The sequence below is a fragment of the Balaenoptera acutorostrata genome, chromosome 3, assembly GCF_949987535.1.
Source record: "Balaenoptera acutorostrata chromosome 3, mBalAcu1.1, whole genome shotgun sequence".
Taxonomy (NCBI): Eukaryota; Metazoa; Chordata; class Mammalia; order Artiodactyla; family Balaenopteridae; genus Balaenoptera; species Balaenoptera acutorostrata.
In genome coordinates this window covers 15,658,810-16,625,319 of record NC_080066.1, presented here as the reverse complement: position 1 = coordinate 16,625,319, position 966,510 = coordinate 15,658,810, and the positions used below count along the sequence as shown (strand labels likewise).

General features: G+C 36.5%; 2 protein-coding genes and 1 pseudogene across 2 annotated transcripts; 2 read left to right on the top strand and 1 right to left on the bottom strand.

The window, feature by feature from the left end:
• The first annotated feature begins 6,658 nt into the window (after positions 1-6,658).
• ARL5B (ADP ribosylation factor like GTPase 5B) lies at positions 6,659-33,774 on the top strand. Its single transcript, XM_007189856.2, has 6 exons — positions 6,659-6,993; positions 19,294-19,354; positions 20,927-21,074; positions 23,555-23,638; positions 24,961-25,112; positions 27,300-33,774. Exons 1-6 carry the CDS (start codon positions 6,945-6,947, stop codon positions 27,346-27,348), a joined length of 543 nt encoding a protein of 180 aa, XP_007189918.1. The 5' UTR covers positions 6,659-6,944; the 3' UTR covers positions 27,349-33,774.
• Positions 33,775-106,072: 72,298 nt separating this feature from the next.
• Positions 106,073-106,888, bottom strand: LOC103009951 (zinc finger protein 771-like; annotated as a pseudogene).
• Positions 106,889-329,423: 222,535 nt separating this feature from the next.
• On the top strand, positions 329,424-938,349 carry MALRD1 (MAM and LDL receptor class A domain containing 1). The gene is made up of 41 exons (XM_057542012.1): positions 329,424-329,438; positions 330,200-330,413; positions 342,163-342,303; positions 359,733-359,827; positions 359,916-360,077; positions 382,647-382,743; positions 394,467-394,568; positions 395,254-395,400; positions 399,637-399,803; positions 404,935-405,027; positions 407,631-407,838; positions 416,832-416,981; positions 430,312-430,409; positions 438,040-438,213; positions 446,058-446,178; positions 485,153-485,305; positions 486,195-486,300; positions 486,779-487,146; positions 490,753-491,165; positions 517,833-517,920; positions 531,371-531,547; positions 534,037-534,199; positions 563,125-563,281; positions 574,599-574,709; positions 578,198-578,411; positions 612,217-612,464; positions 616,005-616,296; positions 674,744-674,989; positions 676,572-676,729; positions 729,841-730,024; positions 761,407-761,535; positions 770,319-770,480; positions 789,860-790,017; positions 816,760-816,961; positions 832,390-832,653; positions 841,324-841,449; positions 848,150-848,216; positions 908,472-908,551; positions 908,644-908,740; positions 935,468-935,543; positions 938,230-938,349. The coding sequence occupies exons 1-41, from the start codon at positions 329,424-329,426 to the stop codon at positions 938,308-938,310; spliced, it is 6,504 nt and encodes a 2,167-aa protein (XP_057397995.1). The 3' UTR covers positions 938,311-938,349.
• The last annotated feature ends 28,161 nt before the right edge of the window (positions 938,350-966,510 follow it).

Here is a 966,510-nt window from a genome sequence, read left to right as displayed (position 1 = left end):
ACCATGAACATGTACCACTTACATTATTCTTCAAGGGATAATAGGAAGATTTCTGCTTCCAGCAAACTGGTGTAACAGGGACTGGGTTCATCCTCCTAGCTGACCAACTGAAAAATCAGACAAAATATAAGAAACAATGAATTTCAAGATATTGGCTATCAGGCAATTAATGACAGTGATCCCTGGGTAACAGGAAACAAACAAGATGAGCCCTGTGATTTCCTAAACTTACTTCCTGAAGAGAGGAGTTTCCAAATCATAATGCAAAGAGGGGGGAACCCAGGCAGACCCCAGAAGTCTCCCTGAGTTGAAGAAAAGATGTCCAGTAAGGCCAAGGAAATTTGAGTTAAGAGGAGGGAATACTAAAGAAGAGATTGAAAAAGAGTGAGAGAGCTCCATTAATTCTCAGAGGGACCCCCTTCAAGTCCACAGCGGATTAATGTCACCGTATGCATGTATGGGCTAGGGAAAGAGCCACCTAAAAGCATCAAAGGGTACAATACTCACAGGTCACAAAGAGCTGGAAATATTTTATATTCTCACCAGCTAGAGTGAAAAGCTTTATAATTTATGGGTACTCCCTAAGTACTCACAAGGATTTTGCCACAGGAGGTGGTCAAAACTAGTCTTACACTAAACACTTCTCTGGACCTGACAAATGAATCTTCAAAGTAATACCTGAAAGAATCAAACAGTTCCAATAACTTGACTGAGACCCAGAACAGAGCTCAAGAATATTTATACACATATCAAAACATCCAGCACCCAACAAGGTAAAAATCACACTGTCAAGTATCCAATCAAAAGTTGCAGGGGAATTCCCTGGCAGTCCAGTGGTTAGGACTCTGCACTTCCACTGCAGGGGGCACAGGTTCGATCCCTGGTCTGGGAAGTAAGATCCCACATGCTGTGCAGCACAACCAAAAAACAAAAAGTTGTAAATCATGCAAAGAAAGAGGAAAATACGATATACTAATGTAACGGGCTAAAAATCAATCAGTCAAAATGACCCCAGTCATGACAGATGATAGCATTGGTAGACAGGACAAAATAATTATTACAACTGTATTCCATATATTCAAGAATCTAGGGGAAAGATTGAACATGTTAAGTGGGGAGATAGAAGATATGAAAGCACTCAAATCAACTTTCCAGAAATGAAGATTACAATGTCTGAGAAGAAAAAATGCACTGGCTAAGAGAAACAGTAAGTTAGCAATCACAGAAGAAAAGATTCATGAACCTAATAGCAAGATAAACCACCCAGGAAGAAAGATACAGAAAAGATTCTGTGCGGGGAAAAAAAAAATTCAGGATTTCTGTGAGCCACAGAACAACTTCAAATGACATAATATACATGCATATGGGTTCCTAACTATTTTTCTAAGTATGATGAAATGTATAACTCCACAGATCTGAGAAGCTCAATGAACACCAAGCACAGGAAACATGAAGGAAACAAGACACATCATAATCAAATTGCTTAAAAGCACTGAAAAAAAGAAAATCTTTAAATAAACCATAAGGATAAAAAGGCACATTACAAAGATAACGTAACAAAGACAAAGATGACAACAGAGTTTTTGTCCAAAACAGTACAAGACAACATTATGCTAAGTGAGATAAGCCAGATAGACAAAGACAAGTATTGTATGGTATCATTTACATATAGAATCTAAACAAGTCAAACTTTTAAAAAAACAGTAAAATCATGGTTACCAGAGGATAGGGGAATAGTTTGATGTTGTTTAAGGGTACAAACTTAGTAGTAGATAAGCCATAGAGATCTAATGCAAAGTATAATGAATACAGACAATAATATTGTATTATGATTATGTGATAGAGGTGCTAAATATTGCCACAGTGGCAATTATGTTACAATATATAAATGTATCAAAACTTTATTTATTTATTTACTTTTTGGCCTTGCCCCATGTCTTATGGGATCTTAGTTCCCAGACCAGGGATCGAACCCAAGCCCCAGCAGTGAGAGCGCGGAGTACTAACCACTGGACTGCAAGGAAATTCCCTCAAAATTTATAAAATGCAATACTGGAGATGACAGAGCAACATTATTAAAGTACTGAAAGAAAAAAATGGTTAATCTAGAATTCTTTAGCCAGAATAATTATCTTTCAAAAAACAAGGTGAAACAGAGAATTTGTCAGACACACAAAAGCTGAAAGAATTAATCAACAGCATACCTGCACTAAATAAATATTGAAGGAAGTCTTTCAACCAGAAGGAGAATGATACCAGTTGCAAATTTAGATCTGTCAAAGAATTGAAGAGCACTAAAAATGGAAACTACGTGAGTAAACATAAAGATATTTTTCTTATTTAAATCCTCAAAGGTAATTGTTTAAAGAAAAATCAGTAACAATGTGATGAAGAATTTAGAACATAGGTGAAAGTAAAATGTATAATAATAATAGCACAAAAGCCAATTGGGAGAAATGGAAATATAACATTGTAAAGTTCTTATTCTATATGTGAACTGTTATAATACCACTTGAAAGCAGTCTGTGATGTAGGCTGGATAATGGCCCCCAAAGATAAAAGGTCTTAAACTCTAGAGCCTGTGAACATTCATTACCTTTTACGGCAAAGACTCAGCAGATGTGATTAAGGATTTTGATATGAGGAGATTATCTGAGATAATCTGGGCGCCACAAGTGTCCTTATAAGAAAGAGGCAGAGGGGGACTTCCCTGGCTGTCCAGTGGTTAAGACTCCACGCTTCCACTGTAGGGGGCACGGGTTTGATCCCTGTTCAGGGAACTAAGATCCTGCATGGCACAGCCAGAAAAAAAAAAAGAGGCAGAGGGAGATGTGACATAGAAAAAGAGAATGCAGTATTACCAGGGAGGCAAAAGACGCGGGTGACGTGGTCATAAGTCAAGGAATGTCAGCAGCCACCAGGAACTGGAAGAGGAAAGAAGCAAATTCCCTTCTAGAGCTTCTGGAGGGAGTGTAACCCTGCCAACACTTTGACTTTAGCCCAATGAAATATTTCACATTTCATGAGAGAATATATTTATTTTGTTTTAAGCCACCAAGTAATAATTTGTAACAGAAGTCATAAGAAACTAATACATGTAATAAGTTAAAGATGTATACTCTAAAACCTAAAGTGAACCATAAAATAAAACAGAAAAGAGTTGTAGCCAGTGATTCAAAAATAAAAAGGAGCTAAAATGGAATTTTAACGATACCCATGGGAGGTGAAGAAGCTGGGGGCCATTTGCTGCTATTTCCAATACAGAGAAGTACTATTAAGAGAATAGCAATCAAACTGCAATCAAATCTGTGTATCAGATAGCAACCCAGGAGTCAATTAAATTCAAGGATCTTGCAGTAGTTTGGGAGAGCTGCACTAAGGCATTTTCCTCTGTGAGGAAGAGTCTTGGAGCTGTTCTAAAAGACAAAAGAATATGAATGTCCCTTCATTTCCCTGTACTTCCCAGTGTTTAAGGTGCTCCCTCCCCAGGTGCTTGTTTTTTCTATCCTTCCATTGCCACAAAATAAATGTGTCCCATTCCAGGAACAAAAACTATTGATATTTCTTTCCAATAATCCTTTACTTTCACCCAAACTTTTCAACTGGAAGAATCAGTCAGGAGCAAGAGGGACAAGAGGATTTTCATAAAACTTATAAAGACCCATTATATCCCCATCTTTCAGCCTGTGGGGGCCAGTACAGGGGAGAGGATAGATGCAACGCAGGGCAATAAGTGCCCAAATGCTATAGAGTGCTTCATCTGTGATTTCCCATGTGATTTTCTCTATCTCAGGAACTTTCACTAAGAGGGCCAGAGAGTGCCTTTATGGTCAAAACCCACTTCAAGAAAACTCTGACTTTTTACTGTCATCTCTGAAAGGATATAAGATTGGCTTGATAGAATTCAGGAGAAGTTGAGCTTAAGAGGGCCAAGCTATTCCCATCCCTCCTTAACAAATATGTGTGCCTTCCCCTTATCTCCCAAGCTAACCAGCCAAAGTTCTATAGATTTGCAAGATTTCTGCCCATAGCAGACATAAATTTCCCTCTTTTTGCATTTGGCATTGGTGTCTGTAATTGTTGTATGAAAGGATCAGAACTTTCCTCTAACCCAGGGTGGATCTTAGCATTGGTTGTTATCATAGGATGGGTGTGAGGCTGACCATCAGATCGACCCTCTAGCCCTCACCCCAAGGAGAGATAACAAGAATCAAGTCATGAACCTGCCTCCCAGTACTCAGCCTGCAGCCATCTCTCTAATTCCTCCTCAGTGACAGAGAATGGAGTGGAGGATTACTTATTGCTGGATTGAATAATATGGCTGTTATTAAATCCAAGGACTTCCCTCAAATCATGTTAAGTGAACTAAATGGACTGTGGAGAGGCTCTCTTGTATTTCCTGTTCCAGGAAGCCATGATGTGTCAGTATTCCATCTTCGTCACTGAAACTGTCAAGAACTGTGAAGGGTCTACAGTTTTCCTTATTTGTTAGAAAACAAGTCAGCCTACCACAGTATCATAGACACTGGCAGAAGATATGAGACTCCTGGGCCAGAGACAAAGAACAGTTTATTAATCACAGCAATAGCAGCAGCCAGAGTAACAACATTTGTGCTGGTTCCCGAAGCCCTGACTCCTGTAGAGCAAAGCAACAGTGGCCAGCTGATGCCTGTACACTCAGTGAGTTAGGTGCCTTGAGAGGAACCCTGTTTAGGAAACTCCGATCTTCCCCCCCCCCCCCCTCCTCTGGGAACTCACCTCCCTGAAGCTCAAGGAGGGCCCTGTTGGGGCCGATTTTGGCCCTAGTCTCACACCTTTCCATGAGCCATGGGGTAGAGTGACTAAACCCACTCAGCTCACGGCCCCACCCATGAGCTTCCCTCCACCCTATCCCTAATCTTTTCTGAAAACGCTGCTAGCAAACCTTCTCATCCTGTTTCAGGTGGGAGACATTGTCTTTATTATCATGATCAGCCAATAAATCCGTCCTCTGCCCCAGAGAGAGAGGCTAAATTTCTCAAAACTATTTGCTATACAGATATCCTTGAAAAGATAGTCCAGAACAAAAAGGTATCAGAAGATATGCAGAAACATGAAAAGACTCATGGAGAATTCTAAAGTCACAGTGAACATTCTATGCATGCACGCAATGTTTCTTAGTTAATTGAGTAATAAATTGAATTCAATTCCAGCTGTAGCCAGTTCTTCGAAGTTTTATCTATAGTTTGTAATAGTTCATTCTGAGGAATATTAGATATACGTACTTTTCAAAATTTTTTCATTCCCTAGTTGTTTGACTTTTTTTTTCTTGAAACTAGGACTAGAAATGTCCCTTTAAGCCTCTATTTACACAAACACAAAATCATTTAATTTATATACATAATATATATAATTGGCCCATAAATATAATGGGCCAGTTCATGGTCATGAATGTTAAATTAATTTTCATAGGCTTAGTACATACTTGCCTTTAGTATCAGAATGTTTAATATCAGAATATTGAAGCACACTGCCTTACATATAAGTCTTAAAGGGTTTTTGAACCATAACACCGGGAAGACATCATAAGTCATACACTTTTACTTGTACAGGTAACGAAACTATTGGTGTGTTAAAAGCCCACGCTGCCAGGGTTCAAATCTACCACTTGACTTACGTCCATAGTCTTTTCAATTAATTTCTCTCCTTCAACTGGTTTCAGGGGAATTTGTTAGGTTTCATCCTAGTCTGTGAAGCTTTTAAATTTGTTAGACCCTAACCACGGAAAAGAAAATGGAAATGAAACTATTATGCAGCAAATTGTCTTATATATAAGCAGACTTCTTAGTTAACTGAGTAATAAATTGAATTCAATTCCAGGTGCAGCCAGTTATTCCAAGAATTTTCTGAAATTAGTTTACAATAGTTCTTACTAAAGAATATTATATATATGCATTTTTAAATTCCCAAATTGTTCAAATTTTTTCGTTGAAATTTCAGTTTCTGTTTTGCACTTTGTAGCTTTTTCTTCTATTTTGTTGAACTGGAAAGAGCGATTCCTAGAATACCATTTTAATTAAAGGAAGTTATTTCCAACCAACACTTCACAAAATACGTTTTCTTATTTTGTGGACTGAGGAATCCAAGAAAATACCGAATAACAGCAAAATTGGGGGACCTTAAGTTAATCACATAGCTGAACTCTGTGGCTACTCGCATTCCATGGATCGTCTCGCAATCAATTCTATCCAGAACTAAGAATCACGGCAGAACCCCAAGCCTGCTCGCCAGCCTGAACTGGGTGATAGTTGAGAAAAAACACCCCCCACTTCTGTGTAGCAAAAATGCAGCAAACGGCGGCTGCTCAGAATAACTGCAGTCTGTCTCCAGGTTTAGGGGCCAGGGATGCACCAGCTAGACAGCAGAAACTCAAGAAAGGGAACCAGCAACCGCTTCTAAACAGGACAAGGGAAGAAACGCTCACCCAGGGAAACTCCGCGACTCCCCCGCACACCCCCGGCCTCCACCCCTCTGGCACCTCGGAGCCCGCCCACCGGAAGTAAAACTGAGGAAACGCCCCTTCGAAGGAGTGGGCTGACGTAAGCGCGCCCACTTCCGGCGCCGTCCTTCCGGAGATGGGTGGTCCTGGGATCGGGAGGGGAGGCGGAGCGGAGGCGGGGCTTGGGGCTGGTTGAGGCTCTGGTGGGTAGGTGGGTTCAGACCGAAGGGACTACGGGTCGGCGTTGGGCTCAGTGGACTCGAACAAAGGACTCTCGGGCAGGGACTCGGCACAGCGTTTTCTGACGGGTAGCTGAGCGGCCGATCGCGGCTTTTCCGCCAACCAGTGCTGTCGCCGCGTGGTCCCAGTCGGTTTCTCCTTGGTTCCCCACGGCCAGCGCCGCGGTGGGGGGCCCGGCGCAGCGGCACCTGCTGCTGAGGGAACCCCGTGGCCCGCCCAGGTGCTCATGATGGGGCTGATCTTCGCTAAACTGTGGAGCCTCTTCTGTAACCAAGGTGAGAAGGATGGAGCTGCGCAACGGCTCGAATCCGAGGCAGAGGGTCTAGCCCCCGAAGGGGACAGCCGAGGGGAGACAGGTTTCTAGGTGGACACAAACGTTCTGAGATTCAGAGAAGTGACTTAGTCGAGGAGGCGGGTAGAAACTCACTATTTTAGGCTGGAAGAAGGTGCAACATGATGGTTGGGAGAAATGGAATGTCAGAAGAGGGGGCATTTGGTGTCCCTGGATCCAAACCAAGAATTTGGGGATTTTAGCGAAGGAAAGCGGAAAGCACCTAATGATACCCGGAGGCACTTGGAGGGCCTTTTCCATCTCTATTAAGCATCCTAAGTCTTGCCCCAGGATAAGTGTCCACCCAGAAAGCAATCAACTTTTTTTTTTTTTAATTACTAATGTTTTTTTGTTTTGCGCCCTGCTCTTTAAGCCAGTGCGCCTTCACGTTCTCTCTGATTTCGCCTGCTTTCCAGGACTCGGGAATGAGTTGTCCTATTGAGATACACCGGTTTCTGGAAATCTTCGTCCTAAACCCTTTATTCCTTTCTTCGATGTTGGAAAACGAAATGCTTTTGTTTCTATGTAGGATATTGCGTATCCGTAATTAGTCTAGAACTGGTTCAGAGACGTCTAAAAGTTGCAAGTCCAAAGGGCCAAGAAGTTGTAAAACCTGTTCTGAGTCAGAGTGAATGAGATGTGATGGCTTCTGAAGAGAGAAAATACCCAGACAGAAAGGGCCGGGAATAGGTAAAGTTTTAGTCATTCTTTTAACGGAGTGTTTTCTCAGAAACTGAAACCAGTTTTAAAACTCAAATAGTTTCATTTTGCATTTAATACCCGGGCGTAATAAAAGCCAGTGTTTTATGATGATACCAATTTTTTACTGCTAATGCGGTATTTTTTCTCTGGATTTAAGAAGTTATGAACAGAATGAAATGGTTTTAGTCACTTGTTCCGTAGGTCGATAAGAATACTAAAATAGCCTTTTTCAAGGTTACAAGTTAATAAAGATAGATATATGCATACGCATATACACGTATACGCATATACATGTATACGCATATACATGTGTGTGTATAAACGAAATTACTGCAGATAGCACTTATCAAGTGATTTCAAAGTGGCCAGAGTTTAACTCCATATAGATATTATCCATAAATTTAATACATTTTTTCAGTAGTTTATATTTTCTAATCCTTGTTACATGAATTTACTATGTAAAGCAGCTTTTTAAGACATGTTTAAAAGTATAAAGATTAATAATCACCTGCTTATCTTTTCCCATAGTTTAAGAAATAAAACATTACCAAAGTCGTTGGTTCTCCCTGTGTAACTTGTCCCATTCCCTTTTCTCTCCTCTCTGTTTTATTACTGTTGTTTGTCTTTTTGTTTTTTTTTTTTTAGTCTTTCTTAATCAGACTAGAAGGGAATGAAGGATGTAGAGGGAAAATTCGGCAGATGATGAAAGACATTCATGGGCTACTTTTGTAGTCACATAATTGTTTAGTCCTCGTAAATCCCCATTACTGTTTAGAATTTTTCTTTCCCTTTAACTTCCTTGTTGAAAATTTAGAACTACATAGTGGTTATTCTGTCATTTTATTCCCATTTATTCATGCAACTAACATTTAGTCATAGGCCATAACCCAGTCATCAGAGTTAGGCCTAGCAGACGGCAAAGGTTAAAATACAGAAAAGTTACATAGTTACTTGCTCTCAAAGTACTCAAGAATCAGTAAATGAGACAGATTGGGGAAAAAAAGATGCAGCATGGTAAATTATTTCACAGGTATGTATAAAAGCATGGTGATGGTCAACAAGAAGGAAGTGATTGATTTTTTCTCAGGTGGTTCCTGGAAGACTTTACAAAAAAAGGTATACTTGAACTTTAGCGGTAAGTAGGTGTTTACAAGGCATGCTATGTTATTCTAGGCAGAAGGACTAATACGCAAATGGGAGAGGAATGAAATAGTTTGGTGCATTGAGGGAAGCTGAAAATAGTTTAGTTTGGCTGTATTTTAGTTTGCCTGTGGGGGAGTCAGAGGAGATGAGGTTGGAGAGGTAGCTAGGAGAACCAGATCACAGAGGGCCTTGTGTGTAGACTAAGACGTTGAACTGCAAGCCATGGGAGCCGAGCCATTAGAGTTTGGTCATGTATGTTGTTTTTAAAGCAGGGGAATAATGTGATCAGATTGATACTTTAGTCCTGTATTTTTACTTTCGATATGTATCACCTGACAATCTCAGCATTTTCCATTTTTACCACTGTGACACATCTAATCCAGTGATACTCAAATCACTCAGTCTTGGTCACATAGTATGCCCAGTGCCCCACCTCAGATCAGTTAAATCAGAATGGGGTGGAGCGCCCTGGGCATCAATGCCAAGATGACTCAAATGTACAGGCAGAGTTGACAATGGCTTATATTACCTTAAATACTCCTTTCCCTTATCTTTCTTCCAACATTTTTTCCCTGTAGTATTTTAGAGCACCAAGCATCTTCTCATAAATTTGATACCTTTCTGGGAATAAGTATACTAAAGCATGTATCGTCTAAATAAAGCTGTTACAAACTACGTTCTTAGTCTCTGTGATTATGTATTGCTTGATTTTAAGCTAGAAGACTGATTACTTCAATGCACTTATCAATTGAAGGAAATAATTTCAAATCTGATTATCTTTGCAGACATTATTGTATATATCTTTGTGTTTGTTTATGTGTGTTGTACAGGCATACCTCAGAGATACTGTGGGTTCGGTTCCAGACTACCAAAATAAAGCGAATATTGCAATAAAGCAAGTCACACAATTTCTTTTGGTTTCCCAGTGCATATAAACGTTATGTTTAGGCTATACTGCAGTCTATTAAATGTGCAATAGCGTTATGTCTAAAAAACAATGTACATATCTTAATTTAAAAATACTTTATTGCTAAAAATTGCTGTCATCTGATAGCACAGGGTTGCCACAAACCTTCAATTTGTAAAAAACGAAATATCTGCGAAGTGCAATAAAATGAGGTTATGCCTATATAAAATACATACGTGTATATCTATCTTTAGATTCACCTCAGAAGTTGAGCGTTCCTTTTTTTTAAACTTCTTTTTAAACTTTCACAGACCTTGGTCTTTTTCTGTCAGTTATTTCTTGTTTTATCCAGAATTAAGAATGAATGGAATATGATTTTTTTTTTTTTTTTTTTTAAATTTTTTTTTTTTTTTTTTAATTTTATAGCTACTTTATTTATTTATTTATTTATTTTTGGCTGTGTTGGGTCTTCGGTTCGTGCGAGGGCTTTCTCTGGTTACGGCAAGTGGGGGCCACTCTTCATCGCGGTGCGGGGACCGCTCTTCATCGCGGTGCGCGGGCCTTTCACTATCGCGGCCCCTCCCGTTGCGGGGCACAGGCTCCAGACGCGCAGGCTCAGTAGCTGTGGCTCACGGGCCCAGCCGCTCCGCGGCATGTGGGATCTTCCCAGACCAGGGCTCGAACCCGTGTCCCCTGCATTAGCAGGCAGATTCTCAACCACTGCGCCACCAGGGAAGCCCTGGAATATGATTTTAATTGTAGTTCATTTTCAGAACCAAAAACAATGACATTTTAACTTAATTTCATTATCTCATTATTTCTTTCTCATTGGTGAATTTCATGGTATCATTTTGAGCACTGATATCCAATTTGTATGTCATCGTTATTGTTCTTCACTTCTGATGGCTTACATCTGATGTCTCCTGTTAGTATTCTGCTCTTAATTCTGTTCTTTTTGCTAGTTTCAAACACACCAAACTTAAACTTACCACTGTCTGCTCCCCGTTTTCCAGAACCCGCTTTATTCATACCTTCAAATGGTTCAGACTTCTGATCAAATGTCACTCCTCAGAGAGCCCTTTCCTTCCTTGACCACTCTTACCTCCCCAACATTCAGTCTCTATGTCTTAACCCTTTGTTTTTCTGAGTAACGTTTATCACTACCTGTAATCATATAAGTTTATTTGTTTACTTATTGTCTGTTTCAATAGAAATAAACTCTTTGAGGCATGAACTTTGTCTTATTCGCTGTTATATCCCCAATACAAAAGCTTTTGTTCAATTTTTTGTTTTGTTTTTCAAACATAAAAATTTTATATCGAAGTAACACATATTCTTTTTAAAAAGTTATATAATGCTAAAGTCTGAAAATGATGTGTGTTTGTCAGATCTCTTTAATCTCTTAACTTTTTTCCCAACATATACTTCCACATTTCTGGATAATATACGTATGTGGAAATTTTAAACATTGTAATTTTTTTTTTAAGAATTGAGATATAATCAACATATAACATATTTTTTATCCCAGTATAGTATTTTGGCTTAATCCACACTCTATCTTTTCATTTTTGTGACTATAAAGTTTTGTTACTACTGAGCCACAATGTGCTGTAATTATGTTTCCCTTTTTTCTACAGCTTTTTTCCCCCTAGAGTACATAATCATATCTCATTGCCTTAGTTTTCTTTGTACATTTGGCTAAGTCATTTCGTGCCATCCAAAAGCTCTCTGTACAGTTTCCACACATCACACCTATCAGATGATTTATCCTTCCTACCCGCCCCCTCAGTATTCCATCCTGCTCCAAATTGGACCTGTTTTTCCTCTGTGCCTGCCACACAGCTGTTCTGGACTTGTCTTTGCTATCATTCTAGGAATTTCCTTTGCTTTTCTGTTTTATTAGAACTTACGTTTTTCTTGCTTTACCCTTACTTTGATGAAGTACATCCTTCAGAAATTTCCTGCAAAGTTGCCCAAAGTGGTCATTTTTTTTGTGATTCCAAATATCTGAAGATATATTGGTCTGTCCTCACTTCTGATTTATAATTGGGCTGGATATAGTTAAGTTGAAAACGCTTCTTTCAGAATTTTGAAGGTACTGTCATTGTCCTCCAGCTTCCAGTGTTGTTAAGACCAGTATCATTCTTTTCTGATTTTTTCCCTCTCTTTGTAGTAGATATTAGAATTTTCCATTTATTCCTGATATTTTTAAATTTGAAAGAGGTGTGCCTTATTGTGTCTTCATTCATTGGACCTTTTCAACACAAAGTTGCACCTTTTTCCATTGTAGGAATTCTTTCCTTCCTTCATCCCTCCCTCCCTCCCTCCCTTCCTTCCTTTCTTAAATTTAGGATTTCTTCCTCTACTTTTCTGGAAATCTTATTGGTCATATGGCACTAAATTGATTGTCAATTATCCTTTTCCATTTTTCTGGTTCTTTTTTTTTGAGTTCTGGGATATTTCCTTTGTCTTCCAATCCTATTGACTATTTTCGGCTATCATAATTCTAATTTATAAAAACTTTATTTGCTAAGTTTTTTTATTCTTGTGGCGTTACTTCATAATGCTGTCTTCTAAGTGTCTTAGTTTTTTTTTTTTTTTCTGTTTCTATTTATTTTTATATTAGCCCTTCACACTGGAAGCTTTCCCCATAGATCTGTTATAAGTAATTCCATGCATGAATATACCACAGTTGTCTATTCATTTGCATCATGATGAGTTATAATATTGTGAAACTGTTAGATTGTTTTCTAAAGTGGTTATACCATTTTTATACTTTCACCAGCAACATTTGAGGCTTCGTTGCCAGTATTTTAATTTTAGCTATTCTGTTGGATGTGTACTGTTATTATCTCATTTTGGTTTTAATTTGCATTTCTGTGATGATTTTGGGGTGTTAAACACTTCTTCATGTGCTAATTGGCCATTTGTATATCTTCCTTTGAAAAATGTTCAAATCCTTTGCCAGTTTTTTTTTTTTTTGGGGTCAAAAAAGTTATTCTTTATAATTATTTCTATATCCCAGAATTGAGTCTTTTGTCAGATATGTTTTGTGAATATACCCCCGTCCCCACCCCCAGCCTGCAGCTTCCCTATTCATTTTATTAATGGCGATTTTTGCTGAGTGGAAGTTTTTGGTTTTGGTGAAGTCTAATTTCTCTATATATTATTATTTTTTTTAATGGCTGTTACTTTCTGTGTCCTGTTCCTTTCACCTAGAAGCTTTAGCTTTTATGCTTAGGTCTGTGAGCCATCTCAGATTATTTTGAGGTTATGATGTGAATAGGGGTTGGGCTTCATTATCTTTTTACACGGATATCTGCTTGTCCCAGTATAATTTACTGAAGACTTTTCTTTACCAGTGAATTACTTTGGAGTTTTTGTTGAAACTCAGATGATTCTTACCTCTAGACTTTCTCTTCTCTTGCAGTGACTTCACGGTAAATTTTAAAGGTGGTGTCAGTCCCATCTTTGTTTTGTTAAATCTTTTCAAAGAAAAGGTTTTAATTTTCTCTATTGTTTCTCTGTTTTCTAATTTACTAATTCTTGTTGTTTATTTCTTTCCATCTGCTTACTTTGAGTTTGCTTTACTCCCCTCCCCCCACCTTCTTAAGGGTTAACTGGGTGTCATTGTTTTTCTTTCTTTTTCCTTTCATATATAAACATCATTGTTTTTGTTTCTTTTTCCTTTCATATATAAACAGCTGTAAATGTTCCTCTTAAGTACTGCCTTAGCTTTATTCCATAGATTTTCATATATTGTATTTCATTCAGTTGGAAACATTTCAAAAATTTTTTCTTTTTGATTTCTTCTTTGAACTATGGCTTATTTATGAGTGTTGTTATAGTTTCCACATATTTGTTTTTCTTGATAGATTATTTTTGGTTCCAAATTTAATTCCATTGTGGTCAGAAACACGCTCTGTAAGCTTTCCTTTCTTTTTCCCCCCCAAATTTATTGAGACTTTCTATAGTTCATCTAAATGGTCTGTTTTGGTGCATATACCATTTGCGCTTGAAAAGAATGTGCATTCTGCATTTGTCTGCAATGTTCTATAAATGTTTATTAGGTTAAGGTGGTTGTTAATTTTGTTTAGATATTTTATATCTTTATGTGTATCTCTTATAGAGAGCGTATGTTGGGATCTTGTTTATTTTGTCTGGTGTGAAATTCTCTCCCTTTTAATTGGAATGTTTATCCAATTTATTAGTGTGTTTAGATTTATGGCATGGTGAAATGTTAAGGTATACTGTTTTATCATTTGTTTTCTGTTTGTCCCATCTGTGTTTGTTTTGTTATTACTCTATTCTTCCTTTCCCACTTTCTTTTGGGTTGACTGTTAATTTTTTTAAGAATTCTATTTTAATTTATTTATTGACTTTTTAAGCAATTCCTTTTCACATTATTTTTATGGTTCTTCTAGGGATCGCAACATGAGTTCTTACCTTTTTGCAGTCTACTTAGAGTTAATAATGTAACACTTGTAAAGTGTAAGAACCTTGAGACTGTATATGTAGTTGGATACTCTCTTCCCTTGTCATTTATAACCATACAGCTTACATGCTATTTGTATTGTATCTACATATGTTATAAACTGCACAATACAGTGTTATAATTTTTGCCATAGACAATCACATGTTCTTTAAAGTTTTAAGAGAGGGTAAAATTTTCTCTTATATTTACCCACATTACTATTTTTCATGTTTTGAATTTCCGTCTTGTGAATTTCCTTTCAAGCTGAAGAACTCTACCATTTTTGTAGTGTGGTTTTGCAGGTAAATGAATTCTCTTAGTTTTCTTTTATCTGAAAATGTCTTTTTTTCCCTTCATTCCTGAAGTGTATTTTTGCTGAAAATAGCATCTTGGGTTGATTTTTTTTTTTTTTTTTAACTTCATAGGCCTGTAATTTCTTTATCTGTAAAATATGCAAGGTGGCCCAGGTCAGTAGTTTTATGCATTTTTGGAGACCTGGGTTCCTCAAAGTTGCCATATAGGTAACACATTTGTTGATGAAGAAGTGGGAGAGAAGGAGTAGATCTCACGTTCTGCAGTCTCTTCTCAGCTATGATATGTTATGATTCTATAATTAGTATAGAATTAGTATAGAATAATATAAGACAGAGTTTTTTATAGCTCTCCTTTTTCTTTCTTTTTGTTCTTTCCAAGAGGCAGACTGCTCCTCGTTGCTGTCCAGGCCTTCAGGTCTCAGGTTGTGACATCATATCCTCTGACATTTTACTACCTACCTATTGCAATAATGCAAACTTATTTTCTGTAAATGCAATATTTCAAATTTTAAGTCACCAGATTTGGCATAGGGCATTTTTATTTGTTTAGTTATATAGCTGTCTACATACTCAGTTCACATAGGGCTTGTTCTCATTATATAACAATTTTAGTGCAGGTATTATGTATCTAGAAGGTAGCAATCCCTATTTCATGATATTTGGGTGGCTATCTTATATCTCAAAATTAAAAGTTAGTCATTTTGTCATACATTTTAACAATATCCAATTTTAACATGATAAAATAAATGTTAACATATTATTTCACAGTTTATTAACACTGCCAATATTTAGTGCTTCTCTAATGCTTTTCTCATGTTAGTCTGTTTTCATTGTAAAACTACAAATTCTATTTGTTTGGTATCTGTACTAAAACTACAAACTGAGTTTATAAAAGAATTTTTTTAATTGGGTAAAGGGAGAAACTTTTTTTTCTTCTACTTATTTTTTTTGAAGTTCCTTTTTCATCATTTTTCTTGTTAGCCATTTAACCTGTATTTGTCTACAAGCAAGTGAGCTTACTAATTTTCTTTGAAGCTTCATCCTGTATAGTATTTATGTCTTTATGCCTTCCCTAAAAAAAAAAAAAGAAAAGAAAAGTAAAGCCAGCTTTTAAGGAAATCCAAGAGACTAAACACCAAAGCCAAGCCAATAGAGAAACTTATGTGTAAACACTTGGTCAAAATTAAACAAAAGCTCTGTGATGGGACCTTTTCCTTCATTTGATGTAAATAAACTTGCTTTGTGTTGGGCTCTGGAGATGCATCGTTAGTAACACTGGAAATACTCTTCTCACACCTTTGTTGTGAGGAGAGGTGCAGCTTGGTCTCCTGGAAGAGATTTCTCGTGAAATAAGATGCCCAAAGTGACCATCTCCTGGTTTGCAGACATACTTTTAAAACATTTGGATTCCTTATAACTGATTCTTACGGTAATGCTTAACCCAAAATTATTCAGCTATCCACAAATCGTCTTAAATTGTACACACCCCGTCCCCAACACACACATTCCTACCCCTAAGCATGGTCAGCCTATTACTCTAACATCATATTTTTTTTCATAATGTTATTGGAAAACATTGGGAAAAAGTAAATTTTCTATAATTACATTTGTGAAGTCCGTTTTAAATAAAGAATTTAGTATTACCCATGTTATAGTTTGCCCTCTTTAAGGTTAACTGAGAAATAACTGTTTCAATCCATCAACTAAATATTTTGTTTTCATGGAGAGTAATTTGAAGAGTTGGAAGTTAAGAATATATGGCTTACATATACATATTGAGGAGCAGTTGAAGTTGTAAAAGTATACAATTGTATAATTTTCTCCTCATAACTTTAGAAATTTCAATTTTAGTGAAATGGAAATCTCTGCTTCCTGCTCTGTAAATAAAAATGATGTTAAAACGTTTCATGTTCTTCTCAGTGGCAGCAATTCACAATTTGACCTTTGGCATAAAGGCTTTCTCACCTTAATTTGAGACTGACTTGAACCATAACTGATATATTTTGAAAGTTTTTTTTTAACCTATTAGATAAATACATAATAAACCATCTTTGCACATCTGCTTTAGTTAATTATGACAGGCAAAGGAAATTGTTTTTATCAAAGCTACTCTATAGGAAATCACTCTGACAGTTACATAGCTTAGTTGATCTTTTGTGTTTCAGTACATAAAATAAGATTTGTATATGGCCTGTTGATTATGCCCAACCAGAAAGACAGCAGTACAGAACAAGCACCCCTGTGTCATGTTTTTCAAGCGTGAGGGCCCCCTTTTAACATCAAGTAATATGCACTACTGTGTGATCGTAGTTATGCTTTTGGTATGTATTGATGTGAAAATTTGATAGAGCACTGTGATTCAATGATACCTTCAAGAAACTTTATACTTGATTAATCTAGACACCACTTGGGGACATTTAAAGCAACATATTAATTTTATTTTCAATAAAAGAATATGTGTCACTTTCCATATTTTTCTCATTGTTCCTTGGATAGGTAAAAACTTTACTAACATTTGTGAACTGAATGAAGTCTTTGGTCACTGACATACTCAAGTAGCCGCTAAGTACAACAGAGGCATTTGAAAAAAGAAGGAAGAATTACAGTTGTGCATAGAGTACAAACAGCTTTTATTTTGTACTTGGTTTTTTAGTAAATGCTCTTTGAACTTGATTTTACTCTTATTGTATAGATAATGTTAAAGACATTTTTCAAAGAAAAGATTTAAAATAAACTTCTGGTTATTTCATGCTTTTAAGCACTTAGCTGTTCCTTTATTGTTAATGGTGCTTTTTTATATAAACTCAGTTTTAACATCAGAAGATGGGTCTCAGTTTACCTGAAGGATAGATATACATACCTTCATCATAAGACAGAGTTGAAATTTTGTGTTTTGTCTTAACCCCTAACTTTCCTATCAATGAGGAGGAAAAGTCACCTTAAAAAACCTTAAGTTAATCAAACATTTGAAACTTTAATGAAATTCATACTCTATCTACATTCAGGGTTTGTCATTCCTGACTTAGTTTAAACTGGGGACCAATCTTTCAAAATGATGCATTATTTATGAGTTTTACCATCACAGGCCTTCAGTACTGTGATCATCATTATAATACAAATGTGAAGCCAGGGGCAGGCATGTTTGAAAATGGCCCTGGTGTTCACTTGAGTTCAACAATGATGGTACTATCTGGTACTATCTTGCCATTCCCTCCTCCCAGCAGGAGTATCTGCACCCAGGTTGAGATTACCTTTATACTAGTGGCTTCCTTCTCAAGCCGCTGGGACCACGTGGTCTCCAGATCCTGGATAGGTGGAGTTTCCAGCTGTCACCAAAATTTCACCAAAATTTAGAATGTTTGTTCCTCCACTGATAAGAGTGCTCTCATTCTTACACTGTAAGGGACAGAAACAGGGCAACACTTCGATTGGCTCCATTAGAAATTAGGGGTTACAAATCAAAAGAGTCAGAAAGAGAATGATAGTGAGTTATAATAAGCAAACAAGTTTTATTTCTTTTTTTACAAAGTAGCGCCTGCCATAGTGAAAATAGCCCTTCCAGAGGACCATGTCATTTGTCCTGCATTAGTATAGACAGTGCCTACAGCATGCAGGTCATGAGAAGATAGAAAGATGGTTTGTCATATAAGAACTTGTCTGTGAACTATGGCTCCTCTTTTTGACTGATGCAATATTGATACTTTAGGAATATCAGCTGATATTTGATCAGATGTATAATCAGAATTTTGATACTCATTAGAGGTTAACAAGAGCAGCAGGGATCTGGTATGAAATGTGTCAAATTCACTACAAATCAGTTGATTATGTGCAGAGGTTCTTATGGTGACTTCCTTGCATACCCTGCTGAGTTTCACGTGTAACTTTTTAAGCATTCTGTCCTGGGGAAGAGGAAACTTCAATGTATTCTGTATAGTTTAAAATCTAGAAAAGATGACCTCTGAGTTCTAAGGACGTTTCAAAATATCTACCAAGTAACAGAATAATTAGATGGGCCTTAAAAATCCTTATGAAAGAAATGATACTTTTAGCCCATGGCACCAGAGGGAACTGAAGAGGTTTTGTTGTATACAGAGAGTGGAAAGAGTATCTGCTCAAAAGAGTTATAAAACCCAGACTGAAAAAGCCTTGAAGACTAAGTAATTGCTTATTTATCTGTAAATTAATGGAAGGAATGAAAACTGGTTGAAATTGTGTGTCTTATTATTGACAGGGAAAGCTCTTTAGTTTTATGTTTTCAATTGTATTTTAAAGTGAAAAGAAAAAATCTTGGTACATGTAGGTTGGAAAACATCTGGCTGTAAAAACAACTTGATAAAAAGCTAATCTGATTGGTAGAGAGGGCAAGCAGGTGTGTAAAACACTTTTTTTTTTTACTTACATTTTAAGTCATAATGTCTCGTCAAGTTTAGTATTTGGGTTTTCCCCCCCAAACTCAGCAAAAGTGACAGAGTTCTCTTGTGCCTCCCTCTTAGCCATCTCCCTCATTCTTTTATAAGAGAGAACATCATAATAGATTGCCTCACGTAAGGCAAGTAGCCTTGACTTTATTTCTGGTATCTTATTCCAGGAATAAACATCCAGTGAATGATTCTCATTAGAGAGCTAACTAATAATCATTGTTGAAAGCATGTAATTGAAGTATGCAGCAGTGTTAAATGCTTATGGTTTGCTTTCTTTTTGTAGAACACAAAGTAATTATAGTGGGACTGGATAACGCAGGGAAAACCACCATTCTTTATCAATTGTAAGTATGGGTGTTTATTTAAACAGTTTTTATTATTTTTGTTATTGGAGCTAATTTTGTATCATTAATAAGAATGAGATACCATTATAATATAATGGGAAAACTTAAACACATGGTTTTGTGTTTTACCAAACACAAAATTTATTAAAAAGTGAGTAAGGTAAACTGCTGTATGTTTGCTACAGTCAAAAACATTCATCTTTTTCCAGCCTTGAAAGAAAGAATTAATATTAAACTAAAAATAAATGAAGCACACATTCTAGTGCTGGAAGGAAGGAATAAAGTACATTTCGCTAAGTTCTTCCCCCTCTGAAGTCCATGTAAATAGATTGATATCGATCTAGGAAGCTATTGCTACTCTCCTGACTAATAGTTCTGGAATTCTTTAACATACCCAGACTTGTCAAATCAAAAGAAATGAAGATCGCCCCTGAAAATATTGCTTTGGTAGCTTGCAACAGGGAGAGGCTTAAGACTTTCAGAGAAATACATTAATACTTTAAGGAAATTTTTTAACAGCCACTTGTCAGACAACCTCCCATTATCCTTTCAGTGCCAATGAAATGATCCTTGTTAAACAGTGGAAATGGATCTGTGTCCCAGGCATTTAACAAATAGTTATAAAATACAGTGCTCCACTGCGTGCTTCTTATCTCTTCCCACCTCATCTTAAGTACATCAGCTGACAGCTCTCCAGAAATACTTCAATTAAGCAGTACTTAATGTTTTTTTGAGCTACTCTGCTAAAAAGCCACGAACTTATGGCTTGTTGTTTCAGAGTTGAATAACTACTTGTTTTTCTTTAAAACATTCATTCATTGGCCATTATGTAATTTAATATTGACACAGCCTTTGGACATTAGAAATAAACATTTCAGAAACCTGTCATTGTTGAAATAATTTTGCACACAGCTTCAAAAATACATATATTAAACCCAAATGAGAGTTGCAAGCTTCTTCCAACATAGTACTGACATGTTATAGGCAAATATGTATTTGTTGAATGAATTAATGCTTAACCAATGATTATGATAATACATGTGATATGAGCATCAGTGTTCTAAATAAATTTTCATTTGCCCATAGACTGTAGTTTTGGTTAATAGGCATGCACTGATTTTTATGGTTGAGCCAAGTGTCTTTTCTCACATAGAGAGTCTTTAAAATGATAGCCTACTATTCAGTGGTTACTACTCTGCAAGTGTTGATGACACAGTCACCTGGAAACTTGCTCTTTCAGGATGGGGGATTGGTTCTGCTCTAACTGATAACAGGGCATGGGGTTATTGGCATTTTGGCCACGAAAATGCAAACTCACACCACACAGTTCCCTTCTATCCAGATCAAGCCTGTAGTTTATTCCATTAAAAGAACAAAAAAACTGCCTTTCTTCAGGAGTTGTTCTTTGTCTAGGTATTTGTTTGCACAAATGTTCTCCAAGGTTCTAGTCTTGTTGCTAGTGATTACCATCGTTCGTGCAGGTAAGGAAGATTGATTCGTATAAAAATAGAGATAAAACATGCTTCAGTTTCTCAAGATTTACAAAAGAGTTTTTATGGTGTCTTTTAACAGCTTAATGAATGAAGTGGTTCATACATCTCCAACCATAGGAAGCAATGTTGAAGAAATAGTTGTGAAGAACACTCATTTTCTTATGTGGGATATTGGTGGTCAAGAGTCACTGCGATCATCCTGGAACACGTATTACTCAAACACAGAGGTATACTAAAGTTACTTCCGAATTTGAATGAAAAGAACTAAGGGGTAAACCCAGAAGATAGATAGGCTGTACATAAGGCATATTGACAGCTCCCTTTTAATAAGATCGTTTTTTGTAAGGAATTTGAGGTTTTCAAATAAAAGAAAAAAGGCAAGTCAGAAGAGTAATGGGAGCTATTATTAGTGGAGTGCTTACTGTTGTCAGGCTTTCTCAATTCATCCTCAGGGCAACACTATAATCTCTCCATTGTTGGAGAAAGCGGACACTAAGATAAATTATATAACTTTTCCCAACTTTATAAGAGGCCCTAGTTAGTTAGAGGAGGAATAAAATATTTTAAGAATAATTTAATATAGGATTTTCAAATAACATGAATTGCACATTCAAATTTTTGGTGAGATTATAATTAAAAAGCAAATGATTTGCAAGCCATCCCCCTAGCATTCTCTGTCACTTATTTTCATCATTGGAGTCAACCTGGGGAACAAATCTGGAATATCTTCTATATCTGTTTTTATTTCTTCTCAGATTTTTTTTTTAAACCATGCAGTGCTATTGAGAGAGGTTTATCTTCAGGAATACTAATGCACAATTGCATCTATAATTTTTCTTTTCAAAGAGGTACACCAAACCAATTACTTTTTCTATAATGAAACCTCTTAAAACTTGGTTTTTTTTTTTTTGAGGGGGATTGCAGAGGAGGTGGAAGTGTTGATGCAAGGAATTTTTGGTGAATAAGTTGCCTTTTAAAATAAAAAACATGTATTCCTCTAGATTTATATTGTAATAGCCTACGTGTATGTGTGTATATATTCCAGTGCAGTGTATGACTGGTCAAACCAGATGGCATATCGTAGATAATCAGCAGCTGTGGCAGCACTTAACTTTTTTTCTATTTGCGGGGGAGGATAGGTTGGTAAGCTAATATTTATGGTTATAGGTTAGTTTAATACATATTTCTACAGTAAAATAACGTTCTGAAACTAAAATGTGTTAGAGAGTGAGGGAAGAACAACATTTTAGCATAACTGTTGTTATTTTTCAGAGCTCAGAATTAACCCCAAGTGTGAAAAGAGCAGTTATCTTTGGTGAATAGGTCAAAGTTGGTTCTAACTGATCCATGTATATTGATAGCATTACTAAATGGTAGTTTTTTGAAATTATCAACACTCTAGAAGATTTCACATGGGTCCAGAAAGACATACATTGTTAGTGACGCCATTTATATGAAATGTTCTTATAAACTATTTCTACAAGAATATCAAAATTACTACAAAGATCCTTTGCCCTTTCATGTAGCACACCAGCATGGCACACAGCATTTGCAGTCTTAGATTCCAGGTAGGGATCTTATCTATGTGGTGTTTCTCCGACCACTTTGTTCACCCTTCTTATCTTGCTTCTTAAATTCTTTGCATGGAGGCAGCATCCAAAAGCTGAAATGTCTCCCTTTTAATACAGCAAGTTACAGTTGTTGACTAATTTCTGACACCTTCCTCTCATTAACTTAGAGTTACTTCCCCATATTCTGTCTCTTCTGACTTTGCCATGTTTCTTATATTTATCCCCTCTATTTTCTTTCCTTTTATCTCTTTCTAAGCCCTTGATAGTTTATATTCAGGTTACTCTAGTTGTCTCTTTCCCTAATTGTAAAGTCATTTGAACAATCTGATTCTACCCTTCCTGTCTGTTTATTTTACTCACTCCTCTTCTATAACCCTCAAAACCACTTAATCTCATTTCTTAACTTTTTCTTCTGCATAAAATTTTCAATTTAGGGGCCCTTTCTCACTGTATCTTCTTATTTTTCTTATCAAAGATGCTTTATTTTGAATGTGTAACACACCTTTTTTCATTTACACCATTACCAATAGCTTTCTCCTGTTCTCTTTGCACTCTTCTTTAATTTCACCTGCATCTTCTTTAGAGTATTATTAACAACCAAGTATATATATATTTCTATTTAGCACATTTTTCTTGCCTTTTTATTGTTGATATTTTATGTAATAAAAATGTCTTATTCATTAGTTGTTTTAAAAATGTGTTTCTCTTTTTCTTTGAAACTAACTTCTTTCTAATAGGCAGGAGACTGTCTTAAATAATTATTGTTTGCTTGAATGACTACAGAGTACTTTTAAGTTTTAGTGAAAGAATAAATTACTGTGACTTTCTTTTTAAAAATTACTTTTTTTACCTGCATTTTAAAATAAATCTTAGTACATATTAGGGCATATTGTATATTCAAACATCACCTTTTCCAGCATGGTTTTTATTTGTTGAAGTTTTGAGTTATTTTTCTTATTAACATTTGGATTTTACTGCTTGATGTGATTCAGTATAATATAAACTCTTTATGATGAAAAAGCAGTGGACCATTTTATACTGATGATGTTGTCATAATAGAAAGTACTTCTAGCACTTAGTTTTGCAGAAAACTTCAACATCCTATTTAATTTTCTTTCTTTTTACTTGTCTTCTAGTTCATCATTCTTGTGGTTGACAGCATTGACAGGGAACGACTAGCTATTACGAAAGAAGAATTATACAGAATGTTGGCTCACGAGGTAAATTTTGAAAAGCAAACGTAAAACAAATGGAGTAAGATATCTGTACACTGGTTTAGCTTTTTCACAAAGATTAATGTCCTCTGCTGTTGATTATTTCATCATTAACAAAGTTTTATATATCAAATTGATTAAAGTCATGAAGTCAAAAATTTGTAATACTTTTTCAAACTTAAGAAAACCCAACACATTAATTTGGAGACTAATACCATTACTGAAAATATTTTTCTAAGTTAGAACTACTTAGTCATACCTTTAAAAGTCTGATAAATTGAGGCAAGAGAAAGGAAAATTTAAGGTTTTTTTCCTCCCTACAGTTTATAATAACTGAAAATTCTTTTGTGAATAATTTGGGATCATTTAATTCTAAATAGTTCATATATATGAAAGACTTAGATAATAAAACACATTCATGCACCCACTAGTCAACATAAGGTATTAATTATCTTATGAGACCTCTTCAGTCTGATTTCCTTCCCTTGTCTCTCAGAGAATGCTAAAAGAATTCCACCATCCTAAAAGTAGTGATTATTATTCCTGTGCGTGTTTTTATATTTTTACTACATTTTTATGTACTTGTCAATTCTACAGAATATTATATTTCATGTTCATAAAACTTTGTATGATGGTATTGTGTGTGTGTGTTTGTGTGTGTAGTCTTTTTGTAACTTTGTTTTGGAGGGTTTTTGCACAACACAGTGATTTATCCATGGTAGTACGTACAACTTCAGTTCATTCCTTTTAACAACTACATAGTATTTCACTGTAAGAAGATACCACACTTGATCTGTTCTTCTATTAATGAACATTTAAGTTACTTCTAATGTTTTGATAGTATAAACAATTCTACAGTGAACATTAATCACTGAGCTTAGGTTGTACAAAGACTTTAAGTAGTAAGTATTGCCCAGCCCTTACCTTCAGTACTCTCCTTTAAATTTTGGAGAAATTCTGTAGTATTTGGCAGTGTATACTGTATTTGCCTATTAGAATATTGCTCGTATAGTTTTAAGTCATTATTTCAGATTCAGGTTTATTTTACTTTTAGTTTGACCCATTTGGCCCAATAGTAGAAAAATAATTTTTAATATCTAGTTTATATTAATCTGTCTTTGTTAGAGTAAATCATTAAATCATGGTTATTTGAGGTCATTTATTTTTATTTCAACAAAATTTTTATATTACATAGTAGTTCCTGATTATTTTAAAGTAGAGAGATTTCATTATAATTGTTCAGTAGGGCATATTTTATCCTCCTGCTTCATTACTTTAATTTGAATTGTGATATTTCACATATTAGAAATATTTCATGTTGATTGCAGGATTTACGGAAAGCTGCAGTCCTTATCTTCGCCAATAAACAGGATATGAAAGGGTGTATGACAGCAGCTGAAATCTCTAAATACCTCACCCTCAGTTCAATTAAGGATCATCCATGGCACATTCAGTCCTGCTGTGCTTTAACAGGAGAAGGGTAAGTACTCATCAGTGTGAGCGGAGGTATGACTTCTTTCAAATTTCTTGCAACTTTTTTCGGCCAACTTGCTTTCTTCTTTGAATCCTGTTCCATTTTTGTTCTTAAAGATAGATTTTATATTGTGTCTCAGGCTTACAAGGTTGGAATAATTTTAGTCAATTACTATTGTTAAATTACAATTTAACAAAGTTACTGACAAATTTTTTGTAACGTTTAGTGTAAATGGAATGTTTCACCAAAAAAGGGCAAGAACAAACTTTTGAATTAAGTTTTCACAATCTAGATTTTCAGTTGTTGTTCATTTCTTGCTTTTATCATTCACTAACTGGGAAAAAACTGTAATGTCACCTGAATGAAAGAGGAAGCTTCAAAAAAATTTCACGTTTTCTGCAAGGGCTTAATTAAGCCTAAACTCCCAGCTTTCCACAAGAGTGCATCTTCTTTATTATCAGGAGTCATTTTGGGAGGCATGCTTCTAAACAACAAACATTTAAGATAAATGCCATTCTAATGTATTCCTCCTTTCCTAAGAATTTGAGTTTGGACATAGTAGGCCAAGGAGAACCCAGTGTGTTATATATGGTTTACCCAGTTTATTTCTAGGAACTTATTTATCTCCAAATCAAACTGACCTTCTCATTATTTCTCATACTAGAAATAGCTTGTAATGTAATAGCTGTATGTTGACTTTTTTGACCTGTACTTTTAAGACTAGGCCATAAGCACTCCATTCTTTAGCATTTAGGAGAGTAGGGTGAAATTCCTGCCATCTTTCTATTAGTGGTTTCAGTTTAGTTAATTTTTTAAAATTTTTCATAAATAAGCATTTATTTATTAATAAATCTTAATATTAAACATAAATACTCAGTGCTAGCGCTGGGTTCTGGGATCATCAAAATGAATAAGATCTCATCTGTATTCACAGTCTGATGAATTCACAGTCTGATGGTTCAAAAAAGGGAAACATTACAATAGCCAAGACATGGAAACAACCTAAATGTCCATCGACAGATGCATGGACAAAGAAGATGTGGTACATAGTACTCAGCCATTAAAAAGAATGGAATAGTACTCAGCCATTAAAAAGAATGAAATAATGCCCTTTGTAGCAACATGGATGGACCTAGAGATTATCATACTAAGAGAAGTAAGTCAGACAGAGAAAGACAAATATCATATGATATCACTAATATGTGGAATCTAAAATACAATACAAATCAACATATCTACAAAACAAAAATAGACTCAGATATAGAGAACAGACTTATGGCTGCCAAGGTTGGGGGGAGGGGAGGGAATGAGAGTTTGGGATTAGCAGAGGCAAACATATATATAGGATGGATATATATAGGATGGATAAACGACAAGGTCCTATTGTATAGCACAGGGAACTATTATATATTCAATATTCTGTGACAGACCATGGTGGAAAAGAATATGAAAAAATTTATATATATGTATATATCTGGGTCACTTTGCTGTACGGAAGAAAGTAACACAACATTGTAAATCAGCTATACTTCAGTAAAATTAAAATTTAAAAAAAAGGGGAATCAGGCCAGACAGAGAAGTGTCAGTGTAAAAATGTATACTGCATCCAAATATTGGTGCCTCCATCTTCTGGCCATGGAATGGCTGTAGCTCTTCGCACAAGTTTCCAAGGAGGAGGACCAGGGAGGCGGCATCACATCAGGATCAGCAGAGGCCTGATCTGGGCAAGGTGGCTGCAGCGTGGGAGACCCCCGGCTGGTCACTCAGCCACGCGGCCACCATTTTCTCCCGCATCCATTCACCAAGCCACCAAGCACGCAGTGCGACATCTGCCATTCCAGGCGCACCTCGCCGCTGGGAGCAGAGACCCCCGAACCCTGAGCCCCCAGTTTAGTTAATCTTAAGGCGGGGGTGGGATAGTTATAGTCTTAATGGCAAAACCCCCAAAGCTGTATCTTCAAGATGAGACTAAAGCAGTTTCCCACAAATCTCAACTGATTAGTACCATTTTGTTTATATAATCTTACACTTAAAAAGTCTACTTATTATAGTGTTACCTGAATGTTGGCAGTTAAATGTATGAATAATTACTGTAGTACCAACTTTTGCGTAAGACTTGAAAATAATAAGTATGCTTTCAATTTTTAAGTATAAAGTTTTTCATTTTGAAAATACCTTTGTCTTTTGTTTCAGGTTATGCCAAGGTCTAGAGTGGATGACCTCCCGGATTGGTGTGAGATAACTTTTTGCTCGAAAGAGACTCTCTATTTATTCTGTGACATGAACATTTTTCCTAGTACCTTTGGCTGCTAAGGCAGCAGCATGTTTAATTTATAACAACACAAACCTCTATGAGCAACACTTGAATCAAGTGCAGCTGAACTGGAACATAAAAGATTTTTTCTTAACTTTTTTTTTAATGCACTAATCTTCAGTTGGATGAACATAATGTATAACTATTTTCAGCAACAGAATTCTTCTGACTGCTTATTCTAATTATTCAACGACTGCCTTGTAAGAAATGTTTATCATATGTTTAATGTTTTCTGAAGTATTGTAATAACTTTAATGACCAGTTTCTTTCATTTCTTGACTGCCCCCTCCCCCCACCAGATAATTACTGGCTTGACAGACTAGTAGTGGAAATTATCAGGTACTGTTTGCAAACTTACCCAGCACTAAATATTTGCTGCCTCTGTAAACTACTTATCATTTGGACAGAACTTATTGTATATGAGAAAGAAATATGCCTAGAAGATATATATATAAGGGGGAGGATGAAACATCATGAGAACTGCCTTTAAATGAGTTAATGTCCCCCACATTATTGCAAGTCATGGAATAACTTTAAGTTTCTATTAGCATGGAAATTAAGTAGGCTATTTATCTAAAAGAATTAAGTTCACTTTTCTGCCTGCAGCACAGGATTAGTTTTGATTAAAAACTAATCAAAATAAAATACTTATTTCAAAGCCCAACTTTGATAGTAAATATTTTGAATAAATCTGGTATTTTTAAGAATGTCACATTATTCAATGCATATATAACAATCGGAAGTTACTAAAGCATACCAGCACTAAAATTAAAACAAGACACTTGGAATATATTTTACTATCAATTACAAACAACTTTATTATCAGCAAAAATTTCAACTATTCCATTTGCAAGGGGCACCACATCTGCTTTGGGCAATAGCTAAAGCAGGAATACAAGCAGTTCATTTTATTTCTTAGAATTTGAAATTGTATCTATTACAGCATTTCTACCACCAGCAGTATATTACTTAAAAAACCATATGGCTTTCCTTGAATTTGTTTGAGGTTGTAGTGTAATACGCTTGAAACAACTGACATTTGTATAATTATGCCTCATGTTCTAAAATCTTTTGCTGGATAATAGGAAACTGCTGAATTTAATCATGGCTTTTAGAATCTTACTGTGAGACTCAAGTTTAATACACTAACAACTTAAGAATTTTTTAAACAGTTAAAAACTCATAATCTAGCAAAAGTATACTTATTGGATAGCATTAAAACATTTTCAAGGCAGTCGTCTAATATGAACAATAATCTAAATAGTGCATACCTTAAGAGGGAGGACAGGTATTGTAATTTTGATCCTCTATTTCAAATGTGTGATTTTGCTATTATGAAAGGGATAAAACACATACATAGAGAATACTACTTTATTTTTACAGTATTTTTCTTTCATCTGGGTCAAAAATAGGATTCAGTGTTCATAAGAACATCAGTACCTGTTCAAAAGTAATACTTTAATTTTAATATTTTTTATCATAAGTTGGTTTAAATTTTGCTGTTTTCAGTTATACGTGATTTATTATATTTAGTCTAATTAATTTAGTTGAATGTGGTAGCATTTTTCTGATTTCTGTTTAGTGGTAGCACACCCTGGAACTGGAAATGACCAGAGGAAAGCTTTCTGGGCTTTGGGAAGCAGTTGTTCATTAACCTTGTTCTGAACCTTTTTCTTAGTGATTCTATACCAGGTAGAGGATAAATTTTGTTTTTAATATAATGCATAATCAAGAACATGAGAGAAAAGCAGACATGAATCAATATGGATGCTTTGTGGTGTGTATGTGGTGGTGGGGCAGGAGAAATTATGATAGCACACTTTGCCAGAATTTCTATCTTGGTTGTATAGTTTAGCCATGAATACTGAGGATAATTCTCTGAATTCTGTCCTGAGAAAAATCATATTTAATATTCCTGTATTTGTTGTTATGAAATCTTTCTTGTATCTAATAAGATTGGCTGGCTCCATTTTCTTCTGTCAAATTATATGGTTATTTTTTTATATTACCGCATCAGCATTATATTGAAAGTGTTAATAGTTGATTGTATTTTGTCAAACTACTAGTATAAACTCAAGTTTTCAATTTGATTTTTAAAATACAATTTATTTTATTTTCTAAATCCTTTTTGAAAAACAGTTTGTTTTTGGATTAGAAATAATTTATGTTAGCTGTGTGTTGAAGATGAAATCAACATCCAACTAGGTTTTATGCCAACGATTGGGAAAAGTTCGTTAGAAAATTCATGTAAGACTTTTTAAAAGTATTTCATAGGTTCTCATTAGATATTTCCTCTTACAGTAATATGAAAACTGATTACCCTTTACTCCAAGAGAATATTTTGACTCAAGCACGTATCTAACACTAAAGCATTGATTCTGACATTTATTGAAAATCAACCAACTATAAGATATTGTCTGATGAAAAATGTAAATTTGTGATTAGTGCCTTTATTCATATTTTGAGATAAGTTCTCAATTTTGTATTATACCTGTTCTTTAGAAGTCATATTAGCAGGTAATTAATTTAACAATGAAATAGTTTGGCTTTCACCCTCCCCAATCAATCCCTCAATTGCCTAGCGAAGTTTCTAATAAGTGGTGGAAAGCAGGGGATCCACCCATGTTACTTTCGGGAGATTATTCTACATTTTGTTTTTAATTTGAAGATAAAGAAACTAAATTTTAACAAACCTTTTGTTATAACTAAAATGTAACTGCTACCCTTGTAAGTTCAAGGCATTTTTCTTAATTTTGAACATGTTGCATTCTTCATATTTAAACCCATCTTTCTTATTGAAGCCCATCTGAGAACTCTTTTAGAATTAATAAGCCCTTTTATATGGGAACATACTGCATATTTTGTATTGTTAGTGTAATTTAATTCCTTAAAATTTGAAATAATATATCTATAATCTATTGAATAACACGATTAAATACAAAGTTTTGCTTTTAGGTTCTTTGGTAGTATGCTTAAAGGTATAATTTTATTCTATATTCATTAGAGGAATGATAATAAATTGAAATTTCATTGTTAAAAATCATTTTTAAAATGGATGCTACTTCTGTAGCTGTAGTCATTTTGATTAAGCATAAATTAACTTTCATTATCTATAGCATAAAGAGAAAATAATTATTTTCCTATGGAAACAGTGAGTGATATACGCAGTGCTGTAAACATTATTCTCTAAAGAGTTATGGGGAGTCACAAGGCAAAGAAAATTTTAAAACAATAAAAGCTTTATTTTTAAAAAAATATTTTTGATGTAGTATCCTAGGACAAATTATAAATGGAATTGTCTCTGACTAGCACTCATTTAATTCTTAACTATGTAAAACAATACCAGTAGAAAAATGTACTGGTATCATACCTAGAATAGATGAATTCCATTGACATTTATCTTTGAAGACCAACTTAATGAACCTAACTTTTCATCTATGGCTTTGGATCCAAAACATTTCATATCTAGTTCCCTTCTAAAGGATCTTTTATATTTTGTCAGGGTAAAGTCACTTCAAGATACAGCATGATGACTTGTATCTAGTGGAATATTGTGCTGGCTATCTAAAGAAGTAGGTTTGAATCTTAATTTGGCTGTGACCTGTTTTACCTTAGACAATTACTATCGTTCATGGCCTTCCTACTATTTTTCCCATACTGAGGAACTTAAACTAGAGCACCAACACATCTTTTGGCTTTAAAATCCTGAACCTTTATACACTACTACTAAAAACTAAAAAACAAACACAAAAAACAAAAAAAACAAACCAAATGAGGGAAAGACATGTAATATGAAATTACGTTTATTTTTATCTATTATTTGATTCCCACCTCATTATCATTTCATTTAGTATATGAATACAATCAAATAAGAAAACAAAGCATCAACTAGTAACTGCTACTCCACTTAAATTGAGCTAATAGTTACTGACAATGCAAATAAGAAAATAAGCCATATTGCTAAGAAGATGATATTTAATCTACGTATAAAACACCAGTGTATATTGGAAATACTCTCTTCTAGAAAATATCTTGCTTATTTTCCTGGCTTTTACTAACTGGATGCAAGTGGTTAGTTTGTTCAGAGTTTACTGGCTTTAGAGGCTGCCCCAAGCTCCAGTTCTGTTTGACTTTCCAGTACTGAAAAGGATAGTGCAGTGAGGATGTCAATATTTTACAAATGTCTGTATAAATCTGAAAGTAGTTTATATTCAAGGTTAGTGTTTTCAGTAATGTCTCATCCTTATTCATTTAGCATTATTGTGACGACTGAAATCTAAAAGCCAGTTTCCCAAAAAGTATTTTTTAAGAGTTTCAGGTAACCAGAGCTAAATAGAGAAGGCCAATAAAAAAAATCTTTTTTCAGCTACTTTGTTTTAAATTTGAAGTAGAAAAAATATTGTGTTCCACAGACCTAAAATCAGCTTTAAATGTATAAGGTCTAGTGAAATGTTTGGGAAATGTTAATTGGAGGTTTAGAGGCATACCTAGAAACAAAAGTCAGAGAACTTGAGAGTAAAGATTAATATGAGATAAAAAATCTTCAATAGAAAATTTGAATGAAAACACTGAATTGCCCCCATTCAAGGACTTAAAATTACTAGAAAATTAAGTATTTTACTATAGAACTGGATGGCCTATATTATTTTTAATGTGACCAAAGGACTGAAGACTGATCAGGTTTCTAGAATTTGGGAGTGTAGTCAGAGAGTGGCACCTTTTGCATTTTTATAAACCAGTAATCTACCTTCTTCCCTAGAAATGGAGAAATAATAAAATGTGCTGTGCATATCTTTTGGAATAGAAAACAAAATTCTAGAAGAATGGAAATGTTCTCTTGCACAAACTTGTAAATTTTTAATTAAAAAATTACCTCATTTTTCAGTCCATAAGGTGCTTTGCTCCAGTCTGTGGGATGTTGCACAATCCCATAAAAATCCCCTTCACCCAAACTGTATTTGAAATATGCAAAATTCACAACTAAGGGATAGCATTCCTTGGAGATTTTGTTTTCTTTTACTCTTGTTTACCACTAGCAGGGCTAACATGGTGTAGCAGATCCACATACTGTCTTCATTAAAGCACATGGGCAAGTGCATAGTCAATATTTAATCAGTTTAATTAAAATCAAGTAAGGGAAAGGAAAAACTCTAAAATTTGATTGATTTTATTATACTGTGAATATATTTCCATCAGTGTTGGTAAGATATCAAATGACTATCAGTTGGTGTTGGTTATGTTTATAATTTATTTGCATATTTTAGCCCTTTTCATAAGAGACTATAATCATTTTAATCTTCTTACATTTTCCTTCAGGAAATGCAGGGATTCTACAGCCCCTATTTTGTTCTCTTGGAGTAAACTGTTCAGTGTAGTTATGAAAACTTTTCATTTTGACTTTTTTAAAAAGTTGAGCTGCTATTTCATTAAAAGTGTGAAATAAAATGACGGTTATGATATTTCCAATTATGTAATAGTTATAAATTTTACCCTATTCATCTATTGTACAGAGCATGGTTAAAAAAACAAAAACTAAAACTAAAAGCAGTTACAGCCTTGCTCTTGCGATTGTTCTATCAGAACATAATGATTATAATTACACATTGCCATCTTAATATAAATTGGTGCTTTAGAGCATTAAAGAGGAAACAGCAGGCCCTATATACTTCTTGCCTCAGAATGTAAAACTACATTAAAGTGTCTATTTATATTTATGTTCATTTCTTAAGGTTTAAATACAAATTATTGTTATCCATCAAGCTTCAGGCTTTCTGCAAACACTGTAACAATATCTTAGCTAATCAGCTTGGTCAAATGAAGATGGTGTTAATAAGGCCAAAATTATGAATTGGATCTCTCTGGGGGCCCCCTGGTATCGTAGAGAGGAAAAAAATGTCTTTCAGAGCCACAAACTGTGCTTCTTAAGCCCAACCAAACAACTGAGATGTGTGCTGTTGGTTCAATATATAAGCATTAATAAAATTAAAAGAACAAACAAATTAATGCATTCACATCATCACTTCTTGAAAGTGGTTCAAAGCACGTTCTTCTAATGGTGGGTTGTTGAAAAGACATGTTTTAAATTTTTAATAACTTTATTACTGTCATAAAATGCTTCTATATGTTAAGTTTAGGTTACTGGTACTCATAATTTTTTACTTCTGCAATTATGCTGTAATGAGTTGCTTGCATGCCTACTTACCCAAGTGAAAGGATGCTGTTTGCTCTGGAATGTTCATCTTTTAGACAGGTTTTGGCTCATTTGCAGTCATGGTGCAATACAGTGTAACATTCATTTGTTTTCAGTCAACAGTTTTATTTTTGTCATAATAAATAATTACTTTTCCAATATGACGTGAACCGTGTTTTTTTTTTAAGATAAAATTTGTTTTAACAATCTTGCTGCAAGTGATAGAAACTCACCTAGGCAAACAAAGAGAGGAATTTTTATGATTAAGAATGAGGTGGGACTTCCATGGTGGCGCAATGGTTAACAATCCGCCTGCCAGTGCAGGGGACATGGGTTCGAGCCCTGATCTGGGAAGAGCCACATGCCGCGGAGCAACTAAGCCCATGCGCCACCACTACTGAGCCTGTGCTCTAGAGCCCACAAGCCACAACTACTGAGCCCACGTGCTGCAACTACTGAAGCCCGTGTGCCTAGAGCCCGTGCTCCTCAACAAGAGAAGCCACCACAACGAGAAGCCCGTGTGCTGCAATGAAGAGTAGCCCCTATGTTCGGTTGGAAGCACAGGTAGCAATCTGAACTCTGGATCGGCATGTGAGGGGGAGTGGGTGTTGAAGGTTTTTGGTACAGCCTGTAAGCTGTGGGATCTGATGCTATATCCAAGTAAATAGTGTCAGAATTGAGTTAAATTATAGGACATCAAATCAGTGTCTACTGAGAAGTGGAGAATTGCTTGGTGGTGTTGGAAAAAAACACAATGGAGTATGTACTCCATTGACAGATAATTGGGATAATCTACACATTGTACTTAAGTTGTGCTCTTATTTAAAAAGTAGAGATGTAATCTAATTTGTGTGGGTTAAGCAATTTTCATTATATTCTTCATATAGATTCCTCTAAAGTAGTGATTTTTAACTCCTTTTTTCAAAAACCTCTGAGAATATGATGAACGATACCTACGTTGAAGAATTACACATATGTACAAAGTTCACATTTTGTATGGAAGTTTAGGAATTTAAGGTACTTCAACTTAAGAGTTCTGCTATGCTCTAGGACTTCAGTGGCTGAACATTCCGATTTCTTCTGAGAAACATACCCAAATAAGGTTTCATCCTGCCTGTTTTTTAACAGCTTTATGTCGATATAGCTAACACATATTAAACTGTACATGTTTAAAGTGTACAATTTTTTTTTTTTTTGGCTGAGCCACACGGCATGTGGGATCTTAGTTCCCCGACCAAGGATTGAACCCGTGCCCTCTGCAGTGGAAGCTTGTAGTCCTAACCATTGTACCGCCAGGGAATTCCTAAAGTGAACAAACTGAAAAGCTTTGGTGTGTATACACCTGTGAAACAATCACCACAATCAAGATAGTAAACATATCCATCATTCCAATTTTCCTAGTGCCCTTTGTAATTCCTCCCTTCAATTCCACTATCTACCTCCAGATAACCACTGAGTTGCTTTCTGTTGCTTTACTTTCATAGAATTGTATATAATCTCAGCACAATTATTTTGAGATTTATTCATTTCATTGTATCAATGGTTCATTCCTTTTTATTTCTGAGTAGTATTCCATTGTATAGATGTATCACAATTTGTTTATGTACTCCCTGTTAGTGCACATTTGGGTGGTTTCCAGTTTCTAGCTATTACAAATGAAGCTGCTAGATTGCTAGAATGTTTACATGTAAGTCTTTGTATAAACATTTACTTTTACTTTTCTTGGGGAAACTAAGAAAATTAGTAGTGGAATGGCTGAGACATATGGTAAGTGTACACTGAACTTTTTAGGAAACTGGCAAACTTTTTCAAAGTGTACTATTTCACATTTCCCACTATTGGTGTATAAGGGTCCTAGTTGCTCTACATTTTTACCAACATTTGATCTGGTCACTCTTTGATTTTAGACATTCTAATTGGTGTCTCGTTGTGGGTTTACTTTGCATTTCTGTAATGACTAATGATGATGAACATCTTTTCAAGTGCTTTTTTGCCATCTTTAGATCTTGGCAAAGTTTTCAAATATTTTGCTCATTTTTTAATTGGATTTTCTTATGATTGAGTTTCAAGAGTTGTTTATTCTGCACAGAAGCCATTATCAGATATATTATTTGCAATCTTCTCCCAGTCTGTGGCTTGCCTTTTCATTCTCTTAATATCTTTTTTTAACATTCTGCCTATTTTTAACACTACTTCTTAATTTGCAGATGACCAAATATAAAAGCATCAAAATGTGGATTATGGCTAATCACATGGTTAAATTTACCTAACAGATACCTATATAGCCTCCACATGTAATTTTTATATAGTTCTCTTAATATCCATGCGGTTTTCTAATAGTGAACCCAAGCTTGCTTGGAACATACTTCATAGGAGCAAAATTTTTTGTTTTTCCTTAGCAGGGAAGCCTGATGTCAAAGTATAATTTTAAAAAGTTAAAAACAACTTATGTAATTATATTGTGATCACTTAAAGATTTACTTAAGTCAGGATTAAGGAACCAGCAGGCTCCAAAGCTGATTCAAAGGAGTATAAATCTGAAAAACTTGCAAACTAATTTTCTACACATTACCATCGAACTTTATGGAGTCTGGGGCCTAAGTGATAGTAAGCAGAAGTCAGTTACATCTTCCTCTAGAAAAATTAGATGATCTTTCAGTGGACTTGGTGGACAGTGCCCTAGTATGACTTTGAAAGAGTATGGTAATCTTTTTGCCTTATTTCTAAGTTTTGGATTAATTAAAAAAAATTTTTTTTTCATTTTATTAAAACTCTGGTCCATCAAAATATGGAATACAAAGTGGGCTGCAAAGAAGGGAATCAACCAACCAGAGACAGATCTTTTTTGGTTCCTGAAATCCAATGTAAATACTAACTAGTGCAGAACAGGTTCTCTGACTTACCATTTCAAAGCGCAGGATGGTTCAAACTAGGCTGATTATGCAGAGAATCTCCTGCAACCAACAGCTGCTGGGAAATCAAACTAGAGAACTCTGGTCAGTGGTTTGGTTACTAACCTACACTCTCCCAAATTACAATTGAGTCAGAAAGTGGCCAAGTACCAGCACGATAGATAGATTGTTTTGATTCTGGACGTTCCTTTAGCTCACATGAAGGACTGACTCATTCCCCAGAACCTGTGACTATGCTACCTTACATGGTAAAAGGATCTTGAGACGGGGAGATTATCCTGGAAGGTTTAGGTAAACCTAAATGTAATTGCCAGGGCCCTTAAAAAAAGGGCCCGGGAGGATCAGGATCAAGAGTAGGAGAGGTGAAGAAAGAAGCAAGATTTTGGAGTGAGGTGAGGAAGGGGCTAGGAGCCCAGGAATGCAGGAGGCCTCTGAGAAAGGCAAGGAAGGCTTGTCCCCTGAAGTCTCCAGAAGGAATGCAGCCCTGCTGGCACCTTGATTTTAGAATACAGTTCTGGAACAAATTTTTGTTGTTTTTAATCACTAAATCTGTGGTAATCAGTTACATCAGTAGGAGGAAACTAAAAGAGGACCACATTTGCTTTCCCAAACTATTTGAGATCAGTGAACGAGAAGGTCTAGCAGAGGTTTTACTTGGGTGAAGCAGTCAATTTGTGGTTTCCATAGCTCTTACTCACAGAAAAAGCTGTGTAGGTATTACATTGAGGTTTATAAATTTTAAAACCTAATTGTTCCTTACATCTTTAAGTTCAACTATTTTTTTCTTTCAGTTTTATTGAGATATAATTCACATACAGCACTGTATGTTTAAGGTGTACAGCATAACGACTTACATGTATTGTGGTAATTATTTAATTACCACAGAAAGTTTAGTTAACATTATCTCATACAGATACAAAAAAAAAAAAAAAGAAACACCAGTACACATTTATCTTATAACCGAAAGTTTGTACCTTTTGTCCACCTTTATAAGTTCCACTTATAAATCTTAAGTTCATCTTCAAAATAACTGTAAAAATGGACTAAATTATTTACCTATTAACAGTTATTTTCAAGATTATTATTTATCCCATTATTAAACATAGTTGAATTGTCTTAAATAATTTTAAAATGTACTTTTAAATTATTTGAATATTGTAAATACTTCAAATCTTACTAAACCTTCTCACATATTTAGATAATTCTAGTAAATCTAACATGTAGTTAATGTAATAGATCCTCCTTTTCTTAAATATTCACTCTCAGCAAATTTTCTAATAACTTTTACCTTAAAATCAACAAATCTAACATCAATCATCCATTTATGCATTTTAAGTTAGAATCATAAATTAGTATGTTAGTCTCTAATATAACAAATCTTAAATATTACATCTATTTTACATACTAAATAGGCATGGAATATTCTTAAACCTAACACGAAAGTATTATACTATGGGTTTGATTTACTTAATCCTTCATATATTGAGTCTTGGTTTAAAAGACCCTTCTTTATTCAAACAGACCCTTCTCACTGAGAAAACAATTATATAATCCTAAGCAAAGCTGATTTACCATTTCAGTGGGCTGAGATCTCTGACCTGAGATTTTTGTGGGGATTTGGAGACGTGGTGCTGTAGTCATCTAGGAGGATTCTTCTGCAGCAGTAACAAAGGCAACATGAGTTCTATGACAGAGGATCAATGCCCTCCAAATGGGGCTGGTTATTTCATCATTTCTTTCAAATTAATCACTTTATTTTGGTAGATGAGGTATAACTCAAAGTCAGGGTACATCTTAACTCGATAGGAATCATCTAATCTATCTATTGCTTGATTCTATGCTGAATTATTTTCACATTCCATTTAAATTAGAGCCTATTGAATTCTGCCTAACTAGAAAATGAGATTATTTCTGGCACTGGATCCAGCTGCTAAGCCAACAGGAGATGGGAAGTCAAATATAGCCAGTTACTGTGGAACTGGTGGAGAGATGAGATGCAAGCCATGGTATTTAAGAATGTGTTGAGAGGATCAGATAACTAACTGTCATAAGTTAACAATGACATCTACTATTTTGAGCATTCCACACACCAGGCCTTATGCTAACCACTCTATTACATTAACTCATTTTTCCACAATAACCTTATGAAGGTAAATGTATTTATTCCTAGTCTGTAATAAGGAAACTGACTCAGAGAGGGAAAGTGACCTGCCCAAAGTCACAAGTTTAGTAAGTGGCAGAGCCAGGATTCAAAAGAGGTATATGTCATTTTAAAGCTGTTAACTATCAATGGAGAAGGTTCTAGAAACTTTAGCTCTGGATTCATTTTCTCCTATCAACAGAATGAAGGGGAAATGAAAGAATTCCCTGCAGATATGCTTTGCCCAGAAAGAAGGTTCAGGAGATGCATAGGCATAATGGAAATCCCTTGTCTAGCCAAGAGAGTTTGGATTCAAAAAAGAGACCCTGTGGTCAGAAAAGGCTTGGAGAAGGATTTCGTATTCTGGGGATAAATCAGTTGTATGCCTCACTGAGCTAAATAGGGACTCTGGATTCTTCTGCTTCATAACAAAACAAAAAGCAAACGTAAACCAGGTCTTTTTTGTTCCTTCCTCATTAGTGTTATAATTTCCTTTTTTGTGAATTCTTAACTTTAATAAAGTTCATAAAACAATGTGCACAACTTAATAGAATGAACATATGTACCCACATCTTGTCATTGTCCTCTTGGTCCATGCAGAATTCCCCCCTGGAAACAAACACTTTCATATGGTCATGGCTACCACTCTCATTCAATGTGTTTAAGACCATTTTCTACCTCCAAAGTTTTCCCAGGGTGGGCTTAGGGCTGTGACTGATCCTCCCCCCAAAGAACCCACAGAGCTCCCCAGTGACGGGTATAAGATATAGGGATAAGAAGAAATCTAACAGGGGAAAGATTTTGATCTCCTATTCGCCCCTTTTATTTCCTGGAGCTTGAGACATGGAGATAACTCAGATCTGAGCTAACAGAGAAAAACAAAGAGAATCAAAACAATTGACACTGATAAATGTTACTTAATGGGGAAATCCTCAGTAGCAGTGGATGCCAATGAGTTATAACTTCCAAAGACCCCCACTGGATTCCATCTGCACGTAGACCCCTGCATTTCTAGTGACAGTCCCTTGGTGATATCTTCTGCTAAGAGACAACTTTCGATGCACATCCTTTTGGGAGAAACCAGACACCCCTGCTTTTGAAAGGGGAGGAACAATCTGCGTATATGCCCATGAAGGTGAGAATAAAAAGTTTTTATGCTCCAGATTCAAGAAAAGAAGTCTGTCCTTTTGCTACAATGCCACAGTGCAGGGAGTGTGCTGCCCGATCCAGGAGACCCTGCTAACGTAGAGCACAATCCCATGGTGCCTCTCTAGCACCAGGCACTGCTGTAGTGCAAGCTATTGTCATATTTGTCCCCTAATTGGGCATGTGCACAGTCTATTCTTGCTTTCTTTCTCTCTGCACTCACTGGATCAAGTGCAATCTTTCAAAAGCACAAATCTGATTATCTAAATCCTCTTCCTGAAACTCTCCAAAGCTTGCTCATTGTCTGTCATGTGGCCTCCTCGTCTCCAGATGATTAGACCCCATGCAGCCTAAGCAGACTTATCTCACACCTGTTTCTCACTGATATTTTAGTTCCACCAGAGCATCAAGCTGCCCTACCTCAAGGCCTTTGCAAGTGATGTTTACTCTCCCAGGAATGCACTTTTCTTTCTGCTTTGCTTAGATAACAACTATTTATCTTTTGGATCTCTATTTGAAAGTAACTTCTATAGAAAAATCATACCTGCTCTTCTGGACCAGACCAAGTTCTGTTCCCACTAAATTCTTTCTTTGTCCCCTGTACTTTCATAATTTCATATGGCTCTGATTAATGTTTCATCTCCAGCAGACTGTTAGATTCTAGAGAGCAGGGGCTGTGTTTTTTTTTTCACGCGGCATTTCCTGCTCAGTGTCTATCACAATGCTTAACTTAGTAGGTAAGCGCTAAGTATTTGTTGGATGAATGGATACACGAAATGAAAAACATCGGATTTAAGAGTAGGCAATGTGGGCTTCCCTGGTGGCGCAGTGGTTGAGAATCTGCCTGCTAATGCAGGGGACATGGGTTCGAGCCCTGGTCTGGGAAGATCCCACATGCCGTGGAGCAACTAGGCCCGTGAGCCACAACTACTGAGCCTGCACGTCTGGAGCCTGTGCTCCGCAACAAGAGAGGCCACGATAATGAGAGGCCCGCTTGCCGCAACTAGAGAAAGCCCTCGCACAGAAACGAAGACCCAATACAGCCAAAAAAAAAAAAAAAAAAAAAAAAGTAGGCAATGTGTGTTATCATGAAAACTCCGCTAATAACTAGCATGTGATCTTAGAGTTATAGAATCTCTTGATCTCAGTTTCTTCTACTGAAAAATGAAGTAATTAAAGTAGATCATGTTTACTGTTGTTTCAGTTATAAAGTTCTCTGAGTACAGGCACACCTTGTTTTCTTGCACTTAGCAATATGAGAAATTGCTGCGGAATTCTGGAATGAATCATTTGGAGAGAGTCAAGTTAGAATATTATCAGAAATATTTGAGATTGCTGATTGAGTCTGATGAGGTCAAACCTGGATGCCCCAGATAACTCTGGTAACCCCCTGGCAGGCACAACGAAGGCTGTGCTCTTTACCTTATGGTGGCCAGGAATGTGTTCTTAGGGGATGTAGCTGTGGCCTGGGTGCTGCATTTGCAAGTGGCCAATGCCTTGGAGGCCAGATGGGGCCAAGCAAATTTGGAAAAGTGTAAAACCTCAATTTGGTGCGTATCTAATCCACAAGGTTTTTTTTAATTGCTTTTAAAAATGTTATTTTCTTCTCTATGGTGAAATCTGATATAATGTCGTAGAGCAAAATACTCCCCTCCACCTTTTTTTAAAACAATATCTTTTTTTATTTTAAGCTTTAGGGGCCATTAAAGACAAAATATTTTCTATGCCATTAGTGTGTGTCCTCTAGATGGCAGAACAGGATTTCATTTTGCACAGTTGAATCCTCTTGGCTATTTAATTGAAGTTTCCTATTGCAGAAAGTTCTTAGTTATTTGGTAACTGAAAGACTCAATATGTGTTTAAAAATTTCTTTTCTTACAGATAACATCTCACCTATCCAAAGTCACAGGAATGAGAGGCAAGGTACATTAATGGAAAATCTGAACAATACATTTTTATTTTTATTACTTTTTTAAAAAATTTATTTATTTATTTAATTAATTAATTTTTGGCTGCATTGGGTCTTCATTGCTGCACACGGGCATTCTCTAGTTGTGGCTAGTGGGGGCTACTGTTCCTTGCGGTGCGTGGGCTTCTCATTGCGGTGGCTTCTCTTGTTGTAGAGCACAGCCTCTAGGCGCACAGGCTTCAGTAGTTGTGGCTCATGGACTTAGTTGCTCCAAAGCATGTGGGATCTTCCTGGACCAGGCCTTGAACCTGTGTCCCCTGCATTGGCAGGCGGATTCTTAACCACTGCGCCACCAGGGAAGCCCTGAACAATACATTTTTTAAAAGTCCAAAATATTTGATGTTCTCAAGTTGCATGTTATCTTGAATAAATTGCTAATTATCTTGCCAAAATGTAGATCCTACTCTACCAGCTTTAAAGGATAGATAAGACCTTTTGTTAATTAACATTTATTGTTTCGACTTAATGAATGTCACTGGAGTCCTTGAAAATTATTCTCTTACTCTCTAGGTTAAAATGTTGTTACATTTCCCTTTATGTTGCAAATTTGCTCACTGACACATTTTTTCCCCCAAAGAACGTTCAAAACTAAACTTTAGAATAGACCTGGCTTTGTTATTAGGAATTTTGGATGTCACATCCAAAAGATGGAATTTACATAAGGCTCCTTAAGCAATCATCATTTATAAGAGTTTATGATATTATGAAATGTCATCTCTGAATACAGTTGCCATCAGGGACTATTAGCTTTCCCATCTCTTAATAACCTATTCCTACCAGGGAATATATTTTCCACAGCAGACACAATAAATACTTATACATATGAGCAGACTTAAATACAAGTCACATTCACAGCTTTGATCTGAAATATCCAAGGTGATATACTTGAGAGTTCAAGTTTAATCTTTCTTTTACAGAGGATCATCTTTCTGCCACAGAAAGCTTGGATCTCATGTTTCCCAAATGAAGATCATTCTTTCTCCACTAACAGGGAGGTAAAGTAATCAAGGCTAATTTCTGGATTTTAGTTTTACATATATTGAGGTCTGCGTTCTATATTTTTTGTTTTAGGTAGTGAAACAGTGCTTTCTCAGTCTCTGATAATTTTGCCCAAGACTGACTAAAATAAGCAAAAATGACAAATACATGTTGTCTAGAGTAATGACAGCTATGGCGTTTAAGAGAGCATTGCTGAGGATTCTGGGGCCAAGTCTCGCTTCAGAAGGAAAGGACACTATGATTGATGAGCATTTTCTGTCATGTGAAAAAGCAGGGAGGAGGGACAGGAACACAAATTTGCCTTCTCATCTGGGTTCTGGCTGCATTATCAGAGGGATTTCAAGTTCATTTCTTCAAAGGAATTCAACCATGTGACTGCATGATTAGACTAGCTCCACTAAGAGGTCTTTTTGAGTCCACTCTGCTTATAGTTTAGGCTAGAGATGAACAATTCCAAATTTCTAATCTCTTTATGCCTTTCTGAAGGCTTTGCCAGGCTTCTCACCAATTGCTCGTTTTTGTTTTTTTGTTCTTCCCTGGTTAGCATGCAGGTAGAAGGTATTAGCTGGGAAATATATCTCATTACACATTTTAAGGACCAGTAGCACTGATTCTTTTCAACTGAGGAATTTGGTCATTCATCTCAGCCACAGATACTTGTTTAAAAACTATTATGCAGCATGGCACTTTGTTAGGTGAGGGATTCACAGTGCTGGGAAAAAACACCCTTGCCCTTCTGGAGTTTCCTTTTAGATTTGAGTTCCTCTAAAATTACTTCATTGAATGGCTCTTCTGTGTCCACTTACTCCACCTATGTGCCAGCAGTTATTCTAGGTGCTGTGAACACAGCAGTGACTAAAACAGACAAAGTTTCTGCTTTCATAAGTCTTTCATTTTAGGGGAAAGAATAAATGAATATACATATGGTATAATATCAGTGATACACGCTATAAAGAAAAACAGGAGAAGGTAATAGGAGTGGAAAACTGGTCAGGGAAGGTCTCTCTGTAGATTTTTAAAATTTAAGCAGAGCTATGAATGAAGTGAAGGAGACACCTATGTGAAGACCTATGGGAAGAGTGCAGAGGGGCGGTAGGTACAAGCTGAGGCTCATGCTGGGTGAGTGCAATGATCATGGAGGGAACCACATGATCCAATTCTGTTGAGCCCCTAAGGGGAAGTGGGAAGATAACAAATTAGACATGTAGCCAGATGTGAAACCATGGTAAGGACTTTGGCTTTTATTCCAAGCCTTTTGGGGCATATTGGAGGGTTGTGAACAGGGGAAAGGTACAATCTGAATTTGTGTTAAAATATTCACATCGATAGAGTAAAGGCCAGGGAGGAAATGAGAGTAAGCATGGAGACCAGATAATAAAACTCTACTGTAAAGAGTGATAAAAATTATCATAAAATTCTATTTTAAAATATTTTAATACTTTATATACAATTATATATATATATATTATTGTCAAAATACTTAGAGGTTAAATCCACACACTTTTTAAGAAATTCTAAGCTTGCTAGCCCTTGTCTTATGTTGTCTAACTCAAACATCTATATATATCACATGATATTTTAGAATTTAAAGAACATATAAAAAACAGTGATTTCTTTTCTTTTTTTTTTTTTTTTTGGCCACACCACGTGGCATGCGGGATCTTAGTTCACTGACCAGGGATCGAACCCGCGCCCACCTGCAGTGGAAGCATGGAGTCTTAACCGCTGGACTGCCAGGGAAGTCCCCAGTAATTTCTTAATTTAGGTACAAAAGAAGCACCCAGGCCCCTCACCAGACTGCATAGACACCAATGATGCTCAGTTTGAGATTATGGGGGACAAACGAAAATATGTCCAGGCCTCAACAAAACCTACATCTGGGCACCTGAATGTCTAAGCAGTTTGGCTGGCAGTTCCAAGAAAATATAGGGTGTTAAGAAAGAATATTAATTGTTATTATTACAAACCCCCAATTTGAACATATTAGTAGGATTATTTGACCTTCAAGTTGGAAAACAAAGATAAAAGTTTCCTCACAGTGATATTTGCTGAGGTTTTGGGGGTAGGGGGGCAATGTTGTCATTAGTGTTATTTGCAAACATTTCTAGTTCATTCCCATTCTGGGCACGTGAAAAAAATGGGACTTTCTGACTCCTTGTGATTGGGAAGCCACATTAGTAATTCTGACCAATGAACTGAGAGTAGAAATGATGCCCATCACTTCTGGGCCAAACCTTTAATGCTCATACAAGATATTCCAGAGCTGTTTCCTCTGGCATGGAGACGAATACTTGGGGTCGTGTTTCCCAATCAGCTTGAGTCTCATAGTAGCAACAATGAGCAAATTCTACCCCCCTGCCCAACCTCATTCCCTCCATCTCAGCTCTGGAGGACATATAGTAGGAACAGGAAGTGAATCTTGGTAGTTTTATGCCACTTAAAATTTAAGATTACTTGTTAGTCCATATAACCTACATCCTGATGGGGCAACAAAGTTCTCTATGAGTGGAAATATCATTTAAATGTCATCGCTAATAAACTGTCACACTTTCATTCAATTTGGCTAATAGGCCATTTCACTTATCCAAAGATACTGTTATTGACAGAGTAGTTATCAGGTGGGATTTTAAAAACCATCAAGTCCTGTAAGAGAGTTATTAGGAAAGTATATATAACATAACAGCACTAGATAGCTGAAGAAAAGCTCTACTTCTTACTTTTTAGATGACTTACAACTTGGATCTACTGCAGTTTTCAAAGATTGAGTCTTCACTATTTCCATCATCTTTGGGCCACGTTCAACATCATGACCAGGAAAGAAAGTCACACCCAAGGTTCCAAAACTTATCTGATTCATAGCACTAAAGTGACCCTACTGGCCTAAACTTGAAAAGAAAATATGAAACAAAATAAAAAAGTTGAAAAAGGATAACCCCAAATAAGATGGCCTGGAAGAATATCTGTGGTAAGCAACCTCCAAGATGGCCCCCCAGTGACCACTGCCTCCTCGTGTTCATGCCCTTGTGTAATGCTCACCCCTTGATCATGGGTTGGACTTAGGGATTCACTTCTAATGAATAGAAAGTGACATATATGACTGCCACTTCTGAGGTTAGGTTACAAAAGACTGTGGCTTCCATCTTTGGTTGCTCTCACTTGCTCTGAGGGAAAAGCCAGCGCCCGTGTTGTGAGCTGTCCTATGGTGACACACTTAGCAAGGAACTGAGGGAGGCTTCCAGCCCACAGCCAGTGAGGAACTTGGATCCTCAGCCCAACAACCTGAGAGGAACTGAATCCTGCCAATAACCATGTAAGTGACCTGAGAAGCAGACCCTCCTCGAATCAGACCTTCCCAATGTGTCCTCACCCCAGGCGCCAGTGTGCCTGCAAGCTCAAGAAAGGTCTTAAGCCAGAGGCACACAGCTAAGCCACATCCAAATTCCTGATCCGCAGAAACTGTGAGATAATGAATGTTTGCTGTTTCAAGCTGCTAGGTTTTAAGGTCATTTGTTACATAGAAATAAACAATATGATACTTTAAGTATATCCTAGCATACAATGCCAAAGAATATAAATGCAAAGCTATGGGTTTCTGAGAGTATATTTTAAAAGTGTCTGGACTAAATCCAATTATCATAAAGGAAATAGTCCTTTTAGCTAAACCATCAAGACCATGTGTCAAAAAGCAGAATTGCTTGATAAGACCAAACTGTACTGTGGTAGAAACAGTTAACACTCATATTCACATGTTCCCTCTTCATTTCTCATCTTTTCTTACAGTTGGATTCACCATGTTATGAGTTCTGTCCCATGGAATGTAAGTAGAAGTAAACTGTTTTACTTCTGGGTTTATTCCTTCCCCCAATATTTCAACTAATCTTTAAGCCAGGAGATGGCAAGACTCCAGGATAGAAGAGGCATGTGGCAAGAGGGAGAAATAAACTTGAATTAAGCCACTAAGATTTCAGGTTTTATTTGTTACCATAGTGTAGCCTATTGCAGATCCTGGTTACTATACCCAGGAATAGTCACAATGCAGTTTCTAAGTATTCTGACTGATCTATATGTGGAGACAGTATCACTAGTCCAATTTGTAGGACAGATTGTGTATTTTCGTTTTTCTCCAATTGGGAAGGCTCTTCTCGTCCTCCACAATGATCTGGTTACATAGTCCAGAGGGAACTGACATGCAATCTGTGCCATGGAAATTGATGTCACTTGCATTTCTGCTCATTTCCATCTAAACTTGACAACTGGTTTACTTGTATATGAAACTTCTGTATTTTTAATATTATTCTGTGTGCTTGTTTGCTTTCCCTTTAGGATATAGTTAAATTCTTGGATCGCTTCAGCTCTTTAGAAGCTGACAAATGGTCAAAGTATCTGCTTTAATAAAGAATTATGTGCTTTAGGGAATTCCCTGGTGGTCCAATGGTTAGGACTCTGCACTTTCACTGCCAAAGGCACGGGAACTATGTGCTTTAACAAAGAACATTCCTTCCTAGCCTTGATTGGTGTGGAAACAACCCCATATAAAAGGTGGGGCTTTTGGTTTCACTTTTATCTTTTAGGCCACATTTATACGCCTGGGTGTCTAGACGTGGAATGTTCTATGGAGAAAGCCCTATGATATCATGTTTCTAAAAGCAACTGTCTCCTGGTGCCAATTCACAACCACCTGTAAAAGTGCATCAACATGCTTGAATTCATCCATTCATGTTTCATCAACTAATTCAACAAATATTTATCAAGTGCCTAAAATGTGACGGGCCCTATGTTAAGGGTTAGGGATGAAAAGATAAAGAAGACTGGGTCTCAGTCATCATGGACCATATAGGTCATGGGAAAGAGCCACACTGAAAAACCATTACAAGTATGAAGAGCATTACAGAGGAGTTCTGGGGGCAATAGTGAAAGTGTAAGGGTGTGAGGGAAGGAAACCTGGGTAAGAGGGTGCTGTCTGAGATAATCACTGTGAGGGAGTGATGTTTAAATTGAAATTAAAGGAGAAGTGGAGTTAGCTTTTGGGGGGAGAGCATGGAGAATGTTCCAGGTTGAGAGGAGGACCAGTGTGATGGCTCTGAGGTGAGGAAAAACTGAATGAGTTAGAGGAACTGATATAAGACCAGGATGGAGGCAGGTGGATCTTCCAGGGCTTAATATTGCCAACAGCATCTTATCACGGTCAGAGAAGCATTGCAGAAGAAATAGACTCCTGACTAGAAGTTTCCAAATTCAACAGAGAAAATGAAAGAATTTTTTCCTTTCTGATTCTGACTGCTCTCTTCAATATTGTCCGTGTTCTCGAAAAGGAAGTTGATCAAATGCACTCTTTTCTTTTTTTTCTTTTTCAACTTTCACTGATGGTTGAGCTTATTGTATCAATACTTGGCTCAAGCTCCCCATTCCTGGACATTTTATTTATTTAGAAGCATCAGTGACATATTAACACGTTGGGGAAGTTGAGAGGTTAAATGCTCAAGCTTTAAACAGTTGTAGAATAAATTCCATGGTAAAGATGATGCTTAATTTTCACTGTGAAGGTTAACCAGAGGATTCAAAGTCCTTGTAAAATTCTCACTCTAAAGCCATGTTTGTGTCTCTCCTCTGACCCTGGAAACTCTCATCCTCAAACTTTAGTCAAAACACAGTCTTTTACTTTCTCCTGATTTCATTCTGGAAAACATGAGAGCTACCAAAATGTTCTATTATTCTGTCTGCACTATGTGATTATGTTTGCTAGTGGCCTGGAAACGAATCAATTGGACTGTTTTAGAAATGATCTCTTTGTAAAAGCAAACCGTAGAATAATATGAGAGTATTTTGTTTGATGACAATCAGTGACTGGCAAAGCCATGTAGCCTGAAACATGGAGACTGCCAGGTGCCATCCACCAAATCCTGGGTGCCAAGAGTGATTTGCAGAATGACACTGCTTCTCCCTGGGCTCATCTACATGTTGTGGCGGACACCCTGTGCCGGCAGCTCATTTATCAGGAAGCAGTGCCATTCGCATCGATAATGTCTGCAATTAGAGCATGTTAGTCCTGATTGAAAGTGAGGCGTCAAAGGTATTATGTAATCTGAGGAAGAGAAATAACATCTGGAGTCCTGTCATCTCAGTGGAACAGAGTAATGAAAAGCTGGGGAAGAGTAAATGTGAGCTTTTGTAAACAAGAAGTTGTGGGGCATTTTCTTTAGAGATCAAATTCCGTATAACTTTGTAGATCTTTAACAATACTAGTTAGCATTTATGGAGTGCCACAGGGATGGTGCTCAATGTTTACATGTGTGAGTTCCAAAACTCACCACAGCCCTGTGAGAGTCATTATTATTCTCATTTTACATTTGGAGCTTTAGAAACAGGGGATGAATAAATGAATCAACCACCCATACAGGGCCTAAGGATGGGGAGGCTGAGGCTGGAATGGCTGACACTGGACCCAGGTCTTTTGGTTCTCCACCCATATCTCTTTACCCTGCACCATATTTCCAGTTCGCCAACAGAAACCAAGGGGACAGGGACTTTCCTGGCGGTCCAGGGGTTAAGACTCCGTGCTTCCACTGCAGGGGCATGGGTTTGATCTCTGGTCAGGGAACTAAGATCCGGCATGCTGCACGGTGCAGCCAAAAAGAAAATAAATAAATAAATAAAGTCTCTTAAAAAAATTGTTCTCAGTATGAAAGAAAGAAAAGAAAGGAAGGAAGGAAGGAAGGAAGAAACCAAGGGGAGGAGGGCCCTGAAGTTTCATGAAAAAGAGGAAGCAAGGCTGGCTAAATATAAGAGGACTAGGTGCTCATCTATAGGATTTTTTACCAAGGATATGTTGGGGAGGAAGGAATTTTCCTCTTATGCTTTTAGCTTCCTCTGGCTGGTCTAAGAACTAAACTGAACTGAGACAGATTAACAGGAGAAAATCAAAGTTTAATAGCTTGTATACATGGGAGAGACCCAGGAAAACTGATTAACTCACCAAAATGGCTGAAACCTTCACCCTTAAATACCATCTTCAGCTAAAGACAAAGAGGACATTGAGGGTAGGGATTTGGGACTTTAATGGGGAGAAAGGCAATTGACATGGAAAAGCAAATGTTTGGTAAACAAATGTTTGCTGGGCCTTGCAGAGACTGTGGGACACACAGAGGAATTTTAACAAACAGATTTTGCTAGGTTCCTTTCTGTCTACCACACCTAGTTTATGCTATAGTTATCTATGGTGATAGCTCTAGTCCTGTAATAGGCCCTTAATCTAAATTCTGTAGGCAGCTAAGGGGGAAGGTCAAAGTTTCTTTCTGAGTCTTTTGGGCCTTGTTTGTTTTCAGCTCAAAATAATCCACATGCCAGAGACATTTTGGGGTGGCAAGTTTTGCTTCCCTACAGATGAGATGCTTGGACATCCCCAGGTATTTTCTTCTACCTGCTAACTGATGCTTGAAATTCCAAAGCCTTCAGCCTCAGGCTCTAATCTTGTCAAAGTATTTTTTTTCCTCCTGTTATAATGCAGGAAGGGTAGATCTTTAAGCTCTAAATCAGTCATGGTATTTGTATAATATGAATGAAAGGCAAGAGATCTAGTTTTCCCAGGAAAAGGGGGCACTGGGAAAGAGTGGAAGAGGCTATAAACAAGAAAGAAAAGGAGGAACACAAAGTAGGAGCATTTATTTAGACTACAATGTGAGTGGTGTGCCCAGAAGTGCCCAACATGGTGGTGGGCAGGGAGTCAGGGCAAAGTGTGTGTGTGTGTGTGTGTGTGTGTGTGTGTGTGTGTGTCTGTGTGTCTGTGTGTTTGTGTTCAATTGAAGATGAACTGAGGACATATTTTGCTTCCTTGTCAAATACTTCTTATTGCAGTTTTCGAGGCATTTCCATGCTCAACTTTAAAATTTGCCCTACTATTACACTGGGCTGAGTTTAAGAAGGTTTCTGAAACCTGAGCTGACCTACATATTCCCTACCGTCAAAGAGTCTTAACAACTTCTCCATATTGTGACCACAGAGAACGTACGTGACATCAATACTCAGCATTATTCCATTTGGTTAAAAAAGGAAAAATATAAACTATCAGCCTCAATAGTTTATGAATATTTTATTGAGATTTGATTAGAATGGGAAAATTTTAAAAATTTGCTTAGCATCAAAGCTATAAAAAAATTAGTCTTTTAAAAATTGTTCCTACAGGCAACGTGCTTTGAATTATTACAAAGCAGAAAAAAACAAGGGCTATGCTAGGGCCAGATGATAGAAAATGAAAGCTACATGTGGTTTTTCTAGCAAGCATTCCCAAAGGGGCCTTGATGGCTGGGTACATACTTTTGATTAAATTCACTGAGTTTCCTCTATTGTGGCTACAATCCTGAGCTGGTTACTAAATGTGTCGCTTTCATGGAGATTTGTGTATTAAAAAAATCACAGAAAGGTGTTCTCTGAATATGTCATATTATATGAATATTTTATAACATTATGTGAATGTTGACCATTTTGGATACGGATTTTAACTTCAAGATAATTACACCCATTGTACCTAGTGTGGGCATCCAAAGGTTAGCAAGACGGAAACTACATTTCATTCGCCAGTTCCTGAAGGTTCCTTCTCCTTGTGGCATGTGTGAAAAGCCCAATTACTGAACTGTATTTTACTGACAAGTATAGACATTAGAGTCAAACTGCCTGGATTTGAATTCTGGCTCCATCATTCATTAACTGCTCAACTTTGGGCAAATTATTTAACCTCTTTGTGTCATGGTTTGCTTCTCTGTTAGAATGATAACGGTAACAATACCTACCTTGTTGAATTGTGACAATTAAATGAGATAATATACACTAATTGCATGGCACATAGTAAGTTTTTAATAAATATTTATTCTTACTATTGCCCTTTCTAGTTTTCTTTTCCTAACCCTTCTCCTCAATCTGCCCTCCATCACTCTTGCATCAAACATTTCTTAAAATACCTTAAAACATTTACTGTTTGATCTTTAAGTTTCCCTCCAACTACGAGCTTAAGGTTCTAGGATTCTTTTACATGTCAGGCATTGCAATAGGTATGCTGGGAAGTACAAGATGAGTAGTAAGATGTGTTCTCTACTCTCAGATTACAGCCCTGCAAAGGAGGTAGGACAGTCTTAGCTAATTGCTGCATTAGGCAGAATGTGATGTGTTCTTACAAAAGTATAAAATGCATTGGTAATACTGGAAGAGGGAGGAAAGATAAATTTCAATAGGAGAATGAAATATGATCCAGGAAAGCTTTTCAGCCAGAATGGACTTTGCATTAGATCTTGAATGAGGACATTTTAAGATGACGGAACACATGAGCAAAGGCACTGAGGCCGGAAAGCAAAGAATGAGTCTGGAGAATTCGAGTAATTCTTTGAAATTGGAACCTATGTAATGATGGTTGGCAATGCAGCCCAGGAATTAGTGATTCCTAGGGAATTAGCATGACATGCTAAGGACTCTGAAATTTATTTTACTCTTAATGAGAAGCCATCAGAAGTTAAGAACAAGAAGGGGCAAAATAGCTCATTGTTTTTTCTTTCTTTCTGTTCTATTCCCTCTCCTGTTCCTTCTTCCTCTTCACCACTGATTAAAGGGTTGCTTTTCGTTAAAGCACAAGGTCAGTCCCACCTAGTCCTTCCCTTTGCCTCACTAGACTTGCCATAACTCTCTGCACAGGGAGCACTATATTCTCTGTTAAGGTTGTTTACTCTCAGGGATATTAACTTACATCTACATATTCTCAGTGACAGATGCAAAAAGAACATCCTCGATAATATATATTCTAATGACTTGAGCTTCTTCAATGATTAGTTTTTGAATAAAAACATTGTAGATCAAATTGGCCTTGGGTCAAATGTTGACAATGTAAGCTAATTAGTGGATTTTGGTTTATATTAGCATAAAATAGGCATTCTTTTGAACTAGTGCTCCCTTTTTGAGTACTCGCATTACAACTCTATAATAAGCACAAGTTTAAGGTAACTACATATGGAAAGAAAATTGCATTCTGAATCTACAAAAAACAATGAGATTTTCTGTTTTACAGTTGACCCCTGAACAACACAGGGGTTAGGGGTGCTGACCCCTGCACAGTCAAAAATCCACATATAACTTTTGACTCCCCCTAAACTTAACTACTAACAGCTTACTGTTGACCAGAAGCCTTACCGATAACATTAACAGTCAATTAACACATGTTTTGTATGTTATATGTATAATATACTGTATTCTTACAATAAAATAAGCTAGGAAAAAGAAAATGTTATTAAGAAAATCATATGGAAGAGAAATACATTTACAGGACTGTACTGTGTTTATTGATACCATAAGTTTACCAAGCCTGTTTATAAGATGAATTCTGTCTGTACCTACATCAATATTGTCTTATATGATACAAAACACTGTAGATGTTGTACATATTACAACACTAGACAACAAAAATGAAAAGATAATGTGAAAAAGAAATTCATATTTATTTACAGGTATAATGATTCATGCATTGATAACAAAAAAAGCAGCAGTATGCTTGCTTTATGGTCGCCTGGTGTCATTGGTATGATTGCTTCACTGTAGCTTATACATTAATGAATGAATTGTTATAAAACTTTTATGACAGACAGCATTACAGTCATATTCGTAATACAGTATTGGAAATATTGTTACATTTTAAAAAAAATCACTTACCTGTGATGATCGGTTGATAGCAGTTTCTCTAATTATGAGACAGAGGCATATTGGCTGGTAAAGTAATTCTTTGGAGGCATAGTTACAAAACAGTAAAAAACAGATGCATTATTAATTTTATATTAAATATCACTCACTTTATGCCTGTATAAGGATAGACTAGTATGTACCTATATTATATGCATTCATGACAAACCTTTTTCTTAATGTTTTTGATATTTCTAGGCCACACGGTTAGTCTGCAAACTTTTTCAAGTTGTTGCAAATCTCCAAAAAGTTTTCTAATACATTTATTGAAAAAAATCCACATATATGTGGACTCACAATTCAAACCCTTATTTTTCAAGGGTCAACTTTATTTCCATGTAAATTGATTCTTTGGTCAGTATTACAGTTTAGTATAAAAATATAAAATTTCCAAACTCTTGCTTGAGTAGGACTCTATTTAATGCCCCCAAATTTAGCTGTATTATATTAAAGTAATCAAATAAGGAGACCATTAGACTGAGGTGGCTCTAATACCTTGGGAGCCTATGTAAGCAAACAGAAACCTAAGCCAGAGAAAATGCACTCGAATCTAAGGAAAGGAAACTTAGGAACAACCGATCACAAACAGCCAATTAGGTTTTCCCAAATAAAGCAACCAAGTATGCTATAGCCAATCAGATAATTTCCTTGCTCTACTTCTGCTCTGTCCTAGAAAAGCCTTTTTCCTAGATTCTATCCATGGAGTGCTCCTAACCGCCTTCTATTTGTCACTGCCTGATTCAAATGGTTGTTTGTTCAAATAATCTCTTGTAAATTTAATGTACCTCAGTTTCTGTCTTCTTGTTTCCTTAGAAAGTATGAACCAGACTTCACCTGTTTCCATATTTTTCTGCCTCTTCAGCAACTCTCTTAACCTCCCTGGTCTGTTTCCTTGCCTGTACCGGAGTAATTATAAAAGTAGCTACCTCATCGAAATGTGATGATTAAATAAATTTGATTATTAAGTAAGTTATGTACACTAAGCTTTTTGAATATGCCTGATATAGCAAACTCTGCGTGCCAGTAAATCTACTACTTTATCAATAAAGATGAAGTTGTTTTCTTTACTTGGTAAATTTTCTTCATTCATTACCCCACTTCAATCTTTTTTTAAAAAATATACTTTTTTTTTAGAGCAGTTTTAGATTTATAGGAATGTTGACCAGAAGTGTAGGGAGTTCTCCCAAAACCACCTTCCCACACATGCACAGACTTCCTGACTATCAGAATACACCACCAATATGATACATATGTTATAACTGATGAACCTACATTGACAGGATTTTTTAGGACAGTGAAACTAGTCTGTATGATACTGTAATAGTGAATACATGTCATTATACACTTGTCTGAACCCTTAGAATATACAACACCAAGAGCTAACTGTAACGCAAGCTATGGACTTTGGGTGATGATGTGTTAATGTAGCTTTATTTTTTTATTTTATTTTTTTGAATTTTATTTTTTTATACAGCAGGTTCTTATTAGTTATCTACTTTATACATATTAGTGTATATATGTCAATCCCAATCTCCCAATTCATCCACCAACCCACTGAGCCCCACTTTCCCCCCGTGGTGTCCATACGTTTGTTCTCTACATCTGTGTCTCTATTTCTGCCTTGCAAACTGGTTCATCTGTACCATTTTTCTAGATTCCACATATATGCGTTAATATACAATATTCGTTTTTCTTTTTTTTTTTTTTTTTTTTTAATGTCTGAAACATTTATATTAACATATTTCCATACATATTTCCATACAAATACAAATATAAGATTTTTAGAAATTTCATGTAATGTCTGAAACATTTATATTAACATATTTCCATACATATTTCCATACAAATACAAATATAAGATTTTTAGAAATTTCATGTACTGTCTGAAACATTTATATTAACATATTTCCATACATATTTCCATACAAATACAAATATAAGATTTTTAGAAATTTCATGTAATGTCTGAAACATTTATATTAACATATTTCCATACATATTTCCATACAAATACAAATATAAGATTTTTAGAAATTTCATGTAATGTCTGAAACATTTATATTAACATATTTCCATACAAATAACCCAATGAAAGTTTAGTATTAGTTGTTTTGTTTGTTTTTTTATACTGCAGGTTCTTATTAGGCATCAGTTTTATACACATCCGTGTATACATGTCAATCCCAATCGCCCAATTCAGCACATCACCATCCCCACCTCATCGCAGTTTTCCCCCCTTGGTGTCCATATGTCCATTCTCTACATCTGTGTCTCAACTTCTGCCCTGCAAACTGGCTCATCTGTACCATTTTTCTACGTTCCACATACATGCATTAACATACGATATTTGTTTTTCTCTTTCTGACTTACTTCACTCTGTATGACAGTCTCTAGATCCATCCACTTCTCAACAAATGACTCAATTTCGTTCCTTTTTATGGCTGAATAATATTCCATCGTATATATGTACCACAACTTCTTTATCCATTCGTCTGTTGATGGGCATTTAGGTTGCTTCCATGACCTGGCTATTGTAAATAGTGCTGCAATGAACATTCGGGTGCACGTGTCTTTTTGAATTACGGTTTTCTCTGGGTATATGCCCAGTAGTGGGATTGCTGGGTCATATGGTAATTCTATTTTTAGTTTTTTAAGGAACCTCCATATTGTTCTCCATAGTGGCTGTATCAATTTACATTCCCACCAACAGTGCAAGAGGGTTCCCTTTTCTCCACACCCTCTCCAGCATTTGTTGTTTGTAGATTTTCTGATGATGCCCATTCTAACAGGAGTGAGGTGATACCTCATTGTAGTTTTGATTTGCATTTCTCTAATAATTAGTGATGTTGAGCATCTTTTCATGTGCTTCGTGGCCGTCTGTATGTCTTCTTTGGAGAAATGTCTATTTAGGTCTTCTGCCCATTTTTGGATTGGGGTGTTTGTTTCTTTGATATTGAGCTGAATGAGCTGTTTATATATTTTGGAGATTAATCCTTTGTCCGTTGATTCATTTGCAAATATTTTCTCCCATTCTGAGGGTTGTCTTTTCGTCTTGTTTATGGTTTCCTTTGCTGTGCAAAAGCTTTGAAGTTTCATTAGGTCCCACTTGTTTATTTTTGTTTTTATTTCCATTACTCTAGGAGGTGGATCAAAAAAGATCTTGCTGTGATTTATGTCAAAGAGTGTTCTTCCTATGTTTTCCTCTAAGAGTTTTATAGTGTCCAGTCTTATATTTAGGTCTCTAATCCATTTTGAGTTTATTTTTGTGTATGGTGTTAGGGAGTATTCTAATTTCATTCTTTTACATGTGGCTGTCCAGTTTTCCCAGCACCACTTATTGAAGAGACTGTCTTTTCTCCATTGTATATCTTTGCCTCCTTTGTCATAGATTAGTTGACCATAGGTGCGTGGGTTAATCTCTGGGCTTTCTATCTTGTTCCATTGATCTATGTTTCTGTTTTTGTGCCAGTACCATATTGTCTTGATTACTGTAGCTTTGTAGTATAGTCTGAAGTCAGGGAGTCTGATTCCTCCAGCTCCATTTTTTTGCCTCAAGACTGCTTTGGCTATTCGGGGTCTTTTGTGTCTCCATACAAATTTTAAGATGATTTGTTCTAGCTCCGTAAAAAATGCCCTTGGTAATTTGATAGGGATTGCATTGAATCTGTAGATTGCTTTGGGTAGTATACTCATTTTCACAATGTTGATTCTTCCAATCCAAGAACATGGTATATCTCTCCATCTGTTGGTATCATCTTTAATTTCTTTCATCAGTGTCTTATAGTTTTCTGCATACAGGTCTTTTGTCTCCCTAGGTAGGTTTATTCCTAGGTATTTTATTCTTTTTGTTGCAATGGTAAATGGGAGTGTTTCCATAATTTCTCTTTCAGATTTTTCATCATTAGTGTATAGGAATGCAAGAGATTTCTGTGCATTAATTTTGTAACCTGCAACTTTACCATATTCATTAATTAGCTCTAGCAGTTTTCTGGTGGCAGTTTTAGGATTCTCTATGTATAGTATCATGTCATCCGCAAACAGTGACAGTTTTACTTCTTCTTTTCCAATTTGTATTCCTTTTATTTCTTTTTCTTCTCTGATTGCCGTGGCTAGGACTTCCAGAACTATGTTGAATAATAGTGGTGAGAGTGGACATCCTTGTCTCGTTCCTGATCTTAGAGGAAATGCTTTCAGTTTTTCACCATTGAGAATGATGTTTGCTGTGGGTTTGTCATATATGGCCTTTATTATGTTGAGGTAGGTTCCCTCTATGCCCACTTTCTGGAGAGTTTTTATCATAAATGGGTGTTGAATTTTGTCAAAAGCTTTTTCTGCATCTATTGAGATGATCATATGGTTTTTATTCTTCAATTTGTTAATATGGTGTATCACATTGATTGATTTGCGTATATTGAAGAATCCTTGCATCCCTGGGATAAATCCCACTTGATCGTGGTGTATGATCCTTTTAATGTGTTGTTGGATTCTGTTTGCTAGTATTTTGTTGAGGATTTTTGCATCTATATTCATCAGTGATATTGGTCTGTAATTTTCTTTTTTTGTAGTGTCTTTGTCTGGTTTTGGTATCAGGGTGATGGTGGCCTCATAGAATGAGTTTGGGAGAGTTCCTTCCTCTGCAATTTTTTGGAAGAGTTTGAGAAGGATGGGTGTTAGCTCTTCTCTAAATGTTTGATAGAATTCACCTGTGAAGCCATCTGGTCCTGGACTTTTGTTTGTTGGAAGATTTTTAATCACAGTTTCAATTTCATTACTTGTGATTGGTCTGTTGATATTTTCTGTTTCTTCCTGGTTCAGTCTTGGAAGGTTATACCTTTCTAAGAATTTGTCCATTTCTTCCAGGTTGTCCATTTTATTGGCATAAAGTTGCTTGTAGTAGTCTCTTAGGATGTTTTGTATTTCTGCGGTGTCTGTTGTAACTTCTCCTTTTTCATTTCTGATTTTATTGATTTGAGTCCTCTCCCTCTTTTTCTTGATGAGTCTGGCTAATGGCTTATCAATTTTGTTTATCTTCTCAAAGAACCAACTTTTAGTTTTATTGATCTTTGCTATTGTTTTCTTTGTTTCTATTTCATTTATTTCTGCTCTGATCTTTATGATTTCTTTCCTTCTGCTAACTTTGGGTTTTGTTTGTTCTTCTTTCTCTAGTTTCTTTAGGTGTAAAGTTAGATTGTTTACTTGAGATTTTTCTTGTTTCTTTAGGTAGGCTTGTATAGCTATAAACTTCCCTCTTAGAACCGCTTTTGCTGCATCCCATAGGTTTTGGGTCGTCGTGTTTTCATTGTCATTTGTCTCTAGGTATTTTTTTATTTCCTGTTTGATTTCTTCAGTGATCTCTTGGTTATTTAGTAACGTATTGTTTAGCCTCCATGTGTTTGTCTTTTTTACGTTTTTTTCCCTGTAATTCATTTCTAATCTCATAGCGTTGTGGTCAGAAAAGATGCTTGATATGATTTCAATTTTCTTAAATTTACTGAGGCTTGATTTGTGACCCAAGATGTGATCTATCCTGGAGAATGTTCCGTGTGCACTTGAGAAGAACGTGTAATCTGCCGTTTTTGGATGGAATGTCCTATATATATCAATTAAATCTATCTGGTCTATTGTGTCATTTAAAGCTTCTGTTTCCTTATTTATTTTCATTTTGGATGATCTGTCCATTGGTGTAAGTGAGGTGTTAAAGTCCCCCACTATTATTGTGTTACTGTCGATTTCCTCTTTTATAGCTGTTAGCAGTTGCCTTATGTATTGAGGTGCTCCTATGTTGGGTGCATATATATTTATAATTGTTATATCTTCTTCTTGGATTGATCCCTGGATCATTATGTAGTGTCCTTCCTTGTCTCTTGTAACATTCTTTATTTTAAAGTCTATTTTATCTGATATGAGTATAGCTACTCCAGCTTTCTTTTGATTTCCATTTGCATGGAATATCTTTTTCCATCCCCTCACTTTCAGTCTGTATGTGTCCCTAGGTCTGAAGTGGGTCTCTTGTAGACAGCATATATATGGGTCTTGTTTTTGTATCCATTCAGCCAGTCTATGTCTTTTGGTTGGGGCATTCAATCCATTCACGTTTAAGGTAATTATTGATATGTATGTTCCTATGACCATTTTCTTAATTGTTTTGGGTTTGTTTTTGTAGGTCCTTTTCTTCTCTTGTGTTTCCCACTTAGAGAAGTTCCTTTAGCATTTGTTGTAGAGCTGGTTTGGTGGTGCTGAATTCTCTTAGCTTTTGCTTGTCTGTAAAGCTTTTGATTTCTCCATCAAATCTAAATGAGATCCTTGCTGGGTAGAGTAATCTTGGTTGTAGGTTCTTCCCTTTCATCACTTTAAGTATTTCATGCCACTCCCTTCTGGCTTGCAGAGTTTCTGCTGAGAAATCAGCTGTTAACCTTATGGGGGTTCCCTTGTATGTTATTTGTCGTTTTTCCCTTGCTGCTTTCAATAATTTTTCTTTGTCTTTAATTTTTGCCACTTTGATTACTATGTGTCTCGGCGTGTTTCTCCTTGGGTTTATTCTGTATGGGACTCTCTGCGCTTCCTGGACTTGGGTGGCTATTTCCTTTCCCATGTTAGGGAAGTTTTCGATTATAATCTCTTCAAATATTTTCTCTGGTCCTTTCTCTCTCTCTTCTCCTTCTGGGACCCCTATAATGCGAATGTTGTTGCGTTTAATGTTGTCCCAGAGGTCTCTTAGGCTGTCTTCATTTCTTTTTATTCTTTTTTCTTTAGTCTGTTCCGCAGCAGTGAATTCCACCATTCTGTCTTCCAGGTCACTTATCCGTTCTTCTGCCTCAGTTATTCTGCTATTGATTCCTTCTAGTGTAGTTTTCATTTCAGTTATTGTATTGGTCATCTCTGTATGTTTGTTCTTTAATTCTTCTAGGTCTTTGTTAATCATTTCTTGCATCTTCTCAATCTTTGCCTCCATTCTTATTCCGAGGTCCTGGATCATCTTCACTATCATTATTCTGAATTCTTTTTCTGGAAGGTTGCCTATCTCCACTTCATTTAGTTGTTTTTCTGGGGTTTTTTCTTGTTCCTTCATCTGGTACATAGCCCTCTGCCTTTTCATCTTCTCTGTCTTTCTGTAACTGTGGTTTTTGGTCCACAGGCTGCAGGATTGTAGTTTTTCTTGCTTCTGTTGTCTGCCCTCTGGTGGTTGAGGCTATCTAAGAGGCTTGATGGGAGGCTCTGGTGGTGGGTAGAGCTGACCCCGTTTTTCTGATTATGACTTACTTCACTCTGTATGACAGCCTCTAGGTCCATACACGTCTCAACAAATGACCCAATTTCGTTCCTTTTTATGGCTGAGTAATATTCCATTGTATATATGTACCATATCTTCTTTATCCATTCATCTGTCGATGGGCATTTAGGTTGCTTCCATGACCTGGCTATTGTAAATAGTGCTGCAATGAACATTGGGGTGCATGTGTCTATTTGAATTATGGTTTTCTCTGGGTATATGTCCAGTAGTGGGATTGTTGGGTCATATGATAATTTTTTTTTCTTTTTAACATCTTTATTGGAGTATAATTGCTTTACAATGCTGTGTTAGTTTCTGCTTTATAACAAAGTGAATCAGCTATACATATACATATATCCCCATATATCCTCCCTCTTGCATCTCCCTCCCACCCTCCCTATCCCACCCCTCTAGATGGTCACAAACCACTGAGCTGATCTCGCTGTGCTGTGCGGCTGCTTCCCACTAGCTATCTATTTTACATTTGGCAGTGTATATATGTCCATGCCACTCTCACTTCATCCCAGCTTACCCTTCCCACTCCCCGTGTCCTGAAGTCCATTCTCTACATCTGCGTCTTTATTCCTGTCCTGCCCCTAGGTTCTTCTGAACAATTTTTTTTTTTTAGGTTCCATATATATGTGTTAGCATATGGTATTTGTTTTTCTCTTTCTGACTTACTTCACTCTTACGTCACTCTTATGACAGTCTCTAGGTCCATCCACCTCACTACAAATAACTCAATTTCATTTCTTTTTATGGCTGAGTAATATTCCATTGTCTATATGTGTCACATCTTCTTTATCCATTCATCTGTCAATGGACAGTTAGGTTGCTTCCATGTCCTGGCTATTGTAAATAGTAATGCAGTGAACATTGTGTTACATGACTCTTTTTGAATTATGGTTTTCTCAGGGTATATGCCCAGTAGTGGGATTGCTGGGTCATATGGTAGTTCTATTTTTAGGTTTTTAAGGAACCTCCATCCTGTTCTCCATAGTGGCTGTATCAATTTACATTCCCACCAACAGTGCAAGAGGGTTCCCTTTTCTCCACACCCCCTCCAGCATTTGTTGTTTGTAGATTTTCTGATGATGCCCATTCTAACTGGTGTGAGGTGATACCTCATTGTAGTTTTGATTTGCATTTCTCTAATGATTAGTGATGTTCAAATTGCCTATATTGCAAATACACTATTTTTTTTTTCTTTTAACATCTTTATTGGAGTAAAGATGCCAGTGACCTTGTTCCCACAGTGAGCCACATCCACCCACTGCCTCTGCAGGAGACCCTCCAACAGTAGCAGGTAGGTCTGGTTCAGTCTCCTATGGGGTCACTGCTCCTTCCCCTGAGTCCCGATGCGCACACTACTTTGTGTGTGCCCTCCAAGAGTGGAGCCTCTGTTTCACCCAGTCCTGTCGAAGTCCTGCAATCAAAGCCCGCTAGCCTTCAAAGTCTGATTCTCTGGGAATTCCTCCTCCTGTTGCCGGACCCCCAGGTTGGGAAACCTGACGTGGGGCTTGGAACCTTCACTCCAGTGGGTGGACTTCTGTGGTATAAGTGTTCTCCAGTCTGTGAGTCACCCACTCAGCGGTTACTGGATTTGATTTTATTGTGATTGTGCCCCTTGTTCCATCTCATTACGGCTTCTCCTTTTTCTTTGGATGTAGGGTATCTTTTTGGGTGAGTTCCAGTGTCTTCCTGTCGATGACTGTTCAGCAGTTAGTTGTGATTCCATCGCTCTCTCAAGAAGAAGTGAGTGCACGTCCTACTACACCGCCATCTTGAACCAATCTCCCATGTAGGTTTATTGATTGAAACAGATGTGGGGGATGTTGGCAGTGGGGGAAGCTGTGTGTGAGTGGGGCAGGGCATATATGGGAAATCTCTGTACCTTCCTCTTGGTTTTGCTAGGAACCTCAAACTGCTCTAAAAAATAAAGTCCATTTTTAAAAAATCCTCTATGCTGGACCTTTTAATCCTTTACCTCCCCCTAATCTCTGGCAAGCACTGATCTTTTTACTGTCTTCATAGTTTTGCCTTTTCCTGAATGTCATATAGTTGGAATCATACAGTCTTTTTAGATTGCCTTCTTTCACTTAGTACGTCATATACATTTAAGTTTCCTCCATATCTTTTCATGGCTTGACAGCTCCTTTCTTTTTAGCACTGAATAATATAGTCAATTGTATGGATGCCCACAGTTTACTAAATCCTTAACCACTTACTAAAGAACATCTTGGTTGCTTCCAAGTTTTGGCAATTATGAATAAAGCTGCTTTAAACATCTGTGGACTTCCCTGGTGGCACAGTGGTTAAGAATCCACCTGCCAATGCAGGGGACATGGGTTTGAACCCTGGTCCAGGAAGATCCCACATGCCACGGAGCAACTAAGCCTGTGCACCACAACTACTGAGCCTGAGCTCTAGAGCCCATGAGCCACAACTACTGAGCCCATGTGCCACAACTACTGAAGCCCACGCACCTAGAGCCTGTGCTCTGCAACAAGAGGAACCACCGCAACGAGAAGCCTGTGCATCACAGTGAAGACCCAATGCAGCCAAAAAATAAAAATAAATAAATAAATAAAAATGAAAACTGCTATAAACATCTGTGTACAGACTTTTGTGTGGACATAAGTTTTAAACTCATTTGGATAAATACTAAGGGGCACAATTGCTAGACTGTATTGTAAGAGTACGTTCAGTTTTATAAAAACTGCTAAACTGTCTTCCAAAGTGTCTGTGCCATTTTACATTCCCACCAGCAGTGAATAAGAGTTCTTGTTGTCCCACGTCCTTGTTAGCATTTAGTGTTGTCAGTGTTTTGGATTTTGGCCATTCTAATAGATCTGTAGTGGTATCTCATTGTTGTTTAATTTGCAATTCCCTAATGATGTAAGGTGTTGAGCACCTTTTCATATGATTACTTGTCATCTGCATATCTTCTTTGGTCAGGTGTCTATTTTGCTCATTATTTAATTAGTTTATTTGCCTTATTGTTGAATTTTAAGGGTTTGTTGTGTATTTTGGATAACAGTCCTTTATCAGGTATATCTTATGCAACTATTTCTCTCAGTCTGTGGCTTGTTTTCTCATTCTCCTGACCTAAGTTAATCTTTTAAATTAAAAAAATGTTTTTTTAATTAGAAAAACATTAAATTAGAAACTCAAAACAGAGTGACAAGAAACAACATTTGAAAAACCACAGAAGGGTGTAGTGTTTTGGTTTATATTTTTAAATTTTCGCTGAAAAATACTAAGTGACTTGATTGCTTTTCTAGTCCTTTTTTTTTTTTTTTTCCTAATTTAAAAAAAATTTTTGGCTGCGCTGGCATATGGTATCTTAGGTGCCCCACCAGGTCCAGGATCAAAACTACACCCCCTGCATTGGATGTGTGGAGTCTTAACCGCTGGACCCCCAGGGAAGTCCCCGCTTTTCTAGTCTTTTAAAGAACATTTGTATTTTGAAATAATTTTAGATGTGCAGAATTGCAAAGTTAGTACAGAGTCCTGGTTTACCCTTCCCCCCAGCCTCCCTTAATGTTAACATCTTACATAACATTGATACATAATCACAACTAATAAATTAACATCAGAACAACACTTAGCTAAACTGCAGACTGTTAGGATTTGATCAGCTTTTCCACTAATGTCCTTCTTCCATTCCAGGATACCACAGAGGATATCACATTGCATTTAGTTGTTACATCTCCTTAGTGTCCAAACTTTTATGGTTTCTCTGTCCCTCCTTGTACTTCATGATTTTAACACTTTTACCTGAGTACCAGTCAGGTATTTTGTAGAATATGTCTCAATTTCTCATGATTAATTGGACTGGGGTTATGGGGTTTTGGGAAGGATACCACAGAGGTAAGGTGCCCTTCTGATCTTGACATATTAACGGGGACATGACATCAACATGACTCATAATGTTGATACTAACCTTGATCATTTGGTTAAGGTGGTGTCTGCCAGGTTTCTCTCCTGTAAAGTTACAAAATTTCCCATTCCATGTTCTGTTCATTAGAGGCTAGTCACTAAATCTGGACCCCATTCCACCTCCTGGAACCATACTAATTAACAGGCACCACAATAATTAATAAATACTGTGGGGTCATACTTTGAGGCTATGCTAATATCGTGTTTAATATCCTGTTTCTCCTTAAAGTTTTGCCCACTAATTTTAGTATCCATCAGTGGAATTTTCCTGCAGCAATAACCACTGTGGCATTCTAATGATGATTTTCTATTTCTGTCATTTCTGCTACATTTATTTTTGGAATCCTTTTGTAAAAAAAGTTTTGTTCCCATTTATTTATGTATTCAATCATTTATTCATGTCATGGATATTTATTTTATTGTGTTATCATCCACTACTACTATTTATTGCTTTGCTCAAATTTTCCCAGCTCTGGGCACTGGGAAATCTTTAAGGTTGTCTCCTGTATCCTGTTCACATGTCCCCATCCTGCTGCTTTTTTTTTTTTTAAACTCATCTCGAGTACTTTCTTACACTCTAGCCTCAAAAGGTGCCCATCTTATATTTTCCCTGCCCCACATTTGGAGAACTGGCTAGAAAAAATGTGTATACATATACGTATATATGTGTATACATACATATGCACACTCATACACACAAATACAGCAGTGTCTATTTCTACATCTCTTCTCATGTATATGTACATATTAAAAGTCATGAGTTGACACCAATAACCCTTATTCCAACTCAACACCTGGGTTCTTTATGGCTTTCCAACTTTCTGTATCTGTAAATTCCTTGTCCGATAGTGAGAAACCTGGCTTCCATTAACCCCGATAGGTTGACTTGTTTGCTCAACCGCCTTCTATGATCCCAATCTCCTGACCACACTGCTGCCACCCCAGTCCACCACTTCTGCACCTCTTCCCTCAAAGGCCTCAGTGCTGCTAATTCGCCACAGGAAACGGGAAGGAGGAGAGGAGCAGCCTGTTATTTGGAAGAACCGTGTTTCAACAGACAAGACTCCAGAGAGATCCACACAGCCATCTTGGGATTTAGTCCTAGGGACTGAAAATCACCCAGGCAAGGTGTTTTTCCCATGAAGGCTCTGAGGAAAATGTTTGTTATATTTTTTATCTGGAGCCTCAGGTTTTCGCCTGTCAACCTGCCCTAAGACACTTTCACTTATCAAGGCAGGTGCTTCTTCAGAGATACTGGGAAGAATTTCCTTCAGATCACAATATAATTCTCACTTGACCCATGGTTCCTGAAGTCACCTCAACGTGGGTAGAAGAAAACCTTTCGTCCCTAAGCAGCATCTGAAATGGACACAACCTGCTTCACATTGACCCCTTTATTTGTTTCACCAACTAGCCCAGACCTGCACTTTTGACATCCTGATTAGGACCAACTCTGGCATCTGCCTGTTATGCCTTCTCAGCTGCTCCCATCTGCTTGTTATGCCTTCTCAGCTGTAGGTGACATTCCCCCCCACCCCCACGTAGGAGCCCTGTTGGGGTTGACCATGAGAACAGCCCCTATTGAGCCAGGCCTGGCTTTCCTGCCCGGATGCTCTTCTCTGTCATCAACCCCATGCCAATCCTGGCTCTGAAGTGTGGAGCCTGTGACAGTCTATAGTCACGAATGTAATTTAAAAGTCAAAAGTTAGCTTAGATGAAACAGCCACGGAAGTCTGTTCTCAAGAAAATCAGATCCTGGTAGGGTCAGTAAATAAGCATTTTTCTCTGAGTCAGTTTCGCTTGAACTAATTTAGTGTTCCTTTGCTCACCACCCTTTGCTGGATTTTCTCAAGCTTTTTGTGACTCATTGAAAACACACACTTCTGCCTCTCTTCATACATTACTTAAAGATCAGCATGTCAGCAAATAACTTATTAGCAGAGAGCTAGTGAAATGTAGGGATGACTGACAATTGCTCAATGTCTAGGAAAAACACATTACCAAATAGAGCACGTTGGGAAATGAGTATAGAGGCTTGAAAGCCTTAATCTGCAATTCTAGGTCTGAATGCAGAGTGGATTAATATAAAAATGGAGAGTGTGCCTATTGATTGATGGAAAAAAAATCCGGATATTCCTTTCGTGCAGTATTCATTAAGCACTGACAAAGCCACCGTTTCGCCATATTTTGGCTTTTCTTATATGTCATCAGAGAAAGAAATTAAATTTTTTTATTTCGGCCTGTCGGATCTGAATTATGAAAATACTAGCAAATTAGCTAAAAAATTTACAGTGCTGTTTGGCATTGTGAGAGCTGAGAGTTTAGAAAGGGGATGTGTGGAAAAGGACTGGGTAAGAGGAAGAAGTCATTAAAGTTACAAAGATAGCACTTTGGGGGAAGACTGAACTGTAAGGAAGAAAAATATGGCAGTGCTTGTTGCATGGTGATTCTCCTCTAGCTGATCCACATTCAAATACTGAGCCTCTTCTATGTGTGGGAATGATAGTGATGGCCGTGGCAATTGATAGAGGTAACTTTCCATGCAGGACATGAGTAGGGCTTTAGAGGTAGAATCTATGCAGAGCATGGGGGGCCTCCTTCCATCACTATGCTTCTGGAATATTCAGTGATGTCCGCAGTTTCTGTCATTAAAATGACACATATCTTTGCATCATAATTTGCGTTGCTGAATGCTCTTGTTATCAGGACAGAGGAATATCTTAAACATTAATAACCATCAGAATTCTAGATTACCGGTTTTCCTCCCAGCAGTGAGAAAAACTCACTAAAATAGGATGAGGATGCACTGGGCAGTAGGCAATGATGAAAAAGGTGGGACTACTTCTGCTGGAAGTGGAAGGATGGACAAAAATAAATATACTAAACCTTCTAGAGCAAGAGCTCAACTGTGGATCTGGAAGATTCTGATATTCAGGGGTGTTAAATGAAAAATAGGTCTTTTATCGTATCAGCACATTCTTGCATTTTCTTTTCTTTTTTTTCACTACTAGCTGTGCCTGCAGTTTCTTCTATTCAAAATGCAATTAATATGACTGAAACAGTAATAGCAGTAGAAACCATTTTACCCAGACTTAGATCCCCGTTCTGCATAAAATTTGGAAACTCCTAAAAGTCTGTATCCAATTATGTAATATTATAAGCAATCTACTGTTATTAAAAGCTTAAAATCTATAGTCAAAACACAACTAAAATATCATATTATATATGCTTTATTTCAAATGAATCAACTGATAAAAACCTGCAAAGCAGCTATTAACATTAGGTAATTGTCTGTATCTGAAAGTTAAATGCTCCAAGGTCCCACAAGGAACACTTGGCTGACAAGGTCATGCAAAAAGGGTCCTCCCTTTTGATTTGATATTCAAAAATATTTCATTAGACAGTAGGGACAATTTGAGTTTTTATCATTATAATGTTTTGATTTGGTGGTGACTTTTGTTGTATGGATTTGTATTGTTAGGAGGCCAAGCAAATTCACTTTTCAAAAATTGGGTGAGGAATAATAGTTTCTCCTTAATACAGAGTAGTTGTGTTTCGTTTTCTCTAATTTCTTGTTTCTACTCTTACCCCAGTATAGTCTATTTGCATATAACAACTAGAGTAATCTTCTCAATGTAAATAGGATTATGTCACCCTCTGCTTTAACTTTCCATCGGTTTGTATTTAAAATTTGAACTCCCTTACTCTTGTTCTGAAGCTGAAAAGAATGAACCCTTTCTCTCCAAGCTCATCTCATGACACTTTCCCACTGGCTCTTTCTAATCTCTGTTCTAATCATACAGACCATCTTTCAACTGCCTGCTTCAGTCCTATCTTAGATCTTTGTCATTGCTGTTCACACTGCCTTGAAAGCCCTGCTCCCTGGTTTTTGCATGACTGGCTGTTTAATCAGTCTCCACTCAAATGTTATCTCCCCAGTAAGGTCTTCCTTGCTTTCCAAACCTACAGGTAACTTTGATCCCAGTTAACATCACGTCACCTGGCCTTTATTTTTAAATACTATTTTTCATTATCTGAAATTATCCTGTTCAATCCTCTGTTTAATTTTTGTTCTCCCTCCACAAGAATGTAATCTCCACAGAGAAGGGCCATTGTCTATCTCCCCACCCTACTCCCATACTTCCAGTCTGATAACAGTCTGGAGCTACATAAATATTTCTTGGATGAGTAAATGAATAAATTCTTTCTTCTTTTCTTGGTTGGTTAATTGATAACCCACAGATACTGCACAGTAGTAAAGAAGAGAGTTTGACAATTAGCGTCATCAACTCCTAGGAGATCAGGTTTCTCTGGCCTTTGACCTAAGAGTAGACCTTTGTGTCTAGAAAAAACAAATGCTGCTGGTTTATTCAGAGTATAGTCTCTTCAGATTAGTCAATCAGACAATACAAATCACTAATTAAATACAACATAATACAGTACAAATTAAAAAGAAGGCTATAAGGGGAGTTCCAGAGAGGTTGCAGGGTAGACCTGATACATAGATTAACCAAGAGAATCCTTATTCTCAATGTCAAGGCCTCAACATAGAATGGGGAAAGGACATTGACAGAGGGCTTGGCAGTGACTCTTTGATGCTTTCTAGATGTACCAGGAAAACTGAGTTATGTGGGACACATAGCAAGAAAGCCAATCTCTGTGTTAAACCAGCAGTTAATCTACAGTAAGGGAAATTTTTCCACAAAAGAAAGTTGGGGAAGCAGTGGTAGAGCAATTCATAAAGGGTTAGAGAGTGAGTCTCTGTGTGTGTAGCCTAGGGGGTAAAACACAGCTAAAATAGATACTAAGGGCCTCCTGGAAGGGTGAAAAAGTTTCTAAAAATAAAGGTTGTGTGTAGAGGGAGAAAGAGGCTATCTCAAACTTGGTCCTTAATGATAATTATGGGTGAGAAATGGAATGCAGTGTTGGGGACTGGTTGTAGGGAAATGAAACTCCAGCCACTTTGAACAGTAGTTCATAGTCAAATGTTTTCTGTCCACTGGTCACCTTCTTAAGCCACTAAGCAGACATGGGGAGCATAAAACAGATGCACAATAACCTCCCTGGGCAACTGAACCCATTTCAAAAGCTGTGGGCAAGAGTTTTAACCAGGCGTCCACGGGTAAACTTCAGGAATATGTGAACTCCTGAAACCACGTACACGTTTGCAATTATCCCCTTTGTGTTTTTATTTCTAGGGAATTATTCGTAAGTTTTTCTTGCATTCTCAAAGGGATCTCAGATTTTTTAAAAAGCAGGATCCTCTGCTGGATGGCTTTGCCAATGCTACACTTTTTATGAGAAAACTCGCTCAGGTAGTAACAAGCAAGGGGATCCAAGGGGGCAAAATTGGAACTAAAAGCCTTTCTACAGTTTGGTAAAGGTAAAAGCCTTTCTACAGTCTAGGAGGGAGCGATCCTGCTACGCAGAAAATAACTATGGCTATCAGCAACTCTGAAAAGCAAGTTCCTGTTGCAGTGTGAATAAGACTGTATATAGACTTTGGCTGATAGACAAATGACTCCATGTCTTCGAAAATACTACGGAAAAAGCTATGCTTTGCATCTTCCTGGGGTGTAAAATTTGCTTTTGATTGACACTGTGATGGCAAACAATTTAAAGTAGAGAAGCAAAGACAAAAATGTCATCTTCGTGGGCAGATGCTACTATTAGAAGGTGAAAGTGTGACGGAAGTGCTTTTGAAAATGTGTTATTTCTCTGTGTTCTTTTATGCTACTGTAAGCCCAGGAAAAACAATTTTTTAAATTCTTACTCTTGTTTTAAAAAAGTCAATGGATGCTGACACTCACTGTAAGCACAAAAACATTGTGAATATGCATTTTGTGGTGGATACACAATGGTTTGCTAACAAAAGATTTGGGGGGCCTGTAACTACAATGACAAAACAACTACTTTTTGTGAAATACTATTGTGTGAAAACTCACAAGTGTTTATTGGAAATTCTTTCTAAAACATCCGATGCTTTTTGTCCTGGAGCTTTGGGCTCAAAATCTTTGAGTTATTGGGTAGAATGCATTGCTCTAGCCCAACATCACAAGTACCAAGACACTTTTGTGGCTCCTTAAATTCAGTTAGTGATTTTGGTATTTGCAGATGATGTGTTAATTTTAAAAAATCATTAGGGAGGCTTTTAAATAAACACTGCCACCTAGGCCTGAACAAGTTTATGTCTCTTAACCCAGGGAGTTGCCTATATCCTGGGAAAATCAGATTTCACAAATATAATGATGTTATCCTTTACTTACCCTGGAAAGATAAGATGGGAAACTAGCACACCCTATTCAATAACAGATAAGAAACACGTACTCTTTTCTTTTCTGAGAGCTATGTAACCTTTGGGTCAATTTGTGTGTTTAGAGAATTTTTCTTTTTGTACTTTGTGGGAATTGAAAAGATACATACATATATATATATATATATATATATATATATATATATATATACACACACACACCAATGAGTTTATATCAAACAAAATGACCTATTTAAAATAGAAAAAAGAGAACTGGTTCTATTCATCTGACCCAGCAGAAGCTGAAAATCCTTGACACTGTTCTTTCCTACCAACTGTCTTCACTTCAGTTGAGTTTCTTTCAATTTCCCTGACACTCCTCCTCGAAGAGGGGCTGAAACGTATCAGCCCCAACACACCTTCAAATGTGCACCCCAGATTCTTTCTGGGAGACCTCTTGGGCTATTCACTCCAAGTTACTATCTGATAAGACAGGACTAACATCCAGAAGCCAACTGTCACTCAAACTCCGTCCACTCCGGCCAGCCTGGAGAGTATCCTAACAAAGGCAGATCTGTCCCCCCTTCCCTGGGGCACGCCACTCCCTGGCTCAGTGCATCTACAGCAAGCCTTTCCTGTGCTCTGACACTCAATGGCCACTTGGCTTTTGCTGATCTTTAGGTGCCAAGATCTTGTCACCTTCTAGTCCCAAGTGTCTGCATCACCACGTCGTTCTCGGCTTCACTTTAGCTACTGATGCCTCCCAGAACCCAGGGAGCATTCAGAATGTGAAAAGTTTAGAAAGGTCGTCATAGAGCTGAATAATCTGATTTCCAAGGACTTTACTTTCTTACTTTCCAGTATTAATTTCTTTGAGGATTTTTGCTATTTTTTTCAAGATCATGTACGGCCAGTGGTGAGACTAACCTCCATTACTCACTTTCCAACAAACTGTAAACGTGAGCAGACATCAAACCTATTGCTTATCAGAGCCAAGGAGAGAAAGAGAGAGAGCTGTATGTATGCATTCACCCGCATACATACACCATCCATGAGAAATTGGTATCCAGAATTCTAGAATTTTCTAAAAATTGAGATATAATTGACAAATAACATTATATTAGCTACATGCGTGCAACATAATGATTTGATATGTGTATATATTGTGAAATGATCACCACAATAAGTCTAGGTAACATCCACCAGCACACATAGTTACAATTTTTTTTTATGATGAGAACTTTTAAGATCTACTCTCTTAACAGCTCTCAAATATACAAAACAATATTAATGACTACAGTCACCATGCTGAACATTACATCCCCATGACTTATCTATTTATAACTGGAAGTTTGTACCTTTTGACCACCTTCACCCATTTCACTCACCCCTCATGCCAGAATTCTAGAATTTAAAGGCCCATTTTGCTTATGCCAAATAATTACTGTATCAGAAAGGTCTAGTTCCTTACTTATTATTATTTTTTAATTAAAAAAATTTTTGGCCATGTCATGCGGCTTGCAGCATCTTATCTCCCAGACCAGGGATCGAACCTGGGTCACGGCAATGAAAGTGCTGAGTCCTAACCACTGGACCGCCAGGGAATTCCCCCTTTATGTATTTTTAAAATGAAAATTTCAGTTTAAACCATAATATCTTTAGTCATAACCTTACCTTCTTAGAACATTTTACTCTTAGAAAGCCATTCATTTATACATTACAAATCCAAAAATCCCATGAAATTATGTTGTTAGTTATGACGTTTTGGATAGATTTAGGGGAACTTTGTCAAACCAGAGATTGCTTTTCTAATACCATTCTCAAGGTGACTAAATTTATATACAGTTTTATATAGGAACTGTTTACCTCATATAGGGACAACGTGGGACAGAAGCCAGCTATCTAGTGACTCGGGTATCTATTTGAATCTGTCTAAATTTAATGTAGCAAATTCAAGAAAAGAAATATTAAGTGATTCAGAATCCATTCAGATATTAAAATTCTAAAATAAAAATAAAAACCTTTACTTAAAAGATCTCAAGACATGAAATCCTATCAGTTATAATTTTCCCAGTGTTGACAGTGGGAGTAATTTAACCATATTTGGAAGCTGAAGTGACTCTTTCTGGCCACTAGGGAGTGAATTTTTTTGTAAACTAGAGTTTTGGTGTGTATCCGATCAAGATTTGCTTACTCTGTGAGGGAACCCTCTGAAAAGTATCTGAACAAACTTCATGGACTTATTCTCTGTTTGGCTCCCCAAATCTGAAATTTTAATGATGATATTTGGAATCAGTCAGACAAAATATTCTCAAAAATAAGTGGACTCTCCTTCCATGGTGAGAATGTTGACCTGGAGTTTTGAGTAAACCATGTGGGACAGTGGTCTGGTTGGAGTGCTTACCTCTCTGTAAGAATTTGCAGGGTATGAAGTGTCCTGAGGAACCAGAGAATAGTAATCAGGCTAATATTTATCAATTGTTGTCATTCTGAAGGTTTTTAAGTGAAAAACTCACTAATCTTACAAAGTGATTTATTATTAAGCCATCATAATTTTGTATTTCATAAATGTATAAGCATGCATACTGAAATACTTTTTAATAGAAAATTAGTGTCTTTTGTCAACCAAGAAATGCAGAAGGCTGCAAACAAGAAAAGAGTTTATATGGGGTCTAATAATCACAGTTTGGGAGACACAGATTTGGGTAAAACCAGAAGACTGTTCTGCGGAAGAGAAAGTCAGGGGCTTATAGGAGCAAAAGCCGCAAGGTTGTTAGAGTGGTCTGGCAAGAATTATGACTGACCTTGATTCAAGAAAGGAAATATTTGTCCTTAGGGCATAGGCTATCACGAGTTATTTTAGGGTAAGCGTTCAATAAATTTCTGGAACATTGGGCAGATGTTCTGGATGCCTGCATTAAGACAATAAGTGGTCAAAGTTCAGATTCCATCCAGGCTGAGACATGTGTAAGCTACACTCTCTCAATGCCTCCTGGCTCCACTTTAGACAGCTCTCTTAGCAATACCGACTCCATTTTTATATTCCTTTCACACTTTTTAATCAGAAAATTGATGTCATTTATTATACCCAAGTGTCATTCTATTATTCCTTTCTGAGAAGCCCGGAAGTAACCTAATCAAAGAAAAGAGCATTACATTATAAAACGATAAATTTTATGTCTGTTTGATATGAAAGAAACTATGCTGTAAGCAGTAGGAAAAAATAATGCTTTTGTCTTTGAAGCAAAAATTTTAGAAATGATTCCCTTACCCCTAGTAAATTGAAAGATAACATCTCTTGATCAGAAAGAATCACTTCTGGGGGCCACTTTCCCTTTCTTTATCTCAGAGGATTTTTGTGAGGATAAAGTGTGCAAATGTAAAACTGTGTTTTCATTTTTTCAAAAAATTTTTACTGAACACTCATTTTATGAAAGCGTCGAATGGCTAGTCTAATTTATATAATATCTAATCTGTAAAAGCAGTTTACATAACAATGTATTGTGTCTATTTTCTCCCACCTGACATGGTGCCTTTTTAAGTAGTACATACAACCATAGAGAGAAAAAGGAGCTAAGGAAGTGCTGACTATCTTTCTGTCTGTTAACTATGACCCCAGTGTTTTCCATTCCCTTTGCTACCTGTTCCATGCAGTCTTGTCATTAGCCAAGCCCATTAAAAATTCCTGGGAGGGACTTCCCTGGTGGTCCAGTGGTTAAGAATCCACCTTCCAATGCAGGGGACGCAGGTTCTATCCTGGTCAGTGAAATAAGATCCCACAGGCCGAGGGGCAACTAAAGCCCGTGCGCCACAACTACAGAGCCCATGCACTCTGGAGCCTGTGAGCCACAGCTGGAGAGAAGCCCTCGAGCCACAACTGGAGAGAAGCCCGCACACCACAATGAAAGATCCCGTGTGCCGCAACTAAGACCCGATGCAGCCAAAAAAAAAAAACAACAACAATTCCTGGGAAATAAAAATAGAATCTGGGTAATACAACAAAGTCTAACCTTTTTTTCTCTTCCTTTGTGCTTAGTTTAGTTTCACTTGCTCATAGGGTGCTGTGTGCAGATGCTTTGCACCTAGCACTTCAGACCAGAGTTTATAACATGAAATGGCTGCGCCCAACACTTCAACTTGGTGGGCTGCGTGCAGAAGTGCTTCACACGACACTCATGTCAAGATGGTGATGATGTGTGTGCAGAGATACTGCACCTGGCACTTCGATCTGGGGTGCCTCTCCCTAATGGACCAAGTTGGTCAGGAACCAACATGTTTAAGCTTCCCTGGGCCAGAGGCAGTCCTCTCTAACCTCCTGTAGGTTATTCTGACTGAGGAGGGACTACCTATCTTAAGCACAGGCTGTTTACAAACTCAAGGGGGACCCCCAGTTATATCAGAGTTCATGCCATTTGGATGCCTCCTATTTTGGACTTTTGAGGAATCCATTAACAGTTTGGTGCTAGTCCCAAATTTCCCAAACCAGAAATCCTATGTAATACAGCCTAGCCCAATACCTGCTGGGAGATGGAAAAAGCTGGCCCATCAGTAGGTGTCTAAACTACAACACCGTTTTATAATTGGGCCTACTATGCCAGAGATAAAATAAATGGATGAAATTCCCCATGTTCAGATTTTTGTGGCCTTACAGCAGAACAAAGGCTTTCGGAAGGGGTGTGGGTTCTCCTCCACTGAGGTAACAGTAACACCAGTCCTTGACTGTCCCCTGAGGACTTTCTTGATCTCCTGCCTAACCCTCCTCCTACTGCTCCCTCCCTCCTTCCTCTATATAACCCGATTTGGGCCACAGGTCCGAGGCCCCCCCTCCATACCAGCCCCCTTCCCCAGAGCCCAGACCAGCAAGTATATGAAGTAGGATTAATTACCAGCCAGGGTCCAACAACCTGCCAGGAAAGGTATTCCCCTTGAGGCAGGTCCCCAGTGGAGAAGGATGGCTCATCCAGGTACACATCCCATTTACCACTTCTGATCTATATAACTGGAAAAGTCATAGTAAGGGGTTGAGGGAAGATCCAGAGGGGTTCCTGAATCTGATTAGGGGCACCTCTCAGACCCATGACCCCACCTGGGTTGACATCCAGAGCCTCCTCAATGTACCCCTAATGGGGGAAGAAAAGCCACCAAGAGGAAGCCGACAAAGAGAACAGAAACAATGCAGGTCATCCTGTTTTCAGACCAGGAGATCAAGCGGTTTCAGATTAACGAACCCAAACTGGGACCACCAAGACAATGGAGAAGGGGTGGAGCCAGAGGCTGATAAAAATATGATCCCAAAGGGAATCCAGGCAGCTGGAAAGAAACCAGTTGGAATAAGATAAGGGAAGTCAATCGGGAGCCAATAGAAAACCCTTCGGCATTCCTGGAGCACCTCAGGGGATGTCTCTGAATCTATTCTACCGCTGACCCCGAGTCATTGGAAGGGAATGCAATCCTGAGGTCGTATTTCATTTCCTAAAGCACTTCTGACATTAGGCATAAACTTCAGAAACTAGAAATGGAACCAGATACCACTATCTTTCGCCTGTTGGGTGTTTAATAACTGAGATCTAGAGGAGTAAAGGTCAGAGGATCAAAAGACCTGGAGGCAAACTCACCTCCAGGCTGTTGTCCTCCAGTTTCAATGGGTCAGCATGGGAATGTGGACTAACTGCCCACGGAGACTCTCAACTCTGCTGAGTGACCCCCAGCCCCCACTGAGGGACAGCAAGCCAAGGAAACTAGGACCCAATCGGTACATCATATGTAAGCAAGAGGGGCACTGGAAGGGAGATTGTCCTTGCCACCCCCGAAGGGGGACAGAAACAGCAGATCCCGGCCACTACCCTCAAAGGCAGGTGGTCCAAATAGATGAAGAATGGCGGGACCAGGGGCTCCTAAGCAGGCACTCTGATTGACCCTGGAGGAGCCCTGGCTGACACTGGACATAGCAGGAGAGCCTGTCAAATTCTTAGTCTACACTGGTGCCATTACTCCATTCTGAACACCGGATCCTGGCAAACTCGGTCACAAGAGTTGTAAAATTATGCAGCTATCAAGGAAGGCCCAAGAACGGGCGTTCATAGAGTCATCAGAATGCAAATTGGACGAATACACACTACTCACCCATTCCTTCCTGTATGTCCCTGAATGCCTTCTACCCCTGATAAGAAGAGATATCACATAAATTGGGGGCTACTATCCACCTAATGGGAGACAAGTTGGAGATTGGCATCCCTTTAGATAAAGGGCACAAGTGATAATGACTGAGGACAAACCTTCCCAGACAGAATAAGTCGATCTCCCCAGAGTAAATCCTAGGGTCTGGGCCCAGGGATGGGTGTGACAAGCTGGAAGAGCCAGTCCCTTGATAGTCCATGTAAAATCCAGACATACATGGCCCAATAGAAAACAGTACCCTATCCGGAGGCCTTGCTGGACATCGCCCCTGTAATACAGGACCTAATTGAGCAGGGCCTTATTAGACCAGGCCAATCAGCCTGTAATACCCCCATTCTCCCCATAAAGATACCCACTGGGGAATACTGGATGGTACAGGACCTCAGGGCAGTAATGAAGCCACCAGGGATATACATCCAGTGGTCCCTAATCCCTACACCCTGCTGGCCACTCTACCATCCACCAGGACCTGATATTCTGTATTAGATTTAAAAGATGCCTTCCTCTGTATTCCATTAGCTTCAGAAACTTTACTTTTGAGTGGCAGGACTCAAAAGTGCAACAAAAACAACAATGTTGCTGGACAGTCCTGCCCCAAGGGTGGGACAACTCATGGGAACCTCTCTCTGACCTGAAGCTTCTCTTCTGAAAAGCAACAAAAGTGTGACCAGGGAGATTCAGGTCCCGGCAGAGCACACTTGCCTACAGGCAGAAAACTGAGATACATGCTCTGTTAGGAAAAATTTGACACGTGACCATTATGCTCTTGCTAATATTTGGGCCACGAATCTTAAACTGCTTGGTGTCCTTTGTCTCTAAATGGTTAGACATCTCTCTTTCCACTGTTCTCTTTAATTCCATTATAGCCTCCCTGGCCTTCTAGCTGTCTCCAACTTTACTAAGCTCATTCCTGGGTCAGGGATTTTGCTTTTTCACTTGCTATTTCTTGTAAGATGAAATGAGATGGCTTGTTCCTTCACTTCATATAAATCTCTGTTTCAGTGTCATCAGCTTAGAATGACCCAGCTTGACACCTTTTCCAAAACAGCATCTTCTTTCTCCAACCACTTTCTGTCCCTCTAGTCTGCTTGAATTTTCTTCAGAGCACATACCAAAAACTAAAATTATTGTAACACACTACCTGTTTACATGTTTATTGTTTGTCATGTCCACAATTGTATAAGGTCTGGGAGAGCTGTCTGAATCCCCAGCATCTAACACAGTGCCTGGCATGTAATACTGCCAGGAAATATTTGTTGGATAAGTAAGTGATAATTGTTTCCCTTATAGTATTCATCAAATATTACTTTTCTTTTATGTTTTTTCTTTGGCCTGGCCTTGTGACCTCTTCTCATCTGGAACCTGAAGGCATTAGATCAGTCAGTTGGTGTGGTCCATTATAACTTTAATATTAAGATTTCTAAGGGAATTCCCTGGTGGTCCAGTGGGTAGGACTCTGGGCTTTCATTGCCGAGGCCTGTGTTCAATCCCTGGTTGGGGAACTAGGGTCCCACAAGACCCGCGGCACAGCCAAAATTTTAAAAAAAAGAGATTTTGGGCTTCCCTGGTGGCGCAGTGGTTGAGAATCTGCCTGCTAATGCAGGGGTCACGGGTTCGAGCCTTGGTCTGGGAAGATCCCACATGCCACGGAGCAACTAGGCCCGTGAGCCACAACTACTGAGCCTGCGCGTCTGGAGCCTGTGCTCCACAACAAGAGAGGCCGCGATAGTGAGAGGCCCGCGCACCGCGATGAAGAGTGGCCCCCACTTGCCGCAACTAAAGAAAGCCCTCGCACAGAAACGAAGACCCAACACAGCCATAAATAATAAATAAATAAATAAATAAAGGGAAAAAGATGGTTCAATTAAAAAAGAAAAAACAACTCTGCCTATAGACTTTAAAAAAAAAAAAAAAAAAGAGATTTCTAGAGAATGTACCTGTGATAATTTGGCATTAATAAGCTGCCAGTTAAGTTCTGCATACATGAAAATCAGTGTTTCCAATGGCCCAGAGTATAGTAGCTGTTGAAAAGAAATATGGACTTTTTGCAAATTGATAAGAAAATACTAAAATTCTAATAAAGAACAGTCAAAAAAGAGAGATCAATAGACAATCTGAATAGGCCTGTATCTATTAGAGAAATTAAATCAATAATTAATAACCCTCCAAAACAGAAAGTACCAGGCCAACATGGGCCCGCTGGTGAATTCTACCAAACATTTAAGGAAGCAATTATATCAATTATCTGCAAACTCTTTCAGAGGATAGAAGTAGAGGCACGACTTTATAACTTATCCTATAAGGTCAGCATTATCCCAATACTACAATTAGAGTAATTTCTGGAACCCTAATGTATAGCATAGTGACTATAATTAATAATGAGGTATTATATCCTTGAAATTCACTAGGAGAGTAGACCTCAAGTGTTTTTACCAAACACACAAAAAGGTAACTATGTGAGGTGATAGATGTGTTAATTGTCTTGATTGTGGTAATCATTTCACAAAGTATATGTGTACCAAATTATCATATTGTACACCTTAAATATATACAATTTTTATTTGTTAATCTTACCTCAATAAAGCTGGGGAAAAATAATTGCCTTTAAGAAATATATTTTCCTGTAAATTTTGTTTTATCTTGTAATTTTCCCTCTCAACATTTTCTGCATATCATTTATAATATTAAAATTGGATTTAAATATAAAATGTAAAATTACTTTAGAAAGTGACAGCTTTTAGATATTAGTTTTGATATTATATTCTTTTTCCATGGGTATTTCAAGTGTTTTTCAATGATAAGTTATTCATAACACAACCTTTTAAATATAAATACGACAGTTCATAAAATTCAGAGGTTTTGTTGAGGAGGGAGGGATATGTAATTGATACATGAAATGGACAAAGAGGAAAATTTTTAAATATTGATATTATTTTTAAAGTAGGGTGGTGGTGGGATAGATAAATTAGGAGTTTGGGATTAACAGATACACACTGCTATATATAAAATAGGTAACCAACAAGGAACACTGTATAGCACGGGGAGCTCTACTCAATATGTTGTAATAACCTGCAATGGAAAAGAATCTAAAAAAAAAAAAAATATATATATATATATGTATATAAACAGAATCACTTTTCTGTATACCTGAAACTAACACAACATTGTAAATCAACTATATTTCAATAAAAACTAAAAAAAAAAAGGTAGGGTGGTGGCTATATTGTGTCTATTTTAGTATTATTCTTTACACTGTATATATAGTACATTTGTATGTATTAAATATTTTATTATAAAAATTAAAAATATTCTGCCTTGATGTATGCTATTACACCTGCCTTATACAAGTTCCAAAGATGACAACATGCTCAGGCAGAGACTCATAAAAATACTTAAATATCAGGAATTTGTCAGTTCCTGAACACAATGAAGTCTAAGGTCTATAGTAATATAGTACCTTAAAGTAATATACAGCAATATAGTAGTATCTATATATATAATATAGATATATATAACATATAGTAATATAGTCCCTTGAAGTCCCATTTAAGAATAACATCCCATCCTTAACAACTGTAATAAAAGTGAGAGTAGTGAATGCTATCACATGGGGGTATTAAAAATGAAGATTTAAGGGACATTGTAAGTGTATTAAAATTTTCTATATGACTGTGAAATATTTTTAAAAAGTTTAAATAAAGTGACCCTCGAGTTTAGTATTGATGTCTGAAGGAGAAATATATTTAAAGAACATGTCAGAACAACAGAAGTCTGAGACAATTTTTTTGTGTGGGAAAAATCCTCATCGCTGTGCAGAAATCTCTAGAAATGTTATATTCTAGGGTTTCGGAAGCAGAGATGAAGAAATAAAAAATAAACTTTCTTTTGGGAGAAACGTGAGGTGAAAACTGATGAAGTAGGACTAGTGAGTGCCAAGGTTCAGCTGCATTTTTACCTCACATGCCCACCTGCATTCATATTTGACCAGGTCAGGAGGTAAAATGTGTTTGTCTGTTCATGCCTGGTAGACATTTATCTCCATGACAAACCCATTCAATGATGAAAGGACAAGAATAGTGCAAACAAGCCATTTCCAAATGTAAATCAGCTTTTCTATTTTACATAAGGCCCTGTCTGACAATTGACTAGATAATTCTGCTAATTATGTTAATAATTATATGTATTGTCAAAACTCCAGAAGCAGCAAAATTAAAACTACCAGATCAATAAAATAGTATTTAGTAGAAGTTTATTGTGCATGTAAGAACAGTTTTTGAACTGGGAGCTTTGAAATTCAAAACTGATATGAAGTTCAGGGGCATGGAGTTACAGGATGGCTTATAAAGTGAAAATGAGGAAGTCCATTAAACTGTACAATGATTGGTTATCAAGTAGGGGTCTCCATATGTCAGGAGACTGGTTAAAAGTGATTATCTTATACCATTTTTAGGATGATGATTTAAGTTTCTTTCATGATTATCAGAGGTATTTGCAAGAAATAATCTAAGTTAAGTTTCACTTATGTTGAAATAAACTAGATTTAGTTTTGCTTATATGGCTTAAATGATTTTGTCTGGTGATTATCAGAGGCAGGGGTTTGGGGGGGTGGGTGAAATGGGTGAAGGGGCTCAAAAGGTAGAAACCTCCAGTTATAAAATAAATGTCATGAGTTTGTAACATACAGCATGGTGACTATAGTTAATAATATTGTCTTGCATATTTGAAAGTTGCTAAGAAAGTAGATTGTAAAAGTTGTCATCACAAAGCAAAAAAATTTTTGTAACTACCTATGGTGATGGATATTAATTAGACTTATTGTGGTGATAATTTCACAATATATACAAATTTTGAATCATTATGTTGCAAACCTGAAACTAATATAATGTTATATATCAATTATATCTCAGTAAAAATTTTAAAAATGTAACTTATCTCTCAAAAAATCAATAAACCTATTGTGATATCTTAAAAAATCAACCAGGTTTACATATATCACAAATTAATTTCCAGTTAATGAATTATAGAAGGACTGATAAAAATTTTTTGAAAATCACCACTTGGTAACCACCACATTAATAATAATTTCAGGTGGGACTTCCCTGGTGGTCCAGTGGTTAGGACTCTGTGCTTTCACTGCCATAGCCCTGGAATCAATCCCTGGTGAGGGAACCAAGATCCCGCAAGCCATGTGGCGCGGCAAAAAAAAAAAGAAAAAAGAATTTCAGGTAATACTCATCAATGGGTGTTAAAACTAGTGGGTAAAAGTTTAATCAGAAGTAGGATTTTACACTGTCTCAAGGTATTCCCTACTCCCCCTCCACTCTCCCATCCCCCCCAAATATTTGTCTGCTCAGAGAATTTCCAAGTCTGATCTCCATTTTATATTTAAACAATATTTAATTACTTACTAATTTATACAACACCATGTTCCACAAATAATAGGAAGCAACTCAATTATGATATTTACATAGTTCTTTATATTTAATGTGTTTTAACCGGTTTCATTCAGTTCTAACAATAAGTCTCTGAGACCAGCATTAACAGCCCATTTTTATAGCTAGAGGAACTGCAGATCACAAAGATTAATTGACTTGCTCAGTTGAGAGGTAGGTATTAACACTGTCTTCTTGTTGGTGGGAAAGTGAAGCTTAGAGCAAAGAAGGAAATTGCTAAAGAAGACATACTTAATTTGAGGTGTTATTAGGAGGTGGGATTTCAACTCAGATTTACTGACCTTAAAGACTGTCATTAACTGTTGTGGTATATTACCTCCTCAAAATGTTGCTTTTCTGATGGTTTTATCCAAAGAAAAAAGAGTCATTCAGTTGACTCCTATTTCCAAATACCATTTTATTTTAGAACATGGATGCAACTTAGAATTAATTTCAAATTCTTCTGACAATATGAGACAATCCATTTTTATTTCTAAAAGATTGGTCCATCCAGGGTATTCTCCTTCTGTTTTTTCCTATAATTTTTACCCAGTAAATTCTAATAGAAAGTTAACCTTGGTAGGAAAACATTTATTGTTTAATCTGCGGAGAAACCTAAGTCAGTGTAGTTGATTTTTAAGAAAGATCAAAATAGTGTGTTAACCTTTCCTGTTCATCTTGTGCCCTCAGCAAATATGTTTTCAACCTAACAAAATAGAATCGGTTGCCTGTGACTCAATTTCTTTCACCATTAAAGTGCAATTAGTTTCCAATTACATTATAGAGGTTGAAATAAGAATATAAGAAGTGACAAGGGAAAATTAACACTGGATACTATCTCTTTTTAAATCTGGACTTCATTTACTTGTGAGGATAAGCCCAAGGTTGCTTTGGGAGACATGTTCTGAGAGCTCTTTACCATGCATATAGATAAAGTAAATACTTCAATGAACTGTCTGCTCTTTGCTGAATACTAAAAAGCAATAAAATATTACTCTTCTGACGGCTGTCTGTCCTGGTTGCAGGATTTTGAGACTCTAGGGATCAGGTATGAACCTGGTACCATGCAGGTCAGTTTGTCTCCTCCAGGGGTCGCTGGAACCTAGCCTCTCTCTACAGTTCTTTCTATGTCTGGGGGTGGGATTGGTGGTCCTTGAAACGTAACACAAACTGCTATGTATCTTCTGTGTTCCAATTGATGTCAGGGATGTCACATTTCTGAAGTGCTTACCTAAGGAGCCCCCTAAGAATCTGAAGCCTGGAGCTTGTGCCAGTCAAGCATTTCTCCACAGCTCAGTTGCCGATGTTATCTATGCAAGATGCCTCCACGTGGTTACCTGAGACCAGCCGCTGAGATGGCTTGACTTCTGTCTCCTGCAGTAGGTGATGACGGCTTTATGTTTTCACATTCTCACTGTGCTGTGGGAACTCCTTTTAGGATGTAAAACTGATCCCCCACCACCAGTGTGTGTCTTTGAATGATTCTGATGATCCCCAGATGTGGTTGAGAACCTTCTATCTTGCATCAGCCCCTCTTCCCTGAAATCTGGTCCCTTTTTTCCTTATATTTCTGGCCAACCACCTCCCTAGGATTCTGTCACCAGATGAGACACAGGTCTTGTCAAAGCTTTTACAACACATAGGTGACAAGCTTTGCACTTACTAATGTATAACATAGACTTCTGTAAGTAGGTTGTGGAGAATTAAATTGGGAATTTCTATAATAATTAGAGAAAATTAAAAATTAATTATAAAAAATGAAGCATTAATTAAAAATTGGAAATGGACAAAAAATATAGCACTTAAACTTAAGGGTGGCATACAAACTTCCAGTTATAAGATAAATAAGTCCTGGGGAGGTAGTGTACAGCATGGTGACTGTAGCTAAAAATACTGTATTACATATTTGAAAGCTGCTAAGAGAGTAGATCTTAAAATTTCTCATTACAGGTAAAAAAAATTTGTAACTATATATGGTGATGCATGTTAACCAGACTTATTGCAGTGATCATTTTATAATATATACAAATATTGAATCATTATGTTATACACCTGAAATTAATATGTTATATGTCAAATATAACTCAAAAAAAAATAAAATAAACTTAAGGGTGACAAAGATAGCATTCAACAAGCATTTCTTTAAAACCAAGTAGTTTAGGTTTATGCCTAGGTACGTCAAAACTCTGAATGGCTCACATATAATGTTGTCTTGAACTAAGAATGTATTAATAGCGTGCAACTTTGGCCTAATGATTGGGAAATGGATACACACTGTGAGAGCCCAGTTGTCAATAAGACCTTCATGAGCTTTTGAAGAAGTGTTGTGCTCAGTATTGACTTTGCTTTTGGAATCTAGGGCACAGCTGAATTGCTTAGTGCCAGTGGCTGACTGTCTCATCTGGAGTAATCTGTCTCACAATCTTTCTTAGCCCAACAGATATTTCAATATCACACATTCACACCAGATATCTACTCTCTTCTCTTCTTTCTACTGTTTCCTTGAAGAGAAGTGATAGTTCAACGAAATGAGAAATTGAAAACAAAATAGCAAACTTTACTTTCTAAAACAGTCGTGTAGAACTAAGGTTACAGTTTCATATGAGATAACTTGTCCATATACCAAACTTTGGAACCCTTGTTATATACCCATAAATGGCCTAATGTAGCATTGAAAAATAATAGTTTTTATCTATTCCTCTTCCTCAGTAGAAGGACATTTGAGTTGTTTCCAGTTTTTGGTGATTATGAATAAAGCTGCTATAAACATTTTTATACTGCTTTTAATGTGAATCTAAGTTTTTGTTTCACTTGGATAAATATCGCTGGGTTGTACAGTAAATGTGTATTTAACTTTAATGGAACTGCCACATTGTTTTCTAAATTGGGTGGGTGTACATTTTGTATTCCCACTAGGAATTGAGGAGAGTTACATTTGCTCTGCATATTTCTGATCACTTGTTATTGTTAATTTAAAAAATCATAGCCATTCTATAGGTGTTTAGTGGTATTGCATTATGGTTTTAATTTTCATTTCCCTGATAACTAATGATGTTGAGAATCTTTTCATGTGCTTATTGCCAACCATATATCTTATGTGGTGCAGTAGCTGTTCAAGTCTTTTGCCCATTAAATAATTTTTAAATATTATTGTGTTTTAGGAGCCCTTTATATATTCTGCATACAAGTCCTTTGTCAGATATGTTATTTGCAAATATTTCTTCTTAGTCCATGCCTTGTCTTTTTAATATCTTAAACGTGTCTTTCAAGGAGTGGAAGTTCTTTTTTATGTGGTTATAAGTTTTTAAATTGAGGTGCAATTTACATGCAGTATTATATTAGTTTCATGTGTACAACATGGTGATTCGACATTTATATACATTGTGAAATGATCACTACAATAAGTCTAGATACCATCTGTCACCATAGAAAGTTAAAACAATACTATTGACTGTGTTCTCCATGCTGTACATTACATCCTGGCTTATCTATCTTAAAACTGGAAGTTTGTACCTCTTGATCCCCTTAGATAGCAGAAGTTCTTAATTTTGAAGTCTAACTCATCACATTTTTTCCTTTATGAATTGGAATTTTGGTTTCACATATAATGGAGTATAATTCAACAATAAAGGAAACAAACTAACCGATATACATAAAAATGTGCCTGAATCTCCTATACATTAAGTGAAAGAAGTCAAATTTGAAAGGCTACATACTGTTTGATTCCATTTACTTGATGTTTTGAGAAAGACAAAACTCAAAAGACAAAAAATAGATCAGTAGTTACCAGGGGCTGGGGGTGCAGGGAGAATTCACTACAAAGAGGGAAGGGGAATTTGGGGGTGGTGGTAATGGAACTGTTCTATATCTGATTGTGCAAATTGTGTAACTATATGTGCTTGTCAAAACTCACAGAGCTGTTCACTAAAAAGGGTGGTTTTACTGTGTGTAGATTATGCCTTAATTATTTAAAAAGCAATAGTTTTACTTAGTTGTCCCCTTACTGCAACTCACTTCCTTTAGAAGCCTTCATTAACAATGGTCAAAAAGTGGAAACAACATAAGTGTCTATCAATGAATAAAAAATATATGGTATACCTATGCAACTGAATATTACTCAGACATAAAAAAGAATGAACCACTGATTCACATTACAACATGGATCAACCTCAAAATCATTACGCTAAGTTAAAGCATCCAGATACGAAAATACATGTTGTATGATTCCATTCATGTAAAAAAGAATAGAAAATGCTATATTAGAAAAAATATATATCAGTAGTTATCAGGTGCTACTGGTGGAGGGTGGGATATACTGCAAAAGGGCTTGAGGAAACTTCTGGGGTGACAGAAATGTTCTGTAGTTTGGTTGTGGCAGTTGTTTTACAGTTGTGCTAATCTATAAAAACCCACTGAGTTGGGTTTTTATTAAATGTATACAGTTCATTTTAAATACATTCTACATCAATAAATGTGATTAATAAATGTGATTTAAATTGGGTTTCAAATTCTAACAGCTAATTTTTCTTAGCAGACAGATCTTCCTCGACTTATGATGGGGTTACAACCTGAGAAGCCCATGATAAGTTGAAAATATCCTAAATTGAAGTGCATTTAATATGCTTAACTTACCAAACATCATAGTTTAACCTAGCATCCCTTAATAATGCTCAAACACTTATATTAGCCAACAGTTGGGCAAAATCATCTAACACAAAACTTACTGAATATCTCATGTAATTTATTGAAAACTCTACTGAAAGTGAAAAAAAGAATGATTGCACAGGTACAGAATGGTTGTCAGTGTATTGGTTGTTCACCCTTGTGACCTCATGACTGGGAGGTGCTGCTCACTGCCACTGCCCAGCATCACAAGGGAGTATCGTATCACATATCGCTAGCCCAGGAAAAGATTAAAATTCAAAATTCAAAGTATGGTTTCTACTGAATGTGGATTGCTTTCACACCATTGTAAAGTCAAAGAATCATAAATCAAATCATCATCAACTGGGAACTCTCTATACATGTAATTCTACTGTCTTTTGGGTTCCATTGTTATAGATGATAATCAGCTGTCAATGTAATTATTAGTAATTATGATTCTCTTTAGGGTAATCTGTCTTTTTTTCCCCCTCTGATTGTATTAAAGGCTCCTTTTTTTTTTTCTTTGATTTTTGGTAGTTTCATTGTGATGTGGATTTCTCTTTATTTTGCTTGATATTTGAGGCTTTTTGATTCTGTGGTGAGGGGTCTCCCATAAATTTTAGAAAGCTGAAGTCATTATTTCTTCAAATATTTTCTTTACTTCATTCTCTTTCTCCTCTCCTTCTATTAAACTCTTTTATTTGGGCATTATTTTTTATTCCTGCACCTTTAAAACCATGGAAACCAAAGCTTAAAATTCCTAAGCTCAGAAATTGGCTTCCTTCAAGGAATAATCTGTTTTAAGTTCTTAGTACCTAGCTGGGTTTCTGCCCTCACTTAATTTTTGGCATCTGAATATTCCTTACTTTCTTGCTGGACTTAGGCATTTGAAAAGATTTTAAAATATATTTTACTTATCATTTTAACTTGTTTTGAATTAGAAGATCAGTTATGGAACCCAGTCTCTACTGTCAGAAGATGGAACCGCATGGTACAGATGATGTCATTGGAAAAATTTATCATGATATATCCATTAATATTTAAATTCTTGTTTAACAATTATCCCTTAATCACTACATAGCTCAGGGTCTAAAGATGTTTTCACAAGCTGAAAGAGACTTTATAAACACAAAACACATCAGAAAATCCTGAAGAAATTTTGCTTTAGTGGTATTGAATAATCTGAGGTCTGTTTCCAATGAGATTTCAATGAAACCAAAGACGTAAATTGAACAAGAGCTTATATTGCAAAGGGTGCACTGTTTCTTAACAGTTCACATTAGAAATTGTATCTGTATTTCAAAATGATCTCAAAATTACACGAAGCAAAATTTGGTAGCTGTGAAGAAGATCTTCTGAGACAGGGCAATATTAAAAGAAAAAGGAACAATTCATTTCTCTAGGTTGGTGAAATAATATTTCAGAAATGACAGAACTTATTGATAGAAAGTTTTAACTCTATTATTATTAAACTATGACAATTTAAACCTGTATTCAATAGAGAAGCTATTCTCAATATTTAGGAATTTGATACCTAGTCATTTCATAGTCATTTTACTTTATTTTATAGAACCTTTGAATTTCAGATATTGTGGTGGTGTTAATCAAGTTTGAGCTTCAGTATTCCTAATGTGCATTGGCCACCATGCTATCTTCTGCTTATGTAAGACAATTTTAGCTGTTTCCCAAATCTCCCAGGGGAATAACTGTACTTATAGGTTGTCAAATTGATCATGCACACACATACATACATAAGCATATATATCAATGAAATATGCATTGTTGATTTTTAGCTCTGAAAGATTTATTTAAGCATTTTAATGAACTAATTTAGATGTCTGTGTTATTTTGTTACTGTTATCAATGTCCTAAATATATTTGTTTGATATATTTTAATGAAGAAGGAGATTTTTAAATTATACCTTATTATGTATCATTCTGGAGGACATTCTTACTTTTTTTGAATAAAACTTTTCTAAGTTGTCACTTCTTGCAATGCACATTAAAGTTTGTTAGTTGTGCATTTGTATTTCAGATGCATGATAATTTTATATAAGGCTCTATTTCTGAAAAAAGTATTATTTTAATAAGCATTCCTTTATATCTCTAAACAGAAAATAATATGGAAGACTGAGAGCGGTATTTGATATCATAGAAGGAGGGTAAATTTTGAGATTTGAGTCAAGCTCTGCTGTTCACCAGATATGTAGCCCCAGAAAAACATTGCATCTCTACAAATTTCAAATAGCTTAAATGTAAAATAAGTTGAATATTACCCAGGGTTGTTATTTATATTGATTAAGTAAAATATATGTGATGACTGCAACACAGGTACTCAAAAAATTAGCTTTTCTATTTTTGGGTCAATTCTGCTCATTAGCTCAAGTTTATTTAATTTGTGGGGAAAGAACTAATGGAGTCTACAACTTATGCTTAAAGCTGTAAAAAAGACTTTATGGTTACAGCCTTAGTGGCACTTTTCTAGAGGTTCATGGTAGGAATGGTAACTTGAGTATCTCTCTCCATTCCATTTACTCTCATTGTGTGACAATCAAGGACCAGTTGTGAACAATGAGGAAAGCAACCACCTTAGCTGAGAGGAGGCACTCTATCACTTTTTTGTCAAAGAAAGTTTTTAGATGAAGGAATGCATCTATTTTTGTATTTTGAAAACCTCTGCCCCTGCAAGATGTCATGTTAGGCACTTACATAATTATGTGAAAATGACAGTTCTTATCTCCAAGAAATTTGAAGACACACAATTGGGACAGATGTTAAACTGAAGGCAGCACACAACGAATTCTCAAGAACTTATTATTTTTAGTATTTCTTAAGCCCCACTGAGATAAATGATTTCTATGGAGGATTGTCTGAAGCAACTCATTCTTCTCTGTGAACTAAGCCAGAGCATCAAAGAGCTATGGAGTGGTCCATATTATTTTGGTTTCCTTACAAAATTCCTTTTAAATTTCTCTTGCATATGCCCTCCCATAAATTACATTATAGGATGCATATATTTTTTCATTTATTGTAAGCAGTTGGGAAAACAGCTGAAGATATCATCTACTACATCACTGAGTGGCCCTTGTAAGGAAGATCCAAGGCACATATAGGGAATTATAGACTTAAAAATTATTCCTTTGTTGGCCATCAGGAAGTTCTAGAATTAATATGTGGCCCAATTTTTATAACTTTAGAACCTATTAACATCCATAACTATATACTAATGTTTAGTCTTATAGTTCAGGTTTATCTTATAGTTTTCTGACCTTGTTTTATATTCACCTGTTTATATTGGGTTGGCCAAAAAGTTCATTTGGTTAATGAATACGTTTTTCAATAAAGTTCTTGGTGAAAATGAAAAATGTGTCTTTTATTTTTATTTAAAACCGAATGAAATTTTTGGCCAATCCAATACTTTATTTTATTAAATTAAGCTGTCAGTTTGTCAGTACTTGTCAGTGCTTCATATCCTTTGTGTCTTGGTATATATGTAAGTAGATAATTCCTCTAAATAATATTTCTCTTATTATCAACTTTCTGGAAATGCTAGTTCACTTTTGTATTAATTCCCTAGGAATATCTTAGTTTAAAATTCAGTGTTGTATTTTCAACATATTGAGGAGAATTAAGGAGAAAGAAAATGGGAAGTGTGCAAAGATTGGAAAGCTTAATAATGGTAGTTATCACAGAAGACAGAGCTATGCATGAAATAATTACTCACTCATGTAAAATTCAAACTATTCTTTATAGTTTCAAATAGTCAGGCTTTTAAGAAAAAACAGCCTTTTTTCCAAAATAAAAATATACATCACAAAAAAGACTATTTATGAGGTTATACATCATAATGCTTAAAACTGAGTACTTTGTGCATTCTCAAGCTTCTCTCCCCACCAGAAAGTAACCCCTCCTACCATTTAGATAATAAAAATATGTCTTGCTGCTGGGGATTGGTGAAAGTACCATTTAATTTAAAAATAGCTTTTTAGGTGAATTTCATTTTATCACTTCCCTTAAGCATAATTCTGGACTCCTGTGTCCCTCATGCCATTCTTTCATCTTTCCCATTGCTTGAAGCAAATTTATAGCTATTATTTAGAATCATCCAAAATTTATTAATATTTATTCATTTTTATTGTGTATCAGGTACTGTGCTAAACAGTAAAAAGATGACAAAAATATTCTTAAGTGATCTATCATTGGCTCTTGCTGCAGTTAATTACTCTGCCATCTTTGAAACGCTTTGTTTTTCATTCTGTCTTGGATCCCTCCTACCTCATTCTCTTTCTTTTCCAATTTACTCCCTGGTATTTCTTATTTCCCTGAGGTTTGAAATTGGAATGTCCCAGAGCTCTGTCCTTGGCCCTTTTCTCCATCTACACAAACAAACTTGGAGATATACATGGTCTTGTGGTTTAAATGTCATATAATAATAATAAATATTGTTATCTTGTGGTTTAAATATGTGCTATATATTATGTGGTTTAAACATCTCAGCCCAGATCTTGCCCCTAAACTTCAATCTTATGTGTCTAACAGTCTAGACAACATTTGTACTTGGATCTCAGACTTTACATTTCCTCAACTGAGCTCTTGATTTTCCCCAAAGCCTGGTCCTTTCTGTCTTCTCCAGCTCAGAGAGATGTAATTCCACCCTCCTAGTTGCTCAGGCCAAAAATCTTGGAGTCACCTTTGACTAGTGTCTTAAGCTCCCATCCCCAATACAATCTCTCAGTATTGTATGAACCAATGGGGCTCATTTTCAAGATATATTAAGGTTCTGACTGCTTCTATCACTGTTACCACTCTGATCCAAGCCATCATCATATTTTACTTGGATTATTGCAATAGCCTCCTGTGTTAGTCATGGCATTAACTGCTGTAACAACTCCAAAATCTCAGTGGCTTAATGCAACAAATGTTGATTACTTGCTCACATGACAGTGAGTGGGTGAAGGGGCGCTGACCTACATGGTCATTCAGGGACCCAGGATTCCTCCATCTTTCTCTAGGACATGAAATTCTCCACTGGATTCTCTGCACGTGGCAGAGAATGTGGACAATGTGTGAGTTTTCTTGCCAGGCCTGGATGCTGCATCCATCACTTCTGACTGCTTCGCATGGCTGGAAGTCAGTCACATGGTCTTATCTAATTGCAAGAGAAGCTAAGAAATTGCATTGAATGTGAATACAGGGAGGAAATAAAATTATTTGGTGAACACACAGCAGTCACAGTGAGCTCGTTAAAATGTAAGAATCAAATTGCTTTATTGCTGTAAATTTTCCAATGGCTTAACTTCTCATTCGGAAAAACAGCTGACTCTGTACAAGGGGTTAAGGGGTCCTACATGATCTGGCTACCATTACCTCTTTCACTTTATTTCTATTACTTTTTATTTTCACTCCTCTCCAGTCACTCTGACTTCTTTGATGGTCCTCAAATGTGCATGATCTACCTCAGGGCTTTTGTACTTGCTATTTCTTCTGCCTCCAGTAAGTTTCCTCTAAATATCTGCATGGCATTCTGCCTTATCATCTTTGTATCTTGGTTCAAATATTGCTTTCTCAGTGAGTCCATTCCTGCTCACCCAAATTAAAATTGCAACCATCAACACCAGTACTCCTTACCTTGCTTCTTTGCTTAATTTTCTTTTCAGAGCTCTTATCACTTTCTATTGTACTATTTTTGTTTCTTATCTCTCTTCAGACTAGAATATAAGCTCCATTAGGATAGGGATCTCGTTTGTTGTGTTCACTGCTATATCCTCATCTCCAGGAGTAGTGCCTGGCATTTAGTAGGTACTGAATAATAATTATAATAAATATAATTATGTTAAAAATAATTATGATAATAATAATAATGATTTCTTGAATGAATGAATTCTCCATTTCCAAGGACTTTAAAATCAAGCTAGGAAGACAGACAGATAACTATATTATCTCACTACAAGACACAGATACCAAGAGTTATGGAAACAAAGAAAACTCTGATTTATTCTGCCTGGAAGTCTGGAGGCTTCACAATGAGGACAATGTTAGACCTGGGCATTGAAGAATGAATAGGTGTTTTCAGGTCTTAAGGGGCATTCTAGGAAAAAAAATAGCACAAACAAAGGCTTGGAAGCAGGAGTATTGTGACACTTGGGAAACAACTGAGGAATCAGAGGGGTCTGGAGTTGGATATGCGTGTGTGTATTTAAAATGGGGATATTAGACTAAAATGTTAGGTTTGTCTAAAAGTGTTTAGTACTGTAACACATTTGGATTTTACTCTGTTGGCAGGGGAGAAACTTGGCAGTCTTTAGTAGAAGTATGATGAATCCTGGTGTGCATGTATGAAAGGTAAACTTGGTGAACTGTGTAGAAGACTGAGGGTAAGTGGCAGGGAACTTAGTGAGAGACTATTCATGACAGAGCAAATGAATAGCTGATCTAAAACATTCATCAAGGGCTCATATGGACAAATCTACTCAGTCACAAGGATAGCATCTAAATTGTTTGCCTATCTCTAAATGGCAAGGGAGAGAGGTCTGCGTAAATGTGGTTAACCCTTTAGACCAGAGCGATTGTTAGGAATATTGGCTTTGTTAAACCTAAGCATTCTATACCTTCATCTATGTGAAAGCTGCTTCTAATGTTTTTCATGGCCATTACAGCAAGGGTCTCAAAGCCTGAATCTCAAGCATCTTCTTGTGAAGATATTTTGTGAGCAAGAGCAGACATGGGTATTTACATTACTAAATGTTGACAAATTGTTTGGTTTTGAATTTGATCCTTGATTCATCAGGCCTACTTGGCCTCTCTCAAATGAACACCATGATCTGTGAATGATTTATGCTACACTGATTTTATTCCATGCAATAATTTAAATTCACTTTATAAAGTACTACAAGGCATAAAAATACGACTAATACTTAGAGAAAAGCATTCGAGTGACAGTGCCTGTTTATCATTGCCTCAGCCCATTACAAGCATCCCCATAATAAAGTGATAGCAAAAACCTGTGGGCCTTGCAAATAATACTTGTAATAGGATTGCTTCCCTGGCAGTAAAACATCTGTGCTGATTTTAACTTTTTTTTTTTTGGCCACGCTGTGTGGCATGTGGGATCTTAGTTACCCAACCAGGGAATGAACCCGCAGCCCCTGCAGTGGAAACGTGGAGTCTTAACCACTGGACCTCCAGGGAAATCCTATGTTAACTTTCTAAATCTGAGCTGAATCATTTCCAAAAGACACTCTTTTTGTTTTTGTTGTCTCTGAATGCTGTAAACTTTAGCAAGTGAAGTTGGATATAATAAGTTGTGTGTGTGTTCTTATGTCCTGGCTAAGGCCCAGGACTGATAAGAAGCTAGACTGCAACTAAGTGAGTACTAAGACCAAGATCATCCATGAGTTTTTAACTGACATAATACATTTATCCCTTTAGAGAGCACAAAATCTGGAAACAACCTTGTTTTGTTTTATAATGATAGATGCTATTTCTTATTAATGATTTTTCTCTATTCAACATATGTGTACATTAATAGTGAAGAAATGTAAAAACCCAGGCTTACTAGGAAACTGCATATATGAAAAATCCTCTAAAGTAAACATGATGATGAATGTTTCAAGTCCTAGCACTTGGAAAACTGGTGATCTAAAGCATCTGAGCCTGGATTGTAATCCCTCTGTGAGTTCATTTCACACTGAGTGGTAGAACTCGATAAAATATACTTGACTTAATTCTGGATGCTGATGCTATTTCATTTTTGTGGGTGTTTTTAGCTTCATGGACTTAGCCTTGTTCTAGGAGTGTAAATAACAGTCTTCTCATATCCTTTTCATCTTTTATATTTCAGCTGCAGCATCCCTTCTCAGCTTCAGTGTCAGCTTCTCATTCTTCCTCCATCTTTCCCAGCACACGCTAGGTACTCTGAACAAAGACATTTCTTTTGGAATCCTGAACTTAGCTCTTTTCATCATTGCATAATACATGGCTGCAGATACTTCTCTTTTAGATTCATTTTCCTATAATCATTAAATTGAAAAGGCTCTGTATCCTATTGGGTACTTACTTTTGGTTTTATTTGGAAGAAAGCAATATGGTTCTAAAAAGTTAAGCAAAACATGTTTTCAGTTGTTATAAGTGTTCTGAAGAAATAGGAGGGTAGAGGAGACATATTTGCATTATTTTAGTCTAAACAGATAAAAAATGCTCTCCATAGAAAAGTGAACTTGCTTATTCATTTTCTTGTTCATTTGAGGAAAATGCTACAGTTTTATATTTTGCTTTGGGAGGACTTTTGATATTTCCAACAAAATAAGTGGTCATTGGTGTGAAAGGGTGAGCAGATGATCATTGAGGAGGCTGCTAAATCCCAGTGGGGATGATCCAAGAATCAGCCTGGTTTTTTTTAAATTTCAGATTTATTGAGGTATAACTGACACATAAAATTTTAAGGTATTTAAAGTGGTGATTTGATACATGTATACATTGTGAAAGGATTCCCCTATTGAGTTAATGAACACATCCATCACCTTATATATTTCTCTCTCTCTCTCGGTGAGAACGTTTAAGTTCTATTTTCTCTGAAGATTTTGATTATACAATACAGTATTATCAACTATTGTCATCATGTTTTATATTAGATCCTCAGATCTTATCCATCTTATAGCTGAAAGTTCATACCCTTTTACCAATCTGTCCCTATTTCCCAACCCCTCTCCCCACCCAGTCCCTGGCAAATACTTTTCTATTCTGTTTCTATGAGTATGACAATTTTTAAGGCTGTTATGTCGAATGAAGAAGGTTGAAGCAAATGAACTGAAAGAGCTCTTTTAAAAAGCAAGTGATTCTGTAGACTAAGTCTTCCCCAGTAGTATTTCAATATCTAACTCTGGCCAAAAAATGTTTTGGTAGAATTTATCAGTATCAGATTTCCATTATCCATAGCTCATCCCAAGTGTTCTAGTCATGAACTGCTATATTAGAACAGTGCCTGGTGTGTTGTAAGTGCTCAATAAAATATTCATTGAATGAATAATTTTGGAAGTGACATTTATTGAGTACTTACTGTAAGCTAGGCATCATTCTAAGCATGGGAAATATGGTGGTATATAGCAGTACATGAATAAAACAGTTGGAATACAGTGGGAATTCTTGTACTTTCCCCAGTGGAATTTATAAGCCATTAAACCATAGTCATCTCCCCAAAAGTGGATGTACTGGACTCTGATACTCCTCACAAATGTGACATTTTAGAGTGCCTACACTGAGATTATTTTCAATCAATGTGGTTTGTAAACTTTTATGGAAACAATCCAAGTTAGTCCCTGGCATACTAAGGTACTTAAAGCAAATGAGATCTTTATTTTGTGTCTTAGGTGCTTGTCAGAGAGTCTGGTCTGGATTATACTATTCTTCTCTCTCAAAAGACAGATGAAGACACTTCATGTTTGAGAGTCATCATCTAAGGTTCTTCTCAACTGGTATTTCCACAGGTGGGTTGAGGGTATGCAGAGATACCAAGTCCTTGGTCTCCTGCAGTTGTAGATAGGCTTGTTCAAGGCCATTTGGAGGGACACGTGTGGGTCTGAAAAAGTCTCCAAAGATCTGGTCCAAGAGATAAGTGTATCATGAATTTTCTGGATTTTCTAATGTAATACCACCAGAAAGTTGGATTGATGCTTTAGATGACATTAATTTTCTGTAGAAATTCCCACAAAAAATTACAAAATATGTCCTAAGGTTTTGTTTTTAGAAGATTGTTATAAAAAAAAAAGCCACATGGACTAAATATTTAGCAATATTCATTATGTTGTTAAATATTCTTAATGAGGTTACTGGCAGGAGACTTTCTCTCTCCTGAAAATAAGAAACAAATTGGTAGCAATCATTTTCTTTCTTTTCCATTTCATGAATAATTTTATTATTTTTTGTGGGAAGCCAAATGTTAAATTTTGTGCTTAACTGATGTATATCAAGAATTTAAAACTATATTTTCTTCAAATGGCTAGCATTTTTGTAACGGGAGTGTACCCTAAAGATTCCTTTAAAAATATGCTTTAAAGTTGCCATGGAAATGATAGGATTGAGAAAAATACCTATTTGGCTTTTTTCCCCCTTTGACTTTATAATGAAGCTACAAAACTCTGATATTTGCCAAGGGATAATATAAGAATGGATCTTTTCACATCTTTGAAAACATAAAAGCTGCTTGAAATATTTTCTATCCAAAAACCTTCTCGACTCCACATTTCCCACCAGGTCTTGTCCAATTTCTCTACGTCCTTCACTAGCAAACTTCTTTAAAATGGTAATGAGCACTTTCTGTTTTCTCATCCTCTACAGAACTCCCTCCAGCAGGGCCTTCTTTCTACATCCTCCTACAGCTGTTTCTCATCCATGTCCTCCACGCTCCTAAATCTAGCGGTCAACTCCCCGTCCTCATCTTACTGATGGAGCAGCAGCATTTGACATCATCAGTTGCCCCTTCCTCTTTGAAACTGTGTCTGCCTTTGGTCACCAGAATATCATTCCCTTTTTATTTGTACCTACCTTACTGGACTACTGCTTCTTTGTTGTCTTTGTTGGATCCTACTCAGCTTTAAGACCTCAAATATAGGAGTCTCTCAGGGTATCGTTGTTGGATCTTTCCTCTTCTCTGTCTATATTCACTCAACTGACTTATCTTGACCCAGAGATTTGACTCTCAAATGTTATCTGTTTTTCCCTTAAGCCCCATATTTCAAATTATCATAAAATCTTGTCAGCTCTACTTTCAAAATACATTCTAATTTTGAGCTATCAATTAAATATTTTTAGTCCAAGCCTCTATCGTCTCTCACCTGGACTGTTGCATCAGGTTTGTAATGTGTCTCCCAGCTTCTCCTCTTGCTCTGTGCTCATCCACCCCAGTAAGAGCTTACAAATGAAATACCAAGTGCTTACCTTGGCAAGTAACGTTCTCTATGAAATGGTCTTCACCTGCTTCTCTATCTGCATCTCTGGCCAATCTTGGCCTCACTCACTCGCCTTCAGCCACTCTTGCGGCCCTGTGGCATCTCAATCATGCTAAGTACCCTCGGCCTTGGCACACAGGGATGCTTCCGCCAGAAGCATTAACGCGCTCGCCTCATAGCTCACTCTCATTTCAGGTTTTCTATATAATGATACCTGATCCAAGAGTCCTTCCCTGAACCTTTATCAAACACATGAGCCCTGCCAGCATTTTAACTATCTGTCCTCTTACCTGCCTTTATTTTCCTTAGAGTACCTATCAACATTAATTACCTATTGATTCAGTTGACTGATCATTGCCTTTCTCCAGTAGAATGTAGGCTCCCTAAAAGCAGGGTTTACCACTCCCCCCCCCCTTATTTTGCATTTATAGTCTCAGTGTTAGAAGAGTACCTGACCTGCAGCAGGTGCTCAATAAATTTTTTTTTTCAATGAACGAACAGAAGAAATAGTAGATGGTTTTCAGTGTATCGGTATGGAAGTATTTGATTTTCTTATTTAAAATCTATAAAATGCTGGTTGTGGCTCTACGATTAATCAACTCTATGACTCTTTACCTCTTTGTTCCTTTGCTGAGCTCATACAGGGTAATGGAAGATTCATTCTAAATGGGCTTTGCTAGAAGACTCTCTTCCTGCTTGGAGTTCTACTGGAAAACTGATCCACCGCTATCAAGAAACATGATTTTAGAGAAATTTCCTCTGCAACACCACTGAAGATCTCTCCTACTCCAACACTGATAGATCAGGGATTGAACAAGATCAGCACCCTTTGGTCACTTCTTCACAAGGGCAGGATTTATTTTCAACTCCATCTAATTATTTTCTGGAACCTTCTTTTGTAGACTCATTACTGTGTTATTTTATGGGAGGATGCTGGGGGTAAACTGCTCTAAAGCAAGGATATATTGAAAATGTTTCCTCTGTGGCCAGATTGTCCAAATTTGACTTTGGAGTCAATATTTTTATTGGATATTTAGTGCTTATCAAAATCACTTGCAGCCAAAATAAAATGTCAATCAGAGGCATACATTATACTGCTAGAAATTCAAGATTTCATAGGATTTTTGTGATGTATGGTATGGTATGACAGAAATTATATTGAATATGCCACTTCAAATAAATCCTGAGGATGGAAAAATATAATTTTTAATATTTGCTAAAAATATATTATTCTCTAGCAGTGAATGCCACCGTCAAAATACATAACTAATTTTAAGCTAGATCCCAAACGAGTAAATACATATAAAATTTCAAATGTTGGTATGCACAGTAAAAAACAAACAAATAAAAACTAAAAGAACACTGTAGGCAGACCTGTTTTATATAAGGTGGTCATAGACAATCTTCCAAGTCTGAGATATTAGAATCAAGACCTGAAGGGAAAAAGAAAAAAAAAAAAAAAAAAAAGACCTGAAGGGGAGGAGGGAACAGCCTGCAGGTCTGTGGAAGAAGAACTTCCAGGTGAAATAATAGCAAGTGCCAAGGTGTAGAGGTGGAGACATTCTGGGTATTGTCCAGGGAAGCAATGAAGCAGATGTGTTAGGGCAGAGTGAATGGGGTCAGGAGTGGTGTTAGATGAGTTAAGGAGGGTGGTGGGGGTGTAGGTGGTGTAGGACTTTTAGACCACTGTCATGACTTTGGCATTTACTTAGTGTGAGATTAGAATCCAAGACAGGGTTTCCACTGGAGGAGAAACGTGGTCAGGTTTCCTTTAAGGGAGTGACTCTGCAGCGAGGAAAATTGACTGTATAAAGAGACAATATAAAATGAGAAGGAAAAAAGGAAAACCAGTTAGCAATCTCTGTACAAAAGAGAGGTAACTTTAGCTTGGAAACAGTAGAGGTGGTCAGATTCAGGATCTATTTAGAAGCTGATGGGTCTTCTGATGGACTGAATGATGTTAAGTGAGAAGACAACCATGACTGAGACTTCTTGCTTGAGCAACTGGTCAGAGGGGATTGCCATTTATTGAGATACAAAACAGTGTGGAAGGAGCCACTTTCTGGTTCATTTTCAGTTAATTTTTGAATATGGTATAAGGTAAGGGACCAATCTTATTGTTTTGTGGATATCCAGTTTTCTCAGCACCATTTGCGGGAAAGACTGTCCTTTCTCAATTGAATGGTCTTGGAAGTCTTGTCGACTCCATTTGACCACATTTATTTCTTGGCTCTCTATTCTGTGCCATTGGAGTATATGTCTGTCTTTATGCCAGTACCACACTGTTTTGATTACTGTCTCTTTTTAGTAAGTTTTGAAATCAGGAAGTGTGAGAACTCCAATCTTGTTCTTCTTTTTCAAAATCGTTGTTTATATGTGCACAACATTGTGTAAATTTTATATATATATCTGTATATATAACATTATATCTAACACTGTGTAGGTTTAAGGTGTACACCATGATGATCTGATACATGTATATACTGTGAAATGATTACTTCAGTATGGTTAGTTCATATAATTTGATGCTATTTTATTTATTTATTTTTGGTATTATTTATTTATTTATTTTGATCCTTTCAGGATCTTAGTTCCCTGACCAGGGATCAAACCCAGGCCCCGGCAGTGGAAGCTCAGAGTCCTAACCACTGGACCACCAGGGAATTCCCAATGTTATTTTAAATATGAATTGTTTTCTTAATTTCCTTTTGAGGTTGTTCATTGTTATTAAATAGAAATAAACTAATTTTTGGTGAATCCTTCCCCGCCCCTCATACAGTATCTCTTAATATCCTGTGAAAGTAGTGTTCTGAAGAGCACAGTTTGAAAAATACTGCCCAAAGGGATATCCTAATTTTTATTGTTGTTGCAGAGACTTTCTTTGAACCTATTTGCTTTTTCACATTATTTGGAGAACTTTCCTTATGTAATTTTTAACATTTATGATGAATCATGTTCTTATTTATTTTGAAGGAAAAAACCCTACAGAATTTTAATAATGCCCATAGTCCAATGAAAGGTAATTTATCCATCTACCAGAACTCCCTATTTATTTACATTTCACTAATTCAAGGGATGAAGTTCAAATTTAAATTCTATTGCATGTGAACTATATGACTTTGGGCATCCTGCTTCATGATTCTGAGCTTAAGCTTTCTAAACCTGTAAGACAGAGTAACAGCATCAGGCTTATTTTTGGTATAATCAAAAAATATACATATGTGTATGTCACTTTAGATGTTTCCGGTTGGGGAATGAAGAATGTGGATTGTATTTAGACTTTGATCTTGGTTCTTTATGTTCTAAGTTATGGTATTAAACTTTTAAAAACTTGCTTTATACCCTAAAAAATGAAGACGTATATGCAGATCATATGGTCTAATAATACCATTCATTCATTTCTATTATTTAGGCTTGAGAGTGTTACTAGACTTATTAATTTCTCTGATACGGTCTGACAAACTGATGTTTGAAAGCACAAAAGTGAGTGGTACTTTCTGAGGTGGGGGAGTTAGATGAGACATTTCTAAACATGATTTCTAGGAAACACTGTTTGAACAAACTAGTAAGTGAAAAAGAGTCAGGTCCTTGCTTTGTGGTAGCAATATTCCCTTCTCTTCATTATAAAATGCAATCATTTAATTTTATTTATTTATTTTGGCTGCACCACGTGGCTTGCAGGATCTTAGTACAGTACCCTGACCAGGGACTGAGCCCGGGACCCCTGCAGCTCAAGTGCAGAGTCCTAACCACTGGACCACCAGGGAATTCCCCACAATCATTTTAATATAGCCCAACACACTGTGTAAGAATAAACTCATTAATAAGGATAAAACACCACTGAAATCACTGACTGAAGAGGCTTTACCTGAGATCTTTTATTTTCCTTATTCAAAATTGTAGATTTGCCCCCAAAGGTTGTAATTATTCTTGTCTTTAATCTCAGTTCTCTGGAGAAGTTTAAACTAACTTATCACTAGCCTCAGAAGTGGCATTGCTGTTATCTCCATGGTGATAACATGCTTTCTGCTAGACAGAATATAGTTGCTGTTATTTCTCAAAGGGCTTACTTCCCAAGCAGGAAAGTCCATTCTAGTGTAAAAGATTCTAAAGGAGAAATGTCAGCAGTATGCGGTTTCTTATTTCTTAACTCTGGTTGGAGGTAGGAAGAAGAGGAAAGAGATTCTGGTTCCCTGAGAAGTCACTGTTATCAGAAGTGATGCATGTGTCCAGGTGCCGTCCCTGTGTTTCCGAGGTGCCTGGTGTCCTGCAGGCAGCTCTGTCCCTTGCTCAGGCTCAGTGAGACGGCAGGATTCCATATCATCGCTTCATCCCACCCGCCAAAACCCTCAGTCCCAGAAGGGTCCCCACAGTCGGCTGTCTCTCTGTCAAAACCACAAATGCTCAAGGATCCATTCATCCTTTCCTTCTTTTATTTGTTGACTTACTCACTTGCTCATCAACATGTATGTACTGAGCACAACGTGTAGGGCATTTCTGGGGATACAGAGATGAAAACAAAATTATGTCTTCAAGGGAATCTCAGTCTATTGAGCTGATAAACAAGTAGGTAATTCAACTCCAATATGATTATTGTCAGAGCACAGAGGAAGGACACCTTATCCGTGAGGTGGAGGGAGAAGGTTACACTTGAGATTAAAAGATAAATGCACTTTTTCCAATTTAAGGAGTGAAGTTTGAAATCCCAGGCACAGGGGACATCTCGCGCGGAAGCACAGGGCCGTGGCACCAGGCAGTGCGCCACGGTTGCTGGAGGATGGACGATGCTCCGGCTGTTTACACGGAGTCTCTGCTGCAGGTGGCCAGGCGGCTGCCTGGCCCTAGTCTATGAAGGAACAGGTGCTTCCTCTTCCCCATCTCCAGGGCACTAGCGCCCAGGGGCAGCTGGGAATTGAGCCTGATGTCTTGGCAGATGGCAGGGTTGGGTGGTTCCTGTCCAGCTCCACTTTCAGAAAGTGGCCATTATCGTGCCCTTGATCACCTTATATGCATCTCCTGGAGTGATCAGACTTTTTACTATGACCTTCTTGGCCTCTGCCTCACTTGACGATCTGCACGTCTCTTTCAACAACTCACTGAGGTAAAATCTTTACCGCTGGTGGGGCTAGCTAAGCCTTCTCCCCACATCTGCAGCTCTGCGATTACTCCCTGCAGGCCTCCTGTGAGGCTGCATATCCTCCTTATCTTCCCATAATGGCCAGTTGGTGGACAGCCCCCTCTTTCAACTTCCATCTGGGTCTTCACAGGGATAGAAAAAGAGACTGTTCCAGAAATAAGTTAGAGTTCAACACTTTTAAGAGAGTAGAGGACATAAAGGGAGTATAAATGGCCAATAGGAAAATAAAACAGTAAACAGTAGCAAAGAAGAGAAAATAAACACTAAAAATAGTAGAGTGGTATAGTCTTTATATATATTATTGAAATACATATAATTAAAGTGGTGGCTCCAAAGCCTTCTAGGAAGGGATGTAGCTACACTGGTTGTCTGGACAGATGGATAGCAATTATGGCTTAGAACATGTATTTCACGATAATGGTTTTAAAAACATTCCATATCTATTAATTCTTTACACAAACCCTCCACCATAAGAGTCCTCAAGTATAAAAATAATTTTGGCTTTATCTGTCATTTACCTTTATGGTGCAATCTGATACTCTAGCAGATTAGGGATGTCCTGAAAAGAGCTGCTGAGGGTATGATGTGGGAAGACACTGCGAGGGGCTTGCTGGGAGGAGGAAGTGTTCTGTCTCCACCCCTGAGGCTTCAGATTAGAGAGAATGCAGACATTCTTTAGGTGGCTTGCTGGGACTTGTTGAGGTGGAACTTTTCCCCAGTGTTCTGCAGGGGCTGGGGACAAGGCACTGACGGAACCCCAAGGTGCTGGCTTCACAATACACAAACTTCTAATCCATTTGCTCAAATACAATCCAAGTAATGGAAAGAAAAATAAAATCAGACAATCTAGTCACTGGACAGCAATAAGTTAAAGTAGTCACCATGTCGCCACTGGAGTCACAGCCTCACACCTTTGACAGGGATTAGTGTAAGATTTCTAGGTGAAATCCAGGCCACTGGGAATTCCCTACGGGACACCAAGACAGCTGCTAGGGCTCACAGTCGCCATGTTTGCTCTAATATATTCCCCTTGCTCCAAAGACAAAACTTGGGTAATCAACTAGTGAATTTTGTGCAATTTTTCATGAGTTTCCCAGCAGTTTCCCCCTCTTTTTTTTTTTTTTTTGTCAGTTACCAGATGCTAATATGCTAATATGATGATGTTGGCTTAGATGGGGATCATAAATATTCAAATCAGTTCCATGAGTGCTTGTTATGTGCCTGGCTGTGGCTCCGATAAAAGATGAGTAAAACACAGTCCTGAGCCTCAGAAAAGCAGGCTAATTGTTTGAGAGGAATGCTAAAAATGAGGTATGATGTTGTCTCACATTTATATCAGAATTATATCCTGAAATACTGAAATTCAGGGCAGTGTATGACAAAGGACCCAAATGAGCATCCCAGATAAGGAATTTTAGTATTTATGTATGGGTAGCAGGTCACATGAGCGTGGATTCACAGTAATACAGGAAGTTTTGGTGAGCTAGTTGTGTCAACAAGAACAGAAATGATCAGGAAAAAAAAAAGCTAACAGGTAGCACTTGTTTGGGTTTTTTTTCTTTTTTTTTTTTTTTCAACTCTGGTCCTGCGCCTCATCCCGTGTCCCCATCTCAATGACACTGCCTGCGGTCACCCAAACTAAGAAATGAAATCAGCCCCATCTCTCCTTTCCCCACGTCCACTTTAACTCCTATTAATTCTAGCTCAATAATATGCCATATCCCTCCCTCCCCTCTAATCCCTCAAGGCTTCTTTGTGGCCTTGGAACCTTTACCCTGGCTTCCAGGGTCCTTAGTGGTCTGTCTCCTGCCAACGTCCTTGCTTGTTGTCCCTACCTTCCACCCCAGAGGACATCTGCAAGCTCTAACAAGTCTGGCATGCAGGTTCAGGGGTTCTCTCCATAGGTCCCCAACCCCAACTCTCTTGACCTTAAGACCAGCTTAAATGCCACCTCTGAGAAGAGCCTCTCTAAACTCCAAGATTGCACTGAAGACCTCTCCTATCCAACAACTCCCCCATTAGAGTTCCAATGACAAAGGACTGCACTTGCCTGTGTACTTGTCCCCACTGTGCCATTCACTGGCTGTCAGTACCTATTTACTCACCTGCAGAAATGGAGGTAAAAGAGTTACCTAACTTTGGGATGCTTTGAGGATGAAAATGAGCTAATAATAATGTAGCACTCAAGTTCTTTAACCTAGTGCTAAAGTTTCCACTATTGCTTCTCTTTACTAGACTGAGTTCCATGAGGTTCATGCCGGCTCACTCAAAGCTCTGCAGAATGCACTGCCTGTTGATCACGAACGCGCTAAATTTATGGACCCTTCTAGGTCTGAGGTCATGAAGACATAAACAAGGGCCAAGCGTGGAATGACTCCACACACACACACAAAATCAGTTCCTGGAACACTTTTGGGCTTATAGCCCCACTTGACTCCATGACAATTCACCTAAATCACCTAAGCCTGGGGAGACTCCCAACTTTCCTCCTAATTCACACCCCACCCACCTCATTCACAGGCACGGGTGGGGTGAGGATATAATACTTTATTCACTCTAACACGGGCCGAGGGGATGTAATGAGGGGGAGGTGGGCGCGTTTCCAGGGACCCCGGTAGGGGATCCTCCCTGTCTCCCAGTTCCAGGGCAGCCAGGGCCGCCGTCCCACCCTGAGACGCAGGTGGCGGGGCGGGGAGTTGTCCAGGTTAACGCAGCCCCAGGTCGGAATACCACCGCGCCCCTCCCCAGTTCGCACTCCGCGGAGATAAGAATGGCGGTTCAACTGCACTCAATCTGGACAGCGCTCGGTGGCAGTGGCTCCGGCGGGTAGCTTTAAGTCTCGGCCGCCGCCCGCGCAGATATAGAGACGGTGCATGTGCGCGCAACGGTGGCAGACGAAGTGCGAGCTGAGGCGGAAGCGCCGGCGGCACTCGGCACGTGGGTAGGGCCGCTCGCCTGTGTGCGTGCACGCATCCTCCGCCAGGTTGGAGCGGTGGCCGAAGCCCCGGCCGCCCACAGCGCAGCAGCGCGGCTTCTCGCCCTTGTGCACGCGCAGGTGCTGTGCATAGTTGGAGCTCTGCGCGAAGCGGCAGCCGCGTTGTGCGCATGCGTACGGCTTTTCGCCCGTGTGGCGACGGCGGTGCTGCGGCAGGTTCGAGGCGGCTGAGAAGTGTTTGTCTCATTCCGGGCGTTCGTAAGGCAGCTCGCCCGTATGCGCGCGGCTGTGTTTGGTCAGCGCCGACTTCTGCGAGAAGCGCCGGCCGCACTCGGTGCACGCAAAGGGCCGCTCGCCCGTGTGTATGCGGGCGTGCTTGGCCAACGTGGAGCGGCGCGCAAAGGCAAGGCCGCAGTCCCAGCATGCATGTGGGCGCGCCGGGTACGCTGACGGCGCTGGCGCCTCGCTCGGGACCTCCTTGTTGTCCATGGGGATCTTGAGTTTCACCACTTCATACTTTTCTTCACCCTCATCCTCCTCACCCTTCACCAGCAGCACCATCTCTTCTTGCATCCTTTCCTCCTCCTCCTCCTCCTCTGTCTGCTGTTCACCGGGCATCTTGGTGTCCAGCCGCAGGTTCGGGCGCTCGCGCTGCCCCAGGCCAGGGCGCCGGGCCCATGCAGCACTTGTGATGTGGCAGACACTTTTCTAAGTTCTTTACTTTGGGGACTTAACGTGGTGGTTCAGTGTAAGACTCCACGCTCCCAATGCAGGGAGCACAGGTTCGATCTCTGGTCGGGGAAGTAAGATGCCGCGTGCCACACGAGGCAGCCAAAAGATAAATAAGTAAAACAAGTTCTTTATTACATTACTCATTTATTCCTTGCAAAAACTATGGGGTATGTACTATTATAATCATCCATGACGGTAGTCTCTGCTCTTAACTGCTAAATCCCATTGCCTCTCTCTCCAATGGGTACAAGGCGTGTTTATGAAGAAATTTAGATAGCATTTGGAAATTCTATATTGTATGTGAAGAGAGACAGTGCCATCTCTATCCTGTGGGTAGCATTTAATTGTTTCTTCAACATAGCATATTGTTTGAGTTAAGGATAGATAATATACTTTCAAAATAGAATGATGACAGATAAATTTTAAAATTTTCTTCCTTGATTTGCTTTTAAAAGAGCAGAGATAACGTCCATCTATTTATTCAAATGCCTCTAAAATGATAGTTTATATTTTCCAGATATAAATTTTGTATTTTGAGATGTCGATTTATCAGACCTACTATTTGCAATTGTAAACATAAGTGATTGATTCATACTATATACAGACTCCAAAGGAGGACTTTTCTACATATTAGATTAATTGATTGTAGGTTTTGTAGCAAAACCCACACATTTTCCTTTATACGGTGGGCAATTTGTCGAACAGCTTTTGGGTAACTTACTAATGTGCCAATAACCTGTTTTCAGCTTCACTGTGATGAGTCCTCAGTCCTTATGTCTGAAGACAGAAAAAGACCCATAGAGAAGAGTATATCACTTCTCCAGTTCTTAGTATTTAAGTGGTGAATTATACTTCTAAAGAGAGAACAGTCTCATATTTGGCATCTGTTATTAAATATGTGGTTTCCATCTTCTATGGGGGTAAATTTTTAAGTTGTTTCATAAAAATTCTAACACCTGTATTAGTAACTAATCAACACTGATAGAAGTGTCGAGCATTTTAATTAATATCATATCTGACTGGACTTGTTCTGAGTTTAATGATGGGAGAGAGAAAATATTAATGACCTCAAAATGAATGTATGAAAACATTTTATTGGTCTTGTCCCAATTATAATTTCTTTTAACTTGGTTTTTAGTTTGAAGCATATTATTTTTTTTCAAACAAGGAAGATACAGCAAGGATATATTTATTTATTTCAACACGGATTGGTTGATTTTAATTAATTTTTAAAGAAGTACAGAAAATGGTCTTATTAATGTGTAATGGAATATGATAGCTCTTATTTTAAATTTTTATTTGAATTTTTCATTTGTTGCATTGAGATGTTTTGGACACATTGAATATTCCAGTGCAAAGTTTCAAGTTCTTTCTTTATGGTTATTTGCAAAGAAGGACAAGAATATTAAAGATTCTTTTTTATTTTTTTAAATTAATTAATTAATTAATTAATTTATGGCTGTGTTGGGTCCCCGTTTCTGCGCGAGGGCTTTCTCTAGTTGCGGCAAGCGGGGGCCACTCCTCATCGCGATGTGCGGGGCCTCTCACTATCGTGGCCTCTCTTGTTGCGGAGCACAGGCTCCAGACGCGCAGGCTCAGTAGTTGTGGCTCACGGGCCTAGTTTCTCCCCGGCTTGTGGGATCTTCCCAGACCAGGGCTCAAACCCGTGTACCCTGTATTGGCAGGCAGATTCTCTGCCACTGCGCCACCAGGGAAGCCCTAAAGACTCTTGATGAAAGAGGCTGATCTTTCAGGAAAAAGCCTCTTCATTCAAGCGCTTTCCAAAATTTGCTTTGGGAGTACTGTTTGTCATTTAACTCTTGCTTGTGTTACCTTACTTATACAATCAAATTATTTCATTTCCTTGCAGGGATATGTGTCTTAATACACCATTTGTAAAAAGATTTAGAATTTATGGGTGAAAGATTTTAGTGAATCTATGACATGTAGACAGAACAGACAAAGTGAACTTCAGAATTGCTGGGACATAAAACACCAGACTGATTATTTGTAGAGTCTAAAGTCACTAGAATTATCTGGCGAAAGGAAAAGAAAAAAAAAAAAAAGTATGTTTATCTCCGAATGGTATTCATTGTATATTTACTCAGTGATTTCTATGATTTTAATAGCAATATTTTCCAGAATAGATAATTTTGTGACATGCAAATAAAAATGATCCCCGATTTATAATAGCAAAAATATAGTTTGATAAGTTGCTATGCAGATTGCTGACTTTCTAGTCATCATAGACCTTAAGATAAGGAATTTAGTTAGTTCTCCATGTGCGTAACATTTAAATATTAACATAATAGAAAGTGCAAAACTTTAGTTATGTCTTTTTTGTCAAGACTGTGTAGGGTTGCATGAATTGTTGAGAAGAATGTGCATGAGAAGGAAGAGCAATAAATGAACATTCAAATATGTACTATTTCTGATTATAGAAATATTGTATTTGCAAAACTATATTGTTGGAGGGAGCTTCAAGATGGCGGAAGAGTAAGACGCAGAGATCACCTTCCTCCCCACCAATACATCAGAAATACATCTACATGTGGAACAACTACAAAAGACCTACTGAACGCTGGCAGAAGACCTCAGACCTCCCAAAAGGCAAGAAACTCCCCACGTACCTGGGTAGGGAAAAGAAAAAAGAAAAAACAGACACAAAAGAATAGGGACGGGACCTGCACCTCGGGGAGGGAGCTGTGAAGGAGGAAAGGTTTCCACACACTAGGAAGCCCCTTCGCGGGCGGAGACTGCGGGTTGCAGAGGGGGGAAGCTTCGGAGCCACAGAGGAGAGCACAGCCACAGGGGTGCGGAGGGCAAAGCGGAGAGATTCCCGCACAGAGGATCGGTGCCAAATAGCACTCACCAGCCCGAGAGGCTTGTCTGCTCACCCGCTGGGGCAGGCAGGGGCTGGGAGCTGAGGCTCGGGCTTCGGTCAGATCCCAGGGAGAGGACCGGGGTTGGCTGCGTGAACACAGCCTGAAGGGGGCTAGTGTGCCATGGCTAGCCAGGAGGGGGTCTGGGGAAAAGTCTGGAGCTGCCAAAGAGGCAAGAGACTTTTTCTTGCCTCTTTGTTTACTGGTGCGCGAGGAGAGGGGATTAACAGCGCCGCTTAAAGGAGCTCCAGAGACGGGCATGAGACGCTAAGGCTGCTGCTGCCGCCACCAAGAGGCCTGTGTGCAAGCACAGGTCACTATCCACATGTCCCGTCCCGGGAGCCTGTGCAGCCCACCACTGCCAGAGTCCCGTGATCCAGGGACAACTTCCCCGGGAGAACGCACGGCGCGCCTCAGGCTGGTGCAATGTCATGCTGGCCTCTGCAGCCACAGGCTCGCTCCGCACTCCGTACCCCTCCCTTCCCCCAGCCTGAGTGAGCCAGAGCTCCTGAATCAAGTGCTCCTTTAACCCCGTCCTGTCTGGGTGGGAACAGACGCCCTCAGGCGACCTACACGCAGAGGTGGGGCCAAATCCAAAGCTGAACCCCAGGAGCTGTGGGAACAAAGAAGAGAAAGGGAAATTTCTCCCAGCAGCCTCAGGAGCAGCGATTAAATCCCCACAATCAACTTGATGTACCTGCATCTGTGGAAAACCTGAATAGACAATGAATCATCCCAAATTGAGGCAGTGGACTTTGGGAGCAACGATATATATATTTTTTCCCCTTTTTCTCCTTTTGTGAGTGTGTATGTGTATGCTTCTGTGTGTGATTTTGTCTGTATAGTTTTGCTTTTACCATTTGTCCTAGGGTTCTGTCTCTCCGTTGTTTTTTTTTTTTTTTGTACAGTTTTTAGCACTTGTTATCATTGGTGAATTTGTTTTTTGGTTTGGTTGCTCTCTTCTTTCTTTCTTTCTTTTTTTTTTATTACTTAAAAAAATTTTTTTAACACTTATTTTTTCTTTTAAGAAGGGAGTGTCAGGATATACTTAAAGTGATGAAGGAGAAAAACCTACAACCAAGATTACTCTACCCAGCAAGGATCTCATTCAGATTTGACAGAGAAATTAAAACCTTTAAAGACAAGCAAAAGCTAAGAGAATTCAGCACCATCAAACCATCTTTACAACAAATGCTAAAGGAACTTCTCTAGGCAGGAAACACAAGAGGAGGAAAAGACCTACGATAACAAACCCAAAACAGTTAAGAAAATGGTAATAGGAACATACATATCGATAATTACCTTAAATGTAAACGGATTAAATGCTTCAACCAAAACACATACACTGGCTGAATGAATACAAAAACAAGACCTGTATATATACTGTCTACAAAAGACCCACTTCAGACCTAGGGACACATACAGACTGAAAGTGAGGGAATGGAAAAAGATATTCCATGCAAATGGAAATCAAAAGAAATTTGGAATAGCAATTTCTCATATCAGACAAAATAAATAGACTTTAAAACAAAGACTATTACAAGAGACAAAGAAGGACACTACATAATGATCAAGGGATCAATCCAAGAAGAAGATATAACCATTGTAAATATTTATGCACACAACATAGGAGCACCTCAATACATAAGGCAAATACTAACAGCCATAAAAGGGGAAATCGACAGCAACACAATCATAGTAGGGGACTTTAACACCCCACTTTCACCAATGGACAGATCATCCAAAATGAAAATAAATAAGGAAACACAAGCTTTAAATGATACATTAAACAAGATGGACTTAATTGATATTGATAGGACATTCCATCCAAAAACAACAGAATACACATTCTTCTCAAGTGCTCATGGAACATTCTCCAGGATAGATCATATCTTGGGTCACAAATCAAGCCTTGGTAAATTTAAGAAAATTGAAATTGTATCAAGTATCTTTTCCGACCACAACGCTATGAGACTAGATATCAATTACAGGAAAAACACTGTAAAAAATACAAACACACAGGAGGCTACACAATACACTACTTAATAACAAAGAGATCACTGAAGAAATCAAAGAGGAAATCAAAAAATACCTAGAAACAAATGACAATGAAAACACGATGACCCAAAACCTATGGGATGCAGCAAAAGCAGTTCTAAGAGGGAAGTTTATAGCTATACAAGCCTAACTTAAAAAACAAGAAACATCTCAAACAACCTAACCTTACACCTAAAGCAATTAGAGAAAGAAGAACAAAAAACCCCCAAAGTTACCAGAAGGAAAGAAATCATACAGATCAGGTCAAAAATAAATGAAAAAGAAATGAAGGAAATGATAACAAAGATCAATAAGACTAAAAGCTGGTTCTTTGAGAAGACAAACACAATTGATAAACCTTTAGCCAGACTCATCAAGAAAAAAACGGGAGAAGACTCAGATCAATTGAATTAGAAATGAAAAAGGAGAAGTAACAACTGACTGCAGAAATACAAAGGATCATGAGAGAGAACTACAAGCAACTATATGCCAATAAAATGGACAACCTGGAAGAAATGGACAAATTCTTAGAAATGCACAACCTTCCGAGACTGAACCAGGAAGAAATAGAAAATATGAACAGACCAATCACAAGCACTGGAATTGAAACTGTGATTAAAAATCTTCCAGCAAACAAAAGCCCAGGACCAGGTGGCTTCACAGGCAAATTCTTCAAACATTTAGAGAAGAGCTAACACCTATCCTTCTCAAACTCTTCCAAAATATAGCAGAGGTAGGAACACTCCCAAACCCATTCTACGAGGCCTCCATCACCCTGATACCAAAACCAGACAAAGATGTCACAAAGAAAGAAAACTACAGGCCAATATCACTGATGAACATAGATGCAAAAATCCTCAACAAAATACTAGCAAACAGAATCCAACAGCACATTAAAAGGATCATACACCATGATCAAGTGGGGTTTATCCCAGGAATGCAAGGATTCTTCAATATACGCAAATCAAACAATGTGATAAACCATATTAACAAATTGAAGGAGAAAAACCATATGATCATCTCAATAGATGCAGAGAAAGCTTTTGACAAAATTCAACACCCATTTTTGATAAAAACCTTCCAGAAAGTAGGCATAGAGGGAGCTTTCCTCAATATAATAAAGGCCATATATGACAAACCCACAGCCAACATCGTCCTCAATGGTGAAAAACTGAAACCATTTCCCCTAAGATCAGGAGCAAGACAAGGTTGCCCACTCTCACCACTATTACTCAACATAGTTTTGGAAGTTTTAGCCACAGCAATCAGAGAAGAAAAAGAAATAAAACGAATCCAAATCAGAAAAGAAGAAGTAAAGCTGTCACTGTTTGCAGATGACATGATACTATACATAGAGAATCCTAAAGATGCTACCAGAAAACTACTAGAGCTAATCAATGAATTTGCTAAAGTAGCAGGATACAAAATTAATACACAGAAATCTCTTGCATTCCTATACACTAATGATGAAAAATATGAAAGTGAAATGAAGAAAACACTCCCATTTACCATTGCAACAAAAAGAATAAAATATCTAGGAATAAACCTACCTAAGGAGACAAAAGACCTGTATGCAGAAAATTATAAGACATTGATGAAAGAAATGAAAGATGATACAAATAGATGGAGAGATATACCATGTTCTTGGATCGGAAGAATCAACATTGTGAAAATGACTATCCTACCCAAAGCAATCTACAGATTCAGTGCAATTCTTATCAAGCTACCAGTGGCATTTTTCACAGAACTAGAACAAAAAAATTTCACAATTTGTATGGAAACACAAAAGATCCTGAATAGCCAAAGCAATCTTTAGAATGGGAAACGGAACGGGAGGAATGAGGCTCACTGACTTCAGACTATACTACAAAGTGACAGTAATCAAGACAGTATGGTACTGGCACAAAAACAGAAATATAGATCAATGGAACAAGATAGAAACCCCAGAGATAAACCCACGCACATATGGTCACCTTATCTTTGATAAAGGAGGCAAGAATATACGATGGAGAAAAGACAGCCTCTTCCATAAGTGGTGCTGGGAAAGCTGGACAGCTACATGTAAAAAAATGAAATTAGAACCCTCCCTAACACCATACACAAAAATAAACTCAAAATGGAATGAAGAACTAAATGTAAGGCCAGAGACTATCGAACTCTTAGAGGAAAACACAGGCAGAACACTCTATGACATAAATCACAGCAAGATCCCTTTTGACCCACCTCCTAGAGAAATGGAAATAAAAACAAAAATAAACAAATGGGACCTAATGAACCTTAAAAGCTTTTGCACAGCAAAGGAAACCATAAACAAGACAAAAAGATAACCCTCAGAATGGGAGAAAATACTTGCAAATGAAGCAGCTGACAAAGGATTAATCTCCAAAATTTACAAGCAGCTCATGCAGCTCCATATCAAAAAAACAAACAACCCAATCCAAAAATGGGCAGAAGACCTAAATAGACATTTCTCCAAAGAAGACATACAGATGGCCAAGAAGCACATGAAAAGCTGCTCAACATCACTAATTATTAGAGAAATGCAAATCAAAACTACAATGAGGTATCACCTCACATCGGTCAGAATGGCCATCATCAGAAAATCTACAAACAACAAATGCTGGAGAGGGTGTGGAGAAAATTGAACCCTGTTTCACTGTTGGTGGAAATGTAAATTGATACAGCCACTATGGAGAACAGTGTGGAAGTTCCTTAAAAAACTAAAAATAGAACTACCGTATGACCCAGCAATCCCACTACTGGGCATATACCCTGAGAAAACCATAATTCAAAAGACACATGCACCCCAATGTTCATTGCAGCACTATTTACAATAGCCAGGTCATGGAAGCAACCTAAATGCCCATCGACAGACGAATGAATAAAGAAGATGTGGTACATATATACAATGGAATATTACTCAGCCATAAAAAGGAACGAAATTGGGTCATTTTAGAGGCATGGATGGATCTAGAGACTGTCATACACAGTGAACTAAGTCAGAAAGAGAAAAACAACTATCATATATTAACGCATATATGTGGAACCTAGAAAAATGGTACAGATGAACTGGTTTGCAGGGCAGAAATAGAGGCACAGAGGTAGAGAACAAACATATGGACACCAAGTGGGGAAAGTGGTGGCGGTGGTGGTGGTGGCGTGATGAACTGAGAGATTGGGATTGACATGTATACACTAATATGTATAAAATGGATAACTAATAAGAACCTGCTATATAAAAAAATAAAATTCAAAAATTCAAAAAAAGTAAAAAGATAGTATGTTATAATTTACTTGATTCTGTTATTTGTACATTTAGTTTATTTCTACTTGATCCTGTAACAATTTATGTATAATTAGCATCTTGGTGTATAAATCTTTGTCATCTCCTTCTCATTATTTCCTTAGAGTGATTCCTAGAATTGAAACTACTGGGTTGTTTATTTATTTAATGATTCCTTGAGCAAACATTCTTTGAAAGCCAGCTTTCTGCTATGAAACATTTTTAAGGCTTTTGATACATATTATAAAATTGCTATCCAGTGTGGTCATACCAATTTATTGGTGATTATGCCAAATAAACCTACCTCCTGTTATTTATGCCCTTGTCTAATTCCTTCCATAATGAATAGGCTTGACCTGTGTAAATCAATATTTTATTATAGAAATGTTTTATGGCTGGTCATAAAAGACATTGTGGCATTTCCTTTGCTGTCTCTTAAATCCCATGCTCTAGAGGAAGCCAGGTGCCATATCATGAGGACACTTACGCAGCCCCAAAGAGTGGTACACGTGGCAAGGAACTAAGGCTTCCTGCCAAGAGCCAGCAAGGACCTGAGGCCTCCATCAACAGCCATAGGTGTGAGCCATCTTGCAAGCAGACCTTCCAGCCCTGTTTCAGCCTTTAGATGACTGCAGTCCTGGCCAACACTTCGATGGCCACTCATTAGAGCTCCTGCGCCAGGACCACCCAGCTAAGCCACTGCTGGATTCTTGACCCTCAGAAACCAAGTAAGATAATAAATATTTGTTGTTTTAACTTGCTACATTTTGGAATAATTTGTTACACGTCAATAGATAAATAATACCCACCCCTACCAGCAGTTGGGATAGAGTCCTTGCTGACATTGTCATTTGTAGGCTAATTTGGCAGATAAAAATCATCTTATTGTTTTATTTGCACATTTTAGTTAATAATTTCCTCATGTTTATTAACCATTTTTTTCACTTCTAATTTATAGTTATGTCCATCCATTTTGTTTTAATCAGTGTTTCATTTCTTTCCTGGAATTTGAATTTCCATTAAGAACCAATACAACAGCATAAAGATAACAATAAAAACCATAAAGAAGCCTCAGAAATGCATAATTCAAAGATTTTGTTAGATTAACTAAGGGTCTAGATTTGGACAAAAATTAACTCTTAAAGGTGCAGTTTGGTATTTCTCCTGGTACCTTCTTTGGTCATCAAAGCAACTGTGTACATTCCAAAAATGCTACAATATTTCCAATCTACATGCTCTTCCTACAATGTGAATTTCACACTCTTTCCATTAATTGGTAGGGTCTGTGAACTCCATCACCTTGAACCTGGGTGGACTTGGGTGTGTAAGTGAGGCTATGTAACTTTTGAGTTAGATCATAGAAAATGATTCTTTCTGGTTCTCTTTTGATGCTCACCCTTGGAACTTAGCTTCTCTGATGCAAGGAAGTCCAAACTAGTCCACTTGAGAGGACACCAGGAAACACCACTCATAGGCTTTTCTGGCCAACAGCCCGGCTGAGATTCTAGTCAACAGCCACCATCAATTGCCAAATATGTAAGTGGAGATGCCTCCAGATAATTCCAGCTCCCAGCCAAAGAGTCATCTCCAATCTTTGAGTCTTCCCAGGTGTGCTGCAAACATCTTGGAGCAGAAACAATAAAGTCCACCCTGCCCTGTTCAAATTCCTGACCGACAGAAACTGTGAGCATCATACAATTATTTTATACCTCTAAGTTTTAAGTGCTTTTGTTATGCAGCAATAGTAACTGGCACAGCAACCATATAAAGAAAGGTAGGTGATTCAGATGGTTTTAATCCTCATTTTGGTGCTGAGGAAGTACAAGCAAAGACAGAGAAGGAAGTGATATTTTCAGGGTCTCCTAATAAGTTAGTGTCAGTACAATAGTGGATTATTTCCACCATTGGATGCTATTTCAAAGTTATAACTAGTGGTAAAAATATAATGGAAACATTTTACACCCAATCATTGACTCAGAAATATTTACTGAGTAGTACTTCTAGGTTCCAGGCACTAAATGAGGTTTTAGGGTTCAATGGTGAGCAAAAAGCAGGCATGGGCTCCACCTACATGATTACAGTCCAGCACAGGAGATATACATTCATCAAATAATCACACAAGACTTAACGACTTGGCACATCAAATGAAGGAAATTATAACAGTGCTCTGAGAGGAAGAACAAATTAATAGAGATCAGGAAATTTTAAAGAACTGGCATTTAACTGAAGATGGGTGATTGTATTTAGCTGTACTTAGGTTTTCTTTTTCTCACATTATTCAGTTTTTTATTTGTTTATTCACTTTCCATTAAATTATATACTGCCTTAGGCCAGAAAGTGTTTCATTTGAATAACTCCACAGAGCATACTTATGCTCCTACTTATGCTCAGGCTTCTGCAAATGACTTAATGGAACACAATGGATTTAAAAGTAATTTAACCTAAGTTTCCATTTCTGTAATTGTTTCACAATGCTGCTTTTATGTCACTCACCTCCAGGGCTTAGCTGAGGTCTCTGTATCACTTGCACAAAGCTGTTCTGATGAGTATGAGAGTTTGGACCCTGATCTGCAGTGGAGGAGTCAAGTGGCTGATGAGCCATGCATTTATTTGGCAAAATGATGGGTTTTGTTCACTAGTAACATCAGGGCCTCCTGTGCTATTAAGTACGCAGGGACATTTAGTGTTCATGAATTGGTAAACCAGGAATAGTTTATGAAGATTTTCAGAACTGAATTTGTTCTTACTAATAATGTAAGAATGGAAAGAAAGAGATGAGTAAGATCCAAAATCCCAACATTCTCTAAAACTCATTTTATAACTTACAACCTTATTAGGATTCTCAGTACTATATAACGAAATTTCTATGAATGAGTTGTAACTTTAAAGGAAGACTCCCAGACTTAGAGGGTCTGGTGGGACACAGGATGGATAGGCAAGGAGGTGGCAGTGGGAATGGAAGGGAACATGAGGCAAAACCCCTGGGCTCTCCGGTTTAGTCAAACACTGATACTCCATCAGGGCTGTAAAGAGCAGATATTCCAAGATGAATATCACTCCAGAATTGCCCTCTGATTTATAGTCTCCTTTCTTTTGGGAGACCTATCGATTGTGGTACTGTGCCTCTCCTAGACTTGCTGAAATACAGTCCCTTTATCTTCTTGTCAAACGCCTTAGCTCTTGAAGGACTGAGCAGTAGTCGAGGTGGACAGAATAGTAGCAGGAGCTGTGATATAGCAGGGTTGGGGACCAAGAGATGCCCTGAAAGGATGTATCCTCTGGCATAGTTTCTGATTTGCACCAGGGACAAATGGATGGTGCAATAGTCTTTCTAAAAGCTTGAGTTAAATTAAAGCTGTTTCTTGCATTTGAAGTTAACTTATCTGCTCTGATCAGTTGTATGGCAGGAAGGAAGTACAGTCATATCTGAGACTCAGAAAAGGTTACCTCACATGTGAGACAAGATTATGAGCCTTTAGCCCATGGAGATGTCATCTGGGAAGTCATGGAGCCAAAAGTCTCATAAAAAGAGGATTTCACATTAGATACACTTACTGAAAGGGCTGATTGTTCTATATTCAAGGAAACTAGTAAACCAACAAAATTTGTTTTCAACCTGTTTAATCAGTCAATGACAATTCTATAGGCATGGTAACAACCAACAGACCTGGTTTACGTCTCTTTAGTCGACTAATAGCAAACCACTTCAGTTAAACACACATCTAAAAGCCAGCCATGAATGACAGCTTCACATTTTGAAAATTGGACAATTGATGGTGGAGTCATTCTGATGATCATGCTTCTAAGAGGCTGATGGTAACCCAGTCCCATCTCTGTAACCAAAATAAAACATGTCCACATCAACTCATTCCTGCTAACATAACCAACAAAGCTCTGAAATGAATGCTTCCTTAAAACCCTGTATAAAATCAGCAATTTATTTTGTCCAGTAAGACTGTGCTTGGTCAGCATAGCTCTCCCTTACTTAGCTAAACAATAAATTCAGTTTTTAGTTTCAGATACCAAGATGCTCTTCCTTTGATGGTTTCAAAAGCCGACATGGGATAGAGCATACCATAGAAATCCAGAAAGGAGATGAATTGGGCTTTCTTGTGCTCCGTCTTGGACAAGGGACCAGACTTCTGATGCATGGTTATTGAGAGGATCTAGGCTCTTCTGGACTATTTTCCAGGATGTTTGTAAACATAGTGAACATAGAATAAACATAGTAGACATAGTATCTTCTGGAATAAAAGGCAGGGTCGTTTGGTATGCTAGGAGGAAGGAGGCAGATCTTTAGAAGAGAGCAGATCAGGTGAGAGAAAACAAGGTGTTGAATTAATGGAGTAACAAGGGAGATAAAGGGGATGCCAACTGGGCTGATACCTTCCATTTGTCTCTCCAGAGCCTGTTCTACAGAGTGTTAGAATCCAGAGCTGAACAGTTTGGACTATATCAATGAGTATTTTTACTTTCTGACTTCTAATTAAGTTCAGACAATGATGTGCCCTGGCTGGACATCAGAGGAATGAAAGAGGATGAGCTCAGGGTATCTATACCTCCTTCCCCCCCACTCCCCAACACCACCACCAGCTCCTTCTGTCAGGGATTGTCATGGTCTTACTGTGACCTAAGGCCATAGCTCTCGTTAGGTAGCCTTCTCCAAGTAGCTTCCTCTCTCCATTAACAATTTTCTACTCTTGTTCACCTTTTAAACCTAGGGGTAGTAACAGATTCTGCCCCCTCCCTCCACATTATTGTATCTGTATCTTTATTAACCTCTCTTCAAATTGCCCAATTTGAGTGTGTCGTCCTAGTTCCTGACAAGACCTAATCAGTACACTATCGATGCGATGATGCAAAGGCAGAAATGATAAGATTCGGCAACTGACTATGTTGGAGCAGAGGAGGGGAAGAGGCAAAATCTGTGTTGTTTAACTAGTAAATAGAGGCTATTACAGAGACCAGAAAACCAGGAGAAAGTTGAGAAGAAACTCTGGCAAATTAACTTTAAGGAAATTGTGTTTGAGGTGTGGGCAGTTAAAATATAAGATTGGTGCTCAGGGCAGAAAGCAGAACTAGAGTTATAAATATATTAATCTATATAAGGAGAATATAGAAGTCATGGGAATGATTGAAAACAACCAAGGAAGACTCTACAGTAATGCTACTAAGCTAGAACTCAGATAGCCCAGACATAAAGCAGGGTGATAACCCAGCAGCATAAGGTATCACCAAGTCTAAGTCAAAGTAATTAAAATATTTACTTGTGTTACTCAAATGTTATTAAGGAGACAATAAGTAAATAGTAAATGCTTTAAAATTTTTTTCATGGATTATTTCTCCACTGACAATTTTTTTCCCCTTGGTAGTACCTTCTTTTCACCAAGTACATTCACATCATAAAACTTCCTTTCCTCCCATCCCATTTTCCTGATCTCTTTATCACAAAATTCTGAAAAGGGGGTTATAAATGAAAGTAGTGATAAGAGGTCAGATTTTAGAGATATTCAGAAGGTAGAGCCAATAGAGCATACTAACAAGTGACTGAAGGTGTGAGAGAAAGAGATGACTTAGCAGCTTTGGACTGAGAAAACATTCATAAAAGAGAAAAATGTTAAAGAATCAGTGGAGGGGGCTTCCCTGGTGGCGCAGTGGTTGAGAGTCTGCCTGCCAATGCAGGGGACACGGGTTCGAGCCCTGGTCTGGGAAGATCCCACATGCCGCGGAGTGACTAGGCCCGTGAGCCACAATTGCTGAGCCTGCGCGTCTGGAGCCTGTGCTCCGCATCAAGAGAGGCCGCGATAGTGAGAGGCCCACGCACCGCGATGAAGAGTGGCCCCCACTTGCTGCAACTAGAGAAAGCCCTCATACAGAAACGAAGACCCAACACAGCCATAAACAAACAAACAAACAAATAAATAAATAAATAAATAAATAAAAATAAAAAAAAGAATCAGTGGAGAACAAAAGAAAATACACGTCACTTCCATTACAATTTTGACCAGCCCTGATAACTTCCTATTAACTGTAAACATATGTGCATGCATGTGTATATGTGTATGTGTGTGTGTGTGTGTGTGTGTGTGTAACTGGTGTTAAAGTAGGGGATGGATTGACATCTGTAACTGATACACTATCTATTGACAGGATGAAACTTAAAATAGCCCTGGAAGAGCCTCATTGGAAGTCAGTATTTTTATCAATCTGTATTCTATGAGAATTACTTCTCTAAGACCTTGAAAAGCCCTTACAAAATTGCATTTTTATATTTCTGTTCTGTTTTAGCATTAGGTGTTTACAGTTCAATTTTTAAAGCTCTCAATGCATATTTATGTATTTTTATTTTATTTTTAGGTGAGTGTTCAATTGACATTCACCTGAACTGCTTCACAGAGGAAATCTCTAGGTGATGCTAAGCAAGAGTAATGATTCAGGACCCATTCAAGCCAGACTGCAGCAGGATGCTGGTTGAAGTCAGAATACAAAATGATAAAAATGTGGAACCAAGATAGACTACAGGCATGAAAGGATAGAAGCACTTAGTTTTGTGAATGCATAAATATTAGCTTTAGGACATAATAGCTGTCATTTGCTGTTCCAAAAACATCCCCATATTTATAGTTTTAAATTGAATTCACCATCACGAGTAAAAGTAAGACAGCCTCAAATTTACCTATGTTCACAGATGTGTTAATTTTATAAACGTAGTCATATTTTTTGTGAAACTAAACAGTTTATCTTATATTACAATCAGATATATAAATACTTCTTACATGTTTCTCATCTTTTTTTATCTTCACTTCCTTTGACCCCCAACACTTATGGGGTAAAGTTAAAAAAAAGTTATATAGAATACTGAGCATATAAAGCCTTTATAATCTGGCATTTGCCTGCTCTTCTACTCTAATCTCCTACCACTTTTTACTGAGGCAAACTTGGGTCCACTTGCCCAAGCGCAGTAAAGACAATCTACTGACACTGGGTTGTCGTGAAGGAAAGCACAGCATTTATTGCAGGCGCCAAACGAGGAGCATGGATGGCTAATGCTCAAAAGACCTGAACTTCCAGATGGGTTTCAGGGAAGGGTTTTTAAAGACAGGGTAAGGGAGAGGCTTGTGGGGTATGTGATCAGCTCACGGACATTCTTTTGATTGGTTCGTGGTGAGGTAATTGGGAGTTAACATCATCAACCTTCTGGTTCCAACTGGTCTGGGGTCTATGTGCTTATGGTCAGCAGGCAGTTAACTTCTTCCACCTGGTGGGGGTTTCAGTATCTGCAAAATAAAGGGTATGGCTCAGAACATTATCTATAGCCCTTTAGGAGGAACTAAAGGTGTTTGTCTTTGTTTAATGGCTAAATTATTATTATTTTGTCTTGCTAGATGGTTTTTCTTTGTTTCTGCCTTTTCTCACTTCTCTGATTAAATTTGTTCTTTGAAACTCGGGGAAGGCCTAGGTGGCTAAAATTTTTCTACAAACAAGCATCAGGCAGAGGACATGGTGTGTGTGTGTGGTGTGGGTCTGTCCCGGGAAGTCCCTGTAGGGTCCTGCTTGGTTACACGTTCTTACCATCTCCTTCCTCAACATAGACACACACAACAAAATATTAATCATCTTCTGTACATGCTAAGTCTGTTCGTGACTCTGCCCTTGCACCTGTAGCCCTGATTTTTCTCTGCTGGGAAAGCCTTCTAGGATGTGCACATATCCTGATCAACTCCTTATACTATAAATGTCAGTTTGAAGAGGGCTTTGAAATAAATCTCTGTTTTCATCCCAGAAAAAGAGTTGATTGTTTCAAGGACTTACTTAGCATCTAAACATCTTCTAGCACTTAGCACAAGGAATTATAATTATTTTCTTACGTGTCAACAGACTCTTGACAGGAAGAGCTCAGCTCTTATTCTTCTTTGTGTTTCTAGTCCCAGAAGCAAAGAAGACTTACAGGAAATGGTTGTTGAATTACTGTAAAAAATTCTTTCCAATTGGTTTATGGTAACCAGTGCATGGCAGCTAGGAAATAATCAATGAATGATGTATTGGGTGAAAACCTTCTATTTTTGACTATATTTCCTGAAATGTAAGTGGATTTTTAAAACTTTAATCATAATGGACCAAAATTAAAAAAAATAAATTCCACCTATCTTACTTGACACTTTTTTCAAGACTACAGAAATCACACCCAATTTCGACATTTTTTGGCAGTATTTGTTAATTATGATTGTTCCATTTGATAGGTTTTCTTAAATTCCATAAATCTAAACAAAGAATGTCTGCTCACAACATCTTTTTCTTGTGTTTTAGTAAAAATGTCCTTTCCTTGAATAGAATCTCAAGTGAAACAGCATTTCCAGTAGAAGAACTTTTCATCCTCTGTTAAGTGTAGGGACTTGTTTGCTCAGCCTGTTTTTCTGAAATGTGTGTTAATGCCTCTCTTCCTCATAGCTGCCATTAACAGGCTTTTAGGACCATTCCAATCAAACTCTAACAAGGCCTTGCTCAGAAAAAGGTAAAATGAAAAAGAAAAAGTGTATACAGATACACACAAACTCTAAAGTGTCTCTGGAAAATAATTAGTGTTTACTTCTAGTTTTTCCCTTTGAAGACATTTCTTAAAAGCAGATTTGTAGTTCATTAGGAAGACTAATGGGTAACACGTTTGCAAAGAAAAACTCCAGAGAAAAAGCACATTTCTTCCTGAGTTCTTTATGAATATAAACTCAGAATGTGTAATATAAGGGTTACATTTATAGTTGAGTTTTTGGGGACTAAAACTCATTTACAGCCAGGATTAATTTATGTCAAGAAAGTGGGAAGTATCTTTAGAAAATGTCAGGAGGGAACTGTTTTTATGAAGGGGTAAGTTTCTAATTGACCCAGAGCCATTCTGACTTTAAAACGTCATAGCACAAAGGTCAAAACTATACTGGAGATCAATGAGCAGACTGTTGGGGTCAGTTTGTTCAAAAGCCCAGTTTAACCTGTACTCACAGTGGGACGTTTATAAACCTGGGTTCTGGGTAAAGAGTGTAGTTAGATCAACCAAAATATTATCTCTCGACCCAGAACAGAACACAAAAAACAGCAAGACAAAACCAAGACCAAAAGAAGATGTTTAGCGTCTAAACATCTTCTAGCACTTAGCACAAGGAATTGTAAGTATTTTCTTACATGTCAGCAGTCTCTTGACATGCATTCCCTAAAAGGGAATCAACATTTATGGAGGATAATTTATGAAAAATAGCATATTAAAAGAATTGTCTTCTTGCTTTCATTGCCTCTAAATTAAGCCTTTCTTTAAAATGGTTTGCATTGGCAAGTGTGTAATAGAAAGAATTGGGTTATGGTAGTACCAGGGGCCCAGAGTTTTGAGCTAAATGTGCCAAAATTAGCCATGTCACCTTGGACGTGACCTCTAGTCTTCAGCTTTTTCCATTTGCAAATTGAGAGAATTTAATTAGATAAACTGGAAAGTCTCTTCTGGCTTGAGTGTTATTTAAGAAGGATTTCAGAGGAAGGATGATTATATTTGGAAGCATAGGTCTGCAATGCCCACTGATGCCATATTAGGACATTTCCTACAGCTAAAAGTTTCTGGAAACTTGAAATTAATTACTTGCCACAGATGGTACAACATTCAGTTGATTTCTGGTTTGAGCATGGGAACAGATCTGAAATTTCTCTCTAGGAAATCTCGGCACAACTTGTAAGAATTCTTCCAGCAGGCTTCCCCTGTGGTCATATTTCAAGTCAGGAACTTTACTTCTCATACTAAAGTATCTTTTAATCCTTTCTCCCCCATTTATATGTCCAATGTAACAAAGATTTATACAAAGGCTATAACAAAGTTTTTCAAATTTTATTGTGCAAAGAATCACCTGCAGTATTAGTTAGAATGCAGATTCCTGAATTCTGCCACTAACAGAGGGATTCTCCAGCTCTGGGATGAGTTTTAAAAATATGTATTTTTAGAAGCTACCAAGAGGAATGGGCAAACTTATCTTGGAGACCATGGTTCCTCCTACTTTCAACCAGTGTACCTGCCAAACTTTCACTGGGGTCTTCTACCTTGAATCAGAACAATTCCAGCAGTGGCAACTGATTTTTGAAAGTGGCAATTCTAGGAGGTGGTTTTCCACAATCACTTGAGAATCATTTGTTCTATGTGTAGATTTCTGATCCCAACTCCAAAATCTAGGGACCAGTATAGGAATTTACATTTTTTAACTGCTCTTGTGTAATTCTTACATATGATTAACTAGGGGAAACACAGGCTTAATGGACTTGTTAATTTCTCAAGATTTTCTGAGGATAATGTGATACTCATCATTCTTCTGTTAGAAGAAGTTACCAGAAGTCTGCATATCTTTACAAGATCATTACTACTATGTCCTTTGCTTTCACTGAGGCTTTGATTGAAAAATAGCCATATGTTGAATAACAACATTCTTTATTCTTTACTGCTTTAGCATTCACAGCCCATTACATTCTCAATGTTCCTTATATAAAGACCCTTGGGACCAATTTTTCATAACACTCAGATTTGAGAAAAAGTTTGTTTCTTCTGATGAACTGATGTGCTTTCTCCTACCAGACAAGGAGAGGTATATAACAGATCAAAATTTCCTTGTTACTTATGATGCTAGGAAGCTCAGGGCAAAGCTTTGTGTTCAGTTTTTATAGCTTTCATCCGTCAGAGTTTTATAGATGTTAATTGTTATCTTCCATCTTTATAAACTGGCATTTAAATTTTATAATAATTATTAAATGTCCATGTATTTGTATTTTATTGTTAGCCAGCCCAAGTCGTTTCTTGAATTGGAAAGAATGGGTGGACTCAATGAGAATAAGTTACTTTTAAAAGTTGCATTTATTGACTATTCTATATGCTCTGGTGAAATATTTTCTTCCTTTTTCTTTACATCTAAGGCATGGTTTTAATGACTTACAATCTACATTAGGTAATGTGATCATCAGCTGCCTTTCCTTATCTATTGGATTAAGCACTGATTGTTTCCTACATGTCTTGACTGATTTTAATTTTTCCCCTTATTCAGTGTTTCCAAATCTTGCCTAATCACAGAATTACTTGCAAGTGCTTGTTAAAAAAAAAAACCCAGTCCCAGGATATTCTCCCCTGTCCCAAGATTCTGATTTAGTAAGTGGATAATATGATAAGGATGCATACTATTTAAGTACTTGGTTGTCTTATTGATGCTGGACTTGAGGAATGATCAAGCCACACCTTTTGTTCCAAGATAGCTACTAATGTCAAGATTCTGCTATGCTTTCATTGAAGAATGAAGTACACCTTTCAGACAGGATTGAGACATGATATTATCTACCACCAGTTGGAGTCCTGGCTTCATGAAGAAAATATCTAAGTCAGATTGGTCTTGTTTTCATCAAGTCTTCCTATGAATTAAGAGACCAGTATTTGTGAAGGAACATCCTGTACCTGAATTGAGAAAGAGGTATAAAAATACTATTATAGGGACTTCCCTGGTGGCACAGTGGTTAAGAATCTGCCTGCCAATGCAGGTTCGATCCCTGTTCTGGGAAGCTCCCACATGCAGTGGAGCAACTAAGCCCGTGTGCCACAACTACTGAACCTGCGGTCTAGAGCCCGCGAACCACAACTACTGAGCCTGTGTGCCGCAACTACTGAAGCCCGTGCGCCTAGAGCCCATGCTCCGCAAGAAGAGAAGCCACCACAATGGGAAGCTCGCGCACCGCAACGAAGAGCAGCCCCTGCTCATCGTAACTAAAGAAAGCCTACGCGCAACAACGAAGACCCAATGCAGCCAAAAAAAAAAAAAAAAAAAAAAAATACTATTATAAATCAAAAGCAAGATGAGTTATAAGATGAAAAGTCAAAGAGATTTATAGCCAATCATTCTTTGATCTGTTCAACAACTATTCATTGAAATTTTATATGTTATGCTGGGGGCTCTCGACTTTGGGTGCTTCAGTATTACCTTTGGTGCTTTAAAAAAATACAAATGCTTCAACCCAAACTCTGCCTGCTGAATGAGTATCTCTTGGGTTGAGTCGGAATGTGTATACAGTCGTCCCTCAGTATCCACAAGGGATTGGTTCCAGGACGTGCCCCCACCAAGCCCCAACAGTACCAAAATCCATAGGTGCTTAAGTCCCTTGTATAATATGGCATAGTATTTGCATATAACCTACGCAGATTCCCCTGTATACTTTAAATCATTTCTAGATTACTTCTAAAACCTAAGACAGTGTAAATGCTATGTAAGTAGCTGTAAATACAATGTAAATGCTATGTAAGTAGTTGCCAGGGTGAGGCAAAATTAAGTTTTGCTTTTTGGAACTTTCTGGATTTTTTTTCAAATATTTTTGATCTGCCATTGGTTGAATCCACACATGCAGAACCTGCAGTTATAGAGGGCCCACAGTATTTTGAACAGGTCTATTTGAGAACCCCTGAAATGGGCACACTCTTGCTGAAAAAGAGTTTATTACCTCATAATATAGACCAGTAATTCTCAATCCTGACTGTGAAACACCTGGGAAACATTTAATGATATAAATCCTTGAATTTCATTGCAATTTTATCAAATCAGAATCTTTTGGAGGTGGGACAAGAAACCTGTATTTAAAAGAAAAATCTGAATCGAATCTGATGATTTGGCTACCTTTGAGAACCAGTCATCTAAATTTCAAGGGACTTTGGAAGAAAGAATTTATGAGACAATTTAATAAAATGATCTTTTGAATAGGCAGTAGATCTCAAGCTAACATATGGGAAGTGGTAGAATTCTAGAGAAATATTTTTTCTAATTGTTGGTCTGAAGACAGCCGAAACAATCTTCTCTAGTACCTTCTAGTCTTCTCTTTTCATTTTCCTTCGTAACTCCCTGCCTTCCCTTTTTTCATTCATGCTTGGAATCTCTATTACAGAATTCAGTTTACTGAGTTGTATAATTTATCTCAGTAAACCCTAAGATACAATTGTGATTAGGTTTAGGGCAGAATTTCTCAGATCCAACCTTACATTAGATTTACCTGGGGAGCTTAAAAAAAAAGCCTGGACTCCACCTCAGAGTAATTAAATCTGGGGCTAGAGTCCTGCTATGTATATTCTTCTGAAAGCTTTCCAGTTGATTCTAATGGTGTTCAGGTTTAAGAATAACTAGTTAGTTCATTTTGTTTGTCACTGAGGCCTTCATGTTTTAAAGTTAGGACTGAGATCTTTTGCTTTCTGCCTTTTTTTGTTGTTGCTTCTCATATCTTTTTAATGCAAAAATTTATATTTTATAGGATAGACTTTAATGAGATGGTAAACTGTTTCATGGAGGTAAAAAAGAAAACAATGTGATAAGACATTACTTTGTACCTTGTAACCTGAGCACTTACCACCAAGCTCTGACATCATCAATGGGAAATAAGGATATAGTCCCCAAAAAACCAAGATTTGGGATTGTGTCTTGCTATCCATTTTCTTTGTATAATTTTTAGATTCCACATATAAGTGATATAGTATGATATTTTTCTTTGTCTGCCTGACTTACATCACTCAGTATGATAATCTCTAGGTCCATTCATGTTGCTGCAGGTAGCATTATTTCATTCTTTTTTATGGCTAATATTCCATGGTGTGTGTGTATGTGTATATTTGTAGTGAACTATGCACCTTCCTTAGAGACTGAAGTATTTAGGCCTTAGGCCTTATAACTTCCAGGACATGACACAGCATATTTCTTTCTTTATTTAAATAAATAAATAAATAAATAATTTATTTATTAATTATCAAAGTAAGGAAAACCTTAGATTGTAATTATTTTCACAAAATCTTTTAAAAGTCCATAAATAAGTGTATTTTGAAATACCTGTATAATTGAAGGAAGTAAAATAATGAGATATTACATTTCCTTCAGAACATTTGTATTTCTGTTTATCACACATTTAGGGAATCTCTACACGATGCAATACTGGCCATTGGGAATGAATACACAAATAGCTTTCTGCCCTCAGGGAGTTCACACTGAATGAATGGAAAAGACATGTTCAGTGATAAGATAACATATGTGCAGTCTAGTTGGGAAAATAAAACCAATACACGTGACACAAATATTAGGAAGTTGTTATTTGACCATGGTTGGAGAATTATTACAGAATAATTAAGGGGAAAGTAGAGTGCTGCTGTTTAAAGGGTAATAGGAATTGAGAAGCAATTGGAATAAGCTTTATGCAGAAGGTGGGTCCTGAAAAAGAATGGGACTTGGATAGAGGAGTGTGGAATAAAAGGCCATTCACGTGTGAGCCCCAGCAGAGCAAAGAGGCCAATGTGGAATGTGGATTAATGTATGTGTAGAGGGATGGGGTATAGCAGACACAGAAGAAGTTAGTACAGTTTGGAGGGGTGTCCTGAGTCCTTTTGATAAGCTAGTGAAAGCTATGCAGTCTTTTCTCCAGAACAATGTATATGTATACAAATGCAAAACTTTGTATTTAATTTTAGGGATTTACAACTTCTTTCAAGACTAATGGAGGAAATGAAGCAGAAGTCGTTGGTTTCAAAATGACTACTTATTTATGAGCAGGGGACTGAAATGGTTACACTGTGTTTAAGGATATTTTCCTGCTTTTGGGAAATTTTCCTGGTAGCAGTATGACAAATAATTGGAGCCAGGAAAGAGCTGGAAATAGAGAAATGTAAATATAAAATGAAGACGTCATGGACTAAAAGGGCAGCTGTAGGAATGGAGATTAAAGCTATTAATGGAAGGTATTGCTCATTAATTAACTGAAGACACATTTTTAAATGGATGAAATGCAATGAGTCATTTTCTGTGTGTGTTTAAATTTTGATGTTTAACGTTCCAAATATTTTAGGAAGCCTTCTATGGTATCAGCAGTTACGTCGTTAGTTATTTTAGAAGCGAGAAGACTTCAGTTGAAGTTTTTAGAAGTGGCTATTGTAAATGAAGGAAAAATAGTATTTTTCACAGATTAGTTTGTGGGAGATGTAAGAAAGGAGGGTCACAATAGGATGGTGTTAGTAAATTCTTCCAAGTTGTTGGAATTTGGCAAGAAGGAAGGTTTTGCTTATAATGAGTTCACTAAAAACCTATGGTTTTCATTTAAAAGTTTTCATTTACTAGTTTGTTCATAGCCTCCTTAGGTAACTTGGTTCTTTATAAGAAAACGTGAAATAGAAAATCTAATATGGAAAGGAAACGCACATGAGAGGAAAAGATGATGAATTTATGCTTTGAGAAAGACAGCTATTACCAGCAGAGGGAGCATGTTAACTGGATTTTCGATAGTGTTAACATTTCTCACAGTTAGCAGTGGCTGAGTAATACGAAAAGGGTAAAAAAGCAAAGTCATAAAAGTGCCTTGTACCCTGGTAAGTAGGATTAATTACATTCCTTCAGGAGAATCTCTGCATTGTGCTTTTATGAAATTGGACATGAGGCTGAAACTGGCAAACTGAAGAAAATGTGATAATAAATGTTGTTTTAGTCATGTTTGCTGCTGTGAAGTTCATAACTTTCTTTTCCTGCCTTCTGTTGGGATGCAGGAAGAGACGTCTGATTTTTGAGCACTAAGATGTGGTTGTGCAGATGTTCACGTTTTTGACAAAAATATTATTCTTGTACAACTTTTTTTTCCCTAAGAAGCTTAATCGTGTTAACTTATCTTCCATTTAAATTTTATATACTAGACTTCTATGTGAAAGTTTTGCTTAACTTTACACAATCCTTTTGTAACAAAAGCAAACTGATTTTAGAGCAGGCTGTGCTCATTTTGTATTACCTGCCAAAACTGAATATGTCATAGAAGGAGTAAAAATAGCTGTAGTTTAAGCAATCGATTCTTCAAGTTAATAGTTGCTTCAAGGTAAAAGTTTTTGGTAGTTCTTTTGGTTATTCTGTTTCAAATGTACAGAATTCCTTGAGATGGCACAGACATAACCAGTGTTCTTAAAATATTAGCCACAAAGGGAAAATATTACCCTATAATTAAATGAAGATGAGATTTTCAAATATGTGAAACTCAGTAAATTACATTTTTGTAGGAATTTTAATTTTGTCTCCTCTAAAAAACTGTAAATCTGGTATACATTGTTACTATAGACTAGGTATGCCCAAACCTGTTGGTTAAAAGAACGAAGTTTAATTAAGTTAATAATAACAGCTTAATTAATGGTGAATAGTGTGATCATTCCAGAGAGAAAATAAGACAGTGTACAAGTTTACCTGGAGACTTAATCGATGCAAAATAAATAAGTGAATAAATCAAGTCTAGAGGGTTGGGGACAGGAGAGATGAAAAGACAAGGGCAAGAAAATGGCAGATAAAGCTGGGATGAAATTAGTATCCAAAAACATAATCTGTAAACTTTATACATTTACTGGAGTCGTACACAAGTTTGACTGACTTCTTCATAGTAGGAGATAAAAATGTTATATCATTTTCCTTTTTTTAATTAAAAAAATTTAACAGCTTTATTGAGATAGAACAATACACTTCACACTTGGAAAATATTCAATTTGGTGGTTTTTAGTATATTCACAGATGTGTGCACCCATCACCTCAGTTAATTGTAGAACATTTTCATCACCTCAAATATGTATACCTTGGCTTTTACCTCTCGGTTCTTCAGCCTACCCCCTATCTTCAGCAATAAGAAACCACTAATCTACTTTCTGTCTCTATAGATCTCCTTATTCTGGATTTTATATGAATGAAATCACATAGTATGTGGTGTTTTGTGACTGGCTTGCCTCACTTAGCATAATGTTTTCAAGGTTTATCTATGCTGTAGAATATTATCAATACTTCATTTTTTTTTTTAATTTTTTAATGTTATTCTTGTCTGCTTACATTCTTTTTATGTATGTATGTATGTATGTATGGCTTTGTTGGGTCTTCGTTTCTGTGCGAGGGCTTTCTCTAGTTGTGGCAAGCGGGGGCCACTCTTCATTGCGGTGCGGGGGCCACTCTTCATTGCGGTGCGGGGGCCACTCTTCATCACGGTGCGCGGGCCTCTCACTATCGCGGCCCCTCTCGTTGCCGAGCACAGGCTCCAGATGCGCAGGCTCAGTAATTGTGGCTCACGGGCCGAGTTGCTCCGCGGCATGTGGGATCTTCCCAGACCAGGGCTCGAACCCGTGTCCCCTGCATTGGCAGGCAGACTCTCAACCACTGCGCCACCAGGGAAGCCCCAATACTTCATTTTTTTAATGGCCAAATACTATTTCATTATATGGATATGCTGCTTTTTTAAAAAGCCTTTCCTCCATTGATGAATGGGATTATTTCCACCTTTTAGCTATCTTGAAAAATGCTGCCCTAAACACTGTGTACAAGTTTCTGTGTGGCATTTGTTTTCACTTCTCTTGAGTATATACCCAAGTGGAGTTGCTGGATCACATGGTAACTCTGTGTTTGATCATTTGAGGAACTGCCAGACTGTTTTCCAAAGTAGCTGCCCCATTTTCCATTCCCATTACCAGTGTATTAAGGTTCCAGTTTTTTCACATACTTGCAAATACTTATTATCCTTTTTTTTTTTTTTTTTTTTTTTGGCTGTGTTGGGTCTTCGTTGCTGCGCGGGCTTTCTCTAGTTGCGGCCAGTGGGGGCCACTCTTCGTTGTGGTGCGCGGGCTTCTCATTGTGGTGGCTTCTCTTGTTGCGGAGCACGGGCTCTAAGTGCACGGGCTTCAGTAGTTGTGGCGCACAGGCTTAGTTGTTCTGCGGCATGTGGGATCTTCCCAGACCAGGGCTTGAACATATTCCCCTGAATTGGCAGGCAGATTCTTAACCACTGAGCCACCAGGGAAGCCCCTATTATCTGATTTTTTTTGATTCTAACCATCACAGTGGGTGTGAAGTGGTATCTCACTGTGATTTTGATTTGCATTTCCCTGATGATTAACGATGGTTACTTGCTCTTTAATGATCATAGAATAAAAAGAAATAACTTGCTAAATGTCATACATCCATATTTCTGCTATGTACATGGGCCCGAGAGAATTTTATTTTATGCATCTTCTTGAAGAGGACTCTCTAGGGAATAATCTCCTCTAGAACATTCCTGCAGTCAACATAATAATATGTCTCACAGGGTAAAGAGCAGTTAATAAATGGCTCCATGTCAGAGTTGGGGGATGTGAAACGTACAAGAAAGATCAGAATTTAGAACTGTTTTATTATCAGAGCCACCTAATGTTTCTTTAATGATGTTGATTAAAGAGACAGCTATTGCACAAATATACATTTTCTCTGAAGCACATCTAGTGAACAACTGAGGTTCATTTATTTGTCATTATAGGTGTGATAAGCTTGCCAAATATAAGTCCACAATTCTGTTTACTCTGTTTGCTCTGCTTGAAATTAAAAGGAAACTATTTAGGGCTGCTTTGAAGAGCTCATTCTAAAGAATACAATTCCTATTTTTCTTTCCAGGAATCTTTTGTTAGCAGGTTGGCTCTGCAAAGATTATGAATCCTGTCTCCTGCTGAATGTCTGCCCCATTAGAAACTCAGTTTCACTATGCTTTTATCCCCTGTAGATTCTATGTTGATCTTCCCAGATTTCTACAGTTGGGTTGAAAATAATAATAGGCAAAAGCCCTGGGAAGGATTCATCCTCTTGGGTGATTTTGCTGCTGGGACTCAAACAGGGCTATTTTCCTGTGTCCTTTTCTTAAAACAGAGCAGCAGAGCAGGCTGAAACTATGATATTAAGAACCAAAAAGGTACTCTCTTTTTCCCTCAAATTAAACCCTGTGGTGTTGAATTAGCCCCTGGAGATGATTGAATAGGGATACTGCATCTGTTCAAGAATTAGATACCTTACAGTTACTAAGACTGCATTTGATTCTATATTATTCCCTTGTCAGAACCTTATAAATCATTTCATAATTTTGAAAGAACTGTAGGAAGTTGTGATAAAACTTGACTATCTCGTTGGCAGCCCTTTGTTACTGACATTTTCCTCTAGCTTTGGGGATTTAATCTTTTTGATGATTTGGTTAATGTGTTCTAGATTCTCTGAGTTTGGCAAAGAGAAGTTAGAATTTTAAAAAAATCACTAACTGCCCTCTTTGTGAAATTTATGAGTTTCAATCCCTCTACTGTGAATTTTCACCAAGCAGATGAAAAAAATTCAGCAATATACAAAGATGTTGCTAGGCTGCCCCAGCAGATATACAAAATAACCAGGCAAAATTGTTCTGATTCATTATCATATATCAAGCACATAGTTGTATATTCTTTTATCAGTTAACTTTCAACTAGTGGGAGAATTAAATTCAATCAAAATTTGTTTCAAGTTTGTGAAGTTCCTTGGCACTACAGTGAACAAAAAAATATGTGGCTTGAGTAAAGAGGCAGAAAGAGATTTAAAAAAAAAAAAGATTTACTTCCTTAACATTTTATAGTTATCCGGTAACAGGAACTCTGTTAATAATAGTATCGCCAATAACAGTAAAAAAAAATGAGCCAACGCGAAGCGTTTCCCAGAAAGTCTCACCGTCCTCGCAGATTTGGTTAAATCTCCTTTGTTGTTCCCTGGCAGCTCACCAGAGCAGAGAAAGGTAGGGAAAGGAGGATTTTTCCTGGGCCAAAGTAGCCACTTCCACTGGCTCTGTCCGCTCTAATTTGTCATCATTTAATTACTCCCTATGCCCTCGGTTTGGACCATTGTGAGTTATCAGGACCTGTGTGTGACCAGTGCAGGCAACTTGCGGTTTAATGCTCTGCAATTGCCACCTTGAAATTCTTAATCTTTGAATTTGTGCTAAATAAGTGAATTCTGATGGAGCAATGGAATATGCGGGGGGTGGGGAGGGGCTTGGAGCCTTGTTTCAGGCGGGGGCCGCCTCCTGCCACCTCAGTGCCTCCCAGGACAGACGCTCAGGCACCTGCTCTCCTGTCCCTCCCAGCATGCGCCCTGTGGCCTCCACCGGCAGGGGGGTGGGGGCGTGGGCGGGATGGTTGGAGTTGGGAAGCACCCTATGTGCGCAGTTGCGGGGCGGGGCTGTGAGGTCTCGGCTCTCCCAGGAGAGTGCAACATTAAACAGCAAGTAAAAAACACCGTGGCTGGTTGAGAGACGGACGGGGAAATGGAGGAGAAAGCTTTCTGCCAGTTTTGTGAACAAGAGGTCCCGCATTTTCATTTCGCACCGGGCCTTGCAAATTATGCAGCTGGCTCTGTCTGTTACACAGCGATTCTCCCTTCTCACCCTTGCTATCACGTTGTTTTCTTTTGAAACGCGTGGATAGCATAAAAATAACATCATGTTTTCCTAGTTTTTTTTTTTCCCCCACGCGTCTGAGTGCTTTTACGGGTTTTTCCACTGGTCAGATCCACTCCTAAAGCTCAAGGATTTCAATGACACTTTCCTACAAAGGCCATTGTCCTAAGTATGCCAGGGATTAATATCTGTCTGAATGGATTTTTTTTTAACCTCGAGGTAATCCAAGGAACCATGACATAAAAGATTTTTGTAATGTTTGTAATGTCCCCATACTTATTTTTGTTATAGTCTGTATCCATTAGCAACATAATTTTACAGTAACAGACACTTATCCACTTACCTCTAAGGCGTGACATAAAGGCTGGTCATTGGTTTTCCTATAGTTTTTTTTTTAAATTAATTAATTAATTTTTGGCTGTGTTGGGTCTTCGTTACTGTGCGTGGGCTTTCTCTAGTTGTGGTGGCTTCTCTTGTTGTGGAGCACAGGCTCTAGGTGCACAGGCATGCGGGCTCAGTAGTTGTGGCTCACGGGCTCTAGAGCACAAGCTCAGTAGTGGCGGTGCACGGGCTTAGTTGCTCCACAGCATGTGGGATCTTCCTGGACCAGGGCTTGAACCTGTGTCCCCTGCATTGGCAGGCAGATTCTTAACCACTGTGCCACCAAGGAAGTCCTCTTGTAGTTTTTTGATTGGAGTGCTTCCCTCAGTAGGGTGGGCAAGTCCCAGGGTAAATTTTGTTTTCAGATACGGAAGGCCACTGAATACTCCTCTCTGGCCCCTGTAAAGTAAAAAATGGTCATGGACCCTTATAGATCACTCAGAAAATACTTTCAGATATTATCTAGCCCTACATATTGATATGCCATAGGGCAAATTTTTGTAATTGGTAGAATTTGATAACAAGCAAAAGACAAAAACCTATCATATCTTTTAGCAGGAATTTGTAAGGTATAAAACAAAATATGGACATATTCAAATATGTGGTGATTAAATGAGCATGCTGGAACGTCATTTGGCTCAGAAAAAAATATCTGTCTCTACAGTCATGACCACATGATGATATTTAACTTTTATTTACTTCTAAATTCCCATTCACACCCCAAAGCTTCTGCCTCTGATTGACTCCGTCTAGTCAGAGTAAAACCTTCATTTCAAAATTTGAAAGTCTTATGGAGGCTGAAGTAAATGGATGTGTGCATAAAATTGTATTTATTTTCCGAGGTGATACTTCACTAATACTAAAGACTGTCCATTGACGGAATTACCGTCAAGGAGGAATCAGTCCACGTGCATTGATGCCGAGGATGGTCTGTTCTTCTCACGTCCAGAGCAAAGCATCATGGCCTGCGAAGCTGATTTGATCACCTCTGAAGTCCAAGAGCCAGGTATCAATCCTGGGTTCTGCTGCACATACAGGACTGGATTCACTGGCCAGTGGTCGGTTTAAATGGAAATGAAAAACCTTCCACACTTCATTGGCTCAAAACTGTCTTTTCTGAGCTGTTCTGGCATGCTGGCTGCTCCTGTTATTACCCCATCCCTCTACCCTCCCTGTCCTTCCTACAGCTACAGTCTTGTCTTTTACTCTGTGATTTAGAGGCATTCTGGGTATTCTGATTTCTATCCGGGCTGAATCTCCTGGACCAATTCTTCACCTATCTTTAGCAGGCCCTAATCTGTCCCCATGGCTAGGTTATAATTCTTGATGAGGCTCCCCACTGTTATTATTTTTTTCATTTTATTGTGGCACTCAGCTTCAAATCCTGATAATTGGGAACTCAGCATATTGGGGACTAGAAAGAATCATAATTTTTCTGTCTTTCTCATTAAATATTAAGCTCAATTATCTTTCCCCCATCATCAGCAATTATATAGCCTTGCATAAATTTACACTGCCACGGTAGTCATATTGCCCAACTGAATTTCTGGCAAGTATGAATGTCATTGTCAGAGGTAATTTATAGCACAAATCAAAGAGAGAGCATCCTTAACTAAACTCTCTTTCCCCTTGACTCTCTGGAAGCGTAATTAGAAAACTGTAGAAAGCTGCATGTGAGGACACATGGAAATGTAGTTGCTATATTAAAGGAAAAGAGAATTAACAAAGTAAAATGATTATTGCTGACTTCTTTAAAGTGTGTCTGTGTGTGTGTTTGTGTGTGTGTGTGTGTGTGTGTGTGAAAGAGGTAAAAATCAAGGAGAGATGGCAAGTCCTTATTTTCCTATATAGTTGGGTCAGCTCACTTAAAATTTCTTTCAATAAACAACAGACATCACACATTTGTCAACGATACAACTCAACTCTCTGCAAGGCATTGTGGATACATTGAAAAATAAGACAAAACCTTGTTTTGTTTTCAGTGAACTTTCTTGAATGAAGACCACTCTGCAGCTTTGAAAATGAGTTAAAAGAGAAGGAACGATAACTTACTTGGGCCATTTGCTATCATCCTTTATGTCTATGTTGTATGGGAGGTTAAACAATTTTTCTCCTTTTCAGTGTCCAAGCTTGGCAAGGTAATTTATGTAATGTCACTGAAGCCTGAAATAGGCAATCTACTTATTTTCTGCAATCCAAAATAATTAAAGAAAGGGTGGCCTGATGCATTTTCATGTCCTATGCTTGAAATATTTGTAGAGAAAAATGGACAGTGGTTTTTCCCTAAGATTTTGTCATTTTACCGTAGGAGATTCTGTGCCTTTTGGTATTCAGTGAGTCTGTAGTGTATAAAGAATATTTGGTGTACAGTAAGATAACACAAAAGGTGATTTTCAACTTACTAAACTTGTTAAAGTTAGATGGCATTTAATGAGACCCTGATTCTGAGAAGAAAAAAAAACTTGCCCTATGTGTATTATTTTTCATTATAGTTTGTTCAATCTCTGTCCTTGTTTTCCTGCTTGAAGTTCTTCCTTTGCTCACACATTTAGTGGTGTAAGGGGAAGGAATAATAGTCAAAGTAGAAATAATAATCCGTTCCTGTTTCACACCATTCTTTGCATTTTTAAAAGGGAATAATCATGAGCTGTATTTAAAAGCAAAGTGTTCTTTTGAAGAAAGATTGGGTTTAAAAACCATCAGAATAAAACTACATTTTTCTCAAAGAAAATGACTTACTGTTTTCTACCTTAAAGTTTCCTGAAAAACATTGTCATAGTTTAACGTAAATGGTAAGTGCAGTCATTCTAATATCTCCTGCAGGTATCCGACATTTACTCTCCAAGCTGTACCCAAATAAGTTTTCATTTTTGGATTTAGAATTTTATAATGTTTTTGAAATTTTATCTTTTTATGAGGATTATTCAGAAAGTAAAAATGACAACACAGATAATTAAATCCATTTCCAGGTGAAATATTAAGTATTTCATTCAGGAGGGATTTTAGTTGAATTAAATTGACTCATAGTAAAGACTCAGTGCAAATATTGTATTCCCACAGGGAGTACATTCTGCTGTTAGGAATCACCCTAATATAGACACTTCACAATTCAGAAAAATTTACCTCTCAGTTTTATGAGGTACATGTCTTATACTAAAAGCAGAAATAGTGTGGTTTCCCCCCATCTATGTATTTTACATCTGCATCATCAAACAATAATTATTTGGTGACTTTATTTTCCATCACTAATTGAAGCAAAAATTTACATTTCATTAGGAAGTGAGCTATTAGGATACAACGAATAATTAAAGGATATTTTTATTTTTTTATTATGCATTAGGAATTTTTTTAAAAGAGTGGATTTTAGAAAATTCATGTATGAAATGTTGGATTGCATAGAAGCTGAAAGTTCCTGTTACCATTTTAAACACACACAAAATATGATGGCAGAACTATGTCCACATACATTACTAATAATTATGAATAGAGATGGGTTTAAATCCATTAACACAATCTCTGAGATTCATTAAAGAAAATGAAACCAAATACTATGTTTCATTCATTCTAAGATGCATATTATTTTCACACTTGTCAACTCTGAAATTCAAAATACCTTATAACATGTCTAGGCAACACTTATGATGTAGTTGCCACTAAGCAGTGCAACTTGCTTAGTATCCTTTGTGGCATGATTTGGCTATAGCAACCCTTTGATGTTTCAGTCAACAAATCTTTAAGGATCATTTGAAAGAAATCTGAGTCTGTGCTGTTTGAAAACCTTCTGTTGACATCTTTAGATAAGATTAAGAAAGCACTGACATGAAACGTTGCAGGGTGAATGTCAGCAGCTTGGAAGGAAATTCTGGAGACAAGTTTGATAATCTTTTAATAAATGATGTCTCGCCAATCCTCTTGATGGCATAGAGGACAATATCATATGTGAAGAAATTTTGTTCTGAGGATATCTTTACCATTTTATTTCTCTTTTCCTTTTCTCAAGGCACGCACACAATTGTTATAAATTAACAACCAATTTCTAAGTATTGTATTTATGAGTTTCAATTAGTGCAAGATTGTAGTTCTAAGTAATAAATGCATTATTTGTTTTTATATATTTGTTTATGTTCATTTGTAATATACATTGTATTTATTTATTTATTTATTTATTTATTATTATTATTTTTTTTAATGATTATTCTGTGTTTATTTTATTTATTTTATTAATGGCTGTGTTGGGTCTTCCTTTCTGTGCGAGGGCTTTCTCTAGTTGTGGCAAGCGGGGGCCACTCTTCATCACGGTGCGCGGGCCTCTCACTATCGCGGCCTCTCTTGTTGCGGAGCACAGGCTCCAGACGCGCAGGCTCAGTAATTGTGGCTCATGGGCCCAGCCGCTCCGCGGCATGTGGGATCTTCCCAGACCAGGGCTCGAACCCGTGTCCCCTGCATTGGCAGGCAGATTCTCAACCACTGCGCCACCAGGGAAGCCCTACATTGTATTTATTATTGTATAGTTATTTATACATTAATTGACAGAAGTTTTTCTTTCACAGAGGTGAATAACAAAATGGTATACATATAGCCAGCTTACAATTCCCTGGTGACATATGGCATTGAGAATCTTTTCATATGCTTCTTTGACATTTGTCTATTTTCTTCAGGGTGGTATCCGTTCATGTATTTTGCCCATTTAAAAAAATTGGATTCTTTGTTTTCCTATCATTGAGTTTTAAGAGTTCTTTTTGTATTTTTGATACCAGTCCTTTACCAGATATGTATTTTGCAAATAATTTCTCACAGTCTGTGGTTTATCTTTTTATTCTCTTAGTGCTTTCATAGAGCTGAAGTTTTTAAATTTAATAAAGTCTAATTTTTCCATTTTTTTCCCTGGCTAGTGTTTTTGATGTTCTGTCTAAAAAAGTCATTGCCAACTCAAAGTCGCCTAGATTTTCTTCTATGTTATCTTCTACATAGAAGATAGTATAGTTTTATAGTTTTACATTTTATATTTAGATCTATGATCCATTTTGAGTTCACTGTTATGAAAGATGGAAGGTGTGTGTTTAGATTCATTATTTTACATGTCAATGTCTAGTGTTCCAGGACCATTTGTTGAAAAGACTATCGTTCCTCCAGTGACTTGTCTTTACTTCTTTGTCAAAGATCAGTGGACTCTATGTGTGAGGGTTAGTTTGTCGGCTCTTTATTCTGTTCCATTCATCTGTTCTTTTATTATTTTGCTGATACTGCACTGTCTCAATCACTGTAGTTTCATAGTAAGTCTTGAAGTCAGGTAATGTCAGTCCTCTGACTTTGTTCTTCGATGTTGATATGTTGGCTACTTTGAGTCTTTTGCCTTCCACATAAACTTTAGAATAAGTTTGTCAATAGCTACAAAATAGCTTGCCAGAGTTTTGACTGGAATTGCATTGAATCTGCAGATAAAGTTGGGAAGAACTGTTTGCTTAACAATATCAAGCCTTCCTATCCAAGTACATGAAATATCCCTCCATTTATTTAGGTCTTTCTTCTTTGATTTCTTTCATCTGACTTTGGTAGTTTTCCTTATATAGATCTTGTACATATTTTGTTAGGTTTATACCTAAGTATTTCATTTTTTGATGGTAATGTAAATGGTACTGTGTTTTTAATTTCAAATAACAGTTGCTCATTGTGTATATAGGGAAGCAATTGATTTTTATATGTCAACTTGTGTCTTTTAACCTTGCTGTAATCACTCATCAGTTCCAGGAGTTTTTTGTTGCTTCTTTGGGATTTCCTGCATGTAATCTGTGAACAAAGATAGTTTTATTTCTTCCTTCCCAATTTGTATGCCTTTATTTCCTCTTCTTGTTTTATTGCATTAGCTATGACTTTCAGTACAATGTTGAATAGGAGAAGTTAGAGTGGACATATTTGCCTTGTACCTGATCTTAGTGGGAAAATATACAATTTCTCATAATTAAGTGTGATGTTAGTTGTAGGTTTTTTTGTTGATTGTCTTTACCAAGTTGAGGAAGTTAATCTCTATTCCTAGTGTACTAGTTATGGTTTTCCAGAGAAATAGAACCAACAGGATATATATTTACTGTAAGAAATTGACTCGTGATTGTGAGGGTTGGGAAGACTGAAAATCTGTAGTGTAGGCTGGAGACTCAGGGAAGAGTTGACGTTTCAGTCTTGAGTCTAAAAGCAGTCTGGAAGCAGAATAACTTCCTTTCCAGGGGATCTCAGAGCATCTAGACTGAAGTCTGGACAACCAACTGGGTGCCATAGCCTAGCCAACTTGACACATAAAACTGACCATCACATCTAGTTTGCTGACAGTTTTTAAAATCATGACTGGATTTTGGACTTTGCCAAATGATTTTTGAGCATTTATTGATATGAGCATATGATTTTTCTTCTTTAACCTTTTGACATGATGGACCACAATAATTGATTTGCAAATGTTGAAGCAGCCGTTTGTATCTATAATAAATTTTACTTGGTTGTGGTATATAATTCTTTTTATAAATTGTTGGATTTGATTTGTTATTTGTTAATATTTTGTCAAGGATTTTTGCATCTGTGTTCATGGGAGATATTGGCCTGTAGTTTTGCTGTCTTGTAATGTCTTTGTCTGATTTGATATTAGGATAATGCTGGCCTCAGTTAGGCCATGAGTTAGGAACTATTTCATCTGCTTTAGTTTTCTGGAAGAGGTTGTAGAGAATTGGTTTAATTTCTTCCTTCAGTGTTTGGTAGACTTCATGAGTGAACCTATCTGGGAGGGGTGCTTTCTCTTTTAGAAGATTATTAATCATTTATTCAATTTCTTTAATAGATATAGATATATTAAGATTATCTATTTCTTCTTGTGTGAGTTTTGATAAACTATCTTTCAAGGAATTTGTCAATGTCATCTATCAAATTTGTAGAGATAGATAATATTTCTTTATTATTCTTTGAATGTACATGGGATAAGTAGTAATAGCTCTTCTTTCATTTCTAATATCAGTAATTTTTGTCATCTCTCTTTTTTCTGGCTAGAAGTTTATCAATTTTATTGATCTTTTCAAAGAACCAACTTTTATTTTTCTTTTTGGCCACGCGGCATGCAGGATCTTAGTTCCCTGACCAGGGATCGAACCCGTGCCCCCTGGAGTGGAAGCATGGAGTCTTAACCACTGGACTGCCAGGGAGGTGATGTCAAAGAACCAACTTCTGATTTCATTGATCTTCTCTGTTTTCAGTGTCATTGATATCTAATTTTTATTATTTCTTTTCTTCTGCCTACTCTGCATTTAATTTATCCTTCTTTTTCTAGTTTCCTAAGGTGGAAGTTTATATTATTGATTTTAGATCTTTCTTTTTCTGATATATGCATTCAATGACATAAATTTCACTCCATGCACTGCTTTCACTGCATCCTACATAATTTGTGTTTATTTAATTTTGATTTTTAATTTTTTTCATTGAAGTGTAATTGATGTACAATAATATATGTTAGAGTTGTATAATACAGTGATTAACAATTTTTAAAGGTTATACTCCATTTATAGTTGCTATAAAATGTTGGCTCTATTACCTGTATGGTACGATTATATCTTTGTAGCTTATTTTATAACTAATAGTTTGTAATTCTTAATCCCCTACCCCTATGTTCCCTCCCTCCACCCTCTTCCCACTGGTAACCACTAATTTGCTCTCTATATCTGTGATTCTGCTTCTTTTTTGTTATATTCACTAGTTTGTTGTATTATTTAGATTTCACATGTGATATCATACAGTATTTATCTTTTCCTGTCTGACTTACTTCACTTAGCATGATACCCTCAAAATCCATCCATATTGTTGCAAAAATGGCACAATTTTATTCTGTTTTATGGCTGAGTAGTGTTCCATTATATATATGTATGTATGTATACTGCTTCTTCCTTATCCATTTGTCTGTTGATGGACTTTGGTTGTTTCCATGTCTTGGCAATTGCAAATAATGCTGCTATGAACATTGATGAATCCTACATAATTTGATCTTTTGGATTTTTATCAACCTCAACATCCCCTTTTTCCTTCCACAAAAAGCACATGTAACTTAGATTTTATTTGTGGATACAAATCATAAAAAGACAATAAGGCTGATCAATTGAGAAAAATTTCATTTTAATAAGTTCAATAAGGCTTATAAGTCATGGATCACGTCCATAGATCGAGGTTAAAATCATGTTTATGCTTTACAATTTTTAAACAGCTACTACTTAACTAAGTAGGAATACTCAGGCAATGATTTGGATTCTCAGTCTCCGCTTGGTTTTGTGGAAATTATATTTTTAATGTCTTCACAGTTGGTAGATTGTCATTCATGTACAAAGCTTTAAAAATCAGCGTATAATTATTTGCAGGAAGCTTGTCAAACAATATAATGCATCATGAAATATCCTGTTTCTCACTAGTGTAAATGTTTTATAGCGTCTTTGTTTTTTAAAGATGTAAAAACCAATCATCTTTCATGCAATATAAAAGAAGAACATATTATTAGGTCAATTCCTCTAATAATTCTACATAAAATATCATTTCTAAGTTTGAGACTTACTTTGGAAAGAGAAATTTCTGTTTTGAATATTTGAGACCAGCACTAGTTAGTGATGTTTTGCTTTAGGTTTGAGGTAATCTAAATTAGTAAATGTCTCTCATTCCCACCTTTATTTCAGGAAGCCGTACTCCCAGCAACAGTCACCTCTGAAGCTGCCTTGATTAGTTATGGTTCTAGACAACCAACTATATAAAATATACATACAGAAAAGACCAATTTTTTGCTTTTAAGATGACATTTTCCCTCATGAGTTTCTATAACCTTGTTGGAAAGGAAAACGTTTTCCATGACTCTCTTAGCGTCCCTGGCTGGGTCTGAAAACTTAACTGGTAAGGACAAATTAATAGGAAAAAAGCATGCAAATGTATTTAATATAAAATTTACCTGACATGGGAGCCTTCATAAGGAAATGAAGACCCAAAGAAACAGTCAGACCTGTGTATTTTTATGTGAGGTTTGAAGAGTAGGTGGTCAGGTAGAAATTTAGTAGGTTAAGGAGTATAAGTGTAATAAACTGGAGAAAACTTAGCAAGGCCTGATGTGTTAAGATTATGCTTGGAGTCCCTCTGTCTTTGGAGATAAGGATGCCCTTTTCCTTTGGGTACAGGGAGGCACCTCTCTTGTGAGGGTTTTATGACCTGTTTTGGGCGAGAAGAGTGAGAGGAAGGTCAGAGAGCCCTTTCTGCTTCTGCCATTTTCTCAAACTCCTTCGGCTGAAAATATTCAATATGCCCAATATGCCCAATATTTTGGGGTAGTGAGCCCCCATATTTTGGTATCTTGAACCCCATCAACCCCTACATTATTTGGGCTTAAGATTTCCCACAGGCTGGTAAAGGCACTTGGAAATGTCATCCTCATGCTTCATTAGGTAGAGAAGTATTTGGAAAGCGATTACAATTAAGTTACTCATTGTTAGAAAATCCATGAGATATGGATTTCTACCAAAACACCATGTTCAAAAATGAGAACAGAATGTAGAATGTAGCTGCAGATGGAGGGCTGGTTAGAAAAGAACAGGTTACCTGTACCTTCAGTGTCCTGGCTATTCACAACGTCTTCCATGAAGGTAGAAAACAGCAAAACTAAATACAGTTGTGAAATCACGGAAGCCCACCACATAGGTGAAAACATTCTGAATTTCTGGAGCTCTTTCCTACTCCATATTATGCCCAGTTTACCCTCCAGCCATCATTTTGTCCTCAATTTTGCTAGATTGCTTTTTTATCTAGTCTGTTATCTTCCTTTCCATGTCTTTCTAATAATTTCAAGTGTCTGTTTATTTTGAACTTTTTCCTTAAAACAAGAAACATACCACTTGTACTTTCCTGGGTAAGTGAGAAAATCTTTTTTTTTTTTTAATCTATATATGTTGGACTTATACTGTGTGATTTCAATGCTTTAAATAGAATAGCATTGAATGACCCAGAATGACACCTTTCTGTTACTCTTCTTATCATCTAAATTGACCCCCTGGAGTCATAGGAAGTACACACCTCCTGAAAACTACAGTGAAAAAAGAAATGGAAGTTTATCTAATTTTCATGTCCTAACTTTGTTCATTTAACTAATGCTTCCTTAGCTCCATGGATCCTACCTGACTTGAATAAGAAATGAGTGTAGGCATTCACAGCATGGTGATTTGCCAATCAAGCCTGTTGTCCATAGTTAACTTGTCTTCCTGTAACTAGAAATTCCTGATTGAATATCTAATTTAAAAAAAAGTGAATGGCCCATGAAGATTGCTGAAAGCAGATAGCTTAAAATCATCAGACATGATTGGCTTCCAGTGGTCCCTCTTAATGTAATAATCAAATTGGGTTATCTTCGAATAATCCAGATTTAATGTGCATCGGAATCAACTGGAGGGCTTGTTAAAACAGATTGCTGGGTCCCAGTCCTAGAGGTTCTTGTTTTTGTTTTTTTTTTCCAACTTTTTTTTTTTGGTTGCACCACTTGGCATGTGGGTTGTTAGTTCCCTGGCCAGGGATTGAACCTGTGACTCCTGCAGTGGAAGGGAGGAGTCCTAAGCACTGGACTGCCAGGGAATTCCCTCCTAGAGGTTCTGATTCACTGAGTAGGGTGTGGGGCCAGATAACTTGTATATCTAACACATCCCCAGTTGATGCTGATGCTGTTGTAAGGGACCACACTTTAAGACCCCTGTTTTTAAGTGAATTCATTCCATTCTCTGACCTCCCCCCAATAGGTAATCTATAAAATAATTCGTGCTGTTCTTTTCATGCTTAAGAATGTTGATTGTGTCTTCTCTGAAAAGGTTACCTGAAAATTTATTTTTCCTTTCCTGAGAGTTAGAAGGTAGGCAGGGGTCCGTTTTCTCAAGAAGCTAATCATTGAGAATGTCAAATAAAATCATGCCAAACACAGAAGGCATCACTCATGCACAGGAAACTTTCACTTTTATTTCAGATGCCTCTCTATTTTGTATATCTTTCTGCTTCTCTGTTGCTGACAGATTGATGATCTACTTTAATATAAATAAAATATTTTAAAAAATAAATGTGTCTTAGGATGAGTTTCAACCATGGCTGCTGTAATAGTCCATCTATTATTTAAAAAGCCATATCAAATAACTAAACATTCTCACTTTTATGTCTATATTTTTGACAAAATGTTCAGGGGAAATTCCACTTTTGGCTTTCTATGGGTGCTTCTTCATTTTCTTAGACCACTGTCTCAGATACTTTCCTGCTATAAAATAACACCAGTCAATTTTGGAAGTGATCACTGCCTCTATCATTGCAAGCCTCTGTTGCCTAGAGGATAGATATCAAACTGGAGTGAAAATGGTGGAGTGAAGTGTGTATGTTTATTCTCAAGTGATAAATGTACTCTTCACTTACTGCTGTAGGCTATAGACATCTCTTTTCATATAAAGATAGGAAAAAAAATCCAACTTAAAAAGATTTTATTAATCTACTCTTTTACGGTCTAATCTCCACCACCATATAAATTACAATTTATATTGTCAGAGGAACTCTGTAGTTCCTCAGGTGATAATATTTCTTTCCATGTGGAGAAGCTTGAAATAATCACAAGATTAAACTTATTTTTAGGAGAAATAAAATATTTTTAATGTTATCTCAAAATGTTATCTTTCTAATTGACTTGGGGTTAGTTAAATCTAAATGATTAGAAATTTGGATTCATTGCGGTTATATTTTACATAGTTCCCTGTGGCATATTATACAAATGGGAACAGATCTCTTCCATCTTTATGTACTTTATATTTTTGACTTTGCCCATTGGTCCCATCAAGAGGTGGAGTCTATTTCACCATTTCTTGACTCAGATCTTGGCCACATGACTTGCTTTGGCCAATGGGGAAAAAATATCATAAGCAGAAGCTTGAAAAATGTTTTGCAATCTGACTTGCTATCTTGTTGCATCTGGAACTCCAAGTACAGCATGTGAATGAACATAGGCTAGCCTCATGGAGAATGAGAGGTTAACGTAGAAAAGAACCGAAGCATCCCAGCTGATATTAAGCTAACCAGCCAGATGTGTGTTAGACCACGTAGACCAGGGATGGGCAAACTATGATCTGTGGGTCGAATCCAACTCACCATCTGCTTTTGTATAGCAGGTATACTACCTTTCAATAAGGTAGTATTGAAACACAGCCATGCTCATCCACTTATATATTGTCTATGGCTGCTTTTGTGCTACAAAAGCAGAGTCGAGTAACTACAACAGAGATCACATGGTCTACCAAGTCTTTTACAGAAAAGGTTTTTTGACTCTTGCCCTAAACCGTCCAATCCCAGGCAAGCTGGCCAAGACCAGAAGAACCATCCAGCCAAAGCACAAAATCATAAGGAATAATAAATATTTGTTGTTTCAAACCTTCTAGTTTTGGGTGGTTTGTTATGCAGTATAAACTGATACTAACTGAAATTAACTGATAACTAATTTTATCCCCATCACCTCAATCCCCGTTTTACTTTTATGTTTGTTAGTGATGCCCTTTCTCTGGAGCTTTTAAGCTTGGAGGCTTGGCCCATAAGCTCAATGAATAAAGAGTTGGATCATGTTAGAGATCATTTAGTCCAATCACTTCATTTTACAGACAAGAAAATAAACTCCAGGGAGAGTATTCAAGGCTACACAGATAGCAACTAACTGGCAATGGGCCTTTCACTTGTGAAACTCAAATCTTTCTTCCTTTCCAATGATACTGTGAAAATGTCTTGATTTGATTGCCCCAGGAGGCAATTTAACATTTGTTCAGTCATCCTTAAGGCAATTTGCACTTCGTCCATATTATTTTTCCTAACGGGGGACTTTGGAACAGGGAATATGGATGTAACAACTTGAGATCACTAGGAATTCTGTCACAAAAATGTTTGAGAGTGGTGTTTAAGAGAAATGATAGTTCATCTCTGATCACATCTGAATGGGTAGTTTGGTCTCATGAAGCAAAAATGTATAATTTTTTGACTTGTTCCTCAGTTTCCCTGAATAATTCTGATAAGCTTCAGTTGGATAAGTTAATTAAATTGTTTGTTTTTACCTTCTCATAGACTTATTTTTGTATTGTATGGCAGACACTTGCAATGCAAATTTTTGAAATGCCTTGAAATATTGGTTAAAATAAATAACTCCGCAAAACTACAGTTATTATTTAAGTTTATCTTGTGGGTCTCTACAGACATAAGAGCAAAATAATGATTTTTAGGATACATATAGGCTGGCTCTTGCAAACCTTTGGCAAGATTAATTTTAGACCTGATATTATAGAATTGATAAGGATGATGATAATTTTAAGCTTGGTTTTATTTTGATTCCATATCTAGCTATTTATTCATGTAAAAACAACTGTCACATGTATTTCTAAAAGACTGGGAATCTAAATGCAAACTCAAAGTAGTTTTATTGATTGTATTTTTGTGGATGTATGTTAGTATTGCTTTTCTTCTGTGTTAATAAAAAGTCAATATACAGAATCAGTTACACGTGTATTATGTATTGACAGTATAATATTTGTTAGGTACATATTACAACGTTATAAAGTAGATTGGCTATAAGTTCTTACTACTTAAAATAGGTTATATTAGTCATTTACCTCTCGCTAAGATGAATCACTGTTAATATTTGGTGTTATATTTCCATATAGCTTTCTACTAATTTGCATATATATGTATATGTCTGTAGTTTTTAAACATAAACTGTATTTTAATGTACACATTATGTATCACCTCAATTATTTTACTGACATTTTGGGAGCATTTTCTGTGTTAGAACACATAGGTCTCCCTTTTCTTAACATGTAATTTTGTAAAATGGATTATCATGATATATAAAAATTCTTTAATTGATAGACATTTAAGTTGTTTTAATTTTTTGTTATAATCAATGCTTTAAGTAATGCTTTTGTACATATTCCCTTGTACACTTATTCAAGTATTTCTGAGGGATAAATTTGAAGAACTGAAGTTCCTGGATCTATATCTGTGCCCATTTTTACATTTTGACTGATTTTGTCAAATGTCCTTCAAAATGGTTGTAACATTGTATAGTCTTACCAATAGTATAAGAGCATGCAAACATTGGATTTTATTAGATTTTTTCACTTTATACCAAGTTGATGGTAAACTTGAATTCCTAAGGTTCTTACTAATTTGATCATAAATGGTGATTTGAGATTTGTATTTATTCTTCTGTGATTTGCTTATTCATATGTCCTAAAGACATTTCTATTTCTTTAAAAAAAATGCGTAGAAATCCTTTGTACACTATAATCCTTATTCTCTCATTCATTTTTACTTTGTTTAAGGGATTTTTCTTACTAAATTTTTTTTTCTTAAATTATACAAATTTTTTATGGCTTCTGGGTTTTAGTTTTGTTTAGGAAGACTTTTTCTATAAAAACATAGTAAAATTTCCTATATTTTCTTCTAAAATTTGTAGTTTTTGACAATTACATTTAGGCCTTTATTATGACAGAAATTTATTTTTGTGAATTTGTGATATAGTGATCTATCTTTAGTTTTTCAAATGGGTAGTCACATTTTAAAATGCTGTTTTTCTCAATTATCTGAAATGTCAACACTATCATATATTACTTATTCTTGTGTGGATAGGTCTGCTTTGCAGTATTTGGTTCTATTTATCTACTTTACCATTTCTAAGACAATCAGACTCTCTTAGGTACTGAAACTTTTTGTTATTGTTTTGGTATTGGAGTTGGAAGATGAATCACTCTTTCACTATTCTTTTTTATTTCTTTAAGATTTTTATAACTTATTTTGCACATTTAGGTTTTCAGTTAAATTCTAGAATCACTGTAAAGTTCCATAAAATTTCTGTTTTAAATTTGATTAAGATTGCTTTGATTTTATGTATTTATTTAAGGGAAGTTAATAGGCTTACAATATTTTTACCTTCACTCCTGAACATGGTATAATTCTCTATGTTTTCAGGTCTTGTCTGTGTCCATGAATAAAGTTTAAATTTAATAGCTTTCTTGATATATCTCTTGTACATCAATTCTCCTGTTAATTCATAGGTATTTTACAGTTTTTGTTGCTATTATAACCTGGATTTTTCTTAAAGTGAAAAATAGTGCTTCAGTCAAAAACTGTTATTTACTTGAACTATCCAACTTCTATATCATATGATATCATATCGTGGTCTGCAAGTCTCAGAATATATTTTAATATGTAAGTGGCTTTTTGAAACTGTTTAAAAATCAAGAATCCAATATTTTATTTCCTATCATAAAAAATGTTTTGCTTGATAAAACAAACACCACTTAAAACTGCCAATGTTTGTAACTGTCATTTCCTTTTTATTATATCTCCTTGTTCTTAATTTCAGATCTTGTCTGTTTATTGGTGCTCATCAGAGGTCTTGGACCTTCTTTGCTTCTCTCCATTTTTCTGAATTTATTTTTGCCAGCCTTGGGGAAAAAGAAACTCATCATATGGAGTACAAAAGTTTTATTGTACTTAAGGACACCTTACTTCTTGGAATATGTTATTGTAGCAAAAGAATAAGAACACCAAGAAAGCTTTGACTCAGGTAATCACAATTCTTCCAATATAGTGTCCTCTTTCAAGTGTGTCACTACCAATGTAGGGTTTGGGGTATCATGTTTGCTGACAGTTGTTTATTTTGTGAAATAAATGATTGTTTATTTCATGTAACAAATTTTTTTGGACAAGTGATATCATTTTAGTTGTTATTACCACTGGGATGGGCAGGGCAAAGGGGAATGGGGCAGGTTGTGGGTTTATGTCCTAGGCGTACAGGTCCTGAAGGTGCAGACCCAGAAACAGCCGTGAGGTGGCGCCAGGCTGCACAGGTCGCTCCAGGATGCACGGTCCGGGATGCGCGATCCGGGGCTGGGAGCTGGAATCTGTCAGCAATTCCACGAGACTCCAGGGCCGGGCCTCTACAGGGCTGGTGGGCCCGGGAACCCCCCTCCCTCAGGCCTTAGCCTCAGTGGGGTTTCTCTCCAGTCCAGGGAGCCCAGCTTCGGGGCCAGGGCCAGGCCTCGGTGGTGCCCATCTGTTTGAGGTGCAGTTCAGCTGTCACAGTGGGGATGGCGTCCAGCCCTGCCAACTGGGCAGAAGGTCGGTGACCATCTTCTTCCCGCGCTGCCAGGTCCTTTGCAGCAGGGAGGGCCCAAGGCCATCGGGTTACTGCGCAAAAACTCCATGTAATCCTGCGCCAGAGGTTGCAACTGCGGGTGAAGGCCACCTTGACCACTTCCTGGAAGATGGCATAGATGTTCTGTGCAGGCAAGCTGAGCACTGGACAAAGGCCCTGTGTCCACGGTCCTCGCCATCTCCTAGCCCCTCTGGTAGGTCACCGGCTCCAAACCCATTCTACCTCAGCTTGTTCACCAGCAATGTGTCCTTGCACAGGTCAGTCTTTCAGCCCACGATTATGGGCACCTCCTTACAGAAGTGATTCACCTCCAGGTACCACTGGCTAAAGATGTTGTTAGAGCTGTCTGGGCTAGTGACCTGGAAGCGGAGGTGCAGGATGCTGGCGCCATGGTAGAAAAGGGCCGCAGGCCATCCTGGTTGACTTGTCCTGCAGTGTCCCTTGTCCTGCTGTGTTCCTTGCCCTGCTGGGTCCTGTTGGGGCAGCAATGTGGAAGAAGTGGGGTGGTAGGGGGAAGTAGAAAAATTTTTTTAATCTTAATTTTTTTCTTTTTTAATTTTGTCAGATCAATACACTTCCCACGCTGTGGTATGGTATATCTAAAATCTTGGGCACAGTTATTCAAAATAATGCTTGGATATTTGAAATCTAGTTTAAAGTCACCTTAAAAACCTGATGACTAGGGGTACCTTCAAGATGGTGGAGGAGTAAGATGTGGAGATCAACTTCCTCCCCACAAATCAAATATATCAGAAATACATCTACATGTGGAACAGCTCCTACGGAACACCTACTGAATGCTGGCAGAAAACCTCAGACCTCCCAAAAGGCAGGAAACTCCCCGTGTACCTGGGTAGGGCAAAAGAAAAAAGGAAAAACAGAGACAAAAGAATAGGGATGGGACCTGCCCCAGTGGGAGGGAGCTGCGAAGGAGGAAAAGTTTCCACACACTAGGAAGCCCCTTCGCGGGCGGAGACTGCGGATGGCGGAGGTGGGGAGCTTCGGAGCCACGGAGGAGAGCGCAGCAACAGGGGTGCGGAGGGCAAAGCGGAGAGATTCCCGCACAGAGGCTCAGCGCCCAGCAGCACTCACCAGCCTGAGAGGCTTGTCTGCTCACCCGCCGGGGCGGGCGGGGGCTGGGAGCTGAGGCTCGGGCTTCGGTCGGATCGCAGGGAGAGGACTGGGGTTCGCTGCGTGAACACAGCCTGAAGGGGGCTAGTGCGCCACAGATAGCCGGGAGGGAGTCCGGAAAAAACTCTGGACCTGCGTAAGAGGCAAGAGACCATTGTTTTGGGGTGTGCAAGGAAAGGGGATTTCTTCCCTGTCTGCTCACAGAAGGCAGAGCACCGCCTAAACGAGCTCCAGAGACAGGCGCGAGACGTCGCTATCGGCTCAGACACCAGAGACGGGCATGAGACGCTAACACTGCTGCTGCCGCCACCACGAATCCTGTGTGTGAGCACAGGGCACTGTCCACACACCCCCACACCCTCTCTGGGAGCCTGTGCAGCCCACCGCTGTCAAGGTCCTGTGATCCAGGGACAACTTCCCTGGGAGAACACATGGTGCTTCTCAGGCTGTTGCAATGTCTCGCTGGCCTCTGCCACCGCAGGCTCGCCCCATATTCTGTACCCCTCCCTCCCCCCCCAGCATGAGTGAGCCAGAGCCCCCGAATCAGCTGCTGCTTTAACCCCGCCCTGTCTGGGCAGGAACAGACGCCCTCAGGCGACCTACACGTGGAGGCGGGGCCAGATCCAAAGCTGAACCCCAGGAGCTGTGTGAACAAAGAAGAGAAAGGGAAATTTCTCCGTGCAACCTCAGGAGCAGCGGAATAAATCCCACAATCAACTTGATGTACCTGCATCTGTGGAATACCTGAATAGACAACGAATCAACCCAAAACTGAGGAGCAACTGTAGACTTGGGATTTGCTGTCTGTGAATGACTTGTTTTTTTTTCTTTTTAATTTAATTTTATTTACTTTTTTATACAGCAGGTCCTTTTTAGTCAACAGTTTTATACACATCATTGTATACATGTCAATCCCAATTGCCCAATTAATCACACTACCACCCTCCTCCCCCCGCCGCTTTCCCCCCTTGGTGTCCATACGTTTGTTCTCTACATCTGTGTCTCTATTTCTGCCCTGCAAACCAGTTCATCTGTAGCATTTTTCTAGGTTCCACATATATGCGTTAATATACGATATTTATTTTTCTCTTTCTGGCTTACTTCACTCTGTATGACAGTCTCTAGACTGATTTTTTTTTTTATCTTCATATAGTTTTTACCTTTTGTTATCATTGGTGGATTTGTTTATTGCTTTAGTTGCTCTCTTCTTTTTTTTTTTTTGATGATTACCTTTTAAAATTTTTTAATTTTAATAATTTTTTTATTTTTTTACTTAATAATTTTATCTTTTTAAAAATTTGTTATTATTTTTTCTTTCCTTTTTTCTCCCTTTTCTTCTGACCTGTGTGGCTGACAGGGTCTTGGTGCTCTGGCCTGGTGTCAGGCCTGAGCCTCTGAGGTGGGAGAGCCGAATTCAGGACATTGGACCACCAGAGACCTCCCGGCCCCACATAATATCAATTGGTGAGAGCTCTCCCAGAGATCTCCATCTCAAGCTAAGACCCAGCTCCACGCAACAGCCAGCAAGCTCCAGTGCTGGATGCCCCATGCCAAACAACTAGCAAGACAGGAACACCACCCCACCCATTAGCAGAGAGGCTGCCTCAAATCATACTAAGTTCACAAACATACCGAAACACACCACTAGATACAACCCTGCCCACCAGACAGACAAAATCCAGTCCCACCCACCAGAACACAGGCACCAGTCCCCTCCACCAGGAAGCCTACACGATACTGAACCAACCTTACCCACTGCGAACAGACACCAAAAACAATGGGAAATATGAACCTGCAGCCTGCGAAAAGGAGACCCCAAACACAGTAAGTTAAGCAAAATGAGAAGACAGAGAAATATGCAGCAGATGAAGGAGCAAGGTAAAAACCCACCAAATGAAACAAATGAAGAGGAAATAGGCAGTCTACCTGAAAAAGAATTCAGAATAATGATAGTAAAGATGATCCAAAGTCTTGGAAATAGAATGGAGAAAATACAAGAAATGTTTAACAAAGACCTAAAGAAGAACAAAAAAGCAAACAAACAGTGATGAACAGTGCAATAAATGAAATTAAAAATTCTCTAGAAGGGATCAATAGCAGAATAACTGAGGCAGAAGAATGGATAAGTGACCTGGAAGATAAAATTACTGAAATAACTACTGCAGAGCAGAATAAAGAAAAAAGAATGAAAAGAATTGAGGACAGTCTCAGAGACCTCTGGGACAACATTAAACACACCAACATTCGAATTATAGGGGTCCCAGAAGAAGAAGAGTAAAAGAAAGGGACTGAGAAAATATTTGAAGAGATTATAGTTGAAAACTTCCCTAATATGGGAATGGAAATACTTAATCAAGTCCAGGAAGCACAGAGAGTCCCATACAGGATAAATCCAGGGAGAAACACGTCAAGACACATATTAAACTATCAAAAATTAAATCCAAGGAAAAAATATTAAAAGCAGCAAGGGAAAAACAACAAATAACACATAAGGGAATCCCCATAAGGTTAACAGCTGATCTTTCAGCAGAAACTCTGCAAGCCAGAAGGGAGTGGCAGGACATATTTAAAGTGATGAAGGAGAAAAACCTACAACCAAGATTACTCTACCCAGCAAGGATCTCATTCAGATTTGATGGAGAAATTAAAACCTTTACATACAAGCAAAAGTTAAGAGATTTCAGCAGCACCAAACAAGCTTTATAACAAATGCTAAAGGAACTTCTCTAGGTAGGAAACACAAGAGAAGGAAAAGGCCTACAAAAGCAAACACAAAACAATTAAGAAAATGGTAGTAGGAACATACATATCGATAATTACCTTAAATGTAAATGGATTAAATGCTCCAACCAAAACACATAGACTGGCTGAATGGATACAAAACCAAGACCCAAATATATGTTGTCTACAAGAGACCCACTTCAGACCTAGGGGCACATACAGACTGAAAGTGAGGGGATGGAAAAAGATATTCCATGCAAATGGAAAGCAAAAGAAATTTGGAATAGCAATTCTCATATCAGACAAAATAAATAGACTTTAAAACAAAGACTATTACAAGAGACAAAGAAGGACACTACATAGTGATCAAGGGATCAATCCAAGAAGAAGATATAACCATTGTAAATATTTATGCACACAACATAGGAGCACCTCAATACATAAGGCAAATACTAGCAGCCATAAAAGGGGAAATCGACAGTAACACAATCATAGTAGGGGACTTTAACACCCCACTTTCACCAATGGACAGATCATCCAAAATGAAAATAAAAAAGGAAACACAAGCTTTAAAAACACATTAAGCAAGATGGACTTAATCGATATTTATAGGACATTCCATCCAAAAACAACAGAATACAATTTCTTCTCAAGTGCTCATGGAACATTCTCTAGAATAGATCATATCTTGGGTCACAAATCAAGCCTTGGTAAATTTAAGAAAATTGAAATCATATCAAGTATCTTTTGTGACCACAACGCTATGAGACTAGATATCAATTACAGGAAAAAATATGTGAAAAATACAAACACATGGAGGCTAAACAATACATTACTAAATAACCAAGAGATCACTGAAGAAATTAAAGAGGAAATAAAAAAATACCTAGAAACAAATGACGATGAAAACACGATGACCCAAAACCTATGGGATGCAGCAAAAGCAGTTCTAAGAGGGAAGTTTATAGCAATACAATCCTACCTGAAGAAACAAGAAACATCTCAAATAAACAACCTAACCTTACACCTAAAGCAATTAGAGAAAGAAGAACAAAAACCCCCAAAGTTAGCAGAAAGAAAGAAATCATAAAGATCAGATCAGAAATAAATGAAAAAGAAATGAAGGAAACAATAGCAAAGATCAATAAAACTAAAAGCTGGTTCTTTGAGAAGATAAACAAAATGGATAAACCATTAGCCAGACTCATCAGGAAAAAAAGGGAGAACACTCAAATCAATAGAAATAGAAATGAAAAGGGAGAAGTAACAACTGACACTGCAGAAATACAAAGGATCATGAGAGATAACTACAAGCAACTATATGCCAATAAAATGGGCAACATGGAAGAAATGGACAGATTCTTAGAAATGCACAAACTGCCGAGACTGAACCAGGAAGAAACAGAAAATATGAACAGACCAATCACAAGCACTGAAATTGAAACTGTGATTCAAAATCTTCCAACAAACAAAAACCCAGGACCAGATGGCTTCACAGGCGAATTCTATCAAACATTTAGAGAAGAGCTAACACCTATCCTTCTCAAACTCTTCCAAAATATAGCAGAGGGAGGAACACTCCCAAACTCAAATTCTACGAGGCCACCATCACCCTGATACCAAAACCAGACAAAGATGTCACAAAGAAAGAAAACTACAGGCCAATATCACTGATGAACATAGATGCAAAAATCCTCAACAAAATACTAGCAAACAGAATCCAACAACACATTAAAAGGATCATACACCATGATCAAGTGGGGTTTATCCCAGGTGTGCAAGGATTCTTCAATATACGCAAATCAATCAACGTGATACACCATATTAACAAACTGAAGGAGAAAAACCATATGATCATCTCAATAGATGCAGAGAAAGCTTTCGACAAAATTCAACACCCATTTATGGTAAAAACCCTCCAGAAAGTAGGCATGGAGGTAACTTTCCTCAACATAATAAAGGCCATATAGGACAAACCCACAGCCAACATCGTTCTCAGTGGTGAAAAACTGAAACCATTTCCTCTAAAACAGGAATAAGACAAGGTTGTCCACTCTCACCAGTATTATTCAACATAGTTTTGGAAGTTTTAGCCACAGTATTCAGAGAAGAAAAAGAAATAAAAGGAATCCAAATTGGAAAAGAAGAAGTAAAACTGTCATTGTTTGCAGATGACATGATACTATACATAGAGCATCCTAAAAATGCTACCAGAAAACTACTAGAGCTAATGAATGAATTTGGTAAAGTAGCAGGATACAAAATTAATGCACAGAAATCTCTTGCATTCCTATACACTAATGATGAAATATCTGAAAGAGAAATTAAGGAAACACTCCCATTTACCACTGCAAGAAAAAGAATAAAATACCTAGGAATAAACCTACCTAAGGAGACAAAAGGCCTGTATGCAGAAAACTATAAGACACTGATGAAAGAAATTAAGGATGATACAAACAGATGGAGAGGTATACCATGTTCTTGGACTGGAAGAATCAACATTGTGAAAATGAATATACTACCCAAAGCAATCTACAGATTCAATGCAATCGTTATCAAACTATCAATGGCATTTTTCACAGAGTAAGAACAAAAAAATCTCACAATTTGTATGGAAACACAAAAGACCCCGAATAGCCAAGGCAATATTTGGAAAGAAAAGTGGAGCTGGAGGAATCAGGCTCCCTGACTTCAGACTATTCTACAAAACTACAGTAATCAAGACAGTATGGTACTGGCACAAAAACAGAAATATAGATCAACAGAACAGGATAGAAAGCCCAGAGATAAACCCACGCACTTACAGTCACCTTAACTTTGATAAAGGAGGCAAGAATACCCAATGGAGAAAAGACAGCCCCTTCAGTAAGTGGTGCTGGGATAACTGGACAGCTACATGTAAAAGAATGAAATTAAAACACTTCCTAACACCAGACATAAAAATAAACTCCAAATGGATTAAAGACCTAAATGTAAGGCCAGACCCTACAAAACTCTAAGAGGAAAACATAGGAAGAACACTCTATGACATAAATCACAGGAAGATCCTTTTTGACCCACCTCCTAGAGAAATGGAAATACAAAGTAAAATAAACAAATGGGACCTAATGAAGCTTCAAAGCTTTTGCACAGCAAAGGAAACCATAAACAAAACGAAAAGACAACCCTCATTATGGGAGAAAATATTTGCCAATGAAGGAACTGACAAAGGGTTAAGTTTCAAAATATACAAGTAGCTCATGCAGTCAATATCAAAAAAACAAGCAACCCAATCCAAAAATGGGCAGAACACCTAAATAGACATTTCTCCAAAGAATATATACAGATTGCCAACAAACACATGAAAGAATGCTCAACATCACTAATCATTAGAGAAATGCAAATCAAAACTACAGTGAGGTATCACCTCACACCAGTCTGAATGGCCATCATCAAAAAATCTACAAACAATAAATGCTGGAGAGGGTGTGGAGAAAAGGGAACCCTCTTGCACTGTTGGTGGGAATGTAAATTGATACAGCCACTATGGAGAACAGTATGGAGATTCCTTAAAAAACTAAAAATAGAACTACCATATGACCCAGCAATCCCACTACTGGGCATATACCTTGATAAAACCATGAATCCTAAAGAGTCATGTACCACAATGTTCATTGCAGCACTATTTACAGTAGCCAGGACATGGGACAACCTAAACGTCCATTGACAGATGAATGGATAAAGAAGATGTGGCACATATATACAATGGAATATTACTCTGCCATAAAAAGAAATGAAATTGAGTTATTTGTAGTGAGGTGGATGAACCTAGAGTCTGTCATACAAAGTGAAGTAAGTCAGAAAGAGAAAAACAAATACTGTATGCTAACACATATATATATGGAATCTAAAAAAAAAAAATGGTTCTGATGAACTTAGGGGCAGGACAGGAATAAAGATGCAGAGGTAGAGAATGGACTTGATAACATGGGGAGTGGGAAGGGTAAGCTGGGCCAAGGTGAGAGAGTAGGATTGACCTATATACACTACCAAATGTAAAATAGATAGCTAGTGGGAAGCAGTCGCATAGCACATGGAGATCAGCTCGGTGCTTTGTGACCACCTCATGGGTGGGATAGGGAAGCTGGGAGGGAGATGTAAGAGGGAGGGGATATGGGCATATATATATATGTATATCTGATTCACTTTGTTATAAAGCAGAAACAAACACACCATTGTAAAGCAATTATACTCCAATAAAGATGTTAAAAAAAACAAATGTTTGATTTGCCATTTGGCAAAAGAAAAAAAAACCTCATGACTAAATGGCACAAGGAAAATTAAAACCACTATTTCTGCTCAATTTAGCCATAATTTTACCCCAATTAAGTATCACTGGGGCTATTATTGGCATTTAGATTTCCTAGGCCTCATATTTATATGTGTATACGTATAAAAACCCAATCCTTACTTAAGGGTATAAAAATAAGAACACATACGTTTGTAAAACACTTTATAAATTTGAAGTGCCTTTAATTCCTAATATCAACAGTACATTCTGATGTTCTAAGTGCGGTACAAATTAGAGGCATTGAAAGCATGGATAATGCATTTCCATTTTCAGCCATTAAAGAACACCCATAGTAAAAGGTAATTATTTTCCCTTGATTATGAAACATTAGGTTGTGATGCTGTATGCAGAAACTTTGTTTAATTATAAACAGAACAACCTGGGATGACATGGTGACAATGGCTAGAAAAGCCAGGTTTAAGTGCTTTCCAAGCTGTGCTTATTTCATTAATGTGGAACTGTCATTTTTGCTGACTTCTGGTTACTTGCTGTGGAACTGACAAGGGAAAAGTGTCCATCTCTAGTTTCTAATACTAATGTTAATCTAATCTTAAATCCAGCACATCATTTTCTCTTATATAACAAAGTTATCAGTCAACACCCCAGTGTCTCTGGCAGAAAGAATAAAAGCATATTTTTTTAAAAAAACACGACACACTTTATATTTTCTCAGTGCCCACTATTAGAGCTATCATTTGTTGACCATTTGTGTGCCAGAACATTTACAGACCTCTTCTACATGCCTCATAACTACAGCATAGGGTAAATTTTGTTAGCCCATTTTATAGAAATGACTACTTCTTGTAGTTGTGTGTGAAAAATTGTAGAGTGATTTTGAGGCTCTGCGTGCTATCCTCCTGCCGAGAGAATTTACCTTTGCAGGTATGCAGGAAGTTAGAGGAGGAGTACTTCAGACTCATCTGGGAATGAGTTGATTTGCAGCTGTATTTAAATTTTTTTGAAAACTATTCTATTTCAAGTTGCTCTTATTCCTATAGCACAGCCCCTGATGAGTCCTAAGTGAAAGCTAGGAGTGTTTACTAGGATCCTCCCCTTGGTGGGATCTCATCTTTATTTTCTTAGTCCACTGAGACCACTGAACTCTCTGTTGAACTCTACTCAGCTTTTTGGCCTCTGAGTTGCTGCCTCTTTGACTTTTCAGCCTCTTGGCCACCACCTGTAAAAAGCCAATGACTGAAGGGAAAATATAATGATGAATTTGGGCCTTACCTCTTTGTACTTTCCTTTTCTCAGGGATATTGGCTCCTCCTCCTCAAGTCCTTGCTGCCTTGGTAGCATATTGCCTTCAGGTTTTTTGTTTTTTTAAAAAAATCTACCCAGCTTTTCTAGTTGTTTTCAGTAGAGAATGGTCTGACAGCAGCTAGTCCCCCATAGCTGTAAGTAGAAGTCTTTCATGGAGGCTTTGTCTGGAAGCTCATTGATTTTTTCCCTCAAAACAAACTCCAGCATTTTTGTGGAATCATATTGATTTTGTTGTTGCCCCTGCTCTACCAAAAACAATTCATGATCCACTAAAGCTGAAATAATACATTGCTTTCTACAATATTTCTCTTAAGTGGAAAGCTCTGTCCATCTCACAGTTGGTTGACAGGTACCCCATTCCTAATGCTGCTGTAATTACTGTTGTAATAACTAGAAGAGAGATAAACAATAAAATTAGGGGATGAGAATTCAGGAGACTTCTTTGACTCATATTCTGATTATAATATAGAATATACTGGATGTTTAGTAAAGCATTATAAAATGCAATATTTCAAGCCTACTGTGTGTATAGTGTAGAGGCCAATTAAAACTTTGGGGAAATTATCTCATCAAAATTTGAATTTCATTTACTTTGCTTGATATTTTCTTAACAAGTCAAGCCATGAGGCACTAAATAGTACAGTGATGATCAACCATGGCTGTATTAGAATCACCTGGAGAGTTTGAAAAATTAAACTATACTCCAGGTGCCATCCACAGAAATTCTGATTGAATTGATCTGGGGTGGGACACAGGTGTCTTCCTACTTTATATCCCTGATCTGAATCCTACTTAACTAAAGTGTTTTCTTCTCTGTAAAATTTTCGTCCATATCTCTGGTCTGTTTTTTTGTCTTAATCTGAATTTCCAAGTTTACTATACCCTTATAGTATTAGAACACATTTATATATTAATTCCTTATCAAATTATCTTACACAGGTCTTGCCTCACCACTAAATTGTCAACTCTTTGATTAGGGATTGTATCTCAAACTTATTTTGTATAACCATGAACCCAGCCTAGTCCCTGGCAAAGAGAAGGTACATAAAGGTGAAAAAAAAAAAAAAAAGAGGCAGGAGAAGATACCACTCAGAGAAAGCACGATCTTTGCATAAGAAAATAATTGATAAATCATTTATGATGGAATGTGAGAACCTGAAGTTGGTATTAGTAGAAGGATACACCTGAGGCAACCAATAAGCTTGTTTAATATCCTTGCTTTAGAGATGAAGAGAAATCCAGGGGTGAGGACAAAGTAAAGGCTGGATGAGATAGAACCTGAGAGTGGAGAGGTGAGAAAAAAACAGAAGAAAGCAGAGTATGGCTGAACATAGTAGGTGGCTGGGGAAATTTCAAAGAAAGAACATTATTATTCAATTTTAAGTTGTTTCTCTTCCTGCAATTAAAAAAAAATAACAAACTCTGTCTCACCCAAGAAATCAGTAGTTTGCTACATACTGCCTTATTAAACATATTATGACTTATTTAACTTAGTTTTTTCTTTTTTAAAATAGTGGGAATTGGCCGATTACCATGTATGGTTGTCTCATGGGCCAAAAAAGAATAAAACATAAGGAAGGGCAAGACCAAGCACAGGATGGACTAATTCAGTGAAGGTCAGGGCTTGGAGTTAGAACTCACCACTTTAAGACCCTGTGTAGAAATTTGGGGAAGGTAATAAGACTTTCACAGATAATACAATGGACGTTCAAGCCAATCTCATTTAAATTTTAAGGTCTTTAAGCTTTAAGATTATAAGATTTAAGATCTTAAGCTGTGACAAGGGCTATAGAAAAAAATTGCTCTTTCTTATTTGATGTAAGGAACACATATATATATATCAATATCTATCTATCTATTTCTCTATCGAAGACTGCCTGGGTTTAAATCCCAGCTCCACCATGCATTTCCTCTGTGACCTTGCAAAAGTTATTCCACTTATCTCTGCCTCAGATTTCTTAACTGAAAAATAGAGATAATAATTTTCCCAGTATCGGAAGGTTATTATGGAGATCAAGTGTGCTGAGACATGTAAATCCCTCAGCCAAGCACCTGGCACATGGCAAGCATGCAAAAATTGTTAACTACTATCAACCTTTTTTCTGCAGTGGTATAGTTCTCCACCTTGCTATGCACCAGTCACCCATGGAGTTTGGAAAAGAAAGTACTTTCTCGGGTTCTACCCCAAACCCATTAATCAAAATTTCTGGAATTGGAGCCTGGGCATGTGTGGAAGAAAACCACAGGGATTCTGAAGTGTAGTCAGCTCTGAGAAGCACTTCTAGGATATGTTCTTTGGTAGAAAAATGTGAGGATGCATGAGAATGGCGATCACCTACAGAAATTTTACCACTAGAGACACATAACTCAAGCTACCAAGCCCTAAACCCATTAGCACCAAAGTGAGTAATGTCCAGGTGTCTTTGGCTGTCAAATGCAGATGTGGAAAAGCAGCTGTTGAACACATTTGAGGGTCTGCCTGGAACACATCCTTGAGGGAAAAATGTTTGCCTGTGTATTACCAGGAGGCTCTTATTGAAAGACAATAGCATTTTTCTGTTTTGTCTTGAGAATGAATTCAAGGACTCAGAGAAACCAGTGGTTCCGTGGTTATGAGTGTTCGCATTAAAATGCAGAACTGTCTTTTCCCTTCAAAGTGAACCCAACTGTTATTGCTTATTAGGATTTTTGCATTGCAGAAGGCTAGAATGGGAATAATGATGTCCTGACCCTTGTGACAGATGAGGTGGACCTTTCCAAATAGTTGTGGTTTCCTGGAATCCCTCTTGGCTACCACTGACTACTACAGGTTTGTTATATTTTTGTTGCTCAAACTGATACCTGACCACATGCACATGTTCTTAACTTCTTTGTCAGGTTCTTTAAAGGTTCTTTATTATTGTGATTGCTGGATAATAAAGACTAAACTAGTTGGCTTGCATTCAAGATTCTCCAGTGTGATTCCTCCAGTGCAATTACTTTATTCTTGTTTTAGCCAATTTAGCCTATTTCTGGTGTACCAAACACTCTAAAGATAGAGGTGATTTTTGATATAATTGTTATAATTAGCCTGGATATGAACATTTGCCAGAAGACTCAGTTCTTTTCTCCTGATCTTCCTTTTACAACCTGAGGATAGGCCAATGATAATTATAAGGAGGCAAAAACTTGTAATAGGGATTCAGGGTGTGATCATATACTCCCAACATTGATCAAATTTTTAATTTGGAGGGAGGCAGAAGACTGCAATGATTAAAGGAAATACTTTGGAGGTAGATTTTCTTAGAAAAGTTGCTTAGCTTCTACCTGATTCTAGCTAGTCCCCATATTTCGTGGGCAAGGTAAAAGCCACTGGGCAGTGTGGACTGAAAGTAGTGTTCAAAGCCGAGGAAGAGATGTGAATAAAAAAACATTTAGGAGAGTGGGGGTGGGCTACTTGAGGGAATAAAACAATGCTGCTTTAAATCATGCTTTCGTCAGTTGTGTATAAAGAAACATTACTTCATGTAATTCTCATTAGATAGTGAAGTAAATTTTGTTGGGAGGGGGGGTTCAAAGAAGTTGAACAATTTGCCTTAAATTAAACAATGGTAGGTAACAGAGCTGGGATTGGCAGATAGATTTAACTCTGAAGTTAACTTCTTTCTACTGGTTTTGGATAAAAGACTAAGAGAAATGATGTGGATCAAAGACTAGCCGACAGGCAGCATTCTGTTTCTCACGTAACTGTTGGAGAGACATTATGTCAGTGTTCATCATGGCCAATCACATCAAGGTCAATACTTACTTGTGGAGTAAGTATCTATTTAGGGGTGACCATTATTAACAATGAAAACACACTGAAATTCTGAGATGATTTTGCTTAATGGTGAAGCTAGATACTTTTAAATATATTTTCAGAACCATTTGAGCAAGTGAAATGAAAAGCTGAAAAAAATAGAGCTTTATAAATAATGGAAGTCTTGACATTCTTTAATATTACAGAGCAAATAGCTCTACATTCTAATTACTGGTGTATAATGCTGAATATCTTTGGTGAAGTTAATTAAAGAGTGGCTCTTGAATATTTTGCCTAAAATGTCCATGCCTCACTTTTACGCTGCTAAGTTCTTTAAAAAGCACATACTAATAACTGAGGAGAAGCACAGTCTAGACTACATTTCTTTTCAGACTCTGTATCCCAGTTCTTCGCATTAAGGGGCTGCAGCAGTGGCTATTATTTATGCTGGGAGAGAAGACAGAGGGGTATCCTAAGAGTCAGTATTAGTGCTTTTTATTCTTTTACATTCTTGCATTAATTTCTTGGGTGAAGTCAATTTGGGGGACTTTTCATTCTTTTGCTTGTGGGTTTTTTCTTTTGTCTAATGCTGTAGTCTTGCACAATTATGGAAAAGATGTCAGACTACTTTTAATGTTCAAATCATGATAGACCTGGTAGAAAGAAAATTTTACTGCTCAAGGACGTGTATTGATTTTCGACTTTTTCACTATGCAGAGTTCTTTTTTAAAATTATTTATTTTTTTCTTATTTTTATTGAGGAGTTCTTTTTAAAGTAAGAAATTAATAGAAACATTCATGTTATATTACTTATAATTTTTATGGTGGTTGACATGACAAAAATGCTGTGAATTTTAAAATACATTCAAAAAATTTGTAATGTATTAATCACTAAAATCTATTTGAAATGCAATAAGTACATGTGTTAAATACATTATTTGTTCCACCAAAATTCAATGCTTAGTGCTATGTGGATCCACCAACTTATTATAATACTGCCTTCTAGCATTCAACAGAAATGATCTAGAAAATGCCTTCACAGAGGAGTGAGAGGGAAAGTAAGCAAAATAGCAAAGGGCAGTAGATCTCTCAGGAGAGGATGCTAAGTGTCGGATGGTTTTCAGAAATTTCTAAAACCCCAAATAAGAGACATCTAGCCTCACAATCTAAATTTTTACATTCAGTATGGTAAAGTAAGTGAGGGATGTTCATAACAGACTCAGGTTACTCTGAAGATAAATGTGCCATTTGAATTGTCTAGTCAGTACTATATTAATTTAGAGAGATTATGAGGGGTTACTCTGAAATGTTTAGCCTATTCTTTTGCCACTAATATAGAAACCTCTAAAAGTCTAAAACCAAGTGAAGCCATTTTTAATGAGAGACCACGTTGTATAGAGGTCGGGATTCAGGTATTGACGCATGTTCTAGCTCAGAGGCTTATTAGCTACCTGCCCTTGGTCATTGCATTTGATCTCATTGGTTCTCAATTTCTTTAACTGCAAAATGGAAATATTAATAGGATTGCTGTGGGGATTAAATAGATTATATTTAATGCACTTAGTACAAGTTTGGCACATTTTAGTGCTTATTAAATGATAGCTATTATTATCATTGTCATTGTTATTATTAAATTCCATCCTTTCTAGATGTAACAATAATTTCTTTTTTTTAAAAAAATTTTATTATTATTTATTTATTTTTGGCTGTGTTGGGTCTTCGTTTCTGTGCGAGGGCTTTCTCTAGTTGTGGCAAGCGGGGGCCACTCTTCATCGCGGTGCGCGGGCCTCTCACTATCATGGCCTCTCTTGTTGCGGAGCACAGGCTCCAGACGCGCAGGCTTAGTAGTTGTGGCTCATGGGCCTAGTTGCTCCGCGGCATGTGGGATCTTCCCAGACCAGGGCTCGAACCCGTGTGCCCTGCATTGGCAGGCAGATTCTCAACCACTGCACCACCAGGGAAGCCCTGTAACAATAATTTCTAAAACAGAAGCTATGATGCCAGAGTTGTACAAGTAAATACTACTAGAAAAAAAAGTCCTTGTATTTTCCTGTATGGATGTGTTTTGCTAATATTCCAGTAAAACTCTTTAAACAAATCTTTTGGAATATGAATTTGTATTAGGGAGTGGCTCGACATTTAAAAAAATCAGTTTGAGGGCAGTAGTCAATGTCAAAAGGGGTTTATGTGGAGGCCTTGATGTTTCTGCTGTGGTCAGTACTTAGAGTGAGGGACTGGCAAGCCACATTGATATTTCAGTGGTTTACATGATGCTTTCTTTGTCATGGATACCACATCCTTACATGTAAAGTTGTTGGAGAGAAAGCAGCTTATGCTACTTATTTTCTCTCTATTATTCTAAAGCTGTTCTCATTAGAGGGCCTCGTCAAGAAAATAAAAAATATAAAAGGAAAACTAATGATCTCTATCCAGTGATTTTTTAAATAACAAATCTAGAAATATGAGAAGGCAATGGATTTTTATAGGTAGTTCTGATGGTACTTAAACTGAAAAAGATAAATATTTACTTAAAATGAGAGTTCAGAAGAGAAACAGGAATGGAAAGTAAACTAATTGCCAAATAAACAGAATGCATCTTTTAGGTAAAACCATGGAGCAATTAATTTATTAAATGAAGACAGCAGCTGGAGTGGTGACATTTGTCTTATTATTGCATATTATTCCATATAATGTAAGTGTTGCTGTGTAAAAATATAAAAGTAACCAAAAACGTCTCATTGAACTGCATCCTATTACCTTGAAATAAGGAAATACCACAAGCTAGAAAACTAGCTCTGCCTTTTTATTTTTGAAGCTTCAGGGTGAATTTTTGACTTTTCTAAGAAGTAACATAAATAATTCAGTGACTAGACATAACCTCGTTTAAAATATTTAAAGTACAATATTACAAGAGCAACAGCATAAACTCCCCTGAAAACTCACAAAGGTGTTTAATGTCTCTAATTACATTTAAAGAATACAGTGGCTGGGCCTGGGGAATAGCCACTGAGGAAGTCGGCTTACTCACTGATCGACCCATTTGGATAAATAGAAAAATCTGAACTCTTTCTGTGTAGTTGCTTCAGCTGGGGACCCTTGAGGCAATCTCATTTTGCAAGTATCCTCTGAGACTCCAGAAGTGATTTGAGGAGGGAGTAGGTTGAGTGAAGCAGAAATAAAGCTCACTTAAAAACATGGGGTCTGTAAAGATGATTTCCTATCTAAGGGTATTTTTATCATAGCGGCTAATTACTACTGCTGTGGACTGAATATTGTGTCTCCTCTAAATTCATGGATTGAAACCTAATCCCCAGTGGAATGGCGTTTGGAGGTGGGGCCTTGGGCGGTAATTAGGTCATGAGGCTGGGCCCTCACGTGGACTAACGCCCTTATAAAAAGAGGAAGAGACGCCGGCTCGCTGCTTCTCCCAGCATGCATCCGGGGTGCGGGGCAGCGTGAGGACCTGAGAGGAAGACAGTCCTGCCCGAGACCCTGACCTCGCTGGCGCCGTGAACTCAGACCTCCAGGCTCCAGAACTGTGAGTCGTGAATGTTTGTTGTTTAAGCCCTCCCGTGTGTGGTATTGTGTTATATCAGCCCATACTAACTAAGACAACTACCAATTTCAACCTGCCCGTACAGAAATATATAAAAACATTTTCTCTATTACACTTTTAAGAGGAACACCTGTTAACACTGACTTCTTGTTTTTTAAGGAAGTTTATTTATAGTTAACTATTTTCTTTTGAGCTTTAGATTTTTTTGATACTTTAAGTTATTGTAGCTTGAGTTGCCTAATGATTTGAGAGTAATTGATAATATTTTAAGGCAGCTCTACCTCATGCAAGCAATTCCAAAGTAAATGGCGTTAAGAAATCTGCTGTGTCATGGTAAGTTGTTTGGTATCTCAAAGTAGTATTTGTAAACAAATGAGAACACCTGTGTTATTGGCAAAAGGTGGAATTAGAAAAGCAGAATGTGAGAAATTGATATTGAGGGACTAATTCCCTTATTATAAAAAGACTCTAAGAAAACCTCTCAAGAGAATAGTATTAGAAATAGCTGATACTTTTTTAATAAATTTATTTTTTGGCTGCGTTGGGTCTTCATTGCTGTGTACGGGGCTTTCTCTAGTTGCGGTGAGCGGGGGCTACTCTTTGTTGCACTGTGTGGGCTTCTCATTGTGGTGGCTTCTCTTTATTGCAGAGCACAGGCTCTAGGCACACAGGCTGCAGTAGTTGTGGCACGCAGGCTTAGTAGTTGTGGCTCGTGGGCTCTAGAGCGCAGGCTCAGTAGTTGTGGCACACGGGCTTAGTTGCTCCACGGCATGTGGGATCTTCCTGGACCAGGGCTCGAACCTGTGTCCCCTGCATTGGCAGGCGGATTCTTAACCACTGCGCCAGCAGGGAGGTCCCAGCTGATACTTTTTAATGACATTTACCAAATCAGGGTAATGCAAAGAAAACGATTTACTGAGATTCATATATTTGGAGAGGCACATGGCAGGTGGGATTGGAGTCCAGGTTTTCACTGAGTCTTTTGCATTATGATGATTCTAAGAACCTTGAAATATTTGGGCTTTTGAGGGAAGCGGTGGCATATAAAGAAACATGTAGAGGACTATAATGAAGAGTTTAATGGTCAAGTGTTCACCACCTCCACTGTGGGTGCAGGTATTACACAAGCAAACAAAACAGATAGGATGGGCTAAGTGGAAGGAAAGCCACTGTTGAACATAAAATTGGCTCATGGGTTGTTTCATTTCCTTTAATACAGATTTCAAAGCAGCCAAGTATTAATCTTTGTTTAGGTAGAGCTCTTTGTTTAGATACAGGTCTGACGAGTTAATCATCTGATGTAGGAGTTAGCAAACTTTTCCTATAAAGCGTCAGTAGTAAGTATGTTTAGTGTAGGGGACCATGTGACCTCCGTTGCAGCTACTCAACTTTGATGTGGTAGGATGACACAGCCTTAAACAATATGTAAATGATGAGCATGGTTGTGTCCAATAAATCTTTATTTAAAAACAGGAGGCAGGTGGGATTTGACCCCTGGGTCATAGTTTGCCAACCCTGTGGGCTGATAACACTTTCCTGTGTAAGACTTGAAAATTTGCTTGGTAGAGTTTAAGAGGAGTGATAACAAGTAAGCTCTATCTCTGTGACTTTTAAAAACGTGATTATTTTATACTTTAAAAATTCTGTAATAGCTCATCTTGGATACGACCTTTTATGGAAACAAAACAAATGTTTATAATTTTGCACTTATTTGCCTATATAACCCTGAGACCCATTCCAGACCACAAGCATCTTAAAGGCAGAATGGATTTATTTCACTTCTATATTCTCAGTGCACTGTATAGTGCCCATCACTAAATAGATACTTAATAGACAACTGAAGCATCAAGTGTTTAAACATTTTTAGGCTGCTTCAAGTGAAATAAAAATTCTAAAAATCTTGAAACAAGGAAAGGACTCAAGGGTTCCTTTTTATACAATAATGAGCCCACCAGTCAATGTTTTGCTTGCCTTTGGAAGCATTTTTATTGCTGCAGTACAAAAAAGTTCTTGACTGAAAGCTTTTACTTAGTGTTTCCATGGAGTCAAAGACATAGACCAGGGTAGGTTTATGTCAGAGGAATATCAAACACAGTGTGTGGAGCAGTAGAATCCAATTTGGTGATATTGTAAAGATTCTTCTATCTGTGACCCTGCAAAAACAACTTGCAGGGTGAAGCCTGATTCCATTGTCAAATCCTTTTGTGTGAGCAGTAAATATGACCAGGGTGTAACAGGTTTCCTTTAAGTTCCAGTGGCAGCTGATGGGCAGGAAATGTTGACTGGTAAACTTTACAAGGACAAAGTAAATGCCTCATTCTATGAGAAAGTTTCACAATTATCATTGAATAGAGGGACGTTGCAGTTATACTTAATAGCAGTAAAGGATTGCATGAATGAGTGAATCCCATACATAGAGTCATCAAAGTTTTTCTAGTAGTTGAATAACTAGTACAATGAACAGAAACAATTTGTGGGATATAATGAAAAGGTAATTCTCTCTCTTTTTTTTCTCTAATGGTCCCTCCACGTTTATTTGGTGGGTCTGACGTGTCCTCTGCCCTGACTGAAAACCCTGGGAGCCCTTATCTGATGACTCTTAAGAAATAGAAAGTCCTACCATCACTTAAGTCATAAATTTCTAAAATTAAATATGTCTTGTGTCTATTGGATTTGCTGTAACTCCTGAAACAAACAAAACTAGACAAAATATATGAAACAGTTTTGAAGGCATTGAGCATCAGGCATGGAGAGACAGTGATGACGGACAGAAAACAAATTAGTTGAGCCCTATGATTGTTGCAGTAGCCTTGAGAAAATTCATAGGCTGTAGTGCAGAGTGGGGGAACTCAGGTAGAATCCAGTTGACTCCCTGAACTGAAGAAATATAACTGAGAATTCAAGGTGACCAAATCAGCTTGAGTCCATGGGCCGGAGTCCTGGAAAAGAGTTGCAAAAGCCTTGTACAAAGAAAGAATCCTTGATCTGCAAGAAGATTATTCCAAGTGTTTAGCAGAGTATTGACTAGCTCATCATGTGAGAAACCAACAAACCTGAGTTGAGGGAAGAAACCATTTGAAGGGATTAGCTGGGGCAGTTATGTGGCAATCAAGGTCAAAATAGTGCCTGTCCCATCAGCTAGACTGGAAAATTTTACAATTATGGAGCCCTGAGTAGAGTACTCAGAGGGTCTTGCCTCAGTAGTGTGGAATAATTATCCCAATAAAAGGCAAGGGTTGTAAGATTGGGTAAAACTAACTATACAGATAGTATACAGATACATGAAAAGATACTTATCATAATTAGTGCTTAGGGCAATGCAAATTGTCTCAATGGGATACCACTGGGTATCTAATAGAATGGATAAAATTAGAAAGACTGACTAGCAAATGTTCGCAGAGTGTGAGGGAACTGGAACTCTCATAAACTGCTGATAGGAATGTAAAATATTACAACTACTTTGGAAAACTGGCAGCTTCTTACAGAATTAAAATATACCTGCCATATAACCTGTGCATTCTGCTTCTGGCTATTTACCCAAGAGAAAAGAAAGCGTACATCCATACAGAGACTTGTAAGTGTCTGTTCATAGCATAGCAGCTTTTTCTGTAATAACCAAAAACTGGAAACAACCCAAATGTCTATAGCTCATGAACGGATAAACAAATCATGGTATATTCATACAATGGAATACTAGTCAGTAGGAAAATAGAATGAACTCTTATTACACACGACAACACTGATTTGTCTCAAAATAATTATGTTGAGTGGATGAAGCCAGATAAAAAATATTATGCACTATATGATTTAATTTATGTAAAATTCTCAAAAAATGCAAACTAATCTATAGTGACAGAAGGTAGATCAGCAGTGGCCTGAGGGCACAGTGGGGGATTTGGAGGAATGAGAGGGAACAGGAAGTGATGTGTTGGTCCATTGCTTTTCCTTTGAAAGCCCAGTTCTCTGGTATCCCACCCCTGTGGTCTCTGCTCCAGTTCAGAGATGTTGAGGCTGGATTTCGTAGACCAAGTCTGAAGCATTATTGCACCTCAAATATCAATGGTATCTCCACTGAGAAACGCTGTTTTTGAGTGTCAGCTGAAACATCTATTTTAATGTCACATTGCAGTCATCTATACAGTTAGAAATAAATGCAGACCACACACTGTTAAAAAGAAAAAAATTGCAAATCAAGAGAATCTCTTCACAAAGAATTAGTGTTCAGTGTGACTTAAATGTGAATCGAGTGTGTTTGCAAGCTTTATTCACATCTAGCCCCTTCTCTACTTCCATATGTTGTTTTAGGGGAGTTAGCTTGAACATCTCAAAATAACAGAATTAAAGACATTTAACTGTAATTAAAATTATTACTTAGTCAAAGCCTTTTATTACAATACTTGGTGATAGTTACACAATGGTACTGCCTTGTGGTTAGGACCTGCTAGTCCCATAGTACATGTGTGTTATCTAGTTAGGGTGTCTACCTTTTTATTCCTTAAATATCAGATGACTAGAATTCAAGACAATATTTCTATGGTATTTGGACAGGAAGGTGTAGACCAGAATCATAAGTACCTCTCTACTTTCATCTAGTCACTTTTCTACCATAAGCCATCCTTTCTATGACACACCTGCCCACCACCCCTAAAACATTCTTGGAAACTAGGAGTAAGTAGCAAAACTTACCTGGTTTGAGATCTAACTTGTTTCCAACCTGTTCTCTGATAACGAGTAGCCAAATAATGGAAAGGGTGGAAAAGTATGACTTGCACTTTTGAAATGCTATTTTTGTCTAAGTTTATGTTTAAAAATTTAGGAAATATTAAAAAAATTTTTTGAACGATTGATACTGTATCTTCAGTAGCGCTTTTAACACCTGACATCTGAAGAGAAACTGCTTTAGTTATTTTTTCATTTCTATAATCTCTGCAGTTTCCTCGCCCAATACACTTTTTGGTGCTTAAAACAATCTCACAAAGTATTATTTGCATTTTAAGGCTTTCCTTTCTGTTCAGGCAAGGGCCTCATGATATCTGGGAAATATCACTCTTTCTTTAATTTGGACATTCTGGCCCATCTCCTTGAAGTATGAGGCTTACAGGCATTATATCAGTTTTGTGACTCTCCTCTAGGTTGCAATTTGAGATACTGAGTTTAAATGAAAAAATGTTGTGATTGGACTTTAGTTACCTTAGAAAAATGCCTTTTCCCATGTAGTCTCAAAAATAGGAAAGACCAATCTGTGTGTGCTCTCAGTGCTGTTTCTGTGATTAAACTTCAAGGGAAGTGGTGATAAGATATGGTTCTCATATCTTTGGATTTCGAATCTGTTCTTGGTCTGTCAGTTACATTGAAATAAAAAATTTTCAAAGCATTGCAAAACCTGTATTTTGAAGAGCTTATCTGTACAGGTGGAACTTGGCCTGGCATATTTTATCATCCAGGTCTGGCAATTTAAAAGGATAATTCTACTTAAAAGGATATGCTTATAAGGTAACTGAACAGTTCCTTTTCTTTAGAAGTATTTCTGTAGACATTTAAAACTGATCATTTTGTCTGCAGGTCATAGGCTTAAATTTTTTATATCATTACTAAAAAAATCACATTTATACTGCTGGTTTTGGTAAGTGCTATGCTGAGTAATTTAGACAGTAGTGCTGAATCTCACTCTAATAACACTAATTTAGGGAATTTTGAAAAGTGTATGAAATCTTAACATAACTGAATTATAGAACTGTATTCATAAGAGAGCTAAATGTACTTTAGAGGTGATCAGGACACATTGTGGTTTTTAAAAATTGCTTTGAAATATTACTGTTCACTATATACAACAAAACATTTATTTCTAAAATATTCTTTTTTAAAATAAAAGTGTTAATTGCAGTACTTGACCAGAAATCATACAATTATGAGTGGTTGGAATATCTTTACAGTCTGCCAGAATGTCTTAGCCAACTTTGTCATAGAGTTTCTACTACATGATTCGTTCATTTGCCAACTCAGATATTTTTGGTTAAAGAAAAAACGTAATGTAAACATAATTGTTTCTGTTGCCTTATGAGAGGCACTAAGTTGCATCTCCCATGCCGTAGCTATTTACTACCAACGCAAATTCTTGCATTTTTTTTAAACCTTAGATACGGTGTCATTATTTTACAATGCCACGTGTAAGGTATTTTTTTTAGAAGTTTTTTTCCCCATGTAAATGTATTTATTTATTTATATATTTTTGGCTGCATTGGGTCTTTGTTGCTTCACGCGGGCTTTCTCTAGTTGCAGTGCTCGGGCTTCTCATTGTAGTGGCTTCTCTTGTTGCAGAGCACGGGCTCTAGGCTCATGGGCTCAGTAGTTGTGGCTCTCGGGCTCTAGAGTGCAGGCTCAGTAGTTGTGGCTCATGGGCTTTGTTGCTCCACGGCATGTGGGATCTTCCCTGACCAGGGCTCGAACCCCTGTCCCCTGCATTCGCAGGTGGATTCTTAACCACTGTGCCACCAGGGAAGTCCCCATAAGGTATTTCTGCAGAATAAAACATATTGGGGATTATGTTGCTTATCCACATTTACCTTTTAAGCTATTACTACAGGAATATAATTTTTTCAATTTATATTTTTAGATATTTCTCCCAGACTTTTTACATGTGCAGAATTTTACTAATGTGTACATTATAGCTGTTTTCTTGTAATGTTCATTTTAATTTTATTTATTTTTTATATGACTCTGATGAACATTGATATTATCCTCAGTAGGTATACTTATTTTTTATTCTAAGAAAAATATTGCTATAGGTAATTTAGAAATAACTTTGGTCCTGCCCTTAGAAGTAAATATAAAAATTATGTATATTATAATAATCTGGTATTAATATTAGTGGACATTTCCATACATGGTAACATATCCTGGGGTGCTGTGGTAAAAACGAATGAATTTGATTTGGTGATGCCTTTCTCCCCTATCATGGTTAACAATGACTTTAACATATTTCTTTTCCTTCCTCAAAAGTTGGCCTATCAAGCCCTCAGTTTTAAGCATTTCATTGATGATCTCCAACCTGTTCCTTCATTTTCTTTGACTCCATGGAGACTTCTAATCCATTGATTTCACCTCTAATCCATTGATTTCACCATTATTTCTATCAATCCTTATTCCCTTTTATATTCTCTACTGCTCAACATAGATTTTATGATCCAGCATTATAGTTACTCTCTTTAAATTCTCTAATCCCTTGCCCTTTTCGTCTTGCATGATACTCATCTTGCAAAGCCTAACCTCCCATTAAACTCAACTGTTTGACCTCTGTACCTGCTCTGAGCAGTTTGTTTCTAGAGCAAATCACATACTCTGTTGACTGATTTCACTTCAATTACCAAAAACTTCAAATAGGAACTCAACTATCCATCAATGCTCCTAGGAGGCTTTTTCTCTCGTGCACGCATATACATGTGTACCAGTACACACGAATGTATATGAAATGAAGAAATCAATGAAAAGGAGATGTCAGGGAAACTTTCTTTTTTGGCATGTAGAACTAGGTCTTGTAGGGAACACAGGAGGCAAGTTGGGTTGAGGGCAGGATGATGAATAGTTTTTTTTATATTACAAAATAACTGTGACATCTTAGAGATGTCAAATAGGTGCTTATGTAGTTCTGAAATTCAGAGAAGAGTTCTGGGTGAGAAATGTCAACTTAGGGAATACTGGTGAATCTAGGAAGAGAGCATATAATGGTGAAAGAAAGGGGTAGAACTGAGCCTGGCCAGATAATAACCTCTAAAGGCAATGAGTGGTGGATGAGCCTGCAAAGGTGAGGCCAGAACATGAAGAAGTAACCAGAATAGTGTGATGTCAGGGAAAAGATGGCTTTAGAAAGGAAAGAGGGGACATCAGTGTAGAATGATGTGGAGATGTGAAATAGGATAGTAAAACTCTAAGACTAAAATGTTGTATTACTAACATTTAATAGGCAGTGAGGTCATGAGTGACCTGAGGTGGAGAGTAGCATTTATGAGTGTGGCAGCCAACTTAGAATGAGTGTAAGATCGAAAAGACACATGCAGCCCAATGTTCATAGCAACACTATTTACAATAGCCAAGGCATGGAAGCAACCTAAGTGTCCATCAACAGCTGAATGGATAAAGATGTGTTATATATACACAATGGAATACTACTCAGCCATAAAAAGAATGAAATAATGCCGTTTGCAGCAACATGGAAGGACCTAGAGATTATCATACCAAGTGAAATAAGTCAGAGAAAGACAAGTATCATATGATACTGCTTATATGTGGAATCTTTAAAAAACAAACAAACAAAAAAAAAACCCAAATGAACTTATTTCCAAAACAGAAAGAGACTCATAGACATAGAATACAAACTTATGGTTACCAAAGGGGATAGGGGGGTGGAGGAAGGGATAAATTAGGAATTTGGGTTTAACATATATACACTACTATATATAAAATAGATAACCAACAAGGACAATGTATCATTTTCCAGGTGAAAGAAACGAGGCTCAGATAAAATTTTTTGTTTAGATTTTACTACAGTAGTATTCAAAGATACACAATAAGGAAAATAGTGTAAAGGAACCCCATGAAATCCAGATTTAAGAATTACTGATACTGGCCAATCTTGTTTCATTTGTGCTTTCTCTCCTGCATCTCTACCATGTTTTCCTGTCCTACAGCTCAGAGAATTTAAATGTCTTGCCCAAGGCTACACAATTAGCATGCTTTTCAAGTCTCTCTTATGGGTTAAACGCTGGGTGAGTCTTTGGGAGTATAGGCACAAAGATTTGGTCCTATTCAACATCACCACCACCATCAAGTATTTGATAGATCTGTAATGAATAACTGAATCAGTTCTTATAGAACAACAGTCCCATGAGGTCAGTAAGTATTATGCCCATGTCACAGATGTGGAAACTGAGTTACAGAGAGGACAAGTGACTTGACCGAGAGTGGTGAAGCTGGTTTCCAACCCAGATGGTCTGGCTCCAGAACTGGTACAGTCTGTTAGGGAGAGCAACTCGTAAGTAACTAGAATGACTGGTGATATGACGAAAGGATATAGAAATTACAGCCTCCTGGTCTCACCGGCCAGCCCACCCCTCTCTATCTTTTGATCTCCATCTCCACAAGGAGAGCAAATATTTGTGTGACGGCACCAACATCATTTAGAGCAGTGGCCTATCTGGGTCTATCTTTCCTGTAGTCTGAGCTGCTAAGTCAGAAAGAAAGCAGAGAAAATTCAGAAATAAGTGGCAGACTTTAGCCTGCTTGTGTTTAAGAGGCTGGTAACCTAATGATGTGTACAATTGAGAATGGTAGTATACATTGGCAGGGTCAGCCTCTGGAAAAGCCTTTCGGGGGAAATGAAACTAGAGGCTTTGTAACTGCCAGGTAGACCTTGTTTCAGCCTTGCTGAATTCAGATGTGCCGGGCTCTGCCTGGAGCATGTCCACCAGATCATCATGTTACTTTAAACTACATAATATCTCAGTCGTTAATAAGCATCGTTCTTTGATCTGGAGTAGAGCAGAGTAAAAAAAATTGCATAAGGAAGAAGATGTTCCTCTTGATCTTTTTTTTTTAGTTCCCTATGTATATTCAGGATATTATGCGACTTACACTCAGATTAATTGCTTATATGGTTAGTAGTGGTTTTCGTGCCTGCTCTAGGGACTTAAATGGTACCTTTGTTACCCCATAATTCAAAGGCAAATGGATAGGGATGCAAACTTACATACAGCTGTGGTGCTGGTAGGAAGAGGGAAAGGAGAAAAGGAGGGAAAACTGAGTATGTGGTAGAATAAAATTTGTCTCCTTTGTTAAGAAGTGTGATACTCTGAGTCAGACATTGGGTACACAGAAATCATCACTTATAAGTGAAATTCTTCTCAGGGGGGGTCAGTTGATGTCAGAATTCTTATCTTTTGGTTTGAGGTCCAGAATTGTGTAATTGCATCATTTTTATTTTGCCTTGGAATTCGTTTCTTAGAAATTCAAGCAAAACCTTCTCATGCCTGAGAACTGAAGGGCAGTTCCCTGGGTTGGTGTTGAAAGTGTGCCAGTGGGAAGTTAGGTTGCTTGTGACTGATGAACTGTTTTGGAGAATTGTTGTTCTCTAAATTGCTTCGAGGTGTATTTTGTAAAACACAGTGGAAGGTTCTATTTTCTAGATGCTTGGCAAACGTTTGGATATCTAGTGTTCAGCCAGTGAACCCTTTTAGCTATTCATCAAAACAAAGGCTTGCAAATCCTCATTGAGCTTTTGATGGAAATAAACTGTGACTCTCACCCAGCTCACTTTCCTATTAAAAAAAAAAGGGGGTGGGGAGGAAAGAAGCCTCTGTCACAGTGATTCATTAGAGGCAACCGCCCATATCCCAGTTCATCTAAAGTTCATTAAGTTCCAATTCCCCCAAATGCCAAGTTCCAATAACATTGTAATCCAAGAAGTCAAGGAAATAATTTATCCCAACGGTTTATATACTTGTAAATGCCTTGCTAGGCTTGTGATGTACACTGTTGTGTCTGGCTCATTACTATATTTGACAAGTTTATACATTGGGCAATAGGATTTCACACAGTGGAGAGCATACCCATTGGCCATGTGTTAATTTAGTCATACATTGGAATTCTATGTTTGTGTAATTTCAAGGTGTGGAATCATTGCTTTGAAGAATATTTTACTCTTTTCAAAAACTTTTAGAATTTAGTTTGAAGAACGTCATTGTAAATTCTACTCGCTAACTTATATGCCTGTTAAAATTATTTTTGAGGGGTATTATACATTCTTGTGGGGGTAATGAAAATTAGAAGGAACTGTAAAATATTAGCACAGTTTTAGTTTATGCATAGTTATTAAGAGCATGAAAGTTAAAAAAGGTAAATTTGACTCTGAGAAAAATGTATTGGTGAGGGTTAATGAACACACTAGGCATATTAATAATTACTGTGAATATATACCTATGTTTGAGTAAAACATGAAATTTGAAAGAAAGCTACTTGCTAAATTTGCATTCATTTTAGATATTGAAATTGTTTTTTGTGACATTGTCTATAGGATCAATTTTTTTGAAGATGAATTTTTCCATATTACTGAATGGGATTATGAATGAGTGAATTATTACAAATATTGGTTGTTTTGAGTGAGAAAAAGAGTGATATTATAGACTATAGGAAGGGAAACATATAAATTACCATATTGACCTAACTATTGCTAAAATGTGTGATATTCATAAAACAAAGTTACTTAAACAAATGTATATTAAAAATCGTGAGTCAGAGTGAATAGGACATACATTCTCTCTTTTGCCATCCCTCTTCTGAGGACTATAGGCTGTATTCCTTCCTTTATTTTTATTTTTTAAGCACAGCACATTTCATCTTACTCGGCACATGTGGGACATCTGTCCAGACCTCCTAGTTACTCTTACAAAGATAACCACTAGATAGTACATGGAACTGATCTTCACCTACTTAACAACAAATATTTGTTCAACAGGTATTATGTTCCAGGCACTGTTCTAGGCATTGAGGATATAATAATGAACAAAACAGGCAAAGTCCCTGACTTCAAGGGGCTTACAATCTAGTAGGAGAAACCAGATAAAAAACCAATAAAAATATAACAATAAACCAGTAAGTCAATATATCTCTAGATCTAGACATATAAAGACATATTAAGAAAAACAAAGCAGAGTAAGGAAATGTAGGGAAGAGAGATTTACCATTTCTGAGTGTTTAAGGGAGGCAACTTTGATAAAGGATCTTTTGACCAGAGATCTATAGAATGTGAGGGAATGAACCACAAAGTTACCTGTTTGGAGGAAGTGTGTTCTGGGCAGAGGAACACACCAGGAGGCTTGGCATGTTTGAAGGTCATCGAAGAAGCCAGTGTAGGGGAAGAACAGTAGGAGGGAACTTCGAAGAGTAGCAGATGGCTGATTATGTGGGACCCTGTGGTTCTTGTAAGGACTTAGGTTTTTATGCTAAGAAAGATGGGAGGCCATTGAAGGATTTTGAGCAGAGAGACACGATCCGATTTATATTTAATAGGATTGCTCTTTTTGCAATGAAGAGATAGAGTATAAGGACACGAGAGATCAGTTAAAAAGCTGCTGCAAGAATGCAGTTGGGAGATAGTTGTGGAAGTGGGAGAGGTGATTGTGGTGGCGTTGGTGAGGGGTGGAGGGTTCTGAATGTATTTGGATGGAAGGAGGATTTGGTAATGGATTGGATGTGAGGAGTGAGAGAGATTAACCTAAGACCTATTTTTCTGATTTGCAGAACAGCACACTTTGTCCTATACCCTTTCTGTCTTGTTGGGGTGGTGGTAGGATGGAGTGGGTGGGCATGGTAGGTGGGGGACTGTTGAAGTTCTATTTGGCCTTTATGTGGCTTTGTATATGCTGTGCTCATGGGTGTAGTCCCCAAGATATAGGGTGTTGTCCCCAAGATATAGGTTGTTCCTCCACTGTGGTCATCACGTCAGTTCCCTAGATTGCCATAGCAAAGTACCACAATCTGAACATGTTAAAAAAAAAAAAAAAAAAAAAAAAAAAATCAAAGTTCTGGAGAACAAAAGTCTAAAATGAAGGATCAGCAGGGTCATGCTTCCTCTGAGACTTTAGGTAGAATCCTTCCTGGACTCTTCCTAGCTTCTGGTGGTGGCTAATAATCCTTGTGTTCCTAGGCTTGTAGATTCATCTCTCCAATCCCTGCGGCTATTGTCACATGGCTGTCTTCCTGTCTGTTTATCTTCTCGTAAGGACATCAGTCATATTGGATTAGGAGCCCACTCTGCTCCAGTATGATGTCATTTTAACTAATTACCTCTGAAGCTACCCAATTTCCAAATAAAGTCACATCCTGAAGTACAGGGGGCTTAATCCTTTAAAACATCTTTTTGGGGGAGACAATCCAACCTATACCAGTCATAGAAATGATGAATCCTGCTAGTGTTCACTGCAAACATGAATATCCTATAGCGATTGTAGTGGTTTTTTCTTGACATTTTGGGGGTTTTTCCATCTTTCTCCCATGACAAGTTTCTTTTAAGATTGAGAATAATAGAGTTTTTAGTGTTCTCTTCTTTCACCAATACCCTCTCTAAAGGTTGCTAGTGAGATTAGCAGTCACACAGAGCCAGAATTTTCTATTCTCCATTCGACATACCACTCTTTGAGATCTTTTGAGTTTGGGGTATACCTATTGCTGCTACTTTTTATTAATTTCATTAGTTTTATGAGGAGGAAATCTGTGGTCCAGCTTGACTCTGCTATCATTACCTAGAAGTTCAATATCAAAATTTGAGCATTATATTAAACACGTATTGTAAGTTGTTGTCAAGAGCTGTGAATAGTCTGAGATTTTACCGTACTTGCAGACTGACAAGTCAGCCTAATAGAGTTTCATGGATGCTGGTAGAACAAACCAGCATCCTGGGTCAGAGATAATGCTATTATTCATAGTAGTAACAGAGTATTAGCATTTTTACACCAGTTTCCCAGCCTCCTTTCCTACCAGGTGCTGTGAAGAGAGTCCAAAGATCCCTGCAAACATAATGGACTGCACTGCAGGAGAGGAACCCTGCAGGGAATCTGAATCTTCTATTTTGGACAGTTGCTCTGGAGAAAGATACTATTTCTGTCTGCCAAGGGAGCAAACCTACTCTCTTTTGCTCCTGAGGGGGAAATTATCTGTCTTCCAAGGCTATTTTTTAATCAAATATCCTTGGAAGTCCAGAACAAAGGACAGTTGGTACCTTGCTTGCAAGGCATTCAGAGATGTAAAGGCCTTGTGGAGAATTGTCTTCCAACAATTGTTATGAGGGGATGTTTTCTCATGAGAAGCTCTTACAGCAATGTTGCTGTATTTTCCAGAAAATGTGATCATATGCATGAAGTTTTGCAATGACAATATATTTAAATGCTGGTTTAAAAAAATCCCTGCATCGAATAATAGCTCTGTGCCATGTACCGCAGTACGCATTTCATACATGTTTTTAGAAATGGTATTGTGCAGTAGATACAGTGGGGCTTTGGAGACAGACAAGAGTAAGCTTTATTGCTAATTGGGCTGTTTCTTCATCCATGGGCAAATTTTAAAAATCCTCAAAAATTTTTTTGTACTTAATCCAATTTACTCCTTGTAAAAGCAGGTCAGATTGGAGAGGTTTAGTATCTTGCCCAGTGTCATAGTGCTAATAGAAGATAGAGTTGGGATTCAAACCAAGGTCTCTCCAACTCCCAATCTTGAATTGTTAACCACTGTATTATTACAAATCCATGGAGTATCTGGTATAATCTATAATGGGCATTTTACATCTAGTAGTTAAAATTTATGGGAGAAGCTTCATCAACATATCCTTAAAGCATATTCTGAACTACTCTTAGAAGACACAGTTGTGCTAAGGCCAGAGAAATCAAAGCTAAGAACATCCCCAGAAAAGACATCTGTCATTGCAGTTATAGAAGTTGTTTTTAGAGGGAAATTTGATATAAAAAAGAAATTGTCTTCCATCCAGGCCTGGACATTGTCTATTGGCTGCTGAAATTGTTTGGCTAGGAAAGCCAGAAACACGAACAATGATTTAGATTTATATATTCATCTGATTCATCTGGGCCAAAACATTGGGACAGGAGAAGGAAATATTTATTTTATTTTGCTAGGCAGAAGGACAAAAGGTTTTCTGTTTCATTGGCTTGGTGTGGAAGGGAGTCCTGAGCAGTGCTTCCAGTATTTTCGTTGAGTATATAAACAAGATTGATAGTCTGCTTACATTTTCTCCTTTGTGTGCTTGGCTTTCCCAGGTTTGTCTAACCTCTTCCACGTGGTATTTTATTCTTTGATTTTGTTGTTATATATTTACTGAGTGTTAATGATAAGCAAGCACTGTAGGAAATACCAGTTACATAGGGTCCCTTCTCAGTAAATTAAAAGTGGAAACATCACATGATATTTTCTGGAATGGTAGGTGGGTATATGTTTTTAAATTTATTTTTACAGATGGATCAGTGGACTCTCGAGTTGCATACAATCAGAGCCTATCATCTGACATTTTTGCTAACCTTTAACATTTAATTTGGCTGGCTATTTTGTTGTTGTTGTTGTTGCTGGAGTTGACGCTATTCTGTTCTCCTTGCTTAATGGTATAATTGACTGTACTGCCCAGATGTTTGGATAGAGTGCTGTTGCCAATTATTCATAAATACTACTCTTAAGGCTTAGAAACGGAACTTTGATATTAAAATGTTTATGTTTGGGACATGCATTTGACTTCTGCATGATGTTAGTTTCCTTTGCCTTGATTAGTGCTGGAATTATCTTTTGAAGAATGCCAATTAAGTGCAGACCTGCCCTAGAAAATAAATACCTTTCAAACATTTGCAGAGGGGCACAACTTATCGGCAAAACATCAAAGTATAAGGCTGGAGGATTGTATTTTAATCTTGATGACTTTCCTCATTACATTCTTAATTTGGGGCAAATCTCTTAACCTTTTGGTGACCTTCTTATTTATAACGAGAACACATGAACATCTCTTAAATGATATATGTAAATATATCTGACATATGGCCATAAAATGTATATGTATTTGTTAATTTTAATTCTTTAAAATTTTGTGCAGCGTTCAAGAGTTTATTAAGGGGTTACCCAATCACCCCCAAATTTGGCTTGAAACAACAATGTTGCCGCCCCTTTTTTTCTTAATGGGTCTGCAATTTGGGCAGAACTTGCAAGGGAGCAGCTCATCTTTACTGGATATCAGCTGGGGCTGCTTGTATGGAGGTTAGCAGGTCCATTTTTATCCATTTTGCTAGCTCTTGTCTCATGGCTAGCAAGTTGGTACAGGCCACTGTCTGGGAACTCAATCAGTCCTGTGGACTGGGGTTCTGGTTCCTGTTTACCTGGACCTTTCCATGGGCAGTTTATAGTTCGTCACAGCATGGTGGCTGGGTTCCAAGAGCAAGTATGCCAAGAGACAGGAAGTGAAAGCTGCCAGTTTCATAAAACCTGGGCTCAGAAACAGATGCGGTGTTGCTTTTGCTATATTTTTCAAGTTTTCACAGATCTCCAGTTCAAGGGGAGGGAACACAGACGCTACCTTTCAATGAGAGGAGTATAAAACAAAACAAAACAACCACCACATCCTATAGATGGTTCCTGAATTACTGACAATATATCATGGACCATCGTACATAGCCTTCCCAGTGTTTAACTCTTTTTCCCTATAAAAACATGAATTATCACTTGATATCCTACATCTGCCTTCACCATTAGAGTTGTTACTGAACTCAGGTTTGACTCATGTCCCCAAAAACCAACTCCAAAGATGCTCAACCATGACAACTTTTAAGGGGAAAAAGGGGGAAACAATCTGTTAGTCTTTGAGGCAGAAGATCAGATACTTCATTTTTCCATTGTGTGCAGACCTGCTGACTTGTGATTTTCCTTTGGATGCCATCTTGCCTGTGTGGTCTGCCTGCAGATTTTCTAAGGGAGAAGCTGGGTGTAGAGTCAGTCATTCTTTTAACTACTTAATTCTTTATTCTTACCCCTTTTAATCCAGGAAAGGAATCAACAGGTTAGGCAAGGCATTGTGTACATTCAGTAGAGCAGAAGTCAGGAGTTAGGTTAAATGTTACTTAGTGATCTCATTTTTATAATTAAGGTTTAAGTGGAACAGAAATAGACAGGAAAAAAAGAGCTGCTTACAAATCCTCACTTGTCAGACATCATTCTGTTTCCATGAGATTAGGGGTGAAGAGCAGTCTTCTGTAACTTCTTCATGCTCACATGGGCATCATATTCTTAGAGTGGAAGATGTCGACATGGGTCTGTAGCATCTCTTTGCTGACAGTTTCAGTTTCCCGCTTACATATATGGGCAGAGCAAGCTACAATTATTTTGATGCCCACAAAGATACAGATTATGAGCAATAGTGTTAATCCCATTCTCTTGAGGCCAGTTCTTGGAATTGTGTTAGCTATAGACTCAGTAGTGCTCAAGATGGAGCAACTTATGTCATGGCTACAGTCTGGTCATCAGTTAGCTTTTTCCCCTGGTGGCAATTATAGTATCTGTAAGAAGACTCAGGAATGTGCATCGGACACTGAGTCTGTGACCCTATTGTCCTAATCTTTAACTGCTTGAACCTGCTCTTTGTGACTCAGGGGGGCCTGGGAGATTTCAACTTTTCTACAAACAAGAGGCAGGGGACGTGGAGGGGCCTTTGTACTTGGGGGTCCCTGTAGGTTTTTGCTCGGTTTCAGAGTCGTTTATTTCATACATTCATGTAAGAAATTCTAATGGAGGAAATGGGGAAAAAAAAGACTATAAAACAGAAGAAAAATGCCACCTATTTGTTGCCGCCTATCTCTAAAAGTATTCAAGGCTCTCATAAAACTAGGCAATATGATTTGAATTAAGAAAAATATAACATGTTACTGAGAAATTCTCATACAATGTGATATCAATGCATCGGCACAAGGAAAGCACAAAGCAGAACTAGTGGTCAGTTTTTGATAAATTGTGCTCATACACGTGTATTTGTATGACATTCTCACCTTCCTAATCAATGTCACTGATAAGCATCCTCAGCAAGAAAGGGCAAGAGTCACAATCAAGGTAGAGAAAACGCTCCACACATTGGGGTAGAGTGGCCTTTGTGAACGTTAGCTCGGAGTAGAGTAGCAGGATTTTTAAGCAGCTCTGGATATTGAGAGAGAGTTGGAGTAACTGAGCGAAAAGAATGGCCTCAAGTCTTTAAAAATGTTCACCGGGGCTTCCCTGGTGGCGCAGTGGTTGAGAATCTGCCTGCCAGTGCAGGGGACACGGGTTCGAGCCCTGGTCTGGGAAGATCCCACATGCCACGGAGCAACTGGGCCCGTGACCCACAATTACTGAGCCTGCGCGTCTGGAGCCTGTGCTCCGCAACAAAAGAGGCCGCGATGGTGAGAGGCCCGCGCACCGCGATGAAGAGTGGCCCCCACTTGCCGCAACTAGAGAAAGCCCTCGCACAGAAACGAAGACTCAACACAGTCATAAAAAAATAAATAAATAAAAGAACGTGAATTTCTTTAAAAAAAAAAAAAAAAAAAAGTTCACCGAAGCACAATTTCAAAAGCTTTAGCGCAAATATAGCTTTAGAACAGTTGAGGTTGGACGATACATAAACCTGATATGAAATAATCTAAAATGGGAAGAGTTTTTTGGGGGGAGAAACTATGAGTCAAATAAGGGGGAATTGAAGTTAATATGGGGCACTGAAAATACTAGCCAAAGCTAAATCCTGAAGATTCCTATGAGAGCAAGGGCATCTCTTGTGGCCCATCACCTTCCAGGAGTTCTGAGGAGGAAGGAGATGGTCATGTGAGAGTAGCTTGTATTCTGGTCACCATCCATGAAGGGTTTTCTAATTCCTCAAGCATACCTAATTCCTTGGCACTTCTCTCTGTGCTCCTGGCAATTAGCACTCACCTGTGATGGCATTTTCCTGTCAGTTATGGTTTATTTCGCTATGTGTGCATTTTCTTCACTCGATATGCCATAATACCGTAATTCATTGAATGTATATGGATCTTTCTATTCCATAAAGCAGTCCACTCCATTTTGTATAGTTCTACTTGCTTTTCATTATTGGCATAAACTACCTCCTTGCTGTCCATGGTAAGTTTAAGCCTGCCTTTTGTACTAACAGAAATATTGTAGAGAAATAATCATCTGTTGAAAGAGTCTTGTGAATCACAAACAAACACAGCCACATCCAATAAGGATTTGGGATTATACTTTAATTGCTTTTGCCATAATATCATGCACAATTATGTTAAGAGTAAATGCATTGATACTTACACTACTAAAATGAAAGACCAAATGAAACTGGTGGTGCTGGACTCTAGTCAGATTATCATAATGTTTTTAAGATATACTTATATTTGCTTTTCTTAGTGCATAGTGAGAGAAATTATTTTTTAAAATAGTTCATCTGAAGCTTTATTACATACAGCATATATTTGAAAATATAATTAAAATGATGTTTAAAAGGGATAGGAAATCAGCAGTGTTGCTCACCTCTTGTGTCTGCCCCCACTCCCCCCTTGTTTATATCCTCATGACCTACCTTTTTACTCCAGTTGTTGCTGTGGCAATGGTTGTATGGACGTATAACCTGATACAACTTTGTCTCAGCTGATCTGATGTTTCTGCCTCAGGACTATTCTGCTATGGTTGTGTTGGATTCCATGGGGGTATACTCAGCCCCTTGGACCTATGCATGCATCTGCAAGGATGAGAGAATGAACACTTCATGGGGGTAGCCCTTCACGAATGAGCAGAAACCTATAGATGAATACTTCTCTTTTCTGTTCTTCATGTAAACAATTCTGAAGTGAATTCAGCAAGGATAGCAGGACCACCCACAGTTGTGGTCAGCTCAGTAATGCACACTGAGATGGGCTTTTCCTCCTCCTATGTGTTTTTATTCCATCACTCTCACACCAAATGTGAGGTTTATTTCCCCACATCAACCGATTCTCCCACACCAATTGAGTGTCCTATAATTCAGTTCAGTTCTGACACTAACTACCTCAAGTTTGCACAGACCCCACAGGTGAGGGGCTCCATTCTACAAAAGTGCACCCACTTTAGATGCCAGTTGTAAGACTGGGCCACCTGTACTTCTGACCATTTTGTTATAAAGTGAGGCGGTTCCCACAATCCTGCTCCTCAGGTTTGATGATTTGCTAGAATGGCTCAGGGAAATACTTATGTTTACTGGTATATTATTGTCAACTTAAAAAAAAAAAAAACACAACGTGAGAGTTGTGGGTTAAGTTTTATTGGGGGCAAAATGAGGACTATAGCCTGTGAGACAGCAACTCAGCGCTAAGAAACTGCTCCAAAGGGTAGGGGGGAAGGTCAGTATATATGTGATTTTGGTGAAAGGGGAGTACATGTACTCAAGCAGAAGGTTTCTGCTAGTCTCGTGAAGGTTACTGCTAGTCACGAGGAGCAGACATCACCATGAAGGATTTTAGTGCTTTTCTAGATATGAGGAGATACAAGAGTTGGGCTCATAAAGTCGGCTCCTGAAAATATCTACCTGAAGACCTGTTCTGCCAGTTTTTCCTAGAGCACAGAATGTCTCATTTCTGCTTTCCACCCAGAACTCCTTTCAGGGGGTGTTGAAAGTCAGCAGCTGCAGCAACACATGATTTAATCCTTGTAGAGGTAGATGGCAATTGCCAATTTGTAGTTGACATTATAAAGATATAACTCAGGGTCAGCCAAATGGAAAAGATGCATAGGGCAAGGGGAGAGGAGTGCACAGAACTTCATACCCCCTCTGTGTGCACCACCCTCCCAGCACCACAGTGTGTTCACCAACTGGGGAGCCCTCTGAAGCTTATTGTTTAAAGGTTTTTATGGAAGTTTCTTTACATAGGCATGATTGATTAAATCATTGGCCATTTGTGATTGAGGTCTATCTCCATTCTCTCTCCGCTCCCTGGAGGTTCTAAGACATGGTTGGTTCCTCTGGCAACCAGCCCCCATCCTGACACTATATAGGGGCCCACCAGGAGTCACCTCATTAGCATAAGCTCAGGTATGATTGAAAGGGGCTTGTTATGAATAACAAAATATGCTCCTATCACCCCTATCACCCAGGAACTTCCAAGTGTTTTAGAAGTTCTGTCAGGAACTGGGGACAAAGACCAAATATTTATTTCTTATGATCATACCTTCTGTTTTTATTTTTCCCAGTCTCCCATTTCTGTTTCTTTTGATTACCTTCCAGACTAAAGTAGCTGCATGTAAATTCTTGTCTCAGATTCTGTCTTTTGGGGGAAACTGAGCCAAGATAGGAAAAAGGGCAAAGGCAGGAAGGATCATGTTCTCAAGTATTCCTAAACACAAGAGAACCTTAGTTGTTTACTGGGCTCTCCATCACTGCCTTTGAGATGCTGCTCTTCTTATTTTGTTATGCAAAATGTGTGCTGCACAACACTATCCAATCTCTATGGCAATGACATCATGGAGATGTTTACAAGTAAGCATGATGGTATATGAAAAAAAAACCTCGGCAATGATTTGTGCCCTATGAGTGTTTTTCATGTGCTCGATTCTAAATTCAAGTGCACAAGTCAACCCATAAAAATGGTGCTACTGAATATGTAAAATTCATGTGGAATTCACTCTCCATGCTTATAGAATTGAAAAACTAAAACCACAGAATAGATTAGAAGCACCACTGTTATGAAAGAGGAAGAAAATATGGGAAGCAAAGAATTCACTACCCCAGCAATGTTTTTAAAAGGGAGAACACATAATGGTTGGAATCTTTGTTTTAGCAGCTTAATTGAATTTATGTATAATACAATTATGTTCTTGCATTTTCTTCCTAATTTCTTATTTTTGCCTGTCTTTTCCTAGTAAGATTTGGCTTCATCTTTAAACATTGCTATGTGATCTTTGTCCAGCTCTGGCCTGGTAATAACCACTTTGATAAGATGAATGTATACCAAACAGTAGCACATTTCACATTAAACACATGCATATGACAAATTTCTTCCTGAAATCCTGGAAGATTTGGCTGATTTACTAATATTTTTGGTGTCCTTGAATAACCTAGGTGTCTGAGTGTATATTTTTTAGTGAAGAATAACTTAAGTGTATGAAAGTAACTTGCAGAACCTAATAATGAAAGTGTCACTGGGCCATGCAAAAGCTTAGATAAGCAAAATGGAATATTGTCAGGAGCCAAAGCAGCGATTCTTACTATCCCACATAAATGTTCTCTTGTCTCTCTCTGGGGCCACAAGGTCTCTCATCTGTCTTTCCTCTATATGTTTGCTTCATTCTTTATCTTCATAACAGCTCCAGACCTATGTGGTCTCCCACCCAAGTGTACAGGAGACACATACTATATCCCAAATACTTTAAGAGGCACCATTACTTTGTGTATTACCAAGAAAATATATTGTCTATCAAATATGATGCACAAGCTTCTGTAAGATGCCTTCTGATTTTATAAATTATAAAATGTGCAGAAATGTGCATCTTAGCATCAATGAAATGTGATACTAGAATGTCTGGTGTCTGGACTCTAAATCACTGGATAGAGTGTCAACTAAAAAAGCACAACCTGGGAATTCCCGGGCTGTCCAGTGGTTAGGACTCCAAGCTTCCACTGCAAGGAGCACAGGTTCGATCCCTGGTCAGGGAAGATCCCGCATGCCTCATGGTGTGGCCCACTCCCCCCCCCCCAAAAAAAACCCCACAACCTAAAAGTTGAGAATTATGTTTAATTCCCTGTACTTTCTGAGGACTTCAAGCCCGGGAGGCAGCCTCTGGGATAGCTCTGAGGGACTGCTCTGAAGAGGTAAAGGAAGAGCCAGGATATATAGGGGTTTTTACAACACAAACCAGGTAGTGGGAACATCAAAAGATTACTGTTAGTTAAAGAAAACCAGATATCTCAAGTTAATGAATTTAACGCTTTTCTGTGTATGAGAAGATGCAAGAGTCTGGGCTTATTGAAATCATTCCTTTGATATGTATTTTAATTATGTATGGCCAGTCTCCTATTCTTTCTCATCTTGAGTCCCATCAGGGCTCACTACTGGGGACGACTGTAGTGGCTTCAGGGCTGCAACATCTTTTGTGTACTGATTTGGCAGGCAACATTTTTCATTCACATGAGAGAATCCGAGTGAATCAGGCCAGTCAGAGGAGCCTCTTTGAGGCTCAGGTGTCTACCCCAGCCTTCATCAGCCATGGCAAGAAGGTGCTAAAGGAAGGTTCTCAGGCAAGGGGCGGGGGGCGGGGTGGGGGACAAGAACTACAAACGCTGCCTATTGAATACTGTTCTTTAACATTTTCTCGAATTTTACTTTCAATATTTTGGCAACACAAAACATTTCCATACTTACTCTTAGATTTTTCTGTTGGTTTTGAATTGCTGTGAAATGAGTTGAAAAGCCATGAAAACAAAAATCTGATGTATATATTAAATTACTAATAATTTAAAAATGAAAAAGTGCATTTGGGTGTTAAATTCCATTATGGGCACAGCTATAAATTTAAAATTTTCCATTTCGTTGAGGTTTTAGGTATGACTTAACTTTTAATGAACTTTTAATTTTGAGGTAATTTAGACTTACAGAAGAGTTGCAGAAAAATAGAACAGAGTATTTGGATGCCCTTCATTCAGCCTTTTCTTATGTCAGTGCTGGGGAAGAAGAAACTTTCTTCTACCCTTCTGGGTTCTTCTGGATGGTCTAAGAATTAATTTGACATGAGACAGATTCAGAGGAGAAAAAAGTTTAATATGTTCTCAGTTCCAGGAGAACTGAGTAACTTGCCAAAATGGCTGAAATTCTCACCTTGAATGCCATCTTCAGTTCAAGACAAAAGAGGATGTTGGGGGTAATGGTTTGGGACCTCAACAGGGAGGAAGGCAATTTACATAGAGATGGAAAGCAAATATTTGGTAAACAAATGTATGCTGGGCCATGCTGAGACAATGGGCAGAGAGGAATTTTAGCAGACTTTGCTAGGTCCTTCCCTGTCTACCACACCTAGTTCATATTATAGTTGTCTACGGTGAGAGTGCCCTTCCTGGAACAGGTCCTCTACCTACACTCTTTAGGCAGTCAGGGGCAAGGTCAAAGATTCTTCCCAAGTCTTTTAGGCCTTGATTGTTTTCAGCTGGAAATAAAATTCATGCCAAAAAGATACTTCGGGGTGGCAAGTTTTGCTCCCCTACCTCAGAATCTACTGTAACCACAGAGCAATGATCAAGACTAAGAAATTGACCAAGTATAATACTATTAACTAGCATACAGAACATATTTGGATTTCACCAGTTTTCTAGTAAAGCCCTATTTCTATTGCCAGGATCCAATCCTGGATTCTGCATCACATTTAATTCTGTGTATTTTAAGTTCTTCCAATCTGTGCCGGTTCCTCCGTCTTTTCTTGTGTTACTTCAACCAGTGCTCTTCAAAAGTGTGGGTCATGTAGAATGTCCCTCAATCTGGGTTGAGAAGATGATTCTGCATGACTAGAATGTGGTTATGCATAATTGAGAAGGATACCACTGATGTATCAGAACATAGTATCAGGGGTCTTTAATGTCTGTATATTAATAGTGATATTAATCTTGATCACTCGATTAAGGTGTTTTGTCAGGATTTTCTAATAGACAAGTAACTATTTTGCCTTTGAAATTACTGAGTATTTTGGGGGAGATGCTTTGAGTCTAATACCCTGTTTTTAACATCCAGATTTATTCCTATGCTCTTTGATATGCTATCGTCCTTTTTCTTCTTTAGTTTCTGACACCAGAAAATGCTCTAGACTCAATCTTATAATCCCTACCCTTGAAATCAACCAGTCTTCTAAGGACTTGCTCCTTGTGTTGGAGGATGGTATCAGTATTTGGAAACCAGGATTTGAGTACTCAGATGTGTTATTTTTTACTGGTTTCATTGCTTCTAATACCCCTCAGTAAATAGAACTAGGAAATACACGTATATGTAGTAACCCATGTATACCCACATCTGCATTTCCCTCTGTCTCTGTCTCTCTATCTTAAAAACATTATGATAATCTGACTACAGTCCAGCACCACCAGTTTCATTCTAAAAGTTAATTATTATTACAAAAAATTTTTTTGGCATTATGTTTGGAAAAGAGTGTGCACAACATTTTTGCTTTGGACTTTATTGAGGCTCCCTTATATTGGGGCCTAATAGTTTATTTTAGTAAATATCCTTCATGTACTGGAAAAGAATGTGTGTTCACTGTTAGATATAGATTCTGTATGTATGTAATAACATATTAGTTTATTTAGCTATTCCATGTCTCTGAATTTTTTTTTTTCTGTTTGATAGTTTCTGAGTGAAATATATTACAGTGGTTCTCAAAGTGTGGTCCCTGGGCCAACAGCATTAATATCACCTGGGAACTTGTTAGAAATGCATATTCTTGGGCCTCACTCAGTGATTTTTATTCTTTTGTAGATGATCAGCTCTTTCTCTCTGAAAGGCTTTTAGAACTTTCTATTTGATGTTCTTAAAATGTACTGTTTGTTTTATTTGGTTTTTTTTCTCTCTCATAGTTGGTACTCTGAGCCCTTTTTGAACTGAGTTCTTTCACCCCTCTTCAATTCTGAAACATTTATCTCTGTTTCTTATACTTTGCCCCTTCAATATTTTACTTTTCTTCTCTCATGACTCTTACATCTGTATCTTGCCTTATGTATTTCCAAATTCTTTAACTTTGAAAAAAATTTTCCACCTCTTTATCCTTTCCAGCTATTTTCTCAGTTTCTCAGTTTGTTTCCGGCTCTCTAATTTGTTTTTTTTTTTAATGATGACCACAACAAAAGCAACAATGATTGCAATTACCAAACACGAAACACACTCATACTATGTCATAATATTGACATTCAGTCCAGTAATCCACTGTAACAGCTCCTTTACTTTTCAGTGAAAATTGATTTGTATATTTTTTTGCCTGAGTCCGTGTGGGATTTTTTTTTATTTAAACAAAGTCACAAAAATTATAATCATCCTCATCAGTTCACTCAGTCCCATGTAATTAATGTTTTTTTTTTAACCTTGATCTTTTGTTAGCACTTTTATGAATTCATCAGTTTTCCATTAGAGTTCTGAAAATGCTTATTCATTCAGTTCAGCAGTATAGTCAGTTACCAGAAACCTGTACTTGTCAGTCTTTTCCATGAATTCCTTGAAGATGAAACCCCTTTATAGGAACATTTTTGCGAAAACATCAGAGTACACCCAGAACTATCTGTAAATGACAAAAGACTTAAAAATGACCACGGTTAAAGATTTGATGAAAGTTCATAATAATGCAATTGACAAGGAAATTTAGTTATTTCTGAGATACACATTTTAAAGTAATAACTAGAATTATGACTTACAACATCATACCAGAACATATAAGATTTTTAGAAATTTCATGTAATGTCTGTAACATTTATATTAACATATTTCCATACAAATAACTGAAAGAAAGTTTAGTATTGGTTGTTTTTTTGTTTGTTTTCTTATACTGCAGGTTCTTATTAGTCATCAGTTATATGCACATCCGTGTATACATGTCAATCCCAATCGCCCAATTCAGCACACCACCATCCCCACCCCTCTGCGGTTTTCCCCCCTTGGTGTCCATACATTTGTTCTCTACATCTGTGTCTAAACTTCTGCCCTGCAAACCGGATCGTCTGTACCATTTTTCTAGGTTCCACATACATGTGTTAATATACGATATTTGTTTTTCTCTTTCTGACTTACTTCACTCTGTATGACAGTCTCTAGATCCATCCACGTCTCAACAAATGACTCAATTTCGTTCCTTTTTATGGCTGAGTAATATTCCATTGTATATATGTACCACAACTTCTTTATCTATTCGTCTGTCGATGGGCATTTAGGTTGCTTCCATGACCTGGCTATTGTAAATAGTACTGCAATGAACATTGGGGTGCATGTGTCTTTTTGAATTATGGTTTTCTCTGGGTATATGCCCAGTAGTGGGATTGCTGGATCATATGGTAATTCTATTTTTAGATTTTTAAGGAACCTCCACACTGTTCTCCATAGTGGCTGTATCAGTTTACATTCCCACCAACAGTGCAAGAGGGTTCCCTTTTCTCCACACCCTCTCCAGCATTTGTTGTTTGTAGATTTTCTGATGATGCCCATTCTAACTGGTGTGAAGTGATACCTCATTGTAGTTTTGATTTGCATTTCTCTAATGATTAGTGATGTTGAGCAGCTTTTCATGTGCTTCTTGGCCATCTGTATGTCTTCTTTGGAGAAATGTCTATTTAGGTCTTCTTGCCATTTTTGGATTAGGTTGTTTGTTTCTTTAATATTGAGCTGCATGAGCTGTTTATATATTTTTGAGATTAATCCTTTGTCCGTTTATTCATTTGCGAATATTTTCTCCCATTCTGAGGGTTGTCTTTTCGTCTTGTTTATGGTTTCCTTTGCTTTGCAAAAGCTTTGAAGTTTCATTAGGTCCCATTTGTTTATTTTTGTTTTTATTTCCATTACTCTAGGAGGTGGATCAAAAAAGATCTTGCTGTGATTTATGTCAAAGAGTGTTCTTCCTATGTTTTCCTCTAAGAGTTTTATAGTGTCCAGTCTTACATTTAGGTCTTGAATCCATTTTGAGTTTATTTTTGTGCATAGTGTTAGGGAGTGTTCTAATTTCATTCTTTTACATGTAGCTGTCCAGTTTTCCCAGCATCACTTATTGAAGAGACTGTCTTTTCTCCATTGTATATCTTTGCCTCCTTTGTCATAGATTAGTTGACCATAGGTGTGTGGGTTTATGTCTGAGCTTTCTATCTTGTTCCATTGATCTATGTTTCTGTTTTTGTGCCAGTGCCATATTGTCTTGATTACTGTAGCTTTGTAGTGTAGTCTGAAATCAGGGAGTCTGATTCCTCCAGCTCCATTTTTTTCCCTCAAGACTGCTTTGGCTATTTGGGGTCTTTTGTGTTCCATACAAATTTTAAGATTGTTTGTTCTAGTTCTGTAAAAAAATGCCATTGGTAATTTGATAGGGATTGCATTGAACCTGTAGATTGCTTTGGGTTGTATAGTCATTTTCACAATATTGATTCTTCCAATCCAAAAACGTGATAATATATATCTTTCCATCTGTTGGTATCACCTTTAATTTCTTTCATCAGTGTCTTATAGTTTTCTGTATACCAGTCTTTTGTTTCCCTAGGTAGGTTTATTCCTAGGTATTTTATTCTTTTTGTTGCAATGGTAAATGGGAGTGTTTCCATAATTTCTCTTTCAGATTTTTCATCATTAGTGTATAGGAATGCAAGAGATTTCTGTGCATTAATTTTGTTTCCTGCAACTTTACCAAATTCATTGATTAGCTCTAGTAGTTTTCTGGTGGCATTTTTAGGATCCTCTATGTATAGTATCATGTTATCTGCAAACAGTGACACTTTTACTTCTTCCTTTCCAATTTGTATTCCTTTTATTTCTTTTTCTTCTCTGATTGCTATGGCTAGGACTTCCAAAGCTATGTTTAATAATAGTGGTGAGATATGAGTATAGCTACTCCAGCTTTCTTTTGATTTCCATTTGCATGGAATATCTTTTACTATCCCCTCACTTTCAGTCTGTATGTGTCCCTAGGTCTGAAGTGGGTCTCTTGTAGACAGCATATAGATGGGTCTTGTTTTTGTATCCATTCAGCAAGCCTGTGTCTTTTGGTTGGAGCGTTTTATCCATTCACATTTAAGGTAATTATTGATATGTATGTTCCTATGACCGTTTTCTTAACTGTTTTGGGTTTGTTTTTGTAGATGCTTTTCTTCTCTTTTGTTTCCCACTTAGAGAAGTTCCTTTAGCATTTGTTATAGAGCTGGTTTGGTGGTGCTGAATTCTCTTAGCTTTTGCTTGTCTGTAAAGCTTTTGATTTCTCCATCAAATCTGAATGAGATCCTTGCCAGGTAGAGTAATCTTGGTTGTAGATTCTTCCCTTTCATCACTTTAAGTATATCATACCACTCCCTTCTGACTTGTAGAGTTTCTGCTGAGAAATCAGCTGTTAACCTTATGGGAGTTCCCTTGTATGTTATTTTTCATTTTTCCCTTGCTGCTTTCAATAATTTTTCTTTGTCTTTAATTTTTGCCAATTTGATTACTATGTGTCTTGGCGTGTTTCTCCTTGGGTTTATCCTGTATGGGACTCCCTGCACTTCCTGGGCTTGGGTGGCTATTTCCTTTCCCATGTTAAGGAAGTTTTCGACTATAATCTCTTCAAATATTTTCTCTGGTCCTTTCTCTCTCTCTTCTCCTTCTGGGACCCTTATAATGCGAATGTTGTTGTGTTTAATGTTGTCCTAGAGGTCTCTTAGGCTGTCTTCATTTCTTTTCATTCTTTTTTCTTTATTCTGTTCTGCAGCAGTGAATTCCACCATTCTGTCTTCCAGGTCACTTATCCGTTCTTCTGCCTCAGTTATTGTGCTATTGATTCCTTCTAGTGTAGTTTTCCTTTCAGTTACTGTATTGTTCAGCCCTGTTTGTTCTGTAATTCTTCTAGGTCTTTGTTAAATATTTCTTGCATCTTCTCGATCTTTGCCTCCATTGTTTTTCTGAGGTCCTGGATCATCTTCACTATCATTATTCTGAATTCTTTTTCTGGAAGGTTGCCTATCTCCATTTCATTTAGTTGTTTTTCTGGGGTTTTATCTTGTTCCTTCATCTGGTACATAGCCCTCTGCCTTTTCATCTTGTCTATATTTCTGTGAATGTGGTTTTTGTTCCACAGGCTGCAGGATTGTAGTTCTTCTTGCTTCTGCCCTCTGCCCTCTGGTGGATGAGACTATCTAAGAGGCTTGATGGGAGGGACTGGTGGTGGGTAGAGCTGACTGTTGCTCTGATGGGCAGAGCTCAGTAAAACTTTAATGCACTTGACTGTTGATGGGTGGGGCTGGGTTCCCTCCCTGTTGGTTGTTTGGCCTGAGGCGACCCAACACTGGAGCCTGTCTGGGCTCTTTGGTGGGGCTAATGACAGACTCTGGGAGGGCTCACACCAAGGAGTACTTCCCAGAAATTGTGCTGTCAGTGTCCTTGTCCCCACAGTGAGCCACACCCCCCCCTGCCCCCAGCCTCTGCAGGAGACCCTCCAACACTAGCAGGTAGGTCTGGTTCAGTCTCCCCTGGGGTCACTGCTCCTTCCCCTGGGTTCCTATGAGCACACTACTTTGTGTGTGCCCTTCAAGAGTCGAGTCTCTGTTTCTCCCAGTCCTGTCGAAGTCCTGCAATCAGTTCCCACTAGGCTTCAAAGTCTGATTCTCTAGGAATTCCTCCTCCCGTTGCTGGCCCCCCAGGTTGGGAAGCCTGACGTGGGGCTCAGAACCTTCACTCCAGTGGGTGGATTTCTGTGGTATAAGTGTTCTCCAGTCTGTGAGTCACCCACACAGCAGTTGTGGGATTTGATTTTACTCTGATTGCGCCCCTCCTACCATCTCATTGTGGCTTCTCCTTTGTCTTTGGATGAGGGGTATCTTTTTTGGTGAGTTCCAGTGTCTTCCTGTTGATGATTGTGCAGCAGCTAGTTGTGATTCTGGTGTTCTCACAAAAGGGAGTGAGAGCACGTCCTTCTACTCTGCCATCTTGGTTCTGTTTTTTAAAAATAAAAACAACATTCATCTTATTGCTTAAATTATATATTGCTTCATTATTTCAAATATAGTATTTTTCATAGTTAATATTACACTTGGCCATTCTTGTGACTACTTTTTCTCCCTTCAAATTGTCATTTCTTTGAATATCACTCCAAAATTTTTCAACTCAATTTCTTGTTCCTCCTGACAGTAATTCTGCTGTAGATTTTATATGTTGCTAATTCATCTGATTTCATTTGATGTCATCTTAAGCTTCAGTTGTCTAGTTATTTTTGTCTGTATTTGTTTATCTGGGGTACCCTCTGGCAATGTGAATTTGGGGATAGCAAAAACTCAGGATCTTATCCCTGTTATTCTGGGATACTGTTAGGAGAGGGGAGATGAGAGAACACTGGTTATTATGGAACTCTACATGGCATATCCACACCCAGAACCACCTTTATTCCTTGACAGAGAAACAGCATTGGGCCATAGAGATCTCTCAGGTTTTAATTCTCTAGCCCTGGGAGACTTGAACTGGAAGAAGTGGAGGAGGAATGCAGGAGGTCCTACCTGTTTGCATCAACCCCTAACAGGTGTTGTTTGTGCTGTAGCAGGTGTTGTTTGCGCTACTTAGACAGCCCCCTCCCTAACTGGCACCAGGGGCCTAGGCTGTTGCTGCAAATTCCTGCAAGTGTGGATATAACAGGTGTCCAGGGCAGCACAAGGGAGAGGAAGGGCCTTCCTCCTACAGCTGTCACTCCCCCACCAATGTACCCCAATTCGAGACAGCTTGCATTCTTACTGGGAGTTTGTCACATTTGTTTACTTGATTTGGTTTTTTGTTCTGGAATCTGTTTGCTTCCTAATTCTATATATTCTCCAGGGTTGAATTTTGGGAAGAGGTATCAGCAGCTCCATTGCTACCTTGCCATGTTGGCAGGTCACTTAATTTGCCGTGATATATGAACTGATCACTGCTGGTGGAAGCCCAAGAGCTACCACAGCCTGTCCATTTCAGATTCCCATTGACCAACTCTTCCTGCCCTGAACCGACCCTTCCTAGGGATGCACGCTGCACCTACAATAGCAACTTTCCTTCTCTTTCCTTCAATTCTCAATTTTCTCCTTGTCACTATCAATCTCAGTAAATGGCGAAGATTTCTGTTTGAGAAAGACAGATGAAACATGAGCTCCTCTGCCCAAGTTCTTATTTATTTCTTCATATTCTTTTCTCATCCCAACCTTCCATCCAGTTCTAGAGCTGAGTAGTTATTCCTGAAATAACCTTTCCACTTGTTCTCTGGATCCCATTTTCCCTGGGACAATTTATCCATATTCATCTTTTATATTGTTAGCATTATTTTTGTTTTAAAATAATTTTGTTACCGTTTCCTAAAACTATATAGATTTACATAAAAACTTAAATATATAAGATAATATAAATTTTAATAGTAATAATAAACAACCGATGTAAAATAATAGTCTTAGTTCTTGTTTGCAGGCAGAATAGAGCCTGAGGCAAAAGCTTTCTGTGCTAAGCTTTATGGGGACCGAACAAAGGCATGTGAGACAGAGAAGAAGGGTGAGCAAACACGAAGCTGTAGGTCACTGATGCTCATAGCTTTCTCAGGGAGCCTAATGGTCATTTGTGCCCTGATGTCCTCGGCGGGGCTCCATGAAGCTATTGTCCAACAGATAGTCTACTGGGGGCAAGAAAAAAGAATTTGACAAATGAGAGGAAGAACTCAATTGATAAACTTTATCTTGTCAGAGTGCCACCTTCCTTGCATTTTCTGTCCTGCATCATTGATCGTGTGCCTCAGCAAAAACAGGGGACGTCCAGGGTGGAAGTCGAGGTGCACAGGGAGGGGTGTGGAGAGGCAGGGGCGACTTGTGCCAAGACACAGGAAGGACTAGGAGTTGTCACCTCAGAGGGTTGCTCTGTCTAGACAGCAAGGCAAGGGTGTCCCATGTACTGAACTCCAGCAACAGTATATAACGGGTACAAAGAATATGAGGTGGAATATCCAGGTACTCACCATCCAGATTAAGGAGGAGAATAAAAAAAACCAGTAACACTGTGGCTTCCTAGATATCTTTTCTCCTTTCAAATCCTCTTCTTCCCCTTCCCAATGAAATCTATTCTGATTTTTGTATTATAATTCCATTGTCGGTTGCATTTTTAAAATACATAGTACATATTCTTAACAATATATTTATTCTGGATCTTGAACCATCTATAAATTGCATCCTGCTCCGTATTTTTCTGTGATTTGCTTTTGCAATTGTTGAGGAAATGTAGCTAAAGACAAAATCTCCTGCCAACCCAGGCAACCTGTCCACGAAGGCAGAAGAGAAAGAAAACAATTTTATATCGGGTAAGCATTAAAGCAGAGTGTGATGTAGATCACAGGCAAGTGGTGTTATAATTTGGCAAAATAAGTTTACCAAGATTGTTGACTGAGGTTACCTCACATTAATGGTGTATTGTTTGTTCATTTTATTTATCATTACGTGTAAAAGTCAGGTTTTTAAGTTTTCACCGATCTGATGTATGTAAAATATTCTCTCAGTTTTAATTTTCATATCCCTGGTTAAAAATGAGATTGGGCATATTTTCATTTATTTATAAGGCATTCATATTTCTTATCTTTCAATTGGTTGTTTATCTTTTTCTTTTTGGTTTACAAGACTTGATTATATATTTTGATTTATGCTCTATGAATTGCAAAAATACCTTCTAGGTTTGGAACTTGATTTTACATTTTCTTGTAAAATACTTTCTGGTGAAAGATCCTAGTTGTAATGAGTCAAGTTTATTTTTCAATCATGATTTATGCTTTTGTGTCTTGTTTGAGAAAGTCATGCTCACAGGGTCCTGAAGATATTCATCTGTATATTTTTTTTCTTATTTTTCTTCTTTTTCATTTTTTTCTTTTTTCATCTATATTTACTTTTTAAATTAAAAAAAGTTTTCATATTTAAGTATCTGATCTTCTAAAAATGATTTTTCTGTATGGTGTGAATTCCCATTTCTGTTTTTTTATGTGTTTAATCAGTATTCCAACATCACTGTTTTATTAATCCATTTTCCATCATTATTTAAGCTTCTAGTTAATCTCTACTGATCAGCATTGCCTTCCCTGTCATATATCATGTTTCCTTGTATATAAGGGTCAATTTTAGGGCTTTTTATTCCTGAGGGCCCCACTGGGGAGCCACGTGTTCATTGGTGTGACAGGGATAAATTGAAAAATTTTGCATTTCTATTTTTAGTTTCTGTTTCATTCTGCTATTGATTCTCTCCTTTATCTTTCTTTGGTTTATTCTTTTGTTTTTTTTCCAAATGACTTTTTAAAGAATCTTTTCTGCATCTTTGGTTTTCTGCATTTTTAATAGGATGTGTCTGGAGTGTGATTTTCTATATTTTTAAATCCTGTTTGTGTGTTTTATGTTTTATCATGTCTAGAAAATTCTTAGACGACATTCTCTTTTTTTTAACATCTTTATTGGAGTATAATTGCTTTACAATGGTGTGTTAGTTTCTGCTTTATAACAAAGTGAATCAGCTATACATATACATGTATCCCCATATCTCCTCCCTCTTGTATTTCCCTCCCACCCTCCCTATCCTACCCCTCTAGGTGGTCACAGAGCACCGAGCTGATCTCCCTGTGCTGTGCAGCTGCTTCCCACTAGCTATCTCTTTTACATTTGGTAATGTATATATGTCCATGCCACTCTCTCACTTTGTCCCAGCTTACCCTTCCCACTCCCTGTGTCCTCAAGTCCATTTTCTACATGTGCATTAGACGACATTCTTGAGATGGTTTTTAGTCCAATCTCTGCATTCTTTCTGTCTGGAAGAGTGACTCAATATATTTCAAAGTTTCTCATTCTATTTTCTGTACCTCTTAAATTCTCCTATTTAACTGCACTGCATCTGGGTCATTTCTTCAGATTTATTCTGCTTTATTAATTCTCTCTTTGGTTTTGTTTCATGTGCTGTTTAACTCTTCCCTTGAGTCTTGAACTTCAATGATTATCTTTTTTAGACCTTTTTCTTGGTTCTTTGTCAAATTGGCTTGGTCATTTTAAATAGTGTCTTGATCCTTGGCTATGGTTTGATTCTTTGTTCTTTAAACATTTTATTGCTTGTTTTTATCTTCTATGTATTCTGGTATTAGATTCCTCAGGGATCTAAATCTGCTGTCTTTGTTTCTACTGGCTCTCACCCAAGATGACTGGTTTTCATATGTATTTGTTAATTATTTTGGACTAATATTTGACTGTGGGAAAATCCTATGGGAGCTAAGTGGAGGATACTTTCCTCCAGAGAGGACTTGTGTGATCATCCTGGGTCCACTTGAATAAATATTTTGGCTTTTACTTCACAGATCATATGTGTGATATGAAGTCAAGCCCAAGATGCATGTGGTGGCAGGTCCGTGGCTAAACTATTTTTATGAGAGACCATTTGTCTTCTTTATTTCTCCCCTAGAACCAAGACTAGGACAGACAGGTTTAGCTCCCTTTGCTGCAGGGCTGAGTTGTCAAATCATTCTTTCCCTCTGGTTGTTTCTTTGTTGGGGCTTGGGGGGACTTCTGTCCAGTTTCCATCTGCAAATGTCCTGTCCTCAGATATCAGCATGGTGGAGCTCTAGACTCCTGTTGTTGGTATTTGTCACCAGAACATTTCCAGCTTCATATTCTCTTTATCACTCTATTTTTAGCTTATCATCATTATTTCTTGCCTCTTGGGGATTTTCCCAGACTTCCTTTTTAGAAGAGCAATGCATTTTAAAAATATGATTTTGTATTTTATCAAATATCAATTTTTTAATGCAGTAGGTTGGCCTAGCGAGTTCAGAGTATTAATTCCCAAATGGCCAGAAACAAATGTCTCAGTGTCTTTCCAGAAATATATATGAAACAACATTTCAGTTACTCTGAGCTTCTGGAGAAGAAGGAAATAAAGGAAATAAATAATTGCCTGGCAATGTGGGAAGGTACTTTGCAAATATCTCAACATTTTGGGAGGTGGTATGGCTAAATATCATTAAGAGAAGACATTTTACTGTAACCACAGCTTCTGCAATGCCTGCAGGATAGAAGAGGTTGATTCATTAATTCTGTTCTCTGTGTTAACTGTGAACTGTTGCCCTAAATTACTTTCTAAGGGCTATAGATTATAGTCAAATCCTCATGGAGAGGACTAGATGTATAGAAAATCTCAATTATAGAATCTGTAATAAAATTTTCTTAGCCAAGTCTCTGTTCTAAGATCCTTCTTTCTGACACTATCTACGACGTGGATGTTATCTTAGAACTGATAAAATTCAGTATCTGCTGAATAGCCTCACATCTTGAGTGTCCTGACTTAATTTTAATAATGAACCAAGTGATACCACTCCATTAATGAAATTAAAGTGTTTTTTAAAATCTTATTAAAGATGTAAAACTCAGGGAAAACTGAAAATATGTTGAGTTAAATTTCTTGACACTGGAATAACACTGGAAAATTTAAATGACCTCCTGCCTTTTCAATTCATCCTGCAGACAACTATCATAGTATTTTCTTTTTTTAAAAAAATTAATTAATTAATTAATTAATTTTATGGCTGTGTAGGGTCTTCGTTTCTGTGCGAGGGCTTTCTCTAGTTGCGGCAAGCGGGGGCCGCTCTTCATCGCGGTGAGCGGGCCTCTCACTATCGCGGCCTCTCTTGTTGCGGAGCACAAGCTCCAGACGCGCAGGCTCAGTAATTGTGGCTCACGGGCCTAGTTGCTCCGCGGCATGTGGGATCTTCCCAGACGAGGGCTGGAACCCGTGTGCCCTGCATTGGCAGGCAGATTCTCAACCACTGCTCCACCAGGGAAGCCCGTATTTTCTTAAAGTACAGATCTCAGTACATGACCCTTCCTTTACTCAAGGAACTTTAATTTCTATTTCTAACTTCTTGCCAGAAATTTCTATGCGGATGCTCAGTTTACAGTCAAATGATACCTATCTGAACTGAGCTTAGTTACACTTACCCCCATTAAATCAAGATTTATTGAAGTCTTCCTTTATGCTTTATTCTGTGCAAGGCAAAGTGAGTCAAAGATGGATTAGCCATGGTACTTACCTTCCAGGTGACTTTCAACCCAATGGGGGTGGGTAGGAGGGACAGAAAGCGTGTTTAAAAAAAAAAAAATCACATGGTATGGTAAGGGCCAAAGTGGAAATTTATACAAGTGATCCTTTCTTTTTCTCAGTTTTCACGGTATTTTATCTTTATCTCTCATGACATTATTACTTTCACCTTTTAGTAGTTCTCTCTGACTTCCATGACTTCAAACTTTTTGAGGTGCAAAGTATAGATATTATGTTGTGTGCTTTTTAAGACAATTATTTGGGCAGTTTTAGGTTACAGAAAAATTGAGGGGGAGGGACAGAGATACCCCATTTACCCCTTCCCCACCAACCCCCCCACCCCCCAGCTTCCCTCACCAGAGTGGTACGTTTGTTACCACTGATGTACCTACATCGAAACATCAAAATTACACCAAGTCCATAGTTTACGTTCGGGTTCTTTCTTGATGTTGTACTTTGAGTTTGGGCAAATATATAATTACATGTATCTACCATTAGAGTATCAAACAGCATATTTTCACTGCCCCGAAAATCCTCTGTGTTCTGCTTATTCAGCCCTCTCTCCCCCCATCATCTCTTTTTAAATTCTCTAACATCTTTAGCTGAGTGCCTTGCATGGAAAAGTAACAATAACAGAACAACAGCAGTAACACCAATAACAATATAAATCACTTCAATAGTGTTAACTGTGTGTTAGTCTCTGTTCTAGGGTTTTGTATGTATTAACTCATTTAATCCACACAGCAACTCTCTACTGGGCTCTATCACTATCCCCATTCAACTAATGAGGAGACTAAGGCACAAGTTAAATGAAATAACTTGCTCAGACTCGCTTAGCTAGTAATGCAGAGCCCAGAGCTGGGCTGTAGATAATCAGTAAATATATTTTGAAAACATAATATCAGGTAGCTGTTTAAAGAAAAATTTAAACGCAAAGTCAGAAATTCTACATCTAATACTAATGCATTTTCCTTCAGTGTTCAGGTTACATAATTTGTGGAGACTGTAAAACTATATCTGTATTAAAGATTTTATTTATATCTGGTGGGAAACTCCTTAGTAGTGTTTTTGCCCTAAGACATAAAAGATTGACACATTTTACCCCTAGCAATTCAAGTTGGATTGTCCTCAAAGGACAGAAACTTCATCAGCATGCTGGACATTTCTTGTGTTCTACATGGAAGCTTCCCTAATTCTCTGAATATAAATAAGCTTTACCTGCAATATGTAACAGCTGACTTTATAACTTACTTATTAATGGAATACACTAAACTGAAAGTCATTTAGAAACCTGAACTTTCTGCCCTCTTCGTCTTTTACCTTCAGGCCCGAAGATAATCAGAGCTTGTTAGAGTTAGAAGGGGCTTTGGATCATGTGGTCCAACCAACTCCTTTTATGCACAAGCAAGCTACAGTTCAGAGCAGCTCTGATTCACCTGAGGCCACGCCGTAAGTTAAGAGAGAACAGAAATGAGGACAGTCCTGTTTAGAGATGAGATGGACATGCACAAAACAATCGAGGCATGTTTGGAGGATAGCATGAGCTTTTACTTTGGAAAAAAAAAATATACACCATTCTCTGTATTCAAGTAATTTACAGTAGGGAGAAGATAATGCAGGGGCACAAGGTACTACATTACAGAGCAGACTGATAGGGTCCACACAGGTGATCGAGGCTGGTTTATATGGGATTACAGAGAAATAAGGGGTGCATTGTGGCTGTCATATTCAAGAAAACGCATTCATTTATTCATTTGATCATTCATTTTTATTTAGCATATGCTCTAAGCCCCACTGTACATGCTGGAGAATCAGTGATAAGCAAGATAGACATGCTTTGTCCTCATGGAGTTTATAAACTTATTGAGATAGATAGGTCTTCATTTATTTCTGCATTGTTAACAATGAAAATTCAGAAAAAGCAAAGGCTATTTATTCAGAGCTTGTTATAGCAAGGGAGTCAGCCACTGCCATCACTTGAATTTGACAGAGACCCAGAGACAGGCAGAAGAGTGGGAAAACTATAATAGAGAAAAAGGGAAGGCTTCATATGTGCCCTGATTTTGAAGGCTGTTGGCAGGGGAAGCTGTAGGCAGGCTAATAAAAGTGGACACCTTATGGGGTTAGCTAGGGATACATGTTTGGCTTTGTCCAGTTGACCCTAAGTTGGAAGTGGGTCAAAAATTAGGGAAGCAGTTATTAACACTGGTCATTTAGGGGCCAATTTGTTACAGAGGTTATTGTTTGGCTTCCTGGAATGGCTGTTAGAGATTGTAGTCTGACTTCCGACAAGTCTGATTTGTAGAAAATAGGTTGGATTCCTGAGCTGGTTGCTACAGAGTGTGGGTCAGAGTTCTATTTTTACATATGACCTAGACACTATTTATTTACTTAGTCTCCACCAAGAAAACAAATGCTCTGAATCATATAAATAAATGCTACAAAAATAAAAAATCAGGGAAAGGAATAACGTGTGGTCAAAAGGTGAGAAGGATGTTATTTCAGACAGGGTAGTTGGAGAAGGCTTCTCTGAAAGTAACATTTGAGTAGAAATTTGAATGATGTGAATGAGAAAGCCATGAGACTTTGGGAGGTAAGTGGAGAAGAATGTTTCTGGTGGAGGACAAAGCAGGTGTAAAGGCTCAGTGGTGGGAAGAGCCTGGAGAGTGTTGAAGACAGTGAGGATTGTTCAGAGAGAGCTGGGGCTGGGGGATTGGTGTCCTCTAGATCTTACTCTAAGGTCATCAAAGAAATAATTCTACTGCATGGGATAAATACCACTTCATATATTACAGTGCACTGTTGTAGCAAAAACACAGCTCTTAACATCAGCCATTTGAGCTGGGCCAGGCGTAATTGCAAATAATAGGGAACAATCATAAAGCAATAAGATTCTGAAAAATGTAAGACACTCTTTCAGGCAACATTTGGCCTGGAGGATACAATGCCCATGCCTAAAGCTAGGAAGGTCTAAAAAACACATCACCTTGTGCAAAAGAAAGTCTGTGGTGGGAGGGATCGTGTAGAAGTTAGAGGTCTGTTTCAAAGCACATTTGTCTCCAGGCGGTATTTTTCTTTGTGCATTTTAAAATAGCTGAATTTGGACTGCAGATAAAATTCCAAGTCATTTTTCACAGGCAATATTAGAACTTTCCTCTGGCTAAAACTCTGGTAAGCATAATTTTTAAGTATATTCCTGTCTGTATGTAAACCTTTGCTAATATTTCAGATTATTCCCTGAGGAAATATTACTAGAAGAGAAATGAATGGGTCATTTCTAGTTAGTTTTCTTCCTAACAGCTCTTGCATTATTCTTGAGAATGTAGGAAATTCAAGAGGTGGAGAGTCTTTTATTATTCCTTTCAAATGCAAATGTGAGAAGTTCAGACATGAATTATAGAAGCACATCAATGGCTGACACAGAATGAAATAATAGTGATCACTGGAGTGACTACTAATTCGTACAAGGGTTTTTATATATTATCTTCTTTAATCCTCAAAGCCTGTCCTATGAGGCAGGTATTTTTATTCTCACTTTGCAAGGGTGGAAACTGAGGGTTAGCCCAAGGTCTTCAAACCTCTACACTTGACTCCAGAGTCTGTGGTCTTAATCTGCCGACAAACAAAACTAGACTATAACTTGAGTGGGTAAGTACACCCTAGCCATTCGTGGCTAAGGGCTTCATCCTTAACCTCATGAAAGAATTATTCTCACCTTAAACACTCCTGCCATCTTCCTCCCAGCCTTAAATATTCTGCTGAAACTCTTTCTGTCACATTTTGTTTCCTAACTGTTCTGTTTGCTCCCACCTTGTTCTGTGTTAACCCTAAAACTATAACCACAAGTTTACGTTCACTTAGTTTATAGCTCATTCTCTAGTGTAAGTGCAGTAGTTGTGAAGTAATTATTTTGTTGTCATCATAAAATATGTTGAAAAGACCCTGAACAACTAAACATTTTTGGTACGACCTTTACACAACCTTGGCCCCTAGATGTTTCTCCCCACCCTCTTGCTAAAACCCAAATTGTCCACTAACAGCTGCTGAGCTGCCGTCTTACTTCTGGTGCCCAGCCCCATAGTTAACCCAACCTATTTCCCCTAACCTTCTGAGAATTTGAACAACAAACAGTTCTCAGAATAGGGGTTGGGTTTTCTCCTTTCCAAAGGAATAAAAGATTTTCTTTAGGTATTTTGAGGACATACTTTTCAACTCAACTGACACGATTGACTTGTTTTAGCCCTAGTTTGGCTAAAACCGTGTGGTCGGTGGTCTTATGCCTCAGTAATAATATTAAAACAGCAGTAAAATCACTTACTGAGCAATTACTCAGTACCAGGCTCTGAGCAGTCTCTCTACACTATTTCTTAGAAGAAACGCATGCGATACACTGAGGATCTTGTTTTGAAAACAGTGAAACTGAAGCTTAGGTTAAATAACTCCCGGAGTCACACACGTGGTGAGTGTCAGAGCTCAGTTTCTAAGCCACGTGTACTTGACTCCAAAGCCTGGATTCCTAACTTCTGCAGAGCCTGTATTTGTCCAGTCAAGACACCCCTTAAAACAACTACAATTTCAAACCGAAGGCATAATTCAGTTATGCTTAATTGTTTGTTATGTAATCAGATGCTTAAATGTATAGTGAAATTTCCTCTTTGGTCAGCAAATTATATTTCAAATGGGTCTTCTGTTGGCTCTTCTTACTCTCAGAATACTTTCATCTGTGTAAAAACAATTGTGACTATAATATCTTTTCACAACTGAAAGGGAAAGAAAGCACTTTACTGGACCTAAAAGTCCATTAATTTGCACTTCAAGTATATTCATACCTTTGGAGACCACAGGGTACAGAACACATCTCTTTTATAGCTTGAAAGCACAAATTTGTTACTTATTTAAATTTTAAGAAAATCTTCAAGATTACTTGACAAATTTGTCTAAATGACTTTTGGACATTTTTTGTTAAAAGATCATTTCACTGATACTTTCCATAAATGTCTTTATTAAATAATACATGAGCCACTTTTTTAGCCATTTGTTCGTGCTTTTACTGAGATTGAGCCAAATGACCAGCAGAACCTTAGCTAGTAAAAACAAAACAAAACCCCTCACACCTGTGGGTCCTTGCTGTCAACCAAGTCCTTAATATCTAAAGGGCAGCTTTAAATAATCTGTTGCTACTTTCCAAAGATGATTTGACAGTTTTGTGCCATCTGCCAAGGATGTTGTTTGCTAAGCTTTAGGTTACAAATCCTTCAACCAAGTCTCATTTTGTTCAGTCTTTCTGCGTGTTATGTTGTTAACACTAAAGTCCAACAGAATGGGCACAATCCTAATCGCCTGCTGTGCTGTCATTGTGGGGATGGGTTTGCATCAAAGCTATTAAAGTATCAGTAAGCATTTTAAGAGGGCAGGATTTTTTTTCAAAACTTTTTCTTTCCTTTCCTTTTCTTTTTCTTTCTTAAGCTTTTTGTTACTGGAGATACTGAATTATACTCGGGTCATAGATAATTCACAAAATATAAATGTTGATAGCATTTTCATACTTTTTAATCAGTGCACGGTGAAACCACTTTTTCTGCACTTTTATAGGAGAATCAGAATACTTTGTAATAGTTTACAATTGCTTGAAAAGTTGGAATCAGAATGTGTAAGTGGATTTTTTTTCAAGGAAGAGTATACTCTTATGTTCCTTAATTTTCTTAATTCTAATGGGGAGGAAGGAGAAAGGAAAAGGAAATTGTTTGTTACTTGCTTTATTAATGTGGCTTCTCCTACGGAAAATGCTTTTATGTGCGCTCATAACAAGCCTAGAGAAAAGGTAAAGTTAGAAAACAGATACTTAGAATTTTAGGTCAATAACATATTTATCATATGAGGCTGCACACATTAAAAAATGTACTAAGCTCTTTTAAGGATTTTCCTAAGTCCATTCACTGTTTTATTAAATGGTAAGTTTTCCAAGAATTAATAATACAGCAACATTTCCTGTCAGAAGACTGAAGAGAGTGGAAGCATTTAAAGCCATGACTGCCTCCTAAAATATTTAATTTTAATCTTAAATTTGAATTAATAGCATCTGAGGAATTGACTTTTTTTTGTTTTAACCTCTGTCCATGTTTGCTGGGCTGGCCATGGCCTGTTTACTCTCTGATTCCTTCCCAGCCTTTCTCTTGCTTGGCAGTGTAGGGGTCAACATCGTTGGGCTGATTTTTCCCCCCCTCCCCCCAGGTGATGTTGGCTTCCAGCTGGGCCTGGCAAATGGGAGGCTGGAGGGGCAGTGGGCGGGGATTAGATGGCAGTGGGAAGAAAAAGCCAGGGTATCCCCATACTGCTCTCTCCCCTGTGCCTACCCCTGATCTATCTCTGCCAGCTGCTCTATCCCCTCACACGTCCCCTTTGTGCCTGGCAGGCTCACTGTTGCTTTAGCTACTACATGGTGATTGGCATCCCTGGACTCTGATAACATCACTTCCCGTCTCTCCAGTGGAGGAGTGGGAGGGGCTTCTTCTGTGCTAGTGTCTGGGTCACCTCATCATCCTGTTTGATTTTTTCAACCTTCCAAATGCCACTGTAGCCGATTACTTTTATTAAATTAATTCTGTTTTAAATGTTAGGAGTGGTTTCTGTCTTCCTGAATGGTCCCTAAACAATGTACTTGCCAATACTGTCATGATGATTTTAAGAATTTTCTGTATTCTAGTATAGAAGCATAATCCCTTTCTTTGGGGCATACCAATGGTAATGGAGTGAAGGGTTTTTCCCCCAAATTTGTGTCTACCTGGAATCCAAGAATGTGACCCTACTTAGAAGTAGCATCTTTGTGGGTGTTACTAGTTAATATGAGGTCATACTGAAATAGAGAGAGGTCCCCAATCCAATGGCTGGTGTCCTTATAAAAAGGCCATGTTACTACAGAGGCAAAGATCAGAGTGATGTATTTACAGGCCAAGCAACACCAAGGATTGCTAGCAAGCACCAGAAGCTAGGAGAGGGGCATGGAACAGATTGTCCCTCAGGAACTGTAGAAGGAACCAATGTTGCCAATACAGTTTATTTTAAGCTTATGGCTTCCTGAAGTGTAAGAGAATAAATTTATGTTGTTTAAAGTCACCGAGTTTGTGGTACTTTGTTACAGCAGCCCTAGGAATCTAATATACCTACTATTTTCAGTATCTGTTATTGTCATTCTTACTTTCTTCTTAACTTATGTTAGGCCGAGGCTGCTGATTTTCCCCATGATTGGGACCAGGTAATTAGCATAGTTGGTCTAATGAAAAGCAAGCCATGACCTTAGAAGGGCTGGTACAATGACATTTCCCCTAAGCCACATTAATCTAAAGACATGTCAATTCAGTAATCTAATCTAAAAATGCATTTCTCTAGGAACACTACATTAAAAAAATATATAACGATATATACAAAAATATGTAATATATCTGTAAGTTGTGAAGCACAGTAAGCCAAGAAACCATCACTAAATTTATGAACTGGAACAGAGGTTGCTCATGTATTTCCTACAGTATCACAGATTGTACACAATACAATCACAGTATCACAGTTTCCTACAGTATCACAGATTGTTTTTGCCTGAGTGTAATTAGATGATCATAGCTCTATTTTAACATAGTACACTTTATAACGTTATGTTGTATTTCATTTTTGTTTCCCTACTGTAGCATAGTGTCAGGAATATTAAATGCTATTACTGTTATTTTGGTGAGTGATATTTGAATTGGAGGTCTAGAGACCTGGACTTCTGGAGTCCTGATTTATGTAATCAGCACTTCCACTAAGGAAAGGTCCAACTGAATAACGATGAAGTTTCTCTCTCCTCTCTCTCTTTAGCATTCATTAAGCCTAATTCCAACACAATTATTCAAATAATCCAATAAAAAATTATATATTGGCATTCTCAAAATCATATTGCTTTCTAAATATGATTTCAGATAATTTTCAGCCCTAAATTTCGTGATTGTATACTTGATAGTGACTGTTTATGTCACCAGGCTTAGTCAAATGAATTTCTGTGGATGAGAAAAACAATTCGGTAAAATGTTTTTCTTGTTTCTTAAACCTCAATTTATTTTCATGTTTTTAATTTTTATTTATTTATTTATTTATTTATTTATTTATTTATTTATTTATTTTTGGCTGTGTTGGGTCTTCGTTTCTGTGTGAGGGCTTTCTCTAGTTGCGGCAAGTGGGGGCCACTCTTCATCGCGGTGCGCGGGCCTCTCATTGTTGCGGCCTCTCTTGTTGCGGAGCACAGGCTCCAGACGCGCAGGCTCAGTAGTTGTGGCTCACGGGCCTAGCTGCTCCGCGGCATGTGGGATCCTCCCAGACCAGGACTCGAACCCGCGTCCCCCGCATCGGCAGGCAGACTCTCAACCACTGCGCCACCAAGGAAGCCCTATTTTCATGTTTTTATATTGTGATTTGATGTAGTGAAAAGTTCTTCTAGGTCTTTTATAGTTTCAAGTCTTTAATCAATTTTAGTTTGTGTATGGTGTAAGAGAGTGGTCAATTTCATTCTTTTGCATGTGGCTGTCCAGTTTTTCCAATACCATTTATTGAAGAGTCTATTTTGTTGTAGTAAATTAATTGATCATATATGCATGGGTTTATTTCTATGATCTCTATTTTGTTTCATTAATCTATATGTTTGTATACAAATACCCTACTGTTTTAACTATTATAGATTTGTAAAGTAGTTTTAAATCAGGAGCATGATGCCTCCTGCTTGGTTCTTTTTCAAGATTGCCTTGGCTATTTTTTGTGTGTGTGTTTCCATACAAATTTTAGGATTATTTCTTCTGTTTCTTTGAAAATGCTATTGGAAATTTGATAGGGATTGCATTGAATCTGTCGATTGCTTTGGGTAGTATGGACATTTTAACAACATTCATTTAATCCATGAGGCTTACATATAACAACTTATATCTATAACAGTCTATTTTAAGTGGATAGCAACTTAAGTTTGGCCCCATTCTAAAGTTCAGTGTTTTTACTTTCTTCCACATTTTTATGTTTCTGATGCCATATTTTACATCTTTTAATCTTGTGTATCCCTTAAATAATTACTGTAACTGTAGCTTTTTTATACCACTTTTGTCTTTTATAATAGCTGTATAAATGACTAATCCACTACCTTTACTATATATTTATCTTTCCCATGAGATTTATTTTTTTATGTTTTCTTGCTTCTAATTAGCACCCTCACACTAATTAGTTCTTTCCCATAAAAATGTTTTCTTTTAAAAACAAATCTATTTTTATGACTTGACATTTCTCTATTGACATACCCATCCCCAAAACACCCAACAAATTATACATGCTCACTTTAAGGAATTACCACCAAGTGTATAACCACCATCTAAGTAAAAAAACTGATTCTTGCCAACATCACATAAGACCCTTTAATGTCCTCTCTCAATCTCCCTATTTTCTTTCTAAAAATAACCACAATCTTGACCGTTAACACTATGGTTTAGTTTCACCTTTATCAGCTTTAGTATATTTATATAATTGGAATCATATGTTTATTATGTGGCTGTAGTTGTTGTTGACTAATATGCTAATGTGATTCATCCAAATTTTTGTGACTAGCTATAGTTAATTTATTTCATATATATATACATGTATAATTTCTTAAAATAGTTAAGATTTCTTTTGATTGGTGTTGGCATGGTATACATTTTTCCATCCTTTTATTTTTTGGCCTTTATGGATCCTTATATTTAAAGTCAATCTCTTGTAAGCAACATACAATTTTTGTTGATTTTAATTCCAGATTGACAATATTAGTCTTATCCTTGATAAGTTTAGTCGATTTAAATTTATTTTAATTGGTAGTTAGGTTTGGAGTTGTTTATTTTCAATTTGATTCATATTTTTAATGTTCCTTTTATCTTCCTTCTCTTTTTGTATTAAATATTTTTGTTATTTTCCCTGTACTACAAATTATTATATATTCTTTTAATATTCTTTTACTGATTACTATAGAAATGCTACTATACATCATTGCCTTATTACTAACTAAAAAAAGTATTAATTTTACCATTTCCCTAATATGGATAGAATCTTAGAATCTCTAACATTTTTACCAACTTTCTACCTTTTATTCTTTTGTATTTTTTCTACATATAATTAAAATTTCACAAAATATCACAATTATAGTCAATTATCTGGGTTCATCGTTATTCATTCATATATATTATTTGCATAGTATTAACATTTATTTATATGTTCATATATATCCAGTATTCATTTATAGTTATTTTTACTGGTGATCTTCATTTTCTCTTGGTTTACACATTTTCTTCTGGAATAATTTTTCTTCTGCCAGAGAAGCCTCATTACTATTACTTTTTTTCATAACTGCAAGGAAGAAAAACTCAGTCATTGGTTGCAAATTTCTTTCTTAACCTTTATTTTTAAAAATTATTTTCAATGGATATGGAATTCTAGGTTGAGGGTTATTTTGTCTTAGGCCTCTGGAATTGTCTTTCCACGTCCTTCTTATTTTTATCATCACTGTTAAACATTCTGTCATTGTTGTTCCTTTGAAGGTATATTTTCCCACATTGTTTACTTTTAAGTTTTATTTGTCTTTGGTTTATTTTGCTTAGGATCTACAGAGCTTCTTGAATCTGTGGATTGAAGTCTTATATTAATAAGTTTTGGAGTTAGCTCATGCATTAACTGTTCAAGTATTTTTTTTCCTGCTCCATTCTTTCCTCTCATTTTGGTATACCAATTATACATATAATAGATTTTTTGAGCATTTACCGATTTGCCTGTTCTACTCTGTTCTTTTATTTTTTCCCCCGATTTCTTTCTCTTCATCTAGTTATTTTTATTGACTTGCTTTACAATTTACTATTCTCATGTTCTGTGTTCAGTCTGTTATTTAACCTATCAACTGAGTTCTTTATTTTATACATTCTGTTTTGCAATTTTCAGTTCTAGATTGTCCATTTGATTCTGTTTTGTAGATTCCAATTTTCCATTAAATTTCTCCATTCTTTTATCTATTTGATCCATATTTTGTTTCTTTAACATATTAAAGTCTTTACTAACTCTATAGTTTATCTGTATTTCCATTTCTATTTACCATTTCTTTTTCAATTTCAGTAACATTTTCTTCTTTGCTGTTCTAGTAATTTTTAGGTTATATGTTCACCATTTACATATGTTGGGCATATAAATAATGGTAGAGATTCCTGATGTTACAAACTTCCACTAGAGAGGATTCTTTCTTATGTTGTGCAGCTAAGAGTGAGAATCTTGTTATCTCAATACAGTTAAAAATTGAACTGGGTTGAAGCTGACTTTGAGTTTAAGTTACACAGTCTACCTCTGGCTCATCTTTGTTCAAGGATATGGCTCTCCCAGACCTCTGGTTTAGAGCCTGGATGGTTTTATTTTTCTTAGGTGTGAAATATTGTTGTAGTTCCAGTTCTGTGCTTCAGAGCCAAATCTCCAGGCTCACACCCTGCATATTTTCAAAATGTGACAAATATTGAAAGAAAAACTTGACAATGTGCTTGAAGCAAGTTTTTGTTTGCCTAAGCACTGAGAAACTAAGAATTTCAGTCTGCTTCTAGATTTTGACCTATGTCTTCTTATACCTTTATAGCCTCAAAATTCAGAAAATCTCCTGTTGAATATATGAACTATTGTTTTAGTTCTCTCAAGTTTTCAATTTGCCACACTATTTCTTTAATTACTCAAAGCTTTTCACTTTACATTTTCCCCATTAGAGGCTCTGTTCTTAGGCAAACTTGAAACTTGGACAAATCAGACCTTGAGTCTACAACAGAAATTATTTCATGTTCCATGGGAAAAGTAATTGGATGTTATTAGCTCCCGTAAGAGAATTTCTCCTCTTAGATACTTCTTAGAATTCTCCTTAGAATTTTATTTCATCTAACTCTTCGCTTCCACAGATTCTGAGTACCTTTTAAAAACATACTTTGAATAATTAATTTTTTACTAGTTGTTGCTGCAGGAGCATTGGCCTGCTGTGAAATACCTATAAACTAAAGTTTGTCTGGATTGGTTATTTTTATTATCCTTCTTCCCCTCTTTGTTGGATTTTTAGTTATATAGTCATTTCTCTGTTTTAGTCTTTACCCTAGGTATTATATTACAGCATACACTTTTACCTTATTCTTAATGTCTAGACAATGAAAGGTGTTTCAGCTATCTAATTTTGCACAAAAAACCATCACAAAACTTAATGCCCTAATCCAAGAATTGATTATTAGTCTCATGTTTCTGTGGAGACTGAACTTACCTGGAGAATTCTCACTTGGATTCTCTTACGGTTCTAGTCAGATGATGACTAGAGCTAGAATCACTGGAATGCTCAACTGGGCTGGATGTTTTTGATGGTTCACTCACATGGTCAGCAGTTGATGCTGGTTGGGAGCTCAGCTGGGGTTGTCGATCAATTAAGTTCTTTCCTATGACGTAAAGTTCTTCTATAGTAAGCAGTCTCCAAAGATGTCCTCCTCAGTGAATCATGTCCCCCAGTGTTCACAGCATTGTATATTCCCCTACCTTTGAGTCTAGACTGACACTTTGACTCAATTTTTCCAGTAGACTATGGCAAAAATAATGCCATATTGTTACTGAGGCTAAGTCACAAGAAGATTTGCAGCTTCCATCTGAGTCTCTTGGCATGTTATCCATGAAGATGCTTATTCTTGGAATTCACTTAGCATGATACGACAAGCTCAAGTCAGGTGGAAGGACCATGGAAAAGCACTCAGGTTGATATTCCCTTCTTAGTTGATCTTGAACTCCAATTTTTGGTCCACTAGCCTCATGAATCTTTGTAAAGCCCTGCTCAGCTACTCTTCCTCTTTTCTGCCTCTTTTGGAATTAGAAAATATCCCCCGGGGGGGAAATAGCCTCAAATGTTAGCTTCGTCTCTTTGGATATTCCTCTTTATCCAGGTCTTGGCCATGCAGGGTTTTTTTTAATGCCTCATTAGCCACTTGTTGCTGATTATAGATCTTTAAAACATTTTATGCAGCTTTCTGGTTTTTCTCTGCAGGAAAGTTTGCATTGTCACTACAGGAACTAAATAAATATAAATTTCACTTATAAGTGAAATGAACCACAGCAACTGCTAAGTGAACTTATTATTCCATGTATGCTTAGTGTTATTAAATCTGAGTTTTCTGTGATTTTAAACTGTAATCAATTTATTTTTAAAGAAAGCAATTTAAATGGAACAGTGCATACTTTGACCTTAGTTTAATTTTTATAACAAAGGTGAAACACTTTTCTCCATACCTCATTTTTCTTTTTGCAAAACCATGAACCATTTAGAAGCTTGGTGTGCTATATTCCTCTTTATCTGCATTTATCCTGTCTCTTCTAGTTCTACATCTAAATACAACTTGTAATGTAGAATTAAAAAAAAAAAATAGGACTTCCCTGGTGGTGCAGTGGTTAAGAATCCACCTGCCAATGCAGGGGACACAGGTTCAAGCCCTGGTCCAAGAAGATTCCACATGCTGCAGAGCATCTAAGCCCGTGTGCCACAACTACTGAGCCTGCGCTCTAGAGGCCACAAGCCACAACTACTGAGCCCACGTGCCACAACTACTGAGCACGCGTGCCTAGAGCCCGTACTCCGCAACAAGAAGCCACCGCAATGAGAAGCCCGTGCACCGCAATGAAGAGTAGCACCCACTCGCCACAACTAGAGAAAGCCCACACGCAGCTTTCCTATATCTTTTTTAAAACTTATAACATTGAACTTCTAACATCTCATTAGGACAATCAGAAGGCTTTTCCTCTGCCTCATTCCAATATCATTAGCCATTCAACAGAATGTACAGACCTTTTATATTGAGTAGAGATAGGACTCTGAGGATAATGATAAAAGAAAAATTGGTTTGATTTTTCCCCTTGATTTTGTTCTCAAATTCTCTTTTCTTGTAGTTCATACATTTTGATTTTGGGGCTTATGTTGGCAGGGTGACAGATTTTTAATAGCAAAGTCATGTGGAAATATTTCTGATAAAACCTGGAGAACAAATCTTTCCAACACAGCCACTTGCCTACTATGTAGGTTTTAAGTCCTTGAAGTTGTACCGTCTTGATAACTCATTGTGCTTTAATACATTGCATTGGAATCCTCTACTTATGTTTCTAAGTCCACAGTGCAAATAAAATTTCCTCAAGGACAGTGACCATTCCTATTCATCTTCTATCCCCAGTACCTAAACACAACTGTCATATAGTCAGTGCTCAATAGATGTACATTGATCTCACCTGATAGGAAGCACAAGCTGCAGTTTTGAGATCAGTTATTGAAATATATATATTATATTTATATAATATATATATAATATATATATATATTAACTGATATATCAGTTAATTGAAATATAGTTGATGTACAATTTTGTTAGTTTCAGGTGAGCTACACAGTGATTTGACATTTACATACATTTTGAAATGATCACCACCATAAGTCTAATAACCATCTGTCCCCATACCAAGTTCTTAATATATTACTGACCATATTCCTTACACTGTATACTACATTCCGTGGCTTATTTTATAGCTGGAGGTTTATACCTCTTAATCCCTTCTACATATTTTACCTCTACCACCACCTGCCCTCCCCTCTGGCAACCCACCAGTTTGTTCTCCTTATCTATGAGTTTGTTTTCATTTTGTTTTGTTTTTCTGTTTTGTTTTTTAGATTCCACGTAAAAGTGAGATCATGAGAGTTTAAATATTTTGCTCAACAATAAGGACAAATCATCTAGTATTTTCTGGTATAAAACAGGGCTTAATTCAATATCAAATGATTGCAATGGTCATTAAGTAAAAGGAAAAAAAATGAACATTAAGTTGGCAGGAAAAAAAGCACTCACTGCATTTCTCCACCAATCCTATTGTTTTCTTTTGCTAGATCTCTCCCTACTTTCTCTAATTTTTCTCTTCTAATCATAGTCATCAACTGACATTATTTGGTCCCCACCTAGCACTAAGTATTAGAAATACAAAATCAGATTATATTTTCAAAGGCAAATGTTGATCACTTATTTGCCAGATATTACCTTAGGAACTTATGATACAGTAGAGACCAGAAACAGATATTGTCACTACTTTCTTGGAAGAGTTGATAAGGTAATCACTGTATTTGATTGCACAAGTGATCTGTAAATAGAAAACGCAGCCAAATAAGCTTCATAGATTTGAAATATGTCATTATTGCTGAAGACTGATGGGATTAGGTCTCAATGAAGAAGTAGAACTTGAATAGTATCATGATTTTTAAAAGTAGAAAGATACACTGGTTAGTTCAAATTCTTGGAACTGTGACCAACTTGAAGACTAGTTTGAAGCATGATCCCATAAAATGACGAATTGATACATTAGACACCAAAACTTAAAATGTTTACTTTTCAAAAGATATTAAGAGAATGAAAAGACTTACTGAGAGAAAATATTTTAAAATAACATGTCTGATAAAGGACCTGTATCCAGAATATATTAAAGAAGTATCAAAACTCAATAATAGAGCAAACAACCTAATTTTAAAAATGGGCTAGCGATTTAAACAAAAGACATACAGATAGAAAATACGCACTTGAAAAGATGTTCAACATCATTTATCTTTAAGGAAATGCAAACGAAAACTACAATGGATACAACTTAAAGACACCTTTTAAAAAGGTTGAGCATATCAAATGCTGGTGAGGAGGGAGAAGAACTGGAATTCTCATACACTGCTGGTAGGAATATGAAATAGTGAGACCTACCGTATGATCCTATCCATTCCCCTCCTGGTTATTCACCCAAGAAGAATTGAAATGTATACCCACACAGGGACTTGCACATAAACATTCATGGCACCTTTATTTGTAATTACCCAAAAGTAGAAAGAACCCAGATATCTACTGTGGTGTGTCTATGCGATAGAATACTATTCAGTAGTAAAATGGGGTGACCTATTGATACATCAAACAGCATGGATAAATTTCAGATACATTGAGTAAAAGAAGCTAGACAAAAAGAGTTCGTACTCTGTTTCCTTTTATATAAAATTCAAATTAATCCATGGTGATGGAAAGCAGGTCAGTTGTTGCCTGGTATATCATTATCTCTTACTATATAACAATATCATCAAAATTTAGCAGCTTAAGACAACATCCATTTATTATCTCATGCTTTCTGTGGGTTGAAAGTCTGGGCACAGCTTAACTGGGTCCTCTACAAGGCTGCAATCAAGGTGTTGGCCAGGAATGGGCTCTCATTTGAGGCCGGACTGGGGAAGGATCAGGTTCCAAGTTCATGTAGTTGTTGGTTCATTCAGTTCCTTGCAGGCTGCTGAGCTGAAGACATCACTTTCTCTCTGGTTTTGGACTGGAAACTGCCCTCAGTTCCTTGCCTCATGGCCCTCTCCATATGGCAGCTCACAAATTGGCAGATTGCTTCCTCAAGGCTAGCAAGGGAGAGATTAGGTGGACATTACAATCTATGTGCACAATCATGTACATCCTATCACCTTGGCCGTATTCTGTTCGTTAGAAACAATTCACAGGTCTAGCCCACACTCAAGGGGAGGAGATTATGCAAGGGCATGAACAACAGGAGGCCACCTCAGAGTCTGTCCACCACATTTGGGGATAGGAGGACTGCTGAAATGGGGGATATACTTACAGAGGGGCAGAGGGAAACTTTTGGAGGTGATGGATATATCACTTTATTGTGGTGATTGTTTCATGGGTGTACACATATGTCCAAACATATCAAATTAAATAGTAAAACATATAGTTTATTGAATGGCAATATATATAAATCTGTTAAAAAATTATATTTGCTTATATATCCAGATTCAAACTGAAGCCAAGTAAGAATAAAAAGGTGAGAAAAAACATAAGCATTTCCTTGGCTGCAGACAAGTGAGCCTATGTAATGACCTTGACTGTTCTGTAGATGAAACTGTACTAATGACATTAATGCAGCCAGCTTTCTGTAAAGAAATGCAAAGTATACAAAACATTAGTGCCACTGATACCAATTCACATGTTACAAAAATTATGAGCACTTGTGGTTTCTGTCTTGTAAGCAATAATGAACAATGCAATTTATATATAGTTTGACTAGCAAGTAAATTCCCCACATAAAGTATGAACAGAATAAAAAAATAACCTGTCACATTTATGAAGCTGGAATTAGAGCTCTTAGAGAAGGTATATTATTTTAATGTCAGAAAGCAAGTTCTTTTTCTTTTTATGATAATGAAATTATGAAAATTTGTTTTACAACATGGAAAGCATAGTATAACTTGATAGAAATGTGGGTATTAAAATTGGGTCACTTTTATGTTTACTGCTAATTTTGAAAGTGTATGGGGAAATACATCATCAAAGAAGGAAAGAATGAAAGCACATAGTAGTGTACTGCTTTCCGATGAGAAGAAATACTCACAGGTCAATATAGTCTATGTTAATGAAAATAGAATCAAAATGATTTCATTCATGATGGGAAAATAATTAACAACTGAGTACTGACCCTCTGTTAGGAAAATATGGTAGGCATTGATATTGTGAATTGAATATTCAATTTTTATGAAATCCTATGAGTTATTTTTTAAAAGGCAGGAATATGGGCCTGACATCACATTGAATCATCCACGGTGATACTGGGTTTCCAATGATGGTCTGTTTCATCCCAAGTATTTTGTTTCTTAATATAAAAGGCGGGGTACCATTGTGGTTAGAAGCACAAATTCTGGAGCCATTGTGCATAGATTCAAGTTCTGGTTGTATGAGCTCTTCGAAGTTATTCTACCTCTCTATGCCTTTATTTGCTGTAAATATCAATAGTATCTGCTTCATAGGATTGTTTGTAAGGGATGAGGAAATTTTTATAAAGGGCCTAGGACAGTGCTTGCTGTATAGTAAACATTCTGTAATTATTTCTTCTCATTGTTATTTCATGCTCTTGAGCGTGTGTATTACTTAGGGTTTTCCACAGAAGCAGAACCAATAGGATTTTTTTTTAAGGAATTGACTCAAACAATTATGGAGGCTGATAAGTCCCAAGTTGTACAGGGTGAATCAGCAAGGCAGAGATCCAGGAGACCTGATGTTTCAGTTTGAGTCCAAAGGTAGGAAGATGCTGATGTCCCATTCTGAAAGCAGTCAGGTAGGTGGAATTCTCTATTATTCAGCATAAGATACAGGCAGGCCTATTACTCTGTTTTTGTTCAGGCCTTCAGTTGATTGGATGAGGCCTACCCACATTAGGGAGGGCAGTCTGCTGCACTTAGTTTACCAATTTAAATGTTAATCTTATCCCCAAACATCTGCATAGAAACACCCAGAGTAATATTTTACCAAATATTTGGGTGCCCCATGGTCCATTCAGGTTGACACACAAAATTAATCCGCACAGCATGGAAACCATCAGACATAACATCAATACTATGCATAACTAGTTTCTATATTCTGTCATATTTTTGACTGAGATTTATTGATGTTTAAATGTTTTATTAAAACATTTCATAGTTAGGTTCACCCCTCTTTATTACTGAATGCTTGATGGTTCCTTGCCTTGTCACAATCATTATGATTTCTCTCCCTTTTGGAGTGAACAATTTACAAGTTGTATTGACTATAACATGACAGGCTGGCTGGTTACTGTGAAAACAAGTCAGAATATTTGAGTGATGAAGTGCCAAATCTTGTGTTTTTTCATTGATGAAAGACTCATTTATTTTTTAAAATTTTGAAGTAATTCAGAAATGTGGGGCCTTGTTGGATCTTAACTACCATTTCAGCAGCAAATGAGACATGAAACAAAAATTTTAAAATAATTACAGTGATATTAATAATACCGGTAATAACATTTACTGTTTGAGTACCTACTATGTATGAAGCAATATAACAGGAACTTCACAGCTGTTACTTCTTTAATTCTCACACACACCATGAGTTTGCAAGCATTATCTTATTCATATTTTACAGTCAAGGAAACTGATGGTCAGATATGTTAGGGCAGCAATGGAGCCAGTCTGGGATTGTAAGACTTGAGGGGTTAGACTCTTGATACCCTACTCTGTCCTTCTGAAGGAAGAGGTGATGCTTCAAAGCGTGGGGCCGCTTGGGAGATGGGTTGCTTGCTGCTGGTCTTCTCTTCCAAATGACAGTTACTGGGGAGTGACGTCTTAGCTTTAGTGTCTGGTTTATGCATTCCCCACCTAGTCACTGTGATCACTCCTCCATGCTACCTTATAGTGAGAGTTAGTGCCTGTTCTTTTTTGTGATTTTTTTTCATCTTTATTGGAGTATAATTGGTTTACAATGTTGTGTTAGTTTCTGCTGTACAACAAAGTGAATCAGCTATATGTATACATATATCCCCATATCCCCTCCCTCTTGCGTCTCCCTCCCACCCTCCCTATCCCACCCCTCTAGGTCGTCACAAAGCACCAAGCTGATCTCCCTGTGCTATGTAGCAGCTTCCTACTAGCCATCCATTTTACATTTGGTAGTGTATATATGTCAGTGCTACTCTCTCACTTCCTCCCAGCTTCCCCTCCCCCCGGCACCCCGTGTCCTCAAGTCCATTCTCTACGTCTGTGTCTTTATTCCTGCCCTGCCACTAGGTTCATCAGTACCATTTTGTGAGATTCCATATATATGCGTTAGCATGTGGTATTTTTCTCTTTCTGGCTTATTTCACTCTGTATGACAGACTCTAGGTCCATCCACCTCATTACAAATAACTCAATTTCATTTTTATGAGCAGCTGTTCTAAAATGCTCTGGATTAATAGAAAACTTAAGGTATAGTAAGGCTAACATATCGGCACACAATGTTCATTAAAAAGATAGTTTATTACTCACAGTTCCTAAGGGGAGAGGGCATGCCATGCCCTGAGGGGCCACCTGGGGAAGCATCGGGGTTGGTCATGAGGCTGAGGGCTGGTGGGGGTGGGGGAACTGTGCTCACGAACCTTTACTGTGGCTTCCATGGGAGGGAATGGGTGAGGCAGAGCAAGCAGGTTTAGGATTGGCAAGTGGGCACAGGGGCTGTCCCTAGTTGTTGGATACCTGGCTCCGGGGTGATTAGGCAGGTGTGTATGGTGGCCTGGAATGTGAGAGCCCAAAAAGGAAGTTGGTTGGGAATGTGGACCCTGGATGGGTTGGTTTGTATTTGAAAAGTGCACCCTCTGAGAGTACGACTCCTTGCAAGGAGAGTGGATGCTGAAGGAGGCAGGGGGCCAAGTGGAAGTGAATCGAGCACATTGTCCTGTTGTCCAGAACAAGGCATGCCCAGCATATGCATGTAGGGCAGATGGTAAAACATCAAGTTTGCAGAAGCTGGAAACATGGTTAATAGTAATAGCTCAACTTATTTCCATTAGAGAAAGGGGATTTCGTGAGGTTTTAAGTCTTAAATTAGCCCTCTAATTTACCTGTTTGGGCAGAATTGTGCAGAAGTGTTCTTACAGTGCCTCTTCATTCCCTGGTGGTCCACAGACTCCCACCTGCAGTGACAAAGCCCTTTGTTTGCATCAACAGGAGCAGAGAGAAACAGCTCCTGAATGTTTGCTACTTAGCAGTGAGAGTTAACCTGGGCAGACAGGCTCTGCCTGCGTAGAGCAAGTATGAGTGGGCAGACAGGTCTGTCTGGGCAGACAGGTATGAGTGGTTGTCACAAAGGGGAAGAGGGTTAAAGACGAGAATAAAGATGCAGACCTACTAGAGAATGGACTTGAGGATACGGGGAGGGGGAAGGGTAAACTGGGACAAAGTGAGAGAGTGGCATGGACATGTATACACTACCAAATGTAAAATAGATAGTGGGAAGCAGCTGCATAGCACAGGGAGATCAGCTCAGTGCTTTGTGACCACCTACAGGGGTGGGATAGGGAGGGTGGGAGGGAGGGAGACGCAAGAGGGAAGAGATATGGGGACATATGTATATGTATAACTGATTCACTTTGTTATAAAGCAGAAACTAACACACCATTGTAAAGCAATTATACTCCAATAAGCATGTTTAAAAAAAAAAAAAAAAAAAGCCTCAGGAAGCCTTGAGGTTTGTGTGAAGGGCCTGTGTTGTGCGGAATGCCTCCCCCCCGCCCCCATCCACAACTCCCCGGGAACAACACATGTCGGGGCCTGCACTGTAGATCTTTGTCTCATTCTCCATTTTCTCCCAGATTAAAACTTTTTTTTTATATTGTATATTGAAACTAATCTCTCTTCTGAGTTCCTCCAATCTTCTTCCTCCCTCTTTCACTCATTTTCTGTATTCTTTTGGATATGGTTGCAACTTTCTAAAGAAAAAAATAAAAGTTTGCTGGAGACAAAATGTCTTCACTGACGAGGAAAAGAAACTGAGTGAACAAGTGCTTATAGGACAGAGAAACATCCTTTTAAAAGAGAATGGAAGGGGCTTCCCTGGTGGCGCAGTGGTTGAGAATCTGCCTGCTAATGCAGGGGACACGGGTTCGAGCCCTGGTCTGGGAGGATCCCACATGCCGCGGAGCGGCTGGGCCCGTGAGCCACAACTGCTGAGCCTGCGCGTTTGGAGCCTGTGCCCCGCAGCGGGAGGGGCCGCGATAGTGAAAGGCCCGCGCACCGCGATGAAGAGCGGTCCCCGCACCGCGATGAAGGGTGGCCCCCGCTTGCCGCAACTGGAGAAAGCCCTCGCACGAACCGAAGACCCAACACAGCCAAAAATAAATAAATAAATAAATAAATAAAGTAGAAAAAAAAATGTTTAAAAAAAAAGAATGGAGGAAAGAAAATTTGGGAATATTTACAGTTGAAAGTGAAGGCCTGTTAGGTTTGTACGAAGCAGATGGATTGAACTGAATAGGGTAATTTATGGATTTTAATGTGGCATGAACCTGTAGTGAAAGATTGCTCTACATATCTGTGCAGACCCAAATGTTGTAATATGTTAGCTGTCAGAAGAACTTTAGGAGAATTTATGGATGGTATCCTATTTCCATTCTAATGTTAAGTGCATGGCAAAGGTGCTGTGTTTCTGGGTGACCCTGAGGAACAGGATGGAAGTCTTCCTTGGATTGTCAAGGTTCTAGTGGGACAAGTTGAAAAGCATAGAGAACCCATTCCAGATGGACTCTATGTGGATAACAATGTATGACTTAGCTGAAGGAAAGAATTGTTCTGTGTATCCTTCTAGAATTCATGAGGGATTAATTAATCCATAAGAAATATTAGTTAAAAGAAGGCTTCCTTCTTTGAGTCAGCCTTACTTTCCTGCCCCTTTGATGGTCAAGGCATAGAAATGTATTACAAATGGAAAGTAACAGAAAAGGTATGAATTTGGTGATGGTCCAAGGATATTTCTCAAAGCTCAGGACCATCAGACCTTGAAGAAATCTTTTTCAAATAGATTATGCAGTTGACTTTGGGTCTTAAATGAAATGGAAGCTAGAGAGATAGTAGAAAGTGAAAATTCCATGTATAATCTAATGCAGAACTCACAAACCAGTGCACTGTAGTGTTGCCAGACTGGACATGGAAAGGCCTTTCATTTACTCCAGTATTCCTTGTACACATGACCATGTTATAGGTATATCATGATGGAAAAATGGTTGGAAAGTGCTGATCTGACTTGACTATGAAGTAACTGGTCTAGAAGGATAATACTATTTGATATAGTCACACCGTACCATTGCCTGTTTAGCACAATGATAAGATTTATCCCTTATTATAAGGGTACTTTCAAGGGCAAAGCATATGTGTTATTCAAAAGGAGAAACCTGAAGATATGGGATGAGTACATGTGTTTACATGAGTGCACATGAATGAAGCACTAGAAATGATCTTGGCTTTAGCATCAGATTCATCATTGTTTATTTTGTTAATGGGGGGGCTCTAAATTAGTACATCAAGTTGGATTTATGGAAATCTATTCTGTAGGTGAGCAGTTGAATAGAAAACTACCATCTTTCCTTACTTCTAATATAAAATATTCTGTTTAGGTGAGTGCATTTTGTAGCACTACTCTCTATATTTAGGTAACCCTAAGCTGAAAATTAAGCATTCTTTCTGGGTCAAGATATCACACAAGATACATAAATCAAGAATGCTTTGTGTGTTTCCTTTACAAATGGTGCTGAATTGCTATTATTTTCTTTTGTACGTTTAATACAACTTTTGGCAGCATTCTTTTATCCATATTTTCTATTTCAGTGACTGAAGTCACTAAATTCTTAGTCCTGTGAGCCAGAAATATGTGGGTTATCTTTGACATATGCCTCTCTTTTACCTGCCATATTGAATTAGTCCTCAAGTACTTTCAATTTTCTCTCTATTATTTCTGCCTTAGTTTATGACCCTGTGGATTATTATTTTTTTTTTTTAGTTATTTTTTTTTTTTTAATTTTATAGCTACTTTATTTATTTATTTATTTATTTTTGGCTGTGTTGGGTCTTCGGTTCGTGCGAGGGCTTTCTCTGGTTACGGCAAGTGGGGGCCACTCTTCATCGCGGTGCGCGGGCCTTTCACTATCGCGGCCCCTCCCGTTGCGGGGCACAGGCTCCAGACGTGCAGGCTCAGCAGCTGTGGCTCACGGGCCCAGCTGCTCCGTGGCATGTGGGATCTTCCCAGACCAGGGCTCGAACCCGTGTCCCCTGCATTAGCAGGCAGATTCTCAACCACTGCGCCACCAGGGAAGCCCGACCCTGTGGATTATTGCAACAACTTCTTTATCGATTTCTCAAAATCCAAGCCTCCCCTTCCTCTTCTGTCCCTACTCCACATTGCTACCGGAATGTTCTTCCTAAAATGCAAGCTTGCTTTTGTTATTTGTTGTTGTTGTTGCCTGTAAGATGAAGACCAGGTTCCTTAGCATGGTTGTGAGTAAATTGTTAACAAAACTCTTTTCTCTTCTACATGAGAAATTTACTATGAATTAAGTGCTTCCTTCCCCCTGAAAACTTGGTAAAGGTAGAATGTCAGCTGTATTACAAGGCAATATTTCTAATGGTAAAGTCACCTGTCAATGGGATACTGCATCTCGTCCAGGAGAGTTTTGAGTGGAAAACCATAGCTTTGGGCTCCTCAAGTGTGGTGGTGCTTGTAGCTGGACGTGTCTCTGGCTCCCTGGAAGCTTTGTCTATAGAACTGTTACAAGACATACTGGCTTCTGTGTGGGTCATGGGGCTGCTAAACTGTTGTGACTCCTACACTCACCAATAAGACCTCACTCTTTGGCACCAGGGTATTCGTTGGGATGGGGCCAAAGAACACTAAACTCTGTAAGGCCATGAGGTCTTCTTCTGAGGAAATATGCCTGATACTGCCCTGCTGGCATGTCCGTGTCCTTCTAAGTTAATCTTATGCCAAGCATAGATGATCACAGTCCTGTGGGCTTGATGGTTTAGCTGAACTCAAAGATCAACAAGAGGGGACATGGAAATGACTTACCAGTTCCTATTCCTGCTTTCCGCATTTATCTCCATCCACTCAAATTCATATCTTATACAGCAGTTCTATTTGTAGTTCTCTGAATGTGTTATACTTCATCCTCATATCTTGTTATGTGTTTCTTCTTCCTCCTTCTCTTCCTCTTTTTTCCCTTCTCCTTTCCCTCTGTCCTTGCTTCCTTTTTTTCCTCCAGAATATTATTATCCTGATGAGTTCTACTTCTTTAGGTTTCAACGAAATAAAACCCCTCTTGGATGCATTGTTGAACATCTAGAGTAGGAATTGGATGGTCTGCAGGACGAGTGAGGCATACTCTTTGTTTTTTGTGTGGTCTGATGCTAGGAATGTTTTTTACATTTTGGAATGGTTGGGAAAAAAAAATCCAAAGGAGAATAATATTGTGGCATGTAAATTATATGCAAATCAAATTTCATTGTCCATAAACAAAGTTGTATTGTACAAATAGTGTAACCACACTTATTTGTTTATGTATCGTCTATGGCTTTTGAACTCTAGTGGCAGAGTTGAATAGTTGTGATGGAGACCATATGACTCACAAAGCCTTAAATATTTATTATCTGGGCTTTTTACAGATAAAATTTTCTAATCCCTAGTCTACAGCACTACTGTTCAATAGAAATTTCTGTAGAGATGGACATGTTTAAATTTGTACTCTTCCTTATGGTAGCTTCCAGCCTCGTGGCTATTTAAAATTAATAAAAATAAAATAAAAAATCAGCCCTTTAGTCTCACCAAGCCACCTGTGTGGCTACCATAGTAGATAGCACTGGTGTAGAGATCTGGCTTTGTTGTGTTGGCTAATTTCATAGCACCCTGGACACACATACAGTTAGGTATGCTCTTGCATTTAATATATTGTTTAATGACATTATTTCTTTTTAAACTTTTTTTGGACCCAGAGAGTGAATTTTGGGGAGAAAGTTACTTTTATTTTATTTGACTTTGGATTGTAGGGCCTATTATAGTACTTGGGGGATGGCAGCACCTCAATACAAGTTTATCTAACAGCTCTATCTGGTGGTCGTGTTTTAAGTATATATATTATACCTCTGTTAAGCTACTTTTTTCAGACTCATTATAAAGGCTTTCGGAATCTACTATAATATGACTACACTTGTCAGAATGACCAACGATGTTTATTGCTCTGTCAGCCAGGCTTTGTAATAGGCATTACATATTGAGCATCCTAATTTGATTTCTACAAATTGGCAAAGTAAGTTGTTTACTGTAGTCATCATTATATAGCTAGTACTGATTCACTATTCTCACATTATGGTTTCACTTCCCCACCCCTTGGGGATTTTAGATTTTTAAAGGAACATTCTTTAATCCAATTGAATGATTCTGTAATGCAAAATTTCAATAATCCAGAATAACTGAAAAGCGATGGTATTGAGGAACAGAAACATAATCTCTGCTTTTCTTGAAACCTTATCACATGGGTGATGGTCTGCTTGTGTGCCTCATTGGTGGATTCCAATGGTGTTTAAATGATATAATTCCATTTATTTATACAGTGGGGAAAGGTATCCGAATGGGGGTCAGGACATGTTACTGCAAAATACGGCACCTTGGCATATTGAATATTTTAAGCTGAAGGAATTTGAGAAAATGGCAGAATCAGACCTTCTCTCCGACCCTTCCCTTTATGACCCTGAAACAGGTCATAAAACACTCATGTGAAAGGTGCCCTCTTTACACCCAGAGGAAAAGGAGCATCCTTATCTCTGAAAACAAAGGGGCACCGAGAATAATCAGAACAAACTGTCCTTGATAAGTTTCTCCCAGTTTACCCATTTTACCTCACACTCGCCTACCTATTGTATTTCTCCATAACTGTCCACTCTTCATCAAACATGGCATGAAAATACACAGCTCTGTTTCTTTGGGTCTTAATTTTCTTTGGAAGGCTCCCATGTCATGTAGGTCTTACATTAAATGAATTTGTATACTTTTCTCCTGTTAATCTCTCTTTGCCAATTTAATTTTCAGACCCAGCCAGGGACTCTAAGAGGGTTGAGGAATACTTTTTCCTCCCCTACGTATTGTATTTAATCTCCACAGTTATCTTGCGAGAGCATAGCATTTCACGCTTTTGCACCGATAAAAATAGAAGTTCAAAAAAAGACTGAGAAAATGAGCAAGTTGGGATGAAAAAACTGGATTCCTTAACTGAAAAGCTGTGACATTTGTCTTTGTCCTTTCACACTGCTCTAACAAAATACCACAGACTGGATAGCTTCTAGACATCAGATATGTATTTTTCATACTTCTGGTGTCTGGAAGTCTGAGATCAGGGTGCCAGCATGGTTGGGTGAGGGCCCATGCAGGTTGCGTGCAGACTTCTTGTATCTGCAAGTAGTGGACCCCATGAACTAGCTCTTTGGAGTGTGTTGTATATGAGCATGAATTCCTTCATGAAGGCTCCACCCTTACGACCTAAGCACCTCCCAGTGGCCCCACCTCCTAATATCATCACATTGGGCATTAAGATTTCAACATATAAATTTTGGAGGGACACAAACTTTCAGACTGTAACAACTTTCTTAATGGAAACTTCTTTAATAGAGATGTTTAAGAATTAGGTGCCCTAGAATGACACATCTCCAAATATTGGAGACAATTCTGGGCTCAAGGAAATGGTGTTTATATCCAGTATGGTGACGAGGTAGGATTTCCCATGTAGTTCAATAGGATTCTGAGTGTTGCTCTGTCTTGTTTCTCATCTACCACAATTAAGGCCACCATTAAATAGTATCAACAACTCTGTCAACCAGGGATCTACCCTTAGGTCTGTTGTCCACCCATTTAACTATGCCTTTCTTGAAGAGACTCTTTCAAGTTCCTAGATTTTCGAAGTGTTCTGCAAGTCAGATGAAACTCACTAAAATATTTATCAGCTGTAGCCTAATGTTCTTTTAACAAATGGGCTAAGAAGAGAAAATACCTCCTTGTGCAAGTTTGCTATAGCTATGTTTTATTTTAAAGATGCTCTTAAAATTCTGTCGGTAATATGTGAAAATATACTCACTGAGAAGAAAATTTAAATAAAGATTGTATTGTAGTGTAAGCCCTGACAGTTTTTGGGGGGTGTTTTGTTTTGGTTTTTTTGCTTTGATAAAGCAGGTGCCTGGCTTAAGCTATGATTGCTGAGGCATCCGGTTCATGACTCGGCAGAGAGCCAGGTGGCCTCCCCCACCTGAGGTGCCTTTGTTTTAGAGATCTTGGTTGATTTTAATAGCCGACCAGTTGGGCTATTTTTTGTCTTCCTGCATGTTAAATTCCTGCTCTTATATTTTAAATTTCCATAAAGAAAGCCCATCCACTATATATATATATATACTATACCATCTTTATCCATTCATCCATTGCTAAGCACTTGAGGGTATTATGCTCAGTGAAATAAGTCAGATAGAAAGACATGGCCTTTTTCTCCACGTGTCTCGCACATCTCAAGAGGCTAGCTCATGCATGTTATAATTGTGGAGGCAGGAATCAGAGTTGAAGAAGCGTACAAGAGTTTGTCAGGCTTCTGTTTGCATCACATTTGCTCTTGTCCCAAAGCATATCACAAGGCTAAGTGCAGAATTAGTGTGGGAACATACAAATAAAGATGTAAGTACTGGGAGATGTGAAAAATTGACATAATTAATACAGTCTACCACAATACAAATGCAGCATGATTTTATTTTCTTCATCTTTATTGGAGTATAATTGTTTTACAATGTTGTGTTAGTTTCTGTGGTACATCAAAGTGAATCAACTATATGTATACATATATCGCCATATCCCCTCCCTCTTGAGCCTCCCTCCCACCCCTCTAGATCATCACAAAGCAGTGAGCTGATCTCCTTGTGCTATGCAGCAGCTTCCCAGTAGCCATCCACTTTACATTTGGTAGTGTATATATGTCAATGCTCCTCTCTCACTTGGTCCCAGCTTCCCCTTCCCCCCTGAGTCCTCAAGTCCGTTCTTTACATCTGTGTCTTTATTCCTGCCCTGCCACTATGTTCATCAGTACCGTTTTTTTAGATTCCATATATATGTATTAGCATATGGTATTTGTTTTTCTCTTTCCGACTTACTTCACTCTGTATGACAGACTCTAGGTCCATCCACCTCATTACAAGTGACTCAATTTCATTCCTTTTATGGCTGAGTAATATTCCATTGTATATATGTGCCACATCTTCTTTATCCATTCATCTGTCGATGGACATTTAGATTGCTTCCATGTCCTGGCTATTGTAAATAGTGCTGCAATGAACATTGTGGTACATGTATCTTTTTGAATTATGGTTTTCTCAGGGTATATGCCCAGTAGTGGGATTGCTGGGTCATATGGTAGTTCTATTGTTAGTTTTTTAAGGAGCCTCCATACTGTTCTCCATAGTGGTTGTATCAATTTACATTCCCACCAACTGTGTAACAGGGTTCCCTTTTCTTCACACCCTCTCCAGCATTTATTGTTCCTAGATTTTTTGATGATGACCATTCTGACCGGTGTGAGCTGATACCTCATTGTAGTTTTGATTTGCATTTCTCTAATGATCAGTGATGTTGAGAGCATCTTTTCATGTGTTTGTTGGCAATCTGTATGCCTTCTTTGGAGAAATGTCTGTTTAGTTGTTCCACCCAGTTTTGGATTGGTTTGTTTGTTTATTTTTGATATTGAGCTGCATGAGCTGCTTGTATATTTTGGAGATTAATCCTTTGTCAGTCAGTTGCTTCATTTGCAAATATTGTCTCCCATTCTGAGGGTTGTCTTTTCATCTTGTTTATGGTTTCCTTTGCTGTGCAAAAGCATTTAAGTTTCATTAGGTCCCATTAGTTTATTTCTGTTTTTATTTCCATTACTCTAGGAGGTGGGTCAAAAAGGATCTTGCTGTGATGTGTGTCAAAGAGTGTTCTTCCTATGTTTTCCTCCAAGAGTTTTATAGTGTCTGACCTTACATTTATTTAGATCTTTAATCCATTTTGAGTTTATTTTTGGGTATAGTGTTAGGAAGTGTTCTAATTTCATTCTTTTACATGTAGCTGTCCACTTTTCCCAGCACCACTTATTGAGGATGCTGTCTTTTCTCCATTGTATATTCTTGCCTCCTTTGTCAAAGATAAGTTGGCCATATGTGCATGGGTTTACCTCTGGGCTTTCTATCCTGTTCCATTGATCTATATTTCTGTTTTTGTGCCAGTACCATACTGTCTTGATTACTGTAGCTTTGTAGTATAGCCTGAAGTTAGGGAACCCGATTCCTCCAGTTCTGTTTTTCTCAGATTGCTTTGGCTATTTGGGGTCTGTTGTGTTTCCATACAAATTGTAAAATTTTTTCTTCTAGTTCTGTGAAAAATTCCCTTGGTAATTTGATAGGGATTGCATTGAATTTGTAGATAGCTTTGGGTAGTATAGTCATTTTCTTGATTTTGATTCTTCCAATCCAAGAACATGGTATATCTCTCCATCTGTTTGTATCGTCTTTGATTTCTTTCATCAGTGTCTTATAGTTTTCTGCATACAGGCCTTTTGCCTCCTTAGGTAGGTTTATTCCTAGGTATTTTATACTTTTTGTTGCAATGGTAAATGGGAGTGTTTCCTTAATTTCTCTTTCTGATTTTTCATTGTTAGTGTATAGGAATGCAAGAGATTTCTGTGCATTAATTTTGTATCCTGCTACTTTATCAAGTTCATTGATTAGCTCTCATAGTTTTCTGGTGGCATCTTTATGATTGTCTATATATAGTATCACTCTCAGTGACAGTTTTCCTTCCTCTTTTCCAGTTTGGATTCCTTTTATTTCTTTTTCTTCTCTGATTGCCGTGGCTAAGACTTCCAAAACTATGTTGAATAATAGTGGTGAGAGTGGGCACCCTTGTCTTGTTCCTGATCTTAGAGGAAACACTTCCAGTTTTTCACCATTGAGAATGATGTTGTCTGTGGGTTTGTCATATATAGCTTTTATTATGTTGAGGTAGGTTCTCTCTATGCCACTTTCTGGAGAGTTTTTATCATAAATCGGTGTTGAATTTTGTCAAAAGCGTTTTCTGCATCTATTGATTATCATATGGTTTTTCACCTTCAATTTGTTAATATGGTGTATCACATTTATAGATTTGCATATACTGAAGTATCCTTGCTTTCCTGGGTTAAACCCCACTTGATCATGGTGTATAATCCTTTTAATATGCTGTTGGATTCTGTTTGCTAGTATTTTGTTGAAGATTTTTGCATCTGTGTTCATCAGTGATATTTGCCTGTAGTTTTCTTTTTTTGTGACATCTTTGTCTGGTTTTGGTATCGGGGTGATGGTGGCCTCATAGAATCAGTTTGGGAGAGTTTATTTTGGAAGAGTTTGAGAAGGATAGGTGTTAGCTCTTCTCTAAATGTTTGATAGAATTCGCCTGTGGTCCTGGGTTTTGTTTGTTGGAAGATTTTTAATCACAGTTTCAACTTCAGTGCTTGTGATTGGTCTGTTTATATTTTCTATTTTTTCCTGGTTCAGTCTCAGAAAGTTGGGATTTTCTAGGAATTTGTCCATTTCTTCCAGGTTGTCCATTTTATTGGCATATAGTTGCTTGTAGTAGTCTCTCATGATCCTTTGTGTTTCTGTGGTGTCGGTTGTTACTTCTCCTTTTTCATTTCTAATTCTGTTGATTTGAGTCTTCTTTTTTTTCTTGATGAGTGTGGCTAATGGTTTATCAATTTTGTTTATCTTAAAGAACTATCTTTTAGTTTTATTGATCTTTGCTGTTTCCTTCATTTCTTTTTCATTTATTTCTGATCTTATCTTTATTACTTCTTTCCTTCTGTTGACTTTGGGTTTTTTGTTCTTCTTTCTCTAATTGCTTTAGGTGTAAGGTTAAGTTAGTTGTTTGAGATTTTTCTTGTTTCTTCAGGTAGGACTGTATTGCTATAAACTTCCCTCTTAGAACTGCTTTTGCTGTATCCCATAGGTTTTTGTTTGTCATGTTTTCATTGTCATTTGTTTCTAGGTATTTTTTGATTTCCTCTTTGATTTCTTCAGTGATCTCTTGGCTGTTAGTAGTGTATTGTTCAGCCTCCATGTGTTTGTATTTTTTACAGCTTTTTCCTGTAATTGATTTCCAGTCTCACAGAGTTGTGGTCAGAAAAGAAGCTTGATACGATTTCAGTTTTCTTAAATTTACCAAGGCTTGATTTGTGACCCAAGATGTGATCTATCCTGGAGAATATTCCATGTGCACTTGAGAAGAAAGTGTATTCTGTTGTTTTTGGATGGAATGTCCTATAAATATCAATTAAGTCCATCTTGTCTAATGTGTCATTTAAAGCTTGTGTTTCCTTATTTATTTTCAATTTGGGCCATCTGTCCATTGGTGAAAGTGGGGTGTTAAAGTCCCCTACTATGATTGTGTTACTGTTGTTTTCCTCTTTTATGGCTGTTAGCATTTGCCTTATGTATTGAGGTGCTCCTATGTTGGGTGCATAGATATTTGTTATATCTTCTTCTTGGATTGATCCCTTGATCATTATGTGGTGTCCTTCCTTGTCTCTTGTAATAGTCTTTATTTTAAAGTCTATTTTGTCTGATATGAGAATTGCTACTCCAGCTTTGTTTTGATTTCCATTTGCATGGAATATCTTTTTCCGTCCCGTCACTTTCAGTTTGTATGTGTCCGTAGGTCTGAGGTGGGTCTCTTGTAGACAGCATATAGATGGCTTGTTTTTGTACCCATTCAGCCAGTCTGTTTTTTGGTGGGAGCATTTAATCCATTTGCATTTAAGGTAATTATCAATAGGTACTTATTACCATTTTCTTAATTGTTTTGGGTTTGTTTTTGTAGTTCTTTTCCTCCTCTTATGTTTCCTGCCTAGAGAAGTTACTTTAGCATTTGATGTAAAGCTGGTTTGGTGGTGCTGAATTCTCTTAGCTTTTGCTTGTCTGTAAAGCTTTTGATTTCTCCATCAAATCTGAATGAGGTCCTTGCTGGGTAGAGTAACCTTGGTTGTAGGTTTTTCCCTTTCATCACTTTAAATATGTCCTGCCACTCCCTTCTGGCTTGCAGAGTTTCTGTTGAAAGATCAGCTGTTAACCTTATGGGTATGCCATTGTATGTTATTTGTTGCTTTTCCCTTGCTGCTTTTAATATTTCTTCTTTGTGTTTAGTTTTTGATAGTTTGATTAATATGTGTCTTGGCATGTTTCTCCTTGGGTATATCCTGTATGAGGCTCTCTACACTTCCTGGACTTGACTATTTCCTTTCCAATGCTGGGGACGTTTTTGAGTATAATCTCTTCAAATATTTTCTCAGGCCCTGTCTTTTTTCCTTCTTCTTCTGGGACACTTATAATTAGAATGTTAGTGTGCTTAATGTTGTCCCAGAGGTCTCTGAGACTGTCCTCAATGCTTTTCATTCTTTTTTCTTTGTTCTGCAGCAGTTATTTCCATCATTCTATCTTCCAGCTCACTTATCCATTCTTCTGCCTCAGTTATTGTGCTCTCGGTTCCTTCTAGAGTATTTTTAGTTTCAGTTATTGTGTTGTTCATTACTGTGTTTTTGCTCTTTAGTTCTTCTGGTCCTTGTTAAACGTTTCTTGTGTTTTCTCTATTCTATTTCCGAGATTTTGGATCATCTTTACTGTCATTACTCTGAATTCTTTTTTTCAGGTAGTTTACCTATTTCCTCTTCATTTATTTGTTCTTGTGGGTTTTTATCTTGCTCCACTGCCTGCAAGATATTTCTGTCTTCTCGTTTTGTGTAATTTACAGTATTTGAGGTCTCCTGTCCCTTGGCTGAAGGGTAGTAGTTCTTCTTGCTTCTGTTCCCAGTGGTAAGGTTGGTCCAGTGGCTTCCATAGTCTTCCTGATGGGAGAGAATGGTGCCAGCATTCTGGTGGGTAGAGCTGAATCTTTTCCCTCTGGTGAGCAGGGCCATGTCAGGTGGTGTGTTTTGGCATTTCTGTGAGCTTAGTATGAGTTTAAGTAGTCTGTGTGTTGATGGGTGGGTTTGTGTTCCTGTCTTGTTTGTTGTTTGGTGTGAGATGTCTAGCGCAGGGAGCTGCTGGCAGTTGGGTGGAGGCTGGTCTTGGATTCAGATAGAGGCCTCCGTGAGAGCTCTTGGTGATTAATCTTCCTTGGGGCTGGGAATTCTCTAGTGGTCCAGCGTCCTGGACTCGGTACTCCCACCCCAGAGCCTCAGGCCCGACTTCTGGTCAAGGAACCAAGACCCCACAAGTCACTTGTCCCTGCAATAAAGGGAATCAAAAAAAAAAAAAAAAAAAGACATGACTAACAAAACCCCAGAGAAATGGTACAAAGTAAAATCAAACAAGCAAAAACAGAAACAAGGAGACACATACACACACAAAAGAAACAAAAACAGAACCAAAAAATCAAAAAGCAAGAGAACAACCAGACAAAAGAACCCAAGAATGAAATCAAACACTTAAAAAGAAAACTGACAAACACTAAACCAAAAAATAAAACCAAAGCAGAGTGCCAGCTGAAGAATGAAGCAAAGAAAGAAAACAAACCAACAAAAATGATGCAAAAAAAAAAGAGGGGGAAAGAAGACAGTACAACAGAAAAGCAACATAGAAATAGAAATATAAAAACAATAAAATAGAAAAATATATTAAAGAAAAAAACCCCAACAAAACCCCAGGGAAATGGTAAAAACAAAATCAAACAAAAACAAACAGGGAAACACACACACATGCAAAAGAAACAAAAACAGAAACAAAACAAAAACAAGAGAACAACCAGACAAACAGAAGAACTCAAAAACGAAATCAAACAATTAGAATCAAAACTAACAACACAAAACCTAAAAACAAAACCAAAACAGTGTGCCAACTGAAGGATAAAGCAAGGAAATATAACAATCTGATAAAAATGATTAAAAAATAACAAAATAAAATAGGGAAACACAGGACAACAGGAAAACAAAGTAGAAATGGAAATGTTTAAGAAAGATTAAAGAATATATTAAAGAAAAAGAAAAAATAAGGGAAAAGAATACGGCACAACAGAAAAAGTAAAAGTAGAAATATATAAAATAAATTAAAAAAAAAATTAAGAATGTTATAGAACACGAAGATCCCCAAAAGACTAAATAAAAAAATACTAAAACAACAACAAACAAACAGAAAAAGAAAGAAAACAAAAACCCAGAACCAACAACAGAATGAAGCAAAACATAATGAAATTAATGGTAATAATTATGTTTCCCTGGGGTCTCAGCTGAAAGTGTCCTTGCACATGCTGTGAGCCACAGCCCACCTCTGCCTCCCCAAGAGGCTCTCCTCTGCCTCTGGGCTGGTCTCTGGACCTGCTGTGGGTCCTGTGGGGACCACTCTGATATGGCCCAATTCCTGTGTGCGCTGCCCCCAAAGTCCACAGCTGCCAGAGTTAGACCATTTTCCTTTGTGGGAATACTCATTGTCTACTCGGATATTCCATAGATGCAGGGTCTACCTAGCTGATCACGGGGATTTAATCTGCAGCTGATACAGCTGATGGAAAGATGTTCTATCTTCTTCCTTAGTCACCCCATCCCTGGGGTTCAGCTTTGGTTTTCTCCCCACCTCAGGACCCACAGGAGTCTGGTCCTGAGGCTGCCTTGGAGCTCGTAGGTCTGCCTCAGTGAGGACAGTGTGCAGGGTGGTATGACTGCTTGGATTGCGGGAACGCTGGCAGCACCAAATTCACAGGGAAGCTGGTGGCCATGGGTACAAGAGATATGGCCCTAGTGAGGGTCTTTTCTGGCACTCGGAATAAGGCATGTTAGGGCCAGCCCTGGCCGGGCTTTTTCTGGTGCCTGGCAGAAGGTGTGCAAGGGCCATCCCTGAGGGGGCTTTTTTATTGCTAGGTAGCTGGTGTGCAAGAGCCAGCCCTGAGAGGGCTTCTTTTATCGTTCATTGGCAGGCGCTGGCGTGTGGGGAGAGAGAGGCTACAATAGTGGTTCCACCCCCTGCGTGTGACTCAGCAGTAGTGCCCTGCTTCCATGACAGACCGGTCTTTCTCTGTAGGCATTCCCTGCTGTGGATTTCCTCCCTCCCGTCCCCTCAGTCCGTCTCCCCACAGCCGACGGCAGTTCTTGCTCTGGGCCTGTTTTCCAATCCCACACTCCAGCTTCCAGCCCCCTTTCACACCTGTGAACATACATCCCAGTCTGGGGCACATATGGCTGTGGTACAGACCATCTGTATTTCTCACTCTGTCCCGTCTGCTACCGATTGCCCACTTCATCCTCTTCCAGCAGCCTCAAATGCTTTCCTTCTGTCCCAGTCGATTTCCCTATCAGAGAGGGGGTTTCCCCCAATTCGGGAATCTCTCCTCTGCTTCAGCTCCCCTGCCCCAGGGTGCAGGTCCCGTCCTGCTTCCTCTCCTCCTCCTTCTCCCTTCTTTATCCCATCCTACCCAGTTATGCAGGGATCTTTAGTCCTTTCCAGTGTCCAAGATCTTCTGCTAGTTTTCAGCCAGTGTTCTGTGAGAATTGTTGCATCTATAGGTGTATTCCTGATGCATCCGTGGAGAGAGATGAACTCCACGTCCTCTTACTCCTCCACCATCTTGAATCTCCACATGATTTTAATATGCCGTGGTCATACCAGCATTTATTAATTTGACCCCCATGATGGACATTGAATGCTCCTCATTTTCACTGTTACAAACATTGTTGTGAAGAACATGTTACTACATATAAATACATTATGGCCACATTTAAATTTTAAATAGGAATACATTCCAAGAAAATCTAGAATTTTATTTTTCAGTGAAAGGAAGAGAAAGTGTTTATGGTAAGAGACTTTTAATCTAAGTTCAGGAAAAAGGCTGCTTCCCCAGTTTACTGTTTTCTGCTTTGGGAAGCAACATTTTGTGTTCTCAGCATGAGCTTTTGACTTACTATTGAATCAGTAAAGAGTGAAGGCCATGCTTCTTTCAATTCTTTTGTCTCTATTCATGATTTAAAATGGGGTACAATAAGTAGTAGGAGCTAAGGAACTGAATAACACTTAATGTCAGGTGAACACTGTACTTTATTCTATACTTTTCTTTTTCACATGTTGTTGATGCCAGAACAACTGGTACCTTGTCTCATTAAATTTTTTTTTTTAATTTGGCGTATGTGGTTATTTTCCTCTTGGATCTACAGGTAGAATCAATTAAGTTACATTGAGACAAATATAATCACTAACAATTCCATATATCTTGTTCATGTTCTAACCCCCTAGATGGATCAGTGCCTAGAATGTCGTAGGTGTTTAATACATTTTTTCTGAGTAATTGTCAAAAACTTGTTTACAACACATGCCATAAGCCCTCTGTAAGGGAGATTATATGATGGGAGAAGCTGAGCTGATATTTGGCATCTGGAAAATCTTGTATTTTAGCTTCTCAGGGACAGTTTTACATCATGAGGATTCTCTTTTGCTTCACTATTCATTCAGTGTCTAAGATGCTGGGAATAATAATTCTCCACCATGATGCAGTTCCATTCAGTCTGAGATATGAACCCTTAAGGTACAGCATACAGATCAACACATTAGAAATGGATTTGTAAAGAGCCCAGGGCCTTATTTGGGGTCATGTAATTGAAGACAATTTTCCTGAATATAATGAGAGCAGCCAAGGCCTAAAAGCTAAGAGTTTAAAAGGAACAGATTTATGTAAGGATGAGAAATGCCAAGCCATTATATGAAGAAAGTAATTTTTCTGTTCTCAAATTGCACTTTCTAAAAGTCAAGGCTCAATTTATTTTACTTATAAATGAATATACCCTTTTGCCCTGCCTCCTCCCTATTTGATTGCAGGGGTTTAGTTCAGAGTAGGAAAAAAAAAAATACAGTGCTGTTGGTCTCCCTTAGAGGAGAAATGATTATATAATCACCAAATTCAATTAAGAATATGGAAAACATCTTTTTAAAATCTTCATTAAAAAGTATGCTTTCATTGCCACTGACAAGAAAAAATGTAGTCTAAAAGCAAGATAACATTAGCAATCATTTTTTGTCATCCTGGAAAAATAGCTTTAAGAGGTGAAAGCTGATTCTTTCATTAACTATAATATTACCACTAGCACTATGTAAGTCAACCTTCTGTATTTGTGCTTCCAAGTGGACAAATATGCTGAATACATAGAAACTCTTTTGTCTTATAAATTTAGACATCTTTAAGAAATAATGGATTAACCACATTCAGATTCTGTCTTAGAAGGAAAAACATAGAAATATTGTGTAATGTAACCTGTATTTCTCCAAGTCTCATGAGGGTACATGAGGTAGCGGGAGGGTCCAAATGGGATCACTTCAAAAACAATCATCCTTTATTTGCCTACTGTTAACATCACCTACCCACGCACATCCTTGTCTCCCTGATGCAGGATGCCTGTGACATTGATCATCCTTGAGGTGTAGTAATGTAGAGTTAGAAAAATAGTATATGTTAAGTATTCCATTTTCTTATGAACAAGGTCAAATACAAATTGTGCATGACTAGCATTTCTGAAGGAAGGAGTTCAGGCTGCCCTGTATTTAACCTAAAATGTGGGAGGGTAAGTGGTGATGGCAATGGTGGTGGTACTTGTAGGAAAAGCTTACAGTACAATACGGTCTGGTGCCATGTTTATGATTATTTTCATTTTCCAGTTTGGTGAAATTATTACTTTGGAAGTAAGACCGGGTAATTCCTGTTTAGTGATGGCTTTAGTGACGTATAGATTTCATCCTGACATTTTCATAATTTATGTAATTCCAACCATAACAGTCATGCAGTGCAAATTTTGCAATTTATTAAAATTATATGTACATTATAGAGTTAAACCTTTGTAACAACCTCGCGGAAGTACCTCTATGGGTGATATTTCTAATTAAATTTTACAAATGAAGAAACTAAGGGTCTGGGAGGTTATTTAACTTGGCCATAGTGGCAAAGGCAAAATCTGAAGCCAGGTCACTTAATTGAAATGAATACATTTCTTCCTTTACTGTAGTGATTTAAAGAGTCTATTATTTTCTGATAATTTATTAAAACAGTTCTTTGGTTAAATTCTTCACATGTGCACACACATGTGGGCATTCCATAAGTTCATGTTATATTATGCATCCTCCTCTATTTTTTTTCTGAGCTTCCCCTCTGCTGTTTTTTCCCTCTCCCATCAAATCACTCTGATCCTCCACCTGTAACACAGGTATCCAATGCTAAAGACATCTTCTTCCTATTTTCTTCATGCTTAAATAACCATTTAAAATATACATATACATGAAGATGAATAATAATTACATAATATACACAGTTGTCTGCATTTTACTTTTCTCAATAATGCAGTCTGGAAATCTCTCCTAATTTAAGCTTTATTTCTCATTCATTCTTTTTACTGACTACAGGTTAGATCATGGTTGGGCATACTATAAGTTGTACAGTATTCCCTCTACAATGGGCATTTCAGTTTGTTTGCAATTTTAGCCACTATCAGCAGTGCTGATTTAACATTATTATAATACATATGTCTTTGTATGGTTGCTGTGTTGAAGGGGTACAATATTCTTAAGTTTAATTGTTGTTGATAGATTGCTTTCCAAAAGGCTTACAATAAGGTAGTAAGAGGCCCTATTTCCATAAAAAGTGTGTCAGAGTACACTTTCCTTTTCATTATACCTGTAAGACATGATAAAAAGACATTTTTAGTTTTTGCCAATCTTATGGGGATAAGATGATATCTCACAGTAACTTTAATTTGCACTTCCCTTACTGCTACTATAGTTGGACATCTTTTTCTAATCTATCTTATGTCATTTGGATGAAATTTTTTGTGAATGGCCTTCCTGTATCCTTAGTGCATTTTCTACAGGTAGTTTATCTTTTCCTTGGCTATTGGTAAGAAATTACACTACATTATACATTAATCCTTTGTTTGGATTGTGATATTTTCAAAATCTTACTCATCTGTTAGGCTGTGATATCTTCTATCATATAAAATTGTAAAACTTTTAATGCTCAGGTAAGTTTATCTTTTATAACTATTGGGGTTCTATCCATGGTAAAGAATATTTCCTTAGATTCTATATTGTGCAAGCATTTTATTGTTTTATGTCTTATATTTAAGTTTTTTTGTTCTTCTAAAACTTGTTTATGAGGAAAGAATGAATCTGCTTTAATTTTCTTCCAGATGGAAAGCCAGTTGTTCAGATAGCATTTGTTAAATGTCAGTTTTTCACTGAAATAAAATTCCTCCTTTGTCAAACAGTAACTTCTCAAATACACTAGATCTGTTTCTGAATTGGGTTTTACACTTCTCTTCCAACAATTATGAAGGCTCTGTGATTTTACCTTACTTCTAAGTTAACAAGAGAGTCTGCCACAGTTTTATAGATTCAGGGAGAAAAGTCACGTGAGCCAGAGGCAAAGGACAGTTTATTACTCACAATAGCAATAGCCATAGTTCCATAATTCTCTGCCCCCCATCCAGGTTCTCTGAGCCACAGTTCTACAGATTAATGTGGTCAAATCTGGGTACTTTAGCTACATTATTTGAAGGTTGATAGATGATGATTTCTTTCACTCAGTTCAAGAAATTTGCTAATTTCCATTGTGAATTCTTTGGCTCATATATTATTTAAAGGTGTTTAATTTTCAAATAATTGGGGGTTTCTCATTTTTCTTTCTGTTACTGATTGCTAATTTATAATAATTCCACTGTGGTCAGATAACATACTTTGTATTATTTAAATGCTTAAAAAATAGGACTCTTTGTGGTTTGGATGTCTTTTTAATATGTTTTTCTTGCCTAGTTGCTCTGGGTAGGATTTCCAGTACTATGCTGAGTAGAAGTGGCAAGAGTGAGCATCCTTTTCTTATTCCTGATGTTAGAGGAAAAGCTTTCAGCTTCTCACCATTGAGTATGATGATGTTAGCTGTGGGTCATACATGGCATTTGCTATATTGGGGTATGTTCCTTCTATACCTAATTTATTGATAGTTTTTATCATAAAAGGATGCTGAGTTTTGTCAAATGCTTTTTCTCCATCTGTTGAGATGATTGTATGATTTCTAGCCTTCATTCTGTTAATGTGGTGTATCACATTGATTTGTGTATATTGAATCATCCCTGCAACTCGGGGATGAATCCCACTTGATCATGGTGTGTAATCCTTTTAACATGCTGTTGAATTGTGCTATTAGCTTGTATTTTGTTGAGGATTTTGGAGAAAAATAACTTTTTACACTGTTGGTAGAACTGTAAATTGGTATAACCATTGTGGAAAACACTATGGAGTTTCCTCAAAAAATTAAAAATAGAACTACCATATCATCCAGCAATCCCACTTCTGGGTATTTATCCAAAAGAACTAAAAACAGTAGCTCAGAAAGATACCTCCACCCTCATGTTTATTGCAGCAGTATTTACAATAGCCAAGACACAGAAACAGCCTAAGTGTCCTGTAATGGATAAATGGGTAAAGAAAATGTGGTATGTATATACAATGGAAAATTATTCAGGCTTAAAAAGAAGGAAATTCTGCCATTTGTGACAGCCTGGATGAACCTAGAGGACATTGTGCTAAGTGAAATAAGCTAGACACAGCTTGCACAAGCGTTCCCTTTTCTCCATATCCTTGCCGGAATGTGTTACTTGCTACCTTTTTTTTTTTCTTTTTTTTTTTCCTACCTTTTTGATAATAGCCATTCTGACAGGTATGAGGTGATATCTCATTGTGATTTTGATTTGCATTTCCCTGATGATTAGTGATGCTGAGTACTTTTTCATGTATCTGTTAACCTTTATGTCTTCTTTGGAAAAATGTCTATTCAAATCCTCTGCCCAGTTATTAAACAGATTTTTTTTGGTATTGAGTTGTATGAGTTCTTTAAGTATTTAATATTTAATATTTTGGATATTAACCCTTTATCAGATATATGATTTGCAAATATTTTCTTCCATTCAGAAGATTGCCCTTTCCCTTTGTTGATGGTTTCCTTTGCTGTGCAGAAGCTTTTTTTTTGTTTGATTTAGTCCCATTTGTTCAAGTTTGCTTTTGTTGTCTTTGCTTTTGGTGTCAAATCCAAAAAATCATTGCCAAGACTGATATCAACAGTTGACTGCTTGTTTTCTTCCAGAGGATTTATGGTTTTAGGTCTTAAGTTCAAGTCTTTCGTCCATTTTGAGTTGTATTTTGTATATAGTGCAAGATAGTGGTCCAGTTTCATTCTTCTGCATGGGGCTTTTCAGTTTTCTCAGCATCATGTATTGAAGAGACTACCTTTTACCCATTGTATATTCGTAGCTCCTTTGTCATAAATTAATTGACCATATTTGTGTCGGTTTATTTCTGGGCTCTCTAATCTGCTGCATTGACTGGTGTGCCTGTTTTTATGCCAGGACCATACTATTTTTATTACTATATATTTGTAATATAGGTTGAAATCAAGAAGTGTGATGCCTCCATCTTTGTTCTTCTTTCTGAAGATTGTGTTGCCTATTCAAGGGTTTTTCATGGTTTTATGCAAAGAATTGTTTGTTCTATTTCTGTGAAAAATGCCATTGAAATTTCGATAAAGATGATTTCAAAGATTTTTAAAATACTTTTTTCTCTTTATTCCTTAGATTGGAATATTTAAATTTATCTCTCCAAGTTTGTTCTAGTCATTTGGAATCTCAAATACGCTATTAAGACTATCCAACAAAATTTCAATTTTAAATATTGTGAATTTCAATTCTATAATTGCTATTTGGTTTACTATTATGGTTTCCAAATTTATAACATTTTCATCTGTTCATTTGAAAAAATTTTTGTTACATTTTTGAACATGTTTATCATAGCCACTCTGAATTAGGTGCTGATTCCAACATCAGGGTAATCTTAGAGTTGGTTTCTCTTGACTGGTTTTCCTCTTGACTGTGGGACAATTTTTTGTTTGGAATTTTTTTTTCCTCCAAAGTACCTTATGAATTCCAGGTTCTCGAAAGTATATTTTGGTTGATGTGAATACTAGTTTTACATTATTTTTTTTTAATTTTTAAGAGTTTTAAAAAATTGAAGTATAGTTGATGTGCAGTATTTAAGTTACAGGTGTACAATGTGGTGATTCACAGTTTTTAAAGGTTATATTCCATTTATAGTTGTTATAAAATATTGGCTAGATTCCCTGTGTTGTACAATATATCCTTGTAACTTACTTATTTTATAAATAGTAGTTTGTATTTTCTATTCCTCTACCCCTATATTGCCCCTCCCCCCTAACTTCTCCCCACTGGTAACCACTAGTTTGTTCTCTCTGTGAGTCTTTCTTTTTTGTTATAGTCACTAGCTTGTTGTATTTTTAAGTTACACATATAAGTGATATTATACAGTATGTCTTTCTCTGTTTAATTTATTTCACTTAGCATAATACCCTCCAAGTCCATCCATGTTGCTGCAAATGGCAAAATTTCATTCTTTTTCATGGCTGAGTAGTATTCCATTGTATATATTACATACCACATGTTTTTTATCTATTCATTTGTTCATGAACACTTAGGTTGCTTCCATATCTTGGCAATTGTAGATAGTGTTTCTGTGAACGCTGGGGTGGATGTATCTTCTTGAATTAGTGTTTTTGGTTTTTTTCAGCTATATACTCAGGGTGCAATTGCTGGGTCAGATGGTAGTTCTATTTTTCGTTTTTTGAGAAACTGCCACCCAGTTCTCCACAGCAGCTGCACCAAGTTACATTCCCACCTACAGTATACAAGTGTTCCCTTTTTTCACATCCTCATCAACATTTGTTATTTGTGTTCTTTTTGATGATAACCATTCTGACAAGCGTGAGGTGATACCTTGTTGTAGTTATGATTTGCATTTCTCTGATGATTAGTGATGTTGAGCATCTTTTCATGTGCTTGTTGGCCATCTGTATGTCTTCTATGGAAAAATGTCTATTCAGGTCCTCTGCCCATTTTTTAATAGGGTTGTTTTTGTTTTTTTGATACTGAGTTGTAGAGCTGTTTATATATTTTGGATATTAACCCCTCGTCAGTCATATCATTTGCAAATATATTCTCCCATTCAGTAGGTTGTCTTTTTGTTTGGTCAATGGTTTCCCTTACTATGCAAAAGTTTTTTAAGTTTAATTAGGTCCCATTTGTTTGTTTTTGCTTTTATTTCCTTTGTTTTAGGCAACAGGTTTAAAATAATGCTATGATTTATGTCAAAGTGTATTCTGCCTATGTTTTCCTCCAGGAGTTTTATGGTTTCTGGTCTTAGATTTAGGTCTTTAATTCATTTTGAGTTTCTTTTTTTATATGTGTTAGAGAATGTTCTAATTTGATTATTTTACATGTAGCTGTCCAGTTTTCCCATCACCATTTGTTGAAGAGACTGTCTTTTCTCTATATTCTTGTCTCCTTTGTCATAGGTCAATTGACCATAAGTGCATGGCATTATTTCTGGGCTCTCTATCCTGTTCTACTGACCTATGTGTCTGTTTTTGTGCTGGTATCATACTGTTTTGATTACTGTAGCTTGTAGTATAGTCTGAAGCCAGGGAGCATGATTCCTCTAGGTCTGGTAAGGTTGTTTTGGCTATTTGGGGTCTTTTGTGTTTCCATACATATTTTAAAATTATTTGCTCTAGTTCTGTGAAAAATACCATTGGTATTTTGATAGGAATTGCATTGAAGCTGTAGATTGCCTTAGGTATTATGGTCATTTTAACAGTATTGATTCTTCCCATCTGAGAATACGGTATATCTTTACATCTGTTTGTGTCATCTTCAATTTCATTCATCAGTGTCTTATAGTTTTTGGAGTACAGGTCTTTTGCCTCCTTAGATAGGTTTATTCTTAGGTATCTTATTATTTTTGATGCAGTGGTAAATGAGATTGTTTAATTTCTTTCTATGTTTTTTTTTAATGTCAAGTATTTTGTTGTTGTTGTTGTTCAGTGGGCATTACTGTTGATATATTGTTGGGGTTGTGGATTTTGTCTTGCACTGTAGAATCTTGGCTTTTGTCCTAGCAGGCATTTTAATGTAATTGAATTGCAGCTCCCAGCTCTGTAACCTTTCTGGTGAGCAAGTTGCCAAAATTCCCTCTCAGTTCTTTAAGCGTCCACCTATTTCTTTCACCTGGTGACCTGACGTCCATGTAGTTCAGGGATCAGAGAAGGATTGGGGTAGAGTCTGTAAACAGATTTAGTCCCCCTCCTTTATAGCTCTCTTCATAGGCAGTTTTCTCTCAGATCTGAGTTCACATTGTACTGAGCTGCTCAGGCTGGAAAGTGCCCTCACAGAAAAAGCTGTGTGAACATAAATTTCACACACTGCAGTTACTCTTTCAAAAGTCTTTTCTCCTTCTATTCTGAAAGTTTTGCTCACTTTCTAGTCCCTTAACTTAGAATGATTTTTTTATTCACATTTTGTCTAGAGTTTATAATTGTTATCTATGGGAGAGTTATCCACTCTGCCATTACTGGAAGAAGAATCTGTACTGATTTTTAGTATGCTAAAGTAGCCATAAATTATGGAATCTGTCTTAAGGTATCTTGGGAAAGAAAAGCCAAAAAGCATTTTTGAAGCCACAGATTATTATTTTTTAAATGAACAATCAATCAAACAATAAATGTTTTCTATTTGCAACTCATCCAGTTCACACTGTGAAATAAATCAATTATAGATATTCTAGCTTGTTGCCTAATGTAGTTTCTCCTAAACACATAGTAAGTACTGTGTGTTTAGAAAAAAACAAAGGCTGATCAGCTAATTTGTAGCAAAGCTGAACCTTGTGATGAGTACTTGTTTATCAATGGATAGATTTATATGTGGACTTGAAAGTTCATGGGTCAATAAAAACATGTAAAAAAAAATGTCAATGGCAACATGGACTTTGGAGCCTTAGGATTAGTGTATGGAAAAATGTTTTGTGTTTTTGAAACTATTTATATGGAAACTGGAAATGAGTATAGGTAAAAGTTACTCAAAACACCTGGTTGAAATGACGAGCTATTTCCTTTCTCATGTCACTGAAGCCAATTAAAGTTTGGTTACATTGGATGAATAAAATGGGTTCAAGGTGACCTTTTGCTCTCTTTTAAATCACATTTTCTTTTTCTTTGCCTTTTTTGCCAAGAAGGCTGTAATTTTTATGAAATGAGTTTTATAATATGTATTTGTTAAAAACAAACTAACCAGAGTCATTATATACTTTTTCTTACTATGAATATATGCTTTTGTAGGTTGTTGAAGAGAAGCAAAAAGAGCAAATTTCAATGTTTTAGGCATATCTGGTAATGAATTTGTATGGGAAATAATAGTCAATTATTAAGAATATTGCATTCTTCTTTTTGAGGTGTCTTAAAGTGACTAGTTTTGTATGTAAAGATAGATTAGAATGAGTACTTTGGAGATGGAACTGTATCATACTCCTTTGTACTCTGGTGTCTAACACAGTACCTGACTCACAGTAAAAATCAAAAAATATGTTTTCCCAAAAGTGTTTTTTACTATAAATATATTTTTCAAGCAATGAAGAATAATTTAGATCATTGGATTTTTATCATTTCTATCACTTTACACATTATTTTCATGCCATATAGTCTTTGTATGAACACTTCAATTCTAGATAAATTTCCTCTTTAAACTATCATAATTTATTGGATAAGAAAAAACTTTATTCTTGAAGTAAAATATTAAATTTAAAAACTAAGATCTCCTGCTTTGAAAATGAAACAGTTTCAAATTTTAAAATTCAAACATAGCTAAGGAGACCATTGTTTAAAGGGGAAAATGAGGAGGCTATGAGAATCTTAAGGTGATGGTTGTACTATTCTGGTTTTTCTATTTGAAATTCCTAGCTCATAGTGGGAAATCAATAAATGTTGCATTAAATTGATGGAGAGTGAATGCTAAAATGTTATTAAAATGTTGTCTTAATATTTCTTAGCTAATAAACTGTCAATGAGAAAAAATTCATAGAATAAGAGCAATCCATTTCATGTTTGCACACTCCATCAGAATTTTCAAATATAATAACTTTCAGTGACCTACCTAAATATATTTATCCCTCCCCCTTTTTTTGTAGAATTTTATTACATATGTTAACTTGTTTAGATTTGCTGTTTGTTTACTGTTTCTGGCAGCTATTACACAGTATGATGAAGAGTTCTGTGTTTTGCAATTATTCTGACTGACAAGGATTTTGTTAGAAGGGCTGTGTGTCAGTGAGTGGATACCAACCCAAGACTTATTTTAGGAAAAGACCACCCCAATGCTCATTGTTTTCTTTTCACCTAATACATACTGGGACTGTTGATCATGAATATGAAGATAAATTGTCTGTAATATAGCATATTGTGCAATTGCCCTTTATTCCCAACTTTACTCTTTTTTTGACCTTGTATTTTTCCATTCCTTTTTATGCAACTTCTATGAAATGACAGTAAGAATAATCCATAGTTGTAATATTGTTGATATTTTTCTAGTTTCTTTCATATATACCAACTACCCAGATAAATTGAAAATAAAACAGAAGGATCTGTTTCATATTATCAGTCAGTAGTGTCTAGTCAGAGAAAAGAAACCACTTTGGGTATTTAGAGTAGAGAGGGATGTAATGTAGACGTCATTATAATGATGCTGATCGGTCTGGAAGAAGAAAGGATGATAAGTGTTACTGTCCCTTTGCTGGAGCCCAAGATTCCCCCTTGACACCTGTGGCTGTTGAGAACCTCACAGCTGCTGGGGAACCTCTTTCCTCCTCATTTTGAATTTGGAGATAGATTTTTTTGTTTGTTTTAAAACTTTGAGAATGTAGCTCAATAAAAGTGAACTGTATTTAATATGAGTTATTGAGTATAAAACCAAGTTAATGAAAACACGTCTATTAGTATCGGCTGGTGTAATACTACGACGGCCCCATTAGCTTTTGAATTCCTATGTGCAAGGTCCCTATCTTTATTCAGTGTTTGTTGTACTGAGTGAAGGAATTTGTGTTTTGTGTCTTCATAAAGGGTATGTGAAAGAGGGAATAGCTAGGTAACTAAATTTTATTACCCTTTTTACTCAGTCTTGGAAAACTGATTAATTTTTATGCTTCCTATTTGCTTCTAAGAATTTCAGGGAGAAACTGATAGAGTTGTTAGGATTGGGATGTGTCTGCTAGTTCATACTTAAAAGTATAATATTGTACTAGGCATAATAGACTATGTTACTTGAAATTTATGTTTATATATTTGTATTAAATATTTGAATATGAAAGTATAATCGTAAAATTCTAAGTTTCAGAGATTTTGTTGTGGAATGAAAAATTTTAAAGTATTGAATAAATTCTATATAATGAAGGATTTCAAGGGTACAGAAGAGTGTAGAGACTAATAGGATGAATATTATTTGCCTATCACTTATTTAGCTTCAGAATTTGGAAAAGATTTTAAACATAAGAAAGCACAGTAAGTAACAATTACATTTTAATGAAATCTTTAAAAATTTGAGTTGATTCTTGAAAGTTATTTCTATCTCCAAGAACTAAAAATCCTATTTCTAAATGAGATATTCCAGAAATGGTACACTTTAGTTGTTTTAACATTTCAATAGGTGCATTAAATATTGTCAGTTCAATCTCTTTGACTGTCAGTTTTATATTAAAAACTGTTTATCATCCTATTTTTGGAAAATTACCTCCTTCTATTCCTCTAGTTTATAGTATATGGCACATGAAAAACTCCATAAAAATGTCTAGACCAAAATCAAAATATGTGAGAACTTGTGCACATAATAATAATATAGGAATATCATGTATGTTTTGGGCATGTGGCATTATCAGACATGTTTTTGTTTCACAGAATAGTTTACTTGGAATAAAATTATGAATCTATTATTTAAATGAGGTAAAGGATTATATGGTTCTTTATGCAGAAAATATGTCTCGTTTCTCTTTATTATCTCATTTGGTTTTAGGTGAAGGATGTCAGATTGTATAATGTGCAACCTATTCTCATTTTCACCAAGACTGCCCAAATTTAGTACATGTGCTTCAAGCTTCAGTATCCTTCTAAGTAATAATCTGCTATGTCTCTTACTATTTTGTTTGTCAAATGTGGGCAAGGGCATTGTGAGACTTATAATTTTGCTCTGCTCAACTGCCGGCAACAATATTAATTGAAATTATTATAGCGTTCTATGATATTAAAAGTTGTAGTTTTCTCCTATTTCTAATTTTTTTTCAAAATTTTCAGAGTTATTGGAATCATTTGAGGTAGCACCCAAAGACACTCCCATAAAATATTTCTAACAAATAACATAATGAAATAAATACTTAGGTCTAGGCCCGAAAGAGTTTTTTTCTTCCAATAAAATCAATTCAAAGTAAATCATTCAGTACCTATATTCTTCATGTCTTTGTACACATTTAGAAAAATAAAAGGACCAGCGTTATCTAAATGTCTTTTGTATTTTGCATCTATGTGGAATTTACTCAAAAAAGGATTACTTAAGGCTAATGTAGAATTATATTTTACTTATCCCCTTCACAAATAACGTACACACACACACACACACACACACACACACACACACACACACACACACGTATATCACATCTTGTCAGGTAGTCCACACTTATTTTACCCAAAGGAAAAATAAAGTAATAATAGTGGTGAAGTGCAGGGGAAAAGATAAAAGGGTCAGCTTTAACAGGCGTGCCCTTTCTGGGAATAAAAATAGCAGGAGGGTTTCAAGTAATTCTTAAGAGGAGTAGAATGGCAATTTACTTAATACCACATTAAGATGAAGATTTAAAATTTATACTTCTTAGAAGGACATAATTTGATTCTCCACGTTTAATAAAAGAAGGCCACCATTTACCTGGAAATGCATGCAGGAAACAAAATGGCTGCTGTTGAAGAATTACCTTGATCAAATCAACCAAATATTATTTAACTGTTTACTGCCATACTAGGCACTCAGAAATGCAAAATAAGATGAATAATTTAATTGTGAGGATAAGAAATTATATTAAACTACAAAATAATGATTTTTTAGAGAGTATAGGGTAGATAAGATTAGGAACCCTGGTTTTTAACTTGAAGGATAAGCCCTATTAGGTTAGGCAGTGGGTAGAGTTTCGGACACACAGGTGAAGAAAATACATAGGTGTGCAAATGAGTGTTAGGTATGTAGGAAGGATCTGGGAAAAAAGGCCTGATGACACTCAAGCCCTTAGCATTACTTTAGACCTGATTTATTTGAAAAGTTTAGCCCTAGAGATAAAGGTTGACTAATGGGGCAGGGTTTGATTTACCTACTGATAAGGAAGACAAGCTGTTGTCCAGAAAACTGATAGTGAAAAATTATCAGAACCTTGATCCTGATAATGCAAGGGAAAGATGCTGAAACTGCACAGGAGACTGGTGATGTTCATGAGGACATATTTACGCAGTGAGAAAACATTCAAGTATTTGTAAAGGCCCCATTTTTGATTAACTAATCAATCTATGTGGTGTAGTAAACTGTGAGACAAAATCATTAAAAGAAAGTTAAACACTTTCAAAGATATTTCCTGGTTTGTTGTTGTTTGACAAGAAATGAGGAAAACCTGCAGCTTTTCTCCTCTGCTAGAAATTTGATAAAGACCTGCTTTTTATTTGCAGTGCTGGGACATTTCTCCATTATTTCCTTCTCCTAAGTCTTCTGCCTTGAGCTCATATTTCCTTTAATGTGAGAGCAGAAGTGCTTCTACATAATAGAATCCAATTCTTTGATTTCCTGTGATAAGTCTTTATTTTAAAATGACTGTAATGCAATGGATTTTGTTCATTCTCTATCTTGCATATTTTTGACCCCTTTTGAAACCCCAACTAATCATTTTACTTTCTTTTGACTATGCCTGATACAAAGAAAAAAAAATAGGAAGCTAAAATTCAGTGATCTCAAGGTGGGATTTGGGTGGGTGGGGGTAAATTATTTGAAATCAATGGGAAACTTTTCGTTTTTGATGTGAACATTTGGGGACATCTGGTAAATGGGGAATATGTGTTGGGCAAGTCGCTTGATCTCTGAGGGCCTTGTCATTTGAGAAGGCGGGACAGCATGACTTTTAAAGTGACTTAACCTTTCAGTCATTCCATAAGGACATAACATGTCCTACTGAAAAGTCATACTGGGTTTTTATCAGCCTTTGCACATAAATTCCTGGCACCCAGCATAGTACTCTGCAAATAGTTAAGTACTCATTCATACAAGGAATGAATGGCATGGATTTTTCTGGTGTAATTGACTCCAGTTGGAAAGTCATATGGTACATAGTGCTATCTGTAAGCATTAACAGTACCTCTGTTTCTACCTGATATGTTTTCATTATCTTCCTTGTTTATTTCCTTCCTCAAACTATCAATGCCTCGTTATGTTACTGATTCCAAGAATTTGAAAAAAACTGAGAAAAGTCTCACTTTTAAAATTTGATAGTAAATCTAACAAGTAAAATTAATTATAGCTGAAAGGATTTTCACCACATCTCTCAAATTTACCATTAAACTGTAACCAGGAAAGGTAAAGTGTAAAACCAGCAGAGATTGTTCAGAGGAGTTATATGCTAGTGAAAATAGGAAATTTTAATAGAAATGGTTTTGCACACTTTACTTTGGTGATTGTTATGATTGGAGATCCTGAATTTAAAGTGGGATGAAAATGTTCAGTGACAGACACTTTGACAGCTTTCTGAATGAAAACATCCAGGTACTTTGTAGTTTTAATTCTTTTGAATGCTTAATCTCTGTTAGTTGTCCTGATCTAATTTATTTCTCTATATAGTGTCAATGTCAAAAAATCTGATATAAAATTTTTTTAAGTTAAACATGTAGCTATTTATAAAGTTCTCATTGACATGAGTACTTAGCAATATGGCATTACAATTGTATTTTGAGCAATGAAATAGCTTCACATTTTCATTAATTGAGAAAGAATGGGAAAAGTCAGAGCATGACCGTGACATGGCACACTCCTGCCAGATACTAGTAATGTCTTATGTGTGAAAGGCTTTACACATTTGTTAAAATGTTCATAAAACTTTTTCTAAGTGTGCAGCATAGCCTCTTAAGTAATTCCTTGAATGTTAGCCACACTAATTCTACGTCAATAAATTAATTTTTTTTTTAAAGATGAAAAAACCAGGCAAAATTGTGGTCAAAGATTTTTGCCACATCACTGTTTCAAGATACGAATAAATAGGTAGAAACTGTTACCTGAAAACTGCGTTCACCTCTTGGTGGTCATTGAACCAGAAGGCACAACCAAGGCAAAGAGCAGGAGAATGAAGGATTTATTACTTGCAGCAAGAGAACACCAGGGATCTTTCCCAAAGCAATGTCTCCCCAGTCTGCGAAACTGGAAGTTTTAAGCTAAGGGTTCATGCATATTCATGAAGGAGCCTGGATGGGGGACAGATTCCAAGCTTTAGTTGATTGAAGTCACGAGGGTCAGAAAAGGTCTACATCATCATCCCTTAGGTACCAGTTGATCTGGTAGTTGAGCCTCAGGCTAATCTTCACCATTGAAACAGAACTGGGGGTCTTTACAACTGATACATATCTTTGCTATTGTTACTTCTCTTTCCTGATAACAGTTTGTTTCTGTTAAGATCACTAATTGTTCCCTTAAGATCACTAATTCCTGAGACCTGTTCACGGACAATCATTGAAGCCAGGCTCAATCATTGAAGCCAGGCTTAGATCACAAAATGGCTTAGGTCAAAAATGGCTTCTCTTATGTCAGGAAAGCATGCCTGGTTCTTTCTCTGGGGACCCCCTACCCTATCTGCTTATAATACTACTTATATATGAAGATACAATTAAATATTCAGCAATAGAAAAAGAATAACCTATTACATTCATAAAATTTATAAAAACTGACATTTTTGCGCGATTTTTACTTGGTGAAACATCTTACACACATAGTAAAACATGGTGTGATGTTAAGTGGAAAAAACAGAATAGAGGAATGAATATATGGCGTGACCTATTTATAAGTAGAGCAGAATATATTAATTGGAAGTAGAAAAAAATCAGAGCAGTTGGCTCTGGGGGATATTATTAAAGGTGATTTTAGTGTTACCCTTTATAGCTTACGCAGTTCCCACATTTATTTTGTTTTTACTCTTTTAGTTTTTTATAATATACTTTATTTTTTAGAGCATTTAAAAAAACATTTGTGTTCAGGTTTTTGTGTGGTCATAAGTTTTTAACTCATTTGAGTAAATACCTGGGAGGGCAATTGATTATTTTTATTAAGGAAATCTAATTTATCTGTTTTTTTCTTTCATGAATCATGCTTTTGTTATCCTATCTAAAAAGTCATCACCAAACTCAAGGTCACGTAGATTTTCATACTATGTTATCTTCTAGAAGTTTTATCATTTTGTATTTTACATTTAGGTCTATGACCCATTTTTGACTTAATTTTCATGAAAGGTGTAAAATCTCTTTCTAGATACTTTAAAAAACTTTAAGTATACTTGATTTACAATGTTACATTCATTTCAGGTGTACAGCATAATGATTTAATATTTTTATAGATTATACTTCATTTAATGTTATTGTCAAATATTGTTTTGTACATAACATCTTTGTATATTTTATAGTCACTTATATCTCTTAATTCTTTGTAGATTTTTTTGGTATGTGGATGTCCAGTTGTTCCAACACTATTAGACTCCTTTTTCCATTGAATTGTCTTTGCTCCTTTGTCAAAGATCAGTTGACTACATCTGCATATATCTGTTTCTGGGCTCTCTATTCTGATCTGTTGGTCTATTTGTCTGTTTTTCTGGCTCTGCCACACTGTCTTGATTATTGTAGATCTATAGTAAGTCTTGATGTCAGGCAGAGCCTGTCCTGTGACTTTGTTCTCTGCTTCAGTCTTGAATTTCCATTTGCGATCTTAGCACATTAATCATTGTTCTTTAAATTCCCCATCTGATAATTCCAAAACCTCTGCCATATCTAAGTCGGCTTCTCGTGCTTGCTTTATGTCTTCAGTATGTGCTTATTTTTAGCATTATCGTAATATTTTGTGAAAAGGTGGACATGATGAACTGGGTAAAAGGTCAGGTAAACAGGCCTTTAGTTTGGGGTTTTATGTTTACCTGGCTAGAAGTTAGGCTGTGTTTACTCTTTGCTGTAGCTGGAGGTCTCAGAGGCTAAAATGTCCTCTGGTGGCCTTGTTATTGTCTCCTCTGTCGTCTTGGGTTTCTCTAGAAAATTCTCAAATAGGGTCTGAGATTTCTAGTTCTTGGAGCTGTAATTACCTGCTATCATACCAGTGTCTGATTGTGTTTCTGGACTGTAAACTTGTCCAAATGCTTCTCAGCCATCCACACCCCTCACACCCTCCTAGGAGAGACAGGAAGACTAGAGGGGGCTGGAGTTGGTTAGGTTGTGGTGGAACCTACATTAATTAGGATCTGGTAAAATAGTTTTCCTTGAAGGCAAGTCTTTGTTGAGGAGAACAGAACCCTCTGAGAGTATTTCAAAGTGGTTACTTTTTCCCTCTCCCTGCTGGAAATATGTGAGGCTTTTTCACCAGTCTTTACCCTAAGAACCTGATAGGGCTTCTAGAGGTCAACTCATGAAAGTGGTGGAAGTGGGGAATCTCCCTAAGGCTGGGTTCTCAGGAAGTTTTATCTCTCAATCTTGTCCCTGCTCATTTTGCAACAATTCATTAATTACCCTTTAAGTTTTCCTACCAGTTACTGGCTCCTAGGATGGTTCCTGCTCCTGGTATACTGTGATCATCTGTGTTTGCCTGTTATCTCCAATTTTGGGGGTGACTTTCTGTTGTGTAACCTCAATTGATGATTTTACATATATATAAAGTCAGTAGTCAGATATTTTTCGAAGGCTTTTATAAAAGTGTTCCCAGTTTGTATTGATGAGCCAGACTCATCAAGAAAAAAAAGAGGAGAGGACACAAAATCAATAGAATTAGAAATGAAAAAGGAGAAATCACAACTGACTCCACAGAAATGCAAAGGATTATAAGAGACTACTACAAACAACTATATGCCAATAAAATGGACAACCACGAAGAAGTGGACAAATTCTTAGAAAGGTACAATTTTCCAAGACTGAACCAGGAAGAATGAGAAAATATACACAGACCTATCGCACGTAATGAAATTGAAACTGTAATTAAAAATCTTCCAACAAAAGTCCAGGACCAGATGGCTTCACAGGAGAATTCTATCAAACATTTAGAGAAGAGGGGCTTCCCTGGTGGCGCAGTGGTTGAGAGTCTGCCTGCCAATGCAGGGGACATGGGTTCGAGCCCTGGTCTGGGAAGATCCCATGTGCCGCGGAGTGACTAGGCCCGTGAGCCACAATTGCTGAGCCTGTGCGTCTGGAGCCTGTGCTCCGCAACAAGAGAGGCCAATAGTGAGAGGCCCGCACACCGCGATGAAGAGTGGCCCCCACTTGCCACAACTGGGGAAAGCCCTCGCACAGAAACGAAGACCCAACACAGCCATAAATAAATAAATAAAAATTAAAAAAAAAAAAAAAAACATTTAGAGAAGAGCTAACACTGATCCTTCTCAAAGTCTTCCAAAAAATTGCGGAGGAAGGAATACTCCCAAATTCATTCTACAAAGCCACCATCACCCTGATACCAAAACCAGAAAAAGATATCACAAAAAAAGAAAATTACAGACCAATATCACTGATGAACATAGATACAAAAATTCTGAACAAAATTCTAACAAACAGAATCCAACAGCACATTAAAAGGATCATACACCATGATCAAGTGGGATTTACCCCAGGGATGCGAGGATTCTTCAATATACGCAAATCAATCAATGTGATACACCACATTAACAAATTAAGGAATAAAAACCATATGGGGCTTCCCTGGTGGCGCAGTGGTTGAGAATCTGCCTGCCAATGCAGGGGACACGGGTTCAAGCCCTGGTCTGGGAAGATCCCACATGCCGCAGAGCAACTAGGCCCGTGAGCCACAACTACTGAGCCTACATGTCTGGAACCTGTGCCCTGCAACGAGAGGCCGCAACAGTGAAAGGCCCGCGCACCACGATGAAGAGTGGCCCCTGCTTGCCACAACTAGAGAAAGCCCTCGCATAGAAACGAAGACCCAACACAGCCAAAAAAATTAAAATAAATAAAATAAAGTCAGGAGCTCTTTAAAAAACAAAAAAACAAAAAAAAAACCCCATATGATCATCTCAATAGATGCAGAAAAAGCTTTTGACAAAATTCAACACCCATTTATGATAAAAAAAAAAAAACTCTCCAGAAAATCAGCATAGAGAGAACCTACCTCAACATAATAAAGGCCACATAGGACAAACCCACAGCAAGCATCGTACTCAGTGGTGAAAAACTGAAAGCATTTCCATTAAGATCAGGAAAAAGACAAGGATGTCCACTCTCACCACTGTTATTCAACCTAGTTTTGGAAGTCCTAGCCACAGCAATCAGAGAAGAAAAAGAAATAATACAAATTGGAAAAGGAGAAGTAAAACTGTCACTGTTTGCAGATGACATGATACTATACATAGAGAATCCTAAAGATGCCACCAGAAAACTACTGGAACTAATCAATGAATTTGGTAAGGTTGCAGGATACAAAATAAATGCACAGGAATCTCTGGCATTCCTATACACCAACAATGAAAAATCAGAAAGAGAAATTAAGGAAACACTCCCATTTATCATTACAACAAAAAGAATAAAATGCCTAGGAATAAACCTGCCTAAGGAGGTGAAAGACTTGTACTCAGCAAACTATAAAACACTGATATAAGAAATCAAAGATGACATAAACAGGTAGAGAAATATACCATGTTCTTGGATTGGAAGAATCAGTATTGTGAAAAATGACTACTATCCAAAGCAATCTACAGATTCAGTGCAATCCCTATCAAACTACCAATGGCATTCTTCACAGAATTAGACCAGAAATTTTTACAATTTGTGTGGAAACACAAACGACCCCGAATAGCCAAAGCATCTTGAGAAAGAAAAACGGAGTTGAAGGGATCAGGCTCTCTGACTTTCAAACTATACCACAAAGCTACAGTAATCAAGAGAGTATAGTCCTGGCACAAAAAGTGCAGGATAGAATGCCCAGAGATAAACCCATGCACATATGGGCACCTAATTTATGACAAAGGAGGGAAGAACATACAATGGAGAAAAGACAGCCTCTCCAATAAGTGGTGCTGGGAAAACTGGACAGCTACATGTAAAAGAATGAAATTAGAACACTACCTAACACCATACACAAAAACTCCAAATGGATTAAAGACTTTAGTGTAAGACCAGACACTATAAAACTCATAGAGGAAAACATAGGAAAAAAACTCTTTGGCATAAACCACAGCAAGATCTTTTTTGACCCACTTCCTAGAGTAACAGAAATAAAAACAAAAATAAACAAATGGGATGTAATTAAACTTAAAAGCTTTTGCACAGCAAAGGAAACCATAAACAAGACAAAAAGACAACACTCAGAATGGGAGAAAATACTTGCAAATGAAACAACAGACAAAGGATTAATCTCCAAAGTATACAAACAGCTCATGGAGCTCAATATCAAAAAAAAAATCCAGTTAAAAAATGGGCAGAAGACCTAAATAGACATTTCACCAAGGAAGGCATACAGATGGCCAAGAGGCACATGAAAAGATGCTCAACATCGCTAATTGTTAGAGAAATGCAAATCAAAACTACAGTGAGGTATCACCTCATGCCTGTCAGAATGGCCATTATCAAAAAATCTAGAAACAGTAAATGCTGGAAAGGGTTTGGTGAAAAGGGAATCCTCCTGCACTGTTGGTGGGAATGTAAATTGATACAACCACCGTGGAAAACAGTATGGAGATTCCTTAAAAAACTAAAAATAGAACTACCATATGACCCAGCAATCCCACTACTGGACATATACCCTGAGAAATTCAAAAAGAGACATGTACCACAGTGTTCATTACAGCACTATTTACAATAGCCAGGACATGGAAACAACCTAAATGCCCATCGACAGATGAATGGATAAAGAAGATGTGGCACATATATACAATGGAATATTACTCAGATATAAAAAAAATGAAATTGAGTTATCTGTACTGAGGTGGATGGATCTAGAGTCTGTCATACAGAGTGAAGTAATTCAGAAAGAAAAACAAATACCATATGCTAATGCATATATATGGACTCTAAAAAAAGAAAAAATGGTACTGATGGACCCAGTTCCAGGGCAGGAATAAAGAGGTAGACCTAGACAATGGACTTGAGAACAGGGGGTGGGAGGGCAAAGCTGGGTCGAAGTGAGAGTAGCATCGACATATGTACACTACTGAATGCAAAATAGTTGGCTGGTGGGAAGCAGCAGCATAGCACAGGGAGATCAGCTCTGTGCTTTGCAATGACCTGGAGGGGTGGGATGGGGAGGATGGGAGGAAGGTGCAAGAGGGAGGGGATGTGGGGACATCTGTATGCATCTGGCTGATTCGCTTCGTTGTGCAACAGAAACTAACACAGTATGTGAAGCAATTATACTCCAATAAAGATCTGTTTAAAAAAAAAAAAAAAACTATCGTGAAGAAATCCCTCCTCTTCACTTAAACAATACATCTTCTAGAATAATCTCATTTTTAATCTAGTATTTTGACCAAATTATTATCTGTGTTCCCTAAGAATAAAGCAGTAATTTTGTTATTCAGAACCCTTGTGATATTATTTTTGACATTTTTTCACTATGGTAAGATACAACTAACATAAAAATGACTATCCAACATTTTTCAGCATACAGTTTAGTGGCATTAAGTATATTCACAATGTATGATTTTCAACTATAAGAAGTTTTGGAAAAGGCAAAACTGTGGAGACAGTAAAAAGATCAGTGATTGCTAGGTGTTGGGGGTGAAGGGCATGAATAAGCAGAGCACAAGATTTTGCGGGGCTGAGAAAACACTCCATATGATGTTATAAAGATGGATACATGTCATCATACAAATGTCCAAACTCATAGAATGTAGAATACCAAGTGTGAACTGTAATGTAAACTATGGATTCTAGGGGATTACGATGTGTAAATGTAGTCTCATCGATTGTAACAAATGCACCCTCTGGTGGGAAATGGTGTTAGTTGGGGGGAGGCTGCAGATGTGTGGGGGCAGGGAGAGTGTGAGAAATCTCTGTACCTTCCCTTGAATCTTGCTGTGAAGTTGAACTAGTCTGAGCAAGTCTTAGAAAGAAACAAAAAATTTAAATATTTTATACTACAGTTACTATTATACTACATAGACGAATATTTCTAAGCAACATGATTTCATAAGCTTTTGCATATATCATCTAGTCATTTAAACATCATTTAAAATTAATGCTTAATATCCCGTTTGATATATGGTCTAAAGTATCTAACATATGTAAAGCACCTATGTGCCAGGTACATTTCTAAGTACTTTATATTTACTATTTTTATTTTTGACTTAAATAATTACATAGTGGGGACTTCCCTGCTGGTCCAGTGGTTAAGACTTTGCCTTCCAATGCAGGGGGTGTGGGTTCGATCCTTGGTTGGGGAGCTAAGGTCCCACTTGCCTCGCGGCCAAAAACCCAAAACATAAAACAGAAACAATACTGTAACAAATTCAATGAAGTTTAAAAATGGTCCACAGCAAAAAAATCTTTAAAAAATTACATAGTAAAAGTGACTTTTTGGTATACAGTTCTAGGAGTTTTGACACATGTATAGATTCATGTAACTACCACCACAATCAGGATATGCAGCAGTTTCATTATTCCCCACCCGCCAAAACAACCTTTTGCTACCCCTTAGTGGTCAAATTTTCCTTCTGCCCTTTACTCCTGGCAACCACTGAACTTAGTTTTGTCTTTTGTAGAGCAACATATGTATAAAATTATATGGTACATAACCTTTTGAGACTGGTTTCTTTCACTCATCCTAATGCCTTTGATAATCATGCAATTTGTTGTGTGTATTGATAGTGTACATCTTTTTATTGTTGGGTAGTATTCCATTGTATGGCTGTACCACAGTTATTTTTTCCATTCATCAGTTGAAGGACATTTATGTTTCCAGTTTGGAGAGGGATTATAAAAATGTTTTTGTAAACATTCACATCTGTTTTTTTTGCAAAATAATTTTTCCTTTCTTCAGGAGTGAGATTTCAATTATCATATGACCCAGCAGTTTATATATTGTAAGAAACTGCCAAACTTTCCCAGAGTGGCTGTATCATTTTGCATTCCCAGCAGCAAAGCATCAGAGTTCTAGTTGTTCTGCATCATTGCCAGAATTTAGTGTTAAAGGTAATTTTAGTTATTCTAATAGGTGTGGAGTAGTAGCTCATCATGATTTGCGTATACTTAATGACTAATGAGGTTAAAACATCATTTCATGTGCTTATCTGCCATCTTTACATTCTCTTTGCATTTTACACTAATTAGCTCATATAATTCCCACAACAATCTCATGAGGCTATGAGGTAGGTAATATTGTTATCCCCATTTTACAGACAGGGAAACAGACACAGGAGAAGTTAAGTAATTTGCCTGCAGTCTACAGTTACACAGCCAGAAAGTGGCAGAACCAAGATTCATACTCAGGTCTCTATAAATGGATATTTAAGCTGTTTATAATTTTCTCGCTATAAATATTTCCAAGAAGAAGGTTTTGGGCATGAAACGTTTTATGTATGAGATTATTTACTTAGGATTTTTCTTAGAGGTGAATTCAGTGGATCAAAGGATAAGAAAACATTTTATAAATGTCTGTTGGTAGTATCAAATTGTTTTTCAAAAGGGCTATATAAATTTATACCACTCAGCAATCTGTAAGGTTACTTGTTCCATTTTTTCTTGGCTGTGCAGTGACCCCTGGGCTTGCTTGAAGTCCTCCTAGTCTAGGTAGCTTCTTATTCTGCCTCCTTAATATGCCTGTAAATGCAATAACTGCGAAGAAGAGTGAAGGAGCTTCTATTTTTCTTTTATGCTGTTAATTTAGAATTATTAATGAGATACTAAATAGACTTTACATAAAAGTAAGTCTTTTTATACATAATTAGGTGGGCCAGGCAGTCACATGTAAGTCATATTTAGAAAGGTATCATGAAAGAGGTCCTGCTTACCCATCAAAACATAGTTTTCCTACTGACATAACAAAGTATTCTATCCTGTGTGATCTGTAATTCCAATTAGCAGAGTCCAGAATAGCAGAGGTATAAGACATTATTAAAAAGTTTATTTTGTTGGCTAATTTTTCTTAAATGGGGAGGAAGAAAAGAGAGAACTTTCCCAGAAGGGATGAGATTTAATTGTATTTGACTGCAGAGTCTCAGCCACTAGTACTGAAACTCTGGGAAGCCAGCTGAGGGGGTGGAACCCCCAGGGTTCAGGCCCAAGGATGACTGTGTGGAGTGCCAGGACTTGGGTCAGAGGACAGCCACCTTCTGAGCAGTATGCCCCAAGCCCACACGATACTATATTACCATCAAAAAAACATTGTATGGGGCTTCCCTGGTGGCGCAGTGGTTGAGAATCTGCCTGCTAATGCAGGGGACACGGGTTCGAGTCCTGGTCTGGGAGGATCCCACATGCCACGGAGCAGCTGGGCCCGTGAGCCACAATTGCTGAGCCTGCGCGTCTGGAGCCTGTGCCCCGCGACGGGAGGGGCCGCGATAGAGAAAGGCCCGCGCACCGCGATGAAGAGCGGTCCCCGCACCGCGATGAAGAGTGGCCCCCACTTGCCGCAACTGGAGAAAGCCCTCGCACGAACCGAAGACCCAACACAGCCAAAAATAAAATAAATAAATAAATAAAATCAAGTAAAAAAAAAAAAAAAAAACATTGTATGGATTCGATCTTTAGATTTTAAAACTAAATTTCATTGTCCTCAGTTTATTAAATTATCCTATATTCTTCCTCCTGGTAATGCAAGCTATTTATTTTCATCCAGTGGGTTCAATTGGTAGACTTTTAAGATCCTTACTGTCCCACTAGGGATAAAGGGAAACAGTTATAGAAATTGTTAAATCAACTTGATGGATTATTTGAAGACAGTCTAGCTACTTGGCAACATGAAATTCTATGTAAGCCATCATGATAACTATAAATCTGTGTGAATATGGATGAGAATATTCAAAGGAAGACAAAAAATGTACAAGTGTTAGTTTGGTTGTACTAAGGGTCATCATTGTGTATTCTTAATTAGTTTAAGGTTGAAATAGTTAAACGGTTTGAAAAAAGGAAAGATATGGTTTGTTGAGATATGACCTTAATCCTCCAGGACCTCAGTTTATAATTTAGTAGCAGGAAGATAATACATGTGTGCATAGAAAGATAACTGAAACTCTAAGGTTTCATATGATAAGAGTTCAGTGAATACCCTGGACAATAAGAATTTTAGTTCTAGCATTTTTCTTCTTTGCTGGCATTTCCATCTCATGAGGTATTGGAGAGGTGGTCAATTCAGATTCCATCAGATGCAGAAATGTATTCCATAAAGAATAACATCCCTAATGCATGACTCCTTCATTTCCAGCTCATTTATTTTCCATCTACAAATCCATTTGATGCTTCTCTTACACAGTGAATGATTTTCCAATTTAAACCATATTCACTGATATTTTTACTTTTTGTTTTATCATAAAAAGGAATACTCTTTTGGATAAGACAAGGTTCATTGCTAATTAAATTTAAAAAAATATTCCACTTAATTCTTGTGAAGTTTACATTTGCATAGGGAATTGGGGACATTGTAATTCAGTTCATCCTATTTCTGAATAATTGTAAGTAAAATGTTTTTGAGGAAGTATGATTTTAATCACTTTAGAGAGGGCTAATTTTCAAGTCTGCCCTTAATGCAAAGGTTGGTATCTTATGACTGCATATGGTTAGACAAGAGGCTAATGGATCAAGATTGTAGCCTGTTTCCATATGGCCAAGTTAGGTCTGGAAATATGCTGGTAGCCTGTGTCCTGTCTTAAGGACCTTACCAATATTATAGGTTGAATTGTGTACCCCTCAAATCCATATGTTGAACCCATAGCCCCCAATGTATTTGGAGATAAGGCTTTGGGAGATAATTTGGTTTAGATGAGGTCATGAGGGTGGGTCTTCATGATGGGATTAAGGCCCTTATAAGAAGAGATACCGTAGAGCTTGCTGTCTCCCAGACATGTAAGGACACATGGGAAGCTGGCCATCTACACGCCAGGAACGAGAAACCAACCATGCTTGCACCTTCATCTTGGACTTCTGGCCTCCAGAACTGTGAGATGATAAATTTCTATTGTTTCAGCCACCCCATCTATATATTTTGTTGTGGCAGCCTAAGCTAAAGCACCACTTCTTGCCTAAAGGTCAGGTTCAATAACCATTTTCTGCACCTTGTCTGAGAAATTTCTCTGAAGCATCCAAAGGCAGTTCAGTCTGCAGTCTGAGAAGTGCCAAGAAATTAACCAATGCTCTCTCAACCCTTAAAGCTCTCAACCACTGGCTGTTGGTGTCTGACTCGTGGCCTCTGGAGAATAACTCTGAGGGTGTGTTCTGCATCATTTATTATCCACATTGGTATCTGGCCTGGTGTTGGAGCCTTTTTTGGCTGCCTTCCCTTTGCTGTTATATCCTCACTCCTTGATAGGAATTTCCTGCACCTCTCAAACTACTGGTACTTGAATACTTGCTCAAGGTCTACTTCTGTTGGAACACAAGACATGCTGAAACCTTCTCTTGGCCACTTGATGAAAAGACTGTGGCTGGTTACCATGGGGAAATTGCAGGAGTCTGGAAACAAACACATGAGCAGCATCATTGTTGGAAAAAGATTTAAACACAGGATTAAGCTCTGATCCTTGGTGGGTTAACAGTATCTTTATTCTTTTTTCTTCTTGCCCAGAACACCTGGGCAACACATGCATGGTTGTATTGAATGTGCATGTATTTACAGCGAATATTTTATTTTTCTGCTGGGTCATATAACAGCCTCTCCTATATAGTAGGTTTCACTCAAGCAGGGGCAGACCTTATTCAGTCATCGTGCTGTAAGGGATGCTGCTTATTTGGTTGGTTTACTCTGCGTGCCATAATCTTAACTGCACTTGTTCATTGGAGGTGCTTTTAGAGTACAGACTGACCCAGTCAAGTAGTTGTTCAGATATTCAAATAATTCCCTGTTCCTCCTAAGTAGCTTTCTTCCCCTGCCTTCTCCCTCCAAGCTGTCGAGACCCTCCTGAATATTCTCACCATTACGGATCTGACAACTGAAGTGTTGGTGCCTACACACCATTTTAAATTGCAGCACTACATTTAGGACAAATTAAGAAAAAAAAATATGGGTGTTCTTAATGTAAGAATTTTAAAAACATCCTTAGAAAGAGTCCACTCAATGCAATAAGCACTATTTATTTTTACTTATCAATTAACTTATTATCAACTGGCTAAAACGTGAATATATATACATATGTATGAATGCATGTATACACAATTATGTATATATATTTTGTGTATGTATATTATATACATATGCATATACATGTAATCACATATATAACACATATTTAACACATTCATAACTAGTGAGTATGCAGTATTATTCCCACTTCTGTAGTCTGATCCTGGGCCATCATCCTCTGATCTTCCTCTTCATACCATATTGTCCCTTTTTTTGGTCAACTCTTAATACGTGTACAGGAAAGCTCAGCTTTAGCTTATCGAGTCTGGGCACCTAGCAGGATAGTGGGGTGGCGCCACTAGGAAACAGCACTGATCTGAGCTCAGGGTCTCTGCAGGTTGCTAAGAATCAGCTAACGGTGTCTCCTCCGTTCTGTTGACTTGTGACTGTCTTAGGAAAGATGGTTCATAAGAAGATTCTTCATTAAAGTTCCTGAGAAATACCTGTAGCCTGTTATCCTAGGAATGGGTTTCTATCCACTGTGGAGTTTAGTCTGATCTTTGTGAACTTGCTGATCTGTGCTGTGCCAGTGGGAGGAGTTTATAGGATTTGGACAAGAAAAGAGCAACTTCTGGACTTGACAGTAACCTGGAAAAAGTCTTGTCTGGCACAAAGAACTTATGACACTTCTTTTGTGTTAATAGAAAATATTTCTCTTGCTGTAGTGGCCTCTCAGTTTTCACTGTTTAATTGTATCAAGTCCACTGTGTGTATGTTGTACTTTCAAATGCATCATCTTCTTTTTTTTTTTTTTTTTAATTTATTTTATTTATTTATTTATTTATTTATTTTTGGCTGTGCTGGGTCTTCGGTTCGTGCAAGGGCTTTCTCTAGTTGCGGCAAGTGGGGGCCACTCTTCATCGCGGTGCGGGGACCGCTCTTCATCGCGGTGCGCGGGCCTTTCACTATCGCGGCCCCTCCCGTTGCGGGGCACAGGCTCCAGACGCGCAGGCTCAGCAATTGTGGCTCACGGGCCCAGCCGCTCCGCGGCATGTGGGATCTTCCCAGACCAGGGCTCGAACCCGTGTCCCCTGCATTAGCAGGCAGACTCTCAACCACTGCGCCACCAGGGAAGCCCCGCATCATCTTCTTTAATTTCCCCAACATCAGCGTGAATTAGGATGTTGGAAATTCTACATTTTACATTTACAGATGAGGAAATTGAAGTTCAGTTTTTTGCGGGCTGCATTTCGGTTCACCAGTATAAATGGCCAGATTAATAATGGCAAGAACAACAGCTTGAATGCTGTGTAAGAGCTTTGCTTTCTCGAGTCTCCTGGCATAAATGCAAACTCCTGAAGTTATAGCCATACGTAGGCAATTTGTCTGAAAAATGATGCTCAAAGATAAAGATTTTAGAAATGATTGGTGGTTTGTAAATGTGATTTTAAAGATGCTGCTGGTAATTCAACATGTTTCAGTTCTAATTACACGCTTCTGGCTGTCTTCATTTCTCTTTATTTTTACCTCTTCATCATGCTACTTTTTTTCTTGCTATTGTTTTTCCTCTTTACTTTTGCACTTGTCTTAGGCAGGATCATATACTTAGAGCTTTTTGTTTTTTTGATTACTAGAAAGCTATTGAATGACCACAGTACTCGTCCCCACTTATACTTGGTTTCTATGAAGTACACTGAAGACATTTTGAATTCATGGGGAAGATTTTTGGAGGTGGTGACCATACCTTATTCAGTTTGAACCTCCTGGAGTATCTAACATGGTGTTATATGGGCATTGGGTACCTGCTTGTTGAATGAATGCTTAAAGGAGAGGAGAATAAGACCAGTAATAAGAGTTTATATCCTTTTAATAAAAGGAGAAAATGTACAAGAGTGACAATTTTAAAATGATGGAAAAAGATTCATAAAAATTTATCATTATTGGGTTGTACGTAAAATATTAAGTAGTCAAAATAAATTTAGGTTGATATGACAAAATATATCAGCTTATATTCTATATAGAAAACGAAATACAATTTTTACATACTCATTAGTCTAGTCATTGATGCACTCAAAAATGAACTATCTCTATGTGCCAGCCATTGTGGTGGGTACTGTGGGTAGAAATAGATATGGCTTCTGTTTTCCTAGTTTATGGACTAGGATATAAAGAGATTAATACCATCTGTGTGATATATAGGATTCTTTTGATTGTAAGCAGAACAAATGGAAAATCAACATGGTGGAGATAAAAGCGGTAGATGTGGGTAGGAATTTTTGGCACATAACTGAAAAGTGGAGGTTATTTTTCAGACCTTCTGGGACCAATGGACTGCTGTTCTCCATTTCCCAGCTTTGCTCACCTTGGGTAGTTTATCAGACAGCCTTTCTCTATGTCTTAGCCGAGATGACTCTGTACTGCAGGTTTACATGGTTCTTAGCACCAATGATCTCAGAAGCAGATAAATGTTCCTTTCTCTGTTGTCCCAGCTCAGATGGCTTCTTATTGGACTGGCAATTACTATGGCTTGGAAGGATGGGTTATTCATGCCTGTGTTTGGAGCAGGTGATAGTTTATCCCCACACAAAACATTTAAATTTTGTTCTTCGTGATGAAAAGTGTTTATATTTGAGAAGAAGGAAGGAGGGATGATAGGCAGACAAAAATATTATAATACATAGTATTTACTATATTATACTGTAAATTCTAGTATATAAATACTATATTCACTATAAATACTGGTGAAAATATACAAAAGATTTGAAGGAATAGAATACAATTGTATAAAATCAAGTCAATGCAGTAAAAGTGGCTAACAATAAAATGGCAATAAATATTGCCAATAGTTGAATAGCACTTACTATATGGACACAACAATCAACTTTCTAAGTGAAGAAACATTAAAAGCATTTCTTTTAAAATCTGCCAAAAAAAAAAAAAAATCTGCCAAAAGCCAGATGTTCACTTGCCATTATTTACCTTCACCAATTTCCTGGGGGTTTTGGCTATGCAGTAGGTCAAGGAAAAAATATTAAAAGCATAAAGTTTAGAAAGGAGGAAATACAACTATTGTTGATTTTGTTTGATATAATTGTCTACATAAAAAATTTTTTTAAATCTACTAACAACTTATTACAAATTATTAGGTCTAAAGGAAAGGCTAGCAAGCTGACTCAATGCAAGGTCAATATAAACAAATCAATTATGTCCTCATTCACCAGCAAATCGTTTTTTGAGCACCTTTTATAGTAGCAACAAAAACTAGAAAACACATAAATGAATCTAACAAAAGATGAGCAAGATATGTAGTTATAAAACTTTATAAAAAGCATTAAATAAGCCTCAGAAAATGGGGAGTTCTGCCAAATTCAGGAATGAGAAGACTTTATATCATTAATAATTCAGTTTTTCCCAATCTGTTTATAGAGTCCATGCAGAGCCAATAAATATCGCAACAGAATTATTCATGGAGCTGGACAAAGTAATTTTCTTGTTTATAGGGAAGAACAAAGGGTCAAGAAAAGTCAAAACACTCCAAAAAAAAAATTACTTGCGTTACCCTATATCAGGATTCTTTGGAGCTATAGTAATTATGACCCTGTGGTGTTAGTGCAGAGGTAGACACATTGAATAATGAAAAAGGATAGAATGACTAGAAATAGACCATGCATACTTGGCACTTGATATTTGGCAGAGGTGACAAAACAGATTTATAGTGGAGATACTATTTCATAAATGAGATTGGGAAAATGGGTTAACTATATGAAAACAATAATAAAAATTCAACCCCTAATGGATTGAAGACATAACTATGAAGAGTAAAGATTTAAAACTTTTAGGAGAAAATACAAGGAAATGCCCTGCTGTCTTTAGCATTAGAAAGGCTTTCTTAAGACAAACAAGTCAACCGGTAGAGAAATTATAGGTATATTTGTTACATTAAAATTAAGAACTTCGGGCTTCCCTGGTGGCGCAGTGGTTGAGAGTCTCCCTGCTAATGCAGAGGACGCAGGTTCAAGCCCTGGTCTGGGAGGATCCCACATGCCGCAGAGCAGCTGGGCCCGTGAGCCACAATTACTGAGCCTGCGCGTCTGGCCTGTGCTCCACAACAAGAGAGGCCAAAATAGTGAGAGGCCCGCGCACCGCGATGAAGAGTGGCCCCCGCTTGCCGCAACTAGGGGAAGCCCTCGCACAGAAACGAAGACCCAGCACAGCCATAAATAAATAAATAAATAAATTAAAAAAAAAAAATTAAGAACTTCTTTTTACTAAAAACACCTTGAAGAGCATGAAAAGGGAGGCTACACCTATGAAGAGATATTTTTATTACAAATATCTGACAAAGTACTAGTAACCAGATTATTTAATTAACTGCTACTAATCATTAGGAACACAAAACAGCACAGCATAAAAATGGGTAAAATTGTTCTCGCTTCAGCAGCACATATACTAAAAATGGGTAAAATATATGAATAAATATTTGACAGAAGGAGAAACTTGTACTGGCAGTAATTGAGAAGGCTGATAATTACCAGTGTTAGAGATATGGATTAGCTGGATCCTTTATACATTGCTGGTAGCTTATATGCTGTTAGTAAAACTACTTAAAAACATTGACCATTCTATTTTAATCCCTTACCCTATAATGCAGCAATTCCAATCCTAGCTATAAATTCAAGAGAAAATTTTACTCACATGCTCCAAGAAAAATAAAAAATAATGTTCCTATTCTTAAGAGCAAAAAATTGGGGGAAAAAATCTAATTTTTTATCAAAGAGTGATAAATTATGCAATGCTCCCACTATAGAATACTTCAACTATGAATAACAGCATAGATAATATTTGTTGTATAGTTTTGAAAGAAAAAATCAAGTCCCAGAAGACTATGTGCTGGATATAATGTTCAAAAACAGGAAACACTAAGCAACGTATTGTTTGGCATCTATAGAGGGATTAGCATTAATTTAGATTAGTTGTTATCTCCAGGAGGGGTTTAAAGGAGGAGAAAGAATGGGATAGAAGAGGAGCTTGTAGGTAGATTTAAGTTATTGTTAATTTACTAGTTCTTAGTTTGAGTTGTAAATTAAAATTGGTCATTATATTTTTTAAATTGACTAAATGTAAGGCCATGCATAGGTTAATAATGACCAATAACCAAGGATTAATTAAATCCAGTGTTGGATTTTGGTTGCACAGCTGAAAAGATGATAAAGTCATTCACAGGGAAGCTGGAAAGAAGACCAGATTGAAAAATAAAAGACCTGTATTGAATTTTAATGTGTCTAGTTCCTTATCACTAAGGAAATTGTTGTGGTATCGTTTAATCAGAGTGACTAAGATAATTTTTGCAGTGTTCCTTTTCTTTCTGTTTCTTCACGGTCCACATTGTCTTATTTCTTTTTTTTTCTTTACTATGATGTACACTATTTTATTCAGGACCCATATCACTAACTTTGTTCATACATATTTTATTTGTGAGGTGATCTCTACATATGGAAGAGGGTCCCAGATTGAGCTAATGCTAGCCTATAAGTGATACTCAGACATGTCTGAAAACTAATAGGGAATGTGTGTTAAAATCCTACTTGCCTGAGGGACTGAGATGTTTCCTTGAGAACTGTTCCAAAAGGCAGAGCAAGTTAGGCAGAAAATCTTGACCCGCCACAAATTAGAGCAGTTGTCATGTGTGGGGTGATACTAAATACATCATGGTGTCTGTCACTTGAATCTCGCTTCTCTGATTTACATGTGTGTTTTAGGGAATGGGGAATCTGAAAATCTTTTATAAAAGAGGAAGTTTGTGTTAAGGAAACAGAATAGTTTGAGTTGATATATAAGTATTTTCCTGGTACAAATACATAGAAATACTGGATACAATACAGTACAGTACAATACACTTTTTAAATATTATCAAGTTCAAGAAACAAGGTAGGGGAGGCATTTCCAGATGCAAAAGACAAAAATGAAAGGAATAGTTGCAAATTATAGTTGATGTTAAAACAATCCATGAGGCATTAGACCTGGATGTTGACCTTTGGGGAAGGAGGTTCTAATTTTAACCAGAATATGGGGACAGGGTTTATGGCCCTGGTTCTGCACTGAGTGGAGAGCTGCAACCAGTTTTATTTGTATGAAGTTGAATTCTTGGAATTGTTTTCTAGTCAGTGAGCTAGAGTAGAAAAACTAATGACCATGGCTAAGTAGTGATATCTCAGATGCTCAGTAAAAAAAAAAGTTACAGAATTTCCATCAGAGAAGTCAAACATCAAGATATGGAAGTGAGGTCTGACTTTACACAATATACTTGCTGTGCAAAATCCAAGCTAAACTGTAAACATAAACATTAGTCCAGAGGTGGAAAAATAACAAAATCTCCAGAAAAATAAGGGGAAAACAGTCCATATATGGACATATGCATGAATTAGAGCACACTGGACTCTCACAATAAAAATCTTGCATTAAAGGTTATCTCACAATTAAAAAATTATAAACCTTACAAGGAAGGGAACCATCAGAAGGTAAAGTCAACAGATAAAATAATGGGAGAATTGATGCTCTCAAGATTATAAATAAAATCTAAGAATACAACATGTTTGAAATTCTTCAAGCAGTAAAAAATAAATTGGAACTATAGTGAAGAGCAAAATACGATGAAAGAATAGACAATATTGTTATAAGTATCAACCAGAACATCTAGAAATGAAAAATATGTTCATTATAATTAACCTGACAAAATCTGAAATTAACAATCTGATGGTTTTAGAGAATATTAGACAATGCTGTAGAGAGAATTGGTAAATTAGAAGATATAGCTAAGGGACTCAGAATAGACTCCAGAAAGACAAAGAAATGAAAAAATATGAAAGATTTAAAAGTATAAATGTTGTACATAGATCACCAAATACAATCAATTAGAAGTCTACAAGGAGAAAATAGAGACTAAGAGAGAGAGACAGATTTAGTAAGAGATAATTGGTAGAAATTTTCTTGAATGAACAAGAATCTAAACTGAAGACACTTACTGATTCTTAAATAGGATAAATAAAACAGATCCTACCTAGATACATTGCAATAGAACACTAGGCACATGAGAAAACTTAAAAGCAATCAGAGAAAAGACACTTATTTTAAAAATGACAAATATATCAAAAACAGACTTTTAACTCTAGGGTGTCCCAACAGGAACAATATCTTTGGAAGTTGGCACCTAAAACTCAAAACCTTTTAATTACAGATAATTGCCAGAAGTTGTGATAAAGACTGCACTTCAATAAGCAGGACCTTGAACCCAGAAGTAAGAAGTGGGGTTCAAGAAGCAATCATGTGTAAGGAGAACTGGTATTTACCAGTTCAGTATATGAGTAATTCTGTATAACTATTGACTACAACAAAAGGCAGTAAGAATTACCCCAACAATAACAATAAATATAGTGATAACTAATTTTGAGATTAAATATTTTAAAAATAAATCACTGAGATAAATAAAAATATGTATACTAACTTAAATGGTATGCAATCAGGTCAGGATGTTATGAAGGGAAAAACCAGTGGGAAAATAACATTCAATACTGTATGGTTGCAAGCAATAAAATCATTTACGCTAGTAAAACAGAAAATGCCATCAAAAATTATAAAGAAAATGAGAAATTACAGGTAAAGAGTTTTAGGAATGAAAATGACTCACAGACACTCTGGAGATTTCAGAAACAATGAGAAAATACCATGGATAGCTTTTTTTCTCACAAATTTGAAGACAGATGAAATAAACAACTTTCTAGAAAAACATGCATTACAAAAACTTGTCATGAAGAAAGAGAAAACCATGAATAAACCAACATTTTTTTAAAAACTTATTTATTATTTTTATTCTTGGCTGTGTTGGGTCTTCGTTGCTGTGTGTGGGCTTTCTTTAGTTGTGGCGAGCGGGAGCTACTCTTCATTGCAGTGCGTGGGCGCCTCATTGCAGTGGCTACTCTTGTTGTGGAGCACGAGCTCTAGGTGCACGGGCTTCAGTAGTTGTGGCACGTGGGCTCAGCAGTTGTGGCATGCGGGCTTAGTAGTGGCTTGCGAGCTCTAGAGCGCAGGCTCAGTAGTTGTGGCGCATGGGCTTAGTTGCTCCACAGCATGTGGCATCTTCCTGGACCAGGGCTCGAACCCCTGCATTGGCAGGCGGATTTTTAACCACTGCACCACCAGGGAAGCCCCCAACATCTTTTTAAAATAAAATTTAAATTGATATTTAGAAATTTACTCATAAAGAACATGCTGATACAAACTTATGTAAACTTCAAGTTAAAAAAACGTATACATTTAAAGGGCTATTATTATCTTGAAAAAATGACAAGTTGACTTACAAATTTAATAAGCTAACAGTTACTGTTTTTATATGCCAGATAGTTTTCTAAATGCTTTACATAGATTAACTCATTATCATCCTCAAATCCTAGATCAAATATTAGTGAACATAATTTAGCAATATATTAGAAGAATACATGATGATCAAATAGAATTATCTCAGAAAATTAAGAATGATTTAACTTTAACATTAGATAATCTATCAGTATGGTTTTCTACATTAATATAAGAAGGGAGAAAAATCATGTAATCTATAGATAAAGATAGTTGATAACAATTATTTTTCGGCCCCCTCTACAGTTTGGTATGGCCACATTCTGGGTAATAGCTTATAATCATCTGGGATCCTTTCCTGGAGACAGCAGATTCATGTCTTTCTCCTTCTCTTCTTTGGTCCTTCCTCCATCCTACTCTTTGGATGTTGCCATCTTGGACTGTGAGATTGAGACCAGCTATGACAGTCAACAATGTAAAGGAAGCTGGGTCTCCAGTTCAGACACTCTGGAGCAGTGTTTGTCTAATAATTTTTTGATCACGGATGACTAAATTAAAGGTTTAATTCATTAGACTCATTAGATTCTAGGGCAATTTGTGATTTTCACATTGTATACACTGAAAGGAAAAATCAGAAGGGTTAACACCTAAGAAATGCATCTACTGAGCCATGGTTTTACTCCGTGCTGAAACCAGTTACTCTGAGAGACGGATGTTTCTGTCTTTGTGATATTATACCTTCAACTTGGAGGACTTTTATATAGAGATAATATAGACTAGCATACATTCTTATTTCAAATTTATTTGACTTCCTTAAATAAACAACCATTTGACATCTAAAATAATAATTTCCATAATAATTCCCAAGATTGGATTTTCAACAGCAAAGAGAGAAATTTGTTTCCCCAAATAGTAAAACGTGAAAACAGAACATCCAAGTTTAATAACTGGTGAACTGCAACTTAGATAAAAACCACCAACAGACTGATTACTTTAAAATGGAAGTCACTATCAATGTTATTTTTGATTCTTTTATAACACTAACTCAACCCTTATCCTCATCTTGATCTTCCCTGTGGTTATAATTACTGCTGTGGATTTATTAGGCCAAGGTTCAGACACAAGGAACAAAGATAAAGCAACATATATTTGAACTTTGATCTGCTGCTGTTTCTTGGTGATAAAATCTTAGTTTTACTAAGTGGCAAGTGAAATGACACCAGGCAAAAAAATAGCATTTGTCAGTGGGAAGGAGAAATGATAAAAGAAAGCTATTAAGAAACAGTCAAGAGCTATCCAGAAAATTCAAGAAATTGTTAACACCATTTCAGCCAAAGAATTCTTTCTTTGCATCTATTAAGGCTAATATTTCAAAGTATAATCCAGATTGTACACAAAGTAACTTTTAATCTCTTACAAATAATTGGTTTGGTAAAAAGGAATGGTAGTTTGAAATTATAGGTTACTTTTTACTGAAAATTAATATATTATTTTCTTCCTTTTCCCCCTATATCCCTAATTAGCACAGGCAATTGGAAAAGAGCTATAACAGGTGTTAAGGTGATTTTGGGGACTGGATTTAAAGGTTCTAATAGTTTTGTGACACTTCCTGGTCCTCAAATATAAAGTTAAGGAAAAATATACTTATTATGGAGAGGATTGAAATACCTCAGAGTTTTTACTTGGCCTTATATTTCTAGTTTCAGGTATCTATTGATTCTGTTTTCAATCTAGATTTAGAAGAAAGAAGTAGTATTGCAGAAGCTCCTCCCAAATAAGGTTTCAATTCCAGCTTTGTTTTTAATCTGTAAATGCCATATCATGCAAATCTCATTTTAACCTCAAGCACCCAGAAGCTGCCACTTATAGAACACTAAAAATTTCAACCAATGTCCAATTTGCAGCATGAAATGAGCTATTAATACAGAAACAGCAAATGACATGTGAAAAGCTGGAGTAAGATAACGTGTCATGCATTAACAAATAGGGTAATATACATTTTTCTCGTTCCTCAAAATGGAAATGGAATATGAAATAATGAGAAATAAAACATGTTTTGTTCAGCCTTAAAAAATAGAGAGGAATAACTAAAATTACTATGAAACCTTTGAGAGAAATAAATTTACAACAAATAAAATACTGGCCTAAAAATAAAAATAAAAACTAAAAAAAAAAAAAAAATACTGACCTATATAGCTGAGAATAAAACAAGGACTTTGTAAGATGTTAAAGGACTCAAAAACTCATGGATAGGAGATAAAATAAATCCTCATTATTCACAGATATCATATTTGCAAAGTTGCCTACTTGCCAAAGATTATTTGTAACCCCCAAATTAATACTTACTCTGCATTTGTCGTCATTTGTGGAAATGCAGAGTGGTGAAATATTTGAGTTGGCTGAAGCTCATGTTCTCAACTGAAGTTGAACAGGTGATGTTCTTCCTTCTTGGTTCAGCTGTCAAACTGTAAACAAAACACAACAAAAAATACCCTTTTCATGGTCTATTTAGTACCACATCTTACTCAGTGTCACTAGTCATTAGGGAAGTGCAAATGAAAACCACACCTGTTAGGATGACTGGGTGGAATTGCAAAATGGTACCACTGCTATGCAAAATGGTATGGAGTTATCACATTTTTGCGCTTTTTTTCTTTTTTTTTAATTAATTTTTATTTTTGGCTGTGTTGGATCTTCATTTCTGTGCGAGGGCTTTCTCTAGTTGCTGCGAGCGAGGGCCACTCTTCATCGCGGTGCGCGGGCCTCTCACTGTCGTGGCCTCTCTTGTTGTGGAGCACAGGCTCCAGACATGCAGACTCAGTAGTTGTGGCTCACGGGCCCAGTTGCTCCGTGGCATGTGGGATCTTCCCAGACCAGGGCTCGAACCCGTGTCCCCTGCATTGGCAGGCAGATTCTCAACCACTGCACCACCAGGGAAGCCCTCTTTTCTTTTTTTAAAACATCTTTATTGGAGTATAATTGCTTTACAATGGTGTGTTAGTTTCTGCTGTATAACAAAGTGAATCAGCTATACATATACATACATCCCCATATCTCCTCCCTCTTGTGTCTCCCTCCCACCCTCCCTATCCCCCCCTCTAAGTGGACACAAAGCACCGAGCTGATCTCTTTGTGCTATGCAGCTGCTTCCCAAGAGCTATCTATTTTACATTTGGTAGTATATATAAGTCCATGCCACTCTCCACTTCGTCCCAGCTTACCCTTCCCCCTCCCTGTGTCCTCAAGTCCCTTCTGTACCTCTGCATCTTTATTCCTGTCCTGCCCGTAGGTTCTTCAGAATGATTTTTTTTTTTAGATTCCTTATATATGTGTTAGCATAAGGTATTTATTTTTCTCTTTCTGACTTACTTCACTCTGTATGACAGACTCTAGGTCCATCCACCTCACTACAAATAACTCAATTTCGTTTCTTTTTATGGCTGAGTAATACTCCATTGAATATATGTGCCCCATCTTCTTTAGCCATTCATCTGTCTATGGACACTTAGGTTGCTTCCATGGCCTGGTTATTATAAATAGAGCTGCAATGAACATTGTGGTACATGACTCTTTCTGAATTATGGTTTTCTCAGGGTATACGCCCAGTAGTGGGATTGCTGTGTCGTATGGTAGTTCTATTTTTAGTTTTTTAAGGAAGCTCCATACTGTTCTCTATAGTGGCTGTATCAATTTACATTCCTACCAACAGTGCAAGAGGGTTCCCTTTTCTCCTCACCCTCTCCAGCATTTATTGTTTTTAGATTATTTGATGATGGCCATTCTGAATGGTGTGAGGGATACCTCATTGTAGTTTTGATTTGCATTTCTCTAATGATTAATGATGTTGAGCATCCTTTCCTGTATTTGTTGGCAATCTGTATATCTTCTTTGGAGAAATGTGTATTTAGGTCTTCTGCCCATTTTTGGATTGGGTTGTTTGTTTTTTTACTATTGAGCTGCATGAGCTGCTTATATATTTTGGAGATCAATCCTTTGTCAGTTGCTTCATTTGCAAATATTTTCTCCCATTCTGAGGGTTGTCTTTTTGTCTTGTTTATGGTTTCCTTTGCTGTGCAAAAGCTTTTAATTTCATTAGGTCCCATTTGTTTATTTTTGTTTTTATGTCCATTTCTCTAGGAGGTGGGTCAAAAAGGATCTTGCTGTGATTTATGTCATACAGTGTTGTGCCTGTGTTTTCCTGTAAGAGTTTTATAGTGTCTGGCCTTACATTTAGGTCTTCAATCCATTTTGCATTTATTTTTGTGTATGGTGTTAGGGAGTGTTCTAATTTCATTCTCTTACATGTAGCTGTCCAGTTTTCCCAGCACCACTTATTGAAGAGAATGTCTTTTCTCCATTGTGTATTCTTGCCTCCTTTATCAACGATAAGGTGACCATAGTTGCGTGGGTTTATCTCTGGGCTTTCTATCCTGTTCCATTGATCTATATTTCTGTTTTTGTGCCAGTACCATACTGGCTTGATTGCTGTAGCTTTGTAATATAGTCTGAAGTCAGGGAGCCTGATTTCCCCAGCTCCGTTTTTCTTTCTCAAGATTGCTTTTGCTATTCGGGGTCTTTTGTGTTTCCATACAAATTGTGAATTTTTTTGTTCTAGTTCTGTGAAAAATGCCATTGGTAGTTTGATAGGGATTGCATTGGATCTGTAGATTGCTTTGGGTAGTAGAGTCATTTTCACAATGTTGACTCTTCCAATCCAAGATCATGGTATATCTCTCCATCTGTTTATATCATCTTCAATTTCTTTCATCAGTGTCTTATAGTTTTCTGCATACAGGTCTTTTGTCTCCTTAGGTAGGTTTATTCCTAGGTGTTTTATTCTTTTTGTTGCAGAGGTAAATGGGAGTGTTTCCTTAATTTCTCTCTCAGATTTTTCATTGTTATTATATAGGAATGCAAGTGATTTCTGTGCATTAACTTTGTATCCTGCTACTTTACCAAATTCATCGATTAGCTCTAGTAGTTTTCTGGTAGCATCTTTAGGACTCTCTATGTATAGTATGTCGTCTGCAAACAGTGACAATTTTACTTCCTCTTTTCCGATTTGGATTCCTTTTATTTCTTTTTCTTCTCTGATTGCTGTGGCAAAAACTTCCAAAACTATGTTGAATAATAGTGGTGAGAGTGGGCAACCTTGTCTTGTTCCTGATCTTAGAGGAAATGGTATCAGTTTTTCACCATTAAGAATGATGTTGGCTGTGTGTTTGTCATATATGGCCTTTATTATGTTGATGTAAGTTCCCTCTATACCTACTTTCTAGAAGGTTTTTATCATAAATAGGTGTTGAATTTTGTCAAAAGCTTTTCCTGCATCTATTGATATGATCATATGATTTTTCTCCTTCAGTTTGTTAATATGGTTTTTCTCCTTCAATTTGTTAATATGATTTATCCCATTGACTGATTTGCGTATATTGAATAATGCTTGCATTCCTGGGATAAACCCCACTTGATCATGGTATATGATCCTTTTAATGTGCTGTTGGATTCTGTTTGCTAGTATTTTCTTGAGGATTTTTGCATCTATGTTCATCAGTGATATTGACCTGTAGTTTCCTTTTTTTGTGGCATCTTTGCCTGGTTTTGGTATCAGGGAGATGGTGGCCTGGTAGAATGAGTTTGGGAGTGTTCCTCCCTCTGCTATATTTTGGAAGTTTGAGAAGGGTAGGTGTTAGCTCTTCTCTAAATATTTGATAGAATTCGCCTGTGAAGCCACGTGGTCCTGGGCATTTGTTTGTTGGAAGATTTTTAATCACAGTTTCAATTTCAGTGCTTGTTATTGGTCTGTTTATATTTTCTATTTCTTCCTGGTTCTGTCTTGGAAGATTGTGCTTTTCTAAGAATTTGTCCATTTCTTCCAGGTTGTCCATTTTATTGGCATATAGTTGCTTGTAGTAATCTCTCATGATCTTTTGTATTTCTGCAGTGTCAGTTGTTACTCTGCTTTTTCATTTCTAATTCTACTGATTTTAGTCCTTCCGTTTTTTTCTTGATGAGTCTGGCTAGTGAATTGTCAATTTTGTTTATCTTCTCAAAGAAACAGCTTTTAGGTTAATTGATCTTTGCTATTGTTTCCTTCCTTTCTTATTTATTTCTGATCTGATCTTTATGATTTCTTTCCTTCTGCTAACTTTGGGGTTTTTTGTTCTTCTTTCTCTAATTGCTTTAGGTGTAAGGTTAAGTTGTTTATTTGAGATGTTTCTTGTTTCTTGAGGTAGGAGTGTATTGCTATAAACTTCCCTCTTAGAACTGCTTTTGCTGCATCCCATAGATTTTGGGTTGTTGTGTTTTCACTGTCATTTGTTTCTAGGTATTTTTTGATTTCCTCTTTGATTTCTTCAGTGATCTCTTGGTTATTTAGTACTGTATTCTTTAGCCTCCATGTGTTTGTATTTTTTTACAGATTTTTTCCTGTAATTGATATCTATTCTCATAGCATTGTGGTCGGAAAAGATATTTGATATGATTTCAATTTTCTTAACTTTACCAAGGCTTGATTTGTGACCCAAGATATGATCCATCCTGGAGTATGTTCCATGAGCACTTGAGAAGAAAGTGTAATCTGCGGTTTTTGGATGGCATGTCCTATAAATATCAATTAAGTCCCTCTTGTTTTATGTATCATTTAAAGCTTGTGTTTCCTTTTTTATTTTCATTTTGGATGATCTGTCCATTGGTGAAAGTGGGGTGTTAAAGTCCCCTACTATGATTGTGTTACTGTCGATTTCCCCTTTTATGGCTGTTAGCATTTGCCTTATGTATGGAGGTGCTCCTATGTTGGGTGCATAAATAATTACAACTGTTATATTGTCTTCTTGGATTGACTCCTTGATCATTTTGTAGTGTCCTTCTTTGTCTCTCATAATAATCTTTATTTTAAAGTCTATTTTGTCTGATATGAGAATTGCTACTCAGCTTTCTTTTGAGTTCCATTTGCATGGAATGTTTTTTTTCCATCCCCTCACTTTCAGCCTGTATGTGTCCCTAGGTCTGAAGTGGGTCTCTTGTAGACAGCATATGTATGGGTCTTGTTTTTGTATCCATTCAGCCAGTCTATATCTTTCAGTTGGAGCATTTAATCCATTTACATTTAAGGTAGTTATTGATATATATGTTCCTATTACCATTTTCTTAATTGTTCTGTGTTTGTTTTTGTAGGTCTTTTCCTTCCCTTGTGTTTCCTGCCTAGAGAAGTTCCTTTAGCATTTGTTGTAGAGCTGGGTTAGTGGTGCTGAATTCTCTTAGCTTTTGCTTATCTATAAAGGTTTTAATTTTTCCTTTGAATCTGAATCATATCCTTGCTGGTAGAGTAGTCTTGGTTGTAGGTTTTTCCCTTTCATCACTTTAAATATGTCCTGCCACTCCCTTCTGGCCTACAGAGTTTCTGCTGAAAGATCAGCTGTTAACCTTATGGGGATTCCCTTGTATGTTAATTGTTGCTTTTCCCTTGCTGCTTTTAATATTTTTTCATTGTATTTAATTTTTGTTAGTTTGATTAATGTGTGTTTTGGTGTGTTTCTCCTTAGATTCATCCTGTATGGGACTCTCTGTGCTTCCTGTACTTGATTGACTACTTCCTTTCCCATATTAAGGAAGTTTTCAGCTATAATGTCTCCAAATATTTTCTCAGTCCCTTTTTTTTCTCTTCTTCTTCTGGGACCCCTATAACTTGAATGTTGGTGCGATTAATGTTCTCCCAGAGGTCTCGAAGCTTGTCCTCAATTCTTTTCATTCTTTTTTCTTTATTGTGCTCTGTGGTAGTTATTTCCACTATTTTATCTTCCAGGTCACTTATCCTTTCTTCTGCCTCAGTTATTCTGCATTGATTCCTTCTAGAGAACTTTTAATTTCATTTATTGTGTTGTTCATCATTGTTTGTTTGCTCTTTAGTTCTTCTCAGTCCTTGTAAACATTTCTTGTATTTTCTCCATTCTATTTCCAAGATTTTGGATCATCTTTACTATCAGTACTGTGAATTATTTTTCAGGTAGCCTACCTATTTCCTCTTCATTTGTTTGGTCTGGTGGGTTTTTGGATCATCTTTACTATCAGTACTGTGAATTATTTTTCAGGTAGCCTACCTATTTCCTCTTCATTTGTTTGGTCTGGTGGGTTTTTACCTTGCTTCTTCATCTGCTATGTATTTCTCTGTCTTCTCATTTTGCTTAACTTACTCTGTTTGGGGTCTCCGTTTTGTAGGCTGCAGGTTCATAATTCCCGTCGTTTTTGGTGTCTGCTCCCAGTGGGTAAGGTTGGTTCAGTGGGTGTGTAGGCTTCCTGGTGGAGGGGACTGGTGCCTATGTTCTGGTGGATGAGGCTGGATCTTGTCTTTCTGGTGGACAGGGCCTTATCTGGTGGTGTGTTTTGGGGTTTCTGTGAACTTGTTATCATTTTAGGCAGCCTCTCTGCTAATTGGTGGGTTTGTTTTCCTGTCTTCCTAGTTGTTTTGCATGGGGCATCCAGCACTGGAGCTTGCTGGCCATTGGGTGGAGCTGGGTTTAGCTTCAGAAGGAGATCTCTGGGAGAGCTTTTGCTGTTTGATATTACGTGGGGCCAGGAGGTCTCTGGTGGACCAATGTTCTGACCTTGGGTCTCCCACTTCAGAGGCTCAGGCCTGATACCCGTCCAGAGCCCCAAGACCCTGTCAGCCACACAACTCAGAAGAAAAGGGAGAAAAAAGAAAGAAAGAAAGAAAGAAAATAAATAATTAAAATAAAATAATGTTATCAAAATAGAAAAGAATTATTAAAAAGTAAAAGATAAAAAAGTAATAGAAAAAAGAAAGAGAGAAAGAAAGAAGAGAGCAAGCAGACAAAAAACCAATCCTCCAATGATAACAAGCACTAAAAACTATACTAAAAAAAAAAGAAAAACAATAAATCCCCCAAAACGGACAGTCAGAACCCTAGGACAAATGGCAAAAGCAAAGCTTTTTGGAAGTCCGAGGTCTTCTGTCAGCGTTCAGTAGGTGTTTTGTAGTGTTCCACAAGTAGATGTAGTTTTGATGTATTTGTGGGGAGGAAGGTGATCTCCACCTCTTACTCCTCTGCCATCTTGAAGGCACCCTCCATGATACGGACCCTCTCCTAGAGGTCCATGTGGAAATCCATCTTGGATTGAGTGAATTCCATTTTTGTGCTTTTTGTTGATGACTTCGTTGTTTAAAATTGGCCCCAAGGATAGTGCTGAAGTACTGCCTACTATACACAAGTGCAAGAAGGCAGTGGTGTGTCTTATGGACAAAATATGTGTGTTAGATAAGTTTCTTTCAGGCATGAGTTCTAGTGTTAATGAATCAGCTGTTAGCTGTGAGTTCAATGTTAATGAATCAACAATATATGTAACAACAGTATGTATACATACAGAATTTTTCCTTGACTTATGGAGCAAGTTGGAAGTTATATTTAGGGAGAAAAAGAATGAAGACCAGATGGGGACTTTAATAGATGACTTTTGGTTTTGCCATTGGGTATTTATTTTTCTCTGGGGAGAATACACCTGTTATCTTCTGGAGAACCATATATTCCTCTCTACCTAGAAAAAAAAATCTAACTGTGCTTTCCATTACACTCAGTACCTTTACGTCCAGTCACCAAATGTGTGGATTTTTTCTCACATCAGCTAATTTTTAATACCAGCTGGGTGTCCTACAATTCAATTCATTTCTGATACTACCTACTGGAATTACTGTCAAATCCCTCAAGGTAAGGGCTTTGAAGTCTCAGGTTGTCACCTGTACTTCTGACCAATTTGCTATAAACTGGAGGTCTTGGGAACCTTGGGTTTGTTAATTTACTAGAGCAGCTCATAGAACTCAAGGAAATACTTATAGTTTACCAGTTTATTATAATAAAGGATACAGATGAAGAGCCATATGAAGAGATACCTAAGCTAAGGTCTGAAAAGGTCCTGAACTTGGGAACTTTCGTAACTTCTGTCCCCATGAAGTTGGGGTGTGCCACCTCCTGGCAAGTGGATTTGTTTCTTAACTTGACAGCTGTCTGAACTCCATACTTTTAGGATTTTTATGGAAGCTTCATTGTATAGGCATGATCAATTTTTAACTCAATTTCTTGCTCCTCTCCCCACTCTAGAAATGGGGGTAGGCCTGAAAGTTCCAAGCTTCAAATCATGGCTTGATCTCTGATGACTAGCCCCTTTCCAAGAATCCACTGAGAGTCACCTCACTGGAACAAAAGATGCTTCTAACACCAAGGAAGTATCAAGAGATTTGGGAGCCCTGTGTCACATACTCCTGTCACTCAGGAAATTTCAAGGGTTTTAGGAGCTCTATGTTAGGAAATTAGGAAATGGAATCAAAGACCAAATATTAATAGGGATCTGGGGCAGAGACTAGGTGCTTGAGTAGTAGACCTTTAACTCAGTCTTGGCCTCTCTGAGCACCACGTTTCACTGGCCAAAGGGATTGATTTAATGATGGACTTGAAACCACATCAGAGCCAAGAACATGTCTGCTGGGACTGTTGGAGGAGAGATGCGTGTGCTTTCATTGTTCCATTTGGCTCTCTGTAATCAAGAAGAATGGCTGTCTTAGCCAAGGATAAAATATGAGAATGAAGCCAATCCAGGGAAAGACAGATCGGAGAGAAGGAAACTGAGTCCTGTGACAGTGCTTCATATTCTGGATTGGACTTTTCAGCTGTCTTAGCAATAGCTTCCTTTTTTAAATGAAAAATATTTTATTCAGATTTTTAAATTTTACAACTAAGAGTACTAATAGCTGCAGATACCCAAGTATTGCCAGTCCCAAATTTCAGAGCTGATGAATGCTTTAGCATCAAATCTCACATGTTGCCTTGCTTAGCATAATATAGACGGAAGTGGGCAGTGATTTATTTTTGAAGAAGGAATGTACTAGGAATCCTTCCTAACCTGTGGAGAGTTTGTGGTTGGCCCTATAAAGGCTCACTAAACATAGAATAGTACCAAGGAGATGCTCAAATACTACTTCAATATTAACTTATACATTTCTCTGGTTGTTCGAATTTCTATTTAAGACTGAAAATATTTTAAATAAGATACAACACTTTTCACCTTGGCTTAGAATATTTTGACAACAAATATACATCAGAGGCAGTTCCATTGTGTTTTAAAAATGCTTTTCTATTTTGAAAGAAAAAACGCTGACTTCTCCATTCATTGAGTTAAAATAGATTGAATTAGCCGTAAACAATATGGGCAAAAATCAAACGATCACGTCTGTAATATTGCATTAGTTGTCTCAGTGGGAAGGTTCAGATACAACTGCTCTTGAGTTCTAAGATGCTTTGTATAAGAAAGTTGAAGCTTGTGTACTGTAAAAGATTTCATGCATAACTATACCAAATTGGTTCTGCTTTTTTACCTTTAGTATCTGTTAGCAGAATGTGATATAGCATTCAGTAACCTTCCTAGTAGGGCCTATACTGTATATTTGGGTTACCAATCAAGGTGATTGAATCAATACATCTAGGTCTTATCTGATAAAGTTGACAAGCAGACCTGTGCCTTTGAGAGACATTTTGTAAATTTGACCTTTAATGTGAAAAAGCAAATTGTGCTTCTTTGGTTTTGGAATTTACCTTGTCATAAACCAGTCAGGGCTCTCTCTATCACATTAGTCTTAGCACAAAATTCATTTTCAAAAATATAACTATAAATTCAAAAAAACAAAAATGTCTTTAAAGTCATTTGGAAAATATGGGCAAGTGCAGAAAATGGAAACTACTTTGTATCCCAATAAGCCATCTCTTTCTTAAAAGATCATTCTACCGTGAAATTCAGACATTCATCAGCTTTTAAGGATATGCTGCTGCTTAAAGGTGGGAGTGGAGAGATGAAGATGAGCTACATTACATCAATAATAATCTAAGGGTGATGCCTGGATGAGTCTCGAAAACAATGTATTAACTCAGCAAATGTGAACTCTAGAAAAGAGCTCAAAAAATGAATTCAATGCTCTATTTCTTTACACATTCATAATTCTTCTCCACCAGTGGAATGGAATAAATTGTCTATGGACACATAGACTCATAGAATAAACAACAGAATTGGGAGAGAACATAGAAATAATTTGGTCCAGCTTCTCATTTTAGAGACAGGAAATTAAGCTTATTTAAAATAAAATGAAAACCTTGGAAAGAACTTTAAACATTTAAATTGTTTTCCTTATTTTCTTTTATTTAAATTAAAAAATTTAATCAAAGAAATAGCTGGTCGTAATTTAAAAGTCAAGTAGTACCATAAGGCTTATAATATTAAAAAGCAGTTCCCTGTCCCAACCCTCTGATAATATTGTTAATATAATAATATTGATAGTATGTAAATATTGTTGACAAGTGAACTACATTGCATCAATAATAATGTTTGCAATGATGTATAGTTTTTTCCTTGGAAGATACTTTTTTTTTTGGCTTTTGGCTTAGTTTTGGACCAAACTGTAAAACTCCTCTCAATATATTCAACCTTTTTGAGAAAGGTTGCTTCGGTAGCAAATCTTTATTCTCCCCATACTTTTAATTGAGTGTTTACTATTAACGTAGAATTCTAGGTTAAAAATTTGTACTTCATAATTCCAGAGCACTGATACAATTGTTTTACCTTCTAGGGTTCTGGTTGAAAAGTCTCATGACATTCCGGCTCTCGATCCTTTGTGTATATATATACTTTTTTTTCTTCTGAAGACTTGTGGGACCTTTTAATAGCTATGGTATTCTGAAAATTCGTTTTTTCTTTTTTAGTTAAAAATTACCTCTAGAATTACCGTATGTGTGTGTGTGTTGTGTGTAATGAGAATTTTTAAGATTTATTCTCTTAACAACTTTCAAGTATACAATACAAGGTTGTTAACTATTGTCACCATGCTGTACAATAGATCTCCGGAAATTATTCATCTTATAACTGGGAGTTTGTACCTTTTGACCACTTTCTCCCATACCCCCACTCTTGGCAAGCAATAATCTAGTGTCTGTTTTTATGCATTCAGTGTTTTAGATTCCATGTTTAAGTGAGATCACAAATTATTTGTCTTTCTCTGTCTGAATTATTTCACTTAGCATAATGCCCTTCAGTTTCATCCATGCTGATGCAAATAGCAGGATTTCCTTTATTCTAATGGCTGAATAATATTCCATTGTGTGTGTGTGTATCTTTATCAATTACCCATCTATGGACACTTAGGTTGTTTCCATGCCTTGGCTATTATAAATAATGCTACATGGGGAATACAGATGTCTCTTAGAGATAGTATATTCATTTCCTTTTGATAAATACCCAGAAGTGGGATTGCTAAATCATGAAATAGTTATATTTTTACCTTTCTGAGGAATATCCATACTGTTTTCTATAATGGCTGCAACAATTTACATGAAGGACAGCTTTTTCAGAAAAATAACATTCTTCATTGAGTTATTTTCTTATATTTTAAATACATCTTCCCACCCTCTCCTGGCCTACAAAGTTACTGCTCAGAAACCACTGATCATCTTATGGGGGGCCACCTTGTATGTGACAAGTCAGTTTTCTCTTGCTGCCTTCAGAATTTTCTTTGGTTTTGACTTTTGAATATCTAATTATAATGTGTGTCAGTGTAGATCTCTTCCAGTTCAAACTATTTGTGGTCTTTTGAGCCTCATGGATCTGAGTGTCCATTTTTCTCTCCAAGTTTGGGAAATTTTCATCCATTATTTATTTAAATAGATTCTCTGTCCCTTTCTCTTCCTGTTCCTTTTTCCAGGATTCCCATAATGAGTGTATTGTTACTTGTTTCCCATCAATCCCATAGGTTTCCTTCACTCTTCTTATCTTTCTTTAAAAAAAATTTTTTTTTCCTTTGCTCCTGTGGATAATTTCAAATGATCTGTCTTCAAGTTTACTGGCTCTTTCTTCTTTTTTGAGTCTGTTGTTGAAATTCTTCAGTTCAGCCACTGTGTTATTTATCTCTAGGGTTTTTTATTTTTATTTTTTGATGGTTTCTATTTCTTTGTCTAAACTGTTATTTTGTTCATGCATTGTTTTCCTAATTTTCTTTAGTTGTCTGTGTGTTCTTGTAGTTCCCTGAACTTCTTTAAGAGAATTATTCTGAATTTTTTCTCAGTTTATAGATCTTTATTTCTTTAGGGTCTGTTATTAGGGCTTTATTAGTTACCTTCAGTGGTGTAATGTTTGCCTGATTTTCATAATCCTTGTATCTTTGCACTGGTGTTTGCATTTTAGTAAGTGGTCTTTTTTCCCCAGACTTTATGGGTTCATTTCAGCAGGGACATACTCTCACCATTAACTCAGCTTGGGGTACTGTTGTTTCATCTGGTAGCATCTGTGGGCAGGTGAGTCTTGCTATTTGGGTACTTAGTTGGGCAAGGCCACAGCCTGTGATTTGATTTCGGGGGGCGGGGGAGGGAGTGCTGCTAGCAGGGCTCTGTAGTTGGGTGGGCCTGCTGGCTGGGCTGTGTTTTCAAGTAGGTCTACTGGGTGGGCTTCCTGGTTGGGCAGGGCTGCTGGCTATGTTCCACAGTCAGGTGGGCTCTGCAATCACCTCTGGTCAGACAGGGCTGCAGGCTGTGTTCTCTGGCAAGGTGGTGCCAAGATTCCACAGTTGGGCAGGGCTGTGGGCCATGCTCCACATTTGCTCTTGGGTGGGTGGGGCCTTAGGCTGTGCTCCCAGCCTGGATGTTTACACTGGCTGGACTGCATATGCAGGCAGGGTTTTTTGTTTGTTTTTTGGCCACACAGCATGTGGGATCTTAGTTCCCCAACCAGGGATTGAACCTGCATCCCCTGCGTTGGAAGTGTGGATTCTTAACCACTAGACTGCCAGGGAGGTCCCTGCAGGCAGGGTTATATGCCAGGCTTCATGGTTAGATGGGACATCAGGCTGTGCCCCAAAGTTGGGCAGGGCTCCAGGCTGGGCTTTACAGTCAGGTAGGCCATTGGTTGTGTTCTGCCTTTGGTTGAGGTCACTGGTCTGGCTCTCTAGTTGGGGAGGGCCTTCAAATGAACCCCACAGTTGAGTAAGTCTGGATTTTTAGCAATCAGGCAGGGCTGTATGGGCTGCACTACTTGGTGAGACTCTAGGCTGGGTTCTGCGTGTGGGTGGTACCATTGCCACTATGTGCTCAGAATGAAAACAACGTGGGGAAGATCCACATTGGACATGCAACAGAAGTGAGAAATGATCCTGTATTGTTGTAATCCACGGAGATCTTGGGATAGTTTGTTGCCATCGTGTAACTTAATAAAATCTGAGTGATGCAGAGTTCTGTTTTATTGTCTAGATGTAGTCTGGAACTATGACCTTTTTTATTTTCATAAATTTTAGTCCCTTTTTAAAAGTAGAAGCTAAATATTTTTGATTGAATAAACACTTTGTAAAGTGAGTATATCATTTTTAATGAATTTGGTTCTAAATAAAAGAAAACTATCTCAAATTGGCCTAGACTGTGGGTGTGGGGAGAGTTCATGGTTCACATATCAGTAAAGTACAAAAGTGAAAGGGTCTTTGATGCTGGTTTGACACAGTGGCTCATTCAGTTCATCAAGGGTCAAGTTCATGTATACCTCTCCAGTCTGCCTTTGACAATGTCAGCTTTATTCTCATTCTTCCTCATTTAGGTAATGATGCTGCCAATCATTGCCAGGGGTACATGCTTTCTTGTCAATGCTAGGAAAAGAGAAAGACCCATCAAGAAGGTCTCTCACAGAGTGGCTAAACATCTTTCTTAGAATCCACAGTAAACTTCTTACATGTTAGTGACAGGAAGTGAGTCACTCATCCATTTCTGAACTAATAACTATAACCTGTTAACCCTAACCTCAGGTATAGATTGAACATCTTGAACCAGGTATGGAGGTATGGTTAAACCATTCCTAAAAAACAAGAGGAAGGGAGTTTGCCCAAAGAAAGTTATATATGCAGGACAGAATTACAATGAACACTATGCATTAACACAGCTTTTTCATCAATTCCTGTATGTGAATATGTGGTACATTGTGCCAGATGATTTGTGTTTCTGATTTTTTGCTGGATATTCGTGTGCATTTAGCATAACCCAAGAGAAGTAGTAATTGAAAAGTTGCGATCTGGCAAGCACACAGCCTGTTCCACAGGGCCACTAGATTCAGCCAGTCCAGTTTTGCAAATTATCATCTGACCAGTTCCTTAACACACTTAACATGGTCACATGTGCCAAATCTTTGATGTCTTTCCAGATTTTATGCTCTTATACTCTCTCTCCCTCTCTCTCTCCCTGCCTCTCTTTGATATGTAGATATAGCTATATAATTTATTTATATCTATATGTGTGTATGTTTGTTTATAGTCTGTTAAGGTTTGTGTGACTTTTTTTTTTTCATAAGCACTAATTCATCTTGTTTTTTGAAAATATCTTCAGGCTTATTTAAGATTCATTTCATAGCATATTACAGTCCTGAAAAAGTAGTTGTTTAACATATAACCTCAAAATGAATAATCTTCATAATTTTAGTGGAACATTCTTGATTTTATCTTCTTCCATTAAATATAGCAACAGTAATATAAACATTGGGCTTATTTTAGTATTATTTTCTAGTAACTCCTAATGGGTGTTTGAAGCATAATACCAATTTAACCATGAAAATCCATTTAAAACTGATTTTTTTTCTTCCTTATTTATCTAATTCTCAGACAGAGATGGTCTAAAGATTTTGCTGAGATACCATTTCACTTGAATAATTTATAATTAATGTGTTTTTTTCTGGTTGTGCTAGATGACTGATCATTTATTTCATGTTTGGGTGTTTTATATTTCAAAATAGAATTTTAATGGGCATTAAATCAATTAGAATACATTTGACAATCATTGCAGATTAACCGTATGTGAAAGTCTAAACTTTTTTATTTTGATAAATGAGCACTGGTAAATACAATACTGAGAATTGCTGAGATTCTCATTAAAATGGGGAAAACATTACAATGAAAAATTTCCTACTCTGTTATGTAAAGTAGGCCCTTTAATGCACCCTAGATTTTGAAAACTTCTTGATTGGTAACAACAAAAGAATTATAAACCATTAGTTTCCTAGTGAAAATGCCTATGCATTACTTAAATTAAATCAATCTGTAATGAATATTTGCATTTTAAATAAAATGTACTTTGTAAGGGAGTTCCATTTAATTTTCTAATCACAACACTATAAACTTCTTCAGTTGACTTTTTTCCTCTTTTCACCTCTTACTTAGTTCACAGTGAATCCATCAGGAAGATGCCTAGGGGACATCAAAGATGGTGAAACCCTACTACCAAGCTCAATAGCAAAGAGAGGAAGAATAGTGGTTCAAGTGCTTGGCTACAAATGAAGTTTTTGAGTGATGCAGTCATATATTTTTTTGATGTCAATTCGGACCAAAGCCAGGGTGGCTAAAAAGAGGCATTTGTCTACAGTGGGGAATAGGGGACTTGCCCTGTTGTCTGAAATTCTTTTATTAGAGTTTTATCCCAGGAAGAGAGAGAAGAGAGAGTGCATATATCTTAAAGATGTAATGGGAAAAGCAATTACTTTTGATCAGGCAGAACTCAATTTTAATCTCCATTGCACCTCTGAGTAGTTCTGTAATCTCTGGGCAAATTATCTCACCAATTGAAGACTGAGCTTCACCATTGGAACAAATATTTAATTCACTGGCTAGTGGGGAGAATAATGTTAAATGAGTTAATATGTGCGTAAATAATCAGACATGATGGCTACCACATGGTAGGGGTTGAGCAAGTGCCTGGGTCCTGGCTTATCTTCCTTCTTTACTCATTCTTTCTCTCCTCTCTTTCCTCCACAGAAGGAAGTGAGAGGTCCTAGAAATTAACGTAACCACTTTTTAAAAAAATTTTTTATTTTATATTGGAGCATAGTTGATTAACAATGTGATAGTTTCAGGTGTACAGCAAAGTGATTCAGTTATACATATACATGTATCTATTCTTTTTCAAATTCTTTTCCCATTTAAGAGTGTAACCACTTATGGTGTAGTTGAGGAATGGCTTACAGTGGAACAGCTCTTTCTAAAATGCACAGTGAAACATGAAAGATGTCTAATTTCTTACACATTAGGCTTCTCCCATCACAAGATGGTTTTAAGAATTAGGCAAATGATGACACACAAACCCTAACGTGCTGTACAAGGAGAAAGCACTTTGGAGTCAGAAACATCTGAATTCATATGTGGCTAGTCCTAGAGTCATGGTAAAACTCTATCTTCTCTGGGTTCTGGTTTTCTCTGCTTGAAATTGTAGTAAAAAAACGAGTGTGAGATTATAGGTGTGAATTTGTGCAGCAGAGAGTTTGGCATGTAGGAGGCTCTCGGTATCTTGGGGTCCCAGGATCACCAATAAAGTGGAGCTGGTTGAACTGTGTCAAATATTAATCCAGTAGCTGTCAGCTGAAAGAATTAAAAAGCTGGCTGTGTGTAGGTCCCGCTTGGCGTAGCCCTGAGTTACAGCTGTCACTGATAATTGCTTAACAGCTCAGTTAGCGCGGCAGCAAGTTGTTGCTTTCAGACGGCTTGTATATTTGGGAAGAGACTTCAAATCATTCCAGAGAATGTACCTGAATTTCAATTAATTCTAAAAGGAGTCTCAAGCACTTTGATGACCTTGGTTTTAAACTTTTATTCAAGTTATTTGATGTAACCTGCTCTCTCTTCTTAAAAAAGTTTATGTGGGACCTAATGAATCATCTTGACAGTCAACACACACAGTGGCAACTGTATTACATGTTCCATCAGTCAGAAGAGCAATAAGAGTTTATTGCTGCACTTAAAATATCTAATGCTAGACATAACCACTAAATTAGCTTCAAATGTTTTAAATTCAGAGTGTATGAAATATGATTGGCCATGCTTAAAAAACTTAGCTGCTGCCAGCAACTGATACATAAATTTAACAGTGGGAACCAAGTTTGGGGATTATAGGTGAAGTGGTTAAAATATGCATATAGAAAGGGTATTAGCAACGGCTGTGAAATTAGCTTTGACCATGATGTGGCCTGTTGAGGGGTAGGGCCTGTCGTAGGAACTACTACCTCCCTCTCCTTCCAGTAGCTAAATTTTCAATATCTCTCTTGAATAATTATGCTTTGGAGAATAAACTTGTGGCAAAGACCACAGTTGCTTCAGACTTAACACAATTATTCCCATAGATTTCTTGTTTGTGGTTTCTAAGATGTAAGCGTGGATCTTTCAACTGAGGTAGATTCTCAGCCCTGTCCTGATAGAACCTGCATTTAGGAGTCAGAATCTAGGGGAATGGAATGAAAAAAAAAAAAAAAAAAAAATTTTTTTTTTTTTAATCCATCTGTTTCTGCTCATTAAAGTACTGAGCAGGGATTCTCAAAATGGAGGTGTATCAGCATCACCTTGTTAAAGTAGATTGCTGGACCTCATCTCCAGAGATTAGGCTAGGGCTTGGGAATTTTATTTTCATAAATTTCCAGGTGAGACTAAGAGTGCTAGGATAGGGATCACATTTTGAGAACCACTGGTGCAGAGGAAGTGGTGCAGGTGGGATTACTTTATGTAACAAATACTAGAACACCTGACTGAAGATGATTTAACAATAGAAAGCATTATCTCGCATAATCAGAAATCCAGAAATAGAAAGTCCCTGAGTTTGTTCAGTGGCACGAAGGTCAAGAGCCCACACCCTTTCCATCCTCTGTGACATCCTCACTGTGTTGGTTATGTCTTCCTCATATCACTGGGCAGGATTTCCACCTATACCTGGACAGCTTCGGCAGCTCCAAGCATTAGGAAGCAGTCCAACAGCATTCAGAAGCAAGACAATGGAGGGATAGATATTTTTAGTATCTCCAGTGGGAACCCTCATCCAAAAAGGAGGAAGGGGAGGATTGAAATGACTGCTGATAATTAACTAACAACCATCAGAGCTAAACTTGCAAGATGTTAGGAAAAGGTCTCCTCTAGCTTTTGTTTTCCACAAGATATTTGAAATGACACAAAAACACTGATTGCTTATATCATCCTGGTGACTCTCTCCCTCCCTGCCTACCTTTCTTTTTGGTTTTCTATTTCTCTGAATTCTCTCCATGATACACTCTTGTTTCCACCATCTCTTAATGCTGTTTCCATCTAACTTCCTTCTTCCTATGCACTAGGAATCTAAAATTGTATTTTGGACAATAAATGACTACAGTCTGAAATTTGAGAGTCACATGGCTTCACATTCCATAGAACAGAGTTGGATTTCCTTTCTCCCTCACGCCATTCTAAATTTCCCACCTTCACCCTCTTTGGAAAGAAGCTTTTGGACAAGACATAAGAAAAATTTGGATTGCCTTGAAGAGCTCCTCTCTTAAGAGCTGAGAAAAACCCTATAACCTGTGAGATCTCATGTTGAGCCTTTAGGGGGAACGATGACAGATGTTTAAAACCCCCAGGATTCCACCTTGACCTCCTAGGATGGAGTGCATCCCCAGATCTACTCTTTCTACAGTCTTCCCCATTTCCATAAAAAGGAAGTTCCATCTTTATATTTGTCAGGGCCATATTTGGGAGTCGTTCTTGATTTCAGAAATAAAGCTGCACAGCTTGGCAGCTTTAACTGAAGAACGTGCCCGGGATCTGACTCAACTTGCATAACTCAGACACTGTGGTACAAACCAACATCCTCAGATCTAGTTTCTCTCTCATCTGGATGTTCTCCCTGCTCCCACCTTGGCCTTCTTAAATTTATTCCCAACACAGGAGCCAGAACGTTTCTATTAAAATGTAAATAAAATCACATCACTAATCTGTTTAAAACCCTTCAATGGCTTCTCATCTCATTATAATTAAGAGCCAAAGTTTTGGGACTTCCCTGGTGGTGCAGTGGTTAAGAATCCGCCTGCCAATGCTGGGGACACAGGTTCGAGCCCTGGTCCGGGAAGATCCCACATGCCGTGGAGCAACAAAGTCCACGCACCACATCTACTGAGCCTGTGCTCTAGAGCCTGCGAGCCACAACTACTGAGCCCACACGCCTAGAGCCCATGCATACAACAAGGGAAGCCACCACAATGAGAAGCCCGAGCACTGCATCGAAGGGTAGCCCCTGCTTGCAGCAACTAGAGAAAGCTCGCGCGCAGCAACGAAGACCCAACGCAGCCAAAAAAAAAAAAAAAGAGCCGGTTTTTACACTGGCCTACAAGGTTCCTTAATCACCTGTTCCCCTCCCCACTTTGCTACCCCTTGAACATAACAGGTATACTCCCACTTTGGGATTTTTGCCTGTTTTGTTCCCTCTCATGATCTATTTCTTCCTCACATATCACCATCTCAGTGAGTCCTTCATCACTCTATTTATTATGAAATGACATCACTGGCCCTTGTCACTCATGAATTCCCCTCTCTGTCCACTTTTCCTTTAAAGCACTTATGACCACCTGTTATACTTCATCTTTAACTTATTTATTGTTTCTTTATTTACTGTTTTATTTTTTAAATCTTCCTCCACTAGAATGTGACCTCCATGACAGTAGCAATGTTTGTTGTATTAATTGCTCTATCATCAAAACTGAGAACACCTAGCACATAAACACAAAGCAATGTTTGTTGAATGAATGATTATACAATAATTTAAAATTAATATCATAGTAAATATCAAACATATACAAAGTAAAGACAATAGTATAATGAACCCCTTGTACCAATCACCCAGCTTCAACAGTTACCATCATTCTACCATTCTTATATCATTTAGCCTATTTATTTATCCCGTGCTTGATAATTCAGTGGGGACACAGTTCTTTTTTTGGGGGAGAGTGGGTAAAATTATATACATTGAAATGCATAAATCTTATCTGTATGATTTTTGACAAATATATATACCTTAGTATACCATGTCTTTATCGTGATATGAAACATTTCATCTGCCCAGAAAGTTCACTCGAGTGCCTTCCAAGGCAATCTACTTTTGCCACCATCTCCCTTCCTCCTAACCCAGGCAATGATTGTTCTCATTTTTTTTCACCTTAACTTGGTTTCGTCTGTTCTAGAACTTCATCTCTAAGTTGAACCATATATCAGGGATTCTTCATTTTTTCCTGCTTTCACTCAGAACAATGTAAGATTCATTCGTGTTTTTACATGTATTAATACTAATTAGTTCCTCTTCCTGTTGTAGTGTTCCATTGTATGAATATATGGCAATTTGTCATTTCATTCTCCCAATAACGGATATTTGCCATTGTTTTATGTGGTCTATCTAGCTGAATGTTTCATGTGCAATTGAAATGAGTTTGGTTTTGGCTATGGTTCAAAAGCTGCTATATACATTCTTTAAGTCTTTTTTTTTTTTTTTTTGGACATATGTTTTCACTTCTCTTGGATAAATGCTTAAGAATGGAGCTGTTGGGCTAAAGTGCTGGTGTATGTTTTTTTGTATAACAAATGCTAAGCATATCTACAAAGTAGTTGTACCACTTTATATTTCCATTAGTGATGCTTTATGGGTTTAATTTGCATTTCCCTGATGGTAAATGATATTGAGCATTTTTTGATGTGCTTACTGTTGATTTGTCAAAAAGAATTTTTTATATATTCTGAATACAAGACTGTGGTCAGCTACATGTTTTGTGAATATTTTCTCCCAGTCTGTGATTTGCTGTTAATTTTCTCAATGATGTCTCTTGATGAGCAATTTTTAATTTTGAGGAAGCCTAATTTTTCTTTATTTTTCTCTTGTGATTATTTGTTTCTGCTTTCCAAGGAATCTTTGCTTAAATCTGCAAAGATTTTTTTCTATGTTTTCTTTTAAAAGTGTTATAGTTTTATCTTTTACATTTAGGACTCTGCTACATTTCAGAATAATTTTTGTATATGATGTGAAATAGAGGTGGAGGTTATTTACTAATTTTTCCATTTGGACGTCCAGTTGTCTCAGTACTGTTGGTTGAAAAGATTTTTCTTTCCCACTCAATTGCTTTGACACCTTTGTCAAATATTGATTAACCGTGTAACTGTGAGTCTATTTCTGGGCTCTATTTTCTACCTGTATTCCAAACTCAAACTGATTACTGTTGCTTTATGGTAAATCTTTTAGTCAGACAACATAGGTTTTACAACTTTGTTTTTTCTTTTGCGGGACTGTTTTGTATATTCTAGGTCCTTTGTATTTCCATATGAATTTTAGAAATAGATGATCAATTCCTGTAAAAATATCTTGCTGGGATTATGACTGGAGTTTTATGACTCAGCATGTGGTCTCTTTAGCAGAATGTTCGCGTGCTTTTGAAAAGAAATATATCCTACAGTTTTAGGGTGTATAGTGTCTATAAATGTCAATAAGTTCAAGCTGGTTGATAGCCTAGTAATTCTACCAGTTGCTGAGAAGGGATACAAGACTATCCAACTCTGATATTGTTAGATTTATCTAGTTTGCCTTTTGATTTTGTTAGTTTTTGCTTCTTGTAGTTTGAAGCTTTGTAGTTAGTTGCATACACATTACAAGTGTTATATCTTCATGATGTATTAACTGTTTTTCATGATGAAAAGTCTTTTATTTTTGATACTGCTTGTCTTGATGTCTGTTTCGTCCGGTGTTTATATAGCCCATGATAAATCTTTTTTTCCTCCCTTTCATTTCTATTGAAGTGTACCTTTTAAAGACATATTATAGGGCCCTGATTTTTTTTTATCTAGCCTGACAATCTTTGACTTTTTGGTGAAAAGTTCAGCTCAGTTAAAATTAACATAATTGTTATGGTTGGATTTGAATCTACCACTTTATTAACTCTTTCTTTTTTCTTCCTTTGCTTCCTTTGTCCTGCTTTCTTTAGGACAAACCAAATATTTGAAAAATATTCTATTTTGATAATTATGTTGACATTTTAGGTCTTCCCCTTTGAAAACATTTTAGTGGTACTCTAGAATTTGCAATTTGCATCTTTAATAAAAATCTACTTAGAGTTAATATTGTATTAGTCCACACAAAGTATAGGAATCTTCCATCAGTGTAATACTACTTGCCTCTCTGTCCCTTGTGCCATTGCACCATATACTTATAATTACATACATTTATAAACTTCATAATACAGTGTTATAATTTTTGTTTTAAACTATTATGTAACACAAAGAAATGAGCATTTTGTGATTGATTATATTTTATATTTTTGGATGGATTAAACATGGCTACAAATATTTACTTTTGCTACTACTTCTGTTGAAGTGTGGAGTCTAATTTCCAATCCTCTTGACTTGGGGCTGACTTTAATGCTACATCAATAAAATACAGTGGAAGTTATGTTATTCTCTCAATGATAGCTCATAAAAAGCCTTGCAGCTTCAGTTTGTGTTTCTTAGAACATTTCCCCTTATAACTCAGCCACCATGCTGTGACTAGCTCAAGCTATATGGAGAAGTCTCAGGTAAGCTTCTAGCCAGCAGCCATGGTGTGAGTCATCTAAAGTTGTGTCTTTAGACACATCTGGCTGAAACCACATGAGAGATCCCAAGTAAGTATTGCCCAACTGATCTCAATTAATATACAGGACAATGGTAGAGAATAATACATTTTTATATTAAGCTACTAACTTCTGGGATGGTTTGTTAGGCTGTTATAGAAAATGTAGTCATATTCTTATCATTTCTTCCACCAATTATCACCTGGTGTCATTTGCTTTCAGCCTGAGGAATTTCTGTTAGTATTTCTTGGGAAGCATATCTGTTAGTGCTGAATTTTTACATTTTATTAATAATCTGAAATGTCTGTGTTTCACCCTAATTTTTGAATAGTCTTACTGGAGGTAGAATTCTGGGTTTACTGTTTTCTTTTTCCCTCAGTGCTTAAATATTGTTGTTCCATTGTCGTTTAGCCTCTTCGGTTGTTAATGAGAAATTAGCAGTAATTTTTAAAATAATTTTTCTCATGCTACTTCAGGAATCTTTCTTTTGATTTTAGCATTTGATTATGATGTGTCTAATTGTGCTTTCTATGTATTTATCCTGCTTGGGACTTGGTGAGTTTCTTGGTTTTAGAAGTTGACATTTTTTATCAAATTTATGGAATCGTTGGCCATTATTTTTTGTTTTGGAAGTTTCTATTAACATATCCTCAAGCTCAGAGATTCTTTCCTCAGTCATGTCCAGTTTACTAACGAGCCTATTAAAGGCATTTACAAATTTTTATTATGGTGTTTTTGATTTCTACCCGTTCACTGTGATTCTTTCTTAGGATCTCTGTCACTCTGCTTACATTTTCCATCTTCTCTTGCAGGTTGTTTACTTTTTCCATTAGAGCTCTTAGCATATTAATCATAGTTGTCCTAAATGTACAATCTGATTATTCTAACATTCATGCTGTATCTGACTTTCGTTTTGATACTTGCTCAGTCTCTTCAAACTGTGCTTTCTGCCTTGTAGTATGCCTTGTAATTATTTCCTGATAGCCAGATATGATGTACTAGATAAGATGAACTGCAGTAAATAAGCTGTTAGTAATGTGGTGGTAAGGTATGGGAGTAGGGGAAGTGTCAGAGTCCTATGATTAGGGCTTGGTCTTTTAGTGACCCTGTGCCTCTGGAATGAACTTTACAAGTGCTTCTTAGCTTTCCCACCCACCCCAACCCCCCCATTAGGTGGTATAGGATGGCTAAAGGGGACTGGAATTGGGTATTTTCCCTTCCTCTCAGGTTGGTTTGGCTCTGATAAAAGCCCAATACGTTAAAATAGTTTCTAATAAAATAGTTTCTCTTGTGGTCAGACCTTGTTAAGGACGGAATGCTCTGACATATTTCAAAATGGTCACTTTTTCCTTCCCACTCCCTGAGGTCCAAGGGGATTTTTCTCTCATCTTCACTGTGAGAACATAGTAGAGCTCCAGGAGGTAAAACTCAAAATAGTGTGAGCCCCTGGCTCCCCTTAACTGTCTCCCCTTGGAGTTTTTAACTCTTAGACTTGTCCATACTGAACCTTTAGAAATTTCAGAATGAGGGAGGGAGGGGGGTAGGCCAGGACTAGATTGATAGGAATTTAGAGTTTATTCCAAGTATGATTGGACACCCTTGGAAGGTTTAAATCAAGGGTGATTGGATCTGATTTACTATCTTAAAAGGTTTTTCTGGCCAACTTATGGAGACAGGAAAGTGGTGTGGTAGGTAGGCCAAATGTAGAAGTTGGGGGACTGGCTAGGGGGCTGTTACAGTCATTCAAGTGAGGACTGATGTGGTCTGAGAGTCAGTTATGCAGCTAGATTCTAATCTTGAAAACAGCCTAGATGTTCCCCGAAGCAGAAGGGACAAGATTTAGACTATTCAATCTAGGCTATTGGCAATAGATCATTGAGTCTCCAATCTCAGCCGCCGAATAAATACTGCATGCCAGAAAGCAATGCCTTTATTTTATTTATTTATTTATTTATTTATGGCTGTGTTGGGTCTTCGTTTCTGTGCGAGGGCTTTCTCCAGTTGCGGCAAGCGGGGGCCACTCTTCATCGCGGTGCGCGGGCCTCTCACTGTCGCGGCCTCTCTTGTTGCGGAGCACAGGCTCCAGACGCGCAGGCTCAGTAATTGTGGCTCACGGGCTTAGTTGCTCCGCGGCATGTGGGATCTTCCCAGACCAGGGCTCGAACCCGTGTCCCCTGCATTGGCAGGCAGATTCTCAACCACTGCGCCACCAGGGAAGCCCAGCAATGCCTTTATATTTAGCTTTGTTTTCATCACTTCTCTCGTCCAGCCAGAAGAATTGTCACTTCCTAAACTTGTATCCTATTTCTCAGTTCTGTACTTTTACACATGACATTTCTTCCTGTTTGAAATTTATTTTCTTTATTCATTTAAACATTTGTTTATGAGATCTTATACAAGATCTGAGTGTCTACTGAGGACACTTTTTTCTTCCTCTCACTTCTAATGCAATTTTATTATATTTTTCAAGGTGTATGCTATATGGTTGTTTATACCATGATTGCTCTTTCCTATTGTCAAGTATTATGAATAATCTGAGAATTTAACCTAATTGCTTGCTAAAAAGTTAGCAATTCACAATTTCATGGGTTCTGGCAGAAGACATGAGACTTCTGAGTCAAAGGACTTTGATATTTATGGCATAGCAGGCAGCATGAGCTTTGTTCAGTTGGTTCTTCTTGCTCCCTGAGTCCCATGGGAGTAACACAGAGAAGCCCAGGTGGATGCTTTGTACTCAGGGGCTTTGTACCACAGTAGAGGAACCCTGAACTTAGGGAGTATTTTACAGTGGGCTACAAATAAGTCTTGTAGACTCTCTGAAAGGAGACATATTTTTACACTGGACAATCAACAAACTTGCCCTCTGTTCTTTCTGTCTTCCAAGCCTGTTCACTCTACAAACATCTTTGAAAAGATAGTCTGAAACAAAAAGCAGTTGGTGCCCCTGCTCAGAAGATGTGCAGAATCATGAGAGACCAATCGGGAATTTTCTTTCAATATCATTAGTGTAAGGACCAAGCTTCGAACGTGCTATTATGGACTGAATGTTTGTGTCCCCCCTAAAATTGATACATTGAAATTCTAACCCCCAATGTGATACTATTAGGAGGTAGGGTGTTGAGAGGTAACTAGGACATGAGGGTGGAGCTCTTATGAATGGGGTTTGTGCCTTCTAAAAAGAGACACGATAGAATTTAGAGCTTGCTTCTTCTCTCTGCTCTCTGCCGTGTGAGGACCCAGCAAGCAGACATCCATCTGCAAACCAAGAAGAGGGCCTTTGCCAAGAATGTGAGCATGCTGGCACCCTGATCTCTGACTTCCAGCCTCCCAAACTGTGAAAAGTAAACGTCTGTTGTTTAAGCCACCCAGTCTATGGTATTTTGTTATAGCATCCCAAACTGACTAAGACATATGCTTACGTCACCTATATCCCTAGCCCAGTGCCTCTACACGTAGTGGCTCAAGAAATACGAGTTGAGTAAATAAAAAACTCGATTATACGGCCTCTTGCCGCTGCCTACATCTACCTACATCCTAGCATTATGGATTCATACCAACTTAGTATATTTATTTTTTTAAAAAACCATTGTCTCTTAAATTTTGTTTAAGAGCTATAATGCTGTCAGTTCAACTCATTTTGAGACCATAGATCGTGGGGAAAAAATCAACTTTTCAGGTATTTACTAAAATGTTACAGATTTAAAGTTGTGAGATACACAACTGAGAGTTTTACCTTAATCAGAATTGAAGAATTCTTGGAAGAGGCAGCTCAGGAAAAGTTTCTTGGCTAAGGGTAAACATGTCAGCAGAGGGAGAGAATTCTTAAACTAGACAGCAAGCGGGTTCAGTTGTTCAAAAAGAGAAACACCAAATTCTCGGCTACTTAGCCTCAGCAGCTGGGGAAGCTATGAAGCCTTGCCCTGCATTGTCTTTGAGGGGAGCAGTAGTAGTGTTGTTGTTTTTTTTTTCCCCTCAGGGTAATTCTTTGTGGTGAGGGATTGCTCATTGCATTTTAGGACATCTAGCATCCCTCACTCTCAGGCCTTAGGTGCCAGCAAAACTCTCCAGGTACTGTTCATTGTGTACATTTGTCAAAAAATACCCCATAGCCAAGAGAAAATAAAACAAAAAGATATGCCCAAAGTGGGTGGTTTTTCAAGAGCTACTGGGTGAGATGTAAAGATCTCACACTAACATACTGTGTGTCAAGATCAAGATAAATTCTAATGCCCTATGGGGACAGCTACCCAAATTGTGGACACTAGCTTCCTGGATAGAATATTATTTTCCTTGTGGTGACCCCCACAGATACTAAGATTCTACATAGATGCCAACTTGCCATGAAACTGTTGAATTCTCTGTATCTGGTATATGCATTCTTAATCCAACAACGGTCAGTCATTTGTTCAAAATGTTCATTGAGCCACTACTACGTGCCAGATACTGTTTCTGCATAAGGACATTGGCTAAGAAAATGCCTTTGGTTTTATAAAGTTTACGTTATCATAGGAGGAGAGAGATAAGAAAAGTATGCAATTAAAATGGGTGATTTCTTGTGGTAACAAGTCCTTGAAGAATCCTGGGCTGAGACAGAGCCATAGGAGGGAGGAAGGAAGGAGAGGCTTTCTTAGGCTCAGGGAAGTTGAGGCAAGTCCTGGGGGTGGGTAATTAAATGGAGATCTAAAAGATGATAAGAGGTGGGGGGCTGTGAAGAGCTGGTGGGAGTGAGTTCCAAAGGGAGGGAGGAGCAAAAATGCTGAAGAGAAAAATGAGTATGTTTTTTATACTAATTAATCATTTGGCACATAATTAGGTATTGTCTTGTGAAATAAAATTCATATTTTATGGCAAGACAAGAAAAATTTAAACATAAAATATTGTCTCTGCCCTTTGGCCTCCTCTCTCCCCTCTACTGTGCATTGTGTATCTGCTTTAGGCATCAACCAAACCTTCCCCAGTTGGCAGAAATACCAGTTTAACCAGAAGGAGCAACTTCCTCCTAGCAGCAACAAGGCAACTCCTTAAAAGATAACATTCCTTCTTGATCTTCAAAGGGCCCAAGACACTTAGATCTGGATTGTGTGAACTGTCAGTAATACATCATTTAATACACAGCCCTCTACTTCAAAAAGCTTATATAACTATGCCTTGACTTCTAATGAATGGAACAGGTCTTGGAGCTTTCTGAGATGCTCTTCCCAGGTTATAATCCTCAAATTTTTCTTGAATAAAATTTCCCATTTCTTTTCTAGATCAACTGATTAATGTTTCTTTGACAGTCTCGTGACACCTTTTGTTATCATAATGGTGATAGTTATCACTTTTTGAACTTTTTACAGGGACTTCACGTTTATTGACTCACTCAATCCTTACAACAATTCTATGAGGTCAATATGATTATTAATTTAGAGATGTGACAACTCTGTCTTGGAGAGGTTTAGCCACTTGAAGAATTTAGATTCAAAACCAGGTCGCTTTATTCAGTTCTGCCTGTTTCTGATATTGTTTTGTGGTTTTATTCTGCCTTCCTAGGTAGATTTTGAACTTTATAAAAAGTGATGTTTTAGTTGGCTTGAGCTACCATAACAAAATACCTAAGTAGCTTAACCCAGGTATTTTGGGTAGCTTAACCAACAGAAATGAATTTTCTCACAGTTCTGGAGGCTGGAAGTCCAAGAACAAGATGATGGCTGATTTGATTCCTAGTGAGAACCCTCTTTCTGGCTGGCAGCCTTCTCAGTGTTCTCCCATGGTGGGAGAGACCTCTTGTCTATCTTCCTTTTCTTTTCAGGACATTAATCTCCTCATGTGGGCTCTACCTTCATGACCTCATTTAAACCTAATTAACCCCCAAAGGCCCCACCTCCACATACCATCACATTGGGATTAGGGCTTCAAAATACAAATTTTGGGAGGACACATTTTATCCATAGCAGATGGGAAGAATGTGTTGTATATATTGGATATGCTCTAAAATTCTCATCAACAAATACTAAGTTAATATTACTTAGAATGAAAACTAATACGTTTTGCCCAGATAATTCCTACCTGTTTTCCAGGTTTCAGTTTAGCTGCTAGTTTTCCAGGAAGCCTGGGTTAGCTGCCATAGTACCTTACTTATCCATTAGTGTTTTGTCATCTGTCCTCTCTGACTTTGTAGGGTCCCTGAAAACCATCACCATAACATTCCTAGTGTGTGGTGGTGCAGTATCTGGTATACAGTAGCTGTTCAATAATTGTTCAGTTAAATTGATCTATCATCTATGATCCTTGGCAAATTGAAAGCTCTCTGAACCTTAGTTTCCTCATCTGTAAGGTGTAATCTACTTCATTCAGTTAAGAGAGTTCGATGAACTGATGGATATGAAAACATTGTCATCTCTTTTTTCCCCCTTTGCCTCCTTGTCCACCATTTATTTATTCTCTTTTAAAGCTCTTCACTTTACTTGCAACATACCTTATGATTTAGCTATCTGAAAAGGTTAAGCACACGGTGACAGGTGATTTCAAAATGGATCTCTTTCTAGAATAGTAGCTGTAATTCTTTAAATGCCAAGGCTAAAACAGCACAATGATTGTTTCATCTGAAGGTGATATTTATCACACTGAAGATATAGGCAATAGATTTTTCTGTATCTGGTGTAAAAGGTTGATGATAGCACAGCATTAAGTTCTCTGATATGCCTAAGTTCAATTAGTGATAGGATAAATATATAGTTAGAGTAACAATAATTTTCAAGCAGAAAATTAGGTCACACTATCTGAAAAGCATAAGCATATTTATCAAAATAGTGGGATTAAATATTTGAAATTGTAACTATTCTGGAAAATCTAACGAGGTATGTACAGATGAGCATGGGTCTCGCTGATTTTAAGGTACATCATTACTTCCATTCCATGGGTTATTTATTTCCCCAAAGCTCCTTGAAGATAATGACATTTATCTATAATTATAGATATAAGTAATATAGATATAAATATATTTTACATGAAGGATAGGACATATAAGGAATACTTGGTCATTGTATTTTAATTTGTTATTAATTTTATTTTTATCAAAGTAATGTATGCACTTAATGTTAAAATGCCAAGCTTACCCGAAATAACAGGGGTCTGCCTCCCTAACCCCATTCAACCCTTAGTCTCTTTCTGCAAAGGCAATAACCTTTAACTCCCTTGCTGTTTCTTCTGGCACTTACATCCATGTTTTAAAACAACATGCATATGTTGTGATTTCTTTTTTTTTAATTATTATTATTTATTTATTTAGGCTGCGCCTGGCCTTAGTTGTGGCATGCAGGATCTTTAGTTGCAGCATGTGGACTTCTTAGTTGCGACATGCATGCAGGTTCTAGTTCCCTGACCAGGGATCGAACCCGGGCCCCCTGCAGTGGGAGCACTGAGTCTCACCCACTAGACCACCAGGGAAGTCCCGTGATTTCTTAATTATTAATGTTTAGACTTTATTTGCTTCCTGTTATGGTGATTGACAGTATGCCTCTCTTAGACCATCTTACTCATTTACCACCAACACCATCGTCTGGATGAGTTGTATTATAGTTTTTATTTATGCCAACAGTCAGTGCATGTTATTATTATTCACAGTTCATACCGTTATTATTATGATTTGACCACTGTTGATAGTCTTCTTTCTGGCACAGCCTTTTGTCTTTTTCTCCTGGAATTAATGGCAGTCTCTGTCTCTTTGTTTCTCATCTCTCTCTTCCTTTTTCATTCATTTGCTTAGTTTTCTTTTTACATATCTTTTCCCACCAAATACTCAATAGACCAATAATTTTCAAAATATTCAAACACGTCAATTAACCCACAACTTCCTTTTTGTTTCCCCTGGAAAACAAATGTCCTGCTCTAGCCGTTCACCCCTGCTCCCACCTCAACCGACGGCTCTAGGTGTGCTGCCGGCTGTCATCCTGGGGCTTTCCACTGTCTAGCCCCAGGGTTAGAAATGCTATTTCTTGAATCCCATGTCTTCCTCTCTTGGTTTTCTACCTCGTTTTGCTATAACACATTCTACTGTAGCTTCCTAAGGAAAAGAGCATCCATGATAAATTTTCTTCAGTCCTTGTGATTTTTGAAATCTCTTTATTTTAAACTTATAACTTGATGGACAGTTTGACTGGGCTCAAAATTCTAGGTTGAAAGTAATTTTCCCTCAAAATTTTGACATTATAAATTCATTACTTTCACATCCCCATTGTTGCTGTTGAGAAGTCCAGTGCCATGTTGATCCTTTGTAAGTAACATTTTTTTCTTACTTGAATATGTAGCCAAATAAAATTTTATGTATATATGTATGTACATATGTCGTATATATATAAACTTTTCATTTTGAAATAATTTTTAAATCACAGAAAAGTCACAAAAATAACACACAAAATTCTTGTATAGCGCTCACCCAGATTCCCTGATTTCTTTAATTCTTAATCATTCACTCTTTGTTTTCCCTGCTGTCTTTTTGGATTATTTATTAGTGGGATATTGGATACCCTAGGTCAATGCTAACACCTTATTTTCTCTCCCATTTTCGTGTTCTGGTGGTTTTCATTTTCTTTCTGATAGATTTTCTTTTTTATTTTCTATCACCCCTATTATTTTATTTCAGTTAGTTAAATTTTTGAATTCCAAGAGTTTTTCCTTCTGATTGTTTCTATTCTCTAACATTCTGTTCTTGTTACTAGACATACTATCTTAATATCTTATTTCTCTGATATTTTTTGTATCTTCTGTCCCTATGTTACTAGCTATTTCTAAAAAGCTAGTTTGAGTTGATCTCTCTCTTTCAAGTCAGAGACTGTATCAGTTACGATCCTAGTAGGTAATAATATTTGGAAGATATTATTATCACACTTAGGAAGATCTGTTTGCAGGGTTTAGGGTAAATAAGAGATGGTGAAAAGCAGAGGTTTACAGCAGCAAAGAGCTGTTAATGTCCCTGGACCTAAAGGGCTATGGAGGGAGAAATTGTTGGGACCTGAAGAGAGCACTAGTTATAGCTGCAGCTCGGGGAGAGGGTTGCCTGAATGAGGCTACTAAAAAAAATCATGATTATATTGCTTATAATAAATAATATTATATTGTCTAATAAGGGAATGTTGCTACTGATAACCTTTAGCCCCGCAGAGAGGGAGATTTGACTCTTGCCCTGCCATCTCTGGCTGGTGCCTCCCATTCACCTAATCCACATAGGAGACAGAATTCAGGAGCCTGGGTATAGTCTCTAGGGCTTGGCCTCCTGGGTCACACTGCAGGGTAGAGATGGAAGGGGGTGGCTCTGAGAGACAAAGGGAGAATATCTAGCACTGAGCCTCCTTAAAATATTAGTGATCCTTTGCTATGCACTCATTTGTGAATGATGCTGTATAATTTGGGACTCTAGGATTTCTTAGAGGCTGATCTTTGGTCTGCTCTATGATGAATGGAGGGAGAAAGGACTAGAATTGAGGACAGTGACCTGATGTGCTGGGTCAGGGAGAGATCTGAGAGTCTAAGATTTGTATACCAGCTTTTAATAAAGTCCTAATTTTCATTCCTGCAACTCAGCTCTGCTTTCCAAATCATCAGTGCCTCCAGTGGCTGAAATTCTCAGGATTTCTGTGAGACATACAGCTTTTTAGTCCTCCTCTTCTCTGCCAACTCCTTTACAATTTCTCTATCTACTTTCCGTCTTTCAAAATTTGTTGATCTCGTTTCTGCTATCATCTCCTTTCCTAATATCTTTGTATCTATATCTCTTTGTCTTTTGTCCTTACATCAGTTAGCTTAGGGATCAGAGAGACCATCTGCCATGTGTGATGAGAATTCTTAGATATTTTTATAAGTTGACTCATGGAGAATATAAATTTCATAAATGGACTCAGAATTGAATGAACTAAACAGTGATTAATAACAATTTCATCTACTAAATGTTTATGTCTAGAAATTCATGAATCTGAACACTATAGTACAATGAAAAATACTGTTTCATAGTTACCATATAGGTGACTAGCGTTTTGGTCACTTTTTTTGTCATTTAAAACAAGGAATGTTATTACTCTTTTTAACGTGGAGTCATATACCTGGCAGGGATATATGTATATTCATCACTTCTTGTTCTGCTCATTCTCTGACAAAAGTGCTTATACACTGAAATTGCAAAGCATGAGGGGTAAAAAAGGAAAGGGGATGGATTATCCACCCTTCAATGATCGAGAGTTGGCTGCACCAGACGCTGCCAAAAGAAATCTGCCCAGTGTCTGTTTTAATCAAACATATTTATAACTCAGTCCTTTACATTTGTATTTTAACAATTGAATTATTTCCATTTAACTGGCAGCAGATGGTGTGTGATTATATTGCCTTCCTAATAAAAAAAAAAGCCTGTCAATACTTGTTAAATGTGGATTAAGCCAAGGGTTACTGAAACTGCTTGGGTTTTCATGAATACAGTTAATTCAACTTGAATTTGGCAATTAAAATGTGTAGAAATCACATAAATTATATACGCATTATGCATCTTGGCACCTCAGCTTCAAAATGAAGTAGTTGGGTAGTGAATTCCTCCTGGAGATAAAACTTATTTTTGCTATTTTAAGTTAGAAAATAAAATTGTCCCTGTGTAAACATGGGTGGTAGTTTGCATATTTTAAAGTTCATTATGCTTGTGAGATGTTCTCCTCCAGCACAGAGTCCAGGGAGACTGTGCAGCCTGTCCATCTGCCCGGCATTCTCACTGGTTTAAAGGAAGGCAGCTCGGAGGTACTGCAAACACAGTCTCACTTACCACCCAAGCAGCAGATTGAATGTAAATGATATTTTCAGCTCTTCAGAAATTGTGATCACATTTTTTAAAAAGGTAAATTATTATCCAGCAGGTGTATAAGCCTGTTCAGAAGAGTTGAGGTTCCTTTAAAAAAAAAATTGACTCTTTGGGTAGAAACTGGAGTAACTGCAGTATCCTATAAAGTTTTCGGGATGGATGAGTGTTTGATTCAGTGGAACCTATTGCATTATGTATTGAAAGAAAACAACGCAAGTCATTTGGTCTCAAGCTTGAGGTTTCTGTGTGTGGTATATATATATATTTTTATGAGAGTTGACTTTTTAGAGGGTTTGTTTGGTTGTTATTGTTTTCAGGGTTTTTGCCTCTCAGGGCTTCGCCTCATCTTTCATCTTCATGATATTTCTCTGGGAAATCTGTTGCAGGCATGGCGCAGGGATGGTCCCTACTGAAGCTCCCTGTGCTCCCTCCAGGCCTCAGTTGATCTTTCTGCTCAGTGGGTCCAACACTTTCCTTTCAGCTCATGAGAGCTCATCACTCATTTTTCTCCTGACCGGCTTAGATGCCTCTTTCTTCAATTTAGAAAAATACCTTTGCCAGTGATTTTTTTAAAAGAAAGTTTTTAGAAGGTGTGTGTGTGTGTATGTGTGTGTGTATGTATGTATGTGTGTGTCCTGAGATTCTAGAACAGAATAGGAATAGACATAGAAAAAGATATGGGAAGGCTGTGAAGGTAGATGTATTTTGGCATTTGAAGGAACTTTCCAATAAAGCAGGACAAAAATTCCACCGTCTATTAGGGTTTGGGTCCCTCATCTGAAGTCAGTCTGACACAAGTTAGGGAACACAATAGGTTGAACTGTATACAGATCTGTAGAAAATCAGCAATTGAATAGCAGTAATTTTATATGATGCAACATGATATTTTAAAGTTTTTTTTCTCAATTAGAATTAACAGGACTTGGTAACCTAATGCATTCGGTGGTGAAAGAGGAAGGAGTTAAGTGACTTTGATAAATGTTGATCTTTGGTGTTTATCTTGAATTTAAATTCATGGTCATTAACATCAGGATAGATAATAGCTATCATATAAAACTTTGTTTCAGGCACATTTCTATGCTATTTATCTCCGTCTATCTATCCATCTATCCATCCATCCAATCAGCGAATCTTCTATTCTATGAGAAAGTATTATTATTATTCCTGACTTATGGAGCAGGAAAGGGAGGGTTAGAGAGAGAGCTTAGCTAACTTGCCCAGATCACATAGGTGAAAGGTGCTGGAGGCTGGGTTCTCATTCAAGCTCTCTGACTTCAGAATCTGGCCCAGAAGCCCCACATCATCCCCCAGTGGGCTCTGAATGCTGCCCCCTGTCACATACTTGTCCCTGGTGCATTTCTTCTCCCCTCCTCTCCTGTAGGACTATTTTATACATCTCCTTTCTCCTCGAACCTCCAGTATCTCCTCTCCTACACACATTCTCAGCTCATGACTTTGTTTCTCCACCACTGTTAATTCCCCGTCCTCCTAAATCTGCATCCATATATATACTCTGCCTCACCTCCAGCGGATATAGGATCAACTGTCCCAGCAGCTCCTCCCCTAGATAGTAGAGCATATCCCCTTTACTCAGCGATATTCCTGTAGCAACTTTCTCCTCTTTTGTATTGTTAATTTGTCCCTTTCTTCTGGGTTAGTCTCATAAGCATGCAAACCAGTTTTCATTTCTCCTCTTAAAAAGAGAAACTCCTTTTATCTCACATCTTTTTGTCAGTTACTCTCCCACTCCTATCCCCACTGTGATAAAACTCTTGGAAAGAGTTACCTGTAATCAATTCTCCAAATTCCTCTCCTCCTGTTCAGCCTTGAACTCTGAGTAGGCTCTTGTCTGCTGCTCTTGACAGGCACTGATGAGCTTCACCTTGTTTCAGCACCCATCTGTTCATCTTTTCTTAGTTGATCTCTCAGCTGCATTTGACATAGATGATCACTCTCTCCTCTTGAATTCCATCTTTAGTTTAGTTTCCGGAATGCCACACTGTCATGGCTTTCATCCTACCTTCCCAACTGTTGCCTCTCTGCCACTTTTGTTCCTTATCTTTCTGACCTCGAAATGCTGGAGTGGAATAACATTCAAAGTTTTTCTTTGCACTACCTTGGTGCTCTCATCTGCATCATGGTCTTCAATATTGTTTGCATCAGCTTTTCTCGGTACCATTTCAGATCCTCAGAGACTCTTTTGTTTCAGCTCTTCATTGCCTTCGAACTGCACCCCTACGCCTTTTGTTTTTTGCCTCCTGCATGCCATAGATCGTTGGTGTTCTCTGAAAACTCATATGTTGAAACCAAATCCCCAAGATTTGGGACATGATTTGGTCAAAGTGAATGCAATCAGAGACCTCACTTTTATGGAGACCTCAGATTGCTTCCTCTCCACTTCCTTCATGTGAGGACATGGAGAAGATGGCTGTCTGTGAACCAGGAAACGAGTCCTCACCAGACACTCAATGTGCTGGTGCTTTCATCTTGGACTTCCCGCTCTCCAGAACTATGAGGAATAAAGTTCTATTGTTTATAAGCCACCCAGTCTATGGTATTTTGTTACAGAAGTCCAAACAGACTAAGACACTGCAAGAGGCTTTTTGGTTAATGCCACCTGGAGACCTCTGTGCCTGTGGAACCCATCCCTACTTGTGCAGCCCGGGGTTTACACCACTGGGACATGAGATCCAGTGGGTAAATTCTCTCCTCTTTCACACTTTTTGGCTCTCCTATCATAGTCAGTTTTGCTGTTCCATCCCCTGCTGCTTTAGTTTTCATCACTACTTCACAATTCTCCAAAGAAAGGTGGTGAGCAATGAATATCATTTACATTTTCCTCTAAGTACTCCAAATAGAGCCTTGACAAAAATATATCTTTTCATTAGATTACAGAATTGTCTACAACAATCATATTCTCAATCTTATTTCAGGCTGGATGCTCTCTATTCAACGCTAATTTGCTGCGTTAAATTACACTTACTATATAACTGTATACCTTTGGATTGTTTCATAAGTAATTTCCCTGTGTTTCTACAACATACCCACACATCATAAATGATCATTTTTCCTTTCCTAATTTTGCTTTCTACTTACTAGTGAAGCAATGATAGTTGTCTTGCCTTCTGTATAGGTACTATTCCAACTTCTTATTGATAATTTGATCTTATGTTTACCTTAGTTAGTGAATCTTTCTAATTTCTCTGTTAGTTCTGCTTGCTTTTGTTAATCATCTGCCTTAAATGTACCTTTCAATGTCTTGCAGCAAGTGTCTCTGACTCATGCTTTCTCACTTCAAACCCATACCATACACATCTTATATTCTCTGACTGGATTTTATTCAGCTGTAATTCTAAGAACTCTGAACACAAACAGGCCTTTAATATGTTGAAGCAAAAGTAGTTCAAGAGAGAATAGAATGGTGAATAGAATGAGAAATACCAGATGTGTCCTTGTTTACCACTGAAGAGCAAAAAAAGAAAAAAATCATTCTCTATTATTCACTTGGACATCTTCTGTTCTTGCAAGTTTTTTTTTTTCAATAAATTTATTTATTTTTTATTTTATTTTTGGCTGTGTTGGGTCTTCATTGCTGTGCGTGGGCTTTCTCTAGTTGCAGGGAGCAGGGGCTACTCTTCGTTGTGGTGCGCGGGCTTCTCATGGTGGTGGCTTCTCTTGTTGCAGAGCACGGGCTCTAGGCACGCAGGCTCAGTAGTTGTGGCACACGGGCTTAGTTGCTCCGCGGCATGTGGGATCTTCCCGGACCAGGGCTCGAACCCATGTCCCCTGCATTAGCAGGCGGATTCTTAACCACTGCGCCACCAGGGAAGCCCTGCAAGTTTTTGAAGCACCCTTCTATGAAGTTTTTTAATAATTACAAGCAGCCTGTCCCATGGCTCCCTCCCTTCCACCCTTACCTCTGCACTCTTGCCAAAGAACAAAGGGTAAAGGGCAAGTACAAAAGCAAAGGTCATAGATGTTAAAAATAAAAAATAAATAAATTTTTTAAAAAAAGCGCAAATGTCAAGGAACCGTGCATCACTAAGATTTAATCACATTTGGCATATTCCATGTCTGATTTATTTGTGTAGCTTCTATCTTTAAGCCTACAATGCCAGGTCTTCTGTATGTCATGTGGAGTGATAAGAGTTTTGGTCACTTGTTAGTTAACATAATATGGTCCAAGTTCTACTTTTTTTTTCTAAACACAGACACATATGAACACCCAATGAATTTGTTTTCTTTATTTACAATCATGTATTTCCTGAACTGAACTGGTCACCTTAACATCTGAATGTCCATCACTGTTGTGATGTTGCCAAGCTGTTAATGCCTTACTACTTTAATCTTCCAATATGTTGGTTTCTAATCCTTCTCTCTGTAATGATTATTATTTGTTGTCACTCTTCTCTAGCTGTCTTTGTCAAGGGTTGGCTTCCCAGACATTACAACAAAAGCTTTTGATAAGACAAATATTCAATAACTGTTCAGTGGAAGGATGGAGTTGTACTAGAGACCTACATATATGGTTTAAGTACAAAAATTAACTTGTGAGAAGACTGGAGTGAGATTCTTCTAAATCATATAGAATATCTTTGTGAAGATTTGTAAACCTATATGAATTTTATTTTAAATAGAATTCCTTTTCCTAAACAGGATTTCAGTGTTGCCAAGTTTAGGGATTTCATATACGCATCAGCTTTCTTTGGTATAGATTTTTACCTGGGAATATCTATCATACTAAAACAGTGTTCTTCCCTGTGTACCATTCACAGTCTGATACAAAATTAAATAAATGAGGTAAACTCAGATCAAATAATATTGTGGATTGGCTACCTTCTCCAATTATTCCACCTTACCAAATTCTACCCTTATGCAAATACGCTGTCCCCATTGTGGGAAATATGGCGAGGCTTCCCGTCAAGCTTGCTTGTTGCTTCAGCATGAGATCCTGAAGTTTACACTTGGACCTCAAGCAGTCTAGTTTCTCCTCTTCTGGGATCTATGCACCAGTGAGTGCTTGCTGGTTGCTCAGCTTAAGCTGTGTGCTGACCATCCTGCTCATGGAAAGTACCCTTAGTAGAAAAAGGGGCCCTATTTCCTTCATCTTTCATTTACTACTTGATATTTCTTAGATATTCTCTACCATCCTACTCTATTAGAGAATCACTTTTAATTTCCAATAGAAGCATTTTTTTTTGCAACTGTGCAACTAGAATTCCTATGAATTTCCAGCAAGACTGTGAGACCACTATTGATATTCTCATTATAGCTTAATGAAAAGTTATCTTACACAAACCATTTTTAAGTACCCTTATATTAAAATCCACGAGGTAAGTTTCTGGTTTGGTTATAAATTTTAGAAAATATGTCTTTAAGTTTAATAATAAAGTTTTCTTAAAGCTAGTTGAATAGAGAGTAATCAGAAGAGATTCATTTCAAAATATGCCCTTTCCCTTAAATTTGAAATCAATGTTTGATCTTCTTATAATCAAAATCAATATTAAATACAATGAAAGAAGAGTCCAGTGCAGCCAGAAGGCTATGTTAGACAGCCTGGCTACTACGGCATCATATTTCAGTAAACTCGACTTCGAGCTGGGGACCTGAACCGACATGCTCCTGAATCTCGCAAGGTCACTTTTCAGTGGGATGGACTTTGAACTTGGGGTTGGTGGTCGATTGAGATCATCACCTGCCTCCACCTGCTGTCAAGACTTTGGTTGAGAAAAAGTTTAACCGTGTGCTCATAGATACCTTGAAAGAGATACTCTAATATTTGTGGAAAATCTGACCTCTTTACACCCTCTTCACTTCTGCACAGTTAGCTCTCTAGAGTTGTATTTATTTTATGGCAGAAACCAGTAATAACAAACACCCACCCCACTGTGGAGGAAAACAATAGAACCCCGCAGTTTGAGAGATCATACAATTTTGATTACGCCAGGGTCTCTGGATGGCTCTTCTTCAACTAAGAATGTGATCATCACACTATATGCCCAAGTCCTGTGGGAACAAAATTGTCAGCAAAACATTCTCAAGTCTTAAAGGCAAAAATTATATGTTTAGTTTTGGGGGAAAAAAGGCTATTATAGCACAAAACTTTCTCTAAGGTGATGTCATTAGCTTTGTTATAATGTCTAAACAGTGAAGCGATAGTTTCTGGAAAACTTTCTGTGCTATAGACCCAGATTCTTGCTATCCAAGCTCCCTTCTCGCTTCTCTACAAGGTGTTAGAAGACTCTTCCTGCTCCTCCATCTCCCAGACCTTTATTCTTCATGAGGACCGCCCCTCCTACTGCCTACTTAGTATCTTGTCTTCCATTTTAGCATCTGCTCTTAGACCTGCATAACAAGAATGGTCTAGGAGAAAAGGTGGTAAGATGGGGTTTGGGGACTGGTGCACTCATGACCTTGTGGGTAAAATGGACACCACTCAGAATGGTATGTGGGGCAAAATAATTCCTGACACAAGGTGACAGCCCAACTGCTAATGATTTTACCAGTAGTGACCCGGGAAATAAATGCCCTCGAGGATGCAACGATTAGGTTATTTGAAACCAAAGCTTTCAAAGACAGCAGAGTTGACTGGTTACTGCTAAGTGGTATTGGTGCCCTGCAGAGGGATGATGAGAAACTGCAGGTCCTTAGCAAGCAGTTCAAGGCTCAGAGTGAGAGCGGGCAGGCCTCCTATTCTAAGGTCACGCCCTGGCTGGGAAAACCTTAGACCCTGAAACGTGAGATTAAAACATCCACGTGAATGCCCCGAACCCTCAGAACCTATGGGTGGTGTGGTATCGTCAAGGGGTGAGGGAAGGTTGACCTTCTGTTGACCTCTCTCTCCACCCTGGAGTCATGGGGAGTGGGGGGGGGTCCTGGTTGTGGGTGTAATGGGCTGGCCGGGAGCCCCTCTCGGCAGGTGTGCTGGCTGTCCCCGCCCCAAGCTGGCAGTGCTATGGCGTTCACGAAAAGAGTGGCTAGCTGCTAGAAATAACATAAATTTCTGCACACACTGAGTATCTGTACTTTAAACACGTCTAATGCACTTTCATCTCTGAAATCCTGAGTTCATGCATCCTTTCTCCCAGACTGGGCAGAACAGCTTAGAATGAAGGCATGGGGAACGGGTGTTAACCTTCTTACTGATGTGGAAATAAAGACCACCCAAATGAGAACACACAGAGGCTCTTTATTCCGAGCTTGGTATGGCAATAGAGTTAGTCGCCATCATTTGCACAGACTCAAAGGCAGGCAGGGAAGTAGGGAAGTTTTATAATGAAAAAAAGGGCTTCAGGTGTGACCTCATTGGATGTTGTTGTCATGGGGAAGCCAGAGGTGGACTAACAAATAAAATGTGAGGCATGTTATCTGATTGGTTTGGGGACCGTGTTTGACTTTCTTTGGTTGATCTTGAGTTGGAAGCAGGGGCATAAAAGGAGAGAAGCTGGCAGTTATTGAGCGAGTCCTAACCATTCTGTGCCAGTTGCTGCAGTGGTTGTGGTTTAGTTTCCTGGCCTGGTTGCCACAGAAGTGGTGGGTCAAGTTCTATCATCCCATGTGATCTGGTCGCTGTGTATTTTTCTACTCAGTCTCTCACCAGGGCGGCTCCAACAGCTGCACCTTGGCACTTTCTCTTGTAGTTGGTGCTCCTTTCCCCACATGCTACCCCATTCTCTTCCCCCACCCTCTCTGAAATCTTTCCTTTGGGGGACTGGGGGAAAGTAGGAGAGGGCCCTCCAAGGGCCAGCGCTTCCCCCATGCTACAAGACGCTGCAGAGATCTCTCCTCAAGGCAACAGATGCCCTCCTTAGGAGCTGTCCCTGTCTCCTCACCTTGGCTGCCAGGCCCATAACTAGAGTTAAATCCAGCATAACCTGGCTGTGGATGGGCTGGGCTTGATAACAAAGGAAAGAACTTATACACTATAGAAGTTGTAAGAATCAGTCATACATGCCATACCATCCAGAGCCTAAAGAGAGCCCCAGGACTGCGTTTTGAAGGTGCAGGAATGTTAGCCTGAATAAGCAATAATTCAAGGACTTGGGAGAACTTTTTCACAACACAAGATTTTAAACCCTAGCAAAGAGTCCAGGGGGTGGGGTGAACTCATTTCTCGGGTGATGCTTACAAGCCTGGAGAAAGTGACGGACAAAGGCAAACTAAGTAGATGTGCCCGAGTTTCCGGGGCAGAGAGTATTGCTGAGGGAGACACGCTAGAGGGCTGGGGGGAGCCCAAAGAGCACATCACTGACCAAGACCATGAGGAACGTGCTGATGAAAGGGTCACCAGCAACGCCACGTTCAGTGGTGACTCTCCTTTGCAGTCCAGACCTTTTGATAGGATAAGTGGTCACAGAATGTGGCTTATTCTTATCCAAGGGAATGGTGGGGCCCTGAAGTAATAGAGACCAGGTAGCAGGATCTAACTGCCAGAAGCCAAGAGTCTGTAACTGAGGTTCCATAATGATCCTCAAGGTCAGAGGGGCAGCTGAATGGCCTTGACCTGCAGGAAGCTGTGGATATGGTTATTAGAGCTTGGCATCGGAAGGGGAAACACAGATGGGCAGCCAATGAGGGCGTTGCTTCGCATCTGCCAGCAGAAAAGGGAGAAATGGAGGTGCAGAAGGTTGATGGTTGTCAGCCCAATAAAAATCATGATCTCTTGCTCAGTTCCCGGATTCGGCCTAATTTTTTTATATTAATAGACTTTACTTTTTAGAGCAGTTTTAGGGTTACCGAGAATTGCTCATATGCACAGGAAGTACAGAGAGTTTGGCATAACCCCTCTCCCCTGCTTCACCCCCACAGGTTCTCCTATTATTAGCATCTTGTATTAGTGTGGTATGTTTCTTACAACTGATGAACCAATATTGCCATTATTATTCACTAAGGTCCATGGTTTACATTAGGGTTCACTCTGTGTTGTGCAGGACTATGGGTTTTAACAAATGCATAACCTCATGTATCCACTTTTACAGTATCATATAGGATACTTTCAACACCCTAAAAATTCTGTGCCCCATCAATTTCTTCCTTCCTTGGAACCCTAACAACTACTTATCTTTTCACTTTCTCTATAGTTTTTTTTTAAATTACTTTGAAATCTTTATTTTTTTATTTTTTTAACATCTTTATTAGAGTATAATTGCTCTACAATGGTTGTGTTAGTTTCTGCTTTATAACAAAGTGAATCAGCCATACATATACATATATCTCCATATCTCCTCCCTCTTGCGTCTCCCTCCCACCCTCTCTATCCCACTCCTCTATAGTTTTGCCTTTTCTGAAATGTCATACAATTGGAATCAAATCTTACTTCTTTTACTTAGACTAATTTCCTCCATGTCTTTTCATAGCTCATTTCTTATCACTAAATACTGTTCCATTGTATAGATGTACTACAATTTGTTTATCACCTCAGCTGTTGAATGACTTCTTCATATTTTCCAGTTTTTGGTGATTATAAATAAATTGTTATAAATAACTTGTGTGGACACAGTTTTCAAATAATTTGGTTAAATACCAAGGAGTGTGATTGCAGGATCATAAGGTAGAGTGTGTTTAGTTTTATAAGAAACTGCCAAACTGTCTTCCAAAGTGACTGTACTATTTTGCATTCCCATCACCAGGGAATGAGAGTTCCTCCTTTTTTGGATTTTAGCCATTTTAATAGATGTGTAGTATTATATCATTGTTTTAACTCACAGTGACCTGCACACGTGTTATGTTGAGCATCTTTTCGTATGCTTATTTGCCATTTGTATATCTTCTTAGGTGAGGTAACTATTCATACCTTTTCCTCATTAAAGTTTTTTCCCCAGATTTATGGAGATACAATTGATGTATAACACTGTAAGTTTAAGGTATAAAACATGTTGATGTGATGCATTTATATATTGAAAAATGATTACCACCATGGAATTAGCTAACACCTCTGTTATGTCATAGAATTACCATTTCTTTTTTTGTGATGAGAACATTTAAGATCCATCCTCTTAGCAATTTTCAGGTATTATTAATACAGTATTATTAAGTGTAATTGCCATGCTGTACATCATATCCCCAGAATTTATTCATCTTTTAAGTCAAACTTTGTATGCTTTGACCAACATCTCCTCATTTCCCCCTTCTCCAGTCCCTGGTAATCACCATTCTATTCTCCACTTCTATGAGTTCAGCTTTTTTGGATTCCATATACAAGTGATATACACTATTTGTCTTTTTCTGTCTGGCTCACTGCACGTAATGCCCTCAAGGTCCATCTATGTTGTCCCAAATGACACCATTTTCTTCTTTCTCATGGCTGAATAATACTCCATTGTATACGTATACCACATCTTCTTTATCCATTTATCTGTTGACAGACACTTAGGTTGCTTCCATATCTTGACTGCTGTGAATAATGCTGCAATGACTATGGGTGTGCAGATATGTCTTTGATATCCGGTTTTCATTTCCTTTGGATATATACCCAGAAGTGGGATTACTAGATCATATGGTAGTTTTACTTTTAAGTTTTTGAGGAAACTACATACTGCTTTCTAGAGTGGCTGTAACAATTTACATTCCCAACAGTGCACAAGAGTTCCCTTTTTTCCACATCTTCACCCACAATTATCTCTTGTCTTTTGATGACAACCATTCTAACAGGTGTGAGGTGATATCTCATTATGATTTGGATTTGCATTTCCCAAGTAATGTTGAACACCTTTTCATGTACCTTTTGACCATTTGTATGTCTTCTCTGGAAAAATGTTTATTCGGTTCTTCTGCCCATTTTTTCAATTGGATTATTTGTGGGGGGTTTTGTTATTGAGCTGTGTGAGTTTTTAAAAAAATATATTTTGGATATTCGCCTTTTATCTGATATGTGATTTGCAAATATTTTCTCCCACTCCATAGGTTGCCTTTACATTTTGTTGTTGGTTTCCTTTGCTTTGCAGAAGGTTTTTAGTTTGATATAGTCCCACTTGTTTAGTTTTGCTTTTGCAGCCTTTGTTTTTGGTGTCAAATCCATAAACAAACAAACAAACAAAAAATTTCCATGACCAACATCCAGAAGCTTACTCCCTGTGCTTTCTTCTGTGAGTTTTATGGTTTCTGGTCTTGGATTAAAGTCTATAATCCATTTTTCTTTTGTCCATTTTTGAATTAGATTTTTTTTAGTTGTTGAGTTTTCAGAGTTCTTTGTTATATTGGATTACAAGTCTTTTATCAGATAAGTGTTTTGCAAAGATTTTCTCTCAGTCTGTGGCTTGTCTTTTCATTCACTTAACAGTCTTTCAGAGACACATTTTTAATTTTAATAAAATCAAACACCCATTTTTTTTTCTTTTATGCATAGTGCTTTGAGTGTTATATCTAAAAAGTCATTGCTAAACCCAAGGTCACCTAGATTTTCCCCAATGTTATTTTCTAGAATTTATAGTTAAACTTCTTACGTTTAGGTTTATAATCTATTTTGAGTTAATTTTCATGAAAGTTCTAAAGTCCGTGTTTATATTAATATTTTTTTTGCGTGTGGATGTCCAGTTTTTCCAACACATTTGTTGTAAAGGTTATTCTTTCTCCATTGAATTGCCTCTGCTCCTTTGTCAGAAACAAACTTACTGTATTTGTGTGGGTTTATTTCCAGACTCTCCATTCTGTTCCATTGATTAATTTGCCTATTCTTTTACCAGTACCACATTGTTTTGATTACTGTAACTTTATACTAACTTGTGAAGTCAGGTGGCGTATTCACACTTGTGAAGTCTTCCAATGTTGTTGTTCTTCAGTATTGTGTTGGTTATTGTGGGTCTTTGCCTTTCCATATGAACTTCAGAATCACTTTGTGGATATTCATAAAATAGCTTGGTGGAATTTTGATTAGAATTGTGTTGAATCCATACATCAAGTTGGGAAGAGCTGTTAACAACATTAAGTCTTCCTATCCATAAACATGGGATATCTCTCTATTTACTTAGATTTTCTATGATTTTTTTAATCAAAATTTTATAGGTTTCTTTATACTACTCTTGTACATATGTTTTTAGATTTATATCTATACATTTCATTTTTTGGGTGCTAATAAAAATTGTTCTGTGTTTTTAATTTCAAATGCTAATTGTTTATTGCTGGTATATAGGAAAGCAATTAACTTTGTATATTAACCTTGGATCCTGCAACCTTGCTTCAATCACTTATTAGTTTCAGGGGTTTTTTATGTGTGATTTTTAAAAGATTTTCTACATGTAAAATTACGTCACCTGTGAACAAAGGCAGTTTTCTTTCTTCCTTCCCAATCAGTATATCTTTTCTTTTCTTTTCTTGTCTTACTGCATTAGCTAGGTCTTCCAGTGTGATATTGAATAGGAAGAGAGGACATCCTTGCCTTGTTTCTGATCTTAGGGAGAAAACACCTAGTTTCTCACCATTAAGTATGATGTTAGCTATAGGTTTTTGGTAGATGTTCTGTATCAAGTTGATAATTTCTTTATATTCCTAGTTTTCTGAGAGTTTTTATTATAATTAATGTTGGATTTTGTCCAATGCTTTTACTGCATCAGTTGATATGATCATATAGCTTCTTTAGATTCTTGATGTGATGGATTATATTAATTGATTTTTGAATATTGAACTGATTTTACATACCTGGAATAAATTCCACTTGGTAATATATACAGTGGCATATAATTTTATACATTTTTGGATTTAATTCTCTAGTAGTTCGTTGAGGATTTTTATACCTATGTTCATGAGAGATTGGTTTGTAACTTTTCTTTCTTTTAATGTCTTTGTCTGATTTGGATAATAGGGTAATGCTATCCTCACAGAATAAGTTAGGAAACATTCCCTCTGCTTCTGTTTTCTAGAAGAGATTGTAGAGAATTGGAATAATTGAAAGGACTACTTCCTTTATCAAGGGAAGGTGGAAGGGAGGGGTAAGGGATTCAAAGTACTTGCAGTCATTGCAGTCATCTGAATCCTCAGAGTGCATGGCTTTCTTCATTTCTGGAAATGTTTTATTTCAAATACTGCCTCTCCATTCTTTTTTAAAAATCTCCCCTGTAAGTTTCATTTAGTCATATTTTGGACCCTACCATTCTGTGTTCCACAGTCTTAAACTATATTGTAAAATGTGTGCATACATCTCTATGGTGCATTTTGTACATTTAAAAAATATCTATCTTCCAATTCACTAAATTCTTTATTCATTTGTTTATTTTCTTCCTACTTATACCATCTACTTTTCTTTCATTCTCAATAATTATATTTTTCCTGGTCATTTTAACAAAAGCATGGCTAATCCCTTCTTCCTAGTGCTTATTTTAAAAACTTAATCTTTTTAACACTTGATACATAATTATTTTGTAGTCATGATGACATACTGCCAATATATGACATTATCAGTTATCTAATTGTACCTTTGCTTATTTTTTTGTGCTGGCCCTGAGTCATAGAGTCTTGTTTGTCATTTGCTGGTTAATTTTTCACTGTGAGCTCTTATTTGGATGGTCATAATCTATGGGAATCCTTATTGAAGGTGCCAGGAATTTTTTTCCTAGCATACTCTTCCTCTGGCTTTCTGGAGTGATAGCACTTCTATTTCCCTCTCTTATGTAAATAGAAATCTTTTAATGACCTTTCTCAGTTCATCTTTCAAGATTAGGGTTCTGGGTCACTTTAATCTGCAATAGAGCTTCAGTATTTACTCACCCCTTCTTCTTGCATCTCATACCTTCTTTCAATGATTATTTCACATTAATTCTGGAGTTTTCCTTAAAATATTCTTTAGGACGGTCATTCAGTAGTAAACTCTGTTGCGTTGGCTATGTCTCCTTCTATCTCCCTTTCAACTCTTGGGAATCTGCTCTGCATTTTGTAGGCTCAGGGCTCATTTATATATTTTAAAGCATTTTATATCTCACTCCATCCAGCATCTACCTTTTTTGTAGCTTGAGAGTTGGCTTATTTTTTTATAGAAAATATAATCCACTCTTTTTAAGCCAAAATTAGAAGCAGTGTGTGTACATTTTTTATAAAGGTCTTATATGCACTTCCCAGGTTGTAAATTCTTGTAAGTTAGGTATATTGTCTTATCTTTCATTGTATCTCTCCTATCTCCCTACGCCCAATATCTAGTATAAAGTAGGTGCTCAATCTTTTAAAAAAGATAAGACAGTATGTCATTTCTTTTTAAAATGAATTTGCTCTGTCACTTTGCCTCTTGGAAGTCTCATCCAGAAGCAATATAATTCAATTAAAATTATATAGTCAAGCTCCATCATTTGTGATCTTGGACAACTCAGTAATATTTTTTTTAAAGTAAAAGTAGGGAACAATGCAAGATGTTTTGGACATAATGAGACAATATGTATGATGCCTGCAGCCCAGTGTTACAACACTGGATCTCTAAGACTTGTTAGCTTTCCTCAATAAACTAGATAAAAACAACCCTGGTTGCTACCAGTATCAGTTTATTTTTTTGCCCCTTTTGGTATATGTAGAGAAAAAGTGATAAAGAAATTATCAGTTGAATATAATTTTTTCTTTTGGCAACAAAATATAAATTTGCTTTATAAACTATTATACTACTGGATTATACTGATTTACCTTGGATGCCACCATTCCAGTTCACTTCTTGTCTAAATGATGAATGGCACTTGAAACAGTATAGAGTAATGTTATTTTTAGTAGGTGGTAACAGTTAATAAAGGAGTTTCCCAGCTGAAACTAGGCAATAAACAGCTATGACAGCAATGAAATATGTGATTTTTTTCCCAAATGGAAAATAGTGAACATATAAAAATGTTACGGGACCTGAATTCAGAATCCGGATGTAAAACTGAAATGTTTCTATGTTTGCATGCCTTTTTACACTCTTCTGCTTCATCTTTCTCTTCCTTCTTCTTTATAACTTTTTCTCATTTTTACTCTCTCCCTTCTCTTCCTTCCTTCCTTCCTTAAAAAGGAAAACCTGGAATGAGCTTTGACATGATGCATTCCTATTTAGTGTAGGGGGATGGTGTAGTGCATTGCCAATGAAACACAAATTGCAATTTCAAAATCTAAAGGACCTTTAAAAATAGCATGAGATTTGGAAATAGAAAAGCCACATTGAACACAAGAAATGTATATCTTATTTTTTCTTTTTGGATAAATACCTCTTCTTTTATTGCAGTGAGACAGCAAATTTGGGCCCGTTCTCTTGTCCTTGCCTATAAGAATTATATATCTTTTATGTAATGGCATTTAAAAATTTCACGTCTTGCATTTATTTACATGTGCCTAGCAAAAATTGAAATGATGGTAAGCCCTCATAAATTACATTCAATAAGGAATTACTTATTGAGCAACATCTATCTGCCAGGAACTTTGCTAGTAACTGGGGATACAATAGTGAGAAAGTCACAATCCAGCTCCAATCTTACAGACTAATGGAGGAATCACTGAAGTAAGCATGTGATGACCACACCAGTCCCAGAAGTGCTAAGATCAGTGAGAACAGAAGGCTGTGAGAGAACCCAAGAATGAAATTTAACTCAGCCTGAGAAAATAAGCCAGGATACTTTAGAAGTAGTCCTTGAAGCTAGAAAGTAAAGAATAATTAGTATTCACCTGGTGCTTGGTGTGGGAAAGGGATCTCAGATCTGGAGTCTAGAGGTGGCATGTTCAGAAAACTGCTAGTGTAATAACTGAGTAAGATCGTGATTGAGAGCACAGAGGAAGATGTAATCAGCAGTGAACTGCAGAAGATAAGCTGTGTTTGCAAGTCGTGCTAGGAAATATGGCACTTCCGGAAATATGTAGGAGTGGCCTTATGCTTCAGAATGATCACTCTGCCTGAAGAATGGGAAATGAGTTTTGGGTAACGGAAACATCTGGTTCAGGGTATTGCTGAGATGAGAATTGATGGAGTCTTGACATATATAGAATGCGTGAGACTTGATGATTGATGGGTAGAACGGGTAAGGGTAGTCCAGGACCAACATATAAGTTCTTGGCTTGGCAAGATGGACAGATGAAGGCACCATTCACTGAAATATAGAATAGGGGGGTAAAGACAGACTGGTTGGTTGGGTGGAGGTAAGGAAGATGAAATTAGTTTTTGATTCAAGTAGGCAAGTCAATTAGGCTATGTGTTTTGTGTGTGTGTGTGTGTGTGTGTGTGTGTTCCGGAAGAACACTTAAGATATTGGTTTGAGTAACATGTCATATCAGGACTTCAGATATAGATTTGGGAGACAACAATGTACAGATATTACTTGAAATTATGAGCATGAAGAGAAAGCCTAGAAAAAAGTATAATCTTAGCAGAGAGGAGGACTAATGTGGAACTATAAGGATAGTCAACATTTAAGAGATACAAAAAGAGAGAGAAGTAGGCAATGTGTTTCTTAGAATTCACTTACAAAGCAGAGAGGTAAGGAGAATAAATATTTCTGAAATTGGAACGGAGCACAGAGCAATGAAATGCTAAATTATGTGGAGTGGTCAATTATAATAGGTCAAATTATGGATTTTCCTCCTAGAATCCTGAATGCTCATACCTTAGAACATTGTTTTCACTGAGTCTTTTTTCTTAGAATATTTGGAAAATCTGCTTTCTTTGTATCTTCTTTAAAAGCACAGAAGCGTTTTCTGTCCCTGATCTATGGTTCTTTCCACCTGCATTCTCCAGTCGCTTCTTATAGTCTTGGTGTCTCCATCTCTTGCAGTTATATTGCAGAAATTAAAAGAAGATAGTTGAATAGAACTTCAAGATGCCTTTAAGAAATCAAGTATAAAGGAATATTTTGAATATTTAACTCCATATAATTTCTATAATTATTCACCTTCATAAAATTTTATTATTTATAATATAAAGTTCAGGTGTTCTGAACTTTATTGTTCATTCTGAATATGGATCCTGATATTGTATGTTTCACTTGTAAAAGCATATGAAGATGAATTGACATGAAAATCCGTGTACTGCAGAGGAAGAAACACTGCACTCGGTAGCAGGATATTTGAATTCCAGTTTCTAATACCAAATTACTGTATTTCCTCATAAGTATCCCTTAACTTTCTTGGGTCCAAGTAATGTGATTTGGAAAATAATGATCCCCGATGTCCCTTCAGTTTTTAAAATCCTGTGGTTTTCAGTTTATCTAAGCAAGCAATGCAAAGTTTCCATTCAGTGATAGAGGACAAGCATTTCATTCTCATGAAACAATTCTAATAATTGGGCCTGAAGTATTTGTATAAGTTTTAGTGATAATAATGTTCTAAATTACATGAACATGATTAAGCATAGGAATTAATATAGAACATTTTTATGTTACTTATAACTTTATTGTAATTTTCCTCCCATTTATGTGCCTGCCCTTTAGTTGTTAATGCTATCTCCTGAAAGAAAAATTTCTCATAAGGGCTTAAATTGTTTAAACATGGTATACATAGGGCAATAAACATCTATGCTTAGCTAGATAGAGAAATGTGCAATTGTTCAAGTTAAATATTTTCTAAAGACACTCCCCTGAAAGAGTAAATGAACTGCCTTGGACTCATTTGTCAAGAGTTGCGGATCGTTACCAGCAGTTTCAGTCATAAGAGGCAAATCTGGAAATCAAAAAATAGAGAAAAGAGAAAGAATGTTTTTAATTATGAACCCACCCATTACAACGGCCTGATCTCAGAAGACGTATCAAGCACTGCTCCTCTGCCTGGCCAGAATGTTAGCTTTCCCAAAGAATGAAGCTTTTGGTATCCTTTGGATTTCCTGCATTTTCACCTCTGTACTGGTTCAGCAAGGAATGGAAGCCTTTCAGTGTGACAATGGGGTCTCCTTGCCTCCTGACAATGTGTGTGACTTCACAGATCAGTGTGGCGACATGAGCGATGAACAGCAATGTAAGTTCCCTTCCTCTCCTTCCTCCAAGTCCTGTTCACCTTTCGTCCAGAGGCTGCTGAGCTGCCTGGGGAGGCTAAGACACCTGGCCCTGCACGGATCCCATTTATATGCCTTTAGAGTCAGTTAGAAACTAAAATACTCTTTTTAAGAAAGAGACAGATCCACAAATAAAAATAACTCTAATTAAATGGTATCAAATTGCTAAGATTCTAACTAAATGGGATGTATTTTGAATCAGTTTTTACCGATTATAAAGAAGGAGTGAAATGTAGAAAGGTAGCTTTTAATGGTATATCAGTGAAACAGGATTTGAAAGAAGCTTGTGACTGCAGTTTTAAAATGCTGTGATGGAAATTTTGAGCTTAAGTTTGAGTTCAGTATGGGAATATTTGAAATGAATTTTAAGTTGGGTGAGAAGATTTTATTTTTGCTTATAGGACACTACCACCAAGTGAGTTGGTACCTCTCATACACAGAGCATAACTCTGACTTACATCCTTTGATTCTAAGGCAGAGGAAAGAGTGCAAGCCTCAGAGAGTGCAGGGCCTAGACTTGGATCCTGGGTAAACCATCTACTAATTGTGTGATCTTGAACCTCCAGTTTATTAGGAGGTCATAAAGTGAGATAAACTGATCTCACTGGCAGGCAAATACTCCAGGTATAACATTAATAAAAAGTTCACCAAGGGAAGATACGGGTAGGAGACATGCATGTTTCTGTAGTTTCTATTTGCAATATCACATCCTGAAAGAAGACTGCATTTCATCAATGGAACTAGTGTCCTTCCTACAGTCACCTTTCATAAAAAACATTATCATACAATTAAATAGGTTCATTCATGTTGATTTTCAGTAACTATTGACTCAATTATTTGGAGGCACTAAGTCTAGTATTTTAGAGCAATATGCTCAAACGTATTTTCTACTTTTTATTCAGATACTATATTAATTAGTGTTTACAGAATTCTTCATTTTCTTCTCCTACATAAGGTTCTACATGTTTGATTTTACTATTGTTGGAATTCTATTCAAATATTCAGGTGTTATTACTTTAAAGCAAGAGGAGTGATTACTGAATAATTTCTTCTCTTTAGAAGGAAACAGGTGGAGGATTTTTCGCCCATAGTTTGGGGATTGTGATCGTGCTGTTTGATTGCACTTTGTGTTTAACAATTCCTAAGATGGGGATTCATTTTATATTTGTCCCATTTCCCCAGAGACGCTACATGTGGATGTGCTGCCCTTTCTCTGGCCTGTCTGGGCAAAGCCCTTGCTGTTCTTTGGTGAGCAGCTAAGACAAACCATTCTGTTGGTTTGACAAGAAATGCAAAGTCCCTTCCATTGTTAATCCCTCTGAAGCTTCCTTTAGCATGGTTGCTGTGATAACATGCGTAGTGCTGCTTCAGGGAAAAGGTTAATGCGAAAGAAGGGAAAAGCCGCTGAGTGGGAAAGGTCTCAGCTGCATGAAAGATACAATAACCCCAGCCTTAGAGGAGAGTGAAGGAACAGATTTGTCGAATAAACAAATTTCATTTTAAATGTTACACTGGGAGGTCACCTTTTGGCTTTTTCGCTTTTCATTTTCATTTCTGAGAAGTTTCCACTTTGGTATTTTATTTAAAATGGGATAACCTGTAGATAAAATTGAGAATCGCTTTAAAGCATGAGTTTCTTTTGTACACCACACTAGGGGGAAAATATTGTGGAGGAATAATGATGGCCAAGCAATTTTTCTCTTGAAAATTTGTGATGCTAAACTTATAGAGAAGATTTTTTCTTTTAACTGAAGCTGACTTTATAATGATGTTTCAGTAGTCACATTTTGGGAAAAAATTAATCTGTGACCCTCTTTAAAGTCCAAATGGTGTGAGCTTTAAAGAAATAGATTAATATGTGGACTTTTCTAAATGAAATTGGCATAGTTGAAGTTGAATTTCAGATGCAACTGATTCTATTAATAGTGTTTTTGAAAATTTTTTTATTTTACATGATGGACCTGTTTTTCAGAATACTTGAACCTATTATTTTAACTCAGTATTTTTTTTAAGATATTAGATTAAAAAAGACTAAATCTTCACAATGAAATAAATTCTATTTATACACAATATTGAACACAATAAATCGTGAGCAAGAAAAATAATTTTTAGGTGTAACAACTATTGGTTCTAATGTTGACAAGAATCTCTCTTTATTAGAATTTATTAATATCCTGAGCCAGGGAAGTACATGTTGTGGTATTGATCTGGGTATTTTTAAAAAATTATGTTTCTAGTGTTGCAATGTCTGCTTCTACACAGAACCCCATTGCCTGGTCTTCCTCGTTCTATTAAGCACAGCAATAATCTAGTTTCTCTTCTAATAATTGCTCAGAATTATTTGATGTATAAAGGCTTTACTCTGTTTTAGTTTTACTCAACAATAAAACAGTAATATTACTTATGTTGCTGTTCAGATACAAGTCAACCATAAGACTATAATTTGTACTATTGATACAGTGTTGAGATATATCCCCTGCAATGGGTTTCTACCACTGGAATATTACCAGAAAATACTCCAATATTTTCTCAGAAATTACTCCAGTAATTAAGTAATTACTTTAGCATACCTGAAGTTAGTATTAACATTAACTGTTCCATACATTTACTTTTAGAGCTAAATTTACTGTGACTCAAAATGGGAAAATATATTCAGTTAAATAATTTCTCCCCTACCTACATGTCTTGCTTAAGAACATTTCCATTTGGTCTATTTTTAATACTTTGATTTGATGAAATATAAAGTTTTGAAGTATTACCTAACTTCTTTTGCAAACTTTTTTGGATTTAGGAATAATAATTTTTTCAAAAGATCTTCATATAAATCTAAATTTGGATGTGAAATGTGTGAAGATTAAATTAGAGGTTCATTCTGAAAATCTGAGAGGTGATAGTGTTTAATCAGATGATAGTAAGTATATTGTTTATTCAGTAGGATGACATAAATGTCAACTACTTTTAAAAGTAGTTGTAGAAGTTCATTGAAATACTTGAAGGTAAGCATTAATAGAGTGAAATGTGAGATTTCATGAGCAATATTTATCTTACCACTACATTGGATGCAAAATGTTTTAAGCATTTTTTTTTTTTTTTTTTTTTTAGAAATATGTGCAGTGCTAGTTTTTTTTTTTAACTTTTGGGTTTGTTTATTTATTTATTTATTTATTTATGGTTGTGTTGGGTCTTCGTTTCTGTGCGAGGGCTTTCTCTAGTTGCGGCAAGTGGGGGCCACTCTTCATCGCGGTGCGCGGGCCTCTCACTATCGCGGCCTCCCTTGTTGCGGAGCACAGGCTCCAGACGCACAGGCTCAGTAAATTGTGGCTCACGGGCCTAGTTGCTCCGCGGCATGTGGGATCTTCCCAGACCAGGACTTGAACCCGTGTCCCCTGCATTGGCAGGCAGATTCTCAACCACTTCGCCACCAGGGAAGCCGTATTTTTTTTTGTTAATCAACTAAAAATCCTGTTCATCATAGCAAAATGTCTCAATTTGGGCTATTATAACAAATTCTGTAAACTGGGTGGCTTAAACAGCAAACATTTAATTCTCATGGTTCTGGAGGCTGGGAAATCCAAGATCCTGGTGCTGGCATATTTGGTGTCTGATGAGGGCTTTCCTCCTGGTTTGCAGACAACTATTTTCTTACTGTGTCCTCACATCGTGGGGAGAGGGAGAGAGAGCTCTGGTCTCTCCTCCTCTTTTATAAGGGCACTGATCCTATTTCATGGGCTCCATCCTCATGACCCAATCACCTCCCAATACCATCACATTGGGGATTGAGGCTTAAACATATGAATTTTGGAGGGATATAAACATTCAATCCATAGCACAACAGAATTATAAGTGTAAGAAATCTAATAATAAATATGGGGAGACTAGTTGAAGAAAATTAGAAAAATAATTACAGATATCTGGAAGAAAGATTCATGACAAGACTGTTCTTTATGGTATGCTTCAATGGTGTAAATATATACAATTTAGTGAAATCAGTCTACATGTTAATTAAATTCTAATACAAAATATAACCAGGATAAGTTTTAACTCTAATAAAATGACTTGCAAGTTCAGCTAGAAAAATGAGAATAGCTGGAAAAGGGGATAAGAAAAATATAAGAAAATGAATAACTTTCATTAGTGGGTTTATAATAGTGTATCAGGCACTCTCAGAGCATTCTGAAAATTGGCTGGATGGTGACTCTTTCTCACAAAGGAGAAGCTAAAACTTGAATTTTGTCTTGACCCATCCTACAGGGTTTCTATCATGGTTTCAACAAAAGAAGCCATATAACAATTCAGGCAAACTTGGTGGAGTCATGCTTTTATGAAATGATGCCATCCTTCCAGAGCTGCCAACAGTTTCTTTAATATTTTCAGGGAGGTCATGAAAAATCAAAATGTTAGCTCTTTTAGGGCAGGAAATTTACCTAGTTTTCCCCATTTCCTAGAAGACTGAGTCACACATAGAGTCAATAAATATTAGAGTGACTGATTACTGGTTTACCGACTGGCTGAATTTCTCATCTGCACTATTTCTTTCATCCTGGAATTGGCTAGAACTACTCAGTCTTGCAGTGTGGTCTGTTCTTGTTTTGTGGCTCAAGTGTGCAAATTGACATAATCCAAGAAGGATGTTCAGTTTGTGAGCTCTCTTTGAAAATCTCAAAGACACCTAGTGACATCAGATGGTGAACTGTTTCCTCCACAAGCAAAATGCCTGCTGAAGTCAATCTGTATAGATAGAATTCCTGCCATGTTTGTCATCCCATATACCTTTTTTGTGTGTCAATGATTATCATTTCTATGTGTAAGTGTTGCCACTAAAGATTTAACTAGGAATCCTGGGAGAAGGCTTGCATTCTGTTGTCAAAGTTATCAATTTAATGGAGGCAAGGACCTTGAATCACAGCTTTTAAATACGTTTCCATCAAAGAAGCAAGAATAGAATATAATGTTCTCTACTACCCAGAAATAATTGTGACTTTCCAGTGAATAAGTCTTAAAATGCTTGATTGGATTTGGAAGAATACTTATTTTGAGAGAAATTGAAAACCTATTTAGGGGGAAAAAAATGACAGTTCATTTGTTCCTGAATTAGTTTACTTGATGGAAGTTTTCTCTATGCAAGAGAGATAACTTTCCTAAGGCCCTGTATTCACCATTATAGAAACTAGTGAAAAGTCATAAGATCTTTTGGCCAAGCTGCTACTCTGGAATAGAGAATTGTATGCAAACAGCTATGCAACTTTTATATTACTCACGTGAGTACTGCTGCAGGCTGGAGTGAATGCCACACATTGTCAGTATTTCTGCAGAAATCACCAGACAATTACAAACACTTGGAGGACTCCTTTGAAATTTACTAATCTTGAAACAGTGTTAAAGTTAAAATATGGTTTGGAAATCTTTTTCTCATGTGACACTGATGGTATCTATGTCAAATTCTTGCCAAAGATGTGCTCAATGGCTTGAGATTAAAGGCAACTATATGACAAGATTCCAGCTTAAGTAATATTAGATACTTCTGGTGTGAGCTATGGAAGTTCTAATTCCATTTGCTATCACATACCTTTCTGATTTACAGTTTTTCCTGTTTTTGTCTCAATGAAACTAATAAAATTAGTTCACTGTGAAAGATAAACATTTGCCTGATAAAAATTAATTAATGGTTTCAAATTGCCAGGCCAAATAATAGCACTTTTTCATGGAAATCTACTTTTGAGAATAAATTTTACTTTCATTTAATTGGACTATTTTGGATTTATTTCATCCTTTGCAGGCACTGGCCATTGATTTTTACATTAAATGAGAGTAAGGGAGATAATTCTTTGTACAAATGTTTTTATATGCTATCTACATGAAGGAAATCATTTTCTAAACAGTAAAATGTATGTAAAATTTTGTGACTATGTAATAAATAGCTTTCCTCAATAAGGGAAAGAGATAAAAGCACTTAACAATCTTGGAATAGAAGGAAATTACCTTAACACACAAATGGCTGTATATGAAAAACCCACAGCTAATGTCATACTCAACGGTGACAGACTGAAAGTTTTTTGTTTTTTGTTTTTTTTTAAATTTTATTTATTTATTTATTTATTTATGGCTGTGTTGGGTCTTCGTTTCTGTGCGAGGGCTTTCCCCAGTTGCGGCAAGTGGGGGCCACTCTTCATCGCGGTGCGCGGGCCTCTCACTATCACGGCCTCTCTTGTTGTGGAGCACAGGCTCCAGACGCGCAGGCTCAGTCGTTGTGGCTCACGGGCCTAGTTGCTCCGCGGCATGTGGGATCTTCCCAGACCAGGGCTCGAACCCGTGTCCCCTGCATTGGCAGACAGATTCTCAACCACCGCGCCACCAGGGAAGCCCAGACTGAAAGTTTTTACTTTAAGATCTGGAACAAAACAAGATGCCCTCTTTCATCACTTCTGTCAACATAGAACTGGAAGTCCAAGCCAGAGCAATTAGATAAGAAAAAGAAATAAAAGCAATTCAGATTGGAAATGAACAAGTAAAATTATCTCTGTTCACAGAAAATGTGATCCTAAATGTAGAAAACTCTAAAAAGTCTATGAAAAGAATATCAGAACAAAGAAACAAATTAAGCAAAGTTGCAGGATTCAAAATCAACACACAAAAATCAGTTGCATTTCTGTGCACTAACAATGAACAATCTAAAAAGGAAATAAAGAAAAAAAATTCCATTCATAATAGCCTCAAACAATATAAAATACTTAGGAATAAACATAACCAAGGTTATGAAAACAAAAAATTGTTGCTGGAAGAAATTAAAGAAGACACAAATAAATGGAAAGGCACCTCATGTTCATGGATTGGAAGAATTAATATTGTTTAGATGTCAGTAGTACCCAAAGTGATCTATAGATTCAAAGTAATCCCTCTCAAAATCCCAGGAATATTTTTTGCAGAAATAGTAAAATTCATCCTAGAATGCATATGGAATCCCAAGGGACCCTAAATATCCAAAACAGTCTTGAAAAAGAACCACCGTATAGCCCTCACACTTAATGATTTCAAAACTTACTACAAAGCTACAGTAATTAAGAGTATGGAATTGGCATAAAGACAGACACATAGGCCAATGAAATACAATAGAGAGCCTAGAAATTAGCTGTCTCATAGATGGTCAGATGATTTTTGACAAGGGTGCCAAGACCATTCAATGGGGAAAGAATAGTCTTTTCAACAGTGTGGTAAAAACTGGATATCTATATGCAAAAAGATTAAACTTGGACCCCTACCTTACAGCATATCCAAAATTTACTCAAAATGTGTTAAAGACCTAAATGTAAGAGCTAAAACTATAAAACTCTTAGAAGAAAACACAGGGGAAAAGCTTCATAACCTTGGATTTGGCAATGATTTTTTGGCAATCACAGGCCACAAAGAAAAACTAGATAAATTACAGCTCATCAAAATGAAAAACTTTCGTGTGTCAAAGGACACTATCAGAATGAGAAATCAATCCATGGAATGGAAGAAAATATTTTCAAACTATATATCTAAGACATTGACATGCAGAATAAATAAAGAACTCGTACAATTCAACAACAAAAAACAAGCAATGAACAAAGGACCTGAATGGACTTTTCTCTAGAGAAGATATCCAGATGTCCAATAAGCACATGAAAAGATGTTCAATATCATTGATCATTTGGAAAATGCAAATCAAAACCACAATGAGATACCACCTCACATCTATTGGGATGGCTATTATAAACAAACAAACAAAACCCAAGAAAATAACAAGTATTGGCAAAGATGTTGAGAAATTGGAACACTTGTGCATTGGTGGTGGGAATGTAAAGCCTTTTTGCTTCTGTGGAAATGGTATGGCAATTCCATTCAATATTAGAAATAGAATTACTGTATAATACAGCCATTCGAATCTGGAGACATAACAAAAAGAAATGAAAGAAGGGACTCCAACAGATACTTGTACACCCATGTTGATAACAACCTTATTCCCAATAGCCAAAAGGGGGAAGCAACCCAAGTATCCTCCAACAGGTGAAAGAATAAATAAAATATGGTAGATACATACAGTGGAATATTATTCAGCTTTAAAAAGGAAGGAAATTCTGACACATGCTACAACATGACTGAACCTTGAGGACAATTATACTAAGTGAAATAAACCAATCACAAAAGGACAAATATTGCATGATTCCACTTATATGAGGTACCTGGAGTAGTCAAATTTTTAGACAGAAAGTAGAATGGTGGTTCTGAGGGGCTGAGGGGAGGGAAGAATGAAAAGTTTCAGTTGGGGAAAATCAAACAGTTGTGGACTTGGATGGTAGTGATGTTTGCATATCAATGTGAATTATTGTTTTTATCACAGAACTATATATGTGAAATGGTTAAAATGATGCATTTTGTATTTTGGCACAGTTTTCCAAGAAAAGCAGGATTTAACATTAAGGAAAGTCTACAACTGTGCCTCATAGAACGTTCAGGAGGAAAAGAAATGTGCATTATTAATATAGGCCCAGGCAAAATTGTGAAATAAATGGTTTGCTTTTAATACCTTCTACCTCTCCTTTTTAGAGTTCTCCTAACTCTTAGTTTCCCTGTCTTCTAAGAACTTTATATTGTGATGATCTACTCATACTATACTAAGTTAATCCCGAGTTCTGCATCAATTTCTTCACCACTACCACTATTAAAATTTTTTTCTATTCCTTACCATTTTCTCAGAAGTGTGCCCTATGTTAACTATCCCTTGAGGATATAGTTTAATATTTGTCTCCACTTATGGTGTTAATGATTGAATCCATGAATGGCTCTGCGGTAAAATTTTAATGAGAGAATCTGGCATGGTGGCAGCCAATTCAGAAGATAATTGGGTCTTCCAAGCAACCTCAAAGCACAACATGGAGATACCCTCTCTTTTTCACTGCAATATGCTGGACCTGTGGGATCACAAAATTAAAAACAAAATGATGAGTTGCTCAAGTTCAAAAAGCCCAGGGACATGGATTCTCCTAAGTTCCTGCATCCCATTCCTCCTGTTCCATATGTTGTCCAAATGCAGCACTGCTGTGGTAGCAGGAAAATCTCCACGCAGACAGACTTTAGTAAGTACTATCAGATTTGAATGTAGATGTGTGGGATATGAGATTATAAAAGGCAAATCAACCACAATTCAGGAAAAATTTTTCAAATGGTTTAAAATACACAATTCTCTACTGGGAGGAAAAAGACTACTTAGAAAATTTTCTGATGCATTTTTGAATAATCTGGCCGTTATAGAAGTTCATGATTGCTTTTTAAATAACAATTAGTTGAAAAATGTATGCTCATTAGATTCATTTTTGTAACAAAAGGAACCCCTGTTGAGACTATTCAGAAATAAAAATGTTTTATTTAGCTATTTTTCTAGTTCTAACACTTCCAGAATACATCATCATTATCCTTGTTTATTAAAGAGAACAAAGAACATTGGAAACAGACATCAACTAAATAATTGTAATGCAAGGTAATTTCTTGGTATTTAAAAACTGACACCTATGTGAGTGTGTGTGTACATTTCATACACATAATTGCTGAAATATGGTGATAAAAAATAGTTTAGAATATTTTGTAATCACGAGTAGATCATTGGAAAAAATGCTGGGACTAAAAGAGACTTGAAAACAGATACATACTTATGAAGATACATGCATAACTAATTGAATGACATGCACATTCATATACAAATAACTATATAATTTAGTTCATTTTCTGTTTAACCAGCTTCCCTGGACCACTAGGGGTCCATGAGGTAATGATTGGGATATTCTGGATATTCTAAATATTTCAAAGGCCTTAAGGCAATTGTAAATTTAACCACGGTATGATTCACAGACTAATCAAGTTTCTTAGCTTTTAGATAGAATGACATGAATTCTGCCTGGAAATACTGGTTTCCTCAGTATTAGAAACTCTGACAGGCCTCTAATTCTAGGTCTTTGGTAAAAATGGGTTAGTGGCTTAACAATGAGACCTTGGAACAGAGCTTTAAGAATTCAGGTTCTGGAGTCAAAAAAGACCTGGTTCCAATCTTGGCCCCAACGTTCACTGGCTGCCTGCTTCATAAGGTTTTTGTAAGGAGTAAATAAACTACCGCAATTAGAATGCCTAGCACTGATCTCCCTCAGTAAATTGTGGCTATTAAGATACCTGTTAACATTACAGAATACAGCTGCTTTGTAAAATCTTTCAAAATAAGGAATCTAGGACTAAAAATAATAAAATAGACCATTGGTAATAAAGCAGGTTTAGATAATGTTTAAAAGTGTAGTTTCTAATTCAGCTTTCAGTACTCACATGGATGTTCTCAAGGATATGCACCAGATGTATTATTACTAAATAATATTTTTCCGAAATGTGATTAAATAAAAATTATGTTTTTGTGACTGGGTTGCCAGGCACTGTCTATCTATTAATCAGAATAACCACTGTGGCTAATGCAACCAGTTAGCACAAGAACAAGCTTGTCAAAGGAACATCTCCAGTTACTAAGAGCTACAACGCAGGGATGGTATAGTTGCCGTTGAATTAATCTGTTTTTTAGAGAGTGACATTTACAGATGGTGGATAATGGAATAAAGCCCTCCCTGGGGGGTTATTGTGAGCAACCAAGTGTCCAAATCTTTCTCCCTCTCCCAAACCTCTTGGATCACTTATACCAAGAGAAAAAGAAAAGAAAAAAAAAAAAAAAAGCCAGAAAATGCCTTGCTGTGATAAAAACACCAGGGATTTCAAGAACATTGAGATTCAACAGGGAGTGCTATGCTTAATTCCAGGGGTCCATCACAGCCACAATGGCTGAATTTGTATCAGAGGGTCCTCTCTGAATTGGTCTGCCCAAACCTGAAATCCTGATATGGCTGGAACATTACGGTGGATTTGAAGATGTACCCTTAATAATAATGCCCATATTTTGTGGTGCCTAAGAGTTGTATTTATATATACATTATGTCATAAGATCTTCACAGCAGTCATTTGAGGGAGAAAGGGCAGGATGCCATTATTTCAGTTTCACAGGTGAAGAAAAGGGCTTGGTGTGGTTAAGTGGTTTAGCAAGGCCCTCAGTGAATAAGAGACAAAGTCAAGATTAGGTCCTCAGTCTCCTGACCTCATGTGTGGCGTTCTTCCTGTATGACCACACTGGTTTTTAATATGGGGTGATTTATTCTAATGTCATAGGCAAAAAAGCTTTGCATTGATAAAGTAGACTTAAATTGTGAGAAATTATCCTGATGTTAATCTCTTTGTAATTTGTTCCTAAGCTTTCTTTTTCACCTATTGTTTTATTTCTTAAAAAGCCACATGTGGGGGCTTCCCTGGTGGTGCAGTGGTTGAGAGTCTGCCTGCCAATGCAGGGGGCACGGGTTCGAGCCCTGGTCTGGGAGGATCCCACATGCCGCGGAGCAACTGGGCCCGTGAGCCATGATTGCTGAGCCTGCGCATCTGGAGCCTGTGCTCCGCAACAAGAGAGGCTGCGATAGTGAGAGGCCCGCGCACCATGATGAAGAGTGGCCCCTGCTTGCCACAACTAGAGAAAGCCCTCACACAGAAACGAAGACCCAACACAGCCATAAATAAATTAATTAATTAAAAAAAAATCTGTTAAAAAAAAAAAAACACCCATTAAAAAAAAAAATGCCACATGTGGGGTTGTGAAAGTGGATTTCTTTTTTCTGTCGTTAGGCTCACACTATGGAAGATGTGATTTTGAGGATGGACTCTGTAGTATGATGCAAGATCAGAGTCTGCGACTCGGCTGGACAAAGAGGAATGGGATGACTGGCCCATCACCTCCATTTCATGACCACAACGGTGATATGTCTGGTAAGTGCTTTGAACTTCTTTTTTTTTTTTTTGGTCAAGTGGTTGGTAAGGACAGTAGAATCATGGCTGATGGTTAGATATTAATGATGATAATGTCTAATTTTATACATTCTTTAACTATATTCAAGATATTTATGATTCTAAAATGTCATATTAGATTCTTATAATTGGGTTCCTGGGACCCCAGAGGTCTATCTAGATAATAATTGGGATTTTCTAGCTATTTTGACTCTGTAAGGAAACTGTGAAATTTAAACATAGTACTACATAGATTAATTTGTCAAATATCTTTGCTTTTGTTTAGACTGATTTTAGCTTTCTCTAGTAATACTTGTTTTCTTTGGCTGACTAGAAAGCTCTGATGGGAGTTCTGGAGCCAGACATTTATTAATTTCTTTATTTGTTAACTAATGAAGTTCATTCACTTGCCATTTTATACCAGGTGATTAAGATATTTTAGTGAGCAAAACCTGACTCTGTGCCTGCCTTCATCTGATGGGCTTACACATGGCATGAAAAGAGGTAATCTTTTGCCTGGCATAACTAATTGAAGGCTGGTGATTTGTTAATAAAATTTATACTTCTCTCAAATAAATCCAATTAAATGTTAAATATGAGTATTCCCTAGAGACAATTTAAAGTGATTAGATGTTAGTAGTTTGGAAATGTTTACATAAATACTATACATGTGGTTAGAATCCTGGTGCTGTGACTCACTAGCTATATAATCTTGAGCAATTTACTTTGTTAAACCTTGGTTTTCTCAACTCTAAAATCTATCATAAGATAGGATTTGAGAGCTAAGTAAGATATTGTAAGTAGAACTTATAAAATATCTGATAAAAGTTGATGTTTAGTACATTTCTGAATAATTTTGGTGTTCCTAATTTTAACTCTTATGTAAGTAAAATGGAGTTTATTGTCCTTGGCTTTGATGACAAAAATAAGTTTTAAAAAATAATTTTTAACAATTGTTAGAAATAAGCCAACTTTATCACCAAAAATAAAAACGGGGGGAGCCAGACTTCACAAACAGGACCGACTCACTGGAATTACGTAAAACATTTATTATGGATACAGTTGTGTTAGATGGTGATATTAAATCTGGTTCCCAAATTTTAGCCATTGTGATACCATTTCCCTTTTAGAACCTCCTCACTGTTTTTTCCTTTTACTTAGAAGATTTTTTCACAGTATACAGTTACTTACCTTAGTCTCCATCATGGGCAGCGTACTTGGTATTTTCTTTTTATGTTATATGTGGCTCTGATTCTCTTCTTCTTGCTGCCTTGTCTTAAAGTTAGACAACATCAGGGTCTCCATCTCTTTTCTTTGCTCCTCCATTTCCTCCCTCTTTCTTTCTTCCTTCTCTCTTCTTATTTTGCCATGCTAATTTTTTGATAGCCTAGTAAAGAGATAAAATGGGATCAATTCACATCAAAATTGAGATGTTATATAGGCAGACACTATCTTAGCTATATCGCTTGGTTTAATTTAAGATCTCTGGAGTCAGACTGGTTGTGTTTGAACCCTGGCCCTGCTAGCCTGCTAGCTGTGTGGTCTCAGTTTCCTCATCTGTAAAATAGAAATAATAATAATACTATAAGCCTCATAGGGAAAGAGGGGCAAAATGTTGCCTAGCGTAATAATTGAAGGCTAGTGATTTTAATAATAGTGATGCATCTCTTATAACTACAATTAAATGTTAAAATATGAGTATTTCCCTAGAGACTGCTTTAAATAAGCAAATGGTTTGCCTTCAGATGTAAGGTGCTTGAAAATGTTTATGGAAAAAATAGTCATGCTGGAATCTTGTCTCCATTCAACAATCCTTATTTCATGAGTATTAATAAAATTTTTGATTAACTTACACTTGAAATAATTTGTCAGTGCTCCAGATTAATATTTTTCATCATGTAATCAATGCCTTGAGAAGTTTTCAGAGCTAAGTTTGAAAATCTATTAGAACATTAAAAACATCACTGTGTCAATATTTGAAGTCTACTAAAGCTTGAGGCAGAGTGATTAAGATGTAGTATTGATTTTTAAAAGTGTATATAGCATTGTAATTAGATAAAATAGTATCATTACAGAAATTCAAATACATCTTTGCAATAATAGTAAAACTTTTTTTTTTTTTTAAAGGCATGATGGTGGAAGGATGCTTGATTTTCCTAAAATTTTATTTTATTTATTTATTTATTTTTTGGCTGTGTTGGGTCTTCGTTTCTGTGCGAGGGCTTTCTCTAGTTGCGGCGAGCGGAGGCCACTCTTCATCGCGGTGCGCGGGCCTCTCACCATCGCGGCCTCTCTTGTTGCGGAGCACAGGCTCCAGACGCGCAGGCTCAGTAACTGTGGCTCACGGGCTTAGTTGCTCCGCGGCATGTGGGATCTTCCCAGACCAGGGCTTGAACCCATGTCCCCTGCATTGGCAGGCAGACTCTCAACCACTGCGCCACCAGGGAAGCCCAGTAAAACTTTTTTAAAAGAATGGAATATAATAGTTTTTCTTATAAGAATATAAAAGTTTTTCTTATAAAATATGAGTTTTTCTTAATTCTTATAAAAATAAAGAGTTTTAAATAATTCTAGAATTTAGCTCATGGTAAAGGTGATATGTGAGCTTTTTAAAATGTATAGTTCTCTGTAAACCTAAACTGTGTAGGTTTTCAAAGATAAAAAGAATTTATTTGGAAAGTTAATATTTCCTTTTATACCACAGATTATTTTTCTTATTTGGGTATTTAAAATTAGGTTTAAATGGGATTATGAGAACTTTTGTTATTTTACCCAATGGCTAAATTGGGTCTAAAACCCATATATTATATTATGAAACACACACACTATTAAACAGCATCCAGTCTTTTTATTTTGTTCTAGGGAGGTATGATGATAATAGTCTAGGACTGGAGGTCCTTTGCTATTCTCCACAGACACACCTGCAGGACCCATTTCTGGGGCATTTCTTTGGTCATGTGGGATTGTTGGGCAGCACATAATAGCTTTGAAAGTTTCATCTATACTGTGTTTCTTAATTTATGGCCATATTAGCTCCATTTTGCCTAGTAAGCTATGAACAGGATCTATGAACCCACTTATTTTTTATTTGTATGTCCCCTGCACAAGAGTTTATTATAAAAATTTTCAAGAAGGTGAAAAAGTTTGAAAAAACTTACTGTGACTAACCATATACCTACCACTTAGGTTATATAATTAAAATTACTATTCTATGTTTGTTTTTCAATATCTATCCATCCACCCATCCCTTTCTCCATCCATCAATCTGTCACATTTTCTATGCATTCAGAGAAAGTTGCAGGAATAACTTTACCGCAAATACGGCAACATGGTATCATTAAGTAGACGTAGAGGTCAACAAACCATGTCCTGTGGGTCATTTTCCTATTTTTGTAAATACAGTTCTATTGGAACACAGCCATGCCCATTCATTCACAAATTGTCTGTGGCTGCTTTTGTACTACAGTCTTGGAGTTGAGTGGTTGTGACAGAGACCATATGTCGACAAAGCCTAAACTATTTGGTCCCTTAAGAAAAAGTTTGTCCTTGTGCTGGAGTTAGGTATTCATTACAGTTCTTTTTTTTTTTTTTTCCCCTTTGAAGTAAAACTTACATTATATGAAAATACCAATTTAAGTGTATCAGTACTATTGGATAAGTTCTGACAAATGCATTCACCTGTGCAACTCAAACCCCTAACAAAATGTGAAACATTACTGTCACACCAGAGAGTTCCCTCAGGTCCCTTCCTAGCAGTCCTTACTCCCATCCTCTGCTCCCGAAATAATCACTGCTTTAATCCCTTTTCCTCCTCCATAGATTAGCTTTGCCTATTCTAGAACTTCATATAAATGAACTAGTGCATTATATGCCCTTTTGTGTAAGACTTTTCTCACTTTGCTCTCAGATTCATCCAGCTTGTAGCATGTAACATGAGTTCTTTCATTTTTATTGCTGAGCAGTTTGCAATTGAATAAGTTTACTTGTCCGTTCTCCTATTGATGGACACCTGTGTTTTCTTCCTGTTTTGGGCTATTATGAATACAGCTGCTATGAACGTTTTTGTACAAGTCATTGTGAATATATGTTTTTAACTCTCTTTGGTAAATACCTAGAACTGAAATGCTGCGTCAATGGATGTTTAGTTTTATGAGAACTGCCGGAGCTTTTTCTAAGGTAGCTGTACAATTTCACACTCCTACCACAATCTATGAGACTTCCTGTTGTTCTACACCTTTGTTAATATTTTGTATTTACTGGCTTCATTTTGATCATTCTGCTAGGTATGTGGTGGTATCTCACCGTGGTTTGAATTTGAATTTTCCTGATGACTGTTGATATTGGTCTCTTTTGCATGAGCTTATTGGCTATTAATATATCTTCTTTTGTAAATTTTCTGCTCATATTTTGCTTAATTTTTATTGGGCTACTTGTTTTTTATGAATGAGTTGTAATTTTTAAAATAGGCTCTAATTTTGGAGTACATTCACGGCAAAATTGAATAGACATCACAGATTTCCTGTACACCCCATGGTCCCACATACACACAGCCTCCCCTCACTACAAAACTTCCTCACCAGAGTGGTACATTTGTTACAATCAATGAACCTACATGGACACATCATTTTCACGCAACGTCCGTAGTTTATATTAGGGTTCACTCTTGGCGTTGTACACTCTATGGATTTGGACAAATGTATAATGACATGTATTGATATGCATTTAAGTTTCATCCATGTCTTTTCATGGCTTGATAGATCATTTCTTTTTAGTGGTGAATAATATTCCACTGTCTGGATGTACAGTAGTTTACCCATTCCCCTGCTGAAGGGCATCTTGGTTGTTTCCACATTTTGGCAATTATGAATAAAGCTACCATAAGCATCCAGCTGCTGGTTTTTGTGTGCACGTAAGTTTTCATCTCCTTTGTATAAATACCAAGGAACATGACTGCTTGATTCTATGGTGAGAGTATGCTTAGTTTTATAAGAAACTGCCAAACAGTCATCTAAAGTGGCTGTACCATTTTGCATTCCCATCAGCAATCAATGAGAGTTCCTTGTACCAGTTTTTATATATCTTGGCTTCCCATTCTTTCTAAGATTTATGCTTACAAATATTTTCTCCAAGTCTGTGGAATGTATATTAATCTTCTTATTGATATTTTTGATGAGAAGTCTTTAATTTTATGAAATCCACTTTTTCTATTTTTACTGTGTCAAATTTGTTGGCATGAAGTTGTTGTTAAGAGTCAGTTATCCTTTCAATGTCTGTAGAATGTATAGCAACAACCCCCCTTATTCCTGCTGTTGATTATTTATGTTTTATCTCCTCTCTTCTTCTCTTCTCTTCTACCTAGGATTTTCCTTTTATTTATTTTTCTTTTTTTTCTTATTTCCTGATGTGGACATTTTGGTTCACCAGTTTTGATATATACTATTAAGTTAAAACATTTTCTAATTTCCTTTGTAACTTATTCTTTGGTCCATGGATTATTTAGAAGTGTGCTGTTGAATTTCCAAATATTATGTTTGTGGGGTTTTGACATACTATTATTGACTTCTAATTTTAATTACCTTTTGGTTAATACATTCTTTTATTTCAATCTTTTAAAATATTTTGAGACTTAGTTTATGATACAGCATATAATCTGTCTAGGTGAAAATACCAGGTGAATTAGAAAAGAATGTGTATTCTGCAATTATTGGGTATAGGGGTCTATAACTATCAATTAGGTTAAGGTGATAAAATAGTGTACAAGTCATCTGTCTTTTCTTATGTTGTTTTTACGATATATTTTTTTCTATTGTTTGTTTTCAACCTGTCTGTGTCTTTATACTTAAAGTGTGTCTCTGGGAAACAGCATATAGTTGAATCTTGCTTTTGTATCCATTATGATAATTCATTTCATTGGAATGTTTAATCCATTTAATTTAATATAATAATTGGTATTGTTAGATTTATCTCAACATTTTATTATTTGTCTTCTGTTTGAACATTCTGTTTTTGATCCTTCTGGTCTCCTTCTCTGCCTTCTTTGGGATTATTTGAATATTTTTAAAAATCCTGTTTTAAATGGCTTTTTAGATGTATGTCTTAACATTTAATTTTGTGGTAACTCTAGGGATTATGGCATATACTCTTAACTCTTTATAGTATACTTAAAATTGATATTGTAAAATATCCTCGTAATGTAGAAAATTTAGAAAAGCATAGGTCATTTATCCCTTTCTCATTGTCCTTTACTTTATAGTGATCCCATGTATTATGTCTATAATCTATAATATGTAAGTTATAAATCTTGCAAGTCAATGCTATTTTTCTTTAAATATTATTAAAAATAAATTAAGAGAAAAATATTCTTTTATCATATTCATTACTTGCAATAATCTCCATTTCTTCTGACTATCTGAGTGTGTCTCTAGTATCATTTCTCTTCAGCATAAAGAATTTCCTTTAGTGTTTCTTATAGTCCAGTTCTGCTGATGATAAATTGTTAGTTTTCCTTTACTGAAAATGTCTTTATTTTCCCTTTATTCTTGAAATATATTCTCATTAGATATAGAATTGTTCATGGACATATTTTTCTTTTAGTGCTTTAAAGATATTATTTCCCTGTCTTCTGGCCTCCCTATTCCCTGATGTGACATTCACAGTTATTAAAATGATTGTTTTGCTATATTTAATATAGCTTTGTTTTTCTTAATGCTATCAAGATCTTTTATGTTGGTTTTAATCAATTGGCTATAATGTGCCTAGGCATGAGATTTTAAAAGTCCTAATCAGGTTAAATAAGCTTCATGAATTTTAAATTGTTTTTCCACCAATTTTGGGAAGTGTTCTCCCCTTATTTATTCAGATATATTTTTCCATCTCATTCTTTCTCTCCTCTCCTTCTTGGACTTCAATCATCATGATGTTAGACAACATGTCTAACATATTGTTATTGAGGGTCTTATACATTTTGATTGTTTTCTCTTTTTTCACGTTGAATAATTTCAATTGATTTATTTTCAAGTTCTGTGATTTTTTTCTGTGTCATCTTTAATATGCTTATAAGCCTATCCAATGATCTTTTAAAAAATATCAGATATTCTATAAAAATTTTCATTTGATTGCTTTTAAATTGTGTTAATTTCTCTACTAAGATTTCTTATCCTTTCATGCATTATGAGTGTATTGTCCTTCACTGAGCATCAGTATAATTGTAATTTTAAAATCCTTGTCTCCTTCATCTCAGAATTGACCTCTGTTGACTGTCTTTTCCCATGGCATGGTCATATTTTCCTGGTCCTTTTTCTGCCAAATAATTTTGGATCATATCTATGACATTGTAAATTTACTACTGTAGAGTTTCTGGAGTCTGTTATATTTATTGAGAGTATTTATGATTGATTTCGTTTAAGTAGATGATTAGCTTGCTTAGACTCAAATTGAGAATTCTGTTTTGTAGTTTAGATATCAATTCAGTAGTTCAAATATCAATTCAGCTCTTTTAGCTTTAGTTACTAGAAGTGTTCCCTGCACATTCATGCTTCAGTTTTAGGCAGAGATTTGGGTAGAGTTTATTCATAGAACATGGGTCACCCCTTTTTCTGGCTCTTTTCTTTCTAGAATTCTGCCCTTTATTTATGGCGGACCTGCATGTCCCTGGCTTCTTTACCTGATTCTTCAGGCTAAGGAAATAGCAACCTTTCTATCAGTGTTTTAGCTGCAGTGGTAGCTTAACCTCAGGCCAAAGCTTTTAGGTTTTCCTTGTTTTTTTAATATAAGCATTATATTCATCACTGGGTTTTCTAACATCAGGATGTCCTAAACTGATCTATGCTGCCCTTTCTGAAGGGCACTAGGAACCATAATCTATTTCTCAATACTTGGCAGGCAGTGTTATTTAGACAGTGATTTAGATTCTTTTATTAATAAGAAACAGCAAAAGACAAAAAATAGAAAAGATTCTCACTCTCTAGATCAAGTTTTTATAGCCTTTATAGTCTTAATATCCATTTATTTTGATGTTAGTGAAAAAGTAATGTTTATTTATTATTTTATATATTAATTTAAAAACTTTTTATTGGGCATATATATTATTCCACACATTGTGTATGTGTAGCTATAATAGTGAACAAGAACACAGATCTTGTCCCCAGTGAAGCTGCAATTTAGTAATGGAGACATTAACCTGAACATTAATGTTCTATTCCAGGGATCTGCATATTTTTTTTAAAGGGCCAGATAGTAAATAATTGTGGCTTTTTAGGGCATACAGTCTGTGTCCCAACTACTCAACTCTGCCACTATACTGCGAAAGTTGCCATAAACAATACTTAAAGATAAAGCATGACTATTTTATAATAAAACTTTACTGATGGACACTGGAATTTATAATTCATATAACTTTCACATGTCATAAAATACTATTCTTTTGAATTTTTTTTAACCACTTAAAAGTGTAAAAACCCTTAGCTCTCAGGCCATGCAAAATCAGGTGGAAGGTGAGATTTGTCTGCAGGTCATAGTTTGCTGTCCCTTAGTCTGTTCAATAAACATTAATTGAGCATTTTTGCATCTGACAATATGCAATGGAGATACATAAGTAAAGGATAAAATTCCTCCACTGACAGATAAGTTATAATCTTAATTTTAGTGGTCAGTATTCAATTCATTTTTGTAGCAAACATAGGTGAAGCTTACTTTGATCTATACTCTGATTTTGCAAAGAAATCAACTTCATTACACTGTTATTTAAAAATTCATCTGAATTTTCAATTATGGAAGAGATTTTGTTACAGTAGTTAAGCCTGTTTCTTATAATAAAAATAAAAATAAGAATTGTGTTCATTAAGTGGGTATACAGTGTATTTTTCCACTTGTGCATCTTTAATATTGTAGTTACACTAGTTTAAAAGTAAAAATCAATTAAAGATGAAAAATTTATTATGTTTATGAACATATATTTTTATATGTTGTTATCAATTGTTAATTTCAGTTCAAAAGCTCTTATTAAGCCCAGTGTGTGTAAGGCATCATGATAAAGGCTGTGAATGTTATAAAGACTTTTAAGATACATGTTGCATATTAGAGTGTTTGTGATCTCTTTGGAAAGCATTCTCAAGAATAACCCAGTTAATTTTAATACAGGGAGAAATTTGAAAAGTACTATAATATTAGTCTGAGCAGATTGCTCTGTGGCTGTAGGCAAATTCTGACACTGGAAAGGAGAAGGGCATTTGAGAAAGGACTTGCAAGATGAGTGATATTTCAATGGACACGGAAGTGAAAGAAATATTTCAAACTGAAAGAACCACATAAGGACCATATAGAGTTACTTGGTGTGCCTAGGCAATGATACAGCAGTCTACTATGGCTAGAGAATACTGTCTCTGGAAATGAAGATTAGGCCAAAAGTGTATTTGGGAATGTCAGGAATTATGTCACCCAAAGGTTACTGATTTTGCTCATCAGTACCATTTCCTTCCCTCTTTTCCCATCTCTACCCAAACTCCTTCACAGCTGACAGTCCTATTACCAATAATTACCAATACTGTCCAATCAGGCAGTGGAAACGAGAGGGTTGATGGATAATGCAACTCCTCAGCCACACCACATAATTAATTTCAAAGGCATACACGTTTGGTACTTCATAATTCATTCTGCCTCAAGTAGTGTTTTGCAGAGAGCTTCCGTTTTTGTTTTTCTTTCCCACAAATTATTTGATTGCGAGGTTCATGATATCAGGGTTCTTGATGTGTGCCTGCATGTGTGTGCATTTAAAATAAGCTACATGAGGTTTATATAATTCTTCTATAAACGTGATGCTTATTTTTTATTGGATAATATATTTGTTTATTTCCTCATTCCTTTTATTTCAAATTCAGGTAATATATCAGTCAGGGAATCATAATTAACAGCCCAGATGATTATTTGAATTAACTGATATGACATCAATGAAATTACTCCACATAAATTAGTAGTCAACCTATCTTAAAGTAAATGATATTATTTCACTAATTAGAGCCAAAAAATAATATGTGCTACAATTTCTCTGTAGACATAGAATTTTTTCCTTTATACCATTTGCTTTCCTTTTGGCAGAAATTTTATCTTTACAGGCAGGTGACTTATTTGTTAAATTTATGTGAGTATTAATTCAAATTAATTCAGCCTCATACTGAATCCATACTGAACAGAAATACATAAAATAAATGTATATTGAAATAAATATGATACACATTTCAAAGAATGTACCTTTTGAATCATAGCCAAATGGTCAGTAGACTGAGATTCTGCCAAATGAAAGTGGGCAGGGACTTTTACCAATTAAAGGGGTTGGAAGGGACCCAGAAGATTTTAGTTCTCTGCAAATGAAGTCTCGCAACTCTGATGATTAATTATGCTGATTCGGTGTCCTACAACCGAATCAGTAAAGGGAGAACTCGTAGGAACATAACTGCTTTAGGCCTCATAGATTTTGGTCAGTGCATTATAACCTAGCAAATGGAACAAGGGAACCAAATTAGTGACTACTGATTGTAGTAGGCAGAATTCTCAAGATGTGCCCCCAAGATTCTCATCCCCTGGTTATTCAAACACTAATCTAGGTACTTCTATCAAAGGACTTTGCAGTTGTAATTAAAGTTACCAATTAGCTGATCTTAACATGGGAAGATTATCATCGACTGTTCAAATGGGCTGATGTAATTGCATGGTTCCTTAGGACCTTCTATGTACAAGACCATGTCATTTGCAAATAGAGTTTTACTTTCTGTTTCCTTTCTGGCTGCCTTTTATTTCATTTCCTTGTCTAATTGCCCACCTAGAAACTTGGGTGCAATGTTGAATAGAATTGGTGATAGCAGATATCCTTATTTCCATTAGTGGAAAACTTTTTAAACTTTTACCATCAGGTTCGATGTTACCTGAGGGTTTTTTGTAGTTGTCATTTATCAGGTAAGCATGTTCACGTCTCTGACTAATATATGAAGTGTTTTTTATCCCGAGAAAGTGTTAGACTTTGTCAAATGTGTTTTCTGCATCTATTGAGATGATCATGTCATTTTGGGCCTTTATTTATATGGTGTTTTATAGTGATTAGTTTTCATATAGTGATTGGTTTTCATATGTTGAACCAAATTTGCATTTCTGGGATAAATTCCACTTGGTCATGGTGAATAATCCTTTTTATATCTTTATGTCTTGCTTGATGAGGCTTTCCAGTATTTTGTTTAGTATTTTTACATGTATGTTAATCACGGATATTGATCTATAATTTTCTTTTTTTTGATATGTTTGTGATATGTTTGCCAGGTTTTGGTATCAAGGAAATAATGGCCTCACAGAATGAGTTGGGAAGTCTTTCCTCTTATAATTTGTGCAAGAGTTGGTGAAGTTAGTGTCAATTCTCTAAATGTTTTATAGAATTCACTAGTTCATCCTTCTGTGACTGAGAATTTCTTTGTGGGGAGCTTTTTGGTTACTGATTCATTCTTTTGTTATCTATTCAGATTTTCTATCTCTACTAGAGTCAGTTTTGGTCCTGAATCAGTTTTTGTGTCTTGCTAGGATTTTTTTCATATTATCAAGGTTATCTAATTTGTTAGCCTGCATTTGTTGATAATATTTCCTTATAATTCTTTTTATTTCTATAAAGTTGGTAGTTCTGACCCTTGTTTCACTATTCATTCAGTAAATTGAGTTGTCTTCTTTTTTTTATTGGTCAGTCTAGTGAAAGATTTGTTAATTTTGTTGATCTTTCCAAAAACCAACTTTTGGTTTATTTAATTTTATTCTATTGGTTGTCTATTCTCTATTTGATTTATTTATGCTCTAATATTTACTATTTTCTTCTACTACTTGCTTTGGGTTTAGTTTGCTCTTCTTCCAGCTTTGTAAGGTGAAAGTTTAGATTGTTGATTTTAAAACTTTTTTTTAAATTTAATAATTTATAGCTATAAATTCATTTCTAAGCACAAATTTAACTGCATCTCATGCATTTTGATATATTGTATTTTCACAGTGCTTCAGAATGCATGAGATGCAGTTAAATTAGTTATTCACCTCAAGTATTTTCTAATTTCTCTTCTGATTTTCACCTTTGACCCATTAGGAGTGTGTTATTTAATGTCTACATGTTTGCAAATTTCCTGCATTTCTTTCTGCTCTTGACTCAAATCACTCCATTGTAGCTGTAGAACATACTTGTATGATTAACATCCTCTTAAATGTATTGAGACTTGTTTTGTGGCCTAAAATAAGGTCTTTCCTGGAGAACATTTTGTGTGCACAATAGAAGCATATGCATTTTGCTGCTGATGGATAGAGGATTCCACATGTGTCTGTTAGGTCTAATTGGTTTACAGTGTTGCTCAAGTCTTCTATACCCTTACTGATCTTCTGTCTAATTGTTCTATTCATTCTGAAAAATGGGGTGTTGAAGTTTCCAACTATTATTGTTGAATTCTCTGTTTTCACTTTGATTCTATTAGTTTTTGTTTCTTATATTTTGGGGCTCTGTTTTTAGGTGCATATGTATTTATAATTGTTATTTGTTTGATAGGTTGATTCTTTTCTCATTATAAATTGTTCTTTTATGTCTCTAATAACATTTTTATTGTGCATTAAAATATGTGTTTTGGATTTCCAGCTCTCTTTTAGTTGTTTGTATATTTTTTATATTTCTTTATTTTCAGCCTCTTTTTTTGTAGTTGAATTGTTGGCTTATGTTTTTATACAATATATCAACCTCAGACTTTTGATTGGAGACTTTAATCCATTTACATATAAGATAATTACTGATAAGATAGGATTTACACCTGCTATCTGCTATTTGTTTTCTGTCTCTGTCTTTCTTGTTACTCTGTTCCTCCATTACTGTTTTCTTCTCTGTTACATATATATTTTCCGTATGTATTATATATTGTATGTATATATATAATATTTGGAACTAGTTTACTGGATGCTTTAGGGATTACAACAATCTATGTTGGATTAGTACAATTTAATTGCAATAGTATTTAAGAAATTTGTCCTACCTAGCTCTATTCTCCCCACCTTTATGCTGTTATTGCCACAAATTGCATCTTAATATATTGTGTGCCCATTAACACTGAATTTTGAGTTTGATTTTTATCAAGTATAACAATCAATTATAGTGATTAGTTATTGATTTTATAATTTATATCTCTTTACTGATAGTCTCTACTTTGTAAGATATCATTCTCATGGTTTCTTAGTTCTTTAGACATGGTTTCCTTTAGCTCTTTGAAATATTTTAAATAGCTGATTTAAAGTCTTTTTTTCAGTAGGTCCAATGTCTGGGCTTTCTCAGAGATACTTTTGTTTGATTGTTTTTTTCCTTTGTATGAGTCACATTTTTTTGTTTCTTTGCATTTCTCACAATTTCTTTTGAAACATGGACATCTACAACAATATAATGTGGCCAAGTGTGGAAATCTTTTTCCGTTACTTTTACAGTTTGTTGTGGTTTGTTGTATTTGTTGTTTTTTACTTTAGTGACTTTCCTGGAATAATTCTGTAAAGTCTTTATTCCTGTCATGTTGTGTCCATTGAATTCTCTGCTTGGTAAGCTAAGTGGTCAGCTGGAAAGAGAGTTTCTTAAATGCCTGGAACCAATAAATTTCCCAGTGTTTGTTGAGGGACTCTATTGTGGTGTATCTTCAATACTTACCTAGGCAGTTGATATCTCTGTCTTATTCTTCACTTCCTACCTTAAGAGAGCCTCAAAGTCAGCCAGAGATGAGAGCTTAGGGCCTTTTCAGGTCTTTCCAGAGCATGTGTACAGCCCTATGCATGCACGTGTCTCTATAGGTTTGCGGGAAGATGTTGGAGCATTTCAAAGCTCCTATGGGACATTTCAGTTTCCAGTTTTGCTTTAAGCTTCTGGTTAGTCTCTTGTTGGCCCCATATGTTATGTACTGCACCAAGCAACAGTAAAGTTAAAACACTTGCAGTAATTGTTTTCAACACATGCCTACTGTAAAGAGTCTATTTGCACTGGACAATTTCAGACAGCCTTATAAGTGGTGTCTTTCAGGAAACACCAGACATATCAAATAATGATAATTATTTGATAATTATTTGGTAATGAGGTTTGAAAGAGTTTTAACTCTATTCTGCTCATTTCTGTGGTTGCCATGCTGCACCAGGAATGTGGGCTGCCATTTTTTATAGTTGCTGTGGAGCTGGAGAGTGGTGGGAATAGGGCCAAGTTAAAAAAAAAAAAAAAAAAAAGGAAAAGAAAACCCCCCCTAAAATTTACTGTTTTTACTGAGATTCAGTTATTTATTGAATAAAAGGTCTCCAGTTTGCCGTAAGCTTTACTGTGGCCATTTTTGCCAATATTTTCATTGCTTTTATTGAGGAGAAAAATTTCAGAGGTCTTTACATTGACATTTTTATTAATATCACTCATTTTTATTGCATATTTTATGATTCCCTAAAGTGATTCACCTAGCCCTTTATCACTGAAGCAGACTTAAATGTGTATGGCAGCATTTATTTACACATTGCTAGCAATTATAGGGGATTACTATTTGAGGGTATCCTTTGATACAGTTTTAACAAATATTATGTGCTTATGTCAAACTTGTTAGTTTAATGAACAGGAATGAGGCAAAACTTTATGATTCAATAAAAATGGAATTTAATAAATAGAAATTACCAACTTGAAGGAGTTTGTATCTAAGACTGTCATTTAACCTCTGTTATCTGAACTGAGCCATATTTCTGTCACAGATGAACACACTTTTCCTGTTCCAAAAGTTTTGACATTTTAACCTTTGCTTCAGGCTTTGGATATTGTCACAGTGATCCATTCCTGCAGCCTGATTTTTTGGGATATTATCTTACTGTTAAAATACTCAGTTTTTCGAGTTCCTTTGAGCCCATTGGTTACTCTACAGCATGCAATAGGATTTCTGTTTCTCCTGCTTGCATTCATTCCCATTAATCACTTAGAACTTGGGAAATGGAGGAAAGGCAAGACTGCCTATCAGTAGTTGAAGGAAGTGAGACTGAAAATTCTACCTTATCTTTTCTAAGGATCAAGGTTGGTGGAATTCACTGCCAAAGTTATTGAATTAGCCCTCAAAACTTGATTCATGGTTTTTGTTGCTTTCATATTTTATATACTTCATATTTTATTTACTCCTACATGTACCCAGCTACTAAGAAGAAAAAGCCCTTTAACATAAACATTTAAGATTATAAATGAAATCATCCTGTCTTATTTTGTAATTTTAATAATTCTTATTTTGTAGCTTTAATAATTAACGACTTCATCACAAGGTGGTTTTAAATCTGTTTTGAAGATAGGCTATGCATTTGCTTTTATTGAGGCAGGAATAAAATGGGAATTTATGAATCATATGAACAAACTGAAACGAATATGGTAGAGATTAATAGGAGACATGTGATGAGGATGGTGTTGTGTGTATGTGTGGTATGATGTTACTAGGCTCCCTCAAGGACTAAGAGGGGTGTGTGGAGAGAATATTGAATACCTTTTTTTGTTTTTTTTTTAATCAGCTTTGAAAGTCTCTTCTTGATGCTTAGAGCCAGCAGTAGGAGAGGATATCAGATGAGGGAATGGGCATGTGGGAAAAACTTAGGCTGCCAAGGATCTGCTTCTTTCTTTTATACTCATAGACCTGATAACTGAAGTCCTAGGGAAAGCAAGATAACTTTCTGTAAGATATTGTTCTCTAAGGAACATCTCTAATTGTGAATTAAAGAACTTCTATACTCATAGGGAGCAAGGTAAAATTGAGTGTGCATTTGAAAGAATGCTATTGTCACTAAATTGGAATTTTTTAAAAAAATAAATAAAAAACAAAAAACCAAGTATTGCTATTGGGTGCATTTTGAATACTTTTTTACCCCATGAAAAGAAGTCTTATTACTAGAACAAATGCTAAAGGATCTCAAGTTGTTTCTGAATTTAGAACTTTACTTTTTATGATAACCTGAAGGTTAACCTCATTTAATTTTTGACAAAATACAGAATAATTTACAGTGTCATAAAATGTGCTAGATGACGTAGTTTGTATTTATAAAACACCTAGCTTAAATATTCATATAATTTATTATTTTATTGAAAATGCTGTTCTATTATTTAATAGCTTAATGTATCAATCTGATTTTTAAGACCAAACTTTCAAAAATAAATATGGTTAATTTAAGTGATTTCTTTGACAAATGAAAATAATTTTTACTGTATGTATGTATCACAAATGCTTTTTAGTAGCTGAATATTTATAAACAGTAATTGAAGGCCTGTTGAATACTATTACCATTTGTATTGCAAATAATTGTATTTAAACTGCAAACAATAAATCCATATGGCTTATTATGCTCGTTTGATTATTCACTTGCTTAGCATTTGCTTTCCCTGCTGAACATGAAGCAAGAGCAAACTAATGGTTGTCCACTTGTATCACCATGATACCAGCTCTTCATCTAAATTATATTTATAAAATTATTCCAGGTAGTACATTCTGAGAACAATTTTCTGTTATTGCAGGGACTTCAGTTATGCTTATGACTATGTTATATGCAATCATTAATGTTCTTTTCTGCTTCATTAGGGTACAATTTTGGAATAGCTGTAGGGAAGAAGAGGTTTTTTAGGTTTCATAATTTTACTATTGATTCTCTCAATGATGTGACAATAAAATTTGATTTCCAAGACAGCTTTCAAATACCACTGAATAATTTGGGTAGGTATGCCATCATAATCATCATCAACATCATTTTTTCATTCTTTTTGACAAATAGTGGCATACCAAATAGATGAGCAGGAAACAGTGGTTCCCATATTATACACTATAACCTTGTCAAGCATTGCAAAAAATCTATGAAAGCCCAGGGAATGTTCCACATTTATTTTATAGGCTTCTAAATAGTAAGTTGACCGGCATGGTCTGTACTGCAGCATACAGAAGAGCATCGGGACTCAGTATCGTTTTCCATAATCCTGGCAAAAGCTGGGACTACTTGATCCAATTCTTTCTGGAGAAAAACACAACAAAATAGGATCTCTTTTGAATTCTTCATTGAATTACTTATTTTGGTGGGCAGTCCCAGTATAATGTTTTCCCTGGATATCATCTTTGCTGGGTTATAACTTTCTAAGTTATGAGATGTATTTGGTCATGGACTACAGCCCATAACAGTGTTTTAGGGAGTATACAATTAATTATTTTACCGGGGAGTATATTGAAGTACAATATCAGCCAGACCATTTGCAAAAATAAATGGTACGGTTAAATATTTCATTCTTTAAACAAAAATATATTGATCCAATGTGGATATAGGCCTGAATTATTGCCTGGTGTATTAAATAAGTTTACCAGTGATGGCTCTGCATCTAACACACTGACCCTTGTTTTTAACAGCTCACTTCCTCTCATTGGTCTCTAATGTGGATTCTCCTTCCTCAAACTTACGAAGCAGAGTTTTTCTTTCCACAAATAACCAACATGCTTGTCAGGTATTTGAAAGCACACAGCATTTGAATTACTTTCCACATTTGGGAACTTCTTTATTATAATTATTTGGACATTCATTATTTTTCACAGATTACATTTTATTACTTCTCCAGCCAGATGAATGGCAAATTAACAGTTGGCTTTCAAACTACCTGTGGTGGTCCTACACAGCATTTATGGCAAAGCACGGCTGGGCTCCAAAATCAGTGGGAGAGGACTGTCCTCAAAATCCAGAGCCCCCAGAGATTTCAGGTATGCACGTTGTATTTTCTGTGTTTGAAGGAAAAACGATAAAGTATAGAGGTTTTGCACCAGGTGAATTAAAAGCAGGATGATTAATCATCCCAGTTGTCTGAGGACTGAGGAATTTGCCAGAACTTCAAGTGCTGAAACCAAACAGTCAGAAAATTGGGATGGGCAGTCACCCTAAAAGACAATTTTAAAAAGTTTTAAATTTATGTATCAAAACTAAGGTTGTTATATATTAACATACATTGATATATAAGTAAAATATGACCTTCTAATACTCTTCCTAATTTCTTGAATCCCTCCACTTTTCTTAAAAACTGTCACTATTCCAATCCTCTCTTTTTTTTCATTTCTTATTCTTAAGAATCACTTCCCTTCCAAAGTTTTCTCATGCTTTTGAGAGAACGGGACTATCTTAGGTAATGAGGAAATAGACAGTTTGATTTAAATACTAATTTCAAATGCTGTTGAAGTGGAATCATTGTCATATTCGTTTCATGGTGAAAGTCAAATTATTCAATACAGCCTTTATTTTCCAAAATAAATTTGAGAATTAAAGCCAATGCAAGCCCATAAAAGACAAACTTATTTATGCAGCCTAATAAAACTTATGGATGGTGGAAATTATAATCTAATAATTATTATGGGAGTTCTTGGAAAAGTATTGCCCACTTTAACATTTTGGACAGCCAAGCAAAATTTTCCAGAAAAATGGGATCCTAAAGCATTTTATTCTGAACGAATTTGCTTTTTTTTAAAAAAAAATCTTTATTGGAGTGTAATTGCTTTACAATGGTGTGTTAGTTTCTGTGGTATAACAAAGTGAATCAGCTATACATAAACATATATCCCCATATCTCCTCCCTCTTGCGTCTCCCTCCCAACTTCCGTATCCCACCCCTCTAGGTGGTCACAAAGCACCAAACTGATCTCCTTGTGCTATGTGGCTGCTTCCCACTAGCTATCTGTTTTACATTTGGTAGTGTATATATGTCCATGCCACTCTCTCACTTCGTCCCAGCTTCCCCTTCCCTGTGTCCTCAAGTCCATTGTCTACATCTGTGTCTTTATTCCTGTCCTGCCCCTAGGTTCGTCAGAACCTTTTTTTTTTTTTTTAAGATCCCATATATATGTGTTAGAATGCGACATTTGTTTTTCTCTTTCTGACTTACTTCACTCTGTATGACAGTCTCTAGGTCCATCTACCTCACTACAAATAACTCAATTTCATTTCTTTTTATGGCTGAGTAATATTCCACTGTATATATGTGCCACATCTTCTTTATCCATTCATCTGTTGATGGACACTTAGTTTGCTTCCATGTCCTGGCTATTATAAATAGAGCATTGTGGTACATGACTCTTTTTGAATTATGGTTTTCTCAGGGTATATGCCCAGTAATGGGATTGCTGGATCATATGGTAGTTCTATTTTTAATTTTTAAAGAAACCTCCATACTGTTCTCCATAGTGGCTGTATCAATTTACATTCCCACCAGCAGTGCAAGAGGGTTCCCTTTTCTCCACACCCTCTCCAGCATTTATTGTTTGTAGATTTTTTTATGATGGCCATTCTGACTGGGGTGAGGTGATACCTCATTGTGGTTTTGATTTGTATTTCTCTAATGATTAGTGGTGTTGAGCATACTTTCATGTGCTTGTTGCCAATCTGTATATCTTCCTTGGAGAAATGTCTATTTAGGTCTTCTGCCCATGTTTGGATTGGGTTGTTGGTTTTTTTGAAACTGAGCTGCATGAGCTGCCTGTATATTTTGGAGTTTAATCCATTGTCAGTTGCTTCATTTGCAAATATTTCCTCCAATTCTGAGGGTTGTCTTTTCATCTTGTTTATGGTTTCCTTTGCTGTGCAAAAGGTTTTGTAAATTTCATTAGGTCCCATTTGTTTATTTTTGTTTTTATGTCCATTTCTTTAGGAGGTGCCTCAAAAGGGATCTTGCTGTGATTTATGTCATACAGTGTTCTGCCTATGTTTTCCTCTAAGAGTTTTACAGCGCCTGGCCTTACATTTAGATCTTTAATCCATTTTGAGTTTATTTTTGTGTATAGTGTTAGGGAGTGTTCTAATTTCATTCTTTTACATGTAGCTGTCCAGTTTTGCAAGCCCCACTTATTGAAGAGGCTATCTTTTCTCCATTGTATATTCTTGCTTCCTTTATCAAAGATAAGGTGACCATATGTATGTGGGTTTACCTGTGGGCTTTCTATCCTGTTCCATTGATCTATATTTCTGTTTTTGTGCCAAAGCTACTGTCTTGATTACTGTAGCTTTGTAGTATAGTTGGAAGCCATGGAGCCTGATTCCTCCAGCTCCATTTTTCTTTCTCAAGATTGCTTTAGCTATTAGGGGTCTTTTGTGTTTCCATACAAATTGTGAAAGTTTTTGTTCTAGTTCTGTGAAAAATGCCATTGGTAGTTTGATAGGGATTGCATTGAATCTGTAGATTGCTTTGGGTAGTAGAGTCATTTTCACAATGTTGACTCTTCCAATCCAAGATCATGGTATATCTCTCCATCTGTTTGTATCATCTTTAGTTTCTTTCATCAGTGTCTTATAGTTTTCTGCATACAGGCCTTTTGTCTCCTTAGGTAGGTTTATTCCTAGGTATTTTATTCTTTTTGTTGCAGTGGTAAATGGGAGTGTTTCCTTAATTTCTCTTTCAGATTTTTCATCATTAGTGTATAGAAATGCAAGAGATTTCTGTGCATTAATTTTGTATCCTGCTACTTTACCAAATTCATTGCTTAGCTCTAGTAGTTTTCTGGTAGCATCTTTGGGATTCTCTATGTATAGTATCATGTCATCTGCAAGCAGTGACAGTTTTACTTCTTCTTTTCTGATTTGGATTCCTTTTATTTCTTTTTCTTTTTTTCTCTGATTGCTGTGGCTAAAACTTCCAAAGCTATGTGTTGAGAGTGGGCAACCTTGTCTTGTTCCTGATCTTAATGGAAATGGTTTCAGTTTTTCACCATTGAGAATGATGTTGGCTGTGGGTTTGTCATATATGGCCTTTATTATGTTGAGGTATGTTCCTTCTATGCCTACCTTCTGGAGAGTTTTTTTAATCAGAAATGGGTGTTGAACTTTGTTGAAAGCTTTTTCTGCATCTATTGAGATGTTCGTATGGTTTTTATTCTTCAATTTATTTATATGGTTTTTCACATTGATTGATTTGCGTATATTGAAGAATCCATGCATTCCTGGGATAAATCCCACTTGATCATTGTGTATGATCCTTTTAATTTGCTGTTGGATTCTGTTTGCTAGTATTTTGTTGAGGATTTTTGCATCTATGTTCATCAGTGATATTGACCTGTAGTATTCTTTTTTTGTGACATCTTTGTCTGGTTTTGATATCAGGGTGATGGTGGCCTCGTAGAATGAGTTTGGGAGTGTTCCTCTCTCTGCTATATTTCGGAAGGGTTTGAGAAGGAGAGGTGTTAGCTCTTCTCTAAATGTTTGATAGAATTTGCCTGTCGAGCCATCTTGTCCTGGGCTTTTGTTGGTTGGAAGATTTTGAACCACACTTTCCATTTCAGTGCTTGTGAATTGTCTGTTTATATTTTCTGTTTCTTCCTGGTTCAGACTTGGAAGGTTGTGTTTTTCTAGGAATTTGTCCATTTCTTCCAGGTTATCCATTTTATTGGCATATAATTGCTTGTAGTAATCTCTCATGATCCTTTGTATTTCTGCTGTGTCAGTCATTTTTTCTCCTTTTTCATTTCTAATTCTGTTGATTTGAGTCTTTTCCCTTTTTTTTTTCCACACACACACACACTGTATTTGATTTTTACAAGAGATAAATAAACTGACACCAAGCATTGTAAATGGATGACCACAACAAATGTAGCAATGGTTGCAATTACCAAACACGAAGCACACTCATACTATGTCATAATATTGACATTCAGTCCAGCAATCCTCCACTGTAACAGCTCCTTTACTTTGCAGTGAAAATTGATTTGTATATTTTTTGCCTCTTAGTCCTTGTGGGATTTTTTTTTTTATTCAAACAGAAAGTCACAAAAATTATAATCATCCTCATCAGTTCACTCAGTCCCATGTAATTTTTTTTTTCATCTTGATCTTTTGTTAGCACTTTTAGTAATTCATCAGTTTTCGATTAGAGTTCTGAAAATGCTTAATCATTCAGTTCAGCACTATAGTCAGTTACCAGAAAGCTGTACTTGTCAGAGTCTTTTCCATGAATTCCTTGAAGATGAAACCCTTTTATAGGAACATTTTTGCAAAAGCATCAGAGTATACCCAGAACTGTCTGTAAATGACAAAAGACTTAAAAATGACCACAGTTAAAGATTTGATGAAAGTACATAATAATGCAGTTGACAAGGAAATTTAGTTATTTCTGAGATATACATTTTAAAGTAATAACTAGAATTATGACTTACAATATTATACCAGAACATATAAGATTTTTAGAAATTTCATGTAATGTCTGAAACATTTACATTAACGTATTTCCATACAAATAACCGAAAGAAAGTTTAGTATTAGTTGGGTTTTTTTGTTGTTTGTTTGTTTTTTTATACTACAGGTTCTTATTAGTCATCAGTTTTATACACATCAGTGTATACATGTCAGTCCCAATTGCCCAATTCATCACACCACCACCCCCACCGCCCCACTGCTTTTCCCCCTTGGTGTCCATACGTTTGTTCTCTACATCTGTGTCTCAACTTCTGCCCTGCAAACCAGTTCATCTGTACCATTTTTCTAGGTTCCACATACATGCGTTAATAAACGAGATTTCTTTTTCTCTTTCTGACTTACTTCACTCTGTATGACAGCCTCTAGATCTATCCACGTCTCAACAAATGACTCAGTTTCGTTCCTTTTTATGGCTGAGTAATATTCCATTGTATATACCTACCACAACTCCTTTATCCATTCATCTGTCGATGGGCGTTTAGGTTGCTTCCATGACCTGGCTATTGTACATAGTGCTGCAATGAACATTGGGGTGCATGTGTCTTTTTGAATTATGGTTTTCTCTGGGTATATGCTCAGTAGTGGGATTGCTGGATCATATGGTACTTCTATTTTTAGTTTTTTAGGAACCTCCATACTGTTCTCCGTAGTGGCTGTATCAATTTACATTCCCAGCAACAGTGCAAGAGGGTTCCCTTTTCTCCGCACCCTCTCCAGCATTTGTTGTTTGTAGATTTTCTGATGATGCCCATTCTAAATGGTGTGAGGTGATACCTCATTGTAGTTTTGATTTGCATTTCTCTAATAATTAGTGATGTTGAGCAGCTTTTCATGTGCTTCTTGGCCATCTGTATGTCTTCCTTGGAGAAATGTCTATTTAGGTCTTCTGCCCATTTTTGGTTTGGTTTGTTTGGTTCTTTAATATTGAGCTGCATGAGCTGTTTATATATTTTGGAGATTAATCCTTTGTCCGTTGATTCGTTTGCAAATATTTTCTCCCATTCTGAGGGTTGTCTTTTCATCTTGTTTATGGTTTCCTTTGCTGTGCAAAAGCTTTGAAATTTCATTAGGTTCCATTTGTTTATTTTTGTTTTTATTTCCATTACTCTAGGAGGTGGATCAAAAAAGATCTTGCTGTGATTTATGTCAAAGAGTGTTCTTCCTATGTTTTCCTCTAAGAGTTTGATGGTGTCTTGCCTTACATTTAGGTCTTTAATCCATTTTGAGTTTATTTTTGTGTATGGTGTTAGGGAGTGTTCTAATTTCATATTTTTACATGTAACTGTCCAGTTTTCCCAGCACCACTTATTGAAAAGACTGTCTTTTCTCCACTGTATATCTTTGCCTCCTTTGTCATAGATTAGTTGACCATAGGTGCGTGGGTTTATCTCTGGGCTTTCGATCTTGTTCCATTGATCTATGTTTCTGTTTTTGTGCAAGCACCATATTGCCTTGATTACTGTAGCTTTGTAGTATAGTCTGAAGTCAGGGAGTCTGATTCCTCCAGCTCCGTTTTTTTCCCTCAAGACTGTTTTGGCTATTAGAGGTCTTTTGTGTTTCCATACAAATTTTAAGATGATTTGTTCTAGTTCTGTAAAAAATGCCATTGGTAATTTGATAGGGATTGCATTGAATCCGTAGATTGCTTTGGGTAGTATAGTTATTTTCACAATATTGATTCTTCCAATCCAAGAACATGGTATATCTCTCCATCTGTTTGTATCATCTTTAATTTCTTTCATCAGTGTCTTATAGTTTTCTGCATACAGGTCTTTTGTCTCCCTAGGTAGGTTTATCCCTAGGTATTTTATTCTTTTTGTTGCAGTGGTAAATGGGAGTGTTTCCTTAATTTCTCTTTCAGATTTTTCATCATTAGTGTATAGGAATGCAAGAGATTTCTGTCCATTAATTTTGTATCCTGCAACTTTACCAAATTCGTTGATTAGCTCTAGTACCTTTCTGGTGGCATCTTTAGGATTCTCTATGTATAGTATCGTGTCATCTGCAAACAGTGACACTTTTACTTCTTCTTTTCCAATTTGTATTCCTTTTATTTCTTTTTCTGCTCTGATTGCCATGGCTAGGACTTCCAAACTATGTTGGATAATAGTGGTGAGAGTGGACATCCTTGTCTTGTTCCTGATCTTAGAGGAAATGCTTTCAGTTTTTCACCATTGAGAATGATGTTTGCTGTGGGTTTGTCATATACGGCCTTTATTACGTTGAGGTAGGTCCCCTCTATGCCCACTTTCTGGAGAGTTTTTTTCATAAATGGGTGTTGAATTTTGTCAAAAGCTTTTTCTGCATCTATTGAGATGATCATATGGTTTTTATTCTTCAATTTGTTAATATGGTGTATCACATTGATTGATTTGTGTATATTGAAGAATCCTTGCATCCCTGGGATAAATCCCACTTAATCATGGTGTATGATCCTTTTAATGTGTTGTTGGATTCTGTTTGCTAGTATTTTGTTGAGGAATTTTGCATCTATATTCATCAGTGACATTGGTCTGTAATTTTCTTTTTTGTGGTATCTTTGTCTGGTTTTGGTATCAGGGTGATGGTGGCCTCATAGAATGAGTTTGGGAGTGTTCCTTCCTCTGCAATTTTTTGGAAGAGTTTGAGAAGGACATTTAGCTCTTCTCTAAATGTTTGATAGAACTCAGCTGTGAAGCCATCTGGTCCTGGGCTTTTGTTTGTTGGAAGATTTTTAATCAGTTTCAATTTCATTTCTTGTGATTGGTCTGTTCATATTTTCTATTTCTTCCTGGTTCAGTCTTGGAAGGTTTTACCTTTCTAAGAATTTGTCCATTTCTTCCAGGTTGTCCATTTTATTGGCATAGAGTTGCTTGTAGTAGTCTCTTAGGATGTTTTGTATTTCTGCAGTATCTGTTGTAACTTCTCCTTTTTCATTTCTGATTTTATTGATTTGAGTCCTCTCTCTCTTTTTCTTGATGAGTCTGGCTAATGGTTTATCAATTTTATCTTCTCAGAGAACCAGCTTTTAGTTTTATTGATCTCTGCTATTGTTTTCTTTGTTTCTATTTCATTTATTTCTGCTCTGATCTTGATGATTTCTTTCCTTCTGCTAACTTTGGGTTTTGTTTGTTTTTCTTTAGTTCCTTTAGGTGTAAGGTTAGATTGTTTACTTGAGCTTTCTCTTGTTTCTTGAGGTAGGCTTGTATAGCTATAAACCTCCCTCTTAGAACTGCTTTTGCTGCATCCCATAGGTTTTGGATCGTCGTGTTTTCATTATCATTCGTCTCTAGGTATTTTTTGATTTCCTCCTTGATTTCTTCAGTGATCTCTTTGTTATTTAGTAGTGTATTGTTTAGCCTCCATGTGTTTGTATTTTTCACAGATTTTTTCCTGTAATTGATATGTAGTCTCATAGCATTGTGGTCGGAGGTGATACTTGATACGACTTCAATTTTCTTAAATTTACCAAGGCTTGATTTGTTACCCAAGATATGATCTATCCTGGAGAATGTTCCATGAGCAATTGAGAAGATAGTGTATTCTGTTGTTTTTGGATGGAATGTCCTATAAATATCAATTAAGTCCATCTTGTTTAATGTATCTTTTAAAGCTTGTGTTTCCTTATTTATTTTCATTTTGGATGATCTGTCCATTGGTGAAAGTGGGGTGTTAAAGTCCCCTACTATGATTGTGTTACTGTTGATTTCCCCTTTTATGGCTGTTATCATTTGCCTTATGTATTGAGGTGCTCCTATGTTGGGTGCATAAATATTTACAATTGTTATATCTTCTTGGATTGATCCCTTGATCATTATGTTGTGTGCTTTTTTGTCTCTTGTAGAAGTCTTTGTTTTATAGTTTGTTTTGTCTGATATGAGAATTGCTACTCCAGCTTGTTTTGATTTCCATTTGCATGGAATAACTTTTTCCATCCCCTCACTTTCAGTCTGTATGTTTCCCTAGGTCTGAAGTGGGTCTCTTGTGGACAGCATATGTACAGGTCTTGTTTCTGTATCCATTCAGCCAGTCTATGTCTGTTGGTTGGAGCATTTAATCCATTTATATTTAAGGTAATTATCGATATGTGTGTTCCTAGTACCATTTTCTTAATTGTTTTGGGTTTGTTATTGTAGGTGTTTTCTTTCTCTTTTGTTTCCTGCCTAGAGAAGTTCCTTTAGCATTTTTTGTAAAGCTGGTTTGGTGATGCTGAATTCTCTTAGCTTTTGCTTGTCTGTAAAGGTTTTACTTTCTCTGTCAAATCTGAATGAGATACTTGCTGGGTAGAGTAATCTTGGTTTTAGATTTTTCTCTTTCATCACTTTAAATATGTCTTGCCACTCCCTTCTGGCTTGCAGATTTTCTGCTGAAAGATCAGCTGTTAACCTCATGGGATTCCCTTGTATGTTATTTGTTGCTTTTAGTTTAGTGCTTTTAATATTTTTTCCTTGTATTTAATTTTTGATAATTTGATTAGTATGTGTCTTGGCGTGTTTCTCTTTGCATTTATCCTGTATGGGACTCTCTGTGCTCTCTGGACTTGATTGACTATTTCCTTACCCAAGCTAGGGAAGTTTTTGACTATAATCTCTTCAAATATTTTCTCAGTCCCTTTGTTTTTCTTCTTCTTCTGGGACCCCTATAATTTGAATGTTGGTACATTTAATGTTGTCCCAGAGGTCTCTGAGGCTGCCCTCAATTCTTTTAATTCTTTTTTCTTTATTCTGCTCTGTGGTAATTATTTCCACTATTTTATCTTCCACGTCACTTATCCGTTCTTCTGCCCCAGTTATTCTGCTATTGATTTCTTCTAGAGAATTTTTAGTTTCATTTATTGTGTTGTTCACCATTGTTTGTTTACTCTTTAGTACTTCTAGGTCCTTGTTAAACATTTTTTGTATTTTCTCCAATCTATTTCCAAGATTTAGATCAACTTTACTGTCATTATTCTGAATTGTTTTTCATTTAGACTGCCTAGTTCCTCTTCATTTGTTTTGTCTGGTGGGTTTTTACCTTGCGTCTTCATGTGCTGTGTATTTCTCTGTCTTCTCATTTTGCTTAACTTACTGTGTTTGGGGTCTCCTTTTTGCAGGCTACAGTTTCGTTTTTCCCGTTGTTTTTGGTGACTGCCCCCAGTGGGTAATATTGGTTCAGTGGGTTTTGTAGGCTTCCTGGTGGAGGGGACTGGTGCCTGTGTTCTGATGGACGAGGCTGGATCTTGTCTTTCTGGTGCGTAGGACTGTGTCCGGTGGTGTGTTTTGGTGTGTCTGTGAACTTATTATGATATTAGGCAGCCTCTCTGCTAATGGGTGTGTTTGTGTTCCTGTCTTGCTCGTTGTTTGGCATAGGGTGTCCAGCACTGTAGCTTGCTGGTCGTTGAGTGGAGCTGGGTCTTCACATTGAGATGGAGATCTCTGAGAGAGCTTTTGCCATTTGATATTATCTGTGGCCGGGAGGTCTCTGGTGGACCAATGTCCTGAACTCGGCTCTCCCACCTCATAGGCTCAGGCCTGACACCCAGCCAGAGCACCAAGACACTGTCAGCCACACAGCTCAGAAGAAAAGGGAGAAAAAGAAAGAAAGAAAAATAAAATAAAATAAAGTTATTAAAATAAAATGTAAAAAATATATTATTAAAAATAAAAAATTTAAGAAGTAATAAAAAGAAAGAAAAAAGAGAGCAACCAAACAAAAAACAAATCCACCAATAAGAAGTGCTAAAAACTATAATTAAAAAAAAAAATGGACAGACAGATCCCCAGGACAAATGGTAAAAGCAAAGCTATACAGACAAAATCACACGAAGAAGCATCCGCATACACAGTCACAAAAGGGGAAAAAAGGAAAAAAATATATATATAAAAAAAAGAGGAGAGCAACCAAATCAATAAACAAACGTACCAGTGATAATGAGCTCTAAATACTAAACTAAGATAAACATAAAACCAGAAACAGTTAGATGCAGAAAGCAAACCCCAAGGCAACAGTTGCTCCCAAAGCCCACCAGCTCAATTTTGGGATGATTCGTTTTCTATTCAGTTATTCCACAGATGCAGGATACATCAGTTTGATTGTGGAGATTTAATCTACTGCTCCTGAGGCTGCACAGAGAGATTTCGCTTTCTCGTCTTTGTTCGCACAGCTCCTGGGGTTCAGCTTTGGATTTGGACCCGCCGCTTTGTGTAGGTCACCTGAGGGTGTCTCTTCCCGCCCAGACATTACGGGGGTAAAGTAGCAGCTGATTCGGGGGCTCTGGCTCACTCAGGCCAGGGGGAGGGAGGGGTACAGAATGCGGGGCGAGCCTGTGGTGGCACAGGCTGGTGTGACGTTGCAAGAGTCTGAGGCATGCTGTGTGTTCTCCCGGGGAAGTTGTCCCTGGATCATGGGACCCTGGCAGTGGCGGGCTGCACCGGCTCCCGGGAGGGGAGGTGTGGATAGTGACCTGTGCTTGCACACAGGCTTCTTGGTGGCTGCAGCCGCAGCCTTAGCATTTCATGCCTGTCTCTGGTGTCCACGCTGATAGCTGTGGCTCGTGCCCATCTCTGGAGCTCATTTAGGTGGTGCTCTGAATCCCCTCTCCTCTCACACCCCGGAACAATGGTCTCTTGCCTCTTAGGCAGGTCCAGACTTTTCTTGGAGTACCTCCCGGGTAGCTGTGGCACACTAGCTCCCTTCAGGCTGTGTTCTCACAGCCAACCCCAGTCCTCTCCCTGGGATCTGATCTCTGAAGCCCGAGTCTCAGCTCCCAGCCCCTGCCCGCCCCGGCAGGTGAGCAGAGAAGCCCCTCAGGCTGGTGAGTGCTGGTCAGCAGCGATCCTCTGTGCGAGAATGTCTTCACTTTGCCCTCTGCACCCCTGTTGCTGCGCTCTCCTCCATGGCTCCGAAGCTTCCCCCCTGCCCAACCCCCGTCTCCACCAGTGAAGGGGCTTCCTAGTGTGTGGAAACTTTTCCTCATTCCCAGCTCCCTCCCAGAGATGCAGGTCCCATCCCTATTCTTTTGTCTCTGTTTTTTCTTTTTTCTTTTGCCCTACCCAGCTACGTAGGGAGTTTCTTGCCTTTTGGGAAGTCTGAGGTCTTCTGCCAGCGTTCAGTTGGTGTTCTGTAGGAGCTGTTCCTCATGTAGATGTATTTTTGATGTATTTGTGGGGAGGTAGGTGATCTCCACGTCTTACTCCTCTGCCATCTTGAAGCTATCTCTCCAAATTTGCTTTTTAAACCTGGTTTGTGAGCCAAATTAACCCAAGTAGGTTTCTTTTAGCATCTATTATTAGATTAGTATAATAATTTTATAATTTTGATACAGAATAGAAAATCATCTGATATGTGATGGATTTAGCACTTGCCTGAATATAGAGATTGAATTGGATTGAATTTTGAGTGGCGAAGAGGGAAGATGGGAGAATGAGCAGGACCTCTACTATAAAAATTGAATTATAAACTATAAGAATGGCACATTTTCTTAATTGATCTGTCATAAAATCACTGAAGTTTGGAATTTTCAGGGTTTTGTAAAACTAAATGGGGTTCCAAAGAAGATGAAAGAAAATCACTTAGTAGGCAGTTAAGTGACTCCTAGATCATAGGACTTAAGGAGAACAGAACTGTGTAGTTGGAAACATAATTCTGTCATTTGAGGCATTGTACTCTCTTGAAATCCAATATTATTGGTGTATAAGGGGGTGGGAGGTGGTATTTTAAGCCATCAGGCATTTAAGTCCTCCTGTGAGGGATTGATCAGGCATGGGGCCGAGACACCCTGTGTCCCTGCCTTTAGTGACAAGTGCTGTGCAGAATGAGAACCCCCGGCCACCAATAATGCATCCAATTTGTTGTGGATGTTCAGGTGTCATTAATTACTATAGAGAAGTTTCTAGTTTATTTCTTATACTTTTTTTTTTTACATCCCTGTGTCTCTCTCTTTTTCCAATAACAACAAGAGCAACAAAACAGAGCCAAGAGTGCCTTTGAAGGGACTGAGTCACATTGACTAGATGCTGACGGATGGGCTTGCTGAAGTCCCTCTGCACGCTTGTCTAAACTTTAAGGACTGAGATGGGACTCTTGTCTATGTATAAACTTTATCAGTATTTATACGTCTTTTCCAACTTTGAAACAGAGTGGATAGTAAAAGAGTCTTAAGCTGTCTTTGTCAGGCATTGTGCCTTCTTATATTTAACTGTCTCTGTCTTTCAGTCAAGGTCTTTATTAGTAGCACAACGGAGATTTGATGCTGGGCAGAGGAGAAACTTGCTGCTTGTAGGTTAAACCTTTTAAAATAACTTCTTTGCTTTTCTCAGCTGTCCATTCCCAAATAGCATACTATGGGGGTTGATGATTAAATATGTGTAGTAGATAAACATAAAACTTAAAATTCCCAAATATATTATCTCCAGGGCATTTCAGCTTCAGCAGAGGCAGCGAGGTTATTCACCTGCACACTTGAAAATGCAGCAGTATCTTCAACCAAAGCAGATGCACGTGTAGCATATTAATTTGTTTCTCTAAATACTTTATTGCTGACATGAAAACAGTGCTTCTACCTTAAAGGCTTTGTAAAAAATTAGAAAACCCTATGACTCTCTTGGGATCCTTTGGCTACACCAATCTTTAAGATTGTAGGTATGTTTTAGTTCTATCCTGTCAGCAAGTGAACAGATGTTCATTTGCTTTTGTTGAGCTGGGCCACAGAGATGTGCAGTGCTTGGAATATTGCCTGCCACCATGTAGTAGCTCTTTCCTAAAAAGCTTTAGCAAGAGGCTTATTTGAGGGCATTTTGTAATCAGCGTCTCCAAGCAATATCTGCTGCCTCATAAATTTACAGGCCTCCGAGAATTATTCTGTTTTTTGCAATTTCTCCTCCATTCTGCCTTCTGATAGTTTTAAAGCCGTTTATGCTTCCTTTAGAAATACCCAAATAGTAGATTTTAATCCCAGCTGGACCCTGGCTTAGCATGGGTTTCTGAGAAAGCCTCTGGATCTGGCTCTTGCCTGTGGGCTTTGTCACCTTCATCTGTAAAGGACTAGGTCCATTTCTTAATAAACCTGAATCGTATGTTAATTTCTGAGAGAATAAACAAGGAATGGTGTTTACACATTTAGTCCACAAAAATGGCAGCATTTCAGAAAGTTTCTGAAGATGTTTAAGGAATAGCATCTAGCATTGATTGATCACTTACTATGTGTAAAGCACTGCATTTAGTCCATCATGTATACTATCTTATTGACCCTTCACGGCAGTCCACTGAACTATAATTTACCCCACTGTTCACATTTGTATTATAAGCTTTAGAGAATGAAATAACCTACCAAATCCCATACAAGATTAGAACCTAGGATAGTTTGATTTCAGATCTCAATCATTTAGTCACTGAGCCATGATAATTTTGTATCATGTTGAAGCAGTATAAGGATTTATAAAATATAGAAAAAAAATTCCAACCTCTAGATTTGGTCAGATCTAATGTGACTCATTAAATATTCTTTTGTCTGCTATGTTAGATGAAACATTACTATGCATTGCATGGTGCTGATTAACTGCAATCACATTTCTCAAAATTGCAGATATAAGCAATTAATTTTACTATTGTCTTCAAATATTCACAGAAGCAAAGAATATAGGCTAAATGTACAGCAAAAATTTAGTCTCAAATTCAAGTGAAAAATTCCCTCATCCATGTTTTTTTCTGGTTCTTGAAGGGAGTTCACCTATTGGTTTTATGGGTAGGAAGGAATGAATACTATGTTACTAATTATATCACTGACTATGGTTTGCAAGTTGAATGTCTGGATTCTTGAGAAGTCAGTGCCTGAATTTTAAAAAGGTACTGAAGCATTTTTAATATGCTACTATCTACTTGTTATTTCTTTGATATTCCATTTAGAAATGCCAGAGAGTTCTCACCACTCTCCTATTCAGAAACAATAGGCTTTATTAATATGAACAAAAGATGTTACTACTAATAATAAACTGTTAATGTTACTCTCAAACTTCTCAAAATCATAATCTGAGAGACATTTTATCTTTTAATTCAAGAATACTGTGTGAACACATGATGGAGAAAAGATTACTGTCATCTTTTTGTGTTCCACGTGTTTGCTTGAGAAATAATATTGAATGTGTACTACTAATTAAGAAAACTTTCACACGGTAACTATAACTACAAGGGTTTCTGTTCGTGTAGTTACTAGTGTAATCCAAGTGAGTTTATGTCCATTATTCACCTACCATCAAAGTTTCCTCTAAGATTTAAATCAAGTGTTCTGAGCCCTAAGCTTCGCTTCAAAAGCCATCTTCTCTTAAAATGTTTGGTGTGAAAGGAATTTGTCTCATGTTTGTTGTTTGTTTGTTTGTTTATTTATTTTATTATTATTTTAAAAACATCTTTATTGGAGTATAATTGCTTTACAATGGTGTGTTAGTTTCTGCTTTATAACAAAGTGAATCAGCTATACATATACATATATCCCCATATCTCCTCCCTCTTGCGTCTCCCTCCCTCCCACCCTATCCCACCCCTCTAGGTGGTCACAAAGCACCGAGCTGATCTCCCTGTGCTATGCAGCTGCTTCGCACTAGCTATCTATTTTACATTTGGTAGTGTATATATGTCCATGCCACTCTCTCACTTCGTCCCAGCTTACCCTTCCCTCTCCTCGGGTCTTCAAGTCCATTCTCTACATCTGCGTCTTTATTCCTGTCCTGCCCCTAGGTTCTTCAGACCCTTTTTTTTTTTTTTTAGATTCCATATATATGTGTTAGCATACAATATTTGTTTTTCTCTTTCTGACTTACTTCACTCTGAATGACAGTCTCTAGGTCCATCCACCTCACTACAAATAACTCAGTTTCATTCCTTTCTATGGCTGAGTAATATTCCATTGTGTATATGTGCCACATCTTCTTCATCCATTCATCGGTTGATGGACACTTAGGTTGCTTCCATGTCCTGGCTATTGTAAATAGAGCTGCAATGAACATTGTGGTACATGACTCTTTTTGAATTATGGTTTTCTCAGGGTATATGCCCTGTAGTGAGATTGCTGGGTCATATGGTATTTCTATTTTTAGTTTTTTTTTTTTTTTTTTAAATTTTTTTTTTTAATTTATTTATTTATTTATGGCTGTGTTGGGTCTTCGTTTCTGTGCGAGGGCTTTCTCCAGTTGTGGCAAGCGGGGGCCACTCCTCATCGCGGCGCGCAGGCCTCTCACCATCACGGCCTCTCCCGCTGTGGAGCACAGGCTCCAGACGTGCAGGCTCAGCAACCGTGGCTCACGGGCCCAGTCGCTCCGCGGCACGTGGGATCCTCCCAGACCAGGGCCCGAACCCGTGTGCCCTGCATTAGCAGGCAGACTCTCAACCACTGCGCCACCAGGGAAGCCCCTATTTTTAGTTTTTAAAGGACTCTCCATACTGTTCTCCATAGTGGCTGTGTCAATTTACATTCCCACCAGCAGTGCAAGAGGGTTCCCTTTTCTCCACACCCTCTCCAGCATTTATTGTTTCTAGATTTTTTAATGATGGCCATTCTGACTGGTGTGAGGTGATACCTCATTGTAGTTTTGATTTGCATTTCTCTAATTATTAATGATGGTGAGCATCCTTTCATGTATTTGTTGGCAATCTGTATACCTTCTTTGGAGAAATGTCTGTTCAGGTCTTCTGCCCATTTTTGGACTGGATTGTTTGTTTTTTAGATATTGAGCTGCATGAGCTGCTTATATATTTTGGAGATTAATCCTTTGTCAGTTGCTTCGTTGTCAAATATTTTCTCCCATTCTGAGGATTGTCTTTTCGTCTTGTTTATGGTTTCCTTTGCTGTGCAAAAGCTTTTAAGTTTCATTAGGTCCCATTTGTTTATTTTTGTTTTTATTTCCTTTTCTCTAGGAGGTGGGTCAAGAAGGATCTTGCTCTGATTTATGTCATAGAGTGTTCTGCCTATGTTTTCCTCTAAGAGTTTTATAGTGTCTGGCCTTACATTTAGGTCTTTAATCCATTTTGAGTTTATTTTTGTGTATGGTGTTAGGGAGTGTTCTAACTTCATTCTTTTACATGTAGCTGTCCAGTTTTCCCAGCACCACTTATTGAAGAGGCTATCTTTTCTCCATTGTATATTCTTGCCTCCTGTATCAAGAATAAGGTGATCATATGTGCATGGGTTTATCTCTGGGCTTTCTATCCTGTTCCATTGATCTATATTTCTGTTTTTGTGCCAGTACCATATTGTCTTGATTACTGTAGCTGTGTAGCATGCTACACAGCTACGGTAGTCTGAAGTCCGGGAGCCTGATTCCTCCGGCTCCGTTTTTCTTTCTCAAGATTGCTTTGGCTATTCGGGGTCTTTTGTGTTTCCATAAAATTTTAAGATTTTTTTGTCTTAGTTCCATGAAAAATGCCATTGGTAGTTTGATAGGAATTGCACTGAATCTGCAGGGTGCTTTGGGTAGTAAAGTCATTTTCACAGTGTTGATTCTTCCAATCCAAGAACATGGTATATCTCTCCATCTGTCTGTATCATCTTTAATTTCTTTCATCAGTGTCTTATAGTTTTCTGAATACTGGTCTTTTGTTTCCCTAGGTAGGTTTATTCCTAGATATTTTGTTCTTTTTATTGCAGTGGTAAATGGGAGTGTTTCCTTAATTTCACTTTCAGATTTTTCATCATTAGTGTATAGGAATGCAAGAGATTTCTGTGCATTAATTTTGTATCCTGCTACTTTACCAAATTCATTGATTAGCTCTAGTAGTTTTCTGGTAGCATCTTTAGGATTCTCTATGTATAGTATCATGTCATCTGCAAACAGTGACAGCTTTACTTCTTCTTTTCCGATTTGGATTCCTTTTATTTCTTTTTCTTCTCTGATTGCTGTGGCTAAAACTTCCAAAACTATGTTGAATAATAGTGGTGGAGTGAACAACCTTGTCTTGTTCCTGATCTTAGAGGAAATCATGTCAGTTTTCCACCATTGAGAATGAAGTTGGCTGTGCGTTTTTCATATATGGCCTTTACTATGTTGAGGTGAGTTCCCTCTATGCCAACTTTCTGTAAGGTTTTTATCATAAATGGGTGTTGAATTTTGTTAAAAGCTTTTTCTGCATCTATTGAGATGATCATATGGTTTTTAGCCTTCTATTTGTTAATATGGTGTATCACACTGATTGATTTGAGTATACTGAATAACCTTGCATTCCTGGGATAAACCCCACTTGATCATTGTGTATGATCCTTTTAATGTGTTGTTGGATTCTGTTTTGTAGTATTTTGTTGAGGATTTTTGCATCTGTGTTCATCAGTGTTATTGGCCTGTAGTTTTCTTTCCTTGTGGCATCATTGTCTTTGTGACATCTTTGTTTTGGTATCAGGGTGATGGTGGCCTCATAGAATGAGTTGGGGAGTGTTCCTCCCTCTGCTATATTTTGGAAGAGTTTGAGAAGAATAGGTGTTAGCTCTTCTGTAAATGTTTGATAGAATTCACCTGTGAAGCCATCTGGTCCTGGGCTTTTGTTTGTTGGAAGATTTTGAATCACAGTTTCAGTTTCAGTGTTTGTGATTGGTCTGTTTATATTTTCTGTTTCTTCCTGGTTCAGTCTAGGGAGGTTGTGCTTTTCTAAGAATTTCTCCATTTCTTTCAGCTTGTCCATTTTATTGGCATATAGTTGCTTGTAGTAATCTCTCATGATCCTTTGTACTTCTGCTGTGTCAGTTGTTACTTCTCCTTTTTCATTTCTAATTCTGTTGATTTGAATCTTCTCCCTTTTTTTTTTTGATGAGTCTGGCTAATGGTTTATCAATTTTGTTTATCTTCTCAAAGAACCATCTTTTAGTTTTATTGATCTTTGCTATTGTTCCCTTCATTTCTTTTTCGTTTATTTCTGACCTGTTCTTTATGATTTCTTTCCTTCTGCTAACTTTGTTTTTTTGTTCTTTCCCTAATTGCTTTAGGTGTAAGTTTAGGTTGTTTATTTGAGATGTTTCTTGTTTCTTGAGGTAGGATTGTATTGCTGTAAAATTTGCTCTTAGAATTGCTTTTGCTGCATCCCATAGGTTTTGGGTCGTCGTGTTTTCACTGTCATTTGTTTCTAGGTATTTTTTGATTTCCTCTTTGATTTCTTCAGTGATCTGTTGGTTATTTAGTAGTGTATTGTTTAGCCTCCATATGTTTGTATTTTTTACAGATTTTTTCCTGTAATTGATATCTAGTCTCATAGTGTTGTGGTTGGAGGAGATACTTGATATGATTTCAGTTTTCTTAAATTTACCAAGGCTTGACTTGTGACCCAAGATATGATCTGTCCCGGAGAATGTTCCATGAGCACTTGAGAAGAAAGTGTATTCTGTTGTTTTTGGATGGACTGTCCTATAAATATCAATTAAGTCCATCTTGTTTAATGTATCATTTAAAGCTTGTGTTTCCTTATTTATTTTCATTTTGGATGATCTGTCCATTGGTGAAAGTGGTGTGTTAAAGTACCCTACACTGATTGTGTTACTGTCGATTTCCTCTTTTATGGTTGTTAGCATTTGTCTTATTGTATTGAGGTGCTCTTATGTTGGGTGCATAAATGTTTACAATTGCTATATCTTCTTCTTGGATTGATCCCTTGAGCATTATGTAGTGTCCTTCTTTGTCTCTTGTGAGCCTTTATTTTAAAGTCTATTTTGTCTGATATGAGAATTGTTATTCCAGCTTTCTTTTGATTTCCATTTGCATGGAATATCTTTTTCCATCCCCTCACTTTCAGTCTGTATGTGTCCATAGGTCTGAAGTGGGTCTCTTGTAGACAGCAGATATACAGGTCTTGTTTTTGTATTCATTCAGCCAGTCTATGTCTTTTGGTTGGAGCATTTAATCCACTTACATTTAAGGTAATTATCAATATGTATGTTCCTATTACCATTTTCTTAATTGTTTTGGGTTTGTTATTGTAGGTCTTTTCCTTCTCTTGTGTTTCCTGCCTAGAGAAATTCCTTTAGCATTTGTTGTAAAACTGGTTTGGTGGTGCTGAATTCTCTTAACTTTTGCTTGTCTGTAAAGGTTTTAATTTCTCCATCGAATCTGAATGAGATCCTTGCTGTGTAGAGTAATGTTGGTTGTAGGTTTTTCCCTTTCATCACTTTAAATATGTCCTGCCACTCCCTTCTGGCTTGCAGAATTTCTGCTGAAAGATCAGCTGTTAACCTTATGGTGATTCCCTTGTATGTTATTTGTTGCTTTTCCCTTGCTGCTTTTAATATTTTTTCTTTGTATTTAATTTTTGATAGTTCGATTAATATGTGTCTTGGTGTGTTTCTCCTGGGATTTATCCTGTATGTGACTCTTTGTGCTTCCTGGACTTGATTGGCTATTTCCTTACCCATATTAGGGAATTTTCAACTATAATCTCTTCAAATATTTTTTCAGTCTGTTTCTTTTTCTCTTCTTCTTGGACCCCTGTAATTTGAATGTTGGTGCATTTAATGTTGTCCCAGAGGTCTCTGTGTCTCATGTTTATTTTTGCATCAGTGCAGGCCATACCTGACTTTGTGATGTTGCCAGACTCCTAAGTCCATTATCTCTGTTGTGATCTGCTTTTATTTTGCTACTTTGCTTTTTTTTTTTTTTTTTTGCCATGCCCCCAGCCTGAGGGATCTTTGTTTCCTGACCAGGGATCGAACCCTTGCCTCCTGCAGTAGAAACACAGGATCCTAACCACTGGACCACCAGGAAATTCCCTTTTCTTTTCTTTATTTCACCTAACACAGAAAAAGTGAGGTGGGGATGTTTGGAAATCCTTATTTGCCAAAGTTTTGGAGAAAACAAAGAATGTTAATCACTTTTCTTAGAAACACAACTACCATATTACAAACACAGCTTCTGACTGTAGGGCCTCTCTTTTTAGAAAATTATCATGGGGTTCCACTTTCTTTAGCTCATTCAACCTATCCCTCTTTGCAGGATCCCAGCCAAAATCCCTGGAAAATCTTTTTGTTAAATACGTTTAACTGGAGTATCTCATTGTGCCTGGTGGGTCTTCTGTTTCATAGCCACACAGATCCATTAGTAATTTCCCTACACTTAGAGAAATAGTTCTTTACCTAAGGAAAACGTTTCCTCTTTCTGTGCCAGTGGGCTCAAAAGGCAGCTGATTTTCATACTAACATTTCTTCAGTTGAATCCAATAAATATATATTGCAAACTCTGGTGAGGAGAGGATTGAAGGTAAGAAGGTAATTTAAAATCTACTTCATTAGATCAGGTGTGAAGATATACAAGTGGAAACAAGAATGGAAAGGAGGGGGTGTTAATAGGTCCTGACTGATTGGACATGTGACTGGAGGAGAAAGTCATTCCAAAGGTCATTTTAGAGTTTTGAACACTGAAGTTTTGAGCAGTCTTCTGAAGTTTTGAGTGTCAGGGGAGAGGTCCAAGTTCAGGAGAAAGAACGTTATGAATCAGAAGTAACTTCACGTCATTGGAGTGAAAATATCCAGCAGGCTATGGGGATGTGGGAGGAGCGCTCAAGAGAGAGGTTGACATTCCTGATGTAAATTTGTCATCAGCCTGGGTGACAGTTAAAGCCCTGAGGATGAATGGGTTTGCAGGAAGGGTGTAGAGGAAAAAAGAAGAGACTGGTGATTAGTTAACACTTATTTCCACTTCTCTCTTTAAATGTGGCGGCTACAGGTATTTGCTTAGTTTGACAAGAACTAGGGAATATATCTATGTGAGAAAGCTTTCAAGAAGAATAAAGTTAATCTGTAGAGAATAGATTTTTTTTTAATTGATAGACACTATTCATCCAATAGCTTAAATATTTTAATCACTATGTTATAATAATAGCTAACACTAATGCCAACTATAGGCCAAGTGCAATTGTACATGTAATAACTCATTTATCCTTACATAAACCTTATCATATAGGTAATAACTTATTATTTTTATCAGTACCTTTTTACAAAGAAAACTGAGGCACAGAGATATTAAGTACCTTCTCCGAGGTCTTCTTGCTATGAAGTGGTGTATCTGGGATCTGAATTCAAGGAGTCTGGTTCCAAATATACACTTTAATCACTGTGCTATATTGGCCTCATATGAAATATCCCTATGTAACAAACTTTGATAGACCTTTTCCAGCATGGTCCTGACTTATAATTAGTCACATGGTTACTCTGTTTTATGTGAAGAGGAGATGACTTTCTGAGGGCTACATATTGACGGTTTGCTGGACACATTATGGATGTTTCTTATATTTTTAATAGACTAGTAGATAGCATCTGGTTCAAGAAGAAATGTATTAGTACATCTTGTATAGAAACAAAAGAGAATGCAGCACAGAAAAATGCAGACCATCTGTTAAGCTAAGAAGCAGTGTGATGTTTTGACATAATAAAATGTTTATATTATGAACAAGGCTGAGCAATGCACACAAGTTTAATGCATCCATGAATTAAGCCTCACACATCATTGGTATTCATTAGTGAAAGTGGGATAATACTTTCCACCAACACACCAGTTTTCTATTGATTTAAGTAATTAGGATTACTTGATCTTTCCAGGTTTCTAGATTCATTATACCAGACTATTTCCTGGTGGAGACTGGGCTGGCTTCACATCACAATATAATATTCAGTCATTTTAACAATAAGTCACTGAACAACGATTTCCAGTCAGTGTCCCAAGCTATGTCTAGATGATGGCAGAAAATGTGCAGGAGGATACCACAAGGACATCCAAGGCAGGACTGTGAGTAAAATTCAGAGAACCAGAAGTGGAAATGGAGCACAGATGAAAAATGCCAAGAATCAAGAGTTCAAGATGGAGCATGGGTCCAAGAACTGGTAAATACTAAATAGTATGAACGCATAGGAACCAAACTCAGGAGATGATATGGGGCAGAAACCAGGTGACTGTTGCTTCATTTCACAAACATGTTACCTAACCTAGACATGTGGGATAGAGATGACTGTACATTTTCTTGTTCTTCAAAATGTATGTTTAGATCTCTTTCCACTTGGAATTGGCATGGTCACCCAAGTGCTTCTAGGAAGTGACATGTTTCTCATTTGTAGGCTCTGTGCTATAAGACTGTGAGGTAGTAATGTTCCTTGCTCTTTGTTTTTGTTTTATTTCATTTTTCTTATCCAGGTTGTTTTTGAAGGCCAGATGATTTCAACTCATGAACAGGATGAAGTCATAGCTATTGATGATATATCCTTCAGCTCAGGCTGCTTGCCTGCAAATGGTAAGAACTTTTTCTTATTTTGATCCTTATTGTATAATAAATCCAGTGCAGTTTAAATATTGTGTAATGACTTTGATCTGCTCTTTATTTTTACTTAATGCTTTAGAGTGAGCTATTTTCCATTGTTCTAATACACTGTGTAACAATGACTAGATTTATGCTAGAGGTGAAGACGGTATTTTTCACTGCTGATGCTATAAAGAGCTGAAAGGTGTAATTTAGTCTCAGATTTGGAACCTTGTAGCAACGTTTACACTGTTTAGTTAAATCTTACCCAACGAACTCTATGCCTTCTAGGAGATTGGGAGAAAACTGGCCTCCATAGACTTGAAATTGTCTTCTTGGAGAATCAATTTGACTATGCCACTGAAAGACACAGATGGAGAAATATATTAATTATCTATTTTCTATTTAGACTGAAGCAACTAGATCAATAAACCACACAGATCTAAAAAGTTATCCATATCGGTCCCTTGACTATATTAACTGTATAATATTCAATTCACCAGTCACATTGTTCTCAATAGAAATGTTCAATGTTTAAAATGTAAATTGGTAATGATAAAATTAACTTAGTCTAATAAGCAATAACTATACATATTCAGATATATGTGATTATAGATATTTGATATTTTTCCTTTTGGAATTTTATTATGATATAGTAGAATAAAGATAGCTATTTTGTAGAGAGTATTCCCAGTTCTAATTTTGTACAAAGATATGGTAGTCGTGGTAAAAAATATTCCAGTAACAGAAGAGATGGATTGGTCTACCTAAGAGAAATCAAGGAAACTTGGTAAAGGGTGTTTGTATTGCACTTTGATGTTTAAAAAGCACTCCTACTGTTATGATAAGAGCTTACAGGTATGTGTCTTTTGCCACTCAAACCAAGATAAGGTTTTACAGGAGCTGATGACAGCACCTTCTAAACACTGGAACACATAAAGGTCTCTTTCATCTTTGTACTGTCAGTTCTCAGTATATGTTAGTAAGAAATCATGATAGGATAAATTGAAACATAGGTAAATTGAAATGGAGAACTTTAAAGGAACAGACTATAACCTCCACCCATTCCTAGAAGTAAATAATTTAAGTATAAACATCAGTGCCTTTTCACTAAAAGAAGATAATATTTATTAGATTTATCAGAAGAGAATCAATATACCAGTGTAGAATACATTGTTAACTCCAGACAAAGCATGATCTGCCATTCAAATGTCCTCTAATAATTCCTCTTCTGTTACCCTGCATAGTTAGTTGTTCCTGAGACCAGAGCATAGCCTGCTTATGCTTGATTTTTAATGAGACACCTAGTCCCTGACCCTGATCACTTCAGCAGGGCCTTTATATATCTCAGTTTTATAGTTTCTGCAGAAATTGAGGTCTGCCAAACAAAATGATCCCTAATAGTTCTATTTATTGCCCGGTCTGGCTGATCACCCTCAAAGGAGAATAAAGCAGTGAAATCAGCTATTGGCTGGACTTTCTGAACCATCAGGAAGTTAGGAACTGGCTGTTGCCATTGAAACTTTGTTTACATTACAGATTTACACAGAAGAATGCTTGGGTTGTGCTTGGGACTTGAGATCGCTTGTAATAGGACTCTGCTATCATTTCAGACATGAACTTACTCTTCATCTTTGGCTCTGGGAACCAAAGCCATTTCCCTAATTACCCATGATCCATACACTGGGACAGAGGCCGGTGTAGATGGGCCATAATAATTATTCAGAAGACGACTGCCAGATTTTTAGTTATCACTTAAAAGAACTCCTTAAAATCACTATAGAAGTAAAAAAAAGCAATAGTAGTGGGAGTGAGAGCATCAGAAAGTTGGACATTCAAGGAAAAGTTGTGGTCACATAGAAAAATATTGGAGTCTACAATTTCTAAGAATAGTTCTAGGTAGTGTTATCACCGTATTATTTTGAGGTGGTGTGGAAATAAAGTTTACTGAAGATGAGACACGAACTTTAAAGCTAAATTATTGGGCAGGCCTTTTACATGGATATTAAAGTTATACAATATTACAAGGTAAGGGCCTAGAGAAGAAGACTTTGAAATCCAAGACTGAAGTGTTAAGTGAATATGGAAATCAGATCTCCTGCATGGATGACACAGGGCTATAAGTTGGATGTCATGGGCCAAGATGTTTTTGCAACATGGAAGAATGAATCATTGTATAGAAGCAACATTGGGGATTTAGAAGGATGGCAATTTTAATTTTAGGCCTTTTGTTTTATGGGGCGAAGGTCTCCCCTTGGGAGAGCTACAAAGGAAGTGGTGTCTTTTTGGGGAAAGCCAGTACTCAGGTAAGGTCACAGAGTGTTCTTTGACTCTTTGAAGGTGAGAGTGCAAGAGTTTTGTTTTTCAAATAGAAGGAGGATTGAGGGGATATTTAAACTTCTGGGAGGAAAACACAGCAGCATGAGGATTAATAATGGAGAAAAAGGATAAAGAATTATGCGATAGGACTGGCACTTGGATGGGGTTCCATTTGGTCAATGGTGAGAATGTGAGAGGCGGTAAAATTAAGTAGCATTAAATTTTCAAATGAGACTCTCCAGTCACGTTCAGGCACTATCATGATAGACTACACCTAGTTAACCATCAGAATCACATAGAAGAGTGATAGATTCTGGGATTCACTCCAGACCTGCTAGATGGGAATCACTGAGGATGGAGCCTACATTTAAAGTAATGGTCTCAGGAAATTTTTGTGAAGTCAGGCAATCCTAGGTTTAAGAACAGAACTAACCTTTTGGGAACCGCAAGACCTAGTCTCGTGTTGATTATTGCACTTGGCAATGACTGCCCTGGAGCAGGGTTCTGGATGACTAGAGTCTGTGGTTTCAGTCTCATGCGGTCCTGGTGGTGACAGCCAAGGTAGGGGAAGCAGGCAGAGACAACCCAACATCTTCTGGACATTTCCATCAGAAAATCCTACTCCAATGGACAATAGGGCTAGGTATGTGTTTGGAAGCAAGAAAGCAGAAAAGTGTGCTTAGATGACTTAATAGAGGATATAACCAGTCATGGCCTAGGTTCTTCAACTCTGATACTGCTAAATTCAAGGACTAAGGGATTTCCTTTGTGTTTCCCTCATGCTTGTCATCTTATGCTCATAGAATAATGTCTCGCATTCAGGGCAGGAAGAAGGAAGGAATGGGAAGGGACGTAGTTTTGGACATGTCATTCAACGGCTAGGTGATTTTCAGGCAGACAACATTAGTTTCTAGGGAGACTAAGAAAACTGAAGATTTAGATTTGGCCTCTGTAATAAAGGCAGGCAAGGAGAACAAGTTTATAAGTTGAGAGCGCAAATATATTTGCTACAGAAACTCAACATCAGTATGTTTAGAATGAAATTCCAATCTTCTTTCAAACTCTGTTCCTTCTCCTGCGTTCCCTGTTTTAGTCATTGATGTCTATTTGGTCTCACTCAGGAGCCAAGGAGTCGTCCTTAAATCCTTCTTTCCTTTTCTCATCTCTGCATTAATTTGGTTAAAAACGTTATTGAGGGCATGTCCTTATATTTCTCAAATTGTCTCCACTTATTTATTCATTATTCTTTATCCAACTCTGATTTTGTTTGCCCCATTTTTTTTCTCTTGGATTTTTAAAAATTCCAGTTTCAGTCTATTTCACCCCGCTATTCACTACACCCTGCTATCCACCAGATTGTACTTTCTAACATCCAAATGTGACCAATCTCTATTTTGTTTAAATCCATCAGTAACTCTCATTGCCTTCAGAATGGAATTGAAATTTTTTTGTCATGACATAAGCTCACCAGGATCCTGCTCTTAGACACCAACCCAACTTCTTCCTTCTTAATTTCCCCAAGAATTCCCATATTCTGGCCAAAAAGAACTACCTGTGAATCCAGCAACACAGTGTTATCTCATTCTTGGGTATCTTTTCAAACCTTGCTCCCTCTTCTTATTTCATGAAAAAAATTTTTGGCCTGTTCTGCTACTAGATATCCTTCCAGACTGAGTCAATGTCTCTTTTCTGAGAAGCCTTCTCTTACAGAAAATCCCCCCACACTCCTACTCCCTCTACAAACACACACACACACACACACACACACACACACACACACACACACAGTGTATTAATTTATCTCTACAACTAAATGCTGAGTTTCTTGAGGGCAAAGTTACTAGTGTCTTACTCATTTGTGGATCCCGAGTGCAGATCAAGTACTTAATAAATAATTGATTGAATTAAGAATATGTGCAATTATTTAAATATCAAGTATTTGGGATTTTGTATGAATTCTCTTCTTTCCTCTAAGCTACAGCACCATTCTATAAAAAGCAGGTTTAAATAAAATATCATGGGAATATGTTTAAAGCAGTACTTACACTTATGCTAAGAAATATTATATTATTTTTAGGTTTTTGTTTTAGTATCAAAAATAAAGATATGTCTTCAAACTATATAATGTGATTTTTTATCTGGGATGAATTAATCTGGGACAAGCATTTGCCATATTTTAGTAGAAACATAGTGTTTTTGTCATTTTATAGTCGCAATATAGTACTTGGAAATGAATACTGCTTGGAAGTGAATGCTGTAATATGTCTTTTGGTGGTTATTTTGGTTATAAAAATGGTTCTAAGATATATAGGTTTTCTGACAAGATTTCTTTATTTTCTTATTTCTTCAAACCAGTGTGTTTTCAAAAATTTGTTCTATTTTTTTTTTTTTTTTTGAGACTAGGGAACAATTCTATTACTGTGTTTTTATTTTCTATGTTCTGATGCTTTGATGTCTGGGATCTTGCTGACCCTGGAGGGACTGTCTCTTCCAGGGTGAGCCAATTCCTAGAGACAGTAAAACAGCTCACCTTACAGTGTATTTTTCAAATGCAAACCAACCAATCCAGAGCACCCACCATAGCCACTTCTTTAGGCTTTCACACTCTGGGTCACTGTGTACCTGCCCTAATCACCCCAGGGTCAGTGCATATTTTCTAAGACCACCATAAAAAAATACCACAGACTGGGTGGCTTAAGCAACAGAAATTTATTTTCTCATGATTCTGGAGGCTGGAAGTTCAAGATCAAGGTGTCACCAAGTTTGCTTTCTTTTGAGTCTTCTTTCCTTGCCTGTGGATGACTCTCTTCTCTCTGGATCTTCACAGTCTTCTCTCTGTGTGTGTCAATGTCCTAAATGCCTCTTCTTATAAGGACACCAATCATATTGGATTAGAACCCACCAATATGACCTCATTTTACCTTAATTACCTCTGTATACCTCCAAATATGGTCACATTCTGAGGTGCTGAGGGTTTGGACTTCAACATATGAATTGGGGGTGGCGGGTACAGTTTAGCCCATAGGAGCAAGGTACTAAACAACTAGGGACAGCCCTGACTGAATAAATGAAATATTGATGGATTTTCAGATCATGGCTCTATGTTTGTCAAATCTCATGGAAATAAATACCCAAAAGTATAATTTTACTGTATATAATTTTTTAAAAAAATTTTAAAAAGAAATAGTAGCTTTTTACAATTGGAAAAATTCTGATGATGAGTCCACCGTATAGATTATTAAGTGTAGTATTATCTTTAGGGGAAAAACATAACTGATTCTCTCTACTTACTCTTTACTATAGAAATACATCTCTCTTTATAAAAGGGCTAAATATAGGTATTTTCGTGGTTTCTGAATATTTTCAAGATGGAAAATAAAACTAAATTCTTTTTATAATATTAAAGAAGTCTTTTAGATTATTCCCACACTTTCAAACAGTATCTTTCTAATTACTGCCGTTCCCAAGATATGAGTATTCACTGTACATTTATTGAAAGGAAGACCTGTTTAGACTTTATCAAAGTGTAAAAAGACCCAGGTTTGTGACTGTGACTAAATAAGAATGTGCTCAATCACTGATTCTTAAATACATTGCTTCTTGAACAAATTACTGTATATTTTTATAAAGATTGCATGATAGGGCTCATAATCAAATATCATGAATATTCTGTGAATATTTTTAGGTTGGTTTGCCAGGACTTTGCCTTAGTCTCATTTATAAACATTCCAAATATACAAATTATTCTTTAATGAGAACCTGAATAATGCTTATATATTATCCAGTTAAATAAGCATTATTTAACTAGTTACCTTTTTTTATCTTATTAACTTCTAGCTACCATTAAAGATCTAATGACTATTCATTGAAGTTCATTACTGTTTTAAGAAAACTGATGAAGAAATTGTCAAAAGCCCCTGGAGTCAAAAGTGGATGTCAATTATAACTTTTGCTGCAATAGCCTTGAGGCTTGGACTTCATTCTCTTCCATCTGAGTTATGTGGCCAATTTCACATAACCTGTTTGTACAAGATAAGATTTGAAGGATGGCAGGCTCTACACATGTGGCTTCATTGGTATAGAGACTTTGAAATTGTTGGCAAAGCTTCATCCTGCTGATTGTACATCATTGATGGAGAATTTTAAAATGCCAAACATAATTTTCTACTGCTGGATTGTAGTGCAATATAAAAATGAAAGAGAGAGGGTTTGGGGAGGGAGAGAATGTGAATATGAATATAAATATAGATGACATCTTTAAATAGCTTTGAGCTCTGAAATAGAATGCACTAAAATAAAAAGCTGTCCAGGAGATTAGTTGATTGACAACTTATTAACCCCCCCCATATCATTGTTTTTGTGCTTGCAAATTCCAATTTGGGGGACTAAAGGTAATAGAATTGGTTGACATTGGTGAAAGATATTTAATAGCAACTGATACAAGCTGAATTTTAAATTCCATGCAATTTATAATTGACTATTTTGCTATTTTTGTTTACAGTACTTTTGTGGTTATTGTATAAATAGTGAAAAATTATAGATAATATACAGCATTTAATTGAACTATGGCAAACATTTAATTATGCAGCTCCAGGGGCTGAAGATTTGTAGCTATTATACGAATCTACAAAAATTACAGTTTTAATTGTTTCATGGTAATTGTTATTGTGCAATCTTAGTTTCATTTATTGCCCACACTCCCTTAATTGCATATGCAGTTTTATTTTCAGTGGATCTTATGCTCAAGAAGCTTTGCATATTCATCATTTGTTAGCTTCCATTATGAGAAACCAGATTATGGATGTTATTCATAAATCATTTTCACAACCAGTTGCTTCAATTTTATTTCCAATACAAATGTGAACAATTTATATAGAGTCTGTGCTGTTGTAAAAGATTTCGTTGAATTAGTCTTAGGTCATTTAATTCATTCATTCATTAAACAAGTATATATTGAACATCTATGTTATGTCAAGAATTTTTCTAGACATGAGGGAGAAGCAGTGAAAAAACAAATGGTAATCCCTGAGTTTATGGAATTTATATTTTAGTCAGAAAGAGAAAGAAGCTAAGCAAGTAAATAGAAAAATGTACTTTATGTCAAGTGGTGTTATGTGCTATGGGTACAATAAAACAGAAAACTGAGATAAGGGTGCCACAGGTAAGGGGGAGATAAGTTTTAAATAGAGTGATCAGACATGGTCACATGAAGAACGTATTTTCTGAGCAAAAAAAAAAAAAAGTTGAGAGGTCAAGCCACGTGTATATTGGAAGGAAGCCACGTGTCAAGGTGAAGGTCCTGAAGCAAGAGTAAGCCTGGTTTGTAAGAGGAAGATCATGGAAAGGACTTTTGCATGCATTTCTTGTAGGATAGAAGCCCGTGTGATGATTTTGAGCAGAGGAGACATGATCTGACTTGCTGCTTGATTTAGCTTTAATATGTTCTTCTTGTCCTTCTTTCTGTAAATGGATAGTTAAATTACAGGATTTGAGGTCAAACATTTTTCATTCCTAATGAAAACTTCTATAATTACTAATTTCCTTCTAAGTACTGTTTTAGCTATATGACACAAATTTTAGTAAGTTATATTTTCATTCAGATCAAAATACTTGGTTATTTCAAAGTCTGTTTTATTTAAATGTGTGATATTTAATTACCGAATAAATGTGGATTTCCCAGATTTGTAGTTTAATTTTGTTTTAGTCTGAGGATACTGAAAGATAATAATGGGGCAAGGGCAGCGACAAGGAGGCAAAATAAGAAGTTTTAACTATAATCCAGAAAGAATGATGTTCCCTTGACTGAGAATTGGTAGTGGTAGTGAGTACCTCGATGTAGTGAGATTCCGGATGTGTTTTATAGATCAAGCAAAGATTTGCTGATGGATGGCACGTCCGATGAAAGTAAGAGATGGACCATACATGACTCTACTCTTTTTACCTGAACTAGAAGGATGGAGTTGTCATGGACTGAGATGAGAAAAATGTGGGAGGAGAAAGTTTGGGCCGAGAAAATCAGAAAATATGTCTAGTTTCAGGCATATTTCTTTTGAAATGCATGTTGGTTATCCAAGTGAAGTGGCCAAGTCAGCAACAGGATATGTCAGAGTCCAGTGAAAGGTCTGGACCTAAGTTATAGTTCTATGAGTTATTGGCATTGGAAATGTTTTAAAAGCATGAGACTAGGTGATATTAATAAGATTGTGAGAAGAGACGAGATCCAAGGCTAATGTCACCTTGTGTAACATCGACGAGATGAGGGAAAACCAGCCAAGGAGACGAGAATAAACGCTAGTCATTTAAGACGAAAACCAGGAGAAAATTAGGTACCAGGATCCAGTGAAGAAAACATTTCAAGAAAAAGGGAGTGATCAACTATATCAATATTACTGATATGTCAGGTATGTTGGGAAGGAAAATTTAAATATTATTTATTATTGTAGATTAACAGTGGAGAGGTCAACTTTGATATACGCAGTTTCAGCGCAGTGGTAAGGGTTAAAAAAAAAAAGGAATAGAGTTCTGATATATGTTACACCAACATGAATAAACCTTGACAACATCTGAGAAGTAAAAAGTCAAACACAAGAAGCTATATAATGTGTGATTCCATTTTATAAAATGTGCAGAATAGGCAAAGTCATCAGAAAGCAGATCAGTGGTTGCCAGAGGCTGAGGAGGGGGAGAGAATGGGAGTGATTGCTAACGGGTACAGGGTTTTATTTTGGAGTGATGGAAATGTTTTGGAATTAGATAATGGTGATAATTGCATGACACTGAGAATGTATAAAAGCCACCAAATTGTGTACTTTTAAATGGTTAAAGTGGTGAATTTTAGGTTATGTGAATTTTAACTTCATTTTTAAAAAATTGAAAAAAAACTCATTGGAACAGATGCAAGAGAGAATGGGGGGAGAAGAAGTGGTGCTGAAATCAGTGAGAATAGGCAGAACTTGGAGAAGTTAGTTGGAGGGAGTTGGAGGTTTAAGAGATTTTCTTAAGATGGGTGAAATTGTGGCCTCTTGTATACTGAAGGGAAAGAAAGCATGTGGGATGTAAAAGAGGGGAGGAAATTGCTGGAATGATCACAAAATAGGGGAGAGGAGATGCATTTCCTGGCTAAATGAAAGGAGTAGACCTAGAGAGAAGCAGAACTGGTTGATCACAGTTAAGAGGAGGAAAGACATGTGGGTGGCGGTGCAGGTGGTGGGGCTTGTGAGGTTTTCTTCTGGTTTCTCTCATTTTCCCAATGAAACATAAAGCAAGGTGATTAGCTGAGGGGGAGGAGGAGTTGGAGATTTAAGGAGTGGGTAGAGGGTTTTGAGCAGTTGTCTAGAAATGGAAGAAAAGGAAAGAATTAGGAAGATGTAGCGGGATGGCCCCAGTGCAATGAAGTGAGTAGTCAGGGATATGAAGTCACTTCAGTCAGCTTGGTGTTGACCCATCACTCCCGTTCATCTGCACGGATGCAGGTCGAGTGTGTCGTGTCGGTCTCAGCCTATTCACAGTGATGCTATCTGCCAGGAATCTCAGGCGCTCACCTGGGCCCAGATTACATGTGGTGAGTCCCCACAGACATTTCCCAGACCAGAGCCAGTGTTGTGATGCTGTGGCTAGTCCAGCCCTTGCGGTTCTTATGATTACAAGACACACCTCTGCCACAACCATCAGGGAACTTTGGAAAAACAAGGTTTGCTTCTTACAGGTCCTGGAGGGTACCCAGCGCATCCAAGGGCCATACAGCGAGGTTGTGGGGAGATAGAGTAAACCTAGGGTTCTGCCTTTGTTGGGGTCGAGAGTGGGGTGCCTCCGGTTTTACTTTTTATAGTTGAATTTAAAACATACAAGTGGGAATTAAAGTGCAGTAAGGGAAAAGCTGGGTCACTCGAGTGCTCAGTTATCTAGGTCACCGAGGGCTTTTGAAAAGGGGAACTTCATGGGTGGGACGGCCTGGCTCTTTATCCAGTGTGTAAGGGGCAATGTGTTTATTGGAGATGGATGTCTTTGAAATGGATGCCTCAGCAATCAAAAGGTTGATGTCAGACACTTACATTACAATCAAGAAAGCTAATTGTCAGGCACTTACACTATGTGAAGGATTGTACTTATCAGAGCTTTTGTCCTGAGTTTGTGGAAGCATGAGAAGAGCCAGCAGGTGACTGTTTTCTAACATCAGTAAGAAAAGAAATGAGGACATGAGAGAGGATGAAAGGAATTGCAAAACTGGAGGACCATTATCTTGTAGGTCCTGATGCTGTCAAAAACTTTTTACAGTAGAGATACTAGAGGGAGTGAGTGGAAAGATAGGGGTGATGGTTGGGGAGTGGGCCCCTCATAATTAAGATAGAGGAAGTGTTATCACCATTAGTTATGATCATATTCAGCCGAGTGGTGGCAGAAGTGGTTTTACATCAGCAGTTCTCCTTCATAAGCATTAGTAAGAAAAATCGAGAAACTGAGGGGCAAGATGAATGTGAACATTGAAATGACAAAGAGTGACATTGAGCCAACGGGTAAAGTAGTCAGGGATTGAGGGGTAGGGCACCAGTGTCTGTAGATGACTGTAACAAGATGTCAAAAGATTCAAAGCTCAGATATTTAGGAAGGTGAGAAACCTCCATACTGTTTTCCATAGTGGCTGTACCCATTTACATTCCCACCAACAGTGTATGAGGGTTCCCTTTTCTCCACATCCTCGCCAACATTTGGTATTCGTGTTCTTTCTGATGAAAGCCATTCTGACTGTATAAGATGATATCTCATTGCGGTTTTGATTTGCATTTCCCTGATAATTAGTGATGTTGAGCATTTTTTCATGTGCCTGTTGGCCATCTGCATTTCCTCTTTAAAAAAATGTCTATTCAGTTCTTCTGCCCATTTTTTAATCAGGTTGTTTGTTTTTTTGATGTTGAGTTGTATGAGCTTTTTATATATTTTGGATGTTAACCCTTTAGCAGTCATCATTTGCAAATATTTTTTCCCATTCAGTAGGTTTTCTTTTCATTTTGTCCATCGTTTCCTTTGCTGTGCAAAAACTTTTAAGTTTAATTAGATCCCATTTGTTTATTTTTGCTTTTATTTCCTTTACTTTAAGAGATGGATCCAAAAAAATATTGCTGCGATTTATGTCAGAGTGTTCCGCCTATGTTTTCCTCTAAGAGTTTTACAGAGATCTGATTAAAATCCAGAAGCACACTGGCATGGTTGTTTTTTTCTCTCTCTCTCCTCTCTCTGAATCGATTTCTCTTTTTCTGTCTGTGTAACGAGTCTCCCTAAGGCATGATGCCACCATACAGAGGAGTTGGGTTGAGCATGCTCTGTAGAACAAATGTTAACATTTTAAGAAATAATGATCCTTTCTAGTGACACCTGCATCTCACTTCTTGCCAATCTTACAGATGAAATTTTACCATGTCAAGAAACATCGAATACCAAGAAGGAACAATGCCATCCAGATATAAGTCTCTGCAGATTTGATTCTACAGATGAAGGATTGAGGTGTAAGTGTTAAAATGAGATGTCTGCCTGCCTTGTCAGTGTGTAGGCCATCCATGAGACTCAGAAGCCTAACAGGAATATCAGACCTCTAGTAGGGATACTCACTTGACAAACTCTGTTGACATCTATGTCTTAGTTTTATCAAGAGTATCATTGGGGTTTTAGCTGGAGTGTTATTGCAAGTCTGTTGTTTATTCAAAAAGTGAAAGACAGTAAATATGTCAATTTAAGATAATGTTGTTTTGTAAAACAATTACATTAAAGATCTTGGAATTATATACAATGTTTCTTCTTTAAAATTTCAACGTGATTGTGAATAGTAAATTATTTAGGTTACCTGAATTCCATAAAGTAGGTAAGGTCAGATATTATGCCATTTAAAAAACCACAATGGAAGCAGTGGTAACAAGAAAAAGTAGAAATCTCTTCATTTTTTTTTTTTTTGGCGGCAGTGGTTCTCATTCGGAGGATGCCCATCTGGATCAAATGAAGAACTTTTAAAAAGTAGAGGACACTCTAAGACTTATTGAATCAAAATTTCCAGATATGAATTTATGTGTGTGTGTATGTGTGTGTGTGTGTGTGTGTGTGTGTGTGTTTAAGCCTTGATTGCAACTATAACCATTGTTAAGCAGCCACTCTAGTAGACTGTGATAGTCCACCTACATCTTTTTCTCCTCTCTTTAGTGTGTCAGGCCTGTGGATTTGATTTTGACATGTGTGACTGGGTATCAGAAACATCTGCTGGGCAAACTTCCTGGATGCGCACAAAAGCAAGAGAAATTTCTGTGTTAGAATCTCCACCTCAGCAGGATCAAAACAGTGATGATGAAGGTAGCAAATAAAAAATCATATTGATTTTGCTTCCTTTTTAACTCTTTTTAGTGGTTGCTCTAGAGTTTGTGAAATACATTTACAGCTAATCTAAGTCTACTTTCAAATAACTCTATACTTCCTCATGGGTAGTGCAAGCCCATTATAATAAATACTCCTAAATCTTCCCTCCTTTCCCTCGTATTATTGCTGTCATTCATTTCATTTAATTATCAAATACATTAGGACTATTACTGTTTTTTTGTTTTTTGTTTTTTTTTAGGGAAGGTTCTTTTATTTATTTATTTATTTTTGGCTGTGTTGGGTCTTCGTTTCTGTGCGAGGGCTTTCTCTAGTTGTGGCAAGTGGGGGCCACTCTTCATCGTGGTGCACGGGCCTGTCACTATCATGGCCTCTCTTGTTGCGGAGCACAGGCTCCAGACGCGCAGGCTCAGCAGCTGTGGCTCACGGGCCTAGTTGCTCCGCGGCATGTGGGATCCTCCCAGCCCAGGGCTCGAACCCGTGTCCCCTGCATTGGCAGGCAGATTCTCAACCACTGCGCCACCAGGGAAGCCCAGGACTATTACTGTTTTGAACAAACTTATTTTTTTGATTAACTAAGCAAGTTGAAAATAAAATGTTTCATTTTACTTTCATTTATTCCTTCTCTGATACTATTCCTTTCTTTATGTAGATCTGAGTTTCTGACCTGTATCATTTTCCTTCTCACTGAAGAATGCCTTTTAGCATTACTTGCAAGTCTACTGGCCACAAATTCCCTCAATTTTTATTTGTCTGAGCAAGGCTTTATTTGTATTTCATTTTTGAAGGATAATTTTTGCTGGACATAGAATTCTAGGTTGAGTTTTTTTCTTCTTTTAATACTTTAAATATTTTACTCCACTCTCTTCTTGCTTACATGGTTCGGAAGAGAAGTCTGATCCAATTCTTATCTGTGTTCCTCTATAGGTAAGATTTTTTTCTTCCTGGAATATTTCAAGATTTTCGCTTGTCTTTGATTGCAGCTTTGACTATAGTAATGTGCTTAGGTGTAGTTTCTTGGATATTTATCCTGCTTGGTGTTTCCTGAGCTTCCAGGATCTCTGGTTTGGTGTCTGACATTAATTTGGATGAAAATTCTCAGTCACTGTTACTTCAAATATTGATCCTCTTCCTTTCTCTCTTTCTTCTTCTCATATTTCCATTATGCATATGTTGCACCTTTTGTAGTTTTCCCAGAGTTCTTAGATAGAATCATTCCTTTTCTTCACTGTTTTTTTTTTCTGTTTGCTTTTCAGTTTTGTAAGTTTCTATTGACATATCCTTAAGCTCAGAGATTCATTCCTCAGCTGAGTCAAGTCTGCTAATGAGCCCTTTGAAGACATTTTTCATTTCTGTTATACTGTTTTTTACCCCTAGCATTTTTTGATTCTTCCCTGGAATTTCCAACTCTCTGCCTACATTATCTTTTTTGCATGTTTTCTACTTTTTCCACTGGAACTCTTTTTTTTTTTTTTTTTTTTTTAATTTTATAGCTACTTTATTTGTTTATTTATTATTTATTTTTGGCTGTGTTGGGTCTTCGGTTCGTGCGAGGGCTTTCTCTAGTTGCGGCAGGCGGGGGCCACTCTTCATCGCGGTGCGGGGACCGCTCTTCATCGCAGTGCGCAGGCCTTTCACTATCGCGGCCCCTCCCGCTGCGGGGCACAGGCTCCAGACGCGCAGGCTCAGTAGTTGTGGCTCACGGGCCCAGCCGCTCCGCGGCACGTGGGATCTTCCCAGACCAGGGCTCGAACCCGTGTCCCCTGCATTAGCAGGCAGATTCCCAACCACTGTGCCACCAGGGAAGCCCTCCACTGGAACTCTTAACTTATTTATCCCAGTCTGATAATTCCAGCATCCCTGCCAGATCTGGGTCTGGTTCTGGTTCTGATGTCTATTCTTTCTCTTCAGACTATATATTTTTTGCCTTTTAGTGTGCCTTGTAATATTTTTGTGTGTGAAAGCCAGGCATAATGTACTGCATAAAAGGAATTAAGGTAGATAGGTATTTAATGTGAGCTTTTATGTTTATCCAGCTACAGATTAGGCTCTGTTTACTGTTGGCTGTAGCCGTTAATGTCTGAGGCTAAAATTTCATGCAGTGTTCTTGTTTTGGTCCCACTGTTGTCTTTGGGTTTCTCTAAAGATATCTTCTGAAATAAGGTCTGAGACCCGCAGTTCTTTTGGTAATATTTCCTTGTTATCATACAGGACCACTTTTGATGTGGTGATAAGTTGTGAGAGGAAGGGAAGCATCCTATAGTCCTATGAATGGATCTCAGTCTTTGATCTAGTGGGGGCTGGATCTGGGTATTTTGCTCCTGTCATCTGGAAGGTTAGAACCTGCTGGATTTGATATCTCACTTCTTCCAGTTAGGATCTCCAGTCGGGTTAGCTGGTTGTAAAGCTTCTCTTGAGTGAAAGCCTTATTAAGAATAACAGGACAGTCCAGGTATATTTCAAAATGACTACTTTTCCTCTCCCCCAGCTGTAGGCACAAGAGGATTTTTCTCTGATTCTTACTGTGAGAACCTGGTAGGGCTCCTGAAGGTAAAACTCACAAAAGAGTGGGGTCCTCCCTAAGATGGGACTGCCTGGAGTTTTTAACTCGCAAATGTGTTCACACTGAGCCTCCAGCAGTTCACCAATCACAATCTAGTTTTTTCCACCCCTGTACTTTCCCATACAATTTTGGGATTCTGCTCTTGAAAGTTGTGATTCTCTGTATCTGCTTACCTCACCAATTCTTGCACAGTGGTTTGTGCCATGACCTCAATTTTCCTAGGGGTCTAAGAAGAGTTGTTGATTTTCAGTTTGTTCATATATTTTCTTGCTAAGTGGACAGGAGTAACAACTTCCAAGCTTCTTACATGGTGGTCCAGAAACTGGAAATTTTGCAGGCTTTTTTTCAATTAGATTTGTTCTCTTTTTAAACCCCCTTTACTCTTTCCTGCTCTTTTACTTTGTTCCTAACTCCTTGTTCAGCAATTTTATCGTGGTATTACTCAGCAACCCAGAACCTTATCTGAGTAAGAATCCTGGTTTAAGGTTTCATACTTGATGGTAATACTTGGAGTTTTGCACATACTGTCACTTAGCCATAGCCCACAGCAGTGAGGGTCAGTATCTTTCCCACCTCAGTTTACGAGAAGGATTTCCAGCCCTAATCTTTGACCTCATTGAGAGAATTTGACTCTGTTCATCCAGGATTTTGCAACATTTAAACTAGTCAAAATTCTAGCTACTACAGCCTGCTTCTGGTCCCAACATCCAAGAGTTCTGTGGTTTCAGCCCTGCTCATCCCTTGGCATATCTATTTTTTCCTTATCTTTTGAGATGTTTTGTCTTGTTTAATCTGTCTCTGCTTTTGTAAAAATGTTTTTTCATTTTATTTATCATTTCCTTACATATAGGTCAGAGGAAAAGTATTAACTTATTATATACTACTTTGATTAAAGGCTAACATGTCTAGTAAATAAATTTCACTGAATTTAAGTTCAAAGTTTTTAGATGTTGCAGGAATATTTGCTCTCTTACAAAGAAAACATTTGAAAGACTTTATCTTTGAAAATTGAAGTTATAAAACATAGAAATATCTTTGTAGCTCTGCATTGTATATATTGTTGAGTTCAAAAGTAATCCAAATTGGTTTTAAGAATCAGATGGAAAAAATTGACAATATTTTTAAGTACTATACAATCCATATGTGTAGTTCAGTAGGACTGTAAGTATATGATGCTTCCATGTAGTTTGGTAAGAAAGAGGGCAGTTTAAATTATATTCCCTTAAACGATAAAAGTTTTTTTGTGAAGAATAGAAAAAATAATCAAAAGGGAAAATAATTCTGGGAAGAAAGATGAGGAATTTTTGATTAAAGAAAGATTGCATTGTTATATTTAAAAGAATGATCATTTGGTGGTTCAGAGATTTTTACATCACTAGATTTCTTTTTATAAGAATATTGAATTTTCATATTGAAGGTATTGTCAAACTTTGATTTTAGGAATTAGGAGGAGATTACAATGCATTTTAGAAATCAAATATGGAAACGAAAATCTGTAATTTGTAGTTGATGCAATCTTTTAAAAACATCGTATTCTTTTAAATAAAATATTTGTGTTTCAAGCTTGATTTGGAAAAGTAATACAATAATTTTGTTCAAACAGAAAGCAGCTAATTTCTTCTAAGTTGCTTTTTTTCCCCTTTATTTTTCAGGTTACTATATATGGGTAGGGGCTAAGCATGCTTCTACTCTTAACCATTTAGACAGCAGGGCTTATCTAAATAGCTCTGTGTGTCACTGCTTGGGCAAGAGCTGTCATCTTCAATTCTATTACTCTATGGAAAACAGTGTTCTGAGAGTAGGACTGTATAATCAAAAGGTGAGAAGAAACTTGCATTAATTTCAAATTCATTGAATAAATGAAATTTTTATTCTTGGCAACTTTTGTTTCTATTTCTCAGTTGCATGTAGGCTATAGGTATTCCTTATCTTGACTTTATTTGGTATACCTTTAATTTTTTTTTTTTTTTTTTTTTTTTGCTTCTGAGGGGGAATTTGTTTTTTTCTTTTCCATTATGGTTTATTGCAGGATACTGAATATAGTTACCTGTGCTATACAATAGCACAAATGTTGTTTAATTGGTATACGTTTAAAAAGAAGTATTAAGAAGCTGGTTTAGGAGATATTGTCATGTACACTGTGGTCGTTTGCAAAATATTTCATAAAATTGGTAAAATTCATGAAAATATATTAAAAACTATGGTGTAATAATATATTTGGGATTCTATATTATTAACTCTATACTGAAGCTCTGATGTGATCTGTTCTGGATTTTTGATCTCTGTATACTTAAAGCTGTAAATATGACGGAAGCAAATTACTTGTTCTGGTACAGTAGATACAGTTTTAAAAGATTGGTAATTGCTGATTAAATACAGCCAAATGAGTCATATAAATTAAAAAAAGTGGTGTGCTGGGCAGAGTGAAAGTTGTAGTGGTAATGCTAGTGAATAAACAAATCCATGCTTTTTTTTTTTTTTTTTAACCTAACTAACTAAAAACAAGTCTCTACAATTGGGAAAACACTTGAGACACTCTGAGAACTTCTATTGTGAAGAAGAATTTATTTATACGTAGGAGTAAAAAAATCATAAGGGTAAACAGCAGTTATCCTACAAATGGGAAACATTTGACAATAATTGCAGGAATTCTGACATTGGAAAAGAAAGACAATAAAAGTATCCAAGCAAGTAGTTTCCTTTGGCTCAGGATGCTTTGGATAAATCCAGTTGAAACTTCTGCATGACATCAGCCAGATTCATTATTCAACAAAAGTTTGTCATCTGTACTTAACAAGTGCCACTAACCATCTGTCAACAGCATTTTCTTCTGTTCTTTTCTGAAGTTTGCAGTGACTTCATAATTAATCCGCAAGTATCAGACTGCTTATTACCAAGATACTTGAACATTCAAGAGGCATTCCCCTTTTCTTCTGAGTTCTATCATATCACCTCTCCCTTTTCCTTTTGTGTTGTTTTCATCATATCCAGTCTTTTATCTTCTACTTCTGTTTTCCAGACTTCTAAAGCATGAAGTTGAATGAATACTCTCATTAGATGGCCTAATACATTGTCCTTTGTTACACAGATGAGACACAATTTGTAGCATTTTGTAACATTTTTTTTGTAGCAATATTTGGCAGTCCACTGCCCTAGAATCTATTTGATATATTTCATTCAATTTGACATGGTGTGGGGTGGGTGGAGGGGCAGAAACCTCTCCCTGCCCTTTGTGTAATACTTCAAACTTTCCAGATAATTGGGAGAAATTTTACAAAAAAAAATAGGTTAAACTTTATCCGTATATGTTATACCATTCAAGCTTTAAGCACCTTTTAGTTATAATCACCTGTGCCATGTAAACCAAGCCCATTGAGCTTTCATGCAATTTGAAATTTTCTGTAATTTCCAAATCCTTCTTCAACAAAGGCATAATAAAAAAAAAAGTCTGCAATAATTTTGTTGAGCTTATATTATACTTAAAGATGCTTTAAAAATATACGGTCCTACAATAGTGTTTTTCACATGGTGGGTAATCAACAGTCATTAGATTTTGAGTGAATCACTGTCCTAAATTTGAGTAGAAACTTGTTATCTATCTTCTAATACTAAGGATTATTTTAATCTACCCTGAACATCAGTGATGGATTTTAAGTTTCAGTATGTGGATATGGAGTTTTGAATTATTGAAAGTGAGCAATATCATTCCTCTGGTGGCTCTGGGATTGCACAAGAAAAGAGTGCAAACAAATTGGCTTCAGATACCGCCTCATATAATAAGAACAGACTTACCAAGATTCCATCTCCCACATTATAAGAAAAGAAGAAGTTAATTCTGGAGAACCGACCTAATGTGTTAATCAGAACCAATTGGGGGTACATCTTAGAGAGCATTGACTGATGTTTGATCCATTAGTTTACCCAGTATTCTGCAAGGCAGTGTCCAGTCTTTTCTGACACTATTTGCTGTGCTCTATACACGTAAAACGTTGGTCACCAATGCAAACTGCATCAAAGTACATTTAAATTACAAGTTGATGTTTTATCACAAAGTTAAAAAAGACTTCAAACCTATCATTTTAAAAATTAGCTCTGGATGAAAATGATCATTTACATATTCCATGAATAGAAAAACGAAAATAACCCTTAGGATGAAATGTGCTGATGAACCAAGAAATATCTAGTGAGAATGCTGAGGGTAATTTTCTTTATTTTCAGAGTACTTTAGAACTTGAGAAATAGAAAATAGGTAAAAGACAAGTTAACTAAAAAGTTGAAACTTTTAAAGTCAGCTTCAGTGTGTAGCAGTTCTAGATTGTACCATTGAACTATTCTTGGGATCAAGTCTCTGTCCATCATATATAAGAAAATAATCATAGCAACGGCCTATCTTTTATCCTGAGGACAGCTGCCATGTCAGTGAGCCAAGGATAGTGGGGGTGTCCAGCTTGTGGTGCCTTTTACATATTTTAAAATTCCCACTGGCAAATAAATAGGAGGAACACATAGCTGGGACAGGAGAGAAAATGCCTTAGAAAATATCTTTTCTTGTATGATACAGATTTTAAAGCTATAATAAGCTCTCCTTGAAGGAAGGTTTTTGCCACAGTACATGGTCCTATCACCACATGCAATCAAAAGTAGTTAAAAAAAAAACCTTGAATTTGATACCTTGATTTTTTTCATTGAAAGGGGGAAGGATAAGCTGGTCTCTAAGAGATCTAGTGATAAATATTTTTCTTGAAAGGTAAAATGGCATTATTGATCCTGGTCTAGGGGAATAAAGACATTTAAATAATTTTGATAGATTGATTTTAAGATAATAGAAAATTAGAACATCCCTTGAAAGGCTTTTCTGAACTGAGGGTTTCTTTTTTTACATTGACACCTGTTGAAAGTAACTAGATAAGAGTCTGAGAGTAAGGACAAAAATAAAATAAAAGCTGATTTCATTTAGTTGGGGTAAATCCTTTTTCCTTTTCATTGCTTGTGTTGTCAGATAGGAAAATGTGGTAGAAAAATCTGGATTTCATACACAATATACCATTAACTTCTTGTGTGAAAAACCATTTAAGTTTAGAAAGAACTCTGCTCAGCTTTCTGAAAAAAATGTAAATGCATTCTTCTTCAAGTAGAACAGGGGGGAATCAATTAGGCACTGTGAAGAAAGAGCACAATAGCTGTAAATTATCATCATAAAATTAAAGTGAGGGGACAGGGTGAATGCAGCTTGCCAAGTAGTGTCACTAAAAGCATCTGTGGAGAGTGTAGTGTCTCGATGCTAAATAATTGAAGTTGCATAAGAAATTATTGAAAGAAAAATTTGCTGTATTTATCAACTTTTTATAACTTCACTTCATTGTGATGTGACCTGGAAGCTATCAGCTGAAAATGTGTCCACCATGTATGTTTCATTGTCTTGTGGAAGTCTTAATCATTGATATGAATAAGTAATGGAATGAAGTATATTTTAATTGGTTTAGACAATCTTCTGAAATACTTCAGACTTGGAAATTGGAGTAGATAACAAAGGGCAAAGGACTAAGTTAAAAATAGATTCATTTTTAGAAAACCTTAAGTATGAATGAAATAAGTGAAACCAAGTGAGGAAATAAAGGCTAACGAGAGTCTGAAAAAGTATGAGTGTCATGTGTCATTTGAATTACAACTAGATGTCACCTTTCAGTGCTGTTTCCTGTCTCGCAGAAGGAGAGCACAGAGATAGTCTCAGAGCTCAACCTGAGACATACTTATGCCACTGTCTGCATTTTCACTATAGTTCATTATACATATATTTCACTAAATCTAAGGAAAAATAGGATTATTTCAGAACATAAAAGCACAGTCGTAAATCATAAAGTCCAGTACCATAGGCAAAATTGTGGAGTACATTGTAGACTTTTATCGAATATCTGACCTCATAGTATATAGTAACATAATTTTGGATACACTTTGCAACCTAGAAAATGATCATCATACAGATGCATGACATAGCATGCTTTAGAAGACATGAAAAGGTCTTTTTTTTTTTTTTGAAAAGGTCTTTGATTGACTGGAGAGTCAAATAGAAATATAATCTCCAGAAAACAACTGTATTATTTGGAACTTGGAATGAATTCTTCCATAGGAAAAAATATTTAAGGTGAGATTGTACAGAAAATATATCTGATAACAATTTTTTAACTTTCATGTTAAATATTTGCCTGCCATTTTTTCTTTCCTATTATCATGGCAATATTGCAAAATGAAGTAATGTCAGTGGGATTAAGATATAAATAGCTGGTTTATTAGTTGCTATTTAGAATTTTATTTTTCGAAGTGCAGTACTTTATTCAAGATTCCATTCAAATTTTTGTTCTGTCCTTACTCTCCATCAGAAAAAAAAAATAGGCAGCTTTACTATGTAGACATGCTTTATTTCCTTATTTTTAAAAACAATAATTTTTATAGAGCAGTTTTAGATTCACAGCAAAATTGAGAGGAAGGTACAGAGATTTCCCATATACCCCCTGTCCCCACACATACTTAGCCTCACCCGTTTTCAGCATCCTCCACCAGAATGGTACACATGTTACAATTGATGAATCAACACTGACACGTCATTATCACCTGAAGTCTCTAGTTTACATTAGGGTTCACTCTTTGTGTTGCACATTCTATGGGTTTGGACAAATGTATAATGAATGACATGTATCCATCATTATATTATCATAAAGAGTATTTTCACTACCTTAAAAATCCTCTGCTCTATCTTTTCATCCCTTCCCCTCTCCTTTTCTTCATTTTTCTTTTAAAATGTTATATAGCTTTTTAACCAATACTTTAGATTTCTTAGTACTTAATATCCTACAGGTAGGGTAAACTCTACTGAAATATAATTAAGAGAGCACATGCATAACTATGAGAGTAGAATTTGGGGAATGAGTGATGTCTTTTTCTTTGGATCAAAGGAAGAAGAAATATTTTGGACCTACAACATATCAACTCACAGAAAATGGGTGAAAGCGGATGTGTTAATACCAGAAGGACTGAAGACATTTAAGGTATAAAAGGGAAAAACAAATATTTTTTATCATGAGTTTAATTTTTAACTTTGTAGTTATGAATTTATCCCCCATTGCTTCATTTACATTAGCATTGAAATTAGGGATGTCGACTTGTATATCTGGGGAGAGCAATTACTTTTCATTGTACCTATAGCCCTGCTCAGGTCAAATCTTCTTGAGTGGAGGGGCAAGAGCATAACTGCTCTTGTTTAAAGCATCCTCATCCTCCATGGGTTCCCTCCCTAGGACCCCCAGACGCCATGCAGTACAAACAGGGAAGCCAGGTACATTATGAAGCAGATAAATAATAAACTGGTATTGGAAAATCAGTAGAGTACATGCAAATGTTTTGATTGCAGTAATTCATATCTTTATAACACATGGGTAACTCTACCTGTACAAAGATGCATCTGAAATAAACATAGGCTCAGTGGGAATGCTATCTCTTAAAAATATTAACTTGGGGTTTTGTGTTGTATATAGAGCTGAGATTGTGCAGAAAAATGTATCTGATAATATTTTTAAACTTTCATATCAAGTGTTTGCCTGTCATTTCTTTCTTTTCTAATATCATGGCAATATTGCAAAGTGTAGTAGTGTCAGAGAGATCAACATTGAAATACTGTTATAATTAATTGCTGTTTAGATTTTTATTTTTGAAGTGTAGTACTCTAAGTTTCCACCCATTTTGTTTTGTATATAGAGTACATAAATATATTTATGCTGGAGTGTGAGTGTAAAATAATGAGGGTGGTTGTATGTGTGGCTTAGGGAACCAATTTCATTCGTTTAAGGTAATATCACACTCATACATTTTTCTAGGTATTAAAAGGGAGAGCCCAAATGATACTGAACTGTGACCATGGAGGTTTTTAGAATCCAATTTACTGCTGAAGTTGGAATTTATGAATCAGCATTTTTGTAGCAATCTCAGAAGAGCTGAGGTTTATATCATAGCACGTTGAGTTAAAATTTTGACACTATTTTAATTTCTCTAAGCTGATATCTATCTTTATAACTTCTGAAAGAAGTACTAAATGATTGGACCTTTATTCTTTTTTACATAAGCTGAATATTAAAGTTTGTTTTTGTACTTAACTCAAAGATAAAACAAAAAATATAATGAAAATAATATTGGAGTTATCTGAGGTTTCCAAGTACATATTAAATGTAACTGGCTTTTCAGTAATGGCAGACTTTTGAGATCAAAGTTTAAATGCATAAATTTTTGAAACCTAAACTTAGATCATTTCTGCATATCTGTTATCTTGCTGCTATGAAAATACACAGCTGTAAGTCCCATAATTTTAACATATAAGATATTCATTATGGAGAAAGATACAAAGTGTTCTTATGAAATATTTAAATTTAATATTATTTTATAAATTGTTAAATATTTATGCAAACTTCATCTTAAGTAATTCTTAATAAACAAATATATATCGCTCATGTTTTTGAAAAGAAATTCTGTCAGAAACTTTAAGCTGAAAGAGACTAAAAGGAGTCAGTCTTTGTTCCTAGTATCTTATTTACACATTAACAATATCTATGCAAAAAAACCTGAATTACTATGCTGTATACCTGAAGCTAACACAGTATTATAAATTAACTATACTTCAGTAAAAAAGAAATACTTTTGCTCTATCCCATGAAAACAAAACAAAACCCAGTATCTAGTTCAGTGCTGATCCAAAGAACTTTTTGTGTTAATGGAAATTTTATCTGTGCTCTCCAGTATAGTAGCCAGTAGCCACATGTGGCTATTGAACAGTTGAAATGTAACTACTGAAGTGTAGAACTGAATTTTAATTTAATTTTAGTTAATTTAAATTTAAATAGCCCTATGGAGCTAGTGACTACCGGTTTGGACAGCAAATAATTAGTTATTTGCTATACAGTCTTTGATTTCTATCTCTCCTGCACTCTTGGTGTTAATTAACCATTGCTCTTGTTAGAACCTCAAGGGATATTAATACTTGGACATTCTCTCACACTAGACTGCAATGTATGGTTGTTTCACTTGCTAGTATTGTATACCTTCAGAAAGCTAGCAATTCGATTGGAGAAAATGAGATTCATTTCCTTTAATTAGTGCTTCTTTGACTATTAGAGCAATTCTTCTATAAAAATTAATAGATTTTAAAATTTATTCTTTTAAATGTTCTATTGTGTATCTTACTGTCTGCCTGACATTTCCCTTCATGCGTTCCAATAACTAATTTTAGTAGTTAAAAAACCAAATGCAGTTATAGCTCTCGTATAAGTAGTGATAACACTTATTCTTTTCCTTGAATATTAAAGTAAGCGGACTGTGAAGATGACCAAACAACAAGTTTGCAGTTAGGGACATTGTCGGTGGTTAAATGGGATGCTTTCCTCAGATCATGGGTCGTTTCTCAGAGGCCTCAGTGGATCTAATGTGCCCATCAGTCTTATGTGTGTGGGTCAAGCTGATCAAATAGGAACTTTGTTCTTAGTTGTTATTTGCTTGCTCTTTAAACAGGCATTATTCTTAATAATTCTTTAATCTCTATTATTCTTTTTTGGGTCTTTTTGAAGAGATTGTAAGCTCACAAATTGTTCTTTGTTTTTCCCTGAAGATTATTTTTGAAGGGACTATTCTGAGCCAGAAAGGTTTTATTGGGCTCGATCAGCTCTGGGTCTACGCCTGTGCACAGGCCCCATGCAGACAGCTTTGCTCTGCAGATGAATTCACTTGTGCCAGCGGCCAGTGCATTGCCCAAGAACTGGTCTGTGACTCTCAGCAGGACTGTTCTGATGAGAGTGACGAGGATCCAGCGACTTGCTGTAAGTAAATTAATGGTTTACTCACTCATATGCTCACATTCATGACTACGCTTGGATTTAAGAGTCTTTGTCTTGAGCAAGGTACATTTAATATGTATGAAGTAAGATGAATGTACATTCTCATTCTGAAGCCATTAGTACTACTCCTTGTGGGCATCTCTATGCTAACATCTCTATGATGTTTTGGTGCTTTTTGCTAACACTTGAAATCTCTCTATTTGTTCAACAAATGAATAGTTGTGATTAGTTGTGTGTGTGTGTGTGTGTGTGTGTGTGTGTTTTGATTAAAGAGGAAAATGGATGGGAGAGGGAACCTATTTGTACTCTGCTCTTTGGAGACATATATTATGGATTACTAACCTTTATTAATTGTAGGGCTTTTTCCATTCTGACCAATCATGTAGGAAGCTGTGGGGAAAGGGTAAAGAGGAGAAGGGCTGCCATGGCCTTCCAGACAACCGTGGTAGCCATGGTTGGTATTCACGACTAGGCAAGAAAGCCCAACAACTTCATTTCAGACCGTTTATGGAGAGTCTTTGATAGGAGTAATGACGAGAAATTCCATTACTATTCAAACCTAGTTGTATTAGAAAGGAAATATAATGTAATTTACAAACTACATGATGGTTCTTACATGAGGTAACTTAGCAACTAAGATATTTGTGTCTCTTTAGAAATGAATTAAGACTAAATGCATCCAATTTTTATGTCACAAACAAGAGGGTTTTTTAATTATTAAAAATTTGACATTTATTTTGCTGCAGTGTTTTATTTTAGTGATATATTTTGTTGAGCAAGAGAAAAGTATGGCAGTAAGATAAATATCACCTTTTTAATGAAAATGCTTCTGCTGATGGGCGAGTAAGCATTTTATTAACAGCAGTGGACTGGGGTGTAGAAAAGAGAAGATGGGAAAGCAAGTGAGAAATCCTCTGCCTGTTTGTAAGCAGGAATTCAATTAATTCCTCAGACACCTGGTCTTAACCATAGAAGCAAAATAATCTCCTTACCAATATGATCTCTGTGGATATTTTCGGTGCTCTCTTTTTGTTCATTAAAAAATATGAGGACCATTCGTTTTCTCTAATGTGAGTGTCACATTCCTCTTTATGCTTCATTTAAATGCTTTTTTACAGACAATTTGGTTCATTTCTTTTGGAGAAATTCACCTTTCTAATGGTTTGTATTATTCTCAATTCCAATAACTGAAAGTAAATATATTTCTTATCTTTTCAATTCTACATATGGAAACTTAGCTTCTTTTCTCCTTTTTTTCCTCTGGTGAAGGCTCTCCTTTTAATTGGTTTTCTTAATCGAATTCCACCTAGAGTATTGGTAGATACTTTAGCATTTGATTTTGGACATATTTTCCCATTTCTCCTCCTTTATTGGAGTTTTATTGATTACTTATCTGGCATTTTCCCCATAGGGTATATCTTGATACCATCCTGCTATTTCCTTTCTGTGAATTCAGGGACAGATGGCTGTGCTTATCAACAGATAGTGTTACTTCTTAGTCTGATAAGTATTCCAAATAATGTAAGCTCATTTGGCCAAAGAAAACCTGTCATGCTTGCCTGAGATCAACTTTATATAAGTGATATGACCAAAAAAAAAAGGTAGCCATGTTACATATTACAAAATATCCATATACTTTGATGTCAGCATGAGTATTTCATGTAAATATTTGTACAATCATTTTTGCTTTGAGGAAATTATTTATATAGTAATTGAATTATTAGAATTAATATAATGTTACAATATTTTCTGCACTAAAGTGTTTAACATATTGTGCATATATACACATGCATACATATGTTATTACAAATTAAGAGGCTTTCCTTTGAAATTTAAAACCACTTTGAAACATTTTCCACATACTTTTAAATTTATACTTTACAAATTTGAATTTGTTATACAAATTTTTCTTAAAAATAGAATTTTAAAGTTCATGAAGCACAAGGAAAATGCTTTTATATCTTCTTTTTATCCCAGTATAGGATGAATCTCTAGAACGGTGTAGCTCATAGATATAGTTTGAATACACCAGGAGTACTTACTATATTCTGGAGACTCGGTAAATATTAACTCATGAATATTGTCAGTTGGTATCTGTAGTCTGTGTGATTTTTGCAAAAAGCACATTCACTCAGGTGTTCTTTCTTTACCAAGTTCCTCTTACTTTTATACTCTTTTGACAAATGTAGTTGATTGAGCGTGTAGCCTAGTGCCTTTTCAAAAGCAGTTAATGGTAAAGGGAAAATGGGTTTTGCTAGAGTTTGCTATTATAGCGTTACTTCCTTGACCAGCGGTATCAGCGGCAGCATCTGAGAGTTCCTTTGAAATGCAGAACTTTAGGATATATAACCCAGCCTTACAGAACCCAGAGTTTCATTTTAACAATGTTCCAGGTGATTCACCTGCATATTAAAGTTTGAGAACCACTGTGCCTAAAAGACTTAAGAATTGAAGAGATGGCTGAGAGAGAAAACAGGTGGCAATAAAAAAAAAGTAGTCTTAAGAGGCAAATTGGAGGCCTTTCATGATAGAAACAAAACTCCCAGTACTTCACTAATCCCTAAGGGCATCATTATAATTCCAAACAATACATTTTAAAATAGTTTTATTACGGTATAATTATTGTACGAAAATCGGCACAAAATCAATGTATACAGTTTGATTAGTTTGGACATATGCGTACACCTGTGAAACTGTCACCACATCCTTCACCTCCAAAGTTTTCCTTGTCCTCCCCTGCCCTCCCCCCGCTTTTGTAGTAAGAACACTTGACTCAAGATTTATGTTCTTAACTAGGTGGGGCTATGCATATGGGTGCCCTGGAGGCCGAGGTGCTGGACGGTTGCATGTACCCGGGTTGCGCCCCCGCGCTAGGATCCTTAGCCCTATCCGCTGGCAGCCAAAGCCAAGGGCGCGGCTGGGCGGGGCTGCTGGCCGCACCCGAGCTGGCTCTACCCTCCCACTTCCTCTGCACAGCCTCGTGGTCTTTCCGGGGCTACGGTGAGCTGAGGGCCGCCGAGTGTTTCCACATCTCCCAGCGGGCACGGTTCACGGACCACCTGCCGCAGGTGAGGCCCCGCCTCGCCCTGCAGTCAGCAGCCTCGATGGGCCCTTGCAGGTGAACACGCGCCACGACATCGCGGTGCAGCCCTCGCTGGGACGGTGCATGGGGCTGTGCAGACCCGCGCCCCCCTGCCCGTGTGATCCCGGACCTGAGGGTGCGGGTGCAGGTGGCTCGGCCTCCCCCGCAGGGCACCCAGGTTGGGGGCCTCCCCGAGCAGGGCATCCCCCCAGGGCGGTGCCCCGGGACGCGTGTGCTTCCCGCGCTGTCCCGAGTCCTTGCCTCCCGCCGCAACACCTTCCTTGAAGGGCCGAGAGGGCGAGCGGAGCTGGGGGCGCCGGAGGGAGAGGGAGGGCCACCATCTCTGACACCCCGAGGCAGGAGAGGTGTCGCCGAGGAAGGCGCCCCAGTGGCCGTGGTCCCTGGAGGAGGACATGGCCCGGGCCATGGTGCGGGTGATCTGGGAGCCGCGGGAGGCCTGGGGAGGCGTTCTCCCAGGAGCCCGAAGCAGCCTCCGCCGGTGCGGAGGCCCCAGACGGCCGTGACCGTGACCGAGGCGAGCCGGCCGCTGCGGGAACAGGTGGTGGCTAGAGCCTGGAGCCAGCGAGGAGCGCGGCGGGCGTTTCCAGTTCTTAGAGCAGGAAAAAGGCTGTGATTACTGCAAGGATGGGAAAGTGCAGGTGCCAGGTGTGTACACCGCGCTCACGAGGTTTACTTCAAGCAGTTTTGTAGAACTTGTCCGAAGTCATCTAACCCTTACCGAGTGGAGGATGTCACCTGTAAAAGTTCTAAACAGTCTAGACGCTCTTGCCCAGTAAAACTTTGCCAATTCCACCCTAAAAGGCTCCATCCTTACGATTGGTGCAGGAGATGCACAGGAAACGCCTGTCCTCCACAGCACCTTCAGCTTCAAATACATAGTTCACATGAACATAAAAAAGGCCCTGCTGAACCGGTGTTAGTGGCAGACAAGTGAGCTTTTTTTCATGCTCCTCCTTTCTGCTTCTCCCTTCTCAAAATACTTCACAAAAGGCTGTATTTTTTTTTGTTTTGTTTTGTTTATTTATTTATGGCTGTGTTGGGTCTTCGTTTCTGTGCGAGGGCTTTCTCTAGTTGCGGCAAGTGAGGGCCACTCTTCATCGCGGTGCGCGGGCCTCTCACTATCGCGGCCTCTCTTGCTGTGGAGCACAGGCTCCAGACGCGCAGGCTCAGTAATTGTGGCTCACGGGCCCAGTCGCTCCGTGGCATGTGGGATCCTCCCAGACCAGGGCTCGAACCCGTGTCCCCTGCGTTGGCAGGCAGATTCTCAACCACTGCGCCACCAGGGAAGCCCAAAAGGCTGTATTTTTGACAAGTATTAAGTTTTGCAGAAGTATTTTAAAAGCATTAAGTACTGCAAAACCATTGACCAAAAAAGTACATAATACAGTATTGTTGACTATAGACATTACCTTGCATATCTGAAACTTTATACCAACTGAACAACATATGAGTTTGAGTATTTTAGATACCTCATATAAGTGGAATCATTATGCTAAGTGAAATAAGCCAGTCACAGAAGGACAAATACTGCATGATTCCAAACCATAGATTTTTGATCGTTATTAACATGATCCTGTATAAAACAGGGACATTTAAGAATAAAATAAATATGCAATATATTTTTAAAACATTTCTAATAAAATATAACATGTGCCAGACATATCTAAAGGTATACATTGACTAGCTGAACAACTTACAAAGAAAATATACCTAATGCTTACATGTAGACACATGCTACAACGTGACTGACCCTTGAAGACATGCTAAGTGAAATAAGCAAGTCACAATAGGACAAACATTGTATAATTCTTCTTACCTAGAGGAGTCAAATTCATAGAAATGGGAAGCAGAATGGTGGTTGCCAGGGGTGAGGGGAAGAGAAAAATGGGGAGTAAGTGTTTAATGGGTATGGAGTTTGGATTTGGGATGATGGAAAAGTTCTGGAGATACATGATTGTGTTGGGTGTACAATAGTGTGAAGGTGCTTAGTGCCACTCAACTGTACACTTAAAAATAGTTAAAAAGGTAATTTTTATATTAAGTATATTTTACCACAATAAAATTTCGAATATATATATATATATATATATATATATATATATATATATATATATATATATATATAATTTTCAATCATAACATACAGAAAAAGACTGTGTGTATGTTCCAAAAAGGATGGCAGGATTGACAGATGTGTGTTTAAATCAAAACCGTTTGGACAATTCCATGGGGAAAAAAGCTCTTTTAATTGAATAAATAGGAGTTGTTAGAGCATTTAACCTGCGAATATAAATTGTTACACTTCAAAGTAGAAGTTGGTACAATATTCAAGTGAAAGAAGCTTAAACCAAGAATCCAGTGCAATGCATTTAATCTTTACTGTGATACTGTCTCTGGATGTCTTCCATATTTTGAAAAATAAATATTGAATACTAAAAATACTTCCTGAGAGTAAGGGATAATACATGTATATTTAGTGGAGAAAAGATCCTTGTGGGTTCTCAATAAATATTAACAAAATGTTTATATATTATAATCATATTAAAGCCTAATATATGCTTATTGAATGGAACATTCCCATACAAACTTTTTTCTTACGTAATAGAGAACTGATTTACTTCCAAACTGGAGAGTTCATAAATATTTTAATCTTCATGATCCAGAATTTTCCTCAGCTACCACAATGAAATTCTTTTTCTTCTGCCAATATGCTTCAGTGGTTAAATATGCAAGACAAAGCATTGTCATAATTTAAAAATATTACTCTAACTGATGAACTCAGTGAAATTTCACTAAAATTATGAACTGTGGCATATCTCATCTTCTGATTAGAGATGATGAAATGTGTTTTGTAGTCACAGAAATTTAAATAAAAGAAACCACATAATCAAAATCACTGTTTTTAATGAATACATTTTGTTTATATGAATACATGACTTTTAGATTTTGTAAACATTTAACATTTAACACATGTGGTTTCATAAGACATTTATTAGCTGCCAGAATGTGTTTGGCCCTCCTGGTTTTCTTCAGATATTTATAACTTCACCTTAAATGTTTTGAATTATGTAGGGGAAATATTAATGGAAGAACTTCAACTTTGGTTTGAAGCTTGACTTGTATTTTATAGTGCAGTTAAGTTCTAGAATATTTAGCTTTAAAAAATGTCCTTTGAAGTGTACTGGAACGAATGTCTTTGGTAAAAACACCTGAGAAGTTCACCAAGATTTTTACAGAGGTGATTGCACCATTTTGCTTTCATATATCTTTATAGTGATGGACTTTAAAAATTAATTTTCATTTTTCAAAGGACAGTGGTGTTTAGTGTTCTGTGGACAGTGCAATGATTGACATTTTAACTGATAAAACATCCAGGTAATGAAAGAAATGGTTTGAACTTTTCTCTTTTCTCCTAAAGCCAAATTTCAACATTTATTCAATCCAAAGTTATTTTGTCTTGAAATCTTCTTTACATTTTTGCAGTTGAGTGACACAGGCACAGATGTGAAGAGTCTGCGGAAGGGTTTGGTGATGCTTGGGTGACTTTGACTTTCCATTTCCACACTCACTGGTCTTATAGCTATTTCACACCATTGCATATAACAATAAGATTGTTATCTGCATGGACTTGCTTCCTTTGTGAATTAATATATAATTTATTGCCCCAATAGGGCAATATTGAATTTATTGCCCAAACAGAGTCACTTGAGAGGAAAGAGAGGAGAGGTATTATTATCCTTGGACAACAGGTGTAAACTGGGACAATCCTGGGCCAACCCAGATGGAAGATTTTCTATTCCAGGGATGTGTGCCTTTAGGAATTGAGGGTACCCGTGGTGGGGGAGGTGGAAGGATTCCTTGACTAAGTTCACAACCAAGAATTTGCAACTTATAAGCACATTTCAGAGGTCAAGTATATATTTCAAATCTTGTCTATTTCTACATTCTACCAAGTGACTTAGAAGAGCTGGGAGGTGGCTTGGCAGGTGGCGAAGTTCACAGAGGACCAAAGAACTAGATCAGAGGATTTCCTGGATGCCCAGGGAGACAGTCACAGCTAGGTCATAGGTTCTTAAGACTGTCACAAAACAGAAGAGGCTCTCCTTGGAGCATTAACTTTTTATCAATAACAGTATCTTATCAACTCTGTAGCCAGAGCTGTGAAAAGGAAAACATCCAGAAGCAATAGATTTCCAGCTAAGTACTATGTGGGTGAACAGCATCTCCTTGTCATGTTGATTCACCATTAGGTGATGTGCAACAGTTTTTCATTATTATATGATAGTTAATTTGCTTGTTTTTATTTTTTGGGAAATATATTTAAGGGGAAAATAATATTTGTTTGTAAAGAAAAATATCTTTCATTATATATCCATTATATGACTGTCTAAACAAGCATAGCTCTAAGATCTATACGTTTAATTTACACGTAGAGAAAATTTGTGGCCCTGTCACTTGCAAAGTGCACTTCAGTGTTTTAAGAGTTGACACGTTAGTGATGAAATATCTGGTCATGAAACCAGGCATCCATTTTTATAGAAATTTGAAGATCCTTTGATTATTAAGATATAGTGGGCTTATTCAGTATGCTGATAAAATTGCTCACATTATTTAAAACTGAAAATAATGGTTAAGAGCAAGCCTACAGTGAAGCAGTCTTTTAAATTTTGAGACAGAGTCCCAGGTGCAGGGAGGCTTCAAAGTATAAGCTTTGGTGTCAAACAACTCAAAGCCTGGATATTCCATGTACTAAAATTTACCATAGGTGAGTTGCTTAGTGCTAAAGTTTCAAAAAGAAAATCTTTTGGGGATAATTACGCTTGCTGTGTAGGATATTTGTGAAAACAAATGGTAATATATGCAAAATACTTGACACATACTTGGATCTCAGTGGGAACACATCTATTATTACTTTTATTAAAGATGATAGAATTGTGTTGTTAGGGAGCTTGTCAAAACTTTAGGTGTTTTCTGACCAAGAATTATATTGTCCTCCCATCTGTTATGAAAATGTGTCTGCATTAAGAGGAATACCTGGAAATATGTTTTAAATTAATTGTATTAATTTATCCCCCAAACTAAGATAGGCTGATACTATGATTCTTATTTCAGGAAAAGAAAATTTAAACACATAAAAGCTAATTTCTTGAAAGTACAAATCAAGTTGTTAGAACTTCTGCTGTATGGCCCAGTCCACTGAAACTTTTGTTTTTTCCTCACTAACTTGGTGAAAAAGCTAGGAAAGGTGCTTAGGAAGCACTTTCTCTAGAAGTTGTGCTTTGTGATAAATATAGGAACTTAAGTATTTTTCAACTTTTTAGTTGTGTATTAAGAAGGGGAAACAAAGCAAAGTTCAAAATATCTAATTTACCTGCAATGCAAAGTGGCTAGGGATTTTTTTTTTTTTTTTTTTTTTTTTTTGAGAAACTGTTAAACTAGCATAATAGAATGAATTCTAAGGTGCCGACCTCAGGCTCTTCAGGTGTCTAGAATTAATTTAAATACCATCCTTTCAAATTTTTTTTAACCATCTTGGCGGGTGAATCTTTTTCATCTTGGCAGGTGAATTGGTTACTCTCTGAAAAGCTGTAGAGTTTCACCCTGTGTCGTTAAATGCAATGGAGATGGCCAACCAGGGTGGAATGTGCCAGGCTTGGAGACAGAAGAGTGTAGAAGGGCAATGCCTCACACAGCACATGGAACACTTTGTGAGGTTGGAAAAAGTAAAACTACTCTGATGATCAGGAAACATTCTTTACGAAGTGGAGTGACAGTTCTGACTGCCTAAGTTGATTGGCTAACATAGAGTCAATGTTTCCCTGCTTGCTTCCCCTTCATTTCTCCTTACCAGTTTTCTTTTCGTGCATAACAGCAAATCATCTCAGGTGTGGCTTTGAGTCTGGTTTCTGTGGCTGGGAGCCACTTCTCACAGAAGAAGATTCACACTGGGAATTCGTGAAAAGGTTGACGAGTGTAGACCGCCATCTTCCTGATGCTGAGAACACAACAAACACAAATCATGGTAGGACATTTTCCTCTTTTTTTTTTTTCTTCCCCCCCAAAATTGTTAACTTTCTTTCCTGTTGTGGAATGATGATACTATGTATTTTCACTTCTATATATAGACTTTATAAATGGAACTCTGGTTTGTCTTGCTTTAAATTGTCCTGATCAACTTAATAATTTGTGCTTAATTGAGTTTCCTGAAAGGAGCATTGTTTTAATAACAAAACTTTTTGTTACACTTTTTAAAAGGTTGGATTGAAGGCATGAAGAGGGGAAAAGTCTTCTGGTAATTTTCTCTAGTTGTCATGAATCATGTACAGTAGGGTGGTCTTCTTTATAGAGCAATCCAAATTTCATAAAACAGAAAGAAAAATAGTTTAATCCTTTTTCTAAGAACAGAGAACAGAGAGTTAGCACTATCTTCAAAATAAATCTACAAATACTTGAATGCAATGTAATCACTCTTATGGCTTCTTTGTAATAAACAATCTTACTTCTTCCCCATATATACTTTTTTTTTCTTTTTTCTCATTTGTATATTCTTTTTTTTTTTAAACATCTGTATTGGAGCATAATTGCTTTACAATGGTGTGTTAGTTTCTGCTTTATAACAAAGTGAATCAGTTATACATATACATATGTTCCCATATCTCTTCCCTCTTGCGTCTCCCTCCCTCCCACCCTCCCTATCCCACCCCTCTAGGTGGTCACAAAGCACCGAGCTGATCTCCCTGTGCTATGCGGCTGCTTCCCACTAGCTATCTGTTTTATATTTGGTAGTGTATATATGTCCATGACACTCTCTCACTTTGTCACAGCTTACCCTTCCCCCTCCCCATATCCTCAAGTCCATTCTCTAGTAGGTCTGTGTCTTTATTCCCGTCTTGCCCCTACGTTCTTCAGGACCCTTTTTTTTTTGATTCCATATATATGTGTTAGCATACGGTATTTGTTTTTCTCTTTCTGACTTGCTTCACTCTGTATGACAGACTCTAGGTCCATCCACCTCATTACAAATAACTCAATTTCGTTTCTTTTTATGGCTGAGTAATATTCCATTGTATATATGTGCCACATCTTCTTTATCCATTCATCTGTTCCCACTACTGGGCATATACCCTGAGAAAACCATAATTCAAAGAGTCATGTACCAAAATGTTCATTGCAGCTCCATGTACAATACCCAGAACATGGAAGCAACCTAAGTGCCCATGTATACTTTTAATCAGCAGTACAATTTTTACATATCCCCTTAAAATAGAGCAACCATAACTACGTATGGCATTCCAATAAGGCTTTGTGAAGCTCCAAGGAAAACAGAAGGGTTTTGTTCTGTTTTTGTTTTGTTTGGATAACATTACAAAGGTACATTAGTATCATATTAACTTAATAATAAGACAACTGTACTGTAGATCCTCTTTAAGCTTGTATAAACCCACTGGACATTATTATATTTGTTTCTCCTTTGAGATTTCCAAAGAAGTATGTGAAAACTAACAGTGTTGACTGTGTCTTTAGCCACTGGAAATTGGGGTTAGTTGGGGAGGATGTTAGGGGATGGGAGGGAGACTTTGGCTATCCATCCGTTATCTAAAACTATAAATGCAGCTTATTATTTAACAGTGGAGTGAGATCTTAATTTTTGCTTTTGTGCCAATGAGTCTTATTTTTCCCTTAAGATTCTGTGACAGATTGGATTAAATTTAAAGTTTGTGATAGGAAGGAGAATATTAATTATTAGAACTATATGTATTAATAGTACATTTCCTCCAAGCTCATATAATGTTTTTTTTTTCCTTTCTCAAACCAGTTATTGAGTATATATCAAATTACTAGAGTTGGGTGTACACAGATGGAAGGATATTTGGGTTGTTTCTAAATTTTGGTGATTATGAATATTCTATAAGATTTGCCTACAGGTTTTGTCTGGATATAAGTTTTCATTTAACTTGAGCACTCTTTCCAATTCCTATGTATAATTAACATTTCCACTCTGGTTAGTGAAAAGACCCTACTATTGCTGGCCCTTTGTGACCTTGGGGCAATGTTTCAGCTGCCCCTTTTAGAAGGTTTTCCTCCAGCCTCAGGTAGTTTCCTTATATCCATGCCCTGGTCAGTACTCAGGTGGAAATTTGGGGGGAACTCTCTGGAGATCTTTGGAGCTCTCTCTCTTTGCAGCTCTCCCCTCCTGGAACTCTGCTTTATGAACTATAGCCACTTGAGTCTCCCCGAGGTGCTATCTTTTCAACTTGAGGAGACCACCACACTCCTCCTGGCTTCCCCCTCCCTGAATGGCAGCTGGAAACGTGGTTTAGGCAGTAAGCTGGGGAAATTGTATGGCTTAGTTCATTTGTTTCCCCTCTCAGAGATCATTATCCTGTGGTTCTACATTCCCATTGCCCTACATTTGAAAACTATTATTTAGTATATATTGTTTTGATTTCTTTGCTACTGTTAGACAGAAGACTAAATCTGGTCCCTGATACTCAACCTTGCCTGGAAACAGAAAAAGCCTAATTCTTTTTGTTTTTTTGCTTTATTTCTTTTGTCTGGATATGCCATTATATATCTAGCCATAATCTTATTGAGTGACAATATTATGACAATGCTGCAAAATCCGTACTTATATGCATTTTCTTATATGGGGAACTTTTATTCTATGCAGTAAATGACTAAAAGTGAGACTCCTATTTTTTTACCAAAAGATATGTACTTTCCCCTCAAATTTTAATACTTAAAATTCCAGCAGCAAAAAAGAGTGCTTTTTTTCTATTTGCCTACCATCAATAGACATTATATTCTCTTAATTTTTTAAAAAACTATGGGTATAAAATGATTTTTCGTGTGTAACCTTGATTTGTCTTTCACTGAAAAATGATTTTTCAGATGTTTCTAATTTTTCAATTTATTTAGATCTTTAATTTCTCTAAATATTTGAAGCTTTCAGTGCATAGACTTAAAAATATTTTGCTAGTATTTTCTTAGGTTTTTAATATTTTTGCAGCTACCGTGTCACCTTTTAAAAACTTATTATTTTTGGTTGCTGTATATATAAGTGCAATTATATTTTTAAATACTGACCTTGTATTCAATGACCTTGTTAATTTTTTTTATTACAGTTAAGAATTTAGAAATGTTTCAAATTTTCTGGGTTCATAATTACTTTGTCTTCAAATAATGACAATTTTACTTCCTTCTTTCTAAATCTTAAGCCTTCTGTTTTTTTTCTAGTTTTATCGCCCTAGATAGGACTTCGGAAAAATGTTAAATAGAGCTTGTGATAGCTGCTGTACTTGTCTTGTTCCTATTTAGGGGAAAAGCTGTCAGTAATTCAGCCTTGAATGTTGTAGTTCCTAAAAGGTTTTTTTTTTTTTTTTTTTTTTTAATAAATATGTGCTTTTTTTAAATTTTTTATTTATTTATTTATTTTTTAATTGTATAGCTACTTTATTTATTTATTTATTTATTTTTTGGCTGTGTTGGGTCTTCGGTTCATGCGAGGGCTTTCTCCAGTTGCGGCAAGTGGGGGCCACTCTTCATCGCGGTGCGGGGACCGCTCTTCATCGCGGTGCGCGGGCCTTTCACTATCGCGGCCCCTCCCGTTGCGGGGCACAGGCTCCAGACGCGCAGGCTCAGTAGTTGTGGCTCACGGGCCCAGCTGCTCCGCGGCATGTGGCATCCTCCCAGACCAGGGCTTGAACCCGTGTCCCCTGCATTAGCAGGCAGACTCTCAACCACTGCGCCACCAGGGAAGCCCTAAAAGGTTTTTTTGTTTCAGATAAAGATGTTTCCAAGCATAGCACAAGGAGATCTGCTCAGTGCTTTGTGTCCATCTAGAGGGGTGGGATAGGGAGGCTGGGAGGGAGATGCAAGAGGGAGGAGATGTGGGCATATATGTATAGCTGATTCACTTTGTTATACAGCAGAAACTAACACACCATTGTAAAGCAATTATACTCCAATAAAGATGCTAAAAGAAAAAAAAAGATGTTTCCTTCTATTCATAGTGTGTTAAGTTTATATATATATACACACACACACACGTATGTTAGCATGTTAAAACTTGTCACATGCTTTTTTCAGCATATGTTGTGATAATCATATGATCATGATATTATCCTTTTTGTTTCTAATAAAATGAATGATTTTTCAAATATTAAACCATCCTTGCATTCCTGATCCAAACCTCCTTTCGTTGGTTTTATTTATGATTTCATTCTTCCTTCTTAATGGTAATATTTGTGATATTTTTACCTAAATTCATTATAAAGTCATCATAAATGTTCTCACAGCATGTAAGGAGTCCCTTCCGGGCCATTGTATTAAGGGGGTCCATCCTTTGCAAAAGGTGAGGTTGAGGCTGGCCTAGAAAGCTTCACATGGGGAGACTGACCCCTCCATTCTTTTTTATTTTATTTTTTTTTAATTTTTGAACTTTATTTATTTTTTTATACAGCAGGTTCTTATTAGTCATCAATTTTATACACATCAGTGTATACATGTCAATCCCAATCACCCAATTCAGCACACCACCATCCCCACCCCCCCGCGGCATTCCCCCCTTGGTGTCCATACGTTTGTTCTCTACATCTGTGTCTCAAATTCTGCCCTGCAAACCGGTTCTTCTGTACCATTTTTCAAGGTTCCGCATACATGGGTTAATATACGATATTTGTTTTTCTCTTTCTGACTTACTTCACTCTGTATGGCAGTCCCTAGATCCATCCACTTCTCAACAAATGACCCAATTTCATTCCTTTTTATGGCTGAGTAATATTCCATTGTATATATGTACCACATCTTCTTTATCCATTCATCTGTTGATGGGCATTTAGGTTGCTTCCATGACCTGGCTATTGTAAATAGTGCTGCAATGAACATTGGGGTGCATGCGTCTTTTTGAATTATGGTTTTCTCTGGGTATATGCCCAGTAGTGGGAATGCTGGATCATATGGTAATTCTATTTTTAGTTTTTTAAGGAATCTCCATACTGTTCTCCATAGTGGCTGTATCAAATTACATTCCCAGCAACAGTGCAAGAGGGTTCCCTTTTCTCCACACCCTCTCCAGCTCTTGTTCGTAGATTTTCTGATGATGGCCATTCTAACTGGTGTGAAGTGATACCTCATTGTAGTTTTGATTTGCATTTCTCTAATAATTAGTGATGTTGAGCAGCTTTTCATGTGCTTCGTGGCCGTCTGTATGTCTTCTTTGGAGAAATGTCTATTTAGGTGTTCTGCCCATTTTAGGATTGGGTCGTTTGTTTCTTTAATAGTGAGCTGCATGAGCTGTTTATATATTTTGGAGATTAATCCTTTGTCCGTTGATTCGTTTGCAAATATTTTCTCCCATACTGAGGGTTGTCTTTTCGTCTTGTTTATGGTTTCCTTTGCTGTGCGAAAGCTTTGAAGTTTCATTAGGTCCCATTTGTTTATTTTTGTTTTTATTTCCATTACTCTAGGAGGTGGATCAAAAAAGATCTTGCTGTGATTTATGTCAAAGAGTGTTCTTCCTGTGTTTACCTCTAAGAGTTTTATAGTGTCCGGTCTTACACTTAGGTCTCAAATCCATTTTGAGTTTATTTTTGTGTATGGTGTTAGGGAGTGCTCTAATTTCATATTTTTACATGTAGCTGTCCAGTTTTCTCAGCACCACTTATTGAAGAGATTGTCTTTTCTCCAGTGTATATCCTTGCCTCCTTTGTTATAGATTAGTTGACCATAGGTGCGTGGGTTTATCTCTGGGCTTTCCATCTTGTTCCATTGATCTATGTTTCTGTTTTTGTGCAAGCACCATATTGTCTTGATTACTGTAGCTTTGTAGTATAGTCTGAAGTCAAGGAGTCTGATTCCTACAGCTCCGTTTTTTTCCCTCAAGACTGCTTTGGTTATGCGGGGTCTTTTGTGTCTCCACACAAATTTTAAGATTTTTTTGTTCTAGTTCTGTAAAAAATGCCATTGGTAATTCGATAGGCATTGCACTGAATCTGTAGATTGCTTTCGGTAGTATAGTTATTTTCACAATATTGATTCTTCCAATCCAAGAACATGGCATATCTCTCCATTTGTTGGTATCATCTTTAGTTTCCTTTATCAGTGTCTTATAGTTTTCTGCATACAGGTCTTTTGTCTCCCTAGGTAGGTTTATTCCTAGGTATTTTATTCTTTTTGTTGCAATGGTAAATGGAAGTGTTTCCTTCATTCTCTTTAAGATTTTTCATCATTAGTGTATAAGAATGCAAACGATTTCTTTGCATCAATTTTGTATCCTGCAACTTTACCAAATTCATTGATTAGCTTTAGTAGTTTTCTGGTAGCATCTTTAGGATTTTCTATGTATAGTATCATGTCATCTGCAAACAGTGACAGTTTTACTTCTTCTTCTTCTTTTCCAATTTGTATTCCTTTTATTTCTTTTTCTTCTCTGATTGCTGTGGCTAAAACTTCCAAAACTATGTTGAATAATAGTGGTGAGAGTGGACATCCTTGTCTCGTTCCTGATCTTAGAGGAAATGCTTTCAGTTTTTCACCATTGAGGATGATGTTTGCTGTGGGCTTGTCGTATATGGCCTTTATTATGTTGAGGTAGGTTCCCTCTGTGCCCACTTTCTAGAGAGTTTTTATCGTAAATGGGTGTTGAATTTTGTCAAAAGCTTTTTCGGCATCTATTGAGATGATCATATGGTTTTTATTCTTCAATTTGTTAATATGGTGTATCACATTGATTAATTTGCATATATTGAAGAATCCTTGCATCCCTAGGATAAATCCCACTTGATCGTGGTGTATGATCCTTTTAATGTGTTGTTGGATTCTGTTTGCTAGTATTTTGTTGAGGATTTTTGCATCTATATTTATTGGTGATATTGGTCTGTAATTTTTTGTGTGTGTAGTATCTTTGGTTTTGGTATCGGGGTGATGGTGGCCTCATAGAATGAATTTGGGAGTGTTCCTTCCTCTGCAATTTTTTGGAAGAGTTTGAGAAGGATGGGTGTTAACTCTTCTCTAAATGTTTGATAGACTTCACCTGTGAAGCCATCTGGTCCTGGACTTTTGTTTGTTGGAAGATTTTTAATCACAGTGTCAATTTCATTTCCTGTGATTGGTCTGTTCATGTTTTCTGTTTCTTCCTGGTTCAGTCTTGGAAGGTTTTACCTTTCTAAGAATTTGTCCATTTCTTCCAGGTTGTCCATTTTATTGGCATAGAGTTGCTTGTGGTAGTCTCTTAGGATGCTTTGTATTTCTGCGGTGTCTGTTGTAACTTCTTTTTCATTTCTAATTCTATTGATTTGAGTCCTCTCCCTCTTTTTCTTGATGATTCTGGCTAATGGTTTATCAATTTTGTTTATCTGCTCAAAGAACCAGCTTTTAGTTTTATTGATCTTTGGTATTGTTTTCCTTGTTTCTATTTCATTTATTTCTGCTCTGATCTTGATGATTTCTGTCCTTCTGCTAACTTTGGGTTTTGTTTGTTCCTCTTTCTCTGGTTCCTTTAGGTGTAAGGTTAGATTGTTTACTTGAGATTTTTCTTGTTTCTTGAGATAGGCTTGTATAGCTATAAACTTCCCTCTTAGAACTGCTTTTGCTGCATCCCATAGGTTTTGGATCGTCGTGTTTTCATTGTCATTTGTCTCTAGGTATTTTTTGATTTTCTCTTTGATTTCTTCAGTGATCTCTTGGTTATTTAGTAACGTATTGTTTAGCCTCCATGTGTTTGTGTTTTTTACGTTTTTTTTTCCCGTAATTCATTTCTAATCTCATAGCGTTGTGGTCAGAAAAGATGCTTGATATGATTTCAGTTTTCTTAAATTTACTGAGGCTTGATTTGTGACCCAAGATGTTATCTATCCTGGAGAATGTTCTGTGTGCACTTGAGAAGAAAGTGTAATCTGCTCTTTTTGGATGGAATGTCCTATAAATGTCAATTAAATCTATTTGGTCTATTGTGTCATTTAAAGCTTCTGTTTCCTTATTTATTTTCATTTTGGGTGATCTGTCCATTGGTGTAAGTGAGGTGTTAAAGTCCCCCACTATTATTGTTTTACTGTTGATTTCCTCTTTTATAGCTGTTAGCAGTTGCATAATGTATCGAGGTGCTCCTATGTTGGGTGCATATATATTTATAATTGTTACATGTTCTTCTTGGATTGATCCCTTGATCATTATGTAGTGTCCTTCCTTGTCTCTTGTAACATTCTTTATTTTAAAGTCTATTTTTTCTGATATGAGTATTGCTACTCCAGCTTTCTTTTAACGTCTATTTTATCTAATATGAGTATTGCTACTCCAGCTTTCTTTTGATTTCCATTTGCATGGAATATCTTTTTCCATCCCCTCACTTTCAGTCTGTATGTGTCCCTAGGTCTTAAGTGCGTCTCTTGTAGACAGCATATAGATGGGTCTTGTTTTTGTATCCATTCAGCAAGCCTGTGTCTTTTGGTTGGAGCATTTAATACATTCATGTTTAAGGTAATCATCAACATATATGTTCCTGTGACCATTTTCTGAATTGTTTTGGGTTTGTTTTTGTAGGTCCTTTTCTTCTGTTGTGTTTCCCACTTAGAGAAGTTCCTTTAGCATTTGTTGTAGAGCTGGTTTGGTGGTGCTGAATTCTGTTAGCTTTTTCTTGTCTGTAAAACTTTTGATTTCTCCATCATCTCTGAATGAGATCCTTGCCAGGTAGAGTAATCTTGGTTGTAGATTCTTCCCTTTCAACACTTTATCATGACACTCCCTTCTGGCTTGTAGAGTTTCTTCTGAGAAATCAGCTGGTAACCTTATGGGAGTTCCCTTGTATGTTATTTGTCGTTTTTCCCTTGCTGCTTTCAGTAATTTTTCTTTGTCTTTAATTTTTGCCAATTTGATTACTACCTGTCTCGGCGTGTTTCTCCTTGGGTTTATCTTGTATGGGACTCTCTGCACTCCCTGGACTTGGGTGGCTATTTCCTTTCCCATGTTAGGGAAGTTTTCGACTATAATCTCTTCAAATATTTTCTCTGGTCCTTTCTCTCTCTCTTCTCCTTCTGGGACCCCTATAATGCGAATGTTGTTGCATTTCATGTTGTCCCAGAGGTCTCTTAGGCTGTCTTCATTTCTTTTCATTCTTTTTTGTTTAGTCTGTTCCACAGCAGTGAATTCCACCATTCTGTCTTCCAGGTCACTTATCCGTTCTTCTGCCTCAGTTATTCTGCTGTTGATTCCTTCTAGTGTAGTTTTCATTTCAGTTATTGTATTGTTCATCTCTGTTTGTTTGTTCTTTAATTCTTCTAGGTCTTTGTTAAACATTTCTTGCATCTTCTCGATATTTGCCTCCATTGTTTTTCCAAGGTCCTGGATCATCTTCACTATCATTATTCTGAATTCTTTTACTGGAAGGTTGCCTATCTCCACTTCATTTAGTTGTTTTTCTGGGATTTTATCTTGTTCCTTCATCTGGTACATAGCCCTCTGCCTTTTCATCTTGTCTATCTTTCTGTGAATGTGGTTTTTGTTCCACAGGCTGCAGGATTGTAGTTCTTCTTGCTTCTGCTCTCTGCCTCTGGTGTATGAGGCTATCTAAGAGGCTTGTGTAAGTTTCCTGATGGGAGGGACTGGTGGTGGGCAGAGCTGACTGTTACTCTGATGGGCGGAGCTGAGTAAAACTTTAATCTGCTTGACTGCTGATGGGTGGGGCTGGGTTCCCTCCCTGTTGGTTGTTTGGCCTGAGGCAACCCAACACTGGATCCTACCTGGGCTCTTTGATGGGGCTAATGAGAGACTCTGGGAGGGCTCACACCAAGGAGTACTTCCCGAACTTCTGCTGCCAGTGTCCGTGTCCCCACGGTGAGCCACAGCCACCCCCCTGCCTCTGCAGGAGACCCTCCAACACTAGCAGGTAGGTCTGGTTCAGTCTCCCCTGGGGTCACTGCTCCTTCCCCTGGGTCCTGATGCACACACTACTTTGTGTGTGCCCTCCAAGAGTGGAGTCTCTGTTTCCCCCAGTCCTGTCGAAGTCCTGCAATCAAATCCCACTAGGCTTCAAAGTCTGATTCTCTAGGAATTCCTCTTCCTGTTGCCGGACCCCCAGGTTGGGAAGCCTGACATGGGGCTCAGAACCTTCACTCCAGTGGGTGGACTTCTGTGGTATAAGTGTTCTCCAGTCTGTGAGTCACCCACCCAGCAGTTATGGGATTTGATTTTACTGTGATTGTGCCCCTCCTACTGTCTCATTGTGGCTTCTCCTTTGTCTTTGGATGTGGGGTATCTTTTTTGGTGAGTTCCAGTGTCTTCCTGTCGATGATTGTGCAGCAGCTAGTTGTGATTCAGGTGTTCTCACAGGAGGGAGTGAGAGCATGTCCTTCTACTCTGCCACCTTGGTTCCTCCTCATTATACACCTGGTGGTGCAGTGGACAAGAATCTACCTGCCAATGCAGGGGATACGGGTTCAATCCCTGGTCTGGGAAGATCCCATATGCAGCGGAGCAACCAAGCCACGACCACTGAGCCTGTGCTCTAGAGCCCACACCCCACAACTACTGAAGCCCGTGCGCCCAGAGACCATGCTCTGCAGCAAGAGAAGCCACCACAACAAGAAGGCCGCACACCGCAGCTAAGAGCAGCCCCCGCCCGCCACAACTAGAGAAAGACTGCGTACAGCAACGAAGACCCAACACAGCCAAAATCACCCCTCCATTCTTTATTTTCATACTGTGCTGGTCAGCTAGCCCGTCTGGGGTATATGGGTGTACAAGAGTTTTACAATGAACAGTTCAGATTAACAGGAACAGTCTCTTTGGCATACTGTAATTCCACAGGTCTCTTAACTCAGTGTATTCTGTGGAGCAGGCTTGCAAGAAAATAAGTCCAGAGACGTATTCCTAGAAGTACATGGGTCTGGGGATAGAGTTCAGTATCTTTAGGCCTAACCTGCATATATAAACTTTAAGTCAATATTATCTGTTTTTCAAATATTTGGTTAAAATTCTCTCAGGATTACATTTAGCGTCCACATCAGTTTTTACTAACATAATATTTTCATAATATCATCTTTCCATCTAATAACATGTTATCTCTTTTCATTTAATCAGAAGGCTTATAGTTTTCCATGGAGTTTTATAATGTTCTTCATATAAGTCCTGTCCCATTCTTGTTAAATTTATTCCTACGTATTTTGTATTATTGTTGTTAACTGTGAGTAGAATATTTCTTACCACTCTATATCCCGTGTCTTACTGCTAAAATAAATAAAAATGACTTAAAAGTATTTCTCTGTTTCTATTTGCCTTACTAAATTCTTTTATTCATACTTGTCTTTATTAAAAGATAGCATCTGTTGGGGTTTCTATTTTTACAATTATATTATTGGCAATACTTGTGGAACTCTATCTCTACTTTTCTATTGTGTTTACTAGAAATTTTATTCTCTTGACTTCCACATTTACTAGATTTATAAGATAATTCTAGTCCACGATAATTAATATTATCTCATATATCCTCTAATTACTAATGGTGACACAATTCTCTAGGTAGTTTCTCATTTTAATTAATATAGTTTTGTTGTTTACCATTGAAAATGTTATTTATTTTGTGGTTGGTCATTAATCTTTATTAATTGTTTTTTTAAAATATTTTATTGAGGTTATTTGGAATGGCTGACTTTTTCACAGTCTTTTCAGTATTTGTTGATATGAATCTATGATTTTACTCTTTAATTTGTTGATCTAATTGACTGTTGATAGGTCTGTTAAATCAAACCCAACCTCTATTCTTGGAAAGCTCACTCGTCAGGATACATTATTTTTTGATAAGAATTTCAGATGCAATTGAAACATTTTAATTTGAATTTTGTATGTATGATCATGAGTGATATTGCTCTATTTTTATTGTATTTTCATCATTCTTAACAGAGATAGCTGGCATCATAAAATGAGTCAGGGAGCTCTCCATATTTTTCTAAGACCTGAGATATATGCAAGTCATGTGCAAGTATTTATTCTTTAAAAATTAAATAAAATTCAATAAAATTCAGCTGTAGGGCCATATGTTCTGGTAGATTTTTTTCCTATCACTTTTCCAGTTACTTTTGTGGCATAATCAATTTGTTCAAACCTTTTGCTTCCTTTAGATTTTGGGATTTTAATGTTTATATGTTTCATCCTTCATTAACTGCTTGTTTGAAATCATCTATATTGTTTTAAATGACCAGGGGAGTAAGATCTTTGAATGTATGTTAATTTTAGAATTTTAATTACTCTTGACAATATTCAGTTGAGTTTTACTTGAACCTCAAGTAAAGGATTTTTAAGCTGGATTAATTTTTCAAAATCATCTTTTCCTGCTCTACTCTTTTATAGGTGAAATAGAGAATTTAATGAGCTCATATATACTGTTTCTATTACTTTTAGTTTGGATTTTGGGAACAGTGATCTTTATCCTTCCCATTTGGCTTTGAGATTTAACACCCATATAAACTGGGTTCTATTTTTCCCACTCAGAGACCACACTGCTGACTTGCAACCTTGGTTGTTTGGTTAAACATGTGGTGGTATCTATAAAGTAATACGTTTTAATTCTGAAATCCTTTTCATTCTGTGCAGTCAGCATTGATCTGTGTCTAAGAAAATCACCTTCTGAATGTGTTTTTTTCATCAAAATAGTTGGCTTTCCAAGTTGCCCATCACTCTATGATTATCAAAGGGCAGGATCAGGACTTGACATTGTTTAGCATAACCTTCCTTGTAAATTTTCAATATTCAACGAAGCTACCCCTGACAGCCGTTCAGAATGTGTGATCCTTCCAGCTGCTAAGAGATGTTATCCCCCCTGTACATTTGCCATGAGCACATCCACTGTAGTTAAAATCTAAAAGCAGTTATTTTGTTAACACTAGATTAGATCTTTAATTAAGCTTTCATCCCCACTAGCACAGACAACAGTGTCAAACATGTAAGCCCCAGGAGAAACCAAACTCATTCTATAGGCTCCTATCCTTCAGTACATCGTGAAGAAACTTACAAGCAAATGTCTCATGGGAATTTTGTAAGGGTATGTTGAGTATCTAATTGTAAACTTAGAAGCTTCATTTAATTTGATTTCTAACTGTGAGATGAGTTAAGCCAATAAACATATTTGTTGAGAGGATTTAGATCAAGAGCTTGTTTTTCATCAGTTGGGTTTTATTTTAGATATTTAATGTTATCCATATGAAAGCACTTTTTTGGTTATCTACAGAGCTTAATGGTAAAGAAGTAAAAATGTAATTTTCTTTATCTGATTGACAGTTGAATGTGTGCACGTTAGTGCAAAGAACGACTAAATGTCCAACAGTAGGACTTGTATTCCTATGGCTTTACGTTTGTTTTTGCAGGATCGTTTATTTATCTGGGGGCACATGGATCACCTGCAGTGGCCAAGCTTGGAAGTCCTGTTCTTACAAAATCACTCAATGCCTCTACCCTGTGTCAGGTACCCAATTATTGGAATTTCCATTGGCCATTCTGTAGTTGTAAACTGTTAAGCTTGGGTTACTCTAGCTAGTACATGCCTGCTGTGTTTTACTAATATTTTCACAATGAACTGAGAGATTTATATGAGCTATTTCAACATGAAATGTCATTTTGTTCCGAAAGACATTTGCAGTATATAACTTACACCCTTCTTTTGGGGGGCCTATTCAAAAATATTTCTGTCATTTTGCATTCTTTCCATGTAGTTCTTTCAATAATTTAAAGCTGTGGATACAGGTTGCCCAAACTGCTTGTTATCTTGGCCAACAGTGTTAGTTGAGGAAAATAAAAGCAGTTCAACAAGTTCTACTGAAAGAAAAATGAAAGGATGAATAAAGAAAGATAAATATGTGCAGAAAAAATAATTACATTTCCAAAATTTTATTTTTTCAGTTAGTCCTTCTGGTGCCAGGTAAACACAGACCAAGCGATAAAATACTCAGGTCATTTCCACAGCACAACAGAGAGGAAAGAAGCGGGACTTTGGAGTCAGATGGACCTAGTTCCACCTGGTTCCAATCTCAGTTCTGCCACAAACGATATGCTTCCTTTGAGACTCAGTGTCCACACTGGAAGCATAGTGTTAGCCAGCCTTCTTCACATGGTTGTGAGAATTCAAACGTGATTAAGTAAAGCACTTGGAAAAGTATTTGGCAGGTATTAGGTGTTCAATAAACATAATCCCTTTACTTTCCGTAACATGAATGCCTATTAGATGCTTCTGTTCAGCTTGTCTTGCTTTCCATCCTTTTGAGAGTTCTGACATGTCCCTGAGCCTTTAGGATTTCAGCTTTTTTTTTTTTTTTCTTGGTTATCAGAAAATAATGAAGGGATCAATAGTGCCACGCATTAAATTCATTACCTAGAAACGCAGGGTTACAGCACTAACACAGGCATTCCTGATGATAAATTACAGATCATCAGACCTTTTTAATTAAAGTATAAATTTAATTATACTTTCAGCTTGATATAATTCTCAGTGAGTGTGTCCAGAACTCTTAATAGGTTGTCCTCTTTTTTTTTCCCCTTTGGTTTTTGCTGCCCATTTCTCTGTGGGAATTTGGATTAAAGCAACTGCCTGGACTCCACTTCCACCTCACCCAGATGGACTCTGGAGTCTCCCACCTGTGGTTTATTTTAATTAAATCTTATGTGATAGATGTAGGGTTTTGTTTTTTGTTTTTTGTTTTTTTTTGAGAACTCCTGAAGCATTTACTTGCTCTTTAAAAGTACTTTACAGGCTTACTGAACTTTAATTTAAGGTCATATACCAAAGTAATGCAATTGCTGCTGTTAAAGACACTGGATAAAAAAAGAATAGAATTTGTTAATTCTGCCTCTTTTACAGAAATGTGAACACTAACACTAAGAGCTTATTAGAAATTCTGAGACTCACTGAGAAATCATACAGTTTTCTTCTTTTTAAAGATGATCTGCATTTCCCATTGTTGTATGTGGGTAGCCATTAATTTGTGGTCATAGGGATTGACCCACAATTTATGATTGTTTCTACTTGACATTTTTCTCTATTGTGGCTTAAATTTGGAGCTTACCTGTGGGAGCTATTGGGGCGGAGCCTCAGTGAAAGCAATGGACAATTTAGATACTTGGTGGTTTATCTCTCAGAACCAAGTCCTCAACCTTCCAAGGCCTTGGATACTGATTTAGAGGTTTGCCTTGGTTTGTGGAAAAGTAAGAGTATTACAGACTGCCAAAGAGGTATTTGTTTTTTCCCTTTTATCTGTATCTGCTTGAATGTTGGTAATCTTTGAGTTAGAGGGAGGGATATTTGGATTACTTTATAGTACTTTCCAGCTTAGAATTACTATTAGATTGTTAGAGGTTATTTATAGTCTGAGATACACATGGCCAAAGTTCTCTCCCATAGGAGTATTCTAAGAATATACTATTACTGTTTTATAAGTTTGTGGTAATGTGGGATTCTTTCTTTCATGAAAGTTACAAAATAAGCTAACACACCAACTTCTTATCTTCTTGAGTAATCAGAAAATCCAGCCGATCTTCCTAATTGGAACATATTGATTGATAATAGTTGTATTCATGGAATAGCGAATGTTCTTTATTATAAAATGGTAAAGTGAGGTGGTGAAATAACCAAAGTTGGGCACTTTGATGTGATTAAAGCCTTCATTTTATGAAATTACATTTTTTTCTCTACATAATCATACCAGGCTAACAGAGTTAAGAATATTTGTTTGAAAGGACTTTAAAGGAATATGAAGCTTTCTTTTCAGTCTTTTTTTCTAACAGCAGCCTTTTAGGGTCTTTTTGCATGAATTACCCTGTACTTTATGTGTAGCCAACACATGGCATCAACATGCAGAATTGTTCCTGTAACTACTCATTGTTCAAGATGTGGACTTTTATTTAAAAGCTTCAAAAGCTCCTTTGGTCACTGGTGGAAATTTGGCGTTTTTCCTTGGAATAGCCAGGAGATAGGGCAAACAACATGTGGGAGCCAGAAGCTACTATTTCTTATTGCTGTCGAAATACTGTTACTGTTTTTTTCTTATTTTAAACTTTTTCTTTTTTAAATTTATTTTATTTTGTTGTTTTTTATTTTTGGCTGTGTTGGGTCTTCGTTGCTGTGAGCTGGCTTTCTCTAGTTGCGGCGACTGGAGGCTACTCTTCGTTGTGATGCTCGGGCTTCTCATTGCGGTGGCGTCTCTTGTTGTGGAGCATGGGCTCTAGGCACACGAGCTTCAGTAGTTGTGGCACACGGGCTCAGTAGTTGTGGCTCATGGGCTCTAGAGCGCAGGCTCAGCAGCTGTGGTGCATGGGCTTAGCTGCTCGGCGGCATGTGGGATCCTCCTGGACCAGGGCACGAACCTGTGTCCACTGCATTGGCAGGCAGATTCTTAACCACTGCGCCACCAGGGAAGCCCTGTTACTGTTTTTAATAAATTAGGAAATGTAAAATCTGAAGGAGATTTATGTGGATATTAATATTTTCTCACTCTCATATTTGAGTTACTGTATAAAAGACATATCTCACTTTTAGGACTTCATAATTAAATACAGCATGTTAAATATGATAACATGAAGCTTCCGCTTTCAATGCCATTTTGTGTGTGTGTCTTTTGTTTTTTTGTATTCCCCAACTCATTTTGCTATTCTAATCCTCTTTAATCAAAAAATTCATAAAATTAAAAAGAAGTGAATAGAGATACCAGGAAAAAGACAGATGAAACGAAAGATAGGTTGGCTCCAAAAATAAAGTTTATGAGGGCCAGGCTACATATTTGAATCTAAGTTTTCCAGCAGCCAGTGCAGAGAGAGACATGTGAGAACTCATTTAGTTCAGATTCAAGGAAGTAAAAAACAAAACAAAAATAGTTCTTCTGAGACTTCTCCCCTGACTGCACACATACCAGTGTAAATGTTCTTTCTCTGATTCAGGGCACACCTATTGCTTCCCTACTCCGTGCTCATCATAGCCTTTAATGCTGGGAATATACTAGGGACAATGTAAACACGTTTGCCATAACAAAATATAGAATTTAGTGAGGCATACTGATAGCAGTTCAGTGTGAAGTGCTACAGAGAGTGATAAAAATATAAGATACATATAATATGTAATATTATATGTAAGTATATATAATATATAATGTAACAGTATATAAATTAAATATATATTATATATAATATATAACATACACATATATACGTATAAACCATATATATAAGTGATAACCCACTTATAACAACTCTCTCAATGAGTTTGAGAAGGCCCTATCTTGTAATGTTCCCCAAGTAGAGTGATGAGCTCATAGCAGAGAGAAATTTAGAAAAAAAAGTAATATGCAATGGGGCTTGGAATGGTGCACTCATGATCTGTTCTCTGATTGTTTTGTTTACTCCAATGATAGTATTAGAGCCTGAGATAGAATCTAGAGGAAGCAATGGTTTATTGGGGAAAGGTTGAGCAGATATTCTCCCCAGTTGTACATTGTCAAAACACATGAAGATTAATCATTTAGATGAGAAAAACAGATTATATTTTATTGAAGATTGCAAACTTTTACTTAAGCTTGTTCAGATAAAAATAGGCAAAAACATGATAATGAATAAGAGTCGTAAGAATCACTGTGGTAATGATGAGGGTGGTGTGTGTGAGAGAGAGAGGAATGATCCCCCTCCCCTACACTGACTTATTCCACTTGAGCTTTGAGGAGTTAGAGATATCTTGTTTCTTTTCCTTTTTTAAAAAACTTTTTTGTGTTTTACTCTTTTTATTATTCTAGATCTTGAAGATATAACAGGTGTAGCAAATACCAGACAGGGGTCGACATGAAGCAGAGAAGGCAGAGGTAGCTGAGAATTTGGAGAATAACTGAGAAAAGACATGAAGATCTGACCAAAAAGCTCCCTAATAGGGAAGCAAGTGGAACAAAGACCATAGGAAAGTTGAGGAAAAAAGCAGAAAATTTGAAGAGTTCCAACGGGAGACAGACCAAAATAAAATGAAACAGAAAAGAGAAATAAAGAAGACATTATTTTGAACTTCTAAGTAATGTCCTGTTAATGTCCTTTGCAGGATTTAGTCTCAGAGATTTACTAATTAGTAATTACTAATTGTTCCTAATTACATTCTTTTGTAGAACTGGCCATTCCTCTGGGAATATCACAGGGCACTGTAGAAACCAAAGAGCAAGATTAGTTATTCACCTACACTTGGTAACTAGTAGTATAAGTCACCTGATATGGTGTCCTTTCTTTTTATAGTAAAATGAATGATTCAGTGTGTGTGTGTGTGTGTGTGTGTTTTGGCCGCACCAAGTGGCATGTGGGATCTTAGTTCCCCAACTAGGGATGGAACCCATGCCTGCTACAGTGGAAGCATGGAGTCTTAAACTCTGGACCTCCAGGGATGTCCCAGATTCCATATTTCTAAAAATATACAAATAATATAAAATCAGAGAATACAATTAAAAATAGTTAAGTAATTTGAGCTTCATTTCTTTTCTTTCCAATTTGCAGTTAAAGAAACTGCTTTGTTGGAAGTTTTTTAACCACAGGAAATTCTCTAGAATAAAATGATTCACGGTCTTGCATAGTCACCCTATACATACAACCCAAGTTGTGCATATATATATATAACTTAGTGAAAACCGAGGAGAAATAAAAGCAGGCCTTTAATATTAACATTTTATATAACTGCTTTTTAATGAATCAGGCATGAATCAAGACAATAATTTCCTTTAAAATGAAAAGCAGTAAATAAATTTTAAATGGTTGGTATAATTTTAACATACAGCTCTTTTTAATAGAATTTTCTGTGATGGAAATTTTCCTCTGCTATGTCCACTATGGAAGTCACTAGCTACAAATAGCTATTGAGCACTTAAAATGTGATGAGTGTAACCAAGAAAGTGACTTTTTCATTTTGTTTAATTCATTTACATGTAAATAGCCACACTGTTTTCATACCTTTGTCATTATACGCATTATACTTAATTGTTCCTTTTCTTTTCACTCTCTCCCATAAAGCTCTGAGGTCCTTAAGGACACTTAATTCCTTGCACATTTTATAGCACAGAGCAGGTCTCTCTTTCTGTGTCTCTTTGAAGGTTTATAGACATTTGCTTTAGCAAGAATGCTGATGGTCCCACTCAAACGTGCTTCTTTTCTTCAATACCTATTAACTGAATACCTACTAAATACAGAGTGCCTTGATATGTTCTAAGAGGAATTCACAACGTGCATTGTGATTCTGAGTTTAAGACTTAGTGTTCCACTGCTAGTGTGTATCACAGTGAGAGCCACGGATGTTGGCTAAGTTCCTATCGAAAATCACAGCTGTATTTATAACTTTTGTTCAGTGATTTTACCCTTACCAATATTAAATTTGAAAAGACTCTGGAAAGTTTCTTGGTCTATACCAAACTGAAGAATTCTCCTTAAATCTCTACAATGCCAATTCTGTTTTTAAAAAAGTAAATTAAATATAAGTTCTAAGCTCTTATCTTATTGAACATAGATCCCATTGGTATTTACTCTTAATGCACTGTTAAAATAACTTCGCACTGGTAATGTACTGAGTGACAATATGACAGCTTGAAATTCTGATGGGGCTTGCAAAGCTCTTGTACAACTAGGTTTAATGCTCCATTTTGCATATTTACAAGCTTGGAACATGCTGAAACTACAGCAGGGATCTAAAGTTTAATTGCGGTTGAGGAACATACATCCTCCCTTTCCATAGAATTTAATCAAACACTTCTGTTTGACTTTGCGTTTCTTGCTTAAAGGCCTGAGTGTAGGTGAGCTTGGTAGTAAATCTAATATGAAATGGACAGTCAGAAAGAATGCTTTGATCAGGTGGTGGCAATTAAGTAGACATTGAAAAAAAATGTGTAGCACATTGGAACAGAGAATGCTTGATGTTTTGAACAATTTTTTAAAAGAGCATTAAAATTTTTTTTTCAACTTTCATCTCCACTGAAATTGGTACCAACAGTGAAATAAATGGGATAATAAAGAAATAATATATGTAATAACATCTGTCCACATAACAAAATAAAAGCCCAATGACAAAGGAAAAAAACCAAAACTTTAAAATGTAGTGAAACTGAAAAGGAGTCACTTTGAGTCCAAAGAGAGTGATTTCATTTCTCAGGGGCCTCATCACTGAATGATACTGTGTTTTTTTTGAAATCTGCAGCATTAGAACTCTCTATGGCATAATGAGAAGAAGAAAAAATTGCTGTGTGTCTGAACTTGCTTTTGTGGGGTTTTTTTGACATATTTTGTATTGGGTCATCCAACCACTGAGGCAATTAGTTTTCGCCTTGCACAGGGCCCAGTATTTAGTAAATGCTCAGTAAGTATTTGCTGAATAAACGATAGTGCTGAATTCCACATTATAGCTACTGCTATCGGCACCTTAAAATACTCCTCTGTGTTTTCTCCACTACCTAGTTAACCTGTCAGTCGTTTAGATTATGTCATCACTGGTGGTGAGTAGGAACCAAACTGATCAAGTCAAGGCTCCCTAGCCTCAAAAAGAACATTTTCTAGTTGGATTAAATTATTGATGAACAGTATTATATAATCTCCCAAGTTTTTTGATAATGTCACAATGGAGAAGGAATTAATGAAAAGTATTCATAGCAGTTTTCTCTTACCTGAGAAATCAAGGTTTTGAGATTTTTTGTTGGATTGAGACATCAAGGAGAATGAATAGTAATACATGGTTTTGTAATTTTTGAGTCAGATATAGAACGTGTATCTCCCCAGATTCATAAGAAGCAATAGTGAAGGTCCTGTAAAACTTCCATGACGGTGTGGACAAATATATGTCCTCACACTTGTCTGAGCAGGATGCTAGTGTCCCATTTCTTTAGATGTCTCTATGGCATGTGTTAAAAATATCAGTTAATGTAGCTACCTTGAGCCTTTTTTTTAAGGAGGGAATACAAAGGCTGGCAGAAGATGTACTTAGCATTTTCTGGGTCTGCATGTTTGGAGGAGAATTAAGAAGTAGTTTGGGATATTTTTAACTATAGAAGAGCTACTGGACACAGGTAAATGGAATATTTATATCATTCAAACACATTTTTCACCAGGTGCAGTTTTGGTATCGTTTGTCTCAGCATTCACATCTCTCGGTTTTTACAAGAACATCACTGGATGGGGATTTGCAGAAGCAAGGTGATCTAATTGGAATCTCCAAATCTCAGTGGAGACAAGCAAAAATCGATCTGTTGGCGAAGGCTGGAGAATCTACTCTGCCTTTTCAGGTAAGCACGTAAGAAATTAATACAACTGAGCAGAAGATGCTTATTTAATGCTGATCTTTCCAGATAATAATATAGTACATATATCCCATAAATGTATCTGATATTAATAAAGCAAACATTCACAATCAGGGATGAGTAGAGAGGTTATCTTGATTAATTGCTCAAGACTTACTTGTGGAAGCATAGCAAAAATGGAGATAAGAATTGAATAGGATGGCAGAGAGAAGAGTAATTTAACGGGAAAATATTTGTTTTCTTAAGTGAGGATGGTGGATTATATGAGGTAGTGAAAAAAATCTGGGCTGCACTCATATTTTAATCCTATTGCCTTATTTTCTGCTGCCCATTAATGCTGAGAACTTTATCACACTTTTATGTCATTTACTTTGTTGATAATGAAAGAAGGAAACTGTAGCTTATCAAATGGGTGCACCAGCTTCCACCCTCCTGGACATGACTCCCTTCTAGATGATGTTTGAAAAGAGCTAGTTTAGAAACTAGATTAGATGGTGGAACACAGTGGAACACTCACTGCCTTAGGAGTCACATAGTCTGAGTTCCCATCTCTGCTCACCCCATGGGTTGTTAAGTGATTGTGTACATTACATCTTTGAGCTTCAAATTTTCCAATCTGTGAAAACCACAGTGATAATAAAAGCAATGCTTGAGAGGAATCTGAATTAAAGAGAATGTAGCTAAAATGGTAGCTATGAACATGAGCTCTGGAGCCTGGGGTTCAAGCCCAGGTGTCCAGTCAGAGGGAAGTTGCTTAATCCTTCTGTGCTTCTGATTCTTCCTCTGTAAATGGGGGTGGGGAAGTAAGAACATTGTTGGGGTGTTAGTAGCCTCTGAAAAATAACGCACCTCATCTGATACTCATTTCCAAACTGAGGTAAATATAGAAATCCAACAGAGAGAGCACAAGATATTTTGGAGAAGATGTATTTAAAATAATACCTCACCTCAGAACGAACAGCTCCACCCAGAGTACAACAGACTGCTAGAGAATACAGGACTCATCCTTTGGGGAAAACCTTTTGCCATGAGTGATTATGATGTGTAAGTGTTATTTTATGGGTTGGAATACATGTCCCCCTCTGGTGGAGGACGTTGATAATGGAGGAGACTATTGGACGCCTGGGGGCAGGAGGTGTGTGGGAACCCTCTGTACTTTGCTCTCAGTTGTGCAACGAACCTAAAACTGCTCTAAAAGTCTTAATAAAAAAACAAAAGACAAAACCCAGAATGTCCTTTGTTAGAACTGGCTATTTGAGAAATATGATGAGTTGAAGCTTGTGCCATTCTTTCTTGGCCTCATTAACCTACCATTGTTATTGAAGAGTTTCCGCACTGGGTTTTTTTTTTTTTTTTTTTTTTCCTGTTTAATATTTCTTCTTTTGGGGTTTTTGTCTTGCTTTGTTTTGAGGTGCAAATTGAGACTACTGTTTATTATCTGGGGGCATATTAACTAGTTTTTAAATTGACCAGTGGTTTGATGGAATTTTGTAATTTGGTATCCACAGATTGGTGATGTTTTCTGTCTTCACTCCCCTCCATGCTGGATCAGCACCACGTGTTGGCTTTTCTCTCTCCTACCTGGGGGCTCCCAGTCAGCACCAATCGGCCTCTTCTTCTTCTTTTTTTTAATGTATTTTTGGGCCGCACCCTGCGGCATGTGGGATCTTAGTTCCCCTACCAGGGATTGAACCTGTGCCCCCCTTGCATTGGAAGGCAGAGTCTTAACCACTGGACTGCCAGGGAATTCCCAGCCTCTGCTTTATCGTGCTGGCTTTTTGAGGGGAGTGAGTTGTCCTGGGTTCTTGCTAAGCCTCAGCCAGGTTTAATTCAGCCCGAGAAGGTAAGGATTTTAGCGTGCACCTCTGTTCCTTCTTATGTAATCCTGTTACTTGGCCGAAGTACAGGCTTGTTTTAGAAACTACAGTTCAGTGAAAAGAAAAATAAGAACTGTTCTCTCAGATGTCACTATTCAGAAGGCCATTCATTACAAGTCCACAGTCTCTAATCAGCAATTTGGAAAGCAATAAGCTTTTGAAAAACAAATTTAGAGGCAAAGTTTCTCCTGACCTGAACCAGTGTTAGGCAGTTCATTTAGTGATGTGTTTGATGATAAAGTGCTGCCCCCAGTCTCCCTGAGGGTATCAAGTAATATACATGATACATTTTAGATGAACATCCTCAACTCTGAACTATTCAGATTTCAAAACCCAGCTGGACTCAAAGACTTTGGCGAAGGAATTTGGAGCCTGTGTTAACATTCTGGTATGAATAAGTCCAGATTTTATACACATACACATGCATGCAAGATACATAAATACATACAGTCAGACACAGATACATATACACAGTTTTATTTAATACATTAATATTACTTAGATATATTATTAAATCTTTCAAACAAATAGAAAATATACAGAGAGGCAAATACCCATGTACTCACACCTCAGAATGAACTAATATGAACATTTTGTTTGCTTATAATGTTGATAGGTTTGCTTCTAAAGATGCAGCTTTTGTCCTCTTTGTACCCTTTTCTATTCCATTTCTTGTTCTTTACAGGAAAAAAAAATTCTAATATGTTGTTTTTAACCTGATTTTTCTAAGTCTATTTTCAAAACTATGAAAATATGCATGAGGATTCTAGCTAGGTACAGTTCTACTTCATTCTTTTATCAATAGCAAATGGAAAAGATATTATACCCACAAATAGTCAATCTAGCTTTTAAATATTCAAATATTTAAAGTTTATCTTCTTGGAAACAGGATCCTTTGGCACTTTAAATTTAGTGGACTGAATTACTTAAGGGTGACCTTTGTCATTGCCTGGTCATCAGTTCAATGTGACTAAACTCTGAACATGTATTTATATGGCGTCATCCTATATAAGCATTGGAAAGGAGAAAGGCATAGGACTGTATGACCTCTCCGTTCGTTCTCTTGTAACCATGAAATTCAGATTCAGTGTGGTCCTTTTATGTCTCTTGTACACATCACAACAGAATGCAAATTGCTCTGAGTTCCTTAGGAAATCAGCACCCCTGGTTAGGTAGGGCTTTCATTGTTCCTAGTGGAAAAGGATTAGACTTACTGTTTATTTTGTATGAACAGCAAATTAACAACATTTCAATATTCTCTCCATTTCCTGTGCAGTTTTTATTGGAAGAATGTAAGTCAAGTAGTTAATAGAATTTTTTCAATATGTTTTAACTGGGCCTACTCATTTTATATGTTCAGCTTTTTACACAAATATTTTCATTTAATTTACAATTTCTTTTTTCCTAACTGCTCTTCTTAATTTCATATCTAGAGGTAGTACTTTTTCTGAATACTGTCCATTGATTTCCAGTTGATCTACTGTCTTTGAGTTTGCTACTAAAACATAATTGTGTCATATTTCAGATTTCATTTTAAAATGAGCCTTTTGTGAAATTTTCCACAATGAATGATACCATGTTCGCTCTTGATCAGAGTCAGTGGGATAGATCAATAACAATTTCCTGATATTATTTGAAGATTCAGTGAAGGGTGAGATCTATAATACAAAGTAAAAGCTGGTCTAGTCTCTGTAATGTTGCTCTGTCCTCAGCCTTCTTAACCTAGGGCTTCATTAAATCTTGTTTTGCCAGGTAGCTCTGTTCTGCAGTATCTGCTAAAGACCAGTTATCTCTTTATTTCATGATAGTGATATAGTACAGAAAAGTCATCCATGGCTCAGGTCACACATTTTTCGTACTAGATATGTGACCTTCAACCAGTAACTTCAACTCTCTGAGCTTCTGTTTCCTTTGCTTTAAAATGTGGAAGAAAATAACACCATCTTCACAGTGTTAAAATAAGTGAACATGCCTGGCATGCAGTAAGCTCTAAATAAAAGTTTGCTGTTGATCTTATTTTTAATACCACCATCATTTATCAAAAATTACTATAGTCCAATTTTTCTTTACTGCGTCTTACTATATTCCTATAGTCTCCACTTCCTCTTAGATTCATATTTATTCATTCTCATTATTCTTTTTTAAAGCAAGATATCAAAGAACCAAAATTTAAATATGCTAGTTGAGTATTTCTCTGGAAAAGTTTCTTTCTGTTTTGCAGATCTAAAAAGTAATCACTTGATTATAAACAATATTTACACGTTGCTGTGCTTCCTGAAAGAAAAACAAGAAGTGATTCTGTTCACTCAGGGAGTAATATAATATAATTGGATAAGACAAAAATCAGCAAGATCCTAAAAAATAGTTTTAGAAGGAAAGATATTTACATATAATTTGAAATTTTAACTCTCAAATTACCTTGAGAAACTTATAAAATGAGGTTTTCACTCTGCCTTTGTCAATGATTGAAACATTTCTTCTGAGCAACCTCTGGCCCACATACCAATTATTAACTGATACTGTAGTTCCCAAAGGGAACTGCCTTTGGTGACAAATCGAACGATCAGCTTGGTTAAAGCAAGTAATACAAAATAGGAACAGTGAAGATGATTTTGGAATAATCAGGTGATATTATTTACAGATATGAGATACATTTTTTTAAAAGGAAGTAACATTATTCTCTGTTTAAAGGTGGAAAATTTTAATTAATGGTCAAATTATAATCGTTCATTACATTGTCCTGAATTTAATTATATAGAAGTAAGCAAGCAGACATGTAGATGACCTAATATCATCTTTATTTTGCTCTGGGAGTTGTTTTATACTTACATTTTAATATGAAGATATAAAAGAGCCTAGTCGTTTTCTTCGGACAAAATGAGGTAACCATATTTTAAAGACCTATCCCATCATTCAGCTCATCCCAGGGCGCACCCACTCCATTCAAAGAATAGGAGCATGTACCTCTCCTGGGACACAGAAGTGCTCCAAACAAACATTCTGTCTTTTTCCAGCTTTCCTTTGAGTAGTGTAGTCCTTCAAATATGGTGGCCATAACTACCTGTCTAATGAGTTTGAAGAATTAAACATCTGTATTTTAACTGACTTCAATGTAGGACATACTACAATAATGAATAAAAAAAAATTCTTCCAAATTAAAGCTGTCCAGATACATTACAATAACTTAATGATGTTAAGCATAATTTATTTCTCACAATGCTTGTCTACATTTCATCAAAATCCTTCTTTAAAATCTATTACTATTTTCTGCCTCTTGTATGAAGGCCAAATTTCTTGGCTAAGACTCTACAGAAATCAGCTCTAATCAGAATTTTAAAAATCATTAAAATTATATACATCTCATTATAAAGTATCAAAAATTTCAGATAAAGAAATAGTCCCTCCTGAGTGTCGTTACCTTCCATCATAGTCTGTATCTTCAAGTACCTATAACACTAGTTTATTTTTACCTCTAGACCCTTTTCTATTTAATTAATATGTATGTATGTACCACATATATCTAGAAATCTGAACCATGTGTATTTTTAGCCTAAGTAGTACCATACTATAAATTTTTTCTGTAATTTAATTTTTACTCAGAAACTTATGTTGAAGGTCTTTCCACATTAGCATACAGAGATAGATTTTTTTTTAACTGGCTCAGTAGTCCATGATCTATATCACCATTTATTTATTGATTCACATTTGAGTTGTTCTGATTCATTTGCTATCAAAACCGACATTAAAGCAAACATTCCTGCCCAGGTCTTCATATGTGTGCCTATGAGTGTATCTCTAAGGTAAACCCTGAGGATGGGCTTAATTTTTGTAGTCTATGCTATTTATCTTTTTAATAGATGTCATCAAATTGCTGTCCAGTTGGGTTGCACCAATTCATGCGATCAGTCCTCTTCTCTTAACAAATATTTAGGCAATAATTCATTTAGGCGAAAAATCCTATACTCCAACCATAGGGAAGGAAATAGTTTTTCTTGACCCTCTTAGAGTACCTGACTGGGTCTCAAAATTAAACTGATAAAGCAGATTAACAGGAGAAAAGCATATAAAATTATTTAATGTTAGTTTTACCTGACGTGGGAGCCTTCATAAGGAAATGAAGACCTGAAGAAATAGTTAAACCTGAGTGTTTTTGTGAGAGGTTTGATGAAGAGTGGATAGTTGTAGAAAGGTACGATAGGGCAAAGATATGAGCCCAGTGTAATAAACTGGGGAACTTAGCTAAGCCTCTTTGTTCAGCTTCTCTGTGTCCTTTTGTCTTCAGAGATAAGGATATTGCTGGCATAGGGAGGGCTCCTCTCACATGAGGGTTTGATCTGCTTTAGAGGAAAGGTCAAAAAGTCCATCCTGCACATACCATTTCTCAAATTCCTTTGGCTAGAAATATTCCATATGCTGCATAGGTGCCCTATTTTGGGACAGCATGTCCTAAACCCCATCATCCTACAATGCCCAAAGTTTTCTAAATATACTCTACATGTTCACATTTCCTTTTTTTTTCTTGTTATGTTACCAGTTTCTCATGGTAACAGAATCTTAGGCAACAATTAAAACTGAAGTTTAACACTACCTCTTTGCTAAATCTTTTTTTTTTTTTTTCAAATTCTATCTCATATTCTTGACAGAAATAATGAAGTGCTTTTCTTTGATTTTTAGTATCTTGTATTTCTCTCTTATATAGTACTTATGGTATAGCTTAGTTGTTAATGTATCATATCAAGTAAATTGTAAGATCTTTGAGACCAGAGATCCTCCCTGACTACGTGGAGATGCACTTACTAGCCGTGTCCTGGTCTAGTGGTCCTGCTATGCATCCTTAAGACTCTGGATATAAATTCATCCTTCCTGCCTTCCTGCCTTCCTGCCTTCCTGCCTTCCTGCCTTCCTGCCTTCCTGCCTTCCTTCTTTCCTTCCTTCCTTCCATGGTGGAGTAACAACATAATAATGTGAGTGATTAACAAGAAAGAAAACAAATTATACCAGTCATTACTTAGAATGTTAGAATAAATTAAACTTAAATAGGTGCCTCCAAGTGCTTTAGCATATGAATGTTATTAACCACTGTATGTGGTTATTTACCTCACTATGTAGGTTTCCATATATGTATATATAATATATATATATAAGTATTTAAATATTCTGATACAGAAATGAATCGTTGCCTTCAGCCAACCCGTTATAAATGAATTCATATTTCAAATAAACTGAGTTGTGAACCACACAGTTGATTACCCCAAAGAGCTCATTTTAAATGCTTATGACTCTTAATGGCTCCAATGGGAAGGCAGCCTTCAGTCATGATGAATGTTACAACTTCTAATTGAAACAAGGTTACCTAAGATATTAGGGTTACCTAAGGTGCTGTCAAAGCAGTTATGACTTTATAAATTCCTAATCTGAATGTTCTGGTCAAACAATTTTCTAAAATTAGTTTGGAAGTTTGGGACAGATACAAATGAGCTTCTCTACACCAAAAAGTATGATTGTAATAAGTTTACTTCTGTTAAAAAATGGTTAAAGAAGACAATTTAGGTGGTACAAACAAGGTTTATTCAGCACTTCATGAAGCAGACAGTCTCTATTTGGAGAACTGTAAAATGGGGTGGAAGGCAGGAAGCTTTACAGGGTAAAGAATAAAGAATAAGAAAGAGTAAAACAGAAAATATCGAGTTGACTGGGACCATATAGTCAACCTTGTTTAGGGTGAGAAGGAACAAGGAAATATAGAGCCCAGAGGTGGTTTGAAGTTGGGGGATTGACTGCTGAATATACTCTGTTTCTGGTCAAGGGGAGCATTAAAGGGGCATGAAAGTTATCTAAGTTTTGGTTTGCTGTCATGGCATCCAGGGCAGGAATGGCTCCATTTTGGGCCTAGAAAGTTATTTCAAGACTTTTATAGTATATTTTTAATAATTTATCTTTCTGTAATTATAGTTAATTTTAGAAGCTACTGTTTTATCATCACATGCTACCGTTGCTCTAGATGACATCAGTGTATCCCAGGAATGTGAAATTTCATATAAGACACTTCCAAGTACTAGCGTTAAAAGCAAAGGTAAGTTTTTTTCTTGTGGTTGCTGCAGTTTTGAACATTAAAATAATTAGTTTTCCTTGATATAAAAATATAAAATATATTAGAATCCTTCAATAATATAGTTCACTAATGCCTAATACCAAGATGTGGATTATATCACATGTTCCTGAAAACTAAAACATATTTTTTTACCTTTTTAAAATATATTTTTACCTTTTTTAAAAAATATGTTATATCACAGTCTAGGCCTTAGGCTCTCTTCTAATAACATTCTACATTTGTGGCTAAAATTGTCACATACAGATTTTTTTTTTAATTATAAAAGTTATGAATTTTAAATATTTTGCATGTTTTAAAACACCACTATAAAAATTCAATTGTATTTTAATTTTGTTTGACACTTCAAGTGAATATGTAATTAAATTCATGTTTCAGAATCACTCAGGAGTTCAAAAAGATTATCATGGTTGAAAAAGTGACTTAAGACCAAAGAAAAATTTCAAATTTGACCCTAAAATTCTGTGTTTAAATTCAGAACATAATATTTTCAAGAAACAGATGGAGTTCGGCTAATTCTCTGACTAAATATTTTGTAGAGAATTTCAGTTAAGAGACAGGTATATTGTCATAAAAATGATCCCAAATAGTAGAATAGGCATTTTTGAAAATCTAACCGTAGTTTAGGTTCTGAGAGTGTGTTGAAATGGTATACATTGTGCCTGCAGTTACTTTGTTATTTTAACACTAACTGATGTTTCTTTCTGACCACCCCTACAGTCAGGTCTCAATTAACAAATAGAAATAAATATTAAAAATGTTGCCTGAAAACTGAAACACTTCATTGTTCTTACTCTCCATACATGAAAAATAACTGCATGTGGACATCAGGCATGTCATACATTCTGAAGTTATGTTTCCTTAAACAACATATTTAGTGAGAGGAAAAGCTGCATTCTTAACAGGAGCTAAATGCACTCACTAATCAAGGATGATGTAGGAGAATCAATTCTGGATTGAGATCCGAGTTAAAGAATTTTTAAAAGTCCTTTATTAAAGACATCTTTCATTGGTAAGGCTGTATATTCTATGTCCGAACTCTGTATTGTGTTAACATGCATTTACATTACTCAGAATGTGTGTCCTGAATTTATAATAAACCTTTCTAAGCTCTGTGTATGTGAGTTGTTTTGATAGACATTAAAGAATGCAAAGCTGCAGATTTAATGATTAATGAGTTTTGGAGGGTTAACCAGAATTACTTATTTCTGTTAATTAATTAAACATTTTCATTCTTCTAATCATATACTGCATCACCAGAATTGGAATAGTAGGAAGGCATTAGAGTTGACATTGAGGAGAATGTATTTGGAAGCAGAAGTGTGGTTAAATATTTTAAATTATCACTAAAATTAACCTTAGCGGAAGGCTCTGAGAATACTCGATCTCACATACAGAGAATTCTTTTCATAAATTAACTCAAAACTCATTTATGTGTGCATCAATCTGAACACCAGCTCAGTTGGTTAGAGCATAATTCTCATTAGACCAAACTTACATGAATTATTCCTGAAAGACCAATGATTTTACACAAAGGAAAAAAAAAAACTTTCTCACCATTTTTGTAAATTTATCCAATAGGCAATTATAGAATCTCCTTCATTGAATTTAGTATTATTACCAGCCAGGAGTTTAGGGACGGGAGTGGAAGGGGACTTATCACGTCCCACTGATAGGGACTTATGTTATATTAATGGCCAGAGGTTTATTGAGATCCTCCTGTGCTTGCCATTTTTAGCGTATTTAAAAACTAGTGTTCATGAAACAATTATGCATCCCATTTATGTTGGAGAAAAAAAGATGTTTTATTCTCTCGATCTCTTAATTTTGAAGCTGGATTTGGGCCACATGAAGATGCAGGCTGTATTTCATCCAGCAAGCTCTCTGATTTTACATCTGACTGCCCAGATGGAGCAGATAAAGCCAATTTTGGTAAGTGAAAGTCCTGACTGACCGGACTAAGATTTGTGTGTGCATATTTACTCTCTGAATGTAAAGTGCATGTTACTTAAGTGAGTGTTGTTTAAATAAGAATGTTTCTTTTTTTGTTATTAAATTTTAAAAATATTTTTATTGAGGTATAATTGATGTATAACATTATATTGGTTTCAGATGTACAACATAATGATCTGATATTTGTATATAATGAAAAATAACCATGAAAATAAGTCTAGTTAACACCCATCACCATACATAGTTACAAATTGTTTTCTTGTGATAAGAACTTTTAAAATTTACTCTCTTAAGTTTCAAATATGCAATACAATATTATTAATTATAGTTGCCATGCTATAAATTACATCCTCATGACTTACTTGCTTATTTTATAACTAGAATATACCTTTGTACCTTTTGACCCCCTTCACCCATTTTGCCCCTACCCCCTAATTCCCTGCCTCTGGCAATCACCAGTCTGTCCTCTGAACTAGGACCTTGGTTTTTTTGTTTTTTTTTTTTAATAAATTTACTTATTTATTTATTTATTTTTGGCTGTGTTGGGTCTTCGTTTCTGTGCGAGGGCTTTCTCTAGTTGCGGCGAGTGGGGGCCACTCTTCATCGTGGTGCGCGGGCCTCTCACTGTCGTGGCCTCTCTTGTTGCGGAGCACAGGCTCCAGACGCGCAGGCTCAGTAGTTGTGGCTCACGGGCCTAGTCGCTCCGCGGCATGCGGGATCTTCCCAGACCAGGGCTCGAACCCATGTCCCCTGCATTGGCAGGCAGATTCTCAACTACTGCGCCACCAGGGAAGCCCCAGGACCTTGGTTTTTTGTTACTGTTTTTTGTTAGTTTGTTTGTTTTTTAGATTCCACATGTAAGTGAAATCATATGGTATTTGTCTTTCTCTGTCAGACTTACTTCACTTAGCCTAATGCCCTGAAGGTCCATCTGTGGTGTCACAAATTGCAAGATTCTCTTCTGTTTTATGGCTGAATATTATTCCATTGTGTATATGTACCACTTTTTCTTGGTTATTGTAAATAATGCCGCAGTGAACATGGGGGTGCATATATCCTTTCGAGTTAGTCTTTTTGTTTTCTTCAGATAAATTCCTATCTTTTGTGTTCCAAGGACTCAATTCTGGTGTAGGGAGGGGTGTTCCCCACACCAGATAGTGCTCAGGACATCAGTTGGGTGTCCTACAATTTAACTCAGTTCTGACACTATCTACCCAGAGATGCCATCAAGTTCTACAGGTTAAGGTTCAGTCCTACGAGGCTGCCTCCCCTCTTCTTCCACTTACTTCGGATGATGATCTCAAGCCCAGGTTGTTACTGTTCTTCTGATTGACTGGCTATAAGTCAGAGGTTCCCAAGACTCCTTCCTTGGGTTTGATTAATTTGCTAGGGCAGCTCACAGAACTCAGAGAAACATTTTACTTACTAGATCACCCATTTATTGTAAAAGAATATAGCTCAGGAACAGTTAGCTGGAAGAGAAACATAGGGCAAAGTATGGGGAAAGGACGAGGAGCTTCCTTGTCCTCTCCAGGTGCCACTCTCCCAGCACCTCCACATGTTCACCAACCCAGAAACCCTCCAGGCTCTGTCCTTTGGGTTTTCATGGAGGCTTCATTTCACAGGTATGATTGATTAAATCATTGGCCATTGATTCAACCTCCAGCCCATCTCCTCTCCCCAGAAGTCAGGGGTAGGACTGAAAGTTCCAACCCTCTAATCATATAGTTGGCTCCATTGGCAACCAGCCTCCATCTTTAGATACTGTCCAAAGTCACTCCATTAGCATAACAAAAGACAACTTTTTCACGCATAACACCTCGGAAATTTCAAGGGTTTTAGGAAGTCTGGGCCAGAAACAGGGATGAAACTGTTTGATGTAATCCCACTTATTTTTGCTTTTGTTGACTCAGCTTTTGGTGTCAAATCCAAAAATCATTGCCAAGACTGATGTCAAGGAGCTTCTTACCTATGTTTTCTTGTAGAATTTTTATGGTTTCAGGTCTTATGTTCAAGTCGTTAATCCCTTTTGAGTTAATTTTTGTGTATGGTGTAAGACAGTGGTCCACTTTCATTTTATTTGCATGTGGCTGTGCAGTGTTCCCAACACCATTTATTGAAGAGACTATCCTTTCCCCATTGTATATTCTTGCCTCCTTTATTGAAAATTAATTGATCATATATGGGTGGGTTTACTTCTGGGCTCTCCATTCTGTTCCATTGATCTGTTTGTTTTTATGCCAATAACATACTGTTTTAATTACTATAGCTTTGTAATATAGTTTGAAATCAGGGTGCCAGATGCCTCCATGTTTGTTCTTCTTTCTCAAGATTGCTTTGGATATTTGGGGTCTTTTGTGGTTCCATAAAAATTTTAGGATAGTTTGTTCTATTTTTGTGAAAAATTCCCCTGGAATATTGGCAGGGATTGCATTAAATCTGTAGATTGCCTGGGGTAGTATGGGCATTATAACAATATTAATTCTTAAAATCCATGAGCATGGAGTATTGTTCCATTTATTTGTGTCTTCTTCCATTTCTTTCATCAATGTCTTATAGTTTTTAGTGCCCAGGTTTTTCACCTCCTTGGTTAAATTGATTTCTAGATGTTTTGTGTTTTTTGATGCAATTATAAGTGGTATTCATTTCTTAATTTATCTCTCATACTTCATTATTGATGTATAGAAAGGCAATAGATTTTTGTATATTGCTTTTGTATCCTGCAACTTTACTAATTCATTGATTGGTTCTAGCAGTTTTTTGGGGAATCTTTAGGGTTTTCTATATATAAAATCATGTAATCTGCAAATAGTGATAGTTTTACTTCTTTGTTTCTGATTTTGATGCTCTTTTATTTTATTTTAATTTTATTTTTCTTGCCTAAATGTTGTGGCTAGGACTTCCAATACTATGTTAAATAAAAATGATGAGAGTGGGCCTCCTCGTCCTGTGCTTGATCTTAGAGGAAAAACTTTCAGCTTTTCATCATTGATTGTGATGTTGGTTGTGGGCTTGTCATATATGGCCTTTATTATGTTGAGATACATTCCCTTAATACCCACTTTGTTGAGAGTTTTTGTCATAAAGGGATGTTGAATTTTGTCAAGTGCTTTTTCTGCATCTATTGATATGATGATCGTATGATTTTTATCCTTCATTTTGTTAATATGATGTATCACATTCACTGATGTTGAATTATCCTTGCATCCCTGAAATGAACCACTCTTGATGATAGTGTATGATTCTTTTAAGGTGCTCTTGAATTTGGTTTGCTAATATTTTATTGAGGTGTTTGATGAACATCTCTGTTCATCAGGAATATTAGCCTGTAAGTTTTCATCTTGTGGCGTCCTCTTCTGGTTTTGGTATCAGGGTAATGTTGGCCTTGAAAATGTGTTTGGAAGTGTTCTTCCATTTTTTGAAGAGTTTAAGGATTGGTATTATTTCTCTTTTAAATGTTTGGTAGAAAAAATTTTTTGGTAGAATTCATCAGTGAGGTCTTCTGGTCCTGGACTTTTGTTTGTTGGGAGGTTTTTGATTATTGATTCAGTCTCCTTACTCATAGTTGTCTATTTAGATGTTCTATTTCTTCATAATTCAGTCTTGTCAGGTTGTGTGTTTCTAAGAATTTATCTATTCTAGGTTTTCCAATTTATTGGTGTATAATTGTTCTAGTAGTCTCTTATAAGTCTTTGTATTTCTGTGTTATCAGTTGTGATGCCCCTCTTTTATTTCTGATTTTATTTATTTGAGCCCTCTCTTTTTCTTTGTTAGTCTAGCTAACAATTTGTCAATTTTGTTTATCTTTTCAAAGAAATAGCTCTTAGTTTCATCGATCTTTTCTATTGCCTTTTAATCTCTATATCATTTATTTCAACTCTGATCTTTGTTATTTCCTTCCTTTCACTAGCTTTGGGCTATGTTCTTTTTCTAGTTCCTTGAGTTGTAAAGTTAGGTCATTTGAGGTTTTTCTTGTTTCTTGAGATAGGCATTTATCCCTATGAATTTCCCTCTTAGAACTTTTGTCTCATCCCAGAAGTTTGGTATGTTGTAGTTCCATATGTATTTGTCTTAAGGAATTTTTTGATTTCTCTTTTGATGTATTCTTTGACCATTGGTTGTTTAGTAGCATGTTTTTAACCTCCACATAGTTGTGGGTTTTTTCCAGTTTTTTCTTGTAATTGATTTCTAGTTTCATACCATTGTGGTTAGAAAAGATGCTTGATATGATTTCACCCTTCTTACATTTATTAAGACTTGTCTTGTGGCCTAACATATAATCTGTCCTGGAGAATGTTCCATGTGTACTTGAGAAGACTGTGTATTCTGTTGCCTTTGGATGGAATGTTTCATATATATCTATATATCTGTTAAGTCCATCTGGTCCAACATGTCCAAATATTTCCTTTTTGATTTACTGTCTGGATTATCTATCCATTGATAAAAATGGGGGTACTAAAATCCTCTACAATTATTGTATTGCTGTCTATTTCTCCTTTTAGGTCTGTTAATATACTTTTATATATGTAGGAGAAACTATATTGGATGCATAAATATTTACAAACATTATAGCCACGTGTTGGTTTGACCCTTTTATCATTATGTCATGCCCTTCTTTGTCTCTTATTACAGTCTTTGTTTTTTTTTTTTTTTTTTTTTTTTTTTATTTATTTATTTATATTTTTGGCTGTGTTGGGTCTTCGGTTCGTGAGAGGGCTTTCTCCAGTTGCGGCAAGCGGGGGCCACTCTTCATCGCGGTGCGGGGACCGCTCTTCATCGCGGTGCGCGGGCCTTTCTCTATCGCGGCCCCTCCCGTCACGGGGCACAGGCTCCAGACGCGCAGGCTCAGCAATTGTGGCTCACGGGCCCAGCTGCTCCGTGGCATGTGGGATCTTCCCAGACCAGGGCTCGAACCCGTGTCCCCTGCATTAGCAGGCAGATTCTCAACCACTGCGCCACCAGGGAAGCCCACAGTCTTTGTTTTAAGGTCTATTCTGTCTGATATCACTTATCTCCAAAGCTTAACTCTTTCAGTTTGTATATCTGAAGTGAGTCTCTTGTGGGTAACATTATAGATGGGTCTTATTTTTTATCCATTCAGCTACTCTGTGCCTTTTGATTGGAGAATTTAGTCTATTTACATGTAAAGTAATTACTGATAGGTAGGTACTTTTTGCCATCAAGTTAATCGTTTTCTGGCCATTTTGTAACTCCTCCATTCCTTTTATTTTCTCTTGCTCTTTTCCTTTTTGATTTGATGATTTTCTATAGTAGTATGCTTAGTTCCTTTTTCTTTATCTTTTGTGTATCTACTATAGGTTTCTGCTTTGTGGTTGCCATGAGATTTACATGTAACAACTTACATTTATTAAGTCTATTTTAAGATGATAACTTAAATTTGAATGCATTCTAAAGCTCTATATTTTCACTCTTCTCAACCCCCATGTTTCTTGTTTTTGATGTCACATTTTACAACTTTTTATCTTATGTGTCTCTTAACTAATTATTGTTGTTACAGGTTTTTTTTTTACTACTTTTTTCTTGCAACTTTTATACTATCTTTAATAGTGATTAAACCACCACCTTTACAAGAGTAGACTATACCAATTTTACTGTGTGTTTATCTTTGCCAGTGAGATTTATACTTTCATTTGTTTTCCTGTTACTAATTAGCATCCTTTCTTTTCAGCTTAAAGAAGTCCCTTTAACATTTCTTGTAATGACAGTTTAGTGGTGATGAACTTCTTTAGCTCTTGGTAGAAAACTGTTTATCTCTTTTTCAATTCTGAAGGATAACTTTGCCAAGTAGAGTATTAATTGGAAGTTTCTTTCAGCCCTTTGAATATATTGTGTCACTCCCTTCTGGCTTGCAAAATTTCTGCTGAAATATATGCTTATTTCCTTATGGGGGTTCCCTTGTATTTAACAAGTTATTTTTCTCTTGCTGCTTTAAAATTCTCTCCATGTCTTTAACTTTTGACATTTAAATTTATAATGGTCTTGGTGTGGGTCTATGGGTTCATCTTCTTTGGAACTCTCTGGGATTCCTGAATCTGGACGTTTCCTTCCCAATTTAGGGTAGTTTTCAACTTATTCTTCAGATGAGTTTTCTGCCCCCTTTTCTCGCTCTTCTCCTTCTGGGACCTCTATCATGCACATGTCAGCCTGCTTGATGTTGTCCCATAAGTCCTTTAAACTAACTTCACTTTTTAAAAATTCTTTTTTCTGCTTTGATTGGGAGAGTTCCACTGCACTGTCTTTGATTTCACTGATCCTTTCTATTGCTCTTGAACCCTGCTTGTGTATTTTCAGTTTAATTATTGCATTCTTCAACTATGTGACTTCTGTTTGGTACTTTCTTATATTTTCTGTCTCTTTGTGGAAGTTCTCACTGTGTTTATCCATTTTCCTCCTGAGTTTGGTGAACATCTTTATGACCGTTACATGGAACTCTTTAAGAGACGAGTCGCTTAACTCCATTTCATTAAGGACTTTTTCTGAGGTTTTATCTTGTTCTTTCTCTCAGAACATATTCATCCATTTCTTCACTTTTCTTGTCTCTCTATGTTGGCTTCTATGCGTTGGATAAAACAGCTACCTCTCCCAGTCTTGAAGAAGTAGCCTTTATGGTTCAACCCTAACCTAGCTCTTGGGTTATCTCTAAAACATTTGTGATTGTCCAAGTAGCCTATTTTATTTTTAGTGGCTCCCAGTAGTTGAGGGTGTGCTAAGTCCTGTCAATGTCCCAAAGCAGAGGCTGTCAGTCAGCACCTAGATTCAGGCTGATTGGAAGCTGGACTCTCAGGCAGCCAGACCTCCAGGCAGCAACTTGTAAAGTATGCAAATATATACATTCCTGTGAGATTGCAAGCCTAAGTCCTCCTGGCCCCCATAGCCAGACCATCTAGAGGTGTCCTCCCTGAGGCAGTTGAAAAAATCAGGATGCCAGATGAGTTTCTTGTAGGGAGACACCATGTGACCTGGAGCAAGGCAGAAGGAGATTGCAAAGATGGCGTCCACTGACCTCCATCCCTGGAATGCACGTTGGTAGGCCCCTAGAAGTGTGCCAAACCAGAAGCTTGCCCCTCAGACCAAAGGTCTGGGACAAGCAAATAGGCCTCTTTCACAGAAATATTGGGGGTGTATTTTGGTTTGCTGTCTGCACAGGGCCCTGGGGGTGGTAGCCTGCCAAGCTCTGTCTCTCCATTGTTTATGGTCTAACAGGACCTGGGAATGTAAACCCTACTGGCCACCAGAGCTGGGCAATCAAGGGCTGTCCTCTGGGCAGCAGCCATGAAAACCAGGACACCAGACACTGTGCAGTTCCTCTCTGGGAGATACTGGCATTCTGGAATCAGGCAGAGGGAGGACATGAGGATATTGCCCACCCTCTGAGGTCTCTGGAGAGGATTAGATTGGACCCTTACATGTTTGTGTGATTAGAAGCCTGCCCTTCAGGCCACAGCTATGAAGATAAGCTAATATGTTTTTTTCATAGAAAGACTGGGTATCTCTGTCTGTTGTCTCCTGGGGGTGGTAGCTAATTAAGAACTTTTTCTCTGTTGGTTACAGTCTTGTGGGTCCCCCTAGCATAAGCCCTGCTGGTGACATAAGCCAGTGACAGGTGACTTAGAGGTGTTCCCTGGGCATCAGGCACAAGAACTGGGGAGGGGGCAAGCCATTTCCAAGAGGTACAGCAAGTTGGGTGGAGACAGAGAGCTAGTGCAAAGATGGCGTCTACCAGCCTCCATTCCTGGGGAGTTCCCCAGCCGGCCCTGGATGTGTGTTAAAGTAAACGTCTGCCCTTTAGGCTGACACTTTTTAGATAAGCATATAAGCCTCTTTCACATAAAGGTAGGCACCTCTCGATCAACTGCTTCTGCACTGGTCCCTGGGGTGAGTCTGAGACTGTGAGCCCTTTAGGAGCCATTTCTCAGTTCACTATAATCTGTGTGTCTCCTGGATGTGAGCCCCATTGGTTTTTCAAAGTTGGATGTTTGGGGGGGCTTTTTCTCAGGTGCAGGTCTTAAAAGTTGGGGTACCTGATGTCGGGGTTCCAGTCTTTCACTCCCTGGGGAGAAGCTCTGGGTTTTGAGTTTCCTCCTGATTGTGAATCGCTGTGCTGGGTGTCAGGTTTAGGGCAAGACTGTGTCTCAGCCTCTCCTACCCGCTTTGTAGTGGATATTTTCTCATTTGCACAATGTGTACGAGTCACTCACCTAGGCTTTAGTTTTGTTTTCTTTGTTTTTTCAAGAGAAAATTGCTCCATGTGTAGCTGTAGATTCATTGTGTCTGTGGAAGGACCCAAGTCCAGGATCTTCCTATGTCACCATCTTGTATTAGAACCCAAGTAGGAATTTCGTAAAATATTTTCTGTTTTTCTTACTGTATCAGAAGAGTTATCTATTGAAATATCTGCCTGGGATTTACAGTTGTAAGCCTGTCCCTGATATACATTAAGACTGTTACCAAGTGTACATGGTTTAAGAACTTTATCTATATAAACTCTTCTAATCATCAAAACAAATCGCAGAATTCAACCCTAATATTATCCTCATTTTACAGACTTTCATTATCAGTTAGTGTTCATTCAGGAGACAGAAACCACCCTAGTAATTGGAACAGAGAAAATGTAATATGAAGAATTATTACCTTTTGAGACATGGTTAACTGCAAAAAGAACTAAAAGAACAGTAGAGAAGAAAGGAATTAACAAATGTAGGGAGCAGCTACTACCTCTAGGATTGGGACAGAGAATTAAGGAAAGGATACATTTGGAGGAGGGGTGGCCTCCACATCCCAACACTGAGAATGAAACTTGACTGGAGAGGGTGTGACTGGAACCCTCTGGAAGGTGGAGAAATTTGCTGGGATGCTGTGGGCTAGATTTGGTTAACAATTTAGTGTCCAAGGAAGAAATTATCCACCAGGATGCCTGCAGAACTCACTGAAGGGTGACCGTAACTGAGTTGCTTTATATTGCTGGCAGTCATGGTCCAAGAGCAACAACAAAACACACACTGGAACCAAAAAGAGAAGCTCCTTCCTCTGCTACGCTCTGTGGCATCCTGTGCTCTTTACTAACGAAGCCAAGCATTGTGTGAGCTATTCAGAAGAGAAATGTTTGCACCGTCCAGCTCCAGATCTCAAAGCAGGGCAGAGAGGGTAGACTTGGAGCTGAGACACAGTACATTTAGAGCTGGCACACGTGCCTAATGTTGTGTGGTTCATAATTGGTGGAAGCCCATCTTACATCTGGTTAATCTGCCCCCAGAACACATTCTGAACCACACATTATGCAACCTTTCTGTCCTTTCAAGGTCATCATTAAATTGAAAATGATACTTGCCCGAAATGAAAAGTTGCTTCCTTGATCAGTTTGAGCAATAGGGAATTTGAAGCCAGTGAAAAATTTCACTTTTGGAGGAGAAATCAGGCTCTTAGGCCCCTAGAATGTCAAATGGTAATTTAGTAATTCTGTCTAGAAGTTTGAAAGGATTAATGTCCTTTAAAAAAAAAAAAAACCTTAAACTTTTCCCTTTAGTAATTATTTTATCACATTACATTTCATAAATCTGAAATGTACTAAATTGCCTTCATTTCCTATAGTGTGTTTCAGGGACTTAAAATACTGTTTTATAGACACAAAAAGAAGATGGAGATCACTGTTTGGCAACGGACCCATGATCGTGGTGAAGTGAGTTAAAAAAAAATAGCAAATGAACTCCAGATCTCTAGAATCTTATGCTGGGAATCTGTTTATTCATAGAAATGCTAATTCTTCATCCCATTTTTATGAATTCATACATTAAAGATTCCAGCAGTGAGTTGAGATGAGGTAAAGGCACAGTAAAGAATTTAGAGGAGTAAAAGCAGGAGTCTTTTGTCTTCTTTACAGCAAAAAAGGAGAGAAGTAAGCACAGTGATTTTAGGCTGAGAGTCTAGCATGAACTAACCCACTTGTCAATTTCCCCATAGAAAACTTAATTGCTTGGAAGAAACACAGGTTTTCTGTAAGGAGAAAAAGACAATACCAGTCTCAGGATTTCTACTCATAAACATAAATCCTCCTTAAGAGGAACCTTGCTACTCTAGAGTTTCAAATATTAGTATTTTAATGCAACTTATTCTAATTTTCTCATTTTCACAACTATCTCTAACCCAATTTGAGTTCTCTTTTGTTACAATAAGATTGATTATGGCTTACCTCAAAAGAGTTGTTAAACTTACTATGATTTAGGTTTTCTGTGCCTCTGAAATATCTTCAGACTAAAATACCAAATGTAAGTTTTAACCAATTTTGGTAAAAGAAATAGTTTATCATATAGATGAGAAAGCCAAAAAAATTTTAAACAACTCTGTGTGTTGTAAAGGTATTTTAATATTCCCAAACATCATCTTCTGAGCACTGTAATTTATTTCGGTCTAAAAATTGGTTAGTCTGAAATGCATATGCTTTTTTCCTAAAAATAGATCTACACAATTTCTCATTTTCTACTTTTCTCTCTGCTCACAGGAAAAACCACATACATCAATACTTAGTATTTGAATTCAATAAAGTCTAAGCAAAGGCAGGTTGAGCAGTATAGGAAGAAGGAGTGATTCATTATTTTTCTCATTTGCTTTTTCAAACTTAAATACTGGTTGTATATTTTTCCAAAACTACTGTGTCTGCTCAATATACAAATGTATGTGTTAAACACTGGCATTTCCACAGCTGACAGTAAGGTAGAGGCTAAGTGATTTTATGTGCTGATGCTTTGGAGGCCATCTCCATGTATTTTTTTTTACTAATTGATTACCTTCCAATAGTAATTGTTATATTCTGCATTGAGTCTTAAAAATTTCTTTCATCACATAAGTGCATTGGGAGAAAGCTTGAATTTTTTATAGCTATGTTTCTTCTGCTCTGTATTTGTTGAGAATGTGTGTATGTTTGTGTCTGTGTGTGCGTGTGAGAGAGAGAGATCTAATTAGGGCTGTGTTTTTACTGCCTATTTTCTAAAAAAAAATGTTTTTGAGAATGTATTTTTTGGTGAGATTGAACATATTTAAACTTAATTATAGAATTAAAGGCTTCCTGAAATGCAGCTCTCTGTATAACCATAAATTGCTGTTTATTTTAATAAAAGATGGGAAAATAAGCTGCTATTTTCTATTTTCTATCTTATGCTGTTTTCCACAGGCCTAACTTCCAGGGAAAAAAAGTGTCTCAAAATAAACCTAAATTTGCTAATTATTTAGCATCTTGCTTTTCTATTAAATGCACATCAGTGTGCCCATTCTTGTAGAAAGAAGGCTATATTGCTATTTTTTCTTAGTGAACTGGATTCTCTTTCTCTTCTTCATATTGTCCTCAACAATTTAGATACTGTTTGCCAGTCAAAAAAAAAAAAAATCTCCTTAGATGGGGGTAATTGTAAGACTGGAATGGGAAGTTTGTTCTGGTGAAGGCTCATCATTTCTGTGACATAAAACTGAGAAGTGGAGAAAAAATCCATTCATTCTCATTTGTGGAGCCATTGATCACTGAGGGGGAAAAAAATAGAAATGATTTTTGTAGACAAGTAAAATCTGGTAACTAACCCATGATATTTTGATCAATCTTTGCTGTAGATAATTATGTTGTTTGAGAAATCAGGACGGTAGAGGGAAAATAATAAAGTAGTCAATAAAGTAGATAATAAATTCTCTCAGTTGAAAACTCTATTGAGAATAAAAATCTATGTATATAATAAGAAAGTCTTTTTCTATGATCATCAGTATCTGTGGAAAGGTTTTGTGTGTGTCATTACTTTGAGCTCATTTGGATTTTATTTTTCAGCAAGATCATTGTTCTTCTTCATTTTGAAAATTATAAATTAGAAGTATAAGTGGCATTTCTGTTTTGCTTGTATACCCAAACTACTTCAGTCCTTCTCTTTTCTTTCACACCTGCTACTCTTGTCCCTTTTGTTTCTGTTTTCAGGTTAGTGATGTTTGTGATGACAAGTATGAGACTTAATGATCCTCTCCTGTTCAACACCAGGTTTTCTTAGCAATCCTATCTCCTTGCCTTGTAGAACTTTACCACTGTGGATAGTGAGATTTACGTTTCCTTCCAGGGTTTATATAAACCCCTATCTTTGGGGTTAGATTTTAAAACAGACGGAAAGATTGTATGATAATGATATTCAATATAAATACTGTCACACACTTATAAAGCACTTATTTTGTACCTGGCATTGTTGGAAATGCATTTATATGTATTAGCTAATTTATAGATAAGAAAAGCAGGGCACAAAGAGAATGAATGTCACGGCTCTTCCTGCGGTCACGGTCACACAGTTAGTTCAATAGAGATAGAGGTGGGAGTGGAAAATGGACCTCAGGTTGGTTTTCATTTTGCCTACTGAGTCTTCCAGGGCAATTCAATTTGTAAAGTTCTCAAAGAATGTAAACCTCTTCACCCCCATGGGCATTTACAAGAAAGGCTTTAAAATAGGCTAGTATTTCCATTGACTTTGTATTTTAAGAGTGTTTGAGCATTTCTAACACTTTGTTAGTTTTGTATGGTAGACGCAGAAAGGAGGTTTTACTTTAGGGAAAAACAATCTAGTGAGAGAATCTAAACATGTGTGCATAAAAGAAACTGTGATAATCTATTGCCAGTCAAATCTAGTTAATAATAATAATGATAATAATAAACAACTACTTAACACCTGCTGAAAGAAATGTGTGCAGAGGATGAAAAGATGTTAGTATATTTGCTCTGCTGTGAGTAGTTTAAATTTAGATGAAAATAGGCATAAAAATGTAACTACTAGAAAAAGCTGGTTTGCTCCATAGACAGTAAGGATGGACTAAGATAGGCATGGATGAGATTCTGAGAAGAGGAGCTTGAGGGGAAGGTTTAATGAAAAGTTTGGGAATAAACATATTTCTTTTTTTTGCTTGTTTTTGAATTTTATTTTATTATTTTTTTTATACAGCAGGTTCTTATAGTTATCTATATTATACATATTAATGTATATATGTCAATCCCAACTTCAGTTGGACATTCCATAAGGCACAGGGGAAGTTGGCTAGAAGCATTGTTTGCAGTGGCAGAATCAAATTGTTGCTAAAAGTAAAGTGAGGCAAGTTAGCTAGAAAAGTTTTTACCTGGGGCATTAGTGTTGTATCACTGGGGTAGATGAGTGGGTGCTTTGGGAGAGTGTCTGGAGAGATAAGATAATAATAGGAAACAGGTGTTGTATAACACTTGCTGTCCTTGGGGTTAGTTCATTCATTCAATAAATATTTATCAAGCACTATACTGACTCTACAGCTGTTTACAGAGTGAGCAAGACATAATGTAGTTCCTGCCTTCCTAGAGATTACAATCTAGTGGGGAGAACTACATTACACTAATATAGCTATAATTCCAATTCTAATGAGAAGTATGTAAAAGTTATAGAGTGGCCTATGAAAGTTATAGATTGACTCTTTGGCCCTAGTGTGAAGATATCAGTTTTTTTTTTAGTACATTAACCTTTTTTTAAATAAAGATAATCTTTAGAGCAATTTTAGGTTAACAGCAAAATTGAGGGGAAGGTACAGAGATTCTCTATATAACCCCTGCCCCGACATATGCATAGCTCCTACTATTAACAGCATCACCCACCGGAGTGGGATATTTCTTACAGTTGGTGAACCTACATTGATGCATCATAATCACCCAAAGTCCATAGTGTACCTCATGTTTCACTCTTTGTGTTGTGTATTCTATGGATTTGGATAAATGTATAAACACATGTATCCATCATTGTGGTATCATACAGAGTATTTTCACTGCCCTAAAAATCCTCTGTGCTCTGCCTCTTCATCCCTTACCTGCTCCCAACTGCTGGCATCCAGTCATCTTTTTACTGTCCCCATAGTATTTATTGCCTTTTCTATAATGTCATGTAGTTGGAATCATACACTATATAGACATTTCAGATTGGCTTCTATCATGTAGTAATACGCATTTAAGGTTTCTCCATGTCTTTTTTTTTTAATTAATTAATTTTTATTGGAGTATAGTTGCTTTACAATGTTGTGTTAGTTTCTCCATGTCTTTTCATGGCTTTTAGGTGCATTACTTTTTAGTGCTGAATAATATTCCATTGTCCAGTACTCCATATGAGAAAAGCTGCTGTAAACATCTATATGCAGGTTTTTATGTGGACATAAGTTTTCAATTCCTTCTGGGTAAATACCAAGGGACATGATTGCTGGATTATATGTAAGATCATGTTTAGTTTTGTAAGAAACTGCCACACTGTCTTCCAAAATGGCTATACCATTTTGCATTCCCAGCAGCAATGAATGAGAGTTCTTGTTGCTCCACATCCTCATCAGCATTTGGTTGTCAGTGTTCCAGATTTTGATCATTCTAATAGGTTGCAGTGGTATATCGTTGTTGTTTTAATTTGCATTTCCTTGATGATGTACAGATGTGAAGCATATTTTCATATGCTTATTTGCCATCTGTATATCTTCTTTGGTGAGGTGTCTTCAAGTCTTTGGACTGTTTTTTAATCAGGTAGTTTATTTTCTTATTGTTGAGTATTAAGATTTTATTGTTTATTTGGGGTAAGAGTCCTTTACCAGATGTGTCTTTTATAAATATTTTCTCCCAGTCTGTGGTTTGTCTTCTCATTCTTTTCTTGACATTGTCTTTTTTATTTTTAATTGAAGTATAGTTGACTTACAGTATTATATTAGTTTCAGGTGTACAAATAGTGATTCTATATTTTTATAGATTATGCACCAAAGTTATATATTCCCTATGCTATACATTACATCCCTGTGACTTATAAGTCAGACAGAGAAAGACAAATACTGTATGTTGACATTGTCTTTTGCAGAGTAGAAAATTTTAATTTTAATGAAGTCCTACTTATTATTTCTTTCATGCATTATGCTTTAGTGTTGTATCTTAAAAAAGTCATCACCATACCCAAGGTCATTTAGGTTTTCTCCTATGTTATCTTCTAGGAGTTTTATAGTTTCACATTTTATATTTAGGACTGTGATCCATTTTAAGTTAATTTTTGTGAAGGGTGTAAGGTTTGTGTCTAGGTTTATTATTTTTGCATATGGCTATCCAGTTGTTCCAGCATCACTTGTTGAAAAGACTGTTTTTCTTCATTGTATTATCTTCTCCTTTGTCAAGCTCAATCAACTATATTAACGTGGGTTGCATTAACTTTTAAAGGGAAGTGATAGAAAGAATTTGAATAGCTAGGTGAAAGTAAATAGTAGATTCCAAACAGAAAAACTAGACTGTGACAAGGCATTAAAATGTGTGAGGAGGAAAGCATTTTTGATTTATTAAAGAAACTGAAGTAATAAAGGTAGCTTGAGCATAAGGGCAGGAGAAGCACAGAGATTCTTGGGAATTAGCTTAATGTTAAAGATTTTGGACATTATACTAAATAATAGGGAGACAATGTAAGGATTTTTAAGAAGTTGCAAGATCAAGTTTGAATTTTTAAGGCCTTTAAATTTTTATACTCTGGTGGTAGTGTGTAGCATGAATTGAAGGGGAGAGTATGGAAGTAATGGTTTCAGTTGGAAGAATTTAAGAGTAAATATGAGAGATTATCATAGACTGAACTGACATGTAGAGATATGTCATAATAAAAATTTATGAGGTAGAATAAAGAAACACTTGATTGAATTCTGGAAGAAAGGGAAAAGGGGTATTTTAAGTAATACCTACCAGTTTTTATCTGGAGTCACAGAATATAGAGTGAGAGGGGGAAGTAGGGTTGAGGGAGGAGATCATTATTGTCCGTAGTTTGGACAGTTCTGGCACTAACAAGAGGGGAGTGAGTTGGAGAAATAATTATTGGATTCTTTTTATTGACATAATAAGGTAATTGAAGCTTTGATATTGGATGAAGTTTACCAGGGAGAGAGAGTGGACTAAGAGCCAATATTTTTTTTTTTAATTTTAAATTTTGATATTTTATGTAGCAAGGTAAGATCTTGAATATTGATGAATTCTTATGCTTTGTTTTCTATGCTGAAATCTCTATGGGTTTTTTTGGTTTTTTGTTTATTTATTTATTTATGGCTGTGTTGGGTCTTCGTTTCTGTGTGAGGGCTTTCTCTAGTTGCGGCAAGCGGGGGCCACTCTTCATCACGATGCGCGGGCCTCTCACTATGGTGGCCTCTCTTGTTGCGGAGCACAGGCTCCAGACGCGCAGGCTCAGTAGTTGTGGCTCACGGGCCTAGTTGCTCCACGGCATGTGGGATCTTCCCAGACCAGGGCTCGAACCCGTGTTCCCTGCATTGGCAGGCAAATTCTCAACCACTGCGCCACCAGGGAAGCCCCAAGAGCCAATATTTTAAACTAAAACTCTGGAAATGGTGACACTACTTGCAGTTTTCCATCCCAGATGAAGTATGATATTTAATTGCTTCTCCTTCGAGAGGCAATTAAATACAAATATAAATAAGAAAAATAAAAGGTCAAGTAGAACTTAAAGAGAAACACACAATTAGGGAACTATGCCAAAAGAGAAACCTAGTTAAAAATAAATTAGGAGTGGAAGGCTGATAAGTCGGCTTGTATTGGGGTACCAACTAAGTAGTCTAACTCTGTAATAGAATCAAGAATTGGGGGGAAAATAAGAAATGAGAAAAAATTAAGTTTTGGAAAAAGGAAGGTCACTAATGCTTTTAACAAGTGCGTTTTGAGTGCCTGCTATATTCCAGGCATATGGATCCCACAGTAAGTAAAACTGACAGACATCCCTCTCCTCTTGGAGCTTGCTTCCTAGTAAGGGAGACACTGACACTATGATAAATGAATAAAGTGCATAGTGTTTTGGAAGGGGATATATGTTATAAAAAAAAATAAAGCAGTGTGAAGGCAATAAAGTAATGATAGAGGGAGGGACCTGGCCATTTTAAATAGGGTTTTCATAGTAGCTCTCAAGGACAAGGTGATTTAAAGCAGACTTAAGAAGGTAAGGGAAATAAGCATGGAGAATATCTCAGGGAAAAGTTTTTCAGGCAGAAAGAAAGAACTAAGGGATTGAGATAGGAGGGAACCTGGTGAATCTGAGCAATAGCAAATGATCTATGTGGCTGGAGGAGAGTGATTATAAGAAAAAATAGGACATGAGGTCAAAGAGGTAAGCAAACCATCTAGAGTTGTGGTTCTCAACCTTGGCGACATTTGAGAAGTACCTGGAGAACTTCTAAAGCTGTAATTGCCATGGCCAATTACATTGCAAGCACTGCAGGTGGAACCCAGGCGTTAATAATTTTAAAGCTCCCCATGTGATTTTTAATATACAACCAAGTTTGAGTGCCCTTCAGCTAAGACCTTACAGGTCAGTGTAAGGACACTGGCTTTAAATGAGTGAGAGGGAACCATTGTGGCACTTTGAAGAGAGGACTTATGGGATCTGACTTAACAGAATCACTATGCTTTCTATATTGAGAACAGACAGGAGGGTATTAATGCCCTCAATCAAAGAACACCAGTAAAACGCCTAACAAAGTTGTGTTTATTGATACTTGCTGAACAAGGAAAATGGCTTACCACGGAGACCTGTGGGGCATCTCAGCAGGAGTGTTAGGAGGAACTTGTTATTGGGTTTAGGCTTGTGTTGTGTAATTTGCGGGAGGGTTCAAGGGAGCAGGAATTCCCTCTGGATTGGGTGTTTTCAAGAAACAGGATAATTCTGTGATTGCGTACCTAAATACATTTTATTTGGGAGGTGAGAGAAATAGAACACACATGGTAATTGGTGAGGATGCAGCAGTCACTCATGTCAGCCAGGTGAGTGGGATATTTGAGCAATTTTTGAATTTGCACAGTACTCTTCCTGTACTCAGACATGTTACAGAGTGGTCCTCTTTTTATCTTCTTTTTTCTCAATCTACAGAATGTCTTTGGTTCATGGTATGTGAAAATCTTTTTCTTCAGCAGAAGAGCAATGTAGCCCTACTGTCATTTCCAGATTCTAGCAACACCAAGGTCTAGCTGAAAGTGCCAGGCAAACTGCCGTCTGATGGCCATCAGGAGCAAGGTTGGAAGCAGGGAGACCAGTTAGAATATTCCAAAAACTGAGGGAAGAAATCATGGTAAATTGAATCAGGGTGAAGCAGTGGAGGCAGTAGGCAGATTCTGGATGTATTTTGAAAGTAGGTAGAAGTAAAAGGATTTGTTAATTGTATATGGGGGAAGGAAGAAAGAGTGGAGTTGAAGAGGACTCCAAGGTTTTTGCCTATAGAAACTGGAAGAGTGGTGTTGCCATTTCTGACCCAGGAAATCTAGAACATGTTTGAGATGCCAATTAGATATCCAGGTGAAGCTGTCTAATAGCGAGTTAGGTATATGAGTCTGGAGTTCAAAGGAGAGGTTCAGGATAGATTACAGCTGGTAAGACATCGACATATAGATGGCATTTAAAGCCTGAGCTAGAAGAGTTTCTTAAACTAGTGAAGATGAAAGAGCTAAAGATCTAGAAGTCAGAGTGAAAGGAAAAACCAGCCGAGAAGATAGAGAAGGAGCAACCAGAGAAGAAGGAGGAAAACTTGGAGTATTTACTGTCTTGGAAGCCAAGTATACAATGTTTTAAGAAGGTGGAAAACATGGTTAACTGTCAAATATTGCTGATAGAAAATGAGAACTGAGAATTGACTTTGGATATAACAGTATGAGGTAATTGTGGACCTTGATAAGATGGGTAAAAAACCTGATTGGGGGAGCTCAGTAGAAAATTGGAGGAAAGAATAACTTTTGACAACCTCATTCTAAGACTTTTTAAAGGAAGATTGAGAAATGAGGTGGTAGCTGTTATATGAAATGGGGTCAAGAGAGCTTAACGACAAGTTTATAAAGGCTTATGGAGAAAATACAGTAGAAGAGGAACAATGTGTGATGCAGAAGGCGGGGGTGTGTTTCTGGAGAGATGCTATTGAATAAACAAGAGAGGATGGAATCGAGTGCACAAGTGGAGAATGGCCTTGGCCAAGAGCCTGGACACTTCATCTAGGGTAACAGAAAGAAGCTGGAATCTATGGAGACAGATGCTAGAAGGTGGTGATAATTGTGGAAATTTTATTTCAGCAACTGTAGGAATAATGATGAATAGATGCCACTGAGTAGTAGCAAAGCTCTGATAATGAAAAAGGAAACATTTTTGTTGTCACTGGGTTTATAAGTCCTAATTTGGATCTTCTATCTCTAGAGTCCTTAAGGGAAGAGGAGTCAATCGGCTATTGTAAATATTTCAGAAAGACAGGGGAAAACTCTACAGTTACCCGTATTAAATTTTTAAAGAATTCTCAAGAACCTAAATTTATTTTCTTTGAGTTATATTTAGAAATAAATATATGTTAAGTCAGGCTCATCAGAGTCTCTAAGGGACACCCATAATTATGTATGAATTGTGAAATTTCATTAATGAATCAATGAAATTAATAATAACCATTACTGTGCTTATACTTATAAGAAGAGCGTTAGTGCTCTGGTAACATGTAATGGGTTGTTATCAGACTTACAAGATGGACTAGGTAAGACAGAAGTAGGATAATCAAGATTTTGTTAGAGAGATGAAGAATCAAGTTGGAAAATGTTAAATGGAAATAATGCTACGACCTGCCAGACTGCAAACCAGTAGGGGAGAGGGGCGTGACTTATAGTTCCTTTTATTCCCAGGCCCTATTTTCAGGCCTAGAATGTAGTTGATATTCAGTCAGTAATTATTATGATAGTGTCTGGATTTATGTTCTCAAATTTCTGGGTAACCACCAAGCATGGAAGATGGCGTGGCTAGAAAGAAAATAAGAAACTATAAGTGACTGTGATGTGGACCATTAACATACGGTTGTTTTATTTGCTTTATTGTTCACCTGACATTGTTTTAATCCTTACTAGATTCCCCGCCTTGGACTAGATTGGATTTAGCATGAAGTAATGGGGAGTCTACTTCATCAAGGAGATATATAAGAGAAGGATAAGTGAAATAAAAATTACTGTACAAAGTGATAGTGTAAGAATCTGGTGTGAATGTTGTCCTGTGAAACACAGAGGACTTACTAGTTGGGAGTTGAGAAGAGTATGGTTGGGAACTGAGTAAAGAAGAAAATGTGAAGCAGGAAATTATTACGGTAGCAGACAGAAGACCTAGGAGAGCCACAGAATGGCCAAATTCTCAGTGATTTTAAAAGGGTTGCTATGACTTCAGTACTCGACAAGATTATTGAGTAGTGGTCAAGGGATCAGGAACTCTCTTCTAGACTCATTCTACCTCTCCCTGAGTGTCTACATTTTTTCCTGCCTCAATTCACTACTTCCCTAAGCAATTACATGAGCTTGGCTTCTAAGATTTCTTACAAATCATCCCTTCTTCCTCAGCACCAACACCCCATCCACCAGTGTGATTTTCTCCAAATACTCAGTCTTTTTAATTTGAGGATTTAGTAAAGAGATAGCCTCTCTTATTGCCCATATTTGAAAACTAATAATCATATCTACCATTTTTGGACTTACATATTGTGAGAGTGCACTGGATGCTGTCATATACCATTGTATTTTATCTGAGGTTGGTGCTGTTGTCACTTTACTTATGAGGAAATTGAAGTTCAGAGAGATTAACAACTAAAATCACAAATCTAGTAAATAGCAAGGATAAAATTCCACCTTGGCTTATCTGTTTCTAAAGCTCATGCTGTATCTATCCATGGCAATACATATATAGAGCAGATTTCTGGAACACCATTTTAGAAGTGAAAACATCTTTTGTGCTCAAAAGACCACTTTGAGTTCCATTATAAAGAGAATATTCTCTGTGTTTACTTTTCAGTTTAAAAGAAAAAGCAAACTTCAAATTTTTCTCATCACCTTTTTTCAGCTAATCGTATACATACATTTTAGAAGCTGCTATTCATACTGCTGGTATCTGAGCCATTAATATTCTTCAAGAAAACCATTTTAGTAAGAGAAGAAAGCTTTGAGATGACATTATTTAAAAAATTTTAATTTTATTACCATCTTTAGATTATTGTGTCTATGGGTATTTTTAATGTGCATGTTTCCTTTTTAATTTTAGTTTACTACTGAAATTTTTAGTCAATTATGAAAAACATTCTCTTATTCTTTTTTTACACATAGTTTTGTTTATTATTTAAAATAAATTCTGTATGTTTATATAATTTTTAAAGGTTTTAATTTTTTTATTTTTATACACTTTTAAAAGGTTACATTCTATTTTATTTATTACAAATATTGGCTGTATTCTCCATGTTGTACAATACATCCTTAAGACTATCTTACACCCAACAGTTAGTACCTCCCACTCCCCCATCCTTATATTGCCCCTCCCCCTTTCCCTCTCCCCACTGGTAGCCACTAGTTCGTTCTCTATATCTGTGAGTCAGTTTCTTTTTTGTTATCTTCACTAGTTTGCTGTATTTTTTAGATTCCAAAGATAAGTGATATCCTACGGTATTTGTCTTCCTCTGTGTGATTTATTTCATTTAGCATAAAGGCCTCAAAGTCCATACATGCTGCTGCAAATGGCAAAATTTCATTCTTTTTTATGGCTGAGTAATATTCAATTGTGTGTGTGTGTGTGTGTGTGTGTATACACACAAACATACTATATATACACCACAACTTCATTCATATGTTGATGGACACTTAGGTTGTTTCCATGTCTTGGCAATTGTAAATAATGCTGCTGTGAACATTGAGGTGCATGTATCTTTTTTTTTAAAATATCTTTATTGGAGTATAATTGCTTTACAGTGTTGTGTTAGTTTCTGCTGTATAACGAAGTGAATCAGCTATATGCATACGTATATCCCCATATCCCCTCCCTCTTGCGTCTCCCTGTCACCCTCCTTATCCCACCCCTCTAAGTGGTTGCAAAGCACTGAGCTGATCTCCCTGTGCCATGCAGCTGCTTCCCACTAGCTAGCTATTTTTTTGGTAGTGTATATATGTCAATGCTATTCTCTTACTTCGTCCCAGCTTCCCCTTCCCCCTCCCCGTGTCCTCAAGTCCATTCTCTATGTCTGTGTCTTTATTCCTGTCCTGCCCCTAGGTTCATCAGAACCTTTTTTTTTTTTTTTTACATTCCATATATACGTGTTAGCATATGGTATTAGTTTTTCACTATCTGACTTACTTCACTCTGTATGACAGACTCTACGTCCATCCACCTCACTACAAAGAACTTAATTTTGTTTCTTTTTATGGCTGAGTAATATTCCATTGTATATACGTGCCACATCTTCTTTATCCATTCATCTGTCAATGGACACTTAGGTTGTTTCCATGTCCTGGCTATTTAACTAGTCCTGCAATGAACATTGTTGTACATGACTCTTTTTGAATTATGGTTTTCTCGGGGTATATGCCCAGTAATGGGAGTGCTGGGTCATATGGTAGTTCTATTTTTAGTTTTTTAAGGAACCTCCATACTGTTCTTCATAGTGGCTGTATCAATTTACATTTCCACCAACAGTGCAAGAGGGTTCCCTTTTCTCCACACCCTCTCCAGCATTTATTGTTTGTAGATTTTTTGATGATGGCCATTCTGACCAGTGTGAGGTGATACCTCATTGTAGATTTGATTTGCATTTCTCTAAAGATTAGTGATGTTTAGCATCTTTTCATGTGTTTGTTGGCAATCTGTATATCTTCTTTGGAGAAATGTCTATTTAGGTCTTCTGTCCATTTTTGGATTGGGTTGTTTGTTGTTTTGATATTGAACTGCATGAGCTGCTTATATATTTTGAAGATTAATCCTTTGTCAGTTGCTTTGTTTGCAAATATTTTCTCCCATTCTGAGGGTTGTTTTTTCGTCTTCTTTATGGTTTCCTTTGCTGTGCAAAAGCTCTTAAGTTTCATTAGGTCCCATTTGTTTATTTTTGTTTTTATTTCCATTTCTCTAGGAGGTGGGTCAAAAAGGATCTTGCTGTGATTTATGTCATAGAGTGTTCTGCCTAAGTTTTCCTCTAAGATTTTTATAGTGCCTGACCTTAATTTAGGTCTCTAATCCATTTTGAGTTTATTGTTGTGTGTGGTGTTAGGAAGTGTTCTAATTTCATTCTTTTACATGTACCTGTCCAGTTCTCCCAGCACCACTTATTGAAGAGGCTGTCTTTTCTCCATTGTATATTCTTCCCTCCTTTATCAAAGATAAGGTGACCGTAGATGAGTGGGTTTCTCTCTGGGTTTTCTATCCTGTTCCATTGATCTATATTTCTGTTTTTGTGCCAGTACCATACTGTCTTGATTACTGTAGCTTTATAGTATAGTCTGAAGTCCAGGAGACTGATTCCTCCAGCTCCATTTCTCTTTCTCAAGATTGTTTTGGCTATTCGGGGTCTTTTGTGTTACCAGACAAATTGTGCAATTTTTTGTTCTAGTTCTGTGAAAAATGCCATTGGTAGTTTGATAGAGATTGCACTGAATCTGTAGATTGCTTTGGGTAGTATAGTCATTTTCACAATGTTGATTCTTCCAGTCCAAGGACATGGAATGTCTCTCATCTGTTTGTATCATCTTTAATTTCTTTCATCAGTGTCTTGTAGTTTTCTGCATACAGGCCTTTTGACTCCTTAGGTGGGTTTATTCCTAGGTATTTTATTCTTTTTGTTGCAGTGGTAAATGGGAGCGTTTACTTAATTTCTCTTTCAGATTTTTCATCATTAGTGTATACGAATGCAAGAGATTTCTGTGCATTAATTTTGTATCCTGCTACTCTACCAGATTCATTGATTAGCTCTAGTACTTTTCTGGTCGCATCCTCAGGATTCTTTACGTATAGTATCATGTCATCTGCAAACAATGACAGCTTTCCTTCTTTTCCCATTTGGATTCCTTTTATTTCTTTTTCTTCTCTGATTGCCATGGCTAAAACTTCCAAAACTATGTTGAATAATAGTAGTGAGAGTGGGCAACCTTGTCTTGTTCCTGATCTTAGAGGAAATGGTTTCAGTTTTTCACCATTGAGAATGATGTTAGCTGTGGGTTTGTCATATATGGCCTTTATTATGTTGAGGTAGGTTCCCTCTATGCCTACTTTCTGGAGAGTTTTTATCATAAATGGGTATTGAATTTTGTCAAAAGCTTTTTCTGCATCTATTGAGATTATCATATGGCTTTTATCCTTCAATTTGTTAATATGGTGTATCACATTGATTGATTTGAGTATATTGAAGAATCCTTGCATTCCTGGGATAAACCCCACTTGATCATGGTGTTAATGTGCTGTTGGATTCTGTTTGCTAGTATTTTGTTGAGGATTTTGCATCTGTGTTCATCAGAGATATTGGCCTGTAGTTTTCTTTTTTTGTGACATCTTTGTCTTGTTTTGGTATCAGGGTGATGGTGGCCTCATAGAATGAGTTTGGGAGAGTTCCTCCCTCTGCTATATTTTGGAAGAGTTTGAGAAGGATAGGTGTTAGCTCTTCTCTAAATGTTTGACAGAATTCGCCTGTAAAGCCATCTGGTCCTGGACTTTTTTTTGTTGGAAGATTTTTAATCACAGTTTCAATTTTACTGCTTGTGATTGGTCTGTTTATATTTTCTGTTTCTTCCTGGTTCAGTCTTGGAAGGCTGTGCTTTTCTAAGAATTTGTCCATTTCTTCCAGGTTGTCCATTTTATTGGCATATAGTGGCTTGTAGTAATCTCTCATGATCCTTTGTATTTCTGCAGTGTCAGTTGTTACTTCTCCTTTTTTATTTCTAATTCTGTTGATTTGAGTCTTCTCCCTCTTTGTCTTGATGAGTCTGGCTAATGGTTTATCAATTTTGTTTATCTTCTCAAAGAAGTAGCTTTTAGTTTTATTGATCTTCGTTATCATTCCCTTCATTTCTTTTTCATTTATTTCTGATCTGATCTTTATGATTTCTTTCCTTCTGCTAACTTTGGGTTTTTTTGGTTCTTCTTCCTCTAATTGCTTTAGGTGTAAGGTTAGGTTGTTTATTTGAGATTTTTCTTTTTACTTGAGGTAGGATTGTATTGCATTAAACTTCCCTCTGAGAACTGCTTTTGCTGCATCCCATAGATTTTAGGCCATCGTGTTTTCATTGTCATTTGTTTCTAGGTATTTTTTGATTTCCTCTTTGATTTCTTCAGTGATCTCTTGGTTATTTAGTAGTGTATTGTTTAGCCTCCATGTGTTTGTATTTTTCACAGATTTTTTCCTGTAATTGATATCTAGTCTTATAGGGTTGTCGTCGGAAAAGATACTTGATGCCATTTCAGTTTTCTTCATTTTACCAAGGCTTGTTTTATGACCCATGATATGGTCTATCCTGGAGAATGTTCCATGTGCACTTGAGAAGAAAGTGTATTCTGTTGTTTTTGGATGGAATGTACTATAATTATTGATTAAGTCCATGTTGTTTAATGTATCATTTAAAGTTTGTGTTTCCTCATTTATTTTCATTTGGGATGATCTGTCTTTTGGTGAAAGTGGGGTGTTAAAATCCCCTGCTATATCTATGTTACTGTCGATTTCCTCTTTTATGGCTGTTATTATTTGCCTTATGTATTGAGGTGCTCCTATGTGGGGTACATAAATATTTACAATTGTTATACCTTTTTCTTGGATTGATCCCTTGATCATTATGTAGTGTCCTTCTTTGTCTCTTGTAAAGTCTATTTTCTCTGATATGAGAACTTCTACTCCAGCTTTCTTTTGATTTCCATTTGCATGGAATATCTTTTTCCATCCCCTCACTTTCAGTCTTTATGTGACCCTAGGTCTGAAGTGGGTCTCTTGTAGACAGCATATAGATGGGTCTTGTTTTTGCATCCATTCAGCCAGTCTATGTCTTTTGGTTAGAGCATTTAATCCATTTACATTTAAGGTAATTATCGATATGTATGTTCCTACTACCATTTTCTTAATTGTTTTGTGTTTGCTTTTGTAGGTCTTTTCCTTCTCTTGTTTTTCCTGCCTAGAAAAGTTCCTTTAGCTTTTGTTGTAAGGCTGGTTTGGTGGTGCTGAATTATCTTAGCTTTTGCTTGTCTGTAAAGATTTTAATTTCTCCATTGAATCTAAATTAGATCCTTGCTGGTAGAATTACCTTGATTGTAGGTTTTTCCCTTTCATCACTTTAAATGTGTCCTGCCACTCGCTTCTGGCTTGCAGAGTTTCTGCTGAAAGATCAGCTGTTAACCTTATGGGGATTCCCTTGTATGTTAATTGTTGCTTTTCCCATGCTGCTTTTAATATTTTTTCTTTGTATTTAATTTTTGATAGTTTGATTAATATGTGTCTCAGCGTGTTTCTCTTTGGGTTTAATTCTGTGTGGTATTCTCTGTGCTTCCTGGATTTGATTGACTATTTACTTTCCCATGTTAGGGAAGTTTTTGACTATAATTTCTTCAAATATTTTCTCAGACCCTTTCTTTTTCTCTTCTTCTTCTGGGACCCCTATAATTCGAATGTTGGTGCGTTTAATGTTGTCCTAGAAATCGCTGAGACTGTCCTCAATTCTTTTCATTCTTTTTTCTTTATTCTGCTCCTTGGCAGTTATTTCCACCATTTTATCTTCCAGTGCACTTATCCGTTCTTCTGCCTCAGTTATTCTCTTACTGACTCCTTCTAGAGTATTTTAAATTTCAATAATTGTATTGTTCATCACTGTTTGTTTGTTCTTTATTTCTTCTAGATTCTTGTTAAATATTTCTTATATTTTCTCCATTCTGTTTCCAAGATTTTGGATCATCTTTACCCTCATTACTGTGAATTCTTTTTCAGGTAGTTGCCTATTTCATCTTCATTTATTTGGTCTTGTAGGTTTTTGCCTTGCTTCTTTGTCTGTAACAAATTTTTTTGTCATTTCATTTTTTATTTTTTTGATGGGTGGTCTGTATTCCTGTCTTACTGGTTGTTTGGCCTGAGATGTCCAGCAATGGAGTTTGCAGACGGTCGGGTAGAGCTGGGTCTTTGTGCTGAGATGAAGACCTCTGGGAGGCCTCACTCCTATTGATATTCCCCGGGGTCTGAGGTTCTCTGTTAGTCCAGCAGTTTGGACTTGGAGCTCCCACCTCAAGAGCTTGGGCCTTACCTCCAGCCTGGGAACCAAGATCCCGCAGCCAGTCACTGGGGGTTCCTCCCATCCCCTTAGGTGTCCGTGGTCCCCCACCGGTGCCTGGTAGGTGCCCTAGTTGTGAGGAGACGTGAATTCTGTGTCCTCCTAGTGCGCTGTCTTGACTCCACCTCATTCTCTTATTCTTAACTCTCTTTAAAACTTGAACAAGGTTAAGAGAATCTTAGATTAGGATAACCATGTGTTAGACTAGCTCTGCCTTAAGTAATAATTCAAGAATATCACAAGGCCTTCCCAGTTCAGAAATATAAATGAAGAGAACTCCCTACCTTTTGCTGAATAAGAGCAGAGATTCTGCTTCGTCACATTTACGTGGAAAAATGTCCAGTAACCTCTTGTTTTGTGCCTGCTACCACAGAACAAGAATAAACCATGGCACAGGCATGTAATAAACTCATTATGTTCATCTCCCTAACCTGAACTTTCTAGGAACAATTTTTGAGATAATAATCACCTTAAATGTATACTGCAGTAATATAAATGAACAGAAAATACTGTTTGTAAAAGGTCATACTATTCTTTGCCTAAGATAGGCAGAAATAAATGAATTTTTTTAAATGGTTAATTTTTTTTCTATCCTGTTAGATTTTTATTTATATCTTCTTTGTGTAGTTAATATATTTCTTTCCTCTAACTAACCTAATGATTTCTAATGTTTTGTACTTTTTGGGAAGAGCCCAATTATCTGTGGAGTTAATAAGCTCAGATTATTTCATTAAAATTCATAGGGATCTTTCAGTACCCAAGATATCCTGTTCTTCAGTCACTTCTGAGTCACTTATATTATTATTTTATCCGTTTTTAAGATGCAAGTCAAGTCCAGTTTTATTAGTATTTTCCTATCTGTATCACTTCTTAATGATGCCTTTTTATTCCTTGATTTTGTATGCTTATCTTGTAAGTTATTTTATTCCTACATCCCATATCCTTGTTAAAATTATAATTTTTATTATGTGGTGGAATACTATTGGCTTTTCAGTATTCATTGTGGGACTGAGTGCATTTTTAAGGATTTCTCATCCTCATGGATAAATGAATTAGTACCTCTTGGAGCTCTAGCTTTGGGAGAGACCTCAAATTGAAAAACATATTGACATTAATAATTCACTGACTTTAAAAGAATCCTAAAGTGCTCAAATTTAGCTTTTTCTGGCTCTTCCAACTTTTTCCACTCTTTTCCTTTCCCAAACAAAAATGAAAGACCATTTATAACTAAGTTTGACTATGTATCCATTTTGACTTAATATCTTATGAATGTATTTAATAGTAATTACTGTTTTGGATATAGAGAACCCATTATAACACCGGTTAATAAAATATTTTAGAATCTATATAAATACAAAAATTTACTAAGTTTAACTATTAACATAATATACACAAAGTAGAGTGGAAAGTTACTAAGTGAATATTTTGTATTATGTATTTGTGTATCACATATAGGTCAATTTGCACCTTATATACACATCTAGACACACACATATATTTTCTTTGTTCTTTATTTCATAATAAACAATTTGACATCAGGAAAAATAACTTTTCCCCGTTCCACAATATTATATAATTCTACCAGAGCATTATGCACCCATAATTACTCTACAAATATTTTAATACAGTAGTCCCTCTTTATCACCAGTTTCACTTTCTGTGGTTTCAGTTACCTGTGGTCAACTGCAGTCTGAAAGTATTAAATGGATAATTCCAGAAATAAACAATTCATAAGTTTTGAATTGCACACCATTCTGAGCAGCATGATGAAATCTCCCACTGTCCTGCTCTGTCCTGCCATGGACGTGAACCATCCCTTTGTTCACTGTATTCCACCCTTTAGTCACTTAGTATCATCTCAGTTATCTGGTCAACTGTCATGGTATTACAGTGCTTTTGTTCAACTAACTCTTATTTGAATTAATGATGGCCCCAAAACACAAGAGTAGTACTTCTGGCAATCTGGATTATGCCAAAGAGAAGCTATAAAGTGTTTCCTTTAAGTGAAAAGGTGAAAGTTCTTGACTTAATAAGGAAAGAAAAAAAATGTATGCAAATATGCTGAGATCTACAGTAAGAATGAATCTTTTATCTGTGAAATTGTGAAGAAGGAAAAAAATTAGTTCTAGTTTACTGTTGCATCTCAAACTACAAAAGTCATGGCCACAATGCATGATAAGTGCTTAGCTAAGATGGAAAGGCGTTAAATTTGTACAGTAAGATATGTTGAGAGAGAGACCATACTCACATAACTTTATTACAGTATATTGTTATAATTCTTCTATATAGTTATTATTCTTACTGTGCCTAACTGATAAACTTTATCTTCAGTGTGTATGTGTAGCACAAAACTTAGTAAATATATGTAGGGTTTGATACTCTCTGCTGGTTTCAGGCAACCACTGGGGGTCTTGGAACATATCCCCTATGGATAAGGGGGGACTACTGTATATACTATTATTATATAAAATTTATTCTAAAGTACTATTTTAAAAAATGGAAATTAAAAATGCTAGAACATCTATTTCCAGTTATGGTGGATTGAGTAATTCGGGACACCCTCTAACTGAGAACAACTAGAAAATCTAAACAAAATGATTTTTAACTCTCAATCCCTGAAGTTAGTTTGATGTAATCCTCAAGTATTATTTACTCTATGTGCCTGCAGAAACAAACATAAATCTTACTGAAGGGCGATAACATCTTAGGCCCCAAATTATTTTACTTTTTGTTATATACATTGTCAAGCACTTAGACACAAAGGAGATGAGGCCACAGGAAAGAAAATAAAGTACAACAGTTAAAACTGAAACCAAAGAAAAAGCCCTCCAGGTAAAGCAGTTATATCCTTCATCCCCTCATGCACTCACTTCCTTTCTTACGTAGTTTAAACTCCATGGTCTAATCTTGTAATGACTGCCATACACTGACCTTTAACTGCCTTGGTGTCTTCTGGTATATCATAGTCACTAAAGCACAAACTGTTTAAATGTGGCTCTCAACCCTCTCAGAGCCAGAATCTGCATAGCGGAATGTGGCTGGAGAAGAAAAAACAGTGTTATCTGTTCTCACTTTAAATAGATGTTCACAACCCTAGATGGACTCTCGTACTCCCTAGGAATCACATTATGCTTCCCCACTCCGTTCCCTCTGCCCCTCCCCCTCTTCTCAATGAATAACATTTTTCTCCTGTCTTCTCCAACATCTGTCTTACTTCCCTTTCCCTAGCTTGAGCTGATGCTTTTACAGCCTATTTCACTGAGAAAATAGGAACACACGGAAAAGGACTTTCATGAGCTCCAGTATCCCTTCTACCCACTTTAAACTCTTTTCTCCTTTACTCTGAATAACATGCTCCTTCTAATGGTCAACTCTTTCTCTTGTAAGTAGAATCCATCTCTGTTTGCCTGTTCAACAACCTTGCTCCAGCGATTTTCCCTGTCTACCAGATCTTTTCTTCAGCATAAAAACATGTTTTTATTTCCCATGACTTAAAATCTTCTCTTGATCCCACTTCCTCCTCAGCTATCACATCATTTTTTCCCCTTTACAAAGTATAAACCTCAAAAGAATTAATTGTATTTTACTGTCTTCAACTTTTCTGATTTCTTTTTATCAATGGGGGCCTTGCTGTCACTATTCAAAATAAACTATTCTCATCAAAATTAGCAGTGATCTAGATTCAGTGGTCTATTCTCATTGTTCACCTGACCCATCAACAGCACTTGACAGAGATAATATTACCTGCTTCCTTAAAACACTTACTTGCCTTGGATTCCATGACACTAGGAACCACTCTTCTGATTTTTCTCCTATGTTTATGCTTTATTCTTGCCACTCTGATTATTTTCTGATTTATATCTCCAGCCTGGACTTCTGATCTGAACTCCAGACTTGTATATCCAGCTCTCTACTTGACATGATCTCTTGAATACCTAATAGGAATCTCACCTCTAGTACTTCTGAAACTATAGTATTTCCTCTTCCTCTACTTCCCCCGAAACCTACTTATTCACAGTCTTCTCCACTTCATAAAATGGTACCTCCATTGTTTCAGGTCAAAGACTTTGAGATCATATTGATTCATTTCTCTTTCTCACACTCCATATCTGATGTCAGTTAATCGTATCATGTCTACCTTCAAAATACATCCAGAATGCCTCACTCATCCTTATTTTCATTGCAACCACTCTGGCCCAGACCATTGTCAGGTCTGGATTTTTGTACTATCTTCCTGCTTCTTTTCTTGCCCACCCCACCCACTCTGTCTTCTCTGAATACAGCAGCCACAGTGATCAGGTTAAGTCAGATTTTGTCACTTCTCTCCTTAAAACATCTCAATTTTTCTGCAATCTGACTCAAAATTAAAGCCAAAAAATTAAAGTAACTTCTCTGATTTTATCTCCATGAGGACAGATGTATTTTTTCTGGTTTCTTCCACTCCGCGCCCCCCCCCCTGCCGCTTTTTTTCACTGCTGTGTTCTTAGGCTCTATACCTGTGCCAAACATATAGCATGTACTCAATAAATGTTTGTCAGATGAATGAAGAATGAATGAATGAGTACATGGTAGTTATTATGCTATTACAATTGCCTATTTGCTTATAAATTTCCCATGCTAGATTTTAACCTACCTAATGGTGGGTACTATACATATAAAGTTTAATGTAGTTTGTGTTGACAACTGTGAAGGGTCTGAAACTTTACCCTAGTTATAAGCTAACAAGTTATCTGCCATAGTTTTATGGATGTCAGGAGGGGTGAGACTCCTGGGTCAGAGACAAAGGACTTTATTACTAATAGTATGACAAACAGCATAATAAGCATCATGTTTGCATTGTTTCCTCTTGCTTTCTGAGTCCCAGGGCAACACAGAGGGGCCCAGGTGGATGTACATATAAAGTGGGTTGGCATTACAGTTAAGAAAGCCTGAGCTTATGGAATCCAAATCTTTTATAGTGGGATTCAAACAATTTTGTCTGACCTTTGCTTTAGAGGGAAACATTATCTTTATTATATTATATTGGGTAAGAACTTGCCCTCTGGTAGACAGAATCACTATCTCTATTCTTCATGATTATTTGCTGTTTAAAAATCCTTGAAAAGATGTTTGGAACAAATAGACAGTTAATGACTCAGCTTATAACACATGCAGAAATATGAGAGACCTATGGGGAATTGTCTTCCAGCAGTGTCTTTATTGGTCAGATCACAGGAGACCCTGAAAATCATATGTAGAATAATGTAATTAATCATTCTTATTTCAAATGCAGTAATTTTGAATGCCAAATGTTATTTAGTTATTTATGCTTTAGTATTCTCTAAAATATTTCATTATTGCTATTTATTTTTATAGACTTTTTAAATTTCATGGTGCTTTTGCAAATATTCCCTTACTATTATATGTTTTAAATAACTAATGAATATTAACTATTGATGAAGTCTAGAGTTCAGTTACTTCAACCTTATCGTAATTCCAAACATATGACCATTTGAATGAATGGAAAAGCCTGAAGCTCAAAGCAATACAATTAGTAGAGAACATGTTTTAAAATAGGATATATAGTATTAATGCATTTGACGTTTGTAGTAACCTCTGCTTAATCAAACAAAGTACAACCTCAGTGAACTGAAGCCAACATACTGGAATACTCAATTAACTTTTGTCCTTCATGGAACTTTTAGGAAGGTCAAAAGGCTAGAGAAAAAAAAAAGCTTAAAATAAACAGGGAGAGCCAATCTAGTGGACTTATTATATAGTTTAGAATCTGCTTCCAGAGCATGTCCTGTGGTTATGCATGTTTAGATTTTATATGATCTTGCATTAAAAACACATAGTACGTGCCTGGCATATAAGAATTGTCCAAAAATTGTTAGATATAATTATTATTACTTTTTAAACTACTGGAAACAGTATAATTTTTTTAAGAGCACAGGCTTTGACATCAAAGGTCTGGGAAGGAATTGTGTCAGCAATAATGAGCCCTGAGAAATTATATGTTACTCTTCTTTCAGCCTTATGTTTCCCAGCTCTAAAATGGGGACAGTATTCGTATGTATATTTCAGGAGGAATAAGTAAGATAACATACGTATTGAATGCATGTCTTCCACACTGCATTTGTGCCTTTGCTGGTTCTCTGTAATCCACAGTGGTAGGCTCCAGTTTTCTAACTTTTTACAATTACCACCTGCATGTTTAGCCATTTTTTTCCCCCTAAACTTGGGCATCTTTTGCCTGTGTGGCTAAGACCAAAGGGAGTTTGAAGTTTAACCACTTGATGTGTCAGGACATATTTCCGCCTATAAATTTTGTGTTTTCTTTAGAGCACTTATATTAATTAGTAGTTAACTATTAAGACTTTTTAAGAGTAGTTTCAGGTTCACAGAAAAATTGAGAAAAATGCACCAAGTTTTCTCATATACCCCACACCCCCAGGCATCCATAGCCTCCTCCATTATCAACATCTCCCACCAGACTGGGACATTTGTTTACAATTGACGAACCTACACTGATACATCATAATCACTCAAAGTCAATTGTTTACATTAGGGTCCACCCTTGGTGTTGTACTTTCTATAGGTTTGGACAAATGTATAATGACAACTATCATTATGGCATTGTATAGAGTCTTTTCACATAAAAAATCCTTTGTGCTCCACCTCTTCCTCCTTCCCCTCACCCTCAGCTGCTGGCAACCACTGACTTTTTTATTATCTTTATAGCTTTGTGTTTTCCATAATTTCAAATAGTTGGAATCATACAGTATGTAGACTTTTTAGATTGGCCACTTAGTAATATGCATTTAAGGTTGCTCCATGTCTTTTCATGGCTTGATAGCTCACTTCTTTTTAACACTGAATAATATTTCAGTGTCTGGATGTACCACAGTTTATTCATCCATTCACCAACAGAAGGACATCTTTGTTGCTTCCAAGTTTTGTCAATTGTGAATAAGGCGGCTATAAACATCTGTGTGCAGAGTTTTCAACTCCTTTGGGTGAATACCAATAAGTACTCTTCTATACATTTTTAAGTCTTTATGTGAGGGCCAAATTGTCAGCCAGATTTCACCTTTGTATACTTCATGTTTATTCCTTACACATGAACCTCGGTAGGAATCATCCCAAGTCATCAAAGAAGTTCTAAAACAGTGAATCTGAAATGAGACAGCATCTGATTCTGTTGTTTCCCCCGCCACAAGTTTTCTTGGCTCCTACAGAAATTCATCTTCTTTTCCCTCAGTGAAAAGCTCTAAAAATGGCAGGGATAGTGTAGGGTGATGGACCTATTTGTTAGTCTACCAAATACCCCCTAGCACCCTTTCCCCAGGGACAGCAGTATAATTATACTGACATAACTAGTAGAAGCCACAGGGTAATTTTACTCAAAAAATTAAAAGCTGCTAGAGTTACTAGCCTTTCTATCCATAGCCATAGAATAGACAAGCATAATTTTTGGAAATTCTGTGTCAGTAGACAACCTGTTTTGAATGTAACAGCCCCTAGCACAAAGCTCGGTGCACAATAAACCTCGAATAAATGGTAACTGCAGTTGTTATTGCAAAATGTCAATTCTGATGATGATGATGATAATTGAGAAAGTCCATAATGTTGCTCTAGAAAACAGCGAAAAATCCTTCAACCTCAATTATTAAAACTTACCCAGGATATTGTATCTCTAAGTAAAAGATTACATATTTTTCAAAAAACTGTTCTAATGAGGTGTATATTTGATTCCTGGCTAACAAGAAGTTTAATTTCATCTGATTATTACATCTCTGATTAATCAAGGTGAGGTTTTAAATGTGTATAGAAATCTAAATATATATTAACAAAGTATACTAGAAAGGCACATTTGAATTTTAACAGCATAATCATCTTTTAAAAATCACTATCTTTGAAGAGCCTTATCTAAGAGAACTACAGAATTGCTGCAATAGTTTCTCAAATTTTACTACTATTTGAATATTCATTTATTTCCACAGCAATATCTCCTGAGATAGCAGATGATAAGTTTCCCTTTCCAGGGATCTATGTGGGATAGATATTATATAGTAGCAATAACTTGTTTTCTTTCTCTATTTGCATAACAGAAACTCCTGGATCCTATTTTTTTGGATTGTCTGAAATAGGAATCAAAAGTATTTGCTTTCCCTGGGATTGAAATAGCATCTACATCCTGGAATCTATATATATTTATGGGTTTTTTATATTTATAGAGATGGCTGTTGAAAATACAAAGAGTTAAATATTCTTAGCATTTATCCCTAAATTGTCTTATCATTATTGTTTTTCACTTTTGAGTAGCATTTAATTTTGCTTCACCACAGATTTCTAAACTTGAGAAATCTTTATTCTAGGTATAGCAGTAGTCTCTCCATTTTGCTGATTTCCATTTGTCTCTATTGAAATATAGTTATCTCTTGCTTATTAAAGTTGATGCAACATTCTTAAAGTATTTGTTTTAAAATGTATTCATACATTCTCATTGACTTTTGGTAAAATTTGAAAGTATTCTGCTGGGCATATTTTGGACCAGGAGACCTGATAGAAAACAAATATTTTTTGAGATCACATATTTCGTAGAAACTTAAAAAAAATCAATAGTGATTATGATGTTACTACTCAACTCACATTCCTCCCCACGTGGAAGGAAGCATTTTCAAAATTAAGCATGATTTATCATTAGGTAAAAATGCCTTTACAATTTAACATTTTTAAATCTCACTGAGTGATTTACTTTATACTTTTATCTTCTAAATTTATTGTTTTCTTCCTAAGTTATTTTTTTAAGGGAAGATCTATATAGTTTATTACTATATCCTTGGATAAAAATATCCAATGGCCAAGGATCCCAGTGTAGTAATCATCAATGGGGGCAAATCTTATTTTGCACTGGAGTCTGTAGTAACACCTGAATATCCACAGTAAGCAAATTCAGATTATGCCTTTTTGGTTTATCCCTTTTCCAATCTAATGACAATTAAAAGTTATTGTCAACAGTTGCAGAAAGAATATTAGACTAGGAGTTAGAATATTTGGATTTCAATCAGTCTCTACAACTTTCTAACTATATGACCTTGGTTAAGTTAAAAACTTCCCTAAACCTTCCTTTCTTCCTCTGTAAAGCAGCAATAATAATACCTTCTCCCAAGAGCTATTGTAAAAGCTAGATTTATATAAAGCCTTCAGTACAGGGTCTATTACATTAGGTATTCACCACATATTAGCTATAATTTGATACTGCTATTATTATAACTTCCCATTCTTTCCCTTTCTCTCTCTTTTCTTCTTTTCCTCCTCCAGAATGTATTTGTGTAACTTAACTATTTCTCTTCATATTTACTTGAAAAGTAGGTCAAATTATTCTGCCTTCTGCCAATTAGGTGATGTATTCAATGCTTTGGGAAATAGTAAGCTCTACAAAAATTAGAGGTGAACATTCATATTAAATATAATGGATCTGAATTTTTCAAACATTAAATTTTTTAGAAGTAGCTTTTCATGGTTTAGTGTAAAATACTTTGTAGGAACAATGCAGTCTTCCAGATGATGTAATAGCAGCAGAGAAATGAACATGAGTGTCAAAATAAATTAGGCAGACCTTGGCAATTCTATAAGCAATGTGGCTGAATGATGCTGTTTCTTAGAATATTTGGAAAATATTCTTAAATTGATAATTTTGCCTTATCAATTTCCATTATGAAAAGCACAATTCTGAGTTTTTGGGAGGATCAGATAGGATCATTTTTTTCATCAACTGTGGCTTTAATGTATTTAGGGAAGAGTAACAAGGTGATTTCCAAGGGAAGAAGGGTTGTCTACCCTTCTTAAAGTGTGTGATCACCTTGGTTGGAGAGCCAACCTAAAAGCTACGTTTTTGTTCTTCAGTTTCCGAATGTGACTTTGAAGCAAATAGCTGTGGTTGGTTTGAAGCAGCTAGTGAGGATGATTTTGACTGGACCTGGAGCTCTAGAAGCAACCTCTCTGCTGATTTTGAGCAACAGGCTCCACCTTGGGATCACACTCACAACACATCTCAAGGTAAGAGGCATGCACAGTGTCTCTGTACCTACAGACTTTCCCCAGCTTACGGTGGTTTGACCTAATGATATGTCAACTTTATGATGGTGTGAAAGGATATATGTGTTCAGTAGAAACTGTACTTCACATTTTGAATTTTGACCTTTCCCCGGGCTAGCAATATACTTGTGATACTCTCCCCTGATGCTGGGCAGAGGCAGAGCCACTGCTCCCAGTCAGCCACGCAGTCACCATGGTGGACAGTTGATACACTGACAACCGTTCTGTTTTTCACTTTCAGTACAGCATTCAAAAAATTACATGAGATGTTCAACACTTTAGTATAAAATAGGCCCTGAGATGATTTTGCCCAACTGTGGGCTAATGTAAATTTTCTGAGCATGGTTAAGGTAGGCTCGGCTAAGCTGTGATGTTCGGTAGGTCAGGGGTATTAAATGCATTTTGGACTTTGATATTTTCAATTTACAATGGGTTTATCAGAAGTAACTTCATCTTAAGTCAAGGAAGATCTGTAGTTCACTTTACCTTTGCTCAGGTCTGAGAAGAGAAAGAGAAGCAGTAAAGTTCTGTGTTACTACAACAAATAGTAGGATAGTTGAATATTGTCGATTATATTTATGTTGTCAACATAGAACCACTCCTTTATGGGTTTTGGAGATAGAATATAGATACATTTTTGGCTGAATTAACTGGAATTACCAGTTGTTTTTGGCATAATTTTGACCTAGCTCTAGATAATAGTTTAATATTTATAAGAGTAAATTTGACTAACAGTCACTTTTGTTGATTTTTAATTGTTGTATAATCTTCAGTGTAGGGTTTACAGACAGATGTCTCATTTTAGAATTTAGTAGATTGAACTTATGGTTTCTTTTCTGTATCCCAATAGGGCACTTTATGTTCATTCTGAAGAAAAGCAACAGCTTATCACAAATTGCTAAACTCCAGAGCCCAACTTTCAGCCAGACAGGACCTGGATGCACACTTTCCTTCTGGTAAATAGTAAAAACAATGGTCAACTACTCTAGCAGCCCGGCGGTTCCAGGCATACTCCTGCATTTACTAGATATTGTAATTTGTCCTGTAATCTGGCTTTGCTTTAAAAATAGCTATTGCATTAGATCCACACAATTAGCATTTTACTTAGGAGCACATTATCAGTATTTGTTGTGTTCTTTCTTAAGATGAAAGGGACTCTCCCTCCAACAATGGATTATAATTTAATTAACACTGCTTCTTGTGTTCTGGACTAAACTCCTTGAGAAAGGTTCATGGGGTCCTGAGAGCCAGAATATGCACCTTGGCAGATAAGCTCTTGCAAATAGGTGGCCACAATTACTGCAATAATAAATAAAGGCATCTATTTTTATAACTCATTTTTAATTGACTGTTAACTGAGTGGAAGAGTCTAAAAGTTAAATATTTAGTCTATTCCATAAATCATTTCCATTTCTTTTGCTTGTTCTCTTTCAGGTTTTATAACTATGGCCTATCAGTGGGAGCAGCTGAGTTACAGCTACACATGGAAAATTCCAGTGACTCCACAGTACTCTGGAGAGTATTATATAACCAGGGCAACCAGTGGTCACAGGCAACTGTTCAGCTTGGACGCCTTACTCAGCCCTTCCATCTGTCACTACATAAAGTCAGCCTTGGCATTTATGATGGGGTCTCGGCTATTGATGATGTCAGATTTGAAAATTGTATTCTCCCACCCCCTTCGAAGAGCTGCAAAGGGCCAGATCATTTCTGGTGTCTACACACTAAGACTTGCATAAAAAAGGTTCAGCTATGTGATCTGGTGGATGATTGTGGTGATTATACTGATGAGGTCAACTGTGGTAAGTACTTTTCTTTCTGGTCCCTCTTACTCATTTTGATGTGGTGATCTTGATTGGTTCACTGTTTTCTAGTCAGTCAAGACAAAGGCCCTAAGCATTGTTCCAAAGTCAATGAATGTTATGTGTGATTAATTAGTCAAGCCATCAGTATTTATTATGTACATTTATGAATTGGATACTAGAGATATAGTGATGAGCACAATTATACAGAGTCCCTGACCTCAGGGAGCTTACAGTCCAATTGAGCAGATAAATATTCACATATTTAAAAAATAAATGTAAAATGACAGTTTTGACAGGAGTTTCAAATGGGGGTGCTATGGCTTTCTATAATTATGGCATTGGACTTTCTAGAGGTGGTGACTTAGCTGAGATCTGAAAAATAATAAGTAAATGCATGTATGCAAAGCCCTGATACATGACTGCATGGCAGCTGCAAGATACCCAGTATGGCTGGAGTAAGGCAATAAGGGGAAACAGGATGCAACATAAGGATGGAGATGGAGGCCAGATTAGCAGATCTTTGTGGACCGTCTTAAGGAAGGTTTCCGTCATCTGAAGGTTTTTAAGAAGGAAGGTAATATAATAAAATTGGCAGATTTTAAAATGTCACTGTGGATACAATGTAATGAATGGATTAGAGGAGAGTAGATTCAGGAGATTTACTAGGAGGCCGTTGGCCGTAGTTCCCCGGAGAGGGGTTGGCAGCCTGTATCACAGTGACAAGTGGTGGAGATGGATGGACTAAAGTTGGAGGAGGGATATTTAGTAGAGACGTTTAAAAATCTTCTGGCTATAGGGAGCAGAGAGTGAGGTGTCAAAGATAAGCCCCGAGCTTCCGGTTTAAATTACTAAAAAGTTTATCGTACCTGATGATTATGTATGTCTTGCAATTTAATAAACCTGGCTCCTGGTAGTGCCTAGTGCATTTGCTCCTGAAAATGAGTCAGAGGCTAAGAGATGTTTTTCTTTTTTAATTACCAACATCAGTCAGAGAAAGTTTGCATCTTTCTTTACCCAGAAATAGCAACAATTCTTTAAATTCAAGTTATGTGCCTATTAAATTGGGAGGCTTACCATAAACCAAAGTAAAGCCATCAAATGCTTGGTACATCATAGGAAACATTACATTGAGAAGTTTCCATATAAACCATTGTAGAGAGTTTTGCACATATGTGGTATTTAATAGTCAGGCACATTAAAGTCAGAATTACCATGCAGCTCGTTACACAGCTAATACCTTTAGTGCATATAAATAAAATTGATGATTTCGACAATGGCTGTTATAAGAAGTGTTGCTTGTCCTAAAGTAATTTATTTTTGCAAATTTAGAAAGCCTTTTCATCTTTTTCATGCACTTCAAATCCCACTTCTTAAAAAACGTTGATCTGTTACTGAAAATAAGCAAATTATCCTTCAAACTTCTCAGCATTAACTGAGTAGAAGGGGATTATCAAAATACTGCTTGTGACTAAGTATCAGTGAAAGGAAATAGTAGTGACTGTCAGTTTCTCTCGCAGCCTTCCATCTAGACATAGTAATTTTTTTTAAGTGGAGACTTCCTTTTTTACTTTTTTTTTTTTTTTTTCTTGGCTGCGCCACGCGGCGTACAAGATCTCAGTTCCCCGACCAGGGATCGAACCACACCCCCTGCAGTGGAAGTGCATAGTCTTAACCACTGGACCGCCAGGGAAGTCCCTAGACATAGTAACTTATTAACATAGAATGCGTTAGACATCCAGAAATTGATGCTCTATTTTCTAAAGTATGTTTAGAACGTGGTCTTTCATTTAAGGGTGGAGCCACGTGCCTTCCCTTTTGAAATAAAGATTGAGCATGCAGTCAGTATGAGGACAGGCAATGTAAAAATCTGTTGGCTTTAGTGCCAGTTTTATGTCAAAAACCTCAGTAGCATGACATCCCCCTTCCTCTGCACAACCCAAGACTGACACCTGCAGGGGACCTGTGGGGTCCAGTTCACATCCCAGCTGCGTTGATTAGTCACAAGTGAGGAAACATCAAAAGAAAGCTCATCTCCCATCTGCCATTTACTCACTTGATTCCCTTCACTAGGTCTAAGCTCCTGTTCTGTGGTTTTCAGAGACAGATGATTTGTTCTTGCCTGGCTGCATTTATTCACATATCCTTTTATTTATTGTTTCAGAATATTTGTTCACTTTGGCGCCAAGTGCCGTTATAAGATGAATGGTTAAAGGCCAGCTGACGTTTGTCTTTCAAAAATATTAACTTCTGTAAATGAAGCTAAAATGTGGAACTCCTCCTTAATTTAAAATCCTGTCCCTTCTGCCCAAATACTGTCAAATGTATTTGTTTACATTTGTATACAAATACAGTATTTGTATATCCTATCCCATTTATTCTAAACAAGTACTTGGTGTCGACAAAATCATCACATCTTGAAAAATGCATACATTCCTATATCCTACAAATGTAGGTAGAGTATTCAGTTGATAAGGGACTGGTCAATTCTTTAAAAGTGCTTTGAATTCTTCTACTGACTGAAGGGAGTTAGAGGTTTAAAAGCACCAGCTCAAAGGGGCCACAATCCAGGGAGAAGAAAAGATTACCACTGAGGAGACACAGCTAAGAACTGGCAAAACAGGCATAATAATAAGCATAAATAGAGATAGAGAGAGGGGTGAGAGGTTTAGGGCACGTTGGTAAATTGGTGCATGCCAAGGGGAAAGGTAGTTGGGGACGAACAGGAAGTTATTTTAATCTGGGAAGAGTGAAGCTTGAAAGATAGAGAAGTTTAGATTTAAGCTGGGATTAAATAAGTCAATATTAAAGGATTCTCAATGGAGAAAAAAAAAACTACCATTTAAAAGATGGTCATTCTTTTACAAGTGTGGAGGGATGCTTGAAACTGGGGCAGGATGGAACCAGAGAGAATTTGATTTCAAAGTGAGGTCTGGAGAATACCTGCATCAGAATCATCTTGGGTGCTTGTTAAAAATATGGATTCTTGGGCTTCACTCCATACCTAACATAGTAGTATTTGTGCAGGACTTTACCATGGAGTAAGCAATTTTACCATGCACCCCAGGGGATTCTGAAAGATAGAGATCTGTTAAATTATGACTCTTGTTAGCCCTGCATGTTAGAGTCACCAAGTGAGCTAGTAAAGTATCCTGATGTTTGGCTACACCATTTGAACTAATTAAATCAACATGTCTGGAGGTGAATTCTGAGCTTTATTGTTATTTTTTTTTTAATGTTCACTGGAGATTGGAACATTCAGCTAAAGTTGAAATCCACTGAGCCAGAAGTTTGTTGCAGCAAGCCAGCCATGGGGTAGTGATCATTTGCATAGAGTTATGGTAATAACAGTGGGCAAGGGATGGGTAGAAAAGGCATTTGGGAAATAATGGCCAAAGTAATTCCACCTTCTGGCTATAAAATATTATTATTTGATGTATTATCTAGGATTTAGTTACTCTTTGAAACATTTTGCTTTAATGTTGCATTAAAAAAATTAAAGTGGTTTACCTTGGCAGGAGCAAAGTATCAACTATTGATAGCATTCCCATTCATAGTTATTTTCATCCTTGATTATCTTTTGATTTTATTTCATACCAATTTCAGTACCTGAACTTCAATGTGACTTTGAAAATGGAATTTGTAACTGGGAACAAGATACAGAAGATGACTTTGATTGGACCTGGAACCAGGGTCCAACATCAACACTTAATACAGGGCCGATGAAGGATAATACTTTGGGCACAGCTAAAGGACACTATCTCTATATAGAATCTTCTGAACCACAAGTTTTCCAACACCGAGCTGCTTTACTCAGCCCGATCCTTAATGCCACTGACGTAGAGGGCTGCACCTTCCGCTTTTATTACCACATGTTCGGAAAGCACATTTACAAGCTGGCCATCTACCAGCGAATCTGGAACAACACAAGAGGACAGCTGCTGTGGCAGATATTTGGGAATCAAGGCAACATTTGGATAAGGAAACACCTCAACATTTTCAGCAGGAGGGCTTTTCAGGTATGGATAATGGGCTTCACAAGGTGTATTGGAAATGCGTCAGGATGTGTAAGGAATATGAAAGATCACTATATTCTTGAATTAAAAGTAAGTGAAATTTGATCAGTTACTTTGACACACATTTGTCATTTAATTAAGGGTGTACCAAAGCTCGTTAGGTTGCTTTCCTCCTTGACTACCCACAATAATGTGTGATTAAACTCTCTAAAGCTGGACATATGGCATTGGACGCAGCTGCAGGTTCCTCCAGTTTTAAGTAATTGTTGTGCTGAAATGAAAAACTTGGAGGAAGAGAGTTTCACACAATCTTTTGTCTTCTGCAAAAAGTTCAGACTCTCAAATTTGTTATTTTGAATCTATCATTTGACTTTTTCACATTTTCGTAGGTAAGCAGAAAACATCCAGGAAGAGTGCAGGCTTTGTTGGAAAAGCTATTCTGGGGCAGAACCAGAGTTTGAATCTAGGTTTCGTACTCCTGGTGGAATATTCTTTACTCTAAATCTTACCTACCTTCTCCTGAAAGTCAGACTTGCAATAGAAAGTTCAAATGCTTATGTGGCTTTTATAGTTTTGTGAAGGACTTTTGCATATATTATCTATTTGATTCAGCAATTCCTTGAAGTGGGTAAGTCAGAGATCCTTTTTGCCAATTTTATAGATATAAAGGAAAAAACTCATGTTGTTGTTTATCCCTGGCCAAATAGATGGTAAGCAGGAAAACAAGGACTTGGACTAGGACCCACAAGTGTCTAGTTAATTCATGTTCTTTCTGCTTCCAATATATCATACAGCCTGTAACATGTAGGAGCGTTGAATATTGTTTTCTCCTTTTGGCCAAATAGATCTACGTATGATATATTGGAAGAAACTTCTTACCTTTACTGGCTAAACTTTTTTTTTCTTTTTTGCATATACCAAACTTCTCAGTTACCCTAATTGAAAGCACTGTCTTTATCTGAATGTCTCGAGTTAACAGTTTTGTAGCCAAGAACTTAGCTCCAGGCCAGCTGGTACATCAATGCCATCATGGATATACATTGTACGTGCTCAGTAGAGAACACATTGGGATTGGTGATTTGTCCAGATAGACATAAGCTGAAATCATGAGAACTAATCTGCCATGTGCAGAGTGATATCTTGCAGTTCAGCCCCAATGGTAAGATGCATGTAATCGTGTAAAATGAAATTGAAGCGGGATCTTTGACTTTTATTTAATAATGGCTTATCCACTTCAAATTAATTCTTAGCCTAATCAGGTCAATTGTAATTTGGGCTTAACTAGTATTTAATGGATAAACTCTACTTATGATATTTAGTCGAGCATTGGTTTCCAGAAGAAAATCAGCTTGACACGGGAACAGCTTCAGAGTCAGTTGACCATGGAACTAACCAAGGAATCCTTTAGTGGTGAATCTAAAACATAAATATTGAGGTTTGAAACCCATTCTGGCTTACACAGAATGCTCTATTTGATTTTATCCAAGGGTTCTTTTTTTAAAAAATAAATTTTAGGCATGAAAAGATGAAATCAGAGATTCTGCATGCTGTGTAGATGATTTGTTTAAGATAGTAAGGACTGGGTCCAGTTTAAGCAACAGGATGTGTTTGTTCATTGGGAAATGGATATACGTAGCTTCTGTTCTAGCGAGCAAGAGCAACAACAACCAACGTTTTCATTAACTGTGATCCTGCAGGTGAAATTACCTGGTATCATGCCCAGCAGATAACAGGTACTCATTAAATATTTGTTTAAAAGAAAAATTCAAAGATTTTTCAGGATCATTCATTTAAAATGAAATACATAGGATAGGACCAGATTGTACATGCAGGTATAGGAACTGTTTGGCTTATTAATGTCAGTTGAAATAATCAGCCACTGCTTTTATGTGTGGCATGGTCAGCAAGTCATTGCATATAAAACTTCAGGTCAAACTTCTAATTTTTATTATGAGCTTTATTGAGATATAATTGATGTATTATAAACTATACATATTGAAAGTTTTGAAACCATCACCACAATCGAGATAATTCAAATATAAATGTACTGCATTTCTAAAAGTTTCCTGATATCCCTTCGTAATACCTCCTTCTGGCTCTCACTTCCATCCCTGATAACCACTGAACTTCCTCTCAGTATACATTAACGTACACTTCCCAAACTTTTATACTATAAGTGAAATAGTACAGTATGTACGTTTTTTCTGATGTATTTCATTCAGTATAATTATCTTGAGATTCATTCTTATTACAGAATATATCAATACTTCATTTTCTATTGCTGAATAGTATTCCATTATATGGATACAGCACAGCTTCTCCATTTACCTATTGATCAGAATATGGGTTGCTTGTAGTTTGGGCTATTATAAATAAATCTGCTGTGAATATTTGTGTGTAAGTATTTATATGAACATCTGCTTTCATTTCTCTTGGGTAAATACCCAGGAGCAGAATGGCTGGATCATATAGAAGGAGTATGTTTAACTTTTTAAGAAACTCTTCCACTGTTTTTCAAAGTATACCATTTTTTTTAACATCTTTATTAGAGTATAATTGCTTTACAATGGTGTGTTAGTTTCTGCTTTATAACAAAGTGAATCAGTTATACATATACATATGTCCCCATATCTCTTCCCTCTTGCATCTCCCTCCCTCCCACCCTCCCTATCCCACCCCTCTAGGTGGTCACAACAAAGTATACCATTTTTGATTCCCAGCAAAATATGAGAGTTCCAGTTCCTCCACATCCTAGTTAATACTTGTTATTATCAGTCTTCTTAATTTTAACCATTCCAAGTATACAGTGGTTATCTCATTGTGGTATTGATTGCATTGACCTAAGCATTAATTATGTTGAGCGTATTTTTATGTGCTTATTTGCCAAACGAATGTCTAGTTTCAATTGTCTGTTCAAATCTTTTGCCCTCTTTTTAAATTGGGGTTTTTTGTTTTCTTGTTATTGAGTTGTGAGCTTTTAAAATATTTTCAGGATGCAAACCTTTTATCAGTTATATATGAATTACAAGTATTTTCTCCTAGTTTGTAGCTTGTCCTTGCATTCTTTTAAGACTTTTTTTTGAAGAGCATATTCTTTTGAATTTTGGTGAAGTCCAACTTACCAATATGTTATCCTATGTATCAAGCTTTTGGGTTGTATCTAAGAAAGCTTTAACTAACTCAGAGTCCCCAGAACTTTCTCCTCCTCTCTCTCCTCTCCTTTAGAAACATCAATTACACATAAATTAAGCTGCTCGAAGTTGTCTCACATTAACAAAATGAAGACTAAAAGTTATACAGTCATCTCAATACTTGCAGATAGAGCATTTGACAAAATTCAGCAATTTTTTTCGTATTAAAAAATCTCTCAACAAATTAGGTACAGAAGGAATATACTTCAACATAATAAATATGGTAGGTCCACAGATAACATTAACTCAGTCATGAAAAGCTGAAAGCTTTTCTTCTAAAATCAGAAACAAGACAATGAGAGGCTCACTCTCACCATTTCTATCCAAGGTAGTACTGGAAGTCCTAGCCAGAGGAATTAGGCAATAAAAATAAATAAAATGCATCCAAATCAGGAAGGAAGTAGTAAAACTGTCTGTGTTTGCAGATGACATGATCTTGTATATAGAAACCTCTAAACACTCCACCAAAGAACTTTTAGAACTAATCAATGAATTCAATATAGTTGTATGATAGTAAATCAACATACAAAAATTAGTTTCATTTCTATGCAAACAGTGAATGATCTGAAAACAAAATTAAGAAAACAATCTCATTTACAATATCACCAAAAAGAATAACATATTTAGGAATAAATTTAACCAAAGAGGTGAAAGAGCTATACACTGAGAACTATAAGACATTATTGAAAGAATTTGTAAGACTAGTAAATTGATAGATGTCCTATTTTCATGATTTGGAAGCATTAATATTGTTAAAGTATTCATACTACCCAAAGGGATCTATAGATTCAGTGCAATCTCTCTTGACATTCACTTTTTATGGAATTAGGAAAACAATGCTAAAATTTGTACAGAATCCCAAAAGACCCTGAATAGTCAAAGCAATCTTGAGAAAGAGGAACAAAGCTGGAGTCATCACTGTTCCTGATTTCAAACTGTAGTACACAGTACTTATATTCAAAACATTTTGTTTCTGGCTTAAAAACATACACATAGAGAACCCAGAATAGAGAACCTAGAAGTGGACCCAAACATATAGTCAACTAATCTTTTCGAAGGGTTGCAAGAATACATGGGGAAAGGATAGTCTCTCTTTAGTAAATGGTACTGGGAAACCGGAAAAATATAATATTATCTTGAATGTTTTGATTTTCAAATTCAATATGTAACAACTCAAAGATTAATAAATCCAGTGATTCCTTGAGTAAACTGTTTTTCCAATAAGATCACAATTTAGTAAACTAATAATTTTGACTCTCCAAATGCTACCCTGGTGGTCTGAAAAATGTGTTTATTTATGGAGAATGATAGATTGGTTCCAAAAGGCTAATTTTCAAAATATATGAATGTTGTGAAATTGTACCTATTTTCCCTACATGTTTCCTAAATATATTTTAGAGGACACTTCCAGATTTCCATAATACAGAAAAAGAAATTATGCTGTAATAGCCTTATGTAGGAGAATAATGGCATGGAAGCTACCTAAATGTCCATCGACAGATGAATGAATAAAGAAGATGGGATATATATATATATAAATAAAATGGGATATTAGCCATAAAAAAGAATGAAATAATGCTATTTGCAGCAACATGGATGGACCTAGAAGTTGTCATACTAAGTGAAGTAAGCCAGAGAGAGACAAATATACTGCTTATATGTGGTATCTAAAAAAAGAAGATACAAATGAACTTATATACAAAACAGAAATAGACCCACAGACATAGAAAACAAATTATGGTTACCAAAGGGGAAAGGGGGGGTAAATTAGGAATTGGGATTAACATATGCACACTACTATATGTAAAATAGATAACTAGCAAGGACCTACTGTATAACACAGGAAACTATACCCAATATTTTATAATAACCTATAAGGGAAAAGAGTCTGGAAAAGAATATATATACACATATTTATATGTATAACTGAATCACTTTGCTGTACAACTGAAACTAACACAACATTGCAAATCAACTATACTTCAATTCAAAAAAAAAAAAAGACTTCCTTCAGTTTTTTAAAACATTATTTAGAATTTCTTAGAACTCCCTGCTAATTCATTTCCCCAGCATGCATTTTGGATAGGAGACATCTCTCTTTTTTCTGAGTTTATACCATCAGCAGGAAATTTCCATGAAAAATCAATGCATCAGAACTTGTTAATAGAGCACCCTATTTGCAGGATCATATTCGCATGTCAGCAAGGAAAAATATTTGAGCCATGCTCAGTTGTAGAGGTTGCTGAATGAAAATGAGAAAGAAGGGACACTTTATTACAACTATTTTGAAGAAAACTCAAATGATAGCTTCTAAAGAGGTTTCAACTCTTATAATACTGATCATTCTCCTGCCCTGCTGAAAGGACAATTTCTAACAAAGGGAACAGAATGAGATTCTTCACCATTTCTGCTCTCACCTACACATCACATTTTTACTTACACTTAAATGAGGGTCTAGGTACATAATGAGAAGTAACTGTTTCACACAAATACCTATTATCTGATGTTTTCAGCAGCCTTTATTGGTGGTGCACCGTATCAGAATCATAAAATACTCCATTTTGAATTATTTAACAATAAAATCAGCTCAAGCACTTTCTCACTGAGTATTTGACCGAGTTGTACTCTTGAACCTCCAATATTAAGAATTTATTACTTCACGGGGTTTTCCCATCCTACCTTTGGACACACTGACAGAAAATATTTTCTTATTCAGAATTGAAATCTGTCTCCCTTTTGCTTTTCTCTTGGAGGATTGAGTTTCTTGGCATGGATTCAGTATCAGCAGCAGTCACTGATAAACTGATAAGTACTGCAAAAAACCTTGTTTAATGCAACTTATTAATTCTTTGGCACCACAGGAACCAGTATTTACAAGCTTCTGCTTACTTTTTCCTGACATGACCTCGTTTCCTGAAGTATATCTTTGTGTATGAGGTAGGCCCAAGGAGAGGACATGGGCTTTCAAAGAAAATATTCTTTGGCCAGACCTCTTAACGCCACAGAACTTTCTGACTAAATCTGAAAGAATTGTGTAGTGTTCTGGTAACAGCCTTCAGTAATAAAGAAAAAGAGATTTTTCCCCGATGGATTTTGTGAATAGATTTTAAAAATCTTATTCATAATCATAATTTACTTTTTCATATGTGGGATATATCTTTAAATCCTAGGTGTTGCATCATTTTTCAGTACTTCTAGGGAAAATGTTTCATAAGTTATGTTGCAAATAAAATAGGACCATATTTAATAATGTTAAGTTGATCCCACTTTTTTGCAAAATTATATACAGAAATGCTAAAAGTATAAATTATTTATGCAGCCTCATATAACATTTGTCTTCCAAGTGTGTAGAGTTTGCTAGAATTTGCATTGAAAGGTTTTGAATAGAATCTGCTGGCTTGAAGCCTGTGTAAGCAACACTCATAGATCTGTTGCTTACTGAACAGCATACTAAATCTTACTTTACAATCTTAAGTTTCTCATGGGCTAAGTTCTTCCACTGAATTCAAATATAACCACAGCTTTGTGTGTCAGCTCTTCATCACATCCTGATACAAAGTGATGAGCTTGGTTTCTGGTGTGAAGAATGTGTGAGTAGAGAAGGGAAGAAAAGTTTAGGTAGAGAGTATTACAAGAATGCAAGGTTCAGAAAGCAAGTCTAATTTCTTAATAAATCCATTATTTAAATCCTACTCATTATGACTTATGTAATACTAAATGGCATCTAATATTTTAGACCCTCCAAAATTACAGTAGAATATTAATATGGGTCATTAAACATTGGAAATATACTTTATATATATTATTAATATATATTGTATACTATGGGTCATTTAGAAAGCGATAGAAATTAATACATGCTATAGTAGTATCCAAAATATTTATATAATCCATGCTGAAAAGAAACAGAGAAAGAGAAAGACAGACTTGGGTTGTTGGGTTTAACTTTTTAAAATTGCTGATCGGTTGGTAAAAAAAAAAAAAAAAAAAAAAAAGTTAGAAAAATAGTAATTATGAATGTTTTAATTCCAGTGTGTCTCATCCCTTTTCAGTCTGTGGCCTATTTGAAACTTCATGTAACTATGCTTTGGTTTGCTTTTGTCTCTGGTTTGGTTTCTTTTTGTCCCTGGTGTTGCATATATGAGCCATTTGGGTCCTTTCTACTCATGCCTACTTCCAATTCCAAATCCTTTTACCCTCCCTTCTGGCTAGAGTGGTAAAATGGAGTGAGAAAACATAGATGCAGTGTGTGTGTGTGTGTGTGTGTGTGTGTGTGTGTGTGTGTGTGTGTGTGTGTGGAGGGGGGGTGTCGCTGTGTCTGATTTTGCAAATTTTGCCATGGCGAGGCTGTACGGCTGAGGGGCTCTGAATGCGGTTGAAATCTCAGTTGTGAGGTTTATTTGCCATTTTGGAATTTGCGCAAAAGTGCTGGCTATGCTAACAGCTGCCATGCTGGTCTCTTTTCGAGAAAGTTTTAAACTACACTTGTGTGAAGCTGCAATATGAGGAAAAGTGCATTAGATTATCAGGGCAGAATTATTTTGCTAAAAACTATTCTCTAGATAGCATACGGGATATGTGTCTTCTTATTCAGACAGTGTCTGTGTATTAATCTGGATAAACAAAAGCAATAGTTTATTCCGCTCTGATGTATCGTTCACCCTCTAGGAATAAACTCTATGAAATGTCTTTCAAATGTGTTTTTCTCTGCTGATACAAACTTATTTTAATCATGTGTAACATTTCAAATTTGCCTTTTCTTTGCAAGTGTTTTCTTTTTTTGATTTTTTTTAAACAGTATAACATATTGAACCAAATAGTTTTGCTTGCTTATATTAATGACACATGATTTTGGCTTTTATCTTCAGTAGAACATCAATGTGTCAGTGTTCGCCAAGAAAAAGGTATGGGACCTGTTTGTAATTCTTTGTCAGGTGATTGCTTTATCTTGATTTATACCTTTAAACTTTTTCGCGTTCAGCAGAAAATATTGTGTTGCTATCTGTGAGAACAAAGCGATATATACCAATTTATGCTCTGAGTGCAGCCTCCTTCCAGAATTGTTTATAGAATGTATCAACTCACAACAGATTAGGGACACAATGCCTTCTTCCTTCTTAAACATGTCAGATTGATGATTTTGGTTCAATCCAAATTTTTATATTAAAATTTTTAGTAAAGTGTTCCTTTATAAGATAAAAGGAGATTGTAGGTGATTATTATTCTAGTGCTTCCCAGAATTTCAGTGTCTAAAAGAAACTGTGTTCTTGGTCTTCGCAAAATTACCCCCTCTTTTATCAGGCTTGCCGTTTTTAACTGCTCTAGGACGTGTATGGAAATTATTTTCAAAACAGCATTGTCAACTATGGCCAAACTGAAAGCTGATTATAAACTTTTGAAAGCTAATTTCTTGAAATAAAATTCAAGAAATCATCTTCCAAGTAACATTTTTTTTTTTACCCAAACACCCATTCTAGTTTGCTTTGTCATGTCATTATTTGTGTTGGAAACACAACATTTCATTGTTACCATCTTGAACATTTTATTGAACTTAAAAATGATTAGGCCCATTTTGCACTTGTGTAGAAGATGTTCTTTACATTTTATGATATAAAGCCTTCTGCCAAGGGGAGGAAAAAAAAAACATGAATAAATGTAATTCTTAAAAACGTTTAAGGTTAAAGATGTTTACTGATCCCTGAACCAGTCTCCAGGAGGGTTAAGGGTGGAGAATGAAGATGGAGAAAAATTGTAAAAATGGTGAAAAATAGAAGTCAGGCCCCATAATCCCAAACTTATGATCTATTGGGGAATTCTGTGAAGTACCTAAAGCCTTTACACTGAATATCTGACAAAGGACTTTTTTCTTCCCAATTTCTCTGCGAGTTGCTATCTATGGAAATTTTATTTGCATTTGGAAACTTTGAAAGTTTCAGGACATTTGAGAGGTTTGTAAGACTACTTTATGACATTTGAAATGAGGACTATTCTGGAAAATCTGGAATGTGTGTCCTTGTATATAAATACATCCTTATCAGGTATAGGCTATTTGCATACTTCTGTGTCTTCATGCACGTATGTATGTGGGCAAATGCATATAAATATATTTTCTATTATTAGCAGGATTACTGTGGTTTTCATTTGTATGTATCATAAGTATGATCAGCCTTTTAACTGCAGGGCTCCGATTATTGCTTCAATCAGTACAGAGCAGTCCTTTGCCCACTGTGTTCCTGGCTGTAACTTCATCTTAATTATAACACAGTCAAAAGCAATTAAAATATACTAGGAAGTGTCAAAAAAGCTAGGGAGCACCCAGGCTCTATCTTAGGATAAGGCTGTATTTTTCTTTATCAAATACGTTGTGTAACTACTTGTTTTGACCTCCAAGACTCTATTGCCCCTCCTATGTTGTTGTCCCTGACTTTCGGATCTTTGATTTGATTACATTCTAAGATTTATTCTTGCTACTTTCTTGGCTTCTCTGCTCTCATAGGTAGTGACAGCTTCCTCTATAACTCTTGGCATTATCTTTGCTCAGATAACTGCTAATGATCAAGGTAGGTGTATTATGTGTCATTCTATCTAAGTCAACTTTATGCATTTGGAACTACAATTCCTAGTGTTATTCTTACATTGCAAATTATAGTGCTATACTGCTGCCACAATTTATGCAGTGTTGGAGAACTTTACATCAACTTGGAACTACTGTTTAGTGTAAAATACGAGTTAATTTTAGTTTGTGTTTTCAGTAGCTCAGATTTAAGTGGTATTTTTGGTACAATAAATTTAACTTACTCATTTGTCTTTTGCTACATTTTGCATTTGTTTTCATGGCCCATTAGTTTCCATCACAGTGATAGCCAGGTTGATAAGTCTTCCTTTTAAGCAGCCTTGCTTCCTTCCATGTCTCACTCTCCTCATTCTTTCTTCCTGAGTTAACTTCTCAAGATATGTACTTTCAGTGTTTAACCTTATATTAGGTAAAATACATTGATATTCTATTTATATCTCCAAAACCTAGACTCCTGCCTCTAAAACCACCAATAGCACATAAAATGGAAGGTTACTATATAGAAAATTTGGCTTTACAAATTATAATTTTCCAAAATACTTTAAAATCTTGTCACGGTTATGCTTTTCATTTTTGTAAGCTTCACCTAAAAACAGGGCTCACCCAAGGTTATACCTAAGAGTAGAGTACATAAAATATATTTTGCATTTCAAAAGTTTATCTAAGACGTTTAAAATTGAGAGCATCTACAAATATTCCTAACACATTTTTTTTTCCGGTTTTGGATCTAAATTGAACACAAAACTTTTTAACTTTGATAGAAAGGAAATAAGGTTTCTAAAAACAGCAAGTTCAAAACAGTTTAGCCTAAATTATTCAGGATTAAGTGATTTAAGATATTTTTAAATTATTTACTTAAAAAATGAAAGGCTGTGAAAGAACCTTTCAATTGTTATTGATTCTGACAGTCAAAACAGATTTGATCTATACCAGGGGTTTGCAGACTTTTCTCGTCAAGAGCGAGGTAGTAAATATTTTAGGCACCATGAGCCATAGGGTTGTTCTGTGACTACTCAACAGAGTCATGGTAGAATGAAGGCAACTTAGAGACTTAAAAACAAATTGAGAGAAAAAAAATTGGTATGGCTGTGTTCCAATTGGGAAAACAAAATTTTTTTTTTTATGAAGCTTCCAATTAAAGAAAAAAAAAAACTTTATGACTTTGTTGAACCCTGATCTTTACAATATGCCACTATGGATTCCACAAGATCATTATATTCTTTCAATATTATAATAGAAATAGGATTATTGTTGTTGTTGATCTTAGAAATTGTATGTCATCCTTAGACATGATTCTTTGTTTTGTTTCTGTTTTTCTCATGTTGCCTCATTACCAATTACCAATTTGAACATAACTTTTGAATATTTCCAAGCATTATGATTTGTTTACATTTGTTTAAAAGGCTGCATAATTAGACAACACTTTCAGGCCTTTTTTCTCTTACCCTGTAGACAGATCACACTGATTATTAACTGAAAGGTATATGGGGAATTGTATCAATTCTTCCCAATCATCTAGGTTTAGGAATACATACTAAAAACAAGCTTGGAAAAAAACGGTCTTCTACCGACTCAGAAGGCTAAGATGTGAAGTAATGGTTTTCTGATGAGGTGAAAACAAAATATACATTTTCCGAAGCCTTAATAGAAGAGGCTGAAAAGAAGTCACTAACACAAGGATGGAGGAGATGCAAAAGAGCATGAAAGTGAGGGTTTGACAGGGCAACCTTATTTTTAACTCTCAGATTCTTATGAATTATATGGAAGTGAATGTCCTATCCTTAAATTACGCCAAAGGAAACACTTAATAATCTGTATGGTATGACTTTCCATTCTCCTATCTAACACTGTGTCCTAAACTGTCTAGTTTTTAAAGAATAGTCTCTTTAACCCAAGGTTTAAGATGTTAGGTGATATTGATTTTTGTATTAACCACATCACACCATGCCGTTTGTACGCATGATTTACTACATTTATTCCTCCATTCACTGCTTCCTCAGGTGTCTTACCTTCCCTTGCTTACTTAGATAATTTTATGTAAAATTAATTTTTAAGAGATTAGTGAGAGGTGAAACTTTGGTTTTCATGGGATTCAAAATTAGGAGGGCTTCAGGGCTCATGATTTTTTGTTTTTAAAGGCCGTTGCTTACTTGCATTTTCTACAGAACCAGCAGATATGACAACGTGCAATTCAGAAAGCAAACTGTTTTATATGTATATTTAGATTTTAGATTTACTTTGAGACTTAATTATTGCAAAGTTCATCTACCTACCAGAAAAAATGTAGACTAATGGTTTTGTGTCTTGGTCTCTTTAACACCTGTTGAAAACATTGTGGCCTTGGGTATGAGTTAAGAACAAAGACAGCTGTCCCTGTCCTGTGGATGCCTGTCTACCTCCTGCAGAGGCCCCATTGAACCAGGACAATGAGGACGGGGCAGTGAGGATGGTATCTCAACTGATGTTCATTGCATTAGGGTAACTGTTGATTTCTATCCGTGAACTTGCAGCATTGCCCAGCATACCTCTTAAAATCCTGGAGATGAGAAGCAGGTTTAAATGAAGTCTGTACTAAGTGGCTTGCATATTGTGCTAGTTTTAATTTTGTTTCAACATTGAAATATTACCATTAAAGGAGGCTCATATTCTGCATAAGCCTGAGTGCTGAGAGCTCACTGTGAGATGCAGTATTATTTTTAGGTATAGCAGAGGTGATGGTAGACACCTAGAAGAATAGATTCTTAGGAAGTAGAAAGAGGGGGCTTATCAAAATTGAAAATAATTTTCTCTCAAGGCTTTAGTTGATATACAGGAGGCTACAAGATAAAACTAAAGATCTCCAGAGTTTAGGAAAAAGACAGCAAACTTTTCCTTTTGAGAAACAAATCTGTGCATAATGTACATTCTCCTGGTAGCACTGAGTAGACAGAATCTGGTTTAAGAGGCATTCATATACTATGTCTTATCTCAGTTATTAGGTAGAATACTTTTTATCTCTAAGGCGTGTGTGTGTGTGTGTGTGTGTGTGTGTGTGTGTGTGTGTGTATAAAGTGTCTAAGTTATCTAGCAAGGGATTTTATTTCTCTAGGAATCCACTTTATCCTTTCAAACACAGCATTAGGATTAGATTAGTAGTTCTCAAATGTTCCTAATTATCAGAACCATCTGGAGCATTTAAAAAAAAATACAGATTCTCAATCTTTACATGTACTATATCAGAAGCCCCAGAGGAGAGTCCTAAGAACCTGCATTTTTAATAAAAACCCTTGGTGATTCTGATGGTAAGACAAGTTTAGGAAATATTAAATGATATCTGAATTAGGTGTCACAGTTATTTAATTTATTTTAAAAATAATTTATTATTTATATTTATTTATTTTATATTTATTTATGAATTTATTTTAAAAATACCTGAAGATGTACTGTAAGTGTGACTATTCATTCAAGCTTATCTCTTAAATGGCATCAAGAGGCCTATTTTCTCTCTTAAACTGTATTTAAAAACACCAACTTAAATGTAGTTAATAGAAGATAGCTGAATTAGAATAAATTATGATGTTTTACACTTCTAGCACAAGCTTTGCTTACTGGTGAAGATTTTATCTGTTTTTAATTCTGCCAAAGGACATTCTCCCTTTCTATCTGATAGACAACTGACTGTGTTAGCTTGCTGATACTGTCTCTTCAGAATATTCCACACTGCCTTCCCTCTACTGTCTATTCACCAAACATGCTTCTGATCTTGATTTTGTTCAAGATTTCCTCTCCTGATGACCTTAATTTGATTACCTTAATTTGGTGACCAGCTGACACATAGTCAGACACATTTCTAGTTATGTTTTTATTTTCCATTAATAAATTGGCATTTTTAGTTTATTTTCAGTTTCTGGAGAAACTGCCTGGGTCACTGAAGACCAGACCCAAGGTGACTGTGTCAGGAAGCAGACACTGAGAGAAGGCTGGCTTGAGACACTAGTGCATGTTTTCTTCTGCTGCAGAATGGCTCGGTATGAAGGAGAAAACCCCGGATGGAAATTGATCTGGGATTTCTGACCCAGTGCCCTAGAGTCAGTTCTGGTTTGAGGCACTGCTGGAGACTAACTCATCCTCTTAAAAAGAAACCTGGGGACAGAGACTGGACACCAGAGGGCAAGAACGAAAAAGACTTAGGCTTAACTCCTCCTGTCAGATGTAGACGAGGTGACTGAGTGTGGATATTTTCCTCAGGCAGAACTGGGATGAAAGCTGTCCTGCTGAGCCATCAGAGTGCAAAGAGAGAGCTTTTGAGAATAAGTTCCCTGCGTTCAAGGGGAAGTGATACACTAATTTGTCAGAAATTGATATTTGATTTTTATTTTTGTTTGTACAAAAAATGCAATGCTTTATGAGTTTAGAAAAAAAAGTTAGTGAGCAAAATCATCAGAAATGAGGGATGTTCTCTATCACTTAGTTTAATATGAAGATGTGGCTTTGTATCAATCATGTGTTTGTTTTTGTTTTGCTTTTGACCAACATTGGGAATCCTATTATACAAATGTGTGTAGTGAGAAGGGCAGTTACCCCGTTTGGTGAACATACATACATTCATTCATTCATTCATTTATTTATTTATTTGTTTATTTATTTATTTATTTATGGCTGTGTTGGGTCTTCGTTTCTGTGCGAGGGCTTTCTCTAGTTGTGGCAAGTGGGGCCCACTCTTCATCAGGGTGCGCGGGCCTCTCACTATCGCGGCCTCTCTTGTTGCGGAGCACAGGCTCCAGACGCGCAGGCTCAGTAGTTGTGGCTCACGGGCCCAGTTGCTCCGCGGTATGCGGGATCCCCCCAGACCAGGGCTCGAACCCGTGTCCCCTGCATTAGCAGGCAGATTCTCAACCACTGCACCACCAGGGAAGCCCTGGTAAACATTTTTATGAACAATATATGGCAAAATTTTGAGTACTCACACACACACACACACACACACGCACGCACAAGAAAATTGAATTTGCCCGGCCAGACTAGATAATGCACCCAATCTCACAGACTCAAGATCCAGAAAGTTCTTCCTACACATAGATCGATGTATAAAGATTTTTTACATAGAAAAGCTGAACAGCTTTCACATTGAAAGAGTAGTTTTTGTGCTAGCTGCCACATCTTCTCAAACTGAGAAAAAAATTTAAAACTTAAGAAATTAATGACCCTTAGCATGATAGAAAATTTAATAGCTTCATTAAAATATTCTCAATATTTTTATGGTAAGAAATAATATAACTTAATAAAGATATTTCTTAAATATTCAAGCATAACTTGGGTTGCAAGGACTTCCCAGGGTGTAAAACACTATGTAGATTTTGCTTTAGATTTCTATAATTAAAATAATCCACTTTCCAAGCAGTTAGGGAGTGATATTTAGTTACTATGTTAAAGAGTTTGCAACACTTATGGATATTCCTGTATGTTGTTCTTGTAATTCTGCGGTTCAGTAATAAGGTCTGTTATATACTTTAGCCTTATCCTAAGCACAAATATATGAAAAAGTATGGATTTTGATGAACTAGATATTTTCCCCCTAAACTACATTATAATGCTCATTGTGTTAAAGTTAACAATCAAAATACACTCAAACACCATTTTACTATCCCCCATGGGGATACTTACATTTCCCCCTGTAAGTAATAAGAAAGATAACTATAAAATCAGATTTTTATTTCAAGAAGTCAAATTTGAAGAACAATTAGAAAATGCACATGTATCTGACAATAGCAAATACTTAAAAGATAAATCTCAAATGACATACCATAACTTTTTAAAGAAAAAAAAAGTTATTAAAAGCACTGGTTTCAAAAGCAATTATTTTAACTGATGTGATACTTTAAAAATCTAAAATGAAAAAAGTGTTTGCTTTGGAAGAACATTTATATGGGACATTCTCATCTATGCTAAGACTTTGAAATACAAATGACATAATGAGTATTAATGTTCCACAAAAACTTAAAGTGTCACACATATAGAAGATATTTTATTATTAATATTATTACAGTGCTAAACACTTAGTAGATGTTACATATTTATAATCAGGATTCATTATTATCTAAATACAAAGAACTGCCTGAATTGGTCTTGTATTATTTGCATAACTTCCCCCATTGTTTAACTCCTATCATTACTATCAGATTAGTAAAAAAGTTTAGAAGCCTAATAAAAGTAGAAGGAAAAATGAAAAGTGAAAATTTGATTAAAGCATTTGGGATTTTTAAACCAGTCAAGAATGAGACTTTTTTTTTTTTTAATGTTTTGGACATTATTTTACCAACTGAGCATATCTGTAGACTATGGGTGAATTATTTAGACTTTCTGGGTCTCAGTTATTCAAACAGAAAATAAAGGTTTTGGATTCTAAATGCTCTGTAAGGTCCCATTCTGCACTTAAATTTAAATAATTTAAAAGATCTTTTAAAATGTTGCATAAGTGTGCATATAATTGATATAGCTATCAAATATGTATAGATAGCTTAGAAGAAATCCTCCAATAAATAAGCTTTGTATTATTCCAGATAGAAAGTGATGCTTGAGGAATAGCTGGAAGTTGAAGGGAAGAAGGGTCTGGAAATATAGAAGTAAATTTAGGAAAAAGGGGAAAGAAGTTAGCAAAACCATATAAATACAAGTAGACCCTGAGTTGGATCCAGGAAGAGGGCTGTGTAAAGAAGAGAAAGACACAGGGAGTTGTAAAAGAAAAAAGAAGCAGGATTTGTAAACAGTTTAGGTGTATCATATGAAATACTGGGACAAATCAGTATATGTTGCACCTTTTTGTTTCTTTAATAATCATTTGCCATTTGAAATGTGGGCAATGAAGTATGACATCAAGAGTAACATCTATAGTTTTAGTTGAAATGAGAAGTTTTGTTTTTCCCTAACATAGTCAAGTGCTCACTATGCACTCATCAGGGTGCTGGGTGCCGTGTGTACAGCTTTGTGTGTCCCTCAGTGAACTTCATGTTGCTTGTCCTTAAAATCTCCAAGAAGAGACAGACATTGAAATGCACACATACCAATATAATTAAAAATTGTGAGAAGTTTTTAAAGGAAAATACCTTCAGCTTGAGTGATTAAGGAAGGCTTTTCTGAGGAAGTAATATCTAAACTGAGACTTGAAATGGGATTTTTAATTCACACTCATCATTGGGTGGCTATTATGAGATGCAGAACTAGAACAAAGGACAAATGTGTGTTATCATTTGGGTTTAAATGAGTGATCTGATTTTCTCACTTTTGGTCAAGATCAGTTTTAAGAAGCACCTGCATAGAGGTAGGGGTAAATTTGGAGCTTCCTTTCATGAGGAGAATGAGGGGCACATGATTATTTTTATAAAAAGGCTTACTGTATATTAAAATAATACATTGCAGTTCCACTCCTTTTCCTCTAAATATTAGTTTTAATGATGTGGAGGGTGGAAAAAATGTGTTAATTGAAGAAAGATAACCTTTAGGAATTTTAGTACTGTGTTTCTTAAATAAGAATTTAATTTTGGCACATGTGAACCAACCACTCGGACAGTATTACATTCTATTCTATTAAAATCCTATTGGAGGAGCTTCAAGATGGCGGAAGAGTAAGACGCGGAGATCACCTTCCTCCCCACAAATACAACAGAAATACATCTACATGTGGAACAGCTCCTACAGAACACCTACTGAATGCTGGCAGAAGACCTCAGACCTCCCAAAAGGCAAGAGACTCCCCACGTACCTGGGTAGGGCAAAAGAAAAAAGAAAAAAACAGACAAAAGAATAGGGACGGGACCTGCACCAGTGGGAGGGAGCCGTGAAGGAGGAAAGGTTTCCACACACTAGGAAGCCCCTTCGCGGGCGGAGACTGCGGGGGGCGGAGGGGGGAAGCTTCGGAGCTGTGGAGGAGAGCTCAGCCACAGGGGTGCGGAGGGCAAAGCGGAGAGATTCCCGCACGGAGGCTCGGCGCCGAGCAGCACTCACCAGCCCGAGAGGCTTGTCTGCTCCCCCGCCGGGGGCGGGCGGGGCTGGGAGCTGAGGCTCGGGCTGTGGTTGGATCGCAGGGAGAGGACTGGGGCTGGCGGCGTGAACACAGCCTGAAGGGGTTAGTGCACCACAGCTAAACGGGAGGGAGTCCGGGAAAAGGTCTGGAACTGCCGAGGAGGCAAGAGACTTTTTTCTTCCCTCTTTGTTTCCTGGTGCGCAAGGAGAGGGGATTAAGAGCGCTGATTAAAGGAGCTCCAGAGATGGGCGCGAGCCGAGGCAATCAGCGCGGACCCCAGAGACGGGCATGAGACGCTAAGGCTTCTGCTGCCGCCACCAAGAAGCCTGTGTGCGAGCACAGGTCACTCTCCACACCGCCCCTCCCGGGAGCCGGTGCAGCCCGCCACTGCCAGGGTCCCATGATCCAGGGACAACTTCCCCGGGAGAACGCACGGCGCCCCTCAGGCCGCTGCAACGTCACGCCGGCCTCGGCCACCGCAGGCGCGCCCCGCCTCCTCCGTACCGCTCCCTCCCCCCGGCCTGAGTGAGCCAGAGCCCCCGAAGCAGCTGCTCCTTTAACCCCGTCCTGTCTGATGGAAGAACAGAAGCCCTCAGGCGACCTACACGCAGAAGCGGGTCCAAATCCAAAGCTGAACCCCAGGAGCTGTGGGAACAAAGAAGAAAAAGGGAAATTTCTCCCAGCAGCCTCAGGAGCAGCGGATTAAATCTCCACAGTAAACTTGATGTACCTGCATCTGTGGAATACCTGAATAGACAAGGAATCATCCCAAATTGAGGAGGTGGACTTTGGGAGCAAAGATATATTATTTTTTCCCCTTTTTCTCTTTTTTTGAGTGTGTACGTGTATGCTTGTGTGTGTGATTTTGTCTGTATAGCTTTGCTTTTACCATTTGTCCTCGGGTTCTGTCTGTCCGTTTTCTTGTTGTTTTTTAATTACTTAAAAGAATTTTTTTTCTTAATAATTATTTTTTATTTTAATAACTTTATTTTATTTTATTTTACTTTTATTTTATTTGATTTTATTTTATTTCCTTCCTTCTTTCTTTTTTTTCTCCCTTTTACTCTGAGCCGTGTGGACGAAAGGCTCTTGGTGCTCCAGCCAGGCATCAGGGCCGTGCCACTGAGGTGGGAGAGCCAACTTCAGAACACTGGTCCACAAGAGACCTCGCAGCTCCACGTAATACCAAACGGCAAAAATCTCCCAGAGATCTCCATCTCAACATCAAGACCCAGCTTCACTCAACGACCAGCAAGCTACAGTGCTGGACACCCTATGCCAAACAACTAGCAAAACAGGAACACAACCCCATCCATTAACACAGAGGCTGCCTAAAATCATAATAAGGCCACAGACACCCCAAAACACACCACCAGACGTGGACCTGCCAACCAGAAAGACAAGATCCAGCCTCACCCACCAGAACACAGGCACTAGTCCCCTGCACCAGGAAGCCTACACAACCTACTGAACCAACCTTAGCCACTGGGGGCCAACACCAAAAACAATGGGAACTATGAACCTGCAGCCTGCAAAAAGGAGACCCCAAACACAGTAAGTTAAGCAAAATGAGAAGACAGAGAAATACACAGCAGATGAAGGAGCAAGGTACGAACCCACTAGACCAAACAAATGAAGAGGAAATAGGCAGTCTACCTGAAAAAGAACTCAGAATAATGATAGTAAAGATGATCCAAAATCTTGGAAATAGAACGGAGAAAATACAAGAAACGTTTAACAAGGACCTAGAAGAACTAAAGAGCAAACAAACAGTGATGAACAACACAATAAATGAAATTAAAACTTCTCTAGAAGGGATCAATAACAGAATAACTGAGGCAGAAGAACAGATAAGTGACCTGGAAGATAAAATAGTGGAAATAACTACTGCAGAGCAGAATAAAGAAAAAAGAATGAAAAGAATTGAGGACAGTCTCACAGACCTCTGGGACAACATTAAACGCACCAACATTCGAATTATAGGGGTCCCAGAAGAAGAAGAGAAAAAGAAAGGGACTGAGAAAATATTTGAGAGATTATAGTTGAAAACTTCCCTAATATGGGAAAGGAAATAGTTAATCAAGTCCAGGAAGCACAGAGAGTCCCATACAGGATAAATCAAAGGAGAAACACACCAAGACACGTATTAATCAAACTATCAAAAATTAAATACAAAGAACAAATATTAAAAGCAGCAAGGGAAAAACAACAAATAACACATAAGGGAATCCCCATAAGGTTAACAGCTGATCTTTCAGCAGAAACTCTGCAAGCCAGAAGGGAGTGGCAGGACATATTTAAAGTGATGAAGGAGAAAAACCTACAAGCAATATTGGTCTGCCCAGCAAGGATCTCATTCAGATTTCATGGAGAAATTAAGACCTTTACAGACAAGCAAAAACTAAGAGAATTCACCACCACAAAACCAGCTTTACAGCAAATGCTAAAGGAACTTCTCTAGGCAGGAAACACAAGAGAAGGAAAAGACCTACAAAAACAAACACAAAACAATTAAGAAAATGGTAAAAGGAACATACATATCGATAATTACCTTAAATGTAAATGGAATAAATGCTCCAACCAAAAGACATAGACTGGCTGAATGGATACAAAAAAAAGACCCGTATATATGCTGTCTACAAGAGACCCACTTCAGACCTAGGGACACATACAGACTGAAAGTGAGGGGATGGAAAAAGATATTCCATGCAAATGGAAATCAAAAGAAAGCTGGTATAGCAATTGTCATATCAGACAATTATTATTAGAATTATTCTAATTCCCTTTTCTCTCTCTAATATTGATCAGGCTTTTTTCAATTAAATGCGTCTTTGTAACCTCCAATCAAATAGGTTCCGTATAAATTCTTAGAACTAGGGAAACTGAGAACTATTTATTTGTCTTCATCACATAATAGATGAGATGTGAAATGGGTTATGTGCTATATGAGTCCCTGGAAGATGCTTTAAAATAGCATGTGAGTTTGTAGAGTTTTAGGTAGCAAATTAATTTCAAATTGATCAACATTTATCCCTTTTAAAATCCAGTTAGGCAAGTTCCACAAAGGCACTATGAAGAATTAGAGGGGAAAAAAAAAACTCACCCAAATTTTGGCCCTTCCTGTACATCTAAAATGGCTTAGAGAAAAACGTAGCAGAAATAACCTTTGTGATTTGCCAACCCTTTAAAACCGTGGAAAGCAAATCAATCTAATATGACCTGAATAACTCAGAGATGATTTTTTTTTAGGTTTCTTTCATTCAAGGTGAATAACAGAATTCTGTCTAAATAAAGAAACATGAATGAAATTTTCAGTGACCTTATTTCTTCAACCACATCCTTCCCTCCTTGATTTTTTTTTCTTTTTTTAAATCTCTACTCTCGGACTTCCCTGGTGGTGCAGTGGTTAAGAATCTGCCTGCCAATGTAGGGGACACCGGTTCGATCCCTGGTCTGGGAAGATCCCACGTGCCGTGGAGCAACTAAGCCCATGTGCCACAACTACTGAGCCTGTGCCCTAAATCCTGCTCTCTAGAGCCTGCGTGCTGCAGCTACTGAGCCCGTGCACCTCGAGCCCATGCTCTGCAACAAGAGAAGCCACCGCAGTGAGAAGCCTGTGCACCGCAACAAAGAGTAGCCCATGCTTGCCGCAAGTAGAGAAAAGCCCACATGCAGCAACGAAGACCCAACGCAGCCATAGATAAATAAATAAATAAATAAATTTATTAAAAATAAAAAAAACTTAAAAAAAATCTCTACTCTTAATATAGCAGAAGCTCTGATGGGAAAAGATTTTGTGGGTGGAAAAGGACCTGGGCTAACAGCAGGTGGGTGGCCATCTCTGAGAGACTCTAACAAGTTACACTCATTCAGTTCAGAATAGTATAAAATGAGGTATAAGAGGAAAGGAGGCTGAATTTAGATAAACATTTCAATTTACACATACATGAAAGGATCATCATACTTCCACAAATTAAATATATCAGCAATGTAGCACTGTCCAGCTTCCCCATTGGGAGACAGTTCTCCATGCATTTCTTGTGTCCTGCATTATTCAGCTTCTGAGCAAAGGATGTATTGCATGGAGTTTACCCTGAGACGTTTGCTTACATTCTGGAGTAATTTACCTACCTACTGCCCCTCCCCTTCCTTCCCTCTTGCTTCACCTCCTCCTTCTCCTCCTCCCTCTCCCTCAGATGCGCCAGCAGCCTGTAACAGCTAGAAATTCCTAATGTTGGGGTTCTTCTTCTATGGTGCAACCCACCACTCATGCAGGGAAACATCTGGCACTTATCATGTTTCCCTGTGGGAAGTGGGGAACCAGTGGAAGATATTTCTCTGGCTGATGAGTTTTGCTATCTCTGTAAATCAAGGATCTTGTGTCCTCTGTCAGTATATGTATATGAAACAGTGGCAGGCTAACGTTAGCTTGCGAGTAGGGTAAAGTCTCAGACCCTTCATGGTTTCTGACCTAACTAGTATGCAAAAGGAATTGCAAACCCAAGTGACCCTGGAAGCAAGGGATGTGAATTAAGAGAAGTAGTTCAGGTGTAAAATAATTAATGGCAACTGACCCTCCGCCTTAGAGTTAGGTGTGATAGGGAGTAATGGGGATTATGGCAACTACAGGCAGTATCTTCTTGTGAAATATCCTACTTTAAAAGTACTTGGCAAACTATTCTACTTGAAAGCACTGTTTGGGTTAAACTAAACTCATGGGAATTGGGTCATCACCATTTAGTCTCTTCTGTCGTTGATGGTGAGAAACTCCAGACTTTTTTCCTGCTTGGTAACCAAGGAAACAGTTGGTACAATACCAAAGTAGACACTCAAAGAAAAAAAAATTCTTAGCAATCCATATATTGTAAAGCCTGACATTAGCAAAGAAGAAATACAGTATTATTTTTTTTTTCAGATATATACCCAGGAATGGAATTGCTGGGTCATATGGTAGTTCTATTTTTAATTTTTTGAGAAACCTCCATACTGTTTTCCACAGTGACTGCACCAATTTACTTTCCCACCAACAGTGTAGGAGGATCCCCTTTTCACTACGTCCTCACCAACATTTGTTATTTGTGTTCTTTTTGATGATAGCCATTCTGACAGGTATGAGGTGATATCTCATTGTGGTTTCAATTTGCATTTTCCTCATGCTTAGTGATGTTGAGCATCTTTTCATGTGCCTGTTGGCCATCTGCATTTCCTCTTGGAAAAATTCAGTTCTTCTGCCCATTTTTTAATTGGGTTATTTGTTTTTCTGTTGTTGAGTTGTATGAGCTGTTTATATACATTGGATATTAACCTGTGATAGGTCACATCATTTGCAAATATTTTCTCCCATTCAGTAGGTTGTCTTTTCATTTTGTCAGTGGTTTCCTTTGCTGTCAAAAGCTTTTAAGTTTAATTAGGTCCCATTTGTTTATTTTTTATTGTCTTTGTTTTAGGAGACAGATCCAAAAAAAATATTGCTACGATTTTTTGTTGAAGAGTGTTCTGCCTATGTTTTCCTCTAGGAGTTTTATGGTTTCTGGTCTTAGATTTAGGTCCTTAATCCATTTTGAGTTTATATAGGGAGTTAGAGAATGTTGTGATTTCATTCTTTTATATGTAGCTCTCCAGTTTTCCCAGAACCACTTATTGAAGAAACTGTCTTTTCTCCATTGTATATTCTTACCTCTTTTGTCATAGATTAATTGACCATAAGTGCATAGGTTTATCTCTGACAAACCATTTTCCAAAGTGGCTGTACCATTTTGGATTCCCATCAGTAATGCATTGGAGTTCCAGTTGCTCCACATAGGATACATGCTTTATATAAGTTTTAAACAACAATTCCTTTCTTTCAAGTCTTTCTGAAGATGTGTTATATTAAAAATTGGTATATTATGCTGGAATTTCATATTTTTTTCCAAACACAGGTTGGTTAAACTAGGTGGCAGGCTGAGTCAATTCCATTTTTCTTTCTTATGAGTTAATAGAGACTATTTTATTTATAAGTGTATATATATATATATATGTTAATTATATATATGTTAGGAAATCAAAGATATTTTGGTAAAAATTATGATTAAATTCTGTCTTATATATGTATGATAATAGTTTTCTTATCATTTAAATATTTTGATGAATAATTCAAAGTTTCCTAAATATAGAAATAAAAATCTGTTAAGACAAGTCTTTAGAGCCTTATTAATATTAGAGTCCTTGGTTATATTAAAACTAAAATTTCCAAGGTAGTTGACAAGGCCACTCCATCTTTATTTGGAGCATGCAACAGCCCATGAGAAGAACAACTTAGAATAGCTGGATTACTTTAGAAAATTTCCATGGCAGTAATAGTTCTAATGTAAGTAGAATTGGCCTCTGCAGATAATGCAGGTCATTCAGACCAAACTGGAATTTTCAATTGCCCTTTAAGTCATTCAGTAAGGTGCTAATGAAACTTAGGAGTAAAATTTGGCTTCCCTAATGTCTAGAGTGGCAATACTGCCTCACATACAATAACATTAGTGTTTTAATACCCTTCCATTTATTGGAAAAACACCAAAAGTGAAAGTGGATTTTCCAGAATAGACACACTTGGGTTTGCTCTTTTTTGTGACTAGTTTCTTAGGGTAATTTGCAAAACTTTTTGCAAGACTAAATTAAATACAGGACAGAAGTAAAATTGAACTTCAGCATTCATAACTTTTTCTCAAGATGTGATTTGTTATCAGGTAGGCTCTTTTTTAATGACTGGCTTAATTAAATATTCAAAAGAGGCTGAGATTGCAGTTATATATGCAAATTGACATTTTTTAGTATCTCAGCTTGAAATTATTGTTCACTCTTTCTCAAGAATGCTACCATTTAGAGACTAGAAAATAGAAGATATTTTGGTAAAAAATTGTGATTAAATTGTGTCTTAGAGCAAGACCCAACTGTCACTGCCTTGGATTATTTCTGTCTTGCCTTTGGCAATGAATGCTAGTAGAAGCAATATCAAAATGCTTATCGTGTAATGTGAAGTAAACTCCAATACAAATACTACTTGTGTAGACAACATCCACTCAGAAATGCTGCTCACCTGGTGTAGACCATAAATGAGAAAATTTGTAACTTTCACAAACGGCCAATTCTTTAACTTGTGACCATATAAAGACAACAAAAGGAATGCTTTGGAACAGTTAAGTCCACCTACACACTCAAATGGAGCTATGTATGTGTATATATCCCTAAAGTTAGCTTACAGATATTTATATGTACAGGTATACTTTTCATAGACTTGAGATTCTGTTATATCAATTTCCTATCCCTTCTCATGAATAAACTAAGATAATCATGAGCAGTGTAGTCACGTTGGTAGTGTTTATTTTTATTTATCCTAGTTTTTCCTTTTTCTTGCATTTTCTGAGCTTTTTATTACCATGTCCTGTGTTGTATTGGGATAGACAAATATTGATCCAAAGAATGTATTTGTAATTAATTAGTGTATTAGTTATTAATCAGTCCTTGCTTACACCTTTTCCCTATTGTTCACCCAACTGCAGTCTTTTTTTTCCTATAAAACAGAAGATATTTTATTACAGTATGTTCTGCCAAATTCTGACTGCTGGCTTTTTGTTTATTAGAATAATTGTATGATTTTGTACTGAGTATTCTTTTTGTGTTTTTGTTTTCTCTGCTTATAATATTTCTTTTAATTCTGCTGGTGGTGAAAAGAAGGGTGCATTTTATATTTGCAGTGACCCATTTTAAAGCAGTAGGAGACTGCCTGTTCCCCAGGCAGTATTAGGTGAACTATATTTGCCCATTAATTAAATGAATAAACCTTTTCCAAATTGAGTCATTTCCTCAGTGACAAATAAAGGAGAAAATTCTAGTAATTCTCAAGAAAACCTAGAAAGTTGGTGGAAGATGTCAAGAGGCTTAAGGTCAGTAATTTGACCGTTTAATTATCTTCTTTAATTAGGAATAAATAATGTATGAAACAACTTTTAATGGAGGATAGAATTTGAAAAATGAAATAAAATTTCAACTTCCACATATAGCATTTGTGAGGAAAAATGAAACAGAAACATATATTCATATAATAGTGGAAAAAAGGAATGTGTTTTTTAAGTTTGAGTTTGCTTAATGTTCTTCATTATTAAATTATAGCAGGATTCCTAGTAAGTATGCAACATATTTGCATGAGTATTAAAATAATTCATCATGATTAATTATATTACAGTAAATCTCAGCCCTAATCACAATCTGCCATATACTATAGTGGTTTGTCAGTATTTCACATTTTACTGGAGTTTCAGTGGAACTGCAGCTCCTGTAACAACACCGATGTCACCTGAGTTCACTGTGATTAATGAGGTTCTGAAGGAGATCTAATAACAATTCGCCAGTTCCATAAAATGTTACAGAATAAGGTCGATGGGAGAAAAATTTTAAAGCTCTTCAAAATGTGCATTTTAGAGAGTACCTCTGGCAACAAATTTGGTTTCTTGAAGGATGAAGAGGTTTAACCTTGGAAACAGCTGAACTATTGGGGCAACGGTGGGAAAAGGTTCAGTAATTTGCCTTCAGATACTTAAAGGCTCAGAAGAAAGCAGGACCAGTCTAGAATTAATGGTTGAAAGTTATGAGGAAGTAGATATCAATCTGATATACTGAAATTTCAAAAAATCAGTACTCACCAGAAGCAGAATGGGCTTCATGGATTTAATGGGCCCAGTAAGGTGTGGAGCTTCCTATTACTGGAAGTATTCAGGTAGAGACAAGATACCAACTTATGGAGACTTCTGCAAAGTATGTTTTTAATGGTTCAGAAGAAGGTTTTCTTTAGCTAAATTCTGAATTCCTTTTCAACCATGAGTTTCCAGAAATTAATTTCCTTCACAGTATTAACAAATTTCTTATATTGTTCTTAGATTTCAGTGGAAGCTTCAGTGGGAGATGGCTTCACTGGAGACATCGCAATTGATGATTTGTCATTTATGGACTGCACCTTCTACCCTGGTAAGGAAGGATATTTTAGTATATGAGTTTTTTCAAACCTGTTTACTTGGAAAAACTGCCAAGGAAATCAGTATTTCATTTCCAGAAATATTCAAAAATACTCTCGGTTCTACTCTATTCTACTAATATATTAACCCTGGAAAAGGTTGTGAATCTTTTCTAGTAATTAGTCTAAAATCTTTGCAAACATAGTAAAGAGGTTTGAATCAGTTGCGTTTGTGTCTTATCATATGCAAAATATTAGGAAATTGTATCTGAAGTTAAACTGTAATTCCATCATATTTGGGGGGTTATAAGAACAGAATTGGTTACCTTATAATCACATTGTTTTGGAGACTTTAATAACCTCTCAGGTACCTTCAGTGATGTTTTACTCTCGGGCTGCACTTTAAATATTCCTGAGGATTGTTGCCAGCCATTTGCTTTCCAAGTTATAGACTTCTTTCCATTAAAAATCTAATACATGTCTTCCAGATTTATATCTCCATCCTCAACCTTTCCCCTGAACTCCTGACTTAGATACTAACCACCTACTCAACATCCAAACTTAGATGTACTAGACATCTCAAAGATAACTAGGGAAAATAACCTAAAACAAACACACCCCAGGGGAAACTCATTCTAGGCAGTGCATAGTGACCTAAAAGGGCTGAAATTCAAACTCCTGGGACTGAGGTTGTAGACTCTTTAATTGCATGACAAGGGAAAGCACAGTCTCCTTCCTAGAGTGATCAGAGGCTGGATAATTTAAAAATCAATCACAGTAATCCATGTGGAGAGCACTTTCATGTGCTGAAAACTTAACCTGCAGCCCTGGTCCATCACAGTGCAGCATTATTGGTCAGAGGAGTACCAGCCTCTCCCCAGACATAATCAGAGGGCTGGATTCCAGTTCTTTCTGCTGTAGCTAATGTCACACCTCTGATTCTCCACCTCATCATTCTGGCAGGATTAATTACCATTCTTTGTGCAGTGGTTTCTATGAAACTCTGCAGAAAGCCAAACCCCCCTCTGGAAAGCCAGCAGAAGGAAATCAGAATTCAACAAGTTTACCTTTATCCCTCAGTGTCTAAAAGTAAATTCTTGATGACCCATTGCTCCCTCAATCCGACCATTCTTGCATGCCTCCCTGTCTCAGTAAATGATAGTTTATCTCCAGTCCAGTTGCTTCTTCTTCATCAACAAATCTGATCAGCCACTACCTTCACATATATCCGGAGTCTACTGCTTCTCGTTGCTCTCGATACTCTCCCCTTGGTCCAAGCCACTGTCGTCTCTATACAGATTACTGTGGTTCCTTTGTAAATGATCTATCTGCTTCTACCCTTGAACCACGTAATCTCTTCTCAAAACAGCAGCCAGAATGATCCTTTTCAAACTTACATAAGCTCATGTTACCCTATCATGAGTCTTCCTATGACATCCCATCTCATTCAGAACAAATGCCAAACTTCTTCCAATAACTGCCAAGGAATAAATGACCAGCCCTCTCATACGGCTCTGACTTTACCTTCTACCAATGTGCCTCTAATTGATGTCCCTCAAGTACAAGACCTCTTGGCTGGTCCTTGAGCACTCCAACCCATTCATGCCTCAGGGCTTTTATACCTGCTATTCTCTCTTCCTGGAATGTACTTCCCCCAGATATCCCCTTCACCCCCTTACTTCTTTCTGATCTCTGCTGGAAAATTTCTCTAGTGAAACCTTCTCTCAATCTGTCTCTCTCTCTCTCTCTCTCTCTCTCTCTCTCTCACACACACACACACACACCTCTTCTTATCTCCTTACCTGACATTTTCTGTCTCCTTCCCCTGTGTTTTCTCCACAACACGTATCCCCTTATACTCAAATTTTATTTCCACCATAATAATGTTAGTGGCATGAGAGCAGGGATTTTATCTGATCACTGCCATACCTTCAGTAGCATAAACAGTATCTGACACATAATAATACTCAATAAACATCTATTGGATAGGTGGAGAGATATTTATATCTTTTTAAGTTTATATATTTTAGTTTATTATTATTATTGTTAAAATGTTAATTACTTCTATATGTAAGACACTATGTTATATGTCAGCTTCTGTTGACAACCAAATCTCAGTGGCTTACAGCCACAAGCATTTATTTCTTACTCGTAAGTTTGTGGTTTGGCGTAGAATAATAACGGCAAACACATGTAATTCTTGTTCATAGCTCTGTATAATTCTATGTAGTTCCAATCTACGTATCTCTGTTCTGTGGGTCCTGTCTATATGCGACCCAGGCTGATGGACTAAGTCCCTGTCTGACACATTCTGTTTTTAAGTCAGAGGGTTGGAAAAAGAAAGCATACTTAAAGCTTTTATTAGGACATCATGTGTATTCACTTCCATTGGTCAGAGCAAGTCAAGTGATCAAGCCCAACAATGGCGCAGGGAAGTATTTGCCACAGACAAGGAGCTTGGCAGGGACAGAGAATACAGGAAGTCCTTACAAGGGAGGGAGCTGATGAATGGTTACATTAATACCATCTATCACTCTGTGTATCATCTCATATAATCCTATTTTCTTTTAAGAGTATAAAATAGTGCCTGGTCCATCACAGGTGAAGAGATCTTGAATGTTGAATAGGATGGATGCCTTTGTTATCCCAATTTTATGGAGCAAACTGGGAAGGAGATAACCAGCCCAAGGCTATCTAGCTATAAAGTGGCAGAGTACAATGTCTGCTTCTTTGGATCATAATGTTTATCACTATTATTATATTGTTCATCAAATACATTAACCGCCCAAGGAAGAGAAAGCAATTTCCATTTTATGGGTGTGAAAAACTAAACTTAAAGAGCACCGATGACCTGGGTAAGAATGCACAATTGAGGGTAGGAATGAGATTTTTCACCTAAGGGGTCTGATTTCAGGGCCAAATCGCCTCCCACTCTTTGCTTAGGGAGAATGGCTGTGACCCCAGTGGCAGAGGGGAACAAAAAGGAATACAGAAAGGGAACACAAGTCATGGTTGCTACTGTTGCTGCTTTAATTATCCTGCTACATGCATTCTGTGGCTGATGTTTCCAAGGTAGAGGGAAAAGAGCTGCCAGAAACAAGGGCAGAGATGTGAAGTATCAGTTACACACCGTTAGTCCCAATTTTCTGCTTTAAGTTTTGGAAGAAAAATATGGAATTTTAAAGACTCAACTGCGTGGTTTTCATGTTGGCTTCATAGCAAAAGAAACTTTGGGCAGAAACCACAAAGCCTGCTGAAGCCATAGGTTTCATAAAGGAAGCTGATGTTATCTTACCATAAGATGAAAACAAAAATAAAAATTAGGTTTTTAATAGAAATATTGCTCTTGATTATCAGTCAGTGTTTTGTCATGACATCATGTTAGCTGAGGTGGGATCAGTCCATGTAGGTTCACTTACAGACATTGATTTGCTTTCAATATGAACATTATCTACAGCATGTTTCCTCCTTGATTAACAAAACAAAACAAATAAAAAACTAAAAAAACACAAACTATTGACCTCATGTCCAAAGAGCAGATTTGTAGCCTGTAATTTTATTTTATACTAAAAGTGAATAAAAAGGAGTAGATTATTTCATTTTTACCTATTTCCTCAAAATCAGCTTCTCTTTCCTCTATGTCTCCCTTGTTCCTTTTGATGACCTCAGTATCCTCGAGCAACCCAGGATTGAAATACCATAGTCGTCTTTGGCTTTCCCTTTAAACTTTTAAGTTTCCTCTTAAACTCCAAAATATTTCTCACATCTGTTCTGCTTTTTCCATTACCTCTGCCATGACCTTGGTTCAAAACAGTGTTGACTCGAATGACTGAGCTTCTTAACTGCAAACTTCTATTAATTTTCCTCAATAGTTTTTATGCCATAAACTTAGTTACTTTTCACTTTGTCCTAGACCATCATTACTTGCTCCTCTAGGTCAAGTGTCTCTCATTTTCTAACTTCTAGTTGTTTCTAACAATTTTCAAATCCATTCTCAATTATGGATCGTATCTCCTTTGTTTCAATACTTTGATGATATAGATTATCATCTTAAATCTAATTCAGGAGGAAAATAGAGAAACGGCTGTTTATGCAAGATTAATTACATTTCTAGGGAAAGTAGACAGTCTTAACCATGCAATAGAATCCTATGATTCTTTGCATCAGTGTGTGAAGATGTTGTCTGTTCCCAGAGTAGATAATGATGCGGAATAATGGCAAAGTTAAATAGCTTTCCCTTCACCTTGAATTAGACCTTCAGAGTAGATTATTTAGGAAGAATTGTTGCCAGACATTCAGATTTTAAAATATTATCCCAAAGGAAGTATCTGTTTTGCATTATTCCTTCCATCTTCCATCAGAAAAGCAAGGAGTGTGTTTCTTTTAGCAGAACACATGCAACAGGAGTTTTCTTTCTTGTGTCCAAGATTATTGGTGAGATAGCTGGGTTATTTGGAAAAATAAATCTGTGACAACATAGCATCACAACACACTGTTTGCAAGCTGAAAAAAATACCTACGTGCTTTTCATCGAAGTTAAAATTTCAGAATTCAGCATGTGTATTAGATTTATTAGTTACTAGAACTACTAATTATTAGAATGAGTATCACTATCTAAGGTATTAGTGTTTTGCTTTTCCCAGGAAAGTTTTTACTAAGTCAGTGGCATATCTTGCAACTGATGATACCTTAAAATTGAGAAAGTATGGTAACTCTTTAGAGAACGCTTAACAATTTTTTATGATGTTCCTCCCCTACCCACCGAATGGTTTTTGTTGTTGTTATTGCTAAACTGGCTGAGTTGATTGACTTTTTGACATCCCTCCTCCTTCACCTCAATATCTCACCAGCTTTATTTGTGCTTGATCAAGTCTCCCTTCCTTCTGCAAAGAGTAATGTTTGTTTCAGTGGCAAAATGTGAGTTCTTTTGTGTTCATTTTTCAGATATCACCTGCAGCTTTTTACCTTCTAATACTAAGCTGTTTGGTGTATCCATTACATTTTTTTCAGGATAGTAAATTAAATGAAAGCATTTTGCTTTGAGGTCCTCTTTTATCCGTATTTTTCAAAAGGAAATACAGACTCTGAAGAAAGTTTTAGAAATGTGGGAAATATTTGCAGTTCAGTAAAAGACTTCAAGGCAAAAATGAAGAAATGTGAGACTCAGTGATTGTAATCTAAAATATTCTGGTTTTAGTGTCTTTGGTGTAGTGTCGTAAAGTGATTTAGCATATACCTAGGGAAAAATTTTGCCCAAAGCCTATGGGCCATGCAACTTAGTATTTTATTTTTAAGATCTTATGAAAAACCCAAACGAACTTTTTGGCCAACCCAATAAATTTCTAGAAAATAAAATTCGACAAATAACTGAATTTATTTGGTTTATAAAATTCGACAAATAACTATCTTTGAAAGATGGTAGAATGTCTTTAAAAATGGAAAATATATTGTGCTACCTGGAAAATTTTATTGAATCCATGTGGTAGAGCAAAAATATTTCAAAAAGAGCTGATTTGCTACTGGATAAAGAAAAAAAAAGAGACAATGCATAATATGAGGCAAAGAGCTGTGTTACAATTGTTAATAAATCATATCCAAAGAGTAGCTATGTTTCAGTAAAACCTACTATCCTAGGAAGTAGACCTAGCACAGACACTTTAGTACGATTATGCTAAATATAGTCGTTTCAGCTTGTGGTTATAACTCCAGGTTATTATGTTAAGTGCAATAGAAAAAATAGGAAACGCTTTTCTCCTGGTGCTGTAGATATTTCAAATTTTTTTTCTGAAGATTGATTATGTTTAAACCTCAAGTAGACTTTTAGATTTTTAAATTAAATGTATTTCTTAACATCAGAAGTCACAAGAAAAACATGTGCATTGTTCCTTGGAGATAAAGAACAACCATGCATATTAGTCAAGTAATTCACACAATTGTGATATGTCTAAAGCTGGCAATAATATATCAAGGGCTCAGGATGTTAAAATATCAGTTTACTTGTTTAATTACCAGTGTGGGAATAGCTGTAGGGAGGGAAGTCTAGTAGAAAACAAGTTGGAAAATCTATTTTTACCAGAAAGATTATATTAGGGTAGCATGAAGTATATCATATTTGTTACAAGGAATTCACAGAGCAAGGAATTAGAACACTGAGTCCATCTGGAGCCTGAGTCATCTAGGGTGACAGCTGTGCAGGTGAGTTGGTTTCCCTTTGGCTTAGGGATGTGGAAGAAAATCAGATCAAACCAGGCTAATCTCTGCTTCTTGGTGTTCAGTTATTTGCATTTCACCTTTCAATTTTGTCTCATCTGCAAGGCTTTTAGTGTTTTTTATTTTAAGAGTATTAACTCTACCGTTGCTACCAACTTCAGCACTTCTAAACAATCATAGGTTTAAAAAAAATCACAAGTTTTGCTATGGAGTGAATGTTCCAATATTCATATGTTGAAACCTTAACCCCCAATGTGATGGTATTTGGAGGTGGGGCTTTTGGAAGGTAATTTGGGTTGATGAAGTTGATGCCCTCATGATGGGATTAGTGCTTTTATAAGCAGAGGAAAAGATATGAGATCTCTCTCTCTCTGCATGCATGTACCAAGGAAGGCCATGTAAGGACATAACCTGGAAGAGAGCCCTCAGAACCCAGCCACGTTGGTACCCTGATATTGGACTTTCAGCCTCTAGAACTGTGAGAAATAAATTGTTGTCTAAGCCCCCCAGTCTGTGGGATTCTATTATAGCAGCCCAGACTGACTAAGATGGGCTTATTTTTCTAGGTATGTTTTACTATTAAGGTTGTTCACAATTTATATATTTTAAAAATGTGAAGTCTATCCATATACTGTATGAAGTCATTTCTTGTATCACCTGAGTTAAGAGCATGATTCTTTAATAAGAAATACTGCTCTGAGTCATAGCAAAGTAAAACAAACTGACTTCGTGTTCCTTACATGAAAGTATAAACCATCTGTGAGGGTCAGAGATGTGTCAGGAGGCTTGCAGTCCTTGCCATGCCTCAGGCTCCAAATGATGTCTTGGTCTAACCATGTGTCTGGGCTCTGTTTTACTTCTACATGGCAGATCCCAAGGAATCAGTGGCAACTCCATCTTTCCAGTTATACCACCATTTCCAGAATTGGACTTTGGAGTAAGAAACACTTTCTTCCAATAATTCTTTTGGTGCTCTCAAATACAAACATATTACACTTATCTTTTAAGATTCACTAATTCTGGTAGAATAACAAAGAGTAATGAGGAAAGGACAAAGAATTTTAAGATTTTCCTATTTGTTTTTTAGAGTAGTGATATTTTTACCTACCTGGGATCCAGGTCATTTTACCTGGATCATTTCTGAGATAGAAAATGAGTTGTCTCTATTTTTCCTGAGTATGGACTCATCTACCTCCTTTTTCTATTATAGCCACGCATGTCTATGATTTCTTCTTAAGTGAGGGACTGTTTCCTAGTATAAATTGAAACCAGGCCTAAAGATGCAGTTAAGACTACTGATTTTAATAATGTGGCAGACCAGATGATCTGAAAACTAACACTACATATACCTAGAAATATCAAATATAACATGCATTTTTTAAAATGTTAAGCTGAGGTTAAAAAAAAGGAATGCCCACATGAGAGAAATAGAAAATGGAAAAATAGAACAGAAAGCATAATGTGATTGCCAGAGTTAAGGAGTAAAGAGAATATAGGATGGATGAGAGGCAGGGAAAGGGAGAGGAGGGCCAAAAGGGGTATATCATTCCTGGGTGGAGGTACCAGTGGGGTTCCAAAAGGAACAACTCAAAGTTAATCTAGAAGGACTCTTCTGCAAACTAAATGATAAAGGATTCTCGCATAAAAATCAAGCACAAAAAATTATGGTTGCCAACCTCCAAAATAGCCCCAAATAATCCCCACCTCTTGGTATTCATGATCTGTGGACCAGGCCCCTCCCATATTGAGTAAGACTGACCTGTGTAACTAATGACCCACGTGGCAATGACTGGGTGTGATTTCCAAAGCTAGGCTTCTGCTGTCTTCCTTTGGATCACTCACTCTGGGGGAAGTCAGACACCATGTCCGAAGGATACACAAGCAGCCCTATGGAGAAAGCCCAGGAACTGAGACCTCCTGCCAACAGTAGCCTAAATTCCCAGGCATGAGCCCCCTTGGAAAGCAGGTCTTCCATCCCCGGTCAAGCCTTCAGATGACTGCAGCCTTGGCTGACATCTTGACAGTAATCTTATGAGACCCTGAATTAGAACCCACCAAGCTAAGCCTCTTCTGCGTTTCAGACTTACAGAAGTTGTGTGAGATAATAAGTGTTTATTAGTTTAAAATTCTAAGGTTTGTGGAAATTTGTTGTGCAACAAATAGAAAACTAATAAATAATTTAAAATATTAAAGGACTCTTAAGCCATAAGAAAATAGCATGATGTTGTACAAAAAAAAAAAACCCAGAAAATTTTGAAAGTATCAAATTGGCCATCATGAAGTGAGAAATAAAATCAATGAAATAAAAATCCCAGCGGATGAATTAAATAGCTGAATCAATGCTGTGATTAGTCTTTTGGAGAATAACTGTGAGGAAATTTCAGGGAGCAGCAGAGAGAGATAGAAAAGGAAAATGGAAGGGATAGATTTACTTGAAGGATAGATCATAAAAGCTAATGGAGTTCCAGAGAGAGAATAAAGAAAATGGAGGAGAAGCAATTTTCAAAGATATAATGAATGGCTAAGAATTAACATAAGATTTAAGAAGCCTATTAAACCTCATGCAAAATATTAGAATAAATCCAGGTCTAGGCTTATGGAAATGAATTAGAAAAAAATTAATGAAAGAGAAGATTATGGTAAAAATAGCCAGAGATTAAAATACAGTTACAAAAGAACTGCAATCAGATTAATAGATGACTTCACAATAGCAAGAATGGAAGTAGGAAGACAGTTGAAATTATTTTCAAAGTTCTGAGAAAAAATAACTGTTAGTCTAGAGCAAAGCAAAATTCTTTCAGGAATGAGGGTGAAAATAGGCACTCAGAGCATGACATCCAAAAACGAACAAAAAATGATTTCACTGCACCAGACTCCTACCAAATGAACTATGTAAATGTGAACATTTAAAGGAGACAGAATGAGCTCAACAAGGGCTGAGATGCAAAAGGGAAGAGACAGCAAAGAAAATGGCAAACGTGCGGGTAATTCTAGATATACCAGTGGATGATGAGCATGTGGTATGACCAGAATGTTTATACACTACTGAGAAGTATAGAAATTGATACAACTACTTTTGAAAGCAGTTTGGCATTATCTAGTAAAGTTAGATGTGCATCCTCTGTGACCAAGCGATTCCACACGTTGGTACCTCAGGAGAAATGTACAAAGAAACAAAACCTCAGAGTCAACTCAAAAACCACTGATGGTAGAATAGCTATATAACGTATGTTACATATTCATATAGTGAAACATTATACAGCAGTCAACACAGCTAAACTGCAAGAACACACATTAGTTTGGTTGGATGAATATACAATGTTCAGAAAAAAATCAAGTTGCAGATTATATAGAGAATGGAGTCCATTCATCTAAAGTTTGAATCTAAACAACATTTTATTTATTTAAAAAGGACCTAAATGGTGCTCCATGTATATGGTCACTATTCTAAGAATTTCACAGTAAGTTATTTAGTCACATAAGCTAATAAGTAAGCACTGTAAGACATTATTTGGTATATATGCAAATGAAGAAAATGTAAACACAAATGAAAGCAAAGAAATAAAAAACACAAATTTCAGTGTACTGTGAACCAGGAGAGATGCCAATGAGGGGATGGAGTCAGCAGGGAAACACTGGAGAGTTCAAAACTGTTTGTGAATTTCATTTCCATAAACTGGAAGGTAAATATATGGCTATTTTTCTTCTTCTTTAAACCAGGCATATATTTTATGTTCATTCTTATATATGTATAATATATTTCATAATAAAATATAAAATGATAAGTGAGAGAAGTTTGAGTTGCTCCAATAGATTAATAGATCAAAAAGTGGCCATTCATGTGAAAAACAATTGTATTTAGATTCTCATCACAGATAATAGATAACAGTAGAGCCCAGATGGAGGAAAGATCTAAATATGAAAAACTATCAAAATTTTATGGAAATTATAGAAAACATATTTATGATATTAGAATAGGGAAGATTATTTTTTGGTGAAATTTTAAAGCACAAACCATAAAGGAAATGATTGATATATTAAAATTAGAGTTTTTTATTCTGAAAGACACCATAGAAAATGGAAAGACTTGATTAGGAGAGCATATTTGTCACTTAGACAAATGATTGAGGATTAGTATGGAGAATATGGGATTAATTTAAACCTGTAAATTAATAAGAAAAAGACAATGGATTCAGTAGAGAAAAATAGCAGGGTATGTGAATAGTTAGTCAAAAACGAGAGTAAGATACTGCGTGGCCCCTAAAAAAAGTCTCAATAATTAGGGAAATACAAGTTAGAATATCAAGGAATTATTATTTCAGACCTGTTACCCTGGCAAACATTAAAAAAAGTCTGATGATGCCAACTGTTGCTGGAATTTGAGAAATGCACACATTTCTGGGTGGAAATGGGTAAACCACCTCTGAAAACAACTACTTAAGTTGACTCATTACATACCCTGTAACTTTGAAATTTCATTTCAAGGTACCTTGCCTTGGAAATACTCTGGCATATGTTTGCAAAGAGAAATGTACAAAGACATCCATTGTAGCACACTTTATAGATATTCTTACTGTCCTGCTTGAGAAGAGATATACCAGCTACAGACTATTCATACAATAAATATTTGACTCCAGGTATTCATTTAATTGAATACCCTAACCAGTTAAATGAATGAATTGATTCTGTATGCAACAATAGAGATAAATCTGAAAAATATGTTTTGAGTCAAGATTGCAAATTCAAAAGAAATATGAATATTATTTATGTAAAATTTTCTAAGACACAAAATAGTATATATTTGAAATGGAACATGTATGTTTGAGATAAGGATACAAAAACATGCATGAAGACTCACTATATTCAGGATGTTAATTCTTCCTAACTTGATCTATAGAGTTAATGTAATCTCAATTAAAATCCCAGCAAATTATTTTGTGAATATAGAAAACCTAATTCTGAAGTGTATATTGAGAGGCAAAAGACCCAGAAGATCCAACACAATATTGAAGGAGAACAAAGTTGGAGGACTGACACTACCCAACTTCAAGACTTATTATAAAGCTACAGTAATCAAGACAGTGAGCATAGAGCATAGAGGTTTTTTAGTGTAGTGAAACTATTCTGTATGACACGCTAATGGGGGAAGCCTGTCATTATACATTTATTAAAACCCACAGAATGTAAAACACCAACAGTGAACGCTAATGTAAACTGTGGAAAAGCAACAATGGATTGTTGAGTTTGCCAGGAGAGCCTGCGCATGCATACCTGGTCTCAGTTTCCTCTTTTTCTGGAGACAGTTAGCTGAAGGAGGCATGAGATCTGCTCAGCTCCTCCTTGCTGTAGTTCACAATGGTCAGCTTCTGTATAGAAGTTTCCAGCACAGGTTATAACTTAGTCTGTTTATGTCTAAATTGCACACTCTGAAAGATTACCTGCCTACAGATATAGGCTATTTTTTTCCAGTATCAACTTCATCCGTAAAAAGGTTGATATTTTGATCTACTAGCTGCCCTACACTTCAGTCTTAGTTCTTAATTGCTTCAAAACCTGAGCTAAGAAATAAAGTACTCTTTATTGGACTCTCCTCAAATTCCCCAAAGCACCCAAATCCCCAGTCCTCTAGACACTGGATGTGTAATATTGCTCAGGTCTTTGCTGTCCCCTGCAAAACATCTCTGCTTTGGTTTACTAGTTGCCTGGAATTAAAGTAAAAGCTCAGCTGTTCTCTCTTCCCCATGTCAGAGCCACCGGCAAATCATTCTCCACGCTAATGCCTGATAAGTAGTTCTTGAAGTGGAAATTTTATATCTTGGTGTTTCTCCACAGCTTTTTATATTTACTTCAAAACCCTAGTTGGTCCCACTTAGCTGTGACCTGATAACGCTCTCCTCTCTAGTCCCGTATCTAATGACTCCATCAGATGCATTCTTACCGTTTCCCAAGATAGTCTTCTTGTCAAGCTCTCACAGTATTCCAGAAAACAACAGGAAAATATATTCCTCTGTCTTCACATGAGTCTTTTCTCCTTGCCTCAAAAGACCTTGTACACTTCTTTATCTACCCAGCAACAAATCATCCTTTAAAACTAAAAAGTATATATGTATAACTGCATCACTTTGCTTTACACCTGAAACTAATACAACATTGTTAATCAACTATACTCCAATATAAAATAAAAATTTAAAAAAACCCAAAGCTAAAAACTTAGTTTATACATCACCATGCCAAGAAGTCTTCCCCATCTGATACAGACTTTTCCTGTGTTCTCTCAATATACTGTACAATCTTAACCTTTGTTCATCTATTCATTCATTCACTCTGTTATCCATCCATCCTTCCTTCCGTCCCTCCTCCCATCCTTCCATCCCTCCTTCATCCTTCCATCCATCTGTATATCTATTCACTCACTTCACAATGATAGTGTACCCACCATATACCATGGTCTGTGGATGTGAATACAGGAGTTAAGGGATAGGTGTCATTCTTGCCTCCATCATGTTAAAATATCTGTCCTAAACTTATCCCATGAGACTGTAATGAAAGAATTTCCTGACTGCCTTATCCACTAGTCTGTAAACTCTTTTATGGCAGTGACAGCATGTTTGGCTTTAAATCCACTACATCTACCATGTATATGACACAGAGATGTTATTAATAAGTGCTTATTGGATAGCTTACTGTCTAAATTAATCAACTTCTATAAATTTCTTCTAAACTCTGTAATATCAGAAATTATAGCTTATTTAAATATTTCTGGGTGAATAATTTTGGTTTGGGTCTATCTTGCAACCTTGAATCCCAACTATGTGGGGATATGTGAAACAAAGAGGAGATGTTAAGTTCATTGTAGCAGTGGAAGAACAAAGTTTGTTCACCTAGTGGACGAGGAGGTTTAACGTGACCTTGACTCTGGTTCCTACGCCAGCACCCGGGATTCACTTGGTTCCTGCTGATCTTCCAAGCCCTGTTCTTGAGCCTCCCATTTGTTCAGTGAGCTCTGAAGAGCTTTTCAATAATTTCCATCTGCACCTTCACTTATTTTTATAATCAAAGATATCTAAAGTTATTTGCCATGACTAAAGCCATGAACCCCAACTTATATGCTTACATAAAGAAGTTCAGCAGATTAGCAAATACTATCAAATATTCTTTATAATGTTGTGTGAAGCATACTTAATAAAGTTTATTGTGTGAAATCTTTAAAGAAATGGAAAAATCTGCAAAATGACACTTGTCTATTATTTCAAGGTAATTTGCCAGTGGACCTTCCAACTCCACCAGAAACTTCAGTTCCAGTAACCTTACCTCCACACAACTGTACCGACAATGAATTTGTTTGCAGGTCTGATGGTCAATGTGTTGAAAATATCCAGAAATGTGATTTTAGATATGACTGCCCTGACAAATCAGATGAATCATCCTGCGGTACGTGAATTCCTAAATTTTGCATTAAATATAGCCATAAAACTGATAAGAAAATACTAGTGTTATCTCAAGTAGCGTGGCATAATGTCCTAGTTAGAAAATTTCAACCTGGCTTAAAGCAGTTTCTTAACATAAAGACTATTTGTATAGAAAATGATAGAAAAATCAGCATACATTCTTGTATCATGTCCAACAAGAGGTGTCTTTAAATTAATATTTAAATTCAAAATACTTGTTTTCATGGACTTAGCTTGATTCCAGAACTATCATTTATCATTTTTATTCATCCCCCTTTTTGTCTCTGTTTGTCACAATCACTAAATAGAAATGTTTAGGGAAGAAGCATAATACCCTCAAATTAGATGAATCTGCTCAAATTTTGCCATTGTCAAAATGCACACATAAAATGAATACTATGTCAAATGTGCAGAGTTAATAAGAAAACCAATCCTAATACATGTGGACACTTCAACGGCTAGGTACTGTTGAAAGATGGTTTTCATTTATTGACACTTGCCAATCTATGGCTTCTCCTAAATGGATCAAGGCAAATTATTTAATTTAGAAGTGAACTTCTCAGTCAAAGATACAAACTGAGAGGAGAAAAATTAATCTGTGTCTGAATGGGCAAAACACAGGATCAGAAGGAATAAACACTTGTGATTTTTTTCCCCCTTCCTTGCTCTTTATTAAGTTGTATGTGAATTTACCATAAAATTGCTCAACTGTCTTGATAATACTGACAGTTTCGAACATACAGATAATACAGCGTATAGTGAAATTCTAATTTGTCTCATGTCAGCCTCGTCAAGGAATTCTAAAACTTAAAAAATACAAATACACAATAAACTAATCCAGACCAGAAAACCTCATAAAATCAAAGCTAATTCACTCTGTGAATAAGATGGGACAGTAATTAACTCAAGTTGGTCCGGAAGATGTCCTGTGCATCACAGATGTAAGATAATATAATGGACGATGCTGTGGTATTCAGACTCTCTCATGGGAAGACACTAAAATCCTCTTCTGATCACACATAAGTCGTCTTTGTAAAAGTTTACACAAAATCTAATTAATTACACCTAGTAAGCATCTTTAGTAAATACTGACTTTCTTCTTAGTTCAACTTTGAAATTTTAGTAGTGCCATTTATGATTGGATGGGAAGTTTTGGTAAGTTCTGTAAATGTCCCGAATGAATGTCTACTATTAAATTATTAAAATCATGGGGATATTTATTTATTTTGATTAAACATGAATTATTACCATTTATTTCTGAACAAATTGTGTCTTGCCTTCGCCATCTCTTTGTAAAATGAACTATTGTGATAAATCTGCTTGTCATCTACAGTCATATTTTGTTATTTTTTCATTGTGATAAGAATACAATATAAGATCTACCTGCTTAATAAATTTTTAAGTGTACAATACAGTATTGTTGACTGTAGGTACAATGTTGTACAGCAGATCTTAGCTTGCCTGAAACTCTATGTCCTCTAATTTTTAAAAAATCTACAATTTTAAAAATCTTTTTTAATAATATGATGAACAGGATTCTATTGAATTCTAAATCTCTTCACAAAATAAGTATAATTATATGATCAATATTAATATCAGAGATTAAATAACACACCTGAATGTCATGATTAAAATCACTTTTTTTGATGGAGTTTTCCTTCTCAAATTTTATGTTAAATCGTGAACCCAAGTTTCTAAGTGATATAGTAGTGGTAACCTATGCCATCACCGTTTATGCCATTTAAAACCTGGAGTACACACCAGGCTTTCCATTGTATACACAAGACCTCATTGAACTGAATCTTTTCTTTTATTCAAGAAGTAGAGGATTTAAGACAGACAGACACATGAACACATCAGAGAGAGAAGGAGAGAGAGGAGGAGAGAAAAAGAGAGCATTTGTTTTCACACACAACTTATGTATTTAAAAAATCACTGGACTTTTAATTTTGTTTGATATTAGAATACAGTCATTACAAGAATATTGAAAACTTTCAACGGAAGAGGTTCAATATAAAAGCTGTTGTAAATCTTATAGCTTTGAATTTAAGTAATTTGGAATTTGGGATTTAGCTTTGCGATAATACTGTGAAAAAAGAACAGACTTATCAGAACTTGCAGGTCATATAAGCAATGTAAGTGTTGTGTCAGAAGAGAGTGGCAATTCTTAAATTGCTGCTTTCAGAGCGAATTAAAATCTCACTTCTTTATGAAAGCAGAATCTTCAGTATGTGCATTTATTTCCACATTTCAGTTAATATAGATATTTGAATATAATACACCTAGATTTCTTTTAAACTCTTCTAGTGATTATGTAAACAATTTGCCTGATTATTTCAGTTATGCTTAAAAGTTAGATTATAATTTAAAGAAACCCCAAGAGTAAGAAAGTGCTGATGCAGATGGAAATCGCCATTTATTAATACATTTATTGTGATTAGCTCATCTTATCTCTGTCCCATCCTATTCAAGCTATGGAAGTTTGCAGCTTTGAAAAAGGAAGCCTGTGTAAATGGTACCAGCCAATCTCAGAAAAAGTAATTCAAGATTCAAACACATTCAGGTGGGGACTTGGTAATGGAACCAGTATTCATCATGGGGAGGAAAATCACAGGCCGTCGGTGGATCATACAACGTAAGTGACCACACATTTGGAACATGTCTGTTAGGGACTATTTATTAAGCAGTTCCCAAATTCCTGCCACACCACCTTACCGTAAGTTAGTGCTCTTGTAAAGATGAAGATTTAAGTGAAAGCATAAGTGGGCTAAGTGTACTCTTTCTTACAAAATTAAAAAAATTTTTAATTAAAAAATAGTAAATGCTCTTATAAAAGTCATAGAAACCAGAGAAAAGCATGAGTAAATAAAGAAAAAATATTTGTAATATCACCACTCATCGAAAAGCACTGTTAATATGTTGTTTTAGAATTATCTATTCATTCCTTCCCTTCCAAATTTCTTTTCTCCTTTTCTTCCTTTTTCAGCTCCTCCTCCAACACCTTGCCCCCTTCCCTCTTCTTCCAGTCTTTGCTCTTTATCATCATTTATTTTGGTCTTTTCTTTCGAGGTTTAATAACTCATACCTTTCCCCTGTTTTGTAGTCCACAAATATATTGAGTGCTCACTTCCTACAAGATCCCATTCTTCCTGTTTCCTTTTATTGATTTCAAGGAAATGTTACTGAAGACAACAGAGGAATCCCCACTTATATTACAGAGAATCTTTTCCAAACCTTTATGCCTTCACAATTCTCCTCAGTTAAAGCTTCATGACCCCCAGTTCCTAGGCTGCTGCTTCAAAGAAAACTAAAGGTATATCCACTGTCCAGTCCATCATTGCCCTGGCCAACTTGACCTTGCACTCAAGGGGACCACGGTATCTTAAGAGTACAATGATTTTTCTTTCCCTGGGCTGACTTTTTCACCCTGGTTTTCTGAGCTCCCTTTTGTTCTTTTTGTTCTATTAAAATGGTTCCAGTTTTACCATCATTTTATTTAAATGTCTGCAGCCAGGTTGCCCAAAGTATATAGAGTAGTAGATATTCATACTGCTTTGTTTTGATCACATTTGACAGTTGGCAAGTAATTTTTGAAATTTCAGGATACAAAATTTCCTAGGGCTGCTTCTGACATAAAAAAGCACAGGGTAATTTCAGAAAGTTTCTGTGGCTCATGCAAATAAGCCATACTTCATTAATAAACTATATTTCTGTAAAGAAAAAGGTAGACTAGAATCTCACTTCTAGGTGGTAAAGTATAAACAGAAATATGGCAGCATATAAGCAAAGGAATATAATCGGCTTTTAACTTGTCTCTGACCCTCACCCCTTGCCTCCAATAGACTGCAAATTCCTTGAGGAATTTCAAGGACTGTGATTCCCATTTATTCCATTATTTCTAAGGCTCATTATGTATTAAGTCCCAGTAGTTATTTGTTGAGTGAGTTAGTTGATGATTAGGATCAATATATTTATGCTTTATAATTAAAGGCTACAAGGCACAAAATTAAATATATTTTAAATACGAATACTTAATAATCAGATAATGTTTAATGGATGTGCTCTACATGACAAAATCCTGGAGAAGGGGCAAGTTCCTCAGCTTCTATCTTCTCTAGTTTTCCTCTCCCCTTCTCTCTAGGTTCTTTCTTCATCCAAGGAAGGCCTGACATTTTTTACTTTGTGAAATAGTTCTTATGCATCATTTATTCTACTCTATGGCTTATAGTAGAACTCCAAGCTCAGTTTGTCCAAATTATCGGGTTTTTGTTTAATATTTAAAGGGGAGCTTTTCCATTTAGAAAATGCTTTTCTCTCTCAGGTATCTGGCTCTAGAGATTTAAAGCCAGGTTTTTAGACTACTGTGTCTGAAACTGTTTTCAAGACCAGATTTGAAAATCAAAAAGCTCTACACCAGTTCTTTCTTTCTCTTCACTTTCTATGATTCCACTTCACCCTAAGGTAAAGATTGCTTCTGGCTTGGGTTGGTAAGGAACATTCATAAGCAAGTGCAAAAGAAAAAAAAAATCACATTACTATATTTCAAAATATTCTCTCACTTCATACACCTAACGAAGCAATAAAACATCTAGAAGAGTCATGGTGGGGTAGGAATATGTAAGGAAGTTTTCATTGTGCAGATGAGTCTTCAGTTACGTCTTAGCTTTTACCGTTTCATTTCCACGATGGAAAACAAGTAAAGTCATAGTCCAAGTCACAATCTACTGTTTGTGTTCACACTTTAATGGACTATTCTTTGTACCTGAGGATCTAAAGTGCACTCTGGGTCTAAATTAAGGGTTGCATCTTTATTTTTTACTTGTTTGTTTGTGGGAGAGTAACACCATTCCATACAGCTGGTGCTTTCAGCATTTATATATGAATTAGAAATAGTCATCTCTTCTTCTAGGGCTTCTTCTGTGTGGCCATGGTCTTAGTACGGGGCTTGGTGGGTGGATTCTTTCTTCATCCCGCTCAGCAGGGACCAACTAAGGGCACCTGGCATGATTTTTTTTTCCCTAGGATTGGAATCTAAATATTTATTTAGAAATAAATATTGTTCTCAACTACAACCAGAGAAAAAATAAAGTAAAACCCCTTCATTGTAAATATCATCAGTTGCAATTTGCATGTTCTTTTGAGATTGGAGTTGGATGAAATTTCTGTTTCCTCTAACTTATGCAGTGAGAGGGAATATTTAATAGAAAAATTCTTTTCTTGGTATTTTGGGAAAAGCACCCTAATCTAGTTCAACAACAACAACAACAACACACGCACACACACCACAGAAGAAAAATGAGTTTATATCCATTCATGCTCCAGGAACTACTAGGAAACTTGGCAAAAACATTAGTCTTACTCAGCTGAGAATTGTTTAAAAAAATTGTTATTTGCTTGTCATTGAATCAAGGTATTTGGATTACCTAGCATCTGAGCTTTGTAGCTAATTCAAATTTAAATATGTTTAGAACATTGAAGATTTGGAAGTGTTGTGTAATGATTCCTCGCGGTTTGTAATTTCATAAGACCTTAGAATTCTGTACTCTGACCTCCATAATCAGTTCAATAAGCCAAGGCAGTTTTACATTAGTATGTAAATTGGTAAACTAGCTTATAACTAAATACCATAAATTTTTTTTAAAAATTAATTAATTAATTTATTTATTTATGGCTGTGTTGGGTCTTCGTTTCTGTGCGAGGGCTTTCTCTAGTTGCGGCGAGCAGGGGCCACTCTTCATCGCGGTGCGCGGGCCTCTCACTATCGCGGCCTCTCTTGTTGCGGAGCACAGGCTCCAGACGCGCAGGCTCAGTAATTGTGGCTCACGGGCCCAGCTACTCCGCGTCACGTGGAATCTTCCCAGACCAGGGCTCAAACCCGTGTCCCCTGCATTGGCAGGCAGATTCTCAACCACTGCGCCACCAGGGAAGCCCCTAAATACCATAAATTTTATGATCATTTTTTACTCATAGGAAAACCTTGTTTACACCCAACTTCCTTTTCACAGCTAGAAGCCAAGGAGAGCAACATTTTGAGCCCTTGGCCCTCAAATCCATTTTATTTGACTGCAGTAAATGCCCATGTATTCGTTAAATAAGGTTTAATATTAATGCCTCTTAGGAGTCTTAAATCATTCCCTCAAGCAAGATTAAGCTCTTCTTATTTATTGCTCATATGGAAGTACACCTAGTGGAGTACGTATGCATATTCTGGGTCTGTGGTTTCTAACTGTGCTCACAGAAGCTTTAGGGAAGTTTCTCAAAGCGTGAATCAAGTACCGCCGAAAATGTTTGTGTGTTTATTAATACTTAAATATGTAATACATTTAAAAGCAGATTCTGACACTTGAATCAGAATCTTGGGAACAGAGCCTGGGGCTCTGTATTTTTAGTGTAATTCCTAGGTGGTTCTAGAACCTCATTCTTAGGGGCCCTCCAGGGCAGAAAGTGGGGAGGGTATTGCTAAAAGACAGAGGGTGGCTTTCTTATCAACTAATTCCAATTTTGATTAGAGCAGACTCATTTTCCTCTAAATCCAGTGACTAATTTTAAAAAAATAGTACAAAATATTTCAGGAAAAACCAAGAAACAATAAATACCCTAAGATGATTTTACTTAAAAATAAAATTTGTGTGTTATAAAGTAACATATAATTGAGAAATCATTTGGGAGAAAACTCTACCCTGTGTTAATCTAAAAGGCATGTGGGCTTCCCTGGTGGCGCAGTGGTTGAGAATCCGCCTGCCAGTGCAGGGGACACGGGTTCGAGCCCTGGTCTGGGAAGATCTCACATGCCACAGAGCAACTAAGCCCATGCGCCACAACTACTGAGCCTGCACTCTAGAGCCTGCGAGCCACAACTACTGAGCCCGTGTGCCACAACTACTGAAGCCCACGCACCTAGAGCCCGTGCTCCGCAACAAGAGAAGCCACCGCAATGAGAAGTCTGCGCACCTCAACGAAGAGTAGCCCCTGCTTGCCGCAACTAGAGAAAGCCTGCGCGCAGCAATGAAGACCAAACACAGCCAAAAATAAATAAATAAAATAAATACATTAAAAAAAATAAAGACATGTAACTCAAGGCACCCTCTATGCTGCCTCTTTCATTGTAAAACACCCAGCCATTTCTCTCAAATCTTTTTGCCCATGTGTTCTCTTCTCTACCTCTAAAAAATGATCCGTCTGTCTTTTGGATCAAAACCAAGCGTACCAATTTTATTATCATCTGGAAAAAACAGATATTTTAAAATATTTTGCATTTTTAGGTTTGCTTACAGACTGTTGAGAAACTATTTGAATATGAACCATCTCATTCAAAATGCAGATTAGATAGAACACAGTTTTGTGCTGCTTGTTTATGAAGTAGAAGTACTTTTTCTTAGATTTTTCTTTTTATTTCACGACACTGATCATTGTCTTTCAGGTGGAAATGAGTTATAGTTCCCGCTGCTGCAGATGCACCTACATTCCTATCTACATTATGCATTTGTACAGGCTTGACATCATTATAAACTAAAAGCCACATAAATAATGCAAGCTGTCTCTGTGACATAACTGTGCATATCATAATGTATCTAAGTGCTGGATATAAATGTGGATAAAGCTTCAGTAAAACTGAAAATATTTTAATGTTTTCTGCTCTGCAGAAGTAACAATTTTCAAAGCTTTAGTCTCGGACATTAAATGCCAGAATTACTGCTTTCTCGGAGCCTTTTCTGATAAGCCAATTTTTTATAGGCCAATTTAGATGCCTTAACACTCTCCCAATATAATTTCTAAAAGATCCAGTTTTAAAAATCCAGAGTAATGGTTAAATACCAGGCTTTAGAAACAGTTTTGCTAAAATAAAACTAAAAATGCAAATGGGCAAAATAAAAATTAACCGTAGTAATTTTCTCTTAAGTGTTTTAATACTGGTGGGAAATAGCATTTCTGGCAGTGTTTTCACAGGACTGAATATAAAGCATAATTGCACCTCTAAAACACAAGAAAAATTGCTTTTATTTTAGATTGACCTTGAGTTAAGCACCTATTCTTTATTTTTGCATACATATCAATAATTTGTTTTAAATCACTTTAATTTTATTTCAGTGTATTTAAGCTTGATAATAATTTTAAAAATTAACTACAATGACTTGAAAACATGGAATTTAAGAGAAATATATGCTGGAAATAATACTTGTAAACCGTACCTAAAATAATATATATACAGGGGTTAGGTAATATGTAGTTGCTGTACATGGTAAGGTTTTAAGAATGTATTCATAATACAGTGTATGATTTATGTTATGTTACCAAAGATCACTGTTTAATAATAAAATAATAACTTTTATATCATGGTTAAAATTGCATTCAGAAATTAAAAATTCATTTTCATTATATAATTTTTGAATGTGCCTTCCCTTTAACCACATTAAGATGAAATAAATTTATTTGCATTCCAACTCCTGCACAAAATTGTTATAGTTATACAAAATGTGGAGGAAAAAATATGTTTTCTCAACTAAGTAAAGATAAATTAGATTTAATTCTTATATTAAGACAAGGACTTGAAAATACGAATATACTATATCACATATGAACCAATATCAATATGATCTAATGACATTTATATATGCAGATACACCAAATACTCAAAGATCCTTATGGTCTGGAGGAGAAGTAGCCTTGACTAGGCACACAATTCATTCTTACACTAGGCATGTATTTCCTGAGCATCTGGTCTGTGAGAATAGTAAGCTTAATCAGACATGAAACCAGCACACACATGAATAGATGTGTAATGCCCAGCAGAAAGAGAGGCCCACTGTGGACCCTCAGGTCTATGGGTCTATCTTGGTTGTGTCTCTGTATTTAATAATACCTGAAAAAACTCTCTAACTTTGAATTTTAGTGGCTAATATAAATGAACTACAATAATACTATGGGTAAAGACCATTTACTGATTATTCTAAGAATTTGACTTTTTTATTGTTACAAAAATAACTTTTTTTCCACAAAAGAAGAAATGTACTTTTACTGTAGGGAAATATTTAAATATAGATAAGAATGGCCACTATGATAAAAGAACTGTGCATGTATACATATATATTTAGCAAAAAATAGGTTCTATCGATCACATTTTTTTAATATGCTTTTAATTTTATTTACAATCTATAAGCAATTATTTACCAATACTTTTTTTAATGGGGCAATAGTTTTCCATTAACAGGATGCACCATAATTCATTAATTTAATTCCTCACTATTTGATATCTGAGTTGCTTTTGATTATACACAGATTTTTTTTTTTTTTAACGTGCTCCCTGTCATGTGAGGTGGTTCTCATCCCCTTTGTGATGTTGTACCTGTGGTGTGAGGCGGTTTCTCATCCCCTTTGTGATGTTTGCCCTGTGGTGTGAGGTGGTTTCTCATCCCCTTTGTGATGTGAGCCCTGTGGTGTGAGGCGGTTTCTCATCCCCTTTGTGATGTTTGCCCTGTGGTGTGAGGCGGTTTCTCATCCCCTTTGTGATGTGAGCCCTGTGGTATGAGATGGTTTCTCATCCCCTTTGTGATGTGGGCCCTATGGTGTGAGGCGGTTTCTCATCCCCTTTGTGATGTGAGCCCTGTGGTGTGAGGTGGTTTCTCATCCCCTTTGTGATGTGGGCCCTGTGGTGTGAGGCGGTTTCTCATCCCCTTTGTGATGTTTGCCCTGTGGTGTGAGGTGGTTTCTCATCCCCTTTGTGATGTGGGCCCTGTGGTGTGAGGTGGTTTCTCATCCCCTTTGTGATGTGGGCCCTGTGGTGTGAGGCGGTTTCTCATCCCCTTTGTGATGTTTGCCCTGTGGTGTGAGGTGGTTTCTCATCCCCTTTGTGATGGGGGCCCTGTGGTGTTAGGTGCTTTCTCATCCCCTTTGTGATGTGGGCCCTGTGGTGTGAGGTGGTTTCTCATCCCCTTTGTGATGGGGGCCCTGTGGTGTTAGGTGCTTTCTCATCCCCTTTGTGATGGGGGCCCTTTGGTGTGAGGTGCTTTCTCATCCCCTTTGTGATGTTGGCCCTGTGGTGTGAGGTGGTTTCTCATCCCCTTTGTGATGTGGGCCCTGTGGTGTGAGGTGGTTTCTCATCCCCTTTGTGATGTGGGCCCTGTGGTGTGAGATGGTTTCTCATCCCCTTTGTGATGTGGGCCCTGTGGTGTGAGGTGGTTTCTCATCCCCTTTGTGATGTGGGCCCTATGGTGTGAGGCGGTTTCTCATCCCCTTTGTGATGTTTGCCCTGTGGTGTGAGGTGGTTTCTCATCCCCTTTGTGATGTGAGCCCTGTGGTATGAGATGGTTTCTCATCCCCTTTGTGATGTGGGCCCTATGGTGTGAGGCGGTTTCTCATCCCCTTTGTGATGTGAGCCCTGTGGTGTGAGGTGGTTTCTCATCCCCTTTGTGATGTGAGCCCTGTGGTGTTAGGTGGTTTCTCATCCCCTTTGTGATGGGGGCTCTTTGGTGTGAGGTGGTTTCTCATCCCCTTTGTGATGTGAGCCCTGTGGTGTGAGGTGGTTTCTCATCCCCTTTGTGATGTGGGCCCTGTGGTGTGAGGCGGTTTCTCATCCCCTTTGTGATGTTTGCCCTGTGGTGTGAGGTGGTTTCTCATCCCCTTTGTGATGTGGGCCCTGTGGTGTGAGGTGGTTTCTCATCCCCTTTGTGATGTGGGCCCTGTGGTGTGAGGCGGTTTCTCATCCCCTTTGTGATGTTTGCCCTGTGGTGTGAGGTGGTTTCTCATCCCCTTTGTGATGGGGGCCCTGTGGTGTTAGGTGCTTTCTCATCCCCTTTGTGATGGGGGCCCTTTGGTGTGAGGTGCTTTCTCATCCCCTTTGTGATGTTGGCCCTGTGGTGTGAGGTGGTTTCTCATCCCCTTTGTGATGTGGGCCCTGTGGTGTGAGGTGGTTTCTCATCCCCTTTGTGATGTGGGCCCTGTGGTGTGAGATGGTTTCTCATCCCCTTTGTGATGTGGGCCCTGTGGTGTGAGGTGGTTTCTCATCCCCTTTGTGATGTGGGCCCTGTGGTGTGAGGTGGTTTCTCTTCCCCTTTGTGATGTGGGCCCTGTGGTGTGAGGTGGTTTCTCTTCCCCTTTGTGATGTGGGCCCTGTGGTGTGAGGTGCTTTCTCATCCGCTTTGTGATGTTTGCCCTGTGGTGTTAGGTGGTTTCTCATCTGCTTTGTGATGTTGGCCCTGTGGTGTTAGGTGCTTTCTCATCCCCTTTGTGATGGGGGCCCTTTGGTGTGAGGTGCTTTCTCATCCCCTTTGTGATGTTGGCCCTGTGGTGTGAGGTGGTTTCTCTTCCCATTTGTGATGGGGGCCCTGTGGTGTGAGGTGGTTACTCATCCCCTTTGTGATGTGGGCCCTGTGGTGTGAGGTGCTTTCTCATTCCCTTTGTGATGTGGGCCCTGTGGTGTGAGGCGGTTTCTCATCCCCTTTGTGATGGGGGCCCTGTGGTGTTAGGTAGTTTCTCATCCCCTTTGTGATGTTTCCCCTGTGGTGTGAGGTGCTTTCTCATCCCCTTTGTGATGTTGGCCCTGTGGTGTGAGGTGGTTTCTCATCCCCTTTGTGATGTGGGCCCTGTGGTGTGAGGTGGTTTCTCATCCCCTTTGTGAGGTGGGTCCTGTGGTTTTTGGTGGTTTCTCATCCTCTTTGTGATGTTGGCCCTGTGGGGTGAGATGGTTTCTCATCCCCTTTGTGATGTGGTCCGTGTGGTGTGAGGTGGTTTCTCATCCCCTTTGTGATGTGGGCCCTGTGGTGTTAGGTAGTTTCTCATCCCCTTTGTGATGTTTCCCCTGTGGTGTGAGGTGCTTTCTCATCCCCTTTGTGATGTTGGCCCTGTGGTGTGAGGTGGTTTCTCATCCCCTTTGTGAGGTGGGTCCTGTGGTTTTTGGTGGTTTCTCATCCTCTTTGTGATGTTGGCCCTGTGGTGTGAGATGGTTTCTCATCCCCTTTGTGATGTGGGCCGTGTGGTGTGAGGTGGCTTCTCATCCCCTTTGTGATGGGGGCCCATTGGTGTTAGGTGGTTTCTCATCCCCTTTGTGATGGGGGCTCTTTGGTGTGAGGCGGTTTCTCATCCCCTTTGTGATGGGGGCCTGTGGTGTGAGTTGGTTTCTCATCCCATTTGTGATGGGGGCCCTGTGGTGTGAGGTGGTTTCTCATCCCCTTTGTGATGGGGGCCCTTTTGTGTGAGGTGGTTTCTCATCCCCTTTGTGATGTGGGCCCTGTGGTGTGAGGTGGCTTCTCATCCCCTTTGTGATGTGGGCCCTGTGGTGTTAGGTGGTTTCTCATCCTGTTTGTGATGGGGGCCGTGTGGTGTGAGGTGGTTTCTCTTCCCTTTTGTGATGGGGGCCCTTTGGTGTGAGGTGGTTTCTCATCCGCTTTGTGATGTTTGCCCTGTGGTGTTAGGTGGTTTCTCATCCCCTTTGTGATGGGGGCCCTTTGGTGTGAGGTGGTTTCTCATCCGCTTTGTGATGTTTGCCCTGTGGTGTGAGGTGGTTTCTCATCCCCTTTGTGATGTTTGCCCTGTGGTGTGAGGTGGTTTCTCATCCCCGTTGTGATGGGGGTCCTGTGGTGTGAGGTGGTTTCTCATCACCTTTGTGATGTTGGCCCTTTGGTGTGAGGTGGTTTCTCATCCCCTTTGTGATGTTTGCCCTGTGGTGTGAGGTGGTTTCTCATCCCCGTTGTGATGGGGGCCCTGTGGTGTGAGGTGGTTTCTCATCCCATTTGTGATGTGGGCCCTGTGGTGTGAGGTGGTTTCTCATCCCCTTTGTGATGTGAGCCCTGTGGTGTGAGGTGGTTTCTCTTCCCTTTTGTGATGGGGGCCCTGTTGTGTGAGGTGGTTTCTCATCACCTTTGTGATGTTGGCCCTGTGGTGTGAGGTGGTTTCTCATCCCCTTTGTGATGTGAGCCCTGTGGTGTGAGGTGGTTTCTCTTCCCTTTTGTGATGGGGGCCCTGTGGTGTGAGGTGGTTTCTCATCCCCTTTGTGATGGGGGCCCTGTGGTGTGACGTGGTTTCTCATCCCCTTTGTGATGGGGGCCCTGTGGTGTGAGGTGGTTTCTCATCCCCTTTGTGATGGGGGCCCTGTGGTGTGACGTGGTTTCTCATCCCCTTTGTGATGGGGGCCCTGTGGTGTGACGTGGTTTCTCATCCCCTTTGTGATGGGGGCCCTTTTGTGTGAGGTGGTTTCTCATCCCCTTTGTGATGGGGGCCCTGTGGTGTGACGTGGTTTCTCATCCCCTTTGTGATGGGGGCCCTGTGGTGTGAGGTGGTTTCTCATCCCCTTTGTGATGGGGGCCCTTTTGTGTGAGGTGGTTTCTCATCCCCTTTGTGATGGGGGCCCTGTGGTGTGACGTGGTTTCTCATCCCCTTTGTGATGTCGGCCCTGTGGTTGTGAGGTTGTTTCTCATCCCCTTTGTGATGTGGGCCCTGTGGTGTTAGGTGGTTTTTCATCCCCTTTGTGATGTTGGCCCTGTGGTGTTAGGTGGTTTCTCATCCCCTTTCTGGTGGGGGCCCTTTGGTGTGAGGTCGTTTCTCATCCCCTTTGTGATGGGGGCCCTTTGGTGTGAGTTGGTTTCTTATCCCCTTTCTGATGTGTGCCCTGTGGTGTGAGGTGGTGTCTCATCACCTTTGTGATGAAGGCCCTTTGGTTTGAGGTGTTTTCTCATCACCTTTGTGATGTGGGCCCTGTGGTATACACAGATTTAATCAATCTGCACTGAACACTATGCAGCTTTACACACATTGTAGTTTATATCCTGAGAGTACAGAGTAGAATTTTTATATTTGTTGTTATTTATATTTTAAAACATTTGATTTATAATTTTGTGTTACTTTGCAAAATACCATTTTTGAAAGCAGTGCTTGATGGTGTCTGTTTTTCTGTATGCCTGCCAAACACTTGAATGTTTATTTTTTATTTTTTTGTATTTTCCAATTTAATAAATTAAAGTAGCATCTAATTGTATTTTTACATTTCTTTAATTCAAAAAGAGGGTAACCTCTTTTTTTTCTTTGTACCTTTTCCATGTGTATTTCTGTGTGTGTGTTTCCTGTTTGTGCTCTTTCCTTTGTTTTCAGTTTGTAGTGCTTGTTTTTTCTTACTGATTTATAAGATCTTTTAAAGCAGTGAGGTGATTTTTTATCTGTTACGAATGTTGTAGAGATTTTCCACTATTTTTTATTGGCCTTTTGTTACCATTTATCATATTTTTGACATCTTAAAATTCTTAGGATGTATGTAGTTATGTCTCCCAACTGTGTGAAGGGGTTTTATTGACATGAACTAGAGAGAAACACTATTTCTATAAAGTAAAGACCTTGTATGTCTTTCCTGGACCGCAAGCTCAGGAGGGCAGAGGCAGTAACTTGCCTCTGATGTTGGCATCATATCTTTGATGGCAGTGGAAAATAGTGTGAAATAGTATTATGTGCAGAATATGTCTAGAAAAAAACATTATAAATCCCCAAAACAACGTCATTATATTAAGGTTTAAGGGCACTGAGTATTGATATCAAAATTAAGTCGAATGAGAACCTTGACCAGAAGTTGATGGTGATAGTGGAGAGCATATTTTGGTGTGATCAGGATGCCAGGAAGGAAGTAGTATCATTTAAACTTCAGAATATTTGTTAAGAAAACTGTATTTGCAAGTTGAGGATAGAAGTGATTGAGATGGAATGAGAAACCTTTTTCTGTTTCGAGTTGTAATTTATTTCAGTAATATTCTTCATGGCTATCATTACTTTCCAAATATTTAACATTAATTCCATCAATTGAGTTTTCTGCATATATCCATCTGGGTTTATTTTCCTTTTTCCACTAGGTTGTAAGTCTCATTAGAATCCAGTCACTTAGTATTTTCCCTTTTCCTAAATACAAGCACTAAATAAAGTGCTTTGAAGATGCTTCTTTTGAGTTTATAAAGTGGCTTCCTATTTAGCTAAATTCATCTCTTACTGTAATCTGTACTTAAACTCCTTAGGTAATTTTATTCTAATGGAAACATTTCTTCACCTGAACCTGCTTGATTTAGTTCTACTTTCAATTTGACATTTCGAACTTCATTGTAAACATTATTAACTTAGTTTAATGTTTTCAATCACAAAGGATTACCATAAAAGTGGTTTTTTAAAATTTCTGTCCATTTAAAAGAAATTTACTGAATTGAATTTAAACTTTAGGTTTTGAGATATTAAAATAAATTGAACAAGAGTTGCCAAAGTCTACATAAGGCTTTAGAATAAAAAAATTTATTTTTTTTAATTGTCTCTATTGTCTCCTACATTTGTTGTGTGTTCATTCAATAGACACAGAGATACAAGTAAGGAAAGACAGTGAATTTTCTTTATGGTGTGAAGGTTTTTGCTTAAATGTGATGCCTGTGTGTGCATATTGAAAAAGATATTTATTTGCAAGGTGATATGACTTTAAGGTAGCCACTCAAATATCTCTGACATTAAGAACATAAATTGTTCCTGAGAGTTTATATGATACTTAAATTCAACCATAAACTATGAGCAAAGGTAGTTTTTATTTAGTAATCCTATCTGGCACAGACTTTCTCCGAAGAATAATTTACATTGATGTTACAAAGTCTATCTTTTAGAAATTGCAGACATAATGAAATTCAAAACATAGTTCCTTAATCTCATGGTTTGAGTAAAGCTCAGTAAATTTGCTGTTTAGAACTAATTTTCTTCAAGTTCTTCGTAACATTACTATCCAAGAAGAGTAGTTTTGCCTGAGTTATTCAGGTGGAGCAGATCGACTAAAAATAGTTTATTAAAAATAGTTTACAAAAAAACGTTCTGTATTAATGGCCAAATAACCAAAGGATGAAAGATTGAGGTATGACATACAGAATAACTATTATCTTTTCATGCCCAAATGAATGAATATGTCTCTTCATAGATTGACTCCACGGTGCTTATTTTAAACGTATCTACAAAAAAAATACTTTAAATGTATTTATTAAAAAAACATGCATAGTTTTATACATAATAGGTACTAATGCCAATATGCTCACCAATTTGTTGTTAATGTATTGGCTAATGGAAGGATGTTATATGAGTTCAATTATATCTTCTTCATATCATTTTTCTCCGGAAACTTCAGGTGGTTTATTTATGATTAATAAACTTTAAATAGAATTAAAAATTATATCTAATTTATACTTAAAACCTACCTTTGATTTTCCTATTTCAAAGAATAATACCTAAACAGTTAAGTGGAGGCTGTTAATGAAAAGGAGAAAATGCCAAGTTTATAAATTTATGAATTCTGATATTTACATAGGCCTGTGTTCCCCAGCATGTCCTCTTTGACTACACAAAACTAACAGGGAGGTCTGACCAATGAGCAGTGGTAGCTTTCATATAGTGAAGCATCTCAGAAATGAAAGCAATACTAATTGAGTGTTTATTATGTGATAGGCATTAGGTGGCTGTCTTTCGTACATAATCCACATTAAGTCCTCCCAGTGAACTTCGCAGGCTTGTATAATTATCCCTGTTTTACACGTCAGCAAACCAAGGTTTAAAGATGTTAAACAGCTTGCCTTTGTGCACACTATTTAGTAAGCTTGGGAGCTGGAACCTTTGAATCCAAATCACAGATGCTTAAATCTGTGCTCTTAAACACTATCCCACATCTTGGGAATATCTCCTGCTTAAAAACCAAACATTTTTAAGATTTCTGACTTGATTTTTTTTTTAAACATCTTTATTGGAATATAATTGTTTTACAATGTTGTGTTAGTTTCTGCTGTATAACAAAGTGAATATATGTATACATATATCCCCATATCCCCTCCCTCTTGCGTCTCCCTCCCACCCTCCCTATCCCACCCCTCTAGGTGGTTCTGACCTGATTTGATTGCAGTTTTATGCCACAGGAGATGGAGAAACAGAAAACTGGTACTCTATAAATAATTCTGAAGAAAAAGGAAGGGAAGATAGGTGAAGTGTTAGTGACGGTAACCTGGGGAGAAAACAATAAGAAATGTCCAGTGCCCAAATCCATTCTTGCCTTCTTTTATTCTTAATGTCCAAAACACAAATTTTGTTGGTATAGGGCAATCTTATTTTGCTTTGCTGGGGATTGTTTTAGTCCAGAGGTTTGCAAGCACTCATCACAATCACCTGGAGAGCTTATTAAAACACAGGAATCTTGGGCTCACTCCAGAATTTCTGATTAAGTAGGTCTGGGGTGGACCCTAATATTTACATTTTTAATTTCCCAGGTGCTGCTGGTGCTGCTGGCCTGGCAGCCATGCTTTGAAGACCCATTTGTTTAGTCAAGCTCTGGTTCTCAAGATTGGCAGCACATTGGACTTACCTGGAGACACTGTTAAAAGATACCAATAACCCAAAACATAACCTCTGGGGATTATTTATTTTTTGGCCCTGATACTCATACATGAATGGCTCCAAAATGGGTTTCTAACTTTGCTTATCTTTTTACCTTTATCAACTTTCTGTCATATTGAGAAAGGTAGACCATCAAGAGTGTGTGTATGTTCCCTGTGACTGTAAGAAATCATTGATGCCAAAGGCTAATACAATCACTTTGGCTTCGTATTTTCTTGAGGCTCTGAATTATTTTGCTATTTATACTTCCCTGTTCATATTGACTCACAGAAAGAATGAAAATTTTAATCTAGTATTAGTGATTCTATAAAACTTACAGAATGCATTTTGTGATCTAGTTTTACCTGGGGCTCCATTTAGTGGCTGAATCCTTATTTTCTTTTGTTCTTACCTCATATGTATATATGAGGTAAGAACAAAATATATATATTTGTGTTTATGTATCTTTTAGTCTATGATGTTATACTGTATCACATATTTTTGTAAATAGCAGTACATTTTGAGAACAAGGTGAGAGTTAACAATAAAAATTAAGTTAAGGAAGTATAAGTAATATGAATGATCTCACTAAAATGCACTAGTTCTGTGAACTTTGTTTTAATTGGAATAATTATTGACATAACTATTTTCATTTTTATAAATAATTCCATTTTCCTCATTATTACTATTCGGCATAAAATAATTAGAAAGAGTTCTTAAAATTCTATAATCATAAGATTAAAAGAACAAGTATATATACATGATGTTTTCTTTAGACAACTAAAAATATTTAGATATTTTATTTGTGGCCTAACAGTACAAATAATACATTCTGGGATAATGTTTGGGTCAGATTCTAGATTTTAAAAACTGTATCATCATTGTTTTTTTTCAGATTTGTCTCTATATATCTAGTCAAATTTTTATGACTGTAATGCCATCATACACAGCCTCATAAATGTGTAAACTATATTCATGACATCATTTATATTCCCTAAGAGGTGTTACTTCTGAAGACACATTATAATGCAATTTAAGAGATATTTTTGCATACCAGTTATGGGAAATACTTTATGCAAGTAATAGAAGGAGATGCAAGGATTTTAAAATCTAGGAGATAAGAGAAATTTTAAAAATTAAATATCATTTAAAACAGAATACAAGGATCATAAAGAAGGTACAGTGTTATTTGGGTGCAGAGGAAGGAGAGTCGATAGTACACAAAGAAAAAAAAAGTGTTATGAGAAGTAATTTTTGAGCTGGCTTTAAAGAGCTGCACAGAAATTCACCAAGCAAAGATAAAGTAGCAGTTATACCCATCATGGAGCAGTAATAAATGTTAGTTTTCTCTTTGTCATTAATTTTTGTCAATTTGATTAATATGTGTCTCGATGTGTTCCTCCTTGGGTTTATCCTGCCTGGGACTCTCGGCGCTTCCTGGATTTGAGTGAGTGTTTCCTTTCCCATGTTAGGGAAGTTTTCAGTTTATTATCTCTTCAAATATTTTCTCAGGCCCTTTTTCTCTCTCTTATCCTTCTGGAACCTCTATAATGTGAGTGTCAGTGAGTTTAATGTTGTTCCAGAGGTTTCTTAGACTGTCCTCATTTCTTTACATTCTTCTTTCTTTATTCTGTTCTGCAGCAGTGATTTCCACCAATCTGTCTTCCAGCTCACTTATTCTTTCTTCTGATTCATTTATTCTGCTATTGATTCCTTCTAGTGTATTTTTCATTTCAGTTATTGTATTGTTCATCTCTGTTTGTTATTTAAAGCTTTTATCTCTTTATTAAACATTCCTTGTATCCTCTCAGTCTGAGCCTCCATTCATTTTTTGACATCTTGGATCATCTTTACTATCATTACCCTGAATTCTTTTTCGGGTAGACTGCCCACCTTCTCTTCACTTTGTGTCTCCCTGCCACAACCATGGTGAGACAGAGAGGGAAGGGGATGGGGTTGTGGGAATAAATACCCTTAATCCTCTTTCCTTCCACCCTACAGTCTTCTGCCGGTGTCTTACACCAGCCAATTCTAATTGGAAGTTAGAAGCTAATGGAACCTGGGTGATTCATTCTATAGCAGTCTTCAGAGTTGGGGCTATTCTGCAATAGTAGAGTGATAAAACAGACAGTTAATGAAGGGAAAGATGTGCTTGGATTTGCTTTTCTAAAGTTATTGGTGACAATGACTGACTGGAGTAGCATGTCACTTTGTGCTTGGTAGCTATTCCATTGTTGAAATACTCTAAGTGATGAGTAAGGAGTGAAATTAGGAAGGACAAAAAAGAGGAAAGGCTATATAATTTGATGTAATACATGTATCACATAAATGCAATACAGTTGGATTAATTGGAAATGCAAGGCAAAAAACAAAGAGCTGCTAAAGAGCACTGTTAGTTTTTAACTTGGAAGCCTGGGTTGGCAGAAGTCCAATTATGACCTTTCTGTGGGAACAGAAAAAGATAACCTGATTTTGTTTTTGAGTTCTTTAGCAAATATCCAAGTCGACGTTCTTCATCTCCTTAGCTTGGTATTATAATTTTTTTGTTGTTTCCAACTTTATTGAGATAAAACTGACATATAAGCTTACGTTGTGTAAGCTTAGGCTGTACAATGTAATGATTCTATATATGTACATATTGCAAAATGATTACCAGAGTAAGGTTAGTTAATACATCCATCGTTAAGATGTTTTCTTGTCTGACTCAGGCTCCTTATTTTGGTCCCATCATCAACAGCCTACTCTCCTGTTCATCCAGCAAATCTGTTTATTCTCTAAATGTGACTCTGTGTCATGCCATGGTACTTTCATTCGACAGTCTCCTAACCATCCTTTCAAACTTAGTTGAAAGTCAGTTCTTCTGGGAAACTTTCACTGATTCCTGTCTCCAGTCAAATCCAAATAGTTCTTCTTTGGGTATTAACTGTAGTACAGCATGTGTCCCAGAATACCACCAATGTTAATTTACTTGTCTAACTCCTTCATGATACTGTAAGTATCTCAAGGAAAAGGGTGCTGACAATTTGACTGTTTTATAACACCTACCATAGTGCTGGTCTCATACCAAGTGACTGTGAGAAAAGAGGAGTGATGAAAAGATAAGACAACACAGTTGAAACATTTAATATTTGGACCAATGTAGGAGTCCTTAGAAGATAAAGCGAAGCTGAAAGCAAAGCCAGAGGAGATTGGTGGCAATAATAAAATTTTGAGGATAAAATTAGTTCTCTTTTCTAAGCTGCTGTAGATAGAATTATAGTGCTTTTATGGATTATTTCCTGATCTGTTATGTTCTTAACTCATATGCACGGATATATTACTTTTATTAACTTTGGATATATTTTACATGAGATATATGCAGTTTCTTGTAAAAGAGAAGAAAGACACAGAGAAATATCTTGACCTAGAATTTCTTTGGGGAAATCACTAAGTTTAAAATAAAAATTTCTCATATTCTTTTTAAAGTGGGATCTAAATCTCCTGCCAGGGATTACTTTTCAGTCTCTTTTAAGTTAAATACAAAGTTTTCTAACCAAACACAGTTATACTGTTGGTTAGGATGTCATGAACTCAAAATAGTATTCTGGGAAAGCTTTTAGTGAGTTAATTAGAAAATGTAGATTTTTAAAATTAAATGATTTTTATTTTATTTACTATTAAATTATTTTTTAATTAAAATATTAAATTCAGTAATTCAGTTTTTATCAACAAAATTTCTGAAACATAAATATGAGCACCCAGTAGTTCTAATCAATAGAATTGGTGTATTTCAAAGACCAGTGTAAAATGAAAGGACATGAGAGGCTTTTTATAAAGTGGAAAAATCTGCTCCAGAATTATCCTGGACTAGACCCATTCACTATTCATGTTCCATTCAAAAAAGATTTCCCTCTTAACAGCACTTAACTGTCATAGCTTGTACCATTTCTGTTTCATTACTAGCATTGCCTTAGTATAGATTCCAGTTGTGACATTCTGTATTCACGTTATTAGAAAAACAGAATCAGCCACAAAACACTGTGATAGTGTTTGTTTTCATTTTCAAATGCTTCTAACATGATCTCCATCTTTTATATATTCAGAATTTAGATTGTCCTTTCCATCACAGACCAGTGATACTATAAATAACTGATAACAGCAATTGCTGATGAGCAATGCTGTAGAATAATGTAAAGGTCAAAGAATGATAATTCATGATCATCCTTAGCAAAGTATACAGGTGTTAAAATACTGATGTTGAACTCTGGTGGCAGCTCACAGAGAAGAAACGGCACAACATGAATCCCCTTTGATAAATGTGATTGTGAGGAGGTTAAGAACCAGAACCAAATCATCTGCTCTCTCTACAAATGCACACATCTGAGGGTCAGCTTTCTGTGTGTAACACAGGAGAGCAGGTAGTTTTAGACATCATAGCGGCTTCTTACTCATGCTTTATTACTAATTTAATCTGTAGTACAGTGTGGCGTTTTAGAAAAAAATGGTGCAAAGGGAGAAGTGTTTAATCTCAAGGCACCATAGCTTTAATCATCTTGAAAAGTATTCAAATATAGGAATCATTTAAATTTTGAGCATAGGACAGCTCACTTTTTTTCAGACCCTGGTAATGTTGAAGGAGTCAGAATCTGACTGGAAAACCTGACTCATTTGCATACTTGTGATTGTCATTTACATCTGACAAGCCTATTACCTGTTAATGTAGACTGCTTGTACATAGATTTTATCCCCTTGGCATTAGCAGGCTTATACTGATTTTAGATTATGGAATAAGCCAAACTGCTTTTCAAAGGAAGATTTTCCAAGCAGTTGTTATCTCCCCATTACAGATATTACTTTTTTGAGATAGAGTGCTATACTTCTGCTTACTCTCATTTCTCCTTTGACTTTCAATTCCTATATTCCTACAACTAAATTAACTAGCCAATAGATAGGAAAGGAAGCTGGAATATAGCTGGGCTTCTCAATCTTTTTCATGACATGGAACCTATAGAAAATGATAATACTTGTAATATCCACTGGATAAATTAGAGATTTGAGTGTATATTTATATATATGATACTTTATGATAACATAAAGATAAAAAGTCTTTATGTTTTCTTTATATAATTATGGTAAGAGGAATAAAGCAAAGTATTGGAAGATATTAAATATTGGATTTGAATAGAGCTAATGCTTTTTCTCTCCTGAAAGGTGATAAGATCTTTAATTTGCTTCCTATTAAAATAAATCTTTAAAAATTTTTTTATTATGATAAAATATATGTAACATAAAATTTTACATATATAACAAGCATTTCTTCCTCCACGTTCTTGACAACATTTATTTTTTGTTTTGTTTTGTTTTACAATAGCCAAGATAATGGTGTGAAGTCGTATCACATTGTGGTTTTGATTTGCATCTCCCTAATGCTAGTGACATTGGCCATCTTTCTATGTGCTTATTGGTAATTTGCATATCTGTTAAATTCTTTTGCTCACTTTGAATTGGGTTTTTTGTTTTTTTGTTGTTGAGTTGTAGGAGTTCTTTATATATTCTGGATACTAATCTCTTATCAGGTTATGATTTGCAAATATTTTCTCAGATTCTATGTGTTGACTTTTCACTCTGTTGATAGTGTTCATTGATGCACAGAATCTTTAATTTTGATGTAGTTCAATTTATCTATTTTTTCTTTTGTTGCCTTTGCTTTTGGTGTCATATCCAAGAAATAGCTGCCAAATTCAATGTCATGAGGCTTTTCCCCTAGGCTTTGTTCTGAGAGTTTTATAGCTCTTATGTTTAGGGTTGTGATTTAGTCTGAGTTAATATTTGTGTATGATATAAGGTAAAGGTCCAACTTCATTATTTTGCAAATGGGTATCTTACTGTTCTTTTGCCTGCTGTGTGTGTTCATCTTTGATAAAAGGGTGTTGAAGTCTCTAGCAATGATAGTGGATTCATTTATTTCTGTTTGCAGTTTTATTAGTTTTTGCCTCACTTTGACACTCTTTTGTTAGGCTCAGATATGTTGAGAGTTGTTATGTCTTCTTGAACTATTGAACTTTTTGTCATTACATAATACCTTCTTTATCCCTGATAACTTTCTTTACTTTGAAGTCTGTTTTGTCTGGAGCAAATAGAGTTTTCATTCACAATTACATGTGAGTAAATTCTTGCATAAATATGAGTCATTTCTTATAACTATGATGCATTTTTTTTAATTTTAAAATTATTTAAAAATTCTCAACAATTTATTCTAACTTGCTTTGAAAGCTAGGTCAAAACATTTTATTAAAAGGTATTTAGTGATTCTCAAAAACAAGTCATTACTATTTTTTATTTACTCAGCTGACAAATACTTATTGAGTACTTACCATGTGCCAGACTTTTTGTTCTTGTTGTTCAAATACATTAGGGATGCATGAGTTAAAAAAAAAAAAAAGAATATAATGGCTACAGTTCTTGTCTACAGAACTCCTGAAGGACTATTTACATCAAACTGTGTGTGTGTGTGTGCATGTGTGTGTTTAAATGGAACCCTTGAGTTGTGCCCTGTGTTTCTCAAATACACTCGACTAAGAATTTCAACCCATAATTCTCCCAACCATTTTCTTCTTCTCCTTCTCCTTCTTCTCCTCCTTCTTCTCCTTCTCCTCCTCCTAAAACCCCAAGTTCTTTCCACTACAGAATACCCTCCTCCTCCTTCTTCTCCTTCTTCTTCCCCTTCTTCTTCTTCTCCTTCTCCTTCTCCTCCTTCTCTTCTCCTTCTCCTTCTCCTTCTTCTTCTTCTTCTTCTGCTTCTGCTTCTGCTTCTGCTTCTGCTTCTGCTTCTGCTTCTTCTGCTTCTTCTGCTTCTTCTCCTTCTTCTGCTTCTTCTGCTTCTTCTTCTTTTTCTCCTTCTCCTTCTCCTTCCCCTTCTTCTTCTCCTTCTCCTCTCTTCCTTCTTCCTCATTTCTCCTTCCTTCCTCCTTCTCTTCTTCTTCTTCCTCCTCCTCTTCCTCTTCTTCTTCTTCCTCCTCTTCCTCTTCTTCTTCTTCTCCTTCTACTATTAGAACATAGGAGCTGTTTTCTACACATTATGTAATGGAAAATGAGGTATTGTAATAACAAATGTCAAAAAATTCTTTAATCTTATAGTTATTTTCCCCACAGTGTTTATTTTGGGAAGGATAATAAAGCTTGAATAGCTGTTTCTCTATGTATTCCTTTTGGATTAGCATCTTGATTTAACAACTTGGAATTGGAAATACTCTTAACTATTAGTGTCAGTGGTTTTGAGCAGTGGGTCTCAAAATTTAGCATGCAGCAGAATAAGCTGAAACAATTTTTAAACAGATTGCTGAGCCCTACCCCAGAGTTCCTGATTCAGTAGGTCTGAGATAGGGCCCAAGAATTGGCACTTTAAATAAGTTTCCAGGTGATGCTGATGCTGCTGGTTCAGACACCATCCTTAGAGGACAACTAGTTTAGAGTATAAAATATGGGGAGATGAATCTAACTCCAGTCCTGACTTCAATATTTACCAAGGGAATTACCGTTGGCAAATTGTTTAATTTTAGATATCTCATGGATGAAATAGTAATGTATAATCCTATCTTCTTAGGTTTGTTGTGAGTATCAAATAATAAACTATTATTTAATACTCCCTAATTTAAAGGCTTACTAACTTAAAGACTGATTCTAAAAATTCCAATATTTTATACATTGTAGAAGCTAGTGTTTCTCTGACCTGAAATCTATTTAACAAAGAATATACATACTTTAGTGAGCCTTCTAAATTCCTGTTTTGGAATTAGATCATAAATAAATATAACTACATTGTGTAATTTCTTAGAGTTTTAAATTTATCAGTTGGTTATTTTTTAAATGTGCTTCTTCTTGGCTCACAAAGAGCTATTCTCCAGTGAATGTCGTACAATATTGAAACAAGAACCAATAGTGCTCCTAATTAAAGTAGTTGACTGTAATACCTTTGTTATTGAATTTGAATTGGTAAAACAGGTGGTTATATAAAATTTCAACAAATGCTTTTTCTTCATTTTTGGTTTCATAAGACTAGGAAAGAGAAATTCAAAAGCTGCTAAAATTGTAAATCCTTTTTCAAAATTGAGATGCAAATTGTATGTGTAAAGGAGAATTTTGTTATAGAAAAGAAATATCTCCTTATTTAGCAACATATTCAGGAAACATTGAGTTTAAGCCCTTTTATAAGGTGTTCTAGATACTTTAATAAATAAGTTAAAATATGTGCCTTGGTATATTTATGATCTAGTGGGGCATATAACTTCATATTCAATGAATTAAAATCTAATATGAAAAATGCATCTAAAAAGTTATATATAAAATGATATGGAATTTTTAAGTGAGGGGGTGATTTTCAATCAGGGACTTTTGAGTGTAGGAATTTAAGAAGGCTTGGAAATGAGAGTGTACTTGAGATATGTTGTGGAAGGTAAATCAAAGTAGTATAGGGGAAAGACCAGTAGTAGAGGTTATATGTGTGCCCAGGAGAAAGACCAGTGTAAGGGAGACAGAGAAAATAAAGTACATGATGTATCCAAGTAACTGCATGAACACATACGATGGGTATAAATCTTGGTGTCTGAGTAAAGTAATATATGAAAGATGAAGCTGGATATTAGTATAGAAAGTTACTTCTCAGATCCTGATGAGCTGAGAATTTTATCCATAGAATGGTGGTGAACAAATTATGGCCTGTGGGCCAATTCTGGTCTGATGCCTGTTTTTGTTAATATAGTTGTATTGGGAACATGGCTATAATCATTCATTTAAGCAGTCCATAGATGCTTTTATGCCACAAAGACAGAGCTGATAGTTGTAACAAAGACCGTATGGCCCACAAAGCCTAAAATATTTACCGTATGGCCTTTACAGAAAAATATTCTCTGACCCCGGTTATATACCAATTCAGTATGAAAGACCACTCTGGGTGATCTCGGAGAGACAGCAGTGAGTGGTCCTGAAGGGAGATCTTAGTTTCCTGCCCAGGAATTGAACCTGGGTAGCCTGGATGAAAACCAGGAATCCTAGCCACTAGACCACCAGGGGCTAGGGGCTAGAAGCAAAGTGGCCCTAGCTCTTTCCCCCATTTGAAAGCAAGAATGTTTTAAGGAGGCAAAAACTGTAAAAACAGGTACAAAGTTTATTATTGGAGACACAGCATAGCATGGGAGGGCACACAGATGAACAGTTTGTTTATTTAAGACAGCAGCAAGGCAGAAATACACATCTAGAGAGAAAGGGTATGGTGTCCTCTCTAAGAAGGAGAGCAGTAAGTCAGAAGCAAAGCAGGGCTACACACCTGGAGGGGACTGGGGGCATCCTGAATGAGGAGTGCCGTAAAGACGTGATTTAAATCACTTACACAGGACAGTCCTTCCAGGTCTTTGTTTACCTTTGGCCAATTTTCTCGTTTCTTTTTTTCACACCTGAACGTTTCCAGGACCCTCCCCAACATGCGTGCTCAACTTTTTGCTAAGATTGATCCCACCACAGAGGCCTGTGGGTGCATGTGCACACATATTATGGGGTGGCGTCCCCCCCCCTTTTTTGACCCCCAAGAAGCCTTCCTGCGCATGTGCAGAGGGAAGTCTTCCTTGACCTCAGGAGTGGGCACCTTATCTCTTCAGCGGAGTTCAGCTTCTGCCACTAGCTTTGTCCTTGGAGTTCCTGGGTGAGAACAAAGCTTCAATTTTACTCCACTTGACAAGCACCAGCTGTCTGGCCCAGGGGCGCATCTATCTCCCACCTCCTGTGGACTGTTAGTTACAAATACATAACGATATAAAAGAGCTTGCACCAGAATGCAAATTTATTCACTGCTTCAATTATCAAGAAAGTCTCACTATGTAAAAAAGTGTCAGCTGATCTGACAGTGTGTGTAACGAATTGATGTGTATTTTTACTGAGGCTTCTTATGTACTTGCAATCCAGGAACATACAGTTTAGTTCAAGGATCTCACTCTGAGTCAGTAAAGGTGTGTTGAAGATTTCTAGCAGGATGGTAGGATCAGATGTGTATTATAAAGGACCAATAAGGTCAAATAGAAACTTTTTTGTTTGTTTGGTCTCTTCTGCAATACTCCAGCAGAGTCTAGAGGGCGTGTGTGGAATTTTGGAGTCCGACAGAGCCGGTTACAAACCTTGGTTGGTGGGGTGGGAGGTTGGAGGGGAAGCATGCCTTGACATTCAAGAAGGAATGTTCCTTTTTCCTTAATTTATATTCTAAAAATCCCACATAAGAACTCTGAGTGTTCCGTCTTATTTAAGAAGCTCCAGCAGTTGGTGGGTCAGACCGTGGAGTTGGTGGGAGGGGCAGGGAGCAGTTGCACATAGCAAGGTTGGTGCACCACAGACATGAGAGTAATACTATGGAAACCCCTAGGAGGATTGTACTGTTGAACAGTTTGTATTTTCTGTTACTCATGAAAGTAATCAAGTTCATGACAACTTTCAGTACCTCATATCCCATCAGGTATGTTATAACAGCCTACATTATCATAATCAATCACAGGCTATATCTCAACCCAAAGGATAAGCCTGAAGAATATGTCCCTTATACTGTACAAGTATTAAAGGTCAGTTGACCTAACTCAAGAATATTTTTATTTGTCCATGCAAGGGTATTTTTTCTTATTAATTTAATTAGGGTGAATACCCAGGAGATTCTCAAATAAGGGGGAAAAATGTCAATTTTTAAATTGCTTAATATGTGTAATATTAAGACTTTAGAAACTGATTTTCCTATGAGGCTTAGGCAACTTTTTTTTAAAATAGCTTGGACTGTAAATCAGATCTCTTTTAATAAATGACTTTTTAATGACTTATACATCATCACCTGGGATCTTTATTTTTGCAACACCTGAGTGTAAAGCACTGCTTTCTTTAAACCTTTACTACTGTGTGGTTTATGATGTGTTTTGTTAGGAAAGGCATATTTCTGTAAAACATCCTACTTCCAGCCCTATATGAGAAATGACAATTTGAAGGCTGGTAGAGAGATGCTGATATTTTATGAGTGACAGCACTGTTAGGTGTGATCATTACTGCTGTGTTCATCCCAGGAGGGCAGTGGATTTCCTTTGCAGGTACATGCTCAGATAATCTCATCTCAGACATAGGCAAGTGTTCGTATAATTCTTCATTTTTCCATTAGGAACCATACATACATCATGTGCCCCCAATTAATGCATAAAAGACGGGCGACCGAATGATATACTTTTACACTAGTACGGTGTTTGTGGGGCAGTGTAAAAACACAAATGCAGTTTTGTTATTTGCATTTTTCAAATTGATTTCCTGGCATGTCTCCCTTTTTTCATTTTCCTTGCAGTTGAAATATATATATTTCAAAGATATATAATTATAAAGAATTGTTTCAGTAATTTATTTTAAATTTATTATTGTGACTGAATTTTCTCAAGTTATACTGTATTGGGGAAATTAAACATTAACATTTTTCATCGTGTAGTTTCTGGGAAATTAGTACAGGGACCTCCAGTTGAAGAACCATTGAGTAGATGCTTTTATCATTACTAGAACTGTGACTTTTAGTCACTTAATTCTTCCATGGTCTCTAACATTGTTCTGTCTTTTTATGTTTTTTTCTCCCCCAGCCTGGAATATATTATTATCAACTTTTTCTGTGTAATTTCATCTGACTCTACAGTTCTGTCACTCCCTTGGTCTATTTATTTCCACATGTGCTGTACTGATTTTAAACTACCTTGTGTATTTTGTTTATCAAGTACTTTTGGAGAGTGTACTGTGAACCAGGCACTGTGTAGGAAACAAAATAGCCATGGCCCCCAAGCAAAGATAAAAACATATTAGCATTTGGGGACATTTCATTCTGTTCTTCCTTGTATGTATGTAGTTATATAATATGTATGTATAAAAACATACACACACTACACACACACACAGGCATTGTTGAACATCTGGCATAGTGCATGACATATAGTAGATAGTAAGTGTAACATTCGTTAAATGGGATGCAAATGTTTTCTCCCATTCACTGGTTGGCCTTGATCATCATATTGATATCTTTGATAAACAGAAATCCTTAATTTGAATACAGTCCTATTTTTTGTATTTCCCCTTATGGATAGTAATCCTTATATATTATTAAAAATTAATTCTCAGTCTCATATCATGAAGATATTGTTACGTATCTTAGGCAAGCTTTGTTGTTTTACCTTTCACATTTCAGGTACATTCTACCTGTAATTTATTATTTTTGAATGCTGTGAAATAGGGGTCAAGGTTTGCTTTTTCCCCACAAGGCTACCTAATTTATTCAATCCACATTGAAAAGATTGTCCTTTCCTTCACTGCTCTGAAGAGCTAAGCTTTTCATAAATCAGATGTATAAATATATGTAGAATTTTCAGGACTCTTTTATCCATTTCTCTGGCCCATTTTTCCATCTTTACTTCAGTACCACCCTGTCTTGATTATTCTACCATTATAATGAATCAGTATCTGATAGAGTAAATTCTCCAACTTTGTTCTCCTTTGTGATAAAATTGGCTATTCTTAGTCCTTTGGATTTCCATATTAAGGTTAGAATCATTGTGTCAATTTTGGGGAAAATATATCTACTAAAATTGTGCTGGATCACAGTGAATCTGTGAACCAATGAATAATTCATGTATTCATCTTTGTTCTCAGCATCTGTGGGGTTCTGGGATATTAAACACACACAAGGAACAAAGCTGGAACTTTTTATTCATTGATACACAATTCAGACAAATTAATATAATAATCCTAGCTCTTAAAAGCAGTCTTAATTCATACCCTGTGTAGTTCACAGGGCACTAAATTCTTTATTAGCAGCAACTAATGACATCAACATAACCACAAATCACAACTACCATTTATTAAATATATAAGATGGGCCAGTACTGTGATAGAAAGTCCACTTATTTTATTTCTAACTCCTAGTAATAACATGGAGCTATCCTGTTTTATAAATGAAGAAACAGATAGGTTCAGAGAGGTTGAATAACCTGCCTAATGTTGCCCGTCTAGTAAGTGCTGAGGTCAGAGGCCAACCCTGCCATGTCTTTTGCCCACAGCACATTCCCAGTGCCTTGGACAAGTAACACTGGAAAGACTGACTCAATAAATACGTGGTGACTGAATGAATACCTCTCTTTCTCTCCATCTATTTTCTATTAATGATTCATGTCTTTCCTCAAAAAAAAATGATAAAACCTTCAAAATGGTTTTAATAAGTAGCAAGTTTAAACTCCATGGTACTAGTATCACATGTGGTGAAAAAGTGGGGTGAAATATAATTAATCAAAGAAATTAAAGAGTGCCAGAATGTCCAAATTTTGAGGAATCACTTCCTTATTGAATATTTCAAAAAGCTGTGTGTTACATAACATGTCTTTAATGTTTTATTGTCTCTTTTTTGAATTGGTAATTAAAGTGGGGGCATAAACTCTATCCCTTATAGCAAGATTACATTGATATTTAAGTGTTTCCATCATTTTTTTCCCTCTCTGGTTTGGAACTAGGGGAAAAAAAAGAAACACTTTAAAAATTATCTACCCACTTAAGCCAAATGATGGAGAGACTTGAGTCCTGATAATAGTGTTTGTGCCCCTGGATCCAACTGTGCCTGAAGCTAGTGTATCCCCCGTACTTTTCAGTTATGTGAACCAATAAATACCCTTCTTTACTTAAAACATTAAAAGGTTATCTACCTGCTTATTAAAATATGTTTAAGTAAAACTGACTTAAATCAATAGATAAAATAAATTTGAACCTGAAAGGCTTTTAGACCAGTGAGTAGAACTCCAAGACAGTTTCCTTTCTCTTTTTCATGCTTTAATTATTTATATTTTTGTTCTTTTTATGCCTCTTCTAAATGTATTCAATGCTTCAATGTCTCATTTTACCCACATTAAAAAAACTCTACAAAACTGATCAGAGTATCAGCAGTATTATTATAAAAAAAAATCAACCAAGTTATTACATATTAGGCCTAATGATTTCAACCTTTACCATAATTTTTGTACATTGTACCAATGGACACATGGATTCAAAATCAAAATAGTAGAATTATTTATGCATCACCATTGTTCTAAAAACGTTGTTATACTTTTAGGACAAATTTTAGAACACTAAAATATGGTTAATGACAAACTGTATGTTATGATTTTCTTTTTTTACCTGATATATGCATCATTCTTTCCCCAGAAATACCGCAGATGGCTGGTACCTGTATGCTGATAGCTCAAATGGAAAGTTTGGTGACATGGCTGACATCCTCACTCCTGTTATTTCACGCACGGGACCAAAATGTACCCTGGTGTTCTGGACTCATATGAACGGTGCCACAGTTGGTTCTCTCCAGGTACTGCTTAGGCAATTGCGTTTTCTGAATTTCTTCTACAAAAATTCATATTGTATAATTTAGTGTTATTAAAATACGTAGTCTGCTAATAAATGAAAATGGGCAGTTATCAACACTTCACTGGTTTGAAAACAGTATGATTGAAAAAAAGCTTTAGTAGAATTGGACCTGAATGGCTAATAGGATTTCTTTAAACTATTCTATTTATGATTATGGTCTTTATTCTGAGGTTGCAGCTTCTATGTAACACTGTTTTACCCTTGAAATATGTCATATAGGTTTCAGTATCAATATTCTGAGAATAACACAATCAAATGAATATACACATTTTGGTGATATTCGGATGTGCCTTCTTGCTGTCTTTGATATAGTGGTGCTACATTCTCCAATATTCTCTTTCAAATTGTTTTTTTGTAAAAAAAAAAAAAAAAGAAATTAAATTATTTCATACTCACAAAAGGTTGCAAGAATCTCACAGACAACTGCATTCTACCTTTCACTCAGAGATTCTGTTTTTTGCCCATTGTCCCAATAACATCTTCTATAGGAAAAATTGAGTTCAATACAGAATTACTTATCACACTCCACTGTTATTTCTTTCTAGTGTCTTTATTTTTTTATTTTTTATTTTTTATAAATTTATTTATTTTTATTTTATTTTTGGCTGCGTTGGGTCTTTGTTGCTGCGTGCGGGCTTTCTCTAGCTGTGGCGAGCAGGGGGGCTACTCTTCGTTACAGTGCACGGGCTTCTCATTGCGGTGGCTTCTCATTGTGGGGCACAGGCTCTAGGCACGCAGGCTTCAGTCGTTGTGGCACGTGGGCTCAGTAGTTGTGGCTCGCAGGCTCTAGAGCTCAGGCTCAGTAGTTGTGGCGCATGGGCTTAGTTGCTCCGTGGCATGTGGGATCTTCCCGGACCAGGGATGGAACCCGTGTCCCCTGCATTGGCAGGTGTATTCTTAACCACTGTGCCACCAGGGAAGTCCCTAGTGTCTTTAAAACTGAAGTAATTCCTTCATTTCCCCTAAACTTTATGATCTTGATACTTTTAAAGGTTATATCCAGTCATTTTGTGAAATGTCCTTCAAATTGGATTTGTTCAATGTTAAGCATTTTTCCCCCTGTAATATCACCAATATTGTATTCTTTTTATTGCATCCCATTGGTTAGTACATGATGTCTGTTGTTCTCAGTACTTTTGTTCCCTTTGTTATCAATAAATATTTTGCGATGAGATATTTTGAGAGTATGTAAAATCCTGATCTCAACTCAATTATACCCACTAATTTTTGCTTCCTTTAGTGTTTTTTGCCACATTAATTTTACTATGATGATTGCCTATTTGTGTCTAACTCCATTATTCTGTCTACATTTGTAGGTTGGTTTTCTCTTGTTAAAAAAATTCTCCATTTATTGATTTATATCAGTGTGGACTCATGGATTCCTATTTTATCCAATTTGTTGTCAACATTATTACTATTTATTGGTTCTTAAGTTGTCCCAGATACAGTTATAGGAGACCCTTTAAACTGATTTCTATGTCTCTTTGACAAGTCCAATCATTCTTTGATCATTTCCTTTCTTTCTGGCCAAGAAGATGTTCCAGACTCATCTTTTTGTTATCCTGTTCCATCCCTGGAGGTAACTATTTTCCAGGGGGTCCTGGTTTCTTTTAGACGACCAAGTTATACGGACAAAACAGAAAGAGGTTCTGCAATTTTAATGCAGATCCCCTAGATCCTGTCTTCCCCTATTAGACATGCCTTATATAATAGATAAGGTTTGTAAGTATATGTATAGACACATCATTTACACAGAGAAGCCAACTCAATTTTGAAGCATCTCCGTTTATACTCTGTTTCATAGCTTACATGACATTTTCCAAGAAGCCATGTCTGAAAAATAAATCCCCAGATTTCAGAATTGTTTACATGAGCAGTTTTAGACCAGGGATATCTCGCCAAAAGCAGCCATAGATAAGGTCTCTCCCCCTGTCAAATAGCATTAATTTGTTTTCCAAGAAGTCTATGTTTAGTATATTTGCAAAGAGATTACACTTGGGCTACCTGCTTTATTTTTCCCCAATAAATAGAAATCGACTGCAGATCAGCTGCTTAACCACTTCTTTCCTAGTAGCTTGATGTAATTTTAATATTAGGTATTTTTTCTCATTTTTTAACTGTCTTATTCTAGGATTTTCCTGGCCATATTAAATATTATTTTCCTCCCCAAATTAGATAAACATATCTTATTTTAAAAATGCTGTTACTTTTTTTTATTGGAAACATGTTAAATTTATAAAGCAATTTTGGAAGAATAGTTTTATTTATTATAGGTGAGACTTCTCACCAAAAACAGTTTAAGAGTAAACTTGTTTGTGTATATGTATGTGTGCATGTTTAATAATCTGAAAGCATCCAAGTAGTCTTGTGGATTGATGTGGCAATTTACCATTTGTGTCGCATTGAGTTTTTAAAAATGGTTTTAGACAAAACAATCAATACAGCTAACTACAGGGTTTGCATCAGAAAAATGAGAATTACTTACCAGGTATATTTTGTGGTTGAGATTAATTATCTGAAATAGGCTTTAATTTTTTCAGAATAAGATTTTGTGTTAGTAGATGAAAAACTATAAAACAACCTTAAAATTTTATAAGTAGTTAATTATCAAATAATTAAAATGGTAATACATATGATCCTTATTTGTGCACAGCTGAGTAAAATAACAAATGTTGCATTACTATGTTGCATGAACACAGTTTTCCTTAGTGATTTGTGTATAGAGCAGTATTCATACAAAGAAGATCTAATTCCTATACATTCTTTTTAGTATCCTTCAAAAATGATTTTTATATTTTTTAGAAATTCTATTTTCTTGACTTTAATAATATGTTGATTCAACTTGAATTCAAGAATTTAGTGACATCTTTGCTAGCCACATACGACTTTTTATATGACTCTAGAAACTCTAGCTCTATAAAAATAACCATTTGCATCTAATTTTTAAAAAACTGATCATGAAAGCATTCAAATTTACCTTCACTTTCAAAAGTCAAAATCTCCCCAAATCCTTTATGTGAGTCATGAATTGGTTATACACATTGTATTGTTAAAAATTAGTGTTGTGAAATAATTAAATACATTATCTAAGTCAGTTATTTTAAAATGTGGAACTCTACTGCTCTTCCCTATTTAATTACTTTCTTTTTTTTTTTTTTTTTTTTTTTTTAATCACACAAAACAATGATTTTATTATGCTCTTCGATTCTGTGGGCCAGGAATTCAGGAAGATCACACCAGAGATGGCTTATATCTACTCCATGATATCTGCATCCTTAGCTGGGATGACTTCCATGGCTGAGGATAACTTGGTGACTGAGGGGGAGGGCTGAAATTATATGGAAGCATCTTCACTCACATGGCTGGAGATTGATGTTGACTGTCACCTGGAACTTCAGCAGAAGCTTTCGACTGGAGTGCTTTCACGTGGTCTCTTCACGTGGTTTGGCTTCTTGTAGTATGATGGCTATGTTCATAGAGAGAGCTTCCTAAGAGTAGGCCCAGAGAACAGTCATTTCAAGGGGGACAAGTGGAAACTTCGTTGCCTTTTGTGACCTTCAAAGTCATCTGACATCACTATTCTATTGGTTAACAGCCATAAATCACCTGATTTAAAGAGACAGACCATAGACACCAGCTCTTGATGTGAGGACTGTCAAATAATTTGAAGGCCATGTTTTAGAATCACCAGAGTCATACTATTAGATTTTTTTTTTTTCAAACATCTTTATTGAAGTATAATTGCCTTACAATAGTGTGTTAGCATCTGCTTTATAACAAAGTGAATCTGTTATACATATACAATATGTTCCCATTTCTCTTCCCTCTTGCATCTCCCTCCCTCCCACCCTCCCCATCCCACCCCTCTAGGTGGTCACAAAGCACCGAGCTGATCTCCCTGTGCTATGCGGCTGCTTCCCACTAGTTATCTATTTTACATTTGGTAGTGTATATATGTCCATGACACTCTCTTACCCTGTCACATCTCACCCCACCCCCTCCCCATATCCTCAAGTCCATTCTCTAGTAGGTCTGTGTCTTTATTCCCGTCTTGCCACTAGGTTCTTCATGGCCTTTTTTTTTTTTTTTCCCTTAGATTCCATATATATGTGTTAGCATACTGTATTTGTTTTTCTCTTTCTGACTTACTTCACTCTGTATGACAGACTCTAACTCCATCCACCTCATTACAAATACCTCCATTTCATTTCTTTTGATGGCTGAGTAATATTCCATTGTATATATGTGCCACATCTTCTTTATCCATTCATCTGTCGATGGACATTTAGGTTGCTTCCATGTCCTGGCTATTGTAAATAGAGCTGCAATGAACATTTTGGTACATGACTCTTTTTGACCTATGGTTTTCTCAGGGTATATGCCCAGTAGTGGGATTGCTGGGTCGTATGGTAGTTCTATTTGTAGTTTTTTAAGGAACCTCCATACTGTTCTCCATAGTGGCTGTATCAATTTACATTCCCACCAACAGTGCAAGAGTGTTCCCTTTCCTCCACACCCTCTCCAGCATTTATTGTTTCTAGATTTTTTGATGATGGCCATTCTGACCGGTGTGAGATGATATCTCATTGTAGTTTTGATTTGCATTTCTCTAATGATTAATGATGTTGAGCATTCTTTCATGTGTCTGTAGGCCATCTGTATATCTTCTTTGGAGAAATGTCTATTTAGATCTTCTGCCCATTTTTGGATTGGGTTGTTTGTTTTTTTGTTATTGAGCTGCATGAGCTGCTTGTAAATCTTGGAGATTAATCCTTTGTCAGTTGCTTCATTTGCAAATATTTTCTCCCATTCTGAGGGTTGTCTTTTGGTCTTGTTTATGGTTTCCTTTGCTGTGCAAAAGCTTTTCAGTTTCATTAGGTCCCATTTGTTTATTTGTGTTCTTATTTCCATTTCTCTGGGAGCTGGGTCAAAAAGAATCTTGCTGTGATGTATGTCATAGAGTGTTCTGCCTATGTTTTCCTCTAAGAGTTTGATAGTGTCTGCCCTTACACTTAGGTCTTTAATCCATTTTGAGTTTATTTTTGTGCATGGTGTCAGGGAGTGTTCTAATTTCATACTTTTACATGTTCCTGTCCAATTTTCCCAGCACCACTTATTGAAGAGGCTGTCTTTTCTCCACTGTATATGCTTGCCTCCTTTATCAAAGATAAGTTGACCATATGTGTGTGGGTTTATCTCTGGGCTTTCTATCCTGTTCCATTGATCTATATTTCTGTTTTTGTGCCAATACCAAACTGTCTTGATTACTGAAGCTTTGTAATATAGTCTGAAGTCAGGGAGCCTGATTCCCCCAGCTCCATTTTTCGTTCTCAAGATTGCTTTGGCTATTCGGGGTCTTTTGTGTTTCCATACAAATTGTGAAATGTTTTGTTCTAGTTCTGTGAAAAATGCCAGTGGTAGTTTGATAGGGATTGCATTGAATCTGTAGATTGCTTTGGGTAGTAGAGACATTTTCACAATGTTGATTCTTCCAATCCAGGAACATGGTATATCTCTCCATCTATTTGTATCATCTTTAATTTCTTTCATCAGTGTCTTATAATTTTCTGCATACAGGTCTTTTGTCTCCTTAGGTAGGTTTATTCCTAGATATTTTATTCTTTTTGTTGCAATGGTAAATGGGAGTGTTTTCTTAATTTCACTTTCAGATTTTTCGTCATTAGTGTATAGAAATGCAAGAGATTTCTGTGCATTAATTTTGTATCCTGCTACTTTACCAAATTCATTGATTAGCTCTAGGAGTTTTGTGGTAGCATCTTTAGGATTCTCTATGTATAGTATCATGTCATCTGCAAATAGTGACAGCTTTACTTCTTCTTTTCCGATTTGGATTCCTTTTATTTCTTCGTCTTCTCTGATTGCTGTGGCTAGGACTTCCAGAACTATGTTGAATAATAGTGGTGAGAGTGGGCAACCCTGTCTTGTTCCTGATCTTAGTGGAAATGGTTTCAGTTTTTCACCATTGAGGACAATGTTGGCTGTGGGTTTGTCATATATGGCCTTTATTATGTTGAGGAAAGTTCCCTCTATGCCTACTTTCTGCAGGGCTTTTATCATAAATGGGTGTTGAATTTTGTCAAAAGCTTTCTCTGCATCTATTGAGATGATCATATGGTTTTTCTCCTTCAATTTGTTAATATGGTGTATCACATTGATTGATTTGCGTATATTGAAGAATCCTTGCATTCCTGGGATAAACCCCACTTGATCATGGTGTATGATCCTTTTAATGTGCTGTTGGATTCTGTTTGCTAGTATTTTGTTGAGGATTTTTGCATCTATGTTCATCAGTGATATTGGCCTGTAGTTTTCTTTCTTTGTGACATCTTTGTCTGGTTTTGGTATCAGGGTGATGGTGGCCTCGTAGAATGAGTTTGGGAGTGTTCCTCCCTCTGCAATATTTTGGAAGAGTTTGAGAAGGATAGGTGTTAGCTCTTCTCTAAATGTTTGATAGAATTCGCCTGTGAAGCCATCTGGTCCTGGGCTTTTGTTTGTTGGAAGGTTTTTAATCACAGTTTCAATTTCAGTGCTTGTGATTGGTCTGTTCATATTTTCTATTTCTTCCTGGTTCAGTCTCGGCAGTTTGTGCATTTCTAAGAATCTGTCCATTTCTTCCAGGTTGTCCATTTTATTGGCATATAGTTGCTTGTAGTAATCTCTCATGATCTTTTGTATTTCTGCAGTGTCAGTGGTTACTTCTCCTTTTTCATTTCTAATTCTATTGATCTGAGTCTTCTCCCTTTTTCTCTTGATGAGTCTGGCTAATGGTTTATCAATTTTGTTTATCTTCTCAAAGAACCAGCTTTTAGTTTCATTGATTTTTGCTATTGTTTCCTTCATTTCTTTTTCATTTATTTCTGACCTGATCTTTATAATTTCTTTCCTTCTGCTGGCTTTGGGGTTTTTTTGTTCTTCTTTCTCTAATTGCTTTAGGTGCAAGGTTAGGTTGTTTATTCGAGATGTTGCCTGTTTCTTGAGGTAGGCTTGTATTGCTATAAACTTCCCTCTTAGCACTGCTTTTGCTGTGTCCCATAGGTTTTGGGTCGTCGTGTCTCCATTGTCATTTGTTTCTAGGTATTTTTTGATTTCCCCTTTGATTTCTTCAGTAATCACTTCGTTATTAAGTAATGTATTGTGTAGCCTCCATGTGTTTGTATTTTTTACATATCTTTTCCTGTAATTGATATCTAGTCTCATAGCGTTGTGGTCGGAAAAGATACTTGATACGATTTCAATTTTCTTAAATTTACCAAGGCTTGATTTGTGACCCAAGATATGATCTATCCTGGAGAATGTTCCATGAGCACTTGAGAAAAATGTGTATTCTGTTGTTTTTGGGTGGAATGTCCTATAAATATCAATTAAGTCCATATTGTTTAATGTATCATTTAAAGCTTGTGTTTCCTTATTTATTTTCATTTTGGATGATCTGTCCATTGGTGAAAGTGGGGTGTTAAAGTCCCCTACTATGATTGTGTTGCTGTCAATTTCCCCTTTTATGGCTGTTAGTATTTGCCTTATGTATTGAGGTGCTCCTATGTTGGGTGCATAAATATTTACAATTGTTATACCTTCCTCTTGGATCGATCCCTTGATCATTATATAGTGTCCTTCTTTGTCTCTTGTAATAGTCTTTATTTTAAAGTCTATTTTGTCTGATATGAGAATTGCTACTCCAGCTTTCTTTTGATTTCCATTTGCATGGAATATCTTTTTCCATCCCCTCACTTTCAGTCTGTATGTGTCCCTAGGTCTGAAGTGGGTCTCTTGTAGACAGCATATGTATGGGTCTTGTTTTTGTATCCATTCAGCCAGCCTGTGTCTTTTGGTGGGAGCATTTAATCCATTTACATTCAAGGTAATTATCGATATGTATGTTCCTATTCCCATTTTCTTAAATGTATTGGGTTTGTTATTGTAGGTGTTTTCCTTCTCTTGTGTTTCTTGCCTAGAGAATTTCCTTTAGCATTTGTTGTAAAGCTGGTTTGGTGGTGCTGAACTCTCTCAGCTTTTGCTTGTCTGTAAAGGTTTTAATTTCTCCATCGAATCTGAATGAGATCCTTGCTGGGTAGAGTAATCTTGGTTGTAGGTTTTTCTCCTTCATGACTTTAAGTATATCCTGCCACTCCCTTCTGGCTTGCAGAGTTTCTGCTGAGAGATCAGATGTTAACCTTATGGGGATTCCCTTGTGTGTTATTTGTTTTTTTTCCCTTGCTGCCTTTAATATGTTTTCCTTATATTTAATTTTTGACAGTTTGATTAATATGTGTCTTGGCGTGTTCCTCCTTGGGTTTATCCTGTATGGGACTCTCTGTGCTTCCAGGACTTGATTAACTATTTCCTTTCCCATATTAGGGAAGTTTTCAACTATAATCTCTTCAAAAATTTTCTCAGTCCCTTTCTTTTTCTCTTCTTCTTCTGGTACCCCTATAATTCGAATGTTGGCACGTTTAATGTTGTCCCAGAGGTCCCTGAGACTGTCCTCAGTTCTTTTCATTCTTTTTTCTTTATCCTGCTCTGTAGTAGTTATTTCCACCATTTTATCTTCCAGGTCACTTATCCTTTCTTCTGCCTCAGTTATTCTACTATTGATCCCATCTAGAGTATTTTTAATTTCATTTATTGTGTTTTTCATCATTGCTTGGTTCCTCTTTAGTTCTTCTACATCCTTGTTAAATGTTTCTTGCATTTTGTCTATTCTATTTCCAAGATTTTGGATCATCCTTACTATCATTATTCTGAATTCTTTTTCAGGTAGACTACCTATTTCCTCTTCATTTGTTAAGTCCAGTGTGTTTTGAGCCTGCTCCTTCATCTGCTGTGTGTTTTTCTGTCGTCTCATTTTGCCTATCTTACTGTGTTTGGGGTCTCCTTTTCACAGGCTGCAGGTTCGTAGTTCCCGTTGTTTTTGGTATCTGTCCCCAGCGGCTAAGGTTGGTTCAGTGGGTTGTGTAGGCTTCCTGGTGGAGGGAACTAGTGCCTGAGTTCTGGTGGATGAGGCTAGATCTTGTCTTTCTGGTGGGCACGTCCACGTCTGGTGGTGTATTTTGGGGTGTCTGTGGCCTTATTATGATTTTAGGCAGCCTCTCTGCCAATGGATGGGGTTGTGTTCCTGTCTAGCTAGTTGTTTGGCATAGGATGTCCAGCACTGTAGCTTGCTGGTCGTTGAGTGAAGCTGGGTCTTGATGTTGAGATGGAGATCTCTGGGAGATTTTTGCCGTTTGGTATTACGTGGAGCTGGGAGGTCTCTTGTGGACCAGTGTTCTGAAGTTGGCTCTCCCACCTCAGAGGCACGGCCCTGATGCCTGGCTGGAGCACCAAGAGCCTTTCGTCCACACGGCTCAGAGTAAAAGGGAGAAAAAATAGAAAGAAAGAAAGAAAGAGGCTATAATATAGTGAAGTAAAATAAAGCTATTGTAAAGCAAAGCTATACAGACAAAATCTCACCCAGAAGCATATACATATACACTCACTAAAAAAAGGAAAAGGGGAAAAATTAATATCTCCTGCTCCCAGAGTCCACCTCCTGAATTTGGGATGATTCGTTGTCTATTCAGGTATTCCACAGATGCAGGCACATCAAGTTGTTTGTGGAGCTTTAATCCGCTGCTTCTGAGGCTGCTGGGAGAGATTTCCCCTTCTCTTCCCTGTTCGCACAGCTCCTGGGGTTCAGCTTTGGATTTGGACCCGCCTCTGCGTGTAGGTCGCCTGAGGGCGTCTGTTCCCCGCCCAGACAGGACGGGGTTAAAGGAGCAGCTGCTTCGGGGGCTCTGGCTCACCCAGGCCGCGGGGAGGGAGCGGTACGGAGGAGGCGGGGCGAGCCTGCAGCGGCCGAGGCCGGCGTGACGTTGCACCAGCTCGAGGCGCGCAGTGCGTTCTCCCGGGGATGTTGTCCCCGGATCCCGGGACCCTGGCAGTGGCGGGCTGCACAGGCTCCCGGGAGGGGAGGTGTGGAGAGTGACCTGTGCTCGCACACAGGATTTTTGGAGGCGGCAGCAGCAGCCCCAGCGTCTCACGCCTGTCTCTGGGGTCCGCGCTGATCGCCGTGGCTTGCGCCCTTCTCTGGAGTTCGTTTAGGCGGCGCTCTGAATCCCCTCTCCTTGCGCGCAGCGAAACAAAGAGGCAAGAAAAAGTCTCTTGCCTCTTCGGCAGCTGCAGACCTTTTCCCGGTCTCCCTCCCGGCTAGCTGTGGTGCGCCAACCCCTTCAGGCTGTGTTCACGCCGCCAGCCCCAGTCCTCTCCCTGCGATCCGACCGCAGCCCGAGCCTCAGCTCCCAGCCCCGCCCGCCCCGGCGGGGGAGCAGACAAGCCTCTCGGGCTGGTGAGCGCCGCTCGGCGCCGAGCCTCTGTGCGGGAGTCTCTCCGATTTTCCCTCTGCGCCCCTGTTGCTGTGGGATCCGCGCTGATAGCCGCGGCTCGCGCCCTTCTCTGGAGTTCGTTTAGGCGGCGCTCTGAATCCCCTCTCCTTGCCCGCCGCGAAACAAAGAGGCAAGAAAAAGACTCTTGCCTCTTCGGCAGCCGCAGACTTTTTCCCGGACTCCCTCCGGGCTAGCTGTGGTGCGCTAACCCCTTCAGGCTGTGTTCACGCCGCCAGCCCCAGTCCTCTCCCCTAATTACTTTCTTGATGGCTCATTTTGTGTCATTCTAAAAGAGGAGCCATGATAATTTGTCTGCTGAGATGAGTCTCAATTTCCCTTTAGAATGAGGGTCCAGTAGTACTGGTAAGAGTTTGTTGGGTGGGGAGCTCTTGCTGGCTTAGATGAGTAGGTGCCCACTCACATCACCCATATGTGCTGTTGGAATTGAATGGACTCCCATTGTAACATCACCATCCCCACTGAACCTAATGTCATTCTCAAAACTGTGTTTAGTAAATAATTCTGTGCTTTTCATGTGACTACATGAATATTATTTAATATTGAGACTTCCAATTGTTCTTGCTGTCAGATTTTTAAAAACTAAGGTAGTTAAGAGTTCTTAATCCAATGGTGCCCAGTTAACTTCAGACTTGACTGACAGATATTCATGCACAACTTTATTACACAAAGCTCATGAGGTACCCTGGGGGCACAGTGCTGTTCTAGAAAACAAAGACATCTAATGAAAAATGTCTGAGCTTTTCTCTCAGGGATTCATGTTGATATTAAAATGAAAAAAAATTACTGGGAGAATTCTACATGTTTAGAATTTGTCAAGGTAAAATATTTCAAAACTTCTTACTTGATTTATCTCTGCAGGTACTCAGCAAGAAAGACAATGTTACTTCTAAACTGTGGGCTCAAAGAGGACAGCAAGGTGCACAGTGGAAAAAAATAGAGGTGTTTTTAGGCGTTCATTCCCATATACAGGTTTGTAATCCAAGTATTTAGGTGATGATTGAGTTTTGTTGATTCTTTAATTTTAATTTATTTCCTCTACCCCTTGTCTTCTTGTCTCTCTTTCCCTTTCTGATGTGCTGTATGAACGTTTGCCACTCCATACAGCATTTTCCATAAGGAATTTGCGGTTCTGAAATGCCCTAATTTTTTTTCCCAAAGAGGCAACCATTTTTCTAGGAACATCTCATTTTAGTGACAACCATCTCCTGCCTCCACAATTAGCCTCCTACATATTAAGAACACCTCCCACTATTTTGCAAATATATTCTCAGAGACTGCAGAGTAATTACATTAGTTTATTTCAAACCCAATTAAAGAGACCTTTGAAAGCACGCTATATTGTTGAACCTTATTAGAGAAAACAGATTTACTTGACTGAAAAATATTTTCAGAGGCACAAAATTGGGTGATGCTGTATTTGTCTTCATGTAGATTGCAATAATATTAGGAGGATAAGACCTAAAAATAAAGGAAAAGAACAAGTAATACATAGAATAAAAGGTTTAAACTGAAAGTAATTATGTGCCAAAATATTTAGTGTGAATTTTATTTTTTTATGGATTATCAGGAAAACAGGAGCTCCATGGATGTGTGTGTTTTTTGCTTTTGGAGTTTTTGTTTGTTTTGTTTTGTTTTGTTTTTGGCAGAAGGGGTGTTTATTGGAAGGTAAAGCTTAGCTATTAAGATTTAAGATTAGATAAGGGAGAGTGGGAATCCAGAGCCATTTATGTCAGAGAACATTTTCTTAGTCATAACAGCACAGGGCTTAATTCCTTGAATTTAGAGCCACTTATCTATAGATACAAGGTATAATATCTTTGCTAATTATACAGAGGACTGGAAATGCAATATGTAGCGAGAGTAACCAAATCAGCTGTGAATATTCAGTAACTGTATCTACAATCACATGCCATATCTGATAGATCAGCCCCTTTCAACTCCACTGGAAGCACAGGCTAGATACAGCTGTTTAAAGGCACTGATACAACAATATCCCCAATTTCTTAGAATGTTAGCTATAATAAATCCCATATATTTTTGACCTCTTGCTGGGACCCAGTTTTCTTATGGGTCATTTGTAGATAATTTAGGAAATGGATAAGAAGTAAGTTCAACCTGAAGAAGAAAAGATTGGACAGCAATTTAGTGGCCTTGCACAGTATGAAATTTATCATTAAGAGGATTCCACCTGTTTAACCTCCAAGACCTTTTAACTGAGGGAAGAAGAATCATCAGCAAGAACGTGCAGAAGGCTGTGCTGCTGCCAGGCATTGGCTTCCACTTCCGGCAGTGAATTCTTAACTAGTCTGTGCAAGTAGAATATTTGCATGGTAAAATCATGTTCAAAACAACATTAAGAGGGATTTAAGCAGAGGAATCGATTATTAATTTAGCCTTTCTGAAATTTAATTTTTCACATATTGAAATTTGAAGAGAAATATGCCCATGTTGTTTGAGTCTTAAAATGAAATATTAATGGTTTCTGAATATTTGATGTTTAATGTGATTCATTCATTCCTTCAGTAAAAACATATCAAGAACCTACTATGTGCAAGCATATTACTACGCACTGGAGAAATAGTGGTGAGACACACATACTATCCATGGTTCTTCCATTTTTACAGTATCAGTCCCTTTAGCCTCAGAAACATGAGTGCCTTTAACCCTTGAGTAAAAGTATACAGCACTGGGTAGTTTTCAGAGTTATATTTGGGAACCCCCAATTTAAACATAACATTTAATTATAATAATTTTTATAACTAGAGCAATCACATACCTGGCACTTACTAAGTGCTAAGTTCTGTTCTATGAACAAAAAATTTACTCCTGTAACTGTATGAGGTACCTAACTTTATTACCTGCATTTTATAGATTAGGCACAGAAATACCTAGAACTTGGGTAACTTGCCCTACTTATATAACTACAATGGCAGTGATACGCTTTAAACACAGGCAGGTCATCTACAAGTCCATAATACAAATGCTATGCTCTATTGCTTCCTAAATTTTACAAAATGATTGACCCAGCTTTTATTTTACCGGAAAAAAATATATCATAATTGCTCTTGAAAAAAAGTTTCATCACGTTCAGTATTAAAATCTATGGAATCTTAACCAACATCGTGTGGCATTGGATTATCTGATTTCTTAATCACAGAGCATTGCCTCACAGATTTAAATTAAATGTTCAGATATATCCAGATAATACAGTACCTTTTTCAATTTCTGTATCCATGTTTTTCTTGGGCTCAATTTTCTTATAAAAGAGTTGTAGTCATTATTCTTTCTAGTTTCACCTTGTCTTAATCACATCCAAGCTCTTAATCTATCTTACAAATTTATTTTTCTTTTCCATCACATCTGTTCTGAAGAAAAAAAAATGTATGCCTTTTATGTAAATTTGATACATGAATTTATATAAAAATTGTACGTTTATTTGCTTTTTTTAAATAATGTGAAAGGCATGATTTTCAGTTATTCTATTCTCTCATCTTAAAAGGAAAACAACTAGGTTTTCATACAATAGTATAAAAGCATAACACATCTTAAGGAAAAACTAATTACTTCTTTCAAGAAAAATAGTTGTTTAGATTTGGTAAAAAGATGTTTGGAAGTTTGATGACAATAACTATTCTGTATAAAAATCATGGAGGTAAATAGGTATTTCTTGTTAACGCATCTCTAATTGTCCTAAATTTACTTTAAAATATATGAATATTTCTTATGTTAACACACAAATACATATTTAGCTTGCAGACAAATTCAATAGAAGCTGTCTGAATTAGTTTCACTTTGGAAACTTTAGTGAGTCCTGTGACTATTTTTCATCAGTTCTATCAAAGTCTGTAGAAGTGGGATCTCACTGTCCAGCAGTGGCACACAGGAGAATTTCATTCATCACATACATTAATCAAAGGCAAATCACAATCATTTCAAGTCCAAAGATGTGGCCAATTTAAAAAATTCATAGGTTTGAGGTTAGACATGTTTTCGATTTCAAATAGTTGAGTTGAACATATCAGAGGAATGGCAAGAAGTGGATGAAATAAAGTAAAAGATATGCTTGCATCTTCTGTCTCTTGGTGCATTCCGTCACCTGGTTGACCTCCTGCTTCCACGTGTGATGGGGCTGTCAGAAGTGAGCAGGTCTTGTTTGGGGTCTGAGAGTTGCAGAGGCTGCAGTGGTAGGTGACTCCTGCCCGTTTCTTAGGCCCTGTATCCTAAAAATCTAGACAAGAGACAGTGATGTTGCCACTTCCACATTCTTTGCCTGTTGAGTGTGGTAGAGATCTTCGATATCCCTCAAACTTCCTGGGTCAGTTTCATCGTAGTGATTATGGGGTCATTTTTATCAGATTCAAGCCCTTAAGTTCTGTACTGTATTTACTCTTTGCCCCAAGTTTTGAATTCTTGATGGACGAGTCAACTGATATTGGCTTTATTTTTTTTTTTTAAAGATTGTCTTCAGGGCAAAACGTGGTATCAGTTACATAGGAGATGTAGCAGTGGATGATATTTCCTTTCAAGATTGTTCCCCCCTACTTAGCGCAGACAGAACGTGTACGGCTCAAGAATTCACATGCGCGAACAAGCACTGCATTGCCAGGGACAAGCTGTGTGATTTTGTGAACGATTGTGCTGATAATTCAGATGAGACTCCTTTCATCTGTGGTGAGTGGAAGTGTTCTGTCTCCTTACTTTTGCCTTTGTCTCCCACAACCTTCCTCTGTGCAATGGGTTCATTGATGAAAAATACAGAGTATATATAACTCAGCAGCCAAGGCAGGTAAGGTGATTTAACCACTTAAATACATTCCTTTCTCCCTCTCAATACTTAATTTAGAACCGAAAGTCATTTAAAACTAATCAATGGCTTTCTGTTTGTATGTGAAGAATTGGAGATTAACTGGAAAACAGGTGTCTTCAAAGACAAACAGAATGCAAACAAGTATTTTCCATATGAAATAAATTTGGGGAAAGAAGGCAAGCAAAACGTCCATCAACGGCAACTCATGCAAGGTTGACAAGCCTTTGTGCTTTGACGGATTTCAGGGAGTTGTCATTCCCTTGGGTCAATTATGAGCTGGGATAAGTGTCTAAAAAAACAAAAAAATCAATATCCAGATAATGTATAAAATAGACAATGTGATCTCCTAAGGGAAATACATATCAGCTGTGTAATATTGTTACAAGAGATCATAATAAACGGCACCTATTAAAATATCCTTAGCTAAATGGGCCATATGTGCTCATTCAGGGAAGTCTGTAAAATCATGGAACACTGTGTTGTTGCCTCATTTCATTGCAAATGAGGTGAATACAAATTGTCAAGAATTAAGGTTGACAAATTATTCCACTATTACCAATAATAATTTCTGAGCTAGCGTATTACAGTTTGATCTCTTTTTTGCCTCTTGAAACCAAATCTGGAATCACAAGAACAACATCAGTATAATAAGAGCTCACATTTACGTAGAACTTTTAACTTTCAAAGCCCTTCTATCTACTAATCTCCACTTGATCTTCGCAGAAACCTGACAGGTAAGTGGGCCAGATATTATTAGTGCATTCCATGGATAAAGCTGATGAACAAGAGTGGCTAAGATTTGTTCAAATTTCATAAAACTGGTACTGACAGTGTTGATCCCAGTTTCCAAGTACTTTGATTTATGATTCACTGCTTTGCCCAAGCTACCATACCACCTCTGTGTACAACTGAATCTTAGGAAAACCAAAAAAGTTGTAGATGTAGAAATCCTGTGTATATCCAATAACTATTTGTTTCTTCAAGTGTGGATTATATCTTATAATATCAATTATTACTATTATATGAACCAAGCAAAACTGTTTCGCTAATCTTGTATTCTGTATTAATTTTTACCTTTATCTTATGAATATTTTTGCTGAGTTTTTAGTTATTTTCTGCATCAAATGCTTCTACATTTTATTCATTGCCATTTTCATTTGAGTATCTCACAAATCTATTAGGTTATCAGTCGAACAGAACAGATATTATGCTTTTGAATTTTATTTGTCATGTTGCCAACTTATCTCTTTCCCAAGATGTGATTTAATGCAATTTTTTAGTGTTTAAAGTATTTTATTTCTGGCTAAATTTTCCTTGAACTCTTTGTATTTAGATAATAACTTTGCAAATATTTCTAGGAATCCTCTATCTGTGTTTGGGAGGGTATACTAATATACTAAGAAGGTCAGAGAAATGTACTGAAATTTATTGTCTTGGTAGTTCTTTTGTATGGAAAATAAAGACAAAATTAATTACAAGTCCTTGGAGGGAAAGTTTTATCAGAAGGTGCTTTCTGGTGAACTGATTACCAAATCACTGTAGTATTTGAATGGGGCTGTGATATCAGTAATACTGGAGCAAGAGAGATGAATTAGTTCCCGATATTATATAAGAAGAAGAAAATTTTTTCAGCTCCTTAGAACAAATAAACAACCAAAAAGTTAGAACAAACCTTAAAAGTAACCCACATTTTAATATTGGTTCTTATTACATGAATATGATTTATTTATATATAACACTGCTTATTTTATTATGTATTTAAAAATTCAATTGTATTCCTATGTTAATGGTTTTAAATATTTTAATTATAGAGTGGCTAGAACCTGCTATATGAATTATGAGTGCTATTATTTTTCCTGCATATACTATAAACTTTGATGTTTAATTAGACCCAGAAGAATAGGAAGAAAAACTTTTAAAAAAAAATCACCATAGCAACTGATCTCAGAAGTTTGGCTGACAACCAACCAAGAATTTAGGCTTACGTTTCATGATCTTTGGAACTTGTGTGAGGTTTTTTTTGTTTGTTTTGGGGTTTTTTTGTGTGTGTGTGAGAAGTCTTAGTAAAGGCTGAACATGTATCACAACTCTAAAAAAAGTCTAAAATATCATTTGGTATAAATACACCACCTAGGAATAGAAGAAAGAATGAAACTGCTGAGCTCTTTGTAAAGGCATAGACTGTCTCTGACAAAGGAAAAGAAAATAATCCTTTAAAAAACAAAAGTACCTGTGGCTTTAATTTTCTGTAGACCAATATAGGCTCAGAAAGCAAGATTTGGCAGAAAGATTAAACTGTTTTTTTTTTTTTTGCTTTATAATATAAATATAGCTAAAATATAGGACATAGTCAAAAAGAAAGTGATTTGTGTATCTGAGAAATCTGAAATCTTAGTTGAACATATTTTGCGATTGGTATAGAGGCTCCTTTGGCAAACAATCATATTTTTGTTTCTCTGTACTTTCCAATTAGCATATTTATTGGTGATACACAAGAGTATCTCAGGCATGCTCAAAATAATTTAATTCTGCACTGTGATTAGTAAGGATGCAGGATATTTGACCAGAATAATTAGTAAGGAATCTGAACCTAATGGGCACATGTAATACTGTATTTCCCAACTGCAGACATCTATTTCAAGTACACACAGAATATATGTTATTAAGCACTAAGCAAACTTCAATAATTTTAAATGGATTAAAATGACATGGATTACATCTTTTGAATTAGGCTGGAAATCAGTTGTAAGACAAAAGCTAGAAAATTCCCTGTTAGTTAGAAGACACTTTTAATAACCTATCTCCCCACCAAAAAAATTACAGTAAAATTAGAAAATATTTTAAATAAATAATAATAATAATAGTGCATTAAAAACCCTGTGGTATTTAGTTAAGAAAATGCGTAGTGAAAAATTTATATACTTAAATCCTTACCAAAGAAATTAATTAGCTGATAATACAAATTAATGGAATAGAACACAAATGTCAGAGAGAGAGGATTTGGAAAGACTGATAACATTTTCAAGACCCTGTCAAGAATGATCAAGAGAAATTGAGAAGACAAAAATATCAAATTAATTTAACATATATTTACTGAAAAGGTATATGTCAAGCAGTGTTTGAGACATCTAGTGTACATCCATAAATGAAACAGACAAAAATCATATTACCCATTCTCCTGTGTTAAACAGAAAATATTCTCTCTCCCTCTACACACACACACATACACACACACAGAATATCCATGTGTGTGTGTTTGTGTATATGTATATTACAGAGTTTGTCAGAAGGTGATAAGTGATACATTTTCTATGAGAAAATATAGAATAAGTTAAAGGAGATGAAAAATGGAGGGAGAGCAAATAGCAATATTAGGGAGCTTGATGAGGATAGGCCTGATGAAAGATATTTAAACAATTTTTTTTCATTTTACTTATTTATTCCCCCCACCAGTTTTACTGAGATATGATTAACATAACAACCCTGTATAAGTTTAAGGTATACATCATTGTGACTTATTTATATTGCGAAATGATTACCACAATAAGTTTAGTGGTAATCCATTAACATCCATTTTCTCATATAGGTACAAAAAAATAAAAAGAGGAAAAAAATGTTTTTTCCCTTGAAATGAGGACTCTTAGGATCTAATCTCTTTCAAATATACCATACAGCAGTGCTAACTATAGTCATCATGTTGTACATTACAGCCCTAGTGCTTATTTATCTTATAGCTGGAAGTGTGTACCTTTGGACTCCCTTCATCTAATTCCCCCTCCTGGGCAAATTCTTGAAGGAGATCTGGGACTTAGCCAATACTTGTTATTTTCTTTCTTTCTTTCTTTTTTTAAATTATAGCCATCCTAGTGTGTATGAAGTAGAATCTCATTGTGGTTTTGATTTGTCCTTCCCTAATGACTATAATGTTAATCATCTTTTCTTGTGCTTATTGGCCATTTGTATATGTTCTTTGGAGAACTGTCAAAGTTCTTTGTGCTTTTCTTTACAGGATTGTGTGTTTTTTATTGTAGAGTTGTAAGAGTTATTTATATATTCTGGATATTAAGCCCTTATCATATGTATGATTTGCAAATATCTTCTCTCATTCTGGAGGCTGTCTTTTAAACTTTTCAATAGAATTTATTTTTTAAAGGAGTTGTAGGTTCACAGCAGAACTTAATCCCCACACATGCACAGCCCCCCCAAGACTATTATGTCCCCAACCAGAGTGGTGATTTGTTACACGGGAGATGTCATTATCACCACAGTCCATAGTTTACGTTAGGGTTCCCTCTCGGTGAAAGAACATGTGATTAACAATAAATCAAACTCTTATACTCAGTTACTTATAGTAACCTTGCTAAAGTCATTACAAATATTTTTAAACACATTTTTTCCTATTGGATGAATGTTTTTAAAAATATCATTTTTTAATGTTACATCAATGTGCAATTTAACACTGCTGAAAAATTATCTAAACTCAGTTACTCAAATCTTGGTCTAGAGACAAACAGCATTTCTGTCAGAAGTCAGGCCCCACCCCAGACTTAATCATAAACTGCATTTTAACAAGTATATGTGCACTAAAATTTGAGAAGCAATCATCTAAACAATACAAACATTTGAAAAAGTTTTCTGGTGAGAAGGAAGAGCTCTTATTTTATTTGTTGTTTCCTTATTGACATATACAAATATATCAGGATTTTAATAGGGGCAATAATTAGCTTTTTAAATATTAAAAATGATTCTGTGTATATTTTCTTAATGAATTTAATTGAACCATTTATAGTTAAGTCAAAATTTAATGCCTACGTATGTATTTAATTGCCTGATATAATTTATTGGCAATTTTAAGAAGTTTTAAAGAATTGACGTTTATGCATTTATTCAGCAAATATTTATTGAGCATCTACTATGTGCGAGGGTTTGTTCTAGTTACTAAGAATAATGCTGTGGACAGTACAGACAAATTTCCTGCTCTCATGGAGCTTGCATTATGTTTGGTGGTAGTGGAAGGGGACACAGACAAAACAGAGTAAGTAAAATAACACAGCATATTTCATAATGATAAGTGCTCTGGCAAAAAGTAAAATAGGGAAAAGTGAGAAAGAAGATGCTTGGAGTGGTGGTTATAGTTTTAAATAGGGCCATCAGAAAAGTTCTCACTGAGAAATTGACATTTAAATAAAGGTGGAAGGGGATATGGGGATATATGCATACATATAGCTGATTCACTTTACAGCAGAAACTAACACAACATTGTAAAGCAATTATACTCCAATAAAGATGTTAAAAAACAAACAAACAAAAAAGATGGAAAAAATAATGGATTTGAGCCAAGTGATATTTGATGTATTTGAATGAATTTTTTAAAAATTCAAAAAACATTTAAAAGGTCAGCAGTAATTTAAACACGGTCCTTTCTATATTATCACCACATCACTAACAATTTCCTTTGATTTCTATGAATGTATAACTGTAATTCACCTAAACAGTTATCCTTCAGGACACATTTGAGTTGACTCATTTACATCCTGACTACCCTTTCTCATTTGTTATAGCAGAATTCTCTCTGTTTCAAGTAAACTGATGAATTTTGGGGGGAGAATGGGCTATTGTTTGATGCTATGATATATATGTGACTTTTTACTCACAGTAAGGTTATATTATAGCTGTTACTTCTACACCATATCCAGTGCTCCATCTAAAACTTTTTAGCATATCAGAATTTGTGCTCAGTTGTGGCAAAAAATGAATTTAAAGGTGTAGAGTGCCTCTGTGGGACTCTACCGGCCGGCACCAGTGTACACCATCCTGACCTAGCCTTGCATACTGGACATTTATTTATTTGGTTAAACATTGGACATCTCTAATATAAGTGGCCCTGGAGCAAAAACAAAGAAAAATAAGATATTACCTGAAGAATTGTGGAGCTTCTTGTCTAGTTAGAGAAATAGGTACATAAACATTCACCTTGCGAATGGGAGTTAGAATAAGTACAAAGCACTTTTGGATGGCTGAGGGGGAAATAATTTAGTTAGGGTATTTAAATACTAATCCCAGCATGGATTTTTACATCACCTTGAAAACAACTAGTGTATTTTCAGAGACTTTATTAATCATGCAGTATGAATAGCTTTTGTTTTCTTTAGGAGATTATGTTCAAAAGTAGGTCAGGTATCATAATGTTAATAAACCAGGCTTCCTGTGAAGGATCTGCTATCCTAAGCTTCAGGAATTCATTATTTGCAGGCTGTAGCCTCGTGACTGAGGCTTAGAAAGCTTTCACTGTCTTTCCAAGATTATCAACACTGATCCCTTTCTCGTGAACTCAGTGTTGTAAAGTGACATGCATTAGGGTAATATTTTCAGAATTATGAAATCAGGTAGTCATCACTGAAGAAAAAATTATGAGAAATTTTGAAAACCTGGTATTATAAGTAGGATTTTTCCAAATTACCCGCAAACTCTTTTTTTTACATGGAAATAAGTATACTCCTTATAGAACAATTGTTCTGTGAAACAGTTTGGAAAGTATTGTTTACAGAATTTATTATTATTCATAGAATAAGGCAATACAAAGGAAATCACTGTATCACAATTTCCTGATGATGTCACGCAATAATAATTGGCACATGACATTAATTTTTTGAATTTTGAAATAATTGTGGGTTCATAGGAAGTTACAAAGATAGTACAGAGAAATTCTGTGTACCCTTCATGTAGTTTCCCTCAGTGGTTACATTTTATAGTATAGTATAATATCAAAACCAGGAAACAATATGGTTCAATTTGTGTGTATAGTTGTATGGCATTTTATTATATGTGAAAACTCGTGTAATCATCACACTACAATCAAATATTCTGTCTCCACCAAAATCTTCCCTGAGCTATTCCTTTATAATTACATTTAGTCTCACCATCCCTAACCTTGGGAAACCACTATTTTGTTCTCCATCCCTATAGTTCGTAATTTTGAGAAAGTTATATAAATATGTAAATGCAGTTTGTGACCTTTTGAGAGTGTCTTTTTTTCATTCAGCATAACCTCCTTGAGACCCATCCAAGTTGTTGTGTGTGTAAATCATTTGTTCCTTTTTATTGCTGACTCATGTTCCATGCATGGATGTAACATACCATAGTACTATTTTCCAGAGTGGTTATGCCATTTTATGTTACCACCAACAATGTGTGAGAAATCCAGTTTGTCCACATCCTTGCGAGCATTTGGTATTGTAACTATTTTATTTTTATTATTTCTCTTCTTATAGGTATAGGATAATATCTCATCAGGGTCTTAATTTGCGTTTTCCCTGATAGCTAGTGGTGTTGAACATCTTATCATGTGTTTCTTTGTTTCCTGTATATCCTCTTTGGTGAAATGTTTCTTCATGTCTTCTGCCCATTTTCTAATCAGAATTTTTCAAACTGTTGAGTTTTGAGAGTTCTTCATATATTATAGATATAAGTCCTTCGGCAGATGTGTGAGTGGCAAATGTTTTCTAATAGGCTTTAGATTATCTTTACATTCTCTTTACAGGGAAAGAGTAATTTTGATGAAGTCCAGTTTATTGATCTTTCCTTTTAGGGATCATGCTTTTGATATCACGGTCAAAAACACTTCACTGAGTTCTAGGTCCCAGATTTTCTTCTATTTTTCCTTCTAAAAGTTGCATAGTATTATATTTTACATTTAAGTGTATGCTCCATTTTGTTAATTTTTGTATAAGATGTGAGGTTTGGGTCTTTTTTTTTTTTTTTTTTTTTTTTGCCAATAGTTATCCAGTTGCTTCATCACCATTAACAAAGCTGTCCTCCCTTCATTTAACTGCATCTGCATCTGTGTCAAATGTTAGTTGGTTGTGCTTATGTGAAGCTGTTTTGCTTCTGTTCCATTGATCCAAGTGTCTGTTCCTTCATCAGTCCCACACAGTCTTGAAAACTAAAGCTTTATAATAAATCTTAAACTTAGGTAGAGAGAGTCCTTCTAGTTTATTTTTCTTTTTCAACTAAATAGCCTTAGTTATTCCAGTTCCTTTGGCTTTGCTTTCACATTTTAAAAAAAATTATCTCTATATCTACCAAAAAAAGTGATGTAACTTTGACAAGAATTTTATTAAATACATATATCAGTTTGGGAGAAATAACATCTTTAATAGGATGTCTTCCAATCCATGAGCAGTTTGTCTCTCTATTATTTAGACTTTGATTTCTTTTCACCTGTGTTTTGCAGTTTTTGGCTTACAAGTCCTGTACATATTTTATAAGATTTACACCTAAGTATTTCATTTTTTAAGGGATTATAAATGATATTATATTTTAAATTTTGGTTTCTACATATTCAATGATGGTATATAAAAACACAATTAATTTTATATGTAGATCATGTGTCCTGCAACCTTGCTGAGTCATGTATTAGTTCTCAAAGTTTTATAGTACATTCCTTAAATTTTCTATGTTGACAGTCATGTCATCTGAAAATTGGGACAGTTTTATGTCTTCCTTTCTGATCTGTGTGCCTTAAAGATTTGGTAGAAATCTCCAGTGAGACTATCTGAGCCTGGAGATTTCTTTTCAGGAATTTTAAAATTATGAGTTCCGTTTCCTTAAAAGTTATAAAGCTGCTCAAATCATTTTGTGTTTCTTTGCAAGGAATAGGTCCATTTCATAGAAGTTGTCAATTTAATGCATTAGAGTTATTAATAGTATTCTTATATCATCCTTTTAATATCCATAGGGTCTATGATATCCCCTGTTTCATTCCTGTCATAGGTAATTTGTGTCTTCTCTCTCTTTTCTTTGACATTCCTTTGAGACTGAAAATACTAATTCATTAAGAAGAAAAATCTAGAAATAATAGGTATAGCTACTAACCTTTTTATAAATACAATATAAACAACTTGTCAAAATATGATATAAAGTTCGAGTTATTGAATCATAAAATCAAAGAATCATAGAGTTGGAGAGAATAAAAGAAGTTATTCCATGCTCTTTGAAACAGGGATCTAACACTAAGACTTCTGTGAAGGATTCACTTTTACTCAGTTACAATTTATCGTAAATTTTTTATCTATATCCTAGCACTTATCACAGTCTATTAATATATGAGAGAACTCCACTAAGACATCTTTATTGATGAATCAGTTCCAACATCTACTGAATTGCTATTGATTGAATTGGTAAATGAGTCACCAACCAATGAAGGAATCATTTCTATAACTTCTCTGATCTGGCAGACAATGGAGGTGGGAAAGGAAAAAATCACCTGATTGCTGTTTGAACACTTTCATAGGAGAGAATACTCTGTCTCACATAAAAAGCCTTTTCAACTGTCAGGCGCCCCTTGATATAATGATTTTCCTAATATTGAATCTACGTTTCTATCTTTGCTCAGTATGGGTTTTTGATGATAGTATTTCTTACTACTTGTAGTTCTTCATAATAATACAACTTTAAGATTCAGAAACAGGTACCATTGATTCTGCACGTTTTTTCACATTCCCCTTTCTCATGTTCACAGTTATGATGTCAATATATATATTCTTAGAATCCTTTAGTAGCATTTTATATGCACAGTTCAAGGCCTCTATTATCTAGTCTCCCTCTCATTGGATGGTTTAAATTCTCAAAGTTTCTCATAAACATGGGAATTAAATATTCAGCAAATACCACAGTACTCTAATTATGAGTAAATTATCAGAATATTGTGTCATTTTTTTGCATAAGATAACATTCACAAATCTTAAGAATTTTAATACTTTAGTTTTTATTTTTTTAGTTAGCCTTGTGTTGATTATATCTATGAAGAATGAATAGGGAGTTGGTTAAATAAAGAATAGTAAAGAAGGTTCCAGATGATAGGAATTACAAAGGGTGGTAGCAAAAAACCAGAGGAAAGACGGATCCTGATGAGTTTGTGGAGACAAAGCTTAGCATGTCTGGAGCATTTCATTTGAGAGTGAAGAGTAGCTAGGAATGAGTCCAGAGAGACAAGCAGGGGTACTTGGTCATCTGTGTTAAGAAATGTCTTTTAACTTAGAGTAACAGAGAGACATTTTAGGATTTTATACAGAGGAATAATATAATCAAATTTGGATTTTAGGAAAATCACTCTGAAGAGCAGTGTAGATGATAGCAATTTTGGAGACAGGAGGATCAGTCAGGAGACTATTCCAGTATTTCACTCAAGAGATAACGATGACAAGGTACATTCAATGAAGATGGAAAGAAGTGAATAAATATTTGGGAGAAAAGTCTACAGATCTGATGATTAATTTACTGTGGAGGATTTCTGGGTTGGACAAGTGAATAACTGGCAGTTTCATTCACTCTTCTTAATTAATGAAGCAAAAAGATAAGGAGGTTTTAAAAGATGTGATTTTGCTTAATTTGTGTTTGAAATATCGTAAGATCTTAAAAATGGAGATGTGGCCAATAGACATCTAAGCCTGGGAGAGGCATTTCTGCAGGAGACATAGAATTGGGGAATATCAGAGGAACTTCAAGATGGCGGAGTAAGACGTGGAGATCACCTTCCTCCCTGCAAATACATCAAAAATACATCTACATGTGGAACAACTCCTACAGAACACCTACCGAATGCTGGCAGAAGACCTCAGACTTCCCAAAAGGCAAGAAACACCCCACGTACCTGGCCATGTCGCTGACAGGGTCTTGGTACTCTGGCCGGGTATCAGGCCTGGGTCTCTGAGGTGGGAGAGCCGACTTCAGGAAACTGGTCTGCCAGAGACCACCTGGCCCCATGTAATACCAGTCGGCAAGAGCTCTCCCAGAGATCACCATCTCAACACTAAGACCCAGCTGCACTCAACGACCAGCAAGCTACAGTGCTGGACACTCCCTGCCAAACAACTAGCAAGACAGGAACACAACCCCACCCATTAGCAGAGAGGCGGCCTAAAATCATACTAAGTTCACAAACACCCCAAAACACACCACCAGACGTGGACCTGCCCACCAGAAAGACAAGATCCAGCCTCATGCACCAGAACACAAGCACCAGTCCCTTCCACCAGGAAGCCTACACAACCCACTGAACAACTTTATCCACTGGGGGCAGACACCAAAAACAACAGGAACTACGAACCTGCAGCTGCGAAATGAGAACCCAAACACAGTAAGTTAAGCAAAATGAGAAGAGAGAGAAATATGCAGCAGATGAAGGAGCAAGGTAAAAACCCGCCAGACCAAACAAATGAAGAGGAAATAGGCAGTCTACCTGAAAAAGTATTCAGAGTAATGATAATAAAGATGATCGAAAATCTTGGAAATAGAATGGAGAAAATACATGAAACGTTTAACAAGGACCTAGAAGAACTAAAGAGCAAACAAACAATGATGAAAAACACAATAAATGAAACTAAAAATTCTCTACAAGGAATGATTAGCAGAATAACTGAGGAAGAAGAATGGATAAGTGATGGGGAAAATAAAATAGTGGAAATAACTACTGCAGAGCAGAATAAAGAAAAAAGAAAGAGAAGAATTGAGGACAGTCTCAGAGACCTCTGGGACAACATTAAATGCACCAACATTCGAATTATAGGGGTCCCAGAAGAAGAAGAAAAAAGAAAGGGTCTGACCAATCACAAGTAATGACATTGAAACTGTGATTAAAAATCTTCCAACAAACAAAAGCCCAGGACCAGATGGCTTCACAGGCGAGTTCTATCAAACATTTAGAGAAGAGCTAACACCCATCCTTCTCAAACTCTTCCAAAAATTGCAGAGGGAGGAACACTCCCAAACTCATTCTATGAGGCCACCATCACCCTGATATCAAAACCAGACAAAGATACTACACAAAAAATTACAGACCAATATCACTGATAAATATAGATGCAAAAATCCTCAACAAAATACTAGCAAACAGAATCCAACAACAGAGTCATGAACCATGATCAAGTGGGATTTATCCCGGGGATGCAAGGATTCTTCAATATACGCAAATAAATCAATGTGATACACCATATTAACAAATTGAAGAATAAAAACCATATGATCATCTCAATAGATGCAGAAAAAGCTTTTGACAAAATTCAGCACCCATTTATGATAAAAACTCTCTGGAAAGTGGGCATAGAGGGAACCTACCTCAACATAATAAAGGCCATATATGACAAACCCACAGCAAACATCATTCTCAATGGTGAAAAACTGAAAGCATTTCCTCTAAGGCCAGGAACAAGAGAAGGATGTCCACTCTCACCACTGTTATTCAACATAGTTTTGGAAGTCCTAGCCATGGCAATCAGTGAAGAAAAAGATATAAAAGGAATACAAATTGGAAAAGAAGAAGTAAAACTGTCAGTGTTTGCAGATAACATGATACTATACATAGAGAATCCTAAAGATGCTACCAGAAAACTACTAGAGCTAATCAATGAATTTGGTAAAGTTTCAGTATACAAAATTGATGCACAGAAATCTCTTGCATTCCTATACACTAATGATAAAAATCTGAAAGAGAAATGAAGGAAACACTCCCATTTATCATTGCAACAAAAAGAATAAAATACCTAGGAATAAACCTACCTAGGGAGACAAAAGACCTGTATGCGGAAAACTATAAAACACTGATGAAAGAAATTAAAGATCATACCAACAAATGGACAGATATGCCATGTTCTTGGATTGGAAGAATCAGTATTGTGAAAATAACTATACTACCAAAAGCAATCTACAGATTCAGTGCAATCCCTATCGAATTACCAATGGCATTTTTTACGGAACTAGAACAAAAAAATCCTAAAATTTGCGTGGAGACAAAAAAAGACCCCGAATGGCCAAAGCAGTCTTGAGGGGAAAAAACGGAGCTGGAGGAATCAGACTCCCTGACTTCAGACTATACTACAAAGCTACAGTAATCAAGACAATATGGTACTGGCACGAAAACAGAAATATATATCAATGGAACAAGGTAGAAAGCCCAGAGATAAGACCACGCACCTGTGGTCAACTTATCTATGACAAAGGAGGCAAGGATATACAATGGAGAAAAGACAGTCTCTTCAATAAGTGATGCTGGGTAAACTGTACAGCTACATGTAAAAGAAAGAAATTAGAACTCTCCCTAACATCATACACAAAAATAAACTCAATATGGATTAGAGACCTAAATGTAAGACTGGATGCTATAAAACTCTAAGAGGAAAACCTAGGAAGAACACTCGTTGACATGAATCTCAGCAAGATCTTTTTGATCCACCTCCTAGAGTAATGGAAATAAAAACAAAAATAAAAAAATGGGACCTAATGAAACTTAAAAGCTTTGGCACAGCAAAGAAAAGCATAAACAAGACGAAAAAACAACTCTCAGAATGGGAGAAAATATTTGCCAATGAATCAATGGACAAAGGATTAATCTCCAAAATATATAAACAGCTCATGCAGCTCAATATCAAAAAAACAAACAACCCAATCAAAAAATAGGCAGAAGGCCTAAATAGACATTTCTCCAAAGAAGACATACAGATGGCCAAGAAACACATGAAAAGCTGCTCAACATCACTAATTATTAGAGAAATGCAAATCAAAACTACAAAACTAAAACGAGGTATCACCTCACACCAGTTAGAATGGGCATCATCAGAAACTCTACAAACAACAAATGCTGGAGAGGGTGTGGAGAAAAGGGAACCCTCTTGCACTATTGGTGGGAATGTAAATTGATACAACCACTATGGAGAACAGTATGGAGGTTCCTTAAAAAACCAAAAATAGAATTACCGTATGATCCAGCAATCCCACTACTGGGCATATACCCTGAGAAAACCATAATTCAAAAAGACACATGCACCCCAGTGTTCATTGCAGAACTATTTAGAATAGCCAGGTCATGGAAGCAACCTAAATGCCCATCGACAGACGATGGATAAAGAAGATGTGGTACATATACAGAATGGAATATTACTCAGCCATAAAAAGGAATGAAATTTGGTCATTTGTTGAGACGTGGATGGATCTAGAGACTGTCATACAGAGTGAAGTAAGTCAGAAAGAGAAAAATAAATATCGTATATTAACACATATATGTGGAACCTATAAAAATGGTACAGATGAACCGGTTTGCAGGGCAGAAATTGAGACACAGATGTAGAGAACAAACGTATGGACACCAAGGGGGAAAAGCGGTGGGGCGGTGGGGGTGGTGGTGTGATGAATTGGGAGATTGGGACTGACATGTATACACTGATGTGTATAAAATGGATGACTAATAAGAACCTGCTCTATAAAAAAAAAATGATAAAATTCAGAAAAAAAGAATATTTGATGAAAAGAAAGGCTGCAGTAGACATTATACAGTTCTCATTTCATTCTTTACATACAAAAGATGATTTCGCCAAGACCCCTTGCTTTTGGAAAGGACATGAGGCTGCTTCTGACCAATGGTACCACCTTTGAGCCAAAGAATAAAAGAGAACGTGTATGATCAGAAAAAAAAAAAAAAAAAGAAAGAAAGAAAAGAAAGGGTCTGAGAAAATATTTGAAGAGATTATAGTTGAAAACTGCCCTAATATGGGAAAGGAAGTAGTCAAAGAACTCCAGGAAGCACACAGAATCCCATACAGGATAAATCCAAGGAGAAACATGCCAAAACACATATTAATCAAACTATCAAAAATTAAATAGAAAAAATATTAAAGGCAGCAAGGGAAAAGCAACAAATAACATACAAGGGAATCCCCATAAGGTTAACAGCTGATCTTTCAGCAGAAACTCTGCAAGACAGAAGGGTGTGGCAAGACATATTTAAATTTATGAAAGAGAAAAAGCTACAACCAAGATTACACAGCAAGGACCACATTCAGATTCGATGGAGAAATTAAAATCTTTAAGACAAGCAAAAGCTAAGAGAATTCAGCACCACCAAATCAGCTTTACAACAAATGCTAAAAGGTATTTCTCTAGGCAGGAAACACAAGAAGAGGAAAAGACCCACAATAACAAACCCAAAACAATTAAGAAAATGGTAATATGAACATACATATTGATAATTTCCTTAAATATAAATGGATTTAATGCTCCAACCAAAAGACATAGACTGGCTGAATGGATACAAAAACAAGACCCATCTATATGCTGTCTACAAGAGACCCACTTCAGACCTAGGCACACATGCAGACTGAACGTGAGAGGATGGAAAAAGATATTCCATGCAAAGGGAAATCAAAAGAAAGGTAGAATAGAAATTCTCATATCAGACAAAATAGACTTTAAAATAAAGACTATTACAAGAGATACAGGACACTACATAATGATCATGGGATCAATCCAAGAAGTAGATGTAACAATTGTAAATATTTATGCACCCAATATAGGAGCACCTCAATACATAAGACAAATGATAACAGCCATAAAAAAGGAAATTGACAGTAACACAATAATAAGAGGGGAATTTAACACTGCACTTTCACCAATGGACAGATTATCCAAAATGAAAATAAATAAGGAAACACAAGCTTTAAATGATACATTAAACAAGATGGACTTAATTGATATTTATAGGACATTCCATCAAAAACAACAGAATACACTTTCTTCTCAAGTGCTCATGGAACATTCTCCAGGATAGATCACATCTTGGGTCACAAATCAATACTTCGTAAGTTAAGAAAATTGAAATTGTATCAAGTATCTTTTCCGACCATAACGCTATGAGACTAGATATCAATTATAGGAAAAAATCTGACAAAAATACAAACACATGGAGGCTAAACAATACACTACTAAATAACCAAGAGATCACTGAAGAAATCAAAGAGGAAATCAAAAAATACCTAGAAACAAATGACAATGAAAACACGACAACCCAAAATCTATGCGATGCAGCAAAATCAGTTTTAAGAGGGAAGTTTATAGCAACAAAATCCTACCTCAAGAAACAAGAAACATCTCAAATAAACAACCTAACCTTACACCTAAAGCAATTAGAGAAAGAAGAACAATAAATACCCCAAAGTTAGCAGAAGGAAAGAAATCATTAAGATCAGATCAGAAATAAATGAAAAAGAAATGAAGGAAACAGTAGCAAAGTTCAGTAAAACTAAAAGCTGGTTCTTTGAGAAGATAAACAAAATTGATCAACCATTAGCCAGACTCATCAAGACAAAAAGGGAGAACACTCAAATCAACATAAATAGAAATGAAAAAGGAGAAGTAACAACTGGCACTGCAGAAATACAAAGGATCATGAGAGATTACTACAAGCAGCTCTATGCCAATAAAATGGACAACCTCGAAGAAATGGACAAATTCTTAGAAAAGCACAACCTTCCGAGACTGAACCAGGATGAAATAGAAAATATGAACAGACCAATCACAAGGACTGAAATTGAAACTGTGATTAAAAATCTTACAACAAACAAAAGCCCAGGACCAGATGGCTCACAGGCGAATTCTATCAAACATTTAGAGAAGAGCTAACACCTCTCCTTCTCAAACTCTTCCAAAATATAGCAGAGGGAGAAACACTCCCCAACCCTTCTATGAGGCCACCATCACCCTGATACCAAAACCAAACTAAGATGTCACAAAAAAAGAAAACTACAGGCCAATATCTCTGATGAACATAGATGCAAAAATCCTCAACAAAATACTAGCAAACAGAATCCAACAGCACATTAAAAGGATCATACACCGTGATCAAGTGGGGTTTATCCCAGGAATGCAAGGATTATTCAGTATACACAAATCAATCAGTGTGATACACCATATTAACAAATTGAAGGCTAAAAACCATATGATCATCTCAATAGATGCAGAAAAAGCTTTTGACAAATTCAACACCATTTATGATAAAAAGTCTCCAGAAAGTAGGCATAGAGGGAACTTACCTCAATATAATAAAGGCCATATATGACAAACCCACAGCCAACATCATTCTCAGTGGTGAAAAACTGAAACCATTTCCTCTAAGATCAGAAACAAGACAAGATTGCCCATTCTCACCACTATTATTCAACATAGTTTTGGAAGTTTTAGCAACAGCAGTCAGAGAAGAAAAAGAAATAAAAGGAATCCAAATCAGAAATGAAGAATAAAACTGTCACTGTTGACAGATGACATGATACTATACATAGAATCCTAAAGATGCTACCAGAAAACTGCTAGAGTTAATCAATGGATTTTTAGAGTAGCAGGATACAAAATGAATGCACAGAAATCTCTTGCATTCCTATACACTAATGATGAAAAATCTGAAACAGAAATTAAGTAAATGCTTCCATTTACCATTGCAACAAAAAGAGTAAAATACCTAGGAATAAACCTACCTAAGGAGACAAAAGACCTGTATGCAGAAAACTATAAGACACTGATGAAAGAAATTAAAAATGATACAAATAGATGGAGAGATATACTATGTTCATGGATTAGAAGATCAACGTTGTGAAAATGACTGTACTACCCAAAGCAATACAGATTCAATGCAATCCCTATCAAACTACCAATGGCGTTTTTCACAGAACTAGAACAAAAACTTTCACAATTTGTATGGAAACACAAAAGACCCCAAATAGCCAAAGCCATCTTGAGAAAGAAAAACGGAGCTGGAGAAATCAGGCTCCCTGACTTCAGACTCTAGCACAAAGCTACAGTAATCAAGACAGTTTGGTACTGGCACAAAAATAGAAATATAGATCAATGGAGCAGGATAGAAAGTCCAGAGATAAACCCATGCACATATGGTCACCTTACCTTTGATAAAGGAGGCAAGAATATAAAATGGAGAAAAGACAGCCTCTTCAATAAGTGGTACTGGGAAAACTGGACAGCTACGTGTAAAAGAAGGAAATTAGAACACTCCCTAACACCATACACAAAAATAAACTCAAAATGGATTAAAGACCTAAATTTAAGTCTAGACACTATAAAACTCTTAGAGGAAACCATAGGCAGAACACTCTATGACATAAATCACAGCAAGATCCTTTTTGACCCATCTTCTAGAGAAATGGTAATAAAAACACAAATAAACAAATGGGACCTAATGAAACTTAAAAGCTTTGGCACAGCAAAGGAAACCATAAACAAGACGAAAAGACAACCCTCAGAATGGGAGAAAATATTTGTAAACAAAGCAACTGACAAAGGATTAATCTCCAAAATATATCAGCAGCTCAATATCAAAAAAACAAACAACCCAATCCAAAAATGGGCAGAAGACCTAAATAGACATTTCTCCACAGAAGAAATACAGATTGCTAACAAACACATGAAAAGACGCTCACCATCATTAATCATTAGAGAAATGCAAATCAAAACTACAATGAGGTATCACCTCACACCGGTCAGAGTGGCCATCATCAAAAAAATCTACAAACAATAAATGCTGGAGAGGGTGTGGAGACAAGGAAACCCTCTTGCTCTCTTGGTGGGAATGTAAATTGATACAGCCACTAAGGAGAACAGTATGGAGCTTCCTTACAAAACTAAAGATAGCACTACCATATGACCCAGCAGTCCCACTACTGGGCATATACCCTTAGAAAACCGTAATACAAAAAGAGTCATGTACCACAATGTTTATTGAAGCAGTTTTTACAATAGCCAGGACATGAAATCAACCTAAGTGTCCATCGACAGATGAATGGATAAAGAAGATGTGACACATATATACAGTGGAATATTACTCAGCCATAAAAGGAAATGAAATTGAGTTATTTGTAGTGAGGTGGATGGACCTAGAGTCTGTCATACAGAGTGAAGTAAGTCAGAAAGAGAAAAACAAATACCATATGCTAACATATATATATGGAATCTAAAAAAAAAAAAAGGTTCTGAAGGACTTAGCAGCAGGACAGGAATAAAGACACAGACATGGAGAATGGACTTGAGGACATGGGGAGGGGGAAGCTGGACGAAGTAAGAGAGTGTCATGGACATATATACACTACCTAATGTAAAATAATTAGCTACTGGGAAGCAGCCACATAGCACAGGGAGATCAGCTCGGTGCTTTGTGACCACCTAGAGGGGTGGGATAGGGAGGGGGGAGGGAGACACAAGAGGGAGGGTATATGGGGATATATGCATACATAAAGCTGATTCACTTTGTTATACAGTAGAAACTAACACACCACTGTAAAGCAATTATACTCCAATAAAGATGTTAAAAAAGAAAAGAATTGGGGAACATCGATATATAGTGGATATATATATATATATATATATTGATTGATTGATATTGATATATATATATCCATTAAGTGGATAATATCACATAGGGAAAGTAGATACAGTGGGAAAAGAAGGAATAGCATAGGAATAGAACCCCAACTAACACCGATATTTAAGACAAAGATGCTTACAAAGCAGACAGAAGGAGAGTGCCTGGAAGGAAAAGAAAAGAACAGACATTGGTGTCACAGAAGGTCAGGAAAGTTATAATTCTAAAAAGAAATATGTGACATTGTCAAGTGTGTAAACATCAAATAAGTCCTGAGAAATTTCTATTATATTTAATAACAAGAAGGTAATTGGTATCACTTTGTCAGTGTTAGAATGTGAGGGCAATATAGGTTTGGACCTTACTTTTCACATGTAATGGTGTTAAATCTCTTCCTCACCTGTAGTCACCCTGGCCCACACCTGTCTCAACCATTTACATTTTAAACTGAAAGGCGGGATTTGCCATTTTTTCATATTAAAATTCCATTATTTTGGTTTCTACCAATCACTGAGCTTATCCAGGCTAATGTAATCAATGTAAACAGTCTACTTGTATATTTACATACCCTCCATAACCTTCCTTCAGTTAAATATTTTTAAAAAATCAAATGTGTTTCCTCTACCTATATGAAGAGAAATAAAATTATATATCTACAGCTTTTGAATTAACACTCGTCAATATAAAGATAACTACATTTTTTTTAGTAACATGAACTAGTGTCCAATTTCTTAAGAGTCAGTTTTCCCTCCATAATTTTATCAAAAGAAGACCTATTTATATTTCTGTTATCCCCAAATTATTGATTCCCTGAAGTGAGAGACAAAATAAGTGAAGAGGCTGCATTTGACTCATACAGGACTAGTGAGGACTGTCATTTGAATTTAAAATACAGGAATTGAATAAGGATGCAGTCAAGAACATGCTAGGAATTGGTGCAAGTTATAAGTGTAGGTTTTCTGGTTTGCTGAGTTGTCGCTGTTATGATTGTTTTGTGCTCTGTTGATTAAAGAGTCATAGGCCAGGAAGTGGGGTAAGAAATAGTTCCACCTTATTATAAAACATTACATTAATTACAATCTACTGTGTACTAGAAATTGCAATGTGAACAGTGCATGAACTCTAGGCATAGTTCTGAGAAAGGGCTTCCACAAATGAACAAATAATATTAAATGAGCCCAAGGAAAGCTACACACTCCATCTTTTGACAAAAACCAGCTCTGGAACATTATTTAAATGGGGACCAATAAAACAACAACAAAAATTAGGAGCGTCAGAGGGATCTAATTATAAAATGTATTTATTACAATTACCCAGATAAATCAAATATATATGTCATGCGTATTCAGCATGTTATAAGAAATTATGGATTGTGTGAAATATGAGAAGAGGACCATAAGAGAGAAAAGATTAAGATGAAATTGGATAAGACAAGGAAGAATTATAAGTAAAGCAATTACAATCCTAAATGAAATTTTACGCTGGAATGACATTATGGAAAAGTGAATTGTTGCCAAGGAATACAAATCTGAAAATATGTCTCAGCACAAAGAAGAAATATTCAATAAAATGAAAAGACTGAGAGGAAATAAGGGATATGACAGGGGATGAGAATTAATCCTATGTGTAATTGGTGATGATGACAGTGGATATATATAATATAAATAATATGTATATATATAATATATATAGACAATAGATATATATAAATAATAGTTAATATATATAAGAAATATAACTTTCATAAAGTTAAAAATATTTAAGCTACTTAAAATTAAGCTAAATTAAAAATAAGAACTTAGTAAATCATGATATTAAAAGAGTATTGTTAGTGAACTCTAAAAAGTGTAGCTAGTGATGTAAACAGACTGGAAACATGGACAAAGATTTATGATGCAATTAAAAAGTAGTCAATTAAACATTAATTTCTGAATCAAAATTATTGAGTGTTAAAAGGTGAAATCTAGAATGAAAATACAGTTTTGAAGCTTTCTGCTTAAAATGACATAACCAAATATATGAAGCAAAACAGTTAGCAGTACAACAAGAAAAAGATGAAAATCCAGTTGTTGAATCATATTTCAAAATCCTCTCTCGGCTTTTGCTGATAAGATAAGCAAAAGTAAAATAATAAAGGCATAGAATATTTTGAAAAATATGATAGAGTTATATATATGATATATATATAATATGATATATATTTTATATGTATATATAAGTCATATAAAATATATATTTTATTTATATATAATAAAATATGATAGAGTTATATACATATTAATATATATATGAAATTTTGGACCTTATAAATAAAAGCATTATTTCAACCATATTTGGTATATTTACAGATTCATCACAATTTAGGAGACAGTCGATACATTCCATATAGAAAAGTTGTATAATCCATATTATTTGATCAAAATACAGTCAAAATATAAAACTAAATATTAATTTAAAAGTTTAAGCTAAAATGTTGAGTCAGTTAGATACATAATTTTATACTCTTAAATGAATATAGAACAAAAGAGAAATAAAAATTTTTTGATTTACCACAATAAAAAATATATTTAAAAGAAAACAATAAATATGAAAAGGTTAGATATCATAACATATTATATGCATGCATACTTTTACCCTGAGGGGTGTATATATATATATATATGTGTGTGTGTGTGTGTGTATATATATATATATATATATATATATATATATATGAATCAGTCTCTCTCTCTCTCTCTTTCTTTCTCTCTCTCCCCCCATGTGTGAGTGTATCATATAAGATTTTTATTATGGCAATAGATTACTAATAAAAGAATCAGAAAACTTATGACATTAGAATATCAAATAATGTTGAGGGACTTATGCATACATTCATGATAGAAAAAGCTGATACTGGGTTTATTCTTTGTCAAGAGCAATAGAATGGGACGTAATATATGAGGCAAATGTTTTCAGGCATTACACAACAGGCAGCATAGAACTGTGATCTTGAGAGACAGGAATACAAAAGGTGACCTCCATGATCACCCACTGACTGTCACATTTCTTATGATGAAAGTCTTCTTCCACAGAACAGAGATAGAACCCCAAAATAGTAACAGTGCCACTAAGCTGAGAGAGAAATAATTCCTGGCTGCTGAAGTGGCTGAATACCTGAGGAAAGAGAACTGGGCAAAACAACTGTTTTAGAAGATTTTATGGGGATTAACTTGGCTAAGAGTTAGACTGTACATGCACAGAGTGAGACCCCATGAGGAGAGATGACATGGTGCAGGACTGAGAGAGAGATCAATAGTTATTCTAGAGGGCATGCAATTTGGGAACACATTAAAATTCCAGCACAACCAGAATTGAGATGGTACTAAACACTTCAAGCTTTAAAATGATACTACAGTAAAAACCCAATTTATTAATAAGCAACATAACCTAGGAATAAGTTGAAATTTTCAATAGGTCTAACCTAAAAATAATAAAACTAAGCCTGATTGTACTAAAAAGACCTCTCAGAAACTGTGAGAAAAAATATAACACACATTTAAAGAGCATGACATAACCCAAATTTGCTACAATGTATCATCTACAATTTCAGCATACAAGTAAAAAAAATTACACATATCAAGAAAGAGGAAATTTTGACCTATATTTGAGAAAAAAATTAATAGAAATTGATTCCAAGATGATGGAAAACTGAGATTTAGTAAACAGTGGATTTAAAGCAGGTATTACAAATGTGTTCCAGGACTTAATAAGAATATCACAATAATGAATAAGCAGATATAGAAGATCTCAGCAAGGAAATAAAAATGAAGATGAAGAGAGAGAGGAGGCGGAAGTGAGAGAGAGGAGGAGGAAATGAGAGAGAAGAAGAGGAGAAGGAGGATAAAAAGGAATAGGAGGAAGAACCAAAGGGAATTTCTAGAATTGAAAAGTGAAAAACCTGAAATAAAAATTTACTGGATGACCTTAGAGACAGATTAGAGACAACAGGAGAAATATCACTGAACTTGAAGACAGATCTACTAAATGGAAGTTATCTGATTACTTAAGAAGAGAAAAAAATGAAAATAAATTGATCAGAGCCTTAGTGATCCACAGGGCAACATAAAACATTCTAATATACATGTAAATGAAGGAATATAAGGTGGGGGAAGAACAGAAAAATATTTGAATAAATAATTATCAAAAAATTCCAAATTTATGGAAAACATAAACTTAAATAAAATGATCAGGAAGATCAAGACAAAGAAAATGAAAATCACCACATCTTAGTACCTTCTATTTCAACTGATAAAAACCAAAATAAAGAGAAAATCTTGAAAGACACCAGAAAAGTAAAAAACAACTTAAAAATGAAACAATGATATGCTTGATAGCTTATTTCTTGTCAAAAGAAAAATGGAGGCCCAAAGATATTAGAAGAGTATATTTAAAATGCTAAAATGGGGTTGGAAAGAGGACTTGTCAACAAAGAATTTTGTATCCAGTGAAAATATTTTCCCAAAACTAAGGCAAAATAAAACATTTTCAGATAAATGGAAAATAGGAGATGCCATCATACTTCAGCATACACTATAAAAAGTGCTAATGGATATTTTTCAGGCTGAAAGTAAATAACACCAGGTTGAAACTTGAATCTTCAGGAAAAAATAAAGAGAATAAGAGTTTAAAATTATGTGAGTTAATATACAAGACTAAAATTTTCTCTTTTCTTTCATTAAATTCTTTAAAAGGCATGCTTTTAAAAGAAGACATACACAGTATTGAAGCTTTTATATCATATGTAGATATATATGACAAAATAGCACAATTAACAGGAGGTGAATGGAACTAAACTTTACCAAGTTTCTTAAATTTTGCATGAAGAGCAATATTAACTCTGGATTGTGATGGTTAAGTAGGCATATTACAATCGTTAGACCAACTATTAAAATATAATGTAAAGAGATATAGCTAAAAACCCAATAAAGAATTAAAGTGGAATACTAAAAATATTCAAAAAAGGCAGAAAAGGAGGAAGATAATAATTAAGAAATGGATGTATATAAAAATAATAAAAGAATGATCTAAATCTTGCAATAACATTAATTATATCAAATGTCACTAGCCTAAATACACCAATTAAAATGCCAAGATTTATGAATGGATTTTTAAAAAACATGATACAACAATTTGCTTGGTGTGTACATTGATATCCTTTCACTTTTAACCTATCTCTGAATTTATATTTAAAATATTTCTCTTGAAAAAGCAAATAAAAGGCATTCATAGTTTCTAAATTAATATAAAAATAGACTTTTGGAAAAAGAACATAAGAAATGGTAGAGGGACATTTGATTATAATAAAGCAATCAATTTATCAAGAAGACGTTAACAATCAAAAATATGTATTTTTAACAAAGCTTCAAAATGCCTGAAATAAAATCTGACAGAACTAAAATAAAAATATAAAAATTCACAATTGTAGTCAGAAATTTGGTCACCTCTCTCATGAATTCACAGAATGCCTAGACAAAATATTCATAAGGATATAGGAAATCTGAATTGTACTAGCAACTACCTTTATCTAATTTAGCTATAGCTCACTCCTCAGTAAACACATTCTTTTCCAAGTGTGAATGGAATGTTCACACCAAATGACCACATGCTAAGGCATAAAACAAGTATAAATAAATATCAAAGGATTAAATATTAACAGAGTATGCTATCTGATCACACCATAATTGATATATCAATAATAATATATATCTATAAAATGTCCAAATTTTGGCAGAGAAATAACTCACTGAAAAATAATGAATGCATCCAAAGGAGAAATCACAAACATAAAGAGGAAAGTATTTCAAAATGAATGATAATTAAAATTCACAGATGAATAAAATATGGTTACAATTCCTGCTAAATCAGTGGTTAAAAGGAAATACAGGGCTTCCCTGGTGGCGCAGTGGTTGAGAATCTGCCTGTTAATGCAGGGGACGCGGGTTCGAGCCCTGGTCTGGGAAGATCCCACATGCCACGGAGCAGCTGGGCCCGTGAGCCACAAGTACTGAGCCTGCGCGTCTGGAGCCTGTGCCCCGCAACGGGAGGGGCCGCGATAGTGAAAGGCCCGCGCACCGCGATGAAGAGCGGTCCCCGCACCGCAATGAAGAGTGGCCCCCGCTTGCCGCAACTAGAGAAAGCCCTCGCACGAACCGAAGACCCAACACAGCCAAAAATAAATAATAAATAAAAAAATAGATAAAGTAGCTATGAAAAAAAAAAAAAATTAAAAAAAAAAAAAAAAAAAGGAAATACATAGCAGTAAGTATTTATATTACAAAGGAGGAAGATCAAAAATCATTGATCTGAGTTTCCAAATTAAGAAGATTGAAAAAAAAAAAAACAAATCAAACACAAAGTAATTATATGGAAGGAAAAAGTAAAGATTAGGGCACAAATTAAAAATAGTAAATATTTAAACAAAAGGAGAATATTAAAAAGGCCAAAATTGTTTATTTGAAAGATTAATAAATCCCTGAATAAACTGATTAAAATTAAAGACAGAAAACACAATTTACTAATGTCAGGAACAAAAGAGTAAAGATCACCACAAACTCTACTGACATTAAAAGCATAATAAGGAATAGCTATTATAAATAATAACTTCATTCCTAAAAAATTCAACAGCTTGGAAGAAATGAGCAAAAACTTTAAAAAGACAAAACTGAAACAAATCTGAATAAGACTACATCTGTTACAGAAATTGAATTTATAATAAAACATTTTCCACATATCTATATTTAATCTCAGATGACTTCATGGGTGAAATCTATCAAACTTGTAAAATAATACCAACTTACCCAGGACTCTCAGAACATAAATTAGGAAAAGGGAACACTTCCCAACTCATTTTATGATACCAGTATAAGGCTGATGCCAAAGTCAGACTAGCAGCTATAAGAAAAGAAATTTAGAAATCAATTACCCTGATGAACACAGACGCAAAAATCTTTAATAATATATTTTACAAAGGGATATGTTTGACTTAATGTTCAAAAAATGAAATAATGAAAAAAATCCACACCTTAACAGAAGAAAGAAGAAAATTCATGTGGTCTTCTCATTTAGGTTCAGGAGAGGCATCAATAACAATTCAATACTCTGTCGTGATAAAACTTTTTGTAAACAAGGAGCTTTTTGTAGAAGGGAGCTTCCTCAGACTGACAAAGGAGAGCTGTGAAGAACATATAGCTAATATCATACTTAAAGTGAAATATTGAATACTTTCACCCTAAGGCTGGGAATAGAGTGAAAATAATGTAAATATAAGTATAAATTAAAAACTAAATAACTAACTAATTAAATAAATAAAGTGAAGGCAAAGCTCTTCTTTACATTAGAAAACCAACTTATGTGTAATGAACTGTTAGAAAATAATGGGTAGACCACATAATCTAGCAGTCCTACTTCTGAGTATATATCCAAAAGAATTGAAATAAAGATCTTGAAGAGATATCTGCACTCCCATGTTCATTGCGGCATTATTCGCAGTAGCCAAGATATAGACACAAGCTAAATATACACTGATGGATGAATGAATAAAGAAAACGTGGTATATACATATAGTGGAATATTATGTAGTCATAAAAAGAAGGAAGTTCTACCATATATGATAACGTGAATGAACCTGGAATGTCCTCAGTGAAATAAGACAGTGACAAAAGGGCAAACACTGCATGACTGCACTTATTTGAAGCATCTAGAGTCAAACTCATAGGAGCAGAGAGTAGAGTGGTAGTTGGCAGGATCTAGGGAGAGAGGGAAAATGGGGAGCTGTTATTCAGTGGGTACACAGTCTCAGTTACTCAGTATGCAAAGGTTCTAGAGATCTGCTGTACAGTGTAGTGCCTGTAGTTAACAACACTGTTATACATGTACAATTTTGTTAAGAGGGTGGATCTCACGTTAAGTGTTCTTACCACAAGAAAAAAAGGAAGGGAGGGAGGGAGGGAGGAAGGAAGGGAGGAAGGAAATCAGTGGAAGTTAAAACTAGTTGCTAAATATTTGACAAGGGAAGCATATTTTCATTGTCACCTGTATTTGCATACAAATTAATAATTATTTAAGGAAAAAGTGTTACTTTTCAGTAGAGAGGTGTGACTGATTCCACCTTAACCAGTTGTTCAAAGTGAACACCAAGGATATTAGGACAAATTAATATCATGCCTCCTGATACCATGTGCGAGAAGGATCCATGTTTACTTCGGTGGTAGTCCTGCTAAAATGCATGACCTGAATCTAATCATAAGGATTCCTCAAACACAAATTCAAATACTTGCTAAAATAACTGGCCTGCCCTCATGGATTATATCCAGGCAAAGGAAGAAAAAGATTCATGTCAACTTAATATAATGTATGATCTATCTTGGATTGGATTCTGAACCAAGGGAAAAGATAACTATAAAGGAATTAGGTAGGATAATTGACAAATTTAAATATGAACTGTGGATTAGATATTAATGTCCCATTTTCTGGTTCTACGATTTTACTGTCATTATGTAAGGAAACATCTTTGTTTATAGGAAAGAAACATGAAAGTGTTGATAAAATGACTATCTCTAATTTACTTTCAAATCCTTCTGAAAATGCATGTATAGAGATGTATATCCATATGTAGATAGAACAAATGGGGAAATAGAAATATTTGTGAATTTAGTTAAAGAATAGATGGAAAATACTTATACTATTCTTGCAACTTTTCTATGAGCTTGAAATTATTTCAAAATAAAATGTTACAAAGAATAACGTCATATTAAGAAAATCAAGAGAAAGAAATACTAACGTAGAAACAAAACCAATTCAAATGATAAATACAAGAGTATGTTATTTTTAAAAATAGACAAAACTCCAATTTTTTAATTTTAAAAAAGGAGGAAAAACACAAATGCAGGTTTGCTAAAGGGGAATTAATAAATATATGGAGACCAATAACTGCACTAGTTTGGAGATGTCAATGAAATGGTTAATTTTTTAGGAGAAAAATGACCAAAATCAAACTAATGAAGGAGAAAACCTGAATAGACCATTAACTATCAAATAAAGTTATCAACAAACGTCCTCCAATTTTGTCTCCTGGGATAGATACTGCTGAGTTCTATCAAATTTTAATGAACTGATAATGTCCAAATAAACTATTCCAACCATATGAAATGATAGAATTTATTTTATGAAGCTAATGTATCACTGACAGTGAAGCCTCCAGAAATCAGAAAAGTATGAAAACTATAGTTAAAATTCCCTGTGAATATAAATGTGCAAAACTTAAAATATGAGCAAACTAAATTCAGTAATGTAATAATTATATCATCTGCTTTGAGATGAGGATCTTGCAACATCTTAAGGATATTTTAAAGTAACAACTGTTCATGTAACAAATAAGTCACTGAAACATGTCACAATAAACTGATAGGTTCTGAAAATATTCACTTAAATTTAACAACCATTTATTATACATAGAATGGTATTACTTTAACATATTTAAAATGATATATCAAATTAAAGAAGGAAGCAATGGAAGTATTCCCATTAAAATCAAGATCATGTCAAGAACTACTTGACACTATATTACTATTTGTATTCTTTTTGTGGTCGTGGTTGATATGTAAGACATAAAATGAAACAAAGGAATACCAAATTATATTTATTTTCTTTTTTATTGAATTATAATTGACATATAACATTATATTAGTTTCAAGTGTACAACATAAGGATTCAATATGAGTATATACTGTAAAATGATTACCACAGTAAGTCTAGTTAACATCCATCCTCATACATAGTTACGAATTTTTTGTGTCATGAGGACTTTTAAGATCTTCTCTCTTCGCAATTTATAATTATTTTCTAATGATATGATTATATACCTTAAAAGCCCAAGAGATTTACTTTAAAAAATGTAAACATTCCAGTACTGGGTTGTATAGTGTACCCCCTAAATTGCAACTAGAACCTGTGAATGTGACCTTATTTGGTAACAAGGTCTGTGCAGATGTAATGAATTAAAGTGAGGTCATATTGGATTAGGTGGGTTCAGACCCAATGATTGGTGTCCTTATAAGAAGAAATATGAACAGAGTCACCCAGAGGGAAAACGATGTGATAACACACAGGGCAAATGCCATGTGGCTGGAGTGGTGTGGACAAGCCAAGGAATGCTCAGATTGCCAGTAACCACCAGTAGCTAGAAAGAGGTCAGGAAGGATTCTCCTCTAGAGCCGGTAGGATGAACATGGTACTGCTGACACCTTGATTTCAGATCTTTAGCCTGAACAACTGAGAGAGAATAAATTTCTGTTGCTTAAAGCCACCCCGTTTGTTGTACTTTGTTGCAGCAGCCCTAAGAAATGAATACAATTCCCAAAGTCACATAGCTAGAAAAGTGCCCCACTCAGAACTGATGGAAATGAACTTCTCTAATTATGCTTTTTGCTCGTTTGTTTTTAATTAGGATTTGTGAACTTGCTCTGTGCATTATCAGTAGTGTAGTAATCTAAAGATGTTCATAGTTCTAATAAACAAGTAAGTAAAAAGGTTCCTTAGTCAAATAAATTGGGAATATACTTGTTGTATAAAGAAATAGTTTCTATATTGTTGGAATTCATGGAGCCTTTAATATGCTAGTGTATTTTTAAATCTCTCAGAGAGAGATATAATTTATAGGATTTATCATATTCTATTCTCTTAGCAAGTTTGAAGAACATTCTTCCTTTGCACAACAAACTGGCATCCATAGAACGTTCATATTCATATGAACAGAGTTAAAAGAAGTGATGAATGACATCATGCCACCTCAAGAAGAATCAAGCCAAACTGGATGACTGCCATCTTCATGTAGCTACCTACCCTAGGGGAGGAGGTCTTTTAGAGCATTTCTTTATAGACATATGCATTTTCTTATCCTTCATTATTTGTAGATTTATTTTATTGCAACCGCCATCCCCAACTGCTGCATACCACATTATAAAGGGGAGTCCTGGTACAGGGGCTGTGTCATATCATTCTTCAACTCATAGTTCTGCTACTTACAGGGTAATACTAAGCAAAGTACTTTAACTCTGAACTCCAGCTATCTCTTAAACCAAAGTAAGAACAGTAACAATTATGTAGAGATGTGGGAATTAAGTGAAATAAAACATATGAAGAGACTACTCAGGCCCTGGTATACGTTATGCTCAATACACAGAAGCCCTGTTTCCAGGCAGTTTCCCATTTTCTTAAATGTGCTTTATTTATAGAATATGCTCAATAAATACTAATTCAAAAGGATACATGCACCCCAGTGTTCATAGCAGCATTATTTACAGTTGCCAATATATGGAAGCAATCTAAGTGTCCATCAACAGATGAATGGATAAAGAAGATGTGGTATACACACACACACACACACACACACACACACAATAGGATACTACTCAGCCATAAAAAAGAATGAAATTTTGCCATTTGCAGTAACATGGATGGACTTGGAGGGCATTATGCTAAATGAAATAAGTCAGACAGAGAAAGACATGCTGCATGATATCACTTACATGTGGAATCTAAAAAATACAACAAGCTAGTGAATAAAACAAAAAAGAAGCAGACTCACAGATACTGAGAACCAACTAGTTGTTACCGTGGGGAGAGGGAAGGGGGGAGGGGCAATGTAGGAGTAGGGGAGTCAGAGGTACAAGCTATTAGGTGTAAAATAAGCTACAAGGATATATTATACAACACAGGGAATACAGCCAATATTTTATAATAACTATAAATGGAGTATAACTTAAAAATTGTGAATCACTACATTGTACACCTGTAACATACACTCTTTTACAGAAACTATCAATTTAAAAAATAAATAAAAATTTTATATGAAATGAATAAATGAATAGAATGATATATTTTAAAAATTTGATGGTAGGATCTTAAAAGGCATTAGGTTGTGTTCTATTCAAAATTATGTCTGTTTTAAATGAAACATTTTTCTACTTATAAAGATTGATCGATGGAAAAATCGTAGCATTTGGAAGGGGAGCAAGTGGTTTGACTGATGGTACAGCTGTAGACAAAGGGATCATTTTCTTCCTGATGGCGCACCTGTCTGGCACTGGCATTAATTGCTCCATGAAATGCCAGGAATTGGCATCTGCACAGAAGGCTATTTGCTACTTGTCTCACATGGCACCTGTGGGAAAGAGTAGAAAATGAAATTATAAGTTGCTCCCTCTTACCACAGTGGTGTGAAATTCAAACAGCTTAGGCCTGCTTGCTGTGTTTTCCTCCACTGATATTTTAGAATTAAACTTTCCAAGGAAATATATGTTCAGAACTATAGTAAATATCAAGAGCAGAAATATGATTTACACTATAGAGATTCGTGTAGCAGTATTTGTATGATTTTTTTTTTTTAAACAAATCTGTTTTTCAGCAACACACATCATTTCCTTATACAAATGGCCTTTCTAGATGCTGGTCTATATGTAAATCTGGTCCTCATGGGCTGCTAAATTTTCCAACGTAAGGGCAACTGAATTAGTTACTTCATTTTATATTCTTAACCAAGATAAGAGTTCAGGTTATAAACAAGATGGTGAGTTGGGGTTCATTATTATTTTAGTGAGATTTACTTCCCAGTCCTTTGAGAGGATACTTAGGAGAACTTTAGTATTCTGAACTAAAAGAGGCTGTAGGAATTACAGTCTATTTTAGAACAGAGTAAATTTTCAAAATAAGTTTCAAATGTAATTTAAAAACAAAAAAAAATAAAAATAAAATAAATAAAATAAATAAAAAACAAAAACAAAAACAAAAAAACTGAATTAACAGTTGAATAGAAAATAGGACCCAACTACATGTAGTCTACAAGAAACCCACTTTGAATATAAAGATATTTATAGGTTAAAGGTAAACGTATGCAGAAATATATACCATGCTTACACGAATCGAAAGAAAGCAGGAATAGCTATTTTAATTTCAGACAGAACAGACTTCAAAGCAAGGAACATTATCAGGGATAAATACGGGCATTACACAACAGTAAAAGGGTCACTTTTCTAAGAAGACATGACAATCCCTAACGTGTATGTACCTAACAACAGAATGTCAACCTGTGTGACATAAAAAACTTCTAGAACTGCCAAGAGAAGAGATGAATCCACTATCATAGTTGGAGATTTTCACACCCCTCTGTCAGAAATGGATAGATCCAGCAGGCAGAAAATCAATAAGGACATAGTTGGACTTAGAATTCTTACTATCCTGGAAATGGAAGAAAAACTTAAGCAATGTTAATAATAAAATATTTTTAAAAGAGATAGTTGGTATTTAATGTGACTCAACATATTTAATTTCTGCAACTTATAATAAATTAAATCATTACAGTTTTAACCTTTTCTGTTTCACAATTTTCTTATCTCTAAAATAAGTCTATGTTTTAAAAAATAATTACCATGATTAATAACTTTTGCTTTAGGAAGGATTTCCCAGCTAAACTGTGTTGCAGAATAATAAACTTCCTAAATTCCCTACCAAGATCTGAGAAGCAAAGATGAGAAGAGAAAAGAAATAAATTACATTGGCCAAATAGGTGTTTGCAGGAGGAAATGTGTGTAATGCTGGAATATTTTCTCATGGATTTTGACACAGGGACCAGACTATTGAAGAAATAAACTTAAATGAGCCATGGAAGTACCTGTGTGTAACAAACTAAACTTTCTATTTTAATGTTGCTGTCAGGGTAATATTGTAAGGTTTCTAACATTACATGATGTGGGAGGATTACTGCAATATTTTCAATTTTTTAATTGAAGTATTGTTGATTTACAATGTTGTGTTAATTACTGCTGTACAGCAAAATGATTCCATTATACATATATATACATTCTTTTTTATATTCTTTTCCATTATAGTTTATCACAGGATATTGAATATAGTTCTCTGTGCTATAGAGTAGGACCTTGTTGTTTATCCATTCTATATATAAAAGCTACGTAAGATTACTGTATTTTTTTTCTTTTTTAAAAGTTCATTTATTTATTCAGCAAATTGAGCAATTATTTGCCAGGCACTGGGAATATAACAACAAAACTGAGCAAATTCTCTCCTTTATAACACATGCATGCTGATGAGTGAGGAGCGGGGGAAGACAAAAAATAAGTAGGTAAAACATATAATGTGTTAGAAAAGTGCCCAAAATAAAAATAAACAAGTGAAGCAGGACAGAGTTGAGGACAGGAGATTTTACGTACACTGATAAATAAGGACCCACTGAGAAAGTGATGCTCAAATACAGATCTGATAGAAGTGAGTGGACAGGCCATTTGGGAAAGAATCCAGGCAGAGAGAGTAGCAAGTTCAAAGATCCTGAAACATGAGTGTGTTTAATAAGATTACTGTACTTTGTGATTGCATGCTTTATCTACTAACTTCCTTTTTCTCTCCACCATAAATTGGGAAATGTTCTCCAGGTACCTCCAGTGGGTGCTGTGATTTTGAGTTTGATCTTTGCTCCTGGGAGCAGGAGCAGGATGACGACTTTGACTGGAATCTGAAGGCTAGCAGCATCCCTGCCTCGGGCACAGAGCCAGCTGCTGATCACACCTTGCGAAATTCATCTGGTCATTACATCTTCATAAAGAGCTTGTTCCCTCAGCAGCCCATGAGAGCAGCCAGAATTTCAAGCCCAGTCATAAGCAGAAGAAGCAAAAACTGCAAGGTATGGGAAGAAACCCAGAAATATTATGAACAACTTCTGATGGAGTTAAGTACAGAAAATGAAATGGCCGGCACCAGACCAACAAATGAGTTTGAATGTATTCAACTTGGAATATGTGAGGGAGGGAGAAAGTGAAGCAAGGGTGAAAGGGAAGGATCATTAAAGCTGCTGGAAGAATTTATCCTGTGGATAAGTTCCATAGATAAGGAATTTTGGAAACCATTGGAAAATGTCGTGGTTATTATCCATAACCATGGGTAGAACAAAAGAAGTAAAATACCAGTTGTGCCCACTCAGGGAACTTGGTACTTATTGGAATTATGGGAATTTCACCATAAGAAAGAGAATTAAACAATGAGAAATAGTATAAAATTAAATATTTCCAAGAACTAATACGAGTCATAGTTGGCACCATGATAAAATGTTTGAAGACGTCTTCATGGAAAAGGAAAGGCTGAAATTGACCCTTTCAAAAGTAGAATTTCTAGGGGCAGGAAGAAAAAATGGTTTGGCCATTATGCTGTGGAAATTTGAAGAAAACATTTATAGAGTGTTAAAAGTATAAATATGGATCTTCATATGATGGCTATGCATTTGCAAGGACCTTCACTTTATTTATTGTTTGCATGATTGTCTATTTTTATTCCCCAAAGGATTTGAGTCAGCTAGGCTAGGGGCTAAATTTATCTTTACATATAAATTAAGCACTCAGAGATGATTTCACAGAATCTTGCTTATAAGAGATTAATGCATGAATAAATTTGCCATTTATTTATATTTACGGCAAGAAATGCAATCTCCGTAAGCTCTGAACACATGTATTCTGACTGGTATATTCCCCAATGTCTGAACACTGAAAGGAAAACAAATTATATTCAGAAAGTTGCTAGCCGATCAAAGAATCAGGCTGGGAGACAATAACATGATTTAAATCTATATTATCTTCAAATTGTAATATTCTTGTGTATCTGTCTCCACAATAGAGAGCCCTAACCCCAGAAGGGGACATATTAAATCTTTGCTCAAAGGCTCCCCAGCTGTACCTGTACTTATTACAGATGTTTGTTCCTCTGTTTTATACTGACCATCCTTTACATCCTACCATTTTCCCAGTCTTAATACATGTTAAACCTTCAGTTTGTCTTAGGAGCTTTTCTGTGTCATCTTAAATTGATTTCATAGTTTAATTCTCAGGGAGTAATCACATCTCTCTTCTCTCTTCAGGCAAATTTCATAGATTTTCTGCAAGAAAGTGACACACTCAGAGTTTTAAAGATGTAACTCAGTCAGCAGTCCAGAATGGATGTAATGAATCATACACAATTATATTAAACTTTATTTAATTAGTTTGGCAAACGTTGAGTTTTAGAAAAGCAAATAAGTCAAACTGAAATTGTATATATTTCATGTTTAATTTTTAATTAGCTTTCTAAGACTAGAACTAATTTGCAAATTTCAGAATATCTATGGGTATATAGATTTATAGATAGAGATTCAACATATATAAAATCTGGTATGCTGGGGTTTATTTTCAAGAAAGTATTGAGTAATTTCAAAGACATTGAAAACAGACTCCTTAGCTTTTCTTTTTAGACTTCCTCTAAGAATGTTCAAAAGATTTTTTTTTTCATACTGTAGTTACTAAGGATCTCATTCATCTCTATTTTCCCCTGGTCCCAGCACTATAGTTCCCACTGTTTTAAACACCTGTGTGAGAATAATGAAGTATGTCTAGGAGAAATGTCAAAATATTAATGATGAATGGTTCACTTTATGAATATTTATGATATAGATTGAATACAAAGAAGTAAGGAAAGGTCATGCTGGGAATGATTGGGTCCCTCATATATAAAAATTTGTTTATCAGGTAAGCAGAGTGACCTTCCATATTTTCATGAAAATCCTTTCTGTCACTTGACCTTGTGGAAAACTTCAGGCAGAAAAAATCAAATTGGAGGTTTTTCTTCCTTTTGAGGGATGGGTGGAAGGCAGGAAGGGATGCAGACATAGATTGATGATGATTGAAGTTCCAGTGAAAATGCCTCCTTAGAAGAATTTAATACTTAAGAGATTTTTATTCACTCATGTTGCCCTGTGATTAGGTTACATTGTCATCAAGTGTTCTCTGTAGAAATGGAGTATTTAGATGCTTGTTTGCATGTTGACCCAATGGCATCATTCAGAAAATGACCTCAAGAAGATAAGGAAGTATTTACTGTGACATAAAACATATGCCTTATACTTTCTGTGCAAATAAGAAGACAAAACAAGGGAGAATACTGGGAAGACCACACCTATGACTGCAAGGGCTCCAGACAGACATGTGCTATGCCTGTTGGGTAGTTTCCTCTCTTGCCTATTGACGCTGCTCAAGAGACTGTCCTCAGACTCTTTTTGTTTCTCACTTTGTGACACTCAGGTTTGACCAGTCCTCCCCAAACCAGCCAAAGTGGTCATAGAGCTCATGTTTTCCAACAGTAATGGATTAATCAATAGAAGAAACATTTTTGGATCGTAGAATAATACCTGAAATTCAGGTATTATTCATCATCTAGGAAATTTGCATAGAGTTACTTACATGGCTTAGCTCTTCTTGGTGCTCTTTGAAGTATGCATTGCATATATTGTCTAATCACATTCTTTACCCTTTAAACACATTCATTTTTCTTCTCTAGAATATAATATCCATGAGTGCTAGTGTTTCCAAAATGTGATTTTCCTGTGTGAAGATCACCCACCATTACTCTTTTCCCTCATTCATAAAAAAGACAAAAGCTTAAAAACACTCTCAGTCCCTATTGTTCCTAACTCATATTCTTCTTCCTCCTAGAATTTCCCCTGACTTTCTCCATCTGTGTAACAATCACTAAAAATCTGGTAAACTCCTTCTTTGAAACATTGAAATGTTAATCCCTGGAAATACTTACATTAATTTTTACTTGGGGGTACAACTCTCAAGTCTGCTCTTCTAAAGCGTTTGAAGTAAAATTTAGAAATTGCTATTCTGGTGGTTTTGCTATGTATAGTACAGCCCTGAGGATCTTGTAGAACTAAAGATGTGTTTCAAGTGCAAGGATGTGGTGGAATAAGCAATAAAGTACTCTGCTATTTTGAAGAAAATGACTTAAGTTTCATGAGATTAGAAATGATTTTCTTTAGTACCTGATATTTCTTAATCATGAAAAGTCTTTCTATATAATACATCACTTTTTAATGATATTTTTATTCCTTTGACAGTGGATCTTAAGAGTTTTTGGAGGAATCCTACTTTTATAAGTCACAGAAAGGAAGTGAACTCTGCTCATTTTTCAACTGAGTTTCTATTTGATCCTTATTGTACTATTTTCCATGTTTTGCAACATATGATTTAAGGCTGGCCTAATTTCATTCATTGGTAGAGTACTCACAGAGCAATAGAACATACAGATCTAATTTTCCTTCAGGAATCTGTTAAGAAAGGAGAGGACAATATGATATAATTGAAAATAAGGTGAAATTAATTATACTAATTATATATAATATACTGATTCTTGGTTACAGATAATTTTTCATTATCACATGTATGGACATGGCATTGGAGCGCTCACTTTGATCCAGGTATCAGTCTCAAACCAAACGAAGGTCCTACTTAACCTCACTGTAGAACAAGGCAATTTCTGGAAGCGGGAAGAACTATCCCTGTCTGGTGATGAGGACTTCCAACTCAAATTTGAAGGTAGAGTTGGGAAAGGCCACCATGGAGATATTGCACTGGATGACATTGTGCTTACAAAGAACTGTCTATCATTCCATCACTCCATGAAAGAGGAACTCAACGTGCCTCTTCCAGCAGGTACATTTTAATTTGTTTGTGTGGTGCTTTTACAGAGTGGTAGGTGGGAAGGAAGGAAATGGAAAAGAAGTGACATAAACACCTAGTAAATTACTGTTTTCATAAAGAAAAATCTTTTTGAATCTAAAATGTTATCTTTCAAGCCTTTACTCATAAACTTGCCTTCCAACATTTCTCCAAGCTTTGGTATATTTACCTGTCCCCCCCTTCCTAGTTTAGTCAATTTCTTCTTAGATCAGTAAACTAAGACTCCTTTATTTTCAGTCTGATTCAGAATTCAGTCCTTAGTAAATATCAATTCACTCTTAATACAATATAAGAACATCAAGAACAGACTTACTCAAATTTAATTAGATGTTACTGTGGTTACGTTATTTACTGTATTCTTTTTAGACCAATACTTTATTCATTTGAATGTTGAGTTTATATATTTAAATAGTTTAGATGATTGAATATGTCCATCCATTCACCTAAAAATTTAGGGATAATTTGTCTAAATAATTAGATTATTGGTAGATGTCCAATATAATACATACAGTGACAATATTGTAAGAAGTGGAAATAGCAAGTAGCATTAATTCATATAAAATATTAGAGGATGAGATGAAAACGCAGTATATAGTGTTAAAATGACAAAAGAACAAATTTTGGAACTTCCCTGGCGGTCCAGTGGTTAAGACTCTGCACTCTCAATGTAGGGGCCATGGGTTCGATCCCTGGCCTGGGAACTAAGTTCCCACATGCTGCATGGTGTGGCAAAAAAAAACAAAAACAAAAAAACAAATTTTATCAGTTGATAATATGACATATATTAATATTTAAACCATGAGTTTGGAGTAGAAAATAAAAGTGCCATTCATTTTGTATATGAATTATATCTTGTAATTAACAAAAACAAAAGCGCTTTAAGAAGAATGAACTAGTTTGTTTGTACTGACTTTTAACATGGTGGGTGGAATGGGGAACACTGCCATTTCTGCCATAACTTCCTCATACGTTTTAAAGGGAGTGTTTTAATTTGGTTAAGAGTAGGTTTCCAGATAAATATTTTCCCATTGACACATAGTTAAGCCAGGCTCCTTGCCTGATGTTTCCAGCACAATATGGAATAGTACAGAGGAAAAGAAACATTTCAAGACTGTGTTGAGGGATAAGTATACTTATGTGAATTTAATGTAAAAGCACTTCAAATACCTCAGACTAATCTACTTTCTTTTTCTTTTTTAACATCTTTATTGGAGTATAATTGCTGTACAATGTTGTGTTAGTTTCTGCTGTATAACAAAGTGAATCAGTTATATGCAAGCGTATATCCCCATATCCCCTCCCTCTTGAGTCTCCCTCCCACCCTCCTTATCCCACCCCTCCAGGTGGTCACAAAGCACCGAGCTGATCTCCCTGTGCTATGCAGCTACTTCCCACTAGTTCTCTATTTTACATTTGGTAATGTATATAGGTCAGTGTTGCTCTCTCACTTCGTACCAGCTTACCTTCCCCCACCCCGTGTCCTCAAGTCCAGTCTCTATATCTCTGTCTTTATTCCGGTACTGCCCCTGGGTTCATCAGAACCATTTTTTTTAGACCCCATATATATGTGTTAGCATACAGTATTTGTTTTTCTCTTTCTGAGTTACTTCACTCTGTATGACAGACTCTAGGTCCATCCAATTCACTACAAATAACTCAATTTCATTTTTTTTATGGCTGAGTAATATTCCATTGTATATATGTGCCACATCTTCTTTATCCATTCATCTGTCAATGGACACTTAGGTTGCTTCCATGTCCTGGCTATTGTAAATAGAGCTGCAATGAACATTGTGGTACATGACTCTTTTTGAATTATGGTTTTCTCAGGGTATATGCCCAGTAGTGGCATGGCTGGGTCATATGGTAGCTCTATTTTTAGTTTTTTAAGGAACTTCCATACTGTTCTCTGTAGTGGCTATATCAATTTACAATCCCACCAACAGTGCAAGAGGGTTCCCTTTTCTCCACACCCTCTCCAGCCTTTATTGTTTGTAGATATTTTGATGATGGCCATTCTGACTGGTGTGAGGTAATACCTCGTTGTAGTTTTGATTAGCATTTCTCTAATGATTAGTGATGTTGAGCATCTTTTCATGTGTTTGTTAGCAATCTGTATATCTTCTTTGGAGAAATGTGTATTTAGGTCTTCTGCTCATTTTTGGATTGGGTTGTTTATTTTTTTGATATTGAGCTGCATGAGCTGCTGATGTATTTTGGAGATTAATGCTTTGTCAGTTGCTTCATTTGCCAGTATTTTCTCCCATTCTGAGGGCTGTCTTTTCATCTTGTTTATGGTTTTCTTTACCATGCAAAAGCTTTTAAGTTTTCATTAGGCCCCATTTGTTTATTTTTGTTTTTATTTCCATTTCTCTAGGAGGTGGGTCAAAAAGGATCTTGCTGTGAATTATGTCATAGAGTGTTCTGCCTATGGTTTCCTCTAAGAGTTTTATAGTGTCTGGCCTTACATTTAGGTCTTCAGTCCATTTTGAGTTTATTTTTGTGTACGGTGTTAGGAAGTGTTCTAATTTCATTCTTTTACATGTAGCTGTCCAGTTTTCCCAGTACCACTTATTGAAGAGGCTATCTTTTCTCCATTGTATATTCTTGCCTCCTTTATCAAAGATAAGGTGACCATATGTGCATGGGTTTATCTCTGGGCTTTCTATCCTGTTCCATTGATCTATATTTCTGTTTTTGTGCCAGTACCAAACTGTCTTGATTACTGTAGCTTTGTAGTAGAGCTTGAAGTCAGGGAGCCTGATTCCTCCAGCTCTGTTTTTCTTTTTCAAGATTGCTTTGGCTCTTCGGGGTTTTTTGTGTTTCCATACAAATTGTGATAGATTTTGTTCTAGTTCTGTGAAAAATGCCATTGGTAATTTGATAGGGATTGCACTGAATCTGTGGATTGCTTTGGGTAGTATAGTCATTTTCACAATGTTGATTCTTCCAATGCAAGAACATGGTATACCTCTCCATGTGTTTGTATCATCTTTAATTTCTTTCATCAATGTCTTATAGTTTTCTGCATACAGGTCTTTTGTCTCCTTAGGTAGGTTTATTCCTAGGTATTTTATTCTTTTTGTTTCAATGGTAAATGGGAGCGTTTACTTAATTTCTCTTTCAGATTTTTCATCATTAGTGTATAGGAATGCAAGAGATTTCTGCACATTAATATTGTATCCTGCTACTCTACCAAATTTATTGATTAACTCTAGTAGTTTTCTGGTAGCATCTTTAGGATTCTCTATGTATAGTATCATATCATCTGCAGACAGTGACAGTTTTACTTCTTCTTTTCTGATTTGGATTCCTTTTATTTCTTTTTCTTCTCTGATTGCTGTTGCTAAAACTTCCAAAACTATGTTGAATAATAATGGTGAGAATGGGCAATCGTGTCTTGTTTCTGATCTTAGAGGAAATGGCTTCAGTTTTTCACCATTGAGAACGATGTTGGCTGTGAGTTTCTCATACATGGCCTTTATTATGTTGAGGTAAGTTCCCTCTATGCCTACTTTCTAGAGACTTTTTATCATAAATGGGTGTTGAACTTTATTGAAAGCTTTTTCTGCATCTATTGAGATTTTCATATGGTTTTTAACCTTCTATTTGTTAATATAGTATATCACATTGATTGATTTGAGTATATTGAAGAATCTTTGCATTCCTGGGATAAACTCACTTGATCATGGTGTATGATCCTTTTAATGTGCTGTTGGATTCTGTTTGCTAGTATTTTGTTGAGGATTTTTGCATCTATGTTCATCAGAGATATTGGCCTGTAGTTTTCTTTTATTGTGACATCTTAGTCTGGTTTTGGTATCAGGGTGATGGTGGCCTCATAGGATGAGTTTGGGTGTGTTCTTCCCTTTGCTATATTTTGGATGAGTTTGAGGAGAGGTGTTAGCTCTTCTCTAAATGTTTGATAGAATTCGTCTGTGAAGCCATCTGGTCCTGGGCTTTTGTTTGTTGGAAGATTTTTAATCACAGTTTCAATTTCAGTTCTTCTGATTGGTCTGTTCATATTTTCTGTTTCTTCCTGGTTCAGTCTCAGAAGGTTGTGCATTTCTAAGGATTTGTCCATTTCTTCCAGGTTGTCCATTTTATTGGCATATAGTTGATTGTAGTAATCTCTCATGATCCTTTGTATTTCTGCAGTGTCAGTTGTTACTTCTCCTTTTTCATTTCTAATTCTGTTGATTTGAGTCTTCTCCCTTTTTGTCTTGATGAGTCTGGCTAATGGTTTATCAATTTTGTTTATCTTCTCAAAGAACCAGCTTTTAGTTTTATTGATCTTTGCTATTGTTTCCTTCATTTCTTTTTCATTTATTTCTGGTCTGATCTTTATGGTTTCTTTCCTTCTGCTAACTTTGGGGTTTTTTGTTCTTCTTTCTCTAATTGCTTTAGGTGTAAGGTTAGGTTGGTTATTTGAGATTTTTCTTTTTACTTGAGGTAGGCTTGTATTGCATTAAACTTCCCTCTTAGAGCTGCTTTTGCTGCATCCCATAGGTTTTAGGCCATCGTGTTTTCATTGTCATTTGTTTCTAGGTATTTTTTGATTTCCCATTGATTTCTTCAGTGATCTCTTGGTTATTTAGTAGTGTATTGTTTAGCCTCCATGTGTTTGTATTTTTTACAGATTTTATCCTGTAATTGATATGTAGTCTCATAGTGTTGTGGTCAGAAAAGATACTTGATGTGATTCCAATTTTCTTAAATTTACCATGACTTGATTTGTGACCCAAGATATGATCTATCCTGGAGAATGTTCCATGAATACTTGAGAAGAAAGTGTATTCTGTTGTTTTTGGATGGAATGTCCTATAAATATCAATTAAGTCCATCTTGTTTAATGTGTCATTTAAAGCTTGTGTTTCCTTATTTATTTTCGTTTTGGATGATCTGTCCATTGGTGAAAGTGTGGTGTTAAAGTCCCATACTATATCTGTGTTACTGTCGATTTCCTCTTTTATGGCTGTTAGCATTTGTCTTATGTATTGAGGTGCCCCTGTGTTGGGTGCATAAATATTTACAATTGTTATATCGTCTTCTTGGATTGATCCCTTGATCATTATGTAGTGTCCTTCTTTGTCTCTTGTAAAGTCTATTTTGTCTGATATGAGAATTGCTTCTCCAGCTTTCTTTTGATTTCCATTTGCATGGAATATCTTTTCCATCCCCTCACTTTCAGTCTTTTTGTGTCCCTAGGTCTGAAGTGCATCTCTTGTAGACAGCATATATATGGGTTTGTTTTTGTAGCCATTCAGTCAGTTTGTGTCTTTTGGTTGGAGCATTTAATCCATTTACATTTAAGGTAATTATCGATACATATGTTCCTATTACCATTTTCTTAATTGTTTTGTGTTTGTTTTTGTTGGTCTTTTCCTTCCCTTGTGTTTCCTGCCTAGAGAAGTTCCTTTAGCATTTATTGTAAAGCTGGTTTGGTGGTGCTGAATTCTCTTAACTTTTGCTTGTCTGTAAAGGTTTTAATTTCTCCATCGAATATGAATGAGATCCTTGTTGGGTAGAGTAATCTTGGTTGTAGGGTTTTCCCTTTCATCACTTTAAATATGTCCTGCCACTCCCTTCTGGCTTGCAGAGTTTCTGCTGAAAGATCAGCTGTTAACCTTATGGGGATTCCCTTGTATGTTATTTGTTGCTTTTCCCTTGCTGCCTTTAATATTTTTTCTTTGTATTTAATTTTTGATAGTTTGATTAATATGTGTCTGGCATGTTTCTCTTTGGATTTATCCTATATGGGACTCTCTGTGCTTCCTGGACTTTATTGACTATTTCCTTTCCTATGTTAGGGAAGTTTTCAACTATAATCTCTTCAAATATTTTCTCATACCCTTTTTCTCTTCTTCTTCTGGACCCTTATAATTTGAATATTGGTTCATTTAATGTTGTCCCAGAGGTCTCTGAGACTGTCCTCAATTCTTTTCATTCTTTTTTCTTTATTCTGCTCTATGGTAGTTATTTTCACTATTTTATCTTCCAGGTCACCTATCCGTTCTTCTTCGTCATTTATTCTGCTATTGATTCCTTCTAGAGTATTTTTAACTTCACCAGCTGTGTTGTTCATCACTCTTTGTTTGCTCTTTAGTTCTTCTAGATCTTTGTTAAATGTTTCTTGTATCTTCTCCATTCTATTTCTGAGATTTTGGATCATCTTTACTATCATTACTCTTAATTCTTTTTCAGGTAGGTTGCCTATTTCTTCTTCATTTATTTGGTCTTGTAGGTTTTTACCTTGCTGCTTCTTCTGTAACATTTTGTCGTTTCTTTTTTTTTTTTTTCTTTGATGGGTGGTGCTGTATTCCTGTCTTCCTGGTTGTTTCGCCTGAGACATCCAGCACTGGAGTTTGCAGGCAGTTGGATAGAGCCAGGTCTTGGTGCTGAGATGAGGACCTCCAGGAGCCCTCACTCTGATTAATATTCCCTTGGGTCTGAGGTTCTCTGTTAGTCCAGCATTTTGGACTCGGAGCTCCCACTATAGGCTCTCCGGTCCAAATCTGGCCTGGGAACCAAGATCCTGCAAGCTCTGTGGCATGGTAAAAAAAAAAAAAAAAAAAAAAAAAAAAGGAGGAAAAAAAAAAAGAGCAGTATAATATCAAAGAATAAAAAACAAAATAAAATTAGAAAGATAAAAAATATATTAGGAAAAATAAAACTGTGATGGAAATAACTGCAACAAGGTAAAATAAATCCACAACAGAAAGTATAAAAGATAAAAAAAAATTTTTAACAAGAGGGTGGGGAACAAGCCAAAAGGATAGGCAAGAACAAAGTATAAAGAATAAAATAAAATAGAAAAATAAAAAATTTATTAGGAAAAAATATATATAAAAGAATCAATAGGAATGAATCTACAAGGTAAAACAGAACCCCAGTCTAAAAGGGGAAAAATAAAAAAAAAAACCCTTGGCTATGGGGGCGGAGTTTAGGTGGGGGTGGAACTTAGGCAGGGGCGTGGTTTAGGGTGGGGCGGGACCTAGGCAGGTGGGGGAGCGATGTTCAAGTATGTGGCAGGGCCTCTGCTTAGGACCTGTGCAGAAGGGGAGAGGCAGCATGTCAAAAGGAGTGCCTCTGGAGTGTGGAGTTCTGGAGTTTGGAGGTAAGGCGCTGGGTGAGGGTATGTGGGTATGGTTTAGGCCCAGTGCATTGGAGGGGGTCTCCGAGTGTAGAGGTGGGGCCCTAGGTGGGGGTGTAGGGGCGGGTCTTGGGCTCTACGTGGCAGGAGGAAGGCTCCGAGGGTAGAGGTTTAGGCCCCGGAACCCAACAGGCTGCCCCATGTCTGAGTAGACAGGGAAAACACTGGCTGTGTTCCCTTCCGTTCCTTTGTGCCCCTCCCCCACCATCTCCCCCAGGGTCTCCCCATCGCCCTTCTACCCCTAACCATGGGTGGGTTCCGCTGGGTGTAGGAACTCCTCGCCTCCCCTAGCTGCCCCTCAAGTGTGCTGATGCCAGAGGTCCGGCCTTTACTTTTGCTCCCCCTTCCCTTCCTCCCACTCCCTCAGGACGTGTGTGGCTGGAGGGGGCCTAGGTAGGCAGAGGATCAGGCCTGGCATCTCAACAGGTTCCTGGGGGCCCAAGTGGGCAGGGGAAACCTGGCCATGGTATCTTTTGATTCTCTGCCCACGCAACGGTTTCCCAATTTCCCCCTTTGGGCATGGGATCCCTTCCCCTCCCCCAGCCACCCCTCAGGGGCACCTGCCTCCACTTCTCCTCCCCCTTCACTCCCCCAATGCCCCACATCCTACCTGGTCACTGGGGCTTCCTCCTGTCCCCTTAGGTGTCTGTGGTGCCTGGTAGGTGACCTAGTTGTGAGGAGATGCGAATTCCGTATCCTCCTAGTATGCCAACTTGACTCCACCCCTAATCTACTTTCTTGAGAAAACCTTCACCTTTCATTCTGTGTAGGAGGTTTGTTGGCAGCTATGCTAGCTCTTGTACAGGTCTGGCCTTTTAAATAAGAAATTTTTGATCATAATGAAAAGTAATCTCATAGCATCCAAGTAGTGAGGGAGCAAAAGTTTTATGTTGAGCCACTTTAAACTTTAGCGAACAACTACTAAGTGGGATGTCAGAGGAACAAACCAATCTCATTGGGAATTAAAAATTTTTAAATCTGTGAAATCTGGAATAAAGTTTCTTAAACAAACAAAAAAAGGCTTCCAAAAGGAAAATTTAAAAATATATACAAAGTGGTATAAATTATATATTAATTATAAAATTAAGGGTATATATTGCTAGAGTAATTTATATATCCTTTTGCTATTTTAGGTGTTTATTAAAAATTTTGATGAATAGAAATTAAGAGAATCTCTGCTCTTAAGAATATCTCAACATGGTAATGGAGAATAGGAAAAACATCTCAAATAACTCTAATATTAGGTTGGATATAATAAAGTGCCAGGAGAAATATATAAAACTTCATGAGGATGTAAAGAAGATAAAGAAAACATCCAGTGGAGGGAGCTAGTTTGAGACTTCTGCACAGTATGGGCAGGAGTTTGGAACCACACTTGGAGCTCATAGAAGGGAAACCCTTTGCGTCACAGGGAGACCAAGTGTGAGCACAGTCGGACCATATAATGAATGAGGTGGGGAGAGCACTGTGGCCAGGCCCTAAGGCACAAGGCAGAGCAGAGATTGTGTCATGCAAACCTTGGAGGTGGATGTGGGCGGGTAGTTTGACTGAAGCAGGACCTTGTATAGAAGTATCTCAGATAATTTCCTTTATAAAGCTAAACTGGGTTTTAAACGGGAACTATACTGGGACCACCTTGAATATCAATTTTCTTCCTCAAAATGAACATACACTGAAAGGATATTGAATGGTCTTAGAAAACAAGCACACATAAAAGAATGAAAGAATACAAAGTGAGCCAAAAAGAGATACAGTATTCATTCATAGGAGGTATGATAACTGGTAGGGATGGCTGCAGTAGAAAGAGTCTATGCCAAAAAAAAAAAAAAAAAAAAAAAAAAACCCCAATGAACTGAAAAAACCAATTGCCATTATTTATATTATCAGGAGCATTCTGAAAATTGAGGTGAAATAATTTAATGTTTTCATAGCTATCTCAGCTGTGATGCTTACATTCAAATGCAGCAAATGAAAGAAATGCTTATGGAGTTAACATTCCTAAAAACTACTCGATGTACCTTTATGTACCTCCAGAAATTAAAAGTATACGCCTTTCTCTTGGTAGAAGTGAAAAGCTAAGCATTTTCAGACTCAAACTGTGAAATGATTCAGGAAAACTATGACTGCATCGTGAGTTCAGAGGACTCTTTTTGGAGTCTCTGACATTTTAAAGGAAGGCAGTATGTATGTGTACATATATGTATATATGTGTATATATGTATACACTTGTGTATATAGGATATATGTATTTAAATATATTTGGTGGGTATCCTGAACAAATAAAAAGGAAAAGCCAAACTGATTTTTATTGATATTAATGAAAGTTGGTGCAAGAGAATTCAGGAATATCACGGACGTTTAGCAGAAGTATAATACAAGCCACAAATGTAAGCCACATGTGTAATTTTACATTTGCTAGTAGTTATGTTTAAAAAAAGTGAAGTTAATTTTTAGAATATATTTGCATTAACTCAGTATACCCAAAATATTATCATTTTAACACAAAAGTAATATAAGATAATAATGAGGTATTTTATATTCTTGTTTTCATACTAAGTCTTTAAATCCAGTGTGTATTTTATACCTGCAGCCCATCTCAATTTGGATTAGCCACATTTTGATTGTTCAATAGCCACTCGTGGCTAGTGGCTACCCCAGTGGACAGCACAGGAGATGAATACGGTAGGGCACTTTCGTGTCTGTCCCTGACAATGGGGTTCTATTAGTCGGGGTAAAATTTGTGAATTCTCAAGAATTGCAGTTGTATTCTTATTTGAATAGAAGCAAAAAAATATACTTCCGGGCTAAATGGGAAAGCACAGGTACCATGTTCTAGTGGACCAAGGAACTAATTTCAGACTTTCTTCTTACTAGCTATATGTTGTACAACTTCTCTGAGACTCAATTTCCTCATCTATAAAGCAGAGAGGACCTATTTCTTAGATTCTTAGACTCTTAAAAAGAGGTAATCACCTACATAATTTGCCTAGTCTCATGTCTGGTATATGGTAGGCATTTATTCAATAAAAATCATATCATTTTACATTATCCTATATTTTGGGCATCTTTACCAGTATTCCTTAGATGGAGTAGACATTTGAGTGTAAGCCTCCATTATTTGCGTTTTATTAAGGATATATTTCTACCATTTGTTTTAGCAAAATTTTCTTTCTTGCAGAGATCACAAACATATAATTATTTTATATTACATTGTAATCATTCAATCTTATCATTTATTGAAAACATCTTTAATTCAGTATTTTTGATTTGTCATGACTGATGTGTATGTACGTGTGTATCTTTAAAATGTTTAATGTTTCTCAATTTCTCATTACTGCAAAAACACTTAACTTGGGACTTTCACAGCTTAAAGAAGGATAAATGGCATTATGTTCCACAAGCAGTGGCTACATCCATTAAACTTTTGGAAGTGACTTTAATTCATGCACACTTTTCACCTATATTCATGTACGTAGGCTAACAACTTCGTCAAGGACAGGTTAAAATAGAAAAGACAAGAGGAGGCAAAACATATATATTTAGGAAGATGCAATTGAACTGAATCTGGAATCAGTGATTCTAATCAGTCAAATAAGACCCAGAGTTTTATTAGCAAAAATAATTTTAAGTTATTATTGAGTCTCTAGAAGTTATATTTAAGAGCATATTTTGATGGCAATTTTGTTAATTGCTAAATGATGATGGATAAAAATAATTGTTTAAAGAATTTTAATAAGAAAAAGGTAACCAAGATTCCTCTTCTAAATGTCCATATGCAGATTCAGCCACTATCATATTCTCTGTGTTATTGGCAGATATTTAATAAAAAATTTAAGTATAATAAGGACAGGGATCAAGTCTTAATTTGTGTGGGCATGTGCATGTGTATTTTAAATCCCCATAGTAATTTCCAAATATGAGTTATACAGCAACTATATTTTGGGATATAACATGGGAATCAACTTTTGTTTAAGAAAATGTATGTAAGGCAATGGGGGCTAAATGGATTAGCTTCTCTTTGAGGTCAAGTATTTCTCTGAAATACTTGGCAGTAATTTATTCATTCTACTGATGAGAATGCTGACATAGCAACTCAGAGTCCTGAGTTAGGGAAATCTGGCTGATTATACTTGGCTTTATAATTTAGTGAACCCTATACACAATGTTTAGTGCAAAGTGCATGTGTTTGAGGTTTAAAGAGATGAATTTGGACTTTGGTACTGCTTACTACCTATGAAATGTCACCTGATCTACTAACCTCTCTCTTATCTTTCTTATCTATAAAAATGGGGCTCTTGGAATCTATTTCTGAATGATTTGAAAGATAGTTGAGATCATGTATAGTATGTTTTAAAAACCATTGGCATACAGTCAGTGTTTTGTAAATGTTATCTCCCTTTTTTCTGCGAGTCCTCTTCCCTGCTGAAGGGATTATGAAATTAAAGTGTGCATACGTTGAAATTTCTTAAAAGCATGTTGTATACTTGCTAGTTTTCCTTCATCGTGTTCCATTCATTGCTTAAAGCAAAGGTTCAGACCTCTTCTGCCCCTCCTATTCCCTTCAAAGAATTTACTCTCACAAAAGAGCTGGCTTCGAAGACGTAGATTTAAAAAATAATTAAAGAGTTCTTATAATATCTCACTGAAGGATTCACTACTCAGTTTGTTCATGTAAACATGTAATGTTAGTCTAAGGAAGACTCAAAACACCAGCTAATCAAAATGATAGACATCACTGGCTTGAAAGAATTTATGGCTCTTATAAATGTGGGGATAAACATAATACCTTTATTGGTGTTCCTCTGTGTTTCATTTGCATTTTTAGAACTTAGGGTTAGATGGGTAGATGTGTCATGCATTATAATTTTTCACACTTAAATAATGGGAAATTGGCTATGGATATAGCATTTCAAAACAGAACATCTGAATTTTAGAAACACATTACTAACGGTATTTAGGAAGGAGCTATACTTGAAGTTTTCAAGGGGACATGATGGTAGATACGTTTGGACAGCACTTGGACTTGTGAAGGTTCAGATTTGAATTGGCAGAGATGAACTGGGACTTTTAAAGTCTGAAAGCTGTATTTCTTTTGTGCTAGCTACGTCTGTTGAAAAAATACTCATCTCATGTTCATGGATGTAATAATAATAGCCTAACTAACTCTATAGCCTCTCCTTTCTCCTTTAGTACAATACATTTTTTTTTTCTGAAATCCATCTGCTTTTTTACATATTTGTTCCAAGGAGAACTAAAATTTCCTCACTATGGTAGCAAGGTGCCTGCCCAGCCCTCCTCTTTCTTATGTCCCAAATCTCTCTATTGCTAGTGATAACTATATTTTATAAATTATCCTTCTTCTAATTTCAGATATAGTAGAACAGATATTGTATAAAGTTCTCTACAACTTGTATAAAGAACATTCCTGAAAATGCTAGCCAACATTTTTAGAGTATTTAAAATTAGTTATAGTTTTATTTATTGTTTTATTTTTTATTTTTAAGATTCCACATATAAGTGATGTCATACAGTATTTGTCTTTCTCTATCTGACTCATTTCACTTAGCATAATGCCCTCCAAGTCCATCCATGCCATTGTAAATGGCAAAATTTCATCTTTTTATGTCTCTGTGTGTGTGTATTTAAAAAATAAAACAAACTAGTGAATCTAACAAAAAAGAAAAAGACTCACAGATATAGAGAAAAAACTAGTGGTTATCAGTGGGGAGAGGTTAGGGGGAAGGGGCAAGATAAGGATGGGGATTAAGAGGTACAAACTACTATTTTAAAAATAAATAAGCTACAAGGATATATTGTACAACACAGAAAATATAGCCAATATCTTATAATTACTATAAATAGAATACAAGCTTTAAAACTTGTGAATCACTATGTTGTACACCTGAAATTTATGTAATATTGTACATCAAATATACCTCAGTAAAAAAAAAGAAAAAAATAATAAAATTAATTTTGATAAGCTGTTTTATAAATATTTGTCCAGCAGTTTCTCCCTCATTACTTATGAGGGAGAAGCTGCTGAATAAAATTTAAATAAATGACATCATTATGTCTTATTTAAAAATCTTAGAATGTTTTAGTATAAGGTAGTAATAATAAAGTGTTAATATTGTATATTGTTAATTATAATTCATATTAGTTAATATTGGCATAATATCAATTTTTAAATTCTCTTAGTTGGTAAGCAACTAATGAATTTTTATTAAAGTTTATTCTTTCATATAGTTTTACTACAGTAGGATTATTATACAAGTTAACTATATAAAAGTAAGTTCTGCTGTCTAAACAAGGTGTCATTTTTTATTGAATCACCCAAGCCTGAAGCTGTGGTAGTCTGCTATTTGTTCTGAAATAGCCATTTATTTTTCTTGTAGTATGTAAGATATACCTATATTTAGGTAGGCACATGGCTAAACATTTCACTGCTGCAATAAATGGAAAAACATGTTATTTCCATAGATTGAAATATTCAATAATGTATTATAATTTATGGTAAGGGTGTTTAATATTTTTTATGCTTTTGAAAATTATAATTTTTGTAAGTGGTATCTTTAAATTTTTGTTTTCTTTTTGTTGTAATATAGAAAAGCAATTGATTTTAAAAATATTAACCTTGTATATGGTAAGGATAAACACATATATTTAGGTAATCTTTAATTTTTCTCAGTAATGTTTTATAGTTTTTATGGAAGGAACATTATTATATAATATTTTAAATGCTAAAGGCAAATGATTTTCAAAAATAGTCTCTTAAAATTTTATTTTCTCTTTGTTTTTGTTACTGGTATATGCAAATATAATTGCCTTTTATATGTTGACCTTGTACTCTTATCAACCCATCTTTAATTCGAAAAAAAACCCCTCTGTTTCTCAGTTTCCCTTTCAGTGGGTATAGACCATGTGACTAAATTTTAGCCAGTGGAATCTGAACAGATACTACATGCACCCTATAGGTTGTACAGTTAAAAAGAAGAGACATTCCCTCCATTTTCCATCTCTTCTCCCCACAGGCTGGAATATGGTTGTGATCTTAGTTCATGAGGTTGGGTAATTGCCTCTTTAGCACCCAACAAATAGAAGGAGTCTGGTCTCCCAAACACCAAAGAGCTAGGGCATCAGCCCATGGTTGTTTACCTCACCCTATTAAGTGAGAGGGGAAAAAGCTCTCACTTTGTCACTGTTATCTTGTGGTTTGGAACAGCAGCCAAAATGTATTCCTTAATAAAGGAACTTATTATTTTCAGTTGTTACATGCTATGTAATTATGATGTTTATTTGGATGTTGGCTTGTCCCTAGTTACTCTTAGAAGATCTCTAATTTTCCACCTGTCACCAAGAACAATGTTCTGTGATCTCTGTATCGGCAGTTGGTCTCTTGGGGAGTCAATTACGGGAGTCATTCCTGTGGGAACTCACTATACATCACTTCTCCAACTATTTCAACAGTTTTTTAGATATATAAGTCTCTCTATGAAATCACTTTCTGTTTTAAATATTTAGAGTGATTTGTATTATCTGCTTTTAAATGCTGACTGATCTCAGCATTTGGTAGCAAACGTTTGATTTTATTGTTTGGATCACTTGTGTTTGTATGAATTTTCTAAACATGCCATTCTGATTCTAATGATAGAACTTCTTCCCAGCCAGTGTGCCAAATGTCACTTAAAAAACCTTCCTTGCCAGCTTTGATTTCAACCCTCTGTTATAATTCTGCAATCTGGTAAATCAAACTCTGTGTCTGATTTTTGCCTACATCAACCTCGTGCCTACAGGCAAAAAGAAATTCCTTTAGGGCCAACGCGGCAACATCCTGAATCTCTGACCAGGCCTTAAACCAAGAACTGAAAGTTCTGAGCCAGTAATTTCTTTTTATAAACTCTCTGGCTATAAACTCCAATGTAGCCAGCTCACTCCAGTAATGCCTGAATTTCTTATGCGTTGCACATTGTCCTACAGAAACTACCACTTGGATTTGTACAGTTTCGCTTTTAATGAACACTGCTTTCTAGGTAACTACAGGTAATATTTAAATGATAACTGAGTAGAGTGGAGTGCTAGTAATAACTTTCTTCTAATGGTAACAGAACCTCACTTCTTCTGAATCTAATCAGATCATGTAAATAATACAGATAAAAACAGACAATGAAAATTTAATGTAATGAGGTTATTTGAGCAAAGACTTAAAGGAGGCTTGGGTATTAGCCAATCAATTATCAAAGGGCATTCCAAGAATAGGAAGGCGAATGTTCCCAAGGCAGGGCATGCCTGACATGTATAAAAAGAGGCCAGTGTAGCTGGAGAGGAATCAGAGTGGAAGTGGTGAAATAGGAGATCAGAGACACAATGGGGAGGTAGGTTTTGTGGGTTATTATAAGGACTTTGGCTTTTACTCTGAATGAAGTGAAGAGCCATGCAACATTTTAAAAGGAGTGACATGATCTGACTTCCATTTAGAAAGGATAACTTTGGCTGTAGACTGTAGTTTGGAGGATCACCAGCCTTGAAAATATAGTGAGTTTCTTTACAAATTGAATCATAGGGCATGATGGAAAAGATTGGGAAGGGAAACAGAAAGAAAAAAGAAAAAAAAGCATGGGAGAAGGAAGGAAAACCCAGTGTTTGTATGAGAGAATAAGAAAATATTGGCACCTGGAAATCGCTTCTTTTTGGTTAAAGTGTTAGGATCATAATGAAAGTCAAGGGTGGAATTATCTAAAGACAGTGTTCTGTGAACTTTGAACTGGTAATGCCTTACACTGTATTTGTTGAATCACTACTGAAATGATTTAAATTTTAGTGCCTGCTATACTAGCTTGTAATGATTATCTCATTTCCTGTTAAATGATTGGTAGTAGTGATATTGTTACATAATTCTCAATAATATGCTTTTGTATCTTAGATATGTTCCTTTACATTTACAATTTGGTTCTTAGGAACTCTAAAACAAAACACTACATTTGCATTCTCTTAAATAATATATGTGTTTGTGTTTCTCATAAACTTGATCCTTACTGAAATATTTATATTATAAGTAAATTTAGAAATTACAATGTTGTTGGCATTATCTTGGTTATCAAGCTAAAATTAAACTGTTTTTACTGTTTGAACCCCCAAAGTATATTCTAGTTAAATAAAAACCAAGAAAGGTTGTATGATAAGCTATTTTAATGGTTGAATGTAAGTGAAACAACATAGATTACATTTCTCTTGGAAGAAAAGTATGATCGTGTGAAATCAAATATATTTTATGTCCCAATGAACTTAATATGTTGGAAAATTTCAGCTTCATTTGAAATGCCCATTGGCTCTACTCTACTAATGTAGTAGAGGAGGGATATGCAGTTTAATTTTTAACTATATCATTGTTCCAAGAACATGTCCTTTATTCAATTTAGGATTTTTTTCTACATAAATTATTTCTATTACTTTGTGGAAAGAATATTGGGAATTAGAATATCTGGTGCTATTATTTTAACTGATATTTTATCTTATTATTGCACATTGTCTGCTTTAACAGACATATGGGTAGATAATCAAAATAAAATTATCTATTCACAATGTCATTTAAAAGCCCCAAATTGCTGATACAAAATTTTGTGTCAAGATATACATATTCTTTCTTTGAAATCTTCTTACCTAAAAAGATTTTAGTAAAGGAAAAAGGCGTAAAATTTTTAGATCCAGTTTTCTTCCTTATTTGTTTCTATTTGGATCTCTGATCTTCCTTCTGAAATTATCTCCTTGCTCCTTGAAATATATCTAGAAGAAGATCCTTTGGTGACCATCTTTTGATAGTAAATTCTAATTAGATTAAATGTTTGAAAGGTAGTTGCACTGGATATCCAGATTTAGTTTGGCCATTGTTTTCTGTTAGATATTTTTTTCATTTTAATTTTTATTGTGGTAAAAAATATGTAACATAAAATTTACCATTTTAACTATTTTTAAGTGTATGGTTGTGTGGCATTAAGTACATTCACACTGTTGGGTAATCATCGCTGTATCCATCTCCAGGACTGTTTATCATCCCAAACTGAAATGCTATAACCATAAAACAATAGCTCCCCATTTACCAGTGCTCCCAGCCCCTGGTAACCACCATTTTGCTTCCTATCTCTAAGAATTCGATTGCTCTAGGTACCTCATGTAGGTGGAATCATACAATATTTTAAAATATTATTTTTGAAACCTACTCTATATAGGAATCAAATAGTAAAGTACTAGCACAAGTAACTCTATTCCAACTACTTATTTAATTCTATTATGATTAACATACAATTTTATATTAGTTTCAAGTGTACAATGAAACTAATGTAATTCAATATTTTTATACATTATGAAATGATTACCACATTGTCTAGTTACCATCTGTCACTATACAAAGTTGTTAACACTATTATTGACTATATTCCCTATGCTGTGCATTACATCACCATAACTTACTTATTTTATGGCTGGACGTTTGTATGTCTTAATCCCCTTCACCTATTTCACCCTTCGACCCAACCCACTCCCCTCTGGCAACCACCAGTTTGTTCTCTGTGTCTGTGATTCTGTTTCTGTTTTGTTTTGTTTGTTCATTTCCTTTGGTTTTTTAGATTCCACATATAAGTAAAATCATACAGTATTTGTTTTTCTCTGTCTTACTTATTTTACTTAATACCCTCCAGGTCCATCCATGTTGCTACAAATGGCAACATTTCATTTTTTTTTTTTTAACGGCTGAGTCATATTCACAATCTCTTTTTTTAAAAAAGAAGCTTTATTATTTTACTTTATTTCATTTCATTTCATTTCACTTCATTTTGTTTTTTGGCTACATCATGCGGCTTGTGGGATAGTAGTTCCCCAACCAGGGATTGAACCCAGGTCCTCAGCAGTGAGAGTGTGGAGTCCTAACCACTGGACTGCCAGGGAATTCCCTTATTCACAATATCTTTATCCATTCATCTATTGATAGACACTTAGGTTGCATCCATATTTTGGCTATTGCATGTAGTGCTGCAATAAATAAAGGGGTACATATATCTTTTTGAATTAGTGTTTTTGTTTTCTTCATATAAATGCACAGAAATGGAATTTCTGGGTTCTTTGGTAGTTCTATTTTTAAATTTTTAGGGATCTCCATACTGTTTTACACAGTGGCTGCACCAGTTTACATTCTCACCAACTGTGCAAAAGGCTTCTGTTTTCTTCACATCCTCACCAACACTTGTTGTTTCTTGCCTTTTTGATAATAGCCATTCTGACAGGTGTGAAGTGATAGCTTGTGTTTTCTAACTGCATTTCTCTGATGATTAGTGATATTGAGCATGTTTTCATGTGCCTGTTGGCCATCTGCATGCTTCTTTGGAAAAATGTCTATTCAACTTCTCTGCCCTTTTTTTAAAATTGGTTTCTTTGTTTTTGTTTTTTATACTGAGTTGTATGAGTTCTTTATATGTTTTGGCTATGAACCCTTTATCCAACATATCATTTGCAAATATCCTCTCCTATTCATTAGGTGGCATTTTTTATTGGTGTTGGTGGTGGTGGTTTCCTTTGCTGTGCAAAAGCTTTTTAGTTTGATGTAGTCCCATTTGTTTATTTTTGCTTTTGTTTCCTTTCCCTAAGGAATCAGATCCAACAAAAATATTGCTAAGACCAATGTCTAAGAGATTACTGCCAATGTTTTCTTCTATGAGTTTTACAATTTAAGGTGTTCTATTCAAGTTTTTAATCCATTTTGAGTTTATTTTTGTATGTAGTGTAAGAAAGTGGTCCAGTGTTATTCTTTTGCATGTAGCTCTCCAGTTTTCCCATCACTATTTTTTGAAGAGACTCTCCTTTCACCATTGTATATTCTTGCTTCCTTTGCTATAGGTTAATTGACCATATGAGCATGGATTTATTTCTGGGCTCTCTCTTCTGTTTCATTGATCTATGTGTCTGTTTTTGTGCTAGTACCACGTGGGTTTGATTACTATAGTTTTGTAGTATAGTTTCAAGTCTGGTGGTGTGATACCTCCACCTTTGTTTTACTTTATCAAGATTGCTTTGATTATTCAGGGTCTTTTTTTGTTCTATACAAATTTTAGGTTTATTTTTTCTAGTTCTTTGAAAAATCTCATTGGTATTTTGATAGGGGTTGCACTGAATCTGTAGATTGCTTTGGGTAGTATGGACATTTTAACAATATTGATACTTCCAATCCATGAGCACTGTATATGTTTCCATTTATTTGTGTCATCTTCAATTTCTTTCCTGACTGTTCTATAGTTTCCATAGTACAGATCTTTCCTAGGTATTTTATTCCTTTTGATGCAATTATAAATGGGATTTTTTTCAATTTCTCTTTTGATATGTCATTATTAATGTATAGAAATGCAACAAATTTCTGGATATTAATTAATTTTGTATTCTACAACTTTACTGAATTCATTTATTAGTTCTAATAGTTTTTTCCTGGAGTGTTTGGGGTTTACTACATACGGTATAATGTCATCTGCAAATAGTGACAGTTCTACTTCTTTCCAGTTCGGATGCCTTTTTTTCTTTTCTTGCCTAATTGCTGTGGCTAGAACTTCCAATACTATGTTGAATAAAAGTGGTCAAGAGTGGGCATCCTTGTGTTTTTTCTGATTTTAGATGAAATCTTTCTGCTTTTCACTACTGAGTGTGAGGTTAATTGTGGGTTCGTCATATATGGCCTTTATTGTGTTGATGTACATTCCCTCTATACCCACTTTGCTCAGAGTTTTTATCATAAATGAATGTTGAATTTTGTCAAAAGTTTTTTCTGTGTCTACTGAGATAATCGTATGATTTCTATCCCTTGTTTTGTTAATGTGTTATATCATGTTGATTGATTCATGGATGTTAAACCATGCTTTGTAGTTTAATTGTATCGATTTTGTCCACTTAACAAAAATTCTCCAAAACATACCTCTAACTTTTAAATGTTTTAGTGCTATTGTTATTGGTAATGTTTTATTTTATCTTATTTTACGAGGTTCATTGCTAATTTATGAAACTATAATTGATTTTTGTGTGATAAATTTATATCTTTGCAGAATTGACATATTAGTTCTAATAGTATCCTTTTCATAAGTTTTTTATGACTTCAAATCATGGAACATGTGATAAAGCACAATGTTACTCTTTCTTTCCAAACTTCAAGCTTTTGTTTATTTTTCTTGCTGGCTAGAATATCCAGTACAATATCTAGAATAAGTGGTGGTCAGATACATTTTGCCTTGTTTCTGATTTTAGCAGGGAGCATTCTTTCTTCCATTAAGTATGATGTTGCCTGTGCATGCTTAATGTACAGCTTTATCTAAAGTTGAAAGACGTTTCCTCCTATTCCTAATCTTCTAAGACATTTAATCATGATTGGGTATTAAATTTTGTCAAATGTTCTTTTTGCATCTGTGAAGAAGAAAATCATATAATATTTGTCCTTTATTATCTAACTGCAGATATTACCTTAATTGATTTTCAAATCTTGAATAAGCCTTGTAGTCTTAGAATTAAACCCACTTGATTAGAATGTATTATCTTCTCTACATATTGCTACATTTTAGCTGATAATGTTTTTGAGTATCTTTGCATTTATATTAATGAAAAGCATTGCTTTGTAACTTCCTTTTTTGGTAATTTTTCTTATAGTGACTTCATCTTTCATAGCATATATGTCACATATATTTATAGATTTACTTTGTATTTCCTCTCACAGAAATTTAAGTTGCATTTTTTAAATTGCTTTAAAAGCATATTTTAAATTGCCCCCATTTTTTTTGTTTGTTTTTTTTTACTGCCTGTCACATAGTAGGAGCTCACTAATTATTTCCTGAATAGATTGAGAAGAAAGCCAAGGGGAACTCCCACAGATATGGGCATGCAGGAGGTCCACAAGGCAGTCAACTAAGATTGGGTCAGGAGGCATAAATTGCAATAGCAATATCTTCCAGAAAACATACACGTGGACAATTACTTCATAGATTTGACTCTATTTAGAGGAATTTAATATCTAATTTATATATTCAAGTGAAAGAAAAATAGGAAATAGTTAAGTACAGGAAAAATAATAATTGTTTAAGAACTTTACTGTATTATAAATGTAAATATAAATATGTGATTAAGTCAAAAACAATATTTGTATAGCTATAATAATATGAACATATATTCATATATGCACAATATAATAAGTATGAATTTAACAAAAAATTATAACAATTCATGAATATATGTGGAAAGAGAATATATGTGTTGGGGAAGGGAGTAGCATGACTTATATCTTTATTCCCCATAGGACAAAAGCAATAGATTATGCCTAAAATTGAAAAATCAAGAATTAACATTATAAATATCTTATTTAGACACATCAAAAAATACCAAACAAAATAGAAAAGAGTTAAAAATGAATGTATGCAAAATAAGGCAATATAGTGAGGGTGGAACGAGACATGGGCTACTTGAAATAGTCTTCAACTTTTAAAACTCCATTTATGTATCATTTTAATAAAAATTACAAGTAATTTAAAGGAAATTTTATCAGGATAAGAGAGGTTATGAATGATGAGTAGGTAAGACTGTTCTAGTTATTAAAAACATCATTAGGTTTCTCAAGACTGGAATTACCATCAAACCATGTATTTTTCATTGTGATTATAGTCTTCATAGATAATCTATAGTAAGACCATTGATGTTGATAAAAGGAGTATGCTTGTGAATTAAAGTCCCCTGGCCAAATGCTTATTCTCAAGTAGACTTTTAAAGATTAAAATTCTTTAAAAAGGTGAATTTACACTTTTGTGGAAAAAAATAAGCCATTGCTGAAATTTATGTTGTTTCAGTAGAAAAGAAAGAGAGAAGTTGATCTCAGTTTTTTCCAGAAAATCTACTTCTTGCATTTTAGTATATTCTAAACACACACCAAAAATGAATGACAAGGTAAGCTGTAAGGGAAAGCATCTCTATAACACTTTTTAAGGAAATGACTTCTAAGTTTCTTCACACTTTAATGTGTATTGTTCCTCACTTTGAATTAATTGCCCTTGCATCTATAGGCTGGACATTATTTACAATGTTTTTCTAAAAATTATGAATGTCAGTTGGCCAAGAAGCTTTGGCAGTTTTCACACTGTTTTGTGCCTCTGACCCAGACTTCAGAGTGAAAATATAGGTCAGCATGGAAACTGAAAAATTGGAATTTTCTATTGGTTAGATTTGCACTGAATATACAAGAACACACATTTATGAATTCAAAACAATTTCTTACTAGGTTGTTTCTCCCTCACATGGGATAATGCAAAAGCAATGGAACTGAATGAATTGCAGTTCTTTACTGCTCACTTAGCATAAATTATTGTTTGTACAGGAAGTTGTTTGAGAAGCTATTTGTGAAGGGACTTTAATTTTGGCATCTTTATTGCCTTTCCAAAGAAAGATTATTTAAATATGTGCATGCATTAGCTACGTTTTAAATGTTTTCAATGACTTAGACTGCATTTATAAACACACAGTACTATTTCTTTCAATGCTTTAGTTACTTAGACTGCATGCGTGGTACAATAAAGTAGTGATGCAGAAATCCATTTTCTTATAATACAGAGAACATTTTAATATAGTGGAAATTATATTGTATAATCTTGCCAGTGTCTACAGCTCAGATTTCAATTTATATTAATAGTATAGCCTATTTCAGATAAAATAAAAATTTCAGTGTATACCAAGGGGTGAAAGCAGGAGGGTAGTGGTGGCATGAATTGGGAGATTGGGATTGACATATATATGCACTAATATGTATAAAATAGATAACTAATAAGAATCTGCTGTATAGCACAGGAAACTCCACTGTACAGTCAAAACTAACACAACATTGTAAAGCAACTATATGCCAATAAAAAAATAATAATAAAAAAATAAGAAGCACTCAGTTGAGGTGACAGAGGATTTCAAAAAAAAATTTCAGTGTAATATTCTTCATGATAAATGTTCACATTAAAGATTTGAAAATTGGTATAAAGCCCAGCAGCACAGATGGTATAGGCTGTTTTCTTCAAGGTATCACAAATCTAGTTAGTATATTTTCTGAAGCTCTATGTACATTTTTAGAGGAAGTTACATACGCTAATGTTGCATCTTATTTTATAATTGATTTGAGGAAGCACTTAAATAATATTTATATTGAAGTATATGTGCATATACATGTATGATGAGATTTGCTTATTAGATATATCACTCCAGCAATAGTGTGGCAACCAGATTAGGATGAGCAATAAAGACTGTTACAGTCATCACAGTATAATTTTCAAAAGTTAAAACATAACTCTCATGGAAATAGAAAAGAAATAAATGTCAAAATTATTTAACCAGTAAATTAATGAGTGAACGCACCAAGATCTTAAAATGAATTCAAACAGCATTTGAGGAACCAAAAAAAAAATGTTTTTTTTGGTTAGAGACAAATTTGGTTAATTTCCTAAAGGACAAAAAACTAGAGAACTTTTTTGGAACTTTTTTTTTTTGGTTTTTGGTGAATTTTTTTTGGTCAGAAATTATTTGTATCTCTACTGATCACAAGCCTACAAATTACTATGTAATTTCCTAGAGTCTATCCCTTAATAGTAAATAGCAAAGCCAAAAATGATACATTCTCCTAAAAAATCAAATAATCTTTGGGTGGGCTTATTAGTGTCCCAGTATGATACTGAAAGGACGTACAGTCCTCTTTTGTGTTTTATTCTCAAGTATTGGATAATTCTCCCTAATGCAATAGGCCAGAGAGTAGTTGATTGTTGCCCACTATGGTGAGAAATGGATTAAAGAGATATTTAGGTTGTAGAAGCAACTGGACATAGAGATTGGTAGAATCTGGGATATAATCAAGACAAAGCTTGGGTTTCTGGCATAAGAAACATAGTAGTCTGTATTTTACTTTTACTAAAAGGGAGAATAGGTAGCATTTATGTGAGTGTGGAATCCATTAATTACACATGTTTATAATCCAGAGAAATCTCCAGGTTTTCCATAACAGTGACCTCAGAAATCTGGAGGCATTTTTGGTAACTAGATGGGAGTAGTCTTGGTTACATCATAATAGACACATACCCTCCCCAACAGAATGATGTGAGGACAGAAGGAGGAGAAAAAACATGAGTAACTGTAACAGCGACATTGCTAGAAAATTTACCTTTACTAGTCCTTACAAATACACTGGTAGGTTACAGTTTACCAAAGACGTTTTCCTGAGTGTTAAACAGATTAAGAGAACTAAGACAGAGGCAAAACCACAATTCCCCTCCTAGCATATTCTACAAAAAACCTTTGCTAATTCCACTACCTTTGTGATGGTCATGTACGTTTAGCTTCTTGCTGACAGACATGCTTTGTATGTAAGACGCAAGATGCAATAGGAAGTTGCAAAAATTTTTTAAAAAACATTAAACAATTTGGTAAATGTTGACCTTTAACAATTGACAGAAGCATACACACACTTACAAAACAATGTTTTTGTATGGGTTATTTGCCTAACGAAGGCATGCCAAGCTGAAAGGACAGAAAAAATTGGCAGGAGGCCTGAAGTGAAGGCAACAAGAATAAGCTGAAAATAGCCAACGCTTAATACAAAACATAAACATGAGGCCGCCAAATTTTGTAGCTATTTTCTTTTATTTTTTATGACTAACCTTTCAGTGAAGCCATCAAGCAAATATTTTGTGTCCATGAAGTGCTATGTAGCATGACCATTCCAATATAGTCATAGGCTTCAATCTCATAACAGGCATGGAAGATTAAAAAAACTGTCAGAAATATTTACGGCTGAATGTAAATAAGACATTATAGAGACAAGCAATTCTTGTAATCCTTCAGATACTAGAGAAATCCAGTTTTACAATAGAGTATTCTGTATTTTTAACCACTGTGCTTATCATTGTTCTGGACAAACAGACCTAAGTTAATGTTTGTTGCAGGGATGATAGAATGAGTTCAATAGCATAAAGTTACTCTTACCTGGTTCCTCTTCTTACTAAGTTCAATGAATGTGGGAGTATTGTCACAATTTAAAGTTAAAAATTCTTTTGTCAGACAAATGTGCATAAATATAAAAATACAGCATATCTGAAAATGGAAAATAAAGAAAAATGAGCACAAAATAAAGCTAAGGGCATTGGCTATAAAGATGTAAAGATAAGCATTCTGCTATAGAGGCAAAAGCAAGAACTGATTAATGTGCTAAGATCTTAAAGACACCATACAAAGTGAGACACAGAAGAAAAAAACATGACACGTAAGTAATATCTGGTTAGTTTCTTTATTTTTGAATCTTTGTTAGGGATCATTGTGCTTAGTAGAAGTAGTTATTTCTAATTCCTGTAAGCTAATCTTACTGGGAAGTGGATAGAGGAGCTAAGAAGCCTTGGGTGCATTGGTTTATGTAGACAAGCCAATGTAGATTGTATGGACCAGATATTTTTACACATAATTCTTTTGAAAAGTAATATTCAAGTTTATGTTAATGATGGTGGTATTGAAATAGGATGGAGAGACAAGAAGCATGATACAATTTTTTTCCTCACCAAGGGAAGTCTTTACTTTTGAAGAATCCTTTGTTAAGTGGTATTTAGTGGTAACTAAATGTTAGTATCCATTGGCATCTCTTTTAATTATTTGTGAAAATTCTACTAATCTAAGGCTTAACATGTTTAACACACAACCAACATGTTCCTTAACACATTTTATGTCCTAAAGAGAGACATATTGGTAGTTCAATTAAGTGTTACATAAAGGAAGAAGAAATATGATATTGACATTTTCAATTAAGATAACAGCACACTAAAGATTTCTACAGTTGATAGTATGGATGTGATTCAGTAATAACGGTGTAGAGCATCTTAAGCAAAGTTATTTTTTGTTTGTTTGTTTTAAGATGATTTCCAATGTGTTTATATAATAGTTTGACAAGGCATCTTCAAGATGTTGAAATCAAACAATAGTGATATTCAATCTATTATTTATTATGCATACTAGAATACCAAGCCAATTTAGATAGGCATCTATTGCTAGATCCTTACAAATTTATAGCATCTTTAGTCAAAGTGGCTACTATCTGGAGACCATAGCGTTAATGGTAAATAAGGCCCATTTTAATCATATTTTCTAGAGGAACAAAGAGAGCATATTGTACCTCAAGCAGAATGTAACTGAACTCTTACACTCAATAACAAAAAGAATATATAATATAATCAATGAAATATTCATTGACAAGTACCTATACAAACACTTCTGTGCTTGACTTTGATATAAAGAAAATAACTTTATGCACTGGTCTTCAAGGAACTTGCAGAAACGTTGGAAAGACAAGTCCTAATATGAAAATAAGTAGAGAAGAATTAGGTACAAAATGGTATAGCACTATTACTATGTTTTAAATTAGTAGGTCTAGGAAATTATAAAGGAGGACTTCTTCAGATGCTCTTGCCATGGTCCCTATAATATGAATAGTGGCCGGGGGGGAGTAGGAATCTGCATGAGCATTGGAAACTGGGTACAGGCAGCATGTCCAGACCAGACTTACTGAGGAATTTCTTCTCAGTGTACTTCAGAGAGGAACATCTGGAGAAAAGGTTAGCTCAAACCATGCTTTACACATGTGAACAAAAACACCTCATATAGGACATCAGTGGAAGAGACTCCAGAAGAAGCCAGGTGGCAGCTGCTAATTCCTATAAGCAGTTGCCGGAATGGAGGAGGCAATGGGGGTATTTAGAGGACACTTGGGGATGGAGACACAAGAGGCTGTGCACTTCTGCTCGTAATTAATTTGGACGATCGTGCCAGGTCAAAATATAGGGCTGCCAATAATTTCTGTTACCATGTCAAACATAGGGGGTGGCAGGAGACCCAAACAACAAACAAAACAAAAATCCTCTAGCACAGACATGAAGCTCTCAGCTAGAAAACCTCAAAAATAGTGCTTTTTCCTGCTCTCCTGCTGACACTTAGCCACCACCCAAGGTTGCTTGATCATTCATTAAAAATCAAGTAGGGACCCATGAAATTTCCAACAGAATCTATCGCAACACCCAATACTGAACATCCTTATACTTCCCTCAACAAGAATTAGAAGATGGTCAAAAAACGATCAGCTTTTTACTATGTGCCTGTCTCTGAGATAAACATCCTCTCATTTGATCTTGGTATAAACTCCCTGAGGTAGGTAGTGTTAAGTAATCTTGGAGAGATGAATTAAATCTCCCAAGGGTACACACTGTAAGGATGTGTGAAAAAGAGTCCACCGCTCAGAATAATTACATAACACTAAGGAATCAAAAGAGTAGACCCTGACAGCACCCTATCCATAACCCCTGGTCCTTACTACTTCAGAGTATGAAACCCGGCTTCCAAATGCCAGAACTTGCACTGCTTTGCTTGTGAGCATCCTCTGACCACAGAAGCCAAGTATTGGATTGGCCAGAAAGTTCATTCGGTTAGTGAATATGTTCAATAAAGTTCTTTGTGAAAATGAAAAATGTGTCTTTTATATTTACTTAAAACCGAACGAATTTATTGGCTGACCCAATAGATCAGGTAAGTAGTGCCAGGAAATCAATGCCTGGCTGCCCAGCAGGATGAGCCCATGAGTGATGTGAGCAGGTGTATAAATACCCTGCTTTCTTGCCTGCATATGGTGGAGGAGGGCAAATATCTAAAACATGCTCTAAACTTGCCCCCATATTCTTGAGTGGGAGTAACCTCTTATCCACAGTCGCAAATAGCTTGATTATCCATCTTAATTGCCTGCCTATCTTTCCTTTTTATTTCTCTACTCACTTAGTGGTGTTTTCTTTACCTCTCAAATAATTATCTCAAACTACTCCAGTGCAAATCCTTGTCTTGAGTCACCTTCTGGAAGAACACAAACTAACACATTGTTTTATAACAAAATTTTTGAGAGAAACAATGATTTTGTAAAAGTTCTGATTTAAGTTCTTAGCAAAATTTAGGGGAGTGTTTAATTAATTAAACCATTTGATGAAGGGGCTATCCTTTTCCCATTGTGTATTCTTGGCACTCAACATTGAAGATCAGTTGAACAAATATGCCTGAGTTATTTCTGGGCTCTCCATTGTGTTCCTTCAGTCTATATGTTTGTCTTTATGCCAGTACCATGCTGTTTTTATTACTGTAACTTTGCAATATATTTTGAAATCAGAAAATATGTAGCCATCAACTTTGTTTCTCTTTATCAACATTCACTCGGCTATTCGGAGTCTTTTGTGGTTCCATTTGAATTTTAGGACTGATTTTTTTGTGACAAATGACATTGGGATTGATTTTGATAAGTATTTCACTGAATCTGTAGGTTGCTTTTTGTGGTAATTTTAACAATCTTAATTCTTCCAATCCATGAACAAAGGATATCTTTCCATTTATTTGTATCTTTTAAAATTTCCTTCATGAATGTTTTATAATTCAGTGTACAAGTCTATCACTTCCTTGGTTAAGTTTCTTTCTAAGTATTTAATTCTTTTTGATGTTATTGTAAATGAGATTATTTCTTAATTTCCTTTTCAGGTAGTTTGTTGTTAGAGTATAAAAACACAACTAAATTTTTTTTTAACTTTGTGTCCTGCTAATTTACTGAATTTGTTTGTTAATTCTAACAGTTTTTAATGGAGTCTTTAAGGTTTTCTAAACATGAGATCATACCATCTGAAAACAGACATGTACTATGTTGGATAGAAAGGAGGCTTCCTCTTCTTGTTCCTGATCTTAAAGGAAAAGCTTTCACTTTTTCACCATTGAGTATGATGTTAGCTGGGGGCTTGTCATATACGCCCTGTATTATGTTGAAGTATCTTTCTTCCATATCTAACTTGTTGAGAGTTTTCATTGTGAACAGATTTTGAATTTTGTCAAATGATTTTTTTCCTCTGAGATGATTATGTGATTTTTATCTTCTATTTTATTAATGCAGGATATCATATTAATTTATTTGCATAATTTAAACCATCAGCTGCATTGCAAGGATAAACTCCACTTGTTCATTGTGTGTGATCCTTTCAATGTGCTGCTGAATTTGATATAATAGTATTTTTGTTGAGGATTTTTGCATATATATTCATCAGGCATGTTGGCCTGTAGTTTTATTCTTTTAGTATCTTTGTCTGGTTTTGGTATCAAGCTAATGCTGGCCTTAAAATGAGTTTGGAAATGTTCCTCCTATTCAACTTTTGGGAAGAGTTTGATAGGGATTGATAATACTTTTCCTTTAAGTATTTAGTAGAATTCACCAGTGAAGCGATCTGGTTCTTAGCTTTTGTTTGTTGGGAGGTTTTCAATTGAATCCTTACCAGTAATTGCTCTGTTCAGATTTTCTATTTCCTCATCATTTAGAGTTGGTAGGTTGTGTGTTTCTAGTTTATTAACTTCTTCTAGATTTTCCAATTGGTTGGCGTATAATTGTTCATAGCACTTATGATCCTTTGTATTTCTGTGATGTTTGCTATAATGTCTTCTCTTTTCATTTCAGATTTTGTCTTCTTTCTTTTTTCTTTGTTAGACTAAGACTTTGTCAACTTTGCTTATCTTAAAAAAAATCTTAGTTTCTTTGATCCTTTCTATTTTCTTTCTAGTCTCAATTTCATTTATTTCTGCTCTAATACCTCTGCTTATTTTGGGGCTCAATTTGTTCTTCTTTTTCTGGTTCCTTGAGGTGTAAAGTTAGGTTGTTTGAATTCTTTGGTCTTTATAATGTAGCCATTTATCACTCTAAATTCCCTCTTGGTACTACTTTTGCTGTAGTTCAAATTTTGTTATGTTTTCATTTTTCTTGAGATATTTCCTAGTTTCTTTTTTTATTTCTTCTTTGACCCATTGGTTGTTCAAGAATGTGTTAAATTCCACATATCTGTGAATTTTCTGGTTTTCTTTCTTTTTGTTCCTTCACCTGGATAATTTTAAATGATTTCTCTCTGAGTTTGCTCATTCTTCTGCTTGATCAAGTCTACTGCTGAAGCTCTCTATTGAATTTTTCAGTACATTATTATATTCTTCAGCTCCAGAATTTCTGTTTGGTTCCTTTGAAGAAATATTCACCTCTCCCAGTCTTATAGTCTAGTTTCAACAGGAAAAGGCCTTCAACAGTGAGCACAGCTAGAGAGTCTAGGAGCTTCTCAAAATTTTTCTATGGATTGTGTTTTCTGGACTTGTGAGTATAAATTCCTAAATAGAAAGATGTACTGGTTTCTTTTTTCACAAGATACCATAATCTCTTGTGCCTTCTCATGTCTTACTGCTGTAGTGTGGGCTCTCCCTCCTCACTTGTGGAGAACCTTGAGTTCTGCACCTTCTCCCTATGTTTCAAGGCTGTGCTGGGCATGGTAAGCTACCAGTCCCTTTTCCTTTGTTTTTATTTGCCCCCACCAAACCACGCTAGTTCCATCAGCATTTCAGGTGAGGTGAGATAGAAACAAGTCCCTTGGGCTGTGCACTGAAAGGATGGGGTGTTGGAAGCATACTCCATTCCTTTCGCTTCTGCCTCGGGGAGAAGCCTAAGGTGTTGTGCACCTTTTCCCAGTCTTGCAGAGCCATGGTGGATACAGTAAGATTCCCAGCCCTTTACTTTATTTTAGCTGTTCCAGCACATCCAAACTATGCCAATTCCCTCAGCACTCCAGGTGAGACAAGACAGAAACTCGTCCCTAGGTCAGTGCACTGAAAGGGCAGGATGTTGGAGATAAGCTCCACTCTTTTCCTACGTCCATAAGCCACAAGGTGTGCACCTTCTCCCAATCTTACAGTCATGCTGGCAGCAGTAAGCTGCCAGCACCATTTATTTGTTCTTAGCAGCCTCCAGACATCAAAACTATGCCATTTGTATCAATGCTATGTGTGAGGTGAGATAGAAACCCGTCCCTCAGGCAGTGCAGGGAAAGGCTAGGACATTGGATGCACACTCCACTCTCTCTTTCCCCCAAGAAGGAAATTGAAGGCTAATGCAATCTCTCTTGGTACTGAGCTGTGCCAGTTGTGGGGAGGGGCTGATGCAGGTAAAGTGAAATTGCTCTGCTATCCATTGCGACGTGGCTGTTGTCAGTTTTGTGCTTGCCTGGAGTACTGTAACTACTTACCTGGCTTCTAGAATTCTCATAAAGGTATTTTGGTTCACATGTCATTATCAAATTGGTGTTCTGTGGGTGAGAAGGGCAAGGACTTCCTATTCTGCCATCTTGCTGATGTCACTCTCAAGGCCAGACTCTTTAAATGAAAGAAACAATGAGATACTCAATAAAGTTATATTTTCAATGTCCATCATGCAATCAAAACTTACTAGATATGATTAAAAAAAGGCAAAAAAGGAACAATAACAAGAAAAATTAATCAATAGAAACAGACTCAAAAAAGACAGAGATAATAGAATTACTAGTAGAGAAGGAAATAAAGACATTAGTTATAAATATAATCAAAATTTTAAAGAAAAATATGAACATAATGAAAAATGGAAGATACATAGAAAAAAATGGAATTTATAGAGATGAAAAAAATACTAAATAAAATTCAGTAGGTAGGATTAACAGAAGGTTAGATGCGACAGAAAGATCAGTGAACTTGAAGACATAGCAAAGGAATAATCCAAATTAAAGCAGAGAAAGAGAAAAATGTTGAAAAATAAATAAACAGAGCTTTAGTGACCTGCAATACAATATCAACTGAATTAAAATACAGGTAGTTTGAACCCTAGAATGAAGCAAAGGGTAGGAAATAATTTTTTAAAATGTCTACAACACCCACATATTTGGTGAATTCTGTATACCCACTGATTCAAGAATCTTGGTGAATACCAAGTAGGTTACATAAAAAGAAAGCCACTAAGACATAAGTAAAAAAATTGCTGAAACAATATCAAGAAAGGATTGTAAAAGCCATCAGAATGAAACTGAAACTTTTTTAAAAGCTGAGAGAATTCTTCGCCACCCTAGACACACTACAGAATTGTTTATGGGTTTTCCACAAGTGGAAGGAAATAATATCATCTAGAAACTCAGATCTAAACAAGAAATAACACCAGAAATACTAAATATGTGTATAAATATTGCATATTTTTCCTCATTAAAAAGACTTTAAGATATAATTGACTGTTTAAGAGCATGGTATCTACAATGAATTGTGGGATTTAACAAAAACAACAATAAAGTAGTAAAATATGTGGAACACAAGCACAAGGGAGGGCGTGGATAATAAAGCGTACTTTTGTAAGATTCTTATATTTGAACAGAGATAACATTAGTTGAGAGTAGACTATTATTATAAGTTAAAGATGCATAATTTTAAACCAAAGTAAAAAATATAGTAAAGTAATAAGTCAATAGAGGTGATAAAGTGAATTATTAAAAAATATTCAAAAGAAACTTTAAAAAGAGGAAGAAAAGGAAATGAAGGACATAATGCAAGAAAGAAAATGCAAAATAATGCTTGTGTAATAAAAAAAATACAAAATAGAAGCTAAGGAAAGTGTGAGAAAGACAGGCAAGAAAGACTCCATGGGGCAAATAGAAAACAATTAATAATAAGGGAGATTTTTTTTAAAATTAATTAATTTATTTATTTTTGGTTGTGCTGGGTCTTTGTTGCTGCACGTGGGCTTTCTCTAGTTGCAGCGAGCGGGGGCTACTCTTTGTTGTGGCGCACAGGCTTCTCATCGCAGTGGCTTCTCTTGTTGCGGAGCTCGGGCTCTAGGTGCCCAGGCTTCAGTAGCTGTAGCACATGGGCTCAGTAGTTGTGGCACGTGGGCTCAGTAGTTGTGGCTCACGGGCTCTAGAGCGCAGGCTCAGTAGTTGTGGTGCACGGGCTTAGTTGCTCTGCGGCATGTGGGATCTTCCCGGGCCAGGGCTCGAACCCATGTCCCCTGCATTGGCAGGCGGATTCTTAAACACTGCGCCACCAGGGAAGTCCAATAAGGGAGATTCAAGTACAATCATCAATTACTTTAAATACCCTAAACAGTCAAAAAGCAGGTATTGGGTTAAAAAGCAAGATCCAACTACATGCTGCTACAAGAAACTCACTTTAAAAACAAAGAAACAGGACTTCCTTGGTGGTGCAGTGGTTAAGAATCGCCTGCCATTGCAGGGGACACGGGTTCGAGCCCTGGTCTGGGAAGATCCCACATGCAGCGGAGCAACTTAAGCCCGTGCACCACAACTACTGAGCCTGCGTTCTAGAGCCCGCGAGCCACAACTACTGAGCCCTCGTGCACCCAGAGCCTGTGCTCTGCAACAAGAGAAGCCACCGCAGTGAGAAGCCTGCACACCGCAACGAAGAGTAGCCCCCGCTCGCCGCAACTAGAGAAAGCCTGCACGCAGCAACGAAGACCCAATGCAGCCAAAAATAAAAATAAATAAATAAGCAAATAATTTTTTAAAAAATGGTAGAAAATATTTAAATTTCAAAAAGGGATAGAAAAGGATATAGCATGAAAATACTACTAATAAGAAAGCTGGAGTGGCTGTAATAATTTCACACAAAATATATTTCCAAACAAGAAATATTACCAGCTATAAAAAGGGAAATTTTATAACCACAAAAGGATCAGCTAATAAGAAAAGGATACATTCCTAAAAGAGTATGCACTCAACGGCAAAATTTCAAAATACATGGAAAACTGAGAGAACTGAAAGGAGAAATGGAAAAATTACAATTGTACTAGGAAATTTTAGTGTTCTGTTCTCAGTAACTGAAAGAACAAGAGATATAAATCAGTAAAGACGTTGAAGACTTATAAAACATTATCAACCATTTTGTCATAATTCACAGTTATGGGACCCTTCACCCAGTGTGTGGCTGGAAGAATTGTGATGGTGCCCTTCCATCCCCACCAAGATTCCTGTTCCATGTTTGTTCAGTCAAACACTAATCCAGGTGTTTTACCTGTGTGATGAAAGTCTCCAGTCAGTTTATCCCTCTGAGCTTGACTCAAGTGAGCCCTTTAAAAGCAGAGCATTTTCTCTGGGTGGTAGGTAGAAGTTATTGTTGATTTTGAGAATGAAGTGCAGGTCGCTTGTAGAAGCGGAACAGCAGTCCCTGGGTGACAACCAGCAAGAAAACTGGGATCTCACACCTATGGTTTCAAGTAACTGGACTCTGCCAATAACCTGAATGACCTTCCAAGAATATTTTTCCCAAAGTCTTCAGATAAGAGCCCAGCCCAACCAACACCTTGACTTCAGCCTTGTGTGACCTTAAGCAGAGAACCCAGTATAGCCTGTCCAGACTTCTAACAACCAGAACTTTGAGCTAACTGTGTGTTGTGTAAGCTGCCAAATTTGTGGAAATCTGTAACATGAGAATAGAAAACTTACATGCAATTGTAGAAGAAACACTGATTTCAAGTGCGCATGGAACATTCGGCAAGATGTTGAACCCTAAATCTAGTCGCAGTAAATTTAAATGAATGGAAATCATACAGAGCATGTTCTGTAAACACAATGGAACTTAATTAGGCATTAATATTGTCATATCTGGAATATTCCAAATACACAAAATTGTCATACTCTTCTAAATAAATCAGTTTTCAACGAAGATATCACAAGAGAAACTCAAAAACATTTTGAACTGAATTGAAATGAAAATACTGCCTATCAAAATGATTTCAATAGGTGCCACTCCAATGCATCTCTCAATCAGTTTTAAATGTGTCCATTTTACCTAAATTCTCCTAATTCCAATCTCTTCTAAAAATGTTTCCTGAGTCCTTTGTACAATCTGTTGTTGGGAGTAAGAACACTTTCCTTTGCTGTCCTGTCAAGCGAGTGCACAGCCCAGAGACCAGTAACACTAAAGGAATAGGAAGTAAATGAATTGCTCCACTCTGACTTTATGTACCATGGAGAATACTCAAGAGCTCTTTTTTTACAAACTAGCCACAGAGGAGTTGGTCTTATATACCAAAACCAGCGTATAAGGCTACCAGATAAATACCTGCTTGAGGCTATGCTGCCATTCATTTCCTTCTCTAAAAGAACCCTTAAATGGTGGGCATGTTTATAGAGGAGAAATATTTAGTGAGTACATAACAGGAAATAGAATTAAGCCTCATGTGCCTGGAGAGCTAGGAACCATAAAACACACCAAACACCAAAGCCTTAACTGCAAAAGTCACAGAAATAAGGACGACTACAATTGATGAGGATGTGGTTGTGTACCATGTCACTGTTACTCTTGGTTGTTAATATCATTTATTTCAGCAATAAAGAGCTAAGAATAAGTTTGTATGTTTTTTTAAATAAACTCATCCCCCCTCTTCCCTTTTCTTGCCTTTTCCCTCTTCCATCCTTCCCTCTTATCCTCTCTTTAAATAATACATGCTTGATATGGATAGTAAAACTGGAAGCATGACCCTTACCCACTTGGGAAATTGCATTGAAAGAACATCAAAATAAATCATAAGATTTCCCCAGCTGTCTTTGCTAATTGAATGAAAATCGTAGCTCTCCAAGTGGTTTTCTATGTATCTACTGCACTACTTAAAGTATTTTGTGATAGTTTGACTAGTATTCATTGTGTTTCATCTTATTCATTTTCTACGTGTATTCTGACTACTCCAAGACCAACAAGCAATTCTCATCAAAATTGTGAATATTCTTAGGACCAGATTGCAGTTCAACTTATGTATTTAGAGTGCCTACAACATGCAAGACACGTGTGAGCTGTAATTGCTATCAAATTCCTCATATACAATCCTAGAAATGGAATGTTGGTTTTAAATGATACATCAAAAATATTTTGTATTTACTCAGTCCCCATTTAGATTGTGTATCAGATCGTTTTTTTTTCACTGATACCTTTGTAGTCATGAAGCATGGTGGGTATTGCTTAAGGTAATAGGAACAAGAGGCTCAGGTGATGAGTAGGTTTAAGTTGTTGTCTTATGAAGTAAATGTGAGAAAGGGACAAAGGAGGTTCCTTTCTGGGTTTTGTTTATATTTCCTGTTTCTTAGTGTCAAGAAAGGAGTTGGGGTTGGGCTTTAGGGAGGAGGGGGTCAGATAAGCACATTTCACATATGCAGTGATTGGTTATCCCCTTGGGCAAAGGAACAAATTCATATATTCTTATACTAATGTTTGTGTTAACTTTGTATCCTTTACTAAAAAGCAGTCCCTTAAATCAACTAAAAAATTAGGACTTTTTTCAAGTTTATAGATGTGTATTTGTATTGGCTTTACTTTGCCATCTCAAAGTTTATCAACTTTATTACAATATATTGTATTAAAATCCAGAAAGGTAGAGTTTAGCATAGCATGCATCATGTGATAATAGTTGACTCCATTTTGCCATTGCTTCTGCAAATAATTCAACAACTACTCCTTAGTTTTCATCTATTGTTGGGAGAGAAAGTCTACCATCAGCACTACTCATGTCCTTGTTCAGTGTGCCAACCTATGCCTTGATGTTGAGCAGTCTCTGTAGCTAGTCACAGAGGCAATTAAGTAGGTCAAGTGACCAGAGAGTGACTATATATCGTATGACTGGTTCCTCCATGGGGGAGAGGAACTGGCTTGTTTGCTGCTTGTTTCAAAAAGAGTTGAGCCCGAGGTCTTAGGTGCCTCCGAGGTAGCACGTGTAGAGCCATCACTGGATGTCAGGGTGCCTGTGTAGTACTGAGATGCTGACCTATAATTAGAGAAAAGGAAGGGAAATCCAGGACCACTTTAGACAATAGACTGCAGAGCTGTTTGAGCCTTGGCTGGTGCCTCTCTGAGGAGATGAGAAAAGTTATGTTCTTAGAGGGTGAATGGCAGCACCTGGGTCATCTCACATATGACCTCATGCTGCAAGCCACAGTGATACTGTTGGGGACAGAATCCGCCCCACAACAAAGCTTGCTACTTTGGATTTCTCTTTCTATGACTATATTATAACTAACACAGGGATACTTCTCCAAGGCCAGTAACATTTTATACAATCCCATGGAGGATGTTAGTCAAAGCTGCTTCATTCTGGCTACATAATTTGATAGAATGACAGCCCTGACCATGAGTCCCTCACACAGAGAATAATTGATAAATTTTAAGATCTGCTCCAACCACCGTACTCCCCAATGTGAAGGACTCCACTAAATTTGTCTTAGGTACCAGGAGACTCTATGTAGGAGGCTGTGATCATTTTTGTTGTCGAACTTATATTCATGTGCCCAACATACGGTGAGGCCAAACACACCAAAATGTCAGATTTTGGAACCAAGGAAGTTTTATTGCAGGGCCAAGCAAAGAGAGCAGAGCAGCTCATGCTCAAAAGACCCGAACTCCTGGATGGGTTTCAGAGAAGCAATTTTAATGGCAAGGTGAGAGAATGGAGTCGCAAGGTATGTGATCAGCTTGTACACAATTTTCTGATTTGTTGATGGTGAGGTAATAGGGCAGTGACACAGGAGTCAACATTATCAACCCTCAGGCTTCGGTAGGTCTAATGGCTATGTGCTCATGGTCATCAAGTAGTTAACTTCTGTTTGCTGGGGGTTTTAGCATCTGTAAAACAACACAGGAAATGTGCATCAGATACTGTTATCTGGGTACTTCAGGGAGGAGCTAAAGATTCTGTGACTGCCGTGTGGCTGATTTACTGTTTAAATTCTTACCAGTTCTCCTGGCCCAACTGCTACTTTTGTCACTACATGTTCACATCCTTTCAATCATTAATTCTTGAACCAGGCTTTTGTGATTACAGCTTTCTACAAACAAGAGGCAGGCAGAGGACATGGAGGAAGGGGTCTGTCACAGAAGGCCCCATAGGATCCTGCTTGATTATATTTTGAGCAAAAAGATACCCAGAATCAAGATAGACTGTCCCCTAAGCCAGCAAAGTCTGTAATCCAAGCCAATCAGGCAATTGTGCAACTGGTTGAAACAGAAGGTGCCTCTATAGGACCAAACTCTTCCATAGAGATGAATCTTCCTATACTGGAGAAACTAAGGCAAGGTTGTGGCCCTTAGAACAAATTACTCCTTTAGCTCCTCCACTATCTGACCCTAGGTCCCAATATCCTGATTTGACAGCTTTCAAGGAAAAGGGAGATCAAGGGTGGGCCTCAGGTTTCCCATCTCCAGGTGAAACAGAAGACCCTACGTCCCAGTGAAGGTACGACAGGGTACAGGCAAAAAGTGATGGATACAAACATTTATGTTATTTGAATATCATGTTCTCTTGAAAGGTGAGAGCCAGGCATTAATTTGGCTGGATTTGGAAATGAAATAGAATCAGGAAGGGAAGTAACTGCAACCATTTGGAGAAGATGATTCAGACACTTGCTGTCTTCCACCATGGATGCCTCTGAAAGTATAATCAGCACTGATGTTTTACCTGTTTATCCCGTGGGTGCTCATCAAGTCCAGGTGGGGCTTAGCTGACTGCAAAGAGCATCTTGTGGGGAGGCAGTAGTGGGGCCAGTGCCTAACAGACCACCAGATAGGCTTCCCATGTTATATTGAAAACAATACAGCATTCCAGGGGGGGGAAAAGGAGACCACAGCTTTCATTAATGACTTCAAGACAGCAGAGCTCCTTTGCTGAAAGATGCAGTATCTCAAAATATCAACCCTGCGTGCCAAGTTAAAAGTGTACTGTTGACTGTTACCAGTTGAATTACGTGTGGCTAAGGTAGCCCTAGCTTTTCAGACATTGTGACTATAACTGAAGCAAATGTACAACTGACAGTATCTGTTATGCCACCAGGGCCATTGCTCATGCCTTTGTCTTGATCCCTTTGGTACCAGATCAAGATCAATTTGACATCACCTGATTAGGCCTCCAAAACATAATTAATATGCTAACAGTTTGAATTCACCTATTTTAAGTGAAGCAGGCAAGCAACAAGAGTATTTGAATTCACCCGTGGATGGACCGAGACATAGGACAAACCGCCCTCTCCCTTACAGGTTAATTGGCTCTATTATATAGATGATACAATGATGATAGGCCTCAAAAAGAATAAATGACAGTGGCTTTAGAGTGGATACTAACTCACATGAGACCCCAGAAATGACTCATTAGTACTGGTGAAATATTAGGGACCAATCACCCAAGGTTGGGAGACGATTTTCCATGGATGTCTTGCATTTCTGCACATTTCTGTTCTTTGTTTTGAACCATCTTTATATGGATGTTTGTATAATAAACAGCCTTGGAAGATACAAGCATTGTCTCCCCCCAAAGCAAAGTTCAGGTCTGCTAAGAGCCTTGGAATGTCGAGTTTCTCTTTCTGAAGCAAAGGGCAGGCATGCTTACTGCCCATTATCAAGATTCAGGTTGTTTATGCTCAGAGTTCCTCTCGTAATGCAGCCCTTTACTTGTGCAGGTGCTGTATATTCTTCTTCACTTCATCCTGTGGAAATTGAGATTCAGAGAACTAACACATGCAAAAGTGATGGTACTCTGGCTACTTCTGTTACTGTGAATGATAGACTGTCCGTCTCTGATCCAGGAGTCTTCTGTTTTCTAATAAGCAGCATCCATTAAAACAATAACAGGCTAACTTATCAGCTTGCAATTCAGGTAAAATCTCAGACCCTTCACAATTCTTGACATACAGGTCAAATTCTGAGAAACAATATAAGCTGAGGCTCAGAGACTGATCCCTAAGATGGGAAAGAATAAATGTACTTGCCCTGTGTCCCCTCTACCAGCAAAAAGGAAGTCCAGCACCAAATCGACTGTTTGGGTGTTAGAAACAATGTTTGCCTCATCTAAGGTTTTTGTACAAGTTGACCAGAATATGTGCCAACTTTTTAGCTGGGGTCTTGAGCAGCACACAGTGCTAGAGACAGTGCAGCAGGCTGTCCCAGCATCATTCCTCTTGGGACCTAAATTCCCCAGGGCCCCCTCTGAACTACAGGTGTCTGTTACTGATAACTAAACTGATTTCAGCCTCTGGCAATTGGAGGCAGCTTCTGCCTGGAGGTTCCCTTTAGGTACTGGACTCAGTGCCTCTCTGTAGGTCTACCCAGTACATTCATTCAAGAAATAGACACCTGCCTGCTGATGGGAACTTTTGGAGGCCAAGTACCTTTCAGAGGATTTCCAGGTAACACTGTGTCCAAATATTCCCATACCGGCGTGGGGGGCCATTCAGGTGCTAACCATGGAGTTGGAAAGGTTCAACCGTCTTCTCTTATGAGATGGAGATGGTATACTCAAGAGACACCCCCATCTGGTTCTGCAGTTGTGTCTTCCTTAGGTAAAAATGTCACAGGCATATCTTTAGAACCTTTAGCTCCCCCTCGATCAATAACAGAGGAAGCCTTGAGTACCTTGGCACCCTCGTGGTCCTTCCAGGAATTTCTCACGGATGCGTGGACCTGGTTTATCAATGGCTTGGCCAAACTGAAAGCTGATAATGTCCACTGGGTGGCAGCAGCCAACCAGCCCCAATAACTACTCTAAAAGACTCTTGCCTTGGACCAGATATAGGCAAACAAGTCTTTATTGTTTATTTTATGTTTCGTGTATGAATGTCTTATTCTACTAGGAAGACTTTAAGCTCACAGAAGGTAGGGATCATAGCTTAAATTGTATGTTTCCTGCCAGGTCCAACATGAATTGGACCCCAATTCAAGATATATATTTTAAAAGAATTTATCATTTATTATAGCTGAATTTAAACTTAATATTAAAATTTTTAAAGAATATTTTTATTTTATATTTTGCCTCAGTGTATTTGAAACATATAATCTAGTTTATTTGCATCCTGGTTTGGTTGTTCTAAAAACCATCCTAAGGCCCACAACAGTTCCCTTTGATTCCAAGAATCCTATTAGGCTAAATGATCTCTATTTATAATTCTGCCTCCAGTAATTATTATTATACTTGGTTCTTCATCATTCTTAATATTATTAGTCTTATGAGACCTGAAATGTAACCTGAAACTACTGTAGGCATATACTCACAGGAATAGCTTTACCTGATTTTATGTCCAGTTTCAGTCCTCTGAATTGGTGCTTCCTTGGAAATTAAGCTGGACCAGGTGAGGCTGTCCCTGGTTAATTTCCCATTATACTTTGAAAAGTGGGTACTGTCTGGCAGGTGCTTTTCAGGATTCTGCATTAAAGTTCACCATCAGACTGTGAACCACAAGTAGCAATGCTATATAGTGGGAAGAATATTGGACTTGAATTTTTTTTAATGAGTTTTAGCCCTTTGTCAGCTCAGAGTTAAAAATAGAGCCTTAAGTAAGTCCCTTCACCTCTCTGCATCAGCTTCCTAATATGTTAAGTATCAAATGAAAGAGACTAACTAATTGAAACCTAACTAGTCTCACTGCCTCCAATCACTGCCAATTTCACTTCATCAGTCAGTTTAAAAAGATTAAACTTTCTAGAACAAGACTCTGACCACATCACTCTCTGCTGAGAATTACTGAATAGCTTTCCTATGCTAAAAGTTAAAGTTCAGACTTCTTAGATGGGTATTCCACTTTGGTTCTATTCAACATATGTTTATTGAGTGGCCAGTGTATATATGAAAGTGTTCTAGGCTCTAGTGATGCAAAGATAAATATCATAAGCCTCTTGCTCTTCTCTAAGGAGCTTAGGGTTTAGTAGAAGAGGCATCCTTGTAAATGAATAATGACTTTTAAAAGTCCTACTGTGTGCTATAGTATTATGATAAACATCAGTGTTATAAGAGTCACCCCAAAATAAATAAATAATAAAGTAATAGTAATAATGATAACAGCCATCATTTGTTGATAGTCTGCCATGTATGGTGTACCAGGGCACTGTTTGGCATTTTAGATGCATTTTTGTGTGTGTGTAAGATTATCTTCCTTTTACAAATGATATAACTCAATGAAAACATGACTTACCCAAAAGCGTATGAATAAAAGTGAGATTCAGACTCATATTTGCCTAATTCCAACATCCCTGTCCCACTGTATTAGTTTTATATGGTTGCCATAACAAAATACCACAAGTTTAGTGGCTTTAAAAGAAAACAAAACAGCTCTTTAGGTCAGAAGTCTGGCATGGATCCCACTGAGTGAAAAATCACAGTGTCTTTAGGGATGTACTGCTGCCAGAGGCTCTAGGAGAGAATCTGCCTCTTTGCTCATTCAGGTCTTTGGTGGAATTCAGTTCCTTGTGGTTGTAGGGCTGAGGTCCCCATTTCCTAGCTGGCTATCAGCTGCAGGTCATACCCAGCTTTTAGAGGCCACCCGCATTCCTTGGCTAGCGGCCCTCTTGCTGCATCTTCAAAGCTGGTAATAGTGGGTCAAGTCCCTCTCATGATTTGACTCTTTTCTGCCTCTTCTTTAGTTTTTGTACTTCACTCTTCTGCCTTCCTCTTTTGCTTTTAAGGACTTATGTGATCTGATCAGGCCCACCTGGATAATCCAGGATAATATTCCCATCCCAAGATCCTTACCTTTAATCACATTTGCCAAAATCACATCTTCCCCCCACCCCTACCCCCCACACACAAAGTAACATATTCACAGGTACTAGAGATTTGGGCAGGAACATTATGATGAGTCATTGTTCAGACTACCACACCCAGTTTCTTTCTTTATATTTTTTTCCTAAAGAATGAGGGATCTGGTAAAGTGGGATTAGTTTGATCTAATGGAATAGTAGCCTTTTAATAGAGAGAGGAATATATACTTAAAACTAGGAAGAACATGATCAAGGACTCAGGGACATAAAGGTCCATGTGTGTTTAGAGGAATGGCCAGATATCTGGTTGAATGAAAAGGTGATGCTATAGTGAGGATTTGAAATAATGACGCTAGAAGATGGGCTGGGACTGGCATGTGAATGTCTTTGAATGATGTGCACAGGAGTTTAGACTAAATCCCATTAAAGAAGAGGAGTGAGGAAATGTTTTGACCACCAAGCAGACAGCTGAGAATCCTATATGATCATATCTCTACTAATTCCATACATGAATTTTGGAGTGAGAGGACACAGATTTTGAGTTCTGGCTCCAGTATTGACTAGTTTACTCTCCACATGATTGCTTTTAAGGTTTGATGCAGAATAAGTACCGTCATACACATGTGTACATGCATGTACGTGCACATGCACTTCTACAGGTACACACACATATGAAAGTGCTCTGTAAATTATAAATGCTACAAAAATATTAGTTTGGATCCCAAACAAGGTTGATTTAATTCTTATCCACAAGCATGCTGTGAATCATAATTCTCATTATTCATAGCACTTGCTGATTGCTGGAAAGGCATTTTCTGCTCTCTATGTTTCTTCCATGAATCCTACTCTTCTTTTTAAGGTTGTTAAGTACCGCACTCCTCTGTGGAGCCATCGCTGGTGACCCCAGTGCTATGTCTCCTGGTGTCACTGATCTTTCATAGAATTCACTTATGCCATTCAGTTCTCCCATCATATACTGATTTGTATTCTCAGTGAACCTTTAGTTTAACTGTGTACATTGTTGTTATTTATAAACTCTATTAGGACAGAGATGTCGTCTTTTGCTTCTTGTTATTTGTTAGTTTTTCTATTTGGCCTAGGATTTTATGTAATGAGCTATAATGAAAAAGAACACACACCTCAGTGTTAGATCCATCTGGGTCTAAATCCCAGCTCTGCCACATACCAATAATGTGAATTTGCACAAGTTAATTAATATTGGTGTAAAATCAAGATAATATTTATTTTCCAATGTTGTGAGAATTAGGGATAATATGTATAAAATGTCCAGCTTTGGTTGGCATTCAGTTAATTTTAGTTATGATAATGAAAGTGATGACTATTAAACGGTGTTTTCATTTTTTTAACCAAAGCATGTGTTCACCTAAATTTGGTTTTATATAGTTATTTAAGTAGTGATCCATTTTTTCCAAAACATCTTACAATCATTTATTTATATTTCAAAACAGCCTTGTAAATGAAGTCAGTTTTAACAACAATTTTAGTAATGGAAAATTTTGTACAGGAAAGTTAAAGGAAGTGATTAAGACCAGACTTGGAATCACTAAGGCCTGTGAATTGACCTTAATGTGGTGACTTTAGCTGCTATGCTTAGTTAACTATTAGCAATTAGCCTTCTCTCACCAAAACTGGAATTCATAGTCCTAAAACTATCTGGCATTTACATATAGTCATCAAAATTTTTTGGCCTCTCGATTATGCAGCAGACAACCTGAAAAAAATCTAGATTTTTTTTTTCCATTGATTCTTTGCTACTTAAGTTTTTTCTTGTATTTTTCAAAAACTTCAGGAGGAAATTATTTGTTTACCTTTGATTAGCTTCATTACTTAAATTGTTTCAGCCTTCATTCCATCTCTCAACCTATCCCACACAATGTATGACTCTTCCCCCTTCTCTTTTTAAATACATCATATATATGGTTACTTGTCAGTAAATTTCAAGGAAGATTCAGCATTATTGTTCTCCAGAGAGAACACTTGAAAACAGCAGATAGTCAATATTTGCCAGTGCATGCTATGCCGTAATAATATGTCTTGGTGGATTTATAGTCTTTGAAGCCATTTACACCTCCCTCAACCTCAATTTTCTCACCTATACAAAGGAATCCTGGTCTCTAATCTCCCTGGGAATTGAGATGAGGGTAATATAAGATAATATGTGTTAATGTTCTATAAAAATAAGGTGTTTATGTTATTGTCTACTATGATATTAATTTCTCTTTTTTTGCAAATAATAATGGAATAGGAGTTTATTCTGCCTCAGATTTTACTCAAAACCCGCACGTGAATAAATGCTTAAATCATTCAGCCAGATTTTCATACCAAAAACCTAAAAGCAGTTCTTGACCTCTCCCATGCTGGTTATCCACCGTTAATCTATCAGAAATTTCTGTGGCTCTGTCTTTAAAATATTACCTGATTTCAGCCAGTTTTCCCCATCAACCCTGCTACCCTTCTAATGCCAATGATAACAACTCACATGTGTTGATTACTCATTATGTTCCAGGCGCTGCTTATTTAATACTCTTATTCCTGCTAGTCTGAACCTACTTCATCCCTAACTATAATAGCCTCCTAATGGGTCTCCTTTTAGGTATTCATGCTACTCTTTCCATGTGCCAGTCAAGGATTTTTTTTTTTTTAATATTTGTTTCTGGGTGGTATTAATTATAGGCAAAAGCTGCCAATGGCGTCCCATCTCAGAGTAAAGCCAAGGTCCTTACTGTGAACATAGAGCCCTCTTCCTGGCCCCCTCTAAATCTCCTCCCACAGCTCAGAACCGCGCTCATTAGGATCTAGCCATATGGCCTTCTTGACGACCCTCCATGACTCTAAGCTCTTTCCCACCATAGGACCTTGAACTTGTGATTCCCTCAGCCAACTTGCATGGCTTTCTCCTTCATTCTATTCAGGTTCTCTACTTAAGTATTATTTCTTTAAAGATGACTACAAAGGACCACCCCCTCTTCCACCCACACTCCACTTACTATCATTCTCTCTATATGTGTGTTCCGTCATTGTCTTTCTTCTCCAGTGGAGGAGAAACACCATGAGGACAAACACTGTCTTCCCCACTGCTATGCTCTGTGTGCCAAAGCAGCGTGCCTGGCACAGAGGAGGTGACTCTTAATTCTTTATTGTATAAAGGAATAAATGAAACAATGGCATGAAGACTCTTGTGATACTTTTGGTCTTAGTGAAAGCTTGTTATAAAGATTAATTCCCTTAGCTCCTTAGCTTTAGCTTACTTCTTCTTCTTCTTTTTTATTTTCTTAATATGTATATACTTGACAATACTGAACACACATGAGAGAAATTTCTTTACAACCTTGTGTCAGGGAATGCTGTGGTTCTCCTAAGCAAATAGTGTGACTTTAATCTTACAGATACTGATTTTTTATAATTCCTTATGCCTCCCTTTTGTAATACTCTCAGAGTGCTACTCTTGTAGCCCAATTATTATAACTCTGCAGGATGATTTTTGTGTTGTAAGCTTGTAACTAGATTCATTGTACTAGTTTCTCTTTATCTTCCGATTCCATCAGTTTACCCATTTGGCCACTTCAGTTCTTACTGAAAATAAATAAAATATTAAAATACTAATAGAATGTACCTATAGCAACTTCTGAGGTTCTGTTTATTCATTCTTTGTCATGTGTATCAGCTCATCAGGCTTCAAAGTAGTAGACAAAATGACTTGCCCTCAATACAAGAGGCTGGCATTGGCCGGATGAAATATTTAGTGATCCTAACCATTTTAGCTCCTTGATTTGTTTATTCTTACATTTTGTTGGAAGATTCTCCAACAAATCTGGAAGCAGTGCACTCAGGGCTCCCATGTTGATGATTGTTGCTGCCCATTCAGTGTTAAACAAGGGGCTTTGGATATTCTCTCTCGTATCATCCCCACACAAAGAAATGGAACAGTCATACTAATCCCATTAGGCTCTTGAGAGTCATTGGTGACACAGCAACCAAACTTCACGGCTCAAGTGGACATCTGAGATTAGGGCTTTTAGCCTTTCCCTGGAGCATACTGGATTGGAGTGGGTTAATCAGATTAGGTATTTGATAATATGAGATACATTGTCTAGTCCAACACTGTAATAGATGTTCAGTGTACCAGAGGGGTGATTTTGATGATTACATGATTTATGCACAGCAAACACCTACCACAGAGCCAGACAGAATTAAATATTTGATAATTCGATCATTAGCCATTACAACCTGTTATTAATATGGTATTATTTTGTTTTGTACATGTGTGATAAATTTTAATAAATTTAGGAAATTTTTTCAGACACATACTATATGCGTGTATATGTTATATAGGTTGCAAGGTTTATTTTATAACTGGAAATTGTACTTTAGCCTTCTTATCCTTAATTGCCACATTTGAAAATGGAGATAACATTTCTTACAATGTTGTTATGAATATTAGATATAATATAAAATCCTTAGCACAAAGCACAGCATATGGGAGTTGATTAATAAATAGTAGTTATCATTATGATTAATTTTACCATTCACTTTAAAATTGCTCTTCAGTCATTTTAACCATATTTTAATATATGTGCATATTCATGTATGTAATACTTTCATATGTACATACACAAAATATACACACTTGTATATATGTAATATGTGTGAATTGTGCAACACATATGTAGCATATATACACATACACATGCACACAGGTACATACACACAAATACTGAAAACTAGTTTTACCCGAGTTAGATGATACATATTTTAAGGAAAGGGAACCTATATTTTAATCCTGTTTTAAAAGGATTTTACACTCTACTCACTATGAATGATGTATACTAAATCAAAAATACATAAACCAAAACAAATTCAAACATAATTTTAAACATAATATACTGCACAAATGGGAGTAGCATTTAGGCACACAAATACTGTGGATTTGTTTTGCTTCCTATTAATAGAATTTAGCTTAGATGGTCTGTTTTATTTTCCCCTTTGAATTAGATAATTGTCTCAGTTTCATTACATAGAATTTTTATTAACCAGGTCAGCAGTGTTTACAAATGGAAATTGCTTTGTTACAGGATCAAATTGCATAAAGGTGGTATTAAATTGGGATTGTGACTATAATGAATTCTGTCTGTAGACATAACAGGTAAATCTTTGCTTAAAGTATTAAAAAATGTATATTTTGAACAAACTGAATAGCTACTGTCACTCTCCAAAACAAAAGGAAAAAAAACCCAGAAATGTTTATTTTCATCACAGCAAATAGGTCCAAGGTGATTGACTCTGTATAATAACCTCCGTCTTGGTATCTCAAAGTTCATCAATCCAAACACAGCCCTATCCCTGTCATCCTTGTCCGACAACCAGAATATCAACTCATCTTCCAGTCAACCATCTCCTAGGAGGCTCTCACTCACTCACTATATGCCCTCCTCCTTGCTTTATTCAGTTCGTTCATACTCACTCATTCATTTTTTTGTTCAGCCAGCAAATGTATAGTGAGTCCTTTGAAATACATGCCAGTTTCTATCCCCTGTGGACCCTACTGACTAGGGTGGAAAGAGTCATAATGCAAATAACCACGCAGACAAGTACAACACAATGTTATTAAAGTCCTTGAAGAAGAGCTGCCTGTTATGTTAAGAGGTTATAGTAGGGGGATTTGAACAATCAAGACTTCCTGCAGGAAGTAGAGATTGAGCTGAAATCTGCAAGATTTTCAAAGGGAGAGTTCGGGAGGCAGGTGGTCCAGCATGTATAAAGTGTCTGTGGCTGGCGGGGCTGGAAAAAGGCCAGTAGGTTTGTGGTGGGGAGTTGAGGGGGAGAGCATGATCAGAGAGAAGGCTGGAAAGGTGAGGAGCAAACAGACTTTGAGTTGATTCTCCATCACCTTAGCAAATTTGGTCTTTTCCCTAACTGTGATAGGTACCCATGAAAAGCTTTCAAGCAGGATGGTGATCCAGTTTGCGTTTTGAAAACATCACTGGACTTACAACGTGGGCTATGAATTTCAGGAGGACCAGAATAGATGCAGAGCAATCAGTTAGGAAGCTATTTCATTAGTCAAGGAGAGAGATGAGTATCCCTTGAGAGAAGTAGATGATTTAAGAGATATTTAGAAGGTAAAATGAGAAACTGTTAGTGACTGACTGAATATGGGAAATGAGGGAGAAACAGGGATCAAGGGGGACTACTGAATTTCTCCCGGGTTCTCTTTTATCACTACTCACTTTCCCTTTTTGCTCTACCTTTTGCAACTCATAAACTACCCTATATTTAGTATAGGTCTTAGATATTTTCACAGGGCATTTCATTCCTTATATCTCCTTTTGAACACTGGAATTTGGTTCTCCCTTCATTTCAACATTTCTTCCATAGCCATCTGGAGTGGAGGGTTCCGCTTCCCGTAAACCGTGGTGTCCAGAAAATTGTCAACATTCTTGCCACTCATTTCAGGTTAATACTCCTCAAAGGAGCTTCAGCCTTTGGATTTCCCAATTGTAGTATAACTTTACTACTTCAGCCCTTTCTTTAACCTGGGATAAGGCCCTGGCGTGTTCAGGCCTTTGTTCTAGCCTATTTCTTTTTAAAATAAAACAAATATTTATTTCATTACACACACACACGGTATAACCAAAAAGGGGCATAGATTAAAAAATCATTTTCTTCTGACTTCAGTCTTTATGTTTCTAATTCCAGAGGAATTGTTTATTGCTTATGTATCTTTCCAGAGACGTTCAATAAATACACCGGGACATGTGTATGTTGTGCCTGTGTATGTATTTCTCTTTTTCACTTTAAAAATCTTGTTGTTCATTTGTAGCCAAAGTAAATTTCATGTGCATTAAAGGTTTAAAAGCTTTTAAAAAATGAAATCATATAGTAATCATATAACACTAGAAAACATATGGAAGATTTTTATTTAATGTTGGATTGTCAAAACCCATTCAAGGAAGGATTGAAAAATTCGACTGCATAAAAGTACAAAATATAATTTTCCTAAAGTGATTTTTATCTTGAGATTTAACCCTAGGTCATACTTGTGGCTGTAGCTCTGTCTTATGGCAGCAGCTCCACTTGCGATGTCTTACATAAAAATAATTCTCTGTAAATATGCAAAGCCTCTATTAGGTACACTGAAAGAAAACAAAGGATTATTATAGTTTATATTTCCTGACAGCAAAAATAATCCACTGGACTGTCTTCATGTCCCTTCTTCGATAGTTGAATTTAAGACTTCAGAAAATGATGATGCTTAATGATTAAACTCAGTACTTTACCTTACTAAATATGATATGCTCAAAACTCACGGTATGCAAATTGTTCACCACCAAGACATTAGAAATTTTCTCCAAGTCAGAATTATTAAGAAACATTTATCTTTATAGGTTCCTTTGTATTTCTTATTTGTGTGCTCTTCTAATAGAGAGAATTAGGTGAATGTTAGCAGGTAATGTCAGCCTAACATTTCTTCAATGTAAAGTATTAAAAATGAGTAATTAAGAAGTTGAGAAATAAACTGTTCTTTCTGAAAATATCTTTCTGAATGAACATGAGTGGTAACTTTGTTAGCATAAATTTTGTCACGCTGATCAAGACAGTTAGAAAGTGCTTTGAGTATTTGGATTGCTACTATTTGGAATGAAGAAGATGGAGGCTGCAGGCACAGTGTTTTGGCTAACAGGCAGTTTGTTCCCAGTTGAGGGCTGAGCCTATGGCTAGTAAGCATTGCCCAGTATGGAATGCTGCTTTTCTAAACTAAAGCCTCAGCAATACTGCAGTCACAGTCAGTTGGAATCACGTTAGTTCCTTCTCCTTGAACCCTGGAGGCTTCTTTTCTGTTTAGACTTCCTTCCATGCTTTCCCCTTTTTCTTAATGCAAATCATGATTCCTCTACCTGTTTTGTTTTGTTTTGTTTTGTCAATTCTTTAAGGCTACCATGATCTATTTTATGGAATTTCTTTCCACGTATTCTCTCCTTCATGCTAACATTAAAGGAGATCCCACAGCAACTTGGTATTTTCAAGTTTTTGCTGCAAGTTACTCTGGGAAAATATCAAGAGGCTTAAAAAATAACAAATAGGAAGGCCTTTCAAATGTTTCAGCATCTCCCAAAGCAACTGGTCTGCCATGTTTTACCTACTGCAAAGACAATTACCAGAAGGGTTTTATTTTCTATCCTCATGTCACCTAGAAGGCTTGGCTGCCCCACTGAACTCTCTTGCCACATAAATAGAATCACAAAGTGAGAAAAGGAAACGCAGCCCCTGACACTCAGGACCTGGCCTGGAACTGTCAGCTAGGCCTTGGGGTTGCTATGAGCTGGTGTTTCTCCTGTTTAATGTAAACAATTTCACAGAGTGTCAGCAACAGACAAAGCCATTCTGGTACCATGATGGAGCAAGATGAAAACCAGATCACTCTGTGACTGTGCTTGAACACAGACAAAACATGGACATTGTTGCAGCAAAAAGAATGGCCAAACATTCCCCTATCTTTACTCATATGAATGAAACCTGTTCCTAACCAATTATAACTTTAGCCTATTCTAGTCTTCCCTTTGTTAGATAAGAATTATTAAGATACCTGCTTCCTGACAGCACCCAGTTATCCCTGCTTCCTGACGGCACCCAATCTGGAGCAAAACTCCACTCTCTTGGAGCCTCCCCAACATAACCTAACCAAAGCCCTAATCCTATAATAAGTCATTTCTAATACTCTCTTACTGAGCTGCCGTGTGGTTCCCGAGGGCATTTGCTCTCCATCGCTACAATGAGTAACAAACCCAACTTGCTTTCGACTATAGATGTGTGCCTTGTTGTCCTTTGCTGGAGGGCAGTGGTACCAGAGAGAGAGAATGGGGCAAAACTGTGCAGTACGTGTGGGCCACGTCAAGGATTGAGGTGTTTACTCTGAGTGAGATGGGGTGGCATGGGAAGATTTTACTTTTTTAACTTTCAAAATCTTATATTTTAAAAAATTTTGTAGTAGTTTCCAGTTGAGAGAGACATTGCAAGAACTATACAGAGAACTCAAACATATACTACATACAGATTCACGGATTATTATCAGTTTGCCCATTTGTTTTATATATAAACTTACTTTCTTCTGAGTCATTTCAGAGTAAATTGCAGACATCATCATGTCCTTTTACCTCTAAATAATTCATAGTCTGTTTTCTAAAATAGAGGACAGTCACTTAAATGTATAATGATTAAATCAGAAAATTTAATATTTATACAATATTAATATCCAATTTATAGGCCTCATTCAGACTTTACCAATTGCCCCAAAAATATCCTTTATGTAATTTTTGCTTTTTACCTGAATCATAGATGAACACATTAAGCACATCTATGATAACTGCTTTAACTTCTTTGAAAATTCCATCATTTCTGTCATATCTATTTTTGCTTCTGTTGACTAAATTTTCAGGATCCAATCAAGGATCATGCGTTACATTTAGTTTTTATGTATCTCTAGATTTCTTTAATCTATAACAATTACTCAGCCTTTCTTTGTCTTTTTTGACATTGATACCTTTGAGAAGTATAGGCCTTTTATTTTGTAGAATATCCCTCAATTCGTGTTTTTTGATTTCTCCTCATAATTAGATTCAGTTTATGCATTTTTGGGTGAAAATGACTTGTCAGCTTTTTTTGGAAATTAGTTGATCATATATTTGTGAGTCTATTTCTGAACTGTATATCAAGATCCACTAACCAATCTGTCTGTACATAAGTCAGTACCATACAGTGTTAATTTTTATAGCTTTATAGTGTATATAGAAATCAGGTACTGTAAGTCTGCCAACTTTTTAGCTAATGTAAGTGCTTTGCATTTCCATACACATTTTAGAATCATTTTGTTAATTTATACAAAATCCTACTGAAATTTTGATTGGGGTTATATTGAAATTATAGTTAGATTTGGAGAGAATTGAGTTCTTAACAATATTGAGTTTTATAATCCATAAAACTGATATGTACCTCCATTTATTTAGGGTCTCTTTTCCTATCAGTATTGTGTAGTTATCAGTGTAAAGGCCGGGCATGTATTTTGTTACATTTATCCCTAGAATTTCATGTTTTGGGATGCCATTTTAAAGGATTTTTTAAAATTTCAGATTCCAGTTATTTATTTGTAACATATGGAAATGTAATTGATTTTTGTATATTGATGACATGTAACCTTGCTAAACTTACTTGCTGGTACAAATAGCTTTTTTGTAGATTTTATAGAATTGTAGGTGAACACATTGAGCACATTTATGATAGCTGCTTTAACTTCTTTGATAATTGCATCATCTCTTTTTTATCTATATTTGCTTCTATTGACTGATTTTTCTCCTGGTTTTAGATCACATTTTCCTACTTCCTCATATGCTCTTAATTTTTAATTTGATGCTGGACATTGTGAATTCTATGTTGCTAAGTGCTGAAGTTTGGTAAATTCCTTTAAAAAGCATTGAACTTTGTTCTAGAGACACTTAAGTTGCTTACAGTTCTGTTTGGTCCATTTAAGTCTTATTTTTAAGTTTTTGTAAAGACAGGTTTAAGATAGAAGTCAGCAAATTTTTAGTCAATTTTTTTTTTTTTAACTTAAGGGAAACTTTATTTAGTCTTCTTTTTAAAGCAGTCTAGTTTAAAAACAAGTTGAGGGACTTCCCTGGTGGCGCAGTGGATAAGACTCTGTGCTCGTAGTGCAGGGGGCCTGGGTTCGATCCCTGGTCAGGGAACTAGATCCCACATACATGCAACTAAGAGTTAGCATGCCACAACTAAGGAGCCCACGTGTTGCAACTAAGGAGCTGCTGAGCCTCAACTAAGGAGTCCTGGAGCCACAACTAAGGAGCCTGCCTGCTGCAACTAAGACTCAGTGCAACCAAATAAATAAATAAATATTAAAAGAAAAAAAAGATGAATAAGGTCTAAGAACCTAATGTACAACATGGTGACTATAGCTGATAACACTGTGTTGTATAATTAAAATTAATTTGCTAAGAGAGTTGAACTTAAGTGTTCTTACCAAAAAATTAAAAAATTAAAAATAACAATAAGTAAATAAATAAAAACAAGTTGAGGTTAAGAGAACAGTATGTTCAGAGAGTGAATATGTTCAGCTGCGCAGGTCATATGGTCCTGACTGAAACTACTCAACTACCATTTCAATGTGCAAATAACCATAGATAATATCAATATATAAACAAGTGGGCATGGCTAAGTCCCAATAAAATGTTATTTACTGAAACAGGTGGTAGGCCAGATTTGGTCCTGAGACTATAGTTCCAATCCATGGTCTAGAGACTACTTCCTGCTAGAGTCTCTTTGCTTGTTACTAAATTGTACCCTTTCTGGATTTCCTACTGAATGCCCTGTTTATTCGCCAAGGACTCTCCACTCTGGCTGGCAGTAACTCAAAGATATCTGGCCTTCTGTAAATTCTGGTAATTTTTCAGCTTATATCTCCTAGTTATTGTTTTCTTAGAAGTTGTTCTGTGTCTCTCTTTGTGGATTTTACCCTGCAAGCATGAAAATTAGAATTCAGCAAAGCCTTAAGCATATCTCTGGATCTCCTTAGCTACATACCTCCTGTTCCTCCACCACCCTGCCTTGCAAATTCTATCTGTCTGAGACTCTGTCTTCTCAACTCACTGCAACCTCACTTTCTGCTGGGCTGACCATTTTGGAGCTACAGTCTAGAAAGTTCCTCCAAGAAGAAGTCTGGCGTGATCCTATATAGGATTTGCCTTTTTTTTCCCGTTCTCTAAGAGATCACAGTCCTGTGCTTTCTGTTGTGCAGTGTCTGTGAACACTTGTTTCATAGATTTTTCCCAGGTTTCTAGTTGTTTATGGCTGGGGATAATTTCATACCTTCTTACTCTTTTTTACTATGTGTGCTAAGAGCCAGAGTCCTCTCATTACTTATTTTGATGCTGAAATTATTTCTGATTTGACCAGTAGTTCAACCTTTCATCATAATGATGTAATTTTTGGAAAACTTCATTAATTTTTGGCACACACACAAAAAAATTCCCAGGCTCATCTTGGACTTTCTTTTCCTTAGCTCCAAACAGACCATTTTCCCAAGAAGACCTAGTTCCTTGTAATGGGGAATAGTATTTAAATAACGTAGCCTTTGGGGCAGAGAAGTAACATTCAATTTATTTAAAATATCACCATGTAAATATCTTTGTAAATATTTGTAATATTTTTATTGAAGTATAGTTGATGTATAATGTGTTAATTTCTGCTGTACAGCAAAGTGATTCAGTTATGTGTGTATATATATATATATGTATATATACACACACACACACACACACATATTCTTTTTTATATTCTTTTCCATCATGGTTTATCATAGGATATTGAATATAGTTCCCTGTGCTATACAATAGGACTTTGTTTTTTATCCATTCTATATATAATAGCTTATATCTATTAACCTCAGCATGGTTCTTTATTGTTTAATGGACCATACAGGGCAAGGGTTGGGTGCAGAGATCAGGAAGGAAAGCACTGCAGTACAATCACAAAAAAATTATAGTGGCTTGAGCCAAAATAGTAGCAGTAGAGGTAATGAGATATATTCTAATGGTAGGATTGACAATTGACAGAATTCACTGAAAGATTACATGTGAGTTATGAGATAAAATGTTGTGTATATTATTATTACAGCTCCTAGAACTTGGGGCCATCCTCAATTACAAGATGGTCCGTCATCCAAAATTTGGTTCAGATATCAAGACTGATGACGCCACATACACACCAAGATGGTTTGAAAATGTCTGTTACTCACATAATGAGGCTTTCTAGGAAATCAAGGTAGCTCCTAGGCATGTCCAAAAGTAGTTTTAGAGAACGAGGAAAGAAAACTGGGATAGAGTTTTATGGTGGTTAGGTGGTGGGACCTGGCTGAGGATTCCTGTGCACAGGTAGGGGCTTGCGTAGTTTGAATCTTCTACCAACAGGGGGAGCACCTGGACTTTCTTACCAGCTTTTCCAGATGTGGAACACAATGGGAAGGGCTCTCAGCAATCACGTCATACATCAAAAAGTGGAGTCAGACTCTACCGTACAGAGCTCCTCACAAGATATTTTTTCTCTGAATAACTGGAGTTGCCATTAATGCAGATGAGAAAGACTGTTCAGTGAGAAAGTTTGGAGGGGAAGAATCAGAGTTTGAATTTAAGCGTATTAAGTTTCACATGTCTCTAAGGTTTACATGGGAGGTTTTTAACTTTTATAATTTGTTCTTTCTTACAAAATTAAACTGCCTATCAACAGGGTCACTGCCTAATTTAAACAACAGTTTTTTCTGTAAAAATGAGCACAGTTTCATAAGAGCCTTAATATCAGAATCATTTAAAGTTATACACTCTACTTTCAGGTAGCTGATTTCTTTGGACAAAACAACAGGCATGGAAGATAATTTAGAAATAGGTAAATAACAGTAGTTGATAACTTCCCTTGATGTTTACCAAAAAATGTTGTTTGTTATTTTATGAATAGAATGCATTATAGCAGTGAAATTTTCTTTATTAACATAGAGGGCTTTCTGTTCAAAATTAATCTTGGGTAATATTCGGATTACTGTGTTTTTAAATTATGCAGGTATTTATGTTTTAGATATATAAAACTTAATCACTGTGACTATCTTAAAATACTAGCTATATTGATTGTGGGATATATCAGGCTCTATTTTTCCATTTAGAAACATGTCCAAATTATTTTCTTGTGTGTTTTAAAAGAATTGGATTTTAGCTTGATTCACTTGCTTTGGAGAAAAGCATCTTTAAAACCAGTAAATTTGTTTTTACTCCCCAAACAAATTGGAATTGACAGAATCAATACAAATATCAATCGTATAACATCAAATGATCTAGTAATTTCTCAGGTTCTCAACAGATCAATGAGAGATACTGCATCTAGTAGTCAACACCACCATTTCTGTCCCTCGGTGGTCTTGTGTTTGCAATAGTTGACCTATCACTGCTCTTCAAGTCAATGGATTTTTAAAAAATTAATTCTGAAGACAACAGACCTGGGTCCAAATTGCATTTCTGCTCTTGAAAAATCAGCAAGTCATTTTACATCTATAATCCTCAGTTTTCTCATCTATAAATGAGAGGGTTAATGTAAGTGATCTCGATTTCCATTAAAGCTCAAAAATGCTTTAATGTTACAATTCTGAGTCAAGCTCTGTAATTGAAACATCAAATGTATTTTGTCTTAACCTCCAATCTGCTAGCTGAACCGGACACCTAAATAAAAATAGTTTAATCCCACACTGCAAGAAAAGAAAATGGTAGCAATTAACCCAGACAAGAAAGTTTTGTTAGAGACAGAATGCATGGTTGAAACTTATTTTCAAAGGCTTTGCAAGTGTGAAGGCCACTTAATTAGGCAATCTTGAGCATGCAGTCCAAGAAGAGTTTAGCCCACAAAATGGCTAGGAGGCTTCAGAACACCAGCCTCTTCCCCAGTGGTTTCTACATGGCCTTCCATTCCTCTCCTGCCACTTCTTCTCTCTTAGCCATCTATTTTCTAAAATGTGAGACCGATCCAGAACATAAAAGCTTTTCTATGAGATTTTATCAGCAGGAGTTTCCAATTCCCAGAACACCTTCCATTAAATCCCTGAATCACTTCCTACCTCTAATGCACACCAATCCTCAATCTTCAGACACTCTGCCTCAGGCCATGGAAGCTACCATCTAAAAATGAAGTAGAAAGTGGTATTACCAGCTCCCCTAACTGGCAGACAAGGAAGATGGGAAGGAAAAAACTTTCAGATACTATAGTGTCACAAAGCAAATGTGAAACTGATGTCCCAAGCTGGATCTCGGAACAACTTTTCCTGCTGAAATATTGTCACCCATGGTGGTTATGTTCTATTGTAATATTGGAGCAGGACAATAATAGTACCTTGACTGTGCATGTTGAACTGGTTTATCATTTCCAAAACACTTTGGCTCATTCATTTATTTAACCAGTATTTACTGATTGCCTATGAAGGGCCAGGCACTGTTCTAGGCACTGGTGATATAAACTAGTCTCTCTAATTAGCTTAACTTCTCTAGTTTTTACTATTTTTCTTTCTCTTTAGATAGGGACACTAAAGCTCATCAAGTGTAAGTATGATCCAAGTCGCATAACTGATAAGTATCAGAATCAGTTCAAACTCAGTTGTTCAAAAGCATTGCTCTTTATCTTAAACTCTGTGGAAAAGTCTTTATGGTTGACATTGCTTTGTCAGGAAATTGCTCCTAAAATTCCAAACAACTGACAAATAAATAAGTGTTTTGGAGAAAAAAAATCTGTTGGAAAGTTGGATATTACTTGTATATTCATGTCCCTGCTTCTGAGGAAATATCATATATGTTTGGCTTCTGATAAATGTTGGAGTGCAAGGATGCTGATGGAATGTACTTTCAAATACCCTGTAATATATAAACTCTTACTACCCTAAAGGTTTTGTTTCAGGATAAAAAATGGGAAACCTCACTTTGCCTTTTATATTTTTTGAGTATAGCTTACAGGAAGTGCTGTATTTGAGGAGGATTGGGGTACTTTCCTAGATCAATAAATTGATGCTTAATTTTTTTTTTTCATTTTGAATGATGCTTGTGAGTGATCTATAGACCAGAACCTAGAGGGGATTAGGAGAGAGAGAGGTAGGGGGTCAGATGCCCCAAACTCCGAAGGACACCATGTTTCTTTACATATTAAAGGGAATCTACTCTTACTACCTTCTAACCTCACTAATGTGTTAGGAGTGTCTCCTCATCCTTTCTTTGTTTGTTTTCTGTTTTTTAGGTTACTGTCCGTATGGTTATCGGGAATGTCAGAACGGCAAATGTTATAAACCGGAGCAAAGCTGTAATTTTGTAGACGACTGTGGAGATTATACTGATGAAAATGACTGCGGTAGCTCCTGTACTTTTGAAAAAGGCTGGTGTGGTTGGCAAAACTCTTTGGCTGAAAACTTTGATTGGGTTTTGGGGGTTGGCTCTCCTCAAAGCCTAAGACCTCCCAGAGACCACTCACTTGGAAATGAAAATGGTAGGTTATTAGGTTGTTCCAGGCACTCTAATCACATTCACAGTGAGCATCACGTTATCTTCCCTGAGAGCATCTGGAGAGACCACCGTGGAGCCAGGGCAACTAAGTTGAACGTTTAACAAGTGTATTTGTCTCCCGGGACTGCATAACAGACTGCCACAGACTGGGTGGTGTAAACAGCAGACATTTATTGTCTCACAGTTTTGGAGGCTAGAAATCTGAAATCAAGGTGTCAGTAGGGCTAGTTCCTTTTGAGGTCCTTGAAGGAGAATCATCTGTTCCATGCCTCTCACCTAACTTCTGGTAGCTTCAGACACTACTTGGCTTGTAGGTGGTACTCTCCTTCTGTCTTTGCATTGTCTTCCCTCTATGCATGTCTATCTCTGTGTCTAAATTTCCCCTTTTTATTACAACAGTCTTATTGGACTAGGGCCCACCCTCATGATTTTATTTTAACTTGCTCATCAGCACGGACCCCATTTCCTAATAAGGTCACAGTCACAGGGCCTAGAATTAGGACTTTAACATCTTTTGGGGGGACACCATTTAACATATAACAGTGAGTAATTAAAATTGAATATTACTTTGATAATTGTAGATAGATGATAATATATGCTGCTCTCAGGTACCTTTCCTAAATGACACATACTTGTAATCAATAACCGTGAATTCTGCCACTCATTTGATCATTAGAGAGTCATTTAACTTTTCAGATTCTCAAACTTCTCATCTGTCCAATGGAGATAATAGAATTTGCCCTGTGTACCAAACAGGGATTGTCAAGACCAAATGAGATGATCTATATGAAGGGGAAAGCAGTTAGAAAGCTGTAGAGGCGTGCAGTTGTAGCTGTAAGATCATCTATGTGAAGGGTGCTAGGTATGGCTCATTTTTACAGTGAGCTGAGGTCAGGTCTCAGATTCATTGGTCAAGGGGCAAAAGACATTAGGAGAATAAAGAAGGGATCCTGAATTCCTGGATGCTACAGAGTAGGAAATATTGACATTTCACAGGCCTGTGATAAAACAGAGCTCTCCAAGCCAGACCAACCATGCCAAAGAAAGGTAGGTGTAAGTTTCATTCAAACACTCAGCTATACATACATAAGATGTTTTGGATATTTGGATACACAAGCAGAAAACTCAATATCTTTCCTTGTGTGTTATAGATTAAAATCCTCAGCATTTCATTTATGTACTCAACAGATGACTGAATTTTTGAAAGTATGTCATATCCCTCTGTTTGTATTTCATAGACAATCTTTGCATTGTTTTACAATAACTGGAGAGTTTGAGGAGTCCATGAAATAATTTCTATAACTCTCTTGTTGAGTCCATGGCATAAATATCCTGTCAGATCAGTTAATCTGCATACCGTGAAGTACTTTGCTAAAACAGAGACAGTTGGAAATTGTTCCGTCAGTGAGCCAGAGGCAACGCTATTAGATTTCCTTTCTCTTTCAAGCAGAAATACCTTTGGCAGTTCAGATCATAGAAATGTAATTAAAAACCCGAAGATGGAAAAGCTAACATAATCCCCTCAATGTCATTTTTGCGTTATCTGAATCCCATCTTGTTCGCAGGGCACTTCTTGTATCTGGAGGCTACTCCGGTGGGCCTTCGGGGCGAAGAAGCGCACCTCAAGAGTGGTCTGTGGCAAGAAGCCAGCGCTGCCTGTACCATGAGCTTCTGGTATTTTATATCCAGAAAAGCCACAGGGTCCATTCAGGTCCTCATTAAGGTAGGATCTTCTCCTGCAATGCCTCTGAGCTTAGTGACGTTTCCTAGAGACAGCACATGGCCAAAGGGAGATTATCACAACTCTGCTTACCTGGCCCTGGGAAGCCTCCTCCCATCAGAGGGAGCTGCTACTTGTGGTTCAGATGCTCTGTGGAGTTTGGTAAACTGGGCGTGGGAAGCAGCTTTGAGCCCAGTGTCATGCCCGGTGGTTATGACTGAATCCCAGAGACTCCTTTTATGGTAACAGTTAGTCTAAGACACACAAGTTTAGGTATTTCTTTCCCAGTCCTTCTCAGTAAAAGAAACTAGATTATTTGTACATCTGAAAGGAGAGCAGCTATCCATTTTAACTCATATATGAACAATCATTAAGGGAATTAATATTAGACATTCTGGTTCTAAGCACACACCATGCAAAGGACAGAACCGATCAGGAGAATGATGAAGGTATGATTACATTGAACTGCTTATTAACTGTGACACAGTAATGCATTTTCTTACTGTGGGTTAATTAGATGTTTCTGTCAGGGCTTTAATTTCGTTTAACAGAGAGACAGTGTTCAGGGACCAAAATACCAAAGTATACATTAATATTAATGAGACGTGGTTCATATACCTTTACTCTTTGGCAAGTTACAACAGCAGCAAAAAGCAGATAAGTGTGTGTGTGCGCGCGCACACATGTGTGTTCATTTCAAGAATCTCGTTAGAATTCCAAGAAAGCTTACTCTAAAACCATGCTCTAGAGGCCATTGCTGTTTTATCACACATGGGCTTTGGTGAAGTGCCCTGACACTGATAGAAAATGCCTGACCAGAATACCAAAGGCCTCATATATCTGAATAGCTAATGCTGCATAGTTCATGTTTTATCTAAAACCTGAGTTACCTTTATATGTTAGGACTCTTCTATAATAATGCAGAAAGGCCTGCCTAATAAAATACGTGCAACAATACCACAGTGATTTATTCTTATATTTAAATATGAAAACTTACTGAAATGTAAGGCTTCAAGTTCTTGTAAGAGTATTTTGCCAGTACTCTATTGAATGTGATACTGGATTATATGGTCTGTACTGCTCAGTAACAAAAATTCAACGGAGTAAATTTAAAGATCAAATTGCTTTATTGAACGATTCAAGAATTGGACAGCATCCCATGTAGCAAATAAATAGAAAGGAGCCCTGCCAAGTTGTGGAAAAGGAGAGGTTTTTAAAGGCAGAAAGGAGGCAGAAAAAGGAAATTACTAGCAAAAAATGCATTGCTTCAGGGAAGGTTGCCCTTCGGAGGAGGATGGAAGGGTTCTGTTGGGCAGATTACTTTCCTAGTGCTGACTGGTTATGATTACAGTCCTGAGGGAACTTGAAACTGCAGTTAGGTTAAGTGTTAAGTGTTAGTTTCCTGTCATGGGGCTTAGCACAAGTGACTCCATTTTGAGCCTCTTTTCTCTTTTTTCAACAGTACCATGTGAAGGACTTGGTGCACTGGATTTTGCTTTTATTATTTGTTTCACTCATATTTACATTTCTCCTCTCTTATAGTAATAAACTTTATATTACTATAAAATGCAAAGTTAAACTATTTTGAGATATAAATCTTCCTATCAAGTCACGTTGAGCTCCCATGGTTCCTCCAATTGATTCCTATGGACATTTAACAGCATCTTTAGAGACCCGTTTTCCTACTGTATTAAAAAAACACATAAAAAAATGCCTATTATTATTCAGTGACATTTATTACAAAGGAGAGAAATCTTTCATAATATATATTGATTTTATATTCATGAATTTTAGGTCAATTGTTTCATTTTTGGTAATTAACAATACATATTTTTGATCATCATTACAAAGTACTTCTTAGGCTTCTCTCTGTGTGGAACCATGCTGGATTTTTACCTTGCTCATTCGTTGAAAATTGTCCTAGCCAGATGGCAAACACAGTAGGGGCAGGGGTGCTACCTTTTCTTTCTTTCTTTATTCCTCATCTTTTAAAATGTTCCCAATCTATACATATGTTGCCCCTGGCCCAGTTTCCTCTGCCTTTCCTCAGGAATGCCTCCTTCTGTGTTCCCCTCTTCCCTCCATACCAAGGCCAACACAATCTGGTAGATTCAGCCTTTCACAAAACATTCCTTGACCGCTTTTGCCCACCATGATTATTCCTTTTTATCTGAGTGTCCATCACAACTCCAGAAATTCTTCCTGCTCACTGGCTGTTCATTTATATTTATTCTATTTCAATAGATACATTATAAAATATTTAAGGCAAAGCCTTGAGGCTTTAGTCCTTATGTCTCTCAGCTCTTCAGAGAAGGGACTGCTGGGTGAAGGGATTGCAGAGCCCAGTGCTGGGCTCAGGGCACCCCTTGTTTGAGATAATCCTTGTGCAGAAATGGCTGTTATGCCTCATGCACAACATTACAGTCTAATCTGGAGAATCTGAAATCTAGGTCTGAAATATATACATACAATCAGATGCAAAAGGCATGTAACCACTGACCAATAATTTAATGACAATCTAGTTTTAAAGGGTAGTATCGATTACAGATCACAACCAGAATAATACATACTGAGAGTTACATTTACCAACACACACTATTTCAGGTAATTCTTAGCACAACCCTCTGAGGTAAATAAAGTGAGCCCCATTTTACTAAAGAGGGTCCCATAGAAATAACCTAATCATCCTATAGCCACATAGCCAGTCAGTGACAGATGGGAGTTTGAATCCAGGTATGTTTACATCCCAAACTTATGTGTTCACCCCTCACCCTTATCCCCAGTGTTCCTCACTGATAATACTGAGTTTTCTACTCTTCATAATGAAATAGAGATTCTGTTTTACTGAGATCCATATTCATTGCACAGAATCATTTTTTTTTTTTTTTTTTTTTTTTTTAGAGAAAATGCGTTTGCCTTTATTCTTTTTTTTTACTTTATTTTTTTGGCTGTGTTGGGTCTTCGTTTCTATGCGACGGCTTTCTCCAGTTGCGGCAAGCGGGGGCCACTCTTCATCGCGGTGCGCGGGCCTCTCACCATCGCGGCCCCTCCCGCTGCGGAGCACAGGCCCCAGACGCGCAGGCTCAGCAGTTGTGGCTCACGGGCCCAGCCGCTCCGCGGCATGTGGGATCCTCCCAGACCAGGGCTCGAACCCGTGTCCCCTGCATCGGCAGGCAGACTCTCAACCACTGCGCCACCAGGGAAGCCCCAACAGAATCATTTTTTAAGGGGAAAAATGAATAATGATTCTTATAATGGATATGTGTGATTCTTAAACTATCCTGTTATAAAGGAGTGAATTCCGGGAAACCCCAGCAAGGCAAAGCTACTGTTTTAGGAAACACTCAGTAAAGAACAGTACTATTTTACATATTGTTTGTATTATATTTTCCTTCTATATTTCTTGCCTTCAGTCACGTGAAGACTACTTTTTACTAAAGAGATGTAATTAAATCAAATGTAATCTATGTGTCTTAAAGTGATTGGTGAATTCTGAGAAGAGGGAAAGAGCATTTTATTGAGAAATTAACCTTAATTTTTTTCTTTCCTTGAAGTCTGCTTTAGTTATAAATGTAAAGCACACACAATAAAATGAAGTAGCTACAGTTTTTCGAGAGAACTTACTTTTTAAAATACAATAGTTTGCTTTTTTTTTTTTTTTTTTTTTAATGAGAACAAAGAGTCTACCAGGTAGAAGGATTATTAGCTACCCCTCACTGCTTGGGCCAAGCCACTTTGTAAGTGGGATTAAGTCCATGGGAATTGCTTGTGCTCCCTGCCATTCCACTGTGTTCATTTAATGGGTGAGTCAGTCAAAACTCAGATGGCCTAAGTAGGAAGTCCAAGGTTGTAAGTAAGTGGATGAGCTAGGACTTGAACTCAGGTATTATAAAAATTAAGATGAGAATGTTACACAATCTGGTTTCTGTCTTTCTATGAGAGAAGATTGAAAGTTCATAATCTAAATTAAAATTCATGGGTCATATCTTTTTCTGAATGTAGTAATAATTCATTTTTAAAATAGTATGTTTGTTCTTGATAACATCTATCATTTTTACCTACCATTTAACTCATTTACATTCAGTATTAAATTTTGCATTAAATTTAAATGTATTACTTTTCAAACCATCTAAGATTTAAAGCAAAATATGAAACAAATGTTCAGGGGTAGAGTAAGAGTTCCACAACATAAAAATTAACTTGTTTTTACAAATATATTTAATTTTACACATTTTTCTCGTCACTTGTTTTCTGATGGAGTTAATTAATTATGAGTAATATGTCGATTTTAATATGCCAAAAAGAATTTTTGGGGAATTTTAAAATTTACTTTTGTTTGATAAAGTGTTTTCATAGGTAAAATGTCTATCTAGTCTCATCACGAAACAAAAGACCTTTGCATCTTTTCAACTAGCCATGTGAATAAAATGCAGGAACACCTGCTACCTGAAGGGCATTATTGTGTTTTAGAAATACTCCATCTTTGATAAAATGTTGATATTTTAATCAAGATGACTGCATGCTGTAGGGAATTTGAATCTATTTGACTGAAGGCATTCAGGACTATCCATTATGCCATCGTGATAGAAAACATAATATATTCAAGCCAGAAGTGGAGAAAAATAATGCATTTCAGGAAGCCCTCCTGATTATAGCAACCTAGTTATGCTGCAAGAACGTAATTAAATTAGCTTATTGCTTTATCTTGCTTAGTGATTCAGAGAATTTTAGAGCTGGTGGGGTCCTTCGAAATATGTTTAAACTATTCATTTTGCAGATGAAGGAATTAAGATTATGAGGTTGTATTTCTTGTCCCAGCTCATACGGTATTTTAAGAAAAAAGTTGAGATGTAAATCCAATTTTTCTGACTTCTAATTCAGAGCTCTTACATACTTCCTGGAAATTCTATCTAAAAATCATATTCAATATGGAAATACAGATTTTGTTCAATAGGCAGTGGAAAATGTCAGATCAACAAAGGAAAGGCCAGATTCCTTTGCCTACTTAGAAGCCTGGAAGTTCTGGTTCTGTTTTACCCTCAACCTAGCAAACAATGAGCATCATTTGGGTTTAAGAGTCAACTGACAAAAGTGGGCATTCTCCATCCATCCTAACCCACCACTACCCTGTCCCCGGCACACACACTCACCACAGTCCTAATGTGAGAAGGTTTACAACTAATTGCTAATACTAATGTGCCTAAGAGTATGTCAGACAGATTTTTATATTTAGGCATCTTTTAATCTCTTCAGCCTACTGAATATCTGATGCTATTTTAGTCATGTTGTTGAGATTTTATTCATTATTTCAGAGTAAAGGATGTAGAGTATATGTGTAGAGAGGATACATGGAAGCTGGATAGAGAAAATCGATTTTTCAAAGACTGTCATGTGCATTGGGGGCTGTAAATCCATTAAACTAAACTTTAGTACCAGAACTTTATTTGCTTTTCTGGAATTGTTTCAGCACGTTAACAATTCAATCTGCGTAGTTTGGGCGCTACTATATTAGTGACCTTGACCAAATCAAGGGAGAAAAGTTGATCTTTGCATTTCAAGCTATAGCCTTGCAAGAGATCAACACACCCAGAGTTTTATTAATTAGTTGCCACAAGATCACAATGCCATGATTTATGTAAAATAAGTGTTCCTTAGAGAACATGATTATATGTATTCCAGGTTTATTTTTGACTAAGTGAGATTTTTCTAAACTTCTCAATTCTCACTTCTTCCTTTGCCTCCTAGTGCTGCCCACTAGGACTCACAGGCAGCCAGTGGAGTCCCTTCTATTAAGATTTCTATTAAGATGCTAACAACTTAGTTAAATTGATCCCAGAGTTTTACTTTTCAAGAGACTCATATGGTCAGCTCTAAAGATTGTTCTCACTACTATTACTGCTGTTTCACTTCCCTTTCTGTTCCCACTACTGCTCTTGTGACAAGCCTCTAGTTATTGACTGATTTCTTTTTTCTTTTTATTAATTGAAGTATAGTTGATTTAGTGTTATATAAGTTTCAGGTGTACAACAGAGTGATTCAATATTTTTATAGGATATACTCCATTAAAAGCTATTATAAAATATTGGTTATTTTCACTATGCTGTACATTTCATCCATGTATCTCATTTATTTTATGCCTGGTACTTTTTACCTCTTAATCCCTTCTTCTATCTTGCCCCTCTCCCCACGCCTCTCCCCACTGGTAACCACCAGTTTGTTCTCTGTATCTATGAGTCTGTTTCTGTTTTGTTATATTCATTCATTTGTTTTATTTTTCAGATTCCACATATAAGTGAAAACATACAGTATTTGGCTTTCTCTAACTTATTTCACGTAACATAATATTCTCTAGGTCCGTCCATGTTGTTGCAAATGGCAAAATTTCATTTGTGTGTATATGTGTATAAACGTATATATATATATACACACACCACATCTTGTTTATCCATTCATCTGTCGATTGACACTTAGGTTACTTCCATATCGTGGCCAATTTCTTTTTTCTATACAATGTGCTAAGTCTTTTTTTACACATAGTAATTCACTTAATCTTCAGAGTAAATCTGTAAGGTAGATATTTTGTCCTAATTTAACAGACCATGAAATTGAGACCCAGGTCACATAAATAATAAGTGGTATCATCAGGATTAAAACCAATTCTAACTCCAAAATCCATGCTCTAAACCACTGCATTCAACTTCTGCTGTTAGATTTTAAAACATTCTCATTCCCAGGAAGCAAATATATTACTGTTCATCAAAGTTTTCCAGTGGCTCTGAGATCATACAAATTAGAGATTTCCATCTCTGCATATTAATAAATCCACTGGCCTGTCCCCACACATGTTAGAGAGGGGAGGGGATTACTTTGTGTTTAGCAGCTTCTGTAGTTTCATTTGTTTGTTTTTTAATAGCTTGTCAACATCTAGTAATAATAACCGTATTTATCTAAATCACTCTACCTCATATCTAAATAATTCAAAAATTTCAAAATCATGTTTAATAGTTATATTTTAATGTTGGTGAAGAAAGAATGAATTGGAAGCAATGTAATTTGATTTTTATAAGAACAAAACTAGCTAGATGAAAGCTCTTAATTTTTATTCAAACACGAAATCTTTAAAACTGTTGCAAACTTCTATTCTTTCAGAATCTTCCCCTCTCTCTCTCTCTCTTTCTCTCTGCTTTCTAGTATGATCAAACTTGATAACTATTTTTCCCTCTTTGAAAACTGAGACCTCTAAATTAAAAGCAGAAATCTTCAAGATCAGGGGTTCTTAATCAATAGTCTGTGTATGTGTTTGTGTGTGTTACAGACTTCTTTGGCAGTCTGATGAACTTCTGAATTACTTCTCGGCATACTGTTATAAATGCATAAAATACTAGAATGACAAAGAAACAAGTTAAATTAATACTAATTATTAAAATATTTTTTAAAATCCAAAATTGTGACTTAGTAAACTTGTGTTAAATGACAAAATCTAGCAGGGGATGAAATAATTGCTACTATTTCAAAGGGTGATAAGCATAAGTGATATTTTTGAGATAATCACGGCACTTTAAAGTGATATTAAAATATTTGTTATTATTATTGGTGAGAAAGTCACAGGTACAATTAATACTTATGATTTGTTGCCTGTATTCACAATTGAAGAAAATACCAAATTTTAGTTGAAGTTAGTAAAAATAAAGATGTATTTCCCTCATCCATGTTCCAACCCTCTTAAAAACCAATATTCTGTATATAAGGGGTCTTGAGAATTTTTTATTTTGTAAGGGTATCTACCTTATATGTTCAGTGTTTACATTTATCATCAACATACCTTATCTGAGTAGGAACTTTCTGCATGGCAAAGCAACTCCAGTTCCCAATAATTGAAACATAAAGGCATTGAAACATAAACATAAAGTGAAGATAACATTCAATCTGAACCAAGTTCAGAGCAGGGTAGTTTTAAATGGGCTTAGGTGCTGCCACAGCAAAAAGCTGTTTCAGCCGCTGGTTATCAGGCTCACAGCCAGGTAGAGTCAGCAACTTCCAAACTGACTGCTGATGGATTAAAATATTGCGAGATTTGTCACCCAGATTCAGGAGTGTCTTTTCAAATGTCGTTAAGTAGTCACGCTATTGACTTTCTGTGTAATATAAGATCTGGGAGAAGAAAGGGAAGAAAAACAATATTGTAACTTACCTCATTTTTAAATTTAACTTTAAATTTTAAATTAATTTTAAGGTATAATTGGCCCATAGCTTCACTTGCTTACTCCTTATCTGCCGACAGAAACTTCATAGGTGCGATTGTTGTATATGGACTGCCCTATGTAGGAATCCTGAGGGCAGGTTAATTTCCTTTCACCTTTTGCTTACTTCCCGATAGTATTTGCGTCTTAACCAATTTACCATGGCAAAACATTCCTTTTCATTTTATTTCATTTGGGGGAGTGGAGGCAGTGCATGAAAAATTAAAATAGTCTTCAGCACCTGATAGTGACTCTTTCTGGAACTCATAAGTTCTCGTCAATTAACTTTTAACGCCTGCTCAGTTAATTTTCTTTGGAGTTTGCAACACACGTTTCTACTAAAATTGGTTAGAATTGCTTATCTGTGGGCTGACTGCTGTAACTGAATCACACGCCTGACTCAGGCGTATTATTTTTCTAATAATCTGTAAATTGTGTCAACAAAGCAGTGTAGCAAATTCTGCTGTGATCCTTCCTCTGTGGATCCCATTATGGGAGAGATGTAAATAAAGAAAAGCTGGGCAGTTTGGATGTACTGTGTACTAACTTGGACTGTTTGCTGCTAACTAACAATATTCCTAGTTTAGGACTACAACTTTTCTTTGCAAGCGCAATCCCAACTCTTTTCACCCCTTGCTTCCATTCATGCATTCAAATCAATCTTCCGTGAACTTCTACTGAATATACATGCCTTGCGCTCATGGAGCTTGTGAGTTTAGAGTGGACTTAACTGTTGGCAAAAAGCAGCAGTGTGGTACTCAGTCTATCAGAAACAGTTGGAGCTCTCCCACCAAAACTGAATGTTCTTTGATATTTAATTACCCTCTTTTGAAGTTGTCCTCTTTCTGAGAAGATGAGTTATGACTTGCTGTGCCATATTCCTGGAACAGGAAGCTCTCTGAGGTCCACAGGGTGGGTCCTAAATGAGTGGCATGTGTTCCCATACCACTGAGTCTACGTCTCATGACCCCACCACACTGCATCCTGACTGTCTACGTGTAGAGCTCTATTGTCTGATGGCTAGGGAGCTTTCATGGTACAGAGACTGTATGTGCCTTGTTTACTGTCTTATCTGTAGCATGTAGCATAGGGCCTCGTGTATAACATATAATAGATGTTTGAAATGAATGAGTGAACGTACAGGATTTCCATATATAATTAAATGCCAACTGTAGAGAACAAACCATCCAATATTCTAGGAATTCAAAAGCTATTAAAATATTTGTGGAATGAAAGTGTTTAGAGGAAATAAGAGAAATTTGAACTGGATCTTGAAAGGTAAGAAGAATTTGGATAAATAGAGGAAAGAAGGGAGAATATTTCAAATGAAAGAATGCATAAAGGTAGAGAAGTCTAAGATGTATTCAGTGGGTCCTGAATTTACCAATTATCAGGTAGTGATTAAAGATATAATATTAATGATAATAATAAAGTAAGCATTTATTTGACCCTTTAAAGTTTACAGCATACATTTGTTTATCTGGTATTATGAATTTATTTTTGTTATTTTGTTGTTTTGTTATTATGAATTTATTTTGTTATTGAATTTATTTTTGTTATTTATTTTTGTTATTTTGTTCTCAACTATAGAGAACAAACCATCCAATATTCTAGGAATTCAAAAGCTGTTAAAATATTTGTGGAATGAAAGTGTTTAGAGGAAATAAGAGAAATTTGAACTGGATCTTGAAAGGTAAGAAGAATTTGGATAAATAGAGGAAAGAAGGGAGAATATTTCAAATGAAAGAATGCATAAAGGTAGAGAAGTCTAAGATGTATTCAGTGGATCCTGAATTTATCAATTATCAGGTAGTGATTAAAGATATAATATTAATGATAGTAATAAAGTAAGCATTTATTTGACCCTTTAAAGTTTACAGCATACATTTGTTTATCTGGTACTATGAATTTATTTTTGTTATTTAATACAGTATTGCTTACTTTTACTGTTTTTGTAATTTCAGTCATTTCTGACTTTTTATTATCTTTAGCTTTAACTTTATAACCATATTTATTGAGTAACTTGTAATACATTTATATTAAATAATGTTCCAAATTATAAATGCAGATTAGCAATTTGTATAAACACTAGTCATAGCGTTAATCAAATTTAAAATAATCCCAAACTGCTTTTTGAACAGCAGAAGAAAATCAATTGAAAAATCAAATTCTTAAAGATTATTTTTAATGAACTTAACTTTAACTTCTGCTTGAATGAGAAAACACATTTCAGCTTAGCTGCTAGATATTCATTCAAGCGTTGTTGACATTATTTTCTTTTCAGCAATTGACATGATGGGTTGAATAGCTTTTGTAGATTTAAATAAAAAATATATAAATTCTTCATTTAGTTCTTATAGCCCAAGTTATATACAAAATCACTTAGGCTTAAACATAAACAGCATTGACAAAACAGTCAATGGCAGCCAATAGGCCCACAGTGGTTACTTCTCATGATATGACCTTAAGATTGAACTATCAATCAAGAGAAGGTTCTCCAGTCAGAACCATCTATTCACCAGCATTTTGTAGCACTCGTCTTGCACACATTTTATGTAATTTTCCGTGTCAGTGCTGCTCATGTGATATTTAAAAAACCCAACAAGATTAATTAAATATTGAAGAATAAGATTTTTCTGGGTAACACTGAACTTTGGAAGGCCACACACCATTATAATATCTAAGATTTTACTCCCCAAGAACTAATTTTTAACCCCATTAAAAAATGTATGTTATACCCTCCTACATGCCTCTCTGCAAGTCCCATTTGTGGTGCTCTGGGAACCTTCTTCTTTTGTGAGGGATATCATTCTTCATCGTTTGTAAGGGCAAGCTTTCCAACTTTTAACACCATTGCTAAACTTACTTTTTCCCTTAAAATATTTCTCATCAAGTAAATAGTGCCACATGTCATCCATTCACATTTATCTTCTCTGCTCTTATCCATGCTTTTTCATTATCCATAACTTTTAAAAATCTGTGACTTTTTCTACATTCTTCTGGCCCTTGTCACTTTCTACCACTATCTTGAAGGTAGGATACAAGTACAATTTATTTTTGTTTCCTCCATAATAAATAGTTTGTTTTAGGCACATAAAATACTTGTTAGAATAAATAAGACAGATTTCCAATATCTCGATGAACTTAAATATAAACAAGGGGAACAATATGTAAGTATATAATAAAAGGAATTTACAAAATGGAAGATCTGGGGGAAAATTTGGGGTGGGACATAAGGATGGAATTCTCTATGCAGTCTAGACTGAGTCTTTATTCTTTATAAAACCACTACCTTTGTGGTCCTAATTTAAAACCCTGTATCATGTTGTGGTTGATGTCATTCTCTCAAGAATGGAAAAATAGAAAGATAAGCATGGACTTCACTGAATTACTGTTCTTTTTATGAATTAGACCATTTATTTATGGATCAAGAATTTAACATTTTATTTCCTATATCATATAGTCATATATCACGACTTTAACATGCACATTTCCATGACTGAGTCATTGAAGACTCTTGTGGATTACAAATACGGATCAATTTTATTTTCAATTCAAGATGTGCCATTTACTACACCCTACAGATGATCATTGTACGTTGCTTTGTCCTCTTTTATGCTAACCTCCTGGTGGCAAGAGAGCATACTCCTTCAGTTTTATGAGCTGAGGGATCATTATTCTGAGTGCTAGCAATTGAAGTGACATAGAGACTTGAGGTTAAAGAGAAGGGTGAAATAATATTTTCTGTGAATTGATGGATTTCTTTTCATCAGCATTCATGAGCCCTAAGGACTTTTAGCGGTCATATTTTTAATGAGTTAACTTGACTCTTTTTGACTTCACTGGGGGTCATTCAGCAAATAAAATCTCACCAAAGTTAGAGATGCATATGGCTTCTGAATCATGACAGAATGGTGAGAAAATTATTTAGTTTAGAGGAGGACTCAATTTTGCAGGGGAGGATATTTAAATTCTTTTTGAGAAAAGTCATAAGTTAGGATGAAAATAATAACTTTCTTAGCTTCATTAAAATTAGAGCTAATTTTTCTTTGCAGTCAAAAAACATACAGAAACACACATACGGAAACACACGTGTATTGAAAAGCAGAAAATAATACTTCGAATGGCACTAAACAAGCTAAGTTTGTGCCAAGCAATTTTTTTCCTTTTGAGGTTTTTTTCTTTTTTTTTTTTTCCTAAAGATGTCTAAACAGAAGATAAATTAAGAAAAAGAAATAGTCAAAATTAGAGGACATTTTTTTTCTTTTTCATTTTCTTTCTACATTTGAGCACAAAATATGATGGGGACATATAGTTGATTTTTTTTTTTTTTTGCAATTTACTTTATTTAGATGAGGAAAGATTGTGAACAGTTTTATTTTTACAGATATATAGTTAGTGATTTTATAGTGCATTTATGCTTTTTTATTACTACTCTATCCACACAGCAATAAACATCATTTGCAAAAACTCATACAATATTTCAAACAGATACCTCAGTACTTGAAAAATATTTTTATACTTTATAAAATGATTAAAGGCACACTGTTGATCTGGAGCTCCAGATAATTTTTTTCCAGATAATGTATCTGTAGCTAAGATGTGGTATTTTCTATTTCACATTAGAAGTTTCTGAGATATCCTGCTTTCTTGAAAAATCTCCCATTTTTTTCCTCCAAATTTTCTAGCCCCAAACATAAAGGATTTTTCTGAGTAGCTTAGATACTATTAAATTTCTAAGAAAATTTTATAAATGCAGGCATAGCTGGACAGTGACCTAGAGCCGAATAAATGGCAGTGCATGGTTTTGAATGACTGATGGATGACTGTAGATTCACTTTGTTTTCCTAGATCTCTGGGGGGAAGTGATAGCTCCACATTATATTTTTGCACACACATAATGTGTATTAACTTTTTTTAAGTCAGCACTTTTGAAAAGTTCTGTTAAATTTAAAAACTTCAAAGTGAATCACTAGGATCAGAATCAGTATACAAGGCACAGTACTCAATTCGTCCATTTGCACCTTCTCATATATGATAATTGCTTTGAAAATACATGAAATCCTATACACAGAGAAGAGAAAGAAACTTACTAATTTTTTCCTTGTAATGGCCTATGAATATATCCATGTGAATAAAAAGTCTATGTATGTATTCATGAAAATAATTAGCATTTTATTCAGTAGGAATTTCATAATGACAACAAAAAAATCAATCTTGCAAAAGGTTAATTTCTGAGAATAGTTGAGACTGGAAATGAGGCATTGGTAGTCTTTTGCATGTATTGACATTACTTTAATTTTCTTAATATTTCTGAATTTGGTAAGAATACTTAAAACATCTTCCTTGGGACTTCCTTGGTGGTCCAGTGGTTAAGACTTCACCTTCCAAAGCAAGGGGTGCGGGTTTGATCCCTGGTTGGGGAGCTAAGATCCCACATGCCTCATGGCCAGAAAACCAAAAGATATAAAAACAGAAGCAATACTGTAATAAATTCAATAAAGACTTTAAAAATGGTCCACATCAAAGGAATCTTTAAAAAAAATCTTCCTTGCTATATCTGAAGAAGGAAGTAAGAACTACAAGTAGAATGTAGAAGGAGCTGCATGAACAAAATCATTACCTTTATGGAAATTTATGTTCATAAGAAGGGCCATCTCCCCTTTTCTCTCCCCTTTGAAGAGTAACCATTATCTAATATTTTTGAGATTATTTTTATATCCCCCAGTGAATTGCTTACCAGCAAGCTGCTTCTCAGCATGGTGTACTTTTACCTGAAACTCTCAACAATGTTTTCAGCCATTGATTATTCTGTTCTGGTTTCTGTCTGGGACTCTGAGACCCCTGACTTGATGCTCTGCTACAGTTACCTTGCTGTTTTCACTAAACATAGAAAACCACATTCCCCTTTGATCTTATCCATTCATTCAAAACAAAACCACCAACACAAGACTTAGATGTATGTCATAGATTTTACAGAAGGGTTGGATCTAATGAGTATTTTGGAAAGTAAGAAGGGAAGCAAAATTAGTTCTCAGTCTTACTCCTTTGCTTCAGTTTTGACCTTCCTTTGAGCCTTTCAAGGAATCACATGATCTGTCCTTCCAATGCATAGATAGACGCCAGTTTCAGATAACACCACTCCTAAACAAAGCAGTTGATCTTGACTTTGGATGCATTTTTTTCTCCTTTTTGCCAGAGTGATCAAAAGACACCACAACTTATATCAGCTCATCTCCCAAGGTGTGAGGTTTTTAACTGACAGAATTTCACAGTGGGCTTCAGGATATGTCAGAAGATTACTGGACATGTAGCCAGAGAGAGAGACATAGATTTGAATCCCAAATGTGCCACTTATTACTCATGACCTTGGGTAAATCACGTAGCATCTATGAGCCACTATATATATATATATATATATATATATATATATATATATATATATATATATATATATATGTATATATGTATATATATATATATATATGTATATGTATATGTATAAAATGATGGTCATAATATGAGCTAAAGCAGTTTTAGGATCATCAAACCCAAATAATAATAGGTGAGAGTGTGCTTTGGAAACTATAAAGCATTCAACAAGTTTTAGGTCATTTTTTTCTATTAATTCCTAATGAAAAGTGAGCTTAGGAAAGGGAGAAAAAGTAAAATTTAGAATATTTATTTTTGTTCTTTTGTCAAAAATAAACTGTATGAATATATGTATCATCCAAAAATGTGTTCTGTGACTTGTCTAAACAGGAGTTTTCATATTATTTCCATTTAAGTGTCCTTCTCTTTGATGCCAGAATTCATTATCTGTGTTTATTTTCACACAGTGTCTGTTTGGATGCATAGAACTTTGTGCCTGTGTTCACTGATAGCTGAGCCATGATGAGATTCCATCAGGCGTTAAGCTTAGAGCACAGGCTGTTATTGTTTGCTTCCCGTAACCTGGCTAAGGATGTCTGTCATTTAGGAGATAATGTTTAGAAAAGCAGAATGTTGTCATGAGGTGGGTTATTCATGACAAATACATACCTAGGTAAAACTAAGATATTTGTTTTTAAAGTAAAGGAAGGACATTGAGATATGCCAACATAGTCCATTAAAAAAACATTATTCCCCATCTCCCACATGACAAATGTTCAAATAATCACCATATCTCACAGATAGAAGTGTGCTAACATGATGTACTGCCATAGACAACTCATTCAGTAGCTCTGAATGGAGAAAAAATCCAATGCCCACACTTTGTTATCAGAGTACCGGTTCTCCAATAAAGCACTGAATATGAGGAGGATAATCTAATGATTAATATGATTTTAGATTTTTTTTTTTAGTTTTCTATGTATAACCCTTGTGTCCACCTTCTTTCTCCATATACATGTACAACTTTTCTTCCTATTTTAAATGAGGTGGGATCTCTCTTAGCTGATGAAGGCTAACTCCTCCACCTCTGGTCTTGATTGTATCCCCATCCATTCTAAAACCTGGCTGGACATAAGCCTGGATTAAGTCTCAAGATTTAAGATCCAGAATCTGTACTTTAAACCAACTTACCCTATTTCCTCTATAAATAAATAAAGAATTCCTGCAGATTGCTAAAGCATAGCCAAATGGGCAAAAGACATAAATAGGTATTCCAGGGGCTTCCCTGGTGGCGCAGTGGTTGGGAGTCTGCCTGCTAATGCAGGGGACGCGGGTTCGAGCCCTGGTCTGGGAGGATCCCACGTGCCGCGGAGCGGCTGGGCCCGTGAGCCACAATTGCTGAGCCTGCGCGTCTGGAGCCTGTGCCCCGCGACGGGAGGGGCCGCGATAGAGAAAGGCCCACGCACCGCGATGAAGAGCGGTCCCCGCACCGCGATGAAGAGTGGCCCCCGCTTGCCGCAGCTGGAGAAAGCCCTCGCACGAACCGAGGACCCAACACAGCCAAAAATAAATAAATAAATAAATAAAATCAAGTAAATAGGTATTCCACCTAAGAGAAGGTACAAACGGCCACTAAACATATGAAGAGATGCTCCCCGACTGTAGTAATCAGGATAATGCAAATCAAAACACAAGCAGCTATTATTTGTATGCAATTGCTGAGCAAAAATTTAAAAGGCAATACCGAGTGTTGCCAAGAAAGTAGAACAAGCAATGAAATGTTTTGTATATTCTCGGTAGGAGTGTAAATTGGTATAACAATTTTGGAAAATAACTGCAATAGTAAGTAAAATTGAGATGGCATATATCCCATTACCCAGCTCTGTTTCTTGTTTGTATATTCTCTAGAGAAATAATTGCTTGTGTGTCCAAGAGTCATGAAAAAAATTCAAAGCAGAGAGTTTATAAAAGCTCTAAGCTAGGACTGACCCAAATGTCAGTCAATAGAAGAATGACTGAATATGACTATTCCCGTAGCACAAAAGGAAAAGCAAATATCAAACTTTCACACATGCTCTTCCTTCAGCACGTTCTGGTTCCCATCTTTGCTCCTTCACTTCAGTTTTGACCCTCCTTTGAGTCTTTTCAAGGAATCACACATATTCTATCCTCCTAATGCATATATAGACTCCATCAAATAACGTGTGGTATGTTCAAACAGTGAAGATCCTACATTAGTGAAATACATTAACAAACAAAATAAACAATTTAATTAGATAACGGGCAAAAGACATGAAGAGACATTTCACTAAAGAGACTATAATAGATGACAAAAAAAATTATGAAAGGGTTTTCAACGTTATTAGCTATTAGGGAAATACAAGTTAAATCCACAATGAAATATCACTACACACCTATCAGAATAGTTAAAAATAAATAAATGTCAACACCAAAGGCTAAGAAGGATGTAGAGATACTGGGTCACTCATATATTCCTGAGGAGACTACAAAATGGTACAGCCACTCTGGAAAACAGTTTGGCAGTTTCTTAAACAAATTTTAAAAAAATAAACATGCAACTACCATATGATCTAGTCATTAAACTCCCAGGTGTTCCTTCCTGAGAAAGGAAGACTTATGTTCACACAAAAACTTGTACACAAATGTTTACAGCAGCATTATTTGTCATAGCCAAAAACTAGAAATAACGCATATGTCCTTCAGTGGGTGAATGGATAAATGAACTATGGTACATCCATGGATACTGACTCAGTGATAAAAGAACATATTATTGATATATGCAAGAACCTGGATCTATCTCCAGAGAATTATGCTGAGTGAAAGAAGATAATCCCCGAAGTTTGTAGACCATATGATTCCATTTATATAACATTTTTAAAATGATGAATTTATTAAAAAATGAACAGATTCGTACTTGCTAAGAGTTAAGGAAGGGATAGAGGTGGGAGAGAAGTGGGTGCAGCTACAAGAGGACAGTGAGGGATAGGAGTGATCCTTGTGGTGATAGAATGTTGTGTACCAATGTCAGCATCCTGGTGATGATACTGTACTAGAGTTTTACAAGATGTTTTCACTGGGGGAACTGAGCAAAGGGTATCTCTGTATTATTTCTTAAAACTGTATGTGAATCTACAATTATCTCAGAATAAGAAGTTTAATTTAAAATAATCGTTAAATGTTAGATTCAAATCCAAATGGTGATTTTGTTTCATTTTATATACAGCTCAACTTTCTCTGCAATTTATACAATGTGAAAGTATTTCCATTTTCTTAATCATGACATTATATTTAGCTCTGTGGAATCTGTAGGTCATTATATTACCACAAATGGACACTAATAATCTTAGTTTATGGTGTTCCAGATTTTGGTTAATTGGTAGCTTGCTCTGTGTCTGTTATAAGCCATGTTCTGAAATTAATACACAGATAATATTTGTGGCTACTTACAGGTCAATTTTACTCTTATTTTAGCAATCCTTATTTTCAAATGTATTATTTTCATACACTTTGCTTTTCATATTGCCTATATTATCCCATGTTGGGTTTTAGATTTTAGCTGATAGTATGGTAAATGTTTCTTTTTAATTAATTAGTTCTTTTTATTGAAGTACAGTTGATTAACAACGTTGTGTTAGTTTCAGCTGTACAGCGAAGTGATTCAGCTAAATATATGTATGCATATATATTCTTTTTCAGATTCTCTTCCCATATAGGTTATTACAGAATATTGAGTATAGTTCCCTGTGCTATATAGTAGGTCTTTGTTGATTATCTACTTTATATATAGTAGAGTGTATGTGTTACTTCCAAGTTCCTAATTTATCCCCCCCTCCAACCACGTTTCCCCTTTGGTAACCATAAATTTGTTTTCTATGTCTGTGAGTCTGCTTCTGTTTTGTAAATAAGTTCATTTGTATCATTTTTTTTTAGATCCCACATATAAGTGATATCATATGATATTTGTCTTTCTCTGACTTCACTTAGTATGGTAATCTCTAGGTCCATCCATGTTGCTGCAAATGGCATTGTTTCATTTGGTTTTTTTATGGCTGAGTAATATTCCATCGTGTGTATGTATTACATCTTCACCCTTTTAACTAAATGCATTATCTCATTTATTCTTTACACTAACTCGATGAAAAGGGTGTTACTGTAATACTCTTCTTCAGATGGGATAACTACATTACAGAGTACTCATTAACTTGCTAAATTGAGGAAGTGGTTGAGCTGGAGTGTACATCTAGACAGTCCAGCTTGAGGACTCAAGCTCTTAACCATCACATAAGGCTGTCTCTCAGTTTGTAGGATGTAGAGATTTATGAATTCCATACACAGCCTTCACTCAACAACTAGCAGGCAGACAACCAAGAGACACTAAATACTTTCCTAGACTTCTCTAAGCATAACAGTGATTTGGAGTTTGATATGAGAAAATTTTGCTATTTAATTATAAAACTATATTAAAGAATTTTAAAGAAAGTATGAGCTTTGTGGGAGAATGGTACACACACGTTCTCAGATCTCTTTACTTCATATTGATCATTGTGTAAGTAAATTGCATAATACCTGACTGTCTTAGAAAAAGCTTAGAATGGAATCTACTCTTTTAAAGAAGGGCAAGTGCGTTTGGGCTCACATAAATTACCCTGCATAAATTGAATCAATAATTAATAAAAACAGTACTGGAAAAACTCCGTCAACCAGCAAAGAAAAGCAAGAGGGGAGTTTGCCATTTTTCAGGAGTCTTGTGTGGGGCTAAAAAGTCTCCGAAATAACTTGAAAACCCAGATTTGTAAAATGCTTCAATGAGAAATCCCAATATATACTATCTGCATGATGGAGACATGCTGAGCTAAGAAATTAGCATTAAAATAAATGTAGGACAACTGGAACCTTGTAGGGTTGAACTTAAAGCCCCATAGGGACACATTCAGAACTTAAACACACAACCTAATGAAATGAACTCACAAATCAATGTAGGAAAATGAGCCATGAGGAGGATGAGTCAGCCACTAGAAAGTCAAAGGATTACCATGTTAGTTTTACTAATAAAAATAGTAATCTCTTGCCATTTTTCCCATGAAAATCCTACTCATTGTCTAGGGAAATCCATGATTTGTGTATTACTTATTCTCTCTCCTAGTAATGTTAAGTATAGATACTTAATGCATTGAGTAAATTAAAAGTTATTGCTATGTAGATCAAAGGTTTCATTTTACAGGGAAAAAATGTCATTCTTGTATGATGTATTTTAGAAGATAATTTTATTCCTATAAATTGAACTCCTATACATGGATTGAAACCTTTGGGGAAAAAAGTGATAATAAACATCAATTTTGGAGTACCTTCTATGTGTAGGCACACCATATGTCAGTACATGATGTACTATAATTCCCTTAAAAGTATCATGAAACAGTTACCCATGTTACAAATGAGGAACTTAAGCTCAAAATTTTTAAGTCTCTCTGACTTCATAGCCTGTGATAACAATGAACTACTACTAGATAGTTTTGAAATTTGGGGCCTATTAATAATTTTACACTGACATTTTGTAAAATGGCTTTAACTTTTTATTGTTTGGCAACACTACAGATTTAGGTCTGAGACACTGATAGATTTATGTTCTCAGAGAAAGCACACACAAAAAAAATACTTCAATAATAATTCTCAGTTACTATGCTTGCCCTGGGCTTCTTTTGCCAATTTCCTGCTTTCTATTAGATTGATTTTGAGAGATTCTCATTTTTGCAATTTTTGACCTGTGCTTTGAAAATTATATGCTAAATATCTGTTTATTTAGTGGACACAATTTAATTTGACTATTTTTCTTTTAATCATGAAAAATATAAGAATTTTAGGAAACATTAATGTGTATCCCCACCCTTCTCCATCCATCTACCAGATTATTTTTCTCTATTTTCTCCTTGTTTTTCTACCCCCACTACATAGCCAGCAAGTTTTTGTTTTAAATAGAGTGTTTACCAGTTTCTTTCCCCATCATTGCTCCTAACTCCTTCCCTCTGAGTTCAATTTCCTTTTAAATGTGGTACATCGTTTAGTAGTTTTTTCAGTGAAGGTCTCCTAGTTCTAGACCATGCAGAGTTTTATATGATGGCATACTGTGTTCAGTAATTAGACTCCTGGATAAATTATCTCTACTCCTTTTCCAGAAGGTTATTGTAACGTTAACACATGGGATGCACTATAAGGGGGGAAAGAGTAAAATCCATTCAGGTGTAATTTAAAACTGTCATAAAGTAATAATTGATAAACCGTTTTGTCACAAATAGGATGGAAACCATAGGATACATTTTTGAAAACACATTGTCAACTAAGTGGTTTGTGACTTGAAATTGGGAAGCCAGGTAAAGAGAGGTACAACAATCCTAACTTTTAGTGTGAGTGATTAGGGTAAAAAATTATAGGTAGGAAGAATAGAGAAATCAGGAAGAAGATCAACCTAGTGTGGGGGACAAAGCTGATGAATTAGTGTTAGGTTGTGTTTTAGTGTTTACGTGACGCACAGCTTGTAATCTGAATTATGTACATGTGGCCAGAAAGATGTTGGAGTTGGAAGTGAAATTTTGGTAATTACTCTCAGAAATATATTAAAGTTCTGGGAAAGGATGTAATGATTACATTTCAGTATATAGGGCAAATGTAAGGACTTAATGACAGCTATTGATAATCAGTATTGTAACCAGCCTCCTCTGAGTCACCTCTTCCCCCCAAGAATTCTGTAGACTAGCAATTTTCTTGAACAATCGGGGTCTTATGAAATTGCTTGGAAAATTTATACATGGCATAGTTTTCTACATAAATATGAAAAATGCAGGGAGTATCTTGATGCACCATAATACTTTACTACAGGCCAAATACTTCAGACATCATATTGTTCTTAGGCAGCCTCAAATGTGTGAATGATTTATTTTCCAAAATATCATCAGTAAATCCACTGGTTGGGACTTGCAACACATTTTTCTGTAGAAACAATATTGTAAATCATGGTTTGTTTCAGAAACTAGTCTATAAAACCCTACTGAAACCATAATATGGCTCTACATCTGAAATTAAAATAATAGGTATAGAAAACATCTTTTTTTTCTTCTAAATGCCAAAAATATAATTAAGCACATGGGACAGTCAGAATAATCTTTGGTGGATACAATGATTTTTAAATGTGTTGAGTTAGAGATAACTAAACCAAATGGAAAACATGCCCTGAATAAGATGAGTTTTTAGATTTACTTTTATTATATATATACATCTTTATTGGAGCATAATTGCTTCACAACACTCTGCTAAGTTTCTGTTGTACAACAAAGTGAATCAGCCATATGCATACATATATCCCCATATCCCCTCCCTCTTGAGCCTCTCTCCAACCCTCTCTATCTCACCCCTCTAAGTCGTTGCAAAGCACCGAGCTGATCTCCCTGTGCTATGCTGCTGCTTCCCACTAGCTATCTATTTTACATTTGGTAGTGTATATATGTCATTACTACTCTTACTTCACCCCAGCTTCCCCTTCCCCCATCCCATGTCCTAACACCATACACAAAAATGAACTCCAAATGGATTAAAGACCTAAATGTAAGGCCAGACACTATAAAACTCTTAAAGGAAAACATAGGAAAAACACTCTTTGACATAAACCACAGCAAGATTTTTTTTGACCCACCTCCTGAAGTAATGAAAATAACAACAAAAATAAACAAATGGGACCTAATTAAACTTAAAACCTTTTGCACAGCAAAGGAAACCATAGACAAGATGAAAAGACAACCCTCAGAATGGGAGAAAACACTTGCACATGAAACAACGGACAAAGGATTAATCTCCAAAATGTACAAATTCATGGGGCTCAGTATCAAAAAAACAAACAACCCAATTAAAAAAAGGGCAGAAGACCTAAATAGACATTTCACCAAAGAAGACATACAGATGGCCAAGAGGCACATGAAAAGATGCTCAACATCACTAATTATTAGATTTACTTTGGAATGTTGACATGTGAGGAAAATTAAATTTATTTTGGGAGTGATAAAGTAGATGGAGAGATGTGGAGACTAAAGGGATTTCATGAGCAATCTCAAAGTGCTTGAATGTTTATTGTGCTTTTCTGTTTATTGTATTTCAACACTTTTCATTTTTTTCCGCTTGGTATTGGTATATTGCCCACACCAACAGTTAGGTTCATTTTATTTATTTGGATTTTAATCGAAGGAAACATTTTTATTAGAAAACACCAAACTTTTCTAACTAACCGCCTCCCCTAACCCTTCATAATTAAAAATTCCTTCTTTATTCTCCCTTGGATTGATTTTCTCTATCTTACTTTTCTGTATTTTCCTTAAGTTTTTTTTTTTTGTTTTCTCCCTCAGTGGTAGATCCTTCCTGACACATCAGTATTCTCCTTTTTCATTTATGTATTCTTTGTTTGTTTATTTTGTGTCTCTGGCCAGACCTCAGCTTTTAGCCGGAAGATTCTGAGCTGAGTCCCAGATCTTCACACTGTGTCCCTCCCTAAGGCAGGTATCCCTCCATAAGAAACTCAGACTGCTGGCACTTCCCAGTCCCATGTTCAGGTTCCTCCATCCCAGAGGTTTAAACTAAACTATAGGACTTAAGACGTTATGGAGGTTCTAGAGACATGCTCTAAGGAATTGGTCATGGAACACTATGGACTCTTACCAAAAATAGCATCATATCTTCAAAATCGAAGAAGTAGGACTGGATGAGAAGGAGACTTCTAAATCGGGTATTGTGGGCATGAAGGGTGGTCCACGAGTCTGTTGAGTCAAAGAGCTAAAATTAATGGATGCCCACCAGGAAACGGGCAGGGTATGGGGAACTTGGGTGGGCATGACAAGAACCTCAGTAGCCACCCACATACTGCCAACCAGCTAAGCAAATATACTAATACGACACAGCCGTAAGAGGATTCTTCTGTTTGGGCATTGATCATACCTTCAGATCTGTAGAAGGTTTGTATTCATTTAAATGATGGTTGGTTAAATAAACTTTTCAGAAAAAATAGTTAATGATATTGGGATTCCCCTTCTGAGTTATTAGGTAAAATCAATAATTCAAAGATATAATCCCTCTGATTCTTGAGAATCTGTTAAAGATGATTTGTATTTTCATAAATAATGTATTATTACACTGTCTTCAGGCTAATTAAGTTAATTAGCATATTTAAACATGATAAATGGCAATCAAAATGCCATTTCTACATGTAGACCAGACAAGGAAGCAGGATATTTTTTTTAATAGGACATATACAAATTACCAGACCATGTTAACGGTTGGGTATTTTTTTTAAATTAAGAAATAGATCCTAGAGAATGGATGATTTCTGCAGACTTTCACAGAAGTATTTTTTTAAAAGATCCTAGTTTAGTTTTCATGTTTTATGGGGATAGTTTAAGAATTTTAAGAAGTGAAAAACCCTGGCTATGTAATACTGCCAATAGGAAAGGGTGTGCTCGTGGTCTTTGTGATCTCTGGACAATAAACTTTGTTTTGAAGTAGTCAGGGACTTTTGTCTGTTTTGTCCACAGATGGATCCCAAGCATCAGGAATTGAGCTTGATAAAGAGAGGTACTCAGATATTCACTTACTAAATGAAATGGGGTTTTTAAGGAAAAATAATGTAATCTAAGTAAGGGATGTTTTGTGGCTTGTTTCTGGCTGTAAACAAACTATATGTTTCTAAGATAGCACTGGTTATAGTCAACGAATTTGCCTAAGAGAACAAGACAGGAGTCACAATGTCTTTACAACCTAGCCTCAGAAGTCACACACTGTCATTTCCACAATTACCCATGGTTATATAGGCCAGCACTCTTCAATGTGAGAGGGGGCTACACAAAGGTCGGTCAGGCTAGAACTCAGTAAATACAAGAGGATGGAGAGTGGGGTCATTTTGGAGGCTGGCTGCCACAGGGACATCCTGATATCCACTCCCAGCTTAAACTTCATTGTTGTAAATGCTAAGTGTTCTCATTTGCTCATGTATATTCAGCAGTTCCTCATTCCCAGCTGGGAAAAAAAAAAAACCAAACCTGTAAAGCTCGGGTATTACTCTCAGCTGTTGACATTGGCCAACTTTGACATCCCTACTCATTCAGTTCCTCTCCGGTTAGCATCTGGGTATGTTCTGGATTGTAATCCCTCCTTCCTTCCGTACTTGCTCCCATGATGATGCCCTTTCTCCTGTTTTCAGTCTCGTCTCACCCTCTCACTGCGTCATCCAATCAGCTTTTTAAATCTTTTAAAACTCCTTTATCTATCTAATTTCTTGCTTTAGTTACCACTTCTTCACTTGGCTTCCCTTCACAGTAAAACTTCTTAAGAAGTTGTTATTCTTGCTGTCATTTCTTCAACTTATATTCACTCCTCAACCAACTCGTATTCATCTTCCCAAAACGCCACTGAATCTTCTCTTGGAAAGGTTACCAGTTTCATCTCACCAAAGCCAATTAGCACTTTTCTAGGCCCAGATTGCTTGGCAGCTCAGCAGTCTTTGACATCTGTGGACATCCTTGCTTGGAAACACTTTCTTTTCCTTGTCTTAGCTTATGGGATCCTATACCTTCATGGTTATACTCTAACTTCTCCATCTTTTCCTCTTCATATCTTTTCCTAACTCTTCTTCCAGGATCTTTGCCTCCTTATTCTCTTTATTCGAGTCTCCTTATGTTTTCTTGTTCTTCATATAGCTTTAAATGTTGACTGTTTTGTTCGTTGTCTCACATCAAATGACTTAATGAATTGAATTTCCAATAAGTTTAACATACACAAATTAAACTTTGATTTTGGTGCATGCTTTTAAGTTCCCTGATCTTATAATAGCTTCATGTGTATATGACTTATGTTTCCCAGAGTGCTTGTAAATAGAGTTTCAAAAATGCATTTTACACTTTTATATTTGTTATGACACATAATACAATGAGAGGGAACTATTTGGTGCTTAATGCCCATTGAAATCAAATAATATATCAATATGGCAGGACAAGTACACACTATAAAATAAAGGTTGTCTCAATTCTAGGCAGTGAATCAAATTTACTTCTAAGTGAAGTTGTTAATTAACCTTACTATAATAATTCACATGAGCACAAATATCTAACACTGTAACTTAAGTAAGCATACATAGCACATCTAAATGGATAGAATATGCTTTAAGAAATATCCTTAAATGAATACAATATGCTTTTTCTAGACTGACATCATTCATTTTTGTGTATTATTTGTATAGTTGCTGAGTGCTATTTCTACTCATTCCTTTACCACAGTGTAGAGTGTAGAGATCTCAGTTCAGAGTGGCTGTATATAGATACAAATATAAAATGTATATGTAATATATATAATTTATATCTAATATATAGTGTACATACAGCATATATGTGTGTATATGTTAGATATATGTATATTTGTAATGTAACATGTATTATGTTACATATCACATCATGTAAGTATGTGATGTAGTGGAAATACCATTTCCTTACCTTTCAACAAATAGTTACTGAGTACCTGTAGTGTGCGTGGCACTGGGGTTACAACAGCAAACACATGCATAGACCGCCCCCTGCCCTATGGATTCACTTCTCTTAAGGCAAACATACTAACCTATGAAAGGTCTTGACAACTTTCTCTGTATTCATGAACTCCTATGAGTTCATCGTAAAGAATGCAAAATCTTAGTATAAATGTAGATCTCCAAAAATAACTATGTGCTGATAAGCTATCGTTATATTTGCGCTTAGGAGCTAGATATATTCAGCTAGCCATCTAGTAACCTAGTTAGCTAAATGACATAGATAGATGGATAGGTAGATGGATAAAATACACACCACTCGCCCCACCTCACTGCCACACACACGTACGCATTGCTTTCAAACATAAATGCCATGGTTTAGAAGATTCTAAACTAAAAATAGTTAAAGGTTATATTTTTCAGCCTAATATACTACTTCTAGGTATGACTTTGGGAATAGAAATATACATTTTTTTTCTTACATAGAGGAGAAGACATCTTCTCTATGTGCCTCTGAAAGAAACTTTTGCTTGTGTTTAATGTATAGAATAAGGCAAGTCCTCATTTTGTAGGAATTTCAGTAATCAGAATTGTATCTGTTACTTTCACTGCCCTTTATTAAGTGGAAGAATACAAGTTTTAATATTCATTGTTATCTTTTCCTGTCACCATAGATGTTTCTGATGGCTCTGTCTGCGTGTGTGTGTGTGTGTGTGTGTGTGCGTGTGTTAAACCTAGAATTTGTTATACACTATGTTCCAGAAACTCTGCTAATAAGAGCCAGCATTTGAACCCTGGCTCTCTAATGCATTCTGGTTCTAAGCACTGACATTATAATCCTGGCTTTGGAGATGTGTAAAGAAACTCACTAACTTAAATAGGGAATAATAAGTAATACCTGATTCACCTGAAGTCATTGTAGGAGAAGACAGGGAATCGTAAAAGAGAGCACTTTTAATTCTTGATTAGAGGCCACAGTGAAATGAGTACAAGATATCACAGACACCAAAGTCCTATAATTACTGTGTCCTTGAGTAATTACTCCAGAAGTAGAGAATGTTTAAAAGTTTTGCACACTGACAAGTATAAGAAAGAACCACATTTTATGACTGCAAATCTGACCAAATGCAGCAATGATTAATTACTGCTCTAGTTAAAATATCCTGTATAATCCACTGAAATTAATATAGCTAAAAATACCATTTATGCTTTTTCTACTATCAGAGAGCCAGCTTGTCAGTAAGAAAGAATATTTTGGTAATTCATCCTATCCATCTCTAGTCTTCAATGGCAGATTGTTATGGCATTTTTTTTGGACCAGGACAGGGTTAAAACCCTTAACTTGAAAGACATGTCCAGAGTTTGGCTTAGAGACAGGGATTTCAAAGACCAGAGCCAAGGTTAGAGTGCTTGTGCCAAGAAGAAGGGTGGAAGGAGCATATGACTGGACCCATCTGTAGCAAATTGCCTTTGATGATGCGACAAAAAATAATGAAAACACAGCAAAGAACAGTGAATGATTCCAGTCATGAACAAAATCCTCTGGAAGACCGATAAAGATACTAGTGCAGAAAACATAACATTTCTTCCAGGAAGAAATTTTGAAAAGGAAAATCCATTTCTTTAACTTTTAAAATCTTATGGTTCTCTGTGGGCTCCGTCACATTTACATTCTCTCCTAGCCTCATGTTGGCACTAATAATATTCATTAAAATTGACGGTGAAGCCCTGAGATGGAATGTCACTCTGCAATATCTTTGCAATTTTATGATCAATAAAATATCCTTATTCCAGAACATAGTAATCAATGTATGAGAAATGAATTTCAAACAAAACAATAATAAAAGTATTAGCAAGACAGATATCTTTTAGATGTAAAAACGCCATATGCAAAAAATAAACACAGCAACACATAGACTAAAACCAGCATAGCTACAATTTTTGGAGAAGTCCTGAAATGAAAGCTTGAAGGCTTATGAGCCAGCCTGCTAGAGAGAATTTAAGAATGACAAAGATAATTATTACCCCATAATATCTGTGCATAGTGTAGTAATTGCTTTCTGGCTCCAAAGCTACAGGTTCAGAGTGAAATGTACCAAATGAGAATTGCATTTTTTTATACCTAGTGATGAGATGTAGAATATTCTGGATCTATGGTTTATTGGAACAATGTAAAATAGTTAATGCATTATATAATCTTCTAAGCCAGATTTCACTTTCTCTCTAGATTGCTTTCCTGAAGTTTATTCATCTGAATTTCCATTTTCCTTTCCATGTGGGAAGTTTATGAAGCCTCACTAATTGGGCTGGACATTTCTAAAATGCAAAGTGCAGAATAATGATAGCATTTTCATTCTTCACTCATGTGCTCCAAGAAGGCCCCCAGGAGAAGTAGTTTGGGTCTGCACTCACTTTCTGTCCCACTTTCGGGCAATTCCATCACTAATCAGGCTATGCTCCTACTGGTAGTGTTTGTAACTAATCCACTCCTGAGAGTGGAGCCCATAATGAGATTCTTGAGCCCGTGCAGTGCTCACTCTGCACTCATGTCTGCCTGGGCCATGCTGTCAGGTTGGAAGATGCCCCTTAGAATGGAAAGACTGAGATTTGACCAAAAAAAGTACTCATTCCAATTGAAGAAGTTTTGTGAAGCCTAATAATTGCTGTATGAGGTTCAGCTAAATCTGGCTTAGAATATTTTATAAAGTTGTAATTGTTTATACTCTTCCAACAAAGCACAGATCTAGATATTGTGTATTCTCATCATTCCATAGTAAAATGAAACTTACTTAGTTTTACTAAGTAAAACTGTTTCTTCGGGAGATAGAAATTTACTACTACTCTAGGCACAAATATCATAATAATTATTTCTATTATCTTTAAGGTAGTTTAACTCAAATGATCATGATTTAGGAGTAATAGGGTTTCAAGTTAATATGATACTAAAATCACAAAAAAAATGACCCTACAATGAAGTTCTCTATGCCAATGGTGATGCTAAAGTTTAAACTAAGTGCAGTAAGCATTGAGTCATTCTGCCTGCAAGAAGTATAGTACATGTGGCACTTTGAGTGTCCATGGAAGAATATCAGAGTATTGAGGTACTCTAGTGGCAGGTCATCATGCTTTTAGAGAGATGAGACAACTAACCTTGGTGTCAATAATGAAAGGAGGAGAAATCAGGGGTTGAGGCCTGGGGTGGAAGGCTGTGTGTTCCTTCCCCATGTGATACGAAGAGCCTAACTATTGACAAGGCTGAAAAAGCCTTGCAGCTTCATGTCACCCTGAAGCACTTCCTTCTGTCATTCATGGGAGCCAGGATGCACCAGGAAGTCTGATTGCAATCAGCATAAGGACAACCATTCTAACAATGAGCACAGTTTGACATAGGAACAGGATGAAAAATAAGCATGAAATGAGATGATTATGTCATGTGAATCATTTATGTTGGGCATTCATCTAACAGGGATGACATAAAAATATGGATGAAACCAATCACAGAAGAGATTGATGTAACATGTACAGCCAAAAGAAAACAAACAAAAGAAAACAAGAAAAGCAATTTGTTTAGAATATACAGTCAGTTAAATCAATTGAGCCAAGAGTTAGGAAATCTAGCTCATATTTCTGGAATGATGACAGTTGTTCCTTAATGTAATCTTAACTGATTTCAACTCAAACAAAACTAAAAAAGAGACATCACTGACTGTCCTACACAGAAACATACATTATTATGAGGTTTGCCTCTTTACTTGGGACACTTCAAAAACTGGAGCTAAAGTCACTTTCAGTGCTACAATTAAAATATTACAGAAAGGTATTTGCTGCTTTTGTGAAATGGACAGTTCACCATAATCTGCTTTTGTACTCAAAACTGCCCCAATTGTGTTGGCTTTAAGTATTAACATTTGCTTTAAAAATCACATTAGTTCTTGCTCTCTGAGTCTTGAAATGGCCTTTATCCAAAAGTGATAAAATTCTGAGCTGAGTTTGCTTGGCAGCCAATACCAGCCACCAGATCAACATCAGGTACCAGAGAAGTCTGGGTCTCTAGCTGACAAAAGGATAGCTCATTAAAACTGAATGTCAAGAGATTCAAAGAAATAAAATTTTAAAAATAATGCAACAAAGGGTAAGAGGATAGGATTGGAAAAGGGGGACCACTTTTCCAAAAAGTGTAGGAATGGTTGACCTGAATTATTTTGGGCTCTGTCTTCTTACATGTTGTAGTTGTATATTTAATCACATCATTAAAAAAATGATTGGGGGCTATTTCCTCCCTATCTTTTCATCTGCCAGAGGGGCTTTGCAAGACAGTGGTGACCTGCCCTTAAACAGCTAATGACAATGTGAAGTAAACCCCAGCCCTTTCAATTATTCTTTAAAAATCAGTCTTGACCCCCCCCCCCCAACAGGCAGTAGAGTTGACAGGTGTGGAATTTGCCTCTGTGCCATCTTGCCGTTGGGTGCTATCCATGCCATAGTTGGAATCTGAATCTTGAACTTTCTGAGGAGAGCATCTGAGCTTCAGAGTTCCTATAAACTGATAAATAAATAAATAAGAAATTAGAGGACCTTCAAGATGGCGGAGGAGTAAGATGTGGAGATCACCTTTCTCCCCACAAATACATCAAAAATACATCTACATGTGGAACAACTCCTACAGAACACCTACTGAATGCTGGCAGAAGACCTCAGACTTCCCAAAAGGCAAGAAACTCCCCACGTACCTGGGTAGGGCAAAAGAAAAAAGAAAAAACAGAGACCAAAGAATAAGGATGGGACCTGCCCCAGTGGGAGGGAGCTGTGAAGGAGGAAAGGTTTCCACACACTAGGAAGCCCCTTCGCGGGCGGAGACTGCGGGTGGTGGAGGGGGGAAGCTTCGGAGCCATGGAGGAGAGCGCAGCCACAGGGGTGCGGAGGGCAAAGCGGAGAGATTCCCGCACAGAGGATCGGTGCCAACCAGCACTCACCAGCCCGAGAGGCTTGTCTGCTCACCCGCCAGGGCGGGCGGGGGCTGGGAGCTGAGGCTCGGGCTTCGGAGGTCGGATCCCAGGGAGAGGACTGGAGTTGGCCGCATGAACACAGCCTGAGGGGGCTAGTGCGCCACAGCTAGCCGGGAGGGAGTCCGGGAAAAGGTCTGGAGCTGCCTAAGAGGCAAGAGAACATTGTTTCAGGGTGTGCAATGAGAGGGGATTCAGGCCACCACCTAAATGAGCTTCAGAGACGGGCGCGAGCCGCGGTTATCAGCGCAGACCCCAGAGACGGGTGCGAGCCATGGCTATCAGTGCAGACCCCAGAGACGGGCATGAAATGCTAACGCTGCTGCTGCAGCCACCAAGAAGCCTGTGTGCAAGCACAGGTCACTATCCACACCTCCCCTCCTGGGAGCCTGTGCAGCCCGCCACTGCCAGGGTCCCATGATCCAGGGACAATTTCCCCGGGAGAACACACAGCATGCCTCAGACTGTTGCAATGTCACGCCGGCCTCTGCCATGGCAGGCTCGCCCGCATTCCTTACCCCTCCCTCCCCCCGGCCTGAGTGAGCCAGAGCCCCCTAATCAGCTGCTCCTTTAACCCTCTCCTGTCTGGGTGAAGAACAGATGCCAGAGGGCGACCTACATGCAGAGGCAGGGCCAAATCCAAAGCTGAACCCCGGGAGCTGTGCGAACAAAGAGAAAGGGAAATTTCTCCGTGCACCCTCAGAAGCAGCAGATTAAATCCCCACAGTCAACTTGATGTAGCCTGCGTCTGTGGAATACCTGAATAGACAACAAATCATACGAAAACTGAGGAGGTGGACTTTGGGAGCAACTGTAGACTTGGGGTTTGCTGTATGCGACTGACTAGTTTCTGATTTATATGTTTATCTTAGTTTAGTTTTTGGCGCTTGTTATCATTGGTGGATTTGTTTATTGGTTTGGTTGCTTTTTTTTATTACTTTTTTAATTTTAATAATTATTTTAAATTTTTTATTTTAATGACTTTATTTTATTTTATTTTTCTTTCTTTCTTCTTTTTATTCTCCCCTTTCTTCTGAGCTGTGAGCTGTGTGGCTGACAGGGCCTTGGTGCTCCAGCCGGGTGTCAGGCCTGAGCCTCTGAGGTGGGAGAGCCAAGTTCAGGACACTGGTCCACCAGAGACCTCCTAGCCCCACATACTATCAATTGACTAGAGCACTCCCAGAGATCTCTGTCTCAGTGCTAAGACCCAGCTCCACTCAATGACCAGCAAGTTCCAGTGCTGGACACCCCATGCCAAACGACTAGCAAGGCAGGAACACAACCCCACCCATTAGCAGAGAGGCTGCCTAAAATCATATTAAGTTCATAGACATGCCAAAACACACCACCAGACGCAATCCTGCCCACCAGAAAGACAAGATCCAGCCTCATCCACCAGAACACAAGCACCAGTCCGCTCCACCAGGATGCCTACACAACCCACTGAACCAACTTTACCCACTGGGGGCATACACCAAAAACAACGGGAACTACGAACCTGTGGCCTGCAAAAAGGGGACCCCAAACACAGTGAGTTAAGCAAAATGAGAAGACAGAGAAATATGCAGCAGATGAAGGAACAAGGTAAAAACCCACCAGACCAAACAAATGAAGAGGAAATAGGCAGTCTACCTGAAAAAGAATTCAGAGTAATGATAGCAAAGATGATCCAAAATCCTGGAAATAGAATGTAGAAAATACAAGAAACGTTTAAAAAGGACCTGGAAGAACTAAAGAGCAAACAAACAATGATGAACAACACAATAAATGAAATTAAAATTTCTCTAGAAGGAATCAATAGCAGAATAACTGAGGCAAAAGAATGGATAAGTGGCCTGGAAGATAAAATAGTGGAAATAACTACCGCAGAGCAGAATAAAGAAAAAAGAATGAAAAGAATTGAGGACAGTCTCAGAGACCTCTGAGACAACATTAAATGCAGCAACATTTGAAATATGGGGTTCCCAGAAGAAGAAGAAGAGAAAAAGAAACGGACTGAGAAAATACTTGAAAAAATTATAGTTGAAAACTTCCCTAATATGGGAAAGGAAATAGTCAATCAAGTCCAGGAAGCACAGAGAATCCCATACAGGATAAAGCCAAGGAGAAACACACCAAGACACATTAATCAAACTATCAAAAATTAAATCCAAAGAAAAAATATTAAAAGCAGCAAGGGAAAAGCAACAAATAACGTACAAGGGAATCCCCATAAGGTTAACAGCTGATCCTTCAGCAGAAACTCTGCAAGCCAGAAGGGAGTGGCAGGACATATTTAAAGTGATGAAAGGGAAAAACCTACAATCAAGGTTACTCTACCCAGCAAGGATCTCATTCAGATTCGATGGAGAAATCAAAAGCTTTACAGACAAGCAGAAGTTAAGAGAATTCAGCACCACCAAACCAGCTTTACAACAAGTGCTAAAGGAACTTCTCTAGGCAGGAAACACAAGAGAAGGAAAAGACCTACAAAACCAAACATGAAACAATTAAGAAAATGGTAATAAGAACATACATATCATTAATTACCTTAAATGTAAATGGATTAAATGCTCCAACCAAAAGACATAGTCTGGATGAATGGATACAAAAACAAGACCCGTATATATGCTGTCTATAAGAGACCCACTTCAGACCTAGGGACGCATAAAGACTGAAAGTGAAGGGATGGAAAAAGATATTCCATGCAAAGGGAAATCAAAAGAAAGCTGGAGTAGCAATTCTCATATCAGACAAAATAGACTTTAAAATAAAGACTATTACAAGAGACAAAGAAGAACACTACATAATGATCAAGGGGTCAATCCAAGAAGAAGATATAACAACTGTAAATATTTATGCACCCAACAGAGGAGCACCTCAATATATACGGCAAATGCTAACAGCCATAAAAGGGGAAAATGCCAATAACACAGTAATAGTAGGGGACTTTAACACCGACTTTCACCAATGGACAGATCATCCAAAATGAAAATAACTAAGGAAACACAAGCTTTAAATGATACATTAAACAAGATGGTCTTAATTGATATCTATAGGACATTCCATCCAAAAACAACAGAATACACTTTCTTCTCAAGTGCTCATGGAACATTCTCCAGGATAGGTCATATCTTGAGTCACAAATCAAGCACTGGTAAACTTAAGCAAACTGAAATCGTATCACATATTTTTTCTGACCACAACGCTATGACACTAAATATCAATTACAGGCAATACACTATAAAAAATACAAACAAATGGAGGCTAAACAATATGCTACTAAATAACCAAGAGATCACTGAAGAAATCAAAGAGGAAATAAAAACATACCTAGAAACAAATGACAATGAAAACACGATGGCCCAAAACCTATGGGATGTGGCAAAAGCAGTTCTAAGAGGGAAGTTTATAGCAGTACAATCCTACCTCAAGAAACAAGAAAAATCTCAAGTAGACAGCCTAACCTTACACCTAAAGCAATTAGAGAAAGGAGAAGAACAACAAAAAACCCCAAAGTTAGCAGAAGGAAAGAAATCATAAAGATCAGAGCAGAAATAAATGAAAAAGAAATGAAGGAAACGATAGCAATGATCAGTAAAACTAAAAGCTGGTTCTTTGAGACGATAAACAAAATTGATAAACCATTAGCCAGACTCATCAAGACAAAAAGATTTGAGAAGACTCAAATCAATAGAATTAGAAATGAAAAAGGAGAAGTAACAACTGACACTGCAGAAATACAAAGGATCATGAGAGATTACTACAAGCAACTATATGCCAATAAAATGGGCAACCTGGAAGAAAAAGACAAATTCTAAGAAAAGCACAACCTTCCGAGACTGAATGAGGAAGAAATAGAAAATATAAACAGACCAATCACAAGCACTGAAATTGAGGCTGTGATTAAAAATCTTCCAACAAACAAAAGCCCAGGACCAGATGGCTTCACATGCAAATTCTATCAAACATTTAGAGAGGAGATAACACCTATCTTTCTCAAACTCTTCCAAAATATAGCAGAGGGAGGAACACTCCCAAACTCATTCTACGAGGCCACCATCACCCTGATACCAAGACCAGACTAAGATGTCACAGAAAAGGAAAACTACAGGTCAGTATCACTGATGAACATAGATGCAAAAATCCTGAACAAAGTGCTAGCAAACAGAATAAAATAATATACTCTTGCCTCCTTGATAAAGGAGGCAAGAGTATACAATGGAGAAAAGACAGCCTCTTCAATAAGTGGTGCTGGGAAAACTGGACAGCTACATGTAAAAGAATGAAATTAGAGCCCTCCCTAATACCATACAGAAAAATAAACTAAAAATGGATTAAAGACCTAAATGTAAGGCCAGACACTATGAAACTCTTAGAGGAAAACATAGGCAGAACACTCTATGACATAAATCACAGCAAGATCCTTTTTGACCCACCTCCTAGAGAAATGGAAGTAAATAAAAAAAAATAAACAAATGGGACCTAATGAACCTTACAAGCTTTTGCACAGCAAAGGAAACCATAAACCAGATGAAAAGACACCCGTCAGAATGGGAGAAAATATTTGCAAACGAAGCAACTGACAAAGCATTAATCTCCAAAATATAGAAGCAGCGCATGCAGCTCAATATCAAAGAAACAAACAACCCAATGCAAAAATGGGCAGAAGTCCTAAACAGACATTTCTCCAAAGAAGATATACAGATTGCCAACAAACACATGAAAGGATGCTCAACATCACTAATCATTAGAGAAATGCAAATCAAAACTACAATGAGGTATCACCTCACACCAGTCAGAATGGCCATCATCAAAAAATCTACAAACAATAAATGCTGGAGGGGGTGTGGAGAAAAGGGAACACTCTTGCACTATTGGTGGGAATGTAAATTGATACAGCGAGTACAGAGAACAGTATGGGGGTTCCTTAAAAAACTAAAAATAGAACTACCATATGACTCAACCATCCCACTACTGGGCATATACCCTGAGAAAACCATAATTCAAAAAGAGTCATGTACCACAATGTTCATTGCAGCACTATTTCCAATAGCCAGGACATGGAAGCAACCTAAGTGTCCATCAACAGATGAATGGATAAAGAAGATGTGGCACATATATACAATGGAATATTACTCAGCCTTAAAAAGAAATGAAATTGAGTTATTTGTAGTGAGGTGGATGGACCTAGAGTGTGTCATACAGAGTGAAGTAAGTCAGAAAGAGAAAAACAAATACCATATGCTAACACATATATATGGAATCTAGGGGGAAAAAAGGGTTCTGAAGAACCTAGGGGCAGGACAGGAATAAGACGCAGATGTAGAAAATGGACTTGAGAACACGGGGAGGGGGAAGGATAAGCTGGGACGAAGTAAGAGAATGGCATTGACATACATACACTACCAAATGTAAAACAGATAGCTAGTGGGAAGCAGCCGCATAGCACAGGGAGATCAGCTCAGTGCTTTGTGACCACCTAAAGGGGTGGGGTAGGGAGGGTGGGAGGGAGACTCAAGAGAGAGGGGATATGGGGATATATGTATATGTATAGGTGATTCACTTTGTTATACAGCAGCAACTAACACAACAATGTAAAGCAATTATACCCCAGTCAAGATGTCAAGAAAAAATCAGTCTTTTCCTTATTCTTAGCCTAATAGTGGAGGTTTGGCTGTTTATTTTGATTTTTACCTCAGTTTTGACTTCACCTGTTATTCATGATTTCTTCCTTCTTCCCTTTATTGTTAGTGCCTCACCCCTGTGGAAAGAAAGAATGGCTTCTAGTGACTCTCAAGAAATAGTAGCATTGAATAAGTTATGGTAGATATACATGTGTGTGTATATATACTCAGTATGGTGTTATGTGTATGTACATGTATGTGTATACATACGTATCTACATGTGTTTATATATATATATATATATTTTTTTTTTTTTAACTAGAGGTTGACAAGTGTGGAATCAGAAAAAGGGTGTGATTGTTGTTGGTGGGTTGTCGTGAACTGCAAGGGTGAATCAAAAAATGAATGATTCTGTGCCTTTTCTGTCTATTGTATAGGAAGAGCTCTGTACATTGTCCTGAGTTGCTTAGAACTGGAGAGGGAAATAAGAGGGAAAAGACCTTCAGTGGGTATTTGGCTCTACTTCTTGAGAGGACAGATGGATTTTACGTGGAGACCTCTGTGGTCCTGGGCATTGTGGAGTGGGATGATTGCAGAGAAATTGTTTGTCCTTAGAGTCTCCTTTGAGCCACAAGCTACCAGCCCATTCATTAGTCTCCCCTCCCCACCAAATCCTAGAGCATTAATCTAATTCTTGAGTATGAAGATGTATATATGTATATACATTTTTCTTATTTTTATTTTTCTTCATCTCACTCCCAAAACATCTCACTGGAAATAAATAGGGTGAGAGATGTTACTGTTTAAACAATTATGATTTATATTTTAAAAATATTTTTTTAATTTGCTAGAGATCTTAATAAAATATTCATGTATGAACATATATTGGTAAAATGTGAATGTCTTCTATGTCAGACATTGTGTTAGATGCTTCAAGCACTTGATCTCCAATCCTTACAAAAGACTGCAAGGTTAATATGATAGTTTTCATTTTTCAGATGAGGAAAATGAGGCTCGTAGTGGTTGAAAAACATACCTAATTAGTACAAATAGGGGTTATTTCCATTATACTCCATTGTGCTCAGAATAAAGTAAGTATAGATAAGTCAAGTTTGAAAATAGTGAGACATTTTAATTCATTTATCACTTACCATGTGGCTTGAGGGATAGGAAATAACCTACAGAAAGCAGCAGTGTTCTGCCATCCAAACCTCATTCTTGGAAGCTGTGACATTCGTTACTGCTAAGCCCACTAGCAGTTTTGGAATACTAGTCTTTAATAGATGAGAGGAAATTCTAGCACCTCAAATCTATGGATAGAACTTTATGTTTTTTTCATCCTTTTAAATATGTTCTCCCTTTTCTAATTACCCTCCTCTTTTAGATCGTGTGTGTGTGTGCGCGCGCGTGTGTGTGTGTTTGCAGCTTCTGTTTACTAACAGGTGCGGCTACGAGGAATATCTGTGGCCAACGTCTAGGTCAGTGTACTAGAATTTGCCCAATTTTTACCGCATGAGTTTTCCCTTAACCACATTTTTATCACTTACTTTCATCTTGTTATACTCTAGTGTCCCCATCTTTCATCCTTGGAACAAGGACATGAATAAATAAATGCAATAATTATTTCTTATTCTTGTCCTTAGTAAACTTCTTACCATTTATTGCTGAGTAATTAATCCGCCATTCATGGGCATTTGGGTCTTGGTACTGTTGCCTGAGGCTTCAAAGGACATGCACAGCTCTTTGTATTAAACCTTAGTGAGCATGTCTCTCATATTTTTTATATGCATAATAAATTGAAAGGCTAAACCAAATCAAACTTTCATTTTTTAGTTCTTACCCTGGCATTTCAGCAGCTAAAATGTTCAGATAATAAATTATAGACTGAGTGTTGTTATTACCTTTTTAAAGAGAAATATTCCATTTGGCTTAGCGGAGGCTTAAACCATGCGGCATTAGACCTCTTGTTAGCGTGGCTTTCCTGTTCCAGGTAGCAGGTGGTGGCATGAGCATTAGATTCAGACAAGTCTGAGTCCAACCTCTGCTCTATCCTTATATTTCTTGGTAGGTGTTCTCGGTCTCAAGAGTCCTAAGTACTCTGAGCCTCAGTTTTCTTATTTATAAAATGGATTCATAATAGGTACTTTTCAGGATTGTTATAAGCATCATAGAGACTGTATCTAAGACCCCAGTATAATTGTAGCTCCTATGTTAATATTATTATAATTTATATACAGTACATACGCATGAAAGCCAAAGAGGATCAGTTATTTTATGATTTATTGACCATCTTCTATATAAGACAAGTTGTACTAGGCATCTTTGATAGAGGAACACAGAGAAATAAGACATGGAATTTCCCATGAATGAGTTCATCCCAAAAAGATACATATGTATACTACATAGAACCATACACATACATGTGCAAGATGGCCAAATGTCAAATCACATACCATAACTTCCTGAACTAGAAACATCAGGAGCTAGAAAGACTTGACCTCTTTCTCACTACCTGTCGAGAAGCTCCGACCAGTGTCAACTGTTCTAGGTCAATGTCCCCACCTTGTGGACAGAATAAAGAACAGTTTGACCTAATATCACTTTCCATTACTACCTTCATGTCTTCTTCAGGTAGGGAGAGAGGCTTTGGGAGACGAAGTGCTGGTGATTAGGAGGTGAGTGGATGGATAGTCTCTAAAAGTTTTACCTACTTTTCACTGCATGCTACATTTTTTGTTAATTTCATCAAAGGTATTCCTTCTTTATAAAGCACAAGCAATATGTTTACCTGCTTCCTGCAACACCTCAGAAAACATTTCTTTACTTGAAATTGCTCTAATTCTGAATTCTTTAACTCTGAAATACTAACCTCTGAATACTACCTTTTGTTACTTTATTTCTCAAATTACTAATCATTATCTTCTATCTCATGGTGACCCCCAATCCTCCTTATTCTCTTAATCTCTGCCTCTTCTTTGTCATGGTCACAGCCATCATCCCCATCATAAGAGCTATCATTTCCCATGTGGTAGGTGATCTTCAAAGTCCTTTACATATACTTTACATACTCTTTTAATCATCACAACCCTATGAATTAGGTGCTACCGGTTCACACACTACCCTACCCATAAATTCAAAATATAAAAAGCTCTGAAATTTTTAAAAAATGTTTTAACTCACTCAACATGAAAACCTGATACAAACTGACATGAGGCTATTGGTAGTCTTTATTTATCCCATTGAACGTAAATAGTCATATATTTTACTTCCAAAGTATTCATATATTTTATTAAGGAATTGATAGTAAAAACTTGCTGGACATACACCTAAAATATAGTATGTGAACCATAATATCTGCCTAAATTTTGAACAATTCTGAATTTAAAAAATCTCATTTTTTGTCACAGAGGTTTGAAATAAAGGGTTGTGAATGAGTTTTGCTGTCATCTCCATTTCACAGCTAAGGAAACAGAGGCTGGAATAAATTGAGTGACTTGCCCAAAGTCACACACTAGTAAGTGACATAGCTAAGATTCAAACAGAGTCACTCTGTATGTAGAGGCTGATTTCTAAGCATGTGCCTTCTTCTGACAAATGCTGTAGCCCTAAGTTTTCTCAGCTCTGCTTTACACATTTTACATCCACATTTTCCACAATCTTTATCTGATTTCTAGTTTTGCTTTTGGACTACTGGCAAAGCCGTGTATTATATTGATCAGTTCCATTAGGAATTTGATTTCCAGTTTCAACTAGGTCTTCAATGCAGCCCCGTAAGTCTCCCATTCATTCCATAGTAATATCTACTCTTAGACCCCTCAGCCTTTGCTCCCCACATTTCATACCTTCTTGATGACACCTGCCCTATCCAAGTCTACTTGTATATTGCATCCATTTCTTTCCTCCATAGCTCCAGGATTAATTGCCATGAATCCATCCTGCCCAGGGTCTTCAGCTCTTTCTACTAAAGAGCAGGTCTTTCTAAAGCAGATCTGGTCAGGTTACTCCCTTATTTAAAAATTGTAGGGAATTCCCTGGTGGTCCAGTGGTTGGGATTTGGCATTCTCACTGCTGGGCCCCAGGTTTGATCCCTAGTTAGGAGAACTTTAAAAAAAAAAAATTGTAGGTGGCTTTCCATTGGCTACAGGATTGAGCTCTTAAACCCTCACAATGGAATTAAAGACACTTTCCATTGTATGGCCTTGGTCTCTATGTCTAAGTCTTACATCCTCAGTCTTTAACATACTTTTGATATTCTAATCATATCAGACTATTCAGGGTTCCCCAAATATTCCAATACTTCCATACCCCACTGTCTGCAGTCATGTGATTTTCTTTACTTGGAATGTCCTCATATACTTTATGTACTTGTTGATATTCTGTTCAGTTTCAAAGCCCATTTCAAATGCTATGCCCTTTATTACACCTTCCTTATTTCACACAGGTCCTTCATTTTACTGCAACCCCACCAAAGTACTATATTAGTTTTCTGTAATATAATAGGATTTGCTCACTCTCAAGTTAAACAGTTGCATGGTGGTTTTGTTTCCATTTATTTGTGAGTCCCTTAAATCATAACAGCTTCTTATTTTTCTTCTTGACACCCATGTCAATTAATGGCCTATACAAGAACCTAATAATAGTTGATTTAAATTAAAATTCAACATTCATGTGAATCATAGCTATTCATTTCTTTCATTACTTGCAATAGGGAATGTTAAAATGTAGTGAGCAAGTTAAACATGTCTGCTTTGAGATTATATAAAACAAGCTGAATATTAGGTTGTGTTTCTATCATTATAACATTTTATCAGCAAGTAGAAGGGTGTCTGACCTAGACTTGATACTCAGTATACGGGTTAAGTAAGTAGAAAAATGATAAATTCATTTTATCATGTTGGGATTCTAATCTGTAATTAATAAACCTTTGTTTATCCTACTTAATTCCTATCCTGTGTGAATTGATGACTAGACTTATTCTTTTGTTATTGATTTAATTCTCATACTAGTATTATCTTTTCATCTTTATTCTCAGATTTTAGGTTTGTAATCCTTTTTTCAATGCACTTTTTGTTTCTTTAATATATTTTGAGAATAAAAGTGTGGATATATTTGACTTTGTTAAATACCAAACAGCATTCCTGTTTTGGTGAATCCAATGATTTGTGCAAGTCAGAAAATTCACATTCTTTATACACACATAATATATACTTTTCTGGGTAGTAATACCTTTATACCTATAATTTTGTGCCTACTATTAGACACTATTGGTTTTCGGAGGATTTTAAATTGAGAATTTTATTTTTTAAATACTCTACTGAAAGACCATTATTCACGTTGTATAAACACTGTATACCAGTGCCCCTTTTGGGAGAAAACTTTGCACAAGGATCTTACCTTGAGGTTTGCCATTGCTTTGTACACATTTGCTGTTTCACACACATATATTTGTTTTATTTTCTCTCTCATTATTCCCCACCCCTGGAGGAAGACAGTGAGCTGAGTTATGTCCAATAATTTTGTCATAAAATGCTGTTCTGTTTGCATCGAGTGGTTATCAACCCTCATGAATGGCAGCATGCCATACAATCATTCATGACTGACATTCTGCTCCAGACCTTGCTGCCACCTCTTCTTATTCTTCCTGTCAGATGCTTCCTAAATACTCCTCATTTTAAATTTTTTCCCATTGTTCTTCTGTGTTCAACCATATGAATGTTTTTCTCCTTCAGGAACCAAAGGTAGTGTGAAAGACAGTAGAAACAAGCCATCAACCACTAAGTAGGAAATCACCTTGAACATCATAGATTGGGAAGCTTAATTGGGTTAGCGAGCCCTTTCTTTAAAGTGAGTAAAGACCTTGCAAGACTCATTCTGAATGTAACTGTCAGAACAATCAGCTCCACAGCCTATTTCTTATTATAAATAATTCTTACTCCTTTTTGTATCAACTAAGATTTAAAACAATTACAGTATGTCTGAGGAAATTACCTCTATGAATATAGTAACTCACTGTTTAGAGAACATATCTGTTAGTGAATTTTTAAATGTTTGTTATGACAAGCTATGCAATTTAAACCCATTAAAACTAGTTTTTACCTGTATCAGAGCAAGAATGTGAAATCCAGTAGAATTTTTATAAAGAAGCCAATTTTCAGCCAGGACTAACAATTCCATGCAACATCTTAATTCACCAGTTTGAATTAAGTATGTATTCATTGATTAAACAAATGCTTTTTTAGTGCCTACATGATGCCAAACTTGTTTTAGGCATGGGAGATGCAGAGGTTAATAAGATGGAGAAAGCTCTTGTCCTCATGGACTTTAAATTGTAGTGGTGAAGACAGACAATGAAGAATTATTGAAATAATTAAAACACGAGATGATATTGGAAAATGAGAGGTGAAAGTGCAATAAACATTAAAGCAGGGTGATGCCATATGAGTGAGAATGGAACCCACCCTGAAGGTCCTGGGAAGGCTTCTCCAAGGTGACACTTGAAGGGAAAAAGATAATCACTCATACTGGGAAATATACATATCAAATTTGTGTATGTGTATGAATGAAAGAGAAACTAAACTTTCTATCTTGTACAGTGTAAATGAGGTTATGATTCTGTAGTTGGAAACCCTGGAAAACAGAAAGATTGGAATGGTAAAAAAAAAAAAAAAAAGTGATTGTAAGAAATTATACAACTGCAGCTTTACTGATCTCTATGCTTTGCATTAGACTGCCTACATTGTCTAAGATCCCCATATCGGTTGCCTAAAATTTTAAAGAAAATTATCAAGAAATAAATGTTTTAAATTTAAAGGAACATTATTCTAGGAAAACATGAGGACGTACTGTTTAAAATGTTTTCAATGAATGTACGTCTAAAACCACACGTGTCTATTCAGTGAGCATATTAGTCAAAACTTCAAAATCATTCCGTCGGGGCAGAAAACCTCCTGTAAACACAAGAGCCACTGACCACAGATTTTACTCCCAGAAAAATAGCTGTTTGCAAGATATTTCTGTGGAAGAGATTTGATGTACATTTAAAATAGCCTGTACTTGATTTCATTCTAGTTTTGAAAATTCAAAATAGGATTAAACTATATATAAACTTTAAACATTTGAAAATGTTTGGAGGTTTAAAGACTATAAATTTCTAGTATTTACTTTTTCAAATACTTAATATTTAGATGATTTAAAGAATTGTAAATATTTATCTGCTAGATACAGATATTATACTAAATTCTAGCCACTCCTTTCCATTTCTTAAAAGATATTTTAAAAATATTTTATTATGGCAATGAAGGGTTTTAATACCATGTGGCATCATTAATCAATATTTTAGTCTTATCTAGAGGCAGAAGACAAAATCTGGTTTCTATACCAGTGATTAGGACCAAACATGTATTAAATGACTTTGTTGTTGTTGTTTGGTTCAGAATGATTCCTGTATGACATTGCATCTTCTTAATGTATCATTTATGTGCTTAATCTTTTGTGAGCATTATGTTTATTTAAAAGCATTTTAAATTTTTAAAAAGTTGATGAAATTTCAAAAAAAATTAATAGCAAAAATAACTCACGAACATGCCAAACACAAAAAGAAAGTTTTGTTTAAGTGGAATATTTGGAAGCTGTGCTCTATTATCTTAAAAATGAGTGGAGATCAAATAGTTCTTATAGTTCTTACTTTTCCTGACTTTCTCAAGTTTGACTTGATAATTTTTAGTTACTCATGGGAAGTACACTATATATTTTCATATAAATATATACATTTATATATTTTTAAATGACAGTTATTTAAATGTTTTATTTTAGAATAGTTTTAGATTCGTGTAATTGTTTCAAAGATTGCACAGAGAGTTCCTGTATACCCCACACCCAAGTTCCCCCTATTATTAATATCTTACATTAGGTTGACACGTTTGTCACAATTAATGAACCAATATAATACATTGTTAGTGACTGAAGTCCATACTTTATTCAGATCTTCTATTTTTCCTTAATATCATTCTTCTGTTGCAATAGACATGAGTCTTAACCTCAGTGACCTTGTTTCATACATTTGTAATACATTTATATAGTTTGGTCACATTTTGCCTTCCTTCCTGGGATATTGCAACCTCCTAAAGATGTTTTTTTAATTGCATACATTAAGGTTACTTTCTTACTGTAAAATTCTGTGGGTTTTGACAAATGCTCAGTGTCTTACATTTACCATTATAATGCTCTACAGAAAAGTTTCATGGCCTTAAAAAATCCCCTATGCTTTACCTATTCAATTCCCTTCCCACACCCTGAATCACTGGCAGCCACTGATATGTTCACCATCTCTAAAGTTCTGGCTTTTCCAGAATGTCATGACAATTTTCATGGCAGTGGTATTCTAGAGGAGTATATTAGAGTGAATATAATGATCCTTCTAACATTAGAGGTGCTATGAATATTGGCAAAGGCAGTGTGATTTGTTCTAGACATTTCCACAGAAGGAATAAATGACAAGCACCTCAAAAGGACAAGAACACAATTTTTATGCTTTTACTTTGTAGTTAACACAGATCTGTTGGCTTAGGTGTAGGTTCTAGGATCACCATTTTTGTTTATCCTTTGTTTTCTTTTGCTTCTGCTTGGTTTTCCTCAGAAGCCTGAAAATTTTGCTCCACTGTTTCCTATATTTAATATTTTAGTTGAGAGGACCCTGATTACCAATATAATTCTCATTTTTTGTAGGTAAACTACTTCCTATTTCTGGAAGTTTGAGACATTTTCTTTTAAACTCTGAGTTTAGAGATTTCACCAGGAAGTGCCTTGATCTTAAAATCTTGAGTTGTTCCTATCTCAGAAATTTTCTTTTATTGTTCTTTCTGATTGTTGCTCCTCCAAAATCTGTTCTCTCTTTTTTCCTGGAACTCTTGCATTCAAATGTGGACTTTCTAGATCTACTCACGTCTCTTATCTTTTCACTCATAGTGTTTAATTCTTTTTATTTTTGCATTTAGCATTTTTGCATTTGTTAATAATAAATATTATTACAATGTAATATCAACAGCTAATGTAGGTTCTCTGTTAACATTACTTATTTTAATCCGCACAGCAATGCTGTGCGATAAACACATTTACTCTCCATTTTATAGATGAAAGAACTGCTAGTAGGGGCAGAGCTCAGGTTTAAACCCGACTGTCTGACTTCAGAGCCTGGAGGCACAGCAGTATGACACATACTGTATTTTGAGATAATACTTCCATTTCATCTTTCATATCTCATATTTGGCTTCTAGAAGTTTCAATCCTAGTTCAGTTTTTTTTCTGAAATCAATTATTTCCTTAATATCCCTCCATCCTTCATGTTCTCAAATTACCCATTCCAACTACTTCTTAAACTTCCTTAAGATATCTGGTGGTTTCTTTTTAAAAAAAAAAAACACAAACTATTTTTTAAAGAACAATTTTAGGTTTACAACAAATGAGATTTCCCATCTACTCCCTGCCTCCCTCATGATCAACATCACTCACCAAAATGGTACATTTTTTTTTACTAAGTATATTAAACCTACTTGGATATGTCATCGTCACCCAAAGTCCATTACTTTAGGGTTCACTCTTGGTGTTGTACATTCTATGGGTATGGACAAAAGTATATAGTGGTATATGTAATACCATGCAGAGTATTTTCACTGTCCTAAAAATCCTATGTGCTTTGTCTCTTCATCTCTTCTCCCCCTCCTCCTGGTGACCACTGATCCTTTTATTGTCTCCATGATTTTGCCTTTCCTAGCTTTTCCAGATTGGCATTTTTCACTTAGTAATATGCATTTACGTTTCCTCCATGGCTTGATGGCTCATTTCGTTTTAGCGCTGAAAAAAAACATTCCATTGTATGAATGCACCACAGTTTATTTATCCATTCACCTACTGAAGGACATCTTGGTTTCTTCTGAGTTTTGGCATAATTTATGAATAAAGTTGCTATAAACATCCATGTGCAAGTTTTTGTATGGGAATAAGTTTGCAATCTTTGGATAAATACCCAGGAGTGAGATTGCTGGATCATATGATAAGAGTATGACTAGTTTTGTAAGAAGCTGCCAAAATGTCTTCCAAAGTAGCTCTGCTATTTGGCATTTGGCATTTCCACTAGCAATTTGAGAATTCCTGTTGCTCTACTTCCTTACCAGCATTTGGTGTTGTCAATGATCTGGATTTTGGCCTTTCTCATATGTGCAGTAGTATATCATTACTGTTTTAATTTGCTTTTCTCTAATGACATATAATGTGGGGCATCCTTTTATATGTGTATTTGCTATTTGTATATCATCCTTGGAGGGGTATCTGTTAAGGTCTTCGCCCTATTTTTAAATCAGGTTGTTTGTTTTATTGTTGAGTTTTAAGCGTTTTTGTGTATTTTGGATAACAGTCTTTCTGAGAAGTATTTTTTGCAAATATTTTCCCCCAGTTTGTGGCTTGTCTCTAATTCTTTTGATTTTGCCTTTCACAGGCTAGAAGTTTCTAATTTTAATGAACTCCAGTTTAACAATTATTTTTTTCATAGATCATGTCCTTGGTGTTTTGTTGTATCTTAAAAGGCATCATTATCCAAGAAGTTAGAACATTCTCTAGCACCATATACAAAAATAAACTGAAAATAGATTAAAGACCTAAATGCAAGACCGAATACTATAAAACTAGAGGAAAACTAGGCAGAGCACTCTTTGACATAAATCACAGCAATATTTTTTTGGATCCATCTCCTAGAATAATGAAAATAAAAACAAAAATAAACAAATGGGACCTAATTAAACTTAAAAGCTTTTGCCCAGCAAAGGAAACCTTGCACAAAGCCTGTTAAAACTTTGATTCCATCTGTTTTTAAAATTCTGCTTTAGATGTTATATGTTGTTCAGTTTATTGTCATCCTTTAGTAGATATTTGGCCTCTTAGAGTCTAGTTACTTTGGCCTGTGAACTCTTGCATCTATAGTAATGTGAGGTGCTCTCTGGTGATTTAGGAAAAAGCAGAATACCAGCCCTTTGCCTGTGTCCATCCAGGTGAATTTAAGGAAATGTGAATGAAGGGTGAGCCTTACAGCAGAGAGACCTAAGGACCTCAAAACAACTATTGATCACTTCCATTAGTTGCCACTGGGCAGCATCTCTTCTCCTATCATCATTTGAACCTTTAAATATTGGAAGCAGAAGTGTAGGTGGCAAACTCTGTAGATTGTAATTCACATCCCTAAGAATTTGAAGGGGAATTGGGTAGGAAGAGTGGACTTACCACCTCTTCATTTGAGCAGGGTTTTTAACTGCTTTGATACCTCACAGATATTACAGCCTGAAGTTGAATTACTGTTTTCTGAAGAGTCTGGCAATCATTGTTCCAAGCAAGGAGGAAGGAAAACATGACCATACAGGAGCTCTCGACTACAGCCTACACTCTTATTGCTATTTCCAGCCACCTTCTTCCCCAGACTGCTGCAAACCACCACCATCACCACCCCCACTATTCGACACCGGTGTTCAAGACAACGTATAGCCTTCCCCGGTGTTTCTCAGTTTTTGTCTCTTTCTTTCTTTCTTCCTTCCTCCCTCCTTCCCTCCCTCCCTCCCTTTCTTCCTTCCTTCCTTCCTTCCCCCCCTTTCTTTTCCTTTTACTGTTCCCCAAATCCATCCATCCCAGTAGATTCTGTAGCTTTTCAGGATTGATAGTGGGTGATAGAGCCACCAGCCATTGTTAGCTCACCATCCGGGCAATATGATTGTTTCTTTGTATTATCAGTAGTCCGAAAACCGTAATGGAGAAGTATCACCATTATAACCCACACTGTAATATATCTAGAGATAAATTTATAATAAGTGTTAAGTTATTTATATTAAAGACTATAAAATTTTAGTTAGTAGCATAAAAAGAGACCTAAACAAGTTGAAACATAAATGATATCTCAGGGTAAAATAATTCAATATTTAAATATTTCAGTTATGCATTAAATTATTCTAAGATTCATTTGGGAGAGTGAATGTATGAGAAAACCAAAAGAATAAAAAAAAATTGAGGATAAAAATGTGACCTATTAAATTATAACATTAAGATTTAACCAACTCAAGTGTAGAAAGCTTAACTCCCTTTACATGTCTTTATTCTCACCCATTTATAATATTTATGCCTTAATTATTTCCTTTATATACATTTAGAATCATATTAGACAGTGTTTTAATTTTTTCTTAACCAATCAAATATAACTTAGAAATTAAAGAGGATAAGGAAATTTTGTTGTATTTACTAATATTTTTGCTATTTTTTCTTCCTTCCTGGTGTTCCAAGATTTCTTTTTTTTTTTATCATTTTCTTTCTGTTTAAAATGTTCCTTTCGCCATTCATTTAGGGTAGGTCTACAGGTGATGTATTCTTTTAGTTTTCCTTCATTTAAAAAAAATCTTGAGAGGAGAGGTCTTGGGGCCCTTGGGGCATGATATAGGTGAAAGTCTAGGCTCTCTGGTCAGCCTTTGCTATTGGGAGTGGGGGTCAGATAGTAATTTTTCTATGGTATTTGGCTGTTGTAGAACTATTATTATCTAAATATTTTCATTCTCGCTGGACTTCCCCTTTCCTGGTCCCTTGGCTAAAGAAAGTAGTCTGCTCATGTTTCATTTACAGGTTGTCAGATTTTTCTGTCAATTTTGGAATATATGATGCAAAAGGAAAAGCTAGGAAACTCACCACCTTGTTCTCCCTTGAGTCCCAAGGTCCCTAGCTAATCTGCCTTCTCTCCACTTTTCAGAGTCTTCTTCTGTTTATACATAATTATATATGATCTCCAGGGGTTTTAGTTGTTCATAGCAGGAGGAATATAGAAAAGGAAGTCCACTCAAATCTTCCCAGAAGAAGAAAATCTAGTGGCTTAATAAGTATGACATTGATGGAGGAATAGAAATCAGAAATTCATCAAGAAACTGTAGAAACAGGTTCAGAATATGTTAAAGGTGTCAGTGGAGGAAAGAGTTTTGATCAATTGGTTTTGGAAATATTGGTTCATAATTTGGGGAAAATTTATATCTTTACCTCAAACATATGAAAAAAATTCCAAGTGGCTATACTCCATTAATACATATCTATAACTTGAAGTGGCTCTATCTTTTTAGCATTTCTTATTGCCTTTCTTTACCTAACCCAAAGGGAATGAGACTGGCATAAAGCAGGAAGACAAGCATACTGCCAAAACAAATATGCAATACATAAGGTAAATCATTGATATGCATAATACTTTCAGGAAATAAATTCAAAGCTGTGTAAAATGTTGAATTGTAAGAGAAAGTATTTTTTCAATTTCTATAATTTAACCATTATTGTATTAATGTCTATTTTTTACAGTTATTAGTATGTTTACTCACTTTTCAAATGTTTACTGCCTTGGGTTCTTGAATGTAACAACCACATGAACACAATAAATGTATCCTTGGGCAGTAGCAAAGCCATGATTGGAATTGAGAGATTTTTCTCTTTCTTAAAGTATTTAGAAAGAATTGGTATCAGAATTTTAACTAAATAAAGCAACAGTGTGTGCAGAACAACAATTGGGGGAATGGCTATATAACCACTTCTTTAAAAGTTGCTCTGTTTTATGTTTCTATAGTAATTTTATGGTAATTTACTTTTATGACTCACCTCTATTAAATGATTACCATCACAGGGTAGGCTTCCTCTCTTTTCACCTTCTTATTCCTGGTGTCTAATGTAGTATATGGCAACTGTGTGAGCATCAAATATTTGCTGAATGAATGATGAAAAGCACTGGCTGGATGAGTCAATAGATAAATAAATCTCCATTGCACATTTGGATTAATACTTTCGATAATTATGGGAATATGATTTGGTATGTTATATCCAGAGTTGAATAAGAGCAGATATATTAGAATGATATATTACAATAACCCATCATTAGGTTGATCCATGGTTAGTTTTCTAAAGACTTAACCCTCATTTTTTTTCCTACCACATAAAATGACAATGAGTATATTATTTAAATCTCATGCATTAGAAAGCCAGTTGTCAGAGTAAAGAAATGGTTTGTATTTTATTGGTTAAAGTGATCACACAACCTTCTTTGTTGAAAATCCTTTTGGGGATTGGCTTAGTGCATGAGTTGCTGAAACCGACTAATAGGAAGAATTAGCAAAGTGAATTAAGTTTGTTAATTAAAACAGACTTTTATCTATGCCTGTTATATTGCTAAGTGTTAGATGCCCTCTACTTTAATCTTTAATTTAACTAATAATTCCTTTGGTTCCAAATCACTAAGACATCACTGACAGTCAAAGACTAATGTTGAAAAAGCTTCTCTTCCTTAGTCATTAAAAAGATACGAAATTCCATTAATTAGGTGTGACTTTCCCATCCTCTTCAATGAAGAAGCTACGTGTGTCTCTGGGTGTAAAAATGTGTTTGTTGTTTTGGGGAGGATGTTGAAAGCTCTATCTATGCACTGTTAGTTGTTTTGCAAAGTTAGTTTTAGAGTAACTGATACAGAGTTCTACTTTCTCTCTGTTATTCTACAGAAGAGCCGCTTGATTGATCTGTATCTCCTTTAACAGAACGAAGTGTCAGCCACATTTATTAACATTAGTTCCCCTAAAGCATGGATCTATGACTGTGTAACTCTTTTGGATCCCCTCTTCAAGCATTTCTCTTTTTTTCTTTAGTGTACATTTTTTTAAAAAATCCGTAGATTATGTATATCACAGTTGTGCGCTATAAATCAATTGGAACATCTTGCTTGCTTTTCTAGATGCCGTTCCATTAAATATTCTCTTCTATCCCACTGTTTTGATTGTAAGCTTCAGTGACAAAGTTTACTTGTGAATTCATCATGAAAACACAATACTGGACCCTGAAATATTAATTTTGGGGGCCTAACCATAAACATAATTCTATATATATTTTTTCTCTTTCTTTGCTATATATCCATCACCATGATGTGTTAACCTCTAATTCCCAATAAGGGCTATGCCCAGAATAGCAAAGAGCAACATATACAGTCTAAGCCTTGTCCTTGTGCTCGACTGACTTATATTCTGTTTTACTGTTGGTATCATTTTTTTGTGTCATTAGGGTTATGCTACATGTCATGTCATATCTTGTCATGTCATGTCATGTTATACCAGGATTGTTCATATATTAGAATATTGTACTGCTAGCAGACCAACCTTAGACATTCAGAGTGTTACTGACCCAGGTTCTTGAACTCTTTAATCAATAGAAATTGATAAGAGGTCAGACAAGAAATTCAGGCAAGGCTTTATTGGGACTCATGATACAGCACAAGCGAGCGAAAACAAATGCCAGGTTCCCTTGCTCGCTCCCTGAGGTGGGGGGGGGGGGGGTCCCTTAAATGGCGTGAGGGTATGGGGTCGGGCTGGAGGAATGGCTTAGGTGGTCTGCCCACCCCCTTGGTGGTGCTGTGTGCAGGAATCATGCACAGTCCCCTGCTTTTGCTCCTGGCACCTCAGAAGTGGCAGTTGGGTTTCAGTCTTTTTGTATCTTATTGTTCATAATTTGCCCCAACTGTGCATGCGTGCCTCCCTTATAGTTTCTTTGTATTCTGTTGCTGAAGGAAACTTTTGTCTCAAGAGGAGATATTTAAACAAGTTTTCTTAGAAAATTAATTTTTCCTTTACCATTGAATAATTTGGTATAAAATAATTATTGTTGGTGCTCATATAATAATTATAGTAGAATTTTAGACATATCCAAAATCATATAATCATATAATCGAATTTTTGAAATCTGGTCCTAGAAATGATCACTTGCCCTCTGTGCTCAATTCACTTCACAATTTCTTATCATATCCATCAGGGATATGTGATTTCTCCCACATATTCCTCCTCTTATCACTCTTTTCTCTTTTCTTATGTAAGTTATTTAAGCTCTGTAAAGGAAGATGCAATACCAATGATTCAAGAATGTGAGTAGAAAGTTGGTGGGAAGGGTACCTAGAGCTGTAAACCCAGGGCTTCTGTAAACTGTTCAGATTCCATCAAATATCCATTGAGAATTTTGTGTGCAAGCAAGGAGAAGTGGATTTAACTGAGTAGGCCACTTTCTAATAATGATGTCTCTGAAAATAGCGAAACAAGTTTACTGCTAATCTTGCTGTATTGCTTTTGGGAATACTTAGTAGATTAATGAGCCTCTGTTTTGATGAGGTGAAGTATATCATGAATATTATCAGTTTTTTTAATCAGTTTTCACTGATCAAATGCTTCTGTTCTAAATAATTGTTGTTGTTGTTTTTTCCTTCTTTTGTGTTTAATTATTTGCCTAATGCAAACTTCTTTACCTTCAGACAGAGAAAGGACTATCAAAAGTATGGCAAGAAAGTAAGCAGAACTCTGGTGATCATTGGCAAAAGGCTGTCATCCTTCTAGGAAAGTTAAGGAATTTTGAAGTCATATTTCAAGGTATCAGAACAAGGGATCTGGGAGGAGGAGCTGCAATTGATGACATTGAATTTGAAAACTGCATGACTGGTAAGTTTCTGGAAAGTGCTGCCATTTGGAAGCACATTTATAATCTAGCCATTTTATCTTTGCTTCATATTTATAAATTGTTCTGCAGTTACGTATTTTGTACATATATAAAAATCAATCGAAGGAGATAATTTCATAATGGTTGAACTTAGTTACATGTTAAGAGATAATAGTTTCTCCTTCCTTTAATTACACAAGTAATTCCTCTCTTCCTTCTGCATCATCCCCTTTCTAACATGCAGAAGTGTTGTCCTTTGAATTAATTTTCAACAAAATTTAAAATATAAGCCTAATATTCACATACATTTATGTAATTTAATTAATTTTAAATGAATCAGTAAAAAGGGTTAGAAAGCTGGAAGTTAGTGGATATATAAGAAATACATACAACCAGGTATAATTCAAGCAGAACTTAAATTGAGAGCTATGCTTAAGGAATTTAAAATGCTACCCTAGCAAGTGAATAGTAACTTGAAAAAATATGCTATCATTTATCATGCTTCTAAATGTGAAGTATAATTACACTTAGATTTTCTTTACAAAACTACCCAGAAAATGTCAAAAATAATTATAAATACATTTGTACAGTTTCACAGCTGGCAAAGTTTCTTTCTGAGGAGTCATTCTATCTGATTTCCAAAATAGTACAGTGTGATATATCCTGCCCATGAAAGATATGCCTTCTGTGGTTTCTTACACTGACTCACTTAGAGGCAAACCCCTGGAACTGAAGAGCTAAACCTGAATGCTGTTTAATTCTGTTGCTGCTTTCATATTAAAATATCACTACACCAAGGCAGCTCAAAAATGTGACTTTGGTTTTTGGTGCTGTTAAAGCATTTGCTCTCTTTATGACCAGGGCTGGTGAAAAGGATTCTGCTTAGAATTCAGTCTTTTGAAGTTTGAGTCTCTCCCACACACCCCACCATGTTTCCAGCAAAGGCAGCTGATACTCAGCTACTATATATATATATATATATATATATATATATATATATACATACATGCATACATATACACATACATACACACACATATACATAGGTACATATATATTACATAAAATCAGAATTCATGCACCCTAGGTGAGCACAGGGAACACAAGAGCCCCAGGTATCTATGTCAAGCAAAAGACAGGGTTTGGGCGTGGAGATGTTTAGGAGAGGGTTCCTGGACCACAGAAAATGGGATCTGAAAATATAATCATGAAAAGGTATCTTAGAATGTGCTTTTTAAACTCTTTTCTAGTAACTTTCCTAGTAATATGCTAAATTTCTATTAGAGTTTGTTACTCAACTTATAAATGATTCTGGCAAGTTCAAAAGGAAAAATTCTTCAAAGCTTTTTCTAAGATTTTTAGAAAGAAAGAAGCTTTTATTAAACAGGAGAGATTCTTTTCCTCTCAAGGGAAGCAGAATGATTCTTGGATGGGCTGATTCAGGGCAGAAGAAAACTGAAAGTTATTATCCCAGCTCTGCCAAGTTTCATGTAGAAATGTGGACTGTTTCTTTCCCTTCGTTTCTTTCCCTTCTTCTCTTAAAGTCCTGTGAAAATTTACATGATTATAACTCATTTCGTTCAAGTTGATCAAACATTCACCGTACTGACTAATACTTTAATGTCTTATACATTTAGTGATATATTACTTTAGGCTTTCTTTGTCATAAATAAAAAGGCAAATTTTGGTTAATTGTAGTGAATATGGTCAACTGTATGTCGAATATATTTTAGGAAGAAGTAACCATTTTTTAAATAGCCAGCCTGCTACAAATAACGAGGATTTTCAAATTATGTTTTAGTTAAGATAGGAAAAAAAAGTATTTTGCAAAAGTTTAAAAGACTATGTTTGGAACTAAAAAACAATGATTTTTTTTTGTCCCCCTAGTTTTAAATTATATGCCAGTAAAATAGCAGTGCTGTGAAAAATGAGTAACAGGAAGCAAATTAGAGCATAAGTTACCCTATGTTGTTTTCTAGTATTGCCAGTTTGGAAGAGAATGGTATCTGACAAAACACCTAAACATCAGAGAGGCAGTGTAGAATAGTGGTTAGGAACAAGGTGTCCAGTCAGACCACCTGGATGTGGAATCTGGCTCTGCCACCGACTAGCTTGGATGAGTTTCTTCATTTCACTTTGCCTCAGTTTCTTCATCAATAAAATGGAGTTGATAAAAATAGCACTTCCGTCATAGATTGCTGTGAATGTTAAATATGTTAATATATGAGAAGTGCTTAGAATAGTCTTGGCACATAGTAAAATTTATGTATTACATTTTATTGTTATATTCCATCATCATTATTATTAACTACGCCATATTTTCAAGTGGTGCTTTATTGCCCCATATTAGGAAACCAGCTTCAAATCATATGCAAACAGGTCACCATAAAATCTATCATGGAATTGTTGCTGTTCCCCACTTGAGATGAAGAACTTAAAAAATGACAGTGTTCATTTCTCTGTCACATCCTGCCAATCACAATAGAGCACATAGTGTATGATACCATTTATGTGAAATGCCCAGGATAGCAGATATGTAGAGACAGAAGTAGATTAGTGGTTACTTAAGGCTAAAGAGTATGGGGTAGGGAGTGACTGCTAATGAATATGGGGTTTCTTTATGGGGTGATGAAAATATTCTAAATTTTTATTGTGATTGTAATACAACTTCATAAATATACTAAAGCCATTAAATTGTAAACTTTATGTGGGTGAACTTAATGGTATGTAAATTATACTTCAATTTTTAAAGAGTATTTTAAATAAATTTTTTTAAAAAGTCAAAGCCTAGTTAACAAAGCCTATAAGCTATGGAAAATGTATGCAACAAAATTAAATGAAAATACATCCCTATAAAACCCAGTATAAACAGGATCTGTATGCTGTTTATGTCTATAGAGAAAAGCCAGGAGAATCATGAAAGGGCCAACAGATATTCACTGGAAAAATGCAGTCACGTGGTTTGAGAATGACAGGTAAAACTGGGAGGGGTTTCACCCACTTTTAGAATAAGTGGGTCCAAGGCGTCTGTGGTTAGGTCTGCGGGGCTAGAGCAGTCTAGACCCCATGAAAACTCAAATGGATCCATCAGGATTCCTTTCTAGGACAGTAGCCCGCATTCAAAAACAAAACAAAAAATGAACAAACAAATAAAAACATCCCTGGGAGTAGAATCAAAATTAAACAGACTAAATACAGATGAAGGATAGTGAAGACCCACATCAAAGAGCTGGAGGGGAATAGAGCCAGGAAATTTCAAAAAGCAAATCATCATATTTTTATAGATTTATATAGAATCTACAGACTTATAATCCTTTTTAGGGTCCTAACAGACTACCTCTGAAATTTTTCTTGGACTTTCTGACAACTCTGTAATCTTTGCATAGTTTTTTAGACTTGAAAGTAATGCAGAACAAAGTTTTAAATTGATTAAGAGTGAAAGTGGAGAAGGCAGAGGATATAGATGAGATATATATTTGATGGTTATCTACCTTACCTGCAAATAAGAAAGCTACTTGAGCTTCATATTTATTTTTTACTTTCCATTCAAAAACATATAACTCAGTTTATTAGATAATATTTAGTACATGGCCAACATAAAGCTAGATATACGCTTTTTTATTTCTTTGCATTCTGAACACATCATGGTGCTATCTTCAATTTACTATCAAATTTATCGTATTTTTCTAAAAAGAAAAATAAAGTAAAAGAATAGGCATATCTTTGTTCTGTCCAAAGATACATTAAGAAGCATATCTCCTTTTTGGAAGCAAGTAGCTTATTCATTTTTACAAAGTGACATTATGAATTCAGTATTTCCTCTTTTTAAATTCAAGTTGATTTAAAGATGATTTGTACAAAAATCTTATAAAATGCAACCACCATTCTATGGAATAGAAAAGTAGAAAGAGAATTCATATAGAGAGGAAAGGAATATTCCATCACTGTAATTTATAAAAGTGCCAATTCTAAATTTAAATGGTTATTCATTTTCAATCAACATTAGTTATTAAGTGCAATCATTTATTACATACAATCATCCAGCTGATACTTATTGAGTCTACTATTAATACTAAATATCATTTATGTCAGTTTTGCAACAAGACCATTAGGTGCAAATCCTGGTTTACCCACTTGTACCTGCTCCATGGTTTTAGGTAAGTTACGTAATCTTCCTTTGTCATTTTTCTCAGCCGGAAAATGGTGAGAATACTGCTTCCACCTCAAAGAACTCTCACAAGGATTAAATCATTTACTTTATATGAAGTACTTTGAAGAATGCATGGGGTACAGAAAGCACTGAATATTTTTGGCTAAAATATAGATGAATAACATTGGCAAAAATCTTGACATTGTTCTAGGCACAACACTTTTAAACATATCAACGTTTAAAAGCTTGTTCTGTTCCGTTCACATGTCCAGTAAGCCTTTATCGCTTGGCTAGCCTGCAGAAAACTCTGTGCAATGAACTGTGTGCACCTCCTCGGAGCAGGGCTGAAATGCCTGTGTCACACAGCGTTTGGCTTTCCTGATTTTTCCATTTCCACTCTCACTGCCCCTTTCTTGACGCCCGGCATTTCTTCCTCTTCCCCGTGTGCCTCTCCCCCGTCACCATGCCTTCTGCTGCCAGGACTGCTCTGTGAACAGTCTCCAAGACACTGGTAAACCCAGGACCTCAGGGTGGGAGCCAATAACATTATAAGATGTTGCCTTTTCCACTGAAAAATCTGGAAGATCCAACTGAATGATGACCAGTTTTCCATTGGGGGAAAAGGAAGAAATAATTCAGGGGCTAGCAAATGCTTCCAGAAGTCAATAAAATCTTCTAAGTAGACAGTAGCACAGTAGCTACTCTGTCTGTCTCTAAATTCATACAGAGCAAAGCACATCATGTTCCCTAGGTAATCCTAAATGTGAAAGGAAGGAAATACCTTGGGGATAAAGTAAGAGAAGACAGAATCATTATAATTTCAGATGTTTAGTACATTGTCTTCACACATAACTTGAAAAGACTTTCCTTTTTATTGTAACCCCTTGAAAACTGTGTGTATGACTCCTCTCCTAAGTGTACTGTCAGCAGTAACTGATTTGGAGTGGAAAATAGTGGCTTGATGATAATGATTTCAGGGCAGCATCACTCTGAATTAAACTGAACTTGGGAGATCACAAAACAGTGATTGCTCTATACAGAGTTCACAAATACATAAATCTATACACAGAACCCTGTGGAGTGACTTCAAAACTTAGTTTCTTCAGTTAGTTTAGATGAAAAGCTGTATTTCTTCTCAACACGTGAGTGTTCCAAGTGCTGCATTTAGGTCTCCCACAGTTTTCTTTTAAAGTAAACATGTGTCAGAAAAGAAAAAAGAAAGGAAGATGATAGTCAGTAGAAAAAATAAATATCTCACCCTAATGAAATAATTAAAAGTGACTTTTATTTTTAATAACTAATGGCTAGATAATATGTAGCGCTGTTTAATGTAAGGGTACATAAATGATGGATGAATGGGTGGATGGATGGATGGATAGATAGATGGACAAATAGATGGGCAGACAGATGGATTGATAGAAAACATTTATTCAAATCTTGTTATATGTGTGAAAATTCAGAACAGATCCCTCATTGAGTTACATTCTGCTGGCTGATGCAGACAATAGGCAGAGTAATGTGTAATATTGTGTCATGTAGTATTAGGTGCTGTGAATGATATAGGGAGAAAGTGAGGGAGAATTATTACCCTGATAGAGTAGTCAGAAACAGACTCTGAAAGTTACAGTTGAGCAAAGGCTTAAATGTACTAAGAGGCAACCACGCAAATGCCCTGAAAAAAGCACTCCAGGTCTCGGGACCAGCAAGGCAGACTTACTAGGAGGGAGCGTCTTGCTGGAGCAGAAGGAAGTAAGGGTGGGGAGATGGCAGTGGGCCTCATCATGCAGAACTTTGTCATCAGAAACACCTGCTCTGTACTAACGATCATCTCACAGCACAGAGGGTAAGCAAGCAGACTCTGGCTTCCTAGGTTTAAATCCTGTCTCTGCCACTTAGTTGCTGTGTGACCTTGAATAAGTGCTTATCAACTCTTTATCTCAGTTTCTTTATGGCAGTAAAAATTGAACCTACTTTATAGGGTAATTGTGAGGATTTCACAAGTTAATATATGCCAAGAGCTTTGAATAGTAACTCTCTTCGTAGTAACTACTCAGTAAATGTTAGACATGATTATCATTGAAATCCTCACCATCATGTTTAATTTAATTTTCATTACAACTCTGGAAAATTGAGGGATCCAGAGGTTACACTAAATAATACCAGCCAGCTTGATTTCTTTACTGATGCTTAATGGCACAGAAACAGCTATATTTAGCCGTAACAGCATAGAATACTACAAAAATCATGATGAATGCTATGGCGTAAAAGCAATCAGACAACACCCGCCACATCTAGTTTGCCAGTAGTTTCAAATGCTCTTGAAAGAAAACAGGCAATATCAGACATATCACTTGTACTCCTAACAATGATGTGTTTTAGTAACACGAGTTGAAATATTTTAAACATGGTATATCCTGTTTTTTAAAAATTTAATGTTCAACCAGTCTTCATTGTTACAGACTTGTTTTATTTTGGATCAGAAAGTTTTTCAGTAAGAGGAGGGAGGGAAAATAAAACAAACTTTATGAACGGATGTTATAGGACTTGAATGAGATCCAGTTCACAGCAGTTTCTTTCTTTATCTGATTATATATAACTTTTTATTCTAGGTTTTCTTAAACACCTTTTGTACATAAGGCTAAAAATTTCTGCCAAGAATTGATGTAATTTGTTAAATATATTCTATATGTCAGAGCCAATTCATATCTCTAAATTAAACCTGATACTTTCTGTGAAACTTTATCTGTTGGCTGGTGAAATGCCCAGTGGTTCTCAAATAGTCCTGAAAAAGACTATGAAAAAGTAGTCTTAACTTGAAGTAACTACTTTACATTTCTGCAAATATCTTTTCTTGATTAACAAAAAGTATCAAAGTCATGCTTAAAAATATTTCATTATAATTAATATATATCCTGATTATATTCCTCTCCCAACTTACATATCAGTATCAATAAGATATCCATCCATACATAAATGCATATTTACTAAGTATATACCGTATATTATGCAGAAATTAAGCATTTTGACTTTTCAGTCAAAGAAAGGTAACTAATTTTTATTGATTCAAAAGTTTAATTCTTTATCAAAAGGGAAGAATGGTGATCTCAATTCATTGATTTATAAACAAATTATTACAAAATTTTTAAACCTACCATTGTACGTTATAGAGATATTTACTATTTTCGAAATATCCATTTTCTCCCCCATGTGTCCCAGACCCTTTCAGGTAGGTGAATCTGTGTAAAAAAGCTCTGGCCAGAGTGCTGTGAGGAAGTGAGATGTGTCACTTCCAGGTTGAAGCATTTCCAAGCTGGTGTACAACCCACCTGGTCTCCCTTCTGCTGCTGTGGTAGAGGACACCTCACTTTCCAGGTCATGTGTCTACCTCTGCCTGGTCCCCTTGAGTTTGTAGAGGAAAGTCCCTCTGCCAACTTGTTTTAGACATATATAGCAAGTGACCCAAAAAATGGTGGTTTTGAGATATGGAGATTATTTTTTAAGTGTCTTATAATCTAGTCAGATCTAACTAACACACCGTGCAATTTCCTACCTTAAATAGAAGAATATTATTTACAGTTAAGGCTATGATATAAAAAATATATGTACCCTTCAGAGTCTAATACTCCAAATATGTTAAGAAAGAACATCTAACAGCATCCCTAGCTCCAGTCTTACGGGGAAAATAGTCAGAAAATGAAGTCCACACTAAACAAAATTCAAAACCAATAAGTAGAGAAAGTCCTTGTGGCATCAACCCTCTCCTTCCAGTCATTGACAGCTGTAGCCCTCACTTTGCTTTACTGCTTGAGTTGATTTGAGCCAGGCCTCAGGGGAGAGACTTCCTTGTCATGGTCAACCAACAACATTGTTCTTCATTAAGCCTGAGAGCCAAGTTATTTGCTTCTCGTAAAATCAGGGAATAGATTCTTATTCCTGGTTCCATGACCATATTTTAGACAATAGGACTAAGTAATTGAGTTTATTATATCTTTAATCAGCGATTTTAAATTAAAAAATCAAAACCATGAATGGATCTAATTACTTTAATGTTGTGTTCAAGGCAACCATTATTACATACCTAGAAAATATCAGATATTACTTTATCTTTCAATAATCTTGATAAAATTAGCATTTCAATGTCAAAAGGTCTACATTTAAAGATGTAACTGTAATCATATCATAGTGATAAACTGAATATTATAATTAATGTGATTATACTTGATTATAATCAAGCACAATGATATAACTTGGCTCGTTCATAGTATTAAGAAAATATAATTACTTGAGCATACGTTTTAGTAAGCCTTAAACAGCCCTTGAAATGTCCCTAGGTTCAAATGAAGGCTACTGTAAATCTGAATCCTAACATTATCCTCTATTCATGCAATTTCTAAGTAGAATTTGTTTCAATTACAATGAACATTTCCCCACTTAATATCTAGGTCAGTAAGACCATTACATAGAGAATTTGTGACAATATGGCATTTCAATTTTTACTGAATTATGTTTTATTAATTATTTTCTAATCAAAATGAATATTAATGTTTATCAATGAGACTTCCATTTTACACTGATATATATATTTTTTTTTTTCATTACACTATTGAAAGATAAACTCTTCAGTCCTGAAACAAATGTGTATATATATATATATATATATATATATATGTAGGATATACAAGCTACAGGTGTACTCAAAATAAGTAGATGAGGAACTCAATAAATTTATATCCAGGTGGTTCAAACATAAATAGGTTTCAACTAAATCCACAGGTATTTATACATGCACAAATATTAAGCCAGGGCCAGAAACCAATTTTTTATCTATTTGATGAAACACACACACACATACATATACACAGAGGCATGCATGAGTTTCTAAAAAATCTCCTATTTTGAATGATCACATAAAAGGGCTTATGGGAAAACAGGATTAGGTCAAACCACTATAAGCATAGATAACCGAGCTATATAGCACTAGTATAAACAAAAGCAACCATAATAAAAATACAGGCACAGTTTAAAGCATTTTAAAATCCTAATAAATAGAGGAACTTTTCAGCAAATGTACTACTTTACCTAAAAAGGTGGGTAGGGTACGATGCAAGGAATCTTGATGAAAGGGTGGTGTAAAAAAGAGTTTAAGGTTGTTGAATTATGGAGACATGGGAAAAGTGACAAAAGACCAGGAAAAATTTTTAAAAACATACAACAAATAAGCATTTCCAAAAGAGAGCATGTGGAGAAACAGAGAAAAGAAAGACGGGGTGAGGTGCATACTCAACAGCCCGTCATTCTTCTGTGGCTCTCCGGCTCAGCTGTGTTAGTGTCCTTCCCTCTCATCTGCTATGCCTTGGAGGCACAAGACATTACTGTAGAGGGAAGAATCATGCAGGCATCCACACAAATTCTGTGTTGTACTGACTTAATTCCTTCGCTGATTAGTTGCATACAAACTTCACTGTTTTACAGAGACCTGCGTAGCGTACATGAACTTCAAGACAATAGAAGGAAACTAATATATATTGAACACCTACCATTGTGGTTGACATCATGAAACTAGACCCAGCACATCTCTTTTAAGAAGGGAATAAAGATGTTTAATACAGAAGGGATTCTTGAGGGATTTGAGCAAAATGAGTCACACACATTGTTTGGAAAGTTACCTCAGAGGAACTGGGAAATACAGTTTTAAACTGTTGATTAAAAGGTCAGGAAGGAGCTCAGCAAAAAAAAAAAAAAGTGTGGTTTGGATTTCTTTCCACTCATTTACTTTTTGGCCTTTCAGTCTCTATACATCCTCATGATCATTTCTGGGAAGCCTCTAGTTTAATTAGGTCTAGTTTAATTGCCAGTAGCGTCAAATATAAAGAGTTTATTTAAGGGTATGAGGAACCTCAGGAAACCCAAGCTCAGGAGCGCAGTTCAGCTTCAGGAAGGTTCTAAAACCAGGGATTGAAAAGAGGGAACTTGAGCTGTGATCTTTCTGTGCCTCTTGTCTCTTTTAACTGCTTCCCTCTGCACATCTGTTTCGGGCCCCTCTCTGTGGAACCAGCTTTCTATGCTTCACCATACATAGGCAGAAAATGTGACTACACTGCAGGATTCAAGAGCCTCAAAACACTGTTGCAAAAACCCATTAGTTATATTTCTAAATTCTCTGGTAGGTGATTACAATTGACCTATCTTGGGTCAAACAGCCATCTTCAGACTAGTTAACTAGTCTGATGTCAGGGATATGTACAAACATGCCTACTGAGCGAGCTCCCACCTTGGTGACCATATGGATGAGGGGATGAGGGGGAGTCATCAGATGAAGGGAGTGGGGTAAACAAGTCCACTCTCGACTCACTGAACACGTATTCTTAGAACAGTATTCATTCAACAAGTACTAATACGATACCTCCACAAATAAGTACACAGATGAGTTGGTTATTCCAGTAGATGGCTGGTCTAATGGAGTAGGTAGAAAGTAATAAATTGCGCTAGAGTATTGCAACAGAAATAGAGAGGGGAAGATGGCTGAATGAACTAGTGGGGGGAGACACTAGTTCAGGATGGATGCTTTAGTTCCAGTCATGATGTCAACCTCCCAGCTGGCAGGAAAAAAATAAGGTAGGAGAAAAAAGCAAAAGGCACATACCAACTGTCCTTTAAAAAGTTTCCTTGAAGCTGTTGCACATCAATTCCACCTATAACTAATTAGCCAAAATTTTGTTGCATGGTCAAACTGGAAGGAAATCTAGGAAATGTGTTTATTCAAAACTAAGGATGAGGAAGGAAATGGACATTTGTTTAGAGAATGACTAGCCTACCACCAGTTCCTACCAGGTAATATCCCAGCCTAAGGGTATACAAAATTATGACTTTAATATATAATGTCAATAAGAATGATTATTAAAATGTAAATTTCCACTGGCAACACTTCATCAGCTGTTGTTTGCTGTTTCTTCACATGCCACCTGTTAAGGTTGCTTATTGCTTAGTTCTCCTCAGCCTTTGGCCATGTTCGCCTGTCTCCATAATTCAACACCTTGAACCTTTCTTAAACCCCCATCTCTTCCATCAAGATTGCTTTCCCTTTTTAGTTTAGATAAATTAATTTATCTATTTCTTTAAATCCTGCTCAACATCGGTTTTCATTCGATTTCTGCAAGGAGTTTTTTTCTAATTTAGTAGGTGAAATGATATAGCATTTTAATTTACATATGTGGTTAATAATGCAGTTAAATCTTTTTCTTTAAACCAGTAAGCCTGTCGTTGGTCATTCACATTTCATCTTTTGAGAACTGCCCATTCATTTCCTTGTCAAAAATTTCTGTTGAGCTGTTTGCTTCTTGTATTGATTTGGACATGCTTTTTCTTCACTAATTATATAAACATTCTTTTATAAGATAAAATATAAGTATGCTTTTCTTGCTTTTTATTGTCTTTTGATATTGTTTATGGTACTTTTGATGAAAACATCCTCATCCAATTTATTTAAACTAATTTAATCAAGATTTTACTTTATAAGTTTGCTTTGTTGTTTAGCTTAAGAAACACCCTGAGATTAAATACTCTTCATGTTTCTTTCTGTTTTCCATCTTTACATTTTGGTGCTTATATTTAAATGTTCTTGAACCATACTACTTCATCACCACATATATTTTTATTAACTTTAATTATGCTTTATATTTTTGGTTATTCCTTCTTCCCAAGTGTTCTACCAGAAAGAAAAGTCACTGTAAGATTGTTTGTTTGTTTGTTTGTTTGTTTGCTTTTTCCTTTGCAACATGCTGGTACATTTTACTTTCCTAGTATTGTAATCTACTCTTTTCTTTTTTAATCTGTTGTACTTTGCACTGAGGGAACACCCTACATTCATTTCAGTTGTTTAGTTCTTAGTGGTTAATTAGAATTCTCTTAATTGTCCCAATCTAGTGGAAATTAAAATGTGGAATTAGGTGATTATCCTGATTATCAAAGACTCATGGGAATTCATTTGGAAGGGTGATGCTTTCATTTCCTTAATTGCTTTAAATATAAGCATAGCCCAAAGTATTAAAAGGGTCTTTTAATCTATAAAAAGCTAAATGTGTTGGTTGAACTAATAAAAAAAGAAAACAAAAATATGAAAGTATTAATCAATTAATAATTTTATTATTCATTAATTGATTTTTTACTCTTGTTAATATATTTCTAGGTCATTTTAGTGTGTTATTTTATGCCTAGATATATTTTTATGGGTTGAATCATTGAAAGTTATCTCATATATTAAATATTATAAACACATTGAAATGAAGTTGAGTGGAATACAGCTTTCTTTGAGCATTGGATGCAATTGCCCAATACGTTAATGCAATGTCTGAAAGAGATCATGAGAACATAACGTATGCTCAGTAAAGCATATGGAGGCCTTCAAAAAGGCATAAAACATAGCCCCAGTGTTTAGATGATCTGAAAAATTCAGAATCTCCAACTTTCCAGGATTGGTCAACCTCTTTCTCTCTCTCTCTCTCTTTTCCCCCACTCTTTCTTTTTTCTTTTTCTTTCTTTTTTTTTTAACCAGGTTTACTTCCTATTGTAAAATGCATCAATGTTTGTGGCCCTTAACTCTGGCCTCACACCAAAATCTCTTGGGGAGCTTAAAAGAATATCTCTTCCCAGGCCCCATTCCAGACCAATTAAATCATTATCTCTGGATGTGAGCTCCAGGCATCCATAATTTTTAAAGCTTCAGATAATTCTAATGTGCAGCCAGCTATATGAGCCCTTATTATACATATAAAAGTGTATTTTAAATGTGTATTTTTAACTTAATATTAAAATAAAATGATTCCCCCAAGTTACTCTACAGAAATTATGCTTATTACCTGTACTTCGGAAATCCTTATATGCACTTCTCCAATCATATTTTTCCGCTAGAGGAAATCATTACCCTGCCTTTTATGATAATCATCTTCTTGAATTTAATTTTAGTTTTGGCATAACTATATTCCTAAATCATATGATTTAATTTTGTCCAGTTTCATACTTTATGTAAATAGAGTCATACTGTAAAATTGTATGTATTTTTGGTGACTTGCTTCTTTTTTAGCTAAAGTATTTTTGAGATTCTTCACTACGCATGAAACTGTGACTCATTCGTTACCTCAATTTTATGTATTTATGAATGAATATTCCTAGAATAAGAAAGAATTTAATTCTATTTCTAATTTTTGCTTTTACTGAAATAAGTGCTAAGACACCTTATTCACATAAGATTGTGATGTTTGTTAAGACTGAATTTTGTTACAGCATCGTCCTTCAAGTGCTTGAACTGGATTGCCAAAAATATAAGTCAAAAATCACAATATTTTATAATCAAAAATTATTTTTTGATCTAGCATCTGAAAACTAAGTCACTGTTCAAATTTTTGGAAGCGACAAATTAGAAACCACTTGACTTATAAAAGCATTTATTACAATATAGTCAGCAGAATTATTCATTCTCTTAATTTGTGGGAATAATATCCAAGAATGATTTATGTAACAAGACTTAAAAAGACACTATTAGTAATCCTTTTTACTCTTCCATTTAGTGGCTCCTTTTTAAACATAATATACTCAAAGATGTGAGAAATTTGAAACAGATAATTTTAATATACCTTTGTCAATTATTTGTGATAAAATAAGTTTATTCACCACATGATTCAAGCATACTTTACATGTTACTAAACAACCAATGGGTCACTGAAAAAATCAAAGAGGAAATTAAAAAAAAAAAATACCTGGAGACAAATGAAAATGGAAACACAACAATCCAGGATCTGTGAGACACAGCAAAAGCAATTCCAGGAAGGACATTTATAGCGATACAGACCTACCTCAAGAAACAAGAAAATTCTCAAGTAAACAATATAACCATACATCTAAGAGAACTAGAAAAAGAAGAATAAACAAAACCTAAAGTTAGTAGAAAGAAAGAAATAATAGAGATCAGAAATAGATGAAATAAGAACTAAAAAAAAAGAAAAGAAAAGATCAGTGAAACAAAGAGCTGGTTCTTTGAAAAGACAAATAAAATTGTTAAATCTTTAGCCAGACTCATCAAGAAAAAAGAAAGAACACCCAAATTAATAAAATCAGAAATGGGGACTTCCCTGGTGGCACAGTGGTTAAGAATCCACCTGCCAATGCAGGGGACACGGGTTCCAGCCCTGGTCTGGGAAGATCCCACATGCTGCGGAGCAACTAAGCCTGTGTGCCACAGCTACTGAGCCTGCATGCCGCAACTACTGAAGCCCGTGTGCCTAGAGTCCATGCTCCGCAACAAGAGAAGCCACCGCAATGAGAAGCCTGCACACTGCAGAATAGCCCCCGCTTGCCACTACTAGAGAAAGCCCACATGCAGCAATGAAGACCCAAAGCAGCCAAAAATAAATAAATTTATTTATTTATTTAAAAAAATAAATAAATAAAATAAAATCAGAAATGAAAGAGAAGTTACAACCAGCACCATAGAAATACAAATGATCATGAGAGTACTATGAACAATTAAACTCCAATGAAATGGAAAATCTAGAAGAAATGGATAAATTCCTTAAAACATACAGTCTCCCAAGACTGAATCAGGAAGAAAAAGGAAATACGAATAGGTCAGTTACCAGTAATAAAGTTGAATCAGTAATAAAAAACAACAACAACAAAAGTACATGAAAAGATGGCTTCACAGGTGAATTCTACCAAACTTTTAAGAAGACAACACCTTTTCTTCTCAAGCTATTCAAAAAAAAATTGAAGAGGAAGGAATGCTTTCAAACTCATTTTAAGAAGCCAGTATCACCCTGATACCAAAACCAGACAAAGACATCACACAAAAAGAAAATTACAGGCCAATATCACTGATGAATATAGACACAAAAATCTTCAACAAAATATTAGCAAACTGAATTCAGTAGCACAGTAAAAGGATTATACACCATGATCGAGTGGGATTCGTTCCAGTGATGCCAGGCTGGTTCAGTATCACAAATCAAGCAATGTGATACACCACATTAACAAATAAAAGAAAAAAAAATCACATGATCATCTCAATAGGTGCAGAAAAAGCTTTAGACAAAATTCAAAACAGTTCTCATTTTCAAACCAGCTGGTTTTCATCATAATAAGCCTGAGTATATTTTTAAAATTTACGTAAGTGTGTAAATACACATCCTCACGACAGCTGTCCCACTTCTAGATGCAATAATTGCTGAATATTAATTTATACCTTATTCCTTATATATCTCTTTTAAAAATATGAAAGTTTAATATCCTAGACAATAGCATTTTCCATTTTAATGGCAATATCCTGTATTCTATGTAAATCACCGTTAAATGTTTTTGGCAATCCAAAGCTTGTTTGTCAGTAAAAATGTTTCCAAATTTAAGCAGAGGATAAAGTCAGGCTCTGCTATAATACCTGCTCCTAGAACAGTGCCTATCAGTAGACAATCAACAAATATTTTTAATTTTTAAAAAAATTGTGGCAATATACACAGAACAGAAAATTGACCAGCTTAATCATTTTTAAGTGTACAATTCAGTAACATTAAGTATATTTACATTGTTGTGCAGCCATCACCAACATCCATCCAAGAAATCTTTTCATCTTGCAAAACTGAAACTCTGTACCCATTAAACAATAACTCCCCATTTCCCCCTACCCTCAGCCCCTGGCAAGCACCATTCTACTTTCTTTCTCTGTGAATTTGACTACTCTAGTTTCCTCATACAAGTGGAATCATAAGAGTATTTGTTCTTTGTGACTGGCTTACTTTGCTTAGCATAATATCCTCAAAGTTCATCCATGTTGTACCATATATCAGAACTTCTCTCCTTTTTAAGGCTGAATAATATTCCATTATATGTATATACCACTTTTTGTTTATCTATTCATCTGTCAATAGACACTTGGGGGATTTCCCTGGCGGTCCAGTGGTTAAGACTTTGCCTTCTAATGCAGGGGGTGCAGGTTCGATCCCTGGTGGGAGAGCTAAGATCCCACATGCCTCACGACCAAAAAAACAAAACATAAAGCAGAAGCAACATTGTAACAAATTTAATAAAGACTTTAAAAGTGGTCCACATCAAAAAAATCTTAAAAAAAAAAAAATAGACACTTGGTTTGCTTCCACCTTTTGGCTATAGTGAATAATGCCGCTATGAACATGGGTGTACAAATATCTGTTCTTGTTCCTGCTTTCAATTATTTTATGTATATGTTCAGAAGTGGAATTGCTGGATCATATTGTAATTCTATTTTTAATTTTTTGAGGTCCAACTCAATATTATTTATGGTGACTACAGTATCTTACATTCCTGCCAACACTACACAAGCATTCCAATTTCTCCACATCCTCACCAAAACTTGTTATTTTCTGGAGTTTTTTGTTTTGGGGGTTTTAAAAAATATAGTAGCCATCCTAATGGGTGTAAAGTCACACCTCATTTTGGTTTTGATTTGCATTTCCTTATTTTGCATTAGTGATGGTGAGCATCTTTTCAAGTGCTTCTTGGCCATTTGTATATCTTTTTTGGAGGAATATCTTTCAAGTCCTGTGTCCATGTTATTTGTGTGGTTTTTTTGCTGTTGAATTTTAAGCAAATACTTTTAAAAAGAGTAAAGGAATGAATATGAGCAATAAGGGCACCCTTCTGCTTAGTCATTGAGCAGCTATATCAGAAAAAATAAACAAATGTAAATACAAATATATAAACATTTATAAAAATACCTTATTCCCAATGTAACTCCAAATATACTTGTGCAAAAGTGTCTAAATTTCAACAAGCTCTTCTTTGCTTGTTGTAATCTCAGTAGTAACATACCTTTCTTTGCTCTAAGGCATAGCATTATTTTAATCTGCCATGATTTTTGATGCACTCTGTTGAACAATGGCTTCTGCCGTCACATTCATTCATGAAGCACAGTGATGTCATTACAGGGAATCAACTTTCTGATATGCTGAAATGAACATTTAACTTCCGGCTATTCACAGTACATCAGTCATTTTTCTATGGATGTGCATGTTTCCCTAGCTTCCACTATGAGCAATGCTAATTTGTATCAAACTTTCACACTTCGATGGGAGCTTTAAAATATCAAAGTTATTTATATTTGTACTTATATATTCAGATTTATTCATTTTAAAATATAGCTTTATTTTTAGTTATGAATGCATTGTTAGTAAATAGCATTGCATGATAAAATTGTTTCATGCTAATATTTTTTCCCTTCAATCTCATGAAACTCCATCCGGCTGAAACATTCTTTGAAAATAGGGAATAAAAGAAGTGAGACTTTAAATGAGCTAAACATTATCATGTTTCTACTGTCACAACTTGCCCATGTATACTTTTGAATGTCAAATAGAGGGAAAGATGCAAAGCTCTACCTTCTATAAAGCGTGGAGTGTGGTAGTGAAAGAGTGTGTGAAGGAGAAACAAGATGATCATAGGTGCATTCTCGGCACATCAATTTCAGGAAGCTTCATATTTGGAAACGAAGATCTAGAAATCGATTTCCTTAAAACTGTATGCCTTTACCTCCCTTGCAACAATTTTTATGTACTCTCTGATGCACCCATAACTTAGCCTGAAGACTGCTTATACATGATAGATCCATTCTTTCCCTTCTGATGTGCATGCCAAGTCTGCCAAAAATCAAATATCTAAACACACGGGGTTCAATTCTAGGTCTTCTGTTATGTTCTCTGGTCTATGAGTCTATCTCTGTTATTCCACACCTCTTATTTATTATAATATTTAAATAAGTTTTGTTATCTGAAGTATATAGTCTCTTGATTTTGATTTTCTTTTTTAGGAGTGTCTTGGCTCCTGTTACCCTTTTGTTATTCTGTATAAATTCTAGATTCAGGAGATATATATAGAGAGAGAGAGAGAGAGGGAGAGGGCGAGGGAGAGGGAGAGAGAGGGAGATCTCCTATAGGTATATATCTATAGAGATGGATAGATAGATAGAGAGATAGATATTCAGGTGATTCATGTATATCTGTATCTCCACCACTTCTGAGAGGCAGGTTTATTTCTCATTTACTCTAAAGCTGCAAATATAAACCCTATTGATTCCAGTTTTGTGTGGGAACCTCCAATAAATCTCCTGCCCTGGGTAGTCCTTAGCCCGTGAAGTTATCTCCAGATTTCAATAGAAATTCCAGTTGGCTGAATTCATTCCATTTCTGACTTTGAAGAGTCTTGCATTTGAAAATATATTTCAGTATTTTATTACAGATTGTAGATATTTTCTCTCAGTTGGCCTTAATACAGTGACTAAAATCTCATACTGCCAAAAAAAGGAAGTGAAAAAAAGATTTTCTATCAATATTATTTAAAATATTTTAAAATGTAAATGTAAAATACATTACTAACACAAAGGTATTTTGCAGTGTTTTATAATGTATTTTATGGAAAATTATATCATTTTTTAATGTTTAGCTACTTAAAATGTACATCTTTTCTCAAGATGTCAAGTCCTGCTTTATTCTTTTGGACATAATGTACTATTTGGTGACTTTGTCTTTAAAATAACTTATGCAACATATTAAGCAATTTAAATATTATGTTGAATTTGACAGTGGATCAAGTGAGCTTCCAGGAGTTTCTAGTCTAAGAATTATCTCATATTCCAAGAAATCCTGTATTTTTAAATACTTTTAAACATTTTCAAATTTCCTTAAAATCATGGAATATGCAATTTAAATTATATTCTTTCATCACCATTTTGATTGGAAAAGCAATAGCTTAGAGGTTATATAACATGATAGGCATTGGAATCATTAGCTCAGTTTGAATTTTAACTTCACTGTTTCTCAGGTGTGTGACCTGGGACAAGTTATTTCACAACTCTATGCCTTTTCTATACAATTGAATTATTGTGGAAATCTATTGATTTAATCCTTGCAAAGTGATTAAACCAGTACCCAATCCATTGTAAGTGAAAAATTAATATCTCTTAATACTGATAGCATTTTCTAACACTATTTAGAAAGTAAATGATAGTGTAAAATGTTATTAATGATTTCTCAAAGAAGCGTTTTGTTGTAGAGAGAATGCTGACCTAGGATGACTACAAAAATAATTAGAACTTTTAATATCTCTAAATCAAGGACAGTTTTACCAGCTTTATATGCTTTACCTTCACTAAATCTTGGGGGTTTTTTACATATAAATTTATTTATTTACTTATTTATTTTTATTTTTGGCTGCGTTGGGTCTTCGTTGCTGCACGCGAGCTTTCTCTAGTTGCAGCGAGCAGAGGCTACTCTTCGTTGCAGTGCATGGGCTTCTCATTGCGGTGGCTTCTCTTGTTGCAGAGCACGGGCTCTAGGCGCGCAGGTTTCAGTAGTTGTGGCACGCAGGCTCAGTAGTTGTGGTGCACGGGCTTAGTTGCTCTGCGGCATGTGGGATCTTTCCAGACCAGGGCTCGAACCTGTGTCCCCTGCATTGGCAGGAGGATTCTTAACCACTGTGCCACCAGGGAAGTCCTTTCACTAAATCTTATAAGAACCCACTTTATAGATCAAGAAACTAAGGTTCTGAGAGGGCAGGTTCTAAAGAATCAAGAAAAAAATTGGAAAAAGTAACATTAAATAACTAATTACTAAATGTCAAGCATGTACTGAAAACTTTGCGTACATGATCTCATTTAATGTTCATACACCTCTGTTATTCATGTTGTAACTTCAGTATCTCCATTTGTCAGATGAGGAATCTGAGCCTTAGAGAGATTAATTACTTTAGCCAAATGACACAACTGGTAGAGATATTACTCAGGGAGATTTTAAGATTTTGTTAAAAAATATCGTAAAGTTTCTTTGTTGTGGCTAAACTCTTTGTAAACAATTAAAAAGTGCATCAAAATATTTTTCTTTAGTCCACAGTAAACTTATTAAATTCTGAAGATTTGAATGAAATATTATGTCAAAAATACAGTGCAAATTAAATTTTTATACATCTCACATATATGGCAGAGTTCAAAGGAAAGGGTCAAAGATAATATTATGGGGTGATTAGACTTACTTGTTTTATGCAGAAAAACATAACTTGATCACAGTTTGATGCTGGAATTTGCATGTAAGTTGAAAATTATTTAACAGTGTCCTGCAGTGACCTTACTATACAAATAATAGACAAGACAAACTAATTCAGAAGTCTGAATCAGATTGCTCCGCACTTCAAAATCTCTTATTCTTCATTAAAACTCATTAATGGTATCAATATCAACGAGGTTCTAGAATCTTCTATTTTTAGGAGGCCGTATATTTCCTCGAAGTGGTATTGTTTTCCTTTATTACACATATCATTGATTATTGTTGCAGCACTCCTAAAGTGGGGCCAAGATAGGGTAATAATAGATGCAACTAACAGTTTATATCCTTTTTTAGTGCACGTACTGGAAACCAATTTTACCAATTAAATAAATAGAGGTCATTTTTTCTAAAGATGCTGGGATGGATCAGAGAATTGAAGAAACAATTGTGTAAGCCATCCTTGAAAAGAATAAGCTCCAAGGACCTAAGTAACAGGGGCTCATGGAAAGTTGCTCCAGTGAAGTGCCCATTAGACACCTGTGCCCCCCAGAACTGCTATTTCTGTGTGTCTTGGTACAACATTCAATCCCAAATGCAATAATCCTGTTGGCTTATCTTTAATCAGTTATCTCTCCTTTGATCAATCAGCTATGTAACACCACACTGAGATTCTGGGTGATGAACATTAGCTGGCTCTTTTCTGTTCTTCCTCAGGCCACACCCCGCCCCATTTGGCAAGGAGTCTGTTGAGAGCTAAAAGGACATGCCCACTCAGAGCCTATGTTCCCGGTTCTAAATCTCAGATTACTCTGATCATGCAACTCTAAGCTGGCTTCAGGGGTCTTTCCTCACCTCTTCCCCAGTTCTGTCTTCTCATGGAGGGACTGCACTGCTGGTATGCATACCCTGAGCTGCAAGGTTAGCTACGAGATGACCATGGAGATGAAGATAGCATTGTACTTACAGACTGGGGTGTCCATTGCAGATCCCATGCATGTTAAAGGTGGACCTATTGCCATAGCCTGCATCATCACCTTGAACCAGGAAGCTCATTCACCTTGTGTTTATTCTGAACATCAGTCTATAACATATTTTATAAGACCCTAACTATTCATGTTTTATATCCATGTGATATATTCTCACACATTAAACACAGATGATTCATAATCTGCTCTTGGGAGGTATGTACACTTCAGAAATATGTCTCTACATTTCAGCACAGATTTCCACATTCTCCATCTCCTTAAACTAAGTTTTTTGCCTAATTATTTTTATGTATTTTGTATGTAAAAATGTTAGTGTTTTGGTTTTTTCCAGTTATTCCCACATTTTATTTATGTCGGATCAATGCTGGTAAGCTCTTGGGCTTTATACAACTCTTGATTTCTTCATTCTAGTGGAAGTATAGTTATTGGAGTGGGGCAGCCTATAGCTGAGACATTCTACATGAGTAACTTTTAACTCTTTAATGCCCAACAATTTTAATGGAATTTTCATCTTACATTTTAGCTCGTAAGAGAAATGTGCTTTTGGATGGCTGAAAATAATAATCTTAGATTACTTGTTACAGCATTTTTGTACTTGCATTTATATTTTTAAAAAGCAACCAGAGAATTTCTAGTGAATTAACTAAGAAAGTGTCTTTGAGATAGTGTTCAAAACCCCTAGAACTTTAATTTATTTATTTACTTATTTTTGGCTGTGTTGGGTCTTCGTTTCTGTGCGAGGGCTTTCTCTAGTTGCGGCAAGTGGGGGCCACTCTTCCTCGCGGTGTGCGGGCCTCTCACTGTCGCGGCCTCTCTTGTTGCAGAGCACAGGCTCCAGACACGCAGGCTCAGTAGTTGTGGCTCACAGGCCTAGTTGCTCCGCGGCATGTGGGATCTTCCCAGACCAGGGCTCGAACCGGTGTCCCCTGCATTGGCAGGCAGATTCTCAACTACTGCGCCACCAGGGAAGCCCAAAACCCCTAGAACTTTAGAGTGGAAAGACCTTAGGGATCCAGAGTGTTTGAATGATTTCATTCCAGGTTACTTGGAGGTTTGACACGGTGGGAACAGAAATACAGCTTATTGCCTCTCAATTTAATGATTATTCTGTCACTCCATAGTAGGTGTAGGAGAACATGAAGCAGACACACATGATAATTACTGACTTGGGTAGTAAGATGTGTAAAAATAGTTGTTTTCTATTTGGTCAAAATGAATCAACTATTTATTATAAAATATATTTAAATAAGCGTGTATCCCTACTATGTATTAATATTTTGAGCAAATCAGCAAGTACTTCTGTATAATTTCTATGCAAAAGTTACCTGAGCAAGGGAAAAAAAATAGTATTCTGAGACAAAAGCTAAACAAGCAATTGCATTTGCCTCCTGTGCCATTTTCTAACAGATATATATGACATTGGTGCTTTGATGTGCAAATTTCCTCTTACACCTCATCTCCAGTGGAATGGAGATAAACTTGAGCAAAGTGTGTACTCCCCTCTTAATACAGCAATTAGAAAATTTTAATTAGGTCTAAACAGATGACATATTCCATCCATTATGGGTCTTCTTCAAGTTAGAGTTGGAATCCAGCATGTAGACAGACATCCTTAATAAAGGGCCACTTGTGAATGATGATTACAATTTCCTTGGGTGAGTTTTTTTTCTTTCCTTACAATTTTATGTCTCACACCAAAGTCGTCTTCCTCACAAAGAGTATTTATTGTCTCCATTCTCCAGGTTCCTGTGCCTCACTTCTCTTTAGATTATTTTTGCTTTCTGTCTTGTGTCATCACACACCGTGGGCCTACTTGTCTGTGTAGAAACCAATAAATTGCATCATTACCTGTGCTTATATAGACTATCAAGCTCACAGTATATATTACATCTCAGAAATTATCTTAGGCGTGACAATAATTATCCTGCAACCTATTTATCCTCTAAACAGTTTTCAAGAGTTGACAGTTTTCTTGTAACCATTTTTAACTGTGAAGTTCTATAGGAATGATTTTGCCCAATATAGTTTAAATTCATTAAATGTAATTCTTAGTCCTTAGTACTCATAGCATGTTTAGAATTTATTTTATGTTTAATCAACCACCTATTCTGATTGTAGTGGTAAAGTCCAGGCAATTTTACACATTTAAACACAGTTCAGCAAATGTTACTTAATCACCAAAAGGTTCCTGGGATCTGTGCTATGGTTTAGGGATGTAGTAATGAATACAGTATAGTTCCTTCCTTTAAGGATTCTTTCCTTTTTTTCCCAGAAGAAACATGTCTAGTTTTCTGTTGTATAGTGGATAAATCCAACAGGAAATGCATCAGTGTACTGTATTTCAATACCACGTGCTATAATTGATATTATCCAGAGCACCAACAGAGCTGGATGGATAAATGGGACTTGGAAAGAGTAACACTTAACTTATGGCTTATGGGACTGGATATTTGCGCAGGATGAGAGGAGGAATGGGGTTTATTGGTTAAGAGTAAAGGCTGCAGTCAAAGCATGAATTCTGGCTTTGCTATGAAGTAGTTGTGTGACCTTCAGTAATTTTAATAAGACAGAAAATTATAGTACCTGCTTCATGGAGCTATCTTCGGAATTAAATGAGTTTATATATGTAATGTGCTTAAACAGGATGAGACATGCAATCTAGTCTCCTTAAGAGTCAGAGCCACCATATTCATCAACAGAATCATCCTCATTGTATACCAGTTATAGTAGGGGAGGCTACAGCTAGATCACAGTTCAAGTTCGTTTCTTATTCGGCTTGCAGTAGTTAGCAGGTGAACAGATTAGGGGGACCACTCTTCTCATGCATTTATTCAGGGACCCAGGCAGGTCTTTAGTCTCTGACCTTCAAGGTCCACCCTAGTGAACATCACATTGTTTCTATCCAACCGAGAGAGGAAAAGAACGTGACGAGCTGTGCGTGGAAGTTTGTGTGGCTTTGCCTGGAAGTGGTGACTATCACCTCCACTCACACTCCACTGGCTAGAACTCACCCTTGTGGCCCCACCTGGTTGCACACAGTGTTGAGAAGTCAAGTGCCTGGCTGAGCAGCTGCTACCCAGCAACAACTGTCTGCTGTAGAAATTTGAGGGTATATGTTATAAACAGCTAGCCATCTCCACCCCACGGATGAGACAGGATGAAGGCGTAAAAACAAGAGTAAGGACCAAAGTAGGTGAGAAAAGATGTTATGCTTCTGTGCACCATCCACGGATGGGCATTGTGAGGTTTAGTGTGAGTCAAGAAGTAGAGAAAGATAAAGTAGGAGGCAAAAAGAGAGAAGAAAGTGCATTTTTTGGTCACATTTAGTGTGTCTGATATGGTATAGAGAAATCCAGCAGGAAATGTATCCTAAGTGACTAAACTCAGGAAAAGGGACAGATTGGGTTGAGATATCAGGTCATCAACCCCCAGATGTCAGGTAAAATCATGACAGTAAATGTGATGCCCGAAGAAGAACAAAGGGTCACAATTTGCTGCATTGGCATTAAAGACCTGAACCGGAAAAAGAGCCAAGAGAGAGAAGGAGGGTTAAGATGTGATGGAGTAGTAGGAATATGGTGGCCAGGAGCTAAAGGACTTGAGGGTCACAGAAAGGAAGACATTTTTGGTATATCAGATGCAGAAGTAAAATCCAGAATGGAAAGGGTCAACATTTCTCTTAAAATGGTAGTTAGGAAATTACCAGAAAACGAAGCAAGGGTTCTTTTAATGGAGCATTAGGACCTGAAAAGGGATGAGGGGTGGATGAGGACTTTTGAATCACTAACCCACTAAAAGTGCTTCTTAAAGCAGAAAAGCATACTGGTCATTGTCAAATACATCACTTCTGAGTTTTGTTGTTGATTTTGCTTTATTTTCTTATTATTTCCTTTTCCTTCATTGTAAACCTTCTAAAAAGGTTTTTTGTCTAAACCTTTAAATTAATGATTTAGAAAACTAGATACTTAAAATATATCCAGATCTAAAAAAAGCTAAAGATAAAAATCTGAGTTGCATGTCTGAAAAGAGAGGTTGACATATATAATTTTCTTTCAAACAAATATAGAATCAGTTTATAAAGTCACCTTTTTGCTTAAAAAGCTGAAAAGTTGATCTTTAAGATATTTTCCACTTCGTATACACCTTGCCTCTGTGTAGCACAAGTGGATTTGCATTTTTTATATTTTCCTAAGCTCTTGCTATCCTCTAAGACATGGTCCAGTAACTCTGATAACACTTCTGATAATTTTGGCACAAACTGTACTTTGCTGTCACTGAGCTCACAGAGGTTACACATTCAGATGTGTTGCTCTCAGTTGTCTGATATGTGCAGTGACCTTCTTGAAACCTAGCAATTTTTCTAACATAAGATAGATTTAAACGCTCACCCTGAATAGAAAATATGAAAGGTATTTATTGTTATTTTCTGGACATTTAAAAATCCTGGTCATGAGATATGTAGTCATCAGCAGTGTTGAGATTTCCTTTTATTTGCAAACTTGCCCCTGATCCTATTTCTAGAACAAGAGAGCCGTCAGGTGAAATAAGCAGTTCATCTGTGAAGGAAGATTTCAGGTGCGTGATCTTTCCCAAAGTATTTTTTTCTTGAGCCTATTTCCCACCCCCCCTTTTTTTTTACCCAAGTGTTATTCTTCAGATAACATTGAATCTTCTGTATTTGCAACATGTGGCCAAATGTACTTGATAAGGAAACTGAAATGAATGGAGTTTTATAAAGGACCTGCTTCTTCTCAGTTGAGTGGTCTGGCCTCTTTTTCTAATTGGCTACATGACAAGCTGAGATGATATGCATTTTGAAAGGTCAGCACTGAATAAATGTATTAAATATTTATTAACATACCAGTGCAAACTAGGGCTACATTTTGTTGTCCTCTGACAGCAAGCCATTAAATATCTTCCATTACAGCACTAAACAGCCTGTTTTACACATAAGTTTTCACTACCAGATTATAAATTCTTTGATGGTAAGAACTATCCACCATGGTGTCTGACAACTGTTCAATATATGTTTCTAGGATGAATAAGTAAAGATACTAAATGGATGATGTCACTAGATTTAAAGGTATAGTACTTTGTATGAGAGAGTGATTACCATTGTTTTCATTTAGAGATTGATAGTAAATGAGTTACCTAAGGTTACAGAGCTTTCATGAGACTGGAGGTTCAGATCAATACATTGGCCACACATATTTTGACTTTCCACTAGCAATCAATCAATATTACTGTCCAGTATTACCAGCTTTAACTAGAGGGAAACTTTTACTTAGAATGATAAAACTTTTGAAGCATACCTACAATAAAAACTATCCAAAGATAATTTATCAACAAGTTAAAACAGACAAATGACAAGGAAAATGTATATATTAACAAACAAAAAGAAACTATGTTTATGAAAAAGTTCCCTCTGCTAGCCACTACAAATATATCTTTATGTTTTGCTTCAATGAACACACTCAAATGTTCATATATGTTTACCTTTATAGGAACACAAGATAAAGAAAATGATATATGCCAATTTCAGAGGGTTTCTTTTTATAATAAGGAGCATGATTTGGAGAAAATTGTTTTATGGGACTTTCTTGAGATTATTTTTAGAATTCATGATATAAGGTTTTAACAGTTTTTAAATATTAAATTTATATTGAAAATTAGACTACAGAAAAATTAACAAAATCGTATCATAGGATGTGCTTCCCACTCACTACAAACATATAAAAATATCTTTAAAAAGCACTTATTAATACTCCAAACTGAAATTTGAAAAAGAAAAGAAAATATACCAGTTCCAGAACCAAAGAGGGGACTCAAACATAGATCATAGATGGAAGCTAACTTCCCAGTGGCTTAAAAGACTTGGGAACCTGGACATAGTAAATGGTATCTGGAGACTGGAAGTTTTAACCCTATATCAGAATAGGAGAGCTAGACATGTACCCTTGCATAAAGCCTGGTCCTTTCCAGAGAAAGCCCAGAGAAATTTGTTGTCTGTCCAGGGACTTGGAAAAAATTAAAGAAAAATAGATAAACAGAACAGGAGGTACCAACATGAAACCAAAACCCTAAAACTTGTGCCATGCCACATATAGGATAGTACATGCTGTGCGAATGAGAACTCAAAAATAACACATTAATATTAAAATGTCTAGAACCACTGAAACTTCAAGGATAATGCATGAAGCCAGTGTAAATTTATGCTGTTGGGACCACATGCTATCGGGATCATAATACAGAAAAAGGAAAGCATAAAATAAAATAGACAGGATACTAAATAAAATAATTAAATTTCACTTCCAGAAATTATAACTGAAATAAATATCAATGGAAAAGTTAAACAGATTAGAGGCACAGCTGAAGGATAAATCATCAGATAAGTGTGAGCGTACTCACCAAAATGCAACACAGCAAGGTAAAGAGAAAAAAAATATGAACAGAAATTGAGACATTGAAGATAGACTAAGTGAATCTAACACTTCTAATAGCAGCCGCATAGCACAGGGAGATCAGCTCGGTGCTTTGTGACCACCTAGAGGGGTGGGGTAGGGAGGGTGGGAGGGAGATGCAAGAGGGAGGAGATATGGGGATATATGTATATGTATAGCTGATTCACTTTGTTATAAAGCAGAAAGTAACACACCATTGTAAAGCAATTATACTCCAATAAAGATGATAAAAAAAAAAAAGAAAGTTACAGAAATAGAAAACAGAGACTTAGGGAAAGATAGTACTTGAAGAAATAAAATTGATCATTTTCTGTAATTGAAAAATGGCATGACTCCTCAAGTTATCATAGCATAGAAACAATGACATCCCAGTAGCAGGGGGCAACCTAGTACCCAGATTTTGGTTTTCGACAGCATTCTCCAATAAAAGGAACCAGGTCTGCTCAGAGAAATGACTGATGGCTGATTCTAGGACTGGGCTGGGAAAAATACAAGGTAAGGCTGAAGCAACTTACGGTGTTAGAACAGAAAGCAGTGTGCAAAAAAAAAAAGGCTACATTGATGGTAGTATGTTAAAGGGACATAGAAGCCAACTGAAAGAGCTCCCCTTTGCCAATTTGAGCAATAAAAAAATAAAGTAGCATTGTATTATGACTCAAATTGTAAAATAAATATCCTTGAGTCCATATTGATATAAATTACTAAATAAATATATAAATGGGAGACAAAAGACCAATCTCCCATATGTAAGAACACTAATTTATGTAGATTCTCTACCCTCAAGGAGGGAAGCATAGATCTCCACTCCAGTATGTGGTCTGCACACAGTGACTTCCTTCCAAAGAAATATTGTATTTAAAGAGATAGAAAAAAGAAAGTAACTTTAAAGTGGAGAAATATGACAAGAACTACATCAGCCAGGTAGACAAGGTCAACATGAACAGTGACAAGTTGTGTCATAGTATGTGCCCTGGTCATGACGTGATGAAAATAACACTTTACTTCTGTAGTCTTCCTCCCCTACATCCATAATCCTACCTAAATTATAAGGGGGAAAAAATCAAATTCCAATAGAAATCCTACAAAATACTTGACCAGTACTGTCCAAATTGTAAAACTTATCAAAAACAAGGAAAATCTGAGAAACTGTCACAGTGAAGAGAAGCCTAAGGAGACATGACATGGTCATGGTTATTCAGTCTCCTTCAGCCTAAGGAGCCTGAATAACATGGTCTTCAGTGAGGGGGAGTCTGGCCATTGCCATCACGTCTTTTATGTCCTTCATGTGGTAATATTCTGCATGAGAAATAAAGGTGCCGAAAATGTGTGCCCACGGGAAATTTACTGTCTGAAATCCCAGAGCATACTGAATATCATCACTTGAAGGAGATGATAAAACAAGTGTGTACCCACAAATATAATCTGTAGAATGAATATATCTAATTCTATGTAATGAATCCTGTGCACAAAGCTGTTTTAATCCAAATACAAATTTATATGGGCAAGGATTTCTTTACTGTAACTTCTATTTCAAAGAAGAATAATGTGAGTTTTCAACTGACGTCACTTTAACTTTGGGGACAGTGTATTCAAATCCACAGTGGATTAGTCCTATATGTTCCTCGTGCTTTTAGTGGATTAAATATTCGATTCTTATGGCTACATTATTTTGCAGACATTTTCTTCTTCCTAGGATTTTTCCATTTATCATGTTTTAGTTTTAGGTCTTTTGGACTCTGTCAACCTTTATTTTTTAAGCTAAAATAAATATTTAGTCTGTTTCATGTGCCGTATTCTGCCAGCCAGGTCATCTTCAACTCGCTTATGAGCACCAATGCTCTTTCCATTCTCATATCATTAACTATAGTATGTGTTAGATTATCTTTCATTTCATATATTTGTTGACCAGGTTAATAGGTACTACTTTTATCATTTTGGCTAAATGACGAAATTGAAAATGGCTAAACACATGCAAGACATTCTCACTAAAATAATGTTCCTCTTCTATTTACCATGCTGTTTTTGCTAACAGCAGTCTGACTGACTATATTCTTGTCTTAAAGAAGATCTACTTTTCTTAGAATTGCAGTCTCTTTTTATTTTTAATTCGTGCAACCCATATACCATAGATACTCTGGTTTATGCTCAGTTTACTATAATTCAAAGCATTGACTTGATTCCTCTTCATGTTTTTTCTATTCTATATTGTTAAGGTAATAATCCTCATTTAGAGATGGAGTCTATTTCAGTCATTTTTTTTAAACTAAAGAACCAATTATTTAGATTATAAGTCAAAACCCATATCCTCTGTGGAGTAATTTTATGACTCCACAGCCTATGGCATAGAAAAATAAAATAATCTCCAATGCATAGACTTGCATACTAAACAATGTCCACATAGTTCTCTGGATTAACTGTAAATTCTCACTAGTGTTAATTAAAATTATGTGGCAAAGTTTCTAAATCACTCAAAGAACACGACCTTTAATTCTTCACCTTACTGATACCCACGATCTAATAAATATTGGCTGTTCTTTTAGATGCCCTCTCTCAATCTTCGTATTTAGACTACATTTTACTGGTAAATTATTTCTGGAAATTATTGAGGTTTTAGCTATTGCATTATGGGGATGACTATGGAAAGACTATAGAAATGCACTTTTATGAAATCTGTAGAGTTTTACTATTTTCCTTCATGAAAATACTCCCTAACCTTGAGTAACCTGCCCCCACTGCAGACACCCTATCCTGAACCCATACTAATCTATGTAACAAAGGAATTGCTGAGCTTTATTTAATTTGTTGAATTTGATAAAGATAGTTTCAGACCTTTAATGTATATCACTTTGAAGCTATAAAATATTATCATTAGACTTCATATCAGTTGAAATGATTAGACTTCATATCAGTTGAAATATGCCAACATGTGAATTGCTTTGAAAATTCTATGTCAATTTGCTTTTCTAAGCCCCCTTTAGATGAAACCATTATGCCTTCAGTTATTGTAACCAGCATTTATAAAGCACAAATTGTATTATTAGGTGCTGTGTTAGGCCCAAGAAAACACAGCAAAAACTCCTGTGTTGAAGGAGCTTAGAGTCTGGGAGGACAGACAGAAGTGTAAACAGCTCTTATATGAGGTGGTAAGCATTTAATATAGGAATAAAAGTATCCTTAGGCAGCATGAAATAGGGAGTGTCCGACCAGAGGCTTGGATGGCAAAGAGAAAGGCAAGACAAGGGTAGAGAGAGAAGTTGTTTCCTTGAGTCCTAAGGTTGAACAGACCACCAAGACCACAAGTGGGAATGAATGGTCAGTACAGGTAAAGGAAGCAGCATTTGTGAACACGTGGCAAAATGCAGACCAAGTGGCATATTTGTGAAGCCCTCAGTCCTAGGATATAGTTTGCCTGCAGGTGCTTAAGAGAAGAGTTGCAGAAAATGAGCCTGGAAAACTAAGCTGGAGCCAAAAACCAAACCTTTTTTAATGCCTTGATTGGGAGTTTGGGTTTATGGTCAGCCCTTGACTGATTAAAAGATATTTTGGAAGTACAATCTATGTTACTTGCTGAACAGTTCCAGGTGGGACTGAGATGGGGAGTTATCTACAAGTCTACCTTGGACAACAATTAAAATCTTTAACTTATCTAATAGTGTGGGAACTAAAAGGAGTATTCAAATTTGATGCTGGTATCACCAAATGATGTTTGTGTTTGTTATTTTGTTTTCCCCCCAGTGGGAGAGACTTCTGAGATTTGCCCAGAAGCCACTGATTTCTTGTGCCACAACAAGAAGTGTATTGCATCCCACCAGGTCTGTGACTATCAACCCGACTGCTCTGATAGGTCTGATGAAGCTCACTGTGGTAAGTGTATTTGTCTGTTGTAACGCTGCGAGTTCAGCACAGATTTTCACTTTATTAGCAGAGTAACTTATTGGCATTGATGACTGAGAAGAAATGTTCTTTTCATGTACCAGAGTAGATTTAGAATAGACAAAACATTTTTCCAACTTCTCTATGCCAATATTTAAATGGCAGCCCTTCCATCCTTTTTACCCCCAGACTAAAAACTGCAACAAATGTATAGCAAATCATGTTACCAAAATTTCCCATCATGTCATTATATAGAACTGTGTGCAGAGTCAGGGTTAAAATTGGCAGAAACTGAACTAGCAGAGCCTACATTTCTTCATCAGTTCTCATTACTGATTCCATTCCTTTTTCCCCAAAAAATAACTGATTTTATAGATGAGGTGAAAAAAGAACACTTTGAATAAATACTAGTTTAATGATTAATTTTAATAATTACATTGCCCTGGAAAAAGAAGAATACAAGAACCACTTTGGTTTTTTTGTTCAAACTTTGATTCAAATGATTTTAAAATTCATGTATAAAGCCAAGTGTGTAATTTTTAAATATGAACACATATTTAAATCCAAAGAATTTTTTTTCATATATCTTACTGATGAGCATTCATATGGAATCTTGATACCATACAGGCTGCCTGTTGCCGTTAATGTTTGCAGCATAACAAACTACCCTAAGAGTTAGTGGCCTAAACAAGTTTCATTTTGCTTGCAATTTTGTGGATCATTCATTCAGGAAGAAATCGGCTAGGCAGCTTGTCTTTGATCCACATGGCTCAAACTAGTACAGCTGGACCTGGAGGATCACTTCCAAGATGCCTTTATCCCCTACATGTTTGGCACATGTGTACTCTTTGGTTTCTCTGTCTGGATCAACATGGAATCAACCTCCAGGGCAATCCCTGTGGCTTGGGCTATCACAGGTTAGTCAGACATCTTACATGGGATTGGCTTTTACCATGTGTCGACTGTAAAAGGATGCACAATGTAAAAGTTAAGGAAGTATGTTTTATTGGCAGACTTTCTGAGGATGTAAGCCCAGGAGGCAGCCTCTCAGACCCCGCTGAGGGACTGCTCCCAAGAGGTGGAGGGCGGGGGGGTGAGCCAGGATATACAGGAGTTTAGCAGCAAAGACCAGGGAGCCCAAACATCAAAAGATTACTGTTAATTAAAGAAAACCAGATATCTAAAGTTAAGGAATTTAGTGCTTTTCTGTGTTTGGGAAGATGCAAGAACCTGTGCTCAGTGAAGTCATTCCTTTGCTATACACCTTAGCTATCTAGGGCCAGCATCCAGGTTTTTCCCATCCTAAGTCCCCTCAGGGTGCACCGTTGTTGCGGGTGGCTGCAGCAGTGACTGAGGGCTTGATGGCAGGCATCCTGTTGTTTCTGCCCTGGGTTCCCTCAGGGCAGTGGTAGTGGCTGACGGCTACAATGTCCATTGTTTACTGATGTGGCAGGCAACATTCTTCATTCACAGGAAGTTCCAAGAGCCTGAGGAAAAATAGCAGAGAGTTTGTATGACTTAGCCTCAGAAGTTCCAGAATGTCCCTCCTGGCTCTTCCTAATGGTCATTCAAATAACAAGTCTAGCCTAGATTCAAAGAGAGGAAGGGAATAGACTCCATTTCTCAGTGGGAAAATATCACACATGCACAGGGAAGGCGTACTACACAAGGCACGTTTAAATGTTTATTTTTAGCTCAGTGTTATTTTTATTCCTCGGGATGTTTGCTTCTGAAGTGTTCGTTTCTCTTTCTTGCATTCGCTATTTTTTTTTAATTGTGGTAAAGTATACATAAAATATACATAACATAAAATTTACTGTTCTAACCTTTGTAACTGTGCAGCTCAGCGGCATTAAGTATATTTGCATCGTTGTGCAGCCAACACCACAGCGTCACACTTACGCCAGCTTGCATGAGTGTCATCAGGAAGGTTTTTCCCTTAGAGGGCATCCAGAACCCATATCCAGAACTTTTTTTATCTTGAAAAATTGAAACTCTGTACCAATTAAACAATAACCCTCCATTCTCCCCATCCCCCAGCCCCTGACAACCACCATTCTACTTTGTTTCTATGCATTTGACAACTCTAGGTGCCTCATGTAAGTGGAATCACAGTGTTTGCCTTTTTGTGACCGGCTTATTTTACTTAGCATATTATCCTCAACATTCATCCCCTCTTTTAATTTTAAGTCAAGCATAAAAGAAAGTGAAAATGGCACTTTTTTAAACTGTATTATGAATACTACAGTATTATAATCTTAATTTCATAAAATATTTATTTCCTTTATAATATATATATTCTCAAATGAAATTTATAATGCATTAAATAATACTTTCTAGTGTTATTTCTAGCTTCTTTTAAGTGCACCAAAAATATATATATTTTTTATATTGACTGTTAGGAATTGATTTCAATAGAGTTCTAAAACAATGCTCTGAAGCATTTTGAAATCACCATTTTCCCCACAAGACATAACAAATAGAGCATTTAATAATCACCAGTAAAACATTAGAAACTTGGCCAGATTTATGAAGGTTCTAAAGAAAAAATAATTTGAATATGATGGCATTGACATACATAATCCAGTGGGGTGAGAAGGACAGCTATCACATGCATGTAGAAAACTTATTACAGACAGTAAATATCTTCCTCTCATGTAAAAATGTACATATATTGAAAATGTTTATATAAAAATTATACTCTCCCATTTATTCCTATTCCTAGTAGGGCTAGGAACAACTTTCTAAACATTGGGTGTATAAAAATGAACAACACATTGTGTTAGGCTTCAGAAATTCACTTTCTACTGTGGAAAAAAAAAACTAGAGGGAAAAATGTATTAAATATAATGTTCTTTGCTTTTTGAAAAGGTAGTTAGTAAATGAAAAGATTCCTGATTATTTTTTAAGTGTAACAAGTGCTATCAGGAATAAGGTTATCACAGCTTATGTGGGGAGTACATATGAAGAAAAATATGTGTGTGTGTATGTACATCTGTATATGAAATATAAAAATAGACCTAAAAACATCAGAAAGAGTTACAGGTATTTTGGTTTTTCAAATGTGAATGCTGCCCATGTTCTTTTTGCTTCACTCATTTTTCTTCTCAGAGTACCTTATATGATTTTTATTTTTCCCCACAGCTATTTGAGGTATTGACATAAAACACACAAAGGCAGTTTTGATTATCAGAAACTGAAGTCAATTACATATCCATGTCTGTTAGTGTTACCCATGACTTTGATGGACAACTGCAAGAAGTATTTGAATTTATTAAAATAAAAGCAATATGTTGACAAATGAAATAATCACTTTTCTTAAAACTTCTTGATAGATTTTGTTCATCTCCAAAAGGAACATTGCACAGCACACAGAGATATACAGGTGACTTACTGATGCTGCAAACTGACTCCATCAATATTTTATATTGATGGTCTTTTGGATATATTGGAGGCATCAGGGCTGAATTCCTGCAGGCAGAGAATCTATTGTGGATAATGGAATAAATTACAACATTTTCAAAGTGACCTTTGGAGAAATATAAGGAAACAATTGACCTTTGGGTTATTAAACTGAAGTCTTCATTTTGACTTTGACCATCATTTGTTGGGCAATTATTTAAATTTTCACAGGCTCAATTTCCTTATCTATATAGTACATATAATAACATACAGAGTGCTTTGAGAATTAAATGAAATAATGTAAAGAATATATTTGTTCAGTCTTTCAGGATTAATGTTAGCTTCTTCCATGCCATTATTTTTATATTCTCTTGAAATTTGTCAGTCATTGTGAATGCCTTATTTACATGTCCTTTATACTTATCAGACAATAAATGCAGCTATTCCTCCTGACTAAATTTTTACCTTAAGTTATAAGCAAAGATAAAATCTTCTTTTGCATTGCTACCTCTTGTTGCAAAAATGCATGGTTGATAACAAATAAGATCAATTCTTTTTAAAAGAAACAGTTAAGTTAGAAAATATGCTCTTTTTTTCATGGAGGAAATTATTACCTAAAACGTAGTAAGTGTGCCTTGTATTCTAGGCTAGGGATGCACAGAATGGGATGGGTACTTTCTCTCCTGCATCTTACAGTGATAAACATCATTAGTCAGTCATGTCACTCTTCCCCACTGTACCCAGATTCTCCAAAATCCTTCTCAGTGCAGCTTTCCAAGAAGGCATTTCACAATGAGGAGAAACTGTTTAATAGTTCTATGTTATGTATCATGGTATGGCAAAATAAGGTTGCTATGTGGATGTGAGAATTAAAAATAATTAATTACAGAGCCATCTCTTTAATATAACTGAGTTGATTAATATTTATACTGACCTACAACAATATGGCTGAATATTGTACCAGTGGAAAAATGCCAGTCATTTAAAACAGTGTTAGTAATACTTTGAATCCATTCAAGGGATCATAATAAAGATCACAATTTGGAAAATACTTTTTCTAAAGCAATAGCCATTTTGAAAATATTGATACATATTAATCATCAAGAAATATTAATATTACAAAGTCTTCATATCTATCATTCAGTAATTAGTATGGAATCACGGCTTATATAATACAGTTCAATAATAATACCTGATCACATGGAAATGTTTACAGTAATTCAATGGTAAACAACAATTAAGGTGGCAGTGCAAAATAAAGAAGTAATAAGTTGCCATACGAATAGTAATAACTGTGATTACTGTTATAAAACACACACACAGACCCTGAGAACTGACATGATCTGGAAAGAGAAAGATAGTACATAAGTTGGACATTCAAGAAAGAGTATTATTTGCTAGATGGAATGGGAAGATACATTAATTAATACACTTGTAACAGAAATTCCACCCTTGACAGGTGTAGACATCATAGCAGTCCCTGCTTGTTGCCTATCCATTTCTTTTTGTTCCTTAGAAACAAAACTGCAGTTTTATCCAGGGCAACATTATGACCAGCCACAGGTACCATCTTCTCCAAACTTCTTTGTAGCCGCCCTTGAGCACTCGCCTGCCAGTGAGATATACGTGGGAATTTGGGGAAGGAATCCCTTTCAAAAAGAAAAAGCACCAGAATAGGAAAATGCTTTTTTCTTTTTTCCTCTTCCCATTCCTTTCAATGCCTTGAATATGTGAACTTTTCACTGCTGGAAGGTGCAGCAGCATCTTGCAACCAAGAATGAGCCTGAGGATGACAAGATGACAGAAAGGAAAGATGGAAAATATGTGCTTCACAGCTACACACTTGAACCACAGTCACAATGCCAGCCTTAAACTGACACCTTCCTGACATATTGTTAATTGAGATAAATGAATAGTAGCTGTTTAAGCTACTATTATTTGGCTTTTCAGTTACTTGAAACTAAATGCATCTCTAACTAATACAGGCAATAAGGAAAATGTATTATCTCAAATACCAAGAAGTCCAAAAGCAAGGGAGCTCTAGAGTTGGTTAATTTACTAACTTTTGTCATCAAACGTATAGAACTATATGCCCTCCTTCATTCTTTATGTTCTGCCATCTTCAGATAATGGATTTTCTTATAAAGTCAGCTCCCCATAGAATCTCTTCAGTCCCAAGCATCGCATCTTTGCAATGATATCCTGAGAAAGGACAAATAGGTGTTCTTCCTTTTGATTTATTTTTAAGAATAAAGAAACCTTTTCCTAGGTGTCTTTTCCCTAGTAAGTCTCATTGTCTAGAAAAGCATCCCAAGACTATCTTAAACCAGTCAAGACAAGGGAAGTTTGAACATCGCATCATGATTGCTTAGATAAACCATGAGCCGCCTCTGGAGTTACAGGGGGCCGTTTCGCTCTTCAAACAAATATCTGAGTGAAAGAAGGTGAATTCCTAGATAAAACTGCAGTTCTGTCCTGAACAAGAGAGGGAAGGAAGGACTGACAAATGAGCATCGAATTGCTAGAGAACATATGCAAAAAAAGAGAGAGAAATACTTCAACATAAAAGTTGAAAAAAAGTCAGTTTTATTCAAAAGAAATTTTTCTGAAAAATTTCATTGAAGTAGAGGCAGTTTTGGAGACAAGACAGATTTCAGCCTAAAAAAACATTGCATCAACAGAAAGGTTATTGTATTCAAGGCTAGAGGTTTTGAGGGCATTTTCAAATAATGTGAACACCTGAATATTTCAAGCAAGGGAAATAACATGAGAGCAGTCTTAAAGATGAATAATGGGGTTTGGGTGTATAAGGTTGATAGGATGAAGGCTACACTAAAGAAACAGGCTCTTAACATAAACCAGGGGCTTGAACCAATGGAGCGGGAACAGGGACTATGGAGCTGCAAAGAAAGGAATGAATTAAACAAGTTCTCGAAGGGGGAATCTGTAGATGTTGGTGATAGATTAGATATGGAAATAAAGAATGCAGAATCAAAGGTAACTTCATAGTTTGAATCTTTAGAAAGAGAGAGAAGATTCATGCTATGAAATTAATCAATAATCTCAGAGAGAAGAACCCATTTGGAGGGATAAATGATGAGTTCATTTTAGGCTTGTTGGTTCTGAGATGATAATTGCATATTCCAAGTGGAAAGTTCAACAAACATTTGTAGATAAACACCTGCATTTCATTGTAGCTGTAGATTTGTAGGTCATCTGCACAAAAGTATGAAAGGCTATGGGAAAGAATGAGTGAAGATACATAGAGTGAGACTTTTTTTAATTATGTAATTTTTTAACAAGAGGGGCACCCCAGCTAACTCTGCAATATAAGAAAGGAATTAGTAGAGAATGTGTGATTGAAAGATGTGGAAAAGTTGTATAACTTTGAAATAAATGCAGCTGTGGAATGCTAATAACAGTGTTTGGTAAGCAGTTGAGATCATAAACCAAGGTTAACCCTAGAAAAGGGAAAAGTACAAGTGATATAATTTGAGTTAGAGAGGCTGAAATGTAAGAGAATGAATCCTGATTGTGTAGATATCTTTAGAGTCAATGATAAAGTCATATATTAAATACGGTGGAAGAGGAAGGACAAGAGTGGTCACAGAGAATAGAAAAAGAATAATTATCGTTGGGCCTATGTGTCGGGGAGTCAGTTACACAGAAGTACTATAGAACCTGTGTGTGACATCATTCTAACAAACACACATGGCTGTCTTGTTTGTAACATTGGAAGATTCTACATGTTTGCGGTTGTGTTAACTAAACGCCTGGAGAACCACATTCCTCACTTTTATCCATATTATATAAGCATGGTATAAACCTATATATAAGCATGGCATAAAAAGGATATACAGAGCCCATAAATAAGCATATAAAAACCAATGGAGCATAAGTCATGTAGAATGAATGAAAGAAATGTATATAATTAAAAACGATTCTAGTTTTTAGGGATAAGATGCAATCATGCCAGAGAAGTAAAATGCTGAGATTTTTTTTTTTTTATAGCTACTTTATTTATTTCTTTATTTTTGGCTGTGTTGGGTCTTCGGTTCGTGCGAGGGCTTTCTCTAGTTGCGGCAAGTGGGGGCCACTCTTCATCGCGGTGCGGGGACCGCTCTTCATCGCGGTGCGCGGGCCTTTCACTATCGCGGCCCCTCCCGTTGCGGGGCACAGGCTCCAGACGCGCAGGCTCAGTAGTTGTGGCTCACGGGCCCAGCTGCTCCGTGGCATGTGGGATCTTCCCAGACCAGGGCTCGAACCCGTGTCCCCTGCATTAGCAGGCAGATTCTCAACCACTGCGCCACCAGGGAAGCCCAAAATGCTGAGATTTTATGAAAATACTCTTAGAGATCCAGAAAATTTTCTATAAAAATATTAAAGCTTTGTTTTGCCAAATGTTTGGCATCCATTTTAATAGCAAGTTTTTCCTTGCTGACAAAGTTTCTATATATGCTAATAATAGTTTTATGTTAAGAAAAAGTTATGAACAAGAAACCATCTGGAGAAGAAACATTAAAAATAATACAAACTTCATCTTTCTAAAAAAAAAAAAGTCAATGACAATCTCATTTGATTCATTCTGATTAAACCATCCAATAATTCATTCTGTCTCTATAACACAGTTTTTACAGTGAATGCTCAAAAATAATAACTGCTATGCAAAAAGAAAATTAAAGAAAAATGAAAGCAGTATCAGGGTATTATGAAGGCACTTTTCACAGATGACTAGGTAGTAGACAATCAGTTATTATCTAGTAATTTTTCTCATTGTGAACAACTTAATTTTTTAATGAGTTATGAATCAACACTTTTAGAAGAGAACTTCTTTCATTATTTAGTGACTGGCTCTGAAATGTTGTACGTGGGTGATGGGTATGGTATGCTGAGAGGGTTTGCATCCTATATGGTTTACTACTTCTACCAAAGGCACCTTTTCTTTAGTTAATGACTTTTCCTCTCTAATGATCTATGCTGTTCAAACACCAGAGTGGACAGAGGGATGGAGTTAAACATCCAGACAACTGGAGATATTGATTTATTTGACCTGAATTATCTATATTATCATAATGTTTTGTACATTGTTCATGTGTAGATACAGTTTTATCTATCATCTAAAATGTTATTATTCAATCCATGTAAATCCTTAATGGCTAAATGACAGTATTCATGCACTGCTTCTAGACCCTGTGATAAAAAAAAGTTTCAGTGTACAACTGATATTTCCAGTGAGTGCAAATACCCTGGTTCTTTAAATTTTTAAATAAACAGAGTATGCAAATACTAATTTTAAATCATCACAAATGTAGTGTAATATCAAGTGTGACGTACATTTCCACAACATTCCATTAATATTTTTGTTTCCTTAGGCCAGTATACAAGCACAACAGGAAGCTGCAATTTTGAAATAACTTCAGGAAGCTGGACCACAGCTTGCAGTCTTACTCAAGACTCTCAAGATGACTTGGATTGGGCCATTGGCAGCAGAATTCCTACTGAAGCATTGAGTCCAGACCTTGATCACACACCAGGTAAATGCAGTAGAGATAGTCAGGCCATGTAGTTCACTGGGCTGGAAATTTGCTTTAACTATTTGAGTGAATGTCAGAGCACCTTCCTTATGTCTTTGTGAGGGTAGAGCTCAATAGCCTTTTTGAAAAGAGAGTTAGTTCCTTCCATGTAACCCCTGAATTATTTAATAGACCTAGAACTGATATTGCTACAACAAGGAAATCACTGACTCTATTTAAGAGACTCACAGATTTTATTTACCCTACCCTAAAGGTGGCCTAAAAGTCCCCAATTGGGGCAGGGACAAGTAGGGAACATTCAGATTAATGCATGCAGTAGGCAAAGGTATACAGTTGGCATGCTGCCATGATGATCGCTAGCTTGCCACCAATTTCATTCCAGACCCTCTGAAGTACAGGGGCAGAGATTTAAAAGGTAAGTGGTGATAAAAAGAATGAGCATCAGCAAACTCCGAACAAGTTTTGCTTCCTGCCTGTGACCTGAGATCAATGTAATCTTAAATGGTTTTCCAATTAATAGAGTCAGAGTAGAAGGAAGCTTGTATTCTTGTTTACTTTTACGCTGAAATCTTGCCTGATACTCAGCACTTTTCTTAGGAATCTAACTTTCTTAGGAATTAAAAATAACTTTTTTCAGTGATAACTTTTCTTAGGGACAAAACTTTTCTTAGGGATAAAATCTAGCTTTTCTTTAGGATAAAAAAATAATCTTAAATATTTGTGATGGTGAATTTTAAGTGTCAACTTGGAGGGTGTTTTTGGGTGAGGTTAACATTTAAATTGGTGAACTTGGAGCAGATTACCCTCCATAATGTGGGTGGGCCTCATCCAATCAGTTGAAGACCTGAATAGAACCAAAAAGACCAGCCTCCCTGAGCAAGAGGTAACTCACCAACAGCTTGCCTTTGGACTTTATCTGCCCTGTTGGCTTTCTTGGGTCTCCAACCTGCCAGCCCACACTGCAAATGCGGGGCTTGTCAGCCTCCATAATCACATGAGCCAGTTCCTATAATAAATGCCTCGCTATATTTACACAACATCCTACTGGTTCTGTTTCTCTGGAGAACACTAGCTAATACCTCCTCAAAAAAACTGAGGCATAGAACAGTGAAAAAGAACAAGAACACATGGAGTTAAAATAAGTTTTCATAGAAAAAGTATACAAGATTGGCTCAGCCATTTTATGTCCAGTGAGAAGAGAACAGTAATTTTAGCATTTATATATTCCATGAAAATATCATGATGTTCAATTACAGCACGGATGTTCATCCTCATTTTAAAGCTGTTTCCTAATTCAGCTTCAGATTGAATATTTCTATTCCTTTCGACCTGTCAAGTTGTATTTTTTCTGCATTTCATCAAGTTTTTTTTTCTTAAAAAAAAAATGAGATTAGTATACACCATGTTATAGGTTAATGGAACAGGACAGAGAATCAAGACACTTAGATAAGTAATTAAGAGGATTTAGTATATAACAAAGGCCAATTCAGTGGGAAGAAGTTGTATTATTTAATATGATGCTGGCATAGCTGGTTGTCCACCTGGAAGGAAATGAAATTAAATTCCAGTTTTTCTTCTATATATTTCATATACAACATATATTCCAGATGGATTAAAGATGTAGATGTAACAAATTAAAATAATAAAACTCTTACCAAGAAAACATAGGGTAAACTATGTGCAATTTAAAGGCAGTATCTAACTTCCAAAAGCCCAGATATAAAATTATAGCTATGATCTAAAAATTTCATAAACAAAATCAACAGGCATATAATAGATTTGAAGTTTTTTTCTTTACATATTACAGGTAGACTATATATACAGATAACTCTCACAAACTTATTAGAAATGGCAATTTTAACAACGAGGAAAGATTTGCCTAGCCAGTTCACAGATGATCAAATTCAAATAATCAACAAATATATTAAATGATGCTCAAGTTCACAACTCATCAGAAAAATGCAAATTAAAGTAATCAGATGGGAAGAGATTTTCAAAAGCCACTTACAGATGATTGAGAGATGGAGTTGGGGGAACAGAAGGGTATTCATTGATGGTTATGGGAAATTTTCTGTTTTGGAAGGCATTCTGGCCACACAGAAATACAAGGACCAAGACATAAGTACATGTGTGTAAGGATATTTACGTCAGCATTGTTTGCAGTTGAAAAAAATGAGAAATAAAATGAACATGCATCATTCATACAATCATTTATTCATTCCTTTGTTCTTTTATTTGTTCATTTATTAAGTGCCAGGCACTGTTCTAGGTCCTGGGGATACATTAGTGAATAAAACAGACAAAAATCACTGCCACAGTGGAGTTCACATTCTAGACAGAGGGAAACAATAATAAATAAACATAATAAGTAAATAAGTTATATGGCCTGTTAAAAGTTAGAAGAAAGAAAGAATAGAGGAAGTAGGATCGGGAAGGCCAGGGGATGGGTTGGGGGAGGATGGCAATTTAAATAAGCTGGTCAGAATAGGCTGCACTGAGAAAATGTCGTTCGAAAAATGACTTGACGGAAGTGAGAGAGTGATACAGGTAGGTACCTAAGGAAAGAGTGTTCCAGCCCCAGGGACAGCCAGTGCCAAACACCCTGAGATCAGAGTGTGCCTGGTGGTGACTCAGACTGGACACTAGTGATGTTCCGGGTAATCTAATTAATTGTTGTGCGGCTGCCCTGTGCACTGCGTGATGCTTGGCAGTATCCCTGGCCTCTACCCACTTGATACCAGCATCACTCCTCTCCCGGGTGCTGACAACTCAAGATGTCTTCAGAAATTGACAGCTATCCCCAAGGGGCCAAAATTGAGAACCTAGAGGAACAGCCAACATAACTGGTTACATCCACAACACACAGTATCACGCAGCCACTAAAAAGAGAGTTTAGTGCCATACAGCTGATTTGCAGGGATTTCCAAAAGATATTCTAAAAGGAGTAAAGCAACATGCAAAATGATTATATGGTGTGATCTAATATTTCTAAAACAAACAATGACTGCCCCCCCATCTGTGCATATGTATAACTCCATACCTAGATATTTCCAGAATAATTACGTGAACGTGGAAAAGAGGATGAAAAAGGATACATACTCGTTTATTAACATGAATTACTTGGATGGGTGATAAGGTTGGAGTAGAGGAGAGGAGGAATAAATCCAAAAATAAAAGAAAATAATTGAAACCAGGAATCACACCTCAAAAGAAACTCTAACGTACATGATGGTAGCACATTTATGTGTGTGTGGAAAATGTGGTGGATATTTTTAAGTTTTACTCCTTAAAAAGCCTGAACTATTGTATTTCACTCTTTTAATATTTATTTTTTTCTTCAGTATTTCTTTTCATCAATTTTACATTACTGAGTAATACATCTGTTTCTAAAATTTTAAAAATATAAATAACCAGAAAAAAGAAAACCCTAGTTGTTCCAGTAGAGTAATATAACCACCTTTAAGCTTCGTATTTGTGTATCCTGCCATTCTTTCTTAATGCACATATTGGCCAATAAAAAGAAAGTTTCTACTTGATTTAGTAATTTAAAAAACATAGTGCGAACAAGTTTATGTTATGAAATATGTTTAGCAACGTAGTTTTTATTATATCATAGTATTCTACTTGTTGGATATACCATAATTTATAAAATTATCTAATGGTAAATTCTTAAATTATTTCCTGATATTAAACGTCACAGTAATCAATATACATTTAGATGGAACTGTTTTTACTTTTCTGATAGTTCCTGAGGATAAATATTAGTTTCTGTTCCTTGAGAAACTGTAAGAAATAAACCAATATTTATTTCCTACTAAGATCCAGACAGTAACATCTAGATAACAAAGGCTGGTGGGTTCTTTTGATAATATCTGCAGCAATCTTTCCTTCTCTTAAGACAATATTTGAAAATTACCGAGCATGTCTGCTTGTATAATACTACTAATGGGACAAAAAGTATTGTAGGCTCAGTTTAAGAAAAAGTAGAAGTATAATCGATGGACATGAGAAAGTTTCCACACATTGTCCCAAAAGACAAACATGAGTAATCTATTGATACCTTTTAATGCAACAATTAAGGACTATTAATAGTTGTGTTTATTTTCTTTTTTTGAACTTTTATAGCTTGTGTGAGTTCATTACAGACCACATGAAAAGTTTTCCATCTGGTTATTTATGCAATATGGTATACAAGTAATGTCATCCACAGATAAGGAAAACTAATCATTCTGACAGAATACTTTATTATCCTCCCTGTTAATCACTACACAAGACAGTATATTTTTGCAGAGTGCTCTTTTCAAAGCACTCTGATTATATCATCCTGGCTACACCACTACGGCTCACTAAACTTGTTTAGGCATCACTGAGACAATGGGCTGCTAAATAGATTATAAGGACATTAATTAATGTTGACCCTCTGGGAAAAACAAAATTCTTTATGAGAAGGCCAGCAGATTCAAAGAGCCTACCGTCTGTTTCTAAGCATCACAACATCGCTGTTAATTAAAGCTGCATTTATGGATCTTTTCACTTATTGTTACCAAGATGAAGCATTAGATACATAAGGAGGACATTTTCAGTGCCCATCACAGGCCTATTTATGAGTCTTTTTGGAGCCATTGCCAAAGTTGTAGAGAGAAACTACAAGCATTAATCCACTCTCCAGTCTGCACATGAATAAATAGTGTTTGGGCTTAGTATATACGGGATTTAATGGCAGGAATGACATTTGCGTGACATGAATTTACAGAGGTAAAATTCAAAAGGCTTCTGTCTCTTTTTTATTCCCTTCCCTCATAACTTTATTTTCTTTTTAATGTTATAATAAATTAACCATCTCCACAATTAGATTGTAAACTCCGGTAGGGCAGAAGTCACATCTTTTGCTATTTTTATATTCTCTCCAGCATTTAAACTTGAATAGCACTTGATGAATACTTGTGTAGGCCTCATGTGACCTGGATCTACCTCCTTCTGTATTTATTGCAAATATTTTGGATTAATTAAGGCAACGTATATTTCCTGAGTGCCTACTAAACACCACACACAATGCGTTGGGAACTGAAGTAAGTAAATGTTTGGAAGGTAACTGGAATGGAATATGCTGCCTGATATAACCCACATGCTTACTGTTGTGCAATTCTGTGTTCACAGCCCAAGGTCAAAAAGTACCCACAAACAATCTTAGTGACACTAATGCTCTAATGTGTATGACAGCAGTTTAAAGTATTAAGTGTTCAACAAACAGAACTTAGTTGGTACTTGGTTGACAGAGCCCTGCAGGCTAACGGGTGGTAACTGTGATTCCTCTTGGACAGACAGGACAGATATTATTATTCCTACACTAGAGATGAGGAACAAGAGCAGTTAAAGGTCTTCTCTGAGCCTGTATGCTGAGGAGCCAAGCCAGAAAGGAACCCCTGGTGTTTGGAGTCTCATCCAAGCCCGTTCCCAGGACATCACTATCTTCCTTCATCCTTATACAGCTCTGTCTGAATCTCCTTAACATCCGTATCTGGGGCCACTTAACCTCTATTCCTTCTAGAATTATATCGGCATCTCACCCTGGTCTCTGATAGAGTAGGGAGGGTGGAGGCTTGGTCAGGGATATGGTGTGTTATACACAAAAGCCAGCCCTCGATCACATGTTTATCAGACCACTCACTTTGATCATGTCCACACACACTCATGCACACATACATACACATGCAGAAAGAGATAATAACTGTACTGTAACACATTTTTAAAAGTTCCAATCCTTGGACCAGAAATGTTTGAGGTATTCCAGAAGGGAATAAAAAAAAGCTGATGGGATCAGAAAGAATGGAGTAAAAACAGCAGAAATCCCATCCTAGGGAAACATGGTTCACTGTAGATCTTCCCAAGGAAGCTACACAAATATTCTAAGATTAAAATCAAAAGCACTGTCCTGGACAGAATTGTGGCCCCCCCGCCAAAATTCAGATGTTGAGGCCCTAACCCCCAATGTGACTGCATTTGGAGAAAGGGCCTTTAAAGAGGTTTTAAGGTCAAGTGAGATCGTAAATTTGGGGCCTTCATCCAGTAGAACTTGTGCCCTTATAAAAAGAGGAAGAGACACCAGGAGGCACCTACACAGCGTAAAGGCCCTGTGAGAACCCACAGTGAAGGTGGCCATTTGCAAGCAAGCAGAGAGGCCTCAGGAGAAACCAACCCTGCCAGCACCTTGATTTTGGACTTTGAGCCTCTAGAACAGTGAGAAAATAACTTTCTATTGTTTAAGCACCCAGTCTGTGGTATTTTGTTATGTCAGCCCGAGCTACTACAAATACCGAGAAATGTTATGAAGAATTGTTGAGAGTAACTGACTGAGGAACAGCACTCAGAACACCTGGCTGAGCTGGGAACCTGGCCCCACCCTTTGTATTTCCCTGCCAGGACCAGTGTTTCAAACACAACTGCTCACAGAAGTAGCTTTTTCTCCCAGGATAAAATCAGAGTACTGTCATCTAAAGAAAACTGGGCATCTGCCTGCCTGGGAAAGGATTATCATGAGATAATTAGATCCTGAAAAAGAGACAGGGTCATACATGGGGCTGCACAAGATCAATACTATAGGTTTTCACTACTAGACAGCCATATTCTGAAGCTTCTTGAATAGGAAGAACTTTGTCTTACTACAGAATTGAGTTGAAAATAGTGGCAATCACTGCATCGTGAATCTCAAACGCCGCCACCACTACAACCATCACCACAGCTATGACCACCAGCGTGATCATCAGCATGGCCAGTGTGACCACCTAGGCCTTTACGGGTCGTATAAATTGATTTCCTTTGGATGCTCTGCTTTAACAATGAATTAGATGGCATTATCCCCATAATTGGATCTGGTATCATGTGGGATCTCTGAATTTATCTCAGATTCTTTTGAAAGCTTTCTCTGTTCTACTTAATTTTAGAGCTGTTTCTTTGACTTGGCCTAGACAGATCCCTTTATGTTTAGCATAACTGCAAAATATTTATGTAGTTATTCTTTCTTTCGTTGTCAATATTTTTTCTTTATGCTCAAGTTATGCATTATAGAATGTATGTAAATTATGAATATTAGTATTTTTTTTCTCATTTCCTGCTATTTGTACCTCCTTTTTCTTTCCCCTTTACTTTTCTCCTGTGATGCCCCCAAAACATATAAGCATTAGGTAAAAGGAGACATAGAATATTAGGATAAAATGAGTAATAATAAATAGCATAACATATTTTTCTGACTTAATTATAACTTTTGGTAACCTTTAATATCATCTTGTGAAGGTAGTTTGGCTCTGATATTTTCTAAAAATGTATTAATTCAGTAATTATATACTTTAGAATGAAAGAGTACTAAAGAGTCTACTTTCATACAGTACAGATGAAGAGAGGTTTTTTATTGTTATCATTTATTTCTTTTTATTACTAAAAATTGATAATTGTTAAATGTAACTAAATAGAACAGGTCTTGTTGTCAAAAATTGTTGTGTCTATGTAGCTGGTATTCACTGAGTGCCAATCACCAGGTCCCTGGCTTTCTTCTGGCTTTCTTGTTTAATCCTCAAAATACCTTGAAGTTTTACAGCAGAGGAAATGGGTGCACAGAGAGGATAAATAACTTGCCCCCAGCCACACAGAAGACACTTGTGGAATCCAGCACTGGGACCCATGTCTCTCTAAAGCAAAAGCCTACATTTGTAACCCTTAGTCTCTAAGGCTTAACACGACATTCTCAAAACTTCCTGAAATGTAAAATGTGTTGATCAGATAAGTGAAGAATACTCAGTAGTTTCTCTTCTAAAACGCAAAAATGTTGGAAGATGGCATTTTATCAGTATAAAATAGCTCAAAGCAAACAAGTATTTTTTTCTATATTTCTTATTGACTCTAGTTGCCATTTTCTTACCACAGTTCAGTATCATTTCTACTCTCTTTGTCTTGTGTTACTTTTTAGAACTACAAACATTCCACTCCAAATATACAGCAATGCCAAGGAAAAAAAACAAGGAGACTTTTTTGGCTGCTAAATCTCAGAATATGTCTTGCAGGTTTAGATTTCTCTAAACCATTGCAAAAAGGCAATGAATGACACTCATCATTTGTTTGTTAACCAGAGTTAGAATAAAGGCAATTCTCTTTCTCACTTCATCTTCATGAAGTGAGAAAACAAGGGCAATTCTCTTCATGAAGTGAATGGTTAAGCCAGGGTTATTCCTCTTTTCCTTATTTTACTCTGAGACAAAGGGTAAACTTGACTTTGGTGATGTTTAGACAACAAGAACAAGCCCAGATCATCTATAAGTCCTCTATGTGTCTTCAAAAACTCTCATGATCTGACAGTGATTTCCATTTTGTTGCCAAAAAGCAATGCTGGTGTCAAACCTTGAACCACTACCAATCATCCACATGTACCATTTTTGTTTTATTTATTTATTTATTTATTTATTTATGGCTGCGTTGGGTCTTTGTTGCTGCACGTGGGCTTTCTCTAATTGCGGCGAGCGGAGCTACTCTTCGTTGTGGTGCGTGAGCTTCTCATTGAAGTGGCTTCTCTTGTTGCGAAGCACGGCTCTAGGCGCGTGGGCTTCAGTAGTTGTGGCACGTGGGCTCTAGAACGCAAGCTCAGTAGTTGTGGCGCACGGGCTTAGTTGATCTGTGGCATGTGGGATCTTCCCAGACCAGGGCTCGAACCTGTGTCCCCTTCATTGGCAGGCAGATTCTTAACCACTGCACCACCAGGGAAGTCCGCACATGTACCATTTGAATCAATACCCCAACCAATTTATATTAACGTTTTTCTGCCTCTGGGGAGAAACAAAATCTTAATTTCTGTTTTTCTTTTCTTTGTCTTTGTTTTGTCTGTGTTCACTGAAAATACTTCCAGGAATGCTTAATAATTGTTTCAGGTAGGACCCAGATGATGCTTTCTTTTTTTTGAAATACCAGGAGGTATCATCTGTGAGACATGGTGTTCAGTGAAAGGCATGTGAATGAAGCAATTCTTTTAGAATCCTGTAGGGCAAGATTAAACCCTGAATAAATAATCTGAAAATCTTTCAGGTTAGTTATCATTTTACAAGTATCCAGGAATCATAGTTTCTCTAAAAGGAATTTACTAAATGCATATTTATTTACAGACTTTATTTCTCAATAAAATAATGAACCATTAAGCTTATCCCTTTCTATCTTCTCAGAACCTTGCCTCCTTGTATTTACTTCCTTTTTTGTGTGTCCTTAAATTGCCTCTTTATCACTACTTTGTGGCTTCAAGCATCACAATTCTCTCTTACCTTAAAAAACAAACAAAATGAAATACCTAACTACCTAACCTTAACTTTGTTTCCCATCTAAGTATTATTATTTTTTATTTTTTTAATCTCCAATTACCATTTCCCACACATTGTTTGTATCCCCTACCTCACTACACACATCTTCTTTGACTCCCTACAATCTGTCTTCTGCAAAAATATTATTTCTTCAGCATATAATTATTGGTCACTGACTTTTGGTCACTGATGTAAAACTGTAGAGATAATTGTTTATCAAAGACATTCCTGACCCTCATGGAGCTTGTATTCTAGCTGTCTTTGAGGACTTTATTGATTTCAGAATCATAATGACCTAATGCTGCGTTTGATCAAGCCACGCCTTCTTGAAGTGTTCACCTGTGTTTTCAGTACAGTGGACTGTGGTTTTTCCCCTAATGTTATATTCATATTTTGTGCTTTTTCTTTCTCCTTCTAAGACCTAACTGTGAGTCTCACCCAATATTCTGACTTTGATCTTGTTATGTCTTTTCCTACATATTTCTCTTACTTAGAGGTTTTATTCTCTCACTGCTCAAAATTTGCTCATTCCTGCATTTATGTAGCCCTTATTTCCACAACCTCGTCCCATATTTTCAATTGCCAGTATCTCCAAGTCACATATTCAGACTTATACTTACCTTCCTTTAAGAAAGAATCTCCCATAAAATAAATGAAATTGAGTTATTTGTAGTGAGGTAGATGGACCTAGAGTCTGTCATACAGAGTGAAGTAAGTCAGAAAGAGAAAAACAAATACCATATGCTAACACATATATATGAAATCTAAAAAAAAAAAAAAAGGTTCTGAAGAACCTAGGGGCAGGACAGGAATAAAGACTCAGATGTAAAGAATGGACTTTAGGACATGGGGAGGGGGAAGGGTAAGCTGGGATGAAGTAAGAGAGTGGCATGGACATATATACACTACCAAATGTAAAATAGATAGCTAGTGGGAAGCAGCCACATAGCACAGGGAGATCAGCTCGGTGCTTTGTGACCACCTAGAGGGGTGGGATAGGGAGGGTGGGAGGGAGACGCAAGAGGGAGGAGATATGGGGATATATGTATATGTATAGGTGATTCACTTTGTTATAGAGCAGAAACTAACACACCATTGTAAAGCAATTATACTCCAATAAAGATGTTTAAAAGAAAAAAAAAAGAATCTCCTACTCCTGATTTTATTATTTCAGTTATTGACATTATCATCAACACAGTTAATTCTCTCTGAATTGCAAATTGTCACCTCTTCATTCTCGACTTATATCCTTTTCTTTCTTTGCATCTCCACCTCTGTCATCTTAGTTAACTCCTGGGTTATTGCACATGTCAAGGCAACTCATCTCCATGCAAATATTCTCCTAAACCAGGCCACTCTTCACATTGATGCAGGGTTAATATCCCTAAATAATGACTCCTGGTCTCCAAATCATCAGAAGCTCTTCATTGCCTTTTAACTGGCTTTAAAGTCTTCCTATGTTCTTTCCCAAATTGCATTTTTGATTTCATCTATTATTCTTCTACAAACTGTGTTCTTGTCCCCAAATATGCTTTGGGTATTATAAATGTCAACTTTGGGCCATATCATTTTTTTAGTATGACCTGTAATTTTGTGTCAATGGTGAACATGATGAATTGGTTTGAAGGAATCAAGGTAAGCAGGCCTGTAGTATAAGGTTTTTTGTTTATCTGGCTAGGAGTAAGGTTGTGTTTACTAGTTACTGCAGCTGTAGATGACAGAAGGTAAAGTTTCCTCTGGTGTCCTTGTTTTTGTCTCCCTTGTATCTTCGTGCCCCAAACTTCTTAAATAAAGTCTGAGAGATGATGCTCTTTCAGTACAGTTCCCTGTTAGTATGTCAGAGCCCTACGGATGTGATGATGGGGTGGAAAGGTGCTGAGTGTAAGGTCAGGGGAATGGACGCATTCTACAGTCCTACGGTTTGAGCTCAGTCTTCTAGTGAGTCTGCGTCCTTACACTGTGACTACTCTCACCCTACCCGACCCCACCCCAGACCCCTTAGGTGAGATAGGAAATCTAGAATTTGCCAAGAAAATTAGGCACACTTCCAAATGGCTACTTTTTCCCCTCTCCCTGTAAGAAGCAGAGGAGATTTTTCTCTCCAGTCTTCACCGTGAGAACTTGGTAGGGCTCCTGGAAGTAACATTGTTGGGGTGCCCCTAAGACTGGTCCCCCTGGAGTTCATATCCCTCCAGCTTTCCCACACTGAGCCTCCAGCAGTTTGTTAATTACAGTTTACCTTTTCCTCACCCAGTACAGGCTCCAGCCACCATTCCTTTCCCCAGGTTTCTGTTTTGCTAAGTTATCACTGTCTATATCTGCCTGTTGTCTCTTCAGTTTTGGGGCGGCAGTTTCCCCTGTGATCTCTATTCTCTGAAGGATCTAAGAAGAGTTTTTTGAGTTTTTGTTGCTGTGAAGATGAAACTGATGCTTTCGAAGCTCCTTACATGCTGGACTGGAAACCAGAAGTCTTCCCCCGTTGTTTTTTTTAGAATAATCTTTTCCCACTCCTATACAACTTTCTTTGCCTACTTCATCTCCACTGTATTCTTTAATATCCTAATATAATCTACCATCTTTTATGAAGTCTTTCTGTATCCACCAAATTTAAGCCATCTTTTATCTGTTGAACTGCATAACAATTATGATCTATATCAATACTTGGTATTATATGCTCACAGTAACCCCAATGAGCTGTATATCATTGTTATTATTATTATTATTATCATCCCCATTTGATAGATGATGAATATGAGAGACAGTGGGAATTTAGTGTTTTGCCCAAAGTCATAAAGCTCACAAGTATCAGAGTTTGGATTAGAACCCAGCTAGCCTGACCCAGAGCTTATCTTCTAAATAGTACATATTGTTAGCTTTTATTCTTAGAGTCTTTTGGGTATGTTTCATATTTTCCCAGTCATAACTTGTCCATCTCCCTAACATCCAAATGCAAGACATGGTGTCTTCTATATAATAGTTATCCAATCAGTAACTTGTGGTTGATTATTTAATCAATTATTAAATGATTATTTCCACTGCTAAAATCATATTTATATCTACTCTCTAAATTTTTCATGAGAGTAACAATAATTTGCAGCTGTGTTCTAAGCACTTTACATGTAGTGTATTGTTTAATCTTTACTGCAACCCCATGAGGCTAAAGTATCTACTATAATTATCTTATTGCTTCTGAGTCCTAGAGAATTTAAATAGGCTGCCCAAGGTCACATACCTAATAAGTGGAAGAGTCAGGATTTGAATCAAAGCCTCCAGTACCTGCAGGCTTAACTAGTGGAATATCCAGCCCACAGTTTCTGCTATTTTTTTATTAAAAGAATATGATAATCCTGTTTTCTGTTTCCATAAAAATAAATATTCTCTTCTTATTTGCTTTCCATGTAATAGATCAAATAAAATCAAAGTTCTTACCATATCTCACTTACCTAAAGAAAAGAGTTTATGATTTATATTTTTATTTTACTTTTTAATCTCAACTTGGCAAATGAAATCAAGTTACAGAAATGCTATTAAGCCAATAATATTTCCAAAGGCATCTTGACAAGAAAAGGCACATAAAGATGTTGTTCAGTGTTCTTTTAGTATAAGAATTAAGAACTACAGAGTCCTTTGAAATTCCTACTTATAGGAAGAACCAGCCAATTCCATTCATATTTCATCTTTGTGTGATTAAGACATTCTTGCTTCTGAGCAAATTAGAAGCTTTCAGAATAAGATGAATCTACCCTGTGTTGGCATGTCACAACTAGAAGCTTCACTTTTATATCAGAACATTGCATACTGAAGGGAAAAACTTGCAGCACCAAATTTGGTAATAGTAAATAGTACTGAAATGAGACATTCAGCTGAAAAGCGTGTTTTAAAAAATAGGTAATAATGACTCTCAAGAGAATAATGTCTAGAGAATAAACTGTTGGAAAGGGTAAAAATAAAGAAATGCCAAATCTATTCATTGCACAGCTCTACAAAAAGCAAATAGAAGTGATATAATGACAGACAATGTCTATCAAATACCATGAGAAAATTTCATTTGACTTGAGAGGCGCTGTATCTGTGGTTGCCATTTTGACAACTTTGAGGAAACTTTTGTTCTCTGAGTATGTTTACATTTCACAGGCTGTAAAACTTGCAGATGCAAATAGCCAGCACCTTGAAAATCTGGGGGCGGGGGGGAATGAAAGTAAAAAAAGAGATTGAGGGCATTTCAACTGATAGTCATTATGCACCCTTCTAGTTTAGAGTGAGAGACAGGTAGAAATTATAGAGAATGTAGAGCCCAGCTAAGTAAGTCTGACTCTGAGGAAGGGAAAATTGCTATCTTGAAAGAGAGACATATTGCATCGCAGTTAAAAAAAAAAAACATTAGGCAACTTTATTTTATGAGCAAGAAAAAAAAAAGATGAAAATTGCCTACAATTTAAAACAGGGAATGAATTCAGATCACTTGAAGTGGGAAATTGTCTTTTATGATTTGACCCTAGTGCAAACGAGTATGATTCTGCTGAGGGCACTGGAGCTTTAAAAATACAGCTTTCTTTTAAAAGTATTAACTGTCTATTTTAAAAAGACATGTCAAATTTATTACCTTATGGCATAATAACTCAATGAAACATTTTTGAAAACTCAAGATGGTAGCTAATAACATCTAAAAGACAAATTAGAATCTTTACTCTCTACAGACACCAAAGTTAAAAAAGAATGTCCATGAAGCATGGTGATGGATTCTGAATGTGGCTAATATATTTTGGCCTCTAATGTCAAGAAACAGTAGTGATTTGAACAAAGTACACTTTGATGCTGAATTTGCCCTATTTGACACTAAGTCAATTTTTAAAAACATGTCCAATTCTTTAAAGTTTTTAAGGTAAAAAATTGAACATTAATGAGAAATTTCTATCCAGTTCTTATTTTAACTAAATAAGATGTGAAATATAAAAGCTATACCCTAAGAATCTTAAGAACTTGTAATCATTACACCTGTACAAGCAAAATTGAAGTATTAATCTGAAAATTTACAGAAAATATCAGGAGGCAGAAAGTATGGGGAGAGGTAAAATTCAGACAATATTTAGTGAATGCCTATGTTCTAGAGTATTACATCTAGTAGTGTTTAATTAAAGTATGATAGATTCTACAAACTTAATTGAATGCATACTGTCTAATATATGAGAGTTAAGTAACATTTTAAATGCCCAGTAGAAAGCTGTGAAACAGTCCAAAGTCAAACCAACAAACAAAAAATTCTGCTTCTGTAGAAATCTGTCCCACGAATGAATGTTGTCGATCATGCCATATAGTTACATTTAAATAAAGCTGGTTTAATGATTTATCATTAAATTCTAACTATGTTGTGGCAGTTGAGACTTTTCAGTTTTATTATCTGCTTTAACAAGTTCTGAACTTTGTGTGGGAGGCTAGATTGACCTTCCCCAAGGACTTTGCTAGATATAAATAGGTAATTCTCAATGAAGCAACTGAAAGTTTATAAATGTTCGAAAGCAGGTCTAGTCTGAGCTTGCTAGATAAAGAACGAGTCTATTTCTTTTTTTTTTTTTTAATTTATTTTTATTTATTTATTTTTGGCTGTGTTGGGTCTTCGTTTCTGTGCGAAGGCTTTCTCTAGTTGCGGCCACTCTTCATTGCGGTGCGCGGGCCTCTCACTATCGTGGCCTTTCTTGTTGCGGAGCACAGGCTCCAGACGCGCAGGCTCAGTAGTTGTGGCTCACGGGCCTAGTTGCTCCGCGGCATGTGGGATCTTCCCAGACCAGGGCTCGAACCCGTGTCCCCTGCATTAGCAGGCAGATTCTCAACCACTGCGCCACCAGGGAAGCCCCACGAGTCTATTTCTGAAAATATAATTCAATGTAAGGTTTGATAATGTTGTGATAAGGTATATAGTTCCTGGATAATTCATAAATTTCTATTAATAATTTTAAGAGGCTAAGCAACTTTTCACCTTGATGATTCTCCAGAAAAATATGACATTGCAACAAGTCTATTCCATTTACAAAGTCAGACTTACATATGCTTGAGTTCTAGAATTTAAAATCCCCAAAGACCAAATTTGCAATGGTAGCTTCTAAATTGCCGTGCACGGTTTTGCAATCTTAAATTTTTTAATGGATAAAACTTTACATTTACATGCACTAATACATCACACAGGAATTGACTTTCTAATTTTTGTGTTTGACTGTGGGATTTTGTAAGACCAAAATTGAATATGCAAATCAGAAGAGGCCAGGTGGGGTGTGCTTTGGAAACTCACCCCAAGTCCCCTAACTAATAATTGGAATTGCTAACTTTGATGTTTCGCCGTATATAGCATTGTTTGTCTTGTACTGAAATAAGTATACTGCAGTGAAATGATGGATAATTATCATCCCCAGTGAACTATTAGTTTTTTCGCTGTTTTTTTTTTTACACTGAGTTCCATGATATAGCCCTAAAATAGAAACATCAGATTGTCCCACGTTCTTTTCAGTGATGTATCTTTGCTAAACTGCTTTTCAGTAGTCGCTGTAAGAAAAAGTAAGTACTGGGGAAGATAAATGTGAAATAGGGAATGAAGGTGAGGGTATTCGATCTGATTTCAAGGTTTGATAATGTGTGCCCAGTAGGCACACATTCCAATAGAAAGTAATTGTGGCTAATTAAGAATGAAGTAATTTGTTTTCAGTTTGTGTGTTTTAGTTTTTAGATGCCTGTAATATTGTTGGAATACCAATAAGCATTAAGTTCTTTGGACTTAAATACTTAATAAACAAAACTGCAGTATTGCTCCCCACCTGGGCTGCTGTGAAAAAGGCATTGGACACTAAGGATGCTGTGATCTAAGTCACTCTGGGAGCCTATAGGCAATGACTAAGAATGAAGAACTTGGTTCGACTGAACTCAGGTTGCTGGGCAAACTTAAAATTTACCTTTTAAAACTAAATTTTTTTGATGAAAATTATTCAAGAGAAACATCCAAATTAGTGACATTTTAATGTATTTTTGTAGTTAGAGGAATAAATTTACTGAAATACAGGGTTTTAAATCAGAATTCCTAACTTTGTAAAACAGATTAAATTTGTGTCAGTGAACACAATTACTTTTTTCCCACTGCCCTAAATATTTGATCTTCAGCATCAGGTTAGCAGTAAAGCATAGAATGAAATATATTTGCTGTCTGAATTAAACATAATCTGCTTTTGAGTTAGAAGTTCATCAGTCTCATTATGTATGCCATACTATTTAAGAGCTGAGCTACTAAATGTGGAATAGTTTCATACAAACATAGTGAACATTAATTTACCTTGTTTGGCACTAGATCAAGGCTATTTCTTTACATCCAGTATAGGTTGAATAGATTCCATATTTTCAATAAAGTCTTAACTATATAAAAAAGTAATTATTATAGCTAATTGTATTATATTTCCTCATTCAGGGTAATGTTTTAAAGCATGTTTCATAAAGTGTAGTCTAAATGTACTGGAAGTCATCAAGAGTGTAAAAAGTAATAAAATGAAGGAAAACTAAGATGTTCTTGTTTAATCAAAATAGCATGGGTTTACAAGGGGGGAAGGTGACGGGGGTGATGGTGGTGGTGTGATGAATTGGGCGATTGGGATTGACATATATACACTGATATGTATAAAATAGGTAACTAATAAGAACCTGCTGTATAAAAAATAAATTAATTAAATTAAATTTTAAAAAATAGCATGGATTTAAAGAATGCATGTTCTTAATGAATAAGCCACGGTTCTTGGTAGGTTTGACAGATGGAGTGTAGGTGTATCTTGGTTGTGCATGTCACATATATGTCTTCATTTTCCAAACAAGAAAACAAACAAGTGACATCCTTGCAAAGAAATGTGAAAGAAAACTTAGAAAACTGTTTCATTGCTGAATTAAAATAGTGTGTACAATTTTCCTAATCCAATATTTGCTAGCACATAAAATATATTTCATAGGACAATGAAGATAGAAGACTGTTCACTGATGCAATAGGGAGACTTTTCAACTTTTCAAATTATTTCCACTACCACTCTTTTATATTGAGGAAAATCTTGCTATAATAATTCACATGTCATGTTCCTTGGCTATTTTTCTTGATTAAGATTTTTTTCTTTATTTTGCCAGACATTCTAAGGGTTCTTAGCGAGAGAAATATTTTCAGTAAGGAACATTTTTTAAAAAATAGATACGAGTCACTTTCAGTTTCTCATCTGACATGTAAATCATTTGGAAGTCATTATTCCCATTCCCATAACAAGACAAAAAGCTGAATAAACTAAAAATCAACAACTCTTCCTGATCTGTTAGAGAATTGAGGCCAAAGGCAAACCACTGCCTCCAAATTGGAGACAAACAGGAGAAACAGAATCACAGCTTCCTGGGGCAGAAGCTCATGAAGAGAAACCTCTGCAGGAATCAGAACTGGGGTAGGAAATCCTAAACTATAACTGATGAATTTTTGCAGGCTCAATGTGCACACATTTGAGAGATTAAAAAATCCCAGGGGATTCAGTGTTAGGGGGCTCCACACTTCTGTAAGTTTTAACTTCAGGAGTCCTGCCATTTCTCACAGTGAAGATAGAGACCTCCTCTCTGCTTTGAGCTGGTGGAGGGGAAAAGTAGCCATTTTGAAATTTACCCAGAACAATGTGTTCTTAATAACAAGACCTGCCCTCAAGAGAGAACACAAATAAGTATTGGCTATTGCAATAGCTAAATCCAAATCACTGATAACACCAAATGTGGATGAGAATGAGAAGAAACAGGAACTCTCATTCATTGCTGATGGGACTGTAAAATGGGACAGCCAGCTTTGGAAGACAGGTTGTCAGTTTCATACAAAACTAAACATAGTCTTACTATAAGATTCAGCTGTTGTGCACCTTGGTATACTCACAAATGAGTTGAAAACGTCTGTCTACACAAAAGCTTAACACACTGATGCTTACACAAGCTTTAGTCATATTTGCTAAAGCTTAGAAGAAACCAAGATGTTCTTCATAGGTGAATGGATAAGCAAACTGTGGTACATCCATACAAGGGAATGTTATTCAGTGATAAAAATAAATGAGCTATCAAGCCACAGAAAGACATGGAAGAGCCTTAAATGATACATATTGCTAACTGAAAGAAGCTAATCTAAAAAGGCTATGTACTGTATGATTCCAACTATATGACACTCTGGAAAAGGCATACTGTTAACTCACAATTTATGATTTAAGAGCATATATCTCAGTAACAATAATAAATACCACAGGAAAAAAATATTTTGAATTAGAAAATATGTTAATAGCCTTAGTTTAGAACTACAAATAAATATTTAACATAAGAAAGTGTATATATATATATATATATATATTTTTTTTTTATTCTCCCCCAGTAAATGCCACGGAGGGAATAATAACTATGATGAATTTTGATGATGTCGGCAGAAAAATAAAATCCAATTGTGTTTAAATGGAGAGATCTTTCACATACTAATGCAGTTGAGAAGAACAGAAGTTATCTATTGCTCAGAAAAATAACGTGGTGACTTTCAGAATTACATTTCACTTTGCAGTTCTTGCCTACCATTCACTGTTACTTTGGTCAGTGTGGGAATCGGAACAACCAAAAATGAGATACAATATCAATCAGCCCCAGCAGCCTCTGAACCTGCTCTACATACAGCATACAAAATATTTTATGTACTTGAAACTGACAGACAGGTTTGAGCAAACTAGGAGAAAAGGAATACACTTTCAGAGTCAACACAACTATTTGATCACTTTATGCACAAGTCGCATACCAAGGTGCATTTTATGAATCACATTATCATAGTGACACTCTTTTTAATATTGGTTCAAAGAATTAAATATTATTGATCTATAACTGACAAAAAGAAAATGAGTTGTGTTTAATTTTCTCTCTGTGTGTGTGTGTGTGTGTGTGTTTGGGGAAAAAATGAAATCTGTACTTGATTTAAATATATTCTGCCTCATGCTATAAAACATATTTCACTAAATAAAAAATATATTCATCTGTTACAAGGTAGTGGCCAGCACTTCCTGTATGTCAACTCATCTGGCCCCAAAGAAGGATACACTGCAAGAATCACTACTTCTCAATGCTTCCCAGCAAGCCTCGGAATGTGTACTGTTCGGTTCTGGTTCTACATGGTCGATCCCAGGAGCATGGGAGTATTAAAGGTACAAAAGGAAGATAGAGATTTGTCTTTCACTGAAATATTCAGAGCATGTGTTTAAACATTTTTTTTTTTTAGTAGTCAGACAACACCCATCCTGATTCTATTAACTTCTCATTTCTTTCTGGGGCGATGGGACTTTGGCAAGCAGTGCTGTCATTCATCTTAATCTCATTCAAGATTTATCTCATTCATGGCTGCCACCTGAACTCAATTATGGCTCATGCTATTTAAAAGACTATCTAGAGATAAAAGATAATGGGCAGATTCTACATATATCTTCTAATAACAACTTAGATAGGGACAATGAAGAAATGTGATGAGAGGGATAATAATGGAGAGAATTTTCTTCCACAAAGTAAAGGCAAAGCACACTTAAGATTATAAATATATATCAGCTCACACTAAAAACAACATACCTGCTTCATTTTTAACTAATTTAATATAAGAATCTGCACCAAATGCAAATGTTTTTAAAGAAACAAGTTGCTGCATTTATACTTCTTATTGCATGAGAGATCAATGAATGAGCTTTTCATTCATTAGGAACCAATTTTGAAATCTTAATTTCTAATTAAAAGATTGTATATTAGAACACAACATGTAGTGTTATTGCTTTGAAATTATACAGTCATTTATTATTGGGATATATACAATTTGGAATTTTTGTCTTTATCTCAAACATTGTCCCTTATAAATAATAACAGCTATTATTAAGTGATTCCTATCTTTCTGGCTGTTCATTTTAACTTTATATGTGTTATCAGTTTTAATTCTCACATTCACCTGATGAGGTAGTATCTTTTTCCCAAATTTTCAGTAAAGAAACTGAAACTCAAAGTGGCTTAGTAATTTTTCCATGATTACACAACTAGCCAAAAATCTGATTTCAAAGGTCTGACATCATTTATCCAGCATTGTTTCTCAGATTTTCTGCAGTATTCAGAGATGTCTAAGGAGAAACATGAGGGAAAGAAAGAATAAATGGCCTTATCAATTCTAGCCATTGATAGGAAAGAGAGCTCTTATCAGGTAAAAATAAAAACATGCAAAGAAAGTGGAGGAGTTATACAGATTCTATTTAAATGTCCATTTTCCTAAAGAGAAGCCAGTAAAAACAACAGAAAAAGAGATTCATTTTTAACAGTTTCAATACATGTGAGTCTATATAGATCATGAGAAAACTTTGCATTTTTTTTCATTGTTTTTACATACAGTATGTGAATATTCAGTAGATTAGCCTTTTGCTTATACTAAATTTTGTCCAGGGTAATTTATAACTACTGATCTTAAAAAAGATTCTCTAACATGTTGTTTTACCGACATTTTAAAACATCGATGCTGCAATTGAAGAGGACACTAGTCAATGGTTATTTGTTACACACGGAAGCAAATAAGAAATGGAAAGGCCAATGAACCATTCAATGGAATGCATGCAGATTCCAGTCACTTTCTAACAAAATGTTGCTTCCTTATTCAAAAACAGTGTCCGTATATCCTTTAGCTCTTCACCAGCTGGTCATTCAGTGCTATAGACTGAATGTTTTTGTCTCCCAAAATTCAAATGTTAAAGTCTAACTAAGACAGTCAACTAGTTCAGTTACCTAGTTAAACAGCCCACTGTTTTAATCCATGCTTCTACAAATAACCTTTGAAATGGAAACGTTGGCCTCAGGTCTTGATTTCTGATAGCTTGCTTTTGGTGAGTACAGGTTTTTCTCACTGGAGGCCAGCAGTTAAGTGTAGCAATGCTTTTCTACTCTGGGCTGCCTTCAGAGAGGTCTACTGGAAAGAACAGTGGAGGCCAACGGTAGTCAGGCTGACACCCAGGTTTTGTAGAGGAACTGCCCTACCCTACTCCAGATTGTCTTGGTAGGTTTGACTGTCAACATGGCTTTTTTTTTTTTTTTTTTTTTTACCGCCTCCGTAGATGACCCAAGCGGGGCCAATCATAGTCATTTACAGTATTTGATGCAATGTTTATAAGAGGCTTTCTCTTTCTTCTGTGTTGCAAGTCACAAGGAAGTAGGCTAAATCTGGGGCTATTGCAAGCCATCTTTCCCAATATGGGGAGAGAGATTGTGTGAGAGAGAAGCTAGCACACAGAGGGACGTAGGACTAAAAAAAAAAAAGGAGGAAACAGAATTGTGCCTGCTTTGTTTAAATCCTGGAGCCTACTTTACCTGAGCCAGTAAAATTCTTTTTGTTACTTGCTATTGAAAAATATTGACACCCAGGGAGAAACTGTTTTCCTAACGTGTCCTTATGTCTCGGGCTGATCACATTTCCTGTGGCAAGTCTCTTTCTCAACTATTGCTTTTAATCTTGAGTTATTCCCAGACTGAAAAACTTCCTGAGTATGCCATATTTTTATATGTGAGTGAATCAATTAAGTGGAAACCCGTTCTTTTTACCCTTTAAATTGAGGCTTTCCAGCAACATGCTGTTCGTTCACATGCAAGTTAATTCTTTCTTTTCATCTCTAATTTGGGTATAACAGTGTCACATTTTACAACATTTTCTACAGTGGGGTTTTTCCACTGATGTGTTGCATTTGAAAGAACCATCTGTAGTTACAGCATTGGCAAGTCTGATGGACAGATAGCTTCTTACAAAAGGTCTGCGAACCCAACTTTGTGCATGTATTTTCTAAATTAACCAGAAGTCCAGCTAATATTATCTGGATTTGTGGTGAGGAAGAGCCTCCTCTTTTTCATATTAAAAAGAAATTTTTAAAGAATAAAATAAATGATAATATCCACTGAGGGCATGGATGTGGAGAAATAGATAGTCATTGCTATCAATATGCAATTATAAGAGCATTTTGGAAATTAAAAGCTTTATAATTTTTATACTACCTACCAAAACATTCCACATCTATAAATATTTATAAAGAAATAAAGATAGATATGCATGATGTTTTATTTATAAGGTTCTTCATCTCACTGTTGTTTATAGTAGGAAATATTTGAAACCACCTGTATGTCAAATATTAAGAATTGGTGAAGTATAGTACATTCACTCTTACAATGAAATACTATGGAGAAATTAATTCTATGAATGAATAATTAATGATAAAGAGAGGTATTTATGATTCATTAATAACCAAAGTAACCAAATTAACAAATATGTATTTTAGAATGCCATATAAAAATATATCTAATTTTGTATATGTTAACATATGAATATCTATATCTATATATTAATTTAATAAATATCTGTATCTGTGTATGTGTGTATATACATATATATATATATATGAAAAATATATGGAAGGATAGACACTAAAATGGTAAAAGTAATTACCTCTAGATGGTGAAATGAAAAGATTTTTTTCATTACTTTTACTCTTATTTATTTTATAATTTTTCTACATTAAACATGTATTACCATTCTAATGAGAAAAATATATATTTCTAAAGGGTCTTCATGTTTGAAAAGGTAGAAAGACACTGCTCTAGGATATGCCATAAATAGGTGACTTCTTGAGTTAATAAATAGCAAATACAATTCTGGAACATATGGTAGATTATAACTGTGCTAATCTGAATCTATTTCTTACACTGATTACACAAATCCTTTAGAAAGGATATGGCAAAAAAAAACCTAAAGTGAAGTTTCATGATAGAGCAGAGCATCTATGAGGCCATAAAAATAACAAGATATTCCTAAAAGAGATTTCAACTTGCAGATTGTGTGAGAATGCTTTCTTGTCAGCACAAATTTTTTGAAATTGTATTAAGTGCTATGTATTTCCTGCCCTTCTGTGCTCTGTTCTGTATCCCAGAGAACTATACTTTCCCGAGTCCTTTGCTGTCTGCATTCCTGAATAAGTTTGGCCAACGGAAGGTACTGGCCAAAGATCTGAGGGCAGAAAGAGGAGACAAGCCTTCCTCCTCTCTCTGTCTCTCTCTCTCTCCTTCTCTCTGTCTCTCTCTCTCTCTCTCTGTCTGTCTCTATATCTGTCTCTGTCTCTGTCTCTCTGGCTGAGTTTCTGCTGCATCTCATCTGTGACTCAGTTCCCCTAGAGAGTCCCTGCTTCCCTGGCTCTGGCTCCCACCAAGGATGCCTGCCAAATGCCATCTTCTTCCAGCAACTTAGCTTCACTACTCCCTCCCTTTGACCCTCTAGTTTTCGGGTTGGAGACATCTTCCTGTACATACTAATCTAGAGGTTGCCTCATAATTTCCTTGGTAGTTTCTCATCTCTTCCATAAACTTTGTACCCATTCCCTATATTAAAGTTCCTCTATTTGAAATATGTTAGTTTATATTTTCTAACTCAGCCCTGTCTAAGTGCCCACCCAAATGGAAACACAAATCTTTTGAAGACATTAACTGATAAAACAATGAAAAATTTTGAGTGAGCTTCATTCAGTTTAAACTTGTCCTCCTTACATTAACTTATTAAAAACTTACTGTTTAGTAGGGGGGGACAGAAATTTTAAAAACACAAATATGAAAACTTCAATTTGTGATACAATACTCTGGAGCAAAGTAAACTGTTTTCTGTTATAAATAATTACTCATGGTCTGCTGAGAGAGTTATTTTATATTGAATGGTAAGAAAGTCTCTCTGAAAAATATGAAGTTTGAATTAAGATTTGAAAAACCAGAAAGATCCATTCATGTGAATAACTGAAGTAAGAATGTTCTAGGCAGAGGAAACAAGCTAATGGAAAAGCTCAAAATTGGGAGGTATCTGAAGGCCAGTATAGCTGGCACAAAATAAGCAAGAGAGCAAGAGACGCTAAGAGATAGGTAGGAACCAGCTCCTTCAGGGCCTTGTAAGGATGGTAAAGAGATTAGATTTTATTGTAAGAATCACGGGAAGTCATTGGAGAGTCTCTTAGCTTAGCCTGCTATAACAAATTAACATGGACTAGATCGCTCAAACAACAAAAGTTTATGTCTCACAGTTCTGGAGGTTGAGGAGTTCAAGATAAAGGTATGGGCCAATTTGGTTCCTGTTGTGAACCCTCTTCCTGACTTTTCACTGTGTGCTCACCTGTCAGAAAGAGATCATCTCTCTGTGTCTCTTCTTATAAGGACACTAATCTCATTCACAGGGACCTCACCCTCATGAGCTAATAACCTCCCAAAGACCCTACTTCCCAAAACCAAAACATTGGGAATTAGGGCTTCAATATGAATTTGACGGGACTCATTAAGTCCATAGCAGAGAGTTTAAAATTGTGGGATAATAACAGCTCATTTGAAAATTTAGAAGATCTGTTTGGCTGCTGAGGGGAAAAAGGACAGGACCTGGGGGTAGGAGGAGGCCAGAAAGTGGAAGTGAAACAGGGAGACAAGTTAGAAGATGATTTCCAGGGGTCTCCGGCAGAGAAGATATGGCTTGGTTTAAAGTGGAGTATAAGGATAAACTGGAAAACAATTGCTACAAATAATGAACAAGACTTAGATCTTCACTGGCGTATTAAGATTATTTTCTAAATAAAGCACACTTTAATTTTATTAGTATATTAGTGAAGGACATCATATAAAGCTAGTGCAGTCAAAGAAGACATACAGTTGACATACAGTTGATGAGATCAAAGTGAAATTCATTTATGTTGTCCCTAAAACCGAACAATTCAGTTTTATCCCAGCCTGTAAAGTAGAGTGCTGCATGGTGGAGGAAATGTTTTACAGGAACTGGAAAGCCTGGTAGTATAATAAGTGAATAATATTCAGGATAGTGAATGAATAATATTCAGAATAATAAGATATCTATACAGGCATCAGTATCCCTTGATTCACAGGCTCACAAATTATGGAACAATGCTAACACATACTTTATTTTCTAGGTCAGTTTCTTTGTGTCTTTCAGTTACCTACCTACATATTAAATTAAAAGCACTCTTTAAAATGGTTCTGGTCTCTTTCTGATTCACATTGCCAAAAGAGCCCTAAGTGAAACCAAATTAATTTCCCATGAGATTATTTAGTTTCAGTAGTTCATCTTTCTAGCTTCTGGCTTGTTCTGATATTTAATGCTAGCTCAGGTGAGTTATTTAATATCTATGGAAAGAGGTAAAGTTTGACACAAGACAAGAGAATGTCTCTGCAAATGACTAATATCCTTGTTTTCCTCCAGACTCATTTTTTAAAGACACAAAAAGGAAGTGAACTTTTATAATTAATACTTTTCATAATACTTTTTGTAATTTATAGAAATTTCTAATTGCTCAGGGGGGAAAAAACGAACTATTCCCTAAAACTTCTTTCAGTGTTAACAGATGGGTTAATATATCTAAATGGGCTTCTAGAAGGCTATTGTTCATATATCAGAACAGTTAGCCACCAGGTTGAAGTGGTCTTTATTTTAAAGTTGAGTTTTAGAGCTACGTGATTTCTGCTAAAACCTATGGAATTTAGCACGTAAATATTCCATTCGGGAAGCCATTATTGCGGTGGCCGCATGCATGTGAATTCTGCTTTGTTTTGTTTTAATGTGGTATTTAGGAAGATAGTAAGATCAGAGGGAAAAAAAAGAAAAAAGCTGAGAATAATATAGGAGGTTTACTGTATGCCATACACTGAAGTCGTTTACATGTATTGATTGATCTAATCCTCACACCTTCCATGAGGCAAGTGATGACATTACCTACATTTTAACAGATGAGGAAAATGAGATACAGAAAGCTTCAGGAACTTGTTCAAGGTCACAGAGCTATTTACAAAATGGCTTCAGCATATGCTTTTAATTACTATGCTTACTGCCTCTCAGAACTAGATGGGTTTTTTATGGCGTATTTTATTTTCCATATTTTATTATTCAAAATCATCTTTTATTTTCTACCAATAGTTACTGAAATCTGGTTCTTTAAAAGGTGCTTTGCATATTTCCGGTTCTACATATTGTAGTTTTCAGTATAAATTTGATTTGAATTACAAATGTAACAAAAAACAAAAAAAATTAGTGTAACAGTTATTTAAATCGTCCTCCTAAATGTGCTCCCTAAATGTGTAGCGTGTGTGAGGTGGTGTGGGAGATGCTATCGGTATTTCTTTTTCCTATAGTTGCCTGTGTGACATACCATTTAATCCTTTTGTGCTGCTGCTTTTGATGATTAACTTGTGAATGAGCCGTTCACCACGGATAAGAGCTACCAGATGACATATCTCCTCTTTGTCAAACTGATCCAGGCCTCCTCTGGTCAGTTTCGGAGTCCTCTTGGGTTTGTCATTAGACCTATAGCTGTCCTTTTGGAAGAGTTGGACCTTTCAGGGGCCCATTTTCTAGGATAAATGCAGGAGGAACTTCTGTTTATTCCCTGTGATGCTTCCAGGCTCATGAACTTCAGAATAGGAAGTTTAGCAGAGAAGGAAAAGAGTCTCACTTCAATTCAGCCTTGTTTCTTAAATGCAGGATGACCTTGGGCCCTCTGGGGGATGGTGCAGAGGCACAATGCACCAGCAAGGGCCAGGTACTACGAGATATTCTGGAAAGGACCTCTGATACCTCTATCAGCAACTATCCTTATCACTATATATAATAATATAATCAGAAATAATTGAATAATGAATCAATGAAATATTGTGTATGAACAGTTCCTAGTTAACGAAGGAAATGCATTTTAGATTTACATTCACTTAATCAGTGCACTGGGTTACCACTTAGTGCAATGAAGTAATAATTTACAAAATGGTAACCTGTGTTAATGACTTGCCCCAAAGGTTCTGGTTATTACCATGAGATGTTACCACATAGATGAGGACCTGGCCCATTTCTTAATTATCACTAGTGCTATAGAAATTCTTCCAGTGATATGTGGAGTAAAAAGAGAAAGGAGAAAAATGTTAAGTTTCAAAAAGGAAAAAATATATTTTAAAAGTTGAATATGTACTTGTATTCATATAGAAATATATATACAAAATTAAATAGCTACTAGTTTGTATGGCATATGCTTAAGACAATTTACACATCAGATTTTTTTGTTTAATCCTTTTCTTTATTATTAGTGCTTAATTTAACAATGCATTTTTTATGATGTTATGTTATTGTGAAAGTTGTTGAGAGGCACTATCAGTATTCGGTCAATAATTTTATTCCTTTTTTATATGCATTTTAACTGTCCCAGACTAACCAGTTCTCTCTCATTCCTGTTACATGGTAAACCTCATGGTCATTATTTCCACAGGTGGTGGTACACTGCTTATCAAAGGCAGCTTTTGAGAACATTAGATAGTGTTTAAAAGCAGAAACAATAATATATGCAGATATCCCCAGGCATAAAAGGTTGGAAGTATGTGTTGGAGTCATTGAGCATACTTAGCAAATTTCTGCCCTCTAAACAGACTTGTCGAAGCTCTAGATTATACCCTACATTTGAGCATTTCATACTAATTTAGCATAAACATGGCTAGTAATGTACTAGGGCAGTAATTCTCAACGTGTCACACACACTGCTGTGTTGCAGTCATTTGTAAGATGTGACACAGGTAATATTCAAGAACAGTAGTTAAAATGAACCCAAGTACTTTTTAGTGATTTCCTCCCTTTTTGAGTATAGATTCAAGATTCTCCCTATATTATATCAGTATGCTGTATTTAATCTGACAGGTCTTATCGAATAGAAGAGAAGAAAGGTAAGGTTGTATCTGATGTGTCAGGCATTTTGTCAAGCAGTTTGCATGACCCTCAGGACCCTGTGATGAGGGACACTGAGGATAGTGTGTCAAACACAACATATCATCCATTACATAGTGAGAATCATGAGCTTATGTTAACTTAGCAGAGGTGGGCACACAGACCTTGACAGCAAAGATACTTGGATAGGACAGATAGAGGAAACGATGCTGACATGTGCTGTGTATCTTTTATTGTAGATAATAGAAAAATAAACCTCAGGATGGTAAAAAACACTGCTGCAATTTCTATTAAAGTATAAATTATCAGGCTGGGATGGCACTACATGAAATGCAAAGGGTGACACTCAGGAGAAGGAGCTAATCGAATATGACCTTCAAATTAGACTTTCCCTTTAGAATATAATAAAAGCAGGAAAAGAAAAGTGACCTCAAGTTGAAGAGTTATGCTGCTAAAAATTAAAATCAAGTCACAGTTTTAGGACAGAGACATGGGAATTTGCAAAAGAAGGTATTTCTTACACCTGCCTACAAGCAGGCTAGGTGCAAAGTCACCTTGAGAAAGAACCAAAAGTCAGCTTCGCTTAGAAGTCTGGGTCCCAAGCTGAATATTGCTTCTTAAAAAAAAACCAAACCAAACCAAAAAAAAAAAAAAAATAACATTTAACAGATTCATAGTTAAAGCAACTTTTCTTTTACATTTTTATTTTGTGAAATCTGTCAGTCTCTATTTTCTTTGTAGATTTTGGCCTTAATGCTTTACTTAGGAAGCCCTTTCCTGTCATAAAATAAAATATTCTCATTTTTTTTAAGTTATCTCATAATTTTGATTTTTTAGATTTAACTCATTCGTCCACTTATAATTGATTTTGCATATGTATGGTGAGAAGTTAGAAATTCATGATTTTCTTTCCAAATAGGAAGCTCGTTCTTCCAACATCAGTGATTCAATACTGTGTCCTCCCCCTGTTGATTTGACATGCTTTCATAATATGTTAAGTTCACATATGCATGTGTAAATTTTCTACAGATGTATGAAAGAATGATTGTTTCTTCTTTGGATGCAAAGATAGATGCACAGAGAGATGATAGAAACACAGAGATAAATTGAATCATAATCCTCTACATCCTTACTCACTGTTATCTACTTAATTTGTCAATTTAGGGAAAAAAAGGTATTTTAAGTTCATCCAGTATAAAGTCTCAGTTTGTCTTTCTGTTCTTACTGATCTCAGCCCTTATATTTCAAAGCCATATGGTTGAATGCATGAAGATTCAAGACAGTTATAGGTGCTCAAGGAATTATAACTTTTATCAGTATTAAATACCTCCTTTATATTTTCCTGAAATCTTATTTTGTCTGTTAATAATATGGACATTCTTACCATTTAAAAAATAAATGCTCTGGACATATATACACTACCAAATGTAAAATAGATAGCTAGTGGGAAGCAGCTGCATAGCTGAGGGAAATCAGCTTGGTGCTTTGTGACCACCTAGAGGGGTGGGATAGGGAGGGTGGGAGCGAGGGAGATGCAAGAGGGAAGAGATATGGGGTTATATGTATATGTATAGCTGATTCACTTTGTTATAAAGCAGAAACTAACACACCATTTGTAAAGCAATTATACTCCAATAAAGATGTTAAAAAAAATAAAAAATAAAAAATAAATAAATGCCTTAACATCTTACTCATCCCTTTATTTTTAACAATCCCATGACTCTTGACTTTAGTTATGTCAGTTATAAACAGCATATGGCTGGATTATATTTTTCCATAATCTGAGCTTCTGTTTTTTTTTAATAAATCAATTCAGTCCTTTCACATATGTACAAAACATTTTTCGTGTATGTTTTCCATTAGTCTTTTTCTTCTTTCATTATTTTCCCCTTTACCTCTGCCTTTAATTAGAGTGATTGTATTTCCTTTATTCCTCCTTATCCCCAGTGTTTGTACGTTTTAATTGCTGTATCTTTTTTCTAAGGTGGACATTTAATTTTTAGTAAATCTATTCAAAATATTTATCCATTTTTATTGAAAATTAATTGCATACTTCTAACCTACCCACACCTCAAATAAAAGAAGACCTTTGGCAAAATTTTACTGACCTGGCTCATCCTCCCAAACAGCTCTATGACTTACTAAAATTTGTTGGAACATTAGATTCATGGTGTAAATAATTTATCTACTCTCCTGGCAATCGTATTCTTTAAAATGCCTTAGACCTCACCGGTATATAATTATCAAGTAAAACTATATGTTTTACAGTTACCTTTGCTCACTACTCTTTATCAATACCTCTGCAGTCCACTATATTGGATTCTTTTTGTTTGATATGTACATCAGTTTGCTCAGGGCTGCCATAACAAAATATCACAAACTGGGTAGCTTAAACAGGAGACATTTATTTCCTCACAGTTCTGGAAGCTGGTGGTCCAAGATCAAGGAGTCGGCAGTTTTGATTTCTTCTGAGTCCTCTTTCCTTGGCTTGCAGATGGTTGCTTTCTCACCATGTCCTGGTCTTTCCTCTACGTGGGTGCATTTTTAATAACTCCTCCAATGTACAAATTTCCTCTTCTTATTAGGACACCAGCAAGATTGGATTAGGGTTCACCTTAATGGCCTCCTTTTAATTTAATTACCTCTTTAAAAGCTCTATCTCCAAATACAGTCACATTTTAAAGTACTGGGGTTTAGGGTTCAACATATGAACTTTGGAGGGTCACATGCAGCCCATAGCATGTTTTATTCATAGGTATTTCAGAAACAGTGCATGGCTGGTAAGCTTTTTGAGTTCCTGATTGGCTGAAATAAACATATCATGGATCCATACTGGAAAGATAGTTTGGTTATGAACTTCTAGGTTCAAAATTATTTTTCCTTAAGTAATTGAAGGCATTCCTGCATTGTATTCTAATGTCCAGTATCTATCTGCAATGTAGAAGACAGCTATCTGACCGATTATTTCTCCTCCAGGATTTTCACATGTCCTACTTTTCTCGCAGGAAGTGGGTAAAATATTCTTTTAATCCTTGGAGTTGATAAATTCTCCTGGGAATTTGATGGGCTCTCATCATTTTTCACCTCCGGGAGGTTTTCATCTGTAATTTATTTAATTATTTCCTTCTAAAAACATCTGTTAGACTGATGTGGAAACTTCTGGATCTATCCTTGCTATCCCCTATCATATATTCTCAAAATTTTCATCTCTTGGTCCTCTGACACTGTGGTCTTTGGAGGATCACTTGATTCAGTTTTCCAGTTCACTTTGTGAAATTTAATCTGTATCGATTCTGCTATGCAGTTCATCTCTGGGGGCTTTACTTTAGCAATCATTTCATTAATTTCCAAGAACTCTGAATGCTTCTTTTTCATATTAGTTTGTTCTATTTTATAGATATGATGGACACTTCAGTCTCTCAAGGGAATTAATTACATTTCTTTATATATTGCCCCATTTATTCTATTAGCAGTTGTTCTCATGGTGGTCAGTACTGGTCTCAATTTAATTCCTGTCTTTCAGAATTTTCCTCAACTGTCAGGTTACTTACTATTGGTTTTCTATTCCTATATGTGGATGAGTCTAGATTGGATAATATTACCATGTGTATTTCATTGCATCAGACCAAGTAAGAAATTTTATTTTCCTGGCAGTGAATATGCATTCTAATTCAAGATCTCCAGTTTTGTTGCTCTGGTGTAAACAAGGAGATGCATTTTCTAGTGGACTTACATTTCTGATGTACTGCTGGCTTGTTTATTTGTTGAGGGAGGTACAAGTACTTTGTGGCAGTCACAAGGCCACCACCTCACTTCTTTGGCCTCAGTGCCCTTTCGTGAAAACTCCTGTATCAGATCTACCACGCCAGCAGTATTTATCCACCCTGTGTGTCCTAGGTATGAATGCCTGCATCAGTAACTCCTAACATAAGGACTGATCTGGCTTTTTATGGAGTTCTTTGATTAATTATGAGCTAGTGACACATGCATAGCTTCTTCTCTATTCTGTCCACCTCTTACAGTTATTCCAGAATTCCACTGGGAACAGTCACTCTTTTGTTGGTCTTTTTTTCACCTGTAGATGTTTGCAAGTTCCTCAGTTTTGTTTATGTAATTTCAACCAACAGTTTCCACTTGGTTTAAAACTTCCACAAAGTCCTTACTATTTTTGTGTGTTGGTAGATGTGCTCCTAATTTTCCTGTGCTTCTGTGGATTTTTTTCAGTATTTTTCCTGTCTTTGCAGTGGAACATTCTTGAGGTGTATAAGTAAACATATGTTTTCAGTTAGCCGTCAGAACCAGGAACCATTTTTCCAAATATTTACAATTTTGCAGAATACACTAAAAAAGTAAACTCCCTTTTTTTTTTTTCTGTTTGCTGTTTTACAGTCCAAAATTTCCTTCATTTTGAGAGAAGATGTTTTGAACGCATTTTGAAGGTAGTCTGTACAGTGATTAGTTGGGAGAAAAAACATGGAGGTATCAGGCTAACACTGAATGCTACACAGGTCATTTCTACTATTGAGAAACATTTGGTTGGTGCTTTATTTCTGATTACTCCTAAATAGTCTGTCTCTTTCAAAGAATGTGAAGTTAATGTTGTAGAGCTAAATACAAATCAGCCACTTCAATTTCCACATGCATAGTAGCTGTAATTTTTCTCAGTTCTTCTTCCTCTGATACAGCCAGTGATGTTTATTGCAAACAAGTGATGTTCAGGAAAGGCAATCGACTGGAAACCTATGTCCTAGACCCAGCTTTCTAAGTTGCTAATGACTAGAAACTTAGAGAGTTTATAAAGCTCTCTGGTTCTCATTCCCCTTATTTACAAGCACCCTAGTGATGCATTTGTAAAAAATCTGAAAAACCTGAAATTGTGCCCTGAAATCATTTTTTAAAATCCCATGAATCTGTCAGCTCGTTATGGTGAAATTGCCTAGTTAACTTTCGTATTAACATGACTCATCCTACTATATTAACTCTTTTTTTCTGAATGGATGATATATGATATGTAATAGCAAGCTCTTGAATAATAATAAAAAGGAAATGTATTTAGTCTTGGTACTTACTTTATATACATTATTTTAACTTAAGCCTAATAACAGACATATCAGGAAGATATCAATATTTCTTCCATTTAACAAAAGAGAAATCAAAGCTTGAAAAGATTACATAATTTAGCCTAGGACATCCAGTTAACATTGGCAGAGCCAGAATTAGAATCTGGGTCCTAGCCCCTGACCATAACACTGTTCAGCCTTCTTATTTATAGGTAGGTAAAACCCTGAAGGAAAGTTATATGCTTTTTAAATATGATAGAGGGACCAGAAATGCCTCCTTTTACCACAAATATTCACCAGCCAATTTGGCTGGTCCTTTATAGTTTGAACAGGGTTTTCATGTCAGTGAACTCATTTAATTTGCTCTGAGATGTTACAGAACAAACTGGATTCCCTTTTTCTCATCTCCAATGAGAAAGGCAAAGAAAAAAAGAGTGATCTATTTCCTCAGCCTTTAGGGACAGAGCTGAAATGTAGATTGTTCTGCAGTTCAAATTCTGATTGTTCTAAGGTTTTGTTTTGTTTTGTTTTTTAAATCATCCATTCCCCTACTTACCTATGGTGTATTTTTTTTTTTTTTTTGAAATTCACGTTCTTTTATTTATTTATTTATGACTGTGTTGAGTCTTCGTTTCTGTGCGAGGGCTTATCTCCAGTTGCGGCGAGTGGGGACCACTCTTCATCGCGGTGCGCGGGCCTCTCACTGTCGCGGCCTCTCTTGTTGCGGAGCACAGGCTCCAGACGCGCAGGCTCAGCAATTGTGGCTCACGGGCCCAGTTGCTCCGCGGCATGTGGGATCTTCCCAGACCGGGGCTCGAACCCGTGTCCCCTGCACTGGCAGGCAGATTCTCAACCACTGCGCCACCAGGGAAGCCCCCTATGGTGTATTTTTAAATTTTAAGACACCATAGCTTATTTATAATTCACTGACTGCCTAACCCAGAAAGAAAATTGTGGTGATGTTTTAGTGCGAACAAGGAACTATTTGTAAAAAATAGTGATTAGGGTATTGCTAGCTCTCACGGCAGTACCTGAATAATCCTGGTTTTTATAAGTAGATACGTTTTCTTTATCAGATAAAATGATGAATTTGCCAAGGTAGAACTTGTGCAGTGAGAAACAATGAGAATGCTGGCTTCTACTTCCACCACTGGTCAGCGAGTTACTTGGTCTCTAGTCCCTGTAAAGTTTTTGACTAGACGATCTCCAAGATCCTGTCCAACTCCAAAGTTCTTAAATCTTTAGCTTTTTTATTCTTTCATTCTTTAGCAAATGTTTACTGAGCCCCTATTATGAACCTGGCAGTGTTCAAGGCATACATAAATAAACAAAACTGACAACTCCCTGTTCTCGTAGAATTTATGTCATAATGGGGAAACTGCCATTAAACAGCAGGAAATGGGATCAGTGAGTAAGCTGAGTAGTCTTTTTCAAGACTCTGTGACAAAGTAAAGCAGTGTAAGAGGATTGGTGGGGCTGGGTATGGTCAGAGTGAGCCGCTTTAAGGGTGTAAGCTTAGAGCAAACGCTTGAAGGAGGTGAGGCTGTGAGCCATGCAGATACAGGGCCCAGAGTGGGAGAACAGAGAGAAAAAAACAGTGCAAAGACCCAAGTCAGGCGTGTTCGTGGGGTTTAGGGAGCTGGGCAAGGGAGTCTTGTGGCTAGAGCACAGGGAGGGAGGAGAGAGTAAGAAGACACAGAGGAAGGGGAATGGGGAGAGGTTTTGAAAAAACTTTTATACCATTGGAAGGACATTTTTATTACCTTTGTTGTGGGACCCAGTTCTAGAAAGTTGCTATTACTGAGTTCTTAAGTGCCTCATTTGATAGCTTAATATACCTGGTACTTTGATAATTCTTGCCTCTGATCAGGCAAAGGAGCTTGGTCTTAAAGAGGGAGTTGGGAAAAGGAGCTGACATTGGCAAGCTTAGCGGTGTTGTGCCACCTGACTTTTTAAATGTCCAAAATCGGAAATAGAAAGTGTGATGGAAAGAGGGTAGGGAGGAAGGAGAGGGTGAATAAATGTGTTTAGAGGACCAAGTGACCATTTGAATAATTGCTGTAATTGGCATTGAAATGGATGAGGCAATTGTGTTTTTCCAACAGAATAGGCAATTGAGTGAATCAAAGCAAATCAGGAAAATTCCACACTAGCTCTGTCATTCTCTACTGTGTATATTTGGGGTTTTTAAAAATATTCTTTAGATTCATAGACTTTATTTCTTTTAGCAGTTTTAGGTTTACAGAAAAATTGAGCAGAATGCCCAGACGGTTCCTGTATACAGTACCCACTCTCATTACCCCCAGCTCCAAGTTTTCCCTATTATTAACATCTTGCATTACTCTAGTATATTTGTTACAGTCGATGAGCCAAAATTAGCTCTTTGTTATTAACTAAAGTCCATAGTCTACATTAAGGTTCACTCTTCATGCTGTACGTTCCATGGGTTTTCACAAATGTATAATGATGTGTACCCACAGTTTCATACAGAATAGTGTCACTGCCCTAAAATTCCCCTGTGCTCAATCTACTCGTCCTTCCCTACCTCTCCCACACCTCTGGCAACCATTGATCATTTTTTACTGTGTCCACAGTTTTATCTTTTCCAGAAATTCATATAGTTAAAATCATACAGTATGTAGCCCTTATAAATTGGCTTCTTTCACTTAGAGATATGCGTTTATCCATGTCTTTTTTGTGGCTTGATAGCTCACTTCTCTTTTATCACTGAATAAGATTCCAATGTATGGATATACCAAAGTTTAACTATTCATCTGTTGAAAACCCTGTTGGTTGCTTCCAAGTTTTGACAATTATAAATAAAGCTGCGATACACATTAATATGGAGGTTTTTGTGTGGATATACGTTTTCAAATCCTTTGGGTAAATATCAAGGAGTGCAATTGCTGGATCATGTGGTAAGGATGTGTGTAGTTTTGTGAGAAACTGCCAAACTGTGTTCTAGAGTGGTTGTACCAGTTTGCATTTCCACCATCAATGAAAAAGAGTTCCAGTTGCTCCTTGAGAAAATTTGGTATTTTCAGTGATTTGGATTTTAGCCATTCTAATATGTGTTATAATTGTTTTAATTTGTATTTCTCTGATGACGTATGACATTGAACATTTTATCCTATGCCTATTTGCCACCTGTATTGCTTCTTTAGTGAGGTATCTGTTGGACATTTTGTGTATTTTTAAATTGGGTTGTTTGTTTTCTTAATTTTGAGTTTTAAAAGTACTTTATATATTTTGTAATAGTCCTTTATCAGATATGTGTTTTAAGGTATTTTCTCCAATCTCTGGGTCATCTTTTCATACCCATAACAGTGTCTTTCACAGAGCAGAAACTTTTAATTTCATTGAGGTCCAATTACCAATTTTTTCATTCATGGTTCATGATTTTGGTTTTCTATCTAAAAAGTCATTGCAAAACTCAAGATCACCTATAGTTTCTTTTATGTTATCTTCTAGATGTTTTGTAGTTTGCAGTTGACATCTAGGTCTGTGAACCATTTCGAGTTAATTTTGGTGAAACATGGACGCTCTGAATCTAGATTCACTTTTTTGCACATGGATCTAGTTGTTCTAATACCATTTGTTGAAAACACTAACCTTCCTCATTGAATTGCCTTTGTTCCTTTGCCAAAGATCAGTTGACCATATTTATGTGGGTCTGTTCTGGGCTCTATAGTCAGTTCCTTTGATCAATTTGTCTGTTCTTTCACCAATACCACAGTGTCTTTTTTTTTTTTTTTTTTTTTTAATAGTCTTCATTTGGGAGGCAGGAACACAGGTTTTTTGTTTTTTTGTTTTTTTTTTTTGAAATTCACGTTCTTTTATTTATTTATTTATTTATTTATTTATTTATGACTGTGTTGGGTCTTCGTTTCTGTGCGAGGGCTTTCTCTAGTTGCGGCAAGTGGGGACCACTCTTCATCGCGGTGCACGGGCCTCTCACCATCGCGGCCTCTCTTGTTGCGGAGCACAGGCTCCAGTCGCGCAGGCTCAGTAATTGTGGCTCACGGGCCCAGTTGCTCCGCGGCATGTGGGATCTTCCCAGACCAGGGCTCGAACCCGTGTCCCCTGCATTGGCAGGCAGATTCTCAACCACTGCGCCACCAGGGAAGCCCTACCACAGTGTCTTAATTAACGTACCTCTATAGAAAGTCTTGCAGTCAGGTAGTGTCAGTCCTCCGACTTTGTTCTTCTCCTTCAATATTGTGTTGTCTATTCTAAGTATTTTGACTTTCCTTATAAACTTTAGAATGAATTTGTCAATAGCCCTGAAATAACTTGCTGAGATTTTGGCTCGGATTGAATTCAATCTATACATCGAGTAGGGAAGAACTTACATCTGGACAATGTTGAGTCTTCCTCATGGAATATCATCCATTTACTTAGATAGTTTTTTCATCAGTTTTGTAGTGTTCTTCATATAGACCATGTACTTTATTGTTACATTTTTACATTTATATTTCTTTTTTCAGTGCTAATATAAATGGTATTATGTTTTTAATGTCAAATCCAACTGTTCATTGCTGGAATATAAGAAAATAATTGACTTTTGTACATTAACCTTGTATCCTACAACCTTGCTATAATTGCTTATTAGTTTCAGGAGTTTTTTCATTGTTGTTGCATCTTTGAAATTTTCTACATAGACAGTCATGTCACATGCAAGCAAAGGTATTTTTATTTCTTTATAATCAGTATACCTCTTATTTCCTTTTCTTCTCTTATTGCATTATGTCGGTTTTTCAGTACAATGTTTAATAGAAACAGTGAAAGCAGACATTCTTCTTTGTTCCTGATCTGAACAGGAAAGTCTCCAGTTTCTCACCATATACCAGGCAAAAGTGATTTAAAGAACTCCAATTTCAGACACATATTGAAAAAAAAATTTTTAACTTTAAATATATTGAAAAAGAAGCTTATAAGTAAGTTGGATAGCACAAATTAACTACTATGGTAAGACTGTAAGACTGAGCTAAGATTTTTCTGCTGTACGTGAAACAATGCCTGGTACTTAGCCAAAACTCAATAAATGTTTATTAATTGAATGAATGAAATGGTAAATGAATGTGTGATGACAATGAAAAACAGGACTCAGAACATAAAACATCTATGTTCTTCATTAAAAAATAAAAATAAAAACTGGTGACATAAAAATAAGAATGAGATTAGCTATAGGTTCTTTGTAGGATGTTCTTTACCAAGTTGAGGAAGTTCCCCTCTATTCCTAGCTTCTTAAGAGTTGTTATCATGAATGGATGTTAAATTTTGTCATATGATTTTTCTGCATCTATTGATAAAATTATATGATTTTTCTTCTTTAGCTTGCTGATATGATAGATTACATTAATCGATTTTCTAATGTTTACCAACTTAACATACCTGAAATAAATTCTACCTCATGGTTGTGTATAATTCATTTATACATTGTTGGATTCATTTTGCTAATATTTTGTAGAGGATTTTTGCATTTATGTTCATGGAAGATATTGGCCTATAGTTTTCTTTTCTAGTAGTCTCTTTGTCTGCTTTTGGTATTAGGGTAAAGCTGGTCTCATAGAATGAATTTGGAAATGTTTCCTCTGCTTCTATTTTCTGGATACAATTGTAGAGAGTTGATACCATTTCTTCCTTAAAATTTTGGTAGAATTCACCGTCAAACCCATCTGGGCTTATTGCTTTCTCTTTTGGAATGTTTATGAATGATTGATTCAATTTCATTAATAGATAAAGGCCTATTCACATTATCTGTTTTTCTTGTGTGAGTTTTCATAGATGTGCTTTTCAAGGAATTGGTCAATTTCATCTAGATTATCAAATTTGTGGGCATGGAGTTGTTAATAATTAATAACCCTTTATTATTCTTTCAGGGGATCAATGATGATGGCTACTCTTTCATTTCAGATATTTATATTTGTATCTTCTCTCTTTTTTTCCTTAGGTAACCTAGCTAGAAGTTTATCAGTTTTATTGTTCCCTTCCAAGAACCAGTTTAGATTATTGATTTTAGATCTTTCTTACTTTCTACTTTATGAATTTAATTCTATGAAATTTCCCTGTAAACATGGCTTCACTATCCCACAAACTTTGATTAATTATATTTCCATTTTCATTTGGTTTGAAATACTTTTAGTTTTTCTTGTGACTCCTTCTTTAGCCCATGTTTTATTGAGAAGCGTGTTGTATAATCTCAAAGTATTTGGCATTTTTCTTCAGCTATTTTCCTGTTACTTATTTCTAGTTAAACTCCACTGTGATCTGAAAGGATACATTGTATGATTCTATTCTTTTAAATTTGCTATAGTGTGTTTTATGGCCCAGATGTCTTCAATCTTGGTGAGTGTTCCCTATGAGTCTGAGAAGAATGTGTATTCTGCTGTTTCTGGATGACGTAGTCTACCAATGAATTAGATCCAGTTGATTGATGTTATTCAGTTCAACTATGTCCTTACTGATTTAATGCCTCCCGCTCTGTCAGTTACTTATAGAGGGATGTTGAAGTCTTCAACTGTAAGAGTGGCTTCATCTACTTCTCCTTGCAGTTGTACCACTTTTCAAGTTGTACTTTCTCAAGTATTTGATGTTCTGTTGTTGGGTGCATACACATTCGGGATTGTTGTCTTCTTAGAGAATTGACCACTTTCTCATTGTGTAATGCCCTCTTCATCCATAATAGTTTTCTTTCTCTGAGGTCTGTTTTGCCCAAAATTAATATAGCTTTTCCAGCTTTCTGTTCATTAGTATTAGCATGGTATATCTTTCTCCATCCCGTTACTTCTAATCTACCTGTGTCTTTATATTTAACTTAAGTTTCTGATAGACAATACATAGTTGAGTCTTGCTTTTTAATCCACTCTGACAATCTCTGTCTTTTAATTGGTATATTTAGAAAACTGACATTTAAAGTGATTATTGATAGTTGAGTCAATACCTAGCATATCTGTTACTGTTTTACATTTGTTAACTTTGTTCTTTTTGTGTGCACGTGTCTTATACTCTTTTTTGCCTCCTTTGTTTTAAATGAGCATTTTTTATGAGTCCTTTTTTCTCTTCTATTAGCATGTCTTCTTTTTAAACCTTTTTTTGTTGTTTGCCCATGAGTTTGCAACATGCATTTACTAATAATCCAAGTCCACTTTCAAATAACATTATACCACTTCATGAATAGTGCAAGTACACAGTATTCTCAATTCCTCCCTCCCTTCTCATAATGTGCTGCCATACATTTCACTTGCCCAAAAGCTAAAATCACTGAATACATTCTTGTTATTATTATTTTGACTAAACTATTATCTGTTACATCAATTAATAATAAGAAAAGTAAAATATTTTATTTACCTTTATTTATTCCCTCTGTAACACTTTTCTTTTTTTTTATGTAATCTGATTTTCTGACCATATCATTTTCCTTTTCTCTAAGGAACTTCTTTTAACTTTACTTGCAAGGCAGATCTACTAGCAAAAAATTTCCTCAATTTTTATTTGTCTGAGAAAATCTTTCTTTCTCCTTTATTTTGAAGGATAATTTCACTGGATGTGGAATTCCAGGTTGGAGTTTTTCTTTCATCACTCTAAATATTTTGTTTCACTGTCTTCTTGTTGGCATGGTTTCTGAAGAGAAGTCTGATGTAATTCTTATCCTTGCTGCTCTATAAGTTGTTTTCTCCCTCTGGCTTCTTTCATTAGATAGATTTTCTCTAACCTTTGATTCTCTGCAGTTTGAATATCATGTGCCTCAGTGTAGATAAATTCTAGTGCTGGTATTTATCGTGTTGATGTTCTCAGATCTTCCAGGACCCGTGGTTTGTTGTCTATCATTAAGTTTGGGAAAATATCATTTATTATCACTTTAAATATTTTTTTCTGTTCTTTCTTTCTTCTCCTACTGGTATTCACATTATGCATGTTATACCTTTTATAACCATTCAACAATTCTTGGATAGCCTGTTCCATTCTTTTGTTTGTTTGTTTTTTGCATTTCAGATTTGGAATTGTCTATTGATGTATTTTCAAGCTCACTGATTCTTTCCTCTGCTGTGTCCAGTCTGTTGATGAGCCTATCAGAAGCATGCTTCATTTCTGTTAGAGTGTTGTTGTTGTTTTTTAATTTCTAGCATTTCCTTTTGATTCTTTCTTAGAGTTTCCAGTTCTCTGCTTACATTGTCCATCTGTTCTTCCATGTTGTCCACTTTCTCCATTAGAGCCCTTAGCTTATTAATCATGCTTGTATTAAATTTCCTGTCTGATAATTTCAACATCTCCACCATACCTAAATCTGGTTCTGATGCTTAGTCTGTGCCTTGACAGCCTGACATGATGTACTGGGTAAAAATTAGGCCTTTAGTATGAGGTTTTATGTTCATCTGGCTAGAGGTTAAGCTGTGTTTGCTGTTTGCTCTAACCGTAGGATCGGGGCTCTAATTTTCCCTCTTGTCCTTGTTTTTGTCTCCTCTGCTGTCTTTGGGTTTCCAGAGAGATTTCTTCCTAAATAAGGTCTACAATGTACTGTTCTTTAAGTTGAATCCCCCTATTATTACATAGAAGCCCTACGTATATGTTGGTAAGTTGTGGGGTGAGAGAAAGCTCTCTATAGGGCTACGATTAGGTCTCAGTCTTTTAGTGAGTCCTTTACTACCCCTGGGTTTTATTCTTTATAATTTCCCCTCAGATTTTTGCTTTTTTCACTCCTTAGGTAATACAGGAAGACTAGAGGGAGCTGAATTGGTAATTTCCCCCTGCATGGAAAACTACCAGGGACTGGAGTTGGGTATTTTCTTTTCCCCAATTCAGTTAGGCTCCGATGAACCTAGTCAGTTAAGCTCTTTTTAAATAATTTGTCTTGAGGATAAGCCTTGCTGAGAAGAACAGAATGCTCTAAGTATATTTCTGGGTATATTTTCCCCTCCTCCTGCCAAAAAATTGAGGGAAATTTTTCTGTGATTTTTCCCTGTGAGGACCTGATAGGACTCCTGGAGGTCTAACTCACAAAAGTTTGGAGATCCTCCCCACTGCCCCCTGCCACCCAAGATTTTTTAACTTTCAAACTTGTCCACAGTGAGTCTCCAGCAATTCATCAACTACAGTTTAGGCTTTTTGACCTCATTACTGGTCCCCACAGGGGTTTCTGTCCCTTGGTTTCTGCTTTAGTAAGTTGTGATCTCAGCATCTACCTGTCTCTCCCTCCAATTTTGGAGGCAGCAGTTATGATTGCTCTGTGACCTCAATTCACTGAAGAATTTAAGAAGAGTTGTTGATTTTCAGTTTATTCAGCTTTTCTCTTGTCGTGAGGACTAGAGTAACAATTTCCAAGCTCCTTACATGGCTGTCCTGGAGACTAGAGGTCTGTGCTGTACACATGTAATGAGTTGTTTAACCTCTCTCTACATTTCTAACCCCAGATCTGTAAAGGGAAGTTAATAGTCTTACCCTACATCTACACATGTGGTAGTGTTCATATAACATAACATATGTGGATGTTCTAAATTTTATTAATATGGGCAATATTATTGTTATTTCTATCCTTTATTAAATGAATGTAAAGCCTATAACCTCCCTTTTGAGGGAAATTTCCCTTTTCATTACTTTTGATTATTTTCTTTCCTCTCATATAAAATTTGAGTGTTTTCAAATGAAACCATGAGAAATTGTGCACTGCTAAGGATTAAGCACAGTTCAGTTCATTGCTTTGGCCTATCAGTAGTGATTAAAGAGCAGACACTTAGCAGAACAGCTGAGAGTAACTGAGGGCCAAGTAAAGCCAAGGTTTCCTCTCACTGATGCATTTTACACCCTAACTTTAGTGAGCTAAGTATGTGATGAAATGGATAAATGTTTCTGTTATCCAAAAGTGTCCATTCAGAGTCTCTAAATCAGCACTGGGACCTGCCTTCAATGTTTCAGGAACCTGGAGACTGACTAGTTGAAGGAGAGGAACTTTAGGAAAAGCTACTGGTCGAGTTCTTTTAATTATTTACCTGGACAACCTAGACACATGGATATTGTTGAGGAAGCTGGTCTCTAAGAGCCATACTCTTCTGGAATTTAATCATCGTCTCCCATATTTTCTATTACCTGTTGCTGAGTGTTTTCCTCCAGAGGAATGTTCATTCTAAATAAATGCTGAGGAGTTGCTTCTCAAATCCTTGACATAAATTTAACTGGTTAATATTATAATAGTTGTATTTAAATGGTATAATATTATTTTATTCTGACTATGTTTTTGATTTAGCAAGTTCTCTTTAAGTTTTTCCTACCCTACATTATAAGCTTGGATTATAATATCACCTTTGAATATAATATAAACTTGATTATAATATCAATATATAAACTTCATTATATCTTTATATATTCTTTGAATACATTTTGCTTTTATAATAAAAATCAGGGTAACAATGGTTGTTTTAAGTATATAATGTTAACAATTATTATATTAATGGTGAGTGTTCAACCAAAATGTAGACTATCAAAATAGATGTAACCAGATTATTTATCTAGCAGTTGATTTTTAGAAAGCTATTTCAAATAATGTTATTATTGCAACATGAATTGCTTTTCAGTAAAATCTGTGTAATAAAGTACAAAATTAGAAACAAACGAACTTAGAATTAATTAGTTTTGAAGATATTAGCCACTTTAATTTTTCAAAGTGATAGTTGTTTAAAAGTTTTTTAAAATAAATACTTTGCTAAGCATTATCATACACATACACACAAAAAAAATCTCAGGGGACAGTGAGTATTATTTCTGTTGAAAGGCAAAAAATACATACCATAATTTTAATCTTTAGTGGGTGTCCCATTGGCCATAAATAAAGTCCAGCATTAAAAGGAGTCCATAAATGAATCTTCTAGTTTTTCCATTGGCCATTGTGGCTACAAAAATCACTTTACATCACATGCAGTTGTTCAATTTAATACACTGATGGTTCCATAAATATATATTACTATTGAAACAACTAATGAACTTGTCAAAAAGTTTTGTTGAAATTAAGTAGTGAGTTAGTAAACTCGACCATAATTAATTTGGACTGTAGTAGGATGAAATAATGGGATAAAAATAGGTTGACATATATTGGAGAGTTAATGCTCATGATGAGAGGGTACAAGAGAGGTGGCCAGGAGATGTCATGGTGGGGTTTTGAGAAGTAGAGTAAAAGGAGAATGGAAGGAAAGGGAATTTGTCAAGAGCATGTAGGATCGATTGAAGATTAAAAAGACTGAAAGCAGAGAATAAAATGAAGTGTTAAAACAATGAAAATGATACATTAATAAATAAAACACACGTATGCTAGAGTTTTGGATAAAACCAGAAAAGGTTGTGTTATATTTTCATGAAATTTGGTTTTCTGAAATGATTTTCCCAGATAAAGAGTTATAAAATAAGTAAAATAAAGCTATTTCTTTTTAAATCTCTGTGATGTAATCCAGGATTTATGCAAAAGGAGGGCTCAATTTAGTTTGATTTTGTAGAGTTGTCCTGTTATCAAGGTCAGTCAGAAGCTTCATACATATTTATTTTTAACTTTTAAAAAATGGGGAAGATTTGTATGAATTTGAAAACTAAGTATTCACTAAATCTTGGAACTGAAGACTCTTTGGAGTGAGTGTTTGCTTATGTGTGAGACGGGAAACAGTCAACTGACCCAAATTCCTTTCATACTGAATCTTAGCTTATTTTATTTTTCAAGAAATCAAATATGAAAGGTAATTTTTACTTAAGAACTGTCTGCTTTTCCAAAATGTTGGTGTTAAAGTCTCACTTTTCAGGTTTCCAAGCTTCAGGCAAGTTTTTCTTTTTCTTTTTCTTTTTTTTTTTTTTTCAGTCTGTCATCTTGATTTATTTTTGCTATTATGTTTAATGTCCATTAAGAGTTGGATTTCTGACTTGACCTTAGACTTTTTGTAGTGGTGCACATTGGCAATATGCTTAATTTCTGGTCTGAATTATTTGGTGGTTTTTGGTAAGACTCCTAGAATGTCAATATAATATCATGTGTAACAGAATGAGTGATATTGTCCTCTCCTTCTAATAGTATAAATTTTGCATAGATTTTTATAGGATAAATTATCTGTAGATAAATTTTGACACTAAGAAAAAAGTGAGGAAGTAAGATTTTTCAGTAAAGGGAAATGTCATTGAAGAAAAAGAATATTGCAATAGAAGAAAATTACCATCCATGAGTTTTCTTTACTCTGAGTCTTATTTTTCCCATGTAAAAGAAAGGATTGTATAAGTGATTGCTGAAGTACCTTAAAACTACATTATATATGTATAATATATATGTATATATTATACATATGTATAGCAACTAAGGAAATGGTAGTCATAAAATTTTGGTGCAAAAAAATGTAGGGAAGTATCTTTTCAACTTTATTTTTTGTTGTTTAAATAGATTTTTTTTGAAGAGCACTAGGAAATGTCTGTTTTTGTTTTGTTCTGAATTGTTTAAAAAAAGATCAGAACTTGTCATGGTGGTTGGTTTCAAAACAAGCTCTCTTTCTATTTCTCTTCCTTTTGAATCTGTTAGTCCTTATACTTTAAAAAGTCCTGAATATTGACGTTAGTTAATTCACGTAGATTTTTTCTGTCTGTCAAAATGTTAAATATTTTCCACAGATTGGTTTCTGAAATGACTTGTTTACTCTCATATTCATTTACTATGAGGATTTTCTACAGTAACACACCTTAGTCGAGATGGATGAAGTTTTTTTAAGTGGTGAAAAATTCTAGTTGTACACCTCCACCAGCTTTTTAGATACTTGAGATAGTTACAGTTTGGGGCCATGTCTAATTTGGTACACAGAAATTGATATGTCAAAACTAAACAAAGGTCTAAGTCACCAAAGGAAATATAACATCCATAGTCTCACTTTATAACCACAGCTTGCCTGAGTATAAGCTGGATCTTGCCCACTATGTTACAGAACAGATTGTACATCAAGGATGATTAAAAGTATTATTGAGCTGTTGCATTGCTAGATTCCATTCTTTCATCAACAACCTGGATGCCCATACGCCTCTAACATCCAAACAATGAAGAGTTGATTTTTCTCTGTTTGTTTCTTTTTCTTCCCCATTTTTAGGTGTATACTGTAGAGGAATCTGGACTAAACATCCTGGTGTGGTCAGTGATTGGCAGTAAAAGAACCGGTTGGATGTATGGACATATACCTCTCTCCAGTAACAGTCCATTTAAGGTGGCATTTGAAGCTGATCTGAGCGGAAAAGAGAACATCTTTATTGCCCTTGATGACATCTCCTTTACCCCAGAATGTATATTTGGAGGTAAGCCATCCCTTCAGAAAATGGGATGTGCAAGGATTGTTTTAAATATCTGAATATAGAAGAATGGGGAATTTCTGAGGCATTGCATTTCTTTTCACGTCCAGTCCTACTCATACATTGTAGAAAGAACAGTATATACTGTAGGAGGTAAAGTTTTTCTCCCCATGAAACTTTATCATGAAATTTTCATATCCTCTAGGCAACAAAATAGCTTTGACTAAAATTCTTTAAGAAACCCAGAGAAAATTTAGTTCCATCAATATAGCTTTATTGTCTACTTTCTTTATTTCCAAAGGTTCACAGCAACTGCACGAGGTAAAGATTCCTCTGTTCACCTGTCATCTTCCAGACTGTCTTTTCCATCCATATTAGCTTTTCCCTTTCCCTGGGCCATTCCCCTTCTGTTTCTACACTACAATCTAGAACTCTTATTCTATTGCATAAAGAAAAAAAAAAATCTTGTCAGTAACTCCTTTTCTTAGAAATCATCCCCTTACCTGAAATCTGAATTTCTAATGTTTAAGATGCTTCCACTTAAGTGGCTATTTGTTCTCTTATAAATTCTTCACGTTATCAACATTAGAGAGTAGGGTCATTGCCTTTCAGACTACTCCATGCCTCTTTCAAAATTCTGTTCTTACAGGCTTTATCCAAAATTATCTTCTCTTTTAAAGCCACACATCTGGGTTCTTCTTTTTCTCATGGTTTTCCACTGGATTCTAAATCCTGGGCAATCTCAACCTCCAGGTGAATCAAACTGTGTGAAACATTGACCTCTTAAATTCTAGTCACTTTCATAAATATTTTTCCTCATTAACCAACTCCCGTAGTTATATTATGAACTTTATCATCCCCTCTGAAAATTTAGGGTTGAAAAATATAATCTAATTATTATGTCTTCTACTTTTTGATTACTCCTCCTAAACCTGTTTTCCAACGTAAGTAATAAGAAAAAATACAACTCTAGATTTGCAATGTTTCCTGTTTTTTTCCATAAAACGACCTCTTTATACTTTTCCCCTAATGGTCTCAGATTTAATGATCTAACACCTCAATTCCATTCTTAATCAAGCACTTTGAATTCTGTCCTATTTTTTTTCATTTTAACATAAATTTGGGTCCTAATTATGTGCCAGGAACTCTGCTAAATACTTTGCAAGTATTAACACATTTATTTATCAGACCATTCCTGTAGAATAGATACAAGTATCTAGCTCATGTTCTGTCATAATGGGTTTATCAGTCTTTGAAATTGACTTACAGTAGCCGTAGCCATTTGCATTTTCCAAACTGCTACTGGTCATACTCATTGGGACCACTAAAAATTTCAACTTATCACATTAGCTGGACTCTCAACAGTCCTAGATGCACGTTTAGGACCATTGTCTGGCACTACTTTTCTACAACAATCCTCAAATCCTCATCTCTTCCTTGAACTTTCTTCACTCTGCCAATGTTCTTATATCCTTTGAACAGAAAATAGAGCCCATTTATAATGAACTTCCTTAGTTTTCTCTTTCTCTCCTCCAAATGTGCCTGTATCTGCAACCAAATTATTTTTGTCACCATTCGTCTCAGGAAAAAACCCTTGAAAAATCCTGCTGAGAAATCTGCTGATAGCCTTATGGAGGTTCTTTTGTATGTGGCAAGTTACTTTGCTCTTGCTGCTTTCAAAATTCTTTCTTTTCTTTGACTCTTAATGATTTAATTATAATGTGTATCTGGGTAGACTTCTTTGAGTTGATCCTGTTTGGGCACTTTTGAGCTTCATGAGTTTGGATTTCTATATCCTTTCCAAGATTTAGGACGTTTTGGGCCATTATTTCTCTAGGTAAACTTTCTGCCCTTTTCTCTTTCTCTCTTGTTCTCTGGAAATCACATGATGCAGGATTCAAGCCAGGTCACTAGGCTGCCTCGGGGACCGTAGTCAGATTGAAGCCAGCAGGCCTGTTACTGGGAGCACACACTGTGCTCCTCCTGGTTCCTGAGTGAGCAGGAACTGAACCGTGGCAGAACAGGGTTGGACCTGAGTCACAGGACAGCTCCAGGGTCCACAGCCAGGACTGACGTCAGCGGGCCTGCTTCCAGGGGCACAAATGTGTGTAGGCAAGACTAACTCCTGGAATGCAGTAGAGCAGGGCTGGAACTGGGTCATAGGACTGCTGCAGGATCTGCAGTCAAGTCCACGGTCAGCCGGCCTCTTAATGGGGCACAGACAGGCATGGTTCCTCCCACACCTCTTGGCAGGTTGGGCTGGTTGTAGAACTGTGGCCAAGCATGGCTGTAGCTGAGTCCACTGGGAAATGGGGCTACTTTTGGTCTGTATCCAGGACCACTTTCAGTGAACCTGCCACCAGAGCATGGGCCTCCCTTCTCAAAGCAGCTCTCCTTGGTCTTGGGCTTCACCAGAGTTTCACAACTCCTGCCAGGATCCTAAAGCTCCCACGAAGGCACTTTTGTCCATGGATGACTGCTAGTTTGTTATTTGGGGTTGGAGGGATATGAGCTAGGGACCTCCTATTCTACCATCTTTCTGATGTCACTCTCCTCACATGGAATTTTTAAAGGTTTTTTAAGAAGAAAAAAATAGCAATTATATATTTATGCCTCAGAAACGTTTGGTTAAAATGGTCTTTTAAGTGTTAGCACTTAGCAGGGAAAACTTCATTTCCTAGTAATGCTGTATAAAGGAAGCATTATTATCACATAAAATTTAAAACTGATCAAATTTCAATGAAGTTCCCTCCAAATATTCTATTTTTATTGAATGAAAATGCCCAGGATGGAACACAGTTTTCCAATGGAATATAGTTGTAAAAAAATGTTAAAATTCAGATGGTACAGGGCCTTCTACAATGAATATTTGTTGAACAAAGCAAGAGAAAGATTAGATAAATGTTTCCAGTATTCATCTATGTGTGTCCTTCTTCATTCAGCTCTCAGAGAATGTGAAAAATACTCTACCATCAAAACTATTGAATACTTGCTGCTTCCATCTTTCCTTAATTAGCTCAGTTTCGATTCAAATGAACTAAGCAAGCTAAATTGACTTAGATAATATTCTCCAAATCTATAATAAGACATCCAGATTTTTATATTTAGCATATTACATTTTCTGATGTCCAGATTAACATCCTAAGATTAAAAACAGCATCCTAAGATTAAAAACTCTCAACTTCATTTCAACCTCATATTAGGTTTTTTGGTTGTTTTGACCATTCTCCCCACACATCCCCAATAACATACACTCTCCCATAATATGAAGGGATGTAGAACTACAGCATTTGTCGCCATAAGTTACCTGTAGTTTTCTTTCCATTTAGAAGATTGCCCTATAATGGCGACCCCTCCCCTACCCCACAGATCTTTAGTTTCTGCGTTATTACTTCTCTATCCTTCCTTTAATTACTTCAGGTTTCCCAGGGAAACATTTTCTAAATGGAGACATCCTTGATGCAATAAAGCATCTCCAGCAATTCTGAGTCAGCAGAGAAATGCATTTATTTGCATAGAGTCTGGTTTTTTTAACCATGTGAGTTTCCAAGGGTGGAAGGTGTTTTCTATTTTTGTTCTATAAGTTGAAACAAGAAGGAACACGTTTTTCTCCCTGGTGAAGAAACATTTTACAGGGCTGGTAGGACATTGCTGCCTTTAAAACTATACAAGACATTGTACAGTATTTGAAGTAAGAGTGAGTGAGGAAATGTAGCATACTTGAAGATATGGTGCATATCTACAGAATTTTTTTCAGGAGTCTAATAAGGGGGCAAATACCAGTAGACACAGCTGGAAGGGGAATGATAGGTAGGAAGCAGATTATTTCGGTGTTCTGGGTTGAATAGTGTCCTCCTCCAAATCCATGGCCTTCCCAGGTCCTCAAAATGTGAGCTTATTTGGATGTAAGGTCTTTGCAGATGTAATTAAGATGCGAGTTAAGATGAGGTCATACTGGAGTAGGGTTGGCCCTTAATATAATATGACTGGTGTCATTCTAAGGAGAGGAGAAGGGACACAGCAACAGACACACAGGAAGAACATCATGTGATGAAGGAGGCAGAGATTGAAGTGATGCATCTCTGAGTAAAGGCATGACAAGGATGGCCAGGAAAACCAGAAGCTAAGAGAAAGGAATGGACTGGGTTCTCCCCTAGAGCCTTCAGAGATAGTGTGTCTCTGTCAGCACCTTGAATTTCAGACTTCTGGCCTATGCAACTGTGAGAGAATAAATGTCTATCATTTTAAGCCATCCAGTTTGTGGTACTTTTTTATGGCAGCCCTAGGAAACTAATACAACTGGGAACACTGATGTCTACTTTATAACCAAGAACTGGGTTCAAATTGTCATTAAAACACTTACTAGCCATTTGACCCCATTTTTCTTATCCATGAAATAATTATCAAGATTTAGGAAATGTGCCTTTCCTGAAAAGAGTTGCAGTAACTATTTTTTTTTTATTTTTATTGGAGTGTAGTTGATTAACAGTGTTGTGTTAGCTTCAGGTGTACAGCAAAGTGAATCAGTTATACGTATACATATATCCACTCTTCTTTTTTTAGATTCTCTTCCCACACAGACCATTATAGAGTATTGAGTAGAGTTCCCTGTGCTATACAGCAGGTTCTTATTCGTTATCTATTTTATATATAGTAGTGTGTATATGTCAATCCCAATCTCCCAATTTATCCCTCCCCCCACTTATCCCCTGGTAACCATAAGTTTGTTTTCTACATCCATGACTTTACTTCTGTTTTGTGAAGCATTAACTACTTCAGTCAAAAAAAACCTAAGAATAATTCTGCAACATATTGTCTTCTACTAATTAACATTCCTAATTGAAATGTACTGAGTCTGATGCTCCATTATTTAAATACACAGTAAATAACAAGGGACGCCGCTATGGATTTTAAATCTAAGAAAACTCCAGTTTTAGGAATTAACTTTATGAACAAACTTTCCAACTAGATTTTTTTGTTAAATTGAAAGAAAATGATCTTCAGGAAGTGAATGCAATTCCAAAGAAAAGAAATATTATCCTAGGGCATCCTTTTTTAAATTGACTTGGTAAATATAAAATGACAGCAACTAGCAAGGTGCCAAACTAATAATGAAATTCATAAGACATTCAAGGGGAATAAGCAGCCACAAGTTCTCCTTGTTTATATTATCACTGCTAAACGACAGTGGTTGTCACATCATTCTGGAATAGAGATTTTCATTCTTGTTTCACATCTCTGAATTTGAGCAGCAAGTATTATTCTGGAGCATTTCCAGGACAGATATATTCTCTTGAATGCAAATTATTTAAAGATGGAGACATTTGTCTGTTTTCATCATCTTCATCATTTATATCATCTTCAGTGATGTATTCTGCATGCCTAGAAGAGTCCTGTTATATAGGAGATACTCAATAAACATGTCCTATGAATAAAGAAATATGTCAAATGAGTAGATGAATAAGTAAAAGTCATCAACTGAATTTATCAACATATGGTACCTCCTTTCACTACCACCAATGAACTCTGCCTCCAGTCTTATTTTCAAACCCTTGTTTGGGAGGTAAGAGAGACAGAGACAGAGACAAAGAGAGACACAGAGAGAATCCAGTAGATTCTGTGTGGCTATATTGAGTGATAGAAAGATGACAACTATACTAAAAATTTGGAGACATGAGTCTAAATCATGACTGTATCACTAAATACTGGTATAATTTTAAGAAACTAATTTAAACTCCTTAGACCATGTTTTGTCATCAGGGAAATGATATAGACAATCTCTTAAGTCCCTTTCAGGTCTACCATCTTATGATCACATGGGACTTGGTTTGTAAAAGAGGATCAGGAAGGCAGAAGGAAGGCATAGAGAATGACCTAGAAAAGAAGAGAGTCCAGAGAGAATGAGGAGGGAGTTCAAAGGGATCTAGGGTTATGGCAGAAATGTCATTGCAGGAAGACACAGAAGACTTCTTGCTGCTTGCTGTATTTGTGAACTTGAGTAAGTCTGCCCTTCATTTAGTCAAAGTTGAGAATCTACTGTGTGCTGCCCTGGATTTAGATTGGAAGGACATATGTGCCTATAATATTATCGCCAGCTCTCCAGGAATTTACAAACTAAGGACATATTGGGATAAAGATGCATACGTGGAAGCTTAAAATATTATAAGTGCATTTGAAACTCTCCAGCTCTAAAACTATAGTTCTAAGATGATTTCATTTGACTTGAAGGCAGCATCAAGTATATGGAAGTAACTTATTGAGCCATCAATGAATATATAGATTTTTTAAAAAATAAATTTATTTATTTTTGGCTGTGTTGGGTCTTTGTTGCTGTGCGCGGGCTTTCCCTGGTTGCGGTGAGCGGGGGCTACTCTTCATTGCGGTGTTCGGGCTTCTCATTGCGGTGGCTTCTCTTGTTGCGGAGCATGGGCTCTAGGTGCGCAGGCTTCAGTAGTTGTGGCGCACGGGCTGTAGAGCGCAGGCTCAGTAGTTGTGACACACAGGCTTAGTTGCTTCATGGCACGTGGGATATTCCCGGACCAGGGCTCGAACCCGTGTCCCCTGCATTGGCAGACGGATTCTTAACCACTGCGCCACCAGGGAAGCCCCATCAATGAATATTCATGAGAAATATTCAGTGGTGTGTTGGTAGACTAGCTCTCAAGGGGGAAAAAAATCCCTGATGTGTAGCATTTCCCTATTTCCTTGGTTAAATACCCCAGCATAGTTAATTTCAGGTTGCCAGTATGACCTCACTGAAGGTGTATTTGAGAAGAAAAGCACACAGTCAGCTTTGGTGAAGCAGTACAACAGGCTGCCATACACACACGTCAGAGGAAGGAGCCTCAGGGTTAATGATGCTCCCTTTCTCCCAGCTGGACAGAGGAGTGAAAACTATGGCTGTGGTCCAGGGCAAAGAATGAGCACATTTACTTCTCATAATGGATGAAGAGTTTGCTAATGAAAACATCTCATAATAAGGATATTTGTACCATTTGTATGAGTTGATTTTTTTTAAAAAGGCTCAAAAACCTCTTGGTTATGAACCATAAAGTGATGTCATCAATTTTTTAGTGCCTTTATCTTTTTCTCAATATCCACTTTGAAACCAGAGATTCTGCCTTCTTTTTTCCCCCTCAGTTCCATTTTACAGCTCAAACTCTACTTCAAGGCCTTCTTATTACTCATCAGAATCCCTGTTACGGCTGCATAACTGATTTATCTAATTTACACACACACAGAACTACCGACTTAATCTCCTAGCCCCTACTATAGTGTAAGTTCCAGAATAGTAGACCTTGCATTTTTCTTATTCACCACGATAACAAAAAGAATTTTTTATTGCAAGCAACAGAACCTGACTCGGGCTAACTTAAAGGCAGAAAATAAGTTTATTGAAAGAATATTGGATTGTTCCAAAAATTAAATGTAAAACTAAGAATCTAAGACAGAAGAATAAGTGGAAAGTGAGTAAGACTGAGTAAACCAGAGGTTGAAACTACCTAAGTCCACTGCCTATGAATACTTCCTTCAGAGCTAGGCTATCTACTTTCCTGCCACCATTATGAGTAATCTCTAATTATCCCTTTGTCACTCCCTCAAAATTAAAGGAGCTGGTTGGAAGCATACTGTTGACCAAGCCCAAATCATATGTCTACAGTTCAGAGTCTTGTAAGTTACACTTTCATTTCTAATTTCCACATCAGCCACCTCTGGCTGATGACCATTCCTCTTCTTTTTTAAAAAATCATAATCAAGCTTGAATATTCTGCAACCATTTGGACCAATTTACAAAGCTGACCAGAAACAATAAATTTTCTATCTATACTCCAATGGTGAGAGATGAAATAAAAATGAGACTAATCAAAATACATAAATTCATACAAGTTATAAAGAAGAAAAATGCTTAGAGGCTCTCAATTGCCTACTGAATATGTTTCTTATCCTTTGTCGCAGCTCCTGTCTTATCTCTCTGATTCTAGTTATGAAATGATCCCTTAAAATAGGACCTCTTGCCTTTCTCTAGTCATGTCCCATGTTCTGTCCTCTCATCTCATTGACTTTAATCTTACTGCTCTCAGGCTGGAGATGCCCTGCCCTTTATCTCCTCTTGTGTAAATCCTTTTTCACTTTCAAGGGCAGAGCAAAAGCCACCTTCTTCATGAGTTTATCCTTAATATTCCCAGCAGGAAACCAAACTCTGTTCCAGATTGTTAAGGCCTTAAGTTTGCAGCTCTCCTGTAATATATCTTACATGGTATTTTGTGATATGTGTAGCTTGTTTTCTGTCATTTTCAGTTCCTCTCCATTGAAAAATCTCCATTGTCATTATCTTGTCTTTTAAAGAAAGTTTTAGTGAGTATGAGTATCTTTAACTTTAGGTTGATTGATAAAAATATAAATTTGAAATAAGTGTATGATATAGAGTAGATATCCATTTTATATCGGAAGAGATATTATAGCACTGTAGATAAATGATTTAGAACATGGTTTTAACGCATGGGTCATTTTTATAATTTTGATTCAGTTAGTGATTCATGGGCCTAATTTTTAAACAAATAGTGATGAACGTACAAAAAGCTGAATGAAAATGATTATCAGTCAATCCTGATTCGCTTATCGGCTTATAGAATATTATTAGGTTTTAAATCTATTACTGCGGGTTGTGAAGTCCTCCCAGTTTGTCAAATGATGGGATAATTCCCCTTTATTCCTGGAAGGGACATTAGATTAGAAGGAAAAAACACAAGAACTGGAAAATGGCATTAAAAGCTAATACCAAGCAGGCTTATGGGAGTAAGATCTGGATTCCCTCTTAACTACATTTGGTGGAGCTTGTCTGTTATACTGTGAGGTGGTTCTTATTGGGTTTCCTGCTGATCTTCAGGCTGGAAGGAATTTTATTGAATTGGGGGAAGAAATCTAAATGACAACCATGGAAAAATCAGCCCCAGTAGGAACCATACTCCATTAGCCTGGGTTTGACAAGTTCCTCATATTGAATGTGAAGATAAACCACAGTTCACTGTCCCAACACTGTCTTAAAGGTGAATGCTTTTATATGAACAATGATGTTTACCACATAATCATATATATTTATGTATCCATAGTATATAAATATATATGTATATTTAAAATAAAATATGATATGGTGAGTTAGTCATTTCTCTACCGTATAGTCATTTTTGAAAATTATCATAACCTTTGCTGACTCTTTTCTTTTTACTTGGAAATATTCAGCAGGCCAGTGTTTTACCAGACCAAGTGTGTCTGAGGGATTCTGGGAGGTTTTCAATAGCCAAGGTCAATCTGGGCCTGTTTTGTTCTCTTGGGCTATTAAAGTCTACTTCTATTATGGGTTTCCTGATTCCCTGGAACACATATGTTGTTATCTGGAAAACATTCAGACTTTATGAAAACAAGCTTGTTTGTTTGTTGCCTAAGATATAAAATAAGAAAGTGACACTGCTTCACTAAAAAAATCTGTTTTAAGAAAAGTTTTTTTTTTTTCATTGAAAACAAGTGACTTCAACAGAATGACCAGTTTTTCTGATAGCATCTTATTGGCATATGAGAACATTTTACCCAGAAAAGACCAGTTACTCTTTGTGGAAATAGTTGGAAATGAGAAAATAGAAAACAAAAAACAAGTTTCTTGGCTTAACAAAGAGTAAATAAATAGGTTTATATGTATGAGTTATCATTTTCACTAATATAAACCTGGTCAAAATAGAAAGCATGAGTTTAGAGAAATAACCAGTTTTTGATAAAAAGGGGTCTAAAGGAATGACAGGCCCATGGTTGGTCTTCTCTGCCCAATGGAGCAGATGATTGATCAATTAAGAGGTCATTTCAAGTGCTAAAATATCCAGATCTTGCATTTTGCCCTTTCTGCTCTTTCTGATTACAATGTAATTAAGGTAATGTTAGTTGGGTATGCCTCATGTAGGGTTTCATATGGGGCAAGATAACCCAACACACATTAGTCATTTTTTTATCTTCTCAATAAATCAATTTTTATTATTAAGCAATGAACGAACTACTATTTCTAGTAGTTATTTTTGACTTCAAGTGTATTTTTCTTTTTTTCAATTTTTATTGGAGTATAGTTGATTTACAGTATTGTGTTAGTTTCAGCTATACAGCTGTACATTTTATATTATTTTATTAGAAAGGCAGAAATTAGTCTTAAAATTATGTGGTTTTAAAAGTAAAACTAATTCAATCATGTAGAACACTCCAAACTTTAGGTAAAGCTACTTATTCATATTCCTCAGAAGTTAATATTAAGTTAAACATAGTTGTATGTATTTGTCTTTGTGTTTAGTGCCAATGCCCTGTTAACTGAAAGTTATGAGGTATCACAGCCACTTTCTCTAGCTTCTCTTTCATCGAGGCAGTCGAGACAATACAGCTGGGAGATCTCTGAGAGACCACCATGTCTAACTCCTGAGTGACCTTCTCTACTGCCCACCTCGATATCTCCATCTCAGTACCTGCCTCTCTCTCCTTTGACCTGCCTGAGACATGTAAAACAGGTGTCCCCAAAGTGTACTTGAAATTCGGCAATATTCCCTCACAGACAGATTGCCTAAGACTCTTAGATTTCCTTCAATTGTGTATATTTGTGGTGTGTGATGAAGAGGCAGCTTCCCACTCTCCATCTCAAGCCTTCTACACTGAGACAAAGATGTAATCATAGGCGCCAAAACACCCACTCATGATATCTGTAAGTGAAAACCTTCCCACTCACAGGAATGACAACAGCATTCTCCTTCCTGCCCCATCCCAGCCGGCAAAGAGTACAATACAGTCATAATTGAAATAGTCATGATTTCCTCTGCAATTTTAGGCTTTGTTGGGAGAATATAGGTGAGGCTGAGTCAGGAGTTTGGTCATTGAATAACCACAGGACAGTGGACCTTAGTCTGGTAAGGACAGCGCACTTCACCCTGTGAGGCATTGGGGAACCAGTTTTGAACAGGATTCTTCCTTGGGGAAATGTATTTTGGAAGCAATGTGAAGCAGGAATTAAAAGGGGAATTATTTAATAATATTGGCCCTAAAGTAGAAGTTAAGAGTTTAACATTTGGGGAATTCTTTGACTATTAAATAAAGTTCAGTTAATATGGAATAGAGCTATCAGTGAACAATAGCATTAAATTAGGTCAAGTACATAACCTGGCCCAACATTGCATATAAAAGAGGCCATACCAGCACAGATATGTCAGACCAGGAAATATAGTGTAGGACCATCTGGAGATGATAAAAGAGGAATGTATCTCTTATCCTCTGGGGTCTCTCTGGGTTCCAGGCCTCATGACAAGAAGGAAATGACCAGCAACTGCTCTAACATTTCATATTTTTGTATATGTTTCCACATTCATGTATGTTTTAGATTATTTGAGGTTATATGAAGGCAGAAAATTCTTCATTTATGCAATTTCAGACATTTGCAGTGGTATCACTATTCATAGTTAGGAAGGAATTCACTAACATTGTGGCAAATATTGATGCTGAGTAACAATGATAACTCTTTGGGGGCCTCTTAATGTGTTCTGCTTCTTCAGCTCTTGATTTTCCCTAGCACGGAAAATATATTCTTGATTTTCTTTCGAGTCTGCAGCCTCTGTGCGTTGGAGGAGAGAGCGAGCGCCATCACAGCTTCATGTTGTAGGTAACCCAACATCCACTGCCCTGTGTCTCTCCTCCGCCCTTTCCATCACTAGTGAAGAGCTTGGGGTAGAATGTAGATTCTGAGGGATATTGGTGCTGAGATTCATACACATACACATTTTATTTTTTAAAACAGGTTTCAGTTCACAGCAAAATTAGGTGTAAATTACAGAGAGTTTGGGTATACCTGCCTCCCCCATAATCAACCTTCCAGCACCATAATGTTATGTTTGTTACAGCTGACTAATCAACATTGACACATCCCTGTCACCCAAAGCCCATAGTTTACATTAGCATTCACTCTTGGTATTATAATTTCCGTGAGTTTTGACAAATGTATAATGGCATGTCTTAATCTGTTCAGAATGCTGTAACGGAATATCATAGACTTGGATGCCTACAAACAACAAATATTTCTTTCTCATAGTTTTGGAGGCTAGAAAGTCCAAGACGAATATGCTGGCAGATTTGGTGTCTGGTGCAAAACTATTTCCTAAACAGTGCCTTCTTGCTGGGTCCTCACAAAGTGGAAAGGGCAAGGGCCAGTTTTAATAAGAGCACTAATTGCATTCATGAGGGCTCCACTCTCATGACCTAATCAGCTCCCAAAACCCCACCTCCAAATGTCATCACATTGGGAATTATGTCTCAACATACGAAATTTGGGGGGGATGTAAACATTCAGTCTGTGCCATGGCATGTATCCACCATTACAGAGCCATAAAGAAGAGTTTTACAGCTCTAAAAATCCCCCCTTGTTCCTCCCTTCCTTTCTACCATCTCTGGATAACCAACGACCATTTTACAATATCCACTGTTTTGCCTTTTCCAGAATATTATATAGCTGGAGTCAGACAATATGTAGGCTTTTAAGATTGACTGTTTTCACTTAGTAATATGCATTTAAGGTGGTGCTAACCTTTTTCAGGTTATAAAAGAGAACAATTAATATCGTTCATTTTTTATAGAATTATATGAGAAAGACATTAACTGTCTTAATTAGGTAACTCCATGGGTGATACCCAAGAATAAACACGTTAATATTAAAATTTTAGGGAAACCTTCTTAACTTCTCAAAGAGGGTATGCAGTAGAAGGCATTCAATTCAGAAGATATACACAGTACATCTTCCAAGAGTATTCATTTTATTTGAATTCCTGGAGGCAGTCTTTTATAGTGAAAAAGCTTGAATGTCCTATGTCGTAGAATGTAGAATTTTCATCAGATAAAACAAGAGACTTAAAAGAAATGTTGAGCTTATGGAGAACTACTTCTGGCTCAGGGTCTACCTAGACTCCCTTTACGAGTGCAAGTTCAAATTCCTCTTGCATCAAAAGTATTTCCACGGAAAATTTGAGAAGTGATTCGGCAGTGTGGGGAGGGCGTTTAATTTAAAACAAGATGCATTTTGATGGTGGGATAGTATCTTAGGTTCCCAGGGAAGTGAACTCTGAGGCCCTGATTCCTATGCAAAAGGTTTATTGGAAATTGTCCCAGGAACAACCCCTGTGAAGTGAAGGAAGCAGGACTGGGCAGAGGGAGGGTTGAACGCTGATACAGGTGCCATAGGGGGTCTCACGCTGATGCCGTGGGGAGCTCGGGAGCTGCGTTGGTCCCAAACTGATGCCTAGGGGCTGGACCATCATATCCCCAATTCGCCAATGAAGGGAGCCGATCCTGGGAGGCTGTGTGACTTTAGAGGGAAAATCCTAGAGGTAGACTCAGCTGTGAGCTGTCATCTGGTAACCTCCCAGCAGCTGGGGGCATGAGGGCCTTGATCTTGATAGAAAACTCTAGACAATGCAAGACAGAATCCACTACAGACAATAAAGCCCACCAGGTTTCTTGTAAAGAAGGACCTAGAACAAGTGAATTTGAATATCTTTTGATATAAATGATTCTAGAATTTAACAGAATTGCTGCCTCCAAATAAAAGAGAGAACTTTATTTTGCATATCTGATGTAAGCAAAAATATAAAGGAACACACACATGCAACTCATTTTGAATAAGGTGAGAAGCTTGTCTTGAAATAGAGAAAATTATTCCCTTGTGTTTTGTCACAAGAGGTTGGTACCTTAGCTTAGCTAAGTAATAGGTGTATTACTAAGGTTGGTTCTAGATTTTCATCACATGCAAAACGTTTATTCAGCCTTTTCAACCTACAGTTGACGTTCAACCTTGAGGTGAGTATATAAAGATGAAAGTTTAGTCCATAAAATATATGAGAAAAAAATCAAAGTAAGGATGTCTGCCCTGTCTTCAATGTGAGATTAATAAAAAGAATGAAGAGAAACTATTTGACCATGGTTAAATAGTTAAATATCAAAAGATATATATAGTTATACATGTAAATTTATAAAAATTGAAATCCAATTTACTTTCTAAGTTTGAATTCAGAATGTTTCCATTGGAACACTGCAATTGTATGCACTGCTATGACTTAGGTAGTTAAATAAGAATATGACACAAATGTCTCAAAGTCATACATTTATCCCTCTCCCACTTAAATATGCTTATTTCCATGAACAAAGATTGTCTTAGATACATGACTTTCATCACAGAGTTTGAATTTAAATATATTCTAGATATGTCACCACTACTCAGTGAGTGGTAAAGGAGAGTAACTTTTAAATTTCGTTTCTAAAATGAATTCACACCACCATCCTTATGTATGAAACAAATCATTCTTATATTATCCATAAATAATAGTAGTTTTAAAATGTAAAAAACACAAAATAAGGTATTCCTGAACTGGTCCCCACTACTTTTGATTTTCTTTTCCCTCAAATACTGATGAGCCCATCAACATCTGTCCCAGAGACAATATGAAGTATAAGAACTGTTCCACTAATACGAATACTGTTCCACAATACGAAGTATAAGAATGTTCCAGCAAATTAGTGCAATCCTGTATGTTCACAGATATCCCCTGACCTCTAGAGACAGCAGCAAGTCAACACTCTTCGCTCATGCTTTAAGTGTTGACTTAAACCATTGCTATGGAATAGTTTCACATGATAAAATCTCATTAAATTTACATCATGTCTTTGGACGCTAAAAATTTATGAGCCTCAGTATCCTCATCTATAAAATGGGTTGGTTGGGTGTGACTCACATTATCTTGAAGATTCTCACTAGTGTAATATCTTAGCTTAAACTATGATTGCATCTGCACTTTAGATATGGCTACACATATCTGCACTTTTTAGACCTTTGAAATGTGATCAAGACTCAAGGGCAAAGAGCAGTGTGACAAAACCGTAGCAGACCTCAGTTCTGTGACTCAGTCCTCCCCAAGTTCTCAGGAACCAAATTCCCCTAGCTGAGGCCACTAAGAAACTGTTACTAAACTGTATACTGATATAATGACATAATGCCAATTTACTTAAATTTTTAAATTGTGATTGCAACTTTTCAAAGTGCCTAACTTACTGTATAAAAGTATCTTTACTCCTCAAGGAAAATCTGATGATCAAATTTAAGAGCATGAATCAAAATTTCTTCTTTAATTTGAAAGTGTCATTTTTTCACAGTAATGATGCCCTTTATATAAATGTTTCTGAGGTTAAGATAAGGTGTATTCTCTAATCATGTTGGCCTGTTTTGTTAGAGTTCATATTACTCCTAATAGAAAATTGATTTACTTAAATTAGCTAAATGTTTCATGTTTATGCGAGAATGAGAGTATCCTATAATGTTTCAACACTAGACAGAGAGAGAACTCCCCTAACGTGAAAATGACTGGCTCTCTTTTTAGGTCCTGTCACAATACAGCCGTCACCATGTGAAGCTGATCAGTTTTCTTGCATCTACACACTCCAGTGTGTGCCCCTCTCAGGGAAATGTAACAGACGGGAAGACTGCATGGATGGATCTGATGAAATGGGTTGTTCTCTCAGCCCCCCTCCTCAGCTCTGCGGTCAAATGAAGTTCCAGTGCTCTGCCAACGAGTGTATCCCATCCCTCCTGCTATGTGATGGCGTGCCTGACTGTCGCTTTAATGAAGACGAATCCGGCTGCTGTGAGTTATTTTCATTCACCCAGTGTGCCAGGGGGGAAATGCTGTTTGGAAATGATAGAGAGAGCATGACAGATAAAGTTCTCTAGAGTGTTACCATGACCGTATCATCAGTAACATAGTTGTTTGTGTTATATTGCTAAACAAAGCATATTGTCCTTGCTTAGCATTTCTGGAAACATTTTGTTTGTAGTCACACTAATCTCCGTTAAATGTGTCTGATTTCCTTTTTTATTTACAACTGGGTCATTCATATAGGGGATGCTCTTATGTATCCATTATCTTTTTAACAAATGTTTGTGGGAATGGATTGAAGACGTGTAATTATAATTTCTTCCCACCCTAAATGTTCATGAAGATGGCTCGAGCAAATGGGCAAATATCCATTGTAGTGAATAGATGTAGCTAGGGAATGGACCTGGACCTGGGTAGATGTTAACGTCATTAGAGTTAATGCAGATGGGGGTCCGCCTGCCAGTGCGGGGGACGCGGGTTCGGGCCCTGGTCCGGGAGGATCCCGCATGCCGCGGAGCGGCTTGGCCCGTGCGCCACGACTGCGGAGCCTGCGTGCCACAGCTGCTGGAGCCCGTGCGCCTGGAGCCCGTGCTCCACGGCAAGGGGGTTCGCCGCGGTTGAGGGCGGGGGGCCGTCGCGCAGCGGCGGGGACCCAGCGCAGCCAAAGATAAATAAATTAAAAAAAAAAAAAACAGAAAAAGTTAATGCAGAAGTAAATCTGTGGGACATGAGGGTTGACCTTATCCTTATCACTTACTACCTGTACAATCTGCAACATTATTTGAGTCAGTCTTACCATCCATGTAATACCTAACTTACACGGCTGTGAAGATTTGAGAGAATGCATGTAAAATTCCCAGTCCTGCATCCGTCAACTTCTGTCTTTATTATAATTAGCCTATGTCAGATAGGGAAGGAAGAGTGTTAATTAAGTAATTATACAAAGTACACAAATCTTTAAGGTGAGCACATAATCATGGTGGAGTCAAAACATGACTAACATTTTATTTAATTACTTGTTTGCTTGGTTTCACATTATATCATACTGTATTTGGGCTGCAATGATAGAGCTCCATAAGCCCTATGTTAGTGGCCACTTTTCTGGGGGTGGGGAGCAGTAAAGTTTGGAAGGTAACTGTAAGAGGGGGATATTGGGAGAAATAGAAGGGTATTTCAGTGCCCTGTTTTGTGTGGGCATCCAGAATTATGATAACTATTGGAAAAGATGTGAAGATGAATAAAGGAAAAGGAAGATGACTTTTGGATTTTTGAAGGTTTTAACCTTAAATCAGTGAATTTCTTTTGCTGGTTTAGGTTTGCAGATTGGCTTTCTATCTCCCTGTTATTTCCTACATGTATATTCTTTCTATAATAAAGCCGATTTGTGAGGTATTATAATATTTTCTTAGGAGCAAGTCAAACAAATGGAGGTGAATGAGGAAGAGGAAGCCAAGTTACTTATCCCTGTTCCCATCAAGGCTCTAATGGAATTTGGCTGATAGACATCAGATTAAGTTCAATATAGTCATATGGTATTTGACTTCAAATAACAATGCTATGTAAAGAGAAGCTTAGGAAGGTACTGTATCCTTATACTTTTAGACATATGTTGGAAAATTGGTGTTTGATGGGATAGTAATATACGAAATTCTGCTCCTAAGGGGAAATAAGTCCACATTAGGAATAGACGGCATTGTAAAAAAATTGCTTCTCTCCGTGTCCAAAATATTTATTGAGTTAGGACTCTGTAGGGAAAATTGCATGAAAATAAACCATGGACAAAATGCTAGAGCAAAATTACAGAATAAAAGCATCTGATGGTGACAATTTACCAAACAATTGAAAGCATAACAGTTTTTTCCCCCCCCCTCTGGGCTCACCTATTTATTTAGAATGGTATTTTGTAAACTCTCCTTCCTTCCTTCCTTCATTCATTCATTCACAAATCTTAATTAAGGATGTATTTTATGCCACATGTTGTATTGGACATTGACGATCCAGATGGACATGACATGGTACAAGCTCAGGTTGTTAGATACATTACATATTAATGAAGGAGGTTAGTGATAGTTGGAATACCATGTGATAAGTTCTGTGACAGAGATAAAAACAGTGTTATTGAATAACATAGGGTACTCCCTAACTATGGTGCCAGGGAGTCTATAAATTTTAACAAGAAAAATGATTGCAGAGCCAAATTTGGAAAGACAGGTACTCATTAGGCAAGTAGAGATGCTTGATTCCAGTGGAGAATGTTCCAAGAATAGAGAAAAAGTTGTTTGATTGAAACATATTTCATATAACTAGAGTGGAGTTTGTAGTACAGGGACTTTTGCAGAAATAGGTTGGGAGAGATAAGCAGGGACTAGGTCTTGAAGAGTCCACCCCATCATGCCAGGAAGAAGTGTTTAAGTAGTAAATGGAATGGATTGCAGTGAGGACGGGGGACTGGTTAGGAGCTGTTACAGTGGAAATATAAAGGGATTGAGTAGATTAATGGCATGAGGTAAGATTATGAATAGATTTAAGAGACATTCAAGTGAAGAGGAGGAGAAAGTAATCAAGAATAGTTTCCAAGTTTCTGCTGTGGGCAACAAGACAGCTAATCAGCCATTCCTTGAGCTGGGAAAAATAGGAGGAGAAGGACCTCTTAGGGTAAGAATGCAGCTTCATTTTTAAACATGTTGTATTTATGGTATCTGTGGCACATTCACGTGGAACGTTCGGGATGTGTTTATAAATGGATGTCTGGAGCTCAGGAATGAGCTAAAGGAAGATATATAAAGATACATAGCTATCAGCATACGATGATTCAAGCTGCAGATATAGGTGAGATAATGGAGAGAGGAAAAAGGTAAGGTGGCAGACAGAATCCTAAGGAACACCTAAAGGACAGTTAAGAAAAACCAAACATCGAAAGACACGGAGATGTGGTCATAGACATAGGAGGGCAACCAAAAGAGAGTGATGATCTTAAATCAAAGGTAGAAAGCCTACGTATCAGAGAGTATTCAAAGGTTCAAATGTTTCTGAGAGATCATGTAAGATTAGGACTAAAAAATACAGACTGGGAAAAAGCAAATATGGTTGCTGGTGGTCTTGGAGCAAGAACATGCTTGGAGTGGTAGGGCAGAATTGTGATGTCAGTCTTTTGTGGAGAAGATGGGAAATGGCAGAGGGAAACCGGCTACAGAAAACTTCAAGAAGTTGGCATTTCGAGTGGGGTATAAGATAAAATAAGAGGTTTGGTTCTTTGGTTTGTTTGTTTTGTGAGGCTTGCACATGTTTAAATGTTGTAGGAATAGAATTCTGAGAAGTTTGCAATTTTATGCAGGAAAATTGATAGCAATTGATATTTGAAAGCCTTTTATTCTTGTAAAAATACATGTTTAGTGATCAGAATGCTTAAACAAAGCATGTGATGAGTCCAAATTTAAAAATAATTCATATTTAATGTTGTCTTTCCACTGGAAACATGTTTTTTTATAAACTGAAGTGATACTTTTACCAAAAATATTTCCTTTCCCTAAAATAAATGGAAAAATAAGTATGGTTTAATTATATGGGAAAATAACACAAAACCAGGAGCATTCTTCTCATAGATATTCCTCTGATAGCAATCTATTCACCAAGAAGATTTTGATTTCATCAGATGTATCAGTCAATATCCCAGCAAGAAATAGATGACATGCTGATATTATATAATTTGAGATTGTTTTAATAAAGGGATTATTTATTAGGGAAATAATATGCATAGGGAAACCATAAGGGATAGTAACAGCAGGGCCTTTTATCATCCATAGAGCAAAGGATGTGAGAGGAGGGAACAGTTGCCTGAATCGAGAGTCAAGGAGAGCTACTTGGTAAAAGGCGTGGCATTTGGTTACGGAGCAGCTAACCAGTGGTGATCTCACAGTCCCTTCTCTCTGCATCAACCTCTTGCTGGTGCTACCTATCAACCAAACCCAACCAAAGCTAGAAGGCAAAGAAGCACATTGATGTACCCTTAGAGTTCAACCTCCCAGGGCTCAGAGCAGGGAGAAAAGATGGAGAATGGCTCAGGAGAGGCACATTATCCATCAATAATAGAGATAACTGGGAAAAACAGATGGAGAAGTGGATAGTTTTCCTATTATCTAACTTTATGTTCCAATAGTAGTTGATACGTCTTATCAAGTTGAGTGTCACTTCTGAAGATTGGGAATGGATCATGCTCCTAAGACTTGTGGATCAGCCTTTATCATCAACAGTTTTATTATTGGCCCTTCAATTTGTTAGCTATGATCTCAGCATCCTTTGGTGCTTCTCCATCACACTGTAAAGATCATCCTCTGCATTTGACAGCTTCTAACAAGAGTGTTCCTCAGTTTACTGAACATTAAAATCATAGAGATTAAGTCTTTTTTACAGAGGTATTGGAGAATTAAATGAATTAATATGGTAAAGTGCATAATACAAACATAATAAATTATTATCCTTTCCACTTTAAATTATATTTATAGTTCTATTAAAATTATTTAAGCTGCTAAGATATTTCAGTAAGAGTGGTGATTGATTTTAGTTCAGGGATAGAATACATATCCATCCTGTTCCATGCTAGGTGTGTGTCTGCCTTGAAGGGCTTGTAGCCTTTATTCCCATGGCCAAGGTCACAGTTTCTTTGCTGTTAGAAACGTTAATCTGCTACATACATGAGTTTCATTTTAGTAGTAAATGGATACACACCCATAGTCATACATGCCTTACTTTTGTGTATATTTCTTATGCAGCAACTATAATCTTCAAAAGGGATTTTGCTTTACGGAAGTAACTCTGATGAGCCATTCATGAATTGTTTATCTTTAATGTATCATCTACCTGAGTGAATGAGCTAAAAGCCATAAAATTCTCTGTGTTAACTTGGCTTATTTCGATTAGAAAGAGTATGAACCTCTAGGATGATGACAGATTGAAATAAGTATTTTTATAGACATTAAACCATAATGTTTGAAAGAGAATGTGGCAAAAGTAGGTATTGTCCAGGGCAACATTTTGAAACCCGAGCTTCCTATAAATTTTATTTATAACTGATTTGGACTAATTTTGGAAAATGTTTTTGTTGTATATGTGTTAATAATGGAGGATAAAAAGAAACTAATGATTCCATTTGCTTTGCTGCGTTCAGTCCTTTGCTGTATAGGTGTCAATAAGTATTAATTGCATACATAATTTATTTTCAACCCACTTTTAAGAGGAAATTAATAAATACTAACTTTAATGTTATACCATTTAAAATGCCACAGAAACTAAGCTTTTAGTTTCAAATTTCATAAAGTGAAAGGCCAATTTTTAACTATCTAAACTAAAATTTCGATAAAAAGGAAAAAGTAAAACTTTCTACAAATGAAACCATTTATTTTCTTATACACTTTTTATGTGTTTCAATGCTGTTTGGGCCATAGTTGAGCATTTATACTGCTTACAAGTTAGAACTCTTCATTGTACTGTCAACTTGAAAATAAACTCTCAGTCACACTGGAAATTAGGTTAAGGAATATGGATTGGATTAGTATTTCTGAGAGAAGAAGGGTCCAAAATAATCCTTTACAAGTAGATGAGTATCTATCATCTTTGTATACAAATTTCAACACATTATATTGTTTAAAACCATAAAACTATTATCTTGTATGGTCCCTCAGCTCCTTGCAATGAAAAACAATGATAAAAAAATATGAATACATACACATACATGGATATATTGAGACATGTATATATTCACACATTCATTTTTTACAAACATCTCTTCATCTTATAGGAGTTGGAAAATTATTCTATTTCTTAGTTTACTTGGTTTGGAATATTATTTATCTTGTTGATGTATTACATATCCTAAAATTATGTCACCCTTTGGAAAAGCTTAAAGGTCATCTATTCTCCTGGCACCTTAGCCATTTCTACAATCCGGTTTCAGCCTCATTTTTTATATTTGTCTGTCCTACCTCTTCACACAGACTCCCCAGTCTGAGGCAAACTGCTTTTACTCACTGTTGCAGTATCAAACTTATTGATTCCCAATCTGTAGACTTGATTCCCACTCTGCTAAATGGCTTTTCTCTGGAAACATTAAAATTTAAAACATATCTCAAGACTCTATTCTTACTTTCACCCTTTACAGACTTCCCTATACTAAAGGAATCTCTTATTTTTATCATACTTATCTATACCAATGCTTTTCTAACTAAGTCTGGCTGTATGACATTTCTCTTATTATTATTTTGAACCATTAATCATTCTTGTATTGTTATCTTGGTTTTGTTGCTGTATATGTTTTGGTTACTGTTTTTAAAAATTTCTCTCCTGCACTCACTAGTGGAAGTGCTAAGCATAATGTCTTACTTATAGTGGCACCTCAATAATATTTTTTGGTGTGAATTAATGTTCTAGCAGGAAGAATTGCTCAATGAAGAGTAACACTTTAATTTTTCAGATCCAGCACTTTTAGTCAATGGAAATACATCCTCTTTTTTAAAAAATTTTTATTGGAGTATAGCTGATTTACAGTGTTCTGTTAGTTTCAGGTGTACAGCAAAGTGAATCAGTTATACATATACATATATCCACTCTTTTTTTAGATTCTTTTCCCATATAGGCCATTATAGAGTATTGAGTAGAGTTCCCTGTGCTATACGGTAGGTTCCTATTAGTTATCTATTTTATATATAGTAGTGTGTATATGTCATCCCAATCTCCCAGTTTATCCCTCCCCCTCCTTATACTCTGGTAACTATAAGTTTGTTTTCTATATCTGTGACTCTACTTCTGTTTTGTAAATAAGTTCATTTATATCCTTTTTTAAGATTCCACATATAAGCGATATCATATGATATTTGGCTTTCTGTGTCTGACCTACTTCACTCAGTATAACAATCTCTAGGTCCATCCATGTTGCTGCAAATGGCATTATTTTGTTCCTTTTATGGCTGAGTAATATACCACTGTATATATGTACCACATCTTTATCCATTCCTCTGTTGATGGACATTTAGCTTGCTTTCATGTCCTGGGTATTATAAATAGTGCTGCAATGTACATTGGGGTGCCTTAAAAAACATTTTTATGTTCCACTTGACAATAAATTTTGATAGGCAGTTCTCAAACTGAACTTTGTCAGTAACCTATGATAACTCAAATAAACAACTCCTTCCAGCCCATAAATATACTTAAAAAAAAGAAAAATTTGTGACATAACTGACAAAATCTGTGCAAGACCCTTGCATGGGGATATTTACTCCTGAGTCTTCTAAACTATCAATTTAGCTTGAGAAATTTGAACGTAATTGTCTTTATTCTAGTAGAAGTAACTTTCCAGATCAATCCTTTTTAAATTTTTGGCAATAGGTTTGGGTTAAAATATTCAGATAAGATATTGTATATGAAACCATTAAGTACATCAGAGAGAAGCAGAGCTATTCTTGTTGAACTTGGGGTAAGTGCCAGAAAGCCCTGGCTCTTCACTGCTGCCTTCCACATATCTCTGCAGAACCCCAGGGCTCAAAGAAACAGGAATAGAAATGCAGCTTAGATCAGTATCATTATTATTTAGTGCTTTTGAAATCGATCCAGAAATCCTGACAAGATGGTGCAGTAGGTTCATTCTTTGACACTTTCCCTCTACTCCAAACACATAACAATGCTAGATAGAAGAAATGACCCTAAAAAGGCTCAGGGACATGATTAATATAGGGCTAGAACAAAACTGGAATAGAACCAGGCCTGCTGGTTTGCAGGTTCTGAAGTAAACAAGAGACTGGAGATGCATGATGGTGGCCTGGAATGAAGGGTTCTGGTTTAGCCCTAACTCGTAAAAGGAGTGTAGAACAGTCCACTGCCTTACAGGAAGTTGTAATCCTGAAGAGACTAGAGAGCAAGAGGGAGGAACACAAGAAAACAGTTACAGGACTAAGAGTAGCATCCAAGGGAGGTCAAGTACTTTGCAGAACCAGATTGCCGTTGAACTGTCAGTATCATTGATGGGTTCATTGATAAGGACAATTTTCTGAAACAACCAAAGTCCTATGCACAAGACGTATGCTTGTCCCTTGAAATCAAGCCAACAAGAGACTCTGAAATTAGTAAAATACCTACATCATGCATTGGCAATGCTATAAAGGCACATACTCATATTACCTTGGGCTACAGTGATCTACATCACTACCCAGATCTAACAGATACCCAGTGACTACCCATGACTTATAACCCAATTGGAAAAGGATGAACATTCAAACAAATTACAGTCTCTGTTAGTTCAGTTGCACGTAATATAGAGATGTTAGGGGAGCAACAGAAGTACGAAGAGATCTGCCTTGATATTAAAGTTGACTCTAGTCTAAAATCAGTTTGGACTATATAGTACACACAATGCATTTTATATACACATACATGAATAATACTACATAATGCACAACTGGGAGATGATTCTATTGACAAACTTTTTGTGAAGAAATTTTTAACTTAATAAATTTCAATTTAATAAATTGAAGTTTTCTTCACCAAGAGCTCTAATACATAGTTTAAATGTAGAGCTAGAAAAATGAGGGGTAAAACAATAAACTGTCTTATTATTTTATTAGAAGAAATTTGTTTTTTAAAAACAGTGATAATTATTGTTCTTTTTTTCAGCCAATGAAAACTGTTCTGATGGAGCTTTGATGTGTGCCTCTTCTAACAGCTGTATCCCAGTACACAAGCGCTGTGATGGTTTTGCCGACTGCATGGATTTCCAACCTGATGAGTCCAGCTGCTTAGGTACTGTATATCCATTAAAATTCTTTGTAATATAAGCCAATAACTTAACCTGCACACAATAAAAATATTAAAACTTGAAATTCTAAATAATATCAAGCATGGAATAATTGAATTACTGTTATTGGTTTGGGGTCAGGAAGAATGTTAACATTAATTTGCTACATTTATAAAAAATGTACAAGTATATAATATAATGAATTCATGTATACTGTACATAAACCATGCTCACGAAATAAAAATCAAACCATTTAAATTTAATATAATATAACTTAACATCATTAGCATTTAATAATCTCTTCTATGCAAATTGCTGGTTTCTATAATAGGGAAACCCCTACATGATCTAATATGTTATTAATTTTTTTTATTGTAATTTTTTCTCACTTCTTCATAAGAGCTCCCTATTTGCATGCTCTAGTCATGCTTAAAAGTCAATTTATTTAACTTCAGACTAACTTTTAAACATTTTTCTTTCTTCTGACCCTAGAACATTTATAAGATCTGATAATGTGTTTTTGTGATTATACTTTTATCAAAACTGCTTTAATAGTCTCAGTTTATTATAGTCCATTGTTAACATCTCTCCTGAGTAATTGAATTTTTATTTCATGCAGGAGATATATAAAATAAAAGATAGTTAGGGGCAATGTAAATGTCACAACTAAACAGTAATATAAATTGGTGATAAAAGATGTATTCAATCATATTTTCTAAATAAATTGGGGATATTTCATATCAAAACTAGGAAAGAATATATTTTTTGTATCTTTCAAGATAGAAGAATGTTATAAGTGACAAAAGCATGATAATTCAAATAAAATCATAGTGCAAAAAATATCTTTTTTTTTTGCTATTAAAAATGAGTACTTGTGCAGCACTGAATTTTATGAGTACAAAGGGAAATCAAGAAGTGCACAAATCTGATTCCATAAAATATGTGAAGATGAATGCTCTTTGGCATTACGTCTCTACTATGCATACTTATACATCAGATTAGATACCAGAAAGGAAATTCTGTTACTCTCTTCAGAGAGTAAGAAAGATATTAATGAGATAATTCCATTCTTTGAAACTATTAAGACACAGCACTTATGTCCAGTACCCAAATGTATTTACATAAAAATGAGATTTTCTTCGGGATAGACCTATACGAGAACAAATATAACATATTACAGTTCATTGTCTGCTTTGACATGTTCTATATTTAAAAATACGAAGAAACAGAAAACAGAAGACCTGTCATTCATCCTGCGTGATAGACAACCTATACGTAATAATATAGAACACATTTTTGTTGTCCATCATTTCTGTCACTCACCAATTCATTTAGTTCATTTACAAAGTATAGGTCATATTGCCACAGCTATTGGGTTAAAATGAAATAAAGAACTAGTGAAACAGTTCTCAGAAATAAGATCCATATTACATTATACATTCTCTTATTTATATTTTCTATGCTTTTCAGTTTGTCAGTCAAATATGATAAAGTCACTGTTTTTAAGAAAGCCTTTAAGTCTCATCCATGCTGTGCCCATGCACATTCCACCTTCCTCTCTCTTTTCAAGCATCATATTCTTTTAAGGTCAGCATTTCATAGACATTTATGAGGCCAGTCCTTACAGCATCCAGTAATTCTCCCAGTGGTCACACAACAGATGGTGAGCATCTGGTCTCCCCTCACCTCAAGGTTTAAGTCATTAACAAAAACATCAAGCTCAGGCATTGCATGAGTGTTGCAGGTTAAGTATATCTCAATGAGTCCTATCTATTCCCAAATTACATTAAAAAGGCATATTATTTGCAACTTTTGGTTGCTTAGGCAACAGAAAATTATTGAACAGGATACATCCGAGTTCATGTAAATTGAAAGTCTTTTTCCAGTCATTTGCAGTAGTAGAGGTTAATAAAGGTTATGTTAAGGTGATACTATAATTATGATAATCACCTATTTGAAGGAGAATTAGGGAAAGGCACTAAAAATATACAATTATAGGATGAGATATTATTAACTTAATATATGAATAATAACAATATAGCTTAACAATGTTTCAGATGCTTTTTTTTTTTAAACAGTGTCAGTTTTAAATTTCTTTATTTTTATTTATTTATGGCTGTGTTGGGTCTTCGTTTCTGTGCGAGGGCTTTCTCTAGTTGCGGCGAGCGGGGGCCACTCTTCATCGCGGTGCGCGGGCCTCTCACTATCGCGGCCTCTCTTGTTGCGGAGCACAGGCTCCAGACACGCAGGCTCAGTAGTTGTGGCTCACGGGCCTAGTTGCTCCGCGGCATGTGGGATCTTCCCAGACCAGGGCTCAAACCCGTGTCCCCTGCATTGGCAGGCAGATTCTCAACCACTGCGCCACCAGGGAAGCCCCAGAAGTTTTTGAAAACCAAACCAAAACATAACACAAAACTTCTCATACAAGTACTGTGAAGCTACTTCAAGTTTCTGAAATATGGTTAATCCCTCCTGCAGTTCTTGTGCTGGGATTTCAAGATAAAGAAACAGTCTGTGCCCACGAGGAATTTGGTTTGCTTCACAAGCTTCTGGTGAACTCTTGTAATCCTTAGAGCTCCTGAAACGACATGCAGTTTATTGTGTATATATATATATTTAATCCATGACAATGCATAAATACCATACAATTCAAAGGGGTTCTTGATCCCATAATATCAAGAAACACAAGGGGTGAGAGAAATTCTGAACTGAATAATTATTTGACATTTTTATACTAACAGGCTTTAGAATTAGAGGACCAGAATTTAGTTGAATATCTGGTGCTCCCTTGCTATTAACTTGAGCAAATTATATTATTGACCAGTTTCTTCCTCTGTAAAAAAAAAAAAAAAAAAAAAAAAAGGGTAAGTATGGGATATACCACATAATGTTGTGAGGAATAAATGAAGTAACACCAGTAAAACTCTTGGGACAGTCTCTGACATTGAGCAAGTCTTCAGTAAACAGTAGTGGTGATGGTGATCATGATGATAGAAGAGGGAAAATAAAGAGAAGAATTTGGAGAGAGAGCAGTGGTAATAGAAATTAGGTTTCATGGCAAGCTCAAAGAACCTCCAAATATAGAGAGATGGATGAGAACAGTCATTTAATACTTATGCATACCATTCAGTAGTGTAAAATTGTTATAAATAAATTTAATTTTATCCTCCCAACAGTCCTATAAAAAAGGTCACCCTCACTTTAAACATGATGAACATTATACCTAAAATACGTAGCCCAACGACAACACATAACTCATTAACTAAACCGAGTATCCCAGGGGGAAAAACCAGGGCTCACATGATTATCAGTCTTCCCAACAGTCCAACATGGAATAGCCATCACTTCCCTAGTCTCCATGCAATTTAGAAGGAAAAAAAAATAAAATATATATGTTTGTGTGTTTGCCTAACTGCAAATTATTTAGATTTAAGCTTAAAAGTTGCTTTTGTTTTTCTACTGATCACTTGTCCAGCTTATATGTGTTTTTCTGCTCGTCCAAAGTAACACACCAGAGTGGGATTGAATGTGAATCCTTTACAGAATGATATTCCCACGTAGTTAACTGTGAGTCCTATTGGTTTCCAGACACATGGTCATAATAACCAATTCAAGACGGTACAAGGCAGTGAGACAATAATAGTGCTAATTCTAATATTACACTTATGGATTTCTAGGTCCCAACTATTATCTACTAAAAATATTTAGTCTCTTCATTATGAGCTAGTGTACCCATGTCTTTCCCCATTTCATCTGCTCTCTGCTGTAAATTGTTTTGAGTAAATTAAAGATGAAAATACTTGTACTGTGTCTTTCCATCTTCTGGATAAAGAACCTGGGTCTAAGGCAGAAACTTAGAAAAACTTCTCACAGAGATAATCTACAAATCTTCTGTCCACCCAAACACCAGGATTCACTCTTTATTGCAGCCAATGCCTGTGTTCTTTCCACTGTGCTCCACTATCTCGTGCAAGAAAATACATATTTAGATTCCCACAGAATCATTCTGATGTAAAACAAGCATCAAAGCAAATTTTAATGACCCCAGAAAAAAATGTGCAGCTGTGTATATTTTGATGTGGTGCAGTATCAGACACTCTAAATGTGATTTTTTTCTAAAACGCAACTCTTATTTGAGGAAGATTAAAATTGTACCTAAGACCCAAAATAACCATAAAATGGTTTCTCTAACAAGGTATGTATCTATTTATGCTTTATCATATTGATGGGCTATTTTTAGTGAGACCAGCTAATTTCTCGTTTATGAAGGCAGTTTCCCATCTGCTCTGTTCAGCTGAGTCTGCCCCCAAAGCCTGAGGGCTGTAGGTCTTTACACTCATCTCCAGCACTGCACTTCCCTCTTACAGTTAAATGGGAAGATTTGAGGAAGGCAAGATGGGAAATACACCCCTGGGAAAGCAAAACACTGAAAACTTTTGAAGCAAACAAGCTACCAAACACATGGTATATTTCAAGTTTTTTCCCAAAATGCACCCTCCCTCCTTCCCTATTTTCCTCTTTCCTAATGCCTCTCCTATCCCCTTCTGAACATTCAGAGACTGGCATGACAGTCGGACTCTCTCGAGACGCCCTATCCTCCCACGTTTTCCTTCAATGAATATTGCCTACATAATGTTTCTATTTCTCCTCTTTACTTTCCTACTATGCCTCACGATCATCATTCTTCCTCTACCCAAGTAAATGGCTTCTCTCTGTGTGTTAATATTTCATCTTGGCTTCAGACCTACAAATCCTGCCCACCGAATACTTCCACTTGGATGTCCCTTAGGCACCTACAACACAGCATCTTTCCCTTTAAAATCTTCCTTTCCCATAAATCCCCCAACTCAAGGAATCAAGCCATCAATTAACCAGTAGCCCGGTCAGAAATGTGAACATCATCCTTGACTTTCCCAAATAATCACCAAGATGTTTCAATCCCAACATTTAAATATCTTATAAATTCCCACAACTCTGAATGCTCCCACCCCATCCCTTTCATTCAGGCATTCCTGGATTGCTACCAAAGACTTAACTGTGTTCTTAAATTTTACTCTTGGCCCTTCTGTTGACTGTAAACTCTGTAGCCAGAATTATCTTTCTAAAGCACAAAGCATTACTACTTCCCTTCTTAAAATCCTGGTCTCCTAGGATAAAGTTTAAACTCTTCACTGAACCCAGATGATCTGGCCCCTGTGTGTCTCTGACCTTCTCTCATACTTACTATACTTCATATTGCCAACAATCCAACCAGGCTGAACTTCCCTCAGTTTCTCAAGTACACCACACTCTCTTCTCATGCCTCTGTGTCTCTATGCTTACCTTTACACACAGGTACGCACATACACACACACACACACACACACACCTACCCAAATAAAAGTTTTTCTGGAAAGCTTTTCCTTATTCCCCAAATTTGACTTATGTGCTCTCCTTGGTGTTCCCATTACCCTTGTTACATTCATCCCAAATTAGACTACTTTTAATACTGTATTTTAATCCCCTCGTCACTTTTTTGCATCCTCCATGAAGGTGGAAGGTCAATGAGAGCAGAGACTGTGCCTGTATTATTTTTAGATCAACATTTCTTAAACACATACTATGAGCCTAGTGCTCTAACATTCTCAACATTCCTGTGAGATAGGTACTGTTTTTAACCCTGTTTAACAGAGAGAAACCTGAGGCACGGAGAGATTAGTTACCTTACTCGGTATTACACAGCTAATAAATTGAGCTGAAATTTCAACTCAGGCGGTCTGGCTCCAGTGCCCGCAGCCTTAACAGCTGTGTAAGCTTCCTATATTATTTATCATTCCATATCCAGTGCCTAGCCAAGTGCCAGACATTGAACAGGGACTCAGAATAGATGTGTTGAATTACAAATTAAAGGCAGTGTAGGTTTCCATCAAGTATTACAGTTATGGTAGCCCAACCAGGGAAGAATGGTCTCCTACAAGAGAGGAGGTATTAAAAAAGCCAAGAAGAGTAACTAGGGGATTAAGTAAGGAAATTGACAGGTCTTAATGGATCAGGATTTTGTAGTGACAATACAAGGAGACAGTGTAAAGGAAAGAGCTGAAATCACTAATCACTTCTACAACCGTGACTACATGAAACTATTTAACTTCTTTTTAACCTATAAACAAACCACCTTTGAAAAGAAATGTTCATGCTAACCTAAAACTCAGGAATATACGAGCAGCAAAATAAGCAGGGCCAGGGCATCGAGGATCCATTTGAGCTGTGCTGACATCTGTCACGGACGTGGAGCTAGGACAAGAGCGTGCACACGAGTGACATCTTGTCAAAATGATAGTCACCCATGCAAAGCATTTGTCTGCCGTGGTACAGTGACTGCAGTGTGTAGCTGAAGAAATGTTTCAGTAAAGAAAACATTTCAGTGTAATCGCAAATATGTCATGCAGACATTCTAAATAAGTAGATGGTACCTAATCCACGGGAGAAAAAAGTCTCTTGTGGTCAAGCACTGCGCATGTAAAGAGAATGAACACGTCCAGGACAGCAGGTGGCATCGAACAAATTTGGGGGTACAGGAAAGTAACCTAAAAGAATTCTGTGCTTTTAGCAACTAGAAGCAATTGACTCTCCATGATTAGATTTAATGCAATGACTAACAGTAATACATTCTCCTTCTTCCTAGTAATATTTATAATTAACTGTGGGTTTTCAAATGCTTTGTTTTAGAGTGTCCAAGAGGTTACTGCAGAAATGGTGGGACTTGTGTAGTGGAGAAAAACGGTCCTGTGTGTCGGTAAGAACCATTGCCTTTTTTTTTTTTTTTAACATGTATTGTTGTCATCTTATTTTTCTTGAGGCTGATCTAATGAATGAACATGTGGTTATTAAGGTAAAAATAGTGGATAATGACACCATTTACACTTGTCTGTCTCAATAAGAGAAAGAAAGATGTGAGTGTATTTTAGAAAAATATCAATTATTTCACATGATTTTATGTCTCTCAACATTTTATATTGTATGGGATATATGGCTTTAATAATACTCATTATTCCTTTTTTTAATATTTACATCAGGTTATAAAAATGTTTTATATGGGTATCATCCTATTTCAGATGAGCTTAGTGTCTGTATTTCCTATCTCCCTTTTTATTTCAAATTCCATATTTTTCTTTTCTGACAAGGATAAAATTAATTCATAAATAAAACCTTTTTCCGGTTTTTTCAATGGATGCTTATGAATAGCTAAAGTTAAGGTACAGATAAGGAATATACTCGCATACTTAAAGCAAAAATAAACAAAAACAGTCCTTGTGATTTCTTCTGGGAATTGTTTATATTGCATATCAAAGATGGCTTGATTTTTTTTTCCCTCACCCTTTAGGAAATTGTGCAAACTGTTTCATAAATTCTAAAGGAAATGATGCATATTCCATTATATTAGTGTTTATGACTTGTTAATCTAACAGACCGATGGATATATTACCTTGCTTATTAGAGAAATGGTTTCAGGTTGATACTCAAGTCATAACAAAGCACACAGAAGTATCTGGAAAAAAACTGATTAATAGTTGTTTAGATTCTTATATCCTTCTGAGTCAACACTCATATTTTAGGAAAAGTTGTTTATCCCTAAAAAAAGCAAAAACCTCTACCAAGTAAAACAATAACAAAAAATTTTATGATGAAATATAACACTGTTTTAACATTGTTGAAATGGAAATATTAATGGGTTTCTCAAAGTATTTGGCTCTCAAATGCACTACATAATTTATCTCATAACATCTTAGCAAAATTATACTTTTTCCTGTATCGGTTTCCATGGAAATTAACTTAGCACAAACTATAACTTGATGGAAATACAGAATAAGTAATATTAATTGCTAAAAATCTCCTGGAAGAAATTGAGAATGATGGCGTAAATGTTTATTAAACATCAACTGAGTGGGTAATGTTATTTAGTGTCAGCTGTTTACAGTAAGGACGTTTGAATTTTTGTCTTCTCTAACCCTGATGGTTAGACAAGAAAGCTCCCAACTGTACTTAGTCTCAGCTGAGCAAGCAAAGAGTTTTGCGTTCTTGGCAACGTCCTCATGTACTTAAATAAACTTCAAAAATTGAAATCCAGATGGTGATGTTCGAAACTTCTTTCTCTCAAGTGAGAAAACTCTAATGTGGGGAGAAGATGTGACAGGAGGATTGACAGAGAGATGGACCAAAGAAAGGAAATTAATGCAGCAAAATGTATAAAGGAATTCACTAACCAGAAAGCTAATGAAGTATTTTAATATGTTATTTTTGATAGTAAATAATACTTTGCAAATAACTAAATAACTGTAATTACCATCAAAATAACTGTCTGGACTGAGTGCTATCCGCTATGTAGGGGTGAAAAAAAAAGACTTTTGAACATTTTTTTCATAGTATAATATGGTAGTCTCTTCATTCAGATTTTTATTTCTTTAAATTGTGAACTGCAAAAGTGATACATGTGTACTGCAATAAAATTTTTTAAAAGCATAAAATAGTGTATGAGGCAAAAAGTAGAAATCCCAACACCTAAATCCTACTCTTGAGTAGTATGGCTTATATCCATATGGCTTTCCTTTCACAAACATGCACACACGAGCACACATTTATTTCTTACCAAAATGTGAATTACACTTTGCAGTATACTTTGTGCTGTGTTTTTTTTTAATCTCTTCATGAAATGTCATGCTGTTCTTCCACGTCAGTAAACATGACTCTAGATCCACTACTTACCAGCTGTCTAATATTGGGTAAATCCCTCAATCTGACTGTGTTTCTGCTTTTTCTTTGGTAAAATGGAGAAAATAACAGCACTTACCTCATAGAGCAGTTATGAGATTTAAAGGGGTTAATATATGTAAGACATTCTTCACAGAGCCTGACACATAAAAGACATTACAGGAATGCTAGCCATCAGTATTACTATGCCACTGTTTTAGGCTGTGTAGTATACAGTATTTAATATATGGGCTTGTCATCATTTAATTAACCCCATTAATCCTACTACAGGTTATTTGGTTCTTTTTTTTTTTTTAAATAAATTTATTTATTTATTTATTTTTGGCTGCGTTGGGTCCTTGTTGCTGTGCGCAGGCTTTCTCTAGTTGCGGCGAGCAGGGGCTACTCTTTGTTGCGGTGCGCGGGCTTCTCACTGTGGTGGCTTCTCTTGTTGTGGAGCACAGGCTGTAGGCTCGTGGGCTTCAGTAGTTGCAGCACGCAGGCTCCGTAGTTGTGGCTCGTGGGCTCTGGAGTGCAGGTTCAGTAGTTGTGGCGCATGGGCTCAGTTGCTCTGTGGCATGTGGGATCTTCGCAGACCAGGGATGGAACCCGTGTCCCCTGCATTGGCAGGCGGACTCTTAACCACTGCACCACCAGGGAAGTCCTGGTCATTTGGTTCTTAAATATTTTGTTTTACAGTATCTTGCAATACCCATCCTTTGACTTGTCCTTGCACAATTCCTTACTTTAAGCATAATGTGTCTTACTGAAATGCCAAATAACAATGAAATTATTTCTAATTGCACTTAGTGTCAGATTCATTTCCAGTTAAATTTGGTGTCCAGTTCATTTGTCACATACAGGTAGTCATTTTTGGATTTAAGGTTAAGTGAAGACAGCTTTAGAATATAGTTTTAGAGTAACTATGGGGCACTGTGGAAAGGTATTAGCTTTATGTCAAGCCCTATTCTCTTATTCCCAAGAGTGGGAATTCATTGTCTTTGTCACCCAAAGAAGTAAGGACAGAAGGCCAAAGCCCACCTCTCATCCAGGCCATTGTGAATACAAGAATTTCATGGTTTCCTGAGGAAGCCTCTCACAAAAACCTTTGGATTTCCTCTTGGAATCTAAGGTTTTATCTATAATCCAGAGGAGAGAGATTTTATAAGGTCATTTGTGTTGCTAGAAGCTTGTAATTATCCACAAGAGTAGAAACTACTAGGCGAACCATGGTTTTCCATTACTTGAGAAACATTAACAGCTTGGCATGTTTGAGGGCTGAAGATGCAAACCATGAGCCGAAAGAGGTAAATTATTCCTCACTTAAGGAGGCTCGAGCATTATTTCAATTATACCAATAAGTTTATTAGAAAAATAGAGTGAGCTATGTAATATAAATTCCAAATTAATATGGAGGGCAGGAAAGAGGTTCCAAGAAAGAAAAGAAAATCAAGTTAGCCAGGCTAAAAGAGAGACATAAGAAGCAACATCAGATTTAAAATACATATATAATTACATACATATATAGAATGTTACTATATATATTTATTTCATATATATTCTTATTACATAAACATTTTATATTTATATTTCATGCATGATTTCATTTTAAACAAGAAATATATCTAGAAGAACTGAAACAAAAGGTAAGAAAAAATGATTTGGCTAATAAAAATAAAAATACACAGTAATGACCTTATTAATATCAAAAACCCCACAGAATTATAGTATAAGCACATTTTTAAAAGGCTATATCGTTAAATTAAAATGATACACTCTAAAAAGTTACAACAGGCAAAAATCTCTATGTATCAAATGACATAGTAACAAAATACAGAAAGCAAAAATTCCTAGATATCCAAAAGAAATAAAAAATAGATGGGTGACAAAAAAAAAAATACCTTTTGGAAATTTTAAATACCATTTCTAGGAAGCCCTTATATTAGAATGGCACTTTAACCTGGAATTTAAAAGGCAATAAAAATGGTAATTTCTCATTTCTTACCTTCTCTACATGGGAGTATTTAAGAGTGAATTACCCTTTTCCTTTACCTGATTTTGGGGATATCACTGGCCATCACTCACTTTTCTTTACTTGTTCCTTCTCTTTCCTGCAATACTGTAGTGCTCCAATCCTCAGTGCTTGAAATTCTTCTCTTTTCTTCCTACCCTCACTTACTATATGATCTCATCTAAGCTTGCGTTAATTTATTGGCTTTGAATATAATTTATCAGCAGCCCAAACCTATTCCACTAAATTCCACATTCTTAAATTCAGTTCCCCAAAAGACACCAGATCGCATCTGGATATCTAATAGGCATCACACATTTAACATGTCCAAAAAGATCTTTTGCCTTGACAGGCCGTCTTCTCCTCTTTCTCTAAGCTTTGCACACACTGTTCCCTCTGCCTAGAGTTTTCTTTTTCTACCTTATTTTCCCAAAGGATGCCTTTTAATGCTTAAGATCCAATATAAATGGCATTTTCTCTGGGAATCATTTCCCATCCAACCAGGAAGAATGGCTCATTGCTCCTTCTGGGCTCCGCTATTGCTTCCCTCATTATGTTATTTTACAAGTGTTTGTTTTACAAAATTACCTATTTAAAACCTGCCCTACCTATCCTATTAAGAAATATATTTCCAATGCAATTTTATTTTTTATGACTATCAAAATTTGTTTTTCCCAATTTTTACTAGTTCTATATGTAAGGATAAACTCTTAGACAGTTATGCTCACTGAAAATTTTAAAAAATAATCTATAATATGAAGGATAAAAATCAGTTGGAAAGGGAAATCAAAATACTAGTCTAAGGAGGAAAAGGAACTATTAAAAATTCTAAATATTAAAGGCAAATGTCTTCATGTATTTTTTGTTGGAAGATGATGTGTATCCAATCACCATCGTATTTACATTTCAGTGTCTACATTTGAGCGGTCTAAGAGTTTTATTTATAGTAGCCTGGAGAGTGCATCCTTTGCAATTTCTTAAAGTTAAGATGAAAAAAATTTAACTTTGACTTAAAATTAAAGGGGCTACAAAGTTTTTTCAAAAACTCTTTTGGGGTGTGTGGGCAAACATTCTGAAGACCATTGTCTTCAAAAGGTATGTTTTCCATACCTTTTCATGACTAGTACCAAATTCATACCTGACATTGTAAGAACCATTTGAATGATATATTGAATGAAGGATGAACAAATGAATACAAATAGAAAGTTCTGAAGTTTCAAGGAAAAAATATCAATACTTTTAAATATGTTCTTAAATTATTGATATGAGCGTATGGCCTCACCATAACCCAAACTGTCAACCACAGAGGAACTATTGGGTACTTTCTATGTGTGCTGCAAGAAGTATTGGGTTGGCCAAAAAGTTCATTTGAGTTTTTCCATAACATCTTATGGAGAAACCCAAACTAATCTTGGCCAACCCAATATATTGAGTGAGCCTATGATGTGCTCATTATACTAAAAAGAAATTACTCTCCAGTTTGTAGGACAGCATGGATACCAAAAAAGAAAATTGTCACCCATTAAAGAAACTCTGGGAATTCTACAATGACAGAAGAAGGTGCTCTTAAACTAGGAATCTTGTAAACTACCTCAAATCTACAGCCCTAGGCTTAAAATGAAGAATAAATGCAATTTCCATCTCTACAAAACCACTGTTTAAAATAAAATTTAGCTTATGAACACTCTCCTTCCCCCACCAAAAAAAGAAAGAAAGAAAGAGAAGAAGGAAGAAAGAAGGAAAGAAAGAAAGAAAGATGAAGCAAAAAAGAAAATACTCTAAGATCCCAACTCCAAAGTGAATTAAATATTGTCAGAAAAAACATTTAGGGATATTGGAAAAAAATTCTTAATTGAGAAATTCAAAGTCTAAGTACAAATGGACAGCAAAACAGTAAGAATCAAATAAGAATCAATGAAACTCAGGAAAGAAATTAAATAAAAAAGAAAGAAACACTAAATTACAGTTCTCCCAAGGGAGGACATATTCAAATTAAATTTATTAAGGAATTGTGAACAAAGGTGGGGAAATAACCAAGGGAATGAAAATGAGATAAAGTAAAAAGAATCAAAGAGAAAGTATTTGAAGTGGAAGACAAAGAATATGGATGTACAGTTGACCCTTGTACAACATGGATTTGAACTGCACACAACTTATATGCAGATTATAAGTCCACTTATATGCAGATTTTTTTCCAAAAAATATGCATTACAGTACAACACGTTCCATGAGTGCTTGGATCTGAGGATGTGGAACTTCAGATACAGAGGGCTGACTGTAAAGTTATGAATGGATTTTCAACTGTGCAGGAGTTGGAGTCCTTAAACCCCAAGTTGTTCAAAGATCAACTGCAGTTTGAGTCCCTAAAAAGGAAAAACAAAACAATGGAACAGAATTAATATTTAAAACTATAATCCAAGAAAACTTTCAGCAATGGAAGAAAACCTGAATTTACATAATGAAAGGGCCAACAGTTACCTGGGAAATTTGACACAAACCTAGCAGCTCCAAGATATAGCCTAGTAAAAATATTAAGCTCTAAACCAAAGAAAAATATCCTCATGACCTCTAGGGAAAAAGACCAAATAATAAGGAAAAGGGATTAGTCAAGCATTAGACTTCTGAAAGCAGAGAGACAAAGAAACCTATTATGATTTTCTCCAGGGTTTTAAAAAAAAATCTTAAGTCTTTTCAAAAAAAGCATTAAGGAAAATAGGAATTGATATCCAATTGATGCTTCCTTAATATTATAAAATATAAATTCATTATTCCTAAATTCAGTATCTTAATAGAGAATCACAAAAGGCATTTCCATGAAGATGTTAGGAACAAGGCACATATGACCACTATCTTCACTGATATTTAACATTTTTATGAGAGATAGTAGTCAACACAATTTGACCAAAAACAAAACAAGACAAAAAAACAAAAAAAGATGCATAAAAATTAGGAAAGAAGTTAAATTATCATGATAGTATACCTGGAAAACCTTAGGAAATAATCATAAATATTAATTCAAAAGTTAAAATCAATTCAATAAGTTTGGAGGATATAAAATTAGCATTCAGAAATCAATAGTCTGTATACACAAAACTAGAGGGAAAAGTGGAAAAGGAAGCCCTACTCACAACAAAAATAAAAAGATAAAATATTTAGGAATAAATTTAAAAAATAAAAGCAAACCTGTATGTTTAAAAACAATCCCAAAAGTCTTAAACAAGTAGAAAGACATTTTCCTTTTCTGGGTAGCTGATGCAACATCTTAAGGACCTTGGTTCTCCCTCGGTTAATCTATAAATTTAACACAATCCCTACAAAAATACCCACAAATTGGGGTAAACAATTTGGTACTAAAGTTCCTATGGAAAAATAAACATGGAATTAACTGGTTAAACACTGAAAAAGACAAGCTACTAGAGGCTGAGTAGCCCAACTAGTATAAACAGAATTAAGTCCTTACTATTAAAGCAGTGTGGTACAGGAATTCAATAGGCATTATAGACATTTCAGACTAACAGAATAGAGTAAAACTTCTAGAAATATATCCAATTGCACATGAAAATTTAGTAAATGGTAAAGATGGCATCTTAAGTCACTGAACAAGATAGACTTTCAAGCAGTGTTGGGGCAACTAGTTAGCTATTTGGAAAAAGATAAAAATTAGAACCATACCTCACGCCATACACACATAAAAACAAACTTCAGGTAGATCAGAATTCAAAGTTAAACTATACATGCTAAGGTGAATTTAAAACCATTTACATAAATGGTGAATTCCTCTATAATCTGGATGTAAGAATAAAGGTTTTTTTCAATGACTGAAGTCCAAATGCAATCAAATATAATACTAATAAATTTGACTACATAGAAGTTTGGTTAGAAAGAATCTTTTGCTTGGCACAAAATATGCAACATCAAAAGGCAGCTGGCAATCTGAAAGAAAATGCTTGTATTACTATATATCTCAGAAAAATGAAAATGTCCCTAATACTTAAAGAGCTGTTTTAAAATATGGGGAAGTCCAAACATCACATTAAGAAAATGGACAATGATTAGTTTAAAAATATGTAAAATTATGCTTAAACATATGAAAATAATTCTACTTCATTCATGAGATAAAGACAAATTAAAACCATACTAAGATGCTATTCCCCACCTCTCTGATGAGCAACGTATACTGTTGGTAAGGATATAAAGAAACAAGCACTTTGCTAGTAGAAATGCAAACTGGTATAATTTTTATGGAAATGAATTTGGCAACATCTAAAAAAACTACCTATTCATTTACTTTTTGAACCTAACAATTCCACTTCTAGAATTTATACTGTTGGTACAATTCCAGCACTATGAGAATGAATGTCCACAAGGTTACTCGCTGTAAGCATTTTTATAATTTCAAAATATTGGAAACAATCTAAATGCCCACATATAGGAGAGTGGCTGAATAAACTATGGTACCTCCACACAACAGAGTACAATTGGAATGTGGGACAGTTAAGGAGTGTCCCTTCTACCAGGTGTGGGGCAGGTGTTGCCTGGGGCAGGCTAAAGGAAAATGAAAATATGTAGTCATAGTTGCTAGAACCACCCTATGGCTTTTCTTTCATTTGACGCAAATGTTAAAAATCTGAGGTATGTTACTGGCACACATCAGGCACCTCTTAAGTGTTTGACATGCCTTTGGCCTTCACATAAACCTACAGAGCAGATGATATGGTGTCTAATTTGGCAGGTAAGGAGATGAGACCATGAAATTAAGTAATTTTACCAAAGACAAAGAGCAAGAAAGGTGGTGGAGTTCAGGTTTAAACCTCAGTCTTCTGGCCAGCGTCTGTACTCCTAAGTTATGAACCATCGTGGTATTTTGCCTCTTTGGGGATTTGACTAGGTGGCTCGTGATTCTATGATTGCAAGATTCAATGAGTATAGATTTGAATCAAATGCCTGAAGAAATTCTAGAACTAAGCTTTATTTGCATTTGGCTGTTTTCTGTTCTTTAACATACTGTGCACTTCTAGTATTCTTATGAGTGTTCATGTTGTTCCTTTTTGCCCATGTTACTCTTTCTCACCTTGACTACCTGAAAAACTCCAGATTTATCTTTTATGTCCCAACTTGTGTAGAACCTCCTCTCTATTTTCCTGAACCCACATGCATATGAGCCGTATCCTGTATGCAGTATACAAAAGAGGACAGGGATATGACCCTAAAACCACGTAAACCTGGGTTTGGGTATGAACTCCATCCACCATTTACTAACTCCATGACTTTGAATAAATTACCTAACCTTTTTATAAGGAGGAGGGGAAAATGAACATTCGCTAAGAAACCAACATTCTCCTCCATGATGGAGCTGTGAATTGAAAAGAGCTTTTGTACTGCTGAAATGTGTAATTCATAATCATTTTGTTTACTTAAGAACACTTTTTAAAATGTATCTAAGTGGGAAGCACTAGTAATCCGTTTACCAGTTTCTTATTTAACATTGTTGAAATCATCTCCATAGCAACCAACAATAGTTCTTTACTGGTGGAATACAGAACAAATGATCAAAATTTAACGTCATGGCCTCTGTTTTTATTTTTTTCAAACATAGTACTCAAGTGCTAAGGACTAACAAATATATTTATAATAACACTTGAATGTTCTGTAAATGAAAATTATTTCAAAGTTTCAAGAAGTCAATTTAAAGAGGAGGGCATTTTGATATCTTTTGTGTAGTAAGCTTAAGAGGCCATGTGGTTGTAGTTTTTTCATATCCAACACATGGAAGAAACAATTTTATGGGAAAATATAAATTACCAAAATTGGCCCAAGCAGAGGTATTAAAGTTGAGTAGCTTAAATGACACAGTAGAAATTTTAAAAGGCAAAGATGTAGTCCCTCTCTTCCAATTGTGAATCTATTTTTAAAAACTGAAAGTATTTTCCCTTAAATCCAGGAATAAGAAAAAAAGGATCTGCTGCCACTGAGATTATTCTATTTACTCAAGAGGTTTTAACCAAAGGAATAAGGAAGAAGAAGTAAGAGTGAGACATATTGAAAAAGAAGAAAGACAAATATTATTGCAGATATTCACAGTCTAGGAAATTCAAGCAAATTAACTGTGACACTATTAGAATGATAAAAAGGGTTCAGCAAGGTAGATGGATACAAGATAATATGCAAGAGTAAGTAAATTTCCTTTTCATCAGTAGGAAAAATAATTGAGCAAGATAATTAGAAAAGAGCTCCATTCTGAAATAGCTGTGTTATTATAATATATACAGGCCTACACTTAACTGTAAATGTTTAAGACCCACATAAAGAAAACTGAAGGTACAGATGAAGGACACTCAAAGACCTGATCAAATGGATAAGAAAGAAGCAAATGAACTTACTTTCTAGAATTAACCATATTCAGTAGTGTACAAATGACAGTTAACAAAGGACATTTTTAGTGTTTTAGATTTTTATTTATTTTTGAAATAGACCAATGGGTCTTAATGTTCACCAGAAAAATAAATATAATATTTAAAGACAAAATTAAGGATTGGTATTTGCTGTACTTCATAGTAAAGCTTGTCATAAAGTCATGGTAATAAATATTGTGGAGCTGGGACAGAAAGAGACAAAGAGACTATTGGAACAGGTAAAGAGTCTACTAATAGGTTGATGTAGCTATGTGAAATCAATGTAAAATAGGTGGCATTTCAAGTTTATGAGAGTGGATAGGTTGAACTATGTAATAATTGGTGTTAGGACAGTTGGTTAGCCATTTATTTAAAATATAAATTGTTATTGACATTATACCCAAGGAATTAATCCCAGATTTATTAAAGGTATAAATAGGGAAATCTTACAAAAATTCTTAGAGAAAATATACAATAAGGGAATAGCTTAAAATCTTGATGAATGGAAGTCATTTATAAGCTTACTAGCAGCCATAAAAGAAAAGATGAACAGCTTTGGAAATTTGACCACATGGATGGTTCCTAAACAAAAATAAAACTGCAGTAATGGTGAAAAACACCATAAACAAAATTTTTTAAAAACACAGTTACAGGCCACAAGAAAGATATACCGTATATACTACAGATGGGGATTAGCTATAATATGTAGTGTTCCCTCAAAGCAATAAAAATTATACAATAAATGATAGACAAAGATTATTCACAGAAGAAGTAATATAAATGGTCAACACATATCTAAAAAAATTCAACCCTCTTTAATAAATAAGTGCAAAGTTAAACCTTTGAAACCTTGGTTTAACCTATCAAAGTGACAAAAAAAAAAGTTTAGTAATATCTATTATTTGTGAGAATGTAGAAACACTGACCCTCTTTTACACAGATTATAAGAATATAACCCGCATATTTAGGAAACTAAACATACAACATTTAGGAAAAGAAACGTGTAGGAAAGACAAAGTGGCAATATCCATTCAAGATTTTTAATATTCATACTCTTAAACTCAGCCACCTCAATCCTAGGAATCTAGCCTACTGTCATATTAACAAGAAATATGCAGATAAATGTGTTGATTTTGATTTTGTGCAGTACTATTTTGAAAACAAATTTAAATGTAGGATACTATGTAACAATTTTTTTAATGGAAATATAAATCCTGACATAGGAATGTGTCTGTGTTGTTAGGTGAAATGTGCAAATTCCAACATAATATGCGTATTAAAATACTATGCAGGGGACAGAAAGTATGTGAAAATGCAAAACAAGTTTAACAGCATACACATCAAAGTATTCAGAGTTGTCGGTGACCTGTCTAGAAGGAGGCTGGCTCTGGAGGAAAGGGCAGTTTCATATTTTAGTTTCTGCATTTGTATTTTAACAAGAACTGCTTTAGTAGCTTAGAAACGCATTTTTCCAAAAAGATCTTAAAAACGGTTACAATATTTAAAAAATAACAACACCTCTTACAGTAAAAGGCAGAGCCAGCTGGCTGCTTTCAGCAGCGGCTCTGAGATGAAATGTGCCTGTCCCTCGGTTTTCCTCCCCTGTTGTCAGAAAGCATTACACACTTTGTGCCTCGTGCAGAGTCAGACAAGCCGGGCAGGCCAGGAATGCGATTGAAGATGAAGCAAATAACCTCTCTCCCCAAGCCTCCCTCCCTGCCTCACTCCCAGAGCTGGATTCTTCTCCGCTCACATACGCCCAGAGAGTCATGAAAATCAAAAGCACAGTAATACCTAATTTTCCTTCTCTGACCCTTTCCCAGAAAGGAAGCCTCGTGATGTGTTGGTACACTTAATTGTCCAATTGTTTTTAGACTTTCCGTGCCAGCCGTAAGCTTTCACAGCTGAAAACGGCATTGCTTTGACAGTCTGATGCAAGTGCCTCTTGAATGACCTGTGGACTCATCCAGGGAGGACATCCTCCAAGGAAGGACATGGCCCAGATTTCGTTCACTGGTCGTTGCTGACAGGGATTTGTGATCCAGATATTTTCCAAAGTCTCTGGTATGACCTGACTGTTAAGTAGATATTTCTCTTCTCCTGGAAGAAAAGTGGTGGGTTATTTCTGGGGCAGGATCTAATGCCAACGGACTGGCTTTAAAAGAGAGAACAAGAGATAGCTGTCTATGTTGTGAAGATCAGGAACTTGGGAAAGCTCAGTACTTCACCAATCCTAAAATAGCTGCATAGGAAAATGTTTCCTCTTAATCGACACAGTTTTTACTTTATCACTTTTCCTAGCATATGCACAATTGAACCTTAATGGGGTAGTCATTGATTGGAAATGACATCTTTTCTTTCTTCACCGTGCGTGATGCGTGTGTGTGTGTGTGTGTGTGTGTGTGTGTGTGTGTTTCCAATGCAGTCTATTGAATGGGAGAGAAGAGCCCAGCAGAGGTGCTCAGAGATGTGAACTTCGAAGAATGCTGACAAAAAGTCATTCCTCAGACTGAATTTCACAATTTCCCAAACCAGACTCCCTAGTGGCACTGGAACTACAGGCCATCCAGTTCTGCCCTGATCCTACATAGCTTTTCTTCCTGCTCAGCCAGCATGAGTTAAACTATGTCAGAGTAGAATCTTTTGTGGTGTTGCTAGGTGGCTGATCTCTGCCTTACAGAAGCAAAATCTAGCAAATGAGGTAGAACTTTTTGAACTTCTCCCTCTTTCTAGTGAAATGTTGACACATCTAAGTAGTTCAATGCATTTTAATTTTGAAACCCCCATGGGACTTTTCTCATCCTCTGAAAGCCCTAGTTTATGTTTGCCATTGCCTTAATCTGCTGTCCATCTGTAACTCTGAGATGTAGGGCATCCCTTTGTATTCTTCAGAGAAAGACTTTGTTTATTTGCCTTATTTTTGCCAGGAGGAAGAAGGAGGTAACGGAACTTGTTTATGTCTCTAAGTTTAGGATTAAATTATCACTACTCATTATCAGTGGCTAGATTTTATATAAGCTGTAAGTCTATAGGTCCATATCATCCTTCTGTTTACTATGTATTGATACGTAAAAACTTGTGAGAGTCAGATATATGAAAACTAGAAAAAGTAACACACAATACGGAACAAATAATTTTATGGAAAGTATGATAGTGTTGGTAGACGTTCTTGCCTTTTCATTCTCTATGTGGGCAATGACTGACCACACAAATACACTGGAGTAAATACCAAAAGAGTAGCAAAAAAAAAGATAAAAGAGAGAACAGGCATTTTGGTATTAAAGAGAAGTGTGTCCCTTTTGAATTTATTGCTTGGGGATCCAGAATGAAAACATATAAGATCCCTTCACAGCAAAACTTTCGTTTTAGTGTCACCACTATCTGACAATGTAGAGGACTAAAGTGACATGCTTTCTGAATATATATGGGGAATTCTAACTTTGGAGTAAGAATATTTTCTAATAATTGCTTTCTTCATTTTGTAGATAAAACTGAAAAACACTATTCTCTTGTTAGAATGTCAGAATGAGAATGTGTTTAGTTTGACTAAAGACTTCAATAAAGGAAACAAGGCTTTACATATACTATTCTTTTCCATTTTGTTGGAATTTAAAATGATACTACAAGAATTTTCTCTGTAGCAATGTAAGTTATAATGCATTGTCTTTTCCTATTGGTTATGGAGGGACACAAGCTCTATACAAAAAAAGGTATATGTTGATAGATGATATATAATATATTCTTTTTATGGTATATTTTTCACTAGGATAAATCACCCTAGGGAACAAATATATATCCATATTGACAAGTATTTTGCTATTTTTTAAATTTATTTTTATGGTAAAACATCACAATACATAAAACTTAGTCATTTATTCAATGTCAAGTATATGAAATATTGTGAGGTATAAGAGAAGAAAGAGTGGACTTATAATTAGAAGATCTGCCTTGACTACATTTAATAATTATATAGCAGTATTAGTCAGGAGTCTATCAGAAAAGACAATTCACTCCAGATGGCTAAAATAACAAAACTTTCAAGAATACTTACTTTAATGAAGGTATGGGCAAGGTTTAAGAAATGACAAGTGATGTTGAGACTCCAAGAGACTAGCAACAGTAGAAAGGCTACACTGAGGGAACAAGGAGTAGGTCGTAGATACCCAGTTCCTGGTGAGAGCTGGAACTGTGGGGAGGGGGCCTTGTAGCAGGAGTGGGAGTTGTGGAAGCAACTGCCTTGGCAGAGAAGCTGGAGGAAACAGATAAAACATATGCAAATTCTCTCTTCTCCCACCCTTCAAACTCCAACTTCTGTCTCCCCTTGGCTAAACCCAACAGAAAGCCAACCAGGGACCATAGATAAGGAAGTAACCCATAGTGGTTCTTATCCCAGGCCACAGATAAGGACGTAGAAGGGAGTGACCTGTAGAGTGACCTCGGTAAATCTTTCAACCTCTCTCTATCATAGTGTAATAGGGGAGAACCTTTTGTAGTATTCTATTAACAAGCTAATTACTAAATGAATGTTGCCTATAAGCTTAAATTATACATAATGGCCCATCTCTGGGAACCCTGACTCCCAGGTAATGAGCATTAAGCTAAAATACCTTTGTTTAGCTCACAAGAAACATCCTGACCAGGCCCGCCTGTGAATGACTGCAGGGAGAAAGAAATGAACACATCTCCTCTGGAGGCTGATGGGAAGCAGGAAGTGTTTGATTTACTCCCCTTTTAGCATAAAAGGAGCCTGAATTCTAATTCAGGCAAGATGGTTCTTTCGGGCATGAGCCCACTGTTTTTTCGGTTTGCTGGCTTTCCAAATAAAGTCGTTATTCCTTGCCCCGACAACTCATCTCTCGATTATTGGCCTGTCATGTGGCAAGCAGTATGAGCTTAGACTCAGTAACAATAGTATATGTATCAATTAGAAAGCCCATCCAGTTTCTACTAATACAGATCTGACTACAGTGACTTAAAAACCTAAGGACAAAAAATATTTTTTAATAATAAAAATTCTGGAGATAAATAACTACTGGCATTGTTTCACTTCTTCAAAGATGCCAAAAGCAAATCTATGATTCTTCTGACCTTACATTCTGGGCCTGGTCCTCCATCATGACCCCTTTCCAAACAACTCAAAAAAAGATAGGACAGACAGGGAAAAGAGGCTTAACCAGAAGCCCCACCTAACAATTTCCACATCTGTCTCATTTTCCAAAGAAATGACCTGTGACAAGATATTCAGTGGCAGTTTAGATTAAGGGGTAAATGTCAGTAAGATTATCAAGTTGTTAAGATATTGTGATTCTTTTAGACATCTTGTGCAACACTGAGGCTATTAAAATTGTTGAGAGAGGAATTTTGAAGGAGTGGATTTATGAAGATTTCTTGGCTATGCTGAGTCCCACTCCATCCCTCAAGGCAAAGCACAGTGAAATTGGCTTCAAAGAGACCTCTTGGAGAGCACTGATATGTTTCCTATCGTTTAAGAGCTCATAGACTGGAGTTTGTCATGCACATGAGATACCTACAGGTGGTTGGTAGTGGCTGTTGTCCTACAGTGTCAGGGCAGAGTGAAGCAGTAGAGGGGACATCGGAAAACAGCTGCATTCCTCCTCTTATAAGTAAGTCAAAAGTATACAAATCCTGGAGACAGAATGTTCTACTCATGTTAGTAATGTCAGCCTAGTGGTTCTAAAAATGGTTTCCTCAAGGTGGTTTAGCCAGAAGCTGAGGGGACCCCAAAGAGAAAGGACTGCAAAACAGCCTTCTGAAAAATCCAGATTCTTTAAACACTTGCCAGGCCCAGAGAACTGGAAGAACAACTCAAGTAAGAATATACTTTATCTGTTTTCCCCTGGCCTTCCCCAGACTCCCATGCCAGGTAGACCAGAAGCAGCTGGGAGAGGAGGAGCTGAGGGAGAAAGAAAATGCCAGTTCACCTTTTCTCCAATGGGGCAGCCCTCTTAAAGCTGGCCCCTGCTAAGGCAGGGGAAGAAACACAAGTTTAAGTTTGGGGTTTTGATTATTACATAAGATTAAGCATTCAGATCACCAAAACAAGGCACTGAAAGTGACCATCACATTATTGATTTACCTAAAGTGAGCAGGAAAGTCATGAGGGCTACTGGAATTTTTATTTACCTGTACTAGATTTAAAGACCACGGAAGACAAAATGGATTTTATTTTTATTATATTCCAAAAGCCATGCTTGTGCAATGCACAGGTTTACTAGTTTTCAGTTGGGCATTTTTCAGGGTTTTGTTTGTTTGTTTGTTTGCTTTGGAATGAGGAGAGAACAGATATGGTGCCCAGAAGTTTCTTCCATAGAACTCATATGCAGATTGAACAGGATGAACTAGACTCAGGGTCCTCAAATATGACTGCACAGCTATGAGAAATAATATGCTATTAAAAGGCAAGTAAACTATAAAAATTTAGTAAGAAGAGTTTGGTTCCAGAGACTTATTTGGTGAGAGCCAAATAAAATGTGCTATAAAATGGGCAAAATTGACTGGACATTTAACTCCTGAAGAAGAATCAGTACCAGAAATACTTCCAGTTTGGTGGAAGAATATATGAAATGCGATATGAAAGCAAGATTCTGCACTCATGAAATTAGGATAAAAGAAAGTTGCAGTTGTGGCTTTGATCTGTACCTTTTATAAAGCTGAATGCCTATCACAACAAAGAGCACAGATTGCCTTGCATCTAGTACTTGGGCCAAGCCACCTATGGGAGCAAGAACTACAAATTTGAGATCTCTGGTATCATGACAGCACAGTAGCCTTGAAACAATAAGACTTGATAGGAGAATGAAAGGCAACCTAAGAAAAGTAACCTAAAACCACTACATAGGGGAGAATCATGAGAGAGAACTCTAGTTCATGATGAGCTCACCAAATAACACTCTAAGGCAATAAGAAAACCTAATCGTAAGAGAGAGAGTAAGGAAAATCAACAATTTGGAAATATACTCCTGGTGAAATAAAAAAGCAATTTAAAATAAATTTTAAATAGGTATGTTAAAGAGCCTCAAAAACCTAAAGGAAGAAGTATGACCCACAAAAAAGCAAAATAATTTTTTTCAAGTAAAAAGGCAACTATGATTCAACAAAAAATGAACTGAAAACTAGTCATGGAAATTTAAAATAAAATCCAATTCTAAGTTGAACACAGTTGAAGAGAGAATAAGTAAATTGGAAGATATTATTAACAAATTAACTCAATACAACACAGAAAAACAAAAAAATTAAAGATATGAAAGGATAGTTGTGATATATGAAGGACAGATTGATGAGCTTCAATATACACCACTATGATTTCTAGAAACATAGAAAAATACAATATTAGAAAAGCAATATTAAAAGAGTAAAAATGCTAAGAATATTTTTCATTTGAGTAAAATTGACTTCAAATTTAACACATGAAGTACTACACAATATGAAAAACAAAACCCACTCCTTAATGAGTCATAGAAAAATTGCAGGATATCAGGGGAAAGAGAATAGTTTATTGATAAAAGCATTTGGAAGAAAAGATACAAAGTACTTATAAATCTTTAGCAATTAAACTGACCATGGATTTCTCTCAAGACTAAGGATGCCAAATGACAACAGATGGAAAATGCCGAGGGAACATAATTGTCAAACTAGAATTTCATGCCCTAGTAAACTCTTTAAAATAAGGCATGAGTGAAATAAAGACAGTGTCAGTCATATGAAGATCAGGAATATTTATTACCCATAGACTTTCCAATAAAAGAAACAATTCCTTGGTAAGTACTTAAACAAAGAGAAAACTTTATCCCAAAGGAAAAGTGTAGATTCACAAAACAATGGTGATTAAAGAAGTTGGTAAACCCTTCTATAAATTTATTAACTATTAACTCTAAAAATAATACTGTTTTTAAAAGTCAGAGCTAAAATCTGGAAAGGAATAACATTAAAGAGGAAAGAGAGAGTTCAGAAGGTAGTTATATGGGCTAAATTCTTTTTTCATTTCAGAAAAAGATAAACATTCCAAATTACTTTAGGATTTGCTTGAGAAATATTAGTTATGAATATATTTTTTCATAGTTTTATTGTGGTAAATATACATAACATAAAATTTAACCAATTTTTAGGTGTAGAGTTAAGTAGTATTAAGTATATTCACATTGTTGTGCAACCATCACTACCATCCATCTGCAGAACACTTTTCATCTTATAAAACTGAAATTCTGTACCCATTAAACAATAACTTCCATTCTAACCCCATCCCTTGGCAACCTCCATTCTACTTTCTGTCTCTTATATATTTGACTACTCTAGGTGCCTCATATAAGTGGAATCATATCGTATTTGTCCACTGGCTTATTTCACTTAGCATAATGCCCTCAAAGTTCGTCTATGTTGTAACATGTGTCTCAATTCCCTTCATTTTTAAAGCTGAATAATATCCCATTATATGGATATACCTACCACATTTTGTTTATCCATTCATCCATCAATGGACCCTTGGGTTTCTTATACCTTTTGGCTGTTGTGAATAACACTGCTGTTAACATGGGTATACAAATATCTGTTAGAGTTCCTGCTTTCAAACTATGAATATATTTTAAAATATAAAGATAGCCAGCAAAGAATAAAAATAAAATGTGTACTTCCAAGAAAAAGATAGAAGAAAATAAATGGCAGTCTACCAACCAACAAAAACCATAAGAGGAGAAAAAAGTGAAACAAATAAAAGCAATACTAAACAGGAAGCACAAAATAAAATAATAAAAATATTGAAACATCAGTAATCACAATACATTTAAACAGATGAAAATTGACTATTTAATGGTATCAATTATATTATTGGTTTAAAAAATATCCAATTACATGCTACTTAAGGGGATATATACAAAAAGTTTGAAGAGAAAAAGGGGGGATGTAAAACACACCCAGGAAAAAAATAATAAAAATAAAGCTGCTATAGAAGTAAACTAAATAAAAATGATGCAAAAAATTAAAATAGGAATGAAAAGGAAAAAAAGTATTATATAGGAATAAAGGTGAATAAAAGAATAATTCCTCATGAACCTAAATGCACATAACAAGACAGCATCAAAATACATATAGCAAAAATTGATCAAGTTACAAGGAAACTTCATTTCCATGATTGAATTAATTTTTTAGAGTATGAGATTACTATGTTGCATTGCTAATACCTTTTCAAAAATACATAAAATTGGGATTTATCTCAAAAAATTAAATTTTCAAAAATGACTTATGAAGAAACAAAAATAATCACCTTAGATAAATCAAATAAACAAAAAGTATTCCCATCAAGTGGCCATTGAAACCAGACAAGTTTTTTTCTTTCCTCTTTTAATGTGAAATATATCGTATATTTAGAAAATTGAAGAAAACATATGTTAATTTAAAAAACAATTACAAAGCAGATTCCCATATCTGATGGTTTTAAAAATGAGCTTTACCAAAATTTCATGGAAAAATTATCCCTATTTTATACTAATGAAAATAAAAGGAAATAGAAAAACCATCCTATTTACTTTATGAGACTTAGGATAATATTGATACCAATGATGGATAAGGACAAATCATAGGAAGTGTAGAGCACGTTTACTTCTAAACACAAAGGCAAAAATCAAAAGTGAAATACTCATAAACTGAATTTATCAATTGTTACTAGATAAAGTAACTTATTCCTAGTGAGGTTCAGGAGATTGCCACTGTGCTAGTGAATGACAAAACTGGGTATCGGATCTACCTGTTTCCAGATCCAGAGTCAAAGGGGAGTCATTGATGGTTTATAACCACATTAGTCATATGGTCAAAGTTCTGTTTGAGGAAGGTTAATGTCCCATTTTATTTACAGAAATAAGAAATGAATCAGCAAACATACCAGCCACATGCTGGGATGGGCACGTGGGGTTAAGTCACAATACTAGTATGCCAAGATGTAATCTCCAAAACAAATTTGGGATCACTTTCCCAGAGAGGAACCACTCAGTACGAGAAAGACAGCATCACATAACAGATCAAATAATTCAGGAGACAAGGCAAAAGTTTTAGTCCTAAAGATCAACAAAAGGAAATCCAAGGATATTTAAAGCTAAATGTTTAAACAAAGGCAGTGAATAAGGTCATATGCCAGTGGACACATTTTTTCCTCTATTGATTTCTCTCCATGGACTATGAAAACATGTGAAGTGTGTTAAAGGCACAGGACAAAAAGTTAGGTGGGGATGAAAGTGGAGAGAATGCTTAAAGAGACTGAAATTAATCATAAAAGTTACAGGCACACCATTCACCTAAAAGTAAAGTGATACTGCATTAAGGGAGTAGCAGAAAATTAATTTTGGAAAAGAGATTTTAGAACTTACTAATTAATTAAATATGAGAGATAGATGATAAAGAAGAAGGAAGAATGAAAGATTACCCTAACCCTTTTTAACAACTTGGAAAGTGGTGGTACTGTAAACAGGAGCCTGAGAGTCTAGAAGAGTTGTTTTCAAGAGAAGAGACCTACTATTCTATTAAATCTTCAGAAAGTATATTTCCAGCTACTTCAGGAATGTGAACCAACCAATCCCTCCCCAGAACTAGGGTTTGTTTGCAATTATTATGGCATTTTTTTTAGCCTTTGCTCTTAGATTCCAATGAGGTCACCTCCCACAAAAGATTGTCTGTGGAAGCTGAGTGTTTGGCAAGAGTCCTAGAGAAGGAAGCCCAGACTCAAACCATAAGAGACATGTCAGCAAACAGTTTAACTTCCTTTTTGTCATGTGGGTGACCACAGTAACAGGAAGGCTAGGGTTTTTTCTTCTTAATTGAAACCTCATGAAAACTAAATTCTTAAACTTTGCTTTATCTGAGGGGAAAAAAAAAAAAAAAGAAATAACTCAGAGCTCCATAAGGTACACAACTATACAGAAAGTAAAAGTTAGGATGTCGAAGTGAGGAATGGTCCAGAAGTTCAAACATAGAAACAAATACAATGTCAAAAATATACAATGTTATTCTCCTTTAAAAAATTATATAGCAAAGAAAAACATTTAATCTTGATACTGCACTTTTATTTTAGAAAAAGCATCCATCGCATCACCAAATAGAGTTCAATCCTACATAGATGGATGAAACTCATGTGCTTATTTGTCTCTAGGATGCTGGCAGGATGTAGTCATCTTTACATGCCCTTGAATAGAAAAATGGCTGAAATGAAGTAGTTCAAATTCAACAGGCACTTGTCTTTGATCCCCACAAGAGTCCTGTAAAATAACTCTGCCCATCACACATGGAGGTTCCCATACCCTTTAAAGCAACTTTTCCCCAGCTCACACCATACGTTTGGGAAATACGCAAAAATAAGTAAATAAATAACACTTCAAAATCGAGTTTGACCCTCCACAGTATACCTGAAAGGGTCACTGAGATCTCAGTGTTCCATTCCTTGAGTGCACAGGAACCTGAGCATACATCTCTAGTCTTCCACCATAAAATCAGTGTGAGAAATGGCAGATACAAATTATTTCATTGGCAGAAGGCATTAAATAAGAGTATGAATATACAACCATCGAACATTAATATTTTCTCTGATCATATTTGCAATGTATACCCATCTGGCCAGCAGCTAACCACCATATTACTTTCAGAATACAGATAATTTGTATGTTTTTAGCTTAGCAGGGTAGGATATAGTTTGAGTCACCATTAAATAAACCTCAGAGTTGCTATTGCCCTAAAGAGTCAATGTGTGGTTTTGTGTCTATATATCACATATATCAGAATATATAGGATGTTTTTTAGGAGTGATGGTAGTAGAGATGGAGGTGATTTTCACAGTAGAGCCGGGCAAATTAAATGAACCTAGCGCAAGTCACCTCCCCTCCCCTCAACTTGAAAGTATTGTAGTAATTCCCCCATTGAGTATGATGCCCACCAGGGGGTACTGCTTCATTGTGTCCTACTCCTCAGCTGCTATTTCCTGAAGTCCTGTTGCGGTATCCGAGGCTGTCTCCAATCCTGAGAAAGAAGAAGGAGAAAAAGAAAGTCTGTTTTAATTTTTTAAATAGATAAATGTCTATGGGGTCTTTCAAAAACCACAATTGAAACTTAACACTCAACATATTATTAATGTTCCTTTCTACCCTAACCATATTCTATACTTAAAATATTCTGATACTTTATGGATTCTCATAACACTAGACTATTTTGGAAAATGTGGTATCCAACAGCATCTAATTCTAATTTGTATCTCTCTGGGTCACTGTTACTCTGTGGTTAAAAAGTTCCTGTCATTTTGTTTCTTGAACTTATCTAGTTTCCCCCTTTCCCCTTTCTACACAATCCAGAAATAACTGTATTCATAGTATTACACAGCAAAAGAGCTGAGATGTGGTAATTCTATAAAAATTTTTTGTTTTTCTTATGAAAAGGAAAAAAGATGAAGAAGGAATTTGTCAGAATAATGGAGTTTTGTCTTTGAAAAAAAAATTAGTGCTATGTGGTTTTCATTTTATTTTCATATCCAACTAGAAATCATTTAGGAATTGCTTTCTACTCATATTATCATCTTAATGCCATCTGTGTTTTTTATCTTGGACATTCATTTTTACTAATGGTCCCAAAGGAAGATAAAAATAGGTTTAAATAAGAGAAAAAAAGAGAAAATGATCAGATTTAAACATCCCAAAGGTATGTTTAATGTAGTATAAATCCTATGATGGTGGGTTATATTTTTATATGATAGCATATATAGTATGATGAATCTTATAAACAGCAAGTAATACATAAGGACATTCTAGAATTAACATTCAAAATCTTTTTTTTTTTTTTAATTATTTTTATTTATTTACTTATGGCTGTGTTGGGTCTTCGTTTCTGTGCGAGGGCTTTCTCTAGTTGTGGCAAGTGGGGGCCACTCTTCATCGCGGTGCGCGGGCCTCTCACTATCGCGGCCTCTCTTGTTGCGGAGCACAAGCTCCAGACGCGCAGGCTCAGTAGTTGTGGCTCACGGGCCCAGTTGCTCCGCGGCATGTGGGATCTTCCCAGACCAGGGCTCGAACCCGTGTGCCCTGCATTGGCAGGCAGATTCTCAACCACTGCGCCACCAGGGAAGCCCCTCAAAATCTTATTGTTAGATAAAATGGTTAAAGTGAATAATGAATACCACTAAAGATATTATAAATAAACTTTATGTATTGCAGTACCAAGCAATAATTATATGTACACCCATTGCTTTTTGATCATCAGACAAAGGCTTACATTCACAAGGAAAAGTGAATTCTGAAATACAGAAAGGAAATGGCAGTGGATAATACTTTATAAAAGAGTATGGTTCTTACAAGCAAAGACAGCATCTTAAGACATTAATAGTTTCGTTTTACTTTTTGACCAAATGTTTTTTCCCCAGTACAGTATTAGACTTTGTTTAGAACTTTTGTTTGTGGGGCTCTAATTCTCCATTACAGATTACATATAGGATCCAACAGACAAATTATGGAAAAAGTAAGACCTTTAAGGCATGATAGAAACCATTTGTTATATTCTTGGAGTGAAAATACTTTGTTAGGAGAGAATGAGCCTTGTAGCTACCTTACAATCTAATGTGAGTTTGCCTGTCTCTTATGCAAGCTCATCAGTTGATTTTTAATGCCTGGTACAAAATTTTATTACAAGTATATATACAAAATATTTCCCAACCACTAGACAGGACTTCCTCTGAGTTAAACTGTAAATTCAACATATATTAAATGATCCAAGTTGTATTACAGTCCATACATCTAAACCCTGTCCTTTTGTTATTGATAGTAACAAGTAAGCCCGCAATGGTAGGAACTGGAGATTATCTTTGAGTGAATAAAGGTTAATGCAGGGCTTCCCTGGTGGCGCAGTGGTTGAGAATCTGCCTGCTAATGCAGGGGACACGGGTTCGAGCCCTGGTCTGGGAAGATCCCACATGCCACGGAGCAGCTGGGCCCGTGAGCCACAATTGCTGAGCCTGCGCGTCTGGAGCCTGTGCCCCGTGACGGGAGGGGCCGCGATAGAGAAAGGCCCGCGCACCGCGATGAAGAGCGGTCCCCGCACCGCGATGAAGAGTGGCCCCCGCTTGCCGCAACTGGAGAAAGCCCTCGCACGAACCGAAGACCCAACACAGCCAAAAATAAATAAATAAATAAATAAATAAATAAAAAAAGGTTAATGCATACTTTTCCTTAAAATTAAAACTAATTGTCATCATTTGTGGCACAGTTTTAAGATATTTTTGAATGATATATATCAAACTCAACCCCAGACTAAATTTATTGAAACTTTACCACATACTTTGTTTTTAAGGGTTAGGCCAGCAAAACAATGTTTTTGTTTGTATATTTATGCATCTCCCTATATTGGCTTGAATCATTGTAGAAACAGGATAACAGACTATTTCAGAAAGTCTATTGGACTGTCTTAGTGGCTAATCTTATCACTCTTCTGTGAAGGTATATTGAACTCTGTGATCTTCAGAGTTAGCAAAATGGATACATTTTTGACTGGGGCTTGGTGCCGCTTCTTTTGAAATCCATTTAGAGGTATAGAAATTACTTATAAAGAGCTAATCTAAGCAACCAAACATATTGAGGGTTTTTTTTTTTTTATTTAAAACTCTACCTACCTACGTAGTTGACTCTCCTACATTGTTACTTCCAATTTTTCAGTAAAAGTAAAAAAAAAACAAAAAACAAAAAAAAAAAAACAAAGGTAAAATAAACAATATAAAAACAAGCTAGAAGAAGTTTATTGAATAGAATGGCAGGGGAAAAGATCAAAATAATCAGTACTGTAAATACACATATAATCCAACTGAACAAACCTATTTCTAAGGCTAGGTGCAATAGTCTGAGTAATTTAGAAAGAGCTAAGAACAAAAAATATATAATCTGCACAGAAATCCTCAAGTTCAATTTAGGTAACGTTCCTATGAGAAGATCTGGGCCTTTTAAAATTTGAAGTCCTCGGTTAGATGCCTCAAGTTTGAGAGTCTAGAGTGGAAGAACTAAAGATAATTGGCACCCATGTATTACTCAGCAAGGGGATATGGCTGTGAGGTTAGAGGGAGCTTTCAAGGAGTGGTCTCAGAGTTATGCAAACAAAGCCATTGCCATTGCCTCTGGAAAGCTGTCTCTTCAGGCTCTCACTGAACTTGATTCATATTGTGACTTAGTAGCTGTAAGAATTTTGTAGTTGGTTTGAACATTGCTTCTTATCATCTCCTTGTGGGTAATGGTCAAGTCTAGTTTGCCTTTGCATTTCTTTTGTATATTCTCTCCTTTGTAGGAAAAATTTTGCATGCCAACTAGTATGGTAATTATTAGTCATTTGGGTAAGATAAAATGATGTAAGTTTATGTGAATAAGACTGTGCATATTATTTCTTCAGTTAACCGAAATTGTACTTGATTAAATTGTCCAATAAATTTAACATACTTTTTAATGTAATCTCATATGAATTCTGTTAATAGAGGGAGAAAATCAGCACCCATTCTTCTTATTTTGGCCCCTGACTCCACTAACAGATCAAATTAAATGTTTGACATTAGGATTTTTTGAAAAGAGGCGTATTTATTAGTATGCAGTGTCAAGACCAGGAATACTTGCATATTCTGTCCCCTCATTGCAGCACATATTCCATTTGCCCCCATATCTATTCTCCACTCCCTGTTCCCACGCTCTGTTCCGGCGATGCTGACCTTCCTGGACTGTGTCAACAGGCTCCCTTGCCCTTTGGCTTCTAATTGAATTCAGCTGTGGGGATGCACTTGTAGAGAGCGGAGAGCAGAAGGAGAATGAGATTATTTTCCTGGACCCCTACCTCCTGGGTTGTTGCAGGCTGGCTGTACCTTCTAAGACATAGCTTCTGACCAGGAACCCTCCTCCGCTACAGTTCTATTTCTGAGCTCAGGAAAGAGCTCTCTCCTCTTGTCCCTTCAGCTTCCTACTGTTAATTGTCCTGATATACAGCTCTATCCCTGTGGCTTTGCCTAAGCCTTGCCTTCATTTTTGTAAAATATCCCTTTACTAAACTCTCTTCAGTGAACTGCAAGGGCTATGTCATCTGTTTTCGGCCAAAAGCCTAACCGAACACTTCCCTTCCCAAATCTTGATTTTAAAGGGGGAGAAGACTCAAAGGTAGTGCTCTATAGGCTTATAGATCCTGGAAGTACACGAACCAGGGATCCTGTGGGATACTATCTTCTGAGCTCATTTTAGGTAAGTGATCTAATAAAGAAACCCCATTGTTATTCATTTGAAAGAGACAAGGCTTAGGAGATGCTCACCACAAGTGCCTATCAATCTGCTGTGTTGAAGGGAACTTACCCTTCCAATTGCTCTGCTTGTGGACATCAGAGCAGTTCATTCAACTGGATCATGTGCAGTGATGGGGGAGGGGGGTGGGCTCTATGTAAATATATGGCCTTTATGTTTACAGGCAAGACAGCATCTGATTCTATGTAATAAAACAGAGTTCTTAAGTGAGGATCACCTTAAAAATTAGCACTTAGCAAGGTCTTATCTCATGACAAGAGCTCAGGACAAGACCAAAACAGTTGTGTTAGTGGATACATATTATCATATGTATCATAATAATATAAATGGCCATCACTTTTGAATACTATGGGTCAAGTACCACTGTCTCTTTTAATTTTAAGAATAGAAAGTCCATGAGGGTGTTGTTTTCAGATGATGAACCTGAGGATTGAACACATTTAGTGTCTTCCCCAAAGTCATGCAGCTAACAAGCAACAGAAAGTAAACCCATTCTGACTATAAATAATATTCTCCTAACCCTTAACCCTTATAATTAGCCTTCTGGTGCATATGTAGAAAAGCAACCATTTATAAAGCTATACGTTGTCTTTGGGGATAAGTAAAAATTGTATTTTGATAACAATATATAAATAATTATCTTGTACTGATTATAACTTGGAATAAACTATGTATCAGTTCTAATTGAAGGACATTATCAGATAATTTTCCTCCTTTTTTCTTGTTTAACGGTGCCATTATATCTTGTAAAATCTTAAACAATGATCTCTGAATTCAGTATATTAAAAAATGGGTAGGAAGCAAATTATTTTCTTAGCTCCCAAATAGTACATTAAACAATGGTGTATCTTTTTTCCTACAAAAACAAATTCTGGTTTTCCTTTATTGGCGTTTTCTTTGTTGACTAAAATGCAAATTTTGTAGCTCATGTAAACAAGGAAAAGCAAAGTTTTGCTAAGTTAAATATGGATCCAGTTTTCACCAATTTTCTTTTCTTTTCTTCTTAAAAAACGACAGTTTCTTCTTTTGTTTATTTTCTCTGAGACACATCCAAAGGTTAGCATTTCCTTTTTCAGCAGTTCATTAGGGAGGCTGCTGGCATGTGGCCGCTGGCTGGGATTATTAATAGGAAAGCTCATTCCACGTCTCGGCTACTACATTGTTTCCAACTTTTGGTTAACCAATGGCCCAACATATTTGTAGAATATAAAATATTTTAGGTTTAAAGTAGGTTTTAAAGCTTCCCTCTGTTATTTTCTCAGTTACAGAGCTAAGTACTGTTTATGTCTGTGTCCCTGGCACTCAGGGCACTGTTGGCACATGCATGCTTTAAAAAAATAATAAAGCAAATGATAATACATTTTTTTCATAAAGCCATTGGTTTGTTGAATGGGGTTACCTATGTACGGCCTTTCACTTGTCCTGGTTCAGGAGTAAAAAAGGACAGAAGTGTGTGCTGCTTTATTGTTTAAGACATAAAATGTGCTGGATATATATGTAGTTCTTTTGTTTGTTTGTTTTTTTTATTTGGTTCAGCTGGGTCTTAGTTGCGGCACGCAGAATCTTCGTTGCAGCATACGGGATCTTTAGTTGCAGTGTGCGGGATCCTCAGTTGTGGCCTGCAGCATGCAAACTCTTAGTTGTAGCATGTGGGATTTCGTTCCCTGACCAGGGAGCGAACCCTGGCCCCCTGCATTGGGAGTGTGGAGTCCCAGCCACTGGACCACCAGGGAAGCCCCATATATGTAGTTCTTAACAGAAAACTTATAAGAACCGTGCTGAGCACTGAGTGATAAAAGACCTACGGACAGACAGAGGAAAGGCACAGAGAAGATTTTTAACAGCTGGATAAGGTTTGAAAAATGTCCTCAGGTGACCTAGAGGTAAGTGTTCCTCAAATTTTTCATCAAAAAAGCCCTAGTAGCAGAAAGAAACAAAAGCATATCCCTGGAGAAGTTTAGGAGTACAGCCTGTAGAAGCTTACTGCAAATGTGACATTTTCTGATAGTCTCCTGCTTTATCTTTAAGAAGTTAGCAAAATTTGAGATGCATACATGGTATATCTCTATTTCCATATATACAATAATGTTTTTCAAGATTCTTTTAGTATAACTGATGCCCATAAAATTAGGTACAGCATTTCTATCATGTTTTGTGTTCTCCTTAGCACACCACTATTATACCAACCTGTTTGAATAAAACCAACGTAAAGGAGTTTCACATGCCCATTCTCCTTAGGAGTACATGGCAATTTAACTTTCCATAGGAAAGTCACTATTATGGATTGGCTGTACCTGAGCAGAGATGTATAGATAAGTAAGGTGACCATATAATGTATTCTCATAACTGGAACATGTTGGAATGTGAAAGTGGGCACAATTTAAGCAGGATAAATTAGCTAAGACCGCTCCAGGTAAATCAGGTCTGAACTGTCTTCACTCACAACACTTCTGACACCAGCTGTTGTATTTTCCTGACACCAACCACTTCTCCAACTCTCAAGAGACCAATTGTGTGTCCAGCAATTCAATTCAATTCTAATACCATCTACCTGGAATTAGCACCAGATCCTACAAGTTAAAGGGCTCAGTCCCACAAGACAGCCCCCACTCCAGGTACCAATCACAAGTGCTGGGCCTCCCATACTTCTGACCAACCAGCTATAAATTGGGGCTTCCCACAATGTCCTCCTCAAATTCAATCATTTCTTACAGCAGTTCACAGAACTCGGGAAACCTCTTTACTTACTATAACCAGTTTATTACAAAGGATACCGCTCAGGAGCAGCCAAATAGAATGCATGTCTTGGACAAGGTATGGGAGAAGGACATGGAGTATCCATCTCTCTCTGGGCATGCCACCCTTGCAGCACCTCCATATGTTCACCAACCTGGAAGCTCTCCAAACACCACCATTTAGGGGTTTTTATCAAGGTTCTAATACCTAGGCATGGTTGATTAAATCATTAGCCATTGGTGTTTGAACTCAAATCTGCAGCTTCTCTCCCCTTCCTGAGGTCCAGGGGTACGGCTGAAAGTTCCAACCATCTAATCCAGTGGTTGGTTCCTCTGGCAACCACACCGAATGCTGACGCTATCTAGGGGCCCACCAGGAGTCACCTCATTAGCATAAACTCAGATGTGGTCAAAAGGAGTTGTTATGAATATCAAAAGATGCTCCTGTCAACCCTGTTACTAAGGCAACTCCAAAGGTTTTAGAAACTCTGTGTCAGAAACTAAGGACAAAGACCAAAATACATATTTCTTACTGTATCACACCAGGACATAGAGTAATCTAATTTATATATGGAAAATCAAAGTAAATTGGGCAATTGGTAAAGCAAGAGGATTTAGCCTGGGATATAGATATCTTATGTATCAAAAATACTGCAGAAATATACTAAATAGAATATTTTAATCAACAATATAAAATATTAGGACTTTTGCTTCTAGCTATTATGGAGTAACTGATACCAGACTAACCATCTCATTGTAAACAATGACAAAACTGGGTAAAATACATGATGCAAATATTTTCAAACATTGGACTAATAGGCAGCACAAGTCTGCAAACCCTGAGAGAAGGGACACTCATGAGGCAAGGCTCACAATTTCATAGACTCTCTGCCTGGACATAATTTCCCAACTGTGGCACAGAAAGCAGGTGTTTAAGCAGAGCATGATGATTAGGGCAACTGAGGCTACTGGAATTTACAAAGCAAGGCACCAGTTAGAAGGAAGCTATGACGATGAGAGGTCCGGAAGTCTGTGAAGGTTGGGCTCTACATGCACAGTGTGAAACTACTCAAGGATTACCAGAGAACAACTGTTATGAGGTCAAAAATGGAAAAGAAATTCTAGAAGTCAAGGGTGGGGTGTTGTGAGTGCAATTCAGTCACAGTGGAAAGACCTCATTAACACCTTGTTAACACCACTGTTATTCATCTGAGATACATAAAATCAGACATGAGATAAAGCCTCATTTTAGGATTAAGGACCACATCTCAGAATAAGGCCTAATCTAAACCATCCCAACAGGGCCTAAACCCAACCTTGACAAATGTGCCAAGGAGAGAAAGTTGAAGGTTGAGTCATGCCAAGTTAGAGGAGCTTGGGGAACTCCTTAGGTTTCCCACAGATCAACCGTAACACATAACACAGCTTAAAATCAAGACTTAATGAGTTTCAAGGTAATCAATTAATAATTGAGCTGTCTACTAGGAAAAAAAAGCAAACAATACTCTTCAGAGGGAGATGACCAGAGTCTCATCAATATATAATCAGCAACACCCAGTATACAGATATGCAGAGATGAAGAAAAAGGTAACTCACAATCAAGGGAAAAGTTAGTCAACAGAAACCAACCCCCAAATACTCCATTTAACAAAGACTTTTGCATTTAACAAAGACTTTAATACAGCTATTATAAATAGGTTCAAGGAATTAAAGGAAAATATGGTCTTAATTTGTAAGCAGACATGGCATCTCAGCAGAGAATATAAAAAAGAACAGAATGGAAATTATAGAATGTAAAAGTCCAATATCTGGAATAAAAAATTCCCTGGATAAGATTAAGAGATTAGAGGTGGCATAAGAAATATTCAGTCACCTGGAGTATAGAAATTATCCTATCTGAAAAATGTGGAGAAAAAAAGATTGACAAATAAAGTGAACAGAACCTTACGGATGTGTTAAATAGTATAACATATGAAATTATCTAACATATTTATAAGAAGAGCCCCAGAAAAAGAGCATGAGAATTGTCCATAAAAATATTTAAGGACATAAGACCAAAAAATTGCCAAATTTAGTGAAAACCATCAACTTATAGATTCAAGAAACTCAGCAAACCCCAAGCAAGATGAATATGAAGAAGCCCACATTTAAACACGTTATAGTAAAACTGCTGAAAATCAAACTTAAAGAGAAAAATCTTAGGGGCTTCCCTGGTGGCTCAGTGGTTAGGGGTCTGCCTGCCAATGCAGGAGACACGGGTTCAAGCCCTGGTCCGGGAAGAACCCACGTGCTGCAGAGCAACTAGGCCTGTGCGCCACAACTACTGAGCCTTGCTCTACAGCCTGCAGGCCACAACTACTGAGCCCGTGTGCCACAACTGCTGAAGCCTGTGCGCCTAGAGCCTGTGCTCCGCAACAAGAGAGGCCACTGCAGTGAGGGGCCCGCGCATCGCAATGAAGAGTGGCCCCCACTCGCCCCAACTAGAGGAGCCCGGGTGCAGCAACAAAGACCCAATGCAGCCAAAGATAAATAATTTTTTTTAAAAAAAGAGAAAAATCTTAAAAGCTGCTAGAGAAAAAAAAAGTATGCATTATATACAGAGAAACAAAGAAACAAATGAAGGTTGACTTCCTGTCAGAAGCAACAGAAGCAGTAAGACAATGGACCAAAATCTAAAGTAATGAAAGAAAAAGAAACAGTTCAGTAAAAATACCATTCAAAACAAAGGTGAAATACAGTATATTGTCAGATAAACAAAAACTAAGAAAATCTGTCATCAGCAGCTATGTACTATAAGAAATGCAAAAGAATATCATTCAGGCTGAAGAGAAATAATATGAGATGGAAACTTGCATCTATGGGGAAAAAATAAGGGCATTAGGAGTGGCAACTAAGTAGTATATATAAAAGACAAAGTTTCCCCCCCACCTCATTTTTCTTTAAAAGACAACTGACTGTTTAAAGCAAAACAGTAAGATTATAAGTTAGGAAATAAGAGATATACAGTGAGGTAAATAACAATAGCAAAAGGACCAGGTGAGGCAGGTAAACAGAGTTGTGAGTTTATTACATTTGTGAAATGGAAATAGGAAATTTAATTGAGAAGTGGAAGTTGAAGTATCCCTAATTAGAAATTGATAAGTTAAGGATGCATATTTGTAGCCCTAAACAGCTACTAAAACAATTTTTTTAAAAGGTATAGCTAAAAAGTCAATAGAAGAACTAAAATGGACTACCAAAAAATATTCAATTAATTCAGAGGAGGCAAAAGTAGGGATGAAGCATTAAAAGAACCAAAAACAAAACAAAAAGAAGAAACAAATGGGAAACAAATAACATTATCAATAGTCACATTAAATTACATTAAATGGGGCTTCCCTGGTGGCGCAGTGGTTGAGAGTCTGTCTGCCAATGCAGGGGACGTGGGTTCAAGCCCTTGTCTGGAAGGATCCCACATGCCGCGGAGCAGCTGGGCCCATGTGCCACGGCTGCTGAGCCTGCACTCTGGAGCCCACGTGCCGCAACTGCTGAGGCCTGTGCGCCTGGAGCCCATGCTCTGCAACAGGAGAGACCACCGCAGTGAGAGGCCCGCACACCATGGCGAGGAGTGGCCCCCACTCACCACAACTAAGGAGGGCCTGCACGCAGCAATGAAGACCCAATGCAGCCAAAAATTAATTAATTAATTTAAAAAATACATTAAATGTAAATGGACTAAACATTCAAATTAGAAGGAAGATTCTCAGATTGGATGGAAAATCAAGACCCAACTGTATCCTGTCTACAGGTGATACTCAGTAATTTAAAAGACACAAATAGGTTGAAAGTAACAGAATTGGAAAAGATGTACTATACAGACAGTAAGAATGAGAAAGCTTGGTTCTATTAATATCAGATAAAATAGAATTCAAGACAAAAAAATACTATAATAAAGAAACACATTTATAATGATAAGAGGGGGATTAACTAAGAAGATTTAATTATCTAAATACATGTACAACTAATACAGAGCTTCAGAATTCATGAAGCCAACAGTGGCTAAACTAAAGTGAGAAATAGATAAATTCACACTCCATAAATGATAGAACAAGTTGACAAAAGTTTAATAAGTATAAAGATTATTTGAACTACACTATCAACCGACTTAACCTAAATGATATTTATAGAATGCTATACCCAACAACTGCAGAACAGACATTTGGAACCTATACTAAGTTAAAAATTCGAGATGGACTAGATAATAACAACAAGTAAAATGCTCAACAGACTGAAAAGTCAACAACTCTTTTTGGAGCTTAAAAGAGGGGAGGACAAGGCAAACTGATGCTCCCAAGATTGCAGAGACAGGCAAATACAGGCAGTCGAGGTTTACCAAGCAGAAACCACTGCAGGAACCAGTGCTGGGGTAGGAAAGCCTGAATTTTAATTGACAGATTTTCAGAGACTCAGTGTGGACCGGTCTGAGAGTTGAAAACTCCAGAGAGACTCAGTCACAGGGAGCCCCCACAATATTGTGAGATTTATCTCCAGGAGCTCAACAAGTTTCCCACAATAAATATCAGAGAAAAATCCACACATGCTTCCAGCAGAGCGAGGGGAAAAGGAACTATTTTGAATACTCCAGAGCACTCAGTCCTTCTTAATAAGGCCTGCCCTTAGGGGAAACTAGTTAACCAGAGCCTAACTGACCAGGATGAAGGGAAATAGCTAACTCCAGCCAGTTCTAGCTATCCTGTCTCACCTGGGGGAGAAAAAAAAAAAACCTGAAAAACACTTGTGAAGTTCACAGTCCAGAGGTATAGATCCACTGAAAGACTGAGACCTAATCATAGACCTATAGAATGCTTCCCATCCCCCCACACCTTACTACCACATTACTAAAGGCTCATTTATAGCAGTTCCTTTTACTGTGTATTATGCCTGGCTATCAACAAAAAAATTACGAGGCATACCAAAAGGCAAAAATCACAATGTGAAGAGACATAGCAAGCATCAGAGCCAGAAATGGCAGAGATGTTGGAATTATCACACTAGGAATTTAAAACAACTACGATTAATGTGCTAATGGCTCTAATGCATAAAGCAAATAATATGCAAGAAGAGACGGGCAATGTAAGTAGAGCAATGGAAATTCTAAGAAAGAACCAAAAGAAATGCTAGAAAAAATAAAAACAACACTGTAACAGAAGTGGAGAATGCCTTTGATGGGCTCATTAGCAGACTGGAAACCGCTGAGGAAAGAATGTCTGAGCTAGAATATATATCATAAGAATCCTCAAAAGCCAAAAAGCAAAGAGGACAGACTCAAAAAAAACAGAACAGAATATCCAAGGACTATGCAACAACTACAAAAGGTGTAACATATGCATAATGGGAATTCTCAAATACTCAAAGAAAGGAACAGAAGAAACATTTGAAAAAAACAAATGGCTGAGAATTTCCTAAAATTAATGCCAGACACCAAACCATAGATCCAGGAAGCTCAGAGAACCCTAAGCAGAATAGATGCCCCCAAAACTACACCTAGGCATATCACTTTCAAACTACAGAAAATCAAAGATAAAGAATTCTGAAAGAAGTCAGGGGAAAAAAAAAATACCTTACCTATAGAGGAACAAAGATAAGAATTACATCTGACTTCGCAGAAACCACACAAGTAAGAAGAGAGTGGAATGAAATAGAGTGTTGAGAGAAAAAAATCACCAACCTAGAATTCTGGGTCCCATGAATTTGTTCTTCAAAAGTGAAGGAGAAAAAAAAAAAAAAAAAAAAAGTGAAGGAGAAATAATGACTTTCTCAGACAAACAAAAATTGAGGAAATTTGTTTCCAGAAGACATGCCTTATAAGAAATGTTAAAAGTCCTTTAGAGAGAAGGAAAATAATATACGTTAGAAACTAGGGTCTTACACAAAATAAGGAACAGCATCAAAGGAGGAATAAGTGAAGCTAAAATAAAAACTTTTATTTTTCTTATTCTTAATCTAACAGATGACAGTTGAAAATAATAGCAACAATATATTTGATTATATATGTTTATATATAAGTGAAATAGATAACAGCAATGATACAAGGGGCAGGAAAGAGAATTAGGATTATTTTGTTATTAAAAGATACTCACACTACTCGTGAAGTTACCACTTACTGTTATTCGAAAGTGGACTTGGATTAACTGCAAATATATACTGCCAACTGTAGGGCAACCACTAAAAAGAATTTAAAAAGAGTATAACCAATATGCTAAGAAAGGAGAGAAAACTCAGTTATTTAAATGTTTAATTAAAAAGGCAGAAGCGTAGAAGAAAAACTAGGGCAACAAAGAATAAGGGCAAAAAATAGAAAACAGTAACAAATATGGTAGATATTATTCCAATACTATCAATAATCACTTTGAACATGAATGGTCTATATGAACCAATTAAAAGATAGAGATTGTCAGAGTGGATCAAAAACAAGACCCAACTATATGTTTTCTATAAGAAACCGACTTTAAATATAAAAACACATATAGATTAAAAGTAAATGAATAGAGAAAAGCATACCATGCTAACACTAATCAAAAGAAAGCAGTAGCTATGTTAATTTCTGACACAACAGACTTCATTCAGAGCAAGGAGAATTATCAGGGATAAAGAAAGGAATTTCATATTGATAAAGGGGTGAATTCTCCAAGAAGACATAACAATCCTTAATGTATTATGCACCTAACAATAGAGTGTTAAAATACATGAAGCAAAAACTGATTGAGCTGCAAGGAGAAACAGGTAAATCCATTTTTATAGTTGGAGACTTCAATACCCCTCTATCAGAAATGGACAGATATAGTAAGAGGAAAATCAGAAGGACATATTTGAACTCAACAACACCATCAATCAAGTAGATCTAATTGACATTTATAGACTACTTCATCCAACAATAGCAGAACACATTCTTCTCAAGCTCACATGGAACATTCAACAAGATAGACCACATTCTGGATCATAAAACACACCTTAAATTTGAAAGAACAGAAATCAGTAACAGAAAGATAACTGGAAAATCCCAGAATACATGGACATTAAACAATGTGCTTCTAAATAACATATGGGTCGAAGAAGGAAGCTCAAGGGAAATTGGAAAGTATTTTGAACTAAATGAAAACAAAAATATAACATCAAAATTTGCGGGATGCAGTGAAAAAAATATAACATCAAAATTTGTGGGATGCAGTGCTTAGAGAGAATTATAGCATTGAATGAATATATTAGAAAAGAGGAAGATCTGAAATTAATAATCTGTTTCTACCTTAGAAAACTAAAAAGAAGAGCAAATTAAAACCAAAGTAAGTAGAAGAAAAGAAATAATAAGAATTAGAGCAGAAATCAATGAATTTGAAAACAGAACAATAGAGAAAATCAATGAAAAGATGGCTCTTTGCAAAGACCCATAAAACCCAAAATCCTCTAGTCAGGCTAATTAAAGTTAAGGTTTAATTTACATTTCTATTTTTTTAAAAAATGAACAATATAAGTAGATGGGGAATATCCTTGTGCATTCTTAGTTATATTCTGCCAACATACTCTGTTGGTTTATTGCCAACAGGGATTTTGTCATAGCGCTTTCTAAATAGTGAGCCTTCCATTTAGAATAAGCACTCTTATTATTAATGCTGCATTAAGAGTGACAAGAATCCTTTCTACATGAGTTTTTTTAAAATACAGTTCTGATAATATAGGTTTTTATTTTCAGAAAGCAGACCCATTTTTGTTTTCCTGGAGGTTATCCATATGATTTAGATGGTATGATTTTTTTTTTAGAGTTTTTCAGTGCCAGGCATTTTGCTGGGCACTTTTTATGCATTATCCCAACTGATTCTCAAAACTCCTCTGTGGAGTAATACTATAGATATCCTCATTTTCTGGATGAGAACATTGAAAGAAGTCACAACATTAGCAGCAAACAAAGCCAGGATTTGACATCTTAGCTGCCATGGAAACTGGAAAAGCAAAAGTCTGGAGTGTTCAATTTCTATAATGGGATGTGGGATGTGTGCTGTGCCTCTCACTTCTTATATGAAGTGCCTTTGAGGTGAATCTTGAAAAATAAATCGATGTTTACTAAACAGGCAAGGAGTTACATATTCTAAGAAGAAGGGAGCAAATGTGTAAAGACGTATTTACTCAATGTGCTGATCAAGTACGTGGCCCATGTGAGAAAGGCGTGGGAGCTAAACTTCTAAAGGCAGACAGTATCCAGATCACGAAGGTTCCTGTGTGCCACGTAGGAGGGTAAGCCTGGGAGAAATGGGAAGGGACATTCTTGGATTTGAATGTTACACAAATCCCTATGCACAATAGGGGTTGCTCTGGGAATAGAGTGTGTGTCAGTGGTACACTGAAGCAAGAAGGATCAGTTAGGAGGCCACTGAATTAAATTCAGGTGGGGAAAGATGAGGGCCTGGATGATGGCTATGGCTCTGAGAACAAAGAGGAAGCTACAAAAATAAAAATATGTAAAAGAGAAATCAGCGAGACTTGAAAACTGGTCAGATATAGGGATGAGTGAAAATGAATAGCTTAAGATAACACTCAGAGGACTTCCCTGGCGGTCCAGTGGTTAAGATTCCACACTTCCACTGCAGGGGGCACAGGTTCGATCCCTGGTTGTGGAACTAAGATCCCACATGCCTATGGTGTGGCTAAAAAAAAAAAAAAAAGATAACACTCAGATTTCTAGAACTAGGTTGCAAGGAATAAGAGTCTCTGAACTAAGAAAGGCAAGTGTATTAGAAGGTTTTGCAGGATGTTGTTGAATTCCACCTTGGATATGCTGATTCTGAAGCACCTGTGGAATATCTATATGGAGGTATCCTCTAGGAATTCAGTATGAGCATCTGGCACTTAGATGAGATTCTTGATCAGAAGCAGTGTGGTGTGATGGCTGGGGCTGAAGCTTTTGGACAAACTGTCTTTGGTTTGAGTTACCACTCTAGTAATTAAAAAATGTTATCACTCTACTAATTGTCTAGGTGTATGACCTAGGCAAGTTACTTACCCTCTCTGAACCTCAGTTTTTCAATTATAAAATGAGAATAATTTCTACCTCTAGGGTTCATATATATAAAGAACAAGATAATGTGTATCAATCATGATGTGCAGGTAGTTCTCAACACTTAGAACTAGAGGTTTTAATTTTGGAATCATCAGTACATAAACACAAAGGATGGGCAGAATGCAGAAAAGAATATAAGGAAGAATCTGAGTAAGGACGATATCTGGGAGAGTTGATGTCGTGAAGTCCTAGGGAGGATTCAACCAGAGAATCTTAGAGAATTTCAACCAGTGTCGTCTGAACTGTCAAATGGTGAAGAGCCCAGTAAGATAAAGCCTAGAAATCGTCCACTTGTGAACAACTAGAATGCTACCAGCCACCTTACATAGAGCAGGGTCAGTGTATTGGGAAGGTACACGAGATATAGACCTGACAGGTGTTTCAAAAATAAAACATATGGGGTAAATATTAGAAGCTAATGACACTTCTTAAAAATGAAAATTACTTTCAGTTTAAAAATGCAAAGAATCCTCTGATCCCTAGCAAGAATAAACCTAAACAATTACTAAATATGATTTTTCCTCAAAGTTGCATTTTTCTGTAGGTTTAAAAATGGGGAAGAAAAGATAGCAGAGAAGAATCCTTGGGAAAGAGTTTAAAGTTCATTTGCCCTCCTCTATTCACGTTTACCTTTGTTAATTTCTTTTCTTTTTCTTTGTACTTTAAGAAGACTTTGTTCTTCTTTACCTCTATGCAGATAATTCAAAGGTAACTTCTGAACAGTCTGTCTACACTTCAGAATAATATCTAGGTTATTCTTTGGTGGTCCATGGTGATCCATTTTAATACAGTTTTTCCATTAATAATAAAAAACTTTTGAATTCCACAACATTGCTGGTGGCTCCTAATTATCATTATGAATATATATGCAAATGTATGCAGGATAAAGTTTTCAGTTGTCTAAAGACTTTAGCTAGTTTCGTTTTCTGTGGCACCCTTTGGATATTCTACAAATTACGAGCATCATTCCCTTAAACCCAGGTGCCTCTCAATTCACTGACATAGCAGCTAACCATGAAGATAAATGTGACTTTTTTTCACCATTACAGCTCTCACAGTCCAGGGTTTAATTAGCCAATTAATTAATTAACTAACTTTATAACGAATGAAACAGGATAATAGAAATACAGAGAAAGATGTGTATAGATTATAGAAAGGAACCTAAAATATCATATAGGTCTTTTCTCCTTCCTCTATTTTTTTTTGAATCCTTGACGGAGAGAGATTTGAACATGTCTTTGTTGCTGAGAAACGATCCTTGATTCCAACAGTCACCCAGATGGGTAAATCCAAGTGGGACCATAATCTCATGTTAACAGTTTAATGAATATTTTTGTTAACAATGAGCATGGTTATCATGGATATACTGAGTGGCTTCCTGACATGTACAGCATTAAGAATAGGAAGCCATAGACTTTACAGCATAATATTGTCTCCTGTGGGGCAAGTGAATTTGTGATTTCCTCAAAATGACAAAATGATTTATCACCTCCCATATGCACTGCCATCCACCTGGCAGGAGTAATGTTTCCCCTTGCATGCTCCCTCCGGTGGGAAGAAACAATTTTGATGGATAAAAGACTAAACCAAGATTAAGAAAAGGGAAAGAAAAAAATTTCATCAAAAAATGGGGAGTTTTTTTTTATGCATCTTATTAGCAAGATGTGTAGCATAACACATTTCACCAAGCACAGTCATCGTTCAAGCCTTTAAGTGAAGGCCTGTTTCATGTTATTCATGCTTTGCTGATTTATATGGTAAGCACCAGGGAAAACAGATATAAAGGCTGTCTTTGGCTGGGACAAATGACCATTATCCATATTTCTACATAGATGAACCCAAAAGGAGAATCATATTAAATAGTGCAGTTTCTTGTTCTCACTATATTTTGGAAAGGAAACCTTTGTTGTAATAAATGGCTACATTTGTATGCTTTCACTTACTCCCAATTGCAAACAAATAACTTTCAGATGAATCTAAAATTCAATGTTCTTAAAGTAAAAAGAGGTTAGGGAACAAAGTTCCCAAAAGAAACTACCTCTGTCGTTGAATACAGTAAAAGAGAAAATGAGGCAGGATGAAAATTGAAGCTGAAAATATCCTCATACAAAGAGGAAATCAGGAAGTGACTATCAACAGAATTAGATGCAAGCAAGAAATGTAAAAGATAGACACAGCAGTGTGTGCTGGGACTGAGGGCTTGAATATTTATGGACTGTTTCAGCTTCCTGCCCCACCTGCTACACAAAAGTCTTATGAAGATTTGAGGTATTTGGCTTTGGTAGAACGTAAAGAACTGCAACTTTTTTCCTGTTTATTTAACAGAAAGAAATCAGTCCTCCACTGGTAATAACTTTACAATAATCACAGAATTTATGTGAATCTAAAGACTCATTTTAAAGAACAAAGAACATGACATAGTTGGTCAATATTTTGCCCTGTTGTGTGGGATAAAAATTACAAATAGTGGGAATTTGTAGACAGAATAATGCTGCAAAAGTTACAGAAGCTGCATCTGAGATCAAAAAGAAACATGTGCCTCAGTTTGGGGGTTTGTTGTTATACTTCTCCCTCAGTCTTCTGGTCAAATTAATTCTAAAAATGAAATGCAAATTGAAGGACTTTTAAATTTCTGCAGTAAGACTTGGAAGGGTCTGTTTCTAGGATTTTGACCTTTGTATGCAGGAAGAGGGAAGTGATTTTATAAACCATTTCTGGCCTTGATTTCTCCTTATATTTACTACTCTGAGCCTGACTTTCTTCAATGTAACTGTTGATGATTTGAAGATACACTTGACATCACAGAACCTAGAGATCCCAAGATGGCATGTGCATTTGTGGAGATAAGACAATAGTTTTATCCACAATTATTCCCATTATACCTAACTGCGATAAAATGATTGCTCTGTGAGATATATCTAGACATATGTCATACCCATTGCTGAAAATAACACCAGTAGGATAAGGCAATTTTTTAAGGTAGGTAGTGACTCTAGTAGGAAGACCTGTTACCGCCTTTCTGATTTCCCTTCTTACAGTTTTCCGCACACGTCTGCTCCACTAGAGGGCCACTTACCTTAATTGTGTGTGAACTTGATTTGAGACAGTACAGTGTCATGATTAAGTGTATAGAATTTAAGGTTCAGGGTGTCTGAGTTGATATCTTGGCTCTGATACTAGCTGGCTGCAGGAGTTTGGACAAGTTAATTACTCTCTCTTCACTATTTTCATGTGTAAATTGTAGATTGTTACAGCACCTACCTCATCATGTAGGTATAAAGGTTAACTGGGCTAATACTGATAGAACATCTGAAACAATGCCAAGTACATAGGTAGTGCTGGATTCTTGCAGCTATTATAATTATTTGGTAGATTGGCACTAAGAAAAAACTCTATCCTTTAACAGAGCTTATCAAAAATCAGAGTATCTGACGTCTTGACCCAAATATTAAACCTCATATATATTGGAGTGTCTAAGCATCCCAGGTCATTTTTATGTTTAATTATGCTAACCATTTATCATCTCATATTTGAAAAAAATATCTATAATAGATCAATTCTTTTAGAATGCTTTATTTGGTATTGTCCACAAAGGCCAATATATAGCTTTTATAGTTAATATTTTTTGAGACAATAATGAAACAGATTCACCTAAAGTTCCAATTTACTATTCTATAAATAAATGTTTTTCTTTATTAAATAGAATTTAAAATACTATTAATGGCAAATTTCTTCTTGCTGAATTGCCACCATTCATTCTCTGTATTCCTTTTGCTCTTGTGATCTAGGGAACTCTGGCAATATTTCACACACGAACTTTGTTTTTTCTGTCTGACTCAAAACTAACCTCCAGCCTCATGCATTTGTTTATCTGCAACCTCCATGTAATCTTATAAAAGCTTCCCAAATAGATAGAAAATTGGCATTCTAGGAAATGTTTCTAAGCTATATACCTGCTTTATGTGTAGCATGATGATTTTACAGCAGACAACAATGTATTCATTAGGGTTGTCCATCAGATTGCCCAATACTGTTCTTGACCTTGTCTTCATGAACCATTTTCCTTTGGGACTCTTCTCTGTATGACATCCTCAATCTTTTTCGCTCAGTTGGTTTTCCTCAATCTGCTTACAAACACTTGGAGTTCTATTCTATTGTGAACTATCTCTTCAGACTTTTTTTAATTTATAGGATCTAAGAGAATAGTTGCTGCTGAATCAATATATAATAACTAGTATAGATATGGATCAAACAATGTTTGGCCAAAATGGTTAGTGATGTTTTTATGTATCTCCTACCTTCCGTCACCAAATTTCTCCATTTGTACATTCAACCTGCTATCCTCATTCCCTCCCAATCTTTTCATACCTTTACCCCGTGTCTTTTCGTGTGCTGGCACAGTTGTTCACCCTTGATCATCTAATCCAATCCTTTTTCTCTTTAACCTGTCTTCAACTTTTGCTTTGTTGACTGAGTGGCCTTTGCACTAATTGGATTTTTATTTTTCATTGAATTCATTCCCTCTTCCACATCCTAACAATGTGCATTCTCCCACACAATCCTCAGACCTTTGCTTCTCTCTTTCTTGAGAATGCAGAGTTCAGGGTGGCTTCTCCAGAAAACCCAATGAAAGCATTTTCCAGTGTCCACATCCAGGACCTCTGTACTGGTGGTCCAGATACCTAGTCAAGGTGAAGCCCCACCAAGCCCCACCTTGGTGATTGAAATACCTAGTCATTTCAGTCACCAAGAAATGACTGCAAGGACAAATGAAGAGCTGTTTTTGTTTGTTTCCTTTAGAAATAAAGGAATTAAGAGAGAGGAATCAATATTACAGATTACATACACATTTATTCAACAATCGGTTAAATATACCACTACTTTCAAAATGTACACATCATGAATCATTAAAAACCTTCATGATCCCCCTCACTAAGAGTTTAGGTGACACTTGTCTTCTGCTATTATTGCTTGTGAGACTTCTATAAACACTCATTTCTCCATCTTTAAAATGGGATGACAATGTTCGTCTTGACTGCTTCATAGGGCTATTTTGAGAACTGGACAAAATAATGTAGATAGAGATCTTGATATTGAGGGTCAAGAGTTGTGGGCTGTGATGGCTGCAGTCCCAACTGGGTCATTTCTACGCAGTTAATTCACTTCTCTGATCTCCAATTTCCTTATATATAAATGGGAACGGGGACAGCAACTTGGACCAGAAGAGCAATAAGGGCCCTTCCAGTGCGGATTTTTACCGCCCTCTCCTATTTACCCACCATGGTACTCGGCACAGCCTCTAATTTCATACCAGTTATTTTTCACTGTCATGTTGACCACATGTGAAAAAACTCTACATGTCTCTTGGTAGTTTACCTGTGTAAGTAATCATATTGCTGCACTGCTTTGTTAGAGGAATGCCATTAAAAACAATCATGATTTTTTTAAAGAACAAATGAAAAATCAATTGAGCTAAATGTTTACTCTGGAAGACAAATGGTTTGATATCTTGTAAGTGTTTTAATCGGCAAAGCAGAAATCTGCCTGTTTGCTGAACTGACTATAACAACGACTCGTCTGTGTATTTTCCTACTTTTTACTCTTTAGCCATCAGTGTCACGTTAGGATAGGGAGCTCTTTCCTATCTATTTCAGTCTTTTGATATTTGCTCTGCTAGTCGTTTGATTAACTTTTCATCAATATGTCAGTTGCTTTAGCCTTTATATTTCTAATAATTAGCCCTGCACACTGCATATATTAGGAGCTCAATAAAATATTTGTTTATGATAATAGCTAACATTCACAGAATGCTTAATATGTATCAAGTACAATTATAAGCACTTTGAGATATATTAAGTGAGTCAAGCCCTAAGGTATAGGTGTTATGTTTACGTATTTTACAGATGAGGAAACTGAAGCACAAATTAAGTAATTATCTTTATCTTCTACATACTGGATGAGATTCTCAAATTTATTTTCTTTATCAATAAACTGGTTTTTTTTTGTTTTTTGTTTTGTTTTTTTTAAGGATTTTCTTATTTATTTATTTATTTATTTATTTATTTATTTATTTATTTATTTATTTATTTTTGGCTGTGTTGGGTCTTCGGTTCGTGCGAGGGCTTTCTCCAGTTGCGGCAAGCGGGGGCCACTCTTCATCGCGGTGCGGGGACCGCTCTTCATCGCGGTGCGCGGGCCTTTCTCTATCGCGGCCCCTCCCGTCGCGGGGCACAGGCTCCAGACGCGCAGGCTCAGCAATTGTGGCTCACGGGCCCAGCTGCTCCGTGGCATGTGGGATCTTCCCAGACCAGGGCTCGAACCCGTGTCCCCCGCATTAGCAGGCAGATTCTCAACCACTGCGCCACCAGGGAAGCCCAATAAACTGTTTTTTGAAATGCCTATTTCTATATTCATTACCTCCAACATATAATTTAATTTTAATTTTTTAACTCTTTTGTTTTAAATTTCCACATACTCTTCCTTATCTTATTCCTGTTCATACTTATTTCATTTTCTTCTCTCTCCACCACTTGTCTGCTTCATAGAAGCCATTTCTGCTTACAGTAGATCATTCTCTGGATCTTTGGGATAATGTTCCTTTCACCTTTTCCTAACATAATATTTAAGGTGGCATATTTATTTTTCCTCGTGGACTGAGGTCAGTAAACAGAGTATATCAGGTGCCCACGTCCCCACTCCCCTTCTGCCTGGGTGATATGAAGCCCGTCTCCAATCAAATGGGGAGTTTGGTGATGTGCACAACCCATTTTCAGCTCTCCTTCATGATGCTAACTGGCCCTTGGATCTGCCGACTTGATGAATGTGTTGCTGACTTGATGCTGAATTGTTTAAGATACAATGCACAGCATAGCCTGAGCTATTGGAGGATGTTCTACCTAATTCCATAGTCACCTTCTGTGACTTGCTGTGAGGGCTTTATCTCACAGGACATAATGTGCCCCAAAATCAGTATCTTTGGGTCATGGTACTTTCTGTGGGTTCCCTCCACTGAAAAGACATAGAGAGATGAAAGCACACCTTGGCAGTAATAAAATGACTCCTTGTTCTCTGCTAGGCACAGACTAAGCTTACAATTAAAGTCTGCTTACACAAGATGTCAAAGCTTGGGTATGTTTGTTGTAACCTGCCTGAATTGTTATTTGAAGAAATTTCTCCCAGTCTCTGGCAACAGGTGGACTATCAATTTTAGTTTGGGATTTCTGAGTTTTCTTCTTTTAGGGGGTCATCAGAGATATCCATACAAGAAGTTATAAGCACTCAGCATAGTTTAATTCAAAACGTGTGTACTGAGTGACCACAAAGCGCCTCTTGTCCCAGGCTGCAGATAAAGCAGTGAACAAGACAGTCATTACTGCTGCCATCCTGGGCCTTGGAGGCCTTGGAGGCTGGGAGGGAAAAGACGCTCTTAACTAGTTATTACATATTCGTGATGAGGGTATGAAAATGGAAGAAGAGGATACCAGGTGTATTTACCGAAGTCAGGTATCATTTCAAAATGCCCAAATTATTTTATACACTACCTTCACCTTTCTCTATTTGAAAAAAAGTTCTGTTTTTTCTTTGGTTTGCTTTGCTTTTGAGAGTTCACAGTAATTGTAATCACTTGAAAGCATCAAATATTTTCTCCCATAAGCTCCCAATCAAACAAAATAGCATGCTATGAAAATAGTGGCCTTAATTCTAGAAGGTTTTTCTACTTCCCTATGTTTTCCTAAAAAAGGAAACTAATTAGCTACAGTGATCATAGTTCTTTAAAGAACTGTTTTACAATTGGACTTTCTTGTTAAACTATCTTTCCCCAGGTTCTTTTGTTTCCATGTGGGAGGAGGTGGTAGATAACATCAGTTATTCCAATGCCATCATTCCTAACACACTAACAATTTTTCTTTGGTAGAAAGGAAAACAAATGACAGATTGATATTAACAACAATGTAATCACAGAGAGCAAACCAAGGGAGACAGCCTCACTTTCTATTGTGAGAAGCAGTGCATATACCACTGTGGTACCATGGCTGGCACCACAATGGACAAAACAGGTGCTTCAGATAGAAAATCTGAGGTTTTGAAATAACTTTCCAACCTACAGATGGATTCAATGCAACACCCATTCCTTCATTATTTCCTTTAAAAGAAAATGTATCTTAAAAATGTAGCATCTGTTAATACAATCACAGACTACTTTAATATGAAAGAGTATAATTAGCACATACTGTTCTAAGTCCTAGGGAGAAAAAAATAATCACCAAAATATCAACAAAGAATAAAAGCCATATAAATCCACAAGGACGAGGCAGTGATGAATAGACAACAAAAGATAGGAGAAGTTGATAACATTTTAAAAGGGAAACATAGGTGAAGGATGACTTATCTGAGTGGAACAAGCTGAAGCCGAAGCACCTGCAGAAGGGGCTTCCAATGAGGCATAAGTGCATTTACCCCATAGACACCCAACAGGGCCCAACAGTTGGAGAACTGAGTACCTCAATGGTAGAATGGAGCACTACGTTGGAAAATAACTTGTTGAAAGCCTGTAAGGAGTTATTAGATATCCAAACCCCAGCTGTACCCACCCATTCAGGAGATGTATTCTCTGGAGAAATTGTGTCACTCTGGATGCAAGAAGAGTAGGTTCAGCAGAGAACAGCCATGAGCTGCTGCTTCAAGAATTGCCAGTTTGCATTTTTAATGATGAAAACCTTGTTTTTCTTTTCCTTTTCCTTCACAGCCCCCAAAACTCCAGCAGTTAATTTTATATCTTCCCCATGCCAAACTTCCACCACCACCACACAGTGAAAGACTGAAGTATCTCTCAATTGAGAGGCTAAATGACACCAGAAAAAAGACGTACAAATTCTATAATAGGGCAGTGCCAAGCAAAGGAGGCTTGTTGCCTTAAAATGTAGCCCATTAGTCAACCAGTTCAGCCCATGCTAGAGACCCAGTGATGATCTTTTCAGGGCTTTACTCTTAACACCTAGAAAGCTAAGAATAACCAAATGTAGAGGAAAGATGCTAATATAAAAGACAGATAAAACTAAGAAATCAAAAGATTCAAGTAGAAAAATGGAATTCATATGAAACAGAAACAGTGTGGGGAATCTAAAGAAAAATGTTTAATTCTATTGAATGTGCTCAGAGAGTTAGGAAATATATTATACCCAGTGTCTATAAAAAATAAATAATTAGAGAAAAAAGAGCTTAAAGAAATTTAAAATATCTCTCAGAATTTTAAAACATTAATAAAAATGTTGGCAGATAAAGGCAGAGAATTCTCCTAAAAAGTAGAATATAAAGACAAAGAAAATATGTGATAAAAATAAGAAAATTTAAGGATCAATTCAGAAGGTTAGTATCTAAAAAATAAGAGTTTCAGAAAGAAAGAACAGAGAAAATAAAGTAGGAAGAGAATTGTAAAAGAAATAATGCAAAAACTTCCCCAGATTGATGAAGTGTCAGGTACAGTGAATGAAAAAAGAACCCTACAAAGACTCTCCATGGGGGAAGTTCAGAAAACCTGGGGATGACAATACTCTCCATGAATGTCACAGTTCACATACAAAGAATGAGGAATAATCCGAGAAACACTGGACACTAGAAGAGAATGGAGGGATCCAGAAGACAGTACATCTTCTGGCTTATTTATTAGGTAACATGATGTTCAAAACTGAGTTCCAAACTAAAAATTGAATATGAGTGTAGTATTTCAAACAAAAGATCTCAAAAAATGAACATCCCACATAGTCTGTGCCCTTGCAAAATGAAGGAGGAAACCAAGGAAGAGGAGGAAATGGGATCCAGGACACCGGGGTGATGTTCAAGAGAAGTCTCAGGAAAGTCCCTGGAAAGCAGGTCTAGAGAGTAAGCAGTCCAGGTTGGCCCAAAGAATCAACCCAAAGGGGACTTTGGAAGTCTCCAAAAGAAATAGTGTATTAATAGTCTGTCTGATATTTTAATCTAGTGGAAAATTGTATTTAGAAGTTATTGGAAAGATTAAGGATCAGCCATAAAGCCTAGAAAACTTAGCAAATTAAAATAAATTGGATAATTAGCTCCAGGAAAAAAGCAAAAAAAAAAAAAAAAGTAAACGGATGGTTAATTTTCATACACTATTGGCTCAGCAGTTAACAGCAATATTTATGTAGTAATAATATTATAAACCCTGAATATGGATTTAATTATATGGAGTGGTGGAGGGAGGGCTCTAAGAGGCAGTGAGTAAGGAGCCGCTGGTTTCATAACACAATGAAATTTTTAGCTATAACAATAAAATAGATAAATCAAAACCCACCACATATGTGTATCATTAATAAAAATAGAGGTTCACGCTAGAAGAAACAGTTAAGGAGATTGAAAGTATTTGTCTTAGGAGCTTAAGACTTTTAGTGCAACTTGAGTTTTTGAACCATATGCATGCAATACTGTAATGAAAATATAAATATAACAAAATCCCCCTGATCTCACACACACACACACACACACACACACATATACACACACTAACCCTAACCGTAACCCCAGCTGTTTGAGGTCATATTTATGACCTCAGATGAGCACTCAGCACTGCTTGAACATGCTGTTATATGTTTCTAGATTGAGTGCTTTTTGAGTCAGAAATTACTCCAGTTTCACGCATTTTCCTCTCTTCCTCAAGCCCCCCACCCCAAAGTACCATCTCTGCCAATTAATTACCCTCAAATTTCTTTATAAGATTTGTTAGCGGAGAACTCCCAAGTCTTTCCATCAGCAAAGGACCCATTCTTATCCATATCCTCTCTCAGAAAAGACCCTGTTCCCCATGCGCTCTGGAGCCCATTCCTTCTCCACACCCCAAGAGTTTCATCACCCCCTCTCTCTCTATCAGACAGAAACCTCTCCATATCTACTGAATTATCAACAAACATGCTCTGTAGCTATACCCTTAAAAAAGAGAAGACAACACAACCCTCACTTGTTCCCACTTGCTATTCCAGCTCCCAATAAATCCATCTTATCCTCTTCAAAGTGTTGTCCACGCTCACTGTCTCCAACTTGGTCCTTCCATTGGCACTGCAACCTCTCTAATTCCACCATAAACGTAGTTACTGATATATTTGCTTATTGTCTTTCTCTACAACCCCCTCCCTCAATAAAATATACACTTTGTGAGGGCAGGACTTTGGCTTTTATGCTGCTATCCCAACACTTTGGACATAGCACCTGGCCCTCAATAAATATCTTCAAACAAATGAATTAAGTATCAAATCTTTGTTTCAAAACAACACAATGATTTTTAAAAAGATATTTTAGTGCATAATATATGGTACACAATATTGGACATACAGCGTGACAATTACTTGAATACTTTTTTAAAAAAACATTTGATTTAATACAAATATGCAATGCAAATCAAATGAAAAGACATATTTAATTATTTTGCACTAATCTGTGTTTATATTATATAAATATAACATCCTACGAAAATAGTTAAATATTTAGTAACATAATCACAACCAATACATGCTACATGTCAGTTCTAATTGCTTAAAAATTCCATTTTTAGTGCATGTTTATTTCCTTGCAAATGTAGTAAGGTGCTCAGAAATAATTTAAACTATATATATTTTTTAAATTTAACGGGGAATGCTTATTGCTCTGTAGATGGGGTGTCACAAAATCATCTAATATCGGGATTTATTGTAACAGAAACTGCTGAAACCTAAGGAGAGATGAGGCAACATCTCTTTGGTAAAGATCCATCAGCATCACCAGCTTGTTCTTGCCCTGACTTTTTCTTTTTTCCAATTTCTCCTGCTATGTACCTAGAGTATCCCAAGCCAGGTGGTTAACGACCTATTATCCTTAAAATTTATGAGATTTTCACAAGGTGAAATAGCCTCTAACAGAGTCATTTTTCTTCCGTTGCCAGCTGCACCACCCTATTCTTATTCAGAGGTTCCGCCCACAGAGGCGGTCACCCAGAGCTCCATCCTCACCAGGTGTTACACATGAAGGACCATCATTCTTCATTATGTCTAAGGGTGTGAAGTTTTAAGAGATCATCACATACTCTAACAACAAAGATATATAAACAATGGAAATATATGTGTTTGTGTAATAATTTTTTTCTGTATTGTATTTGGGGATTTTTGCATATCTTTGAGTGAGATCGATCTATGTATGATTTTGTGGGTGTGCTATACTTGATTTATGTAGCAGAGATATGTAACTTTATGGAACAAATTAGTTAACCTTCCTTTTTCATATGTTTAGAAGGGAATTAGAAATTTTATAAATTTCTAATTACAAATCTTATAAAGAAATTTGAGGGTAAGTAATTGGCAGAGATAATTAGCTGGGAATTATCTGTTTATTAAACATTTGAGAGAATTCACCAGTAAATTGATCTAAACCAGGAAATATGTTAGGAGATTTTTCATTAATAACAGAATGGTTCTATTGTTATTATCCATTTTCTATGTTTAGAAGAGTTTATATAACATGAGGATTATTTATTCATTAACAACTTTAGAAAGTTCATCAGTATAGTGATTCAGAGATAGAAACTTTATTGAAAGGAACCTGTGGATAATTTAGAACAATAGGTTCTTCTACTATTTTTACTTCTCTCTCACAGGGTCCTCTGCTTCTTGTACAGATTGATTTGCCTTTTACCCATGAGTTAAAACTACATACCCAGTGAAAAGCAAGTGTTTAATAAATCTTACAGCACAATGTACTCTTATATTCAGATTGCTGGTAATTTATTTAGGATTTTGGCATCTATAAGTGACATTGCTCCCAGGTTTTCTTCTGTGTATAATATTTTTTGAGGTTCTGTTACCAGACAAGCATTAGATCTCTGAAGTAAATTGGGTAGCTTTTTATTCTCTGAAACGGCACATAAAGCATGAGAATTACCTTTTCTCGAAACTTGGAGAGGACAAAACAGCCAAATAGCCTGGTCTTGAAGCAGTTTTTAAGGCTTTTTCAATATCGTATGTGTTATCGAACTACTCTAGATTTCTACTGCTTACATTAATTGTATAATTCATAGTATCATTGCAAAATCATTCATTTCATTGAGGTTTCCAAGTTTCTGTTTATAGAGCTTAGTATATAAATATGTATGTATATACACATAATACATAAATAAATTTATTTTATATACATTATATATAATCTATATATATTTACACTTACAAATATATGTTAAATATACACACATGTATAATATATATGCTTGTGTGTGCATGTGTGCATTAAATTTGAATAGTAACAAGTGCAATGAAGAAAAATCATTAGGGTAAGCAGGTTGCTAGGAAGGGACGGGGAAGGGATGATGGCAGTGATGTATTTTAGATAAACTTGCTGATTAAGGCCTCTCTGAGAAGGTGTAATTTGAGTCAAGATCACAATTCCATGAAAGTTCAAGCTCTTCCAAGATTTGGGCACACTACTTAACTGTCAGGAAAAGCAGAAAACATGAAGTCCCCGAGGCAAGAACAAGCTTAGTGTGTTTAGGGAAGAGCATTACCAGACAACATGTGGTCTAATAGATTATGATGCACCTAGAACAAGGCCTAGCATACAGAAGGTGTTCAATAATTACTCACTGAGCAAAGAGTGCAGGGTTTAGACTTTTTTCTCAGTTGACTGGAAAGTCATTAGAAGATTCTTTGTTTTGTACTGAGCAAGTAGAGGGCCTTGTTACTTCACCAAAAGGTCAAAGTGAGTCCTAAACACCCATGGATTCTCACCCTGGGCTTTGTGAGTACTCTGGTTAGTGGACGTTCCTTCCAGAGGCTGACAATTCATTGTTTGTTCTTTCTAATTTTCAGTCTTACCATCTTGTGTGTTTTCGTATGTATTTCAAAGCACATATATTCAATGAAGGAGAGAAAACAAGAATAAAGCCTTGCTGGAATTAAGTCACAATCTATGTTTTAAAGGAAAATTCTTTCACACTTCATAGGATGACAGGAGAAAAAGTTCAGAAACTTATTTCTTGCTAGTTTACACTCCACAGCAAAACTTTAATGCCTTTATCTTCTTCATCTTAGAACAAGACTGGTTTCTGTTGACTTGCAGCCATTTTCAGTTGCCCAGTTTGTGAATTATTTAGTTTCTTTTCTATTTCTTCTTTCTTTTTGCCCCCTTCCATCCAACTCCAGGGAAATAATACTTCATAACAGTTGCGAAAAAAAGCAGAAGTGGGAAGCTCAAAACATCAATTTCGGGAGTTTTCTGGGGGGGTTTTAGTGTCACATCAGCTATCTGTATGAGCAAAAGGGAAAAAGAAGGACAATTTTTATCTGCTTTATTTCATCTCTGAAGTAGTTAAAGTTGTTTCTATTGTAATCATTTGAAATAACATGAATGTGCTTCCTTCCTACATTTGCAATTCTGTGCAACTTGACTACCAATCCAAGTGGAAATAGCAGTAAAAGACACACAGGAGCATGTGATTGTATTTTCAAGTAATCATCCCCTAAGGACAAAATCTGATCATATATACGCTGCTTTTTTTGTTAGGAAATGGAATATAGTAAGAATTTTACAAATATTCATATGGTGCAATCACAAGAACATAGGCGAAGCAGTTTCGAGAACCTGAATTCACCACTTACAAAACCATTGCTCTCTGAGCTTCCATTTCCTCTCTGTACATTGGGAACAATGACACTTAACCTCAAGGGGTGTTCTAAGGCAGTGGTTCTCAAAGTGTGGCCTCAGACCAGCAGAGTCAGTGTCACCTAAAAAATTGTTAGAAATGGAATTCTGGAGTCACCTCAGACTTACTGAATCAGAAACTCTGTGGATGGGCCAGCAATCTGTTTTAGCAAACATTCCAGGTGATTCTGTTACATACTAAAGTTGTAAATGACTGTTACCATGGTTAAACAAGATACCATTTGGACTATTTGGACTTTAATTAAAATGAATGTGCTTTGATAACTGTAACACATTATCCACTTAACTACCATTATTGTGATGACTGTGAATATTTTCAGTAAATATCTATGAGCAGGACTGTGCTCATTGGAGCATACAAGAGTATAAGAGGTATAGTCTTTACCTTAGAAAAATTTATAGTCTAGAAAAATTTGTAAGGAAACCGACAATTAACAGTACTGTGTGTTAAGTGCTGTCATGGGAGTTTGCAGAGTGTCCCAGAACCAAAGATGGTCCATTTAAGTTAGGCAGGAGCATAAAGAAGGCTTCCAGGGGGACATGTTATTTGGTCTGTGTCCTTAAGGATAAATATGAGTTGGCTAGATGGATAAGAAGTGAAGCCATCTTCCAGCTAATGAGAATGGGTGTCCTAGAAAGTCCTAGGAGTGTGAAAGAGTATCTTAAGTGAAGGGGTTTCAAATAAGAGTAAAGGGTGTGTGAGCAAAGGGAGAATTGAGATCGAACCTGCTGTGCTATCAAGAGGCCCTATTGGAGTAGAGCCTCTGTATGAAATCACTTCATCTAGACAGGATTCTCACAGCTGTGTAAACGCAGTGAAGGCGTAGAATCAGGGAAGTTACATGATGTGACATCAGTCTGTAGGCAGGAAACCCAGTTACGGACCTGTTACAGCACTGGAGCCATGAGGGCCTTTGGCCATGTGGCCAAAGCAGGATTGGGCAGGAGGATGTATGTATGAGATGTCTAGCAGGTAAATTGATGAAATTTTGGTGATTGAGATGATGAAGTGGAGAATGGATATGGGGATTCAGAAACTTTTAAACTTATACATCTTTTTTTTTTAAACATAAAATTCTTATCTCTTTCTGATGCTTGGAATGTCATATTTCAAAATAAGATTAAGATTCCCTTTAAAGGGTTTCATAATTGTTAGGAAAAATGCAATCCAGTGTGTTCTCCCCATTATCCTGAATCAGTAAAAAGTATTGGATCAGGTCAGCTAATTAAAATCCAATGTGTTCTCCCCATTATCCTGAATCAGTAAAAAGTACTGGATCAGGTCAGCTAATTAAAATCCAATGTGTTCTCCCCATTATCCTGAATCAGTAAAAAGTACTGGATCAGGTCAGCTAATTAAAATCCAATGTGTTCTCCCCATTATCCTGAATCAGTAAAAAGTATTGGATCAGGTCAGCTAATTAAAATCCAAAGTTAAATATTCAAATATCAACATGCTATGAAATAACTGACAAATAAAATTTGTCTTTTGTTACTTTACACTTATTTGAACAATTCAAGTAGTTTAAAAAGGACAGAGTAAACCCTCTGCTGGTTCCCACCAAATTAACCCATGAACACATTCTTAGAAAATGTGTAGCTCCTCATTTGTTTTTCCTGGCAATGAGACAGATGAACTGGGACCTGCACACAAATGACAGAAAGGATGGGAGATCTTTTTGTTACAGGTGTTAGTAATGAATGGGTGTTCCCAAGCACACCCAGCAATAAGTTGTTATTTTATTATAACTCCTCACTTATTACCTACTAGTAGCAGAAGACCTGTTAGAAGTTAGGAAAGATTAGGGTGTTGGCTCTGGCTGAAAGAGTCTAATCACATTTTATTTCTCCCTTTCTCCTGTTTGTGTTAAGAAAACAGGCCCTTATGCATGGATAGAGTGGGAAGTTTATCTTTCTCTTTCAAGAGGGCTCTACCTAATACTTCCAAATGTTATAAAATATGCTGCAGCTAATTAGTCAAGGAGGAAATTAGTCCAAGCAAATTAATCACTGGTACTCAATGTGGAATTTCAGTGCTTTGTGACTCAGAGATTATTTAGTGGCTTCTCCTGCTTTCTTGTTTTCTGTTAAAATGAATTCATCCATGACAACAAGGCTGGCCCTTTAGGGGCTACCTCAGTTGTCCCACTCCCCTTCTGCTGGCACAGGCTCAGCCTAGGGAGCAGAAAGCACTCGGTCTGAGCTGATGCTTTCATGCAAAGTTGGGACGGCACTACTTTCTCCCCCCTTGGAGTACTTCCGACGGGTAGAAACCACAGAGGATGGGGCGGGGCGGGGTGGGGGGAGGAAATGTTCATCACAAGCAGCGAGCATCCTAAACACCTGCTTTTCCTTCCCCTCCCTGTATAACTGGCTCAAGAACCTCCAGGCATATTCAGATGTAAAAATGCTTTTTAAATGGCATAATTAATAAGTCATGAAAACAGAAGCTGTGGCAATGTCTTTTCACTGCTCCCTAAGTCTTACTGATGCTCAGGCAGGGATGGAGACAGGGCAGTTGTCAGATGCCAGCTCCCTGGAGGGCCAGTATGTTAGGGCAGGGAATGGTCAGGAGCATGATTTACACCAGAAAGCAAAAGGCTGGGTATCAAAGAGCCTGACACAGATAACACTTTACAGTTAACAATGTACTTTCACATGCATTGTTTTATTTAATTCTCCTACACATCTTGTTAGGTAAGTTGTAATTCTTACTGTTTATAAATAGGAAACTGAAGTGATTTGACTCTCCTAAAGCCACATAGCTAGAAAGTGGCAGAGTCTAGCCTGAAATCCAGGTGCCCTGACTCTCATTACTTACTCTTTTCCCAGCTCTACATCTGCCTCCCCTACACCTAGATGTTTCCAAGGTAAAGCTTAATGTGATAAATGGGAGTTTTCAGACCATGAGGCTCAGGAATATCCCCACTGTTTCTCTCCTAACAGACAAAAATTGCGAAGTTGACTGCTATTATAAACAACTATATTCCAACTTCAGGAAGACCATAGGAAGCAAAACCGTGTAGTGAACAGAGCATAACACGAGAGCCAGAGATGTAGTTTAAAGTCTAGTTCAGAGTGTACCTCTGGTGACTTACTGCTCAACCACTCTGGGCCTTTATTTCCTCAACTATGAAATGGGGAAATAACTCGTATCTTGTAACATTAGTGTTTCACAAGTAATACATTAAAGCATTTAGAATATTGTTTAGCACACAGCAGGTGTTCAATTCAATCTCTATGGGGCTTAGTATATTGTAGTTTTCTGAGGCATGAATGTCATTGTAGGATGATATTGGTTTCTATAAACAAAAAATGATATTCATGATTTTAATAATCATAATGTGTTGCTGTAAACATGCCTAATAAAAAGAAAAACAAGTCTACTGCTCTAATGCTAAATGATAAATCTAATCTGGACTAGATTCAAAATGCATGCTCCTTATGAAGGGATTTTCCTTCTACAGACATAAAAAACTATAAAATTAGAGTAAGTATGGCTAAAAAAATATACTGCAGTAAAGAATTGGGAAATCCAGAGGTTAGTTTAGCATCCCATTAATAATCTGAACATAATTCAAACATACCTCTCGAGATCCCATCAGTCATAGATGATTTCTATATACTTAGATGACCATTTTTCTCTGAAACATTGTTATATAATACATACATAAATTTATAATGCTTTGGAATAAATATAACTTAATATATCACCTGTTCCGTTCATGTCTAGTTGAGACTACACATTTTTTCACTTTCTGGCTCTGGAAAAATAGATTCTTGAAGCTATTTTTTTCATCTTCTTCTTTAGCACTTTTCTTTACCTTTCTTATACTTCATATATTTTATTTTCTGCTTTGTCTCTTACTTATTTTTAAATGTGTTTTTTATCTCCCAAGTTTATGCTCCTACAAATTCTCAAGCATGTCTTGCCCATCCTTTTTATATCTAGCAGACCACCTTGTACATAGTAGACATTCAATAAATATTTTTTGAATAAAGGATTATTGATTTAATGAGGAGAACTTCAGGGATCAAAATGAAAGAGTAGGAAAACTGGTTTTGTGTGTGTGCTCGTAATAGAAGACCAAACTCAAACTGGCTCAGACAATTAAAGAATTTATTGACTCATGTATCTAAAAAGTCTAAACCCAGAGCAGGCTTGAAACAGGAATGGATTGAAAAGTTTTCAATGCCATTAAGTTTGTTCCTCCATTTCTCCATGATTTCCTAGGCTCTGTCTTCCTGTTTGTTTTATCCTCAGGCTTGCTTTTGTAACAAAATGGTAGCTTCACAGGGCTATACTCTTCCTTTTTCACATCAGAGTTGGGCAGAGGATATTTCTTACCACAAATATCCATCAACATGTACCCACTGGTGACAAAATTCTTACTGGACAAACTTACGTCCATGTCTCTCTATGAACCAATCACTGTTGATTAGGAATGCATTGGACAGGGTCCTGAGGCAAAAGGCTACACCAAGGAAAATGAGATTAACTCTAGAGGTCAGGTTGTGCTTCCATCCCAACCAAACCATAGAAATGCTTATGATTTGGTGGAGGGAAGGGAAGGAGCGTGGGTGGTTAAATGAATCTGGGGGATAATTAAGTGGTAGTGTGAACTTCCATCATTCTAAAAATAAGGCTGAAATTCTCCAGTGTTAGACTTACACTCATCAGGTATATGAAATAAGTGATAAAACACACAGCCTCAGATTAGCTCAGAATAAATCAAATTTTCCTTAAAAGCTTTCTCTTATGGGTGCTTTCTGAATAAAAACAAGTCATTTTCTTCCCTTTTGTCAAGCTATCAGTTAATTTTTTTTCATTAAACCGATTCTTATGACTCATTATGAAAAAGACCTCCAAAATAATTTCATCACATCTAACATTTCTTTTTTCCTGACATTAAAACAAAATGAACATGCATTCTAATTTAGACTGAGGTATCCTAGTCTTTAGCACAAATATTATAAAATGTTTATTGTCCTTATGGATCCTTTTGGATTACACAAGAGGTGGAATCACCACTGCATTTGATCTTGTTTAATCATAAAATAGCTAAAACATTACCTAAAAAGCGCTATCTAGTCCTTAATTGTCAAGCAAATAAGGTGAATCTCATTGCCCCATTCTTTTAGGGACCTCACTCTTGGCACCAATTATGCAGCACTCCCCACGCCCACCGGACTCTAACAGCCACCCAGCTTTCCCACAGCTGTGGCTGGAATGGCCACTGGGACTGGTCTGCTCTGGTTGGCTGGCGTCCACTTAGCCAAAGCACACCCAGTTCTTCCCAATATCTCATCCACTTACCCTATCTGATTTCTCCCCACAAGAGCCTTCGCCCTTCACCCCCAACAACTATAATATTACCCAACACGCTACTACTAAAAACAACAATCTTTGCATTATCTCTTCAGGAAAAGTCAGTCTCTTATTTTTCCTTTGGTATGCTAATATTGCTGATTTGCTAAGGAGAAATAAATAGTTGAGTGAAATGTCTACGCTTCCCTACCCAGATTGCCTGTGAAAAGTAATAGAGAAGATGACTAGCCTTTTCTTTTTAAAACGTCTCAATGATCTTTAATAGAGATCTGTGATCACCTTGGAGGAGATGAGTCCGCCAAACTGTAGAGCAGACAGGATGCTCAGTTTTCACTTCTAGCTTACAGTCCTCAGGGAGATGGGACCAGAGAAACTCCTTTCACTGCCATTGGTCAAAGCGAAAGGAACTTCAGTGTGCCAATTCTAGCATACCATCACTGCATGTCTCCGTGTTCCAAGACAAGCATTGAGGACCCACCCCATTCAGGAAGATTTTAAGGGAGTCCAGGCAAAATGTGAAGGACTTACATGCAGATTCATATTGCCAACCTAAGAACTGATAAGGAATACATATTAAGGTTTATGAGAATAAAAAACAAATACTCCAATCTTAAACATTCTAATTTATTTTAATTTGAATGTCAGAGACATCAAAAACAATCAAATTATCTTAAATTTCTACTTTTTAAAGAGTATTTACGAAGGAAAGAAGGCATTCTTATGGGCCTCCTTGAACCACTAAGCTTTTTATATTTAGACAAGCTATTGCTTTTTTGAAGAAATTGCTATTGGTCATTCAGATTTTCAAATTCAAAAGAGAGACTGAGAAAAAAAAAATTAACTGTGTGCTGAAGAAGCATTGCTTCTAACACACCACTTTTAAGCACACACATTCAAAAGCTAGTTTTTAATCCTATTTTATAGCATGTACCATGAATTTGGCAGGAAATTCAACCAAACCTTTCTTAATTTGTATCCTGATATTTTTGGTAAACAAGAATATATACATAAGCTTTCACACTCATATGCAAACACATTCCACCAGAGAAATTCTGACACATTCACTGCTTAGAAATAAACCTCGTCTCCCTTTGCACAAGCTAGTCTCCAATTCTGAACTTTCTGAAGGCCATCCATATCAGAGGAGATGTCCCTAGTGTTACAAGTTTCATCACGTATGTCCCTAAATATAGCAGAGGTAGTGAAATCCTCTAGGACTGATGGTATATTCAATTTGATCCTTAACCTGATTCCAAATCTATGAACTTGAAGGATCATCCCCTTGTAACGAGAAATAAAAATACTGATTTATATTTATGTTAATCTATAATTTGAATATTCTCTATTGGTATCTGAAAGAACTGAAATCCATTCACTGTTGAAAAATGTGCTAGCTTTTGAGTTTGAGACAAATGAAAAAGTAAAGTAATATTTGACACTGGTGAAAAGTGAAGTCAATTTTTGAAAACAAGAAATTAGCCTTGTTCTCACCTTATAGATAAAGAAATCAAGTCCCCACCTTACAGATAAAGTTAAGAAGGGAATAAATATTTTTAAAAAAAATCATCTTATACAATAATGTAAGAATACAATTTAATTATCTTTTTGCTTTGGTTTAACATTTTTGGTTTCGTATCAAAGTTACCCACATTCCTGGTATCTCACTGTTTATTGACATTCATCATTTTATTCCATGACAATACTGCTAAAATATGTTTCCACTTCTTTTTTTGCCAACTATTACATTTTATCTCATTTCCAGATGTGGACAAGGATGGAAGGGAAATCGTTGCCATATCAAGGTTAACCCTCCCATTGCTGATTTCACGGACACTCAGAACAGTAGGTTACATTGTGACCACAGTCACTTGAGTTTTGGAGTCTCTAATATTTTCCACTGAATATTTACATTTTTCATTGGTTTGAAATTCCAGATATATGGACCCTCCTGGGTATTGGATTAGCTTTCCTGACGACTCATATAATAGTAGCGGTCTTGTGTTTTCTTGCCAAGAGAAAAGTACCAGTAAGGTAAGTGATGCCTTTGATTGCTGTGGCAGACCAATTTTCTGAAACATTTCATTTGCTATATTTTCCTTTCACCCCATATTACATACTGGTAACTTTAGTTTTCCACACTTTATGGATTTATTTTTCTGGGTAGAAAGCAAGAGCTACTTAATGATAATCACTCTTGTTTTAAATAAAAAGCATTAAGTTTACTTTTCCAATTATGTTAGGAACATTTTTGATGACACCAGAAAACTGAATCCGACATTCTCCCCAAATTAAAAAGGCATGAGGCGATGGATGTCCCACTTTCTGGTAGTGCCTGGGAAAGGCAGCAGAACTGCCAAAGGGATCCTTTCTTGACATGCTTAGGGAGGCTGGCTCTAAGCACCGGTGTTCCAGACCAAGACTCCCATGTTCTAGCCAACATACAGAACAGAGGCCAAGAGCTGCTGCACCTGGAGGACCTCTGTGGGCTGGGCTCATGCATAACTAAGACCTCACAACCTACAGTGCCCTTCAGGACCCTGGGGCTTCCTACCCAATACCCATCTTCCCATCACCTGTATGGGAAACACATCACCCCAATAATGAAAGCGATTGACTTTCCCATAAACTGAACAAGGTAAGGGCTAAGAATAAGATTTAATGAAATTTTTTAATGGATCTTTATTGGAGTATAAATGCTTCACAATACTGTGTTAGTTTCTGTTGTACAACAAAATGAATCAGCCATATGCATACATATATCCCCATATCCCCTCCCTCTTGAGCCTCCCTCCCACCCTCCCTATCCCACGTCTCTAGGTCATTGCAAAGCACCGAGCTGATCTCCCTGTGCTATGCTGCTGCTTCCCACTAGCTATCTATTTTACATTTGGTAGTGTATATATGTCAATGCTACTCTCTCACTTCGTCCCAGCTTACCCTTCCCCCCCTCCATGTCCTCAAGTCCATTCTCTACATCTGTGTCTTTATTCCTGTCCTGCCCCTAGGTTCATCAGTACCATTTTTTTTTTTTTTTAGATTCCATATACATGTGTTAGCATACGGTATTTGTTTTTCTCTTTGTGACTTACTTCACTCTATTGCAGACTCTAGGTCCATCCACCTCACTACAAATAACTCAATTTCACTTCTTTTTATGGCTGAGTAATATTCCATTGTATATATGTGCCACATCTTCTTTATCCATTCATCTGTCGATGGACACTTAGGTTGCTTCCATGTCCTGGCTATTGTAAATAGTGTTGCAATGAACATTGTGGTACATGACTCTTTTTGAATTATGGTTTTCTCAGGGTATATGCCCAGTAGTGGGATTGCTGGGTCATATGGTAGTTCTATTTTTAGTTTTTTAAGGAACCTCCATAGTGGTTGTATCAATTTACATTCCCACCAACAGTGCAGGAGGGATCCTTTTTCACCACACCCTTTCCAGTATTTATGGTTTCTAGATTTTTTGGTAATGGCCATTCTGACTGGTGTGAGGTGATACCTCACTGTAGTTTTGATTTGCATTTCTCTACTAATTAGTGATGTTGAGCATCTTTTCATGTGCATGTTGGCCATCTGTATGTCTTCTTTGGTGAAATATCTATTTAGGTCTTCTGCCCATTTTTTAGTTGAACTGTTTTTTTGATATTGCGCTCCATGAGCTCTTTGTATATTTTGGAGATTAATCCTTTGTCCATTGTTTCATTTGCAGATATTTTCTCCCATTCTGAGGGTTGTCTTTTCATCTTGTTTATGGTTTCCTTTTCTGTGCAAAAGCTTTGAAGTTTCATTAGGTCCCATTTGTTTATTTTTGTTTTTATTTTCATTACTCTAGGAGGTGGGTCAAAAAAGATCTTGCTGTGGTTTATGTCAAAGAGTGTTTTTCCTATGTTTTCCTCTAAGAGTTTTATAGTGTCTGGTCTTACATTTAGGTCTTTAATCCATTTGGAGTTTATTTTTATGTATGGTGTTAGGTAGTGTTCTAATTTCATTCTTTTACATGTAGCTGTCCAGTTTTCCCAGCACCACTTATTGAAGAGGCTGTTTTTTCTCCATTGTATGTCCTTGCCTCCTTTAAATGCATCATCTCTTGCACACCTGAGTTTGTGGTCAGAGATTTAGATTTGCTGCAGATCTCTGTGTCACAGAGCACTGGATAACTGCATTTTCGTTGGTGCCAACTTGTATGTGCTCCCACTTGAATTCTCCTCAGATGTCCAGTCTGCAGTCATGTTAATTAGCAGACACCAATCTTGATATCATCAATTAAGGCAAATTTATTATAGAATTATAGTGTTCGTTAGAAAAAAAATACAACATTTTAATCCATTACTATTAAGAATATCTTACTCATCTATTAATTCTTTTTTTTTTTTTAATTTATTTGTGTCTACGTTGGGTCTTCGTTGCTGCACACGGGCTTTCTCTAGTTGTGCTGAGCGGTGGCTACTCTTTGTTGTGGTACGTGGGCTTCTCATTGCGGTGGCTTCTCTTGTTGTGGAGCACGGGCCCTAGAATGCGCTGGCTTCAGTAGTTGCTGTGCGTGGGCTCAGTAGTTGTGGCTCGTGGGCTCTAGAGCGCAGGCTCAGTAGTTGTGGCACACAGACTCAGTAGTTGTGGCTCGCGGGCTCTAGAGCGCAGGCTCAGTAGTTGTGGCACACTGGGCTTAGTTGTGCCATGGCACATGGGATCTTCCAGGACCAGGGATTGAACCCGTGTCCCCTGCATTAGCAGGCGGATTCTTAACCACTGCGCCACCAGGGAAGTCCCCTATTAATTTTTTAGTGCTTTCTTATGTGCCTAAAATATGTCAGACAGTGTGGATACAAACATGAATGAAAATCAGTCTGGACTTAACGTAGTGGGGAAAAACAGAAACAAAGCTACTATGTGAAATACTGGTTTTGTGCTAGGAAATACATGTATTAGTCAGCATTCTCCAGAGAAACAGAAAGATAAGACAGATAGATAGAAAGCTAGCTAGCTGGTTAGATAGCCTATTGTTTTTCTCTTTCTCTCTGTGTATATATATATCTTTAAATATCAAATACATAATATATACTTAATGTATAAACATAATATATTATACAATATATATCATTAATACATTGGTAATTATTATATAACTATTGTTATATTACTATATAGTCTTATCATGTTTAAATATATCAGTATATAATATATAAAGATATCTCAAATTAACATATATCTCTATATAAAGAATAACATATTCATATATTACATTTATGTAATATTAGTTACATAAATTATATTTATTAATATTAATGAAATAATTAATATTTTAATTGTATTAATAAGAAAATTAATAATGTAATATATTAAGAGAGAGGGATTTATTTCAAGGAATTTGCTCCTGTAATAGTGGGGACTGGCAAGCCTGAAACGTGCAGGACAGGCCTGCAAGCTGGAAATTCAAGTAAGAGTTGATGGTGCAGGCTTGAGTCCGAAATCTGCCAGACAAGCTATCAGACTGGAAACACAGGTAGGATTTTCTGCTGCAGTCTTGAGGCAGAATTCTTTCTTCTTCAAGAAATCTCAGTCTTTTCTCATACAGCCTTCAAATAAGTGAATGAGGCCCACCCACATTACGGAGGGTAATCTGCTTAAAGTTTGCTGACTGTAAATGCTAATCACATCTGCAAATTCCTTCTCAGCAACATCTAGACTAGTGTTTGAGCAAACAACTGAGCTCCATAGCCTAGCCAAGTAGACACATAAAATTAATCATTGCAGTATATAAATAAGCTGTCATATTAATACAACCAGTGGGAGTCCTCAGAAACAACCCTAAATTTCACACCTTCTCCAGATTCCTATTGGACAGCCTGTATTGTCAGGGCTATGGAGAGACCTCTCAGGCGAACACTGGTGGCAGCACAGCCCAGCCTGACAGAGCCGCCTCTCCTTTCTCTCTTCCATTTCTGTCATTCTTCTGTAAGTTTACACTTTCTCTTCCTCTTTGCTCCTCACTGCTGAGTTACCACCCTCCCCTCTTCTCTCTCACAAGTACCTTCTCTTCTGATTTCCAAAATCTCAAGACAGTGCTTTTATTCCCTATAACTCCCCCAAACAAATATCACTCCAGACAGTGATATTTGTATTTCTCTTGTAAGTGATCTCCTGAATTGTTCACTGCACACCCTGCCCCAGAGGCCACAGTGAGGAAGTTCCTACTTTGGACCTGCCTCGGCCCAAAGGTGGGGAAGACCCAACCCAGAGCTACCACCATCCCTCTGCCAGTCCTTTGGACTGGGGGAGGCTTACCCTGAGGCCTCAGAGACTTCTCAAGGATTTGTGGCACAAACAGTTTCAGGGGAGTCAATTTACAGATGCTCAAACTTCAGAGGTTCTCTTCTGACTAAGAAAGGTGCATTTGGCCCCAGGGCATTGCCTCTCTTGTTTCTTCTCTCCCAGATGTCCTCATTACCTTACACTTATCCTGAAACTTACCAAAAAGAGATTCCTGTAGCAACAGAGATTTGAGATAAGCAATATTGAAAGGGGAACAGGAGATGAATCTTTGCCAAATTTATCTTCTCAGTTTCCCAATCTTTCTCTGTCTCTCTTCCTCTTTCTCTCCTTTCCCACTTAGATTTTGAAATCATGATTTCTTTTTAATTGAGGTATATTGTTTTACAATGTTGTGTTAGTTTCTGGTGTACAGCAAAGTGATTCAGTTATATGTGCGTATTACACATATTCTTTTTCAGATTACTTTCCATTATAGGTTTTTACAAGGTATCAAATATAGTTCCCTGTGCCAAACTGTACAGTACAGTATTTTAAATACACTAGTGTGTATCTGTTAACCCCAAACTCCTAATTTATCCCTTCCCCCCACCCTTTCCCCTTTGCTTTATTTTCTATGTCTGTGAGTCTGTTTCTGTTTTCTAAATAAGTCCATTTGTACCATTTTCTGTTAGATTCCCTGGGACACATTTTAACATATGCATCCGAGTTTAACAATGAAGTCAGTCTTTTTCTGAAAATTAAGTTTGATTTGGTTGATTGGATAGTTAGCAGGACTGGCTTTGTCATTTAGATGAGATGGCAGACAAATTCCATAATTTTAAAGTACCCAATATAAAATATTTCAGAAATTATATTCTTTGCAACCACTAAACTTATCATAAAAATTTTAGATATTAACATGAAAATGTAAAAGGAGATGCATATTTTTCTAAATTATTTTAGGGAAAACTCAAGTGGCAGGGTTCAAAGACCACTGCACCAAGTTTAATTTTCCACCATCTGCACCCTCCACATACACCCTAGCCTTGGGAAAAGTCTCACCATTTCCCCAAAGTGCATGGCTTTTCACACCCTCTGCCTGGCAGAGCTATACAAACTCATGTATTTTTGATATTAAGCAAAAATATCCTGGCATCCCTTCAGGGTCAGTCACTGAGTTGTCAGCATGTTATCCTAAAGAAGACAGTTATAGCTCCATTATGTAGTGTTACTACTAAACTATTTCCATATTAACCAGTTCTTATCTTTACATCCCCAGTTTCTAGCATTGTATGCATAACTGATACCCAATACACGCCCATTGAAGGCTATCTATACTTTATTGAACATTATCCATACTTCTGACCATCACCAAAAACATTGCTCCTGTCTACTAATTACTTTTAAATTAAAATGTTGCACATTAACTTTTAAAAAATGTCTTTTTGCATGAAATCTTTTAAGCCCTAAAGCAAGTTAGAATGCTTGGCCAAGAGATGGCTAAATGATAACAATGACTCACCTTGAAAATAATACCAAAACTTTGAGATAGGCAGGAATTAATGTAAGCAGGAAATTCATCATCCTCTCTAAATAAACCTTAACCTTAAGATTTTTCATTAGATTTTATAAAAAGAATCTGTAGCATAAGAGGCCCTTCAGTAACTTGAAAGAAACATTTTTATATTAATTTCTTAAAAACATAGGATGGAGCACTGCATGCTCAGACAATGCTAAGCACAGCAACGAGACTCTTAAAGTTGTTTTTAGAGATGCAGTTCTTGGATTTCATTATACATTCTCTGACCTTTCTGTTAGCTACTTGCCATTGAATGTATTAGTGAGGACACTCTGATTGCAGGGGAAGAAAGCATCTCAAGCACCTTAATCAAAATAAAGAATTTAGTGTAACAATGCACATGTCTTCCAGAGCACAAGGGTAGGAATAAAGAGATTAGACCTCAGGAAGCCCTGGACCCAGCAGTATTCTTCATCTGCCTCTCATCTCTGCTGCTTTTTGCTTCATTCTTGTTGGTTCTCTCTCTGAAGACATACTTCCTTTTCTCTCTGTCTATATAAGAAAAAGGTGTGGACTAGAGAATGGATGTTTGTTACTCATTATGTCCCCAGATCTGTGGAGAGACTATATCTTTGTTTTTATGTCTCCGTTCCATATTCCAAAGGATAACCCTCTGATTAGCCCACTTGGGTCAAGATCCCATTTCTGGTCAAATCAACTGTGGGTGAGCTATGGGGCAGGATCAATAGTACAAACGTGGCTGCTGGGTGGGTGGGTGGGGTCATCATAAAAGGTCTCTGAAAGGTATCCACTACACCTGTCCCCATGGTCCAAAATCCACCAGATTTTTACTCATGACACTTTAGAGGAAGCAACAAATGTAGCTGCCTTCTAGAGCTGTTTGTGGTTCATACAAAGTAGATGTGACAATCCAGCCTACACCTAGAAATCTAGATTAAAGGATACAAAATAAATAGTGGACTATTTATTCTTAATTTGCTGAAGCCACATAACACCCACAGCTTTCCTATTTTGGATTATATCATCTTTGCCTGGGGGAAAATATGCAATAAGTTGCTGTTTATTATGCTGCATTGTGGCACTTACTCCTAAAGAATTGTGTTAATTTAATAAATACACTAACCAAAGTTAAAAATTAATAAACCTATTTCATTCAGTTATGCTGAGAAATAAGATATGTCTATGTCTTTTCTAAAAATTTTCTAAATAATTTCATAGGATTGTATGTATGTGCAACAGTAAAAAGATTGCTGATTAGGAAATTATAAGACCTGAATGTGATCTTGGGAATGCCTCATTATTCAATGCCACAAACATGTGCTAGTCTTGAGAAAGCTCAAAGGTATATAAGATTATCATCTTATATGCTTTCTGACTCATAACTCCATTATAATATGTATTTGACTATGGCATGTATAATGGTAGAAATGTAAAACAAAATACTTTGGGGGTAAAATGGAAGGAAAGAAGGATCAAAAGAATGACTGTTGTTTATATTTCTGATAAGAAAGAAGGTTATTAGGATTCCAAAAGCTATACCAGCTGCCCATGAGGATTACAGGTGTTCTTGTTTGAGATTTATGAATAAGTGGCCCTGACTTCCAAATAAAATATCTATCTCTATAATATTATTCTTTCTCCCAGACCCTTTCCCACTGCTGACACCCTGTATGATAATGTGGCTCTTTGGAGGGAGAAGTTTTGCTTCTCTTCCAGTGTGAGATCCTGGCATAGACCTAACCTGGACCCAGCGATGGGTATTTATTCTTAGTCAAAATCAAAACCTTACTTACTCTCTGCCTCAAGGCATTCAGCTGCTCTTGCAGCTAGAATGTCACTAGTGAGCCTGTCCTTGGTCCCTGAAATGAATACTTAGTCTTAGCAAACTGGAATTCCACTAGCGGCAATGACCAAGGTCGTCTCATAACGCTTGCGAACATTTGCTCTCTCCACATGTGCATTTGCCCTCAAGAAGTACAGCTGTTAAGATCCACGAACCGAACTCCCCAGTCTCAGTCCTTTGTGCATACATTGGCCATACTCCGCCAAACCCTGCTAAATGTTTACTTTGAGCTAGAAAAGCCAAATGGAGAGCAGGGTTTCGAAATCTTCCCCTTAAAAATGGGATTGGACCATGTGTGATAATGATGATTTCTCCTCTTCCTCCTTCCTTTTCTTCTCTTTTTTGTTTTTAAATAAGAATCTTATGCAGCCTATTCTTTTATAGTTTTCCCTTCATCCTCACCTTTGTTTGTTTTTTTAATCCTGAAATGGTAGAACAGGCCCATAAAAGAGGCCTCAAAGGAAAAAGAGTCTTTGTCCCAAACTGATCACATCTCTGCTCCTCCCAGAAGAGTCCCATTCCCTACCCTGTGGCCGGGAATTTCATGAAGTCAGAACTCCTCTTATTCAGAGTGGAGTGAGTAGTGCACCGGGGCAAGCCTTGGCATATCACATAGAGGTGATATATTCTGGGGAGCCAGCAATTCAGATGGATGAAGAGGGCTGCAAAGGGAAGGTAGCAATTGTATAAAGACTTGAAGGATGGAGAAGCCAGGCAGAGATGAAGAAAGAGGGTTCCTGAAAATAAAAGAGAATGTGGAAACTTATGGTTTTCAAATTGGCTGACATAGCTATAGAATGGGGGTGGGAGAACAAATTAGATTACACTTAGAAAAGGATATGGTAGAGAGGTGGTTAAATGTTCTGAATGCCTATTTTAAGGAGATTTCAACTTATTTTAAAAAATTGGGCTGAGTGCTGGCTATCTTCTGTCTGTCCCCCCAAGTCCACCCTCTACACTTCACCAAACAGGATGGAGAGGGTAGAAGGTGGATCTGGAGACCTGACCTCTATGCACTGCATTAACGGGCTGAATTTATATTCATCTGAATTTATAATATGTTTGGCCAAAGTGGAGCACCTTGAGGGAGGAAGGAGAGAGGGGGCTGGGTATTCATAACCCTGGCTCCTGCCTGCAGCATGGTTCCAGGTGGCTGCTGGCAGTGACAGGTCCATGAGGAGCCCCTATGCATTCCACAGCTGTACCCTTCTCAGTCTGCCTCCTTCCAGCCTAGGGTGGTAACAGGCATGATGTCATTGGCCCAGCCTACTGCACCATTGCTACTGGTTTCTTTGTATTCTGGCCAAACCTTTGCAAACTGTCACTTGATCAAACGCTCCTCAAATTTCCCAGTTTGAGTATGTCAGCTATTTCCTGCTAGGGCTTTAACTGATGCAAGCCAGGGAAGTGTTTTAAGAATGACAAGAAGTGTTTTAAGAATGTAAGAAGAATGACAAGATCATATCTATGGTTAAAAAAAGAATGCAGAGCATGAGAACAGATTAGGAAAAGATTAAGAGAGCAATCTGCAGTCTAGAGGACATAAGCCTGTTTGAGAGGTTAGATGAGAGACAGTGAGAACTTGAACTTGAGCAGTGGTGACTGACCTAACATAGGAGGTGAGGAAAAAGCAGGGGTCAAAGTTGATCCGAGGATGTCATGTCTAGGCAACTGCACAGTTGGTAATGCCACTAACAGAGATCCAAAAATCCAGGAAGAAAAACAGGTTGGGCAACAGGGAAGAAAACTATTTTGACATTCTGTATTTTCTTATACATAAAATGAGGAAGTTGAACTAAATTTTTCCCAAATGTGTGTCATGTATGTATATAGGCCACCTCCACAATTTAGGGCATGACTATATATTATGTTTACTATTCTTTTTATTTATTTACTTATCTTTAAATAGACTTCAGAGTTTGGTCCTTTGGGCCCTGAGTATTCCCTGGTTGTAATGTAACTGCATTAAGCCTTTCAGCTATTAGAGTGCCTTTTACCTGACTGAGTAGTGTCCTACCTTTATCTTTGCATTCTGAGAGAGTTAATGCTTATTTTTAAAAAATTTTAAAGTATCTAACTTACGATATTAAACCAGACACTTGGCAAATCTTTCTGTATGGTGGTCTTGACCACGCAACTGACTGATGGTTGAAAACAGCAATATCTGGGACTCGGTTATAATTCTATCCACCGATAAAATCTCTGGGAAGCAGAGACAGCAGTGTCTGTTTACTCTGCTCCTTGCCTAACACACAGTGTGCATTTCATAAGTAACATGTAGGGCAGATGAAAAATAAGATGGCTAGGATCTGTAGATTTGCAGTAATACATCGAAGTCTTGGAATTCAGGCTCTATGGGCTGATTATGCCCAAGACATCGAATGAGTGGTACCAGCTGCCTCTTTCCAGACTCTGATGGCCAAGAGGAACTCGTTGATTAAAGGAAGCGAGAACAAATTTTCAGAAGTGCTAGGCTTACTTCTTCCTTTGCCATAAAAATAACACATAAAAAGGGAAAACTTTCGCAAAGGCTAACCACAGAAGTTGTGTCATCTGCGAATTTTCCCAAGTCTTGTTGGACAAAAAGTAAGCACTCCTACCTCTGAGCTTCCAAAGCGCTTTGTTCTCAGCCTTGTTTTTCCCTCGTCACGTTGACTTTTGATTTGATGTCTCCCATAACAGATTGTGAGCCTCTTAGTGGTAGGGTCCTTGTCCTATTTATATGGATATTCCTTAGAAATTCATCGTAGAAAATATCTGTTAAATCAAATGTCTCAGCCTGTTTCCAGTAGGATGTTTGAGCCCAAATGAACATTTTATTTTCCAAGAAATATTTTACTCGGCCTCAATGCTCCAGGATTTATTCCTACTAGAATACTCACAGATGACTCTTAAAGTTAGGATATCATTGTTCGGTATTCTTGAAGAATTTCAATCTAACTTGATTGACCTTCATGCCATTCTACAGAAGCTGAAAGCAAATAAAGGAATCCCAAAGGAGCCCTACATGTATGGCTCTACACGTACCCTTAGCAAAATCATTATTGGGGTCCATGATGGGCTACCAAATCAGCCCATAGTCAGAAGCTTACATCCTAGAATATTAATGAAGGACATTAGAGAATACCAAAAACCTACAAGTATGAACATTCATAATCTATGGAAGAAACTGGGCATCAAAACACCTAGGCATGTCAGGGAGGCAGGAAATTCAATTTACTTTAAAAAATGACGATATTCACTCCTCTCAATATTGTCCTCACACTATACCATTTAATTTGGATATCTATATGTGTGACAGATTTCACCCTGAAGTTTCTGAAAACAGTGCCTGGCATCTGACAATCGAATCTAATCAATATAACTGGTAATCTAATTACCAGTTTTATTTATAAGGATATTATTACTCTCATTCTACTTTCTTTTGTGAGTACACAGATTAACTCTTAAAGTAATATTCATATTTATCAAATGAACAAAATTAGAAATTTCACATGAATTTCAAAATGATTTGCTATTTTTACTAAATAAGTAGTAGCTCTTTAAATAACCAGTTCCCTGGTCATTTATTATATTATTTGACTATGCAAAATCAGCTTACATGCAATGTGTCAGGAATATAAGTCTGGAATAATTCAAGCTTCATTGGTGTGTACGTGTGGGTGTGTTGTCACTGCAAACTCTCCCAAGTTGTTTCAAATATATTGTCATTGGATACAGACTCCAAATAGTCTAAGAAATAAATTCTGTGTAAAAAATATAAAGAGCACTTTACTATATAATAGCCCCATGTTCTAATTATTTGATCTGAAGATAGCTATTTTGCCATTTTAATACAGGTGACTATTTGGCAGAAATAGTCCCCAGGGCAGGATTTAAGGCCCTTTTCAGCGTCTTCTCTCTGTTCACTATAAATCTTGCATTAGCAGGAAGACAGCATTTCAGTCCTGAAATATTTCAGTGTTGCATGTGTTTCTTCATATCCAAGCAATCAGAGTAGAAGAATGTGTTGTAGGAAATCAGAGTTGCTCCTTGAAAGACGTAACCTGTTTAAATGAGGAAGGACAGGCAGGCAGTAAAGAAAAGCGTGCTATTAGCAAATCATTTAGCTCTGCTATGGCATGTAGCAAATAAATTTAGTTCCTTTTGCTGGAGAATCAGAATTCTAAATGTTGTTCTTTATTAATGTTACTAGAGGGTAGGGAATTTCAAAGAGGGGAAGATGGGATCAGCTTCATAATTTTTCTTCATAAGTGCTTTGCCATCCTCCTGATAGACTCTTTTCTGCTTTCAATTATGTTTCACACAATTTCTCCTTAACAGCATCCTTAGGGACACTCTTACAAGTTCAACAATCTGTTTACTGTGTTGGAATTTCTAGTTCACTAATGAATCAAAGGACAGAATGACAAGAGAACTTGAAAGACCAGCTTATTTTTGTCTTTGTGAAAAGAAACACATATATCAGAAACTCTCAGCGATTCATTTATGTACTTGTTGGCAAAAATTTATTAAGCATCTATTATGTGCTGGGCACTGTGCTAGTCGCTGGGAATATAGAAGTAAATGATAATTTACACTCTGGTGGAGACAGCATATAGAAAAGCAAATAATGTCAATTCTTCAACAAGCACATATGAAACACATGCAGTTGCTTCCTACAAAGCTCTGGAGAAACACAGGTAAAAGAGAGGCCAAGTCTCTTTCAGAGGTGAAAATAATACGGTGGGGAAATTGAGGAAGGATTTAGTGAGTATATGCTGCATCACTCAAGTCTGAATTCATGGATTGAAATCCCCAAGATGAAAATGAGGAAGCGCAGACAGAACAGCTTGTGTCAAGGCACAAGCTGTAATGGAGAATGGTGTGGTTAGTGTGAATAAAACATAGGTCAGGTAAGGAAAAATGATAGGAAATTTACTGAGAAACAACAGGGATAGACTATTTTTAAGAAATCTATATAGAATGCTAATCATGTGCTTGTGTACTTATAATTTCTCTTTATGTTTTAAAAATAAGTTGTTCTAAAATAACTATAAGAAAATGCAATTTTATTGCTTTATTTCAAATTTTAAGTATTATAAGCTGAACTAATTCATAGACCAAAGAGAGTTTTAAGTAAATGTATTAATAAATCCAAAATAGGGTATATTTAAAGGAATTTGTAGGTATTTGTAAGTCATAATGAAATAAGTAAGTTTTTCTAGATAGATTGTCATATCGTGTTGTCAACTTTAGATTGGCTAAAATGATTTAGAAAGAAGCAAGTTGCTAGGTGACTGCCAAGGGGAATCACGAAGACTGATAATTAACTTCAACATTGCAATCAGTTTCAATCAAACAGATTATGTGTCTATGGGAATTCAATAAGAGAATGAGAGGGTGTTTTCATATAGAGCAATTTACATGAAAAAATATTTCATTCTGATCGAAGAAAGTTATATAGTACTTGGCCCTTCCCAACTGTGGGCCTTTGAGGTATCACATTCATTCAAAGAGAAAGGAAGAGAAAATATTTTCAGAAGAGGTAGCTAGCAAAAAGTTAGCCAGGCAAATGTGTATTTACTCATATTTGAACACCCAGTGTTAGTAGAACAGAGCCAGCAAAACTATGTGTGATGAAGGACCGGATGTGTTTTGCTTTGTTTTGTTTTCAATCCATCACATACCAATGCTTTTGTAAGAAGTATTGGAAAAGTGAAATTAAGAGACACACAAAATACTAGCCTAAATTTCTTATTCTGAGCCTCAACAGACATAAATTTACTCTGTCAAATAGCTACAAACATTTCTAAACACCTATCCTCAATTTTTGTATTTATCTCATCACGGAACCATAAACAGAATAGGACCATTACCATACATACTCATCACACTCTGAGTAGCTCTGCAGTAGAGTACATGGCACATGTTTGGGACTCAAGTAACGTTTCTGAGATAAATTGGAAAATAAAGATTTTATCTCTGCCCACAGGAAGTTAGCATTCAAGTGGGAGAGACATGAATGTAAATAGATAAATGCAACTAAGTTCATTTTTCTAGACAGATTCTTACATAGCGTTGTCAACTTTAAATTGTCAAAAGATTTAGAAAGAAGCCAGTCGCTAGGTGATTAATAGGGAAAATCACAAAGACTGATAATTAACTTCAATACTGCAATCGGTTTTTAAGCAAAGAGATTACGTGTCTAAGGGAATTCAATAAGGAAATTAGAGTGAGTTTTCATATGGAGCAATTTACAGGGGAAAATATTTCATTCCAATTAACAAAAATACCATATATCCTGATAGTAAAATGCACACTGCACAGGGGAGTACAAAGAAGAGAAACGGTTTATCTGGCTCCAGAGCTGGCAAAGGCTCTGGCCAATGAGGAGGGTATTTAAGAGCAAAAACAGGAATTACGACCTACTTAAAACCCCTAAGAAGTGCAGCAGGGACGGCAGGTAGATGTTGAGAAGAAATGCTGAAAAGAGAGGAGCCAGGAAAGATTGCGGTAGGGATCTTACCTTTCAGGCAAATGATTTACAAGGAGCCAGGGCAGGGTGGAGGCGAGGAGCTCGTGCAGGGGAAACACCTCATGATCTTTTCCAAATTGTAAAATCACCACCCCACTCCCAAGATTCTGATATACAGCAGCCTAATGAATAGAATTTGAAAATACAACAAAGTGCCAGAAAAGAATTAAAAATTACATTGAATGTCACTACCCAGAGATAGAGATTGTTACCATTTTGATGTGTCTTCTTCCAAACTTTTATCAATGTGCACACATGTACATGCACCTTTCATCTTGAAAATCTGTGTTCCACTGTGTGTCCGGTTCATGTTAGGTGGTTGTGCATGTGCTAGAAGTCAGTGGAGACTGCCCTCCCATTGGCAACATGGGGTCTCCTTAGGGTTAAGCTACAGGAACCTGGGTCAGCTTTATTCATACTAATTGCTTCCATGTTCCTGGGCATGTTCCCATGTAAGCACTCTGCCACAACAAGATCGTATTAAACAGTGACATGTTTTGTGGTTAGTGATATTTATTTCCTGCCTCAAAAGAGTAGGAGAAAAATATGGCAGCTGCTGTATCATGTGAATGAGTTTAGCAAACTTTGGTGTCCCAGTGGTTTGGTTTTGTGACCCCGGATGATTAATCCTTTCTTCTCCCTTTTGGGGCATTTCTGGTTATATTTCCAAGCCCAGTTCTTTCTGAACTTTTTCACCCAAAACATTTGGTTCAGCTTCTTCCTTAAGGACTGGGAAATGAAAACTTGAGCTCATGGACATCCCCCCTAAATTATCCCTGCTTTTTCAAATTGACTTGCTTCTTTTCTTTCTTTCTGTCCTGTGTTACAGATTGATGTTGTAATTCTTTTTTTAAAAAAATGTCATCATCTTGCCAAAGGTAGAGACCATTATATAGGTGAATATTTTTGTTTACTACTCCCATGATGTCTTTCCTTTTTTCGTTAGCAGTGGTCAGGTAATACAGTATTTTACAGGAGTATACATTCAATGAGAAAAGGATGATTTATAGACTCAGTTTATTCTTTCTTATAATGCTTTATGATGTGCAATTTTATTCTATCTATAGATTCTTTTTTTTTAACTGTCCTTTTTATTTTTAACTTTTAATTTAATTATAAGTGACACACAGTATTATATTAGTTTCAGGTGTAAAACACACCTGATTTGATACTTTTACACATTAAAATATGATCTCCACCATAAGTCTAGTTACCACCTGTCACCATTCAAAGTGAGTACAATAGTCTTTTTTTTTTTTTTAACATCTTTACTGGAGTATAATTGCTTTACAATGTTGTGTTTGTTTCTGCTGTGTAACAAAGTGAATCAGCTCTATGTATATATATATATATCCCCATATCCCCTCCCTCTTGCATCTCCCTCCCACCCTCCCTATCCCACCCCTCTAGGTGGTCACAAAGCACCGAGCTGATCTCTCTGTGCTATGCAGCTGCTTCCCACTAGCTATCTATTTTACATTTGGTAGTGTTTATTTGTCAATGCTACTCTCTCACTTCATCCTAGCTTACCCGTCCCCCTCCCCGTGTCCTTAAGTCCATTCTCTACGTCTGCATCTTTATTCCTGTCCTGCCCCTAGGATCATCAGAACCATTTTTTTTTTTAGATTCCTTATATATGTGTTAGCATATGGTATTTGTGTTTCTCTTTCTGACTTACTTCACTCTGTATGACAGACTCTAGGTCCATCCACCTCACTACAAATAACTCAGTTTCGTTTCTTTTTATGGCTGAGTAATATTCCATTGTATATATGTAACACATCTTCTTTATCCATTCACCTGTCGATGGACGTTTAGGTTGCTTCCATGCCCTGGCTATTGTAAATAGTGCTTCTATGAACATTGTGATACATGTCTCTTTTTGAATTATGGTTTTCTCAGGGTATATGCCCAGTAGTGGGATTGCTGGGTTGTATGGTAGTTCTATATTTAGTTTTTTAAGGAACCTCCATACTGTTCTCCATAGTGGCTATATCAATTTACATTCCCACCAACAGTGCAAGAGGGTTCAATTTTCTCCACACCCTCTCCAGCATTTATTGTTTGTAGACTTTTTGATGATGGCTATTCTGGCCAGTGTGAGGTGATACCTCATTGTAGATTTGATTTGCATTTCTCTAATGATTAGTGATGTTGAGCATCCTTTCATGTGTTTGTTGACAATCTGTATATCTTCTTTGGAGAAATGTCTATTTAGGTCTTCCACCCATTTTTGGATTGGGTTGCTTGTTTTTTTGATATTGAGCTGCATGAGCTGCTTGTATATTTTGGAGATTAATCCTTTGTCAGTTACTTCATTTGCAAATATTTTCTCCTATTCTGAGGGTTGTCTTTTCGTCTTGTTTATGGTTTCCTTTGCTGTGCAAAAGCTTTGAAGTTTCATTAGGTCCCATTTGTTTATTTTTGTTTTTATTTCCATTTCTATAGGAGGTGGGTCAAAAAGGATCTTGTTGTGATTTATGTCATACAGTGTTCTGCCTATGTTTTCTTCTAAGAGTTTTATAGTATCTGGCCTTACATTTAGGTCTTTAATCCATTTTGAGTTTGTTTTTGTGTATGGTGTTAGGTGGTGTTCTAATTTCTAATTTCATTCTTTTACATGTAGCTGTCCAGTTTTCCCAGCACCACTTATTGAAGAGGCTGTCCTTTCTCCATTGTATATTCTTGCCTCCTTTATCAAAGATAAGGTGACCATATGTGCATGGGTTTATCTCTGGGATTTCTATCCTGTTCCATTGATCTATATTTCTATTTTTGTGCGAGTACCATATTGTCTTGACTACATAGCTTTGTAGTGTAGTCTGAAGTCAGGGAGTCTGATTCCTCTAGCTCTGTTTTTCTTTCTCAAGACTGCTTTGGCTATTCAGGTTACAAATTGTAAAATTTTTTGTTCTAGTTCTGTGAAAAATGCCATTGGTAGTTTGATAGGGATTGCACTGAATTTGTTGATTGCTTTGGGTAGTATAGTCATTTTCACAATGTTGATTCTTCCAATCCAAGATCATGGTATATCTCTGCATCCGTTTGTATCATCTTTAATTTCTTTCATCAGTGTCTTATAGTTTTCTGCATACAGGTCTTTTGTCTCCTTAGGTAGGTCTATTCCTAGGTGTTTTATTCTTTTTCTTGCAATGGTAAACAGAAGTGTTTCCTTAATTTCTCTTTCAGATTTTTTGTCGTTAGTGTTTAGGAATGCAAGAGCTTTCTGTGCATTAATTTTGTATCCTGCTACTTTACCAAATTCATTGATTAGCTCTAGTAGTTTTCTGGTAGCATCTTTAGGATTCTCTATGTAAAGTATCATGTCATCTGCAGACAGTGACAGTTTTACTATCTATAGATTCTTATAACAGATTTAATGTGCCACACTGTAATTACACACTACAAATTGTAATCTTGGTGCTGGCTTTTTTATGATAAACACAACCATATTAAGATGCCCCTCATGGGAATTCCCTGGCTGTCCAGTCATTAGGACTCCTTCCTCTTACTGCCAAGGGCTGGTTTCCATCCCTGGTCAGGGAAGTAAGACCCGACATGCTGCACAGTGCAGCCAAAAAAAAAATGCTCCCCAAATCAAATTCTCTAACACACTGTTGTGCTTCAAATGTTCCATTTAATCCCTCTCCCTTCTTGCTACCACCCTCTCCTAGATAGTTTTACTGAGGCACACTTTGTCATAGTCTCAGTCTGATATTTTGAAAGATATTTATTGAAACAACCTAGTGAAACCCATTGCTGGTCTTCCTAAAATAATGTTATGGGCACTTGTTACCTTTTTAGCCTAGAGTATGGTGACAGGATGCATACCATAAAAGTCTTATCTCCTGAGTTGGTGAAGATGTGCTTCTAAGCAACTGTTTTTTTTTCTTGTTTGTTTGTTTTTTGAAAGTGTGACCTATGTGATTGATTCTTTTGTCCTGCTTAAATTTTAATTGGAGAATCTTAAAGTCAAATTTGTATCCTACATTAAGTAAGTAAATAGACTCTTACCATACCGATGTCATATACTGTCCCCATCTCTTTCCCTCTGGCTCAACTCTATTTTCCAGTTCTAAGAATTCTTTTCTCCACTTCCTATCTGTTTCTCATTTTTTTAAAAAATTTATTTAGTTTTGGCTGTGTTGGGTCTTCATTGCTGCGTGTGGGCTTCCTCTAATTGTGGGAAGCGGGGGCTACTCTTCGGTTGCGGTACCCAGGCTTCTCATTGCAGTGGCTTCTCTTGTTGCAGAGCATGGGCTCTAGAATGCAGGCTCAGTAGTTGTGGTGCATGGGCTTAGTTGCTCTGCAGCATGTGGGATCTTCCCAGACCAGGGCTTGAACCCATGTCCCCTGCATTGGCAGGCAGATTCTTAACCACTGCACCACCAGGGAAGTCCCTTCTCATTTGGTTTATATTCTTCTATTGTGCTTATCTTTGCAAACTGCCATAAAGTTGTTCTCATTACAAAAAGGACAAAGTAGTGTCTAAATTAAAAAATGTGTGATACCCCTCCTTAAAAACAGTCTATTCAGACAGGCTAAAATTTGGATTGGAAACAGTCAGAGACCAGGTGTAAAATAAAACTTGTCTAAGGTTTTGAGAAAAGAAAGATGATGTATGTGAATCGTTTGGCACCGATAATTGCACAGGAAATGCAGTGCACCAATCTCCTCCTATTACTACAAGTTAAAAATGAACAAACCAAAAAAAAAAGAATAACTCATTTTTATAGGTTCTAAAATCAGGAAGCAAAAATTAGAGCATTACTCATTAATTTTTATAATGAGACAGAGAAAAAAATTATTAGTACCCTAAGAAACAAACATTTCTAAAAAGATCTCTTTTTGACAGAAATATGTTTAATGAACATTAAAAACAGATATGAGTAAAAGTGGGGACCAGAAATATATTATTTTTGTTAGGATTTTATAATGTATTTTCCCTTTATGTGAAAGATTAGCACACTCAGAAAGACTTCATAGAAAGTCTTAGGACTGGAAACATTTGGAAAAACCTAATTGAAGAGTTTAAAATGACATAGGTGGAAATGAGTAGAGTAGAATTGAGACTTACTTCTTTGAGACACTCCAGATTCACCATTTATCAGGCTAAGCAAAATTTAATATAATAGGCATGACTCCCAGAATAAATGAATTCCATTTCCACCAGTGAAATGATTGTATTTCATAGTTTAGATGGGCCCTTTTTTTAAAAAATATGTCACATGTACTTTTATGGTTAGAAAACATTTTTCCCCAGCAGTAACAAATCAAATACTTCATAGCCTGAAAACTCACATCAACCCCTGATTTATACATGGATATTTCATACCTCTTATTTTTCAGAGATATATATGAGATATAAGGGACACAGACCTTTATTTTTCAAATATTGTAAAATGAGTTACTTGTACCAAATTAATTTTTCTCCAATAATATGACTTTTTCAGTTTCCATGTAATGAAATAGATAGAAGGACCATCCCTATTCTATTATACTCTGCTCATCTTCAGGAAAGCCCCCAGGCTGCTCCTCTGGGCTGGCACTTAACCAGCTGAAAAAAAAAAACAAAAATGGAAAGAGACAGAGGTCAAAAGTAGGCTCCTGGCCCACTTAAAGTCTTGGGCTAAGTGGAACAGAAATCTAAATACAAATGTGACTCCATGGTAACAATAGTAAAAATGAATGTCTTTTCTCTCTGAGTACGATGATGTATATTGCTGGGAGTAGGCATGGAAGAACAGAGTAGAGAGCTGGTTAGTGGCTTTTTTTCCATCATTAAGCCTTCGGACTATGTGCATTCATTAAGGTATTCTTTCTATAAACATTCAGTTGATTCCTGCCGCACTAGGTACTGTATTAGGTGCTGTGATAGAGAGAAGAATAAACCAGACAAGGTCCTTATCCTCCAGAGGACTTATAATCTAGTGGGGGAAGAACCTCATTTGCTCCATCTGTAAAAAAGGCATGAACAAGATGATTGCTTGCTAGCTCTAAATAAATAAATTTATTTAAAAAAATTAAAAGTACTACAGTGAGTATTATTACTAATTTTGCCACTTCCTTATTTTTTTCCTTTATCCCAATGTCCTTTCATTGGTCCCAAGTTTGGGGGTCAGGAGAAACAAGTAGGAAGTTTAAAAGAAGATATAAATGACAAAAGGAGAGAATAAGAAAAGAAGGTAAAAGAGTAGCACTGGACTGTTAGTGGGCATCTACTTGTGATAGGCATTTTATAAATGTAATTTAATCTAAGAGACAGAAATCTAGCAAGCTGCCACCCTCCAAAAGAAATTCTACAGGCAGGAACAAATAATGATCAACTTTGTAAGTATAGGACCTAACGCAGTGTTTGATAAATAGTATGTGTCCTAGAAATGTTGGATAAATTTAAATAAACATGAAAGATGATAAATAACATAATCAGCATTCTAGCATTTCACCACCTTAAGGAGTGAGTCACCACATTACAGACATCATTTTCCTTCAGGCCCTTAACTCAGGACAGTTATTTCTTGGATCTTAGAATGTTCTTCAGCATTTAGAAACAAATATAGAAATCATTTCTTTAGTGGAAGCATGAGAGCAAATTCCTCCACACACACATGCACAGCAAATATCTTTTGGTAAATAAATTATCATGTTTATTTCTTCAAATCACCTTGATAGCTGCCTTAGGATTACCCAATTTCAGAAAGTGTTGTTCTCCATACTTTTTAGTAGACAGGTTTTTACAGTAGAGTTTTATAATGCAATCCACATGGATGTAACAGGAATCATCATGCATGGCCATCTTAAATGGCATACCACCTTACTTTTATAATTTGTGCTAAAGTTTTGAGCTCATCTGAACATTTTCTAAGCCTATTTTAAAATATGAATACATTGTGACAGATTTACTCCCATGAGATGGTAGTGGGGACTACCACTAGGTGTTTGGTGGATTTGACTAAGAAGCGTGAGTAGTTTCTCAGACACACGAAATGACATACCAGTAAATTGGAGAAAAACATGTCTGTTCTTAACAGAAAGAAAGTAAACCACTGATTGATAACCAAAAACAACAATTAATTTAGAAAATAAAATTAATAATTAATAAGACATACTCAGTAAGACAAATTATAAAAGCTGATTAAAATTATTAATTAATAAACTTACAATATGTGTAAATTGATGTTTATTTTGAAGTATAGACTTGTCAATAAAAACAATTCAGGCATTGTCTTGTCATTCTTTCTTTGTAACCTTCCTGATAGCCATTCTTCAACATGCAGAGTGACACCTATGCTCACTGTCACCTTGTTTTTCTTTCAACCTAGATAAAGGTTTATTCACTTATCCAGTCTAAAGGTTTCACATTAAGTGACAATCAGACTCTACCCAAAACTGTCCAAATGTTGCCATAATAATTTGCCTCATACACTAGCATTACAATTTATTTTTATATTAATGAAGGTTTTATAGTGCCACTAAGCTAGAGATAAATGTGTTTACCAATAAGAAACCTTAACCAGAGCAATTAGACAAGAAAAAGAAAAAAAAAAAGCCATCCAAATTAGAAAGGAATAAATAAATCTAATACAAATGACATGATCATGCATATACAGAAAATCCCAAAGAATCCACCAAAAAGCTACTAGAGCTAATAAATGAATTCAGCAAAGTTGCAATATACAAAATCAACACACAAAAATCAGGTGTGCTCCTAAATACCAGCAATAAACAATCAGAAAAAAAAATTAAGAATGCAATCACTTTTGAGAATAGCATCTAAAAGGATAAAATACCTGGGAATAAATTTAACCAGGGAGGTGAAAGATTTCTACACTTAAAATTACAAAGCATTACTGAAAAAAATTAAAGAAAACCTAAATAAGTGGAAAGACATTTCGAGTTTATGGATAGGAAGACAATATTGTCACGATGTCAATACTGCGCAAAGCAATCTACAGATTCAACACAGTGCCTATTAAAACTCCAACAGCCTTTTTTGCAGAAATGGAAAATTGATCCTCAAATTCATATGGAATTGCAAGGGCACCAAAAAGCCAAAGCAGTCTTGTTAAAGGATCAAGTTGGAGGGCTCACACTTCCTGATTTCAAAACTTACCACAAAGCCACAGCAAACAAAACAATATCGTATTGGCATATGAATATACATAGAGACTAATGGGTTATAATTAAGAATCCAAGTATAAGCCCATACATCTATGACCAGTTGATTTTTGACAAGTCCATTCAATAAGGAAAGAACAGTCTCTTCAACAGGTGTTGCTGGGACAACTGGATTTCTACATGCAAAGGAATGAAATTGGACCCCTACCTCATACCACACACAAAAATTAACTCAAAACAGATCAAAGACTTCAATATAAGAGCTAAAACCATAAAACATTTAGAAGAAATCATAGGAGTAAATCTTCATAACCTGGGATTTGGCAATGCATTCTTATATATGACACCAAAAGTATAAGAAACAAAAGAAAAAAATAAATTGGACTTCATCAAAAACCTTCATGCATCAAAGGGTCTTAAGAAAGTGAAAAGACAGCCTACAGAATGGGAATATTTGAAATCATATATATGATAAGAGTTTAATATACAGAATATATAAAAACTCCTACAACTCAACAAATCGACAGACAACCCAATTAAAAAAAATAAGCATACTTGAATAGACATTTCTTCAAAGAAGATATACAAATGGCCAATAACCATATGAAAAGATGCTCAACATCATTAGTCATTAGGGAAATGTGAATCAAATCTATAATTAGATACCACTTCACACCTTTTGGGACAGCAATAATAGTAATAATAAAATAGAAAATAACAAGTGTTGCTGAGGATGTGGAGAAATAGAAACCTGCATACATTATTTGTGGAGATGTAAAATGGTACAACTGCTATGGAAGACAGTTCGGTGCCTCCTCATAACTTAAAATAGAATTACCATATGACTCAGCAATTCCACTCCTAGTTATATACCCAAAGGAGTTGAAATGGGGCCCAGATACTTATACGCCAATGTTCAAAGCGGCATTATTCACAATAGTCAAAAGGTGGAAACATCTCAAGTGTCCATCATCAGATGAATGAATAAACAAAATGTAGCATATGCATACAATGGAATACTATTCAGCCATAAAAATTATTGCAGTTCTTATACATGCTACAGTATGGATTAACCTTGAAAACATTATGCTAAGTGAAATAAGTCAGACAAAAGGATAAATATTGTATGATTCCACTCATATGAAGTACCTAGACTAGGTAAATTCATAGAGGCATAAAGTAAGTTAGAGGTTACCAGGGGCTGGAAGAAGAGAACAGTTTTTATTGTTTAATGGCTATAGAATTTCCTTTTCTACTGATGAAAATGTTTTAGAAATAGGTAATGGTAATGGTTGCACAACACTGTGAATGCAGTGAATGCCACTGAATTGTACACTTCTAAAAAATGGGTAAAATGGCAAATTTTGTTATATATATTTTACAGTTTTTTAAATTAATAAAATTAATTTTATTAAAAAACTTGAATTATATTCTTTAAATGGGTGAAGTGTATGGTGTGTGAAAGTCATGTTTACTGGATGCAACATAGATAAGTTTTGTTTTATTTTTTGTTTTTCTTCATTGCCCATCTACAGTGATTTCAGATATCTATTTTAAATACTTTCATGTTTTTAATCAACACTAAAACAATTTTGTTAGTTAATAAGCCATGAAGTCAATTCCTTTAGAGGTGTTCATATGCTCACTAAATTTAAATTGGAAACTTGCATCAGAAACATTTTCTCTGTTTAGCCCCCTCACAATGCCACCTTATACAGTGCCTGCACATATTGGATGTAGCCAGAGCTTAATAATGATTTAAGTGAATTCATCACAAGTTAGGGGAGGAAAACTCATGTGATGCATGCAGCTTCCTTTCCTCTACTCTAAGCTTCTAAGTCAATGCCTTGCTGGTTCCTAGAGGTCGCTCCATTCTTCGAGACCTCAGCTCTTAAAGAGCTGTCTGCCTAATGACAGATACAGTAAGTTAAACAAGCATTTTTTATCCTAATGCAGACTATCATTGCAGCATACAGTGTTAGAAGTGGTAGAAAACTTCATAGTCAAACATTTTGTTTTCCTCATATCAGGATCCATCATTTTAAGTAAAATTGTTTATGTTTGAATTTATATAATTGATGAAGGTGGAAAATTATATCATAGAACTTGAAATGGTAAATATATGGAGTTGACATTTAAAATTTTTCTTAATGGAAGTATCTATGGGCAGTGGGTAATAGTTTACCTTTTAAATAGGAAAGACATTAAGAATTAAGCCCAACAATTCAGGGATATCCAATGTTGGGAGACATACACTTGATCTAGGAAAAATAAAAGTTTGAGACTACTAATAAACATAATTTGAAGTAAACAAATTTGCTCACCTTCCACTACTCCTACTGTGACCCTTTCTTGTTTTATTACAACTCCGTATCCTGACACTTATGTATCACCCTTCTTTATAGTCACCCAATCCCCAAAGGCTGGCCACTTAATTTTAATAGAAAATTATTTAAGACTTAAAATCCTTCAGAAGAAAAGTAGCTTCAATAGCTGAATCAATAGGGTTGGAAAATTGATCAATTTACTTGGCTTCTGCCTGCCAATATTGGTTTAGGTCATCTGGGGTCTCAGCAGTTCAAAGCCAAAAATAATCACCTCATATCGAAATCTTTTGTGTTGCATGTGCCTCAATTCTATCCACCTGACAGCCGAGCCTGTCCCTCCAGTTCCTGGTTGCCTGCCCAGTCTTTGGACCATCTGTCCTGTCTAGTCTTATGGTTTGGGTTTCCTCCTGTTTCCCGATTTCATGCCTGATTTCAGCCAAGAATAATTTTTCTGAGCTGTCGGTGTTTGTGGCTGTCCCGTCTTTACCTAGTTCCTAATTTCCATTTTGTTCTAATCCTCCCTCTCTGCATGTTGTTTCTCCTGTACCAGCCTTTGCTTTCACATTTTGACATATTTCAAAACACCACGTCATGTCCCACCCAGTCTCAGTTTTGAGAGCAGCACTGTCTAGGCTCTTGCTCTAACTATGCCAATTATTGAGCTTACTACTCTGAGAACGTAACATTGACTAGTCTTGGAGAGAGAAAAGGCAAAGAATCAAGCACCACTCATTCAATTTAATTAGAGCAACTCATAAGTTTTCAATTAGTGGTTAAGGAATTAACTTGTTGCCTCACCATTTAAGAGTATATCTATGATTTTTTTTTTCACAAAATAACTCACAAAAAAATGGCTGCTATGGCCCTCTTCATCAATAACCAAAATGTAGATGCAATGAAGGTGAACTGGTTAAACTACTGAATATTTAAGCCAATTACATAGAAACAGCGGAGGTCAGGAAGCTTAGAAGACACTGAATCCACAGGGAGAATGTATTGTCAGCCAAACACAATTACCCTGATTATGCTATTGGGCTCATGAACACTGTTATTTTTTAGAAGAGGACCATGCGGTTTGGTAGATGAAATAAGAGGTCATACCTCTGACAGTTTCTTTTCAAAGAGTAAATCAGTAAGACTTCCTCTTTATTATCTTTTCTTTTAGGATTTAAGGGTACATTACTGACAAACATTTATTGTCATTATACTCTGATTGGGCAAAAATAGTCATGCATTATATATTTTTTCTTCCTGGTTGCCTCCTCAAGACACTGGCAATCATCCTGGAATCGGTCTTCCATTCTCCACTATGTGTATGTGTACGTGTGTGTGTGTATGCATGCATGTGTATGTGTGTGTGTGCATATTTGGGATTTTCCTTATATCTTCAATAGGATGTATTTAGTTATCTGGTTATATTTATTTCTTTCCTGTGATGAGCATTTTTTCTTCATCAGTTGTGACCAGCTATACCAGGGCTAGTTGTCTTCTGATAAGTCTATTGACTCTTAAGTAACTGAAGTATAAAAAGGAAATGATCATTTAGGAGCTCAGTTAATCAGAGTAAATTATGCAGATCTAGACCAGTATGTGAGATTACCAAGGACATGCCTCTTTATGATCCATGAAAGGAAATACTAACATAAAGATCTCTTCAAAATGCTCATATTTAAATTCGCTGTTTAAAATGTTAAATACTATGACATGCACTACATACAAATCTCTATGACAGACACTGTCATGGAAAATAGTCCTCAGGATGTGGTGGGTTTGGCAACTCTTGGAGTCGATGGGACTTCAAGGTGGCCTTTCCTTATAACCAATTCAACTTTATATAACATTGTTCTTTCTAATCTTGTACACCTTGGTATTACTTGAATAATATTTAAGCAATCAATTTTAAGAACAATTTTTTTTTATGTGCTTGGGTTTTTTTGGATTTAAATATTCAGAGGTCAAATTACATTTACTTTCAAGAATGTGTTTGCCTTGGCATCCTGCAAAAAAGTCTTCACTTATGGAAATACCTTCATAAAAATAAGTACACTTGCTAGATAATGTGTCTCCCAAAGATTTCTATCAGATAATAGCCTGAAAATGTCCTGTGGTGCATTTTAATACTTACTTTTCTTTTTGTGGCCCGGGGTGCTTTAAGGAAAACGAAAAGAAGTGTTAACTGTGCACTTGTTAATCCAATTTACGGGAACTGGAGCAACCCAGAGAAAACAGAGGTAAGTGGTAATGAACTGTATTGTTTCAGAACGGGGAACAAGCTTGCACATGCGCACACACACACACACACACACACACACACAGTGTTGTCTGGACATGTTCCCATATCATGGTTAAAACATGTGTTTTAGTGGAGTTATTTCTCCACTAAAGAGGTGGGATGGGAAGGAGTTTCAGTCTCTCTAAATATGCAATGAGAATTTTCCATTTCAGGATGGTTTCAATCTGCTTGTAGAATCAGTTCACTGTTAAATGGCTTTGTGGTCACTGTTCATACCCAAATAGAGCTGACAAATCTGGAAAATATCAGTTTAACCCACAAAGTATTAGTCATCTACTCACAGTAACTCTTCATTGACTGTTCTTCATATTTTATTCCCAAACACAAAAGGGAGAATAGCGTTCTGTGCTCTCTTTCAATTCAGGTGTGGGCTGTGAGGGTTGTTACCTGATAACTTAGAAAGGAGAAAGTGAAGTGTGTTACATCTTTCTTGGCCTTTTTTAGGGCTACTCCTTATCAGTGCAATATGAAGTAGGCTAGAGAGAAAATGGCAAGTATAATAAAGTCTCTCTCATCCCTTTCTTAAATAGGTAATATGAGCATCCATCTGGGTATAAAACAAGATTAGGCATAACACATCACTTCTTCTGTATGAAAGCTTCCTTACATCTGATTTTAGAAATATTGTATCAAATTCATTCTCTTGTGAAAGTGAGCAGGTAGAAAGCCAGCTTTCATTTTCTCCTATTATTTTTTTAATGAAAATCCTCCATAAAACAGTTGTTACTGTTGCTGAAACCGAGTAGCAAAGGTTTCAGATCAGGTGGTTTCTAGTATTTTTGAGTGATGTGGTTGAAGTCTAACACAACCCTTGACTTTTTTATTTCTGTTACCTGATAACTTAAAAAGAGGAAAGGAGAAATTAAGGGCATTGCATCTTCAATAATGATGTCATATACACTTTTAGTATTGTTTTGTTAGGAATGAAAGGAAGAAGTAAGATATTTCCCAGAACATAGAGAGAATTAATTTGGATGATTTTCCAAGTCAGTCAAGTCATAGACTAAAAATGAAAATGTAGCCCTACTTAATGGATAATAAGCAAATAAATAAATGAATATTTAAGAAACAAAATGTAATACATCTTCTTGACAAAGTAGGAAGGTGTAATATAAACCTATTTTCATTTTTACTAAAGAAAAGAAAACTTAATCTTTTTAATCTTTAGCTTAGTTTAACTTTTAGTATCTGAAAGTTACAAATGATGTAAGGAATTAAAATGTGTTTTAAATTTGACATTTTTATATTTATCATTCCTCTTTCATGTTTTTTTCTTTCCATTAAGAATGGCTAAGGAAGAAATCCTGTCATAGCTCTAGACTTTTGTTGCTATTTTGATTTCTGTTGTTTCAGAAACAAATGACTTTATATTAATTAAACTAAGTGCACCTTCCCTGACATTGTAACAGAAAAATAGACTTCCCCGAAAATACTCTTCTGAACATTCTTAGAGAAAATTCTCATATTCTGATATAGAAATTGAGAGAATAGTATAATGAAAACCACATACCCATCAGCCAACGTCAACAATTATCAACCTGTGGTCATTCTTGTTTCACCTCTACTGCCATCTATTCCTTTCACCCACCAGAATGGTGGTGATATTTTTTAAAATAGACTAAATTTTCTTTAGAGCAGTTTTAGGTTCAGGGCAGAACCTAAAACTTTCCATATACTCCCTGCCCCCACCCATGCATAGCCTCCCCCATTATCAACATCCACCACCAGAGGGGTAGATTTCTTACAATTGATGAACCTACACTGATATGTCATTATCACCCAGAGTCCATAGTTTACATTATGGTTCACTCCTGGTGTCAACCAGAGTGTTTTTAAGCAAATTCCAGATATCATTTAAGTTTACCTGTACAGACTTCAGTTGTACCAGGATAAGAACATAAAAAATATGTAACCACAGTAACACGCTTAAACATTTAATAATAATTCCTTGACACAATCAAATATTCAATCAGTGTTCAACCTACCCCAATTGTCTCATAAGTAAGTAGGGGGTTTTATACTTTGTTATTGTTGCTATATTTTTAAAATCATGATCCATATAAGGTATATGCATCCAAATTGGTAGACATGTCTCTTAAGTCTCTTTTAATCTCTAGGTTTCATTTTCTCTTATTTCCCCCTTGCAGTTTATTTGTTGAAGAAATGAGGTTGTTTGTCCTATACAACTTTCCATGTTTTAGATTTTCTAATATACACTGCAAAATATAATTCTCTGAGCTGAAAGCTGTTGGTTGTTGTTTTTTAAAAATTTTTTGTTTTGTTTTGTTTAACCTAACTATAATCAAAACAGCAGACTTAGAGAAACCAGCACCATAGAAAGAAGCAGTCAAGATCCTGGCCACTACATTCCCCCATCCCACCAGAGGTGAGGATGAGGCAGTGGCTCCTATGCCACCAGAGGACGCTGGGCATACACCAAGACTAGGCCTGTGTCAGTGGTTCAGGCAGTGTGGACTGGAGGTGCTGAAGTAGGAGCTGGCGATGCGCTAGTTATTACTGCAGTGAAAATCCATTAAAAATTCACCTCAATCTGCATGATCTGGAAAGAAGTCTCTTATTTTAACGCCTAAAATCGTAACTTTTTTCAATGTGTTTTTCTTTAGAGTTCTATATACTCCTTCTCAAATCCGTTATATGACACAACATCAGGAAGCCTGGAGACTGTATCTAATCATCTCAAATAGTACCATCAAGATCAAGTATGCTTGGGACTTCCCTGGTGGTCCAGTGGTTAAGACTCTGCGCTTCCATTGCAGGGGGCGCGGGTTTGATCCCTGGTTGGGGAACCAGGATCCCACGTGCTGCATGGTGTGGCAAGAAAAAGAAAAACCAACCAACCAACCAACAAACAAAAAAAAAGATCAAGTATGATCTTGTATTCCAGTCCGTGAAATCTGATAGAAACTCATGCAATAGGAAAAATAGGAGGGATTCAGAATACTACTCTAATTATTACATTTACAAATAAATTTTCTTATGGAATATATTGAATGTTTTCATGGAATCTGAATCAGAACCTTATCTTCATTATATATGTGAATATTTTAATAAAATGTTCCACGTAAGTTTCTTGTTTTCCTTTCATTTTATTATGGTTATTTTTTTAAAGGATGAATCAAATTGTTTCAGATCCTGAATATAAAGAAGTTTTAAAATGCTTATTTATATGCCATTGACCTTAGAAACAAAGTTGAACTGACTTAGTATACAAACTAACTAGCAGGAGTGGGTGGACAAATCATAGTAATCCTAACAACATAACCATGAGTAAAATTTATTTCTGCATTTTGGAAAAAATGTGATAAATTATCATCCTAAACTTCCTTTCATTCAAATAATCATTTAACATCTATCCTTACATAGATATAAAAAATATTGCTAAAATATATGTTAAGAAGCTTTGTTGTTCTGAACCTAATAGCCCAGAAATAAACCCACACACTTCTGGTCAATTAATCAACAACAAAGGAAGCAAAAATATACAATGAAGAAAAGACATTCTCTTCAGTAAGTGGTTCCGGGAAAACTGGACAGCTACATGTAAAAGAATGGAGTTAGAACATTTTCTCACACCATCGACAAAAATAAACTCAAAATGGATTAAAGAAATAAATGTAAGACCTGAAACCATAAAACTTCTAGAAGAAAATGTAGGCAGAGCACTCTACGTAAATTGTAGCAAGATTTTTTTGGATCTGTCTCCTAAGGCAAAAGGAACAAAAAGCAAAAGTAAACAAATGGGTCGTAATTAAACTTAACTTTTGCACAGCAAAGGAAACCATTCACACAATGAAAAGACAACTTACTGAATGGGAAAAAATATTTGCAAATGACATGACCAATAAGGGGTTAATATCCGTATCCAAAATATATAAACAGCTCATACCACTCAATATCAAAAAAAAATAACCCGATTAAACAATGGGCAGAAGATCTGAATAGACATTTTTCCAAAGAAGATATACAGATGGCCAACAGGCACATGAAAGGATGCTCAACATTACTAATCGTTAGAGAAATGCAAAGCAAAACCACAATGAGGTATCACCTCACACGGGTCAGACTGTCCATCATCAAAAAATCTACAAACAATAAATGCTGGAGAGGGTGTGGAGAAAAGGGAGCCCTCTTGCATTGTTGGTGGGAATGTAAATTGATACAGCCACCATGGAGAACAGTATGGAAGTTCCTTAAAAAACTAAAACTAGAACTACCATATGACCCAGCAATCCCACTACTGGGCATATACCCTGAGAAAACCATAATTCAAAAAGAGTCATGTACCACAATGCTCTATTTATAATAGCCAGGACACGGAAGCAACCTAAGTGTCCATCAACAGATGAATGGATAAAGAAGATGTGGCACATATATACAATGGAATATTACTCAGCCATAAAAAGGAACGAAATTGAGTTATTTGTACTGAGGTGCATGGACTTGGAGTCTGTCATACAGAGTGAAGTAAGTCAGAAAGAGAAAAACAAATACTGCATGCTAACACATATATATGGAATCTAAAAAAAAAAAATGTTCTGATGAACCTAAGGGCAGGACAGGAATAAAGACTCAGACGTAGAGAATGGACTTGAGGACACAGGGAGGGGGAAGGGTAAGCTGGGACGAAGTGAGAGAGTAGCATTGACGTATATATACTACCAAATGTAAAATAGATAGCTAGTGGGAAGGGGTGGGATAGGGAGGGTGGGAGGGAGATGCAAGAGGGAGGGGATATGGGGATATATGTATACATATAGCTGATTCACTTTGTTATACAACAGAAACTAACACAACACTGTAAAGCAATTATACTCCAATAAATTTGTTAAAAACAAAACAAATATAATCAGGATCTTTGCCTAACCTCTTAAAGAAGCAGTGAATTAAAATTCAGGTATGGTTTTAGTAAAGACCTCAAAGCTACTGCATGAAAAATGTAGAGAAAGTGCAAAAGAGATAATAAAAATGATTATCCAACTTAAATTGACTTGTTTTATAGGAATATTGAGGGAATTCATAACATATGTAGCTTCTGATTGAGACTAATGACAGAAAATCTACAGAGCCTAAAAATTAAGATACTCTTAAAAGTGTTCAAAATTTCTTCGGGAGCAAGTTAAATGTGCTCTAAAATATTTAAATCAAATATGGCAATTCTATGATACTAAAAGAATAAAATTGATTTTGTTTTTCCAATAAGTAGAAAAGGTAGATGCTTATGTTGTTTTCATAATTTAACATAAGATTTAGAAAAAAAATTATTTTTATTTGCATATTTCTTCCTCTGAAAACTTTTTGATATAAGTCCAGATTTGCACCATTGTGATTTTTAAAATAGGCAAAGGAAGAAGAAAAATAGAGGAAGGGACAACAGGAAGTATACAGAGTCCACAAATTATATAACTCAGCTTTAAGTCATAAAAACATCTCAGAATTCACAATGGACAGAGAATCTATTGAAAACAATTTTTTTTTTAAGCTGGTGGATGTAAGGAGAACAGATACTAATGAGTAGTGCTGACAGATTCTTAGGACTTTGAGTGCACGAATACTTAAGACAATATCTTATTGTTAACTGGATTCACGTGACCAACCTGCTCTTTCCCAAAATATACTTTAAGCATATTAATAACAATAGCAACATTAATAACAAGCTAATAAGTACTAATTGTCTGCCAAATACTGTTCAAAGTAGTTTATGTGTTTTAACTCACATACGTGGAAATAATGTGCTGTATATTATGTTACCCACATGTGGATATTTAATATGAAATTTAAATTAGCTAAAATTAAATAAAATTTTAAAATGCATTTCTTTAGTTGTACTAGCCACATTCCAAGTGCTCAGTAGCCCCATGTGGCTTGTGGCCACTGTATTTCACAACACAGAGAACATTTCCATCATCACATAAAGTTCTCTCCGAGAGCACTGGCTTAGAACAATATTGAAATATTTTCCTGTAAATAGCACAGCAGTAATCTCTATAAATCTAATAAGCACTAAAAATATTTCCCAGTATGTATATTTTAACTAGAATCAGCCAAATTTTAGCATAGTAATGTTATAAATAAGACAAAGCATGTTTAGCTGTAAGCAAACTAGCAAACATATGTGATAAAGAAGCATATTTTAATAGTGCTTTCTTGGCATATAAATATAACATATCATTCTGTTATACCCATATCATCTTTGCCTACTTTTTTCTACATTTAGATGGCATTTTGAAAGAATTGTGTAAAAATTTGCTTTTCCCTTTTCATCTTCATGACTGTCATTTTTCACATTTATCACACCAAGAACTGAAGATTCATGACTCCTTTAAATAATAACCGCCTTGTATTTTTCATCTAAGGGCATGTACTTTAGGTAAACCAACTACTATATTCATGGCAATGTCTTTCGCAATAAGTAGTCTTAAACTTTATTCTTAAAAATAAAAACCAGGGAACATCCATAAAAGGACTCTGAATTTTTTTCCAAAAAGCCTTTTAAAAAATAAGATTTCAAGTATATATTTCACTGTCTGAACAATGACAGCTTTGTGAGTCTTAAAAGTAGTTATTCTGCTTTTCTTTGTATCAACTTGCAGAACGCTTGGGATTTCTTTGCTGTTGTATCTAGAAAACCAGTTCAAGGGTTAATGTCTAAAATAAGTAATCATCAAATTCAAGACCTTGCTCTTTAAATAATTAGAAGTGAAAAGACACCACTTTCTACAAGCACCCACTTTGTGAAATTTCAGTGAAACTGGTTACATGCCATATCTTGAATTAAAGAACTCATTAACTATGAATCAAAGTATGCAGGCAAATAAATAAAAGAATGAATGAATGACTATGATACTTAAAGATCCACTTAAAAATTCACACTGATACATGTCATTAAACATTCTGAGAGAGTAAAGAACACATTCTCTTCTCTAGAATGTGGAAGCAATAATAAAGAGCTTTTTATTCTAATTTTTTAAATGTTTATTTATTTAGGCGTGGTTCTTGCCCCTTTCAAGACAACTTCCTCAGAGTTTTATAATATTTTCCCAGAGTTGTGTTACTAAGAAATCAGCTGAGGAAATTAGCATAATTATCTGCAGTCAGTATATAATTTGGGGCCAATAAAAGAAATGTCAGCATAAGAGATCAGGAATAAGAAACCTTGTTTCTCTATCTAGCTTTTTATTTTTTATTTTTAATAACAGACAATTAGTCTATCACTAACCATAAACTAATGGCTAAAGAAAAAAATTAGTCACTGTAGGATAACTATATTGTCATTAATTTGTTCAACAAATATCTGTAAAGAAATATTTACAGTTAAAGAAGTGAGACAAGGCAGTGAGACAATGAGAGGAGAGGTAAGTAACAAACACGCTATATAATGTGGATTCATCCCATCTGGGACTTCTATCCTCCCCTCGATGCTGATCTCATAACTCTTCTCTACATTGTTAGCACCCCAGTTTCTTCAAATATCTAAGGTAAGAAATTAATAAAATAGAAAACATATATAAAATGAAGTGGATCAATAAAATTGTGTTGTTTCTTTAAGAAGAGCAATAACCCCCTGATGAAACTTTGGGGAAATAAAGCATAAAATGAAAAAGCCCTTAGGAAACAAATCAAAGAAAAAGATAATGTACAAATAGCCAGTGTCAGAAATGGAAATGATAAAATCATTACAGATACTAGAAATAAGAGGGTAATGACACTATTGTAAAAAAAAAAAAAAAAAAAAACAAACTTTACAACCAAAAATATAAAAATATCAAGCTCTAGAGGAAATAAACAAATTCCTGGAAAATTACAAATTTCTAAAACAAACTTAAGAAATAGAAGACCTAGGGCTTCCCTGGTGGCGCAGTGGTTGAGAATCTGCCTGCTAATGCAGGGGACACGGGTTCGAGCCCTGGTCTGGGAAGATCCCACATGCCACGGAGCAGCTGGGCCCGTGAGCCACAATTGCTGAGCCTGCGCGTCTGGAGCCTGTGCCCCGCAACGGGAGGGGCCGCGATGGAGAAAGGCCCGCGCACCGCGATGAAGAGCGGTCCCCGCACCGCGATGAAGAGTGGCCCCCGCTTGCCGCAACTGGAGAAAGCCCTCGCACGAACCGAAGACCCAATACAGACAAAAATAAATAAATGAAAAAAAAAAAAAAAAAAAAAAAAAAAAAAAAGAAATAGAAGACCTAAGTAATCCTATACCAGTTAAAGTAACTGATCCATACTTAATCTTCCTTCAGAAACTCTAGGTTCATAAGATTCACTAGCAAATATTAAAATACTTTAAAAAAATAAATAATGCCAGACATATAAACACTTCAAGAGAACAGGAAAAGAGATAATGCTTCCTAACACATTTTATGAGGACAGCAAAATTTTGATACAAACTCTGACAAAGACATCACAATAAAGGAAAATTTTAGGTCAATGTTACTCATAAAAACAGATGTGAAGTACTAAATATATATTTTTTATTATGAATATAATATATTACTGTTTTCATATTTATTCCACGAATCTAAGTTTAACTTTAAAAATCAATCATGAACAGAATGAGAAAAAAAGCACATGATCATTTTAATATATGCATAAAAAGCATTTGGTCACTACAACATCTGTTCATAATAAAAAATATCTTAGAAGACTAAAAAGAGAATTTTCCTAATGTGATAAAAAGCGGCTACAAAAATACTCACAACTATACTTAATGGTGGAATGTTGATTTCAATTTGGTATTAGGAATGAGCCAAAAATAGGCACTATTACCACTTCTTTTAAAATATTTGAACTGTTTACTGGTGATCCTAGTGAGAAAATAAGACATGAAAAAAGAAAAAATATATATATATAAGTATTGGAAAAGAAAAAATATATTGTCATTATAGATAGTATAACAAGTTTGTTAGATACAAGAATAATATATAATGTTCAATTGAATATATATCTTGAACAAACAGAAAACAAATTATTTTAAATGAAACTATTATAATAAATTTTAAATAAATACATTGGAATAATAAATCTTACAAAAGACATATATGGCCTAAAATACTGAGAGATATTAAAATAGGCCTGTAAATAGATACAATATTTGATTTTTCCAAATTAATCTGTAAAGTCAATAAAATCCTCATCAGATTCCTGTCAGATGGTTAAGACCTGAGAAGCTGACTCAAATTTATATGGAAACACAGTGGGCCAAATTTAGCCAGGAAACTCTGAAAGAATATGGTCTGAGGAGTTCTTTACTGTATATCATATACAGAGTTAGAATAATTAGTGCATTGTGGTGTTGTCATAAAGATAACCAAATCGACCAATGACACAGAATAGAGATCCCAGAAACAAATACTATATATATGGGTACCTGACTTACCCATGTGGCATTGTGGAACAGTGCAAAAAGGAGGACATTTTCAATGATAGGCTCGAACTTCTGTTTCAATTTAGAAAAATAAGGGCAATCTGACTCCCACTATAAACTTTACATGAAAATCGTCTCTAGGTGGATTTTACTGTATATGTAAAGGTAAAAGGCACAACAATTAACCTCCCAGACTGACCTAGAATATAATATATAGAAAAATGTGATTATTATCTCCAAGAAGGGAAGGACTTCTGAAACAACCAAAAAATTAACCATAATTAACAATCAATAAATTGGATGACATTATATTTAGAAACTTCTGCTCAACAAAATTGAGACAGTGAAGAATGAAACACAAGGTGTGAGAAGTTATTTGCAGCCCATAAACCCAAAAAAAGAACTTATATGTCTAATATGTTTTAAAACATTATAAATCAAAATAAAAAAGAAAAAGAAAAATTGACAAGCCACTTGAATAGGAAGTCTACAAAAGAAAATGAGTCAATAAACATATGAATAAATCCTTAACCTTATAAGTCATCAGGCAAATCCAAACTAAATGTGCCACTAGGTAACACTAGATGTTAGGCTAATATATATTGCTATATGCAAGATAGAATGGCTGAAGTTTTAAAAGACTGACAATACCAATGTTGCTGTTGCGGACTGAATATCTGTGCCCCTCTCCCGCAATTTAGTATGAGGTCATGAGTGGGGGGCCCTCATGATGGGATTAGTGACTTTACTAGACAAGAAACCTGAGAGCTTGCCCGCTCTCTCTCCTCCCTTAAGCATACAAAGAAGAGATCATGTGAGCACGAAGTAAAATGGTAGCTGCCTACAAGCTAAGAGAAGAGGCCTCAGAATGAAACCTGCCTTGCTGGCACCTTGATCTTGGACTACTCAGCTTTCAGAAATGTGAGAAATAAATGTTTATTGTTTAAGCCACCCCGTCTATGGTATTTCGTTATGACAGCCTGAGTTAACTAAGACAGTGAGCAAATACCAAGGATGCTGCCTATACAAAGTATACAATGACAAGGAAATGAAGCAACTGAACCCTTCATACTTGCTGGGGATGGTGTAAATGTGTTTGTAATTATCTACTAAGGCTGAGCATATGCATACCCCATAACCCAGCAATTCACCCTCTTCAGGAATTGCATACATATGTGAATCCAATAAATATATGCATCCAATAAAATGTGCAGTCAACAACATTGCATACATACGTGCATTAAGAAATGATGATTCTTGCATTATTTGTAATAGGGAAAATTCCGAATATCTGTCCACTGTATATACATATATTAAATAAAGTGTAGCATATTAATAAGCTAGAAAAATATATAACAATGAAAGTGAACAAACTACAGGTACTTGCAACAACAGTGGTGAATCACACGAGCATAATGTTGAGTAAAATAGGGTAGATGCAAAAATATCATATATATTAGGAACAGTATTTAGGTGTGAAAGTCCAGAAGGTAAAACATGAAAGGAGATATGCAATATTGGCAATGCCCTACTCTTTTTGACTTAGGTGCTGTTACACAAGTATGATCTTTGTGATAATTCATGAACTATGCATTTTTAAATGTTTTTGAATATAATTCATATACCATAAAATTTACTATTTTAAATCGTAAAATTCAAAGGTCTTTAGTATATTCAACTACTATGCATTCATCATCGCTCACTAATTCCAGAATATTTCTATCACCCCCCACAAAAGAAATTGTATGCTTTTTAGCAGTCATTCCCAGTTCCCGGCTCCTCAAATCCCCTGGCAATCACTTATCTACTTTCAGTCTCTGCAGATTTGACCTGGATACTTAATAGAAATGGAATCATACAATATGTGACTTTTTTATGTCTGACTTCTTTCACGTAGAATAATGTTTTCAAGATTATCCATCATGGGCTTCCCTGGTGGCGCAGTGGTTGAGAGTCTGCCTGCTAGTGCAGGAGACACGGGTTCGAGCCCTGGTCTGGGAAGATCCCACATGCCACGGAGCAGCTGGGCCCGTGAGCCACAGCTGCTGGGCCTGCGCGTCTGGAGCCTGTGCCCCGCAACGGGAGGGGCCGCGATAGTGAAAGGCCCGCGCACCGCGATGAGGAGCGGTCCCCGCACCGCGATGAAGAGTGGCCCCCGCTTGCCGCAACTAGAGAAAGCCCTCGCACGAACCGAGGACCCAGCACAGCCAAAAATAAAATTAATTAATTAATTAAATAAATAAATTAAAAAAAAAAAAAAACTCTTAAAAAAAGATTATCCATCATGCAGCATGTATAAGTACTTCATTACTTTTCATTTTTGATTTATATTCCATTGAATGCATATACCACATTTTTTTATCCATTCATCAATTGATGGATATCAGGATTGTTTCCACTTTTTGGCTTTTCTGAGTAGAACTGCTATGAACATTCATGTACAAGTTTTTATGTGAACATATGATTTCAGCTCTCTTTTGTATATACCAAAGAGTGAAATTGTGGATCATAGATTAACTCTATGTTTACTTTTTCAGGTACAGCCGAACTGTTTTCTATAATTGCTACATCATTTTACACTTCTACCTGCAATGTTTAGGGTCCCAGTATCTCCACATTTTCACGAAGATTTGTTATTGTCCATATATTTTTTATAGCTACCCTAGTTTTTATGAAGAGGTATCTTATGGTTTTGATTTGGATTTCCTTAATAGCTAATAATGTTGGGCATCTTTTTATGTGCTTACTGGCCATTGTATATCTTCTTTTTTTTTTTTCTCCTCTGGTTGTTTGTGACCTAGGTGAAATAAGTCAGACAGAGAAAGACAAATACTGTATGATCTCACTTATATGTGGAATCTAAAAACAAAATAAAACAAAACAAAAATGAACTTATAGATACAGAGAACAGTTTGATGGTTGTCAGAGGCTGGAGTGGGAGGTAGGGGAAATAGGTAAAAGTGGTCAAAAGGCACAAACTTCCAATTATAAGTAAGTTCTGAGGATATAATGTACAGCATGGTGAGTATAGTTAATAACACTGTATTGCATATTTGAAAGGTGCTAAGGGAGTAGATCTTAAAGGTTCTCATCACAAGAAAAAAAACTGTAACTATGTGTGGTGACAGATGCTAACTAAACTTATTGTGGTTAGCATTTCACAGTACACACATACAGCAAATCATTATGTAATACACTTTAATACAATGTCTTATGTCAATTATATTTTAATAAAAGTGTAAAAAATATAATTATTATAAAAAAGTAATTTGTATTAGTGAATATTAATGAATTTGAAAACCTGGATAAAATTAATAATTTTCTAGGGAAATGCCAATTATAAAAATTGATTCAAGAGATCACAAATAGCAAATAGAAAGAAAAATATAATTTTGACTCATGTTAGTTATAAAACTTGATACCAAAGTCCTGGATTAAATTTAACCAACTCTCAGGCAGGCTAATTGATTTTTTTCTGATGGGAATTAGTCTATTAAGCAATATACCTTTGTCTTGCTTAAGTTAGTCAGGGTAAGTTTCTGTTGTTAACAACCAAAGAAAACCAACTGAAGCATAAATTGGGGCTTGCCTTAGTCAGCTTGAGCTGCTGTAACAAAAAATATTTTAGACTGGGTGGCTTAAACAACAAAAATTTATTTCTTACAGTTCTAGAGTCTGGGAAGTCCAAGATCAAGGTGCCAGCAATGTAGGTTTCATTCTGAGGTCTCTTCTCTTGGATCTGTGTGCTCACACAACCTCTTCCTTGTGTTAGGGCAGAGACAAGGAGAAATAAACTCTCCTTGTGCCTTTTCTTTTCCAGGCATTAATCCTATCATGAGGCCCCACCCTCATGACCTCATCTTAACCTAATTACTTTCGCAAAGCCTTATCTCCAAATACCATCACATTATGGTTAGTGCTTTGACATGTGAATTTTGGAGAATACAAACTTTCAGTCCATAACAGTGCTGTTACATGGGACCTGCAATGGTTTTTTGTTACATTTTTCATAGATCATAGGTGTGGGAAACATATTAAGAATTGGCTGAGAAAATAATAGAATAAGAATGTAAAGTTCAGATCTTCATTTAGACAGTGACCTGTGATTGTAGACCAAGAATGGATTACAAAATCTATCCCTTCAGCTTTCTAGTAATTCCTTCATTCCTTTTTACAGATACAGTCTGTATATTGTCCATTATTAGGGATTAATCATATCAATGAAAAGTTGTTTTAATAAAAATATCATTAAAGTAATGTAAAAATATTATTTTTATAGATTTTCAGAAAGCATTCTGTGATATGAGAACAGACTGTAAGAGCAGGATGGTTAACTTTTAGAAACTTCAGTTTTAGAAACTTTTAAAAATGAAAACTCATAGAAGGTTAATTAACACTGAGTGAAATTTTTGAAATTAAGTCATGAAGAATCACAAAAAATATTTATTTGCCAAATTTTTCATAGATTTGATATAGTAGAACACAAGTCCTCTTAACTTTGCCAAATTGTATTTGTTCCCAATGAACACAATTCCACTTAACTCTGACTTTCCTAATAAACATTTCGTGGTGAAGATTAGGAAATATATTATTACTCAGAAATCAATTTACACGGCCTTTTATTTCAGATGTAAACATTTTAAGTACTGAATTGTATTAAACTTGGAAACAAGATAAATAAAATAAAGGTCTCAATATTATTCATTATTAATCTTCACATGGCAACAATTTTCAAGAAGTGGAGGGTATTTAGTGCTAAATTAAAGCAGACTTATGATAGAACTTGACATTATAATGACGTTAGTATCAAGGATGATAATAATTTATTTAAGTGTGTCCACAATTTAGTAATGATTTCCCAGTGTACTAAGTAGGAAATGTATTCATTTAAATGAGATTAATTCTGTCCAGGTAGGTAAGTAGCATACTCAGGCCCATGAATAATTCTATCCTGTGTCTGTACATAGGTGTTACATTGTATGGAGAGAAAGGAACCGTCCTCAGTCCAGACAACATGCAATTCAATAGATTTGCAATGATGGAGCAAACAAACTATTGATGCAAGTTAGGCTCTTAAGAACAATGTGGAGATAGAGATAGAGATAGAGATAGATGTAGATAACTATAGATAAAAATACAGATGGGTGTATATAGATGTGTGTGTGTATATACAGAGAGAGAGAGAGAGAGAGATCATATCACTCTGGTTTGTGTCAAATCATAAGATTGAGGCCTTAATCCTTTCTTTTGCTACCTTCTCTACTTTATCCAAATCTAAGATAGCTTTACCATGGCCATCATGGAAAGAAGTCACCTCTCCACACCTGCCCAGCTGAGCCAAGACAGGGAGTGCTTCTAGTGGTCAAATTCTTAGGTGACCTCCTCTCTGTCTGCACAGTTCTTGGGTTCAGGGGGCTCTGTTCCTCAAGAAAACCCACTGCAACAGACTGGAGGCAGATCTTCCCCTCCGTGTAAAAAACATTAGGGAACTTACAGAGAAGCTATAAACTTAAAATCGGTTGACTTACATTTTTAATAATGTGCCTATCAGAAAATTTATGGGTTTTTTTGTAGTGCCTATAAAACTATAAAAATCCCCCTAGTTTTTAATAAATTTTTACATCTTTCTACAAAACGAATCCCCTGGGAAATTTTTATTGAAAAAGACTTTGGAATTTCACTTTTTGAAGCACATTCGATGAAGTACAGCATAATCAGAGATATTATATTGTAAAATTAAGTAGAATAAAATATTGAACATTATCAATTAAGATTATAAATGTTAGCAGGAGAAAATGGTGCGAAGTATCCAGTGCCCTAAGTATAAAGACAAGACAAATTAGGCCTGTGCCAGGTAGGATTTTCATGATCTAGAGATTTCTGAAAACGAATTTCAAGACTCTCAAGAATGCTAGACATTTTGCTCTTAATGGATACCTATTTGGCAGATCCCCATTTGCAGCTCCCTGAAGCATTTGCATTTCTCCATACTTAAGGTGCTTACCAGATATAAATATGAAAATAGACAATTTCTAATTCAAAGGAGTGCCAGTTCCATGCTTGGTATTATACATTCCAATGCTTGGTCATTTAGCATTGCCACCGCAATTAAAACCAATTCTTTGAAACTGGATTGCTCATTTGACGTGCCTTACATTAACCGCAGCACCGCCTACCATACTGAAAATACACGTCCGAAAGAGAGAGGATATCTTTCCCAGGAAAGCCTGCCTCGGAATGATTATTTCTAGCTGATGTTACAGAAAAAGCTTCGACAATAGGCACATATCAATTCCGCACAATTCGGCTCGTCCTTCTATGATTGATGCATAATGGATACTATTGTAGCTGCTCCAAACACTCTTGTTCCTCTTCGTCACTCTCTATCATACCATGACTCGAAAGACAATGAGCATGTTGCTGCTTTTGAAAAGCTTTGATCTACTGCAGCATCTAGAAGCAGAACTGAAAAGAAAGAAAGGGGGATGGGAATTTCAGAAAACTAGCCCAGTGGCTGCTCATTCTGATGCAGAGCATAAACCATTAGCAACCCAAAGATTAGAATGAATGTAGTTCAATTAATGCAAGAAAACGGCCAGTGCTTGATGTGTTTCTATCAATCATATTACAGCAATAACTATAATTTGGAAGTTGAAAAAATAGGAAGGCTTATATTAGGATTAAAAGCTCAAGTTTTTTTGTTTTGTTTTGTTGGAATGGAAATGTGTTTTATGGCAACTCAAAATACAAATATTCTATTTTCCCTATGCTTTTGGATCCAAAATATCAGCATAAATGAAAATGAAGTAAAACGTATTAGGAACAAATAAACAATGTTATTTCCAATAAAAGCTCTACATTTAAAATTCCTCTTATTGTCTTGGGCTCTTCACACTGTCTGGTATATTTTGAAACATGATACCCTGGAAGGTGATTTTATAATGCAAGTTTATTATTTTTCCTACCATGGTAAGGAATAGAAAGTGGAACATTTCATCTTATTGCTTGTTGCTTAGAATAAAATACTTTTAAACTTCCACTACTGTGTTCCATAGTGCTGAAAGTATATATAGAACAAAATATTGTCTACCTTGTCCTTGTCTTTACTATATTAATCCCAGTTATTTTATATTTGTATTTGTAAAGAGAAAAAAGATAAAGTTTACTGACTTTAGGATTAAACACTTAAAATATATTCGTTCTTTCAATTTATAGCAAATGCTTTATAAGAAGAGGGCATCAGTCTTCATTAATTAACAAGATTTTTTAAAAGTATAGCACTTTTTATTCAAGAGATTTCCTGTATTATATAGGTAAATTATTATATTATTTTTAAGTGATTGCTGTAGAGTTTAGAATGTACGTCAACCTTGAAATATAATTTCATGTATAGTGTAAGAACCCTACAATAGTATTCTTCCATTCCCTCCCTCTTAATCCTATATGCTATTTTTGTCATAATTTTTACATCTATATATGTCAAAACTACACAATGCACTGTTAATTCTTCTGCATTATCTTTTAAAGCAACTAAAATTATGAAAAAAAACTACTGTAAATTACCATTATTTTTACCCTTTCCACTCCACTATTTCTCTAGGTAGGTCTCAATTTCCATCCGACATCATACTTCTCTGTCTAAATAACTTTCTATAACATTCCTTTTAACACAGGCCTGATGGCCATAAGTTCTCTCAGCTTTTGATTCCCTGAAAAAAGTCTCTATTTTGCATTCACTTTTTAAAAGATATTTTTGCTGAGTATCAAAGTCTGTGTTGAGAGATTTTTCTATCATTCCTTTGAAGAAGAGTGAAGAAGATGGCATTCCATATTCTTCTAGGCTGTATAGTTTCTAATGAAAAGAGCGGTGACATTATTATCTTTGTTCCTCTTTATGTAATGTATTTTTTTGTTTGTTTTTTCTGTTTGCTTTCCATATTTTTCTTTTTATCATTGAGTTTTAGCTGTTTGACTCTAATGTGTGTAGATGTGTTTTGGGGAATTTATCCTTTTAGAGGTTCTTTGGGATTCATGGATCTGTGGCTTTTTTTCATAAATTTTGAAAAATTTTCTGGCCATTATCTCTTCATTCTCTTATTCTATCTCATTCTTTCTCTCTTCTTTCGAGATTCAAATTTCATGTATGTTAGACCATTTGATATTGTCCTGAAGTTCTTGGGTGCTCTGTTCTGTTTTGAGTTATTTTTTTCTCACAGTTTTTATCTCTGAGTTTCTCTTTGGATAATTTCTATTGATGTACCTGCAAATTTAGTTATTTTCTCAGCTGTGTTTGGTCTGCTGATGATACCATTAAAGGAATTCTCCATCTCTGACATTGTATGTTTTATTTTTAGTATTCTCATTTGAGATTTAAAATAGTTTCTTTCAGCCTGCTGAATCTTGCATCTGTTCATACATGTTATCAACTTTTTCAGCAAGATTTATACTAATTATAGTTATTTTAAATTCTCTCATCAGATTAACATCTCTGTCATTTTGAAACTGGATCTTCTGATTACCTCGATTATGGATTGGCTTTTCTTGCTTTTTTGTCTGATAATTTTGCATTGAATGCTGGATATCATATGTAGAATAGCAGAGACTAAAGTAAATAGTATTTATGCCTGAAAATGAGCATACCTCTTCTTTTGTCATGTTTCTATTGTGCGGGGTTGTTAGTCTAATCAGGACTTGGCTTGTTTTGGGTTTTGTTGCTGCTCTCCTAACCTTTTCCCACAGACTTCAAACACATATAGCAGTTGGTTATCATTACCTCATGCTTAGAATGGGAACAAAGGTGCCAGAAGTTCTCCGTATTCTTGCTCCACCTTCATGGTCAACAATATCAGCATGATTTACAAATATCTTCTACCATCTTGGCGGGTGTCTTTTCACTTTCTAGATGGTGCCCTTAGAAGCACAAAAGTTTTAATTTTCAAGAAGTTCAATTTATTTATTTTTTGTCTGGTTGCTCCTGCTTTTGGAGCAGTCATATCTGAGAATCCACTGCCAAATCCAAGGTCATTAACATTATCTCTCTGTTTTCTTCTAAGACTTTTATGGCTTTAGCTTTTACATTTAGACTAATCCATTTTGTGTAAATTATTGTATATGGTGTGAGGAAGGGGACCAAATTCATTCTTTTCCAAATGGATATCCAGTTGTCTTAGCCATTTTTATTGAAAAGGTGATTGTTTTCCCATTGAATGGTGTTGGCACCCTTGTTGAAAAGTAGTTGACCATATATAGGTTTATAAACCTATAAACCATAGGTTTATATCTGAACTCTGAATTCTATTCTACTGATCTATATGTCTATCCTCAGTCCAATACCACACTGTGTTGGTTACTCAAACTTTGCAGTAGCTTCTGAAATAGGGAAGTATGCATCTTCTAACTTTGGTATTCTGTTTCAAAATTATTTTGGCTATTCTGGGTGACTTGAAATTCCATATGAATTTTGGAGTCAGCTTGTTAATTTCTATAAAGAAGTCAGCTGCAATTTTTATGAGGTTTGTGTTGCATCTGTAGATAAGTTTGGGAAGTATTGCCATCATAAAATATTAAGTATTCTGATCCATGAACAAGGAACTTTTCCAATTATTACATCTTCTTTAATTTATTTTACTATTGCTTTGTAATTTTCAGAGTATAAGATTTATTTTTATTAAATTCATTCCTAAGTATTTAATTCTTTCTGACACTATCATAAAAAGATTTTTAAGATTTCATTCTTGGATTGTTCATTGCAAGTCAATATAAATAAAATTGATGTTCGTATATTGATAACGTATCCTGCAAACTTAACTGAACTTGTTTATTCTAATTGTTTCTTTCAGTTCACTTGTTTGTCTTGTTATTTATTAGTTCTAATTCTTTTTAGTGAATTCGTCAGGATTTTCTATACATAAGGTTATGTCATCTACAAATAGAGATAGTTTTACTTCTTCCTCTCCAATCTGGATGACTTTTATTTCCTTTGCCTGCCTAATTGCCCTTACTAAAACCTCCACTACAATGTTGAATAGAAACAGTGAGGAAGGATATCTTTATGTTTTTTTGATCTTAGGGGATATCCAGCTTTTTATCAGTAACTATGATATTAGCTGTGATTTTTCAATAGATGCCCTTTGTCAAGTTGAGAATGATCCCTTCTATTCCTAATTTGTTGAGTGTCTTTATTATCAAAAAGTATTAGATCCTGTCAAATGCATTTTTGGCATCTAATGAGATGCCTATGTGACTTTTATTTTTTACTACATTGATGTAATGTATTATTTTCAAATGTTGAACCTGCCTTGCATTCCTGGGATAAATCCCATTGTCATGGTGTATAATTCATTTTTTATGTTGCTGGATTTGGTTTACTAGTATTTTGTTGAAGCTTTTTGAACCTATGTTCATAAGAGATACTGGTCTGTGTTTTTCTTTTCTTAAAATGTTTTTGTCTGATTTTGATATCAGGGTAATACTGGACTCATACAAAGAGTTGGGAAGTGTTTTCTCCTCTTCTAATTTTAAGAAGAAGTTGTGAATAACTGTTTTCCATTTTTCTTTAAATGTATGGTAGAATTTAGTGGCAAAGCCATCTGAGTCTGGGCTTTTTTGTTGGATTTTTAAATAAACTATTTCCTCAGTCTCTTTATGTTATAGGGTCCAGTCAGATTGCCTTTTATTTTTTGGAGTCAATTTCAGTAGTTCATACATTTTAAAAATTTTGTCCATTTCATCTAAATTATCTAAGTTGTTGGCATATAAGTGTATATAGTATTCTCTTTAAATCCTTTTTATTTCTATAAGGCAATAGTAATGTCTCCTCTTTCATTTCTGATTCTAGTAACTTGAGTCTTCTCTCTTTTTTTCTTGGTCAATCTAGCTAAAGATTTGTCAATTTTATTGATCTTTTCGAAGAACCAGCTTTTGGTTTTCATTGATTATTCTCTATTGTTTGTCTATTCCCTATTTCATTCATTTCTGCTCTATTCTTTATTATTTCTGCTTGCTTTGGGTTTAGTTTGCTTTTCTTTTTCAGTGTCTAAAGGTGAAAGTTTAGGCTATTGATTTGCAATCTTTCTTCCTATTATAGGCATTTACTACTATAAATTTATCTCTAAGCACTGCTTTAGTCTCATCTAATAAGTTTCAGTACATTGTCTTCATTTTTATGTATATCAAAATATGTTCTTATTTCCTTTTTGATTTCTTCTCTGACCCATTGGTTATTTAGGAGTGTTGTTTAATTTCCAAATATTATGAGTTCCCCAATTTTTCCTGCTACTGATTTCTAATTTCATTCCATTGTGGCCAAAGAACATACTTTGTATAATTTCTGTTCTTTTAAAGTAATTGAGGTTTGTTTTATAGCCTAGCATATGGCCTATCCTGGAGAACTGTCCACGTACACTTGAGAAGAATGTATATTGTGTTATTTGGGAGTGTTCTATAAATGTCTGTTAGGTCTAGTTGGTCTATACTGTGGTTCAAATCTTCTGTTAATTTGCTGATCTTCTGTCTAGTTTTTCTATCCATTATTTAAAATCAGATATTCAAGTTTCAGATGATTATTGTTGAATTGTCTATTTCTCCCTTAATTTCTGTCAGTATTGCTTCATGTATTTTAGTGAAGTGTCATTGAGTGCATATATAATCATTATATCTTCCTGATGGATTGACCCTTTCACCAGTATAAAACATCCTTCTTTATCTCTAGTATCATCTTTTATTTTAAAGTCTATTATGCTTGATATCAGTATAGCCACCCCAGCTTTTTTGTGGTTGCTGTTTGTTTGATACATCTTTTTTATCTTTTTTCTTTCAATATGTTTGCATTTTTGAGTGTTCACTGTGGCAGTTTCTTAAATCAAATCTGAAAAATTCCTACCTTTAATTGGAGAGTTTAATTCATTTGCATTTAATGTAATTACTAGTATGATAGAGTTACATCTTCCATTTTTCTGTTTGTTTTTTATATATCTCACCTCTTTTTTCTTCTATTTCTCCTTTATGACTTTTTTAAACATTAAGTGAATATTTTCAAATGTAGCAATTTTAAGTTCTCTAATGGTTTTTTTTTTCCACTACATTTTTTAGTTGGTTGTTTTTCTAGTAGTTGCTCAGGGCTTACCATATATATCTAAATACTACTCCTATGTAGCTCTGTTCTCTTTCCCTTTTTTGAGGTACTATTTTTATACTTATTATATCTGTTAATATTACAGACCCAACAATACATTGCTACAATTATTACTCTACAATCTAGTCATTTCCTTAGCCCAAAACACTGTTTCTCCCACTCACCTCCTTTGTGCTGTTATTGGCACATTTCTTTATGTTATAAGCCCAAGATTACATTATGCACATATTTTATACAATTGCTTTTGAAATCATTTAAGAGAAAAAAATATGTATATCTATTGTCTTTTACAACTACATAATTATGTTCTCTGGTACTCTTTGTTTTTTCTCGTGTATTCAAATTACCACCTAGAGTCACTGGCTTTTGGCTTGAAGAAGTACCTTTAGTATTTCTTAGAAGGTAGGTTTGCCTGAAACAGATCCTCTCAGTTTTTGTTTATTTGGTAAAGTCTTTATTTGGACTTCATTTTTGAAAGATAGTTTTTCTGGATATAGGTTTCTTGGTTGACAGTTTTTTTCTTTGAGTACTTTGAATATGTTATGCCATTGCACTTTGGTCTCTCTTGTTTCTACCATAAAGTCTGTTTTTAATCTCATTGGGGTTCCTTTTTAAGTAGTGAGTAGTTTTTCTCTTGCTACTTTCAAGATTTTCTCCTCGTCTTCAACTTTCATCATTTTTACTATGACATGTCTGTTTGTGGCTCTCTTTGGGTTTATCCTTCTTGGAGTTCATTGACCTTCCTAAATGTGTATAATATTGTTTTTCAATAAAGTTGGGGAGTTTTCATCCATTATTATTTATCTTTTTGCATATATTTTTCTGCTCCTTTCTCTCTCTCCTCTCATTCTGGTACTTCCACTACATGTTTGTTGGTATACTTAATAGCCTCCCACATTTCTCTGATTCTTTCATCATTTTTCCTCATTTCTTGTTCTTCAGCTTGCATAACTTCTATTGACCTATATTCTAGTTTCCTTATTCTTTCTTCTGCCTGTTAAGCAAATCTAATATTGAGCCCCTCCAGTGAATGTTCTAATTACTGTACTTGGCAATTTCATAATTTCCATTTGCTTCTTTTTTATAATTTCTATCTCTATTTTTATGATATATTTTATGTGGCATACCTTGTTTTACTTCTTTAATCATGGTTTCATTTAGTTCTGTGAACATGTTTGTAATGGCTACTTTTTAGTCTTTTTCTGATATATTTGATATTTGATCTCTCTCATATGCAGTTTCTATTACCTGAATATTTTTCCAATGTATCGGTTATATTTTCCTGTTTCTTTACATGTCTCACAATTTTTTTTTGTTGGAAACTGGACATTTTATATAATATATTGTAGCAACTTTCAGTACTACCTCATTATTATTATTTATTTGTCTAGTAACTGATTGGTTCATTTCACTGAAGTTGATTTCCCCCCACCCTCAGTGTCAGCCTCTGACGTTGTTCCTCAGGGTGGTATAACTTTGGGTATGCCCACAACACACTGGGATGACAGTGGCACTGGTAGGATTCTTTTCATGTCTTTTCCCTGACTACCCCTAACTATTAAACTATACTAATTACCAGCTGATTGCTCTATCATTTTAAAATAATGCCTTGGGGCATTATTAAACCAATCTAATAAAATGTGTCCCCTTTGAAGGACTAGTTTCTGATATGAACAGCTGGGTTTTTGTTCTGAAACCAGGAGGACTCAACCCAGCTGTATTATTTCCTACTTCTCTCCTTCAAATTATCTGACCTACAGTTTAGCCTGAAGCTGGAATCTTCTCCCAATTGCCTTCACCACAACCCGAACTCTTCTTGAGAGTGCCTTTAGGCTGGAATTTCTTCACTCTGTTGCAAATGAAGGCAATTCCTTGGAAATAAATTAGTAATGATTTGTTTTTTTGGCCTGTTTCTCCCCCCAGGCAAAATCTCTGAGCCAGTGTTCTGGAGTTAGGGCTGGGGACAATTGCAATCTTCTGAATGACATCCTGCTCTAGAAACCCAGAGTTCAGTGGGTGGGGTCCTCTTGCCTTCCTCTTCTAGTGTGAAACCACCACTTTGTCAGGGCAAGAGAGATGAGAGTCCCATTTAAGCATGCTGCACCAAGGTAGAGTCTCTGTTCCATGAATGGGGCTGGACAGAAGAAGATAGAGAACTTAAAAAAAGACTTAATAAAGGTGATAGCAAGAGCTAAGTCTGAAGAATGAACAAGAGTTTTTAAAGCAAGTAGTACTGGGAAAGTACAGTAAGGTAAAAGCCAGAACAAAAGTGCAGAAATAGAAAAACACTGTAATTTCTAGGAGAGTGGAATGAGTGTGAGGCATGAAATACATGATACAGAGGCAGGAAATAAGACCAGAAACATAAGTCAAGGCAAATTAATAAAGGATACTGTGTCTTGATAAGGAGTTTGGATTCTAGCCTATATCGGCCAGAATACCTGTGGTGGTTATTTTAGCAAGGAAGTGGCATAACCACACTTTTTCGAAAATTATTATTTTAGGAAAATAACTCTGGTTTCAGTGTGGTAGATGGTTTTGGATAGGGCAGTGAGACCAATGTAAAGGCTGTCATATGTACCAACAATTATTTGGATTTGGAGTAAAAACATGGCTCTGTAGATAGAAAATTTTTAAGACTCACTTTTATGGTATAATTGGCAAGTTCATGATTATTAGGCTATAGTAGGTTAGGGAAACGAAGGAATGTAAAATGATCCTTGGCTTCTGACTTGGGAAGCTAAGTAGATATTGATATAATTAACTAAATTAGGAATGCAAGAGAAAGAAACTGATCTGGGAAAGAAAATAATGAGTTTAGATTTAAACATGTTAAATTTGAGTAACCTAGATATCCCAGTGAAGAGTCTAATAAACAGTAGGTAATATGGGTCTCCAGCTCCAGGACAATGTGAAGATGAAAACAGAAAATTTACATACTGGTTTTCTTAAACAAGTTATTTAAATTTCATTTTTAGAATGCAGATAATACTAGTTACCTCATAAAGTTTGTAGTGGGTAATTAAATGAGATATACACAGTGCCTCAATAAATGACAGCTCTGTTGCTATTTATTTTTGAAGTTATTTGGATTAACAGAAATGAATTAAATCATCCAGAGGGAGTACATAATGTATCTGAAGTTAAGTCCAAAGAAGTGTTTCAAGGTACATTTTCTGTGGGTTAGCAAAATACTCCAACTTCAGGTTAAGTTTGATACTTTGGATAGCAGATCAAGAGAAAATCTAGAGCTTAAAAGTTGTGTAATTTTGCACTTTTCAAAGTGCCTTCCCGTGTAGCATCAAACTCAAAAAAGTCATCCTTTGAAGCAGATATTATCATCTCAATTTTCTAAGGCTTATGACTTAACCTGCCTAAGATCAGCCACAAAGAATAGTTATGAAACTCATCTTGCAAGCCTGGCTTCTGACTCTTTGCCTACATCTCTCCCACATCAAATCTGCCACTCAGTGGCTCAACATTCATCCTCTTACTGTGGAACTTGCCCTGGACCTCAATAAAATTGCTCTGTGAAATACTGTATTTGGAAGGCAGCCCTAATAAACAAGCTTTTTGATCTTGAAAGCACATCAGTAGTTTATCACCCCTGTTAAAAAAAGAAATCTCCAAGAGGGAGACAAAGGTTCATAAACTACAACCAAATTAAGCTGTCAAGTGCACAATTCAATTAAATATTTTGGAGATACAGGTGATGTTGATTTTTTGCAGAGTCAGTGTTGAAATTCTGATGCTGTTATGGCATTAAATCAATCAAAATTTTAAAAGGGTACTGTTATCTCTAAAAATTTAGCCATACATGTTCAGTGCTGTCTTGAATAATACTTACCCTTACAGAAAAACACACATCTTGTTAACTCTATGCCATATGATAAAGTTTAAAATGAAGCAAAAAAAAAAAAAAAGTGCTATAAGACTTTTTGTTTTTACCCTTTTATCCGTTCAACACTAAATTTTTTTCTTAGGTTTAAAAGATAGGTACTCCTGTTATATGAAGAAAGTTAAGCATAGGAACAGTATTTTGTTACCAAGTGTATGATACAACATTTCTTGAAAACCTACTCTTTTAGTGGCATTATTTGTTACCATGTGAACAGTCAGTTTCATCATCTGTAAAATGGAGTTTATTTTTTACATGAATTAATAGTGGCATTTGGCAGTTTGCTGTCTTCCAGGAACCTCAACTGCTACTTTTGTTATTATAAGAACAGTTTCTCCTCAAGCTAGTTTCTTTTTCACTCTCATCTTCCGTGGCACAGGATGACGGGAACTTAATTCTGTTCAGGCACATAACAGCTCCAGCCCATGGAAAATAACAGCAATAGATCTAAGATTCATCTAAAAGGTATAATTATGCATTAAATGATCCAGTTTATGTTGGACATCTGCAGCATATCATTGTAATTAATCAAGAATGGGTAAGTGTAAAAATATTAAGTATGAGGATAAGCATGCTCTGTCTCTTGTTTTTTTTCCCCTTCCACTAAAAGAGAAAACAAACCTCCTGGAAGTATCAATAAATTAAGAAAAGTTTTATATAAAAGAAAAGCTTGAGTCTTCAGAGTTGTCATAAAAATAACCTTCAGGAAAATTGATTCTAGCTAAAACCTTTATTGATAGGTCCAAAATGGAAAGAGTAAAGAGGGGAAAAAAAATTATGATGGATAGAAGAAACAGAAAAAGAAAATGGAGGCAAAGAGCATTTTGGGGAAATTTCAGGCTAGCTGTCATCCTTTGAGGAAAAGTTAAATGGTCAAATATGATTCTAACATTCTATGTCTACCCAGTCCTACGAAAAACTATTAGGTTTTCAAAAAGATATGGGGAAAACACTCCAATATAAGTCCGAACATTATGTGCATTTTATGATAAGCGTACTTGGCCCCCCCAAAAAAGTATAATTGTAATGGTAGAATTTCAGATGCTCTGACATCTGCACAGAAAAGGAATTTAAATCAGTAAACAACTATGGGACCTACCATATTACCTGTGCTGTTCCTGATCCTGGGAATACAGAGATGAGTAATTCCTGGTCCCTGAATCCAGGCAGTATGTTAAAGCACACCAACCAACCAACAAACCAGCAAACAATCAAAAACTATAATAAACTACTAATAATATGAACAAATTATCATCAGGGCACAGAGAAATAAATGCTTAGCTCTTTAGCCTAGAGGAAGCAGAAATGCAGAATAATAAACAGCCTCTCAGAGAAAGTGGCACTTAAGCTGGCATTTGACAGTTGAATAGTTGTCTCCAGGTAGGCCTGGGGAAGAGGTTCTCTGTAAATTCTAGATACTCTTTGAAGTACTTAATGTCACATCAAACACTTTTAAAATGTGACCATATCAGACACTAAAGTGTACTTTATAATTTATACATAATCATATGAGTTGGATTGTATTTGAAGATGCTGTAAGGCCACATTTTGGACAACAAATGAAATGTTTATTAATTCAATTTTGTGATTATTTTTTCTTATATTTAGTATAATATCTTTTTTCCATTGACATTTTTAGACTCTTGGGAAACGCACAGTCACAAAGCACTGTTCCTGTGGTGCCTAATGGAAAATGATGCCTAAGGAGAAGGCATACAAGCCACAGGATTCAGTTTGAACAGAGGCTCTGGAAAGATGTATATTTGAGTCAGAAAACCTCTCCAATAGTAAGATCACTGATTAACCCTTTATACATGAACTCATTTCCACACTTGGAGAAGCCATTCTCTCTACCCTGTGGTCAGATGTCATCAGCAAAGTGCATCAGTAAGGGGTCACTCTGAGAATTTATTTTCCTATTGACTCTGTGATCGTGGATGAGCCCCTCAGCCTCCTGAGCCTTTTTTCCCCCATTCATCAAATAAAGATTGTACTATAACACTATAAATGTGATGTATTTGAAGTTTCATATGGAAGACTTTCTAGAGATGTGAGGCATTATAGCAGCCACAATAACCAACCCAGTGCTTTTTATCTAGCACTCTTCTTCGACCTTAGAAATGGCAAAAGTTCTTAAAATATTTTCTTCACTAGAAAAACAATATGTAATAAGACGATGAAAAGGACTCTTCTTTAAGAAATCATTGAAACAGAGCTTTTCTAAAACAGAAAACACTTGAAAAATGTTGATTTTTGTGAATTATCATATGCAAAATCATGCCTGACTGATGTATGGATGCTGTTGACTTTGAACACTTTTTTTTCTCCCAGCAAGGTCTCCTTTTACTCATTGGGGTGGGTTTTTGAAATGCGATGCAATTTACAGAAGGTGTCAAGCCTGCGGTGCAGAGAAGCGCAAGAGGCTTGTGTAACTTCCCTGCCTGATGGGCACCCTCATCTCACCTGTGGCCACACCTGCTGGCCTGGAAGGGGTCAAATGGACCTTAGAATGAGATCTGGGTACCTGCTCCGTCGGAAGCTCACGACCACGTCCATCTGCCCTCCTTATGTACAACAGTGCGCAAAAATACCTGAAAATATCTTCACACAGGGTCACAAAATAGGCTCTGCTTGGCATCTTTCGGCCTAAGAAGCGTTCTAGCCACGCAGGAAGGGTCAAGCAGTTTCCGTCCTTCCAAACGCCGGGGCATCACCAGCTGCCTCTGCCCCTGCCAGCCCGGCCTTCTCACGGCGTCTCCTCCGCCGCCGCCTTCTTCAGGAGTCCAGACGCCAGCGAGCTGAGCTGGGTGCCTCGAAGCCATGCATATCCGGGCTCTTCAGCGCACTTTCCCCACTCGGAGCACAGCTGCACTTGGCAGCGGAAGGAGACTGGCGTCAGAGGCTGCAAGCGGCGTCAGAGGCTGTAAGCGGCGAAGAGGTTCAGGGTGAGGCGTGAGCCCCTGGCCTCGAGGCGGAGGCGGAGCCGGAAGTAGTCCGCGCCCCGCGCCGGCCCTGCCAGCGAAGATGGCGGCCAGTGGCGTGAAGAGCTGGAAGCGGGCCTGGTCGCAGCAGAATGTCTGCTCCTTTGTGCGAGGCCCTGGGGCCTTCAAACCGCCTGTGAGGGTCTGGGCCACTTCTCCGCCACAAACACCGTGTGGCAGAGCTCCAGTAGCTGGTGGTGGACGAGGAGAGCCACCTTTCTGGACAGCTTTCGTGCACTGGGCCCAGCGGGCCGGTGCAGCCTGCGGAGACCGCAAGCTCTCCCCCTTCGCTCCGTCCCGGCAGATCCGTAGAAGGGCCCGTCTCTTGGCGCGTCCAAGGCCTGGATGCCAGTTGAGAGGAGCAGGCCACCTCTTGAAGTCACCTGCGCGTACTGGGGTGGCCTGAGGCTCTTGGCCTCCAGTACCATGGAAAAGGCAGGACTGCCGGAGCAGTCGCTCTTCCTCATGGACGCAGGGAGCCTCGTGTCTTCAAAGCCTGACGGTCCTAGGAGCCTGAGCCGTGGCCGGTTGCCCACGCACGTCCCTCTTCTCCTCCGGGTCCCCTCTGGCTGCGACGAGTCCCTAGCACCGCTCCGGCGCCTCCACCTGCGTCCAGAGACCAGTTTAGTATGCAGAGCGGTAAGTTATTGCAATACATTGAGTTAATGCAGCAGCCTTCATAGTTGAAGCTGTGAGGCGTTGGGTTGGTGCTCTTCACTTAAAGGGTGACGGCATTAGGGTTGAGGTGTTTCCCGTGGGGAAAGATGGCCGATGGTGTTAACGTGGCAGATTAGTGAATATTTAAAAACATGATAAGAACAAAATTTAAAAATGCATACACTGAATATTTTATGGAAAAAGTCCACAATTGAAGTTTCGTGTCTAATTTACACAGATTTAACCAGCAACTTGTGCTACATGTTACAACTCTTACATAGCTCTGCTCTAATAATCCTATAGAGATTGGAGAACAATTTTTTAACATTTCCAGTTATGTTGTTATTGTTGCTGTTACTAGGTATTATTGATTGATGGACTGCTTGATTGATTCTTAAGGGTCTATACTTATGTGCTTCAAAGACCAAAAAGCATTTAAAAGATAAACAGTGAGAAGCCCTCTCCCGTCTCTGTCCCCCAATTGCCAAGTCTACACCCCTCTCTCCCATGTCCCCAGCCCCCCCCCCACTCCACCCCCTCCTTCCACACACACACACAAGTAGGCACCATTATTAATGCTGACCTTAAACACCTTGGTTAAATACTTAGAATTTAAACATTTAGTCACTTGTATGAGAAAACTCGTGGACATTTTTGTCAATTGAGAGAATATAATTGTAGAAGAAAAGTCCTTGAGAAGCAAGGAAGGAAAGGGATGTAGGGAACAAGCAGAAGGACCATGCCTTCATTAGAATCTATTTCCTTGAACAAATTCTTCCCTGAGAAGGAGCTATTGCAGTTAGCCTTGTGTGTGCCTGCAGCCGTAGTTTTTGTTTTTTCAAGGAAAATCCAAAAACACTGAAAACTGATGGGATTGGGTTATGCCTTGAGAAATTCATGATACAAAATTTTCTCACAGGATGTAATGTCAGAATTCTCTCACCACCTTTTTCTTTTGTAGATGAGGGAAAAGGAGCTCATAGATATTTATGAGACTTTTATTCCTTTCCTTCTAATGGATATTTTGAAACAATTGTATGATAAGTTTGGTCACCTCTATAAAATAGGAATAATCAACATAATTTAAATATTCTGCATTGGCAAGTATAAAAATGTATTTGTGTAGTGTAATTAACTGTATGTATCAAGACAGATTCAATATTAATAAGTCAAGGTAAAAAATATTTTCAGGTTTCTTTGGGATAAAGTACATATAAAATGGCAACATTCTTCAGTTATCAGAAAGACCTATTAAAATTTTTTTATTGACTGAACTATTCGTTTCAAAACCAGTGGGTTTTTTGTTTTTGTTGTTGAAGTATAGTTGATTTACAATGTTGTGTTAGTTTCTGGTGTACAGTGACGTGATTCAGATATATATAGATATGTATCTGAATATATATATGTATTCTTTTTCATATTCTTTTCCATTATGGTTTATTACAGGATATTGAATATAGTTCTTTGTGGTATACAGTAGGACCCTGCTGTTTATCTATTTTATATATAGTAGTTTGTATTTGCTAATCTCATACTCCTAATTTATCCCTCCTCCACCCCCTTTCCCCTTTGGTAACTGTAAATTTGTTTTCTGAGTGTTTCTGTTTCAAGAATAAGTTCATTTTTGAGAATAAGTTCATTTGTGTCATATTTTAGATTCCACATGTAAGCGATATCATATGGTATTTGTCTTTCTCTTTCTGACTTACTTCACTTAGTATGATAGTCTCTAGATCCATCCATGTTGCTGCAAATGGCATTATTTCATTCTTTTTTATGGCCGAGTAGTATTCCATTGTGTATATATACCAAATCTTCTTTATCTATTCATCTGTTGATGGACATTTAGGTTGCT

What these genes read in the sequence shown, in the direction of transcription:
- ARL5B (XM_007189856.2), top strand. Translation starts at nt 6,945, where the DNA reads ATGATGGGGCTGATCTTCGCTAAACTGTGGAGCCTCTTCTGTAACCAA. An exon ending in CGTATTACTCAAACACAGAG is followed by an intron (nt 21,075 to 23,554) that starts GTATACTAAAGT and finishes CTTGTCTTCTAG; the next exon opens with TTCATCATTCTTGTGGTTGA. An exon ending in ACAGAATGTTGGCTCACGAG is followed by an intron (nt 23,639 to 24,960) that starts GTAAATTTTGAA and finishes TGTTGATTGCAG; the next exon opens with GATTTACGGAAAGCTGCAGT.
- MALRD1 (XM_057542012.1), top strand. An exon ending in TACAGATGAAGGATTGAGGT is followed by an intron (nt 394,569 to 395,253) that starts GTAAGTGTTAAA and finishes TCCTCTCTTTAG; the next exon opens with TGTGTCAGGCCTGTGGATTT. An exon ending in GTCTGATGAAGCTCACTGTG is followed by an intron (nt 761,536 to 770,318) that starts GTAAGTGTATTT and finishes TTGTTTCCTTAG; the next exon opens with GCCAGTATACAAGCACAACA.